This window comes from Moschus berezovskii, chromosome 26 (genome assembly GCF_049115385.1).
Source record: "Moschus berezovskii isolate FMDL1 chromosome 26, NW_MosBer_1.0, whole genome shotgun sequence".
Taxonomy (NCBI): Eukaryota; Metazoa; Chordata; class Mammalia; order Artiodactyla; family Moschidae; genus Moschus; species Moschus berezovskii.
In genome coordinates this window covers 43583152-44717985 of record NC_142485.1, presented here as the reverse complement: position 1 = coordinate 44717985, position 1134834 = coordinate 43583152, and the positions used below count along the sequence as shown (strand labels likewise).

Sequence of the window (1134834 nt, the reverse complement as noted above, 5' to 3'; positions counted from 1 at the left end):
GGTCGAGCAGGGCTCTCCGGAGCGGGCCCACCCTCCAACCACACCTTGCTTTACAAGGAGGGCCTCAGGGGCACTCAGCTGGGCCATGCTGAGGAGAGTGGACGGCGAGGCCTGTGGTCACACTTCAGGGCTCAGCACAGCATTGGCTGCACGAGGCAGCAAGGCGCCCAGGCAGGTGTGCGGGACTCAGACATAGGCTGGAGTGACTGCATAGTGATCATCCGAAGCTCTAAAGCCACGGGGAGGAGGCTGCGTCTGGTGGAGGGTGTGTGAGAAACTTCCTCCCCTCTCTTCATCCCAGGAGCATGGTGGCTGCTCTGCTGGGCCTGTGTGTGTGGAGAGGCTCTGGGGGTCTGTCCGGGGAAACTGCCCGGGGTGGCCCCTCAGACCGGCGGTGACACAGGGCAGTGAGGGAGTGGGGCTGTGGCTCACAGTTTCACCCCTGCCCCGGGTGGCCAGCGCCCTCTTCTCCGGCCTGCCCTCAGCGGGGCCCTGGTGGAGCCGACGCCTCTCCCATCCACAGAGTCTCAGAGGGCAGTTCTGTGTACTCCAGACGAGGCTGCCGGAGCCCGTGGTGTAAACAAACGGTGTTTAGATGGCCTCCCAGGCGCTCCATTCAGGGAAAGTGGCCAGGCTCTGGACAGACTGGTGCCAGCGATCTCGTGGGTTCTGTGCCCAGGGAGCAGGTGGCCGAGTCCGTCCACATCCACGCCCCACCAGACACTGTGCAACCATCTCCAGGGCCCTGGCCACAGCCCGTCTCAGGAGTGTGAGCTCTACCTTTAGAGGGAGGCTGCCATTCACAGTTGGTGTGGGTCCCATTATTGCAGGAATTAAACCCAGCAAAGACCCCAGGAGGTAAACAGGACAGAATAACTTGACCCTCCCAGGATCCGGCACGAAGTCACAGGGAGGGCTGCAGCAGGCCTTCCAGGTGCTCAGGGTGCAGAAGCGCCAGCTGAATGGACTTGTGTCAGTCAGTCAGTCCTTTCTGATTCCTATGGACTTTAGCCCTTCAAGCTCTTTTGTCCGTGGGATTCTCTGGGCAAGAATACTGGAGGTGGGTTGCCATGCCCTTTTCTGGGGGATCTTCCCAACTCAGGGACCAAATCCATGTATCTTGTGTCGCGTGCATTGCAGGCGGATTCTTTAGTGTCTGAACTACCAGGAAATGGAGTGTGAGCATCAGAGAAACGGACTCTTTAGAGATCGTGGGCTTTGCTGGACACGCCCTTCCCTTGTGGGGTGGCCTACCAGGTAGAGGTGCAGTTTTCTGTGTCTGGCGGTGACGCTGTAGCTCTGGGCAGTCACCCCACAACCGCTGTACCTTTTCCCCAGCAGCTGTATAGAGCCGCCCAGAGGCTGCGACTGGCCCAGTCCCAGAACGTCCAGCGGGTGCGGCAGCTGTGGGAGGAGGTGGCACAGCTCGTGCCTGCAGGCCACGTGGCCGAGCTGCACCAGCTGCTGGAAGGGGAGCAGCGGGCGGCACGGCGGCTTTAGGAGGAAGCCCGGGTGAGTGGGGCCCGGGATCGGGGGCCAGCTGGGAGTGAGGGGAGGGCGAGTAGGCTCTCTGGTGCCAAGGGGAGGACGGCCCGACAGCCCTCCCACCACATGGGATGTTTATGGAAGCCACGGGACCCAGCTTCCGCTGGGAGCTGGTGGGCATTGGGCGGCCGACCCTGAAGTCCCCCAGCCTGTTTTCTGGGCTGTGTGTGAAGGGCCACAAGAGAGGCCTGGGCAGGGATAGCTCTTCAGGAGTGCAGGCAGGGGCAAAGGTCCTGAGGTGGGCTGTGCTTGGCATGTTTAAAAGCAGCAAGGGGTGGTGGGGGGGGTGCTGGTTGCACAAGAGATCAACACAGTGACAGCATGGACTTGGGGAGACCTGCTGTGTGCCAGGCTCACATGTGGAAACAGAGTTTCTGCCTTAAAAGGGCAACAGAACAGTGGCTCAGAGCCTGCACTGCAGGGGACTGGATCCTGGCTCCACCACCTGAGCCGAGTGATTTAACTGAGTGAATGATTTAACTCTCTGTGCTTCCATTTCTTTCAACCTCTGGAGGCAGTGGTTCCCACCTCAGAGCAGTCTCTCAGGCATCAATGAGTCAGAACCTCAAAGTGTGAGCCTGGGGAAGCACATTTGGGTCCTCAAAGTTTATGGGTCAGTGGAAGGGTGAGGAAGGGCAGAGGGCCAGGTGCCTTTGTGAGGAAGGAATGTTTGCAAGATTAGAAAGGTGGGTAAAATCTGACATTTCTAAAACACAAATTCTAACGAAGAACAGCCTTATAGCATTACACAAACACGTTGTGCTGGAGAGACATTTAAGTTCGGACAGATTATTGGCAAAGGAAATTTAGTCAGAGATCCTCTAGAAAGACTAGCATCTTTGGAGAAAGTCCACTTTGAGTCATTTAGGATTAAAATCCTAGGACAAAGAGTCTCTTATCTGCTCACACTACAGTGAGAAATGCAGCTTTGTGGCTTGTGAGACATTTCTAACCATCCTTCCCTGTGGATGAAATGTTAGCCAGATGCTCAGATTTTGTACACTTCAGATGATTTCCATTCTAAAGTAAATAAGCCTGAGATGATTCTTTTTAACATGTACCGGTGTTGATCTCTAACAGCCGCTTGTTCAGGAAGCTCATGAAACACAGCTGAAAGCAACAGAAGAGCGGGTGGAGGAGGTGGAGACACATGTGAAGAACAGGGAAGCGCTCCTCTGAGAGCAGGCGGGAGAGCTGAAGGAACAGGTGAGTCAGGGACGCCACCTGTGGGCGTCCGGGTAGCTGATGAGGGAGACAGGCCCCAAGAGAAGCCTGTGTCCTGGGGAAGTGCTGAGGAGGGGAGAGGAGGGCAGGGAGAAAGGGGAGAGACAGGGGAGAGAGAGGCCTTGCTGTCCTCTGAGGTCTGCTTGGTGCTTCAGGAAGTGAAATGTGAGCATCTGTGGAAATGACTTCTCTTCCGCAGTGACCGAATGTGGTTTATCTGCAGCGCCCTGAGCCACGGGCCCTCAGTTCGAGTCACTCAGTGCAGGCTGCCCGCTCCAGACCCCCACTCCTCACCTGTGTAGCCCCTGCCCTGTTGGCACTGCCACCCTCCAACCTTTTCAGTCCCCAGGTCCTCACTTTCCTTCCCAGCCATCAAACTCTTGGTGACCCCCCCTACCTCCCAGGTCACTCTTGGCCAAACCTCAACCCCAAGTAAATCTTGAGGCTCCTATTTGTGGCGGGGGTGGGAGGGGTGCGGGTAGGGGTGGACTGTCCCAATCGCCGCCTTTCCCCCACACCCCTCTCTGGGGGGCCCTTGTGCTCTGCCTCTGACCCCCAGCACTTCTCCCCTCCTCTCAGTTGTGACTTGGGCTTGTATCCCCGTAAGACCAGAAGGTCCCAGAGAAATGGCTGTGTCCTCAGCTCCCGCCGTCCCCGCTCCGGTCTCCTTGGCAGCGCCTTCCGGAGCCCTGGCCCTCCCAGCGAGTTCTCTGCTGCCTTGACGGGCGCCCCTTCTGATCTGTCTGCTCCCAGCCGCCCGCCCACCCAGGGGCCCGTCTCACTCTTCAGCGTGGCCCTTGCTGCGGAGCAGAGCTCCCATCGCCCGCCCCACGCCCCGCCTTTTGGGTGCTGGCAGCTGGGCACAGCAGTCATCCTTAGATACGTTGGAGCTGCCGGCCTTCCTCAGAGTAGACAGCGGCTTCTCCGTGGCCTGGAGATTCTGCAGGACCTGGTCCCCTCCCATCTGCTTCTTGCCCAGCTGGCATGGCGGCTCTGCCTTCCTCACGGGCCTCCTGGCCGTTCCTGCCACCCCTGCATGTGCCGGCCTCTGCCTGGGAGGTTTGCGCCAGGCAGCCTCCAGCACGTCCCCATGCTTCTCTCAGGTCTCTCTGTTCACCTCAGGTTCAGCCGTGTGTCCCCTGCCTGGGTTCTCTGTTCACACTCCACCAGACACTGCGTGCTCTGCTGGCTCCTCCCGTTAGAACACGTGCCTGTGGGAGCAGGGCCGTGCCCGGGCAGCACTTGGCCCGCGGAGCTGCTCAGTAGCTACTTGATTGAGTGAACTCAGCGCGGACTTTCAAAGCCCAAAGCCGGGACCCCTGTGTCTTTGCATCTTGACTGGTGTATCCTGTGTCCCCATCGCTGAAGTCCCTGTTGGTGTCGTGTGGGTGGCACCCAAGGTGCCTCGGTGCGTCCTGGCTGACATGGTGGGCCTGCAGAGCACACTGAGAGAAGCTAAACCTTCGGGGTACTCTTGGCAGTTTCCTCGTTGTCTTTTGGAGGCCTCCAGATTTGGGTCATCTTGTCTTCATTTCGTGGTAAATCAGTGTGTACAAAGGTGGCTTGAATTTTCTCTATCACATAGTTCGTCAGTTTTCTCTCTCGTGCCAGGATAACAAAGCCTGTCATTACATCCAACATGTCTCTGATTTGAAAGGTTCCCCAAACTAGTCTGAACGCATGTGAAGGAATAGGAAGGGAGAGCTGGTGGCGTGGCGTGGCTGCGTTAGACGTGCAGTACACTGTGGCTTTCTCCCCTCTCCAGCTTGAAAAGAACACACGATCTGATCTGCTGCTCAAGGAGCCCTGTGTGGAAAATGCTCACCTGACAAAAGCACTTCAAGTCACTGAAGAGAAGCAATGAGGTGCCGAGAAAAAAATCCCGATTCTTGGAAGAAAAAGTTAGAGCTGTCAACAAACTACTCAGCAAGATTGCTACAACATCCCTCGCTGTGTAGACTGCTTTTCTTCCTGGAGTTCGTTTTGAAAGAATATCTTTTCAAGTAAACCACTGTGACGCTGTAACTTACTGTGGCTCACTGGCTGTACACCGCTGGATACACGAGGGTTGTGATTCTGTTTATTCCACAAGCGTTTAATGAAGGTCTGTGTGCCAGATGCTGGGGAAACAGGTTGGAAAAGACTACTGTTTTTTCAGTGGTCCTTGGGTAACTTCCAGAGTTATATTCCTGATTTTGCTACCGACGAGCAAAACAGATTGTGGGATTCTCAGCAAGGTAAATGGTAAAATAAAGCAATTTTCATGTTGCACTTCTGACCTTGGCTACAGAGATTCATCTGCAAAGTCAGGGCTCTCTAGTTTTACCATTGCAATGTTAGTGCTGTGGGTTCAGTCACTGGCATTCTCGATGCTGGATCGATATAGACACTCCAGAAACGTTGCACTTTCTGTGACTTTCAGCTGGCGATAAGGGATAGAGGAAGGAAGCCTATTTGTCAGGGCCTGTTCCACCACGAGGGAGTCTGAACAGTGCTGGTATTTTAGGGCTGTGGACTCAGGGAGGATGGTATCCATTGTGAATGCAATCTTTTCCTCTTTGAAATGTCATCACACTGGAAAGTGTATTATATGTTTAAAAAAAAAAAAAGGAAACAAAGTATAGTTTTATATCCACGATATACAGAAATTATGGTCATTTGATTTATCAGAATAAACTACTGTAATATGAAGTCACTGTATTTGCAGTAAAATCCTTTTCTATTAAAACCGATTAACTTCTAAGTATTGTTTAAACTAAAATATTTCAAAGACATAGAAAAATAGTTCTATAGGAAGCATTCATATGTATTACATAAACACGCAGATGTGTGAAGGACATCGTTACAGCATCTTGGACAGAAGCCCAGTCCCTGTTCTACTGCAGCCAACCTCTTCCCCTTCCTGGTGGCAACCGCTCTCCTGAAGCTGCTGTATGCCCCCTCCCCTCCTTCTGTCTGCACACTTACTGGATGTGCTTGAAAGAGAAAAACCTTAAACTGCTGGAATCGATGGAAAGATCAGATCTGGGATAGGAGGATTCAGCAACATAAAGTGGATCCTTCTCTCCATGCACCAATGGGTCGCTTAACCCATGACAAAGGAGGCAAGGATAGACAGTGGAGAAAACCCTCTTCAATAAATGGTGCTGGGAAATCTGGACAGCTACCGTCAAAGAATGAAATTAGAACATTCTCAGATACCATCCACAAAAATATACTTAAAATGCATCCAAGACCTCAATGGGAACTTTTGGAGGAAAACCTAGGCCGAACACACTTTGAGGGAATTCCCTGGCAGTCCAAGGGTTAATGAGACTTGGCACTTTCACTGCTGTGGGCCTGAGTTCGATCCCTGGTCAGGGAACTAGGATCCCACAAGTGGCATGGCACAGCCAGAAAAAAAAGCACTCTGACATAAATTGCAGAAAAACCCTTTTTGATCCATGTCTTTGAGTACCAAAAACAAAAATAGACAAATGGGACTTAATTATACGTAAAAGCTTTTGCACACCAAAGGAAACAATAAACAAAATAAAGAACTAACAGAGAGGGAAAAAATATTTGCAAAGGAAGCAACTGACAAGGGATTAATCTCCAAAATATTCAGATAACTCATGTAGCTCTATGTCACAAAAATAAGACAACCAAAACCCGATTTAGCAAAGGGCAAAACAAATAAATAAAAAGTAGAAATGGGCAGAAGACCTTAATAGACAGACCGATTGCCAGTAGGCGCACGAAATGATGGTCAACATCACTAATTATCAGAGAAATGCACGACAGAACTGCAACGAGGTATCACATCACTGGTCAGAATGGCCATCATCCAAAAGTCCACAGATAATAGAGGCTGGAGAGGGTGTAGAGAAAAGGAAACCCTCCTACATTATTGGTAAGACTGTCAATTCGTACAGCCACTATGGAGAACAGCATGGAAATTCCTTAAAAAGCTGAAAATATGATAGAACTACTGTATGATCCAGAAATCCCACTCTGGGGCATATACCTGGAGAAAACTATCATTCACAAAGATACACATACTCTAGTGTTCATTCCAAACTCCCTTCTCATCCGAGGTTGCTACATGCCATTGAGCAGAGTGCCCCGTGCTATACAGTAGGAAAGACAAATTGAGTTTTCAACCTTGGGGCCATCACTTACTGTCTGAGTGGTTTTGGTGAGGTTACTTAACCTTCCCCAAGGGGAGCATCTACTCAGCTTCTGCTGGAGGAACCAGGGAGATGGGTTCCCCTCTGTCCCCTCCCCAGCAGCACATTCCTTGGTCCTGGTCCACTGGGACTTTGTCTTGTCCAGGCAGGAATGTTTAGGCCTGAGTTCTGCTCCTCTTCAGTCGCAAATCTTCATCATTAGCCTTCCTTTACTCACCACCCTGGGGTCTGGGGCCTGGTGCCCTCCTGTCCCAGGCCCACTGCCTCCTGGCCTCCTGCCCACTCTCCAGAGCAGCTGGACCCCTCCTTCCTCCCAGCCTCGCCTTGATTATACCTGATGCCCACCCTTACGAGACTAGCGTTCCACCTAGTGACAGTGCGTCCCTGAATCTGCAGAAACAGTGACAACGCACAAGTTAACAAGAGTAGTGACCGCTGCCACGTGTACGCTTAACAAAATGCCCCTTCACTCTGCGTGATAACCTCCAGCACCCACGACTTCATAAAGCTGGATGAGACAATTGAGGCTGAGGGTTTAAAGTTACTATTTGAGCTGGGATTTGCACACGCACGGCCTGCTTGCCACCAAAATCTGACTCCTTCTCCTGCACCCCTTGGTTTTTCTGGATCACTGTGGGGGTTAGTTTATATTCGTGCGAAATCAGTACTGGAACGGCCTTGCTGGGTGAGAGCTATCCCTCTTCCTCCCCAGCAAACAGTCTAATTTGCAGGCTGAGATCACAGTAGACAGGAGATAGATACATGGATCCGTAGACAAATGGAGAAAATAAATTGGTTGAAATATCTGAGGCTCATTTAGGGGCAGAGCCAGAGTAATAATTCCAAAGGATTGTAGCATCCCAAGCTTTGTCTTATCCATGTACTACTATGATCTCTCTTCTCAAAGCTGAGGGCCCAGACATGTCCCTTGGGTTCTGCCCTCCTACAGATGTGGTTGATTTAAGCGTCTGAACGCCAGCATCCCACTTTCCTTTAGACAGATTTCTTGTGCTCTGACAGCTTCAGAAGCTAACCAGGGAGCAGATGTGGACACAGCAACCCAAAGACTGCTTGGAGCTGCCGGCTGCACTTGCCTGGATCCTGGAGAAATCATTCTCCCGTCCCTCAGCCTCATTCACAGGCTGAAAACAGCCCCAGGGCCCATCCGTGTCCGTGATAAAGAATCTTCTCTTTCCACCCCACACACACCCAGGTTCAGACCTGGGCCAATTTCACCATCTTTCAGCTTGGCTGTTGCCTGTCCTGCGGTATCAGAAATGATAGGTTGACGCTACACTGTGAGTTTGGATGAGAATGTGCTCTTGAGCACATTGGTGTGTTTCCTGCTGCTTCGCAGCCTCAGCCACTACCAGGGAAGAGAAAAAAGCTCATTGCGCTTTCCTAGGAGCCAGGCTTAGGCAGGCTGAACATCCGCTCCAGCTGTTCTCCACTCCTGGGATACGTTTAATCAGAGCACAGTGTGTCAGCCGCACAGACACAGGGCAGGAGTCCCCTTCCCGCCGGGAAGTGATAACAGCCCATGACTGCATGCATGTCAACCTGCCTCCCACCCATCGATGGGGACAGATCAGTGACTGAGGGTCTTGAGCTCTTTTTCCCTCCAGTGAGGATCCAGCTCGTGGCCTCACCATGTGACGTTTATACCCTGGTAACGTCACTGGCAGCTTTCTCTGAACCTGACCATCTAGCACCCATGACCTGAAGTGCTGGGAGCTCTCCCCCTTCACCTGCAGGCAAGCCATTTGCTTTCCACTCCTCTCCACTCCGGTGGCAGAGAGAACAGTTCCACAGAGTGAGGGAGCAGAATCGAGGCTGTGGCGAGGAGGAGAGCGTGGGAGTGGGGGATGGGGTGGGCAGCTACTTCAGGGTGTTTGGTTGTGGGTTGATCACCATTGAGACTGCAGGGGAAGGGGGCAGCATAGTTGCGGGAGAGGTGGTTTTGTTTTTTGTAATTTATTTTTAACTGAAGGGTAATTGCTTTACAGTATTGTGTTAGTTTCTGCCAAATATCAGCATGAATCAGCCACAGGACAGAGGGCTTTTTTGTTTTGGAAGATGGTAGCCATCCTGGTCAAAGCTTCTTGGTCCCTGCTGTTCCTGCCTGTCAGACGCTGTTTTCCCATGTAGACTAGCTTCCCTGTTAGCTCAGCTGGTAAAGAATCCACCTGCAATGCAGGAGACCCCAGTTTGATTCCTGGATCAGGAAGAACCACTGGAGAAGGGATCGGCTGGGTACCCACTCCAGTACTCTTGGGATTCCTTGGTGCTCAGCTGGTAAAGAATCTGACTGCGTTGCAAGAGACCTCGGTTCTATCTCCGTGTCGGGAAGATTCCCCTGGAGAAGGGCAAGGCTTCCCACTCCAATATTCTGACCTAGAGAATTTCATGGACTGTATAGTCTATGGCATAGCAGAGTCAGACACGACTGAGCAACTATCACTTTTACTTTTCATGCTTTTCATAAATGGCCTTTATTGTATTGAGGAAGTTTCTATTTTATTGAATTTTTTTAAAATCATGAATGGGTTTTTAATTTTGTCAAGTGTTTTTTATGCATAGTCTTACTTCTAATTCTTACTTGAATGTTGGTAGAATTGAGCTTTGAATCCATGGGTTTTGAATTTTGTCAAGTGTTTTTTATGCATAGTCTTACTTCTAATTCTTACTTGAATGTTGGTAGAATTGAGCTTTGAATCCATTTGGTCCTAAGCTTTTAACTTTGGGGAATTTTTTTTTTTAATTAGTATTTGAATCTCCTTATTTGTTACTAGAGTGGTGAGTTTTTCTTTTTCTTTTTTTTCTTGTTTTAGTCTTGACAGGGTGTATGTTTCTCAGAATTTATCTATTTCTTCTAGGTTCTCCAATTTGTAATTGTTCATCAATAATAATGGTCCCTTATGATTATGCTGCTTTACTTCTGAGGTTGTAATGTCGCTTTCCTTTGTGTGTTTATTGCAGTTTCCTCTCTTTCCTTCTTACCTTCAGTCAGTTCAGTTCAGTTCAGTCGCTCAGTCGTGTCCGACTCTCCGCCACCCCATGAATCACAGCACGCCAGGCAAGGTTTATTGATACTGTTTCTTTCTTTTGAAAAATGCACTTCCAGTTCTTGCACATGCACACTGGGCATTCTGGCACCCGGGCAATGTGTTTAGAGGTGTCGCTTAGCAACGATCATTCTGGGATGAAAGATTCCAAACCGTTGAGCTTCCCAGCTGGGAGGTTGTGGTGGGACGGCTCTGGCTTACCTGTAGTGCTCGTGTTGGGTTTAGGAGACTGTGACAAGCCGAGGGGGAGGTGAGATGTGCTTGGAGCCTGTAGGCTCTGCAATGAAGATTTGGGGCTACAGGAGTAAGAAGGGCGTGTTGCCCTTCGGCTCCTCCATCAGCCCGGGGAGAGACAGAGGTAATCATGGAACCAACTTCCAGCCCGGGTACCACATCTGAGACAAGGACCTTGGAAAGGTCCACAAAGCTGCCAGCGTAGGCAATGTAACCAAAGTGCAGCAGGTTCTGTTGCTCAGAAAGAATGGCCTAAACGACAGGGACAAGATGAACAGGTAAGCAGGGTGGAAGGGGCTGGCAGGGGTCCCTCCTGTGAGTTTCCCCACAAGGCTCGCAGACACCTTTGTGGAATCCAGCGCCCCACAGGCTTGATAGGCTGCAAAAGCCTTAACTGGTTTCGGACCGGCTTATAATTTTCCTTAGAGAGCACTTTACTGGTCATTTGAAAAGTTATTTAACTGAATGTCAGTAATCACAGAACTGAAATAAAATATGAATAGCATCTTTGTTTCTTCTTCTTCTTCTTCCTCCTCCTTTTTATTTGTCATTATGCATGCGTTAACATGATGTACTCATGAGTAAGAACTCTCAAGTTCTATCGCCCTCAAGAAATCTTCTGGAACTCCCCGGCTCTCACATTGTTTTTCCCATGCGATTTGTGAAAACTCTTCTTCCCATGGATCGTCCATTGTGGATATTGGCAATGGACAGATTTTTGATGTTGTCAGCATCTAATGTACACATTTTTGTACCATAATGTTATATATTACAGAAAACTGCGTAGTGAGAAAAATAATCCCCATGACAGGTCAACTTCTGGGTTAAAAATTCTTCGGATACAATTCAGTATCCGTTTTATATCAGTGTACACTTCTGTGTATATGTTCCTTGCTGAAGGACCTTTTAGAAGACAGCATTGAAGTAGGAAGCTGACTGTGTCCTTGAATAGGAAGGCATTCTCTTAGGATATATGGCCTTCCCATATTTAAACCAAATAAACATATCATGGTTTTAAAGATTTGGGGTTACACATGCTGTCTTTACTTGTGATGAAACGGAAAGTTTTGTATAGTAGACAAAGATTTGCCCTTTTAGATATCAAAATTTGCTTGATGACATTTTCTATTAGAGAAGATAAACTATGTGTAGATGGTGGAGAAATAACCTGATAACTATTTAGAGAAAAGTAACTGGATTTTTATCTCACCAAAAAGTTTCAGATGGAGTATAGATCAAAACTTTTAAATACATAGGGTGAGAAAAGTACCAGAAGAAAATGGAAATTCCTATTTATATGTTTTTTGTGTGCTGACAAAGACCTCTCTTTTCTCGTTCTGCTTCTTATTAACCTTAATATTTTTTTAATTGGATGGTAATTGCTTTACCATGTTGTGTTGGTTTCTGCTGTACAACATCATAAATCAGTTGTAAGTATACATATATCCCACCCCAGAGACCTTTCTAAGAATGATTTCAAAGGCAAGAATTCTGGAGTTTCCTGGGTTTTGGCACCAAAAAAAAAAAAAAAAGTAAAGAAAAAAAAATCTGAAAGTTGATTTAGCAACCCTCCAAATTTAAAAATCTCTGTAGCTCAAGCTGTCTGTAGGGAAGTCGAACGAGCACAGGGCTTGTCTTTCTGGCACTAATAGGAATGTGGCACAGATAAAAATCACTGGTCACTTTCAGCTTATTTTAGGATTTTTCGTGAGGATCGGTGTCCTGTGACAACTTTCAGCCTTTTCAGAAGTCAAGGGAATCTTGAGAATTTCCTGGCAGTCCAGTGGTGAAGATTCACTGCTCTGGGTCCAGGGTTTGCTCTCTGGTGAGGGAACTAAAATCCTGCAAGCTACAAAGATATATTGTACAACATGGGGAATATAGCTAATATTTTATCGTCACTTTAAAGGCAGTCTAACCTTTCACCCGGAGAAGGCAATGGCAAGCCACTCCAGTACTATTGCCTAGAAAATCCCATGGATGGAGGAGCCTGGTAGGCTGCAGTCCATGGGGTCGCTAAGGGGCGGACACGACTGAGCAACTTCACTTTCACTTTTCACTTTCACACATTGGAGAAGGAAATGGCAACCCACTCCAGTGTTCTTGCCTGGAGAATCCCAGGGACGGGGGAGCCTGGTGGGCTTCCGTCTATGGGGTCACACAGAGTCGGATACGACTGAAGTGACTTAGCAGCAGCAGCAACCTTTCACCATTGTGGATCACTGTGTTGTGCACCTGTATTATATAATAACATATAAGATACATCATCTCTAACGCAAACAGGTGAAAACACCTCATGGTAATTAGACCAACAGGAAAAACGAGAAATGAACAAACAAAAATGCTACAATTTATAGTTGTAAAGACTGTGAATTATACATTATGTTCCAATGTCAGAGACGTTAAAATGTGAGAAAATGAGCATATTAGAATCATCGAAGTACAAGGTTGTCTCTAACCCTCAAAACATATCTGCAAAGGAGGTGTAACATCCTTTGACTTCATTCAGATGTTGTCCTTATAAAAAAGTAGTAATAGTAACATTGGAGAAGGAAATGGCAACCCACTCCAGTGTTCTTGCCTGGAGAATCCCAGGGATGGGGGAGCCTGGTGGGCTTCCGTCTAAGGGGTCACACAGAGTCGGACACGACTGAAGTGACTTAGCAGCAGCAACAGCAATAGTAGTAAGTCTGATAATATAATCTAACAATTACTAGCTGTTATCTGTGCCAGGAACAGTTCTGAACCCTGTGCATGGATCTCACTGAAGAATCGCAGAGGTGTCCTGTGAGATAACTGCTACTCTCTCTCCATTTTGCTGATTAGGAAACTGAGGCACAGAGAGGCTAAGTGGCAGCTACTGAGTGACAGAGTGAAAGTCAAGGTCAAACCCAAGTTGAGCTGAGTCTCGAGGTCTTGCGCATTCTGTTCAAGTAGACTGTTCTTTCATTGCTGTGTGAGAGGAGCTAAAGCTAATATATGCTGCTCTTTCTCCAGAAGAAAACAAAATATTTGTTTTAGAGAGAAAGGGGTACCATGCTATTGAGTGTTTTCAGTCACATGAACAGTTGTTTGTTTTGAAACAGTTACACTACAGTTTCCAAAACCTGCTCTTGCTTTCGTAGGACTGCCCTCCACTTGGCCTGTGCCAATGGCCATTCAGCGGTGGTCACTGTCCTCCTGGAGAGAAAATGCCTGCTTAACCTTGGTGATCATGAAAACAGGACGGCGCTGATGAAGGTGTGGGGCAGCAAACCATGTCCCCATGAGATGGATGCAATTTAACCACTGAGACTGAAAATGACTTTATCTCATTGAAATATAGGGGAAATGTTGGGGGCAGGAGAAGAAGGGGACGACCGAGAATGAGATGGCTGGATGGCATCACCAACTCTGTGGACATGAGTTTGAGTGAACTCCAGGAGTTGGTGATGGACAGGGAGGCCTGGCGTGCTGTGATTCATGGGGTCGCGGAGGTCGGAGACAACTGAGCGACTGAACTGAACTGAACTGGGGAAGCTTGTGGACTGTTTACTTTGCATTCCTAGAATTTACACTGTTTCTCGGCACAACACTGACAGGCCGTAGAATGCCAAGAGGAGGAGTGTGCGACTCTTCTGCTGGAGCGTGGTGCCGACCCAGATGTCATGGATGTCTGTGGCAACACTGCTCTCCACTACGCTGTCTTTTGCCACAATTTATCACTCGCAGCAAAGCTGCTTTCCTACAATGCCTATATCGACGCCAGGAACAAGGTATCAGTCAGCTAGCTTTATTTATCAAATGTTTGTGAAGCATTTTCTTAATCTACAAGTGTTTTATTTACAACAGTATGTAAATAGGTAAACTGACTGGTGCCCATGAGGCGCTGTTACCATGGAAACAGTTGCAAACCCGAGTCAGGGGCAGGGGTGAAAAAAGTTGGTGCCCCCACAAAGGGCAGAGCTCTGTCTGCCAGCCACCGTTCTACCCCAGAAGGAAGCTTTTCCCATTAGAATGTGCGTGGGAGTGAGTGGTAGGCTCCGAGCCCACAGGAAATGAAGGCTTGTGGGGAGTGAAGTGATGTGGGGACTGGCTGTCTACAGGGGCTCAGGGAATGTGCCCCGCTGGGGATGGGCAGAGGAGGAAGGAGACCCAGTGCCCAGCAGGGGGAGCTGGGTGAGTGCAAGTGGGCCTGGGAGGCAGCAGGCCTGGAGCCCTGAGCCCTCCAGGACCCCGGGTTCTGAGATCCGGCTAGGCGGGTCAGGTCATGTTTGACACCCATCAAGGGCGTTCACTTACACCTCAGGGTCTTCCACGCTCAGCCCCAGGGAGCTGCTCGGCGGGGTTGCAGCTTTGCCTGGGGAGCTGCCCCTCCTGCTCTTTGTTCACGAAGCACGTGAAGTTCGGCCTCTGCAGCCCCACCAGGGACTCCCTCCATCTCACAGGTGGGCTCAGTTGTCCGTGTTTGGAAGCTCCAGTCTTCCCTGAGTGAAAGTATTTTGAAGGAACCAAATTGTCTAAGATTTCACTTTAAATCATGACATTTCTCAAGCATTAGAGAGGAAAGGATTCCTTTATGTGTTCATGGCCGGTATTCGTCATCACACCGCGCTTATTAAAGGTAAAGCATTTTCCAAATATTTTCTCCCTCTGAAGGTTTTTTTTTTTTTTCTTCTTTGTAATCAGTCTGAACTAACCCAGTGAAGCCAAATTTGCCTCAATAGACTTTGTCTTAAAATTCAAACATAATGAAAGCATTTTACCACATAATAGACATCTTGCTGCTGTTGACAAATTCCCATTTTATGAAAAATGTGGGCAAAAGGAAAGGAAAAGGAGCGAGCAAGTGAAAAGTGCAAGTCAAGCTGGGATTTTGGCAGTTGGGAAATGCCAAGAAGAGGATTTATTTATTTTAATATTTATTTATTTGGCTGTGCTGGGCTTAGTTGCAGCATGTAGGATATAGTTTCCTGACCAGGGGTCAAACCCAGGCCCCCTTTACTGAGAGCACCGAGACCCAGCCACGGGGCCACAGGTGGCGAGAGTTTAGCTTGTGCTTTTTATTCCCTTCAGTTGATATATTTCTGTGAGGTGCTTTTCAGTTTTCAGGGATAATAGTTGTTATTTTGAAAAAGAGTGTGAGTGACTTGTAAACTTGCCTAGGGGCCAGTTTTAAGAAGACTGTGAGCAAAATAGACTGGCAGTGAACAGGTGGCAATTAAGTGGGAACTGAGAGAGAAGAACAAATAATTAACTGATATATTATCCTATTCTGGCAGAACCATCCACTTAGATAAGCGTCTAGACTCTGCTCTCCCATCTAGAATGTCTTGATGGGAAGGAAGTAAGGGGTTTATGAATAATGAGATCAGGTTGCCTTTTGGGTTTCCTAGTCCCTGTTCTACCACTGTGTACCCAGGAAAATTTTAAAAATTGCAGTTTTGATGACTCTTCCCTCTTGCACTTTTCTTTTTTATTCAAACCTTCTCATAAGAGAAGGAATTGGCCGTTTAAGTAAGAGATCAGACTGGAGTGGTTGCTGCATTAATTCTCAGCTATATTCTGCTGGTGAACCACAGTTATTTGGGAAAACTTATTTAAAAAATGTATAAACCTAGGTTGTTCCTTGAAGATTTTGACTGAATAAATGGAGGAACGCTTGGACGTGTGTATTTAGAACTATTCCCTTGATTGGAAGGACTGATGCTAAAACTGAAACTCCAATACTTTGGCCACCTCATGCGACGAGTTGACTCACTGGAAAAGAGTCTGATGCTAGGAGGGATTGGGGGCAGGAGGAGACGGGGACGACGGAGAATGAGATGGCTGGATGGCATCACCGACTCGACGGACATGAGTTTGAGTGAACTCCAGGAGTTGGTGATGGACAGGGAGGCCTGGCGTGCTGTGATTCATGGGGTCGCAAAGTGTCGGACACGACTGAGCAACTGAACTGAACTGACTGAGATCCTGATCCAATCCTTGATGAATAACTATGGAGTGAATATATGTAATTTCTAAATGCACCTATCACAAAAGAAAGTAGTCTCTAGAAGCGCTGGAGTTTGATCAATGCTAGCTACTTCCATCAGCTCCCTCCTTTCCAACGATATTAGCCTGACTCTTTCTCTGCCCTTGTGTTTGAGACATTAAAAGGAGGATCTTTGGCTGTGTCTATCGGCTTGAACCAGAGCTCCTTTTCCTTCCAACCACTCGTCATTCAGTGACGGTCCGAGAGTCTTTAGAGATTTGCTCATGGTGAAGTCAATTCGTCTGTAGAGTCTGACCCTTTAAGGCTTTTGCACCAAAGCGTCTGCCTGCAGTGCAGGAGACCTGGGTTCCATCCCTGGATCAGGAAGATCCCCTGAAGAAGGAAATGGCAACCCACTCCAATACTCTTGCCTGGAAAATCCCATGGACGGAGAAGCTTGGTAGACTACAGTCCATGGGCTCGCAAAGAGTCGGACACGACAGAGCGACTTCACTTTCTTCACTTTCACTTTCACTTATCGTCCAGGTCATTAGGTCAACAGATGTTTGTTACCAACAGGGTTTTCCTGACTGCAGTAATAGTAACTCATGAGCCTTTTTTGGTGTCAGCTGCAGGACAGACTCTTGCAAGGATTGCTGATCCCTGGCATAGGCAGATGAGAGCTTTAAAACCCGTGAAGTTAGTAACAGTACAGAGGGGAATTGTTTTAAGCATTTATTTTCAGCAGACTTGGAAAGTCATTATTAATTCGATTAACAACCTAGAAGAATTCTAGAGCCAGGTTGCAGTTTCAACAGGCAGTGGTAATATTCTTGACTGTGAATTCTGAGTCTTTTTGAAAGAATTTATATTTACTTGAATTATGAGTCTTAATAGCTGTATTTTTTACATATTGGGACCCACTCTTTTTGTGAATATGATACTAAACAAAGGAAAGGTTTCACGTACAAATATTTGCTTTAGACCCACCTGTTTGGAAACAGCAAACATAAACCAAAAGTGGGCCAGAGAGCAAACATGGCCCTGGATCTGTTTAGTGACTTCTACACCATGAGTCAATACTTCAAATTCAGGAGGCTCATGCAGAAGTTCAGGCTTCTCCAGGGACCAAACCCGGACCCGCTTGCGCCCATCCTACTGTTTGGTCTGCGTGCAGAGGCCACCCCTTCTGTATGGGACATGTGTTTTGGGGGTTACTGGTCTCACCTGGCTTTTTCACTTTCTCAGCTCATCAGCTTTCCGTCCATAAGCATTTGAGTTTCCAATTTTTGACGGATAGTTTATTTTGAGAAATATTTGAAGGTTTTAAAGACAGTCTAATTAATCTGTCATTGATTTCACATTTTAAAAGCTCTCTTAAGAACAGGACTGAATTTTTCAAATTAGAATTTTCAAGTTGGTTGTGGCGGTTTCATACTGAATAATTCTCACAAGCACACAAGATTGTAAGAGCACAGGGAGAGCTCGTGGAAGAGCAACTCCCCGAGAAAATGTTGAGCATGTATTTATTGGAAATTTTATGTTGCAATCTTTAACTAAGAGCAGTAAAGCAAGACAGACACCAGAATTCTAGGATTTTGGAAGCTTCCTCCTGGTGGTCTGGAGGTAATCACAAGAGAGTCATCAGGAAGGGTCTTTGAAGATAAGGTGGGGAGGGCGCTCATTCTGCGTGCAGTTAGCATCTAGCTAATGCTGACCTGTCAGCCAGAACGTCTGATTTAAGGAAGGGTGGTGGAAAGAGCAAGCAAGGAAGAGAGAATGAGTAGGATTAAATTCCAGGAGACATTTCTGAGAAAGCAGTAAAACAGGGTTCCCACAGTTGATTTTTTGAAAAAAAAGTTTCTCTCTTTGCATGTTCTTGTACAGAACAATATTCGCACTGGAAGCCTTTTGAGTTTGCTCATGGTTCATCCTTGGATAGGGTATGCATGCTACAGATAGTATTAAATATTTCTACCTCAGAATTGTTCCTAAAATACGCCGTTGATACAGTAGCTAAGGGATACCTGCACCCCCTGCATTGGGAGCTTGACTCTGAGCCACTGGCCCACAAGGGAAGGCCCAGGGGAGGAGCATATTAAAGAGAAAGAAGGTGCACAGGGCGATGGTGGGGGGGGCTCTCTTTCATTTACTGTCTGACTTTTATTTTTCAGTTCAGAGAATCTATTGCATGATTTTAATTTCAGTTTAGAAGTAGGTTAACTGTATACATCAGAAATGGTTTTCCCTGTTTTCCAGGATGACCTGACACCACTGTTAGTTGCGATCTGTGAAAGGAGAGAGCAAATGGTGGAGCTTTTAGTAATGAACAAAGCAAATGTACATGCAGTTCGTAAGAAGAAAAGGTACCATTGTTCATTTTCTTTTTAAAACCCTTAATGCTGTTCTAGGATGGTAATATCAAGATTAAATGAATAAGAGGATTCATTTGTGATCAACACATCATCACTTAGGTAGATAATCAATTATTCTGACTGGGAATCATGAACAATATATAGCAGGAATATATAGCAGGATTCATATTCCTTTATAATATTGACTGATGTCATATGCAGCCTGTTTTTTGTGTGTTTGTTTTGTTGATCTTGTAATAGCTGAGGGATTTCAAATTAGTTTTATTAGCGTTATGAAGGCTCAGAGGTTAAAGCGTCTGCCTCCAATGCGGGAGACCCGGGTTCGATCCCTGGGTCGGGAAGATCCCCTGGAGAAGGAAACGGTAACCCACTCCAGTATTCTTGCCTGGAGAATCCCATGGACGGAGAAGCCTGGTAGGCTACAGTCCACCAGGTCGCAAAGAGTCGGACACGACTGAGAGACGGAACGGAACGGAACGGAGCGTTATGAAATATGGGTTCTGCTTTTTAGTTTACCTCATGACAGTATCGGGTTTCTTCATTCTTTTAAAAGGATTCTTTAACCTCTACTTTTTATATATGTATTTTTTAAAGATGCAAAGTAAACCCAAAAGACTTGATTTCGTCTTTTGGATAACTCTTTGCTTTAAATTACTTTCTTTGAAGCATGCTGATATTATTAGGTTGCAAAAGAGTCAGATACAACTTAGCGACTAAGTAACGACAGTCACAAAACGAGATTATTACTCACTGTCAGCAGATCCTGTGGGCTCATCAGTTTTTATCCTTTCTCATTTGAGTCCATTTTGATATTTTCATTTTTTTTTAATTAGAGGCAAATTACTTTCCATTAATATATTGGTTGGTTTTGCCATACATTGACATGAATCCGCCCCGGGTGTACATGTGTTCCCCTTCTTGAACACCCCTCCCACCTCCCTCTCCCCTATATCCTCCCTCCAGGTCATCCCAGTGCACCAGCCCCAAGCATCCTGTATCATGCATCGAAACTGGACTGGTGATTCATTTCACATATGATGATATACATGCTACAATGCCATTCTCCCAAATTATCCCACCTTCACCCTCTCCCACAGAGTCCCAAAGACTGTCCTATACACCTATGTCTCTTCTGCTGTCTCGTATACTTTTTAATAGAGGTAGAAGGAAGAAAGATAGCTTTGATTGGATAAACAGTTCCTTTAACAAAGACAAGTCAGAGGTGGACGATACAGATGCAGATGATGGGCTTTAGATTCAGACTAGGTTCAATTCCTCTAGGAATTGATTAGGGTTATTTCTCATCAGCAAATAAGTTTCCTGATACCAAAGGCAAATAGTACTGTGTCTTTCAAATGTGCCCGTGTGTGAGAAAGATTTTATATATAGTATTTCATTTTAGGTGCCTAGCACATGCTTATCCACACCATTACCTGCCACCGTGACTATTTTTATTCCCATTATTATCAATATTTTTGGTTTAAGCCTGCAAGTAACCTTTCCTTAACCCAAGCTCTAGCTGACTTTGAAGCTGAATATGTCAGACTAAGGAGGAAATGGGGAATTCATCCCTTAAATAGTCACCTGCCTCAGATGAGTGACCTCAGTATCGTTTCTTGTCCATCAAGGACTTTCTTATTATTTTTAAAAAACATTTATTTATTTATTTGGCTGCGTGGGGTCCTAGTTGTGGGAACTCTTAGTTGCAGCATATGGGATCAAGTTCCCTGACCAGGGATGAAACCTAGGCCTCCTGCATTGGGAGCCTAGAGTCTTACCCACTGGCCCCCCAGGGACTTTTGAAATAGTAAGTGCTGCTACCTGGCATCCCAGTGGGACAGGAGGCTTCTTTTCCATCCCTTCATTTTAGTCTTGGAGGTAATTTTAAAAGATGAACACTTGAGCCTGTAAATGGTCAGCTCTTCATGAAAGGGCAAGGCATTCACTTGGTAAAGCAAAATTAACTGTTTAAGTAAGTTAACTCAACTTCCTAAGGCTGAAGTCATCTCTCTGTTGTTTTAGAACAGCCCTCATGCTTGCTGTCAAGTATGAATCAGCAAATGTCCTCAGATTGCTTCTTCAGCAAGGCGCTGACATCTTTTCCCAAGATGTTTTTGGATGGACTGCAGAAGGATATGCTGTTACTAGTGGTTTTAATATGTAAGTGTTCACATTAAAATGCCAGTTCTCACAAAACTGCAGCCAAAAATAATTTTACCTGTTACTTGCTACATGACCGGTGAGAATCCAGCTTGGTGCAGGCAGTTTGGAGAATGGTGGAGAGATGTTCTCCCTCAAGAGCTGAAAGCCAAGCAAAGGCCAATTAGTGACTCTTGGCTGTGGGCTTGGAGTGCTTTATCTCAGGACATGTAGACCTTGATCCTGAGAAAGCTTGACATTAGCCATTTCATTCCAAGTCTGACCTCTCGGTATGGCGTACGAACAGTGTCACAGTTGTGGTATTTCTAACTAGATCTTTGGGTCTGGAAAGATTTAGTTCAGCAGCAAATCCTGTGTTTTCCCTTGAGGACTTGCCTCTCTCTAGGTTTCCCCTTGAATTTTCCAAGAACCCGGCGGATTCCCTAAGATCAAGGAGACGGTCCTCTTCCGGAAGTCATTTGGAGGGGAGAAAATAGTTATTTCTCCTCATTCTGCTGCTCGCATTGATTCTGCTGCTGCAGCGCTGCTGCTACAGCCGGTCTTGACAGGGTCTGCTTGGCAGCTGGATCTGGAGTCTGGATGTAGCTTTATAAAGACCTTTACTAAAATCATTTTCAAAGGAAAGAAAAAAGAAACTCATCCTGCAGTGGGCTTACGGCTGACCTTTGCCCCTGCGGGTCCAGGTTCCCCAGCCTTTAAGGTGATGCACACGTCGACTCCAGAGTGAGAGCTCTTTGTTCTCACACGTGTGCTGTGCTTGTCGCTCAGTCACAGTGGCAAACAAAGCACCAGCACGCAGTTCGGGCAGCTGGACCTCCTGGCTTCCCCCCTCACTCAGAGACCTTATGTGGAGCCTACGCGTAAGCCTAGATCTTCACGATGAGGTGCCCTTGAGGCTCTTATTTATCTTTTCTGCTAGCAGATGGCAGTGGGGACCATTTTTGGCTGTCAGAGAGGATCAAATGCTCCTGCAGGGATTGAGCAGACATCCCTTTCTCCTTTGTATCTAGACTTGAACCTCAAGGCGGCTTTCTGTCGTGTGGGGGCACCTTTCCTTAGGTCACAGGTTCCCTGTCATCCTTCCCAGAGTAGTGGGTGCCAGCTTGCCTGAGATTCCCTAATTATGCTTGGCCCTTCATGGGATCTGTTTCCTGTAATCATGAAAATCTTCCAACGGATTCCTATCTGCCTCCACCGTAAATGTTTTCAGAATCTGACCCATAAGGAACCCATTCAGCAGAAATCCCTAAATCTCAAGTAAGATAGTTGGAATTCAGAGAGGTAAGCCCTGTCTAGAACTTGCCAGTATCCACTGTAAGAGTAGGGATATGTCTTCCAAGTGAATTGGAGAGGAACATGGAGATTAAACATCATTGTCAGAAAGATCTGCTGGTTCAGAGTTTGAGTAGGTAGAGAAGGAAGAGTAGTGGTCCAGGCCAGGTCTTGATTGTGATTAGTTTTCTGCTTTTGGTGTCATTAGCTGCAATAATGGGGGATCATTCCGTTCTCTAATGTAGTGAATTCATATGTTATAAATAAATGTAGGTACACATTCTATAAGAGCTGAGATTCCCTAAATTCCCTAAACCACAAAGAACAGCCAGTCACCAGAATTAATAACAGTTTCATGCAACACTTGAACATTAAACGTATGAAAAAGCACACATTGGGATTCGCTTGGAATTCGAAAGTCGTTCCAGCAGTAACATTCAGGAACAAATTATCCCATCCTTTGACTGTTCCTGCAAGCATTTTGGGGGTATATGATCTCGTTAAATCCTATTAATCCTCTTCTGAAATAAGGTGGTAATATCCCAGTTGTGTAGAGGAAGACTGTGAACTGCAGAGAAACAGCTCCTCCAGGAACAAAGAGCAGCTGGTTATAGAGCTGGGATGTGCAAACTCGAGAGATGTTTCGTAGCCAAGCTGACTCTAGCTAATTATTGGAGCTGTCCTGCCCTGAGTTCATGACTGCTTCATCTGCCTTTTCTTTCTGCTTTCAGTTCAGTTCAGTCGCTCAGTCGTGTTCGACTCTTTGCGAATCCATGAACCGCAGCACGCTGGGCCTCCCTGTTCATCACCAACTCCCAGAGTTTACCCAAAATCATGTCCACTGAGTCGTTGATGCCATCTAACCATCTCATCCTCTGTCGTCCCCTTCTCCTCCTGCCTTCAGTCTTTCCCAACATCAGGCTCTTTTTAAATGAGTCCACTCTTCGCATCAGGTGGCCAAACTACTGGAGTTTCAGCTTCAACTTCAGTCCTTCCAATGAACACCCAGGATTGATCTCCTCTAGAATGGACTGGTTGGATCTCCTTGAAGTCCAAGGGACTCTCAATAGTCTTCTCCAGCACCACAGTTCAAAAGCATCAATTCTTCGGTGATCAGCTTTCTTCACAGTCCAACTCTCACATCCATACATGACCACAGGAAAAACCATATCCTTGACTAGACGGACCTTGGTTGGCAAAGTAATGTCTCTGCTCTTTAATATGCTATCTAGACTTTCTTCTTTACTGCATGCTAATTAAAAGTTTATAGAACTTAGAAACTTGAAATGTATGGGACAGTTGAAGTTTAGATATTATCTCTGACATTGTCTGAAATGATCTAAGAATTTGGTAGTTGTTTTTCATATCAGTGTTAAAATATTATTTATCACATTTTTCATACATAGCTTTCGCCAAATGATTTCTGATTATAAGGAAAAGAGACCTAAAACTTCTCCTGAAAATAGCGACCCAGGTAGGTCATCTGATACCAAATTACTCTTGGTGATTCTCCCATAGATAAAGTGGGAATGAGGAAGTTTCAATAATGAAAGAACTATGAAAACATTAGTGTAAATTGCATGCGTATTTTATTTTTTCAAGTAATTTCTTTATACTCTAGTATTCAGAATTCTTTCAGAAGTTAATTGTAGGTGATTTAACATCAAGGACAGTATTGTCTGAAAAGAAATCCATCTATTTAATATGGCCCCTAAAGTCCTATATTAGATCTTTGTCTAAATCAGAAGAAAACAAATTAAGTGAGTATGATGTATATTTCATCTACAGTCATAGTGTATATAGCAGATTGGACTTCTTATGAAAGTGAACTTTCATTTTTAGAAATGGTTTGCATTTAATGAATGAATAGGTAGTAGTTACTGTATAGTGATTAGTCTCACTAAAATAGTTACCATCATTAAAACTGGGAACCTGAATAATCCCTTCCTGGTAGGAGAAGAAATAATAAACCATAACTAACTGCACAGCTGAGCCAGTGTGCAGCATAGTAGTGAGAGATTATTTCTGAAAGATACCTACCAATAGTACAGAAGGCAGAAAAGCAATGCCTGGTTGAGAACCAGTTATTTTGCCTAGTGTTGTACCAAGCAGGTCTAGATTACCAACTTCATTCCTTACAGATCCCGAGAGAGTGAGATCGGTTGACTTCATTAGGACCAGATATTTTCTTTTGTGTGTTGGACAATTGTCATGACAGTATAATTTTGTAAGAACACGATGTTCTCTTGCCATCAGTTAAAAGATTATCATAATAGATATTCACATAGAACAACTTGGGACTCTGCAGGTTCTAATAAAAGCACAAGAGTACTTTGCATTCACAGAAACAGCATTAGGTCCACTGTGTGTGGCATCTAGCACATTGTACAGGGTATCCAAGGATCCCTTTAACTGAGTAGACCTCTATCTAATCCAAGGAGGCTTCCCAGGTGGCTCAGTAGTAAAGAATCCCCCCTCGCCAGTGCAGGAGATACGGTTTGATCCCTGTGTCGGGAAGATCCCCTGGAGAAAGAAATGGCAACCCACTCCAGTACTCTTGCCTGGGAAATCCCATGGACAGAAGGGCCTGGTGAACTGTAGTCCATGGGGTCACAAGAGTCAGACACGACTTGGTGACGGAACAACAAAAGCATCTATCAAAGAACTGTAAGTTGGTTTAGTACACTAGTCAGAGGAGACGCAGAGATGACAGTGTCTTGGTCTTCAGTACGCTCAGAATAGAATAGTTTCCTCTGGTTAATTTCTGTATTTTTCTAAACAAAATTTTCAAAGAAAGCATGCTTATTTATTTGTTCACTTGTTCACTAAACAGATAACTTGCAGGTGTCTTTTATATACTCGGCATTGTTCTGATGTCACAGGGTGCAAACATTTCAAAATCACTGCCCCTGCCCTCCAGGCTCAAGCTTGCAGTGCTCCTCTCCCGGTGGAGTGACTGCCTGTGAGTCATCCCTCCAGCATCAGACCATGACGACCCCTGGGAAACGTTGTCCAACAGCACCGGAGTCCGTGGCTCCCTCCCTCCTTCCCTCTCTCCCCTTGTTTGTCAGCGTAGGATGTGATGATATATGCCTTCCAAGGTGAAAAAGCATGATTCCTATCAACATTTGCCATATAATGGGGAGGATTGATATAATGATGTCCCTCACTAGCACACAGTACTCTGTGGCCCATCCTGCTCTGTGTGGCCCAGATACTCTTGAGCAATGGAAGGAAAGAGTCTCAAGAGAGTCTTTTTAAACATATTAGTGTGTATATGCATATATATATATATATATATATATATAGAACTTCTTTAAAAAGTCCAGCTTCTGTGCACCCTACTGCATGCTCACCACTACAGGTCTAGTCCCCATTCTCACCACTGAGTTGACCCCCTTCACCACTTTGCCCTCCCCCACTTCCCTTTCAAGAGATTATCCTTTCTAAGCCTGGAATGACTACATCGTTCTCTTGCCTTTGAAAAAGAGGGCCAGGAAGAGAAGACTTTTGTTTCACATGTTTTACCGCACTCTGAAGTTCAGTGCCTGTAGACCAAGCTTCCCTGTGATGGGGCGTTTTCATCCTGAACTGAAGAGCCAGAGACGTTGTCATGTCCCAGCAAAATACCTATAGTCTCTGTTCAGTGCTCCAGGCGATGGAAGTCCAGAAACACTGTGCTGTTGAAGTGTGCTATTGTCAGCATATAGTGTTGATTCTGTTAATGGTATAGCATGATTTTCTGTCAGTCTCCTGGAGTTTGGTTAGGATTATGGCCATTGTCAACAGCAGTTCTTTCTTTGGTTTGTTGGTTTTTTTTTTTTTTTTTTTTTTTTTTGGTTTGCATTTGATGACTATAAAGGGGAAGCGTGGTTCTTAGGTATTAGTGGCCTCCGAGTATAGTACAACCAATGTTCCCTTCCTCTAGTGTGGCCTCTAGGTGTGGTTTGAAATGAATACTTTTAAACAAAGCCTCAGTCTTGAGGTTTTAATAGTCTGTATTTTTCTTCTGTTGATTTAAAATGTATCTTGCTTTTTTCTTTAATAGTGGATAAGAGTTCGGAAGAAGACTCTTTAAGAAGGTAGGATTTTATGGATGTTTTCAATTATATGTTTAACTAAGGGAACATGGAGAAGAGAAACTAATGTTTGTTGAGTGTTCTACTGTGGGTTAGACACTGCATTACGTGCTTAACATCTGTGACCTTATAGAGCCATCACCGGAGAAGGCGATCGCACCCCACTCCAGTACTCTTGACTGGAAAATCCCATGGCTGGAGGAGCCCGGTAGGCTGCAGTCCATGGGGTCGCGAAGAGTCGGACACGACTGAGCGACTTCACTTTCCCTTTTCACTTTCATGCTTTGGAGAAGGAAATGGCAACCCACTCCAGTGTTCTTGCCTGGAGAATTCCAGGATTGGGGGAGCCTGGTGGTTGCTGTCTATGGGGTCGCACAGAGTTGGACACGACTGAAGCGGCTTAGTAGCAGCAGCAGAGTCATCACAGCAGCTTTGTAAAGTAGCTGTGTCCTACTTTTACTTAATTAGGTAACTGTGGTTTCAGGAGGTTAATGAAATGACCCTGGTTAAAATGAGTTGACCTGTGATTTGACAGTTGGCCTTCTTGGCTCCCACATCCACTCCCGTGGCCCTCAGCAGAGACTGAGAAGTACCCATGTAGCATATAAGTTAAAGATATAAATTACTTCTTTGACTGGTATACATTTTAAGTTTCGACATTGTGAGGAAACTACCTGTACTCCCTCTTAGAGTAAAGGAGAGAAGTAGTGCCATCTCAATAAGTGGTATCCCTGCTGACGGACCAAGACTCCCATTTTGGACGGATTCACATTCGTCTCTGAACCTTGAACAGACACTAGAGAAGGAAAAGCCTATTCTTCCGCTTTGTTTTAAGTCATCAGGTTTATTCAAGTCTAGGCAAACAAGAATCATTTCAATCCATCAATTGGATTTTCAGTTCAGCGATTAGAACTTTTGGTGAAAACAAATGGGTTTTAGGCTCTGCTGATAAGTTGGCTGTCACTCTGTTATGGAAACTAAGAATGAGTGTTAACTAGATATTTCATAGGTTGGGAAAGATGGAAGCAGAAATAGGTAACGACAAACTTTTTTGGAGACGTCCCTGGGGGCACAGTGTTTAAGATGGTTAGTAAGACATCTTCCAATGTAGGCACTGTGGATTCAATACTCGGTCGGGGAAGCTAAGATCTCACATGCCTCGGGGTCAGACAGCCAAAATATAAACTAGAAGCACCATTGGAACTCATTCAGTAAAGACTTTCAAAGAGGTCCACATCAGAAAATTTTTTTAAAAAAAAATTTTTTTAAGCTGTATAAAACAGGCCAAATTTTATTCAAGTCAAGAAAGTTCATTTAATAAACAGACAAACTTTCACTTTTTTTTCCTTTTGTTCAAAGAAATGAACTCATTCGTTTTTATTGTATGTTTTTGCTTTAAATGTTTCCCAGCAAACTTGGCGTCGATTTAGGGCCTACATCAGATGATGAAGTCGTAGATTTTAAAACCAAGGTAAAGTGTTCTGTTGTGAAATTAGTTTTCCTGCTCTGAATTTAGTTTCGTGTAGTATTTACTCTTCTGATTAGACAGTGGAAGTGACAGATTCAAGGGATTAGATTTGATAAACAGAGTGCGTGAAGAACTATGGATGGAGATTTGTGACATTGTACAGGAGGCAGTGATCAAGAACATCCCAGAGAAAAAGAAATGCAAAAAGGCAAAAATGGTTGTCTGATGAGGCCTTCCAAATAGCTGAGAAAAGAAGAGAAGCCAAAATCAACGGAGAGAAGGAAAGATAGCATTTGAATGCAGAGTTCCAAAGAAGAGCAAGGAGAGGTAAGAAAGCCTTTCTCAGTGATGAAAGGCTAGAGATCTCTTCAAGAAAATGAGAAATACCCTGGGAACCTTTCATGCAAAGATGGGCACCACAAAGGACGAAATGGTGGGAACCTAACCGAAGCAGACTACATTAAGATGAGGTGGCAAGAATACACAGAACTCTACAAAACAGATCTTCATGACGCAGATAAACAGGATGGTGTGATCCCTCACTTAGAGCCAAACATCCTGGAATGCGAAGTCAAGTGGGCCTTAGGAAGCAACACTACGAACAAAGCTAGTGGAGGTGATGGAATGGCAGCTGAGCTATTCCAAATCCTAAAAGATGATGCTGTGAAAGGCTGCACTCAGTATGCCAGTAAATCTGGATAACTCAGCAGTGGCCCCAGGACTGAAAAAGTCAGTTTTCATTCCAATCCCAACAAAAGGCAATGCCAAAGAATGTTCAAACTACCGCATAATTGCACTCATCTCAAATGCTAGCAAAGTAATGCTCAAAATTCCCTGAGCCAGGTTTCAAGGGTACGTGAACCATGAAATTCCAGATGTTCAAGCTGGATTTAGAAAAGGCAGAGGAACCAGAAATCAAATTGCCAGCATCCTCTGGATGGTAGAAAAAGCAAGCGAGTTCCAGAAAAGTATGTACTTATGCTTTATTGACTGTGCCAAATGATTTGACTCTGTGGATCACAACAAACTGTAGGAAGTTCTTCAAGAGATGGGAATACCAGACCACCTGACCCGCCTCCCGAGAAATCTGTATACAGGACAAGAAGCAACAGTTAGTACTGGACACAGATCAACAGCCTGGCTCCCAATCAGGAAAGGAGTACAGCAAGGATGGAAATTGTCCCCCTGTTTATTTAACTTATATGCAGAGTACATCATGCGAAATGCCGGGCTGGATGAAGCAACAAGCTGAAATCAAGATAGCGAGAAGAAATATCAATAAACTCAGATACGCAGTTGACACCACCGTGATGGCAGAAATTGATGAGGAACTAAAAAGCCTCTTGATGAAAGTGAAAGAGGAGAGTGAAAAAGTTGACTTATAACTCAGCATTCAGAAAACTAAGATCATGGCATCTGGTCCCATCACTTCGTGGCAAAGAGACGGGGAAAGAATGGAAGCAGTGACCCAGACTATTTTGGGGGGCTTCAAAATCACTGCAGATGGTGACTGCACCCATGAAATTAAAAGACACTTGCTCCTTGGATGAGAAGCTATGACCAACCTAGACAGCATATTGAGAAGCAGGGACATTACGTTGCCAGCAAAGTTCTGTCTCATCTAAGCTATCACTGTCCAGTAGCCATGTTCGGATGTGAGAGTTGGACTGTAAAGAAGGCTGAGTGCCGAAGAATTGATGCTTTTGAACTGTGGTGTTGGAGAAGACTCTCGAGAGTCCCTTGGACTACAAGGAGATCGAACCAATCCATCTGAAAGGAAATCAGCCCTGAATATTCATTGCAAGGACTGATGCTGAAGCTGAAGCTCCAATATTTTGGCCATCTGATGCGAAGAACCGACTCATTGGAAAATACCGATTCTGGGAAAGTTTGAAGGCGGGAGGAGAAGGGGACAACAGAGGATGAAATGGTTGGATGGCATCACCGACTCAATGGACATGAGTTTGTAAAACCTCCAGGAGTTGGTGATGGACAGGGAAGCCTGGCGTGTTGCAGTCCATGGGGTCGCAAAGAGTCACATACAGCTGAGCAACTGAACTGAGCTGATGTTGATATTTTCATAAAATTTGAAGAACATGCAGATGCATGAAAATATATTAATAAAATCGTATGAAAGAGAGGCTTTGCTCATCGTATATCCTTAAGAATACTGATCTCTTATATATAAATTCTAAATATATGTTTTTCCACATACCTTATGATAATACTTATGTTTTCTTTCTGTAAAGTTTGTTCTTGACTAGGAATATCTCACTTTTTACTTTCTTCTTCCTCCTCTACCTTTTCTTAATTTTGTTTTTTAAATATTTACTGTTAACCTAATTTTTCCTTGCAGAACACAATTTCTTCGGGGTCTGTTCTTTCAGTCTCTCTCTCTGCCTCTCTTGTGAACAATCTGCTTATGGCTTTCTGTTTAGAGTGTTTGTGGCTTTCATTCATGATCCTTGCCCTGCTGCTTCAACCTTGATTTTTTTTCCCTGTTTCTTAGAAGCAGCTGAATATTTTTCCCTATTTCATTTGTCCCTAGCTGTTTGACAAACAGAATAGAAGTAGCTTATCCTGTTTTCAGTTCTAGCCCATCTAAGTAAGGTTCTGCTAAAACCTAAACTTTCATATTTTCCCTTCCCAAGTGATAATTCATATACATATTAATCGTGGAAGCAAATTTCAAAATGTAGCAATTCAAATGTCTTAGTTTTTCAGTAGTGCTCAAACTACCGTGGATAAATTATTACTCTAGAACATTTTGGTAGAGAAAGTAATCTAGCGGGTGTCATAGTATTTGCATAGCAGTCAATTAGGGGTAAGGAGAGGAACATCAGGGGCTTCTGATGTCATCTGTCATAATCCTTTCCCCGTGAGAAGGTCAGTCAGTGGCAGAACTGGGATTTGAATCCATATCTGAATGACTCCAGAGCCTGTGCTCTTTGTGTTAGATCCTAGAAGAATGGGGGATGTTATAATTCTTTTATTCAGGTTGATACTTGTTATAGTCTTCAAGCTCTTACTTTCTTCTCCAGCATGTCATGAAATCAAAGTTAACAAAGCCAGTGACGCCTTCTCAGCAGTCGAAGAGAAACAGTAAGTCATTTGAAGACTGTCCTCCTGGTGTTCTTCCCTGATTTGAAATGACACATGTTCTCATGTACTCTCTCCTGTTTTCACTGTAGTAGAAGCAAAATGTGGCATTTTTGAGACCGGAGAGTACAACTTTCTCTGGGGACAGTAATTCCGATAGTAACACTGAAGATGTGGTTGAAACATTTCTCAAACCATCACCCTGGTTTGAGGGCATCTGTCATCCTGCCTTCCCATCGCCTGAGCCTGTTCCAAAAATTCTCAAGTCTGTAGCAGGCCTCGGTCGTACAAAGGTATGTTGTTCTGTTTGTAACTCTTCTTTCCCTGTACTTTTTCACATACCATTCCCCTGATCCTTATGATGACAAAAAGGATCCCACCACAGAAACAGAAGCTCTCAAAGTCACGATACGAAGTGGTGTGATAATATGAGCCACACATGTGCATGATTCAGGTTTATAAATATTGGCGTACTAAGTATGCCGTTCTGAAAGAAAAGAATTACAGAGCACTGAGGAAAAACAACTAGATGAATATGAAGATGGGGAGGAGGATGAAGGGGAAGAATTCCTTTAAGAAGGACAAGATGAATATAAGATGGAATGAGGGTGACAATGAGGCAGATTATTATACAAACACAATGGAAATAGTGGAGGTAAGTCAGACCAGGAACTCTATATTATAAATATGCGAGACATTATTTCAGTTCAACTTAAGAGAAAGTGAGGTCATGACAAAACAATGTTCATACTCTTTTGAATGACATATAGCTGATTTTTATGACGAACTGAAAGGAAGTGTTCCTTTTTTTTTTTTTTTTTTTTTTGGTGGCTGTTTTCGACGTTGGTGGTGGTTCTTGATCTTTCCTTCAGTTGACGTGTAGTCAGTTTGAAATACTGTGTAAGTTTCAGGTGTACAGCAACGTGATTTGTTTATACTTGTGTTTGTATATATGTTTTTTGAATATAGTTCCCTCTGGATGTTCATTTAAATTTGAAGTGATTTCTCGTTTTAGAGAAATTCTCACTTTGAAATTAATGAAGTGATGTCTTCTATTTAATCTAGCCAAACTTTCGTTTAGAGGCAATTCAAGATGAGCCCTGTTTTAGGCCTTAGGAGATGTATTGTGAATTAAGAATTTTTGGCCCTTCTGTTTCTTGTGGTTTCTAACTTTGGCTCAGTTCAGTTGCTCAGTCATGTCTGACGCTGAATACTTAATGTAGTTCTCTAGTTTATCTGACTGTTTGCTATAATCTTGGTGGGTGTTTTAGATCTTTCTGAAAATAAGGAGGGAATAAATAAGCATTTTATCTGTTCTTTTTACTAAAATTATAATTTATCGTTTCATAAATGACATTCTTAATCTCTCTTCATTAAATGAGAAAATTTTCGGCTGCAACAATCTGAAAGAAAAAATGTAGAACTATATTCTTTCCTCTGAAGAGATTCTGATTTCTTTTTTCTGAATGTCAGCAAATAATGGGTAATTACATACATTAAATGAATGAAATCACGATTTACGCTTTTTTTCTTTTATAGACTACTTGCTATTATAAAAGCATAAGGAAAGAAAAAATACCACCATAGTTTATAAAATTATCTGTGGAAGAGATTTTTTCTTTTAAAAATATCTCTAGCAGCATGTACATTCCATGTTATTTTAAAGAAACTTTATTAATTGCAGTGTTTACAGGTGTTAACTTTACCATGTCAATTCTTTGTTATGCATGTGAAACTAACATGTAAGTTCTTCCATATCGAAAAGTTAGTCATTGTGGTTACTTGATTTTTTTAGTTTGTTTTTTCTTTCCTGATGTGAATACTGAGTCCTGCTTGATCATCATAAATGTATTTGAAAACTTTTAAATCTTCACCTTGGATAATCATAGTTTTACTCCTTTGTTTATATCTAGATCATTGTTTTAATCTTTACCTGCCATTCCAGAAGACATAGATAAGAAATTAGAGTCGTTAGTGTGCTGTTTACAGGAAAAGAAGCAGTAAACCATGTGCATGTTCAAATAGGGCTGTAGAAAATGTATTCTTCATTGAAGGATAATTGCTTTCCAGAATTTTGTTGTTTTCTGTCAGACATCAACAAGAATCAGTCATAGGTTCACCCATGTGCCCTCCCTCCCAACCCCCCTCCAATCTCCCTCTCCATCCCAGCCTTCTAGATTGTTGCAGAGCCCCTCTTTGAGTTCCCTGAGTGATTGAGCAAATTCCCCTTGGCTATCTGTTTTACATATAGAATTGTAAGTTTCCATGTTACTCTTTCCATCCATCTCACCCTCTCCCCTCTCCCCCTTCCCCCATGTCTCTAAGTCTGTTCTCTGTCTGTGTCTCCACTGCTGCCCTGCAAATAAATTCGTCAGTACCATCTTTCTAGATTCCATACATATCCGTTAGTATGTGATATTTATATTTCTCTTTCTGACTGACTTCAGTATGTATGATAGGCTCTAGGTTCATCCACCACATTAGAACGGACTCAGATGCGTCCCTTTTTACAGCTGAGTCATGTTCCTTTGTATATATGTACCACCACATCTTCATCCGTTCATCAGTTCGATGGCCATCTAGGGTGCTTCCATGTCCTAGCTATCATAAATAGCCCTGCAGTGAGCATCGGGGTGCATGTGTCTTTTTCCATTTTGGTTTCCTCAGAGTATACTCCTAGGAGTGGGATTGCTGGGTCATATGGCGGTTTTATTCCTAGTTTCTTAAGGAATCTGCATACCGTCTTCCATAGTGGTTATATCAATTTACCTTCCCACCAGCCGTGCAAGAGGGTTCCCTTTCCCCCACACCCTCTCCAGCATTCATTGGTTGTAGATTTTTGATGATGGCCATTATGACTGGGGTGAGGTGGTACCTTGTTGTGGCTGAGAAGTAAAGAATCTGCCTTCAGTGGGAGGCCTGGGTTTGATCCCTGAGTCGGGAAGGAGGGCATGGCAACACACTCCAGTATTCTTGCCTGGAGACTCCAATGGACAGGGGAGCCTGGCAGGCTTCAGTACATAGGGTCACACAGAGTCGGACACGACTGAAGCGACTTAGCAGCAGCAGCAGTAGCAGACTTTTGGATGATGGCCATTCTGACTGGTGTGAGGTGGTACCTCGTTGTAGTTTTGGTTTTCATTTCGATTGTGGTTTTTTACATCGACGTTGACCAGCTAGTGCTTGGAGCTTGAACGTATGACCACATTTGGATTGTCTGGTTGATCTGCAAGGAACATTTCAAGAGAACCAAAAGCATGGGAAATAGTAATGAATATGTGGGGCTGTAGTAACAGCAGTTAGCTTTAGTGATGTTTTAGTAAGTGCAAACCATTTTAGATAGCTTAAGTAGCAGGTGCAGAGTACCTTAATGGCAGCCGTACTTGAAGTAACATAAAATAACGGTGCCCTATTTGAAGGAGGCAGCTATGGAAGGAGATAAGAAGGGCCTGATCTCTTAGATGCGGCAGCCACTGCTTGGTGATGCAGCACCGTGTTTGAATTCAGCATCCCGGTTCTGTCACACAGCAACTCTGGGATCTTGGCAAAACCTGTCTTAACCGGGTTAAAAGTAGGGTACTCTCTTCAAAAGGGATTAGGAACTCTTCATGCAACTCATGGTTATCATTCATTCTAGCAGAGTTTCTCTGAGGCCCTTCCACAGAAGTATGTGGATCATTTACCTGGAACTGCTGGTCAAAGAGGACAAAAGACATTAAATGGACAAGTAGAAGGTAAGAACTGTGTTTTACAGAAAAATCATTTGAGAGAACGTTGATTGAAAATGGGAATGCTGATATATTCTAATAGGCAAAGAAAATCACCTGTCGAATGGGTAGTGAGAAAAAAAACGAGAAAAAGAGGGCAAGTATGCATCTTATCAGGTGTCTACCACAGATTACATTGAGAATCCAGTTTAAGGAGCTAAATTATTAGTTCTTAGACTTACTTTGCAGTCCAATGCTTAAGACTTTGTCCGGTTAAGACTCTCCAATGCAGGTGGTGCAGTTTTAATCCCTGCTCAGGGAATTAAGATTCCACGTGACACATGACCGAAAACAAATTATTAGTTCTGTTTCAAGATACTCTGCAACCGAAGGGAGGTCAAGAAATAAGAGGCAAGAGGGAACGAAGGATGAGAGAGGCAGAGGGTACAGGGAGGGAATGAAGAAAAGGAAGCACAAGTCTGCAGGGGAAGGGGGCAATAAGTAATGAAGGTCTTTAGATAAAGGGAGAGTATTTGACATGGACGATGAATTTGAAGTGAGCTTCCGGCACCAAAATTTGTCAGAGAAGAACAGCAAAGTTCTCCCCTCTTCCTGTTTTGCTCGTTATTAGGAAGACATTCAGAACTGCGGTCCCTGGGCGTGCAGAATGGTGTGTCATCCTCTGGGGGAGCGTGGGCATAGGTGCTCACCTGTAAATGTGTGCAAGTTAGTGTCATATGAAGTGTTGCCGCTTTCCAGGATGGTGTCACATGGGACAAAACGAGAACTGGAAAGAAGGAGAGAGCAGGGAGCGTGATGGGGAGACCAAGGCACCCACAGCCTCATAGAGAGTCCACTGGAAGGTTCCCAACTTCTAATGCCATTTCAGTTTGGGGGAGATGTGTTCTTGTGAGGAAACGGAGGCTGATATCTCAGGAGAATGAATTAAGTGGAAGTCATGCAGAAGCAGACTCCCTGTAGACCAGCGTTTCTCAAATTTTAATTAGTCGCTTGGGGACCATGTGTGAAGCACATGCTGAGAAGGAGGTCTGAGATTCTGTGTTTCTAACAAGCTCTCCGGGTAGCAAGGGTATAGCCTTGCATACAGAGAAATCTGGAAGAAGAGCATTGGATAGTTCAGGACCTAACAGGATCAAGGCAAAGCATTATTTTCTGTTTCTTTCTGAGCGCGTTTATAGCCAGAGGGAAGAAAAGAGTTGAAGTAGCAGTTATAGGTGTAAGAGGGAGAAAGAAATGGCAGGGATGGTCCATGGAAAGGATGTCAAGGGGGAAGATTTAAGTCCACGGATCCAGAGATGACCATTCAGAGAGGAGCAAATCTAGTGGAAGGACATAGGGAGGAGAGGAAGGCCTCAGGGAGGTGAGTGTGGAGTTGATGAGGACACTTGAGAAAACTCTTTCTAGATGACTTCAGTGTGCTTACCCTGAAAAGAGATAAGACCATTATTGCCCCCAGAGAATCCTGGAGGTAAGAGGGGGTGCCAGAAGTGGGGGAAAACGCAGCCCTTCCGAGTAACTCTTAGGCATCAAAGATATATGTTGTACCGGTATTTGTTGTTCAAATTAGATTAATTTGAAAAAGGAGGCATTGACTTTTTTTTTTTTAAGATAGCTGATTTTTTGAAAGCTGTTTCATAGAAATCCTTTGACGCATTCGCGTGATGTACCAAAGCAAAGTAAAATTTGAAGCCAAACAGATCAATAGGGTTCATTCCCTAAATGCTAGAAATACTTTTAATAAATACTACACTGATTCTGAAACATGCAAGCTTTTTAATTTCTAATAATTGTGTAGCAATTAAATGTACTATTTCCTTTTTGATCGTTGTATTTCAATATTGAGAATTTATTTTACATTATTTCCTAGATGTGTCTTATATACCTTCTTGCATGAGTGGATTGAGAAACTGTGAGATGGCTAGACTAGAGGAGCCAAGACATGTAGGCATACCAGTAGCCCACATGGATATGCGGAAAAAAATGAATATTTTTGTGAGCCAGTTTTCTACAAGTGCATATCCAGGCTAATCAGTTCATTAGTCTGTCTTTGATGAGAAATGAATTATACATGCTGGTGAACTGTCATCCCCACTGTGCACTTCTTAAATGACTGGACAGATTGAAGAACATGATAAATACTTATCGTATAATGGTGGAAATGATAACCTGCTGTGTTGCATTCAAGATGTGCTGTTGCATTTTACCATCAGCTTTCTTGTTTATCTTCTTGGGTTCATGATTTGCTCCTCGGATTAAGATCCATTTTCTCCTCATCAGTCAGCATGTTCACATTGGTCTATGTGCACTTTAGTGTTTTATAAAGCCGTTGAAAACGTAATGTTACTTTTGAAATCTTAACAGCATGTTTTGGTGAACCTGTATTCCAATTTTTTCTTCACTGTCTTTAGTGGATTCCTGTGTCTGTCTTACCAGTGTCCTAAGATCCCCCTAAAAACAAGACACTAAAACTGAATGTATTCAGTGCCAAGGCTGGGTGCGAGGATTCTGTTCGGTACTAACTCTGCACGAATGTACAGCTGGCTTTCACATTTACATGTAATTAAATCTATGTCCCTTTTGCCTTTTAGATTCTCCTGGGAAATATCCTAACGTGAAGGTAAAAACGTTTATGATTGTATCTTGAATTCTGAACTATGGATTGTCTCATATGCCCATCATTTAGTAATCAACTTGTTTACAAACCCCATTCAGCCAGCAGTCAGAATGAAAGATTCTGATCCTAATAGAACAATCAGAATGAAGGATTTACAAGCATCCAGTTCAGGTAAATTTTGCAGGACACAGTTAACTCTGGAAAGAGGGACACTGAAATATTTGAAATGCTCGGTCTTCATGCTTCTAACGTTTTATTTGCAAATTTAATTGAAGAACTGGACATACATAAGGCAAATGTTACTGCTGATACCTGTGTTTTGAAACAAAAGATGTTTACAAGCATAAGAGCAAGAAAGTTTTAAATTGTAAGCTTCAACGCAAGATGTTTCTGTATATGTTTCGACACTCTGAAGTTCTGAGTTTGGAATCTGTGTAATTCTCAGGAAATCTCAGAGATTAAATTTTAGACTCAAAGTTTTTTCCAAGCCCAAAATGCTTGTTTGAACCCTCACCTTTCCCTAAGTAAAACTTCACTTGCTAATATGTCAGTTGTATTTCAGCTTGTAATTATTTCGTTATAATGTTGTCAAACAGATGACTGTAAGTCAATCAGATGTTTTCATTAGCAGACTGTGTGTGTTTGTGTGTGTGTGAGTTTGTGGTGTCTTTGATTATTAGAAGTAGGGGAAGTAATCATACTTTAATGACTATTTGATAGGCATAATCTTTGGAAACAGTGATTCTGAAAGTTGTTGGCTTTAGGATCATATTCTACTTCGGAAAATTATTGAGAATTTCAAGGAATTTTGTTTACGTCTGTTGATGTTTACTCTATGGGAGGTCAGTTGAGTTCAGTCGCTCAGTCGTGTCCGACTCTGCGACTCCATGGCCTGCAGCAAACCAGGCCTCGCTGTTCCTCAGAACTCCCAGACTTTACTCAGACTCAAGTCCATTGAGTAGGTGATGCCATCCAACCATCTCATCCTCTGTCTTCCCCTTCTCCTCCCGCCTTCAGTCTTTGCCAGCATCAGGGTCTTTTCCAATGAGTCAGTTCTTCACATCAGGTGCCCAAAGTATTGGAGTTTCAGCTTCAGCATCAGTCTTTTCAAAGACTATTCAGGACTGAATTCCCTTAGGATGGACTGGTTGGATCTCCTTGCAGTCCAAGGGACTCTCAAGAGTCTTCTCCCAACACTACAGTTCAGTAGCATCAATTCTTCGGTGTGCAGCTTTCTGTACAGTCCAACTCTCACAGCCATACATGACCACTGGAAAAACCATAGCTTTGACAAGACAGATCGATGTTGGCAAAGTAATGTCTCTGCTTTTGAATATGCTGTCAAGGTTGGTCATAGCTTTTCGTCTTTTAGTTTCATGGGTACAGTCACCATCTGCAGTGATTTTGGAGCCCCCCAAAATAAAGTCTGTCACTGTTTCCATTCTTTCCCCACCTATTTGCCATGAAGGGATGGGACTGGATGCCATGATCTTAGTTTTTTGAATGTTTAAAGAACATTCAAAACCAACTTTTTTACTCTCCTCTTTCACTTTCACCCAAAGGCTCTTTAGTTCTTCTTCAATTTCTACCATAAGGGTGGTGTCATCAGCATATCTGTGGTTACTGATGTTTCTCCCAGCTATCTTGATTTGAGCTTGTGCTTCATCCAGCCCAGCATTTTGCATGATGTACTGTGCGTGTCAGTTAAATAAGCAGGGTGACAATATACAGCCTTGATGTACTCCTTCCCCTATTTGGAATCAGTCTGTTGTTCCATGTCCAGTTCTAACTGTTGCTTCTTGACCTGCATACAGATTTCTCAGGAGGCAGGTCAGGTGGTCTGGTATTCCCATCTCTTTCAGAATTTCCCAGCTTGTTGTGATTCACACAATTAAAAACTATGGGGTGATCAATAAAGCAGAAGTAGATGTTTTTCTGGAACTCTCTTGGTTTTTCGATGATCCAGTGGATGTTGGCAATTTGATCTCTGGTTCCTCTGCCTTTTCTAAATCCAGCTGGAATATCTGGAAGTTCACATTTCATGTACTGTTGAGGCCTCGCCTGGAGAATTTTTAGTATTACTTTGCTAGCCTGTGAAATGAGTGCAATTGTGCGGTAGTTTGAACATTCTTTGGCATTGCCTTTCATTGGGATTGGAATGAAAACTGACTGTTTCCAGTCCTGTGGCCACTGGTGAGTTTTCCAGGTTTGTTGGCATGTTGAGTGCAGCACTTTCACAGCATCATCTTTCAGGATTTGAAATAGCTCAGCTGCAATTCCATCACCTCCACTAGCTTTGTTCATCGTGATGCTTCCTAAGGCCTACTTGACTTCACATTCCGGGATGACTGGCTCTAAGTGAGGGATCACATCATCGTGCTTATCTGGATCATGAAGATCTTTTCTGTAGAGTTTTTCTGTGTGTGTTCTTACCACCTCTTCTTAATATCTTCCTCATCTGTTAGGTCCATACCACTTGTGTCCTTTATTGTGCCCATTTTTGCATGAAATGTTCCCTTAGTATCTCTTACTTTCTTGAGGAGAACTCTAGTCTTTCCCATTCTATTATTTTCCTCTATTGCTTTGCACTGATCACTGAGAAAGGCTTTCTTATCTCTCCTTGCTGTTCTGTGGAACTCTGCATTCAATGAGTGTATCTCCTTTTCTCCCTTGCCTTTAGCCTCTCTCCTTTGCTCAGCTATTGGTAAGGCCTCCTCAGACAACCATTTTGCCTTTTTGCATTTCTTTTTCTCCGGGATGGTCTTGATCAATGCCTCCTGTACAATGTCACGAACCTCCGCCTGTGGTTCTTCAGGCACTCTGTCTATCAAATCTAATCCCTTGAATCTATTTGTCATGTCCACTGTATAATCCTAAGCAATTTGATTTAGGTCATACCTGAATGGTCTAGTGGTTTTCCCTATTTTCTTCGATTTCAGTCTGAATTTGGCAATAAGGAGTTCATGATCTGAGCCACGGTCAGCTCCCGGTCTTGTTTTTGCTGACTGTATAGAGATTCTGCATCTTTGGCTGCAGAGAATAGAATCAGTCTGATTTCGTCATTGAGCATCTGGTGATGTCCGTGAGTAGAGTCTTCTCTTGTGTTTTTAGAAGAGGGTGTTCGCTATGACCAGTGCGTTCTCTTGGCAAAGCTCTGTTCGCCTTTGTCCTGCTTCATTCTGTACTCCAAGGCCAAATTTGCCCGTTACTCCAGGTATCTCCTGACTTCCTCTTTTTGCATTCCAGTCCCCTATAATGAAAAGAACATCTTTTTTGGGTGTTCGTGCTAGAAGGTCTTGTCGGTCATCATAGAATCATTCAACTTTAGCCTCTTCAGTGTAACTGGTCGGGACATAGACTTGAATGACTGTGATAGTGAATGGTTTGCCATGGAAACGAACAGAGATCATTGTGTCATTTCTGAGATTGCATCCAAGTGCTACATTTGGGACTCTTGTTGACTGTGATGGCTACACCATTTCCTCCAAGGGATTCTTGCCCACAGTAGTAGATACAATGGTCATCTGAGTTAAATTCACCACTTCCAGTCCATTTGGGGGCTTCCCTGGTAGCTCAGTCGGTAAAGAAGATACCTGCAGTGCAGGAGACCCGAGTTTGATGCCTGAGTCAGGAAGATCTCCTGGGGAAGGAAATGGCAACCCACTCCAGCATTCTTGCTAGGGAAATCCTATTGCCAGAGGAGTCTGGTAAGCGTCGGACACGACTTAGGGACTAAACCACAAGCCAGTCCATTTTAGTTCACTGAGTCCTAAAATGTCGATGTTTACTCTTGCCATCTCCTGTTTGACCACTTCCAATTTGCCTTGATTCATGGACCTAACATTCCAGGTTCTCATGTAGTATTTCTCTTTACAGCCTTGGACTTGACTCCTATCACCAGTCACATCCACAGCTAGGTGTTGTTTTTGCTTTGGCTCCTTCTCTTCAGTCTTTCTGGAGTTATTTCTCCACAGATCTCTAGTAGCATATTGGACTCCTACTGACCTGGGGAGTTCATCTTTTAGTGAGTGTCCTGTCTTTTTGCCTTCTCATACCGTTCGTGGTGTTCTCAAGGCAAGAATACTGAAGTGGTTTGCCATTTCTTTCTCCAGTGGACCATGTTTTGTCAGAACTTTCCAACATGACCCATCTGTCTTGGGTGGCCCTTCACTACATGGCTCGCTAAGAGTTTCACTGAGTTAGACAAGGCTGGGGTCCATGTGATCAGTTTGGTTAGTTTTCTTTGGTTGTGGTTTTCAGTCTGTCTGCCCTCTGATGAAGGATAAGAGGCTTATGGAAACTGACTGATGGGAGAGACTGACTGAGGGCGATAGGTGAGGCCATGCTCAGTAAATCTTTAATGCAATTTTCTGTGAATGGGTGGGTCTGTGTTCCCTCCCCGTTTGACCTGAAGCCAAACTATGGTGGAGATCATGAAGATAAGGGCACCTCCTTCAACAGGTCCCATGCTTGCACTGCTGCACTCAGTGCCCCTGACCTTGAGGCAGGCCACCTCCAACCCTCGCCTCCGCCAAAGACTCCTGGAAAATAAAGCTGAAAGACATAAAAATACAGTCACACACAATCATAATGGCTAATTCCATTAGTCATTAGAGTTCTGATATTACATATCCTGTCTCTGGAGAAGTCCTGTGTGCACTCAGAACATAATTGAGCATGGAAGTAACGTTTAGAGTTGTTGTGAAAATAGTTTTGACCTCTTGGACCCCCTGTCCCAGTGGGTCTCTGGACTTCAGGAATTCTCAGGGCACACTACAGAACCACCACGTTAAACCATTGGCATGGTTGGATGCGAAATGATAAAGGGGCCCTTGTGTTGACACGGGGCTTAAAGTTTCACTTTTACATTTCTTGCTTGTTTCTTTGGTTTCTCTTAAGAAATTTAGACCTGACAGTTCCTTTTTTTTAAAGCAAATATGTCTGTGTTGCGTTCATTCTTGCCTCATGGTGCTCTGTGCTCTTTGGATTCAGGGTGGTCCTAGACTTATCCTTTTGATACTGTTCATGGGGTTCTCAAGGCAAGTATACTGAAGTGGTTTGCCATTCCCTTCTGCAGGAGACCAATCCTGGGTGTTCATTGGAAGGACTGATGCTAAAGCTGAAACTCCAATACTTTGGCCACCTCATGCGACGAGTTGACTCATTGGAAAAGACTCTGATGCTGGGAGTGATTGGGGGCGGGAGGAGACGGGGACGACAGAGAAAGAGATGGCTGGATGGCATCATCGCCTCGATGGACCTGAGTTTGAGTGAACTCCAGGAGTTGGTGATGGACAGGGAGGCCCGGCGTGCTGTGATTCATGGGGTGGCAGAGAGTCGGACACGACTGAGCGAATGAACGGAACGGAACGGAACAGAACAGAGACCTATCCTATTTTCACGTGGAAACAATTAGTCACCCACAAGACTATCATTTCTTATATAAGTTTATGATGTCTGTCCAGGGCTTAAAAAATCAGTTCTGGAGATAGTGATAATTTGAGGAAAGACCACCTCATTGTACTTGAAGAAGTTGTCGTCGTTGGTGGTGTTCAGTTGCTAAGTCAGGTCTGACTCTTTGTGAGCCCACAGACTGCAGCACGCCCGGCCTCCCTGTGCCTCACCATCTCCCGGAGTTTGCCCGAATTCACATCCATTGCATCAGCGATGCTGTCCCACCATCTCATCCTCTGCTGTCCCCTTCTCCACCTGCCCTCAATCTTTCCCAGCATCAGGGTCTTTTTAGTGAGTCGGCTCTTCACACCAGGTGCCCAAAGTATTGGAGCTTTAGGTTCAGTATCAGTCCTTCCAGTGAACATTCAAAGTTGATTTCCCTTAGGATTGACTGGTTTGATCTCTTTGCTGTCCAAGGGACTCTCAGATGTCTTCTCCAGCATCACTCTTTGAAAGCATCAATTCTTTGGTGCTCAGCCTTCTTTATGGTCCAACTCTCACATCCGTACTTGACTGCTGAAAAAACCATGGCTTGGGCTGTACGGACCTTTGTCAACAACGTGATATCTTTGCTTTTTAATGTTGTCTAGGTTTGCATCACCGACTCTGTGGACATGAGTTTGAGTGTACTCCGGGAGTTGGTGATGGACAGGGAGGCCTGGCGTGCTGTGATTCATGGGGTCGCGGAGAGTCGGACACGACTGAGCGACTGAACTGAACTGAACTGAGGTTTGTAACATTAATTAAAGTAGTAGCATTCGTTAAAAGTGTTTTTTAAAACCAAGGTCTCTAGAACACACAGTATTATAAGGCATAATTAAGTGTAAAATAAGGTAGATATAAATTTTCTGAATAATATATTTGTATGTTGAAACAATAATTATTGGAAAACTTGTTATGGAATACAGAATATGTAACAGAAATGGAGTGAATCAAAATCAGTAATACTAGAAAATCGAAAAGTAGAAGAAATGAGACACACTAGTTTACATCTCTTCATGACTGACAGTGACATGTGAGATACTGTAGCTGCTGAAAGACTAGTGAGTTACAGGGGAGAGGAGGACATGGAGCTGATTCTCTGAAGAAAGACTTTGTGCAGGCTAGCCAGAGTTGTATTCTTACTCACATTCTAATAAATGGAGATTTTGTTTTCACATTTTTCGGCTTGGGCTTCTACTGCTTTGAGCCTCAGTAATGAGACTTGTCAGAGACCTGGGCATTTGAGTTGATGATCTGTGTCCATTGATGTCACAATCAATGACCAAAAATCAGTCAACATCCACAGAACTGGGACAGATGACCGTAATAGATAAAAGTAAAGAGGAATATTGCGGCGGTGTTTCTGGTAGGGAATTCCATGCTCCATCACCTGTGCCAGTCTCAACTGTCAGAAAACAGAGAAAGCAAAGCAGGTAATGCAGAAGCCCAGAGCACTCAGGTGTGGTCCACCTGGGCACGGCCTTACCATCATTCTGACGGTTCCAAATTTGAGATTTTGTGGCAAAATTACCTTGTGCTGACTCCTTTCATGCAACCTGCAGCCAATACCAATAAATACCTCTTAGCAAGATGTTTGCATTCTCCCTCTGACCATAGTGATACAATAAATAATAAAGAGAGTTAGGAGAAAGTAAGTTCATTGTGGCTAGTATTTAGCATATGCCTGATATTGAGTAGCAGGATTATATTTAGAACTCAGGGACTAGTTGGGAGACCTCGATAGACATCTGGACTGCCTACTCAAAACGTGACTTTGTGGCAATATTTTTATATAGCTCTAAACTCATGAGTGTTCAGTTCAGTTCAGTTCAATCACTCAGTCGTGTCCAACTCTTTGCGACCCCATGAATCACAGCTCGCCAGGCCTCCCTGTCCATCACCAACTCCCGGAGTTCACTCAAACTCATGTCCATCGAGGCGGTGATGCCATCCAGCCATCTCATTCTCTGTCGTCCCTGTCTCCTCCCACCCGCAATCTCTCCTAGCATCAGACTCTTTTCCAGTGAGTCAACTCGTCGCATGAGGTGGCCAAAGTATTGGAGTTTCAGCTTTAGCATTAGTCCTTCCAATGAACACCCAGGACTGATCTCCTCTATCATTATATTCAGTATAACTGCAAAAGCAACTCTGATACCAAATACGAAAATATTTCTTGTGCTTTCTGTGACTTCGTCTTTTCTAGAATTGGCTTTCCCAGTGGGAATGGGAGTCGTAGGAAATTTGCTACATAGTAGCTCCTTCTCAGCTGTGTCCACATAGTATATCAGCTTGTTTTAGTATTTGTAATGAATTAAGGGGGCAGGAGGAGAAGGGGACGACAGAGAATGAGATGGCTGGATGGCATCACCGACTCGATGGACATGAGTTTGAGTGAACTCTGGGAGTTGGTGATGGACAGGGAGGCCTGGCGTGCTGTGATTCATGGGGTCACAAAGAGTCGGACACGACTGAGTGCCTGAACTGAACTGAAGAGTTCACAAGGGATGTTGGTATACAGGAGTGCTGTATCATTTAAAAGCAGTATATAGAAAGTCAATTCTGATTCTACTAGGATGCCCAGTCTATTGAGTAACCATGTCTAATAACATGTTGTCCATAAATACTAGTTAATTGAGAGCCTTTAATCAGTCATGTGGTCAGGGGTATAATTAAAAATCATACAGTTTCTTTTTACACTCCGGTAGTTTTTTCGTTTCTATCCTCACCTTGCATTTACAGAAGAGTCTCACTTATCTCCTAGAATAGTGACTGCAAGCTCTAATCTCAAAGTGTTTGTCTTTTTTTTTTTTTTCTTAACCTATACAACTGCGTCGTTTGCTCTTGTTTCTCTGTGAGCTTGGTAAGTCCAGGAAACACAGATTCAAATCAAAGGGCTACACGAGTCCCTCCAACACTGGACGGTGTGAAATAGGAAAACTACAAAATAAATAGAAGCAGCTTCAGTCAGTTCATGTTGATTCTTTCTCTTCTCAGTCAGTACCTTTTCTAAAATAACAAGCAGAATTTACTGCTTCAGAGTCCCAGGATTTGTACATTGATTGGTTTCTTAAAGATTTATTCTATACTAGACCCTGAAAGTTTTATATCCTAAATATTTCTCGAAACACTCCCTCAGTTCAGGCCTGCATCTATAAATGCCTTCAGATTCATCTTCCTCGTTTTATTTGTATGCTCTTCAGTTTCACCCCATGGACTGCAGCACACCAGGCTTCCCTGTCCTTCACCATCTCCTGGAGCTTGCTCAAACTAATGTTTATGGAGTCGGTGATGCCATCCAACCATCTCATCCTCTGTCATCCCCTTCTCCTCCTGACTTCCGTCTTTCCCAGCATCAGGGTCTTTTCCAGTGAGTCAGTTCCTCACATTAGGTGGCCAAAGTAGTGGAGCTTTTGTGTCAGTGTCAGTCCTTCCGATGAATATTCAGAACTGATTTCCTCTAGGGTTGACAGGTTGGATCTCCTTGCAGTCCAAGGGGCTCTCAAGAGTCTTCGCCAACACCACAGTTGAAAAGCATCAGTTCTTTGGCATTCAGTCTTCCTTTTGGTCCAACTGTCACATCCATACATGACTACTGGAAAAACCACCGCTTTGACTAGACGGACCTTTGTCGGCAAAGTAATGTCTCTGCTTTTTAATATACTGACAAAGTTTGTCATATCTTTTCTTCCAAGGAGCAAGCGTCTTTTGATTTCATGGCTTCAGTCACCATCTGCTTTGACTTACGAGCCCAAGAAAATAAAGTCTGTCACCGTTTCCATGGTTTCCCCATCTCTCTGCCACGAAGGGCTGGGCCAGATGCCCTGGTCTCCATTGGTCCCCTTCCCTGCACTCTGACGAATGTCGGCCCTGCCGTGCGCGTGCGCCTCTCCGCGTCTCGTGGCAGCCTTCAGTGCGATCCCTCTCCTGCCCTCTGTTCCCTCGAAGTCTCCGCTCAGGCATTGTCTCCAGACGGGCCATCCCTGACACCTTTCTCTACATTTTTCTTTAAATTCCGGCATCTAGTACTGAGCAGAAACTCGAGAAATACTTATTGAATAAAAGAAAAAAAAAGACTATTTATACCAAGCTGATTTTTTTAATTTATTTTTTTTATTGAAGGATAATTGCTTTACAGAATTTTGTTGTTTTCTGTCAAACATCAACATGAGTCAGCAATCAGTTCAGTTCGGTTCAGTCGCTCAGTCATGTCCGACTCTTTGCGACCCAATGGATCAGAGCACGCCAGGCCTCCCTGTCCGTCACCAACTCCCGGAGTTCACTCAAACTCATATCCATCGAGTCGGTGATGCCATCCAGCCATCTCATTCTCCGTCGTCCCCTTCTCCTCCTGCCCCCAATCCCTCGCAGCATCAGAGTCTTTTCCAGTGAGTCAATTCTTCGCATGAGGTGGCCCAGGTATAGGAGTTTCAGCTTTAGCATCAGTCCCTCCAATGAACACCCAGAACTGATCTCCTTTAGGATGGACTGGTTGGATCTCCTTGCAGTCCCAGGGACTCTCAAGAGTCTTCTCCAGCACCACAGTTCAAAAGCATCAATTCTTTGGCTCTCAGCTTTCTTCACAGTCCAACTCTCACATCCATACATGACCACGGGAAAAACCATAGCCTTGACTAGATGGACCTTTGTTGGCAAAGTAATGTCTCTGCTTTTTAATATGCTATCTAGGTTGGTCACAACTTTCCTTCCAAGGAGCAAGTGTCTTTTAATTTCATGGCTGCAATCACCATCTGCAGTGATATTGGAGCCCCCCAAAATAAATTCTGACACTGTTTCCCCATCTATTTCCCATGAAGTGATGGGACTAGATGCCATGATCTTAGTTTTCTGAATGCTGAGCTTTAAGCCCAACTTTTTCACTCTCCTCTTTCACTTTCATCAAGAGGTTCTTTAGCTCTTCTTCACTTTCTGCCATAAGGGTGGTGTCATCTGCATATGTAAGGTTATTGATATTCCTCCCGGCAATCTTGATTCCAGCTTGTGCTTCTTCCAGCCCAGCGTTCCTCATGATGGCCTCTGCATATAAGTTCAATAAGCAGGGTGACAATATACAGCCTTGACGTACTCCTTTTTCTATTTGGAACCAGTCTGTTGTTTCATGTCCAGTTCTAACTGTTGCTTCCTGACCTGCATATAGGTTTCTCAAGAGGCAGGTCAGGTGGCCTGGTATTCCCATCTCTTTCAGAATTTTCCACAGTTTATTATGATCCACACAGTCAAAGGCTTTGGCATAGTCAATGAAGCAGAAATAGATATTTTTCTGGAACTCTCTGTCTTTTTTCATGATCCAGCGGATGTTGGCAATTTGACTTCTGGTTTCTCTGCCTTTTCTAAAACCAACTTGAACATCTGGAATTTCACAGTTCATGGAATGCTGAAGCCTGACTTGGAGAATTTTGAGCATTACTTTGCTAGCGAGTGAGATGAGTGCAATTGTGCGGTAGTTTGAGCATTCTTTGGCATTGCCTTTCTTTGGGATTGGAATGAAGACTGACCTTTTCCAGTCCTGTGGCCACTGCTGAGTTTTCTAAATTTGTTGGCATGTTGAGTGCAGCACTTTCACAGCATCATCTTTTAGGATTTGAAATAGCTCAACTGGAATTCCATCACCTCCACTAGCTTTGTTCATAGTGATGCTTTCTAAGGCCCACTTGACTTCACATTCCAGGATGTCTGGCTCTAGGTGCGTGATCACACCATCATGACTATCTTGTCGTGAAAATCTTTGTTGTACAGTTCTTCTGTGTATTCTTGCCACCTCTTCTTAATATCTTCTGCTTCTGTTAGGTCCATACCATTTCTGTGCTTTATCGAGCCCATCTTTGCATGAAATGTTGCCTTGGTATCTCTAACTTTCTTGAAGAGACTCTAGTCTATCCTGTTCTGTTGTTTTCCTCTATTTCTTTGCATTGATCGCTGAGGAAGGCTTTCTGAGCTCTCCTTGTTATTCTTTGGAACTCTGCATTCAGATGCTTATGTCTTTCCTTTTCTCCTTTGCTTTTCGCTTCTCTTCTTTTCACAGCTGTTTGTAAGGCCTCCCCTGACAGCCATTTTGCCTTTTTGCATTTCTTTTCCATGGGGATGGTCTTGATCCCTGTCTCCTGTACAATGTCACGGACCTCCATCTGGCACTCTATCAGATCTAGTCCCTTCAATCTATTTCTCACTTCCACTGTATAATCATAAAGAATTTGATTTCGGTCATATCTGAATGGCCCAGTGGTTTCCCCTACTTTCTTCAATTTAAGTCTGAATTTGGCAATAAGGAGTTCATGATCAGAGCCACAGTCAGCTCCTGGTCTTGTTTTTGCTAACTGTATAGAGCTTTGCCATCTTTGGCCGCAAAGAATATAATCAGTCTGATTTTGGTGTTGACCATCTGGCGATGTCCATGTGTAGAGTCTTCTCTTGTGTTGTTGGAAGAGGGTTTTTGCTATGACCAGTGCATTCTCTTGTCCAAACTCTCTTAGCCTTTGCCCTGCTTCATTTCGTATTCCAAGGCTAAATTTGCCTGCTACCCTAGGTGTTTCTTGACTTCCTACTTTTGCATTCCAGTCCCCTATAATGAAAAGGACATCTTTTGAGGGTGTTAGTTCTAAAAGGTCTTGTAGGTCATCATAGAACCATTCAACTTCAGCTTCTTCAGCATTACTGGTTGGTGTATAGGCTTGGATTACTGTGATATTGAATGGTTTGCCTTGGAAACGAACAGAGATCATTCTGTAGTTTTTGAGATTGCATCCAAGTACTGTATTTTGCACTCTTTTGTTGACCATGATGGCTACTCCATTTCTTGTAAGGGATTCCTGCCCACAGTAGTAGATACAATGGTCGTCTGAGTTAAATTCACCCATTCCAGTCCATCTTAGTTCGCTGATTCCTAGAATGTCGACGTTCACTCTTGCCATCTCCTGTTTGACCACTTCTAATTTGCCTTGATTCATGGACCTAACATTCCAGGTTCCTATGCAATATTGCTCTTTACAACATCGGACCTTGCTTCTATCACCAGTCACCTCCACAACTGGGTATTGTTTTTCCTTTGGCTCCATCCCTTCATTCTTTCTGGAGTTATTTCTCCACTGATCTCCAGTAGCATATTGGGCACCTACTGACCTGGGGAGTTCCTCTTTCAGTATCCTATCATTTAACCTTTTCATACTGTTCACGGGGTTCTCAAGGCAAGAATCCTGAAGTGGTTTGCCATTCCCTTCTCCAGTGGACCACATTCTGTCTGACCACTCCACCATGATCCGACCATCTTGGGTGGCCCCAAACGAAATGGCTTAATTTCACTGCGTTAGACAAGGCTGTGGTCCATGTGATCAGATTGACAAGTTTTCTGTGATTATGATTTCAGTGTGTCTGCCCTCTGCTGCCCTCTCGCAACACCTACCATCTTACTTGGGTCTCTCTGGTATACATATATCCCCTCCCTTTTGAACTCCCTCCCATCTCCCTCCCCATCCCACCCCTCTAGGTTGATACAGATACCCTGTTTGTGTTGCCTGAGCCATCCAGCAAATTCCTGTCAGCGACTCTGATGCTGCAAAAGGTTGGGGGCTGGAGGAGAAGGGGACGACCGAGAATGAGATGGCTGGATGGTATCACCGACTCTGTGGACATGAGTTTGAGTGAACTCAGGGAGTTGGTGAAGGATAGGGAGGCCTGGCGTGCTATGATTCATGGGGTCGCGGAGAGTCGGACACGACTGAGCGACTGAACTGAACTGAACTGAATCTATACCAAGGTGATTTTTAAGAGCTTGTCCTCTGCAGTTTAGGAGCCAAGAGGATTGAAGTGTGAAGAAATAATTTGCAGTTCAGATGTGTGTCTATCACTAGGAAAATCTCGAAAGATACACTAGAAAAATCTTTAAAGCACTAAAGTAGCTACAAGGAAAGAGATACCTTCTTGTCTGGGGAAAGATAGTTGTAATCCAAGACAATTTCACAAAGCAGATTGAGTCTTAAAAGATGAAAAGTAACTTGTCCAAAGAGTACAGGGTAGCATTTCAGGTGAAGGAACTGATAAAAGCATAAAAAGTAAGAGGAGTTTTGTAAACTATGAGTAATGTTGCAGTTGAAGCTTGGCATGTTGTTAAAAAGGTACTATTAGGAAGTAGAGAAGGGAATGTATTGTGACTTTATATATCCGTCCTGCATTTTGAAATTTTGTTTGGTTTCTGGTTGTTTTGTTCACTGATGTTTGAATGAATCTGTGAATGAATCTTTGAGCTGTTTGTGTGCCTGTAACCTGGTGACATCTGGTATTTCCCAAAGGATTTGGTTGAAATTTTTAGATCATTGGGAACATTCAGAAAAAAAAGATCATGGCATCTGGTCCCATCACTTCATGAGAAATAGATGGAAAAACAGTGGAAACAGTGTCAGACTTTATTTTTGGGGGCTCCAAAATCACTGCAGATGCTGATAGCAGCCATGAAATTAAAAGACGCTTGCTCCTTGGAAGGAAAGTTATGACCAACCTGGATAGTATATTAAAAAGCAGAGACATTACTTTGCCAACCAAGGTCCGTCTAGTCAAGGCTATGGTTTTTCCCGTGGTCATGTATGGATGTGAGAGTTGGACTGTGAAGAAGGCTGATCGCTGAAGAATCGATGCTTTTGTACTGTGGTGTTGGAGAAGACTCTTGAGAATCCCTTATACTGCAAGGAGATCCAACCAGTCCATTCTAAAGGAGATCAATCCTGGATGTTCATTGGAGGGACTGATGCTAAAGCTGAAACTGCAATACTTTGGCCACCTCATGCGACTAGTTGACTCACTGGAAAAGACTCTGATGCTGGGAAAAGTTGGGGGCGGGAGGAGAAGGGGACGACAGAGAATGAGATGGCTGGATGGCATCACCGACTCTGTGGACATGAGTTTGAGTGTACTCCGGGAGTTGGTGATGGACAGGGAGGCCTGGCGTGCTGTGATTCATGGGGTCACGTAGAGTCGGACACGACTGAGCGACTGAACTGAACTGAACTGGAAGTATTTCTTAAAGAAGTAGATATTCAGCTGAAGATTAAGATTGACTTAATCTGTCATTTAGGGGAAGTCAATGGCAAGCCACTCCAGTACTCTTGCCTAGAAAATTCCATGGGTGGAGGAGCCTGGTAGGCTGCAGTCCATGGGGTCGCTACGAGTCAGACATGACCGAGTGGCTTCACTTTCACTTTTCACTTTCACACATTGGAGAAGGAAATGGCAACCCACTCCAGTGTTCTTGCCTGGAGAATCCCAGGGACAGGGGAGCCTGGTGGGCTTCCGTCTATGGGGTCACACAGAGTCGGACACGACTGAAGTGACTTAGCAGCAGCAGCAATCTGTCATTTGATACAATGTTTTATATCTACGTTTTAAATGAAGATTATGTCTTTTATCTAAACATTCGAAGTAATTTTAACTAAACATACAAATTTGTCAGCAGAACTAGACTTGGAAATGATATCAGAGGAAGCACAAGAAAAACTTGATGGAGATGAAAATAACCATTCACAGGTATGTAAAACTGTAAATTTTAGTTTCTGGTTTAATGCTGTATGAGAAAATGTGTATCAAGCAAGGCAAATGAGAATGGAAAGATAAGTTAAAACCCATCACAAATGAGTTAAAGCAGAAGTTTGGTGAAGTTTGTGAGAAATACAGAATTACCGTTTGTCCTGAGGAAGATCCACTACGTGATAACCCTAAAAAAGGAGTAAACACAAAGGAAATAAATCTCCTAATATGACAAATAATATACTTGATTGTGAGGGAAAAGATGCATTTGGAGTATCTACGTCTCTAGTATTCCAAGCATTTCCTGAACAGAAAGAACCCAGTCTCAAAAATTTTTTCCATTGTCTGTAAACTCTGGGTCGCTGGGATATGCTTGTCGGTCATTGTCAAAGCTTTGTTTCACTGAAAATAAAGTAGACATTGAAAATGATCAACTAAACATTGAGCACGTGTTTATCAAAATTGAGGAGAGTTTTTATAATGATACAGAAAATGAAAAAGTAGGAGACCCGGTAGTTACATTTGAAGGGAAAGAAGACCAAGAGTTTGATATGCAAATGTCACAGAATACGAGGCAAAATCCTACTAATCAGAAATTAGACATCAGACAGACACATCAGTCTAGTCTGTGGCTTGTCTGCTCTGGGAAGATGAAACATATTACTCAAATAAAGAGTCACAGTACTCCTGCTGTTGTTGCAAATACTGATCAGAAAAGCAAACAATCAGAAGTCACTGCATGTGGATAATTAGTAAGGATAAAAGCGTGGAACTTGAATTAGAAAATGGGAATTCTTCACCAAAAAGTCAGAGAGCATCCAAAGTGTATGTAAATAAAGAATTACAGAAGGATGTGCAGAGATTTAAGAATGAAATAGACATGTTACAGGTAGAGTTGCTGGCTTCAGAAAAAGAAAATTCAACTTTGAAAAGAGGTAGAGGGTCATTTGCTCTTGCTTTTGTTTGTCTCTTTCTCCATGATCTGGTCCATTTGATATTCCACTTATAAATAAAGTGGAGTCCTCTAAATAGGTAATTGTGTAGAAATAGATTATTTTTGCCATCTCAATAATAGGAATTCCGGAAACAGTTTTCATGGCTTTTGTCCTTCAGTCAATCTAATATCTAATTCTGTCTCTGTCAGTCTTTCATGAGGACTGGGAAACTCATTTAGCTATGTACCATGTGGTCTTCTGAGCCAGAGTAAACACCAAGGAAATTGCTTAACAAGTATAATCAGCTAGGGTTTTGCAGTTTCGTTTGTTTTTTTTTCTTTAACTCTGTTGGATTAAATATGTTGTATTTCCATAGAATGGGAAGAAAGCAGTGACTGAGAGAAGAGACATAAACACGTGTTCCCTCTAATCTCCTCATTGTGGTTGAATATGTGTGATCTTCTCTGCTTTCCACAGTCACTGGGCACTTAGAATTCCAGCATGGCTGCTTCAGGATCTTTTTAATAACAAATACGTGTACTCACACATATGCTTTAATCACCACTCTCAGATGTTTATTTTGAGACAGACCTTTCCATTATGTGTTTTACTAAAATGTAGTAAGTTCTGACATGTGCAATTGTGTGTGTGTGTGTGTGTGTGTGTGTGTGTGTGTGTGTGTATGAGAAAGTTGGTCAGTTGTGTCTGACTCGTGGCAAGCCCTTGGACTGTAGCCTGCCAGGCTCCTCTGCCTTGGATTATCAGAGTGGGTAGCTGTTCCCTTCTCCAGGGGATCTTCTCAACCCACATCTCCTGCATTGAAGGTGGATTCCTTAACATTTGAGCCAAAAGGGAAGCCCGTAGGTAGTATAAACCCTCACCAAAAAAGAAAAAAAAAAATTAAGTGTTTGTCTCCAGAGGAGAAAACTGAGTTTTGAGACGCTGTGAGATTTTTCTTTCTTCAGTAATAGGTTTTTAAACTTGTTTCTTTGCTCTTTTGTGTAAGAGGTGCTTTGACTGAGTCTGAACAATCAGTTCAGTTCAGTCGCTCAGTCGTGTCCGACTCTCCACGACCCCATGAATCACAGCACGCCAGGCCTCCCTGTCCATCACCAACTCCCGGAGTTCACTCAAACTCATGTCCACAGAGTCGGTGATGCCATCCAGCCATCTCATTCTCCGTCGTCCCCTTCTCCTCCCGCCCCCAACCTTTCCCAGCATCAGAGTCTTTTCCAGTGAGTCAACTCGTCGCATGAGGTGGCCAAAGTATTGCAGTTTCAGCTTTAGCATCAGTCCCTCCAATGAACATCCAGGATTGATCTCCTTTAGAATGGACTGGTTGGATCTCCTTGCAGTATAAGGGACTTTCAAGAGTCTTCTCCAACACCACAGTTCAAAAGCATTGATTCTTCGATGATCAGCTTTCTTCACAGTCCAACTCTCACATCCATACATGACCACGGGAAAAACCATTGCCTTGACTAGACGGACCTTGGTTGGCAAAGTAATGTCTCTGCTTTTTAATATATTATCAAGGGTGGTCATAACTTTCCTTCCAAGGAGCAAGCGTCTTTTAATTTCATGGCTGCAATCAGCATCTGCAGTGATTTTGGAGCCCAAAAAAATAAAGTCTGACACTGTTTCCACTGTTTTTCCATCTATTTCCCATGAAGTGATGGGACCAGATGCCATGATCTTTGTTTTCTGAATGTTGAGCTTCAAGTCAACCTTTCCACTCTCCTCTTTCACTTTCATCACGAGGCTTTTGAGTTCCTCTTCACTTTCTGCCATTAGGGTAGTGTCATCTGCATATCTGAGGTTATTGATATTTCTCCCAGCAATCTTGATTCCAGCTTGTGCTTCTTCCAGCCCAGCGTTCCTCATGATGTACTCTGCATATAAGTTAAATAAGCAAGGTGACAATATACAACCTTGACGTACACCTTTTCCTATTTGGAACCAGTCTGTTGTTCCATGTCCAGTTCTAACAGTTGCTTCCTGACCTGCATACAGGTTTCTCAAGAGGCAGGTCAGGTGGTCTGGGATTCCCATCTCTTTCAGAATGTTCCACAGTTTATTGTGATCGACACAGTCAAAGGCTTTGGCATAGTCAATGAAGCAGAAATAGATGTTTTTCTGAAACTCTCTTGCTTTCTCCATGATCCAGCGGATGTTGGCAATTTGATCTCTGGTGCCTCTGCCTTTTCTAAAACCTGCTTGAACATCTGGGAGTTCACGGTTTACATACTGCTGAAGCCTGGCTTGGAGAAATTTGAGCATGACTTTACTAGCGTGTGAGATAAGTGCAATTGTGCGGTAGTTTGAGCATTCTTTGGTATTGCCTTTCTTTGGGATTGGAATGAAGACTGACCTCTTCCAGTCCTGTGGCCCAGGTAGGTGACTACAGAATATTGAGTAGAGTTCCCTGTGCTCTCCAGGAGGGCCTCACGGTTAGCCAAGGGCAAAGGTGGGGAGGAGGGATAAATTAGGAGTTTGGGATTAACATAGACATACTACTAGATATAAAATAGATAAGCAACAAGGGAATGGCCTCATTTTTCTGCAGAGGTGGGAATCTATTCGAAAGATCTGAGCACTGGTTGGAATATATGATGATCTCTGAGTTAATCATAGCTTCTAATTAAAAAAAAAAAAAAAGGAGGGAAAATGTTTCCACAGTGTGGAAAATTTTCCACCACTTGTCCCACCTACACACTCATTTCTTTCTGGACACGAGGTGGTGAAGCTCTGCAGACATATTGGGAGGGGCAGGGCATGGACAGTGGGGTCGCATCCTTTGTCTGAGTAACTTAATATCAGGAAGGCTGGAGGGGGGCCCCTTCTGTGTCTGTAACCAGATTCAGTGAGGAGGATAAAGAAGGTGAGTTGCTGTCTGTTGTGATAATTTTCAAAGTACACATGTTGGAGTTCTCCATTAACATAATAGTAGAGTGACTTGATAAACTCAGTGACAGCATAATTTTCAAAGTACACATGTTGGAGTTCTCCATTAACATAATAGTAGAGTGACTTGATAAACTCAGTGACAGAGCGTCTTCTTAGGCAGTTGTGAGACAACTTCAGCAAGAGCTGGCTGACACTGTAGGAAAGCAGTCTATGTTGGAGGCGTCACTGAAAGTCCCGGCATGTTACTGCACTCACTTAGAAGCTGTGGCCCAGGATTTAAAGAACAATGTTGAAGTCACTCAGTCGTGTCCGACCCTTAGCGACCCCACGGACTGCAGCCCACCAGGCTCCTCCATCCATGGGATCCTCCAGGCAAGAGTACTGGAGTGGCTTGCCATTGCCTTCTCCAAAGAACAATGTTAGACTACTACAACTGCATCAACTCACAAGTCAGGTGTGTACGAAATTGAACATGCTGACAGTTAATATGTAGGATAAAGTGTTTTAGGACACCCATTTTCATGGTCAGCTTACAAGTAACTTACTACACTTTTCTTATCTTTATAATGTACTCGTTTCTTAAACTCTGACTTTCATCCTGCCATTTGCATTATATTATTTCTTTCTCATATTTTTTACCCTTAGGAAAGTTGAGAATTGTGCCTCATTGTTCACACAAGTTGAGAGCCTTTTTTTTTTTTTTCTTTGAAACAATACTTTTTTAAGTGGTAGCTGCATTACCATGACGAGGCAAGCCAGATTAAAATCAGAGGATAATAGGAGTTTAATGGAACGTTCAGAAAAAGTATCATTTCTCATGTTCCCTTTTGTGAATGGCTGTAGAGTTCTGTATATATTTATTTCATGGATTTCAGAATAACTTGTGCAGAAAGGGTATTATACAAACCAGTTGAAGTTTAGGCACTGCCTTCTTTCCTTTTCATTTTGAATATATGGTAAAAGCATGGAGGCACTCAGATGGTGTAGAATACATACATCCAAACTAGAGAATTAAGATTATCTGGATCCTGCCATTGGATTTTTTTTGCAAAGCTATTGAGATATGATTGACATATCATAGAATTCACCCACTCAACATGTGTAGTTCAGTATCTCTTAGTCTAGAGAGGTGTAACCTGTGACCACAGTCAATTTTAGAGCATTTCCATCACCCCCTAAAAGAAACTCTGCATCCCTTAACCACCTCCCGTGGCCTCCCATCTCCCTCAGCCCCGGGCAACCCCCAGTCTCATATCTGTCTCTGTAGACATGCCTGTTCTCGGTATTTTGTATAAATGGAATCATGCAGTCTGTGCTCCTTTGGGATTAGCTTTTCTCATTTGACGTCATGTTTTCACGGTTCATCCATGTGATAGCATGCATCAGTTCTTCCATTTCTGTTGGTTGTCAGCAGTAAGCTAAGCCATTTAGCCATTCACCACTTGATGGAGCTTTGGGTTGTTTCCACTTTGGGGCTAGTAATAATGCTGTTGTGAACACTGATTTACATGATTATGTGTGGACATGTTTTTATTTCCCTGTGGTTGAATCTTATCCTCAGAGTTAGCTGGCTGATTTCACCTTTTCCTGGCCCTTGCTCAGACTGTCCTTTCTGTCTTTACAGTTGACTCTCCTCCTTCATGGAGCTTTCCTGACTGTCCAGCTCTCACTGAGCCTTTTCACATCAGCCCTTGTTACCTAGTCTCTGAGGAACAGTTTAGCCCCTAATTTTACACTGTTGACATGAGGGGGAATCTTGGCTAAGTATACATCGGTGTACCAGGGAATATTTATTGATATGCACAGCACTTGTCTTGCATAAATGGACAATAACAAAGGATTACAGGAATGAGGCATTTTTTGTTGTTGCTGTTCAGAAAAATGATCACCTCTGTAAACTGTTAGGAAATGGGATTTCTTTCACTTTGCAAATAATTTCTCTTTGGAATGCAATTCAAATTAGCGAAAAGTCTTTGTACTTCAGAAAAAGGCTTACGGGATTAGAATGCATATTTATAAGATTTATTACTTAGAGTCTTCTTCTCACAGTCTTCTTTTGGGAGGCATTTATTAACTTAGCCCTTGATAACTCAATGCAGTATCCCTCAAACTTCTTTAAAATCCTGGGACATTAAAATGGGGGAAGGAGTACAAAACATTCTACTGAGAGGTGACTTGTACTCATTTTATGAGGAAAGATAGAAAAATATTATTGTAGAACAATAGTGAAGTGAAGTGAAGTTGCTCAGTCGTGTCCGACTCTTTGCAACCCCATGGACTGCAGCCTACCACGCTCCTCCATCCATGGGATTTTCCAGGCAAAAGTACTGGAGTGGGGTGCCATTGCCTTCTCCAATGTAGAACAATAAAAAAGTGTAAAATCAAGTGCAATTGCTGTGTGCCAAAGATGACAGTGAAGAATATATTTGGTGACTCTTGGTGGTTTGAACTTCTTTCTTGATCCTCTGAGTAATCCCTGGTCCTACACTCTACAATACAGATACCATCGTATTTATTTGATCCTGGGTTTGGGTTAGGTTGTGCTCAGTCTACTTTCTTCATTAGCAAACAGTATCATTTTATTCTTGAAGACTGATGGTCTTCCAGCAGAGCTGGAAACTGCATCTTCAAGATGTCTGCACCTGGATGCAAAAAATCAAGTTTTTCAACAGGAGTTATTATCTATGAAGCTAATGCAAAAGAAATATAAAGAACTAGAGAGAAGAAAAAGAAGTTGGAGCAAGAAGTCGTGACCCTCAAAAGTCATACAGAAATGAATATGATAGAACACAGTCCAGTAGAGCAGTATCAACAGGAGATTGAAGAAAGAGAGAGACAGAATCTCGTAGAGAAATTAAAAGAAGTCAACCTGTTTTTGCAGGTTAATTTGTTGATCTGTCATGTGCTTGAATTCACTTTCACTGTACATTACATTTTGGATGTATACAGTTTTATGTGTTTCCTCTACCTCCCTTAGAGCAGTTAGTTTTGTAGATTTCTGGAAGGAAGGGGGACACTTGTTTTCCCTTTAAATATTTCAGTTTCCATCACAGTTATCACTAAATTGACCTAGCAGAATGATTCTCACTAGAGAATCCTTTTACTTAGAAGACCAATTGGTATAAAACAAGACCATTAGGAAGAAAAGAAAATATTGTGTTTTAAAACTGGCACCATCCTCTTGAATTATTCTTAAGTTGTCTTGTTCAATTTTTAAAATTTTAAGTTGATCCTCTTATTCTTTGAATTATCAGATTATGTAAGTACTACTATAACAGTGATTCCACTTTAATTTTATAATTCAGATTTAATTCACTTCACATTGACGATAATTGTTTCAAACTCCTGCTTTTTTTTTTTTTTTTTCACCTTTAAAATCACTCTCTGAATCACTGACTCAAAACTAAAGGGAAAAAGTATAATTTTCCAGGTTAATGATTATTTTAAAACTGTTTTCTTTTTCAATTTGCCTTAGACACAAGCTGGATCTCAACAGATGGAACTCAGAATTAAAGACCTGGAATCTGAACTCTCCAAAATGAAAACTTTGCAAGAAGATTCTAATAAAGCAGAGTTGGAAAAATATAAGCAACTCTACCTAGTAGAATGTGAAGTTAGAAACTCATTGCAAGATAAACTAGACAAGTAAGTCAAAACACAGAATCACAAAAACTAAATTTAGTTCGTTAATTTGTCTCTAAAGCCTAATTGTTATAGAGTGGGGTACATGAGATTAGTAGGAAGTGAAAGCTAACTAGATGGTCACTGCTAAGGGAGCGCCTGAAGACAAACTATTAGTACTGTATCAAGTCTTTCCACGCTATGTCAAAGCATACTTATGAAATAGGGGGAAATTAACACATGGATTAAAGGCAGGGTAAATCACAAAGTGGCTAAAAGTAATGTAGTGACCTGACTGAGGGGATGTGTGGAGAATGGAAAGGGCAGATCGCACCTGCAGTGCCTAGTCCAGGTTTCCCCACTGTCTGAAAGCAGAGCATTCCTAGGAAGCCTAAGCCAAAACAGCATACAGCAAAGAAGCAGGTACCCGAGGGCACGTTCTGCTAGTTGATGCATAAAGTGAATATTGCACAAGCGAAGCACAGGTGCTCAGACAGGGTTCAGGGCTGTGGAGACTTGATGCTGGGATGTGGGCTGTGGCTTCCGGGGAAGGAGCTCAGTGGGGCCGGTCTCCCTGCTTGGGGAGCGCAATGCCTCTCCCTGTAAAACGTACACTGAAAACTGTTTAGAGTTTTGGCTTTTTAAATGAGACCAGAAATTTTCTCCAGATCTTTATTGGTTTTTTTCGGACCATCAGAAAGAGGTGCTGACATAGGCTCTTCGTAGAAGTGAAGTAACATAAAGTGAACTTTGGAAAAGCACGCGATACTTGTCATTGTTCCTGGGGCTGTTTTAGCTCTCTTCTGTCTCACCCACTGACTTTCTCATCCCCCCCTTGAGACTGTGGCTCTAGGTGATACCTCAGAGCCAAATGCTTAATTTCTCAGAGGTCATGAGCGAAACGTATGTACAAGGGTGGTGAAAGGAAGCACTTGAAAATGGCTTCGTGGGATAGTGTGTTTCTTCATCCCTGAACTGTTTCCTGGAGGCAGGTGTGTCCCAGAGGCAGCAAGTGTCACTGTGAGGCCACCTCCCTTTCTCTCTGACGCCCTTTCTCTCTGCCAACTGTGACTTGTTACTTGAGGAGCCCCAGACACATGGGTACTTGTTTAGAACAGGATTACAACTGTCATTGATTACAGGAGGTCTGCTCTGTGTCTTCAGTGTTCAAACAGTTTAATGAGAATTCCATTTACTATATGGCAACTTTAAAAATGCCAGTCATTTAGGGAAACATGAATGAAATCGGTGCTTTCCATCTTCCCCAGGACTAATGAGAGGCTGGCAGAGATGAGCACCAAACTTGAGGTGGAGAAACAGCAGAACAGATCTTTATTCAGCACTCTTAGCAGGAGGCCGGTCCTGGAGCCCTCTTCTGTTGGAAATTTCAATCCTACTTCAGGATTCAATGCAAATCTTATTTCAAGAGCGAACGTAGGGTTTTCTACCTCAATTCCATGCCCTTCAAATGACAGCATGGAGACTTACTTGACCAAGGTTAGTTCTATTCTGTTTTTTTTTTTTTTCCATTGGGTTTCAGATTTGTGATATAAATGATCCTTGTTTTTAATTTGGTGAACTTCTGAGGTTTTTTTTTTTTTTTTTTCCACTTAGGCGCCCTAAGTAAAACCATAATCAACCGTGATCATCAAGGAGACATTTAATGATGTTTTTGTCCTAGATGTCTCGTTTTTTAGAGATACTTCTTAAAATCTTAAATTTCTAAAAAAGCTGCATTGAAATTCTACTTTAGAAGTGAAATCTGATTGTCTAGTAACCGAAAGTGTACTTTCAGAAGTTTGATTAACTTTCTAATTGATTTCACTTTGGCAGTGATTCATAATCATTTCCAGGTTCTGCTTCTCCCACCACAGTTTTTCTGCCCCTAACCATAAGTGACTGACTGGCATCTAAACACTAACAACAAATGGATGTTTTTTATTTGAAGGAATCATAGATAAATCCTTTTTATGAATTAAACAAACTTGTAATACTTAATCAAAAGATTAATTTCTGGTTTTAGGGTAACATTTTTTTGTTATTTTCTTATACAAGAGCACATCTTTAATTGCTATTTTACTTACAGAATTTTGATTTACATTTCTGAAACATATCTTGCCGAGCAGTTGTAGAATGTTTCTAAGTTAGTAGTTAAATCAAATATTTAAAACTTGTAAATGAAGCTCACTTTTGTCTCTGTCTTGACATCACCTGGCTGAATGATGACTGAGATAGCAATGATGGGGAGTCTTTAAATTGCAACTAGTTTCCGTTGTGTAATCATTGTAATTAAAATATCCATTTCAGTCAGTGCACACGGGTTTATGGTTTTGATGGTGTTTTCATGATGTTGGTGATGCAGAGAAAAGTAGCCCTTGTTAAATGCAGTCTTAACCTGTTTTCTCATTTGGCTTCTTGCCATCATAGAAGAGCAGTCTAAGATTTCTTCGATAGCACTGGAGCTACGTTGGGTCTTAGTACTTGAGAGCCATGAACCTGGAGGATGTGCTTTAGCTGTGCAGTCACCGCAGGCCTCCAGACACTTCATCCCACGTCAGATACTTGCCCACGCAGGCCTAAGAGGAGGAAGCAAATGCTTGACCCCCATCCCAGGGGCAGGCTGCCTGCTGCAGAACCGAAGTTCACAGTGCTGTGGGCACATAACCTCTTTTCAAAGAAGAGATTTGGAACCAAGCAAGCACTTCTTAGTTCCTTGTCCCAAATGCACCTGTTAAATAAATCTCCTCTCTTCTCATGCGGAGGGTAGGAGTATAAGTCCTCCCCTTGAAGCTTCAGGCTGAGGAAATGAAGTTCAGCTGTAATTTCTGACCAGATTTAGATTATAATTGAGATTACACTCATACTTTTTTTTTTTTTTTTTACACTCATACTTTTTGTATATACCAACTAATGATGAGAGCTTGGATAGAAGTATATTAGACAGTAAAGAGAGATCTGTTGTGTGTTTAAAATTTTGTTCTCAATAACCCAAAATGTGGATAATTCATTCTTGACTGATTTTAGTTAACCAGTTTTCATCTGGAGGAAATGAACATCCTTTTAAGGATGAATCTCTTCAGTTTTGGCCTGCTTGATTCAAATAAAGATTTTCTCCTACCCACTCCAGTGTTCTTGCCTGGAGAATCCCAGGGACGGGGCAGCCTGGTGGGCTGCCGTCTATGGGGTCACACAGAGTCGGACACGACTGAAGTGACTTAGCAGCAGCAGTGTTTACTAAGACTCACTGCTGAGACAGTTCCTTGTTACGTGATACTGCTAAAAGATTTAATTAAGTTATTAAAAAGGACACTCTAGGTTAGCTTCTAAGGCTTATCTCAGTAACCAATCTTCAGATAAAGGTCGGATGCTCCATAATGTACAACCAGGAGATTAACACCAGACTATAATCATTTAACGAATGAAGTCAGGTGACTTGGGGTATACCAGGCTTTATCTAATGAAAGTTCTTGACTTATAATTTTTATTTTACTAATAACTGCTTGCTATGGCTATATTATTTTCTATGTCACTTGTTTCACTGAGCCTATGATATAATGCTGAACTGACAGTTCCATATGAGATCAATAATGTGACTCTGGGTATGGGAAAAAGCAACAAGAGGAAATATTTTCCTGAACCAGGAGGAGGCTAGTAAGACAGTGGTCCAGAGACTTTTGCTACTTGCAAGGCCTGGTCCAATTTTAGCACACTGAGTGGCCCATCACTTCCCTAGACCTGGGAATGAGCCTTCCCAGCACCACAGGACACAATGGCCATGAAATGGTGTCACATGGTCAGATATGTGGCTATGAAGGGACCCTGCTGACTGGAAGTTGGTACTTGCCAGCTGCCTCTACAAAGATTACATCATGACCATTGCAAGCTGCTGACCTTCAACACCCCCTGAAAGAAGTTCAGGGTGAAAATCAGGAATGAGGCACTCTGTGCTCTGGAAAAAAAAAAAAAAAAAATGGCAGAACAGGCCTTCAGATAGTTAGATCTTTTCAGAAAAATGTTTTATGAGTTCCAATTCTTGCATCTTCTCATACCTAGAAAAACACTGACGTCATTAATGGTGAAATCTGCTTTGGCTATTAAAAAAAATTTTTTTTTTACAATTAAAAGTCAAAATAGAGTAGCTATGGTTCAGACATCCTGGGAAATAACTATTTCCCATATATCCTGAAAAATGATATATGGGTGTGATTTCAGATTAGACGCTGTGACCTAATGTAGAACTTAATGCTCCTGTAATGCATTTTTGCTTCTGTAATTTGCTTGCTGCTCGTAAAACCAAAGTTACTCCATTTTAAGATAAGGTTGTTTTTAAGTAAAGATTCCTAAAATTGTTTTTTAAAAAATAAAATAAAAATTTTCTCCTTCAAGTCCCCTGTCCTGTTTTTAAAAAATATTTATCCTTTCTAAATTAACTGTATTGACTGCTACAGATAGGAGTTTGATATTGATTTATTCTTATTTTTGCACTTAAAGCACATAATTTAGTTAAAAAGTAATGTCATGCCATGCCACAAGCATTGTTTAAGTATATAAGAAGGATTTACATATTCATTTTTTCTCTGTTATAGTTAAAAATCTGTGTGTTTTCTCTTAATCTGAAGAAGTGCTGGCATAGGACTCAGTAAGAAGGCCATTGGCTTTGTTACTTCTTTTGTAGAATGAGGAACTTTGAGTAAATCAATGACTCTTATACCTTACAAAAAGTTTTTTCTTCAAAGAAAGCAACTTTTCTTTTAAAAAAAACTTCTGCGTGAAACTGTGTTCTATAAAATGGAGACAAGTATAGAACTGTTTAGCTAAAGAGTGGCCAGAGGCCCTGCAGCTGTGACTTCTCTGTTCCTCAACCCTGCAGTGACCCCTGTGAGACCTTCCGCTTCTATGGGACATAGTTCGGAAACCAACACTTGTGAGAGAATCCTTCTCACTAACACCTTTAGAATTAAATCTTGCTGGTGCATTGTTTTCTTGTGTATAATTTTCTCACCTTTCTGTGTTTTCGTTAAATGGACAAGTTTAAAGAAAATCACAGATGTGTTCTCCTTGTTAACATTCGAGTCAAACTACTTCCTCCATTTGAACAGGATCCTCACCTAGAAATCGAAATGAAGTCTCGGAAGTACATATGTAGGCCAGGAGCTTTTAGGGGAGAAGATAGTAATCTTGTGGGTCATTCCGAGGATTATGGGTCATTCCCTAATTCTCTGAAATTATGTGTACTCGATAGACTGGTATTTACTGTACTTTGATCAGATTAATCTAAATAGCATCCCGTATATATGTTCTCTGTTATCTATAAGCAGAATACGTAGGAATTCATTTTGTTTTATGTGATTTTTTTCTTCTGAAGTAATCTTCAAATTAGGTCTAGTCTCTAAAAGTATTATTTAAAAGTCACATTTAATAAGTTATAAACATATAACTTGTTTATCTTAAAGATAAATATTTGACTTATTTCAGATGCGACGGGAGATGGACAGGATAGCTAGAGAACTAAGAGAAGGTATGTTGCCACAACGCATGAATTAAATTTAGACACTGATTTCTGAAATACACTGTAAACAATAAATGGCATCTTTCCATTGCTTGGATAACAGATGCTATGTTAAATATTTTTTTTTTATACATAGCTAATGAAAAATGTGAAAGCATGAACAGTCATCCTTATTCCTGAGTACCATAGCTTGAAAAGCAATCTCTGAAGGTCTTTGTATTTTTTTGTATTTCTAGCTGTATCCTTCTACTTCCTCCATCCCTGGAGCTATCTTCCTACACCCTGACACTATTCTCAGAAAACGTGGAGTTCATCAACTTCTCAAGTGTCTGGTAGTGGTTAAGGCTAGGAAACCCAGACTCAAGCAGTCATGTTTATGTGGCTATCACTTGGTGGGTGACTTTAAAATTTCTCTGTCACTGAATATGTCACCAGTTTATCTTTTCCCCTCAGGAAGTGCTCCAAACACCCACATCAATTTGGGTCCTGCCCAGTTAGTCGGCCTTATCTCTTTCCCACCTTATTCTGCCCCTCAGCTCTGCATCTGACCAGCCAGACTGTGTGGGGTCCCACAGATTCCTTTCCTCACCTCCGGCCTTTGTATGTGCTTCTCCCCTCCATCTCCTATACTTTCTCCTGTCCTTCAGGCAGCTACATACATATCACCTCCACCAAAAAGCTGGCAGTATTGACACAAAGCCAGCTGCCCCTTCCCGGCATTCCTTGTGCCATCTTTTATATCTTCGTATTTGTGACTCTGTGTGGAAATTGCCTGTTTTTCCAGTTAAGGGCATATCATTTTTCAGGGTGGACTGGGTCACCTTCATCTTGTAATTCCAGTGCTTGTCACAGAACCTTTGCACATAGTTATTGAGTGAATGAATGAAGAGTGAGAAAACCAGGAGCTCTGATACGCAGCCCCACATGCGACCATGAGCTGATTATAAAATTGTAATCGTGATCAGTATTTTGTGTTGTGTCATCTGTAGATAGATTTCATTTTTCAGAATACTAGGAAAGGTCTCAGGGTTTTTTTGTTTTTTCTTTTCTTTTACTAATCTTAGTTAGCCCAAGTATTTTAGTTAAAAAATATAATTCTTTCCTTCTCTTTCAGTTGACGCTCAGTTTGCATCTGATGCCTTTAGAGTGTCTTCTCGAGGATCTACAGATGGGTCAAATGTGTGATGACCCAGTTTTGTAAACAGAAGAACAAGGTACACAGATTTGGAAGGAAAAACACATGATTTAGAAAGATAAATAGTAAAAGTTTCCCTACTGGCCTGTTTCCATGACGTTTCATTATTTCCCATTAAACATGATGAGCAAATCTTTCTTAAAGGAAAATATTTTTGTATTATGTTCGCATGATGAAACTTTATATAGCATTTTAAGTGATGTTTCTCTGCATCTAACTTACTTTTTAGCAGATTTAAACATCAGTACTTTTGAGTTTCCATAGTCTAAGTGATAGTGTTAGTCAATCATGTCTGACTCTGTGCAACCCCGTGGACTGTAGCCCACCAGGTTCCTCTGTCCATGGAATTCTCCAGGCAAGAATACTGGAGTGGGGAGCCATTCCCTTCTCCAGGGGATCTTCCAGACTCTGGGATCAAACCCAGGTCACCTGCATTGCAGGTGGATTCTTTACCATTTTAGCCACCTGGGACACCCTTTACAAACTCAAACTGAGCCCTAATACCAGCACCCACCCAACCAGACTTGTCATGAATATTTAGTGGTGTTGATTGGTAGCATTTTTGTATTTTCCAGTTTTTATCACTATATATAGACCTAAAGATTTAGATACTGCTGTTATGCTGCTACTGCTAAGTCACTTCAGTCGTGTCCGACTCTGTGCGACACCACAGACGGCAGCCTACCAGGCTCCCCCGTCCCTGGGATTCTCTAGGCAAGAACACTGGAGTGGGTTGCCATTTCCTTCTCCAACGTGTGAAAGTGAAAAGTGAAAGTGAAGTCGCTTAGTCATGGCTCCCGTCAATGTTTTGATGTATTACAGTTGTTAATAGTGGCATAAAACTTACTATGCTGCCGCTGCTGCTAAGTCACTTCAGTCGTGTCCGACTCCGTGCAACCCCATAGACGGCAGCCCACCAGGCTCCCCTGTCCCTGGGATTCTCCAGGCAAGAACACTGGAGTGGGTTGCCATTTCCTTCTCCAATGCGTGAAAGTCAAAGTGAAGTCGCTCAGTCGTGTCCGACTCTTAGCGACCCCATGGGCTGCAGCCCACCAGGCTCCTCTGTCCATGGGATTTTCCAGGCAAGAGTACTGGAGTGGGGTGCCATTGCCTTCTCTGAAAACTTACTATATGTAACTTTAAACTCAGATTCATAGGCCTTTCCTCAGGGAGAAATAAGATTTGCCTACGTTTTTGCCTTTTAAATGAATTGACTTTTTATAATTTTTATTTTTAATTAGAGGATAATTACTTTACAATATCGTGATGGTTTCTGCCAAACATTGACTTGAATTGGCCATAGGTGTGTGTATGGCCCCTCCCTGTTGAACCTCCCTCCCACCTCCCTCCCTGTTCCACCCCTCTAGGTTGTCACAAAGCATCAGCTTTGGGTTCCCTGTATCATATAGCAAATTCCCAAAAACACATGTTCCCCAGTGTTCATTGCAGCACTACTTAACAATGGCTAGGACATGGAAGCAACCTAGATGTCCGTCAACAGATGAATAGATAAAGAAGCTGTGTATTATTCAACTATAGAAAGGAATGCATTTGAGTCCATTTTAATTGACTTTTCATTTACTTTTGGAGACAGTGTTAAAATTAAAGAAAGTTCCTCATGGATAAATATGATTTGCCTAAGACTTTTCACCTTATCTTTACCTACCTACCAGTCTATTTTAGCTTTGCTTTTTGGAAACAGTCTGGGGAAAGACTTTTTTTTTTTTTGGAAAAAGCACCAGACAAACAGACATTATCACAAAACTCCCCTATCTCCCATATATCCTCCTAAGGTACCATTTATCTTTCCTAAATGTGATTTGTTCTCCCGTAAGTACCTTGCCCAAGTCACCTATTTTGCAGAAGATGCCTTTTTCTCCTACTCCCTATCATTTATTAAGGAGTATATCAACTCCCAGTAATCCTATTAATGCTGAAGAAGCTGACGTGGAACATTCTGTAAAGACCTACGAGACCTTCTGGAACGAACACCCAAAAAAGATGTCCTTTTCATTTTAGGGGACTGGAATGAAAATGTAGGGAGTCAAGAGATACCTGGAGTAACAGGAAAATTTGGCCGTGGAGTCCAGAACGAAGCAGGGAAAAGGCTAACAGAGTTTTGCCAAAGGAACGCACTGGTCGTAGCAAACACCCACTTCCACATACATAAGAGAAGACACTATACATGGACGTCACCAGATGGTCAAGACTGAAATCAGACTGATTACATGCTTTGCAGCCATTCAATTCAGTTCAGTTCAGTTCACTTCAGTCGCTCAGTCGTGTACGACTCTCTGCGACCCCATGAATCACAGCACGCCAGGCCTCCCTGTCCATCACCAACTCCCAGAGCTCACCCAAACTCATGTCCATGGAGTCGGTGATGCCATCCAGCCATCTCATTCTCTGTCATCCCTGTCTCCTCCCACCCCCAATCCCTCCCAGCATCAGACTCTTTTCCAGTGAGTCAACTCGTCGCATGAGGTGGCCAAAGTCAGGTATGACCTAAATCAAATCCCTTATGATTATACAGTAGAAGTGACAAATAGATTCAAGTGATTAGATCCGATAGTCACTAAAGAACTATGGACTGAGGTTCATGACATTGTATAGGAGGCAGTGATCAAGACCATCCCCAAGAAAAAGAAATGCAAAAAGGCAAAATGGTTGTCTGAGGAGGGCTTACAAATAGCTGAGGAAAGAAGAGAAGCTAAAGGCAAAGGAAAAAAGGAAAGATATATCCTCCTGAATAGAGAGCTTCAAAGAATAGCAAGGAGAGAGAAGAAAGTCTTCCTCGGTGATCAAGGCAAAGAAATAGAGGAAAACAATAAAATAGGAAAGACTACACATCTCTTCAAGAAAATCAGAGATACCAAGGGAATATTTCATGCAAAGATGGGCACAATAAAGGACAGAAATGGTATGGACCTAACAGAGCAGAATGTATTAGGAAGAGGTGGCAAAAACACAGAGAAGAACTGTACGAAAAAGATCTTCATGACCCAGATAATCACAAAGACGTGATCACTCATCTAGAGCCAAACATCCCGGAATGTGAAGTCACGGCCTTAGGAAGCATCACTACGAAAAAAGCTAGTGGAGGTGACGAAATTCCAGTTGAGCTATTTCAAATCCTAAAAGATGATGTCACTGCAGTGCTGCACTCAATATGTCAGCAAATTTGGAAAACTCAGCAGTGGCCAGAGGACTGGAAAAAGTTAGTCTTCATTCCAATCCCAAACAAAGGCAATGCCAAAGAATGCTCAGACTACCGCACAATTGCACTCATCTCACACGCTAGTAAAATTATGCTCAAAATTCTCCAAGCCAGGCTTCAGCAATACGTGAACCGTCAACTTCCAGATGTTCAAGCTGGTTTTAGAAAAGGCAGAGGAACCAGAGATCAAATTGCCAACATCTGCTGGATCATGGAAAAAGCAAGAGAGTTCCAAAAAAACATCTATTTCTGCTTCATTGACTAAGCCAAGGCCTTTGACTGTGTGGATCACAACAAACTGTGGGAAATACTGAAAAAGATGGGAATACCAGACCACCTGACCTGCCTCTTGAGAAACCTGTGTGCAGGTCAGGAAGCAACAGTTAGAACTGGCCATGGAACAACAGACTGGTTCCAAATAGGAAAAGGAGCAAGTCAAGGTTGTATATTGTCACCCTTCTTCTTAGGGGCAGTTCAAGCCCTCGTTAAAGCCATGGGGAAACCTTTAAACCAACTGTCTTGTGTCTCCTGAGTTAGCTTACATGGATGTCCTTTAATAACGGCATTAGCCTTTTCAACCTTTCCTGAAGATTGCGGTCTCCAGGAACAATGTAAGTAACATTCTACTCCTGGAACGTTTGACACCCCTTGCGTTATAGTAGCTTTAAGACGGAACATTGTTGCTCTGAACTTTAGAGTTTACGATCCCACTTACATCATGAGAAGTCAGTACAGTAAGGTTTCGCCCATTCCTTAACCTCAGGCTTTAGTGGATACTGCTTTTGATGTGAAAACAGGTGAGGGGTTTTGAGCTTGATAACAACAGGAACAGCATTTTGTGCTCAACCCACAGTTTTTCCATCAGCCCACACTCTAGGATTTACATTTTGTTCACTTAAAAGAGCAGGCTCCATATTTACGAAAACAGAGGCCTGGACCCCTATAAAATATATGTCTCCTTAGATATCAGACAAACATCACCCTTTCCAATCAGATGTACAATTGTTTACTGGGTATGGTGTTTCAGTTTTGTAAAATGAAGAGTTCTGGAGAAGGTGCTGGTGGTGATGGCTATATGACACCATGAATGTTTTGAATACACTCAATGGTATGTGTGCTCAGTCACTCAGTCGTGTCCGACTCCTTCTGACCCCATGGACTGTAGCCTGCCAGGCTTGTCTGCCCATGGAATTTTCTAGGCAAGAGAACTGGGGTGGGTCAACCAGTTCCTTCTCTAGGGGATCTTCCCGACCCAGGGAATGCATTTCCTGCATTGGCAGTCAGATTCTTCAACACTGAGATACCTGGTGTGTATCTTAACCACAATTGAAAAGAAAAAAAAAAAAAAAGGAACCAAAACAAAACCAGATGTACAGAATTACTAAGTATCTACTTTGGAGTTTTAAAAGGAAACAGATAAATACAAAATGTATGTGCCTGCTCTCAGTTCAGTTCAGTTCAGTCCAGTCGCACAGTCACGTCCGACTCTTTGCGACCCCATGAATCACAGCACGCCAGGCCTCCCTGTCCATCACCAACTCCCGGAGTTCACTCAAACTCATGTCCATCGAGTTGGTGATGCCATCCAGCCATCTCATTCTCTGTAGTAGGCCCTGAAAATGTAGGCAAAATATATGTCCCCTGTCTTCTGGATCTGTACCATGTAGAGATGTACATGTTCCATGTACATAGATGTACCATGTCTTCTAGATCTGTTCTGGACACTTTTGCCAATCTACAAACGTTAGATTTAGTCTCCACACTGCTTACAATGTGCTCTTGATTATAATGAAATAGCACAAATAAAATACACCCAACTCAACATCAGAGTTCTTGATTAAGTACACAAGAACTTCCTTAAATTTCACATTTCCATGTGAGCAATTAAATAAGAATAGATTTCTCCTGACAAAGAATTTGAGCCAGAAATGTAATAGTAACAGTCCTGCCCAGAACCAAACCAGGAGGACAGGGCACAGAATTTTGGATCCTGAATTTTCCCGTGGTACAACAGAGCATGAGATGGCTGGATGGCATCACAGACTCGATAGACATATGAGTTTGAGTGAACTCCGGGAGTTGGTGATGGACAGGGAGGCCTGACATGCTGCGATTCATGGGGTCGCAAAGAGTCGGACACGACCGAGCGACTGAACTGAACTGAACGAATACAGGAAAATCATTCCCTTACCGGACCAAGGCCTGTTCAGTCACCTCCTAAACAGGTGTGTAAACTGCTCTCCTTTCCCCTAGCCTGGCTCCCCCTCCTGTCACCTGCATGACCACCGTCCTTCCTCTCAGTACCACCATCCCATCCACTATCCGAGTGGGGCCAGGGTGGTCCTCAGAACACAAACATGCCACCGCCGGCCCCCCACGCTGAGAAATCTCCCCCACGCTGTCACCCTCGGCCTGCTCACTGAGCTCCAGCCACACTGGCCTTTGGGGATGACCAGGTCCCTGGGCATCCCACCCTCTTTCAAGACTCAGGGCCTTTGCACATGCTGTTTTCTACAACTAGAATGCTCTCTGCCCAAAGTTATTTCTTCGCTAAAACCCACTTCCTCAGGCTCCAGCTGAAGAGTCTCTTCCTCGGAAAGAATTCCCAGGATTTCTCAATCTACCAGTATTTTCAGTGCATGACTCTCTCTCCCAGTGTGGCGTTTTCCTTCACAGCAGGTACTCTGACCCGCTTTACCTGCATTTAACACCTGCCTTCTGCATGGCATGGTTGAGGGCCACAGGGGCAAACCTCTTGATTCTGCTGTTTACAATTGAAACACCAGAGCCCTTTATCAGCTCATAACTGCCGAGTGCATATCTGTTGTATGAACAAATGAAGGACTTGGGAACCAGAGTGCAGGACTTTCCACTTCCCTCACGTTCACTGCAGACCTCTTGCACATCAGTTCCTCGTTCATCAGAATCTGTCCTTCAGCACAGTCACTGCAAAGTGTTCCTACTGCTGTGTGTACTCCACACACCCTAACAACACGCTACTGATTTCGATGCCCAACTAACTGATGAAAACACTACCTAACAAGGCCAGGGACGAAATCTCACGTTGCAGACATACTTCTCTCCAGGATGAGCTCTCAATAACTCATTTTTCCTCTGGCAGTCAGTAGACTTGCGTCTTATGCTTCACCCAATCACAGGTCCTCTGAAGTCTGCAGTTCAGCTCAAATTCTCCTCTGTGCCAACTACCATGCTTGGCTCTAAACACTCTGCAACTCCAGAACCCTCTAACCTACCAAGCTGTAGTGTTCTGCAGCACGAGTTCCCAGGCAACTTCACTCAAGCTTTCGGAAGTCACTGCTGCTCCTGCTAAATTTGCAAACTGCCTGTTCTCCCTTTAAACCCACTAAGGCCTCACCTGATGAAAACAAGCAGTGGAAACAATACACTTCGCTCGTTAGGTCTGTTACTTGCTCCTGGGTCATCTCTTTTGGAGCCACCCTAATTCCTTTCAAGTCATACCAGTCAAACAAGAAGTATTTATGGAACACCTACCATGTGCCAAGCACTATTTGGTCCCTAGAGACATAACAATCATTAACACAAATCCTTCTACTTCTGTATAGCTAGGGTATGATCAGGCTCACAGAGAATTAAAAAAAAAGAAAAAAGAAAAATACCTAAAAACTAAGTTAAGATGACCTGACATCAATATCATATTTCTTATAATGTTTTAAAATAGCAACTTACCAACTTACACATCAGGTAGGTTTTGCTCATGCAAAGCTTTCATCTCCTCCAGAACTTGCCTCAGTGCATCCTCCTGGAACATTTAAAATTACACTCATTAATTCCCCCACCAAGTTTGTAGCAATACTCTATGCTTATGTACCTTATGAAAGACCACTAATCCTTCCACACCTACTAAGATGGCTAGAATGACAAGTGTTGGAGAGGATGAGGAGAAACTGGAACCCTTGTCCAATGCAGGGAGGAATGTAAAATGGTACAGCCCTATGGAAAACAGTCTTGTGGGTCCACAAAAGGTAGAATTTCCATATTATCCAGCAATTCCTCTTCTAGGTGCACACTCAAGAGAACGGGAAACCTATGTTCATACAAAGTATGTCCATTCAGTGGAATATTACTCAGTCAAAAAAGGTGCTGATACATACAACAACATGAACTTTGAAAACACTGCTTAGTGAAATAAGCATGTCCAGACACAAAAGGACAAATATTGTATGACGCCACTTAGCTGAAATGTCTAGAATAGGCAAACTCATAGAACCAAAGCAGATTAGAGACTACCAGCCTGAGGGGGGAGAAGAGTGGGTAGTTACTGCTTAAAAGCTATAGAGTTTATCTGGGGTGATGAAAAAGCTTTGGAAACAGGGCCGATGGTTGCACAACAATGCGAATATAATTAATGCCACAGAAGTGGACACAGAAGAATGGTTAGAAATGGCAACGTTTAAGTTTTGTATCGTTTACCACAATTAAAAAAAATAAAAAGGAATGAATTACTAACAAAATACACAATCAGCATAGTCATTAAGGATAATTTTAAAGGCACTGCACTGAGAAGTCAGACACAAAGGAGTACACACTGTATGCTTCTAACTGGTCCTGTACAGAAAAGTTTGTAATTGCTGGCATGCTGACTCCAGAAAAAAACAATAAAAAAGACAAATATAATCCGTAGGGGAAAGAAAATCCTTGGCTGCCTAAGGTTGCAGATGGGAGGTAGCCAATGCCACAGAAGAAAAAAGGTAATCTTTGGGGTAGCAGAAATCTTGGTTGGGTTGCTGGTTACAAGGATTGTATACATGTGTCAAAACTCTATTAACATGTGTATTGTGTTGTACATAAATTATACCTCCATAAAACTAATGACAAACAAGTCTACAGAAGTCATAACACATGGCAAAAGCATGTAAATTACTTATTATTTATTGGAAAAGGATCTTAAAAGGTTACAACCAAAAAAACAAAAACCTACGCATTGCTAGGCTAGAAACGGGGCCCTGTCAGTGGGAAACACACGCTGGCGGCCCGGGGCCCTGTGAGCCCCAAGGGCGGGCGGTCGTCCTCTGGCCTGAGGGGCGGGCAGCTGGCGGTGGAACCCAGGCCCCATCCGCGTGGGGCCGGCGGGGTGCCCAGGGAAAGCTGCGAGGCGCCAGCGGGGGGCTTGGCCAGTGCGTGCGTCCCGCCACCACCGCGCTCCTAATTGTTTTCAATTTGAGGATATTGACAATATCCTGAATTTCCTACCCTACAGTTTGGGTTCTGAAGTGACATTTATCTGAAAATTGCTGCATTATTCCAGGTGAGTCGATAGCTGAATGTTTGTGTCTCTTCCTTTCTCCCCTCCATTTTTATTGGAGTGCAGTTGATTTACCATAGTGTGTGTCAGGTGTGCAGCAAAGTGAATCAGTTGTGTGTATATATGTATATCCACTCTTTTTAAAAGCATTTTTTCCATGTGGGCTGTTACAGAACGTTGAGTTAGCTCCCTGTGCTATGCAGTAGGTCCTCATTAGGTATCTATTTCATACACACTAGTGTGTAGTGTTGGAGAAGGAAATGGCAACCCACTCCAGGTGTTCTTGCCTGGAGAATCCCAGGGACGGGGGAGCCTGGTGGGCTTCCGTCTATGTCGGACATGACTGAAGTGACTTAGCAGCAGCAGCAGCAGTGTGTAGTGTGTGTCAGTCCCAGTTTCCCAACCAAATGTATGTTTCTTTGGTACAAAAGTACGTGTAAAACTGCTAGAGAGAGTCAGATAGAAACATGCTGAACTGTGTTTTTTTTACCACTTCGGCCTTAAAAAGATAGTTCTTGAAACTTGAAAGTATTAGTCAAGTTGATCTGCAAGAACATTTCAAGAGAGGCAAAAGCATGCGGGGTAGGGATAAATATGTGTGCTTATGACAACAGAAGTTTGCTTTAGTGATGTTTTAACAAGGGCTTCCCTGATCGCTCAGTTGGTAAAGAATCCGCGTGCAATGCAGGAGTCCCCTGTTCGATTACTGGGTCGGAAAGATGCCCTGGAGATAGGAAAGGCTACCCACTCCAGTATTCTGGCATGGACTGTCCCGAACAGTCAGACTTTACAGAGACTGAGCGACTTCCACGTCACTAATTGACGGACTTCCCCACTAATTAAGGGGCTTCCCTCACAGCTCAGTTGGTAAAGGGTCTGCCTGCAATGCAGGAGACCCGGGTTCGATTCTTGGGTTGGGAAGATCCCCTGGAGAAGGAAATGGCTCCAGTATTCCTGCCTGGAGAATCCCATGGACAGAGGAGCCTGGCAGTCTGCAGTCCATGGGATTGCAAGAGTCAAATATGATTTAGGGCCGAAACCACCACGCAGCACTTTGGGGAATAGATTGGATAGACGAAAGGCTGGTTCTGAGTGGGTTATAAGAGACAGCAGGAGAGATGGATGCCCGGTCGAGGGTCACTGAGCACCGTGTCCTGAGACGACAGGACTTGTAGGTACAAGGACGGGGTGGAGGGGAGCGGGGGAGGGGAGGGGAGCGGGGGAGGGGAGGGGAGGTGCCGCGTCTCTGGAGCCTTCTCTCAGGAGTAGAGTCAACATCTGGCGGTCAGCAGGAAGAGCCTTTGGGTAAGGTGAGTTTTGTTTTGAACATTCAAGAGCACTTAGTCCGACACGTGGGCCGTTTAACAGATGGGAAAGCTGAGCCACTGGAATTAGGGATCAAGTGAAAGGGCTTGTCTGAACTTGCAGCTGTTGGAAGCGGAGCCCCCACTTGAACAGTTTTCTTCGGTTGCAGTCTGTTATTCTTCCAACTTCAGGCAGTTACCTTACCTAAAAAGTTAGGAGACCACAGTGGTCGTTAAATTTCATGGCTGCAGTCACCATCCGCAATGATTTAGGAGCCCACGAAAATAAATTCTGCCACTGTTTCAATTTTTTCCCCATCTATTTGCCATGAAGCGATGGGACCGGATCCCATGATCTTCGTTTTTGAATGCTGAGTTTTAAGCCAGATGTTTGAGAGGGGTGGAATCTTTCCAATATGGCTCCACGGGAAGAAAGAAAGGAGCCGGAAGGCGCTGACACTGCCCACAGGTGCTGACTTTTCAGACTGTGAGTCCAGCTGTCTGTGTCCCTCAGACTTGAAGTGTTGGGTTCCCACTTTGGGAAGTGTCAGGGTGGAGAGGGGGGAATCAGGGGTAAACTTTGAAGTGTAAAATCACTGGCTTTTCTGGGTCTTAGAGGGCGTCGGTGCACCTTTTCTTGCAGTCCTGGCTGCCTTTGGGGGCTGGCCACTGGGACAGCTGAGCTGGGTTAGACTAAGAATTGGTCTTGATCTGATTGACCCCTCACACCCTGGACGCACACATGCTTTCGAGAACCATTCCTCCCTGGCAAATGGTAGCTGGTTTAGAGCAGGGACTCTGCCTTTTTCATTCCAGAATCCCTCATGGTTAGGTGCTGTGTTTGGCAAATTGGAATGATGCACTTTATATCTGCAGAAGTGGTCATCGTTTGAGTCTTTAGGAAAATTATCTTGAGTTCCCAGGGGCTTACAGCTGGAGGTGGGAGCACAAAATGATGCAATTCCCAGTGTGAATTTTAAAAATTTAAGTCTTAAATACATAAAAATTTAAATCTGAAAACTCGATTGTATCTTTACAAGTTTATTTCATACTGTCTTTTGTATCCCTGCTAATCTCCTAATCGTGCAAGAGTTTCAGCTGTCCCTTAAAATGATATTTGTGATAAAAGGAATATTTAAGTGAATTCTAGTAAATCAGACTTTTCCATGATATCTTTTTAAGCAGCTGATGAAAGAGTAGGTAGAAGTCATGCTTTCATTTTTCATTAGAAATCATTTCTTACATCCAAGCAGCATTGAATAGTGTAATTTTGTAGTTATACCCATAGCGCTAAAGCATTTTTTTGCTAATGCATTTATTTTGGCTTTAACAGTAGATGGGTTGCTTATTGTTGTTTTGAGGTGGTTTTTTTTTTTTTTTTTTTGGTCATTGTTATAGCATTATTGGGGGTTTTTTTGGTAAAATTTTTAATTGAAATATAGTTTACTTACAGTGTTTCAGGTGTAGGGGTTGCTTGTTGACAGACATTGTGTATCATTTATAAGATTTATAATTCTCATGTTTTTATCCTTCCAAGGGAAATTTTTTTAGAAATTTGCCAAAGTAGATAGCAGAAAAACTCTTTGACCTCTCTGTTTTCTAGCCTAGCAATGCGTAGGTTTTTGTTTTTTTGGTTGTAACCTTTTAAGATCCTTTTCCAATAAATAATAAGTAATTTACATGCTTTTGCCATGTGTTATGACTTCTCAAACAAGCTGCTTTCAATCCTGATAGCTCTTTATTTTCTTTAATAAATTTGCTATTTTCAATAGGTGTTCATCATGAGAATAATCAAAATTAGATGAATGTGACAAAAGACTGACAAAGTGTTTCACACCTCTGAATGCTACCGAGTCAAGAATGGGAGAAAGAGTTGCAAAATAAGACTACTTCAATGCTACTTATGGTCTTGCAATAAAACCAGCAATACATCCATCTCAAGAGCTATCATTTCACTTCCAACTTCTTCCCCTCAAGAACAATTTGAATCTCTTTGGCATCCAAAGTCTCTTAGGTCAATAAAGCTTCTGCCAGATTCTTGTGCTCTTTTGCATGAGTCTTCAAGATATGTTTTGCTCGCTCACATGAATCCTGAAATACAAAGTAGATAGGTAAAAGGCAGAAACCTTAGAAGCAAAACCATAAATGGGAAAAAAAAAAAAAACCCTCTATGTACTCTACTGATTTCTATCTATAAAACATAAAACACTTAAAAGTTTGGTTCCCTGACAATAGCTTTCATACTTTCCAGTGTTTTATTTTTAATCTCCACATCTATCCTATAGATAACCAAAGTCCACTTACACAAAAAGCTACTGAAGAAATAAAAGTATACACTACTCATCTGCTTTCTAAGTAAGGTCTATAAACACAGAAATCTATTCCTTTATTCAATATACATGCCAGAAGTAAAGGGAGTTTGTTCATTTTGTCTCTTAACATTTCACCAATTTACTCAATCTAGAATGTCCAGAAAAGATACAGATTGTCATTCTTTTACTTGGTAACACACTCACTTCGCAGTACTGTAACATTCTATCACTAGAGGTGATCTTTGACTGTCATACTTTTTTTTTGCAACCCACCTTGAACTTATCACTTAAATGCTTCAATTCTCTTTCCAAAGCGAGTCTGAATTAAGTTTATCAGTTTATGAATAACGGCAATAACAACAGTTCATTTTTGACAGTATCTCATTTGCCTGTACAAATGTCAACATTTGAATAGCTAATCATATTTGCCCTTATAAAAATGGATAGAAAACATAAAAATGAATTTACTAAAACCAAGAAACACAGGTATATAAATATAATACAATTACTAGACATTGTGAACATAACCATAATGTCCAAATGAAATAACCACATTAAATACATAAATTATTAGAAATATATTATGGAATATTATAGTGAAAAATCAAGGATTAGCAGTAAGTTTAAAAACTTCCTTGGAATGAACCCCTTACTTTATAACATGGAAGACTATCAGGTTTCACACTTGGAAGGCTCATGTACATTTGAACCTGGGAGTTCCCTGGTGGCTCAGATGATAAAAAAATCTGCCTACAATGTGGGAGACCAGGTTCAATCCCTGGGTTGGCAAGATCCCCTGGAAAAGGGAATGGCAACCCACTCTACTATTCATGCCTGGAGAATCCCATGGACAGAAGAGACTGGTAGGCTACAGTCCATGGGATTGCAAAGACTCAGATGCGACTGAGCAGCTATACTACTACACTTGAACCTAACATAACAAGTAATACCAAAGTAAGCCTGCCATCTAGTGGAAAGAGTACCTACTGTACTTCTGGTAGCAATGGCGCCCCTATTAACTTTATGAGCTATACCGACATTTCTAAAGAACAGTGGAACTTTAGCTATTTTGCATGCACCCAAATATTCAGGCACATTTTGACTAAACAGATAAACAAACATTAAAAAAAAAAGGTTAGTACCCTCAAAAAGATTCTGATTTCCTGTTCAATAGCAGATTGAGTTTCTGGACTCAGTTTCCCTGTATCACTATAGGTCATAACTCCAAGCTAAAATCAATGAAAAGAAAGAAATTCCACATAAAAACCTCTAACTAATGTATGTAACAGAGAGAGGACTATACCATATATAAGAAAATAAGTAACATGGGAGCAAGGAAAAATTACAATATAAAAATGCCCTTGAGAGCAAAAACAATTCATTCTTCTTCTGAAAGTATACTAAGTGAAGTGAAAGTCACTCAGTCGTGTCCAACTCTTTGTGACCCCATGAACTATACAGTCCATGGAATTCTCCAGGCCAGAATATGGGATTGGGTAGCCTTTCTCTTCTCCAGGGGATCTTCCCAACCCAGGGATCGAACCCAGGTCTCCCGCATTGCACGCGGACTCTTTACCAGCTGAGCCAGACGACAGAGAATGAGATGGCTGGATGGCATCACCGACTCGATGGACATGAGTTTGAGTGAACTCTGGGAGTTGGTGATGGACAGGGAGGCTTGGCGTACTATGATTCATGGGGTCGCAAAGAGTCAGACACGACTGAGCGACTGAACTGAAACCACTAACTCTACTGAATAACAGATCACAAGTTGACTTAGGGTTTAATAGCTTACAACAGGTCACACTCCTTTATTCCCGCTGAAAGAAAAACCTCACTCATTTATTAAATGTTTACTTAGCACCTTTCACCTATTAATACTTGACCATGTGTAAGTTCTAAAGATGTAAATACTAATGATCGGAATGCTTTCAGTCTACTGGGAAGAGATACACAAATAACTAAGTTTTTGAAGTTATTTTGATATTACGTTAGAGGAACTAGGTATAGTGGTAAAACAAATGCTGTCTAAGAAGTCATGAAAACCTTACAGAGGATGAGATAACTAAACCACAGAAACACAGGGCATAAACAATTTGACAGAGCCATGAAACAAGAGCCTCTAGTACTCAAGAGCTATAAGCAATCTTGTTTGACAGGACTTTAAATCACCAAGAGAGGAGAGGATAGAGGGGGAGAGGAGGTGGTACACTCAAAGATGAGAACAGAAAAATGTTAGGCAGAATCCCAAATGATGAAATGCCTTATGTACCATGGCAGAAATCTGACAACAAAGCAGAGGAATACAGCCATTACACTATTACATTTTAGACAGTCTAGCAGATGGCAGTCTGGAGACTGGACTAAAGCTAGCAAAAGTGAAGGCGGGGAGACTAAATAATCATCATCTGTCTAAGGAGTGGACCTGGGGATGAAGACAGATTTAAGAAATATTTAAGAGTCTGGATCAACAGGATTTTAGTAATTATGGATGCAGGAAGTGAGAGAAGATGGACAAATCATAGTTAACCGCAATGTTTCTAGCCTGAACGGATGCTACTTTTTAACATAAGAATACATAAGCAGGTGTAGATTGACAGAGAGAAAAACAAAAGAAGATGTCTAACAGGCTAGTGGAAAGAGAAGCTTGGAATCCAGAAATGTTGTAGATATAATGATTGCATAGAATATTAATCCATTATCCTAAATGAAAAGATGAAAGAAAATCAACTAGCCAAAAATATACATCAGATATTGAACATGCTTTCTGAAAAGTACTGCTTTCTCAAACAACAACAAAAAAGGTCTAATTACCTTAACAAATGATGGCGCTGTGGGCTGTTTCTTCTAATCTTTCAGAGGTAGACTGCAGACGTTGTGTCCTTGACTTCAAAGTTTTAAAACCCCGAGACTGTATGAAAACTGAATGAAACAGTATCACATTCAGCTTTCATTTTAAATATTCACAAGGAAAATGTCTACTAAGAACCAAAACTTTGACATTAGTTATTTCCAAATATTCTGCAGATTCTACTGGGAGCTACAAATGAATGTTTCTAATCATTAATATCACTAAGAAAGACAAATCAGAATATATTAAACAAGCCTACATTTTTCAAAATAAATATATTTGTTGCTTCGTACCTGGCCAGTACTGAAGATCTGAACAAATTCTTTTAAGAGTTCTTGAATGTTGTCTGTATCAGCAAGAGGAACATAAAGTACTAAACATATCTAAGCAACCTGGAAAGAAATTGTAAAAACTGAACTTTCTAATTATCAAACAATCAAATCATGAAATACAACAAATGATTTTACCGAATATTAGAAAAACCAAGACAAGTTATTTCCAAGAGACAATTTCAAAGCTAGTCAACAATGCGATGAAACACTGGAAACCAGAAGTACGTTAATAAGTAACATGAAAGTATAAGTGGCTCAGTAATGTCCGATTCTTTGCGACTGCATAGACTGTAGCCCTCCAGGCTCCTCTGTCCATGGAATTCTCTAGGTAAGAATACTGGAGTGGGTTGCCATTCCCTTTTCCAGGGGATCTTCCTGACCCAGGGATCAAACCCTGGGTTTGATCAAATCCACTGCAAGTGGATTCTTTACCATCTAATCCACCAGAGAAACCCCCTAACCGTGTTATCTATTAAATTATCAACAGTGCTAAAATGGTTTACTTTCATTGAAACATACAATATATTAACTTACCATATTTATTTTCAAAGAAGGACTATGCAGATACATGAGATATATGCCAATGGGAAGAAACATTGCTGTCCTTATAAAATCCAGGAAGTAGCCTGTCTACCAGTTGATCAATCTGTCCAATTTTTAATTCAGACAATCCAAGGTCCCTTAAGTTAAGCACAGGCTGTAAAAGATTGAGTCAACCATGTAAGCATTATTTTTTTTTAACGTTTTATTGACATATAGTTGATTTACAATGTTTCAGTTGTTGTTTAGTCGCTAAGTCACGTCCCACTCTTTTGTGACCCCATCAACTGTAGCCTACTAGGCTCCTCTGTCCATGGGACTTTCCAAGCAAGAATACTGGAGTGGGTTGCCATTTCCTTCTCCAGGGGACCTTTCTGACCCAGGGATTGAACCCACATCTTTTCAGTTATATGTACACACACACATATATATATACACACACACATAAGTGAAGTGTGTGTGCTCAGTTGTGTCTGACTGTCACCCCATGGGCTGTAGCCCACTAGGCTCCTCTGTCCATGGGACTTCCCAGGCAAGAATACTGGAGTGGCTTGACATTTCCTTCTCTGGGGCTCTTCCTGACACAGAGAGCGAACCTTCATCAGCTGCATCTCCTACAATGGCAGGGGGAGTCCTAACCACTAGCACCCCCTGGGAAGCCCTATATATATATAATTTTCTGCCATAAGTTACTACAAAACATTATATACTAGGTCCTTGTTGTTTAGCTCAGGTAAGCATTATCACATCAAGCTATTTAACTTAAAGAGTACTTATTAACTAAAATAATGTGAATTTTTAAAATCTAACAAATGTATTGATTCCCTTTTCCTTCAAGTATTTAAAAAATAAATTGGTATGCATATTTTTCTAGTTCTAGCTTTACTGGGGTCAACCATGTGAGATTTGACAAAGCTTTAAAAAAAAAATCATACTCACAATAGTACTAGCAGTCCAGGGAACTTTAATGACCATAAACAAAAGCCCATTCAATAAACAATTGCTGAGATTCTTAACTGAACTGAAAGGTTCTATAAATTACCCATATCTAACTCCTAGTAAGGAGAGAAATTGAACAGAGCAAAAGATGTGTGAAAACCAGTCAAGAGAATACATTCACCTTAAAACAGTGCTGAAATAACCAGAAATTAAATAGGAGTGAGCTGTTTCCTTGTTCAAATGAGCACACAGGGAGCCACTAAGGACAAGTAACAATTTAAAGTCCCAACAGCTAAAACTTCAAGTAAGAGAAGTAAAACTAAACAAAACAAGTAAAACATCAACTTTTTATGACTCATGTAGTCAGATCCCTGGACTACATAGCTCTGGATTGATGTTCAGGTGCTATTATAATGTTCAATTATAAACTTTGTAACAAGTCCTTCACATTCTTAGAATTCCTTTCCTCATTAGGAAAATGATTATAAAATATATCCTGCTTTCACAGCAGGATAGTATGGATCAATGGATGAGATTATGCCTTGCCCATCTACATAGCCTAATATATACAGTAAGACAGTTAAAATCAGAATGAAATAAAATATTTAATAAGTGCTTTGTAAGGTAATAAAAACTGTACAATATTGCCGGGAGCCAGCGAGGGAAATCCTACCCGTGGCAAAGGTCAATTGGGGAAGAGGCCTGACGGGCAAAGGCTAATCAGGACTCGAGGAACCCCCTGGACTTACCCGAGCATCTACCCCAAAGAAAACTGGAGTCTGACTGCCTTACTATCTTACGCCTCTTATCAAGTCCTCTAATACTTACGGGGGCTTCCCCCCAACCACCTTTCTCTGAAAACATTAATTCAGAGCTGTAGTTAAAAAGTTCTCCTCGACTTAATAGGAGTGTTCCAATCCAAGCCCCTCTGATAGCTTTCTAACTTGCATGACAAGTTTGTCCAGGCTCTTACAACTACGAATGTGACTGTTTACAGCCTCCCAGCCACGCAAGGACAGAAAGCCTAATATTCTAAAATACAGGAATTTGTTGAAGAAGTTAAAATCATTAGAATAGTACTAAAAAAGATTTCATTGTTGAATCAATGCTTGCTGCAAAGTTTCATCTATTGTATCCTTGGAAAATATATTAATCACATATAGAGAAAATAAGTAGTAGCCTTTGATTTAACCACATTAGATCTTAAGTTAATAAATTCCTTTCTTGTAGCTCACTACACCTTTGCCTTATAGGAATGTAACTTTGTCATGTGTCTAGCACCTGACTTTAGGAAAATCACCTTAAAAGAATATAAGACTTTTTCTAGCTAACTAACCTTTGTTAGGAGAGAGGGCCATAAACTGTTAGCAGGTCTCCTGGCCAGAAGATGATGTAAACCACCTAAAACTTTTGTATATCACGAGACATACAAAAATGAGCCCTGATCCTGATAAGGGTCAAGACTGCTGACCCCGCCTGATTTTGGTGTGACTCTATACCTCTCTTTCTCTATTTTTTATGTGCACAACTTAGGGTATAAAAACAGCACTGGAAAATAAAGTTTTGGGCCTTGCTCACTGAAGCTTGGTCTCCCCGTGTCGTTCTTTCTCTTTTTCCGTCCTTTTCTCTATGCTCTTTTTTCTGGTTGAGATCCTTGGAGCACTGGGCCCTCTGCGCTTTCTTATCTGCCTGGGCTTCTAAGACCCACTCGAGGGGGTGCCCTGGTGGGGTGCCTCCAGTGATTCGAGAGGGCGCCTGCGGCCTACGTAAACAGAGCAAACCCCGTGCTGGGGTTTTATTGGTTTCCTGCGTAAACCAAGGAATCATCAGCCCCTGTCTCTCTCTCTCCCTCTCTCTTTCTCTCGCTGACGCCAACGCCGTTCATCCCGAGGATACCCTGGGCCATATCGAGGCTGGTCCCCGATACAATATAAGGCACAGTATTATAATGGAACCAGTTCTGTTCAGTTCAGTCGCTCAGTCGTGTCCGACTCTCCGCGACCCCATGAATCACAGCATGCCAGGCCTCCCTGTCCATCACCAACTCCCGGAGTTCACTCAAACTCATGTCCACAGAGTTGGTGATGCCATCCAGCCATCTCATTCTCGGTCGTCCCCTTCTCCTCCCGCCCCCAACCTTTCCCACCATCAGAGTCTTTTCCAGTGAGTCAACTTGTCGCATGAGGTGGCCAAAGTATTGCAGTTTCAGCTTTAGCATCAGTCCTTCCAATGAACACCCAGGATTGATCTCCTTTAGAATGGGCTGGTTAGATCTCCTTGCAGTACAAGGGACTCTCAAGAGTCTTCTCCAACACCACAGTTCAAAAGCATCAATTCTTCAGTGATCAGCTTTCTTCACAGTCAGGACTACAATATTTAAAAGCTACAAAGATATTTTATCTTCTAAAATGGGGAAACCAAAAAGTCTATTTATAATACAAAAAGAAAAGCAGATTTTAACTAAGAAGATTATTCACCTTACTTATTGGGTCCTAGGAACACAAAGATAAATAAAGTACATATAAGTATGATAATTACCATACTACCTGGTAACTGCTCTTATAGAGGTAATTTTTAAAAGAACTATCAATTTCCTAAGTCAGATAAGGTTTTCCAGAATTAACACTTAATTCACAAATGATGGGGAAACCTCGGGGAAGAGGACAAACAACGTCATCAGAGGGCCTGGAATGTTTGAGATGCAGTCAAGTTCAGTGACTGAAGAAAGCGCTAGAAAGGTGGGCTATGGCCAAATTGTGAGGAGCTGTGTTTGAATTTAATTCTATACCTAATATTATTGGTTTTCTTTTAAAGGAAGAAAACAGAAGATAATGATAAGCTGGAGGAAAGAAGGGTGATATAAGAAAAGAAAAACGGCGTGACCCTGAACTGAGCCCTAAGAGGGATGCAGATACCAAGTGGCAGACAACAAACCTTTGAAGAAACCGGTGAAGAACAGGATTATGAGGGAGAGGGGCTCTAGACGGATACACAGGTTATCGATCTGCTGTCTCTCAGCTCCTCTTGGTCCTTTCTCTGGCTCCACAATCATGTATCTGGTTCCCTTTAAATAGTCTTCCTTTGTTGGCTAGAACATTAAGTTGTCAGTAGAAGGCACTGGAGAAACTTCGTAGGAGGAGTTTCTGTTCCTTGTTCAGGCCCCGTATTAAGTTCACTCAACAGGCTCCTGGGTGCAACACCCATGGTTTCTCCAGCATCTGGCTCCTGCAGCTTCTCTGAAGCCTGGCTCCTGTGTGCACAGCTTCCAACAGTACTTGGCAGCTTTCCCATGAACAGCTTCTCCTGGTACCCAGGTGGCAGATTTGCATCAGGTTCAGTTTGCACAGCACCAGTAACTTCTATGCCATTTAGTGAGCCAAGGCCATACCTTCTTCCAACAACCTCAGAACCTCAGCCCAAGAGTGGAGAACTCTTCGTGGGTACTCAATCCTGGGAGTATTAGCCGCTTCTTGAATCTGCAAGTCCTATATATTTCAAGTTCTTTTTACTTATTACTAGCCAATCCCTAGTTATGCCAATCCCCTGTAAGACCAGTGTTTGTAAAATATTCAACTAAAAATACTTATTCTGTATATGACTATGCGGTCTCTCTCTCTTGGCTGGACCCAGACTGACAAAGAGGTACTAAAACCACTGGAATCTGAAGAAGTAGTTCAGTTTTAGACATCTTAATTTTGAGGTCCTTGAAGCCTGTCCAGAGGGTATTTTAATAAGTCACCAGATGACAATTTTAAAACTTTAGAGATACTTTAGAGTTGAAGGTAGATTTGGGAGTTATCAGCATATAGAAATATACAAACATTAAGATAGATAATCTGGGAGACTAGGGAAAATGAAAATTAGATTACAGGTAAATGCATCCACTATTTAAAAGGCTGGCAATAAAAAGAAGTCCACCAAAACAGAAAGAGGGGAAAAAAAATCAATGCAGTATCACTCAATTTCTGAAAGTACTTTGAAAACAATGGATATTCTTAAGGAAAAGTTGAAAAAGCTGCAGATTGTTTAAAAGGCCTGTATTTACTGCTAAGGAAATCAACAAAATACACCAAGCCTATAAAATGGAAAAAGTAGTAGCCAAACTACAATGGGAGATGGTATAAATAAAAGCAACGATTAAGTTCAGAATACTACGTTTTTTATAAGTCTGAAAGCAAAAGGCAAAGAAGTCCCACAGCTTGGAAGGAAGTTAAAAAGAAAGTTTTTTTGCTTGTATTGTGAAGTGGATGTTTTGATGAGTAAGACTTGATGAAAGCAAAGCCATCGTAGAACAAAGGAGGTGAGAGTAGAGATGAGGAAGGATGCTTAAGAAAAATGGAAATGTTTGTGAAACAATACCAAGCAGTCATCAGTGATAAACCACAGGACTAATGAGGGTAAACCAGAGGATAAGACACCGATTCTGGATCTGAAACCATTAGTCTTAAGCTCAACTTTGGCTTCTAGAATTTAGTTACTTTTTAAGCTAAAATATACTTCACCACTGATCTAGCCATTTCACTTAATGAAACAGTCAAGTATTTAGAATCATGGAAAGTACAAGTGGTGCTGTTTATAGCAGAAAAAACTGGAAACCGTAGCCAACAACAGACCATAAAATGAACAGTCTGAAGTCATAAAAACTAATGTATGGTATAACAAGTTCATAAGACTATTAAATGATGAAGGAAAAATCTTAATCTGCATATACAGTATGATCCAACTATTATAAAATATAAAAGTACAAGGGAGAAAAGGAGAAGTAGGATCATAGATTAATTTCTCCCACTTACATAATATTTTCCAAAATTTCTGAAATGAACATAATAGTGCTGCATGTAGCAATTTTGACACATGCAGTCATATCATTAGGAAAGCTCTCTTCGACTGTAACTGAGAAGGGTGTCACAAAACAAGAACGGACCACCTATAGAAAGAGGCAATAGGAATTTGGCAGATAGTATAAAAGGAAAACATAAAGACAAATTTTTCACCTACATAAAATTGTATTTCAAGACTTACGTCACAACCATCCCCTCATCCCACTCCCACCAAAAGCAAATATGGAAAGTGTCAGATTTCATTTTCTTGAGCTCCACAATCAATGCAGATGGTGACTGCAGCCACAAAATTAAAAGACGCTTGCCCCTTGGAAGAATAACTGTGTCAAACCTAGACAGTGTTAGGAAAAGCAGAGACATCACTTTGCCGACAAAGGTCCGTCTAGTCAAAGCAATGGTTTTTCCAGTAGTCACGTATGGATGTGAGAGTTGGACCATAATGAAGGCTGAGTACTGAAGAAATGATGCTTTTGAACTGTGGTGCTGGAGAAGACCTCTTGAGAGTCCCTTGGACAGCAAGGAGATCAAACTAGTCAATCCTAAAGGAAATCAATCCTGAATATTCATTGGAAGGATTGATGCTGAAGCTGAAGCTTCAATACTTTGGCCACATGATGCAAAGAACTGGCTCACTGGAAAAGACCCTGATGCTGGGAAAAACAGAGGGTAAGAGAAGGAGGCAACAGAGGATGAGGTGGTAGGATGGCATCACTGATTCAATGGACATGAGTCTGAGCAAACTCAGGGAGACAGTGATGGACAGGAAAGTCTGGCTTGCTGCAGTTCATCGGTTCGCAAAGAGTTGGACACAACTTAGTGACTGAACAACATATACTGTCCTCTGCCACAGTCCCTCAAATGAGGACTAAGGATATAAGCCATTTACAAGCTAAAGAGGCTTCTGTGAAACTTAGCCACATATTATAGTATTTCCTATGAAAAATGTATTCTAAGCTACAAGCAACTAGCTTAGTAACAAGTCTTATAAACACAAGTTCCTAGATTGGCAATTTGCTATATACCAGACCACAACGATTTTACAATTCTCTGAATACTCAAAGCACAGTTTCATAGCTAATACACTTCATTTTCAGGTATCTGTGTTCAATTATACTGAAAGCTTCTATAAGGTAGCATATAATAACTTCTTGCTCTTCTGTCTTCCCTGAGACTTATGGGGCAGTTGTGGAATTAACTGTGGGATCCCTGCTACCACTGAAGTAAAGAATACTTAAATGGTATCACACAAGTAGTAACATAGGAAGTGAATACGAATACATTGCCACGCGAAATTTTTTATAAGATAAATGTTAAAAATAGGACAAAGTAATATTCTATACATACAACAAAGCCGGAATTAGATGTCTTTAATCCTGCAACAGAGATTAAGCTGAAGACAGAAATCACCCTGCTACAAGTGCCTAAACATAGAAAGCTATTTCAGGCATGTTTACAATGTACTAAACCAAAAAAGCTTTCTCACATATCCAGGGTAAAAACTCTTACCGCATTGCTGGGGGCCTCATGCTCAGACACTACATCTCAATGCTGGTTTTGAGAAATGGATGCCCTGATAGAAACTGGTGTGTTTTCTGGTGAATGGAAGGCATTGATGAGATGACTCAGAGAAAATGTAACCTAAAAAAAGATAAAAGCTAAAAATCAACAGTGCTTTTTCTAAAAAAACAGCAAAAAAACACTTTTTATTGTCAGAACTGGGGGTTGTACAAAGTTAAACATACACTGTTTATCAAAACTACACATTAAAAATTGTAAATACTCAGATTATTGCTGGTCGAAAACTACAAACTTTCAGGATAGTATTGGGGTTATATACAGCAAAAGTACTAAAAACACATATATTTCATTGTTGTAGCAACATAACTCCGAGGGATTTATTCCAAGGAAATAATCTGGTAAGTAATAATTTATGCTTGCATATTCCTAGATGATAATTTTCATCAAAATATTTTAAAATGAATGGAAAGCTAGAAATGTCCAATAGGGGAGTGGCTAAATAAACAATACCACAACAAAAATGAAATATCTCACAGACATGAAACAAGCAAGCATATATCCAGAATTTTGTACTTTTCAACTTCCCTACCCTACCCTTCCCTACACCACTCCACCCTACTCTGAGTCACCATCATCTCTAAGTGGATTATTTTTTTGTAGAAGCCAAATGTAAGGTAATGTAAATCCACCTTACATTTGTGGATTTTTAAAAACAGCAACCTAACTTCTCTCCCTGAATCTCCTCTATTAAAGCCAGTCAGATCTCATCACTCCTTCGCTCAAAACTCTCCAGTGGCTTTTCTCACAATAAAAGCTGATGTCCTAACAACGATGACTCCCTGGCTCTTTCTCACTTCTGTGACATGATCCACCAGTAAGTTCCCCTTCATTCTCTCTGCTCTGGCCACCTCGGCCCCTTTGCTGTTCCTGGAACACACCTGGCAGGCTCTCACTCAAGGATTCTGCATTGCTGTGTATTCCCACATCTCCAGTTAGTTACAAAGTTTGCTCTCATGCTTCCTTCAGTACTTACTCAAAAGCAATCTTTTCATGTGTCTTTTCCCTGGCCAACCTACTAAACAACCCTCTCCTAAGAAATATTCTTTACTGTCTTCCTCTGCTCTATTTTTTCTTCTTGACATTTATGTTATCTAACAGACTTTATATATTTACTTGTTTGCCTATACATTGTTTATTAGAAACCTCAACCTAAGTCCCCTTATTAGCATAAACCCAGGTAGGTGATCCAAACAGGGGCTTTAAGAAGGAAAACACGCCTATCACACAGGAAATTTCAAGGGCTTCAGGAGCTCTGTGCCAAGAACTGGGAACAAAGACCAAATATTTTTATTTATTATAGCACATTCTCCCACTGGAACATAAGTTTCATGTTACAAGGATTTCTTTCCTGTATTTTAATATTTTTCTCTTTTGTTTATTTATTAATTTACTATAAAATGTGTTCACACAATACTTACTCACCTTAGATCTTATTTTTCTCTAACTCCTCTATTTCATTCAATACTGCATCCCAGTGCAACAATAATGCACACAGTAGTTGCTAAATAAACATTTGTTGAGAAGATGAATAAACTAAATGGGCTCTTACTATATGACAGGCTTTATACTATATGCTTAACTATCTCATTCAATACTCGTAAGAGACATAAACATTAGTTACTTCTATTTAACTGATGAAGAGAGCAAGAAATTAGATTCAATGTCATGTTCCAAGTTGTTCAGCAAGAAAGTATTATATTAGAGGAACGATTCTAACCCAGATAATCTGACTTCAGGTTCCACTTAAAGATTTTTCATCCCATGGTTACTGAGGCAGAAGTAAAATCACAATATTGTTATATGAAAAAACCAAGCTATAAAACATTATGTAACATTTTTTTTTAATTATGCATACAGAACTTTCCTGGTGGTCCAGTGGTTTGATCCCTGGTCTGGGAGGATTCCACAAGCCACAAGGCAACTTAACAAGTACACCACAACTACTGAGCCCAAACGCTAGAGTCCATGCTCCTCAACAAGGGAAACCCTCGCTCGCTCCAAGTAAAGAAAGCCCAAGCGCAGCAATAAAGACCCAGTGCAGTCATGAATAAATGAATAGTATGCATATACGTATTTGTATAGAGTCGTGTTCATTGGAAGGACTGATGCTAAAGCTGAAACTCCAATACTTTGGCCACCTCACGCGACGAGTTGACTCACTGGAAAAGAGTCTGATGCTAGGAGGGATTGGGGGCAGGAGGAGAGGGGGACGACAGAGAATGAGATGGCTGGATGGCATCACCGACTCGATGGACATGAGTTTGAGTGAACTCCAGGAGTTGGTGATGGACAGGGAGGCCTGGCGTGCCTTGATTCATGGGGTCGCAAAGAGTCGGACACGACTGAGTGACTGAACTGAACTGAACTGAAGGAGAAGGCAATGGCACCCCACTCCAGTACTCTTGCCTGGAAAATCCATGCCTCCCATGGATGGAGCAGCCTGGTAGGCTGCAGTCCATGGGATCGCGAAGAACCGGACACGACTGAGCAACTTCACTTTCACTTTTCACTTTCATGCATTGGAGAAGGAAATGGCAACCCACTCCAGTGTTCTTGCCTGGAGAATCCCAGAGACAGGGGAGCCTGGTGGGCTGCCGTCTATGGGGTCGCACAGAGTTGGACACGACTGAAGTGACTTAGCAGCAGCAGCAAAGGGATGAAAGAAGTTATTCTAAAATGCAGTCTCTTGGGAGTAGTGGAATTTTGGGTGATCTTTATTTTCTGGTATTTTTCTTTTCAGTATTTTTGGCAATGAGTGTGTATTATTTTTAAGAGTCAGAAAGAAATGATATACTCTTTTAAAGCTGCAGGAATCAAATTAAGATACATATTTTCTGTCTATACCTTTAAAAAGTTTTATTTTAATTACTTATATTTGTATTTCTTCTCATTCAGTAAAGAATAGTTTTTTTGAGGGATGTATATTTTATTGGAAACCTTAAATATTTTTCAGACAGAACACAATGTCTTCAATCAAGGCTCTCACGTGGCCTACAGAAAAAAACTGAGATTTCTGGATTAGGGGCAAGGAGAGGGACACCATGGAGGATGAGCGCTTAATTTGCCAAAAGGACCCCCTCATGAGCGCTCTTCAGCCAGCTTATCAGCTTTTGCCACAGCTTCTTCAATGGGTCCCACCATATAGAAGGCCTGTTCTGGCAGATGGTCATATTCACCTGCCGAAACCTCCTGGAATCCTTTGATGGTCTCCTTAAGGGGTACCAGCTTCCCCAAACGACCAGTAAAGACCTCAGCCACCTGGAATGGCTGAGACAAGAAACGCTGGATTTTCCATGCACGAGACAGAGTTAACTTGTCTTCTTCAGAAAGTTCATCCATACCCAGGATGGCAATGATGTCCTGGAAGGATTTGTAGTCCTGCAGAATCTTTTGCACTTCACAGGCAACATCATAATGCTCACTGCCAACAATGTTGGGATCCATGATGCGAGACGTGGAGTCCAGAGGATCCACAGCCGGATAGATGCCCAGCTCAGCAATAGCACGGGACAGCACAGTGATAGCATCCAAATGGGCAAAGGTAGTGGCCAGGGCAGGGTCAGTCAAGTCATCAGCAGGCACATAGATAGCCTGGACAGAGGTGATAGATCCCTTTTTGGTGGTGGTGATTCTTTCCTGCATGGTACCCATGTCAGTGGCCAGGGTAGGCTGGTAACCCACAGCAGAAGGATTCTGCCCAATAAAGCAGACACCTCTGAGCCAGCCTGGGTGAAGCGAAAGATGTTATCAATAAACAGCAAAACATCTTGATCTTCTTGGTCTCTGAAGTACTCAGCTACAGTCAACCCAGTCAGAGCAACCCGGGCCCGAGCACCAGGTGGTTCATTCATTTGACTGTACACCAGCACTACCTTAGAGGTAGCATCTTTTAAGCTGGTAACACCAGACTCAATCATTTCATGGTATAAGTCATTGCCCTCACAGGTCCTTTCACCAACACCAGCAAACACAGAGTAACCACCATGGGCTTTGGCAACATTGTTGATTAACTCCATGATCAGTACTGTCTTGCCGACTCCAGCACCACCAAAGAGCCCAATTTTGCCACCCTTGGCATATGGAGCCAGCAGATCCACAACCTTGATACCAGTAACCAGAATTTCCTGCTCAACACTCATCTCCACGAATTCAGAAGCCTCAGCATGAATAGCAGCAAATTGCTTGGTTTTGATGGGACCCCTCTCATCAATAGGTTCTCCAATGACGTTCATGATTCTACCCAAGGTCTCAGGGCCAACAGGAATTCTGACTGGTGCACCAGAATCCAGGACTTTCTGACCTCTAACCAAGCCTTCTGTGCCATCCATAGCAATGGTCCTTACTGTGCTCTCACCCAAATGCTGGGCCATCTCCAAAACCAGCCTGGTCTCCCTGCCTTGTACCTCCAGGGCATTTAGAATGGGAGGCAGTCCCTCATCAAACTGGACGTGCACCACTGCACCAATGACCGCCACGATGCGCCCAGTGGCGGCGCCTGCCTTTGGCGATGGAGATGCTTGAGCGGCATAGTCTCCAGCAGGCTGGAGCGCTGCAGGAGCGGCCCGCAATAGGAGCTGGGCTTGCGGTAGCGGCCCTGAAGGGCTGAGTCCCCGCAAGGGTCCGGAGGCCGAGGCAGCAGCCACACGACCCACAAGTCCCAACATGGCGGAGCCCGGGTGGAGACTCTCATTCAATAAAGAATTTAAATTGCTGTTTCCCTAGGTCCTCTGAAACAATCCATCTGGTCCCACGTATTACCTGCTTCCCTGGACCTTTAGGCTTCTCTTGGCTCATTTGAAGACCAGGCAGTTGATAAATCCTGACGCTCACTGCTCAGACTGGCTCGGGTGGAACGTAAGAATGGGGCAAGTGTCCGGACTGTTCTCCTGGACACTGAGCAGAGTCCTGTAGCTCTCAGGCCTCTCGAGTGGGGAGCTTCCCAGCAATCCTGCATCATGGAAGAGAAAGAGCTAGAAGTTTATGACCTGATTCAAACTCTCCGGGACCCAGAGAAGCCCAATACTTTAGAAGAAATGGAAGTGGTAACAGAAAGTTGTGTGGAGGTTCAAGAGATAAATGAAGATGACTATTTGGTTATTATAAGGTTCATGCCAACAGTACCTCATGGTTCTTCAGCAACTTTTATTGGGCTGTGCTTAAGAGTAAAACTTCAACAGTGTTTACCCTTTAAATATATGCTGGAAATCTAAATTTCTGAAGGAACCCACTCAACAGAGGAAGTTATGAACAAGCAGATAAATGACAAAGAGCTAGTGGCGGCTGCAATGGAGAAACCCGATTTATGGGAAATCGTGAAACAGTGTGTCCTCGCACCTAAGAGCTGTTTTAAGAGCCACTAAACAGTAATCATTTGTTTGATACATTTGTTTAAACTCTTTGTAAAATGTAGAAGGTTCCTGTTTAATACATAGGTGATTTGTACCTCAGAGCATTTTTTAAAAGGATGATTTCCAAGCAAGACTTAATTATAAGGTAGTACCTAAGTCTGTTCAGTGTCCAACATTCTCAGGATTTGTAACACTTAAATGCTCAGATGGAAACATATTTTCTAGTTATTATGAGTAAGATAGTCTCTATTTTTCTGATCCCTATTATGATACACCTGCTTTTCATGTCAAACATTTACCATGCCCAAATATATTAAATCTAAATCACTCTGTAAAATAAATAAAATAGACATGATTCTTGTTTAAAAAAAAAAATTAAATTGCTAAAACATGGTCTGATCTCTTCTCAATGAAAAACTTGACCCTCTGTCATACAATTTAAATTCAAGTATATTAAACCATTTAAGCAACCAGGAAATACAAATTGTGTTCTGGGCTTCCCTGGTGGTGCAGTGCTAAAGAACCCACCTGCCAATGCAGGAGATGCAGGTTCGATCCCTGAGTCAGGAAGATCTCCTGGAAAAGGAAATGGCAACCCACTCCAGTATTCTTGCCTGAAAAATCCCATGGACAGGGGAGCTTGGTGGGCTACAGCCCACGGGACTGCAAAAGAATCAGACGTGACTGAGTGACTAAACAACATTACTATCTTCCACAGTATAAAATGCATAAGAGTCCTACGTGGCCCAGTTAGGACTGCCTATAGTACATACAGCTCCTTCACTATCTCTACCAACATCACACACCACTAACTCCACTTAGCAATGATAAATTCTCCTAATATGGGGTGTTCTTGATGCCATGGGCTTCCCCGGTGGCTCAGTAGTAAAGAATCCGCCTGCAGTGCAGGAGACACAGGAGTCACTGGTTCGATTACTAGGTTGGGAAGATCCCCCGGAGGAGGGCATGGCAACCCACTCCTGGATTCATGCCTGGAGAATCTCATGGACCGAGGAGCCTGGGGAACTACAGGCCATGAGGTCGCAAAGAGTCAGACAAGACTGAAGCGACTTAGCACTTGATACGAACTTCCTGTAGGTTCCAAAAGGTTTAATATTTAGCAGATCAAGTCAAATTTTTTTTTCAAATGATTGGCAGCACTCCACCAGACACTAGTACACCTTCTTGCAGCCAACTGACCAAACCAGAAACATCTTTTTCCATTGTCCCTGATGAAATTCTATCCTTTCTTCAAAATAAATCTCATACACTCCTTTTCATAAACACTGTCACCCCTTAGCAGTGCATTAGCCCCTCTCTGAATTCCTGCAATAACATCCTTACCTGAAAACACCTCCACTCTTGTTCTTCCACATTCTCCACACAGCAAGAAGCCAGTATTACTCTGTAATAGACTGTAATGTAAATCTGATCATGTCACTCCTTAACATGTTTAAAAGAATCCAGTGGTTTCCAACAAATTGCAAATGAAATTCAAAGTCCCTTATTATAACTCCCTGTATGATACCTCAAGTCGTCTTTCCAACCTCCTTTCTGTCATTAGCCCTTTAATCCAGGCTCTAGCCACACTGGCCTTATTTTTGTTTCTCCAATCAGCTAGGCTTGTCATGATCTCAGAACCTCCAGATGTGCTGTCTACCTGTTCCTGTCTATTCACGTGGCAAACTCCTACTCATGTTTTATTTCACATCATCATTAAAGTTCCATATTTTCTTTGTCCACCTAGTACATTACTGAAGCCCTATAAATAAATTACCACTTTTTTTTTAACCCAACCAGTACTAGCAAAACAAAAGCGAGTGGGGGTTACACAAAGGGACATAATTATGATTTATACCAAGAAAAACCAAAGAATGTCAAAGATATTTTGAAAACTGAATGTATACAATAACTTTATTTGCAAAACTGTGAGGAACTCTGAAAACAAAAGTTTCCATCAAAAATGATTTTTAAATGAACTAAGAACAAAACAGTCACAGGTGATAACTCCTGAGAGAATTAAAAATAAAAACCCTTGGAATCTTTTTTCTCTGCTCTTTTGCTTCATAAATGGAAAGATGACGAAGAGGCCGAATCAAAATTTTAACTGCAAGTAATCAGTAACTTAAAATATTAGTTATTGTTGATTAAAAAAGAGAGAGAGAAAGCATTCATAGAAGCTTGAAAATTTCTTCGCACGTCTGGGTTAAATGCCATTGAAAAAAGAGAGAGAGTCTGGGTTGTACCAGGCTTTGAAGAGGCGGAAAGACAGAAAAGAAACATCACTTGCTCCCTCTACAGCTACGGTAGACGGTTTCCCTACCCACTCCCCAAACCCCACCCCAGAAATACTTAGCACTAAACAGTGCCAGATGGATTTTCCAGCAAAAATTTCACGCAATCAAATCGATAAGCCAAGATCTCCATCACGCTCGTACTATAATTAGGCTTCTTCGTCAGCCTTTTACTCAGCGATGCCCGATCTTTTCTCAACACCAGGACTCCAACTGGATTAAACGCTTTCCTCCTACGACCCCTTAAGGGAAACTGCTTCCAAGAAACGCAAATGGCAAACAGCCCGGAGGAGGGCCGGGACAGAAAAATAAACTGGATGCCGGACCCACCTGGGGCTGCACGGTGCTAGACAGGGAAGACTTCTCCAGGCCGTCAGCGACCTCACCCGCCTGCCAAAACTGTCCCTCTTCTCCGGTCCGGCCGGGAGGCGCTGAGCCCTCTTTTCCCCTTTTTTCTCTCTCCGCGCCCTCACTCTTCCTAGAGGCGGAAAATGGCCTCCCCAGCCTACAGCTGAAGCAACGACAGACAACCCGCCCCGGAAGGCAAGGCGCTAACGCACCAGTACTTCCAGGGCAGGTGAGTTCGCCACCCTGGGCTGCTGACGCCCCCGAAACAGTTCACTTTCACATTAAATAATAAACATGCCGGAGCCCCGGAGCTTTCTGGCTGTCGTTTTGTTTTTTTTTTTAAAGGGGAACGGCATCCACCCCGTTAAATCTTCCTCCAGCTCTCTTATCAATACTTCCGACATAGTCTCCTGTTGTGACTGGGCCTTGAGCCATAATACGCTCTTTTGCTACAATTTAGTGCTGTTTATCTTCCCCACAATAAATAAAAAACTTCCTGTTGCAGATAGGCAGGTTACACCCAGTTAAAATGTCAAATTACAGGACCTGGCATGCGCTTCCTGCTTTCCACATGCGCTTCCAGTTTCTCCACATTCTAGGATTTCACTGGTCACCGATGCACTGACCAGACCGAACTGGTTTACATTTCTCCGCGGGTGAGAGGCCCCAAAGGAGTCTGGTGGTTGTTTTTTAAGTGGGGTAAGGGCAGGTCCCACCAGCCTCCTTTGGAGATCGGGGTAAAACATTCTTCAAGTCCCGTTATTCAAATTACAGCCCCCAAAGTCCCTTTCCCCATCGGCCAAAAACTGTCATGCTGTCCCCAGTCAGTGCGAATGAGGTAAATCAGCCGCCGTCAACCTGGGGCAGCCCATGGTAGGTTCAAGAAATTCCCGGAAGCCCCGCCTTCACGTCCATCGGCTTCTGCGTCGACGCAACGCAAATGACGGAGGCGGAGATGCGCACGGATGGGCGTGGCGTGGGCTGCGACGTACTGACATCACCGACTACGTGCGGCGTGGGCGGAGCCTCACTTTGAACCTAGTTGGAGGGAGTTGCGGCCCCGGATGGAGAAGGAAATGGCAACCCACTCCAGTGTTCTTGCCTGGAGAAGCCCAGGGATGGGGGAGCCTGGTGGGCTTCCATCTATGGGGTCACACAGAATCGGATACGACTGAAGTGACTTAGCAGCAGCAGCAGCGGCCCCGGAAGGGCCCTTGGCCGGTGATTGAGCCTTGCATCCGGGGTGGACTGCGATGGAACCCACCGTGGGCGGTGAGATGGAGAGTGGAGGTGGCGCGGCAACAGGAGAGTGCGTGAATAGGATACCAGTGCCAAGGCCTCCCTCCATTGAGGAGTATCTGGGGCAGAAAGGCAACAGGTTGTATGCGGTGAAGGTAAGAGTCGAGGATTAAAGAACTATTTTAAGAACACACATCTATAGCAGAGGAGAACCACAAAAATCTTTTAGAAGAAAGCTTTCATTCTTTTTGTTAGCCACAGTATATCGTAAACCAGCTTTGAAGGACAGGAGATATTTAGGATTGTGTTTATGGGTAACTGGACTCATAAGTGCCTGAGAAGATACCTAGACATGGGCACTTTCATACTGCTTACTTCCATTCACGCTCCTGTGAAGATCAGAGTGGAATTAGCTCTTTGCAGTGCTTTAGTATACCTTTGTGATTTTGAAAGTCCAGTCGGTGGATTCATGCTTGGCTCGCTGCTTAAGAATCAACTGGTATAGTTTAGTAACAGCACAGATTCCCAACTTTTCTCTCCGTGCCTCCCCCCTCCCCATCTTCTCTTCAGTTGGTCTGGGCTAGTGCCTGGAAATTAAAGTTCTCCAGCAGACAGGTATGGGAAATATTGCGCAAGAGGGCTCTGAAGAGGTGTCCGAGTCAAGAATGTTACGAATTGCTGGAATTTCAGTATGGAATCTACCACAAGTTCCATGACTTTTCCCCTCCAAATTTACAGGTGTGACTGTGTACGAAACAAAATGTGGGTCGCAGCCTTTGGAGTCATTTCTGCTGCCTTGGTAGTGGTGAGCGGCTTTGGCCTGATGTTGTACATTGGGGTGCCATTTGTGATAACAGTTGCAAATTCACCGTTTCTTATTCTAGGTGAGTAAAACAAAGCATGAGACTGCACACTGTGTATGTGGGGGTCTGGGGTAGGTAAAGGAAGGGTATTGTGTTAGCTTAGGCAAAATAGTTATATGCAGGTGACTCTGCAGATCCAAAATGAGGAATCAGGAGAAAAAGAAAATCAAATGGAATTATGTGCCTTTCAGTTCAGTCGCTCAGTCGTGTCCAACTCTTTGCAACCCCATGGACTGCAGCACGCCAGGCCTCCCTGTCGTCACCCACTCCCGGAATTTACCCAAACTCATGTCCATTGAGTCGGTGATGGCATCCAACCATCTCATCCTCTGTATTATGTGCCTTTAAGAGTTGGAAAATTCTAGTACCCCAAATGGAAAAACACAGACCAGGAACATGAACAAGGAGTTCACACATACACACAGAATCCAAAACACTAATCATTGAAAAGGTAAGAAAGAAATACTTGACCTTTCCAATAATCAAGGGATGCAAGTTAAACCAAAAGTGAGACACCCTGTCTTTTGATTAGATTAATGAATATTATAGCAAGACTGAAGGTTTGGGGAAGCTTGTATGCAAATAAACACACATTCTGCTGAGGGAAATGTGTAAATTGGTACACGTTTAAAATATAACTTTGCAACAAATCAAAAGACTTAAAAATTTTAAATGGAATCTGACCTGCCAACTCCACTTCCAGGAATTTGTCCTAATTATTGGACAGGTGCTCACAAAATAGAATAAGGATGTCATTTCAGTGTGATTTAGAATAGGGAAAAACAAAAACAGGCTAATTGTATGATAGCTTACGGTGAATGATGTTGGATTTGTGATCTCCAAAGAAGAATATTTAGCTTCTCCACCAGGGACCAGGTTTGATCACTCAAGAGCTTCTGTGTAGCAGGGTTTTATTAAAGTATAAAAAGGGACAGAGAAAGCTTCTGAGATAGACATCAGAAGGGGGAGGCAGAGTGCCCCCCTAGCTAGTCTTATCAAGGCCTTATATACTTTTTTCAGACCCACTCCCACAATACACATCTTAAATGAACAAGATTAGAACGAACAATAGAAAGATCTTACCAGACCCACTGCCATAATATCCATTTTAAGATGACAGGATTAGTCAGAATGTTCTTGTTAAGGAGAAACATGTTCTCGAGCAAGATGCATTGTTATATTCACTAAGACAAAGCAACGTAGAAAAGACCGTTTGTCCTTTTCTCCTTGGGAGCCTCAGACCCCTTTCTCCTTCTCGAGGGCTCCATTCCCCTTTCTCCTCTTTGGGGACCCTGGTCTTCTTATCAACCTACCTAGGAACTGACTCTCTCATTCCCCCCTTTTCTTTAGGAGGATCATGTTGCCAAGAGAAAGGGCCATCGTTTTCATTCCATAACTACTTCCTGCTGCTGAGGGGCACTGTCCCTAAGTTGTTGAGCCAATATATTTTCCTAACCGTCATATTGAGGGTCTCTGATCCAGGGGCCCCGAGTAATAGTTGGAGGAGGCTGTGGCATGCATAGGAGCCTGGACCACCATTTGTAACTTAGAAGCTTTCAGATGGTTAGAAACAAACCCCATTTTACAGTTACAGATGTAAGGCAAAATACCCATTAAACCAAGTTAAAACATAATCAAAATTAAAAGTCACATTATGTCCATAGTTACGTCAGTCCATTTTAGGGTTGTTAGATGTCATCAGATCAAGACGAGACATCATATATGATTGTTGTCAGTGCAGGTATTTGCACAGCTGAAGAAAGTCCTTTCCTTGAAGTGGAGAAACCCACCATGCAAAGCCTTTCCCTGACAAGGAGGTTGAAAAGCTGAAAGCTGAGTCACATAGTTAATTCTAAGCTTTCAGGATCTATGACAAGATCTGTGCATGAAAACAGTCTCATAGAGACAGTCCCTTCTTCTGAGGGGCAGTTCAAGCCCTCGTTAAAGTCATGGTGAAAACTTTAAACCAACTGTCTTGTGTCTCCTGAGTTAGCTTACATGGATGTCCTTTAATAACGGCATTAGCCTTTTCAACCTTTCCTGAAGATTGCGGTCTCCAGGAACAATGTAAGTAACATTCTACTCCTGGAACGTTTGACACCCCTTGCGTTATAGTAGCTTTAAGACGGAACATTGTTGCTCTGAACTTTAGAGTTTACGATCCCACTTACATCATGAGAAGTCAGTACAGTAAGATTTCACCCATTCCTTAACCTCAGGCTTTAGTGGATACTGCTTTTGATGTGAAAACAGGTGAGAGGTTTTGAGCTTGATAACAACAGGAACAGCATTTTGTGCTCAACCCACAGTTTTCCATCAGCCCACACTCTAGGATTTACATTTTTTTCACTTAAAAAAGCAGGCTCCATATTCATGAAAACAGAGGCCTGGACCCCTATAAAATATATGTCTCCTTAGATATCAGACAAACATCACCCTTTCCAATCAAATGTACAATTGTTTACTGGGTATGGTGTTTCAGTTTTGTAAAATGAAGAGTTCTGGAGAAGGTGCTGGTGGTGATGGCTATATGACACCATGAATGTTTTGAATACACTCAATGGTATGTGTGCTCAGTCACTCAGTCGTGTCCGACTCCTTCTGACCCCATGGACTGTAGCCTGCCAGGCTCGTCTGTCCATGGAATTTTCCAGGCAAGAGAACTGGGGTGGGTCACCAGTTCCTTCTCCAGGGGATCTTCCCGACCCAGGGAATGCATTTCCTGCATTGGCAGTCAGATTCTTCACCACTGAGATACCTGGTGTGTATCTTAACCACAATTGAAAAGAAGAAGAAAAAAAAAGGGAACCAGATGTACAGAATTACTAAGTATCTACTTTGGAGTTTTAAAAGGAAACAGAAAATACAAAATGTATGTGCCTGCTCTAGGCCCTGGAAATAGAGGCAAAATATATGTCCTCTGTCTTCTAGATCTGTACCATGTAGAGATGTGCATGTTTCATGTACATAGATGTACCATGTCTTCTAGATCTGTTCTGGACACTCTGCCAATCTACAAACATTAGATTTATTCTCCACACTGCTTACAATGTTCTCTTGATTATCATGAAATAGCACAAATAAAATACACCCAACTTAACATCAAAGTTCTTCATTAAGTACACAAGAACTTCCTTAAAAAAGTCACATTTCCATGTGAGCAATTAAATAGGAATAGATTTCTTCTGACAAAGAATTTTAACCAGAAACTGGTAATAGTGACTGTCCTGCCCAGAACCAAACTAGGAGAACAGGGCACAGAATTTTGTGCCCTGAAATTCAGGATCCTGAATTTCCCCATGGTACAAATACAGGAAAATCATTCCCTTACTGGACCAAGGCCTGTTCAGTCACCTCCTAAACAGGTGTGTAAACTGCTCTCCTTTCCCCTAGCCTGGCTCCCCCTCCTGTCACCTGCATGACCACCATCCTTCCTCTCAGTACCACCATCCCATCCACTATCCGTTTGGGGCCAGGGTGGTCCTCAGAACACAAACATGCCACCACCGGCCCCCCACGCTGAGAAATCTCCCCTGGTGTTGCACTCGGCCTGCTCACTAAGTTCCAGCCACACTGGCCTTTGGGAATGACCAGGTCCCTGGGCATCCCACCCTCTTTCAAGACTCAGGGCCTTTGCACATGCTATTTCCTCCAACTAGAATGCTCTCTGCCCACAGTTAATTCCTCGCTAAAACCCGCTTCTTCAGGCTCCAGCTGAAGAGTCTCTTCCTCGGAGAGAATTCCCAGGATTTCTCAATCTACCAATATTTTCAGTGCATGACTCTCTCTCCCAGTGTGGCGTTTTCCTTCACAGCAGGTACTCTGACCCGCTTTACCTGCATTTAACACCTGCCTTCTGCATGGCATGGTTGAGGGCCACAGGGGCAAACCTCTTGATTCTGCTGTTTACAATTGAAACACCAGAGCCCTTTATCAGCTCATAACTGCCGAGTGCATATCTGTTGCATGAACAAATGAAGGACTTGGGAACCTGAATGCAGGACTTTCCATTTCCCTTACATTTACTGCAGACCTCTTGCACATCAGTTCCTCGTTCATCAGAATCTGTCCTTAAACACGGTCACTGCAAAGTGTTCCTACAGTTCTGTGTACTCCACACACCCTAACAACACGCTACTGATTTCGATGCCCAACTAACTGATGAAAACACTACCTAACAAGGCCAGGGACGAAACATCAAGCTGCAGACATACTTCTCTCCAGGATGAGCTCTCAATAACTCAATTTTCCTCCAGCAGTCAGTAGTCTTGTGTCTTGTTCTTCACCCAATCACAGGTCCTCTGAAGTCTGCAGTTCAGCTCAAATTCTCCTCTGTGCCAACTACCATGCTTGGCTCTAAACACTCTGCAACTCCAGAACTCTCTAGCCTACCAAACTAGTATTCTGCAGCACGAATTCCCAGTCAACTTCACTCGAGCTTTCGGAAGTCACTGCTACTCCTGCTAAAGTTGCAAACTGCCCGTTCTCCCTTTAAACCCACTAAGGCTTCACCTGATGAAAACAAGCAGTGGAAACAATACACTTCACTCGTTAGGTCTGTTACTTGCTCCTGTGTCATCTCTTGTGTCCACCCTAATTCCTTTCAAGTCATACCAGTCAAACAAGAAGTATTTATGGAACACCTACCATGTGCCAAGCACTATTTGGTCCCTAGAGACATCACAATCATTAACAAAAATCCTTCTACTTTTGTATAGGTAGGGTATGATCAGGCTTACAGAGAATTAAAAAAAAAATCATATCTAAAAACTAATGTTAAGATGATCTGACATCAATATCATATTTCTTAAACTGTTCTAGGGTTTTAACTTACCAACTTACACATCAGGTAGGTTTTGCTCATATAAAGCTTTCATCTCCTCCAGATCGTGCCTCAGTCCATCCTCCTAGAACATATAAAATTACACTCATTAATTCCCCCACCAAGTCTGTAGCAATACTCTATGCTTATGTACCTTATGAAAAACCAATAGTCCTTCCACACCTACTAAGATGGCTATAATGACAAGTGTTGGAGAGGATGGGGAGAAACTGGAACCCTTGTCCAATGCAGGGAGGAATGTAAAATGGTACAGGCCTAGAGAAAACAGCCTTGTGGGTCCACAAAAAGTCAAATTTCAAATTTCCATATTATCCAGCAATTCCTCTTCTAGGTGTATACTCAAGAGAACGGGAAACCTATGTTCATACAAAGTATGTCCATTCAGTGGAATATTAGTGAAAAAAAGTGCTGATACATACAACAACATGAACTTTGAAAACACTGCTTAGCGAAATAAGCCAGACACCAAAGGACAAATATTGTATGATTCCACTTATCTGAAATGTCTAGAATAAGCAAACTCAGAAACAAAGCAGATTAGAGGCTACCAGCCTGAGGGGGGAGAAGAGTGGGTAGTTACTGCTTAAAAGCTATAGAGTTTATCTGGGGTTATGAAAAAGCTTTGGAAACAGGAGCAATGGTTGCACAACAATGCGAATATAAGTAATACCACAGAAGTGGACACAGAAGAATGGTTAGAAATGGCAAAGTTTTGTATCTTTTACCACAATTTTAAAAAAGGAATTAATTACTAACAAAATACACAATCAACATAGTCATTAAGGATAATCTTAAAGACACTGTACTGAGAAGTCAGACACAAAGGAGTACACACTGTATGCTTCTAACTGGCCCTGTACAGAAAAGTTTGCAATTGCTGGCATGCTGACTCCAGAAGTACAATTAAAAAGACAAATATAATCTGTAGGGGAAAGAAAATCCTTCGCTGCCTAAGGCTGCAGATGGGAGGTAGCCAGTGCCACAGAAGAGAAAAGGGAATCATTGGGATAGCAGAAATCTTGGTCGGGTTGCTGGTTACAAGGATTGTATACATTTGTCAAAACTATTAAAATGTGTATTGTGTTGTACATAATTATACCTCCACTAATGACAAACAAACAATAGTCTACAGAAGTAATAACACATGGCAAAAGCATGTAAATTACTTATTATTTATTGGAAAAGGATCTTAAAAGGTTACTACCAAAAAAAAAACCTACACATTTGTAGGCTAGAACAGAGAGGTCAAAGAGTTTTTCTGCTGTCTACTTTGGCAAGTTTCTAAAAAAATTTCCCTTGGAAGGATAAAAACATGAGAATTATAAATTTTATAAATGCTACACAATGTCTGTCAACAAGAAACCCCTACACCTGAAACACTGTAAATAAACTATATTTCAATTAAAAATTTTACCAAAAAAAACCTCAATAATGCTATAACAATGACAACCAAAAAAAAAAAAAAACCTCAAAACAAAACAACGATAAGCAACCCATCTACTATTAAAGCCAAAATAAATGCATTAGCAAAAAAATGCTTTAGCACTATGAGTATAACTACAAAATTACGCTATTCAATGCTGCTTGGATGTAAGAAATGATTTCTAATGAAAAATGAAAGCATGACTTCTACCTACTCTTTCATCAGCTGCTTAAAAAGATATCATGGAAAAGTCTGATTTACTAGAATTCACTTAAATATTCCTTTTACCACAAATATTATTTTAAGGGACAGCTGAAACTTGCACGATTGGGAGATAAGCAGGGATACAAGAGACAAGTATGAAATAAACTTGTAAAGATAGCACCGAGTTTTCAGATTTAAATTTTTATTTTTTTTTAAGACTTAAATTTTTAAAATTCACACTGGGAATTGCATCATTTTGTGCTCCCACCTCCAGCTGTAAGCCCCTGGGAACTCAAGATAATTTTCCTAAAGACTCAAACGATGACCACTTCTGCAGATATAAAGTGCATCATTCCAATTTGCCAAACACAGCACCTAACCATGAGGGATTCTGGAATGAAAAAGGCAGAGTCCCTGCTCTAAACCAGCTACCATTTGCCAGGGAGGAATGGTTCTCGAAAGCATGTGTGCGTCCAGGGTGTGAGGGGTCAATCAGATCAAGACCAATTCTTAGTCTAACCCAGCTCAGCTGTCCCAGTGGCCAGCCCCCAAAGGCAGCCAGGACTGCAAGAAAAGGTGCACCGACGCCCTCTAAGACCCAGAAAAGCCAGTGATTTTACACTTCAAAGTTTACCCCTGATTCCCCCCTCTCCACCCTGACATTTCCCAAAGTGGGAACCCAACACTTCAAGTCTGAGGGACACAGACAGCTGGACTCACAGTCTGAAAAGTCAGCACCTGTGGGCAGTGTCTGCGCCTTCAGGCTCCTTTCTTCCTGTGGGGCCACATTGGAAAGACTCCACCCCTCTCAAACATCTGGCTTAAAACTCAGCATTCAAAAACGAAGATCATGGGATCCAGTCCCATCGCTTCATGGCAAATAGATGGGGGAAAAAAAAGAAACAGTGGCAGAATTTATTTTCGTGGGCTCCTAAATCATTGCGGATGGTGACTGCAGCCATGAAATTTAACGACCACTGTGGTCTCCTAACTTTTTAGGTAAGGTAACTGCCTGAAGTTGGAAGAATAACAGACTGCAACCGAAGAAAACGGTTCAAGTGGGGGCTCCGCTTCCAACAGCTGCAAGTTCAGACAAGCCCTTTCACTTGATCCCTAATTCCAGTGGCTCAGCTTCCCCATCTGTTAATCGGCCCACGTGTCGGACTAAGTGCTCTTGAATGTTCAAAACAAAACTCACCTTACCCAAAGGCTCTTCCTGCTGACCGCCAGATGTTGACTCTACTCCTGAGAGAAGGCTCCAGAGACGCGGCCCCTCCCCTCTGCTCCTCTCCCCTCCACCCCGTCCTTGTACCTACAAGTCCTGTCGTCTCAGGACACGGTGCTCAGTGACCCTCGACCGGGCTGTTGACCACATCCATCTCTCCTCCTATCTATTATAACGCACTCAGAACCAGCCTTTCTTCTATCCGATCCATTCCCCAAAGTGCTCCGCGGTGGTTTAGTTCCTAAATCGTGTCCAACTCTTGCAATCCCATGGACTGTAGACTGCCAGGCTCCTCTGTCCATGGGCTTCTCCAGGCAGGCATACTGGAGTGGGTTGCCATTTCCTTCCCAGAGGATCTTCCCAACCCAAGAATCGAACCTGGGTCTCCTGCATTTGCAGGCAGATTCTTTACTGACTAAGCTATGAGGGAAGCCCCTCAATTAGTGAGGTGAAAGTCGCTCAGTCTTTTTGTAAAGGCTGACTCTTTGCAACAGTCCATGCCAGAATAATGGAGTGGGTAGCCTTTTCTACCTCCAGGGCATCTTCCCAATCCAGGGATTGAACCCAGGCCTCCCCCATGGCAGGCAGATTCTTTACCAGATGAGCCACAAGCTCTGTGACAGCTATCTAAACAAAGAGAAATACAGGGAACTCTGCTCAATATTATGCAACAACCGAAAAAGATAAAAGAATTTGAAAATGAATAGATACAGGTATATGTATAACTGAATCACTTTCTGGACACCTGAAACTAAAACAACATTGTTAGTTAACTCTACTCAAATGTAAAATAAAAGTTTTTTAAAAAAAAATAAACACAGAGAAATCCCATGGCTCCTCTGAAATGCCTTGTGAGTGAAGAGCGAACCTGCAGCCCCAGAGCCCCCTTGCTGCCCGCCCTTCCCCGGACGGCAGAGGAGGGTGTTTGCATGGCCGGCTCCCCGGTGGGGCTACACTCACCGCAGCCCTCAGGGCGCGGCCCTAACGCCCGGGCTACCCCGTCCCCACCTCCCCGTTGTAAGTCGCACCTGAGCTCCGGCAGCCCGTCTCCCGGTCTCTCCGCGCGTCACCGGGGCGAGACGCCCACCGCGCAGCCCGCGCTCTCAGCGGCTTCGCGGACGCGGGGCGGCGGGGGACGCTGAGGAAGTGGCGGCGACTCCCGAGCCACCGCAACCGACCTGCCCACAGCTACCGAGTGGAGCCACAGGCACAGCCGCCATCCCGCTCGCGGTTGCGCAGCCCCAGAGCAGCGGCCCCGGGCGGCGCCCGCCCGCCCCCACCCTCACGGCGGCCCGCCTCAGGCAGCCTTCCCTCGGCGGCGCGGGGCAGCTCCCGGGCCGGCTGCACGGCCTCCTCGCGGAACTCGGCGCGGGCCCCGTGCGGAGAGCTCCGGCCGGGCCTCTGCGAGGGTCGGCGGCGCGCAGGGGGCGTGTGAGCGCGAGCGCCGGCCTGTGCCTGGGGTCGCGGGTCGAGTGGGCGGCGAGCCCGGGGGGCGCCTGCGCGGGGGGCGTGCGGCCCGGGAGCGCGGCCAGGCGTCGGGGGTTGTGAGCGCGGTAAGCGCGGTCCGGCGCCCTGGGCGAGGGCGGCGTCTGAGCTGGGAGCGTGAGCCGCTGAACCGGGAGCGCGTGAGCGGCGAGCCGGGCCGGCACCGCAGGGGGCGTGTGAGCCGGACACGGGGCCCTGTCAGTGGGAAACACGCGCCGGCGGCCCGGGGCCCTGTGAGCCGCGGTGAAGCTCTGCAGATTTATTGGGAGGGGCAGGGCATGGACAATGGGTCTCCATCTTTTTTCTGAGTAACAATATCAGGAAGGCCAGAGGGTGGCCACTTATGTGTTTGTAACCAGATTCAGTGAGGAGGGAAAAGAAGGTGAGTAGATGTCTGTGGTGATAGTTTTCAAAGTCCATCAGTTCGGTTTAGTTGTCGCTCAGTCATGTCTTGACTCTTTGCCACCCCGTGGACTGCATGCAGCACATCAGGTTTCCCTGTCCATCACCAACCCCCGGAGCTTGCTCAAACTCATGTCCATTGAGTCGGTGATGCCATCCAGCCCTCTCATCCTCTGTTGTCCCCTTTTTCTCCTGCCTTCAGTCTTTCCCAGCATCAGGGTTTTTTCCATGAGTCAGTTCTTTGCATCAGGTGGCTAAAGTATTGGACCTTCAGCATCAGTCCTTCCAATGAATATTCAGGACTGATTTCCTTTAGGACTGTCTGGTTGCATCTGCTTGCAGTCCAAGGGACTTTCGAGTCTTCTCCAACACCACAGTTCAAAAATATCAATTCTTTGGTGCTCAGCTTTCTCGATGACACAACTCTCACATCCATACATGACTACTGGAGAAACTATAGCTTTGACTAGATGGACCTTTGTCGATAAAGTAATGTCTCTGCTTTTTTTAATAATGCTGTCTAGGTTTGTCATAGTTTTCTTGGAAGGAACAAGCATCTTAATTTCATGGCTGCAGTCACCATCTGCATTGACTTGGAGCCCAAGAAAATAAAGTCTGTCACTATTTCACTGTTTCCCCATCTATCTGCCATGAAGTGCTGAGACCAGATGCCATGATCTTAGTTTTCTGAATGTTGAGCTTCAAGCCAACCTTTTCTCTCTCTTCTTTCACTTTCTTCAAGAGGCTTTTGAGTTCCTCTTCACTTTCTGCCATAAGGTTGGTGTCATCTGCATATCTGAGGTTATTGATATTTCTCCCGGCAATCTTGATTCCAGCTTGTGCTTCCTCCAGCCCGGCGTTCCTCATGATGTACTCTTCATGTAAGGTAAATAAGCAGGGTGACAATATACAACCTTGACGTACTCCTTTTCCTATTTGGAACCAGTCCATTGTTCCATGTCCAGTCCTAACTGTTGCTTCCTGACCTGCACACAGGTTTCTCAAGAGGCAGGTCTGGTATTCCCACCTCTTGAAGAATTTTCCACAGTTTATTGTGATCCACATAGTCAAAGGCTTTGGCATAGTCAATGAAGCAGAAATAGATGTTTTTCTGGAACTCTCTTGCTTTTTCCATGATCCAGTGGATGTTGGCAATTTGATCTCTGGCTCCTCTGCCTTTTCTAAATCCAGCTTGAACATCTGGAAGGTCTCAGTTCATGTACTGTTGAAGCCTGGCTTGGAGAATTTTGAGCATTACTTTGCTAGCGTGTGAGATGAGATCAAAGTACATACGTTGGTGTTGTGTATTATTAACATAACATAATAGTAAAATGATTTTATAAGCTCAGTGACAGAGCATCTTATTAGGCAGTTATGAGACAACTTCAACAAGAACTGGCTGATACCCTAAGAAAGCAGTCTATTTCGGAGGCTTCACTGGATGTCACGTCACGTTATTGTCCTAACTTAGAAGTTGAGGCACAGGATTTAAGGAACAACTTACTTCAACTCACAAGTCAGAGAGGTGTGAAATTTGATGTGTCGATGGTCAATACATAGGATAAAGTGTTTTATGACACTCATTTTCTTTTGTATTTTCATTACAAGTAATTTACTACAGTTTTATTATTTTTAAATTCACTTGTTTCTTAAACTCTGATCTTCATTCTACCATTTGCACTATATCTTTTTTTTTTTATATTAGATACCCTTAGAAAAGTTGGGAATTGTGCCTCATTCTTCACAGAAGTTGATAGACTTTTTTTAGTGATAGCCGTATTACTGTGATGAGGCAAGCCAGATAAAATCAAAGGATAATGTTTAATGGAATGTTCCAGAAAATTGTCGTTTCACATCTTCAGTTTTGTGAAAGGCTGTAGAATTCTGTATATATTTATTTTGTGCAATTAGGAATAACTTGTGCAGAAAGGGTATTAAACAAAACAGTTGACGTCAGGCATTGCCTTTTTTTTTTTTTTTAGTTATATTTTCATCTTTATTGTTTCTTTTATTACAATAATTTCCAAAATACTCTGAATTTGCAGTTTTGATTTCTTACACAAACTAATCATTACTTTGGAAGGTTTTATATTCTTCTGAAAGTTTTTTACATTTTGCCTAGGCATTGCCTTCTTTTCTTTTCATTTTAGATATACTATAAAGGCATGGAAGTACTCAGATGGTGTATAGTACGTTCATCCAAACTGGAGAATTAAGAACATTATCTCGATCCTGCCAATGAATTTTTTTAAAAAGCTATTGAGGTATAATTCACGTATCATGGAATTCACCCCCTCAACATGTGTAGTTCAGTATCTCTTAGTCTAGAGAGGTGTCACCTGCGAATACAGTCAATTTAGAGCATTTCCATCAGCCCCCAAAAGAAACCCTGCATCCCTTAGCCACCACCTATGCGCACCCCCCCATCTTCCTCAGTCCCAGGCAACCCCCAGTCTAATATCTGTCTCTGTAGACATGCCTGTTCTCGGGATTTTATAGAAATGGAATCATGCCGTCTGTGCTCCTTTGGGATTAGCTTTTCTCATTTGACGTCATGTTTTCGAGGTTCGTCCATGTGATAGCACGCATCAGTTCTTCCGCTTCTGTTGATGGTCAAACAATAACCAGTATGTGACTAAGCCAGTATCCATCATCAGTTGATGGAGCTTTGGGTTGTTTCCGCTTTGGGTTGTTTCCGCTTTGGGGCTATGAATAATGCTGCTGTGAACATTGATTTACATGTTTCTGTGTTTTTATTTCCCTGTGGTGGGGTTTTATCTTCAGAGTTCACTGGCTGATTTCTCCGTTTCTTGGCCTTTGCTCAGACTGTCCTTTCTGTCTTTACAGTTTCTTTTCCTCTTGGGTAGTCCTCTATTTATTCAGACCTGGTGCCCAGTCTCTCCTCCTCCAGAGCTTTCTTGACTGTCCAGCTCTTGTGGAGCATTTTCTCTTCACCCCTTGTCATCTAGCCCGTGAAGAGCAGTTTAGCCCTTAAATTTACGCTGTTGTCATTTTTTCCATGAGGGATAATCTTGTTTAAGTACACACTAAGAGTTGGACTGTGAAGAAAGCTGATTGCCGAAAAATTGATGCTTTTGAACTGTGATGTTGGAGAAGACTCTTGAGAGGCCCTTGGACTGCAAGGAGATCCAACCAGTCCATTCTAAAGGAGCTCAGTCCTGGGTGTTCATTGGAAGGACTGATGCTGAGGCTGAAACTCCAATACTTTGGCCACCTCATGCGAAGAGTTGACTCGCTGGAAAAGACTCTGATGCTGAAAAGGATTGGGGGCGGGAGGAGAAGGGGACGACAGAGGATGAGGTGGCTGGATGGCATCACTGAGTCGATGGATGTGAGTTTGCGTGAACTCCAGGAGTTGGTGTTGGAGAGGGAGGCCTGGCGTGCTGCGATTCATGGGGTCGCAAAGAGTCGGACACAACTGAGCGACTGAACTGAACTGAACTGAAGCATTGATTTTGGACCTCGCTAGGATGTGAGAGTTGGACTGTGAAGAAAGCTAAGCGCCGAAGAATTGATGCTTTTGAACTGTGGTGCTGGAGAAGACTCTTGAGAGTCCCTTGGACTGCAAGGAGATCCAACCAGTCCATTCTAAAGGAGATCAATCCTGGGTGTTCATTAGAAGGACTAATGCTAAAGCTGAAACTGCAATACTTTGGCCACCTCATGCGACGAGTTGACTCACTGGAAAAGACTCTGATGCTGGGAAGGATTGGGGGCGGGAGGAGAAGGAGACGACAGAGAGTGAGATGGCTGGATGGCATCACCGGTTCGATGGACATGAGTTTGAGTGAACTCCGGGAGTTGGTGATGGACAGGGAGGTCTGGCATGCTGTGATTCATGGGGTCGCAAAGAGTCGAACACGACTGAGTTACTGAACTGAACTGGAGAGGTCAACTATGTTCCACACTGCCTGCTGAATCTTGTTCTCACTGGGCCCTGAGTCTGGTACTCATGAGGTCTTGACTCTGGTGCTCACCAGGACCTGACTGTCATCCTCTCTTTGGCCTGTTTCTCATTCTCACTATGGTCTGTGTCCAATATGTCCTGACCCTTTGCCTCATGACAGCCTGACACTTTGCCTTACTGGTGCCTGACTCTTTTCCTCTCTGGAGACTGACAGTTCCTCACTGGGTGCGGATTCTGGTCCTCACTAGGGCCTGACCCTGGTCCTCACTAGGGCCTGACCCTGGTCCTCTCTAGGGTCTGACTCTGCTTCTCACTAGGGCTTGACTCTCGTCCTCTCTGTGTCCTGACACTCGTCCTCACTATACACCATCTATGGTCCTCACAGCACCCTGATTTTTTTCCTGACTGTGGTTTGACTCTAGTCCTCACTTGAGCCTGATTATCATCCTCACTTTGGTCTGATTCTCGTACTCACGAGGGCTTGTCTCTTCCTCATTTTAGCCTAAATCTCATCTGCACAATGGCTAGACCCTCGTCTTCACCATAGCCAGACTGTCCACTGTGGTGGACGCTTTGCCTTACTATGGCCAACTCTTTGCCTTTCTAGGACCTGACTCTTGTCCTCACTACAGCATGACTCTCCTCCTCGCTAGGGCCTGAGCCTCATCCTCGCCTGAATCCAGTTGTCACTCAGCCCTGATTCTGTTCCATACTGGACTCTGACACTGGTCCTCTCCACAGCTTGACTCTGGTCTTTGCTGTGACCTGGCTGTGGTCCACTGTATGGCCTGACCCTTTGCCTCACTGGCCTGACACTTTGCCTTACTGGGCCTGACTCTGGTCCTCACATAGCCCTGATCATCGTCCTCAATACATCTTGATTCTTGTCCTGTCTAAGGCCTAAATCTTTCCCTCACTACTGAGTATTTTCCACAAAGGGACCTGACTCTGACCCTCATTGGCCCTGATTCTGGTCCTAAATTGACCCTGACTCTGGTCCTCTAATGGCCAGATACATTGACTCACAGGTCCTGACTCTGGTCCTCACTACAGACTGACTCTGTCCTCACTAAAGCATGATCCTGATCATCACTAAGGCCTGAAATTCCTGTCTACAAGGGCCCGACTTTCGTCTTCACTGTGGATTCAGACATGTCCTCACTACGTCCTCACACTAGGCCTCACTCTGGCCTCACTCTGGTCCTCAGTACTACCTGACTTTGGTCCTCACTGTGGCCTGATTCTCATCCTCATTATGGTATCAATCTAGTCCCGTCTGTAGCCTGACACTTTGCCTCGCTGGGACCTGACCCTTGTCCTCACTGGGCCCTGATTCTGTTCCTCACTGGGCTCTGACGCTCGTCTTCACTGCAGCCTGGCTCTGGTCCTCACTCTTGCCTGACCTTTGTCCTCACTAGGGCCTGACTCTCGTCTTCATTTTTTCCTGACTCTTGTCCTCTCTACCTCCTGAATCTTGTCCTCATTAGTCACTGACTCAGGTTTTCACTGAGCCCTGAGTCTGGTCCTCACTAGGGCCTGACACTCTTCCTCACTTTGTCCTGACTCTCGTCCTCAACAGGGCCTGACCCTGTCCTCCATGGCCTGAGACTTTGTGTGACCACAACCTGACTCTTTGCCTCATTCTGTCAAAACCTTGTCCTCACTGGACACTCACTGCTGCTCACTGAGTGCTGAATCTGGTCCTCCCTATGGCCTGACCCTGGCCCTAAGTGGCCCCTCACTCTGGTCTTCTCAGTGGCCTGACTTGGTCATCTCTAAGGCCTGGCACATTGCCTCCCTTTGACTCTACACCTCATTAGGCCCTGATTCCGGTCCTCACACTGACTGATTCTGTCCTCACTACAGCATGACCCTCATCATCACTAGGGCTTGAACCTTGTGTCTGAAAGGGCCTGACTCTCATCTTCAGTAGCGCTAGGCTCTCATCCTCACTTTCTCCTGACTCATCCTCACCACGGCCTGAATCTGTACTCTATGGCCTGACACTTTGCATCACTACCTCCTGACTCTTTGCCTCACTGGGTCATGAATCTTGTCCTCACTGGAGACTGATGCTGCTCCTCACTGGGCAATGATTCTGGTCTACATGTTGACTGTGAACTTCACTAGGGCTTGACTTTGTCCTCACTTTGGCCTGACTCTAATCCTCACTAGTGCTTGATGCTCATCCTCACTTTGGATGACAATTTCCAAGTAGTGGGTTACTCTCAGCAGACAGAATGCTGGGAAACCTTTTCCTTCATTGAATGAATGGCAATAAATAGACTGTTTTCCAGGCATCTATTGTTCAGCAACTGTCTAGATTCTAAGATGTGAGAACACCACGTTTCCACAGAGGCCCTAATCTCCAGAGTCACAGCCGGGATGTTTCCCTGCAATTTCTGAGCCTTGTGAACACATTCCTAGGTCATACTGGGACTACCCATGAGGAAACAGGCTGCAGGAGTGCATCTGACAGAGCTGAGTGCCATACTGTTTTTATCTAGTTGACATTCCACTGGAAATGGTCTTGCTGCAAGGAGTTGCAAGCCGCCTGCTTGCTTCAGAAATCCCAGTGTTTTGACCATAGATATTGCTGTCATAAGTGGGAAAACAGCAATTGGACTGATTTTCAAGCAGCTGCTAAGCCCCGGCCTACTATGGCCAACAGAGAGAAAATGCTAATTTTGCAACAAGGACCAGTATCCAGCTTCACACTTGGTACATGTTCCTGCAGTATCCAAGCATTTTCCAGGCTGACCTAGGATCACTGGATCTGTCTTACAGAGAAAACTTGATGGAACAGATATTTTGATGTTTGTTTGTATTTCCCTTTGAGTGTGGGGACTTCCCTACTGTAACACAGGTGAAGGGATATTTTTATTTAAAAATTACCTCCAGGCAGATTTCTAAGTTGTTGGAAATGAGGGGTTACTCTCAGCAGACAGAATGCTGGGAAACCTATGTTCCTTCGTTGAATGAATGGCAATAAATACAGTGGTTTTCAGGCATGTAATTTCAGCAACAGTCTAGATTCTAAGATGTGAGGTCACCACGTTTCCACAGAGGCCCTAATCTCCAGAGTCACAGCCAGGATATTTCCTTGCACTTTCTGAGTCTTGTAAACACATTCCTGAGTCATATTGGGACTACCCATGAGGAAACAGGCTGCAGGAGTGCGTCTGACAGAGCTGAGTGCCAAACTGTTTTTGCCTAGTTTAGTTGACATTCCACTGGAAATGATCTTGCTGCAAGGAGTTGCAAGCCGCCTGCTTGCTTCAGAAATCCCAGTGTTTTGACCATAGATATTGCTGTCATAAGTGGGAAAACAGCAATTGGACTGATTTTCAAGCAGCTGCTAAGCCCCAGCCTACTATGACCAACAGAGAGAAAATGCTAATTTTGCCAACAAGGTCCAGTATCCAGGTTCATACTCAGTATGTGTCCAAGCACTATCCAAGAATTTTCCAGACAGACTTAGGATCACTGGATCCCTCCTACAGAGAACTTCATGGAACAGATGCTTTGATGTTTGTTTGCTTTTCTCTGTGAGTGTGGGGGCCTTCCCTATGGGAACACAGGGGAGGGGAAATCGGTACTTAGAAATGACCTTCAAGCAAGAATTTCCAAGCAGTTTGTTACTCTCAGCAAACAGAATGCTGTGAAATCTATGTTCCTTCAATGAATGAAAGGCAAAAAAAAAAAAAAAAGTATTTTCAGGCATCTATCAGCAACTGTCTGGATGGTATCACCGACTGTGGACATGAGTTTGAGTGAACTCCGGGAGTTGGTGATGGATAGGGAGGCCTGGCGTGCTGTGATTCATGGGGTCGCGGAGAGTCGGACACGACTGAGCGACTGAACTGAACTGAACTGAACTGATCAGCAACTGTCTAGATTCTAAGATGTCAGAACTCCAGGTTTGCACAGAGGCCCTAATTTCCACAGTCACAGCCAGTATGTTTCCTCGCATTTCTGAGCCTTGTGAACCCATTCCTAGGTCATACTGGGCTTGGAAATGATCCAGCGGCAAGGAACTGCATGCTGCCTGCTTGCTTCAGAAATCCCAAAGGTTTGACCAGATTTTGCTGTCACAAATAAGAAAAGAGCAGTTGGATGGATTTCCAGGCAGTTGCTAGGCCGCACAGTTTTAGGGCCAACAGAGAGAAAAATGCTAATTTTGCCAACAAGGTCCAGTATCCAGGTTCACACTCAGTATGTGTCCCTGTAGTGTCCAAGAATTTTCCAGACAGACCTAGGATCACTGGATCTCTCCTACAGTGATAACTTGATGGAACAGACTTTTGGATGTTTGTTTGCTTTTCTCTGTGAGTTTGGGGGACCTTCCCTATGGTAACACAGTCAGGGGAAATTGTTACTGAAAAATTACCTCCAACCAAGCATTTTCTAGCAGTGTGTTACTCTTAGCACACAGAATGCTGGGAAAGCTATGTTCCTTCAATGAATGAAGGCATGAAAAGAGTGTTTTTCAGGCATCTATCTATTAGGAACTGTCTAGATTCTAAGATGTGAGAACTCCAGGTTTGCACAGAGGCCCTAATTTCCAGAGTCAATACCAGTATGTTTCCCTGCACTTTCTGAACCTTGTGAACACATTCCTAGCTCATATTGGGTCTGCCCATGAGGAAACCGGATTGGGAAATTGTCTAAGGGTCAGATTGTCATACTGTTGTTACCTAGATTAGTTGACATTCTAATGGAAATGACCCTGCCACAAAGAGTTGCAAGCTGCCTGCTTGCATCAGAAATAGGAAAGGTTTGAGCAAACCTGTTGATATCATAAGCAGGAAAACATCAGTTCGATGGATTATCAGGCAGCTGGTAGCCCACATCCTTTTAGGGCCAACAGAGAGAAAACGCTAATTTTGCCAACAAGGTTCAATATCCAGGTTCACACTCAGTATGTGTCCCTGCAGTATCCAAGAATTTCCAGACAGACCTAAGTTCACTGGAACCTTCCTCCAGAGAAAACCTGATGGAACTGATATTCTGATGTTTGTTTGCTTTTCCATGTGAGTATGGGACCTTCCCTACTGTAACACAGGTGAGGGGAAATTTTTACTTAAAAATAACCTCCAAGCAAGGTTTCCAAGTAGTGTGTTACTCTCAGCAAACCGAATTCTGGGAAACTTATTTTCCTTCGATGAATGAAAGGCAAAATAAGAGAGTGTTTTTCAGGCATCTGTCAATCAGCAACAGTCTAGATTCTAAGATGTGAGAACTCCAGGTTTGCACAGAGGCCCTAATTTCCACAGTCACAGCCAGTATGTTTCCCGACATTTCCAAGCCTTGTGAACCCATTCCTAGGTCATACTGGGACTGCCCATGAGGAAACAGACTGTGGAAGTATGTCTTTGAGAACTGAGCTGCAGTGAGAGAAGTACTAGACACAGAACTCTGCTCAAAGCAGTGTTCTCCCAGGAAGATCCAGTGGGCCCTGTTTGTGTCTTCACATTCTGATTTGGAAACATGATGTGCATGAACCTCGAAAATCAAGTTTTTGGTTTAAGCTCTATTTCCTGCCTCAGACAACTAGCGTCTTACAACACTTCTCACTTCGGTTTTCTGGAGATTGACAACTTCCTACTCTAATCCTCAAGTTTTCTGAACTGAAAGAGATGCTTGCATTTTCTCACTAGGAGCTCATCTCAGAGTACATTTTCACTTATCCAGGTTAGTTATAGGTAGAGAACTAGCAAGTCACAGAACTCTCTTCTCAAACCAGTGTACCCAGAGAGGAATCCAGAGTGCCCTGTGTCTTTCCCTTCTTCAGAATCATGTTGTGTGGGAACCTAGCAAACCAAGCTTCTGATTCAAGCTGTACATTCCAAATCAGAAATCTAGTTGGTTTTATTCGCCTTTGTTTTATTCAGATTGACAACTTCCTACTTTAATCCCTAAGCTTTCTGAAAGAAAGAAGCTGTCATGCCTTGGTAAGAGTTCTTCTCAGAGGTCAAGTCCACCTAGAAAGGTTAATTATAGTTAACTGTCTGCTCAGACAATGATTCTCCCAGAAGGATCCACTCAGCCCTTCTGTGTCTTCACATGCTTCAGAAACATGCTGTGTGTAATCCTTGAACCCCAGCTTTGAGTTAAAGCTCTCTATTCCGCATCCAAAACCTAGGTGCTTTTACACTGAAAGTTACTTGGAAAACACTTTGCTTACTTTTGTGTTATTCGGTTCCACAACTTCCTTAGTCAAATCCTGTTGGTTTTGGAAACCAAAGCAAGCGGCTTGCAACTCCTTATTAGAGGGTCATCGCAGAGTACATTTTCACCTAAACAGGCTAGGTAGACTTTTGAGTACTCTTGTCACAGAACTCTCTGTTCCAAGCCAGTGTTCTCACAGAAGGATCTGAGTACGCAGGTTGTGTCTTTACATTCTTCTGAATCATGCTGTGAACCAGGAAATCAAAACTTGCTTTCTAAAGCCTCTTTTCTGCCTCAGAAAAGTTAGATTTTACAGTGTAAGTTACTGTCAAACCCTTTGGTGGCTTGGCTTTGCTTCTGATTGATCACTTCCAGTCTGATTCTTGAGTTTTCTCAAAGAAGCTGCTTGCACCCCCAAATCTATGTGTCCAAAGTGTGGACTAAGAGTGCTGTCTGCCCTGTCAGTAAATGAAGTGTGTGGCAGTGATCAGCAACTGCATCCACCATGAAGGCGTGTCCTGAGGGAACTCAGGATGGAATGCCATCCCTCTTACAGTGACCCATTGCAGCCATCCCAACTCAGGTGCAGCTGAGGAGATTCTGATGAGAAGCACAGGACATTGACTTCAGGTAGCTGAGGTGTCAGAGGAATGAAGTCAGTGAGCTCAGACTCCTGCATCCTCCCATACATGGAAAGCACTAAATTCCTTGACATGTCTAGTTTTCCTTTAGTAACAGTGATCTTTTGGTGTTCCCACTACCTAGCTTTTTGTTGCAAAAACTTATATGTCCTGACTCTACCCTCGCTTCCTTGGAGCAGTTTTTCAGTTACCTGAGGTGCTGTTTCCCAGGCTTAAAATCCCAAGACTGTCCACCAAAAAACATAACTCTCAGATTTAAGGTTGTGCAGTTCTTCTGGGTTTTGTTTCAGCCTACTAAATCTAACCCCCATTTCCTTTGAAAGGTGACTAGGTCATGAGGGTGGGACTCCTGTAATGGAATTAAGTGCCATGATGACAGAGCCCTAACCCTTCCCTCACGTGAGGACACAGCAAGGAGATGCCATCTGTGAACCAAGAAGGGGCTTCACCAGACAGTGAATATGCTAGTGCCTCCATCCTGAATGTCCAGCCTCCAGAACTAAGGAACATAGAGGCCTATGGCTTACAGGCACCCAGGTCAGGGCATTCTCACCACAGCAGCCAGAATGGACTAAGACATGGCCATTCAACCTATGTGGTCCCACAGAACTTTGAGGGCTGAGTGACAGGTAGCACCGGCTTGCTGGGTGAGAATTTGGGGAAAGTCTTTACTGAGGCAGATTTTTCCTCCAAGCTTCTCCAGTCAGCCTGGGTGACAGTCTGCTGTCAGGGGCAGGAAGGGTCTCAGCTGACTACTGTAGTCGGTGGTCATGAGTAAGGCCTGTCTATACCCACTGAAAGTCACAGGACTGAAATTTCAGGTCCAGTTAACTTGTTCATCCCAATAGGTGTGAAAAATGAATAATTTTATCTGCAGCACAAAGATGCTCACTCCTAAAAAAAAAAAGAAGAAGAAAAAGATGTTTTATCATTATTTTTTCTCTTTCAACTCTGTTTGTTACAATCAGAAGAGAGAAGGAATACACTGAAATCAATGGAGATCATGTGGATAAGCCAGGTATGATCTTCCCAGTCAGTGTGAATGAAGTACAAGCTTTTTGTTCTAAACAAAAGGACTCCAAGGTACTTTCAAAGGCACTTTTAATATAGAGTTAACAACACAGAGCAGCACAATTCAGTGCTCACCCCTAAGACGTGGGGGAGGGGGCACTGAGAGAACAAGGTACTTGAACATGAATCAGCTATTTGTCTGACAAACAACTGCAGAGTTTGAAAGATGGATGATTAATATCTTTGCAGATTTGTCAAATCATTTATTAATGTTCACTCACTTAGGTAATACGATTTGTATTTATATAGTTTCCAATTTTAACTTAAAATGAGATAACAGCAAATGTAATCTCTGAAGCAGTAAAGGTTTGTGCGTATGCTTGCACAAAATCTATAGAATGCACAAAAGAAACTGTTATTTAAAGAATGAATTATGAACTTCATTATACAGATAAAATATATATGAAATGAAAATATACCAAATGTGAAACAGAGTATTTTTCATTAGGTAAAGTCAAAATGTTATACCAAAGGTATATTTTGTTTTTAAAATTTTTATTTTATTTATCAAAGGTATATTTTAAATGTATTAGTCTTTTTTATGTGAGAAGATTTGAGTTGTAAGAATGCCTAAGTTGTTGAATTTTATATATGTAGATACAACCAATATTTTTTTAAACAGAAATTAAATATTAATGAGACTCAATCTAGTAAATGTATAAAAAGGAAAAAATATACAAAGGTAAATGATAAGATCTTAGTCAAAAGTGATGAATAAAAAAATCATAAAACATTTTGCCAATAATACCTCACTTCTTTAGGCCTTTGTTTCTTTATCTGTGATTGACTAAGAGGTTACCAAAGTGGAATAAAACTCCAACTGGATTGAAAATGTTGAAGTTTAGCTTTTCCGGTAAGCAGCCTGAGGTGAACCCTAAAAATGGTGCGCTATTCACTTGACCCAGAAAACCCCACAAAATCATGCACATCAAGAGGTTCAAATCTTCGTGTTCACTTTAAGAACACTCGTGAAACTGCCCAGGCCATAAAAGGTATGCATATCCGAAAAGCCACCAAGTATCTGAAGGATGTCACTTTAAAGAAGCAATGTGTGCCATTCTGTCGTTACAACGGTGGAGTTGGTAGGTGTGCACAGGCCAAACAGTGGGGCTGGATGCAGGGTCGGTGGCCCAAAAAGAGTGCTGAATTTTTACTACACATGCTCAGAAATGCAGAGAGTAATGCTGAACTGAAGGGCTTAAATGTAGATTCTCTGGTCATTGAGCACATCCAAGTGAACAAAGCCCCCAAGATGCAGCGCAGGACTTACAGAGCTCACGGTTGGATCAACCCCTACATGAGCTCTCCCTGCCACATTGAGATGATCCTTACTGAAAAAGAGCAGATTGTTCCTAAACCAGAAGAGGAGGTTGCACAGAAGAAAAAGATATCCCAGAAGAAACTGAAGAAACAAAAACTTATGGCCCGGGAATAAAGGCCGCAAAAAATAAATGCAAATAAAAGTAAAAAAAAAAAAGAAAGAAAATGTTGAAGTTTGTATGAGTTGATTGGTTACTCATTACCTTAGGAAATTTCCCAAGGGAAATTCCCTTGTCAAGTACTCTAGCACACAGACAATGCTGGTTATAAAAGAGCTCATGGCATTTGATTTTCCCTTGACCAAATCCACATACTCAGTCATTCCTTTTGCTCTGATGAGACAGTTGGTCAGGGCTCCCTTTCAAAGCCTTGTTACCAGTGGTGAGGGACCAATGACCAATGCACTGAAACCTTGATGTTGTTCAGCAGCTTAGTTGCGTCTGATTCTTTGCGACCCCCATGGACTGCAACACACCAGGCTTCCCTGTCCTCTCTATCTCCCGGCGTTTGCTCAAATTCACGTCCATTGAGTCGGTGATGATATTCAACCATTTCATCCTCTGTTACCCCTTTCTCCTCCTGCCCTCAATCTTTTCCAGCATCAGGATCTTTTCCAATAAGTTGACTCTAAATGTCCTTTCCTAAATGATGATGCTGTGAAAGTGCTGCACTCAATATGCCAGCAAATTTGGAAAACTCAGCAGTGGTCACAGGACAGGAAAAGGTCAGTTTTCATTTCAGTACAAAGAAAGGTAATGCCAAAGAATGTTTAAACTACCATACAATTGTGTTCATTTCACATGCTAGTAAGGTAATGCTCAAAATCCTTCAATCTAGACTCCAGCGTATGTGAACAGAGAACTTGAAGATGTACAAGTGGGATTTAGCACTTTCACAGCATCATCACTTAGCATTTTAAATAGCTCAGCTGGAATTCCATCACCTCCACGAGCTTTGTTCATAGTAATGCTTCCTAAGGCCCACTTGACTTCACACTCCAGGATGTCTAAAGCCAGACATCTAGGATGACCTAGAGCCAGACATCCTGGAGTGTGAAGTCAAGTTTATCTGGATCATTAAGACTATTTTTGTACAGTTCTATGTATTCTTGGCACCTCTTCTTAATATCATCTGCTTCTGTTAGGTTCTTGCCACTTCTGTCCTTTATTGTGATAGCTTTGCATTACATGTAATTCCCTTGGTATCTCTAATTTTCTTGAAGAGATCTCTAGTCTTTCCCATTCCATCACTTTCCTCTATTCATTTGCATTGTTCACTTAGGAAGGCTTTCTTATCTCTCCTTGCTATTCTCTGAACTCTGCCTTCAACTGGGTATTATCTCTCTCTTTCTCCTTTGCCTTTCACTTCTCTTCTCAGATATTCGTAAGGCTTCCTCAGATAATCATTTGCCTTCTTGCATTTCTTTTTCTTTGGCATGGTTTTGGTCACTGCCTCCTGTACAATGTTACAAACCTCTGTCCATAGTTCTTGAGGCACTCTGTCTACCAGGACTAATCCCTTGAATCTATTTGCCACCTCCACTGTGTAATCAGGGATTTGATTTAGGTCATATCTAAAAAGTCTGGGGCTTCCCTGGTGGCTCAGATGGTAAAGAATCCACCTGCAATTCAAGAGACCTCAGTTCAATCCCTGGGTTGGGAAGATCCCCTGGAGAAGTAAATGGCAACCCACTCCAATATTCTTGCCTGGAGAATCCCACAGATAGAGGAACCTGATGGACTACAGTCCATGGGTTGTAAGAAGTCAGACACGACTAGTCTAGTGGTTTTTCCCTACTTTCTTTAATTTAAGTCTGAATTTTGCAATAAGGAGTTCATGATCTGAGTCACAGTCAGCTCCAGGTCTTTTTTTTTTTTTGCTGTCTGTATAGAGCTTCTCCACCTTCACCTGCAAAGAATATAAATAATCTGATTTCGGCATTGATTGTCTGGTGTGTTCATGTGTAGAGTTGTCTCTTGTGTTGTTGGAAGAGGGTATTTGCTATGACCAGTGTATTCTATTGCAAAACTCTGTTAGCGTTTGCCCTGCTTCATCGTGTGCTCAAGGCCAAACTTGCCTGTTACTGCAGGTATCTCTTGACTTCCTACTTTTGCATTCCAATGATGAACAAACATCTTTTTTTCATATTAGTTCTAGAAGGTCTTGTAGATCTTCATAGAATCGTTTGACTTCAGCTTCTTTGGCATTACTGGTTGGGGCACAGACTTGGATTACTGTGATACTGAATGATTTGCCTTGGAAACAAACCAAGATCATTCTGTCATTTTTGAGATTTCACCCAAGTACTGCATTTCGGACTCTTTTATTGACTATGAGGGCTACTCCATTTCTTCTAAGAGATTCTTCCCCACAGTAAATATAATGGTCTGTGAACTGCAAATGCATGGAAAGCACTGTTACATGTACCAACAAGCATAACTTGGTGGTTTAATGACTCTGTAGAAGTTAATAGCTTGTACCCTAAAGTATCTCTTTAAAGGTACCTCCTGTCCCACATCTACAAATACTGTTCAAGTGATAATTTAATAATACTGTCTGGCTAATTGTAGGGGGAAGGTGTCTTGTCTGCATCTGTTTGGATTCCACCAGGGAGCCGGGCCTCATACTTCCTCGTCTTTGTGTGAGGGAGCCTTCTCTCTGCTTCTGGTCCAGCGCTGCTCTCCCTGGTCCTGCCCATATCCCTGCTGAATGATTGATCGATGGAGTGAACAAAGCCCCACTTGCGTCTCTGACAGCATTGGCTCCTGCTTTTCCAAGAGGCTCCCCTTGTAGCTTTGGTTTCCCCAGAAGATATAGTGTTTCTTTTACCTTAAGTTTCTGTCTTTTGCCCAGAGTTCTCTGGGCCTCTGTAAAGGCTGAGGAACACTGGGCAGTGCAGACTCACGGCCCCAGGATCCCACCCCAGTCTGCCCCGGGCCTGCTTTCTCCCATTTCCACCTCCCCGCTTACCAAGCCCAGGGCAGGCGCACAGAGCCCTGCTCCACCGCCCACAGCCCAGGAGGAGCCAGAAGACCTGGGGCAGAACACACCTGTCCCTTACCCCCACGCCTCTTTGGTAAGAGGGCCATCGTGAGCTGAAGGTGACTGGGGGACAGTGGCTCCCCTCCCTACTCTCTAGAAGCAGGACAGAAATGCCCAGACCTGACTCCAGCTCTCCCCAGCTCTCACGGCCACCCAAACACACCCACATCCTCTGTGATCCCTCCCTTCCATCGAGGCCTTCCCCAGGCTCTGCCCCAACGGGGCTAATGCAGAACAAGCGCAGGAAGGTTTCTGGAGCACCAAGCCAACCTCTGCAAGTTGGGTGAGAGGGGATAGCAGGCAGCACAGAGCTCAGAAAACTTGGGAAGGATGCCCCAAGATGCAGTGAAGCTGCCCAGCTCACGTGGGCCTCTCAACAAGACGTCTCTGCAATGTCTGACTCTGCCCTCTTGCTCAGGCACTGAAGCCTGGGTCCTCGCTCCCCTTTTCAACGCTGACTAGTAATTTTATGAATAAAGGTTGAATCTTTCCTAATTAAAAATGGTACAAGCATTGGGACTTCCCTGGTGGTCCAATATTTAAGACTCTGACCTCCCCATGCAGGGAGTGTGGTCAGGGAACTAAGATCCCAAATGCTGCAAAAAAAAAAAAAAAGGTATGTGCATAGATAAAACGCATCTTATAAAAAAATATGAATGCACATTGGAAACATGAATGGCATCTGAAGAAAATTAAAGAGTCAACAATTTACCAACTTGGCCAACTTGTGTTTTAATTACTGTTAGTTACAGATTCCCTTCAGCTACAGTTGTAGCAGCCGCTGAGAAGGCAGAGGAACCAGGAAAGCAGATGCAATCTGCTTATGGTCCCCAAAGAGCCTGGGCTACAGCTGGGCTGCAGCAGGAGCCCTACCGGACACATGTGTTCATCCTCAGGGCTACAAGCAGCGCTGGCCTGCTTCTCCTCTGGGCCTAGACCTTCTAACAGACAAGGCCTCTGTGGTCTCTAGACAGGAGACGACACACCATAACTTACAGTGATAAAACCCTGTTTTATTCTTACACTCAAACCCCAAAGCTGCATGCATGCTGTAAGAGCATCAAACATAGCAAATAATGAAGCCTGCAGAGAAATATATGTGTGTGTTAGCACAGCCAGGAGTCTCAGGATCTTCTGACATTTAAAAAATCTAGCATGAATTTCATTAGTGTTCTTTTGCCCTTTGCTCACATGGACTTTAATTTTTACAAAAATATGGATCTCATGTTTCAAATTACAAGCGCTCTGGTGCACCAAATACCCACCCACACTGAGTAGCTAGTCTTTTCTTTGTTGAGGTTTGTTGTCTGGCTGTGCAGTTGGTTGTCTGGTTGTGCTGTTGTTTGGTTTAGTTCTTGTAAATCTGGTTGTGTGGTGGGTTGTTTAAGCGATTGGCTGGTTGAGTGGCTGTGTTATTGATTGTTTTAGTTGGTTGTGTGGTTGGTTGGTTGGTTGAGTGATTGGCTGGTTAAGTAACTGTGGTGTTGACTGGTTTAATAGGTTGTGTGGTTGGCTGAGTTGATACTGGCGGGCTAAGTATCGGTATTGATGATGGGTTTAGCTGGTTGCGTGGTTGATTGGTTCTTTTACGATCCCAGCTGCTGAATTAATCATTCTGCTCACTCTTCCCCACAAGACCACTCCTGATCTGTACATGGTTGACCTCTGGTGTGCTTTCCATTCTCATTCATCCTCTTATCTCTACTCCCTGTCCCCTCTCTCTGCCACAGGCAGTCTTTCTACCATGGGTCTTTTTACATGAATACATTCTTGCAAAATTTCTACTATTGTTTTATGTGCATGGATTTTTGTGAAAATGTTTTCTGTGGCCATGTCATCATCGTGTTTCTTACTTTCTCTCTGAGCATGTTCTTTTAGCACTGCACCTGTGAGGCTACATGTCCATCTAATTTGTTGCTTCTAACACACACACTACATCCCCATCCACAGGTGGACACCAGGCAGCCTCCTGGTTGCAGCCACCACAAGTGATGCTGATGCGAGGACCTTTGTGAACTTTCCTGAGCAATGCACCCAAAGCAGAGCTGCAGAGCCACAGGTGAGGCCCGCAGTTGACTAAAGTGGTTCTTGGGTTCTCTCCAAGCTGGCTGCCCTGCCCACACCTCCTCCAACACCTGGTCTGAGCCCGCTTTCCAGACTCTCCTGGTTGCTTTCATTTGTTCTCCTACAAGACTTACAAGTTCTGTGTGCTCAGCTCTGGGGGTTTACGTTTGCACTGTAGGAGCCCCTGTGCAGTTTTCTTCCTGTGCTTTGGAAGCTGGGGGTCCTCCCAGGCTCAACTGCCCATCCAGTTCTTGGCACTCCCATCTCTCACGTCTGGTCCATAGCAGCCTCAGACCTGCCCTCCCTCCTCACGCCCTGGCCGTCATCCACTCTTCCACACTCAAGAAGCATTCACTGAGTCCCACTGTGTACCGAGCCCCGACCCGCTGCTGAGAACACAATGTCAACAGCAGGTGACACACTCCCAGGCCTCCTGGAGGGTCCTGGCACCTGCAGGTGGGCATAGTCGCAGGTCACACAGACATGCAGGGGGCTAGACTGCATGGTGAGAGCCAAGAAGGATGACTTCAGGGGCTGGTAGAGCTGGGGACCAGCTGGGGGCCCCAGGGTGTGAGGAGGAAGTGACCTGAGGGATAAGCAGTGAGCAGAGAATGGGGCAGACACCCTCAACACCCACTGTTGGGAGGGGAGTCCTGCTCGAGCTGCACCTGGCCCCTTCCAGGGAACCTCTGCTGTATCTTCTCCAGAGACCCAGGAAAGGCACAGATTCTGGGCGGGGCTCAGGACTCAGAGCTTCTTAACTCACCCTCATCTCAGCCATGACCTTCACCTTCTTTGCAGGACTTGATGTGGCCAAGTCCTGAGCATCTGGGCTTAGTCAGCATGGGCTGTCAGTTGCTCAGGCCACGTAACAGTGGACCACAGACTGTGGGCGTGTAAACCATAGACATCTATTTCTCAGTCCTGGAGGCTAAACCTCCAAGATCAGTGTCAGAAAGGTATAGTGATTAAGAGCTTCCTGTTTCACAGATGTCGTCTCCTCATTGTGCCCTCATGTGGAGGAGGGGCTGAGAGCTCTGTGGAGTCTGTTATAAGGGCAATGATCCCATGCATGGGGACCCCACCTTCATGACCCATCACCTCCCAAAAGTGCCCCCCTTAAAACCATCACCTGGGGGTTAGGATTTTTGGAGGGTCACAGATCATAAGTTACAGTAATGAGATGCATAGATGAATCTGGGTGGGGGGAGGGCAAACGTTCAGTCCACAACACCGGCTGCTCTTTGGTTCCTGTTTCTTGTACCAATAGACCAGAATTAGAGCTTCCGGTTCTGCCTTCCCCATCACTGTAAGTCATGAATCTGTGCCTTTAAAAAGCCTCTTCACTGCACTTTGTGGGGGAATTCAGAAGGGGGAGGGAAGAGGAGGGAGGGGGAGCTGTCTGAACACCATTTCCAAGCTTCCTTCCTAGCTTCCTTCTGCGACACCCATTCCTGGCAGCCTTGCATCTGTCCTGAGCACAGCTGACTGGTCCACCTGCTGCACCAGATGCTCACATCTACCTTGATCATGACCCAGTCGTCCTCACACCTGGCATCCAATCAGGCCCCTGAGCAGCCCCTCCTGTGAGAACAGGTCCCCTGAGGTGGGGGGGGAGGCGCATCGTGCGACACTCCCTCGTGCAGGCCTGACTCTGAGGAGGAACCCTCTCTGTTTTCTCTACATTGAGGGCAGGGCAGAAACTGATACTGACCTTTGGTCACATGGGTCTGTCCTACCCCTGGAGCCCAAGAAAGTGGGGGCTGCCGGAGTGGTGACACTGATGTAATTTAAACTTGGTTTCTGTTCCAGTTTCCTGACACAGAACCTCTAAGACCCTGGATTCTCCAGCATGACCTGTGACTTTTATGTGTAAGGAGGTGACTTGGTGACGCCCCAGGGCTGCAGAATTGGGCTGATGGCCATGGTTCCGTCCTGTGACTAGAGGGCTGGGCCTTTCAGCCCTAACCTGACCTCCCTGAGGAGAGAAAAGAGCTCCTCCCCTGCCCTCCCCATCCTGTCCTTAGTGCCACTGGTATTACTGTTCATCTGTTTATATCACGATTCTCTTGAAAACTTACATTAGTCCCAATCTGCTGAGTGGGAGACTCTTGAAGATGTTTTGCCATCACTCTGATATGTCCTTTCACAGCTGTGAGCATCTACTTGCTTCCGGAACAAGATACTCCGCACTCACTTCGCACTTGTCTCCAGTCTCACAGTCCAGAACTGGCTGCTTCTCCAAGGAGCCTGATTAACCGGGCAGAAGGGGGGGCAACAGCTCTGCCTCTTAGGGTCCCGGATACACTGGAAAGGTGCTGAGGACACTGTGAGCTGTGCTTGTGTGTATCAACATTTACCACGCTAGAAATTAAACAGAAATTTTAAAATACACATTTATTAATTTTAAAAGAACAGTAATAAACCCCTCATATGTTAACAGGAATAACACTTAAGTAAAAAGTTTAATTTTAAAAACAAAATTTTTAGCAAATTTACTATAGAATGGGAAAAGAGACTAGTATGTTAATATTCTTTCCTGATAATTATGGGTAATTTTTATACAACAGCCAACCTCAACAAATTGAAGTTTCTTAAAGGCTGGCTGTAACTGGAACATGAAAATCACGTCAAATTCAAGCTTTCAGGTAAAGATCTGAATTTTTTCACAGGCTACAAGTACTGTCAGTATGCATTATACATCACACAACATATAACATTGTATATATCACACAACATATAACACTGCACACATGGCATGTGATACACAATACTGCATATGACATGCAATGCATGTGTGTGCATATATATATACGGATATACGTGCATTTTTATAACCTGTCTTTAACATTTGCCGATGGAAACTTCGGCTGGGTTCCAGGTGGTGAGGGCTTGCTAGGTTATTTCAAGACCTTCCATAGTGCCCACGTCTCCCACTAGCCACCTCTCTTCCCTCACAGCCTCACGGCAAAGTTTTGTTTGTTGTGACGTTTTTGAATTTCTTTGTAACCTGATTTGGGAGGATGGTTCAAGCACTTTCATTCTGTGTATTTCCCTTCACCCAGCCAGCCAAACCAAAAACTTGTCACGATTTCGTTTATCGTTTTCCTTCTCATCTGCGTTGACGACACCAATGAGATCCTCCACCAAGAGGCTGCCCAGTTGGGCTAAAAGAGGCTCAGACCTTTGAGAATAGAACAAGCCTTCTTGAAGCATCTGTACCCTGCCCTGCTGGGAGGCCTGAGAGCACCGAGCCCCTCCAGCCTGGGGGCTCCATCCGTCCTGACACGAGTGCCTGGACTGGAGCGCAGTCAGGTGAGCTACGTCCATGTGCACGGCTCATCCCTCCTGTTGCCCCGTGACTTCTCTCCTGCTCAGGACTGGAGGAAGCAGGGAATTCTGCCGGCCGATCCTTCCTCTTCTTCCCAAGAGCACAATTACCCCTCACTTCTCAGTCTTCTGCCTGGAGCGCCGCATCTGGTCTAACGTCAGACACTCGGGACCCCTGATCCTCCACACCCCACCCAGGCCCTGACCCCACACCCCTGGACCCAGACCGTGCGCTGAAGGCAGACGAGCCTGTGCCCTTAGTTGATCCCCATCACAACACCATGGACGTGGAGGGAGAGGGGCACTCGCCGTACCTCCAGGGTCTATGCTTCCTTGGGTCCAGGGTGCACAGGTGGGAAGAACGAGCCTGGCTTGCCCTGACCTCTGGGGGCCCCGCGTTGCCACCTGTGGGCCCCGGAAGTGTGGGGGCCGGCACCGAGGAGCACCTGTGTCCCCTCCCCAACCCACGTAAGGCACCCGGGGCCCTTCCGAACCTCTCCGATCTCCAGGACCAGACGTCTCTTCCACAGCCCCCTCCTCACCTCCTGAGCCTCACCTCTCTGCCTCTCTCTTCTCTTTCCTCCCCTCAAACCCCAGGTGGACACACCTCAGGAGACCTCACCCTGGTGGATCTCTCAGGAGCTGGGCCTTTGGGGGTAGGTTAAGGTCTGGGGAGGTCACAGGGCAGACCCTACTCTGACGGGGTTGGGTTCCCCTATCCCTACAGAGGAAAGGCCAGGTGAAGACCAGGCACCCAGCAGGCCTGGGTTGGGACTCCAGCCTCCAGGATGGAGGGGTCAGCGCCCACCTGACGTCGTGCGGCTTCAGGCGCACATGGCTCTTGGTGAGGTGTCCTGAGGGCTGCCCGCCAGCCCCCGGCCCTGCACTCCAGCTGTGCCACCTCCTCATCCTCACCGGCCACCACTCTGCTCGCTCTGAGTAACCACATGTGGGCCAAGTTCTACTGATGAGCTGGGCAGGCAGGAAATCCCCTTTCCTACTGACAGTTTGCCAAGGCTCACTTCAGCCAGATTGAGATGCTTAACTCCCCCATCAGGTAATAGGAGCTGAAGTGGGGTGAACTCCTGAAGTGAAGTGTGAACTCCTGGGGTTCACACTCAGCCTTCAGGGGACAGATAATCAGGAAAGGGAATCGCGGCGTTTTAGGAGGGCTTCTCATAGCATTTCATTGGCAGCTGCAGTGCTGGAGACATGGGCCTGACAAGTGACCTGGGCTCCATCCTTTAGCTCTGGACCTGGGCCAAGGGTCAGGGTCCATAAAACCTGAGTCACCCCATGTGGCACTGACCCGCCACACACTGCCACCCAAACAAGCACATCTTCTGCCTAAAAGCAGATGTTTCCCCTAAAAGGCAGCACAGATGCTCCTCCTCAGGGTCTACAGGGTGTGGGATCCCCAAGGGTGCCCCGATGGGCCAGCACCACGGAGCTCAGCCCACACAGGCTGGGCCACCCGTGTGCAGTGGGTGGTCTGTCTGTCTGTAGCATCCAGCACAATCATATTCCCTACTTCAGTTGTGCTCTCCTGGTATCTTCCCCACCCCACCCAATGGTGACTTAGCAACACAAGTTGCCATGGGGACTGATCTGCAGAGAAGGTTAACAGTTCTTAGTACAAAAGTTACATGCCCCATGTGTATGACAGACCATGGCAATCCTGAAACCTGCAGGGAATACTGCAGTTGTGTGAAAACTGCCTTGTGTTCATATGTGAAACAGAGGTGGTGCTGAGCTCAGATGTGGTAAACAGCTTTCTCACCTGCATATCTGTTGCTGGAACACCTGCAGGTCAGGTGGCACCTGGGGAAACTGCAGGAGGGCCTTCCAGCATGGGGGCTGGTCTCCCCACTCTCCTTTAGTGCCGACTGACCACCCGATTTCTCTGATGTCCAGAGTCCCCCAAGTTATAAGGCTCCTCTTGGGAGTTTGGCCCCCCAGAGAGAACAACTGTTAGGAACTAATATTCTTTGTGAGAAGAAGTGTTTTTACCAAGCTCAGCACCTCCTTTAATATGGTTTCAGTGTCTTTCTCTTGAATATACAACCTTTTACTTATTGAATCAAGTAGAAGGAAATGTAATGCCTGTTAGTTTTAACAGACCCATCTTCCTTTGAGTCTTTTACTATAAAATTCTTCCCAACCACGAGCATGACTGTCATCCTCCACTATCTCCTGGAGTTTGCTCAAATTCATGTCCACTGAGTAGGTGATGCCATCCAGCCATCTCATCCCCTGTCACCCCCTTCTCATTTGCCCTCAATCTTTCTCAGCATCTGGGTCTGTTCCAGTGAGCTGGCTAGAAACATGAGAATATCAAGTGGCCGAAGTACTGGAACTTCAGCTTCAGCTTCAGTCCTTCCAACGAACATTCAGGACTGATTTCCTTTAGGATTGACTGGTTGGAGCTCCTTGCAGTCCAAGGGACTCTCAAGAGTCTTCTCAAGCAACACAGTTTGAAAGCATCAATTCTTCAGCACTCAGCTTTCTTTATAGTCCAAATCTCACATCCATACATGACCACTGGAAAAACCATAGCCTTGATTATACAGGCCTTTGTCAGCAAAGTAATGTCTCTGCCTTTTAATACACTGTCTAGGTTTGTCATAGCTTTCCTTCCAAGGAGCAAGCGTCTTTTAATTTCATGGCTGCAGTCACCATCTGCAGTGATTTTGGAGCCCAAGAAAATAAAAGTCTGTCACTGCTTCCACTTTTTCCCTTTTATTTGCCATGTGATGGGATGCCATAATCTTAGTTTTTTGAATGTTGAGTTTAAGCCAGCTTTTTACCCTCCTTTCACTCTCATCAAGAGACTCTTTAGTTCCTCTTGGTTTTCTGCCATTGGGTGGTATCATATGCATATCTGAAGTTGTTGATATTTCTCCTGGCAATCTTGATTCCAGCTTGTGATTCATCAAGCCTGGCATTTCACATGATGTACTCTGCAAATAAGTTCAATAAGCAGGGTGACCAATATACAGCCTTGACTTACTCCTTTCCTAATTTTGAACCAGTCTGTTTTTCACGGTCAAGTAAGGTCAAGTAAATATTTCTTCATCCACAAAGTGGGGATGATAATAATTGTTAAGTTCTTGATAGATTGTGAGAACAGAAAGATATTAGATGTAAGGGATTTATCACATACCTGATCTTCTAAAGGAGATCAATCCTGGGTGTTCATTGGAAGGACTGATGCTAAAGCTGAAACTGCAATACTTTGGCCACCTCATGTGATGAGTTGACTCACTGGAAGACTCTGATGCTGGGAAAGGTTGGGGGTGGGAGGAGAAGGGGACGACAGAGAATGAGATGGCTGGATGGCATCACCGACTCTGTGGACATGAGTTTGAGTGAACTCTGGGAGTTGGTGATGGACAGGGAGGCCTGGCGTGCTGTGATTCACGGGGTCACAGAGAGTCGGACACGACTGAGCAACTGAACTGATCTGAACTGAACTGGCAGACAGTAGGTGCTCAATAAATATTAGTTCCCCTCCTCTTCTTCATTCTCCATTATGAATATAATAAAAAAACTGGATGAGCACCTAAATCTGTAATGAGAATATTGTGGAGAGAAGAAAATGGATTATACTGTGGAGTCTGTGAGGATGAGTTGATGAGGCTGCCCTCTGATTTCTGCAGACGTATTTACTTGATGTTGGTCCTGTGATCACTGCCTTGATGGTGGATTCCTGGCAGTTGCTGTCAGTTACTATCTACAATCATGTTGGAATGTCCCAATCCCTTAACAAAACATTTATTATTTTAGGACATTTCTAGCAAGGGTATTATTTGGTCGCTAAGTCATGTCCAACTCTTTACAACCCCACGGGCTGTAGCCCACCAGGCCCTTCTGTCCATGGGATTTCCCAGGGAAGACTACTAGAGTGGGTTGCCATTTCCTTCTCCAGGGGAGCTTCCCAACCCAGGGATCGGGAACTCACATCTCTTGAGTCTCCTGTATTGGCCGGCAGATTCTTTTACCACTGAGCTACCAGGGAAGCCCTAGAAAGGGTTCAGTTCAGTTCAGTTAGGTCGCTCAGTCGGTCTCTCAGTTGTGTCCGACTCTCTGCGACCCCATGAATCACAGCACGCCAGGCCTCCCTGTCCATCACCAACTCCCGGAGTTCACTCAAACTCATGTCCATAGAGTCAGTGATGCCATCCAGCCATCTCATTCTCTGTCGTCCCCTTCTCCTCCCGCCCCCAACCTTTCCCAGCATCTGAGTCTTTTCCAGTGAGTCAACTCGTCACATGAGGTGGCCAAAGTATTGCAGCTTCAGCTTTAGCATCAGTCCCTCCAATGAACATCCAGGATTGATCTCCTCTAGAATGGACTGGTTGGATCTCCTTGCAGTATAAGGGACTCTCAAGAGTCTTCTCCAACACCACAGTTCAAAAGCATCGATTCTTCGGCGATCAGCTTTCTTCACAGTCCAACTCTCACATCCATACATGACCACGGGAAAAACCATTGCCTTGACTAGACGGACCTTGGTTGGCAAAGTAACGTCTTTGCTTTTTAAAATACTATCAAGGTTGGTCATAACTTTCCTTCCAAGGAGCAAGCGTCTTTTAATTTCATGGCTGCAATCAGCATCTGCAGTGATTTTGGAGCCCAAAAAAATAAAGTCTGACACTGTTTCCACTGTTTTTCCATCTATTTCCCATGAAGTGATGGGACCAGATGCCATGATCTTTGCTTTCTGAATGTTGAGCTTCAAGCCAACCTTTTCACTCTCCTCTTTCACTTTCATCAAGTAGTGGTGACTAAATCTGAGGAGGAGATATTCTTGGGCATAACTGCCAGTAGAAATGTGTCAACATTTTGAATCAATAGCATAGCTGCTCTCTGAAATATCTCCTTGTTGGTGCAGACAGAAAATAGCCATGAGAAGGTGAAGCACCTTGTTCGTTCACCTGCTGTCACCTCCCAGCATTTCTGCCTTCCTGTATTTCCAGACATCCTCATCCTATCTCTTTTAGCTCAGGTATCACATTTATGAAGCCCTCTTTCTCCCTTGATTCTTCCACGAAGGTAATTTCTCTCCATCTAATTCTGATAACATATCACCTATACATTCTCACCTATACCTTGCTCATCTCACTTTCTATTTTCTATCTTTAAAAGTGCTGTGTGATACTGAGCAAGGCCCCTAAATTCTCTGATCATGAGAAAATTCTCTCTTGCAAAATGAAAGGAGCTGAATGATTCCATCTGAACATCCATGGGGCCTAGAAGGTGGAGGTGACCAAGGGCATCTGGTCTACCCTGGTGACTGAAGATATCTGGTCTATGTAGGACATGGACCTGAAGGGCTGGCAGCAGCTAATCACACTGACAGCAGGTCCTCTGGAAGGAAGACCTGAGTGGTCACCTTAAGTGGTCTGTTAAGTGACCAGTGCAAGATCTGTGCCAGGTGCTATGGGCCAGGATGGTACAGAAAGGTCATTCCCAATGGCTGCATGGAAGCACAAAGGACTTGAAGGCCTGTAACCGTTGGTTTTAAATGAAGCAGAAGGGAGACTATCCTGGCAGCTTGACTCTACCAGGGGACGCCTTCCAGACCCTGGTCTTTCCCAGGTCTCCTATTGGCCTCCGAGGAATCGCTGGCAGGTGGGCAGAGGCTCAGGGGCAGTTGGGGCTTGTGGGGGCCTCAGAGAGGTGACAGTAGCCTCTGCTGGCAGCCAACAAGAACACTAGGACATTGGTCCCACAAGAACAGAATTCTGTGCACAGCCCCTAGACCCCAAACCCAGGACACAGCTGGCCAAGCCTGGGCCTGACCGATGGTCACTGAGAGGCAATGAAAGATGCTGTTTTAGCCACTAAAATTGTGGTAATCTGTCATGTGGAGTGGGTTTTGGGGGACCCTGCAACCCCTCGAGTTGTGCAGTATCTCTGTGTGTGGTGGGGAAGCTTTGTGCACCCTTCATACTTTGGAGGGGACCCAAGTTTTCACCAGACTCTCTGAATGAGAAGACAAGCACCACAGGAAAACTGGGCACAGGCAGTGCTGGACAGAGAGGAAAACCCAGAGCCAGCCAAGTGGGGATGAACAAACCCAGGACAATTTCTTCTGAAAACACTGAGCCTCCAGGACTGGGGGGCAGCAGCGAGACTCGGCCACCTCTTCCACTCACTGAGGCTTCGGGGTTCAGGAAAACCTGAGGGTTTGCCTGGCCCACCCACCTCACTGTTAACAAGCTGATGAGCACTCCTCACGTTCTTGAGAGCTTCCTTTGTCTGCATTAATTGGTATAGTTTACAGAAAACAAGTGACATGGACTGAGCATCCTGCACGATTGTAAAAGGTAAGTTGATCTAATGATCATCCAACTACAATCACGCTGGGAGAATCAGATTATTGTATTTATGCTGACACAGAGACATGATTTATTTGTTTTTGTTTTCTAGATGAGGCATTTTTCTTCTTGAAATTAGGATGATCCACAAAACTGATTAACCCCGACTACCCTACCTGTTCAGTTACACCCTTGTCCCTCTGTACGTTTGGGGTGTGATCAGACAGATTTTTCCTGGTTGGTGGCCCATCCTAGTTGGTGACCTGTCCTGGTCTCCCAGTGAGCTGCTAGAAGGGTTTACAGGGATTCTGTGCTGAGACCAGAAAGAATCAAGTAAAAGGTCAAGCCCTATCTGCAAATAAGAAGTTTTCCCTGGAACCCATCAACAGTGTGTCCACCTGCTGGGCATGGAAAAGATGTAAATTGTGTATAACTAAAAGATGCAGGAGGTGGAGAAATCACAGGAAATTATGAATCAGCCAATACTCTATTTTCATACCAGCAAATGCATCGTTAATTAGGAGGCATCTTAATGGAAGAATTACAACCTGGCGAATCAGAAAGCCAGGTGTCCTGCCTGAGGCAGCGGGATGTTCTGGAGAGGAGGCAGCAAGCTGACATCACCTGCCTGCCAGTGACCCCTCAACCCTGAGGTGAAGGGGACGTGATTCCCCGGCCTCTGACCTCACCAGTGTGATGTCTCAAGGAAGAAGGAAGAGGCAGTGGCGGCGGGTGAGTATGTCTCCGCTGAGGGGTAAGTGAAGGCCGTTGTGGGTGTAGACAAGAAGCTGCCACAGCTCCTACTTCGGGGTGTGACTGTTCTTTTTCCATCTCCATGGGGAAAATGGATCATCATCCATTCTCAAGGAGGCAGCCCCTGGGGTACAGTAGGCCCATCCTGCTTGGTGGCCCATCCTGGATGATGGACCTCTCCTGGTTGGTGGATTTGTTCTTGTCGGTGGACTTGTCCTGGCTAGTGTCCTGGTCAGTGGACCTGACCTGGTTGGTCACCTCTCCTGGTTTATGGCCCTGTCCTGGCTGGTGGCACATCCTGGTTGGGCCTGTCCTTGTCCAGGCCTGGTTTGCGTCCCCACTTACCAACTTTTATTAAGCCTGGGGAGCTTCACAGAAACCAGTCTTAAGTTGACAGATATCCAGAACTAGTAGGGCATTCTTGCTGATTCATCTGCCTCCAGGAGGTTCCACTTAGTGGGACAGACACCTCTTAAGAACACAGTGAGGTGAAGAGGAAGAGGAGCCCTGGAGAATGGTGCATCCATGGTGGAAGGAAAGAAATAAAATTATCTTTTCCACAGATGATATGATCTTATATGTAGAAAACTCTAATGATTACACACACACACACACACACACACACACAACTGTTAAGAGCTAATACATGAATTCAACAAACTAGTGGGATAAAAAATCAATATGAAAAATCAGCTGCATTTCAAAAAAATCAGTTGCATTTCTGTATACTGGCAATGAACAATCTGAAGAGAAAATAAAAACAATTTATGGGATCATTTCTCAATGTAATAAAAGCTGTATATAACAAACTCATAGCCAACATAACATTCAATGGTGAAAAGTTGAACGCTCTGTCACTAAAATCAGGAACAAGACAAGGATGCCCACTCTTACCACTTCTATTCAACAGAGTGTTGAAGGTCCTCACCATAGCAATCAGACAAGAAAAAGGAAAAGTATACAAACTGGAATGGAAGAGGTAAAATTATCATTATATGCAGATGCCATGACACTATATACAGAAAACCCTAAAGACTCCACACAGAAACTACTAGAACTGATAATTTCAGCAAAACAGCAGGATGCAAGATTAACATATAGAAATTGGTTGCATTTCTTTAGACTCACAATGAAATGTCAGCAAGGGCAAGTAAAACAAACAATTCCTTTTAAAATTGCATTAAAAAAATACTTGACAGAAAACAACAAAATTCTGTAAAGCAATTATCCTTCAATTTAAAAAAAAAATTTAATTATTAAAAAACTTAGGAATAAACCTGACCAAGGAGGTGAAAGACTTATATGCTGAGAACTATAAAACATTAATAAAGGAAATTGAAGATGATTCAAAGAAATGGAAAAATAACCCATATTCTTGGATTAGAAGACTTAATATTGCTATAATGGCCATACTACCCAAAGCAATCTACAGATTGAATGTGATCGCTATCAAATTACCCATGACAGTTTTCACAGAACTAGAACAGACAATCCTAAAACTTATATGGAACCATAAAAGACCCAGAATCGCCAAAGCAATTCTGAGGAAAAAGAACAGAGCAGGAGGTATAACCCTCCTGGACTTCAGACAATACTACAAAGCTGCTGCTGCTGCTAAGTCGTTTCAGTCATATCTGACTCTGTGCGACCCCATAGACGGCAGCCCACCAGGCTCCCCCATCCCTGTGATTCTCCAGGCAAGAATACTGGAGTGGGTTACCATTTCCTTCTCCAATGCATGAAAGTGAAAGTGAAGTCGCTCAGTTGTATCTGACTGTTAGTGACCCCATGGGCTGCAGCCCACCAGGCTCCTCCGTCCATGGGATTTTCCAGGCAAGAGTACTGGAGTGGGGTGACATTGCCTTCTCTGACTACAAAGCTACAGTAATCAAAACAGCATGCTACCAGACCAAAACAGATATATGGATCAATGGAACAGAACAGAGAGCCCAGAAATAAAATCCACACACCTACAGTCAATCTTCAGCAAAGGAGGCAAGAACATGTGATGGAGAAAAGATAGTCTCTTCAGTGTCGGGAAAGCTAGACATCTACATGTAAATCAATGAAGTTAAGGACACACCCTCATACAAAAATACACTCAAAATGTAAGACATGACACCATAAAATTCCATGGACAAAACATTCTGTGACATAACTTGTACCATTCAGTCTCCCAAGGCAATAGAAATAAAAGCAAAAATAAACAAATGGGACCCCAATCAAACTTATAAGCTTTTGTACTGCAAAGAAACCATCAATAACACAAAAAGATAGCCTATGGACCAGGAGAAGATATCTGCAAATGACGTGACTGACAAGGGCTTAATTTCCAAAATATATTATACAAACAGCTCATACAACTCAATATCAAATAACCCATTCACAAGATGGACAGAAGACCTAAATAGACATTTCTCCAAAGAAGACATGCAAATGGCCAACAGGTATAATGAAAAGATGTTCAACATCACTAATTATTAGAGCAATGCAAATCAAAACTACAGTGAAGTACCACCTTACACTGCTCAGAATGGCCCTGATTAAAAAGTCTACAAATAATAAGTACTGGAGAGGGAATGGAAAAAAGGGAACACTCCTACCTTGCTGGTTGGAATATAAGCTGGTACAGCCACTATGGAGAATAGTATGGAGGTTCCTCAAAAAACTGGAGTTGCCATATGACCCAGTGTAACAGCTCATAATTCAATGACGAAAAGCTAATAATCTAATTCACAAATGGGTAATAACTTCAAGCATGTCTCCAAAGAGAACAGCTAATGAGTACATGGAATGTAAACAAACTACCATGAGATGCCTTGACACAACCACGAAGATGGCTGTTAACAAAGAAGTGGAAAATAACAAGTATTAGTGGGGCCGCAGGGAACTCAGCACTTCTGTTTGGCTGGTAGGGATGAAGATAACACAGCTGCTGTGGACCACAGCCTGAAAGCTCCTCAAAAAGTTAATGTAGAATTACCATCTGACCCAACTATTCCATTCCCAAGAGAAGTGAAGAAAATGTCCACACACAATTTTGTACGTAATGTTCACAGCAGAATTATTCATAAGAGGAAACAGGGGCAACAACCCAGTGTCCATGGACAGATGGTAGATAAACAGTGTGGAACATCGTTCAGCCTAAAACAAGAGAGGATAGTCGTGATGACCCCATGATGCTGTGAATGTACTTAATGCTACTGAATCATACACTTCAAAATGGCATATTTATGTTACATATATTTTACCACAATAAAAAATATATATTTTTATAGATAGAGACAATGTTGTCCTATGTGTTTTTAAAACTCAATCTCGCTGAAAACTGGTGATGGCTTCCACAACAAGAGGAAACAGGAAAAATATGTTCTTGATATTATTCCCAAAGTAGAGAAGAGGAAAAACAGAAGAATACAATAAATAAATTCAATTACTATAGAATCAAACTACTTAAAATGAACATTTTAATACCCATACAACATTCTTAAACTTTCAGACACAGGTGATTTAAAACTTTATAAAAATATATATATATATAGCTTCAAACTATACAGTTTATTCAGTTTAACAGAATGTCCATTTTAAAATTTAAGACATACAAAATTTAAAAGAAAATTTTAATTTTATCCCAATTTATCACTTGAAATCTCAGATTACATTTACCTGTTATGAACAAACACATAAATAATATGGCAGAAATGTCCTCAAGAGTTCCCAGGGTCTGGGTTATAAAGAAAACTTAGAAGAGAATTTCATCTCCTCTGTGTATAGGAAGTAAGTCTCAGACCATTTCATACCTGTCTTTTCTATTTTCTTGTCAAATATTAGCTCTTTTTAAATAGATGCACTGATTTCATTCATCATTTTTCTCAGGAAGGATATGTGTGATCCAGTAATTAAAGAAAGCTGAGATTACTCGGGCATATTCTGAAAAGCAAAAAGAAACCAGAACAAAAAATTAAACAAAAAGAAAAATTATAAATTATTATTTTGCAACTATTAGTTCTTAGGCCAAAAGTAAATCCTGAATTAATTGAATGAAACACAACTTAGGAGTTGAAATGACACTAATAGCACACTTGTGAATCCCACAAAAGTATAGGTCTGTCTGGAATGTTTGTATTTCACTTCACAACATCACACACAACACTACATGCTTAACACCTGAGCTCGAAAAAAACTGCATACGAAGTGAAAGAGAAACATAAGTTTACATCAAGGGTGGACAAAGCAGCAGGAAGTTAGAAGCATAATTCTAAGTGAGCGGCGATGGATGGCACTCAGGTTTCAGGAACTGTCCCAGGAACGGCCAGCAAAGTGCCTGAGCTGAGGGCACAGCCCCTCATTTCAGGTCTTGCTCTTTGTAAAGACACTCACAGCAGGGAATGCCAGGTCCAAGACTCCAACCCCAAGGCTTAGACCTCAGTGCCCACGGGGCAGCTGACTGCTGCTGAGGCTGAGATGCATTTCTGAGAAGAGGCTGGGACTGCAGGCTGGGGTCCATCTCATGCTCCATACAGAAGTGTGCCAAGCTGCCTCCAAACACATGGTCTGTCCTGCCCCAGGCCAGCCCCCTGGCCCCCTAGCCTCACGCATGATGATGCCTAATATGGACACAGAGGACTCAGGAGGGTTCAGGGCGGAGGTGCCCGCAGGGTCTTCATGGTGTGCAGAGAACGATACAAACCCCACAGATGGTAACTGTATGTACATGCAGAAGACAGAATGCAGTATGTTGGACCAACTGTAAAAACACATGCACTGGCTGTGGGATATGCTACCACACCCAGTTGATGAAACACCCACAAATTAGGAAAACTAACTGCTGAGGCAGCAGAGAGATAAAGGGCCCGGTGTCTGCTATTGAAATACTACTATTTCCAGGCTGATCCCATCGACAGGAGAGATGCAGCTACTGACTAAGCTTCATAAGCCAATCGTATGAAAAAGAAAACAATTTCAGAATTCTAAAGCTGACTGAATTAGATGGAACCAATACTTGAAAATAAAGCTTCACCATTTGTAAGATTTCATTTTATAAAGTAGCATGACATCAAAACACTTCTAACGCATATCCTACACAGACACACTAAAAAGGAATTTATTTTCACAGAGAAGTGCTTCAAAACCTAAATTTTAGTTCCATCAACTGGTTAAATAAGTGCTTCCAGGCAAAACTTGTCCAATGATTTTCACTAAAGCCCCCAATGCTGTTCCTGCTCCCCTGACGCATCTCAGTCATGTGCGGGGAGCACCTTCAGTGTGAGGAACTCAGCTGGACTGTACATCATTTGTTTTCATATCTTATAAAAACACTGTATTAGTTTAACTTAATAAAATTGGCTTTTTGCAAAAACTTCCTTATAGAAGTAAAAATGCTAAAATACTGAATACAATGGGCCTGACAACCAGCAGGAAGGAAGAATGCAGACATGGGGTCATGGGTTTGGGGTCCTGAGCGGCCAGGGGCCCCCCCCACTGGTGGGAGCCTGGCTCTCGAGTGCTCAGCCCAAACCTCAGGACCTCCTTTTGGAGCTGCTCTGGTAAGAAGTGCGCCCACTCCCTTCCTTGGCGCACACACCCTTGAAGGCACCGTCTCCACCCCCCAGCTCCCCACTTCACACTCCAGATCCCACCAGGACAAAGCCCCTATCCCCCAGGCCCCACACTGCTCCATGAAGGGGACTGGCAGCGGCTTGCCGGGGTGTGAGCCCCACCCTGGACACAGACAGGCACCTCCAGCCGGTCCCGGACCCTCTGACTGCCTTTCCTGCTCATGATGGGCTCAGGCCAAAGAGGGCCCTTGCCCGGGCAGCAGGGAAACCTGAGTCCACCTTCATCACACCTGGCCCAAATCTGACCATGCCTGGGGATGGCCCTCTTGCCGGGAGCATGACCAAAGCCCCCGCTGTCCCCAACCCCTTCTCCAGTCTAAGCGTGACGGACTGAGAGGCCCTGCTCAACGCAGCCACACACTGCGGGCCTCCCAGTGGCCCCATCTCCCAGGACGAGGGTCAACACATTCAGCAGGCCCCCCAAGGCCCGAGGTGACCAGGCCCCAGCTCCGCCCCCACCCTCTCCTGCTCACCCCATGTCTCCTCCAGGGGCACAGCTGTACAAAGCACACCTCGCTGACTTCCCCATCCCCACGAGAACAGGACCCTGAAGGGCAGGGAGCTCCTCTGCTCTCTCCACTGAGGGCCTGGGGTGGGACCAGTGTCACAGGTGGGGCAGATAAGGCCCCTCACAGATCAGCTCTGGATCAAAGTGGAGGCAGGTCCTCCTGAGGACCCCGACTCACAGGGTCTTGTCAATCCCCCATCCACCTGCTAATTGTATCAGTGCCACACTGCTTTACTATCAGCTTTACTGTCATTTCATGTGACGAAATATGGCATGTAGCTTTTTCAACACGTTGGTCTGACTCCTCAGCTGTAGTCTGAGGTTTCCGAGGAGGAAAGCCATGCACTGCACTCACTCAGAGACCACTGCCCTAAGGTGACCTGCAGGAGCTTCCGCCCACTCAGCTGGCTGTTTGTCCTTTGCCTGTCTGGGTCTGACGGGGGCTCTGCTCCACGCTGCTCCCAAACAGTCCCAATCCTCTGATCCTCAGTGTCTGCAGACTTTGGTGGCCTGAACATTCCCATTGAGGCCCATTTCAAGCTGCTAACGTGAAGGCCCCACCCCACGGTGCTGTGAACACACAAGCACAGTCAGCCCCAGCGCCTGATAGTATCCAATAAAGGTTGAGGAAGTAAACAAAAGAGAAATCATCTAATGGTTCAACTCCCCCTTTTAACTTCAGGGGTTCAGGAAGGCAGACCAAGATACCTGGGGGACAGAAAATGGACCATCTTCACATCTAGCAGAGGAAAAAGGGAAAAGAAATGAACTCTTCCACTTCCATTTAAACCAGTAAAAATTCAGTCCTAAGAGTGGAGCTCGTAAGTCTGGAAAAGTAGATTGCATATGCATGTCTGCATATATCAGGAGATATTTTTACAGCAAGAGAGATGCAAGGAGCATAACCCTCTGTGGGAACCTACTCCTCAAGCATATGTGTAGCCTTACGTTTTCTGATACAGGACTGTTTCGGTGGAGAAAGTTTTTCAGAGGTGAACCTGAGACAAGTTTCTAGAGCAGCACAATGAACCAAGGGCATAATGAACAGAGCACATACCGGGTGGCATCCTGCAGTGTTCTGGGAACACGTCCAGGGCACTCTTCAATCTCTCGGTGTCATGCAAAAGTAGCAGCGTTTTCATGTGATCCAGAATGAACACGTCTGAGGGGGACACACTGTGAGTTTCCAGTTGTTTAAATAGCTTGTTGGTGCTTTCCATAAAGACACCAGAATTGGAATCCTTGGAGACACCTAAACAAAGACAGGGTCACTGAGAATTGCATTTTCACTCTTGTAAACTGAAGATTAGCTTTCACCTGAAATGAATCGGCAGTCCAGGTTCGATACATGATACAGGATGCTCGAGGCTGGTGCACTGGGATGACCCAGAGGGACTATATGGGGAGGGAGGTGGGAGGGGGTTCAAGATGGGGAACACGTGTACACCCGGGGCGGATTCATGTCAATGTATGGCAAAACCAATACAATATTGTAAAGTGTAAAAAAATAAAATAAATGTAATTTTAAAAAAAAGTCTCAAACGTATATTTCTACTTAAGAAGAGTGATGTGTTTGGGATAAATCACCATGAGAGACAATCAGAGCAGAACTCTGAAAAGTAAACAACAAAATACAATTATTAAAGCGCAGTGGAAATGCGGTGTTTGTTAAGGAACCGACTTGTAAAGCACCTGGGTGTCCCATGTCCTAGAAGTCACACACAGAGCACAGGGAACAGACACCACACCAAGCCCTCTGACAGCATCAGGAACTGCAGAGAACAAAGCTGCTGGGCATCTGCGATGCTTCAGGGAAGCCCAGGAGGTGACCGTGGCCCTCCTGTTGCCCACAAGCCACAGCGCCCTCCCCATCGCATCGTGCTGAGGCCATTTCTGCATTAGCCCCAGTTGGCGCTCATAGAATGTCCAGAGCCTGTGACTCTGTGGCCTTTGCCAGCTCTGGAAAGCTCCTGGCTGCCACCTCCTCCCATCCCACTGCCCAGTCCCATGTACGAGCCCCTTTCTAACCTATGTGGCTGCTACACTTAGAAGCTCCGTTTGGTTATTCTAATAGGTTCACATTTTCTGGTGAAAGTCTGTGATTTGTATCCTTGTCCACCTTCTCCCTACTTCTTGGACATCTCAGTCACAGCTCAGTCACACATTTCAGATCTGCCGTCTGGTAACAGCAGCATCTCTTTTCCATGTCCCCTTTCTACTATGCTGTTCCTCATGGTTTAGGTCGTGCCATCCTGTCTCTTGCTGCACCTGACACACTCCATCGAATGCATGAGAAAATCTCAGGAGCTCGGCTCATGGCATTCTCCTTGCCTGTGCTTGGCAGACAGAGAAGGGGCAATTGACAGAGCCGAGAGCAGGGGGTTGCATGTATGGCTGGCAGAGGTCCAGCTGCACCTGAGCATGTGGCCAGCATGCTGCGCGGGAGGGTCAGTTTAGCCCTGCCTGCTCAGTCCCCAAGATGCCAGAGGCTGCCCTCCTCCGATCCCATAGTTCAGGGCTGGGCCACAGCTTTAAAGGTGACCAGCGTGGCTCTGCTTCTGATCTTCGACCTTCCTTTGTCACAGAACTGCCAACTCTGGACCCTCCACCTTCCTTCCCAGACCCGGGCAGCCCCAGGGCTCTGCTAGTTGGCCTGTTCCCCAGGGCTGCACTGCCCCTTCCCCTGGACCCTCACTTGAGCCCATCTGGACGGGCAAACACCTGAGGGACAGAGGACAAACACCCGAGGGGTGGAGGGCAAGCACCTGGAAGGCGGAGGGCAGCAGGCATCTGGCTCCCCTGGCCTGTGCTGAGCCTCCTCTGGGACCTGCCCTTGGCCTCCTCAGCAGCTCCTGAAGCCCCAAGTTCACCTTACACATCAGGCTCCTTGGCAGGAGGGTCGTCTGCAAGAAGCTACTCTCTCAGGCAGAGAGATCATCTACTGAAATCTCTCTGAATCCTATTTCTGTTCTGCCACGTCCTCCTATTAGTGTCATGTGGATATTTGCTAAGGATGTTTTCAACTGATTATCAATATAAAGTGCAGGTAAACAAGCAAAAAGAGAAAGGGTTAATCTTCTTGGTTAAAATGGATCTACTAAGCACGGTATTTTTGCATCATTGTTTAAGTCCATTCTTTACCCCTCCAGTTATTATATAGTCAGCGTTTCTCATCTCATTTGTGCTACAGTCTGGACGCACTAAACCACCACATTGCCAGAATCTACCATGGATGGATCAGAACCAGGGGAGGTGGAAGGTACCTCAGCACTCTGCTCTTGGATCCTCAGGGCTGCTGTCAGACTCCACACAAAGGTAAGGAATCATCACCCATCAGAACAAACTCCAGAATAAATTTCATCTCCTATATCAGTACAAATAATGCTCAAGTATCCTGAACACAGGAAAATCTCAAATCATTGAGTCACACATTGGGGAGCAAATCAATGTGTATACTTCCTTCACGACTCTACCAGCTGATGAAAACGAGCAAGAGTTCATCAGTCTAACCTGGATTTATATACTCTGTAGACATATAGCTGAGAATACCAACATATTCAGAGAAATGAGGATGAGCAGACCACCCTCATCTGGATCCACACCGCTAATGGGCTGTCTGTTAACCCTGGTAAGCCTCAAGCAGGGGGTCAGCCCAGATCTTTGGTGGAATGAATTTAAATATTTGCATTTTTGCCACAAAACTAACAACTTATTTTGACTACTGAATATTTTAATGTATTTTGAATTTTTAACTTTTAAACATTTTACATTTGCTCATTTTTTTCCAAGTGAGTAGATGCCATTATTCAAAAGAACAACAGGAAGAAACATACCATCATAAAAATAAATTTCTTGTGTTGACTTCAAAAAGTTCAGGATACCAGCTGCCTTTTCATTGGTACTTTTCACCTCTTCCTCCTCAGGGTCCGGGACTCCTCCCTCCTCAAGGGGCAGTACCTGCTCCTCTACGGTGCCCGCAGCCCCAACCCCCGTGGCACCCCCAGGGCTCTCTTCACCAGTGGCTTGCACATCCTCCTGCTCACTGTTGGTCTCCTCAGGCTGGTACATGAAGTGCACGCCAGAGGCTCCTGTTAGTGAGCCAGCTGCTTTCTTCCTTTGCATTTGCTGTTTCTTTTTGAGTTTCCTTTTTTTATTTTTGCTTATTGTGGGGCCATCTGTGTGCTGTGGCTGCCATTTTTCTTGTAGAAGACTCTGCTGTTTCTCTGATTCTGCTGGTTCTACATGGATGTTACTGGGATTTTTAAATTTTTTCTTTGATTTATGCTTTCTAATTCTTCTTCTCTTTGGCAGATTGTGAAGATCCTGATCTATAAAAATAAAAATTCAAATACAACAATTTTCTGTAAAGTGGAATCATAACAAACTCACTAGGCTAAGTAAATTTTCCATTAGTATTTTGTACATTTAGTAGAAAAGGAACTTAAGACATTTATTCAATGATTATTTTGTTCAAACCAAGTACACTATCAGGGATCCTGGGATTTATCATAAAGTAAATTAACAACCTACTTGTTCTTCCAAAAAAGGTGTGTGTGTGTCTGTATTTATTCATTATTGCAATCATGACATATGGTGTGATTTTAAGGATGTAAGATCTGTTGCAATTTTATCCAGAGTAAAATTTCACTCCTAGTTTCGGGGAAAAAACTAAGAATTCTTATGCTTTTTAAGTGTGCTTTAGTACCTTCTAAAATCCCTTAGGCTTACACAATGGAAGCGAGAAGTAGATTTAAGGAACTAGATCTGATAGAGTGCCTGATGAACTATGGACGGAGATTCATGACATTGTACAGGAGACAGGGACCAAGACCATCCCCATGGAAAAGAAATGCAAACAAGCAAAACGGCTGTCTGAGGAGGCCTTACAAATAGCTGTGAAAAGAGGACAAGCGAAAAGCAAAGGAGAAAAGGAAAGATATAAGCATCTGAATGCAGAGTTCCAAAGAACAGCAAGGAGAGATAAGAAAGCCTTCCTCAGCGATCAATACAAAGAAATAGAGGAAAACAACAGAATAGGAAAGACCAGAGATCTCTTCAAGAAGATTAGAGATACCAAGGGAACATTTCATGCAAAGATGGGCTCGATAAAGGACAGAAATGGTATGGACCTAACACAAGCAGAAGATATTAAGAAGAGGTGGCAAGAATACAGTTCAAGAACTGTATAAAAAAGATAATCACGATGGTGTGATCACTGACCTAGAGCCAGACATCTTGGAATGTGAAGTCAAGTGGGCCTTAGAAAGCATCACTGCGAACAAAGCTAGTGGAGGTGATGGAATTCCAGTTGAGCTATTTCAAATCCTGAAAGATGATGCTGTGAAAGGGCTGCACTCAATATGTCAGCAAATTTGGAAAACTCAGCAGTGGCCATAGGACTGGAAAAGGTCAGTCTTCATTCCAATCCCAAAGAAAGGTAATGCCAAAGAATGCTCAAACCACTGCACAATTGCACACATCTCACACACTAGTAAAGTCATGCTCAAAATTCTCCAAGCCAGGCTTCAGCAATACGTGAACCGTGAACTTCCAGATGTTCAAGCAGGTTTTAGAAAAGGCAGAGGAACCAGAGATCAAGTTGCCAACATCTGCTGGACCATGGAAAAAGCAAGAGAGTTCCGGAAAAACATCTATTTCTGCTTTATTGACTATGCCAAAGCCTTTGACTGTGTGGATCACAATAAACTGTGGAAAATTCTTCAAGAGATGGAAATACCAGATCACCTGACCTGCCTCTTGAGAAACCTGTATGCAGGTCAGGCAGCAACAGTTAGAACTGGACATGGAACAACAGACTGGTTTCAAGTAGGAAAAGTAGTATGTCAAGGTTGTATATTGTCACTCTGCTTATTTAACTTATATGAAGAGTACATCATGAGGAATGCTGGGCTGGAAGAAGCACAAGCTGGAATCAAGATATTCGGGAAAAATATCAATAACCTCAGATATGCAGATGACACCACCCTTATGGCAGAGAGTGAAGAGGAACTCAAAAGCCTCTTGATGAAAGTGAAACAGGAGAGTGAAAAAGTTGGCTTGAAGCTCAACATTCAGAAAACGAAGATCATGGCATTTGGTCCTATCACTTCATGGGAAATAGATGGGGAAACAGTGGAAATAGTGTCAGACTTTATTTTTTTGGGTTCCAAAATCACTGTGGATGCTGACTGCAGCCATGAAATTAAAAGACGCTTACTCCTTGGAAGGAAAGTTATGACCAACCTAGATAGCATATTAAAAAGCAGAGACATTACTTTCCCAACCAAGGTCCATCTAGCCAAGGCTATGGTTTTTCCCGTGGTCATGTATGGATGTGAGAGTTGGACTATGAAGAAAGCTGAGCGCCGAAGAATTGATGCTTTTGAACTGCGGTGTTGGAGAAGACTCTTGAGAGTCCCTTGGACTGCAAGGAGATCCAACCAGTCCATGCTAAAGGAGATCAATCCTGGGTGTTCATTGGAAGGACTGATGCTAAAGCTAAAACTCCAATACTTTGGCACCTCATGCGAAGAGCTGACTCACTGGAAAAGACTCTGATGCTGGGAGGGATTGGGGGCAGGAGGAGAAGGGGACGACAGAGAATGAGATGGCTGGATGGCATCACCGACTCGATGGACGCTGAGTTTGAGTGAACACCAGGAGCTGGTGATGGACAGGGAGGCCTGGCGTGCTGCCATTCATGGTGTGGCAGAGTCGGACACGACTCAGCGACTGAACTGAACTGAACGAGTTACTTGTATGTGGGACGAGAAGCAAAGTGATGACTGAACCGTCCCAGTCAGCAATGGGTCACACCTGAATGAAAGGGAGATCTGGGCTCTCGGAGAAGTTGAAGGTCTGGAGTAGACATGTGACGGCAAGGCCTGTGGGAGGACGTGGGGCCTGAGAGGAATCACCCCCTGCCAGTGCTGCCCTGGCCATCCCATCTTGGCACCCTGGTGACAGTGCGTGCCCAGTGCACACTCAGCACACACCCACTCTGCTCCAGCAGACCAAGGACAGCGGGGCTGCCACTCACACTCAGAGGCTCTTACGGGTGATCTCCGGGCCCACCACAGGTCGTGGTGAGACTTCTGAAACACCGTGTCACCCCATGGAACAAAAAGTCCTCTCCCTGAATGTCCCACTCTGGAGCCCTGATCTGCCACTGACGTCAGACGGAAGGTACTGTGGGGTCCTTGCGCTGCAGTTCTCGTGACGAGGGGCTCGAGACTCAGAGCCCAGGGTCACCCCTGCAGTCCCTGAGGCTGTGGCCGCCCTTGTTCTGGGCTCTGCATCCATCTAGGTGCCCACACACCTCCCCGCCGCTCCCTGTGACATGGAGGCCCCACCCTGCAGCCAGAAGCGGTCATCACATCAGGCACTGCTGCTAGAGACAGACAAAGAGTCCTCCCTGGCCCTGGTCCTTGATTTTCTCTTGATGCACGTGACAACTGAAGACCTGTTGCTGCCTGGAACTTCATGCAAAGCCCAAATCACTGGTCATAAAGTCATGACATGACAGTCATGTAGTCCCACACAAGCTGTGTTTTCTCTCTCTCCTCAATCACAGTGGATGCCTAAGCACAGTACTTTCCTATTTCATTTGAAAGGTGATATTAACTGACATTAGGGACCTGCTAAGTGCAACAGACAGGCCACAGCTGATTCATGAGCACCTCCGAATAGCTGGCCCTTGAGTTGGTCTTGTAAAATATTAATGTTTGAAAAATGACAGCAGCTTATGAAAAGTATTTAATTTTCCAGGCTCAGTTAAAAAAAAAGGAAACATCAGATTTCTCTTCATTAGGGTCTATTCTTGCCTTAATTGATTTGGAAAAAAGTCACCTATAGGATGCTCCATCATGTCACAGTAAAGCCGCCTGGGGACCAGTGTGCAGTCATTTGGGGGCAACCTCTCTGTCTACCAAGAGTGGTATCCAGGGACCTGCTCTCATTTCTCCCCAGTATCTGCATTCTCCAGGCCTGTCCAGCCGAGCCAGTCACCGACATTACCCATGAATGCAGCCCTGTGAAGATGGTGAGCTGTCAGCCTGCTACTCTGACTATAAAACAGGGATCCAAGGAGGAGGATGTGGCAAAAAAGGCTGTAAAATGTAAGCATATCATACTTTTTTATATAACTGTGGGTGTGCACTTCTGAAGAGGAAAACTTAATAAGATACTGAGACAGTGAAGGTCCAGATGCTGGGGGTTAACTGTGGTCTCTGGGGGCTGTGATTGCAGATTGTTTCCTTCACTGTACTTTTCTGACTTCCCACTGTAAGACACTGAGCAGATACAGCTTTCATAATAAGGAAAATTGACTATTTTAAACTTAGTGAAATTATAACAACTGAAAACATATGGGATGCCACTAAATTCTACTTAAAGGCAAATTTATAATCTTAAATATGTCAGGAAAGAAAAAAGGCTAAAAATCAATGATATAAGCAAGAATTTGGAAAAACACAACTTAAACCTGACTAAAGTAGAAGAAACAACAAGAAGAGGCGCAAAAAAGAGAGGAAGAAGAAAAGAAAATCCAACAGAGAGGCAGCAGCCAGCACTGACACTGTGAAGATAGACAGACAAACAGTGCAAGACAGGACAGGATGGGCAGAGGAGACGTAAACACAGTCTTGGTGAAGGCGTGTGTTAACACCCTGCCTGTGGACTCTAAAGGACCAGGAAGATGACCCTGTACAGAACTCTATGCAGATACATCAGCAAGCAATCCCACAGCCAGCTACAGGCCTAGGTGGAGTCACCTGACTTCTGGGAAACATTTAACAAAGAAACAAACGCCAAACACACAAAACATTTCCAGAGAAGAGCAACAGTGACAATGGCAGCAACAGCGCTTTGTGAGGACAACACAGTGTTCATTTCAAAACTGGAGGAGGACTCCGCAGGAAGGGAAGCTTGCAGGCCAGCCCTCCCATAAACATCAACACTAGAGAAACCCTACTTCTAAACAGAGTATCAACTGATTGACTGCAGCGACATGAAGTACTCAATCAGTATTAACATCACTACATCAGGGAAACTGGTTGCAAACTAGAAATGGAGGGGAAATGCGAAATGTGACAGAGTGTGAGAAAAGCCCTCCCCTTGCCAGCTCTGAAGAAGGCCCGGGCGGGGCAAGAGGAGAGCAGGAGGAGTGTCAGAGGTGGGAGGAGGCACTCCTGGGACGCTAGCCTGACGGCACCTACATGAGCCCAGAAGGCCCCAAGCCCTACAGACCGGCTGCGGGGGAGCCTGCAGACACAGAGGCAGGACACAAGCTCACCCGCCCAGCAACCAGGGTGGTAAGACGACACCCAGAGCACCGAGTGCGGGGCCTCCACGGGGACAAGAACTGCAGCCCCAGAGCAGAAGGGTGCCTTGCTGCCCCGGGCCTCTCCATGAGGGCTCCAGACAAGAATGAAGCCTGCTAATAACTCTGAGTGTGACTGCTGGGCCCATGAGTGACTGTGGTGTGTGCCGACTGCAGCCCTGGAACAGAGAGTCTCCAATGACAGCCCACCTAGGACTCTGTCTCAACTTCGGGTGCACCTGGTAAAAGTCACACCTTCTCAGTCAAACAGAGTGCCCACTCTGCTCTGCACCTGGGAAGCTCTGGAAAGCACGCATCAAGATTTCTTCAGTCCAGACAGAGTCAATAAGATCTGAAATCTGATCTGCCTCAGAACTGTGGCCTAAATCTGTCAAAACACATTGAAAGGATGGTTGTTTAACTCACAGTGAATCCACATTAGAATTGTGCACTGAGCTCATGCTTCCAAAAGCCACAAAGTTAATAACTATTTCAACTGGAGCTTGCTATTAGAACAATAATCATAATAGCCTCCCATAAAAACGACTTGATTTTAATGACTTTGCAGCTTGATCTGAATACAAAAACCATGTCAATACAGTCAAACCACTTGTAATTATGAATGAGGAGAGAGGACTGGTGCTTCCTTACCGGCTGTTTTTATAAATATTCAACTTGGTCATCAAATATTGACTGAAGACTTAACTCCAGCAGGCGCCAGTGCCTTAGGGAATTAAAAGCTGGCAGTTCTCGCATTTGTACAAGCTTTGCAACAAACCCAATCTGATTGGCACAGCAAGCATGGGGTTTGCCAGTGCAGGATTATTACCATCAGGTAGTCAAGGAAACAGTTTGGAGAAGCAAGGAAGGCCACACGTACATTCAGCAGTGGGGCTGCAGACCCCAGGCCCTTCCCACGCCCCCAGCCACCTGGCAAGTTGGGGCTCCAGCCCCCAGAGTTGGAGGTGAGGCTGTGAGACCAAGAAAGTTGTAGAAATAATCAGGTACTGGATGGAAGGCAAGGGGGGGGCACCTGCATTTCTGAGGTGGGTGTAGGGTCAAGGAGGCCAAGAGAGGAAGGGGGGAAGGACCTTGTGCAGGAGAGGCCCCCACACTGGGGTGACTGGGCAGAGGGCCGCAGGAAGCTGGGACCTCACCTGACCCGACGCTGCCTGCTGACTGAAAGTCAGAACAGGGTGACAGCAGTCGTGGCATGTCTCAGATGGACACAGGATGTGTGTGAGGTCAGCGAATGAGACACCAACCACTGCACAGCTGGGCCCCAGCAAGATTGACCAGCAAGAACAGGACTGGTAGGCGCAAACAGGAGCCCAGGGCGCAGGAACCCAGGGGCTGTTTCTGCAGGCAGGGTGGAGGTCATGGGAGGAGCCCACAGGAGCCCCGTGAGGAGCTCCATGTCCGCCAGAGTCCGCTGGCCCTCTACTGAGAGCCGCATGGCCCGGGAGCCACTCCTGTCACAAACAGCACAGCAGGGGCTGCTGAAAGTGAGAGAGGGGTCGTGAGAACCCTGAGCAGGTGAAACCACGCCACAGATGTCAACGGAGGAACTAAAACCAAAGCAAGGGAGATTTCGTAGGAAATCTGGAAAAGGAAGACATCTACAGAGGAAGATCCAAAACAAGAGCCTAGCAAGGAGGAACCAGGAAACAGCCCGGACGGCAGGCGGCAGGACAGTGTAGAAAAGACACCTGGAGGTACCTCACAGTCACTGAAACCACAGACCTGAAAACAGATACCAGGGTGCCAGCGCCCAGCAGAGAGTGTAACTGTCACAGTGACAACAGCGTTCATATGTCAAGGGTTTATCAAGCACCAGGGAAAGTTCTAGATGTCTTTTAATGTGGGAAAGGGGAGCCTAGTTATAAACAAGTTGCTTACATAAGACAGATTTCAGCTACTTAAAAAAAAATGATATAAATATATCTATATGCAATGAAATGGAAAAAAAAAACACACCAAGTGTGGAAAGTGGTTTATAACGCAGGACGTATAATATGTACTTTTATAAAAGCTGCATGTGCACATACAACATGTACAGGGAGAATTTTCAAAAAATGTTTATTGAGATCTTGCCCTGGTGGTCTTAGCTAATGTTTTACTTCCTGTGTATTTTCTATAATGCTCAACTTTTCTATAGTAAGTGTTTCTGCAGTCCAGAAAAACAAAATACTTTTCTTTAAAAAAAAAGGATTGGCATAACAAAGAAGAAAAGGCCCTCTTTCCTAGAGGCTGGCCTGTTTTTCAGTTCATAAGAAAGTTGAGGTTCCTATTTCTGTGTAGAACATGTGAATGTAACGTCTCTCTGTAGAGGTCCCAGAACTTCACCTGCTGGCAGTGGCAGGCAGAGACTCCTCCTTTTCAGGATGAATAAAGGATCTTTGCAAAGCTGCTGAGGCACTGTTGTGACGGCAGGACGCAAATGCCTACAGCGGAGGGACGTGCCTCTGGCTGCACGGGGTCTGACAAACCAGGGGTCTGGACAAAGCCTGAGGCGAGGAGGGGGCCAGCCTTGGGGGTCACCAGCAGGCCTGCCATCTGTACCTGGGCTGAGCCAGGGGAGGCAGGACGCTGTGGGCACAGACGGGGCAACAACCCGCACTGACGCTTCCTCCTTAACTTCTTTAGAAGTAACTACTGAACTGACTTAACGGTGCTGTGCATTCAAACAGACAAAAATGGTGGACACTGTCCCACTGGACTTTTCTTCTTTTCTGACTCCAGTCCTCACACTCTCTGCTTAAATTGCCAGCAACAAGACTGGAGCTTTTTGTCTCCTGGAAGGAAACCCCTCTAGCTTAGCAGTGCACCGGGAAGGCTCTCAGCTGGGGCACCGTGCACAGGCCCGCCTGGGAGGCTCGGGTGGAGCTCGCTGAGGTGGCAGCTCCAGGGTGAGTCCGCACTTTGTTATTAAATACCCGAGGTACACAGCGAGTATGTCACCAAAGCGATTTATCATTATAAGAACATAGCTTAATTTTCTAATGAAACAATCTACTTTTCCAATAATTGTATTCCAAAGATTTTCAACAGGGCTTAAAAAGATAAATATATCCTTAACTATCTCATTTTTGATCTTATGGTTTCTGATTCTTAGGAAGTCAGAAAGATCAATCTAGCAGAAAATCATATTTTATTAATATGCAAATTAATTAAGGAATATGGTATATAGTTTCCTGGTTTATTACTTGTTAAAAACCATCTGGGGAAAATTTTATCTGAAAATTCCAAATTCCTCTTAATGAAGTTTTAAATGATAAATTAAAGGGGGAATTTTTAAGGCATGAATGTGCCATGCAGCCTCTGCACCACCCCCAGTGCACCTCCTTCACTCATAAAACATCTGACAGCATTGTTCAGTTTTATACCACACATGCAACATAAGTTATTTCCATGATTACAAAGCTGATAACAATCTTGGAAATTTTGAAAAAAACTGGAAAGTAAAGAAAAAAAGTTCACTTAACAAGAGAAGCACTTCCAAATTTGGACATATTAACGCCAGACTTCTCCCAATGTGTAACGTGTTAACAATGGGGCTGAGATCACACCCCAACCTGAGTCCCCTCCCAAGCTGAGTTGGTGCTGTCATGCATTTTCACAAGCGGCTGTAATGAATGCAGACCACATGGCCATGTGACACTCACCCCCATTAAAGTTCACGTGAAGTTACTACCCTGGAAGTCCCTGAGGGCTGTCAGCCGTCTTACCTCCTATGTCCTCACTACTGGAAGAGCTCTCTGAACTTGAGCAGCTTGAGGGCTCCAGTGGAGGGGGGACCCACCCCTCGGGAGGCAGGCCCACAGTATAGAGCCGCCGTGTGGGCTGGACCCGAGTGTCACCACCTGCAGGAAGAGGCACAGACGGATGCCGTCAGACATTCACGTGCCGAGCAGCTTCTCCAGCCAAACTCACTGAAGACAGGAAGCCACGGCCATAACTGCCGACTTTAGTAAGCCGAGCATTTTGCCAGAACAGTCACTCAGCTATATAATCAGCCAGGAAAAAGGAACGAGCTATGATTATTTAAATTTACATTAAGTTACTTATTATATAAACTTCTGAGTTTTTATGATATGATATAAAAATATAATTAATTCATGAATTAGAAGCAGAAAACAAAAAGACTCCACATAACACATCCCTCATTATCATAATATCAATCTCAATGCTGTGCTGCCTAACATTTCGGAACTTTTTCTCTGTAAATGCTAACATGTATGTACTGTGTGTCTGCACATACACCCACACAGACACACACTTCACAGGATCACACGACTCGATGGACATGAGTTTGGGTAAACTCCAGGAGTTGGTGTTGGACAGGGAGGCCTGGCGTGCTGCGATTCATGGGGTTGCAAAGAGTTGGACACGACTAAGCAACTGAACTGAACACATATTTTATCATTATACATGTATATATTATATGTATAATTTCTTTTAAAAGTGAATATGATAAAATATTAAGATACATTTAAATCTATATGCTCTTAAGGGCTACATGATGTTCCATGTTATTGGCAAATTTAAATGTAATTTAACCACTGTCTTATATTTTGCATACAGAAATTGACTCTAAATTTTCACTATCAGAAGTGGCTGCCATGACCATCCAGGGTATATAAAACTTTGCACAGTTGACCTCATGGTTCCACTAAATAAACTCCTGGAAGTGGGCTGCTGGTCTGCACAGTCCAGAGCAGCATCAGTGCTGCTCCCCACACCCTCTCAGGGTAGGATCAGCACTTCCATCTCCACATTTTCACTCAAAATATGGCAAAATAACCTTTACCTAACACAAGGGATATCCCAATTACTCTTTCAAAGAAAAATGAATATTTTATAAACGACAATGACAAGGACTGAGAGAAATCACTAGTGCACATATAACAGAACATGTATTTTCCAGACATTTACATTGTAAAAGCCTTGAAACACTGTCAAATGCTTCTGCCATCAGTGTATTTCACTTTTTGTGAAGCTAAGGTGCAAGAACGTAGTTCTTACGTTAGGCTTATCCATCCAGTTGATTAATGACTGAGTCGTTCCCGCAGGATCAAGGGCAGAGAAGAGACGTGCTTCCAGGCAGACTGTCCCCCGTCGGGCAACATCAACGCTTGATCATTTTTCATAGAGTAATTTTGGAAGCTTTTAATTGGCTAAATTTTTCTCAATAAGAAAATCAAACAGAACTTGGAAACATTATTGTTCACCAAATTATCAGGATAAATATGGGTGATGCCAAGGAAGAGAGGCAGGAGGTGACTCCTGGGATGAAGGATACAGATGCTGGACACTGAGCTCCTTGCAAGGCTCCTGTGCTGACCATGCCCTGTCCTGATGCCACGCCTGTGGGCCGTGGATGGGAATCTGTTCGTGTATAAGTCAGGGTGGCCCACAGTAGAGCACTACATCCAGGCCTGGCTTCTCTAGCCTCTTCTGGTAGCAGATGATCACTGTCAGGATGGCGGTCAGGGTCATGTTCATAACTGAGTGCTCAGGGGACAGCAGGGCTAGAGAATCCCCTTGCCCCCACACCAGTCTGCAGGGTGAGGCTCAGGAAACTGGAGGGGGCAAGTCAGCACCCCGTTGCTACTGACAGAAGCCAGTGCCTTCCCAGAAACACTGGCGTGGCCACAAGGTTTCAGAAGAGGAGACTTCAAAGGCTCTCCTCTCTGTGGCTGATTGGCTTTGATCATGGTTCACCATTCTTACCAGCTCAGGCTCTGGATCAGATGTGCAGGATACCCACTTGAGTTTGCTTTTATTCCTAACCTCTGACTCCCCTCTGCACTGTGCCTATCCACATGGCCCCCCTCTACCATCAGCACATATGTGCCCTCTGCCAGGGCACCGCCACCAGACTGCCCTTGGCTTGGCCAATGCCTTCAGAGTTGGGGTGCTTGTGTTATGGGGCTCAGGGCACAATGACACTGTTTTTTATAACTCTTGTGGGATTATGTGGCTCTTTAAAATATATGCAGATATAATTGGCAAGTTAAAAACAATAATAAAAGCAATAACAAAAAAAATAGAGCCCAATATACACTCTTGAGTGACAGAAATTCACCAAAACACACACACAAGTGGTTCTGGCCATTTACAGATCATGTCCTTTTCTTTAAGAACAAATGGAATTACCAATGCTCTTCTAAAATAAATAAACGTACTTCTGTAAAGTGACTATGCCAAAGCCTTTAACAGTGTGGATCACAAGAAACTGTGGAAAATTCTCCAAGAGATGGGAATACCAGACCATCTAACCTGCCTCTTGAGAAACCTGTAAGCAGGTCAGGAAGTGACAGTTAGAACTGGATATGGAACAACAGACCAGTTGCAAATAGGAAAAAGAGTACATCAAGGCTGTATATTGTCACCCTGCTTATTTAACTTATACACAGAGTACATCATGAGAAACGCTGGGCTGGATGAAGCACAAGCTGGAATCAAGACTGTCGGGAGAAATATCAGTAACACCAGATATGCAGACGACACCACCCTTATGGCAGAAAATGAAGAAGAAGTAAAGAGTCTCTTGATGAAAGTGAAAGAGGAGCCTGAAAAGGTTGACTTGAAGCTCAACATTCAGAAAACAAAGATCATGGCATCTGGTCCCATCACTTCATGGGAAATAGACAGGGAAACAGTGGAAACAGTGTCAGACTTTGTTTTTTTGGGCTCCAAAATCACTGCGGATGCTGATTGCAGCGATGAAATTAAAAGACGCTTACTCCTTGGAGGAAAAGTTATGATCAACCTAGACAGCATATTAAAAAGCAGAGACATTACTTTGCCAACAAAGGTCCGTCTAGTCAAGGCTATGGTTTTTCCAGTAGTCATGTATGGATGTGAGAGTTGGACTATAAAGAAAGCTGATCGCCAAAGAACTGATGCTTTTGAACTGTGGTGCTGGAGAAGACTCTTGAGAGTCCCTTGGACTGCAAGGAGATCAAACCTGTCCATCCTAAAAGAGATCAATCCTGAGTGTTCATTGGAAGGACAGATGTTGAAGCTGAAACTCCAATACTTTGGCTACCTGATGTGAAGGACTGACTCATTTGAAAAGACCCTGATGCTGGGAAAGACTGAAGGCGGGAGGAGAAGGGGACGACAGAGGATGAGATGGCTGATGGCATCACCGACTCAATGGGCATGAGTTTGGGTAAACTCCAGGAGTTGGTGATGGACAGGGAAGCTTGGTGTGCTGCACTTCATGGGGTCACAAAGAGTCGGTCACAACTGAGCGACTGAACTGAACTGAACTGAACTGAAATTGAACAAATAATTATCAGAATCACCATGCTGTGTCTTCTAACAGTACAGGGAACATTTTCTCAATCCCACCCAAGGGCTGACTGACAAAAGCCCTTTCCTCATTAGGCTGATTCTTCCAACACTGAAGAGACCTGGTCACATGTACAGCTCTGATTATCAGCAAGCTGCCACCTCCATAGGCATCAAGCCTTCAAGGGAATTCTCACATGACCTTTCATTTGACCTGCACACAATTTTTGTCTATTTGATTGTGATTTTGTTGTTTTGTCTTTAGTAAAGATTTCTCTTTTTCTAGCTGCAAATAAATAGTGTTTTTCCTTGAGAATTCCTAAGACACAATGCTTCAAAAAAATACACTGTTCCTTCATGATAAAAAATACTCAAGAAATTAGCATAGAGAGAACTTCAATATGACAAAGTGAGAGCACGAAAAGCACATGGCTGATGTCACATTCCATCGAGAAGGTCTGAATGCTCCCTCTAAGACCAGGAAAGATGAGAATTCACACTCATGCCACTTTGCTTCAACATTACACTCAAAGTTCCAAACAAGGCAATAGTCAAGAAAGAAAATAAAAGGCATCCAACCTGAATAGGAAAAAGTGAAATATCCCTGCTCACAAAGGATAAGATCTTGTATAGAGAAAATCCCGAAAACTCCACACACACAGACACACACACACACAGAGACACACACACACACACACACAAACTGTTAGTGCTAATAAGTTTGGCTAATAAGGTCAATATACAAAAATCTCTGTTTCCATATTTAAGAAACCATTGCCTAATCCAAGGTCAAAGGGTTAATTAGTATTTACATACACTAGCTAATCCAAAAAGAAGAAAATTCCATTTATAATAGTATCAAAAAGAATAAAATACTTTGGGACAAACTTCTTTTAAGGTCACAAAGAGTTGAACACAATGGAGAATGCATGGACATATCAAGCATGGATGTACCTGGCTTATAATGAAAACTACAAAGCATTGTTTAAAGAAAAATGACAGAAATGGGAAGCTAGACTAAATTCATGATTTTAACAACTTAATATTGGTAAGAGAGCATTAATCCCCAGAATTGTCTGCAAATTCAACACAAAAATGTATCAAAACTCCAACTGCTTTTTTCCCCCAGAAATAGACAAGCTGATCCTAAAATTCATACATAATTGTGAGTGACACTGAATAGCTAAAACAATCTTTAAAAATAATTAAATCAGAAGACTCTTACTCCAATTTCAAAACTTACAACAAATCTATAGTAATTAAAATAGCGTCATACTGACACAAGAACAGACATAGAGACCAGTGGAATAGAATTGAGAGCCCAGAAATAAACCCAAACAACTATGGCTAACTTATTTTTCCTCTTTTTTTAATTTGGCCTCATGGGGTCTTAGTTGAAGTCCAGGGGATCTTCGTTGGGGCATTCAAACTCTTAGGTGTGGCATGTGGGATCTAGTTCCCTGACCAGAGATTGAACCCAGGCCTACTGCATTGAGCACAGTCTTTGGTTAACTGATTTTTGACAAGAGTGCCAAATGGGGAAAAGACAGTCTTTTCAACAAGTGGTGCTGGTATGATTGGACATCCGCAGACAAGAGAATGAATCTGGACCCCTACCTCACACCATATACAAACATCAACTCAAAATAGATAAAGGACTTGACTGAAATGCTAAAACCATAAAACTCATAGAAGTAAACTTAGATGTAAAACTTGTGACCTTGGATTTGGTTTCTTAAATATGACACCAAAACCATAGGCAACAGAAGAAATAGGTATGATGGACTTAATCAAGACTAAAACATTTTATACTTCAAAAGACACCATCAAGGAAGTAAGAAGCTAATCCATGGAGTGGGAGAAAATATTTGTAAGTCATGTAACTGATAAAGCTCCATTGTCCACATTATAACTAACTTGTACAACTCAGCAACAAAAAGAAAAACAATTCAACTGAAAAATGGGCCTAGGATTTATAAACACATTTATCTACAAAAGATACACAAATGTCCAACACGCATAATCAGGGAAATGAGCATCAATGAGGTGCAACCTCACCTACTAAGATTGTTATCAAGAAAACAGAAAACAAAGTGTTGGCAAGGATGTGGAGAAACTGGAACCCTCCTACATGGTAGCTGGGGTGAAGAATGACACAGCTGCTGTGGAAAACAGCTTGCCAGTTCCTCAAAATGGTAAACAAAGGATCCATGTGACCCAGCAATTCCACTCCTAGGTTTACATCCAAGAGAACTGAAAACACATGTCCACATGTGTTGTGCAGAGATGTTCATTGTTTATTGAGAAAAGCCTAAAAGTAGAAAAAAATCCAACTATCTATCAACTGATGAACAAATAAACAAAATGTTATATATCCACAGAATGGAATATTACTCAGCAAGAAAAAGAAATGAAGCAGTCATACTCCTTACAACATAGATGAGCATGTACAACTGTTCACCTAAGTTGGATGTGACTGGTGATGCAAGCAAGGTCCGATGCTGTAAAGAGCAGTATTGCATAGGAACGTGGAATGTTAGGTCCATGAATCAAGGCAAACTGGAAGTGGTCAAATAAGACATGGCAAGAGTGAACGTCGACATTTTAGGAATCAGCAAACTAAAATGGACTGGAATGGGTGAATTTAACTCAGACGACCATTATATTTACTACTGTGGGCAAGAATCCCTTAGAAGAAATGGAGTAGCCATCATAGTCAACAAAAGAGTTTGAAATGCAGTACTTGGATGCAATCTCAAAAACAACAGAATGATCTCCATTCGTTTTCAAGGCAAACCATTCAATATTACAGTAATCCAAAATGATAGGATACTGAATGAGGAATTCCCCAGGTCGGTAGGTGCCCAGTATGCTACTGGAGATCAGTGGAGAAATAACTCCAGAAAGAATGAAGGGATGGAGCCAAAGCGAAACAAATACCCAGTTGTGGAGGTGACTGGTGATAGAAGCAAGGTCCAATGCTGTAAAGAGCAATATTGCATAGGAACCTGGAATGTTAGGTCCATGAATCAAGACAAATTGGAAGTGGTCAAACAAGAGATGACAAGAGTGAACGTCGACATTTTAGGAATCAGTGAACTAAAATGGACTGGAACAGGTGAATTTAACTCAGATGACCATTATATCTACTACTGTGGGTAGGAATCCCTTAGAAGAAATGGAGTAGCCATCATGGTCAACAAAAGAGTCCAAAATGCAGTACTTGGATGCAGTCTTAAAAACGACAGAATGATTTCTGTTCGTTTCCAAGGCAAACCATTCAATATTACAGTAATCCAAGCCTCTGCCCCAACCAGTAATGCTGAAGAAGCCGAAGTTGAATGGTTCTATGAGGACCTACAAGACCTTTTAGAACGAACACCCAAAAAAGATGTCCTTTTCATTATAGGGGACTGGAATGCAAAAGTAGGAAGTCAAGAAACACCTGGAGTAACAGGCAAATTTGGCCTTGGAGCACGGAATGAAGCAGGGCAAAGGCTAATAGAGTTTTGTCAAGAGAACGCACTGGTCATAGCAAACACCCTCTTCCAACAACACAAGAGAAGACTCTACACATGGACATCACCAGATGGTCAACACCGAAACCAGATTGATTATATTCTTTGCAGCCAAAGATGGAGATGCTGTATACAGTTAGCAAAAACAAGACCAGGAGCTGACTGTGGCTCAGATCATGAACTCCTTATTGCCAAATTCAGACTTAAATTGAAGAAAGTAGGGAAAACCACTAGACCATTCAGATATGACCTAAATCAAATCCCTTATGATTATACAGTGGAAGTGAGAAATAGATTTAAGGGTCTAGATCTGATAGAGTGCCTGATGAACTCTGGACAGAGGTTCGTGACATCGTACAGGAGACAGGGACCAAGACCATCCCCTTGGAAAAGAAATGCAAAAAAGCAAAATGGCTGTCTGGGGAGGCCTACAAATAGCTGTGAAAAGAAGAGAAGCGAAAAGCAAAGGAGAAAAGGAAAGATACACCCATTGGAATGCAGAGTTCCAAAGAATAGCAAGGAGAGATAAGAAAGCCTTCCTCAGCGATCAATGCAAAGAAATAGAGGAAAACAACAGAATAGAAAAACAAGAGATATTTTTCAAGAAAATTAGAGATATCAAGGGAACATTTCATGCAAAGATGGGCTCATAAAGGACAGAAATGATATGGCCCTAACAGAAGCAGAAGATATTAAGAAGAGGTGGCAAGAATACACAGAAGAACTGTACAAAAAAGATCTTCAAGACCCAGATAATCACGATGGTGTGATCACTCACCTAGAGCCAGACATCCTGGAATGTGAAGTCAAGTGGGCCTTAGAAAGCATCACTGCGAACAAAGCTAGTGGAGGTGATGGGTTTCCAGTTGAGCTATTTCATATCCTGAAAGATGATGCTGTGAAAGTGCTGCACTCAACATGCCAGCAAATTTGGAAAACTCAGCAGTGGCCACAGGACTGGAAAAGGTCAGTTTTCATTCCAATCCCAAAGAAAGGCAATGCCAAAGAATGCTCAAACTACCATACAATTGCACTCATCTCACACACTAGCAAAGTAATGCTCAAAATTCTCCAAGCCAGGCTTCAACAATATGTGAACCGTGAACTTCCAGATGTTCAAGCTGGTTTTAGAAAAGGCAGAGGAACCAGAGATCAAATTGCCAACTTCCGCTGGATCATCAAAAAAGCGAGAGAGTTCCAGAAAAACATCTGTTTCTGCTTTATTGACTATGCCAAAGGCTTTGACTGTGTGGATTACAGTAAACTGTGGAAAATTCTTCAAGAGATGGGAATACCAGACCACCTGACCTGCCTCTTGAGAAACCTGTAAGCAGGTCAGGAACAGTTAGAACTGGACATGGAACAACAGATTGGTTGCAAATAGGAAAAGGAGTATGTCAAGGCTGTATATTGTCACCCTGCTTATTTAACTTATATGCATAGTACATCATGAGAAATGCTGGGCTGGATGAGGCAGAAGCTGGAATCAAGATTGCCGGGAGAAATATCAATAACCTTAGATATGCAGATGATACCACCCTTATGGCAGAAAGTGAAGAAGAACTAAAGAGCCTCTTGATGAAAGTGAAAGAGGAGAGTGAAAAAGTTGGCTTAAACCTCAACATTCAGAAAACTAAGATCATGGCATCCGGTCCCATCAACTTCATGGCAAATAGGTGGGGAAACAGTAGCTGACTTTACTTTTTTGGGCTCCAAAATCACTGCAGATGGTGACTGCAGCCATGAAATTAAAAGATGCTTACTCCTTGGAAGGAAAGTTATGACCAACCTCGACAGCATATTAAAAAGCAGAGATATTACTTTGCCAATAAAGGTCCATCTAGTTAAGGCTATGGTTTTCCTAGTAGTCATGCATGGATGAGAGCTGGACTTTAAAGAAAGCTGAGCAACAAAGAATGGATGTTGGAGAAGGCTCTTGAAAGTCCCTTGGACTGCAAGGAGATCCAACCAGTCCATCCTAAAGGAAATCAGTCCTGAATATTCATTGGAAGGACTAATGTTGAAGCTGAAACTCCAATACTTTGGCCACCTGATGCGAAGTGCTGACTCATTTGAAGAGACCCTGATGCTAGGAAAGATTGAAGGCGGGAGGAGAAGGGGATGACAGAGGATGAGATGGTTGGATGGCATCACCGACTCAATGGACATGGAGTTTGAGTAAACTCCAGAAGTTAGTGATGAACAGGGAGGCCTGGTGTGCTGCAGTCCATGGGGTCACAAAGAGTCGACATGACTGAGAGACTGAACTGAACTGACAGAAGTCAGACACAAAGGTCACCTATTATTTAATTCCACTCACAAAATGTCCAGAATACACAAGTCTGAAGAGACAGAAAGTAGGGAGGTCTCTTCTATACATCTGAGACTCCATTCCTACTCTGCAAATAGGTTCATCAATACCATTTTTCTAAATTCCATATATGTGTGTTAATATATGATACTTGTTTTTCTCTTCCTGACTTTCTTCACTCTGTATTAACAGGCTGTTTATTCACCACAATAGAACTGACTAAAATTCATTCTTTTTATGGCTGAGTAATATTCCATTGTACTTATGTACCACAACTATATCCCTGCATCTGTAGATGGATCTAGGTTGCTTCCATATCCTGGCTATTGTAAATCATGCTGCAATGAACAGTGGGGTACATGTGTCCTTTAGAACTGTGGCTTTCGGTGGAAGGAGAGAGTGGGACTAATGGAGAATGTAACATCAGCATTATATACACTATCATGTACAAAAAAGATAGCTGGTGAGAAGTTACCATACAACACAGAGAGCCCAGCCTGGGATGGGTAGAGGGAAGGAAGGCTCATGAGGGAGGGAAAAGTGAAAAGTGCAAGTGAAAGTCACTCAATCATGTCCAACTCTTTGCAACTCCATGGACTATACAGCCCATGGAATTCTCCAGGTCAGAATACTGAGCAGAGGGAAATGTATGCATAATTATGGCTGATTCTCACTGTTGCACAGCAGAAATCAACTCAACATTGTAAAGCAATTTTCCAACAATTATAAAATAAATTAAAGAAACAAAAAAGTAGGGAGGCACGAATGGGGATAACTGTAATGGATATGGGTTTTTTTGGGGGTGATAAGAATGTTCTGGAGTTACTGGTATGCTTATATAACATAGTGAGTATACTAACAATCACTGAATTGTACATTTTGAAATGGTTACGGTAAACTTTAGATTAAATGAATTTTATCTTTAAAAAAATATGTTGCTGCTGTACAGTGCATGGAATTTTCAGGAAAGCAAATAAGTTAGGCTCATTTGCATCTGTGAAAAACGAAAAAATGAAAACTCCCAGAAGTGCCTCCTCTACTCATTGCCTGAAGCTGTGAGGAAGGGTGGGGGATCCTACCCATCAGACTCTGCCCTCAACCCCCAATCCAAGGGTCCTCGCGGCCAGAGGGCACTCTGCAAGGGGAGGAAAGTGCAGGGTGTGCAGAAACGGAGGGACCAGATGCCTCTCCAGGACTTAATGAGACCATTCTAGCCACACCACATCCTTCTCACTGCTCCCCCGCCCCCTCCCACACAAGTTTAAGCCATGGCAGGTGACCAGTGTACCCTGCGCAGGGTACACAGAGGCCATGACTCAGATAGCAAGCACCACTTCCAGGGTCTGCGGTCTGAGAAGCACACAGGTGGACAGACACCAAGACCATGACTGAATCCTACCTACAGCGCCCTCGCATCTCTCCCAGCCTCGGCACTGCACTGGCCATGGAACCTCTCCCTGGACCCTGGCGTCTACCCTGTCCTAGCCTCCAATGGCACCACACAGCTGCTGGTAGCAGCCATTACAGCACGGCTCACATAGGCCTTCACACTGAACAACAACTGCCTGCTGAAATGATGTGATCCAACCTGGAGCTTCGGAGGAAAGATACCGCCCAAGTTATTGCACCAATGAATGTGTCTGTGTCCTCAGTTGTGTCTGACTCTTTGTGACCCTGTGGACTGTAGCCCGCCAGGTTCCTCTGTCCATGGGTCTATCCAGGCAAGAATACTGGAGTGGGTTGCCATTTCCTCCTCTAGGGAATCTTCCCAACCCAGAGACTGAACCTGCATCTCCTGCATTGGCAGGTGGATTCTTTACCACTGAGTCACCTGGAAAGCTCATTAGTGAATAAATCACTGTTAAAACCATCAGGTTAGAAGAGGAAAGAAAACTCAAATAAATCCTGAGAACATCAGCTCAGTCACATTTGGACAGATAACCAGGTATGCAGAGGGACGCCCGCTCCACTTGCACAGCACATCTCCCCCAGGGCGCCTGCCTTTCTAAGCTTCGTTGTATTCTCACAAAACCAAGCCTGTGTCTTGCAGGTAGAACAGGTGTCAGGGTAGTTTTCTGGGTGGTACCACAGGTGGGCCTTGTTCATTCTCTCCCAATTCTGGGGGCTGGCTATCCGAGATGGAGGTGTCACAAGACTGGTTCCTGAGGCTTCCTGCCTTGGCATGTGAATGGCCGTCTTCTCCCATGCCCTCATATGGTCGCCTTGCTGTACGTGTCTGGGTCCTGATCTCTTCCTATCTCACCAGTTGCCCTAGATTAGGACCCACCCTAAAGGTCTCATTTCACTCCATCTCCAAACATGGTCTACAACCTGAGGTTCTGGGGTCAGGGCATCAACACATAAATTGTAGAGGGTACAGTTCAGCCCAGGACAGGACCATCTTTGAAAGGGAAAAGCACAGTAAACAGCAGCCACTATGCTTGAGTGTGACTCCAAGGCTGAGAGGCTGAGAGTCCCTCCTATACCTCTGGCTCTCCAGCAGAACAGCAGCAGGAACACTGTGGCCAGCGGTCCTGGGGCAGCAGGGTCCAGTCACTGTACCCAGGAACAGCATGGAGTTGAACCCAACACCAGTGATGAACCTGACCGTGTCCCTAGCTGGGTGCACTTCTTCCCTCACAAGTGAAGTAACCACCTCCAAAAAGTCTGAGCAGAATGACCCCGTTGCCCCCATGGTGGTGCCACAGTGGCCTAAGGCCAGCATTCACTCTCCAGGGAAACAGTGCTCACCTGTCTCAGGAGGGATGCTCTGGCCCTTCATTCTCTCAGGAGCCACTTTCTCAGGTGGGTTTCTGGAGGCTGGAGTCACAGGGGTCCTCTTTTCTTGGCCATGTGAAACCTCAGGATAAAGTTTCTTCAGTACTTTTCCAACAAACACTACAGAGGCAATCAATTTGCAAAAGAAAAAAGTATTACTGATTGAAGTTTTATTTAAATTGCAAATGAATTTTATATAAAACAAGACATATCATGACATCACCATCTCAGGGCTAAGTGACTGCCCCTCCACAGGACACAACGGGGGTGGTGCCTACAAGACCCCCAGCACTGTCCCCAAGAGGGTCACCCCCAGCACTGTCCATCACAGCACACCCACTACTGACCCAATCACAGGACCCCCAGCACTGCAGGCATCAGGGGACCCCCAGAAGTGTCCACATCACAGGAGCCCCCCAGCACTGTGCTTGCACTAGGTACCTCCACAGGTGTGAGCACAGGTCGGGAGGGTGAGGCTGGGAACTGGTGGGGCACGTGGGCTCACAGTTCTGTTCTTCCTCCACCTCGTCGCTGATTGAATTTATGCACAGACCAGACCATGAGCTGTTTTCAGAGCCTGGTTTGCAGTCCTGGGCCACAGAGCAGCCCTGGAGAGGTTGGGTACACGTCAGTTCATAGCAGACAGGCTGGGCAGCCCCAGGGCCCCCTCTGGGGCCCCCACAGGGGCAGCATAATTGGCACAGCGCCCACAAGGATGCAGATTCTTCACTTGGCTTATCTCAGGGCACTCTCTGCTCTGACTAGAGGGGAAGCGCTGCCACAGTGAATAAACATTTCTGTCCTGATTTAAGTGTGAACAATGAGCAGGGACAATCTCAAAACAGCAGCCAAGAAAGATGAGGGGAAAGGTTAATTCAGTGAATCTGTTTTGAAATGAAATGAAGTGAAAATTGCTCAGACGTGGTAGACTCTTTGTGACTCCATGGACTATAGCCCGCCAGGCTCCTCAGTCCAAGGAATTCTCCAGGCGGAGTGGGTAGCCATTCCCTTTTCCAGAGGATCTGGATTGCAGGTGGATTCTTTACTGTCTGAGCCACCAGGTAATCTGTTTTAACCTCATTAAATTTAGAAACAAATCAACAGAGAGAGAGAACTGTTCTAGTGACCAAGCACCATGGGGCAGAAACCAAGAGCAGGACTCTGGAGACAGGCTTGAGGTATTCAGACAACAAAGTGGGGACAGACATTAGGGCCACTGAGGAGGCGGTGATGTGAGGGAGAAGTGAGAGGGCAAGTGTGACGGGGCCACTGAGCGGCCTGTGGGTCATGGAGGGCAGGCTCCTGTTCCCCAGAGGGAGCACAAGCCTAATGGCATAGACCGCTCCTCCTTTCATCCTGTGCGCAGAAGGCCCTCGCTGCAGAAATAAGCCCCTCCAATTGGTGCTAGTTGGAAAACAAACAATTTGGGTCTAAAAATACAACAGGCCTCCTGAGAAAGCTACTCAAGCCCAGGTGGTGCTCGGCCAGGCGCCTGGGGGGAGCATGGGGTCCTGGTGTCACCTGCCTGCCCACCCCCGGGAGCCCCTGTGGGAAGAAGCCAGTGCTCGTGGGGATGCCCTCATTTTCCAAGCCACAAGGAGGCCCTGCCTCCCAGCTCTGCCAGGTTTGGGCAGCACAGGCCTGTGAGCATGTTCCCCAAGCCGCTGCGGACGGCCGGGGCAGCACCTGGCTCACAGGGAGGCAGCCTGTTCCATTAGACCAGCACTCCAAGACCTGTCCAAAGGGCAGGTTCCAAGTTTCCAATAGAAACTGAATGGTCACGTGCATTTCCTTAAATAGCAGACGGAAAAAGCTTCTACTCCAGAAGACCGGGTGCAATTTCTAGGGGAACCAAAAGTAGTTGACAAAACCCTAAGCAGTCACCCTGCTCTAAAATGAACTTCGGGACGCTTGGAGCTTGAGAGCCACCTGGGCTGGCAGGAGCTGATGTGGGCATCCCACTGCGGTCACAGCTGAGCTCCGCACACACGTGTGTGTGAACACATGACCACACTACAGGAAAACCAGACATGGGTCATCACCAAGCAGTGCACACATCCACTGCGGAGTGACCACACAGGCTGAAGGAGCCAAAATGCACAGCAATCCCAGGGAGAAACCAGCATGGTCACCAGGAAACACTGAGATGAACCAGTCACCTGACAATTTTGCTTCCACTGGTGCCCTGACACAGCGGCGAGGGCACGGCACATAGCAGGCCAGTCATGGGCGGAGACACAGGCTGTGTGGCTGCGGCACTGTCCCTGAATTCAGCGTGTCACCTGCACACACTGTATCTTTGGCCTAACTGGTGGCCTATCTGCAAAGCGGGTCTTGAGGCCCTCTGGTCTCCACTCACTGCCTTTCGGTGTCCCTGCATGATCCTGGAGTGTGGGGGTGGGCCCAGGCCTGCAGGAGGTTCAGGATATGTGGTCCTTCCTCAGGGACAAGACTCAGCACAGAGCCCAGGCTGGGAGCTCCAGGGCTAAGGTCTGGAGCCAGGCTCTGGTCTCTGACTTGGGTGGGGTCTGGGGGCTGCAGGCTTGCCTCACACCTGGCTCTGGAAGCTGATAAATACATGTCTCATATGGGCTTCACAGGTGGCTCAAAGGCAAAGAACCTACCTGCCAATGCAGGAGACAAGGGTTCAATCGTTTGGTTAGGAAGATCCCCTGGAGGAGGAAATGGCACCCTGCTCCAGTATTCCTGCCTGGGAAATCCCACAGACAGAGGAGCCTGGTGGGCTACAGTCCATGGGGTTGCAAACAGTCAGACATGACTTAGCGACAAAACAACAACAACACATGTCTAATACTTTTAGTTGCCACAATTTAAAGCATAGTCTTTGAAAAAATATGATTTTAATTTTCCAAAATTAACTTTAAAGGAGCCATGCATAATAAACAAAACTAAAGTAATACTTTCTACCAGCTAATACTGCTGAAAAATTCCTCAGTGAATTTCACTTCTTATTCTAAACACAGAGAGTAAGACCACTCAATGCATGAATCTTGTCCTCTAAAGAAAACAAGCTGTCAGCGAGGACCTGCCCCCTCCCTCAACCCCCATCAGCCCATCTGTTTTTCAAATGGAGGATGGGGTCGCTCCAGTACAGTCACAGAAGGAGCTCATAGTTTACTTAAATAGAAATCGCTAGCTATTAATATTTTATACCAAAAGAAATGTACTGGACTTTAACTTCTTGGAGCCTCTAGGACTATGAAGGAGATGGGTGCATGTGAACTGCCTACCAGTTTACTACAGATAGGGACTTCTGGCCACAGCTATGTAGGGATTCAAGTCAAAAGCAGAATAGAAATGAAAGGTTACTTTTTTCAGGGTACTGGCACATAGTACAGCATCATTTTTAAAAAGCATCTGTCACCTTTGGTTTGTTGAAATGCACCTTGTGACTGTGTGTATGGGTGTTTGTGTTTGTTGCCTACTGCAAACGTAGCCCTAAAAATCAATTTAGAGGTTAAAAGTCTCTTTTCTGCTTAATTTCCACTGTGCTCAAAAACCAACAAAAAAGAGCTGTGTGCTCAGGTTCAGGAAGGCAGCTCTGTATCACCACAGGGACTCAGTGGCCTGCCTGCTCCTGCCCTCCTCACACCTCGTCCTCCTGCTGTCTCCCTACCCCTCTCCCAGAAGCAGGAGCAGGTTCTAAGTTGAAACTCTGGTGTCTGTCAAAAAGTAATAAGTAGAACATAAAAAAGCAGGAGAATGGACATGGATGCCCATAGGAGATGAGTACAATCACCACGCAGACGGGCGCCTGGAGCTGGGACACAAGAGACATAGCAAAAGGTCACCGTGGAGAAAACCATCTTGTCTGAAGTTAATATGATGGAATACCAAACAGAGAGATTAAGTCTCCATGTCACAGGGGAATCAAGCCATTTTGATATGATTTTCAGAGAGGACTGTCATCCACACTTGCTGTTTCAGGCAAAAGACATAAGACAAAGAAAAATAAACCTTCAGTCAAGTGTTCTTTGGAAATTAGATACCTGGGAAGAACTGTGAATACATGTACCTCAAAAGGAAATAGATGGCTTGATTGCTGGTGGTAAACTGTTCAATTCTGACCTCTTCTTTCACACAGCTACATGTTTAGAATCTAACAGCTGGGGGTAAAAAAAGGCAGGGGTTTATTCCATGTTTAACAGAGGTGTTAGTGAAGGTGTTTCAAGTTATTAGGCCTCCTTCACAGTGGTCTTAGGAAGGAAGGTCTAACAGGCCCCTGCCTGAGGGATTTAGTTCCCAGCACACCTCCCAGAGGGGAAAGCCTCCTCATCAGGGGATCTGGGTGAATATATTTTCTATTAAAAAAGGCTCTCATGAAAACAAAACAACAGAAATAGAACTTTTTCTTCCATAATGTTCCACTCTGAAAAAAGGCAAAGGAAAATGAAAACTATGCGTTTAAAAAAAAAACCCTCTTGAACTTTGAGGCCAGTAGGTTACCCCATCAACATCAAAAATATTTTCCTTTTCCTTAAAAAAGTTCACTTTGATGGTAAAGTAACACACATTTCCCTCAACATCTATGTTCACATCTACGTTCATACTTTATTTAACATGGATGTAAAACTACACATTTCTTTTTACTACATTTATACTAGAGAGCTTTCTGGTAGTGGAAATGATGTTGATTCATTTGTGATTCTCTTGCCATATCCTCCCTATGAACCACTGTCTCTCAGAAAAGCAAAATTCTCAGAGGACAAAAAAACATGTGTAGAGCTAATCTGGAGACATGAGGAAAAAAATTAGCCAAAAAACTGTATTTTCAATAGTGGATGTTAAATGGAAAGCAGTAAAACTGATGGGGCCACATATTTATAGAAATTACACAAAAATAAATAAGACCCTAAGTATTAACAAATAACTTTAAAAATGTGATTTCTAGATATTTCATTATGAAAGAAAGCTACCAGAACAAACAGGTTTATGACATGCCTTTTAAAAGTGATTATCTAAATGGAAAAGTGATTATCTGGAACTTAAAACGAGAGTTGGCAGGCTTTTTGAAATCATATATAAATGAAAAACTACTTCAGAAAATAAGATCAGAAATAGAATTTCATTGAAACTTTCCCAGTGGCCAGTTTGATGACAGCCTCCCAACTATAGCCTGGCTTGGTAGAGAAAATCTTCCAAAACAAACACACACCAAGAAAATCACAAAGAAAAGGAAGAGTTCCCCAACCTCAGTAAACAGTGACTCAGATGATTCCGTTTTCCACCTGATATCTGTATAGCTTAAGAGGCACTTTAAATTTTCTTAAGTTTAAGGTATTTCTTGGAATCTTAAACAGTATTTTCAATTTCCTATTTTCAGTAAAGAGTATATTTATCTGCCAACCTCTCTATAGCTTTTTTCACCACAATATTCAATATGGGTTTTTTGCCCTATAATATGAAAAGGCTGCCGAGGAATAAAGGAATACATTGATAATAGTATTGTATCAATTCACAAGAAAGAGAAGCTCAATATATATGCAAATTCAATGAATGATAGTTTCTTAATGAGTTTCATCATAGAATTATAAATGGAAAAACAATTAGCTAAGATTAAGCAAGAGTTGGCAAGCTTTCTGAAATATTAATTAAGAGGAAACTAGTAAATGGCAACCCACTCCAGTGTTCTTGCCTGGAGAATCCCAGGGACGGGGGAGCCTGGTGGGCTGCCGTCTATGGGGTCGCACAGAGTCGGACACGACTGAAGCGACTTAGCAGCAGCAGCAGTTCTCAAAATAAGACTATAAATAGTATTCAAATGGAACACAACTGGAATCCTACACCATGACCAATCTGAGGTGGCCTCCCCATCTAAGCAGTAGATATATACTAAACACTCAGTTCCTCACAATACTTTAACACTTAAAAACATTTCAAACTCTGTCCAAAATTTTTTCTCACAGTTTTTTAGTAGCAATTACTATGCCATTAGCCATTCTGAAACATTTTAAGTGCATGTAAGGCTGTGATCATTTTATGTGGAGAGCAAACACTGCTCTTGTTTTGTCACCAAGACACGATGCAAGGGATCCGGAAGGGCAGGCTGAGGGGATACTTGAGGGCAACTCAGAAAGCTGCCTCATCCCAGTTGGAAGATAAAGGAGAACCCGTTCCTTCTACTCCAGTACTGTTACTGAGCTGCAGTGTTCTCCTACAGAGGAAGCAGATTGGGAATGCTATCTGCTGCTGCTGCTGCTAAGTCGCTTCAGTAGTGTCTGACTCTATGCAACCCCATAGACGGCAGCCAACCAGGCTCCCGTCCCTGGGATTCTCCAGGCAAGAACACTGGAGTGGGTTGCCATTTCCTTCTCCAATGCATGAAAGCGAAAAGTGAAAGTGAAGTCGCTCAGTCACGTCTGACTCTTAGCGACTCCATGGACTGCAGCCTACCAGGCTCCTCCGCCCATGGGATTTTCCAGGCAAGAGTACTGGAGTGGGGTGCCACTGTCTTCTCCGGGGAATGCTATCTACTTTTCTCCATATTCTGCCTTACAGAGAAATTAGTTTCCTTATTTTATGCAAATATTAACAATAGTTGCCACTGGGCTTTTCCTTTCAAAGGGCAAAAATACAGCATCTGTTTTAATGGAGAGAAGGAAAGAAAATAATCATGGCCTGAACTAATCCAAGTAAAATGAGAAACATATCCAAAACCTTCACCATTACTTGAAACCACACAACTCCTAGAAGAAAACACAGGGAGCGTTCTTTGACAACAGGAGTCTTAGTGAAGATTTTTTTTTTTTTTGGATTTGACACCAAAAGCAAAGAAACAACAGTAAAAACAAACAAAAGAAACTAAAAAGCTTCTGCAAAACAAAACCACCAACAAATGAAAAGGCAACCTACTGAGGGGGAGAAAATATTTGCACACTATAAATCTGATAGGGGCTAATATCTAAAATATATAAAGAACCATACAATTCAGTAGTAAAAAGGCCCCAAATAATCTGAGTAAAAAATGGGCAGAGAAACTGACCAGACGTTTCTCCAAAGAAGACATACAGGTGGTCAACAGGTACACAGAAAAGATGCTCAAGATCACTAATCATCAAGGAAATTGAAATCAAAACACAATGAGATAACACCTCACACCTGTCAGAATGGCCATCATCAAAGAAGACAGGAAATAACAAATGTTGGTGAGGATGTGAAGGAAAGGAAACCCTTGTGCACTGCTTGTGGGAATGAAAATTGGTGCAGCCATTATGGAAGAGTCTGGAAGATCCTCACAAAATTAAAAATTAAACTATGATACGATATGCAACTCCACTTTTGGATCTGGGTATTTATCCAAAGAAAATGAAATGATGGACAGGGAGGCCTGGCGTGCTGTGATTCATGGGGTCGCGGAGAGTCGGACACGACTGAGCGACTGAACTGAACTGAACTGAACTGAACTTGAAAATTCAGACACATGTACCTCAATGTTCACTGAAGCATTATTCACAATAGCCAAGATATGGAAACAACCTAAGTGTCCATGGATGGATAGATGAATAAGATGTGGAATACTATTCAGCCCTAAAGAAGGAAAGTGCCATTGCCAATAACACAGATAATCTTGAGGGCATTACACTAAGTGGAATAAGCCAAAGAAAGACAAATACTGTAAGATCTCACTATTTGTTGAATCTAAAAAAAAAAAAAACGAAAAAAGAAGCTCACAGATACAGAGCACAGACTGATGGTTACCAGAGGTGATTGAGGGATGGGACAAATTGGTAAAGATGGTCAAAAGGTACAAGCTTCCAGTCATAAGTAAATATGTCCTGGGATGTAGTTGTATAGCATGGTGATTACTGCTAGCACTACTGTGCAGCATATTTGCTAAGACAGAAAGTAGGTCCTAAAAGTACTTAACACAAGGGATTTTGTAACTATATGCGGTGATGGATGTTAGCTTACTGGGTGATGGCTTTATAATATATAGCCAATCATGTCACTATGCTGTACACCTAAAACCCATACAGTGCTGTGTATTGATCATATCTGAATAAAACTGCGGAAAACATAATCTTTCCTTTTTTTTTCATTTTAATGTTGATGATTATAGGGTAATGAGAAGTTCGCTGGTTTCGCCGGGCTTTCCGAGAGGTGTCTGAAGTTCCCTGTATCTCTGACATTCATTCTAAAGCATGCACCAGGTTAGCCAATTAAATGTATCCATTCTGCCTTTGAGTGTTGGCTGCTCTGTCCTGTCTGACTCTTTGGGACCTCAAGGACTGTAGCCCATCAAGGACCTCTGTCCATGGAATTCTGTAGGCAAGAATACTGGAGTGGGTTGCCATTCCCTTCTGCAGAGAATCTTTCTGACACAGGGATCAAACCTGCGTCTCCTGCACTGAAGGTGGATTCTTTACAGTCTGAGCCACTAGGGAAATCCCTTATGCCTTTGGTGCTGGTTAAAAATACGCCATCACTTAATAAACACTAGTTATGTCCCCAGAAATACAGGGTTCCTGGACTTAAATAGTTTGAGAGTCTGAATGTAGGGTTTGGGCAGGTCTTCACACGGGGCCCCCATAGTCCCAGGTCCCAGACTCCTACGGCCCCCGTCCCTCACAGTCCCGTCCCGTATCCTCACAGTTTGCGTCCCCGCAGTCCCGAGGCCTCAGACTCCAAGTTCCTCACAGTCCCGGATGCCCAGAGTCCCCGTCCCCAAAGCCCCGGATACTCAGAGCCTCGGTCCTCAAAGTCCCGAGGCCTCACAGCCCCCGTCCCTCACAGCTCCTGTCCTCACAGCCACCCTCCCCACAGTCCCGGGTCCCGACCCCCACAGCAACTCCCACGCCCCACGCCATAGCCCCCATCCTTCACAGTCCTGGGTCCCCACAGACCCTGTCCTCACAGCTCCCTCGTCCCTCACAGTCCCCGTCCCCACAGTCCCGAGGCCTCAGACTCCCCATTCCCCACAGCCCCGGGTCCCCTTCCCCCAAAGCCACCGGTCCCCCGACACACCCGGTCCCTGCCTACCGTGCCTTCGCAGCGCGGCCATGCCAGCCTCACGACCCGGGAGACCCCAGACCCGGCTGGAGCAACTCTACTGCACTTCCGGCCTCCGTCTTTGTAGGCCCGCCCACAACGGCAGGCTTGTCCAATCAGGATCTGGAGCCTCTGCCGCTGGACGCCAATCAGTCGCGCACCGGCTGCGGATTGGCTCTTACACGCTCCGGGGCACGGCCCGCGGGCGTTAGTACTCCGAGCATGCTGGGAGAGAAGGGCTTGAACTGGGGAAAGCAGACAAGGACCGCGGGAGGGGATGAGGCGTTAGGGGCTCATCAGAAGAGCGTCACTGGAAGAGGGTGGGTACGTCAGCGGGAGATGGATGCGGTGTCAGCAGGAGGGGAGTCAGGGGCTGGGTCATTGGGAGGAGTTCAGCGAGGGGCGGGATTGTACTCCTGGGTGACCAACCGCAGTGTCACGCTGGGTCCCAGCGCTGCACAGTAGGAAGGGTCCGCTGAGCGCCCACTGGGCCAGGGCCCTGAGGTGCGAAAGAAACTGGGACTAAAAGCAGAAAAGAAACTGGGAAGAAGGGAACCCGGGGGCCGCCCACTGACCCCGGACCCTTGTGGCGCTGATCCCTTCTGCCTTCTTTTAAGATTTCTGCTTTGTGCTCCTGTCCAACCATCTCACCTACTCCGGGACCTCGAACTTTCTTGAGTTCGTTTCTTGGAAAACATATTTCCTGAGGGCCTGTCTGTGGAGCCCCGCTGTGGAAGCTGGGGTTCCTCCTTAAGAGCAGGGAAGGGGTTTCAGAGGGGGGTCAGGAAGGACTCCCCGAATGTAATTAGAGGGAGCAAAACTCGCGATGTCCAGGAAAAGGGCACTCAGCAGAAGCCCAGGCCTGGAGCAGCAGGCCCCTGTGCGACAGGAGCCCAGGGAGGAGAGATGGTGACAGTGCCGTCAGACAGGAAAGCAGGCAGTGCTGGGCAAGGTCGTGTAGGTGCAAGGATTAGGGGAAGGATATACTGGTTTGCAGCAGAGGAGTGAAACTGACACCCACTTTGAAGAAGCTGCCTGAGCCACTGAGCTGAGAGCAGACTGTGGGGAAAGCAGGGGCACCTCGATTCCACGGCAGTGAGAAGGACATCAGTGGCTAAAGCCAGGGTGGTGGCTGTAGGAAGAGGTGGTTGGATATGTGTGAAGACAGGGCAAGAGAGGTCTTCTGACTGACAGAGTGGCTGTGGCAGGAGAGGTGTGGCCTGGTTCCAGGTTTTGGTCTAGAAACTGGGAGGCTGGGGGTGGGGGGCAGTCACTGGTGGGTGGCCTGCAGTTTGGGGTGCTCCTTGGATTTATGAATGTGGGCATGGATCAGGCAGTTGAGTGATTTTCAATGAAACAGAAAGGACCTGGATGGAATACGCAGCTGGGCTAGTTGGCTGCAGGTGCATTTAAAGCCTTAAGGGGGAGTGTAGGCAGAGAATTGGTTCAAGTACAGCTCTGAGGGGTTCTAACTCCTTCAAGGTGGGGAGATGAGGAGGGAGTGGACAGCGGGGAGGGGAGGACAGTGAACTGTCCTGAAGCCAAGTCATGTCATCACTGGTTGAAAGTGGTATTGAGGACCCATCACAGACAATTGTACTCATCTAGTGAAATTTCTCAGTGACCTTGATTACAGTTATTTTGTTGAAGTGGTAGAGGGAATTAACTGCAGGAGAGAAATGCAGGATACTGGATGCAGACCTCTCTTTTGGATCCAGGATGGGGCAGCAGCTGGAGGGTCCCTAAAGACAGAACACCGTTCCGTTCCGTCGCTCAGTCGTGTCCGACTCTTTGCGACCCCGTGGACTGTAGCCAACCAGGCTTCTCCGTCCATGGGATTCTCCAGGCAAGAATACTGGAGTGGGTTACCGTTTCCTTCTCCAGGGGATCTTCCCGACCCAGGAATCGAACCTGGGTCTCCCACATTGGAGGCAGATGCTTTAACCTCTGAGCCACCAGGGAAGCCCAAATACAGAACATACATACACACATATAATTGAAAGAGAGTTGTTTAGAAAATACACTTGCCGTACACACCAAATTTATGTGCTGAAAGGTCTGATTAAGCTGAGACTGAAAATGAATAATGGAACACAAATGACACAATTAAAAAATGGGCCAAAGACCTTAACAGACATCTCACCACAGACAGACAGATGGTAAGTAAGCATATTAAAGGTTGTTGTTGTTCAGTCCCTAAGTTGTGTCCGACTCTTTGTGACCCCACGTGCATACCAGGCTTCCCTGTCCTTCACTATCTTCCGAAGTTTACTCAAACTCATGTCCAGTGAGTCAGTGATGCTATCTAACCATCACATCCTCTTCTTCCCCCTTCTTTTGCCTTCAATCTTTCCTAGCATCAAGGTCTTTCGCAATGAGTTGGCTTTTCGCATCAGGTGGCCAAAGTATTGCTCCACATTATATATGTCATCACGGGTTGCAATTTAAAACAATGAGACACCACTCCACATCCACGAGAATGCCCAAATCCAGACACTGACAACACAAAGGGGGTGGAGCAGCAGGAACTCTCATCATTGTTGGGGGTGCAGACACTTTGGAAGACAGTTTGGTGGTTTCTTATAAAATGAAATACACTCTTATGATCCATCGATCTCATTCCCTGGTATTTTCCCAGATGAGATGGCAACTTATGTGCACAGAAAACCCTGCGCACAGATATTTATAGCAGCTTTATCTATAATTGCCAAAACTTGGAAACAACCGAGGTGTCCTTCAGCAGGTGAATGGATAAATAAACTGAGGTGCATCCAGACAATGGTATATTATTCAGCTAGAAAGAAATGAGCTATCAAAAGACATGAAAAGAATGGAGGAAACTTAAATGCATATCAGTAAGTGAAAGAAGCCAATCTGAGAAGGCTCCAGATTGTATATGTTTCTAACTCTATGACGTTTTCGAAAAAACTAAACTATGAAGAGAGTAAAAGGATCAGTGGTTGCAAGGGATTGTGTTAGGAGGGAAGACACAGAGAGGACTTTTAGGGCAGTGAAACTACTCTGTCTGATATTATAATGGTGGAAACGTTATTATTCATTTGTCTAAACCTGTAGAATATACAACCCCAAGAATGAAGCCCAGTGTAAACTGGGTGATAGTGACATGTCAACATAGGTTCATTAGTTGTAATAAATGGACCATGTAGTGGGGATGTTGATAGCAGGGGAGGATGTGCATATGTAGCAGAAGAGGGCATATAGGAAATCTCTGTACCTTCCCCTCAATCTTCCTGTGAACCTAAAACTACTCTAAAAAAATTGTCTGTTTAACAATAGATGGTGTACGAGAGAGGGAATGTCCAGAATGCTGTCCTTGATTAGGTCACATCGTGACCTCGTTCTCTACCTCAGCTTCCCAGCAGTGTCAAGCAGCTCTGGTCTTTCTAACCATACAACAAGATCTTCCCAGAAACCATCTCTTTTCCTCCAGCCCTGTTCCTTTCATCTCTTTTACACCGAAACTTCTCGAAAGAGTTGACCACAAAGTCAGTCTCTCCTTTTGTCACCTTCAGTTGACTCTGCTGCCCAGCTGGGTCTCCACCCCCTGCCACTGTAACTGCTCTTGCTGAACTCATAGAACCTCACATTCCAGAGCTAGCCCACACTTGGCAGTGTCCACGTACCATTCGGTGGTCTCCCAGAAGCACCACCACCCAGCTACAGAGACCTGGGATTCACTGGCATCCTCTCCTCCTTGTCTCTCCCCCATGACCCACTGAAGAAATCACAGAAAGTGTGTCCTTCCTACATCATTTCTTACTTACATTGCCTGGTTCATGTCTTCATCATCTCTCACTATGGTTTATCCAGGCATTTTTAAACTGATCTCCACAGTCCCACTTTTGTTTCCTCACTCCCACCCCATCTCCATCTCTTCTCCTCACAGCAGTCAAAATACCCTTTAAAAAAATCTCATTGCCCTTCAAAAGTCAGTGGTTGTAATCCATCACACTGACAAACTAAAGAAAAATCACATGATCATATTTTGTCAAACTGGATTTTGACAAAATCCAGTAAAAATCTAAAATTCATGATAAAACTGTCACCAAACTAGGAAGAGAAGGGAACTTCTTCAACCTGATAAAGAACAACTGCAGAAAACCTATAGTTAACATCATACTGGTATGGTGCTAGAGAAGACTATTGAGAGTCCGTTGGACTGCAAGGAAATCAGACCAGACAATCCTAAAGAAAATCAACCCTGAATATTCATTGGAAGGACTGATGCTGGAGTTGAAGCTCTAAGACTTTGGTCACCTGATGTGAAGAGCTCAATCATTGGAAAAGACACTGATGCTGGGAAAGACTGACACAAAAGGAGCAGAGGGCAGCAGAGGATGAGATGGTTAGAGAGCATCACCAACTCAACGGGGATGAGTCTGAACAAACTCTGGGAGACAGTGGATGACAGAGAAGCCCGGCATGCTGCAGTCCATGGGTTCACAGAATCAGAGATGACTCAGCAACTGAAAAACAACAACAACAACATCATACTTAGTGGTGAAAAACTAGATGCCACCCTGCCACCATCAGGGACAAGGCAAGGATACCCTTCTCACCCCTTTTCAACATTGTACTGGAGGTCCTAGGTAATGTAATAAGACATGAAAAGGAAAGAAAAGGTATATAAATTGATAAGGGAGAAATACAACTGTTTTTGTCCACAGATGACATGATTCTCTATGCAGAACATCTTATTTCTCTGCTAAAAATTCTACATCAAATTTCAGTGTATATAAGATACAACTCAGAGTCCTTAAAGTGTCCTTTAAACACCCTGACTTGTTCTCCAGATGCACTCATATTTTCTCTCTTGCTCCCTCTGACTGTTCTTCCCCTAGGTCGTCACACCTGCTCTTCCCTGCCCTGCTCTCTTCTTACCTGAATCCCATTCCTTCTCCAGGGCTCTGGTAGAAGTGGCTTTCTGACTGAACACTGGTTCTTCTACAGAGACCCTTGCACTCACCTATGGGCACTTTAAACCCTGCAGGTCTTTCTCTGAAGCTGTGAGACTTAGTCAAGGAACCTGGGGTGGGGGGAGCAATAGGCAATTATTGGAAGATGGAAATAAGATGGAAAAATGTCCAGCCTCAGTTGAAGGCAGGCAGTTCTGAGGGGCATTCCATGTGGTGCCTTTGGGAATTCCCCAGCCAGATTGAGGGAGAAGGCAATGGCAACCCACTCCAGTACTCTTGCCTGGAAAATCCCATGGATGGAGAAGACTGGTAGGCTGCAGTCCATGGGGTTGCTAAGAGTCAGGACATGACTGAGTGACTTCACTTTCATGCATTGGAGCAGGAAATGGCAACCCACTCCAGTATTCTTACCTGGAGAATCCCAGGGACGGGGGAGCCTGGTGGGCTGCCGTCTGTGGGGTCGCACAGAGTCGGACACAACTGAAGCAACTTAGCACCCAAAGCTACATTCCAGGACCTGCTTGTGGGAGAACCCAGAGGAAGATAAAGTCTTAATGAAGATTTCCTCAAAAGGTTCTTCTCTCATCTCAGAGCTTCCTGGTTGCCATTTAAACATTGAATAGCATCCTCTACTTTCCTTTAGAAAAGCAATTATAATTTGTGATTATATGTTACTATGTTATTTTTAAAAAGTGATTGGAAGCTCCAGGGGCCAGAAAAGGCTTCTCTGTTGTGCTCACATATGGATGGACATGTTGGGCACTCAGCACACTTTTCTTATTTTTGTTTTGGCTCTTGCATGAATGAATAAATGAATTTTTTAAAGATGAAAGGATGAAGGACCTACTGTATAGAGAGGGAGTTCAATATTCTGTGATAACCTATATGAAAAAGAATAAATGCATGTATATGTGTAACTAAATCACTTTGCTGTACACTTGAAACAACACTGTGAATCAACTATGCTCCAATATAAAATTAATTCATTTAAAAAAGATGAAAGGATGAGGACAAATATGGAGAGGAGGGAACTAAAGGGAAAGTACATTTTAAAGTAAAAAATTGATCTAGAATTTAGATTTGTGGTTGAGGTTTGAAACATACAATTCATTGGTTTTGACAGAAGAGAGAAGTTGGAAGATAAAAACTAAGGAGAGATGTGACAGTGGGCAGGTTTTCTTAGTTCATCTTGTAACCACTCCCTCAGCATTTGGAACTCTGATGTGAAGATAAGCTGCAGTTGATTATGGGGAGTGATCAATTATATGAAGAAATATTATGGAGACAGTGCTCTTATTTAAAGACCTTGAAAATTTCAGAAAAGATTGGTTAGTCTCATCCCAAATAATTTTGGTCGCCTGATTCTCTGTTCCTATTCTGTTTGTGTTTGTTGCTCAGTCGTGTCTGACTCTTTGCAACCCCATGGACTGTAGTTCTCCAGGTTCCTCTGTCCGTGGAATTCTCCAAGCAAGAATAATGGAGTGGGTTGCCATTCCCTTCTGGGGGAAGGGATTCCTGATTCCTATTCTAATTCCTGTCCATTTTCCTGTAAACTTCCTTCTTGCTGTTTTCTCTTATTCTAGCAGCTTTCACTTTTTGTTTTAAATCTCATTTAAACTTCACAACAGCCCAGTTAGAGGCGTGGTAAGCTTCGTTTTGCAGGCTTATGAAAACCGGGGCTCCGGGACTTGCCCAAGGTCAGGTAACACGCTGCCGAAAGCGGGAAGGAAGCCAGGTGGTCTCCGGTTACCCGTGAGGCGGCTTCACCCTAGGCCGTGGTAACTTTCCTTCCCCCTGGCTATCCAAATATGGACAACATCGCTAAATTTTCCAGTTCACTGCAGGTTGTGAGAGCCCCGTTTCCACTGAACCATTCTCCTTCCTCATTCCTGGGCTGGTGCGGTCTGTGCGTGGCTGGGAGCGGACTCGCGAAGGCGGCCAGACCCCCTCCCCCTAGGTTTAGATAGAAAGACACTTCTTCTGGACCTGGGGACGCCATGGGGGCCCTTCCTCCCTGCGAAGACAGCCGCACGTTCCTCTCCGGGGAAGGGCGCGAGTGGAAAGGTGGGGGCCGGTTTAGGTGCCCGCGATAGCAGGAGGGGCACTCAGCCCAGTGACACTCAGGCCAGCATGTAGGATACACACGTCTCCGCGTCCTCTGCGCCGCACGAGCATCCGGGGTGTGGAGACTTCACCCCGTCCACGAATCCCTCGCACCATGCGCTCGCGTGCTATTCCTCCCTCTCCCGAGCCTGCCGCGCTGTGCCGGGTGTCTGGGTGCGCGTCGGACCAGCTCGCTGAATTTCCAGCGCCCGGAGCACCTGCTCGGCGCGCAACCGGGAGGTCGCTGCCCCCGGAGACCGCTCGGGAGCCTCAGGTCCCCCGCCGTCCCCGCGTGACCCGCCGATCCCCGCGCAACAGTTGGCGGGCCGGGCGGTGCGCGCGCTCCCCGGGCCGTGCGCGCCAGGCGCGCCGGGCGGCAGACGCGGGCAGGGGTCGCGGCGTGGAAGCCTGGAGCTCCCCCAGGCGCGGGCCCGGCCCCTCTCCAGATGCTGCCGCGCGCCGGCCGCCCCCCCGTGCGCCAGTGCCTCCCCGGGCGCCCAGTGCGCAGGCGCCGGCCGTGAGGAGCGACCGTGCGCCGGGCTCCAGCCGGTCGTAGTGGCGGTAGCGGCGGGGACCCGGGGACTGGCGGACTGACGGGCGGACGGGCCATGTCGCCCCGCAACTGCTGAACTGGAGCGCCCGAGGATGTCTGCGCTGAGGAAGGTGCGAGCCGCCGGGGCCGGAACCGCGCTGTGACGGGGCTCGGGGCGCGAGAGCCGTCGGGGGTTGGGGGTGGGGGGCGAGGGCGGCCCGGCGGGACGGACAACTGGGACCCCGAGAGGGCGCCCGGGTGGGGGACGAGGATCCCGAGGCAGCCTGTGCGCCGGGTCCCCTCACCCTGGGCTGCCGGGTGTGCGGGAACGGGCGCAGAGCGGGGCTTCGCTGAGGGGTGACATTCTCAGCTCGACCAGGCAACCTGGGGGACCAGCGGAAACCCGGGAGGGAGCTGCACGCCGGGCTCTGGCTGGGCACCGCGAGGGGATGGGGCGGCAGGCAGCAAACGGCGCCCCCTCCCCCGCCCGGCGCAGGCGGGGGACGCCGACAGCCCCTGGGAAGGCGAGGATGGCGCCCGGAGCCCGGGCTTCGCGCGGGGGGCGCGGGGGGCGCGCAGCAGGGAGGCCGGAGGGGTCGCTCGAGCCGGGGCGCGGCGCCCGAGGCGCCCGGGGGGCTGGTGGAGCGCGCCGGGAGTGTGGCTGCAGGCTCTCCAAGTGGGAGCGGAGCGCGGGGGCTTTTTCGGGGTGGTTGCTAAGCGAGGCGCTACCCGGCGCTGGATTCTGTAACCAAGCCTCCCCCGGCAGCGACTGTTGCCGTTCTGGGCTCGCTCGCTAACGGTAGCAGGAGAAATAAGGAAGATGTCATTATTACAGCCTGGGCGGCGAGGGGTGGGGGCGGCGGGCACGGGGGCCACCTGGAGGGCCAGCTGGGTGCCAGGCGCCCGGCCCCCGTCTCCAGCGTGCGGCGCCGAGAGACGCGGAGCAGAGTGGACGGGACCCTGCGGGGGCTGGGCGGAGAGTCGGGGGTGGGGAGGGGGCGGCGGGGCGCACAGCCCCCGGCCCCGCGGGTGTGCAGGGGGAGGGCGGTGAGAATGAGCTCGGAGGGGGGGCGACCTGCGTCGGAAACTCAGGAGTCGCTTCTCCGGCGCTCGCGCTTCTCAAGAACGTGGTCAGGTCTCCTGCGTGTCGTTTCCCCAGAGGATGGCGACTCGGCCGGGCTCGGGATTCGGAACTCGGGACTTGTCCGTGCGGCTGGCTCGTATCGATCAAAAATAAAGCGATCGGCAGCGAGTCCTTCCTGTGATTAATTCTGCCAGCATGGGCTGTGGGTGGTTTTGGAGCCGGAAATGTAAAGCGCACCTGCTGTTTCTGGCATCCGAAGAGGATTTCTGACTAGGACTCTCCCGAGGGGCCTCAGCCCCCGGGGTCTTGGGCCTGTGCCCATGGCCACCAACTCGCGCGTCCTGTTGGCCACTGTGTCTGATTGGAACTCGCGGGCCTGGTGATTATGACTTAAGGAAGACTCTTATTTGAAGATGTAAATCGATTTTTATTAGTTATTAGAAAATGCCCCAGCGTCTCAGCGTGGCCTGACGGACCCCAGCCTCGTCCAGAAGGACCCTTTCTCTGCCTCGAAGCCGACACCACAGAGCCCTCTTCTCTCCCCCTACACCTTGGAAGGAGCGTTTGGGTTTGAGTTAAGGTGCAACATCGTTTTCATTTAAACTTCCTTTATATTCTCCGTAAAAGATAATAGGTAACCAAGGCAAAAAATGGTGAAATGAAAAAATGGTAATTTTTGGCAGGTCAAGTTGTTACTCTGGTGTTTTAAAAAAAATGCCATTAATCAGGATTTTCCAGTAGCCAAATTGTCTTGTGCAGGCGGCTGGGTGACTCACAGATTTGGCTCTGATAGTAATTGTAGAGTGTATGTACCATTTCCTTTTAGATGGTGTGACTTTCTCATTGCTTGGAAGGGAACAAATTAGAATATTTTATGCCCCGCATCTGGCAGCAGGACCAGCAGGCTGTGGGGGACACTTTCTACTCCGCACATCTGGGCTGGGAGAGTTCTGGCCCCAGTGGATGAAGCAACAGCGCTGTCCTGGAGCCCAAGGCCCCTCACCCCCCTTCCAGGTCCCCCTGGGCTCTGGTCAGTGTTCAACCAGTGGGGGCCTGCTCTGTGTGCCCACGCCTCTCCAGTCCTCTTGTGCTTTCCTTCCCCAGTGTCCTCTGCTCTTGGTTAAGAAATACACCCTGGATGACTTGCCCTAGCGACCAATCATGTTGTATCTGCATATTACATTTCAAGTTAAAGAGCAATGTGAATTCTGTGTAAATAACCCACGGTGATGAAGTAACTAGCAGCACAGAGATGTTTTCTGAAATATGTATTCTATTTGACTTTATACAAAGTGATGCTGCTAGAGACAGAAATAAACGTGTATTTATTCACCAGTGTGTTAGTGCCTTAGGTTTCTTGTGTTGCAGATGAATTAATAGCAATGTATCTTATTTTTAGAGAATTCAGATGCTTTTGCATCATTTCTCCCCAGTGACAGAATGTGTCCCCCTATGGCAGTCTAATGCTTCTCTCACTTTTGCCTATTTCACTTTTGAAATTGGTGGAAATTTCACATTAAACACTAAAAGTGAAAAAACATTGCAAAACTTGAGTCACATTGGATTCCAGATACCCTGAATCCAACCAGTTCTGAAACTAAATTCTAATATTGTAAAGACTGTGAGAGGACTTGCTATCCGTGTGTTTAACAGAGTGTCTTCTATCATGTCCCTACATGATGAAGTTGAAGAAATGCTGGCATTCTTTTATATTTGAGGAAAAACTTCATGATTTCTCAGTTCCTTAAGGAGCTAAGTGATACAAACTTTGATCATAGATTTTAAAGGGAAATTAATTAAATGTATTATTTATTGACCCTTGGAATGGATAGGCCATGGTCATTCACTGGATACAATAAAAATAACAGTGATTCATCATTTTGTCCAGATGGGAGGCATATTTAAAGCACTGGCAGCATGTTTGTTGTAAGAGAATTACAGGCCACCTAGCAGGAAGTTAGCGGGCAAAGCGCTCTCTGCAGTGAAACATCGTTCTGATCAACCACAGCTTTACATACAAGCTACTTTTATCTTGTAACCATATTCGCAGCAGATCACCAGCTTTTAACAGTAGATGTTGCGGTCTTCTGGGCACACGTGTCATGAAGACTAGCCCGATAGCGTCCTGTTTATTCATGGCAGACACTCTCGTTTTCTGGGAGATAATAATCACATGGGCTTTGGTGTTGCTGGGAAGGGCTGGGGGTGCAGAGCCCCCTAAACCCTGCATCTGCGGCTGGGAGTGCCTCCCCCTTCACAGCACCCTGGACTTAACTACCAACTACAGTTTGGTGTCAGTGCTAATCTGAGCAAAGACAGTGGGTGGGCATCCACGGCTGAGGCCAGCCCTTCCTTTCTGTAGGGGCCTGTGCGCTGGCCGCACCTGCCGTGAAGAGCCGTTCAGGCAGCAGCCCCGAGGCCCCGGAGGGTCCCCTGCCGTCAGCACCTCCCGCTTCCAGTGGTTCCCACATTCCCACAAGAGCGGCAGCTGGGGTTACTCTTCAGCGTACACACCCCTCTGGAATCATCCCCAGGAGCTTTTCCAGGACCCTGGTTCCTGAACATTTGTCTTTCTTGCTGAGTCTCTGAGGGGTTCGACTTGCCGGCCGAGTCCAGCCTCTGGCTGTGGTCCGCGCCTCCTGTTCTCTGGGATAACCGCGCGCCGACTTCCTCAGAGCAGGCCCGCTTTTCGGGTTAGGCTGTGGGGTCCGCCCCCTGCTCGGGGCAGGCTCCTAGTTGATAAGGAAGTCGGCCTCTTCCAGGCAGACGGTCTCTGGGAAGACGATGGCGTTTGTTCTCAGGTGAGAACGGTTTGAGGAGAGGAAAGCTTTGGGAGGCACATCTGAAAGGACGTCGGTCTGGGGTGGGGAGGCAGGGCGGGGGACTGTCTGGAGGGGAAGTCGGTGCCCAGTGCCCGGGACGGCCGGGCCGCGGTGGATGGATGCACTTTGTCCTAGGACGTCTCTGGTGTCCAGAGTCAGGGAGGGCCTGAAACCGTCCTTACTGCTTCGCTTTCAGTTTTGTCAACCAAGAAATCCCCTTTTGAAGTGGTTTTCTGTCCCGACTCCCAATGGGATGTAGAGGTTTTAGTTTCCCTTCCAGTTTTCTTTTCAGTGCTCTCATCTTGTCCTTCCCCCACTGACACCGTTCTCTGGTATCCCATTGTGTATACATAGGAAAAAGAAACAATAAAAATAATTTTTGCTAAAAAGGAATAAATGTTTGCAACCAGCCCTGCATAAAATCTTACACCCATGCATAAAATTGTATCAACATTGGTTAAAAAGTAAATCTATATAAATAAGAAAGTGAAGTGGCTCAGTCTCCATCTCTTTGCGGCCCTGTGGACTGTAGCCTACCAGGCTCCTGCTTCCATGGGATTTCCTAGGCAAGAATACTGGAGTGGGTTGCCATTTTCTTCTCCAGGGGATCTCCCTGACCCGAGGATTGAACCCAGGTCTCCCACATTGTGGGAAGACCCTTTAACCTCTGAGCCACCAGGGACGAAATCTAAATAAACCTTTGCAAATGTATGTACATATGTATGTGTTAGTTGCTCAGCCGTGTCCAACTTTTTGCGACCCCATGGACTGTAGCTCACCAGGCTCCTCTGTCCATGGAATTCTCCAGGTAAGAATACTGTAGTGGGTTGTCATTCCCTTCTCAGGGGGATCTTCCCAACCCAGGGATCGAATCCTGGTCTCCCTCATTGCAGACAGATTCTTTACTGTCTGAGTCAACAGGGAAGCCCAATGGTACTTGTAAATCTAAGTGCCATTATCTTTTTAAAACATGGGCCATACTCTGCACGAATGAAGAAAGTACAGAAATGATCTCCTGGGGCCCATAGAGTACACATTTTAAGCCAGGAAACATAAAATTATCCTCTTGAGCAAAACGGAAATTTGTCCTACCAGTTTTGTACAATGCCGACCAACAGCTTTTTATATTGGCTGTAGGTAGCAGTTAGGAATGAGGGTTCTGGAGTCAGAACCCTGGGTGGCTGAGTGGCACTGGCAGCTTATTTGCCCTCATTATATTTTCATCCCTCATCACTGCACAAGGGATACAGTATTAATGTGGTAGTGTTGTCAGGAGGATTAAATGAATTGATGAGCATGAGGCAATTGAAACAGTGTGCATAGTAAATGCCCAATACATGTCCACTATTTTGATCATGGAGAAGTAAGATTGGGGCCCAGGTTGAGCCATCCTGCATTGGGTGTAATCAAGCCACTCTCCAGTTTCCAATAAAACTTAGATATTACTGTTTCTAGTCTTCTTTTACTTTCTTATATATCTGTTTTTCCACCTCTTTCCAAAAAGTTTTTTGACTCGCCAACGAAAGGATGGGGTTGAAGACATGAAATAAAATAGAAATAGACAGTCAGAGCCAACAAGTATGGTAACCACAGGGGTTAACATAGTCCTTTGAATCTGAGTTTCTGGGATGTTGTTCAGTTGCTAAGTTGTGTTCAACTCTTTGCAACCCCATGGACTGCAGCATGCCAGGCTCCCCTGTCCTTCACTGTCTCCTGGAGTTTGCCCATTGAGTTGGTGATGCCATCCAGCCATCTCATCCTCTGCTGCCCCCTTCTCCTCCTGTCCTCAATCTTTCCCAGCATCAGGGTCTTTTATAATGAGTCAGCTCTTCCCATCAGGTGATCAAAGTATTGGAGCTTCAGCTTGGGCATCCTGGAAGCCAAATTGACAAAAGCTGAAGTCACAGCCCTCACGCCATTCCCTTATTGAGTGGGCACTGCAGACTCGTTTTTCAGTGAAGAAAATATTTTTTTGAGTGCTGAATCTTAAAAGATGCTCTCTTGGAAGACTTTGTGTACAGGAGTAGGGATATAGCATATACATCAGTTATACCAACACAGAAGTGTTTTTCACGATTTCAACAGACTTTGAAGAAAACCAAAAGAAAACACACACCGACACCCCACAAGAGGGGCAGTGACCTTTTCCTTATATTTCCACATTCCCTCCATGACCAGATGGGAAACTGTGGGCTCGGGAGCCGTACTCTGGGCTCCAGACCTTCCCCTGGTCTGTTTCGTGAACCGTTGATATTGAGTTCACGCTGTGTGTCTTAGGGACGATGAGGATTTCTTGGGTGGCCTTGACTGATGTGCACAGTGCTTTCAGGTCTTGGGTATGACTCTTGCCAGCAGAGGCATCCTTGCCGCGTCTCCCTCTGTGCTGCCTGCTCCCAGTGTGCCCGGCCAACCGCCCACTCGCCCGCCCCAGGAAGGGGAGCTCCAGGCCCCAGGGGTGTGGGAGCTGCTTCCACAGCCCTCCTACTGCTTCCCTGTGCGTCTGTGATGAGGGGGCCCCCCCACACCTCTTGAGGGGACCCCTGTCCTTGTAGAAGGACAGCTTGCCGGCCCAGTCCCACACCTGCCTGTAAGAGGACAAAGGGCACTCTCCTCACCGTGCCTTTCCCAGACCAACCTGGCATACCCTCCTCTCCTGTCACCACGGCCCCAGCTTGGTGGGAACATGCTTCCTCACCATCTCTGGTTTTCCTTGTGTTTATCGTCTCAGACCTTGAGCTGTTTGTCCCCAGACCCTTGACGTCAGGACACGTCTGCCAGGAGAAGCGGGGAACGCACCGGTCCCCCCGTGGATCGCATCACTCAGTGAACTTTCAGGGGACACGAGAATCCACAGCCGGCTGACCCCTTCACACCCCCAAGAGAGGTTCCTCAGTTACCTAGGGCTTCTCTGAGTTTTGTGAATCTCACTGAGACAGGAAACCTTATAAGCACGGCAGTGGATTTGCCTGTTTGATGAAGTCTTTGGCTCTTTAACAATAATTTCCGGGAGAGAATTCCCTGGTGGTACAGTGGTTAGGACTCTGTACTGCCAAGGGCCCGCATTTAATCCCCAGTCGGGGAACTAAGATCTCATAAGCCACAAGGCATGCCCTCCCCCCAAACCCAAATAATTTCCATTTTCTGACCTTCCTTGTAATACTTTAACAGTTTCTAAAGAGATTTCTGAATATCTGTTTTCCAATTCTATGAGAAACTTAGTACAAGATCTGTATTATAGATGCTTTAGAAGTTTCCATAAACAGGTAGATGCTGTCCTTCAAGCTTCTGCTGTGGCTGTTGTAGAACACTCCTGTGTCTACTGCATAACTATCTAGACTATTACTATGGTTACAACTCAGTCGTCTCTGACTTTGGGACTCCACGGACTGTAGTCCACCAGGCTCCTCTCTATGGGACTCTCCAGGCAAGAATACTGGAGTGGGTAGCCTATCCCTTCTCCAGGGTATCTTCCCAACCCAGGAATTGAACCGGGTTCTCCTGCATTGCAGGTGGATTTTTTACCAGCTGAGCTACCAGGGAAGCCATGGTTAGAAGCAATACACAATAAAGTATGGCTCCAAGTTGTGAAAGGTTGGTGCTGCAGCTCTTTAAAGCAACCGAATAGTATTTTTTAGTCTTCAGTTCATCCACTTGCTTGTTTCTCTAGTGTTATTGTATTAAAAGTCACGGCAGGCATTCAATTAAAAAAAAATCTTCTTTTGCATATAACTAGTCTCTACAGTTTCACGTCTGGAAGTGAAATTCACTTAGGATTATATCCTAAGGAAATAATCATGAATTTATAGGAAATTAGCTAAACAGAGGTTCACTTCTGGTTTGTTTTATAGTAAAATATTGGAAACTAACAGTAACCTGAGATTAGATAAATTCATTATGATGTAGCACATTGTAACAAAATACACATCCATTAAAAAGGTGAAACTTAAATATTTGAATTTGAGCGAACTGTGGGAGATGCTGAAGGACAGGGAAGCCTGGTGTGCTGCAGTCCATGGGGTCGCAAAGAGTTGGACACGACTGAGCGACTGAACGACCACAGCAGGGTGTCCGCCTCCCGTTAAATGAAGCTCGCAGGTGGCCAGACAGCAGGTGGGCCGTCCTTGTCCCTCTGCTTCCCTGAGGCTGCCGTGCAGGCGACACAGCGGGGCGTCTGGAAAGACCTAGCAGCTGGTGGAGAGGGGGGCAGGGGGGTCACCAAGTTGCATCGGCACCTTGCTTGGGGTGCAGGCTTCATCCCAGAGCCATCTGCACCATTCAGTGCCACCTGCCACCCGCGTGGCAGGGTCCTCTCTCTTGGCTCAGCCTTGCTGCTCCCTCCGAGCTGTTCCCTGAGCTGTTGGCTTGGGAGGCCCGGTGTCGGTGTTGGGGCCTTTGCACAGCCTTTGTGTGTGCTCAGTGTTTGTCAAGGATGTGCACTCTGTGGGGGTCCACTGTCTGGACCCTCTGCTGGTCCCTCTGCTGTATCAGAGGCCCACGGAAGCACTTGTGCAGTATCGTGGCAGGAGCTGGCTTCTGGGTCGTGTTGAATCGGGACAGATTTTCTTGGTCCCCAGGTGGTCCTTCCATAGACAGGCTCTGTCTGGTGGCTCTGCCTCTGTCATCCTCACCAGCCAGGACGGGGAGAGGTTGGGGGACCACACAGCGTGGTCCTGATCCCGTGGCCTCTGTCATGTGCCACGCGCATCTCAAGGGAGGTGGGAAAGAAGAGGAAAAGCTTTGCAGTCAGCTGACTGTTTCTGTGAAATATTCCTCGTTTCTTTTCTGGAACTTCTCCAGAATCTTTGCCTCCTATCCCATCAGCCCTGATGAGTTCCAGTAAGAAGGACAGACCTTGTTTGGGTTTAGGTTCATCTTCAGCCGCTCCTCAGACCGTGTCTGGTGTCCCCGAGGCCATGCAGACAAGGTGGCACCATGGGAAAAGCTGGGGAACAGCTGATTATCATCAGAAATCAGAGAGGATGACTGTCTGGGCATCACCAGGAGCGTCTGTCACATGGCTCGTCTGAATTTTAAACTGCCTGGGACACATAATACTGTAATTGAATAATGTCTTAAAGGAATTTTGGTGCATCCATGCAGTTAAAGGTTGCAGAACTGTTACAATGTGAACGGGACCCACTGGACTCTAGACCTAATCCACCTTTGATCAGTCATCCACCTTGGATTCATCTGATGGAATTCAAGTGTCAGTTTCTTAAGCTCCAGAAACAAGCGTGGCTCACTTCAGCACAGCGGAACCGACTGGCAGGACCTGGACTTGCTCTCGGCCCAGACGATGCTGAAGACGCTGGAGAGAGAGGAGCCCTGTGGCAGGCTGAAGGAGCCTCTCCAGCACCCGCGAGCTCTGTCCCTGCCTCACCCTGCGAGGCCTGGCGTCCCGGGACTGCTCCTGCTAAGCTGTGGAGGTGGGGGTGTTGGTGGGCCAGGGGACATATCCATGCCACCCTGTGACCCAAGGTGGGGCCCAACCTGGCCTTTCCCAGCAGAGCACTGGAGTCCAGCAGGGTGGGTGGGGGCGGGTGCAGACGAGAGATGGGGTGTCTTGTGTCATCCTCCAACATGCCTCTATTTTTACTCACGTAGGGGTATTGGGAGAAACCAAGGGCTGCACTGTTGGATGTCCAGCAGGGTCCCCAGAGATGACTCCGGTTACGATGCATGAGCAGTACACACAGCCCTTTCTCTGTTCTAGGTTTAGGATGTGCTTTGGAAAGCATTCAGGGTTCTCCTGGTAAACAAGAATAGGCAAAACCTGAGGTCAGCACATTGTTGTCAGACTCGTAATGCATTTCCTTGGCTACCAGATCCTCTCTTCGTTACATGTATTCCACTTTTGGAGACTCATCTTTCCTGTGATGTTTTTTGTTCTCTCATAGCTGGTGGTGAGTTGCAGGCTGTTTGGGCTGCTTTCACACATTTTTTTTTTTTTTAATGGTCATCTACTCTGCTAAATATTTATAAATTATAGATCTGTACAAATTAATGACTTGGAGGTCACAACTCCATAACTTAGAAATAATTACAGTTTGTGTCTTGCTTCTTTCCCATCTCATGTTTTAAACCAAAATTGGGAACTAGCCTTTTTTTTTCACTTTATATTCTTTTCTGAGAATTTGTCCAAATTTTCAAAATATTCTTTGACAGCTTGATTTTTCTTAAGTTTTTATTTATTTATTTTATTTTTGGGTACATTGAGTCTTTGTTGCTGTGCTAGGGCTTTCTCTACTTGCAGAAAGCAGGGGCTACTTTCCAGTTGCAGCGTGTTGGCTTCTCCCTGCAGTGGCTTCTCTTGTTGCGGGCTGCAGGGTCTGAGGTGTGCAGGCTTTGGTAGCTGTGGTGCACCGGCTTTGTAGCTCCGAGGCATGTGGGACCGTCCCAGACCAGAGATCGAACTCGTGTCTCCTTGACAGGGAAGAATTGCAAGGTGGATTCGTAACCGTTGAACCACCAGGGTAGATTCTTAACCATTGGATCAGCAGGGAAGCCCTTAGACAATTTGATTTCAATTGAAGTATTAATATAATATTCTGGTATGCAGTATTATTCAGCCACTCCCCTATTGCTCAATGTTTAAGTTGCTTACAGAGATCTCTGGTCATCTGTGATTAGTATCTTTTTTAGTGTTTTCTGAATGTCTATATAATTTTTCTCTAGTAAATTCCTAGAAACAGAATTATTGGGCTAATGGCTATATCTCATGCAATAGGGCAGCTGTAACAAGTTGCCATAAACTCAGGGCTTAAAACAACAGAAAACAAGAGACGCTCCAAATCAAGGATCCCAGAGCTGCGCTCCCTCTCGAGGGTGCACGAAAGGGTCTTGCCTGCCTCTGCCAGCCTCTGGTGCCTGACGAAGCTGCCGAGGCTACAGCATCATTCCCACCTCTGCCTGTCTCCATGGCCCATCTCCTCTCTGTCTGTGTTTCCCTTTCTTCCACCTCAAACCTCTCTTTGGTGGACACTTGTCATTGGATCAAGGACCCACTCAGACAATACGGGACTTTCTCCTCCTGTCAATGCTCTTAATTTAAACACATCTGCAAAGACCTCTTTTCTTTTTTTTTTTTTTACTTAAAAATAGTTGTATTTATATTCCACAATTTGCTCAAATACTGGTTTTCTTATAAACTTTCTACAGGATGTTTTTTAAACAAATTCTTCACATTGCATCTTGACTATGTACTTACAGAATTTCAGGGAAATAGTTCTGTGTGTTTTTATAGCTTAATTTGTACTAAAGGGATGGCAGGTGGTCACATGCAGTCCATGTGGGATTCTAACATGACATTTAGTGAGTTTTCTGATGTGGATCATCCCTTTGATGCCGAAGGTAATGCATCTGTTGAAAGAAGTGACTGTAGATTTGGATTACTGCTCTCTGCATCTTCCAGTTTTTCTGTGTTATCTTCCCAATTAATATGGAATCTTGTAACTCTGGGATTGGATGCCAAAATATTCCTTTGAAGCTTAGAAAAGTCTGGTTTTACTGGCGGATTTTCTCTTAATTCTGTCTTGGTATATTCATTATTTACATAATAACCAACTCTAATAAACTCTTGACCTCGATAGGTGTACGTAATTAGCACAACTGTTACACCTACAGCATCTGCATCTGGAATGAGTCCTGGGTTAGGTGCATCAGCCTGAAATACAAACATATGCCTTCCTGCAGGAACAGGGCCCACTAAAACAGAGTCTAAAACTTGATCGTATCCTTCACTTTCTGCAGAGCCCACATAGATAATTTTCCATTCCAGGTCTTCAGACAGGTCCTCGATGCACTTGAAGGTGATCTCGAACTGGAATGGGTTGTAGAAAAGAGAAGGGTTATCCAGCACCACTACATTGTTCACCTGAACCCTTGCCATATTTTGAAAAAAACACAAACAATGGGGACGGGGGGTCCTTGCGGCACAATAAAGTCCAGCGCGCGGCCGCTCCGGAGAGCGCAGACCCCCCGCCCCGGTGCCAGCCCGACGTCGTGCAGCGGCGACTTGAGAAACTTTTTTTTTCCTCTTTTTATTTACATGGGAACACTCCACAGTGTTTTGCAGCTTTCCTATTTCCAAGACCTCTTTTCCAAATAAGGTCACATGTAGAGATATCAGGGATGCATGGGGACACTCAAATACAGTGGGGATCAGTTCAGTTCAGTTGCTCAGTTGCATCCAGCTCTTTGCGACCCCATGGACTGCAGCACAACAGGCCTTTCTGTCCATCACCAACTCCCAGGGTTTACCCAAACTCATGTCCATTGAGTCTGTGATGCCATCCAACTGTTTCATCCTCTGTCGGCCCCTTCTCCTCCTGCCCTCAATCTTTCTCTGCATCAGGGTCTTTTCTAGTGAGTCAGCTCTTCACATCAGGTGGCTAAAGTATTGGAGTTTCAGCTTCAGCATGAGTCCTTCCAGTGAATATTGAGGACTGATTTATTTTAGGATGGACTGGTTGGATCTCCTTGCAGTCCAAGGGACTCTCAAGAGTCTTCTCCAACACCACAGTTCAAAGGCATCAATTCTTCAGTGCTCAGGTTTCTTTGTAGTCCAACTCTCACATCCATACATGACTACTGGAAACGCCATAGCTTTGACTAGACGGACCTTTGTTGACAAAGTAATGTCTCTGCTTTTTAATATGCTGTCTAGGTTGGTCATAACTTTCCTTCCAAGGAGTAAGCATCTTTTCATTTCACGGCTGCAATCGGCATCTGCAGTGATTTTGGAGCCCAGAAAAATAAAGTCAGCCACTGTTTCCCCATCTAATTGCCATGGAGTGATGGGATCAGATGCCATGATCTTAGTTTTCTGAATGTTCAGATTTAAGCCAACATTTTCCACTCTCCTCTTTCACTTTCATCAAGAGGCTCTTTAGTTCTTCTTCACTTTCTGCCATAAGGGTTGTGTCATCTGCATATCTGAGGTTATTGATATTTCTCCTGGCAGTCTTGATTCCAGCTTGTGATTCTTCCCGCCCAGCGTTTCTCATGATGTACTCTGCATATAAGTTAAATAAGCGGGGTGACAATATACAGCTTTGATGTACTCCTTTTCCTATTTGCAACCAGGCTGTTGTTCCATGTCCAGTTCTAACTGTTGCTTCCTGACCTGCATACAGGTTTCTCAAGAGGCAGGTCAGGTGGTCTGGTATTCCCATCTCTTGAAGAATTTTCCACAATTTATTGTGATCCACACAGTCAAAGGGCTTTGGCATAGTCAATAAAACAGAAATAAATGTTTTTCTGAAACTCTCTTGCTTTTTCAATGATCCAGCGGATGTTAGCAATTTGATCTCTGGTTCCTCTGCCTTTTCTAAAACCAGCTTGAACATCTGGAAGTTCACGGTTCACGTATTGCTGAAGCCTGGCTTGGAGAATGTTGAGCATTACTTTACTAGCATGTGAGATGTGTGCAATTGTGCAGTAGTTTGAGTATTCTTTGGCATTGCCTTTCTTTGGGATTGGAATGAAGACTGACCTTTTCTAGTCCTGTGACCACTGCTGAGTTTTCCAAATTTGCTGACATATTGAGTGCAGCACTTTCACAGCATCATCTTTCAGGATTTGAAATAGCTCAACTGGAATTCCATCACCTCCACTAGCTTTGTTCGTAGTGATGCTTCCTAAGGCCCACTTGATTTCACATTCCAGGATGTCTGGCTCTAGGTGAGTGATCACACCATCGTGATTATCTGGGTCATGAAGATCTTTTTTTGTCCAGTTCTTCAGTGTATTCTTGCCACCTCTTCTTAATATCTTCTGCTTGTGTTAGGTCCATACCATTTCTGTCCTTCATCGAGCCCATCTTTGCATGAAAAGTTTCTGTGGTATCTCCAATTTTCTTGAAGAGATCTCTAGTCTTTCCCATTCTGTTGTTTTCCTCTATTTCTTTGCATTGATCACTGAGGAAGGCTTTCTTATCTTTCCTTGCTCTACTTTGGAACTCTGCATTCCAATGGGTATATCTTTCCTTTTCTCCTTTGCTTTTCACTTCTCTTCTTTTCACAGCTATTTGTAAGGCCTCCTCAGACAGCCATTTTGCCTTTTTGCATTTCTTTTTCTTTTGCAGTGAACAGCTGGGATACTCACGTTCAAAGGGAACCAATATTCCAGGAACCTTTAAATTGCTGGTGGGCGACTTTTTAGACCAGAGCCTCCCACTGGCACTGACCTCGATGCTCCCCTTGCTGCTCCCTCACCAAGTATTGGAGAAGGGCTGTGAGTGTCGCCGTGAGTGTGGCACAGGAAAGACTTTGTGTGAGCAGCAGAGGAAGGGTCAGCGGGTTCGACTAGAGCTCGCTGGAGCCTGTGCACACCTGATAGAGCTCCAAGATGAGCCTGGAGCACCGTCCCATCCTTTGCACCCTGAAAAAATGGACTAATATACTCTATGTGCAAAAGTTTTCATGCCCGCATAGAAATGGATGGGGAAATAAACTGTAAATTGGTGAAGGGGTCCATAAATATTTGAGAATGAGAACCAGTAATGAATCGTAACAGAAAGGTAAGTTAAATCATCACTTGTAAAAAACTTATCAAACGGGTTGTTATTTTTAAAATGCTAATGACCACACATTTTCACCCTTGGGTTTTCAAGGCATCCTCTCATTTGCCTCAGTCAGTTTTCCCGGCTTGTTCCTAGATGCTCAGATTCCTCCTGGGCTTGCTGACCACAGAACCCTGTGCTCCAACTTTATAATTAATGTAGATTTCCTATTTCAAAGGTTTAACAGGATAGCATTTTAAAAAAGAATTGAAGCTGGCTAAATTTAGTGTCTGAAAAATGTCCAGACCGAAAATAGCTCTATTCCAAAACATCTGTCCCCAGGCCCAGACTGCTGGGCTCGGGAAAGGTGGCCGTTTCTGCCGGTCCCACTAGCAGACCGGTGTCCCCAGCCGGAGCCCTCACTGAGCGGGTGTGTGCTCCTTGCGTGTGCCGGCCTGCTGCGCGGGGGCGTGAGCAGCCCCGGTGCTGCGCTGCTTCTGACCCCGCCCTGATGAGCGGCGACGCGGATCCCTCTTCCCCTTCTTCTCTGGCCCTCCTGGCCCTTACTGCTCCTCACTCTTTGCCCTTCTGAAGACATTAAAAAAGATGAATCATAAGGTTCAAAAACATAAGGCTTTTGCTGGGATTCCTGTCCCTTTCTTCATTCTTATACTAAGTGTTAAATTCCTGCTTCGTCTGACATTTTTTCAAGTTGAATATCTTTTTTCCCTTTTCGTAAGAAGTAGCCTTCTGGTAGCCCAGGAGAAGGTTGTTCCTTCATATGTGTGGCATGGGGCTCTCGGGAACCTGGAGTTTGCATAGAGGCTTTCATGTCTCCTGCGGAGGATGGGGAGGGGGAGGAGGCGGAGGGGTGGGGTGGGAGGGGGAACAGTAGGAGGAAGTGGAGGGGGAGGGGAGGAGGAGGCGGGTGAAGACGTGCGTGTGGGCACCGCCCCCTTGGACGTCACTGGCAGGGCTCCCTGCTCAGTCCTCTCTTGTGACACTCGTGCACTCAGCATGGACAGACCTGTCCCTCTCGCTGCCCAGCTGTGTGGCACAGGAAGAGGTGAGGCCCCGTGAGTCTGCCGGCGAGCCAGCCGTGGGGTGGGGTGCCCCCTGCACTTGGCTCACCTTTGGAAGGACCTTGTCTGCGGCGGGTCGTGTGGAGAGCCAGGGCAGTGTCCCCCATACCTGGGCTTCAGGTGGGCACGGGGCCAGATGAGGGGTTGGGGGCCCTCAGCTGGCTGCTCTTCACCCCGTGCGGTCCAGGGGTGGGGATGAGCAGGGGGTATCTGGGAGCTGTGCTTCCTCTCTGCCTGGCTGGCTTCACGCTCTGGGTCCCTTGACTTAGGGCTGAGCACAGTGGACCCACGACGACGGAGGGGCCTGGATTCTTGGGAACCGACAAAGGGCTGCAGACGGTGGCTGTGAGGTAGTGGGCTGGTGGCGGCCCGTCTGGGCCCCTGCAGTGGGTCCTGGGAGGTGCTCACGGCAGGTCCCCTCACTGCAGCCTGGTGTGGCTACCCCTGCACCAGGCCTGCCTCTCGGGCTGCAGGACAGCCTTCCTCTCAAGTGTGTTGGTCCTCTGTCCATTTCAGTAGATGCCTGCTTATCCTGTTTGCCAAGGACTGTTGTCAGGAGTGTGGGCACACTCTCAGTCACTCTACTCTTACTGTTTCCCCCTAAACCCTCCGTCTGGAAAGAACACACCAATTACAGAGAAGAGCATCCTTTGACTTATTTGGGTCGAGTATTATCAGCTCTCTGCCACCAACAGGAGAACAGAGGCCTGGAGAGCTGGGGAGCCCTGGCAGCCAGGGGCCCTGGTGTGAGGCTCAGGCCAGGAGTAGCTGGCAGCCCTCAGACCCCAACGTCCTGGGGAGCCAGTACAGTGGCCACCTTGGTGGACCCTTCTCGTCCTCCGGAAGCCGACCTCCACACGAGCACCTTCCAAGGAAGAGAGACATCAGGTGAGGTCCAAATCCTGTCCCTTCTCCTTAGTGTTCCTCTGGGCTTCGCAGCCACGACTTGTGGATAATTCGGCTTCTCCATCTGAAATCGGGGTGTTGGATCTCGAGGAAGACTCCTGCGTCCACCTGGTCTACGCTTCCTTCTGGGACAGCAGAGCCTGGAGTGTCTGCAGGATCCCAGGTGTCGCTCAAGGTGCTTGGAAGTCAGGACAGAGTCTTGGGGAGTGAGACGTTCCTGCCGAGGCCACGGGGAAGGTGCTGGGAGAACCAGCCACCAGCCCAGAAGCTTCTCTGAATTCTTGATTCTCCTGCTCCAGTATTGTAAGGGTATAGAGGCTACCAACGTGCCAGGTGTGTCCTCTGAGATGATCCAAGATAATAAAATGACATAAATAATCATTATTTTCCTTGAGGCCTTTAAAAAAAATCTGTGCAGAGAACACTGTGTTTTAGGGCGTGCCACAGGTGAGCTGTGAGGGCATCTGTGTAGCTGTGAGGAGGTGGGTGTTGGGGAACCTTGACTCATGGGCCCAGCCCGAGTGGACACCTCATAGGGGACACTGCGTGCCTGAACTGGAGGAGGGGCTGGTGGCATTACTCACCTGGGAGGATGTGGTCCTGTGGGGCTGTGGGGTGGTCCTGGGGGTGTGAGAGGCACCCTTCAGTATATCTGAGCCAGCACCGCGGCTGCTGCAGGGGGGCCCCACCCCATGCTTCCAGCCCCTCTGTGCTCCTGGCAACCCTTAGGGTGTGGGCATCACTGCATGGCATCTGTTGGCAGCTCGTCTTCCAGATTCTGCCTAGTGGTGCTTCTGGGACTTTGTGCAAACAGGCCCTGGTTGAAAAGTCGGTTCCGTGCAGTCAGGAGGGTGGTGACCTGAGATCTACAGGGACTCCTGTGTGGCTTCCCCATGCCCTGTGTATCCTAAGCGCCAGCACCTCCAGGTGGAGCTGAACCTAGCTAGAGAGGGAGCAGTTAGGTCCTCTGTCCCCAGGGAGGAATCATCAGTGCTCAGAGCAGGAGGCTGGAGGGGTGTCCACCTCCCCACCAGGATAGGATGCATGTGTTTAATTGTCTGGTAAATCAACCAAGTAATTTGTAATAATCTGGGTAACTTTGGGTGAATTTCTGGAAACTTGCTGATCATGGGGTCTCAAAGCTGATCATACAGTCCTTTGAAAAATAACTTTTGGGTGCATACAAAAGAGGACATTAATGTTTATTACTGATGAATAATTCATTTCATGTGTTTTCTTGTAAATTCTCTATGTGCCAAAATTGTGCTCCACATTATGTATATTTTAGTAAATAAACCAGAAAGACAGTTCTGGTTGAGAGTCTGTGGAGGGAGGTAAATATTAAATGAATATAGAGCAATCGTATTACTAAAAGTGTTTTCATGCTCAAGATTATAATTCAGCTGGAGGGACCGCTGTGCCCAAGTATTGGTTCTCTGACCCATGTGGGTGGCCTGGAGGCTGGGGGCAGAAGTGGCACTTCTGATTCTGGGAAGAATGAACAGGAGTCAGGGGCAGAGTCGGGGAGTCTTCCAGACCTGAGGAATGGGGTGCAGGGGCATCAGGGATGAGCTGGGCTCTTGGCCTGAGCCAACAGGGGTGCAGGTCCAGCCCCTGAGGTTGGAGACCACCAAGTTCCTGTGTGGGAGAGTCCTCTGCTCTGTTTTCAAGTAGGATGGATGTAGTTTAATGTGCTTAAGAGAAATTTAAGACAATAACAAAATGCATGAATGTTAGCTTGCCAAACCAGCCTTGCTGTTTAGGTGTGAAGGTTGGGATCTACTTTTTCCCTTCTCCCTGGATCCATCTTCACATCCAGCCCACCCAGACACCATGCGTCACCAGGAAGAGATGTCTGTTGGCCTTGCGTTTCTCAGATGGGGAAACTGAGGACTGGCCCAGAATTAGAAGGAAGCCCCAGGCTAGAAGCTCCCCATGGGGCTCTGTGCCTGGCCACACCCTCACCACACTGGGCTCGAATTAGGAGAACGTTCTCACAGCAGCACCCCCACCCCACCCCGCCTCCAGTCTCTCTCAGCTTGAAGCCATCCTACACACAGCTGCTGGGGTAATCTTTCTAAAGCCATTTTTATCATGTCACTTCTCTGCATGCTGTTTTCTGTTGCCTTTTGTCAAATCCAGATTTCTCCTTCCTGGCTCTCAAAGCTTTCTGCAAAATGCCCCCTTTCTGAGGGTTTCCATTATGAGCCTTTATGGAACGTTTGCCCCAAAGTACTGCTCAGATTCCCTGTGGCTGTCTTACTGTTGCCTGCCACTGGGCCTTTGCACATGCCAGACCACCCACCTGGAAAATTTATCAGCCTGTTCCTTGTGTCACTTTTCTTTCTCGATGTGTGCCTGTTCTGCTTTTCTAACTCTGAAACCTCTTTCTCCTTGGAACTGACCCCTGTAAATGCTTCCTTCCCTGAACTCCAACTGTTCCTTCACTGTCTGCTTTCCTTTAGTAATTAGTTATTCATCTCATAACATTCAGAAGATGTCTTATGTAAGATACTTGAATCCAGCAAACCAGTCTTCATCTAATGATTGGCTGGATTTACAAAAATATACTAGGAAACCCCCGCCCTCCCCAGGAGGTTACTTAAAAAAAAAATAGCTTCCTTTATGTACTGGGAGTGATGCAGTTACATGAGATTTATTTCACAGTGGGGCTAGGCTTCTTCTGAGAGTTGTCACACCCGTGTTTGATTGGCTGGTGGGATTCCTGAGAGTCCTAAGCATGATACCCAGCTTGGACCCCCCTCCGTCTGCATCCCACGCTTTGCTGTGCCGACTTCCCAGGCAGAGCGGCCCCCAGGTGGGGGCAGCTTGCAGCCCTGCACTGCTGCATCTCAGATCAGATGTCCTTGATTTGAAGACTGTGTGTCTTTGACTTCCCGGGTTAGGACGCATGCTTTTCGCAGAATCTACATGGTGTTGAGGCTGGTGAGAAGCTGTGTGCAGCTCCCTGGGGCTCTGCGTCAAGTTCGCCGTGTGGTCCTGTCTGTTCTTTGTGCTTGAGGCCAGCAGGGTGAACACACCAGTCTTCCTTGAGGGAACGCCCCGCAGCCTCGTTATTGTCACCCTGGTTGGGCAACTGCCTGGTGTGGTGGCTGCCGAGTGAGGACCAGAACCGGCTGAGTGCACTTGACCATGACATCTGGGCTTGACCAACCCTCTCTGAGCCTCAGTGACAAATCTGTGAAATGGGGATGAGGATAATTTCTCACTTGACAGATGGTTGTGAAGATAAAATTGGGGTTACTGAGACCTGGGGGGCAGGCAGCAGGCCGGCGGGCATGGGGCTGGGGCTGACACGCAGGTCTTTCTTTTGGCCACACTCCCCATGGACAGCTCTGCCCTGCTCCTGAGTTCTGTTTGCACACTCATAGTGAAAGCACTTTTTACCATACAGAGAGCTATATTTATAAGTAACTCTGCATAGCCCATATTTATGGCAAAGCAATTTTGAATCACTTTCCAAATTTTCTTCGTTTCAGTCAGTTCAGTTCAGTCGCTCAGTCGTGTCTGACTCTTTGTGACCCCATGAATCACAGCACACCAGGCCTCCGTGTCCATCACCAACTCCCGGAGTTCACTCAAACTCATGTCCATCTAGTCGGTGATGCCATCCAGCCATCTCATTCTCTGTCGTCCCCTTCTCCTCCCGCCCCCTAACAATTTCTGACTTTTTATTAGAATGTCTTTTATTTTTATTGTTTAAAGATACTATCTGTGAGCATTTTTGTTTGAAATCATGAAACAACTTGTCCTCTGAACACATCAGAAGTTCACAGGCTGAACTGAGAACTTTCAGAAAATGTGAGTTTCCAGGATTCTCTCAAGGCTCTGCCCTTGATGGCTTCGTCCTTAATGGGTGTTCCCCGTGGGGTGTGGGGCCAGGCCCACCTCCCTCAGCGCCGTCAAGGAGATGGTGAGCAGATGGGTGGGGGTCTGGCTTGAACTTCCTGGTGGCCTTACGGCGGCCCTGGCTCCTGCAGGGCTGTATGGGGTATTCTCTTTGCAGGCGCACGCTTGGCCCCCTCTCAGTGCAGCACTGCTGCTCCCGGTTGTCCACGCTTCCCGCTCCAGGTGGGGCAGGGGGCTCACAGTGAAGGTGGCTGCGTGTCTTCTGGGTAGAGAAACCACTCACCTCTTCTGGTTACGTTAACTCACGCTTCCCACGTCGAGGTTATTTACTCACAACCGATCAGTCACTCTGCTGATGGCCCATAAGCACCCCAGCCCCTCATTTCTCCTGGTCCCCACCTCCCCAGCCAGCTCACTGACTCTGGCTTCACACTCCATGTGTGTGGATGGAACTGGAGTAGGTGATTCTGGTTGTTGAGTTATAAACATCCATTTCTCTTCCTCTGTAGTTCTCTGGGTTTAATTATTCATCAAGATCGTATCTAGGTTACTTATACTGTGATCATTATTTTCCAACCTTGTTGTAGAGACAGTGGGGGTTCTCGTTCCACTGCTAAACCAGCATGGCAGATGCCATGTGGGCACGTACCCCCGAGTCCACCGAGACAGGTGCCGCCCTTGACAAGTCCTTAGCTAGGCCAGCGGATGAAAGGCAGATGACTCAAGTCAGTAAAATCGGAAGTGGAAGAGGAGATATTATGATGGATGCCTAGAAATAAGAGGATCATTGGGGATTTAAAAAAAAAAAAAACAATTCTATGCCAACAAATTGGACAACCTAGAAGAAAATGGATAGATTCTTAGAAACATACAATCTGCCAGGACTGAATCAAGACGAAATAGCCTGATCAGACCATTAACAATAAGGAGATTGAATCAGGAATCAACAACCTACCAGCAAAGAAAAGTCCAGGATCAGATGGCTTCATGGCTGAATTCTACCAGGTACTCGAAGAACTCAACCAGCTCTTTCTTAAACTTTTCTAAAAATGGAAGCAGGTGAAACATTTCCAAACTCATCTTATGAGGCCAGCAGCATCACCCCGACACCAAAGCCAGACAAGACCCCACAAGAAAAGCAAAGCAGGCTGCCTCTCTGTTGTCGTGCATGCTAAGTCACTTCAGTCGTGTCCAACTCTTTATGACCCCATGGACTGTAGCCTGCCCGGCACCTCTGACCATGGGATTCTCTAAACAAGAATACTGGAGTGGGTTGCCATGCCCTCCTCCAGGGGATCTTATAGACCCAGGGATTGAACCTGTGTCTCTTACATCTTCTGCATTGGCAGGAGAGTTCTTTATCTGAAGATGAGGGCCTGGACCTGTAGGTGCTGGAGGCTTCAAGGCAGGTTCGGGGTGAATGGGTGGCTCTGGCCTGAGGCCCATGGTATCAGACAGGAACAGGTGGCAGGATGCTGTAACCGGGTGTCACCTGTATCAGAAGTCTTCTTAGTATTTCCTTCAAATAAAAACTCAGTGCTACGTTTGTACTTTCTGTATACACTTTGAAGTAACAATGAAGAATTTTCTTTAGGAGGAAAAGCTCAACTCTTATCTCCTATTCTTGCTTCTCAGGTTTGTTATTTAATAAACATTTAAAAACTAATTACTTTTAATATATATCTTTACGTATGTCTTAAAGTAATATTTGCACATACGTAACATAGTCAGGGCTATGGTTTTTCCAGTGGTCATGTACAGATGTGAGAGTTGGACAGTGAAGAAAGCTGAGTGCCGAAGAATTGATGCTTTTGAACTGTGGTGCTGGAGAAGACTCTTGCGAGTCCCTTGGACTGCAAGGAGATCCAACCAGTCCATCCTAAAGGAGACCAGTCCTGGGTGTTCATTGGAAGGACTGATGCTGAGGCTGAAACTCCAATACTTTGGCCACGTCATGCGATGAGCTGACTCATTGGAAAAGACCCTGATGCTGGGAGGGAATAGGAGCAGGAGGAGAAGGGGATGACAGGATGAGATGGCTGGATGTAATCATTAACTCGATGCACATGAGTTTGGGTGAACTCCAGGAGTTGGTGATGGACAGGGAGGCCTGGTGTACTGCGATTCATGGGGTCTCAAAGAGTCGGACGTGACTGAGCGACTGCACTGAACTGAATTGAACATATGGACAAACAGTGGAAAGTGTGTGTTAGTTGCTCAGTCATGTCTGACTCTTTGCAACCCCATGGACTGTAACCCACCAGGCTCCTCTGTCCATGGGATTCTCCAGGCAAGAATACTGGGGTGGGTTGCCATGCCCTTCTCCAGGGGATCTTCCCGACCTAGAGATCGAACCCAGGTCTCCTGCATTGCAAGTGGAGCCACCAGGGACGCCGCAAACAGTACAAAGTAAAGAGCAGCAGGGTCTTGCTCCACCTCTTTCAGCCCCAGGCCCAGGAGAATCAGTGGTAACTAGTTTTAAATAGACTTTATATTTCAAAGCAGTTTTGGATTCACAGAACGCTGAGAGGAAGGCAAGTGATTTCTCACATACCATACCATTGTCCTGCCATGCACAGCACCCACCGTCATGAATGTCCCCGCCAAGCAATGCATCTTTACAACTGATAAGCTCCATGCACGTGTCACCACTGCCCAGAGTCCGTGGTTCACATTAGGATTCTCTCTTGCCATTGTCCATTCTGTGGGTTTGGACAAGTGTATAATGGCATGTATTCATCATTATAGCGTCCCACAGAAGTTTCATTGTGTGACTCACTTTTTACTGTGTATTTTCAGGTCTTCACAGATGATTTCCATGTCTCCTAGTTAACCTACTCTAGACATTGTCAACTGTTTACCACGTCTTCCCCTTCCCTCCATATAACCCGGTTACTTCTGCTGGGTTCTTCTCTCTGCTGACTCGTTAGCCTTCATGGATAAGCTCCACCTTCTTCCTTATTCTGTTGGCTCTGGTGGTGTCACGTGACATCCATTCTGTGCTGTGAGGCATCAGCACCCTCAGTTACTCACTTTCAGCAGCATTTGCCAAGGGTGAGTCCATTTAAGTTCTGCTTAGAAATCATAGTTAATTTTCCTGCTTCTCCTATGAGCTGAAGACGGACAGTAGCCTTTTGGAGTTGTTGTAAATGCTCCAGGGGCCGTTGCTCAGAGAGAACCACCCTCCTTGGTCCTTCATCAACTGACTGGCAGGCCGGAGGTTTTCTTCCAGAATCTTTGTTCTGATTTTTTTCAAAACCAACTGCTTTCTGGGTGTGAAGTGCAGCCTCACCCTTTTAACTCTTCTCTTGGCTGTTTTGACCTACACTTCCTCAAAGATCTTGTCTTTCTCTGTCTCAACTTTTACCTTCCTTTAGTTGGTGCATGTCTTCAAATAATTTCCTGAGAAAATACGAGTTGAAGATAACTTTTCTGGTCTTGTGCATCAGAAATGCTGCCCTCATTATGTGTGAAAGTTTGACTGGGTATTGAATTCCAGTGTCAAAATAATTTTGTCTAAGAATTTTGAAGGCCTTTTCCTATTGTTTCCTGTAATTTAGTGTGGAAAGTCCAGTTCTGTTTCCTTTGCTATAGCTGACTTCTTTCTGGACATTTTTAGCTTTCTCTTATGTTTGTGTTCTAAAGATTCACATACATGGGTGTAGGTTTTTCCCTGTTTCAGTCAAAATGCTGGGCCATGTGGATGCTTTTGGTCTGAAATTATGTGATCCTGGCTTTTGTAAACTCTCATGTACTGTATCTTTGATAATCTATTACCTTCAGTTTCTATTACCATCTATTTCTTCTGTTATTTTTTTCCTTTCTTTTCTGTTTTATCTTTCTGAAACTCTTCTTCTTCAGATGTAGGACCTTCCCCAAGTAGACTCTTAGTGTCCTATGTCTTTTCTATTATATACTTTTGAGTCTTTTTTATATTTTTGTGTTACTTTCTGGTAAATTTTCTCAATACTGTCTTCTATCAAAATTTTATTCTCGGCATTTTTCAGCTTCTAAGACTTCTTTTTGCTCTGTTTCTTTCTTCATGGCCCTCCTCAGACTTCTCTGTGGAGACTGACTTGGTAGGGTTTTCCTTTTACTCTGTTTCCTGCGGTGTCTCTTTCACTTTTTCTGTTACCCACACTGACAGAAGGTGTCTGGAGGTGGAGCCGCTCACCAGGTGGGCTTCTCTTCAGGGCGGTTTGGCACAGAACTGGCTGTGTTGCTGGAGAAGTTCTAAATGCAGAGTTCAGGTCTTCATTTAGAGCAAATCAATTCTGGTTTTGAAGGGAAGAAGTTCCGATTTTCCCAATGGGTTGTGGGCAGGCTGCTGGGCATCTTGCGTGAAGGGGTGTGAGGACATGCGGTCACTGAGTTTCCCGGGTCTGTCTGCCCCATGAGCTGTCCGGGACCCAGGCCTCCCTGGGCAGCCGGGCTCGTGTCCTGGCTCTTGCCTGCTTCGTCACCTCCTCGACTCTGCGTTCTCAGCCCTCTTCTCCCTCCGTGCAGCACTTCACGCGATACTCTAGCACCTGCTTCTTTCACGTTCATAGACTTCCTTCTCCGCAGAGCCCTTGGTGGTCACTTGGCAGGGTAGTGGGGTCCCAGAAGGAAGAGAAAGCTAGTAAATTAAATACCTGAGTACCTCAAGTCAGACGTGAACCACTTTTCACTTTGAAAAGTAATAGGATTCTCTGGCATTATTAAATGACATTGGCCAGAAGTTCACTAAGGTTACTGTTTTCCTGTCTCTCCTAAGCCCTTTTTCTGAAAGGTCTGCGTGTGTTTTCATGTTTCACAAGTAGACCTAAGGATGCTGGAGGAGCAAAGTGTGGGGACCGATGGTGGTAGGAAGCCCTGTGATGTGTCCTGTGGTGAAAGTGTTGCTTTGATTCCTGAAGCAGGCATGATAGTGATGGAGGTGGGCAGTTGTCCTCCCGTGTGTGAATGTGTATGTCTTTGACCTGTGCATGACCCTGCATTACAGACAACACAGGGAAGTGCACAGTATGATGCAGGTTTCCTTTCTCCTTAATACTGGGCCCGAGGCTCAGGGTTCTCGTCCCATCTCTGTCCTCACGATACACTGCCCTGGCCCCTGCAAAGACCCTGGGGCAGAAGGTGCGTCCATCTCTGGGGGATGCTCAGGACAAGGGTCGGAGGGCAGAGGCTGGCACTAGGGACCAGGCACTGTGTCCTGGTGCCAGTCAGGTGGTCCTGAGTTCTTCTTTCTCCACCAGACCTGAGGAGGACCCCTCACATTGTCGTCTGGCTGATCGTCAATTGTGGTTTTGGATGGAAGATCGCCATGACTTTGCTGTAACACTTTCTGGGAATCAGTGGCTCGGGTCTCTGTGTGAAAAAGGTTTCTCATGCTTACATCTCGGCAGACAAAACAGAGAACAGAAATGTGCTGGACCTGGTTTCAGTACAGCAAGAAGTTGTACTTATTCATGGAAACATTTTTTAAAAGAACTCTATTGTGAAGTGGTGAAAGTTTACTTTTTATGTTTAAAATTGTTAATAAAAATTGGCAGTATCTCTGTAAAACACTTGGAACCTCATGGTCACAGGATGTCTTATTTCAATTCACATACATTTCTTTGTTGCAAGGAAGAATGAAGTGATGCTCAATAAAACTTTCAAGCATAAAGTATATTACTTTAGGATGAAATCCTTTGGGGTAAATGGAGTGGAATTAAGATTTGAAGGCGTAAAAGAAACAGTGTAAAATTTCTAACTGCTTGGTTCCCACACAGCCCAGAGTTGGACTTGCCCCCTGCCAGGAGCGCAGTCTGTCTGCGGGGCTCAGTCTGCTCAGCCTCAGCATCACGGCAGGCAGCCTGGAGCACAGCGGCCCCCGCACGCATATAGTCACTGTGAGGCCACTGAATGCATGGAGAAGAACAGGGAAGCAGTTTCATTTAACGGCAGTCAATATGCTATTCTAGGAATTAAATCATTTGCAATGCTCTAGTAGTCATTCAAGATTTTTCTAAGGGCGCTTGAGAAAAACTACGAAGACCACTAGTTTGGGGAATCGGGAATGAGGGGCCTGATGTTCGGGGAGCATGGGGATGGGGGTAGGAGCAGTGGGAAGACCCGCTCTGGACATAGAGGCTGGACGGGCCATGACCCCCACCCCCAGCTCCAGGGAGACATCCCCTGCCTTGGCCCTCTATTATTATACTGATTTGAGAAACCTAGTTTTGGGGGAGTTACCTCTTATTTAAGCTAACTGCAGTGCTACCATATTCAGATAATCCTTTTTGCACAGGGGAATAAAGGGCCCTCTGCTCAGGGAATTTATGAGTAGTGCTGCCTGAATCCGAGGGGCTGAAATGGGCCATGCTGTTCTCCTGGTGAAGGGAGAACCTCCCAAGGGAGTGGCATGGACGTGGCACCTTGAAGTGGGTCATGTTGGGCCAGGGGTCCCTACCTTCCAGGCTGTTCCTGGGAGAGATTGTCTGAAAGGATCTGGGAAGAAAGACAGATGGTTATAGAGATGAATTGTAGAGGATGGGCCAGGTGATCTGGAGAGGCACTGCTAGCATCAGGTCAGGCCCCGTCCAGCGTCAGTGCTGCTGAAGCCTGGCAGGGAGCTGGGCATCCCTCCCCAGGGCACGCAGAAGCGCCACGGAGTGCCTCATGCACGCGGAACTTGCAGTAACCCTGTGCCTGCCGTGGACCTGGGAAAGGCTGACAAGAGTCAGGGCTGCGGAAACAGAAACCTTCCTTATTGCAGTGCTGAACTTCAGCTCATAATCTCCTTGTTTAAAACAACAGGGAGGATGAAGCAGAAAGGAACCAGCTCGTAAGTAAAGCAGGGGTCTCGCAGTACCAGAGTTGTCCAGCCGTCCTGGCTACGTCCCTGGCTTCTCATAGGACCACATCTTCATTCCCATGGTACGTTTGTGTCTGCCCACTTCCCCATCTGTGTTAGATGAGCACTTCCCTGGTGGCTCAGATGGTGAAGAATCTGCTTGTAATGTGGGAGACCCGGGTTCGAGACCTGGGTTCAATTCCTGGGTTCGAAAGATCCCCTGGAGGAGGGCATGGCAACCTACTCCACTGTTCTTACCTGGAGAATCCCATGGTCAGCGGACCTGGTGGGCTACAGCCCACGGGGTCCCAAAGAACTGGACACCACTAGGTGACTGAACAACACCATGTTAGGTGACATTGAGTGTTGGTCCCTTCCTCCGGGAATCCGCTGTCAAAACTGTCTGCACACAGTTCCCGGCCTTCTGAGGGGTGCCAGCCGCTGCCACTCACTTGCTTCCCTCTGCCTGGAGGGCCCTGGGCATGGCCTCTGAGCAGCAGCATACAGCATGGGGCCGCAGTTTCATTTTAGGTCCTCTTTAGACAATGACTTCTTTCACAGCACCTTTTAAACCCTTACTCAGTAGTTTACGTATTTCCTTTGATGAGATTAAAACTGACCTAAACGCTTACAATATATATTTGTCACTGTGGTGTTTAAAAAAGAACTCTCAGTTTCATCTAAAATCCATCACTGTATCTTCTGAGACAATATTAACAAGATGGTAACTGTGGAGTCCTCGAGTGCCGTCTGGCCTGGCGCTGATTCTGAGCTCAAGCTGTTCTGTTTTATGACGAGTTCATAAAACTCATCCGCATGTTGCAGGCCAGTCAGTTTTCTAGCCAGTGCGATGTAGAAGCTGCAGCAAGTTATCCAGATCTAGAATTAGTGATTTTCAGGGTGGGCTGACAAGAGGACCTGCATAGTGAGAGAGGAGAAGTCAATACCCGGCTACAAAGCTTCATAGGACTGACCCTCTTGTTAGCAGCTAATGCAGCTGGTGACTCTAAGTTGAAGCCAGTGCCCCTTGTCCATCTGAAAATCCTAGGGCTCTTAGGATTATGCTAAATGTACTCTGCCTGTGTTCTGTAAATGGAACAACAAAGCCCGGATGACAGCACATCTGTTTACAATATGGTTTGCTGAATATTTTCAGCTGATTGTTGAGACCGCTGCTCAGAAAAAAATATTCCTTTCATATTATTCCGCTCACTGACAATGCCCCAGCTCACCCAGGAGCTCTGATGGAGAGGGACAATGAGATGAATGTTGTTTTCGTGGCTGCTGACACAACCCATTTTGCAGCCCACAGATCAATCAGGAATTCCTACTTTCAAGTCTTATTATTTAAGAAACATATATCATAATGCTAAAACTGTATACCATAGACAGTGACTCCTCTAATGGATCTGGGCAATCAAATCAAGTCCACTGAAAATCTGCTGGAAAGGATTCACAATTCTTGGTGCTGTTAAGAACAACTGTGGTTCATGGGAAGGGGAAAACATGTCAACCCTAACAAGAGTTTGGAAGAAGTAGGTTCCCACCTTCATGGATGACTTTGTGGGCTTAAAGACCTCAGTGGAGGAAGGAACTGCAGATGTAGTGGAAACAGAAAGAGTACTAGAATCAGAAGTGGAGTCTGAAGATGGGACAGAACTGTTGTATCTCATGATGAAACCTGAAGGATGAGGAGTTGCTTCTTACGGATGACAAAGAGGGCAGCTTATTGAGATGGAATCTACTGGTGAAGATGCTATGAAGGTGGTTGAAATGACAAGAGGATTTAGACTATTCAGTACACGTAGTTGATAAAACAACAGAAGGGCTTGAGAGGATTGACCATGGTTTTGAAAGATGTTCTGTGGATAAAATGCTATCAAACAATGTTGCTGCTGCAGAGAAATTGTTCGTGAAAGGAAGGGGTCAATCAATACAGTGGACCTAGCTGTTGTCTTAATTTAAGAAATTGCCACCCCAACCTGCAGCAACCACCACCCTGATCCATCAGCAGCCATCAACATCAAGGCCAAGACCCTCTACTGACAAAAATATTACAACTTGCTGAAGGTTCAGCATGTCTTTTTAGTACTTTTTAATTAAGATATGTGTTTTTTATACATAATACTGTTGTATACTTAGCAGACTGCAGTACAGTATGCAGACAACTTTCACATGCACTAGGAAACCAAAATTTCGTGTTATTCACTTCATTGCAGTGGGCTGAGACCTCAACCCACAGCTCCAAGTGTCTCTGAACTATGCCTATATTGCAGAAAGAACTTGAGAATTAGGGGGAGTGGGTGGCACTTGCATCTCTCCCCCCACCCCAGCTTCAATACAAGTTTGTCTATTTTTACCTGCATTTTGTATAAGGATTTTTGGGTGTAAGTTTATATAATTCACATGCAAAAAAAAAATGGTAACATGGACTAGAAGATTTTCAACTAGTCCTTCTATGACTAAGATGATTTGATAATTGATACAGTTTAATGATGTGTTTGGTAAAGACCTTGTTTTCCTTTGGTATGTATGTAGTTTGTTGAGAATATTCTTAAGCCTATTACACAGTGGCTGGAAAACTGAAAGATATTATTCACCAAGTAGCTCTATAACAGTTGGGTCCCCCAGTTGGTAGAGGCAGTTTCTGTTGAGATATTGTGCTGGGAACAAACTAATCGTTTGCCAAAAGCATGGCATTTGACTTGATTGACTTAAATGACATTGAAATGCAGCAGCTCTTGGGGCAGATGAATTTCAGTGTAGATTAGATTCTAACACAGCATCTAAAAAAGATCCTGAAATAACGGTGAGTTAAAGAGACACTGACTTTATATATATGCATGTATATATAAATAAACAAAGGCCAACCTGGGAGCATGCATGGCTCTGTGGACGTTCCTTCAGCATCACGGATATGGACGTCCTCTAGCTTGTGGCTCTGCCTCTTTCAACTTGGGTCTTCTGTCTCATGTGCCAAGATGGGCGCCAGTCATCATATAAACTTTCCACCCAGCACTGAGAAGGGCTATTATTCAGCACTCCCTATTATTAAGCATCTGTCTTAGGGGTCACACAACATTTCTGCTACCATCTTACCTTATGAAATTTAGTCAATGGTTATTCCTGTCTTCAAGGTAAGCTGGGGGAGGAAGTATTAATGCATACTTCTATAAAAGGTCATATAATAAATATTTTTGGCTTTTCAGGTCATTTTGTCTCTCTTACACTTCTCATCTCTGCCATTATCTTCTGAAAATAGCCCTGGCCACACATAAATGAATACACATTGCCATATTCCAAGAAAACTTTATAGATGCTGAAAATTGAATTCTATATAGTTTTCACATGTCATCAAACATTATTATTTTGGTTTTTAAAGTCATGTAACAATGGGAAAACCATTTTTAACTTATGGCCCATATAAAAACAGGGAGTAGCAACTGATTTTTGCCAGGAGTGTCAAGTCTATTCAGTGGGGAAAAAATAATGCCTTCAACAATTGATGCTGGGAAAATGGGATGTCCACATGCACAAGAGTGAATCTGGACCCCTACCTCATACCATATACAGACATTAACTCAGCATGGATCAAATACTGTAAGAGCTGAAACTCTTAGAAGAAAACGGAGGAACAAATTTTTTATACTGTTGGTATGGCAATGGTTTCTTAAATACAGCACCAGACACATAGGTTACAAAAGAAAACTGTATATATGTATATATATCTTCTCTGGTGACTTAGTAAAGAATCTCTGTGTGTGTGTATATAAATATATATAAATTGGGCCTTGTTTATATTATAAAACTTTTGTGCAAAAAAAGCATCATCAATAGAGTAAAAGAAAGTCCACGAACATGAGAGAATATTGGCAAGTCACATATCTGGTAAGGGTTTAATATTCAGAATGTATAAATCCTGCAACTCAGCCACAAGACAACAAACACCCCCACCCAGTTAAAAATGGACAAAGGACAGTAATTGCTATTTCTCCAAAGGTGATATAAAATGGTCAACACACGTGAAAAGATGCTCAACATCACTAGTCATTCAGTCAGTTCAGTTCAGTTCAGTCGCTCAGTCGTGTCCGACTCTTTGCGGCCCCATAAATTACAGCACTCCAGGCCTCCCTGTCCAACACCAACTCCCGGAGTTCACTCAAACTCATGTCCATCGAGTCGGTGATGCCATCCAGCCATCTCATTCTCTGTCGTCCCTTTCTCCTCCCACCCCTAATCCCTCCCAGCATCAGAGTCTTTTCCAGTGAGTCAACTCGTCGCATGAGGTTGCCAAAATATTGGAGTTTCAGTTTTAGCATCAGTCCTTCCAATGAACACCCAGGATTGATCTCCTTTAGAACAGACTGGTTGGATCTCCTTGCAGTCCAAGGGACTCTCAAGAGTCTTCTCCAGCACCACTCAACATTCAGAAGACAAAGATCATGGCATCTGGTCCCATCACTTCATGGGAAATAGATGGGGAGTGGAAGCAGTGTCAGACTTTATTTTTTTGGGCTCCAAAATCACTGCGGATGCTGATTACAGCCATGAAATTAAAAGACGCTTACTCCTTGGAAGGAAAGTTATGACCAACCTAGATTAGCATATCAAAAAGCAAAGACAAGGCTATGGTTTTTCCCGTGGTCATGTATGGATGTGAGAGTTGGACTGTGAAGAAAGCTGATCGCTGGAGAATTGATGCTTTTGAACTGTGGTGCTGGAGAAGACTCATTAGTCATTAGGAAAATGCAAATCAAAACCACAAAGAGATATCACTTCACACCTACCAGGATGGCAAAAACAAGCAAACCAAGAACTAAAAACCCCAAAACAAAGCAAAAGAAAATAAGTTCTGGTCAGGATGTGGGGAAACTGGAACCTTCATACTTTGCTGGTGGGAATGGAAAATATGGCACACAGCATGGCACACAGCTTGGCAGACCTTCAGAAAATTCACAGAAATACCTTGTGACCCAACAGTCCCACTCCTAAGATGTACTTAAGTGATCTGAAAATAGCAACTCTAACTGGGACTCATATGCCACTGTCCTAGCCTTTATTCACAGTTGCTAGAAGGTGGAACACCCCACTGCCTATGGGTGATAAAGGGATAAACAATGTGGTCTGTCTGTACAGTGGAATATTATTCAGCCTTGAAAAAGATGAAGTCTGACACTGCTACAGGATGATGGATCTGGAAAACATTGTGCTGAATGAAGTAAGTCAGACACAGAAGTACAGCTATTGGATGGTTCCAACAGTGGCTGACTTTATTTTTTGGGACTCCAAAATCACTGCAGATGGTGATTGCAGCCATGAAATTAAAAGACATTTACTCCTTGGAAGGAAAGTTATGACCAACCTAGACAGCATATTAAAAAGTAGAGACATTACTTTGTCAACAAAGTCCGTCTAGTCAAGGCTATGGTTTTTCCAGTAATCATGTATGGATGTGTGAGTTGGAATATAAAGAAAGCTGAGCACAGAAGAACTGATGCTTTTGAACTGTGGTGTTGGAGAAGACTGTTGAGAGTCCCTTGGACTGCAAGGAGATCCAATGAGTCCCTCCTAAAGGAAATCAGTCCTGGGTGTTCATTGGATGGAAACTGATGTTGAAGCTGAAACTCCAATATTTTGGCCACCTGATGTGAAGAGCTGACTCATTTGAAAAGACCCTGATATTGGGAAAGATTGAGGGCAGGAGGAAAAGGGGAGGACAGAGGATGAGGTGGTTGGATGGCATCACCGACTCAACGGACATGAGTTTGGGTAAACTCCGGGAGTTGATGATGGACAGGGAGGCCCGGTGTGCTGCGGTTGCAAAGAGTTGGACATGACTGAGTGACTGAACTGAATTATGTAAAATACTCAGAACAGGCAAACTCAGAGACAGAGTATAACACAGGTTATCAGGGGCTGGGTTGGAGGAGAGAGAGAGGGTTACAGGGCACAGAGTTTCTTTTCAGGCTGTTGAAACATTTTGGAAACAATGCAGCTAATTGTAGGACATCATGAATATAATTGAGGCCCTTGAATTATACACTTAAAAATGGTTAAAATAGGAAATTTTATGTTATTTTGCCACCATGCTGACAAATCTTTAAACTCAGGGGTTATTAAGGATAAAAGAATGAACACAGAACTTCTCTGGTGGTCCTGTGGTTAAGACTCCATGCTTCCACTGCAGGGGAGCAGATTTGCTCCTGGTCAGGGAACTGGAATTCCGCACGGATATTAGGGGTAAGTGTCAGGGCCTCTTGTAGGTCCCTGGACTCTGTAAGACCCTGAGTCCCATGGGCAGCAAAGAGATCAAACCAGTCAATCCTAAAGGAAATCAACTCTGAATATTCATTGGAAAGACTGATGCTGAAGCTCCAACACTTTGGCTACCTGATGTGAAAGGCCAACTCATTGGAAAAGACCCTGATGCTGGGAAAGATTGAGGGCAGGAGGAGAAAGGGGCGGCAGAGGATGAGATGTTTGGATAGCATCACTGACTCAGTGGAAATGAATTTGACCAAAACAAATTTGCTAGTGATGGACAGAGGTCCCTGGCGTGCTGCAGTCCATGGGGTTGTGGAGTCAGACAAGGCTTAGTGACTGAACAACAATAAGAACAAGGGTGGGCCAACTGTTTAAAAAGTAACAGCGTGTAATGTTAATGTTAAAAGCCTTACACTCTTGGGTAATAACAGCTAAGGAATATAGCAGTATTTCTTCATTCATTTAAAAACCTAAATATCTTAGTAATTTGGTAATACTCTTAAATACATTAAAAAAAATATTGGTACCTGTATACATTTTTGAAAATTTTTAAAAAATAAGGTATGTTATATATCCAAAGGAAATTAAATCACTATCTGAAGGCGATGTCTGTACTGCCATGCTCATTGCAACATTATTTACAAGCCAAGATAGAAACAACCTAAATCTCCACTGATGGATGAATGGTTATATATACACAGTGTATACATACCCAATGGAATATCAATAAGCTTTTAAAAAGAAGGAAATCCTGCCTTTTGTGATAACAGGGATGGAACCTGAGGGCATTACGTTAAGTGAAATGTCAGAGAAAGATCCATATGGTATGATCTCACTTATATGTGGAATTAAAAAAGAAAACTAGAATAGAACCAGTTGAGCTCATAGAAGCAAAGGAGAGAATGGTGGTTGCCCAAGGCCCCTGTGTTGGTCAAAGGTAAAAGCTTCCAGTTACAGGATGAACAAGTCTGGGGATCTGACATCCAGCTAGGTGACTGGTTAGTTGTGTATTATGCACCTGAAGTTGCTCTGAGTTTAGAGCATTGATGTTCTCATCACAACAGCAACAACAAGTGGTAACCATGTGAGGTGAAGGACTTGTTAAGTAACCCTTCACAATATATACATGTGTCAGATCTTCATATCTAGACCTTAAATTCACAGTGTTGTGTCTGTGTGTCCATTGTATTTCAGTGTGTGCTCAGCTGTATCCGACTCTTTGTGACCCCATGGACTGTAGCCCTTTGACCAACCTTTGACTTACCTTTGACCAACACAGGGGCCTTGGGCAACCACCATTCTCTCCTTTGCTTCTATGAGCTCAACTGGTTCTATTCTAGTTTTCTTTTTTTAATTCCACATATAAGTGAGATCATACCATATGGATCTTTCTCTGACATTTCACTTAAAGTAATGCCCTCAGGTTCCATACCTTTAGCCCACAAGGCTCCTCTGTCCATGGAATCCTCCAGTCAAGAATACTAGAGTGGGTAGCCATGCCCTTCTCCAGAGGATCTTCCTCGCCCAGGGATGGAACCTGTGTCTCCTGCAATGGCAGGCAGATTCTTTACCACTGAGCCACCTGGGAAGCCTATGTTTCAGTAAAGGTGGGCAAAGAGAAGCCATACATCTGTCCCCCAGTCACTCGGTGGTGATCCCCTGCAGTGACTCTGGTCTCCTAGGCTGCTTTGCCCACAGGCAGGCACTCAACGGGCTGTTCATTGCTTTTCTGTTGGTGCCTAATGAGTTATGAGTATAGCTGTGTTCTGAACTGTGTCCAGCTGGGTGCTCTGTGGGAATGTTTACCAAGTCCCTGAGTGCAGTGGTGTGGACAGGGCCATGTCAGGGTCCCAGCAGAAGGGAAATGTGTACCCTGAGTGATGCGGGGGACTCCAGGTGGGTGCAGAGCTGTCACCTCGTCTGCAGACACGTCCCCAGCCATGGACCCTCCAGTGAACAGAAACGCAGCGTGGCGGGGGGGAGGCGGTGCAGCATGCTGGGCTGGGGAGTCCGAGCCCCACTTTTAAATAGCTCTGGACAGAGGCCCTCGGAGTCCGAGCCACAAGTTGCCTCTTGTGGGGATCACTCTCTGAGGTGATGGCGGGGGCAGAGAACCCCGAGCGGCTGGGTCCTGTGACCAGTAGCTCATGGCGAGTCCAGAGGCTGGGACCTGGATCGGGGTCCCTGGTCCACATGGGGGGCTGTCCTGAGACCTGTTCCAACCTCCTGTTGTTTCCTGAGCAGATCCCAGGTGTTTGGACTTGTACCTGGTTTGTTCATACTTCCTTGTGTGTGTGCTAACCTCCTTCCTGTGAATATTTTAAAAATTATGTAAATAGTGTTTATGGTTGTACAACATTGTGACTGTATCTGTCCTTAGTGACGTTGAATTGTGTGCTTAAAAGAGGTTAATGTGGTAAATTCCATGTCTATTTTGCCATAATAAAATGTAGGGAGATATTGAGTATATGATTCCCTGACTAATATATTACTTTTTAAAAATGTTTTACTGATGCTGGAAGAACCAACACATGAGGATTTCTCTGTCTGGGAAGCTCTACCCTGTACCGGTGTTTACAGTAACTGTAGGTATTTTCTGGTGGCAGGTGTAGATTTTTAAGAAGTGATGTGATTATAACACTTCATGTTTTCTTCTATGTCTTAGATTTTTAAATGATTGAAATACATGATTTTTTATGTACTGGAGCTTCCAAAATACATTTTCTTAATATTTTTTGAAGTTTTTTTGCTTGTGCCTCACTGCAGGGATCTCCAGCATCTCTCATAATTAAAGATTATGGTTATAGTTATGTTTGTAGTCATCCCTAATTTTGTCCATAAAATACATCATGTCCCATCACATACATTAAATGTGTTTTGTTAGAGGGCTTGTACTTCCTTCGTCTTACCTGGAGATATGAAAATAATCCAAACCTATTTCAGTTGAAATGATGGTAGTGCACCCGAATGGCCAATAGGAATAGGATTCTGTGTCTTGGACCAGAAGCACAGAATATAAGGTGGAAATTGTGCTCAGGAACATCGCCAGCAGCTCCTGCCCCACACTTTGCCTGTTATATTTAAAATGAAACTGACTTTGTGAAGTATCTGCACCCTAAAATGGAGAAGGAGCTTCTTCCCACCTCTGTCTCTGCTTCTAGAAGACTCTCCACCAGTACCTGCCCCCACTTCCCTGACCATCTTTCTAACTCACAGAGTTCACTGTTTCTAAGGAAACCCCCTGGAATCAACCCATCAGCTGTTAGGAGCTTGCATACTCGGATCCTCTGGGAGCTGGTTTTGAATTTATTTGCAGATTTTTTTTTTCGTTGGTGGCACACTCGTGTGTTTGTGTGGCATAGCAGTGAGGAATATGGGTTTGGAGCCACATAAATCTAAATCTAATTATGACCTCACCCTTACTGTCTTATAGCAGATGAGTCGCTTGTCCTCAGTACTGGTTTCCTTACCTGCAAAGAGAGGCTTCTTCTGGTTCACAGGATGGCTGTGAGCGTGGAGTCCGCAGCGTGGCACATAGAGCAGGGTCAGGGCAGATGTGCCTGCGCCCCTCACCCCTGTGCTCTCTCCCCCGCGGGCCAGCAGCGCTGCTCCGTGAACGCTCAGTGGATGGTCATTCTGCAGAACCTACATCACTGAGCTGGCACCAGTAACACAGGAAAAACCCATGGTCTCGGATGATCAGGACTTCCTCAAAAAAAGGATTTCACTTATAACGCAGTCACCTTGTTCTGCATCCCCGATGTATTGTAATTATTGGTGTAATAACAACAGCTGTGTAACTGGTGTGTTGAAGTATGAATTTTCCTTTGTTTTGTGCTCTTTCTTTCATTACAGGATTCTCCCTCCAGAATGATGATTTGTAGTCCTGAGTGGGGTCCCTGCCTTCCTGATGTGCAGCCCCGTCTGGTGGGGAGCTGGCGCAGGGTGGCCGTGATAAACCACCACATCTGGGCTCATCAAGGTTCTGCTGATGGTGCCAGGGCAGCGTTTCTCACCCCTACTGGGGACCTTCCCAGATGCCTTTTAGAGTCACAAAGGATGATAAAGACAAACGGCCGTGGCCCGTAACTTGAACTTTGTGGATTTTTCAGGCGGTGTACTGGAAACCTGAGTCCCTGTTCACTTCCTGTGTCTGCAGCTTTGACCCCACCTTTCTGGGCGGATGGGTGGGCTGGTGTCCTGTGGGCAGTGTCCTTGGCGTGTGTGCTCTGTGAGCCTCCTCACCTCCCAGGTCGCTCCTTTCACTAGGAAGCACGCTTTCCTGCTGCATCTCTGCAAGACCCCTCCCGCCTTCCTAAGTGTCACGCTTCAGTGCCTGTAGACATCCAGGGTCTGGGCTTTGCACTCCCACCAACTCCTGCACGTCATGGGGGGGCACGAACATGAAGGGGTCAGGCCAGTCCTGCCCCCACACCCCCTGGCCCCAGGCCCTGAGTTTCTGGGGGCTCTGTCTCCGTGTTACTGCCTGCATCTTGGTCCCGGCTGTACTGGTTGTCCTGGCAGTCATAGTGGCAGTGGTGCTCATTTGTGCCCGCAAGGTGGGCATGAAGTTCAAGGGTCAGTACAGGGGCGAGGTGACTTGGTCAGGTCCGAGGAGCTGGTAGGTGGCGGGACAGGAACTGAAAGGCAGGTTTTTCTGGCATCGAGCCCACCCTCTTCTTGTCTTACGGTGCTCCCCACCCCTATCCTAAAATATCTCTAAGGCAGCGACAGTGAAGAGACTTGTGTGTTTTCCCCAGTTCAGCAGGTGAATGAGCTCTGAGCTCTGCTGGCCCGTGTCCCACTGGCGGTCAGTGCTGTGCTGGATCTCGAATGGATCTCATATTAAGTGTTCTTTCCCTGACACAGTGAAAAAATTAGAACGTGGCATCCATCTACTTTATTTGGATCAAACCACCTTTCAGAAATTCTCATCTCACTGTTTCATTTTTACATGCTATGAGCTTGTTTGTTTACAGATCACCTCCTTTCCAGGTTTGGTCTTGGGTGATGATGCCTTGTGATGATTTTGGAGATGACCACAGAGATGCCCTGTCACCGCTGTGGATGAGCCACACCAGAGTGAAGCATGGCTTCCTCGGATTCTGGTCAGAAGTGCTGTGTGTGAGCCCCATGGGGCTCAGGCCGCAGGCCAGCAGGAGGGCTGGTGCCCTCTGCCGTCCAAAATACGTCCTGGGGCTGGGGAGGAGGGGCTGGCCGTGAAGCTTCCACAAGCCCAAGGCAACGCATTTTGTCATTTTCAATCAGAATGTGAGAAACACTGATCTTAATGCCTTATGGAGAACTGTTTTATTGGTGACAGAAACACGGATTTCTTTTCAGATGATTTTTTGTTTTATAGTTATTTGGGCACAACATTGATGAAACTGAATAATTTGGGAAATGATAAAATTGATCATATCTTTTGAATTGAAAATTTACTTTATTCTTTCCGGGTTTTGTTTGTTCTTCATACATAATTGGCTGAAGCAGAGTGTTTCATGGATTCCCAGGCAGAGTGATGGTGCGTCAGCGTGTATTTGTGCTTCTTTTCCTCTGACTGTTTTCAGCTGCCCAGGCTCCCAGAAGAGGCCAGGCCACGGCTCCAGCATGGGTGTCTGCTTCTCATTCTGGAGGCTGGCCATCTGGGTCTGGGGTCGGCGGGGCTGATTCCTGGTAAAGCCGCTTCTCCTCTCCTCGCCTGACCTCAGGACTTCTGCCCTCCTTCTCCTGTCTCTCTTCTTGTTAGGCCAGGAGTCCTGTCAGCTGGGGCTCCCACCCTTAGGACCTTGTAGGACCTTAATTACAGCCTTAACGGCCCTGTTCCCAAGCAGTCACATTGGCAGTTAAGGCTTCAGCAGATGAGTTTTGCAGGGACATAGTCCACAACACTGGTTAAAACACACACGGAAACCTGTCTTTCTGCAAATTAAAATGGTCATTGAGTTCAGTTGTAGGAAAACAAGCTCATTCATAGTATCATTGCTGATTCTCATGTTTTAGTAGAAGACTAATAATAGCTTATGTGACCAGACCAGAGTTAAAACAGGTAGTGGCTTAGTTTTTCATTGTTTTAATTTATAGGTGTTACCAAGATGAATTAGTTGTTTTAAGTATGATGCAGATAATTCAAAAGGTAGAGGTATAGTTTCAGGACAGGCTAGTTCATTTCTGTGAGAATGAGGTTCAGGACCGCAGACTGGACAGTTCTTTAGCAGTTTCAGGTAAAGCAGAGCAGAAAGTTGCCTTTTGCTGGGGTGCCCCTAGCGTGGCAGGCTGCTCAGTCAGGCTGTTTGGTGTTGGTATACTTCCCTCCTTTTCACAGAAAAGTCCCCAATGCTTGGAAAGCTTGCCTCTTGTCCAGTACCACACAGTAGTGGTACCGTTATTTGAATGTGGGCTTATTTTAAAATTTGATATGTGACCCAACTGAAGGATCTTAGAATTTCCAGTTGGAAACGCCGGAATCTAAGTGAATCCTTTCTAACTATGATGTGTCTGTCTTTACAATATGCTGCCGTGAGTTCTTTTACGTATGGGTTGGTTCTGCTTACACCTCTGTCCTGGGTATCAAGGAAAGAGGTGTTGCAGGATTTAAGCTAGAAAGGAAGGTTCTATAAGTCATAATTTCCAAGGAAAGCAGGTAAGGTGAGGCAGAGGGCTGTGGGTACTTCAAGTCTTCTTAGGAAACACTGCCCGGGCAGACACCACCAAGAGGTCGGAGACATGGTTCGCTCTTCTACACAACAAGAGTGCTTGGAAAATCAGAGAATGCTTGTGTGTTCAGTCCTTGATAAAACTAGACCAGGAATTCAGAGGTGGTACATTAGTACCAGGCTTCCCAGGTGGTAAGTGGTAAAGAATCCACCTGCCAATGCAGGAGACGCTGGTTCGATCCCTGGGTCTGAAGATCCCCCAGAGGAGGAAATGGCACCCCACTCCAGTATTCTTGCCTGGGAAATCTCATGGACAGAGCAGCCTGGTGGGCTACAATCCATGGGGTCACAAAGAGTTGTTCACAGCTGAACAGAGGGCATACCCCTGGAACAGTGGCAGGAATTTGTGCTGGATGTAAACTTACACCTGGAGGTAAGGCAGGACCACTACTGTTTCTAGTCGTAAGATTAAGGCTTAAGTAGAAAAGAGATAACACCCCTCCTTCCTGCACTCTTGTAATAGACTACAAGATTCCCTACAGCCTGGAAGAGCTAAAAGGGAGATTCGTGTATCAGTACCACCCAGTCCTCTGTAAGTAAAAGGGTAAAAATCAGTTTGAGGACACCTGAAAGGTCTGCACACGCCCTGTTGAGCAGGACAGCCTACGAATCCCGCCGGTGTAGCTTGTCTGCGCATGCGCTGCGCACTCACTGGGACCCAGTGCGCAGGGCGGGCACGTGGCTGCACACGTGACCCCGCGCCCAGCCGCCACAGCCCGGGCCCTCACGGCTCCTCGCGGGGCGCCGCTGTCCCGGCTCTGGCTGCCTGTCTCCAGGTTTCGCAGTCACCCTGGTTTCAGGTAAAGGTTTCTGTTTTGTGGGGCGCTGGGGTCTGACTGGATTTCCCATTTTTCTCCAGGCCGGGTCATGGCCGCCTCCAGAATCTGTACTTCGGGGTTGAGGGCTTTCCTGGACCCCAGGCACCCCAAGGGAACGGGCTTTGAGGAGCACGAAAAACGAGGGGCCTGAGGGAAACTGTTGTCGGGGATTCGGGCCAGCCAAGGGGGAACAGCCAGCAGGGCTCCCTGTCAGGAGAAGCGGGCCCGCATGCAGGGGGCCAGGGAGTGGGGCATGGGGCCGCGGGGACCAGGCCACGGCTGCTCGGTGCCCGGGCAGGAGAGACACGCCCGCCGCCCCCTCAGGACTCCTGTGAGTTGTAGGCGCAGACGGTGAGCGCTGAGACCTGAGGACCTCGGCGACAGGAGAGGCGCCGCGTCCACTCGGACGCCGGAGAGCCAGCCCGTGGGCCTCAGGGTGGGCTCAGGGTGGCCGTGCGTTCAGCTAGAGTCTTCGCGGGTTGACCTTGTGGCCGCGTTGAGGCCGAATGTCAGCTCCTGGCGTCAGTCCCTAGGAGAGAAAGAGCTAAAGGATGGAATTAGCTCATTCGGTTTTCAACAGATATGAACACTCCTTATAGACCAAGGCCTTTCCTGCTGGCTCAGCGGTGGAGAACCCACCAGCAATGCAGGGGATGCGGGTTCGACCCCTGGGTCAGGAAGATCCCCTGGAGCAGGAAATGGCAACCCACTCCACTATTCTGCCTGGAGAATCCCATGAACAGAGGAGCCTGGGGGACTACAGTCCATGGGGTCGCAGAGTCAGACAGGACTGAGTGACTGAGCACGTTATAGACCAGAGAGGGACTTTGGAAATGAGCTGGTTCTGCGCTTGGAAGGTTCAGACTGTTGTAACAAGACCCGGCATCCCCGCGACTCACAGATCCCATGTCAGCTGAGAGCTTCCTAGTTGGCAGACAGCATCTCCTGCAGTGTCCTCACATGGGGGGAGGGCTAGGGTCTCTCAGAGGTCTCTGTCATCAGGGCGCTGACCCTGTGCATGGGGGCTGCACTTCTCAGTTACACAGATCTGTCAGTTGCCTATTCCCACCTGAGACCAGGGGTCACAAAGTAGAGCAGTCATATCATAGACTCTCTTTCCAAATGTGCAAGGTTTTTCTGTACATAGAACTAGTATTGACCAAATGTGATGTGTTTTAATATTAGGAGAAAATAGTTGTTGTTCAGTCACTCAGTTGTGTCCAACTCTGTGATCATGGACTGCAAAACGCCAGGTTTCTCTATCCTTCACCATCTCCTGGAACTTGCTCAAACTCATATCCATTGACTCAGTGATGTCATTCAACCATCTCATCCTTCTCCTCCTGCCTTCAGTCTTTCCCAGAATCAGGGTCTTTTCTAATGAGTCAGCTCTTTGAATCAGGGGCCTAGAGTATTGGAGCTTCAGCAACAGTCCTTCTAATGAATATTCAGGATTTATTTCCATCATAATTGACAGGTTTGATCTCCTTGTAGTCCAAGGGACTTGCAAGAGTCTTCTCCAAAACCACAGTTCAGAAGTATCAATTCTTCAGAGCTCAGCCTTCTTTATGGTTCAGTTTTCACATTTGTACATGACTACTGGGAGGAGATCAATCCTGGGTGTTCATTGGAAGGACTGATGCTAAAGCTGAAGCTCCAATACTTTGGCCACCTCATGCGACGAGTTGACTCACTGGAAAAGACTCTGATGCTGGGAAAGGTTGGGGGCGGGAGGAGAAGGGGACGACAGAGAATGAGATGGCTGGATGGCATCACCGACTCTGTGGACATGAGTTTGAGTGTACTCCGGGAGTTGGTGATGGACAGGGAGGCCTGGTGTGCTGTGATTCATGGGGTCGCGGAGAGTCGGACACGACTGAGCGATTGAACTGAACTGGGAAAACCATAGCTTTGACTAGATGGACCTTAGTTGGCAAAGTAATGTCTCTGCATTTTAATATACTGTCTAGGTTTATCATAACCTTTCTTCCAAGGAGCACGTGTCTTTTAATTTTGTGGCTGGAGAAAATAGGGACATATAAATAAACATCACATTTCCAAGGAATGTGTGATCTGACATTAATGCCAGCTGTTGTTAATCATAACAGAGTTCTGTACTGCTAGTGACTGGGACACAGGAAACAAGCCTGGGACATTTACCTGTTCCCAGTGGTGTTCTGGGAACAGGTAAATGCCTAGGGTAACTTGGAATAGCTTTTCCTTTTGAAAAATAGCTTTACTGAGGTATAGATCACATAGCCAGCAGTTCACCATTTAAAGTATATAATTCCAGCATTCTTGTTATATTCACAAAACCGCAGCCATCACCAAACCAATGTTGGAACATTTTCATCACCCCTCAAAGAAACTGTGGGCCCACTGGAAGTCACTTCAGCCCCTGCTCCTGACAGGACTGATCTGCTTTTTGTCTCTGTGGATCTGTCTGCTCTAGAAATGAATCACACTGTCCCTGGTCTCTGGTGACCCGTGTCTTTCACTGAATGGTGTGTTTTCAGGTTTCACCATGTTGTGGATGTATCAGCACTTTGTTCCTTTTCTTTTTGTGCTAAAATATACATAATATTTAGCCTTTTTACCATTTTAAATTCAGTGGCATTAAGTAAATTTATGATATGCAACCTTCATCAGGGCTTCCCTGGTGGCTCAGATGGTAAAGAATCCTCCTGCAATGCGGGAAACCTGGGTTTGATCCCTGGGTTGGGAAGATCCCCTGGAGGAGGGCCTGGCAACCCATTCCAGTATTCCTGCCTGGAGAATTCCCATGGATAGTGGTGCTTGGCAGGCTACAATTCATGGGGTTGCAAAGAGTCAGACATGACTGAGTAACTAAACATAGTACAACCTTCAAGAGTATCCATTTTCGGACTTTTTCCCTTAATAACAGAACCTCATCCTCATTCAATGCTGACTCAATCCCTCTGCACAACCCCCACCCCCCCACCCCCCGTGACTTTATTCTGCTTTGTCTCTGTGAACTCACCTGTTCTAAGTATGTCATGTAAATGGAATCATCCAATATTTGTCCTTCTGTGTCTGCCTTGTCTCACTTGGTGTAATGTTTTCAAGGCTCATACATGTTGTAGTATGTTTCAGAGCCCCCTTCACTTTTAAGACTTCATAATATTCCCCTGTTGATCGCCGAAGAATTGATGCTTTTGAACTGTGGTGCTGGAGAAGACTGTTGAGAGTCCCTTGTACTGCAAGGAGATCCAACCAGTCCATTCTAAAGGAGATCAATCCTGGGTGTTCATTGGAAGGACTGATGCTAAAGCTGAAACTGCAGTACTTTGGCCACCTCATGCGATGAGTTGACTCCCTGGAAAAGACTCTGATGCTGGGAAAGGTTGAGGGCGGGAGGAGAAGAGGACGACAGAGAATGAGATGGCTGGATGGCATCACCGACTCTGTGGACATGAGTTTGAGTGTACTCCGGGAGTTGGTGATGGACAGGGAGGCCTGGCGTGCTGTGATTCATGGGGTCGCAGAGAGTCGGACACGACTGAGCGACTGAACTGAACTGAACTGAATATTCCACTGTATGGATTTACCACATATTGTTTATCCATCATCTGTTGGTGGGCACTTGGGTTGTTTCCAGCTCTTAGCTACTGTGAGTAATGTTGCTCTGAGCATGTATATAAACATAATCTGAGCCCGTTTTCCATGTCAGGTGTATGACTAGGCACAGAAACACCATCCTAGTGGGTGTGAAGTGCTATATTATTGTGTCTGATTTGCTTTTCTTTAATGACTAGTGATGCTGAACTTGTTGGACATCTGTATGTTTTCTTTGGAGAAATTAGCTATTCAAGTCCTATTTTTTGAATTGTGTTTTTTTCTTTTTGTTATTGCATTGAGAGGTTCTTTATATATTCTGGATATTAATTTCTTATCAAATGTATGACTTGCAAATGATTTTTCCCTTTTTTTTTTTTTTGCTGCACCATGTGGCTTGCAGAATCTTAGTTCCCCAATCAGGGATGGATCTGGGACCATGGCAGTGAAAGCAGCAAATCCTAACCACTGACTGGACCACCCAGGAACTCCCCAAAAGTTTTGTTTACCGTAGGTTTTCTAAGAATTTTATATTTTTAATTGTTTAGCTCTTTGATCCATTTGGAGTTAATTTTTCAATGTGGTAGAAAGTGAGGGTCCAGCTTCATTTGTTTTGCTTGTGGATCTTCAGGTTTCCCAAGGACCATGTGTTGAAAAGACCATCCTTTGCCCATTGAATGGCCTTGGCACCCATGGATTGTAACCCATCAGGCTCCTCTGTCCATGGGATTTCGCAGGCAAAAATACTGGAGTACATTGCCATTTCCTTCTCCAGGAGATCTTCCTGACCCAGGGATTGAACCTGAATCTCCTGTGTCTCCTGCATTGGCAGGCAGATTCTTTACCACTGAGCCACCTGGGAATCCCTATGTATAAGGTGAGGGTCCAGCTTCATTTGTTTTGAACGTGGACGTTCAGGTTCCCAAGGACTGTGTTTTGAAAAGGCACGTCTTTCCCCATTGAATGGTCTTGGCACCCTTGTGGAAAGTTAGTTGACCGTATGTGTGAGGGTTTCTTTCTGGGCTATCTATTCTGTTTCATTGGTCTGTTTATCTTTCTGTGTGCCAGTACCATGGTTTGATCACTGTTGCTTTGTAGGAAGTGTTTAAATCAGAGAGTGTTTCAACTTTTTTCTTCATCTTTAATATTGTTTAGGCTACTTGGGCTCCCTTGAGACTCCATATGAATTTTAGGCAGGGTTTTTCTCTTTCTGCAAAAAACCACTATTGCAATTCTGACTGAGATTGCATTGAATTCATAGATCACTTCGGGTAATATGGTCATCTTTTTTTAAAAGTTTATTATTTATCTATAATGTTTATTTCATTTATTTATTTGCCTGTGTTAGGTCTTAGTTGCAGCAGACAGGATCTTTGTTGTGTCATGCAGGATCTTCTGTTGTGGCTTGAGGCCAGCCTGTAGGCTCTCAGGTTGCAGTTCGGGGACTTAGTAGCCCCTTTGTATGTGTAATTTTAGTTTCCCAACTAGGGATCAAACCCTTGTTCCTAGAATTGCAAGGCACATTCTTTACCACTGGACCACAAGGGAAGTCCCGATATGGTCATCTTAACAATATTGAGTCTTCCAATCCCTGAATGTAGGATGTTTCCATTCATTACTCTTTCCATTTCTTTTAGCAGTGTTTTGTAGTTTTCAGTGTATTAGTCTTTTGCCTCCTTGATTAAATTTATTTCTAAGTCTTATATTTTATTTTTTGATGCTTTTGTAAATGAAAATTTAAAAAAATTATCTTTTAATATTGTTCATTGTTATTATAGAGATGCAACTGATTTGTGTGTTGATTTTGTATCTGCAACTTTGCTGAATTCATTTATTAGTGCTTACAGTTTTTTTAATCCAAATAAAAATAGGAATTGAAAATAATTTAAGGCAGTATTTTTGGAGCAGTTTAACATTCACAGTAAAATTAAGGAGAAAGTTAGAAATTTCCTGTGGTGCTTCCCAGGTGGCTCAGTGATAAAGAATATACCTGCTAGTGTGGTAGATGCAAGTTTGATTCCTGGGTCAGGAAGATCTCCTGGAGGAGGAAGTTGCAACCCACTCTAATATTCTTGTCTGGAAAATACCATGGACAGAGGAGCCTGGTGGACTGAAGTTTATGGAGTTGCAAAGAGTTGGGGACTGAAGTTCATGGAGTTGCAAAGAGTTGGGGACTGAAGTTCATGGAGTTGCAAAGAGTTGGGGACTGAAGTTCATGGAGTTGCAAAGAGTTGGGGACTGAAGTTCATGGAGTTGCAAAGAGTTGGACACAATTTAACGACTGAGCATGGCACTAGAGATTTCCTATACATCCGCTGCCCCTACACACCACAGCCTGCCCCACCACCCCCATAACCATTCCTGCCTGATGGTCCACGTGTTACAACTGATGAACCTGCATGGACACGTTGGCATCATGCCAAGTCCGTGGTTACATCAGGATTCACCCTTGGTGTTGTATTCTCTGAGGCTTTGGACAAATATATAATGATGTGTATCCATCATTATAATGTCACACACAGTAGTTTCACTGTGCTAAGAATCCTCCATGCTCCGCCTATACCTCCCGCCTCCAAACCCTGATTTTTATCCTGTCTCTGTGGTTTTGCCTTTTCCAGAATGTCATAGAGTTGGAATCACAGTCTTTAGCCTTTTCAGATTGGCTTCTTTCACTCAGTGATAATGCATTTAAGGTTTTTCCATGTCTTTTTATGATTTGATAGTGCATTTCTTTTTATCGCTGACTAATCCTGCATTGTCTGGATGGACCACTGTTTATGTATCCAGTCACCTACTGAAGGGCACGTTGACTGCTTCCAAGTCTCAAGCAGTCCCACTTGTCTGTTTTTGTTCTGTTGCCTGTGCTTTTGGTGTCTTATTCAATAAAGCAATGCCAAGTCCAATGATATAAAGCATTTCATCTGTTGTAGGAGTTTTATGTTTGGGTATTTAATCCATTTTGGGCTAATTTTTGTAGGTGGTGAAGATAATGAGTGAAGTCCAACTTCATTCTTTTTTTTTTTTGCTTGATGATTTCCAGTTTTCTCAACATTTGTTGAAGAAATTGTCCTTTCCCTGTAGTGTGGTATTGGCACCTCATTGAAAATCATTTGACCATATGTGTCAGGGTTTCTCTCTTTGCTGTATTTCTCTCCTTGGGCTCTTTGTCTTCATGCTCGAAGACCCAACTGGTTTTAATTAATGACATGTATATAGTTACGTGCATTATTAATATAATTCAGTCGCTCAGTCGTGTCCGACTCTTTGCGACCCCATGAATCACAGCACGCCAGGCCTCCCTGTCCATCACCAACTCCCGGAGTTCACTCAAACTCATGTCCATCGAGTCGGTGATGCCATCCAGCCATCTCATTCTCTGTCATCCCCTTAACCATATGCATATTGTCTTCTGCAATTGCTTTTCAAATCAGTTAAGGGAAGAAAGAAAAAATGTGTATTTATATGGTACTTTTAATTGTTTTCTTTTATAATTGTTATCTTTACCAGCTGTATTAGTTTTCTGTTGCTGCTGTAGCAAATTATCACAAATGAAGTGGCTTACAGGACCACAGATATATTATCTGGCATTTCTGGAGGTGAGAAGTCCTAAATGTCCTTGCTGGACTACAGTCAGGGTGTCAACAGTACTGTGTTCTTCCGGGAGGCCTAGTGTAGGATCCTCTTCCCTGCTTGCTTCAGCTTCCAGCGGCTGCATGGCTCAGGGCCCATTCATCTTCAGAGCATGTAGAGTTGGGACTAAGCCCTCGTGCTACAATCTCACTTGCTGTCTGTCTTCTGCTTCACTTTTCCAGTCATATGGACCTGGTGATTCCACTGGGCTTGCTCAGAACATCCAGAATCATCTCCTGTCTTGAGATCAGCTAATTGCCAACCTTAATTCCATCTGTAGCCTCAACTCCCCTTTGCCATGTACCCCAATGTAAGTCACAGGTTCTGGATATTAGGGTGTGGAGATTGGGGAGGACTGTTATTTTGCCTACCTTACTGGTGTTTTTTTCCCTCCAGGTATCTGAAAGACTGGCTTGAGTCACTTGCTTTCAGTCAAAAAAATTTACATTAGTATTTCTTCTAAGTTCTGCCAGCAATGCAATCTTTGTTTTTACTTATTGGGAAATTTCTTTATCTTACCTTCATTTTTGAAAAGTTAATTTTGATAATTGTAAGATTTTTTGGCTGACAGTTATTTTCTTTCAGCACTTAGAATATGCCGCTTCCTTCTGAATTTATTGTTCCTGATGTAATTTCAGAAACAGTCTTCTTGGCGTTCACCTGTATGTGACAAATTGTTTCTGTTGCTGCTTTCCAGCTTTTCTCCTGGTGTTTAGCTTTTGTGTTATGATGTGTCTGGGTGTGGATCTCTGCATTATCCTGGTTAGAATTTGCTGAGCTTCTTGGATGTGTATATTAATGTTTTTCATCAAAATGTAGAACTTTGATTTCAGCCATTGTTGCTTTGAATATTTTTTCTGATTCTCTTTCCCTTTTATCTTCTTGTTCCTATTACACACATGTTGATTTAGCTAATGACAGCCCACATTTATTGTTTTGTTTTTTAATATTTATTTTATTTGGCTGTGTTGTGTCTTAGTTGTGGCACATGAGATCTCCCATCTTCATTGCGGCATGTGGGATCTAGTTCCCTGATGAGGGATGCAACCTGTACCCGTGCATTGGGAGCACAGAATAGTCTTAGCCACTTGACCACCAGGGAAGTCCCTGGCCCACATTTCTTTAAGGCTCTCTTCATTTTACTTCATCCCCTTTTCCCCTCTGCTTGTCATATTGCATCATCTCTACTGACCTATCTCAAGTTTGCTTATTCCCCTGCAATTCAGATTTATTTCCAAACCCGTCAAATGAACTTTTCAATTATCGTACTTTTCAGTACAAGAATTTCCACTTAGCTTTTTTCCCAATTTCTATGTCTTTATTGATATTCACTGTTTTCAGTTCTTTTCCAAGCATGTTTCCTTTAGTTCTATGAACATATTTATAATGGATGTTCTGGTGTCTCTGTTAAGTCTAACAGCTGGGTGCTGTCCTAGGCAGTTTCTTTTCCATTGCTCCCCTTTTTTTGTTTCTGCATGTGCATCACATGTTCCTGTTTGTGTGTCTCATAATTCTGTATTGAAAACTAGACATTTTAGATAGCTTACTGTGACAATCCAGGATGTTGATCTTCCCTTTGGGACTTCCTTTTGACTTTGTTGCTTGCTTAATTTTTAATACTTGTTGACTGGACTCTCCTTTGCTTTTTGTTTCCCTTCTTTTCACAGCTATTTGTAAGGCCTCCTCAGACAGCTATTTTGCTTTTCTGCATTTCTTATTCTTGGAGATGGTCTTGATTCCTGTCTCCTGTACAATGTCATGAATCCCCGTCCATAGTTCATCAGGCACTCTGTCTATCAGATCTAGTCCCTTAAATCTATTTCTCACTTCCACTGTATAGTAATAGGGATTTGATTTAGGTCATCCCTGAATGGTCTAGTGGTTTTCTCCACTTTCTTCAATTTCAGTCTGAATTTGTCAATTAGGAGTTCATGATCTGAGCCACAATCAGCTCGCGGTCTTGTTTTTGCTGACTGTATAGAGTGTCTCCATCTTTGGCTGCAAAGAATATAATCAGTCTGATTTCAGTGTTGACCATCTGGTGATGTCCATGTGTAGAGTCTTCTCTTGTGTTGTTGGAAGAGGCTGTTTGCTATGACCAGTGCGTTCTCTTGGCAGAACTCTGTTAGCCTTTGCCTTGCTTCATTCTGTACTCCAAGGCCAAATTTGCCTGTTACTCCAGGTATATCTTGACTTCCCACTTTTGCATTCCAGTCCCGTATAATGAAAAGGACATGTTTTTTGTTTATTAGTTCTAGAAGGTCTTGTAGGTCTTCATCAGTTCAGTTCAGTTCAGTCGCTCAGTCGTGTCCGACTCTCCGCGACCCCATGAATCACAGCACGCCAGGCCTCGCTGTCCATCACCAACTCCCGGAGTTCACTCAAACTCATGTCCACAGAGTCGGTGATGCCATCCAGCCATCTCATTCTCTGTCGTCCCCTTCTCCTCCCGCCCTCAACCTTTCCCAGCATCAGAGTCTTTTCCAGTGAGTCGACTCGTTGCATGAGGTGGCCAGAGTATTGGAGTTTCAGCTTCAGCATCAGTCCTTCCAATGAACACCCAGGATTGATCTTTAGAATGGACTGGTTGGATCTCCTTGCAGTATAAGGGACTCTCAAGAGTCTTCAACACCACAGTTCAAAAGCATCGATTCTTCGGGGATCAGCTTTCTTCATAGTCCAACTCTCACATCCATACATGACCACGGGAAAAACCATAGCCTTGACTAGACGGACCTTGGTTGGCAAAGTAATGTCTCTGCCTGTTAATATACTATCTAGGCTGGTCATAACTTTCCTTGACTTCCCATTTTTGCATTCCAGTCCCTTATAATGAAAAGGACATGTTTTTTGTTTGTTAGTTCTAGAAGGTCTTGTAGGTCTTCATAGAACTGTTCAATTTCAGTTTCTTCAGTGTTACTGGTTGGAAACGAACAGAGATCATTCTGTCATTTCTGAGATTGCATCCAAGTACTGTATTTCGGACTTTTTTGTTGACTATAATGGCTACTTCATTTCTCCTGAGGGATTCCTGCCCACCGTAGTAAGTATAATGATCATCTGAGTTAAATTCACCCATTCCAGTTCATCTTAGTTCGCTGATTTCTAGAATGTCAGTGTTCACTCTTGTCATCTCCTGTTTGACCACTTCCAATTTGCCTTGATTCATGGGCCTAACATTCCAGGTTCCTATGGAATATTGCTCTTTACAGAATCGAACCTTGCTTCTATCACCAGTCCCATCCACAACTGGGTGTTGTTTTTTCTTTGGCTCCATCCCTTCATTCTTTCTGGAGTTACTTCTCCACTGATCTCCAGTAGCATATTGGGCACCTACTGACCTGGGGAGTTCATCTTTCAGTGTCCTATCTTTTTGCCTTTTCATACTCTTCATAGGGTTCTCAAGGCAAGAATTTAGTGAACCACATTCTGTCAGATCTCTCCACCATGACCCGTCCGTCTTGGGTGGCCCCACACAGCATGGCTTAGTTTCATTGAGTTAAAACAAGGCTGTGGTCCATGTAATCAGATTGGCTAGTTGTCTGTGATTGTGGTTTCAGTCTGTCTGCCCTCTCTCAGTGCCTACCATCAAAGCAAAGGAGAAGAGGAAAGATATACCCATCTGAATGCAGAGTCCAAAGAATAGCAATGAGAGGTAAGAAAGCCTTCCTCAGTGATCAGTGCAAAGAAATAGAATAAAACAATAGAATGGGTAAGATTAGAGATCTCTTCAAGAAAATTGGAGATACCAAGGGAACATTTCATGCAGAGATGGGGGTCAATAAAGGACAGAAGTGGTAGGGACGTAACAGAAGCAGAAGATATTAAGAAGAGGTGGCAAGAATACACAGAAGAACTGTACAAAAAAGATCTTCATGACCCAGATAATCACGATGGTGTGATCACTCACCTAGAGCCAGACATCCTGGAATGTGAAGTCAAGTGGGCCTTAGGAAGCATCACTATGAACAAAGCTAGTGGAGGTGATGGAATTCCAGTTGAGCTCTTTCAAATCCTAAAAGATGATGCTGTGAAAGTGCTGCAGTCAATATGCCAGCAAATTTGGAAAACTCAGCAGTAGCCACAGGACTGGAAAAGGTCAGTCTTCATTCCAATCCCGAAGAAAGGCAATGCCAAAAAATGTTCAAACTACCGCACAGTTGCACTCATCTCACACGCTAGTAAAGTCATGCTCAAAATTCTCCAAGCCAGGCTTCAACAATATGTGAACCATGAACTTGCACATGTTCAAGCTGGTTTTAGAAAAGGCAGAGGAACCAAAGATCAAATTGCCAACATCTGCTGGATCATCGAAAAAGCAAGAGAGTTCCAAAAAAACATCTATTTCTGCTTTATTGACTATGCCAAAGCCTTTGACTGTGTGGATCACAATGAACTGTGAAAATTTCTTCAAGAGATGGGAATGCCAGACCACCTGACCTGCCTTTTAAGAAACCTGTAAACAGGTCAGGAAGCAACAGTTAGAACTGGACATGGAACAACAGACTGGTTCCAAATAGGGAGAGGAATACGTCAAGGCTGCGTATTGTCACTCTGCTTATTTATATGCAGAGTACATCATGAGAAATGCTGGGCTGGAGGAAGCACAAGCTGGAATCAAGATTGCTGGGAGAAATATCAATAATGTCTGATACGCAGATGACACCACCCTGATGGCAGAAAGTGAAGAAAAAGTAAAGAGCCTCTTGATAAAAGTGAAAGAAAAGAGTGTAAATGTTGGCTTAAAGCTCAACATTCAGAAAACAAAGATCATGGCATCTGGTCCCATCACTTTATGGCAAATAGATGGGGAAACAGTGTAAACAGTGGCTGACTATTTTTTTGGGCTCCAAAATCACTGCAGATGTTGATTGCAGCCATGAAATTAAAAGACACTTGCTCCTTGGAAGGAAAGTTATGAGCAACCTAGACAGCATATTGAAAAGCAGAGATGTTACTTTGTCAACAAAGGTCCGTCTTGTCAGGGCTATGGTTTTTCCAGTGGTCATGTATGGATGTGAGAGTTGGACTGTGAAGAAAGCTGAGTGCCGGAGAATTGATGCTTTTGAACGGTGGTCTTAGAGAAGACTGTTGATAGTCCCTTGGACTGCAAGGAGATCCAACCAGTCCATCCTAAAGGAGATCCGTCCTGGGTGTTCATTGGAAGGACTGATGTTGAACCTGAAACTCCAGTACTTTGGCCACCTGATGGGAAGAGCTGACTCATTTGAAAAGACCCTGATGCAGGGAAAGATTGAGGGCAGCAGGAGAAGGGGACGACAGAGGATGAGATGGTTGGATGGCATCACCGACTCAATGGACATGGGTTTGGGTGGACTCCGGGTGTTGATGATGGACAGGGAGGCCTGGCGTGCTGCAGTTCATGGGGTCGCAAAGAGTCAGACATGACTGAGCGACTGAACTGAACTGACTGGACTTTCTCAGTGATGTTTACATCCCCTGCAATGTGAGCTCTTCAGAGGTCACAGCCTTGCACAGTTACCCGCATAACAATAGTTTTACTTATTTTTGTTTGTCTCAATATTTTCTCTATCTTAGCGTTTCTGCCTCATTTGGTATATCCAGCTGTTGTGTGAAGTAAAAGTCGCTCAGTTGTGTCCGCCTCTTTGCAGCCCCTGGACTGCAGCTCACAAGACTCATTTGTCCGTGGAATTCTCCAGGCTGTGGTAATTGTCAGCTGATTGCTCTGTTGTTTTCTGTATGCCCAGGGGAATACTTTGTGCCACACAGCCTGATCCAGTTACATCTGGGCCCCCTTTGAAGGATGGTTTCTGAGGTCTCTCTTTGAGATTTACTGCAGTTCTTCTTAGATGTGTATTTCCCTGCTTCTTTGTGGTAAACTTGTTTGCCTTTATCGTTGTTGTCATACACTTACCATCCTCACCTTCATTCTTTCACCAAAATGTCCATTGTCTTTAGGGTGCTCTTGGGCTTGGGTTTCTCATAGTTTGTTTCAAACAAAGTCAGTTCCTTTGGGGAGAGTCGGGCGCTCTCGGTTCTCCTGGACTGCCTCCTGTGGGCCGCAGCTCCAGGCCTGCTTTGCCCTGAGTGACCCCTGCTGTAGGGGCAGGACCTGGCAGCTGCAGGTGTGTCTGGTCTTCTCGGCTTGCTTCTTGTCTTAGTTCTGCTGCTCTGACAAATCACTGCAGCCCAGGTGGCTTAAGTAACAAGGAAGTTACTTCTCGTGCTTCTGGAGCCTGGAAGTCAGTTCCAGATGCTGAGGTGGTCAGTTTCTTGGATAGGATTCTCTTCCTGGGTGTGGCCTTTTGCTGATCTGTTCCAGAGAGTGGGAGGGAGGGAGGGAAGAAGAGAGAAACCAGTGTCAGTCTTTTGTTTCCTCCTCTTTATACAGGACTGATCCTGTCAGGGAGCTCCACCCTCATCTAAACTTCCTCATCTTCACTTCCTGAAGACCCTACCAGTTATTACCAGCACACTGACAATTAGAGCTTCAAAACATGAAATTGAGGGGGGCACAAGCATTCAGTCTGTTGCGCCTCTCTTTATAGAACCTCTGTTAATGGGCTGAGGACAGTAGAGGTGTCATCTGGTTTTCTATATCTGTAGTAGAGCTTCCTCCCTGAGGGACACACTGGGTTGGGGAAGGATGTTCTAGCCTCCTGGTGCATGGCCAGAATTTTGGCCTTTGGAGTTTAGGAGAATGGGAGATGCCTGTGTCCTGACCTCCTGGGTCCCTTCATTGAAGTTGAAGGGAGGAAATCCATCTGCATACCTGGAAAGGAACTTCCCAGACACCAGGCTGGGGACCGGGAAGGAGCTGGTTGTGTTTACTGCAGGCTGTTAATATTTCTTTATTTGTTACATGTTCTTAGGTCAATTTCCAGACTTTAAATGGTTGCTTTTTAACAAATAATTTTGACTCATGTCATTGTTTGGCTGGAAACAGGGTTGAGGGAGGCTAGCTGGTCCATAACACAGTGACCAGGAGAATACAAATTAAGGTACCGGCTGTAGCTGGGCACCTGTCTTATCCACAGGCGTTAACAAAGCAAATCATATCGAATGGTGAGGATGTGGGAGAAGGAGTCCACTCACACTGCATGTGGGAGGGTTAGCTGTGCGTCCAATTGCCAGGCGGCCTGGCAGCGTCCAGTAGAGTGGAAAAGCTTCACCCAACACCTGGAAAGCTCATCTTTTCGTGTCGATTCTAGAGAAACCCTCATGCTAGTTTGAACGCTTATGGTGTTTATTTCAGTGTGGCCCATAGTCACCATGTGGCATTTGGAAAGATTCTTAAGTAAAAATAAGAGCAAGTGTCGAAAAGATTGTTTCATAGGATGTCCCGGATATATGTTTAAACACATTTATAGTATATTTATTTGTGGATAAAGACGAGGAAACTAACAACAACGTGAGTCTGGACACGTTCGTGTTTCTGTGGGTGTGTGTATGAAGGCACAGAATGAAGGTCTTACTTCTTAAGAAAATGTAAGCAGTGGATGCCCTGTTTTGTTATATTGTCCTTTGTGTTTTCTCAGATAAGGAACTCAAAATGAGAAATAAACATGCAAAATCAAGTTCTTAATTAAGGACAACATTCTAGTATTTTGGAGTAAAAGGCAGAAAGCATGTGAGTATCTAAGATAAGACATGGCACTCATCAGGAACCGCCTCCTGACTGTCCGTGGGTTTGCCCGACTGGGAGTGTTGATGGGGTCTGTGTGAGTTCACGTCGTCACAGGCCAGGGACACTGCCTTAAGAGGGTGACTTACCTCTGTTAAGAAATCTTTGTTTTTGTACCAGGTGTTTCCCCAGCCATCAGCTCAGAAACAGCGTAGAGTTTCTGAAGTAAACGCTGTCAGATCCCAGAGCCCTCCAGGGGCACTCCTGCTGTCAGGGAGCTCCTTGCAGGGAGACAGTCCCCTGCAGTGTCACAGCATCCGGGAGCTGTACAGGGCGTGTTCTCCTGGGCCTCCGGAGAGGTTGCTGTGGTGACAGCCATGCCCCCCCTCCCTACAGTCAGGTGCCCACAGCTACTGCGGCTCCACTGTTCTGTGCTCACCTCCCCTCAGGGAGAAAGAGCATCCTGAGCTCAATCACACAGCGGCCCCTCATCTGCTCTCTGCCTGCACACTCTGGGCCCAGCTTCCTGTTTGATTAGCTGCCCCCACTTAGGGTACTGACTGAGACCCCAAGTGCTGGGGCCCTCCTTGTGCTGTCCACAGATCCACCCAGAGCCCTGGCTATGGGTACAGCTGAGGCTGCGGGCACAGGCCTGGCCCCTCAGTGCTCCAGGCTCTGCTCTCCGCTGCTGCGGTCAGGGAATGGTTGTCAAACATGCTTGGGGCACTGCCCTGGGCCTCGCTTCCTGAGGCTCTTCCTGCACCTGGTAAAGCATGTGGTCGATGCCTTTTAAGCTGCGTCCCTGGCACCGCCCAGGCCCCTGCACAACAACCAGCACCATCCGAAGCCACACCCTGATCAGAACCTGAAGGCACTAATTAGCACCTGATTAGTACCTGTTTCCCCACGTGTAGGTTTTCCTAAATTTGCTGGGATGTGTTATGGGTGTGTGGAAATGTTTCATAGATGGGCTTGCTGAACGGTGGGTGAGCCCTTGGGCAGGGCTGCCGTGACTCCCACACCCTGACTCCAGCAGGTCCCAGCAGCTTGGCAGTTGGACTTCCAAGAGGCTTTGTAGCGGCTGGGCTTGCTGATGTGGGTTGGTGCTCCGAGGCCTGCGTCAGACTCTGCGACTCTGAGTCTCTTCTCTCTCCTGAGAAGAAGGGTTTTACATGGTTTTAATCAGACAGTGGTGAGCTCAGCTTAAATGGCACTTTACTCAAACCTCAATTCTGATTTCTTTACCTACAGGAAGTGCCTTTGGGCTGTCGTGATTTATAGCTTGGTTTTCTAGGGAAGGTGTGCATATTGAGGTGATCTTTTCCCCAATGGCACGTGTACAGCTCAGAGGGCTTGGAGCTGGTCTGTAGAGAAAGTGGTGTCGTCTCTTTGATTCATGATGAGCCAGGAGCTGAGCTTGTGTGTATACCGTGGGCGGGGGTGGTGGTGGGGTGGGCAGCAGGTGGGGTTGGCAGCAGGTTGGCACCACCCTCCATTCCCACCTCCCTATGTCTCTTCCTCTGTCAGTCCGTGACCTTTCCCTTAGCAGTGCTGGCTGTCAAGATCATGGAATCAGAGCTCACCGACCACGGGACTAGAAAGGGACTTTAAAAATTGCCTATGAAACTAGCATAACATTGTAAACCAATTATAATCCAATAATTTTTTTTTAATTGCCTGGTTCTCAATTGAAATTAAGTGCCTGCAGCTCTGGGAGTTGCGTCCTCCCTGTCCTCCACGGGGACACTTCTGCCGCTTGCTGGCTTACGTCAGCAGTCGTACCCTGTCAGTGGTCGTTCGTGCTCTTCATGTCTGTAGGCTGAGGTCAGTGCACTGGGACCAGGTTCCTGGCTGGTGTGAGTCTGGAGGGAGCACAGGGGAGCCCACAGGACCAGGACACACGGGGCCTTCCTCCTTCAAAACCGTATTCCTGTGTCCTATTGCTCTAGTTTACATGCTTTTTCTTGCAACTTAGCCTGTAGGCCACTTTCAGAATTTTATACTGTGGCGTCTCTGGATTAAGTCAGAGTTAGTCCAGCGGGGATGCCTGCAGTGGGGTCGTTTACCAGGTGCCAAAGCCAGTGGGATGAGGAGAAGTAGACAGCTCCTGTCCTGGGTGTCAGCCGTGGAAGGTACTGGGAAGAAAAGGGCACAGGAGGTGCTGCCCAGAGACCCCAGGTTATCCCCCCAGAGGCACGGGTATCCCAGGGTGGCTGGCCTTGTCCTGTCTGCAGGGGCAAGGTCTTCACACCCGTGGAGACGAAGGTCATTCCAGCCAGGTGTCACCTCTCCATGAGGGGCGGGGGCATCAGGCTGTGCTGCCAGCTGAGTCGCCCACACCAGTGATTTTCAGAACCTTTTAAGTTTGGGGTTTTGGACAAAGGGGTATGCACTTCAGCTGTATTTGCTCTATTTGTGAGGGCAGGAGGGCAGGTGAGGGGGGAGAACCGTCCAGGTCTCCCCTTCCTGTTCTGCCCCATTTCTGGCACACATGTGCATGTGTGTGACACACAAACACACATACATACACATGCACACAAGTGCACACACATAGGCACACGTGCACAGGCACACACGCACAGGAACATATGCATGCACACACAGAAGCACACACATACACGCACAAGCAATACAGAAGCACACGTGCACAAGCACACACACAAGCACATACATACATGCACCAGCACAGGCACAGGCACACACACACAAACACACACATGCCCGAGCACACCAGTGCACACATGCGCGTCCTGGGTGTGGGGCCGCAGCTCTCCTCAGATCTGCCGCGCTGGGTGGGCTGCTTAGACCTGAGGTGTGGGCTGGACCTCACATGTGTTAGGCTTATGTTGGGGACTGTTCTTGAGGTGAGTTATACTAGTCGTTGAAATCAGTCAAATCAATCCCTATAGTGATCTCCAAAACCAAACTCTGGGGTGATGTAAATTGTGCAGCAAATCAGTTTTGACAGTGGACTTGTCTATGTTGTCTCTGAGTCCACAGGCTCCAGTTGGGGGATTGGAGGTGGAGCTCATCCAGGTAAAAACACTTCCCTCTGGGCAGGGAAGGCCCTGCAAGGGCCTTGGAGTCTCCTTTCACGGTTGCCAGAGTCCTTGCAGAGGATGAGGTCAACCAATTCTGCCCTGCCAGAGCCGAGCTCCAAAGAACCAGTCACCCGAGAAGCCCAGCTGGCTTCGTTCAGGCAGTGGAATAATGAGGCGTGGGCGCAAGCTCTTTCAGGGCAGATTAAGACCTTACTCATGGGCTGTTTCATTGCTGCCCTCAGCACGTTGAATGGCCTGGAACTGTGAGTGTGAATGGTGGGCTGGCAGGGGCTGACGGTATCCGGGGCTCCTGAGCAGCACAGGCCTGGCCACGCCTCTCAGCTGTGACTGGTAGGTGTCATGGTGAATGGAGATGGAATTGGGCCCTGAGATTTTGGAAAATAAAGTGCCTTGAGCATGTTCACTTCTACAGAAGAGAAGCTAGATTCAGGTCGCTGGGCCCAGCCCTACCCCAGTGGCTACATCTCGTCCCATAGCTGTTTCTGAACCTGTGTTTGCAGAGGACACTTGTCCTGGCCAGGCCTGATCCACACTTTGGCCCTGCTGCTGATGCTGCGTGGCTCTCGCTCATCAGTCTTACCTTGTTTCCAGAAAGGAACCAGAAGGCCACCCAAGTGTGAAAGTGTCATCCGGGGAAGAGGACGAGATGCAGGCACAGCTGGTTAATCAGGCAAGGGTCTGAGGTGTCAGGACCTTTGTGTGCCCCTTTTAGGAGACATCATAAAGCATTTTTTAAAAGAGAGTGGACACACTTGAAACACCAGACGCTATTTGTGGGTGTAGCATAAGTATGCGGTGGGTGCTTTTGGCTAGTAGTTTACATACTGGCAAGTGATTTTTTAATCAAGTTCAGAGGCTTGATCATCTGGAATAAATTCATTGGAGGAGAATGTGATCATTTCTATTCTGTGATAGCCAAAGAGGTGCTGTCAATGTGTGATCACCAGATATGCTAAATGGCCATGAATATCAGTGTCACCAGCCAGGCCCTCTCAAGAAAGAAAATCCACACAAAAATCTTTAAGGTTAATAAATAATGGTAAGCAGAAAAATCTCACGGACTAATTTGGAATAATTGGAAGCTGAAATTCTATGAAGTGCAGACTTACAGAGACTTATGGTATCAGATCTCAGTAGGAAAGACATGTTGGCCTCTTGAATTTCCACATGTCGTCCTGTAAGGAAATGCTGGATGTTGTTTCACTGGATTGGTGGTGTCCTTGTCACATGGTTGAGGCAGGTGGCCACAGTGAGAGCAGCCACTGACCTGGACATGTACCCTTGACTTAAACTCAAGAAAGATGTGATATGACTTGTTCAATGAAGTGGCACAGAGATAATTCCCTTAAGCTTTCACATTCCTGTGCTGATCCTTAAAAAAGTTTTTTATGGAAACTTTCATGTAGTTTGGAAAAGTAGAGAGGAATGAAACTCTGCTAATATTAGTTCAAATGGAGAAGGAAATGGTAACTCCAGTATTCTTGCCTGGAAAATTCTATGGACAGAGGAGACTGGAGGGCTACAGTCCCTGGGGTTGCAAAAGTCAGACATGACTGAGTGTGCACGCACATTAGTTCAAAAATCCTGAGTCACTGACATTTAGAGGGGAACGCTGGACTCTGAATGACTTAGATGAAGTTTCCACATCCGCTTCTGTGTGACCACATGAACCAGAGAACTGGTCAGGTTGGGGATGACGGGGAAACTTTATTTCTGCTCCATATCCTTCTAGGACAGGAGCCTGTGGATTCCAGGGAATTCTCCCATCAGAAATGATACAGGGGAGGCATTCCATCATGAATGACACCTGATAAGCCTCTGGACTGAGCTGGTGCTGCAGCAGGTGTGGGCGCTGGTCACTGAGGCCCTAATGCGGCCACCTGGAATGTTTCTCCATGTCTGGAGCAGTCAGTAGCCGAGGGGAAGACATTTGTAGGTATGACTAATAATAGTGAAAGGCTTTATCTTCATGTGTCACTTTTTAACCAGTACCTTCAAGGCCTTTTCTAGACTATCTTATTACATATTATTTTCATATTATTATATATTTATTGCATATTATTACATTTGCTAGAATATCTTATTATGTATTGCATATCTTATTACATATTTTGTTGTTGTTTTAGTTACTAAGTCATGTCTGACTCTTTTCTGACTGCATGGACTGGATTGCCATTTCCTTCTCCAGGGGATCTTCCTCACCCAGGGATCAAAACTGTGTCTCCTTCATTGGCAGGTGGATTCCTTACCACTGAGCCACCAGGAAAGCCCACATATTTTGTATCTTCTTGCAAGAAAAGTAACATACTATTCCTATTATTTGCATTGATTTCCCCAGAGCAAGACTGTTAGAGACCCTCCTGGGATCCTGGGATCAGGATGGGTGCCTTCACTTCTGCCAGGGAGCTTCAGCGGACGCGGATCCTGTGTGCTGGGCACCCCACTCAGAGGAAACGTGGCCGCTGAATCACCATGTGGCTTCACTGTTCTTTGCTGCCTCACCCTGGGGAGTAGGTTACACTTCTGATTTATTGAGTTATGGGATCATATTCTGTCAATTTGTCCATGACTGGAGACTTTCTGACTGAGGACCGAAAGCCTTTTTCCTCCTGGTAATTGAATTTGGGACCTAAGGGTACCTGGGTACATGCTGTTCGCTGCAGAAAGTAATCTGTCCTCAAGTGTTGCTGCATCTCCCTTGGTGAGTTTCTCTAATTCATACCTCTGCCTTGTTTTGTGGAGTTGGTGCTCTCCAGGGTGAGTGGTCCTCAGGGTGAGGACTGGATGAGCCTCCTTTTCCCATAGAAGTCCTTTTGTAGCTGTGAGTTTTGTTCACTGGGTTGGCTGTGCTGCCACGGTCATTTCTGAAGATCGGTGAACTTTGTGAGCAGACCTGGTTGAAACTGGGGGTGGCATGGGGTGGGCAGCTCTGCTCTTGGGTTAGGTACTGTGTGATTGGATGAGGATCCATTTCTCTTGTCCACTGCAGAACAAATATTCGACCTCTCAGCCTGGTTTTGGCTTAGAAACTGTACTTTGTGAAAAGCACAGTGAGTTTCATAACTGGATCCACGGTCTTCACACCCAGTGGAAATGTGTCAGTTTTCCGTATGGCGTGTCGATCTCGTCTCCTTAGTCCTGCTAGGAACCATGAAAAAAACTACCTTTAGGTGATCTTTTTATCTGGAAACTCAGATTACAGTCAACAAACGTATCGTCAGAGCAAGCCTTATCCTCTGAACCCAGCAGTAGGAGTTAAAAGTAGGATTGTCTCCTCTTGACCTCTGCCCTGGCCCCAATCTCGCCAGCTCTCCATGCTCTGTCACAGTGGGACTAGTACTTAGCTTCTGGCCACAATGGCTTAAATTCTCATAAACTCTAAAGATATCATCATGTGTATTTCTACTTTAATGGCCATTTTGTTGTTCAGTTGCTCAGTCGTATCTGACTTTGGGACCCCCTGGACTGCAGCATGCCACGCTTCCCTGTCCGTCACCATCTCCCAGAGTTTGCTCAAACTCATGTCCATTGAGTTGGTGATGCCATCCAGCATCTCATCCTCTGTTGTCCCTTTCCCTCTCACCCTCAGTCTTCCCCAGCATCAGGGTCTTTTCCAGTGAGTCAGCTCTTTGCATCAGGTGGCTACAGTATTGGAGTTTCAACTTCAGCCTCAGTCCTTCCAAAGAATATTCAGGACTGATTTCCTTTAGGATGGACTGGTTGGATCTCCTTGCAGTCCAAGGGACTCTCAAGAGTCTTCTCCAACACCATAGTTGAAAAGCATCAATTCTTCGGCACTCAACTTTCTTTATGGTTCAACTCTCAAACTGATTAAAAAGTGTTTAGTACTAGTCTGGGTGGTTTAAATGATAGTGATGGTGGAGGTGGTGGTGCTGGTGATGCTGATGGCGACGATGCCACACCACCACCACCATCTGTCCTAAACACCTAGGGTTCAGACATATTTAACAAAGTTTTGACTGCATCTCTGGAGCTGCCGTAGAATTAGGTGAAACAAATTTAACTTCAGGAGCCCTTTTTCTCTAAAAATAACTTTGTTTAAAAATTCTGGAATTCCTGCTGGATGGAGGAGCCTGGTAGGCTGTAGTCCGTGGGGTCGCTAAGAGTCTGACACGACTCAGCGACTTCACTTTCACTTTTCACTTTCATGCACTGGAGAAGGAAATGGCAACCCACTCCAGTGTTCTTGCCTGGAGAATCCCAGGGACAGCGGAGCCTGGTGGGCTGCCGTCTATGGGGTCGCACAGAGTCGGACACGACTGAAGCGACTTAGCAGCAGCAGCAGCAGCAGCAGCGTCTATGGGGTCGCACAGAGTCGGACACGACTGAAGCGACTTAGCAGCAGCAGCATTCGCTTCAGTCGTGTCTGACTCTGTGTGACCGCATAGACGGAAGCCCACCAGGCTCCCCCATCCCTGGGATTCTCCAGGCAAGAACACTGGAGTGGGTTGCCATTTCCTTCTCCAATGTGTGAAAGTGAAGTTGCTCAGTCGTGTCCGACCCTTAGTGACCTAAGGACTTAGTGACCTAAGGACCTTAGGACTGCAGCCTACCAGATTCCTCCATCCATCGGATTTTCCAGGCAAGAGTACTGGAGTGGCTTGCCATTGCCTTCTCCGGGAATTAATTCTTATTCACCATAAAAGTTAAAACAGCACAGACATATGTAAAGAGTGAGAATTTCACCCTCTCCAGTCCAGTCGACAAGTAGCTACTCGAAATCAGTGTCCAACAGAAATATAACAAGGGATGTTACCTGATTTTAAATTCACTAATTAAATCCAAACAGGTGAAATTATGTTTAATTGCATATTTTGTTTAAGCTGGTATAGTTTAAATTTATTATCTTATTTTATTATAATCTTTATAAAATTGCCAACAAAGGATTTTGCATTCTTTTTTGTACTAAACTTCTAAATTTGATGTTCCACACTATGACACATGTCATTTGGACTAACCACACCCTGGGTGCTGGAGAAGCATGTGGCTAGTGGGTGCTGTATTGGACGAGAGAGTTCCAGACCTGGTCCTTTGCCCACAGATGGCTTTTTGTAGCACAAATGTGGTTATGTTTTCTTCAAATAACTTCATTTCCCATTGCACATTGGAGGGTTTTCTAAGTGAGTACATAAAGGTCTTTACTCCTTTTAATGGATAAATAGCCTAGAGTCCATGTAGCACAACCAGAGTGCATGAAGGCATGAGCTCAAGAGCGTGCTCACACACACACAGACACACTCTCACACAAACACACACACTCACTCACACACACACACAGTTGGGGTTTCCAGCGTGTGTTTCACAGCATCATGACTGGGAGCATCCTCGGGCATGTTGGGTGAAGGTGCAGGCAGACCTGGCTCACTGCACTTTTCGAATGCCGCCTGCCCCCCCGACGAACTGAGGGTTTGTGGTAGCCCGGATCCAGCAGTTCTATTGGTGGCATTTCTCTCAGTGTATTTGCTCGCTTTGTATCTGTGTTACATTTTGGTAATTCTCACCAGAAAAAGTTCAAGCTATTATGATTATATTTGTTATGGAATCTGTGATGAGTGATCTTTGATGTTACTACTATGTCTCCCTGAAGGCTCAGACAATGATTAGCATTTTTTAGCAGTGAAGTATTTTTTAAATTAAGGTCTGTACATTTGTTTTAGACATAATGCTTGTTGTTCAGTCACTCAGTCGTGTCCGACTCTGCAACCCCATGCTATTGCGCACTTACAGCTTCCAGTCTAGTGTAAGCATAACTTTCATAACTTTATGTGCACTGAGAAACCAAAATATTTGTGACTCACTTTATCACAATGTTTGCTTTATTGCGGTGGTCTGGAGTCCAGAGTCTAGGGTCACTGCAGAGCCTCCTGGCCTCTTTGCTTTCCTTTGGACTCAGATCTGTTTTTGCCAACAGTGCTTCTGACATCAAATGTCTGGGTTTTCCTGCCCCAGCCAGTAATTCCTGACATCAGCTGGGTGTCCAGGAGTTTAATTCATTTTTGACACCAGCTCCTGGGGTCACCTCAGACCTGCAGGTTAGGGGCTCGGCCCACAGGGCACCCTCACCCCCAGATACAGCAGTAAGTCCCAGGTTGTCACCTGTACCCCTGGCTGACTGGATGCAATCTGGGGTTCTTACCACCCCCTCTTTGGGTTCAGTAATTTGCTAGAACCCGCAGAACACAGAAGGGCAGTTTGCTCACGTTGATCAGTTTAGTATTGTCACGCGTGTGTATGTTTCTCAGTTCTTTGTCTCGTCACAACAAAAATTTGGAGTGACGGACATTAAAGCCCCGTCAGCATGTCACAGCTCTCGGGTCTTGGACAGACCGTGTTATAGCTCTCAGGTATCGAATGGACTGTGTTATAGCTCTTAGACAAATCAGTGTTACAGCTCAGTGTTACAGGTCTATTTTATTTAGAAGATAGCAGGAAAATCCATCTTTGAGGCGTGAGGGCACATCAGTCCAAAGACATGAAGGGAAGAGTGGCCCAGAGCGCAGTGGGGAGAGAGAGAGCTAGCTTTGGCTCCTCTTTTTATATGCTTTTTTTTTTTTCTCCTGGGCCTGCCCTGTGTAAATTGGGCCAGCCAGAAGTGTTGTTTGATTTACCTGAGGTCCTCACTCTGGTCCTCGGACCTTCCTTTGTTCTATTTTCACGGGCTTTTCCCTTCCTTGTCTTTTGGCAACCACCATTTTGGACTCCTTTTCCCTATTCTACCTACCTAACATTCCCCCCTCAAGAGATGAGAGGCCCAGTTCTTTGGGAATAGGGGCGTTGAGGTCTTTCTGGCTACTTCCTGCTGAACTGGGGCAGTGAGGGGTATTGGGCCTCCCCCTTTTGCTAGTCTCAGGCCTCAGAGTCCTCATAGCAGTGTCCATCTAAGGGTGAGTGATATTTTCCGTGGTCAGCTGTAGTTTTACATCTTTGTTGAACTGGCACTGCATGTTGTAGTTTGTTGACCTGGGCAGAGACAAAACAGGTTAGACCATTTATACTGTATGGAACAATCATAAGCAGCATCAGTATGGTGTAACAAGGACTAGTAGGGGCATTAGCCAATTCCAAATTCTCATCGCCAGGATGGCTCAAGTCCCTCCTTGTTCAGGGATCAGAAGCTCTATCTCCTGTCTGTTTTGGAATACAGTCTCTGTCAAGCTGTGTTGGCTCTTTAGCGCTATTTAGAGAATTGTTATCCCCAGAAACCAGATTTTGGGGGTGTTCATTAGAATGGCACTCATTTGTAGTCCTGAATAGGTATCTGAGATCTCCCAGGGGCTCACAGGTGTATTGAGTGTCCTTTTCTGTTTTCTTCCACAGCTTGATTCATGAGTAGTGGATCCAGGAGTCATGTCCCAGTACCTTGACTGCTGTGAGGGTAGAAAGTATTACAGGGTAGGTGCCCTTCCATGTGGGCTGGAGTTGAGCCTTTGGGGACCCATCTTTCCAGACTTTAATTAGGACTTGAGTCCCTGGAGCATATAGTGGTGACTCCTTAGAATCTTTTGGGTCATGGTTCATACCCCTCAAGCGTATATCCTGTTGGAATTGCCCAATGGCCATGGTATAAGACTGGAGGGTCTGAACCTCTGGATCTAGGAAGAGGTCATTGACATAAACAAAAGGTCTCCCATATAGCATCTCATAAGGACCAAGACCAGCCTGTTCCTTAGGGGCAATTCGGGTGCGGAGGAGGGTTATTGGTAAAGCCTCCTTCCATCCCAGGGAGGTCTCCTGGGTTATCTTTTTTATCACTGATTTTAAGAATTGGTTGGCTCTTTCTACTTTTCCTGAAGACAGAGGCCTCCAGGCACAATGGAAATAATAAGTAATGCCCAATGCTTTAGAGACCCCTTGGGTGACCTTAGAAGTAAATGATGTCCCATTGTCACTTTGTAATGACCTGGGCAGACCAAATCTTGGAATGATTTGATGGAGCAGTTTTTTTACCACCTCCTCAGCCTTCTCAGTCCGGGTGGGAAAGCCTTCAATCCATCCTGTGAATGTATCTATCATGACTAATAGGTATTTATACCCTTGAGAAACTGGCATTGAGGTGAAGTCTATCTTCCAGTCCTCTCCTGGGTAGGCCCCACGTTGTTGGACGGGCTGGGCCAGCTGGGGTCTTCGAGCTCCTTGGGGGTTGTTTAATTGACAAGTGGAACAAGAGGAGACCATTTGCCTTATAGTTGTTTGGAAGCCTGTTTCTCTGAAGGACCTTTCTAGTAATCTTTGGAGGGCCTTTTCCCTTAAATGAGTGGTAGGAAATGGCAACCCGCTCCAGTGTTCTTGCCTGGAGAATCCCAGGGACGGGGGAGCCTGGTGGGCTGCCGTCTATGGGGTCACACAGAGTCGGACACGACTGAAGTGACTTAGCAGCAGCAGCAGCAGCATGTAAGGAGTTAACCAACTTCCATTGGAGGTTCCCAGGCAGAAAAAGAAGTCCCTCCTTTTGGAACCACCCCAGATGATCTTCTTGAAAGCCTTCACTCTTAGCTTTAAGAGTCTCACCTTCAGTATATGAGGGAGTTTTTGGCAAATTAGTCTGTGGAACTAGGGTGGCAACCCCTATTAGGTCATTGTTCTATAATGCTGCTATCTTAGCTGCCTGATTCGCTGCTTGCTTCCCTCATGCCACTTCTGTGCTCCCTATTTGGTGTCCTTTACAGTGGGAGACTGAAACCTCAGTGGGTAGATGGACTGCCTCCAAGAGTCTAAGAATTTGATCATCATATTTGATTGATGGTCAAGTGGCCCTTTTCTTTCCAAATAGCCGCATGTGCATGTAGCACCAGAAAGGCATACTTGGAGTCAGTGTAAATGGCTACTCTTTTTCCTTTTCCCAGCTCTAAAGCTCGGGTCAGGGCTATGAGCTCAGCTGATTGAGCTGAAGTACCTGGTGGTAGAGGCTTAGCCTCTATGGTCTCAAAATTGGAGACTACTGCATACCCGACTCTTCTTTTTCCATCCAAGACAAAGCTGCTTCCATCAGTGTACCAGATGTCCTCAGGATTGGTCAGAGGATCTTCTGACAATCCCTCTTGGGGTTTTGTCTAGTGGTCCAAAGTTTCTAGACAAGAGTGAAAGGGGAGAGAGCCCTCGGGGGCAGGCAGGAGGGTGGCTGGGTTAAGAACCTCACAAGGGGATATAGTGAGACCTGGATTTCCCATCAGCATTACTTGATATCTGAGGATTCTTTGATCAGACATCATTAAGTGGCCTCTCCCATTTAGGAGTTGTTTTACTTTGTGGTTGGTAAAAATAGTTTGCCTCCAAAGGAGAGTTTTAAAGCATCTTCTATCATGATTGCAATAGCTGCAAGATTACGAAGGCAGGGGGGCCAGCCTTGGGTGGTTGGATCGAGCCTCTTGGATAAGTAAGCTACACACTGGGGCTCAGATCCCAACCTTTGCGTTAACACTCCCAAGGCTAGTCCCTCTCTTTCATGGACATAAAGTTGGAATACCTTTTCTGGGTCTAGCAACCTCAAGGCCGGTGCCTGAGTTAGGGCCTGTTTAGTGTAGCCCTGCCTTTTTTTGAGGAGTTCCCCACATCAGTGGGATTGAATCATCCCGTCCCTTTAAGCTTTCATATAAGGGCTGGGCAATTAGATCATAGTTGGGTATCCAGATTCTACAATACCCAGTTAGCTCCAGGAAAGCTGGCAATTGTGTTCGAGTCGTGGGGGAGGGCAACTGGAGGATTCCTTGTACCCGATCAGAGGACAGCCTCCTGGACCCATGTGTAATCTGAACTCTCAGGTACGTGACCTCTGTCTCGAGCATCTGTGCCTTAGCACGGGAGACTTTATATCCCCTTTCTGCCAAAAAGTTTAGAACCTGAATTGCGTGTTGTTGGGCATTTTCCTCATCCGGAGAGCAGATTAGTAGGTCATCTACATATTGTAATATTTTCCCATTAGGTTCCAAGTTCAGATCTGGGAGATCCGGCTAAGGGCCTGTCCAAACAGGTAGGGATTATCTCTGAACCCCTGAGGTGATAGTGTCCAAGTCATCTGTTGGTGTTTTTCTCCTGGGGCCTCCCACTCAAAGGCAAAAAGATATTGGGATGCTTTAGCCAGTGGTATTGAAAAAAATGCATCTTTTAAGATCCAAGACCGTAAACCACTTGGCACTGGGTGGGATTTCTCCCAAGATTACATAGGGATTGGGTACTGTGGGATGGAGGGGGACTACAGCTTCATTTATGATCCGGAGATCTTGAACCATTCGTCAGGTTCCATCCTTTTTCTTTACTGAGAGGATTGGTGTGTTACATGGTAAACTGGGGCGGACCATTAGCCCACAGCCTAGGAATTTATTTATTAAAGGCTGTAGTCCTTCCCGAGCCTCTCTTTTGAGGGGATATTGTTTCCGGTTACAAAACCGAGTGGGATCTCGGAGGACGATGATGACCGGTTCAGCTTGGTGGGCTCGTCCAGGAATCCCCTGGTCCCACACCTGGGGATTAATTTTGTCCTCCCATAGTTTTTGGTCCCTCTCTGTTGGAGAAGGTGTAATGGGTGCTTCAGTAGTAACCAGGAGCTGCAGGGCTGAAAAGCTTCCCTTCATGAGGGTGGTCCTCAGTTTAGTAAGTATGTCTCTTCCCAATAAGGGAGTAGAACACTCAGGGACCACCAGAAACTGGTGGGAAAATATTTGTCCATCCCAGCAACAAAGAAGTGCTCGGGTGAATCTTTTAGTAGTTGCTTTTCCTATAGCACCCAAAATGGTACAGGTTTGGGAGGAGAAGGCTCCGGAGTAGGAAATCAAGACAGGGTAGGTAGCCCCTGTGTCAACCAAGAAATTCTCGGACCTACCTGCCACATCCAGTTGCACCCTTGGCTCCAGCCCCACGATGGTTATCTGTGACAGGCGGGCTGGCTGGCGCGGGCCACTTCAGTCCTCTTGAACCATCGTGAGGGTAGGCTTGGCGCTTAACCTTGAGGCTCTTGGGTCCTGAGGGCAGAGTGCCGCCCAATGTCCCAGTTGATGGCATTTGTGGCAAGCAGTTTTAGGAGACTGGTAACGGTTTGGACACTCTTTGGCCCAATGCCCCACCTGTTTACAGATTAGGCATTTGTCTCGTGCTTTGTCCTTCAAGGACTCGGGGTTTGCCATAGGGCTTCTCTAGAGGGCGGCCAGCATCTGGGCATGCCTTGTCTCTTTCCTTCTCTCCCTCTCCTGGGGCTTGGCCTCCTTCTCCTGTTCTCTGTTATAAAAGGTATTGGTGGCTGTCTGGATCATCTCATCTAAAGAGGCAGCAGGGTCCTGCTGCTGTAGCTGTTGTAACTTAATTCTGATACCTGATGCACATTGGGACAGGAATTTGTCCTTTAAAGTCACCTGTCCCTCGTAAGAGTCTAAGTCCAGGTTGGTAAACTTTTGGAGGGCCTCTTTTAGCCTCTCCAGAAAGGCAGTGGGGTTCTCATTGGGCTCCTGAGTTATTGCTGAGACCCAGGCATAGCTAATTACTTTTTGTTGGGCTGCTTTCAGTCCTGCCTTCACACAGATTAGAAAATGATCCCTTTCCCAAATGTGCTCAGTTCAGTTCAGTTCAGTTCAGTCGCTCAGTCGTGTCCGACTCTTTGCGACTCCATGAATCACAGCACGCCAGGCCTCCCTGTCCATCACCAACTCCCGGAGTTCACTCAAACTCATGTCCATCGAGTCGGTGATGCCATCCAGCCATCTCATTCTCTGAGAGAGCCGTCTCCTCCCACCCCCAATCCCTCCCAGCATCAGAGTCTTTTCCAGTGAGTCAACTCGTTGCATGAGGTGGCCAAAGTATTGCAGTTTCAGCTTTAGCATCAGTCCTTCCAATGAACACCCAGGATTGATCTCCTTTAGAATGGACTGGTTGGATCTCCGTGCAGTCCAAGGGACTCTCAAGAGTCTTCTCCAGCACCACAGTTCAAAAGCATCAATTCTTCGGCAATCAGCTTTCTTCACAGTCCAACTCTCACATCCATACATGACCACGGGAAAAACCATAGCCTTGACTAGATGGACCTTGGTTGGCAAAGTAATGTCTCTGCTTTTTAATATGCTATCTAGGTTGGTCATAAATTTCCTTCCAAGGAGTAAGTGTCTTTTAATTTCCTGGCTGCAATCAGCATCTGCAGTGATTTTGGAGCCCCCCAAAAAATATCATTATAATTCCAATTAGGATTGGAGGAGGGGACTGCAGTTTCCCCAACTGGATATTTATCACTGGACATGTGAAGCCCCGTTGCATACCTCCAGGCTTCCTTTAAGACCCTAGTATGTTCAGGGTCAGATAAAGTTTGACTAAATATGACCGTGATGTCCTTCCACGTCGTCAAAGTCTAAGGTGATATGTTGGAACGTATCTATATATTTGCCTGGGTCATCTGTATAGCTTCCCAGGTCTTGTTTGATCTGTCTTAGTTCTAAGAGGGAGAAGGGCTTATGGACCTGGGTTGGTCCGAATTCTTCTCCAGTTTCAACTAAGGGACATACTCGAGCTGGCTTTTGTGGAGGGGGGTGCTCCCGGATATGGGGGCACGTTTGGATACAAGGAAGGAGCACCAGGCAACTCAGGAGCTGTGGGAGATGAGCCTTCACGGGGGGGTTCCTTTTCTTGTTTTTCTGTGCCTAACACCATTTGCCTAGTGGGCTCACTTTTAGGGCATACAACAATCCCGTACTTAAGACAGAGTTCCTTCATGTCTCTTAGTCGGAAGAAAATTTGGACATAGGGGATCTCTGTCCATTTCCCTTGTCTTTTGCAGAATAATTCTAATTGCAGGATGGTATTGTAATTTAAAGTCCCATCCTCAGGCCAGTGTTCCTTGTCCCCCAGTGGATATTGTGGCCACGCAGTGGCACAAAAGAATTTCAAGCGACTTTTCCTTAGAGCCAGAGGGTCAAACAGCTTCCAGTTACCAAGGATGCATCTCAAGGGCGTCTGCCGGGAAGTGGATTGGTTATTTCCCATCTGAAAGACAGTCATGACAGGGAGAAAAGAAAAAGAAAAAAAACCTAATAGACCTCCTTTGATTTCCATGGGTGGACTTCCTTAGGGGTGAGTCTTTCTGAAGCTTATCCTACCCAGAACTGTTGCAACCTGAGAGCCAGGCGTCCCTGGGTCAGGGTGCAGATCCCTAGGCAGGCTGAGGTGTGACAGCCTCCTAGAGATCAAATCCCCGGGCAGGTCGAGGCGTGATGACCTCCTGGGACCCCTGGGGCTGGCGGATCCCTGAGCAGGTTGAGGCATGACAACCGTTCGAGGACCAGATCCCTAGGCAGGTCAAGGCGTGATGACCTCCTGGGACCCCTGGACTGGAGTTTGGGCGTCCCCAAGGTCTCCAGTATGACCAGTGCTGGGTAGAATTAAGGGGTTGTAATATTAACTCATTGCTGGTTTGTCCACTGTGGATGCGAATAGAGATCATGATGTAAGCTCATCCTACCTAGTACTGTCGCAACCTGAGAGCCAGGCGTCCCCGGGTCAGGGTGCAGATCCCCAAGCAGGCTGAGGCGTGACAGCCTCCTGGAGATCGAATTCCCGGGCAGGTTGAGGCGTGACGGCCTTCCGAGAATTGGGTCCCTGGGCAGGTCGAGGCGTGACGACCTCCTGGGACCCCTGGGACTGACGAATCTCCGAGCAGGTTGAGGCGTGACAACCATTCGAGGACCAGATCCCTAGGCAGGTCAAGGCGTGATGACCTCCTGGGACCCCCGGACTGGAGTTTGGGCGTCCCCAAGGTCTCCAGTATAACCATTACTGGGTAGGACTAGGGGGTTGGATATTATACAGCATTTCCCTTCCAAGGCCAGCTATTTTCTGGTTGTGCCTCCAGAAGATTGTAGAGGCAACACTGGAGGCCCGGATGGGGCTGAGTAAAAGAGCGTGAAACAGGAGGGAAGGGGGCAGAGCACCACCTTTGAAAAAACGACATAGCACAGGGCATAACGTAAACCGATTAAAATCAGTTGAGTCAAATATGACAAGTCAAATTCAAGTAAACCTTAATCCCCAATCTATAAGCCAACAGACACACCCAGAGGTGGCAGGACAGCTCTAAGGCACTGTCAAAAGAGGGGAGTGGGTGGTTCCCCAATGGCTGGGATGATCCTCCCACTCATTAGCATATGAATTCACCCCTCGCAAAACCTGGCAAAACCTAGCCAGGCCGCATTCCTTGGCCTGTATCCTATAAGAGTGCTGCACTTCTCTCTGAATCCTGACTAGCTTACCTTTTACTATTGCTTTGTCTCTCACTGAATTTTTGCAATGAGACATCAGAGCCTGAGCTTCCTTAGGTCCTGAAGTCAGGCATCCTGGGTTTTGGTTGTGCTTAAGTCCCTGGAAAGAGAGCTGAAGGGCAGGAGGAAAAAGCAGTGGGAAAAACATGCCAAGGAATCCCCTTCATAGCCAACCGGGAAACTTGCTAAACATCTGACAGGTGCTCACAGTTTTCATTGGTCTGATCCTTGGCACAAAGAGTAAGGACAGACCAACCCCCACCGGCTTGGGTAACAGCTACTGGGGCCCAGCACATAGTGCCTTTGTGCCTCTCCAGAGTCCCTCAGTTGCACCCACTGCCGCCCACCTGTTTGTGGGGGGTTCGAGGAAACCAAAAACGAGAGATTGTAAAGGAAGTAAGATTTCATGAGGCATATGTCCCTCCAGCCACAGGAGCGAGGATCTCCTGCCTTAACCGGAGGTCTTCTGGAATCTGAGACTGGGCCACGTGAGCTTTCTGCTGAGTTCGTTTTTTGCTGTCCTGGTTTCCAGCACGATGGGCCTTCCCCTGCGCTGGGTTTTCTTCGCGTTCCGCTTCTACCGCTGGAGCTGTGCTTGGCCTCTACCACGCGGAGGTTGTTTCAGCCAGGTTAAACCCGAGTCACGGCACCATAGATGTCACGTGTGTGTATGTTCCTTGGTTCTTTGTCTCGTCACAACAAAAATTTGGAGTGATGGACATTAAAACCCCATCAGCGTGTACTAGCTCTTGGGTCTTGGACAGACTGTGTTATAGCTCTTAGGTTTCGAATAGACTGTGTTATACCTCTTAGACAAATCAGTGTTATAGCTCAGTGTTACAGGTCTATTTTATTTAGAAGATAGCAGGAAAATCCATCTTCGAGGTGTGAAGGCACATCGGTCCAAAGACATGAAGAGAAGAGTGGCCCAGCGTGCAGTGGGGAGAGAGAGAGCTAGCTTTGGCTCCTCTTTTTATATGCTTTTTTTTTTTCCTGGGCCTGCCCTATGTAAATTGGGCCAGCCAGGAGTATTGTTTGATTTGCCTGAGGTCCTCACTCAGGTCCTCGGACCTTCCTTTGTTCTATTTTCACGGGCTTTTCCCTTCCTTGTCATTTGGCCACCGCCATTTTGGACTCCTTTCCCCTATTCTACCTCAGTTCAGTTCAGTCACTCAGTCGTATCCGAATCTTTGTGACCCCATGAATCACAACATGCCAGGCCTCCCTGTCCATCACCAACTCCTGGAGTTCACTCAAATTCATGTCCATCGAGTCGGTGTTGCCATCCAGCCATCTCATTCTCTGTCGTCCCCTTCTCCTCCCGCCCCCAATCCCTCCCAGCATCAGAGTCTTTTCCAGTGAGTCAACTCATCTCATGAGGTGGCCAAAGTATTGGAGTTTCAGCTTTAGCATCAGTCCTTGCAATGACACCCAGGATTGGTCTCCTTTAGAATGGACTGGTTGGATCTCCTTGCAGTACAAGGGACTCTCAAGCGTCTTCTCCAGCACCACAGTTCAAAAGCATCAATTCTTTGGCGATCAGCTTTCTTCACAGTCCAACTCCCACATCCATACATGACCACGGGAAAAACCATAGCCTTGACTAGACGGACCTTGGTTGGCAAAGTAATGTCTCTGCTTTTTAATATGCTATCTAGGTTGGTCATAAATTTCCTTCCAAGGAGTAAGCGTCTTTTAATTTCCTGGCTGCAATCGGCATCCACAGTGATTTTGGAGCCCAAAAAAATAAAGTCTGACACTGTTTCCACTGTTTTCCCATCTATTTCCCATGCAGTGATGGGACCAGATGCCATGATCTTTGTTTTCTGAATGCTGATTTTCAAGCCAACCTTTTCACTCTCCTCTTTCACTTTCATCAAGAGGCTTTTGAGTTCCTCTTCACTCTCTGCCATAAGGGTGGTGTCATCTGCATATCTGAGGTTATTGATATTTCTCCCGGCAATCTTGATTCCAGCTTGTGCTTCTTCCAGCCCAGCGTTCCTCATGATGTACTCTGCATAGAAGTTAAATAAACAGGGTGACAATATACAACCTTGATGTTCTCCTTTTCCTATTTGGAACCAGTCTGTTGTTCCATGTCCAGTTCTGACTGTTGCTTCCTGACTGCATACAGGTTTCTCAAGAGGCAGGTCAGGTGGTCTGGTATTCCCATCTCTTTCAGAGTTTTCCACAGTTGATTGTGATCCACACAGTCAAAGGCTTTGGCATAGTCAATGAAGCAGAAATAGATGTTTTTCTGGAACTCTCTTGCTTTCTCCATGATCCAGCGGATGTTGGCAATTTGATCTCTGGTGCCTCTGCCTTTTCTAAAACTTGCTTGAACATCTGGAATTTCACGATTCACATATTGCTGAAGCCTGGCTTGGAGAATTTTGAGCATGACTTTACTAGCGTGTGAGATGAGTGCAATTGTGCGGTAGTTTGAGCATTCTTTGGCATTGCCTTTCTTTGGGATTGGAATGAAGACTGACCTTTTCCAGTCCTGTGGCCACTGCTGAGTTTTCCAAATCTGCTGGCATATTGAGTGCAGCACTTTCACAGCATCATCTTTCAAGACTTGAAATAGCTCAACTGGAATTTCATCACCTCCACTAGCTTTGTTTGTAGTGATGCTCTCTAAGGCCCACTTGACTTCACATTCCGAGATGTCTAGCTCTAGGTGAGTGATCATGCTATCATGATTATCTTGGTTGTGAAGATCTTTTTGTACAGTTCTTCTGTGTATTCTTGCCACCTCTTCTTAGTATCTTCTGCTTCTGTTAGGTCCATACCATTTCTGTCCTTTATCAAGCCCATCTTTGCATGAAATGTTCCCTTGGAATCTCTAATTTTCTTGAAGAGATCTCTTGTTTTTCCTATTCTGTTGTTTTCCTGTATTTCTTTTCATTGATCGCTGAGGAAGGCTTTCTTATCTCTCCTTGCTCTTCTTTGGAACTCTGCATTCAGATGCTTTTATCTTTCGTTTTCTCCTTTGCTTTTCGGTTCTGTTCTTTTCACAGCTATTGTAAGGCCTCGCCAGACAGCCATTTTGCTTTTTTGCATTTCTTTTCCATGGGGATGGTCTTGGTCCCTGTCTCCTGTACAGTGTCACGAACCTCCGTCCAGAGTTCATCAGGCACTCTATCAGATCTAGTCCCTTAAATCTATTTCTCACTTCCACTGTATAATCATAAGGGATTTGATTTAGATCATATCTGAATGGTCTAGTGGTTTTCCCTAGTTTCTTCAATTTAAGTCTGAATTTGGCAATAAGGAGTTCATGATCTGAGCCACAGTCAGCTCCTGGTTTTGTTTTTGCTAACTGTATAGAGCTTCTCCATTTTTGGCTGCAAAGAATATAATCAATCTGGTTTCGGTGTTGACCATCTGGTGATGTCCATTTGTAGAGTCTTCTCTTGTGTTGTTGAAAGAGGGTGTTTGCTATGACCAGTGCATTCTCTTGTCCAAACTCTCTTAGCCTTTGCCCTGCTTCATTCCGTGCTCCAAGGCCAAATTTACCTGTTACTGCATGTGTCTTGACTTCCTACTTTTGCATTCCAGTCCCCTATAATGAAAAGGACATCGTTTTTGTGTGTTAGTTCTAAAAGGTCTTGTATGTCTTCACAGAACTGTTTAGCTTCTTCAGCATTACTGGTTGGGGCATAGGCTTGGATAACTGTAATATTGAATGGTTTGCCTTGGAAACAAACAGAGATTGCATCCAAGTACTGCATTTTGGACTCTTTTGTTGACCATGATGGCTACTCCATTTCTTCTAAGGGATTCCTGCCCATAGTAGTAGATATAATGGTCATCCGAGTTAAATTCACCCATTCCAGTCCATTTTAGTTCTCTGATTCCTAGAATGTTGACGTTCACTCTTGCCATCTGTTTGACCACTGCCAATTTGCCTTGATTCATGGACCTAACATTCCAGGTTCCTATGCAATATTGCTCTTACAGCATTGGACCTTGCTTCTATCACCAGTCACATCCACAGCTGGGTATTGGTTTTGCTTTGGCTCCATCCCTTCACTCTTTTTGGAGTTATTTCTCCACTGATCTCCAGTAGCATACTGGGCACCTACTGACCTGGGGAGTTCCTCATTCATTATCCTATCATTTTGCCTTTTGATACTGTTCTTGGGGTTCTCAAGGCAAGTATACTGAAGTGGTTTGCCATTCCCTTCTCCAGTGGACCACATTCTGTCAGACCTCTCCACCATGACCTGCCCAAGACGGTGGCCCCACATGGCATGGCTTAGTTTCATTGAGTTATACAGGGCTGTGGTCCATGTGATCAGATCGACTAGTTTTCTGTGATTATGATTTCAGTGTGTCTGCCCTCTGATGCCCCCTCGCAATACCTACCGTCTTATTTGGGTTTCTCTTACCTTGGTCGTGGGATATCTCTTCACAGCTGCTGCAGCAAAGCGCTGCCACTGCACCTTGCCTTTGACAAGGGGTATCTCTTCAAGGCCGCCCCTCCTGACCCTGAACGTGGAGTAGCTCCTCTCGGCCCTCCTGTGCCTGTGCAGCCACTGCCTCGTGGATGTGGGGTAGCTCCTCTCAGCCGCCACCCCTGACCTCGGGTGTCAGGTAGCTCTTCTCCACCACGCTTCTGTGCGTGGTCTACCTACCTAACAGTATAAAGAACACAACCAGGAACAGCCCAACAGAAGAGAAGACGACATGCACAAATCAAGGGGTGGGGAGAGAGTGGGGCTTCCCTGCCCTCTGGATGCACCGCACCCCTCCCCCCACCTTCTTGGGTCTACCAAGGGCCTCTGAACCCTTCATTTAGAGCCTTTATGGAGGTTCCATTGTAGAAGCATGGTTTATTAAATCACTGGCCACTAGTGATTAAACCCAGTCTCCAGCCCTTCACCCTCCCAGGGGTTGGGGGTGGGGTGGACAGCTCCAGTCCTCTACTCAGCCAGTTCCCTTGACAACAGGCCCCTACCTTCCCAGAATCACCTCATTAGGATAGCTCAGGTAGGTTGAAAGGGGCTTGTTAGGAATAACAAAGACTCTTCTATGTCTCACTCAGATTTCAAGGGTTTTAGAAGCTCTTCGCATAGCAGCTGGAGACCAGTTAAGCATGTCTTATAATTTCATGATATTACATCCCTTTTCTAAGGGCTGGAAGAAGTGCAGATGATTGAAGATATCAACAAAGAGACAAAGATAAACCCACTGTGTTACATTGCGTGTTAGGGAAAACAGCATTTGAAGAGAAACTACTGTTACCTCTGTCTAGTCAAAGCTATGATTTCTCCAGTAGTCATGTACGGATGTGAGAGTTGGACTATAAAGAAAGCTGAGCACTGAAGAATTGATAGTTTTGAACTGTGGTGTTGGGGAAGACGCTTGAGAGCCCCTTGGACTGCAAGGAGATCCAACCAGTCCATCCTAAAGGAAATCAGTCCTGAATATTCATTGGAAGGGCTGAGGCTGGAGATGAAACTCCAATCCTTTGGCCACCTGATGTGAAGAACTGACTCATTGGAAAAGACCCTGATGCTGGGAAAGGTTGAAGGCAGGAGGAGAAGGGGAGAGCAGAGGATCAGATGGTTGGATGGCATCACCTATTCAATGGACATGAGTTTGAGCAAGCTCCAGGACTTGGTGATGGACAGGGAGGCCTGGCGTGCTTGTGTCCATGGGGTCACAAAGAGTCGAACAGAACTGAGCAACTGAACTGAACTGAACCATTACCTCCAGGCAGTTGTATAGTGATTTGTGATTTTTTAAATGGGCATGTAACCTTTAGGTGTAACACATAATGATTCTGTATTTGTATATATTGTGAAATGATCACCACAATGTGTCTAGTTAACCATCCATCACCACACATGGTTATACTTTTTGTTTTTTAACTTGTGATGAGAACTTTAAGGGTCTGCTCTCTTAGCAACTTTCAGAAATACAATACAGTGTTTTTAGCTATAGTCACCATGTAGTACATTACATTCCAGAACTTGTTTATTTTATAACTGGAATTGTGCACCTCTTGACCCCCTTCACCCATTTGGCCTGTTTATGATTTATGATTTGTAAAACACTTTTTAGTTTTGTTTCAGACTAGATAGGAAAATATGTACCTATAACCATTTTTTAGACTTTTGTTATTCTCACCTTTATTTACATAAGTGAGGTATCTATTAAGAATTTTACTATCAATTATTTGTTTTAGCACTTCACATTTACTGTTAAGTACTAAATTAATCCAGTAGTCATGTACAGATGTGAGAGTTGGACTATTAAAATAGCTGAGCACCGAAGAACTGATGCTTTTGGGTTGTGGTGCTGGAGAAGACTCTTGAGAGTCTGTTGGACAGCAAGCAGATCAAACCAGTCAGTCCTAAATGAGATCAACGTAGTCACTGAAAGTACTGATGCTGAAGCTGAAGCTCCAGTGCCTTGATCACCTGATGTGAAGAGTCAGCTCACTGGGAAAGACCCACATGCTGGGAAAGTTTGAAGACAAAAGAACTGGGCGACAGAGGATGAGATGGTTGGATGGCATCACTGACTCAATGGACATGAGTTTGAGAAGACTCCAGGGGATAGTTGAGGAAAGGGAAGCCTGGCATGTTGCAGTCTGTGGGGTCATAAAGAATTGGAGATGACTTAGCGACTGAACAAGAACTAAATTACTTGGCCCAGTATACCTAATAGGGTCAGAGTTGTAAATGCATTATATTAATTGAATTTTAAAATTTTGTGTTAAAATTGTTTGCCTATATTTTCTCCATAGTCTAAATGCCATTAATGTTTTTTCTTATTTTTTGACTCTTATTAATAAAGAAGTTTGACTCCTAATGATACTCGTAGAAAGGCAAAAAACATTAAAGAAAAAATTGATATTACCTTACGGTTTTTTAAAGTTAAATAGCTTAAAATGCAAGCAATGAATGAATACATGAAAACATTTGACACTCGCTACAACTGTGATTAAGTGCTGTAATTAATTTTTTAGTGTTCACAGCCCTCTTAAAAATGAAGTGTTGTTAAAATGCCACATTAATTCTGTGAATGGTGGTGGTTATGGGGCTCTAAGACCATTGACACAAGAGGAAGAGGGAATTCATTGTGATGAGGGGTTTTGGTTGAACGTTTAAATGACAGGTTAAGGAATTAAGTTACTTCTTAGAGTCAAACAAAACAAATGCACAGAATTGGTCTAAAGGCCCCTGTGGTTGTTGCTATGGGAACCACAACCTCAGTTCCTGACATGTGTTCGTTAGAATTTTCTGCAGCGGCAAATATTTAACCCAGTTTTTGTGCTTTAATTTTTGTTTGTGTTGTTAAGAGGAAAGGGTTGACTGTGTTTAGGAGATAATAACACTATGGTTTGATGATAGAGGGCTGGCTCCTGCTCTTCAGAATCCAACAATAACTTCTGGCCACTGGTGGGATCTGGGTAGACATCAAAACCTTTCAAACCGTGTAGGGTTTCAGACTGCTGCTGAGATTGATGACAGATAATAAATACTGTCTCAGTTGACTGCCAATTATTTATAAATTCCTAAATACTGTTATATTGAGATGCTTGAGGTTATTTCATGTTCATCAATATTTTAAAGTTAACCACTCTCAGCTCCCAGTATTTATGCACCAGTTAATTTTTTTCTTATACTGTATGTTATTACTCTTTTTTGTTGTAACATTTGTAAAAATTTATGTTCAGCCTTATATAAGTTACAGGTGTACCTTGGGGCTTCCCAGGTGGCTCAGTGGTGAGGAATCCTCTTGCCAAGCAGGAGATACAGGTTCAGTCCTTGGTTGGGGAGGATTCCCTAGAGAAGGAAATGGCAACCCATTCCACACCTGGGAAATCCTGTGAACAGAGGAGTCTGGCGGGCTACAGTCCATGGGGTCGCAAAAGAGTTGGATGTGACTTAGCTACTAAACAATAACAAGTGTGAAATATAGTGTTTCACAATTTTTTAAGATTTTACCCCATTTATAGTTATTATGGGCTTCCCTGATAGCTGCTGCTGCTGCTGCTGAGTCACTTCAGTCGTGTCCGACTCTGTGTGACCCCCTAGACGGAAGCCCACTAGGCTCCCCCGTCCCTGGGATTCTCCAGGCAAGAACACTGGAGTGGGTTGCCATTTCCTTCTCCAATGTGTGAAAGTGAAAAGTGAAAGTGAAGTCGCTCAGTCGTGTCCGACCCCTAGCGACCCCACGGACTGCAGCCCACCAGGCTCCTCCATCCATGGGATTTTCTAGGCAAGAGTACTGGAGTGGCTTGCCATTGCCTTCTCCGTCCCTGATAGCTAAGTTGGTAAAAAATCCGCCTACAATGCGGGGACTCCAGTGTGATTCCTGGGTCGGGAAGATCCTCTGGAGAAGGTAGACTACCCACTCCAGTATTCTTGGGCTTTTCTTGTGGCTCAGCTGGTAAAGAATCCGCCTGCAATGCAGGAGACCTGGGTTCGATCCCTGGGTTGGGAAGATCCCCTGGAGAAGGGAAAGGTTACCCACTCCAGTATTCTGGCCTGGAGAATTCCATGGTCTGTATATTCCATGGGGTCACAAAGAGTTGGACATGACTGAGTGACTTTCACTTTCATAGTTATTATAGAATACTGGCTATATTCCCTGTGTTGAATAATATATCCTTGTGGCTGATTTTATAACTAATAGTTTGTACCTCTTACCCTCTCCCACTGATCTGCCCCTTTCTCCTCCCCACTTGGTAACCACTAGTTTGTTCTCTATATCTATGAGTCTGCTTCTTTTTTGTTATATTCACTAGTTAGCTGTAATTTTTTTTAGATTCCACATACAAGTGATATTGTACAGTATTTGTCTTTCTCTGGCTGACTTAATTTCACACAGCATAATGCCTCCCAAGTCCATCCATGTTGATGAAAATGGGAACAGTTCATTCTATTTTCATGGCTGAGTAGTATTCCATTGTATGTATGTACTACATCTTCTTTATCCACTCATCTGTTGATGGATAATTAGGTTGCTTCCATGTTTTGGCTGTTGTGAACAGTGCCACCATGAACACTGGGGTGCATGTATCTTTTTGAATTAGTGTTTTTCTTTATTTCAGATATGTACCCAAGAGTGGAGTTGCAGGATCATATGGCAACTCTGTTAGTTTTTAGAGGAGCCTTCATACTGTTTTCAACAGTGGCTGCACGAAATTATGTTCTTGCCAACAGTGTTGGAGGCTTCCCTTTCATCCACATCTTCTCTAACATTTGTGGTTTGTGTTCTTTTTGATGATGGCCATTCTGACAGGTATGAGGTGGTATCTCTGTGTGGTTTTGATTTGCATTTCCCTGATGGTTAATGACGGTGAGTATCTTTTCAGTGCCTGTTGGCCATCTGTATGTCTTCTTTGGAAAAATTAAGTTTATCTGCCGATTTTTTAACTGAGTTTTTTAATATATTGAGCTGTGTGTACCAATGACATATGTTGGATATTAACCCCTTGTTGGTCATATAATTTGCAGATATTTTCTTCTATTCAAGTACATTATCTCTTCATTCTGTCAGTGGTTTCCTTTGCCTGCAAAAGCTTTTAATTAGGCCCCATTTGTTTATTTTTGCTTTTGTTTGCTTTAGGATATAGATCCAAAAAATTATTGCTACAGTTTATGTGAAAGAGTGTTCTACCTATGTTTTCCTCTAGGAGTTTTATTGTATCTATTTTTACATTTAGGTCTTTAATCCATTTTAAGTTTAGTTTCCTGTATGGTGTTAGAGAATGTTCTAATTTCATTCTTTTACATATGTAACCATTTTTCAGTTTTCCTAGCATCACTTATTGAAGAAAGTAACTTTTCTCCATGTGTATGGCTGCCTTTGTTGTAGATTAATTGATCGTAAATGTGGGTTTATTTCTGGGTTTTCTATTCTGTTTCTTGATCTATGTGTCTGTTTTTATGGCAGTATTACACTGTTTTGATTACTGTAGCTTTGCTGTATAGTCTGAAGTCAGAGAGTGTGATTCCTCTAACTCTGTGTTCTTTCTCAAAATTGTTTTGGCTATTTAGGGTCTTTTATGTTTCCACACTTCAGTTGAAGAAAGTAGAGAAAACCACTAGACCATTCAGATATGACATAAATCAAATCCCTTATGATTATACAGTGGAAGTGAGAAATAGATTTAAGGGACTAGATCTGATAGAGTGCCTGATGAACTCTGGACAGAGGTTCGTGACATTGTACAGGAGACAGGGACCAACACCATCCCCATGGAAAAGAAATGCAAAAAAGCGAAATGGCTGTCTGAGGAGGCCTTACAAATAGCTGAGAAGAGAAGCGAAAAGCAAAGGAGAAAAGGAAAGATATAAGCATCTGAATGCAGAGTTCCAAAGAATAGCAAGGAGAGATAAGAAAGCCTTCCTCAGCGATCAATGCAAAGAAATAGAGGAAAACAACAGAATAGGGAAAATAAGAGATCTCTTAAAGAAAATTAGAGATTCCAAGGGAACATTTCATGCAAAGATGGGCTTGATAAAGGACAGAAATGGTATGGACCTAACAGAAGCAGAAGATATTAAGAAGAGGTGACAAGAATACACAGAAGAACTGTACAAAAAAGATCTTCACAACCAAGATAATCATGATGGCATGATCACTCACCTAGAGCCAGACATCTTGAAATGTGAAGTCAAGTGGGCCATAGGAAGCATCACTATGAACAAAGCTAGTGGAGGTGATGGAATTCCAGTTGATCTATTTCAAGTCTTGAAAGATGATGCTGTGAAAGTGCTGCACTCAATATGCCAGCAAATTTGGAAAACTCAGCAGTGGCCACAGGACTGGAAGAGGTCAGTCTTCATCCCAATCCCAAAGAAAGGCAATCCCAAAGAATGCTCAAACTACCACACAGTTGCACTCATCTCACACGCTAGTAAAGTCATGCTCAAAATTCTCCAAGCCAGGCTTCAGCAATATGTGAACCGTGAACTCCCAGATGTTCAAGCAGGTTTTAGAAGGCAGAGGCACCAGAGATCAAATTGCCAACATCCACTGGATCATGGAGAAAGCAAGAGAGTTCCAGAAAAACATCTATTTCTGCTTCATTGACTATGCCAAAGCCTTTGACTGTGTGGATCACAATCAACTGTGGAACATTCTGAAAGAGATGGGAATACCAGACCACCTGACCTGCCTCTTGAGAAACCTGTATGCAGGTCAGGAAGCAACAGTCAGAACTGGACATGGAACAACAGACTGGTTCCAAATAGAAAAAGGAGTATGTCAAGGCTGTATATTGTCACCTTGCTTATTTAACTTATATGCAGGTTACATCTTGAGGAACGCTGGGCTGGAAGAAGCACCAGCTGGAATCAAGATTGCTGGGAGAAATATCAATAACCTCAGATATGCAGATGACAGCACCCTTATGGCAGAAAGTGAAGAGGAACTCAAAAGCCTCTTGATGAAAGTGAAAGAGGAGAATGAAAAGGTTGGCTTGAAGCTCAGCATTCAGAAAACAAAGATCATGGCATCTGGTCCCATCACTTCATGGGAAATAGATGGAAAAACAGTGGAAACAGTGTCAGACTTTATTTTTTTGGGCTCCAAAATCACTGCGGATGCTGATTGCAGCCATGATCTTAAAAGACGCTTACTCCTTGGAAGGAAAGTTATGACCAACCTAGACAGCATATTAAAAAGCAGAGACATTACTTTGCCAACCAAGGTCCGTCTAGTCAAGGCTATGTTTTTTCCTGTGGTCATGTATGGATGTGAGAGTTGGACTGTGAAGAAAGCTGATCGCCGAAGAATTGATGCTTTTGAACTGTGGTGTTGGAGAAGACTCTTGAGAGTCCCTTGGACTGCAAGGAGATCCAACCAGTCCATTCTAAAGGAGATCAATCCTGGGTGTTCATTGGAAGGACTGATGCTAAAGCTGAAACTGCAATACTTTGGCCACCTCATGCGACGAGTTGACTCACTGGAAAAGACTCTGATGCTGAGAAAGGTTGGGGGCGGGAGGAGAAGGGGACGACGGAGAATGAGATGGCTGGATGGCATCACCGACTCTGTGGACATGAGTTTGAGTGAACTCCGGGAGTTGGTGATGGACAGGGAGGCCTAGTGTGCTGTGATTCATGGGGTTGCGGAGAGTCGGGCACGACTGAGTGACTGAACTGAACTGAACTGATGTTTCCACACAAATTTTAAAATGATTTGTTCTAGTTCTGTGAGAAAATTTTATTGGTATACTGATAAGGATTGAATTGAATCTGTAGATCTTAATTTTCAATAAAACATTTTAATTCTTTATAAAAAGAGTTGAGAAACAAATTTGGGTTAAATTATTGTTGCAGGAAAGTCAAATCAACACATGTCAAAAACCTGAAGTTATAGTTTATTTGTCAAGGTAATCGAAGGCTCTTTGAGCATGCATTTTATCAGCTATTTATCTCATTTAATGACTCTGGTCTTATCTGTGCTGCTTACATGGATAATTCACAGGGATTTATTTCTGCTTAGTCCATTCTAGAGGAGATCAATCCTGGGTGCTCATTGGAAGGACTGATGCTAAAGCTGAAACTGCAATACTTTGGCCACCTCATCGGACGAGTTGACTCACTGGAAAAGACTCTGATGCTGGGAAAGGTCGGGGGCGGGAGTAGAAGGGGATGACAGAGAATGAGATGGCTGGATGGCATCACCGACTCTGTGGACATGAGTTTGAGTGAATTCCGGGAGTTGGTGATGGACAGGGAGGCCTGGTGTGCTGTGATTCATGGGTCGCAGAGAGACGGACACGACTGAGCGACTGAACTGAACTGAATCACATGCCTATCTTACCACCTTTCTGGCGCAGAACTTTTCTGAGATCAGGTCCTCCTTCGGGGCGCTCTGTGGACACCCCAGATCCCATTCACCTCTCATGGTGGTCTCGGCTGTAGGTTCCCAACCCAGAAATCTTGGCTCTGACCCGCAGCTCAGAAGCTGTTCTTGGCTAACCCACTTTATCCTGGAGGGTAGAGCAAGGTGGTGGGGGCAAGTGGAGGGATTTTCCAGTTGTTTCAGAACTGAGTAAAACCGCCCAAGTTCCTTGGGTTACACTCAAGACTCTGATTTTTCTAGGAAATAATTTAACAGTGAAAGAATCCTTTGACCAAGGAAAGTTTTCACTCTGCTTGCCAACGGTTGTGTTGCAGGACGGGGCATCCCTTCCAGGGCCCAAAAGTGGGCTCTTGTCTAACACTTGGAAATGAATTGTCTGAGGAGACACTTGTGCTGACAAAGCAAGAGATTTTATTGGAAAAGGGCACCTGGGTGGAGAGCAGTAGGGTCAGGGAACCCAGGAGAACAGCTTTGTCACATGGCTTGCAGTCTTGGGTTTCATGGTGATGGGATTAGCTTCTGGGTTGTCTTTATCCAATCATTCTGACTCAGAGTGCTTCCTGGTGGTGCACGCCTTGTTCAGCCAAGATGGATGCCAGAGAGAAGGATTCTGGGAGGTGGTCGGACCTGTGGTGTCTTCTTTTGACTTCTGAATTCTTCCGTTGGTGGAGGCTTATTAGTTCCCTGTTCATTACCAGGACCTCCTGTCATCAAACAACTCATGCAAATGGTTACTGTGGTGCCTGGCCAGGGTGGGCAGTTTCAATCAGTGTGCTTCCCCTATAGGTTCCTTTAACATCCCTACCTTCTGAGTATGGTCACCTTTGCCTGCTGCTGCTGTAGACTCTTAAACACTGCTCAGAAACACTGGAAGATGGCTTGCTGCCAGAAGCCGATTCTAGGGGGGAGAACATGGTGGAAGGAGTTAAAATGCACGTGAGCATCTCTGTCATTTTTCTTGGTTTAGTGTTGTTTTCATATTTTTAAAGTAATCTCATGAGATACCTAGGGAAATTGTGTACCTAGGGAAATATTACTGTGACTGTTTCTGAGTTTACAAAACTGATTGCAGAAGGCAGATACATTGTTGACATTTTAAGTAGGAAAGGGAATTTGTGTTATTTTCTTAATTTTAATTCATTGTTTACAACCTGAGGTGCTCTGTCTGGTGGTGCATCAAGCTTCTTATGGAGAACTTGATGGGAACATTTTAAGGAAATTAGTTTCCTGAATGTAAGTTTCACATGTGCTTTTTCTCCTCAAGTGTTTTAATCTGAAAGGTGTTTGAGTGTGCTTGTACAGCTCTTCTCGACCCTGGTCTCATTTCTGCCTTTCTCCTCCTTAGTAAAGACAGCCTGCACCTGTCATCCTGAACCTTGTTGCTTTGCCACGGCAGTGTTGCTGTTAATACAGTTAATGACTCTAATGAGTGGGTAAAAATTATTTTTGGTGTCTCACTGCCTGCTTTCAGCATAATTAAAAGAGGGTATAATAGAGTTGTTAGCTAATTAACAAAGAAATTTTTTGATGTTAGAAATGAGGGTCATTGCCATAACAAGGTACTGGTTAAGTTGTTATCCACTTGTTAATGTAAGTTTCTCCATGCTTATAGTTGTTAACAAAGTCACTGATGCTGAACTGTTTCATTCACTAAAAGTAGTACTTATCCATGGATACATTAATGAATTGGAATAAGAAACTGTTATAGCCACGTGTTCCGGGAAACAAACTCACTCAGAAGGACAATGCAGATAGTGGAGTGCAGTTTATTACACCGGCGGGCCCAAGGCAGAGTCTCCTCTTAGCCAAGGACCCCGACCACCATTTGTGAAAATCTTTTATACCCTATGTGTACGTCGAACCCACCACCCCAATTTCCTGAGACTTACATAAAATAAAGGAAGGGTAAATACAATCACAATAGCCCCATCATTCATGTGTTAGGTGTTCAAACAGTTAATAATCAATAAGCCTGTGATTACATTCTGATAGGCACAGAAAGAATTTATGACCTGTCTGGAGGCAGGGGAAATTAAAGTATATTTTCTCTTAGGCAGTGAGTAACCTGGATGTGATCTTCAAGATTCTCTTGTCTAGATGGAGTCGTATCTTTCTATTGTAGTTTCCATAGGCACTAAGCACAGAGTTCAGAGTCTATTGGAGAGGTGGCTGAGCATGATCATCATGAACAGGCCTAAGATGGAGTCTAGACCCTATGAATTCCCTCTTCAAAACTATCTCATTGAGATGCATTTCTAATTGAATTTTAAGTGTGAATATTTAATATTCATTAGGAACTTCCCTGGTGGTCCAGTGGTTAGGACTTGATGTTTTTCACTGCCAAGGGCCCGGGTTCAATCCCTGGTCAGGGAAATAAGATCCAGCAAGCTGAGCAGCCAAAACTTTTTTTAAGAAGTACTTGTTCATCAAAATTTATAATATATTTCTATCTTTGGGTCAATTACGCAAGTCTGAGAGAAATGAAAATTTAGTCAAGTAGAAAATTTTTATTATTTATAATCTTTATGTCCAGAAAATTGAAGAATATGTTTCTGATTTTTACATGTATATGTGTGCGTGCATGTGTGCATTTATACAGAGAAAGAAGGAAAGCATACTTTTGAACTTAAATCTGTGTTTGAGGAGGATTCAGTTCTGTGGGGAAGGTGGGAAAAAAATGAGAATTTGAGAACAAAACTGAGAATTAGAAACCAGCTTGCTCACATGTCTTTATGTGGATAATAGTTGGTAATTAAGTCTGTACAGCTTAATTAACTTATATGCAGAGTACATCATGAGAAACGCTGGGCTGTATGAAGCACAAGCTGGAATCAAGATTGCCAGGAGAAATATCAATAACCTCAGATATGCAGATGACACCACCCTTATGGCAGAAAGTGAAGAAAAACTAAAGAGCTTCTAGAGGAGAGTGAAAAAGTTGGCTTAAAGCTCAACATTCAGAAAACTAAGATCATGGCGTTAGGTCCCATCACTTCATGGCAAATAGATGTGGAAACAGTGGCTGGCTTTATTTTTTTGGGCTCCAAAATCACTGCAGATGGTTACTGCAGCTATGAAATTAAAGGGTGCTTACTCCTTGGAGGAAAAGTTGTGACCAACCTAGATAGCATATTAAAAAGCCAAGACATTACTTTGCCAACAAAGGTCCGTCTAGTCAAGGCTATTGAAAGGTTGTTGCTGAACCACAAAAAGACACGAAAAGATTCTTGGCCTCCGGAGAAGAATTCAATCCAGGGTCAGATATAAGGCTTGATCGCTCAGAGCTTTTGTGTAATAAAGTTTTATTAGAGAATAAAGGAGATAGAGAAAGCTTCTGACATAGGCATCAGAAGTGGGCAGAAAGAGTATCCCCCTGCTAGTCTTCAGCTGGATGTTATATAGTCACTGCTGCTGCTGCAGCTGCTAAGTCACTTCAGTCGTGTCCGACTCTGTGTGACCCCATAGACGGAAGCCCACCAGGCTCCCCTGTCCCTGGGATTCTCCCGGCAAGAACACTGGAGTGGGTTGCCATTTCCTTCTCCAATGTGTGAAAGTGAAAAGTGGAAGTGAACTCGCTCAGTCGTGTCCGACCCTTAGGCGACCCCATGGACTGCAGCCTACGAGGCTCATCCATCCATGGGATTTTCTAGGCAAGAGTACTGGAGTGGCTTGCCAGTGCCTTCTCCATAGCAGTCTGTTAATGAAAGAAAGGAATGTCTTAAAACTCAGAATGGCACCAGGCCCCTCATCCATAAGGTGTATTTTGGGATAATCTTGACACCAGATGAGTCATCCTGGGCCATAAAAGGATTGACTTGAATCTTGTAGAAGGGCAGATTACCATACAAATAGTTTCATTTACATGGATTAGGGGAACAATGTCTTGAGTATAACATACTGGTTTGTCAAGTTGGTTCTGAGCCATTAGGCGGAACCAACTTGAAGACCCAGTCTGGGGTAAATGCATAGTATATTAACATATCTTAAGACAAACATTTCCATAAGAAAAATGCATTGGTTAACTCAAGGTTTGAGAATAGTTAACTTCAGGTGGAACCAGGTGTCATTATAGCAACGCAGTATTTTAAGAGAAACCTCCTTTTAAATTGGTATAGAGAAGGGAAAAAAATATCACTAGTTTGTTTCCTCCTGCCACTTAAGAGAGAGATAAAAATGTCTGATACTTGCAGCCTATTTTCCTCTGTTTAGAGACCCCTGGCCTTCCTGCCTGTTACACTCTCACTATGGTTTTTCCAGTAGTCATGTATGGATGTGAGAGTTGGACTATAAAGAAAGCTGAGTGCCGAAGAATTGATGCTTTTTAAACTCAGGGACTTCGAGAAATGGAAAGGTTATCCTTGGTAAGGCTAGTACGGCAGGCAAAGGCTGTCTGAGGCCAGGTGGGATTCCTATCAGAAAAAGTGTGCTTCTTGGGTTCTGAGTGTTTAGGAAGGGAAGATTTTAATTAACTTTTATTTAAAGCAACTAAACTACAGGGGACGCTGGTTCAAATGAATTAAAGGGTAATGTTAAGTGTAGTACTGGGCCTTGCTTGGTAAAACACGTTTCATTGCTTTATGGTAGAAGGCTGAATCTTTTATTATGTTCTGTTACATGCAGTGTTTGAAAATGGAAGCACAGTTTTTGTTTTCCATCAGCATTCAACTTTGGTAGTTAAAAATGAAATTTGGTATTTTCTCACTTGGTGCACTCGGAGAAGGCAATGGCAAGCCACTCCAGTACTCTTGCCTAGAAAATCCCATGGATGGAGGAGCCTGGTAGGCTGCAGTCCATGGGGTCGCTAAGGGTCGGACACGACTGAGTGACTTCACTTTCACTTTCACACATTGGAGAAGGAAATGGCAACCCACTCCACTGTTCTTGCCTGGAGAATCCCAGGGATGGGGGAGCCTGGTGGGCTTCCGTCTATGGGGTCACACAGAGTCGGACACGACTGAAGTGACTTAGCAGCAGCAGCAACTGTGGTGTTAGAGAAGACTCTTGAGAGTCCCTTGGACTGCAAGGACATCCAACCCGTCCATCCTAAAGGAAATCAGTCCTGAATATTTATTGGAAGGACTGATATTGAAGCTGAAACTCTGATACTTTGGCCACCTGATGCGAAGAGCTGACTCATTTGAAAAGACTCTGGTGCTGGGAAAGATTGAAGGCAGGAGGAGAAGGGGACGACAGAGGATGAGATGGTTGGATGGCATCACTGACTCAATGGACATGAGTTTGAGTAAATTCCAGAAGTTGGTGATGGACAGGGGGTCCTGGCATGCTGCAGTCCATGGGGTCGCAAAGAGTTGGACACGACTGGGCAACTGAACTGAACTGACTGGAGTCTGTACAGCACTTAGACTCCAGCTGATATGAATGACATAAGAATTTTCACTCAAAATGTCCAGTGTCAATTACATAAGATACTATGTCCGTCGACACTTACATTTACAAAGAAAAATTTTAGATGCCAGTTTAAAAACATGCAAGGGTTGTGTATAATATTTTCTCTGAATCCTAGAAAAAGCCAAGACCAAGCATCTTTGAAGCCCAGCTCCATATATGAGCCGTATTTCACTGTGTCGTGACCCCTGATGTGGGGAAGATGGAACTGACCATGGTGCGAGGTTCTCCCTCTAGTTGAGTGTGTTTTGGACAATGTCTTGAGTTTCAGGCAGGATAGCATTCAGTCCTTGCCCCCTCGGGCCCCGGTGGGCCTGATCCCCACTCCAATCCTTATTGCCCATGACTGAAAGATAAAGACTCACACAAAAGGGTGATTCTTAGAAAATGTCAAGAATGTGGAGGAGGAGCTGTGTGTGGCTTAAAGGGGATAGAGGTGGTCCAGAAGGGGTTCTGGTTGTCAGCTTATTTCACATGGACAATCATAGAACTTAAACTCTACAAATTGAGTGATTTTGAAAAATCATAAAACTAGTGTTAATATTTTAGTACAGTCTCTTTGAGGCCAATGGAAAAATACCTTCTTGGCTGGAGGGGAACAACTGGACCCAGGCACCGCCCGGAGCCAGGGACCTCCTCAGGTAAGACATGGTCTCTCAGCGAAGCTGGAAGTCAGGATCTGGTCTCTTGTGAGTTATAACTGGGAAGTATAGCTTTCTCTCTAGTTCTCTTTTTTAATTGTCTTTCTCTGTTCTGTTTCGTTATTAAAGTAGCCCCAGGACTTGATATTATTTTAGATTCTTTAATCAAGCAGATCCTTTAATCTCACAGGCTCGTGATTTTCCTTCATGAAACGAATCTCCATCCTTGCTGCTTATCCGTCTTTCCTGAGTCAGGTTTTGCCCAGTCTCCAGGACTGAGTGCTTCCTGAAGAGCCGGGCAGTTTCTTCTGAACTGCCCACGTCTATGCCAAATAACATCCTGATCCTGTTTCTTCACCTGTGTCCTGATGCTCTTCTGCCCCTCGTCTCTCTGTGTCCCGGGCTTTTCTGCAAAGGTAATGCTATGAAACTCTTAGGAACCTATTATGTTCCCCATGCTGTCTTCATAAATCAGGTGGGGAGGCCTGGTGTCCCCCCGCAGAGGACCAGTCCCCCATCTCAGCACCTTGACCCTCCTCCTGAGACTGTCTGGACTTTGGTCTCTGGAACTAGAAACCATACACTTACACTGTTTAAGAAAAGAAATCATATCCCCCCCTCCTGTCCGCTGTGTTCTCTGCTTGTTGAATTCCTCTTACCCCTCTCTTGACCTCTGTGTTCTTTGCTTATTGGAAGCAAGGTCAAGAGAGGTCCCTCAGATGGATCTTTTGCTGAAACAGCGTGATTCTGCTCCACCCAGTCCTCATCCTCGAGTTTAGGTGAAGATACAGGTGGGAAGTGTTTGCCAGAAGCCAGGTTGGGAGGCCCCGGGTGGGTTTGCCCCACCTGGCCATTTGGTGCCTGGGCCCCTGCTTGGTCAGATCATTTTATGTGGGGACTTGCTGTGGATGGTCCCCTCACAGTGAGTATGGTGAAGCCCTGGCTAGTGTGATGTGACCTTTGGGAAGTGACCAGGGTTATGGAGTCACGAGTGGGATCAGTTTCCTTGTGGGGAGAGACACAGAGCCGCCTCTGTACCTGGAGAAGGTGGAGTGAGAAGGTAGCTGCAAGCTGGGAGGGGGGACCTCGCCTCAACCCCACTGCCAGCACCTGGATCCTGGCCTTCCAGCTGCAGAAACGTGGGGACGTGTGCTAGTGGCCAGAGCAAAACCAGAATCTGCTGTCTCAGCCTCTGCTAGAATTATCACCTTGGAGATTTATTTCAGAAGACACTTTTGTAGGACAACCGGAACTGGCTGGAGTTGGCTGGTGGCGCCTGGGTGTGCACCTGCTTGGCCATGAGGTGCTCGGGAGGAGGGGTGCCGGGGCAGGGCTGGGCCTGTTTGCTCTTCGCCTGTTGGTCCAGATCGGCCTTGACCAGTGGGCAGCCTCACAGCTCTTGGAACCCTAGCACCCTTGACCTGGGAAGCTTGGTGGCTCAGAACTCTCTCCGTCACATTTGGGGAGATGTGTCAGGGTGTGCCTGCACCTCGCAGAGTGATCATGCTAGGTCTCTCCCTGATTATCCTGAGTGAAACCCTCTTTATCAGTAAAATACTACCTGGTCATCTAGATGTGTGCCCTTCGGTGATGAAATGCAGTTACACCTGACAGGTTATGAAGCTGTTACCTTTCCCCCAAATCTAGAACCAAACCCTATGTTTTCCTGTGACTCCTTTTTGTTGTTAATCCTGCAGAGAAATGGGTATTTCTGCAGTGCTGGCTGTCCGTCCTCAGTGGTCTGGCTGTGAGGACCCTGGGGCCTCGGGAGTGTTTCTTGGTCATCTCACTGTTCCCAGGATGGTTGTGAGGGACTCACAGTTGTGTTTTCATCCTTCAGAGGAGTCAGGAGCTGTGTATAAATCACCCACCTTTGGTACCATAGGTGTGCGTTCTGCAGGTCAAATCTCGCACCCTGAGGGATGGTGCTGGGGTAATGTGTGCAGTGCTCAGGGGTGTGGTGCGCAGACTGGACTCGGGTGGGCTCTGCCTTCTCACACTGAACTCAGCCTTGCTCACCTGAGGCAGCGTTTTAGTCTGAAGCCTTTTGAATGGTATCAGTGATAGAGAAATTCACCAAGACCCTCCTTTTTTCATCCAATCATGATAGGCTCCATTCTGCTTGATCAGAGAAAATAGTCATCTTTGTGACTTATTTCCCTGGGTTTTTATTATGTTTATATTGTTCCCTGTGGGATGTCTCTGGGCTTCAGGTGATGCCCAGGGTCATCCCTGCCCCCTTAGGGGCCCTCGGTGCCCGTGGGGCCTGGGTCCCATCAACCAGACCTTTCCTGCCACCAGTCACCTTCTCCACTGACTCAGCAGGTTTTCACCTGCATTTGGGACTCAGGGTATGTCCTTCCTACTGAGTGTCTGGAGCTCCTCACACATTCTCAGATCTCGCTGGACATGTGCCTGCAGTTGTCAACGCTGGTGGGTCCCAGTCCTTGAGGTGTCCTGTGGGAGCCGGGTGGGCTATGGGCCTGCCTGAGCAGGGCTGCCCCCGCCCCCCTCCCCGGTCTCTCGGGACCAGTGGCGTGGCCAGCGGTCTGTTTCCTCCTGTGTAAAGTGGGGTGCTGGGGGGACCACAGAGCTTCCCACGGGCCCAGGGCTGCCTCTCCTTCCCGGGGCTAGGGATGGAAGGTTGTGAAGGAGGAAGGACCTTCTTGGATCCCCAGGGAAGTTTGGGTCCTCCTTTGCAGCCTGGCAGGGTCACAGAGAAGGGTGGAACCTTGATGGGGAGGGAAGGGGAGACAGTCGTTACAGGAGGTCTCGGGGGCCACATTTCCAGGGCAGTCAGTGAAGGGTGGCCTGGACTTCCAGAAATGGGGAGGGATGAAGAAGCCCTGACAGCGAGATGGGATGAGGAGACCAAACACGAGGGAGCTGAGCGGGTCTACATGGGGACTCGTCTCCACTTCCCACCCTTGAGCACTGGAGTGCTTCCTTCCTGCTCCTTCCTGGTTTCCATCTGTGAACGATGGAAACACGGTATGAACAGAGAAGCCTGGAGATCTGGCGCCCTGTGAGCGTGATGAGTCACACCTAGATGGTTGGTTTACCTGATGCCCAGGTTAAACTCGAACAGACGTCCTCTTGTGACAGATTTGCCTGTGGCCTGTGCTTCCAGGAAGCCAGTCATATGTGTCCCCATTCTCTATTTCTTTCTGGGGGATAAAAGCCATTTGTTCTCCACTTTTCCACCTTCATTTAACACATGTTTTTGAACCATCCTTTGTTATAATTGATGTTGAGATGTAATTCCATTGCTTAGTTTATATCACTTGCCCAATTTTCAAAGTAATAGAAGTGCGTCATAGAAAACTTGGAGGATATTGAGAAGTTGAAGGAAGAAAGTGATGATCAGTCATAACCACAGCACCTGGCGTTTTGCAGGTTTTCTGGGAGAATGACGCCTCCACTCCCAGCCTTGTGGGAGTGTGACCCCTGGGTGGTTTTCTGCCGTGAGAAGGTGGGGGTTCCTCAGTCCTCACCTTCCCCACAGTCTTCAGCTCCCCACCCCACCCTCGCCAGTGTTGTCAAGAGCAAATTGTTCAACAAGGAGCATGTTCTTAAGAGAGTTGAAAACACTCTGGGAATTCATGGTTGAATGCAAAATTTCTAAGCCCCCAGGTTCTTACCGCCCCCCGCGTGATGTACTATCTTTCTAGGTACTGGTGGGAATAAATGTAGCTGTTATGAGTGTGTATTTGTGTCCCTGTAGATTCTAACATAAATATGGTCGTGCTGTGCATCATATTCTCCAACTAGTTTTCTCAATGTGCTGAACAGCTTTCTATTTTAATGTATATGCGTAAAATATGCTTTATTTATTTGAAGAAACCTTTTTATTCCAAACCTTTTCGTTTCAGACTGAGAAAGATTTCAGGAGAGGACCAGTAGACGCTCACCTCTGTTCACCCATGGTCACTGTTTTCCCTTGCTCTGCCTGTGCTCGCGCTCCACTCTGTGCACACAGCTCACACACGCTGTGTATTTTTTGTGACCCACGTGAGTGTAAGTGAGAGATGGCCTTGCAGGTCACCTCCAGGTCTTTCAGTGTGTGTTTCCTAGGAGTATGGAGATTCAGTCCACAGGCCCGGTTCAGGGATCAGTGTAAACTTCACACCAGACAGTTGTGTGCGGCTTCTCTGCCACGCATACTCCAGTCTTATCAGTTGACCTGGTGCGTCTTTGATGACCGTCCCCCTTTGCGCAGACTCCCGGTGAGGATCAGTGCCGCGTTGAGCTGCCATGTCCTGTTGGCCCGTTTGCTCACAGCTTCATGCACACAGGGCGTGTGGTGTGGATGCATGGTGCCTGCTTATGTTCCCCTGGTGATGGACACACAGGCTGTTTCTGGCTCCCCCTGCCCCCGGAATAAGCAGTATTCCCGGCCTGGAAAATCTCATGGATAGCGGGACCTGGTGGGCTGCAGTTCATGGGGTGGCAAAGAGTCGGGCACGACTGAGCGACTGACACTTACACTTACTGAAATAAGTAGTGTTGTAATAGTCAACCTTGCATACTCGTCTTTTTGAATATGTGGAATTGCTTAATATGTGGAGTTGCTGAATCGATGAGTATTCAGGCATATGACTGATAGGTAAAGTGTTTACCAGTTCAAACTTTATCCACTTTCCACAATTTCTACCCTGATGAAGAGGTGTCCTACCATTGTTTTCACTGAAATCCAGGATTACCAGTAATGTTGAGCATACTTACATAATTTTATTTGCTATTAGTATTTACATGATATTTGGTATTATTTTATAAGTCACCTTTTTTTATTCTTTTCCTGTTTTTAGGATTGTGCAATCGTATTCCTTGTCTTATTGAAGAATTGCTTATTGGTTGTCAACTAATACCATTGGACTTTTTTTTGCCTTCCTGCATGTCTTGTGGGACCTTCATTCCCTGACCAGAGAATGAACCTGAACTCTGGCAGTGAAAGCTTGGAGTCCCAACCACTGAACCTCCAGGGAAATCCTTTTTCATAAAAAAAATTTTTTTTTAATCTTTTGGGGATTTTCTAAGTAGATAAATCCTCAGTTCAGTTCAGTCGCTTAGTCGTGTCCAACTCTCTGCGACCGCATGAATCACAGCACACCAGGCCTCCCTGTCCATCACCAACTCCCGGAGTTCACTCAAACTCATGTCCTTGGAGTCGGTGATGCCATCCAGCCATCTCATTCTCTGTCGTCCCCTTCTCCTCCCGTCCCCAATCCCTCCCAGCATCAGATTCTTTTCCAGTGAGTCAACTCGTTACATGTATTGCAGTTTCAGCTTTAGCATCAGTCCTTCCAATGAAGACCCAGGACTGATCTCCTTTAGAATGGACTGGTTGGATCTCCTTGCAGTCCAAGGGACTCTCAAGAGTCTTCTCCAGCACCACAGTTCAAAAGCATCAATTCTTCAGTGATCAACCTTCTTCACAGTCCAACTCTCACATCCATACATGACCACTGGAAAAACCATAGCCTTGACTAGACGGACCTTTGTTGGCAAAGTAATGTCTCTGCTTTTTAATATACTATCTAGGTTGGTCATAATTTTCCTTCCTCAGTGAGTGCTAATTTTGTTTTTTCCTTTCATTATTTTTATTTGTTTATTTGTCTTATGGCATGGTTTATGGCAGGTAGTATTGTGTTAAATACCAAAATAATCATGATATCCTTTTCTTTTGAACACTCACAAAAAAAGACTTTAATATTTCATCACAGCATGATTGTTTGTCATAGGTCTGAGTTAACCTTTTACCAATTAAACAAATTTCCCCCTCATCTTAGTGTGCATAATATTTAAAAAGTCAGGAATGGTGTTAAACATTAAATGTCTTTTTCAAAACCTGAGTGAATGGATTTCTCTCCACTTCTTTTATGCTTTTTTTTCCTCCCTGAGGAATCTTCTTTTTTTATTGAAGCATAGTTGACTTGCAATGTTGTGTTAGTTTCAGGGGTATAGTACAGTTATATATATATTGTTTTCAGATTCTTTTCCATTATAGGTTGTTATGAGATGTTGACTGTCAGTTCCCTGTGCTCCACAGCATGTCTTGTTGCTTGTCCGTTTTGTGTATAGTGGTGATGGTGCTGTGTGTCTGCTAATTCCATACTCTTAAATTACTTTCCCCCTAATGCCTTTTGTATAAAGTAACCAGTATTCTAACCCTGAACCACCTGGGGTATGTTGTGTCTACACACCTCAGGTGTGTTTGCTCCAGGTGTGTGGAGGGTTTTGTGCTTTCGTTGATGGAGTGTAGTGTCTTTGAGTTCAGTCCATTTGGCTGGTATTTTGTCAGTGTCTTCCCTGGACCAGCAGGACTGTGTCGTGCCCCCCACCCTTTGTGCTGGTGACAGAGCCTCAGCTCTGGGGACTCCCGGCCACACATTCAGGTGCAGCCAGTCTGCCGTGCCAGCTTCCTTCCCTGTTTCATTTGCTGCTGGCTTTTCTCCTGTGTCTCCTTCTTCATTTTTATTCATCTTTCACTTTGCTGTATCTGTCTTCTGGAGAGAGCCTTTGTTAACATCTGTGAGTGGGAAAGCTTTCAGAATCCTTGGTGACTAAAAATATTTTATTCCCACATAAAGTCTAATTTTACTGCGCGTTGGAATGAAAATTCACAGTCATTTTCCTTCACAGCCACTGCTGCGCACCTGCGAGCAGCCTGGTGACTGTTTCTTTGTGGGCGCGCTTGGTCTTGATGGCACTGGTGGCCGTGCTGGCATCTCTGGGGACTGCCGCCCCTGCTCCCCGGCCCCTCCTCCCCCGCTCCTCCTCCCTCGCCCCTTCCTTCCCCACCCTGATCTGATCTGATGTGTTTATCAAACCTGTGTCGTGTGTAGTTTCCTAGTGGAATCCCAGGTGCCCGCCGGCTTGTAACTGCACCTCAGGGCCCTCAGCCTGTCCTCCTGCTTTATCACCACTGTTACGTTTTCACTTCAGATGCCTTTATTCAGGTCTTTTTCACAGAATTTGGGGCACCGTTTCCTAGCACTTGTCGTTGCCACGTTGGTGCCAACGAGGGCTGTTTCTCTGCTTCTCTTCTGTTGGTGGAGTCAGGTGCCCTTCCATCCTTTCATGATGTCCTCATGCTGAATGGCTGGTTGTCTGTCCATCTGTGCTTCTGAAATCCTTTCGGCTTGATGACAAGTATTGTTTCTAACAAACAGAATTTTCCCCAGTGATCTGAATCAGGCTAGAGCTGGCCACTACATGTGCTGTGACCTGGGGAGGGTCTGTCCTCCCGATGACCTGGGTCATGTTAGCTGCCCTGAGACCCTCTGGGCAGCCTGGGGAGAGGTCCCGCTCCCCCAGGACTTAGCACAGCACACAGGGAGGGGGTCTGTTTCAGAAGCCTAGGTGCTTCCTTCTTTGGTGTTCTGTGAAGCCACTGCAGACACAGAGTGGTGGGCTCGGTGTCATGTTTTTATTAGCCGATCAATAGAGGACGGTGTTTATGTATGTGTCTGTTGAAAGGCACCTTATTAAATGTATGTTTTTGATATGCTCCTTGAACTTGATGGCAAACAGTGCTGTAACTTGCACCTGAACAAACTTTATCTAATACACATGCTTTCTCTATTTTTTTAAGACATGTCAGTTTTCTTGCACTTGGGAACCTTGGAGAGGGCTTCAACATGGGGTATTGGGGCATTTTCAGCAGTGAAATCACCTATAAAAAGTGGAAAACTGCCACAAGCCGAGTGTGATGAAGACACTAGTGGTGCCAGGGCCACAAGGGGGAGGGCATGACTGAGCTCCACGGGGGACACAGTGGTAAAGACCCCGTCTGCCAATGCAGGGGACAAGAGATACGGGTTCAGTTCCTGGGCCCGGAAGATCCCTTGGAGGAGGAAATGGCAACCCACTCCAGTATTCTTGCCTGGAGAATCCTATAGACAAGGGGACTTGGCGAGCTATAGTCCATGGGGTCGCAAAGAGTCAGACATGACTGAAGGGACTTAGCACAGCACCAGGGCTGTGTGCACCAGAGCTTTCCGTGTATTGTTACTCTGTGCAGATTACTCTGAGTGTCGATTTTGGGATACAGCACAGATGAATTTTAGCGGGTAGATGAGTTCAGGCTCAGGGACCCCAAAAGTGAAAACAGGCTGTGTTGCCAGGGACCTACTCAGTCTCTGCATCCTCATCACCCCACTGGCCACTTCTCATGGCCCCCATCCGTCCAAGTTGCCCTCTGCTCTTCAGGAAATTCTCAGGATTTCTATGTGGCTGGTTGGATTCTTTCTTGATTTTTGCACCATTTGAGAAATCTTTCAGGGGACATATCAAGCTCTGGGGAAAACAGTCTCTCCTGCTGACTCTCAGACCCTCACTGCTTTTCTCTGGGCACAGCTTCAGTCTGAGCCATGGACTCAGGACTCCTAATTCACAAAGGCACAGGCCTGGTTGCTCACCCTTTCTCCTATTTAAAGTCCTTCACCAACTCCCAGCTGCCAGTAGGACAGCTGAGACTGCTGGGCAGGACTTGTAAGTCTTTCCACTGTCTGACTCCTGACCCCTGTCCAGTGCTGGTGCTCAGCTCCTCTCCCAGCCCCACCCCTGCCTGCTCCCGCTGGACCCTGCATGGCCCTCTCCTGGGCTCTCTCCTGGGACCGCCTCCCTCCCCCAGAGCCTCCTGGCCCCAGACACTTCCCTGTTTCTTGTCCTCTCTCAGATCAGGTCAGGCACCCTTTGCCCACGAGTCCTCCATGACCGCCAGTGCCTGTCTGCAGACCTATTCGAATACCTGAGGTCACTTCTGTCTTATGTTTTTATTGAGGAATAGTTATGTTTTTGTTGTCGTTCAGTCACTCAGTTGTATCCAACTCTTTGCGACCCCATGGACTTCAACGTGCCAGGCTTCCCTGTCCTTCACTATCTCCCAGAGTTTGCTCAAACTCACATCCATTGAGTCGGTGATGCCATCTGTCGCCCCCTTCTTCTCCTGCCCTCAGTCTTTCCCAGCATCAGGATCTTTTCTAGTAAGTCAGGTCTTCCTATCAGATGGCCGAAGTATTGGAGCTTCAGCTTCAGCATCAGTCCTTCCAATGAATAGTCAGGGTTGATCTCTTTCAGGATGAACTGGTTTGATTTTCTTGCTTTCCAAGGGACTCTCAAGAGTCTTCTCCAACACCACAGTTCAAAAGCATCAGTTGTTCGGCGCTCAGCTTTCTTTATAGTCCAACTCTCACATCCATGCATGACTGCTGGAAAAACCATAGCCTTGACTAGATGGACCTTTGTCAGCAAAGTGATGTCTTTGCTTTTTAATATGCTGTCTAGGTTTGTCATAGTTTTCCTTCCAAGGAGTAAGCATCTTTTAATTTCATGGCTGTAGTCACCATCTGCAGTGATTTTGGAGTCCAAGAAAATAAAATCTGCCGTTACTTGCACTTTTTCCCCTTCAGTTTGCCATGGAGTGATGGAACCAGATGCCATGATCTTAGTTTTTTGAATGTTGAGTTCCAAACCACGTTTATTCACTCTCCTCTTTGACCTTCATCCAGAGGCTCTTTAGATCCTCTTCCTTTGTGCCATTAGAGAGATATCATCTGCATATTTGAGGTTGTTGATATTTCTGCCAGCAGTCTTGGTTTCAGCTTGTGGTTCATCCAGCCTGGCATTTCACATGATGTTCTCTGTATATGTTAAATAAGAAGGGTGATGGAATACAGCCTTGTCACACTCCTTAACCAGTTTTGAACCATACAGTTGTTTTGTGTCTGGTTCCAACTGTTGGTTTTTGACCCACATACAGGTTACTCAGGAGACAGGTAAGGTGGTCTGGTAATCCCATCTCTTTTGAGAATTTTCCACTACTCAGCATCGTTTCTGCTTTGGCCCAGATGCTTCATTTCTTCTGGAGCTTTTTGTAATTGCCTTCTTCCTTTCCCCAGTAGCATATTGTACACCTTCCGACCTGAGTGGCTCATCTTCTGGTGTTGTATCCTTTTGCTGTTTCATACGGTTTATGGCCCCTTCGAGGTGAAGAGGCTTGTGTAACTCAGTGAAGATATGAGCCATGTCATGCCGGGCTATAGATGGATAAGTCATAGCAGAGAGTTTTGACAAAACGTGATCCACTGGAGAAGGGAATGGCAAACCACTCCAGTATACTTGCTGTGAGAACCTCACAAACCGTATAAAAGGTCAAAAAGGTATGACAACAAAAGATGAGTCCCCCAGGTCTGAAGGTGTCCAGTATGCTACTTGGGAAGAGTGGAGGAGAATTCCCAATAGTCCCAGAATGAATGAAGTAGCTGGGCCAAAGCAGACACAATGCACAGTTGTGAATGTGTCTGGTGATGAAAGTAAAATCCATTGCTGCAAAGAACAGTGTTGTATAGGAACCTGGAATGTTAGGTCCATGAATCAAGGAAAATTGGACTTGGTCAAGCAGGAGATGGTAAGAATAAACATCAACATCCTAGGAATCAGCAAACTAAAATGGATGGGAATGGGTGAATTTAATTCAGGTGACCATTATATCTACTACCGTGTACAAGAATCCCATAGAAGAAACAGAGTAGCCCTTATAATCAACAAAAGAGTCTGAAATACAGTACTTGGGTGCAGCCTCAAAAATGACAGAATGATCTCAGTTCATTTCCAAGGCAAACCATTCAACCTCACAGTAATCCAAGCCTATGCCCCCACCACTGATGCCAGAGAAGCTGAGATTGGATCAGTACTATGAAGACCTAGAAGACCTCCTAGAACTAACACCCAAAAAAGATGTTCTATTCATCACTGGGGATAGGAATGCAAAAGTAGGAAGTCAAGGTATACCTGGAGTAACAGGCAAGTTCAACCTTGGAGAACAAAATGAAGCAGGGCAAAGACTAACTGAATTCTGCCAAGAGAACGCACTGGTCACAGGAAAGACCCTTTTCAACAACACAAGAGACAGCGTTACACATGGACATAACCGAATGACCGATACTGAGATCAAATTGATTGCATTTTTTGTAGCCGAAGATGGAGAAGCTATGTACAGTAAAAAGAAGACCTGGAGCTGACTGTGGCTCAGGTCATCTGCTCCTCTTAGCAAAATTCAGGCTTAAACTAAAGAAAACCAGGAAGAACACTCAGCTAGCCAGGTATGACTTAAATCAAATGCCGTGAATTCATAGTAGAGATAATGAATAGATTCAAGATCTATTTAGATCTAGTTAGCAGTGTGCCTGAAGAACTATGGACAAAAGTCTGTAATGTATAGGAGGCAACAAACAAAACCATCCCCCCAAAAAGAGCAGGAAGGATACCTCTAATTAAACTCAGAGTTCCAAAGAACAGCTAGAAGGGACAAGAAGGCCTTCTTCAATGAACAGTGCTTAATAATAGAAGAAAACAACAAAGGGGGAAAGACTAGAGATCTCTGCAAGAAAATTGGAAACATCAAGGGAGCATTCTGCCCAAACGTGGGCACAGTAAAGGATAAAAATGGTAGAGACCTAGTAGACACTGAAGAGATCAAGATGAGATGGAAGGAATACATGGAAGAACTGTACAAAAAACATCTTAATGAGCCGGATTACTATGATGGTATGGTTAGTCACCCAGAGCCAGATGTTCTGGAGTGCCAAGTCAAGTGGGCCTTAAGAAGCACTGCTGTTAATAAAGTTACTGGACATGATGAAATTCCAGCAGAACTATTCAGATCCCTAAAGGAGGATGCCATCAGAGTTGTGCATTCATTATTTCAGCAACTCTGGAAGACCCATAAGTGGCCACAAGACTGGAACAGGTCAGTCCTCATCCCAATTCCCAAGAAGGGTAGTACCAAAGAATGTGCTAATCATCAGACAGTCACACTCATCTCCCAGGCTAGTAAGTTCAGTTCAGTTCAGTTCAGTTGCTCAGTCGTGTCCAACTCTTTGAGACCCCATGAATCACAGCACGCCAGGCCTCCATGTCTATCACCAACTCCCGGAGTTCACTCAAACTCATGTCCATCGAGTCGGTGATGCCATCCAGCCATCTCATTCTCTGTCATCCCTGTCTCCTCCCACCCCCAATCCCTCCTAGCATCAGACTCTTTTCCAGTGAGTCAACTCTTCGCATGAAGTGGCCAAAGTATTGGAGTTTCAGCTTTAGCATCAGTCCTTCCTGTAAGGTCATGCTTAAAGTCTTGCATGCTAGGCTTCAGCATTATGTGAACCAAGAACTTCCAGATGTTCAAGCTGGGTTTAGAAAAGGAAGAGGAACTAGACATCAAATTGCAAACATTCACCAGATTATAGAAAAACAAGGGAATTTCAGAAAAACAGCTATCTCTGTTTCATTAACCTTTGACTTAAAGCCTTTGACTGTGTGGATCATAGCAAACTGTGGAAAGCTCTTAGAGAGATGGGGATATCAGACCATCTTACCTGTCTCCTGAGAAACCTGTGTGCAGGTCAAGGAGCAACAGTTAGAACCCTGTATGGAACAGCTGATTGATTGGTTCAAGATTGAGAAAGGTGTATAACAGGGCTGTCTGCTGTCACCCTGTTTGTTTAACCTATACACTGAGCACATCATAAGCAATGCCAGGCTGGATGAGTTACAAGCTGGAATCAAGATAGGTGGGAGAAACATCAACAACCTCAGATATGTGGATGATACCACTCTAATGGCAGAAAGCAAAGAAAAACTAAAGAGTCTCTTTCTTGATGAGGGTGAAAGAGGAGAGTGAAAGAGCTGGCTTAGGACTAAATGTTAAAAAGACTAAGATCATGGCATCTTCCCCCATTACTGCATGACAAATAGAAGGGGAAGAGGTGGAAATAGTGACAGATTTCCTCTTCTTGGGCTCCAAAACCACTCTGGATGGTGACTGCAGCCATGCAGTCAGAAGACGACTGCTTCTTGGCAGGAAAACGATCATAAACTGAGACAATATGCTGAAAAGCAGAGACATTACTCTGCCAACAAAGGTCCGTATAGTCAGGGCTATGGTCATCTTCCCAGTGGTCATGTATGGTTGTGAGAGCTGGACCGTAAAGAAGCAGAACGCCAAAGAATTGATACCTTTGAACTGTGGTGCTGGAGAAGACTCCGGAAAGTCCCTTGGACAGCAGGGAGATCAAACCAGTCCATTTTCAGGGCAATCAGCCCTGACTGTTCACTGGAAGGACTGGTACTGAAGCTGAAGCTCTGGTGTTTTGGTCATCTGATGCAAGCAGACGGCTCATTGGGAAAGTCCCTGATGCTGGGAAAGACAGGGGAGAAGGAGAAGAGGGCACCAGAGGATGAGACGGCTGGATGGCATCACTGTTGCAACAAGCATGAGCTTGGGCAAACTCTGGGAGATGGTGAGGGACAGTTCAAGGGGTCACAGAGTCGGACACCACTGGGCAGCTGGATGAAGGAAGGAGCAAATGAACTGTTTATGGGGTTCTGTGGCAAGAGTACTGGAAAGGGAAAGTGAAAGTCACTCAGTTGTGTCCGACTCTTTGTGACCCCATGGATTATACAGTCCATGGAATTCTCCAGGCCAGAATACTGGAGTGTGTGTAGCCCTTCCTTTCTTCAGGGGATCTTCCCCACCCAGGGATTGAACCCGGGTCTCCCACACTGCAGGCAGATTCTTTACCAGCTAAGCTACAAGGGAAGCCCAGGAATGCCGGAGTGGGTAGCCTATCCCTTCTGCAGCGGATCTTCCCAACCCAGGAATTGAACTGGGGTCTCCTGCATTGCAGGTGGATTCTTTACCAACTGAGCTATCAGGGAAGCCAATACTTGAGTGGTTTGCTATTTCCTCCTCCAGTAGATCACATTTTGTCAGAACTGTTCACTGTGACCCATCTGTCTTGAGTGGCCTTGCCCAGCATGGCTCATGGCTTCACTGAGTTACATAAACCCCTTCACCATGACAAGGCTGTGATCCATGAAGGGGAAGAGTCATTTACATGAAATAAAATGGACGGATTTAAGTACTCAGTTAAGCGACTTCTGTCAGTTGTTCGTGACCATGTAAACACCCCCCACACCAGATAGAGAGCAGGGCCCTAGAACCTCCTTTATGCCCGTTTCTGGGAAGTTTCCCTCCTGAGGTCCCCAGAGGCAGTTACTTTCTGACTCTGTCGCCTTAGAGTAGTTCTGCCTCTTCTTTTAAACAGTGTGGATCCTCATGGAATGCACATGACAGGTTTCTTTCACTCAAAATAATGTCTTTAAAGACTTACTCATGTTGTTGACAGGTCAGTCTGGAGCTGTCTCCTGTTATTACTTAGACTCCACTGTATGACTGTGAACACACCATGGTCGTATTTATCCCTTCTCCATGGGCTGTTACCAGCGTTTGGCTGTCATGAACGAGATAAACCATCTGTGGATGGAGGTTTTCATTTCTCTTGGGTAACTTCTGGGAGTGGAACTTCTGGTCCATGCTTGTGTGTTTCACTTTGGAAGGAGGTGCACAGTCATCCTCGCGTTATGCTTCTTTACATCCATCCAGTGACACTGCGCGGTCCGGGCGTGCCCCACCCTCTCTGACCCTTGGTGTCTCGGGGACCCTGCCACGTTTTCCTGTCATGGTTTCTATATCAGGCTCTCGTCTGTCACCTCCATGGCCTTCCTGTCAGGAACTGGGTCCCTGACTCTGGCCTTGATCCATTCAGGGCCTGGCAGGGGGTGCACCTGTGAAAAACAGACACTTTTCCCATTGACACCAGAAGTAAATGTTTACTAATGGGCTTCCCACTGGATGTTTTTCTGAGACTCTTGAAGTTGGTTGTATGGTTTGACCTAGAATTTCAAAAGACTGGAGGCAGCTTGATGTGTGTTGGGTTGAGGGGTCCCTGGAGGCCCCCACCCACAGACATTGTCTGGAGTAAGCTGCTTCCTCCCTGGAGATTGACACAGAACCTTCTCTGGATGTCTCACCTCGTGCTGGACCCCTTCCCCTGGGTGCTGGTTGCTGCTTCCAACCTGAGATGAGTGAACGGGGCCGCTGGGGCGCCTGGCTCTGGAGGGGGTGAGCTTGGTGGGGCAGGCGGGGTTGAGGGAGCAGTGGCTTGACAAAGGGGCTTAGATAGTGAGCAGCAGGAGGGAAGGATGAGGCCTGTCTGATGCTGGCTGAGCTGGGAGTTGGAAGACAGGTCAGGAACTGGCGAATTTAGCTTGTGTGACACCTATTGCTGCTTGGCTCCATGTTCCTAACAAAGTCATGAGGTGGATGAGGAGTCTTCTGCAAAAATGCATTTTGCTAATGATGCATATCAAACAGTTGCTATTAACTGTGAACTTGCTCTGGATTATTAAAAGGGCTTAAATATTGTGAATTAATGTTATAATTACTGTAATTGGATAAGCATTGCTACTTGCTTTAATTAAAGCCTCTGCAGTGTTTACATGGAAGAAGCACATTGATAAGACCGTGCCATGGGATGACATTTAAAAAAACTTTTAAAATGGGGCCACTTTTTAAAGGAAGCCACCTTACCCTATTCCTGATGCCTCCTTGTTAATCTCATGTGCCTCACACACTGGCTGCCGTCTGAAGATCTCTGTGCTGTTAGACACTCCGAGGCCCCCTCCCGTGTGAGGACGTTTGTGGGCCAGTGTCCTGAAAGGTTTTGAGCTGTTGAAGTTGTTCAGGGCTGTTGTGCAGAGGGAGTGTTTCTTTAGAGACAAGAAGGTGATTTATTGGAGGGGGAACGTTGTGTAATGTCCGTTTATTCCTGATCCCCTGAGTCTGGTGGCTCTCTATGACTACATGGCTGCTGCCTGGGGACCCGCTGACCTGCCCCGACCTGCCGCAGCTGAGGCTCCCAGGGATGGAGCTGGTCCCCTCCCCACCCCCAGTCTGGCAGGGCATCGTCCTTCTGCCTGTGGAAGGAGAGACAGAGATTCACTCGGCAGGACGCTTGCTCTGGTGTCCACCACAGGGAGACCTGTGTGTGCGTCTGTGTGCTTGCATGTGTGTGCGTGGATTGTGTGCCCGTCTGTGTGTCTGAGCACATGTGTTTCTCAGTGTAGGTTTGCTGTGGTGTTGGTGATGTTTGTTGAGAGTGAAGTGCGAGGTTTTTCCCCTTGTGGGCGGGATTCTTTTCCTCCCTGGGGGCCGGGAACTGCTCCTGTCCTCTCGTGTGCTTGCCCACCTCCTCTTGCTGGGTGACCTTCCCGCCTCTTGTCCCCTACTGACGTGAAGCCTCTGTAAAGTCATGGTTTGTGGGCTCCCTGTGCCCTTTCCTGCTGACCCATCTCCCCGCGTGCCTCAGCTTTCCCACAGACCACGGCTCTCAAACAAATGACCAGCAGCCTGGCCTCGTGCACGGTCTCCTCTGGACATTTTCCTCTCACTTCATAGAATTCTGGGCACAGGTTTGGTGGTGAACATGTGTAGTTCTGATCCACAGTAAGCAGCCATTAAGTTGCATTATTACTAATATATCTTTATTAAATTGGAAACACTGATCACTTGAATAATTTGACAAGGAATCTTATCATCTGTATAACTTCTGGATGCACATTATCTCCTTTTTAAAGAGAAACTGAGGACTGTAGTGTTTTCAGGAGACACCATGGGTCTTGGTGGCAGTGGTTTAGTCTCAAGTCGTGTCCGACTCCTGTGACCCCATGGACTGTAACCTGCCAGGCTCCTCTGTCCATGGGATTCTGCCATTTCCTTCTCCAGGGGATCTTCCTGACCCAGGAATCGAATCCAGGTTTTTCTGCATTGCAGGCAGATTCTTTACTGACTGAGCTACAAGGGAAGCCCTGTCATGGGTCTCAGTTCCCTGAAGAGCACTGTAGGCAGCCTTCTTGCCTTAGGTAGAGCGAAATACAGATGCCTTTGGAGGGCTGTGCTTGCAGATGGGGGCCCTTTCCTGGAGCCTCGGTGGGAAGCCGGAGTTTGAGCACTCTTCTGCGTGTCAGGGCCCTCATGGTGGCTGACTGTTGGGGGCCCTCGTGGGAGCCCTGGGGTGCAGGTGTTTGCCCATTGAACACAGTTGTCCCACTGTTGACAAACGGAGCCTGGTGTCTGCCACAGTGGTGTCTGCGCCTCTCTGGCTCAGGGACCACACGTGTCCCTCTGCTTCTCCGCCTCGACCGTGTGGTCATGAGGTCACATGTTTGTGTGTTCCTGTGGTCCCGTGGTCTTGTGGTGGTGCCAGGGCAGGAAAGAGGACCGTCTGTATGTTGTCAGACTATACCCTGAGTCCAGCTCTGGGCTAAACACTGAGGGCTCCTGTGAGAGTGAGATTCACTGCGTGGGAGCTCATGGCTGATGGAAGATCATTTCTCCATCTTTTTTTCTATGGCCCCCATCTAAGGAACTTTTCCCCTGGTTTGCGGCACCTGCTCACAGGCACTCTGGATGTTGGCTTCCATGCTTCAGCCTCTGGGGGGCGGTCACGAGCCATTGTAGCACCTAAGGTTGACTCAGCCCTCTAGAGCCCACTGTCAACCTGGGGCTGACCCTTCCCCTTAGAGAGAAGTGGACAGAGAACAAGGATGTCCGCAGCTGCAAGCAGGGGCAAGTGGTCTTGTGTCCAGAGCTTGTTAAAATTGTAAAGGGACCCTTTGGAAAAAGGAGAAATGTGTGGCGTTGAAAGAGACAGAGAACATGTAGCAGCTCGACTGGGACGGTCGGGTGTGAGGGGTGAGCAGGCGAGGGGCACAGAGCAGAGTGGCTGTTGGATCAGTTCTGGGGGCAGGGGCCCTCAAGGGCAGAGGCTGGATGGGGGTGACGGCCTCGTGGCCTGGCTCACACTGCTGTCTGGTCTGTGCGGGGTTCAGGCCTGGACCCTGAAATCATCCCTCCGGAACTGTGGCCCAAGGGCTGGAGCAGCCTGCCCTGCCCAGAGCCTTAAAGAGCACAGCTCAGCAGGTGTCCTGCTCCGCCCTGGTCCCCAGGAGGGAATGGCCCGCCCAAGAGGTGCCTCCTGTCTGCGCACAGCCGGGATGGCGGTGTTCAGGAGCTGACCCCTCTTCCCGTCTGGTGTCCGTTGTCCCCTGATCCAGCTCGGCGGGCTGCTTCCCTGTCGTGCCCACCATCCCAGCACATTCAGAAGCCCTGGAGACCCTTCCCAGAGGGGCTTGATCCGGCCTTTCCCTGCGCATAAAGTCACTGGGACTCCTGGCTTTGGGGCCTGCCACCTCGAGTCTGCACCACCAAGGCTGATCCAATCGCTCTTCTGTTTTTCTGTTCACTTTCTCACACCAGGTGCTGCTGTGAAGGGGAGCATTGACCGTCCCTCTGACATCCGTGTCCTCTGCAGCCAGGGACCCCACCCCTAACAGTGCCTTCCAGTCCCCGCAGGTCCAGCCTGGACGCCCTCATCTTCTCATCAAGAGTCACTCTCTTGTCCTAAGCCTCCCCACATCTCACCCCTTGTCACCTCTTAGAATTAGTGTTTTCCTTATATTGTAGTGATTTTTACTCACAGTCTGTCCCTCTGCTATTTGTGTAAACAGTATGAAAAATGGTGTCCTCATCTGATTAGTTTTTTTTTTTAACTTTTTATTTTGTATTGGGATATCACTGGAAAAGACTCTGATGCTGGGAGGGATTGCGGGCAGGAGGAGAAGGGGATGACAGAGAATGAGATGGCTGGATGGCATCACCGACTCGATGGACATGAGTTTGAGTGAATTCCGGGAGTTGGTGATGGACAGGGAGGCCTGGCGTGCTGTGATTCATGGGGTCGCAAAGAGTCAGACACGACTGAGTGACTGAATTGAACTGAACTGATAGCAGATTAACAATGTTGTGATGATTTCAGATGAACAAGGGGGCTCAGCCAGTACCTATACATGTATCCATTCTCCCCCACACTATGTTCCCATCCAGCCACATCACATTGAGCAGAGTTCCCTGAACTTTACAAAATTTATGTGCTGATACATAATCTTTCATCCAGTATTTCTTGATTGAAAGTGAGAGCAGCTCTGAGACCCCTCAGTCAACTCTTGCCAATGAGGAAGCGGGGCTGGAGGCTGAGTGACTGGGGGTGGGGGCTTGGCTGTGCGGGAGGATTATGTAAAACACTCAGAACTTGTTAGTTGTCCATTCTGTCTTTTATGAAACTCAAGCACCAGATGTAATTAGTATGGAGAGGCTGTGTCCTCAGCTCCCTGGGAAGTGGGAGCGCATGAAGCATGGCACGGCTTTCAGCTTCAGGAGAGGAGGGTGTCTCCCCGGGAACCTCGTGTTCCCACTTGGCAGCCCTTATGCTGAGAAGGTGCACGCAATGCATGAGTTTATTACACTTATGTTGACTATTGATGCAAACTAGCTTTTTGCTGGCACTGGGAAGAAGTACAAGTCAAGGGCTTTCAAGGGAAGTTTGAGTTCAGTTATGGATGGAAAGATGGGTCCACCGTAGACACACAACTTGTGGCTCTGGTGCGAGTGCTCGCTGCACTTCTCCCTGGGTTGGGAGGGTGTGGACGGTGAGTCTGGTGGGCGGCGAGGCCTGTGTTACAGGAGAGAATGCGCCAGAACTGCTCACGCAGCTTCTGCGCAGCGTCTCCAACAGCAGGAGAGGACTGTGTGTTTGTTAATCCAGGTCGTTGAGTGCAGTTTGGGGGGGCCTTGTGGAACTCTCTTCCTTGTGATTCTGGGACTTCCAGGGAGGCTTCTGCTCTTTACCTTCTTAGTGCTGTGTGTCCAGTTCTCAGAACCTCACATGTGTGGGCAGGATGGCGAGCCATCATGGGCCCTGCGTATTTGGAAGGGGATCTCAGGTCCCCGCGGGCCTTGTGTGTTCACAGGAGCTCCTGTTCTCAGCTTTGCCCGTGGAGTCGTGACTGTCGATGTGCTCAGAGTGACGGTCCTCAGATAGCACTGCCCTGCCTGTGTCTCATCAAAGATGTAGCGACAAAGGACAGGTGGATGTATTAGAGCCCGCTCTGTGTTCTGCAATTTCCAGTTTGTTTATTTTTGCCTGGAAAACTCTAAAATGAAAATGTTTGAAGGTGCAAAAGTTAATTATTTCCTCTCTCATCCCTCAAGACGTTTGAAACTTTCTTATGCTCTCTTCACTCTAGTTCAGCCTGAGTCGTCCAGAAAGGCCACTGGTTGCCATCACAGGTTCATGTCAGCTCATCTTCCCTCTGGAAGCCCCAGATCCTCACTGGAGCATTTTCAGTGGGAGTGACCTGCCCTAAGGAAGCGGCAGTTGCCCACAATTACTTTTCTACCTCTTATGCCCTAGAGTGGGGTTTCTGTGAAGTTGTATTGGTGGTATGGGTCTGAGAAGGGAAGGTTAGCTTTTCCTCCGTGCCCTTCCCCCAGCCCTGCTAGTTCAGTTCAGTTCAGTTCAGTCACTCAGTCGTGTCCGACTCTTTTGTGACCCCATGAATCTCAGCACGCCAGGCCTCCCTGTCCATCACCAACTCCCGGAGTCTACAGAAACCCATGTTCATCGAGTCGGTGATGCCATCCAGCCATCTCATTCTCTGTCGTCCCCTTCTCTTCCTGTCTTCAATCTTTCCCAACATCAGGGTCTTTTCCAGTTAGTCAGCTCTGCGCATCAAGTGGCCAAAGTATTGGAGTTTCAGCTTCGACATCAGTCCTTCCAATGAACACCCAGGACTGATCTCCTTTAGGATGGACTGGTTGGATCTCCTTGCAGTCCAAGGGATTCTCAAGAGTCTTCTCAACACCACAGTTCAAAAGCATCAATTCTTCGGTGCTCAGCTTTCTTTATAGTCCAACTCTCACATCTGTACATGACCACTGGAAAAACCATAGCCTTAACTAGACAGACCTTTGTTGCCAAAGTAATGGGGTGTCTCTGCTTTTTAATATGCTGTCTAGGTGGGTCATAACTTTCCTTCCAAGGAGTAAGTGTCTTTTAATTTCATGTCTGCAGTCACCATCTGCAGTAATTTTGGAGCCCAGAAAAATAAAAAGTCAGTCACTGTTTCCCCATCTATTTCCCATGAAGTGATGGGACCAGATGCCATGATCTTAGTTTTCTGAATGTTGAGCTTTAAGCCAACCTTTTCACTCTCCTCTTTCACTTTCATCAAGAGGCTCTTTAGTTCTTCTTCACTTTCTGCCATAAGGGTGGTGTCATCTGCAAAGAAATAGAGGAAAACAATAGAATGGGAAAGACTCGAGATCTCTTTAAGAAAATGAGAGCTACCAAAGGAACATTTCATGCAAAGATGGGCTCAATAAAGGACAGAAGTGGTAGGGACGTAACAGAAGCAGAAGATATTAAGAAGAGGTGGCAAGAATACACAGAAGAACTGTACAAAAAAGATCATCATGACCCAGATAATCACGATGGTGTGATCACTCACCTAGAACCAGATATCCTGGAATGTGAAGTCAAGTGGGCCTTAGGAAGCATCACTACAAACAAAGCTAGTGGAGGTGATGGAACTCCAGTTGAGTTATTTCAAATCCTGAAAGATGATGCTGTGAAAGTGCTGCACCCAATATGCCAGCAAATTTGGAAAACTCAGCAGTGGCCACAGGAGTGGAAAAGGTCAGTTTTCATTCCAATGCCAAAGAATGCTCAAACTACCACACAATTGCACTCATCTCACATGCTAGTAATGCTCAAAGTTCTCCAGGCCAGGCTTCATCAATATACAAGCCAGTTTTAGAAAAGGCAGAGGAACCAGAGATCAAATTGCCAACATCCGCTGGATCATGGAAAAAGCAAGAGAGCTGCAGAAAAACATCTGTTTCTGCTTTATTGACTATGCCAAAGCCTTTGACTGTGTGGATCACAATAAACTGTGGAAAATTCTTAAAGAGATGGGAATACCAGACCGCCTGACCTGCCTCTTGAGAAATCTGTATGCAGGTCAGGAAGCAACAGTTAGAACTGGACATGGAACAACAGACTGGTTCCAAATAGGAAAAGGAGTACATTAAAGCTGTATATTGTCACTCTGTTTATTTAACTTATATGCAGAGTACATCATGAGGAATGCTGGACTGGAGGAAGGAAGCACAAGCTGGAATCAAGGTTGCCGGGAGAAATATCAATAACCTCAGATATGCAGATGACACCACCCTGCTATCTTCCTCCCAAATTCTCACTCCTGAGCAGTTGCTGAGCTCCAGGGAGGCTGTTTCTGTGACCAGCAACAGGGCCATTTTGGCCTGGTGAGGAGGTGTCTGAATTAGAGCTGCTCGTCACCAGCTGCGTTCATCTTATTTTTTACGTAAGTCTTCTTCAACTTGCTCCTTCTCTACTGATCTTCCCTGAAACACAATCTAGACCCAAAGTCAGGCTTGTCTGGTTTATAGGAGGGTGGTCTTGTGTCCATGGTCTTGAACTCCATGGGAAAGACTAGAGATCTCTTTAAGAAAACGAGAGATACCAAAGGAACATTTCATGCAAAGATGGGCTCAATAAAGGACAGAAATGGTAGGGACCTAATAGAAGCACTTGGAATTTCTAAGGTTGTGGAGGTGTTTGTACTGTGAGTTTAAGCTGAAGTTTCCAGGGTCCTACGTACCTCTGTGGGCTAATTTTTTCATGTTTGTTTGGATGGGAACCAGTCTGGGAATCTTACCAACACTTATATTCATGTGTCTGTGGGAAACTGTGCAGATTTCATCCTGCTCTGTTAGTTCCTGCTGGGTTTTCCCAGCTAGATCTTTCATTTTGAAGAAGAAGAATGCTGTCTGTTGGTGATTTCCTTTGCATATGATCTTTGCCGAGAGTGTTTGTAAACCCCTTTGAAAACCAGGGATAAGGTATTGTCTTAGAACAGAAGATGCCAGATAGCATTTTGCTGGGACAGAGTGGTACCTCAGTCCATAGTTACAAGTGCCAGATGCTCAGCTCACAGTGGGTCATGGATTCTCCAGGACCTTTGGGATCCAGTAGTTGAAGCAGGATTGAAGGGCTCCTGTGAGGGTGTTGGGGCTTGCTCTCTCTCCAGCTCCGACCGTACTCCAGATTGCCGTGGTCTTGCCAGTGGCCTTCTCCATGGGCAGCCCATGGCCTGCAGTCTCCCCTCATCATCCCTGCAGCCACTCCAGGAAAACTGTGACTGTCCTTTGGTCAATGAGTAGCAGGCACATCCTGACCAGTCGCTGTGCTCAGGGGTGGACTGGCTGACCAAGCAGGTCTGGATTGTGCCCACTCTGAGCAAAGGAGGATGAAGGCAAGACCCGAGGCAGAGGAGTTGCTGCTCTGTAGACAGAGATGACACACTTGTAACTTCTTCCCTATAAGTCGTTTTTAACTCCTTAGTTGTTTACTCTGTCTGGTACATGCTGCAATGTTAGAGGCACTTTTTTGCAGAGAGGCCTTGATTGATCAAACAGCTCTGCTTTCTGAACCTGCCATTAAGTGAGACAGCAAAACGTTCCTGTTCAATAATGGTTTTATGCTCATCATTCTTCTTGTTAAAGAAGGTCTGTAAATTAGATAGCAATACATAAATGAAAATTATCCTCCCTATGAGATGACGCGGACACACAGAGCAAGACCAGGAGGAATGACAGGTCCCAATACTGAGTAGCTGTGACTGTGACTTGGGGTCGTGTGAACTCTGGTGTCCTGAGAACGGAGGGTCTCACTGTGGTCATAACAGACACAGGCCTGTCCTGCATCTCCTGCTTGGGCAGAGAACCTTAGTCATTCTTGACTCAGAGAATTTCACCAGCTTCTGCAAATGTTGGATTCTTCATACGCTTTTGGGGTTTGTATTTCCTTTTTGAGAGGCTTTGCTTACTGCGGGTTTGCCTGGAGGGCTAGTAGCACGAAGCATTTGTGTTCTGTCCCTGAACCTGAGCTCTCCTCTGGTCTGGTGTCAGGGGACAGACTCTCAGTCTTATGCTCGCGCTTGAGCTCTGTCTTCCTGTCTCTGCCTCTCGCTCTTGTTTTATGCTCCTCCAAGTCCAAGGAGTGGGATAGCATCCGCAACTGGTTTATCTGTTTCCTGAATGACCTCTGGTTGCTTTTACCCTGTAACCAAAAGGCAGTTTTCTTTCTTTCCCTTTTTACTGTTACCTGTTTTCTTTTTGATCTTGATACTACTTTTGAAACAAGGGGACAGTGGCTAAAAGGACTTTAAGGAGGGACTGGGGGATGAGTGAAGAGCAGAGGGGGAGACCTGTGGGATCGGGTGCACTGGGCCTGGTTGTCACCCAGGTGCAGTGTGGATTGGGGGTTTCCCGGGGCCCAGGGCACCAGGAGGTGCCTGCTCCTGACATCTAGGGCCCGAGTCAGGGTCCTGGCTGTGGCTCCTGTGGGCATAGTGTTTCCTGCCCCGTCTCAACTTCTGTTTGGTCATGGATGTGGTTCCCGCCCTTGGTCGTTGTGAAGGTCAGAGACGGTTACAGACTTTCAGTGTTGCTCTGCTGTCTCCACCTCTGGCTGAAGTCTTTTAATTCCTCCAATATCACTTATTCTTGCAATGCTTGGTAAGTTAATATGGTTCAAAGTGCATTTTGTTCTGCTGCTGCTGCTGCTGCTGCTGCTAAGTCGCTTCAGTTGTGTCCGACTCTGTGCGACCCCATAGATGGCAGCCCACCAGGCTCCCCCATCCCTGGGTTTCTTCAGGCAAGAATACTGGAGTGGGTTGCCATTTCCTTCTCCAATGCATGAAAGTGAAAAGTGAAAGTGAAGTTGCTCAGTTGTGTCCGACCCTCAGTGACCCCATGGACTGCAGCCTTCCAGGCTCCTCTGTCCATGGGATTTCCCAGGCAAGAGTACTGGAGTGGGTTGCCATTGCCTTCTCTGGATTTTGTTCTGAGACGCTGTCTATTGTTTTGTTTTTTTTAGTATTAATTAAAATATGAAGCAAGTGTATAGGAAAGTGTCTGGTGCAAACGTTACACATCTCGTGCTAACAGCGGCATAGTGATTGTAAAGCAATCGCAAATACAAAGTCACAAGTGCCGGTGTGCAGCTAATTGGATCTCACACTTAGTGCTTTGCCACCTATCGTTTTTGAAGCACATTCTGTAAGTGAATCTTTATTACACTGTAAGTTGTTTTTCTATAATCTTCATTTATGACATATGCCACATTATGATTTCCTATATCTTTTGTTTATTAAGCATATTTATTACTATTTTCAACATGATAATCAACTCTAAAAAGTTTAAATTGAGTTTTATTGTCCACTTTTTTTATTCCTGATTTTTAAAAACTGGGGACAGAGGCTAAAGAATATTTTCCCTTGATTTGTGGATCAGCCTCCAGTGTTACTGTGCGGCTAGTTGTCTTCCTGAGGCTGGTTGTCTCATTTCTAGTGTTTCTGTTACTGAGGGATGCGAGTTTAGATGCAGCAGCAGAACTCGCTAAGACGAGTTTGTTAGTAATGGATCTGGAGGTTGCTGCAGGGCTGGGGCTCCTGCTGCAGAGCCTGTAGGAAAGGAAGGGCTGCTCAGGGCAGGTGAGCTTTCTGTCTGAGGACACAGTCATGCTGGAGTGTCCACAGCATCACCACCACCTGGTGGGTGGCCTTGCAGCCCAGGCCCCAGGGAGGAAGCCGCCTGCACCTCTCTGGCCTGGCTCTGACAGGGTGCGTAGGGAGCTGCCTAGCCTTTGGGGCTGGAGGATGGGTTTCTGAGAAGGAGGCTTCCTGTCTCCTGTGAGGCAGCTTTCAGAAATCCCACTCTCTCCCTGGAAGTGAGCCCGATGTGTCTGGAGGACCGGGCAGCGCTGCTGCCTCCCTAGAGTGTGACTGATCAGCTGGCAGATGAGGCTTTGACCATGGGACACCATGCAGAGAGGTGGAAAGGAGCCAGTGCCGCAGAATCATCCTGGCCCTGACGTTGGGACTGAGCACCCATGCCCACGGGGACCTTCACTGTTACACAAACACAAGGTGATAGACGTGAAATGAGCTTCACAGAGGACATGGGGAGTGGGGTCCCAGACTTCTGCCAGAGTGTGTAGTGTCTGGAACTGGAGACCGTGCATCCACTGCATGTGAGCCGTGGCGGAGGTTGGGGATAGGGAGTGTCGAGGGGCTTGTAGGTCTGAAGGCCAAGCCTCAGCCCCTGAGCATGACTCAGTGCAGAGGGCAGTGATGCTGGTCCTGGGCGTGTTGTTCAGTAACGGAGGTGGGGACCGTCTGCCCTGACGGACGCACAGTGGTCTGTCGGCTTTCTTCCCAGGGAGGAAGGAGACAGCAGAGGGGAGCCGAGTTGGTGGGAGGAGGAATGAGGTGCAGGATAGAGGAGGAAAACCAGTTGGTGACAAAGAAAATGTAGTGTCGTCGGAGAAGGCAGTTAGGAACCTGATTTGCTGGTGATGAGATGCCTGTGACATTTCAATTAAATCTATAGAGTAATATGTTATAAATGAATAAATAGAAACAGATGGAATTAAACCAACTCCGTGCCCTTGCACTTGATGCTAAAGAGGTTCCATCAAAGTGGTGATAAAGATGGGGATAAGAGATTATCTGTCAGATGCCATGCAAGACCTAAACTTCTAAACTGGGCTGAGAAATGAGATTGAAGTCGTACCACTCAGCTTTGGAGTACAGGAACAACTGAATCTATGACACAGTTCTGATTGCACTAACAAGTGTGTGCTTGCCTGGTGGCTCAATGGTAAAGAATCCACCTGCCAATGCAGGAGACCTGGGTTCAATCACTGGAGAAGGGAATGGCAACCCACTCCAGTATTCTTGCTTGGAGAATTCCATGGACAGAGGAGCCTGGTGGGCTACGGTCCATGCAGTTGAAAAGAGTAGGACACGATTGAGCAACTAACACTAACTTACATTCTTAAAACTTTATTAGATGATCTCATTCTCTCAACATGGGAGCTCACTGTTAAATGAGCACCTCTGATGTGATGCCCAGAGGAAAAATATTAAATTCTGATTGGAATTGCTAATATGTATATTGGATCTTTTTCACCTCAGTGTGTGATTTTAGAAGAATACACCTCTGGGAACAAGCTCTGCTTCCTCACCTTGTCTGTGGATACGAGGAAGCTGGTTGGTTAACTGAGGTTTTTGGAAAATGGGGAAGATGCCGACTGGCTGCAGGGATTCAGTGAGGATCGGCTGATCCCTGTGTGTCTTATCAGGGATGAGATAAAAGAAGGAGAACGCGTGTCATCTCTATGTTCCATTGTGCTTTGCCACCACCTCTTCTTAGTTATGATAGAAAATGCCCTTATTTTAATACTATTTTGAAGTCCAGTGGTTAGGACTCTACACTTCCATTGCAGGGACGAGAGTTCACTCCCTGGTTGAAGAACTAAGATTCCACAATCCATGTGACTTGGCCAAAAAAGAAAAAAAAAATGACATTTTAACCAACTAAACAGAGTTTGAAATTTATACATTTTTCTCATCTTGTTAAAGGATCAAGAGCACAAACACATATGATCTGCTGTTCCCATTATCACATACGTATCTTGGTGGTTTATAGTCCTTTTTACAAGGTGAAAAAGAACTGAGGTATTTTGGGATGGTCAGTTGAAATTCCTTGGATACCATAAATTAGGTAAAGAGTAACTGGTGTAATGTTTATGCTTATGTGCATATGATATAATTAAGCAAGTGTTATTTTGTGGTTTGGAAAGTAGACTCCTATAATTTCATCTGTTTCTTTCTTAGGGAAAATATATAAAATATAAATATGAACCATGCTCTGCTTTCCATTCTTGAAGTGTGCAAGAGTTCTTAAAACATTTTTTTCAGCACTAAAGAATAAAAATGGAAAATTTTTACATTAAAATTATACAGTGTCATTTTAAAGGAGGTTTAGGGCATAAAAAGCCTACTGACACTGCTGGTTGGACCCTCCTCGGTGCCTGCTCTGCAACCTGAACCTTTTCCCTCTGGGACTCAGGACCCAGGGCCAGAGTTGGTGGGACACTGTGCGCCTCAGCTCTGAGTACTCTGAAGAGCCAGGGCTCTGAGGATCCTTCCCACACCCAACACGGTATTCACACTTTTCTGGCCAACTCATTGTAGGATGCCTCTTGTCCTTCTTGGGGGCTGCCTGCCTGTCCATCTTCTGGATCCCAGAGGCTAGACTTGGGGTGCTTGGAGTGTGAAGGATGAGGGGAGCAGGTGGTTAAAAAAAGGCCATTTGAAGGCAGTCATCACTTGAAAGACAAAGCACATTGAATTGTGAACGGTGACCTCTTGTTAAAATCAATCTAAAGGAGAAACCAGAAGAGAACTTAGAAAAAACCCTGGTTCATCTTTGAAGGGAGATTTCACATTTCATCTGTAAAGTAAAGCATATGCCATGAAAAAGGAAGAATTTCAGAATAGTTTTGTTTCCCCTTAGAATCAGTAGAGGCAGTAAAAAGTTGGGTAGATGGAACTAATATGACTGAAGTAGTTGCAGGCTCAGGGGCATGGCTCACAGGCCGAGTATGTGCCTTTGGCCCCAGAGACCACGCTTGTTTTTGTGATTTGTTGAGGTTTAAGATGTTTCTGGCTCTAGGTCAGTGATCACGTTCTCGTGACTATCTTGGTCATGAAGATCTTTTTTGTACAGTTCTTCTGTGTATTCTTGCCACCTCTTCTTAATATCTTCTGCTTCTGTTAGGTCCATACCATTTCTGTCCTTTATCGAGCCCATCTTTGCATGAAATGTTCCCTTGGAATCTCTAATTTTCTTGAAGAGATCTCTTATTTTTCCTATTCTGTTGTTTTCCTCTATTTCTTTGCATTGATCACTGAGGAAGGCTTTCTTATCTCTCCTTACTATTCTTTGGAACTCTGCATTCAGATGCTTATATCTTTCGTTTTCTCCTTTGCTTTTCACTTCTCTTCTTTTCACAGCTATTTGTAAGGCCTCCTCAGACAGCCATTTTGCTTCTTTGCATTTCTTTTCCATGGGGATGGTGTTGGTCCCTGTCTCCTGTACAATGTCACGAACCTCCGTCCAGAGTTCATCAGGCACTCTATCAATCAGATCTAGTCCCTTAAATCTATTTCTCACTTCCACTGTATAATCATAAGGGATTTGATTGAGGTCATATCTGAATGGTCTAGTGGTTTTCCCTACTTTCTTCAATTTAAGTCTGAATTTGGCAATAAGGAGTTCATGATCTGAGCCACAGTCAGCTCCTGGTCTTGTTTTTGCTAACTGTATAGAGCTTCTCCATCTTTGGCTGCAAAGAATATAATCAATCTGATTTCGGTGTTGACCATCTGGTGATGTCCATGTGTAGAGTCTTCTCTTGTGTTAGACATCTTGGAATGTGAAGTCAAGTGGGCCTTAGAAAGCATCACTACGAACAAAGCTAGTGGAGGTGATGGAATCCCAATTGAGCTATTTCAAATCTTGAAAGATGATGCTGTGAAAGTGCTGCACTCAAAATGCCAGCAGATTTGGAAAACGCAGCAGTGACCACAGGACTGGAAAAGGTCAGTCTTCATTCCAATCCCAAAGAAAGGCAATGCCAAAGAATGCTCAAACTACCGCACAGTTGCACTCATCTCACACGCTGGTAAAGTCATGCTCAAAATTCTCCAAGCCAGGCTTCAGCAATATGTGAACCGTGAACTCCCAGATATTCAAGCAGGTTTTAGAAAAGGCAGAGGCACCAGAGATCAAATTGCCAACATCTGCTGGATCATGGAGAAAGCAAGAGAGTTCCAGAAAAACATCTATTTCTGCTTCATTGACTGTGCCAAAGCCTTTGACTGTGTGCATCACAATAAACTGTGGAAAATTCTTCAAGAGATGGAAATACCAGATCACCTGACCTGCCTCTTGAGAAACCTGTATGCAGGTCAGGAAGCAACAGTCAGAACTGGACATGGAACGACAGACTGGTTCCAAGTAGGAAAAGGAGTACGTCAAGGCTGTATATTGTCACCTTGCTTATTTAACTTATATGCAGAGTACATCATGAGGAACGCTGGGCTGGAAGAAGCACAAGCTGGAATCAAGATTGCTGGGAGAAATGTCAGTAATCTCAGATATGCAGATGACACCACCCTTATGGCAGAAATTGAAGAGGAACTAAAAAGCCTCTTGATGAAAGTGAAAGAGGAGAGTGAAAAGGTTGACTTGAAGCTCAACATTCAGAAAACAAAGATCATGGCATCTGGTCCCATCACTTCATGGGAAATAGATGGGGAAACAGTGCAAACAGTGTCAGACTTTATTTTTTGGGCTCCAAAATCACTGCAGATGCTGATTGCAGCCATGAAATTAAAAGATGTGTACTCCTTGGAAGGAAAGTTATGACCAACCTAGACAGCACATTAAAAAGCAGAGACATTACTTTGCCAACAAAGGTCCATCTAGTCAAGGCTATGGTTTTTCCCGTGGTCATGTATGGATGTGAGAGTTGGACTGTGAAGAAAGCTGATCGCCGAAGGATTGATGCTTTTGAATTGTGGTGTTGGAGAAGACTCTTGAGAGTCCCTTGGACTGCAAGGAGATCCAACCCCTCCATTCTAGAGGAGATCAATCCTGTGTGTTTTTTGGAAGGACTGATGCTAAAGCTGAAACTGCAATACTTTGGCCACCTCATGCGACGAGTTGACTCACTGGAAAAGACTCTGATGCTGGGAAAGGTTGGGGGCGGGAGGAGAAGGGGACAACGGAGAATGAGATGGCTGGATGGCATCACCGACTCTGTGGACATGAGTTTGAGTGAACTCCGGGAGTTGGTGATGGACAGGGAGGCCTGGCGTGCTGTGATTCATGGGGTCGCGGAGAGTCGATCACGACTGAGCAACTGAACTGAACTGAAGATGTTTCTGTCAATGTTCTGAGGTGTTTACTTGGATAATAAGGGCTTAGTCTTTATAACCCCCTCAAGGTTAAGTCCTGTTATCTCCAGTTTACTGATAAGCAAACAAGTGCACAGAAGATGTGTTACTGGTAAAGACTGCATCCTAGGTTCAGACCTCTGCTTCAGATCTTGTGTTTTTAATGAATATGCTATGTGGGACCCCTATAAAATAAGGTACATAGTTATGTAAGAGCATCAATTAGAAATATTACAACGATAGCCCTTGAGATGAAAACTTGGTGGATAGTCACAGATCAAGCATAGCTGAAAAAAAATTAGTGCACTACAAGATCAAGCTGAAGAAATTTCCAAGAGTTAAGCACAAAAACAGAGAACATTAGAAAACACAGTTTTGCAGTTGCTGCTGCTGAGTCGCTTCAGTTGTGTCGACTCTGCAACCCCATAAGACGGAAGTCCCCCAGGTTCTGCCGTCCCTGGGCAAGAACACTGGAGTGGGTTACCGTTTCCTTCTCCAATGCATGAAAAGTGAAAAATGAAAGTGAAGTCGTTCAGTCATATCCAACTCTTTGTGACCCCATGGGATTTTCCAGGCAAGAGTACTGGAGTGGGGTGCCATTGACTTCTCCCAGTTTCACAGTAGACAGATCCAAAAGGCAAAAATGCATCTAATACAAAAGCTGAAGAAGGGAATTACAGGAAAAAAGTGGTTAATCAATATTTCTGATCAAATGGCTGATACTTCTCCAAACTGAGGAAAATTGTTTTCAGAGAGAAAAATTGAACCACCTGTGATGTTGGAATAAAAGCAAACAAAACCTGTCTTTGTGAAACACCACGGACTCTGGGATCAAGACAGAATCTCAAGAGACATGGTCAAGGAAATAGAAATTGCTTAAAGATTGACAGGATATGTCTCAACAGCAATAACAGGTGTCTGGAGAGGTCTGTTAAATTTTTTGAATTCCACATTCAGTATTGACAGTGAAATAAAGATGTTTCCAGGCATACAAGCAAAGTTGACCACACAGAGACCACGTTGAGAGGAAAACAGGGGCATGTTTTTGAGAGTGAGGAAAAAAGAACCCAGAAATGTGCAAGCAAAAACACCAAAGACACGTTTATGAGTATTGATTTTAGAGTAAGGGATACATTTTCTCTGTTTTATAAGCAGCCATATTTGGTATTCACGTAACACCAGACACCAGGTGCTATCAGAGAAGGTGAGTTCTGGAGGGGGAAGGCAACACTTGGAGGAAGGTGAGGGCATATGAAAGGTCTTCTTTTGTTCAAGAGGATGTTAGAGGTACTGATTCATTGATAGTTTTGCTAGAAAAATATGTGTATAATTACATGCATTAGAACTTTAAGGGAGAAATAAAATATATAGGTACAAAAGAGTAGAGTGAAAATTCTATATACGATAATAATGCAGGAAAAAAAGTACAAAGGAAAACATAACATGAACTATCAGAAGAAAATAAGTCCCACTTTGTCAGTAATCGCAATAAATATGAATGGAAAAAACTCAAACATTAAAAACAGGAAGTTCTCTGGTGGCCTAGTGGTTAAGATTCTGGGCTTTCTTTCCAGTAGGTTTTCAATGGACTTGATTTGATTGCCCAGGGCCCATCAGAAGAATCAGGGTCTATGCTATACAGTTTTAGCCTTTAATGAAATGTGTTTCTTAAATAATAAGACTTGAAAGTAGTAATTCCTCCTTGATCTGTGGACTGCAGAATGGATATTGTGTCAACAGCCATGAAAACAACATTCATCTCATTGTTCCTCTCCATCAGAGCTCCTGGGTGGCCAGAGACATTGTCAGAGAGCGGAATAATTTGAAAGGACTATTTTTTTCTGAGCAATAGGTCTTAAAGCATTCATGCATGCTTAGTCGCTCAGTCCTGTCCAGCTCTTTGCGATCCCATGGGCTGTAATCCACCAGGCTCCTCTGGCCATAGGATTCTCCAGACAAAAATACTGGAGTGGGTTGCCATTTCCTACTCCAATAGGTCTCAATGGTGGGCTGCAAATATTCAGTAAACCATGTTGTAAACAGATGTGCTGTCATCTGGGTTTTGTTGTTCCATTTACAGAGCACAGGAAGAGTCGATTTAGCATAATCCTAAGAGCCCTAGGATTTTCAGATCGTCAAGGGGCACTGGCTTCAACTTAGAGTCACCAGCTGCATTAACTCCTAACAAGAGGGTCGGTCTGCCTTGTGAAGCACTGAACCCAGGCTTTGACATCTCCTCTCTTGCTCTGAAGGTCCTAGATGGCATCTTCTTCCAATAGAAGGCTGTCTCATCTACACTGAAAATCTGTTGTTAGTGTAGCCACTTTCATTTATGATCTTAGCTAGGCTTTCCAGATAACACTGAAACTTCTACATCAGCACTTGCTGCTTCATTTTGTACTTTTATGTCATGGGAACGGCTTTCCTTAAACCTAACCTCCATCTGGGAGCTTCAGACTTTTCTCCTACAGCTTCCTTGTCTGTCTCAACCTTCATGGAATTGAAGAGAGTCAGGGTCTTGCTCTGGATGAGGCTTTGGCTTGAGGGAATGTTGTGACTGGTTTGATCTTCAAACCAGACACTAAAACTTTCTCCACATCAGCAATAAGGCTCTTTTTCTTTCTTACCTTTTGTGTGTTCACTGGAAGAGGACTTGTAATTTCCTTATAGAATTTTGCCTTTGCATCTTGGCCAAATGTTTAGTACAAGAGGCCTAACTTTCAGCCTCTGTCAGTTTTTGACCTGCCTTCCTCTCTAAACTTGGCCATTTTTTAGCTTTTGATTTAAAATGAGAGATGTGCAACTCTTCCTTTCACTTGAATGCTTAGGACCTTGTAGAGTTATTAAGTGGTTTTGGTTCAATATTGCTGCATCTTGGGTGACAGGGAGCTGAGGAGAGGGAGAATTGGGGTGGCTGGTCAGTGAAGTAGTCAGAACACACACATTTTACAGTCAAGTGCCTGTGTTATATACAGGGACTATTCATGCGTGGCCCGCATGCCCCCAATTACAATAGTAACATCAAAGGTCACCAGTCACAGATCACCATAACAAATACCATAATAATGAAAAAGTGTGAAATATTGTTAGAATCATCAAAATGTGACACAGAGTGAGCAAATGCTGTTGGGAAAATGTTAGCCACGGGCTCACTTGATGTAGTGTTGTCACAAGCCTTCAATTTCTAGAAAACACAGTGTCTGTGAAATTCAGTTAAGTGCATTAACAGGAGGTCTGCCTAACTCTGGACTCAGGTGGAGAACTCTTAATGATACAGTGAGTGAATACAAGGAGGACAGAATATCAATTCTGGAAAGATAGGGCATTTTACCATTAAATAACTTGAAATTAGAATATACTGTGTAGATTGACAGTCATGAGTGTGTTAACTGGTTGCCACGAACCAAGGCTGGATTTCCAGTGTGTGTGTTGTAATCAGGTTTGCGGAGAGTATGTGCTGGGGTGAGAAGTGGTGCATTGTCTCCCCGTTTTAGTTTGTGTTTCTGAAAGTCAGTATGTGGTGTTAATGGCATGTGTTCGGACTGACGCTTAATCAGAGGTTTTGCTGACAAGACAGGATTTTCAGCAGATGGTACAACATTCAGTTCTCCTGGATTTGTGGAAATTAACTTGATGTGACCACAGTGTTTTCGGGTCTCGTGAAGTGCCTTATGGGCCAGCGTTTGTGATCCTACGAGCTCAGCATGAAAAAGACACAGCACACTTTCATGTGATATCATAAACAAGTCTCCTCAAAGATGTGTGTCCCTCTTTCATCTGATTCATTTTGGGGAAACAGTAAAGCCGTGTATCAGTAAATGCAGTGAAGAAAGGAGCAGAGGTTTTATAATTTATCAAAGTGTATGAAGTAGCACCTGTCTAAAATATGCAGTGCTCAGATTTATCTGGGGATAGCAATTTTTTCCCTAGAAATAAAATGATCAGTTATTAATATTCCCTGGGACTGTCCTTTTGTTTCTTGGAATCTGCCTGGTTCTTTGCAGAACCAGTCCAAGTTCAAAAATGTTGCTTTCGTCCTCAAGTTATATGAGGAATCATCACTCCTGATTTAAAGTATGACTTTATTATTTCTCTTTGGTTGAATATTTTGAAGTTGGGAAAGCTATTCATCATAATCTCAAACTCAGTTTGGGAATAGAAATACTTGTATAATGTCCACGTGCTGTGAGTGCCTGCAGGGTTCTCTGTTCCCTGGTTTTATTTAAAAATACCTGGTGTTATTTTTTATATACAGCATCTCTGCCTGCTTAGTTCTTGCCATACCGCTGTTCTAGATGGATTTAATTATTGCTCAGTGTCATTTTGTAATGTACTTTCCATATGTTTCTTTTTCCTTGGGGAGGTTATTTACCCCCTTTTTTATCATGTTTTCCCCATTTCTATCCATTCCTCATCATAGGCCTTCCCACCATCCGAGGCCCGGCCGTAGCAGCCCAGGTTCCCAGCAGCTGCCCTCGATCACCCGGCCTGCGCCGGCTCTGCCGCCATGGGGACCGCTCAGGTACTGTGTGCCCATCCGTTCTTTGGCTGCATAGGCGTCGGTGGGAGGTGCTGGGGTAGTGGTGCTGGAGGTGATCAGGGGGATGGAGGTGATGCAGGGCATGCAGGGGATGGAAGTGAGGGGAGTAAGGACCCAGGGGGTGAATGCAGGTGCTGTGGCAGCCTCCCAGCTTCCAGTGGAGATTTTTCTGGCTCAGATGGAGGTGTGTCTGTAAGCGACTCACAAATGTGGCACTTGTATGCTTGGTTGGGAAGCTGGGAGGGGCTGCTGGAGACCTAGGGGATGAGCATGAGATGAGGTACGGGCTCTGGTCCTCGCAGCATCACCTGTCACGTGAGCTGTCACGTGTGAGCTGGGAGAAGGGGTCTGTGTACACACACGCAAGGGCTTCTCTGGAGGACTGAGTGAACTTCCTGGACTTGTGAAGGGCTTTCACATGCTTTTGGCAGTGGCTGTGCTTGTGGAGAAGGGCCAGGAAGTCCCTCAGCTGATGATGAGCCAAATGCGTGGCCAGGGGCCTTCTGCCGCTGCTCGCTCCTAAAACCCCCAGGGCCCTGTGTGCTCAGGACACCCCTGGAGGGCCACATCCGCTCACCTGTCTCCGCTCACATTTGGAGGGTATTCGGGAGCACAGTTGCGACCTCTCACCTTCCCTGATGCCAATAAATAAAATACTCAGTTGAAGCCTTTGAAGAGGGTGACTTTTCATTTGATTTTTCAAGGCAAGATGCGGCAATTTATAGTATATCATTCTTTACTGCAGGGATGATTTAAGCTGTGAAATATGGTCAGATTTCGGGTGGGCCCTTGTCCCTGCCCCCTGATGACCTTCTCCCGTCCCTTCTCTCCCGTCTTGGGTCTCAGCTGGTGACACCCTACAAGTCTGCACCTTGTGCGTAACACCTTCTTTTACCATTCCAGTAATCTCAGGAAACGATGCTGATGTGGAGTGTCAGGCTCCATAGCCAGGACGCGGTTGCTTGTTGGTGGGAGTTTCATGTAAGAGCCTTGAGGAGACCAAGCCTTTTCATTCTCTCTTTTAAAAAATCTACGTCCCCCTCTGGTTTAGCAAAGATAAGGCATGATGCTCTCATCAGTGCTGTCTTCAACTCTTCAGTCAAACGCCCTGCAGCCCATGAGACGCAACTGCATATTTCCCCCATAGATTGGGTAGGGTGCTTAACTGCAAAGAAGAGAATTCATTCTGGCCCATGTGAACAGAAAATGACTTTATTAAAAGAGATGCTGGGCACGTCATGGGCCTCTAGACGGGCCTGGACAGACAGGATCTGCACAAGGCCACCAGGGGACGCTGGGGGGCCCGCACAGGAGCCCCTTCTCAGGATGTTCACCCCACCTTGGGTCAGGGCCTGGGCCCAGAGGCGGGGTCCTGCCTGCGTCTCACTGCGGGGAAGGCTGGAAAGCTCTTTTGTTGTTGTCTGTGCTCCTGTTGCCCTTGGAGAAGGGTCGACCCCAGAGACGACAGTGTCAGTGGTGTACAAAGCACTTCAGAAATGTGGGGCGCCCTACGGTGCCGGGCCCCAGTCCACTCCGTGGTCCCTCTGCGTGTCCCCACGCAGCCATAGCATTCGCTGTTTTCAGTGCACCTTCCTGTATGAAATGGAAACACATTTACTTTTGTCCCCAGTGGGGTCCGCTGGTCTCACTCGTCACACAATCTCACTCCTGGTCAACGGTATGGGGACAGAGTTCAGCCTGACCCACCTGCTGTCTGTGTCCTTTGTGATGACCGCAGCCAACACAGCCTTGCAGACACTAGGTACGGTTGCTCAGATTGTTTTAGTTTTCATTAGAAATATATACGTGACAAGAAAAGCTGGGGGAAGGGATGATGGGCACTCTGGTCTCTGGGGGGCTCCCATCTCCCCCGCATGCCCCTTTGGTCCCAGGGCCAGCAGCTCTGCTTGCCTGAGACCCTGACCTTCTCGGCACCGGTGAGTGATACTCTTCATCCTTCAGAGGCCTGAGTTCAGGTGGTTCTGCCCATGTGGGTCTTTGCAGGTCCCAGGAGCTTTTCCAGTGAATGCAGGGGTGCCATTGGGGGATTCAGAGGACCTCTGGTCTGACCCTCTTCTTTCATTCATAGTAGGAGCTCCACTGTGTCCTGAGACTGCAGGTCCACAGGCATCCTTGCTGCCCATCAGTCAGCAGCCTGAGTCACTCCCAACTCCACCTCCCGATCCAGTCTCCAGGGGCATCCCCAGGTCTCCACTCACTCCCTGCTGAATGGTCCTCTTCTGGGGACCCAGATGCCTAACACAGCAGACTGCAGTGTCCTGGGGACAGGAGCAGGGCTATAGGGAGCTGGGCTCCTCTGGCCACAGGAGGGGTGTCATGTGTGGCCGTGGTCATGGCAGATCCAAATCCTGGAGAAACAGGCTTCTCAGAACAAGTTCCAGCTGGCACATGGCCTGGGAGGGGCTGCCCAGCGCCTGCCCCCTGGGGTGACCCCAGAGTGACCTGTGACCACCCTTTGCTGCCTCTGGGGTTAGCGTGGGGGTTCTCACCCCCACCCCTGGGAGAACAGCCACCATGCCTTGGATTTACATGCAGAATCGCTGAGGGTAGTTTTTGTCAGATTCTGCCTTTGAGCAAAACTCTGAACTGTAAGGCTAATGTTTAAAAGGAAAGGAAATGTAGGTCTAACGTTTAAAAGGAGCTCATCACTGTTATTGATGTTTGGGTCAGATAATTGTCTGGGCGGGGCTGTCCTGGGTGCCGTGGGAGGCAGGCAGCATCCTGCACCCACCACCACCACCCCCCCGCCACTGCTGCCAGGACCCTTCCTGCTTCCCCAGAGACAGCACCAGACACGGCTGGACACTGCCAGATGCCCAAGCCTGCTAGAACACCTTAGCCATTATTAGGTTCAGTGGCCTCGAGCTGTTGTCTACAGGGCCTTTGTCATCCATAGAGTCAGAGATAATGTCATCTCTCTCATCTGCGTGTTGTTAACTTCAGTCTTCTCGCCTTCCTCAGTCTCAGATTTGTCAATTTTATTGATCTTACTGAACCAGATTCTGGTTTTTAATGGTTTTCGTTGTTTTTTATCCTGTTTGACTGACGACTTTTTCTTTTTATTTCCTTTCTTATACTTACATTGGCTTTCAGTTGCTCTTTTTCAGTTTGTTTAAAGGTCAGAACTGAAGTCAATGACTTCAGACTTTCCCCTTTCCTGATAGAGGCACTGAGTGCTATGATGTTCCCTTCCTGGGTGTGGGAGGGTTTGGTGTTTCTATAAATAGTCTCGATAAGTGTTTAAGTTATGTAGACACACGTGGCTTTTTGCTGGGTAGGATGTCAGGACCCCACTATCTGGACCTGTTTGCAGCAGCAGCGCCTGCCTGCTGCCTGGATGCTGCCCCGCCAGCTCACTCGATTCCATCCGTCTTCCTCGTTCAGTTTAGTCACTCAGTCACATCCGACTCTTTGTGACCCTGTGGACTGCAACACGCCAGGCCTCCCTGTCCATCACCAACTCCCAGAGCTTGCTCAAACTCATGTCCATAGAGTTGGTGATGCCATCCAACCATCTTATCCTCTGTCATCCCCTTCTCCTCCTGCCTTCAATCTTTGCCAGCATCAGGATCTTTTCCAGTCAGTCAGTTCTTCACATCAGGTGGCCAAAGTACTGGAGCTTCAGCTTCAACATCAGTCCTTCCAAGGAAAGACTAATTTCCTTTAGGATTGACTGGTTTGATATCCTTGCAGTCCAAGGGACTCTCAGGAGTCTTCTCCAACCCCACAGTTCAAAAGCATCAGTTCCCTGGAACTCAGCCTTCTTTATGGTCCAACTCTCAGATTTGTACATGACCACTGGAAAAACCATAGCTTTGACCATATGGACCTTTGTTGGCAAAGTAATGTTTCTGCTTTTTAATATGCAGTCTATGTTTGTCATAGCTTTTCTTCCAAGGAGCAAGCGTATTTTAATTTCATGGCTACAGTCACCATCTGCAGTGATTTTGGAGCCCAAAAGAATAAAGTCTCTCATTGTTTACATTGTTTTGCCATGTATTTGCCATCAAGTGATGGGACTGGATGCAATGATCTTAGTTTTTTGAATGTTGAGTTTTAAGCCAGCTTTTTCACACTTAGTTTTTTACCTTCATCAAGAGTCTCTTTAGTTCCTCTTCGCTTTCTGCCATAAGAGTGGTGTCATCTGCATATCTAAGGTTATTGATATTTCTCCCAGAAATCTTGATTCCAGCTTGTGCTTCATCCAGTCCAGGATTTCTCATGATGTACTCTGCATATAAGTTAAATAAGCAGGGTGACAGTGTACAGCCTTGATGTACTCCTTTCCTGATTTGGAACCAGTCGGTTGTTCCATGTCTAGTTCTAACTGTTGCTTCCTGACCTGCTTACAGATTTCTCAGGAGACAGGTCCGGTGGTCTGGTATTTCTATCTCTTGAAAAAATTTCCCCACTTTGTTGTGATTCACAAAATCAAAGGCTTTGGCATAGTCAATAAAGCAGAGGTAGATGTTTTTCTGGAACTCTCTTGCTTTTTTGATGATCCAGCGGATATTGGCAATTTGATCTGTGCTGCTTCTATCTTTTCTAAATCCAGCTTGAACATCTAGAAGCTCATGGTTCATGTACTGTTGAAACCTGGCTTGGAGAATTTTGAGCATTACTTTGCTAGCGTGTAAGATGAGTACAATTGTGCGGTAGTTTGAGCATTCTTTGGCATTGCCTTTCTTTGGGATTGGAATGAAAACTGACCTTTTCCAGTCCTGTGGCCACTGCTGAGTTTTCCAAATTTGCTGGTATATTGAGTGCAGCACTTTCACAGCATCATCTTTTAGGATTTGAAATAGCCCAACTGGAATTCCATCACCTCCACTAGCTTTGTTCTAAGTGATTCTTTCTAAGGCCCACTTGACTTCACATTCCAAGATGTCTGGCTCAAGGTGAGTGATGACATCATCGTGATTATCTGATCCTGAAGATCTTTTTTGTCCAGTTCTTCTGTGTATTCTTGCCACCTCTTCTTAATATCTTCTGCTTCTGTTAGTTCCATACCATTTCTGTCCTTTATTGAGCCCATCTTTGCATGAAATGTTCCATTGACATCTCTAATTTTCTTGAAGAGATCTCTAGTCTTTCCCACTCTATTGTTTTTTTCTATTTCTTTGCTTTGATCGCCGAGGTTCTTTGGAGCTCTGCATTCAGATGGGTATATCTTTCCTTTTCCCCTTTGCTTTTCACATCTCTTCTTTTCATAGCTATTTGTAAGACCTTCTCAGACAACCATTTTGCCTTTTTTGTGTTTCTTTTTGGGGGGATGATCTTGCTCCCTGTCTCCTGTACAATGTCATGAACCTCCATCCGTAGTTCTTAAGCACTCTATCAGATCTAATCCCTTGAATCTATGTGTCACTTCCTCTTCAGGATCCCCTTATTTTTGTTGTCTGGTAGTACAGTCTTGTTTTCCAGCGATCTTTAGGATGTGTTCCTGGTTTTCCGCCGCTGTCATCTCCATGGCTTTGGGGAAGGAGAGAGACTCATGTACCCTCATCCCCCCACCTCTGCTCCATGTTTCTCATGCCCTCTTTGTTCTCTCTCATTAGGGACCCAGGGAGGCTGTTCCAACCCCACTGAGGCGGGGGCCTCAGTCTTCCGTTATATCCGTGATTCTCAAACGGGTCAACTTTGCCCCCATGGGACGTTGGCAATGTCCAGACGGAGGTTTGTTTTTTATAGCTGGGGGAAGGGTGCTAGTGGCATTGAGGGGGTTGAGGCCATGATGCTGTGAACTGTCTTGCAGTGACCCCCAACAAAAATGACCTGTGTGTTTGGATGTCAACAGGCAAGGTGGTCAAACCCTGCTTCACTTTTATGGCCTAACTTATGGTACTTAGGTATCCTCAAGGTTCGAGTAAGAAACCTAAGGGAATCCTATCATCGTAATACATAACTGTTTCTCTTTGGTGTGCGAATTTTGCATGGGGTATCTCAGGACACTGAATGGTGGCAGGTTTGCATGCAAACTCATTTAAGTGGATCATGTTGAAAATACACATTTGCACTTTTCGGGATGACTGTAAACTATCTGAAACAATCTGCTGAGATTATTCAGATGGCTATTATTTCATGGGTATAGGTGATTCAGTGTGAGCAGTTGTACGTGTGACCCTCACATGGGTAATTACTATGATTGCATCCCTCACACCAAGATTCAAACAATATTTACATGGGGCTTCCCCAGTGGCTCATATGGTAAAGAATCTGCCTACAATGCAGGAGACTTGGGTTTGATTCCTGGGTTTCAGGATGATCTGCAGGACAAGGGAATGACAGCTCATTCCAGTATTCTTGCCTGGATAGTTCCATGGACAGAAGAACCTGGGAGTTATAGTCCACAGGGGTCTCAAAGAGTCAGACGTGACTGAGTGACTAACATCTAGTGTGTTCAAAGAAAAAAACAAACAGGCTGCATTTTGATATTCTGTCTCATTTAAAATGAGATAAATTATAGAAAGAGTTAGCCCTGCTTCCAGTCAAGCCACAACAATTACAAATTCAGACCCCTAATTTATTTTGCAGAAGAAAATTCAGTTTCCTCAAGATAACTACAAATAGATCTGTGTTTCTCAGAGATGAAGGTGTATAGAAAGAGAAACAAAATAATACCCATTTATGGCCCAAAGTGTTTATATATGATAGATTTGTGCTTTGAGAGGCAGCCATCTAGTAAGCGTTACTTATTGTCACAGGGTGAATAAGCGTTACTTATTGTCACAGGGTGAAGAGTCACTGATTTTTAGAATGCCCTTTGATTTCTTAAAATGTCTTACTTTGACAAACCTAATTTTTACCTTATTAAACTCAGGAGGCCACTTTGGTGTGTTGTTTACGGGGCTAACCCCGGTAGTGGATTCTTCTGCTTGTTTCTCCCTCAGCAGCAGGAAGACCGGGCGGCCACAGATGTCACCTGTTGTGTTGGTGGAGAATCCCATATCTCACGCTACAGAATGAAATGCAGGTGAAATGTGTAAAAGTAATGAGATTTTCCTGGCTCGGCGGCTGCAGTAACTCCTCCTTGACTGTGGCCAGGCTCCTTTCCCCACTTCCTTTCAGCCCCTGAGTGAGGGGCCTCGGTCTCCTCCTGTCTGCGGTTAGGTCACACTTCTCTGTGAGGAGTCCTGAGCACAGCATGGTGAATGTCCATTGCTTTTATAAGTAAATCCTTTTACCTGTTTTAGTTCACTTTATATTAAAAATAAACCGCACAAGTTATTTGTGAAAGTACCTTCTCTCTGGCTACTTCGGAGATTCACTTGTGAACATTGTAATTTTAAGTTCTGTTAAGTTAGTTTTCTCTTCTCTTTTTAAAAATCCTACAAGCGCTCTTACCATGGAGAGATTAACATAAACAAAACAAGATTAAAAGATGGCCATTGTTGATGTGTCCATGTTTTATGTCCTCACACATGTATATATCCATAGTATAGACTAATAAAATTATGTCAATTGTTTTAATAATAGTTTAACAAATTAGTATATTATGGCAACTCTCCTGATCAATAAAAATATTTTAAAATATTTATTTTTATTGAGTCATAATTAACATACAATATTATATTAGTTTCATGTGTACAGTATAGTGATTTAGCATCATACGTATCATGAAATGATCACCACGACAAGACCAGTCCTCACCGTATAAAGTTGTTAGAATATTATTGACTGTGTTCCCTATGCTGAACCTCACATCCCTGTGACTTGAGTTTATAACTGGAATTTTGTATCTTTTAATCCCCTTTTCCTATTTTGTTCGTCCTCCCATCCTGTCCCTTCTGGGAACTACCAGTTTTTTCTCTTTATATATGCATGTTTCTGTTTTTAGATTCCATGTGTAAGTCAAATCATGGGCTTCCCAGGTGGTGCTAGTGGTAAAGAATCTGCCTGGCAGTGCAGGAGACAAGAGAGACACAGGTTGAATCCCTGGGTCTGAGAGATCCCCTGCAGAAGGGCACAGCAACCCACTCCAGTATTCATGCCTGGAGAATCCCATGGACTGAGGAGCCTGGCAGGGTATGGTCCACAGAGTCACAGAGTCACCAAGAGTCAGACACAACTGAAGGGACTTAGCACGTATGCATAAGTCAGATCATATGGCATTTGTCTTTCTCTATCTGACTTGTTTCACTTAGCATAATACCTCCAGGTTCATCTTTGCTGCCATAAATGGCAGGATTTCTTTCTTTTTTATGACTGAGTAATATTGTTTTGTATACGTCATTTTCAGCTGGATGGGCTGGTTATGTCCACTGAGGTCTTCCCATATATGATGCACTTTATAGCTATTAAAATGCTTTCATCCACAGATGAATACCATTAAATTGGCACACCTCAACTGATGTAGCCAGTCTGTCAAGTTGAAAAGGATGTCCAGTCTTCTGGTAATATAAATAAAGATTGGACTAATTACCTCTATTCAGTTACTTATTTCCTTAAATTTTTGGTCTTAACATGTTTCAAAAGATATGAACATTTTAAAGATTTTCAGTGTCTATTTCAGAAAAGTACACCTATTTGCCTTCCCACTAAAATTACACACAACAGTATTTGCTTTTAAAATCCTCTTTATAATAACTGATTTGACAGATGACAGTTGTAATTGACAATTTCATTTATTACTTAGGTTAGTGGTTCTGTTGAATATGTTTTTTCCTTTCTCCTCTTTTCTGTGTGTGAATTGCATGGTTGGGTATTTAACTCTTTTCATGTATTTATGATGGTGAAGGGCAGGGAATCCTGGCGTGTTGCAGTCCATGGGGTCACAAAGAGTTGGACACAACTTAGCAACTGAACAACAACAAATGATCCAAATATTTTTTGCTTCTCAGATTTCTATGTGTTTCAATTTTTATAATTTATAATTGAAGCATACTTGATTTACAACATTGTGTTAATTTCAGGTATAGCAAAATGATTCAGTTATATATATATATATATAATAAATTTTAGATTATTTTCTATTCTAGGTAGTTATAAGGTACTGAATATAGTTCTCTGTGCTTTTACAGTACATCTTTGTTGTCTGTCTTTTTTAAAATGGTAGTGTTCATCTGTTAATTCCTACTTTACCTCTCCCCTCCCTTTCCCCTTTGGTAACCACGAGTTTGTTTTTTATGTCTGTGAGCCTGTTTCTGTTCTGTATGTAGGTTTATTTTTGTTAATTTTTAGATTCTACATATAAGGGATGTCATGTGATATTTGTCTTTGTCTGACTTACTTGAGCTAGTATGACAATCTCTAGGTCCATTCATGTTGCCGCAAATGGCATTATTTCATTTTTTATAGTTGAGTGGTATTCAGCTGTATATATACCACATATTCTTTTGTCTGTTTTTGGTTGACTTATAATTGTTTTATATGCAAGAAGTAGATGTTTACACAGTCATATCTAGGAATGTATTTCTTTATGATTTCAGACTTTGGTATCATGCTTAAAAAGCCTTCCTTTGCCAAAATTTGCATAAATATTCAGCTATATTTTACTTTCATATTTTTGTTTCATTTTTTTGCATTCAGATCTTTAATTCTGAATTTATTGCAGTTTATGTATAAGTAAAGGCTGTACTCGTTTCTGGCACTCATTGGCCAGTGAGTTGCTGTGCTGTCATTTGCTGAGAAACAATACTGTTGCTTCTTCCAGGGTTGGGTTATCTCTGTATTTTGGGAAAATGCTAATTGGGGTCATGCTTGGTCTCTGTTACTACTCCTTCCCACTTCTGATGGTAAACCTTTATGTTCAAGGTTTTTTTTTCTTTTCTTTTTGAAGTATCTGTTGGAGTAATAAGAGCTCTGTGTTGTGTAAGAATGCAGGCTAGAGTGCATACAAAGTCTCTGTTGATGCATATATAGGGAATCTGAGAAATAATCCCGATGAACGTATTTGCTGGGCAGCACTGAGACGCAGACTCAGAGAACAGACTTGTGGACAGAGCGGGATGGGGGAAGGAGAGAGAGTGGGATGAACTGAGACAGTAACATGGAAACATACACTTGACCATATGTAAAATTGATAGCCAGTGGGCGTTTTCTGTATGACCTGAAGCTCTTTGTCGACCTGGAGGGGTGGGATGGGGTGGTGGATCGGAGGGAGCTTCAAGAGGAAGGGGACACACACACACACACACACACACACACACACACACACACACGCATACAGCTGATTCACTTAGATGTATGGCAGAAACCAATGCAACATTGTAAAGCAGTTACACACACACACACACACACACACACACACACACACACACACGCATATAGCTGATTCACTTAGATGTATGGCAGAAACCAATGCAACATTGTAAAGCAGTTATCCTCCAGTCGAGAATTAAGGAAAAACAACAGTCTCTGATGATCCCTCAATGAAGTGCTTTTGGAAAAACACTGTGGAATCAGGACAAAGGAAATGGCCCAGAAGGGGTGATGGAGAGGGGGCTCTGGGCCTGAGTCAGTTCCTTGGGGGTGAAATGACATCTTTAGGGTACCTGTTTCCTCAGACTTTGCATGTTAGCACTTCATCCGACTTTGACGTTTATGGAGGCACAGCGGCAAACCCAATAAGCATCTCTGAGGGCATTTTGCCATCCTAGGAGCATGACTGGGGAGTAGACAGATTTGTTAGCTTGTTCTTCCTGCCACATCCATTGGGCATTGTGTTTTTCTCGTGGTATCTGTGTAGTGTGTAGGTATTTGCAAGTGATATCAAGTAGCAGTGACATTGCTCAGTTATCCATGGAATTGTGGAGTTAACATAGTGCCCTTATCCTGAGAGATTCAGATGACCTCAAACTTGTTGGCTTAAACAGTACACATTCATCACTACAGATTCTGTAGGTTGGGGATCTGGCATTGTCCACAGGGTAGGTCCTCGAATGCTTTTAGTGGACAGTCCAGACCTCACATCTCCAGCTTCCAGAGGTGCCATGTGGTTCTGGGTTCTTGTCCCCCATCAAATCCAGAAACGTTGGGGAGTCTCCCTGTGGGTCCCTGTCTCTGTCCTCTGCTCTTAGGGATATATTTGATGATTTGGGGTTATCTACTCATCCCAGCATATTTTACCTAATTCTGTCTGCAAAGCCCCTTTTCTGTGCTGGTCTTATATACAAGAGTTCAGGGGTCAAAGGCGTGGGTTTCTTTGGGGCCATAATTGTGCTGTCATGATGCTTTTTTCTAATTTAAATTTATATTTAGTTTTCATCTTCAGAGATTTTATTTTAACCATGGATTTGAGCAAAATTCATACATTTCCTGGAAAAAAAATAGTTGGAAAGTAAGTTTCTCTTCTTCTATTTGTTTGTCAGAGCATAACAAGTAAGATGAGCTCCTTTACCATTTGTAAAGCAGTGAAAAAATTATTTACTGAAGCTGTGGTCCCTCAGCAGGACCTGGGTTTGTGACTTCACCACCAGTGCAGAGGACTTGCCCTCTTATTTGATATATGTAACTGTAATTAAGATGTTGCCTTGATTAAACATGAACTAACCCAGACAGTCTCTCCCATCCGGAAGCTTCCACAAACCTCTTATCCTTATCCATCAGAGGGCAGACAGAATGAAAACCACAATCACAGAAAACTAACCAGACCAAATACGTGGATCACAGCCTTGTCTAACTCGTTGAAACTATGAGCCATTGCTGTGTAGGGCCACCCAAGACAGATGGGTCATGATGGAGAGTTCTGACAAAACATGGTCCAGTGAAGAAGGGAATGGCAAACCACTTCAGTATTCTTGCCTTGAGAACCCCATGAACAGTATAAAAGTGCAAAAAGATATGGCACTGAAAGAGGAACTCCCTGGGTCGGTAGGTACCCAACATGCTACTGGAGAAGAGTAGAGAAATAACTCCAGAAAGAATGAAGAGATCGAGCTAAAGCAAAAACAACACGCAGTTGTGGATGTGACTAATGATGGAAGCAAAGTCCAATGCTGTAAAGAAGAATATTGCATAGGAACCTGAAATGTTAGGTCCATGAATCAAGGCAAATTGGAAGTGGTCAAACGGGAGATGGCAAGAGTGAACTTCGATATTTTAGGAGTCTTTGAACTAAAATGGACTGGCAAGGGAAAATTTAATTCAGATGACCATTATATCAACAAAGGTCCATCTGGTCAAAACTATGGTTTTTTCAGTAGTCATGTATGGATGTGAGAGTTGGACTATAAAGAAAGCTGAATGCCAAGGAATTGATGCTTTCGAGCTCTGATGTTGGAGAAGACTCTTAAGAGTCCCTTGGACTACAGGGATATCAAATCAGTCAATCCTAAAGGAAATCAGTCCTGAATATTCATTGGAAGGACTGATGCTGAAGCTGAAGTTCCAATACTTTGGCCACCTGATGTGAAGAACTGACTGATTGGAAAAGGTCCTGATGCTGGGAAAGACTGAAGGTGGGAGGAGAAGGAGATGACAGAGGATGGGATGGTTGGATGGCATCACTGATTTAATGGACATGAATTTGAGCAAGCCCTGGGAGTCAATGATGGACAGGGAAGCCTGGAGTGTTGCAGTCCATGGGGTTGCAAAGAGTTGGACATGACTAAGAGACTAAAATGAACTACTTCTATGGGCAAGAATCCCTTAGAAGAAATGGAGTAGCCCTCATAGTCAACAAAAGAGTTTGAAATGCAGTACTTGGATGCAATCTCAAAAGTGATGGAATGATCTCTATTTGTTTCCAAGGCCAACCATTCAATATCACAGTAATTTAAGTCTATGCCCCAACCACTAATGCTGAAGAAGCTGAAGTTGAATGGTTCTATGATGGCCTATAAGACCTTTAAGAACTAACACCAGAAAAGATGTCCTTTTCATATAGGGGACTGGAATGCAAAAGTAGGAAATCAAGTGATACCTGGAGTAACGGGCAAGTTTGGCCTTGGAGTGCAGAATGAAGCAGGACAAAGGCTAACAGAGTTTTGCCAGGAGAATGCACTGGTCATAGCAGACACCCTCTTCCAGCAACACAAGAGAAGACTCTACACACGGACATCACCAGATGGTCAATGCTGAAGTCAGATTGATTATATTCTTTACAGCCAAAGCTGGAGAAGCTCTATACAGTCAGCAAAAACAAGACCTGGAGCTAACTATGGCTCAGATCATGAACTCCTTATGAAAAATTCAGACTTAAATTGAAGGAAGTAAGGAAAACCACTAGATCACTCAGGACTGACCTAAATCAAATCCCTTATGATTATACAGTGGAGGTGAAAAATAGATTCAAGGGATTAGATCTGATAGACAGAATGCCTGAAGAGCTATGGATGAAGTTCGTGACATCGTACAGGAGGCAGTGATCAAGACCATCCCCAAGAAAAAGACATGCAAAAAGGCAAAATGATTGTCTGAGGAGGCCTTACAAATAGCTGTGAAAAGAAGAGAAACTAAAGGCAAAGAAGAAAAGGGAAGATACACCCATCTGAGCGCAGAGTTCCAAAGAACAGAAAGGAAGGATAAGAAAGCCTTCCTCAGTAGTCAATGCAAAGAAATAGAGGAACACAATAAAATGAGAAAGACTAGAGATCTCGTCAAGAAAATTAGAGATACCAAGGGAATACTTCTTGCAATGATGGGCACAATAAAGGACAGAAATGGTATGGACCTAACAGAAGCAGAAGATATTAAGAAGAGGTGGCAAGAATTCACTGAAGAACTGTACAAAAAAGATTTTCATGACCCAGATAATGATCACTTACCTAGAACCAGACATCCACGAGTGCAAAGTCAAGTGGGCCTTAGGGAGTATCACGATGAACAAAGCTAGTGGAGGTTATGGAATTCCAGGTGAGCTATTTCAGATCCTAAAAGATGATGCTGTGAAAGTGCCGCACTCAGTATGCCAACAAATTTGGAAATCTCAGCAGTGGCCACAGGACTGGAAAAGGTCAGTTTCCATTCCAATCCCTAAGAAATACAATGCCAAAGAATGCTCAAACTACTGCAAAATTATACTCATCGCACACACTGGCAAAGTAATGCTCAAAATTCTCCAAGTCAGGCTTCAACAATACATAAACCGTGAAATTCCAGATGTTCAAGCTGGATTTAGAAAAGATAGAGGAAGCAAAGATCAAATTGCCAACATCTGTTGAATCATAGAAAAAGCAAGAGACTTCCATAAAAACATCTGCTTTATTGACTACGCTAAAGCCTTTGACTGTGTGGATCACAACAAAATGTGGAAAATTCTTCACGAGATGGGAATACCAGACCACCTGACCTGCCTCCTGAGAAATCTGTGTGCAGGTCAGGAAGCAACAGTTAGAACTGGACATGGACCAACTGACTGGTTCCAGGTCAGGAAAGGAGTATGTCAAGGCTGTATATTGTCACTCTGCTTATTTAACTTATATGCAGAGTATGTCATGCAAAATGCCAGGCTAGATGTAGCACAAACTGGAATCGAGATAGTTGGCAGAAATATCAGTAACCTCAGCTATGCAGATGACACCACCCTTACGGCAGAAAGTGAAGGGGAACTAAAGAGCCTCTTGATGAAAGTGAAAGAGAAGTGTGAAAAAAATGGATTAAAACTCAGCATTCAGAAAACAAAGATCATGGCATCCGGTTCCATCACTTCATGGCAAATAGATGGGGAAGCAATGGTACAGTGATAGACTTTATTTTCTCGGACTCCAAAATCACTGCTGATGGTGACTGCAGGCATGAAATTAAAAGACGCTTGCTCCTTGGAAAAAAAGCTGTGACCAACTTCAGTTCAGTTCAGTTGCTCAGTTGTGTCCAACTCTTTGAGACTGCATGAACCATAGGAAGCCAGGGCTCCCTGTCCATCACCAACTCCCAGAGTTTACCCAAACTCACATCCATTGAGTCGCGATGCCATCCAACCTTCTCATCCTCTGTCGTCCCCTTCTCCTCCTGCCCTAAATCTTTCCCAGCATCAGAGTTTTTCCAATGAGTGAACTCTTCGCATGAGGTGACCAAAGTATTGGAGTTTCAGCTTTAGCATCAGTCCTTCCAATGAACACCCAGGATTGATCTCCTTTAGAATGGACTGGTTGGATCTCCTTGCAGTCCAAGGGACTCTCAAGAGTCTTCTCCAGCACCACAGTTCAAAAGCATCAATTCTTCGGCAATCAGCTTTCTTCACAGTCCAACTCTCACATCCATACATGACCACTGGAAAAACCATAGCCTTGACTAGACGGACCTTTGCTGGCAAAGTAATGTCTCTGCTTTTTAATATACTATCTAGTTTGGTCATAACTTTCCTTCCAAGGAGTAAGCGTCTTTTAATTTCATGGCTGCAATCAGCATCCACAGTGATTTTGGAGCCCAAAAAAATAAAGTCTGCCACTGTTTCCACTGTTTTCCCATCTATTTCCTATGAAGTGATGGGACCAGATGCCATGATCTTTGTTTTCTGAATGTTGAGCTTCAAGCCGACCTTTTCACTCTCCTCTTTCACTATCATCAAGAGGCTTTTGAGTTCCTCTTCACTCTCTGCCATAAGAGTGGTGTCATCTGCATACCTGAGGTTATTGATATTTCTCCCAGCAATCTTGATTCCAGCTTGTGCTTCTTCCAGCCCAGCATTCTTCATGATGTACTCTGCATATAAGTTAAATAAGCAGGGTGACAATATACAACCTTGATGTACTCCTTTTCCTATTTGGAACCAGTCTGTTGTTCCATGTCCAGTTCTAACTGTTGCTTCCTGACCTGCATACAGGTTTCTCAAGAGGCAGGTCAGGTGGTCTGGTATTCCCATCTCTTTCAGAATGTTCCACAGTTGATTGTGATCCACACAGTCAAAGGCTTTGGCATAGTCAATGAAGCAGAAATAGATGTTTTTCTGGAACTCTCTTGCTTTCTCTATGATCCAGCGGATGTTGGCAATTTGATCTCTGGTTCCTCTGCCTTTTCGAAAACCTACTTGAACATAGCCTTGACTAGACGGACCTTTGTTGTCAAAGTAATGGGGTGTCTCTGCTTTTTAATACGCTGTCTAGGTTGGTCATAACTTTCCTTCCAAGGAGTAAGTGTCTGTTAATTTCATGGCTGCAGTCACCATCTACAGTGATTTTGGAGCCCCCCAAAATAAAGTCAGCCACTGTTTCCACTGTTTCCCCATCTATTTGCCATGAAGTGATGGGACCGGATACCATGATCTTAGTTTTCTGAATGTTGAGCTTTAAGCCAACTTTTTCCTCTCCTGTTTCACTTTGGTCAAGAGGCTCTTTAGTTCTTGTTCACTTTCTGCCATAAGGATGGTGTCATCTGCATATCTGAGGTTATTGATATTTCTCCCAGCAGTCTTGATTCCAGCTTATACTTCTTCCAGCCCAGCCTTTGTCATCTGCATATAAGTTAAATAAGCAGGATGACAATATACAGCCTTGACATACTCCTTTTCCTATTTGCAACCAGTATGTTGTTCCATGTCCAGTTTTAACTATTGCTTCCTGACCTGCATACAGGTTTCTCAAGAAGCAGGTCAGGTGGTCTGGTATTCCCATCTCTTGAATTTTCCACAGTTTGTTGTGGTCCACACAGTCTAAGGCTTTGGCATAGTCAAGAAAGCAGAAATAGATGTTTTTCTGGAAGTCCCTTGCTTTTTCAGTGATCCAGTGGATGTTAGCAATTTGATCTCTTGTTCCTCTGCCTTTTCTAGAGAGCATATTAAAAAGCAGAGATATTACTTTGCCGAAGCTATGGTTTTTCCAGTAGTCATGTACAAATCTGAGAGTTGGACCATAAAAAAGCTGAGTTGCAAAGAATTGATGCTTTTGAACTGTGGTGTTGGAGAAGACCCTTGAGAGTCCCTTGGACTTTAGCTAGTCAAACCAGTCAATCCTAAAGGGAATTAGCCCTGAATATTCATTGGAAGGACTGATGCTGAAGCTCTAATACTTTGGCCACCTGATGTGAAGACCTTACTCACTGGAAAAGACCCTGATGCTGGGAAAGATTGAAGACGGGAGGAGCAGGGGATGGCAGAGGATGAGATGGTTGGATGGCATCAACAACTCGATGGACGTTAGTTCGAGGACAGCTTGGGAGTTGGTGATGGACAGGGAAGCGTGGTATTCTGCGGTCCGTGGGGTTGCAAAGAATCGGACACGACTGAAGTGAACCCAACTCAGAACTTGTCCCTGAGAACGGGGATGCCAGGTTGGATTCCTGGCCTGCAGTAAATCCACGTTGGTGCGTGTGGTAAGACCTGTTCAGCATGTACGTACCATACACGTGCCGCAGTCCTGAGTCATTTTGTGATCCCACAGAGACAAGCCCCTGCCTCAGGCCAGAGCCCAGCTGTGTGTGCAGCATGCTGGCTGCCGGACGGTGGTGCGTTAGGACTCCACAGGCCTGTGACCAGGTTCAGAGATGTGCCCAGATGTATTGTTTTCATTTGCGGGCTTTACAGTGAAAAAAATGTGAGTGCCCCGGGTGTTGTACACATTGTCCAGGGGCGTCCGGCAGATCCTGAGGAGATACAGGGTGACAGCTTTTCTTGTCTTGAACCATTAGTCAGTACCTTTTTGTTGAATGGAAAGAATGATTTATAGTTAAAACCATCGAAGCTTTCATTGCTGTGTTCACTTCTCTGTATTTTAATTTGTGTTTCTTTAGAGCAGTTGGATCTTTTTACCTTAAGAAAAGCTACTTTCCTCTACGGAATTAGTGTAGAAAAAGAAAAGCTGCTCAGAAACACAGCTTTTGGGTTACATCCTTGTCATTGTCTGGATTTCCTGCCAGCATGGCTTAGAATGCAGTTATCGATGGTTTCACTTGTAGATTCTTCCCAAATGTGCTTTACTTTACTTCTAAAAAAAAAATTTAATGTCAATTAAAAGCTTCCGACACTGAGACTTTGTTAACTCGAGCAGTCCTGTCCTGTTCAGTGTCTTGTGTGTTATCTTTCTGTGTCTGTGCTTCTGTGTGTCTGGGCGTGTCTCTCTCTGTGGGGGGGTGTGTGTCTGTGCATGTGTGTGTCTGTGTATGAGAACTTAGACCTGCCTGAACACTTCATAAACTTCGGGTATGAACTGAGTTACAATTCTCTTCTTAGTGCTGGGCTGATGTTCAGATTTTTGAAGCTCTTAGAAAAGGACGGGACTATGGGCCTCTTTTTGTCTGTGGTTGTCTCCAACCTCATGTGTAAACCCTTCTCCTTTGTCTGCCTGGCGAGTGGATTCGTGAATATTTGGCAGGTTATGTCAGACTCACTCTTAGGTTGGTCTTGATGCTCTGACACTTGCATGTTTATCTCAGGGCTGAACTCAGGCCTTTCCCATCACGTTTGAGACTTTGGGCTCTGGTCCGAGAATGTTTCCTCTGAAGGCTGTCTCTGAATGGGTAATAGACCTGTCCTTACATAACAGATAAATGCCTGGGCTTACAGAACCATCTGTGAGAGCAGGACACCCCGTAACACAGCAGCTGCGAGATTCTGAAGAATTTCTTCTCTGTCTTAAATTTAGACCCATCTGTCCTTCAGACACTTGCTGGGGAACCAGAGTTCAGAGCAAGAGGCCTGGCTGGGCCTGTTTGAGGCAGACAGAGGGATGGGCTCAGCTACTCTTCTTTCCTGTGCAACTGCTGATGTGCAGCGCTTGTTTCCCTTGAAAAGTCACTTATCTTTTTGTCTAAATGCCAAAGGACTTCAATTTTCTTTAATGTTCAGTAATTGCATGATAATATGTCATGGCGTTAGTTCTGAGTCAGTTTCTCTTACATAGTGTGTCCTTTCAATATGTAGTCAAACCTTTTTTTTGTTGTTGTTAAATTCACTAGATTTTTCATAAATTATACCTGTGAGCATCGTTCTATTCTACTGCTTTAATTTCCCTTTTTAGTGACTCCTATTATCTGTTTTTTGTATCTTTACCTGCCTTTAATATTTGCACTTCTTTTTCATTTAAAATTTCCTTCCTTTCCCCTGCTTCACTTAATGTGTCATTTATTGAAAGTCGCTCAGGCAAGTCTGACTTTGCGACCCCATGGACTGTATAGTCCATGAAATTCTCCAGGCCAGAGTACTGTCCTCCTCCAAGGGATCTTCCCAACCCAGGGGTCGACTCAGGTTTCCCACATTGCAGGCGGATTCTTTACCACCTGAGCTATCATTTCTGAAATGAAGTACCATTTATTTCTAGTTTTTCCCCAGAGTTTTGGTCCCTCATTTCTCAGTTTTCCTAATTCTAATTTACATGGTTATTTCATGTCTGATATCATTTTCTTTATATCTTATAACTTAGAGAAGCAGGTGGTATTTTTGATTTATTTTGTGGATGTGTTTTTCTCATGGGTTTTCATTGTGTGCAGGGATGTTAATCTGTTCATTTGATTCTTTTTTCTTTTTCTTCTTAAATTAATTTTTCCCAGCTTTATTGAAATACTGCTTCTTTGTTTCTCGTAATAACTTTATGTCAGACTTGACCCTGACCTTTGTCTGTTGCTCATTTTTGTGTGAACTGAATTTGGATGAACGCAGCAGAGGAAAGTGGGGCCAGGACAGCTTCCCAAGTGCTTCTTTCTCCCCTCCTGCCGTTTGCTTGGAGAGTTAACCTGGGGCAGCTGGATTTCTGAGGGTTCCTGGCTCTGTCCCCTCCATAGTTTTGTCCAGTTTCTTTCCTTGTCCCATCACCCCTATCCTGCTCAGTTCTGACTCCAGCCGGAGCTGGACCCTGCCGTGGATGCGAGGTCCGACTGTCTGGTCTCAAGTCCACAGGTGCCCTATTGAATTCACCAGGGCTGATGGATTGGGTAAAGCCTGATGGGGCTCCAGTCCTTTCTGCTGCTGAGACGCTGGGGGCAGTGAACACACTCCTCAGCACTGGGGCAGGGAGGGGGAGGGGCTGCTTGTTTCCTTGTATTTCGTGCGGGGGTGGGATGTCGGAGGCTCTTCTCACCTAGAAATAGCATTCATGAGCTTTTGTCTCTTGCTGGCTTGTTACTTTGTATGTTTTGATGTAAGGATTTGGGGAGATTAAAAACTGTGCTGCTATTTTTACAATATTCACCATATTATGAATATATTACTTTAAAGATTATTAATAATATTTTCATATAGAACTTAAAAAATAAAATCTTGTGATTTTTTTGGTCCCCTATAAAATGTATTTGTATTTATTTCACATATATTCTTTTAAAAATAAATAAATGCTTTCAGTATTAGTAACTTTATTTAAAATATATAACCTGCATTGCTTTTTCAGTTCAGTTCAGTCGCTCAGTCATGCCCGACTTTTCACAACCCCATGGACTGCAGCACGCCAGGCCTCCCTGTCCATCACCAACTCCCAGAGTCCACCCAAACTCATGTCCATTGAGTCAGTGATGGCATCCAGCCATCTCATCCTCTGTCCTCCCCTTCTCCTCCCTCCTTCAATCTTTCCCAGCATCAGGGTCTTTTCAAATGAGTCAGCTCTTTGCATGAGGTGGCCAAAGTATTGGAGTTTCAGCTTCGACATCAGTCCTTCACATGAACACCCAGGACTTATCTCCTTTGGGATGGACTGGTTGGATCTCCTTGCAGTCCAAGGGATTCTCAACAGTCTTCTCCAACACCACATTTCAAAGCATCAGTTCTTCGGCAGTCAGCTTTCTTTATGGTCCAATTCTCACATCCATACATGACTACTGGAAAAACCATAGCCTTGACTAGACGGACCTTTGTTGGCAAAGTCATGTCTCTGCTTTTTAATATGCTATCTAGGTTGGTCATAACTTTCTTTCCAAGGAGTAAGCGTCTTTCAATTTCATGGCTGCAGTCACCAACTGCAGTGATTTTGGAGCCCCCCCCAAAATAAAGTCAGCCACTGTTTCCACTGTTTCCCCGTCTATTTGCCATAAAGTGATGAGATTGGATGCCATGATCTTAGTTTTCTGAACCTTGAGCTTTAAGCCAATTTTTTGCTTTTTAGACTTATGTTGATACCTTTTTAAGTAGATAAAATATTTTAAAATACTAGTAATGTTTTGATTTGTCAGATGCAAATGATTTTGAAGATGATTTTGACATTTAATGGTACCTGTTGACATAAGTTTTTTGATTATGAGGACTCAGATATGCAGATGACACCACCCTTATGGCAGAAAGTGAAGAGGAACTCAGAAGCCTCTTGATGAAAGTGAAAGAGGAGAGTGAAAAGGTTGGCTTGAAGCTCAACATTCAGAAAACAAAGATCATGGCATCTGGTCCCATCACTGCATGGGAAATAGATGGGGAAACAGTGGAAACAGTGCAGACTTTATATTTTTGGGCTCCGAAATCACTGCAGATGCTGATCGCAGCCATGAAATTAAAAGACGCTTGCTCCTTGGAAGGAAAGTTATGACCAACCTAGATAGCATATTAAAAAGCAGAGACATTACTTTGCCAACAAAGGTCCATCTAGTCAAGGCTATGGTTTTTCCCGTGGTCATGTATGGATGTGAGAGTTGGACAGTGAAGAAAGCTGATCACTGAAGAATTGATGCTTTTGAACTGTGGTGCTCTTGAGAGTCCCTAGGACTATAAGGAGATCCAACCAGTCCATTCTAAAGAGATCAGTCCTGGGTGTTCATTGGAAGGACTGATGCTAAAGCTGAAACTGCAATACTTTGGCCACCTCATGCAACGAGTTGACTCACTGGAAAAGACTCTGATGCTGGGAGGGGTTGGGGGCGGGAGGAAACGGGGACGACAGAGAATGAGATGGCTGGATGGCATCACCGACTTAATGGACATGAGTTTGAGTGAACTCCGGGAGTTGGTGATGGACAGGGAGGCCTGGTGTGCTGTGATTCATGGGGTCGCAAAGAGTCAGATGCGACTGAGCGACTGAACTGAAGTCTTCTAAATTTCTCATTTATGTAAAATATTTTGTTCCTTTGTGGGTGTAGCACAAATGCTAATATTTCCTCAGCATTTCCATGGAAATAAATGAAGTTGAAGGAAAGTGTGTTTGTAGGTTGAAGAGATAAATAATTTTCCTTTCAGAAAGTGGAACTGGATAGAAATAATAGGGTGGATCATGTGTAAATCAGTTCAAGTTTTTAGAAAGGAACTGCTTATTGAAATATAACATGCCCACAGAAAGTGTGCAGTTGCTGAGTTGACAGCTACCTGCATTTTCATGGAGGAAATGTACCCAGGTCAGTAGGTGAGACCCTGCCAGATTCCCTGAGGGTCCCTGCGCCCCTCCCTGCGTCAGCCTTCCTCTACCTCCAGGGTCATGACTAATTCACATTCATAACAACTTAGGTTAGTTTTGCTTTTATTTGCTTATATTTTAACTTTATATAAATATGAGCTACTTTATCCAGGTATCGTTCACAATTAACCTGTTTACAGTTTGTAATTCAGCAACTTTTAGTGTATTATTTTGTATGTTCATGGGGATGTGCTGCCATCACCACAGTCTGTTTTGTAACATTTTTGTTTCTAACAAAACAAAGTGCACATCACCCAGCCATCCCCTTCAGACCCTTCTGCCCCTGCTCCAGCCCTGGGCAACCCCACCATGCTTCTTTCATCATCTTTTTTCTGGGTCCTTTATTCTATTCCTGTCTCATTTTCAGTTCAGTTAGTTCAGTTCAGTCGCTCAGTCATGTCCGACTCTTTGCGACTCCATGAACCACAGCACGCCAGGGCTCCCTGTCTATCACCAACTCCCGGAGCCCACTCAAACACATGTCCATCGAGTCGGTGATGCCATCCAGCCATCTCATTCTCTGTCATCCCCGTCTCCTCCCACCCCCAATCCCTCCCAGCATCAGACTCTTTTCCAGTGAGTCAACTCGTCGCATGAGGTGGCCAAAGTATTGGAGTTTCAGCTTTAGCATCAGTCCTTCCAATGAACACCCAGGATTGATCTCCTTTAGAATGGACTGGTTGGATCTCCTTGCAGTCCAAGGGACTCTCAAAAGTCTTCTCCAGCACCACAGTTCAAAAGCATCAATTCTTCGGCAATCAGCTTTCTTCACAGTCCAACTCTCACATCCATACATGACCACTGGAAAAACCATAGCCTTGACTAGACTGACCTTTGTTGGCAAAGTAATGTCTCTGCTTTTTAATATGCTGTCTAGGTTGGTCATAACTTTCCTTCAAAGGAGCAAGTGTCTTTTAATTTCCTGGCTGCAGTCAGCATCTGCAGTGATTTCGGAGCCCAAAAAAATAAAGTCTGACACTGTTTCCACTGTTTCCCCATCTATTTCCCATGAAGTGATGGGACCAGATGCCATGATCTTCGTTTTCTGAATGCTGAGCTTCAAGCCAAACTTTTCACTCTCCTCTTTCACTTTCACCAAGAGACCTTTTAGTTCCTCTTCACTTTCTGCCATAAGGGTGGTGTCATCTGCATATCTGAGGTTATTGATATTTCTCCCAGCAATCTTGATTCCAGCTTGTGCTTCTTCCAGCCCAGCGTTCCTCATGATGTACTCTGCATATAAGTTAAATAAGCAGGGTGACAATATACAACCTTGATATACTCCTTTTCCTATTTGGAACCAGTCTGTTGTTCCATGTCCAGTTCTAACTGTTGCTTCCTGAGCTGCATACAGGTTTCTCAAGGGGCAGGTCAGGTGGTCTGGGGTTCCCATCTCTTTCAGAGTTTTCCACAGTTGATTGTGATCCACACAGTCAAAGGCTTTGGCATAGTCAGTGAAGCAGAAATAGATGTTTTTCTGGTACTCTCTTGCTTTCTCCATGATCCAATGGATGTTGGCAATTTGATCTCTGGGTTTTACATTTGTTTAATTTCGGATGTTAAACCAGCCTCGCATTTCTTTGGTAAATCTGATGTGTATTTTCTTTGCTTTCTCTCCTTCAATGTTTGTTTGTAGATTTACCCATGTTGCATTAATTGTGAATTGTTCCTGATGTATTCTTAGTTTGTCTGTTATTTCTCTTGTTGGTGGACATTGGTGGGCCCAGAGGGTCTGCTTACTAGGAGTAGTGCTGCTTTGAACATTTTTTTGTTTGTTCTTTAATGAAAATATGTTTGCATTTTTTTGGTATAGACTTGGATTTGGAAGTTACAGTCAATGTGGTTGCTTGTGTTCAGGTTGAATAGATACTTCAGAACAGTTTTCCAAAGTGGTTTTTACAAGTATACGCTTCCATCGACAGTGTGGGCAATTCCTGTAGACCTGTCTTTTAGCCACCTCTTGGATTGTCTGTGCGTTTTCCTTTAGTTTTCCTGGGGGGTTTATAATGGAGTCCTATTATAGTTTTAATGTGCATTGTCTGATGACTAACGAAGTTAAGCACCTTTATATATATTTTGGGGGGTTTGGCTCATTTTCAAGGTGTATATACAGTGTTCTGCTCATTTTTCTAATGTTATTGTCCTTATATTTTATTTCTATAGTAACAGTTGATATATTCTGGATATCCATCTTTGATTTCAGTTACTTTTTCTGTGATTGAATTTACTTTCTTAATGGTATATTTTGATTAGCAGATGTTCTCAGTTTAATTATAATCATTTTTCCTGTGTGTTAGCATTATTTTTTATGTTATTTAATAGCACTCTTCTTATGCAAAGGTCATAAGATGATCTCCTAGGTTTTCTTCTTGAATGCTTTCTTTTTACTTCTCTCATTTATATTTGTTATCTATCTGAAATTGGCTCTGTGTATGATATGTGAACTTACTTGAAAAGTAACACTTTCAAAATAGAAGCATCGTTTTAAGTAGCAGATGAACTCAGCAGTAATCGTGCCTGCGTGTACTGCTCCATGGCACCGTGGCAGACACATCATACATGTAACGTGTGCAACATTTCCTCAGTTTTACGGATCAGAAAACTGATGATAAGGTAAAATAAGCAAATTGCTGTGGGTCTCCATGTTGGATCTGTCATTTGCCTGTAGTTCTTAGAGGTTAATAAAGCAGCCTGTGATGGTGGTGTGGTGCTGCCAGGGGACAGAGTGGGCCTGGGGCAGTCACAGAGGGCCTTGTGACTCACAGAGCAGCACATCATGTGACCCTCTCCATCCGCTGGTGAGTGCCGCGGATGCAGTAGGTTTTAGTGTCAGCTGAGGGACACACAGATTGGGGAATCCCAAGCAGTAAGGCGTCTGGCTTGGTCCTGAGGGGAGCTGAGTGCTGTCTGCAATCTCCATGCTATCTGTTTTACATGTAGTCATGTAAGATTCCATGTCTGCAATCTCCGTGTCTATAGTCTACGTGCCCCAAGGAAAGAGTGTGGGTGCCTTGCATTCTCTGTCACCCAGCAGCACTGGGGTTACCTCTCTGAGTACATGGCCCCTTGGTCCTGAGGGACCTGACCTTGTAATTCTTATTTCTGCTGCACCAGTCTGAATAATGGATATTTTTGTATGTGTTTAACCTATGTCTGAGGAGGCCTTACAAATAGCTGTGAAAAGAAGAGAAGCGAAAAGCAAAGGAGAAAAGGAAAGATATAAGCATCTGAATGCAGAGTTCCAAAGAATACAAGGAGAGATAAGAAAGCCTTCCTCAGTGATCAATGCAAAGAAATAGAGGAAAACAACAGAATAGGAAAAACAAGAGATCTCTTCAAGAAAATTAGAGATTCCAAGGGAACATTTCATGCAAAGATGGGCTCGATAAAGGACAGAAATGGTATGGACCTAACAGAAGCAGAAGATATTAAGAAGAGGTGGCAAGAATACACAGAAGAACTGTACAAAAAAGATCTTCATGACCAAGATAGTCACGATAACGTGATCACTGACCTAGAGCCAGACATCTTGGAATGTGAAGTCAAGTGGGCCTTAGAAAGTAACACTACGAACAAAGCTAGTGGAAGTGATGGAATTCCAGTTGAGCTATTTCAAATCTTGAAAGATGATGCTGCACTCAATATGCCAGCAAATTTGGAAAACTCAGCAGTGGCCACAGGACTAGAAAAGGTCAGTCTTCATTCCAATCCCAAAGAAAGGTAATGCCAAAGAATGCTCAAACTACCACACAATTGCACTCATCTCACACACTAGTAAAGTCATGCTCAAAATTCTCCAAGCAAGGCTTCAGCAATATGTGAACCGTGAACTCCCAGATGTTCAAGCAGGTTTTAGGAAAGGCAGAGGCACCAGAGATCAAATTGCCAACATCCGCTGGATCATGGAGAAAGCAAGAGAGTTCCAGAAAAACATCTATTTCTGCTTCATTGACTATGCCAAAGCCTTTGACTGTGTGGATCACAATCAACTGTGGAAAACTCTGAAAGAGATGGGAATACCAGACCACCTGACCTGCCTCTTGAGAAACCTGTATGCAGGTCAGGAAGCAACAGTCAGAACTGGACATGGAACAACAGACTGGTTCCAAATAGGAAAAGGAGTACGTCAAGGCTGTATATTGTCACCTTGCTTATTTAACTTACATGCAGAGTACATCATGAGGAACGCTGGGCTGGAAGAAGCACAAGCTGGAATCAAGATTGCCGGGAGAAATATCAATAACCTCAGGTATGCAGATGACACTACCCTTATGGCAGAAAGTAAAGAGGAACTAAAAAGCCTCTTGATGAAAGTGAAAGAGGAGAGTGAAAAGGTTGGCTTGAACCTCAACATTCAGAAACCAAAGATCATGGCATCTGGTCCCATCACTTCATGGGAAATAGATGGGGAAACAGTGCAAACAGTGTCAGACTTTATTTTTTTGGGCTCCAAAATCACTGCAGATGCTGATTGCAGCCATGAAATTAAAAGACGCTTATTCCTTGGAAGGAAAGTTATGACCAACCTTGATAGTATATTAAAAAGCAGAGACATTACTTTGCCAAGCAAGGTCTGTCTAGTCAAGGCTATGGTTTTTCCCGTGGTCATGTATGGATGTGAGAGTTGGACTGTGAAGAAAGCTGATTGCCGAAGAATTGATGCTTTTAAACTGTGGTGCTGGAGAAGACTCTTGAGAGTCCCTTGGACTGCAAGGAGATCCAACCAGTCCATTCTAAAGGAGATCAATCCTGGGTGTTCATTGGAAGGACTGATGCTAAAGCTGAAACTGCAGTACTTGGCCACCTCATGCGACGAGTTGACTCACTGGAAAAGACTGATGCTGGGAAAGGTTGGGGGCGGGAGGAGACGGGGACGTCAGGGAATGAGATGGCTGGATGGCATCACCGACTCTGTGGACATGAGTTTGAGTGTACTCCGGGAGTTGGTGATGGACAGGGAGGCCTGGTGTGCTGTGATTCATGGGGTCGCAGAGAGTCGGACACGGCTGAGCGACTGAACTGAACTGAACTGAACCTATACATTTGTTAAGAACATGTGAAAAAAATGTGTTTGTAAAAATGCCAGTGAACACAATTAGTCATCCAGGTTGTATCTTGGCAAGTAACTGGCCATTCGGGGAGAGACAATCATCACTGGGGTCAGATAGAGGAGTTTCACAGTGTTACTGTGTCCAGTACTTTCCCTTTTTTGCTAAAGAAGAAAGAAATGTGTAGCTGTTGTAACTTTCCTCTATACATACCTAAACACTGATGTACTGCCCACTCATAATATAAAGGTGAAATAAGAGGAAAATACTTTATAATAAAGTAATACATGTTTTAATAAGCACGTGCTTAAACGTGTATAGTCAGTAACTTAATGGAAAAAGGAGAAGCTTTTGCACACTTAACATGAACGTGTTTGTTCATATGTAACTTTTGGTTGGTGCAAAAGTAATTGCAAGTTTGGATTATTGAACTTTGTTGTTTGATATTAGAATACATTCTTTTTTTTAATTTATGTTTTTTATTGAAGGATAATTGCTTTACAGAATTTTGTTGTTTTCGGTCAAACCTCAGCATGAATCAGCCATAGGTATACATCTATCCCCTCCCTTTTGAACCTCCGTCCTATCTCCTGCCTCACCCCACCCCACCCCTCTAAGTTGATACAGAGCCCCTGTTTGAGTTTCCTGAGACATACAGCAAATTCCCATTGGCTATGTATTTTACATATGGTAATGTAAGTTTCCATGTTACTCTCCATACATCTCACCCTCTCCTCCCCTCTCCCCATGTCCATAAGTCTATTCTGTCTATTTCTTTCCTGCTGCTCTGTATATATATGCTTCAGTGCCATTTTTCTAGATTCTGTATATATGTATTAGAATATGGTATCTGTCTGTCTCTTTCTGACGCACTTCACTCTGTATATGCGTTCTAGGTTCATCCACCTCATCAGAATTGGCTCACATGTGTTCCTTTTTATGGCTGAGAAAGCATCAGTCCTTCCAATGAACACCCAGGATTGATCTCCTTTAGAATGGACTGGTTGGATCTCCTTGCAGTCCAAGGGACTCTCAAGAGTCTTCTCCAACACCACAGTTCAAAAGCATCAATTCTTCGGCAATCTGCTTTCTTCACAGTCCAACTCTCACATCCATACATGACCACGGGAAAAACCATAGCCTTGACTAGACGGACCTTGGTTGGCAAAGTAATGTCTCTGCTTTTTAATATACTATCAAAGTTGGTCATAACTTTCCTTCCAAGGAGTAAGCGTCTTTTAATTTCATGGCAGCAATCAGCATCCGCAGTGATTTTGGAGCCCACAAAAATAAAGTCTGACACTGTTTCCACTGTTTTTCCATCTATTTCCCATGAAGTGATGGGACCAGATGCCATGATCTTTGTTTTCTGAATGTTGAGCTTCAAGCCAACCTTTTCACTCTCCTCACCTCATGCGACGAGTTGACTCACTGGAAAGGACTCTGATGCTGGGAAAGGTTGGGGGCGGGAGGAGAAGGGGACGACAGAGGATGAGATGGCTGGATGGCATCACCGAGTCTGTGGACATGAGTTTGAGTGGACTCTGGGAGTTGGTGCTGGACAGGGAGGCCTGGCATGCTGTGATTCATGGGGTTGCGGAGAGTCGGACACGACCGAGCAACTGAACTGAACTGAACTGAACTGAATATTCCATTGTGTATATGTACCACAACTTCTTTATCGATTCATCTGTCAGTGGATATCTAGGTTGCTTCCATGTTCTAGCTACTGTAAATAGTACTGCACTGAACATTGGGTTACATGTGTATTTTTCAGTTTTGGTTTCTTCAGGGTATATGCCTAGGAGTGGGATTGCTGGGTCATATGGTGGTTTTATTCCTAGTTTTATAAGGAGTCTCCATACTGTCTTCCATAGTGGCTGTATAAATTTATATTTGCACCAACGGTGCAGGAGTGTTCCCTTTTCTCCGTACCCTCTCCAGCATTTATTGTTTGTAGATTTTTTGATGATGGCCATTCTGACTGCTGTGAGGTGATATCTTATGGTGGTTTTGATTTGCATTTCTCTAATAATGAACAATGTTGAGCATCGTTTCACATGTTTGTTAGCCATCTGTATGTCTTCTCTGGAAAAATGTCTGGTTAAGTCTTTTTCTCACTTTTTGATTGGGTTGTTTGTTTTTCTGGCATTGAGTTGTATGAGTTGCTTGTATATTTTGGAAATTAGTGCTTTGTCAGTTGTTTCATTTGCTATTATTTTCTTCCATTCTGAGGGTTGTATTTTCACTTTGCTTATACTTTGCTTTTCTGTGCAAAAGCTTTTAAGTTTAATCAGGTCCCACTTGTTTGCTTTTGTTTTTATTTCTGTTACTCTAGGAGGTGGGTTAGAGAGGATCTTGCTTTGATTTATGTCATCAAGTGTTCTGCCTATGTTTTCCTCTAAGAGTTTTATAGTGTCTGGTCTTACATTTAGGTCTTTAATCCATTTTGAGTTTATCTTTGTATATGGTGTTATAATTTCATTCTTTTGCATGTAGCTGTCCAATTTTCCTAGCACTGTAATGTAAGGTTGGAACAGACGCCCAAGCTGTAAGAAAAAGAACCCAGACACCAAAGGAGAGTAACAGCCTTTAATGGCAGTGTGCTCCCGGGCAGAACCAACTGACCACTGGGGACCGTCTAAAGGGGTTCTGCCCTGAACAAAGGCAGGGTATGGCTTATATAGCCCCATGGCAAGAAATAACATCATGCAGTCTAAAAAGGTCTAAATAAGGTAATGTACAGAAATGCGGGATTTTGAGTGGTGGACTGTCCAATAGGTGCTGGTGTGTCCCGTTGGGATTGGTCTCACAGGCACAGAGCTGGACAGTGAGCTCATAGATGTTGTACAGGCTGACCATTGACTCTTCCCGATAAGGTGTCTCAGAATGAAGTAAACGGCAGGATGTTACAATAGAGGGTCTTATGAAAAGAAAAACAACCAGGTACAAGGACAACAGAGCTCACAGGGACCTTGAGGCGGAACTAGTGAAGGCCATCGAGACCCGACCTTACATTCTGACCCTTTTGATAGGATAAGGGACGATGTAGTCGTCTCTGGCTACTTCGTGCTGAAAAGGGGCGTCGAGGGGTTTTTGAGGTCATGGCGGGTCTTGGTGTCCCTGATTTTGTTGATATGTCAAGGTTCCCCTGGGTCGATGGAAGGGACCCTGTAGTATGTGGCCATGAGCATCATCTTTCCAGTGGCAGCTTGGGTCATCGCCTGGATCCTCAGAGTAATGCATTGCAGAATACAAGGTCCAAATAGTAAGAACACTATTATGAAAATCAGTTCAGTTCAGTTCAGTCGCTCAGTCGTATCCGACTATCTGTGACCCCATGAATTATAGCACGCCAGGCCACCCTGTCCGTCACCAACTCCTGGAGTTCACTCAAACTCATGTCCACAGAGTCGGTGATGCCATCCAACCATCTCATTCTCTGTCGTCCCCTTCTGCTCCTGCCCTCAACCTTTCCCAGCATCAGAGTCTTTTCCAGTGAGTCAACTTGTCGCATGAGGTGGCCAAAGTATTGCAGTTTCAGCTTTAGCATCAGTCCTTCCAATGAACACCCAGGATTGATCTCCTTTAGAATGGATTGGTTGGATCTCCTTGCAGTCCAAGGGACTCTCAAGAGTCTTTTCCAACGCCACAGTTCAAAAGCATCAATTCTTCGGTGATCAGCTTTCTTCACAGTCCAACTCTCACATCCATACATGACCACAGGAAAAACCATAGCCTTGACTAGACGGACCTTGGTTGCTAAAGTAATGTCTCTGCCTTTTAATATACTATCCAGGTTGGTCATAACTTTCCTTCTAAGGAGTAAGCGTCTTTTAAGTTCATGGCAGCAATCAGCATCCACAGTGATTTTGGAGCCCCAAAAAATAAAGTCTGACACTGTTTCCACTGTTTCCCCATCTATTTCCCATGAAGTGATGGGACCAGATGCCATGATCTTCGTTTTCTGAATGTTGAGCTTCAAGTCAACCTTTTCACTCTCCTCTTTCACTTTCATCAAGAGGCTTTTGAGTTCCTCTTCACTTTCTGCCATAAGGGTGGTGTCATCTGCATATCTGAGGTTATTGATATTTCTCCCGGCAATCTTGATTCCAGCTTGTGCTTCTTCCAGCCCAGCGTTCCTCATGATGTACTCTGCATATAAGTTAAATAAGCAAGGTGACAATATACAGCCTTGACATACTCCTTTTCCTATTTGGAACCAGTCTGTTGTTCCATGTCCAGTTCTGACTGTTGCTTCCTGACCTGCATACAGGTTTCTCAAGAGGCAGGTCAGGTGGTCTGGTATTCCCATCTCTTTCAGAATGTTCCACAGTTGATTGTGATCCACACAGTCAAAGGCTTTGGCATAGTCAATGAAGCAGAAATAGATGTTTTTCTGGAACTCTTTTGCTTTCTCCATGATCCAGCGGATGTTGGCAATTTGATCTCTGGTGCCTCTGCCTTTCCTAAAACCTGCTTGAACATCTGGGAGTTCACGGTTCACATATTGCTGAAGCCTGGCTTGGAGAATTTTGAGGATGACTTTACCAGCGTGTGAGATCAGTGCAATTGTGCGGTAGTTTGAACATTCTTTGGCATTCCCTTTCTTTGGGATTGGAATGAAGACTGACCTTTTCCAGTCCTGTGGCCACTGCTGAGTTTTCCAAATTTGCTGGCATATTGAGTGCAGCACTTTCACAGCATCATCATTCAAGATTTGAAATAGTTCAACTGGAATTCCATCACCTCCACTAGCTTTGTTCATAGTGATATTTTCTAAGGCCCACTTGACTTCACATTCCACGATGTCTGGCTCTAGGTCAGTGATCACGTTATCGTGACTATCTTGGTTGTGAAGATCTTTTTTGTCCAGTTCTTCTGTGTATTCTTGCCACCTCTTCTTAATATCTTCTGCTTCTGTTAGGTCCATACCATTTCTGTCCTTTATCGAGCCCATCTTTGCATGAAATGTTCCCTTGGAATCTCTGATTTTCTTGAAGAGATCTCTTGTTTTTCCTGTTCTGTTGTTTTCCTCTATTTCTTTGCATTGATCACTGAGGAAGGCTTTCTTATCTCTCCTTGCTATTCTTTGGAACTCTGCATTCCAGTGGGTATATCTTTCCTTTTCTCCTTTGCTTTTTGCTTCTCTTCTTTTCACAGCTATTTGTAAGGCCTACTCAGACAGCCATTTTGCTTTTTAAACCCGATTTCCACCAGTTGCCCTTTATCCAGGCCAGGACTGAAGCCCAAAATGAGGTGTGTACATTAGACATAGCTTGGATTTGAGTTTGCATATCCTTTAGAGTATTTGATACATTATTTGATAAATCTGGAATATAGACACAACATTCAACTTTTATAACAGCACATTTTCACCCTTGGGCTGCTGTAAGGATATCTAAAGCCAATCTATTTTGAATAACCGCCTTTCTTATTAGAAGTTGTTCTTCATTTAATGCTTGAGTAGCTTTAGTGCTATCTATTAGAGCTTGTTTGGTAAAATTGGTTAAGGCATCTACTTTTAGCATAATGTCAGTGGTGCCTATAGAAGGCACAAATAAGGCTGCCAAGTAATCATACCATTGAAATACATATCGTGTCCATCTAGCATGTAAATAGGGCAAATTTACAGGTGGCTGTTGTATGTTTCTTGACTTCCTACTCTTGCATTCCAGTCCCCTGTAATGAAAAGGACATCTTTTTTGGGTGTTAGTTTTAAAAGGTCTTGTAGGTCTTCATAGAACCATTCAACTTTGGCTTCTTCAGTGTTACTGGTTGGGGCATAGGCCTGGATTACTGTAATATTGAATGGTCTGCCTTGGAAACGAACAGAAATCATTTTGTCATTTTTAAGATTGCATCCAAGTACTGCATTTCGGACTCTTTTGTTGACCATGATGGCTACTCCATTTCTTCTAAGGGATTCCTGCCCACAGTAGTAGATATAATGGTCATCTGAGTTAAATTCACCCATTCCAGTCCATTTTAATTCACTGATTCCTAGAATGTCTATGTTCACTCTTGCCATCTCCTGTTTGACCACTTCCCATTTGCCTTGATTCATGGACCTAACATTCCAGGTTCCTATGCAATATTGCTCTTTACAGCACCAGACCTTGCTTCTATCACCGGTCACATCCACAACTGGGTATTCGTTTTGCTTTTGCTCCATCCCTTTATTCCTTCTAGAGTTATTTCTCCATTGATCTCCAGTAGCATACTGGGCACCTACCGACCTGGGGAATTCCTCATTCAGTGTTCTATCATTTTGCCCTTTGTTACTGTTCATGGGGTTCTCAAGGCAAGTATACTGAAGTGGTTTGCCATTCCCTTCTCCAGTGGACCACATGTGGTGTGTCTGCCCTCTGATGCCCCCTCGCAATACCTACTGTCTTATTTGGGTTTCTCTTACCTTGGGTGTGGGATATCTCTTCACAGCTGCTCCAAGGAAGTGCAGCCGCTGCACCATACCTTGGATGAGGGGTATCTCCTCAAGGCCGCCCCTCCTGACCTTGAACGTGGAGTAGCTCCTCTGGGCCCTCCTGCGCCTGCGCAGCCACCGCCTATTGGACATGAGGTAGCTCCTCTCGGCCGCGCCTCTTTGCGTGGTCGGTTGCGCCGGGGCCCACGTCTCTCGCCTCTGCGTCCCCAGGGCCGGCGTCTCTCATGTCTGCGCGGCAAAGGCTAATAGAGTTTTGCCAAGAGAATGCACTGATCATAGCAAACACCCTCTTGCAACAACACAAGAGAAGACTCTACAAGTGGACATCACCAGATGGTCAACACCAGAATCAGAGTGATTATATTCTTTGTAGCCAAAGATGGAGAAGCTCTATACAGTTAGCAAAAAGAAGACCAGGAGCTGACTGTGGCTCAGATCATGAACTCCTTATTGCCAAATTCAGACTTAAATGAAGAAAGCAGGGAAAACCACTAGACCATTCAGATATGACCTCAATCAAATCCCTTATGATTATACAGTGGAAATGAGAAATAGATTTAAGGGACTAGATCTGATAGCTAGAGTGCCTGATGAACTCTGGACGGAGGTTCGTGACATTGTACAGGAGACAGGGACCAATACCATCCCCATGGAAAAGAAATGGAACAAAGCAAAATGGCTGTCTGAGGAGGCCTTACAAATAGCTGTAAAAAGAAGAGAAATGAAAAGCAAAGGAGAAAAGGAAAAATATACCCATTGGAATGCAGAGTTCCAAAGAATAGCAAGGAGAGATAAGAAAGCCTTCCTCAGTGATCAACGCAAAGAAATAGAGGAAAGCAACAGAATAGGAAAAACAAGAGATCTCTTCAAGAAAACTATAGAGATTCCAAGGGAACATTTCACGCAAAGATGGGCTCGATAAAGGACAGAAATGGTATGGACCTAACAGAAGCAGAAGATATTAAGAAGAGGTGGCAAGAATACACAGAAGAACTGGACAAAAAAGATCTTCACAACCAAGATAGTCACGATAACGTGATCACTGACCTAGAGCCAGACATCGTGGAATGTGAAGTCAAGTGGGCCTTAGGAAGCATCACTGCGAACAAAGCTAGTGGAGGTGATAGAATTCCAGTTGGGCTGTTTCAAATCCTAAAAGATGATGCTGTGAAAGTGCTGCACTCAATATGCCAGCAAATTTGGAAAACTCAGCAGTGGCCACAGGACTGGAAAAGGTCAGTCTTCATTCCAATCCCAAAGAAAGGGAATGCCAAAGAACGCTCAAACTACCGTACAATTGCACTCATCTCACACGCTGGTAAAGTCATGCTCAAAATTCTCCAAGCCAGGCTTCAGCAATATGTAAACCGTGAACTCCCAGATGTTCAAGCAGGTTTTAGGAAAGGCAGAGGCACCAGAGATCAAATTGCCAACATCCGCTGGATCATGGAGAAAGCAAAAGAGTTCCAGAAAAACATCTATTTCTGCTTCATTGACTATGCCAAAGCCTTTGACTGTGTGGATCACAATCAACTGTGGAACATTCTGAAAGAGATGGGAATACCAGACCACCTGACCTGCCTCTTGAGAAACCTGTATGCAGGTCAGAAAGCAACAGTCAGAACTGGACATGGAACAACAGACTGGTTCCAAATAGGAAAAGGAGTACGTCAAGGCTGTATATTGTCACCTTGCTTATTTAACTTATATGCAGAGTACATCATGAGGAACGCTGGGCTGGAAGAAGCACAAACTGGAATCAAGATTTCCGGGAGAAATATCAATAACCTTAGGTATGGAGATGACAGTACCCTTATGGCAGAAAGTGAAGAGGAACTCAAAAGCCTCTTGATGAAAGTGAAAGAGGAGAGTGAAAAGGCTGGCTTGAAGCTCAACATTCAGAAAACAAAGATCATGGCATCTGGTCCCATCACTTCATGGGAGATAGATGGGAAACAGTGTAAAGAGTGTCAGACTTTATTTTTTGGGGCTCCAAAATCACTGCAGATGCTGTTTGCAGCCATGAAATTAAAAGACTCTTACTCCTTGAAAGGAAAGTTATGACCAACCTGGATAGTATATTAAAAGGCAGAGACATTACTTTGCCAACCAAGGTCCATCTAGTCAAGGCTATGGTTTTTCCCGTGGTCATGTATGGATGTGAGAGTTGGACTGTGAAGAAAGCTGATCGCCGAAGAATTGATGCTTTTGAACTGTGGTGTTGGAGAAGACTCTTGAGAGTCCCTTGGACTGCAAGGAGATCCAACCAGTCCATTCTAAAGGAAATCAATCCTGGGTGTTCATTGGAAGGACTGATGCTAAAGCTGAAACTGCAATACTTGGCCACTCATGCGACGAGTTGACTCACTGGAAAAGAGTCTGATGCTGGGAAAGGTTGGGGGCGGGAGGAGAAGGGGACGACGGAGAATGAGATGGCTGGATGGCATCACCGACTCTGTGGACATGAGTTTGAGTGAACTCCGGGAGTTGGTGATGGACAGGGAGGCCTGGCGTGCTGTGATTAATGGGGTCGCAGAGAGTCGGACATTACTGAGCGACTGAACTGAACTGAACTGTTGTATGTTAGTTTTAATAGTGCCATGAGCAAAGGCAAATCCTAGGGTGTATCAGCCCACCCATCTAACTGGCAACCAGGGCCAAAGATTTTGTCCGCAGAGCCATTGGTTTCCATTAGGAGTGACCCAATGAATGCCATTATTATATTTCCAACCAGAACCAGGCCATTGGGTTGGTTAGCTGGGATGGTAGTTGACATCCAAGATTTGTTTCCAATTTTTGGAGGGTAAGTGACCCATATATTTTAGTTCTGAGGGATTTAGGGGGCGATCTTCAAACCCAATTTTGTGTTCTTTTTGTTCCCAACATATAGTGTCAGAGGCAATTAATTTCCCTTTTCTGGGGTCATCCAGAAATATTCATCTCATACCTGATAATATTGTTTAAGGTATTGGGTGGCTTGACCTTCTTTTGTTAGGGTACTCTTTTTCTTGTCATCATGTATATAAGTGGCATCAGTTCAGTTCAATTCAGTTCAGTCACTCAGTCGTGTCCGACTCTCCGCAATCCCATGAATCACAGCACGCCAGGCCTCCCTGTCCATCACCAACTCCCGGAGTTCACTCAAACTCATGTCCACAGAGTCAGTGATGCCATCCAGCCATCTCATTCTCTGTCATCCCCTTCTCCTCCCGCCCCCAACCTTTCCCAGCATCAGAGTCTTTTCCAGTGAGTCAACTCGTCGCATGAGGTAGCCAAAGTATTGCAGTTTCAGCTTTAGCATCAGTCCTTCCAATGAACACCTAGGATCGATCTCCCTTAAAATGGACTGGTTGGATCTCCTTGCAGTACAAGGGACTCTCAAGAGTCTTTTCCAACACCACAGTTCAAAAGCATCAATTCTTCGGCGATCAGCTTTATTCACAGTCCAACTCTCACATCCATACATGACCGCGGGACAAACCATAGCCTTGACTAGACGGACCTTTGTTGGCAAAGTAATGTCTCTGCTTTTTAATAAGTGGCATAAGCACATGTTATTTCAATAAGGCTAGGGGTCATATTGAATATCACCTGGTGTCCAAGATCTGCCGAAATTTGGGGTTTTCACCAGGAAAGTAAAGACACATCATGATTAGCAGGAGAGAGAAAAGTTTGTTTTTGTGATTCAAGGCAGAGCATAGTGGTGCAAAGTCGCCTGGTTGTAGGGAGGAGACCCACCAAGGAAGTCCCTCCATCACAGACATTGCCATGGCTCCACATATCCAACAATCAGAAGTGTTATGAAAATTAGCGTAAGAGTGAGCCCATGATAAGAAAACATTATCTTGAGTCAATGTTATGGGCATAGGTAATAGGAACAAATAGAATCTTGAGGTTTGCATATTTAGGTGGAAAGGATGCAGATAAGAACTAGAGTGTAAAAATCTATTTGAGTATCTGTATAGGATAGAAAATTACCTTGTAACCAGAGATCACTAATAGCCTGAGTGAAGAAAGTAAAATCTATAATGGGCATTGCCAGCCAAAGATCTTGGAGCAAATCTAATAAGAACCGTTCAAGGCTGACTACTGTTAGAGACATGTATTGAAAAAGAGGTCAGCACAAGGAAATAATAGCAGCTGGAGAGAATCGCAGAAGCTAGTAAATATGAAAGGCCCAAAATAAGACGGAGTGGAGTTGGTCAGTCAGGGGGAGCAGTAGAAATTAGGCCTATAGGGAACAATAGAGCTAAAAGGGACAAGAGAAGTAAGTCCCACGAGGCAGGTTCAAAGACCATTACTCAGATTCAGCAATCAGGGTAATGGGGTCCTGGAGATAGTGAGTTTTGTAGGACCTGAGATTTTAGATGTGTAGGTGTATGTAGGAGTAGAAGGTCTCGGAGGCAGCCTGTGTAATGGAGCATGTTTAAGTCTGGATAGGTGATACCAGGGCTTGTGCCCCAAATGTTTAACTGCTGTGGGAGTTGTAAGAATGACGGTAAAAGGACCCGTCCACCTAGGTTGGAGAGGGGCAGGAGTCAAAGTTTCTTAAAGCACCTGATCTCCGGGGGCCACAGTAGTTATTGGGGGTCCCTGTGACTCGTTATTGTCAGGTTGGGGTAATGTGCGATCTGCGTGTTCTCGTAAAAGGGACCGAATAAGTGTAAAATAGGGTAAATAGTTTCCAAGAGGAGGTAGAGGGGGGTCTGGGAGGTTGGCGTGTAAGTATGGCCTACCATACAACAGCTCAAAGGGGGTTGAACCTGTTTTACAGTGAGGCGTGGTTCGGATTAGAGTGAGCACTGCTGGCAGGAGGTCGACCCCTGATAAATGTAGTTCAGAAGAGAGTTTTGTCAGGTGACTCTTGAGGATACCGTTGATCCGTTCAACTTTGCCGGTTGACTGAGGCCTGTAAGGAATATGCAAATGCCAATAGATATTTAGTTTCTTAACCACTTGTTGGGTTATTTGAGAGATAAAGGCTGGACCATTATCAGATTGAGTAGAGGTGGGCAGGCCAAACCTTGGGATAATATAGCTCAGAAATTTATCTGCAACTGTGTTTGCAGTTTCTGAGGCTGTTGGGAAGGCTTTTGCTGCTGCTGCTAAGTCACTCCAGTCGTGTCCGACTCTGTGTGACCCCATAGACGGCAGCCCACCAGGCTCCCCCGTCCCTGGGATTCTCCAGGCCAGAACACTGGAGTGGGTTGCCATTTCCTTCTCCAGGGAAGGCTTTTACCCATCCTGAAAAGGTATCAACAAAAACCAAAAGATATCGAAAGGACTTATGTCAAGGCATGTGAGTAACTTGCCAGTCCTGGCCAGGAAGGTAACCTCTCAGCTGGTGAGTTTTATGAGGTGGTCTGAGACCCCGTTGGGGGGAAGCCTTAGCACAGATAAGGCATTGGTCGTAAGCTGTTTGAATTGCTTGTTGAAGATGTAAAGGAGAGAAAAGGGGACTTAGAAAAGTTAAGAGAGCCCTTGGCCCAGTGTGAAGAGAGTTATGAATATCTGTAATAATTTTTAAGGCCTGCCTTTTTGGCAGGTCTAATTTGTCATGTAGCATAATCCAACCAGATGGATGTCGAGAGGACCCCTCTTGGGAAAGAAGAGCCCTGGCTTCATCATTGGAATATTGCGGAACAAGTAAAGTCTTTAAGAATAGCATAGATGAAGGGACTTGGTTTAGAGCCAACTGTTTGGCTAATTGATCTGCTTTATTATTCCCCATGAATATAGTATCATGTGACATCTGGTGGCCTTTACAGTGTATAATAGCTACCTGGGTAGGAAGTGATGTAGCTTCTAAGAGTTTAACAATAAGTGGTGCGTTAGTAATTGGGGAGCCTTTGGTGGAGAGGAAGCCTCTCTCTTTCCAAATGGTTGAATGTGAATGTGCAATCAAGAAAGCATATTTGGAATCTGTATATAGGTTAACTCGTTTTCCAGTAGATAAAAGCAGAGCTCGAGTTAGGGGCTATTAATTCTGCCTTTTGAGATGTAGTTCCATCAGGAAGAGGATTAGATTCCAGTATGTCTGTGATAGTAACTATGGCATAAGCTGCTGTACGGCGGCCATTAGCATGTCGTTTAGAACTGCCATCAACAAAAAGAGTTTCATCAGGATTTGTCAAAGGCTGGGCAAAAAGATTAGGAGGTGGTTAGATAAGAGTTTCCATAATTTCAGAGCAGATGTGTAGATTAGAAGTCTCATCATGAGAAGACATAGAAAGAGTGGGAAGTGACGATAAAGGGTCCAGCGTTTGATTGAAATGTGAGGATTGTCTAGGAAAGTTAAATGAGATTGTTGAAGTCGGGATTCGCTAAGGTCCACAAGAAATCTGGAGGCCAAAAGATTGGTCAAATCGTGAGGAGAAAAGAGGGTTAGAGGCTGTCCTAGGGTTAATTTTTTTGCGTCAGTGTAGAGGGTGGCTGCTGCTGCTAGGGCCCTCAGACATGGAAACCATCCCCTAGCAGTGGGGTCAAGCTGCTTGGAGATGAATGCTATTGGGAGTAATTGTGGGCCTGCTGGCTGCATGAGAACCCCATATGCTATTCCATTCTTTTCGTCTGTGTAAAGATGATAAGGTAAGTTAGGATTAGGCAAGCAAAGGGTGGTGGAAGAAAGGAGGGCTTTTTGGAGGTTTTGAAAAGGCTTTTGGACTTTTAGTTCTGATGAGAGTGGGCCCTGTGGAGTTTCTTTAGCAGCTGTATATAAAGGATGGGCTAAGGTGACATAATTGGGTATCCAATGACGAAAATACCCTATGAGGCCTAAAAAAGAAAGGATTTGATCCCCATTTGTAGGGGGTAAGAGTTCTCTAAAAAGCTTTAACCGATTGAGTGTTAGTGCTTTTGTGGTTGGGGTCAGCTGCAGACCTAAGTATGTCACTGAAGACTGACTCAGTTGAGCCTTCTGTTTGGATGCTCTATATCCGTGAGAGCTGAGAAAATTGAGAAAGGTTGCTGTATGAGCCTGGGAACAAGTTTCTGAAGGGCTGCAGAGGAGCAGATCATCTACATATTGCAAGAGGGTGCTTGGAGCTAAGGGACAAGAAGCCAGATCTCGAGCTAAAGCCTGGCCAAAGAAATGAGGACTGTCTCTAAATCCTTGCGGGAGTACAGTCCAAGTCAATTGAAAAGATTGTCGAGTATCTGGATCTGTCCATGTGAATGCGAAGAGAAACTGACAATCTGGGTGCAAAGGGATAGTGAAAAAGGCATCTTTCAGATCAGTCACAGTAAAATGGGTTGTAGTGGGTGGAATGTTAGAAAGGAGTGTATAAGGATTAGGAACTATTGGGTGTGCAGGAATCACAGCCTCATTAATCAAGCGAAGGTCCTGGACTAGATGGTAGTTCCTGGAGACCTTGAGTATTGGAAGAATTGGCGTTGGTTTTTCCTGTGGTCATGTATGGATGTGAGAGTTGGACTGTGAAGAAAGCTGATCGCCAAAGAACTGATGCTTTTGAACTGTGGTGTTGGAGAAGACTCTTGAGAGTCCCTTGGACTGCATGGAGATCCAACTAGTCCATTCAAAAGGAGATCAATCCTGGGTGTTCATTGGAAGGACTGATGCTAAAGCTGAAACTGCAATACTTGCCACTCATGCGACGAGTTGACTCACTGGAAAAGACTCTGATGCTGGGAAAGGTTGGGGGCGGGAGGAGACGGGGACGACAGAGAATGAGATGGCTGGATGGCATCACCGACTCTGTGGACATGAGTTTGAGTGAACTCCGGGAGTTGGTGATGGACAGGGAGGCCTGGCGTGCTGTGATTCATGGGGTCGCGGAGAGTCGGACACGACTGAGCGACTGAACTGAACTGAACTGAACTGAGGGAGAGGTTATAGGAATTAGAAGTCCTTGACCCATAAGACTGGCTATAATTGGTTTAAGGCCTTGTAAGTGTACTTGTGAAATAGGGAATTGAGGACAACTTGGGAAGTGAGTAGGATCCTTTAATTTAATAAGGACAGGCATATGATGTGTAGCAACTATGGGTATTTCTGTGTCACAGATTATTGGATTTATAGAGACAGAATCAGATGCACAAAGTAATAGTAATGGTAAGGCAAGAGGCGGAGCACCTTGTGATTTGGGGAGAGGTAAAAGTATAGTTGCCAAAGCCTTTGACTGTGTCAATCACAATAAACTGTGGAACATTCTGAAAGAGATGGGAATCCCAGACCACCTGACCTGCCTCTTGAGAAACCTGTATGCAGGTCAGGAAGCAACAGTCAGAACTAGACATGTAACAACAGACTGGTTCCAAATAGGAAAAGGAGTACATCAAGGCTGTATATTGTCACCCTGCTTATTTGACTTACATGCAGAGTACATCATGAGGAACGCTGGGCTGGAAGAAGCACAAGCTGGAATCAAGATTGCCAGGAGAAATGTCAATAACCTCAGGTATGCAGGTGACACTACCCTTATGGCAGAAAGTGAAAAGGAACTAAAAAGCCTCTTGATGAAAGTGAAAGAGGAGAGTGAAAAGGTTGGCTTGAAGCTCAACATTCAGAAAACGAAGATCATGGCATCTGGTCCCATCACTTCATGGGAAATAGATGGGAAACTGAAAACAGTGTCAGACTTTATTTTTTTGGGCTCCAAAATCACTGCAGATGCTGATTGCAGCCATGAAATTTAAAGACGCTTACTCCTTGGCGTGCTGTGATTCATGGGGTCGCGGATAGTCGGACACGACTGAACGACTGAACTGAAAAGTATAGTTGCCTTTAATTTACTTAAAACATCTCATCCCAACAAGGGAGTGGAACAGGAACAGGAAGGGAGCACAGGAAGGTGTGAGTGAATCAATGACTAGCAGTCTGGCATCGGTGAGGCCCGTCTGAAGTGGACGTGAAGGCTTGCCCTCAGTACCTACCACCGAGACCTGGGAAGGAGTTAGAGGTCCCCCATAAGAAGGAAGGACAGAGTAAGTAGCCCCCGTATCTATCAAGAAATTGATAGACTTACCTGCCACTTGAAGCATCACCCTAGGGTCGGCTTGAGTTATAGGGGTCCCCGAGTCTGGGCACCGTCAATCTTCGTCAAAAGAAAGAAGCTCCATGGCGGGGAACAAGGGCTGGACCTCTTTCCGAGGGCCCAGGCTTTGGCCCGTTGGAGCCGTGACCTGAGGCACCTGAGGAGAGTCACTCGCCCAATTACCCCCTTTTCCTAAAACGTGGGCAAGGCTTTGTCGGAAACCTAGGGTTTGGACATTGGCGTGCCCAGTGACCTTCCTGATTACATTTGAAACATATTCCCGGTGGTATCTTTTGGGGGCCCCCTTGTGGTCTTGTTGCCAGCCGTAGGGCTGCGACCAGTGACTGGGTATGCTTCTCAAGGAGTCTAGCCTGTTCCGTTCAGTTCCGTTCCGTCGCTCAGTCGTGTCCGACTCTTTGCGACCCCGTGGACTGTAGCCTACCAGGCTTCTCCGTCCATGGGATTCTCCAGGCAAGAATACTGGAGTGGGTTACCGTTTCCTTCTCCAGGGGATCTTCCCGACCCAGGGATCGAACCCGGGTCTCCCGCATTGGAGGCAGACGCTTTAACCTCTGAGCCACCAGGGAAGCTTTTTGTTTAAGCCTTGCCTTGTGGCTGGTTTCCGCTACTTCTTCTCGTGCATTGTATACCTTAAAGGCCATTTTTATCAGGTCTCTGATGGGAGTCTGCGGCCCGTCTTCTGCTTTAGATAACTTCTTTTTAATATCTGGAGCTGATTGAGAAATAAGATGATTAGCCAATGTAGTGACTCCTGCTGGGGAGTCAGGGGCAATCTGGGTAGAGGTGAGTAAGGCCTCCGTTAGTCTATTGAGGAAGACTGCTGGATTTTCATCAGGCCCCTGGGTTACTTCATCAAGTTTTAACAAATTAACAACTCTAAGAGAAGTATTTTCCATTCCTTCCAATAAGCATTCTAGCATATATCGGATATTTGCTTTTCCCCGCCTTCCATCCTGATAGTCCCAACCTGGATCCCTATCTGGAATAGCGGCAGCTGCTGGTGGTCGGTCAGAATCTGCTGGATTCGCTAGATGGCGTTGGTCAACCACCATTCTGGCTGCCGCCCAAATGGCTTGTCGTTCTTCAGGAGTTGTGGTGGAACCTAGAATTACATAAACATCCTGCCAAGTAAGAGCATAAGATCGAGACAACTGCGTGAAACTCTTTATGTAATTAGAAGGAATTCCAGAGCATGAGCCCAGTTTCTGTTCAATGTGTGATAGATGTTGTAGTGAAAAGGACGTGTACATAGGCCAAGCCTTCAGGATGGGCGACCTGCCGGAGCGGAAACATGGGAGCTGGTGGTGTGGGTGGCATAGAAGCAGATAAAGTTTGAGACCTGGTATGTGAGCTGACTGGTGAATCCATGGGAGGAGGAGTTTTTGGAAGAGGTGAATAAAGTGAAGGAACTGATGGAGACTTTTGATCTGCCCTTTTTGGAGAAGGAGATTGAGGGGTAAGAGCAGATATTATAGGAGGATCAGGAGTTGTTGGAGAGGAGGGAAGTGATAAAGGAGGAGAGGGAGATGGACCCACCGCGGCAGGGGCGGCTGCAGCATATGGAGGGGGAGGGGCCATTAAATCTTCGGGAGGCACTGTGAATGCTGAGTTCTCGTCAGCAGATTGTGGTGTTTGACCTTGAATGTTATCTGTTGGGAAAGAACTTGGAGTTATGGGAGAAGCGGTTACAGAGGGAGAGGCAGCAGGCGGGGAAACAGTTGGGGGCATTGTTAGTAAGATCTGAGAAGGAGAACAGTTAGTACAAAGGGCAGGACAGGAGCACAGCAACCAGAAAGCCTGCACATACGGTACCTTAGACCATTTCCCCGTTCTTCTACCATAATTATCTTAATCACAGAGGATGTTAAAATCGAAAGTTCCCATGGAGGGCCATTTAGAGCCATTGTCTAGAGGATATTGGGGCCAGGCCTCAGAACAGAGAACAGTTGTTTGCGACGGATGTTACCTGACAGATGTAAAGTCTTAAGGTTGGCCAAAAGGCAGTCTAAAGGGGTTGACCAACCCTGGTCAGGTTTGGAAGTGGTTGTCCCCATGGCGAGCGATGGAATATAGGCTTAGGGGCAAATCAATCAGGCGTCCCCAAAAGATTTAGCACCCCAGCGAGGAGGGTCACCGCAGCCAAAAATGGACATCTCCGAGATCGACTGGTGCTGAGGAATCGGAAGGGCAGCCGCAGCCGATACGACGTCTCCAAATCGACTGGCGCCAAGGAGCAGGCCTGGCCTGTGAGAGAGAGCCAGACAGAGGGCTGTGATTTTCGGAATGGGCCCGGTCCGCCAAAACTGGACTCCCTAGGATTACTTGCCAATGGGGAGAGCCACCCCAAAACCCGAGGCAGGGAACTTACCCCGTATCCTGTCGGATGGTTGAACAGTCCCAGCGAGGCGATGGATTAACTCAGGGCATGGGCTGGGCCCGACGGAGCCGCAAGCCCCGTGGCCAGTGGGGAGGGCTCACACCTTGAGCCCCACGTTGGGCGCCAAATGTAAGGTTGGAACGGATGCCCAAGCTGTAAGAAAAAGAACCCAGACACCAAAGGAGAGTAACAGCCTTTAATGGCAGTGTGCTCCCGGGTACAACCAACTGACCACCGGGGACCGTCTAAGGGGGTTCTGCCCCGAACAAAGGCAGGGTATGGCTTATATAGCCCCATGGTAAGAAATAACATCATGCAGTCTAAAAAGGTCTAAATAAGGTAATGTACAGAAATGCAGGATTTTGAGTGGTGGACTGTCCGATAGGTGCTGGTGTGTCCCGTTGGGATTGGTCTCACAGGCACAGAGCTGGACAGTGAGCTCATAGATGTCGTACAGGCAGACCATTGGCTCTTCCCAATAAGGTGTCTCAGAATGAAGAAAACGGCAGGATGTTACAATAGAGGGTCTTATGAAAAGAAAAACAACCAGGTACAAGGACAACAGAGCTCACAGGGACCTTGAGGCGGAACTAGTGAAGGCCATCGAGACCCGAGCTTACATTATTGAAGAGGCTGTCTTTGCCCCACTGTATATTCTTGCCTCCTTTGTCAAAAATAAGGTTCCCATTGGTGCATGGTTTATTTGTGGATTTTCTGTCTTGTTCCATTGATCTATATTTCTGTTTTTCTTCCAGTACCATACTGTTCTGATGACTGTAGCTTTGTAGTATAATCTAAAGTTGAGAAGCTTGATTCCTCTAGCCCATTCTTCTTTCTCAAGACTGCTTTGGCTATTGGGGTCTTTTGTGTTTCCATATGAATTGTGAAAATTTTGTTCTAGTTCTATGAAAAATGCCACTGGTAGTCTGATAGGGATCACACCGAAACTGTATATTGCATTTGGTAGTATAGTCATTTTCACAATATTGATTCTCCCTAGATGGAAAAACAGTGGAAACAGTGTCAGACTTTGTTTTTTTGGGCTCCAAAATCACTGCAGATGCTGATTGCAGCCATGAAATTAAAAGACGCTTGCTCCTTGGAAGGAAAGTTATGACCAACCTTGATAGTATATTAAAAAGCAGAGACATTACTTTGCCAACAAAGGTCCGTCTAGTCGAGGCAATGGTTTTTCCCGTGGTCATGTATGGATGTGAGAGTCGGACTGTGAAGAAGGCTGACCGCCGAAGAATCGATGCTTTTGAACTGTGGTGTTGGAGAAGACTCTTGAGAGTCCCTTATACTGCAAGGAGATCCAACCAGTCCATTCTAGAGGAGATCAATCCTGGATGTTCATTGGAGGGACTGATGCTAAAGCTGAAACTGCAATACTTTGGCCACCTCATGCGACGAGTTGACTCACTGGAAAAGACTCTGATGCTGGGAAAGGTTGGGGGCGGGAGGAGAAGGGGACGACGGAGAATGAGATGGCTGGATGGCATCACCGACTCTGTGGACATGAGTTTGAGTGAACTCCGGAAGTTGGTGATGGACAGGGAGGCCTGGCGTGCTGTGATTCATGGGGTCACGGAGAGTCGGACACGACTGAGCGACTGAACTGAACCTTGGAACATGGAATATCTCTCCATCTGTTTGTGTCATCTTTGATTTCTTTCATTAGTGTCTTATAATTTTCTGTGTACAGTTCTTTTGTCTTCTTCAGTTCAGTTCAGTCGCTCAGTCGTGTCCGACTCTCCGCGACCCCATGAATCACAGCACGCCAGGCCTCCCTGTCCATCACCAACTCCCGGAGTTCACTCAAACTCATGTCCACAGAGTCGGTGATGCCATCCAGCCATCTCATTCTCCGTCGTCCCCTTCTCCTCCCGCCCCCAACCTTTCCCAGCATCAGAGTCTTTTCCAGTGAGTCAACTCGTCGCATGAGGTGGCCAAAGTATTGCAGTTTCAGCTTTAGCATCAGTCCCTCCAATGAACATCCAGGATTGATCTCTTTTAGAATGGACTGGTTGGATCTCCTTGCAGTATAAGGGACTCTTAAGAGTCTTCTCCAACACCACAGTTCAAAAGCATCGATTCTTCGGCGATCAGCTTTCTTCACAGTCCAACTCTCACATCCATACATGACCACGGGAAAAACCATTGCCTTGACTAGACGGACCTTTGTTGGCAAAGTAATGTCTCTGCTTTTTAATATGCTGCCTAGGTTGGTCATAACTTTCCTTCCAAGGAGAAAGCGTCTTTTAATTTCATGGCTGCAGTCAGCATCCGCAGTGATTTTGGAGCCCAAAAAAACAAAGTCTGACACTGTTTCCACTGTTTTTCCATCTATTTCCCATGAAGTGATGGGACCAGATGCCATGATCTTTGTTTTCTGAATGTTGAGCTTCAAGCCGACCTTTTCACTCTCCTCTTTCACTTTCATCAAGAGGCTTTTGAGTTCCTCTTCACTTTCTGCCATAAGGGTGGTGTCATCTGCATATCTGAGGTTATTGATATTTCTGCCAGCAATCTTGATTCCAGCTTGTGCTTCTTCCAGCCCAGCGTTCCTCATGATGTACTCTGCATATAAGTTAAATAAGCAAGGTGACAATATACAACCTTGACGTACACCTTTTCCTATTTGGAACCAGTCTGTTGTTCCATGTCCAGTTCTAACAGTTGCTTCCTGACCTGCATACAGGTTTCTCAAGAGGCAGGTCAGGTGGTCTGGGATTCCCATCTCTTTCAGAATGTTCTACAGTTTATTGTGATACACACAGTCAAAGGCTTTGGCATAGTCAATGAAGCAGAAATAGATGTTTTTCTGAAACTCTCTTGCTTTCTCCATGATCTCTGGTGCCTCTGCCTTTTCTAAAACCTGCTTGAACATCTGGGAGTTCACGGTTTACATACTGCTGAAGCCTGGCTTGGAGAATTTTGAGCATGACTTTACTAGCGTGTGAGATGAGTGCAATTGTGTGGTAGTTTGAGCATTCTTTGGCATTGCCTTTCTTTGGGACTGGAATGAAGACTGACCTCTTCCAGTCCTGTGGCCACTGCTGAGTTTTCCATATCTGCTGGCATATTGAGTGCAGCACTTTCACAGCATCATCTTTCAAGACTTGAAATAGCTCAACTGGAATTCCGTCACTTCCACTAGCTTTGTTAGTAGTGATGCTTTCTAAGGCCCACTTGACTTCACATTCCAAGATGTCTGGCTCTAGGTCAATGATCACGTTATCGTGATTATCTTGGTCATGAAGATCTTTTTTGTACAGTTCTTCTGTGTATTCCTGCCACTTCTTCTTAATATATTCTGCTTCTGTTAGGTCCATACCATTTCTGTCCTTTATCGAGCCCATCTTTGCATGAAATGTTCCCTTGGAATCTCTAATTTTCTTGAAGAGGTCTCTTGTTTTTCCCATTCTGTTGTTTTCCTCTATTTCTTTGCATTGATCACTGAGGAAGTCTTTCTTATCTCTCCTTGCTATTCTTTGGAACTCTGCATTCAGATGCTTATATCTTTCCTTTTCTCTTTTGCTTTTCGCCTCTCTTCTTTTCACAGCTATTTGTAAGGCCTCCTCAGACAGCCATTTCGCTCTTTTGCATTTCTTTTTCATGGGGATGGTCTTGGTCCCTGTCTCCTGTACAATGTCACGAACCTCCGTCCAGAGTTCATCAGGCACTCTATCAATCAGATCTAGTCCCTTAAATCTATTTCTCACTTCCACTGTATAATCATAAGGGATTTCATTGAGATCATATCTGAATGGTCTAGTGGTTTCCCCTACTTTCTTCAATTTAAGTCTGAATTTCGCAATAAGGAGTTCATGATCTGAGCCACAGTCAGCTCCTGGTCTTGTTTTTGCTAACTGTGTACAGCTTCTCCATCTTTGGTTGCAAAGAATATAATCAGTCTGATTTCGGTGTTGACCATCTGGTGATGTCCATGTGTAGAGTCTTCTCTTGTGTTGTTGGAAGAGGGTGTTTGCTATGACCAGTGCATTCTCTTGGCAAAACTCTATTAGCCTTTGCCCTGCTTCATTCCGTGCTGCAAGGCCAAATTTGCCAGTTACTCCAGGTGTTTCTTGACTTCCTACTTTTGCATTCCAGTCCCCTATAATGAAAAGGACATCTTTTTTGGGTGTTAATTCTAAAAGGTCTTGTAAATCTTCATAGAACCGATTAACTTCGGCTTCTTCAGCATTACTGGTTGGGGCATAGGCCTGGATTACTGTAATACTGAATGGTTTGCCTTGGAAACGAATAGCAATCATTCTATCATTTTTAAGATTGCATCCAAGTACTGCATTTCGGACTCTTTTGTTGACCATGATGGCTACTCCGTTTCTTCTAAGGGATTCCTGCCCACAGTAGTAGATATAATGGTCATCTGAGTTAAATTCACCCATTCCAGTCCATTTTAATTCACTGATTCCTAGAATGTCGACATTCACTCTTGCCATCTCCTGTTTGACCACTTCCAATTTGCCTTGATTCATGGACCTAACATTCCAGGTTCCTATGCAATATTGCTCTTTACAGCACCGGACCTTGCTTCTATCACTGGTCACATCCACAGCTGGGTATTGGTTCTGCTTTTGCTCCATCCCTTTATTCCTTCTATAGTTATTTCTCCACTGAGCTCCAGTAGCATACTGGGCACCTACCGACCTGGGGAATTCCTCATCTAGTATCCTATCATCTTGCCCTTTGTTACTGTTCATGGGGTTCTCAAGGCAAGTATACTAGGTAAGTTTATTCCTAGATATTTTATTCTTTTTTGTTGCAATTGTGAATGGGATTGATTCCTTAATTTCTCTTTCTGATTTTTCATTGTTAGTATATAGAAATGCAAGTGATTTCTCTGTACTGATTTTGTATCCTGAAACTTTGCTAAATTCACTGATTAGCTCTAGTCATTTTCTGATACTATCTTTATGGGTTTCTATGTACGGTATCATGTCATCTGCAAACAGTGAGAGCTTTACTTCTTCTTTTTCCAATCTGGATTCCTTTTATTTCTTTTTCTTCTCTGATTGCTGAAGCTAGGACTTCCAGAACTATGTTGAATAATAGTGGTGAAAGTGGACACCCTTGTTTTGTTCCTGATCTTAGGGGGAATGCTTTAAGTTTTTCACCATTGAGAATAATGTTTGCTGTAGGCTTATGGCCTTTACTATGTTGAGGTAGATTTCTTCTATGCCCATTTTTTGAAGAGTTTTAATCATAAATGGATGCTGAACTTTGTCGAAGGCTTTTTCTGCATCTATTGAGATGATTGTATGGTTTTTATCTTTCAGTTTGTTAATATGGTGTATCACATTGATTGATTTGTGTGTATTGAAGAATCCTTGCATTCCTGGAATAAACCCAACTTGATCATGGTGTATGAGCTTTTTGATGTGTTGCTGAATTCTGTTGCAAAAATTCTGTTGAGGATTTTTGCATCTGTGTTCATCAGTGATATTGGCTGGTAGTTTTCTTTTTTGTGTGTTTTCTTTGGTTTTGGTATCAGGGTGATGTTGGCCTCGTAGAAAGAGTTTGGAAACGTTCCTTCCTCTGCAATAGTTTGAAAGAGTTTTAGAAGGACAGGCATTAGCTCTTTTCTGAATGTTTGATAAAATTCTCCTGTGAAGCTATCTGGTCCTTGGCTTTTGTTTTTTTGGGAGATTTTCGATCACAGCTTCAATTTGGAATACATTCTTAAATGTGGTTATGATATACATCATTTTAATGTGAGTTTCTTGCTTTTTTTTGCTAATGACATTACTTGCTATATATTTTATATTTATTTTAGACAATGGAAATAATGTTAAACAAAAAAGCAGATTTGAGCGATTTTCTTATTCAAGTTCAAAATGGGTCGTAAAACAACAGAGACAGCTTGCAACATCAACAACTAATTTGTCCCAGGAACTGTTAATGAACATATAGTGCAGTGGTGGTTTAAGAAGTTCTGCAAAGGAGAGGAGAGCCTTGAAGACGAGGAGCATAGTGGCCAGTCATTGGAAGTTGACAACATCCAGTTGAGAGCAGTCATCGAAGCTGATCCTCTCACAACACAAGAAGTTGCCGAAGAACTCAATGTCTGCCGTTCTATGGTCATTTGTCATTTGAAGCAAGTTGGAAAGGTGAAAAAGTTGGATAAGAGGGTACCTCATGAGCTGACCAAAAATCAAAAAAATCGTTTTGAAATGCTGCCTTCTCTTATTTTATGCAACAGCAATGAACCATTTTTTGATCTGATTGTGATGTGTGACAAGTGGATTTGATATGACAACTGGTGATGACTAGTTCAGTGGTTGGACCAAGAAGAAGTTCCAAAGCACTTCCCAAACTTGCCAAAATTTGCACCAAAAAAAGGTCATGGTCACTGTCTGTTGGTCTGCTGCTGGTCTGATCCATTACAGCTTTCTGAATTTTGGTGAAACCATTACATCTGAGAAGTATGCTCAGCAGATCAGTGAGATGCACTGAAAACTTCAATGCCTGAGGCCGGCATTGGTCAGCAGTTGTTTTTTAGTTGCTAAGTTGTGTCTGACTCTTTGTGACCCAAAGGACTGCGGTGCACTAGGCTTCCTTGTCCTTCACTATGCACTAAGCCTTCTTCTTTATGGTCCAACTCTCACATTTGTCCATGACTACTGGAAAAACCGTATGTTTGACTATACAGACCTATGTCGGCAAAGTTATGTCTCTACATTTTAATATGCTATCTAGGTTTGTCATAGCTTTCCTTCCAAGGAGCAAGTGTCTTTTAATTTCATGGCAGCAGTCACCATCTGCAGTGATTTTGTATCCCAAGAAAATAAAATCTGTCACTGTTTCCACTTTTCCCCTTTCTATTTGATCAACAGAAAGGGCCCAGTTCTTCTCCATGACAACGCCTGACTGCATGTCACACAACCAGTGCTTCAAATGTTGAACAAACTGGACTAAATAGTTTTGCTTTATCTGCCATATTCATCTGACCTCTCACCAACTGACTACCACTTCAGGCATCTCGACAACTTTTTGCAGGGAAAGCACTTCCACAACCATCAGGAGGCAGAAAATGCTTTCTACGAGTTCATTGAATTCCGAGGCACAGATTTTTATGCTATAGGAATAAACAAACTTATTTCTTGTTGGCCAAAATGTGTGAGTTGTAATGGTTCCTATTTTGATTAGTAAAGATATGTGTGAGCCTAGTTATAATGATTTAAAATTCACGGTCCGAAATCACTATTGTGTTTGCACCAACCGAATAAATGCTGGCACATTTCATTCACAGTTGACATTAAAGGTAAGAGCTACATAATGTATCTATGTTTAGAGAATCACTGTAAATGCAGTTGTTTTAGCAAATCTTATACCATCTTAGGAGAAGGCAATGGCAAGCCACTCCAGTACTCTTGCCTAGAAAATACCATGGACGGAGGATCCTGGTAGGCTGCAGTCCTTGGGGTCGCTACGAGTCAGACATGACTGAGCAACTTCACTTTCACTTTTCACTTTCACACATTGGAGAAGGAAATGGCAGCCCACTCCAGTGTTCTTGCCTGGGGAATCCCAGGGACGGGGGAGCCTGGTGGGCTGCCGTCTATGGGGTCACACAGAGTTGGACACGACTGAAGTGACTTAGCAGCAGCATACCATCTTAGGGGCTTCCCTGGTGGCTCAGTTGATAAAGAATCTGCCTGCAATTTGGGAGACCTGGGTTCAATCCCTGGGTTGGGAAGATCCCTGGAGGAAGGTATGAAAACCCACTCCAGTATTCTTGCCTGGAGAATCCCCATGGGCAGAAGATCCTGGTGGGCTATATATAGTTCATGCTGTCATAAACCTGGCAGCTACAGTCCATGGGGTCGCAAAAGGTCAGACATGACTGAGCACACATACCATCTTTAACATTTTTCCTTCATGAAATGATTTTCCAAAATAGTCAAAAAAAGGAAAAGAAAAAGCAAAGCTCTTTGTAAAGCTTAAAAAATAAAAAACCCAAAATACAGCCCTCTTTGTATGGATGTGAACCTGAGCATAACATATTAAGTATTAGAGGTAAGTTCCCACTCAGATAATTATCTGTAGACTGGATGACCCAAGAGTGTCTTGAGAACCATCTCAGTCTCAGGACAGGCAGGACCAGGCTTCATTGTGCAGGGATATCCTGAGTGTTACAGGGACTCTAGCATCAGGGGTTCTGTTCTTTAAATGCCTGCAATAACCCCAGTCATCATAAGCACCAAAAGTGGTCTCTCAGACCTGCCAGACGCCCCGAGGACAGTGTCCCCTGAGAACCCTTGTCCTAGGGCGCTGATCCTTTGCATTTTAAGTGCCCACCTCATGGAGGACCATCCTGGACCAGCAGGTGGGCGGCACTTAGCTGTGGCATTTTCCAGAATCACCGAGATCAAACTGTGCTGTTCAGCACACCTGCTGTATTTATTTTACCTCCTTTAAGTTGCCTGGACTCAGCTGTCTTTCAAAGTGTTTTTTCAGGAAATTAGTTTAGAATTATGCTTTGAATAGAAGCAAATGTTATGGGATCACCCATTCAGATGCTAATAATGTTTCCTGTTTGTGATGAATGATAGAAGAAATTGAAATGGTGGAAACCTATTTTTCCCCTCTTATTGGTGGCTAGCTGTCATTTTGGGACTGACAGAAGGTTTTTGGGTTGTTAGACATGTTTTTGTAGTGGCAGTAGCATTCTTTTTCATTTAAAATAGTTTCATTAAATATTGTACTGATATAAAAATATTTCTCAAGTATATATATAAAGTATGAAAAAATGATAAGAACTCAGTTTAAAAAAAAAAACAGACCTCACGATCTTAAGAACGGAAACAGTGTCAGACTTTATATTTTTGGGCTCCAAAATCACTGTGGATGCTGATTGCAGCCATGAAATTAAAAGATGCTTACTCCTTGGAAGGAAAGTTATTACCAACATAGATAGTATATTAAAAAGCAGAGACATTACTTTGCCAACCAAGGTCCATCTAGTCAAGGCTATGGTTTTTCCCGTGGTCATGTATGGATGTGAGAGTTGGACTGTGAAGAAAGCTGATCGCCGAAGAATCGATGCTTTTGAACTGTGGTGCTGGAGAAGACTCTTGAGAGTCCCTTGGACTGCAAGGAGATCCAACCAGTCCATTCTAAAGGAGATCAATCCTGGGTGTTCATTGGAAGGACTGATGCTAAAACTGAAACTGCAATACTTTGGCCACCTCATGCGACGAGTTGACTCACTGGAAAAGACTCTGATGCTGGGAAGGATTGGGGGCGGGAGGAGAAGGGGACGACAGAGAATGAGATGGCTGGATGGCATCACCGACTCGATGGACATGAGTTTGAGTGAACTCCGGGAGTTGGTGATGGACAGGGAGGTCTGGCGTGCTCTGATTCATGGGGTTGCGGAGAGTCAGACACGACTGAGCCACTGAACTGAACTGATCTTACAGAGTTCTCTGTGAGCTCCTCTTTCATTTTTGTTCCTCACAGAAGTAATCCCTTGCCTTTTACAAAAAACTTAAATCGTTTTGCTAAAAATATTTCTATTCTCTAAACAAAATATTTCTTAGTTTTCCAAGTATATGAACTTTATATTAATGGAATCATGGTGTATTTTTCCTCTCTGATTTACTCTTGTGCGTTGTAGTTCAGTACTTCGAGATTCATCTCATTTGCTTGTAGCCGAGCTTTGTTTGTTAGAAGTGAACATATCACAGTTGATTTCTCCATTTTCAGCTATGTGAACATTTTCATTGTTTCTGGCTTTGTTGTTATTCTGTGCATATTCTTGTTCATGGCTCCTGATGCCTGAACCCTTGTTGTGTGGAAGACCTGTTTCATCGTTACTAGGTGACACTCAACTGCGTTCCACTGTGCCCTTTTCTACTGCCGCTAGTCCTGGTCAGGCGCTTGGTTTCTCTCAATTCTTGGCAGCACTTGTCATAATGAGATTAAAATTTTTTTGCCTGTCCTTTGGATGTGACGTGATATCTCATTTCATTTGTATTTTTTGATTTTTCATGATACTGACTTTTTTATGTTTGTTGGTCTACGTATTTCCTACTGTGACAGGTGCTTATTGAAAAATTTTGTTGATTTTTCTACTTGATTATCTTTTTATTGCTGATTTTTAGGAATCAGTATTTTGGATATAAATCTTATATCATTTATTTTAATTCAACTTGTCTTTCCATGTTTTTTGTGGTTTCTTTTAATGAGGGCTCCCCTTGTAGCTCAGCTGGTAAAGAATCCATCTGCAATGCAGGAGGCCCCGGTTTGATTCCTGGGTCGGGAAGATCCCCTGGAGAAGGGATAGGCTACCCGCTCCAGATTCTTGGGCTTCCCTTGTGGCTCAACTGATAAAGAATCCATCTGCAATGTGGGAAACCTGGGTTCGATCTTCCCAATGTGTGCTTGTCTTTCCATGTTTTTTATGCTTGCTTTTAAAGAATAGAAATTCTTAAGTTTAGTCAAGTCCAGGCCTTAGTCTTGTTCTGTGTAGCTAGTGGTCATGTCACTGAGCTGTGGGTGAGCAGACGGACACCCTGAAATGAGAGCAGTCTGGTGAAGGGACTGGGGAAGCCACTGCCCTCTGAGTGGGAAGGGCAAGGTGCAGCCATGGGGAGCTGCTTGCCTAGCTGTGATTGTTAGGGTTCTTGAGCAACTGAAAATTTGTTTGGAACCTAGACATCACCAACCCCCTAACCATCGAAGAGGGCATTGGGCAGTGGAGACCCCAGACTCACTGTCTTCCTGCATGTGCCCATGTGTACAGGGTGTCAGGGCATGCAGCTGCTTGCCCTGAACATAATACATCTGAGGGCCCTCCCTGCTGCTGCTGCTGCACTGAGTTCAGCTGTAGCCTTGCAGAGTAGTGTTTCCTGGTATGATTGTGCTGGTTTCTTTATTGATTCCATTGTGGAAGCGCATCAGAGCTGTTTGCAGCTTCCAGTAAGAATGAGTAAGGCTGCCCTGAGGATGTCCTATGAATGTTTTTATGTGAAATCTGTCCTCATTTCTCCCAGAGGGTTTCATTTCAGAATCAAGATGGGGATGGTGGCTTAAGGGGAAAGTGTGTGTAAGCTTCTCTGAAAACAGCCAAACCCTTTCCCTATGTGCTGCCTCCCCCACAGCACAAGGGGCCCCATGGCTCCAGGTCCCCGTGGCTCCGGGGCCCCGTGGCTCAGTGTCCCTGTGGCTCTGTATCCCTGTTGCCCTGGGTCCCCATAGCTCTGGGTCCCCGTGGCTCTAGGTCCCTGTGGCTCCGGGTCTCTGTGGCTTCAGGTCCCCGTGGCTCTGGGTCCCTGTGGCTCTGTGTCCCCATAGTTCTGGGTCTCCGTGGCTCTGTGTCCCCATAGTTCTGGGTCTCCGTGGCTCTGTGTCCCCATAGCTCTGGGTCCTCGTGGCTCTGTGTCCCCATAGCTCTGGGTCCCCGTGGCTCCGGGTCCCCGTGGCTCCGGGTCTCTGTGGCTCCAGGTCCCCATGGCTCTGGGTCTCCGTGGCTCTGTGTCCCCATAGCTCTGGGTCCCCGTGGCTCTGGGTCCCTGTGGCTCTGAGTCCCCATAGCTCTGCGTCCCCGTGGCTCTGGGTCCCCATGGCTCCAGGGCCCCGTGGCTCAGTGTCCCTGTGGCTCTGGGTCCCCATTGTTCTGGGTACCCATAGCTCTGGGTCCCCGTGGCTCCAGGTCCCTGTGGCTCTGGGTCTCTGTGGCTCTGGGTCCCCATGGCTCTGGGTCCCCATAGCTCTGGGTCCCTGTGGCTCTGTGTCCCCATAGTTCTGGGTCTCCGTGGCTCTGTGTCCCCATAGCTCTGGGTCCTCGTGGCTCTGTGTCCCCATAGCTCTGTATTCCCGTGGCTCCAGGTCCCTGTGGCTCCGGGTACCCATGGCTCTTTGTCCTTGTGATTCCTGGTCCCCGTGGCTCTGTGTCCCCGTTGCTCTGTGTCCCCATGGCTCTGGGTCCCTGTGGCCTTGGGTCCCCGTGGCTCTTTGTCCCTGTGACTCTGTGTCCCTGTTGCTCTGGGTCCCCGTGGCTCTGTGTCCCCGTTGCTCTGGGTCCCCATGGCTCTGGGTCCCTGTGGCCTTGGGTCCCCGTGGCTCTTTGTCCCTGTGACTCTGTGTCCCCGTTGCTCTGGGTCCCCATGGCTTCTGGTCCCTGTGGTCCGGGTCCCTGTGGTTCTTTGTCCCTGTGGCTCCGGTGCTTCTAAGTCTGGCTGGTTCTCCCAGCTCTTCTAACAGTGAGTGGTTACTTTTCTATTGAGATTTTAATTGAATTTCCCCAGTAACTAATGACACTGAGCCTCTTTTCACATGCTTGCTTTGCATCTTTATTCTTTGACGAAGGGTCTGTTAATGTATTTGTCTACTTTGAAAAAGATAGGATGTTTGTATTTTAATGTGTTATTTTCAGATTTCCTTGTGTATTCTGGGCATGTCTTTTTTCATAATATATTTATGATTTAGAAATATGTTCCCCCAGTTGTGTGTTGTCTTTTTTTCTTAACAGTTTCTTTTGAACAGAGTATTTTAATAATGTGCAGTTTATAATTTTCTTTTATGATTTGTGCTTTTGGAGTTGTGTCTAAGAACTCTTTGCCTGTCCCAAAGCCACAGAGGTTTCGACCTATGACTTTTGCCAAAAATTGTTTAAAGTTTTATATTAAAATCTCTTAGCTATTTTTGACTAGTTCTTGTGTAAGATCTGAGGAATACTTTGAGGTTTATTTATTTATTGCATATGATTCACATGCTTTTAAAACTTTTAAAATATATATTTTCAGCACAATCTTTTAAAAAGGTTTTTGCATCTATTTTGTTCTGAATGTTTCTGGTGTAGGTGTAATTAGAGTGTCTAGCTTGCCACACTCTTTGGTCTTCATGGACTCTCATTTTGCAGGGAATTTTTTTTTGAGAGAGGACTATTGACCCAGTTTTTATTTTGTTTAATGCTCAATTTTATGCATTTATTAAGCAATTTTTATTTTAGCATTAAAGTTGACCTTTCCTTATATATTTTGCATGTTCCGTTCTGTTCAGTCGCTCAGTTGTGTCCGACTCTTTGCGACCCCATGAATCACAGCACGCCAGGCCTCCCTGTCCATCACCAACTCCGAGAGTTCACCCAAACTCATGTCCATCGAGTCAGTGATACCATCCAGCCATTTCATTCTCTTGTCGTACCCGTCTCCTCCCACCCCCAATTACTCACAGCATCAGAGTCTTTTCCAGTGAGTCAGCTCGTCGCATGAGGTGACCAAAATATTGGAGTTTCAGCTTTAGCATCAGTCCTTCCAATGAACACCCAGGATTGATCTCCTTTAGAATGGACTGGTTGGATCTCCTTGCAGTCCAAGGGACTCTCAAGAATCTTCTCCAGCACCACAGTTCAAAAGCATCAATTCTTCGGCGATCAGGTTTCTTCACAGTCCAACTCTCACGTCCATACATGACCACGGGGAAAAACCATAGCCTTGAGACGGACCTTTGTTGTTATATACATGATTAATTAATGCATTATGAATTTAGCAAGGAAAAATTTTGTAAATTGTATTTAAAAATACCAATTTAAGAAGTGTTGAACCATTTATCCAGTTAATATAATTCATTGTTCTCACAAAGCAGATTCTCATAATTACAGAGAAAAATACTGCAATGATTATAAAACTAGTAAAAAAAGAACCCTTTTATTATGAGATGTTGTGAATGTTTTATTTAGATGTTTTAAGAAAGTTCTCATTCTTCTTCTTAAGTATTCTAGTTTTGTAACTTGTTGTAATTTTGGAATTTATGCCCTAGATCTTTTAGAACATTAGAGTTTTATTTCATTTTCTGAGATACCAAAAATTGGTTTTTAAAATTATTTTGATTGAATTCAGAGAACTAAAATACCAAATAATTGGAGTTATATAGAAATATAACCTGAAGAAATATTGTTAAGTATCATAAGATATCCACCTCCCACGCCCATATTGTTTTGCAGGTGACTTTTGTCAAACATTTAAGGAGTGAATAATTCTGCCTTCACATGGAAGGAAAGGAAAGATGCGGGAATAGCTAACTAATTTTATGAGACTAATAAAATCCTATTATAAAATTAAATATAAGAAAAGAAAAAAGTTTATAGATTTAGGACTCCTGGTTTCCAGTCAGGCATGTAAAGACCCTGTAAGTCACCACTTCATCCTAACAAATAAAAAACTGAGCAACTGTTCTTAGATTCGTCAGAGAAGAGAGGTCACAGAACAAGTCACTGCCCCCAAATTAGAGAGATAAAGAATCACGATTTCCTGGAGTAGAAATCCACTAGCAGAAACCTGCGGGGAAGGTTGAACTGCAATTGAGAAATTGCTGGAAGTTCAGTGTGGACAAGTCTGAGAGATAAAAACTCAAGGGGGACCCAGTCAGAGCAGAACATTCGAGTTTTAGTTTCACTAGTCTTTGTAGACCCTGGAGAAAATGTTTGTTTCCCCCAAGCTCCTTTTTGGGTGTTGGGTTGTTGGTTTCTGGTTGAGTGGGGAATCAGGACAGTTCAGAAGCAAACTGTTGTTATTCAGCAGCGTCCCTTCTGTACAATCAAATTATTTGTGTATTTAATCCTTATGTTCCTATTTTTATGTGGTTTTAGATTTTTGTAAACTTGGTTTTATTTCTAGGAATTTGTTATTTTTTAAAAGGTTTTTTTTTCTTCCTGTATTCCTTACGGCATATTGACCTACTCTGTTATTATTATTAAAAATGTATGTGTTGCTTTAAAATCTTGCATTATAAATAAGAGGACTGTTTACACAAGGGTTGGGTCTGTATGGTTCCCTCTGCTCTTTGCAGTTTTGGCTAATTTATCATTTCAAATTAAACCTTCTTCTTTTTCACAACTGGTACCCAGTAAACTTTTGGGGCCTTTGTCCCTGTTGACGGTGTGTGACCTACTGCTGGTTGATCCTCTCTGTTCTTGTCTAGTCCTGCTTTTTCAGAATCTTATTTGTCTCACTCAAACTATTATTTACTTTTCTGTTTTCAAAGAGGGATTAAGGAACTTAAGTATACTTTACAAACAGACCAGTGCTCAGCAGAGGAAACAAGTTATTATCACTTAGATAGTTGTTTCTGTGTATTAGAATCAAAAAGTCGATATTTAGATCTTTTTCTTGATAATTTTGTGTATTTGTCTTCAGTTTAGTTCAGTTTAGTTGCTCGGTTGTGTCTGACTCCTTGTGACCCCATGGACCGCAGGGCACCAGGCTTCCCTGTCTGTCACCAACTCCCGGAGTTTACCCAAACTCATGTCCATTCAGTTGGTGATGCCATCCAAACATCTCATCCTCTATGGTCCCCTTCTCCTCCTGCCCTTAATCTTTCCCGGCATCAGGGTCTTTTCAGATGAGTCTGCTTTTCATATCAGGTGGTCAAAGTATTGGAGTTTCAGCTTCAACATCAGTCCTTCCAATGAACACCCAGGACTGATCTCCTTCAGGATGGACTGGTTGGATCTCCTTGCACTCCAAGGGACTCTCAACAGTCTTCTCCAACACCACATTTCAAAAGCATCAATTCTTCGATGCTCAGCTTTCTTTACAGTCCAACTCTCACATCTATACATGACCACTGGAAAAACCATAGCCTTGACTAGATGGACTTTGTTGGCAAAGTAATGTCTCTGCTTTTTAATATGCTGTCTAGGTTGGTCATAACTTTCCTTCCAAGGAGTAAGCGTCTTTTAATTTCCTGGCTGCAGTCACCATCTGCAGTGATTTTGGAGCCCAAAAAAATAAAGTCTGACACTGTTTGCACTGTTCCCCATCTATTTCCCATGAAGTGATGGGACCAGATGCCATGATCTTTGTTTTCTGAATGTTGAGCTTCGAGCCAACCTTTTCACTCTCCTCTTTCACTTTCATCAAGAGGCTTTTGAGTTCCTCTCACTTTCTGCCATAAGGGTAGTGTCATCTGCATCAGTTCAGTTCAGTTCAGTTCAGTCGCTCAGTCGTGTCCGACTCTCCGCGACCCCATGAATCACAGCACGCCAGGCCTCCCTGTCCATCACCAACTCCCGGAGCACACTCAAACTCATGTCCACAGAGTCGGTGATGCCATCCAGCCATCTCATTCTCTGTCGTCCCCTTCTCCTCCCGCCCCCAACCTTTCCCAGCATCAGAGTCTTTTCCAGTGAATTAACTCGTCGCATGAGGTGGCCAAAGTATTGCAGTTTCAGCTTTAGCATCAGTCCCTCCAATGAACATCCAGGATTGATCTCCTTTAGAATGGACTGGTTGGATCTCCTTGCAGTATAAGGGACTCTCATGAGTCTTCTCCAACACCACAGTTCAAAAGCATCGATTCTTCGGCGATCAGCTTTCTTCACAGTCCAACTCTCACATCCATACATGACCACGGGAAAAACCATTGCCTTGACTAGACGGACCTTTGTTGGCAAAGTAATGTCTCTGCTTTTTAATATGCTGCCTAGGTTGGTCATAACTTTCCTTCCAAGGAGCAAGCGTCTTTTAATTTCATGGCTGCAATCAGCATCTGCAGTGATACCTGAGGTTATTGATATTTCTCCCGGTAATCTTGATTCCAGCTTGTGCTTCTTCCAGCCCAGTGTTCCTCATGATGTACTCTGCATATAAGTTAAATAAGCAGGGTGACAATATACAGCCTTGATGTACTCCTTTTCCTATTTGGAACCAGTCTGTTTTTCCATGTCCAGTTCTAACTCTTGCTTCCTGACCTGCATACAGGTTTCTCAAGAGGCAGGTCAGGTGGTCTGGGATTCCCATCTCTTTCAGAATGTTCCACAGTTTATTGTGATGCACACAGTCAAAGGCTTTGGCATAGTCAATGAAGCAGAAATAGATGTTTTTCTGGAACTCTCTTGCTTTCTCCATGATCCAGCGGATGTTGGCAATTTGATCTCTGGTTCCTCTGCCTTTTCTAACACCAGCTTGAACATCTGGAAGTTCACGGTTCATGTATTGCTGAAGCCTGGCTTGGAGAATTTTGAGCATTACTTTGCTAGCATGTGAGATGATTACAATCGTGCGGTAGTTTGAGCATTCTTTGGCATTCCCTTTCTTTGGGATTGGAATGAAGACTGACCTTTTCCAGTCCTGTGGCCACTGCTGAATTTTCCAAATTTGCTGGCATATTGAGTGCATCACTTTCATGGCATCATCTTTTAGGATTTGAAATAACTGGAATTCCATCACCCCCACTAGCTTTGTTCGTAGTGATGCTTCCTAAGGCCCACTTGACTTCACATTCCAGGATGTCTGGCTCAAGGTGAGTGATCATACCATCGTGATTATCTGGGTCTTAAAGATGTTTTTTGTACAGTTCTTCTGTGTATTCTTGCCACCACTTCTTAATATCTTCTGCTTCTATTAGGTCCATATCATTTCTGTTCTTTGTTGAGCCTTTGTATGAAATGTTCCCTTGATGTCTCTAATTTTCATGAAGAGATCTCTTGGCTTTCTCATTCTATTATTTTCCTCTACTTCTTTGCGTTGATTGCTGAGGAAGGCTTTCTTATCTCTCCTTGCTATTCTTTGGAACTCTGCATTCACATGGGTATATCTTTCCTTTTTTCCTTTGCTTTTTGCTTCTCTTCTTTTCACAGCTATTTGTAAGGCCTCCTCAGGCAGCCATTTTGCTTTTTTGCTTTTCTTTTTCTTGGGAATTGTCTTGCTTTCTGTCTCCTGTAAAATGTCACGAACCTCCACCCATGGTTCATCAGGCACTCTATCTATCAGATCTAGTCCCTTAAATCTATTTCTCACTTCCACTGTATAATCATAAGGGATTTGATTTAGGTCATACCTGAATGGTCTAGTGGTTTCCCCCACTTTCTTCAATTTAAGTCTGAATTTGGCAATAAGGAATTCATGATCTGAGCCACAGTCAGCTCCCAGTCTTGTTTTTGCTGACTGTATACAACTTCTCCATCTTTGACTGCAAAGAATATAATCAGTCTGGTTTCGGTGTTGACCATCTGGTGATGTCCATGTGTAGACGCTTCTCTTGTGTTGCTGGAATTTGTCTTGCATTTGTGTTTTATTTGTCTCAAAACACTTTGTATTCATTCTTCTTACCTGCATTTTATTATGAACTCAGACTTTTACACCAATCTGACTCACTCCATTTCCCTTGCTGCTAATATTATTATTACTATTACTGCTACTACTGACTGTGATGGTCATAACTTCTCCACTTCCTGCTGGCTCTTTGTCATTTTAGTGCCTGGCATCTTTGAGGTTATTCTTGCTTTTTGGTAAAAAGCAAGATGTTTGAAGTGTATTGATTTTTTGTTTGTCTCATAATATGGAACCACTGTCTTCCAGTGAGTCTCAGTAGAGGTAAAGCCTGAGAGCCAGTGGGAGATGGGGGCAGGTCCGGGCCCCTTGCTACTGGGATGCCCTAGTTAAGAGAGTATGGAAAGCAGCTGGTCACCATGTCCAGCTCTGCTGAATGCTTCCTGTTTCCCACACACCGTCTGCTTCTACCCAGCTTCTCCTCATGCACATCATCCACATTAACTCACCTGGGTTTTCCAGAGTAATGCCAGCGATTCTGCTGAGAGCCCAGGAAAATTCCCAGAGATCTGTGACATTTTGTGGGAAAATGGGGCGATAGCCCTTTCCTGTCCCTTTCTGAGGTAGCTGGTCAAAGTTAAACTACTTTTTAGGAAAAAAGCCCCATAATTTACTTTTCAGGTTTTTTGCTGTCTCACAGAAAGCTTAAGATGAATATTTAATAAAAGTGTTTTAGAATAGTGCAGCTAACGTTTTAATGATTTGACATAATACATGTGTTGTTGTTGTTCAGTTGCTGTTGTGTCTGACTCTTTGCGACCCCATGGACTGCAGCACACCAGGCTTCCCTGTCCTTTACCATCTCCCAAAGTTTGCTCAAATTCATGTCCATTGAGTTGGTGATGCTTTCTAACCATGTCATCTTCTGCTGCCCTCTTCTCCTTTTGCCTTCAATCTTTTCCAGCTAGTTGGCTCTTCGTATTAGATGGCCTAAGTATTGGCACATCAGTTTCAGCAACAGGCTTTCCAATGAATATTCAGGGTTGATTTCCTTTAATATTGACTGATTTGATCTCTTTGCTGTCCATGGGACTCTCAAGAGTCTTCTCCAGCACCACAGTTTTAAAGCATCAATTCTCTGGTGCTCAGCCTTCTTTATGGTCCAATTCTCACATGTACATGACTACTGGAAAAACCATAGCCTTGACTATACAGACCTTTGTTGGCAAAATAATGTCTGCTTTTTAATACAGTCAAGATTTGTCATAGCTTTCAGAGTAAGCAGCTTTTAATTTCATGGCTGCAGTCACCATCCACAATGATTTTGGATCCCAAGAAAATAAAATCTATACTGCTTTCACTTTTTCCCCTTCTATTTTTCATGAAGTAATGGGACCAGATGCCATGATCTTAGTTTTTATCATGTTGCGTTTTAACCCAACCTTTTCACTCTCCTCTTTTGCCATCATTAAGAGGCTCTTTAGTTCATCTTCACTTTCTGCTACTAGAGTGGTATCATCTGCATATCTGAAGTTGTTGGTATTTCTCCTGGCAGTCTTGATTCCAGCTTGTGATTCATCCAGTCTGGCATTTCTCATGATACACTTTGCATATAAGTTAAATAAGTAGGATACCAGTATACTGCCTTGTCATACTCCTTTCCCAGTTTTGAACCACAGTTGTTCCATGTCTTGTTCTAACCCTTGCTTCTTGTCCTGTATACGGGTTTGTCAGGAGACAGGTAAGGTGGTCTGGAACTCCCATCTCTTTTAAGAGTTTTCCATAGTTTGTTGTGATCAATAATCAATGACTTTTGCATAGTCAGTGAAGCAGAAGTAGATATTTTTCTGGAATTCCCTTGCTTTCTCCATGACACAAAGAATGTTGGCAATTTGATCTCTGATTCCTCTGTCTCTTTGAAACCCAGCTTGTGCATCTGGAATTTCTTGGTTCATGTCCTGCTGAAGCCTGTTTTGATGGATTTTGAGCATTACCTTGTTAGCATGTGAAATGAGTGCCATTGTATGATCGTTTGAACATTCTTTTGGCATTGCCCTTTTTGGGGATTAGAATGAAAACTAAACTGACCTTTTGTAGTCCTGTGGCCACTGCTGAGTTTTCCAATTTTGCTGACATATTGAGTGCTGCACTTTAACAGGATCTTCTTTTAGGATTTTAAATAGCTCTGCTGAAATTCTGTCCCCACTAGTAGCTTTGTTCATAGTAATGCTTCTTAAGGCCCACTTAACTTCACACTTCAAAATGTCTGGCTCCAGGTGCATGACCACACCATCATGGTTATCTGGACATTAAGACCTTTTTCGCACAGTTCTTCTGTGTATTCTTACCACCTCTTCTTAATCTCTTTTGCTTCTGTTAGGTCCTTACTGTTTCTGTCCTTTTTTGTGCCTATCTTTGCATGAAATGTTCTCTTGATATGTCCAGTTTTCTTGAAGATATCTCTAAGTCTTTCCCATTCTATTCTTTTCCTCTATTTCTTTGCATTGTTCATATATGTGTATCTTGCTGTGTATGTATATTTGTGTGTGAGTGTATATGAAGCATGTTTGCTGTGTTACCAGGTGAATGTTGGCGTGCGGAGGTTTGTGGTGAGCCCAGGGATGGCCTGTGTTCTCAGGATACCGGTGGAGCCCTGCCTGAGCACACGCTGACTGAGGGGCGGTCAGCAAGCGTCCTTCCGTCTGCCTGCAGTCCTCCCCTGTCAGTTTGTACTTAACCATTTTCTGTTTTATTTCTTTGCAAAAAATGCAAACATGGCAAATATGCATTTGTTCATTTATCCCACAAATGTTTCTTTGTCACTGGCGTGTCCCAGATATGTGTGTTGATGAGTGCTCAGTGATCTAAAGTCTAGGTGTTGAACTTGGAGAAGGAACTCATGACTGCCAGGGGAAGGATGTGGAAGAGATATTATACAAATGTGTAATTTCTGTGAAGAGTGGGAAGCCGGAACAGGGGAGGAGGCTACTGGGCATGTGGCTGTGGGTGCAGTGGCCACCTTGTCGCCTGGAGGCCTCTGGGGGCAGGAGAGCTCCTGTCAGACAGAGTAGCCCACATGGCCCCACAGGACGCCGACGAAGAGCAGGCCTCCAGCCTCGGGAAGGACACAGGGCCTGGTGTCCTGTTGGTGGCCTCTGGGTGCGGGCAGGGAGCACAGGCTGGTGTGCGGTCCACGGCCTCTCTAGGCCGTCTGTGTGCACTGGAGGCTGCAGCCTCTGCCTGTCCAGGGGAGCAGGGGTGGTTTGGGGCAAGTGTGGACAGAGAGACTGAGGGAGGGGGGCACCTTCACAGCGGAGCAGCAGCTTAGCGATGAGTTACCTGGGTGTAGCGTAAGAGGAAGAGTGTCATCAGGGAGACTTGGTCATTGGCCTGAGGAAGGGGAAATAATGAGCCACTTACTGGACTCTCATCAGGGCTCGGTATCCTCTGTTGCGTGCCATTTTCTGCTCTAATGGCCCTGTGTCAGAACTTGGGCTCCAGGCGGACAACCTACCCTTTCCTCACCCCCTGGCACATGTGTCCCTCCTATAGGCAGTGACTGCTTCTCACTTCGTATCTGAGAGATCTCTCTTCTTGAGATTCACTAAAAACCCACCTTTGTAAGTGCCCCCAGTCCTTGTTGACCCTTGTCTTCTCCCTCACGACAGAGCCAGTGGCCCTTATGGAGAGAGTCACTGGACTGCCTTTCCCTGGACTGACCTCTAAGCTCCTGGAGGGCCGTGTTCCCATGTGCCCAGCAGATAATAGGTGCCCACCTGACTGTGGACCACATTAGAGGCTCCGTGGCTGAGAAGCCCCCTTAGCTGCAAAGCCACGTGTTTGTGTCTGGACTTCAGACTTACTTTTGTTTACTAAGTGCAGTGGATTCTTAAACAGTTCATACTGAGATACGATTTTCTTCACTTTATGAAAAACTATTCCAAGTACACACCTATGAATAGAGAACCACATGAACTCATCACCATCACTCCTCAGGTCTATTGAATCTTAACATCAAGTTGAATGTGCTTCATACTTTGCATCTTCCAAAAGTGAAGCCTTAAGGATGCAATTCCTCGAGGCTTCTGCATCCTCCCCTCACTTCTGGCACCCCATCCCCAACCTGGACCAGTCTTCCCAGTGTGTGGCTCATAGCATCCCAGGCGTGTTTCTGTCACAGACCACTTCTCTGTTCCCACTGTAAATAATAACGTGTAGAGTTGTTTGTGCTAGGGGTCGGACATGACTGAGCGACTTCACTTTTCACTTTCACACATTGGAGAAGGAAATGGCAACCCACTCCTGTGTTCTTGCCTGGAGAATCCCAGGGATGGGGGAGCCTGGTGAGCTTCCGTCTATGGGGTCACACAGAGTTGGACACGACTGAAGTGACTTAGCAGCAGCAGCAGCTTCCCTGGTGGCTCAGAGGTTAAAGCATCTGCCTCCAGTGCAGAAGACCCAGGTTCGATCCCTGGGTTGGGAAGATCCCCTGGAGAAGGAAATGGCAACCCACTCCAGTATTCTTGCCTGGAGAATCCCATGGACGGAGAAGCCTGGTGGGCTACAGTCCACGGGGTCACAGGGAGTCGGACACGACTGAGTGACTTCACTTTCACTGCGGTGTTGCAGAGACCCGGTTTACCCTTCCTCAGGCTGGTGGGCTCCTAGGTTGCGTCCAGTTTTTGGTGTTAGACCTTGGTTGTGGTGAATTCCCACATCTTCTTGGGTGCAAGAACAGCAGTCCCTGTAGCAGTGGTTCTCAAAGTGGGATCCCAGGCCCACCAGCTCCGCACCACATGGAAACTTGCTGGAAATTCAAATTCCTGGGCCCTGCCTCGGACCTCCTGGACAAGAAATTATGGTTTTGAGGCCCAGAAATCTGGCTTTCTGAAAACACTCCCAGTGATTCTGATCCAAGCCAGAGTGTGGGAACCTGCTCTAGGATTTTCCCTGAAGTGGAATCTCTGAATTGTAGGGGAAGATGATCTTCAGCTTGACTTTATTTTCAGTTTGATGGAAAGCATGGTTTACTGCCATATCAGCCTGTGAAAATTCTGTCAGTTCCCCTTCTCATTCAGCAATCGATGCTGTAAGACTCCTAGTTTTTGGCATTTGAAGGCTGTGTTTTTGTTTTTATGTTTGTTTGCGAATCTTTGATCACTAATGAGACTGAACAGACTTTCCTAAGGTTTACTGACTTTGTGTGTTTCCTTTTCTATTGATCGTCTCTTCATATCCTTGGCTCATTTTTCCATTGGTTTATTTGTCTTTTCTGATTGATTTATGTTCTTCATATATTTGAGTTACTAATCCTTTGAACTGTGGTGTTAGAGAAGACTCTTGATAGTCCCTTGAGCAGCAAGGAGATCAAACCAGTTAATCCTAAAGAAAATCAGTCCTGAATATTCATTGGAAGGACTGATGCTGAAGCTGAAAGTCCAATACTTTGGCCACCTGATGTAAAGAACTGACTCATTGGAAAAGACCCTGATGATGGGAAAGATTGAAGGCAGGAGGAAAAAGGGACAACAGAGGATAAGATGGCTGGATGGTATCACCGACTCGATGGACATGTATTTGAGCAAGCTCAAGCTGGTGATGGATAGGGAGGCCTGGCATGCTGCAGGCCAAAGAGTGTCGCAAAGAGTTGGACATGACTGAGCAACTGAACTGAACTGAATCCTTTGTCAACCAGGACTTCTTTTGTAATCTGTTTGTGGTGTCTATTGTGCATATGTTTTAAAATGTTAATTTTAGTTAAGTTTTAAGTCTACTTTTTTTCTGTTTTGCAACTTTCGTTTTTAAATTTTGTTTAGAATACCTTCTACATGTTACATATGATAAAGGATGCCAGTTATTTCTTCTTAAGGCTTTAAACTTTACATTTTGCTGTTATATAATTTGCTCAGAGTTGGTGTAGGGTTTGGGGTGAGACAGGGATCTGATTTTAGTTTTCAGTAGGAATAGTCTGTTATTCCAATTCAGTCGACTTCTTATCAGTATGAACTATATCACTGTTATATGTCAAGTTCCCACATGAGTATGGGTCTACTCCAGGGCTTTCTATTTTGTTTCTGTAGTCTATTTAGTAAGCCTTTGTCAATAATTCATCTTCTTAACTGTTATGCCCTTAAAATATAAAATACTTGGTAGAGTAAGTCTACACATTTTAAAAAATTATTTAATTATTCTAGACCTCTTACTTTTTCCATGTGAAAACTACTTACCAAGTTTCCCAAGACACTATTGAGATGTCAGTTCAAATCAGTTTGAATTTATAGACTATTTGATGGAGAACTTATCACTTTACTATGTTTAATCTTCACCATTACATGTACAGTGTATGTTTCCATATATTCAGGATTTCTTTTATGTTCTAAATAATATTTTTTACTTTCCCTACTCAGATTTTGGACATCCTTGATTAAGATTTATACTTGGAAAAGCATCTGCAGTTTCAAGTCCTGTTGTGAGTAGGATTTTTAAAAATTCCCTGTCTATTCTGGCTGGTCTCCTCTAGGGTGCAGACACTGCTGGGTTTTCATTGTTAGCTTAGCATCCAGATGTCCCAGCCGCTGTCTTAGTTTGTCAGTAGAGTCTCAGCTCCTTCACATAGCTCCTTGTATTATCTGCAAAATGCATTTTATCTCTTTGTTTCTATATTTTATATTAACTTTGTAGCTTGTTAATTTTTTTTTTTTTTTTTTTTGCTGTTTAAAGGTTTTCTTTCTCATTTTTAGTTAATGCATAGATAATTAAGAAGAGAAAATAGGCCATCTGCTCTTACTTGTGTAGATGTGGACCAGAATTTCCACGATACTCAGGTCAACTTGCTCTCTTGGAGGCAACACTTCTAACCAGAGTATTCTTTGTGCTCAGAATTAGTTTGTAAAAGAAAAGAAAAAAATTGAACACTAATCCACAATTCATTTCTCTTACTTATTTTCTTACAGTTATAGATTTGAACTTGAATTCTTTTCTGTTCACTTGTGCAGTAGAAGTGCTGAATACTTGTGTAAAAAGTTTGAAGCCTTAACTCTAAATCTGCTTTGGAAAAATTAAAAAGCAAATATTTCTTGTGTCCACAGCTCCCAGAGCAGTTGTTGCTGCTTTGTGGGTGAAAGAATAAGTTAACAAGTAGACTCACAGATACTTGATCAACTTTATTCTCAACAGGACTTCTGCAAACTAAATTAGAATTCCAACAAGCTGGGGAATTATTTGGAAAATTGCAGGAAATGAATCTGACAGCCTGAATGCCGCAGTGTTTGTGGATGTGCTGGCAGAGCTGGCCTGGTGAGCATGTGCTGATCAGGCCCGAGATGGAGCAGCACTGTTTGGTTATCTGTATTGTTCAATGGCAGGATGCACCCCTCCAAGGCTAAGGGTGTTTGCTGGTTGATGCTTTGCTGTGTCGGCCAAGAGATTATTCTCTGAAGATAATTCATGTGCTTTTTTATTCCCCAGATGATACTCTGTGGCTCTGGGTACATGAATGTCAGTTGTCCTCTTTGAAATTTTTAGGAAAGTATTTCAAAAGGCAATTAATATAAATTCACTTCCCACCAACTGTTTAGATTGGCAGGCTTTTTGAAAGAAATTCAACCTTCTGCATCACTGTTTTCAACCATTTTCTGTAACTGTTCTGAAATATACATAGAAACAATTTCACAAACTCCTCATGATTGTGGCTCTTCTAAGTAGATCTGGATAGAATTGAATTAGAAATAAATGAAACCCTGTCTTGAGTACTGCTGAACTGCGAGAACATGTGATAGGCAGATGCCGAGGAGCTGAAGTGCTGAGAAATTAAGTTAGTCGTTTCCAGCTATAACTGGAGTAAACCGTGGAGGATAGAGCACCACGCACGCTGTGGCAGCAGGTTCTGCCCCAGTCTTGGGGGAACATGGCCACAGGCTGAGCCGTCACCCTTGAGGCTGCTCTCTGGCTGGGTAGGAAGCAGTGTGCCCGTGGCTGATGGACCCTTTCCTAGGGATCCTGCAGGAGCCTGGGCATCCACAGTGATGGGAAGAGTAGCTGTGTGGCTTAGGAAAGTGAAAGTGAACGTGGCTTAGTCATGTACGACTCTGCGACCCTATGGACTGTATAGTCCATGGAATTCTCCAGGCCAGAATAATGGAGTGGGTAGCCTATCCCTTCTCCAGCGGATCTTCCCGACCCAAGGATCGAACCTAGGTCTCCTCAGGAAATTGACTCAATTCTTCCTCTTCCTCAGGTTCTACATCCATGAAATAAGTGGCTTAGAATACCATATCCAAGGGTTGCTTCTGAGTTCACATTTTTAAAATCAAACATGGAAGTAATTTAATTTGAAGTCTCAGCTTTAGAAATGGTGATTTTCCCTGTTCCCAGAAGCCTGGTGTTGACACATACACACTAATAGACCCTGAATGGTTAGGGTCCTGGCATTATTTCATATTTTACTCAAAAGCTTATAAAATTGATGGACAAGATTGGGGAAATTAATCACAGTGCTTTTCCATTGTCGCAGAGAATGTGGGTCATTTGAGTGTGGGTATGTAGGCCTCTCAACAGATGTATTGACATAAAGTCAACAGCCGAGCTAAGTGCAAATGTGTGGCCCCAAATCGTGTTTTGCTTTACTGTTTGTACGTTGTTTCTGTGTGCACTGTTGTGTTTGAGTGCGTGGCTCTGGGTGGGGTGTATTTGGTGTGCTTTGTTCCTGTTGCTGTGTGGTGGGTGTAATACAGAGAGTGGGATGGTTATGTCAGTGTATGGCAGAAACCACTACAACATTGTAAAGTAATTAGCCTCCAAGTAAATAAATAAATTTTTAAAAAGTGGGATGGAATTGGAGTGAGAGTCAGGGTGTGCACTCATGCTCCACCCCTCGACCAGGCCTGGACCAACCAAGGATGTGTTAATGCCAATAGCATCATTTTCTCTCTGGCTCAAGGGGCCCAGCCCTAAACAGCAAATAATGGTTAAATCCCCAGTATTTAAGAGCTGACAGCCTTAGGCCCACTAGGGTTAAAGTTCAGGTCTGGGCTTCCCTGTGGCTCAGACAGGAAAGAATCTGCCTGCAATGCAGGAGACCGTGGTTCGATCCTTGGGTTGGGAAAATTCACTGGAGAAGGAAATGGCTACCCACTACAGTATTCTTGCCTGGGGAATCCCATGGACAGAGGAGCCTGGTGAGCTACAGTCCATGGGGCTGCAAAGAGTCAGACACGATCAAAGGACTAACACACACACTTGAGGCCCCCTAAGAAGGGTCATTTCTTAGTTCTTATTTCAGGTAGACGGATGCAGCATCTCATCACATTTCACTGTTTTGTGTCCACACTTCTTGGAAATAAAATTTCAGTGTTCTGAAATCTGTTTTGGCCAGAAACACACAGAAGGGGTGATCTGCTGGCTGCAGGAGGCCCTCTTTGATTGTTGTTGGGTTGCTTTGATATAATATTTTAATTTGCATTCAATTAGATTAATATATTCCCACTCACTGGGAGTTAGAAGTTATAAAATGTAGGATTTAAAGCTGACAGTCAAAGCAGTATTCTTGTCAATAAACATTTACAGCCATGAAATGATGAGCGTTATGTTTTGGGAGCTCATGGCACTTACTCATGGTCAGGTCCTGTGTTAACACTGATAGTTTATTTTTTAGGAGGTAATTTGAAATAGTAAGACACTTTAAAAAAAATTAATATTTATGTTACTCAGTGTTCTTGTCGTTTATGAGGATAAGACAAAATATACACCTGCTTCTTTTCGTATCTCTTTTCTTTGGAATTTGAGTGGTTTGTATTTGCAGACATAGAAAAACTGCAAAGTGGATTTAGGAATCTCAAACATAAGCTTGCTGAAACTCTGAATCTTTTCTAGGTGGAGGAGCCTTGAATGGGCCCTTAGATCTGGAAATGATAGGTGTTCAGTGTCCAGTTGGGGTGGCCCTGCACACTGTGGGCTGGAAGCTGGGCAGCAGACTGACTGTGTGTGCTGCCTGACCACCGCTGCAGCTGGCCTGGGGGCGGAAACCTCTCCCAGCGGGCCTCCATCTGCACCCGATGGCATCCGGTTTGTGAAGGAGGACATGGGGTCCTACCTGCACCTCTAAACATGCAGCTCGGGCCCCTGGGCTCTGGCTTGGCAGCTTACATGTTAAAGTGGCCCTTCCTGTCTGGTGTGAACCTCTGAGGCCCCATCAGACTCCTCTCAGCCTCGCGCTTCTCTGCGTCGACGTCGCTGCACCCCCGGCAGGACTCGGCATGGCCACCATGGCGGTCATCTTGCATCCTCCTTGCTCTGCCTTCTCCGCTGCTCCTCCTGCCAGGACACGGCTTCACAGGGTGGTTGCTTGTGGGAAGATCAAGTCTACCTCAAGTGCAACTTGGAGAGGGAGGCCCCAGCCCGCCGCTTTCCTGCCGTCTCCGAGAGGCTGCAGCTCAGCCTGGACCACCCTCTGGGCAGGGGTTGAGGCCCAGTTGTCTGACCAATCCTTCACACAGGAGCACCCTTTCCCTCTGAGCTGCCTGTGCCGTCCATTTGGAAATAGGCTGTGTGTATGTGCTCAGTCAGTCGTGTCTGACTCTGCAACCCCATGGACTGTAGCACACCAGGCTCCTCTATCCAATGGGCAATTTCCCAGGCAAACATACTGAGTGGGTTGCCATTTCCTCCTCCAGGGAATCCTCCCAATCCAGGAATCGAGCCTGTGTCTCCTGTGTCTCTTGCATTGGCAGGGGGATTCTTTACCGCTGAACCACCTGGAAGCCCTGATTGAAATAGGTTGAGGGGAAAGATATTGTAATAATGCTCAATATTCTACTCCATTGTCATCGGTTTCCTCTTAATTTTTATATTGAAGAAAAAATATCTTAGGACCATATTTGGGGATTTATGATAATTACTTAATTGCTATCATTTAGGTACAGGACAGAACCCCGAAGTCTTTAGCATGCTCTGTTTTACTCAGCACGGGTCCATCAGCCCCTCTCTGGAAACCAGGCCCCTGATAAGGCTTCCTGTCTGTGTGGTTCAGAATCTGACACTGGCCTGATAAGGCTTCCTGTCTGTGTGGTTCAGAATCTGACACTGGCCCGACCCCTCTCTCTGCAGCCTCATCTCGGCAGCGGGGGCGCTGATTCTGGCCCCGTTCCCTCTTACTCCCCCACGTCCAGGAGACCTGGGAGCCCCTCTCGGGCAGGTGCAAGGCTGCTGGGCCTTGAGAGGGCCCCGCCCATGCTCCCCCCACCGGCTCCAGGTCAGCCTGTGGCCCGGCCTCACCCAGTGCCGCTGCTGCTCCTGGACCCGCTTCCCAGGTGCCCCGGGCGGGCGGGCCGTCCTTGCAAAGGAAGCAGACGTTACTGTCAGCCTGGCCACGGGGACCAGCAGCCCACAGGACCTGGGTCATAAGAGTCTCAAGGTCACGACTATGGCTTCTAAGTGCTTCTCCCCAGCATTGGTACCTGTGGGCCTCACACGCATTACCCTGTTCATGCCTAGATTTGCCATTTCTCCCTGCCTATGAATCACCTGTGATTTGCATTCCTAATCTTCTGGGTCTCTCAGTGTCCTATGTGACTTTTCAGGAACAGCTGCTCAGAGATGTTTTTTCCCCTGTTTCCCATCCCACAGCGGAGAAGGAAATGGCACCCGACTCCAGTACTCTTGCCTGGAAAATCCCATGGACGGAAGAGCCTGGTGGGCTACAGTCCATGGGGTCATAAAGAGTCGGACATGACTGAGCGACTTCACTTTCACTTCTCACTTTCATACATTGGAGAAGGAAATGGTAGCCCACTCCAGTGTTCTTGCCTGGAGAATCCCAGGGACGGCGGAGCCTGGTGGGCTTCCGTCTATGGGGTCTCACAGAGTCGGACACGACTGACGCGACTTAGCAGCAGCAGCAGCCTCCCATGGTGCTGGGACCCCTGGGTCTATAGGCAGGCAGGTCTCTCTGGTTTTCACAGCCTGAGTGCTCTTGTTCACTTGTTGTCTTATTTTCTCTGTACCACAAGGGCCGTTCTCCGTGCCAGGCCACAGGGATGGACGCCAGGGGGAATCAGGCGTTGCTGCCATCCTGGCCTCGTCCATCGTGCATTGTCTAAGTCCATGCCTACACTTTGTGTGCTGTTTATCTACTGTCACCACAGATTAAGCGACTATTGAAAGCTGGGTTCAGAGGCAGAATCTTCAAGTTAAGTTTTGTCTCTGACTCTGAGGGTTTGCTCTGTGCAAGAGAAAGCCTGCCTTTCCTCTGTGTCTTTCCTGGGAGCAACCAGCTTTATTTATTTTCAAAATTTTATGTTGGAATGTTTTGAATTCAGCTGTGTTTAACCATCTGAACTTTGTGTCCCTGATCATTTTAATTAGCAAACACAAACCCCTTAAGCTTGATTTTTCCAGTTTGGTGGAGAAGGGGAGGTGGCATTGAAGGAAGAAGATGTGATGTCAGGTTTATGCTTGTGGCAGTTGCTGGATCCTTATTGTAGCGTTGTTTTGTTGTGATATCAAGCTATTTGAGAGCTAAAGAAGGACAGTGTTGTTATAGTTTGGTTGTATGAATTTTTTTGCTTTGTATTCACACTGAGCCTGGTGGCAGTAATCTTTGGCAGTAAATGCAAGGATTTGGATTTGGGCTTTGATGATTATGAGCAAATCACACTGACTACATGTTAGGATCTATGTCATGTAAGACTTAACCTCGTCATCTGTGCCTGAGGATTTCTCAGTCTGTAATCCCCGTTCATGTTTCTAACTGGGAAATGAAGCTTTGAATAATTCTGTTTTGAGTAATATTCTAGGAGGTGAACCCAGCACTTCTGTACGTGGTGTATTTTGCCTTCCACTCAAGTGTTTATTGAGAATGTGTTTTCTCAACTTTCTTGTGACAGTTGTACCAATTTTACGCTCACTTTGAAAAAGTCTGTTAACATCTGAGAAGATAGTTCAACACTTAAAATTTTATTTTTAAAGTTTTTTATCAGCTCCATCAGTCATGCCCATTGCTTCAAGTGTAAATACTTTTCAGTTATTTAAAGGTGTTACAATGTTTGTATGTATATTTTCAGCAATTAAAAATAATTTTGCATTTCTATTTATTTATTACATTATTACATTGATTATTTGTATTTAAGAAGTATACATGACCTTAAGGACACACTGAAAAAAATGGGCCTATAAGAGAAAGAACGTTGTTCTTATTTATTCCGACGACTCTTTTTTCTGTTTATCTTGGGGTGTCTCATGTATCATTGTCTGCCCTTGAGGTTGTGCCTATTAGGTGCAGTCGAGGTCCATCTTACCCTTGGGGCTGCTCTCGGCCACACTCAGGATTCATGTGTGTGACCTTTCCCTGTCCACATTCCTGTGCTTGTGGCTGCAGGACTGCATGTTCCTGTTCCAGTTTCTGATTCAAAAGCTCTCGTGACAGTCAATCCGTGGGAGCTTTATCCACAGAGAAATGAGCCACCTCAGTCACTCACGAAACACGCATAGCATTGTCTCCTGGGAAGAGGCCCGTGTGCTGTGGAACACACAATGAGTCACGACTCTGGGGCCCGCTGCAGAGGTGGAGGACCTGTCACAGTGGGAGTGACCCAGAGGAAGATTCTAAAGAGGAGCCCTGGACACATCCAGTGACTCCACGTTCGGGATGTGCTCTCTTTCCGGGGACGTGTGGTTTGAGGGCTGTGGTCAGCTGGGTGTGGGTACGTCCAACACGTGCCCGTCCCGCCACCTCTTGGCTGGTCACACGCCCTACCTACAGGTCGGTCCTCCTCTGGTTGTGATGCATCACAGGCCAGCGTGTCCTGGAGGGGACTGGCTGGAGAGCGGCAGTTCGGGAAGTCTGGAGATACTGCTGAAGCAGCTCGTGTCCCCTGGCACTGTGATGGTGACGTTCAGGGACCTGGAAAGCAGTGATCCCATGTGGTCTGATTTCATCGGCAGAAAAGGGCCAACGCCCTGCAGTCGGTCTCTCTCACCCACCCTGGCCTGGGCCCATCCCCATCACCTGCATGCTGACTCGGAGCCAACCGCCCAGCAGCTGTGTGGTCCCCTGGCCCCAGCCTGCCTCCAGCAGTGCTCACCTTCGCCCTTCAGACCACGTACCCGTGTATGCTCTGCTCTTCACTTCATCACTTTGTGGCTTTGTACAATTGGAAGCCAGTTGATTATTTTCCCTTGTTAACATCAGCCACCCCTAAACTCTTCTGTGATCCCCCTCCCGTGTGGCCCCCATTCTCACCAGAGTAGTAGTGCCTGCCCTGTCCTGTGTCCTGGCCGACTGCAGCATTTCTTTCTCCAGCTCAGGCAATGCCACACAATTATCTTTTGCAGCAAAATTCCATTTATATTTGTACTCTGAGAGCTTGAATGTACAATAATTAAAATAGATGTTTTTTAATTTGCTTCATGGAAAGTGAGCTCCAATCACTGATAATCACTAAAAGAGAACCACATCTCAAGGCTCTTTAATCATCTGAGACTTCCATCTGCTCCTGGGTTGGTGGCTGGGTAGAGCTGAACTTAATAAATTTAATAAGAAAAGCCAATGGCTCCTTGAGCTTCATAGCAAGTGTATACACATGGTCTTGAGTTGTAGCTGGAACATTAGGAAGCAGGAGCCGGCCTGAGAGTCTGAGGTTGTTCCCTGGACATGAGTTGCTCATGATCTGGATGCGGTGGCATCTGAGAAGACCCAGTGAGCCTCCAGTGCCCCTCGGGCTGGACGTGTGCCTGACAGCCTGAACTCCGGCCCCGGAAGGGAGGTAGGGAAGGATTAGAGAGGGGGTCATGCTGGTTCTGGGGAAAGCAGGATTTGGAGACAGCTGAGAACATGTCACCACTGATTTACAAGACAATTTGATGTTGAAACTCAAGTTCAGGCCCTTTTCTTTCTCCCTCACGTGCTTGACCAGTCTGTGCCCACACAGCCATCACTCCTGGCACATTCCTCTCTGCCGCCTCTGACACCCAGTTGTCCTTCTGTGGCTGTTGCTGTGTCAGTTTTCCCCCAGTGCAGACATTTTCCAAGTTGCGTCATCTGCGCTTCTCCCTTGATGGGTCCCTGGAGCCGCCGTCCACGTTTCCAGCTTAAAGCATCACTTGCCTGCAGGTGGACCTGGGGATCTCTGTGCCTCCTGGGCCTTGCTCCCAGGGCTGTGTGTGTCTTGGTAGGGCAGGGACAGTGCCCCTGCGGTCGGCCTCTCTCAATCAGCCTGTCCCCTCACTATCTCCCCACTCCCAGGCCCCTGTGGTCTCTAGGTCATTCTTCTCCGCATACCGTCATCCCTGGGTTTTCTGCCTCTTCTCCTTGCTCTGGTCAGCCCCGCATCTCACATCTTGCCGACTGTCCCAGGAAAGTTGAAGGCTGGCACCTCCTGAGCCATGGGGGGCTGTGCCTCCCCTGTCTCTTGCCCTCCTCCTTGGGGTCAGTGTGATGGACTGGGGGAGAGGGCGGCCAAGCTGACCACCCAGGGTATTTATTCTCTGGCCCTGAAATGCCAGCTGCACCTAATGCTTAGCACCAGCTCCTCACTCCCTGTTCTCTGATTCTTCAGAACAAATAGAAACCACCCAAAACCCCATAAAACCTCCCATGGCAGAAAATACTGCGTGACCTCAGGCCTTTCCTTTCCCTGGCACCAGATCACAGGCATCTCCTTGTGGACGTTTCAGTAATTTGCCACCCTGAGCCATAGATTCCAGTCCCCTTCCACAGGGCACAGGGTCACCCTGGTCAGTCACCCTGCCTGCAGACCAAATCAGAACAGAGATCAATTCCTGGGCCAACTGATTTTCTTCAGGTGGCCGTGCAGCTGTCCACACCTAAATTAATACATTAAGTCTTCTTTGTCCAACTTTAATTGAGACACAGTATTTCCTACTCATACTTTGGTTTATTTCTCGATTTTTCTTTGCTTCCATTGCTCCAACAGTTTCATGCCGCATTCACAGTAAGCTTTGTAGTAACTGACAGGGTTATCCCCGTTTATCTCCTGACATGTTTATTCATCCAGGTAAACTTTAAAATCATGTTTCAAGTTTGCAAACAATCCTGTTTGAAATTTTGTTTGGGATTATGTTGGATTTACAGATAAAGTTGGGAAGAGCTGACACTCAGAGACTCTTATCACATAGCAGTGTGCACATCTCCATTTACTTGAATATACTAAATAACCTTTATTCATATTTTATTCAATCTTCACAGCCTCACATTATTTGCCACCCTGAGATATTACACGAGATGGGAGGTAGCAGCCGTGTGCTACTGTGTTTTTGTTGACTTTATTCTTAAATATTCTACAGTTTCTGCTTTAGCCGTTCAGTGCATGTGCATTCATGATAGATTTGGACTTTTACTTTTTATCTGTTATGAAATCTCCTTTCTGTTGAAAGTCTTGTCCTGAATGCAACTATAATACATCTCAATTCTTGTTGATGTCTGTTTATTTGGGAGAACTTAAAGAGTTGGATTTTATTTTTTGACACAGTCCTCATCTTTCTCTTTCTGGGTGATTTTATCCTATTGGATGTAACATATATCTTGTGGTGGTGTTTAAGTTTGTATCATTGTTTGTACATTCTTGAAAACTTTAAAAGATGGTGTGCTTTGCTTTATGCTGTGTATATTCCGTGAACTTTCTTCTCATTCTTCCCCAGAAATTTAGAAGAAATTTATTCTTCTCTTTTTATTTTATTTTAAATAGTGTATGGAAGTCTCTGTTTCTTGATTACAGAATTTCAAAGCAAGAACTAGTTGGAAAGGTGAGGAAACATTACACTCTTGTAACTACAAGCAAACTTTCCCTGTACCCAAGGAAAGGTTTCCTCATTTGAAAAAGCCAACTCTGTTGAGAAATACTTCACACACTACACAGTTTACCCATTTGGAGTGTATAATCCCGTGATTTTGAGTTTATACCACATCACTACAATTTCAGAACATTTTCATCCCCTAGTCCTCCCAGCCCTCACCCCAGTCCTAGGCACCACTGATCTACTTCATGTCTCTGTGGAGTTCCCTGTTCTGGATGATTCATGTCAGTGGAATCATATGACATGAGGTCTTGGGAATTTTTCACTTGAGCATAATGTTTTCAAGGTTGAGTTCATTCACATTGTGTTTGAACTTTATTCCTTTTTAAAATTAATATTTTTTAATCTTTAAAGGTCAAATTTTTTGTTACTCTAATTATGGAAAAATACATGCAACTTAAAATTCGTCATTTTAACCATTCTTAAACGTCCAGCTCAGTGGCATCAAGTACGTTCAAACTGCTGTGCAGCCATCACCACCATCATCTCCAGACCTTCCTCAGCATCATCAGTTTATTTTCAAATCCAAAGTCATAAAATTGTGCCACAGTATTGTCTTCTAAGAGTTCAGGTGTTTTATCCGCCATGAATTAACTCTGTGTGTGTATAAGGGTGCAGGTGTTTTGTCCACTGTGAGTTAACTCTGTGTGTGTGAGGGTGCAGGTGTTTTGTCCGCTATGAGTTAACTGTGTGTGTGTAAGGGTGCAGGTGTCTTGTCCGCTGTGAGTTAACTGTGTGTGTGTAAGGGTGCAGGTGTCTTGTCCGCTGTGAGTTAACACTGTGTGTGTGAGGGTGCAGGTGTCTTGTCCGCTGTGAGTTAACGCTCTGTGTGTGAGATCAGGGTCCCGCCTCGTGCTGTGTGTGGCTGCTGGCTCTCTCAGAACCATCTGCTGAGAAGTCTCCTCTCCCCATTCAGTTGTCTTGGCCCATTTGTTGAAGGTCATCTGACCGTGAAATATGTGAATTTACATCTGGAGTCTCAATTCTGTTACACTAATCAGTTCTGTGCCAGAACCACACTTCTTGATTACTCTTTTGTAGGAAGTTTCAAAATCCACATGTGAGTCCTTCAACTTTTTGTTCTTCTTCAAGGTTGTTTTGGCTATTCTGGGTCTGTTGCGATTCCATATGCATTTTGCAGTCACATTGTTAGTGTCTAAAAAGAAGTCAGTGGTGCGGATAACACTGACTCTAATCAGTCTGAAGAGTGTTACCACCTCGGCAGTATTGTCATCTGATTCATAAGCTTGAGATGCTTTTTTTGTTTGTTTAGATGTTTAATTTCTTTCAAAAGTGTTTGTAGTTTTCAGAGTATAGGGCTTTCTTTTGTTAAATTTATTCCTAAATATTGTATTCTTTTTGATGAAGTTGTAAGTGGAACTATTCTCATTTTTTTGTGGGTCCTGTATTTATTTTTTATTTCAGTATAATTGATTCACAATGTTTTATTAGTTTCTGCTGCACAACAGAGGGAATCAGCTACACAGACACTTACATGCCCTCCCTCCGGAGCCTCCCTCCCAACACACCTCATTCCAGCCTCTAGGTCATCAGAGAGCGCTAAGCTGAGCTCCTTCTGCTATACAGCAGCTTCCCATTAGCCACCTGTTTTATAATTACAATTTATTTTCCATATCAATCTTGTATCCTTCAACCTTATAGAACTTATTCATTGGTTCTCACTGTTTCTAATGGATGTCTTAGACTTTTTAGGTACAGGATTATGTCAACAGCAAATAGCCCTAGTTTTGCTTCTTCCTTTCCAATCTGGATGCGTCTGTTTCTTTTCACTGCCTCTTTGGGGCCTCCAGTGTTACACTGCATAGAAGAGGCGGAAGTGGGCATCCCAGTCTTGTTCTCGCTCTTTGGGAGACAGCATTCAGTCTCTCTCCATTAGGTGCGGTGTTAGTTGTAGGTTTCTGTAGATGTCTTTTTCAGATTGAGGGAGCTCCCTTCTATCCCTAGCTTACTGAGTGTCTGTCAAGAACTTATAATTATTTTTATATGTCACTGGATTGTTCTGCCAGTATTTTATGGTGAATTTTTGCATCCATGTTCATGAGAGATATTTATCCTTATCCTTCTTTTCTCATCAGGTCTTTGATTTTGGTATCAGTGTAAACTGATCTTATAAAATGACTTGGAAGTGTTCCCTTTTCTTGCATTTTTCTGGGAAGAATTTGTGTTAATTCTTCCTAACTTTTGGAAGAATTTAGTGGAGAAGCTATTTGTGTTTGAGGTTTTCTTTGTGAACACATTTTGTTTACTGATTCATTGTCTTCACTTACTGTAGGTCTGTTCAGATTGTCTTTTTTTTTTCTTGAGTGAGTTTTGGTAGTTTGTGTCATTTGAGGAATTTGTCCATTTCATCTAAGTTATCTAATTTGTTGATGCAGGTTGTTCATAGTTTTCTTTTTTAATCCTTAATCCTTTCCCCCGTAAAGTGTATATAACATCCCCTGTTTCATTCCTGATCCTGAAGGTCATTTGAACCTTCCCTTTTTTCTTGATCATTCTAACTAAAGGCTTGTTTCATTGATCCTTTCAGATTTCATTTCTATCTTTTGTTTTTATATTCTCTGTTACACAAGTTTCTGTTTTAATCTTTATTATTTTCTTCCTTTATGTTCACTTTGTTCTTTTCCCAGTGTCTTAAACTGCCAAAGTATTGGAGTTTCAGTTTTAGCATCAGTCCTTCCAATGAACACCCAGGATTGATCTCCTCTAGAATGGACTGATTGGATCTCCTTGCAGTCCAAGGGACTCTCAAGAGTCTTCTCCAACACCACAGTTCAAAAGCACCAATTCTTCGGCGATCAGCTTTCTTCACAGTCCAACTCTCACATCCATACATGACCACGGGAAAAACCATAGCCTTGTACGGACCTTTGTTGGCAAAATAATGTCTCTGCTTTTTAATATGCTATCTAGGTTGGTCATAACTTTACTTCCAAGGAGTAAGCGTCTTTTAATTTCCTGGTTGCAATCAGCATCTGCAGTGATTTTGGAGCCCCCCAAAAATAAAGTCTGACACTGTTTCCACTGTTTCCCCATCTATTTCCCATGAAGTGATGGGACCAGATGCCATGATCTTTGTTTTCTGAATGTCCTTTGGCCACCTCATGCGACGAGTTGACTCAACTTGAAAAGACTCTGATGCTGGGAGGGATTGGGGGTGGGAGGAGACGGGGACAACAGAGAATGAGATGGATGGATGCCATCACCGACTCGATGGACATGAGTTTGAGTGAACTCCGGGAGCTGGTGATGGACAGGGAGGCCTGGCATGTTGTGATTCATGGGGTTGCAAAGACTCGGACACGACTGAGAGACTGAACTGAACTGAAGCTGAAAGTATAGCTTGCTTATTTGAGATCTTTCTTCTTCCTTAATAAAAGCATTTGTAGCTATACGGTTTGCTCTAGATATTCCTTTAGCAGTCTTCGTTTTCATTAATCCCAACATATTTTCTGATTTTCATTTTGATTTGTTCTTTGCCCCATTGGTTATTTAGGAATGCTTTAATTTGCACATACTTGTCAGTTTCCCCATTTCTTTCCTGTTATTGAAATCTCATCCCATTTCATTGTGATCAGAGAACATAATTTGTGTTAACAGTCTCCTTTTAAATTTGTTGAGCTTTTTTTATGGAGTATTCTGTGGTCTGTTCTGGTGCATGTTGCAGGTGTGCTTGAGAAAACTGAGTACTTTGATGCTGTTTTTTGGGGAATGTTTTGATGGATAGAGCTGCTCAAGGGTTCTATACTGTTGATCTTGTGTCTAGTGTTTCTACCTATTATTGGAAATGAGGTGTTGACATCGTCAGCTATTATTGTTGGATACCTCACTTCATTTCTGACAATCTTTGATTTATGTACTCTGGTGTTCTGTTATTAAGGTGCATACATACTTAAGATTGTTCCATGTTCGGAGGGATTGACACTTTTGTCAACATAAAATGTCTTCTTTTATGTCTAGCAGCACCTTTTATTTCAGAGAAGGCAATGGCACCCCACTCCAGTACTCTTGCCTGGAGAACCCCAGGGACGGGCGAGCCTGGTGGGCTGCCATCTGTGGGGTCGCACAGAGTCGGACACGACTGAAGTGACTTAGCAGCAGCAGCACCTTTTATTTCAGTCTTTTGTCTGTTGTCACTGCTACACTAACTCTCTTTTAAACGCTATTTGCTTGTTTGTGGCTGCATCAGGTCTTAGCTGTGGCACACAGAGCTCCCTCACTGAGGCGGCAGGCTTCTCTCCCGCTGGGTGTGCGGGCTCAGTAGTTGTTGCTCATGAGCTTAGTCGCCTTATGGCATGTGGGGTCTTGGTTCCCCAGCCAGGGGTTGGACCTGCACCCTCTGTGTTGGGAGGTGGGCTCCTAACCCCTGAATCGCCATGAAAGCCCCTGCTCTCGCTTTCCTGTGTTGCTGTTTGCACAGTGTCTCTTTTATCCTATTACTTTAAATCTGTTTGTATCTTTTAGCATATAGTATGTTTCCTCTAGACAGCATAGAGTTAGAGCCTGTTTTCTTTTTTAATCCATTCTGACAATCTATGCCTTTGATGTGATTGTTTAATCCATGCTCATTTAGTGTTAGCGATATAGTTGGAGCTATAACTGCTGTTTTACTTTTTATGTTCCATTTATCTCAGTTTCATTTGTCTTCATTTTATTATTCTTCCTTACCACTTTTTCTGCATAAACTGAATATCTTTTTAGGGCTTCCCCAGTGGCTCAGCAGTGAAGAATATGCCCGCAGTGCAGGAGACACAGAAGACTCGAGTTCAAGCCCTGTCTTGGGGAGATCTCCTGGAGTAGGGAATGGCAACCTACTCCAGTATTCTTGCCTGAAAAATCCCACGGACAGAGGAACCTAGCGGGCTACAGTCCATGGGGTCACAAAGAGTCAGGCATGACTGAGTGACTGAGCACACGCGCATGAATATTTTTAATGTTGGTTTTAATTCTTCAATGTTTCTCACTCCATGTCTTTAGTCATTTCTTTTGTGGTGCCCCCACCCAGTTCTGAGGCTTTCTTCAAGTTTCTTCATTCTTGCTGTCCCTTCTTCAGCATAATCTCTGTCAGTCTATTTTCAGATTCATTCATTCTTCTCTTAGTGCAGATCTACTGTTGAGCCCTTTCAGTGAGTTTCCATTTTAGCTATTTTACTTTTGACACCAAATTTCCCATTTCTTTGAATAATTTCTATCCCTGTATTGATACATGTTTGCTTATCAGCATCGTCCTCTTACTTGGCTTCTGCAGTCACGGCGTCCATCAGCTCTGAGAGCAGGTTTATAGCGGCTGCTGTCAAGTCTTTTCTGATGAGTCTGGTTGCTGGCCCTGGTCTAGGTGGTCTCTGCTGCCCGCTCTCGTTTGGATTTCCTGTTTCTTTGCATGTTCTGGAACTTACTGAAAACTGCATTTTAATGATGTGTTAATAGCAACTGTCAGCACCGGCCCCCTCCCTCCAGGCCTGTTGTGGTTTGTTTGCTTATTTGTTTAAGGTCTGGCTGGACTATGTTAGTGACGTCTGTCTCCGCCCTCCAGGTTGAGTGTCAGGTGCTGTTCCTCAAGGATGTGCAGCTCTGGGTCTGCCCACATTGCCGATTGGGTGGGGTGACAGGCGTCCCCTCCTCTTTCCTGCCCACCTCCATCTGTTAAACTCCACAACTGTTCTCTCGTGGGAAGATTTCTCTATTGTTTTAAGCTGTGCTCTGGGGCATGAATTGCTCTAAGAATGAATCAGTCAGATTTTGGCTCCTTTGAGGGAAAAGTCTCCAAGGCTCTGATCTTTGTTTGGACCCAACGTGGGTTCCTCCTGGCTTCCTGTTCCCGGTTCCCCCCTGTAAAGTAGTCACGACAGCTTGGCTTGTGTGGGATGGCCTTGCATTGCATCCCCCTGCTCCCAGAAGCGCCCTTAGGATAACAGGCTTCTTCCTGTTCTGTGCAGAAGAAGTCAGGTTTGGGGAGAAGAGCCTGGAAGCTGTCCTTTCCTTCTGCCCCAGATAGAATCTCTGAGGTGGGACTCAGGATCTGGGAGCTGGAATGAAGGCAGACTTCTCTCCCAGCAGCACAACTCCCTACCCCATGATTTGAACAGCAGCACAGGGTCCCTACGTGCATCCAGCACGTTGCAGTGGGCAGGTCAGTCAGGGCCCCCTGTTCTCAGCCCACTGCCCACTGGGTAAAGCCCAGGTGCCATACTTGGGCCTAGGGAATGTCAGGGCCCAAGTCCCTAGGTGTTCAGCTGGCAGCCAGGGCTGGAAGCCCTCTCTCCTGGGGGAAAGCCCTGGATCTGGGAGGGGCGCAGGAGGGAGCCTGGTCTGCCTGCCCTCCTAGTGCAGGCCCGGCCTCGCTGAACTGAGCTGGGAGCAGAGGGTGAGAGGGAGCAAACTAGTTTCCAGTACCCCTAACTCTCATCTTTTCCCCAAATTTCTGTAGACTTTCTGGACATTTTCTTCACTATCTTTTTTTCCTCAGGACCACTTCCAGAGGCTGAAATGGTTTGGTTTTTTTTTTTTTTTTTTTGCTATAATCTTCACCACCTTCCCTGGGGAGCAGGGAGTGGGGTTTTTGTGCTGTCATGATGGCTGTCAGTCTCATTTTTAATGATGGAGAGACCTGAGTATGTTTAAACGCTCCTGTGAAAAACTCAGCGGTAGGGGCAGATTGAATTTGTGGGCAGAGATGGGAAATCAGTTGGACACAGATCCTTTTAGGAGAACGTGGAGTTGAGGACACATTGTGGGTGCAGAGTCAGACACATGGGATGCACCTCTGATGTCACAGAGGTCAAGGGACCTCTCATTGGGGTCGTGAAGTTCTGGAGTCCCTGAGGCTGGCTCTTCACTTCCTGGGAGAGGGACAGAGGTGGGCTGGGGGCTCGGGGGGGCAGGTAAGGTGGTGGCTTACGAGGCTTTCGAAGCTGCTGGGCAGTGAGAGGGAGTCTGCATTTCCAGGAAAACATGTTAGGATTTGTAGTTGGAGGGTGGAGGGGAGGAGTCTCATCTTTTAATTCTGGAGTCTTCAGCAGACAGTTGTTATTAACTGGGCTCAGGATCCACTCTTAATCTTGTTACTGAGTCCCGGATGGATGGTGTGCTGGCTGATGGTGGCTCGAAGGGATGTGTTTCTCCACATCCTCAACAACACTGGTTTCTTCTTGTATTTTTGATGATGGCCATTCTGACAGGTGGGAGGTGACACCACATTGTGGTGTGGTTTGCGTTGCCCTGATGACTGGCGGTGTTGAGCATCTTCTCACGTGCCTTTGGTCACCTGCGTGTCTTCTTTGGAAAAATGTCTGTTCATGTTTTTTTGCTTATGTTTTAATCAGTTCATTTGTTGGAGAAAAGGAAACTCTGGTACACTGTTGGTGAAAATATAAATTCGTACATCCAGTATGTAGGTTCCTCAGCAAATTAAATATAGAGCCTCCATATGGTCCAGCCACCCTATTTCTGAGTGTGCATCCAAAGGAAACGACATCAGGAGCTTGAAGGAGGCATCTTCTCTGCATGCTCGTTGCTTTAGTCACAGGAACCAAGACATAGAAGTAATCTTAAGTGTTTGAAGACAGGTGAATGGATAGGGAGATGTGAGGTTGGGGATGTCCTGCCATTTTTGATGATGTGGATGAAACTGGTGGATGCTTTTCCAAGTGAAATAAGCCAGACAGAGATAAATGTTGTGTGGTACAACTTTTATGTAGAAACAAACACACACATATGTTTATGTCTTTGAAGCTGAGAGTAAAATAGTGATTGCCTGAGGCTGGGGAAGGGGTGATGTGAGACTTCGATCAGAGGGCATGAACTTCCAGCTGTAAGATGAGTACAAGTCAGGGGGGCCCAACGTACAGCATGGTGACTGCAGTTAGCAGTGTTGTGTTGTGTCCTTTAAAGATGTTGAGAGTAGGTCTCATACATTATCAACACATTCATACGCACACATATGCACGAGTCACCTCTGTGGGCTGAGGGGCGTGTTCACGAACTTGATGGTGATCATCTCACATTGTACACGTGTATCAACTCATCATGTTTATGCTTTAAACATATTACAATCTAATTAGTCAGTTTTTCCTCAGTAAACCCAAAATATACCTGGGGGCTTCCAGGGTCCATACTGATGAAAACTGGCTTGCTCATGTGTTAAAAAACTGAAGTTTATTATTTTAATGTTTCAGTTTTCATATGGATAGAGGTACTGTCTGAACAACTCCCATCTAGGATTCCAGAGGGAGGTTGAGTCTGACCCAGTTAATCCCTGGGCTAAAAGAATGAGGCAGAGGAGGCTCCCCGTGATAGAACTGGATATGGGACAGAGGAGACTTTCACAGAGGGAGTCATGAAACACATCCTGGGACAAGGAGCATCACGCCCACAGTCAACCTCAGGGCTGGGGAAGGACGGGAGGAATACCAGCGGTTCTGCTAGGGGCCAGACTGGGGGTGGGGGACATTCTAAAACTCTGAGCTGGCCGCGGTGGTGCCCTCATGTGACAGGGCATCCACGAGCGTTTGAGAGAGGAGGCCCCTGTCAGAAAACCGGAACCTGGCGGGCGCTGCTGCGAACGTGGAGCAGCGGGGCCCGCGTGCGCTGGTGTGGGGGGGTTAGCCGGTGCAGCCGCTGTGGGATCAGATGAAGAATCAAACCTCCCCAGAGCACAGATAGAGCTCCCTGTGCTGTATGGCGTTCTCCCCCCAGTCTGCTCTGTACGTGGTATCAGCTGCCTGTGTGTGTCAGTCCCAGTCTCCCGGCTCCCTCTACCCTGCCTTAGCCCCTTGTTGTCCTTGCAGTTCTCTCCGTTTATGTCTTGTTGCAAATAAGGACCTTTATAAATGGGTATGCATGCGTGCTCAGTCATGTCCAACTCTTCGTGACTCTACGGACTAGAGCCCACCAGGCTCCTCTGTCCACGGGGTTTCCCAGGCAAGAATACTGGAGTGGATTGTCATTTCCTCCTCCAGGGCATCTTCCTGACAGGGACTGAACCTGTGTCTCCTGTGTGTTCTGCAATGGCAGGTGGATCCTTTACCACTAGCACCACCTGGAAAGCCTTAAATGGGAGGGAAACCCAAAAGGGAAGGGGACATATGTATATATATGACTGATTTATTTTGCTGTGTGGTAGAAGCTAACACAATGTTGTAAAGCAATAATACTGCAATAAAAATTAAGAATAGAACTGCCGTACAGTCGAGAGGGCTTCCCTGGTGGCTCAGAGGTTAAGGTGTCTGCCTCCAATGCAGGAGACCTGGGTTCGATCCCTGGGTTGGGAAGATCCCCTGTAACCCACTCCAGTATTCTTGCCTGGAGAATCCCATGGATGGAGAAGCCTGGTAGGCTACAGTCCATGGGGTCGCAGAGTCGGACACGACTGAGCGACTTTACTTACTTACAGTCGAGAAATGAACCCAAAGTACCAAGAGCAGGAACTCAGAGCCTTGTCACCATGTTCATGCTGCGTCATTAACAGCAGAACAGTGGGTTTATTATGAGGACTCAGCCATGGGATTGCAGAAGCTGGTAGACATACATTATATGTTCATATACTGACATGCATGCACACATGCGCACACTGTGTGTACATCCTGTTACCCAGCTGGTCTGCTTTCCCGAAGAACCTGACCACACAGTGTTTATCTCCATCTGAAACAGTCCTGAAAGATGGTTTCATGCCTCCTGACCCGGCCAAGTCCGTTGATTAAATGAATGTGCACTTGTGATTTATCTCAGTTACACATGGTCTGTGCACTTGAATTTTTTTATGCTGAAAATAAATTTAATTGCATTTAATTAAATAGATGGGACCAGTATGTATCCTTGTCAACAGTAGAAAAGTAGGAAAGGTGTTGTGAAAGGAGACAATAGAGGCAAAGCTAGCCCCGGGGGTCCCGCAGGGTTGCCTGGAGCATGGGGACCACAGCCCTCCTGAGTGGAGGCCAGTCCTGCAGGAGGAGGCTACGGTTTCCTGATGGAGCCCAGGGCCCTGTGGTCTGTGTGTGTGACCCTGGGGACTACTCTGCCTGCTCCAGACGGTGAGGGAGCCTACCCTGTGCCAGGTGCTAGCCAGCTCTGGGGCCCCTGTCTCCCTCAGGATCTCCCTCCCTTCAGCCCAGGGCTGCCCTCCTGGCCACTTCGCCCTTGTCTGGGACAGCTGATGAAGCCAGGGAAGGTTCCAGCCTCCCAGGAGGGTCTGCGTTCCTGTGATCCAACAGAAGCTTCAAAGGTGCAGCAGAGGTCAAGGCGAGGCCGTGGTCAGGGTAGCTCTCACCCCTTGACCACTAACCCAAGTGGGCTGCCCTCTTCAATGCAGGGGTGGCTGAGGGACTGAGCTCTGTGCCCTCAAGGTGCCGTGGAAACAGCTCACCTTATGCTGGTGCCCTGGGCTTCCATCCCCGGGGCCTCTGCAGCCTAGCCTGAGAGGTGGGGGCTCTTTGTTGCCCCAGTCCCGACAGACAAGTGAGTGGGATATGCAGGGACTCTCTGTTTCTCAGCAGCAACTGCCCTTTGTCTGTTACTGAGATTCTGGGAGTATGCTGGTCATGGGCTTTGAGGGGGAATCATCCACTGAGCTCAGCTCCCTGGCAAGCGTGTGCTGCACCATCAGTGGGGCCTGAGCTCAGCCTCCCTCAGCCCTTCGACCCTCAGGTTCAGCACCTTTGAACTGGGGCAACACAGTGGGCCTCACAGAACCTCAGGGGGCTTACTCAGATGGTGAAGGCCAGGCACACAGCCCCACCGTTGGATTGTGGTGACCTCACATTTAACCCTCACGTGTTCTTGGTCCCTGTTCCTGCCTCTTCCGCGTAGCCCTTGGGTTCGTCTCAGGGAGGGTCGTGCAGGGACCACGGAGGTCACCCCCAGCCACCGGGTGTCAAGGACCCCAGGTCTCAGACACATAGGTCCCTCCTCTCTGTCTTACAAGGAGCTTTTATTTGTTAAAAGGCCTTTGGAGCTACAAAAATACTTAAGACTCACTTTCACGTGTGTTAATCTGTAATCATTTCAACAGATTCAGGACCCCCACCCTATGTGCCACCCACGGCTCTGGGTGCAGGATGCAGTGGTGGACCCAGCAGTGGAGTGGGGGGCCTGTGTTCTCACTGAGCAGGTGGAGGCGGCCTTGCAGACACTTGAGGTCTGCAGGTGCAGTTGTGGTTGGGAAGGGCCTATCACGCTGATTCTGAGTCCCTGCCAGGCGTTTGGGGTGACGGCATGGAGGCAGTGATGGGGCTCTGAAGTCCCAGGAGGAGGAGACTTATGGCTTGGGGTGTCCGTCCAGGCCCAGTGAGGATGGCCGGGGAGATGCCCGCAGACAGGGAGGCAGGGAGGCGGGGCAGGACCTGCGGCCAGCAGAGTGCAGAGGGTCCTAGCCTGGGAGGCGGGGCGGGTTCAGGGGGAGACCTGACGTTTGCGTTCCCAGTTGGGTACCTCTGAGCAGAGTGGATGGGTCAGGGTCCTGGGAGGAGACCTCAGGTTCCAGCTCACACACTCTCAGGGAGGGGCAGGAAGGAGACAGGTAAGTGTGAGTTACTTATTTTATAATGTCGAATGTCGAACATTCTGGATTTTCAAAGAAAGCAATTACCATTAGTTTCACAAGCACAATAGAGCTGTTTGACGCTCCCAGAGCATTAAAAATGTCAGTGACCTCCAGTTCCTTTTACTTCTATGAACCGAATTCTCTGGAGCCAGATGAGCCCACATCAAGATGGACAGCCCACTAGTAGTCAAGCTACAGGATCTTAAATTTGAGCATCAGTTAGCCACCAGGGAAGCATGTTTAAAAAGTTAGAAATGATGTTTCTTCTCATCATTTAAATTGTCATGCCTTTTAAAGTCTGTTTTTATGAATATAAGTTCTTAATTATTTCTTAACCTCCTCAACTAACAGTTTCTGAAATGCAGAAAAAGCTAATGTGATGCTCGGGCTGTGAAACAGTCAGTCCAAACTCATTCTGTGCCAATTACTGCTATTTTTAGCTTCAGATGAATGTTCTGTAAAAAGTTAAATGGTCTCTTTGTTAAGAATGGAATCCTGGTCATTTTCAGCAATTACTTTTTCTTTTTTTTCCTGGCTGTACTTTGCAGCATGTGGGATCCTTGTTTCCTGACCAGGGATTTAACCCGTGCCCCCTGCAGTGGAAGCACAGTGTCTTGACCACTGGACCACAGAGTTTTAACCAGTCCCTCAGTCATTTTCCAATTTTAACGGGGACAATAATTTAGACAAAGTGCATGTGTGTGCGTGTTTGTGTGTGTGAATGTGTGTTTGAAACTCCTGCATGAGCCTTCCCCTCTGCAGCCACAGGACGTGATAATAAAGGACGTTCTGTGCTTGACATTCAGAATTGAATGTTTGATGGTATGAGGCTTGAAGTCAGGCTGTCAGGTGGGCATTCTTCTAAATCCTGGAGACCACATCACACACTATGGCCGTCAGAGGCTGGTTCTGAGCTCCATTTAGAGGGAGGGATTCATGTTCAGAGTCTCACTGCCAGGAAGAGGGAGGCCTCAGGGTTACCTTGAGACATACTATTTGCCTCCACCAAAAAATAGAGGCTCTGATAGAAGGCGCCCAGGGGAGCTCCCCACTGAGCTGGACTCCCCATGAGGACAAGGAGGGGCAGTCCTGGGGCCACAGGTTCCCGCCGCCTCCTCTTGAGTCCAGGTCCTCTGGAATTGGAGGAGGCTCCTGCACTGGAGAGGGCGACCTGCTTTACTCAGCCCACCAAGTCAAGCTGTCTTCACCCAGAAACACCTGCAGAGGACGTTTAATGTGGGCATTTCAGGCTTGGTCAAGTCAGGAAAAGTCACAGTCACCCCTGCACAGAGCAGATCACAAGGGTGCCTCTGAGCAAAGGCGGATGCACAGGTTGGGCTGAGCACGGTCTGCCATGGTCTGGCTGGGGAGCAGGGTGGGGCTGGGCCTTGGAGGCTGAGTTCAGGGGTTCGCCCCTGGAGAAGGGGCATCGAGGAGAAAAGATGGCACTGCTGACCAGAGTCCTGAGGGTGCCAAGGTCACCAGAGGGCATCCCAGGTGCCCCTGTTTTGGACAGTGGTTCCCTGAAGACTGGGAAGTGCCCTGACCATGGACTTAGCTGGTGCTGCACGATGGAAGATGCTGTGGAGCTAGTTAGTTAGTGCTGGGGTGGATAGTGCTGAACTAGGTAGGCTGGAGTGGTTAGTGCTGGGCTAGTCATGCTTGGCTAGTTAGTGCTAACCTAGTTAGTGGTGGGTTGGTTAGTGCTGGGCTGAAGGTGCTGAACTAGGGCTTCCCTAGTCACTGTCATTGTTTCCCTGTCTATTTGCCGTGAAGTGATGGGACTGGTACATGAACCAGCAGTACATGAACCGAGAACTTCCATATGTTCAGGCTGGATTTAGAAAAGGCAGGGGAACCAGAGATCAACTTGCCACCATCTATTGGATCATAGAAAAAGCAAGAGAATTACATGAAAACATCTGCTTCTGCTTCACTAACTATTCTAAAGCCTTTGACTGTGTGGATCACAACAAACTGGAAAATTCTTCAAGAGATGGGAAAACCAGGCCACCTAACCTGCCTCCATGTATGCAGGTCAAGAAGCAGCAGTTAGAAACGGACACAGAACAACAGACTGGTTCCAAATTGGGAAAGGAGTCTGTCAAGGCTGTATATTGTCGCCCTGCTTATTTAGTTTATATGCAGAGTATATCATGTGAAACGCTGGGTTGGATGAAGCACAAGCTGGAATCAAGATTACTGAGAGAAATATCAACAACCTCAGATATGCAGATAATACCACTCTTATGGCAGAAAACAAAGAAGAACTAAAAAGCTTTTTGATGAAAGCAAAAGAGGAGAGTGAAAAAACTGGTTTAAAACTCAAATTCAAAAAGCTAAGATCATGGCATCCTATCCCATCACTTCATGGCAAATAGATGGGGAAATAATGGAAACAGTGAGACACTGTATTTTCCTAGACTCCAAAATCACTGCAGGTGTTGATTGCAGCCATGAAATTAAAAGACACTCCTTGGAAGAAAAGCTATGACAAACCTAGGCAGCATATTAAAAAGCAGAGATGTTACTTTGGCAGCAAAGGTCCATATAGTCAAAGCTATAGTTTTTCCTGTGAAAGTGAAGTAGCTCAGTTGTGTCTGGCTCTTTGCGACCCCGTGGACTGTAACCCATCAAGCTCCTCCATCCATGGGATTCTCCAGGCAAGAATACTGGAGTGGGTTGCCATTTCCTTCTCCAGGGGATCTTCCCTACCCAGGGATTGAACCCAAGTCTTCCACATTGCAGGCAGACGCGTAAACCTCTGGTCATGTACAAATCTGAGAGTTGGACCATAAAGAAAGCTGAGCACCAAAGACTTGATGACTTTGAACTGTGGTGTTGAAGAAAACTCTTGAGAATTCCTTGGACTGCAAGGATATCAAACCAGTCAGTCCTAAAGGAAATCAGAATCAGTCCTGAATATTCTTTGGAAGGACTTATTCTGAAGCTGAGACTCCAATACTTTGGCCCCCTGATGTGAAGAACTAACTCTTGGGAAAAGACACTGATGCTGGGAAAGATTGAAGGGCAGGAGGAGAAGGGGATGAGAGAGGACGAGATAATTGGATGGCATCACTGACTCGATGGACATGAGTGTGAGCAGGCTCCAGGGATTGGTGATGGACAGGGAAGCCTGGGGTGCCTCAGTCCTTGAGGTCACGAAGAGTCAGACATGACTGAGCACTGAGGGCTTCCCTGGTGGTTCATACAGTAAAGAATCTGCCTGCAATGCTAGAGACCTAGATTCGGTCCCTGGGTTAGGAAGATCCCCTGGAGAAGGGCATGGGGATTCCCTCACTGGGATAGAATACTGGAATGGGATTCTTGCCACTCCAGTATTCTTGCCTGGAGAATTCGATGGACAGAGGTTCCTGGCAGGCCACAGTCCATGGGGTCGCAGAAAGTCAGATATGACCGAGCAATTAGTACTTTCAGGTAATGCTTGGCTAGTTAGTGCTGAGCTGGTATGCTGTCCTGGTTAGCGCCTGACTAGGTAGTTCTGGACTAGTTGGTACTGGGCTAGTTAATGCTGACTAGACAACCTGAGCACCTGCATCCCCCTTCTCTCCCGCCCGCCCCGCTGTGCCTACTGGTTACCCCACACACCCCCCAAAGCCCCCAAGTGTCACTCCAGCAGCTCTCATGGGGCAGCACTATGGTCACATGGTAGTGGTGGCAGGTCACAGGCTGTGGCCTGATCTGCAGGTACTATGTCTACTTCTTCAAGATGTATTCCTGGGAAAAGTCAGTGACAGTTTGGCCCTGAGGACAGGCAACAGGCATCCTGTTCTGCATGCACATTTCTGTGGCTTATCTGTTGGCAGTAATTCCTTATAAGAGTAGCCTGGCAACAGTGCTTTCTACTGTCCCCTGAGACAGAGATGCACACAGGGACACCTATTAGGTGAATGTTTTGATGGATCAGGCTAGCACTTTCCCCTCTGGGTGTTCATGGGCAGCAGGAACACAAGAGGCTTTTGTGGTCGAGTGACTGTAACTGCGGGACCTGGCAGAACTTTCTCACGATCACGTGTGTTGTCCTCCTGCATGTGGGCTGTATTGTATGCAGAACTGCCCCAACTTAAAGGCATCATGAGGCCGTGGATGGGAAGGGAGCCCTTGTTCCAAAGGAAAACTGCTGCGAAAATTGATAATATCTGCTCAAGTCTGTTGTTTGCTCAGCTGGACCCTGAGCTGGTTGAGGGCAGTGCTCGGTCTTTGCAGCACCCCTGGTCCCCCTCCACTGGCTGAATGACTTGCTCAGAGAGGGTGGTGCTTGCTTCTTGGCTGAGGATGCTGACTGAGGGTTTGTAATCAGGGAGGAGGGTTGAGGAATGGTTGCAGCCACGTCGGTGGGTGATTTAAGACAGAAGTTCAGCTTTTGCCCTAACTGAGTTGAGAAAGCATAATCATAAATTTCTCAGAGAGATCTCTTCAGTCCCAAGTTCTGTTTACGCCTGTGCTTTGCAGTTGCCTTATGTTGCTGTAGCCTCTTGGGAAAGCCTTTGCATGACTTTAAGCTTCCTTTTGCTTGTCAAATAAGCTATTTCCTGCACCTTTTACTACCAAACTATGCAGGTAAACACAGGCTCTTCTTTCACATTTTCTTGTGACTTATTCGTGATAAAGGCTTCTGGGCTTAGATCCTAGAAGACAGACTCAAGGTACCGCCCCAACACCCTCCATTTTCAGGCTCTAATTGTATCTCATATTTTAAAAGCCATCACAAAATTGGTGGACCATTTGCCTTAGTGTAGGAGCCCCCTGAGTGCAGCTTTCAAGGCACTTGGAGAACCCATTAGGGACATACATTAAACAAAATTGCATTACTGTACTAGGAGCAGCATATATAATCAGCACACTTACCTGATTAACCTTTCTGATGAAAAATGTATGTCATCAGAATTTTTCAGTACTGTTTAATTTGTTAGATCATTCTGGGTGTGATGACTATTCAGCATCACAACCTTATTAGAAAAACACTTGCAACGGTTGATTAGATGCCTTTCTCTACCTGAATGATGACCACACATCTTTTATTTATTTGTTCTGAAACAGGTTTTGCCCGGCATTCTGCAGAAGCATTGCTGTATCTTACCAGACAGGAACACAGGTAAATGCATTTGTTCTTCTGATTTGAGATTATTGGTTCTATATCTATGCAAAACTGAGAAATACGATTGCATAATTAGATATATTGATTGTTTTAAGGTAGCTATTTCATATAATGACTGAAACTAGCCAAAAAAAAAAAAGAATGATTCGGTTCTATAGTGAGTTATGACCAGAACTCAGAGATCTGTTTTTATTTGAAAAAGGAAATAGATGATTGTTGCCTTGAAATTTTAAGGGAAGCCAGTTGTCTTATAAAGTTGAATATATTAATATTAATTTCAGTTGTTTCTTTTGTGGATGATATTTATTAAGGCAAACCACCATTGTTGGTTAGCATGGAATGGATTTAGAGTCTGTTTGCAGTCGAGGCTTTCCTTGCTCTCAGGGTAGAACTGGCCAGTTGTTAGGTTCTTAAATCCTTGAGAATCTTCGTGAATAAAACAACAGTATGCATGTCTTAGAGTGGGAGATGCTATGACCCTGTGGTTTCTTGTTGTTGGGCAGATGTATGTGGCTGGAAGTTTAATTAAGGTGGTTTGCATTGCTTTTAAGGAAAAACGATGGAGGGAAAAGCCTGAAAAAACATTCTTTGGAACTTTGTTTTGAATTTAAACAAAGAGAATAATTGACATGGAGTGTTATCCTGCAGGTCTACATCTCAGTCACTCTCCTGTGGTTCTAATTTCCAGCATTTAATTCAGAAACTCAAGTCCTGACGAAAAGGCAGAGTTGCTGGTTCTTTTGTGCACAGGATTTTATTAGAGTTTATTCATTTCTTGAATCAGTTGTCTCATGTCTGTCTGCATCTGGGATACTCTTGTTAGGTATGAAACAGAGGCTTCTGATACTTTCTCGTGTATTTTCTAACTGAACAAAATGAATCCTAATGGACTCCTCTGTAATTAGAAGAGTGTAATCCACTGGGATTTTCTCTGCTTTTATCATAAATAGTATCTTGACTGGAGGTTATGTTTAATGGGGTCTCATTGGTACATGACAAGGTATTGTTTATACTGTGCCTTCCAGTGTAAAATCCTGAGTATTCTGGAAAAATAAGATCTGCCATTTTTTAAACTTATGATTATGGATAGATTATATTACTAACTATAATTTTTCAAAAACGTTCATTGACTTGTCTCTGTTTTGGTTTTGTCCAATCAATTACATCTTAGCTGAAAATTTGAACAGATTTCCTGCTCACAGGGAAGTTTGTTTAGAACATGGTTAGATTTTTTTTTTTAATGAGAAATACGTTTTTGTACATCAGCTCCTACTTATTTGCAGCAATGGTGGTAGCAACTGAATGTTCTCTCAAGGTATGATTACATTTATCTATGAAACCTTGTAACTCTTTTGTTCCTTGCAAATCTTAGGTAAGGGTTCTAAGGAGAAGGTAATGGGAACAGAAAGAGGAGAGAATAACATCTGAATCCACAGTATCTTACTTCTCATGAGGGAAAAGTGATAGGTGGTTCCCTTCCATTATAAATTATCAATATGTGTTAGCCTTCTGGAAAAGGGGGTTCCTCACTGATTCGTAGAAGTAGTTTCTACATCACTGATAGCAGTTCACACAAATTGAGGGGCTATTTCAAAAAGCATATGATAGAATTTAGGGAAGATAGTCCATTCACAGTGGTTGGTGGAGTTCTCCAATAAGCAGGCTCCCAAATGTGAGGTGCTGGTCCACATAGCAGTCCCTCGGGAGCCTTCTCACAGTCTATCAGTAAGTGGGTGTGATTTTCAGAGCACAGATAATGGTTGGATATTTATTAAGCCTGTTTCTGAAAAATGTGAACAAGTCACATGCAAAGAAACAAAGATTTTGCAAACAGTGTCCATCGACAGAAGTGAGTACAACACAGTTTAAGAGTACAATTCAGTTTCCAGATTAGTTTGTCTCGTCCAGGTGAGTCATTGTTGATTCTGAGATGCAAAAAAGAATAGTGATAGAATTAATTAAAAGTACTGTTCTGTGGGAATCTAAATGGATTTTAAATATTGAGGTGAGTTTCCTATATTTTTAGACAGTTCATTATATTCATTATATAAAAAGTCTCAAGTTAATACAGAAAATATTTCCAGTTTGAGATGCTTGCTTTGCTTTTTATAAGAATCCAAGAAGCCAACCTCTAGAACTAAGAAAGCTTCCTTTCCACTGTGCCTTGAGTGTTGAGGCCATTTGTGGGCAGTTTCCTTGAACATATGCTTGCATGATGGAGTGTTTCGCCTTGAAATCAGTGCTGAGGACCTGAGGCTGTGAACTTCGATGTGGAAACGGGAAAGAATCACGTCAAGTGGGATGAAGGAGGAGTTGTCTGAAATTGTAGCTTTTGGAGGTGAAAGATTTAAGAATTCTGTTTTTCCTACATAATTCAATCTAATATGTCTAATTAAGTTGTTTAATTATTTAGGAAATGTTTGGAAATTTCTTCAGACTGAGACATAGTGGTTGTTGCTCTTGTATCTTAAAGGCAAATAGGGTCTTTAGGAACCTGAATATGGTTTGTTTCACTTCTCTGGTTTTATAGCCTTTTCAAACTTTGGTGAAGAAGATCAACTTTGGCCTAGGTAGAGGGCTTCATCTTGGGATGATACAAATATTCTGTTACGGTCACACAACAATGTGAATGTACTTAATGCCACTGAATTGAACACTCAAAAATGGTTCAGGTGGTAAATTGTATGAAAGATCAACTTTGGGGTGAATCACGAGCACTGAGATGCTTTTTCTTAGGTGGGTGGGTCGGAGCTTGGATCCTCTGTGTGAAACGCAGGGTGATTCATCTTCCCCCTGCTGCTCCGTGTCTCATGGGTCCATACATGGCTCACAAGTAGCCACTGTCACATGATGCATCAGCTGTGCCTTCCACAGGGGAGACCGTGGGTCCTGAGTGTGGGTCCCAGACAGGCTGCCTTTGACCAGTGAAGGGTCTGGTCTTGGTCCTTGGACCGGGGGTCCCCAACCTCCAGGATCTGATGCCTGAGATGGCCTGAGGCAGAGCTGATGGAGTAACTATAGAAATACAGTGCACAATAAATGCAGTGCACTTGAATCATCCCCAGACCATTCCCCACCCCCTCCTACCATCCGTGGAAAAATTGTCTTCCACAAAACCAGTCCCTGGTGCCTAAAAGATTGGTAACAGTCGCCTTAGATGGTCTGATTCTGTATCGGTTTGTCCATGCTGTTCCTTTGGACTCTTCATGCCATTTAGGAAAAAATCAAACTTAGGCAGGAGTGAGCTTAATAAATTGCTTTGCTGGAGTGACACAGTGGGCTGGGGTTCTGCCCCTGACCTTGATGATCTCACAGCATTTATACCCCTTCCCCCCACCTATCATGACACAGCCTGCTCGGCTAGCACAAATAATTGGAAGTTATGAGAATGGCTGATTCTGTAGTAAAGCAGCAATGGTGCTTAACTGTGCAGAGTTTCATAATAACAACTAAGTAGTGAAGTATCCAGTGGATTAAGCACATGATGTTTGAGATGAATTCATAGCTCCACAGGGAATACAGAATGATTGTGAACCAAGTTGTGTATAAGAACTGGGTGCAAAGATTTTGAGTACTTTCCATATATTCTGTGGCACTGGTATTTGTGTTAGCCAACCTGTGGCGTGATGTCCACGAAGACTCAGTGTGACTCTCACCTTGGGTTCCTCCCAGTGATGTGCTGACTGGTGCTTAACTGCCAGCCTCCCATGCCCGGTGTAAGAATGGCAGGAAGCCTGACCTGTGTCTGGGATGCATACGCCACACCTGGGTACTGGACGGGCTTGAGGAGGGACCTGATCGTCCCCAGGCCCCAGGAGCTGGTGAGCCTGGCTCCAGTGTGCTCCTGGCTCTCGCCCTCGCTCCTGTGTCTGACTCCTGAGGGATTAATTCAGGATGCGGTCAGTAGGTGCTCCTCCCTCCCCTCAGGGCTGGTCATCCCCTTGTGTGTGTTGGCAAAATAAAATGCGGAGTTAAAATAAGCACCTTTGTAACCGGTGCTTAATGTTGAGAAGCCTCCATAGGCCGAGTAAGCACTCTTGCATTTCTGTTAGGATGCTGAACCCGTGTGCTCCATCAGGCAGGGTTTGGATGCCTGTGGGCACTGGACCCAATTACATGGTGTCGAGCTGCAAGCAGGGCTGTTGATGTGTGGACAGCTGCTGGGAAGTTTGCATATTGAAGTCAAAGGCAAAGGGGACGTAATGGTGGAAATAGTGGAAACGTTTGCTCTGGGGAGTCCTAAACCCCCTAAGTTTCTTTTGAGCCGAAGGTTATAAAAAGCCTTTAATGTCACGATGGACATGTGAAGGGCAATCAGTGAGTGAGCTGCTCTTCTTGCCACAGACATGCCTGACGGAGAGCTTGTCCCCGATAGCGGGTCCGGTGAGAGTCTGGCAGTGAGTGTGTCTGTGGATACAAAACCCTGCTTTATTCTCTTCCTCTTGACTTGTGCGGTTCTCAGATCTGTGTGGACAGTGATGTCTACAACATGAATGGTGGATGTTACACCTTGTGTTTTTGCTGTTTCTAGTTTGTAAGGCTTTCTCACGTTCCTTCCAGCGAGTCCTCCAGCTTCCTCGTGAGATAGGAAACAGTGCCCCTGCCTGCAGATCAGAGCAGTGACGAGCCCTGGCACCACGTGTCTGCGTCACCACCACACAGTTACTGAGGGTCTTGCCGAGACCCAGATGTGGATTTTCACTCTGAGTCAGTTTGTGATTACATTATGACCTTTAGTAAGTCTTTAACCTTCACAGTGTCTCCTTTCCGTGAAACACAGTGAAAGCACAGAACAGTGAGGACTGGGAACCCTGATTCAGGGGCTTGGGGTGCGGTGGGGGGAAGCTGCCCTCAGGGACCCTGGAGCTTCAGGGCGCAAGATAGGCAAGCACATCAGGTGGGTCTGTTGCTGGAAAGATGTTCAGTGAAGTGGAGCAGTTACTTACCTGGGAGGCCTCGTGTTTCGAAATGCCAGTGAATGCTCTTGTAACTTACTAGGTTAAACATAAGATGTCTTGTCTTTGGAAGACCAAATCCTTCAAGTGAGTTTCCTTTACCCAGAGACTGAAATTATTTATAATACTTTTTTTTCTTTCCAAAAAGAATGGCGGTTGTGGGAACGGGGTGCCAGATGATGTGATTCATAAACCAAGAATAACTCAGGCAGGGCCGGGGGAGCCGGGGGAGGAGGCGGGTGTCTCAGCGCTGATGGCGCTCTTCCTCCAGCCCGAGCCTTGATGACCGGCCACCCCGATCCAGTGACAGGAGACAGAAACAGTCCTGTGCTTGAAGGGCTTTATTTTGTGCACTGAAAATGGCTTCATGAGAAAACTGGTCATGCTTGTTAACTGCTGCTGGAGTGAAAGGCTGTGAGTCCATAGTTTTGTCCTGTACCAGAATTGTCCTACATCATGTGTCTCATCTTAACCTCAGGGCTCCCACTGCCTGGTGACATCTTGGCGCCATGTGGGAAGGTCAATGCTGTGGGAGGCCAGGACCCGATTCAGCCCCTGCTCGCCTGGAGCAGGTGCTGCTGTGCAGGGCAGACCTCGGACCCTGTCCACCCTGGGCTGGTGATGCGCTTCCTTGGGTCATTGGTCTCTGCCAGGTTAGTGTGGAGGCAGAAGGTCTGTGGCTTGAGTCTGAACATCCTGCAACAGTGCCTGCACTGAGCGGTTTCCTGGGGGAACTTGGACTTAGTGACGCCCAGCTTGTGGGGCAGACTGTGGGCCGTGGGCTGTTTATCCCCTAGGTTCTGGGTGGATCCGAGACCACTTCTTCAGGCAGACAGTCAGCTTTGTCTGCCAGGCTCCCAGGGCTCACACTGGGGGCAGGGAGGAGCACCCCCTGCTGGCCTCCCCCTTAGGACCTCGTGTGGAGCCCCGTCCCATGTAGAGCAAGCCTGCTTACCAAGAAGACCTTCCCCAAACCTCTGTTCTTTTTCTTTATCATCATCCCAGGATGGTACCTACAAGGTACACATTTCTTTTGTGCAGTAAGTTGGTCAGTGTGGATAAAACTACCAAGTTAATAGATGGTGTGACCGTATCCTGACTTCTGGGGACAAAATCTTGGTCAGTGTTGAGTCTGAGGCCATGGAGAACACGCACAGCTAAGGATGAGGTGTGGGATGCGTCTAAAACCTCAGTGAATTCTCTCAAACTCTAAGCTCTTCTGGACCTTGAATCTCAGTCTTCTCTGAATTCTCTGAGTATTCTGTGTGCACACGTGTTTGGGATGTTCAGAAATGTCAGACTTAAGGCTCCTGGTTTAAAAATCATTTGATTGTCAGTTCAGTTCAGTTCAGTCGCTCAGTCATGTCCAGCTCTTTGCAAACCCATGAATTGCAGCACTCCAGGCCTCCCTGTCCATCACCAACTTCCGGAGTTTACCCAAACTCATGTCCATTGAGTCGGTGATGCCATCCAGCCATCTCATCCTCTGTCGTCCCCTTCTCCTCCCGCCCCCAATCCCTCCCAGCATCAGAGTCTTTTCCAGTGAGTCAACTCTTCGCATGAGGTGGCCAAAGTATTGGAGTTTCAGCTTTAGCATCAGTCCTTCCAATGAACACCCAGGACTGATCTCCTTTAGGATGGACTCCTTGCAATCCGAGGGACTCTCAAGAGTCTTCTCCAGCACCACAGGTCAAAAGCATCAATTCTTCGGCGCTCAGCTTTCTTCACAGTCCAACTCTCACATCCATACACGACCACTGGAAAAACCATAGCCTTGACTAGATGGACCTTTGTTGGCAAAGTAACGTCTCTGCTTTTTAATATGTTGTCTAGGTTGGTCATAACTTTCCTTCCAAGGAGCAAGCGTCTTTTAATTTCATGGCTGCAGTCAGCATCTGCAGTGATTTTGGAGCCCAAAAAAATAAAGTCTGCACTGTTTCCACTGTTTCCCCATCTATTTCCCATGAATTGATGGGACCAGATGCCATGATCTTTGTTTTCTGAATGTTGAGCTTCAAGCCAACTTTTTCACTCTCGTCTTTCACTTTCATCAAGAGGCTTTTGAGTTCCTCTTCACTTTCTGCCATAAGGGTGGTGTCATCTGCATATGTGAGGTTATTGATATTTCTCCCGGCAATCTTGATTCCAGCTTGTGCTTCTTCCAGCCCAGCGTTTCTCATGATGTACTCTGCATAGAAGTTAAATAAGCAGGGTGACAATATACAGCCTTGACGTACTCCTTTTTCTATTTGGAACCAGTCTGTTGTTCCATGTCCAGTTGTAACTGTTGCTTCCTGACCTGCATATAGGTTTCTCAAGAGGCAGGTCAGGTGGTCTGGTATTCCCATCTCTTTCGGAATTTTTCACAGTTTATTGTGATCCACACAGGCAAAGGCTTTGTCATAGTCAATAAAGCAGAAGTAGTTTTTTTTTTTTGGGCTCTCTTGCTTTTTCCATGATCCAGCAGATGTTGGCACTTTGATCTCTGCCTTTTCTAAAACCAGCTTGAACATCTGGAAGTTCACGGTTGACATATTGCTGAAGCCTGGCTTGGAGAATTTTGAGCATCACTTTACTAGCGTGTGAGATGAGTGCAATTGTGCGGTAGTTTGAGCATTCTTTGGCATTACCTTTCTTTGGGATTGGAATGAAGACTGACCTTTTCCAGTCCTGTGGCCACTGCTGAGTTTTCCAAATTTGCTGTCATATTGAGTGCAGCACTTTCACAGCGTAATCTTTCAGGATTTGAAATAGCTCAACTGGAATTCCATCACCTCCACTAGCTTTGTTTGTAGTGATGCTTTCTAAGGCCCACTTGATTTCACATTACAGGATGCCTGGTTCTAGGTGAGTGATCATACCATCGTGATTATCTGAGTCGTGAAGATCTTTTTTTTACAGTTCTTCTGTGTATTCTTGCCACCTCTTCTTAATATCTTCTGCTTCTGTTACTGTTGGTTGTCAGGGTCCCTTAAAATTCTGAGCATTGGACATTTCTCATCAGCCTTCACTAGGAATTAGGTTCCATGGAGTTGTCTGAAACCTCTGTCAGGAGTGGGCTTTTATCCCTTCCCTGTTTAATTAGGTTCCATGGCTTGCGTGTCATATGATCCCTTGTGAAAGATGGTAAGATGACATCTCTGCTCAGAGCTCCCAGCTAGATGCCACTTTAGACGAGAAGTCTGCTCTGTTCTTTGACCTATGACCTGGTGACCGCCTCTGGGGGTTCACGGTACCTGTATCCCCAGAGGAGGTGCTGCTCAGGAAGGGAGAACTCTGAGTTCCTGTGTGGGAGGGACCCCGGAAATTACTCCAACCTCACAGAAGTGCTTGTTTTGAGGTTAAAGGCAGCTTTAATACTTGCCAAAAACAACATTTTAAAATAATGCCAGGAAATCATTTTGTTGTAAAAATACTCAGTATTAAAGTTTAAAGATTTTGAGAAATATGAGTTTATTTCATCTTGGGTAAAAACAATCATTTTCTTCAGGTTTTAAAAATAAAAAATATTTCTGAGTTCTGCCTGTATACACAGGTGCAGGATTGTGTGTGTGTGTGTATCTGAGGTGCTTTCATTACCTGCAACCACAGACCATATGCAGGTGGAGTGGTTTTAGTGTGTTTTTTAATTCCCTCACTTTAAAGTTTGATGGAAGCCCCAGGTGAAGACAATGATCGATGTTTTCATTGAGAGTTTGCTTATGTAGCAGTGCAATTTCACTGCTAAGCAGGCGTTTGTGGGGCACATAAATGGAGCTGCAAACACTTGATTTATAGCACAGTCCTCCTGGCATAAGCTACAGTTAATATGCAAGAGTGTTGAGGACTCAGACACAGCCAGTGAGAGAGAAAGAAGGGGTGCTTCCTGAGGCTGGGCTGCTGTGGGCCCTGCCGCGCCTCCGTGGGTCCTGGGAGCTGGGGGGAGGTGGCGCTGGGCGGTCCTGTGTGTGCATCTGGTGAGGACTGCTGGGGTGACGCATGGAGAGCCTGACGCCAGGACAGATTCGCCACACCCACCCCCAGGAGCCTCCCGTTTATTCCTCGTTCGTGTCCACCCTCAATGGAATGAAAACTTCCTACTTTACACCAAGTTCCTCACGCTGATCCTCACGTTTAGGGTGTTTGATAAGAGGGACACGGTGGTGACTTGAATGCATCTTCTTAAAGGTGTCTGTTGGTAGGATTCCCTGGGGTCAGGACCACCTCTTACTGATTTGGTGCCCCCAGCACAAATACTCGGTGGACACTGATAAAAGTGATTTTCAGTTGAGCTGAATTGAATGTGTGCCTTTATTGGTGACTGGTGTCCTGTCACTGGAGAAGTAGTGTAGGAGAAAAGCGTAAGCAGCTAAGGGGAGAGGTTGCAGAGAGTGGTTTTACAACCAAAGTTAAACACACGAAGCCGAAGGTCTGAGGTTTGTTGGACACACATCTGAGTAGTGTAGCTGCTGTGTGTAAGTGATTCCAGAGTTGTTCAAGCAAATGTTCCCTTCCAGAGGGATGACCCGTCAGTTCCTAGAATAGACCAGTGACACTGTGGACTGTGCAGAGAGCTCTGTATAATGAAAGCACAGCATCAGGCCTGCCTTGATGATGACCTGAGGACATGAACAGCAGTGCATGCATGTCAGAAGGGGCCCCTGTGGAGACGACCCTGGTGTTCAGTTAGGGCGATGTGTTTTAAGTGTCCCACTGGGTCCAGGTCAGCTGACACTCACAGCTCATGGAGTGGTGAGTGTGGGCTGTCTCAACTGTGGGTAGGAAGACAGAAGGACGCTGTCTGTGGACAGTGGGCCAGGAGCCAGCAACCACGTGGCCTCAGGGATGGACGCAGAGACAACTCTGAGGCACCTCTGGGTTCTTCACGTGAAGGACAAGAAACCCTGTGGTCTTCATCTGAAGGTGTGGCCACCAGGGTTCCCCAGTGACAGAACAAGAGCGTGTATATAAATGCATGTATCTTTATATAGAGAGACTTAGATTTCTTGTGAGGAACTTTGGCTCATGTGATTGTGGGGGCTGATACAGCCCATGATCTGCAGCCTCGTGACCCAGGAGAGTCTGTGTCGCAATTCAAGTCCAAAGGTAGGGAAACCTACATCCCAATTTGAAGTCAGCAGGCAGAGAAGTCTGCCTGAAGCCTTTGTGTTCCATCCAGGCCCTTGGCTGATTGGGGGGACCCCCACTCACCCCTGGAGAGTTGATCTGCTTTACTTAGCTCACCAGTTCAGATGACAGGTTGTATGTGGTGCATGCATGTGCCATAGGCTGCACAGTGTGTTTATGTGTACACGGTACGAACATGTGGCGTGCACGCGTGTATGCACGGTAGATGCCTGCATTGATGCATGTGTGTTCACAGTAGATGCGTGTGTGGTGCACACGTGCTGCATGCTGCACAGTGCGTGTGTGCGTTGATGCATGGGTGACAGAACATTAGTGAGCCCGAGTCTGCACGGCAGCCTGGTGACCAGCTGCTCCCTCCTCCTCCTGTTCCAGGTGAGGAGGCTGATCCTGCTCAGGTGTCTCTTAGCCAGGGCAAGGCTGCCTGAAGCCCGTGGGTCTGAGCTGCCCCAACCCAAGGACACTCTCTGGCTCTCTTCCCACCTGCCCGGCCTCCCGGGGGCCAGCAGCAGCACCTCGCAACACCAAGGGTTCTGTATGCGTTTCCCATTCATGTCACTAAGGCGTCCTTCCGTGCTGCCATTTTTATTTTTCCAACTTTAAAGGTGAAATGGAGACTCTGAGAATTTAAGTAAATGTCAAAATAGTCATAAAATAAGTAGCAAAATTCAAACATTAAGCTGGGTCTTCAGGCTCTAAGTCCCCTGGTCTTTCCAAGGCTCTCACAAACTTCATTTAAATTCCAAGCATTCTTACTGCTTTAATGCAGCCAAAGGCATTTTTAATTTTAAAGAGGAAGCTCATGATTCCCTTATACTCCTGGCTTTTCTTTTATTGGCTTTCAGGGGCCTGGCGAGTGCACTGCTCAGACTCATGCACACACCAGTGACGTGCTGAGCAGCCCCTCACAGGATGACGGCCCAGGTCCCTCAGACAGAGCCTGCGTCCATCCTGGGCACCAGGCTCCCCTGCAGACCTGTGTCTGCAGCCCCCACGTGGCCGTTGTTGCTCCTCCACAGGCTGACTTGCAAGGTTTCTGAACATGACTTTCCCAGAACAGGTTCCTTTGCTTCTGCCCTGTGTTCACTCTTCCTTGGCCTCCACAGTTCAGGCCTGTGGTTCCCACTGCTGTTTCTTTCATGTCTTCTTCCTGCGGCCCCTGCAGAGGAATGAGCCAAGGGCCTGGGGCACCCCCACAAGAGGGCCCTTCTACCTGAAATCCCAAGGCCAAGTGGGATGCAGGTGGGGCAGACCTGGGCTTCACCCTAGGTGCCCTCTGAGCCAGGATCCCAACCCGACTGCCCTGGCACCCTGCCATCCAGGCATCTCGTGTGGCGCCGAGGAAGCAGGTGGCCCGGCTGGCAGCAACCAAGATCCTTGCGGCCCCAGCCAGGCCCACAGCCCTCTCCCGAGTGCTCACCTTCCTGCAGACCCCAGGTGTCTGCTCTGTCTCCTCCACCCTTGCTGACTTCCCTTGTCACCTGCGCCCCACCCTCAAAGAACTCACACTCCTTAGCACCCAGCAGGTCCTCTCGGGGGAGCATCCCCAACTGTCCCAGGCAGAAGCCAGCATGTGGGTGCTCCAGCACGTGTGTTCATCTTGCTTCAGGAGCAGATTATGTCCTGGCTCCCAGCACCCTGAGTTCTCTGGAAATGTGGGGAGCCTCATATCTCCAGGGAATTTAAAAACCATCACAAGGTGGCTACTTCCTGCTACCCCCCATTCCTGAGTCTTTCCAGGAGGCAGGAGGGCAGTGGGGGCCTCCTTTGAGACTCCTGTGGAGGCCCTGCTTCCTGGCTAAGTCTCCACAGACCCGGGGAACTGATACAACCCAAATACCAGCAGTCTGGAGGCAGTTGCACACAGTCCTGCTCCCTCGAGAGGCAGGTCCTGGCGATCCAGGTCTGGCAAGTCCTGGTGACCCTGGTCCAGGGGGCCCGTGCAGCTCCGAGGCTTAGTTCCTCCCTCTCCACGTGTCCTACACTCACGTGTCTGGCTGGCTGCTGGACTCCTCTTCTTTCACTACCCCATCCAGGTGAGACCTGTTCTGTGGTTCTGTGGTCTTCTTTGGGGACTCCACCCTGCCATCCTTCACCCCACACCCTGGAGCAGTCTGCACGCTGCAGTCAGCACCGTTCTCAGAGGGGTTGCCAGGGGCAACGCTCCCCTCCTGTCACACAGCACACTGGAGACTCCTCTGCACATCCCTGTTCTGACAGTGAAAGGGCCGTCCTCACGGCCAGCGTCCCTTCCTGTCGTATTTACTCTCAGGCTCGTCTCCAGCCCGCTTGTGGCTCTGGGGCTGCGTGCAGGCATCTCCATGGCCTGAGGCCACCAGAGGCTTCTGTCCCTGCACAGGCGTGGCTCTGCCCCAGGGTCTCCTCCGTCTGCATGGATGGCCTGCTGTCCTTCACCTCTGGGCCTTTGCACGTGGTTCCTCCACGACCTAGATCACCTCTGCTGCCTGGCCTTCTTTTCCTCATCTGAGACTCAGATCCTTGTCCTCTGAACCTTTCTCTGCAGAGCATCCTCTGGTGGGGTCATGGCTATCTCCCATCACACCAGAGCTGTCACCTCACGCGCGTGGTACACACGGTGACAAGCAGAGAGCGGCCGTGATGGTCAGCAGGGAGGATGGCTCCGCTGGCTTCTCTCTTTAGGAAGGTGAGAGGCCATGTGGCATAGAGCTGTGCTGATAGTACTTCTGCAAACGCTGTAAAAGAAGGTACCAGGATTTTCACATGAGACTCAGGAGTCTTAGGCTTCGACCCAGTGCAGACACATCATGTGGTCTTATTTGATTGAAACGCACAGTGAAATCATGACACAAAGGCAGGCCAATCCATTCCTTCATCACATGGAAAACCCAAGTCATCATGGAAGGAAAATAACAGAGTTCTGAGATGTGAAAACAGAACCTGATCCCAGCCCCTAACGCACTGCATCCTGTCTGCGATGGGACAGTGACCTGGTGATGCTGCTAAATGCACTGTATCCTGTGACAGGAAGGTGCCCTGGTGATGCTGCTAAACACGGGGAGGGGGGTGCACATGCTTAGGGCACCTTCACAAGACAGTGCCAACAGTCGCATGTGAGATCAAGGGCACCCTGGGGACTGGTTCCAAACCGCCTTGTCCCCCGTGAGGGACCTTGGGACCCGTAGCCCAGACCTCGCCCTCACTCTGGATTCAAGCCTCCTGAGTCACTCCTGAGTCACTGAGTCACAGCAACCTCCTCGGTTTCATGATGGAGGCTCCCAGCTGCCAGCCCCGTCCCTAGAGGCTTCTTTATGGTCCAAGTCACCAGACACAGCCTGACCTTCCTCGTGGCCTGACTCTCAGGGGTCCCATGATGGGGAGTCAGAGCCCCCGAGGGCTCATCATCTGAGGTATCAGCGCTGGCCCAGTGTGGCTCAGGCCAGTGAGCTACATCCTCAGGGCTGAGGCCATGCTGGATAATTTGGGACCACCCAGCAGGGGCACCCCAAAGGACACACCAGTGCCCTGGAAACCGAGTCTGCTGTGTCAGGCACCGCAGCCTGACCGTCGGATTCACGGGCCCCTTGTGGTCTTCCTCCTGGCCAGTAATCATCCACTCCTGTCCCTGGGTTCAGGGGGCTGCCTGCAGCGGTCAGTCCCAGATGGTTTCCTTGTTTGTCACACCAGTCCACCCTCTGCTCGAGTTGGACAGCATCTGGGCTGGGCATCCTGGAAGCTGCAGGAGCTGGGTCAGCCCCACTGTCCGTGGTCAGCACTGCCAGGCGCAGGCACTTTGAACTTGGGCACTAGCATTTGCTTAGAAAGGTGGTGCAGTGAGTTTCTTCATTTATCTTTTGGGGAAAGGTGGAGGGAAGACTTCAGGTGGGGCTTTGAAAACATGTCCATTAGTGTCGCTCACTCCCCCACCCCTCTGTGTCTCTCGATCCTGGCGTTTTTGTTTTTCTCCTTTATTTTGTAAGCCAGTATGTCCCATTCAGTAATCATAGCTTTACAGTCTTGCACAGTTATTTCTTATTCTCATGTAGATCTTCGTGAGAAAGGAATGGTTACAGTGGAACATTTTGAGGTGCCTTTTGACCAAGTAAATTTTCACATAATGTGATCAGACAGGTGCATCCTGTTCAGGAGGGGTCAGTGTGAAATCATGAATTTTTATAGAAGTTTAAAATAGCTTCACACAACCCAAGCCTTTTGTTGCAGTTATTTACCAGGAGCAGCCTAACACAGCCTGCCCGGGGACAGAGCATTTAATCACCCGCTGCCCCGCCAGCGCTTGGTTGCTTGCGAGCCGGCTGTCAGGGGGCAAGGAGGGTCACAGCCCTAGCTTGCCCACCAGCCCAGCTGTCCATTTTGCAGGAATCAGGCATTAGGCAGTTGTTTCTGAACCAGGATCATATAGCTAATCGACAGTCTGGTTTCTGGTGGTCAGAGAATATTCCTGTGGGTGGATGGATGCAGGTGACCCAGCCAGCCAGCACCTGCAGTGTTTTCATAGCCCACAGTTCACAGAGCAGCGTCCTGAACCTGCTTCTCCCTGGCTCTGATTCTCAGCTTTTCTTGGGAGGCGGCCAGGCTGAGATGTGGCCTGACACTCTTGCCCACACCCACTGACCAGCAGGCTGGCCTCATCCCTTCTCTCTGTCCATCTCCAGGTCTGAGTCACTCGCTTAGAGGCTGGGAAGTCATCAGCTCGAAGGGGCAGACGTCAGATTTCAAGACAGCTTGTTAGCAAACTAAAAACTGCTTTTCAAAATTCTAGAAAACCTCCAAGAGTGTGTCCCCCTGGGGAGTGCTTTTCTTCCTGTTGCATGTCTCTTCCACAAGCTCTGATAGAAAAAAATAATAGCAGCCATCACCAGTTATGGAGATTTGCTCTATTTCTAATATTCAAAGAACTTAAATTCCAATCTGCCACCAGTGGTGAAAAGCTAGAAGCCGTGGCTCACCAATATGCTTTTCTTTTGGCAGCTTCTTTGGTTGAGAGGAGCCCTCTAGCATTGGTGAAATGGCAGCTGTGCATTTACATCAGTTTTCATTATGCATTCTGATGCCATAGCCACAGAGTGCAGCCTCCCCCCTCTCCCTCTGTCTTATCATTGCACGGTCACCCGAATTCCCAGCGCTGATTTGGCACTGACAGGGTTGGCGCTGCGCAGCCTGGCGTCCTGGCTGGAGGGCAGGGCAGGGCGGGCCGGTGCAGCACCTGCTGCAGGGTTTGCCTCCCCGCTCTTCCTGGTTCGTCTGAAGCTCTGCTTCAGCGTCTGTAAGCCAGCTTAACCCAGACTCCTCCCAGATGAAGGGAAGGGTAACACAAAGCTCATCCAGACTCACCTGTGGAAAGTCTGGGTCTTTCCCTCCCCACCTGACAGGAAAAGAGAAGGTGTGTCAGGAGGCTGCACTTGCTCCCACCCGCATTATCCAGAGCAGCCAAGAACCGTCCGAGAATCTGCAAACCACATCTGCTTGGCCGGGCATGTCACAGTTGACGTTCATAGGAAACTCGATGCACTTCAGATGGCGCCCCTGCAGCCCACCAGGCACCAGAGGTCCTCCACCCCTAGCTCTTCAGCTTTCTGTTTCCAAACACGCTTTCACCAGATTTCACAGAGTCAGGACGGTTCCAGCAAAGCCCACTTCTGATGCTAACTGTGCCCGGGTCCTCACGGCCAGCCTCGAGGCTAGTGACTTCCTGAGGACTTGCAGCCTGTAGTCTTACACAGATGAGACTTACTCCCGGGAAAGGATCCAGCAGGACACTGTCCAGGGGAGGAGGCGCACAGGGGACACTCAGAGACCCCCGCAGTTCCCGTGGCCCTTCCCCCAGTGAAGCCCCACAGCAGTAAGTCAGGATGTGACGGGAGGTGTCATCCATCAGAGATGCTCACTTGCATGTGGAGTCCAGGTCGGGTTGGCTGCCCAGTGCCCGTGTGAGGATGGTGGGCACTAAAATTCCGGACCCCCAGAAGAAAAGCATGTTCTCTGGTGTCCGAGTGACTCAGACCCACAGATAGACAGAGAGAAGGGCTGAGGCCAGCCTGCTGGTCACTGGGTGTGGGCAAGGCTGCCAGACCACCGCCCCCTCCCCATTGTTCACACTAAGGGCTCAGGCACAGTGAGCCACTCTTAGAGTTCAGGGGATGTTTGCGGCAGTGTACAGGGTGGGAGCTCTTCACCAGTCAAGTTCTTGCTGCTAAGTCTCTCCAGTCGTTTCCGACTTTGTGCGACCCCATAGACGGCAGCCCACCAGGCTCCTCTGTCCCTGGGATTCTCCAGGCAAGAACACTGGAGTGGGTTGCCATTTCCTTCTCCAATGCATGAAAGTAAAAAGTGAAAGTGAAGTCGCTCAGTCGTGTCCAACTCGTAGCGGCCCCATGGACTGCAGCCTACCAGGCTCCTCTGTCCGTGGGATTTTCCAGACAAGAGTACTGGAGTGGGTTGCCATTCTTAGACATCCTTAAAGGTCAGGTTTGCAGGTAAACCTTTCTGAAGATAGCAGCCCCGGTCTGCTGTGTCCTCTCTTCTCTGCACATTGTGTAATCAAGAGAAAAATGTATCAGGAGACATGTGCAGTTGTGGGATTTTTAGTCCTTTGTCTTTGAAATCGAGTGTGTACTTTGACTGAGTTGTGCTTCCCTTGTGGCTTAGCTGGTAAAGAATCTTCCTGTAGTGCTGTAGACCTGGGTTTGATCCCTGGGTTGGGAAGATTCCCTGGAGAAGGGAATGGCTACCAACTCTAGTATTCTGGCCTAGAGAATCCCATGGACTGTATGGTCCCTGGAGTCACAAAGAGTTGGACAAGACTGAGCGACTTTCACTTCACTTTCCCTTTAGGAGCACAGATTCCCAAGGGCACGGTTGCTGGGTGTGACTGTGGCCAGGTCTGGAAACAGGGCAGCTGCAGAGGGTGTGCTTCCTGACGGGGCTCCCCACTTCACAGACAAGGAGGGCCACTTGTGTAAGGTCACATGAAAGAACTAGTAATACATTTGGAGTTAATACATTATGTAGGGAAAGTTATCCATTGGTTAGATTAAAGTGGCCAGAAGTTAATGGAACTGTATGAATTCTCTAAATGTGTTTAAATTTATCACTTGAACTCCCGGAAGTTAACCTCGGCTTCTGTTTTTCTGTGTTAAAAACACTGACATCTCCCTGCAAATGTTTAATCTTAAGGTTGCGAATATAAACAAGCACAACTCGACTTTTACACTCTGTGGTTTGTTTGGGCTTGGATGCTGCTTGGCACTGACCTAATCAGGAAGGTGAGAGGTGCGACTGCGGGTCAGGAATCACCTGCTGCTGGTCTGTGGCGTGGTCTCCAGTCCTTTCTGGGTAGAGCCTCACATCCTCCGTACCTGGGGCAGAGCCCCTTCTCTACAGCTCCCCCACTCCATTTCTCATTTTGGGAGTTTCTTTGGGGTCTGTTGATGGAAGCTTATGTTACAGAAATTTAGGATTCAGTGCACAAAATGCACTCTCACAGTGTGGCTTCTGCTCATCTGACCGACCTCTCAGCGTGTGAGCCCTGCTTCACAGTCAAGGCCTTAGTTCTGTGGCTCCTGCCTCCCTAGGCGCTGTCTTCTTCCTCCCACACGTCTCCCCCTAAGCCCCACGCACAGACTCCATCTGTTCTCCCCCCTCGGGGTTGGAAGTAGGCTTCTGTTTTCTGGTTATTGGCCTCTGAGAAAGAGAGTGAGTTTCTAGACCATCCTTGAATCCTTGCTTGGTGTAGCCTTTCGGTATCTGTTGTTGGAATTTGCATTTTCCAAGTTTTCAGTATTGACCTCAGGATGAAGCAAGGCTCTGAATGCACAGAGCTGTCACCTCCTTCCTCTGCCTTTCTTCTGCCTCAGCCCCAGAGGAGCTGAACATGGCAACGCATTTGTTTCTTTAAAAACTTTTTCTCCCAGAAAACGTGCTGAGCAGAACCTTGTGGGCTGTGTGGTTAAGGAGTGGGGCTCTCAGGCGTTTCTGGTGCAGCACCTTTGTTGGGTAGTTTACTGCTGGCACCTTTGGGTTTTTCTCCAGGTGTGTGTTCCCTCTCACTCTCTCTCCCACCTGGTTTATCGTACGATAGTCCAGTCGTCTTGCTGGGAGAATCCCATGGACAGAGGAGTCTGGCGGGCTACAGTCCATGGGGTCTCAAAGAGTCGGGCACAACTGAGTGACTAACACGTCTTTTTTCCACACTCACGATTCTGTCTGTGATGTGTCTGTGGAAACTCTCCTCCCGTGCTCCAGTTGAGGACGAGGAGTGTGACTGGGAAAGTGAGACTGGCTTGTGGGGATCAGATAGTAGCTGCTCCCCCACTGCTCTGCAATCTCTGGGTGCTCGACTCTCTCATTCTTTTTTTTTTTCACATTCTTGCACAAATTTAATTACAAATGAGAAAATGAAGAAACAAAGGCAAGCAGTCAAGAAAGACAAAATAATTCAGCCATAAACAAAGTCAAAGCCCTTAGTTCCTCCTCAAGGGCTAGAAGTAGCATCCTGAACCACACCCTTGAGTTGTTTTGCAGGTATTAAGATTCCCTACCAGGTGAAAAAAGTTCCCTGCCCACTGACCACCAGCAATGTGGTCAGACGGGCTGGAACCAGAAAGCTCAGTCCCCAAACATCACCCAGTTACTCACCACCAACCAATCAGAACCGTACATGAGCTGATCACGCACCCTGTGACCCTCTCCCTCGCAGTCTTTTGAGCACCAGCTGGCCTGTTCTCCTTGCTTTATGCCCTGCAGTGAACTGGGCTGTGGTAACACAAAGTGCAGTGTCAGTCACCTGGTTCTGCTGAGTGGATTGGGAGAGTGGATCCAAGTTTCCGGTTGGTAACAGAAAGCCCGCGAGTCATTCAACCTAAGGCACTAAAACCCCACTGCACGTCACCAGGAACTGCTGGAGGACATCTTCTCCCTGAGCAGCATCTTCTAACATCCAGTAAAGGTAAAAACAAGCACCCAGTCTAGCCATCTGCCCACCTGCCCGGCACATATCTGCTGCGGAAGCTCTGAGCTCCTGGCCGGGGGCACCGGGCAGGGACTTGCCCAGAGTTCCCTGTCCCATCAGAGGCAGGGCCAGGACTCAACCCCAGGACTCCAGGTTCACAGCCCAAACTCTGACACACACACTTTGAGGGGACAAAGGAAACCAGCAGTTCAGACAGGAGGGTGCAGAGCCAACCGGTCAGCCCCTATGAAAGGGAAACACCGCTTTCAAAATGGACAGGCTGCATGCTAATTCATGAGGGCTGACTTTCCATTGCAGCTTCCTGGGAAAGAAAATTCCTGTGACTTAAACTGTGGAAAGACAAACATTATCACAGATGTCACATGGCTCAAGATGGAGTCAGGGAAATCAAGAAACGTAAGATTGTTTCCTTGTTTCCCTTCGCTCGAAACCACTATTTCCTTAATTCTATCAAACTTTCTATAAAAGGCACAAAACAGACCTAGAAACTTGGAGATACCAAAAAACGTGAACTAAGGCTCTAGTTAGAAACCATCTCTGTCTCTCCCGTTGGCCTGAAAGACTGCCCTCAGTCACCTTCCATTTTCTGCTTAGATCCCCTTTTCCCTCTCGATGAAAACGTAGCTTTTGGCCAGCATCACCCGCACCCCTGCGGTCCAGCGGGGTCCCACAGGCCACCCGCTCTGGTCCAGCCCAGCCTGGCTTCTCTACCTGCTGACTTTCTGTGACCGGTTGGTTTTCTGAAGTCCTCCTCTCATGCCAAGGTCCTCTCTGCTGGCTCCGCCCCTGGTTCAGTCCCAGGTCTCCCTCTGCAGCTGTTGGGATGAGGGGAGGGGAGACGAGTCCTGGGGTGCAGTCTGCATCCTCAGCTGAAGGAAATGGAGGCCCCACGCCCTGCAGTGAGGGTTCCTTCCAGGCCGTTTCCTCTGAGTCTGGGACCAGCCTCCTTCCTGTCGTTTCATGTCACAGTCTCTCTGCAGCTTCTGTAATCAGCATGTCACAGGTCTGAACAAACCTGGAGTTTTTCTGTTCTTTACTAAACAGACATTCGTTTCACAGAAACTAGCCCCAAGCTTGTCACTGTCCACTTATGTGAGAGTAGGTCCCGGGGCACCAGGACATACAGTTCTCCCGTTTCAACGAGAACATTAATGAACCCTGCTTGGCAGTGCCCTTGTGTGTCTAGGAGGTCAGTCCTCTCCCTACTGGCCGAGTCCTGCCCACAGTGGGGCTGTGAGTCCTCAGGAGGGGCTCCCACTGCGTCTCTTCATGAGGCTTTGGGAGGGCGTTCGGAGTCCTGGACCCAGGATGGGCCAGGCTCAGACAGCTGCGAGGCCAGCCCCATCATCGCCCCGTGATGAAGCTGGGCGCGTCCTCCTCCTCGTCCTCCGTCCCAGATGCCTCCTCAGAGCCACTGGATGGCTGCTCCTGGGTCTCACTGGATCCTTCATTTTGCTTCTTCTGTTCAAGTTTCATCTTCTTTGCCAGTAATTTCTTCTCTTTTAACTTCTGGTGCTTTTTCCGACACTTTGCAGTCTGCTCCTCTGCAGCAATTTTATTCCTTTCCAGTCTCTTCTGAAACTCTGCATCCAATTTGTGCTTCTCAGCCATGGCATCCATGTAGTCCTGTCGCTGGTACTCTCTCCAGCGCAGATGCCTGTACACGTGGAATTCTCCGCTGCTGGCCCCAGTGCTTGAACCTAGAGCCAGGACAGTCCAGAGCTCTTGATGAGATCCAGTTACCAACATAGGCTACCCCATTACATCTCGGGACAAATTCTGGGGAGGGTCGAGGTGCCCGTTCACTCATTTTTTCTGGAATTGGAACTGCTTTGTCCAAACATTTAAACATGAAAGCTTTTGTTATGTATAAACCGGCTGACAAAGTGATGTCTTTTACAACCAAAATCCTTTAAGCGAACTAGTGAAGTAAGGCTGTTTTGCTTCTTGGACCCAAAGCTGAGTTTATTTTCTCCCTTCTGGCTTTACTTCATCCTGTATATTCTGGGTCCTATCACAGCCCACAGGCTTGTTAGGGCTAAACTCAACTTTCCAGGGCAGAACTCAGAACGTCAGTCATTATTTATCGCTGGAGACCTCCGACCCCCAGGTCTCTTGGCCAATGCCTAACAGTTAATGCTGTTTAGAATAAACTCCTGTGCTAACCTAAGGACTCCATCTTTCCCTCTCTCATTCTTAAATTGTCAGGAATTACCCCCTGCAGATAGTATATTAAAAAGCAGAGACATTATTTTGCCAACAAAGGTCCGTCTAGTCAAGGCTATTGTTTTTCCTGTGGTCATGTATGGATGTGAGAGTTGGACTGTGAAGAAAGCTGATCACCGAAGAATTGATGCTTTTGAACTGTGGTGTTGGAGAAGACTCTTGAGAGTCCCTTGGACTGCAAGGAGATCCAACCAGTCCATCCTAAAGGAGATCAGTCCTGGGTGTTCATTGGAAGGACTGATGCTAAAGCTGAAACTCCAATACTTTGGCCACCTCATGCCAAGAGTTGACTCACTGGAAAAGACTCTGATGCTGGGAAGGATTGGGGGTGGGAGGAGAAGGGGATGACAGAGAATGAGATGGCTGGATGGCATCACCAACTCGATGGACATGAGTTTGAGTGAACTTTGGGAGTTGGTGATGGACAGGGAGGCCTGGCATGCTGTGATTCATGGGGTCGCAAAGAGTCGGACACGACTGAGCGACTGAACTGAACTGAACCCCCTGCAGAGCCATCACCCCTCCCACTCCACACACACACCTTCCCACTGACACCCCCACCCCCACCATGGGCTCTTGTACCTGCTCGGAAGGCCCCCAGGAAGCCGGCCTAGTCCTGGGGATGTGGCAGTGGCCCCCAGACCCTGGCAGGCCTGTCCAAGCCACAGGTGGCCTGGGCCTGTGGTGGGGGTAAGGGATTATCACTGCCAGTGTGGCCGTGACCTCGTCCCTGGGTGGTGCCTGCTCTGGCCGGACCTGTGACCATCTGCTGTGGGCAAATCGATAATGTGTCTCATGCCCTGAAAATTTACTGGGCTTCGCCTGAATAATTTAATGCCTCTCTGTGAATAATGCTTGGTTTTTCACTCTCACAAGCATGTAAGACAATGAATGGCTGCTGCTGCTAAGTCCCTTCAGTCGTGTCCGACCCTGTGCGACCCCATAGACGGAAGCCCACCAGGCTCCCCCGTCCCTGGTATTCTCCAGGCAAGAACACTGGAGTGGGTTGCCATTTCCTTCTCCAATGCACGAAAGTGAAAAGTGAAAGTGAAGTCGCTCTTAGCGACTCCATGGACTGTAGCCTACCAGGCTCCTCCATCCATGGGATTTTCCAGGCAAGAGTACTAGAGTGGGTCGCCAGTGCCTTCTCTAAATGAAGGCTAGGTAGGATTTTTTTCTGCTTTTATTTCCAGGTTAAATGAGTTTTAGCGCCATCTCAGTAGAAAGTTGACTGGGCCATGTTACTGTCCTCAACATCAGGAGAGCCAGTCTCCATAAAGGTCTTGGAGAAATTGTTAACCCTGTGGGTTCCAGACCCAGTTTCTTGGCAGAAGAATGCACCACCTTGATCATACCCAGAGATACAAAATTATAGATGCCATGTAGCCAGTAATAACTGTGATGTGTTGGAAATTTGTTGTGTTGCGTGCAGTTTCCTAAACAGTTTACTCAAGTTACTTAACCCTCAAAACCAAGGAAGAACTGGGGATTGGTGATTCTGCACCGGAAATTCAGAGCATCCGCACTTTGGATGTTTGGGGTCAGGTCACTATCTGCCCTGGGACGTCCTGTGCCCTGTGGGGTGTTCAGCTGCCGCACCCCCAGGCCTTTCCAGCCAGAGATGTCTTGAGACCCCTGTCCCTGTGTGGTTGTGACGAGGTGGTCAGCCCCAACTGACAAAGAACTACTGACCTAAAGGGCAGGGAGAGGAGGGAAGCGCAGTCCAGAAAGGACGCTTGGGTACCCAGGCGAGGCTCACTCTCTGAGGCCGAAGCCCTCGTGTGGGTTTGTAGACGCGAGTGATTTCCTGCCAAGCCTGCGCGTGTCCCCAGGAGGGGCTGTGATGTCTGAATGCCCTTTTCCATCACCAGCCTGCCCTAGCCTTTCAGTGACATCGGTAGCCTGATAAACCCCACCTAAGTGAAATCAAGGGCAGAAGCAGCGGCTGCCTGCCGCCGCCCCGTCCCTGGCCTAGCGAGCATGTCGGGCCGGGAGGGGTCTGTCCGGTCCGGTTTAGCTGCGGAGGAGGCGACCCCAGGGACTCCCTTCCCTGTGCCGCTGTCCAGCGACCATCCGCCGCCGCCCCCGAAGGGCTGGGCGGCAGCGCCACCTGGTGGCCTCGGCGGGAGCGGAGCCACGCTGCGCTGCCCGGGTCTGGGGCGGGGCCTCGGTGCCAGCCCCGCCCCCAGGCGAGCGGGCGGCGCCCTTGCTCCCGGGAGCCCGCCTTCTCTGGGGAGGTGTCTGTCCTCAGAGTGGCGGCGCCTGCCTTTACAGTAAGAAGCCTCGGCTGCAGGCTTCCGCCGCATCTTGTCCGGCCCGCTGTGCTGTGGAGGGGCCGCGTGGAGGTTTAGGGTTTGTCATCCAGGATATGTGACCCTGGGCCCAGAGGCGGTCTTGAGATTTTTGATAATTTGGAGACGGAGCCCAGAGTCTCGCTGCCCGGCCCCTCTATTCCACCTGCTCTGCCCTTGTGCCCACAGGCTGAAGTGTCCATGGGGACCGTGCTGTGCTCCTTGATTCCTGAAAGCGGGCGGTGGCTGCGCGTACTGAACCCTGATCCCTGACCTGCGGGTTGAAGGCCTTTTTCTGCCCTGACTCTCGGCCCGGCCCGCAGTGCTGTCCGCTTCTGGGTCACAGGCTGTGTTGGGGGCCCCGTCGTCCTGTATGCCCCTGCTCCCGACCGTCCTGCCCCTAGGGCCTGAGTCCGAGAGGGCCCCGAGTCTCCACTCCCTGCTCCCGCCCCCATCACCTCCTGACACCCAGGCCCCGGGGAGGAGGCTTTGCCTTGTATTCTGTTCGCAGCCCAGATCGTCTGTCCACCGGCTCTGACTGCACTGCTCTTGGCCTAGACGGTGGTCCTGGAGAGCCTGGGGCACTCACGAGGTTTGCACACCGACTTCCCACCAGCACTGCTCAGGGTCACTCGGGCTGTGCTTTGCTTGGATTTAGGATGCTGAGTGGAAAGTCTCAGCCCTGAGTCAGGTGCACGGGGCGTCCTGACCTCCTGGGGCTGTGATGCCACTTGTGTGCACCTGGGAAAACAGGGGCCCTGAAGCGGAAGGAAAGACCGCAAGAGGCCCGTGTGCTCCGTGCAGGGGGCCTCGGGCTTGGGGGTGGGTTCTTGTGTCATCTTCACCCAGAGTCACCTTAGAGGTTGCTTCGTTATTCACTCAAACGCTGACTCAATCTGCTGGGTGTGGCCTGGGTCCTGGGGTCACAGCAGGGGCAGAGGAGACATTCTTTGTCGGGGCAGAGCCAGTTTCCACATGTAGGAGGTGGGACGATCAGCCTTCGATGGGTGTGTTCCAGAAAGGTCCCACCTGGGCTGTACTGGAGGAGAGGCCAGGGTGAGCAGGACTGGATGGGGGTTGCAGTGTTCCAGTGGGAGGAATGGGGTTAATGGGAAATACAGGGTCTGTGCCCTGAGTGTGTCCCGCTGTTCCCCAGACCCCACAGTGAAGGGACAGCACCTGGTCCTCGGGGTCCTGAGCTGCCAGCCTCCACACTGAGGGGGCCACACTCATGGAGGGCCTGCGCCGGGTCTCTGCAGGGGCCGAGGCATCAGTGAGGACCTTCAAGGCTTCCAGGCCCACGCCCCTCCTTCAGTGTGCAGGCTCTTGGTCAGTGAAACCATCAGTCATTTTCTATCATACTATTTCTTTAAAAAACAAAAAAGAGAAGAAAAGGGAAAAAGAGAAGACTAATGGCAGGGGTTTCCACCTGCAGAATCCTGGCCGGAGGTTGAAGTCGTGTGCTTCCTCCTAATCCTGCCAGCAAGCTGTCAGGGAGCCGATGCCGGTGGCCTCTTACACATTTGCTTTATGACCAGCTGTGCCAGGCCTGGCGCAGAGCTTGGCTGACAGCTGGGAAGGGGCAGCCCGTGGAGAACCAGGCTGGCAGCAATCAGGAGCCAGTTGAGCCTTTTGAGCAAAGTGATGAAATACACAGGGAAAATGGTGAGCTGGAAAACAGATGAGATTCTGGAGGCAGGAGCCTGAACACGGCATCTTCACCCCAAGGGACCAGAAACCTGGATGCAGTAACAGAACCACAGCATCTTCAGTGTCACGGAGACCAGAGAGGAATTGCTCAAGTGTGGTGACTTTGGGATTTGGGGGACCAAGAGCCAGAAATTCAGAAACTTGCCCCAAGTCAGGTCCCTCGTGGTGCATGTTCTTCATGAAATCCGAGTCTCCCCTACCTGTGCTTGCTGTCACACATTGCAGTTCTTTGCTTGTATGCTCATCTGGTCCACCCATGGCCCCTGTTGTTCTCAAGTTTGTCTCTCCTGGAACTGCTTACCCAGCAAATAGACTCACGGTGCTGTATCCAGGGCTTGTTCATGGTGCTTGGGAAGAGGCCTCAGACCCTCCAGGAGGGTTCCTGGCAGGGGTAGGCTGAGAGCCAGATCTGTGGGTCCACACCACTCATGGTGCGGAACCAGCTGTGTGGTGAGGGCGTTTCCCTGGGTGTGAGCTGAGGATTCAGGCCGAGGCCAGGCCACAGATGGACCCTGGAGTTACCACTTGCAGATAGGGCGCGGGGTTGGGAGGAGAGCTGGGAGTGATTGTGGCCAGAGAAGAGAGAGACCTGGACCGTGAGCCGCGCACTGCAGCTCAGAGGATGGAGAAGACCCAGCACAGGAGTCCGAGGAGCAGACACAAGCCTGCACCTGGCTGCAGAGGAGAGTACCCGAGTGTGTGCACGCACCCTCGAGGGCCTTCTGACTCTGCATCTCATCATCAGAGCCACCCTCTCAGCCTCTTTCCCTTGAGCAGGCATGTCTCCTTCCTGGCGCCTTGCTTCCCCAGTGAGAAATCCTGGGTGTGGGGCCAGCTTCAGGTTACCTAGGGAGCACGGACAGATGGTCAGCTGTCAGTCACAGGCACAGTCAGCCTACAGAGGAGGAAGTAGGAGCCCCTGCCAGCAGGAGCTGGATGTTCTGCCCTCCCAGACCCTGTCCCTGTGAGCAGAAGAGTGGTCTCCTCGGGACCTAGGCCTCCTGGCCTTCCACGTGAATAAGAGCTTTGTACTTTTTCTGCAAACAGGAAAGTAGAAGTCACAAAAGTTATTGATCTGGGCACAGCAGTGTTTAATAACTTTTTTTTAACAAGACACCAAAAGAAAGGCCAATGGACAAGTTTGCAGTGTGTTCCTCTCTGGAATCTCCAAAGGACCGCGAGCCCACGGGTTCTGAGCCCCATGTCTGCTGCATCTGCCTCAGGACTTCACCTTCTGGAACACAAGGAAACACATTCAGAGCAAGAGAGCTGGCCCCCGCAGAGATCAGTGCTGGGTTTCCAGTCTCGAGCCCAGCTGAAGATGCAGCTTCTTAATGCCCTGTTACCTTCAAGTGAGAAATACAGCACAGACAATTTTGTTCCATTTGCATAACGAGCGAGGTCTTGATGAGGATGCTATTTACAATGGGACCTTTCCAGAGGAAAGTGGTATCATTCGCCACCCCAACCTTTTTGTTATACAAGTAATACATAAAATGATACTATTTATAGACCACTCATGTAATTTTCACAATACTTTTCAGGTAGGAGCATTTTTTGTCTTTTGTATAAGGGTTGAGAAAACATGTCTGGAGAGAAATATACCTCAGTTGGTAAACGGCAGACCAAGAAGTGAAACTCAACTTGCTCTGTACATGTGAGCATTGGTCTATATGCTCCTTGTAGAAAGCATGATGTTTCTTATGGAAAAGTTAAAAGATTAAGTCAAGCCAGAGGGAAAGTGTATCTATATCTTCTGCCCAGAAAGAATCACTGTTATTTGGACTCTTAGTTCATTCATGTTTTCTATATGTAGATTATGTAAATAGGAAAGGAATATGCATACTGTTTTGTAACTTTTTACTTAACATTGTATTGTAAATATTTTTCTGTTTCTTTTTTCTAATGCATTATTTATAATATTCCATTGTGTGCCTAAAGCATAATTCAACTAATTTGGGGGATTTCTACTTTGTTTGTGATACTTTGTTGCTTCAGAAACATACCACGAGGAATATATATTTGTCTTTTCGTGCACCACCTTTGTCCTTAGATCAGTCAGTTGGTAGGTGGTGCCTTTCTGTTTTAAACGGTAAGCACACCTTTGGTACCTCTGATAGTTGTTGCATTCATGAAGTTTGTCGCAGTCTATACTAATCATTCTCAGTGCTCCAGCAGACGTTTACTGAGCCATGCGGCTGTCATTGGCGCTGTCCGAGGTGCTCGTGTCCTGACGTGTGCATCGTATTCTTGAGTTCTTTTACAATTTTTCATGTTAAACTATCTCAAAATTTTTGAGAATTTGAAAGGAAAAATTTACTCAAGATTCTGGAATTGTGATGGTTATAGGTATTTGATTTTTAAAATATTTCTGTTTATTCTGATATAAAAAAAAGCAGATTTTCTTTGAAACTATGAAAAAAAATTTCATGAAAACTGATGTGACTCAATAAAGATACTTTGTATGTGTTTGATAATTGATTATTACGATAGGCGGGAGTTGGTGGTGGACAGGGAGGCCTGGCATGCTGTGATTCATGGGGTCGCAAAGAATCGGACACAACTGAGCGACTGGACTGAACTGAACTGACAGACGTGTTATACTTTCTCCAGAGTCATCATATATGCTGCCAGGGCTGCTGCCTACGTGGAGATTCAATTGTTTAGTGATACGTGGATGTGGTTAGAAAAACTAAAGCTTAAGCGTGTAAGGTTAGTGTTTGTGAAAGGACGTCTGTGTCTTCTGATCATCTTAGTCACTGTCATACTTGTGTCCCCTCGTGGCTCACTGTTGTATGATTTGCGTTCAGATTTTTGTCATAGGATATTTTTATTGAATTCTGAAGGTTTGGTTATGTTGGTTAAAGAGTGTTTCGTTTCAGCTTGTAAAGTTACAGCTACACAGGGGTAAGAGGTGGCTTCTTCACATGACCAGCAGACGCTGGAAGGCTGTGCTGTGGCCTCCTCACTCACCCCTTGGAGAGTCAGACTTGGGAGCAGAGGATGGGGGGTGGGAGCCGGGGCTGGGGCTTCCGGACGCAGAGCTCGCCTCCTGCAGGTGTGTTTGCAGTCTGTTGCCACCAGCTGCCCTGCTCTGTGCACCTAACACTTTCTAGGAAGGTGGGGCATGTGTTGTGTTCTTACCATGCACACGAGCACACGCAGTAATAGTAATAATAATAAAGGGGCAGGAAGATGTGCTCAGAGGAGGAGGAGTTTGTCTGTGGCTTCAGCGGTGGCCATAAGTTGTGTAGTTTCCCAGACTCATTGCGTCCTGCATGTTAACCATGTACGACGCAAAGAGTCCACAGTGTGGTTTAAAAGGAAAAAGGAGGGCGTTGGATAAACTAACCATTGGAGCTTCAGTTTAGCTCTACCTGGGCCAGCCGTTTGCTTTGGGAAGTTGATGGTTTCCAAGAGAAAACAGCCACAAGGCTGGTATAAAATATCATTACATCTTGACAGATCCAGGGAGACAGACGGTTGGTCTTAAACCCCAAAACTTAAGAGCAACCTGATGTGTCCAGGGATTCACCTTAATGCAGAGTATCATGTGACCTGGGCCTTGCTCTGTCTCCATTTTTAAGCAGCAGATACAAACTAATTCAGAGAAGTTTGCATGTTTCCACCTTCTGCAGAATCACCTGGTGAGATGGCTCTTACTGCCCTACCCTGGACACTATCCACATGCACACACGCAGCAGAATTGTGTCAGGACCAAACATCTAATTCAGAGCCATCTAATTCAATGGCAGTTATTTCTTTTTTCAAAAAAAAAAAAAAATTTACATAATTTCTAAAGGTTGAGGCTGCAAAGAGTCAGACATAACTGAGCGACTGACACACACTCCACTTATTACAGAATATTGTGTATGTTCCCCGTGTCACGTAGTCACCCTGAGCCTGTTTTACACCCCATCCTTGGTACCTGCCCCTCCCCCACCCTAAGTTGCCCCTCCCCCACACAGTAACCACTGGTTTGTTCTCTGTGTTTGAGACTGCTTGTTGTTTGGTACATTCACTAGTGTATTGTATTTTTAGATTCCACACATAAATGAAATAACGTTCTATTTGTCTTTCTCTGTCTCATCTCACTGAGCACAGTATGGCCAATGATTTCTAACATACCTGACAGTATCTCAAAGCTCAGACCCTCATCTGGAACCTCAGCCCAGTCCTTGGGTGCCGACTGTGGGCGGAGCCTGTTGGGACACAGGACTGGGGGTCAGAGGTCAGTGTCCATTCCCGGCCTCCGTGGGTCCTGCGTGGGCCCACTGCCCCTTCCCAGCCCCTCCCCTTCTGTGCCCTGCGTCTCTCCCACCTTCCTACCTTGGTGGGCTGGCCCTGCCCCGTCCCTGGGGGCGGCCCCCTCTGCCGCCCTGCTCCTGGGGCAGCTCTGGCCTCAGCCCCTGGGGCTGGACTTCAGTCCCTGGGACCCAGCTGGGGGTCCCTCTTGGGGAGCTGCCCTGTCCACAGGGCCTGGGCTTTCCTCTGCCGGGAAGCCTTCCCAGCTCAGAGGGTCCAGAAGCAGGCCTGGGTGCTGTCCCGGCCAGTCCTGGTGGCTGAGCACAGAGAAGGTCCATCCTGGGCTCTGACCCAGCCCTGCTGGGCTCCTCGCCTGCTCCTTCAGCAGGTGTGGGAGAGGACCCTCTGCTTATCACCTCCCGAGACAGGAAGATGGGAGGACAGCAGATGCTCATTTGAGACAGTCACAGAGGTCTTTCTGGGAGGGAGGTCAGCTGTGTGATTGGACAGGAATGTTCTCAGCCTTGATTTCAGGCTTAAAAACTATTCTTACTTCAGTGCACTTTCTATGACATAGATCAGACCCCAGATCATCTTAACATTGATTATGTAATTAAAACTTTCCAAACAAAAACAGAATTTCAGTGCTTAAATAATTTGCAGTATCATTTTACACCAGAGGGTAAGGTTAAAAGATTTTAACCTACAGTGAGTATGTTTAACCACAAGCATCAGAGCACACCATCAGCAGTCTCTTTTTCTATCAGTATCTCACCATGGTCCTAAGTGATGATTTGGGAATTTGAGAGCGTGAATTAAGATTTAGAACTTAGATAATTGGATTTTATTAAAATAAAAATTACAAAACCCTGCTCCTGTGCGTCTAAGGACAGCATCATAGAACCGAGAAAACAACCCAGAGAGGAGGAAATGATTGCACATCACTCATTCTTAGGGGCCTTGTATCCCGGATTCTCAAAGACTCTAACAAGTCACAGCTCCCTTACTGGCCCTTTTCTTCCCGTGATGTTTGTCCTAAAGGATCCCACCCACTGCCCCAGCTTCAGGTCCTCTGATGGCAGCTGAGGTCCACCCGGCTTCTTAACGTGGCCTGTGACAAGTCCACAGGTAGGTGGTGGGCTCATCTACACAGAGGGCTCAGGGTGATGAGACTTGGGCCAAACCCCCCAGGTTCCTGACACCCGCAAGACAACACTTTCTAATGCAGCAAAACCTCTTTCTCCAGTAAGGTTCACTTGAAGCTTCTTCGGGTTATTGCTGGTTAATCTGTTGTATTTACTTTTGAATTCATGCGTCTGTTGGGTTATTTTAGGAGTTGCAACAGAGTATGTATTTTCATTCATACCTAGTGGATTCTGTGAAAGCGGTAAAGCTGTAGAACCTGTAAACTGTCTTTATTCTTTATAGTCTTTTTGTAGACATTTGCTTAGAGATGGTTGAGTCTCGGTGATGTAGGCACGCAGGGTTATCTGGAATGGAGGGGAGAGGCTGGGTTCTCAGTCACAACTCACATGGACGCTTTGGTAAGGCATTTTGAAGATATATTATATTTTTTATCTAAAGTCAAAAAAGTCTTTGCAAACATGCATGTTTTACAGAACCAGGTTTCTTTAAGCTTTCCAAGATAAAAATGATGCTTATCCTGAATGCTATTAGCTGAAAGTATAAGACATCTTATTACAAAAATAACTTTGCAACCTGTCCTTCACCAGCGAATGTGCTGTTAATTTATAAATCAGGAATCCTTGTAGCAGTGCCATTAATGGGAGGTCCTGGCGGAGGTTTTGAGCCACTGACTTTCTTCCCACTCCTCCGGGGATGTGACTGGAGTTGTTAAGAAGAACTTCGAACCTGGGGCGTGGTGATGGCTATCCTCATGTCTGGGTGGGTTCAAAGTTATTACAGTCCTTCAAAAGCAGTCACATCAACTCCACTAGGGACCGTCATGGCAACTAGACTGTCTTCTAATGGGATTATAATGACAAAGTAACAAAACCATTAAGCAAATGGAGATTAGAGCCTTTAATACACTGATGTCCAAATAACTGGGAGAACAGATGCTAAGACCACAGTACCCGGTGAACATCCTCCCCCAGGAGAGAAGTTGAGGGTTTGAACTGAGTGGGAGCAAGCGTGGTTCTGAGTTGACACTTTCCTGAGCGTGATCCCAGATCCTGGCTCGTGACGGGAGAGAGAGGCCATGTGTCACAGCGAACCGTGACCACCGAGAGGAAGCACTTGCTGGTTGTCGCCTGTGGACAGGTCTTGGTCATCAGGTGAAGTGTGGTCCTACTTTCAAGTGAGGTAGCAGCCACTGGGGTCTCACACCCAAGGAGAATTGCTGTTTCCTTTGAAATTAACATTCTCTTGCCTCGCCCTTGTACCCACCCCAGGGTGCCTTGGAGCACAGTTTGGGAATTGTGATGTTAATTTACATTTTCATGCCCTCCGGTCTGTGCATGGCCTCTGGGCTAGACTCTGCCCCCGCGCAGGTGAATTCACTTTCCCTATGGCTAACGGTGCTGGATAAGGGAGTCTACCTTCTGTGGCTGTGCTCCCAAGGGTGTGCTGGCCAACTCCTAGCAGCACTTGGGGAGGAGAGAGTGTCAGGACAGATGGAGCCCTCAGTGCAGGGGGTCAGGAAGGACACATGGATTTTGGGGGCGGAGGGACCCACGTGGGCAGGGACTGTGTCTGGTGGGGGAGGACTATGTCTGGTGGGGGGAGGACTGTGTCTGGTAGGGGGACTGTGTCTGGTGGGGGGCTGTGTCTGGTGGGGGGAGGACTGTTTCTGGTGGGGGAGGACTGTGTCTGGTAGGGGGAGGACTGTGTCTGGTGGGGAGAGGACTGTGTCTGGTCGGGGAGGATTGTGTCTGGTGGGAGGAGGACTGTGTCTGGTGGGGGAGGACTGTGTCTGGTCGGGGAGGATTGTGTCTGGTGGGGGGAGGACTGTGGTGGGGGAGGACTGTGTCTGGTCGGGGAGGATTGTGTCTGGTGGGGGGAGGACTGTGTCTGGTGCGGGAGGACTGTGGTGGCGGAGGACTGTGTCTGGTGGGGGGACTGTCTGGGGGGGAGGACTGTGTCTGGTGGGGGACTGTGTCTGGTGGGGAGCTGTGTCTGGTGGGGGAGGACTGTGTCTGGTGGGGGGAGGACTGTTTCTGGTGGGGGGAGGACTGTTTCTGGTGGGGAGACTGTGTCTGGTGGGGGGAGGTCTGTGTCTGGTGGGGGGAGGTCTGTGTCTGGTGGGGGGAGGACTGTTTCTGGTGGGGAGACTGTGTCTGGTGGGGGGAGGTCTGTGTCTGGTGGGGGGAGGACTGTTTCTGGTGGGGAGACTGTGTCTGGTGGGGGGAGGTCTGTGTCTGGTGGGGGGAGGACTGTGGGGGGGGAGGACTGTGTCTGATGGGGGGAGGACTGTGTCTGGTGGGGGAGGACTGTGGTGGGGGGACTGTGTCTGGGGGGGGACTGTGTCTGGTGGGGGACTGTATCTGGGGGCTCTGTGTCTGTGGTGGACTGTTTCTGGGCAGGCCTGTGTCTCGTGGGGTGTCCAGTGGGGACCATTGCCAGTGCAGAGAAAAGTCTGCTGGAGGCTGTGCACAGCTGAGTTGGTTGAGGTGTTGGCCTTGTCAGTCACACGTTTGGGGATCCCAAGGCTGACAGAAATGTGAGCTAAATGTGAGTTGGATATTTTAGTACCTCAGTGTATGTGGCTAACCTGCTGTCACATAGTCGTAAATGCTTCATCAATTGTACTTTCTTACTTGAAGGGAAAATTACAATTGAAACTCCTTCCCAGATGCCGAGAGGTAGAGAAAGAGGTGCTTCCAACCATGTAGGCAGCTTTGTGGATGATCCAGTTTGGAAGAAGGACCACAAGGCATGGGAGCGGAGGGCCTCACGCCTGTCGGGCGTCCGCTGTCTGCACTGTGTCAGATGGTCTACTGGTGGTTTAATTCCATGTGTGCCCAAGAGGAGGAAGTTTCAAATCATGAGCAAATTTCTGGAAAAATCGGTTCACGTTTTGATTTTCTCTCACGCCTCCAGCAGCTGTGTCTTCTTCCTCACTTCCTTGGACAGCTCCTGCCTTCTAGGTCCTTCCTGCCCTCTCCCTGCTGCAGACATGGTGACAGGTGGCCCTTGTGCTCTTGGGCATCGTGGCTGCCTGCGGGGAGGGCATCTGTCTAGGTGCCCTGATGTCTCCTGAGGACTGGGTGGCACTGGGCGGCATGGCCCACAGCTGCGCCCTCCGCCTGGTTCTGCTGACCCCTTGCTGCAGGGGCCTTGCACTTTTTCTGGCCCGCCGCTGTGCTGCTCAAATCCTAGCCTGTGGTCTCTGTTCCCATTTCCCACCCACTAACCATCGGTTTTTTCTCAGTATCGGTGAGTCTGTTTCTGTTTCTTGTTTGTAAACTTGACGCTGTAAAATGCTCAAGTCATGGGGAGTGATACACATACAGGGAGTGCAGTCAGTAGTATTGTAGCAGGTTTGTATGGTGACAGATGGTGGCTGATGTGGTTGTGGTGATTATTTCATAAGGTGTAAAAGTATCAAATTACTGTATTCTATTCCCGAAACTAATATAACATTGTATGCTAATCGTAACTCTGCTAAAAAAAATGTTAAAAAATAGTTCAACTCATCAGTGACCCCACGGTAGGAAGCAAACCTGCTGCTCTAAAACCTGCTGGATGCCCTGGCGGCCTCCATCATCTGTGATTGTGGTTGCCCTGGAAACCCGGCCAGCCGCCCCCAGGATGAGCTGTCTGTGCTGGGAGGCCCCCTGGCCTCTGTAGCTCGAGGGAGCCTTGCCTCTCCCGTGGCGCTGCCCTGAGCTCTTCTGCCAGAAGCTGGAGACCAGTCCGAATGGACGGTAGGCCTTGCTTCGTTTGTAGGCAGATACCATTGCAGCAGGTCTCAGGTTTCCTTGAAAGTGCAGCCAGGTGTGGACAGGAAGTGGTGAGGAGAGCCTTGGCTATAGAGCTGCCGTTCCCTGCTCACGCGCACAGTCAGCAGTGGTGCAGCATCCCCAGGCAAGGGCCTGCTCGGCTGCAGGGCGGTGACACAGGTCAGAAACACTTCCAGCCCAGTCTCAGCCTCGGGGCTCCTGGAGTTGGGTCTCATGAGTGCACCTTGCCTTTGATCTCCTCAGTCGCCCTGTCAGTACTTAATTGTGGGGCTCTTACGAGGAGTATATTTTCTCTCCCTAAATATTCTTGTGTATTAGGTGCCCTTTAAGATTCAGACCAAGCAGTAGGTACCACATCACTCTCAAATGCATACTGGAATTTTATATAAATGTGGGTATTTAAAAAGAATATAGCTTTTAGCTTCAGGATCTCTGTGAAACCTAGATGTATCAGTATCTGCAAACTAAAGCACTGAAATCTCTTGACAAAGTGTAATTTTTCATTCTTGTCTCCAAAGCTTGGGCTAATGCTCAGCCTACAATTCTTTTATTACCTGACTGCTGTTTCCTTAGCTATTCATTTTACGTGAAGGACAAGAAGTGTGATTTCTTCTTAATTTAAACTTTCTTTGGCAGCACAATAGAATGTCTAGAAATTCCTCAGAAATCTCTCATTTTCAGCCATGATCCCTCCCTCCCCACTTCTTCTCTCTTTCCAACTCACCTAGTTTTCTCACTTCTCTTCTACCGCGGCCTGAGCTCTGCTCCCCCCATGCCTTCCACTGGAGCTCTCACTCACCCCTCTGTTCCCAGAATCTAGTCCCGTACAAACAGGAGGTAACATCAGCCATCTGACTTGACTGTCCGTGGGTGGAAGGATCCACACGTTCCATGTGCGATGCTGCAGAGGAACGTGCACAGCGGGCCTTCCTCTGTTGGCTTTAGCCTGGCACGGGTGCGTGGTCGCCTCTGCTCAGTAATCAGCTTAGTTTAAACTTTCAGGTTTCGTTCAATTGTACGAGACAGCTGGTGGTGTTACTGGATTTGGGGATTCAGGAAGGAGGCCTCCTGTGGTCTCCTGCTGATCCTCAGCAGAGGAGCTTTGAAGGAAATCTTTTATAACAAGGTGCTCTTGCCATTTTAAAAATAATTCTTTTATCAGTTATTTTTCTAATGCTTTTAAGAGTAACTGGATTATAACTCACAGGTAATAAGGCTTTTACTAGATAGTGTGATGGGTTGTGAGGGATGCACTTTTTCATTAGCAGGCCCCTCGAGGCCCTTGCAGTCAGCAACCCCCCAACCCATTCTCAGGCAAGCATCACTCTAATTCTATCCCAGTCGTCCTGTCCCCGCTGTCAGATTTCAGGGGAATGGGTCACCCTCAGGGAGATTGCTTGTTAACTTTCTTCCAGTCACCTTCCTGTTTGAGAGCCTTCCAGGCTGTTACTGTGTTGTTGCTTCCTTCCTTTTTACTGTTGAGTGTTTTTTTCGATTTCCACCTGTTCTGTTTGTATCATGATGTTGGCTACTTTGGTACCTGAGTCCTCCAGCCCAGGGACCCCTACTCACGTGTTTGCATGGAATTGTCTCGACGTCCCCTGCCCATTCCAGAGTCCCTGCTGTCTACCTACCCTTGGAAATGTGCAGGTGGCTGAGGGTTCTGGTTACCTCTTGCTCAGACTTTCTTTTCCTGTTGCTAATATATGAAATATATCCTTTTCTCTTATAGTTTATTTTAATTTTTCCAGCTTGGTTTGTATATAACTGATATGAAACACGGTGCAAGTTCAGGATGTGTAACATGATGATATGATACCTTTACTGCAAAGTGAGTGTAACAATAGGTTATTTAACACACCCTGCATCTCACAAACTCACTTTCTTATGGTGAGATCATTTGAGATCTCAACTCGCAACTCGCAAGAACGTTAACCATGTTAACCATGCTCAGAGTCACATCCCCGGAGCTCCTGTGTCTCTGGCTGGAAGTTTGAGCTCTCTGGCCAGAATCTTCCCACCCCTTCCCCAGCTGCTAGCAACCTTTTTCCTTGATTAATCACCTTCTACATGAAAATTCATGAAACGTGCCCCTAGAGACTGTGGGGATCCACTTGTAGGCCTCTCAGGAATGCTTATATTTTAACGTGCTCAAAGAACAGTTCTCTACATAGGGAATTTCAGATCCCAGCTCAGAAAGCTGACTGGCCGTTTCCTTTGCTTGCTTCTGTTGTGAGGGTCTTTCTGGTGCCTTAGATAACCTGACACAGAGCCTGTATTGTCACCCAAGGCCCTGGAGACCTAGCTGTGAGCAGCGGGTGGGTCCAGTGGTTTCCCTGTTGACATGCGGCTTTTGGGGCAGATTTAGCCCAGATGGTGAGAGTCCCTCATTGGTGCCTTTGGGCTCCACGCTGTGGCAGCAGCAGATGTCAGTGGCTGGGGTGTAGATGGTTTCAACAGTTAGCGGCAATATCATTGCCAGTTATTGTTGGAGACTCTGGGGAAGTCACCAGAAATTGTTTGAGCTGCACCTCAAGCAGTGATTTTTAGTAATGCTGTATTTCTGGAACTCTTCTGAAAGACCCTGATTTCCTCATGGGTGTGATCCCATCTGACTTGTGTGGTTTTGAAGCCTGAGCTTTCTCCCAACATAGAGGTGGCATATATGGATTTCAGAGGAACCTGCCCTCACTTTGAAAGTGCGTTTGCCCCTAGGCTGATGGCCCTCGTGCCACGAAGCCCGGGGCGCTGGGCTCACTGGAGTGGTGACGGCTCAGACTGCTCAGTCTGTGGTGGAGAAGCGGGTCCCCAGGGGTGAGGACTGTATGTGCCAGACACGGAAAGCCATCCCGCTGCAGCCCAGAGACCTCCAGTGTATCCTGGCTGTGCGTGGTGCTTTAGTGACTCAGGAAGCAGGAAGTTTAAAGCCAGTCAGATGGTGTGGTTGGTTTCACCCAGATTGTGTCACATATTTAGAACCTGAAACAGAAACGTGTTATTTCTCCAGATACTGAGATGGATTCCGATGTTGTTTTGTTCAGTGTGATGACCTCAGAGGCCACAGACCTGTCTCTGAGTGACTGAGTAAACGGAGAGCACTTGGTTAATATGGAAACCCAGCTTTACCTGTGTAAGTGCTGGTTTGGGGAGTAAGAGGTACAGGTGGGCTATGGACAGTGGCCATACGAAGTTCTGATGTTTCTCTGACATATTAGTATTTTGATTTTAAGAAGTTAAGATGTATCTGCAACTGTTTGAAACATTTCTTGTTGAATATTGAATAAATTTTATAGTAATTTTGTGATTACCTCTTTTTACCTCTTAAACAATATTTCCAACTAATTATGATTAGTATGTCCTACAGTGGAAAACCATGTCTATTATAGTGTAACAAAGCTTTTCTTCTATAGTTTGCACTGGTGAATTTTAGTATTCCCATTATTTATATGCCTGGTTTTTTCCAATGGAATATGTAATCCAGATGCTAGTCCTGCACCACTCGAGTTACAGGAACAACCCCGTCTCTCCCTAAAGGAGAACAGCTGTTTTCCTAAAGGAAACTGCCGGCATCTATTTCTGTTGAGGGTGGAAGGTGGCTGGTAAAAGAGAAACCAACACTGGAAACCAGGTAGCAGTAGCTAATTTACAAACTAAGAAAATACAAAGATAACTCCAGTCACTTGTTAAATGTAAGAGTGAGGTGCTGTCAGCTCAGCTCTGCCTGGTTTGATGATCCTTAATTTTCAGAGTGGTAACAGTAGAAACATGTATCTGGGGAGCGGTAAGTACTGTGTTGTCTGCCCGGAGAGTCAGAGTTGCTACCTTAGAGGTGGGCTGGATGATTTGGAAGACCCGGGCTAGATGGGACTCTGTTTTCTCCTGCTGTTGCCCACAGAGGTGGCCCTCGGCTCCCAGCACAACCGTCTCCTCCCTTTTTAGAATCGCTCTGAAGAGGCGGAGGCAGACCCACTGCTGCTGGAACCTCTGGAGCTGGACCCAGAGGAAATCACCAGCACACGCAGCCTTGAGACCGTTCCGAGTTCACCCTGCTCTCTGCAGTGCTGAGGGCACCCGGCTGGGAGGCTGGCGGGTCAGGAGGCCATTGGACCTCGGGGCGGGGGGAACTTAACTTCTCTTTGGCTTTGAGATGGAGGACCACAGTGGACTGCCACCTGCCAGTCACCCCCCAGAACACCCCAGGTTGCTCTGGGGGGACAGCACATGCTGCTCTGATGAGTGCAGACCTCTCCTCAGGGGTCCCGTGGTCACCATGGGAACAGACAAGTAGCGACTCTGACAGAGGTTTGAGACCCGCTTCTTCAAAGCTCGTCTCTGAACAGCAGCAGATGAAGACTGGGTGTCCTGGGCTGTGTGGGTCCAGCGCTGGGGGAACTCTGCAAGGGTCTGGGTATTAGGTGCAAGGTCATACCTGTCATTGGCCACATGAAAAGATGCCTTGTGTGAACGAGTCTGTCTGTTCTTAGGAAAGAGCCCTGATGATATAAGACATGGTTTGTTATCCTTCAAGTGGAGATGCATCTTTGCAGAAGGTTTCCTATGTTCAACAGTGTTCTGAAAACAGCTTGTGTGTAAAAGATCCTGTTTGAAACTGAGTCTCCATGAGTGCATTATAAGTCGTGTTGGACCATCATTTACTGGAATATTTAGACTCCAGCCTGTGTTGATTGTCAGCACAGTTTACAGTGAAGTGACAAAAGTCAGGGGTCTGAGTTATCTGTTACTCTGACTGATTTCTTTTGAAACAAGCCTTCTGGAGATTGAAGTTGTCACCTTCCCATGAGTGATAGCATTTTACGTCATTCCCAGGATTCCCTTTTGGACCCTTTCATGGACCAGGAGCCTATCCAAAGACAATAATATTTGACATAGATGAGAATCTTTGTTCAGAGTTATTAATAGCTGTGCTCTTCAGCAGCAGGAGAGTGGGTTAGATAAAGTGCAGTGTGCATGTGATGGACTTTCATTATTGTGTGAAAGTTAACTGAAAACACAGTACAATTCAGAGTAGTACGATTCAGTTTTGTAAAAATATCTCATGACTTAGCTATTGATTCAGCTCAGTTCCTAAGTTGACTTAGAAGCATCATGCTTTTTCAGATTGAAATATGATTCCTCATCAGTTCACGTGAAAAGTGAATCCAAATATTGCAATGAGTTCGTGAAAATTACAAAATAAATGTGAAGGTACTGTTATAAACATCTGGGAAATCTGTATATTTTTACTTGATGTAGTTTTTCATTTCTTTTTAGTTTGTGTCTTTTTAAGATGAAAAGCAGTACACATTGTAAGACATTGAACCTATATGGAAAACTAAAAGAAGACAGCATATGATCATCAAAACTCCTACCACTCGGGATAAGTGTCATGAGACAGAAAGTCTATTACAGGAAAAACTTTAGGAATACTGTTTTCAGTGGGATCATAGGCCACAGAGTATTTTTCATAAAGATAGAAAATGTAACCATTTGATTTAATAGAATTGATAAATTGATGTGAAACTGAATTCACTACTGTGTGTCACATAAATATTTCTTTATCAAAATAGACCATTCCTTAAGAGACCTTGTAAGAATTAAAAAAGAAAAAAATTGAAAAAAAGCTTCAAAATATGGAAGTAGTATTTATATATTTCCCTCTGCATTCTCTCCTCTACCATAGGAATTTAAGTACAGGTGTGTGCATATACAAACATACATGTGTGTACACACACATGCAGGTAGTCTGTTGGGCAGGGTCTACAGTGTCTACACCAGGGAATCCAACCTCCGCAGAGGCTTCTTTTAGCCACTAGTGTGGACTCAACACCCACCTGCCACTCCTTTGATTGAGGCTTTTCCAACTTGACTTCTGTGTTTTGATCTCTTGGTTAGTTAATTTTGTTTTCAGGTGGTTCTTTTCAACATGGGCCATGGGTATTTATTTTCTGATTTTTCTTTCAGGATGAGAATGCCTGTCTTTTGCCTTTACTCTCAAAGTAAAACTTGGCTGAACATAAATTCTTAGATCACACACTTCCTTTCCTTTAGTGCTAGCTCCTATTGTCTTCTGGCAGAAATGTTACAGTGATCCTCTTACCACAGTGTCCATCTGGCTCTTTTGGGGGCTGGATTTCATCATATCTCCCATCCCAGGAAGTCACATGATCCCCACATTTCTGTGCTGTTCACATGTGGGGAGGCCACACGCCTTGCTTCCACCTAAGGGGTGACCTAGCTGGTGTGGTGTCCATGGGTCACATTTACCTGTAGAACCCCTAGGATGTGTCACTCCAGGTTAATTTCATCTGCTGCTTTATGCCTGTGTGATTGAGAACTTAAAAATACTTCTACTAAGTCCTTACTTATGAAAGATGTTTCTTGATATCTGTTGACTCTGTTCAAATTTGTTTAGAATCCTGTGTGGTATTTCTAGTTGTGGTTTTCAATACTTTCTTCATGTCGTAGATCCTTCTCTGAGGTTATTTTGTTTCCTGTTTGTTTCTCTTCCATTTGGTGCCTTCCCTAACCAGCCAGTTGTCCTTATGCTGAACTGTCTTTTTCCATCCTATCTGTTATCTGTTCTCTGACTTTCCCAGTCTCACTCCCCGCTCCTTTGATTTCAGTGTGATTGTCTTAGATCTTCTCTGTCGAGGATTTTCTTTGATGTGTGTCTGCTTGGACGGCTGCTAGTCCTGCCTGACTTCTGGGTTTCCCGATGCTGCTGTTTTAACTCTCAGCTGGGGTTATGGCCTCTGCGGTTCTCTGGGAGGGAGGGAGTGATTTTGCTGCTACCTCGTCTCATCTTATTATGATCAGACAGGTATGCTGGGCATGGCTTTTCTCCACTTTCTGGCCCAGAAGCCTGCTGGGCGATTTTTGAGCAAAAGTACAATTTCATGCTATTTTTTCTAATGTTTATTATTTCTCAGCCAACCTTCAACAATGAAGTATTTAAATAAAATTTATAAAAAATTTTCAAGTTTTTCATCTACAAAAATACATTTATTACATTATATCATTGTTGATCAAAGTGCTTCTGTTTAAAAAGCACTCTGATACTTAAACTTTTGAGTTTAGTTTATTGAAATACCCAAAGTAAGTTGTAGAGACAGAAAAGAAAGAAAAAAAAAGACGGTTTTTACAGGTAAAACAGAAATAATATTTTAGAATTAATTAAGGCATGGCTGTTTTTTCTTAGCTATAGTTCAAAGTAATGTTGAAGCTCTAGAAGTTACTAGGATTCATGAGTTTGGCAGCTAGCAATCTGTCTTTTTCTGTATTTCCCTAGAGTATGTACAAATCTAAAATCTCCCCACACAATTTTTGTTGCTGTTTCAAGACCAGGAAGCAAGGACACAATCTTATAATTTGGGACTTCACAGGTGCAGACTGGAAGGGTGGAAAGTCACTGCACGAGCTCCTGGGCTCGGTGATGGCCTTGGTTGGAAAGTGATGGATGAAGAGATTTGTTAGAACTTAGACAAGGATGCTAAGAAAACTGACCTCATTCAGCAAGGCACTTGCTTCCCTGTGTGGTAGGTACTGCACTTCCCATTTGTCCTGGGGACATTTTTCTCAGCCCCGTCTGCATGTCTGCGGCGGTTGCTGTTACTGCTTGTTTTACAGATGGCGAGTCTTGAGTTCAGGGGGTCAGATTTGGCTGCAGAGTTAACATGGGGTGAGTCCAGGATTATGTCCTCAGCAGTTGGAACCTAGAGCTCTTCAGTGTGTCCCTGCATTTGAGGAAAGACAGTGATAAACAAGTACTATCTTTCTTTCTACCTGGTTTTCAAAGAACATTTTCAATAGTTCCTCAGGGTCCTATGACCTCGTGCTATAATTAAGGAGAAAGAAGTCCTATTGAAATGGCCACATGTTTTAGTTAACATGTTTAACTAAACCCATGCTGAGAAAATTGTCTACATGAAATGAATGACTTGCTATTAAGAGAGTCAAGCTCTGAAAGAAGACCAGGTTTGAGTGGGGCCAATAATCAGGAAAAATTACTCAATAGTCACTTACAGAATGATGCCTGTCTGCATAGCCTGGAGGGAGGTGCCTGGAAGGTCGACAAGGCCGGAACCAGGTGACGTGTCTGGTTTCCCTTCCTGACACATGAGTGCCAGGTTTGATTCCCATAGGTTGGCTCTGACGCCAGGAGCCAAGTCTGGTTCCTGAGGGCGATGGTCCCGGGATTCCCCAGTCTTTTGTTATTCCATAAAGGGACAAGAAAGGACAAACCAGAATGAGAAGAAGAAATTGTGAAGGATGCAGGGAGGGTGGCTGATGAGAAGAGATGGCCTCAGGGAGCTGTGACATGTGATGGGGGAGGGCTGCGTGGGGGGACGAGGTTGCAGTGTGCACAGGACTGGGGCCTCCTGGACCCAGGCTGCTGCGGCCCTGCAGCGGTTCTGTGCTCCTCAGGGCTTCTGCCGTGACCTGGACGCCAGCTTGCTGTCCGGCAGGAGTGGACAGAGCCTGGCAGCCTGGGGGAGCCGACCTGCCCTGAGCAACCCCAGCTTCACCCCATATTGCGAGAGGCCTCATGGGGGACATCTCAAGGCCTGGGAAGTAGGCCACCACTGTGAGCAGCACTTTCCAAAGGCTGGATTTCTAGCAGCTCCATCTTGTTTGGTTTCTGTGACCGTATGACAAGCCACTACAGCAGCTGGAAGCAGCAGTCATTTCCAGGGACTGGGGCCACCTGACCCAGCTGGGTGACTCTCAGCCAAAGGTCCACCCAAGGGCTGCAGTGGCGCTGCCATCAGCCGGCCAGTTGTTGAGCGCTGTGTCTGTTCCATGCCACCACCCAGAAGGCTTGGCTTTGCCACGTGGCAGCTGGGTTCTAAGTGGAACCACTGGGTTAATAATTACATAACATTCTGTCAAGAGGCATTCCCAGACCCTTTCTCAACTGTGTCTTTATCTTCATGTTTTAGTGAAATTATATTTTATTTTGATGTGCTCACCCCTCTCTCCAGTTATAAATTTTACCAGAACCAGAAATGTATTTGCTTCAAATCTTTTATACCCACTTTTACCCATGCGTGGTGCTTGGCACGAAGTGCCTAACGAACATCAGAACGGACGTGGCTTTTAGGTTGTTTCTGATCCTTTGGCTTTTACAGTGTTAAAATGAAAACATAATTTTAAAATTTCCTGTTCTAATTAAAATTTCCCTAGAATTGTTCCTAGAAATGAAACTGCTGGTTCACAATATAGTGCATGTTTTAGACTCTTGCTGTGTGTCTCTAAGCTATGTTCCTCAGGGCCCGTGCAACTTTATATCACCACTGGCAAACCCCTTCATAGCAGTGTAGCCAGCATTTGGTGATTTAAATTTTGTGTTTTATCTTCATAATTCTGATCAGCTAAAGTGATATTTCATTATTGCTTTAATTTGCATCTTTGGATTCTTTTTACAATATAAAGTAGGTAAAGTCTAGCTTGTCAAGTCCATGTGTGATTTTGGTGTTGGCATGGAGCTCACAGAGGTTGAAAGAGGGCTGTGGACTCTAGTGTGTGCTCTGGGACACTGGGAGTCTTAGGTAGTCTGACAGCTCCTCGTGTGGGGCAGTCAGGCTGTATTCACACTTTCCCACCGAGCCTCTGGGTCTGTCAGAGAATAGAGCTAATTGCCGACCTAATTTCACTTTCTTATGAATTTATGAACATTTTCCTGCAAATAGAGAAGCTTCTTCGATGCTGGGTTGACGTTATACCAGTGAAGTACAGCCCACCCTGCATCAGGCTCTGCCCTGTTTTGTAAGAGCTGCTTGACACAGCCTTGTACCTGCTTGTCACGCTGTCAGAACACTGTCATGGTGTCCTGTATCCTCCAAGTGTGTCAGAACATGGGTGTCACCAGTGACTGAGACTCACGGGCACAGCGCAGGGAGACGAGTCAGAGGCACCGCCAGGGCGTGGGTCCTGATTGCGGGAGCTGACCCGGACCTCCCTGCGGGAAGCCACGGGCAGCGCAGGCTCCCTGGTTTGGGGCGGCCTGGCTGGACAAGGCGGGGGCTCAGGGGCAGCCTTGGTGGGAGCACACTGGGCACTCTGTGCCCCTGGACCCCCCGCAGGTCTGTAACCCTCTCAGAGGAAATCCGGCACGTCCACAGAGTCAGAGCCCACGGGCTGAAAGCAGCTGATGGCGCTGTCGTTGGGCGCCCTTTCTGCTGCTTCCCTAACGGGTGACGGTGTGCGCTCCGAGGGGACCGTGGTCAGCCTGCAGGGGTGCAGTGAACCCGGCCCCCTGCTTCCCGCTCAGGGGCCCAGCCCCCCGGCCTGTGGGGCAGTCCGCCTGGCGCCTGGGCCCCTGCCTGTCCCAGAGGAGCACCCCTCACCTGGTCAGCACGGCACACCTCACATTCTTAGCAAGTTCCCATGCTGGAATTTGGCATCACAGATATTTTCTGGGAACGTGGTTCAGATGTCTGACAGCTGATGTGAGTCCTAGGACTTAGGTTTTAATGGAGCGCAATTGAGGTCAAAAAGAATTTGGGCAGAAAACCAGCCTGTGATGCTGTTTCTAAAGAGAAAGCTGCCTTTACGACATGCGTTTCACGTGGGCATCTTGTGTCTCAGGACCTGGTCTGTCTGGGTGCTCACCACTGTCTCTGCTGCTGTGGTCCCTGGGCGGGGGCGGGGGGGGGGGAGTGCAGGCGTCATTTGCAGGAGGACCCAGGCGTCAGCTGTCCTAGGTCTGTGTGTCTGGTGTGCTCACCCCTCTCTCCAGTTATAAAGACAAACACTTCCTTCATCCGCTGCTGCACCTAATGACCTGGAGCCATGTGGTCAGGGTGGCTCCAGGTATATGGGACCCCTGTAAAGGTGCAGGTGCAGGCGTGTTCTCTGCAGGTGTCTGGGGTGCAGGCAGCAAGCACCACAGAGCTGGTCGCTCCACCCTTCGTGTGTGGGGAGCATCAGGAAAGTGACTGATTCAGTCATGGGGCAAGACATTTTGTCTCAACTAAAATCGTGATTTTAGGGGACAAGAGTTTGGTTAATTTTGAGCCCAGAAACACGAGACTTTTGTTTCTCAGACTGCATAGCAAAGGCATTTTAAAAGACAAAATGTGCCACAGTGGTCAGGATAACACCTATCCTTTGGTGCTCGGTGTTGGAGGAGGCGTTATCTCTCTGGTGGGAAGCTCCCTCTGTTCAGCAGCTGATATGTTCTTTTCCTGGTTCGGGTTGGAAAGGCTTTGAGTCTGTGCTCTCAGGTTGTGGGCTGAAAATGGCGTAACTCTTCAGGCTCAAATAAGTTTTTATGTGTTTCCCATTTTTCATCCAAATTGATCGGTGAAGCAAGGTCCTGATCTATTTTGCCTTTGGGCGTATTTGTTTTTTAATTAGGAAGCATTTAAGAAATTCGGGGTCAAGGTTTTGATAAAGAGGTAAATGTCTCTTAGAACAAAAACATCAATTAAAAAGGTCGTTTGGAAATTTGATTGCAATTAGTTTCTATGAAGACATTAAACTATTTCAGGTTTCTTTGACACTGATTTTACAACTAGTATCTATTAATGTGAGAACTGACACCAGTTGCATCATAGGATTTTAACAGAATTATGGTCATATTTTAATAAGATGTGATTCAGAAATTGTGTTCTTGAAAAGGGAACAAAGTGAGTATTTGCACATAAATGGTATTTTGTTGTTGATTTGCTATAATTCAAATGCAGTTGAACACACTAAAGACACGCCTTTAAGTCCTGCCGATGTGTAGGCCCGCCCTGTGGTGGACGTGGCTGTCCTGCGCAGCTGGGCTGTGCCTCCACGGTTGGTGAGCTACTGTCAGCAGTCAGCTGCCCTGCGTGGGGAAGGGTCCGAGCTGCCACCAGCCTCAGGCGCCGCCTTGCTGGCCTCTGAGGGCAGCCTGGTACAGGTGAGGGGTTCTGCTGGGCCCCTCCTCCTGTGCGAGGGAGCTGGTGCCAATTGCTCACCCTGACCAGGGGCCAAGAGGAGCAGGAGGGGCAGCGAGCAGGGCCCATGGACACCCAGGGACAGAAGCTTCTCACAGTCCTCATCTGCCAGGCCCCCGAGACCCTGGGTGGGGAGCCTGCATCCCACGCCTTGCTTTATGTTTCGGGGGGTTTTATGTGCTGTGTGTCGTCAGCATGGACTGGGGTCCCTGATGGGTGGCCCAGCGTCAGGAGACCCTCTTCTTCATTTTGGTCTAAGGGCCTCCTTTGTAAAATGTTTTGTCATCTGCACCTCCCTGTGGTTTTTGGGGTCTTGGCTCCTGGATTCACTGGCAATGCTGTTCAGTTTCTTGTGCCGCCTCTCATTCCTCCTCTCCTTCAATAAAATTGACTCACTTCCTGTTATAATTGAGGTCCACTTAGAACATATGTCAGGAGATGCCAGTTCCCATTTTATTAGAAAGTTCTGTAGACTTTGAGGAGGTGACCGTAATCAATAGTGGTGGCTCTTTTTTATGGCAGTTGATTTGACCTGAGGAATAAATGATTTTTTTGAAGTTAGCTCAAGCCATTGAGGATTTGATGTCTTATTAGTCAGCCTGCTGGCTTCTGGCTGCTCTGTGAGTGATCTCTGCTGTCAGGTCCAGCCAGGCTCCCCCACCCTCCACCGAGGTCTAGGGGAACAAGGCCCCCCTCCAGTTCTGCATATACCAGGTGGTTAGCGCACATTCTTCTCTGCAGACATTAAAGTTAATTCCTCCCAAACTAAAGACTCCTTGATTTTGTAACCTGTGACATTTAAACATGGTTCATGATTTTCATCTTCATTGACTACTTAATTCTAGATCTTGTTCTTTCTTAGAAATATTTTATTAATTCAAAGGAAACCCATTTCAACTGTCACTTCAACTCAGACATCATTGCTCTTTGGGATTTTTCACTTCTTGTCTGTAAAGAACTGTTTGGTGCCTCATTTTGCGGATTTACTTTGCAAATGCGTACGTCTGACTCGTGCAGCGAGGAGCAGCTGCAGCTGACACAGTTGTTACTGAAGACAGTCCACAGGGCAGTCCTGGACCTGGGAGCTGGTGGACACGCTTCTGAGGAGCACTGGCCCGGCCCCCTCCTGTCTCCTCACGTCATGGAGGAAGCAGCGGAGAAGGTCAGTCCTGGTAAAATGGTCCTTGTCTCCCCTCTATGGGGAGCGTCTGAACACCTGTCACAGGGCATCATGACTGCGGTAGCTGCTTGCTGTCATATAAGCCTTAGTCTTTCATAGTGAACACAAACAGCTTTTTCATATGGTACCTGGGAGGCGTGCTGTATCACATGTCCCTCTTCATGTGTGCGCACAGGTGGCTCTCACACCTCCTGCTGTATGGAGCTCAGACATCTCTCCCCATCATGGTTCTGCATCTTGAGGTAATTGCACCAGATTGAGAAGTGCCCGGACTGGAGCATCTCCATGGCGATAATTCTACAATGCAAGAGTTCACCAAGAGTCTCAGGCAGAAGAGAGCCCTGTCTCCCTGTGTCTGGAGTATGACCCTCCCATCTGGATGGGGACCAAGAAGAGCTTGCTGACCTCACCTGGTAGTGGAGACCATTTCTGGGTTGAAGGTGAGTCACTGATGCCAGGATTTAGTGATTCTGTGGAACATGGCTGCTTCTGCTGTGGATTCTGTGAACGGTTTGCAGAGTTGGCTTCAGTGCGATTGTGCTTATAGAGATGAGAGGAGTTCACGTTTTGTCGTGTTCTCTCCCCTCAGTGTGCTGCATGCCGCTGCTTCTGCCCACTGTGGTTGGACTCAGGGCCGGTGCCTCCGTGTGGTCCAGGGTGATGTGCACATACTGGTTTCTGCTCTGAGTGCAGCCCGCTGCCCCTTACCCTAGCTAGGGAGAGCCTGCTCAGTGCAGTCCCGCAGGTTTCAGAAGCCTTCCACACATACTGTCTCTCCTGATGCTGTGCTGAATCTAACAGGGCAACGAGGCCTCGGGGATCATGACCATGTAGTTTATTGGCTAAGTCGGGGTATGTTTGAGAGTGAGAGGGATCCTGGTAACAGTGTGATTGGGGTCTGGACTGACAACACTGGGACGTCTGGTCACTGATGTTAGGAATTGCAGGGTTTAAAGGGCTGAAAACCCACTCACACTGTCTGCAGCAACATGAGTGGCTGGTTTCCTGGATGTTTGTCCACACTGCCCTCCAGCTCTGGGCTCACGTGTGTGTCCACACTCCGGAGCTGGACAGAATCTCTCTGCAGATTTAAAGTTCCTAAGAGGGGTATCTGTTTGGCCTAGCGTGGTTGGGGTCCACCCTGCTTCACCCTGTATCACAGGCTGCTCCCCGAGGCCCCGAGAGCAGGCAGAGAGATTAATCAGTCTCCCACTGGGACAAGGTGTCCTTACACACATCTCCTAGATGAAGAAACTGGGAGGAAGAGGTGTGGTAACTTGCCCAAGGCATCTTGTGAGCTTGGATGGAAAACCAAAGGGCTTGTTTGTCCTGAAGTTTGTTCCTGTGATGTTCTTGTATTTACAGAGCAATTGATACTAACTTCAATATTAATTTATTCCTGAATAAAGGGTTCCAGTGAGGGCGACATCTTAAATATTGAGAAAAGGTGGTTGTGCTTGACATTAGAAGCACAAGGAGGCTCCCAGTGCATGGGGTTTCCTAATTTTCCAGCAGGTAAAGATCAGAAGCAGCCAGCCATAAAGTACAATACATTTTGGGAAATGATCACAGAAGCAGAGCTGAGGTGACCTATCTCATTTCTAGGTGACAGGAGTGCTCCATGAGACACAGACAGGACGTGGTCTGTGTTGTTCTCTTACTGACTGTCAGCAGAGACTTCCTGTTGTCTGCGGGTTGGGCCTACTGTGCTGAGCTCAGCTAACATCTTTGGACCAGTCATTGGAGTGGCTTTCCCCTAATTATAGACCAACAAGTTATGGGCAGGCAGAAACCCATGTCGGCAGCCAGAGGCCTGGATAAACCATCCACTGATGTGATAAAAAGAGTTCAGGAGTCCAGATAATTTGCTAAATTCATAACTCAGCTTAAGACTCAGAAATACTTAGGGTCAAATGATTTTACTGAGTTCCCTGGAGAACAGGTCAGGGAGCCAGAGTCTTCTCGTCCAGGACTCTCTGGCCCACCCGTCTGCCTGTGAGTTGCAGACCGCCACGGGTCAGGACGCGGGGCTGTGGGCATCAGGAGGGGCAGCTCCATCCTCTCTGCAGTGTGGTCTCGGTGCCTCCTGTCTTGTCACACTGCCCTCTCCACTCTGTCTCTCAGGAGCCTCCCCTGCTCCCCATCACTGCTAGTTTTAGGGAAGGGCCCTGAGACTGTTGTGGGTAGCTTGTCAGCAGCTATGTGGAGGAGCCATGGACACATGGAGCATGAGCAGGGTAGGGTCTTTGTGGCAATGAATGGGCTCCCCTGACCGAAGAGACAGAGGAGAGTCCAAGGTGACACACGGGCTGCACAAGACACTGCTCCCTGGGGGTGAGAGGCAGTCAAGAGGTCCTGCCCATTCCTCAAGATGGTGAATGTGAGAAACAGTGGCCAGTGTGAGCACCTTGATCCTGAGAGGGTAACAGGCAGGAAGCCCAGGGGTCTCCAAGCGGAGAAGATAGGCTGCGAGTGTCAGACATTTTTTATCCCTCTCTTAAGTGGCAGGAGGAAAAAAACTAGTGATATTTTTTCCTCTTCTCTATACAAATTTGAAAAGAGGTTTCTCTTAAAATACTGTGTTGCCATAATGACACCTGGTTCCACCTTGAACTTAACTTTTCTCAAATTTTGAACTAACCAATACATTTTTCTTATGGAAATGTTTGTCTTAAGCTATGTTAATATGCTGTCCATTTACCCCAAACTCTGTCTTCAAGTCGGTTTGCCTAAAGGCTCAGAACTGACTTGACAAACCAGTATGTTATCCTCATACATTGTTCTCCTAATCCTTGTGAACAGAACTATTTGTTTGGGAATCTGCCTTTCTACAGTCCCGGGATGACTCAGTACAGTTCAGTTCAGTCGCTCAGTCGTGTCCGACTCTCCACGACCCCATGAATCACAGCATGCCAGGCCTCCCTGTCCATCACCAACTCCCGGAGTTCACTCAAACTCATGTCCACTGAGTCGGTGATGCCATCCAGCCATCTCATTCTCTGTCGTCCCCTTCTTCTTCCGCCCCCAACCTTTCCCAGCATCAGAGTCTTTTCCAGTGAGTCAGCTTGTCCCATGAGGTGGCCAAAGTATTGGAGTTTCAGCTTTAGCATCAGTCCTTCCAAGGAACACCCAGGATTGATCTCCTTTGAATGGACTGGTTGGATCTCCTTGCAGTCCAAGGTACTCTCAAGAGTCTTCTCCAACACCACAATTCAAAAGCATCAATTCTTCGGCAATCAGCGTTCTTCACAGTCCAACTCTTACATCCATACATGACCACGGGAAAAACCATAGCCTTGACTAGACGGACCTTTGTTGGCAAAGTAATGTCTCTGCTTTTTAATATACTATCAAGGTTGGTCATGGAGAAGGAAATGGCAACCCACTCCAGTGTTCTTGCCTGGAGAATCCCAAGGACGGGGGAGCCTGGTGGGCTTCCGTCTGTGGGGTCACACAGAGTTGGACACGACTGAAGTGACTTAGCAGCAGCAGCACGGTTGGTCATAACTTTCCTTCCAAGGAGTAAGCGTCTTTTAATTTCATGGCTGCAACCAGCATCTGCAGTGATTTTGGAGCCCAGAAAAATAAAGTCTGACACTGTTTGCACTGTTTTTCCATTTATTTCCCATGAAGTGATGGGACCAGATGCCATGATCTTTGTTTTCTGAATGTTGAGCTTCAAGCCAACCTTTTCACTCTCCTCTTTCACTTTCATCAAGAGGCTTTTGAGTTCCTCTTCACTTTCTGCCATAAGGGTGCTGTCATCTGCATATCTGAGATCATTGATATTTTTCCCAGCAATCTTGATTCCAGCTTGTGCTTCTTCCAGCCCAGCGTTCCTCATGATGTACTCTGCGTATAAGTTAAATAAGCAAGGTGACAATATACAGCCTTGACGTAATCCTTTTCCTATTTGGAACCAGTCTGTTGTTCCATGTCTAGTTCTGACTGTTGCTTCCTGACCTGCATACAGGTTTCTCAAGAGGCAGGTCCGGTGGTCTGGGATTCCCATCTCTTTCAGAGTGTTGCACAGTTTATTGTGATCCACACAGTCAAAGGCTTTGGCATAGTCAATGAAGCAGAAATAGATGTTTTTCTGGAACTCTCTTGCTTTCTCCATGATCCAGCAGATGTTGGCAATTTGATCTCTGGTGCCTCTGCCTTTTCTAAAACCTGCTTGAACATCTGGGAGTTCACGGTTCACATATTGCTGAAGCCTGGCTTGGAGAATTTTGAGCATGACTTTACTAGCGTGTGAGATGAGTGCAATTGTGCGGTAGTTTGAGCATTCTTTGGCATTGCCTTTCTTTGGGATTGGAATGAAGACTGACCTTTTCCAGTCCTGTGGCCACTGCTGAGTTTTCCAAATTTGCTGGCATATTGAGTGCAGCATTTTCACAGCATCATCTTTCAAGATTTGAAATAGCTCAATTGGAATTCTATCACCTCCACTAGCTTTGTTCGTAGTGATGCTTTCTAAGGCCCACTTGACTTCACATTCCACGATGTCTGGCTCTAGGTCAGTGATCACATTATCATGACTATCTTGGTCGTGAAGATCTTTTTTGTCCAGTTCTTTTGTATATTCTTGCCACCTCTTCTTAATATCTTCTGCTTCTGTTAGGTCCATACCATTTCTGTCCTTTATCGAGCCCATCTTTGCATGAAATGTTCCTTGGAATCTCGAATTTTCTTGAAGAGATCTCTTGTTTTTCCTATTCTGTTGTTTTCCTCTATTTCTTTGCATTGATCACTGAGGAAGGCTTTCTTATCTCTCCTTGCTATTCTTTGGAACTCTGCATTCAGATGCTTATATCTTTCCTTTTCTCCTTTGCTTTTCGCTTCTCTTCTTTTCACAGCTATTTGTAAGACCTCCTCGGACAGCCATTTTGCTTTTTTGCATTTCTTTTCCATGGGGATGGTATTGGTCCTTGTCTCCTGTACAATGTCACGAACCTCCGTCCATAGTTCATCAGGCACTCTATCTATCAGATCTAGTCCCTTAAATCTATTTCTCACTTCCACTGTATAATCATAAGGGATTTGATTTAGGTCATATCTGAATGGTCTAGTGGTTTTCCCTACTTTCTTCAATTTAAGTCTGAATTTGGCAATAAGGAGTTCATGATCTGAGCCACAGTCAGCTCCTCATCTTGTTTTTGCTAACTGTATACAGCTTCTCCATCTTTGGCTGCAAAGAATATAATCAATCTGATTTCGGTGTTGACCATCTGGTGATGTCCATGTGTAGAGTCTTCTCTTGTGTTGTTGGAAGAGGGTGTTTGCTATGACCAGTGCCTCCTCTTGACAAAACTCTATTAGCCTTTGCCCTGCTTCATTCCGTGCTGCAAGGCCAAATTTGCCTGTTACTCCAGGTGTTTCTTGACTTCCTACTTTTGCATTCCAGTCCCCTATAATGAAAAGGACATCTTTTTTGGGTGTTAGTTCTAAAAGGTCTTGTAGGTCTTCATGGAACTGTTCAACTTCGGCTTCCTCAGCATTACTCGTTGGGGCATAGGCCTGGATTACTGTAATATTGAATGGTTTGCCTTGGAAACGAACAGAAATCATTCTGTCGTTTTTAAGATTGCATCCAAGTACTGTGTTTTGGACTCTTTTGTTGACCATGATGGCTACTCCATTTCTTCCCAGGGATTCCTGCCCACAGTAGTAGATATAATGGTCATCTGAGTTAAATTCACCCATTCCAGTCCATTTTAATTCACTGATTCCTAGAATGTCTATGTTCACTCTTGCCATCTTCTGTTTGACCACTTCCAATTTGCCTTGATTCATGGACCTAACATTCCAGGTTCCTATGCAATATAGCTCTTTACAGCACCGGACCTTGCTTCTATCACTGGTCACATTCATAACTGGGTATTGGTTTTGCTTTTGCTCCATCCCTTCAATCCTTCTATAGTTATTTCTCCGCTGATCTCCAGTAGCATACTGGGCACCTACCGACCTGGGGAATTCCTCATTCAGTATCCTATCATTTTGCCCTTGATCCTGTTCATGGGGTTCTCAAGGCAAGTATACTGAAGTGGTTTGCCATTCCCTTCTCCAGTGGACCACATTCGGCTGTGGTCCATGTGATCAGGTCGACTAGTTTCCTGTGTTTATGATTTCAGTGTGTCTGCCCTCTGATGTCCCCTCGCAATACCTACCGTCTTATTTGGGTTTCTCTTGTGGGTGAGGGGCCTGGTGCCATTCTGAGTTTTGAGACATTCCTTTCTTTCATTAACAGACTACTAGTGACTATCTAACATCCAGCTGAAGACTAGCAGGGGGGTACTCTTTCTGCCCGCTTCTGATACCTATGTCAGAAGCTTTCTCCATCTCTTTTATACTTTAATAAAACTTTATTACACAAAAGCTCTGAGTGATCAAGCCTTGTCTCTTGACAAGACCCCGGATTAAATTCTTCTCCTTCGGAGGCCAAGAATCCCAGCGTCTTTTGTGGTTCAGCAACAACCTTTCACTCAGGATGTCGAGGCTATGTGTGTGATGTAGGGCCTTACATTTTACAAGGTTCTGCTTCTTTCCAGATAATCTGTTTGTTCCTCTCTCTGTGTCCATTTATAAACACTTCCATATACATAAACAAGCAGAAAGGAGAAATCAGTATATACATGTATGGACATGTGCACACATAGCAAGAAGCAACAGTTAGAACTGGATGTGGCACAATTGACTGGTTCACAATTGGGAAAGGGGTGTGTCACCCTGCGTATTTAACCTCTATGCGGAGTACATCATGAGAAACGCTGAGCTATATACATCACAAGCTGGAATCAAGATTACCAGGAGAAATATCAATAACCTGAGATATGCATGCAGATGATACCACTCTAACGGCAGAAAGTGAAGAAGACCTAAAGAGCCTATTGATGAAAGTGAAAGAGGAAAGTGAAAACGCTGGTTTGAAACTCAGTATTGAAAAATTAAGATCATGGCATCTGGTCCCATCACTTCATGGCAAACAGAAGGGGAAAAAGTGGAAGCAGGGACAGATTTTTATTTCCATGGGCTCCAACAAAACCACTGGATGGTGACTGCAGCCATGAAATTAAAAGATGCTTGCTCCTGGGAAGGAAAGCTATAATAAACCCAGACAGCATATTAAAAAGCAAAGACATCACTTTGCTGACCAAGGTCCATATAGTCTAAGTTATGGTTTTTCTAGTAGTCATGTAGGGATCTGAGAGTTGGACCATAAAGAAGGCTGAGTGCTGAAGAATTGAAGCTTTTGAATTGTGCTGGAGAGGACTCTTGAGAGTGCCTTGGATAACACAGAGATCAAACTAGTCAATCCTAAAGGAAGTTAACCCTGAATATTCATAGGAAGGACTGATGCTAAAGCTCCAATATTTTGGCCATCTGATCTGAGGAGCCAACTTATTGGAAAAGTGGTGGCAGAGGATGAGATGGTTAGATAGCATCCCCAACTCAATGGACATGAGTTTGAGAAAACTCCAGGAGATAGTGAAGGACAGGGAAGCCTGGTGTGCTGCAGTCCATGGAGTTCAAAGAAAAAGATCAGTTTTCATTTCAGTCAAAGGTAATGCAGAGAATGTTCGAACTACCACACAATTGCACTCATCTCATATGCTAGCAAAGTAATGCTCAAAATTCTAAGTGAGGCTTCAATATAATGTGAACCAAGAACTTCCAGATGTTCAAGTTGGATTTAGAAAAGGCAGAGGAACCAGAGATCAAATTGCCAACATCCATTGGATCATAGAAAAAGCAAGAGAGTTCCAGAAAAACATCTACTTCTCCTTTATTGATTACACTAAGCCTTTTACTGTGTGTGGATCAGAACAAACTGTGGAAAATTCTTCAAGAGGTGGAAATACCAAACCGCCTGACCTGCCTCCTGAGAAATCTGTACACAGGTCAAGAAACAACAGTTAGAACTGGCCATGGACCAATGGGAAAGAAGTATAGTTCCAAATTGGGAAAGAAGTATATCAAGGCTGTATATTGTCACCCTGCTTATTTAACTTATATGTAGAGTCCATCATGTGAAATGCCAGACTGGATGAAGCACAAGCTGGAATCAAGATTGCCAGGAGAAATACCAATAATCTCAGATATGCAGATGACACCTTCTTTATGGCTGAAAGTGAACAGGAACTAAAAAGCCTCTTGATGAAGGTGAAAGAGAAGAGTGAAAAGTTTGGCTTAAAGCTCAGCATTCAGAAAACTAAGACCATGGCATCTGGTCCCATCACTTCATGGCAAACAGAAAGGGAAAAAGTGGAAGCAGTGACAGATTTTATTTTCTTGAGCTACAACAAAATCACTGTGGATGGTGACTGCAGCCATGAAATTAAAAGATGCTTGCTCCTTGGAAGAAAAGCTATGACTAACCTAGGGAGCATATTAAAAAACAGAGATATTACTTTGCCAACAAAGGTCCGTCTAGTCAAAGCTATGGTTTTTCCAGTAGTCATGTATAGATGTGAGAGTTGGACTATAAAGAAAGCTGAGTGCCGAAGAATTGGTGCTTTTGAAATGTGGTGTTGGAGAAGACTCTTGAGAGTCCCTTGGACTGCAAGGAGATCCAACCAGTCCATCCTAAAGGAGATCAGTCCTGAATATTCATTGGAAGGACTGATGCTGAAGCTGAAACTCCGATACTTTGGCCACCTGATGGGAAGAGCTAACTCATTTGAAAAGACCCTGATGCTGGGAAAGACTGAAGGCAGGAGGAAAAGGGGACGACAGAGGATGAGATGGTTGTATGGCATCACTGGCTCAATGGACATGAGTTTGAGTGAACTCTGGGAGTTGGTGATGGACAGGGAGGCCTGGCGTGCTGCAGTCCATCGGGTCTGAAGGAGTCGGACACGACTGAGTGACTGAACTGAACTGACCTGATGATGGAGAAGATGCAGCAGATGGGGCCTGTGAACGAACAGTGAGGTCGCCAGGTCTTCCTAGCTGTGAGCATTGCAGGCCTAGCCGGAGCCTCCATGAGAGAGACAAAGTGAGACAGAATTGGACCTTCTAGGAAGCTCATAGGCACCGTGGGCGTTCACAGTGAATGTTCTCTCTGGACCAGATGGCTGATGACGAGGGCAGGAGGCCTTGTGTGCAGGTGCCTAGTGGTGAGGGAGTGCCTGTGCTGATGGTCCCCGCAGCCTGGACCTGCGGTTGACAAGCTGGTCCCCAGAGCTCTGGAGACCTCAGATCACCACTCCATCCTGCAAAGCAAGAGCTGGGGTCCTTGTGGCAACATGGGCAGCCGTCGTTTTCCTCTGCTCCAGCCCACCAGGTGTCAACACCTCTCCTTTGACAACTACAGTGATCAGATCACTGTAAACAGTGGAGCACTATCTTTGCTGAAGGTTTCTCATTTGGTTCTACAGACAGTGATTCCCACTTCCTCGATGCGTCACAGGCTATATGACACCCAGACCCTCATCCGGTGATCTAAACCACTGGCTCTGCCGCAGATTTTCTAACCATGTTTTTCTTTTCTTTGCAGGTCACTTATATTAAAGACAATTTTCTTCATTTGCCACTGCATTCATCTCCATATCTGGAAACTGAAAAAATTCACAACAATGGCAGAAGACCTCAAGTTCTGTTACTGTTTACATATTAATTTTGTCATTTTCAATCAAAAATGTTGAAAAGTGAAATTAAACTTAATAAAATAAATTGAAATAAATTATTTGGTATGACTCAGATTTCTTTTTTCAGTTCAACTTTATTTAGGTATAATTGATATAAAATTGTGAGATGTGTGTGTCATGGTGATTTGATACATTGTATTGACACACCTACCACCTCACATATTCAGTATTCATATTTTTTGTTGTTGGTGGTGAGGACTTTTGTTATCATCTCTTAGCAAATGTCAGTGGTACAGTACAGAGTCATCATCTGTTTAAATTAGATCCTCGATGTTTTCCGTCTCAGAGCTGAAGGTCCGACCTGTTTACCAGCTGTTTCCCCACTCCCCAGTAGAAACTCTGTTTCTAGAAGTTTGACTTCTTAGTTTTTGTTCTGAATGTAAGTGATACTGTGCAGTATTTGTTGTTCTCTGTCTGACTTACTTCATTCATCATAATGCCCTCAGGTCCATCCACGTTGTCACAGTAGCAGGATTTCTTTCTTTCACATGGCTGAATAGTAGTCCATCATGTGTGTGTCTGTATATTGTGTATATATACTGTATATGTATAAACATACTGTACTTTTTCATCTGTTCATCCACCGATGAACACTCAGGTTATTTCCATGACGGCTCAAATTTATTTGAGCAAAATGCAACATTTATATATAAACTTTATTCATATGGTAGCCAACATTTAATGTCAGTCTAATCATACTGGTATCTTATTCAGCTGAAATATTTGCTAAAATACCCACAAGGGTAGTGACAAGTTTTAAAATGGGTACTGTGACTGTTCCGCCAACAATTATGTGGTCGTTTCTCCCTGTTTTGGGGACTCTGTGAATGATCACTCAAACTAGAAATGTCCACCCTGTTTTGTTCATTGCCCCAAGTTTAACCAGCGCGAGCAGCCGATGTGGGCTCCCCAGTCTCTCCTGGAGGGAAGAATCAGAATGGAGCCTGCCTCTGACCTCAGGAGGTGGAGGGTCTGAGCCCGACTCTCAGCAGAGCCACACGGTCTCCTGGGAACGGTGAGTTGTTTTTGTTGTTTCAAAAATAGTAAAATTTTAAGAAAAGCTTTTTTCCTTTAAGGCCAGGGGGTCTTCTGCCTCCTCGGTTTTCAGAGCCCCCGCTGCCGCACACTGCCACCACATCACAGAGTCCCCCTGCTGTGTCAGGGTGCAGCCTGTGCCCCGTACGGAATAAGCTCGCCTGCTTTGCAGATGTCCTGGGAAACCCGGGCAGCGAGGTCTGGGCGACGGGCACCATGCAGGTGGAGGTGCCCAGAGCCGCCTGTTACTGCTAGCGAGATGGTAGGCCGCCCTGCCTATGAGGTGGTCCTGCCAGCCCCGCCTGCCCCAGTCTGACCAGTGTCACCAGCAGGATGCTCCTGTCAGCCCTGCCCGGTCTGGCCAGTCCTACAGTCAAGGTGGTCCTGTCAGCACCCACTCCTTAGTCTGGTCAGTCCTCCCAGACTGGGTCAGCCAGCCGAGCACCCTTGAGTGGTGCACTCCAATTCCTCTAAAGTGTCCTGAGGTCATTTTCAAAGCATGCACAAAATCTGTGATCCCTTCAGAAAGTGCATTAATGCAAAAGACCAGAAGTGCTTGAATGAGTCTGTTTTTATTAAGAGTAATTTTACCCAAAAAATAAAAATCATTCTGGTGCTTGGACGATTTCTCTACTATATTTAAGACAAGGTTTTTAAAATAGTCCATGAATCCACTGCTGACCACCGTTTCCAGTCTGCATCTTCAGCCCTGAACAAGCAAGTCTGCCCACTAAATGGGAGTCTGTGCTCCTAGTCCCCGGGACTCTCGCCCCTGCTCAGCGATGGTTTTTAAGTCTATGTCCAACGTGTGACGTAGTAACACGCGTTTCTGAAAAGACCTTCGCCTCTGAGGCGTTTGGACAGCTTCAGTCATTGCGGATTGGGCCTTGTGTTTGGCTCATTTATTGACAGTGAGCCTCTGGAGCCTGGGGCGTCCGCCTGCACTGGGAGCAGCAGGTGGCAGGACCTGGGACGCTCTCTGGTGAGGGGCTCAGCGGGCCGTGTCTCAAGCCGGGTAGAAGTAGCCTTCGCCCCAGGCTTGGCCTGACCTTAAAGTACATGGTGGAGGACCCAGGGTGTGCGAGTGTTGATTTAAACGTTTTCTGATCGGGTTTTCTTTTTAGGTTGCTGTGTGCTGGAAGGTTTTACCGCAACCTAGAAGCCAGATGCTGGATGTGGACAAGAAGAGACTGTTCCTGATGCTGGCATCAGCTCCTCCTCCTGTTAAACTGCGAGTCCCTCCCGAGGGTGGGGAGGGCCTCTGCAGAAGTAGGTGTGTCCTGTTCTTCCTGGAAGCGGCCCTTTGTCACCAAACTGTCATGTCTCTGAGGAGTGATGCACTTGTGCCCAGGCCTCAGAAATGAACCACAGTGTTGTTGATGATTGTGTACTTGGGGATGGCGACTTTTCAAGACAAATAAAGTGTCACGATATCCTTGTCTGCCCCGCGCCCTGCCCTGAGTGCTGTGTTCTCATGGCTGCCAGGCTGTTTCTCAGGAGACGAGTCTGTGCCGGGTGGTGAGTGCTCGGTGCCTGGAAGGTGACCCGGCTGAGCAGGTGGCAGGCTCGGGGTCACAGGGCAGCACCCCATCCATACGTGCAAGGTGGACCTCGGAGCCCCAGCCCCTTGCCCCCTGGCCTGGGCTCCAGGCTTGCACCACACGCTTCTCATAGCAGACACATGGCTCAGGCCATTTCTATTCGTGTTGGGGGAGAGGGAAGGACAGGTGAGTGAAGCCCAGAAACACAGAGGAAGCTGGAAGCAGATCTGAGCATGTGTTCAGAGCTCTCGTTCCTGCCCTGTGCATTGGCCTGTTCGTTCAGGAGGTGAATAAGCATGATGCCAGAACCAGCTGCGGGCAGAGCAACAGACCCCAGGTGCTGTGGAGCCCACGCGTCTGGTCTCCTGGACAGGTGTGTTCAGGGGCAGCATGAGTTAGTCAGGTGTGTGGGGAAGATGGGTACCTGGTGAGGCAGGAGCGGGACACCTGTGAAAGGTGTGGGCATGGCCTGGCTGCTTCATGGAGACCTGAAGCTTGGTCCTGTTCTGCTCAGAGGAGTGACTGTGTTCTCAGAAGGTCCCTCTGGATGGGAGGCTGGCGGCATGGAGGGGACATGCTGGAGACTGTGAGGTCAGCCAGAAGGCCGTCGAGAGATGGGACCGGGGAGACGCAATTAAAATCAGAGTGCAGATGTGCTCAGCACAAGGACCCTCGGAAACTAGAGGAGGGGTTATCTGCCCGTGGCTGTGTCTGGAAGCAGCTCACTACGGCTGGACGTGGACGTGTGGTTACCTTCTCCTGTGGACGCTTGGGCTCAGCTTCTCTTCCTCACTGGCCCGACAGGGTCCCTGGACGTACAGGGAGGCTCTGCGACCTGTGCTGTGTCACGCTGCCTGGACTTCATCTCCATGCTGAGTTGCCCCGCAATGTTTTCCCCTTGGGCAGTGGGCAGGTGGATGCATGGTGTTGTCTCCAGGACGAAGGAGCGGAGGAAGCTCGGGGCTCTGCCTCCCTGGGGCACAGGGTCCATCCCACCCCACCCCCCTGCCGACTGCCCCATTTTGATCCCTTTTTATTTACCACCCCTTGGGAAGCCTCGGTAAGCCTGTCTGCGTCTACATGTCTTATTGAGACCCTTCAGGAGAGTGAGCGGCCCATCCTTGGGGTCCAGCGTTGCCCCCACTCTAATTTGCTTGTCGGGCTTTCAGGGTCTCTCCTTGACTCCTCTTCCCTGGCGCCCAGCAGGGTCTGCTTGTGTGGGTCAGAGGGGATGGTATCAGCCCTGGTGTCTCCTGGAGGCGGCCGTGCCGGCGAGGGCCCCGGGGCCACGTGTGCGTTCTCTCAGAGGCCTCGCTAGGGGGCGCCTCTGCAGCGTCTCTCCTGCCTGTGGTTCCTGGGAGCCGCGTGAGCTGCTCAGAGAACGACAGCCGGCTCCTTGGAGAGCTGTCATCCTAGAAGGTTAACCAAAGAGGGCGATGCAGACCTGGCTTCTGGAACCTCCTGAGGCCATTCAGGTGTTCAAGCTGACGCCTTCCTGCTGGTTGGACAAACACTACCGGCCCCAGGTTCAAGGGGATCTTACTGTCACTCAGATAGCTGAGCCCCCCACCCCCAAGTTGCTGATTCAGTAGGTTGGGTGGGGGGCACAGCGGCTGCGGTTTTGGTGCTTTCCCAGGTGGCACCTGCATTGTTGGTCTGGTGACCACAGCTGAGAACTGCTGGTCTAAGCTGAGGCCTTGCAGACAGAAGGGGTAGCAGGTTTCCCAGGCACGGAGCCAAGAGGTTGATTCAGGGCAGGGGAACCCCGCGTGGAGCTGCAGAGCTGAGAGACTGCCAGGTTCATGTGCTTGTGAGCCATGAGTGGATCATGTCAGGTGGGCTGGGGGTGTGTTTCTGAGCAGGTGTCGTGTCAGGTGGGCCAGGAGTGCGTCCATAGGCAGGGTGTCTTGTCAGGTGGGCTGGGGGTGTGTTTCTGAGCAGGGTGTCATGTCAGGTGGGCCGAGTGTGTGTTTCTGAGCAGGGTGTCGTGTCAGGTGGGCCAGGTGTGCGTCCGTGGGCAGGGTGTCATGTCAGGCGGCCTGGGGGTGCATCCGTGGGCAGGGTGTCGTGTCAGGTGGGCCGGGGGTGCATCTGTGGGCAGGTTGTCATGTCAAGTGGACCAGGTGTGTGTCTGTGGGCAAGGTTGGTGGGTGCAGAGCCTATGTGGATGGGGAGACTGGTGGCTGGTGGTCCTCCATCATATCGTTGATGAGGGCGTGTAACTGCTGGGACGGGTCTTCCAGGTAACCCTTTACCTTTGTGTATTGGTGGCCCGGTTCTGGCGAGCTCTGTCCAAGAATGACCCCAGGCCCCAGTGTCTGCGGTGTTGTGTGTGCCAGGAGCTTCAGACAGCACTGAGGAAGCCCCCTGAACTTGAGGAAAGAAATAACAAAATTGCCATCGGTCTCCCGTGAAATTACGATTTTCGCATCCGTAGAGGAGCCTCTGCTAGACACTAAATTGGAAACCAAGTGGCAGAACAGGATAATTCTTAAACAGCATTTAGGGCATAAATAAATATTAAAAGTTAGCAGTAATCCTCAGAAAGTCTCTTATGAGTTTCCTAATTTGGGTAAATTAAAAGACCTCTCTGGTTCATGATTTAATTTTGTGGCTTTCTTCCCTATGGCCTCCACTTCTGTGTGACATTAGAGTTTTGGAAGAAATAAAAGAACTGCAACCAAATCCAAAGGTAGGCAAGGGTCCAGATGATGGCGTGGGGCAGGACTGTTCCCGTAGCTGTGACCCAATGTTTCTTTTGGTTTTTTCTCAAAAAAGCAGACTGTTTAGCAAGGAAGTCTGAGGATTCTGTGGGTGGTGTCATGTACCTGCGGGTTTCTCAGGGGTCTCTGTCTGCTTGAGGGACTAGTGTTTTTCTGTCTCATTGCACCCACTTTTTTGCCTTCAAGGGCCTGACCTGGTGGAACAATCCAAAGGTGAATATGTGTCTGTGGTTTTCCAGAAATTCTGTCTTAGCCCCAGTGTCCTCGCTTGGGCCGTGCTCCAAGCAGGGATGACCCCTGTGGAAATGCCGGTGTCAGGATGGGCTGGACAGTAGCCACGTGAATCCAGCAGAGAGCCACTCACAGCCCTTGACTGGTGACCCGGAGAGGCCTTTCCCTGGCGGGGTGTCAGTGGGTGTCAGCCCCTGTGATCCAGGAGAACTTGACAGGCAGGACGCTGCTGTAAACGAGGTGCGTGGGGTGCGCCCAGACCTTCACCTCGGTCAGTTTCTGTTACAGGCTGAGGATGCATTTCGAATTTTTGCCGGATCTAGGGAGAGGTGCAGAATTCTCTTCCTTCTCCTTTAGGGCAGGTATCTGCTATCTGACCTTAACCCTTGATGTGGCTGATTTTAAATAAAATTAGAAGGTGAGATGTAACTGTAGGGTCACTGAAATTTGAGGAAATAAAACAGGCTCAGCATTAGCACCTGTCAGCTGATTTTACTAGGGAATGGACATCTTCTTTCAGGACAACTTCCAGCTCATCATATCAAAGCCAGGTTGTTATCCTTCATCCTAGAAACGCTGGGGGTCAAGTGCATGGGCTTGTTAACACGGGTCCTGCTGTGTGTCCGGGCTCTGATCACAAGCTTCCTGAAGGGGCTTGGTTAGAACCTGCCTCCTGTGTTCCTGTCCCTCGGTGCCCGCCGTGGTCTCCCAGACCCGCTGTGGCTGCAGCCCTGCTTGTGCGCCTGTGGCGGCCTCACACACACACCTGACAGTCCCACCCATCCCGACACGCAGCTGTCTTTCCCAAGCTTTCTCCCCATTGGAGTGAGGACCTGCGTCCTGGGGGCTTGCCAGCACACCTGCACCTTGGGGCCTGGATGTGGTGGGGTGCTCCCCCAGCTCAGCTCCTCTGTCAGCCACTCTCGGAGCCTCATGTGACCGTTAGAGTTCCTGGAACCTTTCCTCATGTTTCCACATCACATCTTGTTGCTGTCAGTGTGACAAGACTGTCCTCCCTTTTTAAAAAATGGGCGCCTCTTGTCTGGGGTGGAGCAGGGAGTCAGAGCCAGACCATGATGCTGATGTCGATGCAGGGCAGCATCACTGCGGAGTTGATCATGTTCTGGACAGATGCGCTCGACCCTTCCCCTGCTCCTGGGTTTTCCACAGAGTTGGGAGCCGTGGCCTCAGTGCTGGACGTGCCTGAGAGCAGTAGGACGGTGGTGAGCTGGGAGGTGTCTAGAGGAGGCGGCCTGCCTGCGGGCGGGAGGGGCTTCCTCCCAGCCTCGTTTCTGAAGCAGGTGACGGGCTCCACATCTGCTGTGGGAGCCGCTGGCCGATGGGGGCAAATGCCAGAGTGACGGCTCTGCCCGGCCTGCGGTGGCCGCCCGGGACAGCTCCCCCAGGGCCCTGGTTAGGACGTGTGTGTCCCCTAGGTGGAGCCGTCCACCCGCCTGTGGAGTCAGCACTGGCCCCAAGAGGGCGGGCTTCTGTGCCAGCAGGCTGGGCCCCATGGGTGTCGCCCTCAGGTGGGCTCTGTCTGCCTTCCTTTCCCCTCCGTGTGGGCGGCTTCGTGAGCCGGGTTGTGGCCTGGGGGTTGGAAGCCATCATGAGGCTCTGGCAGGAAGCAGGTCCAGGCTGGGTTCCTGCGAGTTCTCAGGAAACACTCTTCATGACTTGGAGTCTGTAATGGTTCAGACTCTGCCCGTGAACCTCTGTCGGCTGCTTACTGTCATTATCTCGTGAAAGTGAACCCCGCAAAGAGAGCAGTGCCTGGCCTGGTCTGCTGCAGGGGTGCGTGAGAGAGGGCAGAGAGCAGAGCCCTGCGGTGCCTCCTTGGCACTCACCCCCGCTGCCCCAGGAGCTTCCCAGACACAGGACCCTGAACCCTCCTTCAAGACCCAGGCTTCCATCTCCCATGCTGGCAGAACCCAGGGCTGCAGCCCCCAGAGGCCTGATTCGTGGCTGCCACCTCTCTCCTGCCCAGCCCCCGGGGTCCTGACTTCCAAGCTGATTCTCAGCCCTATGAGCTCCCTGTCCCTACCCCCCCAGGGCTCGCCTGTCATCTCACCCCGTCCCGGGGATCCCCTCCTTTACTTTCGATGCTTTTATCTCTGTTTGACATGTATGTTCCTGACTGTGTCAGAGGCCGCAACGCGTAAATCTCTCTTCTTCCTCTTTTCTCCCCGCGCAAAGGTGAGCACTTTCGCTCTGTTCCTCACTTCCTGCAGGAGACCGTCAGCTCCGCGGGACGCACTCTTGTCTGCCTTGCTGTCTGCTCTGTGGCGCACGCAGGGGCCTCTGGCCACGTCCTGGGGGGAGCTTCCCATGGCCGGGCTCCCCGCCGGGGGGGTCGCTCGGGGCTGCGCCTGGCCCCGCCACCATGATCCAGCTTCTCTGTGCCCACGTCCCCGCCATACAGTGAGGGGTGCAGGAGCTGAACGTGTTCAGGGTTTGGTTGTTGGAGGAGGACTAGGTGAGGAAGACTAGAAATTTGCTAGTCAATTTTGTCGGTTTCTTCTTTTAGACGTTATGACAGGCAACCCAGCAGTAGCAAAGCTGTCCAGTTGCCAGTAAATTGGTGGTAAATAGAATAATACCAGGCAGTTATTAGCAAAAACATTATTTTTGAAGCATAATGTGAGTTTAATTACCTTTATTTCCCTAATGGTTTCATTTCTGTTCTGCCTCTACTGCAATCTCTAACTGTATGGTATAAAAGCATTTGCTTTGCTGTTTTCTGTCAAGAATGTCAAAATGTGCATCTTACCAGGATGCACATTCCACGTCACCTCTAAGTTGGAAGTCGCTGCTTCTTTGGGTTTGAATTTGTGACCTGAAACCCCACCGAGCACCCCCAGCCCTGTGTGTATGTGGCTTTGCAAGGGTGGGTGTGTCCCTGGAACTGGCTGCATGAAATGTCCTATCTTAAAAAGTTCACCAGAGACGCCCAAGTAATAATACATTCAAATGTGGGTGTTTTGGTGGTTTTTCATGCTGTGTGCATGCTTTCTCCACCTTGGTGCCCCAGAATCCCATGTGCCGTGTGTGAGCGCGTGCATGTGCTGTCCCCCTCACATCGCGTCTGTCCACGGCCTCAGTGTAACGCCCTTGAAGCCCTGAGTCAGAGGCGCCCGAGGGCCGGGGCGGGATGGAGGCTGTCGGTCCGCTGCTCACCTTGTGGTTCACCTGGACGTCCAGGTGTCCAATGAGCGGTTGCTGGGTGAGTGCCAGGCTGGGAGGCCCATGTACATCTGCGTTTCTGCTCTGTCAGAACAGAATGTAAGGTTTGAAAGCAGTGACACTAAGATATAATCCACATTCTGTAACACTGACTCAAGTACATGTTTCAGCAGACTTCAGCCTCCGTGCAGAGCTCACCACCGCGCCAGCTGCATCATGACGGCACTCTTGCCAGGACAGTTTCTGTCACCAGTGGAGGAAACCTGTCTCCAGGAGCGGTCTCCACCCACTCTCCCCTCCCTCAGCTCCTGGCAGCTTACAACCTACCTTCTGGTTCTGTATATTAGCTTATTGGGAGCATTTTATATAAAAAATTATATGTGGTCTTTGGTATGGCTTCTTTCTCTTAGCAAGGCTTCAAGTTTCATCGGTGTTTTAGGACATAGTAGCACCGTTTATTGCCAGATTTTATTTATCTCATCAATGGATGGACGTCTGTGTTGTTTCTTTTTTTTTCTTGCTGTTGTATTTTGGATAATGTTGCTGTGAACAACATTTATGTGGATATGTGATTTCTTTTCTCTTGGGTATAAAACCAGAAGGAATCGCTGGGTTGTGTGGTGACTCTGACTCCTGAGGAGCCCAGCGCTGGTCCACATGTGACTGCACCATTTCCCATTCCCACCAGCAAACATGAGGATTCCATCCGTCCATCCCGTCACTCAGTCGTGTCCGACTCTTTGCGACCCCGTGGACTGTAGCCTACCAGGCTTCTCCGTCCATGGGATTCTCCAGGCAAGAATACTGGAGTGGGTTACCGTTTCCTTTTCCAGGGGATCTTCCCGACCCAGGGATCGAACCTGGGTCTCCTGCATTGGAGGCAGACGCTTTAACCTCTGAGAGGATTATGCCTCCACATATTTGCCGACATTTGTTACCATCCGTCTCTTATGATAGACATTCTGTGAATGTGCAGAGGTATCTGTAGTTTTAACTTGCATTTTCCTGAAAGATACCATGTTGAGAATCCTTTCGTGTGTTTATTGGCCACTTGTATGTCTTCTTTGGAGAAATGTCTCTTCAGATCCTTTGCTGATTTTAAGGAATTACATTATTTGTCTTTTTGTTATTGATTTGTAAGAACAATTAATATATTGTGGATACAATTTTCTTACCAGTTTATAATTTGCAAATGTTCTTTCCCATGTTGAGTGTTGTCTCTTGACTTTCTTGATGGTGTATCTTCAGCACAAGAGTTTTGAATTTTAATGAAATCCAATTTACCTATTTTTGTCTTTTGTCACTTGAGTTTTTTCTGTTGTGCCTAAAAAAATCATTGAATGTGGACACAAAGAATTATTCCTATTAACAGTTTTGTGGTTGCAGCTTTTACACATAGATCTACAGTCTATTTTGAATAATTTTTATGTATGGTGTGAGGTAGGGATCCAACTCCTTATTTTTACTTGTGGAAATCTAGTTGTCCCAGGGCCATTGGTTGAAAATCCTGGTTTTTCCTGAAATGAATGGTCTTGACATCCTTGTAGAAAATTGCTTGTAATGGTTTATTTTGGAGTTCTCAGATTTCGTCCATGGATCTTCATGTCTGCCTTGTGAAGAGATGAAATGTAATCTTTCCTTCTTGCTTGAACATCTTAGAGTCTTAAAGCTTTCAGGAGTGGACTTGACATCATTTCAGTGTATTGTGTATGAGTAGTTCAGGGTCTGGGACCCAGCTGCATGGGTTAAAGTGCCAGCTGGGGACGGTTTGACCCAGGGAATGTCTCAGATTCTTAATCTGCATGGAAAAACCTCCCTGATAGGAATGGCATATGGTTTAAGTGGGGACCTGTGTGTAACACACACAGATGGTTCAGGGTGGGCTTGGTATGTGTTCCCACCACCCCTCGCTGTCCCGTGAGGTTATTTATTGTTTTAAAGAGGAGGACACAGTCCTGGTTTAGCAGGAAGTAAGTGAAGAGGGTGGAAATTGGCTGTGCCACATCTGACTACAGAACCAGTGTTCTCTGTTCTGAGTTGGGCTCTCCTGGTGTCGTAACGGCTGATTTTAAAACTTGCCTCCTTGCGGTGACAATGGTGACTGGTGAGTTATGCCTACTTTCTGTGAGCCAAGAGAGATCTGAGGCTGTCCCTGTGAGGCTCCCAGCATGTGTGGCTGGGTCTTACCTTTTCCGCTTAAAGTGATTTTTAACCAGAGAGTACAGTGATGAATACTGGTCTTGTGTACTTGGACCGCACAGTCTGGATCATTGGTCAGGTTAGCTTCTTTGGGTAGAAATAATGTGCTTGATTTGGGGCCCCAAGATCACAGGGGTCTGAGACCAGACAGGGCATCAATGGGCGTGGCTTTGTCTACGGTTCTGCCACTGAAGCCCAAGGTCCAGGAGCAACTCCTTCCCCTCATGGGTCTCTTATTTTCTTCTGAAAAATGAGCAAGTGCCATGAACTGTTCCCCTGGGGACTCCCTCTGGCTTTAACACTCAGTGTACCTGTAACTGTGAGTAAGTGATTTCCCCGACTGTATTGATACACCATGAGCCATCTACAGAGGAGCAAAATGGAAAAACAGCCACGATGTTACTGTGTGAGTCACAATTGGAACTCAGCTTTTCAGGAAGTAACGTAGATTATAGTCTTCCCAGGTGGTGCAGTGGTAAAGAATTTACCTGCCAATGCAGGAGATGCAAGAGATGGCTGGATTTGATACCTGGGTCAGGAAAATCCCCTGGACAAGAAAATGGCAACCCACTCCAGTATTCTTGCCTGGAAAATCCCATGGACAGAGGAGCCTGGTGGGCCACAGTCTATGGCATCGCAGAGTCATACAGGACTTAGCAACTGAGCATGCACACATACTCATGGTAAATTATAGAATTTTTAGAATGAGATTGATAAGAGATTGACAAAGTGAAGTCTCTGTCATTAAGAAGTTGCATCCTGTTTTAGGATAAATTCCTATAAGTATATCCCAGGGGAGAATGGTGATGAGGATGTCATCAATAGTCTGAGTCTTTATACTGTAAGGATTTTATATCCATTTTCTCTTAAGTTACTGAGAAAATGTTTGATTACACTGTGAGCATTGTTAGAAATTTAAATGCTTTCAATATGAGGCCTCTTATGCCTGGATAATCTTAGGGCCTTTAAGGTTTGGGCACATTTTCCTTCTTGGTTCCCACCCAGGGTCCCGCCACTTAGAAGTATTCAGCCAGCACAAGATGTCTGTGCATCTTGCTAAACTCCTTACTTAATATCCCATGAGAATAACACTTAGCCTATTCTCCTGTGTTAAATTCATTGTGCTTTTCTTTCTGGTTTACTGTGGGAAAGGTAAGACACATCAGTTCAGTTCAGTCTCTCAACCGTGTCTGACTCTTTGTGACCCCATGAACCGCAGCACGCCAGGCCTCCCTGTCCATCACCAACTCCCGGGGTCCACCCAAATCCATGTCCATTGAGTCAGTGATGCCATCCAACCATCTCATCCTCTGTCGTCCCCTTCTCCTCCTGCCCTCAATCTTGCCCTGCATCAAGGTCTTTTCTAGTGAGTCAACTCTTCACATCAGGTGGCTAAAGTATTGGAGTTTCAGCTTCAGCATCAGTCCTTCCAATGAACATTCAGGACTGATTTCTTATAGGATGGACTGGTTGGATCTCCTTGCAGTCCAAGGGACTCTCAAGAGTTTTCTCCAACACCACAGTTCAAAGGCATCAATTCTTTGGCACTCAGCTTTCTTTATAGTCCACCTCTCACATCCATACAGGACTACTGGAAAAACCATAGCCTTGACTAGATGGACATTTGTTGACAAAGTAATGTCTCTGCTTTTTAATATGCTGTCTAGGTTGGTCATAACTTTCCCTCCAAGGAGTAAGCGTCTTTTAATTTCCTGGCTGCAATCACCATCTGCAGTGATTTTGGAGCCCAGAAAAATAAAGTCAGCCACTGTTTCCACTGTTTCCCATCTATTTCCCATGAAATGATGGGACCGGATGCCATGATCTTAGTTTTCTGAATGTAAGACGCATAGAAGAAGAATATCCTCTGTGACCCCATATCCAGCTCTGAAACACTTGCTGTCACTAAGGCTAAATGGCAGCCACTCCATGCGACAGTAGATGCGGACCCACAGGGCTGCGGCCATGCGTGCACAGCGACACATGCACGCTGGACTCACATCTGCAGAGGGCAGACTTGGGCTTGTGTGCGCCTAGGGCTCCAACCAGCTTTTAACCATCAACCATAAATTGTAACATACAAGTGCAGCTGTTTTAAGTGTTACTATACTATATGAGTTTAACACTTAGGAGTATTTCATGTACATATAATGAACTTTTTTCCCAACCCCGTCCCCTTTTCTTGATCTTTAGTTAAAAATTTTCACTGTGACATATAGCAACACCTAAGAACACACGTGTGTTGAGAAGCCTCAGTGTTTTCTCTGACTTGAAGTGCATATTCTCAGAGACCTTGATGCATCGGGTCCCGGGGGTGGAGACCCTGCATTTTGCATGAGCTCCCCAGCAGACTTGGATACGGGGCCTCAGGGGCCCCACGGAGTCTGCGGTGGTGACAGGGTGCGGGGCACGGGAATGGGACGCAGGGAGCAGAAGCAGGCACAGGGTGCGGGGAACTGGGCACAGCCGGGGGTGGGTGTGCAGCCAAGTAGGGCCAGGTGATGCCCAGGCGCCCACCATTCTCAGAGCCTCTCGGGAGAGCTGGCCCCAGGGTCCACACAGCATCTTCAGAAGCCGCTTGGCTGAAGGCAGCTGTCCATGTCGTCTTGGCCGCAAGGTGTACTCAACACAAGACTATTTTATTCTTGATGTAAAGCGATCGCACAGGGCGGGCACATGTGGAGACAGATGTATCTTCAGCGTGCAGGCCCAGATCTTACTAGTCTTAATGCCTCTGTATAAGATGACGCACTAAGAATAGTTTATTAAAAACATACAAGAGAGAATTTTAGACTGGTGTGTGTGCAGTGAATGATTTGCTCCTGCGTGATTCATCGTAGCAGCGCTTCTTGAGCTCTCAGCTCTCCAATCACCGTGTGGACAGTAAAGGCAGGTCCGGTCCCCTCGTCACTTGGACTTTTCTGACTTAGTCTTGTGGGGGAGCCCTGCTTGTCCAGAGGTCTCCAGGAAGCCCCCGTGGGCCCTCTGAGGGACCCTGGGCCTTGCTGGGCAGGGTTCCTTCCTCTCTGAATGGAGGCTGTGGAGTGGAAGAGCTATTGGAGGCTCGTTTTGTTTTAAATTCTGACCTGCTAGGAATTCATAGAAGTGTAGGTGCAGATACATTTATGATTCCCCATGCACACCACATGAAGTCCCCAGGGAGGCAGGGAAGCCAGCCTTGCCCCATCCAACCCATATCCTCCAAAGTCCAGCTTGGCTCCAGGGTGGGTTGTTGAGCTCCGCAGGTAGACGTGTCGTCAGGGGTCTCAGGGCCCTCACCTTCCAGCAGTCTGCCTGACTCACAGCCCCACACCCTTCTCTGGTAGGACACTGTGTAGAATGGGCTCCGTCACCGTCAAGGGATCTCTCTCTTTTTCTGCTCTTCCCTTCCTCTCAGGCCTTTATTTCGTCTCTGCACAAGCACTAAGGATTCATTTACATACAGCGTGTGGCAAGTGCTGTGGGATGCTCTAAGAGGAAGAACTGTAGTCACTGCCCTCAGAGATACTCAGAGGAGAGCGCGCGTCGCAGCTCCTAACGCGGCACGTCCTGTTCACGGCGCAGTTGGTGCCGAGACTCAGAGGAGGGGTGGTGGGCGCGCCCAGGCACATGAGGAGGAAGTAAGTCACTGGGCAGAGTCCTCGGAGGGGCCAGGCCACGAGCTGACCCGGGAGCAGGGAGGGGCACTCATGTGGGGCAGCCCCCTGCTCTGGGACTTGCCTTCCCTGGACCCCGGCCTGTTTTGGTGACCCGGTCACTTACGGGGTCTGCTCAGAGCTCGGCTGCATGTGATGGGCTTAGTTATAGTGTCCCAGAAAGGGGGTTTGCGTTTCTGAGAGAGGACCTGCAGAAGCATCAGGTGCTTACAGATTCCTCCAGGAGACTAGAAATGCCTGTAGGTCATCCATAGTATCAGATTTCAAACTCAGGGCCTTTCCGCAAATGCCCATCTGTGCAGCAAGCCCAGGTACCCAGGTTAAGCAAATGTGCGAACCTGGGAAGGGAACCAAGGATGTGACATAGTACGTTCGTCGACATTCCTTCTTATTGTGGAGTCATTACACCATCAGGGGGAGCTTTCATTCATGTGTGGGTGTGTTTACAGACACAGGAAGTAGGTCTAGTGTGCATGCTATTTGCTTTTTCTTTTTTTTTCCTTCAAAAGTGATGAAGAGATCCTTTCTGTTTGATTTTACAAATGTGGGGTATTTGAAAGACTCAGAGTTAAATCGTGGGTGACCTGGAACCTTCTCTGTCTCTTTGGGCAAACTGTTTAGTCCTCAGGTTCCTAATCTATACAGTGCCTTCCTCATATGACTCCTGTGAGGTTTGAGGCAACATAAATGCCTCACACATACTCAGCAAGCAAGTTAGAAGCTCTCACAGGAGGGCGGGCAGGACCATAGACTTTGTCTTGGCCTCACGGCCAAGACATCCTTGAAACCAGTCCTGAGAAAATGAGAAGAGAAATGATCTAGTTTAACGTGTGGACCATGAAGAACGTCTCAGAAGAAGCCCTGAGGACCAGCAGGAATTGGTTAATGGATGCTGCGCCAGGAAACAGGATGATCCTGGATTGAGTTGGTTGATGGGTATTGCAGTAGGAAACAGGGTAATTCCTTGATTGAATTGCAAACAGCCCAAGTCATTCTGTCTGACATAGTGGGAAGTAGCGGGATGTCGCCATAGCAACCAAGCCTGCAACTATTGCAGGTTGGCAAGTAGCAAAAAACCATTATAATATTTAACAACCAAACTTTAATATTTTATTCTCCATAATCATCACTGTAGTTTTCCCTTAACAGAATGGATTCTCATTCTATTTATTGAAACTTGTTCCACACTGCGCTGAGAGCAAGGACTGTAAGGTTTATATTTGCCAAAAGAGGAAAAGGGGCCTTTTGAGGAATTTAGCTTTTATTTGGGTCTTTTTGTGTAAAGAACCTGTTGTTAGTGCTGCCACTAATTTGATTGTTGCACTCGGTTCATTTCCTGGTTTCAAGATTAACATTTGATTTCTGGGACCTGTTCACCATCAAAAGTGCTCAAATTGGTGGCTAAGAGTTCGCTGCAGTGTTTCTTGGAAGGTTTCTTCCTTTATTTATTTCTTATTTTCATTTTCCCAGTTAGAACACATGCACCTGCACACAGAGTAACACAAAAATGCATAAAGCCCTGGGGCTTCTGTCTGTATTCAAACATAGTATTTAAAAATTGTGCCTTGCTATTTTAGTGTTTGTATTAAATGACCGAGCTTCATTCTTAGACAAAAATCTTGAGTTTGTAGGGAGCAATTCCTCCTAGGATTTGGGGGCTGATTTTACCATCACGGACAACATCAGTCTTTGGATCACTGTATCATCAAGATATTCTCACTCACAATATATTAGAATACATTATATCAGTGCAAATATTTATGTATCCATGAAATTCCTTAATACTAGAAAAATTAAACAGAACAATTTGTCATTTCCCCAGGATTGAATGCCCAGAAGTTGTCAGATTAACGAATGACTGCTTAATTTAAATAAAACAAAACTACAGAAATTAATTTCTCAGAAACTAAGGTTACTTAGAACATTTATATTTACCCTTTTGCATTGTTGTAGTCTTGTTCTATTATAGTTGTCAATATTTAAAACTGTTTTGTGGACTGAGAACAATCTCCTCCCAAATAATTAAATTGTAAAGAACCATAACTTACCTAGAAAGATTTTTCATCATCAACTTTTTTCATTAAACTTTTTGTTTGTCTGTTTTATATAAAGCACTGGAACAAAATAACAACAGCTTTCTTAGCCCATGACACACGAAAATATATATTTTTTCGCTGAGCATTTAAATTGCACATGCAAAATTAACTAGTTTGCTTTTACAGCAATACATGCTGAAGTGTCACATGCTCAGAAAAACAGTTACACATGTAGGATCAACTTTCCAAAACATTTTACTGAGAAATCAAATCTATGGAACAGACAGTTTGGTAGAGGAGACACTTTGTTATGCGTCTAATAATGTGATGAAACTTAATAATACGGTCTCACAACATAAAGTGGTTGCTAGTGGATCAGGGCTGTAAGATCTATTCTAGGGGAGACAGAAGGTGAGTTCATTAAGGACTTCAGCTTATTAAACTGGAAAACTCATTTCTATTTTTCATTTTAAACTCTAAGGACTGTGACTTAGAATCATTCAAACTTTTCGAATCTCCTCCTTCTGCTCTGAGTATAACGTGATAAATGATCCAGGCCCTCTACCCATGTAATGTTAGGGCTTTATGTGGTTTAATGTGTGAGTTAGATAATAAGTATGTTTGTATTACTGAACAGTCATGTTGACAGACAGTTCTCTTTCAGAGTGTGCAGCCAGACGCCTGTCCCCTGTCAGTGCCAGGGCCACCCCAGGACAGTGGGCACGGCCCTCCTTGGGCTTACCCTCTGCTGGGCCGTCATCCAGCCACACCAGGAGTCCGACCACAGCAGGCCTCTGATGTGGGACTGTGTGATGGCTGGTTCCACTCGGGAAGTTGCTGGGAGAGTCTGACAGAAATGGCCTTGAACCTGGATTCATACTTCATAGATGTGGGCAAAATATCTAGTCTATCACTGCCTCAGCTTCTCCATTTCTAACTGGCCATGTGAGTACAGAATAGAGGCTCTAGGCATCTGAGCTGGTGTAGTCTTGGTGAAGGTGCTGTTGAGATGCAGACCTGAGTGGCGGGTTATGGCAGGGAGGCAGTGTGGACAGTGGGCCTGCAGGGCAGCAGAGCTCCATGTCTTCTTGGAGGAGGTCGTGGGGGGCCATGGCAGGGAGCTGGTGTGGATGGTGGGCATTCACAGCGGGAGAGCTCCATGTCTTCCCAGTGGAATCATATCAAGACCAAGTTTCATCCTGAGGCCAACTCTCTGTATATTGCAACTCTCTGCATCCCTCTGTTATTAAGCAACTCGTAATAACATTAGAGGGTTTTAAAAAATTATGATTCATGCTCCCCAGGCTGTTTCTTGTGACAACGTTTGGAGTAAATGATCTCTGTCAAGTGTATGATGTGGAATCATTTTCTGAGAGGCCTGGCCACTGGGTCATCCACTTAAAATGTCAGAGCGTGCATAGAGTTTGAAAGTCTGTATGTTTCAGAGTTTCATTTTGCTGCCTGAGTTGTGTAACCTGGGGAGGGACTGGCTGTCGTGGCTCTGCCCATCTCTCTGCTCTGGCTTCCCCAGCTTCCTCCCAGTAGGCTCCTCTTTTCTAGGGTATTTATTATGTTGGTTTTGACTTCAGGGCTTTTCTGGTTTGGGGTGTGCATTTCAGGGAGTTATTCTTTTGTTCTTTTGGTTGCTGTTGGACAGAAAAATTGCATTCTCTCTTGAGCCAGCAGGACCCAACTCAGAGGTCCCAGTGGCAATAGGAGGAGGTGTGCAGACAGACAGGGTGACTCAGGGCAGGTATAGTTTAATGCTAGCAGTCCTGTTAGCATTGCCCCAGACGTGACGTTGACTTCGGAGCTGGACAGAGCATGACCTGCCTTCTGACCGGGCCAGAGAGCAGCTCCAGAAGTCACTTTCTGGACAGACCCGTGTCCTCAGTTGTAGACGGGAGCTCCCACCACCCGCCAGACAGCCTGCAGTGAATAGAAGCAGTCACGCCCACGTAGCTTCTGAAAGCCTGGTGGGCAGCACAGTAACAAGTTATCCCCACTTAATCTCCTTCATTCTCCAATGAGTACAGCCAGCCTGGAGATAGTGTGTTGTAGAGAGAGAGCCCCTTGAAGAGCTGGAGACAGTTCTTCTGTGTCCAGGCTGAGGACTCAGGTCAGCGGGAATAGTCAGACCCTGGTTTGATAAGCTCCCTGTGAGATGAACCCTTCACCCACATGAAAATGACTGGGAGTTGTAAGGTGATTCCTGCAAAGTTTCTTCTCTAAGGTCTCAAGTTTTCAACCCCAGAATAATTTTGACTGTGGGACACGAGGAGTCCTTACTGGATAGATGCATAGTTACAATGAATTGAAGTTAGTAGTTTGTATCAATTTAGATTGTTAGGCGACATGAGCAACTTAAAATACATTCTAACACAGGTAAACTTGGATGAGGTAGAGTTCATATTAACCCAAAGATGCAAGTGCTGCTTGTATTTGCAATTTTGCTGAATTATTTCCATTCTGATAGCTGTGTCAGCCAGGGCACAGATCAAATGGACTAGTTGTATCTCCCTTCTATAGATAAAAACAGCATTGCTCTAAGAACTCTACAGGTTCCTTGTTGTCCTTGTAACTTACTAGCTGGTCTGTCTCTTCATTCTTATGTCAGCCACTGAAAGAAGGTTGGGACTCTTTCTTCTGAACACCCACAGGATCCTCTGGAGCTTGTAAACACAGACCGTGCAGACAAGAGAGCCTCTGGGATAATTTTCTCTGAATGAGATTCACTTGTGAACAGCATGTGGCCTTTCTTCCCAAAGAGTTGTGACTATGTTCATTGATACCAACACTAGAGGTTAAAATGTGTGACCAAGAAAACAAAAAGAAAGATAATCTTTCGTGTAATTAAGCAAAGCAGAGTACTTGAGGCTTTGGCACTGGGAGATTTAAAAAAGGCTCTGTGCTCCTGTTCACCTATTTACCGATTTGCAGTTCTTCATCTCTGTTAGGGCTCCAGCATAGAGCTGCAGACAGCATGAAACTCGTTCTTTGTGTTTTAGATGTGTGGTTCTGCATGAGCTTATGGTTTTGAAAAAAAAAAGAAGTCACTAAAAAGAGTGTGGTTTCCATACCCATAGCTCCTTTGAGAAGGATGGGTGTTATGTGGCTTTTCCATGTCGCCATGTGAGGTGGAGTGGTGGACACAGGGATAGACTGCCATTGGGTGTTTGGTCTGATTTACTCACAGATTTTATTTTCTTGGGCTCCAAAATCACTGCAGACGCTGACTGCAGCCACGAAATTAAAAGATGCTTGCTCCTTGGAAGAAAAGCTATGACAAACTTAGACAACATATTAAAAAGAGACATTACTTTGCCTGCAAAAGTCCATCCAGTCAAAGCTGTGGTTTTTAAAGTAGTCATGTACTAAATCATGTACAAATGTGAGAATCCCTCCTGATTCCCCCTCCCCTTCCCATCCCCCATGGGTTCTCAGCGTTTAAACTCAGATTGAATTGCTTCACCAAAGTTCTGGGTCTGTGGGCAGAAGGTGATGGGACTTGGTGGCCTCCATAATCATGTGGACCCATTCGCTGTAATAAACTTTCTGTCATCTGTACACAGATCCATCCTCTATCAGATCTGTTCTTTGGGGGGCCCTGGCTGATACTACCCACCTGCCAGGGACTGGCCACACGGCTGCAATTGTCCGGATACTGTGGAGCACAATCCAGTCTGTCCACCGGGCTCATTCAGCATGGCTGCTACTGTCCACTCATGCGGCAGGTCTCACGTCTTGGGTGGTATTGAGATAGCCCAGACACTGGTGTTGATGAAGAAGAGGTCTGTGGAGGTGGCCAGCGGGTTAGGGCTCATTAAAGTCCAGGGTTATGGTGTCACTGAGGGTGGACCCATCTCAGATGTGGTTCCTGGACTGGAGTCCCTTGGACACTTCTGAGGGGGAGGTCAGTACTGGTCTGAGGCTGGTCCGAGGGCTGATCCTCGGGCAAAGGATGGGATGTGGAGGAGCTCTGACTGACTTGGCAGGTGACCTCACACCTGAGTCTGTTTTCCAGATGAGAGCACCTGCCTGTGTCTACCCCGCCCCCAGAATAGCTAACAGAACTGTGTTCGGAAGTTTGGTATGTGTAAGTCTGCTCAGCAAAGCTCTGTTTATGGACTGAGGGTTGCATGCAAAGCAGCCCTTCCTCCCCCACCGCACCTCTCCTCCTCCCCCACCCCCTCCTCCTCACTGCTCTCTCCAGGGTCAGAGAAGGCCCCAGAAAGAGGCGACTCGCCCCATGGGAGGCACTCTGGGCGTAGCACAGGAAGGCTTGGAGCCCAGACTGGGAATGTAGTGAGGATGTGAGTGGTTGTTGCTCAGGATGCCATCAGTAGTGTAAAGCACATGTGTTGAATGCCAGAAATGTTGAGGTGTTTCTTGGTCCTAGGGCTCCAGGAAAGCCTGGAGAAGATGTCCAGACAGCAAACCAGTGATACTGGCGAAGCTTGCTGCGCCAGGCAGGAGGGTCTCAGGGATGCAGGTCTGCCCTGAGCTACTCCTGAAGTCCGCGAGACGTCCCAGCGAGCTGACCCCCGAGTAGATGTGGGAATGTTCTGGGACACACAGACTCGCGTATGCTCCCTGGGGCTTCACAGCCAGGATGGCTGGCGGAGGCTGAGGCAGCAGGATTGTGCTGACCAGGGCCTTGACCGGCATCATGGTGTGGACAGGGCTTGTTTTTTCCCGGGACCCAAGGCCGAGCCAGCCATGCTGTCCCCTGGCCTTGGTGTGGCTGGCGGGGCCTGGAGGTCCCGGGTTGCAGACTCCATGTTCCAGGAGCCTGTCCTTGGACTTGGGGCCCATGCTGGGTCCACGATTGCTGCGTCTCCAGGTCCTTGATCAGTCACATTTGCATAGATCCTGTTACTGGGAAGGCCGTGTTCTGAGGTTCCAGGTGGACATGAGTTTGGGGCGATGGTGGTGAGTGCTGTCCCCACAGGACACGCCTTGTGTTCAGCTCAGCGTGCTGGGCACCGTCCTCCTTGAGGGTGTCTGCCGGGTCCCTGCCGGGGCCTCCACAAGCCCCCAAGACCAGCCCAAGCTCGCTCCCGATTCCACGGTCCCGGTGCTGTCGCTCACTCAAGGCCCCATTCGTGGGGACTTGTTATAACTTTGTGTTCTAAGCGTGGCAGGGTGGGCTAGGTGTGGATTCTACGCTCCGGGTGCCCCGTGAGCTGCCAGCTCTAGGAGACGAGCCTCTCCCAGTCAGCAGCACTTAGGCCGGGAACTGGTCAGATGCCAACTCGAGCCCAGAGACACGCACACAGAGCCCCCAGAGCCTCGGTGAATGGCCCAGGGCGTGTGCAGTGGGTCCTGGCTCATGCTGTAAACCCTCAGTCTTCACGCACTGACCAGGCTCTGGATTAGAGAGCCCGGCGTGGATGGACTGTTTCTCCCGCGTGGGGAGCTAGGACCCTGAGGAGGGGTTAGGGAGATCCCGAGGGTCTGCGCACAGGGTCTGCTGGCTCCTCCCGGGGTCTCCGTGGGGCAGCTTGACAGCATCTCTTGCTCTGCCCCAGGTCCTCGCTATCCGTGTTCCGTGGGCACCTGTGCTGACCCCAGCTCCCGGCCACCCACAGCCCCCCTCAGAGGACGGGCTTGGCCTGCTGGGCTTCCCTGCCCAGGAGTGCCCCCACCCCACTCTGCCTCGTCCCTCTGACTGAGTCCTGGAGAGTGAGGGCCGCGGGGCGGGGCTCGGCTCCTGGAGGAGTGGGGTGACGGGCCCCAGGCCACTGCTGTCCGTAGAACACCTGCCCCAGGTCCTCTGACCAGGCTGCCCACTGGGCTTCTGGAGGGGCCTGTGGCACCCGTGGGGCTGCCACGTGGACCCTGTCTTCCCGTCCGGGAGGAGGGGTGTGGTCCAGAGCCCTTGGGTGGCGGGCTTCCCTGGGCTGTAACTTTTCAGACCCCAGGGAGCCTGGTGGGACTGGGAGCTGCCTGGTGGCGGGGCCTCTGCCGGGCCTGCCCACTCACTTTCCAGAGGCTGCGTCGGCATTGCTGACGCTCCCCAGGAAGTTGCCCATTTATGGCCACTAGAGCAAATGATATCATCACAAGAGGTGGCTCCTGTCTAAATGGGGATCATTTGTGAAATGAGATTATAGACGTTTCTCTGGAAAACCGGGAGGCTGAGCACCTGCCTTCTGGACCCGAGGTCCCTGGGCTGGGGCAGCAGCAGAATGAAGGTGCACCACCCTGGGCCCAGTGCCCTCCCGAACAAGGGGGCTCCCTTCCCTGCCCGGCGCCAGGCGGCCCCCGCATCCACACGGAGTCGACTCCAGCTCCGTGTTTTCTGTGAGGCTTGAATATATGGGACATGCATCGCAGTCCCATGCCCGCCCTGCTGCAGTGCACTTGTCTGGCGGAGCCCCGTGGCCGCCTGGTCCACACCGTGCCTGCCCGGCCCGGGAGCACGCTGGGCCGCCTGCAGCCTCGCTCTCCTGCAGGGACGGCCCGCCCTCCTCCCCGTGCACGTCGCCCCGTTCGCTGAGAAGCCTCTTGCTCTTTGCATTCGGACGCTGCAGGCAGCACGGCCGGAGGCTTGCCTTGGTAAGTCCAGGGTGACTGGTCTCTACTTTCCCTTGGAGGTAGAGGCACTCCCACCGTGTGGTGGCCTCAGGCAGGCAGCCAGAGCGGTTAGAACGACTAGTCAGTCTCCGGGAGCAGCTCGCCTCGGCACTTTGCAGTAGGCTCTCTCCCGTCCTCCCGCCAGCATACGTTGCTCTGCCTCTATGAGTGGGACACTCATCTTCCCTAGACTGGCAGCAGCCCCGGGAGCACCCTGACTGCCGTGGAGGCTTGGGGAGAGGGCTGGCCCGGCAGTCCAGGACAACAGTGCTGTCATTCTGAAGACAGAATCAGTCTCCAATTAGCCCTGGTTCCTCTAATCACTGAGCACTGGAGCGGTGGGTAAGGCAGGCATAGTGCTGGCTGCCTCTCTGTTTATTAAGGCAAGGCTGCAGCAGCTGGGCTGCTGGCTTCAGTGTCCCTTTGGGAGCGAGTAAATCCAGGGACCTGCGGTTATTAAAACCCGTGTTTTCATGCAAGTCGTGGGGAGAAGAGCCTGTGAAGACAGCTTCCTTTGTAATGCCTGCTTCAGCCAGAGTCCCGCTGCTCCCGGCAGCTGCATTAAATAGGATGAAAGGAAGGGGAAGGTCTTTGAGATGCTGGGAAGCACTGCTTGTGTTTATGCCGTGAAAGCTGAAAGCCCCTTCAGAAGCAGGAGGTTTCAGTCTGTAGCCGGCAAGCTGCCGTCCTGTCCTGACGGAGATGACGGTGCTGGGTGTGCAGGGAGTCGCTGAGGCTGGAGACTAAACCAGCTTTGAGCAACATGCTGGTGGAGGGTCCCCACAAGCCGGGTCCCTAGAGGGCTATGGGCAGGGACGCAGAGGCAGTGCCCGGCAAACCTTGAGCAGTGAGCTGAGGGCGTTCCTTCTTAGGCTGCTGCCCTGCTCTGCTGATAATGTTCTGCTTTACCTTGTGCAGAACATGCCCCTTCTAAAGAGAAGCGGCAGCCCTTCCTAAGGAGAGGCTGTCGATGGGGTCATTATTCACTCAGGCATCTGGGGAACTGGTTTACAAGTTCCTGCTGTGAAAGGCCAGGATGCCTTGTGTGTAGACGGTACACTCTGTGAAGACCCGAGCACGTCCAATAAGAATCACCTACTAGTTTGCCATATTTAGGTGAATATTGACTGTTTCATTCATAATCTTGTCCCCAGAGCTCAGGTGCATTTCCACACACAGGCTCTGTGTCACTGTGGAGTATATGGTGACCTTTGACTTGTCCAAGGGAGTAGAACTGTCAGTGGAACTTTCTCTGGCTTGTGAATCACACTTTGTTCTCAGCAACAAGTGTTAGACCAGGATCACCGGTCACAAATGTCACTTACTGAACTGGGACCCTGCACAAAGGGGCATGGTCCCCAGAGAGCAATTAGGAAGGGGCCTTGGTGGGATTTGGGACAATGCAGACAGTTTGATTTAGCTGCACATGTGGGGAGGTCTGGCCGGGTGTGAGCAGATGCCACCCAGGGAGCAGATGACATCTGACCCTTTAATTCTCAGTCTGGGTTTGCAGCACTGATTCAACAAGTATTGGGAAGTAACAAGTATCACTTTTTATTTTTTGCCAACTCATTTAAATCTATTTATGGCTAAAACAAAAATGAATAGCCTGAAAATAAGTCTGTATAGTAACACTGTTCAGATCAGAAAACTGTGGCTGCAAGGTTATATCCAGTTCTGTGAACATGACACAGAGCAGACCTTCTGCAGTCAAAGGAGAGATGCCCTCGGAGGCTGGCGTGTGTTTGGCGGTAAACGCTGGCTTTCTGCTCCGGTCAAACTGGCAGCAAGAACTTCAAAGTAGTTTTTGTTTTCTAAGCAACATTGCCTCATTTAAACACTGTTTAATTTGGTAGCTTTCCGTTTCTAAATGAGCACGTCTTAACAGTGGAGGACCAGACTTCCTGCCTCTAAAGAACACAGACTCTACGCGGGCTGGACGGGAGCCGTCCACATGCTGGGCTCTGTCTGAGACAGGGGTGCTCGAGACAGACAGTCTCCTCTCCTCTGGGTCCACTGCAGGCTGCTTGGGCCTGGGTGCTCATTAGGAAAAAGAGAGTGAGAACAGGACACCAACACTGCTCCGCCCCTCAACACGTACACTCCTGCTCCAGCATCACACACACACACAAACACCTGCCTCACCACACACACACCCCTGCTCCAACATCACACACACATGCACACACACACAGACACCCCTGCTCCAGCATCACACACACACACACACCTGGTCCAGCATCACACACACACACATATACACACACCCCTGCTCCAGCATCACACACACACAGACACATACCTGCCTCACCACACACACACACACACACACACACACCCTTGCTCCAGCATCTCACACGCACACACCCTTGCTCCAGCATTACACGCACACACACACAGCCCTGCCTTACCACACACACGCACACTCCTGCTCCACCATCACACACACACACATGCACACACCCTGCTCCAGCATCACACACGCACACACACCTCTTTTAGCATTTTTCACACACATCCACACACACCCCTGCCTTACCACACATACACACACACACTCCTGCTCCAGCATCACACACACACACACACACACACACACCTCTTCCAGCATCTCTCTCACACAAACTCCCTGCACAGCCCTGCATTAGAGGACGCCTCCAAGGAGGCAGAGGTGAGTGCATGCAGCCCTGGCCGCAGGGCGGGAGGTGCAGGAAGGTGGTGTGGAGGATGCCGTGTGGTCACTGTCCCCTTGGGGGTCACAACTCCCATTGGGACCAGACGCCCCCGCTCCGTATGTTTGTTGCCCGCTGCGCAACCTGTGTGCGGTGTTTCTGAACAAACACTCCCACACGCCTATCGTGACCGCCGTGGTCCCCATTGGAGCAAAGATACCCCTCCCGGAGCCTCCGCTCAGGGACCACACTCAGGGGCTGGTGCCTCAACTCTGAGTCAGTATGTGTTTTCCAGCGACACAGCATCTGCCAGAAATTTGACTATCAGGTCATTGTTTTATTCATGATTATTTCAAGATAAAAACTGGTAGTAAAATTAGCATTCTTCCTCTGACTAGCATCAGGGAAAAAAAGTCATAGCATTTCCATTTAGAGAATAGTAATTGTGAAATAGCTTTCCTGTCCACACATATTTGTGAAAACCGTGCCACTTTCAGTGTGCCCGAAAGCACCGTGTTTGGTGGGACTGTCTCGTCTGTCACGTCTCACTGGCAGGAAGTGTTTGGCTCCCACGCCTGGCGGGTGATGCATGGGGCGCGCTCCAGGTCCTCTGGGCGCGCTGCTCCCTGTGGCCGATGCTGGGCAGAGGCCGGCCTGCTGCTCCCGTGGCGCAGGAGGGCTCTGAGTGCCCCTGTGCCTCCCCGGGTCTCAGGCAGTCTCAGGGCCCCTGCAGCTGGGGTCCGCGCCCCTAGGTCTCATGCCAGCGTGCTGTCGTGTGGAGCTGGGGCAGTGCACAGACTCCTGATGGAGGAAGCGCGCCACTGTGGCCCCTCCGCGGGGCCTTCCTGAGCTGCCAGCAGGAGGGGCAGAGAGCTCCCCTCTGGGTGTCAGCGCGGCTCTGCTGGCAGGGACCTTGTGAGGGTTGGGGTTTCCAGTCCGTGCACCCCACCCATGCCCTTCCTTGTCCTCAGGCTGCATCCAGGGCGTGTGTGGTCCACCGGGCCAGGAAGTCTGGCTCAGCTGGCCAAGTGCACAAGTCACTGACGGGTCCCTGCAGGGCTGGGCTGTGCTCTGTCCCGGTCACAACTCTGAACCTTCCTCTAGGCCTGCAGCCTTCCCATCCCCCAGGCCTTGAGCACCATGCTTTCTGTCCTGCCAGCCCTGCTGGCCAACCTGCGCCAGCCTTTCCTTTGGCTTCGTTGCTGAGCTGAGCCATCCATCTCCTCCACCCCACCCAGTTCTAGGCCTGTGTCCCCACCCGACATCCATGTGTCCCTGCCTACAGGTCTAGACCTGCTTCCCTCATGTCCTGCCCGGTGAGTGGAGATGGAGGGACTGACCCTCTAGTCCCATGGGGATGGTGGGAGCTGACCCCTGAGTCCCATGGGAATAGGGGGGGCTGTCCCCCGGGTCCTGTGGCGATGGCAGGATGGCTGACCCCCGGGTCCCGTGGGGCTGGGGGGGCTGACCCCTGGGTCCCGTGGGGATGGAAGGGGTGCACAGCTGTTTCAGGACCTGATTCAGCATAGCCGGGGCCATGGGGCATCAGAGGGGGAGGAGCACCGCTCTGCAGGCGCTCGGGTTCCCGGCCTCCCACCACATGCGCCACCCTGCTTTCTTTAGTCACCTCCTGGGCTGACTCTTGTGTGTCTTCAGGCCTCCTGGGTGCCACTCATCCCAATTTCTGCTGCTGCTGCTAAGTCACTTCAGTCGTGTCCGACTCTGTGTGACCCCATAGACGGAAGCCCACCAGGCTCCGCCGTCCCTGGGATTCTCCAGGCAAGAACACTGGAGTGGGTTGCCATTTCCTTCTCCAATGTGTGAAAGACTTCATCTTTCTCAAAGCACTTGTGACTAGGGTCCATACTTATGAGGAGAGTCTGGGTCACTCAGCTTCAAGGTGCGTTTGTGCACACGTGGTTTAGATTTTACCTTTTTTATTTTTATTTAATTTTTGTCGTGTGTGTGTGTCATATCTGTAAAATGAGTATCCTTTATCCTCCACTTACTGAATCAAAGAAGGAATTGTTCAGACTGTGCTGGTCTGATGAGGTTCTAGGAGCTGCGTGCGCGTAAGGCCCCTCCCTGCGTGAGCGGTCTCCGCACAGGGCAGCTGGCAGGTGAGTGTTGAGGGCAAGAAGCAGGGACTCACCAGCCATCCACCTCTTGCTCTCCCTGCTCCCATATCCATCAGGACTGCTGGAGGCTGTGCTATAATTCTCACAAGAAAGCAGCTTCCGCCCGTCAACTCTCCACCATCTTTGTTGCAGGAGTGTCTCTCGAGTGTCCGCTCGATCTGTTGAAATCTTCACGTTTGTACTCAAGGATAAGCGTGTCTTGAAAGCCCAGACGTCAGATCTGTGCTTGTGTTATTCTTGGGAACATGGCACCTGCTGAGTTTCACTATGGGCCCCCCTGGATTCCGGGCCCCAGAGGGAGGCAGGTCTCAGTTCAAAGATATTTTTGTTTTCTAGTGAGAGAAACTACCTCAGTGTCTTAATTTCTGCGACCGTAGGCATTAAATGTTGGGAGATGGAAAGGAATGTCCCCACCTCTATTCTTTCCTATTATCGGTTGATGAAGCTGTGAGGTGATTTTGAAACATCGTCTGCTCTGTTCATTGGGTTATAAGTAAATTCTCGATGCAGTTCCTCTCAAAAAAATTCAGCGCTGCTTAGCAGAGGGCAGCCAGCCTCCAGTGGACACTGGTGCCACCATCAGGGTCCTGCTGGAGTCAGCGCAGGGAGCTGGGCTCCATGCAACTGCTGGAAGACTGTGCAATGCTGAAGCCTGGGTGCAGCTCGGCGAGCACCGACCATGGAGGCCAGACTCCCACCTCGGCAGGGTCGGGTGCACCCTCCTCCTGCCTCTGATGGAGCCTCAGGTCTGAGAGAGGTCACACCTGGAGGATGAGACCCAGGGGTCAGGGAGGGCTGGTTTCTGCTAAGGCTGTGCAGCATAGCTGGTCCAGGAAGGGAAATAGTCCAGGAACTGATCTGGTGACCCTCCTGTCTGTCCCCCTCCCCATCCCCAGTGTCATCTTTTATGCCCAAGGAAGTCCCCCTGGGCCGAATGGAGAGCTTTCCCTTTTCTAACGGGCGGGGCTGTGTAGGGCAGCAGGGCATCTTCTGCCCAGCTTCCCAGCAGGCTGCCTGTTGGAGGTGGCCTGTCTCCCATCTGTCCTCATGGGAGGGGCCTCCTGGGTGGCCAAGGGCAGAGCCTGGTGTGGGTGGCCAGATGCCTGCCAGTGGTCCGTGGTCTGGGGGCAGCTTGTCTGTGGTGGCAGCAGCGCCTGCTGCCCAGCCCACCTGCCCGCTGTCCTCTCCTCGGTGGGGAGGGGGCCAGAGCCATTTAAGTACCAGAAGCTCTGTGCTCAGACGCAGACACGCTGGGGCTGTGGTCGGCGGTCTCCCCACGTGAAATGGGTCCCTGGCCACTGCACTTGGCTCCAGTCGATGTCCATGCAGAGCTGTGGCTCTCGGCGGTCTGTGTCAGCGCAGCTGGCACAGGCATCTGGGCCATTGTCCGCAGGGTGGGGTGGGGAGGCTGAGGACCCATGCATGTGAAGTGTGTCTTGCAGAGAGGAAAAGCGTTTCTTAGGGATAGGAAGTTAAGACGGGATGTTTAGGAAGAGTGCTGTCTCGAGAACCCTCAGGTGGATGGAAAAGCTGGGCTCGCATCCTCCTGCAGATGTGGGGCAGGCCGCCCTGGGAGGGGCTGAGTGTCCCTGCACGCCCTGCCTCCTCATGGTGGGCTCCTGGCCTCGCCTGGATCATCTCCAGGTTTCACATATGAGCTGGGTCTGTCCTCCTCCCCCTGCAATGTGTGGATTTGGGGAAAGAAAGAGTCTTGGTGCCTCAGGCCAGTGACCTCCCTGTGCTGAGGTCCTGGGCTTGTCACCAGATCCAGAGAGAGGGGCTTGAACAGCCAAATCTGTTGTCTCACAGGTGGGAGGCTGGGCATCCGAGGTTGGGGTGTCCTGGGGCCCCTCCTGAGGTTCCAGGCGTCCCTCCTGCTTTGCCAGCATCTTTGGCTTCCGCGGGTGCAGACAGGCCTCACCCCAGTCTCTGCTTTCCTCTTCACCGCTGGTCTCCCTCAGGGCGTCTGGGGCCGGTCTCCCTCCCTCAATCTTGACCAGTCCTGTGGGGGCTCTGTGTGACCCCCCCGCCCCCACTGATGGCATCTGAGACTGCCTGTCTCCAGTGAGGTCCGAGCTGCTGGGGGTCAGGACCTCAGCACGTGGGTTTGGGGGAACATAGTTTAGTATGTAACCTTGGTAAGAACTGGTCTGGGGCGCAGCCGTGCTGTAGCCTCCTGTGATTTGGGGAGCAGGGTGACAGCAGTGTCGCGATGACCTTTGCTGTTAAAGTGCCTCCTTTTCTTGATTCTGATGGTCACTGAGCTGTTGCACATTTTGCACAGGATCACTGGACCCCGATTCTGTTCTTGGCTCCATGGTTGATGGGGTTTACATGTGTGCATGCTCAGTTTTGTCCAACTCTTTGCAACCCCGTGGACTGCAGCCCACCAGGCTTCTCGGTCCAGGGAATTCTCCAGGCAGGCTATTTCTTGTTTCAGGGATCTTCTGGACCCAGGGGTCGAACCCGTGTCTCCTTCATTGGCTCAGTCTTTACCACTAGCAGCCTGGGAAGCCGCTGGTGGGCTTTACATTTACAGCATGAGATGAATGTGTCTTCTGTGTTAGGCCTCTTTTATTTCTCCGCAGAATAACCATCTTGCAACAGCGATGCCCACGCTCACCTGGGGCCTGGAAGGGTATACACTCAGGGCTTTGTAAACTGACAATTGCCATATGACATTTATTGAGAAATCTGCCCTAATTCCACACCTGAGTGTTGTACTAAAAAAGGTCTCATGAAACCCTGAAGACACTTCTGCTGTGCAGTTGTCCCTGGTGTGGCCCTTCCCCCAGGTGTGACCCTTCATCACCCACCGAGGAGAGGAGCCCCCAGGTGTGACCTTCATCACCCACTGAGGGGAGGAGCCCCCAGGTGTGACCTTCATCACTCACCGAGGGGAGGAGCCCCCAGGTGTGACCTTCATCACCCACTGAGGGGAGGAGCCCCCAGGTGTGACCTTCATCCCACTGTGTGTGGCTCAGCCTGGCACACTGCCCTCCTCCTGGTGATAGCCCTGGACTGGGGCTGTTTCCATTCCCATCCTGCAGTTTGCATTGACTCCCCAGCCAGACGTGATCCCAAACCCAGAGGGGTCCTCAGGCTGCATGCTTTGTGGCCGTTTGCTTCTCTGGATATGCACTTGAAGGTCAGACCAATGAGCAGCTGTACCTGTTCTGTCTTGGGGCTGGTCACCCCTGCCTGCTACTTCCCTGCTCTGAATTGGAAGTTAGCCTGGACTCCCATCTTCCCAGCCCCTCCACATTCTGCTGTTTCTCCTAGTTTAGAACATCTACTTGTCTCAGTTCAGTTCAGTTCAGTCGCTCAGTCATGTCCGACCCTCTGTGACCCCATGAATCACAGCACGCCAGGCCTCCCTGTCCATCACCAACTTCCGGAGTTCACTCAAACTCATGTCCATTGAGTTGGTGATGCCATCCAGCCATCTCATTCTCTGTCGTCTCCATCTCCTCCCGCCCCCAATCCCTCCCAGCATCAGACTCTTTTCCAGTGAGTTAACTCGTCGCATGAGGTGGCCAAAGTATTGGAGTTTCAGTTTTAACATCAGTCCTTCCAATGAACATCCAGGACTGATCTCCTCCTGAATGGACTGGTTGGATCTCCTTGCATTCCAAGGGACTCTCAAGAGTCTTCTCCAACACCACAGTTCAAAAGCATCAATTCTTCAGTGATTAGCTTTCTTCACAGTCCAACTCTCACATCCATACATGACCACGGGAAAAACCATAGCCTTGACTAGACGGACCTTGGTCAGCAAAGTAATGTCTCTGCTTTTTAGTATGCTGTGTAGGTTGGTCATAACTAGAAGGATATTAATAATGAAGTAAGCACATCAGCTAGAGCCATCTTTATAAAATTAATAGACTTCAGTTTTAAGAGCATTTGTAGGTTTATAGAAAGATTGAGCAGCAAGTACCCCCTCGTCCACAAGCAGTTTCCTTATTTTAACATCTTGCACGATTGTTGAAGAAGCAATACTGGTATATTATTGACTGGAGTCTGTGGTTTACAACAGGATTCAGTGTCCGTGTTGTCCGTTCTGTGGATAGGAACAAGTGTACAGTCACATGTACCCATCGTTACAGTGTCTGTCGTGTATCCATGATGTATCCATTGTTACAGCGCCACACGGACTAGGTTCACTGCCTTGAAGACCTTCTGTGCTCCACTTACTCCTCCCTCCCTCCCCCAACCCCTGAGAACCACTGATCCTTTTACTTTCTCCATAGTTTTACCTTTTCCAGAATGCCATGGAGTTGGAGCCATACCATCTCTAGCCTTTACATGTGGTCATGAGGTCCCTCCATGTCTTTTCATTGCTTGGTAACTCATTTCTTTTTAACTGAATAATATTCATAGTCTGAATAGACCGTAGTTTATTTATCCACTTACCTACTGAGGGACGTCTTGGTTGCTTACAGGTTTTGACAGCTGTGAATAAAGCAGCCGCAAAACTCGAGTGCAGGTTTCTTTGTGGACCTAAGTTTTCAGCTCACTTGGGTGAACATCACGGAGCATGAAGGCTGGCATGTGTGGTGAGAGTTTGTTCAGTTCTGCGGGAATCGCGGGCTGTCTCCACGGCAGCCGTGCGTGTGATGCCAGCGCCTTTCATGTGCTTGTTTGCTGTCTGTTTCCATTCTTTGGTGAGTTGTCTGTTTAAGTCTTTTCTGCACTTTTAATTGGGTTGTTTAAAGAATTCTTTATATACCTGTCCTTTATCAGAAACGTGCTTTGCAAATATTTTTATCAGTCTGTGACTTGCCTTTTCATTCTTAGGCACTATTTTAATATAAATATATATGTATATGTGTAAGTATATAGATTGTTCAGTCACTAAGTCATGTCTGACTTCGTGACCCCATGGGCTCTAGCCTGCCAGGCTCCTCTGTCCATGAGATTTTCCAGGCAAGAATACTAGAGTGGGTTGCCATTTCCTTCTCAAAAGTATATAGATATATCGTCTTAAATAAAAATGCTTTCATTTGTTCTGGTTTTGTTGTTATTGAAACCACGTTTGAATGGAGTTTAAGTCAGATTAGCATGGTTAATTGGTGCCCACTCCAGTACTTTTGCCTGGAGAATTCCATGGACAGAGGAACCTGGTGGGCTACAGTCCACGGGGTCGCAGAGTGGGACATGGCCGAGTGACCGGGCGCACACTGACTGTGGACCGTCAATAGGAAGGCTGTTACGTTCTGGGGATACAGAGGCAATTAAAACATGATTCATTTCCTGGCAGGGTTATAGTCCAGCTGGGAAGATGGTCATCGACACACATAACATCAGTGCAGGGCCAGCAAGACCGCCCTCCTGGGAAACTTTGGACACAGAGCCATGGGGACCTCAGGCACGAAGTTGCTTTGATCTGGGTTTGAGAGACCAGCGCAGCTTCACAGAGGGAGTAGGTTTTGAATGGACTTTGAGGTGCAGCTGAGGTTTTCACCCCAGAATTGGAAGAAGTCATTTTTTCCTGACAGACGGTGGGGCAGGCATCCAGAAACTGCCAGTTGTCGAGAAGGACTGGGAGGTGGTTAAGCAGTGGTTGAACAAGGGCTGGAATGCCCACCATCTCCACCCCATCCCTCTCCCCCTACCTGGGTCCTTTCTATCCTTCCTGGCATTGCTAGTGTCATGGCATGGTGATGGTCCTGATTCTACAGACAAGTCAATGGGTTGTGATGGAGTCTGTCTGAAAACCTGTGTTTTGGACTCAAGTGCGGGGAGGCCTGACCCCAAGGGGCCCCACAGTCTCCTGCATGGGCTGGCGCTGGGGGCAAGCACGTGTGGATTGCCATGTTAGAACCTTCTGCTGCTTTTTTTCCCCCATTGAGTGCTGAGCTTGCTGTCAGGCACAGAGCAGGCAGGTCACAGTCTCGGGGCTCTGTGAGGCAGACACTGGCCCTTTCAGGGCTGGTCTCCTTCCCCTGGAGCCTAGGGGCCTTGGGCTCGGTGTGTGCTCTGAGGGTGGCCAGTTGTCCTGCCCTCAGGCTTGAGCAGAGTGAGGGCAGAGTAAAGGAGTAGAACTTACCCTGTTACAAAGGAGAGGGCCCAGAGGGAGACAGAGAGGGAGAGTGAAGGAGATAGGGAGAGAGAGAATTAGAGAGAGGTGGAGGCGGGGAGAGAGAGTCAGAGAGAGAATCAGAGAGAGGCGGAGGGAGAATCAGAGAGAGGCGGAGGGAGAGAGAATCAGAGAGAGGCAGAGGGGGAGAGAGAGAATCAGAGAGAGAATCAGAGAGAGGCAGAGGGGGAGAGAGAGAATCAGAGAGAGAATCAGAGAGAGAATCAGAGAGAGGCAGAGGGGGAGAGAGAGAATCAGAGAGAGAATCAGAGAGAGAATCAGAGAGAGGCGGAGGGAGAATCAGAGAGAATCAGAAAGAGAGTCAGAGAGAGGCGGAGGGAGAGAGAATCAGAGAGAGGCGGAGGGAGAGAGAATCAGAGAGAGGCAGAGGGGGAGAGAGAGAATCAGAGAGAGAATCAGAGAGAGGCAGAGGGGGAGAGAGAGAATCAGAGAGAGAATCAGAGAGAGGCGGAGGGAGAATCAGAGAGAATCAGAAAGAGAGTCAGAGAGAGGCGGAGGGAGAGAGAATCAGAGAGAGAATCAAGAGAGAGGCGGAGACGGAGAGAGAGAATCAGAGAGAGAATCAGAGAGAGGCGGAGACGGAGAGAGAGAATCAGAGAGAGAATCAGAGAGAGGCGGAGGGAGAATCAGAGAGAATCAGAGAGAGAGTCAGAGAGAGAATCAGAGAGAGGCGGAGGGAGAGAGAATCAGAGAGAGAATCAGAGAGAGAGTCAGAGAGAGAGTCAGAGAGAGAATCAGAGAGAGGCGGAGGGAGAGAGAATCAGAGAGAGAATCAGAGAGAGAGTCAGAGAGAGAATCAGAGAGAGGCGGAGGGAGAGAGAGAATCAGAGAGAGAATCAGAGAGAGGCGGAGGGAGAATCAGAGAGAATCAGAGAGAGAATCAGAGAGAGAATCAGAGAGAGGCGGAGGGGGAGAGAGAATCAGAGAGAGAATCAGAGAGAGGCGGAGGGGGAGAGAGAATCAGAGAGAGAGTCAGAGAGAGGCGGAGGGGGAGAGAGAATCAGAGAGAGAGTCAGAGAGAGGCGGAGGGAGAGAGAATCAGAGAGAGGCGGAGGGGGAGAGAGAATCAGAGAGAGGCGGAGAGGGAGAGAGAATCAGAGAGAGAGTCAGAGAGAGGCGGAGGGAGAGAGAATCAGAGAGAGGCGGAGGGGGAGAGAGAATCAGAGAGAGAGTCAGAGAGAGGCGGAGAGGGAGAGAGAATCAGAGAGAGAGTCAGAGAGAGGCGGAGAGGGAGAGAGAATCAGAGAGAGAGTCAGAGAGAGGCGGAGGGAGAGAGAATCAGAGAGAGGCGGAGGGGGAGAGAGAATCAGAGAGAGAGTCAGAGAGAGGCGGAGGGGGAGAGAGAATCAGAGAGAGAGTCAGAGAGAGGCGGAGAGGGAGAGAGAATCAGAGAGAGAGTCAGAGAGAGGCGGAGAGGGAGAGAGAATCAGAGAGAGGCGGAGGGGGAGAGAGAATCAGAGAGAGAGTCAGAGAGAGGCGGAGAGGGAGAGAGAATCAGAGAGAGGCGGAGGGGGAGAGAATCAGAGAGAGAGTCAGAGAGAGGCGGAGGGAGAGAGAATCAGAGAGAGGCGGAGGGGGAGAGAGAATCAGAGAGAGAGTCAGAGAGAGGCGGAGAGGGAGAGAGAATCAGAGAGAGAATCAGAGAGAGGCGGAGGGGGAGAGAATCAGAGAGAGAGTCAGAGAGAGGCGGAGGGAGAGAGAATCAGAGAGAGAATCAGAGAGAGAATCAGAGAGAGGCGGAGGGGGAGAGAGAATCAGAGAGAGAATCAGAGAGAGAATCAGAGAGAGGCGGAGAGGGAGAGAGAATCAGAGAGAGAATCAGAGAGAGGCGGAGGGAGAGAGAATCAGAGAGAGAATCAGAGAGAGAATCAGAGAGAGAATCAGAGAGAGGCGGAGAGGGAGAGAGAATCAGAGAGAGAATCAGAGAGAGGCGGAGAGGGAGAGAGAATCAGAGAGAGAGTCAGAGAGAGGCGGAGGGAGAGAGAATCAGAGAGAGAATCAGAGAGAGAATCAGAGAGAGGCGGAGAGGGAGAGAGAATCAGAGAGAGGCGGAGAGGGAGAGAGAATCAGAGAGAGAGTCAGAGAGAGAATCAGAGAGAGAATCAGAGAGAGGCGGAGGGGGAGAGAGAATCAGAGAGAGAATCAGAGAGAGGCGGAGAGGGAGAGACAGAATCAGGCGGAGGGGGCAGAGCGGGGTTGAGGAGACAGAGACGGACGGACAGAGGCCGGTGCACACTCAGCTGTCTGTGGTGCTGAGTGTGTGGTGGGGCGGGGCAAGAAGGGGCTGTCTCCTGAGACCGCCTAGTTGTGAGTCATAGATTCTCATGTTATCAAGCTTAAAAAAAAACAAAACTCGTCAGTGGTTAATCCATACTAGGTCACATCCACTTACGTGGCACTCTGAGCAGCAGTCCTGTTTACTGTATTGTACTGAAAACAGATTCTGTTAAATGTTGCTTTAAGAGAGTAAAATATTACCTGGAATTCTAAGTTCTAAAGTACCTATATCCAGAATGTTTTTGAAAATGGAAAAGCCTTGGATATCTTGATAGTTTAACCGTATAAAATTATATGCATATATTACTTCATTTGCATACACAGGTATTATTACATTTGGTATATTAAAATTTAAAAGAAGGCTTTACTCAGGAGATGATTACAAAATCTAATTAAATTTGCATTAATATGTTCCACATTTTTTAACTAGATAATAACATTTAAACGTGCTGTACCTCTTAATGTTTGCTAGTTCCTGAAATCATAGTAATAGTCATAACCAGAGTAGTAATAGTAACAATAGCATCACCTCCTAGGGTTTACATGACATTAAAGTGTTCACCCACACGTGCTCTTCACGGCTCCCTCACATCGATCATGCTTAGGCATCGCTATTGTTGTTAGTAAATTTAATAAGTATTTTAGGAGGAATGTGTCAACAGGGTGCTGCTTTTCTCTCTGGTTCTGTCAGTTCATGGCAGTTAAGCGAGTCTTCCCTGGGTGCAGGTCATCCACAGTACTAGGATCTCCCTAAAACCAGAAGCAGCATCCTGTGTTCTGAAGGTCACGTCACCCGCAGAGTCAGAGAAAGGAAGAGAGTGGCTTCTAAGCTGATACCAGTCTCTCCCTGGTCTTCTCAGCCCCAATCAGGTGACAGGAAAATGCCCCCTAAATTCTAGGTTGAATCAGGAGAGGAAGCCCCCACTTCCCCTGAAAGGAGGGCAGAAAGGGACCTTGTTCCTTCTGGAAAAGGGTGGGCCTACCTGCAGTAGAGCAGCGAGCTTCCTCCCCTATCTGGGACAAAAGCCTGCAGGCAATAGACACGTCTTCCTGATACTTTTTATTTTAATCTTTTCGAGACAGAACTCAAGTAGCACACTGCATGCTGTACTTAAAATTCGTTGTGTTCCTAATTCACAACAGTTTCATGGACTTTTTGCAAAAGAACAAAAACATTGTTCAGACTTATTTTTTTCTTTCCCTTCTTTGACTCTTTCTGGTCTTCAGATTTCTACATGCTCTTTGTTTTTAAAGCCTTTATTGGAGGCTGACAGTGCTGTCTGGATCTGGTCAAGGGTGGGAACAGCAAGTCTGGCACCAGTGGAGCAAGTGTCTCCTCTGTGCAGAGGGCGCCAGGGCTCCTGAAGGCAGACCCATCATATACTCGAGGACTGCTCGACTTAGGGAAACATGGCCTCTGGAGCTCACCTGCCGGAGAATCCACATTGGCATGAGCTGGGCTCAGCCCCTCGGTGGCACAAGCTGTGTCAGTCTGTCTCCAGCCACAGTTGTCTCCTAGTGGAAGGTTAAATTGGCTTATCTGAGGAACAGCTGGGTGTGCCGGAGGTGGTCATCTCACAAGAGGAGTGTGTAAGCTTTTACCTCGATTAGAAACCCAGTGGGCACACAGTGGCGCTTTGTGGAGACCATCGATGGTGACTGATTTGATTTGGAAAAAGGAGAACTCAAATAGGCTCTTCCTGAAACCACTTAGAATGAAGGCGGGGTGAATGGATTCGGGTATTATTTCCTAGTCTTATTCATTTAAAACTTTAAACATAAAACTTCTTTTTAAAAGGGTCTGTTATGGGCTTACAAATAAATTACATAGAAATGTTAAAATGCATGTCAAAATCCATATAAAAAAGCAGAAGAGAAATATTGGCTACAATTGATTTCTTAGTTGTGAGGTTGGACTCCGGGTTTACAACAGTCAAGGCAACAAGAAATGTGGTCAATTATAGAAAACTCTTCCTCAAATGAGGGGGACAAGGAACTTTCCACAGAAGTCTTCCTTCGCGGCTGTTGGCAGACGTGAGCTCCAGCCTCCTCTGCTCACCCCCATCTTCTTCCCACTGACCCCGGGACGGGGCCTCCGCTCACAGTGATGACTCTCCGCAGCCCCTTCCTTTCTTTCTTTGTAAGAAGCTACCAGCCTTTTTAAACAATTAATTAGTTTTTGGTTGCACTGCATCTCTGTTGCTGCATGGGGGCTTTTGCTGGTTGTGGCGAGAGGGGGTTACTTTTCGCTGGGTTGTATGGGCTTCTCTTTGCAGCGGTGGCCTCTCTCGTTGTGGGTCACAGGCTCTAGACACGCAGACTTCAGCAGTAATGGTACACGGGCTAAGTTGCTCTGCAGCATGTGGAATCTTCCTGGGCCAGAAATCAAACCCGTGTTGCCTGCATTGGCAGATGGATTCTTATCCACCATACCACTGGTGAAGTCCTCTTTATGTCTAATTTATTTTATTCTTTGTTTCTTGCTTGGCAAATACCAGATATTATGGGGGATTTTGAAGTCATTTTTACTCCTTTATGAAGTGTAAGATTATATTGACTTTGTTACCCAAATTTATACTCTGAATAGCTTTAATTGAGCTCATTCATCCCATAAAGTATCACATATTAATATCTGATGAATGAGATGTATGAGAAGTATGAATTGAGAACTGGCCCTTTCCTCATAAGTGTACTTATTGACATCATGAGCCTTTGAGAATCAGATCTTAATGTTTGACTGAACTGGGACAATTGATATGGTATTTATTAATCTTTTGTTAGGACGTATGTTTCTAAAGTAGATTGTTACAAAGGATTTAAGAGCATTAATTTTGTGTGCCAGCTCCAGTCCCCCACTCAGCAGGTCCTGAAAGTTTGGAGTCGGAATGATGAATGTACCTTCATGAAAAAAGAAAGTTCTTATTTTGCACCACAATGAATTTTTCCTAAAATAGAAAGTGACTCACGTATCTGCGTCTCTAATAAAGGACTGTGCTCCTGGCAAGATGCAAAACCCTAAAGCTACAGTGCTCTTCCCAGCCTTACAAATCATGATTTTTTAGTGTTTGGTGAAGGCATCTTATTTAGTTGTAATAAAGCAGCATTTCTTTTTCACGAAAGTCTCTCTGAAATCAGGAAGAACTTTAATATCCTTTAAAGAGCCATGGTTTCCAGCATGTGATGCATGGGTCTTATTGATCGAACCGTTAGTATGAGACTCTCTAAAGGACTGGATGCCCACCCCCCCACACACATGGTGGCCCACGTGCCTTCTCTCCCACCTGCCCCGGCCGTCAATCCAGACCTGGGCTCCGTGTCCTCTAGCTCTGCGTTTCCCATGCTCTTCTCTCAGCATACAGATGTGCTGAGCGCTCTGCTTCTGCTTCCCACGTGAGGGGTGCAGCCAGACCCCCGCCTTGTCACCCACACGTCCCCCTGCTCCTGCTTCGCAGGGGCCGTGCCTGCCGTCTCATGTATAATTGTGTGCTACTCCTGCAATGCTGGGCTGCGTCACACACGACCTCAGGAGTCTGCTTCGGTCGTTACTCAGTTGTAGACAGGTCCTCCTCTCTCACCCAGAGTGAGGGAGGTTCTCCAGGTGCCCTGATCCACTTCTTCCTTGTTCTTGCTTCTGAACCTGCTCAGGGCAGCCCAGATCCATCGTGCTGTGAGAACATGCGTCTCCTATTCCGTTTCCAAGTGGCGGGCATGCTGCCCTGTGGTGCCAGCGGCCTGGCTGCCTCTTCCCTATGTTCCCTCCAGCGTTAGGCCCTGCCTGCGCCCGCAGCGGCTTCATGCCCCTCCCAGAACCCCTGGTTGCTGGGCCTCTAGGCAGGTTTCTGAAAGCATCTGCTCACCCTCCATCCTGGGTGCAGCCTGAGGCACCCGGGCCTTGGCTCACTATTTGGGTAGGAGGTAGGTGTTTTGCAAATGTGCTGAAAAATCATAGATTTGTACCAATTTCCAGGCCAACTAATGCTGTCCTTATTAACTTTGGACTAGTGAACCTAATGAGGAAGGGGAGAGAGGACCCACAAGAGAACTAGGCTGTGTCTGAGATTTCATGATTTTTCATGGCCAATTAAAAGAATATTTGACCAAACCTGACGGGTGTTTCCCTCTGGAGCACATTGGGGAAACACCCTATGGCAGGCAGCTCTTCACTCACCCGCATCCTGGCCAACCCCACGGCAGTCATCCCCAGGCCATCCTAGTGGCCGAAGTGGCAGGGAGCTGGGAGGAGGGGCGGCGTTCTCAGCCCTGAGGACGGGATCTCCCCCAAGCGTGCCTTTGCGTTTCCCGCAGGCACTCCCTGGAATCCCAGGCTCCACTCACAGATGCTGACTTCAGCCCCCACGGCTGGGCGTTCAGCTGGCCTCACTGGGGACCCAGGCCTCTCAGCAGGGGCCGGCAAGGAAGAAACGGCCCTGGCCCCTCCTCGTGAACATCCCCTCTGCAGACGCCGACAGCGCAGAGCAGCGCTCACGCCAGTGGTATCAGAACACGTGCTTGGTGGGGTGTTTAGGGGGTGGACCCGTGGACACGGGGTCAGAGACGAGCTCACGGGCACTGTCACAGTGTCCACTAGACCTGGGGTTCGTAGAGGAAACAGGAAAGCCTTGCTTTTTAAGGGAATTGGCCTTACCCCTTTTCTTGACTGTGATCACAAACTTAACTATTAAAAATATAATAAGGAAACTCATAGGAAAAGGAAAGAAAAATTGCCCATAATCCCACTGCCCAGGCTGCTGATGTTCTGAGTTGGAGTCTTTGTGTACACATGTACGTCCACACACTTACCTTTTAACAAAATTGTTGACGTTTTGCCGTTTAGGGTTTCTCTTTGCTGTCATCATTACCATCTTTCATGTTAGACTGAGACCCTGAAGTCGTGGTTTGTTGACCACTCTCATCTGGGGCCATGAGGTTGCGCGTCTGCCCTAGACACCCTCCTACCCCATGCCCCCAGCTCTGAGTCCCCCAGCTGTCTCCCGCTCTGATCCTGCTTTCCAGCAAGGAGCCCAGCAGTTCCATTTGCCCACAAGGTGTGTGATTGGTTTGCTCCTGGAGGAGTGTGGCCAGATGGGCCCCACCCTGTGCAGCATTGACCAGTTGATAGGAAGAGAGAGGTTTATTTTAAGGGGTTGTTTTAAGTAATTGTTGGGCTGGGTGTTCTGAAAGCTGCAGGGCAGACTGACAGGTGGAGAGCTAATAATGCTGCAGCTCAAGTTCATACACAGTCAAAGCACAATCCCTCCTTCTCAGGGACCTCAGTCTGTTTTTTGCGAGGCCTTCAACTGATTGGACAAGACCCCCCACTCCATGCAGGGCAGCCTGCTTCACTTAGGGTCTACCAACTTCAGTGCAATTCCTGCCTAAAACACCTTCACTGCAGCGTGCAGACGAGTGTTTGACCAATATCTGAAAGCACAACCAAGTCTTCACGTGCTGTTAACCACCCAGCAGGCCCTTGCTCTGGTTCCTGGACATTCAGGCCCCAAGGATGCCTGAGGTGGACCCTGCTTCAGCGGACATCGAAGGGAAGGGTCCACAACCTGCTCCTCCTCGTCTGTACTGCCAGAGGACAGGTCTGAGTTCTAAGGGGTGGTGAGCAGGGCCGCCCTGGGGAGACGGTCTGAGCTCTGAGGAGAGGGTGAGCAGGGCCGCCCTGGGGAGACGGTCTGAGCTCTGAGGAGAGGGTGAGCAGGGCCGCCCTGAGGAGATGGTCTGAGCTCTGAGGAGAGGGTGAGCAGGGCCGCCCTGGGGAGATGGTCTGAGCTCTGAGGAGAGGGTGAGCAGGGCCGCCCTGGGGAGATGGTCTGATGGGTCGGCCTGCCTCAGTGGGGTCAGTGAGAGCTGGGCGCATGAGCATCCTCACGGTGAATGATGCCTCACTCCCATGGAGGTCACATGATTTCGCGCATTTTAACTTTTATTATGCTGTAAAACGGTTCCTTCCCAGGCCACTGACAGGTTTCGAAGCTCGTCAGGAGGGTCCACAGTGAATCTTAGGGACAGGGAATCAGTGTTTATGTTGAAACCACACATTTTTGGTACAGACAATGAATAATTAACTTTATTTTTCTGGGGGAAAAATCCTTCGAGTGCTTTTCTGTGTTTCTGCTGAGGCTTTCATTTCTCAGTCCTCTGACGATGCCCGCCTCGCAGTGTGTCTTGTTTCTATGGTGACAGCTGTGAGCTGCACCTTGAGTTTTCCAGTTCATCATGTTGTGAGGCTGCTTCAGGGTCTGTCCGCTGCCTCAGACCCTCACTCCTCTGTGTGTTCATCCGGTGTTGGTGACCTGCCTGGCTGTGCACATACACGTGTTCTCTCCCCACACGCGTGGCACCCAGCGCAGCTGCCTCCTTCAGCTGTTGGGTGTGAGAGACAGCCGACAGGAGGTTGTCCCCAGAGGTTCTGACCCTTCCAGCACACGTTCCTTAGTGTCTGTCCTCCTTGTCTCTTTGTGTGGCTTTTGTGTTGCTTTCTGTGGGAAGAACAGTGGAAGACAGACTCCCTCCTTCGTCGCGACTCCCGTGGGTCCCTGGGGCCGGCCTGCCCTGGTCTGGGCTCATCTTCCTCAGGGTGTCTGCGGTGACCCAGTCTGCGTGGGCCCTGTGACAGAATAGCGTGGACTATGGACACTCATCCCCCGCCCCGCTCCGGAGGCCGGACGCCCAGGATCAAGGTGCCAGCAGTCCAGAGCCTGCTGAGGCCCCTCCCTGCTTCACCAGCAGCATCTCGTCCTGTGTCCTCATGTGGAAGAGTGAGGAGGGGGCTCTTAGGCGAGCTCTGATTCGTCCGGGGGGGGTCCACCCTCGTGACCTCATCGCCTCCCCAGGCCCCCTTCCACACACCGTCACCCTGGGGTCAGGGTCCCACGTATGGATTTTGGAGGACACAGACCCTGTAGTGGTTCCGTTCAGCAGAGGTGGGTCCTCTGTGTGTCCTTCTCTTGGCATTTGTAGAGTGATAGGCACAAAAGCACTGGAGTGGAGGCTGGGTTGATTTTGGACCAAATTCAGGAAGGAGCAGGCTTGCCAGAGGGGCCTCAGATGGAGGGGGGACCACACGCATCCTCTATCCCACCACCCGATGTGGACTCAGCGACAGTGCCCATCCCTAACTTGTGGACACCCCCTGCCTGCTAGACCTTGTGGTCCCCACCCTGGCGCCTCAGGCTCTCGGTAGCCGGTGCTGGTCCTGTGTGAGCCTGTTCCCAGTTCCTGTTCTCAGCATGGGGGATGTTGAATAAGGAACTATTTGGAGCTTATTTCTTATTGCTTTCAGAAGTCTTACGTTCACTTTAATAATGGGATACAAATGGCCTCTTTTCAAGACGATTGTGAAGGTCAGAAGTTGAGAGCAGCACCATGTAGCTCCATGTAGGCACGTGGTGGGCGCACCGTGACCCTAGCCCTGGGTAGTCCCCCCGTCAGGGCTCAGGGCAGAGTAGTCCTGAGCTGAGAGAGGAAGCCCTCAGGAGGCTTCACGCTCACGTGACCTTTTCCTTCTTCAATACTAGGAAAAAAATGCTTTGATTCTAGAATCCACATGGGAGAGGAATAATGCATTTGCACATATTAATGAGTTAATTCATTTTTCAATATGAATCTTGAGGCTGAGATGCCCAAGTCATGTGTGCTGAGTAAATGTTTGCCTGCCTTTCCCCGGGGGAGTGTGCTCTGGCTGAATTTGACACCGAGAATACCTAACAATTTTAGGGAACTTTGCATATCTTGAAAAAAAGAAGTTTATTTTTCAGCAATCAAGGTCTAGATGTTAAATGAAAAAAAGACCTAAAGTAAACATTTTAAAAACCTGGTTTGTTTAGAAATGCTGTCTCCCTGAAGCTGTTTCCTAATTGCAAGAGCGCAAACATGAAAACGTGCTGGAGACACATCTGGCTGAAAATTGGACTGGTGTTTGCTGTCTGCATCACGGTGATTTTCCTCGGCTGCCGCAGAGACTGATTATCTCCCAAACTCTTCGAAAGAAACACCTGGGACCCTTGTTAAATAATTAAAATACTGCTAAGCCCTGCCCTCACTTCTTCCAGGGAGGCTTGGATTTAATAGTTCTGGTTGGGCTCAGAAATGCAGCATTTAAAGTGTGTCAGGGTCACATGCATCCCAAGGGGCTTTGGTCAGACACACCCAGCAGCCTGGAGCAGAAACCGTCCTTCAGTCAGGAGACCCCCGTTATGTGCAGACTTGCCCTCAGCCCTGAGGACTGGCCTCTGGGTGATCCCCCTGCAGCTGGGTGGAACCGACTGCTCGCTTCCCATCCCTGCCCCGCTCAGCGCATGCTCACCCTTCTGGTCTGCGAGAACCGAGAGAGGATCAGCACTTGGGAGCAGGGCTCTGGTTCTCTGTGAACCAATGGCCCCATGTGAAACTTTCAGGGGCACCTCCCCCCGACCCCCTGTTCACGGGCCCCAAGAATGGGTAGACCCAGAGCTCTACGCTCACATCACGGAAGCTCTTACCCACAGCCCTGTGCTTCCAAAAACAGACTTTAAGTTTGGAGACTCAGTTGGAATGAGTCACATCAGATGTGAGATAGACACGCCTGCAAGATGCCTGCTGGCCTCTGCGTCCACATGACTGTGGACTAACCTTCTGTCTCAAAAGGGCAGCTCTTGAAGCCTTGCGGGCAGACTTGCGGATTCCTGCCAAGGCGCGGACACTGTCTGGGATGCAGCCAGGCTGCTTGCTAGCAGTCGCAGGAACCTGGCTGGCCTCCATATGCTGATCGGCCTCAGGCTCTGAGGGTGGCCCTTTTCTCCTCTGTTGCTTTGGGTGCTGCAAAAATCATAAAGTCTAGTGAGTTACTGTGGGCTACGTGAGCCTTCTAGTTGGGAAGGTGTGCATTTCAATATCTGCTTCCTTTGGGGTTGGACCATTGCAGGGTCGTCTCCTCTGGGGCTAATGTCCATTTAGAAAGTACTATTATTATGACATTTTCAAGATTGTTTGAAGGCAAAAAGTGAAAGAAAGACCTGAGTTCGCGGCACTGCTCCCATTCCAGGCATCTGACTTGCTAAAGCTCTTTTGTGCCTTGAAATTTCACTGGATCTGCTCTTGCTTTTTAGACTTCTATGAATAGCTATGAATTCTTCCAAAGGGCTTCTGGGAATTAGTATTTTCTATTAGCAGTTCGAGAAACTTCACAACAATAGAGTGAAAACAAGGAGTTATTTGTGTGCTCCGCGGAGATGCCAGCCTGAGTGGTTGGTCGTTTCTGAGTCCCTGGCAGGTGATACTGGGCTCAGGTCCAGGCTGACTCAGCTTATGGTCCAGCGGCCACAGCAACGAGGCTTCACTCGGGAGGGACCCTGTCCCTCTGACAGAGGAATCTCAAAGAATGAGGAAGAACCATTTCCAGTGGGATTGTGAAGGGAATTCTGCTCCTGGGCCTCCCACAGAAACTCAGCTGCTTCATTTGCCCCAAGTGGCCTGACAAATGTTCTTAATTGGTGGATACAGCATTTAGAAGTAACACAGGTCTTTATGTTTATTCAGTCTTTGTTCTGAAGATAATTCACTCACACTTAAGTGATTCCCTCTTCATTTGCATAGAGGTATGTTTAAGACCCTTATTTCAGTAACGACTTCTGCCCGTACTCTGTCCTAGGCTTTTATAAGAAAGTGAAGGTAGGGCAGTAAGGCAGGAGGGTGGTCCTAGACACCATGGCTGCCGCGTGTGGGATACCCTGTTGCGGGGGGCCCGACATCTGGGCCTTGACCCTGTCCCTGTCCACATGTGGTGGGTCAGGAGGTTGGAGGTGCTCTGCAGAAAGAGACTGAATTTGAAACATGGATGTACATTTCTGATAGGTAATTCCAGTGGAAAATCAGCTTCCTCAAGGACCTATCTGAAGCAAAGCATCTCGGCTTCTTGCTTGCTGTACATGTCAAATCTGCTTTAAAATCAAGCAACACAAGTTATATTTTATTTAACCTGTGTCGTTTCTGGTGACAAGGTCCATGTGAGGGTTTTCTGCACTGGCCCTGCCTGCACGTGTCACGTGTCTGAGTGCCCCATGCCACCCACATGTCCCTGATGTGGGTCTGCCCTGATGCAGGGCAGCAGTGTAGACGCTAAATGAATTGGATCCTGAGTTCACGTGCATGAGTGTGCTGTCTGGGGGGTGGGGTATTGAACGTGACCCCTGATAGGACTGGCCATGCAGACTTGTCCGCAGCTGCAGGGAGCCCGGGGAGCTTTGGGCCTCTGCAGTCGGCCAAAAATTACATAGGGAAGCTCTTCATCTGTCAAGAAACCCCAGAGGGCGAATTCTTAAGACTTTGCCTCTTCTTAAAACCTCTGAGAGGACTTTTACTGAAATGTAATGTCAGTGATCTTCAAAGTGGTTTCTCATTTACCAGGAAAGAGAATGAAGTAGCCGTGCCTGATGATGGGGGTTAGAAACCTATCCACATGGTCAGTAGAATATGTCACAGCCCTGAAAAGGAGGGGGATTCTGACACAGGCTCCAACGTGATGGACCTGAGGACACTGTGTGCAGGAGGCATCCAGTCGCAGGAGGGCCGATCCCGTGTGTCCGCCTCAGCGAGGCCCCTTGGGGCTGCATGGTGGGCTGTGGACGCGTGGCTGGCGGGGAGCGTCAGGGTGCGGGTCGGGAGATGAGGGCGCTCCGGGCACAGGCGGGGGTGTTTGCCCAGCAGTGTGACTGTGCTTCATGCCCCTGTGCTGCGTACTCAGTAATGGTGCGAAATAGTGCAGTGTATGTTTACTTTACCAGAGTTAAAGCAGTATATATATATATATATCTTACAGAGCAATGCAATCCTGTGGGACATGCTCACAGAGAAAAATAAATCAATGTATATAATCATATATATTATAAAGTGACATTCATCATAAATCCCTCTCTTTGTGTGGATGTAAATGGCTCAGTGTTCAGTCCCTCCGTGTGATGGTCACGTCCTCTGTAAGATCAGAGAGACGCTGAGTCCAGCCCCCCCCCAGTGGAGGCCACACACCTGAAGTGTGATTTCAGAGGGTGAGCCGTGTCCTGTGCTAGATTATTATTCGAGACTTTTGTAGATACACGTTCTCCTGAGCTAAATGCAAGTGGTTGTCATCTGGTATCTGAAGTGTTCAAGTCCGGGCAGCTACCTTCTCCAGGTTGTCCAGAGGAGGCACACGGAGCAGCTCAGGGAGGTGTGGTGCTCCGGCCCGGCGTCATGACCCTCCCACCCCATCCCCACTCCCCAACTTTGTTCACAGAGGCAACAGGGGTGCGCGTGGGCAGAGCTTATGTGTGTGGACCGGGGCTCATGGTCACTCACAAAGCAGAGGCACTCAGAGAGACAAGGGCCCTCCGCCCCCCCGGGGGGTGGGGATGGGGTGTGTTGCTGTAGGACATGGGATGACAGAATAGGGCCGTGGGAGGCAGCCTCAGACACTGGGGTGCACTCTGGAAGAAGATTCTCCCCCCAGATCAAGCAGGTGACTTGGGGGCACGAGGGGAGGGAGAGGGTGTGGTGGCTGAGGGGGCAGGAGCCCTGTCTGGGGTCTCCGGGAGGGGTAGGGGCAGCTGCGGGATGCCCTGGGTCCCAGGCTGAGTTAGGTCTCCTCCTCTCTGGAGGTGTTTGGATGCTTTCCTTGGGAGGGGCACCTCAAGCCAGCATAGCCTGTGTGACTCTGTTCCCAGGAGCCCTTCCTGGGGGCAGGGGCCCAGCTCCACCCCAGGGGCCAGGAGCTCCATCTGGTGCAGCTCTGGTGAGGATGGGCCCCCGGGAGCCTGACCACCTTCACTGTGGGGCCCCTTGGTAGGGCAGGTGGTCATGGCCGTCCCCAGAGCCCAGTAGCGTTGGGGTCAGAATACATGCGGCTGGTGTGCGCAGGGCCAGGACGAACCTTAGGGCATAGTGCCCCCCGTGCCCTCCGTGTCCCACAGGGTGCAGTGCCTGCCTGGGCCCACAAGCTGTGGGCGGGCTGAAGCCTGGGCGTGGCTGGCGCCGGGGCTGGAGCGTGCTCCCCGCTGCTGTCATTGGTAGGTCCTCTGTCTGGGAGGGGAGCCGTCCTCATGGCCCCCGCATCCCTGGGCGGGCCTGAGAGGCAGCCATCCCCAGTTCTTGGTGGAATTAAAGGATGTTTTTCTCTAGACAGAGAAGGAGACTTAAGTGAAAATGCCCCAAGGAATCAGATCATCCCCACGGGGCAGGGACCTGAGACAGCAGCGCTTGACCTCTACTGGGCCTGTGAGGCAGCAGCTTCACAGCAGCCCCGTGCTGGCCGGCCGCATCGCCCAGGGCGGGGACAGGGACAGGTGCCCCGCATCCTCACTGTTTTTGTTGTGGACAGTGGTGCTGCCCACTGGAGAGCTCCTGTCCTGCTGCTGTTTGTGGGGCTCAGGGAACAGCAGAGTTGCTGCGGATGATTCTGGGGGTGGAGCTGCTTGGTGAGCGGGACACATGTGAGCGGTAGGTAGACTGACACCGCGGTCGCTGAGCTTCATCTGGTCGTGGGGATCTCGGCAGGCCAGGGTGCCCAGCAAGGAGCTGCCTGGAGGGGCTTGAAGATGTGACTCATTCCACCGCTGGGCTCTGTGGTGTGTGGGCTGTTCAGCCTCCCAGAGGCAGGCTCCCTTGCACGTCTTAGACATGTTCCTTTCTGGGAAGAGTCTTAGCAGACAGCAGAAGCAGGACAGTCTGTTAATCAAATCTAGTTACTGCGTCGAGAGGCAGAGTTAAATGCCCCCAAAATGGATTTCCCTTCCTAATAAAATGTGACTTGTGTGCTGCTCGGGTCAGGACATGATCACGCATGTATCTGAAATGAATGCTTGGGGTATTTACAGCAGGGGACATCCCAGGCTGCAAGCTCACTGGGCTTGGCTTCATTGGAGGCCGACTGGGGGTCTGTGCAGTGGGGACTACAGGGAGGCCCCCAGAGGGTCACCAGGGGCACAGGGTGGATGCTGAGCTTGGAGCCCCTGCACTGGGAGGGGGTGGGGAACCAGATGTGCACTCTGTGGGGGTCTGTGGGCAGAGAAGCACTCAGCTCACAGATATGACCCAAGGGTGTCCCGTGGAAGGCCTGCTGGGGCCGGTTGTGTCCCCTGCAGGTCACCTCTGAGCTGGGTCATAGGACGGTTGCAGCTCAGAGCGGGGAGGGTCGAGCTTCCTGGCCCGGGGTGTCCGCTTCTGCCCCCTTGGCCGGGCGGAGTCTGAAATGCAGAGCCAGGCCAGGGCAGGAGGGAGGGTGGAAGTGTTCCCTAGCAGCAACTTTGCTGGAGTATTCCGTCTTGTCTTTGCATGAGTCTCACGCTACAGAGAGCAGGTCCCGGACTAGTCCAGGCAGAGGTTTTCCTGGTCTGCGCAGGAGAGAGACCAGAGTGGGTTTCGCTCTGGGCACCGGCTTGGCGTCTGACCCGTGCCCCGGAGCCAGCAGGAGCAGCTTCTCCTGTGTGTCGCGTGGCTCACGTGCTCAACAGCGCCCCCAGGATCGTAACAGAACCCCATTCCACCTGGATGAACAGCACAGGAGGGAGGGAAGGCTGGGCCCCTGGGCCGCCCCCTCCCAGGGTTCCCTGTGTCCTCTGTGTGACCTGGGCCACCTCCTGAGCCCCCGCGTGACACAGACTTTCCATCTGAAAGTGGGGGTAGAGGCATCGTCTCCCCACCTGCAGTGGGCTGCAGGTCTCTGTCACTCCGACATTCCCCTTGAACCCTGATCCCCTGCGATGGTGTCAGGGGGCCTTCGGGAGGTGACCAGGAGGTAAGGTGGGTCCCCCACAATGGGAGCAGTGTCCTGACAGAGAACCCACAGAGCTCCCAGCCCTTCCTCCACGAGGGGTGCCGTGTTGGTGCCCTGGCGTCAGCTTTAGCCTCCAGGCCTGGGAGCATAATGTGTGAGCCACCCTGCACCGGGCTCTGTTCCCGCAGCCTCAGTGGGTGGGGATGCTCCCTGACGTGGCTGTGAGAGATGAAGGGTTTCCACCTGTAAAATGCTCAAGGTAGCACCTGACATATCACCGAGGCTGTAGAGTTTCCTCAAACGGCATGAATATGACAGTCTTTAGGAGTCCCTCTTCTCCACGGTGACAGTCCAGATAATCAAGGAGCTGAGGCTGCAGCCCTGAGACCTCTGAGCTGCAGAGACTCCCCAGCGAGACCACTGCTCTGTTAAGTCGGGCTGTTGCTCCTGTGCAGGGGTCTGACCAGCCCACCTCAGTGGTCTTCCGATCCAGAAGCCCGCCCCTTTGTTCTGTGTGGCAGGCTGTGCGCTGTGCGCTCTTGTGGTCCACCGTCAGTCCCCACCTGTGGGGCAGTGCAGGTGTGTGAGCCAGTCTGGGAGCTCAGGGCCAGGCCAGGACGAGCCCCAGTTCCCCAGAAGACAGGGCGTCTCCCTCGGGCCCCAGCCCTGGAGGCTGTGGCTACCCCGAGGAGCCATTCCCCACAATGATGGCCTCATCCCCCAAGGGGCATGTGGGGTTCATGGACGATCATGGAAGCCTGGGGTCCCAGGAGGGCACCATGGAGTGTGAGAGCATAGCCTTGAGCGGGTGTGTTGTTGCTCACTGAATGTGACTGTCCCCTCATGGACCCCGCCTCAGCCTGAACTCGTGAGGTAGGTGAGACCCGTTCTGAGTCCAGTCAGTGCTGTTTTGTGGGTTTAGTGGGTTGTCAAGTGACTGACTGACAGTGAATTCTGCTGGCCGTCCTGCCATCTCCTCCATGGCCACCCGGGTTGGAGAGGAAGGACAGATAGGAGAGGGGACCTTGCTTCCTGAGGTCGGGTGTGGGTGATGTGTACATGGTCCTGGGTGTTCCTGTTGGCCAGCTGACAGGCAGCTTTACCTGCAGGCCCCACACTCTCTCGATAGTTCCTTAAGATTCTGTAATACCCTCCACATTGGCTTCAGTTTGGGGTGAGGAAGACTTGGAGTCAGAAAGCGTGGGTGTGAATTCGAATCCTCACACAAGGCACTCACTGTTTCCTTGTCCCTTCGGCTCTTGTCCTGTAAATATGGGTGATGGTAGGTCCCCCTCAGGGTGTGAGTTGGCAGATGGTGTGCTTGGAAACCTCCAGCACAGTACGTGGGCTGTGGTGGGGGCTGAGGAAGAATCAGCTGGCCTCGAGTCTGAACAGGGTTGATGGCAAGAAGCAGAAACCAAAGCAAAACTCAGCAGCAGCCAACAGCTTTTGGCTGAATACGTGGAAGGGAGATCCCAAGGTTTTTTGTGCCAAAGGAAACTGAAAGATAAACCTGCTGCACATCCCCAAACAAACCCAGAGCTGCTCTGAGAGTCGGGAGGGCCTGGGGGATCTTACGCATTCACCACGCTGGCCCACCTCCTGGGTGCTCATCATCGAGGGTTTGGAAACCCCAGCACCGGCTTTTGGAACAGAGTCCTGTGGGCACAGCACAGGCGGTCGCCAAGAGGACGGCCTGGACCCCTGCTTCTGGAGAGTCATCTTGAGCGGAGACGTGAAAATGCCCTGGCTTGGGAGGCAACGCTCTGAGGACGCTGTCATGGTGCTCACCTTTCTCTTGCCAGCAGAGTAAGGCCAGAGTCGAGAGCAGGTGGAGGTCAGTCGTATTTCGGGTCCAGAAAACAGAGGCAGGTGTGTGTGGGGGTCTGGTCTGCAAGGGCATGCATGTAGGAGTGGAGGGGGAGTCGGTTCTGTGGACAGAGGCCAGCAGGGTGAGCTTGAGCCCTGACATTGCTTGGGTTCCCCCAGTGGGGCAGACACCGAGTTCAGGATGGCACGGTCGCATGCAGGAGGTGCCTGAAGGTCCTGCAGGCATGTAGTGTGTATGCAAGGTCCTCACACCGATCAGCTGCGGCGGTGGGCAGGTGTGCACCCCCGTGACCTGAGGTCCGTTAGGACCAGTGCTCCAGGTTCCCCACTGTGCAGCAACTGCCCACGGGTTTTCAGAGTCCTTGTAAGAGAAGCAGGTATCAAGGTTCATGATGCAGACGTGGACAGAGCATTCTAGAGTGAAGCTGAATGAGCGCCTGCCCGTCTCCAGGTGGGACGGCCCTGGCGAATGATAAAGCGGGTTCCTGAGCTATGATGACGTGGACTAACCTGATCTTTAGTGGTTTTACCCTGGGTGCTGTGTCTCAACTCCTCCACTGGTCAATTTCTGGAGAGCAGGGACTCAGGTAAAGACGAACAGCAGTTCAGAGGGCATGTCCCATGAGCGTTCATGCCTTGTGGAGAGTGCGCGAGTGTGGTTCTGAAGAGGGAGTCGCTCAGGGCGGGCCAGGACGCAGGTGGGGGGTCTGGGCCCCCAGGGGAGGGCGGGGTGGGGGCCCCTAGGAGCAGCGTCTGCAGGGTCTCCCCTCAGGCTCCCTCTGGACAGAGTGTACCCCCATGCCTGTGCCGCTCAGATGCTCCCTTAGCCCTGGAAGAGCCTTGGCATCTGGGTGAACCCTGCCTGGGACGCAGGTCTTCTGCGGCTGGGAGTGAATGTGCCCTGGAGCCGGCTCCTCCCTGCTCCTTGGTCGCTGTGCAGGCTCTTGAGTCCTGCCAAGCCCGCGGGAGTTGCTGTGGGCGGCTGCACTGGTGTGGTTCAGGGCTCGCACCTCCACCGCCTCCCTCGGGGCTGAGGGTCTGGTGAAAGTTCACAGCCTAGTGTGTGGTGAGACCCCCCTGAGCCTGGACTGAGTCAAGTGAAAGGAAGCTGGTCCTCAGCAGGTCCATCATGGTGTTGCTTCCTCCACCAGGGAAATCTTCAGAACGCTGGCATCCTTGAGGGGACTGCAAACTCCCAGGCGGGTGGCATTGTCTTTGTGAGGAGTAGAGTGACGTCTGCCTTGGGTAAGAGGGTGGGTTAATCGTTGTGTGAACGTGAGCACGGATGACCGTGTGTACACGTTCTCACCTGAGAGACTCTACCCGGGAGCTGTTTCCCTAACCATTTATTATTGGTCCCATTTTTAAAATGTGTGATATTTTTCCTTTAGGTGTGTATTAGCAGACTTAGTTTACTATGCTAGTTTACAGCTGATCCTTTCTGTACTGAGGCATCCAGGGCGCAGAGTGACACTCACTTTAGCAGGGTTTCTGATCTTTGGTAGAAGTAGCTTTATTTCAAGCCACAGTTGTTGAGGTCGTGTGAGTTCCTGTTCATCAGCACAGCATCTTCCTGTAGAGAGTGTTTGACTGGAAGCTGCTTCCCGCTGCCCCGCCCTGGACCTGCGCCCGGGTGCCCCGTCTGCAGGTCCTCTCCAGGCGTTGCTTTGCTCATCGGGTCTTCAGTGGACAGTGAACGGTGCTGAGCGGGGCTCTGCCCCCTTTAGGGGTGGAGGGGCTGGAGAGATGGGTCCGTGGCTGTGTCACAGCTCCCATCACAGCGCACAGGTCTGCTCTCCCTGCAGCCTGGCCGGGGCTTCCGGGAGGTTCTTTGAACATGAGAGGCTTGTGGCCTGAACCTCAAATTCGGTCTCCCTTCCGCTGCCTTCAGGAGACTGGCTGGAGGGAGGGAGGCAGGGACTGCTGTCTGCCTCCTCCCGCTGTGGTCAGGTGGGCGTCACAGCAGATAGTGAGTGAGACAGCCGGGCGCCGGGAGGGCCATGGTGCCTGGGGGCAGCCCCATCCTGGAGCGGGAGCACTTGTGTCCACTGCTCCGGAGAGGTAGGCGTGTCTGGGAACGGGCCGCTGCCTCTGGCCATGCAGGGACAGGCCCCTTGCCCAGAGGTGGCATGGTCGGGCCTGATGCCCCCCTCCAGAGCTGGATGAGGCAGGAAGAAGGACCCGTCTGGTGGCCTGGAGCGTGCCTGGTGACCCCCAGAGCCGTCCTGCGGGAGTGGGCCCCGCACTGTGCTGAGATCAGAGCCAGGCTGGGGTGGGGTGGGGCTGCCCACCTGGGCCCACCCTGAGCCAGCCGAGCTGGCCTTCCGTGGTCCCTGCGCTGCCTGTCCTGCCCCGGCCCTGCAGAGGTCTGCACAGTGACATGTGGATGCCACCCAGTACAGGACTGTTCTCCCAGGACTCACCTGGCTTCCCCAACAGGTTGTGTTTTTTCATCTCGTTTGCTTTGTTTGGGGGAATTTTTTAAAAATTTTAATGGGAGGATAATTGCTTTGCAGTACTGTGTTGGCTTCTGCCATTCAGCAGCATGAATCAGCCACAAGTACACATGTCCCCTTCCTGCTGACCCCCCACCCATCCCACCCCCACAGGGTCACAGAGCCTCGGCTGTGCTCCCTGCCCCTCGGGAGCCTAGTCAGCATAACCAAGGTGCACTGGAGCTCGGTTGCTGCAGCCCACGCCTGGCAGGAGCGTACCACGTGGATGGACCACGCTCTCTGTGCCGTAACACGTGGTCTGTTTGAACTGCGTGGAGGATGTTTGTCCTTATCCTACACAGTTACATCACAGTAAACATCCTTGCAGTTGGTGAATATGTTCATGCATTTCATCCACCTCCTTTCTCAAAACTACAAATGGTTTGTGTTCGCCTCAACCTGACTCTCTTGTTCAGAGAATTTTTAGTAGATAGATATGGTGAAATCTTCCTTCTTTCCTTCCTCTTTATTTTGGTGGAGGGGGGTGGGGTGGGTGGGACCTTATTTGTTAGTTTAGTTTAGCCTTGAAAACAACATTTCTCTTGCTCCCCTACCCAGCAAGTTTCTTCACATTTGGTAGCAGAGGTCAGACTCCTAATTGAACTCAGCGTGCCCCAGGCTGAGCAGGAGACCAGCCCTGGGGATCTGTCCACTGGAGTGGCTGCTGCTTAGCAGGTGGGGTGACCGGGGTCGGGGGGATGGGGGGCTGTCCATTCTGTCCACCTGGGGGCTCTCAAACAGCCTGCCTGGGGCCCGTGAGTGTCCAGGCCTGCAAGATGACCGTGCAGACTGTCCTGTCTGGACCGCCTCACAGCACAGGAAAGCCACATTTGCTGGGGCCCTGGAATGAGCACGCTGACCGCTTTGTGAATTAGGACTGGAAGGCACCCCCATTAATCTACTTTTACAGCAATTTCAGTTACAAGTGTCTTTTGTATCCTAGAGTACAAAGAACAATGCTTTCCATCACTGTGACTCAGGCAGGATCTAGCTTTGCTGAAGTCACACCTGGGGCTTCACGGTAGAGCATCATAAAGTCTGAGCTAGACCCTGGGCCTTGGTGACCAGACGCAGGGTGTGTCCAGGAGCACACATGAGAAATGCCGCTTTCTGTGGGGACTCTAGAAGAAAGGCACTAAATGGTCATGATTGGACCAAAACCTGGAAAAATGGCCCATCATAAACCTGAGTGAGCCTTTCAGATAATCTGTAAATAGCCTTTCATTTGTTCCCCAAAGAGAACCAGGAGGCACACAGCGCAGTGCTCGTTCTCTCCGCCTCCTGCCGCCTCTCAGTCAGCGCCTCTCTCTCCCCCACACCCCCCCCCTTTGACTGCAACCTAAAATGACTTTCTCTTCAATACTTTGTAAATTTGTGAACATTCACTGTAACAGTTTTATGGATTAGCATCACCTGTCCCTCCCTATACTAGCTCTATTCTCTCCTATTGGTGTAAAATTATTTTTTTTCATAAACTTCTTTCCTCTGAAACAAAGGGCATGTGACCACTAACCATATGCTCTCAAGACACTCAGAGCAGAGAATATATTTTTTTCCTTGTCTTGTTTTGGAGTGAGGGGCCGTGATCTTAAAATGGTTAGCATCTGATCTACTCTGGGTGCTGAATGAGCAGTCGGTGTCCCCAGTGAGAGGAAGCATCTCTGACCCTCCCCTGGCCGCTGTCTGAGTGCTGACACCTGAGCACATGTCGGCCACTGCCCCAGGGATCCCTCTGCCCCTTGCTTGAGCCGGGGCATCGCATTCTGGGGCCGCAGCTGATGGCTGGAGACCGGTGGGGGAATGTCCTCATGGACAGACATCAAGGATGGCTTGGTCGCTGGGTTCTGGAGAAGTGGGACATCTCCCACGTTTTTAAAAATTAGGTCTGTAAAGCGAGCTACTTTATTCATTATATAAATATAATTATATATACTCCTCTTTCTCATAATTTATCACTTGTCACTGTGGCTTGGCTGTTCTGACCATTCACCTCACTGTGTCACGGTTCAGAGCTGATAAAAACCCCGCAGAACCTTCACTGACCTGTGGTTTTAGCTAATCTGTGCTATTGCCATCAGTCAGCTCATGGTTTTCATTAGTGAAATAGTGGTAGTATCTCGTAGGCTTCTTTACCTTTCCACAGCAGCCCCCCAGGTAAGGTTTTCATTCTCCTGGCTGCATCCTGTCATGTTCTGTGCCTAATTCCCAGTTACCACTGCTGTTTCTTTGCCCTCTGACAGGCCTGCCAAAGAGCCATTTCTTACCGTTACTACTTTCAGCACTTCTCAGTTTCTGACCGAAACCTTGTGTCTGAGTTCTGGCAGGCTCAGCTAGGATGGACTGTAAGTGTATCCCAGCCACGACATGTGGCCTTATAGGTGCTGGGGATGCCTGACCGTTTCCCAGAAGCACCATCTGTTACTGGAGCCTGGTTTACACAACCCCAGAGAGGGTATGAGGTCCTTCTCCACCTGGGCTGGCCAGGCCCCTGAACATCATGGAAGGAGCTGTGCAACCGAAACTCCATGACACCCCTGATGAACACTCAGCTCTTGAGCAAATGCTTTCTCACGAAAAAATGAGTTTCTCCCATTATCAGGACTGGGCTTTCCTGTGACAGCATCGCACTTACCTTATAACCCGGTCTAGGAGCTGCACTCGTCTGTCTCCATGAGCTGTGAACCGGCTGATCATAAGTAGGCCTAGGTTTTGTCTGAATTCACTGTAGCCACTTGTTTCCAGTCATATCCTGCAAATGAAACCCACTCAGCTCTTGAAAACAGGGCCTGTTCCCTCCTGCTGTCTAGTCAGATTCAAGTCTACTATGAAAGCTGTGATGTATGCTTTATTAGATAGAGATGGTAACAGAATGGCTATTTATTACAAATGCAAGTTGATTTATTTGTGCATTTTAGACTTGCATGTTTTGACTCATGTAGCTTATGAAATAGATGTTTGGAAATTTGAAAGTGAAACACTGCAGAAGAGCAGACTGCCCCGTGGTCAGTCGGCGTGGCCAGGGCTGAGGCCAGGGCGGGGCAGGATGTACAGGGAGCTGGATGGACAGGCACCGCGTGAAACCTGGGCCCACTCCCTGTAAACACTGTACTCACTCCACGGACTCTGCAAGCTCTACCAAGCTGTGGTTTCATGTCATGCATCTCAAAGCCAGGAAACAATGAGGACAGTGTCTGTTTTCCTCACCAAGTTGGCAAATTCTTGAACAGAGGGCTGTGTAGATTCTGCCTTTAGATGGATGACAGCCGCTACTTCCTGCCTGGCTGTGAACTTCCAGCACTGTGCTCTTCACTCAGAAATACGTTGGTTTTTAAAGCACGCAGTCTTCGGGAGTGGCCCCCGGGTAGCGGTGTGTGTGTGTCTGGCCCTAAGCAGCACAGACGGTGGGGGCGTCCTTGCTCCCGGGCTGTGTGGACCTGACTCCATGTCCTGACCCACTGCTGGTCACGTCCTGACTTCCTCACATGTGGTCAGGACTCCGTGCTAACACCTACTTCAGGATCAAGACTGAAAACCCTGTGCACATCACGGCCCCACTCAGACCCCACCACTCTGTGTCCACACGTTCAGCAGACTCAGAGCCTGGTGCTTCCAGCAAGGCCCATGTTCAGGTCCCCAAAGCGTCCACTCTGGTGTGGCTGGTGGGTTGACGGCTCCAGGGGCTCACGTAGACTGTGAGGGGAGTCAGAGATGTGCGTTCTTTGCTGTATCTTTTAGTAGTGAATAGAACACACAACGGAGAAGGCAGTGGCACCCCACTCCAGTACTTTTGCCTGGAAACTCCCATGGATAGAGGAGGCTGGTAGGCTGCAGTCCATGGGGTCCCTAAGAGTTGGACACGAGCGACTTCACTTTCACTTTCATGCATTGGAGAAGGAAATGGCAACCCACTCCAGTGTTCTTGCCTGGAGAATCCCAGGGACAGAGGAGCCTGGTGGGCTGCCATCTATGGGGTCACACAGAGTCGGACACAACTGAAGTGACTTAGCAGCAGCAGCAGCAGAATACACAAAATATTTGAAAATAGCACCATTCTCCCATTAAAAATAACAATTTCTTTATTTTAATATTTTTTTCTTATTAAAAAGAAGTAGCCCCAAATCTTAATACTGAGCGACTAGCTGTTTTATAAACTTAGGCACATGTGTCAGAAATCTTGAAACACTAGAATTTAGTAACTTTTCCCAAAGCACACAATATGCCCAAACCATCCTCTGATAATCTTAAAGAAGGAAATCGAGCCTTCATTAGTGTTTGATCAATCAGTATTAGAAATAAAACCTGAAGGCATAATGCATGTTGTGCTTGGACAAAATGTCAGAAATACTGTGAGTCAGGCATCCCGTGTGTGCAAAGTCAGTGATTCCAACACCTCCTCACTGACTCTAAGATGCTTTGGCCACTCACAGCAGTGGGTTTTTAGTGTCAGCAGATCATGGCCAACTCAGAGTTTCAGCTCACGGATCATCTTGTCTTTGTGTACAGATGTGAAAACTGGACTCAAGTGTTCTTAAAAAAGTAAAATTGGTTAAAAATTAAAGGCAATGATATGCTTTTTTAGAACTCAGGAAAACACCACTGACATTTGCTGTTGTAATTCTAAATTCCATGAATCGGGGGGAAACAGCTCATTAATATTTCACCAGGGAAGCTCCCTTCTCCAAGTAGTAGCTCAGAAGTAGACACCCTTTCTGTTGATTTCATTTTTTACTTCATTTTCTCACATTAGATGAACTGTTGTGTTTGTAACTGGGAATCCAGTTAGATTTGAGTTTTGGTGTGCTTCACGTTTCACAGGCACACACTTATTTTTACCTGATAAATAGAATCTTGCCTGTTTTGATAGGAAAGAGGCATTCTTTGTGGCAGAAAGACACACTTCATTGGAACAGTCCAGATTAATGGTTGAAAGTCAGTAGACCATAAATGACCCTGAAGTCAGCAGACCATGAGCCTGGTGACCCCCAGACCCCACGTTTGTTGGGTGAGGTGGTTATGCCCGTCCATAGGGCCGCCCGTTACAATCACAGCTGACACACCTCAGTGCTTCACCTGAGCTTCCGTGGCACAGGGCCGCACTCAGCACAAACCAGTTAGTTAGTTGTGACTAATATCTATAATCCACAAATGTATCCACCTCTTTCTTCATTTAGAAAGACTGATTTGGAGGAAGTAGGTTTTCAGGTGATGGGAATTTTAGTGTTATTTTGTGTTTCTATGGATGTTTGGCTGTACATGTTTACTTATTTTTTAATCAACCCTTATTCAAAAAAATAATAAAAGGCAATGCAGTGATAGGAGTTCACATTCAAAAGGAAGCAGAATTTGAAAGATAAGGGAACAGAAGGGGCCTGACATAACATGAGATGCTGTGAAGTATTGAGATGGCCAGGCATCTGCGTCCAGGCATGAGCAGCCAGGTGAAACGGGTCGATTGTGTCTGTTCAGTAGGAGCAGGTGTCCAGCCTGTGGGGACCCACCACCCCTGGGCCCGAGGAAGGGCCTCCCCACTGTGGTTTCACCAGGAGCCAGGAAGTGCTGCAGGGCCAGATTGCACACCTGCATCTTGTAACCACGGCAACCAGCTGCCTGGCTCTCCTCCTAGGCGGGCATTGCATCAAAGTGCAGCCATGCTGGGGGGCAGGCAGGGCGGGAAGAGGGCACCAGATGCTGCGGAGGCTCAGCCCAGAGCCTGAGATGGATGCTCCCCAGGGCAGGTCTGGCGCATCCTGCAGGGGCCCCTCCCTCAGTCTTGGGGCTGCAAGTCTTGGGTGTGCTCCAGGTAGCACTGGGCCCTGATTCTGAACCTGGAAAGGCCTTCACCCCACACACATTCACTTGAGCACTTGATTTTCTTAAAAAGGATGTGCACTCTTTTCTTTAATTTTGAGAAAAATTTCATATTTATGCTTAATTACATATGAAATATAAAATGCTTCTTATTATAAAGGAATAAAAGCAGGATCCAACCTTTAAGGAGAAAATAGACTCTTTCAACTGCTTGCCCTGGGCCCCAGGGTCCTGTCTCCTGCCACTGCTGTGAGCCAGGGATTGTGCATGTGTGGGGGCGGGGCACTCATGAGAATGCACTGCCAGGGTTTCACATTAAATATGCTTGCTGTGAGGTTCTGCTAAGATATCCTTATTTTAAAGGCATTTCTTTTGATTTCTACTTGCAGAGGGTTTTCATCTAGAATATATTTTGAATGCTCTGATGCTTAGGAGACGTCTATTACAGGAATTATGGTTTCTCTCTTGATCTATCAATTTTGCTGTTACACTGTATGATACCAAGTTATTCTTCTGCTTCTGAGATATGCCCTACTTGATTATGATGCTCTTTTAATACCAAGCATATTTGATGGTGAATATTTTACTTAGAATGTTTGCATATTTGTTCAGAAGCCAGACTGTTGGGAATTTCAGAGTGTTAGTTGTATCTTAAGCTTGGCCAGCTATTAGAGAATATCAGTTGTATTTAACTATCAACATAGACTAAAACCAGAGCAGTGTGAATGTTCCCAGAAAATGTTGGAAGGGTAGTGCAGTGATCTCTCGAGATGAGTGACAACTTTCTCGTGATGTGTTTTTATTGCAAAATCAACAAATAAGCACTCTTTGCCTTGGAGCAGAAAGATGCTGTAGTATCTCAAATAGGTAACTTGTAGGGACTCACAGAGATGCTTTTGGCAGTGGACGTTTACACCCCACAGAGTCTTTATTGGTGGTTTTTAATGGCATGGTCTCTTATGTAATCAGCTTACTTGTAGCCCAGGCCAGAAACTCCACCTTACAAACCATTATGTGGAGCCTCTGAAGGGGAACAAGAGACCAACAAGGTCATCTGTGGAATTCTCAACTTCTGTCGTGTTTTACTAGGTGACTTGACCATCCTGGGGGCTAAGGGAGGGGTCCAGGGTCAATTGCCAACCAAATAGCCCCCTCCGGGCTTCAGCATCAGTTCTAAAGTGTATCTTTTCTTGAAAACACATTTGTTTACCGTAACAGATACTTGTAGAGCTTTCTGTAAAAAAACTGTGCTTAGAAGATTATAATGAAAGTTCATCTTTATGTAAGACCAGGGAGCTGAACTAGATAATTACAACATTCTGTAGGTTATTGATAGGATAAAGCATCATGAAAAATATACATGTGTAAGCCAAAAAGACTTTTTTTTTTTTTGCTTATAAAAGATTTAAGATGACATCTTATAGATACTCGGAGAAGGCAATGGCACCCCATTCCAGTACTTTTGCCTGGAAAATCCCATGGATGGAGAAGCCTGGTAGGCTGCAGTCCATGGGATCGCTACGAGTCAGACACGACTGAGCGACTTCACTTTCACTTTTCACTGTCATGCATTGGAGGAGGAAATGGCAACTCACTCCAGTGTTCTTGCCTGGAGAATCCCAGGGATGGGGGAGCCTGGTGGGCTGCCGTCTGTGGGGTCGCACAGAGTTGGATGCGACTGAAGCAACTTAGCAGCAGCAGCAGCTTATAGATACTTATTTTCTGGAAAAATTAAGTCCATCCAGCTTTGTCAAGAATAGATTTTTGGGATTGTGATTGTCTTTCTCCAATTATGAAGCTGATTTGGGATTAAGAAGGGCATGGATGCAGTCATGCGGTTTGTATGTAATTGGTATATTATTCAGATTTCATTCCAGTATCAAACCTAGTTCAGCTGGCATCACAAATTTACATTAATATTAACCGCATTGAAGTGAGCAAGGTAATTTAAAGTAGTCTAAAATAGGGTCTTAAATCAGACGAAAGAAAAACTGTCTATTTGATTAAACTTTGATTATGATTTTTAGGACCAAAAAGCCTTCTGGTAGAATGAGTCTATCACTCCTCATTTTAATTTGATGAGAACCATCCATTTCCTTCGATCCAGTCATTGAACAATATCCCTCCCCAGTGTCTTTAGCACCTTCGCACACATAGCTCCATTGGATCCTTTTACAGTTTTATTCCTGGTGTTGGGCATGTGGTATAGACACATAGTGGGGTCTTACTCAGCCACGAGAAGTGCTGCCTCGCTCCAGCATGCATGAACCTCGAGGGCACTGTGCTGAGTGAGATAAGTCAGAGAAAGACAGAACTGCATAATCTCACTTATGTATGGAACCTAAAAAAGCCAAATGCATGGAAGCAGAGAGGAGAATGGTGGTTGCCAGGGGCTGAGGGGGTTGGGGGAAGACAGAGAGATGTCGGTGAGAAGGCACAGACTTCCAGTTAGAATACGAGTGACTTCTGGGGTCTGATGTACAGTGTGGGACTGTAGTCAACAGTACTGAGTTATGTGCTTGAAAGTTGCTAGGAGCATGGGTCTTAAGTGTCAGCACCCTCCTCCCCAAAGGAGAAACACAAAGTGACTCTGTGAGGTGATGCACGTGTACGTTAACTTGACTGTGGTGACCGTTTCACTGTGTGTATGCATATTAAATCATCATGCTGGATACTTTCCGTTCTGTTCCGTTCCGTCGCTCAGTCGTGTCCGACTCTTTGCGACCCCGTGGACTGTAGCCTACCAGGCTTCTCCGTCCATGGGATTCTCCAGGCAAGAATACTGGAGTGGGTTACCGTTTCCTTCTCCAGGGGATCTTCCCGACCCAGGGATCGAACCTGGGTCTCCCGCATTGGAGGCAGACGCTTTAACCTCTGAGCCACCAGGGAAGCCCACTGGATACCTTAGTATGTTCAAATTTTACTTGTCAGTAAAGCTGGAAAAAAATTAAAAGTGTAGGCAGTCCTTGGTAAAGAAGTTGGTTTTTTGTTTCTATTTGGTTTTTGAATGAACTGATGAACTTAAAAAATATTCACAACCTATATTAAAAAGCAGAGACATTACTTTGCCAACAAAGGTCTGTCTAGTCAAGGCTATGGTTTTTCCCATGGTCATATATGGATGTGAGAGTTGGACTGTGAAGAAAGCTGATCGCCGAAGAATTGATGCTTTTGAACTGCGGTGTTGGAGAAGACTCTTGAGAGTCCTTTGTACTGCAAGGAGATCCAACCAGTCCATTCTAAAGGAGATCAATCCTGGGTGTTCATTGGAAGGACTGATGCTAAAGCTGAAACTCCAATACTTTGGCCACCTCATGCGATGAGCTGACTCACTGGAAAAGAGTCTGATGCTGGGAAGGATTGGGGGCGGGAGGAGAAGGGGACGACAGAGAATGAGATGGCTGGATGGCATCACTGACTTGATGGACATGAGTTTGAGTGAACTCCGGGAGTTGGTGATGGACAGGGAGGCCTGGCTGTGTGATTCATGGGGTCGCGGAGAGTTGGAAACGACTGAGCGACTGAACTGAACTGAAAAGTTGGGAATTATGTTTTATTTGGTGGGATTTTTAGGACTTTAAGGCCTGGAGACAGCATCTCCAGTAACCCTGAGAGAACTGCTCTAAAGAGATGGGAAGTGGGGAATAGTCAGGTTTATGTAGAATTTTTGCAGCATAGGGTGGGTAGTCTGAACATCAAGAGATTATTGTTAACTAAGGAAAAGCAGATAACTAGGAATTTAGTGCTCTTCTGTGTGTGGAACGACGCGGGAGTCTGGGCTGACTGCAGTCGTTCCTTTCACATGCACATCAGCTGTCTGGGCCAGCGCCCTGTCTGCAGTCCTGAGCTTCCTTTCCTCAGGGAAAGGAGGGACCAAACCTCTGCTGCAGTTCCTTTGCTCAGTAGAGGGAGCGGCTGCAGTCTGATGGCTACTGGACAGCAGGTGCTCTTCCTGAGCTCCCACGGGCTCACTGGCTCTCGTGGGAGGGCCTTACTCGCCGATGACTGTGACAGCCTTGTTTACTGATATGGCAGAATGCATTCCATTTCTCAAGTACTGGTGTTACGAAAAACCAGAATGAGATATTTGGCCAACCCAGTAAACCCTCAGCCCCAAAACCAATTTCCTAGAATTAAAAGGCAGCTTAAGACCCTGAGTTGGGTAAGATTGAAGGCGGGATGAGATGGTTGGATGGCATCACCGACTCAATGGACATGAGTTTAAGTAAACTCCAAGAGTTGGTGATGGACAGGGAGGCCTGCCTTGCTGCAGTCCATGGGGTTGCAGGGAGTCAGAAACCACTGAATGACTAACTGAACTGACAGAACTTGGTTATGTGAAGAAAACGTCCGCCTCAAGCAGCTGTAGCAGCCGTCCGCATGAATAGATGGCGTCTGAGCTGGCTTCTGGGAGCAGTAAGGAGACACTTTTTGCAGATTCCTCACCTTGGATTATGGAAGGGATATTTTGGGGCCCATTTGTTGAGCAGTGTGAGGCTCTAGAGCATGAACTTCTTTGAAACACAAGCCTGCAGACATTGCCTCAGATGCTCTGGGCTGGGATTTCCTTCTCCTGTCCTGTCGGGACGTGATGGGACGCACTGAGGAGCTTGGGGAATGGCCTGTCCAGGAGCGGCTGCGAGGTCCTGAACCTCAGGGTGCGGATGTGAGTCCAGGCCCAGGAGCCAGTTGCGTCCACTCATAGGAGTTGTCATTGTGCAGAGATGTCGTTGCAGGTGAAACCAGGAACCAGGTGCCAGCACCTGGCTTGGTGACGGTCAGGGCAGAAGAGGCAGGTCCTTTCATCACAGTAGTCGTTCTTGAAAGTTAAGAAATTGGATTGAAGCTGCTCACTGTTTACCTGTCGACACCTACGTGTCAAACAGATGAACCTCCGAAGTCACACCTCATTCAAGTCAGGAGTCTCATCCCATTTCTGGGCTCAAAATCAACGTCTCTCCACCTGCTAATGAAGACCCATGGCTGTGATCTGAGGACCTTCTCCCATCCACAAAGGAAGGCCCCTTGTGAGCAGGAGGTAGCGCCCCGCAAAGGCCCTCCAGGTCCTGCTCTCTCCCACCTGGCCTTGGACTTCTGAAGGGCTGGTGTCAAGCCAGGCCCCCACCAACCACCTACTACACCTCAGACTCTTAAAAATCTGCAGTGTCTCCAGCTATGAAAGGAGATTTCTGAGTGACAGGGCTCACTGTCAGGGCAGGGGGATGAGAGGTGGGGATTTAGCTGCGCCCAGGGTCCCCCTGTGCCCTGCATCCCTAGCATCTGACCCTCTCCTCTTAAAGCAGTCTATCAGACTGGGACCCCCACCTGCACCCCGCACCGTGAGCACCTTTAACCGTCAGTTCAGTTCAGTTCAGTCACTCAGTCATGTCTGACTCTTTGCAACCCCATGGACTGCAGCACGCCAGGCCTCGCTGTCCATCACCAACTCCCAGAGCTTGCTCAGACTCATGTCCATCGAGTTAGTGATGCCATCTAACCATCTCATCCTGCGTCATCCCCTTCTACTCCTGCCTTCAATCTTTCCCAGCATCAGGCTCTCTTCAAATGAGTCAGTTCTTTGCATCAGGTGGCCAAAGTATTGGAGTTTCAGCTTCAGCATCGGTCCTTCCAATGAATATTCAGGACTGATTTCCTTTAGCATGGACTGGTTGGATCTCCTTGCTGTCCAAAGGACTCTCAAGAGTCTCCTCCAACACCACAGTTCAAAAGCATCAGTTCTTCGGTGATCAGCTTTCTTTATAGTCAAACTCTCACATCCGTACATGACTACTAGGAAAACCATAGCTTTAACTGGACGGACCTTTGTTGGCAAAGTAATGTCTCTGTTTTTTAAAATATGCTGTCTGGGTTGGTCATAGCTTTTCTTTCAAGGAGCAAGCATCTTTTAATTTCATGGCTACAGTCACTGTCTGCTGTGATTTTGGAGCCCAAGAAAATAAAGTCTTTCACTGTTTCCATTGTTTCCACATCTATTTGCCATGAAGTGATGGGGCTGGATGCCATGATAGTTTTTTGGACGCCGAGTTATAAGCCACTTTTTTCACTCTCCTCTTTTACTTTCATCAAGAGGCTCTTTAGTTCTTTTTTGCTTTCTGCCATAAGGGTGGTATCGTCTGCATATCTGAGGTATTGATATTTCTCCCGGCAATCTTGATTCCAGCTTGTGTTTCATCCAGCCCAACATTTCACATGATGTACTCTGCATTTAAGTTAAATAAGCAGGGTGACAATATAGAGCCTTCACATATATTGACTTGACTCCTTTCCCAATTTGGAACCAGTCCGTTGTTCCATGTTCCATTGTAACTGTTGCTTCTTGACCTTAGATTGCTAAGGAGGCAGGTAAGGTAGTCTGGTATTCCCATCTCTTGGAGAATTTTCCAGTTTGTTTTGATCTACACAGTCAAAGGCTTTATCATAATCAATGAAGCAGAAGTAGATGTTTTTCTGGAATTCTCTTGCTTTTTATATGACCCAACAGATGTTGGCAATTTGATCTCTGGTTCCTCTCCCTTTTCTAAATCCAGCTTGAATATCTATGTGGAAGTTCTCAGTTCATGTACTGTTGAAGCCTGGCTTGGAGAATTTTGAGCATTACTTTGCTAGTGTGTGAGATGAGTGCAATTGGGCAGTAGTTTGAACATTCTTTGGCATTGCCTTTCTTTGGGATTGGAATGAAAACTGACCTTTTCCAGTCCTGTGGCCACTGCTGATTTTTCCAAATTTGCTGGCATATTGTGTGCAGCACTTTCACAGCATCATCTTTGAGGATCTGAAAAAGCTTAACTGGAATTCCATCACCTTCACTAGCTTTGTTTGTAGTGATACTTCCTAAGGCCCACTTGACCTCACATTTCAGGATGTTGGCTCTAGGTCACCACCATCGTGGTTATCCAAGTCTTGAGTCTTGCCACCTCTTCCTATTATCTTCTGCTTCTGTTAGGTCCATACTGCTTCTGTCCTTTATTGTGCCCATCTTTGCATGAAATGCTCCTTTGGTATCTCTGATTTTCTTGAAGAGATCGCTAGTCTTTCCCATTCTATTGTTTTCCTCTGTTTCTTTGTACTGATCACTGAGGAAGGCTTTCTTATCTCTCCCTGCTATTCTTTGAAGCTCTGCATTCGGATGGGTATATCTTTCCTTTTCTCCTTTCCCTTTCACTTCTTTTCTTTTTTCAGCTATTTGTAAGGCCTCCTCAGACAACCATTTTGCCTTTTTGCATTTCTTTTCTTGGGGATTGTTTTGATCACCTCCTCCTGTACAATGTTATGAACTGCCACCTCCTTGAAAGCCCTGCCTCCACACACGTCCATTCTGGGGGAAGGGCTTGAATGAATGAGTTTCATGGAATGCATTTCAGTGCACAGCAGCCACTGAACCATAGCAGTGACCAAGAATTAGAGCATCTTGTTACTGGTGGGGCTGCATTGCCTAACCATCCTGTGAACTACGTGGTGGTCTGGGGACAGTCCTGTGAAGTCACCTCTAGCCCAGCCATGCCCTCGAGCAGAAGCTCCATGTTATTACAATGGGCAGTTTTATTAATTTTTTTAGAGTGTAGTTGCTTTACAGTGTTGTGTTATGATAGTATCTACTGTACAGCCAAGTGAATCAGCCATTCACGTCCATCCACCCCTCTGTTTTGGATGTCCTCTCCATCCAGGTCCCCACGGGCACAGGGCTGAGCTCCCTGTGCCACAGAGGAGGCTCTCCTCAGGCATCTGCTGTGCTCAGAGACTCGATAGTGTGTGTGTCAATCCCGGTCTCCTGTCCATCCCACCCCTCGTTTCTGCCTGGCATCTGTGCATTTGTTCTCTGTGAAGGTTTTAAAGGGATGATGGAGTTGCAGCTGTGCCCAAGAAAAGCCATTGTCTTGGCGGGTGGTCCTTGAACATAAATGGGGCATGGTGTGACGAGGCCCGTATGAGGACTGGGAACTACCAGAAGGGGGCAGGATGTGTCATGAGGGGAGGATGCTCACTTCAATTGACCTTGAAAATTGAGCACAGTTGAGCATGTGTATCTTCAGGTACCAACCAACAGAGAACTGAATATATTTGGAAAAACAATTCCAAAGCGAAACTGGAGTTTGCCATCATCAATGGCAAGTCTTTGCAGAGTATTTCCGTTGTAGCAGGTGTTACAAGTGGTCCAGAGAAGATGTAAAGTCCGTGAGGACCCACAGGAGTTGTGTGCAGATACCACGCCTTCTTGTGTACAGGGCTTGTGCATCCATGGACTTCGGCATCTCAGGGTGTCCTGGAACCTGCCTCCCCTCAGATTCTGAGGGACTACTGTATGTTTTTAATTAAAGCTTTCAAAATCCCACAACTGAATTTCCCAGCAAAGCTGAATTTCAGCTGAGAAATTCCAATCATACGTAATTTTTTTTAAGATTTTTAAAGATTGTTAGGTGACACACCAGTCAGAACTCACAGATTCATGCATCCTGGTATTTAGAAGAAAGTCTGCATTATTAGAAAAAGAAGTCAACACAGATTATCAGTGATATGGTCAGATGGGATGTATTTTTTTATGTGATTAATGGGAATCCAGCTACCTCTGTCTTTTGTAAGAGATCATACCAGTTCTAGAATGTCTTTTCTGTGAATATGATCAACGTGGATGCATTGTATACATATTAACAAGAGTTTGGAAATAACCTTACAAGTCTAAAATAAAAGAATGATAAAATGAGTCATACACCAAAGCCTAGCAACCATCATCATATTTTTAAATAATATTTAATAGCATAAATAAAATGTTTAAGATCTAAAGATTACTGAAAGAAATGTGCTTCAAGGCCATGTATAAATAATAATACAAAATACTGATATTTTTGTTTGGATTTTAGATCATTTCTTTGTTTTTTTACCAAATTTTCCCCAAAATTCATCTTCAATTTATAACTAGTAAGCATTCCATAAAAATTTTATATCAGTTCAGTTCAGTCTCTCAGTCATGTCTGACTCTTTGTGACCCCATGAATCACAGCACGTCAGGCTTCCCTGTCCATCACCACCTCCCGGAGTTCACTCAAACTCATCTCCATCGAGTCGGTGATGCCATCCAGCCATCTCATCCTCTGTCGTCCCCTTCTCCTCCCGCCCCCAACCCCTCCCAGCATCAGAGTCTTTTCCAGTGAGTCAACTCGTCGCATGAGGTGGCTAAAGTATTGGAGTTTCAGCTTTAGCATCAGTCCTTCCAATGAACACACAGGATTGATCTCCTCTAGAATGGACTGGTTGGATCTCCTTGCAATCTAAGGGACTCTCAAGAGTCTTCTCCAGCACCACAGTTCAAAAGCATCAATTCTTCGGCGATCAGCTTTCTTCACAGTCCATCTCTCACATCCATACGTGACCACGGGAAAAACCATAGCCTTGACTAGAAGGACATTGGTTAGCAAAGTAATGTCTCTGCTTTTTAATATGCTGTCTAGGTTGGTCATAATTTTTTTCCAAGGAGCAAGCATCTTTTAATTTCATGGCTGCAATCAGCATCTGCAGTGATTTTGGAGCCCAAAAATATAAAGTCTGACAGTGTTTCCATTGTTTCCCCATCTATTTCCCATGAAATGATGGGACCAGATGCCATGATCTTTGTTGTCTGAATGTTGAGCTTCAAGCCAACCTTTTCACTCCCCTCTTTCACTTTCATCAAGAGGCTTCTTAATTCCTCTTCACTTTCTGCCATAAGGGTGGTGTCATCTGCATATCTGAGGTTATTGATATTTCTCCCGGCAATCTTGATTCCAGCTTGTGCTTCTTCCAGCCCAGCGTTCCTCATGATGTACTCTGCATATAAGTTAAATAAGCAGGGTGACAATATACAACCTTGATGTACTCCTTTTCCTATTTGGAACCAGTCTGTCGTTCCATGTCCAGTTCTAACTGTTGCTTCCTGACCTGCATACAGGTTTCTCAAGAGGCAGGTCAGGTGGTCTGGTATTCCCGTTTCTTTATAGAAGTATTTATAAACAATTAGTTTATTTTATTTAAGAAGTGATTTGAAAAATATCTCAAAGTGTTTGCTGCTTCCTTGGGGATGTGGAAATTTTCTGCCTCATATGTATGTAATTCTTTTGCAGTGGTGTCACAATTTAGATCCTTGTCTTTCACAAGGAATTTTTTCAAAAATTGAAATAATGGCTTTCGTATTTTTAAGGAGCTGAGGATCTTTGAAGTTCTATTTATTTGCTATAGAGATTTTTGTGTGTATTAACTGGATAATAAAATCTAGAAAATTATAAGGTGGTTCATCAGTAAATTGAAAGGTTACACAAAGTTTTCTTTCTTTTCTGAAGAAAAAGAATACAATAAATAAGCCATGGTTTCTGAGCACTATATGTCTTATAATTTAAAATCTAGTAAAAAATGAGTCAGTAGGTTTATTCAGCCATCCCTCAACTTCAAGATGGAGAAGGGAGCAGGAAGATCAAGTCCAAACATAAAGAGAGGTGAGGAAAGCTGGTGTCTCCTAGGACTCTGGTCGGTGGTGTTTATGAATCATTCGGGGTAGTGTGGAGAGCATCTTTTGTAAAAGTTCTGAAGGAAGTTCGTGTGTGGCATTTCTGCTGTAAGAACTGAAAAGGGCAAGTGTTATAAGACGCGGCTTCCTTAGAGGCCTGGTGTGAAAGGTCTCCAGGCAGAGTGCAGCTGTTCAGGTGGGGGTGCACGAGGGCTGCTACCCGGGTCACTGGGAGTGCTCTCCGCGGAGCTGGAGGGGTCTTGGGCCTCTCCTGTCTGTCCAGTTGGAGGCAGGAGGTTTCCGGGTACAGGAGGATGTGTGTGGGAGATGGGAAACAGGAAGCTGGAACGTGTGGAGATGCAGACCTGTCCTCGAAGACACCGGAGTGTGGGTGAAGACACTGAGGGCCTCGGGCTGGGGGACGTGCTCGGAGGGGGCCACTCAGCCGGGCGCGCTGTGTCTTCTGTTCCAAGTCACCTCTCTCTAAGAGAGGCCCCCACGAGAAGAGTCCTGGAGATGGGACTCCCAGGAAGCCCTGGGGACCCGATCTAGTCTGCGGGACCTCCTGCCAGGAGAGTCTGGGGTCCTGGATCAGGCCTTGCTGCGGTTCTGTCTCCTTTGGTTGGCGACAGATCACTGCTTTCTGGTTCAGGGAGAACAAGCTCTCCTGTTCTCTGTGCAAAGTCGTTCTAGGAATGTAAGGAAACCACATGTAAAGGTGCCCGAAAAGACAGAAAGTTTCTATCAACTGGTGTGAATCATATGTTTAAAATACTCCTTCCCCCAGCAGGGTTCCTCTGTGGCTCAGGTTGTAATGACACTGTTCTCTCGTGTCTCTGCATTAGCATTCTTAATTCGCTATTTCACCTCTCTGATTTCTTTCACTTAATGTCATTGTCAAACACTCTTTTTTTTTTTTTGGCTTTACAATTCCTTTCCCCAAACCTGCTGAAGGGATATTTATTGAGTTCTCACATCTCTGCGGTCTGGGTCTGCTAGGCTGCGGCAGCTGAGTGCCTTCAGCTGGGGGCTTAAACAGCACACGTCTGTTTCTCACCAGTTTGGAGGCAGAAAGTCCAAGAACAAGGCTCCCACAGACCTATGTCTGGTGCAGATCATTCCTGGTTCTCTGTGTCCTCACGTGGGGGAAGGGGCTGTGGTCTCCAGTGTCCTGCCGTCCTCCCCGGAGCAGAGGTCAGGGGAAGACAGAGAGCTTCTCCTGGGTCTGCGTCTTCTCAGTTGCCTTCGTCTCCAAAATGATTCTTAGGCCAAAGTGGATATGATGATGCTCCTGTTTTTCCCTGGGTGTCCAGGGCAGGAGCTATTATATCAAGTAAACTAATGAGGAAAGTTATGGAAGAGTAGAGACGAGACAAAAAGCAGAAGAGAGGAATGATTTCCACTGGGCATGTTTTTACAGCCGTGTGCTAGAAAGGCACTTATGAAGATAATGAACATAAACGCACACTCCAAAAACAGATAGAAAATGCAGTGGAGCATTAGAGTGGGTGATTAAAGAGAAAAACCAATCAGGAGGTAAAATTACTGTTTATAGGGCCATGGAGGCTAGTGGCAAAGTTTGGAAGGCCGTGTTTGGAGAGAAGTGTGAGGAGATCTGGGCGGTGTTAAGACTGTGATGACCAATAAAGATCTCATGAGCCGCCAGGAGTTATTTTTTCTACTTGCTGTCTAGTGTTTCTTTCCAACCTGTGTCTTCCTTTGACTAGATATCGCTTTTTTAGTCCATCAAAATATAACATTCTTATCTGCCTTTATCGTCATGGCCAACTTAATATGTTATAAAAATAGACTTGTTTCCTGGTTTGTGTCCTCTAGATTCCTCCAGGAATACAGAAAAACTTAAGTCTAAATAGTTGTAATTTCCTCTGCTTCTGTTTCTGTTTTCTTTCTGTGGTAAATACAGATGCCATCTGACAGGGTTTGGTTGTCCACCTAGGACCTGAAATTCAGCAGTGTCTCTCCTGGGCACTCGGTTCGTGTGGCTTGTCTTTCTGTTCCCTTAATAGCATCTTGGTTGGCCAGAGTTTCCTTTGTAGCTCAGTCATGTCAGTATTGACCTTCAGAGTTAAAACTTCAGTTATTTTCTAGAAACATTATTGTTTAACTTTACATTTAGATTTACAATATATCTCAGACTCTATGTGTTCAGAAGGAGGTAGGGTCTAGATTTATTTTTTTCCAAGAGGATGTATAATTTACCCATGTAGGGGAAGAAAAATCTCTTTTCCAATTCATCTTAGGTGATGCATATGGAAGTGACAAGACAAGGAGGAGGCCTTGGTGTCCCGAGGCTGTGAGAGGTAAAGTCGGGACGCCGCTTGTGGGCAGGCTGCCTCCAGCCTGGCCTCTCGTGTGGGCGTTCCCATGCGTCTGAGGCCTGTGAGGGTCCAGAGTGGCCTCTGGTGTCCTTCCATCCCTACTGGAGGGGTGGGCAGCAGAGCATCAAGAGCTCTTGTGTCGGCGGCTTCTCAGGTGCTGACGGCTCCGAAGTGACCTTCTGTCAGAGTGGCTTGTTTCCTGGCGGGGTGTTTGACCTCCTCCAGCAGCGCTTCCTGAGCGAGAGTGCCCCACCCCACCCCGCAGCCTGCGCTGGGGTCCCCTCGGGCCGGGGCTGGACTGCCTGCCCGGTGAGGGTCTGGGGTTCGCCTGGGCCAGCGCTGTGCTGCCCTGATTACTGCTATTATGGCCTCCTGGATCTTAAGGCCTCCAGCTGAGTCCTTCCTCCTTGGGGCTGGCTTTAGAGGGCTGCCACTTTGCATTTCAGTGTGAAGTATAGAATCAGTGTCTTGGCTTTTACAGAGAATAATGCACTAGGCTTTGATTGGCAATTTATTAAAGATACAGTTTAAATATACTTTTCTAATTGGTTGCTACTGTTATATAGAAATAATAATTTATTAACCCTGTTCTAATAAAATTCCTATATTCACTTACTAATTTACTCTATGATTATTTTCTGTAGGTATTTTAGACTTTCTACATCCATAATAAGTTGAACACAAATGCCAGTTTTTTCGCTTCTTGTCATACTCAGTTTTCTAGCTGCATTGCACAGGCCAGGACCTCCAGGACATGTTGAATAGGATTGCGGATGTTTCTATTACTGGATTCAGTGAGGGGTGTGGAATTTCTAATATTTCTGTATTAAATATGGTGTTTACCAGAGGAAGTGTGTATACACCTTTCAGAATAAGAAAATGTATTGCTAGTTCTGATGTGATTAAAATTTGTCATAAACTGAATATTGTCTTATCTTTCCCAATCAAGATAATTTTATAATTTTTATTCTTTATTCTTCACATGGTATTATACTGATTGATTTTTGAATGATAAACACATTTGTTTCTGGAAATAAACACAATATTTTTTGTGGTTTTTCTATCCTTTTGAAATATTGCATACTATTTGCTAATATTTTATTTAGTACTTTTGTATGTGTATTACAACAGATTTAATTTCTTTTATTAATTCCTTTGGTTTAGAAATAAGATTAATCCGACTACAAACCCTGAAGAGTTTGCATTGTTGTTCAGTCGTTCAGTCATGTCCACTCTTTGCGACCCCTTGGACTGCAACATGCCAGGCTTCCCTGTCCTTCAACAACTCCTGTATCTTGCTCAAACTCATGACCATTAGTTGGCGATGCCACGCAACCCTCTCATCCTCTGTTGTTCCCTTTTCCTTATGCCTTCAGTCTTTTCCCAGCATCAGGGTCTTTTCTGTTGAGTCAGCTCTTTGCATCAGGTGGCCAAAGGATTGGAGCTTCAACTTCACCATCAGTCCTTCCAATGAATGTTCAGGACTGATTTCCTTTACAGTTGACTCAGTTCAGTTCAGTTCAGTTCAGGCGCTCAGTCGTCTCCGACTCTTAGCGACCCCGTGAACCACAGAACGCCAGGCCTCCTTGTCCATCACCAACTCCCGGAGTTCCCTCAAACTCATGTCCATCGAGTCGGTGATGCCGTCCAGCCACCTCATTCTCTGTCTTCCCCGTCTCCTCCTACCCCCAATCGCTCCCAGCATCAGAGTCTTTTCTAGTGAGTCAGCTCGTCGCATGAGGTGACCAAAGTATTGGAGCTTCAGCTTTAGCATAAGTCCTTCCAATGAACACCCAGGATTGATCTCCTCTAGAATGGACTGGTTGGATCTCCTTGCAGTCCAAGGGACTCTCAAGAATCTTCTCCAGCACCACAGTTCAAAAGCATCAATTCTTCGGCGATCAGCCTTCCTCACAGTCCAACTCTCACATCCATACATGACCACGGGAAAAACCATAGCCTTGACTAGACGGACCTTGGTTGGCAAGGTAATGTCCCTGCTCTTTAATATGCTATCTAGGCTGGTCATAACTTTCCTTCCAAGGAGCAAGCGTCTTTTAATTTCATGGCTGCAATCAGCATCCGCAGTGATTTTGGAGCCCAAAAAAATAAAGTCTGACACGGTTTCCACTGTTTCCCCATCTATTTCCCATGAAGTGATGGGACCAGATGCCATGATCTTAGTTTTCTGAATGTTGAGCTTCAAGCCAACCTTTTCACTCTCCTCTTTCACTTTCATCAAGAGGCTTTTGAGTTCCTCTTCACTTTCTGCCATAAGGGTGGTGTCATCTGCATATCTGAGGTTATTGATATTTCTCCCGGCAATCTTGATTCCAGCCTGTGCTTCTTCCAGCCCAGCGTTCCTCATGATGTACTCTGCATATAAATTAAATACGCAGGGTGACAATATACAACCTTGACGTACTCCCTTTCCTATTTGGAACCAGTCTGTTGTTCCATGTCCAGTTCTAACTGTTGCTTCCTGACCTGCATACAGGTTTCTCAAGAGGCAGGTCAGGTGGTCTGGGATTCCCATCTCTTTCAGAATGTTCCACAGTTTATTGTGATCCACACAGTCAAAGGCCTTGGCATAGTCAATGAAGCAGAAATGGATGTTTTTCTGGAACTCTCTTGCTTTCTCCATGATCCAGTGGATGTTGGCAATTTGATCTCTGGTGCCTCTGCCTTTTCTAAAACCTGCTTGAACATCTGGAAGTTCACGATTCACATATTGCTGAAGCCTAGCTTGGAGAATTTTGAGCATGACTTTACTAGCGTGTGAAATGAGTGCAATTGTGCGGTAGTTTGAGCATTCTTTGGCATTGCCTTTCTTTGGGATTGGAATGAAGACTGACCTTTTCCAGTCCTGTGGCCATTGCTGAGTTTTCCAAATTTGCTGGCATATTGAGTGCAGCACTTTCACAGCATCATCTTTCAGGATTTGAAAGAGCTCAATTGGAATTCCATCACCTCCACTAGCTTTGTTCGTCATGATGCTCTCTAAGGCCCACTTGACTTCACATTCCAAGATGTCTGGTTCCAGGTGAGTGATCACGCCATCGTGATTATCTTCATCGTGAAGATCTTTTTTGTACAGTTCTTCTGTGTATTCTTGCCACCTCTTCTTAATATCTTCTGCTTCTGTTAGGTCCATACCATTTCTGTCCTTTATCGAGCCCATCTTTGCATGAAATGTTCCCTTGATATCTCTAATTTTCTTGAAAAGATCTCTTGTTTTTCCTATTCTGTTGTTTTCCTCTATTTCTTTGCATTGATCACTGAGGAAGGCTTTCTTATCTCTCCTTGCTATTCTTTGGAACTCTGCATTCAGATGCTTTTATCTTTCCTTTTCTCCTTTGCTTTTCACTTCTCTTCTTTTCACAGCTATTTGTAAGACCTCCTCAGACAGCCATTTTGCTTTTTTGCATTTCTTTTCCATGGGGATGGTCTTGGTCCCTGTCTCCTGTACAATGTCACGAACCTCCGTCCAGAGTTCATCAGGCACTCTATCTATCAGATCTAGACCCTTAAATCTATTTCTTACTTCCACTGTGTAATCATAAGGGATTTGATTTAGGTCATATCTGAATGGTCTAGTGGTTTTCCCTACTTTCTTCAATTTCAGTCTGAATTTGGCAATAAGGAGTTCATGATCTGAGCCACAGTCAGCTCCTGGTCTTGTTTTTGCTAACTGTATACAGCTTCTCCATCTTTGGCTGCAAAGAATATAATCAATCTGATTTCGGTGTTGATCATCTGGTGATGTCCATGTGTAGAGTCTTCTCTTGTGTTGTTGGAAGAGGGTGTTTGCTATGACCAGTGCGTTCTCTTGACAAAACTCTATTAGCCTTTGCCCTGCTTCATTTCGTGCTCCAACGCCAAATTTGCCTGTTACTCCAGGTGTTTCTTGACTTCCTGCTTTTGCATTCCAGTCCCCTATAATGAAAAGGACATCTTTTTTGGGTGTTAGTTCTAAAAGGTCCTGTAGGTCTTCATAGAACTGTTCAACTTCGGCTTCTTCAGCATTACTGGTTGGGGCATAGACTTGGATTACTGTAATATTGAATGTTTTGCCTTGGAAACAAACAGAAATCATTCTGTCGTTTTTAAGATTGCATCCAAGTACTGCATTTCGGACTCTTTTGTTGACCATGATGGCTACTCCATTTCTTCTAAGGGATTCCTGCCCACAGTAGTAGATATAATGGTCATCACCCATTTCAGTTGACTAGTTTAATCTATTTTCAGTCTAAGGGACTCTCAGGAGTCTTTCTCCAGCTCCACAGTTCAAAAGCATCAATTTTTCGGCATTCAGCCTTCTTCATGGTCCAACTCTAACATCCATACGTGACTACTGGAAAAACCATAGCTTTGACTAGATGGACGTTTTGGCAAAATAATGTCTCTGCTTTTTAATGTGCTGTCTAGGTTTGTCACAGCTTTTCTTCCAAGGAGCAAGCGTCTTTTAATTTCATGGCGGCAGTCAGCATCTGCAGTGATTTTAGAGCCCAAGAAAATAGTCTCTCACTGTTTCCATTGTTTCCCCATCTATTTGCCATGAAGTGATGGAACTGTTGCCATCATCTTAGTTTTGAATGTTCAATTTTAAGCCACCTTTTTCACTCTCTTTCCCCTTCATCAGGAGACTCTTAGTTCTTCTTTGCTTTCTGCCATAAGGGTCGTATCTTCTGCATATCTGAAGTTATTGATATTTCTCCTGGCAGTTTTGATTCCAGCTTGTGCTTCATACAGCCCAGCGTTTCTCATGATGTTCTCTGAATATAAGTTAAATAAGCAGGGTGACAGTACACAGACTTGATGTACTCCTTTCCCGATTTTAAACCAGTCTGTTGTTTCATTTCCAGTTCTAACTGTTGCTTCTTGACCTGCATACAGATTTCTCAGGAGACAGATCAGGTGGTCTAGTATTCCCATCTCTTTTAGAATTTTCCACAGTTTGTTGTGATCCACACAGTCAAAGGTTTTAGTGTAGCCAATGAAGCAGAAGTAGATTTATTTTTTTGGAACTCTCTTGCTTTTTCAATGATACAGCGGATGTTGGCAATTTGATCTCTGGTTCCTCTACCTTTTCTAAAACCAGCTTGAACATCTGGAAGTTCACGATTCATGTATTGCTGAAGCCTGGCTTGGAGAATTTTGAGCATTATTTTGCTAGTGTGTGAGATGAGTGCAATTGTATGGTAGTTTGCGCATTCTTTGACATTGCCTTTCTTAGGGATTGGAATGAAAACTGACCTTTTCCAGTCCTGTGGCCACTGCTGAGTTTTCCAAATTTGCTGGCATATTGAGTGCAGCACTTTCAAGGCATCATCTTCTAGGATTTGAAAAAACTCAGATGGAATTCCCATTACTTCCACTAGCTTTGTTCGTAGTGATGCTTCCTAAGGCCCATTTGACTTTGCACTCCAGGATGTTTGGCTCTAGGTGAGTAATCACACCATCGTGGTTATCTGGGTCATAAATATCTCTTTTGTATAGTTCTGTGTGTTCTTGCCACCTCTTCTTAATATCTTCTGCTTCTGTTAGGTCCATCCCATTTCTGTCCTTTATTATGCCCATCTTTGCATGAAATGTTCCCTTGGTATCTCTAATTTTCTTGAAGAGATCTCTAGTCTTTCCATTTCTATTTTTTTCTTCTATTTCTTTGCATTGATTGCTGAGGAAGGCTTTCTTATCACTCCTTGCTGTTCTTTGAAACTCTGCATTCAGATGGGTATATTTTTCCTTTTCTTTGCCTTTTGCTTCTCTTCTTTTCCCAGCTATATGTAAGGCTTCCTCAGACAACCATTTTGCCTTTTTGCATTTCTTTTCTGGGGATGGTTTTGATCACCCTCCCCTGCACAATATTATGAACTTCAGTCCGCAGTTCTCCAGGCACTCTATCTATCAGATCTAATCCCTTGAATCTATTTGTCACTCCGCTGTAGAATCATAAGGGATTTGATATAGGTCATACCTGAATGGCCCAGTGATTTGCGCACTTTCTTCAATTTCAGTCTGAATTTGGCAATAAGAAGTTCATGACCTGAGCCACAGTCAGCTCCCGGTCTTGTTTTTGCTGACTGTCTAGAGCTTCTCCATCTTTGGCTGCAAAGAATATAATCAATATATGATTTTGATATTGACCATCTGGTGATGTCCATGTGTAGAGACTTCTCTTGTGTTGTTGGAAGAGGGTGTTTGCTGAGACCAGTGCATTCTCTTGGCAAAACTCTGTTAGCCTTTGCCCTGCTTCTTTATGTACTCCAACTACTCCAGGTATGTCGTGACTTCCTACTTTTATATTCCTGTCCCATGTGATGAAAAGGACATCTTTATTTTTGGTGTTAGTTCTAGAAGGTCATGTTGGTCTTCATATAACCTTTCAACTTTAACTTCTTTGGCATTACTGGTTCAGGCATAGACTTGAATTACTGTGATATTGAATGTGTTGCCCTGAAAATGAACAGAGATCATTCTGTCATTTTTGAGACTGAACCCAAGTACTGCATTTCAGACCCTTTTACTGACTATGAGGGCTACTCCATTTCTTCTGAGGGATTCTTGCCCACAGTAGTAGATATAATTGTCATCTGAATTAAGCTCGCCCATTCTGGTTCATTTTAGTTCACTGATTCCTAAATTGTTGATCATCACTCTTGCCATCTCCTGTTTGACCACTTCCAATTTACCTTGATTCATGGACCTAACATTCCAGGTTCCTATGCAGTACTGTTCTTTACAGCATCAGACTTTACTTTCACCTCCAGTCCTGTCGACAGCTGGCCATTTTTTCCGCTTTGGCTCAGCCTCTTCATTCCTTCTCGAGCTATTTCTCCACTCTTCTCCAGTAGCATATTGGATAGCTACTGACCTGGGAAGTTCATCTTTCAGTGTCATGTCATTTTGTCTTTTCATGCTGTTCCTGGGGTTCTCAAGTCAAGAATGATAAAGTGATTTACTGTTCCCTTCCCAAATAATTAGTATTATTTGTTCTCTGAAACTTTGGAAATATTTCTAGAAAACCCATCAGCTCCTGGTGATTCTCCTTCATGCAAGTTTATGGTTTCAGATTTTATTTCTTTATTAGTCAGAGAATTGTTGAGATTTTACATTTCTTTTTGTGGTAGTGTGTTTTGCAGTGAATTTTTCCATTTTGAATAGTTTACAGATTTGTAATATAAAGTTGTTCACAGTATATTCCAAAAAGCTGAAAAGGAAAGAATGCTTCCATACTCATTGCCCAAGACTGATTGCATTACCCTGATTCTGAAACCTGAGACATCACAAAAGAGAAAGTTACAGGCCAATATCCCTGATGAATGTAGATACAAAAACTCTCAACAAAATATTAGCAAGCCAAATTCTGTAATACATTCAGGGGTCGCACACCATGATCGAGTGGAATTTATCCCAGGGATGCAAGGATGGTTCAGCACCAGCAAATCAGTAAATGTGGGTCACACATTAATAAAGTGGAAGATGAAAGGCTTATGATAATCTCAGTAGGAGCAGAAAATGCATTTATCGAAAATGAGCATTCATGATAAAAAATTCTTGGCACCGAGGGTGTACAGGGAATGTACTTCATAATAAAGGCCATATATGACAGCCAGTGGCTTCCATCACACTCAGCAGTGAAAAGCTGAAGGCTTTAAGGTCAGGAGCAAGCCAGGGATGTTCACTGTCACCAGTTTTATCCTGTTAAAATGTTTTGTTGTCTATAGAACCTAAAATGATTGTTCCTTTTCCGTTTCTGATATTATTGCTTTTGCCCTCTTTGTTCCATTTCCTTCCTTAACTTTACTAGGGGTTTATGAATTTTCTTAGTCTTCAAAAATTAACAACCTTTGACTTTGTTGACTTTTCTCAAAACTGTGTTTCTTTTTCCTGTTTAATGAATTTCTAATTTTATCTTTATCATTTTTATTTAATTTTCATCTTGGAAACAGTGTCAGACTTTATTTTTTGGGCTCCAAAATCACTGCAGATGCTGATTGCAGCCATGAAATTAAAAGACGCTTACTCCTTGGAAGGAAAGTTATGACCAACCTTGATAGTATATTAAAAAGCAGAGACATTACTTTGCCAACCAAGGTCCATCTAGTCAAGGCTATGGTTTTTCCCGTGCTCATGTATGGATGTGAGAGTTGGACTGTGAAGAAAGCTGATCACCAAAGAATTGATGCTTTTGAACTGTGGTGTTGGAGAAGACTCTTGAGAGTCCCTTGGACTGCAAGGAGATCCAACCAGTCCATTGTAAAGGAAATCAATCCTGGGTGTTCATTGGAAGGACTGATGCTAAAGCTGAAACTCCAATACTTTGGCCACCTCGTGGGACGAGTTGACTCACTGGAAAAGACTCTGATGCTGGGAAGGGTTGGGGGCGGGAGGAGAAGGGGACGACAGAGAATGAGATGGCTGGATGGCATCACCGACTCTGTGGACATGAGTTTGAGTGAACTCCGGGAGTTGGTGATGGACAGGGAGGCCTGGCGTGCTGTGATTCATGGGGTCACGGAGAGTCGGACACGACTGAGCGACGGAACTGAACTGAACTGAACTGATCTCTTTCTGACTCTCTGTGGTCTAGTATTAAGTCATTGGTGTTTAGTTTTCTAATCTAATGCACAGATTTAAGGCTAAATCTTTCTTAGGTTCAGTCTTAGCTCCATCCTGTGAGTTTTGAAGGCCTTTCAAGACCTTTAATTCAAAATGCTTTAAAATTTCCATTTAATTTCTCTTTCAACAAGGAATCTTTTAGAAGTTTATTACTTAGTTTTGAAATAATTGGTCCTTTACTAGTTATCTGTTTCATTAATGAATTCAGTTCCACTCTAGTCAGAAAATATGTTTTCAATCATTTGAAATTTGCTGGGATTTGCTGTAAGTTTTGGAATATGGCCAATTTTTGGCAGATGTTCTTTGTGCACTTAGGAACAAAATTATCTTTTTGTTGGTTTCAAGTGTCTATAACAGTCATTCAAGATTATTAGCCCTCTTGTACAGGCCTTTCAAATCCGTACTGATATTTTCTGATCAATCTATCTACTTAATCCTTCAAATTTACCTAGATTTATCTATTTTTTCTTTTCAATTTGTCAGCTTCTGCTTTTTAATATTTTGAAATCATATGGTGACACATATAAATCAGGTTGTTACTCTTCCTAGAAAATTCGCCCTGTATCATTATGAAATTCTCTCTTTCAACAATTTTGGTCTTAAAACCCACTTCATCTGATGTTAGTGTATGTCAGCTTTCTTTGGGTTAATATTTATACAATTGATCTTCTTTAATCATTTTACTTCCCACCTTTCTCTGTTCTTATATTTAAGTGGTATTCCTTACACAGGTAACTGGTGGCTTTTATTTTAGCCCAGTAAAATTAAATGTATCAATAATTTCTGATGTGGTGGTGTTCTTCAGTTGCTAAGTTATATCCGACTCTTTGCAACCTCATGGACTATAGCACGTCAGGCTTCCCTGCCCTTCACTATCTCCTGGAGTTTGCTCAAACTCATGTCCATTGAATCGGTGATGCCATCCAACCATCTCATCTTCTGTCACCTCCTTCTCCTTTTGCCTTCAATCTTTTCCACCATCGGGGCCTTTTCCGGTGAGTCGGCTCTTCACATCAAGTGGCCAAAGTGCTTGCTTCAGCATCAGTTCTTCCACTGAATATTCAGGGTTAATATCCTTTAGGATTGACTGGTTCGATCTCCTTGAAGTCCAAGGGACTCTCGAGAGTCTTCTCCAGCTCTCAGTTTGAAAGTATCAGTTCTTCAGCACTCAGCCTTCTTTATGGTCCAGCTCTCACATCTGTACATGACTACTGGAAAAACCACAGCTTTGACTGTATGAACCTCTGTAGGCAAAGTGATGTTTCTGCTTTTTAATATGCTATCTAGGTATATGGGAGCATAGCTTTTCTTCCAAGGAGCCAGCATCTTTTAATTTCATGGCTGCAGCCATCAACTGCAATGATTTTGGAGCCCAAGAAAATAGTCTCTCACTGTTTCCATTGTTTCCCCATCTATTTAACATGAAGTGATGGGACTGGATGTCATGATCTTTTTTTAAATGTTGAGTTTTGAGTTTTAAGCCAGATTTTTTACTCTCCTCTTTCCCCTTCATCAAGAGGCTCTTTAGTTCCTCTTTGCTTTTTGCCATTAGGGTGGTGTCATCTGTATATGTGAGATTGTTGGTATTTCTTCTGGCATTTCTCGTGATGTTCTCTGCATATAACTTAAATAAACAGGGTGACAATATACAGCCTTGACGTACTCCTTTCCCAATTTGGAACCAGTCTGTTGTTCCATGTCTGGTTCTAACTGTTGCTTCCTGACCTGCATACAGGTTTCTCAGGAGACCAGCGAGGTGGCCTGGTATTCCCATCTCTTGAAGAATTTTCCAGTTTGTTGTGATTCACGCAGTCAGAGGCTTTAGTGTCCTCACCTTTCTCGCCTGTCACTAATTCTCCTATTTCCTTGTTTCTGTCTGGAGTCGTTTTTCTTCTCCCTGACAGCTGCCCGCCCGCCGCCCCGTGCCGTCTCCCACCCAATTTGGACTTTGGGAGCATCTGTTGGCAACACATTCCCTCACTTTTTGTTTGCCTGTAAATGTCTTCATTTTCCTTTTCCTTTGCAAAAACGTGTTCTCTGACTGTAGCCCTGTGGATGGGCAGTTGATTCCTTCAGCTTTTTAGTGCTGTCGCCACAGTCTTTCTTTCCAGCGTTTTCCTCGGGGGCCATCGTGCTGCCTCTTTGCTTACTTGTCACGTCTCAGCTTCTTCTGCTGTGTTCTCATCTGTGTTGGGTCCTGCCCACCGTACCTGCAGGTACTTGTGCCATCTGTGTATGCAGTACGAGGCTACGATATAGGGCTCTGTGGGCTCATCACTGGTGGTCAGCAGTCCCTGTGGGCCAGGTTGAGGCTTGGCAGGATTCACTGTCTGGGCCCACCTCTGTGGCTTTCTGCACGTCTGAGGGAGGCCGGACCGCCCTGGTCCCGCTGTACTTGCCTGCTGGTCTGGCTGCTGCTCGGTTTACGCATCACCTGATGTCAGAGAGGGTCACGATATTTGTGAATATCACACTTTGTAAGAAATGGGGGTGAGACATTGTGTCAGTTCTGAAAAGTTAGAGTTACATGAGACTCTGACAAACAGATGTCATTCCTCTAAATGTCTTAACATCACTTTTTTGTCATATACACTTTTCTGAGTTTAAACACAATATGGACATGATAAACCTATGCAGTATTACCTTCTGAGATAAGCATTATCAGTCTGATATAATTCCTTTTGTTTTCTTTTGGTGTTTGAAACGCGTAAAATGCACATACACACGTACACTTACAAATCGTGTCATGTCATCTGTGTGGCTTGGTTTTCTGCTTTCTTCATCCAGTACCATGTAGAAAACAATTTTATATTTCATTTGTTTTCTTCAGCGTATCATAGGTACTGACTGACTTATATCTCATTATGATTGGGACATTAACTATGTCCCTGGGCTTCCTAGTTGGCACTAGTGGTAAAGAATCCTCCTGCAATTCAGGAGACACAGGTTTGATCCCTGGGCCAAGAAGATCCCCTGGAGGAGGGCATGGCGACCCACTCCAGTATTCCTGCCTGGAGAATCCCATGAACAGCGAAGCCTGGCGGGGCTACAGTCCACGGGGTCGAAAAGAGTCAGAAATGACTGAGCGACTAAGCTAAGCTATAAGCCTCTTTGTACAGAAGTCTTTAGCTTCATTTCTGATTTTTTCATTAGAATAAATGTGAGAACTAAAGCTATAGACGAAGTGTTAGGAACATTTTTAAGGCTTATGATATATAAAGCCCAATTTCCTTTCTACTTGTTTGAACAAATTTATGTTCCTATGAGAATTTTGTGAATACTTTTCTCACCCCCATTTCTCAGTCTTGCTCACTCAGGCATCACCCCCATCTCACTCCCATTAAATCCCAGTTCAGTTTTAACCTTTCCCAATATTAATTATGTTTTGTTTTCATTTTCATCCCTTTATTTCTTAGAGAGCATATGTGTTCAAATATTTACTGAGTATTTATGTTTCTTCTGTTAATTTTATTTTCAAACTTTTATCTACTTTGCATAGCATAAATAGAATGTTAATGATTTTCTTAATGTTTTCTGCAAACACTTTGTATAATGTTGCTGGTAACGTTTTCTGTTACTTCTGAAGATATGTTTCCAGTTGGACTGTTGACTTTTTATTATGTATACAGTATTCTTAACATATGTAAACTGTGATATGGTCTCAGCTTTTCCCTGAGAACCTACCATTCACTTGTTGGATATTGAGAACTCATGTCGAACAGATCCTCTTACCTCAAAGAAACAACACTAAATATTCAAATAGAATGGAGTGCAGTCTCAGAAGCTGTGAATTATTGAATGATTTCTATTTATTCTGTGATCTGGTTCTTGAAAAATAGAAAAATACGTATTCATTTCTTTCCTTTTAGGGGAAGAAAAGTAGTTTCCCCTCTATGCTTCTGAGTTCTTGACTGAGACCTCTTATAATAAAAGAGAGATTAATAAGGGGAAGGCAAACTGTTTAGTAACACGTAGACTCACTTTACATGGGAGATGTGCAGGGAGAAAGAGTAACTTCCCAGGGGGCTAAAAATTCTGGACTAAAAACCAGCTTAATAGGGAAATGGGAGGAAGGTGTAGGCATCTGGGAGAGAGCAAGTGATTTTTAGGAAGATTGGGCCCCAGAGGTCGAGGGGAGGGTGACAGCCTGAGCCACAGTCTCTGGTGAGGGATCTGCTTCTGGGCTGCTCTCCTCGACGAGAAGCCACCACCCCCAGCTTCACTGATGACAGTCCCAAGAGGGGGAGTTTTTGGTACTGGAGACCCTTTAGGAGTCTCCGTCTGTAGGCAGAGAACACCTCTTCCTGCTTCTGCTGTTTTCCCCGCGCTTTCAGCCCTCAGGGATCGACATAACCAGAGTGGCATGTTTTGGGTGGTATGCCCTGAGCTTCTCATCGTATTTTGGGGTGGCCCCTCCTGTTCTCCTTCCCTCAGACACTATTCTTTGAATGGATTTTAAGACTCAAAGCAGTGAGCAGGTTAGAGGTTGCTCTGAGATGACGTCTTGGAGGCCTGGGCGGAGACGTTCCCCCTCTTCCGTCCAGGAAGGGCCTCCAGGGCACAGGGCCTAGCATTGTTGCCTGGGAGGACCGTTGGGTGTGCGCTGGGCAGGGAGCCCTTCCTCCATCGCTCTGTGTCTTGAAATCTCAGTGTAACCAGCTCCCTGCCAGAAGTGCAGCGAGTGGACACACCCTAAACAGGCCAAACCTGCATCACACTCTGACCTTTAGCTTCACTGTCCCAAACAGTCAGCTGTGTTCTTCTCCAAATGGCCATTCATCTTGTTGTCCACTCGCTTTTGAAATGACTTAAGGGAATTAGCATGTTTTAAAAGTCTGGAACCTTGCCCACTCAGACATTCTTCCTTGGTAATGTATTTGGCACTCGAAGAATTGATGCTTTTGAACTGTGGTGCTGGAGAAGACTCTTGAGAGTCCCTTGGACTGCAAGGAGATCCAACCAGTCCATTCTAGAGGAGATCAATCCTGGGTGTTCATTGGAAGGACTGATGCTAAAGCTGAAACTCCAATACTTTGGCCACCTCATGCGACGAGTTGACTCACTGGAAAAGACTCTGATGCTGGGAGGGATTGGGGGCAGGAGGAGACGGGGACGACAGAGAATGAGGTGGCTGGATGGCATCACCAACTCGATGGACATGAGTTTGAGTGAACTCCGGGAGTTGGTGATGGACAGGGAGGCCTGGCGGGCTGTGATTCATGGGGTTGCAAAGAGTCAGATACGACTGAGTGACTGAACTGAACTGAACTGAACAATTCAAGCCATTCTAAAGAAAGTTGAAAATGAAATTTACCTCTTTATTCATGTTTAAGCCTTTTTAGGAGGAAAATGGTTTGATTTCCAGAGTGCTGAATGTCTCTGCTCTGACCATGTCATTGTCTGAGGGACAAGGCATTCCTCAGCCTCAGACTGCGGTGATGCCAGATCCTGGTCTTCCTCGTCTGAGCAGATAATCATCAGCCCAAGTTCAGAACAAGTCCAGATGATTGTCATGTTCTTCAGGAGGAAGAATCCTGCTTTTGGCATTGGAACTGTATCTAAATCAAAACCTGATTACCTCAAGAGCACTGCAGACGGCTTATCAGGCTCCTAAGTAGCACACTGCCGGCCTCTTTACAGTCTTGGATTTAATCAGCGTGGAGCATTTTTTGGTTTTCTCCCTTGGTAGAGCAGAGAGCCTGTAAGTCCTGTGGGTTATTTCACAAATCCTTTTGCGCCACTAACAGAATCCACAGGGCACCCTGGGAAAGGAGGTGTATGTAGTTCTAGCAGCACTAATTAGCCTGTTTTTATTTTCTTTTCCTTTCTTGCTTTAGAGTGAAATCATCAAACAGTAAGCAAAAGTTGCACAGCTATAGCTTTGATTTTACCTTTTCATGGGCATCTTGGGATGTGACTCTAATGAGAACCAATCCATCAAAATCAGGCTGTTCTTGTTTGCCAGACCATTAACACTGTCTCAATGCCGTTAATTCTGCATTGTAATTATTAAAAAGATGGTGTGATGTTTCTCAGGTCTATTTCTGTGACAAAATGCCACATAGTGACGTCTGGATAAATACATCTAGGACTTTCTTTGGGAAAAACACTAGTTACATGAAAGTATGTTCAGCTTGTGATGCAGTTTTCCCCCTGTGCAAAGGTAATTCCACATTAACAGTGATCCTGTGTTTTTCCATCTTTATTGAGGTATAATTGACATATTTATAACACTGTGTAACTTTAAGGTGTACAAAGTGGTGATTTGATACCCATATATTGCAAATCAATTCCGACATTAGATAACACCGGCATCATGTAACAAACTTACTATTTCTTTTTTTGCTGTGAGAACACTTAAGATCTCAGAACAGTGATTATATTTTACATTTCATCTTCTGTGTTTTCTTTTTTGAAAAAAAAAAAATCTTTTGAAAGACAAAGAAAGCAGAAAAGAAGGTAGTAAGGAAAGAAAGAACCAAGAAGGAAAAAAAATTAAAATGTGCTTTGCTAAGTATTATAGTCACTTTTCTTCCTATTAATTTTTTTGCCTTCTCTTGAAATAAGAGCAGTTTGGTTGTTTTTTTTTAATTTATTTATTTTAATTCGAGGCTAATTACTTTACATTACTGTACTGGTTTTGCCATACAACCCACAAATAATTCACGTTGGAAGTGAGTCACATGTACTACTGACTTGATCAGTTAGAACAGAGGGTATGAAAACAGTGTTTTGCAGGTTTGCTCTGGGGCACACATCCTGTCTCCCTGGTAGGTTGTGGTCACTGTCTTCTGAGCAGAGTTGATGGACTAGGCTCCCAAAGGACAGTGGCACGTCTGACCCTAATGTTACTGTCATGTTCCTTGCTGTGAATTTCATATTTTGCCTGCACGACTGCACTCAGTCTCATTCTCGTAAAGTCTCCAGCTGTTTGGCCTGCTCTGGGCGCACATGGGCCCCATGCATCTCACTCAGCTGTCTTGAACTTGTGTAAATGCACTGGGTGCTGCTGTGGTTACCGACGGCGTGTCTGTTTCTGTCTCCTGGACTGTGGTTTTCTTTTTCTGATGTATAATCACAGGTTGTCTTTCACAGCTGGGGGATCAAGAGTAGTTTAATTGTATCCATTGTTACTCTAATTTGGGAACATCCAGTTTGAAGGCAGGCCTTACTTTAAATCCTAATGCTGCTGCTTTGTCATTAAAGTTTTAAGAAAATATTTTAATTGAGGCATAGTTGATATACAATACTATATGCTAGGAGGTGTATGATATGGTGAGTCACAGTTTTTTAAGGTTCTACTCCATGTGTGCGAAGTGATAAGTATGTTATTTTATTTCCCATGTTGTACAATGTATCCCTGTAGTTTATTTTATACATAATATTTTCCGCCTCTTCATTCTCCACCCTCTGTATTGCCCCTCACCCATTGGTAACGAGCAGTTTGTTCTCCACATCTATGAGCTTCTTTTTTATTATATTCAGTCATTTGTTGCATTTTTTAGATTATACAGATAAGTGATATGTCTTTGACTGATTTCACTAAGTATAGCGGCTTCCAAGTCCATCCATGTGGTTGCAAATGGCAACATTTCCTTCTTCTCTCTGACTGAGTCCTATTCCATGAGCTATCCCCTCACCCCTGTCAGAACTGGTATCATTAAGAAGAACACAGGTGACTGATGTCAGTGAGGATGTGGAGAAAAGGAGCCCTCTGCGCTGCGTGCCTTCCCTGCCACCTTGCAGGCCCTGGCATGGCCCCATTCTGTGGCTCACCGACCGCCATCCCTTGCTCACTGCCCGAGTGCGGCTGCCCGTGGTCCCGTAGGCCGCACCGGCAGGGCAGTGTGCCCTGAGCGTCTCCTATGCACGGCTCAGCGAGCCCTCCAGTCCACAGGGTGGACCCGAGGACTGAAACACACAGGAGCAAGCTGCACTCACATCACCTGATGCCCCTGTCTGCTGGAGTGGACACCTGCAGCCTCGCCTCTGGACGGCCGCTCTCCCCGCTTGGGATCAGGAGGAAGGATGGGGGCCTGGGGCCTTTTCCAGGGCAGACAGCAAGCTGTCCTCACGGCCTCCAACACCCCTGCTGCTGTTCACCAACCTCAGGAAGCTCATTCTAAAAATGTTCCCCGGAACTTTCCAGTACAGCTCTGTGGCGCGAGGATATTTCAGGGAGCAGCTCTGGATGCCGCGTAGGCAGGTTGCTAGGCAACCATGAGCCCTGCCACACGTGGCCGCATCCTCAGCGCCTGGAATTAGCTGAGAGAGAAGGAAGTGTCCCCCCCCCCCCGCCCCTCATGGGGCCTGCAGGGCAGGGAGGCTTTTGCAGCAGCCTTGAGGCATCTGGTTGCAGGGCAGAGCAGGGATGGGAATCCTGTCCGGCCTTAATTGTCTGGGTCGTAGAAGCTGAATGTTGCACCTCTTCTAGATTCAAGCATCTGTCCCAGAATCCTCTCAGCTCCTGCTCCTCACATGCTTGTGGTCCTTTGACGCCATGGTGGGCAGGCTCCGGGGGACAGCCCTGCCCTCACAGCCCAGGGGAGGATGCTGGGCAGCACCCCGCAGTAGTGCATCCATCTTGTGGGCAGACAGGAGCTAAAGGGGTCAGGACAGCATGTGCAGATGGGTGAACATGAGTGGTTGTTCCTTTGCTCTAAGATGAGTTCTTTGACTATAAGTTTACGAGATGTGAGTGTTCAGAATGACTATTTAAACCCCTGTTTGTAAAGCTCCTGAGCATGTAACAGTGAGCTCCAACCCGTGGGGTGAGCCCTGCGGGACGGCCCTACACCCAGCCCCCTTTGCCAGTCTTAGCTTAGACGGAGTCCGGGGAGGGGCCGGGGTCTCAGGCTCTCAGGGTCTGGGTTGCTGGCCTTCCTGCTGCTTCTTAGGGAGACGACCTGACACAGCACTGCTCCCCCGGGCCTGGGCAACATGAGGTGCCCACTTGCCACTGTCATCTGGCTTCCTGTGTTTCTTCCCCAAGTGGCCCTGCGGCTGTGGACTTGCAGCCACGTGTGTAAAGCTGGTGTAACTTAAACCATGCCTGGTCAGCCTCAAGTTGCCAGTTAAAATAAACCACATAGTTATTTTGTGAGCTACCCTATGATTTTTTAAAATTTGAAAAATGAGGCAAAGTAACAAAAAGTTGATAGCACTGTGCTGCATACCACTGAGAACTAAGCAGATGTCATCTGATTACATATGTGCGTGTGGACCTGTGCACACGTGTGTGATCTGTGTTTCCCCTAAGCTCCGTGAGTCTATTTATGTCTGCAAATGCCACCTTATACTTGATTTACACTATACCCCAATGATTTGGGGCTATTATTGACTTAAGGTACAATTATACATTTCAGGGGGTAGGTGAGGGACTTTGTGACATTTTCATGTGTAGAAATTGCTCTTCCAATGGATTCGGGCACAGCTGGAGCGAGGGCTTCTCCGTTTTCACCAGGCAGTGAACCCTCAAACCCGCAGCCCTCCAGTCCATGCAGCTCTGCCGGCAGCTCGTCCTTTGCAAGTGGACAGCGTGGAGCTGTTTGGTGCCAGGGCCCACGGTCCTGCCAGCCCCTGTCCATCCATGACCCCATCCACACCAACGACTATGAAGCTGGTTTCCTTGTGATTTGATCGCTTTAGGGATGCCTTTAGCGCAAACCTTAACTTTCCATTTTCCAAAGGACATGACTAGAAGGTCCGGCCCGACCCATGGAGCTGAGACTGACTAAAATCAAAGGAACCTTGCACGGACTGACCCTGTTCAAAGGTACGCACCTTCTGTGGCTTCTGATCTCCGTTTCCTTTGTGTTTTTGGGCTGAGGGATGCCCGTGCCGGCCTTGGTATGAGTGGTGCGTGTCTGAAGGGGCTGCGCTGCCATCGTGTGTCTGACAGTCTGAGTTTTGGTACAATGACCAACATGCTCTGGGCGTGTTTCTGTTTTCTCTCTGTATTTGAACGATAAAAACGAAATACATGCCTTTGTCTAAAGCACCTCAGATAGTGGTAGGAGGAAGCATTGGCTGTTTTAAGTGCATTTTCATGTTATATGTGTTCAGTGCAGTTAGATGGAAATTGTGGTTACAGAGTTTCACTCCTGAGTTGAGTAATCCTGGCCATGGTCTGGGGAAAAAATGGCATCTTTCCATGTTTCTTGATGACCTTGGGCAGGAGGTCACCGCGGTCCCAGGGCTGGTGTTGACCCACAGGGCACGCCTCTCCTGGAAGCATCACAGGAAATCGGCACCAGGCGCCCCATGCTGGGACCCCAGAGCCCATGTGTGACATGCGGGCTGAGGTGGTCCTGCCAGCCTCTGTCCTGCTGATGCCGATGGGGGCCAGCCCTGGACCGCCTGTGGGGGAGCAGACCGAGCTCTGGCCGGCGCGGCTGGCAGGGTGAGAGGGACTGTTTGTCACAGGTAAGCAGCTTAGCATGGGGAGCACCGTATGAACAGAGGGGTTTCCCATCGTGGGGAGACCATTGTGCACAGATCAGGCTGGCTTCCGTCTGTGTCCAGCCGTCAGGGCCCTGTGGGTCCACGGTCACCAATCCTTTGCCTGAATCAGGAGAGGGTCAGAGCAGAGGGAGCTGGTCCTTGTCTTCAGGTTTCTTGAAGTGTGTGTGTGGTGTGCATGTGTGTGTGTGATCTTCCCTGCCTGTGGAGGCCTTGCTTCGGTGAGATGATCCTCTGTGATCATCTCTTCCTTATAAACTGAGGAGGATGTGGCACACATGCTTTTGGACCTAATGTTCATTCACTCGACACTTTCGAGGAGTCACCTTCATTCTTACACACTGAGATTTTGGAAGCAGCAGTGGCCGCACTGGTTTTTATTAAATTTCTGTACTGAGGAAGGCTCCCTCTCAGAAGGAGGGCCCTGGACTCAGCACAGAGTAGGCAGCACGCAGCCAGGCACCCTGGACGTTCATGACAAAGCCCACGCAGGGAGGGTGCAAGCGCCATGTTTTGCACCTGCGTTGAGACCAGACTGGATTTTGTTTTCAGCTTGGTTGTACTTGTTTTGAAATCGAATTCTTGCAATCAGTTAAATAAATGAAGGCTGGGACACACTGCAGATTTTTCACCTAACAAATTATTTTTTCCTCAAAGTTTCAACAAAAAACAGACCTTTGGTGAGCTTATCTGCAATTGTCTAGTATCTTAATAGATATGTTTGTATCTATTATTTTCCTAAAGTATTTAAAGAATATGTTCAGCCCTTGAGTGTAGCTTTGGTTGTGTGATTGGTTATAAATGGTCAGTAATAGCAGCCACTGCAGGGCGGTCCTGCCCTTAGAGTTGGCATCCTGCCTCTTTGTAAGGCCGTTTGAATCTCCCACCAGGTGCTGAGCCCTCCCAACGGGCGCACTGACTGCTCTGTGAAGCTGTAAACTGAACATCACCAGTTCGGCTTTCTCTAAGCACTGCTGGGCAGTGGCTGGACTGAAATGTTCTCAGGCAGAATGAAAGGCTGAGCTGAGCATCTGAGCCTCGCAATCAAAGGTCCTCTCTGTAGCCAGGGCCAGCGGCTGGCCTGGCCTGGGGCCCAGCATGAGGGCTGTGGGTCACAGGCCCCTCGTGGAGGCACAGCGGATCCCACTTCTGAACCGCATCTGTGCTGCGCACTGGGGTCTCGACCACACTCTGAACCCCCCGGGCACCTATTTCTTGAACAGCAGCTGAACAGTCGCCCAGGGTGATGCTGGAGACCTGACCTGCGGGGAGGGGCTTTGTCATCATAAAGGGAAGCCAATCAGTACAGGCCCTGTTTCCTCTCAGTGACCCAAGCCTGCCACTCACCCACTTGCTGTGTAGGAGTGGAGACTCCTGCGTGGAGGAGAGATCACATGGGTTCAGAGCAATCACAGCATAAACAGGACAGTAATCTTGGGAGCACACCAGATTCTTAGGACAAACAGTCTGAACTGTGGTGAGGACGCATTTTAATTCTGTACCAGGGCTGAGGAATGTGCAGTGATTTCATCCTTTTATATTTCGTGCCGATGACATCACCAGGGAGCTCCGTAACTAGACATCGGTGTAGCATGAGCTGTCGTTGTTTCTGTTGATGTTCCCTGTGATGCTGCTGGGAGGCGTCACTAGTTCAGGGGGTCCATGCGTGGCTGTCGTCTGGGGCGAATCTAATGGGAGGCCCGCTCCCCGTCCCCGGGCCCCCCTCCCACCCAGGACCTCCTTGGCATCTGTCAGTCTGGGGCACTGTCTTCTTCTCGAGTGCGGGCCGCTCATCCCAGTCCTCATGGTTCCACCCTGAGTCCTGCGGACACCCAGGCCCCAGAGGCAGCAGCCGCCCGCATCCGTCCCCGCAGAGGAGCCGGCCTGCAGCCTCTCTGCAGCCAGGACCGCCCGCCCCGCTTGGCAGCTGTGGGGATTCAGTGCCCCTTCGGCCTGACTCCTGCTCATGGAGGTCGCCCTCTACGGCCCTGCAGGGAGGGCGGGTGTCTTCAACGACGCTCTTCTGTTTGGTGGGGAGGGGACAGTCTTCTGCCCTCTTTTTATGTGAAATCGCCTTGTTATGCTGACATTTTTATGGAGCACTCATGAGAAATGTCTCTGCAATTGCTGCTGTTTATTTTTCGATTATTTTCTTCTTTCTGGTAGCATTAAGTCCCCTGTTGACATCATATAACAATTTAATCTCTCAGGTTAAAAAAAATGTTCTCTGGTAAAGACAAGAGTGGCTTCCTAGTTTTTCATGAATGGAGAATGGTATTAAGTCACTTTTGAGTTTTGAAGGAAGAAATAAAGACTCACAGAAGTCTCCTGACATGTGACAAAGCAGCACAACAACAGAAACGGCAGCTGTTTCAACCCCGCAGGAATAACTCTCTCAGGGGTCTTGTTCCCTGAGATCCATTACTGACCCCTCAGCCACAGGGATCTCAGAGGGAAATGGACGGCATGTTCGTGGTGAAATCAGACCCGCTTCAGGGGACACCCAGGCCAGGCACAGCGCAGCCAGGGCCTGTGCTGTGAGCTGCGGCTCCTGTCTGTCTCCTGCACTTCTTCCGGCCCGGAAGTTTTTGTCTTGGAGGAGGGTGCGCACAGCCCCATCTTCGGCGTCGCAGGGAGTGGCCGAGCAAGAGGAAAAGGCACAAGAGGGTCCGGGGGCAGCTTGTCGTGACGGTCCCTCTGGCGCGGGTGTGGGGACACATACAGTTACCCACAGGCCGCCACAGGTTTCTGCAGAAGCCCAGCCTCGCTCCCTGGGGGTCAGGCGGCCATGAGTGACCCAGGCTGAGCCAATACTTAAGCAGGACTGAACGTGTCAGGAATGTCAGTTTGCTGTGGTCATCGTAACAGTGGAATTCTTCAGACTGGCCGGTGTGGAATCACCGAGAATACAGTCGCATCCTGTGCAACAGGCTGCAGGGTGTCCTCTGTTGGGGGGAGGGGTACAGGTGGGCAGCGAGGCCACGGCAGGCAGCCCCCAGAGCCCTGTGCCCACCGACCTTCTTCTTACGGGGATAACTGTAAATAAATGATGTCTCTCCTCTCCCCTAAGAATGAAAATCCCATTTTTTTCTTCCATTAACATATTCAGCCAATAGTAGAGAGTTTGAATTGAATCACCAAGATTCAATTTTCCCACGAAATTCATCCAGGCTCCCCGCTGCATACCCCACCCGTCTCCAAACCTGAGAGCGTCTGCTTTGGTGCATGTGAAGGTGTTTCTGGGCCTCCTCGGCCTGTGAGCCAGGGCGCACACGGGCGTTCTCCTGTGCGGGGTTGAGACCACACGCGACGTGAGGCATGCCCGCCACTGCTCCCTCCCCAGAGGGTCCTGCTCGGTTTCCTGTGCAGTGCGCAGCGTTTCTCTAGAGAAGCACACGTGTGGTTATGCAGCCGGTCTGGAAGTCCTCATCCCTGTGGGTGGTCAGCTCCCCGCAGGTTGGGAGCTGCTGTGGCTGTGTTCACAGCCCACCCTCTGCAGCTCACGCCTCATGCCCCTCAGTTGTACTAGATTTCGGATTCTTTGCTGAAAACACATGTATATTTAGCTTTTCCCCATGTGTTCCTGGAGTACTTTTCTGTTCAGGAAAGGAGTTATATCAGTGAACCGGGTGTGTTACCAATTGCTCCAGAAAGAAAATGTGTGGTCCCCTGGTCATGGCACACCCGCCTCATCTGGAAGCCTCCTGGCCCTCCTGTCGAGGTTTGCACAAACCCAAGTCCACACACAGGTCACCCTGCTTCCGGGCAGGGCACTGCGTGTGCTGTCTGGGCTTCTGGTGGTGTGACTCTGTTGATTTGTGTCTTAAATCTTCACTAGCATTTGTTTTCCAGAGAAGGCAATGGCAACTCACTCCAGTACTCTTGCCTGGAAAATCCCATGGATGGAGGAGCCTGGTAGGCTGCAGTCCATGGGGTCGCTAAGAGTCGGAAACAACTGAGTGACTTCACTTTCACTTTTCATTTTCATGCATTGGAGAAGGAAATGGCAACCCACTCCACTGTTCTTGCCTGGAGAATCCCAGAGACGGGGGAGCCAGGTGGGCAGCCGTCTATGGGGTTGTACAGAGTCGGATAAGACTGAAGCGACTTAGCAGCAGCAGCAGCGTTTGTTTTCACCACGTTTCAGTCTCAGACAGAGAGCACAGGCAAAGCCCTGAGGAGCAGTAATGGATGCTTCACTGATGTAGCAGGCTTGCTGGGTCCAGGCGGGCTGGTGGGGGCTGAGGGCCTGCAGGGGGGCTGTCAGTGTGGTTGCTGGGAGGGGCCCAGGGACTCCTCAGAGAGTCGAGACCTGCTGGACCCCTGAAAGCCATGGGGAGTGGATCTGAGGACGATGCTAGTTTGTTTCTACTTGCATCTGCAGGCACATTCCCTGAGGTGATTTACAGAGCCCTCACTTTGTGGTGGGGCTTTCCCAGTGACTCAGTAGTAAAGAATTCACCTGCAATGCAGGAGCTGTAGGAGATGCAGGTTTGATCCCTGGGTCATGAAGATCCCCTGGAGGAGTGCAGGGCAACCCACTTCAGTATTCCTGCCTGGAGAATCCCATGGACAGAGGACCCTGGCGGGCTGTAGTCCACAGGGACATAAAGAATCAGCCACAATGGAAGGGACTTAGCACACACTTTGTGGCGTTTGCTCTTGACCTTTGCAGGCCTGGAGAGCTGGCAGCGGGAGGGTTTTCCTGAGCCAGAATCAAGCTCACTTGCAGCTTGGTGCCTGTTGCTCCCTCCCATGTCTGTCAGGCCTGGTCTGTGATGGGAGTCACGCGGCATTGAGGAGCGTAGCGCCCTGTCTCGCGTGGGGTTTGGAGGACCGTGCCGTGTGGGTCAGGCCAGGCATTTCTCTCTTCTCAGGCAGTTGTGGACTGTGGCTCAGCCCTCTGATTCTCAAGCATGAGTGCAGTACGTTCAGACCCACCCTGAGTTGTCTGGGGGAGACGCACAGGTGGGGTTTCAGCGACGTGGGGGTTGGGTTTTCTTCCACTGTGAGGAGTCTCACTGTGACTCAGTCAATGTCAGGAAAGGGTGCCCTACCCCCACCACCTTTCTGACCATTGATAATTGGATCGTGTTCCCACGGCTGCAGGAAGAGCCAGCAGGAGAGCCTCCTGACCTGCGTGGCCTCCAGAGACCAGCGCCTCTAATCAGGGGCATGGTCTGCCCTTGGGGCTGGGTCTGCACCTGCCTCACCACCCACCTGGGCCAAAGTCTGCGTCTCACCTGTGCCAGGTCCCTACAGACTGCGTCTCTGCAGTGACTGCCAGCTCATGTCAGGACTGAAGGTTACACACGCACACACAAACACACACAATACACAGGCACAGACACACGCACAGGCACACACAGACAGATACACACAAACACACACAGGTTTTTAAAAGAAATATAAGATGACTTTTCTATACCTTCGAGTAACATCAAAGACCCCCAGAGTGTTTTATGGACTTAATTTCTTTAATCCCTTAAGTGCCCAAAGAAAGTAAACATATGTAGATATTGTTTCCACTTTGCAATTTGGGAGAAATGATGACTTACCACTTCAGAGAAGTCAGAGGTGGAGCCCCGAGTGAGCTCAGCTTTCTCCTGGGCTCAACCTCTGCGGCCAGTCCCCGTGAACTGCCTTGGCCACGTGGAATGCCCCTGGAGAGGAATCAGCAGGAGTCTGGGCGCCCAGCCCTCGAGCTCCCAGCTCTTGGCACCTGCAAGCGCTACCCACGCCAAGACCCTGCCCACCCCCTGCCAGGCCCCAGGCCTGTGGCCTGATGGGAGGAGCACTGAACTTGACTGTTTCTATCTGTTTAGTACTACTAATACTGAAAATTAATGTGTTAAACTTTCCTTTTAATTCAGGAAGGTGAAATAAACATGGTACTGAGTAATTAAACTCTCCCCATTGCCTGCGCATTGTTGTAACTAAGGCAGTGTTTCTGTGTGCACTGCAGTCACAGGTTAGACTCTATCTACATATTAAATGATACTGGAGTAGCATCGCTACGTGAGTATATGCTTATGCAGAGTTGTCATGTTTTCAGGAAATCTAAATGTAACCATAAATGTTTTGAACTAAACAGGAAAGGTATTTTAGCCTCCACACCATACCCTTAAGTGTATACCCAGTGATTGCCAAGAATGGATTGAAGAATATTCAATATGTAACACTAGCTGCAGTGCACAAATAATTATGGGAACAAAAGGACTAGTAGATGGAAAATTAAAGCATTCCATTAGAAATAAGTATTGGATTATTGTTTGAGTAAATGTAGTTAAATATTTGGTGTTTGATACTAACCAATTAAAGTGAAGACATAATCTAATTTGTTTTTATTTGAGTGAAGAAACACTTCTAAAATATTATTGAGTATTCTTCTTATGTTTCTAACAATACCATGAAGTTGAATGAATAAATCAAAACAGCGTTGCCTTCCCAGTACATAACGCTGGGCTGGAAGAAGCACAAGCTGGAATCAAGATTGCCGGGAGAAATATCAATGACCTTAGATATGCAGATGACACCACCCTTATGGCAGAAAGTGAAGAGGAACTCAAAGGCCTCTTGATGAAAGTGAAAGAGAAGAGTGAAAAGGTTGGCTTGAAGCTCAACATTCAGAAAACAAAGATCATGGCATCTGGTCCCATCACTTCATGGGAAATAGATGGGGAAACAGTGGAAACAGTGTCAGACATTATTTTTGGGGGCTCCAAAATCACTGCAGATGCTGATTGCAGCCATGAAATTAAAAGACGCTTACTCCTTGGAAGGAAAGTTATGACCAGCCTCGATAGCATATTAAAAAGCAGAGACATTACTTTGCCAACAAAGGTCCGTCTAGTCAAGGCTGTGGTTTTTCCCGTGGTCATGTATGGATGTGAGAGTTGGACTGTGAAGAAAGCTGATTGCCGAAGAATTGATGCTTTTGAAGTGTGGTGCTGGAGAAGACTCTTGAGAGTCCCTTGGACTGCAAGGAGATCCAACCAGTCCATTCTAAAGGAGATCAATCCTGGGTGTTCCTTGGAAGGACTGATGCTGAAGCTGAAACTCCAATACTTTGGCCACCTCATGCGACGAGTTGACTCACTGGAAAAGAGTCTGATGCTAGGAGGGATTGGGGGCAGGAGGAGAAGGGGACGACAGAGAATGAGATGGCTGGATGGCATCACCGACTCGATGGACAAAAGTTTGAGTGAACTCCGGGAGTTGGTGATGGACAGGGAGGCCTGGAGTGCTGTGGTTCATGGGGTCGCAAAGAGTCGGACATGACTGAACGACTGGACTGAATTGAACTGAACATAAACTATCCTTTTTTTTAACTAATAAGGATACAAATTATAATTTATTTCTCTCATGCTGCTGCTGCTGCTAAGTCACTTCAGTCGTGTCTGACTCTGTGTGACCCCACAGACGGAAGCCCACCAGGCTCCCCCATCCCTGGGATTCTCCAGGCAAGAACACTGGAGTGGGTTGCCATTTCCTTCTCCAATGTGTTAAAGTGAAAAGTGAAAGTGAAGTCGCTCAGTCGTGTCCGACCCTTAGCCATCCCACGGACTGCAGCCTACCAGGCTCCTCCATCCATGGGATTTTCTAGGCAATAGTACTGGAGTGGCTTGCCATTGCCTTCTCCGATTTCTCTCATAAAGCCAGGTTATTTCTTGCCTTTTTGATGTATACTTTACATACAGAAAATGCCCATGTACCAGGTGTGTGTACTGTGTAGCTTGGGCACCAGTTGAGATAGAGAACCTGTCCAGATTTCAGAAACTTCTCTACATTCCAGAAAGTTCCCTCACTGTTCTTCAGGTGAAGCCATTGGAAGCAAAGCCCGTGAACCCCTCATGGACATGAACCAGCATGGTTTAGCATGAGGATGTGTCGTTGCTGCGTGCATAGTGTGGAGGGCATTGCAGCTACTGCATAAGTTCTGCAGAGAGATGAGCATGAACTCTGAGGGCTTCATTCAGCCCTGAGGGTAGGACACAGCACCACCCCGATGTGGAAGTAGAAGGGGCCCCACCGTGGCGGGGGTGGCCATGGAGGAAGCTGCTGCAGGACGTCCCGGCTCCAGAGCGCAGCCACTGGCCATCTGCCTCCCCCCCCAGCGGCGGCGGCTTCAGTGTCCTCCCCATAGACTGGGACATGTGCCTGCTGCCCATGTCCAGGACTAGCTGATAGCAGCTCATGCATGCAGAGGACGCATGCTCCCGAGTAACCGAAGGTGCCGAGAAGGCCTCGGGCCTGGATTCATGGAACCTGTCCAGGAGGATGGCACCTCAGATGCTGGGGGAGGAGCCACCTCAAAAGACGGTTCCAGTCCAGGAGCCGATCTTCTGGGAGAGCGTGTCTGTCCCACAGTTCCCACAGGACGTGCGGAGTCATGCACGGTCCCTGCTGTTCACAGGGTTGACCTTCACAGGTTCCCAGCAGGTGCTTCAGGGTGACCCCCCACACTGGGCACCACGAGAGGGCCTGGCGTCCACCAGTTGAGGCCTGACAGAGTGCGGGAAGAAGTGGTCGGGGGTGGGTGTCTTACCCAGGCCGAGACGCAGAAAGCGAGAGGACGCGTCCCAGCAGCACAGCACACATCACAGACATGGGAGGAGAGTCCTCACAAGAAGCTGGAGCTGCCAAGCCTGAGACATGCAGGGCGAGCCATCCAGCTGGAGCCCTGGGGGAGCTGGTGCTGTGGGCCAGGCTGAATGCTGCAGGCCAGACTCTGGAAGAGCTGGCGTTTCATTCTGAGTCTGAAGGCAGGAAGAGCTAACTCCCCATTTCGAAGGGAGGTGATCAGGAGAGGCCCTCTCTTACTGGAGAGGTCAGCTGTCTGTTCTGTTCAGGCCATCAACTGATTGGACAAGGCCCACATGCTCAGGAAGGCCACCTGCTGACTCAGCCTACCTGTTGAAGCATTCATCTCCTCTGAGGACACCTTCAAAGACAAAGCCAGAATGCCCGACCCAGCATCTGGGCCCATCCCAGCCGGGAAGGTTGACATTCAGTGAACATCCCAAAAGAGAGCACTGATGGTCTGGAAACACGTCCTCAGGTAGACACAGAGGACCCGAGGCTAATGCACCTAACTGCCAGATGTTCCCGCCGCTGATGTGGAATGCACCTCCATCTTGTCCTGAGAAAGGTTTGTGTGCCAGAGGGGACCCAGATGCTCAGGTCTGAGCTCGGACTCAAAGCCCAGCACCTCTGCAGCACAAGAGCAAACCCAGTGACATCATGTAGCGTGGCTGACCTTGTGCCGTTAACACCAGCCGCAGTTGGCACACATTCGGTAAAAGTTTTTTAAACGAGATTGTTTTCAAACTCTGTGGGCTTGTGACCTAGCTTATTCTCACGTTGCCGACAGTGCTGCTCCAGAAAGCTCCCAGGTGACTTGCCTTGAGAAATTATTCTGGGAAAGCAAACTAATAGTCTGGGGCACTTTATGTAAATGTATATGTGTTAATAAAGTATAGAAATATATAGTATTTGCATGAAGAACCATTATCTATAATAGTATATATAATAAATATAATGTATAAATATATAATATATAAATAACTGTTTGAACAGATTTTAAGGGGCAAGTTCTCTTCCTCCATGGATCTTCCAGTTTAGTTGGGAGAATAATATGCATAACCTTAAAAGCCAAATAAGATAGAAAGTAGTGCTGGAAGCCGGGGTTCTCATGATGAGCTCCTGGTGTGCACTGAGTCAGGAGAGGCGCTCCGCACAAGGTGATGCTGGGCTTCCAGACCGTGGGGCGGCGGCGGCCAGTAGGAAAGAGCAGGACGTGGTGAGGAGACAGGCAGCCTAGCAGAGTAAAGCACTTTGGGGTGGGGCCCCTGGAACTCAGACCCTGGAGAGAATGGGACACTTCTGGGTGCATGCAGATGCTGTCCGAGTTTTGTGTGAGCGTCACGAAGAGCAGGGAGCATCTGAGCTGTAAGGTGCGGGCTGTGGCGTCCCAGATCGTGCTCTGTGTGACTCGCTAAGCTTGCCATGGGGCTGGGCCCTGGACCCTTCGGTACGTCAGCGACGGGCACAAGAGGATGAGCTGTGAGTGGGGACTCGGGATCTGGGGACGGAGTGAGAAGGGGCCCCTCACAGCGGGAGCGCTGAGGCTGGAGGAGATGGTCACTTGTAAGAGGAGTGGAAAGAATTTCAGTTTATGGAATAAGTAAGGTAATGACAGTGAGAAGATGGCTAATTGGTGATTAACTTACAGTTATCTGTGTTCAGATGACAGTTTTGGCAGTGCTCACTGTGTGTGCGCAAGTGTGTTTCTTGATACAAGTATTTGCTCTAAGAGTTGTTTTGTGGAGTGAGCTACTAAAAATAATTGCAAATGGTCAGTAGCCCAGGAAGGGTTCCAAGCCCTGGAAATGTCTTTTCTCATTTATTAATATTAATCACAGCAGCCTTTGAGGTGAGGTTCAGTTCAGTCCCTCAGTTGTGTCTGACCCTTTGCAACTCCATGGACTGTAGTACACCAGGCCTCCCTGTCCATCACCAACTCCCAGAGTTTTCTCAAACTCATGGCCATCGAGTCACTGATGCCATCCAACCATCTCATCCTCTGTCATACCCTTCTCCTCCCACCTTCAGTCTTTCCCAACATCAGGATCTTTTCAGATGAGTCAACTCTTCACATCAGGTGGCCAAAGTATTGGACTTTCAACTTCAGCATCAATCCCTCCAGTGAACACCCAGGACTGATCTCCTTTAGAATGGACTGGTTAGATCTCCTTGCAGTCCAAGGGACTCTCACAAGTCTTCTCCAACACCACAGTTCAAAAGCATCAATTCTTTAATGCTCAGCTTTCTTTATAGTCCAACTCTGACATCCATACATGACTAACTGGAAAAACCATAGCTTTGACTATACAGACTTTTGTTGGCAAAGTAATGTCTCTGCTTTTTAACAGCTATCTAAGTTGGTCATAACTTTTCTTCCAAGGAGTAAGCGTCTTTTAATTTCATGGCTGCAATCACCATCTGCAGTGATTTTGGAGACCCCGCCGCAAAAAAATAAAGTCTGTTGCTGTTTCCACTGTTTCTCCATCTATTTGCTATGAAGTGATGGGACCAGATGCCATGATCTTAGTTTTCTGAATGTTGAATTTTAACCCAGTTTTTTCACTCTTCTCTTTCACTTTCATCAAGAGGCTCTTTAGTTCTTCTTCACTTTCTGCCATAAGGGTGGTATCATCTGCATATCTGAGGTTATTGATATTTCTCCCGGCAATCTTGATTCCAGCTTGTGCTTCCTCCAGCCCAGTGTTTCTCATGATGTACTGTGCATATAAGTTAAATAAGCAGGGTGACAATATACAGCCTGTGAGGAGGATCTCCCTGTTTACCTGGGGTCCATGGTGCTGGGTATCTGGGAATCTGGGGACCCTGGGGCAGCAGCAGAGTTCCTGTACGGACCATCAGCAGGTTGGCGCCTTCGATTGTAACTGGGGTCAGCCTTGCCCTGTGGGTGGTGGGGTTGTGAGGACAGGCGGGGGTGCCCAAAGCTTCTCTGCAGTAGGTCACGGTCTCAGCTCACAAGTGAGCACAGCTAATGCGTGGTCAGAGCTCGTCGGCCGCTCCCACAGCCCTGACCCCGCCTGGGCTTCAGGGTGCCCTGAGAGAGGGAAGGCCTGTGACTCCTTCTCCTGGGGGAGGGACACTGAGGTTCCCTGATCCTACCCACGCCGCAAGGGGGCCGTCCTGTTAACACATGCAGCTGATCAGAAGCTGTCATCTGCAGACCCCTGAGGGGCTGATCTCACCTGGGGTCTTGGGTGCAGGTGGGGAGGACTCGGGTCACGTCTGTCCTGCGTCTTCTCATGACCGGTGGGGCTTCATGTCTGTTCTGTACCACCTGCAGCAGCCCTGGAGAGCCGTCTCTGAAGTTTGTCCCCAGCCCTGCCTGGCACCCTTCCCACGGGGGCTGCTCACCAAACGGCAGGCTCCTGGACCTCCATGGAGGAGCAGGAGCGCAGAGGTGAGGCTGAGCTTCCCTGGGCTGCAGGTGGCTCCAGGCGGCTCCAGGAGTGACGATCCTGCATCACTAGAACACCACAGTCACGTATTCTCTGTCACGTAGAAGCAGGGACAGGAATGGCGTGGGACTCCTGTCCTGTCTACCTCGTGGGTTTCAGAGCCCTCCAGGCAGGCCCGTGACTCACGCCCCACACCTGCAGGACCGAGCGAGCACTCCTCTGCAGACGGTGGCCGGGACCCTCTGGATCCATGTCTGCACTGTCGGTGCCCCGCCCCACCGCGTGCAAGGGAGGCTTTGGGGGTGTCCCCTGCCCATCCTCGGGATGTGTCTTTCTTAGCAACCACTAACTTGTCACTCCAAACTGTTAGAGAAAAAAAAACAAACTCCAAATATAGGTGCCGTGGATTCTCTTAGTCACACAGATTGCCTTGTTTGTGTCACTTGTAGAACATTTTAAACGGTTTGAATTAATTTCACCCAGGGTTTAAACCTGGGCAGACACTTTATCCAGTGTTGAAAGCAAGGATGACACCTGATGAATGTTGGAAAAGCAGGAACCTGCATGGAGATTCGGATTCCAGAGTGAGGGGGAGTTGGTCCTTTGCTAACATTTGAGACGCTGGCTATTCAGATGATATGTTTGGAGGAGAAGCATCATCACAAAACCAATGGGTGATTCCATAGTCACTAACCTTCCCCACACGAACAACACTGTAAAGAAGAGTTGTTTCCACTCTGCTGATTCTGAACTCTGGGACTCAGGGAAGACAGCCTAAGCTGTCTTAATGACTAAAAGAAGTGTTATCACAATACCATTTGAAGGAGTTAGAAGAGCGAGGGGGCTTCCCTGGTGGCTCAGTGGTAAAGATTCTTCCGCCTGCCACTGCAGGAGGCGGGACTTCGACCCCCGGGTTGGGAAGATCCCCTGGAGGAGGGCATGGCAGCTCACCCCAGTACTCCTCTCATGGTTGGCATTCCTGGGCTTTGCTGGCACTCATCAGTGGACAGCGTGGGGCTGAGGGAAGCAAACGCATTAGACCAGCGCTTGGTAAGTCTCCCTGGGAGGAGTCGCGAAACTGTGCCCTCCACCGCCAGGCACCCTGCTTTCCTCCCCTGAAGACCCAGTGACTCTCACACCGGTTACCATTGGTGAAAGCAGAGTCTCCCCCAGCCATGCTTCTGAGGAACACAGTCACTTGGGTAGAGGACTGTTTACTGGTTTACTGGTGAACTTTGCAAAATAGTTTCAGATAGCACATGCCTTCCCATGTGACAAAGCCAGTCAGTTAATCCACAGGTGGATTAAAGCTTCTCTGAGAGCACTGTGCTGGATGCCTTGGCCCAGTGAGCACCATGGGGGTTACGGACCGAGGGGTGCCTTCAGCCCAGTTAAGGAAGCAGCAGGAAGCCATGGCCACTGGACCTGGACACGAAGCCGTGACCATCGAGTCCTTGAGGGTACCGCTGGGCGTCCACATGCCAGGAATAAGGAGGACGTGGGTGCTCATGCTGTGGCTGCTGTTCAAGAATACGGACTGTGGTTCAGACAGGTCTGCTACTGTTTTATTTGCATTTAGTTTAACTAAAAGCCCTGTCCACACGTCAAATTTCTGCTCGCAGAGTGCCTGTTAGCACTGGCTCAGGTGCCTCTGGACTTGGCCAGGGTGCTGGCCTTCCGTGGTTTCCTTCAAGCCTTGCTCACACGACGCCCACTGGGTTGGCACTCCCTGGTTTCTGCCAGGAGTGGAGTGGCTCAGAGGACACAGAACCGTCAACAGCGCGTGTGGATTCGAATCCGCAGCCTCACCAGGAACACAACAGGCCTGACCTCGACTTTGTGACCTGGAACGTTGACTCAGTGTCCCTGAGCCTCTGCTCAGATGTCGTGATTGGCTGCGACCAGGTTGTGATGTGCGCTGCCTTGGGGGTTAAATGCGTAACTGATCCCCGCGATCCCAGTGAAGTTCAGGAGGAGAGCCAGTGGAGTGGTGATTCAGCTTGTTAGAATACAGAAAATGATGCTTGACCCCAAAGCCTTTGTGTAGATTTGTGCTGAATATGGGCTTCTCATCGGTCCTGAGCACCAGGTCTGCTTCTCAGACGTTTGTGAACAGATTCGATGACAGACCGCAGGTGACGTTTCACATTCTGTGATTGTTCACTTCAGGAGGACTGTAAGTCACAGAGACAGCAAGACTCTGAGATGATGACAGGTCGACATGCAGACACAATTGTTTGAATTACTGAAAATAATTCTGGACGATTGAGTGGTTTTACGGAAATGTAATTTTAATGTCTTCACTCTGCTACTGCTGCTGCTAAGTCACTTCAGTCGTGTCCGACTCTGTGTGACCCCATAGACGGAAGCCCACCAGGATCCCCCACCCCTGGGATTCTCCAGGCAAGAACACTGGAGTGGGTTGCCATTTCCTTCTCCAATGTGTGAAAGTGAAAAGGGAAAGTGAAGTCGCTCAGTCGTGTCCGACCCTTAGCGACCCCGCGGACTGCAGCCCGCCAGGCTCCTCCATCCATGGGATTTTGTAGGCAAGAGTACTGGAGTGGCTTGCCATTGTCTTCACTCTAAGGGGGAGTAATTAAAAGCCTGGCTAAAATAGATGTCATTCAGGAGCCTGCTTTAATGAGAAAACAAATATATTGCAGTGTTTGAGAGGATTAAGCTTTTCCTTTGTAATATGTCTTGGCTGTTAATTTGTGTAGCAACTTCCTTTTTTCCTACTTAGTAGAAAAACAGGCTTCAGGACTGTGAACGTGAGCACACATTACAAACTTTTAACATACTGTGTTAAAGTTTCGGACGAAGCATGAAGTACGAGAACGCAGTGAAGGTATGCGTGTGGCAGAGTCGAGGTGAACAGATTCCGTTTCTCAGGCCTGCAGGTCGGAAGACTCAAAGGCTGGCTTCAGGAGATTAATGCGACCTTGGGAAAACCACCTGAAAGACCCTCACTGGCCGCGATCAGATCCACGCCGGGAAGCAGGCTCCCTCTCCCCTCCTTTGCAGTGGAAAGTCAGGCTCCCCAGGTTGTGTCTGCGGCTCACACTCTCACTGTGTCCAGGACGCATGAGGATCACATGCCCCACAGGGCGAAGGCATGTGTGAACAGCAAGTGCTGCTAAATTCCGTTTGGTGAAGGGAGAGGACGGGGTGTTGGAGGGCCCCCTGCCCTGCCCCAAGTTCGACAGCCTGACGGCCCGCAGACCACGGCCCTGTCCCAGAGGAGCCTGGACTATGCAGACAAGGCCCCAGAGGCTCTTCCCATCTTATTCACATTAACCCTCATGTCCTCACCATGTGGGAGCGGGGCAGGGGCTGCAGTCTGTCCCTGGGCACCGCGGCTCTGTGCCCAGGGCACCGCGGCTCTCTCCTCCCCGTGTCTCTCCTCCCCCTCCTCTTGCATCCCAGGCCCCAGTGGGGACTCTTGTGAGCCTTCCGGTCTTGCTCCAGAGCTGTGTCCATCCTTCGGTCACTGAGCACAGCCTCACCTCATTTCTCCTGGCACTTGTCGAGACGACCATGTCCACTCTGTTTCCTCAAGGGCGGTTCCCAGAAACACACCGTGCTTCCACTCATCCCGGGGCGTGTTCATCACAAAGCCCCCTGTCTGGGTCCTCCTTCCTGGTGGATGGAGTTTCTGGAAGGTGAATTTCTCTCAGGTCAACTCGCCCAGTTCTTCCAGAGCCTGACCCTCCCGGGCCACACAAAAGCCACCCGTGGTGTGGCTCCCCATGCGCACCCATGCTCCGCCTCCCGGGGGCGTGGAGCAGGTGTTGGGGAGAGGGGCCTCGACCTTCAGAATTGGGGTGGTGTTCAGAGACACACTGACATCAGAGACCCCAGACTCACGTTTGCAGTGCTTTTATCCATTTTCTAGATTTATCGGGAAATTGTAGACAAATCCCCAAATAAGTTTAAGGTGTGCAGCATGGTGATTGGAGTCACACACATTGTGAAATGACTTTAGCAAGTTCACTAACATGCCTCATCTCATGTGGATACAGTAAAAAGACAAGAAGAACAAAGGAGAAAACATTTTCTCCTTGTGGCTGAGACACAGGAGTTACTCTCTCTTCACCGTCACTCGTCACACGGCCATGGTAGCTCCAGGCACCATGTTTGTTACAGCCTGGGCTCATTCATCTCACAACTGGAAGTTTAGCCTACTCCCTCCAGAAGCTCCAGCTGTCCCCACATCTGGTGACAGGTCTCATCTCTTTTCTGTGGGTATGTCTGTATGTGCATGCATGTTTTAGATCCCAGATATAAGTGAGATCATACAGCATTTGTCTTTCTTATTTGTTTGACTTATCTCACTTAATGCCCTCAATGTTATTCCAAATGGTTGGGTTTCCGTTTTTATCACTGAGTGATACCCCATTTTATATGTGTGTGTGTGTGCGTGTGTGTGTGTAGCATGTACCGTGCCGTTTTGATCCATTCATCCACTGATGGACAGTTAGGCTGCTGCATTACTGGAGCATGGTACGCAATGCTGCTGTGAACATGGAGAAGGCCACGAGGCATCCCTGATGGTGTTTGCGGCCCCTCACCCCTGTGTGCTTCACCTGCCCTGAGCTGCTCCGAACGGGCCTGCAGAGATGCATCTTAGCGTCTTGGATGGACTGTCTTCCCACCACCTCAGGGAGACGCCCCTCCTGCCACAAGGAGGGTCGTGTTTCCAGGGAAGGAGGGATGGAGACAGAGCTGAGAGCCAGGGTTGCATCGACCCCTCACTCCAGCCCTATCCCCACCACAGGCACCGGCTGTGTCCACCCTCACATCCCAGTGGTGAGCAGTATCCTCGTTCTCACGGTCGCCGTTCCCGAGAGTTGTCGTTCTGGGTCTCACCTGCGTGAGTCTAGGGAGCTGGCTGAGACCGCATTTATGTGCCGCTCAGTTATGCGGGGAGTCATTGTGTTTGTGTTGGAAACTTTATGCTCACCCCGTAAACCTGTCACAAAGAGTGTGCATTTCAAGTGTCAAAAATCCTGTCGACTCTAAAAAGGCTTCTGTTTTAGTTGAAGACACAGGCTGATCAGTCCTTCTCAGACTTGTGTGCTTGAGAGTCACCAGGGGTCTCACTGAGATGTGGGTTCTGACTCAGGGAGTGAGGCGGCGCAGACTGCGTCTCTGAACGCTCCTCGCTGAGTGCCATCCAGGGACCTTGGGTGGGTGATGAGGGGGACGGCTGACGCGTGTTGTAGGATACCTCGACATCCTCAGAGTAGCTTCTCCTGTGTGCCTGTGCTGTGTCATGTGCAGGTGGGAAGTAAAAGTCAGGAGGAAATATAGAGTCTGACCAGGCTTCCGAGACCAGCGTCACTGGGGAGACCATCACGGAGCCAGTGGGTGGAAGGGACAGGGTTGGCTAGGAGCTAGAGAGGGAACGTGAGTGTTAATGAGCTGTGAGGCCAAGTCAGCGCTTGCAGGTCATGGAGTACAGTAGAACTGGCTGGCATCTGGGTCAGACCTCCACAACAACCTCTGTGGTGGATAACAGAGCAGGTGACTTCATCTATGGGATCTTAGATGCCACTGCTGGGAGACAGGCCAGGAATGCACATATGTGCATGTGTGTGTGTGTGCACATGTACACTGTACATATTAGGTGTGTGTGCGTGAGGTCTGCATAGGTACCTGCTGTCCACATGTGTATACTGGGTGTGCGTGTGCATACATATACCCTGTGTATATGCAGGTCTGCACACACGTGCCGTGTTGTAGGCAGCATGTCTGTCTGTACGCGTGTGCCGTGTCATGGGCAGCACATCGTACAGTACATGTGGTTTTGCATCCTGAAGGGGGCGGTGCCTGGCACCCCTCCCTCCCCATCCCTTCCCCAGGGTGGTCCAGAACTCCTCTCTCTCTCATGGCCCTTCTGCTCACTGTTTGCTCCTGTTCCCTGTCCTGAAGTTTAAGCTTCAGAGATACAGGGAGAGGGTCTGTCATTTGCCGCGTGCGTCTTGGCCTAGCTCCCTGCTGGGCACAAGTTGCACTTCATGTGTTCAGTTACTATTTCTTCAGTGAGTTTGGTTTTGTTTAGTAAATTCAATTAGTCAACTTCTGTACTGCTGAATACCATATTAAGTTTTGAAAATTAAACCCTCCCCTTGCCTGCTGCTGTTTTGTGTACCTTATTGGTTCAAGGTCTTTAAAAACCATAAAATGTGACATCATGTTTGATCTGGCGTCAGGTCAGTGGAGGGCCAACATTCCAGGTTTACGAGGCCATGTTCTTGTGGCTGGAGTGATCCCGCCTCTGCAGACGTATCACGGCTTAGCCGGCAGGGGTGTGTGTGATTCCGGGGAGCCAGGGCGCCCGGGAGGCACAGAGCAGGGCCTGTGGGTGGGGCAGGTGGGCTGACACGACCCACGGTGTCTCATCCTTAGTCACAGGAGAGCTTAGGTTAACGAGCAGAACTTTCCCGTGTCTCGTCCTGAGTCGCAGGAGGGCGTGGGTTAACGAGCAGAATGTTCCTGTGTCTTATCTTGAGTCAGGAGAGCTGGGTTGAAGAGCAGAACTTTCCCATCACACATTTTTTCCTTCCATCACTTCCCCTCCACCTGTTGGCTCTGCTCTCAGGGAAAGTAGCAGATGAAAAGAAATGGTTGATTTGCCCACAATTACTGCAAAATAAGTGAGAAGTCACCCATGATGCTGAGTCTGGAAGTTTGCTTTTTTTGTTTCCTGGAGTCGCTCTGACTGTAATCCCACAAACACGACCAAGCAGCATCTGCCTGTGACAAGATGTTCCCACGTCCTCAAGAACTAGCTCGGGGCTCTTTCCGTCTGACACCCCAAGGTCACTGTGACCCCGGGGCTGCATCCGGAGCTGTGGGCAGGAGGTGACCCACCTTCACGGAGGATTGGGCACTGTACTGTATGTGCCCTCAGCCAGCTGGGCTTCCCATGACAGGACAGTGTTCCTTCCATTCAGCAATCTGAACCGAATCTTGGCATCTGCATGGCAGACATTCGATGAATCTGTGCAGAGTGAATGACTACATGAATCTTTGCTGTTCTTCCTACTGTCAAGATTTTCTAATTAGCCTTGAATTATACATAATATTCTCTAATGAATTGAAAACCATCTGCTGTTGTTGCTTCTGTGTCCGTGGCCACAATCTGAACTTCATCGGGGCCCATGCACCAGCCCCCCCACCCTGTCTCAAATTCACTGGAACAGACCTTTAGAGATGAAGTGCTATTCCATTTTGAGATGACAGTCTTGCTCATAAATTCTCCTGCTAACTTCTCAGGGCCTCATGAAAGTTGTCAAAAAGCAAGAGGGAAAATAACCTACATCTGTACCATCATCAAGGGAAGGACTTTGTTGCGTTTGTGGTGCGCAAGAGGTGGAGTGGGAGGGTCATCAGTGGAGCATCTCAGCTTCAGAAAGAAGAACAAGGTCCGAACATCTAATTGGGAGTGAAGATAAAGAATCTGTGAGTTCAAATCAGTGTGCTTGTTAGCGGTCCTCCCAACAGGCTGCTGTCCACGTGGGGGCTTGTGGGAGACTCCTCTGGGAACCTTCACAGGTGGGTTCGCGTGCGGCGCCCTGGATCTACACTGCCCACAGCACCAGGAAGGAGGCTGGTGGTGCATCATTCCAGATGCTGGTTTCCTACTCGTTTATGGCAAGAGTCTCTTCACTGTTTCTCTGTTTCCAGAGTGCGTATGTGGGCAGAAGGGAGTGCGTTTGCAGTGCGCATGTGTCCATGGGGGCTTGATGAGGTGTGTTTGGTCCCGTCGGGTGGGGATTCTCAGATATACATGGAGAAGTTAGTCACCCTAAATGTGAAGTAATAATCACAGCGGGCATGTCTACTTCAGACTGGGAGCACTGGCTCTGGAATAATCCATGTTACCCGAATTGGACTTCCCCCCGTTGTTCTGGAACCACCAGTACTTTTTGTATATTTAATTCCCTCCTTAGGCTCCACTGGCTAACGCCGTGCCACCCAGCCATCATAGCCTCTCTTGTAACTGCCCATACGTCATTCTCTCTCTCCCTCGAAAAAGGTCGTATTTTCCTTGAATTGAATAAAGTAAACAGAATGAAGTCAACAGTAGTAGCTAACTAGGGGATAAACTCTGCTCTGTCTTAGCCCATGGAAAGTGATGAGAAGTCGAGGTAGAGAGGAGACGTGTATTTGACACAGAGACGCTGTTTTTCATTTCACAGTGAGATGTACCAGCGACTAGTGTACAGGGTGCAAAGGAGGAGAGTGACTTCGAACCAGTTTGTGAGTGGATGACATTTCTGTTTCCTCTACAGCACAACTAAAAGCTCAACATTTTACAGAAAAAAATCATTGCCTAAGAAGGAAACTGCTGAGCTCCGCTTCCTCTTTCTCTCTGGAAGCAGGAGAAGAGAAACCCAGTAATACAACCATGCTTACCAGCTAACTTCTTGACAGGTTAATATAGGTAAAATACAATTTGCTGAAAGCCACGTGCGGCCCAGACCACAGAGGGGCCTGATTCGCTGGAGTTCCCAGGGTGAGAATTCTCAAGGGGAGGATAGTGTGTGCACAGGGAACCCAGTGGTTAGAGCATCTCCGTGATGACTCTGGAGGATTTGTGGTGACGGTTTGGTGAGGCAGGATAATTATTGGTTGGAATTCTAAGAGTAAAGCCAGCTGAACCATGGGCAGGGGATCTCTGAGCACCACCTGCATGCTCCGTTCCCCAGCAAGTGAAGTCTGAGGCAAAGAGAAGCAGGAGCGTGGTCCTCGGCACTGAAAGCACTGAGGGTGTTCTCCTAACTTCAGTGCTGTGACTTTGTCGGCCTTGGTTTCTCCTTCCTGTATGCTCTCCTGATAGTAATTAATTTGAAGGCAGATTCAAGCCAATCAATTGATCAATGACAGTTTGTAAAGTACTGTATACAGTACTTTTCAGGCATTATGGCGGCAGAATTAACCACAAGGACGATAAGACAGGGTTTGTGGTCTCAGAGCTGCAAGGCAAGTGCCAGATGCTGGTGATTTCTGGCTCTGCTTAGGCATTTACTTGGCACTCACGGAGCGCCTGCTGTGGGCCAGCGAGTGGGGTGTCAAGGTGGGTGTGGCCTCGTGTCCGAATAAGAAACGCAAGTGTGTGTGCACAAGGTTAAAACTATGTTCAGTGCTGAAAATATGTGGGTTAGTTTCAAATTTATTGTCGTTCAGTCGCTAAGTCGTTTCTGACTCTTCACGACACCATGAACTGCAGCAGGCTCTGTCCTTCACTGTCTCCCGGAGCTTGCTCAAGCTCATGTCCATTGAGTCAGTGATGCCATCCAACCATCTCATCCTCTTTCATCCCCTTCTCCTGCCTTCCAAGCATCAGGTGTATACCCCCTCAGGTGGCCAAAGTATTGGAGCTTCAGCTTCAGCAACAGTCCTTTTCAAATATCTCCTGATATTGATCTCTAACATAATTCCACAGTCATAAGAGAACAGACTTTGTATGATTCCAATACCTTTGAACCATGAAATTTTTGCACCTTGTTTTATGTCTCTGGATATGTTCCAGTGTCTCCTGTTTATAGTCTCTGGGAACTCAAATAGAATTTGTACCCTGCTGCTGTATGAAAATTGTATAAATCTTATCATGTTGAATTGGTTCATAGTGCTTTTCAGGTCTACTGTTAATACATTCTGCTTTTCTGTCCATTCTATTACTTTTTCAGTTTGATATTGAAACTCCAATTAAAAATCTTTATTTAGCTACTTAAAAATAATTGTGACATATAGTGGAACCATATGTAGCTTTGTTCTATATTTTCCAAGTCTCCTGTAAATGTGTTATCATACTTTCATAATTTAAAAGATAGAGAGAAAAAAATTACGTTCAGTAATCTGGGTCTGACCAGGATGGCTAGGGAATTTGGTCTTGTTAGGCATCAATGGAAAAGCTTTGTTGTTGTTCAGTCTCTGTGTCTGACTCTTTGGAACCCCGTGGACTGCAGGGAAATCTTAGATGATGAGAATTAACTCATCACTTAGAACAAGCAGATCATTTGGTGGGAGCTTCGTGTATGCTCTCAAGTGAGTCAGTACACGGTGATATAACCAATGTGAAAAGTGAAAGTTAGTCACTTAGTTGCATCCAATTCTTTGTGACTCCATGGGCTGTAGCCCACCAGCCTTATCCATGGAATTCTCCAGGCAAGAATACTGGAGTGAGTTGCCATTTCCTTCTCCAGGGGATCTTCCTGACTCAGGGATCGTACCAAGGCCTCCTGCATTGCAGGTGGACTCTTAACCAACTGAGCCACCAGGGAAGTGAAACATGGTGCTTACAACCAATGTGGTACATACACTTTTTTAATACTGGATTTTTATGGTACTGGGTTTAAGAATTATCTCCAATTTTAAAGTATTATTTATTTCTTCCTGGAAGTTATTACAGATTGCCCCTGAGGACACCTACCTACATGGACACAGGAGCAGGTAGAATATGGTTCATTGAGGAGTTCTCTGATGTAATTCTCTCCAGGGCGTGGACCAGTCAGTTTCTGAATTCTTTTATTCTGCATTGGACTTAGTACTCTATTTTAACTAATAGAAAGTGCTTGCATTAACTGTATAATTTTAATTTCTCAGAGCAAGAGTGTGATTTAAAAAGCTGGCAAAAATCATGTAAGTGGTAGAGAACTAATCAATTCTGGAAACAGATTGGCCTTGTTTAATTTTAAAGTTTAGTGTTACTTATACTCTTAATTCTGGTGATTAAATTTTCACAATTTAGGAAGGTAGAGAAAAATATAGCTGTCACAGTGTTCAAATGACTTTTCTAATAAATCTTTTTGAAGTTTTAATATGACAGCGTGCATCAATTACCAGTGTTACCTCTATTTTAGGTGTTTCTTTATGGTGTGAGATTACCTTTGAGCGTGCTGCAGGGGAAGACATGCATTTAAGAGTCGCTCTGATGATTGACATTCCAGTATGATTTGGTGTAATGGGATTTAATTTGTTTGCAGATAAACTTACCTAAAGGGACCATCACAGGAACAGAAATCTCATAGCTTATATAAACAACAGAAAATTAATTAACATGGAAGTACTAATTAGTTTACCCAATTTGCTGGCAGAGCTCTGGGGACCCAGGCACAGAGCTGGGCTGGCACATGTGGTGGTGGGCAGCGGCAGGGAGAGGAGCAGGTCTCAGGGATGCTGGAGAGTGGAGGTGGTGCAGGTCAGGGAGGGAGGCTCTAGCGAGCCACTGCGTCACGCGGCCTGCTCAGACCTGGGTGCAGGGCACAGGAGAAAATGCCTGGACCCGTGGCCACAGCCCCGACTGGGGACCTGGCCCCTGGCCTTGGTTACCTCTGTGATTTCTCTGAGGCTCCCCCACCCTACCTGTGTGTCTGACAGCACTTGCTTCTTATATAATGTTCCTTCTCCCTGCAATGCCTCTGTATCTTATTTCCTCTTAAATGTCACTCTAGCTCCTTCCTCAAGGAGCCATCCCTGCTTACCGAGTTAGGGCATCTTCTCCTGTACGGGCCTTCACACCCGCTCTTGGGAGCATGGATCATGGCTCACGTGTTCTGTTTATCCTTGTGATTCCTTGATTCGTAGACACCTCTGTCACTTAGGGTAAGCCCTGGGGGAGAGGTCACAATGAATGAAGGAAGGAAGGAATAGAAACCTCCCTTAAGGCTTCAAATACCATCTCAGTCTTTCTGGTCTCTGTAGAGCTATTCCTGACACACACACTCCTCGGACAACTCAGAGGTTCAGTTCAGTTCAGTTCAGTCGCTCAGTCGTGTCCGACTCTCCGCGACCCCATGAATCACAGCACGCCAGGCCTCCCTGTCCATCACCAACTCCCGGAGTTCACTCAGACTCATGTCCACAGAGTCGGTGATGCCATCCAGCCATCTCATTCTCTGCCGTCCCCTTCTCCTCCCGCCCCCAGAGGTTACTCCCCCGTTTTTTCACTTCCTTTCACGATCATATTTTGTTTTGCTTGCATGTTTGTCTCTCCCTGAAAAGATACTCCCAGTACTTGGTGTGGGGCTAGCAACACAGTGAAACGTTTGGGAAATTGTTAAATGAGGAAGGGAATAAAGGGTGGGGAGCAGGTCCTCACCTCTGAAGTCCCGCGTGAAAGAGATGAGACAGGAATAGTGGGGGGAGGGCTTAAATCAGTAATGAAGCAGTTCGAGCTGATGTCCTAGAAGGACTGGTAATTAAAACAGATGTTAGAGAGTGACTAGGACTTCACCAGATGGTGGGGAAATACCTAAAAATTCATATGCGGAAGAATGAAGTGGAGACCCTACCACACTGTGTACAGAAAGTGACTCAAAATGCATTGAAGACCTAAATGTAAGAACTAAATTTATAAAACAGCATAAGCTTAATCTTTGTGATCTTAGATTAAGTAATAGTTTCTTAAGATGTGACACCAAAAGCACAAGCAAAGAAGGAAAAAAAAAAAGACTAGTTGAACTTCATTAAAATTAAAAATGTTTGTGTTTTAAGGGTCACCATCAAGAAAGGGAAAAGAAAACGCACAAAATGGGGAAATTGTTTGCGAATTAAATATATGAAAAGAACTTATGTGTAGAAATTACAAAGAACTCCTCAATGAAAAGAGACAATAAGCCAATAAAAGGATGAACAAAGGGCTTGAATCAACACTTCTCCAAAGGAGATGTGCACAGAGCAAATGAGCAGTTGAAAAGCTGCTCACATCAGTATCCATCAGAGAAATGCAAATCAAAGCACCATGGGACGGCATTTCATGCCCACTGGGATGGCTGTGATCAGAGACAGACAGCGACCAATGCTGGTGAGACTGTGGCGAGACTGAGGCCCTCACGCACTGTTGCGAGCGCCGGGCGGAAGGCTGGCCGAGCAGAAGGACGGGGGCCCACTGCTGCGAGCGCCGGGCGGAAGGCTGGCTGAGCAGAAGGACGGGGGACCATCTTCTCTTGCACGAACTCCAACATTGCAGCCCGCTGCTGAACAGCCATTGACAGGAGAGTGTCGGATCCCAAGAGAGAAAGATACCCCACGTCCAGGGGCAAAGGAGGAGCCCCAGCAAGACGGTCGGAGGGGCGAAACCACATGTAGAATCAAACCCCAGACCCGCCTTGTGCTCACCAGGACCCAGAGGCCCAACAGGGGCTGAGCCAGAGCCACGTGTGCATGTCTGCTGTGGAGGTGTGGCTCAGCAGGGGCCTGCCGCAGGGATGGGGATGCAGGAGGCCTAGTCACACAGCCCGCGGCACGAGCCCCATGGAGGAGGCTGCGTCAGCCTCCATAGAGCCGCCAAGCAGGTGACCCACAAACTACACAATTACGCCAAAGAAATTCTGGCACTGTTAAGAAAGTTCTAGGAACCACAACAGATTTCCCAACCTGAGGATCAGGTAAAGGGACTGAGAGCCCCCAGGGAATTTGACTTTGGAGGCCAGTAGGATTTGATTACAGAACTTACTCAGGGCTGGTGAAACAGACTCTTGGAGGGCACAAGCAAAACCTCTTATACACCAGGACCTTTAATGTACACTGCATATAAGTTAAATAAGCAAGATGACAGTATACAGCCTTGACATACTCCTTTCCTGATTTGGAAACAGTCTGTTGTTCCCTGTCCAATTCTAACTGTTGCTTCTTGACCTGCATACAGATTTCTCAGGATGCAAGTAAGGTGGACTGGTATTCCCATCTCTTTAAGAATTTTCCATAGTTTGTTAACCAACCTAGACAGCATATGAAAAAGCACAGACATTACTTTGTTTGCAAATGTCTGTCTAGTCAAAGCTATGGTTTTACCAGTAGTCAAATATGGATGTGAGAGTTGAACTATAAAGAAATTTGAGCGTCAAAGAATTGATGCTTTTGAACTGTGGTGTTGGAGAAAACTCTTGAGAGTTTCTTAGACTGCAGTGAGATCAAACCAGTCAATCCTAAAGGAAATCAGTCCTGAATATTCATTGGAAGGACTGATGCTGATGCTGAAACTCCAGTCCTTTGGCCATCTAATGTGAAGAACTGACTCCTTGGAAAAGACGCTGATGCTGGGAAAGATTGAAGGCAGAAGAAGAAGGGGATGACAGAGGATAAGATGGTTGGGTGGCATCATCAACTTGACGGACATGAGTTTGAATAAGCTCTGGGAGTTGGTAATGGACAGGGAAGTCTGGTGTGCTGCAGTCCATGGGGTCGCAAAGACTCGGACACGACTGAGCAACTGAACTGAACTGGAATGTAAATGGTATAGCCACTTCAGAAAACAGGATGGTATTTCCTCAAAATGTTAGGATTAGCCTATTATCAGAAGTTCCATTCCATGGTATATATCCAAGAGAAATGAAACATATGTCCACTCACAAACCAGTTCACAAATGTTTCAGTTCAGTTCGTTTATTAAGGCATTATTCATAATAGCCCAAAATACCAAAAGCTCAAGTGCCCTCCATGAAATGGATAAATCAATCATGGCATATCCATTAAAAGGAATATTATTTAACAATCAAACAGAAGGAAGTACTGACACAGGCTCTACCATGGAAGAACCTTGAAAGCACTTTTCCAAGTGAAGCCGGTCACCTGTCATGACCACATGTTACAGAGCTGATCTACGTGAAGTGTTCAGAATTAGCAGATCCATACAGAATTAGATTTGTGACTGCCAGGGGCTGAGTTGATGAGGGACTGGAGGTTGACTGCTAAATGGTACAGAATGAAAATATTCTAAGATTGATTGTGGTGATGGCTGTGCAACTCTATAAATATTCTAGAAATCATGGATTTAAGTGGGAAAATTGTATGGTACACAAATGGTATATGAATAGATCTGTCATCATTTTAAAAAAAAACTAAAGAAAAAGAATGAGTGGTCATTTTCAAAGGGGGAGCAGAAGGATACACTTCATGCCCTCAGCACATACAGAGGCGCGGGTGAAGGGGTCTGACTTGGTCTGTGAGCAGAGTGGTCCAGTGTGGTTCTAGTTTAACCTTGAGGGTAGGTGCTTCTGTTCTGTGCTAAGAAGTGCTAAGAGGTGAAGGCTCTATCATTTAGGAAATGGACCTATTAACAGAATCAGAACACTTTTAATTTCCACATTGAAACTTTTGTTGAAATTTGTTCCTGTTACTTATGTATTATCAATAACTACCTTTCAATTCAAATGAACACATTTGACCTTCGAAATAATCTACGTGTGTTATGAATAGGATTCCTATGTGTCTTCTAAACACTTTTTAATCACTGCATAGCATTTGGTCACTTCGGTGTTCAGGAAGTGGCCCCAATGAAATTGGTAAATGAAGCAGAGAACTAACCTAAAAATGGAAGAGTCCTAGAAATTTTCAATAAAACCTGGAAGTAGAGAAACAGTTTTCCTACTAATCACAGTTGTGTTCATGAAAATTAAAAGGTGAAGTGGTGATGCTTCTAGATCATCAGCTACTGCTCAGACTTCCACCCCTCTTCCCCTCCTGTGTTCCTGTCTATTGATGTTACCTGTTCCTCCTCAGCCTCCTCACAATGCAGATGCTCTGAATTTCTGGGGCCACTCACACTGTTGTGCATTGGGGTACAGCATGGAGTATGGTTTGGGTGCCCATATTTTAAATCACATTCAGCTTCTCAGATCTGGTGACAAGACTTGCATTGTAGCTTTGTTTGGCTCCAATTTAGAGAGATATTTTATACAGTCTAAACTATCACAAAAACTTGTTCCCTTGGAAAAATAAATTCAAGCTAAATTCAGAAACATTTTAAAGACTCTATACTTTTTTTACGGTAGGTTTAACTCCCTTTCAACTTCTTCCTGAATACACGTGCCAGAAATGGGGGAAAATAGGTTATGATAAGTCAAAAAATAGAAGATACCAATTCAGGTGGAACTGAAGTGTGACAGCCATCACCTGGCGAACGATGTTCTAACTTTTGCAGTGGAGCTCTTTCTGTGTGACAGCCTGAGTAATGAGCCCAGACTTGACAGTAAGTAACTGCCTCTGTCCGTGGTGCTGAATGTTGCCTCGCTTATCAGCTCCTTTGAGTCCTACTGTAACAGATGAGTACCTTGCCACAAACAAAGGAAGATGCTTCAAAATAAGTGCTATTTTGCTGACACTTTGGGACAAACTAAGGACGCACTGATGTCAGGGCAAGGATATTTGTTACAGAAGTTTCTAGTGGAGGTGTTTACGGCTCAGGGAACTGAAAGTCACCCTGCAGCAGCCTTGGACCCCTCGTTACTAAGGGGCTCCTGTTGGGGTGCCCATCCTGGGTCTCCTGTGTTGTCACATGGTTTCAGACTATTGGGTTCTTTCGGTATTTCATACAAATTTCCTTTAGTTTGACAATGATAAAATAGGTCAAGTCCCACGAGGCTAATATTTATTTTCTGCGTGAGATTATCAGAAATAGATATGGCATTTGATTGAACATCTATTTCTCAAAGTGTCATTAAATGCTTATGAGCACCTATGAATGTGCCATTCTACATCACAAGGATTCCCAGTGCAAACACATGCATGCGTGTGTGTGTATGTGTCCATCTCTGTGTCTGTGCCAATCAGAGCACAGAAGGCATACAGCCAGTAGAAGCATTTATATAATTACATGTGTATAAAAATGTATGTGTTTATGTTTGTATTTATATATTATATAGTTACACATATTTGCGTTCATATACATACTCATATATTTAGGTATGCATGTATACATGTGTGTACATGTATTTGTGACTAGGTTCCTATGGAGAGATATTAGATGAATGACTAAATATTTATGTAAATGTAGTTGGTGTGGCAGGCACAAACTACATAAGGAATGTCACCTTATACTGTTAGATTGATGAATAGGGATTGATTATAGTATAGTGTAAACCTTGAGGAGATTTCCTCTTCAAATGAGGAATGGAATCTCCATTTTCAAAGACTCTTCTAATTCTGAGAAATACCTGGTATGAGTGCAAGGAATGCCCAGCTGTGGACTCTGCACAGCCCAGCTAGAGGGGAGACAGCCCCCCTAAACCACTGACTGAAGTGTAAAGACCCTCAGGGCCCATAGGAAGAGGTATCTTGTTCGCCTCGGGGCACCTGGTCAGTGGGGTGTGTTGATTGAGGCTGGTCCTCAGAGGGGTGCGAGATGTGATGACAGACGGGGCAGAGGTGACAGCATGACTAGCATGAGGACTTTGGTGCAGCGATGGGGTGGATGTGGGTAGGAGGCAAACACAGGAGGCTGTCCAGGTCCAGATGGTGGGAGTGGCATCTCTACTGGAAGCAGGCACCTGGGGGACCAGGGGGCCTTCAGCATCAGCAGCTCTGGGCCTGTGCATTTGATCTTGGAGCATGTCGTCAGCATACATGACACGTCCTTCAAGTCGTGTAATTAAGTGAACACACCCAAAGAAGCCTTGAAAAGTGAGACAAGCAATGGGTCAAGAGCAGGGCCTGGGGGACGTCATGCTTTTAGGAGAGAGGTTGTTGTGGCAGCTTGTGATATTGAAGAGACTGAACTGGGGCAGCTTCTCAGAAAACAAGAAATTAAGTTTAGCATAGCATCTTCATGCCATTTCTGTGAGGACAGTGGGGTTGATGGGAGAGGACTGCTTGCACCCTTGAGTATTTGGTCAGTGCTGAGAAAGGAAATGGCAGGAGCCTCCCATGTCCAGAATCCTTAGGTGTCATGGCTGTGTCTCAGGAGCGTCTGTCACCCAGAAATATTAATAGATCCCTGGTCCTTATGGCCAGCTTGCCCACACTATCAGTCAGAGAAGAATGCCTTCATCTCTTTGGGCATCTGTCTTCCGGGCTAAATGAAAGAAGTTTATACATACACTACTGATACCATGTATAAAGTATATAACAGATGAGGACCTACTGTGCAGCTCAGAGAACTCTGCCCAGGGCTCTGTGGTGACCTAAATGGAAAGAAATCCAAAAAAGAGGGGATATATTCATACATATATCTATCTCGGTTCGCTGTACAGCAGAAACTACCACAACATTGTAAAGCAAATATTCTTCATAAAAATTAATTTTAAAAAAGAAAAATAATCTGGTCACTTGCATCCAGTAGTCCTGGGAATTAATGAGGTTGCAGTCCTAAGCAGCATTGAATTCATGGATGAAAATGATGTGAAAATAGAGTGGCCTGGCAGTGCTACACTGGGAACACTTACTCTTGGATCACTTTGAGTCCCAGCGCATCTCTGCCTGGCAGTGAGCATGCATTTGAATTGAATAATCTTCAGTCAGTTCAGTCGCTCAGTCGTGTCCAACTCTTTGCGACCCCATGAATCACAGCATGCCAGGCCTCCCTGTCCATCACCAATTCCCAGAGTTCACTCAAACTCATGTCCACAGAGTCAGTGATGCCATCCAGCCATCTCATTCTCGGTCGTCCCCATCTCCTCCTGCCCCCAATCCCTCCCAGCATCAGAGTATTTTCCAGTGAGTCACCTCGTCGCATGAGGTGGCTAAAGTATTGGAGTTTCAGCTTAACATCAGTCCTTCCAATGAACACCTAGGATTGATCTCCTCTAGAATGGACTGGTTTGACCTCCTTGCAGTCCAAGGGACTCTCAAGAGTCTTCTCCAGCACCACAGTTCAAAAGCATCAATTCTTCGGCGATCAGCTTTCTTCACAGTCCAACTCTCACATCCATACATGACCACGGGAAAAACCATAGCCTTGACTAGACGGACCTTGGTTGAATAATCTTAGGACCCTGTTTTTCCTGAGAGATTCTAAGAAATCATTTAACTTCCTTAAATCAAGCTGCCGTGGAGGGTAGGTCAGCTCCCCAGAAACATTCCAAAGTCAACCATGGCATTGGGGTGGGGGCATTGACAGCTGGAAAGGGGTAAGCAGAGGTGTGAGCTCACAGGTGATGTGGCTCCCAAGCAGGTGAGACACAACACATAGAAGTCATCTTCTTGACAAAATATTTTGAAAATTATTAGAAACAAACGTGTGTGGTGATTCCTTCCCCAGAGACATATGCTATCCTTCCCCAAAAGGGTTCCACCATCCAGACAAGTCCTACTCCTCCTGCCAAACCCAGGTCATTCTTGCCAACCCCGGGCACTCCTAACATTCGGTGATTGATCAGTATGTGTGAGGTTTGGGGGGAGGATTTACATGATGACGTCATTCACTGCTGGACCAGCCCTGGGGATAGAATCCACTGCTCCCCTTTTGATAGACAAATTATGTCCTGTGTATTTGAAATTGGAACAAAGACAAAATCAGATGATGGTAATATTAACAGCTAATATTTATAGATGGACTTTGTGTCAGAAATATTGTTTTCCTTTATTCTTAACCTGTGTGCATTTTAAAGAGTGCCTTTCCCATTACAGATTCACACACATTCACCAAGAACTCAGTTCATCCTGTCTCCCACCTAACCGCTAGGACCAGCCTCCTGCTATACACTGCTATTACTTAGAAATAACTTCTGGTGAAATCTCTTTACCATTCTAGGCTTCCCCATACATTTATGAATACACAGAACCATGTGTCACAGTGTAATATTATCAGTGCCTACCACCCAGCATAAATTCTCACACCCAGTAGGCTCTCTATACATATTTGTTGAATGATATTAAAGACAGCGCTTTCATAATTGGAAATGAGATGCAGTGTTCAACCGTTGACTCTCTGTTTTTTAATGTTTCAAAGTTTTTCCATTTTAGTACACAAGATTTCATAGAATGAGCAAATTATGATTTATTCACATTTCCTTGTTGATGAATAGTCAGGTTTCTTGAGCTATTATATTTTGTCAGGTGATATTCTCAAATAGTCCTGTTGTCGTACAGTCATATTATTATATACCACGATGTCATTGTAGGGTCATGCTGTGACCTGTCCTGTGTGACCATAGAGTCATGCTGTCCTTTTGTCATGTTATTATAAGTTGTGCTGTCTTATAATCATGCTGTCATCGAGCATCTATTGTCTATAGTTTTGTCGTTATGTATGTTATGTGTGTTACCATGTAGTGGTGTCATACAGCCATGTCATGCCTGCATGTAAGTGTGTCTGTCCTGTTGTCATATCGCGTTGTCATATCGGCACATAGTTGTGTCATCATACAGCTGCTCCATGTTTTGCCATGTAGCCATGTTGTCCTGAGTCACACAGCATCACCCCAAGTGCACGGGTAAGTGAGCGCCATATCACTGTGCCCCCTGCATGTCTGGGGAGCATGCCTGGTTCTATTCGAGGGGTGTTTTGCCTGCGGGGCTCTTTCTGTGGACCTCCTCCCCGTGAGATCACATGGAGCATCCTGTGTCCTGACTCCCGGCTGCCCTGACGCTTTGGGACGAAGGGTCCGCCTCCCCTTCACTCCCGGCCAGTGGGAGCGAAGGCAGACTGGGCACAGGCACAGTCAATGAGTATGGTTGGCACAGCCCACGGCCCAGCCCTCTGAGGCCACGCTCCCGTCCAGCCGGGCCACGCCCTCCATCTCAGGCCACTCCCCCAATCCAGGCCACTCCTCTCCCCAGGCCACGCCCTGGCTCAGGTCACGCCCCCCAGTCAGGCCACGCCTCAGCTCAGGCTTCACCAGCAGCTCAGGTCACACAACCCCTCAGGCCACGCCCCTGACTCAGACCACGCCCCCAGCTCTGGTCCCCCAGGTCACCCTTATCTGCTGCAGTGGGTGCCCTGCGCCCTGCCCCCCGCCGACCGCCTGCTTGGAGTCCTGGGACCCCTTCTGCTTCTTGCTGATGGAGCACTGATGGGAAGAAGCCTCAGGACAGGGCTGCCCTGTTCTCAGTGATCTTGAAGTCGGCTTTGCCGGCAGCCCTGGTGGTCTCGCAGGTGCCAGCGAGCTTGGCAGGGCACCTGCAGGGCTCCTGAGCGTCAGCTGTACCCCCGGGGCTCCCTGGAGAGCTGCTGTCAGCTCACCCCTGGGTCACCTCATGAGAAGGGCGGGGAGGTGGGAGAAGAGGGAGGTGACGGACTTACTCACATGCCTGAGACAAGCAGCTCCACCGCAGAACACTTTCTGGGTTCATACCGGTGCCCCTCTCCGCGGAAGAATGAGAGCGAACTAGCTCCAGCACAGGAGAGCGAACTAGCTCCAGCAGGCCAGACCTTCAGCGTGGGCACAGGCAAGTTCTCCGGGGTGTGCCTGGAGGGGGGACAGATTTCTCTCTCTCATGTCAATTAGCATAAATGAGTGTTCAGTTCAGTTCAGTCGCTCAGTCGTGTCCGACTCTCCGCGACCCCATGAATCACAGCACGCCAGGCCTCCCTGTCCATCACCAACTCTCGGAGTTCACTCAAATTCATGTCCACAGTAGTCGTCAATGAATTTAAATGAGACTCTGCACTAATGATGATGAACTCACAACGCATCACGTTTATTCCCTCATCACTGCCGCAGTCTTTACCAGGGGTCTCTGGGGAAGAAGGTGATAACACAGACAGAATCCCATGGGCCCACGGGATCCCACCTTTCCTGTCATGGGATTCCAGGATGTGATCAGCTGGTGCAGGGCTTGGGGATGTGTCTGAGCACAAGGAGGCAGAAGCCTGGGAACATGGGGCCAGAACCTCACCCACAAAGCCCCAGTCAGTGCCTGGTCTGTGCGTGTTCAATCCACTTTAGCAGCACCACAACCCACCCTTTAGACAAGGACCAGATGGGAAACCAAGCTGGAGGGTCAGGGCCTTCACAGACCTCGCAGCCCCAAGTCAAGGGAAGCTCCCACCTGAGTGGCCGTATCTGCATCCACATTTGGCTGTGGTTGCTTTACAGCAAATCCTGAGTGACATGAAGCCCATTAGCAACCCAGCAGCCCCAGGGTCTAGGCCCCTTGAGCCCATGGTCAGGGGTCCGGGCTGCAGCCCTTCTGTCGCATCACCTGGCGCCAGCTCACCGTCTCCACCCTCCTCCATCCTCCCTTCATCCCTGGACCGTCCTGCCCCTCCCCAACTGCCTCGGTTAAGATGCTTCACGGTTTAGACCAATGAGCCCAGTTTCTCTCTCTGCCATGGCTCCTCCTGCTGCCAACTGAGCCCTGGGAAGGAGAGGAAGGTCCCAGATCTCAGACACTGACGGCCCCTCTTATTTGGTAAAAATGACCCCCGAAAGCCCCCGTGAGCCACACCTGCTCACCCCAAGTCCACTCATTGCTGCGACATGAGCCCTGAGCATCCCGCTCCCTCCAGAGCTGCAGCCTCTCCTACAACTTCCCACGCGGGGGCCTCAGGGCCTGGGCCTGGTGCCTCTCTCCCTCCCTGCCCCTGGCCAGGGAAGCCCCAGTGCTACCGTTCACCCCCTAAGTCAGTTCTGGGAAGCTTCCCACAGCCTAGCCATGGTTTCCGCTCCTCCGAGCTGCTGCTGTTCACCGCACGTTGTCCAGCCTCTGTGACATTAACCACATCGGCCTCTCTAAGGCCGCCTTTCTCCTGTCTGTACCCAGGGTGCAGGACAGGATGGGGTGTAATTGGGACGCAGATATTCCTGTCAGGTGACAGGGAATTTACAGGAGCTGTGGACTCAGTGGTCTTCCATCTGTTTCTGGAAGTGTCAGTGTTCTCACGGGGGCGTCCTTTGAGCTGACTGTGTCCAGGATCCTGTCAAGCCCATGTACCCGCCCCTTGGGAGGGGATACACCTTGTGTGTGGACCTCCCGCTCCTGAGCCTCCCTGCTGCTGCTTGGGAGATGTCTGTGTTACATCAGCTACTTCTCTGCGAGCTCAGGCAGGACCCCCAAGCAGGACAAGCTCTAAGTGTGTGCCCGCGCTGCTGAGTGTGTGCATCCACCCTGTGCGTCCAGCTGCCGGCGAATCCCCAGCACTGGTGGGGCTGCTGTCCCTGTGTCGCGGGCCCTTGTACCCAGACACGTGGTAGGGGTCCCTGGGTAGGGGGTCCCAGAGCCACGACTCTGAGGTGCTCAGAGAGGCAGCAAGTGTTGAAGTTCAGAGTGGGTGACATCACAGTGAGGTCCACGACCCGCCGTCCACTTGGGTCACCATCCGGAGTCAGTTGTTATTCTGGCGTGTCTTTCTGATGGTGAGATGGTAACATCTGGAGGTCACAACCCTGGTGATGAGGATCAGCCCTGACCAGCGTGCCCACTCACACAGGCTCAGCGCTCCTGGTGTCCGGGTGTTCCCTCCAGCTCATGGGGGTTCAGGTGCTCTAGGAGCTGTTTACCCTGACTTGGGCTGGCTGCCCCGGGAGGCATTTGCTGAACATGCTGGGCCCTCACTGCCTTCTGTTACCAGTGCCTGCGGCTCGTGGCAGAAGGCCATGCTGGACCTTTAGGAGAAGAACTTGTCAGATGTGCACACAGTGCTGGACTAGCCACTGCATGTCCTGGGTGTGACACACGGATGACGGATTCTTATGATCTTGCTGGAAATGATTCTTTAAAGGCTAAGGCCTAGATGCATTAATAGTCGAATTTGAAATGGCATTTGCTTAAGACTTGTGTTCTGGAGAAGTTAATATGCCACGGGCTCAACTAATACCGTCTCCCCACTTCTTCTTCTTTGAACCAAAGAATGATCTTTGGTCCACAGAATCTGAATTCCCTGAGGCTGTCAGTTACTGAGCCACCACCATCGTCATCAGCATCGTGCTGTTACTGTGGTTTCAACTTGTGGGATAGTTTTGAACACATACAACATAATCACCTGGATGGAAATGAAGTTCACTGAGAATGTCTTGAATTTGTGGGTCAGTTTTGATGCAAATTCAGTTATCATTGCACGATTCTTGTACCAAGTAGAAACCTGGTGTTGTTTGGTCCCTTCCAAGGCAGCAGGGGCAGAGTGGGTCAGGCTCGAGGGTGGGGCTGGGCATGAAGCCCTCTGCCCTGTGGCTGCCCCTCCCCCGCCCCACCATCAGCTCCCAATGGTGACCTCCCCTCCCTACAGACGGGCCACCTGGACCCTTGTCATGGTGACAAGAGATCCTGGGGCCTGGGATGCCCCTAAATGCAGGTGGAGCTGGTGGCCCCACTATCAGGGACCTGCCTCGATATGGACCCAGGGTATCCTCGGGATGAACGGCTTCGGCGTCAGCAAGAGAGAGAGAGGCTGATGATTCCTTGGTTTACGCAGGAAACCAATAAAACCCCAGCACGGGGTTTGCTCTGTTTACGTAGGCCGCAGGCGCCCTCTCGAATCACTGGTGGCACCCCACCAGGGCACCCCCTCTAGTGGGTCTTAGAAGCCCAGGCAGATAAGTAAACGCAGAGGGCCCAGCGCTCCAAGGATCTCAACCAGAAAAAGGAGAATAGAGAAAAGGACGGAAAAAGAGAAAGAACGACACGGGGAGACCAAGCTTCAGTGAGCAAGGCCCAAAACTTTATTTTCCAGTGCTGCTTTTGTACCCTAAGCTGTGCACATAAAAAATAGAGAAAGGGAGGTATAGAGTCACACCAAAATCACGCGGGGTCAGCAGTCTTGACCCTTATCAGGATCAGGGCTCATTTTTGTATGTCTCGTGATATATAAAAGTTTTGGGTGGTTTACATCATCTTCTGGCCAGGAGGCCTGCTAACAGTTTATGGCCCTCTCTCCTAACAAAGGTTAGTTAGCTAGAAAAAGGCTTATATTCTTTTAAGGTGATTTTCCTAAAGTCAGGGGCTATTCTCCAAAGACACATGACAAAGTTACATTCCTATAAGGCAAGGGTGTAGTGAGCTACAAGAAAGGAATTTATTAACTTAAGATCTAATGTGGTTAAATCAAAGGCTACTACTTATTTTCTCTATATATGATTAATATATTTCCAAGGATACAATAGATAGAGGAAGCTTTGCAGCAACCATTGATTCAACAACGAAATCTTTTTTAGTACTATTCTAATGATTTTAACTTCTTCAACAAATTCCTGTATTTTAGAATATTAGGCTTTCTGTCCTTGCATGGCTGGGAGGCTGTAAACAGTCACATTCGTAGTTGTAAGAGCCTGGATAAACTTGTCATGCAAGTTAGAAAGCTATCAGAGGGGCTTGGGTTGGAACACTCCTATTAAGCCGAGGAGAACTTTTTAACTACAGCTCTGAATTAATATTTTCAGAGAAAGGTGGTTGGGGGGAAGCCCCCGTAAGTATTAGAGGACTTGATAAGAGGTGTAAGATAGTAAGGCAGTCAGACTCCAGTTTTCTTTGGGGTAGATGCTTGGGTAAGTCCAGGGGGTTCCTCAAGACCTGACTAGCCTTTGCCCATCAGGCCTCTTCCCCAATTGACCTTTGCCACGGGTAGGATTTCCCTCGCTGGCTCCCGGCACCCCACCTACACGGAGCAGCTGAGTGTGTGCAGCGTGCAGAGGGTGGGATGCAGGAGCTCCTGGTGAGCTGGGGAGGGTGGGCTCCTTCACGGTGGGTCCTTGGCCTCTGTTTGGGGAGGGGATGTTATATCTGCCCTGCGGGGCTTTCCCCTGGGCCTGGATTTGGAGGGAAGGGGATGGGGAGAGACCCCAGGACTGGGAGTCCTGTGTGCAGCTGGCTCTGCTGTCCAGGCTACGGCTCTTCTGGAAAAGGAGGCCCTCTGTGCAGGGTCTGAGGGGACGGCCCCGCAGCCCCACCTCCACTGTGCCACAGGTGCCTGGCTCCTGCTAAGGTGCAGCCCGCGGCGGTGTCCCCAGGGGTCCTGGGACCTCCCGCAGAGCCTGGTACCCAGTTGTGGACCTGCTTTGTGAGCGCTCGGTACTTGTCCATCTGAGTGTTTTTACTGAAGCACAGCCTTATACATTTGCTCATAATTATTTGTGCTTGAGAGGTCTAACAGAGTTGTAATCAAAGTAAAGTTTTCAATATTAAAATTAAGTGATACAAGAAAATAAATTGTAACTCTGTGAGGTGATAGATATTAACTTACTGTGCTAATTATTCTGCAGTGTATACATACATCATTATGCTATATACCTCGAACTAATACGATGTTATATATCAATTACATATCAATAAAACTGGGAGAAAACATTTAAAGAAGAATAGCAATCCTGTATAAACACTTATAGACCACATCGGAAGGAAGAACACTTCCCAACTCGTTCTGGTAGGCCAGCATCACCCTGACATCCAGTACTGCCCTTAGATGCCAGCAAGCAGATCTTAGCTCTGGACACTGAAGCCTCAGAAAGCCCTACACTTCGGGAGGGGAGGGAAAATAAATAAATAAATAGAATTAAGTGATAAATATATTGCTGTTATTTCAGCTGAGTAATATGAGTCACGTACAACTGTGAACGTGTGTTTAGTGTGTGCAGATGCAGATGACACAGTCGCTGTCATTTAAAAACTGTATCATGTGAAACACCTGCAACAGTGGTTTCTTTACAATAAAACCTGCTGAGATGCAAGGTCAGAGCCGATCGTCCTGCTGGGGCGGCCGGGTTGCAAGCCTGCCTGTCAGGCTGCCACTGAATCTGAGTCTGTGGCTGAGCCGGGACTGACCGACGTCTCTCTCTGTTCTGTTTGCAGAGTCACAGTGCACCCTCTGCGGAGAGCCGGAAGGTGAGTGCCCTTGTCCCTGAGCCTCGGGTGGGCACACCCTGTCCTGTGGTGGACACTGTGGAGCCCACTGGAGGCAGGCTACAGATCCTTAGCCTGGTCTCTGCAGTGTTTGATGGAAAAAGTGAGGAGAAGAATCAGAACCGAGCACGGGACAGGCACTGGGTGGGAGGTGCTCGTCTCCGGAGAACTGGCATTGCTCCCAGACCACAGCACTCGGATGTGGATTCAGAAATGTTTGAACATGTTTTTATGGGCTTTAGAAAATTAACTGGTGTGCAACAGGCCTCTGGGAGCCCTTCCTTCCTGGTTGTCAGGGTCGGAAGCCGAGAGGGTGGGGTCCGAGCAGCGGCACCCCCAGCATCATGTGGCGTGTCCCCACCACGGAGCTTCCATCCACACATGGGATCACGCCACCAAGAAGGTGTCTGCCCACAAGTTGAAAAAAGAGTGAGCAAGGGGTTAACTTGAAAATTCCATCAAGCACTGTACTACCTGGATTTTGTGGGCTGTTGGGAACTGTTCCTGTGCTGTTTGAGGATCATGTCGTGACACACAGAGCTGCGGTTAGCTCAGATGCTGATGTCTTAAGCTTCACTGTTACGGAAACGTGAAATCTGGGCCCTGGTGTTTCCAGGGTCAAACAACATTCCGGGTTTAAGGTCCCGGGGCAGCTGCTTCCGGATGACTGTTGGGAGCGGGTTTCATCTGTGTGATGTGGGAACCTCGGAGATGCCAGGGGTCCTGGGGGGGTCAGGGGTCCTGGGGGTTGTGAGTGTCCTGGGGTGTGTGGGGGTGACAGATGGAGTTCTCCAATGTGTCCTGTGTCTTTTCCTGTTGTCTCAGCTTCTTGCTGTCGTCCCCACAGGGGCCAAGTCCATGCCCGGGCCTCCCGTCTAATCCTCTTGTCCCCTGCGCCCCCGCTTTTTGTGGAAGTGTGTGCCACACACACTGCAGGAGTCTTGAAGCATGAAGCTGTTGTACATGGTGGTGTCTGCAAACCCGTGCTGAGTTTCGCTCTCCATGTTGCTGTGAGCCGCCATCTGTGTTCCGTGGGCTGATGGTGTGTGCGTGGGGTTGTTGCGGGTGAGTGGAGTCAGCGGAGCCTGACACACAGGGAAGGGTGAAGCGCTGATTCAGGCATGCGTGTCGTCTGGAATCCAGGCTAGGTCGAGGGGTGTTGGTGTTTCCATGGATGCCCAGGGGGCAGGATGGAGTGGACGAGCCCTGGCTGACCGGCAGCAGAGCATGGTGGAGCCAGGCCCAGGTTCAGGCAGAGGCCCAGCTCTACACTCAGACCCGGGCCTGCCTGACCAGGCTGAGCTCGCGGCTATGTCCTCCTGCCTGAGGTCCAGGTCAGCAGTGCTGTCAGCCCAGCAGGGGCCCTGTTGGGGGAGGGGAGACGCATCTGTCCTTGTTCTGGGGCACATGGGCTTGTGGATGTTTAATCAGAGTCCAGCTTTACTTGGTGTGAGAGTGACCCCAGTCATCCCAGCCAGAGGGGCTCTGAGGGTCAGGGTGGTCTCAGGCTGCAGCCAGGTGGCCATGGGACCAGGGCTGACCCCTTGCAGGACTCCTCCCCTCTCACAGTCATTTCAGGGTTTCAGACACGCAAGTGGGTTTGCTCCACACCAGAGAGCAGGAAAGATTGGTTGGCACGGCCTCAGCTGTGCTTTATTTTTTGAAAAGCACGATCATATGAATATTCATACATTTTTAAATCATTTAAGTAATTAGTCTGAGTGAGGGCTGGCTGGGTGCAGTGAGCAGAATCTGAAATCAGCTTTTTTGTTCGTAATTTCTTCAGCAGCTTCTATCAGTTAAGTTGTAAGCCTGCTGCAGAGCGAGGATCAGAGCCAGCGGCTGGCGGCAGGATGTCGGGCTCAGATCTGGGCCCATGCACTCATCACACCCGGAAGGTTAAGGCATCAATTGATGGAGCTCCCTTTCTTGTCGGGGCTGTGAACAGCATTTCACCACTAAACCAGTCAAGTGGGAAACACCTATTTGCATTTTAATGATGAGTTCTCTGGGAGAGAGCAGTTCTGGTTCCAGATTGAATAGTTGGCGTTGCCTCAGATGATAGTATCTGTCATGCCAGTCGGACTGGGAACCAAGCTGGGGGAGGCTGGGGACCTCAGGACTTTGAGGTTGTGGGTTCCTGCACTGCGGAGGCCTGCTTTCCAGAGACCGTGACAGTTTAGTTGTGTATGAAATGCAGATCACAGTTTCAACATGCCAGTTGCTTACACTCTCTACATCGCAAGGCTTCTGAAATTTGGATGACTGTGTTTTTCTGAGATGAGGATGTTTAATGGAATTTATTGTTATTTATTGGAATCCTCCTTTCTACCCAGAATGGGGACCCATTCCAAAAAAAGAAAAAGTTTAAAATTTACTAAGAGCAGTCTTATTTGTTGACATAATTTTCTATTCAATTTAATAAATTAGACCATCTCAACTTGTGTCATTTTCCTAGTGGTTCCTGTTGTCATTTAGACCTTGGAAGTAACTGGATGTCCTACAGCAAGGTTACCTTCTAAAGTTTCCTTGACAGTGAAAGACTCTCTGAAGGTTTTGTATGATATAACCCATCACTGTAATACAGGGAGATGATTTAAGGTATATGCTGGTTTCAAACATCATTGACAGATGCATGTTACTGCTTGCTTATTAACAAGACCACCAAGAAAATTGTGGACTGTGGTGGGACCATAGCCATCTGTTCATGGACTTGTCTATTTGTTTACACTCTGTGGTTCAACCTGCTCTCCTTCCTAAGAGATTTTCTGACGTGGGAAGACAGATCCTGATGCCTGGCAGGGTTGAGGAGAACTTACTTGAAATCCACTCTAATGTAATGACAGTGTCTTATATTTATGTCATTTAACCCAATTAAAACTATGGAATGAAATAGGCTGTTATGATATAAATCTGGCATGCAGGAATGTGCTACAAAAACGTTATGATGGATTTTAGAAAGAAAGATTTTTCAGTGATAGAGGCCTTAAGATGATCACTTCAAAGCAGTGGACCATTTGTGGTGGCATATACATCGGATCACTGGGAAAATGTTGTTTGTAGAAATGCCAATCCAAAAACAAGATTAAGGTTAAAAATGGAACTCTCAAAAAGTTTGAAGTGAGAGATTTTCTTTCTAAATCTGAATATTTTTTTACTTTGATCATTTAAAAACAGAAATTGCATACTGCTACTGGAATTTTGGACAAACATATACACTTCAGTGTTTTATTATAAATAGAATGAGTCCAAAATACCTCTTCTCTCTTCATAAACCCTGAGTAAAAACAAACAAACAAAAAAGAATTTTCCCTGTATTTGTAGTATTATGTTCTTGATTTTTTTTAATGCAAATATTCAAGATTTTCCCTACTAGTGACTATAAACGATGGAAATTTCCACACTATTTTTATACCTTAATTGAGAGTGTGTCATCCTGAGATTTTAAGGCCTCTCAACAATTAGGGAAAATAATAAGGTTGCTTTTAGAAAACTGGGCATCAGAGGTTCAGAAAGAAGAAGCATTCTCCGCCCCCTCCCAGCCCCCACCCTCGTCCATAGAAATGGGGGCGTCAGTTCTCAAATACAAACAACCAGTGCCCCTCTGGTTCTGAGATCATAGTTTTTTAATTGTATGCTTTAGATAAAAATTATTTTCTTCTGATTGCTCTTCTTGGATGGTTAGTGGAAGATAACCACCATTTATTAGTTCTCCACATGCGTCAGGCACTCTAGAAAAAATTCGTGTTGCTTAGGAACTGAAGAATTCACCTAATTTGTGAGAGAAAACAGAACCCTGCTCCAACCTATCCATCTTCCAGGACCTTAAAATGGCTTGTGTTATCGTGGAAATCAGAAAACACTGCCTAGGGTAAGACAGAGAATACTGTTCCTCATAAAAGTTTATGGTGGGGACATAGAAGCATGGATGACAGCCCATCCCCACTACAGACATAAAGTCACTGCATGATTTTATCAACGTTTGCTTTCAGCACGCGGTTGAACTGGAATGAAAGAAAGCACAGGAATTGCTTAGGTCCTGAGAATTAGGGTGGATTGTAAAGCGGAGGGTGGGCATGAGTCCCGAGGCAGTGGCCCCTGAGCAGTGAGCCCCAAAAGGATGGGAGGCGGGCAGAGGAGAGGCGTATCACACCTCAGGCTGGAGGCGCAGGGGTAGGGATGACAGGGAGGGATGCTGGGGCTGAGCCCCGGGAGTGAACCCAGAAGCCCATTGAGCTTCCCCGTTTGTGAGAGAAGGCCTGGAGAACATCCGCCCGAGAAAGCACTGAATGAAGCTTATCACATTCCCATGCCATGGGTAGAACATGGTTACCAATGGTACGCACACTCCAGGCACGGATGTGAGATCTGAATTTCCACGAGCTGAGTCAGAGGTCCATGTGGTGAAACTAATGTGAACATTTTTCTAGAAGCAGAAGCATTTAGGATTCTGTCCAAGCCTGACTGCTGTGGCCGATTCCAATCACAAATTATCTGCAAGATCTTTGACAAAATGGGGCTCCAGGAACTCCTCCTCCACTTAAAAATAACGCTCATTTTAGATAAACATACAGTGAAATATTACATGTCGTATAAAGAAACTTCAGGGTGAGAAAACCTGATAGAAGGATGAGAATCAACAGATTTGCAGAGGTGCTGGGTAGGTTTAAAATTACTAAATAGATTTTCAAAAGGAAAAGAGAGCAGAGTTAAGGTACTATCTGGTATGGAAACAAGGACAGATTATAAAAACAGTGTGTCTAGAAACAAGAAATGTCATTGAAATTCACTGCCATGTCCGTATGTTGTAAGTGGATTTGACAGAGCTGAAAAGAGAAGAGGTGCCTAGGAAAGTGATATGAGGCCATCAGCTAGAGCTCCGCACAGACATGTGAGGGAGACATGAAACAAGAATGCAGGTGCAGGGAAGGGCTGCGAGAAGCACAGCACGCGTCTGGAGTTAGGTGAGAGGTTCGGGAGAAGGGAGACATGGGGCTTTGCTCTCGAAGGAAAGGCTGAGGTTTTCCCAGAACTGAAGCAGCAGGTCTTGCCTGTTGATCCACAGACTCCCAGTGTTGAAGACAATAAAATCAGGCATGCCCACATCTTATAAAGGGAGGCTACAGAACATGCGAGCTGAACACGTGATCTTAAATATAGCCAGCGAGAAGACACAGACCACGATGACGAGGAGGCTTCAATCATAAGGACTGATGCTAAATGGACTGATAACCAGCCATTTCTGAGAAAACAGAGGGAGTGAGGAAGATGCCACGCATGCGGCAGAAAGCTCACCAGAAGAGGAGAGAGAGGGCGGAGGGGTGGGGAGGCGCAGGTAACACAGAATACATGAGACGAGAGGGTGGAGGGGAGAGACTAAAGGGCTCAGATAACGCAGAATACATTAGAAAAGCAATTCAGGTGTTCTTACACATCAGTAAAGTTATTTAACGATAAAAAGTTATAGTTCTTAGAAGCTAAAACTGAACTGACTCAAATATGCAAAAAAGAAGCAAGAAAAAGAGGATTACAACGAGAAACTGACAGATCCAGAATCCGATGGGAAACCTTTGCCTCAATTTTTGAGCAGAATCTTGCAGGAGGGAGCTGGTCCCCAGGGAGAGCAGAGGATCCAGGGTGTTTCCGAGGCACCCAGCATCCCTGCTGGGAGCCCTGTCTGTTGCTTGCTGAAGGAAGATATTTCTTGCCAAGGTCAAGGTTTAGTCTTCTTCTTGACCTCAGTCCTTCTGTGCTGTGGCTCTGTGGCCACGGCACATGCTTGCCCAAACGGTATGAGCTTTTATTGGAAATGCTTGCAGGAGTCCAGGACCCTCTTGGCTCCAGAGGAGCAGACATTCCTTGGACCACACTCTCTCAGCAGAGCGTCTCTGCCTTCCCTCCCTGGGGCCGTGAGTTAACACATGGACCCTCTGGATTCTGGTCTTACATCCTAACACAGAACTGCAAGAGTGCACAGACAGGCTGGAGCAGGGCTGGTGGGGACTCTGTGTGTGTGAGAGAGATGAGCAGGGAGGGAGATCATGGGGCATACAGGACTGGTTGGCATTTGTTATCTCAGTGGAGCTTAGTTTCATGTGTACAGGAAAGTGAGACTTACGATATATTTGTATTAAATGTAGAAACGTCCAGAAAGGCCTTCAGGGACTAGCTGGTGCTCCATCTCCCTGGCCAGTGCTCTGGGCGCTCTTCGTCACCTGCAGACACTCACCCTCTGGATGCTTCTGTGCCCTGCTGTGCTTGCTCTCAGCCTTCCTCGCCTCCTTCCTCTCGGGGTTCCTGCTGCAGCTCAGTGCGTGTCAGACCCGGAGCTGAGCGCTGGTCTGTCGGCGCTTTGAGCACGGGAGCCCTGTCGCTTCACCTGTGCCAACCACGAGCCCGTGTTCCTGACCGTTAGGATGTCTGGTCTTATTGTCAACCAAGGCAGTTGTATACGCTACACCTTGACTCAGAGGTGAAGCCACAGCCATTACGTGTAATTGAACAGACTGAAAATGGGTATGAATTGCACATACCATCTGGTGTCTGAGACTGTCACAATTCTGCATTTATGCAGAATGATGTAAAATGCACAAATGAACCCTAATTTGCAAATTTCTTTTTTTTTTAGATTATGCAATATCTGAGTTTTAGGCATTCAGCTGGCACTGAAAGAATTTTACCTCATTACTTTGATCAAGGAATAAATAAATATTCTGTGTTTCTAGTCACTGGATAATTTAAATATCAGATTTTAAGTTTACTATGTGTAGATAAAGTACTGTCTGTTTTCTTGCCAGTAAACTTATGCCAGTTTGTTGCTTTCTGAAGCATGTTTTGGAGGTGAACGCGCACATGGAATATATATGCTTGAATGCTGAGAAGAGTCAGATCAGAAGTATTCCTAGTAATTGGTAATAAACCACCCTGCAATACTGGGAAGGATGGATAAGAAGAAATTTAACATGAGGGCAGGCTCTGACATTCATCTTCCCTGTTAGAATGTTGCCATCGGGAATGCACGAACATTGTTTTAAAATTTGAATCTTGTTCATATTACCTCAGGATCCATGGATAAAATGTCCCCCATTTAGGTTGCCTTTTGGTTGATCTGATGAGATTTCAGTGTCCTCAAGAAAATTCTTTCCATCTTCTCAAGCTCCAGAGAAGAGAGAAGTGAGTGTTTGTGTTCCCTGAGAATGAATCCATGCAGAGGGTGCATTATCTCCACTCTCCACCTCTTTTCCTGTGATTTTCTGAGCCTGAGTTTTGAACTGTACATCGGCAAACGTCGTGAGAACCCTTTGGGAATCTCATTCGGAGGTGCCGGGTGCCAAGTGCTGAGATGTTGTCAAAGACAGGGAAGCGTCTGTGTCTTGGACCTTTGGGCGGAGTAGACTCGGGGCTCAGTGACCATCCTGGTACCGCCAGCCTTGGAGTCCGCCTTCTCCAGTGGGTCCCCAGAGCAGCAGCAAGGCCCTGCCAGCCAGGAGACACGTCTCAGATGAACGGAGGTGAGGAGGAGGCCTGGCAGGCGCCGGAGTCATGGCTCAGCCTCCAGGGCTCCGGGACCACGGCCTGCGCTCCCCCGCGCCGTCTGCCCCTCTCTGGTGACTGCGCTGTGCCGTCATGCTTGCCTTCCTCTTGGCTTTGCTTCCTTTTCCTGCCTGCATTTCACAGGCAGTGACTGAGTCCCAGGACCCTGCACTAGGTGCTGGGAAGGAAAGCTGGAGGCATTCCAAGCTCGACCGCATCCTCTGAGCTCTGAGAATGTGCTGGAAAGACTATCCATCACGGTCCACAGTGTCTGACATAAGAGATTCACAGAAGATATGACTTGAAGTCAGGGTCGAACAGTTGACCTTTCTCCAATACTTGTCCAAGTTTGTGTTTACAGGTTTGGCTGGGTTTTAGGAGTTACTTGTTTTTAACTGACTGACAGAGATGAGAAACCCTTCTCGCTGAATCCCTTGTTTTTTATTAATAATATATATTCATAATTTTGCTTTTCTCTCTGATTGTTACATCTCATTACCAATGTTATGAATAGCAAATTATTGAGTCTTCCCAGTATCTATCAGTGTAGAATGACCTTGGAGGTAAACTTTCCAACATAGAATTTCTGTGTTCTTCCCCAACCAGTCTTGTGATCAAATGACCCAGAATTCAGGCTATGGACTTACAAGTTAGCAAAATGCTTGCAAGTGCTTTAAAAAGAGAACAGTTGCTGTGGTGTCACAGACAGACAAGTGGTCTTGGAACCAAGAAAGCAAATTCGATGTCTGGCTCGGTATCCTAAACATCGTGAACTAACAGCGATTCTCCCTTCGTGGGATCCCTGAGGGGTCCTGTGAGAGAACGTGGGTGGAGGTGACTGCTTTCCTGGCTGGCGCGCATTCTCAGGAAAGGCCTGGCCCTCGGGCGTGCTACAGGTGGTAGATTTCTTCCACTTCTCTTTCCCGTGTTTCCCTCTTCGAAAGGCCTCTCCCTTCCCACTGTGGACACACTATCTTCCCTGCAGCTCTGCTCTCTGTTGACCATGAGTGCTCCCCCCGCCCCCGCCCTGCCTGTGGACCATGGGTGTTTTGTTTCTTAAACGTTGAGTGGCCTCGTCTCACCAACACGGGAAATGATGTGTAGGCGGGGGCTGTGTAGCCTGAGCAGGATCAGGAGTGTCAGAGAGGCCCAGCTGTGTGTAATGAAGGGAGCAGTTAGGAGCGTTGAGCGCGCTGGGGCGTGTTTCTCTGAGACGAGAAATGGAAAGAAAAGTAGGCTACGCAGTGGGCAAGGGAGAGCCTTTGATGAATGTGACTATTGATCATCTGAATTTCATTGACTAACAGGATACAAAATCGTTGGCTCTGCCCTTAAAAATAGTTGTTGAAATACATGCCTTTTTGGCTCTTGCCTTATATCCAAAGTTGCTCACTTTCCTGGAGAGAAACAGTGTCTACCTCCAGGGACAGGAGAGTGGGGCCAGGAATCAGGGGCTGGTGGTCCAGCTTCTTCCTGTTGGTGGAGGCTGACCCTGTGGACCTGCTGTTCGCAGCTGGGGAGTTTCCCAGTTGTGTGTCTGCACACACACACACGCGTCTACAGAGAGAGCTCTTAGCTTCTAATGTCTCGTTCTATTTTCTAGATACTCTGCATGGACATCAGATTGGTTTTCATGACGTTACACATCAGTGGCTTCAGTTTAGTGAAACCCAGTGTCTTACTGTGAGATGTGTGGCGACAAAGGCAGATGGGAACAAATTGTTCAGAATTGGGTCTAGGACACTTCCTGGTATTCAAGTTCATGAATCCTCTACCTCTTTATGAAACCAATGGCAGTTTAGGCAGACTTAACTATTGCCAGGCTAATTAATAAATTAAACTAATGATAAATGTACAAAATAAAAATGTGTGAAGAGGGGAGAGAGTATAAATTAGGAATACAAGATTAGAACTAAACTGGTTTTGAAACAAATCAGGCTTTCACCCCTTAGAACCTGTAGACCTTGAACAAATTTTGTAACTTCACTGAGACCAAACCCTTCATCCGCAAAATGGGTAGAACAGTATCTACGTTCGAAGGCAATTTTAAGATTGTAGTGGCTAGCATGGTCCCTGGCATGTGTAGGGACTCATTGACGTGTATATCTATTTTATTTACTTTTTTGCTCAGTTGTTGGTTATTCCATTTCGGCGTTTTTATTCTTTGTCTAGTTGTCAGGTATCGTTCTAGGTATTGGGGCAATACAAGATGGGGAGATAGTTGTACCTCTAAAGAAACACTGACAAAGTGGCAGTTGTAATAAGTAGCTATAAATAAACCAATGGCTGTAACTATGATGATGAAACAGGTATAGTAAAATAATTTTACTACAATTGTAGTAAACAATTTTACTATTCCCAGTGCAGTTCACTTCAGTCGCTCAGTCGTGTCCAACTCTTTGTGAGCCCATGAACCGCAGCACACCAGGCCTCCCTGTCCATCACCAACTCCCAGAGTCCACCCAAACCCATGTCCATCGAGTCGATGATGCCATCCAACCATCTCATCCTCTGTTGTCCCCTTCTCCTCCTGCCCTCAATCTTTCTCAGCATCAGGGTCTTTTCCAATGAGTCAGCTCTTCGCATCAGGTAAAATTTGGCTCCTATGGTAGATAGGCTGCTCAGGGTAAGGAGAGAATAGAGGATGAGAGAGAGAATCTTTCTATTTAATTTTTTACATCTTAGGACTCCTGTAAAAGGTAGCTATAGAAACCTTCCATATCCGTCTGCCAGAACAGTTTGCCTTCCTCGACAGGAGAGAGAGCTGGTCAGAGGGACCTGTCCCGCCCCATGATGCCTGGTCAGCACCTGGTCAACACCCTGTGCAGGGCAGCAGACACCTGTGGGCTCAGGCAGGGTCCCTCACTGTCGGTCACCAGCGGATTCCTCAGGGGCCTTCACCAGAGGAGTTCCCAACCTCTGTCCTGATGCTCTCAAAGGCTTGAGAGGATAGCAGGGAAGAATCAGCACCCAAGTGGCTCTTCCATCACTCCTCCAGACCTCACCGTCCTTGGCTTTTGGTCCGGGAGGGGTCCAGGGTGGGAGAAGAGTAGGATGTGGCGGCTTCTGAAAAATGCTCAGTGACCCTGACTAAAACAAATTTCCACTCGGGTCTTCCTAGGAGTGATTAGTTGGGGGGTGTACTGTCTTTGCAGTACACCCCAAGTGGGCTCTGCACAGAGGGGTAATTGGCACCACACTGAGGCGGGGCTCAGCTCTGACACAGACGCCACATGACGACGGAGCAAGCTGATTGATTGGCTTAAATGTAGGACGCTGACCTGGTATCACTCCTTTAATAGGCCCACTTCTTATTGGTTTTGAACAATAACATTAGAGTGATTTCAGTATGCTCCTTTTTCTCAAATCCTAAAACAGTTACTTAGGTATTGTGAAGCAAAAACAAGAAAGTTATGTAATCAGATTTAAGAAGTAATTAGAATATCATCATTTTAGGTAAAACGTGACATAATTGAATTTGAATGGCTATGTGTACAATCAGCACTTGTTTCAGATCTGGAGTACAGGCCACGCCTGTGAATTGGCGCATTTAGAGGGTCTGTGATGTATGAGGACATCAGCTAGGGGACAAATGACATCTATTGGAAAGAAAGGCACACACTCAGGTAAATGCCATAACATTGGTAACTCTCCATTACGATGGTGCCAGAGAAGCAGCAAATAGTTTCAGCTGTGGAAGGAATAATCAAATGTCCAGCAGTGGACTTGGGGACAGCATCTGAGACCAGTGGTGAGCTGGACCCTGAAAGGGGACAAAGGCTTGGGGACCATGGTGTTAGGATTTGAAGGGTCTGTAAGACAGGAATCATGAGCAACTTTCCATATCAAGCTGCAGGCTTTTCATACAGCTCTTCTGGGGGCCCATGAGCCATAGGTGTGCAAAGGTTCTGCAACCATGTGCAGAACTTTGAGCATCTGTGTCTGCTTCCGGGCAGAAGGACATAGTCTTCATCAATTTCTCTTAGAGATTTATGACCACAAAACGGTGAAAAGAGCCGTGGGCCTGGGAGCCTGGAAGGAAGACCCACAGTCTGTTAACATTTCAACACTTTGTGTGCCCATCTCCACCTCGGATCTCCGACAAAATACGCTTGACCCCTGGGAACTAACCTTGGTCCTGCCAGCTCCTGAACCCCTACTCAGGGCCAACGTCTGCAATAAGACAGAGAAACTGTACTGCCAGATGGCTGCTGAGAGCGAGTTTTGTTTGTCTGGATGTGGTCCTCAGTTTGTAGACGGGCCTTCACCTGGACCATGAAGACTCACCCCCAGCCCTGGGGCCGCGGTCGCTGGCCAGGCAGGAAACGCCCACCTGCCGCTTACGGGCTCGGGGACATAGGCACCGCCCCCACCCCAGCGTCTCCGGAAGACCGGGGATCCAGGAGACTGCCGGTGCCGCCCTGCCTGTCTGGGCTCGCAGCTCCCCTTGCCATCGGCGACGCTGAGGGAGTCTGCGATCTACGGGCCCTCTGCTCCTGGTGCGGAGTGCCTGGGAGCGCGGGGCAGGGGCCGGGGCGGCGGGGTGGGGGCCTGCCCGGGGGTCAGGCTCGCTGCTGGCTGATGTGCAGAGAAGGCCACCTGGCTCCCGGCAGCCCGGGCAGTTTACTGCATGAAAACATCAGTTTGAATTTGAATTTAATCCGAATTCTCTAGCCAATATGAATTCCTCAACTCAGAAGCTGTTTTTAACGAACTGGAATATATACTGCATGTTAAATTAAGATAACTTTTTGTAGAATTCCCAGCGAGGAAAATGGGATTCTGTTCAAAGAGTGTGGCAAGAATGGCATTGATGTATAATTCCAAATAGGAAATTTTAAATGAATTTTCTGTAGTTTAGTGCCTACAGCGAACTGTTTGAGCAACTGGCTATATACTTATTAATATTCCTTCCGATTTTGAAATCAGTTCAAAACCTGAGTCATTCTATAACCATTTTTCATTGAGAGTCTTGTCAATCTAAATAACAGCTTTATGATAAAATCATTTAGAATGCTATGATGTCTCAGCCTAACGTCATTGTATGTTTATCACTTCTTAAGTTGCATTTGTCAGATTTTTCTTACATGGAAAATGCATCCTTAAATTACACTGTAATGTGTATAAGAGATAAGATGATTTAAAATAGTAGCCCTGCTCTCCCCAAATGTCAGTGTGCTGGAATGAACACACACACACGTGAATATAACCACAGGTCACTTGCACAGAAACATAAGATGAGTGACTTTGGATTCACTTTCTGGGGTAATTTTTAAAATTTATCTATTTTTTGTTTTAATAGTGGTCCAGCTCAATTAAACCTAAGAATTACATACCTAACATTCATACTAGTAAGAGGAGAGAAGAAATTCCCTCGCTCTTAATGTACTGACTTAAGTATGCTTCATACTTCTCTAATTTCTTCATTAGGGAGCTTTTATTAAATATTCTTCATGGTCCTTCCCAACACAGCAGTGCTACCTGTAGCAGGCACGGCTGCGTGCTTGCTGCTCTCTGCATTGGGTTCAGCATTTCACAGCTCTCCGCTATTCTCTGATTATTCCTTACTGATCATCAGAAGTGCAGTGGTGAAGTTGCCAGCCCAGGCACACATGATCCCTGAGAGCCTCAGACTGAGTTCAGAGCCACCTGACTACCGCACCGGGGTCTGCCGTCTTCCTGAGCGGGGACACAGAGCATCTCTTGTTTAATGTGTATAATGTGATCATAAGATGAAGGATAGGGAAGAAGTCTCAGAAGGTCACGTGGTCCCCACCCCTGGGTCTCAGTTGAGTAAATGCAGCTTGGGTAGGCAGAGCAGCAGCACTGATTCCTGAGCTATCTAGCTTGTGGCAGAGAATCTGAAATAAAGAAGAAAGACACAATGATAGATTTGTGCCCTGCGTGCCAGAGGAATGTTCCATAAATCACACTCCTGGGTCGCCCTGGACCCCACGCTGAGGCAGGACAGTGGCGGCTTCATCTGGTCACTGCTGTCGAGTCCGCCTGTGGCCGAAGCGCCTCTGAGCACTGGGTCCTGTGGCCTGGTTGCCTTGCCGCCTCACACCTGCCTGTCCACACAGCAGCACAGGCTGATGCAGAAGCCTCTCTTACCAGGCTTGAAATAGAAAACGGCCATGCAGGGCCTCTGGAACTTTTCACCCTCAAAACAAAAAGAGAAAAACACATGAAATTCCATATAAACAATTAGAACTAAAATCAACTATGCTTTTCATTAAAAAAATCAATATTACTCTTTTTGAAGCCTTTATTAAAGTTTTCCATATGTAAATTTTTTTTTCATTTTTATGATCATTTTATTTTGACCTTGTTAGGAAAGAGAACCACCACAAAACAGAAGCAAGGACAATGCAGGCAGAGGCCGTCCTTCCTCCCGCCGTGTCTGAGCCCTTGCACTGGCTTTGGGGGTGTCCATGGAGGAGGGGTGCTGAGCCCCCGTACGTGACCCTTACCTTGCTGTGCCGCGTGCTAATGGCACGGCTTACTCTGTCCTTTCGCCGTGACGTGTTTTCCCTGCTGTGGCTCAGTGAGTGTAAGTGCTTGTCTGAGTAGGAGCCCTGGGTTGTGTGTCTGACTTTCCATCATCTTCCGAGGGAGCCCCCACCCCCTACTCTGGAGTATAACAAGCCAGTTTGGTTGGTTTACTTTAACTGTACTGTTGATGACACACATAAACTAGATTACATTGCTTAACTGATATATTTTTCTGTCAGTGAAAGTTATTTGTGTATCTTCGGTTGGAAGGAGAAAGGAGATGTTATAATTCTGTCATTAAAATGAATATAATTAAGTGTTCATTTTATGGCTCTTCACTTCACAGCAGAGTGTTTAAGGCTGTCCTAGGTGTGGAATAGATGTATTTGTTTATTGAGTCAAACTACATCCTTCCTCATGATTTGATTTTTTCTCTTGCCTATGAATTGCGAATGCTATTCCATAGCATTAAATATGCTTCTAAATATCATTTTTACTGGTTCCATATTATTGCATTGTATTGGTCCACTGTGATTTATTGGATTAAACCCCTTTCACTGGAAATTTAAGCTGTTTCTAATCTTTGTACTAAAATAAATTGTGCCTTCATGAATATATGCATAGCTTTATCTGTATGCTCATTCAAGATTATTTCCCAAGGGTAAATTCTAGAAATCCTAGAAATACAATTGTTAATTCAAAATGTGGTTCCCTCCGTAATGAATTCTGAGACACAGAAATGATTTGTAACACAGGCTTCTTTCCCACCCCGAAGCTCTGATACTTACTATTATTCGCTAACGACACCTAGGCAGCCTGCTTGTATGAGGCTCCACAGCAGGTGCTCGGGACACAGGAAGGACAGGAGGACAGAGGTGCAGGGAGACGTGAGTGCATCAAGAGGTGCGTCTTAGTACATAAGTATATAGTGGAGAGACGCACAGTGTTCAAAAGGGAGTAACCCGTTTGGCCAGGCGGCAGGTGGATCATAGAAAAGGATCGTAAGGAGGCAAGTCGTGAACTTGGTGGTGAAGGGTGGCTGGGTGTGCACCGGGCTGGTGGACGGGGTGTGGCCCTCCAGGTGAGTGCAGCTTTACATGTGGGAATGTAAAGGAACATACAGAAGATTAAAAACTCCCTGTGCCTCCCTGGCCGAGCTTGAGGCAGAGCACGCTGGACTCAGTCACCAGGTCACATCACAGCCGTGGCAGCGGTCTGTCTGCTCCCAGCCTTGGTTCTCCCCGAGTTCACGTATGGTGTCCTCTGCCTCCTCAGGTTGCTGGGGCAAATACTGTACGAGCAAAGTTAAATAATCATGTCCGTGGGTAGGAACACTCAAGAAGGAAAATGTTTCCTGAATCTCAGTTAATTTAATGCAGTTCTGGACCAGGTGTCGGGGTGGGGAGGTTGTAGGGATGGGAGTCATCAAGCTGCATTCTGGACAAACCTATGACTGAGCTTAATCGGCCTGGTTTGTGGTCTCTTCCCATTCCAGCTTTCAGGAGATATCATCGTTCTCGTTTCCGTTTATTCTGATAAATACCACACTAGCTCAGCTAACAGGGGACCTGCTCAGGGGCTGCTCGCCTGGAGAAGGGCTGCATGGCTCTGCCTCTGCCCCAAAGACCTGGCTTACCCCAGACAAGCCACGAATCCCCAGGTTGTTTCCATACAACAGTGAAAAGGAAATCCGTACATCTTGTAAGATCCCTCCAGTTCTAACACCCGATGGTGATGAGGTACTTTCTGTTCTTACTGTTAGCTGCAGGAATAAGTGCCAGGAAGAGCGGATGAATTTCAGTACAAGAATATCCTCACGCCAGTTTAAAACTTAGCCCCATTGTGTTTACTGGTGCTGGCAGTAGCAGACAGTAAATGCCCCGTCTACACCCTCTGCCCGAGGTGACACTGTCCTGTCTGTACATTGTTTGCATATTCAGTTACATTTAGTGAATGAACCATGTGGTGAAGATCCCTTTGGCAATGAGAGGCTTTAAGTCATACAAGTGCTTTACTGTTCCTTTGATTAAACTATGAGCCTTGCTCAGTCTCTCAGAGATGAAGACATTGATGCAAAAGTGTTCCTCACATTGATAAATCCATGACTGTTAACAGAAGTGATTTCATCCAGTTCAGACTGGGAGAAGGAATATACAGAAAATTAAAAATAATTGGGAGGAAATGAACTTTATTCACCCCAGGGAAGGGAGTTTAACGGCATAAATTTGCAAAATAAGAACAAAACAAGCAGCAAAAGCAAAAATAGACACGTGGGACGACATCTAACTAAGAAACTTCGGTGCAGCAGATAAAACTGTGAACAGAATGAAAAGGCAGCCTAGTGAGTGAGAGAAAAAACTTGCAAGCCTTATATTTGATAAGGGGTTAATATCTAAATATATAAGGAACTCATATACTCAATAGAAAAAAACTTGAATAAAAATGGGCAGAGAATCTGAATAGACATTTTTTGTTTCAAAGACTATATGAAGATAGCCGATGGGTACATGAAAAGATGCTCAACATCACTAATCATCAGGGAAACACCTGTCAGATGTCCATCATCAAAAAGAACACAAATCACAAATATTGGTGAGGATGTGGGAAAAAGGGAATCCTTGTTCGCTGTCTGTGGGAATGTAAATTGATGCAGCTGTTATGGAAAATTGCTTGGAGTTTCCTCAGAAAAATTAAAACTGCCATATTATCCAGAAATTCCACTCCTGTATATTTATCCAAAGAAAATTAAATCACTGTCTCAAAGAGATAGTCATGCCCCCATGTTCACTGCAGCAGTATTCACAACAGCTCAGATGTGGAAACGACCTACCTGTCCACCCATGGATAAATGAATAAAGAAGATGCAGTGCACACACACACAGCAGTGGTGATTACGTGAGGGGGTGGTGGTGTTAACTAACCTTACTGTAGTAGTCATTTCATGGTCTATATGTATCAAATCGTCCTGTTTTACATCTTAAACTTACACAGTTATCTCACTAAAGCTGAAACACAGAACAGAGCGGTATTTTTTCTAACTGGTGGTTGTATGCAATTACTGGTGAGAGGTATAACTCCTGTGGTTTGATAGTCAGACTGTAGCAATTTTACACTAGAATTTCATGATTTCAAAAGTCCTTTGAAAAACAACTTTAAAGTCTGATTCTTTTAATATCAGAGCCTCTCATTCATTGACTTTACTCTGCAGAATATTCTCCATCTCAATTTCAGTTTAACAGAATTGTACAAAGCTGGTGCAGACAGGCCTGTTTTGAGCCTTGGTCCCTGCGAACAGGTAGATGGGTACACATGATGGTGTCCTAACTGAATATAGCAAGCAGGAGAGTGAGCTGTGTTTAGCTTGTGACTCAAGACAGAAGGGGCCTAATCAATATACAAAGAACGCACCTTGGAAGGAGATTGAAGATCGAGGCATTTGGATACTATTTTGGGTATTCCTGCTGCATAACTACATAACTATTGAGCATGGACTTGGCGGCTGAGAACAGTACACGTTTATTGTGTCACAGTTTCTGTGGGTCTGGGGTCCGAGCTCAGCTGGGTCTCGGGTAAGACTGCAGTCACGGTGTAGTCCCGGCTGCCCTCTCACCTGTCTGGGGTGGGTGGTCCCCGCAGGGTGCACTCCCAGGCTCACCGAGCCCCTGGGTCGGTTCATCCCTGAGGATTTGGGGTGCATGCAGCCTCCTTCCTCAGAGCCCCACAGAGCCCCGGACATAGTCTTCAGCACTGGACCCCCACAGCCCTTGGCTTGCGTCCTGTGCTGAGGAGTCCCAGGCGTGGGGCCTGACTTCGTGCAGGGGGCGAGGGTCCCCAGCACCTGGCAACACTCCCACCCTGGGTGAGGAGCAGGGTGAGCAGAGTGCCCGCTGAGAGCCCAAATGCATGTCTCTGCACGCGCTCACTCAGGGCCTGGCGGCCCCCGAGTCCTCTCCGTGGCCTGAGTCTCCTCTGAGGTTCCTGGGCTACTTGACCTCAGAGGCCGTCTCTCACTCAGCCCTCACTCGCCGCTGCTCTAGGTGTCCCCAGGCTTCCTCCCCAGAAGCCAGGTCTCCACCCTTCAGTCTCCTGCCTTGAGAATGAGTGACCCAGGAATATTTCACTGAGGGAAATCAGAAGGTCCCCCTGAATCACAGTGTGGATTCATTGTGTCCTTTAGTTGACAGACAGGCACTGGTTTTCCTTGTGTCAGAGAAACAGATTCCTCTGCCGGCATTAGAAAGGGATGTACTGGGAGGGATTCATGACCGGTCACAGCGGGGCGGGCACCGAGGCAGGGTTGAGCTCAAAGACGCAGTTCAGGAAGAGGTGAGTGCGCGGGGTGTGGGGGAGAGGCTGCACAGAGGGGTGCGGGGGGTGGCCGCGAGGCCGGGGGGCCCACGTGGACCCCTTGTCCCCGCCCTGCAGAAGCTCCTGAGTGGGGCTGTGAGGGCGTCAGCTGACTCCCCACTATGCTCAGAGGTTCATGTGCCCTTTCCTGGGGGCAGGTTCACTGCTTTCATCTCAGAAACTGTAGGGGAACCAGGGCTGGAATCTCAGAGGCAACTCTGCAACCTTGGGCAAGAAATGACCTTGCCAATCACTCTGCAGTGTTGGCATCATAACAGTTACCAGCTCAGAGAGTGTTGCTGGATTTAAGTGAGATTGTGTGTGTCAGGTTCTTATCATACTGCCCGACACAGAGTAGTAATTAGAAAGGTATCTGCACAAACATCATGTGTTTTCAGTCAGCCCGTGTCCTGTACAAGACGAAGCAGTGCTGACCTCACAGCCTCCGAAGGCGTGTGTCTGCTGAGCATTACGCTTGTGTGTCCTGCCGAGGCCTCTGTGCCGGGTTTGGGTTGAGGTGGCTTGCAGCCTAACTTTTCCTGTCATCGTGACCTTGATGGTTCCCCGCCCTTTAGCCGCCCTAAGCAGCTTAGGGGTTTAAGGTCCAGCTGTTGTTTGGTTGCTGAGTTGTTTACCTGCTCCCAGTTCATGGGCCTCCCTGTCTGCCACCCCTGAGTGGAGGCTGTCATGCATCTCCCTCCCCCGCCCCAGGCAGCCTGTGGGGCCAAGGTCACAGCAGGGTTGAAGGTCATAGCAGGGTTGAAGGTCACAGCAGGGTTAAGGTCACTGCAGGGCTGAGCTGATGTCAAGAACAGAAGCACTTATGTGTGGATATAATTGAATCACTTTGTTGTACAGCAGAAAGTGACAACATTGTAAAACAACTACACTCCAATAAACACTAATAAAAATTTTTAAAGTGCAAAAGAACAGAAGCACATTCTAGGGTTGACTGGTACTGGGCCTAGCGTTATTTTCACTGGAGCTTTAAATCAGCAGTGGACAGAGCACAGCACCACGTGTTGGTCCTGAGATCCAGCCTGGGATCCCTCATCTGAGCAGAGCTGACCAGCTGAGGGGGAGCCCCCTCCCGCAACCGCTTCCCCAGGGGTCTGGCTGAGGGAGAAGGTCACACAGACATAGGGGACACTCGGGGTCTGTCTCCCTGTTTTTGATCTGCTCTGGGAGGAGCTGTGAAGGTGTCGTCCCTGTCATTAGTGGACGCGGGGCGTGGAGCGTGACCACGTGTCTATACTCAGGGCCCGCCTGCCTCTGACACTCGGGGTCCATCTCCCTGTTTTTGGTCTGCTCTGGGAGGAGCTGTGAAGGTGTCGTCCCTGTCATTAGTGGACGCGGGGCGTGAAGCGTGACCACATGTCTATACTCAGGGCCTGCCTGCCTCTGCGTTTGTCACCGCGTTTGCCCAGCTCCTTCCCTTTGACCAAGGAGAAGCACAGTCCTGTGGGGATAACATATGTGTTTTAATTTATCAAATGCAAGTTATTTTAAAATAAAATATATCTCCCTTTACTCCTCTGAAAAGATGAATTATTTCAGTGGCTGCTAAAAGCAGTTTGTTTCAGCCCTGATGCCTGGTTTTACTTTGTTATATTTCTAATTTGCTGTTCAGCACTTTTTTTTAACTCTCTGAAATGAAGGTGATACTGGGAAGACTTTTACTGAATATTCAGTTCTCTTTTAGTAAGAATTCTCTTTGCCACCTAACAGGCATCTTGAAAATGATCCTACACTGTGGACTTAGAATTCTCATTCCAGGACTCTATCTATGAAGATAAGTAAACGAAAACGTAAACAATTGGCAACCACTGACCTCTGATGTCAGGGGGTGCTGTCAACCACGCCGCCTCCTTCTGTACACAAGTCCTTCCAAGGCGGTGCTGAGTGCGTTTTTGGGTACATGGGGCGCTGTGTGGTGGGCGTCTGTTTTCAGCAGCATCGCTAAATAGTCCACGGACAATGTATAATGAGTAAGAAGTGATTGTCCCTCAGTGTGAAACTTCAGCTTCTTGTGTTTGCTCCTTTCTTCTTTCTTTTATGTTTTTCTATTGTGGTAAAAGTCACACAATATAAAACATACTGTTCTGACCATATTTAACTGTACAGTTCTGTGGCACTAAATACATTCACAATGTTATACAACACTTACCATCCATCCATCTCCAAAATTTCACCTTCCTAAACTGAGACATTCCCATTTAACACTGATTTTCTATAATAAGTTTATGGCTTATTAATGGGAAAACTTGTTTCAAAATCACTATCGCCCAGTTGCTGGGCTGGCAGCAAAGTCAGACTGCTGCTGCTGCTACGTCACTTCAGTCGTGTCCGACTCTGTGTGACCCCATAGACGGAAGCCCACCAGGCTCCCCCGTCCCTGGGATTCTCCAGGCAAGAACACTGGAGTGGGTTGCCATTTCCTTCTCCAATGTGTGAAAGTAAAAAGTGAAAGTGAAGTCGCTCAGTCGTGTCCGACCCTTAGCAACCCCATGGACTACAGCCTACCAGGCTCCTCCATCCATGGGATTTTCTAGGCAATAGTACTGGAGTGGCTTAAAGTCAGACTACACACGGTGAACTCCAAGACCTTTTCGTCAAGTAGCTGAGTGTCCCAATTTCTATAAAAAATGCTAATGGGCACTTAAGCAGCCCCTGGAGGCTTGTGTTTTCAGTAGAGGTTTTCTAAATTGCTTCAAAGAGACCTGATAACATGATCCTAACACATCATGGAGGCCCACAGGAGAAGGAGGACTCAAGAGGATGCGGGCTTATCCATCTCGGTGCCACTCCAGCATCAGGTCAAAGACCTCGGATTCAGTCCAAGATAAAACGGTGCTGTGGGTACGAGCAGAGACCTCCAGCTTGCGTCTCACGGTCGGTGTGATTCTCAGTCCCGTGACTGCTCTTCTCCCTCCGAGCTGCCCCACCGCTCCCCGCCCGTGACCGCGCATACTGCCCACCTGTGACCACACATGCTGCCCGTTGCCTCTGTTTGCTTCCCCATCTCTCTGCACCAGATTCCCAGGGTTCCACAACCCACAAGCTGCTTTAGTTACTTTTGATGTTTGGCCGAAATTCAGCACCATTCTGTGTAGCACAAATTATACCAGATTAGGTAGTTTCCATGTGAATTTAATGATGAGAACTGGCATTCACATCACAGATTCCGTTGATCATCTTCTCAACAGTCTCCATGGTGGAATAAGTATGTAAGCAGATGAAAAAACTATTTTTAGTTAAAACATCTTCATATCTGCTGTATGAATGGTCGGTCCCAGTATTCATTGTTGGAAAAACAGTTGATACATTTCTGTTTTTAAAAAATGCCTTGTGATTCATTTTTTTCAGCAAGCTCAGTCATATTTCAAAAAAGATACTAACAAGTGAATGTAACGTTGTGCATTTAGATTAGCTTCAAAAGATATTTGAAAAGATGCTTATAAATAGAAGTTGCCCTGGAGATGATATAAGATATGCTTTGGCTGCTGCATAAATATTTGGTGTCTTGGTGTCGTGGGTAATAATAGCCTCCTGTCCAGTTGCTCAGACATTGAGACACGACTTTTTGAGGAAATAATTCTCTGATTCATGTAAAAAATGTGGCTTTTTTAAGCTGAGAGAAATAGCTTATAAACAGGGAAAATTTTATGACACCATAAATTGCGCCTTAAATATTTCCATTTTGACTTGTCCACTCATATTATTCTTTTAGATCAACAAATGCAATATGTAAAAATCAGAGTGAAAGGAGGATTTGGAAAGAGTCTCTTGGTCCACCAGGAGCCCCACCTGCTCTGTGCCGCATGACAGCTGGACTCGGCCTTAGTGTTCTCATGTGTGAGGTGGAGAAAGTGGCTTAGATTCAGAGCCTGGAGCTGTGGCTGGAGTGATGTGGGGCTCACAGAAGTGTCGGCCCCGTCGTCTCCAGCCCACACCCTGCCGGCCTCTCTGGGGATGGAGTCCTCTGTGCTTTGGCCCCAGTCCTGCTCACACCAGGCCACACGCCGCTCCGTCAGTCCCAGCAGAGGCTGCTGTGTTTCGGGGGCCTGAGCTGGAGAGACTCATTTCCGTCCATGTTGATCTTCACTGTGTGTCTTCCGTGGGCCGTCCTGCACCCCTCCCACGTGCCTGTGAATTCACACCGTCTTCACGGTGAGAATAGAGTGCTATAGATGATGTGGAGAGAGTGCCTTGGCTTGCACAAACGTATTCCAGAAGAAAGCCAGTCTCCAGAGTGATGAGAGGGGGAATAGTCTTGACTGGGGGCTTGTGTTTCAAGTAACCCACAGCAGCTCACTCTAGACAGCTACTAGCCTCAGTCAGTTGCTTGCAGACGGAAGAGCCAGCGTGTCACACACTCATGTCCTGTCGCACGCATGTTTGCTGTGTCTGGGCTCAGTGAGGGCACAGGTGTGTGTGCTCCCCGACTCTGTTAGTTGTCACTGTTCACTGGGCCTTAACTCGCCGGTGACTTTGGCTGCTTCTTGGCTTCCTTTGTGGAAAATCATGTAAGATTTCCAGCCTCAAGCACAGGACTTGGAAAATTGTAGTCATCTCTGTTATAGGTGCTGAACTTAAGAAAATCTCTACAGAGAGTCAGTTTACGTGTAGTACAAATGTATTAGGAGCCACAGAATGTGATTTCAGTTAAGAATTAGGCCCTCCTGAAAAGGTATCACCATCTACTACTGCCAGAATCAAGTTGAAAATTTTCAATTAAAGATGCATTTCTTTTAGATCTTGATGACACCTCTTCCACAAGTCCCTACCAAAGAGAAAACATTTGACAGGGGTCCAGCATTATTAGTCATCAAGCGAATCTTGCCTGAAACAAAGAAGAAGTTCACTGGCAAGAGGCCAGACCATGTGTGTGGGGAGAATGAGGAGGGGCACCCCCTCCTCCACATTCGCCTTTAGCTTCTTTGAACTTTTGTGTGATTTAAAAACAAAAATGTGGCTTCACTAAACCATAATTAAACTAAATATTCACCAAGGAAAAAAAAAAAAAAAAAAGAAAATCTCTAAGGAGACCAAAACCCCACTGGGTCTACTCTCTCTTTGACACTGATATTCAGAGCTGCTCTGCTTCTCTCTGACACTAGAAACACAAATGCTCTTCCTGGCGGGGCGGGGGTGGCGAGTCCCTGAAGGAGTCCTGGACCATTCCCACCTGAAGGAAGCTCCTTCTGGGCATAAGGATGCTTCTGTCTTAGTGACCTACGGGAGCCAAGTTTGCTGGGAAACACTTAAAGATTGGGTGAGGTAAACTGAGCAGAAAGTTTTTATAGAATTGCTAATGAATGGAAGCATCTACTTTTTTAATGAATTGGAAAGAATAAAATGATTAGTATCTTATGACATGGAGAAGTCCTGTGTAACTAACAGATGATGAGTGTGGCTTCAGGCTCAGAGGAGCCATGTTGACTCTGCCGTTGGCTCTCAGTGGGTCTGTGTGCACGGCTCCCTCTGCACCCTGACTGGTCTGGGACAGCCCTTCTGAAGCTGTCACAGTTCGTTTCTATGCACTTACAGCCAGGGTGCGCCAGCATCAACTCTGTCATGTCACCCCTGGCCTCTGGTGTGTCCTGGGGGTCGCTGCTCCTGGTATGTCCTGGGGGTCCCTGCTCCTGGTGTGTCCTCGGGGGGGTCATATTCCTGGTGGGTCTCGGGGGAGGATCCCCGCTTCTGGTATGTCCTGGATGTGGGGGGGTCCCTGCTCCTGTTGTGTCCCCAGGAATCCCTCCCTGCTCCTGGTGTGTCCTGGGGAGGATCCCTGCTCCTGGTGTGTCCCAGGGGGTCCCTCCATGACCCTGGTGTGTCCCAGGGTCCCGGAATGTGGTCTGTCATGGTCAGCGTGCCCTGTGACCTTGAGGAGCAGCTGCGTCTGCTCCGGTGGGAGGACACCCTCTGCCGTCTGCAGGGGTCAGTCAGACCCCCTTGGCTGGTCGCCTTCTGCTCTTTCCTGCTGGTTTTCTGTCTGCTCTGTCTTTCCATCACAGACAGAGCTGTTGAGGTCTCCAGCATCGATAGTAGGTTCATCTGTTTTTCTTTGCCATTATATCCATCTTGCTGCGCATGGTTGGACAGAGCTCTGTGGTTAGGTGTGTGCGTGTTGAGAATGGCTATGTCTTCTTGGAGAATATGTAATGACCCTCTTTATCCCTGATGGCTTTCTTGGCTTTGAAGTCTGCTCTGTCTGAAAGGAATAAGGCCACTCCTGCTTTGCTCCAATTAGTGGTAACATGGTGTATTTTCCTCCATCCATTTGCTTTTAACCTACACGTGTCTTTGGAGAGGGCATGGCTACCCACTCCAGTATTCTTGCCTGGAGAATCCCATGGACAGAGGAGGTTTGCAGGCTGCAGTCTATGGGGTCACAAAGAATCAGACATTACTGAGTGCCTACACTTTACACGTGTCTTTGTATTTAAGTGGGTTTCTTACAGACAACACATATGTTTTTTGATTCACTCTGACAACCTCAGTATTTTAATCTGTGCATTAAGACCATTGACATTCAAAGTGAAAGCTGACATAGTTGGGTTAGTATCTATTTAACTGATGTGTTTAGGCCATTGGTGTTCAAAGTGATTATTGATGTAGTTAGATTTATCCACAATATTTGTTATCATTTGTTTGTTGTCCTTGTTCTTTGTTCCTGTTTTTGTCTTCCTTAAATTGCATTAAGTACACGCCAGTGCTTGAAGTACTTCCTTAAATCGCATTAAGTACACGCCATCCCCATTTCGTAGATGCGAACAATGAGGCTCAGGAGCACTTTATCCCGGGCCTCAGTGTGTGTGTCAGTCACTGGTGACACTTGACTAGTGAGTCTGTGCTCCCCACGCCCCTGCTGCTGCTAAGTCACTTCAGTCGTGTCCGACTCTGTGTGACCCCATAGACGGAAGCCCACCAGGCTCCCCCGTCCCTGGGATTCTCCAGGCAAGAACACTGGAGTGGGTTGCCATTTCCTTCTCCAATGTGTGAAAGTGAAGTCGCTCAGTCGTGTCCGACCCTCAGCGACCCCATGGACTGGAGCCTTCCAGGCTCCTCCATCCATGGGATTTTCTAGGCAAGAGTACTGGAGTGGCTTGCCATTGCCCTCTCCGCCCACCCCCTCCACACACACACAAAACTGCTTTCCAGACCTTCATCTCATGTGAAAGTTTTCAATCCCTGTTCGGGGATTACAACCACATAAGGGCTCTAAACCATTTACAGTGGGTCAGAGTTTAGTCATTACAGGAAGAGAGTCACCATGCAGTCAGCACCTGTGAGGGCAAGAAGGAGACAGGCTTAGAGACAGGATGTCAGCGACCTCAGGGCAAGACTCTGGGGCTCCTCTGGGATCTCCTGTGTCAGAGAGGACACGTGCAGACTTTACATGCAAGGAGACACACAGTTAAACACAGTGGCGCTGTCTGAAGACACTCCGCTCACTCAGTATACCAGCAAATTTGGGAAACTCAGCAGTGGCCACAGGACTGGAACAGGTCAGTTTTTATTCCAATTCCAAAGAAAGGCAATGCCACAGACTGCTCAAACTACTGCACGATTGCACTATGTCACATGCTAGCAAAGTAATGCCCCGAATTCTCCGAGCCAGGCTTCAACAGTATGTGAACTGTGAACATCCAGGTGTTCAAGCTGGATTTTAAAAAGGCAGAGGAACCAGAGATCAAATTGCCTACATCTGTTGGATCATCAAAAAACGAAGAGAGTTCCAGAAAAAATATACTTCTGCTTTATTGACTATGCCAAAGCCTTTGACTGTGTGGATCATAACAAACAGTGGAAAATCTTTAAAGAAATGGGAATACCAGACCACCTGACCTGCCTCCTGAGAAATCTGTATGCAGGTTAGGAAGCAACAGTTAGAACTGGACGTGGAACAACAGATTGGTTCCAAATAGGGAAAGAAGTATGTCAAGGCTGTGTATTGTCACCGTGCTTATTTAACTTATATGCAGAGTACATCATGAGAAACCCTGGGCTGGATGAAGCACAAGCTGGAATCAAGATTTCCAGGAGAAATAGCAATAACCTCAGATATGCAGAGGACACCACCCTTATGGCAAAATCAAAGAAGAACTAAAGAGCCTCTTGATGAAAGTGAAAGAAGAGCATGAAAAAGCTGACTTAAAATTCAACATTCAGAAAACTAAGATCATGGCATCTGGTCTCATCACTTCATGGCAAATAGATGGAGAAACAGTGGAAACAGTGACAGACTTTATTTTGGGGGGCTCCAAAGTCACTGCAGATAGTGACTGCAGCCATGAAATTAAAAGATGCTCTACTCCTTAGAAGGAAACTTATGACCAACCTAGACAGCATATTGAAAAGCAGAGACATTTCTTTGCCAACAAAGGTCCATCTAGTTAAAGCTATGGTTTTTCCAGTAGTCATGTATGGATGTGAGAGTAGGACCATAAAGAAAACTGAGTGCTGAAGAACTGATGCTTTTAAACTGTGGTGTTGGAGAAGACTCTTGAGAGTTCCTTGGACTGCAAGGATATCCAACCAGTCCATCCTAAAGGAAATCCGTCCTTAATGTTCATTGGAAGGATTGATGCTGAAGCTGAAACTCCAATTCTTTGGCCCCCTGATGCAAAGAACTGACTCATTTGAAAAGACCCTGATGCTGGGAAAGATTGAAGGCAGGAGGAGAAGCGGACGACAGAGAATGAGATGTTGGATGGCATCACCAACTCAATGGACATGAACTTGAGTAAACTCTGGGAGTTGGCGATGGACAGAGAGGCCTGATGTGCTATAGTCCATGGGGTTGCAAAGAGTCGGACACGACTGAGCGACTGAATTGAATCAAACTGAAGACACTCCAAGACACTCCGGCTGGAAGGCTTAGAGCGGTCCACACATACAGAATTGCGTGAGGTGAGGTTTCAAAGACATGCCATTTCTTTTTATCATGGTAAACTGTATAAAACGTAAAATTTGCCTTTGTAACCATTTTTAGTGTACAATTCAAAATGTTGCACGGCCACCACCACAGAGAGAACCACCCTCCCTCCGTCCAAGGTAGTGAAGGACAGCGTGAACAGAGGACAGGCTGAGCCCCCGGCTCCTGCTGGCAGCGCGGTCAGCATGAGCCGCTTGGCGCGGGGTCTCCCCAGCGAGGGGGCATCCTGGCAGCAGACGCTGGGAACTCCGCACTTCTGCCTTGGGCAGCTGGCAGCACACTGCGTCGGCTTCAGTTCTTGAGTGAAGTGATAGCTCTCGCCTTTTTCCATATAGTTTCTGTCTTTGTCTATGTTTATTTTGATGACTCTGTACACACGTGGTGTGTGTGTGCTAAGTCACTTCAGTGGTGTCCGACTCTGTGCGACCCTGTGGAGTGTAGCCTGCCAGGCTCCTCTGTCCATGGGAATCTCCAGGCAGGCATACCAGAGTGGGTTGCCGTGCCCTCCTTCACGGGATCTTCCCGACCCAGGGATCAAACCCTCATCTCTTCCATCTCCTGCATTGGCAGGCAGGTTCTTTACCACTAGTGCCACCAGGGAAGCCTGTAAATATGTGGCATTTTATTTTCAATATTCCCCCAAATATGCTTGAAAGTAAATGAGCAGAAGATATGATAAGTAACCTGTTACCAAGTATAATGGCAGGTGTTGTTTGGACACTTAATTAGCTGAGAAATGTGACATAAATATGAGCCCAGGTTTTGCTCCAAAGGAGTGAATTATTTGGAGTTTGTCAGATACACACTTCTGCCTCTAGCTTACCCTTTCTCTCCCTGTGAGTCGTCGCTTTCTTTGTAAACCTTCCTTCCTTTCACTCCTGCTCACCTGTGTCTCCAGGTCACTTGTCACCTCTTGGGGAACACTGTCCATTCCCACCCAGGTTCTGCATGAGAGTGTTTGTCCCCAGCAGCGCACCCTTGCTTGGCCATCTTCCCTCAGGCAGGGACCAGCCCTGTTTGCTGTGGGTCTTTTCCAGTAGCTTGTTGTACGTAGGTGCTTAGCACAGGGTTTTGTGCCAAACCAGCTGGAGCCAAGGTTGCACTGAGGCTCTGACTTCGCCTCCATCACACTAAGGGACAGAGGAGAGCTGTGTGGGTGGACGCCCCACCTTCCTCTCTCTGTCTGACTGTCCACACCCTCCTCTCTCTGCATCTCTTCATCTCTCACTCTCTCACACAAACACCCTCATCACCACCTCCTCTCAGGACACGGCCTCCCTCGCCCTCCTCCCTTGCTCCCCCGCCTTCTCAGTCTCATGCAGTGTATCTCAGTGGGGTCAACGGCACAGGAGATTTCCTCATTGTCTTCCTTTGGGTCTGGAGTTTTTCCTGAAATAATCTCACATTTTATTCTGTGCTGAAATTTACTTGTCAGGGCCTCAGCTGCTCACCCCCATTTGAACAGAAAATATCCTCATGTCTCTTGTCTGTGGAATTTCTCAGAATCACCCCACCCCATCCTTTTTTTTTTAATTTTTATTTAATAAATGGTACAAAGCACAATGCCAAAAGCATTAACAGTTAAAATTTCACCAAATGAAAAAAATACTATAGAATACACAGTTTTAAAAAGCTACATTAAGTTATTTTACAACTGCCTTAAGCAGCAAAAAGAAAAAAAAACCCAATGCCATACCTAAGTTATCCCTCTCTCAAAATAATTCCATTTATGTTATAAACCATGAGCATCCCATCAAAAGACGGGAACTGCTTTTGTTAATTCATATATATATATATGACTGTATCACTTTGCTATACAGCTGAAATAAACACAACACTGGAAATAAAATATAGTACAATATAAAATAAAAATAGATGGCATCACCGACTCTGTGGACATGAGTTTGAGTGTACTCCGGGAGTTGGTGATGGACAGGGAGGCCTGGCGTGCTGTGATTCATGGGGTCGCGGAGAGTCGGACACGACTGAGCGACTGAACTGAACTGAACTGAACAGATCTTTGGGGCTTTACACCGAGTTAGAGTTCCTATCAGAGGGATCACAGCACCACAGCCGCACTGAATCCTCATGAAGGAGGCACACGAATGACTGGGTTACAAGAGTTACAGGAATGAGAGCTGCTCATTTCCCAGAGACTACAGCTCTCAGAAAACCAACAAAGGCACAAGATACAGACCATTCACTTATGAATGTGTAAAACTCAAGAAAGTCCACAGTATTCCTATAACATGTTAAAAGTGCTTGAGAATTCACACAATACTAATTTTCTCATGGTTCTGGTTAAATTATATATACCAGTTTATAACAAATGGCAAAATCTGTAACTCTGTTCAAAGTTTTAAAAGATTACTTAAGAATAATTTCTTGTATTTCTATTCCACCTTTATAGTTCTGGTTTCTCATTTCTTAATTAGTAAATTCAGCGTGCAGGTTCTATCCCAGGCTAATTTATACACTTCCGGAAAGAACGGCCTCTTAAATCCACAGAGTGTTGAGGTGGGGAGGCCCCAACCACGTCAGATTCATTTCACATATAATATATATGTTTCAATCCATTCTCCCAAATTATCCCACCCTCGCACTCTCCCACAGAGTCCAAAAGACTGCTCCACACATCCAAGTCTCTGCTGTTGTCTCGTTTACAGGGTTATCGTTATCCTCTTGCTGTATTTCATATATATGTGTTAATGTGTTTTTCTTTCTGGCTTACTTCACCTTGTATAATAGGCTCCAGTTTCATCCACCTCATTAGAACTAATTCAAATGTATTCTTTTTAATTGCTGAGTAGTACTCCATTGTGTAAATGTACCACAGCTTTCTTATCCATTCGTCTGCAGATGGACATCTAGGTTGCTCCCATGTCCTGGCTATTATAAACAGAGCTGCGATGAACATTGGGGTACATGTGTCTCTTTCAATTCTGATTTCCTCGGTGTGTATGCCCAGGAGTGGGATTGCTGGGTCGTATGGCAGTTCTATTTCCAGTATTTTAAGGAATCTCCACACTGTTCTCCATAGTGGTTGCACTAGTTTGCATTCCCACCAACAGTGTAAGAGGGTTCCCTTTTCTCCACACCCTCTCCAGCATTTATTGCTTGTAGACTTTTGGATAGCAGCCATTCTGACTGGCATGAAATGGTACCTCACTGTGGTTTTAATTTGCATTTCTCTGATTATGAGGGATGTTGAGCATTTTTTCATGTGTTTGTTAACCATCTGTATGTCTTCTTTGGAGAAATGTCTGTTTAGTTCTTTGGCCCATTTTTTGATTGGGTCGTTTATTTTTTTGGAATTGAGCTGCAGGAGTTGCTTGTATAGTTTTGAGATTAATCCTTTATCAGTTGCTTCATTTGCTATTATTTTCTCCCATTCTGAAGGCTGTCTTTTCACCTTACTTATAGTTTCCTTTGCTGTGCAGAAGATTTTAATTTTAATTAGGTCCCATTTGTTTATTTTTGCTTTTATTTCCAATATTCTAGGAGGTGGGTCATGGAGGATCCTGCTGTGATTTATGTTGGAGAGTGTTTTGCCTATGTTCTCCTCTAGGAGTTTTATAGTTTCTGGTCTTACATTTAGATCCTTAATCCATTTTGAGTTTATTTTTGTGTATGGTGTTAGGGAGTGTTCTAGTTTCATTCTTTTACAAGTGGTTGACCAGTTTTCCCACCACCACTTGTTAAAGAGATTGTCTTTTCTCCATTGAATATTCTTGCCTCCCTTGTCAAAGATAAGGTGACCATAGGTGCATGGATTTATCTCTGGGCTTTCTATTTTGTTCCATTGATCTATATTTCTGTCTTTATGCCAGTACCATATTGTCTTGATGACTGTGGCTTTGTAGTAGAGCCTGAAGTCCGGCAGGTTGATTCCCCCAGTTCCATTCTTCTTTCTCAAGATTGCTTTGGCTATGCGAGGTTTTTTGTATTTCCATACAAATTGTGAAATTATTTGTTCTAGCTCTGCAAAAAACACCGTTGGTAGCTTGATAGGGATTGCATTGAACTTATAAATTACTTTGGGTAATATATTCATTTTCACAATATTTATTCTTCCAGTCCATGAACATGGTATATTTCTCCATCTATTAGTGTCCTCTCTGATTTCTTTCACCAATGTTTTATAGTTTTCTGTATATAGGTCTTTTGTTTCTTTAGGTAGATATATTCCTAAGTATTTTATTCTTTTCGTTGCCATGGTGAATGGAATTGTTTCCTTAATCTCTCTTTCTGTTTTCTCATTATTAGTGTATAGGAATGCAAGGGATTTCTGTGTGTTGATTTTATATCCTGCAACTTTACTGTATTCATTGATTAGCTCTAGTAATTTTCTGGTAGAGTCTTTAGGGTTTTCTGTGTAGAGGATCATGTCATCTGCAAACAGTGAGAGTTTTACTTCTTTTCCAGTTTGAATTCCTTTTATGTCTTTTTCTGCTCTGATTGCTGTGGCCAAAACTTCCAAAACTGTGTTGAATAGTAGTGGTGAGAGTGGGCACCCTTGTCTTGTTCCTGACTTTAGGGGAAATGCTTTCAGTTTTTCACCATTGAGGATAATGTTTGCTGTGGGTTTGTCATATATAGCTTTTATTACACTGAGGAATGTTCCTTCTATTCCCGCCTTCTGGAGGGTTTTGATCATAAATGGATGTTGAATTTTGTCAAAGGCTTTCTCTGCATCTATTGAAATAATCATACGGTTTTTATTTTTCAATTTGTTAATGTGGTGTATTATATTAATTGATTTGCAGATATTGAAGAATCCTTGCATCCCTGGGATAAAGCCCACTTGGTCATGATGTATGATCTTTTTAATGTGTTGTTGGATTCTGATTGCTAGAATTTTGTTAAGGATTTTTGCATCTATGTTCATCAGTGATATTGGCCTGAAGTTCTCTTTTTTTTGTGGCATCTTTGTCAGGTTTTGGTATTAGGGTGATGGTGACCTCATAGAATGAGTTAGAAAGTTTACCTTCCTCTGCAATTTTCTGGAAGAGTTTGAGTAGGATAGGTGTTAGCTCTTCTCTAAATTTTTGGTAGAATTCAGCTGTGAAGCCATCTGGACTTGGGCTTTTGTTTGCTGGAAGATTTCTGATTACAGTTTCAATTTCCATGCTTGTGATGGGTCTGTTAAGATTTTCTATATCTTCCTGGTTCAGTTTTGTAAAGTTGTACTTTTCTAAGAATTTGTCCATTTCTTGCAAGTTGTCCATTTTATTGGCATATAATTGCTGATAATAGTCTCTTATGATCCTTTGTATTTCTATGTTGTCTGTTGTGATCTCTCCCTTTTCATTTCTGATTTTATTGATTTGGTTTTTCTCCCTTTGTTTCTTGATGAGTCTGGCTAGTGGTTTGTCAATTTTATTTACCCTCTCAAAGAACCAGCTTTTGGCTTTGTTGATTTTTGCTATGGTCTCTTTTGTTTCTTTTGTATTTATTTCTGCCCTAATTTTTAACTTTCCTTCTACTGACCCTAGGGTTCTTCATTTCTTCCTTTTCTAGTTGCTTTAGGTGTAGAGTTGGGTTATTTAGTTGGCTTTTTTCTTGTTTCTTGAGGTGTGCCTGTATTTCTATGAACCTTCCCCTTAGCACTGCTTTTACAGTGTCCCACAGGTTTTGGGTTGTTGTGTTTTCATTTTCATTCATTTCTATGCATATTTTGATTTCTCTTTTGATTTCTTCTATGATTTGTTTGTTATTCAGCAGTGTGTTGTTCAGCCTCCATATGTTGGAATTTTTAATAGTTTTTCTCCTGTAATTGAGATCTAGTCTTACTGCATTGTGGTCAGAAAAGATGCTTGGAATGATTTCAATTTTTTTGAATTTACCAAGGCTAGATTTATGGCCCAGGATGTGATCTATCCTGGAGAAGGTTCCGTGTGTGCTTGAGAAGAAGGTGAAATTCATTATTTTGGGGTGAAATGTCCTATAGATATCTATTAGGTCTAACTGGTCTATTGTATCATTTGACTTTTGTGTTTCCTTGTTAATTTTCTGTTTAGTTGATCTATCCATAGGTGTGAGTGGGGTATGAAAGTCTCCCACTATTATTGTGTTATTGTTGATTTCCCCTTTCATACTTGTTAGTGTTAGTCTCACATATTGTGGTGCTCCTATGTTGGGTGCATATCTATTTATAGTTGTTATATCTTCTTTTTGGATTGATCCTTTGATCATTATGTAGTGTCCTTCGTTGTCTCTTTTCACAGCCTTTGTCTTAAAGTCTATTTTATCCGATATGAGTATTGCTACTCCTGCTTTCTTTTGGTCTCTATTTGCGTGGAATATCTTTTTCCAGCCCTTCACTTTCAGTCTGTATGTGTCCCTCATTTCGAGGTGGGTCTCTTGTAGACAACATATATGGGGTCTTGTTTTTGTATCCATTCAGCCAGCCTTTGTCTTTTGGTTGGGGCATTCACCCCATTTACGTTTAAGGTGATTATTGATAAGTATGATCATGTTGCCACTTTCTTTATTGTTTTGGGTTCGAGTTTATACACTCATTCTGTGTTTCCTGTCTAGAGAAGGTCCTTTAGCATTTGTTGGAGAGCTGGTTTGGTGATGCTGAATTCTCTCAGCTTTTGCCTTTCTGTAAAGCTTTTGATTTCTCCTTCATATTTGAATGAGATCCTTGCCGGGTACAGTAATCTGGGATGTAGGTTATTTTCTTTCATCACTTTAAGGATGCCCTGCCATTCCCTCCTGGCCTGAAGAGTTTCTATTGAAAGGTCAGCTGTTATCCTTATGGGGATCCCTTTGTGTGTTATTTGTTGCTTTTCCCTTGCTGCTTTTAATATTTGTTCTTTGTGTTTGATCTTTGTTAATTTGATTAATATGTGTCTTGGGGTATTTCACCTTGGGTTTATCCTGTTTGGGACTCTCTGGAATTCTTGGACTTGGGTGATTATTTCCGTCCCCATTTTAGGGAAATTTTCAACTATTATCTCCTCAAGTATTTTCTCATGGTCTTTCTTTTTGTCTTCTTCTTCTGAGACTCCTATGATTCGGATGTTGGGGCATTTAAAATTGTCCCAGATGTCTCTGAGATTGTCCTCATTTCTTTTAATCGTTTTTCTTTTTTCCTCTCTGCTTCATTTATTACTACCATTCTGTCTTCTAACTCACTTATTCTGTCTTCTGCCTCCATTAGTCTACTGTTGGTTCCCTCCAGAGTGTTTCTGATCTCATCTATTGCATTATTCATTGTATATTGACTCTTTTTTATTTCTTCTAGATCCTTATTAAACCTTTCTTGCATCTTCTCAATCCTCGTCTCCAGATTATTTATCTGTAACTCCAATTTGCTTTCAAGATTTTGGATCAATTTCACTATCATTATTTGGAATTCTTTATCAGGTAGATTCCCTATCTCTTCCTCTTTTGTTTGTGTTGGTGGGCGTTTATCCTGTTCCTTTATTTGCTGGGTATTTCTCTGCCTCTTCATCTTGCTTATATTGCTGTGTTTGGGGTGGCCTTTCCGTCTCTGGCAGTTTGTGGAGTTCTCTTTATTGTGGAGTTTCCTTGCTATGGGTGAGGTTGGACGGGTGGCTTGTCAAGGTTCCCTGGTTAGGGAAGCTTGTGTCAGTGTTCTGGTGGGTGGAGCTGGATTTCTTCTTTCTGGAGTGCAATGAAGTGACCAGTAATGAGTTATGAGATGTCAGTAGGTTTGGAGTGACTTTGGACAACCTGTATAGTCACTTCCAAGGTGGTTTCCTCTGTTTTAGCTTCTGTTTGCCGGTCTCTTCAGTGTCTAATTTCTGCCCTGACACTAGGGGGCGGCGGTGGACACTTTTTAAGGCTCACCTGTTCAGTCCTGTTCTGGGAAGGGAGGAACACTGCAGAGAAATATCTCTGGCATCTGTGGGGAGTGATCACAGTGTCCTGGCCACACTGGGTTTGCCCCCGCTCACGGTGTGTGTGCTGTCCCAGTCTACACTGCACAGGCTCTAAGTTGCTCTGCCGATAACTGTCTGAGGCCAGCGCTGGGTAGTATGCACTTCCCAGGTCTAAGCCACTCAGGTTCAGGTACTCGGGTACTCCGCAAAGGCGCAGACTTGGTTGGGCCTGTGTTTTGTTCCTTCCCCGGACCGAGCAGCTCAAGTGACCAGGTGTTTGGCGAGCGCAGTCTCTGCAACTTATCACCTCCCTGGTCCCTCCCGCTTGGTTTTCTGTGTATACAACCAGCGCACCTTCTCAGGCGGATGTTAACCAGCCAGAAACCCAAAAAGTCTTCGTTAACACTGAAGCCTGCCTGCAGATTGGTATCGGAAGCCTCTCTGGGGCCACGATTGCTCCCTTCTGGCTCTGGCTGCCCTCCCCTGCCTGTCTCGGCAGGGGATGGTAGATGGGCCGACCGCAGCCGGCCAGCTCTGCTCAGTCCTTTGTTCTGTGAGCGGGGCTGGCAGAGTCTTAAGTTAGGGCTTTTCGCCTTTTCACGGGGTAGCTACCCCACAGTCTGCTCTGCCATCTCCAGTCAGCTCCCCCAGACTGCCCTCGCAGCATTCAGGCCCAGTCCTCTCTCTGAGCAGTTCAGCCAGCTCTTCCCTGCCCAGGCCCCGCTTGTTAATGGCAGATGCGAGCGTCTGCTCTGCTTCTCCACTGGGAGTTACCGTTGAACTCGTAAGCTGTGAGGTTTAATTATTTATTTCTTTTTCTCCAGTTGGTTGTGTTGCCCTCTGAGGTTCCAAGGCTCGCCACAGACTCGCCTGTGAGACTGTTTCCTGGTTTCAGAAACTTCTCTCTTTTTTTATGCCTCCCTTCCCGGGACGGAACTCCGTCCCTACTTCTTTTGGCTCTCTTTTTATCTTTTATGTTTTTTCCTACCTCCTTTTGAAGACAATGGGCTGCTTTTCTGGGTGCCTGATGTCCTCTACCAGCATTCAGAAGTTGTTTTATGGACTCTACTCAGTGTTAAAATGTTCCTTTGATGAATTTGTGGGGGAGAAAGTGGTCTCGCTGTCCTATTCCTCCGCCATCTTGTTTCAGCCTCTCCACCCCATCCTTATGAAAACAAACACAGTCATGAACATCGTAGACAGAGAAGAACCAAATCTCTGAGTGTCTTTCTCCAATTCTTGGCAACTTTCTTTTTATTAGATGTTGCTACTGTTTCTTTCTGGTGCTGGTATTGATCAGTATATTTTAATAGTTTATTTTTTTCTGAAACAGATACTCAGAGGACCTATATCAGGTTTGAGGGGGTGGGACACCACATTGGAAGGAGGGTCACGCCCTTTTCTGAGGGCTCCAGAGGGCAGCTCACTAATCCCAGAACGCCCTGCCCAGTGCAAGGGGGGTGGGGGCAGGGATGTTTACTCACCACTGTTTCCCGGACTCAAACAGAACCACAGTGAGACGTCCGCCATGCCCGGATCGAGGCTCCCCCTCCCTCCCTCAGGCTGGTTGGTGCGATAAAGGCTTTTCACAAGTACTGGGTTTTCTGATCACATCACACTCGGCTCAGTGAATATTGTCTTGTTATGGCAGAAAATGCCATCTTTCCACCAGAACATCACGGAAACATGGCCGTGACCCTTGTTGCGGAGCAGTGACTCATGATGTCCTGAGTGTGCTTTATGGGAACTGTTTCCCCACATCTTTCTAGTCACTGAGACCATGTGTTAGATGAGTTCCCCCGTGTACACCTACCTCGGGGCCCTTGTGATGGCGCACAGCCTCCCAGGCTCTATGTGTCCTGATGGCCCGGGTCCCAGGGCCAAGAGTGCATCCTGCAGCAGGGGAGCCCCCGGGTCAAGGCCAAGTTGAGTTTTTAAGTCACGAGGGTCAACCAGCTCCTTATATTCATCACCATCTGACCATCCTCAGAAGTGACCTTTGCACACACCTCTGTGTGGCACAGACAGGTGGACTCACACGTATGTAGTGTGCACACCTGTGTGAGGCTTCCCAGGCAGCTCAGAGGTAAAGACCCTGCCTGCAGTGCAGGAGACTTAAGAGACCTGGGTTCAGTCCCTGGTCGGGAAGATCTCGTGGACCAGGAGATGACAACCCACCCCATTATTCTTGCCTGGAGAATCCCATGGATGAAGGAGCCTGGCGGGCTACAGTCCTTGGGGTCAGAAAGAGTCGGACACAACTTACGGACTAATCAACACCATCACATATAGAATACACACAAAGCACACACACGTGTTCAGTATGAGTATATTTGTGTGTGTGTGTATCTCACTAAAGTGAAAGTGAAGTCGCTCAGTCATGTCCAGCTCTTTGTGACCCTGTGGACTGTAGCCCGTCAGCTCCTCTGTCCATGGGGTTCTCCAGGCAAGAATACTGGAGTGGGTTGCCATTTCCTTCTCCAGGGGATCATCCCAACGCAGGGATCAAACCTTGGTCTCCTTCATTACAGGCAGACGCTTTATCCTCTGAGTCACCAGGGAAGCACGAGTATCTCACTCAGGAGTTAAATGTCTTTGTGAAAGGCATGATCCCTTGACAACTCCAAGGAGCTCTCTGGGAACACCCGGGCTGTGGTCCCTCTACTCTACAGAGGGAGAGAGAGGTGCTGTTTTGCTTAAAGCGAAATCTGTCCTTTGCATGCCTTCCCCAGCACGTGCCTGGGGATTTGAGATCACTGTAGGAGCTGTGATTAGTGCACACTTGTATCTGGAGGAGAAGCCCCACCACCATGTTGCTGGTGTGCAGGGATGGCCTCTGATTGTCACCGTGAGCTGCCGGAGTCCTGGACGCATCCATCCACAGTCCTGTCTGTGTCTGTGGTCAGCCCGCTGGCTCTCAGATCCTGGCCGTGTTTGCTGTCAGCTGCCGCCTCTCAGCCTCTCCCTGAGCACTGGTTTCAGGCATGCTCTGGGGCGAGTAGCCCACGTGGCCACTGGGCTGTGCTTCCCGCCTGCTGCTGGTGGGCTGGGCCTTCGTGGCTGACTACTGAAGAATAAACCTACAGGAAATCTGATCTGATGCTTTCTTGAGTATGTCTTATCCTTGTCGTCCTGGGCTACCTTGAGCTCCTTCCCAGAACCTCAGTTATAATTTTGTGAATAAATCACGACATGTGCTTGAAAGAGTTGTGCAGGGCGCCTCTAATCTCTGTGGAATTCTGGTTGCTTATGCTTCGTGACTTCCAGAAATGTTCTTAATGATCATCAGGATCAGATGCAGGTGTCGTCACTCGGTGTTGCTCAGCCCTCCGTGTATACACAGCGTGTCTTAGGAAGGAGAGCGACAGGCTGTGGGCTGATCTTGGCCATGGACTTTTAGTAAATTCTTTTTGAGATTCTACATGAATAAACATGCCTGCAGAAGGATAAAGGCTGGTTTCAAAATCTATATGAAGTCTTAACTGAATTTTGAGTGTTGACAAGTCCTGTGAACAAGGAACACAGACTTTTCATCCTTCACTTTGAAAAGGAAGCACCTAAAGAGTCTAACACCCTTGGATTCGTGCCAAGGGTCTGGCCCAGTGGACCCAGTGAGCCTCAACTGTTGTGTCAACGGCGCAGGGAAGGGCGGCCTGCACCCCAGACAGTGCAGCTCGCACGGCGCAACGCTGGAGCTCCCGGGAGCCCTGCTCAGAGTCTACTTCCTGTTGCCTCCAAGACATGGGGGGCCATTTCCCCCCTGCCAGAGTTCATTCTCTGTGTGCAGAACGAGCTAGGCAGGACAGCTGGGGTGAAGACGGGGTGAGGGGAAACCTGGCGTTGTGCTGACGCGGGCACACGCCCTGGGCCACCAGTCCCCTCCTCTGTCTGCGGCACAGTCTCCACAGGCCTGAGAAGGAAGATGGCCCCCAGGGGTCCACAGCGACTGTAAGGACACGGAAGTTCAGATGACGGGGACTCGTAGGTGTCTGCAGAACGATACGTATTTATCTCTATAAATAGATGTTAATATATGTGTGAAAACATATGTTAGAAAGCCACACATCTCCCCTCGCATTTAGGATAAGGGTGCTCAAGAGGTTGCCTGACGTGCCCTCCGAGAACTGGAGCTTTAGTCGGGAACTTAAATCGTACATTTCACGGATGAGAGGTATGGTGCAAAACAGATACCACATAACAGGGAACACAGAGAAAATAATTGGAAATGAGAATCCTTGGGCATAGTTTTATTTCAATATTTTTATAAATGATCAGGTAGAATTTAAATTCTTTAAATCCATATACCACAACTCATTCATGTCCCTACCTATCTATCCACCCACCCATCCACTCACTCATCCACTCATGCATCCATCCACCCACCCCCATCCTGCAGAGGCTGAGCAAGGCTCCATGCCAGACACCATCAGCAACCAGCGTGGAGACACCCAGGAGGACACTTAAGGCTGTGGTAAACTCAAGCGTGGGAAGGCTTTGTAGGACATAGAGGCTGGAACTGAGCTGAAATTGTGGCCCCAGAGACCAGTAACACAGGACATCTCCCAGCCTGTGACTGATGTAACCACGAGGAAATTTGAGAATATGTCCATAGAGAAGACCCTGCTGCAAGTCAAGGTCACAGTTAGTCAGCTCACCCTGTGCCGGGGTGAGGGTCCTCTCATGTCAGAGAGTCATTCACTGAGTTATTGAAAGTGCTTAAGGGTTTCTTTACAAGAATTTCTTAACTGAAACCTTTTGCAAAGATGAAAGATTAGAGGCACTGTGATTCTAACTGGCGAGCTCACAAGAAGCAGTGGTGGCTTAACCAGGCCACTGGGGCACGAGCAAACCTTCCAGAAGCCTGGGCAGGACTGAGGGGCACCTTCCTGAGCTGGTGGTCGAGCTGTATCCCGGGCCTAAACCCCGAGGGGCCCTGGAGAGAGGAGGTTGTGAGTGTCCTGGGGACGGCCGTGCAGACAAGAGCTGCCAGTGAAGAGAAGCTGTGAGCCCTGTGAAGACAGCCTTTCCAGTAGCCGTGGGTAGAAGGAACGGGTGCATACAGTCAGTTTGGCTCAGTCATGTCTCAAGCACACAGAGTGGCCAGTGTGCTGTTGGGACAATGCTCCTGACCTTTGAACCAGCTGCCGTGAGGCAACCACACTCCCTGAGACTTCTGGAGACCCCCGGCCGGGCAGGCAGGACCAGGGCCAGAGGGTCACCAGCCCGGCCTTTGATCAGCAAGGCCTTCCCACTGCACACCTGGGAAACGGACGAACAAGTGCGAAACCCAGAAATGAGCTCACAGGCTTTGTCACATGTGGATTTCATCCAGTGTTTTACTGCAGAATTATAAGGATGTTTAGTAAGGTTCCTGCCATAGCCCAAGAAATACAGAGTTACACAGGTTTCACAGAAAATCATATGAAGCTAGTATTCCGTAATAACAGAAGCGCTGTTGTGAGAGGTAGATTTTACATATGAGTGGAAAAGCATGTAGTGTATATGCACGCACACACACATGTGCTCAGTCTCTCCAGTCGTGTCCAACTCTGTGCAACCCCACGGGCTGTAGCTCGCCAGGCTCCTCTGTCCATGGGATTCTCCAGGCAAGAATTGCCATTTCCTCCTCCAGAATACACACACACTCTCAATGGAATGCTACTCAGCCATGAGGAGGAGAATGTTGCCACTTGCAGCAGCATGGATGGACTGGGAGGGCATTGTGCATAGTGAAATAGGTCAGAGAGAAAAAGACAAACGCTGTATGATCTCACTCATATGTGGAATCTAAAAAATACAGCATGCTAGTGAATACAGCAAAAAAGAATCAGACTCAGACCTAGAGAACAAGCTAGTGGTCACCAGTAAGGGGCGCGACATGGGGTGGGAGTGAAAGAGAGAGCATCAGGTGGAAGACGGACGTGAGGAGGGACCGTACAACACAAGGGAGAACAGCCAATGTTCTGTGACGACTGTAAACAGCAAGTAACTTTTAAAATTGTATTACCAATTTTTAATTAAATAAATTTTTAAAAAAGAATTAGGTTTTACTATGTAAGTCTTGGCTCAGAAACTACCCAATTAGTTTGAATTAAGATACTCAATTTACAAGTCTGTATTCTGAGGTTGTTGCAATTAGGACCAATAATGCTCATCCCTACTTCATATTTTTAAATTATTTTTTTGAAAAGTGCTGTGAACTGCCCAGAAGAAAAGTACTTCATGATACCAAAATGATATAATTATTATCATCTACAGTTCCCTGGGCTGCACTGTGGAAGTAGGTCAGCATTCGGTCTGAAGCCACTGTAAGTAAAAATTTAAAACAACTGGAATGACTTTTGTCCTGAGTAGCTCAGGCTGGCACACAAGAGGCCACAGACAGGCCCCGTCCCCAGCGGACATGGTTTCCCACCGTCTGGAGCCTGGGGTCCAGTGGCTTCAGCCCTGGCAAGGCCCCTCCCCAGGGTGCAGTGCGGTTTCTGCGGTGTGTCCCCACCTGGCAGGCAGAGAGCCACCTCGTGGTCTTCATAGGTGGGGGCGCTGGTCCTGTGGGAGCAGGACCTTACCCCTGTGGCTCGTGGTCTTCATAGGTGGGGGCGCTGGTCCTGTGGGAGCAGGACCTTACCCCTGTGGCTCGTGGTCTTCATAGGTGGGGGCGCTGGTCCTGTGGGAGCAGGACCTTACCCCTGTGGCTTGTGGTCTTCATAGGTGGGGGCGCTGGTCCTGTGGGAGCAGAACCTTACCCCTGTGGCTCGTGGTCTTCATAGGTGGGGGCGCTGGTCCTGTGGGAGCAGGACCTTACCCCTGTGGCCTCATGTAACATTGGTCACATCCTTACTCCATGTGTAGTCACACTGGGGTTCAGCCTGGACACGTGAATTTGGGAGCAGGTGCAGGCACAACTCAGTCCAGAAGCAACTTTCAAAGCAGTGCCACCAGATCATGCATGGGCTGTCCCTGGATTTAGAGCAGAAGGTGAGAGGGGCCTGGGACCAAATGGTGGTTCCTGAGAGTGCCCTGCTCCCCCAGCTTTTCTGAGACACAGCTCCACGTTCATCAGACTCGGTGTCTGGAAGATAGAGCCGTGTTTCAGCCACAGCCCCCAAGTGCCTGGGTGGGAGGACATCCATCTTCAACCTTTCAGTGTCCCCGCGTGACCAGCATCAGTTTAATAAATCAGAGAGCTGGGGCCAGGTGTAGCATTTCTGTGAGAGATGGAGACTGACTCTGCTTGCGCCCGGGACACGAGGAAGGCAACCGTCACCTACTCCGGGGTGCTGGCCAGGCGCTGGGCCACTCTGCTTGGGGACGGCACCATGGCCAAGACAGGTGTCAGATTTGGGGAGACAGAAAGTAAAGCTCCAGACAGCCCCAGAAACTCTAGTGGGCTAAATCCGACCTGGTTTCGCTTGTTCCTCGCGCGGCTGCACCCTCCTTGGAGCTGCGTTGCCCGGGGGCTGAGCTTGGGGAAGCACACAGCTGGCCTTGCTGCTTGCACCCAGCCCGGCTTGCTCGTGCTTTGTCCTGAGGATGTAAGCGCTCGTGAGCAAGTGAGCGCTCGTCTGCCCCTGGGCCCCGCGTCTAGCGGGGCAAGAACTTCCTTGGAAACGAGAACCGCCAACAGGACGAGGAGAGGGAGGCCAGTGGGTGATGTTTTTACTCCACGTTTTCATGTGAGTGGAAAGGACCCATGATCTTGAAAACCAGTGTATGAGCTGATTGTCCTGCAACTATACATGGTGTTGAATCCCTAGTCCAATCCGAAAGCTTTAGTAATTTATTTTTTCCTTCATAATACCAGCTTTTCTTGATGGAGAATCAGTAGTTGGCTCTGCGTGTTCACTGAAACCTGAACAAGCTCAGGGGGCCCCTCTCGGCCTGCAGTGGGGCCCCAGCCCCGCAGATGACAAGCTTAGCGCGAAGCCACAACAGACGGTGTTGGAAAGGAAGGGCTGGGCTGCCGCAGGGGCCGCTGCAGCCCTTCTCTCATCCCTGGGCTTGGGGCCGTGTCTTACATAAGCTAGTTCTGTCCTCCGTCTGCTTCTGACTTCATCACTGACAGTGCAGGCCATCCTGGGAGGCCCCCCTCAGTCCCCACATTGCAGCGTCCTCTCTCCTGGACCAGAAACACAAGGGAAGTCGAGAGAGATGGGCTTTTAGGGCGTGTTTTTCTCCCCAGTAAATGGAGCAGCTAATGCACTCCTAAAGACAAGTGGTGATTTTCTCCCTGTGAGGAGAGAGGGCTCCCGGAGGACGCCTGCACCACTCAGCCCATCCGGGCGGCTTACTCCCACTTCTCTGAGGTCACGGGTGGAATCACAGTTGCGGGAGAGTCCCTAATGGCCTTCCCCGCAGAGAGGCCATTTCCATACTCATGACATTGCAGCTTGAGGCAGGGGAAAACTGCATGGGTAGCCGGTCAATGTGTCCTTGAAGGGACTGAAACATGTCTGAGAACTTCGGGTTGGTGTCTAGACCTGCCCACAAGGCCAGGGACTGTTGAGCTACAGCATCACACGTGTTGGTTGGCCAGAGCCCGAACCCACTGCAGCAGGCGGTATGGATGCTGCATGGGGCAGGTGGGATGGTGAGGCCACCACAGTGGAAGCCAGGACCCTTGTGTGCAGAGCTCTCTGGGCAGGATTGAACAGGGAGAAACCTGAGGCTCCCAGGCTTTCACTTATGAGGAAAGCAGTGAATGAGATGCTAAAAATAAGGATACTCTCACCGCCGAAACAATGAAACGCTTATAGTAAAAGCAGAGTATCCAAGGACAAGGACTACAGTGATAGCTGGTTAAAATCCAAGATTTTTAACCAATTTTTCCTTTTAAAAGAATAAAATAGAGTAAGACAAGGACCAAGTAGTGATTGTTTTTCTTAATGCAGTGAGGTAAATGGAATTTATGTGATTATACTTAAAATTTCCTTTAATACTTCTCTCAGAGTTTCAGGAGAGATAATGAATCCATTATCCCTGTTATGAAAACTCGGGGGAAATAGTTTCCAAAAGCTAAGTATGCGTGCTGCATGGACATTTGGGGCACTGGGCCTGCTCATCCGTGTTCTGTGTGTCACCATTCTCATGAACTAACATACGACACACAGCCTCTGACACCACAAGACTGAGCTGAAGAGGCACAGCTCTGAAGTCGCATCTGTCATCCACGCAGAGGCAGATCATGAGGTGAAGATCAGACGTCCCTGCAGATGGAATAAGGCAAGTGAAAATCAGGAAATGGGGAAACACAGCAGGTGCCCCCCTAGGTGAGCCCACAGTGGATAGTGTCTGTCTGGCCTTGTCTGGGCAGCACCGTGGGTGCAGGGGGAGGTCTAAGGGCTCTGAGTTAAAGCTTCCATGTCACTTCCCACGCTGCCATCATGCTCTGCGACTTAATGACCCCAAGGGCACCCTTCTTCCTTACAAGACAAAAGTGGAGTCTACCTCAAGGATTTGCAAAAATCGGAAATAGCCCACATGAAGTGTGAGGTCCCAGGGAATCTCAATGCACGGCAGCAGATGCTTCTGTGGTTTCATGGGGCCCCGGAACCTCTGGATCTTTAGTGCTGCCCTGTTCATTTTACACAAATCACATGTTTATTTTTCATTTTCCTTAAAATAATAAGTCCTCATGACCTATTGTTCAGTCACACAACTTCCTTCACAACTGCAATGTGGTCAGAAGAATCGGTTAAATACTGGCTTAGTCCCAGACTAGTTCTATTGGTACTTCCCTCATTTTCCCCTTGGGACAGCAGCGCCCACACAGGATCCCCGTGAACAAGACCCACATAAAGAAGGTGCAGTGTCCAGGACAGACCGTGACCACAGCTCCTGGTGGCATGCGCTGCACATGGCTTTCTGTATGGATGTCCCAGAGAGTATTTTCATTCTTTTAAAGAAACTGCATTCCTTTTCTTCACTGTTCTTCACAGTAGTTCAGTCACTCAATCATGTCCAACTCTTTGTGACCCCATGGACTGCAGCACACCAGTCCTGCCTGTCCATCACCGACTCCCGGAGTTCACTCAAACCTATGTCCATTGAGTCAGTGATGCCATCCAATCATCTCATCCTCTGTCGTCCCCTTCTCCTCCTGCCTTCAGTCTTTCCCAGCATCAGGGTCTTTTCAAATGAGTCAGTTGTTTGCATCAAGTGGCCAAAGTATTGGAGTTTCAGCTTCAGTCCTTCCAATGAATATTCAGGACTGATTTCCTTTAGGATGGACTGGTTGGATCTCCTTGAAGTCCATGGGACTCTCAAGAGTCTTCTTCAACACCACAGCTCAAAAGCATCAATTCTTCAGCACTCAACTTTCTTTATAGTCCAATTCTCACATCTATACATGACTACTGGAAAAACCAGAGCTTTGACTAGACGGACCTTTGTTGGCAAAGAAATATCTCTGCTTTTTAATATGCTGTCTAGATTGGTCATAACTTTTCCTCCAAGGAGTAAACACCTTTTAATTTCATGGCTGCAGTCACCATCTGCAGTGATTTTTGGAGCCCCCAAAAATAGTCTGTCACTGTTTCCACTGTTTCCCCATCTATTTGCCATGAAATGGAACAACAGATTGGTTCCAAATAGGGAAAGGAGCATGTCAACGCTGTATATTGTCACACTGATTATTTGTTTTTTGTATGTTGAGTTTTAAGCTAGTTTTTTTCACTCTCCTCTTTAATTTTCATCAATAGGCTCTTTAGTTCTTCTTTGCTTTCTGCCATAAGGGTGGTGTCATCTGTGTATCTGAGGTTATTGCTATTTCTCCCAGCAATGTTGATTCCAACTTGTGCTTCATCCAGTCCAGCATTTCTCATGATGTACTCTGCATATAAGTTAAATAATCAGGGTGACAATATACAGCCTTGACATGCTCCTTTCCCTATTTGGAACCAGTCTGTTGTTCCATGTCCAGTTCTAACTGTTGCTTCCTGACCTGCATACACATTTCTCAAGAGGCAGGTCAGGTGGTCTGCTATTCCCATCTCTTAAAGAATTTTCCACAGTTTGTTGTGATCCACACAGTCAAAGGCTTTGGCATAGTCAATGAAGCAGAAATAGATGTTTTTCTGGAACTCTCTTGCTTTTTCAATGATCCAATGGATATTTGCAATTTGATCTCTGCCTTTTCGGAATCCAGCTTGAACATCTGGAAGTTTATGGTTCACATACTGTTGAAGCCTGGCTTGGAGAATTTTGAGCATTAATTTGCTAGGGTGTGAAATGAGTGCAATTGTGCAGTAGTTTGAGGCATTCTTTGACATTGCCTTTCTTTGGGATTGGAATGAAAAGTGACTGTTTGCAGTCCTGTGGCCACTGCTGAGTTTTCCAAATTTGCTGGCATATTTAGTACAGCACTTTCACAGCATCATCTTTTAGGATTTGAAATAACTCAACTGGAATTCCATCACTTCCGCTAGCTTTGTTCGTAGTGATGCTTCCTAATTCCCACTTGACTTTGTATTCCAGGATGTCTGGCTCTAGGTGAGCCAAACACAATCATGGTTATATAACACCATCGTGGTTATATGGGGCATGAAAATCTTTTTTGTATAGTTCTTCTGTATATTCATGCCACCTCTTCTTAATATCTTCTGCTTCTGTTAGGTCCATACCATTTCTGTCCTTTATTGTGCCCATCTTTGCATGAAATGTTCCCTTGGTAGCTCTAATTTTCTTGAAGAGACCTCTAGTCTTCCCATTCTATTGTTTTCCTCTATTTCTTTGCACTGATCACTGAGGAAGGCTTTCTTAACTCTGCTTACTATTCTTTGGAACTCTGCATTCAAATGGATATAGCTTTCCTTTTCTCCTTTGCTTTCTGCTTCTCTTTTTCTCACAACTATTTGTAAGGCCTCCTCAGACAGCCATTTTGCTTTTTTACATTTCTTTTTCTTGGGGATGGTCTTGATCCCTGTCTCCTATACAAAACCTCCGTCCATAGTTCTTCAGGCACTCTATCTATCAGATCTAATCTCTTGAATCTGTTTCTCATTTCCACTGTATAACTGTAAAGGATTTTATTTAGGTCATCCCTGAATGGTCTAGTGGTTTTCCCTACTTTCTTCAATTTAAGTCTGAGTTTGGCAATAAGGAGTTCATGATCTGAGCCACAGTCAGCTCCTGGTCTTGTTTTTGCTGACTGTATAGAACTTCTCCATCTTTGGCTGCAAAGAATATAATCAATCTGATTTCGGTATCAACCATCTGGTGATGTCCACGTGTAGAGTCTTCTCCCGTGTTGTTGGAAGAAGGTGTTTACTGTGATCAGTGCGTTTTCTTGGCAAAACTATTAGCCTTTCCCCTGCTTCATTCTGTACTCCAAGGCCAAATTCCAGGTATTTCTTGACTTCCTATGTTTGCATTCCAGTCCCCTATAATGATAAGGACATCTTTTATGGGTGTTATTTCTAGAAGGTCTTATAGGCCTTCATAGAACCATTCAACTTCAGCTTCTTCAGCATTACTAATCAGGGCCTAGACTTGGATTACTGTGATATTGAATGGTTTGCCTTGGAAACGAACAGAGAGCATTTTGTCGTTTTTGAGATTGCACCCAAGTGCTGCATTTCAGACTCTTTTGTTGACTATGATGGCTACTCCATTTCTTATAAGGGATTCTTGCCCACAGTAGTAGATGTAATGGTCATCTAAGTTAAATTCGCCCATTTCAGTCCAGTTTAGTTCGCTAATTCTTAAAATGTCAATGTTCACTCTTGCCATCTCCTGTTTGACCACTTCCAATTTGCCTTGATTCATGAACCTAACATTCCAGGTTCCTATGCAATATTGCTCTTTACAGCATTGGACTTTTGTTCTATCACCAGTCACATCCACAACTGGATGTTGTTTCTGCTTTGGCTCCGTCTCTTCATTCTTTCTGGAGTTAATTTCTCCCCTGATCTCCAGTAGCATATTGTTCTTCACAGACTCTACCAAAGCAGCACACAATTAACTGGCGTTCAAAACTATTTTAGTAATGTATTTTTCTAATTCTGAAGTTTCTGGTTATGACCAGCAAGTTAGCAAATTACCCATGAATTTACTCTTCTTTCCTGGCACAAAGATTATTTTATGTGGTTTTTTTGTTTATACGGCCAGTAGCTATTATTTCACTAGGAATGGGATTTAGATTGAATGTTGGTTTGGACCTTGCAAAATAAATCATTTCCCCCAAGATTTACTCCTTACCTCCCAAGGATAATTGTGATGTAAAAGTGCTCATTTAATTGGCTTAAAGCCCCGTAATGGGAGCTGCGCCTGCACTCCCTGCCAAGGCAGTGCCGCAGTCCTGCGTCTGCAGACGGCGTGGAGGGGATGGTCAGCCAAGCAGTGTCTCCTCGGAGCACAACCCGCCGTGTCCTGAGGGTGGGTCCATAGCTGTCCGCAAAGACACGGAAGCCCTGCTTTCCTTACCTGAGGATTAGACCATCTCCCTGGGATGTGACCTCTGTGTCCTGAGGGTGGGTCCCCTCTGTCCTTTCCTGAGGGAGCGGCTCTGAGCAAGGACGCTCTCTCCACCTTGTTGTGTGATGACGTTTGCTTCCATTCACCACGATTCTGAACCGGAGGGAGAGTAGTGCAAAATCGACTGCAGTGAGTTGTTTCTGCCTTTATGTATCTTTTACAGTTTCTAGTGAAAGAAGCTTAAAAAAAAAAAAAAATGAAACAGAGCAGACAGGATGTGTGGGAAAGCAGTCGATCGCCTGGACTGCATGTGCCAAGTCCTGCGGGCTTTGACGCCCTGCCTCCTCTGCGTGGCCATGCCTCCACCCTCCCGAGTGTCCCCCACCACCCACATACCCCTCTCTGAGTTAGAGTCATGGGTGCCCAAGTCCTGAATCACTTGCTGGGTGAGGCACTGTGGTTCGTCTTACGTATTTACTTGCTTTACTAGGTGGCTGGGTAGTGCATGTCTCACTGTGTAAGTACACATTAATGACTTCTGTACATAGGAGAAGGTGCTCAGCCCTTTTAATGATGAAGGAAACATTTTTTATGAAGTGTTTTATTTTTTCTCATCAAAATGACAAAGATGAAAACATTGCTTACTGCCCAGCTCTGGTGAAGGCCTTTGACGCTCAGTCCCACGACCAGCACTTCTGTGGAGGGAAATTCAAGGTGAGCGGGAGTGACCTTGGCTTGGTGGAGGAGAAGGCGGCTCCAAGTCCAGTCCTTCACAGAGACACCAGGGGAGAAAGAGACAGTCAGAAATGACTCTGTCAGGGTCAGAGGTTATAGCAACCACAGAGAGGCTCAGTCAAGAAAAAGGCGACTTAAAAATGGTGAGAAGGGCTGGTAGGGTTTTCATTTTCCTTGCCTCCAGCCACTTGTCAGATTTTATATGTGTATTTTACCATTATAAAAAAAAAGTACCATCTGTGTGTGTGAGGGAAGTTAGACAGCCACACATGTATCCCGGTCAGCGTGCGTGTTCCGAGAAACCTGAGAAGATGCTGGGCTTGCTTCAGGCTAGCGTCTGCAGCACAGGGAGTCTGGAAGGACGGGTAGAACAGTTCTGTTTGTTCTTTGTTTTTTCTATTTTTAGCTCCTGGCATTCAAAGAAATTTCTTTCAAAACACTAGCTGGTCTCAAGCTAAGGAACGGTGACCTTAGTGACCACATACCAGAGCAAATACAGTTTTGTTCAAAAAAAGTTTGGAAAGTTACTAGACTACAGTAGCCCTCAACAACAGAAAAAATCAATCCTGGGAAGAGTTGCCATAATGTCCATTATTAGTATAATATCACATTTTTGTTCAAATGTCCAGTTTACAATAAAAAAATATAAGGTGTATATAGGAAAGTTTTAAATTTTTAAAGTTTTAATTTTTTAAAAAAGTAAAAGAAACAGAAAAGTATGGCCCATTCAGAGCAACAAAGTAACTTGAAAGAAACCATTCCTGAGGAAGTTCTAGACATAGCACTTGCTTAGTGAATATTTTAAAGATAATTGTCTTAAATATGCTCAAGGAGCTAAACCGTCTATGGGCAAAGTGAGAATATAAACAGATAGAAAATTATAGCAATCCAACAGAAGTTCTGGAGAAGAAAAGTACGGTCACTGAAATGAAAATTGAACACACAGAGGAAGGAATTCACAAACTTTTAATATAAGACAACTGAAATTAGAGTCTGAAAAACAGAAAAAAAGAGTGAAGAAAGTTGAGGGAGCCTAAAGGACAACTGACATCAGAGAGAGCCCAGAATACTCAGAAGAGAATGGGCTGATGCCTAAAGGCCTGGGAGAAAACTACCACATAAATCTGCGTTCACTGAACCTTTCCTTCAAATTGAAGGCAAAATTAAGACATTCCCATAAAATACACAGTTGAAAGAGTTTGGCATCTCTCGACCCACTCTGAAAGAAATGCTGAGGGGAGTTGTTCAGATTGAAATAAAAGAATGGAAGACAGCTACTCAAAGCTCTGTGAAGAAAGGGGTCTTCGGTAAATGTAACTACATAAGCAAGTATGAAAGCTGACATTGCTGTATTTATGGTTTATAATTCCACTTTCTCTTTCCTACAGTAATTATAGCAATTGAGACAACTGCATAAGAGATAATTATAAATCTATGTTATTAGGCACAGGTATCAAGGTGTGATTTGTGGAAATCAATAAGAGGAATGGAGCTGTCAGAAGCAGAGTTTTTGTATGCTATCAAAGTTAGTATTGCATCAGTTGAACTAGATTGTTATAATTTAGGACCTCCCTGGTGGCTCAGACAGTAAAGAATCTGCCTGCAATGCAGTAGGGGAACCCGAGTTTGATCCCTGGGTCAGGAAGATCCCCTGGAGAAGGGCATGGCAACCCACTCCAGTATTCTTGCCTGGAGAATTCCTTTAGGAAGATAAATGTAATTTTAACATCCTAGACTCTTGAGAGTCCCTTGTACTGCAAGGAGATCCAACCAGTCCATTCTAAAGGAGATCAATCCTGGGTGTTCATGGGAAGGACTGATGCTAAAGCTGAAACTGCAATACTTTGGCCACCTCATGTGACGAGTTGACTCACTGGAAAAGACTCTGATGCTGGGAAAGATTGAGGGCAGGAGGAGAAGGGAACGACCGAGAATGAGATGGCTGGATGGCATCACCGACTCGATGGACATGAGTTTCAGTGAACTCTGGGAGTTGGTGATGGACAGGGAAGCCTGGCGTGCTGTGATTCATGGGGTCGCGGAGAGTCGGACACGACTGAGCAACTGAACTGAACTGAACTGAAATTGATCTACAAAAAAAGCTAAAAATACATACACATCACTTTATGGCAGTTAGATGGGAAAACAATGGAAACAGTGACAGACTTTATTTTCTTGGGCTACAAAATCACTGCAGATGGTGACTCCAGTCATGAAATTAAAAGACGCTTGCTCCTTGTAAGAAAAGTTATGACAAACATAGACAGTGTATTAAGAAGCAGAGACATTACTTTTCTGATAAATGTCCATATAGTCAAAGCTATGGTTTTTCCAGTATCCATGTACAGATGTGAGAGTTGGACCATAAAGAAGGCTGAGTGCCAAAGAATTGATCCCTCCAAACTGTGGTGCTGGAGAAGACTCTTTAAGAGTCCCTTGGACAGCAAGAAGATCAAACCAATCAATCCTAAAGGAAATCAACCCTGACTGATGCTGAAGCTAAAGCTGCAATACTTTGTTCACCTGATGGGAAGAGCCGACTCACTAAAAAAGAACCCTGATTCTGGGAAAGATTGAAAGCAAGGAGGAGAAGGGGATGAAAGAGGATGAGATGGTTGGATGGCATCACCGACTCAATGGACATGCATTTGAGCAAGCTCCAGGAGATAGTGAAGGACAGGGAAGCCTGGCATGCTGCAGTCCATGGGATCGCAAAGAGTCAGACATGACTGAGAGACTGAACAACAGCATACACGAAAGGAAATGAAAATCAAAATGGTTCATTTCAAATAAACAACTAAACAGAAAGGAAAGTAATGGAACAAATGATGGACAAAAGATATTTATATGCTGATAAGTGTCAATTCACCAAGAAAATATAACTGTTAAAAATATGCACCAAATAGTGTCCTAAGGTATATGAAGCAAGTATTGGTAGAAGAAAGAAATAGGCAACTTAATGATTATACTTGGAGATTTGAAGCACTTTCAGTAATGGATAGAATGTCTAGGCAGAAGGTCAGTAAAAACAGAGTACTTGAACAACACTGTAAACCAACTAGATACAATACACATACATGTGTGTTAATAGAACGCTCTACTCGAAAAGAGAAAATTCACTTCTAAATACACCTCTACTCCTTCTAAAGTGAATATGAAACGTTCTCTATGATAGGCAATATTTTAGGCCACAAAACACATCTCCATATATTTGAAAAAATTAAAATCATATGAAGTGTATTTTTGAGGATAATGGAATAAAGCTGTAAATCCACAACAGGAGGAAAAGTAGAAAATTTATAAGTATGTGGAGAAACACACATTCAAACAACCAATGATCAAAGAAGAAATCACACAGAAAATTAGAAAATACATAGAGATAATGAAATGAAAACACCGCATACCAAAACACATGAGATGTGACGGAGGCTGTGCTTAGCAGGAATTAATAGTTGTAAATGCCTACATTAACAAAGAATAAAGAGTTCAAATCAATAGCCTAATATCACACGTTGAAAAACTAGGGAATCCAAAACTATCAGAAGGAAGGACATAATAGTAGAGAAAATTAAAAAAAAAACAATAAAGCGTATGAACAGGTTTGTGTTTTATGACAATAAAGATATTCACAAAAAATTTAAAATACACAAAGCTTGTAACAACTAATTAAACTGAAGTTGATTACATAGAAATGTGCATAGGATCACATCAATAGAGGTAGAGTTGTTTATTGCACAAGGGTTCATAGGAATGAAAGACTGGAAGCGACCGTAGTTGTCCATCTCTAGGAAAAGGTCACTTCCAGGTGCATCTATTTAATAGAATAGCAAGAGTCCAACCAAGTGAGTGAAATCAAGCCCAGTCTACAGTGTGTTCTAATCTCAAAGATAACTGTGCATCATTAAAAACAAGGCATATTCAGAACCACATGTGTCTTGTGCTTTGTTAGTACAAATAGGGCCTCAGTTAGAACTGAAGGAAAATGCTCACCAGTGTCCATAGCAGATCCAGAGTGGAGAGCAGTTCACCTTTACCATGTATGTCGTGCACATGTATATCGGAGAAGGCAATGGCAAGCCACTCCAGTACTACTGCCTGGAATATCCCATGGATGGAGGAGCCTGGCGGGCTGCAGTCCGTGGGGTCGCTAAGGGTCGGACACGACTGAGTGACTTCACTTTCACTTTTCACTTTCACACATTGGAGAAGGAAATGGCAACCCACTCCAGTGTTCTTGCCTGGAGAATCCCAGGGACGGGGGAGCCTGGTGGGCTTCCGTCTATGGGGTCACACAGAGTCGGACACGACTGACGTGACTTAGCAGCAGCAGCAGCAGCACATGTATATGATACAGATTTATGCACACACACACACACACACACACGCACGCACGCACACACATGCTGAGTCCGTCTGGGTTACTGGCCAAGAACTCAGGGTAGCCGATACAGTACTCAGTCATGAAGGGTGCTGGGAGCTCTGTCCTGCATACAGTGATTCAACGTGAAATGGTCAATAGTGTAAAAGATTTTCCAATCAGAGGATATGAAAAGATTGAAAGTGACAAATACATTTGAAAAGAAAAAGCCTGAGTCCTGTGGCAGGAGATGCAGAGGGAGGCCCGGCTCCAGCTGAGCTGAACTGAGCCCCAAATGGCTCCTTCCAGAGATTCACCAGTTACTCAAAAGACCAAGGCCCGTAAACCCTGTCATTCAGAAACCACCAAATAGGTGTTTCCCGCATAAGACAATGAAACATACTGCTTGTTTATAGATTTTAGAAATTATGATAATATCCCATGAAAACATGTTGTAAGAAACATATTTATTTGCTCTAGGGTTTATAGCCCCACCAGCTTTTCGATTTTCCACTGTAATTACTATTAAGTCAACTACACATGGGACATATTTCTGGTAAACGAGCCTTAGGAAATAGAGGTTTTCTCCCCACATTCTCTCCCCCAGCTTTCCTCGATCCGCTTCTTTCTAAAGCTGCTGAAATGAGTCGTCGTGGGGTTTCTGGCCTTAAAAGTGCAGTATGTTTTAGAGCAATCGGAAGCTTAGGCTCGTGTAACACTTGCTTTTAAATCCATTAAAATCACTACACTGTAGATCTGTCTGTTGTTGGATCAAGTCTTTGGGGATTCTCCATCAGAAACTACAGCTGAGCTCCTCTCACGTCATCAGCTGCTTGTCTGAGCTCAGCCTTCTGTGCCCACCTCCCAGGATTATCCTGCCAGGAGGGAGAGAACAGCCCGAGGCAGCCCTTCGCCCAGCCCAGGGTGTGCAGCAGACGCTCCGCTCCTGGTGCTCTCCCTGCGCCCATGGGTCACCCCCAGCCTTGGGCCTGGAGTTGGGAACTCTCCTTGGCCTCCCCATCACAGCGTCCTGTCTCCTGCAGGCCTTCTTTTCCCTGTTCTGCATGGTGGACTCGGGGTGGAGCTTGTCACCAGCTCCTCACAGTGTCCCCAAGGTCCCAAATGAACTCCCAGCATGAGCAGACAAGGGTCGTGTGTCTCCTTTCCTGTCTGCCGCCCTCCGTGTGCAATGCAGGGCATCCACCGGGAGATGGTTACAAGGAGCAGTTACCTTTATTGAAATTGGTAACACGATTTTCAGAATATCACTTCATTGTGATATTTTTCTAATGCTTTCACTGAAGGGGTGTTTACAGATAATGAAAAGATACTTAATGGTAGTGTTTTGGGAAGATGAAACTTCATGGAGAAAGTCAGGAAATAACTGGGAGTGACTGTCTTCACTTGGGAAAGCGGACGCGCTCTAAACGTAGAGCCTTTCCAGGACCTGAGGCCTTGTACAGCATCTAGCACTGGGCTTCCTCCTCCTTCCTTTCTTTCCACCTTTTGCGAACTCTTGAGCGGCCCCGTCTCAGTCTGGAATTTCTCAAAACCAAAGCAGCAGCAGCACCAGAGGAAGCTTATCCAGGAGCACGTGACTGTCACTTCAGTCCCGCTTTCCCAACTCCTCACCCTTCACCTCCCAGCACCACCAACCGGTCCGCCATGGGCACCTGCTGTGCTGCAATTCCAGCTCCCGGCTCCCGGGAGCCAGCTCGTGCCTCAGCAGAATGGCAGCCTTCAGCACCTTGGATTCTGTAAAAGTCCACCTCCCACATGGATGTTCAGTTTCCCTGCGTGACAGACGCATCCCCTGATGCGGGTCATAGGTCACCTCCGTTGATGCAAAAAGTAACTCCCCCATGTCATCAGAATGGGGCCTGAGGTTATAGATTAGATACTGTCAAGCAATATATTAATTTATTACATTTTAGATGAAAATCAAGCGACTCATATCAAAATTTAATATAATTTTGCTCTGTTTTAATTTTCCGTGCAAACATGCAGAGTGGGCGCCCGCTCAGCAGCTATAAAGCTACTAACACGACCGTTTGTGTTGTGCGCCTGGAAGCGCACCAGACCACGTCTGTCTCCTGATAGTTCTCGTCTCAGCTAGGTCTTCACTGACTCCGAGCCTCAGTCAGGAGGTCCGGGCAAGACTGAAAACCCGCTGTGCTCTATGGAAGTCAGGGTCCCTCAGTGTGCAGGTGCCAGCCCGCCCCCCAGGGCTGGAGAGTGAACTGAGAGCGGGGTGCCACGTCCTGCCTGTGACCATGCCATGCCTGTCCTGATGGGTGGGCAGGTCCGTGCATCCCTTCCTCCTGTCAATCTTACAGCAGCCGCGAGAGAGTAAATTTCTCTTGCTGAAGCCACCCAGTCCTGTGGTTGTTTGTTTTGGCAAACTCTAGCAAACTGATACAAGGACTTCTAATAGGAGTTGTCTGTAAAAGTCATATTTTTACCATTGCTTTAAGCTTTGTAAGTCTGAATCAGTTTTATTTTTTTCCCTGATTTTTCTGGTCTGTGAACAAGGACAAGATTGTCCTAATCATTTGATTCAGTTTAACTAGAGGCAGGGTACTCAGCTTGACCTTTGCCTGAGTTGATGAACAGGCTAGTGAATGAACCACAGGGATAGTGACCCCCACCCCCAGCCAGGATAAGTGTGACCAGGAGGAGAGCTGTCTGAAGGCATAGTGGTCAGTGAGGTACTCAAGTTGCCAGCAAGGATTTTATTTTTCTCAGAATCTGTCACTCATGATGAATTGATGTACAGATACAAAACAAAACAGTTGAGAGTCTCTAGCTTTAATTATCTACATAGGGATGTCATTTTTTCTATGGGGTTGCTAAATGTGTTCTCCTTGATTAAGCAACACAAACCATGTAATCCCAACATTCCATTCTTGCCACATCAGATGCTGACTCGTTGCCATAGGCGTGAAGTTATTAGGGAGCTGATACACTGTCTGAAGGACAGACAGTGGTGACAGGTGACGTGGGGAATCCCTGTTGTGTGACTGTCTCTGCTGGCTCCCACACGGCAGACCAGACGTGTCTGTGGAGGAGCTGTCCTCAGGCCAGTATCCGTCCCTGGTTTTGCCGATGCCGAGAAATTAGCACATACTGCATGCTTAATTGGGGCTTCCCTGGTGGCTCAGTTAGTGAGGAATCCGCCTACAATGCAGGAGACCTGGGTTCGATCCCTGGGTCAGGAAGATCCCCTGGAGAAGGAAAAGGCAACCCACTCCAGTATTCTTGCCTGGAAAATCCATGGACAGAGGAGCCTGGTGGGCTGCAGTCCAGGGGGTTGCAAGGACATGACTTAGCAACTAAAACCACCACAACCACATGTTTAATTATGGTGTCCTTTCCTTATAAAATAGCTTGTTACTAGATTGACAAGTGTGAACCTTATTCATCTTGTGTGTGAGTGTGCGAGTATGTGAATCGAGATGGCTTTCTTAGACACTGTTCTGATTCCTTTGTTAGCAATCAGTTCTGTCTAAGACCCTCCAACAGCTGCTGGAGCATACATTCCGAAACACAAAATTAATTATGTCCTTTTACTACAGATTAGGGTTCAGTGGGTCCCGCAGATTTTAGGATGAAGTCAGAACTCGTCGTCCTGGCTTTAGTGTGAATGTTTCTCACCTGGAGGGTGGGAATCAGCTGGTATCTCCTTGGTGGTTTTTAGGAGGCTTAGCTGGTGTGTTGATGGAGGCTGAGCTGTAATAGTGGCTCCTGTTTGCTCGTTTATGTGGAGAGGGGAAGCAGGGGTGATGGGGCATTCGGGCTGTCCCTGGGCCTGGAGGGCAGGCGCGGGCCCACGCCCTGGGTGCCCTCGTCTCTGCCATGGCCAGAAGCCCTGTGGCCACCGCCCCTGAGCCCACGGCCTGCAGCAGACCACTCCGCTGTGAGGTCATCTCCCTGGAACCGTTTTCACTATCTCTGCCACAGTCTGTGCTGGGAAAACAGAGTCCCTGACCCTGGACCCTGGGCGCCTGTCACTCGCACTCACACCACAGATTCATGCAAGGGCAGCTGGTGGCTGAACAGAAGTCATGTCATGTTTGGAGTCCTTGTTATAGGAAGAGGAAATTCACTTAGTTATCTGTCGTATCTATTTACCATTTATCAATCACCTCCTGTTTATCTGCCATCTGTTTACTGTATCTTTCTGTCCACCCATCATTGATCTATGTTTCCCACTTCTGCACTCTAGACAGGAGTGGGATGGGTGTGTATTAAACTGAGAACTGACAAAATATTTATTCCTTGTAGGAATATAGCAATAGAAAAGGTCAGACTCGCTGACTTCGTGGAGCTTACCCTCTCCTGGGGAGGGCAGGTGCCTCGGAAGTGGTCATGTCAGCAAACAGCGTCATGGTGCCGAGGTCAGAAAGGGCGGGGCTTGGAGGAGGCAGCTGCCTGAGGTCAGGCTCCGCTCTCTGAGGAACTGATCTCCCAGTGGACACAGACAGAGGGGAGGGAGGAGATGGGGAGCTTTGGGGGAAGGACATTCCAGGCAGTGAAATGCTGGCATGAGGACTGAAATGAGAGGAAACCTGATGGTGAGAAACACCCAGGCCGGTGTTGCTGGCGGGACGTGATCAAGATGGGAACCGTGGCAGGTGAGGTTGACAGGAAGGGAGGGGCATGAGGACCTTCAGAGCGTGCTGTGGCCGTAACTTCTGCTCTGGATGAGCTCGAATTCTCTCGGCAATGCTGATGCAGGTTGGCATGACCACTGGGCTCCAAGAGTGGGGAGGGCGACATCTGCAAGGTTTGTGTCAAGGCCGGGGATGCTGCGGCCTGGACTGAGGGGCTTCGCTCACAGGAGTTTGGATTCCGGGCACACTTAGAAGGCAAAGACGACAGTATCTTCTGTCGGATTTATTGTGAGGTGAGAGAGAAAAATGAGATCAAACATGCCCAGTTCATTTTTAAGCTGAGCTTCTGAGTGGTTTAGTAATCACAGTGTCATTTACCAAGAAGGGGACCCTAGGGGAGGGAAAGATCTGTGGTAGAAAATCACAGTTCTCTGAGCCAGGCTGAGCGTTGTGGAGGCCAGGCAGAGGTGTTGAGTGGGCAGCTGTTCACAGAGGCCCAGGTGCAGGAGAGCGGGCGGGATCGATGACCGCCGGGGGCAGCAGCACACAGGAGGGATTGAAGCCCCCGAGCAGCATCAGATCAGCAGGGAGGAGGCCTGCAGCACAATGGGAGGCCCCACAGAGCCGTGTGCTGGCTCTGCTGGGGACCACCCTGGGCCACTCAAGGTTCACGCTCATCCTGAGCCCTGTCTCTCTCCTGAGCGAGCTCCACCCCACATCCCCAGGTCCCCGCAGGAACACTGTCCTGCCTCTCCTTCCTCTTCTGCGAAGAGCTGACCTCACCACCCACCTTGTCCCCTACCTCAGGCCCTGACGCGGCCCCCACGTTGCTGTAGTCCTTCCCTAGACAGAGCCGGAGCTGCCTAGTTAGTGGGGTCCACCTGCAGCCCAAGGCTGTTGCCTGCTTCCATATTCACTTCTTGTGTTAGAAAAGAAATTGCCTGCTCTTTTCATAATGTTTAAAAATACATAGAAGCCCAAAGGCCAAGGAACCAGAGATCAAATTGCCAACATCCATTGGATCACAGAAAAAGCAAGATAATTCCAGGAAAACATCTACTTCTGCTTCACTGACTACACTAAAGCCTTTGACTGTGTGTATCACAACAAACTGTGGAAAATTCTTCAAGAGATGGGAATACCTGACCACCTGTCCTGCCTCCTGAGAAACCTGTATGCAGGTCAAGAAGCAACAGTTAGAACCGAACATGGAACAACGGACTGGTTCAAAATTGGGAGAGGACTACGTCAAGGTTGTATATTGTCACCCTGCTTATTTAACTTATATGCAGAGTACATCATGAGAAACGCTGGGCTGGATGAAGCACAAGCTGGAATCAGGATTGCCAGGAGAAATATCAATAACCTCAGATATGCAGATGACACCACCCTTATGGCAGAAAGCAAAGAACTAAAGAGCTTATTATTATTATATTGGTTGGTTTTGCCATACATTGACATGAATCCACCCTGGGTGTACATGTGTTCCCCTTCCTGAACCCCCCTCCCACCTCCCTCCTCTCCTTATCCTCCCTCTGGGTCATCCCCGTGCACCAGCCCCGAGCATCCTGTATCATGCGTCAGACCAGTTCAGTTCAGTTCAATTCAGTCGCTCAGTCGTGTCCGACTCTCCGCGACCCCATGAATCACAGCACGCCAGACCTCCCTTGGAATCTCTAATTTTCTTGAAGAGATCTCTTGTTTTTCCTATTCTGTTGTTTTCCTCTATTTCTTTGCGTTGATCGCTGAGGAAGGCTTTCTTATCTCTCCTTGCTATTCTTTGGAACTCTGCATTCAGATGCTTATATCTTTCCTTTTCTCCTTTGCTTTTCACTTCTCTTCTTTTCACGGCTATTTGTAAGGCCTCCTCAGACAGCCATTTTGCTTTTTTGCATTTCTTTTCCATGGGGATGGTCTTGGTCCCTGTCTCCTGTACAATGTCACGAACCTCCATCCAGAGTTCATCAGGCACTCTATCTATCAGATCTAGTCCCTTAAATCTATTTCTCACTTCCACTGTATAATCATAAGGGATTTGATTTAGGTCATATCTGAATGGTCTAGTGGTTTTCCCTACTTTCTTCAATTTGAGTCTGAATTTGGCAATAAGGAGTTCATGATCTGAGCCACAGTCAGCTCCTGGTCTTGTTTTTGCTAACTGTATACAGTTTCTCCATCTTAGGCTGCAAAGAATATAATCAATCTGATTTCAGTGTTGACCATCTGGTGATGTCCATGTGTAGAGTCTTCTCTTGTGTTGTTGGAAGAGGGTGTTTGCTATGACCAGTGCGTTCTCTTGACAAAACTCTATTAGCTTTTGCCCTGCTTCATTCCGTGCTCCAAGGCCAAATTTGCCTGTTACTCCAGGTGTTTCTTGACTTCCTACTTTTGCATTCCAGTCCCCTATAATGAAAAGGACATCTTTTGGGGTGTTAGTTCTAAAAGGTCTTGTAGGTCTTCATAGGACCGTTCAACTTCGGCTTCTTCAGCGTTACTGGTTGGGGCATAGGCCTGGATTACTGTAATATTGAATGGTTTGCCTTGGAAACGAACAGAAATCATTCTGTCGTTTTTAAGATTTCATCCAAGTACTGCATTTCGGACTCTTTTGTTGATCATGATGGCCACTCCATTTCTTCTAAGGGATTCCTGCCCACAGTAGTAGATATAATGGTCATCTGAGTTAAATTCACCCATTCCAGTCCATTTTAATTCACTGATTCCTAGAATGTCTGTGTTCACTCTTACCATCTCCTGTTTAACCACTTCCAGTTTGCCTTGATTCATGGACCTAACATTCCAGGTTCCTATGCAATATTGCTCTTTATAGCACCGGACCTTGCTTCTATCATCAGTCACATCCACAACTGGGTATTGGTTTTGCTTTTGCTCCATCCCTTTATTCCTTCTAGAGTTACTTCTCCACTGATCTCCAGTAGCATACTGGGCACCTACCGACCTGGGGAATTCCTCATTCAGTATCCTATCATTTTGCCCTTTGATACTGCGTCGGACCGGGACTGGTGATTTGTTTCACATATGATAATATACATGTTTCATTGCCATTCTCCCAAACCATCCCACCCTCACCCTCTCCCACAGAGTCCCAAAGACTGTTCTATACACCCGTGTCTCTTTTGCTGTCTCATATACAGGGTTATCATTACCATCTTTCTAAATTCCATACATATGCATTAGTATACTGTATTGGTGTTTTTCTTTCTGTCTTACTTCACTCTGTATAATTGGCTCCAGTTTCATCCATCTCATTAGAACTGATTCAAATGCATTCTTTTTAATGGCTGAGTAATACTCCATTGTGTATATGTACCAAAGCTTTCTTATCCATTCGTCTGCAGATGGACATCTAGGTTGCTTCCATGTCCTTGCTATTATAAACAATGCTGCAATGAACATTGATGAAAGTGAAAGAGGAGAGTGAAAGAAAACTGGCTTAAAACTAAATATGCAAAAAACAAAGATCATGACACCCAGTCCCATCACTTCATGACAAATAGATGGGGAAACAGTGGAAACAGTGACAGACTTTATTATCTTCGGCTGCAAAATCACTGCAGATGGTAACTGCAGCCATGAAATTAAAAGATGCTTCCTCCTTGGAAGAAAACTTATGACCAACCTAGACAGCATATTAAAAAACAGAGCTATTACTTTATAGACGACGGTCCATGTAGTCAAAGCTATGGTTTTCCCAGTAGTCATGTATGGATGTGAGAGTTGGACCATAAAGAAAGCTGAGCACTGAAGAATAGATGCTTTTGAACTGTACTGTTGGAGAAGGCTCTTGCGAGTCCCTTGGACTGCAAGGAGATCCAACCAGTCCATCCTAAAGGAAATCAGTCCTGAATGTTCATTGGAAGGACTCATGCTGAAGCTGAAACTCCAATACTTTGGCCACCTGATGCAAAGAGATGAAAAGACCCTGAAGCTGGGAAAGATTCAAGGCAGGAGGCTAAGGGGACAACAGAGGACAGGAAGGCTGGATGGCATCACTGACTCAATGGACATGAGTCTGAGTGAGCTCCAGGAGATGGCAATGGACAGGGAGGCCTGGTATGCTGTTGTCCATGGGGTCACAAAGAGTCAGACACGACTGAGCGACTGAACAACGAACAACAGCAGCAAACCCAGTGGCGTTCCTGGGTCTGTAAACTCTAAAATTCAGTGGTTCTCAGAATTTTGGGAGAGAAAAACATGGTTAGTTATACTCCGTGATTGCTTGGTTCTGGTGAGTAGGAGCTCTTTTTTTTTTTTTTTTTTTCAATTTATAGAGTCAGTTTTCTTAGTCCCATTCTTTAGTTTCCAAACTAACTCAGCAAATGAACACAATAAATGCAGGCATTTTAATTTTATTTTGTGGCATAAAATTTAGCAAACTGCACTCTAACTCTGTGAAATGGAATGTGTGATGGCCCTGTCTCTGAGGGGCTTCCTCTGGGGACAGCCTCCAGGTTGGCAGAGGCCTTGGGTAACCGCAACTAGTAACAGACACCTGACTAATACTGGGTGAGCCTTGAATTTTGAATCCATTTATAGCCAGTAAATATTTTAGATGTACATAGTTTAACAGGAGCTTAGAATATTTCCTATTTTATAAAAAAGAATTCCAGTTAAAAGCCAAGCATAATGAAAAACATTGGCATGCCAAACTTAAAATATACATTCTTCACCAGGACTAATACAACTGCGGCACATCGGGATGCTTCACGATAAATGTCCGGGGAGCTGCGTGCATTTGGGGCCCAGTTCATCCTGTCCCTTCACGTCTTCCCATACCTTCTACCATGGCAGACACCTCTGCTTCACTGAACATGGGGATCACATGTCACTATGTTAGGATCTTCTCTGATAAGCTAAGTTCATGGCTCCCTTTTTAACTGTCATCAAACAGATATACATGCTATTTCCTTTGTCAGAATGCATAACAATAAGTACTGTTTACTATTATTATTCATGTCTGTGAAAAATGAACTCATTGAAAGTAGGGGGTCTTTTAATTTTATTTTTAATGACTCAGCCGTAAAGAATCTGCCTGCAATGCAGGAGACATAGGTTTGATCCCTGGGTTGGGAAGATCCCCTGGAGGAGGGCATGCAACCACTCCAGCATTCTTGCCTGGAGAGTCCCATGGACAGAGGAGCCTGGCGGGTACAGTCCATGAGGTCATAAGAGTTGGACACAGCTGAGTGACTAAACAACAACAGCAGCAGTGTTCACACAGCCTCTGCGCTGGTGAGGGTTCAACCAGGGCCCACTTGTAAGTCTGGTGCTTACAGCTCTCCACGTGGAGAGCGTGGCTCCATCCTGTCACCATCCATCCTGTCACCATACCTATAGGGCAGAGATGCTATCCTGTAGTTACCGACTGTGTTTATGGCACTGTTTTCTGGAGTATTCACAAACCTGTCTGTGAAATCCAGCCTCCTGCCTCTGCCCAGCGACAAAGTTGCTGCCTGGCAACCTGGGGCAGCTTTTGATTGTACGCATCTCCGCCTTGATCATGCGGGTCTGTATCTCACGGCTGCTGGTGATACTCTCTGCCTCTTTGCAGAAAGCCCAGTTTTTACCTCATGGGATGAGCAGTGTCAGTAGAGTGGAGAACTTGTCGGGTGTTTACACGGGTCAGTTCTGCCCATGTGGATGTCTCATCACCCCCGCAGAAGAGCTGGACATGGCCTCGGGGCCATGCTGGAGCTCCGGCTTCATCAGACAGGAAGGCCCGTGAAGACGCAGACACGGCTCCTATCTCTGGAGTGAACGCAATCCGTGTTACGCTGCTGTAGAGCCTCATTTAACCTTCTCAAAATCAGGACAAACTGCTGTCTGGGCCCCATAACAACAGATGGACACTTGTAATGCCATGACATCAGAGTTTCAGTAGAGTGACAGACCCTTTTTCTCGGAGACTCTGTCATAGACTGTCCCCTGCTTGTTTGTACTGATCGTGAACTTAGCTCTGTGGGAACTTTACAAAACTACGAGAGAATCGGGTTGTTCTTACAGTTGCCCTTCTAAAACCAAATGTGATTCTATGTCCCCTGTGTGGTCTATAGTTATGCCTTGGCATTCATTCTGCATGTTTTAGTAAGTATGGCAAGCACTTTCTTCTAATGTCACTTTAAGGCATTAACATTGCTCCAGATGTAAAAATTATTTAAGGCACAATATTATATCCATTTTCCATTGAAGTTTTCTTTTTCAGTATTATTACATGGGAAACAGGGTTATTCTTTCAAAATTTCCTCTTGATGGGGATTGATACCTATTTGCTTAGCTACATTGTTTTTAGCCTCTTATCAATGCTATAATTATTGAGAATTAATATGTCCAAGGGGGAAGGACATGGCAACCCACTCCAGTGTTCTTGCCTGGAGAATCCCATGGACAGAGAAGCCTGGTGGCTACAGTCCACAGGATCACAGAGAGTTGGACACCATAGCACACATGCAGCTTCACTTGTCCCTCAGCTGGTAAAGAATCCTCCTGCAATGTGGGAGACCCAGGTTTGATCCCTGGGTTGGGAAGATCCCCTGGAAAAGGGAAAGGCTACCCACTCCAGTATTCTGGCCTCGAGAATCCCGTGGACTGTATAGTACATGGGGTCACAAAGAGTTGGACATGACTGAGTGACTTTCACTTTCAATATATACAAGACACTCGAGTAGGTAGATTTCTTTTTTTCTGTCTTTCCTAAAATACCAGTGAAGAGAGAGGTAGGCACTGTGTTGTAATACCTAAAACAGAACGTTTCCTGGCAGTTCCCTGCCTGAGGGGCTGACCTACTTCCTCTCTGCAGAGAGTAGAAGTATAAATGGTCTCAAATCTCGGCAGTGACCACACAGCTTCCAGATCAAACCCAGCCTGAACCCAGATTTCACCTAAGGCTGGACATTCTCCTCCTGTCCTTGGAGCCGGCCCTGCAACACTGTAGCTGGGCACCGCAGGAAGTGCCAGCGCGCTCTGTCATTTAAGGGAGATTTCATCATTTTTTGTCATTTCAGGATTTAGGGAGCGTGACGAACTTATCTTTGTGCAGACTTCATGTGCATAAACTACTAGCTCAACCCAGATTAAAACCTTATTGTCGTTTTCTTTTCTATCTTTGGAGTACGGTGGGGATCTCTCCCTAAATGGACCAGGAAGACACATGAGCATAAAATGTCCTGAACAGCGCAGCCCCGAGTGAAGGCTTCTTCACTGTCCCTGTGGCAGGTGGGCACATGTCATCTAGAAAGTGTATAGCAGCCTTTTTCGGTATATATGCTGACAAAAAATGCCAAACTGAGATGTGTTTTCTTGAGAAAGATTAAAATGTAGATTTATGGCCTCTCTTTGAGCTTTCCCCAAGGATCCCCCATAGACTCAGCTCAGGTTCCACCACAGACACCCTTGCTGCCATTTCCTGTGGCATTTCACAGTTTCAGTTCAGATTTGTCGTCGTCTTCCCCAGTGGGCACCAAGACCCCTGGGAGCACGAGCATCCACCCTCCTCGTGCACAGGGCCCTGGGCAGGGCCATGTGTGTAATACGCATGAAAAAGTCCCCGGAAAAGCACTGAGGCATCGAGCTTTGCCTTTTTACCAATCACCTGAGTTGTCATCAAATTGTTTACTTGCTCTTTTATGTAATCATAAGTGAAGATGCAGAGTACATCATACGAAATGCCAGGTTGGATGAATCACAAGCTGGAATCAAGATGGCGGGAAGAAATATCAACAGCCTCAGGTAGGCAGATGATACCACTTTAATGGCAGAAAGTGAAGAAGAAATAAAGAGCCTCTTGATGAGGGTGAAAGAGGAGAGTGAAAAGGCTGGTTTAAAACTCAGCATTCAAAAAACTAAGATCATGGCATCCAGTCCCATCACTATAGCAAATAGAAGGGGAAAAACTGGAACAGATTTGGGGGGGCTTCAAAATCACTGTGGACAGTGACTGCAGCCAGAAAATTAGACGATGCTTGCTCCTTGGAAGGAAAGCTATGACAAATCTAGATAGCATATTAAAAAACAGAGACATCACTTTGCTGACAAAAGTCTGTACAGTCAAAGCTATGGTTTTTCCAGTACTCATGTATGCATGTGAGAGTTGGACCATAAAGAAGGCTGAGCACCAAAGAATTGATTCTTTCAAAATGTAGTATTGGAGAAGACTCTTGAAAGTCCCTTGGACAGCAGGGAGATCACACCAGTCAATCCTCAAGGAAATAAACCCTGAATATTCATTTTAAGGACTGATGCTGCAGCTGAAGCTCCAATACTTCGGCCACCTGATGCAAAGAGCTGACATGAGTTTGAGCAAACTCTGGGAGATGGTGAAGGACAGGGAAGCCTGGAATGCTGAGTTACAAAGAATCAGACTTGACTTAGCTACTGAACAACAAAAACAAGTGAAGAAAATTTTTAACTTTTAATTATCAGCATGAATTTTACCTTTTGTAAATGCAGTGCCAGCTTTAAATAAAAGTGAGAGATCATGGAACTCGTTTTCAGATCGTTGGAATCAATTTGTGTCTCCTCACTGGTACACTCACAGGCTGCTGTTTTGTTCCTGAGGAGAAGTGGGTCTGTTTTCTTCCTGATGTGCCATGTCAGACCTGGATTCTGTTTATGCCCAAGACATTATTTGCTGCCACCCTTGTCTTATCACTGAGTTTCTTAGCCCCAGATTCAGTTCTCACCAACTTACAGCCTGTGAAACGTGGTCCAAAGAAGTTGAAATTGGTGTTCTTGGAAATTTTTAATCTTTTCAGGGGAGTCCACAAAAGCAGCAGAGGATGGGGCCAGGGACACATTTACATAAGCCATGTGACCTTCCTTATTCCAGTGTCCAGAACCCTCCAGCTGCATCCACCCTTCGTGAAAGGGAAACCCTGCTTCTGGAAAACTTTGCTGGGAGCTCCACCTAAGGATCAGCACCTTTAGAGAACAGAACGCAGTTCACGCTCACAGTCCAGCTGCTGGAGCTCCAAGTGGGGAGGGGCATGCCACCACCGGCAACCATTCAGGGTCCAGGCTCTGCCACCCCAGGTGCGGCAGCCAAGTGTGGGGCGGGGTGGGGGGCAGGCCAGGCTGCAGGGCACCTGCCAGTTCTGTTCACGCTTCTGTGGCCAGAACGTGTCAGGACAGGTTCCCTTAGAGCGACTTGACTCCATGTCACTCACTCATGCGCAGTGTGGTCAGCTGCTGTCGCCCGAGCTTGATCTGTGGGCTGACCCATCTCCGGTGGGCGTCGCTGGCTGGGATCAGGGTGTTGTCGGCAGTGTGGGTCCAGGGCGAGTGTGGCCGGGTGCTGGCCGGGGCCACGCGTCCTGACATGAGCCCAGCCCTGAGGACTGTGTTGAGTAGCTGGCCCTCCGCTCAGAGGCTGACGGCCGATGCGCTTCTGTTTGTTGATAATCCAGGGACCATCGCAGAACATGGTAGGGCTGGTGAAGGCTTAATTCACAATCCACAGGTGAAAACAGCACCCAACGGGCGACGCACCAGAGGTGTGTTCATGCCTTAGAGAGGGTCATGGGTCCCCAGCACAGTGTTCCCGGGGTGAGATGATATAGAATCCAGTTTCCCGAGGTCACTGCTTTCAGCGGGCTCCCTGCCCTCTCTCCTCACCTGCCCTGCTTCCCCACTGGCCGCACGTTCATTCCCCCGCAGCCTGACCTCTGTTCACACCACCTCATACATATAAACCTGCCATCCCTCCCTCCCAGAAGCTGTGAAGGGGATGGGCACACTCCCAGCTGCTCTTTCCTGGAGGCCTTCCTGGGGACTCGGAACGTCGTGATCTGGATGTTTTCCATGAGCTCCTCCTGCGTTCAGTCCTTGCTCTCCGCCCCGAGTCCTCAACGGCAGGACCTGTATGCGCTGTGCTCCGGGCAGTGTTTCTCTGACATCGTCTTGGGTAAATGACGCCTGTAGTAGCATCTTCTCCACCTTGGGAAATGGCTGCACTTTCCGCAGGGTCCTGACGCTGAAGACGTGTGCTTGCTCTGCTCTCGAATCCTGGCGTTCAGGCCCCCGTCGGCTCCTCAGGTGTCTGTAAGCATGTTTATCCACCAGCAAGTTGAGACGAGGCAGTGTCTGGGGTGGGTTCCTCAGGGCTGGGTCCATTCTCAGGCCACATCCATCCCAGGGACACCTGCCTCCTAGCTGGGTCCCTCGTCAGCTCTAAGATCCCCGAGGGCGGACGGAGCATGGACACGGGGCTTGTTGTCTGGGGAGCTGGGCAGGGCGTGCAGGCAGCCAGGACACAGCGTCCTGCGACCCCTCCTCGTGCCTGCACACTGCCGCCCTCCCCCAGCCGCCCGGCGTCCCGGTGTAATGTAGGGCATGTGTGATCACGTGTGCCTGGGCACTAGTGTGTGTGTCTCCCTGTGTGTTCACCCTGCAAAGGACACGTGCACACATCCTTTCCCTCCTGGCCTCATGCTCTGAGCAGCTCTGTCACCGGGGTGCCCTTGCCCTCCAGGCCTTGCCAGCCTGGAGCCCCATCTGCGCTCCCCCCAGAGCCCAGGCCCCCACATCTCCCTGCGCAGCTCAGGACCGTTCACAGCTGCAGGGGCGGCTCCCACTGACTGTTAACAGCCAAGCATAAACTTGGCTCCAGGACAAGGCCAGAATTGAGGCCACAGTGGACGCAGGGCGGCCGGCGCCCGTGCAGGGAGCAGTGCGGGCTCAGGGACTCGGCGGGGCAGGCCTCTCTGGTGCTTCCAGGGGCCCGCAGTGCTCCTTCCCAGGACGTCTGTGCCCAGCAGCAGCACCCGCTGGCCTGGGTGGTGTCAGGTGCAGTCACGCGCTTTCACAGGTGCTGATGAGGCCTTGCAGTGTTGACGGGGGCCATTCTGTAGCACTCCCCCCTGCCACCCCTGCCTCTCCTGCAGCATGGCCTCCTGCACGAGCTGGTCTTCTACCTTCTGAGAGCCCAGCTCCCTGACGAGAAAACCTGTCACAGAAGGTGCAGGCGCCGCCACCAGCCTGGGCATGTTGCAGAGGTGCAGAGAACTGGTGGGGTGGGGAGGGAGGCTCCACCGCCTCCAGCCCAGCACGTGCACAGGGCCCAGAGTTGGCGCCAGGTGATGCCCTGTGTTCCGGGCGCCTGTTATTCCAGACGGCGTCCCCCAAGCCTCCCCCAGCTGCCTGCACCCTTGCCTCTCTGACCCCGCCAGCCTGCGAGCCCCTCGGACTCTCCCCATGTCCCTGCCATCCCCGGGCCCCTGCCCCAAAACCCCGGCTCTGGACACGGGGGCCAAGCCCAGGCACCATTGGTGGACGCAGGCACCCCCGGGAGCTGTAGGTCCAGGGAACTGAGCCTGGAGCCGTGTCACTGGGTCAGGCTTTGGGAGGGCTCGGCCACAGAGCAAGCCAAGGGCACCAGGAACACTAGGCGTGCTGGTGATGGTGGTGTCACAGGCGGGTCGACGTGTCCAGACTCACCAGACCATGTGCATCAAGTGTGCACATGTTTTTATAGGTCAGTTACACCAGCTTTAATTGTCAGCTATTGTTTTTTCTTAAAAAAAGCATGCAGTCGGCTGGGCTGGAATATAAAGAAGAGGCAATGTTAAAATCAGCTTTGAGAATACATGGAGATTTTATTTTTTATTAAATTGGTTGCACTCAGTGGAGTTGCTGGGGAAAAAGACACAAACGTGTAGAATCAGAAGCCACTGCAGGCCCTGCCATCTGAGCCTGAGCCAGCAGTGTGTCCTGGCGGGCAGGGGACAGGCCCCATGGATCCAGGACGAGGGGGTTGCTTGGGGCCGCCTTCCCCAAGATGCTCGAGTGGGGAGGGGCAGCACCGGACTGGAGCAAAGAGCTGAAGGCAGAGCAGCTCGTGACTTCACACATGATGATGCAGAAAGGCTGCCGCAGCCTGAGTCCTAGGACATCGCGCATTCATCTGCAGAGAAAAGGGAAGATCGCTGAAGGGGGTGGAGAGATGCATGCGACTCATGGAAACCGCGCCAGGGCTCCTGGGGCTGGCCTGTGCGCCCCTCAGCTGCGGGCTTCACTCCTGTGGGTCCAGGACACGTGCCCGAGGCGGGATGAGCCCCCTGGACCCCTCCCCGTGCGGGGCTCTGGGCCACCACCCGAGGTTGTGGCAGCCAACGTGCTGTTTCTCCTGAGACCTGACAGCATGCCGGACGTTCAGCCTCCATAAACGCGCTTAATTCTTCAGATTGTGCCGTGAAGAAATGGAAGCCGGAGAAGCTGGAAACCCACCCGAGGGCTCAGGGTGACAGACTTACAGGAGAATTCAGACCCTGGCCCCTGCTCCTGATGCAGCCCCTGGAGTGTGTGCTGGGCGGTGCCCTCCACCCGCCTTCCTGGGGTCCACGTGTTTCCGTGAATGGCTCAGTGCTCGTCATTGTTCAGAGGCCTTGGTGACAGTGCCGAGCGTCCCAGAGCCACCTGCTGAAAGCAGACTCTTCCCCCGCAGCTCCTGGAAGAGGACGGGGACGCAGAGGGGGTGGAGTCCAGTCCTGACCTGAGGGTCCCAGGTGGCGTCCTGTGTGGTGTCCCCAGGGAGTGGACAGTTAGCCTGGGGCTGGGGACATCAGGCTTGTCTGCCCCCACGTCCATACACGTCCTACCTGGTGGGCTGGGCGGGGCGCCCAGCTCTGGACGTGGCTGCACTGGGGAGTGGGCAGTGGTCACAGCTCAAGGAGAGGCTGAGTGATCAGTTTATCTCCGTGCAGATGGCGAGGGTATTTTTAAACATAACAAGGTCATGTGACAGCAGTCATCTGGATTTCCAGTTGTCTTCGCCCCAAAGTCACTTTGCAAGCACAGGGTTTCTAGAAAGGGCTGCTGATGCTGTCGTTTTGTTTATTCTTCCTGGTGCCCTCGCTGTGGGCATTTCAACCAGAGGGCAAAAATTTATGTAAAGGACAAGCATCTACTGCTTGACGGGTGACGTGGTCTCACAGGGACTCCCAGGGCTGAAGGGACAGTGGTCCTTGCCCCGGCCTGAGCTTCTGCAGGAAGGGCAGGCGGGTTCCCTAACGACCCCCATGCGCCAGGCCCCCATGAGCACATTCCTCCCACTGCTGAGCCCACCACTGTCAGACGGATCCCCTGAGATCCTGAGGACATGGAGGAGCAGCCATGGCCCCATCCTCATGGGGCTCGGGCTCATGGGGAGTAGCAGGCCTCCCCCCTGCCTCCTGTGGGTGTTCTGAGCAGCTCAGAGCCCACCGGCGTCCCCTGATGCAGCCCCACCAGTCCCCTGCCCTGCCAGGCACCTGCATGACAGCATCCCTCAGGATGCAGGCCTGGGCCCAGAGCCCTCAGGCCCTGCCCATCCCCGGGCCCTCCCTGCAGACACACCTGATGGGGGCCTCACGTCCCCAAAGTGTCTGCAGGCAGGGTCATGTCGCCCACAGGACCCTGCATCATAGCAACTTCCAGGAGCCTGTGCCATGTGGTTGTAGCTGCAGCAGCGAGGCTGTGCGACCAGAGATGCAGGCCTCGGTCCCCGAGCTCCCCCACTCACTCCAGGTGGGTCTGCACCCGCGTCCGCAGGGCTCGGCTAGATGCCACTTCAGACAATTCCCGCCTTCAGCCACTGTGTGAAGCTGGGGTCAGAGCAGGGAGGTGGGTTGTGCCCCAGACTGATGGCAGCAGTAGGGCACAGAAACGCAGGGTCTGGGCTTCTTCCCACCCCCACAACCCGGACTCGAGCCATCTGACCCACGAGGCTGGGGGCTCTGCCAGCGGAGAGTGTCACTGAGGAGTGGGGTGCTTCCCTCAGGGACCCGGGATATGCCTGGGGGGCACCTGGCCACCAGAGCCCCATCTGAGGCTCCTTGCAGACCATGTTGAAGGGTGGGCAGGGGTGTCCGCAAAGCTGGGCCAGACTGCTCCTCGGTGCTGTTCTAGAAATACTGTCCAGCTGCCTACATGCCACTGAGTTGAGAGCAAAGGAGAAGCTGACAGCAGTGAACAGTAACAGCTTTCCAACTGCAAACCTGAGTCTCCTGAGCTGAAGACTGTGGCAGTCAGGGGTGGCAGGCTGGCAGCGGATGCCTGCAGGCCTCGAATCCCGCCTGGGCTGGTGGTCCTGTGACTCCTGCCCCCGACAACACCTGCAAACCGTGCGCTGGGCGACACAGATTTTCAGGAACTCAAGTGCAGTCTGTTGACGTGCACTTGTGGAGGCAGGCTTCTCAGTCATACTTCATTAATCATACATTCACTTAATCTTCCTTAAACGTGCCCTTAGGATCAAGGACACTGCTCCCAGTTAGTCTGCAGACCCCACCCCTCTCTGCCCGCAACCCCCACACCGAAAGACCGTGGGGCCTGCAGCTTGTGGTTTGGCTGCCACAGGCGGCTTCCCACGGCAACCTCCTGCCCCTGCCCCCTGCAGCAGCAGCCCCGGCCCAGCTGTTCCTGGCCACCTTGAGCCCCGGTGTGGAGGCGCCGGCAGGCTTAGAGAGAAGGCCACAGTGGCTCCCCACGCTGCCCCTCTGCCTGCCCGCTCTGCATGGGCTGGGGGTCACCTGGGATACAACATCCAGGAGCACAGAGGTTGTGATGGGAGCAGACGTAAGCTGTATAAGGGCCCCTGGAGACAGAGTCTGAGTGGCCACAGGGAGGCTCCTACAAGGAACCAAGCCCAGTGAGGACATGGTCACCTTCAGCTTGTCCCCTCACTGATGTGGACACTGGAGCATGGGCCTCACCACATCATCTCCTTTAAGGCTTTGTCCCTCTTGGAAGGCAACACCACACCCTTAGTGAGTGAGGAGAACCCCGAGTCTTGGGGAGGTCATGGGACCTGCTGGCAAGAGGCACAGCAGCAGGCCTGAGCTCCGAGCAGCCCTCCTCCCCCATGTCCCCTGTAGGCACAGCCACCCTGAGAGTGTGTGGAGGGCAGTCTCTCAGCACTCCAGTCGGAGTTCTGCAGACATCCTGATAGTAGATTAAAAGTCAAACCTTTCTCTGTTCCTCTGGGGTCCTGTGACCCACAGACAGCATGTATATTCACAGGGACCCCTGTGTGAGCATCATGTTACCCATGTAAAGGGTGGTAAGGATGACTCCAACACCTCTTGCTCTGACACCATCATACCCAGGGCTATGTGCAAAATACAGCTTCAAATAGTTTGCTTTGTGTTTTAAAAATATTTTTTTTTTTTACATCCACCAGGATTTTCCAGGAGAGCTGTATTTAATTCTGGCACATTTTTGTTGTTATAGGACATTTAGTTTCCTTGGAGAGGTCTTAGGCAGAAGTACTTTGTTGCCAAATGGTTACTGAGAATTATCATCGTAAATCCTTCCTCCCTGGAATGTCTCACAGAACATGGAGTCAGCCCATCTTCGCCCAGTGCCGCCTGAGTCCCAGGGCCCGGGAAGGACCCAAGGTGGGCAGGGGTGGAGCATCTCTGACCTGCACAAGTGCCCCTTCTGGGCGCTGTCTCGGGCTCTCATAGGCAACAGCGCCTGTGGGTTGTCCAGTTCCTGCGGGATCTCCCGGGCAATGTCCACCAGGGCAGGATCCCGGGCCTTGTTTCCCAAGTAAACTGGGGTTCACCAGCCCAGTGAACCATCCTTTGCTCTGCTTGTCCGGCTGGGCCTGGCGTCTCACAGGCATCCCCAGCATCTGTCAGAAGCCATGTGGCCCACACAGGCAGCAGGCTGGGCCGTGGCCCCAAGGAGCAGGCCTGCAGGGGCGCAGCCAGGCTGTGAGGGGCTCAGAGACTCAAGTTCCAGCTGGAGTCCAGCCTCGCATGTTCTTCCAGTCGACCTAGTGCATTCCCGGCACCACCAGTGTCATGAGCGGGGCCCACAGTGGTGGCCTGTGACTCGTTCCATCACCTCCGTGGCCAAGGACTGGACGCGTGGACGCAAGGCTGGGCTGGCGCTCAGCAGCCCTTAACCGCCCTGCGTCTTGACGGGTGGGGTCCGGGCAAGGATGTCGGGGGAGATGACCCTCTCCGCAAGCGTCCTGCACCCAGACCCTCTGTACGCACACTCCCACAGCGAGCCTCTCTCTGCAGACGAGAAGCACAGGTATCTGCTCCTTACAACAGGCCCCTGTGGTGGAAATGCCACTGGGATGCATTTTATCTGTTTCCTGTGGTCACCACGGTCTCTGAAGTCCAGCGTCCTACCCCCCTCCCTCACTATCCACTCACCCCAGCCTTTCCTTTCCTGAGACTCCAAAGTCCAGACTGTATTTCCCCGTTAAGTACGTCTTCACCCTCCTTTTCAGTCAATCAGTGAAACGTCTCTGAGATGCAAACGTGCCCTTTCCTGCTGGGGCCAAGCCCCTGCATCCTCCTCGGGTCTGTGCTTCTGTGCCTCCTTCACTGCTCGTTGTCCCGGCTCACAGGGCGGCCACGTCTCTGTGCTCACCTTCCCTCCACTTTCTCCTCATGACCCCGGCCCTGTGTCTGTGCCCTGACAGAAACGGGGCGAGACCACTTCCCACTGCGTCACGGTGGCTCCAGGGCGGATCTCAGTTGCGCGCCCCTTGAGCAGGAGTCACCGGGTGAAGGTGAGCCAGGAGGCTGGCTGTGACCACGGCAGGAACCAGCTCTGGCGGGAGGGGCTGCTGTTGGCCGGTCTCCCGTCCCGCCCTCCAAGGCTGCCCCGGCCCCGGCCCCGCCCTCCAGGGCGGTCCCGCCCCCGCCCCCGGCCCCGGCCCCGCCCCCGGCCCCGCCCTCCAGGGCTGCCCCGCCCCGGCCCCGCCCTCCAGGGCTGCCCCGCCCCGGCCCCGCCCTCCAGGGCTACCCCCGCCCCGGCCCTCCCTCTGGGGACTGAGGTGGCTTCAGATGGAGACTCCTCTCTCCTCTGTGTGGACGCAGATCGTACCACCACCATGAGCTCACTGAAGCAACACGTGATCAAGGCAGTCCCGCTCGAGCGCGTTCACGCTGCAGCCCGGGATGGGGCACAGCCCCCGTCTCTGTGGACGGGTGCATGGATAAAGAACGCACGACAGCCAGGCACACACGGAGCACTATTCACCCGTGAAAAGGAAAGCGACCCTGCCATTCCCAGCAACGTGGATGGACTTAAAGGGCATTGTGCCCAGTGAGATAAACCAGACACATGAAGATAAAAAACACATGGTGTCACTTAGATGTGAAATGTAAGACCTTCCAACACATAGAAGCAGAGAGTAGATGGGGGCCAAGGAGGAGCTGGTGTCAGGAGCAGAGCCACAGGGGCGCAGGACGGGCGATCCCGAGGTGACCATCCGGCATGGTGACTGTGGGTGAGCTCGCCATATCAGGTCCTGGATGTACACTCCACATCGGGGCCCAGAGGTTCTGACCACAATGGTGGTCACCACGTGAGCCCGACGTGCTGACTAGCTTGACTGTAGCAGCCACTTCACTGTGTGCACGTGTCTCAAGCCAGCACACGGGACTCCCCAAACACACACAATTCTTGCCTAGAAGATATTCTTGCTTGAAGTCAGGGACCGCGACTGGATGACCACACCACCGGGACTGGGATTTTTCTGGGTACAAATGAGTGAAACTCATGGGCTCCTAAGAAAAACTGATTTTACAGGGTCTTTCTGTGTGTGTGTGGTTTTTGTTTTGTTTTTATCAAATCAGCTTGCATGTTTCAGGTTAGAATCCTGACATGGACCAGTTGATAAATGGATTTACACTAGGATTTTCGGCAAGTGCGCACAGTTGACAAGATTTCCCATCTCCACCTTTCTACACCCCCCTTAACATTAACGGACGTGACTAAACAGAACCTCAGAATGAAAATTAACCAGCTTGTAGGATCTGGGGTTTGTGGAAATACCCGTGGAGTCCTATGTGCTGCATTTGGCATTTCTCCCCGTCGCCTGAACTGAAGTGCTGCTTTAAAACCCCAGCCCGGCTCTTCTGCTCCCCACGTGTTCAGCCCAGGCTGCTCCTGGGCAGCACCTTGGCTACAAAACCAGAATGCTGAGGCCGGAGCCACGGGTCCAGCTGCTCCTGCTCCTGCAAGGTTAGGCGGCTGCTGCGCTAACACAGGGTGGGTGCTTGGGAGAGACCTGTGCTTGCCACATTCCTTTTTCTACTTGTTTCTCATATTTCTTTGAACTGAGACATACATGTTAACCAGTTCTTAGTAGCTGATAGTCTGCCTTTCCCCAGTGGGTCTCCACAAGCATCCTTTGGCTCTGTGATGTGTTGGGAAGTGGTTATGGTTTATCACAGCGCAAGGCTGACAGCCAAGACCCAGGGGCACAAGGCGGAGGCCGCGAGAGCACAGCACAGCTCATGGGGCCAGAAGGCCCTCCCGCAGCCATGTGTGGTGGTCCTCCAGGGCACAGCGCATGAGGACCCGCCAGGCCTGTATGTGGGGTTCCCGGGAGTCGGTCACAGGGAACCTAGCAGCACAAGCATCCGGCATGGCCCAAGGCCCTGGGTTTGTAAAGACACGCTTATCAGGCAGGCAGGACACCCCAAGGGCTCTGAGGTCACCTCCCAAGAGTGTCCCTCTGGTCCTCTGGCATCTGTGGAGTTAGGACCTGTGAGTTAGCCCTTCTGCTCCCCAAGACCTGACCAAGCTGCACATCTTCATAAACACAATGCATGGTCTCTGACATCCGTCCACCTCCCCTGAGCCGGGTGTCCGTGCAGAGGGGTGTCGGGTGCTCCAGGGCAAGAGGAAGCATTAGCAATACTCGTGGTGTGTCTGATGGAGTCAGTAGCCTCAGGGAACCCACTGTCCTCTGGTCAAGGCTGCACGCCCGTTTATTTTATGAGATGACAGAATGCCATGTTGTCTCCCAATTCACAGGTTGAAGTGATACTCCAATGGGGTTGTGTTGGGAGGGGCCCTTTGAAGGGGAGAGGTGAGCGGCCGTGAGGGTGGGGCCCTGTGAAGGGATCTGTGCCCTGATGGCAGAGACCCCACGGAGCCCAGCCCGTCCCCTGCGTGAGGACCCCGGAGGGGCCTCAGCAGACACTGGACCTGCTGGGGTCCTGACTTCGGACATCCACTCCAGCACTGAGAGACATGGACGACTGTGGCATCGCTACAGTGGTCTGAACAGACTCAGACACCTGGGCGTGTGGCTGAGTATCCGATCTGCCGCGTCCTCTAGTCCTTGGGCTGGGCACTGAGGTCAAGGCGCGGTCGGGGAGACTCCTTGGAGGCCTGGCTCCTACACGCGGTGCCCTCCAGGGTCGGCCACATGGCAGTGTGTCAGAGCCCCTCTGCTTGTGAGGACGCTGTCCTAATGGACCGGGACCCACCCCCGACAGGCTCCTTTCACTGGATCCCTCTTCAAAGGACCCTCCAAGTATATCACGTCCTGAGGTTCAGGGGTCGGGGTTCAGCTCGTAACAATAACCTACTGTTAGCAAGCCCACCAGCACCCCTGTCCCGCTCCCAGTGGTGGGCTCAGACTCCAGGTCCAGGACCATCCTGTGACAAGATTCCCCTGCCTGCAGCCTGAAGAAAATAGGACATTGTGATGATAAAAAAAAAAAAAATGCATTGAAGTTACAGGACTGGTCTTGGTGCTGAGAGCACTCCTCCTTGAATCTTCACGTTCTCTTATATCATTGTGAGAATGAATGCTGTTTATTTTTTCATTTTCCACTTGGTGAAGTTGACGCTGCAGACCCTGCACTGTTCCTCTCATCAGGGATTGTGATGTGGCCTCGCTTCCCCACCTGCCAGCTTCCCGGCCCTACGTGGCCGGACCCTCCTCAAAGGTGGTCCCTGCACACAGCAGGGGCCTGCCCCGTCTCGTGCAGAGAGCTCTCCCTGCCGCCCCCACCCGCCGATGGAACGGAGCCTGCCCTCCCCATAGGGCCCATGCAGGTAAAGCCTGCAGTCTGGACTCAGAGGTCAAGGCCCACCAGCTGGGTGCCCTTGGAAAGTTTCATGACCCCTTTGTGCCTCAGCTTCCTGCTCTGCAGGAGGGGCATCCTCATCGGGGTGTCCTGAGAACGCCCTGGTATCACGCACATCACCAACTCAGGCGGCTCCTTCTCAGTTGCACAATGCAGTGTGTCTCTGTTGGAGTGAATGTTGCCACTTCTGGGCAAAGGTGTGTTCCTGGTCCTGTCATCTGAACACATAGACACCAAGCAGGGCTCACCCTCCGCTCAGCCGCTTTGGCTGCTTCCACACTGATACTGAGGAAGGTGGTGATGGGGAGGAACAGCCAGAAGACACCTGTCCCTGGCTCGTTGCAAAGACCATCACCACGGAGCAGGGAGCAGGTGCAGAGGTGACACCAGGGTACTCCTGGGCCTGCAAACTTCATATGAAGTTGGGTTTGGAGAGTCCTATCCTTTACCTGAAGGTGCAGGGTCACAAGCCCTCCGGGTAGACTCGGTCGTCTATTTTTCTTCTCCAGATGATCCTGTTTGATATCTTTAATCAACCAGTGATTGCTACATGGTGGTGTTTGCTCTCCTGTCCCAGCTGCTAAAATCTAGAGATGACATTTAGGTTCAAAATTACAGAAACTATTTCACCCCAGGCACTCTCCCTTCCTTGAAAAGCATTTCTGATATTACTTCCATTTTTTTATCTGAACTCTCCTGTTTGACACATTTTAATATGAAAAGCTATCTCGATTGTTTTAAGAAAACAGGTTTTAAACTACAAAGTAATTGGGTTAAAATGCATGCTTTCCTTTAGCAATAGGATTGTCAATAAAACATAACACGTTGCACAGTACCGCTCTGTGGTTCTCATGGTTCTCTGCATTGTGTGTCTCAGCACCATTAATCTGTGTCTGATCTTCAAGGACAGTGCACAGGTGATTGTCGCTGTTTCATGAGTCAACTGTTTGGCGGGTTGGGGCACAGGTGCTTCGAACTCGAGCATGTGACTTTTTGGAGCCTTTTTCTGGTCGGAATGAGGTTTCTAATACCTGCCACAGAGTTGTTGTAAAGCTAAACAAGTATGTTTATAGTGTGTCACCTGTCATTACTGCAGCGACAGCCCTCTAGGAAGAAAACACAGAGGCAGAGGTTAATGATTTCATGAGGCAGGAGGGATGGGGCGGGCTTGACTTCCACACCTGCTGCTGCATCCAGGGCATCTCCAGCCACAGGTCTGAGCCGGGGTCCAAGCTCTGCAGACCACCAGGCCTGAGTCCCTCATGGCTGTGCTCACAGTAGCTGTGGGGCAGCTGTGACCCATGCCTGCTGCCGTGAGCATCTTGCTGGATTCAGGCTCATTCCCACGTGCCTGTGGATACAGCCCTGTGTGCCCTGTCCGTGGTGCTGATACACCCCCAGCCCTGATGCAGATAGACCCCCTCCCTGTGCCCTGTCCCTGGTGCTGCTGCACTCCCCACGCTGTGTGCCCTGTCCCTAGTGCTGATACACCCCCCACTCTGTGTGCCCTGTCCCTGCTGCTGGTACACACACCCATCCCTGGGCCTTGTCCGTGGTGCTGATACACCCCCCACCCCCGCGTGCCATGTCCCTGGGACTGCATAGACTGTCATCTGAGTGGTTGTGTGTGTTTTGACTCACACTGGAGATTAACCACCAAGGTATGTGGCCTTGCTTGGAGATACTATTAAATGTTGGTGGCATTGACCTGTTCTTTTTTATATATAATTTTATTTAGTTAGTTTTCATTGTGCTGGGTCTTCTTTGCTATGCAGGCTTTTCTCTAATTGTGGCGAGGAGGGGTACTCTCTAGTTGGGGTGCAGGCTTCTCATTTTGGTGGCCTCTCTTATTGCCAAGCACAGGCTCTAAGGCTTGCAGGCTTCAGTAGTTACAGCACAGGCCCAGAACCTGTGGTGCATGGGCTTAACTGCCCCACAGCCTATGGGATCCTTCCAGACCAGGGACGGAACCTGTGTCTCCTGCATTGGCAGGCGGACTCTACCTCTGAGTCAGCAGGGAAGCCCTGACCTAGTCTTGCTGTGAATAAATGACGTCATGGATGGAGCAGGATGGGGAGGTGTTAGCTGCAGAGCGAGGGTTTGGGCCTGTTGGGAGGGGTGTGGGTCCAGGTGCCCTTTGGGTTCCAGTTGCCTGCACAGATGAAGCACCGAGGGGCGGTACACTGGGGCACTAAATGCTAGCATCTACTATACAGCGAGCTTCTCGACCCCAGGACTGAGACACCGAATGAACACAGAGTGTTGAAGAGAAACGCGAACTCGTGACTCGCCGTGAATTACTTTAAAGTTGTGTGTTGTCACCTCGTAAGTCTGGTAGATGCCTGAAACTGTTTACTCTGTCCGTATTCATTTCCCGTTCAGGATGAACACTTGTACCTCTGTCTCCAGGCACAGTCTCAGGAATGTGCCATGTTTATAAATATCCTGCATTTTTTCCAGCAACTGAAACAAATACATTAAAACTGATGTAGAGGGGAAGAGAACACAGCTTTCATACTGAAACAGGATTCTCTATAGGGTGCAATGGTTTCTCTCGTGTGTAAACTCCCCTGATGATTGAGACTCAGGCAGAAACAACTGGCTCACCATGCTTGTCCCCGGGGTGCATGACTGCACCGGAGGCCCCAGAGGATCCCCAGTTCTGTGTCAGTCCCCAGCCCCCACAGCCCCAGAGGATCCCCGGTGCTGCATCAGCCCCCAGCCCCCACAGCCCCAGAGGATCCCCGGTGCTGCGTCAGCCCCCAGCCCCCACAGCCCCAGAGGATCCCCGGTGCTGCGTCAGCCCCCAGCCCCCACAGCCCCTTTCGACCCGGCTACCCAGTCCAGGCCGTCACTCTGAACTTGAATGCTGGAGTGTTACCGACAGCGCATAACTGGCTTAACATAAGAATCAAATTTCTACAGATCAAAAATACATTGTCAAAAACGTTAAAATACAGGAACGCAGCAGGAAATATTTGTAATGTATAGACACATAAACTTTAACTTAGGAAAAAATACCTCAAATGAGAGCTGGAGATCCAAGATGGCATCCTGGGAGGGAGAAAGTTGACCGAGGGAAGAAAGTCACCTCACAGAGTGCGGGTATAACAAGGCCTGGAAACCCCAGTACTGCCAACAGTAAGACAAGCGGAAACAGGAAAAGCCAAGTTCTCCTTCTGTTTAGCACGTTGCGCATGTTTTTAATGTCAGTGGCACCACTGTTCACCAGAGGGCTCAGAGGTGCGTGGAGTGGGGCGTGGGGAGGGGTCCTGGCTTCCTGGGCTCCAGAGTCACTGGGCCGACAGAGACGGCAGCGTCCGCACGTTTCTCCTCCAGCTGCACCTGCTGACTGAGGACAGCGTGTCCCGTTCCCTCATGTTGTGACTGGAAAGATTTTCCTCCCTGTGGTTTTACATCGGTCTGTGAGCTTTGCTGCGTGAAACTAAAGTGCTCCCCCCAAATCTGTTAATGAAAATGCCTGTGGGTGTTGCTACCGTGGCACCTGAGAGATCTGTGTGTCCCAGTGAGCCCCAGGTGCTCCTCACACAGAGGGACACCCCCGTCCACCCTCTTCTGTGCATCCTCAGGTTCCAGAGCAGAACCAACACAAGCATGGGACCATCTTTTGCCACTTTCCATGTCTTCACTCACAGATGTTGGAGAAAAGTGCTCATGTGCTTCAAACGCAATGTGATTTCAGACTTAACTTTTCTGTTGTTGTCTTTTGGCAAAGCACTCAGGCTAAAACAAGTAACCACATGCTGTCTCTTTTGCCCTGAACTTGCTTTAAGACTGCTGCTCGTGGATCGGTGCTGGCAGCCAAAGGCCTCTCTGCAGCCCTGTGTGGCATGGGCTGGCTGGGGGAGGATATCCCAGGCTGCGGGCTGCAGGATGCCCCGTCCGGAGCCCGGGGTCACGTGGCCTCTGGCTGTGGTCGGTCCTGGCCATGACCCTCCGATGCGCTTCTCATTTCCATGCCATCCCCCACACACAGAAGACTCGTCTCACACTCCTTCTCGGTCACGTGTGCTCCACACACACGCTGTGCCTGAAACGGGGGGGCGTGTGATCAACACAAAAAGCCACCTGATTGGAAATTTCATCCTGAGAGCAGGAAGAAAGTGCTCCTCTTGTGCTTTCCCTGGAAGCTCCGTGTGGGCACCTGAGCTTGGGGCCAGAACCCAGGTTAATGCTGTTAATTGGACAGAAACATTAGAGTAACTGTCGTGGGTGGGGCCCCTGGGGACTCACTGAGCAAGACTGATGACAGCAGCTCCGCTGTGAGTCCAGCTCCCCACCCCACCCCACCCCACATCCTGGAGGGCCTCCTGCCACATCCTGAGGGCAACTCAGCCCTGTTCTTTCGGTTCACCTTTCATCTATCAATTTCTCCTCCACCAGAGGACATTGTGATGTTGAGGCTAGACCCTAATTTGTCATTTTAATTTTAGAATGTGTTTGAGAACACAAATTTATCTTTCTTAATGATTTGTAGAGATGAAAACAACAGCAATCCATGCGTTCATTGCCTGTAGAAATTCTTTTTCTCTCTTGATTTCCTTCTTCGGTTGTCATCAAGATGAATCCACGCATAGGGCTCTGGAGGGCCGCCTGGAGCTCTGAGCGCAGACATTCCTGTGGTCTCCTCTTGGGCACCGTGGTTTGGGGTCAGTGGTCTTAAGTGAGTTCTGTTCCTTGGCTGGACTTCCTGACTCCATGCACAGTTTGATCAGGACCAGAGCCTGTCCAGAGGCCCACCTGTGTCGATGTTAGATTTCTCCATTCAGCAAGTTTGCACCAGGCCCCTCCTCCGCACGGCAGGCTCTTCTTCCAGGGGAACCAGGGGAACACAGAGACTGCTTCTTAGCTGGCACCTCACTTTGTTCAGAAATGGCTGGTGCGAGCAGAGGCATCCCCCAGAGTTTCCTCCTCCTGAGAGTCCTTCGGTGCCAAGGGCACGCTTCTTCCTGGAGCGGTCTCTTTCTCAGTGAGTCTGGAGGTGACGCTGGAGGAGGCAGCCAGTCCACTCCCTTCTCGAGATGTCTTTCCCTTATTTCTATGAGATGCACACTCTGTACTCAGGGCTGTCTGAGGTCGTCAGAGGAGCCACCCCAGGACAGGATGGGCAGCCACGTGTGGGCAAGGGCACCACCCTCCACTGACCCATGCGTCCCCTGGGGCTGGGGTCTGCAGGCTTTGGCGTATCTGCCCTGGGCCAGGTGGGTGCAGTGTCCCAGGCCTAGGTGTTGGGGTGACCCGGGTTTGGACCCGGACCTCCCCCCTGCTCCCTATCTCTAAACCATGGCCTGGAGCAAGTCACCGTGACTCCAAGTTCAGTGTCGTCACTTCACAAGTGAGAGGGTGGCCCTGCCTACGAGTCCGTGCAGAGGAGGACATGCTGGGTGTGCGGCTATCGGGGCCCATTTCCATCCTCATTTCCCCGTTTCTTGTCTGAGTCCCTGGAGCCTTGGTTTCCATCCTAAGAGCAGTCAATCAGGAGTCTCTTCCAGCCCGGTACCAATGCAGGGGGAGCTTTCCTTAACCCGAGAGCTCAACAACACCCCAGCACTGAAGAATTCACGTCTGTTTTCTTCTCGTGCACTTTTTAATTGGATGAGTTTTGAGAAAGCAGACTTCCCAATGATGTTCATTTCAGGTTAAGAAGCATGACCTCATCATTTTCTGAACTCCTCTTAGGTAATTCAGCGTGAAGTGTCAAGGGAGATCACTGGTTCTCCTCCTTCCCACTTCTCCAGTCTCTGTTGTGCTGTTTGCCTTGAGGGGTGACAACTCTGAGCACTCGGGGGCCTGACAGGGTGACGGGGTGGCGGGGTGGCAGGACTGCCTGGGAGGGAGCAGCCCTCATGCCCGCCTGCCCCGCCATGACTGGGACTCGGCCCCAGCACCCCTAGGTCTCTGAGCTTTCAAGACAAGCCAGAAATCTGGCTTCTGTCTGAAATCTTCTTATTTTAGATGTTGGCAAGTAATTCATAAAAAAAAAAGAGAGAGAGAGAGACTCTGTGACTCAGGATTGGGCCAAAAGGAGTCCACCTGCAGGTAGAGTTGGCTGCCAGCCTAAAAGTTTCCACTCCGTGTGGGTGGGCCTGGCCCTCAAGGGACAACCAGGGGAGTGGGCTCCCAGGACACCCCCATCTCTGCAAGGCTGGCATTACCCTGTTGATCCAGAAGTGGGGTGCTCAACTTGATTCCACGTGCTTCTCATCCTAAAGGAGAAAGTGTCTGCCATGGAATGGACACTGTGGGTCCAGGAATTGCTCTTTGGGAAGCTTGCTCACCCAGATAAAATGACTCTTACTTAACTAAAAGCTGTTACCTGAATGTCCTCTCATGGTGATGGCAATGACCCATCTTGAAAGCCAGGTCAGCCAGCACACAGACCGGAGCACGTCAGCCTGCTTCCCCGTGGACAGAGCCCCTGCAGCCCCGTTACCGCATGTCCTCAGGACCGGGCGCACGGGGGAGGGGCCATGGTGGGGCCAGTGGGGACAGGGTGCCCTCTGCCCCGGCACCCAAGACACCCAGAGCAGCCGGCGGAGGTGCACATGTAAACATCCTGACCCTCTCCTTTCACCACTGAGAACAAATGTTTACCCAGGAGCAGAAACAGGCGCTGACGGGAGCTGTGCACCCCGTGAGGGAGGAGCACCGTGTGAGTCCTGTGTTGGAGAGATTGTCCAGCTGCAGCTGTCCTTGTGAAGCCGACCCCTCGCCCGGCTGTCCACGCCAGTGCTGACAGCTGTGCCAACAGGGGCCACCTGACTCAGACTCTGTGCTGGGGACCTCACAGTGCTTACAGTTTCCCACTTTCTTCCCTCTTTCTCCCCCTCCGTCTTTTTAACAGGAATTCTAACAGATCATTTCCTGAATTGTCAATATCCTCATGTATATTTCTTCATAAAGCAAATATCACCTAGCTTGCACCAGATTCAGTGCCAAGGGCTGGAAAGAGGTAACTGAGGTGTGTGTTTCATAGTCCAGGGGGGCTGCAGGCACAGTGACTGGTCTTAGACCGCTGCAAGTTTGCCCACAGGGTTCTGGAGGTGGAGAGAGGGGAGAGAGGCAGTCAGGGAAGACTTTCTGGAGGAGGTGCTGCCTAAACTGAGTGTCAGGGGTTATGGGGGTGGGTCAGCACAAAGGGTGGAGGTGAGTGGAGGGCAAGGTAGATGCAGTTGTGCCCAGCGTGGCCCAGACACAGCAAGAGAGAGCGGAACAGGTGGGGAGCTTGCTGGGAGGTGACCCCAGGTGCCCGCCACAAGCTGTGCACTTTGTAAGGTTCCTCAGCCTGGGGCCACGATAAGGGAGTCTGCTGTCCCGTAGGAAAGGCCAGCCTTGAAATGGGTAGAGCTTATTCAAGCCACTCCAGTACTCTTGCCTAGAAAACCCCATGGACGGAGGAGCCTGGTAGGCTGCAGTCCATGGGGTCGCTACAAGTCAGACACAACTGAGCGACTTCACTTTCACTTTTCACTTTCACACATTGGAGAAGGAAATGGCAGCCCACTCCAGTGCTCTTGCCTGGAGAATCCCAGGGACCGGGAAGCCTGGTGGGCTGCCGTCTATGGGGTCACACAGAGTCGGACACGACTGAAGGGACTTAGCAGCAGCAGCATTCCTCTCATACACGTGATAGGGAACCCAGTGACCAGTACCTGCAAACCGCACTGTGAGAAACAGTTCCTGCAAGGAGCGAGGGGTTGGTTGTTGAACCAGAACATAAGGGTTTGACTCCTGTGTGGCTGTCACCTGTGGGCCCGGCTGGGCGACATGAGGCAGAATAAATAAACTGGAAAACTTCACTCCAGAAACTGAAGTTGAAAGGCTTTTGTTTGAGATTCTCTTCTGGATCGCAAACTTCTTTAAGAGTCTGGTGCAAACATGTTTGTGTCTCCGGGGAAATTCACAGATCAGCAATAACCCCCAAATCAGCCCCTGATCTGGGCTCCCTGACTCACAGTGATGTCCCCATGAGCCCAGCCCAGGCTCCCAGCCCAGGAACAGCCAGGACTCTGCCCTTCCCGCCCCGCCGGGAGTGGAACCTTCACCTCCTGTCCCAGGGCCATGCTTGTCATCCTTAGAGCTGGGAGGCGTAGCCCACATGTCGTATTGCTGACAGAGAGCACTTTGCTTGCTGGGCTTGGAGACCCTCTGCATCGTAGTGTCGTGACAAAGAAGATTCATGTGTGTCTCGTTGAACGCTGCTTTTTAAAGAAGCTGTTGTGTGTGCGCTCTTACTGAGACGTAGAAAATCATTCTGTCGTGCAAATCTTCACAGTGTATCTGAACTGAGGGTCACCTCACTTGTGTGGGTGCACACTTAAGTTTCATGTGAGCAGTGAGGAGGGGAAGGGGCAGGGGCTGGCCCGGGTGCTTGTGTGCGCCCCGCGCTCCCTTCTCCCTGGGGACATGCACGGCTGCAGCCTCTGCCCGGCCCCATCTGGCCCGCGTTCTGTCTCCTCACGCTCGTCACGCAGATGGCCCACACGGGCTCTGGTGAAGCTGCAGATCCTAACTGGGGTTTGGGGGGCCAGGTTCCCAGCCTGCAGACCGCACAGGGGCCAGGCTCATCCACCGGCACCGAACCCCCGGCTCCCTGTGCTGCTTTCCATGGGCAATCCAGAAACAGAGGGAACCTTCCTGGGCGGGTTTGGAGCAGGCGCCCAGTGGGTGTGCAGTGTGGGCCTGCTCAGGGGCTGATGATTGAAAACAAGTGAACACAGACCTTCCAGGAGGCTGAGATGCCCACCGGCCCGTCATCTTCCCTTCATGTGTGTGTATTTTTAATGTTGGATAAACCACATGGTAAATTGCAGTGTTAACGGTTTATTTGATGATTTCAGCAAAACAGTCAGGGTGGCCTGTTCTGCTCCCAGGAACTGGGGCACAGGCATCTTCTCACATTCAGGTGAATTTCTGTGGGGCTCCCTTGCGTCCACTGCTCCAGCACGAAGGCTGCCTGGCCTCTTGGGACCCCTGTGGTCTCCTCCTCAGCATGGCCTCTCCAGGTGTTGTGTCCACTCATGCCCCAGCACTGACCACAAGCCCCTGGTCCCCGGCGCTGCAGGGCCTGGGCCTGCCCAGGGGGTGCAACCCCCACCTGCCTGGAGAGGCGGCCCAGTGAGAGAGGAAGGCTGTGGGGGTGTTCAAAGCCCCCCTCACCAGCGGGGAAGGGACCCCGACTTGGTATCAAACTGTTTAGTTGGTGTGAGATCTCAGGGGCAGCCAAACCAAAGTGCCATAGTCTGGGTGGAAAGACAAACAGAAACCTGTTTCTCTCAGTTCTGGAAGCCGGGATCTGAGATGGAAGCCTCACGGGCTGGTCTCTGTCACGTGGATGGCCATCTTCTCCCCGCGTCCTGACATGGTCACCCCTCTGTGTGCATCTGGGCCCTCATCTCCTCCTCTTACACGATCACCAGTCACATAGGATGTGAGTCCCCCAGGACCTCATTATACCGTGACCACCACTCTGAAGGCTTGGTCCCAGAAGGCTTGGTCCCAGATGCTGTCTCATCGGAGGTCCTGGGGTCACTGTCCAGCCCAGGACGCTGGCTGTGCTGCCAGTTCCACCAGAGATGCTGCTCGTCCTGTCTTTCCCATCTCTGTGTTTTCTGTGTTTATCTCATCATCGTTGTTCAGTTGCTAAGTCATGTCTGACTCTTTGCAACCTTATGGGCTGCAGCATACTAGGCTCCTCTGTCCTTCACTGTCTCCCACAGCTCACCCAGATAAAACGATTCTTGCTGAACTAAAAGCTGTTAGCTGATTGTCCTCTCACTGGTGATGGCAGTGACCCATCTCAAAAGCCAAGTCAGCCAGCACACAGACCGGAGCACGTCAGCTTGCATCCCCATGGACGGAGCTGCCGCAGCCCCATTACTGCATGTCCTCAGGACCAGGCACACAGGGGAGGGGCCGCGGCGGGGCCAGTGGGGACGGGGTGCCCTCTGCCCCGGCACCCAGGACACCCAGAGCAGCCGGCAGAGATGCACATGTAAACGTCCTGTCCCTCTCCTTTCACCACCGAGAATAAATGTTTGCTCAAACTCATGTCCATTGAGTCAGTGATGCTATCAAACCATCACATCCTCTGTCATCCCCTTCTCCTCTTGCCCTCAACCTTTCCCAGCTGATATCAGGGGCTTATACCAGTGAGTCAGCTCTTTGCATAAGGTGGCCAAAGTATTGGAGCTTCAGCTTCAGCATCAGTCCTTTCAATGAGTATTCGGGGTTGATTTCCTTTAGGATTGACGTATTTGATCGCCTTGCAGTCCAAGGGACTCTCAAGGGTCTTCTCCAGCACCACAATTCAAAAGCATCAATTCTTCAGTGCTCAGCCTTCTTTATGGTCCAACTCGCACATCTGTACATGACTGCTGGAAAAACCATAGCTTTGACTAGATGGACCTTTGTCGGCAAAATGATGTCTTTGCTATTTATCTCATTTGGGATCAAATTTAAGTTCCATAAGTGCCTGAATTTTACAGGTATGGACCGTTCTGGTACTTTATTTTTGAGTGAATTCTCAGAGCCCTTGTCCCTCTCCTAAATCCTCCGTCCCTTGAGTCCAACTCAAATCCTTCTATTATTACAAAGAGGCCAAACTAAGTCCTGTGAACTCTGACGTCTTAACACGTGGGGTCTGACAGAGTCACATGGCAGTGACATAGGAAGACACCTTGGTTGTCCAGATACCTTCAAGTCTCCCCAGGGAGACTTGGAGAAGGGTCGAGCCCCGAGCCTGGCAGGGCCTCAGTCCCTAAGGCCACAGGCCAGGGTGTGGCTGGACATGGTGTCTGGAGAGTCTGCACCAGAGGACGTTGCACCCGGCCCTCACCTCCTGACACCTCCCGTCTGTCGGCTTCCCTCTGTGTTCTCAGCTCTGTGCTGTTAGTTGCGAGCATTCTATTTTAGCTGCTTCTGTTAGTATTATTATTGCTTCGCCTGCATTTCCTGTCCCTAATATACGTGTCAGCTGCTCAAGGGAGAAGAGAGTCCTATTTTTCTTTTGCTTTCTTCCTTGTACCCAGAAGCACCACCAGCACCTAACAGGCAGTCTTTAGCGAGGTGCTGAATGGCACTAAAGCGATACCCTTGTTTGCAGTAAAGCTCTGAGGCAGCCTCTGTTTGTGCAGCGTCTCCATCCTCTCGTTAGACTCCTGTCTGGGCCTAAAGGCAGGTCGGGTCCCAGGGCCCAGCTTGTACCCAGAGATACCTCTTGTCAGTTGGACAGAGGTTAGGTGCGTTTCCTGGACTTGTGACAAGAGAAACGGACGGTGCAAGCAGGCTGGTCCCGACTGGTCTTCTGCCCCGAATGCCACCCCAGCCACTGTAGAATTTGTATTCAGGGCTGGAGTGTGGCTTCTGTGATTGGAAATCTCTTCCACTCAACTCCATTATCCTCTCACTTCCCACGGCTTGATTGGAAGAGGAGGCATTTAAAGATATTTTATGTTTTCTCAAATTTGATGGTAATGAAACTGGATGTTGAAATTTGAGCCGAATAAATCATAGCTAATGGGACATCTCAGAGCCCTACGTGTAAGGACTAGAATTGTTACTGGAGAGTTTAGCTTCTGTGTCCTTGCCAGGTGAGGAAGGAGACATGAATGTTCGTAAGCTTGTCCTATGCCCTACATGCTTTGTCTTGGATCAGGCAGCCGTCACAGCAGCAGTGTGAAAAGTGCATTTCTAGACTCTGGACCTCGAAGCCAGACCCCAGAGCATCATGGCTTAGGGCGAGGCTCTTGATTATACCCACTTTGAGCTGGAAGAGGAAAGAGGGAGAACAGGGAGCTTCCTGCAGACGGACACCTGGCATGTAGACCAGTAAACCTGGCGGAGCAGACAGGCACCAAGACCTGCTGGGGAGGGGCGGTCAGTGACCCGGCCGCAGGCGCCTGAGTGCCAGGACCCAGCCACACTGGCTTTGCCTTCTTCCCGCCCTGTCTCAGCAGGTGTATGCAGCAAGCCAGCATTTCAGCAGCTAACATATTAAAGTACCATCTGATAGTGCTCTTTTGCTGTTAGTTTCCTAAATACTTCAGATGAGTGGCGTTTATTATTTTTGTTCAAAACAGGTCATGAATAAATTTAAGTTGCTAAATAGGAAAAGCCACTGGGTTAAACATTTATTAAAACCTTCATCCCACCCTCCATCCACCCCTGTCTTCTCTCCTTCCTTCCCAGAGAGCAGGACTCGTGCAGAATCTGTGTGTGAGGGCATCCGTCTCTCTCTGCCTCCTCTCCCCTCCTCTGATGGCGCCGTCTCTGCATGTCTCTCAGTCTCTACCTGTGTATCTGCTTGCGCATGTATGTTTGTATCAGTGTGTCTGAGTCAGAGGCTTTCCATGTGTCAAGTGCCAGAGTATGGGATTTACAGATGTAATTTTGATTCTGTGCAGTTTCTTTATTCCTTCACTTCAGAATATAAAAGCAGGGTAAAAGAGAAGAAGTTAGAAGAAAGAGCAGTCTTTTGGGGAGAGATGTCCCTTTAAAAAAGAGTGGGGATTCCCTAAGGAGAAAAGAGCCATTGTATCAGAGAGAAAGCGCAGCATTCCAGAAGGCCCATGGGAGGGAAGCATCACGGTGTGTTTGAGAAGCCAAGGACAGCAAAGAAAACAGCAGGACCAAAAGGTGGTGGCAGTTCATGCAGGAGGCCAGAGGCAGCGCGCTGCTTCGTGCCAGGGTGTTGGGGACAAGAGGCTTCCCTGGTGGCTCAGACGGTGAAGAATCCACCTGCAATGCAGGAGACCTGGGTTTAATCCCTGGGTCAGGAAGATCCCCTGGAGGAGGGCATGCAAAATCCACTCTAGTGTTCTTGCCTGGAGAATCCCATGGACAGAGGAGCCTGGTAGGCTACAGTCCATGGGGCCGCAAAGACCTGGACACGACTGAGCGATTAAGCAGACGTTAAGCACATTGGGACGGAGAAGGCAATGGCAAGCCACTCCAGTACTCTTGCCTAGAAAATCCCATGGATGGAGGAGCCTGGTAGGCTGTAGTCCGTGGGGTCGCTAAGGGTCGGATACGACTGAGCGACTTCACTTTCACTTTTCACTTTCACACATTGGAGAAGGAAATGGCAACCCACTCCAGTGTTCTTGCCTGGAGAATCCCAGGGACGGGGGAGCCTGGTGGGCTTCCGTCTATGGGGTCACACAGAGTCGGACACGACTGAAGTGACTTAGCAGCAGCAGCAGCAAGCACATTGGGAACAAAACCTGGTGTGTGAGACAGGAGACTGAGGCCTGTGAAAAGTCAGGTCACTAACCATTGCTATAAAAAGAGTAGTACAATCTTTGAATTGTTATAAATTTTGTCATTCTTTTTCTTTTTAGGTCAGTCATTTGTTTGCTTGTTTTGTGGCTTTGTGGCCTTTCCTCCCAAATTTCATAATCACTTGACATACATCACTGTATCAGTCACGGGAACCACATAATTGTCTGCCTTACGTGTCTTGTGAAACCATCACCCATCATCTCACATAGAGGCAATAGAAAGAGAAGGCTGAGATAGAAACTTTTTTTAATTAATAATTTATTTTAATGAAACTTTTTTTAAAGGTGATGGGAGAAGACTGGGGGCGGGTGTCTGGCAGGTGGAGCTCACCTCCAGGTCAGCTGTTCTCAGAGTCCAGGGAGCGTCGGCGTCACTGAATGGCTGGCTGTCCTGCACTCGGCCAGTCCCTCCTGAGGTCCTTGGTGGCGGGTGGGGGATTGAGAATCGGCACGTGCAGCCCACGGGGCCCACACGTCACAGATGGGCTCCAAGCCGTAAGCAGCCATCAACCCAAGTGTCAAGTAGCAGCGTGATGGGGACAGTTTCACACTCAGGGGAAAAGTCTGTTTTCAGTGTTGAAGGTAAATTTCCCAAAGGGGAGCTCTGGGCAGAGGGCCTGGGTGGGGGGCCTGACTGCTGTGTTTGCTGGGGGCCGACTCCACAGGTGAGCAGACCCCGCCCCTGCTCTCCCTCTCAGGGTGAGGGCAGGTAGACGTGCCTGGCTCCCATCGAGAAGCTTCCCAGCTTAGTGCAGAGACATACGGACGCAGGGCCTTTGCAGCAGGGCTGCCCTTCACAGGACGTCTAGGAGCTGCCCGAGCTCTGCCCACCTCACACCAGGAGCAGAGACCACCGAAGGAACAGAAAACCTAGGCAGGTTCACGGAGAGCTCGTCTTCAGGCCCAGAGCTCTCAACTCAGGGCCGATGGTCTCAGCTCTGCAGTAAACGGGTGGGGGGCAGGGGAGGCTAAGTGAGGTGTAGATCAGGGTGCGTTTCTTAGGTTTTATGACCCGTTTTTTGTTTATTGTATTGCAGTGGAGGCAGTGCACTTTCCCAAGTGAACAAAGGCTTAGAAGCAAGCACAGCAGCATTTATCGCAGTGTGAGGATTTCTTGATTTCACTCTTGAGCCTGGACCCACGGGAGTGTCATTTAAACACTCACCCATGTTGTTCTGGGCGTGCTATTCTGTATTTCAGTGAAGGAACATGGGTTAGCTAAGATGCTGGTGTGTGTAGAATCACCGTAGCTCGTATTTTAATCATGCTATAGGACCACGTGGGTTTATCTCCATTACTCCTGGAGGTCTGGGACCCTGAGCCATTGCCGGTGACCCCATCACGGTGTGCCTGACCTGGGGGTGGTCTGCATACAGGGTGCAGGCGCAGCTCTGAGGATGATAACTGGCTTGGCTGTTTCAGCATTTCCATTTACTCCTATTGGACTGGTCCACCAGGGGTCGGTTTATCCCACAGACAAGGGTGCAGTAGTGAAGGCCGTGCCAGCAGGGCCGGCTGGTGGACTTCTGCTGGACCCGGGGGTGTGGTGTGGTCGGGCAGCACATACGGCACGGACCGCAGCTGCCCACCCTCGGGGAAGGCATCTGCTGCATGGGGGCCGGTGGGGCCCTGTCAGTGCAGACCAGGGCCAGGGCCGGGCGTGACCTGTGTACAGAGACATCTGCCCACGGAGAGCTTGCGCCTTTGATGGAGACGCAGGTCTCATCAACATTGGGTGATGTTATTTGTCGTAGACTGAATGCACATGTCCCCTTAAAAGGTATGTTTGGTGATGTTATTTGTCGTAGACTGAATGCACGTGTCCTCTTGAAATGATCACAGTGAAGCAGGACACAGTGTGACAGTGTTAGGAGGATGGATGGGGGTGATTAGATTCAGATGAGCTGCGGGCAGTGGGGGTGTCGTGAGGAGGGTTAGTGCCTGTGGAGGCATCCATACCATGCGTGCTCCGTCGGCCTTTCCAAGTGAGGACGGCACGTCCAGTCTGCAGCCTGGCCAGAACCCATCGTGGCCTCTGAGATGGTCACACGTATTCAATAGAGCAGCTGCACAGAGACTGTTTTAAATAACAGGTAAATTGCTGTGCAGAGTGTACGGTTATCCTGTGTTTGAAAAGTTATTCCAATAGTCAGTTATTTCCCTTCATCACAACCTGACAGAGCAGGATAGGATCTGAAATGTAAGGGGGACTGGGAATGACTGGGGGAGACCCCAAGGCCAGGCTGAGCCTCCCCAGCACAGCCCCTTCACCAAAAACCCCGGGACAGCCCCGCTGCCTCCCTGGAATGTGTGCACGTCTGCACATCAGTAACCGGGGCAGCACCACACCCCCTGATCTGGAGGTATCTCGTGTTCTGGGCCGGTTTTTCATCCTTTTCAGGACAACTGAGCAGAAGGTTACAAGAGTCATTTTGAAAACAGTGGGGATCTTGAAGATCTCTGTTTGCTCCAATTTACTTCAGAAGGACATCTGGGAGGTATCCATTCCTGCTGTGTGTGACTGCAGCTCTGAAAATTAAGCTTCCCTCCGTCCTGTGAAACCCAGTGGCGCATTTGCATCGACTGGGTTCAGAGGTCTGAACTCAGTTCACCTCTAAGTGCTTATGATCCTATAGTTACCTTGTTTAGCTTCAATAGCTCTGCTTTTCTGTTATCAAGACATTATGTCGTGAAAGCAATGAATAGATTGTTGAAACCACCGCAAAACTCTGTTATTTAATAACTCACTTTAAGAATGGACACCACTTAGCAGAGGGACAGTGTGGGGGCCCTGTGGGGCCCCGGGTGCCGGGCACTGAGAGTGGGGGCTGCCTGCTTGGGCGCAGGTTTACTTCCTGCCCGGGAACCTGAGCCTGAGGCGGCACCAGGGCCGTCTCCTCACCCCAGGAACCTCCTTGCTGTGCTCCAGAAATCAGGCTCTTGAGTATCAGAGTCAAGCCAGACCTCCCAGGTCCTGGGTCTGTGCTTTACGTCCCTCTCAGGGTATCACCAAGAAGCTGAAGAACACCACAGTCCTGGGACATCCCAGGACACCCCACCTCAAGGCAGCCGTAGCAGGACTGTGTGTCCTGCAGACCATCACGGGCACTAATGACTGTCTTGTTAGTGACCAGGCCTTCCAGGCCCTCAAGATATAGAGAAAAGAATGCAACTGCTCGTCTTGGGCAAGAGGTGGGTGGATCACAGCACTTAAAAGGAGATGCCGCTCCTGCTGGGACAGGACTGTATGGAGGCTGTGACAGGACCACCTGATATGGGGTCCCCCTCCCTCTGACCCTCTGTGGGTGAAGCCTACCTTCCTCCAGGGACCAGACCCCCGGGGTCCTCTCCTGAGCCCAGCTGACACTGCAGTGAGCAGTCTCTCACTAGTTTAATGTATGTTTGATGTGTACATGTAATATATGTATAGACGTTAATCATTTCTTATGGTCAGTGTGGCAGTTTAAAATAAGCATAACCCTAGAGATAGGAATTCCACTTCTGCAGATTTAAGTTAAAGAGATAAAATGTAAACTCCTTCTTCACCTCTGAACCCCAGCACATGGAATAGTAAAATTACAGAAAGCTTTCACTGGATATTTATGGAATCTTCAAAAAAGCCAAACTAATACACGTAGACATATGTGCAGAAACATTATTTTTGTAACAGCAAGAAATTAGAAGCCATGGTGAATGTTCCATCAAAGAGAACTGGTTACATAAGCTTTATTCCATCCAGTACATAGAGCTCAGTGGACACTTACAGTCAGGTGTATGATGAGTATGTGTGTGGAAACATAGGCTCTGATAGAAATTACATACAACCTTATGTTAATTAGGCTGAAAAATAGCATAAGCAATGTCACCTTACTGTTTGTAGAACATAAATCTAAGCATCTATGTATACATAGAAAATATTGGAAGAAGGATATTCATCAGAACATGAGCAGTGCCATATTTTCATGGAAAGGTGATAGTGATAATCTCCTTTATATATTTCAGCCAATTTAGAATTATTTTATCACCTATGATCGTTAATTCTGTAATAGAAAAATAGGCTCTTCTATCTTTTTAAAGAATAACGATATACTTTCCGAGTAGCAGAGAAGATAAAGTATTTAAAATTCTCAAATATGGAAAAAGTGCTTAAAAATTAGTACTGCCTCTATTTTGTGCTGGATGCTATAAAATATAAAAAGAAGAGCAACAGTCAAAGATAAAATGATCTTAGACTCAGATTGATCCCAAATAGACTCAGATTGTACAGCAAAAGAGCCCTGCAGGATGGCATCTGACATGGACACCCTGCATTCACAGATTCGGAGGGTGACTGACCAGCTCAAGGAGAGGAATAGCTTAGTGACAAGAACAGTCAGGAAGCTCCCAGTCAGAGGAGACTCGCTTTCCTGCTTGCGTCTCATTTTTTAGGAGCTGCATCCACTCTTTAATGAATGGCTGACTCTCACTGCTGTTTCACTCCCCCAAGACCTCCGCCCCCTGAGCCGCTGTGATTTCAGGTTCTCTTGCTTTAAGGGCGTGAAAATATCTCAGTATTTGAATGGCTACATTGCAGCCCGTATTAGCTTCATGGTGACAGGAAATATGAATCAAATTCCTGGCCAGATGACCACTGGCAGTTCCCAGCAAGCATTTTCCAGCTGAGTAAACTAATAAATCTATTTATTCTTCATGGATGACAGGGCCCATTAGCTGCGGATGCCTTTGGCAGGAGGTTCTGGAGACAGAAGGTCATTTGCTCTCCCTCTCCTCTCTTTAGATGTAATATGTTCATGCAGGAGGACTCACGCAGCCTGTGGTGAGACTCAGAGCCTCGGTTAGTGATGAAACGCATGGACGTCAGAAGAAGAGGGGTCTCATTATTCAGGAGGTCGTTCAGATGCATGGCAGGCATATACTCTGACTTGAGCATGATCAGTTCATAAAAGAGCCCTGTCAGAATGCATTATGTCAGTATTTCAGGTGTGTATTTGTGAAGACATTTTCTATGACCCAAAATAAATTCGATTCTGAGCGTCCAGGCTGTCAGGGCACAAATGAGGAGCTCCTGTGGCCCCGACCACAAAGAGCGTGCCAACTCTTCAGACTCTCAGGGAGGGAGAAATTTCTTACACAGAATTCATGTGAGCAGCACATTTAGAGAAATATCCTTCCCCTATTTAAAAAATAGAGACAGTAGATGGTTTTGTGGGTGGTTTCTCACAGCCACACCCCTCCAATTGGCCAGGAGTGGACAATCCAGGTAAAACCCCTGGAGGGCATTTTTTTTTTCAGGAATCATTTTGCTATGTCAGTGGGGTTGAGGCAGGAAAAGGCAATAATAACTTTTAAAAATGCATCTATTCATTCAGCACAACTATCATAGCTACTCAGCATCGTCACTGTGCTAGAAGCGGAAACTACCCACCACAGATGCTCTGCCCCTCTGGCTCTGCCTTCCTCGCCAACTTGTCCTGAGCCCTGGGGCTGGTGCAGGACTTAGACATGCAGAGGGAAACCTTTCTTGTGGGCAGAAGTGCCTTGGCCCCAAGGGATGTGGACTGGGAGCAGGGCTGGCCCTGGAGGAGAAACGGAGCAGGTTCTGAAGGGTGGAGAGGGGCGGGTGAAGGACCTCAGGGAGGACACAGCCCTGGGTGGGGGGAGCTGTGTCCACACTCGCTACTGCATGAGACAGGGCAGGGACCTGGTGGGCCAGGATGTCCTGGAGATGGGTGGAGCAGTGAGCAGAGGGCAGACTTTATCCTGAAAACAAGGGAAGGTTTTAGATGATTCTGAAAAGAAAATGCTGTCACCCACACAGAATCCACTTTGCTTCATCAAACTCACACATAACCTCTTTTATCTATTTATTAAAATAATCCTGTCTTTTCCTTCCTGCCTCTTTTTGCTGGAGAAAATGGTTCCATTTTTGTGAAGGCAGTGTGACCTTTGTGTGGGGGTCATGTCCAGGGCTGCCTCTGCACCCCAGCCCCCCCAACACCCCTGCACCCTGCGTGCAGTCACAGAGAGTTCTGTCCGACCTCTCACTCCTCTTCTGTGTGGCCCTGGCCTGCCCTGAGGATGCTTCACTCTTCTGTCTCCCATCTACCGCAGGGGGCCGCACCTGAGGGCTCCGGTGTGGCTGTGCTGGGTGGGACTTGGTGCTGGGCTAAGGTTCTGCCTGAGAATGCAGAGAAGGGGTCTAAGCTCTCATTTCCATCCTGAAGCCATCATTCACACCTATCAGCCATTAGACTGAGCCCATAATAACAGCAAGCAGCCTGTGCTCCGTGTGGGAAGGTATCCGCTGGCATCACCATACTAGGAAGTGACCAGCGAGGGATCGTCCAGGAACAGAGTTAAACGAAACTCAGAAGGTGGGTGGCAGACAGCTGGGACCCAGGGAGGGGGCTGGTGGGACATGTTTTGAGAGGTTTGGGGACACCAGTTGCTCCAAACCAGGGTTGTTTGGAGCAGCTTCCTGGGATCCATGTAAACTTGATATCAGAAACAAGTTGAAAGCAACACAGTCAGGAGATGTTCCTAGGCAGGAAGGCCGTCAGGATAGGAGGTCCGGGAGAGTGAGAAACCGCAGGGATGGTGGGGCTTAGGGGTCATGGTGGGGACTGGCCCCCAAGGCTGTGTGCTCTGAGTTTCAGAGTCCAGCAGTGGGACCACCTCGAAGCTCTGGGGGCACAGAGGGGGCCACAGGGCACACAGGCCAGAGCTTGACTCCAGGGCAGGAGCCTAGTTCCATCTCGAGTCCCCAGGTGGGAACAAGGGGAAATGTTAGGAGGGGTGAGAGGTGACACGTGGGCTGCCCCCACGTGAGGGCTCACTGACAATGGGATGGCCAGGGTTTGGCCCCGGGACCCGAGCTGCTGCTCTGAGCGCACAGTCGGGTTAGTCTGTCCAGAGTCCGGAGGAGAGAGGGTGAGCCTTGAGAGGCGTCTGGGCGAGTCCACTGGGGCATTTTCCTGTCCTCGTTTTACTCTGGTATTTAAGGAGCGAGCATCAGAGAAAGAGGAGCCTCTTTCTCTAGGCTGAAGTGAAGGCCTTTCTCTGGTCTACTGACCTTTGGGTGTGACCCTGGCTTGCCAATGTGGTGGCCGTGTAGCCAGCTTCTCCAGGCTCTGTCCATCCCTTCCTTGACTGCACGTCCCCCTAAAGGGGGATCGCAGTGTCACCCTGGGAGCTGGGGGAAAGACTGTTCCAGTGCTGTGACATCTTTTGGGAGAACCCAGATCACAGGGCTGAGGGCATGAAGAGCTGATCCAATGCCCATCTCTTCAGAGGGAGACACCAGTGCCAGAGGCAAGGGGGTGCAGAGGTGGTCAGGCTCCCACCGCTCGGATGGGGTTGGGGTTGGGGTGGCGTGACCTGAGTCCTGTCTTCCCACAAACTTGCTCAGCCAGGAGAACTTTGGGGCCAAGGCAGCCTGGTTCTGGTTCTGTAACAGAGTCCAGCCCCGCCCTGCTGTCCCCCACACTCCTCGGCCACCCCTCTGAGTGCCATCACCCCATTGTGCTTCACTGCCTGGCAAAGGCTGCAGTGGAGTGAAGCAAACAGTCCTTGTCCGAAATTGCCAAAAATAGCCTGGCTACTTTCCTATTAACTTTGAATTTTAATTGTGACCTTCCGTGGGGTGGAAGCAGCAGAGCCCCAGGTACTGCGCACGAGGCCAGGTTTTCTGTGCAGCTCTGGGGATGTAGGGCATCCTGGACCAGAGCTTCCTGACCCAGCGGCTGTGCTGGACCGGCCTCGGTGAGGGCTCTGGGCTCCAAGTCATGGGGACTTGGCCTGCGAACTCAGACATGTGCATGTTGGAGGGATTGGAGTCCCCAGTAAATGCTATGTGCTTCCTACAGCTGTTCTCCAAATGCAAACAGACTGGTTTTTGTTATAAATATGGAACCAGGACTTCAGGAAGGCATTGGGCTCCTGAGAATGTCGCAGGAGGCTGATCCAGACTGAGAGAACAAGGTTCCCTGGGTGGCAAGTGGTTCCCCAGCATCAGGCTGTCAGGGTTGTGAGCTGGGCAGTTCTTTGTGGGGGAGGAGCTGTCCTGCACTTGGCAGGATGTTTTGCACCACCCTTGGACTCCAGACAGTGCCAGACAGTGCCCCCCCTCCCCAGGAGGACCCCGGTGGAGAGACTGGTCCTTATCACAGACAGTGCCAGACACTGCCCCCCCTCCCCAGGAGGACCCCGGTGGAGAGACTGGTCCTTATCACAGACAGTGCCAGACACTGCCCCCCTCCCCAGGAGGACCCGGTGGAGAGACTGGTCCTTATCACAGACAGTGCCAGACACTGCCCCCCCTCCCCAGGAGGACCCCGGTGGAGAGACTGGTCCTTATCACAGACAGTGCCAGACACTGCCCCCCTCCCCAGGAGGACCCCGGTGGAGAGACTGGTCCTTATCACAGCCCAGTTCTCATCATCTTCCCTCCTGAGCCACAGAGAAGCGTCCCCAGGAACCAAGCTCTTCAGATGCGGCCTCAAGTCTAGCACACACGCAGCTTCCCTTGACGCCACTTTCAAATTTCTCTCTCTTCCTGAGGTTCATCCTGTGTCCTCCCCACTTAAGAGCTTCTGGTGATTTCCCTTTTCCTCTGAGCACACTGGTGACTCAAGACTGTCCTTCCCATCTGTCCTCATGGCCGTGTCAGGACCTCAGGTCACCAGTGAGGTATGGGGGTGTCCTGGGTCATCAGTGACATGTGGGAATGTCCTGGGTCATCACTGAGGTGTGGGAGGTGTCCTGGTCATCAGTGAGGTATGGGAGGTGTCCTGGGTCATCAGTGAGGTGTGGGAGGTGTCCTGGGTCATCAGTGAGGTATGGGGGTGTCCTGGGTCATCAGTGACATGTGGGAATGTCCTGGGTCATCACTGAGGTGTGGGAGGTGTCCTGGTCACCAGTGAGGTGTGGGGGTATCCTGGGCTCCCAGGAAAGTTCTGGAGGACAGCCCTGCAGTGTCCCCAAGGACTGGGCTGCGGCTGTGTGTGGTGACAGCAGGGTGGTCAGGCAGAAACAGTCCTGACCTGTTGTCTGGGGGCCCATGACTGTGCATGCCCTGCTCCAGGCCCCACTTCCACATCTATGCAGCTGGAGCTGCTGGCTGGCAGTCCCCTGTGTTTCATTCAGGGATTTCCCCAGTCCGGCATTGTTCTTCATTCCTCCCAAGCAGGCTGACCGCCCTAAAGTAGTCTTATCCTGGGAGAACAGTGAGTGCTACTGGAGAGGTAAAAACAGTCATTCTAAGATATTTTAATAGTTCAGTTCAGTTCAGTCACTCAGTCGTGTCCGACTCTCCGCGACCCCATGAATCACAGCATGCCAGGCCTCCCTGTCCATCACCAACTCCTGGAGTTCACTCAAACTCATGTCCACAGAGTCGGTGATGCCATCCAGCCATCTCATTCTCTGTCCTCCCCTTCCCCTCCCACCCCCAACCTTTCCCAGCATCAGAGTCTTTTCCAGTGAGTCAACTCGTCGCATGAGGTGGCCAAAGTATTGCAGTTTCAGCTTTAGCATCAGTCCTTCCAATGAACACCCAGGATTGATCTCCTTTAGAATGGACTGGTTGGATCTCCCTGCAGTCCAAGGGACTCTCAAGAGTCTTCTCCAACACCACAGTTCAAAAGCATCAATTCTTCGGCGATCAGCTTTCTTCACAGTCCAACTCTCACATCCATACATGACCACAGGAAAAACCATAGCCTTGACTAGACGGACCTTTGTTGGCAAAGTAATGTCTCTGCTTTTTAATATACTATCAAGGTTGGTCATAACTTTCCTTCCAAGGAGTAAGCATCTTTTAATTTTAATAGTTACTTTGTTATAATTCTGTGGTATTTGTAAATCAATTTGACTCAGCAGCTAAATTGATATTTCTCTGGCCTTTAGTGACCAAGTTTCAGTGTATTGAAGATTTCGCCAGGCGTCCCTACAGTACACCACCCACATCCACTGAACTTCCGTCCTGGGTCTGTTGACCTGCAGCCCCATGTCTCTTAACGAAACACATCTTATGCTAACTGTTCCACTTCATCATTAATTTTAGCTATTCGATTTGAAGATCAGTGCTTATATTTGCTCAAATTTATGTGTTTTAATCGTGTACAATGAACAGCTAAATTATGTACTGTTTTAACTCAAAGAAAACAGATTTTCATATAATCATAATACACAAAAAAATGTTCTGTTGAAAGCAGGGAGTTTTAGTGTTAATAAGTATAGGACCAGAAGAGCAAAAGGAGCCTGACCTTGAGCCCTGGAAACCCAGGTTGACACCAGAGCCACAATTTCTGACTCTCATTGAGCCGAGTTGCCATCTCCTCCCTGAACCGGCCTGTGTGGTTTGTAAAGAAGCTGCTGCTGCTGCTAAGTCGCTTCAGTCGTGTCCGACTCTGTGCGACCCCATAGACGGCAGCCCACCAGGCTCCCCTGTCCCTGGGATTCTCCAGGCAAGAACACTGGAGTGGGGTGCCATCACCTTCTCCGTTGTAAAGCAGAGTAGGAGGCTAAGCCTTTGGGCTCTGGGCAGGGCAGACGGGTGACAGCGGGGCATGCCTGGCCTGAGCTGGACCACCCCGACCTCCGGGCCTAGCTCCTGGCTCCGCCCACCCCACTCCTGGCTCCGCCCACCCCGCTCCTGGCTCCGCCCACACCCCGGTTCCATCCACCCCCGCGCTCTGTCCAGTCCTGCTTGGAACCACCTGTGACGTTATTGTGTCTATGCCACGGGGCTCAAAGCTCACCATGCTGTTTCTACCTTCATTTAAGTAGCTTCCAAACTAGTTTTCATGAACGCTTCAGAACCTGAATTTACAGAAAGCTGAGCACCACATCCCTGAGTCTGAAGCCGGTTTCCCGTCATTGTCTCTGCCGTCGGGACCCGCTGCTGTGCTTCTCCAGCCGTGTTCGTGTCCGCATCTGTCTGACCAGCGTGCACGGCCACTGCAGGATCTCTCTGCTCCTAGAGCAAGACAGCCAGGCGAGGTCTGGAAGGAAAGCAGGTGCCGTGGGCATGGGCCGGATGTCCAGGGCCCTCACCCAGCCTCCTCCTCCCTCCCTGCCCTCTCTAGAGGTCTGCGCCTCTTGCCTCTTCTCCAGCATCCGCTCTTGACCCCTGTCCTCCCTGGAGCCCCTCCCTTAGCACAGAGACCACTCCCCCAGCAAGGCCCCCTCCCCCAGCACATGGACCCCCCTCCCCAGCACATGGACCCCGTCCCCCAGCACCAGACCCCCCTGTTGTAGCATGTCCTGGCTCCTCCAGGCTGCACCCTCCCAGCCAACTGCCATCCTCTCTACCTGCCCCTTTCACCACTCCTCCTCCCCCGTCTCCTGTGGGCTTGCAGGCCCCACGGCAGTTCTGGAATCTCACCCACCACAGGGGCCTCAGGCTGCCTTCCTCTCAAACACCTGCTACCTAACTGGTACTCGAATCTGATCTCCCAGTTCAGTGCTTGGAGATCCGCTAAGTGCTTCCCTGACTTGTAGGCGGGGTGGGGGCACGTGTTGGGGACAGCGTGTCCTCCATTCTCTGGGCCACAGAACCCTGCTCTTTGCCTGGGGCTCTAATCTGCAGAGTGGTGGTAACAGGGCTCCTTGGGAAGATCACATGGGAAGATTCACACGTCCCCACATGGAATCACTACGTGCTTGGCTTTGTTCCTGGCACACAACACAGGCTCGATTAGCTTACAGGGATTATCAGCTGTTACCCCCACCCTAACTCAGGTACACCTTTCCTGTCCCCACATTCCCAACGCTTGGGGCCACATGCCATTTCCTGAACATGCACCACAGCGTCAGCTGGTTTCCTTTCGCTGAATCCCCTCTTCCCCCAACAGCCTGGAAGACCCCGAATACTGGCTCCAGGCCCCCTCATCTCCCCGCAGGCAGCAACCCACCCCCCATGCCCACCTACGCTGTTGCTCCCATGCTCCGCAGTCCTCCCCGAGGTCGTGCTCTGTTTGCTGTCTCTGTTCTTGCTGGCCTGTGGCTCCTCCTCCACGACGGCGCCTTGTGCCCTGTGTCCTGCTCCATCCTCCACTGTCAGTCTCTCACTAATAGCACTTTAAAAATATAAAGTTGATGACAGAAGAAACATGAGGCTGGGAGACTGGACAGAACAAACGAGTGGACGGGTGTGTAGAACAGAGGACAGGATGGGTACATGTCTGTTGTCAGCGACAGTGAGCTCCTCCTGGCAGGGGAAGTGCAGAGTCCAGCGGACCCTGCCCCATGGTCACCATCATTCAAGTCCAGTGGCTTCTGCCCTCAACACGTCTTGATTTAAAAGCAGCAGACAGCCTGTGAGATACGTACAAAGGGCCCTGGTCGCTGTCTGCCCGTGTCCCGTCTGTGGCTCTGTGTGTGTCTGTGCACACACCGACAGCTGCGCTGCCTTCCTCGGCCTGTCCGAATCTTATCTTCCATCTGGGGACTTGAGTCCAAGCAACCAGAAATTGGCTTTATGATACTGAAATTTCATTTCTCATTCTCTCCTGGCTTTCTGTTGTTCTTTTATGGTTTAAAATAATACTTTCATGATGGAAAGTGAAGTTTTTAAACTAAGGATTGGGGATGTATGATAGATGTTAGGGCTGGTTACTCCTGCAAAGGCAATGAAGGATGAATATAAAAATAACTTCAAAAGAGCCTGAGATGTTTTTAGGTGATAGAGATGTAATGGACATTTCATAATGTAAGCCAGAGGGACTTTTTAATACTTTTCAAATTATTCTAAATGCTCACTTTGAACATCAAAGTACCAGTGTCAAAGACACAAGGGTTATTAACTTGACCTGATATGACATTTACTAGGTTCGTACCCTGACATCTCCATGGAAACTGATCTCCAATGACTAGCAGAGCATCTGAAGTTCTAAGTTAATATGTGCTTTGTGACTTTTTATTTTATTTTTTAGTTTCAGGTCTTTTTAAACATTTTATTGAAGTGTAGTCAATTTATGATGTTTTGTGAGTTTCAGGCACACAGCAGAGTGGTTCAGTTATACATATATTCATTCTTTTTCAGATTCTTTACCCATGGAGGTTATTACAGACTATTGAGTATAGTTCCCTGTGCTGTACAGTAGGTTCTTGTTGATTACAGTAGTGTGTGTGTGTTAATCCCAAGCTCCTTATTTATCCCTCCTCCCCATGTTTTCCCTTTGATAACCATATTTGTTTTCAAAATATGTGAGTTGGGTTTTTTTTGTAAATAAGTTCATTTGTATCATTTAAAAATTAGATTCCACTTACGAGCAATATCGTATGACATTTGTGTTTCTCTGACTGACTTCACTTAGCATGATCATCTCTAGCTGCATCCATGTTGTTGCAAATGGCATTGTTTCATTCTTTTTATGCCTGAGCAACACTGCATTGTGTATATATATGCACCACGTCTTTATCCATCCATCAGTTGGTGGCCATTTAAGTTGCTTCCATGTCTTGGCTATGAACATGCTGCTATGAACACTGGTGTGTGTTACTGTTCTTTGTAGTGGCTGCACCAATTTACATTCTCAGCATCAGTGTAGGAGGGTATGCTCTTCTGCACACCCTTTCCAGGATTTATTGTTTGTAGACTTTCTTGTGATGGCCATTCTGACTGGTGTGAGTTGGTAATTCATTGTAGTTTTGATTTGCATTTCTCTAATATTTTGCAATGTTGAGCATCTTTTCATGTGCCTCTTGGCCATCTCTGTGTCTTCTTCAGAGAAATGTCTATTTATATCTTCAGCCCATTTTCTAAATTGGGTTGTTTGTTTTTTTGATATTGAGCGGCATATGCTGTTTGTATATTTTGGAGATTAATCCCTTGTCAGTTGCTTCATTTGCAAATATTTTCTTCCATTCCTTAGATTGTCTTTTCAACTTGTTTATGGTTTCCTTTGCCATGCAAAAGCTTTTAAGTTTAATTAGGTCCCATTTGTTTATTCTGTTTTTATTTTCATTACTCTAGGAGGTGGATCCAAAAAGAAATTGCTGCAATTTATGGCAAAGTGTTCTGCCTATGTTTTCCTCTAAGAGTTTTATAGTATCTGGTCTTACATTTAGCTCTTTAATCCATTTTGAGTTTATTTTTGTGTATGGTGTTAGAGAGTGTTCTAAATGAAATTAGATGTGTCTGTCCAGTTTTCCCAGCAGCACTTATTGAAGAGACTGTCTTTTCCGCATTGTATATTCTTGCCTCTTTGGTCACAGGTTAATTAATACGTGCTTTTTTATGTCAGTGAGGCCTCACTGACTGCGCAGTGGTGCTGTACTTTACACCTGTGTGGTTGTTGCACTTTGTCATGGCTGTGTCTGGCCCTCATGGGGGCTGGAGAGTCAGACTCTGCATCTCCCGTTTTGCACCGTAAATGACCCGCACGGTCACGGAGCTGGTAGAAGGGGTACGTGGTGGCTGTGGGCTCTCCCACCAGCTCCGGCTGGGGAATGTCCACAGAGACAAACGCCATGACGATTCAGCCGAGGCGCCTACAGGGAGCAAAATAAGTGAGAAGGAGCGAGGCAGCGGCGGGTCTGGGTTGGGCGCCCTGAAGGACAGTCTCCTTAAACGTCTGCCCAAGCCCTTCTTCCACATCTCCTGTCTGACTTCAGGCATTTGTTCCGGAGTGTGAATCTAAGCCCGCTGTCTGCATGCAGCCTGTTAGTATAAATGTTTCTCAAATTTGTACAGAAGGCACTTCTGTTGACAGCCACAGGCTGACCTGGTGGGAAACCCGGCCCTGGTGCTGCTGGACTCGGGTGTCTGTGCAACACGCCTGCTCCCCCACGGAGAGGAACCCAGACGGGGCGGGGGGACCAGAGGCGCTGGCCCCTGGCACTAGCAGACACCCCTGCAGCAGGGGCTTTGCCACACGATCCTACCAAACCCCAGAGCAAACGTCACTATTACTGCCCTCATGCTAACAGAGGAAACCAAGGCCCAGATGGTTTCTGCCTGATGGAGTGTCTTTCTGTCTTTCTGCTCTGAGAGTTAGTATTGTGAGAGAGTATCTAGCCAGGCTCACATGACCCTTTTCCAGGTCAGTGCAGTAAGCAAACTAGAGCTGTAAACACTCTGAGGAAACCAGGAGCCGGGGCGGGGGCAGTGGGCTCGCTGTCTCCTCTCCATCAGCCTCAGGGTAACCCCCGTCCCTCGCTTGGCAGATGTCTGTGCGGAAATGCCACAGAGGTCTCCAAGCAGACCAAGAGGATCCTGGCATGGTTTCAGGGAGACTGAGCAGTGCCCACATCAATGCGGCTAATGTATTTGAAGGATTTGATTACGGCCCCGTCTTCATGGCAGAATTCAGAGGCTTGCAGCACAGAAGCTGTAGCACCAGGAACCTTTGGCTCCTGTGAGATGTTGTGTTTTCAAAACGTAACTGCTGCTCACGTTCACGCGTCCTGAAGAACAGAAGACAAGACCTGAAGTAGCGCGTGCTTGGGGACTAGGGTCTGCGTCCTGTCAAGTACTCAGTGGGACAAAGAACCCTCTGCCCTCCAGAGTACCATGCCTTCATCAGCAGGAAGGTCCTGACTTCTGCTCCATCAGGAAACCACGAGTCTCCTCCAGGCAGTGCTACCACAGGGGCTGGGGCCTTCTTGGAATTCTCTTACAAAGATCTTGATCTTCATTGACCAAAAAACCCCACAAACCATTGTGTAATAGTCTGCACCACTGAACAGTGAAGAAGTAGGTATCCTGTATATTATGGTTAAGCCATTCATTAAATTATACACTTCATTTTGAATGGTCTGAAACCTGGAAGGTGTTTAATTTTAGAATATATCCTCAGGTCTTTAAACAATCTAGCGAATAGATTGAACTGTGCACGTTTGGGGAAAGTAATTATTTTTCGGGTCACTTATGGTTAGTCATGTCACCCTCCTGTCTCTCCTAAGCCTCAAATTCAATGAGTTAAGTCTCCTTTCACAGTGTTTTAGGTAAATGAACTTGAAAAATATCTATTTCTGTAACCAGTTAAAAATCTCTCCACTCTACAACTGTGTTAGCATCTTCGGCCATCTCCCCACTTGGGAGTTCTTCCCATTCAAGTTCACCCTGAATAAGACATCCTGCACTACAATGTCGTGCTCACTGCCATCCCCCAGGACCTGTAAGATGCCTGCAGTACATCCTGGCTCTGTCAAGCACCCTGTGCAGGCTGAGCGAGGTGCCTCCGCCCTGAGCCAAGACCCATCCTCCCGGGCCAGATCGGCCATCCCAGCTACCCTCCTGCCAAAGCTCCCTTTCCTCCAACCAAATCAGCCTGCTGCTGCTGCCCAGACATCAGGCCTCACCCACTCTGGTTCTCTGTTCCCCTCCACAACCGCCTCACCCGAGATCCCACCATCATTGGCGGGGTAGACCTTGTGGACCACTACCCCGCAGCCACAGCCACTCCATCCTGTGTTCTCTTCTCTGCCCGCCTCTCTGGGCCCTCAGGGAACTTCCATCTGGGGTTTGAGCAGCTCCCATGGCCATTCCAAGGCTGCCCTGTAAGAGGGCAAGCCTCCCAAGCAGAAGCTCCCTTCTGAGCACAAGGCCAACCGTCCTCTAACCTTCTCAACTCAGAGCAAAACACTCGAGGTGACAGACGGACAATGGTAAAATAACTGGTCCAAAGCACGTGTGCTGGACATATGCATTTCTGGTTCATAAACAGGACACCTGTTTTTTTCCCTGAAAGATGATAACATCCCGCTCCTTTATGTTGTATGGTGGGAGCCATGATTATCTGTGGCTGCGGCTGCCACACACTCCTCTTTGAATTTTGCATCCAGAGCTTTTTAAACGGGAAAACATACCTGTATATCATGTATCCATTAGCATCAACCAGCTGTGTTTTGAATAAAGTTTTGACTGCAGTTCATCCATCAACATCAAAACGGAGGCTCCCATAATAATGACACCTGAGCAGCCCCCACAGCGGGGAAGTCTCGGCCTGCAGAGCTCGAAGAGAGGATGCGTTTACGCCACAGCTTGGTCAGCCACAAGGCCACAATGCCCCTTTGGGGAAGGGGAGAGCTTCAGTTATTTTATTAAAGTTGGGAGTGTGGTGAAAATTCCATCTCCATATGTGGAAGAGACCAAAGGTTGCAAAAAGCCAGAAGAGAGATGCATGGGGATCAAGAACAAGCGTATGGATTTCGTGTAAATGATGAAAGTGAAGTGTGGCATGTCAGAGATCATGATAGCTGATGTTTATCTAATGTGTGCCAGGCACTGAGGGCCAGGTGTGTCCATTAGCCCATTGAGTCCTCAGGACACTCCACGAAGTGACCAGGATTCTGCCCCCATTTACAGACAGCAAGGCTGGGGCCTAGTGGAGTTGATGGTGTTTGGGTGATTCTCAGTGACACATGGCCACCGGGACAGACAGACACACCCACTCTCGTTCCAGCAGCCTAAGCTCAGCTGCTCCGACACTGCTGGAACCAATGTGCACTGAGGCTGCCAGGCCCAGGGGTGCTGCTCAGCTGTGGGTGGGCACGGGGGAGGCTCTGACCTCTGGAACCCCGCCCTGCACACACTCGAGTGGGAGGGCTCTGCACTCTCGCTGCGAATCCGCCTCTCAGCTAGCATGTGATTGAACATGGCTCTTCTGCTTGCCTTGTGTCCTTTCCTAGGGGTCATGGTCGGGTTCCCAGGGAAGCTAAGCCGAGGGGGTGACGATAGCGGTGCCCACGGTCCTGGGTCACTGTCTTCAGTCAGCTCCACTGCCCGGCCTGCCCCAGGCTCCAGGAGGGACTGTCCAGGGCTGGGCTCGCATACCCAAACTGCCCCACAAACCTGAGGCTGAGACCAGAGGGGGCTGGGTCACGGGGAATCAGGCAAGTGAGGCTTAGTCAGTGGGACCAGAGCCCCCGGGGGGGTGTGAGCCTCAGAGAAAGGAGACCCCCAGGCCACCTGCAGCCCCAGGCTCTGCCGAGGAGAGTGATCCACTGCCATGAAGAGGGAAGCACATGTTTGTGGAGGGAGCTGAGGTCTGGGATAGGCCAGGAGGTGGTCTGACAGCATAATTGCTCTAAATGAGTTTAAATTTACAGATGAATCCTTGCCAGGGGCTGAGGAGCTTGTAGGTCTAGTCACTGACACGCCGGCCACTGACACACTGGCAGGAGGAGTTAGAGAAAGCAAAAGAGAGGCCAGAAGACTGGGTTGAAAAATACTGTCTGGTTTTCAGTCAGGAAAGGAGTCGGTTCTAACTATCAGGCGTAATCCAGCGAGACTGGCATTCACCACAGGCAGAGTTGTATATCCTGATTCTGAGACTCAGCCTGTGACTAGAAAGAAAAGCCAGGATTCTGTGATGGAGCCTGGAGTCACTCAGATCACATGATGCCGCGCACCCACATTTCTGTGTCTATAGACATAACACACCCCTGGATCGTGAGTCCATGAAAGCAGAGGAATTTGAAAACAGCTTTCTTTACAAAAAGGGAGAGCGGATGGTGCTGGTGGAGTGGCCATCCCGGGGGTGGATGACTCTGATCACCTGGCCTTCCATCTGCCAGCATGGAAGGTGTCCCAGGGCGTGGCTCTGCCCCACATCGGTGGACACAGCAGAGCTGCCGCCAGAATGGAGGGAGGGCATGCCTCACTGTCCAGCGAGGAAATGCCCGGGACAGAGGAGCTCGCCCAGAACTGTCTTCAGGTGTCAGACATGCTCGGGGGTGCGTTCTTCTAGAACTCAGGTGGTGCAGAGTTCATGTGATCAGAAAGCAGACACATGGATGAGGAAAGGGAATGGGCCCCTATGGACACAGTGAAGCCCTTGTCACAGGAGCTGAGCAAACTGCGAGGGGTGACTGGCCAGGAAGCTGGAATGAGGGAGTGTCCTCAGGGGCGGGTGGGCCACCCTCAGGGGCGGGTGGGCCACCCTCATCCCCTGCCCCGTGAAGTCAGGGGAGGTTTCCTGGAGGAAGCAACTTGTAATGAATTAGGTAAATTCACCTGCCAAGGACTGGAGGAAAGAGTCCAAAGTTGCCGAGAATGGAGAAAGTTTAAGGAACTGGTCCCATTAGAACCAGCCTAGGGGGTGATCGTACCGGTGCCCACGGTCCAGGGTCACTGTGGGGAAAGAAGAGGCAGAGCCACCTAAGATGAGCAGGATCTTCCATAAGAGTGAAGTGGGGGCCCCGGGGTCTCAAGGATGGCCTGCAGGCCCCAGAAGGGCAGTGGCACGCATGGACTCAGCGTGTCTGAGCCGAGGCTGCTGGCAAGAGCAGTGACAGGGCATGGTGCCAGGGCCGTGGGGGAAAATGTATGAAAATGGCTAAGATTCTTATGTTCGGTTAATTAGCAATCATTCCATAATATCCTGTAATGTTCTGTCCCCATTGCAGCTTCTCCAGTTCTTCCAAGAACGTCTTTTATGACTTTTTCAACTTTCATAGCCTTTGCAACGTTTACTTAATTTTTCAAACCGGGACTCAGTCAAGTTTCACATGCTGGCCTTTTGTTATTTTATCACTTCTGTGTCTTTAAACATGGTGTCTCTTGAGAGTCCAAGCAGGTCTGTAGTTTGCTCTTTCTGCCTGTTTTCTCCACACAGAAGGTCATATCTGGGTTGGACTCAGGGTAAACCATTTTGTCAGGAATTCATCTCAGGGGCCCTGTGTCTTGCAGGTCACCTCGCATGGTGAGGTACAGGGTGGCGGTGTCTTCATCTCAGTGATGCTGAGTCGTGGCACTCAGTGGTGACGACCCCGTTCCCATCAGTAGACAGCCTCCTGGGTGGGGTGGCAGCTCAGCTCAGCATAAGTAACTTGTTGGCCAGCAAACCTCACCCAGACCCTTGTGTGATGCAGCCATTGTGCTGGTTTTGTAAACGGTGATGTTCTAATGGGACCAGTCCTTCCAGATTTCTTAGCCTCCAGCTATAGAGACTCTTCCTTTCTTTTCTCGTTCTCTTTTTTGAGTATTATTATAAACACAAAGATTTTGAATTCTGAGTTTTTGCTTCCTGGATTTACAGCGTTTGCTTTGTGCCTATAGCGAGGACTATCTCGTTTGCTGATCACGTCAACTCAACACACGATGAAGTTGAGAAACCCCGAAGTCTTGTTCCAGCCTGAACTTGAGAGGGTTTCCATAGGCAGGTGGACAATCGGGACAGTCTCAGGTGTCCCAGGAGGAGATGGGTGGGGGTTGGATGACACCTGGGCAGAAGCGGCGCAGGTTTCCTGAAACACTTAGACGACCCCCACAACATAGACTCCCGTCTGTTTTAAGGGAAAATCTGTTTTCAGAACAATGAATGGATTGGTAAACATCAAACACGGGGGCAGGTCAGTTGGTGACGTATACATGCTAAGTGGCCTCAGTCATGTCTGACTCTTTGCAGCCCCATGGACTGTAGCCCACCAGGCTCTTCTGTCTATGGGATTCTCCAGGCAAGAATACTGGGGTGGGTTGCCATGCCCTCCTCCAGCAGTGGGTTGATACATAGTTTTAATTCTATCAGCAAAGATGTACTGACTTACTGCAAACAGTTTTGTGGGCTCTGAACTCTTGCTTTGTTTGTGATGCTTGTGCTGTGATTCATGGGGTCGCAGAGAGTCGGACACGACTGAGCGACTGAACTGAACTGAACTGAACTCTTGCTGTTCCTGCTTCCATCCCCCTCTTTTCCAGCTCCTCTCAGTGGGTGGAGACGGGTCTCCTGAATGGGAAAAGTGTGGGTGCTTCTGTGGTGCAGAGCCCTAGGGCCCATCCTGGGGGCCGCCCCACAGGCGCTGACTCAGGACAGGGTGGGCCTGCACTCTCAGCCCCCGCAGCCCTCCAAGTGCTCGCAGACCTCTGCTGACCGTGTGCCCTGGGGTCTGACCGCCAGCCGCTAGACAGGCCCCGCCCCGCCCCAACCCCGTCCCCGCCCCAGGCCCCGCCCACCTCGGCCCGCCCCCTGACCCCCAGGCTCTGGCTCCCAAGCCCTGCTCACTAGCAGTCTTGACAGGTGAGAACTGCCTGAAGACCGGGCAGCTGGGCCTGTGTGTTGAGCTCTTAAAGAAATCACTTTGTAGAAGCCTGGTCTCTCTAAACGTGCCAGACAAGTGCGCCCAGAACCTGTGGAGAGGGAGAGGAGAAATGGGCCCCTTGTTTGGGCCACTCCTGGTTCTTGAAGGGGTTCCTGCACATTCATATCCTTTAGGAATCTGCACTGCGTGCATGTACCCAACCGTGCCCCAGAGTGAGCCCGAGGAGAGCAGAAATAATCTTCACGTGGCCTGAAGTGAGCAAGCAGCAGTGAAAAGTGGTGCACTCTTACTGTGCACAGAGGATTCAGTGAGTTCACTAACACACACACAGCTGAGTGCTTCAACGCTCACATTAAATAAGCAGTCAGCCCAAGGTTCTCCCTTCTCATACTTTCCTGAGGGCACCGCTCAGAGGCAGCCCATAAGCGCCTCATCCCTGGAGTGACTCCACGAGGGGAGGGTGACCGGCACCCTGGGAGGACGCACAGGAGTGGCTGCAGGCTGTGCTCTCTTCACGAAGCCTCGGGGCTTCTCGACCTTCACCCTGTTTATGTGAATAAGAATCTGCTCCCAAGAGAGTCCTGCCTCTAGCCTTGCTCTAATTTTTAGATTTCCAGGAGACTTAAGTGAGTTTATTAAAACGTCTCTGTTGAACACCTGCTGTGCTTCCAGCCTCATGAGGCCCTTCCGCCCATCCCTCCTGCTGGAGCCCAGAAACACCTTGGGAGGGTGGAGTTTTCCAGAAGAAGTTATAAAAGTAAACACATTCAGCTGTGCAAGTCAATGCATCAGAGTGTGGTTCAACCTTTGAAGGGAGGGTCCCTGCACATGCTGTCACGTGGGTGGATGCTGAGGACGTTTTGCCCAGTGAAGTGAGCCTATCAGAGCAGGACGGCCCTAATGGGATACTTCCTCCAGCAGAGACCTGGGACACAGAGACTCACAGAGAGTGGCCCGTGAGGCTGGGGAGGGGCTGGGAGTGAGTGCTTACTGGGGACAGCGCCAGTCTTGTAAGGTGAAGGGCGGTGCTAGCCCACAGCAGTGTGAGTGCGGTGGACACTGCTGACACATGCCCTCAGCCACAGTCACGATAGCAAAGTTTACGTGTTCAGTTCAGTCACTCAGTCGTGTCCGACTCTGCAACCTCATGGACTGCAGCATGCCAGGCTTCCCTGTCCATCACCAAGTCCTGGAGCTTGCTCAAACTCATGTCCATTGAGTCAGTGATGCCATTCAACCGTCTCATCCTCTGTCATCCCCTTCTCCTCCTGCCTTCAATCTTTCCCAGCATCAGGGTCTTTTCCGAGGGGTGGAAAAATATTGGAGCTTCAGCATCAGCCCTTCCAATGAATATTCAGGACTGATTTCCTTTAGGATTGACTGATTTGAGCTCCTTGCAGCCCAAGGGACTCTCAAGAGTCTTTTCCAACACTACAGTTCAAAAGCATCAATTCTTCAACACTCAGTTTTCTTTATGGTTCAATGCTCACATCCATACATGACTATTGGAAAAACCATAGCTTTGACTATATGGACCTTTGTCAATAAAGTGCTTTTTTATATACTGTCTAGGTTTGTCATCACTTTTCTTCCAAGGAGCAGGCATCTTTTAATTTCATGGCTGTAGTCACCATCTGCAGTGATTTTGGAGCCCAAGAAAATAAAGTCTGTCAATATTTCCATTGTGTCCCCATCTATTTGCCATGAAGTGATCAGACCAGAAGCCATGATCTTCATTTTTTGAATGATGAGTTTTAAGCCAGCTTTTTCACTCTCCTTTTTCACTTTCATCAGGAGGCTCTTTAGTTCCTCTTCACTTTCTGCCATAAGGGTGGTGTCATCTGCCTGAGGTTATTGATATTTCTCCTAGCAATCTTGATTCCAGCTTGAGCTTCATCCAGCCCAGCATTTTGAATGATGTACTCTGCATATAAGTTAAATAAGCAGGGTGAGAATATACAGCCTTGATGTACTCCTTACCCAGTTTGCAACCAGTCTGTGGTTCCATGTCCAGTTCTGTGTTGCTTCTCGACCTGCATACTGATTTCTCAGGAGCAGATAAGGTGATCTGGTACTTCCATCTCTTGAAGAATTTTCCAGTTTGTTGTGATCCACACGGTCAAAGACTTTGGCATAGTGAATGAAGCAGAAGTAGGTGTTCTTCTGGAATTCTCTTGCTTTTTTTATGATCCAACAGATGTTGTCAATTTGATCTCTGATTCCTCTGCCTTTTCTAAATCCACCTTGAACATCTGGAAGTTCTCAGTTCTTTCAGGATTTGAAATAGCTCAGTTGGAATTTATTTACTGTTGAAGCCTAGCTTGGAGAATTTTGAGCATTACTTTGCTAGTGTGTGAGAAGAGTGTAATTGTGTGGTAGTTTGAACATTCTTTGGCCTTGCCTTTGGGATTGGAATGAAAACTGACCTTTTCCAGTCCTGTGGCCACTGCTGAGTTTTTCCAAATACACTGGCATATTGAGTGCAGCACTTTCACAGCATCATCTTTCAGGATTTGAAATAGCTCAGCTGGAATCCCATCACCTCCACTAGCTTTGTTCATAGTGATGCTTTCTGAGGCCCACTTGACTTCACATTCCAGGATATCTGGCTCTAGGTGAGTGATCACACCATCGTGATTATCTGGGTCATGAAGATCTTTTTTGTATAGTTCTGTGTATTCTTGCCACCTCTTAGTATCTTCTGCTTCTGTTCAGTTCAGTTCAGTCGCTCAGTCGTGTCCGACTCTCCACGACCCCATGAATCACAGCACGCCAGGCCTCCCTGTCCATCACCAACACCCAGAGTTCACTCAAACTCCTGTCCACAGAGTCGGTGATGCCATCCAGCCATCTCATTCTCTGTCGTCCCCGTCTCCTCCCGCCCCCAACCTTTCCCAGCATCAGAGTCTTTTCCAATGAGTCAACTCGTCGCATGAGGTGGCCAAAGTATTGCAGTTTCAGCTTTAGCATCAGTCCTTCCAATGAACACCCAGGATTGATCTCCTTTAGAATGGACTGGTTGGATCTCCTTGCAGTCCAAGGGACTCTCAAGAGTCTTCTCCAGCACTACAGTTCAAAAGCATCAATTCTTCGGCGATCAGCTTTCTTCACAGTCCAACTCTCACATCCATACATGACCACGGGAAAAACCATAGCCTTGACTAGATGGACCTTGGTTGGCAAAGTAATGTCTCTGCTTTTTAATATGCTATCTAGGTTGGTCATAACTTTCCTTCCAAGGAGTAAGCGTCTTTTAATTTCCTGGCTGCAGTCAGCATCTGCAGTGATTTTGGAGTTAGGTCCATACCATTTCTGTCCTTTTCTGAGCCCATCTTTGCATGAAATATTCCCTTGGTAGCTCTAATTTTCTTGAAGAGATCACTAGTCTTTCCCACTCTATTGTTTTCCTCTATTTCTTTGCACTGATCACTGAGGAAGGCTTTCTTATCTCTCCTTGCTATTCTTTGGAACTCTGCATTCAGACGGGTATATCTTTCCTTTTCTTCTTTCCCTCTAGCTTCTCTTCTTTTCGTAGCTATTTGAAAGGCCTCCTCAGACAGCCATTTTGCCTTTTTGTATTTCTTCTTCTTGGGGATGATTTTGATCACTGTACAATGTTACGAACCTCCGTCCACAGTTCTTCAGACACTCTATCAGATCTAATTCCTTAGAAGGAAAACCTTACAGACCTGAGTAGACTGCAGTTCCATGGTCAAGAGATATTCATACTCTGAGCTGAAACGTCTCCAAAGGAACAAGGATCGGGTCCAGGCAGTTCCTCAGCAGCAGCAATCACATGAGAAAGGGGTCAGGTATAGCCCCTCAGGATCAAAGAAGAACTTCCACGTAAACCTTCAGGTCCAGGTAAAAAGTGAGTCACTATAGAAAACCACAGTATCAGGGACACGAAGTTCGACCTTTTGTCACATGTGATATGCTGCTAGACTGTATATTCGAGAAAAAAGTAACAGCGGGCAGGTACAGGGAATGAGCAATCATAGCAAAGGGATAAACAGGCAGAATTATTTTGTAAGTCTAGTTAGTTGCTGAGGATTAAAAATAACCTTTTAAATCCTTATTTGAATAATTGAAATAAATTATTTCCTTAGGATAAAGAGTATTGAGCCCCTTCTCTGCCTCAGCAAATAACTTTAGTAAAGACAAAATGCATAAAGAGGGTGTTAAGAAACACTACATAGGATTATAAGTACGTTCAACCTGGAAGATGCCGTCAGCATGAGCTACTATCCTCATTACAGCATAAAGCATTACATTCTATAAAATCCAAAGGAGAGATTGACAAATCTACAGTGGTAGGTTTCAATTTTTTAGAGACAAGTCATTAAGCCAACACAAAAATGAAACCGTAGATGATTTGAGCAACACAATAACAAATATATTAATAACATAATAATGTATCAATAAATATTGAATAAAACATTGTAAAGTACAGAAAAAATATTTTCAAAAATCAACAACAAAAATTTTAAAGAGTAATGTGATGAATTTCCACAGTTTATTGTGATCCACACAGTCAAAGGCTTTGGCATAATCAATGAAGCAGAAATAGATGTTTTTCTGAAACTCTCTTGCTTTCTCCATGATCCAGCGGATGTTGGCAATTTGATCTCTGGTGCCTCTGCCTTTTCTAAAACCTGCTTGAACATCTGGGAGTTCACGGTTCACATATTGCTGAAGCCTAGCTTGGAGAATTTTGAGCATGACTTTACTAGCGTGTGAGATGAGTGCAATTGTGCGGTAGTTTGAGCATTCTTTGGCATTCCCTTTCTTTGGGATTGGAATGAAGACTGACCATTTCCAGTCCTGTGGCCACTGCTGAGTTTTCCAAATTTGCTGGCATATTGAGTGCAGCACTTTCACAGCGTCATCTTCCAAGATTTGAAATAGCTGCACTGGAATTCCATCACCTCCACTAGCTTTGTTCGTAGTGATGCTTTCTAAGGCCTACTTGACTTCACATTCCAAGATGTCTGGCTCTAGGTCAGTGATCACGTTATCGTGACTATCTTGGTCATGAAGATCTTTTTGGTACAGTTCTGTGTATTCTTGCCACCTCTTCTTAATATCTTCTGCTTCTGTTAGGTCCATACCATTTCTGCCCTTTATCGAGCCCATCTTTGCATGAAATGTTCCCTTGGAATCTCTAATTTTCTTGAAGAGATCTCTTGTTTTTCCTATTCTGTTGTTTTCCTCTATTTCTTTGCGTTGATCGCTGAGAAAGGCTTTCTTATCTCTCCTTGCTATTCTTTGGAACTCTGCATTCAGATGCTTATATCTTTCCTTTTCTCCTTTGCTTTTCACTTCTCTTCTTTTCACGGCTATTTGTAAGGCCTCCTCAGACAGCCATTTTGCTTTTTTGCATTTCTTTTCCATGGGGATGGTTTTGGTCCCTGTCTCCTGTACAATGTCACGAACCTCCATCCATAGTTCATCAGGCACTCTATGAGATCTAGTCCCTTAAATCTATTTCTCACTTCCACTGTATAATCATAAGGGATTTGATTTAGGTCATACCTGAATGGTCTAGTGGTTTTCCCAACTTTCTTCAATTTAGGTCTGAATTTGACAATAAGGAGTTCATGATTGGAAAAATTCTGAAAGAGATGGGAATACCAGACCACGTGACCTGCCTCTTGAGAAACCTGTATGGAGGTCAGGAAGCAACAGTCAGAACTGTACATGGAACAACAGACTGGTTCCAAATAGGAAAAGGAGTACGTCAAGGCTGTATATTGTCACCTTGCTTATTTAACTTATATGCAGAGTACATAATGAGGAACGCTGGGCTGGAAGAAGCACAAGCTGGAATCGAGATTGCCAGGAGAAATATCAATAACCTCAGATATGCAGATGACACCACCCTTATGGCAGAAAGTGAAGAGGAACTCAAAAGCCTCTTGATGAAAGAGGAGAGTGAAAAGGTTGGTTTGAAGCTCAACATTCAGAAAACAAAGATCATGGCATCTGGTCCCATCACTTCATGGGAAATAGATGGAAAAACAGTGGAAACAGTGTCAGACTTCATTTTTTTGGGCTCCAAAATCACTGCAGATGCTGATTGCAGCCATGAAATTAAAAGACGCTTACTCCTTGGAAGGAAAGTTATGACCAACCTTGATAGTATATTAAAAAGCAGAGACATTACTTTGCCAACAAAGGTCTGTCTAGTCAAGGCTATGGTTTTTCCCATGGTCATATATGGATGTGAGAGTTGGACTGTGAAGAAAGCTGATCACCAAAGAATTGATGCTTTTGAACTGTGATGCTGGAGAAGACTCTTGAGAGTCCCTTGGACTGCAAGGAGATCCAACCAGTCCATTCTAAAGGAGATCAATCCTGGGTGTTCATTGGAAGGACTGATGCTAAAGCTGAAACTGCAATACTTTGGCCACCTCATGCGACGAGTTGACTCATTGGAAAAGACTCTGATGCTGGGAAAGGTTGGGGGCGGGAGGAGACGGGGACGACAGAGAATGAGATGGCTGGATGGCATCACCGACTCTGTGGACAGGAGTTTGAGTGAACTCTGGGTGTTGGTGATGGACAGGGAGGCCTGGCGTGCTGTGATTCATGGGGTCGCGGAGAGTCAGACACGACTGAGCGACTGAACTGAACTGAACTGAACTGAATGTGATGAAACTACTTGCTCTAAACATAATGCCATTAAATTATAAACCATAATATGAGCAAACACACCTTAAATTTGAAAAACAATATGATGCTAAAAGAAAATAGTCTTCTGTATGATTCATGACTTAATGACACCACGGTGAACATTATGAAGTTTTCGAAATTAATGTCAAACAAACTAATATCAGTATTTGTGGGAATAAGGCTAAAATATTTATTATGATTTTTTAAATGCACAGATTTTTAATTTAATTTTTTAATTTGATTTTGAACAATGACAGGGGTAATGGAAAGTAAATGAGTTAAGTAAATAGCAAAATGGCCTAGAAAAAAGAACAAAATACACCAAATAAAAAGAAAGGAAATCATCAAGTTAAAAGAAAAATTAATCAAATTGAAAAAGCTCTATCAAAAGTGACCAAAAAAGTGAGAAAATTTTAAAGTCACAGTAGAAGTTTTAAAAATCATAATACAGTAAGCAACTTCATGATAATAAAATTTTAAAATCTGGATTAAAGAGGACAATTTTTAAATTAGCTGAAAAATAAATTGAGAATCCACATAAACCAAATACTAGTAAATAAACCTATAATAAAAATTCTGAATCGCTGCTGTTCTTAGGGGAGGGGAGCAGAGAAGGAAGAGCTTGGCGGGGGAAGGACGTTGTAACCAGCAGGGGTTGAGGGAGCCTCGATGGGCAAACAGTGCTGTTAACAGTGTCTTCTTGACACCAAAGTAGGCCAAGGACAGTACAGCAAAAGAAAACTACAGGCCAGTTTTATTTCTGATCACAAATGGAAAATATTCGATAATATGTTTTTAAAAAATTGAAGGCACATTGTAAATTAAAATAGGTAAACACAGCAAATATGCACATACTCTTAATTTCAATGTAGTGATTACTCTTGAGCAAGTAAGATTGATCTTGGGAATGAAATGATGGGTGGATATCAGAAGACATATCAGACCACAGGCTTAGAGGTGACGCGAGGCGGATCTGAGCTTGTGTCAGGATGGGCGTTTTACTTCCCCGACACGCAGAAACAGCTCGCGTACTGGAGACTGCCTGGCACCCCCATTCTTTGGGCGCTGCACTGCCGTGTTCCAGCGAGTATGGTCATCTCCAGAGCAGCCTCCATCACCCATAGTGAGCTCACAGGGCCCGAGACCACGTTACTCATCTTTGTGGTTTCAGCACTTGATAAAGGAGATGCTAGCTGATGCCACGGAGAAGGCAATGGCAAGCCACTCCAGTACTCTTGCCTAGAAAATCTCATGGACGGAGGATCCTGGTAGGCTGCAGTCCATGGGGTCGCTATGAGTTAGACATGACTGAGCGACTTTACTTTCACACAGTGGAGAAGGAAATGGCAACCCACTCCAGTGTTCTTGCCTGGAGAATCCCAGGGACGGGGGAGCCTGGTGGGCTGCCATCTATGGGGTCACACAGAGTCGGACACGACTGAAGTGACTTAGCAGCAGCAGCTGATGCCAAGAGAATGAAAGCCTAGCTTAACTGTTAGCATGAGAGCTGCAAAGTGCTCCGCAGTGCTGAGGGCTGCCCTTTGGTGAAACAACTTGCTGAGAAGCAAGTCCTGAAGATGTCTGCAGCCACAGTGATGCCCAGTGGAAGTGTGTCGGCTTGATCCAAACCAGTCTTGGAGACAGGGCCACGCTCTCCTCTCCCGGGTCCATAGTGTGGAGTGTGGTCACGGTGGGCTTCCCCCAGCACCCTTCTTCAAGGCAGAAAAGCAGTGATTTGTGTTCATTAAAAAGAGAGAGTGAAGTAGTACTCATCTAACTCAGTCAAGGTGATTGGGTCATTAACTGTGGGTTCAAAAGTAGATGCTCAGAATACATTCTATTGATTTATTTAGAAATATATTAGATATATAACATGCAATCTAAGGTACAGAACACGCTAATTAGATACATTGAGATATTGCAATGTGATCGCCATGGGAGCAATAATTAGCAACTCTGTCATGCCACATAATTCTCCTTTTTACTCTCTATAGTTGAATTTCTTTTTTAAAAATTTTGTTTTATTGATGTATAGCTGATCTACAACATTTGTTTGTTTCCGCTGTACAACGCAGTGACTCAGTTATACATATATGCACATTTTTGTTTCATATTCGCTCCCATCATGGTTTATCACAGGACACTGAATGTCGTCCCCTGTGCTGTACAGTAGGACTTTGTTGTTTATCCATTTTCCGTGTCACAGTTTCCAACTGCTGATCCCAAAGTCCCAACTCGTCCCTCCCCAGCCCCGTCCCCCCGGCAGCCACGAGTCCGTTCTCGGTGGCTGTGACACTGTGTCTCTTGTGAGCCAGGGTGTCTGTGTCACAGTGTAGATTTTACGTGTAGGTGATGCCGTGCGGCCTTTGTCTCTCCATGCCTGGCTTACTTCACTCAGTGGGAGCATCTCGAGGCCCGTCTCCCTTTTTAGTGGTTGACGTCATCGAGTTCTCTTCTCTCTGAGTCTGAAGATAACACGGCCACTGTGTCTTCAGCTGCTGGGCGGTGTGTCAGTGCTCTCGGGCTTCCTGGCCGCTTGGCGTTGCTCACTGGGCTCACTGTTGCATTAGAGCACACTTGGGATTCCTCATCTGTGCCTCTGCCGCTGATTTCCAGATGGACACTGGTCAGTACTGTGCTGTGGATGAAAGCAGCAGAAGGTGGGGGACAGTTTATACCTGAAAACATAATTCATTTTTAATGAGAAGGTTTATGTGACAGCATGGTAACGTAAATCACTGCAGTACAATTTCCCTTTGGGGATAATTTGATTACTCATTAACTGTTATAGTGTATGCTTTGAAGATAAGATTCTCTGCAAAAGATTTTAATCCCTCAATGAGCTCTGATTCCTCTGGTTAGATTTTAATTTGGACTTTAAAACTGGCATTAGAAATTGTCCTTGCTAAAAATAATAAGAAAACAATAATGCAGTTTAAATATTGAAAAGCATCATTACATTTTTTCACATCCATATTATGTTTATTCTTTACAGTGAGCATTTTTCAGATTTATTATTTAAAAATTGAGGTATAATTGACATACATCATGTGGGTTTCAGGTGTACAGAATAATGATTTTTTATTTGTAGATATAGCATATGATCACAATGCGGTCATTTTCAAAAATTTTAATTTCTTTACTTTTGAGTGTGCTGGGTCTCTGTTGCTGTGTGGGCTTTCTCTAGCTGGGGTGAGCGGGGCTACTCTACCTGTGGCATGCAGACTTCTCATTGCGGTGGCTTTTTTTGTTGCCGAGCGCGGGCTCAAGAACACAGGCTCTGAAGCTGCAGCACACGGGCTTCACTGCTCTGCGGCATGTGGGGTCTTCTTGGATCAGGGACTGAACCCATGTCTCCTGCATTGGCAGGCGGGTTCTTTACCACTGAGCCACCAGGGAAGCCGAGAATTGCATCACTGCATTTCGTAGAGGAACTTAGGCGTGTTTATGTCACATGTGTAAACAGGCATGCGCTTCGTAGAACACAAGGAAGTTGAGCTGATACACTTTGCCAACCAGGAGAGTCTCTTAACCTATGGGAGTCTCCTGAGGGATGGAGCTGGGATTATGTTCAGAAATCCTGGACCCACAAGCTGTGGTTGTGGTGCCTCCAGCAAACACAGAGTGTCTCCAGGCTCGAGGACGTGGTGTTTAAAGGAAGACTCAAGCTACAGAGCCCAGTATAGGATCACTCTTCCATGAGGTCCAGGGAAGTTTGCATCCACCTCCGTACTTTGTTGAAAAATCAAAGTCAGTCATATGAAGCCTGAACCTCTACCACAAGCACGTACACAAGTTTATTTCCACTGAGAATCAGCTTTCAACGGAAGTCTCTGAAAAACAGAACAACCGAGGCGTGATTCGGAGGCTGTTTGTGTGTCAAACACAGGACAGAACTCAGCCAAGGATGGGGCAGCGACTGGAAGTAACGGGAGGAGCAGGGAGGGCTCACCCCGCCCAGCCCGCGGCTCCTGCTCCAGGGTCAGGGCAGCGGCCTGGGGTGGGGCCCGCAGGGTGAAGCTCCTGCATCTGCCCCTGCCTGTGAGGACCAGGAGGTGTGTGTTTGTGAGCTTAAGTGGCCCTGTGAGCTGGAGAACATAAACCAGGCTGGCGATCGTCGCCCCCATCACTACATCCGTTCACTGTCCTCAGGGTGCCCGAGTGCAGCTCTCACTGAGCCGCCTTTGGGGCGTCTTCAAGCTGTTAATGAAAACTGCGTCTCTTGTCAGTCTGTCGCTTGGTTAGAACTGTGGTGTTGAAGGCCTCATTTGAATCCTCTGAGTGTTTTTGAAGGCTGGAAATCACTAAACTGTCATAGCGACGAGTAGAAGAGGCATTTATTCTGGGCATGGCAGTGTGAGCCGGATGGGTGAGGTCACCCGCTGGGTGGGTGTCAGACAGCAGCTCGCCCCGAGCAGCAGTCACAGGTCACCCGGCTCTCGGCCTAGGGGCAGGGCAGCTCCTGCTTCTCCCCCTGAAATGTGAGCGGTGGGCTGACTCTGGACCTGCTGCTCCCAGGATGAGCCGGGCCCTGGGCACAGGCGCCCCCCACCAAGGTTTCCTCTGCTTGCGACTCTCTGGGGCACAGGGCCACTCAATCAGCCTTTCCTTCTTCACTTCGGGTTTTTCACCCATAAAATGCAGACGCCAGTGTAGCTGCATCAGGGACCGCTTGGTGCTTAAATCGGTCCACGGTCTTGAAGCCTCGTGCTGGCCGGTCACGGCTCATGTCACCTGGGCTCAGTCTGGGACGCAGGTCGCTGGGCGCGGTGCCCACCACTCATGCCAGGACCGGGGTAGGTGTTCCTCGTCCCGCGCTCTCTCCTCTCCACGTCCCCCCAGTGAGGACAGTTTGTAAAGGCCAGTTGCCAAGATCGAGATTATAGCACTTAGAAATTCCTCATTGATTGGCTCTGCTTTCTCTGCAAAAGCAGCTGCCAAATTTAATCTGAGAAACTGCTCATACACTGACGGAATGCTGCATGCCTTGAGAGAGAGCAGGGAGGGTAAAGTGTCAAGTTAGTTTAAAGGACTTGCAGTGAAGAAATGAGCCCAATCAAGGAAGCCGCAGCTTTGTCGACGCGTTTATTCTTACTTGTGCCATGAAGACTCCTGAGGCAGAGCCATCCGAAAGTGCTGGCTTGGGGTAGGGAGTGAAGTGTGCTGGGCACTGAGTTTATGAAGCTTTATTTTTACGTTATTTCTAGAAAGAGAGGGTCTTCTTTTTATTAACAGCAAAGTGCATTTGGAATTTTCACATTGAAAGCATTTACGCCCCAGCTTGTTTCCTCTGTCTGTTCTCTGACCTTCTCCAGGGTTTTGGCAGTAAAACGCCTGGGCAGCAGTGGCTCGTGAAGACCTGATAGGCTGGGGAGCATGTTTACTCCCCTTGCAGTATGTTTGGGTTGACCCAGGTTCAGAGAGAGTGGCTGGTCCATTCAGGACCCACAGGCAGAGGCACAGGAGTACAGGACAAGGCCTTAGGAGGTGGAGACCTTGCGGACCTGGGACGCGAGCACAGGACTTCTGCGAGTGCAGAAGCTCACGGACCTCCTCCAGGGCCGTGGGTCCTGGCTCAGCCTCCCACTGACCTCTCCTGCCTGCAGGAGACCACTCACCCCTGGACCTCTGACCTCTCCCTTCTGATCCAGGGGCATTTCAGTCCAGAGGCTTCTGAACGCCTGCTCTGGGGTCGCCTCTGCTGGACCGGGTGCCCAGGCGACGCTCTGCAGAGCGATCACCAAAGGGGAGCCCAAGAGCAAGCTCACTCTTCTCCAGGAAGTCTGCTGGGCTTGCCTTCTACCAACTCCCAAAGAGTGTGTTTTGAAAATTGGTCACTTTGGCGGCTTCCTGCTTCCTTGGGGACAGAACCCGTCCAGAGTCCTCCACGTGCTCGGCACCCCGTACAGGCCGGACTCGCCCTGTGGGAAGAACATGGGTCACATCTCGTGTGGTCCGCAGTGGGGCATCAGCGGTGGCTGAGCAGCCCACCAGCCTGCCGCGTGCACAGACCGCCGAGGTTGCACCCTGCACAGCGTGTTGGAAACAGCCCTCTGCACGAGGACTGTTGCTGAGCCTGGGGTTGCTTGCCTGGCACTGGCGTGGGTGCTGCAGACTCGGTTACACCAGTATTTGGTGAGCCACCTGGGAAAGCCCTTCAGCCAGATAGCCTGTTTGAGGCGTGTTCCTCATCAGTGTGGCAAAACTGTTGCGTGCCGGGCAGTACAAGCACTACCTGCTGATTGGGGATTTCCTCTGGGTCCACAGACAGAAATCCAGCAAATGTCTGAAACCGCCTGAGATGGGGCCAACCCCAAGGGTGAGCCTCCCGGCCTCGGAGCTGGGTGAGCTAGACCCTGGGGTGACCTCTGTACCTGCAGGAACCCAGGTTTGGTCACGCCCTGCACACGTCTACTGATTTGTCACTGCTGTTGCTCTGCAAGGTGTGTGTGATCTAGTGCACACACATCCCCACCAGTCCCCGGCGTCCTGATGTCTCAGAGACAGAGGGGGACACCTCCGAGACCCGGAAGCCCAGGATCATTGTGTGGACATCATCAGAGAGAAGACAGGAAAGAGGGCACCGCTGAGCCTAGCCCTCGCCCCCCAAGGACGCTTCTCAGGCTGTTGGGGCCCCAGCGCCTCCCAAGGCATCTGCACTGAGGAGCCCGCAGCCCACGGGCAGCGCGGCCTGGCCTCTGCCCTCAGTCTGGGCAAGCTGTCCTCTTGGTGAACGGGGCCGTTTGGGAGGGACTGAGGAACCAGCACCCAGCTTTCCTGACAGACTGAGGATGCACGCTGATGGGGCCGGTGAATTGCCACGAGGGGCAGGGAAGCCAGCCCAGGTGGCAGAGGAGACCCGCGCATCCCTCTCTGAGGCAGGCTGCACCATCCCGCCGACAGGGACCATGGGGCTGCTGCAAATACTGTCGGTGAATTAAAGTGGAAGTGCTCTGAAGGAAAGGAGGCACCATTGAGCGTGGGCAGCGTCCTGTCCTGTCGGCAAGGGCGGGTGGGCCTGCCGAGGGTGGAGGGCGCCCGTGAGCGCGCACCTGCGCAGGGCACAGGGCTGGCCGTCAGACCCCACGCCTAGGCGGCCTCACTTTTCTTTCCCCGACTTCAGTTTTGCCAACATTGTGGTAGCCACGGCAACCCCTCTTCCTGCTTTTGGGACGTCTTGGCTGTTTGTGAGGGAGACCGGTGCACTCCAAACCTGGTTTCTTGTTTAGTCAACAAACACCATTTCAGGTCAGCATGCTGGTGTTTTCACCCCAGATTTCCCACGTTTGCTGTGAGGCTTACTCAAGTTCCTTGCACTGGGGACTATGCACCTATCATGACCTCTGGGTGAATGGGCGTGACCAGGTATTGTTCCTTTCCTAACAACACCTGTCTTAAAGGAGATGATCAGTGAGCAACTGCTTTATAAACTCCAAAGTTGGCATTAATACTCATTGCTCCTAATACTGGGAAGTCGAGTCCCCCTGCTCTACGGCCCAAGAACACAGTTTATTAGTAGTAGTATTATCACTGCTTGCTGAACTGGGTCTTCGGTGCTTTGTCTGGCTTTTCTCTAGTTGTGGTGAGCGGGGGCTGCTCTCTAATTGCGATGCATGAGCTTCTCATTGCGGGGGCCTCCCTTGTGCCGAGCACGGGCCCTAGGCACGCAGGCTTCAGGAGCGGTGGCCCCAGGCTCCGTGGTTGTGGTCACGCCAGGGAAATCTGGGACGCTGTGTGCATGAAGCACCGTTCCAACCCACCTCTGAGCAGGTGTGAGGGGATCTCACTTCCCGGGGTCCTCAGTTGCCAGGGGGCCTTTCCACTCCTTCCCCTGGTCCCTGACTGTGTAAGGAAAGCCTACTCCACCTCCACCAACTGTTTTGGTAAATATAAGCCCAGCTTATACAGTAAAGATAAATATTTTTGCCACAAGTGGATGACATAATTCCCCATGCACAGGACTTGCCATATTGCAACCGTGTCCATCTCAAATGTTTGTTTTGTCCCCAGAGGCCACTCTGCAGGGAGCTGCCACTGGCGTTGTTCCATCTCCGAGGCCAAGGTCCTGCTCTCCCCGTTACTGGTGGGGAGGCGGGGCTGTGTACTGGGAAATGTGCAACTCTGGAGACAGGCCTCCTGTGGACCCCAGCTCTGCAGGGAGGTGACTCAGCAACCCTGACTTCTGGCTGCAGCCCACAGAGCTTTCCTGGCCTCTGTGTCACTGAAGGTTAACACATGCAGCCAGTTGCAGTGGCTTTTCCAAACCATCTCCCCAGTTCCCGCGTCAGGAGCCGTTTTCCTGGACTGTGAAAGGAGTTTTTCTAAAGCTTTAAATTTTTGGTTTGATTTAACCAACCAAGACCCGAAGAGCTGTGGCTTGTGAGAAAACCACTGCACATACACAGGGGGTGACTCACCACTCGTTTTCCACCACGCAGTTTTTATTTTTAAAAAGAATTAACTATCTCAAAAATATTGTAGGGAAACTAGCAACAAACGAGGAAATATTTTGCACAGGGGAGCAGAAACAGGGCAACACACTCACGGATCTTTTCTCAAGGGTGGTATTTGACCTCTCCCACCATGAGCTTCCTAAGAAAATCACTTTGCGTCTGCAGACTGGAGACAATGAGGTTCACAGAGGGGAAGGCAGGAGCATTTGCTAAAAACACGATGCTCATTGCCATGGCAACTCTGGCTCACAACTGTTTCCTGAGCAGGATGGAGCTGGAATTCAAATGGGGTCTAATACAGATACCCTGATATTAATCAATATTCTTCGTTAGAAATAGCATCACTTACATGAAACATAAACATGAAAGAAGGAACGTTTCATTAAAATATGGTTGACCATCTAAAAGTAGTTCTTGTTTATGAAGAAATATCAGCTTCTGTTTGGGCTTGGATGAGAGCAAGTGAGAAAAATGGAAAGTCATTATCTGAGCTAGCCCCAAACTCAGTGGCTTCGTCTTCAGTAACCATTTACCAGGTAGGGCATGATCAGGAACTGAGAGGAAAAGGATGAAGCAGAGACCACACAGAGTGTGTGGTCAGAGTTGAGTTTAGGTGGGGGCCCAGCCAGGCACCGCACGAGGGACAGTCCCGGGCAGCTGTGCCTGGGGCTGGGGACCCACCTGGGTGCAGAGAGGTGGGGGCAGGGGGAGCAGGCGCTTGGGGACCCACCTCTGTGCAGAGAGGTGGGAGCGGGGGGAGCAGGCACTGAGGTGTCCCTGCTGCAGGGGCTGTGGAACCCAGGCAGACCCCGCAGACACTTTCCCTGCACTGCTTCCGATTCCTGCGGCACACAGGCAGGCGGCTGTACTGTCTTTCCTCACTGACGAGGGACCTGGGCTCAGAGAGGCTCAGTCACTTTTTCAGCATCACATAGTCATTGCTTGCTGGACTGAGATTCAAAGGCTTCTCTGATTCTCAGTTCCAAACCCTGCGTGCTTTCAGGCACACGGCCCTACTCTTTGTTCTAGACAAATATTGCGGCCATCGCAGCAGAGAATGGTGGGAGCCGACTGAGTGTGGAAATAAAACACAGGCCGAGTTCCTGACCCCACGCACCTGCCTGTGTGCCCTCTGGGTTCAGAGGAGTGTGTGCAGGCCCCTTGGACGGTGTGCTGCGGGCTCTGGGCAATGCCGGGGCTGGGGAGGAGCCAGGGGACCGCTGTGGCTGTGCACCGCTTCTTGTGCGCGTTACTAGGCGATGCGCCCGAGTCCAGTTTTGTTTGTTGTTTGTGGAAGCAGAATTCATCCACAGTGCTCTTAATTTCAACTGTACATACATATACATCTATTTTTTTCAAATTATATTCCCTTATAGGTTTTTACAAAAATTGAGTATAGCTCCTTGTGCTCTATGGTAGGTTCTTGTTCATTATCTATTTTATGCATAGTATTTTGTGTAGTTTAATCCCAGTTCCTAATTCATCCTTCCCACAAACTCTGGTAACCATCAGTTTGTTTTCTGTGTCTGTGAGTCAGTTTCTGTTTGGTAAATATGTTCACTTGTGTCATATTTTAGATGCCATATACAGTATAAGTGATGCCATGTGATATTTGTCTTTCTGACTTAGTGCACTCAGTCTGATAATCTCTAGGTCCATCCAGGTTGCACAAATGGCATTATTTCATTCTTTTTTATGGTGCAGAAATGAACCCAGTCTTTTCAAGGTGATAATATTTTGGTGTTAGAGTATCCGCTATGTGCAGGGCAGTGCTGTGAGTGCTTTAGAGATTTTAACGCATTTAACAGCTAGAATACACCTGTCACTGTTCCCAGTTCAAGCAGGCAACGGAGGTTAGTGGGGTGGCAAGGTCAGACCCAGAGGATGGCAGAGCGAGCCGAGACGAGCCGCCGGGCTCCAGCCTCTGCGCTCAGCCCCTCTCACCTCTTGTCCTTCTATGAAGTGGAGTGTTGGGGTTCACCTCTCTTAATGAGAGGTGGAAAAAAGAAGTCGGTTAAAGTAAGAGGCCCTAAGACAGCTTCCACCAAATGTATAAATTACAGACATGGTCCCAAGTTAGGCTGTAATTGAATCAGCCTCGTTTGAGTTCAGTCTCTATTTTAACATACCATTAAAGTCTGTGGATCATGGAGAAAGCAAGAGAGTTCCAGAAAAACATCTATATCTGCTTCATTGACTATGCCAAAGTCTTTGACGTGTGGATCACAATAAACTGTGGAACATTCTGAAAGAGATGGGAATACCAGACCACCTGACCTGCCTCTTGAGAAACCAGTATACAGGTCAGGAAGCAACAGTTAGAACTGGCCACCGAACAACAGACTGGTTCCAAATAGGAAAAGGAGTATGTCAAGATTGTATATCGTCACCCTGCTTATTTAACTTATATGCAGAGTACATCATGAGGAACGCTGGGCTGGAAGAGGCACCAGCTGGAATCAAGATTGCCAGGAGAAATATCAATAACCTCAGATATGCAGATGACACCACCCTTATGGCAAAAAGTGAAGAGGAACTAAAAAGCCTCTTGATGAAAGTGAAAGAGGAGAGTGAAAAAGTTGGCTTGAAGCTCAACATTCAGGAAACAAAGATCATGGCATCTGGTCCCATCACTTCATGGCAAATAGATGGGGAAACAGTGTCAGACTTCACTTTTTGGGCTCCAAAATCACTGCAGATGCTGATTGCAGCCATGAAATTAAAAAATGCTTACTCCTTGGAAGGAAAGTTATGACCAACCTAGACAGAATATTAAAAAGCAGAGACATTACTTATCCACCCAAGGTCCATCTAGTCAAGGCTGTTTTTCCAGTGGTCATGTATGGATGTGAGAGTTGGACTGTGAAGAAAGCTGATCGCCGAAGAATTGATGCTTTTGAACTGTAGTGCTGGAGAAGACTCTTGAGAATCCCTTGGACTGCAAGGAGATCCAACCAGTCCATCCTAAAGGAGATCAATCCTGGGTGTTCATTGGAAGGACTGATGCTAAAGCTGAAACTGCAATACTTTGGCCACCTCATGCAACGAGTTGACTCACTGGAAAAGACTCTGATGCTGGGAGGGATTGGGGGCGGGAGGAGAAGGGGACGACAGAGCATGAGATGGCTGGATGGCATCACCGACTCGATGGACATGAGTTTGAGTGAACTCCGGGAGTTGGTGATGGACAGGGAGGCCTGGCGTTCTGTGATTCATGGGGTCGCGGAGAGTCAGACACGACTGAGCGACTGAACTGAACTTCAGGTCTGTGCCATAATGTCAGTTGAGTCTAACTCTGAAATGGACTCAAACGAGAAAGTACTGTATATGCTGAAAGTCACATTAAAGCAAACTTTTCGAGGATGTATGCAGTAGGCCGGGTGGCTCATAGGGCCCTTCTCCACGAACGGGCTGCCCGCCCCCACCACTCCAGTGCAGAAGCGGCCGGGAACTCTTCAAGAGCCGTGGGGATGATGGAAATCTGTCACCTGGAAGGCAAGCACTCGCTGTAAGAATCATGTACGATCAAACGGGGGGTGGTTTGCAAAAACAGAGACTCGAGGGCTGTTCTGACAGCAGCCTGGCCAACCCAGAGTGCCCCGCCGGTAACCATTGGTGGTTCTGCTCCAGGGCGTCATGAGTGCGGCCTCACCCCTCACCTCCATCACCCCGTCCACAGCAGGCAGGGCATGGTCGCCCAGAGCCAGCTTCTGCAGACCAGGGCCAGCTCCTCTCTACTTCCAGTGAGGGTCTCGGCACAGATAAGACAGCCCTTCAGCTACGCGGAGGGAAAGCCGCCTGTCACTCTATCCTTGTTCGGCACCTGGACAGCCCCCATGGAGCTGGCTGAGTGAGCAAAGCCCACGTTTACTCTGTTCATATCTGAGGAGTTCACTGGTGTTCACAGGGCTGTTTTATAACACAGGTTTTGACAACCATTCATTTAATCACACATTTTAAACTGCTACATTTATGCCCACGTTGGAGGAGTAACTTCTGAAATAGCTTTTAAAAAACAAGCCCTGCGTAAAAGGACCTATGTCTGCACAAAGACCTTCCCACTCTGGGATTTTCTAGCCAAACGGTTGGTGCTTACTCAGAAAAATGAAAAGTCAGCAGTTCCAGTTCAAGTATGTAAGAGCCGCCAAAAGGAAATTTTCATATTAGAAATGTAATCCGAGGATAAAAATCAAGCTCAAAGAAACACAGTTTCGAAGAAGTAATGTTTGAAGAGAAGTGTTAATATAATTGGTGTACAGTGTTTATCTAGTGCTAATCTCTTCATTAAAATGCATTCTAGGTTTGCCAACCAAGGTCCGTCTAGTCAAGGCAATGGTTTTTCCCGTGGTCATGTATGGATGTGAGAGTTGGACTGTGAAGAAAGCTGATCGCCGAAGAATCGATGCTTTTGAACTGTGGTGTTGGAGAAGACTCTTGAGAGTCCCTTGGACTGCAAGGAGATCCAACCAGTCCATTCTAAAGGAGATCAGTCCTGGATGTTCATTGGAGGGACTGATGCTAAAGCTGAAACTCCAATACTTTGGCCACCTCATGCGACGAGTTGACTCACTGGAAAAGACTCTGATGCTGGGAAAGGTTGGGGGCAGGAGGAGAAGGGGACGACGGAGAATGAGATGGCTGGATGGCATCACCGACTCTGTGGACATGAGTTTGAGTGTACTCCGGGAGTTGGTGATGGACAGGGAGGCCTGGCGTGCTGTGATTCATGGGGTCGCAGAGAGTCGGACACGACTGAGCGACTGAACTGAACTGAACTGAACTGAAGTTTTCCTAGATTCTAGAGATTTAATTATGAACATACTATTTATCATTGTATTACGTGAGTGCATAAAATTATACCTTACTCACGTCTGTGCTTTAAATAACACAAGTGTCTTCAGCCTCATCTTTGAATAAGTGTCACTGTTATAAAGGAAATTTGTTTTCCAAGTTTATTGTTGTTGTTGTTCAGTCGTGTCCAACTCTTTGCAGCCCCATGGACTGCAGCACACCAGGCTTCCCTGTCCTTCACTATCTCCTGGAGTTTGCTCAAACTCACGTCCATTGAGCCGGTGATGCCATCAACCATCTCATCCTCTGTTGCCCCTTTCTCCTCTTGCCCCTCAATTTTTCCCAGCATCAGGGTCTTTTCCAGTGAGTCAGCTCTTCATGTCAGAAGGCCAAAGTATTGGAGCTTGAGCTCAGCATCAGTCCATCCAGTGAGTATTCAGGGCTGATCACACAGAGTAGAAGTGGGCTTTACTCATTCATTCGGTCCTCGTGGGGACTGTCCAAGCACCAAACAGGGACAGAGTGACAGGTGCTTTTCCTCAACTTAGCCGAAGGGCTGTCTTATCACTATTGATCGGTTCAGCCATTAGGATTGTGCCTCTCCCCTAGATCATCTGGCATCTAGTGATTTTTATCAGGCAGCTGTGCTTAAGCCTTCTTCCATAAGTAAGATTTTTGAAAGTAAACACATGCACCGGTGGAAGTTACTCTTCTCACTGTGGTTTCAATTAACTTCATTGATCATTCACTTAATATTTAGTCTTTGCTGCTAAGTTGCTTCAGTCGTGTCTGACTCTGTGCAACCCCATAGATGGCAGCCCACCAGGCTCCCCCGTCCCTGGGATTCTCCAGGCAAGAACACTGGAGTGGGTTGCCATTTCCCTCTCTTTGCTAGACAAACATTAATTATATTATCATTTTAATAGTACAGAAAATACTGGGTTAATACTGGGTAGTTCAAACATATGCTTTAAAAATAACCTTTTTCATGTTGCAAAAGTAATTCATAATCACCATAGAAACTTTATTTTTTTTTTTTTTTACCATAGAAACTTTAAACAGCACAGATGAACACGAAAAGATACAATCCTTCCCCCCAAAGATGGCCCTATTTATGTTTCCTCTCCTTGCTCCCTCCCACACAAGGTTAATTATGGCATCAAACATCATTCTTTATTTCTACTATTTTAGCTTTATGTTTCAGGGTTATCTTTTCACATCACTGAGTCTTTTCCTGCAACATTGAGCTGGCATGACCAAAATCCAAAATGTTCAGGATCACATTATTCAGAAGTGTAAATGATTGGTTTTAAAAAATTGCACTCTTGGCTGTATAACAAAACAAACAGAGCTGTGTTTTCAGCCTTGTAGTTTACATACTTCTGACAGTTGTGTGGCTTTTCCAGTATTCTGATCCTCCTGATCACACTGCTTTTGTGGTGGAGAGAGCATGTCCCCACCCCAGGGTGTTCAGGATCTGTGTAACTCCCACAACCTGACAGTGGACTTAACCACGCCCAGATAAATGAACTCTTATACTCTGTTCTTAATTGCTAGCAATGCTATCAACTCCTCCAATTCTTATCTAGAAGGGAAACTGCAAGGGTTTTACTGTTACTGGAGACACTTCCACATTCAAGGCCTTCCTAACCTCCTCTGTTTGACACCTCTCCTCTGGCAGCATTTCCATGGTGGACTTTGCACCCTTTCTTGGATTAGAAAGATGGACGCCTCGTGGGACATTCTGAGGAGTCCTTCACATCATCACCCAATCTTTTCTTCTCATTTTTTCAGGCTTATAATCCCGTAACTTTAGAGTTTTATTAATCAGAGTCTCTTCTATTCACTCCCAACCAGCCTCAGCATTTTTTCATAGCCACACCACCAGCAGTTGGGACTTATACACCCAAATAAATGCCAAAAAAAAATATGACTTGCAGTTGTTTAGTTACTTAGTTGTATCTGACTCTTTGCAACCCCATGGACTGTAGCCTGCCAGGCTCCTCTGTCCATGGGATTTCCCAGGCAAGAGTGGGTCGCCATTTCTTCCTCCAGGGGATCTTCCCAACCCAAGGATCAAACCCACGTCTCCTGCTTTGGCAGGCAGATTCTTTACTGCTGAGCCCCAGGAAATATCACTAAATAAACTCAAATGCATAAACTTCAGGTAGCCATCTCAGAAACTTGAACCACTCTTTGCTATTCTTTTTAAACCTATTTTCCACGTAGAGATTCAGCTTTCTCATTCAGCCTTCTGTTCCCATCACTACGTGTAAACACCACTGCGCTGCACTGATAACCCTGAGAAAGCATGGGACAGATGGCGAGGACAGCGACAGGCCTGGATTTCAGTCTTGACCCTGACTCTGGACAGTGCGTCACCTTTTGTGCGCTTTTCAGTCATCCCTTGAATGTCAGCTAAACATCAAACACTCTGGTGGGTCTGGCTGTTCAGAGATCATCAGAGCACAGTCTGTGCCCAGTGAAGCTCACTTTCTCCTTCAGAAGCCGATGTGCAAATTGAACACAGTGCAGTTGTCTTATGAGGCCACGCAAAGTTGTTGTTGTTCAATCACCCAGTTGTGTCCGACTCTGTGACCCCATAGACTCCAGCACACCATCTCCTGGAGCCTGCTCTAGCTCATGTCCATTGAGTCAGTGATGCCATCCAACCTTCTTGTCCTCTGTCATCCCCTTCTCCCACCTTCAGTCTTTCCCAGCATCAGGGTCTTTTTCAGTGAGTCAGTTCTCCACATCAGGTGGCCAAAGTATTGGAGCTTCAGCTTCAGCATCAGTCCTTCCAATGAATATTCAGGACTGATCTCCTTTAGGATGGAATGGTTGGATCTCCTTGCAGATCTCTTGGATCTCTCAAGAGTCTTCTCCAGCACCACCATTCAAAAGCATCCATTCTTCAGCGCTCAGCCTTCTTTATGGTCCAACTCTCACATCTGTACATGACCACTGGAAAAACCGTAGCCTTGACTAGACGGACCTTGGTTGGCAAAGTAATGTCTCTGCTTTTTAATGTGCTATCTAGGTTTGTCATACCTTTTCTTCCAAGGAGCAAGTATCTTTTAATTTCATGTCTTCAGGCACAGTCTGCAGTGATTTTGGAGCCCAGGAAAATAAAGTCTGTCACTGTTTCCATTTTCCCCATCTATTTGCCATGAAGTGATGGAACCAGATGCCATGATCTTCATTTTTTGAGTGTTGAGTTTTAAGCCAGCCCTTTCAGTCTCCTCTTTCACCTTCATCAAGAGGCTCTTAATTCCTCTTTGCTTTCTGTCATTAGGATGGTATCATCAGCACATCTGAGATTATTGATATTTCTCCCAGCAATCCTGATTCCAGCCTCTGCTTCATCCAGCCCGACATTTCACATGATGTACTCTGCATATAAGTTGAATAAGCAGGATGACCCAAACACCCCCGGGCAGGGGGCCTCCCTGCGGTTCTGGTCCTGAACATCATCCTGCCTTGTTTCCTTCAAGAGCTCACCCAGGATGAGAGGCTCGACTCCATGGTAACCTGACCCCACAGCTCTGTTCTCAGTCCAGGCCGAGCCTAGGGTGGCCCCTGGGGAATCTCCAGTTGTGCCCAAGTGCAGTCCTCACCCGGGGCTGCCTGTGCAGCCTGTCTGAGACGGGCCGGGTCAGGGGGGCTGAGAGCGTGCAGTCTCATCAGCTCCCAGGACTTATGGCTCTGGCCCTAGAGCCACAGTTAGAAATGGGGTCACCAGGTGGGCCGTCAGAACCAGGATCCCTCCTTGCTCTGAAGGCTGATCTCAGGGCTGGATCAGTGAGCGTGGCCTCACCTCCTATGAAAACTTGTAGGAAGAAGGACCTGTTCCTGAAGCACGTCTCAGAGCTTGGCTGACCGGGGCGGGGCTTGACTGACGGAGGTGGGGCTTAGCTGGTGGGGCGGGGCTTAGCTTATGGAGGCGGAGTTGGATTGAGGCAGAGCAGAGCTTGGCTCAGGTGTGGTGGCGGGGTGGGGGGGAGGGTGGAGCGTGGCTGGTAGGGGCGGGGCTTGATGGGGGCGGGACATGGCTGACATGGGCGGGGCACGGCTGACAGAGGCGGGGCTTGTCTTATGGAGGCGGGGTTTGATTGAGGCAGAGCTGAGCTTGGCTCACGTGGTGGCGGGGGTAGCGTGGAGCGCGGCTGACGGGGACCTCACCGGTCCTAGGCTGGGGACGTGCGGGCGGTCACTAGTCTCCTTTGTGTTGACCGCGGCCACCTGGGGCCCTTCCTCGCATCCCCCCGCAGCCCCCACTTCCTTCCAAACTTGGTCTTCCTCCTACAGTCCTCTCCCCTGTAATTATCTGACGTCGCAGTTCTCAATAATGGATGTGCAAGTATTCTGGGACGAGAAAAATGCTACAGAATGGCTACGCGAGGATGCCAGCTGTCGCTGCAGCTGAGCGGCAGAGAAAAACTCTTCTGATATTTGTTTCTCTTTATGCTCAAAAGCCTGAGAGACAGAAAAATGCGGTCTGAACAACTACTTGAGAGTTAGAACTTGTACAAAAAAATAATTCTTTTTTATTTTAAAAGAAGTGCTGTAATAAGCAGTCCTTTAAAAACTGCTTAGTAAACATGTTCTTGTAATTTTTAAGTTAAAGTACTGATGCATTTACATGCATACCATCTATGTTTGAAAACTCATCACACCTTCAGACTGTAAACTTTAAAGTCCCTGTCATCATGAATTCCAGACTATTTCCTTCTCGTTGATTTCCATGGCAGTTTTTCAAGTTTCTTGAGTAACACGGCTCCTATTTATTATTTATAAAAAGCCTTCCTGCCAGTGTTCTGCTTGCTCACCATCTTGACCTTTGCACACACGTGCAGGTCCGCCTTCTGTGCTTCTCATCATTTGGTTGGTGCATAGCCACTGGTTTCCGTGTCATTTAATTTTTTCAATCACCCGGCAAGGTACTTGTGATGAAGGTCACCATTGCATATGCAAAGAGGCTGCTCCCAGAGAGGTTCAGGCTGGGGGGGGCCCCATTCCAGCTCAGTCCACCCAATGGTCTTGCCCTTCATCAAGGGCTATCTACCCTGATAGCATCCCCTGCATCAGGAGTGTGGGGGAAAGGTGGGATGTTTGAGTCCTTTCTAGATTAGAAAGTCCTTTCTAGATTATGTTTTCCTGATTTAGTAACAATGTTTGTGTTAGTAGCTCAGTTGTGTCCAACTCTTTGTGACCCCATGGACTGTAGTCTGCAAGGTTCCTCCATCCACAGAATTCTTCAGGCAAGAATACTGGAGTGGGTTGCCATTCCCTTCTCCAGGGGATCTTCCCGACCCAGGGATCAAACCTGCTTCTCCTGTGTCTTTGGCATTGCAGGCAGATTCTTTCCCACTTGAGCCATCAGAGAAGCCCTTCTCTTAATCCCAGTCAAAGGGAAAAACCAGATTTGGGCATTTATTCTAAAGCAATGCCTACCTCCCCACATACATGTCAGGGACACCCAACTTGAGAAGAGGCTCCTCATCTTTTTCAGGCCCCTCCATGGCACCTCCCCACCCCCGTTGTTGGATCCTGGCTCTGGGCTTTGTGACTTGGGAGGGTGTTAGTATCCACAGGCCTCGCCAGCCTTGTCCCCTGTTCTAGTGGCATCACAGAGCAGCAGCCTTGAAATGAGTACAGACAAGAGGGTCTGAGGGGCGTGCCCCGGTTCTGGCCCATGCACAGGCTCCTGGCCCATGCACAGGCTCCCGGCCCACCTTTTAAGAAGACACAGGCACAGCTGTGCCCTCATGGTGGAGCCACCCTGCACGGTCAAGAAGGCCTCACCACCCAGCCCACCAGCTCACACCAGACACAGCAGCTGGCCCCACACCCAGGGCAGAGTGTGAGCCCTGCATCCACCAAGCTGACGCCTTCCCAGCTCCACAGGAACCAGCTCATGAGTTAGGGATATTAGGGATGCATCCTTACCCCATGAGTTAGGGATGCAGCCTGAGCCCAGAGATCCAGGAGACCGGCACCAGTCTGGGCAGAGCTCGGCGAGAGGGAGGCTTCCTTCCTTCATGTCATCTCTGCTCTGACACAGTTGGCAACATGAAGGATCTGGGGTCAGTTTCCCTGCTGTGGGCCGGGCATGTGACACATGGAGACAGGCTGAGGCCAGCCCTTGTACGCATGGACTCATAGCTGGTGACAGCGTCTCTGCAATCAGGTCTCTGCATCAGGCCCTGGCTTGGGGCCCGTGAGTCACCTGGGAACTTGTAAACCATGAAAGCCGATTCCCCAGCGCAGTGGAGCTGAGGGCACACCTCCGACCCGCTCAGGTGGTGCAGCCCCTGTGAAGGTGCAGGACACTGTTTTGGTGCCAGGGGATCTGTTATCCATGGATGCAGACCGTACTCCCCTCGGATGGTGGAGATTCAAAGTCTGCCAGGCACTGTGTGTGGGTTCAAGTCACAGAGGTGAGAGAGGCACAAGGAACCCACTGTTTGGAGAAAAGACCAGTTCCGAGGACGTGCATGGAGCCTAGGAAGTAGGTCAGACACAGAGGGACACAGGCGGGAGGGGAGTCTGCGCAGAGGGAGACGTGCTCAGGGGTTGTGGTGCAGGCATTTCAGGGGCGGTGTGGGGCACCCTGCTGAGGTCCGGGAACAGGGGCTGGAGTTCAGCCATGCGATGGGTCAGCTCCCTGGAGAGCCTTGGACAGCAATCACCATGAGACAGTCTTCCCCTCCATCACATTTTTCTCTGAGCACAGAAGCCCATCTCTCATATATGTGTCCTGCAGACATCTTCAAGATCAACACAGGCCTTAATGGAATTTACTTTTCTAACTAGGTTATTGTCAAGGTCAGTCTGTAATTCCTCTGTAACACAAGTGGCAAAATGAACCGTGTGCCAGGCTGTGTGCAACTATTTTGACGGTCTTGTATTCTGAGCGAAAGGCCCAGAAATTAGGTGGCTTATCCGAAGTGCAGTCACAAATTCTGCAAACTGAATTTGGTGACACCTTACAAAACATCTCCTGGGGTCCCTTGAAAGAAGCAGCACATTGAATCTGCGCCCACGGCCCCATGCTGACCAGCACCCCCCGGGTCTGGATGTGAGAAGGATCAGAGAGTTTCTCAGAGCCCAGAAGTTTCAAAATTGCCACCTTACAGTGTAATCAAAGCATTTGTAAGGTCAGTGAGAGCGCAGCAATGAAAATGAGCTGTCATCAACAAATCTCATTAGAATGCGGGGTTGCCTTTTAGCAAAGTGTGTTTGGAATAATAACCAACTTCTGGGCATTTCAACACACTCCAGAAATGTGAAGCATCAGGCTGGAAGTATTGAAAAAAAACGTTTTAAACCCCTCTCATTAGTTCATTTTGATTTCTGTCTCCATAGAAACTGGATATTCGAATGCATTAAGGTACTTTTGTCTTTGGAGTTTTGTGTGTCTTGGAATTTGGATGTGTGCACGCACAACCAGCCAGATGCAGGTTGTGGGGCGTGCGGTGCGGGCAGACGCACACAGTGGCAGTGGGGCTCGGCTGGAGGCCAGAGCAGAGGTGGCCCCATCCACAGGCTGCTCCGAGAAAGACAGAACCACGAAGTTTCCGAACAACAGGACACTGGCTGGGGAGGGGCCAGGGCTCTGCACCAGCTGGCTGTCCATGCCTGTGACACGTGTCAGCGGGGCTACGTAGGACATCACCCTCTGGGAAGGCGGCCTGGCTCTTCAGAGAACAGCGTCCACCTCCCCCACCCCCGCAGCATCCGCGCTGGGCCGAGCACGGTGTCCCTCCCAGTGAAACGTTGACGTTTTCAGATATGCTGGAGCCTTTCATCCTGGAGTGTGTTTGAAGGCTAGGAGTGAGCCAACAGCACAGACACGGGCTTGCGTTGTAGTGGGTGGTAGGGATTTGCTGAGGTGAGTGTTTATTTCTAGGAAAGTCGGTTTTTCTCAAATAAAATGCCCACACGTCTCGGAGCTCTGTCGCAGTGGGTGAGCAGGAAGCAATGAAGCCTTTGCAGACACGCCATTAAATGCGCTGCTTTTATTCCACAAGTTCTCTGGTCTGTGTTCCAACTCGGGTAGAGTTTTCTCTCCGGGGTGCAGCTCAGAACCTGGAGATGGCGGGGTGGAGAAGCCGTGGCTGAGTTGGAGGCCAGGTCCTGACCCAGGCCCTGAGGCTGCCTCACCTGCCCACAGCCTGGGGCTCAGGGCCTCTGAGACCGCCAGGCCTGCCCCACCCCGGGTAAGCCGAGTCCACCTTCCTGCGCGTGCTGGTCCCACCGCCCTGGCGCTCCTGCCCCCCCTCGCCCTTGCCCTGCTGGGGCCAGCCGGCAGCGACCGGCGAGTCTGGGCAGCGGTGCCTGCAGACAGGGCTCAGGGCCAAGCTGGAAGTGTGGCCGGGGGTGCCCCGGGCCCTCTGGTCTTCAGGAGGGACACTGCCGGGCCTGAGGCCGCTGTGAGTGCCTTTGGGCCTCCGGGAAGAGCCATGGTCCCACCTGCTTCCTGGCCGCCAGCCTGAGTCCTGGTAGGACTGACCTCGGGGCGCTGGAGGTGGAGTGCGGGTGGGAGGCCGTGGAGCCCCGGCTTTGGGCCATGTCCAGACGACAGCGGCCAGCAGCGCAGGCGCCGGACCCCGGGCTGGGGAGAGCAGGGTCAGGGAGCAGGAGCATGGACAAGGCGACCCCAGTGGCCCTAGTCCCGGCTCCTTCAGTTCTTCTCAGAGACCGCCCCTCCCGTTTGCTTCTTCCCGGGCTTTGCTGAGGCAGCTGGATTCTTTCTTCTTGGATCAGCCCTGCTCCCCTCCTCAGAGCCCCCCAGGTCTCCCACCCACCGAGGCCCAGAAACCCATTTCTTCTGGGGTGAAAAGTCACCTCCTCAGGGGAGCACTCAGACCCACAGCCTAAGGTTCGTCACCAGGTGTTTGGAGCACTCTGCACCGTCCCTGTAGCAAAGCTCCTCTTCTTTGTCATTTCTCGTCTAACATACGTGAACCCGGCCACCTGAGCACCCCGTGGGCAGTGGCCAGTGCAGCCTTACCGGCCCCTCCAAGGGCTGTGTGTGTGGCTGGAGGTCCACCTGGGGACCAGGTCCACAGCCCCTCCCACAGGAAAGCTCTGACTCGCCATGTCGACTCCTAACCCAGCATCGATTCCCTGCTTTGTACTGATGGAGCCCTGCTCCTGACCTGTAGGTTTTTCCAGCTATTTTCCTGGATGAAGTTTCTACTACCGTTGTGTCATTCAGAAGAGACCTCCTCACTGGTTTTGGAACAAGCTCGTCCCTGGGAGAGCGGCAGGCTCTCCGCCTTGTGCAGATAGGAAGCCTTCCCTGCTTTGCAGAAGGCCCGTGTGAGGCGCCTGCTGACCCCGAGGACGGTCTCCTGATCGCAGACGGCGTCGCAGGTCAGAGAAGCGTCTCCACACTCCAGCCTCCACCTCCTTACGCGCTGCCAGCGCTGCTTCTGCTCCTTTTCCCGTTTAAATATGACCGAAGTTCTGTCAGTCTCACTGAATGAGTAACGCCGTGTGGGTGCTACAGCAGTGCTTTCAAGGCAATCACAGGGCTGTTCAGAGTTGGCTTGGGTGCCGACTCTTGTTGCTTGCAAATACGGAACTCAGGGTTGTTACAGTGTAGTTTCGGAAATGGCTGATTTAATCATAAAATTGCTTTTAAAAATGACTGACAAGGATCACCTTTCTACAGCAAACTAAGCTTTTTAACTTAAAAAAGTGTGGGCACAGAAACACAAACTTCATGTATTAAAAAATAAAATGACATAGATTGTTGACGAATTGTCTAACACCTGTGCTTGGTCAGTGCCAGATAGCAGCCGTCTCTGTACGTGAACTTCAGTGGGATCCATTGCCGAGCCCGGGGTTTGCTGTCGACCGGAGAAGCCCAGCCAGTAGCCCAGGGTCAGGCTCTGGCCTGAGTCCGCCCATCCAGGCTCCAGGCTTCCCCCGCCCACCGGCCTGCAGACCCTCGATGTTACAGGCCCCCTGTCCTTGCTCCTGCTGAGCTTCGGGTGACATGGTAAGAGTCCCAGGTCTGAGGGGAGCTGCAGGATTCTCAAGGGCACCCCATGTTGAGCAGATCGCGTCTGTTAGTATGGCCATCTGTGTCTTTATCCTAGTTTACTCATCTTGCTTAAATACATTTTTAAAAGGTCCAGGTCCAAAGGATTGTTCTCCAGTTACAGTCATAATCCACACAAATGGTCCTTGGTCGGATACCACAGAAATAGCTGCAGAGAGAACCAGGTTAGACCCCCGCCCCGACCCCATCCTGTTCTAAGCACTGCTCCGAGGTCTCATGTGGGCTGCAAACTAGAAGTGAAGAAATGTAATGAGAAAAGTATTCCAGCCGGTTAGTCTACACCCTGCCTCCTAGAAACATGGGTTTATCCCCTTAATTAGTAGCTTTAAGATCTATTTTGAATACTAACAGGACAAGCTGATGGCAAGCTTTCACTTCGGATAAGACAGATGGATCCTTGCAAACATACTTTCAGCCAGCTTCAAGACAAACTGAGATCTGATATTTACTAAAAATGGCATCTTTCTTGCAGGTGCTTTCTCTTCATTTCAGGTTACTAGCCATATTTCTCCTCTTCTACGGCAAAGTTTATCTTCCTCGGTGAAGTACTCCAGCCCCCTCCCCAGCCCCACCCCCTCATCCTGAAAGACTTTCTTGTTGTCCAAGTATGTCTTCATGGAAGCAAAACAGAGGTGCAGTAGCAGGCACTGCACTCTCGATTATTTTCCTCATTAGTCCCGTCGTGAAGGGAATGCACGCGTCTAAGCTCATACAGCTGATGCAGACAAGTGATGAACGCAACCGCTCATGTAACTGTGTCTGTTCTCTGTCTTCACAAGACCTCTGTGTTCTTCCTGCAGTGTGTTTGGAAATATACATTTAAAAAGAAATGGTTAGTAGTGTAGTAATTTAGGATGGGCTAGTGTTCTGAATAACTGAGTGTTTTCTCTCAGTGAGAATAAAAACTTACTGCATTTTCCCATTTCAGATGGAAGTTATTCTAATATATATTATTTCTCTCCTTTTAGTCTGTTGAAGGAGATGCAGTGCCTGATATTTCACTGGCTTTGATCTTTTAAAATGGCAGATCCATGGTTTAACCAGATACATTTAGACACAGGGTGTTTGTTGGCTGGTGGATAATGTCTCCGTTTCCGAGAGTTAATGAAACCCTAAAGTTTTCCACAAAATGCTGTGCAAATGTGTCTGTACCCTTTACCAGCCTGCAGCAATGTCTGACTCTCCCTTGAGGATGCGAGGGCAGGTGAATTCTGAGGAATGCTGTTTTCTCAAAGCTTTAGTGATGGAGCAGTGATGGACGGGTATAGCCAGAGGACCCAGAAGATTTGCTCAGTTCCCAGAGATTCAAAGAGGTGCAGGAAGGGGAGCGGGAAGTGGAGTCCAGGCAGAGGAGGGCAGGTTTTTCTGGTTAGGAAGACTCGGAGCTGGACGTCCCCGTGTGTCCCGGCCAGTCTTCCGTCCGCTCCATAGAGGGGAGTGTGTGCTGGGCTGTCCTGACCCATCCACCAAGGGGTCGCCACACTCCCCCAGGGTGTCACCAGCCACTAACCCCACTCCTATTTGGAAGGCTTGATGCTCCATATCCACAATCAGCATTGCAGCTGGGGGTCCTTAAAGGGGCTCCATTCTGAGAGGGTGTGTTTGTCACTGTCGGGGAGACTCTAAATGAGCTCAGGTTTATGTCTTTGCCAAATGAGCCACATACCAAGCACAGGTGGTTTGTAAATTGATTGGTGGGGTGAACACCTGAAATCTGACCAGCCCTGCCCCGGAGAGGGAGCCTAGTGGCCGCGTCGCAGCCTGTCTTTGGGCTTTAAGTCCTGTTGCTTCCCTCGTGGGGACAGGCAGTGTTAAGAAGCTGTGCTACCTTCAGACCTGTCAGCATTTAGTGGAATGAAGTGAATAACGAGACCCCGTCCTGGTACTGACAGACTGACACTGATCATAACCAAACAACGAATGGGAAACATATGAACGGCCACCAGGAACCCCCTAGCACCACCTGGAAGGCTCCTGACTTACAGACGTCTGTCCCCAGTCACTTCTCCTCTGAAGCATGGAGTTACAGAGATGGAAATATCAGGTTAAAATTGTTCTACGTGTGAGACCCCCCACCTGAACACCCCACAACTGTTCCCCGTGTCCTAGCTGCTTAGTATTGAACTTGTGTCTTGTAGCTAATTGTTTTGATTAGCTGTGAAGAAGCAAGTATTAAGTGGAGTTTTTAATCACTTTAATTTTTTTATAACTGTTTAAACAAATATTTATCCAAACCTTTGCTAGGACTTTTTCATCTTATTTCACATTGTCCTCATAATACCCCCAAGGATTAAGATGGTAAAATAAACTCCTACAAAACAAAGTGACTTCCCGGGGCCTACAGCCAAGTTGAGGGCTGGGGGTCAGCACGTCCTCTTTCTGCAGCTCTCCCTGCAGACGATGCAGGGAGTGAGGGGTCACATCAAAACCACCACAGCCAACTCTCACCGCTTCAGGGTCCTCATGCTGTTCATACCGTAGGAACTGTGAGTTTTATTCTTTTCTGTAGACAGACAGACTGCAGATAGCTTCTGGTGCATTTTCTTTACACTGGATTAGGGCAGTATTTCCTCAACTTTACAGAGATGAAACTTCATCATCTACTTTGTTCAGTCTCTCAGTCGTGTCCTACCCTTTGCGACCGCATGGACTACAGCATGCCAGGCTTCCCTGTCCATCACGAACTCCCGAACCTTGCTCAAACTCATGTCCATTGAGTCAGTGATGCCGTCCCACCTTCTTATCCTCTGTCATCCCCTTCTCCTTCTGCCTTCAATCTTTCCCAGCATCAGAGTCTTTTCTAATAGCTTTAACTTCAGCATCAGTCCTTCCAGTGAATATTCAGGACTGATTTCCCTTAGGATGGACTGGTTTGACCTCCTTGCAGTCCAAGGCACTCTCAAGAGTCTTCTCCAACACCACAGTTCAAAAGCATCAATTCTTCAGCACTCAGCTTTCTTTATGGTCCAAGTCTCATATCCATCCATGATACTGGAAAAACCATAGCTTTAACTAGACACACCTTTGTTGGCAAAGAAATGTCTCTGCTTTTTAATATGCTGTCTAGGTTGGTTGTAGCTTTTCTTCCAAGGAGCAAGCTTCTTTTAATTTCATGGCTGCAGTCACCATCTGCAGTGATTTTGGAGTCCAAGAAAATAAAGTCTCTCACTGTTTCCATTGTTTCCCCATCTATTTGTCATGAAGTGTAACTGGGGACTGGATGCCATGATCTTAGTTTTTTGAATGTTGAGCTTTAAGCCAGCTTTTTCACTCTCCTCTTTCACTTTCATCAAGAGGCTCTTTAATTCTTCTTCACTTTCTGTGATAAGGGTGGTGTCATCTGCATATCTGAGATTTTTTATATTTCTCCCAGCAGTCCTGATTCCAGCTTGTCGTTCATCCAGCCCGGCATGTCTCATGATGTACTCTGCATATAAGTTAAATGAGCAGGGTGACAGTATACAGCCTTGACCGACTCCTTTCCCAATTTTGAGCCAGTTCATTGTTCCATGTCTATTTTGTGGTACAGTTTCCTTGGGGAACTTGAGGGGTGGAGTCAAGAGTGAAGAATTATTAGCACTTTTTAAATCAGGGATGAAGACTGCAGTATCCCACAAGGAAACTGTTCAGCTGGGTTACCAGTGCATTTTCACATACTGTGTAACTTCCACACAAAAGTCTGGAGTGATGGAGATTCAAGAACAAACTCTCTCTATGGAATATAAACAGCAAGCCAGATTTTGAAAGAATTGAAATTGTAAATGCCAGGCTAGGTTTCCCATCTCCAAAACCAGGCAGTTGGTGAGCCTGCTGAAATGATGAATTCTGGTGAAGGACCAGGTAGGAGAGACCAGCTGGGTTCATGTTGGAAAGGACACAGTTTTTGCTGGGTTGTTGTTGTATCAGGAAGAAATAAATTAATTTAATTCCTCTGCTGCTGTAACTCAGCCTTCAGGACTTGGGCTGAACATCCTGGGTTGCTAGGCAACGGGTACCAGTGGGCGGGTGCGGGAGCCAGGACTGAGCAAGTCCTGGGCCGGCGCGGAGGTGCATCCACTGGGCTACTTTATTCTGAGCAGCATTATCTCCGAGAAACATGCCAGGCCCCCAGCCCGGGGCACAGCAGCACTGATTTATAGGAGCCATTTTCTTTTCCAAGGGTTGATTTCAGAAGAAATTCTAGTTTCCAGCAGGTGACGGAAGCAAACATTGCTCATCATCTCATCACACAAGAAATCTTAAGCAACAAGGAAAATCATCCTTGATGTTGATAAAGAAGGCTCTTTCGTTAATGGTGACACCAAGCGCAGAACCGCTGTGCTGTGGGTGTGTAAAACACACACAAACTGCTGAATGAGACGAACACTGGTGCAGAGAAGCGCCGACACAGCTCAGCGTCCTGATGGGTCTCCTGGAGCCCGCCGTGCTGGTTCTCTCCTCCTGGGCTTTGACTTGATTTTCTGATGCTTCTGCCAGGAGGCCCACTGGGTGGTGGAGGCGTGGCGCCAGGATGGAACAAGAACCCTGAGCGGCTGCAGCCCTGGAACTGGGCTGGCGAGACGTGGCTCCAGGAGACAGGTCTCGACCAGAGTCTTGCTGGCGCTTCTCAGCCAGCGTGCGTGTCAAGCCAGGTTCTGGCAAAGCTGGACCCCAGCCCCTCCTTCCACTCCTGCCCTGTGTCCTCCCCTACGGCCCCCACACTCTGTCCCTGCCCAAGAGCCCAGCCCAGCAGCCCCTTCTCCCGACTCCTGCACCCCCATGTCCCGTCCAGGCCCCCTCGCCCTGTCTCTGCCCGAGAGCCCAACCCAGCAGCCCCTCCTCCAGGCCACCCCTCAGCAGCTCCTTTTCCTCACAGGCTCCCCAGACCAGCTGCCAGGCAGGCGTCAGGGCCCCACAAGAGGCACAGACCCTGCAGGGCAAGCGTGTGCGAGGAGGGAGTCTGGGGCCAGTCTGTCCAGTGACTGCAGAGAGTGGGCAGAGAGGAGGGAGCCCACTGGGCTTGCTCAGACTGTGTTCCTCTGGCTCCAGGCCTCCATGCTGCACAGCAGGGCGAGGCAGGTTGAGGAGCATGTTGAGACCCCAGAACCCCAGACCCACATAGGTCAGAAGGCCATCGTGTTCACATGTCTCATCAGTCAAGTTGATTTCACCAGAAAAAATAAAATAAAAATTTTTGAAACGCGTCACCAGCAGAGGAATGCTAATTTCCCCGGTACCCACCCCCTTCCATCCCCCGCCAAGAGAAAGTGTGACCCACAGGCTTCTGCGCACGGCTGGGCCTGGCAGGGCACGATTGCATCATGCCTCTCCTCGAGCCCCCTTCAGGAACAGTCTGCTCCAGACACGGACCCAGGGCAGAGTGTCAGGGCATCCAGGCTGGGTCCCGTGTTTCTCTGGGAACCTCGGTGCTTCTGAGAGTCTCTGAGTCTGCTCAAGTGGGTGTTGGCCCAGCGTCTGGTCCCGCCAGCTCAGAACCTGGGGCGCCCTCCATCCAGGGAAGGAGATGAGCAGTGTCTCCCGACCTCATCTGTGTCCTGCAGTGGCCTCAGCAAAGGACCACTAGCTGGGGAGGGCAGAGTCCACTGGCAGGAGGCCGCGAGTCCAGAGTCAGGGCAGAATCTGCTGGGCAGTAGCCATCTGCGTCCTGCTGCCGCTGGACTGCAAGGTGAGCAGTCCCCTTTCAGGGGAGGGTGCCTGGCCAGGTGCATCCCTGAGGCTGTTCTCCAGTTGCTCTGCACCAGGACAGCCTTGTTGGCCCCAGTGACCGGCCGCCACCCAGCAGGGTTGGGATTCATCCCAAGTGGTCGACGCTGTGGCCTCATGGTTGATAAGTGTTTTTAATACCACCTCTGCAGAAACATGGTATTTTGTCATGCACTTCCTTCTTTAAACTTTCATAGAACAGCTCAGAAATGGCCAAAGCAGTGGCTTTGTGGCCAGCAGAGGCAGTACTGGTATTTATTGTATTTTCTCTTAAGTATTTGATGCTTGACTCAATCCTCAAGTGATAGAATGGGGAGATAAACAGGTTAAAAGTGACAGTGAGTCACCTTCAGGCACCATCTGCCATTTCCTGACCTCTTAGTTCCCACTTGCTGCTCCGTGGTCAGAGGTCTTGCCCGGGGTCTCCCTCCCCTCTCCCAGGGCTCTGCAGTGACTGCCGCCTGGATGGTCCCCCAGACTGTCCCCAGGGGCCACCCATTCAGCGCCCAGGTCCTGCCTCTAACCGCAGGCCCTTCTCAGGCCTCGACATCCCCCTTCCACAGCATCTGACCCTCTGCGCGTCTCACCTGTGGGCTCAGACTCAGCCTGCTTTCAGTAGCGGGGCCGTGGGTGGGTCCAGCTCCCAAGTCTCGATTGTAAGCCTTCTGAAGCCTGACTTGCCTCACTCCTGTGGGAGGAAGGCGACGCAGCCCTAACAGCGTCCCTGCAGCAGTGAAGCTGCAGTAGGGAGTCAGCCTGCTCCTGGGGTGCTAGTCTGCCTTCCCCTTTCCTCTGTGCGCCCGGGGCCCCGACCACGCCCCCAGCCCCAACTGCCATGGCTCGGCCAAGACCAGCTCGGTTACTGGGATCCCGTGCTTCCCCACGGTCCCTCGCCCTGCGGCGTCAGGGACACCAGGCAGCCCAGCTGCCCTCCGTGCTTCACCCTGGATCAGACCCTGCCCCGCTCTGTGCTCCCCTCCCGCTTGCAGCCCAGGTCACACTCTGCTTTGTGAAGTGTGTGCCCCATCTGACACTCAGGACTCTTAAGTGTGTGCAGAGCCAAGCTTGGGCTTTCCAGGTGGCACAGTGATAAAGCATCCACCCACGAATCCAGGAGGTGTAAGAGACACAGGTTCGATCCCTGGGTTGGCAAGATCCCCTGGAGGAGGGCATGACAACCCTCTCCAGTATTCTTGCCTGGAGAATCCCATGACAGTGCAGCCTGGTGGGCTACAGTCCATGGGGTCGCAAGAACCTGAACAGCACTGAGCAACAAGAGACAGGTTTATTCTAGGCAAGTCTTGCAGGATGGAGCACCTACTGTGTACAGCACTTACTGTTTTGCCCTCACCTGCACTAACAGGTGGCCTATTGCCCCGGGAGGGTCTGGTTCATCCCCCTGGGGCACTGCAGGACGGTAGGGGTGGATCGGGGGTGGACTGCAGTCCAGAGCTTCCTGCCCCCAGGACAGCGGGATGCCCCACCCCTGCCTGGTCCTTGCCTGCGGCTCAGGGCCCAGAGGGATAAACCGTAAATTGAGAGACGGATGGCGTAGGATGGTCACCCCAGGACTGCGACGTGGCCAGTGCTGTGTGGGGCAGGACTCGGCCATAATCACTGCCTCGCGCCCAGCACCGAGTTCACACTCCCCTCCCCCTGCTCCGTGTCCACTCTCCCCTCCCCGCCTGCTCCGAGTCCACGCTCCCCTACTCCCCCTGCTCCATGCCCACGCTCTCCTCCTCCCCCTGCTCCACGTCCACTCTCCCCTCCCCTTGCTCCACGTCTACACTCCCCTCCCCCTGCTCCGCGTCCACTCTCCCCTCCCCCTGCTCCGCGTTGACTCTCCCCTCCCCCTGCTCCTCGTCGACTCTCCCCTCCCCCTGCTCCTCATCTACACTCCCCTCCCCCTGCTCCTCGTCCACACTCCCCTCCCCCTGCTCCGTGTGCACAATCTCCTGCTTCCTCGCCTTCTCCCTCAGCCTCTCTGTGACTCTGTTTTTCCTCCACATCGCCCAACTCAGCTGAACTCCCTCTGTTAAGCCCTCTGTGGGGAGTCTTGCTGCTCTGTTGAAACTCTGGTTCAGAAAGGCGACTTTAAAGCCAGCTCAGAGGCCCCGTCCATCGTCTTTGGACCGGCGCCTGTCTGCTCTGGGGTTGACTCTCCCAGCTCACCTGTCTGTGCTGACAACGAACCGCCTCCTCCCCATCTGCTCGCAGGAGTGTGCATTTGAAATAGCTGCTCTTTTCTTCCCTGACATTCACTTCCTCTTGTCTAAACATATGGGTTCTCATGGTTCACAGATGCAAAGCCCACCAGAGGTCAGGTTACATGGCCCAGAAGAATCCGAAAGGTGGGAATTGAAAGTGATGACCGAAGGGAGGATCCCTGAACCCAGAGAACAGCTGGGTTGGGACAGTGGTCAGCAGTTAAGAGTGACTTTGCTAGAGTTTCCTCTGGTGGACAGAGTCAGTGGTTTCCGGCCAGTGGAAAGAGGATTTTCGTGGTGAGGGTGTGGGGGTTCCATGTTTCTTTGGGTTCATCGCCCTCTGTCGGGGTGGCTTGTCCCTTTTCCTCTTTTGTACATAAGGAGTTAACATGACCTTTGGAAATGACCCACCTTCCTTTTCCCCCAGTCGGCATCTTTTACTTTAATCACCGTGTCTAAACCCCCAGTTAAGATCACCATGGCCATTTGCATTCGACCCAAGTCAGTGGCAGCGGGACCACTGCCATCTGACACCTGGGCGGGGGTCTGTGAGAACTTGGGGAGGGTTCCAGGCCTGGTTCTAGATGGGATCTGCTGGTTATTCTGCAAACCAGGCAGTTACCTACGTCATGAGGTAAGTTTTCCTGAGCTGTCACTCATGACCCTAAATGCTGTTAGTGAAACACCTTCTGTTTCATTCTCGGCTTCCTGTTCCTTTTCTTGCATTTCTCTTAGGAAAGAGTCTTTTGCGGTCTTTGCTTATTTCTCATCTTTCCGAGACATCAGGTTACTTCCTGGGCCTGTTCCTGGACAGGCAGCTGCTGTCCCTTTAGGTTGGGGACTTGTGCTTTGGAGGATGGTAAGCCTTGGAGACTTGTGATGAGATCATCCCTGGCACAGGCAGCGAGGGCTCTTATGGACGCCCATTTTCTCAGAAAATCTAAGGTTCCCATGAGACTTCCTCAGGTGTCAGGGCTGCAGTTGTAAGCCCTCGATCTCCTGGGTGAGCGCACGGTTGTCCATATCTCCAGCCACTCTTCCTCCCCAGATCATCCCTGTTGTATCAATCTCTCAAGCATAGTCTCCGGTTGAATTAGGCAGCTCCTTGAGGTCAGAGCCGTCCACAGTTGTGTTTGGTAACCCAGAGGGCCTTCCTGGTGGAGGGGCTGTTATTCCATCTCACTCCTTCATTCTTAAGGATGTGTCGTTAGCTGAGTGCTAAGAAAAGTTGTGAGGTTAACGGATAAATTGAAGGTCAGAATGCAGCATTAGCCAAATGCGATTTTCACCACAAAAACTCCAGGAAATATTAACTAATTAATATTCCCATATAAGTCATCAGTGTCATCAGGCCCCATATCACCAAGTGGCAGCACCCAGGACCCGAGACGGCCAGCCTTTCCCAACGACAGGACAGCACAGGCTGTGATCTGGTGACAGCAGGGCTCTGAGTTTGAAATCTGTTCCATTTCAGAATCCTAAAAGCATGTCCTCAACTTGACTTGGCCACCAGGAAACACAGACAGGAATCCTAAGGGCACATTGGCTGTGACGTGGATCGGGGTGATCCTTCGCATCTGTCACAGATGGTCTCCGTCTTTGCCTGAGGACACTCTGCCCTGAGTGGCGAGATCAGGAGCACTGACTAACCCGGGGCTAAACCCGGAGGCCCGCAGCCAGGGGTGAATGGGAACCTGGGGTGTGGGGCAGGGATGGAGCCTGCCCAGCGGGCAGCTGGTTCCGGGGCAGCAGGGGGATGAGCAGCTGACTTTCCCTGCAGGCTGATCCCTGTGAGACAGGTGTGGTCACCACTGCACCACGGAAGCCGTGGGCTGTCTCCTCCTCTGTGAGGTCCTGGCAGGTCGTCGATCCCTGTCCCCTTAGTGCAGAGGGTTTGGCTGGCCCCGCCCTGGAGAAAATAGTGGACTTTGCGCCACGTCCGCAGGTCCAGCTGGCTGTTGGTTTTGCGGTATTTCTGATCCACCTGGCTTGGCGGTGAAGTAGCACGAGCAGCAGGAGAATGTGTGTGGGAGGCTCTGCCTGGAGGGACAGTCTGGGCAGCGTTCATCGTGCAGGATGTATTGTGACGGCATCTCAGTTGTGCATCTAAACTGGGCTATGCTCTGTGACTGTTTAAAGAAGTAAGAGCCCCAGTCCATGTGCTAACTGTCGGTGTATTAATCTGTTAATCCTCCTGGGCGGCCGTGTACTTACGCCCTCGGTGCCCAGGGAGGCCCTGGCTCCCCGGTGCGCCTTGCAGCCCAGCCCGTAATCTGTGCACTGGTCACGACTGCACACCTCCCTGTCCACCTCCTCATTTTGATGATTCGAGGATGATTCACCTCTGTGTGGCCGGTGAAGGTTTCTGAGTCTTCTGAGGCGGGGTTTGGCTTTTCTGCTGTTCAGAGCCCCCATGCAGCTTCAGGGAGGTGGTCCCTGCACTTTCCTGAAAGGGAGCAGGCGGGGGTGGGGGACAGTCCAGGGGAGACCCAGTTTTCCTCCCATTTTGTTCAGCATCACGTCATCAACAGCACAATATTCACAGGACGGGCTTGTATGCGCACGTGTTTTCTTTAAAACAACTGAAACCAAGAAAGAGTTGATGTGAGCAAATACACAGATGGCTGATCCTTGGTGGCCCAGTGGGCCGTTTATAAGTGATTTGCTGAGTTGGAGAGTCTGTGCTGACAAAATAAGAGAACGATGGAAGTGAAAAAGAGTCACTTGGGTGTTAAGAAAGCCTCTGGGTGTGGGTTCACATGCTTCCTGTGTGGTCACCGTGCGGGGCCGTGACCGGCCACCCCCGGCATCCCCCGCCTGAGCTGGGAAGAGGACTTTGTCTCTGATGGCAAAGCCATTAACAAAAAAATCTCAGGAGGAAAAGTCAGAGTTGGATGACAGCTTGTTGGATTTTATGGTCTAAGGCTCTAAAGTCTGGGAAAATGGGTTCCTCGACCAGCCCAGAAATTAGACTCCTCCTGGGCCCCTGTGCTGAGCCTCCACTGGACTCCAGCCCTGTCCTCCCTGGGCTCTTGTTCAGACCTGTGTTATTGCTCTGGTCCAGCAAGAAAACAGCTCATGAATTCCAGAATCCAACATTTCTGACTTAGAGGAGAAACGTGAGCAGGGACTCTTTAAGATGAGAATGAGCTGAAATGAGCTCCATAGAACCTTATTGCCTGAAACACTTGAAAAGAAGGGAAATCTAGACCTGGTGGCAGGTTCTGTCCCTGGGAATCCCGGTGAGCCCAGCTGTCCTTCATGCAGCTTTAATTGTCCATTGTTGGTGACAGCCCAGAATCAGACCCAGAAACTCAAGGGGTTCAAGATTGACTTGAAAGCACCAGGGTCCTTCCTGCCTCCTGCTGGTGCAGCTAACAGAGACCCCAGGGGAAGGCCAGGCACCTGTCCAAACAGCTGTAGCATCTGAGAGAAAAGTATTCACAGTTAGTGCATAAGTTAGACGTTCTTGACTGCAAAGGAGTGATGGTTTCCAATACGTCACACAGAGAGTTAGACACGACTGAGCGACTGAGCAACTGACCATAAATGTATGCGGAATGGGGGTGGCGACAGGTCCTGATGTGGCTTCTGAGATGGTTTCAGTCCCTCTCAAGCTGAGTCCACAGACTGTATCTTCTGGACACTGACCTGTCCCCTTCATGAGTCACCACACCTTCCTCCCCAACTTACCCACTCTTTTTCTCACTAACATCTGCGTTGTTGGGACTTCTGTTTTGTCACTGTGGCTACCATGTCAGTGAAGAAGCGTTTTAAATTTTGGTAAGAATGAATAAACTGAGGGTGAAACTTGTCCACCAACACCAGCCATTTCCACGGTCTCTCTCATGGAGCCAAAGAGAGCCGTGTGGACACTGAGTTTACCTTGACAGGAGGCTTCAGAAATGAGCTCGGAAATTGGGATGATTTTAATGCAGCTGCCCTGTCATTTTTCTGTTGTTAAAAATGTATTTTTTTCCTCCTTTTCCCTCATCTTGCCAGGTAGTTATGATAAGCTTCTTCAGTGTGATTTTGGTGGGATTGGAGAGCCAGACCCGCTCTGCACTGTAAACTCAGTTAATGAGTCGCAAACTTTCCCTGGCTTTGCCACCTTTGCGCTCAGGCAGGACTCAGCTCCCATTCACGGGGTTGAAAGCAGCCGGGCTTCTTCCAAGTTCATGGGAACCAGCTTAGGATGGACCTGCCGCGAGGCCCCGTGTGGGCGAGAGAGGAGGAGTACGGACTTCAGGAACGTGTTCTAGGAATAGACGGACGTTCTTGCTTGGAGACGATGCTGACGGGGGTGGGGGGGCACGTTTCCGTGGAGACGCCAAGGTTGCCGAATGCCCCCCGGAGGGCCCTGTGCGCCGGGACGCTGATGGAAGGCAGCCGAGCCGGGCGTGCGCTCCAGACCGCGTGGGTCTCCGCTCAGGCGGGGCGGCGTCTGGCTGCTGTGGCCTCAGAAAGACGGCCGCCCCATCAGGTGGATGGTGTCCATCGTGTGCGCACAGCTTGGGGAGTGGTCCTTCCTGAGAGCGGGGATCCGGGGCCTCTGCTGGGCGTCCCCAGGCAAGCTGAGGCCGTGACAAGCTATGCCGAGTCCCCAGGAACGGCCCACGCCGCCTCCCGGGCCCCACCCCGCAGATCGGCCCCCTCCCTCGCTTCTGCCTCACCGGCTCCGAGCTGGCGAGGCTCTCCTGCCAAGTGCGGTGGCGTTGCCAGGGCTCTCATTATAGAAACACAAATGGCTCGAGGCGGATTCGCTGCCAGTGAACCGGGAGGTTGAGAACCGAGCACTTGGGTCACAAACACGCATTAAAATGCGGAGATGCGTGCGTTCCTGCAGCTGCGAACCTCCTGAAGTGCGAGCAGATGGGGAAGCTGGCATCCGGCTCGCCGCGCCCCGCCGTGACCCGTGAGACCAGCGTTTCCTGAAACCATACGGGGGCAGCCAGCTGCCGGGCCTGGCCGCCGCTGGGCAGGTTTTAGGTCAAGGACCACACGATTTGTTAAAGCGGAATCAGTCCGGAATCCAAGGGCTTTAAAAATGAACTTCAATCCAGGTGCTACCGTGAAGCTCTGTATGTTATTTGGTTTCCTGGGAGTAAACTAGGTAAAGAGAGATGCCCTGGACGTGATTTGTTGATGCAAAGTAACCAGGTTCATCTGTCATTTCCTAACAAATATAATGCTTTTATTAATATCCAAAAGGGAATAAGTGAATAACTGCAGCCCTGGGGTGTAGATCAAAATGCAGTTTTATGGCCAAGGGGCCCTGGAAGTGGGTATTCACAAAGATTCAGGAGCCAAAACAGTCAACTGCAAATCAAATTTCCAAGGTTTCTTTCAGAAAGTAAGAATCTACATAACATTTTGGCTATGAAATATTTTAATATATGGACTTTATAATGAATTCTGTAAATAATTGAGTTTATTCCAGTCTGTGTAAGAACTGAATATATTACATTTTAACTGCAGGATGACTGGAGTTAAAAGTGTATCTGTAAGAGAGCTGCTCTGTGAAGCCACTGTCCTTGCCTACAAAGCACACAGATGGCGCTCATCCTCACAGAGCCCGTTCCTGCCTGCCTTCTGGGCCCTGCGGGCGCTCTTTCCTGCAGCTTTCCCGCCAGACTGCAGGCCTGACTCGGAGTCATAGCGCCCAGCCCTGGGTGTCAGCGGGCAGCTGTGGGGTGGACATGAGCGGGGTTTCAGGGGCTAAGGGTGGGCAGGGGCAGGACAGTGTCTGTCACACAAGGAGAGAGGACGCAGAGGCTGGGACCCCCTCAGTGGCCCCTCAAGTCCCCTCCCCGAGCAGGCTAGCTTCAGTGACACAAGTGAAGTCGCTCAGTCGTGTCCGACTCTTTGCGACCCCATGGACTATAGCCCACCAGGATCCTCCACCCACGGGATTCTCTAGGCAAGAGTACTGGAGTGGGTTGCCATTTCCTTCTCCAGGGGATCTTCCCGACCCAGGGATCGAACCCAGGTCTCCCGCATTGTAAGCGGACACTTTACTGTCTGAGCCACCAGGGAAGTCAGTGACACAGCAACTGTGAAAATACTACCTTTTACATTGTATCTTTTTTTTCCCCTTTTCTTTTTTTAATTGAAGTACAGTTGATTTATAATGTTAATTTCAGGTGTACATTAAGTGATTTAGTTACACACACACACACATCATTACTTTTCAGATTCTTTTCCATTATCATTTATTATGAGATATTGAATATCGTTCCCTGTGCTGTACAGTAGGTCCTTGCTGTTAAACAATGCCTTTTGAAAGCAATTTTAGTCGTCGGGCAAACCCATGCTGAGGCAGGTCCAGCCACACAGTGCCCTTCAGGGTCCCCAGCACGCCCAGAACGGGGCTGGTGGAGAGCCCAGGCCATCCTCCCGCACCGTGATCATGGGGTGAAGCCCTCTGCATAGTGGCGTCCACAGGGACCCCGTCCCTCTGGGCGTGGATAGTGCCCAGGCACGGAGACGGAGCTCAGGAAGACTGACTGAGCCCATGTGCCCTTCAGTAGGAGTGACTTTAACACTCTGTTTTCTGAGCCCAGATTTTGATGCAGGAAAAGAAGCATCTTTAACGAGCAACCCGGAAAGGAGAATGGATAGGTGACCCCCAGGAAAGATGGTGAAAGTAACAATGCTGAGGACACATGCTGTCCCCATCACCTTCCCAAGACGGATCCTATACCCTCCCCTATGCCCGTAGGGGCTGCAGTGGTTCTTTCCCACATGGAACAGGAAAGGAGACGAACTTGGGAGCCAGCCCATCTAATTCCAATAAAGAAGAAAACAGATGTTGGCTCTACTGGAGTCTGTGGAACACCAAGTACTTCTATCATCTCTTTTGTATTTATAAAGCACATGCAGGATGGCTGAAGAAAATCTGGAAAGTACAAAAAGTTTAAAGAGGAAAACAAAATGTGGCTGTAATTCCTCCAGCTGGAGGCAGTCGCTCTTGGCATCCTGGTAAATGGCCCCCGGTCTGTCTTTTTTTCTTCCAAGCAGACGAGAATCATAAAACACTCAAGAGTTGGCTCTTGGCTATCTCTATGTAGCATTGCATCGGGGATTTCTGAAATGGCTAAAAGCTCTCTAACATTCCATGCTGTGATTGTTCCGTAATTTATTTAACCATTCTGCTTTAATTGAATATTTGAAAAAGCAAGGCTTGCCAGTTTTTTTAAAGGGGAAAAAATGGAGCATCACTACTTTACCCTTGAGTCATCTGTACAAAATCCAGGAAGAGACACTGGATCGCTGGGTCACTGGCGCTCTCATTAACCCTGGCTCCTTAAAGCCCTTACACTTGGGTGAACATCGACCCTCTGGAAGGAACCAGGAGATGTGGGGAAATTCATCAAGTGTAGAAAATTGAGGTGATATATCAAATAAAGAATTTAGAGTGCTTAAACATTAACACTGTGGCCTTTCATAATGTTAGAGTGCCTGAAAAACTCCTCTCCAGAAAGCAGGAGATATCACAGAGAGGTGGAGGAGGGTTTTCCTCTTCACCCAAAACCTCCCAGAGTGAGTGTTCACATTCTTCTCAAAGCCCCCAGGGCACTGATTTAACAAATAAAGATAGAGGATGCCCTGGTGAGTTTGAATTTCAGACACATAACAGATTCTGTTGAGATCTACTGCAAAGTTATTGTTTTGTTTGCTGAAATTCAGAGTGTGTGGATGTCCTTGGCTGCCCCACCCAGGGACCTCTGACACACCAATGGGAACCTCCCATCAGAGACAAAGAAGGCATGTGGTTTCTGCACTCACGCCCAACTCTGAGGCAGTTACCAAGCCCAGGGACAGGCAGGGACGGCTCAGTGTGCAGGGCAGCATTTTCTAATCTTTGTAAACTGCTCACATTTTACAACTGTCTTTAAAACTATTTTTCCAGTTTAAACATGGTGAACATGTCTTCAAGCAAACTTAGGTGTAAAACCATATTAAATACAGATGATGATACAGAGGGCTTCCCTGGTGGCTCAGAGGTTAAAGCATCTGCCTCCAATGCGGGAGACCTGGGTTCAATCCCTGGATCAGGAAGATCCCCTGGAGAAGGAAACAGTAACCCACTCCAGTATTCTTGCCTGGAGAATCTCATGGACAGAGAAGCCTGGTAGGCTACAGTCCACAGGGTCGCAAAGTGTCGGACACGACTGAGCGACGGAATGGAAACGGATGATACAAAGGATTTGACAGTACATTCATTTGGAATTTAGATTTCAATCATATTATATAAAATATAATTAATGTCACTTTTGCAGTGAGTTATGTTCAAATTTAAGAACAGACATAAGTTTCACCCTGAAGCTTTCTCTTTTACCTAAGAAAGTCTTCTTTTTACTTGAGCATTTTTTTTGTCTTAGTTTTCTGAATCCAGAGAAATTCAAAGTAAAGTGCGTGTGCCCTCAGTCATCTGTGAATTCCTGTGGAAGATGATTTTGTGATTTGTTTGAATGCATGATGAGGGCCTGGAAGCCTTCTAACCAGGGAAGCAACTCCCCAGTGGTGACCGGGGGTGTGAACCCCGACATCCCCAAAGGGGTTCCTGCCTTGGGAGACCCCCTGTCCTTGCCCATGTCCCTGGGGCTGCGTCTCGTGACCTGAGTTTGCTCTCACCTGATTTAAGTGGCATTTAACTCTGAGTGAAATTTCTGCAGACTTCAGGACAGCATCTTCTGATACTTGATCCTTGGTCCAAAGTAAAATTATGAGCATTTTTGTGGGTTTCAAAGAGAAGCCATCCGTAGCAGTCCTGCTGGGCCGGATGCGGGCGCAGCTGTGACTGGAGCGGAGGAGGAGGGACGGGGAGCTCATCAGTGTCATTGTCCTAGCGAGCGAAGATGGTCCCGAATCTGTGCGGCTGCAGCCCTCTCATTAGATGGGCGACTGAGATGAAGACTGGAGTGTGCTTTCTGCAGAAGCAGACTTTACAGAGGGTGGAGAATCTAGAGATCGGGCAGGCTTTGTGGGTGCTCCTTCAGCGAGCTGAGCTCACCCAGCATCTCCTGATGCGTCCAGAGGTAGCCGCCACCTGTCACGCCTGGAGACATGGTCACGCCCCCCGAGGTCATCACCCTGACTCCGCCGCTCCATGTCCATCAGGAGGATGTGCAGTCAGGAGACATTTCCACCAGCAGAACCTTTGTTCTGACCCCACTCTCCCCCATCTTTATCTTTAAATAGACAGACAGTAGGGAGGGGTTCCGGAGGGGCCGAGAAGTCCTCGCTGACCTTGTGGCCTCATGTGGCTCAGCAGAGATGCAGCTGTGCGGGAGGTCAGCAGGTGTCCTCTGGGGAAAAGTGCACAGCCTGAGAGCCGTGAATTCAGGGTCATTACCAAGGACTGTGGCCAGGGCACAGCCTCCCGCTAGCTTGAGGAACCACTTCCAGGAGCTGGGGGTCTGGCCAGCATATGTGCAACCCTGGCAAAGGGTCAGTGTGGCCAAGCCCACACCGGGTGGAAGCTCTCCTGGTTACAGGAGCGGATGTCTTAGTTGATGGTTTTAGTGCTTTTCTAAGAAGGGGCAAGGCAAGAATTTGGGTTTTAAAGTCTCCTATCAATAACCTCAGATATGCAGACGACACCACCCTTATGGCAGAAAGTGAAGAGGAACTAAAAAACCTCTTGATGAACGTGAAGGAGGAGAGTGAAAACGTTGGCTTAAAGCTCAGTATTCAGAAAACAAAGATCATGACATCTGGTCTCATCACTTCATGGGAAATAGATGGGGAAACAGTGGAAACAGTGGCTGACTTTATTTTTCTAGGCTCCAAAATCACTGCAGATGCTGATTGCAGCCATGAAATTAAAAGACGCTTACTCCTTGGAAGGAAAGTTATGACCAACCTAGACAGCATATTAAAAAGCAGAGACATTACTTTGCCAACAAAGGTCCATCTAGTCAAGGCTATGGTTTTCCTAATAGTCATGTATGGATGTGAGAGTTGGACTGTGAAGAAAGCTGAGTGCTGAAGAATTGATGCTTTTGAACTGTGGTGTTGGAGAAGACTCTTGAGAGTCCCTTGGACTGCGAGGAGATCCAACCAGTCCATCCTAAAGGAGATCAGTCCTAGGTGTTCATTGGAAAGATTGATGTTGAAGCTGAAACTCCAATACTTTGGCCACCTCATGCGAAGAGTTGATTCATTGGAAAAGACCCTAATGCTGGGAAGGATTGGGTCAGGAGGAGAAGGGGATGACAGAGGATGAGATGGCTGGATGATATCACCAACTCAATGGACATGGGTTTGGGTAGACTCCGGGAGTTGGTGATGGACAGGAAGGCCTGGTGTGCTGCAGTTCATGGGGTCGCAATGAATTGGACATGACTGAGCAACTTCACTTTCACTTTTCACTTTCACACATTGGAGAAGGAAATGGCAACCCACTCCAGTGTTCTTGCCTGGAGAATCCCAGGGACAGGGGAGCCTGGTGGGCTTCCATCTGTGGGGTCACAGAGTCGGACATGACTGAAGTGACTTAGCAGCAGCAGAGCAACTGAACTAAACTGAAAAATATCTATCTGTCTGAAGGCCTGTTAATGAGTTTTCCTGGAGTACAGAGCACCTCCTCCCCGAACTCCTTTCAGGGGGTACTGAAGGTCATCAACTGCAAGGGCTTGCGGCTCAGTCCTTGTAGAGCCTGATGGCCAGTGACCTTGTGTAACTGGCAGAGGATCTAAGCCGGACCAGGGGTGTGAATGAACTCAAAGTATGCGGGTGGACCAGGTGGATCAGGCGAAGCGAAGCAAGGATGAGTGGGTGGAGCACAGGTGGGCTGAGCTGGATGGAGCCCTGGGCTTGGCTGAAGAGGGGCCCCTCCCCCATGGAGGACCAAGGTCGCAGCCAGACTTGGGCGGGTGTGATGAGGGTCTGGGGTCCCCAGTCAGACTTGGAACCTGAATTTAATCGCGAAGCTTCAAGTGCTGCTACCCTCTGCTCAGGTGCCGTGTCGTCCTAGCCACAATGGGAGGCCATCATGGCTCTCCCCGGCATGTCCTAGGGTGGGGGGGATGTGTCACAGCTGCTCTTGGGTTCTGCCGGGGAGCTCTGAGGGCAGCAGGAGAAGGGGGAGCAGACACCCCACAACACCGCCTCTTATCCCGGGGCTCCCAGACTGTGACCACAGCATCCTTCCTCATCCTGGTAATTCTGTGCAGACTTCATTTGAAAATACCCCTCAGACCTTTGAGGTCCCTGCAGGGACTGTGGGGGAGTCACACTGCAGTCGGGGCGGTGGCTTGGTAACTCCGCCTGCCGGGAAGCACAGCGTCCCAGCGGTCCTGGGCCGTCCTGACCTCCCGAGACTGGAAGGACGGCCGCGCCTCACAGTCACGTCCTGGGATCACACCCGGGTGGGTGGTGGTGACTGGTGGCCGCACACAGGATGGGGGGCGTCCATGCTGGACGCCTGGCGGCGGCAGGGACACCACCACATGCGCGGAGCTCGGGCTAGGAGCCAGGCCGGGAGCGGCCATTCTCCCATCCCCATGTCTCCGGTGACGCCACCCCCTCACTGGTCCTTGGTCCTCACTGCAGCGCTGATGCCCTGACACCTGCAGCACGCGTGTAAGGCCTGACCCCTGACCCCTCAGGAGGGCCGCCAGAGGGAGGGCCGCCAGAGGGAGGGCCCGGGCCCACCCTGTGCTCTGCCTGCCCTCTCCCTATGCCCCGCCCCGCCCCGTCCTGTGCCCCGCCCCGCCCCACCCCGCCCCGTTCCTTGCCCCGCCCTGTGCCCCGCCCCGCCCCGTTCCTTGCCCCGCCCCGCCCCTCCCTGTGCTGCCCCGCCCTGTGCCCCGCCCCGCCCTGTGCTGCCCCGTTCCTTGCCCCGCCCCGTCCTGTGCCCCGCCCCGCCCCACCCCGCCCTGTTCCTTGCCCCGCCCCGTCCTGTGCTGCCCCGCCCCGCCCTGTGCCGCACTGGCGACCTCTGCTAGGTCACCTCGGACCGTCTAGTCCCGCTGTGGACACCCTGACTGGCCCTCAGGCGGCCCCACGCGCAAGGGCTGCACGGTGCCCAAGTCAGGGCTTTGGGCTGGCCTGAGTGTCGAGAATGCGGGGCATGAGCTGAGGGGACAAAGCCAGCGGTGAGGCAGGGCTGGAGCTGCTGGTGATGGCAGCGCGGCTCTGAGGGAAGTCCACTTGGCCAGGACGTAGAGCCAGAAGCAGAGGCATCGAAGGTGTTTGCCCTCGGCCTGCGCTCTGCGTGTGCGGCTGGAGGGTTTTCCCGAGCCTCCCTTCCTCGTGACTGGAGCAGGAACGAGCCACTGGTCACATCCGCCTCACGACCCAGGGCTGACCTTTGCACACCGTGGGTCGTTCCTCGTCCTCCGATGATGAGACCTACCTGCCCTGGTGGGAGGCCGCGGGTGGGTGATACATGCTGGGCTCTGTCTGTCCGTCCACATCCGCTGGGCGTTTTGTCATTGTGTGATGTCAGCTCATAGTTCAAGTTCATACTGTAAAAACTCGTCCCTTTGTTTCTGTGCTTGTGTGTGTTTAAGGAGAACAAATGGGATATGAATCTAAGGCTCCTTGTTTCAGTTTATTCTCCTTTATTCTGTTTCCCACCTCATGTAGACAGTTTTCAAGTTAATAACACTGACCACGGTGAACATGGTCTCCATGGCAACTGTATTTAATTAGCACTCCACATCCTATTGCATTATGCTTCTAAACAAATGAAACGTGGCATCTTCAGTTTCATATTATCCTTAATGCGGTCACCTGACCAGCCAGCTTTGTCATTGATGGCTAATATATTAGCAAGAAAACAGGACTTCAGAGGTACAGAAAGTCCTCCTAGGCATTACAAATGGGGCATACTGAATTATGTGAAGTATTTCAAATTAGCTCTCTTGCAAAGTACTTACCCCAATCCAGACAGACATTTATGAGACATGTAGAAACGTATAAGGCTTGTACTTTAAAAGCAGCACCTGGGAGACCCCATAAGATGAAAGACCACCATGATTAACCCGAGATGTGACCACAGCTGTGAGTACCTTTCACAGCCAGACCTCCCACCTTCTCCCCTAGCATCCTATATACTCACTGCAAGTGGACGCTGCCTGTTTGCTGGTTTGGAGGTGGTGAAAATGTCAGTGAGGTGATCACAGTGTCCTAAAACGAAGCCTCCTATGACTGTAATGTGTAACTGTATTCGGGATTGATAGAAGGATGTAATTACCAGGATGTTGGACACCTGCATGAATGCAGGTCTGAATATGTAATTCTATTTAGAGTCATATTTGTAGAAATACGGGCCCAAATGACGGTACATATATGAACCTTACCTGCAGCACCCCATCTCCAGCTGTCTGCACCCACTCCCCTGGCGTGGGGGAGATGTCCCTGGGCTGCCCAGCAGCTCACAGGGAGCCCAGAGCAGCCCTCATACAGAGGCACCCAGCTCACTGAATGAGCCCAGTTCAGATGGCCACTGGCGTCCCGGTCCAGCTCCCTGGGTCCAGCTGTACAAACAGCCAGACCTTTCAGCTCTTTGGCTTCGTTGTCCATCTGGAAAGGGAGGGCCAGGGATTAATGACCCCCGAGGCCTTGTACACCATGTCCTGCTAAGATGCAGTGTCCATTTCTACACTGACCACAGAGCTGACAATGGAAAATCAATGCCAGGACCTGGGATTTTCTCCCAACAGAAGGAAATGAGATATGGACAAAAGTGACCTAAGATGAACTAGTATTCACAAGAGAACAGTGATTGCAGGCATCTAGTTTGGCGGAATAGGCCGTGCGTAGTACAGGCCTCCAAACGACAGAGGGGCCTCCTCAGGGCCATGAGGGGCTCACCGGGGCTCACCAGCCCACGTGGGCCGAGCAGCTGGGTTTGCAGAATCCCGTCCACAGAGAATCTGCAGGAAGCTGGGGCACAGCCAAGACTCCTTGCATGGCCCCCAGAGCAGGCACCTCCATGAGGCAGATGCGCGCCTGCCGCCTTGGGGCTGTTGTCAGAAAAGCACCGTCTCCTGCGCTTTTGGCCCCCCGACACCAGCACGGGTCAGGGGCGTCTGCACGGGTGGGGAAGCATGTCCCGTGCTGAGAGTCTGCGGGGGCGTATTGTGGAGCTGCACTGAACCATAACTGTCTCTCTCTTTGCAGAGGAGGAGGGCGCAGACCTGGCCCAGCCGGGCATCAGCTTCCCGGGGCCAGCCGAGGACGACCCAGGTAGAGTACCCCACGCCGGGCGCTGCCCGGGGCGCCGGCACCCTGCCCACAAAGGGCTTCACGTGTACAGTTACCCTCAGGGCTCCTAGTCAGATGTGGTGAGATCTTTTCTAAATAGCAGTTTGTAAACACTGTGGGTGCTCTAGGTGAGAACACATTTACTCCAGATCATCACAGATGAATTATTAAATAGCTATTACTGTTAATTATTAAAGCCACAGTAACATAATTGAGACATGTCTACATGTGTAGAATGAGGCCCCTCTCCTTTCCTCCTCCTTCACTAAAACCGTCAGTCAATCTGAGGGAGGGAAAAGCTGTTTTATTTGCATTTTTTTCAGGTAACTGTTACTTGACATTAAACAGTTGAATTCTCCAGGCGAGGCCAGCTCCACTGTGGTTTGGATGCTGAGTGCAATTATGTGCTTGCTTCCAAATTACTGTCATACTCTATTTTCCCCAGTGCTCATTAAAATCACGTGCAAATTTTATCTTTATGTGCCGTGGACGCAGTGAAGCTGGAGCCAGACTCGGCCATCACTGTTTGACATGGAGTCGGGCTTACATAAAACGGGGCAAGTGCTCCTGCTGGAAACGAGGAGTGTTGGATAAATTCAGCATCAAATGGTTGAGCGGCATCCACATGAAACTTCGCTGAGAATACACGCCTCTCCGCGGCCCAGGGTGCCTGGCCAGCCACCTAATGAGGTTATTTACCCTAAGGACTTGCAGCTGCCTCCTCGGCTTCTCACACCCATCTGCCGTGGCTGCACTGAGGCCAGCTTCTGCGTCATAAGTTTGCTTTCTATTTAAATTTGAATTTTTCATAATTTGTATCGAATCTTTAGCCAGTGGTATGTTTCTCATTGATTGGCTTCAAGAATAGTATTGAAATCCCAGGAGTTCTTTCGTGTATAGCTGTGTTTTCTTTAAAAGGAAATTAGAACCAGAAAAAGTTTGCTTTTCAATGTCAAATTGTGAAACCAGGAGTAGTCCTAAAGGCATGACAGTATGTTACTGGCTATGATTGAACTAGAAATTGATTTCCAACTGGCCAGTTTAACCAATTCTCTATCGGGAAATCGGCCAATACAATTATTTATTATAAAAACTCCTTCTTAGAAGGAGTTCTGGCTGTGTTGTTGGAATGAATCCACATGCGATGGTTTTGGTTTCACTCTGTGAAGCTTCCGGATAAAAGGGTGACTCGTGGGCCGTCTGTCTCCTGAGACATTGATGGTAACTCACCTGTGTTTGTCCTGGGTCTGAGACGGCTCAGCATCACAACCATGTCTGTGGCACACGCCCTTTTCTTTGGCAGGACTTGGCGCCCCGAGGCTACGTCTCCATGTCCATGGCGGGGAGCCCTGGGGGCTGGTGCAGGGTCTGCATCCACCCAGGAGCTGACCCTCTGGGCGGGTGCACAGTGTGCAAGATGCTGTGTCCCCTGGGCCAGCCCAGCCCGAGCGCGGGGGGCCTGGCTGTCATTGTTGGGGAGAAGCCACCACACCATTAGGGACAGAAGGTGTTTAGTGGGCCGTCTCTGCAGTATTGATGTGAGGAGAGGGTTGGCGCCTCCAGTGAGCAGAATAGGTGTGCTTCGAAGGACTTAGGGAGAGACCAGCCAGGGGATGTGGTGACTTGGCCACAGAGTCATTCTGGGAATGTTGCCGCGTCCCCACGCGTGGTCACCACGGAGGCCCCATCAGCCACTGGGCGACACAGGAGAAGGCCTCGTGGCCGCCAGACCGGCTGTGGCTCCGGTCAGTGGTGTGCTCACAGGAGCGGGGCCCAGGGGTCTCAAGCAGCCCGCCCACCAAAACCCAAGAGCGCAACCCGCCTCTGTGGTCAGCATCACCTGGCAGCAGGTGGGCAGCGGTTCCCAGCAGGCTTGTTGTCTGTAAGCAGTCCCTAGTGACTCCATCTCGTGCCTCAGTCAGGGACACCATGTAGAGCATGTGCAAGCATCATTTACAGAAGGCTCCTGAAAGAACAGGGGGAGAGAACAGAGGGGAAAGGAAGGTGAGAAGGTCTGAGTTATGTTCCCAGTGCTGCTACAGTGAGTAACTGGGAGCAGACATCGTCATTTTAGACATTTTCCAAACTGAGTTTTCCAGTTTCCTCATCTCTAAATCAAGAGGGTGAAAATGGACAAGTTTTTAAAGGCTCTTCTGAGCCTCTGATTCTACCATGTTGCATTAAAATTTAAAACACTTCATAATGATGTGAACGCTGTTGCAGTGAAATGAGTCACCACCATTTACAAAACTCAGACATTCTACTGCCTGGTCGAGGTTTAAGGCGGAGAAACTCTGCCTCTGATCCCATTCAAGATACTGCTTGTTTTTCTTAACTGGCCTCAATTTCAAAAGCGCCAAGGAAAGGTGTGTGACATTCACTGAAAACCCTTAAATTTTCTTTAGAGACAGATGAGTGAAGTCATCTTTTTGGAGATGAGACCCACACTCCTTGCCTTTAGCCATTTCGGGGCTCAGATGTTCTCTCTGAAGGGTGTCGTGTGTGAAAAGTAACTTTATGATGGGCAAAATTGCCATGAAAGAGAGGAAGATAAAGAAGATTTCTATGAAATTAATCTAAAGTCAGTGATAAAAGTGCATTAATGCCACATATTCAAAGTGACTACAGAGGAAGAGAAAACCCACTTTTCCTAGAAGAAGCGTTTCGAGAGAAGACTCTCAGATGTAGTGAAATTAAATTGCCTGCCAGTGATTTTTGTCACATTGGCTCAGTTATAGGAGATGTGATTTCTAATAGTGGCTTTTCTTCATTCCCGTGAATGCTGTGTTTAAGTTGGTTGTGATGAGCTGGTGATTTATACGCATTTATGAGGACTGTTCTATTGAAACAAATTTTGCACCAGCAAGTCAATTACAAACTAAAATGAAATTAAAAGAAAAAAACAAAGAAAGATGGGCGAAATAATCGAAGAATGTTAGGCAGATATTATGTGAGACAAAACACAGAGAAAACGGACATACTGTGCACCTTTAAAAATATCTCAATATAAAATAATAGCTGCCAATACTTAAAGGCTTCTTCAGGATGGGTGCAGGTTGTGAACATATTTTCATAAAGGACATTGCATGGCATTGTTAAGGTCTGCACACCATGTAACTGCGTGGCTGTCTCATCGTATCTGACACATGACTCGTTTCAGAAGAACTACCCGTTTAGAACTCCTTTCCGTGTCCTTTTTTTATCGGCCCCTCATTGTACGTATAGAGGTGTAACTCTGCAACTTGAGCAGTGTCCACACTTAATTCCTTCAGGTATATTTCTAAATGTTTCTAGAAACAGTGGACACAGTGCCTCGCCACATTTGTGTCTGGATGGTGACATGGTATCCACTTACTGCATCCTTCCGTCCTGCCCCCTCAGAGCACCCCCCTTCCCCCTGTCCACTTCAGAGCCCCCTGAGGGGATCCCCGCACCCCGGAGAGTGTGACATCCCTCTGGGGTCCCTGTCATGAGCTGCAGAAAAGGAAAGGTCACATGCCAACTGGCAAGGGGACAGCCCAAAAGACGTATTTGGCAACTTCATGTTAAAACTTAAGTTTCTGCTCAAATCAAAATCAGTCTTAGAGTTACCACTACTTGTTTCTGTGGAAATCAGGAGACTGCATTTCTTCATCTGCACTCCTGGAGCGTGTGCCCAAGCTCTTCCCCAAGGATCAGTTTGTAACTTACACGGTTCCTCAGCCTGGATGCTGCAGGGTGAATTATGGCTCCTTCTCCTGGCCAATTCCCTTCTCGAACAGTAAATCTGTCGATTCATTCCTGCGTCTGAGACTGTGTGTGGCTTTGTCTTACTCCATTTCAGCTGCTGTTAAAAAAAAAAAAGTGCCACAGACTGGGGGCTTGTAAAGAGCGGGCATTTATTTCTCCAGCTCTGGAGGCCAGAGGTCAGGGCAGAGTGCAGGCAGAGGCGGTGTCAGTGAGGATCCGCTTGCTGGCTCACGGCGGGCTCTGCTCACTGTGTCCTCCCGTGGAGGCAGGGCTGGGGGCTCCCAGGGGTCTCTACTGTTAGGGCGCTGGTCCTCCCATCCCTGTGACCTCATCACCTCCCTAAGGTCCCCCCTCCTGACACCACGACCTTGCAGCTTGGGCTTCAACACATGGATCTGAGGGAACAGCAGACTTCCTTCTTCCACAGAACAGTCACTCGGGCTTTTCTGCCCTGAAGAGTGTGCCAGCACGCACAGCCGGTGGGATGCCTGACTCTGCAGCCCCCACGTGGCCAAGAAGGAGTCGGAAAGAAGCCAGCGCCTCCCCTCTGTGTGTACAAGACAAACGAACTCAGTCCTGCGGGGGGCACTGATGGCATTCATTGAAACACGGCAGACCTGGGACCAGAGAGCCTGCTGAGGAGGGCGGCTTCCGTCACCATCTCAGGGACAAGCCGGTTTCCAGACATGGAGGAACTGCAAGGCCGTTCCTGCCGCCAAACTCCTGAGAGCCGAGGGGCCCATGCCTTGGGACGGGACCCTTTCCAGGACTCAGGGGTGCAGACAGGGAGGGCTGCGTGGGCACCAGGTCACCCCTGAACTTGGAAGACGGGCCCCGGCTCCCTGACAGAGGTCTGGCTTCCTCAGAGTTATTGTAGAAATCGACCTCCATGGCTCCTAACCTCATTTGCAAACACCAAAAGCGGGGATTCCAAGACTCCTTTTTTATTTTAAGGATTTGCGTGTGTAAATAAGGGTTTGCCTCTTCAACTGCCTGTGACTTAGAAGCACACATCCATTCAGACCCGAGTCAGAAGTCCCCCGGACGCGTCTGTCTTGTCACGTGGACAGACGCTTAGGTAGAAACAGGGCGGCGATCTAATCTGTTTGGGGATCGCGCTTGTAAAGAATGGCCTCCGGATGAAGAAAGTGAGTGGAAGTGAGCAGTCAGCTGGTGGGGATGAGGCCAGGCTTCTGGAGGAGCTCAGTAGTTTGTGAAAATGAGAAGGAGCAGATGCACCGGGGCTGTGAGAAGTCTCCCCAGTGTTCAGCGGTTGTCGCGCCCCGTTTCCATTGTTGGCATCAAGAGTGAGGCGGTGGCTGGTGAGCGTCTCAGTCACTCAGGCCTGTGCTCCTCTTTAGTTGTTGTTGATGCTTAGTCGCTCAGTCATGTCCGACTCTTTGCAACCCCATGGCCTGTAGCCCACCAAGCTCCTCCGTCCATGGGATTCTCCAGGCAGGAATACTGGAGTGGATTGCCATTCCCTCCTCCATGGGACCTTCCCCACCCAGGGGTCAAACCCGTATCTCCTGCCTTGCAAGGCAGGTTCATTACCACTGAGCCACCAGGGAGTTCAGTTCCGTTCAGTTCAGTTGCTCAGTCGTGTCCGACTCTTTGCGACCCCATGAATCACAGAACGCCAGGCCTCCCTGTCCATCACCAACTCCCGGAGTTCACTCAAACTCATGTCCACAGAGTCGGTGATGCCATCCAGCCATCTCATTCTCTGTCGTCCCCTTCTCCTCCCACCCCCAACCTTTCCCAGCATCAGAGTCTTTTCCAGTGAGTCAACTCGTCGCATGAAGTGGCCAAAGTATTGCAGTTTCAGCTTTAGCATCAGTCCTTCAAGAGAACACCCAGGATTGATCTCCTTTAGAATGGACTGATTGGATCTCCTTGCAGTATAAGGGACTCTCAAGAGTCTTCTCCAACACCACAGTTCAAAAGCATCAATTCTTCGGCAATCAGCTTTCTTCACAGTCCAACTCTCACCAGGGAAGCCCTTGGCAATTAGCAATCCAAGGAACAGGATGACAAAGGAAAGGGAAGGGGGCTTAGGTGTCTCCAAGACCCTTGCAGGGCTCCCTGCTGCTGGGCATCTCACCCAGCAAGCCAAACCCCCCGGCATCCTCAGGACACCTGTGTGGGGACTGAAGCCCACGGAGGTCAGTGATTGTCCCAGGTCACTGATGAAAGAGCAGCCGCTCTGAATCTGAGCTGAACCAGGGCGGAATCATTCTACCCCTTGGATCTTCCTTCTCCAAGAAACCAAACTATCCCACATCCCATCCACTGTATCTAGTTTATAAACAAAAGGCAACTATGGATCTGGCGCCTGAACTTTAGCTGTTCTGTGGTTGAGAATAAGTTACGCCTAGACATGGAACCAACAGGTGCACATGATGGGGTGCTCTATCTGCTTGCTCAGTTCCTGTCAAGAATTGGACGTATCTCCACGTTTGTTCCAGCTTCTCAACCAGAAAGTGCCCTCCAGGCCACAACTTAATTCTGCTGAAAGCCATGGCTATGTTCAAGCATTCCTATCCTCACCAGAGAATGGAGCTAAAAGGGTTTCCACCGATGAGGTCCTCAGGATGGCGGCTGTATCGTCTATGACTGTGCCATGTGGATGGAGTTGGACCCCGAATTCTATTTAGTCATTTAAAAGAGAAATGTTATGCTCCGTCTTACCAAAGTGGAACAAAACACATGCATATCTTATGTCAGCGCTAGCTTTCCCAAATCATAGGTCTGATTAAAAAATAAATGCTAGATGTGATTAGCATTAAACTTGTAACTAACAATGTGCAGAAGCCTCTTTGAATCCATGCCCCAAGACCCACCCACGTCACCTCAGTGGCAGGATGAAGGCCGGGCCCCTGCCCCACCCCAAGGCTCCCACGCAGCAGAGGGGGCCCTGGGCAGAGAGACCGCAGTGAAACTCCTTGTGCAGACTGCAGAAAGCAGTTACACGACAGGACAAGAATATGACCCAATGCACAGAAATGTTAGCTGTAACAATGCCCTAGAAACCAAGAAGAACCCAGTAAGTGTATTTACACTTATCCTGACAATATAATTGAAGTTACTTATTTCACATAATTTCCTAAGCATAAGATCACTCTTTCTGCAAACTGTGGTTAAATTACCAGAGGTATTAGGGATGGAGGTTAAAGGATATTTGCTCCAGCCATGTGTGTATGGCTGTTCTTCCTTGAACCTTAATGCCCAGATACTTTACAATACTCTTATACAATTAAAGTATTACAGATTCTCTAATTTTTAGAAAATTAGAGCCCCAAATTCTCAAGTTTCCCTCAGGCTTCACTGTATACTCTTATTCAGTTCACTTCAGTCGCTCAGTCGTGTCCGACTCTTTGCGACCCCATGAATCACAGCACGCCAGGCCTCCCTGTCTATCACCAACTCCCGGAGTTCACTCAAACTCATGTCCATCGAGTCGGTGATGCCATCCAGCCATCTCATTCTCTGTCGTCCCCTTCTCCTCCCACCCCCAATCCCTCCCAGCATCAGAGTCTTTTCCAGTGAGTTACTAAGTGAAGCCAAAACTCACAGTAAACCAAACAGGAAAACACCCACACTCAAGGCTGTTAATAATTAAAAGTAATGCACCAACTGGTCTTGTCAAGCAGTTCTCTTTGCTGGAAATTCTGCAGACTGCAGCTGATTGCAGATGCCCACGCACACTAGCTTGTGCGCGCTCGCTCACTGCCACGTCCATGAAGCCGAGACCAGGAAACGCTAGTAACTTTTACTCATTCATCTGAAGACTCATGAGACAAACTGTGTGTGAGTTATTAATAACATTTTCTAGAGGAAGTCGGCACCCAAGTTTCTAATCTGCCTTCCCCATGACCCTGGCTCTGGCCTGGGAGGTGAGTGTGTAGCCAAGCTGCTCTCGGTGTACACACTGTCATCTCAGGGGCATAGGGAAGGGGACAGGAGGGGCCACGTGGCCCCGGCTGGCGTGGGGTTCCTGCACAGAGGCAGCCCCGTGTCCTCCAGCCTGGCGGGAGGAGGGAGAGAGGAAAGAGGCGCTATACTGTCACGGGGGTGCTGGCCATCACCAGCACCCGTGGTCTGTGCACGCACCAGTCTCTCACCACCCAGCATATGCCTGCCTCCCAGAGACACATGCTGGCTGGAAACTGACGAGGAGACGGAGCTCCTGAGCCCAGATATGATGGTGAGTCTCCAGAGCTCATCTGCGGGCATGGCCTGGCGGGAACCATAGCCTTCCTCGGTTAAAGCTCCTAATTACACTCCAGTCCTCGAAACTAGAAGGTGCACTCTGTAGTCAATAATCCCAGAGCCAAGGGAAGTGACAGAACCATGCCGAGGGGTCAGGGCCCGTCTCCCAGCCCCAACCAGGCTCACACCATGATAAACAGCACAGCGTCCAACCCTGCAGAGTCGGAGATCCAGCCAGCCACCCCTCATCAAGGGGGCACGGAAACCCAGCCACGTAAAAATGGCTGTTTAGATCTGGAAGCAAAAGATACCAATAACCCTGCATGTTTTCTGAAAATGCTTGGTTCTTCAGGCTGTGCAGGGCTTTGGCTTTCTTTAACCGAGCACATTCGGGCGCCCCCTGCGAAGAAGGCTGCCGCTGAGCAGTCAGGGGAAGCGTGGGGCCGGGGTCCAGGTGGACACGGAGGGGGCGGGGAAGCAGAGTCGGGTGGGACGAAGGTGTTCATATGCCTGCATGCTAAGTCGCTTCAGTCATATCCAACTCTTGTGACCCCTGTAGACTGTGGCCCACCAGGCTCCTCTGTCCGTGAGATTCTCCAGACAAGAATACCAGAGTGGGTTGCTGTGCCCTCCTCCAGGGGATCTTCCCGACCCAGGGACTGAACCCACATCTGTTACTTCTGCCTGCATTGGCAGGTGGGTTCTTTACTGCTAGTGTCCACAGTTAGTCAGAAATCTCCTGGCCCGCAGGCCACCCACTGTGCAGCCGAGGGTGTCTCAGGGGGAGACAGACTCCCCTCGGCTGTTAAGATGCAGGAGCCCTGGCCCGTGCGGGAGGTCGGCCTTAGCGCCGGAGAAGGCGGGAGCCGGCTCCCTAGAGCCCATGCCCAGGAGGACCCAGCCCGGCTGCTGTCTGCACTGTCACCCAGCGGAATCTAGTTCAGATTTCAGAGCCCCTCAATCTAAGATGAACGTAAGATAAATATTTAGGTGTACAATCTGTTTTCTGTCAATGTTTATGAAAGGTTTAAGGTCTGTATCCAGATTCTTTTTTTTCTTTTCCACATCTGAATATCTAGTTGTTCCAGGACCATTTAAAAAAAAAAAAAAAAAAACCTATTCTTTCTCCATTGAATTTCCTGTTCTTCCTCAGATCAGTGACTATACTTGTGTGGTCTGTCTCCCAGCTCTGTGTTCTGTTCCATTGATCTGTGTGTCTGTTCTCTCCCAAACCCGTGCTGTCCTAAGGACGGTAGCTTGGTAGTGAGTCCTGCAGGCAGGCGGCCAGTCCTCTGACTTTTCTGCCCCCTCAGTGTTACATGGCTATTCTGGGTCTCCTGCCTCTCCTTACAAACCTTGTAATCCAAGTGTCATTCTGACTGGATTGCCCAGTAGTGAGGAACTGATATTGTGGCAATATATCATCTCCTATAATATACATAACTATGACCAACCCAGATAGCATATTAGAAAGCAGAGACATTACTTTCCCCAAAAAGGCCCATCTAGTCAAACCTATGGTTTTTCCCATTAGTCATGTATGACTGTGAGAGTTGGACTATAAAGAAAGCTGAGCACCAAAGAATTGATGCTTTTGAACTGTGGTGCTGGAGAAGACTCTTGAGAGTTCCTTGGACTGCAAGGAGATCCAACCAGTCCATTCTAAAGGATATCAGTCCTGAATATTCATTGGAAGGACTGATGCTGAAGCTTAAACTCCAATACTTTGGCCACCTGATGCAAGGGACTAACTCATTGGAAAACACCCTGATGCTGGGAAAGATTGAAGGCAGAAGGAGAAGGGGACGGCAGGGGATGAGATGGTTGGATGGCATCACTGACTCAATGGACATGACTTTGAGCAAGCTCCAGGAGATGGTGAAGGACGTGGAAGCCTGGTGTGCTGTGGTCCATGGGGCTGCAAAGAGCTGGACACAACTTAGCAAATGAACAACAACAAATTAATATGCATGAAACAGCTCTTCATTTATTTAGATCTTCTTTGATTTCTTTCATCAAAATTCTGTGGTTTTCCTCATATAGATCTTGTATATGTTTTATTAGACTTACACTATTATTTCATTTTTTGTTGCCAGTATAAATGGCTTTGTGTTTTTAATTTCAAAATCCTATTGCTCATTGCTAGTATGTAAGATAGCAGTTAACTTTTCAGTGCTAACCTTATATTCTGCAACCTTGCTGTAATCACATGTTATTTCCAGGAATTTTTTAATTGATTCTTTGGGATTTTCTACATGGAAAATCATGTCATTTGCAAACAACAAGGATTTTACTTCTTCCTTCGCAATCCGTATACTTTTTATCTCCTCTGTTTGGTCTTGTTGGATTAGCTGAGACTTCCAGTATGATGTGATGAGGGTCATCCTTACCTTGTTCCCAGTTTAGCTGGAAAACAGCTGGTTCCTCACTGTTAAGTGATATTAACAGTAGCTTTCCACTCGTGTATTTTATCGACTTGAAGTCCGCTTCTGTTCATAGTTTACTGAGAGTTTTTATCGTAAATGGGGGTTGAACATTTTTAGGTGCTTTTTTTTTTTGCATCTATTGTTACGATCGTGTGATTTTTCTTTTTTAACTTGCTGATGTGGAGATTACATAACTGATTTTTATGTTTGGAACCAATCTTGCACACTTGGAATCAGCCCCGCTCGGTCCGAGTCGTCAGTGTGTGCAAACCCCATTGTGGCTTGGAGGGAAGTCGCCAAGCGCAGTGAACGCTGAGCACTGAGGACACAGCAGTGCTGGCAGTCGTAGAACTCAGTCAGCCCCCGAGTCCCTTCTCGACTCCTCCATGAAGACCTTTGCCAGTGTGGCATCTCCAGTGACAGAGAGGTTCCTTTATCCCAGAGACTGTGTTCCATTGGTGTGTCTCGGTCCCTACCTCTCCCCAGCCTCGAGTGACAGAGGTCAGCCAGACACGGAGAAGGTTGACTGCATTCTGTTGGTAGACCCGGGAGCAGGTCAAGAGAGTCGGACTTCAGGACAGTAATCTCAGGGACCTTCCTTTGGTTTGGCCAGGAAACACGTAGGAAGCTCACACCAGGTGCCGAGGACACAGGCCCTGGGCTCGGGGTTTGTGGCTACCAGCACACTTCTTGTCCCTGGGAGGTCCCCCCATCAGTACAGGGGTACCAGTGCCTCCATGTGTGGCCGTCATTAGGACTGAGGTAGCAGGGTAAGCAGCCGGCGGAACATGGGAGTGCAGTGCGGAGGCTTCTGTTTTGGCAGAAAGAAGAAAAATGAGCAAGCAGAATGAGGAGATGGAAATTACCTATTCTGGATAATAATTCAAAAACTTTCAGGTTTTATGGCATTAAATGTTTCCCAAACAAATAAATCATAGTAACTATCAAACAATGATCATTTATCCTTCCTGTAGTCTTGTGTGAAAAAATATGATGTGGCAAATTTTGGAACAAAACACCGAAGACTAGCTGTGCAGACTGAGAAGGGTACAGCTTTGCACTTTCTCCTCTGTCTTTACCATAACTGCGTGGGATGCAGAGGCGGAGGCGAGGGGAAGATGGCTGGCCAAGGAGTGAGCTTCTCTGGCATCCAGGCAGTGTCAGAAACAAGCAGGACAACCTTGGAGGTCACCTTACCATCCCCCCGCAGAGGCCTCTCTGGGGGAGGGCGCAGTCCCCCCAGGCTCTCAGGGACCCCAGAACATTAACACACGACCTGTCAATGGGACAGTCAGGGGGCATCACAGCCTCTGTGCTTTCCTGCCCATCGGGAGAGTGGACCCGGTTGTCAGCTGCATCCCCAGCCTGCAGCCTCAGACTGCACAGACTCCCAGCATGGCAGCCGCGGGGTCTCTGGGCCATCCTGGGGGTTCCATGACTGACCCACAACAGGGCTGTGGAGCTGCCTGCAGAAGAGCAAGGACGTGTGGTACCTGCCCCGCTCTTGAGGATCCAGAGGCAGAATCCAGGCCACTCGGAGCACAGCGGCTCCGAGAGTCCTGGGGACCCACGGGGCGGGACTCAGTGCCTGGTGCTCCAGGGCCTCCACTCCACGCCGGGTCGGCTCCAGCAGAAGGGACACGTGGCTCCTGAGCACCCGCATCTGCCCTTTGATAAAAGATGAGACCCCGAGCGTGTGTCCGTGCCAGCCTCTCTCAGCACCTCGCGAACCTAGGAATTTGAAAGAAATCTGCTGAATGAATCAGCTGAATAAAACAGTTCAGTTGAACACATTCAGTCAGGAGCTGGACTACTCTCACGGCTCAGGAGTCATGTCCTTAGCGGGGCGCATGGACCGCGTCACGTTGTGGGAAACCTGGGCCCAGGCTGCAGACCCCAGAGGTGAAGTCAGGTCTCCTCCTGTTCAGGGCTTGGGGAGAGGGAAGTCAGGCTGTGGGGGCTGCAGGAAGCTGCCTTGTCTCTGGGATGGTTTGCTGGCCCAGTGGGTGTTGTCTGTATTCTAGGGGGTGGGCGGGGGTCCTCCTGGCAGCGGCCGAGGGGACCGTCCAGGGTGAGGAGCCTCTGGGCAGCAGGGCCATGCTGACCTTGAGCCCTAAGGCTGGGCTAGAGCCTGGCCTCCACGAGCAGCTGCAGGCCTCTGCAGGCAGCCTCCACAGAGCCTGGGCACAGCCTGGGGCGGGCCCTGTTCTCACACTGCCGGGTCAAGGAGAGAGGGACCAGCTCCTCCCTATGCTGTGCCTCTGAGAGTACCGAGCCTAACACTACATCCTGGGAACTCAGGCGGCCACACAGAGGCAGCGCGGACCAGGCCAGGGACCATAGACCAAGGTGGGCACCGTGGACCAGGGCGGGCACCACAGACCAGGGCACGTGCGTTTCTTCCTCCCTATCCTGGAGGCTGGACATGGAGATGGAGGTGCCATGGGGCAGCCCCAAGGTTGGTCTCTGAGCTGTTTGGACAGCGCTCTCCTCCTGTGGTTGCCCCTGCATGCCTGCCTGTGTCCTGGTCTCCTCCTCAGAACACCGTCTTGTTGCTCTCCACCTCGCTGAACTGCCTAGCTGGGGACCCTCCCCTCCAGATGCGTCTCTGGCACACAGGCAGCAGGAGAGGGTGCTTCTCCCCCCTCCTGGGAGGGCTGTCAGTGCGCTGCCAGAGCCGAGCTGGGAGGGGCTGCGGAGTGCGAGACCCCCCCAACCCAGCCCCAGCACCTTTCCTATCCTCCTTTCTCTTGCTTCATGTTTAAATTTTTTAATTTTACTTCCCTTTCTCCTTTCTATTTGTAAAACCAAATCAAATCCTTATTGGAATGTGTCAGCATTTAAATAAATAAGCAAACTTGAGACAGACTCTAATATCACAGGAAACACCCTTGTGCAGAAGTGACGACATCACCTAAAACTGCTCCTTCTGTAGAACACTGCGCGTCTGCTTCCCCAGCTCTGGGTATAAATGTTCATCTGGCTTCAAAGATTCTGCCTCATTTATGTCCCAGAAGGTCACACTAATTCATAAACACCCTCACATAGTGAAGGATTCATGCTTTGCCCCTTCTGGCCACAAGACCTGGTTTTAATCATTAATACACCTATTCGATGTATCGAAGCGTGCAGAAATATCTCAACTTCAGTATTTTTAATGTATTTTCTAAATGAGTAGAAAGGAGTGGCTGGTTTGTAGATACACTTTTCTCTCCGACTTGTAACAAAGTAAAAGAAGGTTCAGTTCTACTCCATTCTGAAAACAGATCTTTATAGGAAGGAAACCCAGTCACACAGAACACAGAGCGGAGACACGTACCTGCCGGGGTCCTGGGTTCAGGCCCTGCCCACCAACACCTGTGTGTCCCACTTCCTCCTCTTCTCAAGTGTAAATTATTTCCTGACAAGTCACTCAGCTGCAGGGACCTTCTGTAAGCTTCTCACATGAGATAATCTGCCCCCAAAGAAAGGTTCCCTGTTAATGAATCTCCAGTTGTTGTCATTGATCCTAGGGGAAAACAAGCTAATGGCCTGAATCCACGTTGGTGCTGCCTCCTGAATCTTTTGATTTAGCAAAAGATTAGTCTGCTCCTAGAAATTGCCAGCACCATTTTTGATAAATGAATCCTGTCCTGGCTACTTTCTGGTGCAGATCGTGGATTTTAAATTAAAATGTTTACACCTAGGATTGCACTATGAGTTTCCATCATGTAAAATCTTAAAATGAATTTAATTTTCATAAAACTTCAAGTTTATATGTTGAATATTTTAAGGTGGTCATCAACACTACCTTAAAATTTACCATAAATTCTTATTTCAAAATCGTTTATGAAATAATCATCAAAAATCAATTATTTTAAAACAAGCATTCTTTTTACTGGATTCTGATATATACATTGGGAATTGGCAACAGACATTTCTGATAGGCTATATAAATTGTTCTCAAGGCAGAAATATAAGGTAATCATCAAAAAACTATGCAAAAGGAGAGATTGATTTAAATTAAGGAGTCTGATTTGTATCGAAAGAATTCAAGGAGAAAGAGACTTGAAAGGCAAATATAACTTTTTGCAAAGCTGCACGTTGTGTTTCATAGGTGTATTTTCTAATAAAGAATCAGAAATGACTTTCAGCTTCATGAGTAAGGGATTGGATTTACCACTGACAGAAGTTACTCTTTTCCTGTGCTTTGGAAGCCATTGTTTTTAGTGAAGAATGAAGATCTGTCTAAAAGCTGTTTATTTAACCCATAAATAAGTCATTTGGCAATTAAGTACGATTCGGTTGCCAGCGTGCTTGCTCTCCATCAATGCTTGAACAAAAATATGGTGAAATTCTGGAAAGTAGCTTAAGATTTCGGCACCTGAGTTTATTTTTGTGATAATTTTATTATTGGTTTATTTTGGATGTGCTGGGTATTTGTTGCTGCCCGGGCTTCTCTAGCTGTGGTGTGCGGGCTCTTCTCTAGCTGTGGTGTGCGGGCTCTTCTCTAGCTGTGGCTCCCGGGCTCCAGACCACAGATTGGCTAGTTGGGGTGCACGGACTTGGTCACTCCTCGGCATGTGGGATCTTTCTGGATCAGGGATCGAACCTATGTCTCCTGCATTGACACACAGATTGTTTACCACTGAGCCACCAGGGAAGCCCAGCACCTGAGTTTAGAATCAGAAAACTCCTCATGTTGATATTGTCCATTCAAAAGACATCTATGTGCAATTATTCTTCTAAGGTAGAACTTTGATATATGTGAAGTCAGAGGGAGTAAGACAAAAAGCTACTTGCCTGTGTTACAAATTATTGATTAAAACTGCAGAGCAAAGGCCCAAGTTAAATCAGCAGGGGTTGTGTGTGGGAGAAATCAGCGCCATGCAGGATACACAGTGGAGCAAACCTTAGGATTTAAAAAGATGCAAGCTGATGGACTTTCCCAGTGGCTTGGACAGTAAAGTATCTACCTGCAATACTAGCTGAGACTACGGTTTGAATGCATGAAACCCTCCTTTTGGTCAGTTTGGTTTGCAGGTTGGCTGTGTGCTTCTATTTGCATGAGGCGCAGTACTCATCCCCAAGTGTCCCCTCTACGAAGCCCTTTCTGGCTGCAGGAAATGGCTGCCTCAAGTCACCTTCAGAAAGACAGTTTGCTGCAGAGGTCACAGGGGTCAGGGCCCTGTCAGCACTAGCCCCGCTGCTGGTGACAGGGGTCCCAGGGGCTCAGGGATCAGGTCCTGTCAGCACACACCCTGCTGCTGGTGACAGGAGGTCCGAGCATCCTTCCGGGAGGAAGGCAAGCACCGGTGGGGTGCTGCTGCTGTGGCTGTCATGCCCTGTGGCCTGGGTTCCCCTCACGGCCGCTGGGACACCCCCACTTCTCTGCTGCTGCACTGATGAACTCCTGTCTCCAACTGTCCGGACTTAAGATCCCCGATGTCTCCATCATCAATGAGTGGAATGCGCTGGCTTGGCCTCACGCTGCGACGGGCCAGAAGCCTCCCTCAGGCCCCACCCTCTGGAGGACGCCAGGAAGCAGGGTTTAGGGCCGGTCACACGCAGGCAGGCAGCTGTGCCTCGGGATCTTGTCCAAAGATGCATCGTTGAAAGAACAGGCGGTGGATGTGGTTTTACTGAAAACAGTGCACAGGGGTTGTGCTCTTCCTTGAGGTGATTGTACAAAGTGATGTTTTTGTCCACCGGCCGGAGGTGGCCGCGGTGCAGCACGAGTTCCCGTGGCACCTCTGGATGCCCCTGCTGGTGCACCCGCGGGTCCAGACTCCCGCAGGCGCTGCAGGCCACACACGCCTTCTCCGTCCTGCCCCAGGGCCCCGACTCAAACTGTGAGTGGACAGAGCGGCTGGGAGGTAGGCTGTTCCTCCGGGAAGCGGGGAAGCCGGAAGGGAGCCAGGCTGCAGACTGCACGTGTACCGTAGCCGCATCTAGACCCAGGCAGGCTGGGGTCCTGCTGGGACGTGACGGCCGTGGCGCCTGGGCAGCTTCCGACCCGGCTCATCCGTCTCCGGAGTTAAGCTTTTTGTGTGTCAGCTCGCGGCCCCCGGTCAGCTCGCGGCCCCTGGCATCGAGAGCAGGTGAGGGACCAGTGAGCGCTGTCCTGGACGAGATCGCAGGGGCCGCAGTGAGGGACGCAGGAGGCAGAGCAGCGGGGCTCAGCAGAGCGGGGCTCGTGCGCGCTTTAACCTGGGGCCACCACCCTCTTCGAGCAGCGGTTTGTCACGTGTCCGTAGCGGGTGACGACTCAAGACGCCCTGACCCTCCTGCACTGCCCGGTCCGTCTCGTCCCGACGCCCCGCCAGCTGCGCGCCGTCCCCGCGGCCTCGGAGGCGTGTTAGCTCACGAGCGCGGCGTCCCCCCCCCCCCGCAGCTGCGCAGAGCGGGGCTGACCCCGACCCCAGCGAGCCGGTGCCCTGTGCGCGCTGGCATGTGGCTCTGGGGTGAGGGCGGGCGGACGCGATGGACGTCGCGGCTGAGGCCGGTTCCGAGCAGGGCCGACCGGGCTCAGGCGGCGCGGGCAGGGAACGCTGCAGGGGTCTGCGGGCCGGTGGGGCCCAGTCCGAGGGGGCGCGCTGGGGCAGCACTGGGAACAGGGTCTCGGAGGGAAGAGAGCTGCCCCCCGCCCCTGCTGGGGGACCTGGGCCCAACCTGGGGCACCTCTGCGGGGCAGACCGCTCAGCCCCGCGGGCTCCCGGCGGAGCGAGAGCCCCGCTCCTGCCTGGACCCTCCTCTAGCTCCCGGCTTCCTCTCCTTCCTGGCTCTGAGCTGAGCTGTGTCTTCTGTTTCTCTCCTCTTCACTAAGGAAACGCTCTGTAGCACGCTCAGAGCCTGTCAGGTCCGCAGTGCGCTTCCTCCCAGGACGGACGGCGCTGTCTCAGAAAGGCCATGCCCTCCTCTCACCACCAAACCTGCCCTCCCCTTGACCCCAGCTTCCCTGGGCACCAGAGGGGAATGGCGGGGGAGTGAAAAGCATATTCCACTGGTCTCAGTCCCTGTGCTGATTTCAGTAAAGCTCACACACGATGAGATGAAGCTCTTTACAAGGAAGGACGGCCTTTCCTGGGGGCACCCACTGTGCAGGGTCATGGAAATGGAGATGCTGCGACCCTCCCCACCCCACAAGCATGGGTGAGGGCAACTCTCTCACGTGTGTTTCCTACCGAGATCCACAGGATGCTGTAACCCCTGCCTCCAGAAACTGGGTTCTGCCCTCAGGATATAAACCTCTGTCATCTTGAGAGGAGGCCCACAGTGCTCCCTGTGAGTGAGGAAGGTTCCGGACCCAGCAGGGCCCGAGCACACTCACGTGGTTCCATCCTCATCCTAAGCAGCTCTCAACCCTTTACTGTGTAACTTCAGTTAACATTGTCGAATCACTTGAAGTTCATTGATCCACTAATTTTTAAAGTTCATTGATCCTCATCTCATTTTATAAAGTTCATTTTTTAAAAGTTCATTGATCCTCATCTCATTTTATAAGAATGCAAAGTATGAATAACAAAAGCATGTAAAATATACTGATGAAACGTAAATGCAAACTCAAAATCAGGATCAGAGAACTTTCAAAAATGAAGGAGCAAAAGGAGACAAGTGACCATCCGTGGACCACAGACCAGCCCTGAGCTGTGTGGGGTCTGAGCTGTGTGGGGTGGACCCCAGACCAGCCCTGAACTGTGCGGGGAGGACCCTGGACCAGCCCTGAGCTGCAAGGCAGTCAAGTCAGTGGGGGGCGCAGCCTCGTTCACACCCACCCTGCCCCAGAGAAAGAAGACATTTAGAACAAACAAGCATTGGTTTCCTAAACTTTACTAAACAGGACTTTTCAGTTCAGTTCAGTTCAGTCGCTCAGTCGTGTTCGACTCTTTGTGACCCCATGAATCACAGCCCGCCAGGCCTCCCTGTCCATCACCAACTCCCAGAGTTCACGCAAACTCATGTCCACAGAGTCGGTGATGCCATCCAGCCATCTCATGCTCTGTCGTCCTCGTCTCCTCCCGCCCCCAATCCCTCCCAGCATCAGACTCTTTTCCAGTGAGTCAACTCTTCGCATGAGGTGGCCAAAGTATTGGAGTTTCAGCTTCAGCATCAGTCCTTCCAATGAACACCCAGGACTGATCTCCTTTAGGATGGACTGGTTGTTTCTCCTTGCAGTCCAAGGGACTCTCAAGAGTCTTCTCCAACACCACAGTTCAAAAGCATCAATTCTTCGGCTATCAGCTTTCTTCACAGTCCAACTCTCACATCCATACATGACCATGGGAAAAACCATAGCCTTGACTAGATGGACCTTTGTTGGCAAAGTAATGTCTCTGCTTTTTAATATTCTGTCTAGGTTGGTCATAACTTTCCTTCCAAGGAGTAAGCATTTTTTAATTTCATGGCTTCAATCAGCATCTGCAGTGATTTTGGAGCCCAAAAAAATGAAGTCTGACACTGTTTCCACTGTTTCCCCATCTATTTCCCATGAAGTGATGGGACCAGATGCCATGATCTTTGTTTTCTGAATGTTGAGCTTCAAGCCAACTTTTTCACTCTCCTCTTTCACTTTCATCAAGAGGCTTTTTAGTTCCTCTTCACTTTCTGCCATAGGGTGGTGTCATCTGCATATCTGAAGTTATTGATATTTCTCCCGGCAATCTTGATTCCAGCTTGTGCTTCTTCCAGCCCAGCGTTCCTCATGATGTACTTTGCATATAAGTTAAATAAGCAGGGTGACCATATACAGCCTTGACGTACTCCTTTTCCTATTTGGAACCAGTCTGTTGTTCCATGTACAGTTCTGACTGTTGCTTCCTGACCTGCATACAGGTTTCTCAAGAGGCAGGTCAGGTGGTCTGGTATTCCCAACTCTTTCAGAATTGGCCTTTTACTGAGTTCTAAACACATGAAACAAAGTTTTTCAAGTGATCTTTGTATATATTCAATGTTGTGTTTTTATTTCTTCTACCATAAAGATTAATTTATATGGGGATTTGTCACCTACCATACTATTTACTATTAAAATGTACAATTCACTTTTTATACTTACAGATATGTGCTACTACCACTGCCATCACTGAACCCTGGGGGTCACCCCTGCCCCCACCCCAGCCTCCGAGAGCCATTTCCATTTCTTTCGCCTCTTCTGCACACTTTATATGGTGGAATCATGTAATTCATGGTCCTTTGTGACAGCCCCTTCCACTGACAAAGTGTCTTAAAGGTCCACCCACGCTGTCACACGTTCCCACATTTAACTGGCTTTCATTGGACAACAATATTCCATTTGGACGAACATAACCACTTCTGTACATCTGTTTGATGGGAATTTGGCTTGTTTCCTTTTTTAAAACTATGATGACCAGCGCTGCTGTGAACATTCATGTGCAGGTTTTTGTGAGGATCCACTCTTATTTCTCGGGGGTGTGCACCAGCTCAGATTTTAATTCCTGGGTCACACAGTTGTTCCATGTTTAACCTTTTGAAGAGCTTTCCAAAGCAACATGAGATTGTCCATATGTAGGGCATGGTCATCCCTGAGCAGAGATAGCTTTACATCTCCCTTTCTGATTTGAATGCCTTTTTCCTCCTTTTTCTTGTCTGATTGCTCTGGCTAGAACTTCCAGCAGCAAAAGTGGGCGGCTGTGTCTTATTCCAGATCTTAGGGATATAGCTTTCAGTCTTCCACCAGTGAGAATGTGGGTTGTTCATAATTGCCTCTATCATGTCGAGGAAGTCGCCTTCATTCCCAGCTTTCCAAGAGTGTTTATCATGCAGTGGTGTTGGGTTTTGTCCAGTGCCAGGTCAGCAACACCTGTATTACAGCACTAACATGTTGTAACGTGGTGGCCAATTTTTGTTACGCTGAACCGTCCTCACATGCCCAGGAGGAATCCCACTTGGCTGTAGTATACAGTCTTTTCTCTGTGCTTCTGGACTAGGTTTGCTAGTATGCTGTTGAGGGGTTTTGCTTTTATAGTCTTAACAGATGTTGGTCTATAACTCTTTTCTTCTGATGTCTTTATGTGGCTGCCATATCAAGGTAATGTTGGACTTGTGAGTTAAGAGGTCTTCCTTCCTCTAGTAATTTTTTGTTAGAGTTTGAGAAGGATTAGTGCTAATTCTTCTTTGAATGTTAAGTAGAATTCACCCCTGAAGCCATCTGAACTTCTCGTTGTTGGGAGGTTTCTGGTTCCTGATTCCATATCCCTACTTGTAGTAAATTCTGCTGAGAATTTACTGTAGCAAGCTCTGCTGCATAATTCTGTCTTGTAGTTCTGTCACGATTTTCTGTTTCTTCTCAAAGTGATTTGTGTGTTTCTGAGTTTGCCCATTTCATCTGGGTTATCTCACTTGTTGGCATTTAGCGGTAGTACACTTATGAGCTTCCCTGGTAGTTCAGCTGGTGAAGAACCCACCTGCAATGCAGGAGACCCCGGGTTGATCCCTGGGTTGGGATGATGCCCTGGAGAAGGGAAAGCTACCCACTCCAGTATTCTGTCCTGGGGAATTTCATGGACAGCAGAGCCTGGCGGGCTACAATCCATGGGGTTGCAAAGAGCCAGACACGACTTTCACTTTCAATCCTTTTTATTTATATAAGGTTAGGTCATCCACCACTTTTGGCTCTGATTTTGAGTGCTTCTCTTCTTTTCCATCTAGCTAAAGGCTTGTCAATTTTACTGATTTTTTTTTGATATCCAACCTCAGTATCATTGGTTCTCTGTATTGTTTCTTTTTAATTTATTTATTTTTATTTGGAGGATAATTACTTTACAATATTGTGTTGATTTCTGCCACATATCTCTGTATCCTTTCTTATTTCATTTATCCCCGCTCTGAGCTTCATTCTTTCTCTCCTCCTGCTAGCTTTAGTTTTAGTTTTCTTTTTCTATCCATATGAATTTGAAGATCAGATTTTGAATTTTCACAAAGAATCCAGTTGGGGTTTGGGTGGTAATTGAATTGGATTTGTAAATCCCCATGTTCAGTCAGTTCAGTTCAGTCGCTCATTCTTCCAATTTATGAATATGAGATATCTTTATTTTTTATTGAAGTACAGTTGACTTACAATGTGTTAATTTCTGCTGTGCAGCCAAGTGATTCAGCTATACATTCTTTTTAAGGATTCAGAGAAGCCCTTCCATTTATTTAGAGCATCACTAATTTCTTTCAACAATGTTTTGTAGTTGTCAACATAAAAATCTTGAATTTCCCTGTTTAATTTTTGAGGAAACATTTTTAAAGGGGCTTCAAACTGGCTCCTTTTTGACACGGTGGCCCCATCTTTCACACCTCACACAGCAAATTCAGGACAGGTCCACCGGCTCTCTCGCTGTGCCCCCTGCCCGGCTCTGTGCTGCAAGATTCTGGCAAGTGAAGCTCCCAAGGAGCCCCACAGGCAAGCGGGCTGAGCTGATGCTATCTGGGGGTCCATGGGAAGGAAGGAGTGGGAGAGGGCTGGGAAGCACAGGGAGCCGGGCAATTCCAGGACCAACCAGGGGTGCACCGCTTCGCCCCAGATCCAACTGAGATTTCTGAGGGAGTGTTGGCAAGTTTCACTCATCTGGGAAAAGATGTCCTTCTTTATTTAGCAAGCACCACAGCGGTTCACTGAAGGAGGTTTTTGCAGTTCCATTTTGTCTTGCTTAGATTGTTCTTTCCATTTGGTTTGGCGAGATTTCTCCTCCAGCAGGGTTCTCCTTCTCAGTGAGGGAGCAGTGATTACACAGCGGACAGTCTTTCTCTCCCCTGAGGGGGGCGAAATCAGAGGGAAGTGCAGGCAGCTCAGGTGTGAGCGAGCTCCCGGCAGAGGGTCCTCAGGGAAGGACCTCCAGGCTCCAGTCTCTGCACCCAGGAGTGGGGCAGGCGCAGGGCTCCGGACTTCCCCAAAACACCTGGGCCCGTCCAGCCTGGGTGGCGCAGGCTGTGCTAGCTGTTGAACCTTCAAGCCTGGTTTAACCAGAAAGGGCACAGAGGACCCCCTCTACCCTCCCCATCAGCAGCAGCCCAGAGCCGGATGCAGGGTCCTGTCCAGCACAGCTCTGATGTGAGCATGGACATGTGCACATGTGTGTCTGCGTGCGTGGAGCCCCCTTGGGGCCCTGCCCACCTGCTCTGTGAACCTCGGTCTCCGCCTGCAGTGGAGACAGCTCCCGGGTTGGGGGGCAGCTTCTAGGAGGGTAAAGTCTATGACTCGGCCCATATTTTAAAAGGTTAATTCCATGACTCAGAATGTGTTTTTCACCAGGTATGCCAACTGTCTTGTGAAATCCACCCATAAAATGTGCATTTAGATCCTCATGTGAATTTGGGGAGATAGTTAATGCATAATGATGATAATTGCTGTTTTCTTTTGCTTAATAACAAAAATGTGTTCAGTGAATAGCTGGAAATAAGGAAACCAAGATGCTTCCACATTTTGTTACCTCACTTTCACAAAGAGAAATTACCAGCCGCTCAGTATTTATTATATGTTGTGCAGACTTATTTAAAAAAAACCTACACTATAAGTGCTCATCACATGTTTCCGTTCGGACATTATTTATGGGGATTATTACCCTGTGTGTTGTCATTGCTTCATTTTTGAGAGATAAGGTGTGAGTTTCCACACATACACCAGGAAATTCAGTCCCTGAACTCAGGGGAAATGACAGTGATATCAACATGTGGCAAAATCAAATTTAATTCATTTCAGTTAAACTTTTCTCTTTGATGCTGTTCATTTATGGAGCCACAGCCATAGTGTAGCTTGCAGGCTAAACATTATGCAGAAACGTGATATGTGTGTGGAGCAATAATGGGTTGGCTCTTTAGCATGGAGCAACATTAGAATTGTATTAAATTACACGTTAATGGAAAAATAAAGCAGGCAATAATAGGATGACAACTCAAGCTGCTGTACAGTCTAGATTACAGAACACGGTCATGCTGTTTACTAGCTGAACCCTGAATTTCCTTTGAAAACTTGCTTTTAACTGTGTTAAAATGTAATGAAACCTGAAATATCCCTTCCTAATATTTCAAGTTCTCTGGTTACAGTTTGGCTATTGAGATGGGCAGGTGCTGCATAGCTCTTATGGGATGGCCACCCCCCCTTCGAGGCCACGGTGCAGCTCACGCTGGACGGAGCGAGGCTGTGCCAGGAGGTGAAGGGCCCCCAGGCCCGGAATCACAGACCCTGTGCTGCGAACCCGCAGGGGAGACCCCGTGCTGCCCCCAGGAGACCGCGCCTGGCCTCACCCCGATCCTCTGGTTTCTCTCCTGCCGGCAGGCGCTCCCCAGTAGACGTCTCACCCCCAAATTCCTGGGATCAGGGAAGCTGAGTCCCCTTTTATCACTCATCCCCTCATCTGGACCAGCCTGACAGGTGGCAGCCGTGGAGCCTGGGACAGGGCCTTGGAGCCCACACTGGTATTGGCCAGCGTGGTAGTGCCAGACGCTCAGTGAGGCCGAGCACGTGGAGAGGCCCGAGTCAGCAGAGACAGGTTACTGATGGGAGGCTCCAGCCAAGACCACAGCATCTCAGATCCCTGTTCCTGGACTCAGGAGCAGACCGGTTACTGACGGGAGGCTCCAGCCAAGACCACGGCGTCTCAGATCCCTGTTCCTGGCCAGCCTGGGCCTGAGGGCACACTCACAGACCACGGCCTGGGCGTGAGGGGTGACACTCCAGGAGCCTCAGACCTCGACCTCCGGCTGGTCTGGGGTGTGAGCATGTAGTCACCACCCTCCACCCAGGCAGGGGTCTTGTTTTCTGCAGAACAGCCCCAAGATATGTGTCAGATGGCATGTCCATCCCTGAGGAGCAGCCAGGACCCTGTGGTATCACTGCGCTGGTGTTGAATCTCTCATCTCGTTTCTTCAGGATGTTTTCCTTTTTCTGCAGTTCCCTCACTTCCCCAGCTAGTAACTGCTGACTCTGCTCTTTGAGCCTCGGGGAAGCCTGGGAGACTAAAGCCTTTTCTCCAAGCTGAGAACGGGGAATGTGGCGGGGCCTGTGTGCTGGGCCCGCAGGGTCCCGCCCTGTTTCCACAGGCATCGTTGGTCCAGTGCCTGGCAGCTGGCGATGCTTCTCCTGCGGGGTCATCAAGAGAACTGGGTCAGTGGCCATCGGGGAGACGCCTCGTGTCTGTCTGCTTTCTTCCCCATTTCCCGTGGTGGCCCAGGGGGTGCCTTTGGGGCCAGGGTGGGTGGCTCTGTGAGCACGGGTCCTCGCCTCACAGGGTGGCGCCAGGGCAGGTCTGTGAGTGAAGAAAGCGGGATGCTCTTGGTGGAGGGGGACAGGGCTCTCGGCCCTGGGATGGGTGCTGGACCCCGAGGCAGGGTCGGGCTCAGTCAGCTTCCTTCCTGAGAGCGTGAGGCCCTTGGCGCTGACAGGGTGCCCTTCTTGTCCGTGTCTGGACAAGCGCATGGGTGTCCCAGGCTCTTCTGATCCTAGACGGGTGGTGCTGATGTGGATTTCAGAGAAGAAGTCCTGGAGGAAGCGTCGCAGCCTGGGGGACGGGGCATGGAGAGGACCCGGAGAATACCGGAGTGGCCGCTGTTGTGACCTGTGACGTGGCACAGGATGCTCCTGGAGGCTGTGAGACGAGCCAGCAGTGCGGGGCGCCGGGCTTACCCGGTCTCCTTGGGACTCGGAGCCTCTGCTGGGCCTGGCACGGCTGGGGCCGGCCAGCGGCCTCACAGGGCCCTCCATCCTGTCGGTGTTCCCTGCCTGTGCATATTGTGTGGGGGTGTGCATCAGAGATGCCTGTCACGTGTGCACATGACGCACTCTAACAGCATCTACTCCCTGTGTGTACTGTATCCTTCCTAGATGCTGTGTGTGTGCTATATGTGAATATATGCATTATGTACACATGTCCGGAGAAGGCAATGGCAAGCCACTCCAGTACTATTGCCTAGAAAATCCCATGGATGGAGGAGCCTGGTGGGCTGCAGTCCGTGGGGTCGCTGGGGGTCAGACGCAACTGAGCGACTTCACTTTCCCTTTCACACATTGGAGAAGGAAATGGCAACCCACTCCAGTGTTCTTGCCTAGAGAATCCCAGGGACGGGGGAGCCTGGTGGGCTTCCGTCTCTGGGGTCGCACAGAGTCGGACACGACTGAAGTGACTTAGCAGCAGCAGCAGCAGTACACATGTTACATGTGTCCACTATACACGGTAACAGAATCTATTCCCTATGTGTATTATATGCATGTTAGTTGCTCAGTCATGTCTGACTCTGCAACCCCATGGTCTGTAGCTGGCCAGGTTCCTCTGTCCGTGGAATTCTCCAGGCAAGAATACTGGAGTGGGTTGCATACCCTGCTCCAGGGGATCCTCCCAACCCAGAGATCAAACCCACGTCTCCTGCACTGCAGGCGAATTCTTTACCACTGAGCCACCAGAGAAGCCCCGTATATATGCATATTATATACTATATATGCATGTTATATATATGCATTACATATACATGTTATGTGTGCATATTATACATGATCATAGAATCTATTTCCTGTGTATGCATATTTATATATAATATTGTATACTGTAATAGAGTCTTATTTTATGCATATAATATATGCATATTATAAATGAATATCTGTATTACCTATACATACTACTTGTGTAAAGAGCCTCTTGATGAAAGTGAGAGAGGAGAGTGAAAAAGTTGACTTAAAGCTCAACATTCAGAAAACTAAGATCATGGCATCTGGTCCCATCACTTCATGGCAAATAGATGGGGAAACAGTGGAAATAGTGACTGACTTTATTTTTCTGGGCTCCAAAATCACTGCAGATGGTGATTGCAGCCGTGAAATCAAAAGACGCTTACTCCTTGGAAGGAAAGTTATGACCAACCTAGACAGCATATTAAAAAGCAGAGACATTACTTTGCCAACAAAGGTCTGTCTAGTCAAGGCTATGGTTTTTCCCGTGGTCACGTATGGATGTGGGAGTTGGACTGTGAAGAAAGCTAATCGCCGAAGAATTGATGCTTTTGAACTGTGGTGCTGGAGAAGATTCTTGAGAGTCCCTTGGACTGCAAGGAGATCCAACCAGTCCATCCTAAAGGAGATCAGTCCTGGGTGTTCATTGGAAGGACTGATGCTAAAGCTGAAACTCCAATACTTTGGCCACCTCATGCGAAGAGCTGACTCATTGGAAAAGACCCTGATGCTGGGAAAGACTGAGGGCAGAAGAAGGAGCTGACAGAGGGTGAGATGGCTGGATGGCATCGCCGACTCCGTAGACATGGGTTTGGGTGGACTCTGGGGGTTGGTGATGGACAGGAGGCCTGGTGTGCTGCGGCTGCGGTTCACGGGGTCGCAGAGTCGCACACGACTGGACTGCACGGGACTGAAGGGCTTGTGTGCGTTACATATATTGTAATAGAGTCGGTTTCCTGTGCACATCTGTTACTGTTGCTCAGTTGCCCAGTTGTGACCAGCACTCCGTGACGCTGTGGGCTGCAGCGTGCCTGAGCATGTTAGGGTCTGTACTTTCTGTGTGTCTTACATCATATGTCATATATGCATACTGTGTATTCTTGTGACCCGTTGGACTGTAGCTCTCCAGGCTCCTCTGTCTTGGATTTTTCAGGCAAGAATACCGGAGTGGGTTGCCATGCCCTCCTCCAGGGGATCTTCCCGACCCAGGGATCAGACCCGCATCACCTTTGTCTCCTACATTGCAGGCAGATTTCTTTACCTGCTGAGTCATTGAGGAAGCTATATATATATACACTATATACTATAATGGGCTTCCCTGGTGGCTCAGATGGTAAAGAATCCATCTGCAATGTGGGAGACCTGGGTTTGATCCCTGGGTCGGGAAGGTCCCCTGGAGGAGGGCATGGCAACCCACTCTAGCATTCTTCCCTGGAGAATCCCCATGAAAAGGGAGCCTGGCGGGTTACAGTCAATGGGGTTGCAAGAAGTTGGACATGACTGAGCGACTAAGCACAGCACACATATACTATAAAGTCTGTTTTTACTGTGTATATTATATGCATACTGTGTACAATGTATACATATCATGTGTGGGTATATGCATTATGTATACACATTACATATGCATATAGTGTGCTGTGTTAGAGTCTGTATCTCCTGCACCTCTTCCAGCCAGCTGGAAGCAACGGAAGCAGAAACACTAGGACAGCAGGAAGTAGAGGTAGAGCGAGGGGCAAAGCCTGGAGCCCAGTAAACCCTGAACTTCATAAATACTGACCCAGGAGAGCTGAAAATGATAACAACCACAATCATGGTAATGCAGCTGGAGTAACCATTGCGTGCCCTCCTCCTGGACCTCCACTGCTGAGGACACAGAAGCCCACCTAGAGTCCTGCACCAGTAGGGGCAGAACCGAACTAGTCACGTCCAGAGGCCCCTTTCCAACCACTGGGCTGAGCAGCCTTCCCCCTGGCAAACCCAGCATCCTGCAGAGTTCAGCTCTGGTGGTTCGAGGGTCTCCGTACAGTAGCACCACTCACAAATTGAAACCTTTTTTTCTGAGTAGAATCGTATAGCTCAAAATCAACAGGAATTGATTGTTTCGCAGGATTGTTTCCTGCGAAACAGGAAATCAGGGCATCACAGCTTCATCCTCATACTGACTTGGACGGTGGCCTTGAGAAAGTCACCTCTGCTTCTTGCCTGCACGGCCAGTTCGTGGCTTTACACAGCTCACAGCCAACCCTCTGTGTGGCACATCAGCCCACCAGCTATATCACTGCTTAAGTAGCAGGTGCTGTTCCTCAAACTTCTTAAACTGAACTACAACACTGAAATCTAGTCAGTGTAACTCTTTTTCCCCAAACTGTTGCTTAACACCACCAAATCTTTCTGTCAAGACCTGATGACCACTTTAGACATTCAGTATTTGTAGCTGCAGAACCATTCTGGGGAACAGTGGTTACTCTCCTTCATACTCCTGGACTTTGGAGCTGTCCATGGTGTGAAAAAATGACCATTCACTTGAGTGTCCACATCAGGAGTGGTCCTGGGATAAAAACAGTCCACATGTGGACGGGGGTGTCCACACAGGGTTTCCCTCTGAGTCGCTCAACGTGTGACCCGGCTTCTGTGTTCTCTCAACAGACCAGCAGTATTCATGGTCCCCGACTCCGCACTTCAATGAGGAGAGGTACTCCCCCGCACCAAGGACTATGAAAGGCTTATCTGGGAGTCGGAACCCGCCGCTGTGCTCCGGCCACACGTGTGGCCTGACACCACCCGAAGACTGCGAGCTGGGCCACCTGCACCATGGCCCGGAGGCGCGGCCGCCCTACCTGCTCAGCCCCGCCGACAGCTGCCCACTGGAGCACCACCGCTGCTCCCCGCGGACCTCTATCCACTCTGACTGCGTGATGCTGCCCGTGGTGCTGGGCGACCACGTGTCCAGCAGCACCTTCCCCCGCATGCACTATAGCTCCCACTACGACAGCAGGGACGACTGCGCCGTGGCCCACGCGGGCGCCAAGATCAACCGCATCCCGGCCAACCTGCTGGACCAGTTCGAGAAGCAGCTGCCGCTGCACCGGGACGGCTTCCACACGCTGCAATACCAGCGTGCCTCCGCGGCCGCTGAGCAGCGCAGCGAGAGCCCCGGCCGCATCCGGCACCTGGTGCACTCGGTGCAGAAGCTCTTCACCAAGTCCCACTCCCTGGAGGGCTCGTCCAAGAGCCACATCAACGGCACCAGGGCCGACGGCAGGGCAGACGAGCACGCGCATGGCCACCACGCCAAGCATGGCCGCCGGAGCAAGAGCCGCGAGCGCAAGGCGGAGGCCCGGCCGCGCGGGGGCCCAGGCAGCTGGTGGGGCTCGGATGACAACCTGGACAGTGACAGCACCTGCCGCGCCTCCAGCGCGCTCGGCCGGCCCCACGTCGAGCCCGCGGCCCGCTGCTACCCCGACGCACTGCCCGGCCCCTTCGGGGACCTCTCGCTGAGGACCTCCAAGAGCAACAACGACGTCAAGTGCTCGGCCTGCGAGGGCCTGGCCCTGACGCCTGACACCAAGTACATGAAGCGCAGCTCCTGGTCCACGCTCACCGTGAGCCAGGCCAAGGAGGCCTACCGCAAGAGCTCCCTGCACCTGGACAAGCCGCCTGGGCCCCCGGAGCTGAAGCCGCCACTGCGGCCCTGCCACTACCTGCAGGTGAGAGCTGGGTCCCGGTTCTGCAGGTGAGGGGGGCGTCCAGGCTCTGCAGGTCAGGGGGGCGTCCGGGCTCTGCAGGTGAGTGGAGGGGATCCTGGCTCTGCAGGTGAGTCGGGGGGTCCTGGCTCTGCAGGTCAGGGGGGCGTCCGGGCTCTGCAGGAGAGGGGGCTGCCTGGGCTCTGCAGGTCAGGGGAGTGTCCAGGCTCTGCAGGTGAGGGGGGCGTCCGGGTTCTGCAGGTCAGGGGGGCGTCTGGGCTCTGCAGGTGAGTGGAGGGGATCCTGGCTCTGCAGGTGAGGGGGGGTCCTGGCTCTGCAGGTGAGGGGGGGGTCCTGGCTCTGCAGGTCAGGGGAGCGTCCAGGCTCTGCAGGTCAGGGTGGCGTCCAGGCTCTGCAGGAGAGGGGGCTGCCCGGGCTCTGCAGGTCAGGGGAGCGTCCGGGCTCTGCAGGAGAGGGGGCTGTCTGGGCTCTGCAGGTCAGGGGGCGTCCGGGCTCTGCAGGTCAGGGGGGCATCTGGGCTCTGCAGGTGAGTGAGGGGGATCCTGGCTCTGCAGGTGAGTGGGGGCTGTCCGGGCTCTGCAGGTCAGGGAGGTGTCCTGGCTCTGCAGGTGAGGGGGTCGTCCCAACTCTGCAGGCTACTGGTGGGAGTGTCCCGGGAGGACCTGGAGTGTGGCGGGCCAGTCCCAGGGGCCTCTGAGGCTGCAGGATCCAGTGACGGCCACGACATGTGCACCCACAGCAACATTTCCCCATCTGAAAGCAGCCAGTGGAGCCCAGGAATGAGTTTGCATGAGCTCACCAGCCTTCCCCACGCCGGCAGCTTTAAACCTTGGATACATCAGGGAGCTTGGTTGTAGGAACCAAATCCATTCTGTGGGGTGTGAAACACACCGCAGGCAGCAACAGGCACAGGCGGCGCGGAGGCGGTGATGCGCGGTATTCTCTGTTTGGGGCCCTTCCTGTCCTCTTGGCTCCTAACCGCACATGCCCAAATGAGAGGGGAGCCCAGCGCCAAGAGGCCCTCTCTTCTTTCAAGAAGCCTCTGCAGTTACTTCTCTGAGCTAACAGCAGTGTTTGCAAAGCCCTGAAACCTGAAGTTTCCTTCAGGGCACGTGTAATTTGCATTCGAATCTGCCCTTTGATGGGTGAAGCGGGCTGTGCCTGGGATTGGAGAGACACTCTTGGAATCCTGAATAACCGTCTGATCGCCAGTGTCTGATTGCTGGCTGAGTCGTCAGGAAGTCAGTTAACCAGGCAGATAAGCAACCGCGATTCTTCTCGGGCATCAGGTGGCTGCGAGTTGCGTTAGCAGTTCCAACGGCCACCTGGAGCTCAGTCCATGACCCAGCAGATCTGGTTTAAAAGGAAAATCTGCTCATCAGAGTGCTTTCATAGGCAGATTTAGTCAAAGAGACAGATGGGTTTAAATAGCAATATTTAAATAATATTGCTTATTATTAATTAAAATATTAATATTTAAGAGACTTAAATTTTACTTGTAGTTACTTGCTAAATGCCCCCTTGCATGCTCGGTTGTGTCCAACTCTCTGCGACCCCATGGACCCCACCAGGTTCCTCTCTCCTTGGAATTCTCCAGGCAAGGATACTGGAATAGGTTGCCATGCCCTCCTCCAGGGTAGCTTCTTGACCCAGGGATCGAACCCAGGTCTCCCGCATTGCAGGCAGGTTCTTTAACGCTGAGCCACCAGGGAAGCCCTTGCTAATGCATAATTAGGAAGTTTTTGCCTGAACGTCTGTAAAGGATTGTGATAAACACAGGAGATGTGAGACCTGGAGTGCCCCAGGCCCTGCCGCTCCCCAGGCTGCTGGTGTCCCAGGGGCTGGGAGCCCCAGCCCTCCCGCAGGCTCCCTGCTGACTGCACTGCACTTCCCGGGAATCCTCCACGGCCAGATCAGAGGCAGGGAGGTGTAATAGTTTGTCTGTAGCTGCTCCTGCAGGAATAAGATTTAAAAGAACAGAAGGGAGAAATAAATGCTCATAGGCTCTTTTTATTTTCTCCACCAGAAGCTAGAGAAATCTGGAGCTGAGCAAAAGTGTTGTATTTTATTTTCACTTTTGGTTTGTACAGAATACATAGTTAACATTGGAGGAAGTTCTTTTTATGTTTTTAAGTAGGTCAAAGCAGAGAACAGAATTGAAAGAAAATTCTGATCCGTTTTATTATTTGAAAGAGCATGTTTTGGTGTTTTCTCCATTGGCAGACACAGCGTCTAAGGTCAGAGTTTTAATGAATGTCACACTGACTGGGTGGGTGACGTGCAGCTTGGTCAGCTCAGGAGCGGATGGCCCCTTGTCGCGCCCTGCCCTGAGTTCCAGGGACACAAGGTGGACGATGCTGCCCGACCCTGGTGGGAGGACACATGGGGGCAACTGCCGCTGTCACACCTGGAGCACACCAGGAACACACCTGGAGCACACTGGGAGCACACCGGGAACATACCTGGAGCAACCAGGAGCACACTGGGAACACACCTGGAGCACACCGGGAGCACACCGGGAACACACCGGGAGCATGGGCCTTGGCCCCTCCAGGGAGCCCCGCCTCCAGCGTCACACAGCCCAGGACCAGCTCCAGCTCTGGTCGCCTTCTCCCGTCCCGGGCCCTGGCCTCTCCCCCGCCTCCTTCACATTCCATCCCTCCTTCCTGTCTCTATTGTTTCTGCCCAACTGGCGGTCCAGACCCACAGGGTCCCTCCGGTGACCGGGGTCTCCCTCCATGTCTGTGTTGACCGTGCTGCAGTGTCTTGCCTGGGGTCTGCTGGGGGAAGAGCTCCCGCCCTGACACTCTGGGAGCCGTTGGAGGAGATGAGCAGGACATGGAGCCTGAGGGTCACCGTGAGCATGGAGGCTTCCCCAGGCTGGAAGGGCATTTCAGCCTTGCCCCCAGCACCCAGCCCCTGCCAAGGTCTGCGCGTCCCAGCCCCGGGCACACAGCCTGCCATGCCGTCCTTCACAGGAAAGGGCCCCAAACACTGTGGGTCGTGAGCAGCCTGCTTCTGAGTCACTCATGAAGCTGATGAGGTCCCCTGGCCCCCAGCTTGAGTGCACACAGAAATATAGCCTATGATGCTGCCTTTCCCAGTGTTGTTCACACAGTGTGTTCTGTGCCAAGGGCGACAGGCGTGCCAGCCCACGAGTCAACTCCTCTGACTTCCCACTACAAACATTCAGTCACACACAGGCCCTGTCATTCTTAACTGGTGAACGAGAATGAAGTAGAATGTTCACCCACACAATATTACAACGTTTCTGTAGTGACTGACGGTTTCCCAAGGGCCTTTCTTACACTCTCTCGAATCTAACCCCAGCGTCTGATGTATACGCAATCAATGAGGCAGAGAGATTTACCAGGCTCATGGCTGGCAAATGCTCAAACCCCAGCATCCGTCAATGAAGAATTTTTTTCAGCAACATTTCTCAAACGCCTGCCTGTCACAGGCCAGAGACCAAACCAGCACCTGACGGTGATGCAGTGAGCGGTCACAGCCTCCCGGGTTGGTCCGCGTGCTGGACACTCGTCACTCCCGTCAGCCCTGCCCCCGTGTGCTGGGATGGGGGAAAGGGTCTGGACAGAGGTGGGGTCACTTCAGACGGGGTGTGGAGGAGTCAGTCTCAGAGCTGACCCACGCCCTCAGCTCTTGGTCGGGAGTCAGCCTTTACTTCAGACTGTGTGGAAGCACCCGAGGCCTGAGTCCTTTGAAGTGCTTGAGGCAGAAATCAGAAAAGGCCCGAATGGTAAAGATGGATGGTTTTTCTAAACTGCACCTGGAAGGCTGACTGCACATTATGCTCGGACTTTTCACTGTGTGGACAGGCGGCACCCCAGCTCCCGCGTCGTTCAAGGCTCAAGTGCACAGGCTCATGTCTGTGTATAAAGCTTCCAAACGCTAATAAAACAGAGAAATAAAAGGAAGGTCACTTGCAAAATAAGAACATGAATCTTAATATAAAATTGTCTGGTCCCTGACAGACGTGTCCAGAGGGAAGTGGAGAATTGGGGAGCTCGTTTCTGGGTGAAGACTTGCCAGTAATCTGGACCAGAGGAGGGAGCCTCAGAGACCCACCCGCAGGCTGCTCTGACCCTCCAGGTGGAGCCGCACACCACAGTTCCCTCCATCAGTGACCGAGCAAAGGAAACTGAGAGCACGTTGGTTTACATACAGAGAAGAGCTGCAGTCAAGCCTCGGGCCATCGTCGACAGGAAGGCAAACGCTGATATCGCACAGGACAGCAGCCGGTTCTCCAGGGGGTGGGGTTGCATCCTGCTTCTTGGTCCGCGGGGGTGCTGGCCACATCCCCCCAGTGTGTGGCATCACAGCCGCCCCAGACACATGTCCGGGCTGCCCTCGAGGGCGCCCCACTCAGACCCGTGGTCTTGCACTGTGACAGCCTGGAACTGGGAAGCCCAGCTGTCTTGCTCTGTTATATTCCCAGGGCAAGTGTGCCTGGCATGCGTTTAAAACAAAACAAGAAAATTGTGGACTGAATGGAGAAGACATGTCCCCACATGGATACCTAGTATTTGATGGCATTTTCTTCCTTGGTTTCAGCTCCTGGAAGAGATTACTAGAAAACCCCAGCCTTTGTCCCTTTGCCATGCTGCTTGAAAGGAAGAAAGGACATTTTAATCTCCTGCCTGAAGTCTTCAAGCAATAAGCAGGAGATACTGAAATCTACACTCACCTCGACCTTAAGAAGATGCCTATTCAGAAATTGTAACTGTCACTCAGTTCTCTCAGCAAGTAGAAAATTAGAGTAATAATTGTCTCTAAATGCAGCAAAGATTACGCATAGATTCGCTGAGGCTGTGGATACTGTGAAAAGAAGTTTATTCATTCATGAAAGCACTTGATGTTTCGGGATACACGCTGGCCACCCTCACGCCTGCCACTGCAGGTTTGTGACCCTGTAATGTGCAGAAGAAAGCTTTCTTTCCTGAGGCATGCTGGCGTTTCAAGTCACTCCCCCGTTCTTTTGACAGTCTGCAGACATATGCTTTGGAATCAGCGTTGCAACCGCTTTTGACTCTGGTTTACTCTCCTTCTGTATTGAAATCTATTCTGTCAAAGACTGCAAAATTGGCAGCTTCAATCAGAAACAAAAATATACAAGCTGATTTCATTTGTTTCATTTCATTCACAAGCTGCTGGAAAAAAAATCTTTGTTTTTTTTTACAGAAACATGTTTTTGATTCACAAAAATTCCATAAGCAGCCAGCACGAATGCGTCTTCCCTGGCACGTGGCTCCTCCCCATCCGCCTCCCGCCAGCCTCCTTGGAGCGCCCGCCCCACAGCCGAGCCCCTCTCTCTCCAGGGCGCTGGCGGGGGAGCCGGAGCCTCTGTGAGCCTCTCTTCTGCCTACTGCTCGAGTCCCAGTGAGTTAGAGCCCCCAGCCTCACCTCCAGGAAGCCTTCCGCAATCACCTCCTCTCTGTCGACAGCTTCCTCTGGCTCCTTCTCTATTTGCCCTCTGCACCTCCTTCTTTGCCCTAACTAAGCCATAATCCATTTTATTTTATGCCTGTCTCCTCTACTGAAATGTATTCTCATTTGGAAGTAAATTTTCTTAAAAAAATAAGTTTACTTTTTATTACAATAGTTATTAATGTATATATGGTCCATGTAGAAAATTTAGAAAACATAAATATAAGGAAAAGTCACTGAAAAGCCCACCATTGCTGTCTCCCAGTGATCATTGCACATCCTTCCGCTGTGCTTCTGTGCATAATACAGCATCTCTGTCTTTCAGGGCTTCCCTGGTGGCTCAGCGGTAAAGAACCCCCCTGCCAATGCAGGAGACAAAGGAGACACGTTCAGTTCCTGGGTCGGGAAGATCCCTGGAGGAGGAAATGGCAACCCACTCCAGTATTCTTGCCTGGGAAATCCCATGGACAGAGGAGCCTGGTGGGTACAGTCCATGTGGTCTCAAAACATCGGACAGAACTGAACATGCGTGCACAAGCATGCACATCTGCCTTTACAGTATAGAAACGTGTCCAAAGTTTAAAAAGTGCTCTCCCTCATGGACATCTCTCCTTGGCTAAATACTAGTTCTTGTGCATATTATCCATGGCATGATTTAGTTGATATTTTCAGCCACCCCATCAGATATTATCAGTTCCCTTCTTTGACCCTAATGATCAGTTCACAGTCCCTGGCACGAATCCTGTTGTCCCGGGACATTGTTGGGTCAGAGGCACCCACAGATCGAGTCTTCCGACTAGTGGCATAAAGCGTGGGCCCGCATTACTGCTGGGCATGAGGTGGGGAGCAGCCTCTGTCCCACAGCCTTGTCTGTCTCCAGTTTGTCAGGATTGCTGAAACTGACCCCCGCGAGGAGAGAGGTGAGAGCCTGGATGCCCGGAGAAGCCCAGACTTCCCTCCTCCTGATCTCTTCTCCCAAGCGCCCCCACTCCTGTAAACCTGTTTCCCCAGCGGCTGTGTTGCCGGCGTTTCTTCTTCCTCCCTCAGTGTCTCTGGCAGCTCTGCACTGCCCTCTGTGGTCTTGTGCCCACCTGCCTGCCCAGGCCTGGACCGCTCCCCGGGGTCACCATCCCTTGAAAGCCACTCAGAGGTGTGCACTCAGCACCTGGCTGTAGGGAGCTTGGACGTGCTGCCCCCAAGCCCTGCTCTGCGGCTGGGAGTCCCTGGACCGCACCTCCCTGAGGGCCAGGCCTGTGGGGGCCCAGAGTCTCCGTCCTGTGAAGCCCCCTCCTCTTCCACATGAGGCTGGCGTGTCTCTCTTTCATGGACCCAGCCTGGCCCGGGGTGGGGGCCGTTTCCGCACCCAGGCTTCAGGGAGGATCCGTGGAGTGTCACTGTGGGGTCTGGGGGGCTCGGTGCCCACACACTCACCCTCACTGAGGGGCGCCCGCTCCCTGCATGTTGGCAGGGACCCCAGAAGGGGCATTCATCCTGCCCTGGGCTGCAGTGTCCAAAATGGAAGATGAAGAAAAAGCACTTTCAGCTGATAACTCTGCCCTTGCAGCCAGCCCTGCGTGTCCCTGGCTGGGACGGTGACAAATGGCCCAGTAGCCCCATCAAAACTGGAGAGATGATAGATGAACGCATCTGCAGAACACGCTCACAGAGAACAGGCCTGCGGTGGCCGCGGCGGGCAGGAGGGGTGGGAAGGACTAAGGGGTTTGGAGTTAGCAGATATGAACTAGTGTATACAGGGTGGGTAAACAGCAGGTCCTCCTGGATAGCACGGGGAACTGTATTCAATATCCTATGATAAACCACAATGGAAAAGAATATGAAAAACAGTGTATATCTGTATAACTGAATCACTTTGTTATACAGCAGAAATTAACACAAGGTTGTGGATAAACTGAACTTCAATTAAAAAAAATGTTTTTAAAAACGTGGAAAGATGGCAAGACTCCTTTTACAATGAACCCACTCCAGTATTCTTGCCTGGAGAATCCCCATGGACAGAGGAGCCTGGCAGGCTCCATGACGTCCATGATTTCGCAAGGAGTCAGACAGGACTGAACGACTAAGCACAGCACAGCGAGAGTGTACTTAAGCCTCTAAAGATTAACCACAGGACAAACCCCACCTCTGTAGACTCTGTCAGCACGAAACTGCATCATCCCCTGTCTCCAGAAAGAGGATTGTGGGAGATGCCCTTCTCCAGCGTGAAGAGTATGTGCACTGGGTCCTTGGACTACCGAGCTCCATGCGATGGTGCCGGCGCATGTGGTCTCACACAGCCCTCTACACCCGGCCGCTGCCTGGTTCAGTTTTGGTTTTTGTCAGCGTCACAGCTGGTGGAGTGTGAAGAGACCACTCTGCCCTGAGACACCCTGTGATGTGTGTGCTGTGTGAGGACCTCGGGCTTCCCAGGGAGTGGGTCAGCACCGAGTGCAGGCCTGCTCCTTCCTCCCCACTACGCAGCCTGCACGCTCACCGTGGACAGCACACGGCCTGGGTGCCGGGACTCAGGGCCGGGTGTGGCCCGGTGCACAGGCCCTGGCGTACAGGCCCCGGTGTGGGGGCCACGACCCAGCCCTGGGTTCACGCCCCGTGGCGGCTCTCACAGGCCTCGAGGGCTCCTCCTCTGGTCTCCTTCTTCTCCTTCTTTCTTCCTCTCCACACTGGAGGCCTCTTTTGTCCAGTTTTCTCAAGGTTCAACTGCTTTCTTACCACAAGGAAATAAATCTGTTATCAGTGGTTTTTCCAGGTGCTGAGACTACATTTTTTCCTCATTCTACTTTTCTAACATTTTCTCACTTTTCCCATAATGTTTGTCACTTTTATAACAGGAGGAAAAGCAATGATTATATGTGAACGTCCTTTTGAGACTTGAGTGACGAACCATGAGGAAGCGTGTGACGTTCGGTGCTGAGTGCCCATGACGAGCCGTGTCTTCGGGGGCCGCATCCCCAGGAGGCAGCTAGGGCCCTGACGCCCTGTGTGCTCTCCCCAGGTGCCCCAGGACGAGTGGGGAGGGCGCCCCATGGGGGGCAGAGACGACGAGATCCCCTGCAGGAGGATGAGGAGCGGGAGCTACATCAAAGCCATGGGCGATGAGGACAGCGGGGACTCAGACTCCAGCCCCAAGACATCCCCCAAGCTGGCCCTCCGGCCGGAGCCCCTGCTCACATCCATCGGACAGAGGCCGCTGGGAGACCTCCAAACGTAAGCCCCCTGCACCTCCCCCGCCCCAGCCCAGGACTTTGCTCACATAAGCCAGCGGTCAACCCAGAAAAAGCCCAGGATTGAAAATATTAGACTCAATAGTCATCAATTTAAAGTCCTCTTTAAAAAACCTTTCAGACCTTTGGTTGCACTTACTGCGTAGTAATTAAGGAAATATACGAGGGTGATTTCTGTCAGGCGTTAATATTTGAGCACCGGTCACAGCCGGTGACCCATCCGTGTCTTCTCAGATCACTGCAGGTATTTATCAGGAGCTGCTGTGTGTGTGAGACAGTCACAGTAGGGAGTTTTCTGTTTACAGTAACTTTTCAGGTGCATATGTAGGCAACAAAGTTTCTGCAAGGTAAGAAGAACAACCAGATTAGTTTTACAAATATCATAGAATATGCTTTATATATTTGTCCAAAAATACATTGTGGAGTTTTCAAAATTGAAATATAGTTGATTTACAATGTTGCACCAATCTGTGCTGTATAGCAAAGTGATTTAGTTATACACATACATACATTCTTTGTTTAAAGTCTTTTCCATTATGGTTTATCCCAGAATATTGGGTATAGTTTCCTGTGGTTTTGTTCATCCAGCCTGTCATAGTTTGCATCCGCAGTCCATCCCCCCCCACCCCTCCTGGCAACCGCAAGTCTGTTCTGTGTCTGTAAGTCTGTTTCTGTTTCATAGATAAGTTCGTTTGGGTTATTTTACATTCCACATATAAGTGATATCATACGGCGTTTGTCTTTCTCTTTCTGCCTTACTTCACATAGTATGATCATCTCTAGGTCCATCCATGTTGCTCAAATGGCATCATTCCGTTCTTCTTTATGGCTGAGAAATGTTCTGTTGCAGATCTGTACCACATCATCTTTGTCCACTCATCTCTGCATGGACAGACAGGACGAGTCCCGGTCTCGGCTACTGTGACTCGTGCTGCAGTGAACATAGGGGTGCATGCTAAGATACACCTTTGATAAATTTAACTCATTTACAAAATGTAAACAGAGAAAACTGGGAACTTGGCTATTCAGTTGAACGATGAAAACGCGACTGCAGTTATTCGCTGTCAGCCTGTTGTGTGTTTCTGGTCCTTACAGCTAAGTCTAGATTCACGTGCAAAGAAGCACCTGCTTTTCCCACCACGAGCTGTGGCTTCTCTGGTGTGGCGGTTCAACAAGAGGGTGAAACATCAGGTCGACGCTGTTCCTGGGGCATGTGCTACATTCTCCTTATATGTGTGCAGATTATTCTCTTCCCCCGAATCTGACACTGCAGTGGATGCGCGACATGGAGCAGTGTGCCGTGTCCAGACAGTGCCACACCTTGTAGGATGACTGCGGATTCGCAAACTCCATGAAACTCCCATAGCAAGTTGCTCCTTGTGTTAAGATACGAAATTTCTCTTGAAAATATGTTACCGGGAAGTACATCAATTAAGTTGTTGTTATTGCCTGTTAGGATCTCAGCACATCTTAGGATTTTATAGGTTTCAATATCATTTCATTTATTTTCTTTTTTTTTTTTTTTTTGAACAGAGGAAAATTTATGCGTCGAACCTGGACTGGTCACTTATGATAATATACATGCTACAATTCCATTCTCTCCAATCATTCCACCTTCACCCTCTCCCACAGAGTCCCAAAGACTGTTCTAAATGCCTATGTCTCTTTTGCAGTCTCTTATACAGGGTTCAGGTTACCATTTTTCTAAATTCCATATATATGCGTTAATATACGGTATTGATGTTCTTCTTTCTGGCTTACTTCACTCTGTATAATTGGCTCCAATTTCATCCACCTCATTAAAACTGATTCAAATGCATTCTTTTTGATGGCTGAGAAATACTCCATTGTGTATATGTACCAAAGCTTTCTTATCCATTCATCTGCAGACGGACATCTAGGTTGCTTCCATGTCCTGGCTATTATAAACAGTGCTGCAATGAACATTGGAGTACATGTGTCTCTTTCAATTCTGGTTTCCTCGGTGTGTATGCCCAGGAGTGCGATCGCTGGATCATATGGCAGTTCTATTTCCAGTTTTCTGAGGAATCTCCACACTGTTCTCCATAGTGGCTGTACTAGTTTGCATTCCCACCAACAGTGTAAGAGGGTTCCCTTCTCTCCACACCCTCTCCAGCACTTATTGCATGTAGACTTTTGGATAGCAGCCATTCTGACTGGTGTGAAATGGTATCTCATTGTGGTTTTGATTTGCATTTCTCTGATGATGAGGGATGTTGAGCATTTTTTCATGTGTTTATTAGCCATCTTTATGTCTTCTTTGGAGAAATGTCTGTTTAGTTCTTTGGCCCATTTTTTGATTGGGTCACTTAGTTTTCTGGAATTAAGCTGCAGGAGCTGCTTGTATAATTTGGAGATTAATCCTTTATCAGTTGCTTCATTTACTATTATTGTCTCCCATTCTGAAGGTTGTCTTCTCACCTTGCTTAGAGTTTCCTTTGCTGTGCAGAAGCTTTTGATCTTAATTAGGTCCCATTTGTTTATTTTTGCTTTTATTTCCAATATTCTGGGAGGTGGGTCTTGGAGGATCTTGCTGTGATTTATGTCGGAGAGTGTTTTGCCTACGTTCTCCTCTAGGAGTTTTATAGTTTCTGGTCTTACATTTAGATCTTTAATCCATTTTGAGTTTATTTTGGTGTATGGTGTTAGGAAGTGTTCTAGTTTCATTCTTTTACAAGTGGCTGACCAGTTTTCCCAGCACCACTTGTTAAAGAGACTGTCTTTTCTCCATTTTATATTCTTGCCTCCTTTGTCGAAGATAAGGTGTCCATAGGAGCGTGGGTTTATCTCTGGGCTTTCTATTTTGTTCCATTGATCTATATTTCTGTCTTTATGCCAGTACCATACTGTCTTGATGACTGTGGCTTTGTAATAGAGCCTGAAGTCCGGCAGGTTGATTCCCCCAGTTCCATTCTTCTTCCTCAAGATTGCTTTGGCTATTCGAGGTTTTTTGTATTTCCATACAAATTGTGAGATTATTTGTTCTAGTTCTGTGAAAAATATTGTTGGTAGCTTGATAGGGATTGCATTGAATGTATAAATTACTTTGGGTAGTATACTCATTTTTACAATATTTATTCTTCCAATCCACGAACACGGTATATTTCTCCATCTATTCATGTCCTCTTTGATTACTTTCACTAGTGTTTTATAGTTTTCTATGCACAAGTCTTTTGTTTCCTTAGGTAGATATATTCCTAAGTATTTAATTGTTTTCATTGCAACAGTGAATGGAATAGTTTCCTTAATTTCTCTTTCTATTTTCTCATTATTAGTGTATAGGAATGCAAGGGATTTCTGTGTGTTGATTTTATATCCTGCAACTTTGCTGTAATCATTGATTAGCTCTAGTAGTTTTCTGGTAGAGTCTTTAGGGTTTTCTGTGTAGAGGATCATGTCATCAGCGAACAGTGAAAGCTTTACTTCTTCTTTTCCAATTTGTATTCCTTTTATGTCTTTTTCTGCTCTGATTGCTGTGGCCAAAACTTCCAGAACTATGTTGAATAGTAGTGGTGAGAGTGGGCACCCTTGTCTTGTTCCTGACTTTAGGGGAAATGCTTTCAGTTTTTCACCATTGAGGATAATGTTTGCTGTGGGTTTGTCATATATAGCTTTTATTATGTTGAGGTATGTCCCTTCAATTCCCACTTTCTGGAGAGTTTTTATCAAAAATGGATGTTGAATTTTGTCGAAGGCTTTCTCTGCATCTATTGAGATAATCATATGATTTTTATTTTTCAGTTTGTTAATGTGGTGTATTACGTTGATTGATTTGCGTATATTGAAGAATCCTTGCATTCCTGGGATAAAGCCCACTTGGTCATGATGTATGATCTTCTTAATGTGTTGTTGGATTCTGATTGCTAGAATTTTGTTAAGGATTTTTGCATCTATGTTCATCTTAAATGACCTCCCAAAAGCTCAGCTCTTTCACCAGGGAGGTTAAAACTGTGCCCATGTTATGGAACAAAACCCTGACTCAAAGGGATGAGGTGCCTTGGCCACATAAGGGACCAGGGGTTTGAATGAAAACGGTTATTGTAATTCCACGTTCAGGGAAAGTACTTCACCTGAATAGCAGGAGTGCATGCCAGGGACCACGTGCTTTCTGTGAGAAAGGAGAAGGTGGTTCCAAAGTTGGGTTTAAAATATGGCTATGAGCAGAAAGTCTGGGATTTAGCAGCTCCCGGGGTGTGTTTCCCTCCAGCACCACAGAACTTCACAAGCGGGAGCTGACTGACAGGCAGATTAAGATTCAAATGATAAACATAAGAATTAGCATCTTCTGACCTCCTTCAGGTTTTTATTCTCCTCTTGGTGTGTACAGTTAATTCTATTGATTTTAATAATGGTATTCAAGAAGGCAGATAAAATAGCCAGAAATAGCCTGGTAATTCTACTTTAGTTCTAATTGGATAGATTGATGTTCTTACGGCTGAACTATCATACAGGCATGCTGACCCCTGGGGGTTTTACGCGCCTCCTGCCTCACATAAACTCTCCTGTGTGGTGGACTTGCCCAGCAAGCCTGCTTTGATCTGCCTGGCTGAGACCTGCAAGGGTCTGGGGCTGCCTGTCGTCAGCCCTTTTGAGCCACGTAATGTAACCCCGCTCTGTGAAGGCCTGAGCTCTGGGAACAGTGGTTGTGTCGAGCGGTGTCTTGACTTGCTGCCGTTACAGCAAGACAGCAGCCAGTCCTCCCGTCACACGCTGACCATGCTTCCTCATCACACGCGCAGCGACTCTTGCCCTCACCTTGCTGTGCTCTCTAAATAGTGCAAGGTGACGGAAAGTCTTTTCACTCTAGGAAGAAAAGTGAAGCAAAAACAAGCAAGCAAAGACTTGTCACACTTGTCTTACTGCCCAGAATTCTCAAGAGTTGTGCTGACTGATCGAGGACAAACTCTGTCTCTCTGTGGGTCAGACCCTGCCCACAGGCAGATGCCACTGAGAGCTATTATAAATGAAATGTAAATTTCAAGATGCTACTGAATCCAATTTACTAGGTTTTAAATGAGTTTATGTATTAATATCTGGAGAGTTCACTTTTTATTATTATGAAAGGTAGACCAATTAATTTAATTTTAGGGTTTTTTTCTGCTTAGTTGAATTGAGAAGTCAAATCTAATAATTTTGAACATCTCCGAGTCATTCTCTCAAGAAGGTAGCATTTTAAATTTGCAAAGGAGAGCTTATGTTATGAATTACTTCGTATGTAAAGATAAACTCAGGTGGGTTACAGATATAAACATAAGCATCATGTTGGTGTGTGTGACTGTATACAGGTGTCTGTCTATGTCTGCGTATGTGTGTACCGGTGTGTCTGTATGTCTGCGTGTGTGTGTATAGGTATGTCTGTATGTCTGCGTGTGTGTGTACAGGTGTGTGTATGTCTGCGTGTGTGTGTACAGGTATGTGTATGTCTGCGTGTGTACAAGTGTGTGTATGCGTGTGTGTGTACAGGTGTGTGTGTATGTCTGCATGTCTGACTGTATACAGGTGTGTGTGTATGTCTGTGTGTCTGTGTACAGGTGTGTGTATGTACATGCATATATATGTACATGAATCTGCATATATGAATATTTTACAATCTTGAGTTGGAGAAGGCATATCCCAACCTTATTCCACAGTGAGAAACTACAAAATATTGACTTATTTTAATTCAAAGGCCAGCAAACAAATGAACAAACTAAAAGTACTGTCACCAAAGTAAGGCAATCATGAAAACCTGGGGAAATGCCCCATGATACAGGTGACACGTGCTCACATTCCTAACACAAAGAGACACCTTGCAATCCAGTCAGGAAGAGATGAGCACTGTGGCCATATAAATGGGCAGAGGCCAGAGAAGACGTTCACATACCACATCAGTGACTGAAAGTCTGGGAGAGTTTTAGCATTCCACTGAAAGCTAAAAATATGAACTCCCGTTCTAAAGTGTAAAGGTGCAGAAATGCAGTGGTGCCCACTAGTTCATGTGTATCACAATAGGAAGCAGTCAGTTGCCCACACGCCCGTCAGCAGGGATCTGGTCCCACAGGTGGGGCACCTGTAAGAGCAACACAGGTAAGATGCTCTTCATTGTTACAGCATCAGTAATGGCAAAAGTTACAGTAACCCAGAGTCCACCATGATAGTACTCACTGAACAATAGATATATGCAAGTATTGAAACAGTAGAATATTATTAATAGGATATACTAGAATATTTGGGGAAGTCAATGGCAACCCACTCCAGTACTCTTGCCTGGAAAATCCCATGGGCGGAGGAGCCTGGTGGGCTGCATGGGGTCGCGAAGAGTCAGACACGACTAAGTGACTTCACTTTCACTTTTCAGTTTCATGCATTGGAGAAGGAAATGGCAACCCACTCCAGTGTTCTTGCCTTGAGAATCCCAGGGACAGCGGAACCTGGTGGGCTGCTGTCTATGGGGTCGCACAGAGTCGGACACGACCGAAGTGACTTAGCAGCAGCAGAATATTAGGCAGCTATAAAAATGAGGAACACTTCTGTGTGCTAATTGTAAAGCAATCCAGATTACATCAACTTTAAAAAGCAAAATACAGGACATTATTATATAGCTGCCACTTTTTTTTAAAAAATATGAGAGACTGAGAATCTCTTTATGTTTATTGTAATTAGAGATTCTCTGTTTTTTAAATTTGTTCATGTATTTTTTGGCTGTGCTGGCTCTTCGCTGCTGCATGGACTCTCCTAGCTGTGGGGAGCTGGGGCTGCTCTTCGTCACAGTGCTCGGGCTTCTCTTGTCGGGGAGCGCAGGCTCCAGGGGTGCAGGCTTCAGGAGTCGTGGCCCCTGGGCTCAGCTGGTGCAGCTCCCAGGCTCTGGAGTGCGGGCTCAATCGTTCCGGTACACGGGCTCACCTGTTCTGCAGCCTGTGGGACTGAAGCTGTGTCTTCTGCCTTGGTAGGTGGACTCCTCCACTGAGCCACCGGGGAAGACCCGATGCTGCCACTTTTATATGATAAAATGGGACAGTAAGACTAAAACGCATGTCAGATTATATTATATAAAGAAACAATAGAAGAATAAATAAGAAGCTAATAAAAATGTGTACATCTAAGGAGCGAGGAGGAAGTAGGTGCAACAGGGACGGACAGGACGCCTCAATTTGCCGCTTCTATACGGTGTTGGCCTTCATTTATGCAAACGTGCCACATATTCAGAAATATCAGAGCTTAAAAGATGCAATAAAAGAAAGTAAAACCCACTCTCAAGAGGCAGAGCAGCCAAGAGAAGATTTAGAGATGACTGATGACAGAACCATCAGGAGAGAACCTTAAAATAATGGATTAATGCCATAAAAGATCGAAGGGAAAATGTGGAGTACTCAAAGCAGAGAGAGAAAGCATCAGAAAGAGGGAAGCAGAAACACTGCAGGTGAAAACCATGGTGTTGGAAGCAAAGGTTTAGTTGCTGGGCTCATCAGTAGATGCAGCACAGTCTGAAGGCACAATTTCTCTTCCCCAAGGAGGTCAATCTTTTTTCTTAAGACCTTCAACTGATTAGATGAGGCCCACCCATATAATGGAGGGCACTCTGCTTTCCTTGTGTCTAAAAATTTATATATTAATCACATCTAAAATCCCTGGGCTTCCCTGGTGGCTCAGTGGTAAAGAATATGATTGCCAGTGCAAGAGATGTGAGTTGAATCCCTGGTCCAGGAAGATCCCCTGGAGAAGAGAATGGCTACCCACTCCAGTATTCTTGCGTGGGAAATCCCATGGGCAGAGGAACCTGGCAGGTTATGATCCATGGGGTCACAAAGAGTCCAACAGGACTGAGCTACTGAAGCATGCACATCTAAAAAATGCCTTCACAGTGCTGTCTAGACTCAGTTCAGTTCAGGTCAGTCGCTCAGTTGCATCCAACTCTTTGTGACCCCATGGACTGCAGGGCTTCCCTGTCCATCACCAACTCCTGAAGCTTGCTCAAACTCATATCCATCAAGTCAGTGATGCCATCCAACCATCTCATCCTCTGTCATCCCCTTTTCCTCCTGCCTTCAATCTTTCCCAGCATCAGGGTCTTTTCCGGTGAATCAGTTCTTAGCATCAGGTGGCCAAAGTACTGGAGCTTCAGCTTCAGCACCAGTCCTTCCAATGAATATTCAAGACTGATTTCCTTTAGGATTGACTGGTTTGGCTGTCTAGACTACTCTTGACCAAATTGCTGGGTCCCACAGTCTAGTCAAGTTGATACATGAAATGAGCCAACAGACATAGCGTTGGAAAACAAATATGTGAAAGTATTAGTCATGGTTATCTCTGGGTGGTGGACTTCTGGCTGAATTTCATTTTCTTTTAAATAGTTTCTGAATTTTTTCCAAAAGCATATGTTAGTGTTAAAATAAGAAAAGATATCGAAAATCAGTTTTATTGTCTTGTCTTCTAAGCCTCCCTGTAACCTATAAGTACTGTTTCTTCAAATATAATACCATATTTAAAACAAATTATCGTTGTGTTGTAACGTTACTACAGTAATAAATTTATGCTCAGTGACTTTATTAGACTTTTCGGCTTCAAGTGGAACTGTAATTTAATGTGGATTTTAAAGCCATAAAATGGAGCTTATTCCCAGTAGTACTGCCATATTTTGTGTCTCCAGGGCTCATTTTACAGTAGGAGATGCTCGGGGAAAGGCACGTGTCCTTGGCGGTAGTCGGGGCTTGGTGTTATCACCGGGGAGCCTCTTCCTTGATGTTGCGAAAGGGGTGAGCATTTGAGGGTTACTAGCCTGGACTCTCTCTGAAATCACTTCCAAGCCCAATGTCATCATGTGTACTTGGGGAGGAGCCTCCGCACTCCTGGACTCCTTTTCCAGCACAGACCCCGTCCCGGGGCCAGACCCTCCCAGTACCGGGTGACTTCTGACTACTGCAGAGTTCCCGTACTGAGATTCCTCTGTTTGTCCTTTTCCTGCGCGTTTGGTGTCATGATTCTCTTTTTCCGTCGTCTGTGTCTTTCTCTGCTTCCTGATCACATTAGCGCCTCCGCAGATGACGGTGTCCACTCATTTCTGTTTATTATCCTGGTGGTGGTCATGCCGTGGCTCTGCAGCAAATGCTGTTAGCTGATGGGGACTCCACTCATGATCTGTTTCGTGGTACAGTCACACTATTATTTTCATTTCAGATGGAGGCGCATTTAGTGATTATCTCCAATCACAGCAGGATGGTAAATTTTACTGTCAATTAATTCCTACATTTGTATGGTGACTATTCAAATAAATGTTAAAGTCAGCATTTATCATTAGATACAGCAATAGTAAAAAAAATCTCTTTCTTCTTAAGTAGTAGTAGCACGTACCTCTTATACAGTGGTAGGTAGTCAAACATTTAACCTGTAAAATCAGCAGTCAGAAAATACAATGGAGTGAACAGAATGGAAACAAACATTTATCTGCTGCAGTGTTTTTTAATTTCCGATACTAACAGGGAAAACACAGAACAGAGTGGCTGTTGCCAGCAGAACAGAGCATGTTCTTCACATGCTGGCCCAGGAGTTTACCTGGTTCCCTGTTGGTCTCACTCTCCAGACTTCATACTAAGTCTCTTGAGAGCGTCAAACTCACCCCCATTTTCCTGACAGAGTTGGTGCTTAATAATGTTTGATGGACAGAATTGCTTTTAAGGAAATTTTAACAGGGGCCATTCTGTGGGGTTGGCTTCCCTGGTTGCTCAGTCTGTAAAGAGTCTGCCTGCAATGTGGGAGCCCTGGGTTCAGTCCTTGGGTCAGGACGATGCCCTGGAGAAGAGATGGCAACCCCCTCCAGTATTCTTGCCTGGAGAATCCCATGGACCGAGGAGCCTGGTGGACTACAGTCCATAGCGTCACAAAGAGTCAGACTCGACTGAGTGACTTTCACTTTCCTTCTGTGGGATTGTTAGTGATGATTTTCACTAGAACCTTCTGTCCCAGGCATCTCCCTTGTTACGCTAATAATTGTCTCAAAAGCTATTCCTGAAAGCCATAGAGAACCACTGAAGAAATTCAAGTCAGCTAGCAGATTCCTGTTCCAGAAAAGTTGATCCAACTGGGTGGACACCATTAGGTGTCCATCAGGAGGCCCGGGGGAGTTACCAGGGCTGCCTTAGTGATGGTGTGTGGGCTGAGAAAACCAGCCTGGAGGCAGACGTCCTAGGGACAGAGTGGAACCCCCAAGGCTGTGACTCAGGCAGGGCTGGGGTGGCATGCAGTGAGTGGCTGCTGTGAGGAGGGCAGGCATGGCAACGGCGCCAAGTCCGGCCGGGGCAGGTGGTGCGCAGTTCCGAGAGGGCTCGCCCCCACAGTCCTGGTGGCCAGGCATGAGGACGCCTGCTCTCTGCCTCTGCGGGGCTAGGGGGGCGTCAGAGGACAGCGGGCACCCCCAGGGACCAGTGCTGCTGCGGTATCCCACCTTCCTGATTCAGACGGCAGGGCCCACGGACAGGCAGGAGAGGCCGGGGGAGCAGCCAGGGTCTCGGCCACGTGCAGAGACGGAAGGGCTTCCCGAGGAAGGGACCGTCCCGGCCGTCCCCATGCTGGATGGTCCAGAAGAGGCAGGGGCTGCACCCCGGCCCCCTCCTTGGGGCAGGCTGCTTCTGCGGTGGCTGGTCTCACCTGTCTCTCATGGACTCTCTGCGTCTTCCGTTCTCTTCAAAATCCGCATTTTCTCACTTCCTCTTGCTGCCGGTTTGATCAAAGAGCACTGCGTGTGGACTGAATTTTTCTTTGATCTCCACGACCTGGAGGCATTTAGTGTTTACTGCCGTCCTTGTGTGCAGACTCTGCCCCCAGAGGGAGCTACGTGCACACCGGCCGAGCACGTGTGTCAGGTCTGTGCCGGCCCAGTGGCACCCGGGCAGTGTGTGTAGCTCAGTGAACTGCAGGTGCGTAGGTACCGAGGTGGTTAGCGGTGACATACTGGTTGCCGTGCTGATGGATCATCCCCTCGCTGCACCGGTGGTTACCTGTTAGCCACCAGGCTGGTTAGCCTGACCAGCAGTGCTGGCTGTGCCCTGCTTGTTAGGCCTCTTCTTAAGGTGTCCATCTGGGGGCTCAGAAGGCTGGTCACTGGAACACACACCCCCTCAGATGGGCCCCGAGAGCCCCTCCGGGAAGGGGCAGGCCTGAGGGACACCGGCCCCTGATGCCCTGGCCTGAGGGTCCAGCCAGGCACTGGCCTGAGTGTGAGTGTCACGTCATGGATCTGGCCTGGTTCCACCGCCCTCAGATGGGTGCCCGGGACAGGGATGAAAAGGGAGCACGTCCTGTGACTGTGTCTCCGGGACCAGGCCCGGGAAGGACTAGGACAGTTCTAAGTGCTTCCCAGGTGGCTCAGCAGTCAAGAACCCGCCTGTTAATGCCGGAGACTCGGGGGTCAGTCCCTGGGTCGGGAAGATCCCCTGGAGGAGGGCATGCATGGCTACCCCCTCCAGTATTCTTAGCTGGAGAATACCATGGACAGAGGAGCCTGGCGGGCTACAGTCCACGGGGTCGCAGAGAGTCGGACACGACTGAGGGGCTGAACAACAACAAAGTCAGGCTGCATGTTCCCTCAGAGTTCTCCAGGCAGGGCACTGCCGTTCACTGTTTGGCCAGTGAGTATTTGATGAGCTCCAGCACAAGTGGTCAAACTCTAGTCTCCTTCGCAAGAAGCCTTCCGCCCCTGCTGCCCCCGCACCTGGACTGCACATCCCATTTCCGCATTTGCGCCTGCGCACCCCAACATCAGGGATCCCCTGCTCATGCCCCCATTTCAGTGCCCAGGCCGTGTAGGGTCGGACCGCCTTGGGCACAGGCCATCCGGCATGTCCCCTGGACAGAGCGCCTGAGTCCAACAGACCCTGGTGTGCTCAGAGCTCTGCGTTTGCTTCCCAGTGTGGTCACCCCGGGGCCAGCCCTGATGCAGACACAATCCCAGTCTCCAGCACCCTCAGGAAGACTTTTCACAGGTGTGTTTGTTGTTGCTTATGGATGATATGGATAAAAATGCAGGTCTCTGAACGGTCCCTCAGTGGGACGCCCTCGCACACAGCCCCAGTAGACCTGCATTCCTCTAAGTGTCGGGGGTCCAGAGACTACCTGCCACAGAAGCGCCTCAGATGTTTATTGAAGTTCAGATCTGGAGCTGATGACGCCCGTGTGAATCCACCTGGGGTGTGTGATCCGGAAACCAGCAGGGCACTGTGATGCTGTGAGCTCCTGGGAAACGTTCAGTGGGTGGTTTCTTGTCTCCCTGACACTAGCTTTTAATATAAACCAGCAAGTGTCAGAAATTTTAGTAAAAAGAAAGGCTCTGTGCTTGCTTAAAAACCCATCTCAGACATAGAGAAAGGCGTGGAGACCAACCGCAGTGGAAGGCCCTCAGGCAGCAAGACGAGCCCCCAAGACGGTCTTGGCCATCCCTGAGCGCAGCTCTCACCCAGCGCGGCCCAGGGTGGCCACGGCCTCCGCGGGGTACTCGCTCTGCGCCAGGATGCACACACTGCGGCAGCCACTGTTTAGGCGGCGCAGCGTGCACAGGCCGGCAGGGGTGGCCCTGAGTCCCCACCGTCCCCTGCCTCCCTCAGTTCAGTTCAGTCGCTCAGTCCTGTCCGACTATTTGCGACCCCATGAATCACAGCACGCCAGGCCCCCCTGTCCATCACCAAATCCCAGAGTTCACTCAAACTCACGTCCATCGAGTCAGTGATGCCATCCAGCCATCTCATTCTCTGTCGTCCCCTTTTCCTCCTGCCCCCAATCCCTCCCAGCATCAGACTCTTTTCCAGTGAGTCAGCTCGTCGCATGAGGTGGCCAAAGTATTGGAGTTTCAGCTTTAACATCAGTCCTTCCAATGAACACCCAGGACTGATCTCCTTTAGAATGGACTGGTTGGATCTCCTTGCAGTCCAAGGGACTCTCAAGAGTCTTCTCCAGCACCACAGTTCAAAAGCATCAATTCTTCGGCAATCAGCTTTCTTCACAGTCCAACTCCCACATCCATACATGACCACTGGAAAAATCATAGCCTTGACTAGACAAACCTTTGTTGGCAAAGTAATGTCTCTGCTTATTAATATACTATCCAGTTGGTTATAACTTTCCTTCCAAGGAGTAAGCGTCTTTTAATTTCATGGCTGCAATCGGCATCCGCAGTGATTTTGGAGCCCAAAAAATAAAGTCTGACACTGTTTCCACTGTTACCCCATCTATTTCCCATGAAGTGATGGGACCAGATGCCGTGATCTTTGTTTTCTGAATGTTGAGCTTCAAGCCAACCTTTTCACTCTCTTTCACTTTCATCAAGAGGCTTTTGAGTTCCTCTTCACTTTCTTCCATAAGGGTGGTGTCATCTGCATATCTGAGGTTATTGATATATATATATATATAACCTGCTGCTGCTGCTGCTGCTGCCTGTCCCTAGACCCCTGCTAGACCTGGAGTGAGCGAGCGGGCTGGCGGGGCAGGAGGGGCGGCCACCACACAGACTCACTCAGCCACACACCAGGGAGCGGGGGTCCCGGAAACCCTGACTCCAGACTGGGGTCTCCTGGCCTCGAAGCCTTGCTCTCCCCACCCTCAGCCATCCCTCTGCAGGGGCCAGAGAAGCTCTGTGACCAGCTGGAGGAGGACAGCCATGTCTGTGGCCCAGAGTCTCCCGTCCACCACCCACAGGGCAGGAGACCCCAGGAGTCTCTCGTCCACGACCCGCAGGGCAGGCAACCCCAGGAGCGTCTCACCACGACCTGCAGGGCAGGCGACCCCAGGAGCCTCTTGTCCACAACCCGGAGGACAGGTGACCCCAAGAGCCTCTAGCCACGACCCGCAGGGCAGGCAACCCCAAGAGCCTCTAGCCACAACCTGCAGGGCAGGCGACCCCAGGAGTCTCCCAATGCTCGGCTCTGACCACCTGGAGGGAGCACCCCCAGCTCTGTGTTGGCTTCAGGAACTCTCCCGCCTTGTTGCCTGAAACACCGCCTCTGGGTAAGATGATTCCTTTCAGCACCTGAGGCCCTGCGCTAGACTCACTTCGGTGCCCACCACTACCCCTCCTGGACACTTGGCGTCTCTCACCTCTGGAAAGGAACGGAACGCGGCCCTGTCGTGACTCAGAGGCCGAGGCTGTGATGGCAGCTCCGCTTTGGGACATGCCACTGCTCGGTGTCATGCTCATCTGAGCTGCTAGTTTATCACACAGCTGTGATGATGCACCACGGGCTTTGAAAATGTGTGTGTAGCACTGAAGTAACACAGGCACCCTCCCGAGGTAGCGATCTTTGTGCAGAGTCTGTAGCAACTGCGTGGGGACTTTTGGGCCTGGGGTCACCTCCCAGGAGGGTGAGTGCACCATCATGAAATGAGCAGGCCATCATGAAATGCGGCCCCAGAGATGCGCAGGGGCTTCGCAGGATGCGAGCACAGTGGCTGCGCTTGGTGGGGGTTGCGTGACTGCTCACTCTATGGCCTCAGGGCCTTCCCCACCCAGGGAGGCCAGGGCCCCTGGACGCACCGTGAGCCAGTGACGGTGCCTCCTCTGGCTTCTGAAAACCCCTCCTGAATCATCACACTTCAGTTGACAAGTGACAGAAAACTAAACATGTTTCTTTCCACACCTGATTCCTAACCCCTTGACTAGGATATAATTTACAGACCATGCAGTTCATCCCCTTGACGTGTGCAGCTCAGTGGCTTGTGGTGTATTCACAGGTCCCTGTGATCAGGACGTAGATTCCCGCTGAGGAGCCGCCCAGCTCCCCCCACCCCCACCCGACAGCCACCCCGTGTCCTTTCTGTCTCCCCGGTTCGCCGGTTCCGGACGTGTCATGGACGTGCAACCCTGCAGCATGTGCCTTCGTGCCGGCTTCTCCCACCCGGCATGTCTTTAAGGTTCCTCCATGCTGTGGCCGGTGTCAGCCTCCTCTGCTGTTACAGCCGGGTAGTACTCCGGCGTGCGGCTGCAGCACCGGTAGCTTCTCCCACACCTCATCGACGTTTGTTTCCACTTCGGGCTCTTGTGACAAATCCTGCACACGTCTCTCGGTGGACAGTTACCTTCATTTGTCCCGCACCTGGGGGTCGAGCTGCCAGATCTCTTGGGAATATCACACGTGACCTTCTGGGGAGCTCCCAGACTGTTTTTAAACTGGCTGAACATCCTCTACTAGTTAATAATATGCATTTTCAATGTGTCCTGTGTTGTGTGGTATATATAAATATGCGTGTTTGTATGAAATGTGTCCCTCATGTTAAATTTTTCATGTTCACGTCTACAGCTGTTGCTTTAATCTCTGAAGGCTTACAGGCACATCACTTTGTAACGAGAGCAGATATTTTTCATGATACATTTATTTCCATTGATGTTGACAGAGTGTCATAACACGGAAGATAAATAATTGGAGCTTTTCCTTAACACTCATCATTCTTTCTGATGTTTTAATCTCTTTGCTCTCCTCACAGTGGGATCTAGTTCATAATCCTATGTGCAATATTGCCACTTTTTCCTCAAAATGCAATTCAGAAGTTGAACTATAAGTTAGTTTGAATGGGAAAAAAAGAGGATGTTTGGAAAGACACCGGATCGGGAAATTTAATCCTATTGAAGCATATGTGCTGCCTTTTGGCGGAGCCCGGGGGACCCTGGTGTCCCTCGCAGACGCTGTCATCTGTGACGGTCTGGTTGTAGCGTCAGCCGCCTCTGGGAGAACTTGGCATCCAGGAGGCACAGCTTTGTCGTCTCTCAGTGGGCTTAGAGGGCCCTGAAGCCAACAACGGACTCTTTTAATAGCAGAAAGGACACGTATGAGAAAACATGGGAGGGTCTCACCTCAAGAAAGACCTCCCTCAGAGCCACTTTAGTGAAGCTGGTCCCTGCCAGCCCCCCATGCACACACTCCTGGCTGACACCCCCGGGCTGACACGAGGCCTTGCAACCTTGGGAATGAGGAGGGGCAGCCACGCTGCCGGTAGCTTGGATCTGTTCCTGGACAGGGGCCTTCACCCTGGGAACGGGAGCTGCCTCTCATCAGCTGAGTGTGGGTGGTAAGCCCTGTCCCTGCTCCAGAGGATCTGAGAAAGCACACAGGTGAGGTGAGTGGTGCTGCGGGGGAGTCGGCCTCTGCCTCTCAGCAGTGAGGTCTCTAAACAAACAGCCACTGAAGAACTGGGGCGGTTGAGCCCGACAGAGGACAGAGGCCCTTCTGAACCCAGCGTGACAGCAGGGCGCACCAGGCGGGAGCCCTGCAGAGCCAGCCCTGCACAGAGCACGGCCATGGCCTCCGCAGCTGTTTGTCTGTTAGGACGCGTGTCTATGAATTCACTGTGTATGCAGAGCATGTGCATGGATGCACGCAGCCTGGCTGCCTGAGGACTGCAGGCTCTGCTCCACGTAATCGGACCAACACAAATGGAGAGAGAAACTTTGACGGAGACTGAAGTGTTGGCACGGTGTTAATTCTCTCCAGATCGAGGTGTCGATTCAGGGCAGCCACCGTTTTTAAAGAAACTGGCAGGAAGAAGATGCTGAGGATCTTAGAAGAGCCCAAACAGTCTTAATAAAGAGCCAAGTTGGGCCAGCCGCTCGGGCTGCTTCTCTCCCAGCCTGGGCCCAGCGTCCCTGCAGGGTTCCCTACTGCCACTCAGGAGAGCGGTGTTTAGAAACGAAGGTCCAGCCCCGGGTGTGCTCACTGTCGGTTCCCTTAGCAGCAGAGAGAGCTGGCACACATGCATATCTATGTCATTTATTTTGTTTATCCACTGGCATGTGTATGATGCCAAACTTGGATTCACACCCATGTCTCTATCTATAATCTAGTACTGCATGGTTCATTCTAGCTTTCCCCCACCCCACCCCCACCAACGTATCTGTACAAGATACGTTTAAATTTCCTCTGAGACTTCCTCTCTGAGCCAATCTGGAAGACTGTCGTCTAACTTTCACATATTTGGGGATTTTCCAGAAATTCTTCTGTTATTGATTTCTAGTTGTGTTTATTTTGGTCCAAGAACATACTTTGTATGATTTCTGTTCTTTCAAATGTGTTAAGGTTTGTTCTGTGGCCCAGAATATAGTCTATCTTGGTGAATGCCCACTCGACACTCACCCGAGGGAAATGTGGGTGATGCTGTGTGTTTGGAGGCTGTCTGCTCTTAAGACAAGGATATTGGTGTCAGAATAGACCAGCGTTGTTTTAGCCTCAGCACTGCTGATATTTGGGGCAAAAAATTCTTTTTGGTTGGCAGGTGGCTGTGTGCTATAGAATTAGGAGCATCTCTGGTCTCTACTCAGAGGCTCCCATCCCCAGGCTGTGACAACAAAATATCTACACGTGTCTCCAGTTGTCCCTTGGGGGTGAAACTTCTCGGGTTAAGGAAAACTCAAATAGAATAAATCAGTGTGACTGAAGAGTGACTCTCGCCATCAAAATTTAAAACGTCTGCTCACCAAAACACTCCCAACAAGGAGGGAACAAGGCAAGCCACAAAGTGAAGAAAATACTTGAATATCTGACAAAGGATTTGAGTACAGAATATATAAAGAACTCACATAAAACAAAACTAGAAATAACCTGGTTAAAAATGCGGGGGTAGGTGAAACGTCTCTTCACAAAAGAAGATGTACAAGTGACCAGTTGTCACGCTGTTTCTCACCCAGGAGGAGACCCCACTTCACTTTCAGTCAAGGGCGAAGGCTGAGCAGCGCATTGTGAGGGTGTGTGGGGGGGGGTTACAGAGGAGGAGGCCGCCCAGAGCCATCACCTGCACAGCTCACAGACACCGTCTGTCTCGTCTGTAATAACCAGTGGTGCTTGTTTCTCTGTTCTGTGATTTCTATTTCAGAAAAAAAAGCACTGCGTTTTATGATGACTTCACCTAGGTTTGCTCTTTTCCAAAAAAATTAAACTTCTGAAATGTTTTGTTCAGACAGACTCTCACAAGGAAAGGTGGGGCCGCATCTGAGCACCCCTGACCTCGTCAGCCCCCAGGTGTGCCCTGAGACCCCTCTCCCAAACTCCACAGACGAGCCCGGGCTGCGGGTCCCGCCCCCCGTCCAGGCCTCCTGAGGGTGGACTGAGCACTGTACTGTGGCAGTGACCAGGGGCTCTGCGTCTGCACCCCCACTCCTGCACACCCTCTGAGCACCCGTCTCTGCAGGGAAGGACTGGCAGGGCTTTCCTGTGCGTGTGGCATCAAGTCCAGACTCCAGAGGGGGCTGCACAGGCCCCACTGGTCTTTTCCGGAAGCTACTCCGCAGCCACGTCTCCCCACAGCCCCTCTGTCCACCCTTGTGCCCTCGGACCATCTGTGACCCCGTCCGCGTTCCGACCCTGTAGGTCCAAGTGCGCCTTGTCATAGTAGCGCCAGATTTAAGACAGTGACGTCTGCCTTCCTCTAGCCTAAGGGACACGTTTGGGACGATGTTGGGAGCATGCTGCTAGTGAGGGTGCCTTGCTGCTCCTCTGAACTCCATGTGTAACTGGGTGCCCCGTGTTTATGTCTGGTATCATCCCTCCATCGTTGCTGGCATCAGCGCCTGGCAGCATTCCGGGCACCTGCTGGTGAAAGTCTGCAGAATTTACCAGGAGGCACACAGGCCTTTCCCCACAGCGCTGCTGGTTAGAAGAGGAGCACCGTGAGGAGCAGACCCAGAGCAGCAGGTCTGGCAGTCTGGGACGCACAAGAGGGAAAGCAGGGTGGGTGGGCAGCTTGGCCCCGAAGCCCGCAATGCCGCCTCTCCTCTCGGTCTCCAGCCCAGGGCCCTCCCACCTTCCAGTCACACAGGGAACCGATTCTGAGCCTGATGCCGGCTTTCTGTCGTCCTCGGGAGGCTTTTCAGGGCTGGGAGGTTTCAGCTGTCCCCAAAGAGAAGGTCCCCAGGGGCGGGCTCTCCGGTGTCACTTCTAGGGTCCGAGCGCCCAGCCCTGCATGGGGTGAACACAAGCACCCCTTCTCCTGTGACTGCAGTTAAACCTTAGTCTGAATATTTCCATATTTACACACTCAGTCTAATTATGGAAATAATCTGGAAAAAGCACTTTCCCAACAGTCCCCAGGTCTGTGACCTGCAGGGCTCCCTGGCCTGCCGGGTGTGTTGGAGGATGCTGCTGCTGCTGCTGCTAAGTCACTTCAGTTGTGTCCGACTCTTTGTGACCCCATAGATGGAAGCCCACCAGGCTCCCCCTTCCCTGGGATTCTCCAGGCAAGAACACTGGAGTGGGTTGCCATTTCCTTCTCCAATGTGTGAAAGTGAAAAGTGAAAGTGAAGTCGCTCAGTCGTGTCCGACCCTTAGCGACCCAACGGACTGCAGCCCACCAGGCTCCTCCATCCATGGGATTTTCTAGGCAAGAGTACTGGAGTGGCTTGCCATTGCTAAGCCACCATAATGAAGTGGGGCTGTAGTTAGGGACCAGACCTTTGCAACCTCTGCTCCTCTGACTCAGCTGCCCAGATCTTGGAGCAAAAAGCATCAGTTTTGGAGCCAGGCTGCCTGGGCCTGGAGTCTAGCTCTGCGTTCGCTCTGGGGGCACCTGGGCGTCTGCGTTCACTCTGGGGGCACCTGGGCGAGGTGGCTCCCCATTTGCAGTGAGGCCCAAGCATGTGGGGTCCCTGTGAAGACCGACGGGCTGGTGCAGGGTGCTTCCAGGGGCTAGCATAACAGCGCATCATGAATGTTGGATGTCTGGAGCCTGTGTGTGAAAGAAAACCCGTGGTTAGCTTCCTGTAGTGGCAGCTCATCTCTCAGTGGCTGCCCAGTGCTGGAATAAAGAGGTGGTCGTGAGTTAGAAGATATCTGAACGTAGAATCACAAATACAGACTCCTGTGTGGGTGCCACCCAGCCATAGTTCTGAGTCACCCCACTCACAGTGCCAGGCTCTGGGCTGGAAATCTGGATACAGAGATAAAGAAGACACAGCCCTGCTTTTACAGATGCTGAGAACTTAAATGTGAGAATGTTGAATCAGCAAAGAGCAGTGTTAACAGAAGGAAAAGTATCGGGGACCAGCCTCGATATGGCCCAGGGTATCCTCGGGATGAACCGCGTCGGCGTCAGAGAGAGAGAGAGAAAGAGAGAGAGAGAGACAGGGGCTGATGATTCCTTGGTTTACTCTGGAAACCAATAAAACCCCAGCACGGGGTTTGCTCTGTTTACATAGGCCGCAGGTGCCCTCTCGAATCACTGGAGGTACCCCACCAGGGCACCCCCTCGAGTGGGTCTTAGAAGCCCAGGCAGATAAGTAAACTCAGAGGGCCCAGCGCTCCAAGGATCTCAACCAGAAAAAGGAGAATAGAGAAAAGGATGGAAAAAGAGAAAGAACGACACGGGGAGACCAAGCTTCAGTGAGCAAGGCCCAAAACTTTATTTTCCAGTGCTGCTTTTATACCCTAAGTTGTGCACATAAAAAATAGAGAAAGAGAGGTATAGAGTCACGCCAAAATCACGCGGGGTCAGCAGTCTTGACCCTTATCAGGATCAGGGCTCATTTTTGTATGTCTTGTGATATACAAAAGTTTTGGGTGGTTTACATCATCTTCTGGCCAGGTGGCATGCTAACAGTTTATGGCCCTCTCTCCTAACAAAGGTTAGTTAGCTAGAAAAAGTCTTATATTCTTTTAAGATGATTTTCCTAGAGTCAGGTGCTAGACACATGACAAAGTTACATTCCTATAAGGCACAGGTGTAGTGAGCTACAAGAAAGGAATTTATTAACTTAAGATCTGATGTGGTTAAATCAAAGGCTACTACTTATATTCTCTATATGTGATTAATATATTTCCAAGGATACAATAGATAGAGGAAACTTTGCAGCAAGCATTGATTCAACAATGAAATCTTTTTTAGTACTATTGTAATGATTTTAACTTCTTCAGCAAATTCCTGTATTTTAGAATATTAGGCTTTCTGTCCTTGCATGGCTGGGAGGCTGTAAACAGTCACATTCGTAGTTGTAAGAGCCTGGACAAACTTGTCATGCAAGTTAGAAAGCTATCAGAGGGGCTTGGATTGGAACACTCCTATTAAGCCGAGGAGAACTTTTAAACTACAGCTCTGAATTAATATTTTCAGAGAAAGGTGGTTGGGGGGAAGCCCCCGTAAGTATTAGAGGACTTGGTAAGAGGCGTGAGATAGTAAAGCAGTCAGACTCCGGTTTTCTTTGGGGTAGATGCTCAGGTAAGTCCAGGGGGTTCCTCGAGTCCTGATTAGCCTTTGCCCGTCAGGCCTCTTCCCCAGTTGACCTTTGCCACGGGTAGGATTTCCCTCACTGGCTCCCGGCAGGAAAGCTCTTCAATTGGAAGTAAGATAAAAGTGCTAACTGGTAGAAACTGTAGTGTGCAGACCCCCGCCCTGACCTGGGCCCGAGCAGCATGGGTGACAAGGAGTCTGGCAGAGACCTGGACTCTTTACAAGCCAAGGTCAGGGCGGCCCCAGGCTCATTTCTCTCCCGTTTCCTTTCCTTTTCTCTTCTCTTCTTTTTTGGTCTGTTATATGGAAAGAAGGGATATAAGAGCTGGAATATGTTATATACCTAATTTTAAAACAAAGTTATTACCATTATAATAATTTATAAATTGTATTCTATTAGTAACTAAAAATACATACTATTAACTTTACCTGAAATAATGACCTTAAAGTAAATGAGCTTCCTTAATCTGAACTTACAATCAAGCAAGTTTTCTCTCTGCTGCCCTATTTCTAAAGAAGTAAATCACCAAGAAATCAATTTACATCAAGGGCTTACTTTAAAAAGCAGGGAACATACTGTGGTCAAGACATGGAGTCAGAATTAGCAACCTAACTTTTATACACAGGCCTATGCAATTACCCCAGTTAACTGTCTCACTGTGATCCACAGTAGGAAGGAAGAATAAATCCATTATTGTTGTCCACATTATTCCAGCTTGGGGGTCAGATAAAACGCAGCCTGTCTTGATTGTGGAAAGATTGTCACCAAACCTGAAAGGAGCTCGATTTAACCAGAAATGTTGACCCAGCTGGACCCTTACTTTGCCAGACATCCTCAGGCTTTCCCCTGTGCTTTCAAGATCTTGCAGAAAACAAGGAGGCAGACTAGAGGAAATTGATTGTTAAGGCTGTTTGGAAGGAAATGACCATTATGATGATAATAGGGATTTTTCAGTCTGCTCTCTGCTTCTATTGCATAATCTGGACAACTTCACATAGGTTAAAACGGCTGGCACACCTTTGATTTTTTTTCTTCTATTTTTCTGAGTGTGTAAATTTGCCTAAAGCTACCCTGACCTGTATGAGACTCTCATGGACTTCTGAGTCCAGTTTGCTCTTAGGCTGTGTGAGTTATCCATGCTTTCAGGGTTAGGTTTCTTTCTGCGTGAAATGATCCCGATTTCACTACCTGATCATAAAAAATCAGGTTTTGAAGCAAGTCTGTAAGTAGTCTGCCCCATTGGTGCTGATGAACCCACAGCCGTGAGCATGTCTGTCCAGAATGTTATTACCACGAGCCCGAGACGTCCACCGTGGGATGGGGTTTGGTAGCGGCCCCGGGCACTGGCACACGTGATCCCTGCAGCGATGCTCATGAGGCCTCTGTCTTCTCTCTTTCTCTCCTGTAGCCAGAGCTACCTGCAAGCTGCCAGCGACGGGCCTGCCAGCCACGGGCTGGACCCCTCTCCCAACTACAACTCCCCGAAGTTCCGCTCCCGGAACCAGAGCTACATGCGTGCTGTCAGCACCCTCAGCCAGGCCAGCTGCGTGAGCCAGGTGGGGCCCCTCTCCCATCACAGTCAGCCCCCTGCTGCAGACTCAGGCCTGAGCCAGGTGGGGCCCCTCTCCCCTCCCGGTCAGCCCCCTGCTGCAGAGTCCCAGCCGGGAGTGCTCCTGTGCCATCACACTTGGGAGCTCCGTGGGCGTGGTGGGGTCTTTGTGTCCGGTCGTTCGCACTCCCAGCTCCTCTGAGCAGGGCTGACGGGAGCATCCGCTGCGTCCCCCTGCCGTCCCCCCACATGGAGCAGCCTCCTTCCCTGGGCCAGGGCCCCCCATGCGCAGGGTCTGAGTCCCACCCGAGGGGACACACAGAGCCCCGCAGCACCAGCCCCCCGAGGTCGCTGGTGTTTCTGCGGACAGACTGTCCCCGCAGCTGCAGGCGAGCCGGCAGGTCGCACCCTACCTTGCTCTCTGAGGATGCAGGTGTTCCAGACGCCCCCGGCTCTGCCGCCTGAGGAAGGGGGCCCCGTGGGAGGGGACCCGCAGAGGGGCGCTCGGGGACCTCTCCCCGCCCCTCACACCCTCACCACCGCTGTGCTCACACCCAGCCTGGCTGCTGATGTTTCTGGACCTGGCGCCGCTGGGTGTGAGGGAGCCACAGTGGGACAGCTGTCTGGACGGGCGGTCTCTGGGCACAGTGGCTCAGCTGCTCCCTGGGCGGGAGGCAAGCCAGCCCGGAGGCTGAGGGCAGGAGGGGCTCCCGCCTGGTATCTGCTCGCCTTCCTGCGGTGGCTGCCTTGCTGAGGCCCCCGTGGCCACATCCTGCTTCCTGCGAGTCTCCGTGTGCTTCATCCATGCACCGTCCAGATCGCTCTGACGGCTGCTCCGTTTTCCCAGGAACCCAGGCGCTTTGCTGGGCGTGCAGGGGTGGGGGTGGGTCATCAGGAGACCGCAGGGCAGGGGGCATCCGCAGGGCAGGGGGCATCCCAGCGCCCCTGCGGGAGCAGCATCCGCCTTCCCCCCAGCGGAGCCTGCCGCCCGCTGCTCCTGCCTTCTCGTTGTCTTCGCAAAGCTGTGTCAGTGTGAGTGTAGCTTCTTTCTGTCATGCATCCTTTCTCTTTTCACTGTGGTGAAATGTACCTAAAATCCACAGCGTGTACCATCTGAACCGCCTTTCAGTGTACATCCCGTGGCGTTTGGCACGTCACGTTGTTGGGCAACCACCCCCACCATCATCTCCAGAATGCTCTCATCTTCCCAAACTGAAGCTGTCCCCACGAAATGCTGGCCCTGCGCCCCGCCGGCCCCCTCTGTCTCCCCCGGGGGTCACAGGAGTGACTCACACAGCCTTTGTCCTCGCGTCTGCCCTGCCTCGCTTCCTCCGTCGGTCGCCTGTGTCAGGACGCGCTGCTCCTCTTCAAGGCTGAGCAGGCCGTGTGGCGCTGCTCCTCCTCAAGGCCGAGCAGCAGGCCGTGTGGCTGGCCCGCACTGGGTGCCGGTCATCTGTCAGTGGACACCGTGTTGCTCCCCCCTTGGCTGCTGCGCGTGACACCGTGTGAACATGGGTGTGTGAGCGTCTGTCCGTGTCTCCGCTCCCAGTTCTCATGCTGCTCACCCCGTTCCTGCGGGTGCAGCTGTGGTCTCCCGAGGAGCCTGCGTGCCGGTTCCCGCAGCAGCTGCCCCGTTTTCCAGCGCCAGCAGCTGCATCCAGGGTCCTGGCTCCAACCCACCCCAGCCGCCGCCTTGCTCTGCAAGTGCCACCGTCCTGACCCTGGAAAACCCGCCCTCAGTGGGTATCGGGCTTTCTGCCACCAGGACCCACATTCCTCACCATCTGCTGATATTCTCTTCTCTGGTATCTCAAACCCCACGTTCTCCAGAAGCAGTTTAAGTGCTTTCCTGCGCTTGCAGTTCACTAGAGAAGCCAGCACATTGACTTTACATCCTCCTGGGACACCTCATGTCGGGCTGAGCTGCGGCTTGAGTTGCAGAGCAAAATGCCCACTTTTCCAAATCTCCCTCAAGCTAGTCAGAAAAGGCCATTTCAGTTCCAGTCTAGACCAGCTGAGGTCCTTCTCAACTGCTTATTTGTTTGGGGGAAAAGTCCCCCCTTGTTTGAAGGGCCTCGCTGGTCAACTTTGTGGCTGGAAGCACTGGCCGAGCTGTCCTCACTGAACCCCATCCCTGAGTGTCCAGAATGTACTTGTGAGGGTGATAGCACCTCTTCCAGAGGGAGAAAGACCTTGGGCCTGTGGGTTTGCAGAGAGGGAGGACCCACCAAGAGCCCGTGTTGGGACTGGCGGGCGCAGGCGACCCCACACGGTTTCTGGCCTCTTTAGGTTGTCTGACGTGAGTCTTTGACGTAAATGATGTGAAACAGTCTGAGACTTTCTGATATAGTTCCACATAAGGGAAAACCTGGAACGGAAGGAAATGGCATACTTCGAGCCAGAGTAGAGAGTTTAGGATGCATTTCCCTCAATAGGCACCGAGTGTGTCGGCATCTGTCTTTGCCCGAACTCGTCTGCTGCTTTCCGGCATCAGACACCCTGAAACTGCTCGCATGGTGCAGTCTCCCGAGGCTGTTTCTCTGAACGTTTCTGCCTGAACAACCTCAGTGTCCCCTCACCCCGGGCTCCGGGTCAGCAGTCCTACCTTTAAGGCCCCCTCAGCACCTTCCTCCCAGGCCATGCTCACTGGGATTTGTCCAGTGAGTGGAGCTCTTGTGAATAATCTCAGGTGTTAATAGAAGCAGGGAACCAGGGAAGCATCTCAGGTAAGTGCAGGGACCCAGGCCCAGGTCTGTGATTAGAGGTGGGCAGAAGCAGCCTTCTCTGAAGAAGGGCAATTCTTTACCTGCGTTTTCTCTGTGAGCAGTTAGAGGGAACAGATCGGTCTGGTATTTAGAGCAATACTTTTCAAAATTGACCTGTCAACGTAGCGGGCGTGTTCGGGAAGTTGTGGGTCACATTCCAGGGGTGGAGTGAGTGACTCAGCTGGGCACTGGGCTGAGACCGTACCTGGCTGTGGCCGCTGTGAGGACGCTGCCCTCAGGCGTGTCTGGGGCGCCGGGGGCAGGTGGGGTTCCGAGGGCAGAGGCCCCCTGCATGGGGGTGGTGGGGAGACCAGCCCAGGTTTCCGGGCCCCTCCATGAGCCCCAAGCAGGGACCCAGCAGGTCACCCAGGAGAACTGTCTTGGCCTCTGCCTGAGCCCCAATTCCACGCAGAACTCTGGCCCTCCCCATCAGCGTCCCCAAGGGCATCTCCTGACCCGCTTCCATGTTAGCACGAGGTGCCCTGGGAGGCAGGGGGTTGGGGAGGAGTCACCTGTCTGGGTCCCCACGAACCAGGCCTCGGAGCGGCTGCAGCTCACGGGCCCAGCCTGGAATCCTCTTTCCTACAATCCGCACTCCCCTCACCCCCACCCCAGGCTCTTAAGCCTACTCTGTGTCCTGCTACTGAGTTCCGTTTAAACCCCTAGAGGTGGCTCCTGGGAGGCCCCAGAAACCTCAGGAAACCGCATTCGGCGAGGACAGCACACGGAGGCCCTCTGCTCCCCCACAGTCAGGCCCCTGGAGTGCAGCCCTCAGGACCCTCGCTCTCCAAGGCCCAGTCATTCATTTCGTCACACAGGGTCCCAGGGCGACTCTCTACCCAGAAATGAAATGTTAGGCTTGAGAATAATGACTTTACCTGCTGAACCGCCAAACTCAGGGCGGGCACTGCCAGCCCACGCTGCAGGAAGGGAGGGACCCAGCGGAGTGTGGGCTGCGCCCTGCAGCATGAGAGACTGAGGTGCCTCCGGGACACAGGCCGGAGCCGCCTCCGGGCCACGGGGGCGAGCTCGTGGCTGAGCAGGGGTCTGTCTCCTCAGCCCGGGGCGCCGGGCAGGGCGGAAGCAGAGAGAGCCACGCCCGTGGGTCTTTGTGAGCACAGCGTCCATACCTGGCTTGTCTGAGCTGGGAACAGCCTGGGCCATGAAAACAGAAAAAGAGGGATGACGGATACTTTGCACGGAGGGCTAACCTTTAACCTCGCTGTTCCTCTTGACCTCAGTGTTAACTGCCAGTCCCACTTTAAAGCTCTGCCTCGGGTCTGTAGACTTTCCAGGGCACAGTGGGAACTGGTGGTTTTTCTCAGTGTTCCCCAAGCTTAATGGCTCCCAGTGTGCCGACTTCAAATTAATTAAGCTGTGCATGGCGGGCAGTGCGTGCCAACGGGTGAGCTCTGCGCGCTTCTCCGGTGGCACGTGGCTGTGGCGCCTGGCCAAGCCGAGCCGTCAGCCGCGCTCTCGCTCTTCCAGATGAGCGAGGCCGAGGTCAACGGGCAGTTCGAGTCGGTGTGCGAGTCGGTCTTCAGCGAAGTGGAGTCTCAGGCCATGGACGCGCTGGACCTCCCAGGATGCTTCCGGACACGCAGCCACAGCTACCTGCGTGCCATTCAAGCAGGCTACTCCCAGGACGACGAGTGCGTGCCCCTGACCATCCCCGCTGACGCTGCCTCCACCATCCGGCCCACAGGTAAGGGGCGCCCTCTGACACACACCCCCAGATGGACAGGTGTGGGGCACCTCTGTCCTCACGGACTGGGGTGAGTTCTCTCCAAACATCCGGAAATTTTCCAGGTGTTTGCAGTGTTGTTTTGAAATGTTTCTTTCCTGGATCGCTTTTCTTTTCCTTAGGATGAAATCTATTGATTGTCAAGGTTCCTTATAACAGTCAAGCAGAGTTTTCTTAAAGCTTTGTATATGAAAAACATTGATGTTTGGGAGGTGATTGTGTTTTAGATACTGAAGTTGAATAGACAGCAGTAAAACCTCAGGTGACGTGCAGTGACCTGGGGTCCTCACCGCGGGCCCAGCCCAAGTCTGCACGGGCAGATCCATCAACACAATGCCTGCCACAGAGCAGACCATTCACGGAACTGAAGGTCACAGTCTCCTTCAGTTCTTGGGGAAAGTCAAGATAAATGTGATAATTTGTCACCTAAGCTAAGCATCACTGTCTGACATTCTGTGCACTGTGCTGGTTTATGCAGCACCCTGAGTAAACACGGCCCAGAGAAGCCCACGAAGCAGCCAGCGATCAGAGTTGCCAAGCAACGTGATGGGAAGAGCGTGGGGTTTGGACCCATCGGGGCTGGGGTGGGGGTGGTCCTGAGGAGGACTGGAGAGAAGTGACCCCAGTTATTGACAGCTCCTGGGAGCCAGGGCGGGGGCAGGCCGTGCCACCCACCCGCGACAGAGCTGCACGTGTGTGAAGCCAGGACAGTTGGCAATGACCGGGAGCTAGGTGTCGCGGGGATCCTATGGCCACCCAGAACCTTCGCTGTCACTCATGAAGCCTGCAGGCGGGAGAGGGCTCACCAGATTCAGACCTGCGCCGCCACCTCTGGGATAGCGGGCAGGTCAGCCTCGCAGAGTCTCCTGCTCCTCGGTGTCCAAGCTAGGCAGAAGCTCTGAGCATATGACCAGGTCTGCCCAAGGGTTAGGGAGCTCAGAGTGCCGTGGGGCCTCGGTGGTCTTTTCCTGTTACCTGTGGCCCCAAGCAGAGGCCGTGATACCCCCATGCGCCCGAGCCCAGTGGTCAGGGTGGGCGCTGTTCTGGGAGCCGTGCCCTGTGGGAACCAGGTCCCACTCCACGCAGGGCTGTGGATGCCAAAGCCTTTGGGGGCCGTGGAGCCCAGCCCCAGCTTTTCCCCTGAGGCACCCTGTGTCCGTGACGTCAGGGACCACCCCTCACGCTTTGCCCTTGTGGGGAAAAGTGTGGAAAGTGAACTAATTAGAAACTTAAGGAAGTTTCTATCTTACTTACCTTACTATCGTTGCAGATTTTAAAAATGTGCTGTAAGCGGTAATTACTGATAGGTTCACCAATATTCATTGAGTGTCTCCTGCGAGCAAACAACAGTTAAGCATGCTCTGGGTCTTCAGAAATGCTCTGAAACAATAATCACCTGGTGGAAAATTACTTTCTTGTTTATAGACCTATCACTCCAGAGGAATAACTATAAAACAGATTTCACAGACATAATACAAGAACCAGTGCAGAGCTCAAACTGAAGTTCTAATTTATGTACATATCATTTTACCGAGTATTACCAATACATCTTTGTATTCCTAACATGTATGCCCCAAATGTATTAACAAAAGAAAAAAATGCTTCTCTTCCAAGTTTCTCCTGAATGTTGACCTAGTTATGGAGTCAAAATTCTTCCAGACAACAGTGGGGAAGCAGAGGCAGGCATGCTTTCCAAAGTTAGGGAGTGGTCTGGGGAGTACGAGATGAGATGGATAACATCAGGAAAAATATCAGGTTGCTTGAAATAATTGAAATATAGAATTCCAAGCTACCTTTTTTAAAGGTGCAGACGAATCCTTAATTCCTCCCTTCCCGTCTTTTACTCTAAATATCTGTAAATTTTTCTCTCCTAAATAGAATAGTGATGGCCTGCAGCAACAGTCTACTTAATAGGATTATGAAACATACCAAAGAAATGAGAAGCCCCTGTCTGGAGGTGAGGCAAAAACAGGGTTTCCATGATTTTATGTTGAAATACTATTTGGAAGATCATGCATTTAATAACCATCCTTGGTTGATGTGTGTGTGTAGAAAGAGAGATTATTTTGACAAGCACATTTTCTTTTATACTTCTAAAATTAGCTTTTGAAAATAATTCCCCAAAAAGTTATTCAAAAACATTCCCAGTGATTATTTTTGAACAATAAGATGTACTTAAATGTCTTTTTAAGCCTGAAACATAAAAGTTGGTGTCCTTTGGTTGCATCACCTGTATAAACGCAAATATGTAATGTTGATATTCATCTAACAGTAATTAAATACCAACCGTGTGCATGAAAGGGCCATTGGCAGCTTGGGAACGTGTATCAGGCACTCCGTCCTCAGCGTGCACAGGCTGACTCTGCCACTGAGCGTTTCTCTCGTCTGGGGCTTGGGTTCACCTGTGATTTCCCTCTGCCCTTCAAGATGGGTGATGATGCAGCTGAAACAGAGACTTGTAATCTGATCTCCAGGGACCTGAAACAGGACCAGACTCCGCCACTGGGCACTGGGACCCGTGGCCGGCACAACTCTCCAACCCACTGCTTCCCTCATCACCAAACACCCCACGTATTGATTAGGGTCCCCTCACTAAATGAAGTGGTTTTGAAAACATCTACTTTCATTTCACACATGGCTTCTTTCTCATCTGTGAAGTGATTTATCAGATAGATTTACTTGTCTAAATATGCATTTCACCCGATTCTTCTAGGGAGGGAAGGTTATTGATATCGTGAAGGAAAACAGTGTAAAATTAGATGATAATGATTTTTCTCTGGGTCAGAAGTTTTCTCAGCATACGTCAGCACTGATTCCAGGAGGCATTACCACGGAGGGAAAATCCATACCAAGCATGACGGAGGAAACAGCCGTAAACCTTTTTCTATCTGGTGGCTTGTATTTCTGCAGTAACTTGCCTCTCAAGCATTCCCGTGATCTCCCGTTTTCAGGATGCCTCCTGCGTGTGGAGTCTGGCATCTTCCTGGGCTCTGGCCGTGTGACCTCGGCCCGCTCCCCACAGCACCTCCCCTGACTCCTGCCCTCTGGCCTTCCGCCAGCCAGGACCCTGGTAATCCCGTCAGGCCATCATGATGGCCAGCATGGTCAGTCACTGCAGGAAAAATCTGTTTAACTAGTGGATACGTGAGCCAGTCCGACTTAGCACTTAGCACTGTAAACCCTAAATAATCAATAATTCAGTAAATGAATCCATGCATGCGTAAATAGGTGAATGAATGAGTCACTCGGCTAGATCCAGGGCGCAGGTGCTGCAGGGCTGACCGCTCACCCCTGCGTCACCTCGTGGCTGCGCCCCCGGCCTGCTCACCTTCTGGGCGCGCTGAGGGCCCCTCAGTGCCCTTCTCGCCGCCCCCCACCGCTGCAGACTGCCTCCTGCAGCACCACTGCATCACCCCTCCTCACAGTCTCTCACTTCATGTGCTGTTTGCTGAGCCCAGAATTTGCTTTTCCAATTTTTTTTTTGCCTAGTTCCGAGCTATGCTTTTGTTGTCAACTCAGGTTCCAGGAAGCCTTCACTGATTTGCTCTTCATCTAATTAGTGTAGGAGCCAACACAAATGCCTTCCTTCCCACCCCCGAGCAGATGAGTTCCAGCTAAAGTACACACTTACTAAAACAGAGAAACCCTAATTTTCATTTATTTCTAAAATGTCCTTCCCTTTTAAATATATGAATATATTAGATGCCAAAACCTGTGGCCTGTTGTGCACGTATGCGTGCTAAGTCGATTCAGTCGTCTCTAATGGACTCTGTGCGGCCCCATGGGCAGTACCCGCCAGGCTTCTCTGTCCATGGAATTCTCCAGGCATGAGTACTAGAGTGGGCCTCCATGCCCTCCTCCAGGAGATCTTTGTGACCCAGGGACTGAGCCCGCATCTCTTCAGTCTCCTGCACTGACAGGCTGGAGCTTCTTTTACCACTAGTGCCACTTACAAAGCGCTGTAACCTATGGTAGTGAATCATATTTACTCTCAGTATATACTTACATCATTTCATCATTATGTTTAGAAAGCATTGATACTATGGCTTTTGTTTCTTATAATGTGTTAGTTAAAAAACATTAAAACCAATTATTTAAATTTAAAAAATTATAAAATATTCTGAGAACTTTTAAAAGAAAATAAGTTTACTCTCGGGAAGAAAGAGCCATTGTGCTATGCTCTTCAGTCAGATCACTGGCTTTCAGGAGTTTTCTTTCCTTGCAGTGAGGTAGAGGATGAGCTAACATTGGAAGTCAGAGGAACATGGCCACACAGTACTGTATATATATTGAGTTTGTTGATTATCTGTACTTAATCATTTTACGCATACTATCTTCAAAATGCACTAAAAATTATAATGTACTTGTTACTTTCACAATTTTGGATTTTTCTTCTTTGCTTATTCTTTCCAAGAAACACTTTGACAACTTAAAATTATGTATTTGGACTCATACCTAGTGGTTTCCTCTTAGGTATTTCTATTTTCTGAAGAATTAACCTTTAAGAAAAATTATCCTTTGAAACATCATTCAGAGGGGAAGAGAAGGAGGCTTCCTGCAACCTTTCTATCTTACCCATCTGTCTCTCCTGCCAAGTTTTCTGGTGGCTGGTTCCTTTTGCTTTGGACTAGTGGTTGAGGACAGAGAAGGCAATGGCAAGCCACTCCAGTACTCTTGCCTAGAAAATCCCATGGATGGAGGAGTCTGGTAGGCTGCAGTCCATGGGGTAGCTAAGGGTCGGACACGACTGAGTGACTTCACTTTCACTTTTCACTTTCACACATTGGAGAAGGAAATGGCAACCCACTCCAGTGTTCTTGCCTGGAGAATCCCAGGGAAAGGGGAGCCTGGTGGGCTTCCATCTATGGGGTCACACAGAGTCGGACACGACTAAAGTGACTTAGCAGTAGCAGTGGTTGAGGACTAAGGCACTGCTAGTCCAAGGAATGTTGGAAAACTGTATATGTGATACCAGTGATGATTAAGTTTATGCGTCAGCCTGCCTGGGCCTAGGTGTTTAGTCAAGCATTATTCTGGGTGTTTTTGTGAGGGTGTTTTTTGACGTGTTAACATGCTCGCATTGAGTGAAGCAGATTGCCCTCCCTAATGTGCCCAATTAGTTGAAGGCCTGAACAGAACAAAAAGCTAGCCCTCCCGTGAGTAGGAGAGAATTCCTCCAGCCTGACTGTTCTGCCTTTGAACTTGACCTGAGAGACCAGCTTCCCCCAGGTCTTGGGCCTGCCAGCCCTCGGATGGGAACTGACCATCGGCTCTGCTCAGTCTCCAGGTAGTCGACGGGGCCCACACAGCTCAGGTCTCGACAGCCTCCATGGTCACTCAAGCCAGTTCCTCTCGTAAACCTCTCTCTCCACGTGTCAACACCTCTTCTGGTCTGTTCCTCTGCACAGACGTGACTAATTCGGTATCTACAAAGAGTGTTTCTTCAAGTTCTACATTTAAAATAGTCGTATCATTTACACAGGAACTTTGATCAGCAGCCCTGCACTCTGGCCAGCAGCTTGACCTTAAGGAGACGGACTAGAATCTTCTGTCCTGTGGCTGGGGTTAGGGGCCAGGGTGATCATTAAGATGGGAGGCATTTTCACAGATGTTGAGAAGCTGTGTTTGTAAAACGATCAATCAGGTAGATCTAAAAGTACAGAAACAGCGTTCACTTCTGCAGGCTGGGGGTTGCTGGCCACCGTGTGGCAGGTCTGACCTCCCCTGTGGCTGGGCACATCAGAGGACAAAGGCCACCTGGAGGCTCAGGTGGGTCCCGAGGGCGTCCCTGAGCTGGATCTGGGTTGGCACTGGACAGGCGACTCGTCGGCCAGGGCAGTCTGTGTGCAGGAGCTGCAGGACAGGTGAGTTCTGGTCCAGGAGTAGCACTGAGGGCAGGAGCCGGAGAAGCCACCATAGAAGAGGGAGCAAGAGCCTGAGGGGGCCCTTGGGACTCAGCAGACACGGAGCTGCCGGGCCCGAGCCCGTCCCAACTGCTGGGTTAAGGGCAGGTCATTCCAGGGAGAAGGTGCCCACTCCTCTCCTGGCAGGTCTGCAGCTGAGGCCCTGCAGGAAACGTGATGAGGAAACTGGAGACAGACTCCCAGAGGGGCCATGGGCTCTGGAACTGAGACTCCCAGCCTGGAGTCCATGGGCTCCTGGGGGACCCCTAATACGTTCAGGAGGTGAGGAGGGATAAAAAGTGGATCCTTAATTTTTCTAACATCTTTGTTGTTCCATCGCTGAGTCGTGTCTGACTTTTTGTGACCTGATGGACTGCAGCACGCCAGGCCTCCCTGTCCTTCACCGGCTCCTGGAGCTTGCTCAAACTCACGTCCATCGAGTCAGTGATGCCATCTCATCCTCTGTCATCCCCTTCTCCTCCTGCCTTCAGTCTTTCCCAGCATTAGGGTCTTTTCTAATGAGTCAGTTCTTCGCATCAGGTGGCCAAAGTATTAGAGTTTCAGCTTCAGCATCAGTCCTTCCAATGAATATTCAGGGTTGATTTCCTTTAGGATGGACTGGTTGGATCTCCTTGCAGTCCAAGGGACTCTCAAGTGTTTTCTCCAGCACCACAGTTCAAAAGCATCAATTCTTTGGTGCTCATCCTTCTTTACGGTCCAACTGTCACACCCATACATGACTACTGGAAAAGCTACAGCTTTGTCTAGACAGACCTTTGTTGGCAAAGTAATGTCTCTGCTTTTTAATATGCTGTCTAGGTGTGTCATGGCAAGCCACTCCAGTACTCTTGCCTGGAAAATCCCATGGATGGAGGAGCCTGGTAGGCTGCAGTCCGTGGGGTCGCTAAGGGCCGGACACAACTGAGCGACTTCAATTTCACACATTGGAGAAGGAAATGGCAACCCACTCCAGTGTTCTTCCCTGGAGAATCCCAGGGACGGTGGAGCCTGGTGGGCTGCCATCTGTGGGGTCACACAGAGTTGGGCACAACTGAAGCGACTCATCAGCAGCAGGTGTGTCATAGCTTTTCTTCTAAGGAGCAAGCATCTTTTAATTTCATGGCTGCAGCCACCATCTGCAGTGATTTTGGAGCCCAAGAAAATAAAATGTTTCCCTTGTTTCCCTGTCTATTTGCCATGAAGTGATGCGACTGGATGCCATGATCTTAGTTTTTTGCATGCTGAATTTTAAGCCACCTTTTTCACTCTCTTCTTTCACCTTTATCAAGAGGCTCTTTAGTTCCTCTTTGCTTTCTGCTCTAAGTGTGGTATCATCTCCATATCTAAGGTTACTGATATTTCTCCATGAAATCTTGATTCCAGCTTGTGCTTCATCCAGTCCAGCATTTCTCATGATGTACTCTGCATATAAGTTAAATAAGCAGGATGACAATATATAAGCTTGACGTACTCCTTTCCCGATTTTGAACCAATCTTGTTCCATGTCTGGTTCTAACTGTTGCTTCCTGACCTGCCTTCAGGTCTTTTCAGGAGGCATGTCAGGTGATCTGGTCTAACTTTAGTATAAAATGACCCCGGTCACAAATGCAATAGCAGAGCAGGCTCACGGCACCAGGGCTTCCAGCCCTGGTGTGCTGGACCCCGTGTAGAGCCGCTTCACAATCCCTGCCAGGATTTCAAACACCCTTTATGCTCATGAGGCTTTGAAATCGACCGTCGTTATCAGTCCTCTTGCCAGATCTCATTATTAACTGCATTAATAGATACCACAGTCACAGAAATTTCCTAACGTTTTGATAACTGTATTTTGATGTAATTTTTTAATCCCCTGCATTTTAGTTTTCAAATTTAAAATGTTCTCTGTCTTGAGAAGGAGGGCATCCGCTTGACTGAGCTGCTGATGGGTCATAGCCCAGCGGCAGGCCTCGCAGTAGGATTTCTCTGCTCTCATGAGCAAGGCTTCCCTGGAGACACAGGGCAAGATATTTGCAGTTTTCTGTGTTAGGCTTTCTCATAGATAATTAGTATCAGAAATTATTTTAGTTTTTACTGTTGACTCTTTTTTCTCCATGACCATGAGAACAGGCACCACTTGGTGTTGAACACTGCATCAGACACTTCTAGAACAGGGGCTGGAGTTTCCCACCCATGAGTGTTCAGTTTGCATCAAAGAACACAGCACATAACCACGCAACGGGGGGTGATACACTTCCAAGGGGCCCAGGGTCTCAGGGGCACTTTCTTGGTCCCTTCGCTGCTGGCCGCACAGAACATGCCTTCTGAAGTCGTATGTGCAAACACCAGGGGCCAGGAGGCTGAGGCCTGCTCACGGTGGGGTCTTTCATGGCGTGCTGGCCACACGGGCCCCTGCCACTACATGACCAGTCTTACCACACCAGGCTCCAGGGACACAGGCCAGGAATCACAGACGCCGCTGTCGCTCCTAAGCGAGGCTGCTGCTCGCAGGCTGGCCTGCCCTTCCCGAAGCAGCGGTGAGCACCCGGTTCGCAGGCGTCTCTGAGCTTTAGTCAGTGTGTCTCCTCGCACCCTCTAAGGTCACGGCTACACTCAGGCACGTCTGGATTTGCTGCGCTGAGTTTGCATTCACCCAGTTTCCTGATCTGTGTGTACGTCTGGGCTGTACAGGACTCAGTAAATATTTGTTGAATGTAAGAATGGTTGACTTGAGAATTTACAGCTTATAAAATATTTAAATCCATTTACATGAACAGTTTGCACTCACTTAATATTTAAAGTTCAGTGTTTAAGCTCCCCTGGGCTAAGCCGTCCTCTCAGACAGCTTGCTCATTGGATTGTCTTTCTCTGTGTATGTATATGAGTCACTCAGTCGTGTCCAACTCTTTGCAACCCCCTGACTGCAACCCACCAGGCTCCTCTGTCATGGGATTCTCCAGGCAAGAATACTGGAGTGGGTAGCCATTACCTTCTCCAGGGGATCTTCCCGACCCAGGGATCGAACCTAGGTCTCCTGCACTGCAGGCAGATTCTTTACCATCTGAGCCACCAAGGAAGACAGTACCAACTCAGGGTGCCCACTGCTTTTATCAGATTTGACATGACACACAAGTGAATCACATGCAGCGTAGCTGTGAAAGAAATAACATGTTCGTTTCTTTTCCTTAAATCACCAAAGTCAAGAAGAGTCCACTTAAACTGCCTTCCCCAAGCAAAATCTCTGCAGAGAGGCACCCAGAGCTGCTGCAATGGGAAGGACTGTGGGAAAAACATGCGAATAATATCCGCAAGTCTTGTCCTGAGATTCAGGTCAAGTGCAGAGGTTCTCCCAGAATGGCCGCAACCCAGGCCTCATTATTCCTCGGATGACATCTGGCCACTTCTGAAAAGAGGTCCTCAGTGGCCCACTAACTGCAGAATCATTGCGGACGATCCTTCCAGTTTTGATGTTGACTCCCGGGACAGGTAAGAATTATTCAGGTATATAAAATGACTTTGAGGGAACCGCCTTGCTTTAAGTGCAAGTTATCCAAACACTCAAAATACTTTTTTGACTGAGAAAAGTACTCCGCCACCAACTTCCGTTTGCCTTTACAAAGACACCAGAGCTGTTCAAAACTCAGACTTTCAGTTAGCACTAGCTGGTTATCATTTCCTTTCAGTAGGGGTATTAGGCTAAAACAGAATTTGGTTAGGGCATTTTAATGTTCCCAAATTTGGAGTCAGAGACTGAATGAGGTTGATATTACTCTTTCAACCCATTTTCAGGCACCAAAAGAAGTAGAGGGCTACATACTTGTATAGTGAGCTTGGTTTGTGGTTTCAGACTTGGGTTGTGAAATTTGTATTTTTCACTGATCCTTTCAAATGATGGCTAGGTGGCAGTGAACCATAGTCAGGAAACCATGGACTCTAGGGGACATATATTCATATATGTAGAGCATTCCCTAATAAAACACTTAATTACATTGAATTTACTTCATCCTAACATAGTCATTAAGACACAGAGCCATGCTGTGCTTTTTAAACACAAATGATGGGGAGCTTTGAAAGTCCCAGTGGATTTATCATAAAGAACATTTATACCTCTGTTTACCCATTTATAAATGTTCTTTATGATAAATCCACTGGGACTTTGGTTTGATCCCTGAGTCGGAAACATGCCCTGGAGTAGGAAATGGCAACTCACTCCAGGATTCTTGCCTGGAGAATCGCATGGACAGAGGAGCTTGGCGGGCTACAGTCCCGGGAGCCGTAAAGAATCGGACATGACTGAGAGACTGAGCACAGACAGATGGACATTCATTTATTACTTTTTGGAAGCCAAGGAGGAAAGAGATAAGGAAGGATGAGGTGACTGTGTCTGATGTCGCCATGAGTGTGAGGAAGAAGGAAGGCTTCGCCAGCTGAGGAGCGTGGCTGTCTCTGGGGTGGCAGGTGCAGGTCCTCTGAATTCCTGAGTGGCAAATGTGGGGCGAGGCTGCGTACCCGTTCATTAGAGTGTCTGTGTGTGCCTTGACCTCTCTCTCTAATAGGACGTCGGTGTTTATTGGTTTCTAGCAGGCCATTCCTTCACTGCCATTTTGATCAGTCACACGCTCAATGGAATCCAGTCCACAAATATTTACTTTGTGCCTAATATCTATAAAATACTATAGACATACTTCATGAAAGGGAAGGAAACGGAACTGAATAGGTTTAGAAGCTCTGGGCATATCTGCAAATAGGTGATCACCGTGATCACATTTTCTCAGCTGATACTTAGAAGTTAACATTTAGTCCCTTCTGCTAATTAATACTGAGTTATTACAAAATGGTCTATGATTCATGAAATGGTCAGAGTTCTATCCTCTTCCGAATATTTGCAGCAGGAACTGAGATCCTAGATCTTAGCTGTGGGACAGAGGCGTCTCCTCCCGCCCGCTCGCCCCTTCCTGCAGACTGGGGCTTAGCTGTCTCTGCAAAGGAAGTTTCTAAATGGCCTGTGCTATCTGGCGAATGATGCCAAAAAGAAATGAGTTACTGTGGCATTGGGGGCTCTTCACAAGGCAGTGCTGTGTGCTTTCCAAAGGATGCTCAGAGCCTATGTCTGCATCTGTCAGATGCAAGCACCGGCCACTGTCCTACAGATGAGGCCGCCACAGCAAGCCCACCCACACTCGTCCACATCTAGACGCAGCGCCAGACTTCAGCTCAGGAAGCCCAGGCCTGGCACCCCAAGGCCCCGCCTATGGCCTGAGATCAGGGAGTTCCTTTCCTAAAGCCCCATTTGAATGATTCTTTCTCTTTTCTCTTCAAAATTAAGTTGGCTTTTTTTCTAGTCATACATTATTACCATGTAGGTGTGACCTTTAGAGATGTTTGTGTTTCTTTCTCTTTCAAAAGAATAACCATGAACCTGGTACTAACTGAATATTAAACTAGACCCCAGGTTCAGGCAGAAAAGTCAGTTAGGTTTTATACATACCGTGGTGCTTTTCACAAAACTATTGTGAGGTTGCACTTGTAGCCCGTCACAGGGAGCACCCGTGTGTTGTAATGGTGCATTTGGCTCTGTCTCCTCCCTGACGACGGGAGAAGAGGGAGGCAGGGATTTCCTCACTGCTGGGTCCCCAGGGACTGGGATGTGTTAAGCATTGTAGAAATACTTGCTGAGTTTTTAATGAAAACAGTGAACAAATGGATTAATCAGTAAAGGACGTTTTCTCTCTGAGCTGCGCTCAGGTGGGAACATTGTTCCCAGGGTAGGTGGGTTTGCTCTGTGATTGATGTTCTGAACTTACAGCAGGAGAATAAAAATGTTCACTGAATGCTGACAGCAATGTGCTGTCATCCAGGGAGGCGTGGATCAGCAGCCTGGTTCTTTGTGAGGACTCATTTAGAACTTCTGTGTGCTTCATGACAGACTGCGTCATCTGTTTTCCAGCTCCAGGTGTCAGGTCAGGTTTTCTGTTTCATAAAGAATATCATGGGAGGTGGAGCCCAGGAAAGGGAGTCAGCCGGCAGGCCGACACGTCACCTGCAGTCTCTGAAAAGACAGTAAATGGTCACCTTGTCCATGTCTCCCAACTTTCTTATAGAGCGTTATGGGAGAAGTCCCTGGTGGCTCAGTGGTAAAGAATCCGCCTGCCATTGCAGGAGACTTGGGTTCCATCCCTGGGTCAGAAAGATCCCCTGGAGGAGGGCATGGCAACCCACTCCAGTATTCTTGCCTGGAGAATCCCATGGACAGAGGAGCCTGGGAAGCTACAGTCTATGGGGTCACAAAACAGTCACAAACATGACTGACCAGAACAACAAAAGGCAAAATTTACGATGTATTCATTAGATGCTGAGCATCAGTAGGTGTAAATAGCTCAAGTTACGTGTTATTTTTACCCTTGCAATTAATATCAGCGTTATTGCTTTATTAATTTTTTATTGGAAGGTTTTTCCCTTTTCCTTGAGTCAAGAGACAGTAGTAACTCCAATACTGTAACTCATGGGTGTCCACAGCCACACCTGCCTTGTTTACCACAAGCCAATGTGAAGTCAGTGATTTCATTGTGAAACAAAGCACCACCCCAGAATTACTCCCTCACACATCGTGATGGTAAAAATACTGTTCTGGCACAACTCTAATGCAGGCTTCATTCCTGATTACACGTCCCCTGTGAAAGGAGGTGCAACCCATGTGTCGGCTCTGAGGACAGAGGACAGTGCCGTCCACTGCTGTGTCTGCAGATCCTCCAGAAACAGACTGACCCGAGTCCCCCAACTGTGTCCTTGTGGTGGGTCTGTCAGCTTTTCCACTGAAAAAAATAATTGTTTTCCGTGATTCAGCGTTTTCAACTAAGTTGAAGCCTCCTGTTCTCACAGACTCGGGACACAGCTGTTTCCCACTGGACACCTGATTGGGGGGAACCACCCTCTGCACCCTGTATGTTTCAACATTCTGTCTTGTCTGTCCCCACAACCTCAGGACTTGACTGTAAACCAGTCCTGATGTTTTGTCATTTTTGTTTGCAGTCTGGCCCCTTGAACACTCAGAATTCTGTACTTAGAAACTTATCAAATTCTCTACACCTTTAAAAGTTGCCTCATTCTTAACTTTTCCTTGGAAAATCCAAGTTCTTTTTGTGCAAAGTGGGTTTTAAATATTTTAAATGAAAACAGGAAGTGTCTCAAACCATGAAACAGCTGTCATCATTTCATTTTACTATCTGCAAGATGTTAGATGCTGGCTAGACTGTAATTTCTTGCTAATTAACACATGGGAGGTGGATGTCTTTGCTGGTGGCCCATCAGAACTTGTACGGCCCATACGAGTTTCTGTAACTTCAGGGAAACCACTGTGCTCATGCCAGGGGGACAAGACTTCTGAATCCTGTGTGACTTACACTTATGTTTTGAGACCGACATTAATTAAAGTGTCAAAGTAGCTTTAATCTTTTATGTTGAATCTTTGCCTTTGGTTTGGGTTCGCCAATATCCAGACTCTCATTTAGACATTCATGGGCTTGATTACTGTAATTCCTTTTATGCTGTTATCTTTGAAGTTCTAATTAAGAGAGTGCAATGAATTTAAGTGTGACTGTTACATTCAAATAGAATGGTGAAGCCTGCCTTTCGAAGTATATTTTATCTTGATTACATATTTGTGCTTTATACGATAGAATGCTAATTTTTAAATTTCCTTTTTGGCTTGCAAATGGCTTGTAAGGACCAAAATCAAAAACGGTGTCCAGAATTCCAGGTGTGAGGGATAATAAGGAACCCACTGAAGTAACAATGTGTTAGCATTTGAGATGATTCAAGGTCATGTGGAAGTATAGACTGTGCAGTAGTTGATTTCATCCCATTCAAGTTAGTTTACCTCAAAGAGAGTGTGTTTCTCCAAATCCCCCTTCAGTAGATTTGCTAACCCAACACTTTGAAGACCTACAGGAAAGTCTTCACAATGGAGTTCCTCTGCTTTGTGTCATCCGTTGAACAGACAAGTGGGCTTGTACTGATTGAACTTCGCCTGGAGGAAACACTCAAGACCAGCACGTCCTGGAAGACTATGGCCTGCGGCCGCTATCACTCACCATCCCCATTGGCTGCTCGAGAGTGTTGAGGTGCTCAAGTGCAGCTCAAATGTGGAGGAACTGATGCTTAATTGTAGTTCAGATGTTTAGATATTTTATAAGTTTGTTATTGTCATTTAGTCACTGAGTCATATCTGACTCTTTGTGACCCCTTGGACTGTAGCCCGCCAGGCTCCTCTGTCCATGGGATTCTCCAGGCATAATACTGGAGTGGGTTGCCATTTCCTTCTCCAGGGAATGTTCCCAACCCAGGGATCGAACCCATGTCTCCTGCACTATAGGTGGATTCTTTACCGCTGAGCCACCTGGGAACCCTTTAAAAGTTCAGGTCATTTAAACTTGACTCCTGGATGAGCTGTTGGACAAAGCCATCTGGAAGGTGGCCCTTCTCACAGACCCGGAACAGATCCGTGAGGTTTTAGGCACAGTCGCCATCCAAGTGGAGAAGCCCACCCTCCTGTCGCTCGACCAGCAGGTCCGTGGCTGCAGCCTCTTCCCACCTGCCGGCTCAGCGTCCTTCTGACCCAGGGCTTTGAGTCATTTCTTCAGAAAGAGTCCAAATGAGATGAACTTAAGCCTGCGTGTGCCTAGGAAAGCCTGATTTTCACATGCTCATCACTCGGCTCTACCAGAGAAGAACTAACAAAGTTTTCTTTAAGCATTAACACTTTTAGTTCAGTGCCATTTTCATGGAGCTCTCCTTGCCATGGCTCCTTCCATCTCGAGTAGTGTAATGAGCCTTCTCTTGTGCTGGAGCCTTGAATCGGTCTCGAGAGGCTCAGTGGTGAAGGCTTCTCCCCATGCTGCTTCCTCTCACTGCCACTGTTTTTGGGGTGAGTCTCACCAACACATCTGATCCCTGAGATGTAGGCAGGATCCAGACCAACTCAGGAAATGCATTAAAGCAAAGTGCATTCAATCTCCCCCTAGAACCACAAAACAGCCTGCAGACCTCCAGGGATTTCATAGTGTTAGGCACTTGGTAAAGAAAATCAATGTCAGGTTTTAAAACCAAAGGGATGTTCCTGCCTGGACTCAATCTACAAAGAGAGAGAGAAAAAGGGAGCTAGGACTTACCTGGCGGTCCAGCGGCTAACACTCTGCTGTTCCAACTCAGGGAACACGTGTTTGATCCCTCGGTGGGGAGCTAGATCCCACATGCTGCCTAGCACAGCCCAAAAAAAGGCAGAGAGAGAAAGTAGTCAGGCCTTCAGGATACCTAAAGAAAGTTGTTTCATTTTTACTTCAAAATTTGTATTTGATCACTTTTATTTAAATAAATTTTAGATTGTTTAGAAATCTGTTGATTCATCTGCTCTTTGAAGCTGTACATACTTCAGTAGAATTACATTGCTAAGTTAAAATTAAAATTTTCATTCGTATATAATGTTTGTCTGACCTACATGTAGAAAATGACAGACAATACAGCCTGTACCTAATAATTAGCTCAATCATTATTACCCAAACTGTTCAACTGAATATTGAATATTTTTCTTGAATGTGTAAAAGGATATGTATAATTATTTATTTTAAGCAGTGGCAGCAAATTAACATGATCAAATGCGCATTTTTAATTCTTTCTTCTTCATGGTCTTCTTTTTTTTTATGTTTGGCTGCACCTCGCAGCTTGCCCAATTTTAAACCCCAACCAGGGATTGAACCCTTGCTCTCGGCAGGGAAAACACGGAGTCCTAACCACTGGATCGCCAGGGAGTTCCCTTTCATTCTTTCTTTACTGTATTTCCCACTTCTAAGAACTCATTTAAGAATAAACAATTCAAAAAAGAAAGAATATACAATTCTGCTCTACAAGCTGTAAGTACCAACATGTATTTGTCAGGAGAGTGGACTCATGAATGAATATAGTGATACACCCATATTTTTTAAAACTCTGTCTCCATGTTATTTTATTTATCTAAAATGTTTTATTTGCATTAAGCTTTATTTGCCTCAAACTGACAACTGATAGTTAGTTTTTAAATTATCAAATTCGGAAGCATTCAGTTGACTGAGAATGTAAAAGCGGTGCAGCGTCTGCAGGGAGCGGCCCTGTCCGAGGTCATGGGGACTGCCGTGGATACGCCCGACGGGAAGGCACAGGGCTCACAGTATGAACTGCAAATCCCATCTGGCTTCTGCACTAACGTGTGGGCATGGATCTGGTGTGTGCGTGTCTAGAACTTTTATGTGTATTTTTCCATGTGTTTCTTTAGCTTGTGTTAAGTTATTCACAAAACATTAGGTAGCAGCTGTTTATTTCCATGAAGTATATGTGTTAGATTCTCACTGGGGCCATTACAAGCGGATCAAGGGACAAGTGACAGGTATTTTCAGGGGCTGCAAACCGCCCCAGGGAAGCCATAAGAAGGTGGTGGTGGACCCGCAGGCAGGAATCCTCAATGGTGCAGCTGGGACTCTCCTTGGCCGCCGGCGGCTAAATGCCACTGCAGATGCCCTCAGGAGAGCCCCACGTTCTGGGGGGACATCACATCCACTCTGGCCCTAAGAGCAGCCTCAGCCCCCCAACCCCCCACCGACACAGTGTGGAAACAGCATGAACGCTTCCTTTCGTCACTGCGCTGCCCCTCCCAGCTTGAGTATAGACTGTTCTCTGCCTCGCCGCAGACAGACTTGTTCAGTCACTAAGTCCTATCTGACTCTTTGTGACCCCCGTGGACAGCAGCACTCCAGGCTTCCCTGTCCTTCACTATCTCCTGGAGCTTACTCAAACTCATGTCCATTGAGTTGGTGATGCCATCCCCTTCTCCTCCTGCCCTCAATCTTTCCCATCATCAGGGTCTTTTCTAATGAGTCGACTCTTCACATCATGGGGCCAAAGTATTGGAGCTTTCAGCTTCAGCACCAGTCCTGCCAAGGTGCCCCCTTTTAACTAACTTGTTAGGAAAATGTGTTGTCCCACTACATTTTTACAAAGAAATCAGTGTATAAATTCACATTATCACCCTGTGGCAAACGCATTCTAAGTTGAGAAGATGTGATAGTGGATTTTCCTGTGACCGTGGACATAAATGGCAACACTGAAAATAAGACGACCAGGCAGGAAGGCAGTTTGGTTGCTTTGTCAGATTTTCAGTCTAAGTTGTACTGGGTACATTTAGTCAGATTCATCCCTTATAGCAGGTGAAGGGGTTCCCTTGAGGTTGAGCATGACGCGGAGGCAAGCTGTGCTGGGCGTGGGCTTTGTCGCGTGGAGGGCCTTGGCCTGGCTCCCCGGGAAGGTGTCTCATCGTACGACAGTGTGACCGTCCTCGCACGCGTGTCCTCACTCCTGGGGAGGTGAGCGCAGCCGGAGAGCCCACACGCCTGCGTTTCTGCTGCTGCTGTGTCCACACTGTGAACACAAACCCAACTGCGATGGCAAGGCGTTGCTCTGTGATCTGTGCTCCTGGCTCTCTCGGCCACCTACACCGTCACCCCCAGGTGCCGGGAGGCAGGGGGCATTTCTTCAGAATCAGGATTTCTGCTCAAGAGAAGCACCTAGGACCACCCCACCCCCACCCCCCCGCCCCGCTGTAGGATGAGGACTGGGGCACTCAGCCACAGCACGGCACAGAGCCAGGGGCGGGGGAACCACCTGCTCTCGTCGGGATCTGCAGACACGGTGTCAAAGAATAAAGACCCTCCTCCTTAAATGAGCTGTGCTCCCTGCGTTCCCATGAAGATGCCGCTAGCTCCCAGTGTTTCACGTGAAAAGCTGCCAATAAGCTTTCTTCCCACTTTTCCCCATCAATTCACATGTAGATACTGTGCTTGATTCCCTTGTCATAGCGATGGTACGAGCAGTGGAGAAAAGCTCCCTGAGAAACAAAACGTGATGTGGGAGAGGTGAACACGCTTTGGACAGCCAGCCATGTCCCGGGTCAGGAAGGTGGGCCTCAACCTGACCCCATGCAGGGAAAGATGAGCCGTTTCAGAAAGACCTGGCCACCCATGTCCCTTCACATCACAGGGGAGCGGGAGGGCCCCGCCCCCACCCCCGCCCAGAACACGAGGTGGTAGCCTCACTTGGGTTTATTTCTGAGCTGGTCATCTGCATGGTGGGGCCTTCCTGAGCCCGGACAACATCCAGCAGCACCCCGGCCTCTCCCCTTCCCCATCGTAACCACCAGGAGTGTCCCCAGGCGTTACCAAGGTCCCCTGGGAGAGAGGGGCGCAGGTTCTCTGGGCTGAGCAGCACTGGCTGACACTGCGGAAGGTCTGAGATTCCCCAGACAGGGAAGGGGGACAAGCACTTGTCTGGGGCCCCCATGGTTCCCGAGAGGGTAGAGCCAGCGAAACCTCCCCAGGCAAACAGCAGTCTGGGGGCAGAACAGGGCAAGGCCCCACCCCCTGCATGCTGTCCCCTGCCCACTGTCCCCTGCACCTGCTCTGCTCAGCTGGTCCATGAGACACAGGATGCCCCCTGGTTCCTGAAACCCCAGCCCCCTTCCTGCTGCTGAGTCAGCGAGCCAGGACCAGCTGAAGGGAGCTGGCACTCCTGCCCCCAGGGCCAGCAGGGCATTTGCAACTCCTTCTGCATCTCAGGGCCTAACTCTCCCCAAAGGGTCCTGACGATGTCCAGCCTCAGCTGGCGGTACCCAGATCCTTGATCACTCCAGATCCCAGGGTGTCTTCTCCACCTGCCAGCAATTGCAGTGAAGCCTGAGCCGCTCTCTTATCTGAGAAACCCAGATATATTCAGTTTTTTCTCTGTGGCCAGAAACAACCTTCTTGAAGCAGGTTTGTTTGCTGTGCTTTTTGCATTTTCCTTCTTCTGGAACAGTCCCTCTGTTCTGCAGTAGCTAGCCCCGGGAGGGGCTTCCCGGATGGGTCAGCAGTAAAGAACCCACCCGCCAAGCAGGAGATGCAGGTAGGGAAGATCCCCTGGAGGAGGGCACGGCAACCCACTCCAGTATTCCTGCCTGGAGAATCCCGTGGACCGAGGGGCCCAGCCTGACTCCTAGGACCTGACTCCTCAGTGACCTTTTCCCCGTGGTGATGATGCTGGGGTTTCAGCAAGCTTACTAAGTCCTGGGTTTGCTCCAAGGGGGCTTGCCCGGGCACGCCTGTAGGTGTGTGAGGGGCGTTGAGGGGCTGTGGTGAACCGTCTGGGGTCCCTGAAGCTTTGTGAGCTCCAGGGAACAGGACTGACCATGGGGCCTGGGCAAAAGTTACCACAGGGCTGGAGGGGACACATCACAGTTGACTCTGACCAGATGGATGGAGGTCTTCTTAAACCGAAGGATTTTAGCCCCTTTAGCACCACAGGTGGACAGGCCTGGTGAGGAGAGTGAATGTGCCTTTAAGAAGCAGCTTCAGGCAGAAGGGCCCCACCACGTGAGGGGAGGAGCCGCCCCGCCCTGGGTGGAGAGGGCCCCTGCCACTGCTCTGGGCAGAAGAGCTTCAGCCACTTCACTGTCAGCTAGTCGTCAGTGCTGGAGGTCGGAGCTTGGGAACACTTTCTCAAACATCAGAATCTCCCAGAATAAAAACTTGAAATAAAGTCAGTTTTCAACAATTTTCCTTTTGGGGCTGATGAGCATTAGGGGGCATGTCTTTAAAAAGACTTACTTCAGAGGTTTCTCTGTTGTAGACAATGTCCAGAGTCCATTTTTCTAATAGCCTTCTTCCTACCTGTTTTCTACCTATAGGTGCCTCTTTCCCAGTCACCCTTTTGAAAATGTTTGCATTTTATTAATCTTCATGTGCAGTTTCTATGCCTTTAAACTCAGATCCTCCTGACGTGATAAACTCACTGTTTTATTTGTTGATGTCCATCTGGGTGACACTTGATGCTTTATTTCTTGGGAGAATCCACTCACACAGATCTAAAAGTCACTGGCAGGGCAGCTGCGGCCTGGGAGTGCTGGTTGGATTCCCCGCAGGTGGGAAAGGAGTTGGCACATCTCTGCAGGGTACACGCTGACTCCTGGCCTGGCTCTGCAGGCCCTTAAAGCAAAGCTGCCCTGTCTGCCCCCGGGGAGGGGGCCGCCCACCGGGCCATCCACCAGCCTGTCTGGTCCCCGAGCCAGCTGCCCTCACTCACCTGCTGCCAGCGTGGGTGCCGAGTTTGCTGATGATGAGGGCCCCCCTGGGGTTCCAGTCAGTTCTTCCTTCCAGGGAAAGCAGCACAGCCGACCTCAGTGGGAAGTCCACTCCCATCAGAGCAGCTGTGAGGTTTTCCTGCCGTGAGAATCGGGACCACCCGGGACCCAGCACATACAGCTGGTGAGTTTGGACGCCTTCTAAGGGGCGTTCAGTACCGTTTCGGTTCCAGCTGCGCTTACTCCCTTCAGTGGATTTCCAGCCCATGATGTGTATGGAGCTGCGATGTGGGCACAGGGCGCAGAGGTGAACTGGGTGGACGTGGAGACCCGGCTCCCTTCTTAGTCAGCCCCACGGTTTATACCCAGCGAGCCTGTGCTCACAGGGAGCAGACAGCCTGCTGTCCCTGTGTTTCTTCTCCATGATGAAAATAATACCTGTTCACCAGAAGCATTTGCGGAGCACACAGAGAGCCTTCCGCCATACTGTCACTGATGATGGTCGTCGTTAGAGTGCACTTCTAACCTCTCTTCGTTCCCAGGTTTTCTGTGCAAACACAGTCTGTCTTAGTCTGGAGAGAACCGTGCAGGCCCTGCGGTTCTAGCTCTGCGTATAGAACGAGCCCCTCTCCCGATGCCTGACCTGCATGAGGACTGTGGGCTGCCCTTTGTCCTGCTGAGTCAGAAGTCACCTATTCTGTCTGATTTGGGGGTGTTTTCATAATTTTTCACTGTTAAACACACGTCCACGTAGACTGAGCATAAAGCTTCCCCCACACTCTGCGTCCTCTCTTAGGCTGGACGCCAGGGGAGCTGTGCCTGACGGCAGGCGGGTGCTGGGCGGGAGAGCAGGCTTGACGGACGGGTGCCCCGCTGACCGGCTGTGTCCCCCTCGCAGGCATCTCCTACGCCAGCTACAAGAAGACGCCGCCCCCCGTGCCCCCCCGCACCACCTCCAAGCCCCTGATCTCGGTGACAGCACAGAGCAGCACCGAGTCCACGCAGGACGCCTACCAGGACAGCCGCGCCCAGAGGATGGCCGCCTGGCCCCCAGATGGCCGCTGCCTCTACAATTCCACAGACAGTCTGGACAGCAACAAAGCCATGAGCTTGGCCCTGGAGACGGCCGCGGCCCAGCGCCACGCCTCCGAGGGCCAGGGAGGCACCACGCGGACTGGCGACAAGGCCATCCTGGCGTCCAAGGCCGAGGAATTCCTCAAGAGCCAGCGCTCCTCCATTGGGGTCCAGGTACTTAGCCGCGTGCATGCCCCACCCCAGTGACATGGACCCGGTCCTCGTGGGGACCCTGCAGGCACCCAGAGTCTCTGAGCCCCAGCTTTCAGGAGAAGCCAGCGGCAGGTGCAGCGGGCAGAGGACCCCCAGGCACTTCCAGGGGCAGCCAGCAGCATGGAGTGTGGAGATAGGTTACTCTGATGCATAAGAAGGAGGGTGTGGGGTTGAAACCTGATCTTTCTAAAGCTTTTTAGTCTTTTGGGCTTTGGGACCAAGGGTAAAGGACCAGGAGGTTCTTTGCAGGAAAAAGGGGCACATCCACCCAGGGGCCCCAAAAGTCCCCACGCCAACCCCTGGGTACCCACAGATTATTCTTCTCATTGTGTTCTGATCACCAAGAGCCAGAACAGCTGCCCCTGCGCTGACACCCACCACCGTGTCCACTTGAGTTTCAGGACAGGAGGGACATAGCACCACCTAGCTACTGCTCAGCAGTGGGGCCCAGGATTGGCCTCCTGGGGACCACATGTCTGGTAACCCCCTGCCCAGGCAGGGTCAGCAGCCAGGAAGGTCTTCGGCAAGCCCGGACACCTCCGTCAGCCCGAGTCCTGTGGGGCATTTTAAAAACCCTAGGCCTCCCTTGCTCCAGGGAGAAGGGCCCGCGCAGGCGTGAGGGGGAGCCACGTCTCGGGCGCTGTGGGGCCAGGGGTGGCAGGCTGGCGAGCTGCCCGCTTGTCGGGTCCCCTGAACCCGGTCTCCACACTGTGGCTTCATTGTTTTGTTTAGGATTCTGAATTCCCAGAGCATCAGCCATACCCAAGGTCAGATGTAAGTACCAAAATACGCCCCTGAGCCAAGTACGCATGAATTTTATTTCTTCCCTTTCTGGGTTATTCATCCTCCGCTCTCGTCGCCTCTCTGTCCTCATCTATATGCCAGGCTCTATGCTAGGTGCTCCCATTGTCGCGGGGACCCTTGCATCCCCGGAGACGCAGTCAGCCCCCTCCTGAGGACACAGCTGGGGCTCTGAGCACCAGTGACCCCCGCAGCCACAGCCAGCTGGGCCAAGGTGCTGGCCCAGGTGCGCCTGCTGCTCTCAAGGTCTCTGCCTTTACAGTCATATCTGCCGAGGAGACCTGTGAGGCCCCCAGGCTAAGAAGGTCACTTCCCTGGGCGCCTGTGACCCTGGTTTCCCACCTGCCACCTTCCACAGGCTTCCTGTGGGCTGCCCGCTGAGCCGCAAACAGGGCTGGAGGGTCAGGTTCCCACTTCTCTGAAAACAGTGGGAACATTCCAGACGATCAGATGCTTTCAGACTGTCCCAGAAGCCGACAGACCTGCCTTATCCCCCTCCCGCCTCCACGTCACCCCCAGAAGCCGCTGACACCCTGCCTGCCCCACACCCTGTTCTGCTTCCAGCTGCGGAGCTTCACCGCAGAGGGCCCCCCTCCCACAAGCCCCTGCAGACCCCCAGCTGCATGTCGCAGGCGGGCGGGCACGCCTGCCCCTCTTGGTACCCAGCGCCTAGCACAGCGCCTGGCACATAGCAAGCTCTCGGTCAGTGTCGGTGGGCGAGCGTGGGCGAGCGTGTGAGTGCAGGGGCCACTGTCCTCCCGGCGGCAAAACAGTCACGGGACGGGTGAGTGTGTCAGCTCGGGTGGCCCAGCGGGGTGAGCTGGAAGCCGAAGAAAATGTTACCCGAAGAACTCGAGCGACAGAGGCCGGCGGGGCGCCAGCCGGGAGCAGGGGGAGGTCGAGCTGATGGAAGGACCACTGCACAGGCCTGGAGAGCTCCCGGGAAGTGCTGGAGGGCATCAAGGGCTCAGGGCCCAGAGCAGAGCAGTGCAGAGAGCGTGGCCGGGGGCCGGCTTGGGGACCCGTGTGGATGCTCCGAGTCTGAGCCCATCCCCCCAGGCTCCACCCCCGTCCTCACGGGAGCCCCACCTGCCATGGGGCCACGTCCAGTCCAGAATGGGGAACCCGAGGCTGCAGGCCAGTGACAGGAGAGGGGACCCCAGCACACAGAGGGATGCCTTGAGGGGCATGCCTTGACCCCCACGAGCCTGCTCTGGTTCACCCACGACCCCACGTGGAGGACAGCTGACCCTGCCCGTCACCCTGTCCTCAGCCTGCAGGGAGGGCGGTGGGCGTCCCAGTGTCCGTCTGGCACTGCAGGGACAGTTCCTGCTGGGCTGCTGCCCAACCTCCCAGGACACAGGGTCTGGCACACCTTTCATTTTGCAAACGCCGTTCTTCCTGCCGAGCAGGGGCCCCTCTTGCCTGCACCTTCCCTGGAGCCCAGGCCCGGGACAAGGGCTGACGTGTGGGGTCCTCAGCTAAGCCCACGCGTCCTGCCCCAGGCCCTGCGGGTCAGGCTGCACCCGGGCCTCCTGGTGACCTGCCCCCTCACCTGGACGCCACGTCTGGCCCCACCTCATTTCCTCAGAGTGACGGTGACACCGAATGATTTTCTTTGTGTTCATGTTTTTACCTGTGATTTGTCTGTTGTTGCAGGGTTTCTACCTTTGTTTCATGTGTGTGTGTTCCCAGATCCTGTAATGTGGTCTGATGTCCAGGGATCCTTCCATCCTGTCTGCCTCAGTTGTCCCATCTCTAAAATGGGAGTGATGCCCACCCTGTGATGTCATAGGTGGTCACTAGGTTTAGACTTTCTCCCCGAGACTACACCCAGGAGTCCCGGGCAGGTTACATTCCCCCAAGCCCCCTACCTTCCTGCCTGCTTCTGCTGGGGCTTCTAACATCTCGTAGGGCAGGGAAGGCAGTTTGCCTCTATCTATTGGACTCACAGTAGGTCACCAAGAAAAATGTGGGGACTCCATGTGGGAGCAACTCACTCACTTTGCTGTGTGAGCTTTAAAGGCAGAGTCTAAGATGAGCTTCTTGTGAGCAAAAACCCAAGATCAGAGCTCAGCCAACATTCTAACAGCCTGCTGCTTTCTGGTCCCTCCAGCTGTGAGTGATCAGCCATGACTTACTGAAAATCTGGGCCATACACACGTGCACTCACATGTCACACATGTGCTGCACACATGCACACTCTCAAATGTGCATCCTCGTGTATACACACGAGCATGCACACACATGCACACCCACAGGCGTGTGCTCATGTACATGTGTGTGCTCACACACATATACACTCGTGCACACATGAGCATGCACACGGAGGTGTGTGCTTACATGTACACATGTATGCTCACACATGTGCACTCTCGTGTACACACATGTGCATGCACACACATGCACACCCACAGGCGTGTGCTCATGTACATGTGTGTGCTCACACACATATACACTCGTGCACACATGAGCATGCACACGGAGGTGTGTGCTTACATGTACACATGTATGCTCACACATGTGCACTCTCGTGTACACACATGTGCATGCACACACATGCATGCCCACAGAAGTGAGCTCATGTGTATGCATGTACACTCACGTGTGCACTCTCATGTACACACATGTGTGCACATACATGTACTGCCACAGGTGTGCACTCACATGTACACATTAGCGTTTGCACCCTCATGCACACACGTGCATGCACACACAGGCGTGCCCACAGGTGTGCACTCAGGTGTGCCCATGTGCACTTTCATTTTTGCACTCTCATGTACACACTTATGCGTGCACACGCACAACCGCAGGTGTGCACTCACATGTACACACTCACGTGTACTCTCTTGTGCACCCTTCCCCCGCTCTTCATGGCCCATGGCTCAGTGTCAGCCCCTCTGTCACGGCCCAGGGACAAGAGGTGGGTGCTCCAGGAGCCCAGCGCCCACCACTCTCGTGGCCACAGGGAGGATCCGTCCCCATCCACCAGCAGGCAGCTCCCATCAGCACTTGCTTCGCTCACACACACAGGTTCTCTGTGCGGACGTGTGCGTTCTCTGTGCGGACGTGTGCGTTCTCCAGGGAAGGCTCTTTCTTCTCCATGCCTCGCACACCCTTGCTGTTGCTGTTGTTTAGTCGCTCAGTCGTGTCCGACTCTTTGCGACCCCGTGGACTGTAGCCCGCCATGCTTCTCCGTCCATGGGATTCTCCAGACAAGAATACTGAAGTCAGTTGCTATTTCCTTTTCCAGGGGATCTTCCCCACCCAAGGATTGAACCCAGGTCTCCTGCTTGGCAGGAGGATTCTTTACCACTGAGCCAGGGAAGCCCTTAGAACACCATGGCTCTTGTAAAAATGAATATGTACATATATTTCTCAAAACTTTTATAATGCTTTTACACTTCTCATCCAAATTTTCTTTTCAGAAAAAATTCCTTTGATTTCCTTCCCACTGTGCAAAATAATTGGAGAAGGAAATGGCAACCCACTCCACTGTTCTTGCCTGGAGAATCCCAGGGACGGGGGAGCCTGGTGGGCTTCCGTCCGTGGGGTCGCACAGAATTGGACACGACTGAAGCGACTTAGCAGCAGCAGCAGCAGCAGTACAAAATAATAATTCCTTTCCTTTGTCCTAAATTTGATTTCCCCATCTTCATAAAGCTCTCCCAAGATTTCTGAAATTGATAAATATTTAGCCCGTCCTGGCTTTATGCAACTTGACCACATCCTCCTCCACCTTTATCTTCTGAAAAACGGAGACCATTTTTTATTAGAATGGTTTCATATGACAACCACTGTAGTATCTATATAATTCATTATGTATTCCTTGAACTTAATATATCATTACTATATCTGTGGATCTTAAAGTGGAGGTGAGGGAGGGAGCATAAGATTTGCTTTGGAGAACCTACCTGAATCTGGCTTCACACACAGTTTCACCCCCATTAACCCCGTGTTTGCTGATCCCTCACTTTTGAAATTAGGAAGAAAACAGCCATAGAATCTGAAACTTACCCAAGTGTCATGTGGCCAGCAAGTGGCAGAATTTGACTCCAGAAGCTGTATTTTTCTCATTCACTGTAAGAGAACGATAAGAGAGAAGCTGTGCACACTGGAGAAAAGAAGACAAGCTGTTTTGTGATATTTTGCTTGGTCTTGGTCCCTTTCTGGTCGGTTTCTCTGTGCGGACGTGTGCGTTCTCTGTGCGGACGTGTGCGTTCTCTGTGCGGACGTGTGCGTTCTCTGTGCGGACGTGTGCGTTCTCTGTGCGGACGTGTGCGTTCTCTGTGTGGCACGCGTCTTGTGATTGGCTCGTTCACGCCGCCCGCTGGTGCGCGTTCCTGAGTCTGTGCTGTGTCGCCAGCATCTCCGTGGCTTCAGCCATCGTGCCTGTGCGGGTGCCTGTGTCGTGAGCAGTCTCAAGTCACTCGGTGTTGCCAGTGTCCTGTCCTCCTGATTCCCCCACTTTCACCTTTTCATATGTTAGAATTCAAGGAAACGTCTTTAGACCGGAATCCTAGGAGTGGAAGTAATGAGGCCAATGTTCTGAACATTTTTATGATAACAATTAGTGCTCTTTCCGTACAAATGTCTGCCTGAAACTATGCGAATGAAGTCATTTCATCCATATTGTGTGTCCCTCAAATTCAGCAATAGCTACCAGAATGGCAAAATGGAATTCCTTCACCGCAGAGACTGTGAATATAGTCACAAAATTATATACACACACAGACATAGATCTACAACAGCATTATTTATAGTGGCAGAAAACTAGTTATATCTAATAAATAAATCAGGTTATAGTCATAGAATGGAACAGCAGCTAGAACACAGGCAGCTCATATTGCACTGACATGGGTAACGTTTTTAACATATTAACTTATTGCAATCTTTTCGTGTAAAACAGTAGTAACAACAGCGTCCACATCCAGCAAGGTAACATTTATGTCAGCCATGACCCACTTGGAACTAGAAAGACGTGGTGATCACCAGAAGGGTAGGAATTCTCCTCAAGCACATTTCCCCCTGTGCGTGTGTGCTAAGTCACTTGTCGTGCCCGACTCTTTGTGACCCCATGGACTGTAGCCCGCCAGGCTCCTCTGTCCTTGGGATTCTCCAGGCAAGAGTACTGGAGTGGGTCACCATGCCCTCCTCCAGAGGATCTTCCTCACCTAGAGATTGAACCCGCATCTCCTGAGGCTCCTGCCTTGAAGGTGGCTTCTTGATCGCTGAGCCACCGCTGTCCCAGGCTCCACAGGGCCTCTGCGCAACCCCCCCACCGGCCCCATCCCAGGAGCTGCAGGGTCTCCACATGGCCGTGTTGATTCTGGCCACAGCAGATACTGAGCATGCCTCTGCCCACTACAAGCTGTGCACCCCTGGGCAAATTACTCACCTCTGATTCCTCAAGTGTTCCATGTGGCTGGACCCAGGGTATCATGTGCACCAGCTGTGGTAACACTTGTCTGCTCTTAGCTCAGTGCCTGGTGCATAAAACAAACACCAGCTCTTAGGAGCACAACTGCTCTTCATCACAAACTGCATCAGCCCCCAGCAACAAAGACTTAGCCAGCCACGAGTGCCCAGTGCGCCTCTTCTCTCAGCTCCAGCAGGAGAGGGTGTCACAGTTATTCATCTAATGGTTTGTATGTTACCCTTGCAACGATCACTAATATTTTTAAGAAAAGATGTGTTTGACAGTTTAGTTTTGACATTTGTGGACTGGAGTCAAAACACCTTTTGAGACAGTAGGTACTATTTCTTGCAAAAAAAGAAAAGGGACAGTATGGAAGCTGGGAGGTCAGACTTTTCATACTGAGAGTTTGGGAGCGGGAGGGTTCTTTGCTTTTGGAGTTTTGGTTATTTTTTTAGAAACTGTATGCTACTAGAATTCTCTCATGAGTTAAAATTGCACCACGAATGCTTCCTTGGGCTTGGGGAGACTTCTCAGCAAATGCAGTCACCGTAAGGACTGTGTGTGGAGTGCACGCTTTCTGTTCTGTTGTGGCATTGCCCTGCCCTGGGCACATCCTGTGAGCAGATGGTGCTGTGTCGAGGTGGGTGGAGGGGTTGCCCGGGGCTAGTGAAGCTTCAGTTCTTCTGTATGTCACGTGTGTGGACGCCGTCATCACCACCGTCCTAGTCAACAGCCCGTGTGTTGCGTTAGCTCTATCCGGTTCATGCTGTACCTGCAGGATGTGACAAGAGCTTTTACGTCCTCTCATAATGCAATCCAGCACAGCCTGTTTTTCGCCCAAGCTAAAGAAAGCAATTTTATTTGCATACCTTTAGAAGATGGAGGCTCAGCGTTGAGTTAGGGGGTCATGCACAATTGGATGAAGCACTGTAGCAACACAGTTACACCAGCACGAGTGCATTTCCCTCCCGTGTTGTTTTCCTGGGTCAAGTGCATCTCTGCATTAATTACACAAATGCATAATTAATTATGGCAGATGAACACACACACAAATAGTCCCTGGTCCAGGTCCCCGCCTTGGTTCTAAACTCAGCTGTTCTCTGTTGCACTAGGTGGAGACGGCTACAGACTCCGACACGGAGAGCCGGGGGCTGCGGGAGTACCACTCGGTGGGCGTGCAGGTGGAAGATGAGAAACGGTAACCACCTCCGACTCCCGGGGCCCCTGAGCAGGGCTGTGGGTTAGAAGCGTGACGGCGAGTGTCTGGACAGCACTGGCCGTCAACGGCTCATGCCGTTGGTGGAGACAGGGTCATACATACCCAACCTAACTCAGTGGCTATCATTCGGGTATGAATTAGCATCCTTCTGAGCCTTCTTTCTGCTAGTGGCCGGGGACTCATTTTTTTCTAAAGTAACTTACCACCTGTGAAAGCGGAGGGGCTGGCAGCTCTGAACACCAGAGCCCTTCACCCAAAGAGGAGAAAGGATGAGCGTAAAGCCAGCGCAGGTTTTCCCGCTTAGGATGTTAACAGTACATCCGCAGAGAGAGGGAGAATGCCAGAAGATTGAAGAATGCTTAGGACGGTGACGCTTCAAAAGAAGCCCTCACGCTGCCCGACACAGGGGAGTCACGACAAGAGTGCTGTTTTTGTAACGAGGACGGGGTGATTATTCTGTTTTATATAGCATATCTTGTAAATTTCATAAAGGCAGATTTGATGGGCATATCGCATCGTGAGCGCCAGGCAGCGTCTGGTTGTTGAAACCCTGGCAAGTCACCCACAGTGAGGGTTTTAGACCAACCTGCAAATGTATGGACTGCCAAGGAATCGAGAGCACAAACTGATGGCTCCCCCAGGATGGGGGCCGCTCAGAAACCACGTCTTCTGCCCCGGGACCTGGGCTTGCATCCCCCCGGCCCCACTGGTGGCTCTTTCTCAGCGCCTTTGCCTCCAGCAAAGGCGGATCCATTAGCCAGCTGCACACACAGCTGCCTGCCATCTGCACGTCCAGTTGGTGAGGAGCCAACTTGTGTAGCTTGGCAGAGTTTAGGTGTGCAGACACACATGCACACACACACACACAGACACACACAGACACATGCACACATAGACACACACTCACACAGGCATACACAAGCATGCACACACAGAGACACACATGCATACAGACACGCATGGACATGCATACAGACACACACACACACACACACACACACACACAGTTCTCACCAGCAAAATCTGGGCTCCAATTCTAAGTTTGTTCTTGCCAATCCTTTTCAGTAACTGGCTATGAGGAATGAGTGACATTTAAATATATACAATGAAAATGTTTTTTAAACACCTGCTGAAGTCAGAATTTGGATTCATTATTTTGCATAAAAGACATAACCAGATGATACTGCATTATTCACAGGGAAGCTTATGTCCTGAAATATGATATGAATAGCCACCAGAACTCAACAAGACACAGATGTTATTACTTAAAAGAATTATGTACTTAAAAGAAGCAGTGGGGCTTCATTTTACATACACACAACACACAGAAATGTGTAAGCCTGTCACGTGTTTCTGAAAGGCAGGTAGCCACCCCAAGACAGTGGTTTCAGGGATAGATTAAGCTGCCTGTGGTAAACTTACAGTCTTCAGTGGGCATCACTTAGCCATTGAAGCTTAGGTAAGAGTTAGAGCTTCATTCTTTGCAAAGTCAAATAAAGCTCTCACACAGATGAAACACCAGTGTGCTAATAACAAAGATGAAAACGCTCGTCTCCCTGCAAGGCTGGTGTGTGGCCCAGCATGCTCCGGATGCATAAGCTGGGCTCTGCGGCTCAGGGTCATCTCCGACAAGCTCCTGTCTGTCTCCCCCCACCCCACAGACACGGACGGTTCAAGCGCTCCAACAGTGTGACGGCCGGGGTGCAGGCGGACCTGGAGCTGGAGGGCTTCCCAGGACATGTCACCACGGAGGACAAGGGCCTGCAGTTCGGGTCCTCCTTCCAGAGGCACTCGGAGCCCAGCACCCCCACGCAGTATGGGGCGGTGCGCACCGTCCGGACCCAGGGGCTCTTCAGTTACCGGGAGGACTATCGGACCCCCGTGGACACTGCCAACCTGCCCCCTCCCGACCCCTGGCTGGAGCCGGCCCTGGACGCGGTGGACGGCGGGCGCATGTCTCCATGCCACAGGGACGGCGCGTGGTTCCTGAAGCTGCTGCACACGGAGACGAAGCGGATGGAAGGCTGGTGCAAGGAGATGGAGAGGGACGCCGAGGAGAACGACCTCGTGGAGGAAGGTAAGAGGCAGGTGTCTGCTGAGGCCTGAAGACACTCGCCAGGTTTCCATAAAGCGAATGAGCACGCGGCGAATGAATCCGTGAGGACAGTCCCTTTGATCCCTGAGTAAATTAAAGTGCGTGGGCTCCCACCGTACCCCAGCCAAGCTCAGATGCAAGCGAATGAACAGCAAAGCAGTGGCTGAAATGTTGACGGGCATCCTTCTGTTCCGTGCTGTGCGCTGGACAGCAGGCTGGCTCAGGCCCGCAGGGCTCTTGGGACTGCAGGATATCTCAGGGTCCATGCTGGTTCTCTGAATGTTGGCAGTGATGATGGGCAACAGTTCAACCATTTTCTAGACTCGTGACCATCCCATGTTAAAAGAAATTGCTTTGGCTTTGTGTCAGAGAAAAGCTGGAGATGGTAAGTGACTAACCCCCTAGCTAGTGATGGAGTGTCTTCTGCTGTTCAGAAAATGCCGGGCCCCTATCCCTGGCCATTTACTTCACACTGATTCTCTGAATCCGTTACCCTCATTTGGGGTCCAGAGAGGATCCCTGAGCAATAAAATACACACTCAGCTTGTGCCTTAGACCCTGGAAATTAAGAGGTGACATTAAAAGTCCCCAGCGCTGAAGCCTTGTCATGATAGTTATGATTTGTTTGTCACTGGGGGTGGTCGGGAAAATCCTGGAAGTAATGCCGTGAACATCCTGTGTGTGATTTGATGATCTGCGGTGACCCGGATCAACAGTAAGATCCTGTCACCGAGGTTGTCGTTACCTTATTATCAGCATCTGGAGAACACATGTCTCCTTCAGCCGGGCAGAGGAAAGGGGGTTTCTACTGTCCATCAGCTGCGTTTCTCTACACAACTTTTATTCACCTTTTCTGCACCTTTGGGATCTTCTCCTGGACTCTGTGTCCATTAAAGCCCCAGCAGGCATTTGCTGAGTACATGGTAGGAGCCGTCCTATAGACTGCAGGTGGAGACACTGATGAGCCTGCAGCAAAGACACTCAGGGACCTCAGGGTGGGTAAGAGCAGGACAGAGGCGTTCATAGCGAGTGAGGAGCGTGCCTGTGCTAAGAGCAGTGCAGACCCAGCGCTGTAAACACCCCGAGGTCCGGCAGATGCTGCCAGCAGGGCAGTCTGAGAAGTCTTCCTGGTGGCGATGGTGTCTGGGTGGACCTTGAGGGCAGGTAGACTAGTCAGGCAGGCGGGCCAATATCAGGGCACAAGCAGGGGCAGAGAGCCAGGCCGGAGACCCTCCAGGAAGGCCCTCCCTCAGACATGGACTCTGCACTTGCCCTGGGGAGCTTGGTCCCGACCTCCCGGAGCCCCTGGCTCTGTCATCCCCAGGGACATGCATGTGGGCACACACCCTTCTCAAAGGTGGGGATGGCTTTGTGTTTTCCTGGAGCTCTGACCCATCTTAGGCTCCTGGGCAATCACACTTGATACACTGATCGTCCACCAGCGGTGCCTGGATGCGCTGACCGTCCACTGGCAGTGTCCAGCAGAAGCCTCAGTGACCGGAGTGCAAAGGGGGAAGGGGGGCAGTTCTCACACACAGGGTGCTTCTACCCCTACTCACGCCTCTGCATAGCACAGCGTGTAAAACCCCATGTGCCCGGACACCGCCCTCGGCCAGGCGGGAGGCCCCTCCCACGACACCAGCTCAGTCACCGGGACTCTGCGGGGTTTTCCCGCCAGCTTCATAACTACATGAAATCACATCTCTAGGAGCCTTGGATTCAAAAAGCAGCGAACAGGTCTACCCGATTCTTTCTGTAATTTTTCTCAATTTCTTAATTACCCAGCTTTATTTTTTGTGGCAAAGGTGAGAGAACACTTAATTTGAATCTCAACTGCATGCTCCACACATTAACCGAGCACCATATTGGTCATGTTTAAGTGATTCCCTAGTAATGTTTAAAGGTAAGATAACTTTCCATTCCACTCCTCACTTTAAGAACAGGTACACAATTCTTGGTTACAGTCCTTTTAAAAAGCGAAGATTAAATTAAATGGCTGTTGAACCAAAACCCTGAGCTCCAAATATTGAAATTTCCATTATGTGAGATAACTTTTCTCCCAAGGTATTATTTTATAACCACAGCTCACTGAATTGATTGAACAAATTCAGATTCACTCAGCTCTCTACGATTAATAAAAACATCCTGAGAACCGGTAAATGCTGATATAAGTTAGGTCATGTTAAAGCAGGTTAATACATAAATAGGTACTCTGCCGGGATTGTAAACCACCACTACACTAGTGTTTTGCGATTTTTGTGTTAATTATGTTAAACCAAATGGGTAAGTGACATAAAGTAAAACCAAAAAAATAAAAATAAAAATGGTATGTTTTCTGAAATGGAAGTGTTCAGAGCCACAAAGATCTTACTTAGCAAAAAGATGAATGGCCTGAGGAACTGAGCAGTGGGGTCTTTCGAGAGGTGCTGGGGTGTTCTCTTGTCCCCAAACAACTCTGCAGGGCTGCTAATCTGAAGATCTCCTGGCCAAAGGCACAGCACTGGGAGACATCATCATCTGAGGGACCTCCATTCTCGATCGCCACGTTATTGCCAGAGCTGGGGTTCGATGCTAGCGGCAGGTCTCCCAGACCTCCTTCCCTGGAGGTGCCGCGCTCTCTGGGTGGGGAGGTGCCTGGCCTGGGCAGGGTGCTGTCGGCAGTAAGCACAGTGACCCGGGGGACTCCGGGACCAAAGTGGGTGAGGAGGATGGGCCACAGGGAGACTGCCCTGGGCCTGCGGTTTGCCCGGGAGTCCGCACACTGAAGGCCAGGAGCGGGGACGGCTCTGAGCACCACCGCTTCCAGCCGGGGGCCCCACGTAGCCACCCCGCGAGCCAGAGGCCGCCGCCTCTGACAGGTTGCAGCGCCCGCTGACTGTGTGGTCAGCGCGCAGGCTGCCCCAGCCGCCGGGGCCACGGCAAACCTGGCCTGAGAGGAAGCGTGTGCTCAAGAAACAGGAAAGAGAAAGCCTGAGGCTTCGCTGGAGGTTTGTGGACGCGGACGTGTCCCCACGCCTGGGTCAGGAGGGAATCCGATATCTGCTGGGTCGTGGATCTCCAAGTGACCACCTCAAACTGTGTGCAAATTCTGGAGAAGCCCACCTCGAATTTCAAAAGAATAGTGTCAGTGTTGCCCTGGCACTTCATAGTAAATTTAGGTGGACTTGGAAATTGTAGAACAGGCGTGAAAAATAAATTAAAGGAGCAAGTCAGTTAATCAAATTTCTCTGTACATCAAAGGCCTGGGTTGTCTCAGGTTCTTTGTAAATTTCCATTCTGATGAGCATGAGCCCTTATCTGTAGCTCTTGAAAGAAAGCGGCTAAACTATGACAGAATTAGAGAAGGATAGTGGAAAAGAATAAATTGAATTTTCGCTTCAAATTCTTTTCAATTATGGGAACCTATTATTTACATTATAGGTAACAGATAGAACCATCCACATTGATGAGCACAAATCCCCTGCCATTAGCCATCAGGCCATTAGCTACACTCTGACATTCCTTACCTCTCTCGAGCAATAATCAATGTATACCCTTTATAATAAGTCTCCACTATATTAAATCAACACCCAGATATCACCCCCCTATCCATGTTGTGCTGAAGTTCATTAACTGAAGTACTGTATATTAATACTTCCATTGAGGTGCATTTTAAGAAGGATGTGAAAAATGGCTAAAAGTCCAGCGTCACAGACGCTGAGGACATCACACCTCACAGACGACCCCACTGTTGAGTTCCTCGTGCTGTTCATCTTTCTTTTGAACCTGTGGAGTAAGATGTTTGTGATGCTGGGAACTTTTATTTCAGAAAACACACTATTTTGGGGGGTTTCTTTTTGTTTGTTTTACTTTGTGTCACTTACAATGCCATTTGGTTTAACTGATTGACTTTTTAATTACCACTTCAGGAAGCATAGCGTCAGTGAAAAAAAAAAATGCATTTATATGTGAGTCACTTCTATAAATTCCTACAGTGACCGTTTGGTTAAAACAAGTCTGCTTAAGGTTTTCATCAGTCCTGCAAGTTACAAGGGTTTACAAGTGGAAATCAAACATGTTCAGTTTGGGGGCCAAAGTGTGAACCAGGTGGGAAGTATTTTCAGCCCTTCCAGGCCGTGCTCCGGCCCCTGTGCCTTCCTGCCCTGTGTCCCCTCCACTGCCCAGAGATGGGGGAGGTGAGCAGGCAGGGGCCAGAGGGCAAGCCCCCCTGCAGTGGGCTGCGGGCGTCAGGATGCTGACAAGTCAGCTTTCTGTTTTGTTTAAGTCTGAAAGGATGCCATGGTGTTATCTAGTGAACTCACTGGTATTGAAAGTTAGTGTTTTAACTCTTCTTCACATTTTAGAAGAAACCAAGAATTGGGTGATATTGGGGAAGTATTGGTTTCTGAGGAAGGGCCGTGGCTTTGTGGTTGTGCAGAGTGCTGGTGAGGGAGGCGCTGACTACAGCTCATCTCCAAGAGGGTCAGAAAGACACACACACACAGAGATGGTGATCCCAAGCGATGGAGCGGAGGTGCTGGTGGTACTTTGTTTCAGGTTCTCTGTGTGTGCAAGTCGTCACAATCGAGCTTTGGGGAACAGCAATCCAGACAAGTCAGAAAATGCAGGCAAACTCAGGAGTGTTTCAGGCCACTAACCCCCACACACAGGAGAGCACCACGTGATGAACACACTGTCTGGGGCCAGGTGCTCACCCTGTAAGCACGGTGGTGCCCCAGGCCTTCTGTTCCATGGCAGCTTTCTGTCCCAGTAGGACACGTCCTCAGCACCCCTCACAGACACGTTTGATTTTGGGGACTCCGGTTCCAGTTCATGGCGCTTGGCCGCCTGTGCGCCGAGGCCCCTAGCTGTGTCTGTGAGCCCCACCCCCTGGGGGAGGCCAGGAACCAGGGCCTCAGTGGCTTGTGGCCCAGGAGTCAGAGTCCTTGAGGCTGGTTTCTAGCTCACCCTGAATGAGTCTCAACTCATTATTTTGGAGGCTGCCTATCAAAATTAGCAGTGTTTGGGGGAATTGGGGAGAAAGCTAGAGAAACTGAGTTTACCTCTCTGGAGGTGGGCTGCACCCCTGCGGAAATGCCAGGTTTTGGGTCCCACCTCACACCCCCTGAGTCTGCCCGTAACCAGACCCTGCCCAGGTGACCCACGTGCTGAAGGTTCTGCCCTCTGGGCTCTTCTCCAGACTGAACCTCAGGAATGTCACAGGGTCGACAATCCACAAGTACTGAAACAGCTGTTGCTGGTGATGGTTCAGCGTCTGCTTCATGACAGATGAGCTCCAAGCTAAGATCTCTGTCTCGGGAGGCTCCCCTCTTCCCCAGGCTGGAGACAAGCTGGCCCCACGTGGAACGTCAGGGGCTCTGTGTAACTGTTGTTATCTGTGTTGTGCGGGTCTTGAAGGGGACTGAAGAGAGGAAACACTTGCCTGCAGAGGGGAGTAGCTGGGGATGGCTGCTTAGACCGAACCCCAGAGACAAGGGCCCAGGTACAGAGGCCAGAAGCATTTGCCTCCAGATTCCTAAGTGCCTCTGAGAATCATGGGAGTTGAGGTCTCCCAAAGCTGTTATTTCTGAAATAATGATGATGTTCACATAGGCCAGGATTGGGGCAGGATGACAGGATGTGAGGAGGCACTTGCAGGGAGTGGGCGGGGGGGTTACCAAAATTTTCATGCTGGAAATCTTTCTTTTGCCCAGTTCGAATCCCTAAGTCATCACAACTACCTAATAAGTGGTTAAACCCTTTCCACTGACAAAGCTGTATTACTTTTTTAAAGTACCCTTTGATTAATTAAGTTCTTACAACTTGAGATCATTCATAGATTAAACTGACCCTCGCTGCTCCTGACAGCCCTGGTGAGCTGGCCCCCAGGTGCCTGAGACAGGACGTCCTCACACCCTTCCAGGGGTCAGCGGGGTGATGTGAGGGGCCGGGGTCCCTGCCAACCAGCTGACCCCCGAGGGGCTGGATGGGCTAGAGGACCTTTCAAAGGTAAATTTCCCCCCACACTGAGGTGTCCTGATAGTCGGTATTTGGTCATCTTTGAATTTCCTTCGTGGATCAGGATGGACCAGATGGAAAGAGGGCTCAACTGGTGACCGTTCCACACAGTAAGCTCAAACTTTTCACCTCCGGTGACCGAGGATAACGGCTTCCCAGGTGACTCAGTGGTAAAGAACCCACCTGCCAATGCAGGAGATGAGGGTTCGATCCCTGAGTAGGGAAGATCCCCTGGAGGAGGGCATGGCCACCCCCTCCAGCATTCTTGCCTGGAGAATACAACGGACAGAGGTGCCTGGGGGGCACAGTCCGTGGGGCCGCGGTCGGAGACGACCGCACACGTGTGAGGACGTGGAGCCACGGTGGGGAGGCCGCCTTGCGTGGCGCCCTCTCCTGGCCCCACTGACCCGCCTGTAACCCTGTGTGTGTCCACAGTCCTCGGCAAGATCCGGAGCGCCGTGGGGAGCGCCCAGCTGCTGATGTCTCAGAAGTTCCAGCAGTTTTACTGGCTATGCCAGCAGAACATGGTGAGTGCTCCCTGGAGACCCTCGGGCGCGGGTCAGCAGGCCAGGCGTCCACTCTCTCTGCCCTCTCCTCTGCCCTGTCCGCTGTGAAGGACCGCTGCGGGAGCGCGGCCTGGTGAAGGATGGGGACGCACCCAGCTCCGGGGGCGAAAGCAGAGAGGCCTCGGCTGTGGGCAAGGGAGGGGCGCGGTGGGCAGAGGGCGGCGGGCCCCCAGCCGCGAGAGTGTCCTTGGCCACCGGCCTGCCCCTGGAGACCCCGGGCAGGGGGACAGGTGTGAATCGTGTTGTGGGGATGTCACAGTGAAGGCGGCACCAGGAGGTCGCTTCAGTAGAAACACGTGAAGAGCCACACTGAGAGAGACTGGCAGGGGATTCCAGGAGCAGCCCCAGCTTTATGTTTCAGGCAGGAGCGAATTGAAATACCATGGACTAAGTTAGGAAATATGGTTGGCACTAAACTTGGTTCTGATCTTCCTGAAAATCAAAGGGAATATATATATACATTATGTACACATATATATATTCTAACATGAATACTTACATATATATAACATTATGTATAAATAAATATAAATATGTACCATTACATACTTTTCCTTATCTGAGCAAAGAAAGTACTCACTTGATATTATTTTGGAGAAATAATAATTATTTGGAGAGTCATTGAAGAGTAATAGCTCAATGGTATTCACACTACTTTACAACCTCTTTTATGTATTTATAATCCGTACACTGACCTCTTTCAGACCAACCATTTTCATTAACACACAAGCAGCGGTTCACGGTGCCTCGACCTTGTTTTGTTCCGTTCTTAAATTCACAAGGAGGCCTGTGAGTTTGCAGCATGTTCTTCCACATGGAGGCAGCCTAGCATGTCAGAGTTGCCAGTTCATCTCTTTTCATCAGGATCATTAAAAAGAATGTTTTCTCCAATATCTTCCATTAATCCCATTCAAGTTCTTCATGAGATTTAAAGCATTAGCACCTGGTCGCCTATGCCGTGAAGTTACAATCAACATTTAAGAGCCGGGAACAGGCAGGCTTAGGGTCCCTGAAAGGAACGTGCAGCTGTAGAAACGCTCGGCTCTCCGTCCCCAGGCGTGTCCTGCCCCCACCCGAGCCCCACCCCGTCGCCATCGCTGAGGACTGACCGAGGCCACCAGGGGGCGTGGTCCCTGCTCCGCTGAGCCGGTGGGAGGGTTGTCCACATCTTCAGGAGCCTCCATGCGGCACAGTAACGGACTCCCAGCTGTGAGCGATGCCCGTCTTCTCTGCCAGATGCAGCTGGTATTAGATCTGAGAATTATCCAGCCTCACATCCTTGACTCCTCTTACACACGTCAGGTTGCACTTTGTGTTGGCCATAGGAGGTCTGGCACAAACGCTTCCTTTTCGTGCGACCTCCATTGGACCAAAAGCCCCGGAGCACTTGTTGGAGGAGGTTGCTGGGCTCTGGGCGGACCGTCAGCAGAGTGGCTGAAAGTGCCAGCAAGTCCCTGCTCGTCAAAACCACACTGTCCTAGTCGGCAGCTCTAGTTCTAAGTCAAAGGAATGGCCCCAGGGAGTGAGTCAGACCCACTGGCTGTTGAGGATGGACTCTGGGAAGGGCCTGCCCTTGACACTAATGGGTGGACCCCTGTGGCCGTAGGGCCACTGGCCCAGCACCCCCGGAGCTGGGAGAGACGGACTCACACACAGACCGCTCATCTAACGCTGCACTTGAACGAGACCATGGTCTCTCCTCAACCCTTCTCAGGACACACAGCTCCCAGAGAATACTCTAGAACACAGAGCATCTGAGCCCACGTCCCAGGACCTCCCATGCTGGGGCCAGGTAGCACCCTGGGACCCTGCGTGCAGTCAACAGGGATGGACGGCTCTGTGCACTTGTTGGGGGAGGGGACTGGCCTGGCCCACCTTGATGTGACAGACGAGGCTTACAGACACCAGGGCGTGGGAGTGTCTGGGGACACAGACGTAGCCACGCCTCCCAGAAAAGAGTAGAGGACACAGCAATACCCTGGCCATGTTGGGGTCCACCGTGACCACGGCCTCTGCCCCCCAGAGCCCCAGGTGGAGCCCCAGGGACCCCGGAGTGCACTCCTGGGTGACGGGATCCTCAGACCCGTGCAGGCCCTTCACAGCTGCCCCTGTGGGAGTGGGGAGGGGAGGAGGGGCCGCTGTGCCGGCTTCGTCCTCCAGGAGGAGGACATGCAGCTCTGGACTCGCTGTCAGGGAGGAGCACCCTGCCAGCCCTAGCCATCCAGGGAGCCCCTGTTAGTCCCCCTGAACCCCATCACCTGCAAGGCACAGCCCGGAGCAAGGCCTTCACTGTTTTCCTTCACAAGCGGCGGCTGAGCTCAAACTCAGGCGAGTGCATGACAACCCAAGCCCAGCGACCTGACAAACCCTCCTGCACCTGACCCTGACATGACCCTGACCCTGTATCTGACCCTGACATGACCCTGACCCTGCACCTCAAGCTGACCCTGAGCCTGTATCTGACCCTAACCCTGACTTGAGTCTGATCCTGACCCGGACCTGACCCTAAGCCTGACCCTGACCCTGACATGACCCTGACCCTGCACCTCGCCCTGACTGTATCCGACCCCACCCAACCCTGACCCTGACACAACCTGCACCTGCCCGTCAGGCTCTTGGGTCTGCACAGCAGGTCGCCCCCTGGTGGCTTAGTGGAGAATGGTCCTCACACAGTAAACAGCTGCCCTGGGGTTGCAATTCTCACTCTGAGCAGAAAATGAGGGTTTTGTATGCAAGTGGCTCAGATGGCGATGCTGACCCCCTCCCGGCAGGTCAGCACAGCTGCCATCTGGTTGCGTCGGGCAGGATGGACAGGGCCCAGAGAGTGACCTAGTCGGTATGGACGTGGAGCCAGGGCTGGACGTCTGTGTCCCCAGCATTCACACATCGAGTCCTGGCCCCGGTGGGGGGTGACAGGAGGGACTGTGGGGTGAAGGCTTACAAGGGTGGGGCCCCGTGGATGGATCAGTGCCCTGATGAGCGCGTGCAGAGCAAACCCGTCTTGGGGCCACATCCACCCTGGGCTGCCTGTGCGCCACTCCGTGGCAGTTCCTCCCAGGGCAGGAACCTAACCTGCCAAGCCCTCCCTCCAAGCCGGGGCAACGGCATCCATGGTGCACACATGGGGTGTCTCTGACCTTCAGAAGCAGGGCTGAGACCCCTCAGAGGACAGAAGGAAACAGGCCCCACCTCCCCAGTGTCCCCCACCACCAGCACCACCACAGACCCTGCCCAGGAACCCCACAGGCGCCCAGAACCAGAGAGCCTCTGGCTGCCAGGACTGTCCAGTCATCAAAACTTTAACAGGCGCCACCGTCCCCAGGTTCTGAGAAAGCACTTTCTCCCAGTTGTGTTGAGATAAAACTAATATGCAGCACTGGATAAACGTACGGTTGCAGCGCCGTGATCTGACTGGCATACACATGAGATGATTGTCACCACAACCTTAGAGAACATCCATCACATCTTGTGGGCACATAAAGAAGTAGAACAATGTACTTTTGCTTGTGATGAGAGCCCTCAGGATTTGCACTAACAGCGTTTAAGCGTGAGGAGCAGCAGTGTGGACCGCACTTGTCGTGCTGGGCCTCATGTTCCTGGTGCTGGTTTATCCTGTTACTGGAAGTTCGCACCTTGGCACCTTCATCACGTTCCCCCTCCTCCCACCCCACCCCTGCCTCTAGTAACCACAGATCTGGTCCCTTTTTCTATGAGTTTGCTTCTTTGTTTTTTGAAACACAGCACCACGTTAGTTCCTGATACACAGCATAGTGATCTGATGTTTCAAACTGACCAACACTGAAAAGTCTAGTTACAATATGTCCCCATCCAAGGAGGCGACACAGTTACTCCTGGATTCCCCACACTGGGAGCTTCATTCCCATGACTCTCGTATTTTGCAGCTGGCAGTCTGTGCCTCCTTATCTCCCGAACTTATCTCTCACCCCCACCCCGTCCCCTCTGCAAACACCTGTTTGTTCTCTGTATCTGTGACTCTGTTTCCGTCTTGTTATGTTTGTTCATTTGTTTTGATTTTTAGGTTCAGCATACAAGTGAAGTCAGCATTTTTTTTCTGTCTGACTTACGTGTTATCGCAGATTTCAAGATTTCATTCTTTGTTATACTGAAGTAGTATTTCAGCATGTGTATGCATGACACCGCCTCTGCCGAAGGACACTGCGGCTGCTTCCACGTCTCGGCCACTGTGAACACTTTTGCGGTGAATGTGGGGTGCGCGTGTCTTTTTGAATTGGTGCTGTCAGCTTCTTCGGCCAACACCCAGGAGTGCACCGTTGGGCTGTGTGCTAGCTGCATGTTGAGTTTTGCGAGGATACTCCGTACTGTCTCCATAGTGGCTGCACCAATATGTGTTCCCACCAGCAGCACACAAGGGCTCCCTTCTCTCTGCATCCTGAAAACCTTGTTACTTCCTGTCTGATGATGGCCACTGGGACAGGTGCAAGGTGATACCTCACTGTGGTTTTGCTGTGCCTTTCTCTGATGATTAGTGATGCCGAGCATCTTTTCATGTGCCCAGTGGCCAGTTGTATGTCTTCCTTAGAAGACAGATCCTCTGCCCATTTTTCAACCATGTTAATAGACGGTTTTTGAGCCATTGTAGATTAGCAGCAAAACAGGGTGAAAAATACAGAGAAAATGCCATGTACTCCCTGTTGCCCCACCCTAGCCCCACCACCATCAGCATCCCCACCAGATGGTCCGTGTGTTACGACTGATGTACCCGCACAAACCGTCACCATCACTGCAAGTCCATGGTTTCCATCGGGGCTCACTCCTGGTGTTGGACAGTCTGTGGAATGAGACAAATACATGGCATGGTCCACCAGCGTGTCTCACGGTCCTGAGAATCCTCTGTGCTCCCCGGTCACCCCTTGTCTTCCCTCAGCCCCAGCCACCTCTCATCTGTTTACTGTCTCCATAGTTGTGCCCTCTCCAGCATGTCCTACAATTGGAATCACACAGGATGCAGACCTTTCAGATTTGTTGTTGTTCAACTGCTCAGTCACGTCCAGCTCTTAGAGACTCCATGGACTGCAGCACACCAGGCTTCCCTGTCCTTCACCATTTCCCGGAGCTTGCTCAAACTCATGTCCATTGAGTCGGTGATGCCATCCAATCATCTCGTCTTTTGTCGGCCCCTTCTTCTGCCTTCAATCTTTCCCAGCATCAGGGTCTTTTCTAATGAGTTGGCTCTTCACATCAGGTGGCCAGAGTATTGGAGCTTCAGCTTCAGCATCAGTCCTTTCAATGAATATTCAAGACTGATTTCCTTTAGGATGGACTGGTTGGAGCTCCTCACAGTCCAAGGGACTCCCAAGAGTCTTCTCTAACACCACACTTCAAAAGCATCCATTCTTCAGCACTCAGCTCTCTTTATGGTCCAACTCTCACATCCATCCATGACTACTGGAAAAACCATAGCTTTCACTAGATAGACTTTGTTGGCAAAGTAATGCCTTTGCTTTTGAATATGCTGTCTAGGTTAGTCACAGCTTTTCTTTCAAGGAGCAAGGGTCTTTTAATTTCAAGGCTGTAGCCACCATCTGCAGTGATTTTGAAGCCCCCAAAATAAAGTCTGTCACTGTCTCCCTTATTTCCCCAACTATTTGCCATGAAGTGATGGGACCGGATGCCAAGATCTTAGTTTTTTGAATGTTGAGTTTTAAACCAGCTTTTTCACTCTCCTCTTTCACTTTCATCAAGAGGCTCTTTAGTTCTTCTTCACTTTCAGCCATAAGGGTGGTGTCATCTGCGTATCTGAGGTTATTGATATTTCCCCTGGCAATCTTGATTCCAGCTTGTACTTCATCCAGCCCGGCATTTCTCTTAATGTATTCTTTAAGTTAAATAAGCAGGGTGACAATACACAGCCTTGACGTACTCCTTTCCTGACTTTTGAACCAGACTGTTATTCCATGCCCAGTTCTAACTGTTGCTTCTTGACCTGCATACAGGTTTCTCAGGAGGCAGGTCAGGTGTCATGGTATTCCCATCTCTTGAAGAATTTTCCAGTTTGTTGTGATCCACACAGTCAAAGACTTTGGCATAGTCAATGAAGCAGAAGTAGATGTTCTTCTGGAATTCTGTTGCTTTATCTATAATCCAACGGATGTTATCAGTTTGATCTCTGGTTCCTCTTCCTTTTCTAAATCCACCTTGAACATATAGAAATTCTCGGTTCACATACTGTGGAAACTAGCTTGGAGAATTTTGAGCATTACTTTGCTAGCATGTGAAATGAGTGCAATTGTGCGGTAGTATGAACATTCTTTGACATTGCCCTTTTTGGGGATTGGAATGAAAACTGACATTTTCCAGTCCTGTGGTCACTGCTGAGTTTTCCAAATTTGCTGACATATTGAGTTGCAGCACTTTAACAGCATCATCTTTTAGGATTTGAAATATCTCAGTTGGAATTCCATCTCAGATTTTTTTTAACTGTCAGCAAATACTCACATAAACTATCACTAGATCCTCATGGACCCTCAGGAGTATGTGCCCCCAATTCTGAATTACGGAGGCTTCTCCCAGACCCGCTTCATTGGGAAGAGCAGCCCCTGCCCCTACCCCGCCTGGAGGTCTCCACAGCTCTTAACTGTGTCTGGCAGGACCCCAGCGCCATGCCCAGGCCCACCTCCCAGGATCTGGCCGGCTACTGGGACATGCTGCAGCTGTCCGTTCAGGATGTCAGCATGAAGTTTGACGAGTTGCACCAGCTGAAGCTCAGCGACTGGAAGGTGGTCGAGTCCCCGGAGAGGAAGGTAAGCCCCTGCTGCATCCCCACACAGAGCCCATCGCCCCCATCCCTGCCCACAATCCCTGCACGTGCTCCAAGTGCCACGTTACCACGTGTGTTTCAGTCTGCAGTTAACAGAATAGGATCTGATATCACACTTAAACCCACGTGTGCACAACCAGGCTGGTGCTAGAGTCATAAGCACATATAGTAAGTCCCTTTCTTGCTGACAATTCTGAGAAGACACCAACAGAACCCACGTGTGCATTTGCAGTCGTGTTTCCTGTCGGACCCTGTCCTCTGAATTGTTACCACTGCCGCCACCCTCTGTGTGGACTGCACTGTGGGGGTTCCCACAGGAGGCTTCAGGTTGCTTACACTGACGCCTGTGTAGACGAGAAACACTGTAAACTTTACTGAACAATTCAAGAAAGTACACTTCCTATAGAGCTGGTCCTGAGATAGGCTGAAAATGCCCATTAAGTTTGACCTGTGATTTCAGCTGTTCCCTATAGGTATCATCTTCTCTAGGGCTGAGAAATAAGTGTGAATTAGCTATAAGGACATTGACTTTCTGACGTACCTTAGAGAAGTTCTCCAGAATCACAATCTGATTGTCTTAGACAGACATTATCATCAAAATAACAAAGAAAATTGATCCGAGATACTTTGGGACAGGGGAGTTTAATGTGTAGCTGAGGGTGTACATCTAGATAATTAGCACACAAACCATCATCATCCTTTTTCCCTAAAACGTACCTCCCGTGGTCCAGGCTGAGACCATCACTCGATCGCAGGTGCTGACGAAGCCCTTGTAACCGCAGATGGGGGACGGGGGGCAGAGGGACGTGCAAACGACCAGGCTGTGTGTGAGCAAGTCCAGGAGGTCTGTGGTTTGGTCGTGAATGAAGGATATCATAAGTAATGATTGCCAGTGAAAAAGTTATTCTAGGAAACCACTAAAAATCCACTTTTAAACTAGTCTGAAGATGCATAAAAGCCCTTTCCATTTCCCATTCTCTGTGCCTGACCACTAATATCATCCTCTGCCCAGTTCTACATAGAGAGTAGTCCTCAGAGTGAGCATGGTGTCCTGCTGAGGGCACCGCACCCTGTCCAGGAGGCAAGCAACCCTGGAACACATTCGAGCTCCGCATCCTGCCCCCAGGGCCCAGGTCCTCGCAGATCTGCGGGGCCACCCCCCCACCCCCCGCCCCAGGGCGGCTGTGAGCCGGGTGGACTCACAGTGTGGGTGGAGGCTCCCACAAGGGCTGGTTTCACTGCTGTGTGTTTCAGAGGCCCTGAAGGCGCACACAGAGACAAGTACAGTCCCGCACTCAGGGCAGGAGTTACATTCTGAAATAGCTGGAAGTCTTGGCAGAGTAATTACCCCGACTGACCCCTGCCATCAAGTCGAAGAACATTGCTTCTGGTCCTAAGAACAAAGTTCCAAACACCGAGGCTATCTTCCTGCCAAAAACAGTAGGACAGACGTCAGGTTCTGCCGTGTGTCCACTGAACCCGCCATGGTGGCCAGGCCTGGGCACCCTGGTGCCTTCGGGTCCTTTTGGAGGTTGAAAGGGAAAGGACAGATGAGGGTTTCCTCCAGCAGCTGGGCATGTGCTCAGAAAAGGCCGAGCGCCTTTCCAGCAAGGCCTTCCCGCCTGGGCAGGTCCGGTGTGTGAGCCCGGCCCAGCAGAGGGAGGGCGCAGGCAGGCCGCAGGCCTCCCCCGCGCCCGGGGCGCTTACCAGCTCCCCGTGTTCCTTTGCTGCGGAATCGCGCAGTCTCTCTTTTTCTGGAAAAGGCGTGCTCACATCTTGCGGGTTATGGTTGAAGAATAGGAGCTGAGAGTCAGAGCCAGTTATTCGCATCCGATTCCCATGCAAGTGAAGAGCCATGGGTAGTTCATGTCGAGGGGTCTGAGGCCCGAGGCAGAGGATTTGAGGTGGTTTCCACGTCCTTGGACCTTGCAGTATGTTGAATAGATTAGTGTCTCCAGCTGTCAGGGGGCATTGTGCAGGCCCCCGCGAAGGTGAGCGGGTGTGCGTTTGTGAGGGAGCGTTCACCCAGCAGCAGGGTGAGAACGGTGCCACGACCAAGACCGAGGCCCAGGTTCACGTGCCCAAAGGCTTCCTGCCCCGGGAGAGGGCGGCACCGCGGGGGTGGGCGGGGGTGGGCGGTGGGGAGGGCCAGGCTGCTCTCACCCCCGCTCTTGACTTGTGATGCTTTTCAGGAAGAAAGAAAGGTCCCCCCTCCAATACCAAAGAAGCCCCCCAGAGGGAAACTCCCCATCACCAGAGAGAAGTCTCTGGACCTGCCGGACAGACAGCGGCAGGAGGCGCGCAGGAGGCTGGCGGCGGCCAAGAGGGCGGCGTCCTTCCGCCAGAGCTCGGCCAGCGAGCGGGCCGACAGCATCGAGATCTACATCCCCGAGGCCCAGACGCGGCTCTAGGGCTGGGCCGCGCCCTCCCGGCGGAGCTGTAGCCGAGCTGAGCGCCACCCCCTCGTCACTCCCGTCTCATTCCTCCAACGAGCCCGCCCCGCCGTCATGTTCGTGCCATAAACACCCTGGAGCGCCCGGACGCGGAGCTCACGGCCACAGCGACTTCTCCCGGACAGTCCGGATGCCCACCCCCGGGGCCGGAGCGGCGTGGGGACCCCTGACGCACCCCTCTGTTCCCAGAGGGGGTCGAGGAAACCGCTGGAGATGGAACCCAGTTCACACTTTGTTATTTATATTTTTATAAATCGTGTGATATTAGAGGCGAGAATAACAACTGTGAAAGGGTGTGTCTCAGCACTCTCAAGGCATTAGATACCCCAAGAGAAGGTGCTACAGCTTGAGTGCAGGAAAGGAGGAGCCCCACCCCACGGCCTGGGGTCCCTGTGCCCTGAACCCGGCGACCCTTCACATGGTTCCTGTGCCAAGTCCATGCTGATGAGGAGTCGTCTCCGCAGCCACCAAGCTACCCGCCTCGCGCTTCTCTGGAAACGGGGTGGAAGTCCACCTCTGCCCCCCCAAACTCAGCACAGCATCTCCACGGCCAGAAATCAGCTGAATGTCCGTCCACACAGGGAGAGACAGACGGAGACAGACAGTCTTAAGAGAGGCCGACTCTTCTGTAGCAGGGGTAGAGAGAGAACACGGTTGTCCTTAATCAGATAAAAGAGTCGTTTATTTTTTATCCCTTTGTAACTTAAATTATCACCCATGGTTCTGTCTTTAAGTTTCACCCTTTATGCTCCATGTGATTTTTTTATAGATGTATATATATTCTCAAATGCTCTATCAGTTGACTTTCCAGGGTATCCTTAAAACAAAACAAAACAAAAAAAGTTTGCTTGTTTAAAATGACAGTTGTGATGCTGTAAAAAGTTTAAGAAATATGAATGTGTGTGGTAAGTATATCTCAGTTTAAATGGTAAAGAAGAAATGTGGTTTACATTGTATTTTTCCAGAATTCTTTTGTCCTATGCAGTACAGCTGAAGTCCAGAATATATTTCTTGCCTGTTTTTGACATGACAAAAAAAAAAAAAGGTCACATTGTGATTTCCAGCTGTGGACTTTCAGAAAAGTAATTTGTTTTCGTGATTCTGATTGGCACAGAGAAAAATAGGAAGGTCTCTAATGGAAGGTTTTCCATTCATCTCGTTAAATTTAGATGCCGGGACCATTGTTCCAACTGGATGGTTGTGTGTCTGTTGAGACACCACCTCAAAGGAAGCGCCCATGGACTTATCCACTTGACCCCAGACTAGAGTCCTCGCTGTGACTCCAGGTAAAAGCAGGGGCCACAGTGTTTCCGCGGGACGCCGTGTGCCCCGCAGCCCTGGGAGTGCGGGCCCCCAGCCCAGCAGCACAGACCCCCGTCCACAGCACTTTGTTTTCCTGTTTGACTCGCACTTTAAGACGCACCGCCCGCCACGCCTCTGGCTTGAGAGCCCCGGTGACGTCCTTGCGCAGGCAGGCGCCTGCCGCCTGCTGCGTTTCTTTTCCTCGTAGTCCACATTCCACGAAGCATGGGGTTCGTAGGAGCACAGGTGATAGCAGAGCATGTTTAGCTTCACAGTTTTACTTTTTTAAAGCTGAGTAGTTAAGAAGTCCCTGTAAGAACAAAACCCTGTAAATGGAACCTCATATCTGGTATATATTTTACCAAACAGCCTTAAAATATATTTGGAAGCAAAAATCAGTACGAATGTATATCCTTGAAAAATGCAAAAAAAAAAAAAAAAAATCCCTGAAATATTCTTCTATAAATGAGCCCTATTTCCCCAGAGTATTCTAAGCATTTTTTTCTACCTAAATAAATACCTAAATCCTGAGTAGTATACAATAATGATGCTTCTTCCTGTATTCAGTATACTCTGTTAAAGACAAATGTATTTGCAAGCATTGGCATTTTAGACTTTAAACATGCTGTGTTATTAAGACGAACAGCTCTCTAGAAGTAACCACAGGAAACTGGGTGTGACTCCCCAACAATGGGAGATGTAAAATGCATACATGCTTGCAGCCTTCTCAGGTGTGCCTCACCTGGAAGCTGATGGGTTTTATCTCATTTCCTTGAACTTGTTCAAAATGGCTATCAACCAACTATAAAATTAGACAACAATGATTCTAGATCCCAGATTCTCTGATCCTGTCTTAAAAGTACTCATTGAATTTGGATTAATGGTTTTGTTTACTCATTTTTGTATTTTAAAACCCCCCAAAATCTTGACCTGAACCTCCGTAGGTGAGCAGATTCACCTAAACTAAATTTGACATTGGTTGTTGGTTGGAGTTGGGGAGCGTGGACGAGCCCCTATTTGATCTACGTTGTTCCAAAGAAGGTTGTGGGGGGTGGGGGCAGCGTGCGTGCGGCGGCGTCTGATGGAGTGTCACTGTGTGTAGGACACGACCAAGTGCAATACAGCCGTTCTCGTGGTGACATCCCGTCATGAAAGGCAGACGATAAGCCATGTTTACACGTTGTACATGTAAAGAGAAATAAAACTGTTTATAATACTTGTGTTCCTGCATCACACGAACTGTTGCAGTCACTCCTGCAGGCACAGAGCACACAGCTACCCTGCGATCATTTCATCACATCGTGGATGCCGTTTACCAAAAGATGATCTTCAGGTTTGAGAATATGGTTGAAAATGATAACACACCGCATTCTAGGAACATCTGTGATGGAAAGGAAGTGCCACGTTCTCTGCGATCACACACTTCCCTTCCCTGGAGATTCGGCCCGTGACCATCATAACCAGGTGTCCTTTAGAATAATTTTCCTCACGACCAACACGTTGATGTTGCCGTGCTGATGGCCCTACGTGACTTTCCAAATCAGAACACAAGTATAATAAACAGGGTCCTGCTGCTGCTGCTGCTGCTAAGTCGCTTCAGTCGTGTCCGACTCTGTGTGACCCCGTAGACGGAAACCCACCAGGCTACTCCTTGCCTGGGATTCTCCAGGCAAGAACACTGGAGTGGGTTGCCATTGCCTTCTCCAATGCATGAAAGTGAAAAGTGAAAGGGAAGTCGCTCAGTCGTGTCTGACTCTTAGCGACCCCATGGACTGCAGCCTATGAGGCTCCACCATCCATGGGATTTTCCAGGCAAGAGTACTGGAGTGGGGTGCCATTGCCTTCTCCGAAACAGGGTTCTAGTGTTTAACAAAACCCAGAAAAGGCAAGTCTCACTTGTTCACAATTGTGCTTTCAATGTAGTTCATCTCACACCTTCACTGGTTGTAGTTATCTTTAACATGAGAGTGGTGGTGACAGTTGTCACCATGGTTTCTCAGCAAATTGATGGGACCATCCTGGAATGGGGGGTGAAGAGTTGAACTGGGGTATGATACCAAACAATTACATTTTTGTTTAAAAGGAAATGTTGTTGATGTTTTCACCTCAAGGTCGATACTAAAGACATCCAGCATTAAATAGGAAAGTGTATGATTTGAAAAAAATATCAGGCTACATTGACAATTCCCTCTTTAAAGAAAAATAACCACTAAGTCAGTGACCTTGCAAGTAGAGACTGTTCCTGCTGATGCCTAGTGATAGAAGTGGCCAAATTTATGGCCAGAAGACAGCACGATCCAGGGCCCACAGATGTGGGACCGGGACGTTTCTTTGGGGGTCTGTGTTCCTGTTCACCTTTCCCAAGTCTGTGTGGGGCAGCCACCTCTCCATCACCTTCACTGGAAGATCCCACATTGCACTTTCACGCAGGTCTTCAGCCAAGTCCAGGATGGACTTTCCTGGGAAGGAAAGGCATGGCGCAGACGTCCAGTCCAAGTGCCTGCAGGGGCACCGAGGATGGCTGTTCAGAGCAGCTGCCTGGTTTGGGCCGAAGCATCCGGTGGCGCAGAGGAAGCGGGAGAAAGGGAAAGGCCCTGCGAGAAACCCTCTGCCGTCAGCAGTACCTGGGTCCAGTCACAGGGACTGCGAGCGCCCCGAGGAGCGTCCTGGGAGACCCAGCCGAGGCTTGAGCTGCTTTGGCTGGAGAGCCTCAGCTCCTCCAGAGTCCTGTCCGCTTCTGAAGGCCCCAATGCATGTCTGGAATCAGTTGCCAGTTCCCAGTGCAGGGGAATGGAGGCCCTGCAAACCTTGGCCATGGGGCAGGGAAGTGTCCCACTGAGGGTGCAGAAAGGCACCCCCGACAGGTCAGCCTGCGGAGGGCATGGGACGTGGGCCTCCTGCCCTTCTGAGAAGCAGCACCTTCCTGCCACGCCCCCCAACGTCAACCAGATGGCTCCACACACACCTTTAACCCCATGTGTTTCTCAGGCACCTCCTTTCTGCTGAATTTTTTTTTTATTGCATATTTAACATACGAATCAGGTAGTTGGAGACCACTAGTTTTCAAACACCAGCCGCTTGGGACACCTTGAGATTCTCCTTTGTTTTTATCTGCATATTTGTTTACACTTGTTTGAAAGTTTTGGTCAAAGACACTTTTCCAAAATTTGAAAATAAAATAGAAAACCTCAAGTATAAGTGACCAAAACTATAGCTGCTGCTGGTTAGCAGGAACATTTCCACCACCAGGGCTAGAGCAACGGGCATGGCCCTGTCAGCTTCCCCTGCACTGTTTGTCATCCACCCGTGGCACCAGGTCACATCAGAGCCCTGTGCCTTCACAGCAAGAGCTCCACCTTGTCACTTTACTCCGCTGAGGGTTGCAATAATGTGGGCAGTGGACACGATGCTGGGAAAGGTGCCCGTTCACACTTGAGGAAGTGCCCTTTAGCACAGAGTGGCTGCAGAGGGGCCTGCAGTCGAAAGAGAAACCCGGGAATCTCTAGTCAGCTGGCTCAACAGCCTGGCTTCTGTTCCTACATCATCCACAACTTGTCTTGACTCCATGTTCCCATCGCTCCTGTTCCTGTCACCCTCACTGACATTCTGTGAAAGACTGATGGCCCCGACATCTTCTGAGCTCCCTGGAATCAGGTTGTGAAAGTGTCCTCATTCTTGATAAAGCAGGTCCCACCTGCTCTGTGTGGGTTGCTTGTGGAGTCCAGTCAGATCCTGAGTACCAGCCTTGGCGGTCCCCTCCTGGGAAGGCCGTCTGGGCCCAGCAGAAGGCTATCACGAGCTTCTTGAGGGCCTGGAAGTGGAGAGAGCACTGAGGGGACCTTTCTCTGTTTCTCGGGCTTTGACAGCAAGTGTTTCTGAATGTTTCCCTGAACAAGGACCAGGCACCCCCAGAATGAGACCATGTTGTCACCATTGCTTGGGCACACCTGCATCTTAGGGGAAATGACAAGATCTTAAGTGAAACAGGAAAGTGACAAAGAATAATTTGGAAGCAGAAAAGAGCATGTGGGACCGTGCCATGGATGGAATCAGACGTCCTGACCAGAATCGTTGGAGGCTGGTGAGGGCGCCACCCTCTCACCGGGCCCTGGCTGTGCATCCTGACCCCTCTGTACCTCAGAGAAGGCCGGGTGGTCCAGGAGAACTCTCCAAGCAGCCACCATCTTTTCATCCTTTCAGCATCGACAAATCCCTGTGATTTTCCCAGTTGCTGTCCTAACCCTGGTGTTCTGATCCAACATTAAAAAGAATTATTTCAAGTTTCAATCTAAACTCTTGAAGCTGACTTCCTTGCAGAGGAAATGTTAGTTACCTACCACAACACTACTTTTTAAAAGATTTTGTATACACACACACACACCAAGAAATAACAGGGGTTTACCTCCCTACTTTCTTAGATTTTATGTGACTCTTCATCATGGGTGCTTATTCCAAACCTGAAAGCCTTGGAAACGCGCGCTTTCATATCCTCGGTGATGAAGGACTGGTCTCTGCGGTGTGTGTACACGGTTCCGTCTCTCCAGCAGACGAGATGAGAGGTCAGTCTGTGCTGGCAACAGGGAAGCAGGGACCCCGGAGGCTGTTTGTGGTGCCGCCTCCTGGAGGCCACGCACCTGCTCTTCGGTTTCCCCCCTCCCCACCCCCCACGGCCCAGCCCATCACTTTGCCATGATCACATCACTTTAAAGGGCTCAGCACGTCCGTCTCTCTCCCTTCACTTCACACCTGGTTTACCAAATTGGAAAAGTTTCCCCTCGCCAGTAGTGAACCCCAGGCTACTTTCGAACTCTGATTTCCAAATGCTGTCCCCTCCGTACGGGTCCTCCCTGCCCGGAGAGCAGTCCACACGCCCACCCCACACGTCACATGCCAAAACACACAGCTGTGGCCTAAGGACTAAAGGAAATGCCTCCTACAGAAATTCAAGGGATGTTAGAACCAGGAAACTAGCTGTTTTAGTTAAAGTTTTTAAAAAAAGTATATAAATATATATATAGATATATATACATATGGAATCATATCAGCCACAGAGCGCCAAATATTCTACATCTGTACAGAATCACTCTTCCCTGGAATTAAACTATTTTAGGAATTCTCTTTCTCATGCTTTTCTGGTTCTTTTGGTAAGTTCTCTTCAGTAGCATGCAGGACGCCTACTCTGAATGTACAGGGCGCAGTCCACACCACGCTCTCTTCCTTCTTGTGGATAAGTTCTGATCAGATGTTGGTCATCACTTCAGGGCATTGAAGGATGGTGTTCCCTGAGTTCTTTATCTCCTGTTCACTCTTTACTGACTTCTTCCAGGATAATGCCTCTCTCATCTGATTCTGTACTGCTGACGTTCACCTCCTGTAAATAGTTCTGCAATTAAATTTTTCCTGAAAAGGAATGTTTACTTTTCATTGGAGTGAATCCTCGTGTGATTTTTAAACTCGGAATCTTTATATAGACCAAAGAGTTTTATCCAGAAAACTGCACCCTTCCCCTCAGGATATATATTTCTTTGTTGGAACAGCGTCAACTCCTCTATCTGTTAAAAAGAGTCGGACGTTTATTAAGGCGACAGGTTTCAAATGTACGGGAAAATGGCAAAGATTAAAACGAGTTTCAAACGAATCAATCTGGCGGTACTTGGTCGGTGCTCGTTTTAGGTTCTCTGGAGGGGCAGGAGCAGCGGCGGCCAGGGCGCGGGCGGGTCCGCGGCTCAGCGCGGGGAGGCCGAGCCCCGGAGGGCGGCCGCTCGCCGTCAGCGCTGCGACCGGGACCTCCGCCTGCCCGGCCCACGAGCCCCGCCCGGCGCCCCCGGGAGCGCGGACAGCGCTGCCCGAGCCTCCCGGGCCGCCCGCCGGCCTCCCCGCGTCCCCAGGCGAGTCCCCGCGGCGGGCGGAGCGCCTCCGGCCGGGTGCGCGGGTGGCGGGCTGTGCCCGGGGTGAGAACCTCTGCCGAGGTTCGGGGGCTCTGGGCGAGGGGCTGACGGAGAAGCGGACCCGGCACGGATCCCTGCGGTCAGCTCACCTGAGAACCAGCAGGGGCACACGGCTTCAGTTGTGAGACGCTGTTTCCAAAGGAGCGCCCAGACCTGCTGCTTCAGCCTGCACTCACCCGACTGCTTTCTCTTCTTCCAAAATTAATTTTTATCTGGAGTGTAGGTGATTTGCAATGTTGTGTTAGTTTCTGCTGTACAACAAAGTGAATCAGTTATGCAAATACACATATCTCCTCTTCTTCAGATTCCATTCTCTCATAGGTCATTGCAGAGTAGTGTGTAGAAATCCCTGTGCCAGACAGTTCAGTTCAGTTCAGTCGCTCAGTCGTGTCCGACTCTTTTCAACCCCATGAATCACAGCACGCCAGGCTTCCCTGTCCATCACCAACTCCCGGAGTTCACTCAAACTCATGTCCACAGAGTCGGTGATGCCATCCAGCCATCTCATGCTCTGTCGTCCCCATCTCCTCCTGCCCCCTATCTCTCCCAGCATCAGAGTCTTTTCCAGTGAGTCAACTCATCGCATGAGGTGGCCAAAGTATTGGAGTTTCAGCCTTAGCATCAGTCCTTCCAATGAACACCCAGGACTGATCTCCTTCAGAATGGACTGGTTGGATCTCCTTGCAGTCCAAGGGACTCTCAAGAGTCTTCTCCAGCACCACAGTTCAAAAGCATCAATTCTTTGGCGATCACCTTTCTTCACAGTCCAACTCTCACATCCATACATGACCATGGGAAAAACCATAGCCTTGGCTAGTAATGTCTCTGCTTTTTAATATGCTATCTAGGCTGGTCATAACTTTCCTTCCAAGGAGTAAGCGTCTTTTAATTTCATGGCTGCAATCGGCACAGTGATTTTGGAGCCCCAAAAAATAAAGTCTGACACTGTTTCCACTGTTTCCCCATCTATTTCCCATGAAGTGATGGGACCAGATGCCATGATCTTCGTTTTCTGAATGTTGACCTTCAAGCCAACCTTTTCACTCTCCTCTTTCACTTTCATCAAGAGGCCTTTGAGTTCCTCTTCACTTTCTGCCATAAGGGTGGTGTCATCTGCATATCTGAGGTTATTGATATTTCTCCCGGCAGTCTTGATTCCAGCTTGTGCTTCTTCCAGCCCAGCGTTCCTCATGATGTCCTCTGCATATAAGGTAAATAAGCAAGGTGACAATATACAGCCTTGACGTAGGTCCTTATTATCTACTTTTTTTATAGTAGTGTACATATATCAATTCTAGCCTCCCAGTTTACCCCTCCCCACGTATGCCCGTGGTAACCATAAGTTTGCTTTCTCCGTCTGTGACTCAGTTTCTGTGCTGTAGATCAGTTCATTTCACCGTTTTCTCAGCCTCCGCGTAGAAGCAGGGTCGCAGGACATTTGTCCTCGTCTGACTTCACTCAGTGTGGCAGTCTCTAGGTGCGTCCATGCTGCTGCAGGTGGCGTTACTTTGTTCTCTTAGTGACTGAGTAATACTCAGTGTAGATGGACCACATCTTACTTATCCATTTGTCTGTTGATAGGCATTTAGACTGTTTCCATGTCTTGGCTATTTTAATAGTGCTGCAGTGAACATTGGGTTACATGTATATTTTCAAATTATGGTTTTCTCTGGATATATGTACAGGAGTGGGATTGCGAGGTCATATGGTAGTTCAATTTTTATTTTTTAAAGGCGCCTCCATACTGTTCTCCATAGTAGCCGTACCAATTTACATTCCTATCAACAGTGCAGGAGGATTCCCTTTATTACACACCCTCTCCAACACTGTCTATTGAACTTTCGGTGATGGCTATTCTGTCGGGTGTGAGGTGATGCCCCATTGTGGTTTTGATTTGCATTTCTCTGATAAATTAGTGATGCTGAGCATCTTTTCAAGTGCTTTTTAGTCCTCCTTATGTCTTTGTAGAAATCTCTTTTTCGATCTTCTGCCCATTTTTTTGATTGGGTTTCTTTTTATATTGAGATGTATGAACTGTCGGTATATTCTGGAAATTAATCTCTTGTCGGTCACTTGGCAAATATTTTCTCCCAACCCCATTCTGTGGGTTGTCTTTTTGTTTTATGACTTCCTTGGCTGTTCAAAAGCATTTCAGTTTAATTCGGTCCCATTTGTTTATTTTGTTTTTCTTTTCATTACTGTAGGAGGTGGATCAGGAAAGATATCGCTGCCATTCCTGTCAGAGCACCCCGCCCACATTTTCCTTAAGAGATTTATAGTGTCTGGCCTTGCATTCAGGTGTTTCATGCATTCTGAGTTTGTTTCTGTGTGTGGCGTTAGGTGATGTTCTATTAACAATTTCGTTCTTTTACATGTAGCTGTGCAGTTTTCCCCACACCGCTTACTGAAGAGATCGTCTCTGCTCCATTGTATCTTTTCACCTCCTTTGTCATAGATTATATCATCACGCTTTCTAACACACCTAAACAAAAAGAAAGCTTTATACATTTTTTTTCGTAATCCTATAATCCTTCCATGAAAGCTTTTATTCCCTTGGCATTTCATCGAAAACTTTAGCCTTTAGCCACGTATGGTTTAGCAGTTTTCCCAGAGCGCAATAAAAGTGTATGGAGAGGTGTATGGCATTCATTTTCGATGTGTGGATTACTATTCATCAGTTGTGACAGAGGTACCCCGTCCATGAGGATGTGAACAGCTGGGGAGCTGGGAGGAGCAGTGAAAAGCGACACGTGAGCTCCTTACTTTAAACTCCACTCTGTTCTCTGTAAACCAAAATAGCCTATGAACTAAAACATGAACGCAGGAATTGATGACACAAAGTCAGATGCCACAGTTTGGATGTCTTCAGCTTTTTTTCCATTATTTGAAGTTTTAAATGAGTTGCCTTGTGAAAAGTAGGACACTGGAAAGATTTCTGCACCCTTATTTTTGTTTCGTGAGCTCTTATCATCCCTTAATATGTTCAGATAATTGTTACTTGCTTTGTAATTAAGGTGAAAGGCAGACACAGATGCTGTGTCAGGAAAGAAGCTAAGGTTTTCGAAGCTTCAAGCTGTGGCCCCAGACACGTAACACCCCTCTAGTTCCTAGGAGTGCTCCCTAGACTGTGTGGCACTTTAGAATCCACTGATGGATTTCCCCTGAACAATTAGAGTCCAGGGCCCATGAAAATCCATTTCCAAACCATCTCATTACACTGCTATGGTCTTCCACGGTTGAGTGTGAAAATTTCAATTTTATACAAATAGCAAGCTGTGCAAAGCTGTGATTCAGTGACAATGCAGAGCACGTTCAAAACACGGGGACTTGGTCCCCAGGGTCCGGCCTGGTGACAGACATCCCTGGGCTGAGAGACTCCCGGGGCCTCCCCTCCCCCTCCACCCCCGCCCCTCTCCGCAGGCAGCCCCCAGGGGAAGCCCCCAGCCTGCTCGGGAGCTGGAGTCCTTCCCGCCCATGTCAGCACCACATTTCCGCCCTGGGCACCGAGCCAGAGATCCGGTTTAAAAGAGAGAAAGTCATGGACCTGGCCCTTGTGCTCAACTGCAGGCCACGGATTTTCCTTTACTTGGCCTGCAGTCTGGCCGCTAGCCTGTTGCTGGTTTGGTGGTGCTAGTCAAATGCCAGGCTTCTGGGTTAGAAAAACCCGTTACTCCCACACAGGAGATGTGTGGGCACTGGGGTGCGGTTCCATCACCACTTTCCAAGGGGCTGTGCAGGGCTGCAGGTGGAGGCTATGTGTGCTGCGCTGGCTGCACAGCTGGGGACAGTGAATGGGGGGCCTGGGCTCATCAACAGCTCAGGAGGGAAGCCCTGGGCCTGTAGGAGACCCTGCCTCACCCTGGAGACCGTGGACAGCGGGCCGGGCCCTGAGTGATGGCCCGGGAAGCGGCCGTGGGCATAGTTGTCTTGGCTCACCCGACACAGGGAGGGCAGGGGCATGGCCAGTCCCCAGGGCACCTTCACGGCTGTGAGTGTTGTTCTGAAACCAGACACTCGGGGAACATGCTGAGGTCATTTGGCAACAGGGGGGTTTTTTTGCTCTGTTTATTCCATTTCCTTTTTTCTGTGTCAAACCACACTTTTCCCCATGAGTTCCTTCCTGTGGTCACGGGCAAGGTCAAGTCTGCTGGGCCACGTGATCTGAGCCACACGGTAGTCTGGACCCCGCCTGGTCCCCGCTGGCCAAGCCGTTAAGGCCTTCCCGCACTGCGCGCTGAGAGAGCGCCCGGGACAGGAGCCCCTGTGCTCGCAGGTGACTTTCCTTCACCAGCATTAGAATCTCATTGTTAAGGGTCTCTGACCTTCTGTGGTCCCATTCCCCAAATTCTCCACCTCCAGCCTTTCTAGGTGATCCTTCGCTCAATAAGGATATTGTCATTCTGTAAAATCTTAGGGGAAAATTCAAATGTTTAGCTCCAGTAAGAGCTTCCCTGATAGCTCAGTTGGTAAGGAATCTGCCTGCAATGCAGGAGACCCCAGCTCAATTCCTGGGTCAGGAAGATCTGCTGGAGAAGATCGACTATCCACTCCAGTAATCTTGGGCTTCCCTGGTGGCTCAGCTGGTAAAGAATCTGCCTGCAATGCGGGAGACCTGGGTTCGATCCCTAGGTTGGGAAGATCACCTGGAGAAGGGAAAGGCTACCCACTCCAGTATTCTGGCCTGGAGAATTCCATGGACTGTAGAGTTGGATATGACTTGAGCTACTTTCACTTCACTTCAGTAAGAGCTTGTTTTAACTGTACTCAAAGAGGAAAGCAGTTTTGTAAGATATTAAACCACAGAAACTTGTAGAACCTCCCGCAGCCCTCACCCCACAGCAGTTTACCCAGGAAATAGTGTCAGGTCGTCTCCACTTGAAACTGGACAATGAGGCGTCCAGGGCTGAGACAGGGGCCTGGTGTTCGAGCTTAACCGTTGCCTGCACACACCAAGGCTACGCCCTCCATGATAACACCGAAGAGACAGGACAGGCGCCTTCATCTGAATTAAGTAGCTGAGGCCCAGCAAATCTGCTTTGCATATTTATGCATAATAAGGAGCTGCCCAGGGCCAACAACTTGAGCAACAACTCGTCACAGTAGAGAGGGCTACAGGGGTATTTTTGGCTGCAGGCAGATGGAACTGGATTCACCAGAGTCACTCATTAGAAAAGACCCTTATGCTGGGAAGGATTGAAGGCAGGAGGAGAAGGGGATGACAGAGGATGAGATCGTCAGATGGCATCACTGACTCAATAAACATGAGTTTGAGCAGACTCTGGGAGTTGGTGAAGGACAGGGAGGCCTGGCATGCTGCAGTCCTTGGGGTCGCAAGGAGTCAAACTCAACTGAGCAACGAACGACTAAACAAAAATGGTGAAGAGCATTGCAATGCGAGGATAGTCCACCAGAGGGCAGTAGCCCCCACCCAGGGCTTAGCTGTAAACACTGAGATTAAATTGATATTTAAGTTAAACAAGGAAAGCCAGGGTCATTTTTATATTGATCTTTGTTCAAGGATGTTGAATAAACAGGGATTGGTAAAACAGTGTCATACTTCAACATGTAAACAATTTGAGACAAGCTGTCACAAAGTTACCGTCATCCTGGAAGCAGGAAATGAGATTTATATTCTGTAACCAGCAGTTGTCTGATCTAACAGGAGAAGCGAACCCCATGTTGAATTAACAAGGACATCCGTAGCTTTGGGTCACATATTTAAGATTTAATTCTTGTTTTAACCTGAGCTATTTTATTATTTCAAGTTCACATTTATGTTTCAAATGCCTTAGTCATTCTACACATCAGGGAAGAAAGGAAATAGACAGGGGGTGATTTAGGCACCAAATGGGAAAAGTAATGATCACAATAAACTGTGGAACATTCTGAAAGAGATGGGAATACCAGACCACCTGACCTGCCTCTTGAGAAACCTGTATGCAGGTCAGGAAGCAACAGTTAAAACTGGACATGGAACAACAGACTGGTTCCAAATAATGGAGTATGTCAGGGTTGTATATTGTCACCCTGCTTATTTAACTTATATGCAGAGTACATCATGAGGAACGCTGGGCTGGAAGAAGCACAAGCTGGAATCAAGATTGCTGGAGGAAATATCAATAACCTCAGATATGCAGATGACACCACCCTTATGGCAGAAAGTGAAGAGGAATTAAAAAACCTCTTGATGAAAGTGAAAGAAGAGAGTTAAAAGAGTGAAAAGGTTGGCTAGATGCTCAACATTCAGAAAACAAAGATCATGGCATCTGGTCCCATCACTTCATGGGAAATAGATGGGGAAACAATGGAAACAGTGTCAGACTTTGTTTTTTTGGGCTCCAAAATCACTGCAGATGCTGACTGCAGCCAGGAAATTAAAAGACGCTTACTCCTTGGAAGGGAAGTTATGACCAACTTAGATATTATATTAAAAAGCAGAGACATTACTTTGCCAACAAAGGTCCATCTAGTCAAGGCTAGGGTTTTTCCCGTGGTCATGTATGGATGTGAGAGTTGGACTGTGAAGAAAGCTTATTGCCGAAGAATTGATGCTTTTGAACTGTGGTGTTGGAGAAGACTCTTGAGAGTCCCTTGTACCACAAGGAGATCCAACCAGTCCATTCTAAAGGAGATCAATCCTGGGTGTTCATTGGAAGGACTGATGCTAAAGCTGAAACTCCAATACTTTGGCCACCTCATGCGATGAGTTGACTCACTGGAAAAGACTCTGATGCTGGGAGGGATTGGGGCGGGAGGAGAAGGGGACGATGGAGAATGAGATGGCTGGATGGCATCACCGACTCTGTGGACATGAGTTTGAGTGAACTCCGGGAGTTGGTGATGGACAGGGAGGCCTGGCGTGCTGTGAATCATGGGGTCGCGGAGAGTCGGACACGACTGAGCGACTGAACTGAACTGAACTGAATGAGAACACCAGTCTTGCCGCACCACAGCCCACGCTGGTCTCAGTGCAGGAGGTTAACAGAGACCTTTGCTCCTTCTAATGCAGTTGCTTTGTTCCTGCAGAAGAGGAAAAATCAAAACTCGTGAGGGACTGTGCTGGGCCTTCAAGTAAGGAGGTGACAGAGCTGAGTGAGGCCCCCTGCAGGTGCTCAGCACACCCCCACAGCTGGACCTGAAGCCCTGCCCCCCAAAACCTTCTCCTCCATCTGAGAGCCTGCACACACGTGTGTACACACACACACACACACATCCCCACCCCACACCCCCTCCCCCAGGGCTCTGACAGTGCAACCAGGACTGAATTGTTACTGACGACTGACTTGCTATCACAGTTTAAGAATGTTCCTCTCCGAATATTCATCTCACATTTCTCTAGTCAGTTTGAAGCAAGTTTACAAAGTAATGTCCAATTCACCATTCTAAACACAAAACATGCACTATTCATTGTGTGATTTAGAGGCGGCTTACCAAAAACAAAACCCCGGAAACCCAGCCTCTGACTGGATTCAAAGGATTTGCCCAACCCACACGCCGGCCAAGAGTTAAAGAAAATAAACCCAAATCCTCAAATCGTCTCTGCAGTATCTTTAGGTGCAATAATCAGCATCCGGTTAAAACCTGATGGCAGAGATAACAGGAAAAAGTACCAAAAACCAGGAGATAGAACAGACACTAGAAACAGTGCCATGGGAATTCCAGAAGTCAGAGTTAGGAAATCCGTTCCCTAACACGTGATTCTGTGTTCAGAGCAGATGGAGTCTCACTAGAGAAGTGAAAATCATATATATGGAACTAGAAATGCTAGAAAGAAAACATGTAATGACCCAAACTGAGAACTCTAAGCAGATCATACCTCACAGAGGAGGGGAGTTTATAGAAAGGGAGACACGGAGAAAAGAGGCTGTGGGGCTGAGAGGCAAGCAGAGTGAACACGCCAGAACTGGGGCCCCTGGAGAAGAGGCGAAAACGACTCCGCAGAAGCCAATCTAAGCTGTGGTTGGGGAGAAGCCGCAGGCAACCTGCGGGACGCCAGGGCACAGCGGGGTCGGTGCCAACAGAAAAGGCGGGAGCAGAAGGCACTGGAGGCTCAGGGGGCCCGCTAACGTGCTTCCTGTCCCCCCACCCCAGGGCCGGCTCTTCAGGGGAGCTGGGGGTGTCCCCTGCTGGGGGCGGGGGTGGGGGGCGCTTTCCAAACACTGGCCTTTCCTTGCCGCCCTCCCTCCTCTTGCTCCCGCCCCGCCCCGCCCCGCCCAACGGTCTTGCTGGCGCTTCCCTTTGGGGTGCGGAGCTGCTGCACCCCGCAGTTTGATCACAAAGCAAAACTAAGGTTCCGTATTTGCCAAGGGCTGGGGTTGGGGGAAAGTGAGTGTTTCAAGGGAGGAGCGGGTCCGTTTGGGAGGATGGAAAGTTCTGGGGATGAGGGTGTTGATGGATGGCACGTGGGAGGGGGCGCCCTGGGAGAAGGTGCAGAGATGGGATGGGGTGTGCAGGGCTTTGTGAGGAGCCCAGGCCGCGGGGAGGCCGGACCGTGAGCAGTCAGATGCCCATTCGGACAGCCTGCCCAGGGAGAGAAGTGCAGGGTGACCTGTGAGAGCAAAGGCCCTCTCTAAAGCCTCAGGAGAAAACATCTCAGGGAAAACCAAACGTCTTTATGCCCTGAGCCTGGCACAGGAGGTGCCCAGTATCCTGGATGAAGCACTGGTTCTTGAGGTGGTCCAAGGGCGGGTGGGAAAGGACATCCAGACGCACGGCCCTGCAGAAGGGAGTGAGTTTACTTGGAGCAGAGAGCAGAGATAGTGTGGGTGCTGCAGGCACAGTGGGCTGACCCCCTGACGGGCCAGGGGGAGGCCACACGTTCCTGGATTGGTAGCCTATTTCTGTAGCCTCGAGACAAAGAAAATTCCTGCTTAAGGGTGGCTTCTTTCATATGTATCAGCTATCTGGGGCCGTTCCCGCTTTCTTCATTGTTCACATGCTGATCCCCTGCTCACCATAAGAGAAGGCGGGTGGGGGAAGGGGAATGGCTGTCTCTCACTTCCCCCCAGCTTTTCGGTGCTTACTGGGGAGAAAGTAGCTGATGGCTTCCAAGTAGCTGGCTTTCTTTCATCTGGACTCAGAAATTTGCATTTGGAAGAGGCATGTTTACTGGTAGACCATAGAGCAGAAAATATTTCATTTCATATTCCCTCCCCATGGTTGGAAATTCGACCACATTGGGAGACATTTCATGACCAGTTTGTTTTTGTCCCAGGGTGCTGGGAGGCTCCTCCCAGATCAGGTGAAAGTTCTGCATTGATATGTCACTCTGGGTGTTAATTTCCAGATTAGGCCCACTGGTAGAGAATAAAAGATTCTCTGGATCCTCTTTCTTCTAACCTAATAGGATCCAAGAGATATTTCCCTTGTTGCCTCTTCCCATACCTAGAATCACACTATTACAATTATTCCACATTATAAATACAATCTGGTTTTTCAAGATGTTTAGCCTTATAAAATAAACAGATTACAACAGCTAATAATGTTGTTAAAATTACAAGTAGGATTTTAAGCCATGAGCTTCCATAACCAAACCATCTTCCTAAAAGATCACCAAGGTTAGGAAGTGAATCATCAGGCAGCAATCTGATTTTTCATGTGAGTCACTAAATTGTTACATCACGGGATTCATCTGGTATGTAAACACAACATTCAATTTGAATTATAGCACAGTTGCCTCCCTGAGATGCTGTAAGAATATCAAGGGCCATACGATTTTGTCATACAGCTTTTCTCATCATAGAAACCTCAGAATTTAGTAGGCTAGCAGCCTAGTTGCTATCATTTAATGTCTTGAGTGATTTTTTTTAAGTTTTCAATGTAAGAAATAACATTTTCCAATCCTACTGAAGGCACAAAAATAGCTGCGAAGTGATCATACCAGTGAAATACAGATCTCTTGGTCCATTGAATTCATATTGATGGTAAATTTACTGGAGTCACATCTGAGTTTGTACATAAGTGGCCTTGAGCCCAAGGGAATCCTAAAGTACACCTTCCTGGCCAACCTGGTTGGTGGAAGCCAGGGTCATAGATTGGACCCACAAAGCCATTGAGTCCCATTAGATGCCAGCCAGTATATTTCTGGGCATCTGACCCGATCTGTTCCATAATAATCACCGTCTTTAAGAGAAATGGTAAATTGGTAGTTTTCATAAGGCACCTAACCTAATTTTCTAGTGTTATTAGGTTGATTATCTTTGGTATGGTTTAATTGTTCCCATCATGGGGGGGGCCTTTAGGCTTAGACAACCATAGCCTGATGTTAGCTAGATGAGTACATTCCAAAACTGAGGAAGTGTCCCTCTAATAGTCTAGAGTTTACTGTTTTTGACTGGAATTTACCCTTTGTTCTGACTGAGCTAGAGTAACCTTAAGGGAAAGTTCATATTTATGGCCAGGGTTAGAATAAGTATGTTTGATTGGCCAAGTGAGTGGGTCCCATCTAGTGATGTCAGTACCAGCTCAGACAGAACTATAATGTCTTTCTTCCAAAATAAACTTTGTAAGAGCCATCCAATCAGAGCCTTGGAGGAGAGAAACCCATCAAGGTAAACCAGAAGTACTGGATACAGGTAATTGACCCAACAATTTGATTGATTTCTAAAATTTACATAAGATCATGCCCATGATAGAAAAACATTTGATTCATGTGCAAGAGTCCAAAACACTAAGGAGAAAACTTAGGAACAATCATACAGGTCGGGTACAGGGTCACTTGGGTCAGCTGTCTCCTTCTGATGTCTTATTCTCATCCTGGTGATGTGTGTCCTTATCAGAGTGCTGTGTTAAGGTGGGTTTGAGGTTAGCAGGTCTCTCTATAGACTAGTCTGGTGCAGGAGCCCTTTTTAGGTGGGAGAGATCAATCCCTTCAGTTTTGCTACACATGAGATAGTTAAAAGAACCTAATAAGGGCCCTTCCATCTAGGTTGGAGGGAGTCCTTTGAATGATAACTTTTTTAATATACATAATCTCCTGGTTGTAGGTCATGGGACATCTGATCTTCATTTGAGGATAGATCACTAAGAAACAAATTTAGAATGATTTGTCAATACTTTGGCTAAGCCCTTTCAATAATATATCTCCCTTAAGTAATATAGGATCATATTCATTCGGCCTCATTGGTCTCCCTGTAATAATCTCAAAGGGAAACAAATGATGTTTGCCAAAAGGAATGGCTCTGAGGTTGAAGAGAACCAACGAAATGGCCTTAGGCCAAGGGAAGGAATAAGCATCCATCATTTTAGCCAACTGAGTTTTAATTGTTTCATTTGTCCTTTCCACTAACCCAGAAGACTGGGGGTGATGGAATGGAATGGAACATGGAAATGTTGCATAATTGACCAAATTTTACACATTTCCTTAAGTTTGTCCAGAAAAATGGGTCCCTCTGTCACTGTGTCGTTCAGAGGGGATTCCCCAGATGGGAATCACTCTTTCTAAAAGCAGCTTCCCTACTGATGTGCCTTGGCCTTTCTGCATGGTTGAAGATTTGAGTACAATGTAGTTAGGAAACTTGGAATATATGACATTTTAGTATAATCTCTAGAATTATGCCTGATCACATTCTATCAGTACTTGTCAGATGTTAGGGATTCCATATAAATTATGAAATATCTGTATTAATGATATTTATCTATAACAACCTAAAGTTTACTTTCAATCACTTGACAATGTTTTTGAATTAAAAATATCAAATAAACTTAGCTTAACACTAATCTCTGAATTTCCTCAGAGGTACTTCCTTGAAGCATCCATTGCAGTCAGCTGGAGCCTAAAAAGCCTAGTTCTATTTTGATATTTGGGAAGTTTGTTAGAAATATCAAAAGGATTTTAAAACACAGGATCAGAGGTCACTGAAACAATACTTTTCCATTTAACCAAGGTCACAGAGAAAATAAATATGCATCATTTAAGGGCACAGAAACTCAGTTTGTTCAGTCCCTTAGTTAACGTTTGTGAAGTCATCAGGTTTTCCATTAGAGTCCTTTAATTTTAATTTATCCAAAAGTCCTTTCTATAAATTTTCTTGAAGAGGTAACATTTTTGCAATAAACTTGGTTAGTGCTGTGACAACTCTTTAAGAGAGTAACTCGAACTATTACTGATAACATTTTACCCAGACATACCAGAATTGTAGGAATTCCATATAGTTTCTAGGATATCTATATTAGTAACACTTACCAAACAGTGTAACCCGAGATTTATTACTTGACAATACTTCCCATGTATTCTGCATACAAAATGAAGCTAATTAGTGTTATTTCTCTCTTTGGGATGTTTCAGGGACCCTCTGAAGCTTCCCAGAGTTAGCTGGAAGTCAAAAGGGCTTCATTTGAATGATTTAGGACGTTTTGCCAACAAATAGCAAAAAGCTTTAGAACACTCAGTCTGGGTCACCGTGAAACAATAGCTGTTCACTTAGCCAACGTAATAAAGAATTTTAGAGGCAAATGCATAATGCATCATTTAAGAGGTTAATAAACTTAAATCTATTATCAAAGGTAGTTCAACATTTGAAGAATCTGTGTCCCTTAACAGAGAGAAAAGCCAAATTCTCTCTGGAAAGTTTTTGCAGCAGCTTTCTTTTAAGTTCATTTAAAGGTAAACCTAATTACATTTGTTTTAAACTTCGTCCTAACCATGCCCCAAACTCTTTTCTCAGGGCCCACTTTCCACACACCTTCTCATCACTGTGTCACTCATTACTGTGTTCCCCCATCCGGAAACAGCCACCTGTCTGTCAGACCTACTTCCTTTTCCCTTCATAAAATGCAGTTCCATTCTTCTACCTTCTTTCCTGAAAACACACATCCTATTTTCCTTAAGCAACCAACAACTGACCTTTATATCAGCATTCTATAGATTGGTGAGCATAAATACCAGTGATAATTTCTAAAAACATTTGCTTTCTTATAAGAGAACATCTCAGGTGATACCAAACATTTTCATTAATATTCTCAAATGCTTTTATTTTTTTATTTTTTAGTAACTGATACATCTTTTAAACAAATAAACTTTCATCACTTAGCTTAAATTGGCACAGCTTTAGAATTTTAGGTTACTGAACATCTGGAAAGATCATTTTACTTAGACATTTCTAAAATATGTTTACTTTAAAGTTTTTATCCCAAAGTTTTTATCTCATTTACGTTTACCTTGATGTTTCTTCATGTCCAGTTATTTTCTTTCAAGAGATTAGTAAGGTCTTATTTATTAAACCATGTGAACATGGACAAAAGCAAATGTGGTCTCATGGCTTCAGCTATGAACCAGGTATTACAATATTAATATAAACTTACTAGCCGAAGAATTGATGCTTTTGAACTGTGGTGTTGGAGAAGACTCTTGAGAGTCCCTTGGACTGCAAGGAGATCCAACCAGTCCATCCTAAAGGAGATCAGTCCTGGGTGTTCATTGGAAGGACTGATGCTAAAGTTGAAGCTCCAATACTTTGGCCACCTCATGCGAAGAGTTGACTCACTGGAAAAACTCTGATGCTAGGAGGGATTAGGGGCAGGAGGAGAAGGGGACGACAGAGAATGAGATGGCTGAATGACATCACCGACTCGATGGACATGAGTTTGAGTGAACTCTGGGAGTTGGTGATGGACAGGTAGGCCTGGCGTGCTGTGATTCAAGCGACTGAACTGAACTGAACTAATTAACAAACAGTTGGAAGACCTTAAAGTTGCTTGTTCAGATGATGAAGGCTTACTATCTGTAAGGTTTGCCTGAGGGAACATTCCCAGCAGTTTTGATTTAAAACTGCCATTTTTTTTCTTGATTTCCCAGGACTTGTCTGCTTAACTGGGCTTAGTCTCAGCTCCTAGAGGCCTGTATTCATATTCTGGTTTACATACTTGCAAGACAAAGACAGTTGTTTAGGTTTTCAAAGAACAGTTCTGTTACTTGAAGTTACTAAAATCAGTGGCAAGATTTTTAATAAAACTCTAATTTACAAAGTTCTGTTTTATGACTTTCGAGTTTTAATTTATCATGTCTTCAAAGGTTTGTATAAGGCATTTAGCAAAGACTTTTCTGAGTTTATAAATTAAACCAAAGCAAAAACACTATTTTTTTATTAACCCTTGCCTGTTAATTCCCAGTTTACTTATTTCATATGACTCAGGTAACTGTTGGTATCCTCAGCACATTTAGTTAATATTTCCTTAGTGGCAATCTCTGTGCCTTGTCTTTCCCACAGTATAATTAAATAAGAGCTATAACCACCTTATAAAAAAAGCCCATTGAAATATACCAATTTATATACATTTACCTAAATTCCACCAACTTCTACACCTTTGACTTTAGTTTTCATAAGGATCCAATCAACAAGCTTTGGTCTTCGGAGAGAGGTTAGAAGCTTTTGCTGTTGCTGTTCCTTGCCTATTTTACCTACTTCTGTGTATAAGGCTCTTCTATCCCCAGTCAGGTAAAGCCCAGGAAGTCAGGCCCTTTGGCCTAACTATCCCAAAATAATTGGTCAGATATCTCAATATAAATTTTTCTGGCCCCTTAAATAGGTAACTTAAAACCTGGGTAACTAGAACAGGCTTGTTTAGCTTTTAATGTTAGAGACCAGTAGGGGGCTCCTCACGGCTCACTAACTTTGCTGCTGTTGTTCAATCCCTCAGTCCAGACGGACTCCTTGTGACCCCATGGACTGCAGCACATCGGGCTTCCCTGTCCTTCAGCATCTCCAGAGTTTGCTCAAACTCGCGTCCATTGAGTGGGTGATGCCATCCCACCATCTCCTCCTCTGCCATTCACCCCCTTCTCCTGCCCTCAGTCTTTCCCAGCATCAGGGTCTTTTCCAGGGAGTCTGATTTAGGATGCAGTCAGCAACAGGGAGCAGTAGTTGGAAGCAAGGTCTTCGTTTCCCAGACCAGGAGTCCTAACTGTAAGGCCGGACCCCGGTGGCCGTCTTGGCTTCTCCTCCCCGGTGGCCATCTTGGCTTCTCCTCCCCGGTGGCCGTCTTGGCTTCTCCTCCCCGGTGGCCGTCTTGGCTTCTCCTCCCCGGTGGCCGTCTTGGCTTCTTCTTCTTCTCCTCTTCATTTCCCGCTGGCGGGAAAAAGTCCTGCCAAACCGCTGAAGAGTCTCTGATACAACAGCTCTGGACAGCAATCAACCCTCCCTCCTAACCTCCAGAGCGACCAACCCAGTCTCGCCACCTGGACTAGCTGACCTATGAGAGACCGCCACTCCAGACCTCGCATTTTTGGGGAAGAACTCCGCTGCTCCTTACTGAGAAGCTATGTAAGTCGCTCTCTGCCTTTGTTCAGCGCGGACCTCCCCAACCTCGCTCTGTTAGGTCTTGGGTCCCGCCCGGGGGCGCCTAGGCAGTAAAGCCTGTTACATTATCTACTTGGCGTCTGGGTTCTTCTATTTAACATCATTGGGCCGTCTGGACCTTACACTAACCACTGGACCACAGGCGCCAGCAGTTAGGGTTAAGGCCCCTAGTCTTGCCTGCCCAGTCGAGAGGCAGAAGGTAAAGCATAAAGTAAGAAGTTTATTGAAAACAAAACCACATGCACAAAGGCACACTGGTGAGCTCAGAGAGAACCTCACCTTTAGGAAGTTTAAAGCCTTTATATGGGTGGCTTCCGGGTCTTGGTCTTCCCTCTGGCCGATAATCCTGCTTTGTCTGTGCCTCTCCACCCCCACACCCCGTCAGCTTGTCTCAGGACCTTCCCCAGGCTGGATCTCCAAGCAAGGCTCCTGGAAGGAGCAAGACTCACTATGGCCTGGCATTATCCTCTGACCTTTGGCTCCAGCAAGCCTTTCTGTGCTTGTATAGTGTCTCCCTTATCCTAAAAGGGGGGAAACGGTGTTCCCTTAATCTTTTACTCAGACAGGGTTTTGCCTTTCTTTGTCCTTGCCATGATTATTTCCTTGAGATGTTTGCAAGACTGGCTATTTACCCTGATTTTACTGTTTCTTCCATTTTGGAGAACAAACAGGAAGCTGTACATTCCTCAACTGGAACCCACCTATCTCTTGCCTCAGGAAGTGCAAAAAGGAGGTTAGCTGATTGCAAATGTCCAACCTAGAGCCACTGTCTACCAAGTCAGCTCCTGGGATCAGGTGGCCAAAGTACTGGAGCTTCAGCTTCCACATCAGTCCTTCCAATGAGTATTCAGGGTTGATTTCCTTAGGATTGACTGGCTTGATCTCCTTGCAGTCCAGGGTACTCTTGAGAGGCTTCTCCAACAAGGTTCAAAAGCATCAATTCTTCAGTGCTCAGCTTTCTTTATGGTCCAACTCTCACATCCATACATGACTACTAGAAAAACCATAGCTTTGACAAGATGGACCTTTGTTGGCAGTGATGTCTCTGCTTTCATTTAATGTCATAGCTTTTCTTCCAAGGAGCAAGTGTCTTTTAATTTCATGACTGCAATCACAATCCGCAATGATTTTGGAGCCCAGGAAAATAAAGTCTGTCGCTGTTTCCGATGTTTCCCCATCTATTTGCCATGAAGTGATCGGACCAGATGCCATAATCTTAGTGTTTTTAATTTTGAGATTTAAGCTAGCTCTTTCACTCTCTTCTTTCACCTTCTTCAAGAGGCTCTTTAATTCCTCTTCAATTTCTGCCATTAGGGTGGTATCATCTGCATATCGAGGTTATTGATATTTCTTCTGGCAATCTTGATTCCAGCTTGAGCTTCATCTAGCCTGGCATTTCGCATGATGTACTCTGCATATAAGTTGAATACGCAGGGTGACAATATACAACCTTGACGTACCCCTTTTCCAATTTGGAACCAGTCTGTTGTTCCATGTCCAGTTCTAACTGTGGATTCTTGACCTGCATACAGATTTCTCAGGAGGCAGGTCAGGTAGTATGGTATTCCTAGACCAAGAATTTTCCACAGTTTATTGTGATCCACACAGTCAAAGTCTTTAGTGTAATCAATGAAGCAGAAGTAGATGTTTTTCTGGACTTTCCTTGCTTTATCTAAGATCCAGAAGATGTTGGCAGTTTGATCTCTGGTTCCTCTGCCTTTTCTAGATCCAGCTTGAACATCTGGAAGTTCTCAGTTCATGTACTGTTAAAGCCTAGCTCCCAGGATTTTGAGCATTAACTTTCTATTGTATGTGAAATGAGTGCAATCGTGCAGTAGTTTGAACTTTCTTTGGCCTTGCTCTTCTTTGGGATTGAGCTTCTCTGATGGCTCAAATGGTAGAGAATTTTCCTGCAATGCAGGAGACCTGGGTTCAGTCCCTGGGTAGGGAAGATCCCCTGGAGAAGGAAAGGGCAACCCACTCCAGTATTCTTGCCTGGAGAATTCCATGGACAGAGAAGCCTGGCTGGCTACAGTCCATTGGGTTGCAAAGTGTTGGGCACAACTGAGTGACTAACAATTTCTTTGGGATTGGAATGAAAACCGACCTTTTCCAATAGTGTAGTAGTATTATGTCTTGTCTATTTACCCATTCCAAATAGCCACACAAAGAATTATTTATTCATTTTAGGTAACTCCTTAAAAAAAAATTTTTTTTTACCTCATTGGTATAATAGCTAGACTTTTTCCCCCAAGTTTTTTGTTGATATTCTTAATTGCTCTTATTAGCATCTGTAATGGAGAAGGAAATGGCAACCCACTCCAGTGTTCTTGCCTGGGGAATCCCAGGGACAGGGAAGCCTGGTGGGCTGCCGTCTCTGGGGTCGCACAGAGTCGGACACGACTGAAGCGACTTAGCATCAGCAGCAGCAGCAGCATCTGTAAGGCCCATTGAGGGGAAGGCCACAATGAAGCTTCCTCAACCAATTTTTCTCATTCAAGAAAAAGTTCTTAGATTAATTTGACTTTTGTTTTAACTATAACTATATTATACTTTTGTTTTAACATCAAAACAGTTGTTTACAATGAGAATGCTCTACATTTAATACTTTGTTAGTTTCTCTAATTTTCAAAGGATCCATCATTTGGCCACCAATAAATTATAGCTCCTCAGAGATGCAAACGATTAAGAAGGCAAAAAGATCTCTTATAGGCCTTACACAAACAAACTCACACACACAGACCAGAACAAACTAGGAAGGTCAGATAGAACATTTACAACTCAAACACACAGAGAAACCCGAACTTCCCCCTGCTGCTAAGCTGCTAAGTCACTTCAGTCGTGTCCGACTCCGTGTGACCCCATAGATGGAAGCCCACCAGGCTCCCCTGTCCCTGGGATTCTCCAGGCAAGAACACTGGAGTGGGTTGCCATTTCCTTCTCCAACTTCCCCCTAGAAGCCCTAGTTTAAGGGTTTACCAAGCTGGCTTTTTAATTTTGAACATTTAAAGAGCCCCTCAATAGTTACGGTAAGATTTAATTTCTCCAGTTAACTAGAACTTGCAAACTCTGTTTCTTAACCCACAGACCCTAACTAGTTGGAGTCACAAAGCTCTCACTCTGTTTTAAGTGGCCTCAGGGTGACTTTTGTGGTTATTCCTACAAGATCTGTTGGGAGGAGTGGTTTTTCTCTCTGCATCATCATTCGTTCGTTCGTTCGTTCGTTCCGTCGCTCAGTCGTGTCCGACTCTTTGCGACCCCGTGGACTGTAACCTACCAGGCTTCTCCGTCCATGGGATTCTCCAGGCAAGAATACTGGAGTGGGTTACCGTTTCCTTCTCCAGGGGATCTTCCCGACCCAGGGATCGAACCAGGGTCTCCCGCATTGGAGGCAGACGCTTTAACCTCTGAGTCACCAGGGAAGCCCCATTATCTTGATGTAAATCTGTTGTAATCTGGAGGAGACAAAACTTAACAGGTATTTTTAAAAAGAACAGAGGCCATGGATCAGTGAAAGAGTTATTCTAACTAGGGATCAAGAAAGGAGTAAGAATCAAGCTACATTTGATGACGGTTTTGATTGTGGTCCAGATAGGATCAGCGCTTGGGTCATCCTGTCCAAAGGAATGGAGCCATTTGGACTCAGACATAGTTGGAGGAAAGACAACCAAAACATTAATAGACAAAGTAGAACAAAATTAAGCCTGAATCCTAATTTAGATTTAACACTTCAAAGAGACTTAGAGCCAGGTAGCCAGTTGTCTAGGTTTATCTAAGTAGGTCTTAACTTTTAATGTGGCTATTGATCATTACACATGTGGTTTTCTTCCTTGTCAGGATATGATCCAGAGCTATTTCATTGTCTAAATATATAACTCTGGAGAAGGAAATGGCAACCCACTCCAGTTTTCTTGCCTGGAGAATCCCCATGGACAGTGGAGATGGAAGGCCACAGTCCATGGGGTCACAAAGAGTCAGACATGCCTGAGTGACTAAGCACAAACATATAACAGTTGTAAGAAGAAACCTTTAAAAAGTAAGGTTTAATCACCTGCTCCTGTTGCAGGAAAGGGGACCCCTTCCAGGGCCTGAAACTGGGCTCTTGTCTAACACTAGGAAAAGAATTGTCTGAGGAGACACGTGCTGATGAAGCAAGAGATTTTATTGGGAAGGGCACCTGGGTGGAGAGCAGTAGGGTAAGGGAACCCAGGAGAACTGTTCTGCCACGTGGCTCGCAATCTCGGTTTTTATGGTGATGGGATTAGTTTCTGGGTGGTCTTTGGCCAGTCATTCTAATTCAGGGTCTTTCCTGGTGGTGCACGCATCGCTCAGCCAAGATGGATGCTAGCGAGGGGGATTCTGGGAAGTGGACAGAAACACGGTGTCTCCTTTCGACCTTTCCCGAACTCTTCCGGTTGGTGGTGGCTTATTAGTTCCCTATTCCTTATCAGGATCTCCTGTCATAAAACAACTCATGAAAATGGTTACTCTGGTGCCTGGCCGGGGTGTGTGGTTTCAATCAGTGTGCTTCCCCTAACACTCCTAGCAGACTTTGTTTTTAAAATGGCTGATGGCATCCTAAGTCTGACACAGCTCAGAAAACTCAAGTTCTTAACCATACAAGGACTTGTCTGCAATCACACCATGGTACTGAAATGTGAAAACCAATTCTATTCACAGAGCCAAAGACTGGATTCTGCAAAATCGCAAACTCTCACACAGCTAAAGTTTATTTTTAAAGGCTAGAGATACAAAGCTCTCAACATAGACTCTGCGAGGGGGTGAAGAGCCCCCGAAAGGCGGGCATTACAGCAGTTTTATATCTTTACTAGAATTGATCTGTATAATTTTGATTGGCTTGCGACTTTAATGTGTGTCATTTTAGACCAATCAGTTTGAATGTCGCAATGTCCAGTTGGTCATTTTTATGGCTTTTTTGGACCCTCAGTTTCTGCAGACACTGCAACACCATCGCTTGACCTTTTCTCTAGACCCCAGACCATTATTTAGGGGTCAAATATATCTTTAAGAGCTAATGGTCTTCTTGAAGTTTTTTCCCCTTGAGAAACTGGACAACAGTTTATGATTGTCTTGTCCTGGTGTTGTAGGAGGGGGGGGGCCCTCCAGGGCCCCAAGAGAGTGGGCTCTTGTCTAACACTCTGAAAAGAATTGTCTGAGGAGACCCGTGTTGACAAAGCAAGAGACTTTATTGGAAGAGGGCACCCGGGTGGAGAGCAGCAGGGTGAGGAAACCCAGGAGACCTGCTTTGCTGCGTGGCTCCCAGTCTCGGATTTTATGGTGATGGATTAGTTTCTGGGTTGTCTCTGGCCAGTCGTTCTGACTCAGAGTCCTTACTGGTGGTGCACACATTGCTCATGCAAGACGGATGCTAACAAGAGGGATTCTGGAAGGTGGACGGACACATGGTGTTTCCTTTTGACCTTTCCCAAACTCTTCCGGTTGCTGGTAGCTTATTAGTTCTGTGTTTCTTACCAGGACCGCCAGTTGTAAAACAACTCATGCAAATGAGTTACTGGAGAAGCTGGCCAGGGTGGGTGGTTTCAGTCAATGTGCTTCCCCTAACACTGTGTCTGAATGTTTTATGACCCTCCAGACCAGGGAGGCATTCCTCTGAATGCCTGGAAATTAGAACAATGAGAGAGATGCTTACTTAAGAAGAGAAAAAACAGTGAAATTAGAAAGGAACTAAAGAAGTCTCATAGTCTTATATTGTCTAGCAATTTCTGCCTCAGTGTCACCTAATTATTTCCATGTCTATTGACTCAGCAGTGGCCACAGGACTGGAAAAGATCAGTCTTCATCCCAATCCCAAACAAAGGCAATGCCAAAGAGGGCTCAAACTCCCACACAATTGCGCTCATCTCACACGCTAGTAAAGTCATGCTCAAAATTTTCCAAGCCAGACTTCAGCAATATGTGAACAGTGAACTTCCAGATGTTCAAGCAGGTTTTAGAAAAGGCAGAGGCACCAGAGATCAAATTGCCAACATCCACTGGATCATGGAAAAAGCAAGAGAGTTCCAGAAAAACATCTATTTCTGCTTCATTGACTATGCTAAAGCCTTTGACTGTGTGGATCACAATAAACTGTGGCACATTCTGAAAGAGATGGGAATCCCAGACCACCTGACCTGCCTCTTGAGAAACCTGTATGCAGGTCAGGAAGCTACAGTAAGAACTGGACACGAAACAACAGACTGGTTCCAAATAGGAAAAGGAGTACGTCAAGGCTGTATATTGTCACCTTGCTTATTTAACTTATATGCAGAGTACATCATGAGGAATGCTGGGCTGGAAGAAGCACAAGCTGGAATCAGGATTGCCGGGAGAAATATCAATAACCTCAGATATGCAGATGACACCACCCTTATGGCAAAAAGTGAAGAGGAACTCAAAAGCCTCTTGATGAAAGTGAAAGAGGAGAGTGAAAATGTTGGCTTGAAGCTCAACATTCAGAAAATGAAGATCATGGCATCTGGTCCCATCACTTCATGGGAAATAGATGGGGAAACAGTGGAAACAGTGTCAGACTTTGTTTTTTTGGGCTCCAAAATCACTGCGGATGCTGATTGCAGCCAGGAAATTAAAAGACGCTTACTCCTTGGAAGGAAAGTTATGACCAACCTTGATAGCATATTAAAAAGCAGAGACATTACTTTGCCAACAAAGGTCCATCTAGTCAAGGCTAGGGTTTTTCCCGTGGTCATGTATGGATGTGAGAGTTGAACTGTGAAGAAAGCTGATCGCCGAAGAATTAATGCTTTTGAACTGTGGTGCTGGAGAAAACTCTTGAGAGTCCCTTGGACTTCAAGGAGATCCAACCAGTCCATTCTAAAGGAGATCGATCCTGGGTGTTCATTGGAAGGACTGATGCTAAAGCTGAAACTGCAGTACTTTGGCCACCTCATGCGATGAGTTGACTCACTGGAAAAGACTCTGATGCTGGGAGGGATTGGGGGTGGGAGGAGACGGGGACGACAGACAATGAGATGTCTGGATGGCATCACCGACTCTGTGAACATCAGTTTGAGTGAACTCCAGGAGTTGGTGATGGACAGGGAGGCCTGGCGTGCTGTGATTCATGGGGTCGTGGAGAGTCAGTCACGACTGAGTGACTGAACTGAACTGAACTGACTGATTCTATTTTTACTTTAACTGTAAATTTTTTCTTAACAGTTAAAGTGGCTGTCATCATCAACGATGTTAGTGTTTCTCTAGGTATGAGAAGATATAAGAATCAGGGCTCATAAAAATCTTCTCCCAAAACTGCCCACTTGATTTCGCATTTCAAGATGTCTGGGTCTAGGTTAGTGATCACACCATCGTGCTTATCTGGGTCATGAAGATCTTTTTTGTATAGTTCTTCTGTGTATTCTTGCCACCTCTTTCTAAGGTCATAAAGTTATAAATCATGTTTATCAGTAAATTCAGTCCCATGTAATTGAACTCTGACTCTTAATGGCATGCCTATATTAATTAGATCAGCAAGCTTAAACAATACTAACATCAACTTAATATTGAATATTTCCCAGTCCACATGAACCTGACAGTCAGTTTCTTTAGCTATACGAGCTTTGGTCTTTAGGGGGGAGTTTAGAAGGGTTTTTCTTTTTGTTCCCTGTCTGTTTTACCTACATTTATATTAAAGGCTCTGTGATCCCCAGAGTTGGGTAAAGAAAAGGAAGTCAGGCCCTTCTTCGTTCTGGGAAGATTAGAGCTGGGATTAGAGCAATGAGCTCAGCTTTCCGCGCAGAGGGGGATGGGGCGGGGGCTTTGGCCTCAGTCACTGGTTGCTCCATTTCTATTGCCCGCCGCTAACCCTCCTTCCCAGAATCACCGCTGTCAGTAAAAGGTCCCAGCCAGCCTTGCTCGGGGGCTTATCTGACAGACCCAGTCAATCAAGGTGGACAGTCTCCAAACCTCCAGGTGTCTTGGAGGGTCTCCTGCTCAGGGATTGAGGAAGCAGGGAGAAGGAAGTAAGAACTGCTCACTCTGTGGTGACATTGGAGGTTGTCCCGGCCCTTGCACAGGCAGGTCATTTCCGGAAATGAGGCCAAATTAGAAGAGAATGAAGTTTATTAGGGTGGGAGACACTGTTAGAACAGTGGGCCAGCTCGAGGGAGAGCAGAACCCTTTCACAGATGAGTAGCCAAGTTTTACAGCCTCAAGACAGAGAAAATTCCTACTGGAAGAGTGGCAGTAGGTGATTGGTTAGGATATTATAGGGTGGGCTTCCCTGGTGGCTCAGACGGTAAAGAATCTGCCTGTAATGTGGGAGACCTGGGTTCGATCCCTGGGTTGAGAATATCCCCTGGAGGAGGGTATGGCAACCCACTCCAGTTTTCTTGCTTGGAGAATCCCCATGGATAGAAGCCTGGTGGGCTACAGCCCATGGGGTCACAAAGAGTCAGATACAACTGAGCAACTAAGCACAGCGCAGCACAGGGTGGATAGTAGGGTGGGTATTTTACCTAATATGGGATCAGGGAGCTGGCCAGTTTAGATCTGGAGGATCATGGCAACAGTTGCTATAGGGCTTGGTCAGTTACAGAGATTTTTACCCTGTGACCTTGGTACAGGGCTCCACGGGGTCATCAAGGAGGATTGCCTGATATTTCCCCATCCTCCCTGAGGTCATCCAGCATCCACCCCATTGTTCCAGCAGGACTTGGACTTTCTGTGGGACGGACACTGTGGCTGGCTGGCTCAAAGTGAACTTCACTGCCTCTTTTAGCAGTTCACAGGTGGCGGCTACTGTTCATAAGCAGCGGGGCCGGCTGGTGGCCTTGGTGTCCAGCTGCTTTGAAAGATAAGCTACTGGTCTGGGATTCTCTCCCACCATGCCCTGGTCCAGCCCCTGCTTCAATTTGAATTCTTTCTGGAGCTCGGGCAGGCCTAGGGCCGTTTCAGTCCTGAGCTTCAGCTTCAGAGTCTCATAAGCCTTTTAGCAATCTCCCATTCAAACCAAAGGTTCAGAATCTGTACCTTTCAAAGCATGGTATAATGGCTTTGCAATTAGCCCAAAGTTGAGGTAGCCATATGTGACAAAATCCTGCAGTTCCAAGGAAACTCTGGTTTTGGCAGCTTTTTGATCTGTGCTCTAGATTTAATGATTAGTTAGTTTCGCTAATTTTAAATCAGTCATTTGGTCACCACTAAATTATAAAAAGACCTCTTATAAGCCTGACACAAACACACACACAACAGAACATTTACATCTCAAAGACCCCTAGAAATGTAACTTTAAAAAGAAAAAAGAAATTTTCACCCTCAGTTCAGTTCAGTCGCTCAGTCGTGTCCGACTCTCCGCGACCCCATGAATCACAGCACGCCAGGCCTCCCTGTCCATCACCAAATCCCGGAGTACACTCAAACTCATGTCCACAGAGTCGGTGATGCCATCCAGCCATCTCATTCTCTGCCGTCCCCTTCTCCTCCCGCCCCCAACCTTTCCCAGCATCAGAGTCTTTTCCAGTGAGTCAATTCGTCGCATGAGGTGGCCAAATTATTGGAGTTTCAGCTTTAGCATCAGTCCTTCCAATGAACACCCAGGATTGATCTCCTTTAGAATGGACTGGTTGGATCTCTTTGCAGTATAAGGGACTCTCAAGAGTCTTCTCCAACACCACAGTTCAAAAGCATCGATTCTTCGGCGATCAGCTTTCTTCACAGTCCAACTCTCACATCCATACATGACCACGGGAAAAACCATAGCCTTGACTAGACGGACCTTGGTTGGCAAAGTAATGTCTCTGCTTTTTAATATGCTATCAAGGTTGGTCATAACTTTCCTTCCAAGGAGTAAATGTCTTTTAATTTCATGGTTGCAGTCAGCATCCGCAGTGATTTTGGAGCCCCCAAAAATAAAGTCTGACACTGTTTCCACTGTTTCCCCATCTATTTCCATGAAGTGATGGGAGCAGATGCCATGATCTTTGTTTTCTGAATGTTGAGCTTCAAGCCAACCTTTTCACTCTCCTCTTTCACTTTCATCAAGAGGCTTTTGAGTTCCTCTTCACTTTCTGCCATAAGGGTGGTGTCATCTGCATATCTGAGGTTATTGATATTTCTCCCAGCAATCTTGATTCCAGCTTGTGCTTCTTCCAGCCCAGCATTCCTCATGATGTACTCTGCATATAAGTTAAATAAGCAAGGTGACAATATACAGCCTTGACGTACACCTTTTCCTATTTGGAACCAGTCTGTTGTTCCATGTCCAGTTCTGACTGTAGCTTCCTGACCTGCATACAGGTTTCTCAAGAGGCAGGTCAGGTGGTCTGGGATTCCCATCTCTTTCAGAATGTTCCACAGTTTATTGTGATCCACACAGTCAAAGGCTTTGGCATAGTCAATGAAACAGAAATAGATGTTTTTCTGGAACTCTCTTGCTTTCTCCATGATTCAGCGGATGTTGGCAATTTGATCTCTGGTGCCTCTGCCTTTTCTAAAACCTGCTTGAACATCTGGGAGTTCACGGTTCACATATTGCTGAAGCCTGGCTTGGAGAATTTTGAGCATCACTTTACTAGCATGTGAGATGAGTGCAATTGTGCGGTAGTTTGAGCATTCTTTGGCATTGCCTATTTGGGATTGGAATGAAGACTGACCTTTTCCAGTCCTGTGGCCATTGCTGAGTTTTCCATATTTGCTGGCATATTGAGTGCAGCACTTTCGCAGCATCATCTTTCAAGATTTGAAATAGCTTCAACTGGAATTCCATCACCTCCACTAGCTTTGTTCGTAGTGATGCTTTCTAAGGCCCACTTGACTTCACATTCCAAGATGTCTGGCTCTAGGTCAGTGATCACGTTATCGTGACTATCTTGGTTGTGAAGATCTTTTTTGTACAGTTCTTCTGTGTATTCTTGCCACCTCTTCTTAATATCTTCTGCTTCTGTTAGGTCCATACCATTTCTGTCCTTTATCCAGCCCATCTTTGCATGAAATGTTCCCTTGGAATCTCTAATTTTCTTGAAGAGATCTCTTGTCTTTCCCATTTTGTTGTTTTCCTCTATTTCTTTGCATTGATCACTGAGGAAGGCTTTCTTATCTCTCCTTGCTATTCTTTGGAACTCTGCATTCAGATGCTTATATCTTTCCTTTTCTCCTTTGCTTTTTGCTTCTCTTCTTTTCACAGCTATTTGTAAGGCCTCCTCAGACAGCCATTTTGCTTTTTTGCATTTCTTTTCCATGGGGATGGTCTTGGGCCCTGTCTCCTGTACAATGTCACGAACCTCCATCCAGAGTTCATCAGGCACTCTATCTATCAGATTTAGTCCCTTAAATCTATTTCTCACTTCCACTATATAATCATAAGGGATTTGATTTAGGTCATATCTGAATGGTCTAGTGGTTTTCCCTACTTTCTTCAATTTAAGTCTGAATTTGGCAATAAGGAATTAATGATCTGAGCCACAGTCAGCTCCTGGTCTTGTTTTTGCTAACTGTATAGAGCTTCTCCATCTTTGGCTGCAAAGAATATAATCAATCTGACTTCGGTGTTGACCATCTGGTGATGTCCATGTGTAGAGTCTTCTCTTGTGTTGTTGGAAGAGGGTGTTTGCTATGACCAGTGCGTTCTCTTGACAAAACTCTATTAGCCTTTGCCCTGCTTCATTCCGTGCTCCAAGGCCAAATTTGCCTGTTACTCCAGGTGTTTCTTGACTTCCTACTTTTGCATTCCAGTCCCCTATAATGAAAAGGACATCTTTTTTGGGTGTTAGTTCTAAAAGGTCTTGTAGGTCTTCATAGAACCGTTCAACTTCGGCTTCTTCAGCATTACTGGTTGGGGCATAGGCCTGGATTACTGTAATATTGAATGGTTTGCCTTGGAAAAGAACAGAAATCATTCTGTCGTTTTTAAGATTGTATCCAAGTACTGCATTTCGGACTCTTTTGTTGACCATGATGCCTACTCCATTTCTTCTAAGGGATTCCTGCCCACAGTAGTAGATATAATGGTCACCTGAGTTAAATTCACCCATTCCAGTGCATTTTAATTCACTGATTCCTAGAATGTCAACGTTCACTCTTGCCATCTCCTGTTTGATTACTTCCAATTTGCCTTGATTCATGGACCTAACATTCCAGGTTCCTATGCAATATTGCTCTTTACAGCACCGGACCTTGCTTCTATCACCGGTCACATCCACAACTGGGTACTGGTTTTGCTTTTGCTCCATCCCTTTATTCCTTCTATAGTTATTTCTTCACTGATCTCCAGTAGCATACTGGGCACCTACCGACCTGGGGAATTCCTCATTCAGTGTTCTATCATTTTGCCCTTTGTTACTGTTCATGGGGTTCTCAAGGCAAGTATACTGAAGTGGTTTGCCATTCCCTTCTCCAGTGGACCACATTCGGCTGTGGTCCATGTGATCAGATCGACTAGTTTCCTGTGATTATGATTTCAGTGTGTCTGCCCTCTGATGCCCCCTCGCAATACCTACCATCTTATTTGGGTTTATCTTACCTTGGGCGTGGGATATTTCTTCACAGCTGCTCCAAGAAAGCGCAGCCACTGCACCTTACCCTGGATGAGGGGTATCTCCTCAAGGCTGCCCCTCCTGACCCTGAACGTGGAATAGCTCCTCTCGGCCCTCCTGCGCCCGTGCAGCCACCGCCTGTTGGACGTGGGATAGTTCCTCTCGGCTGCCGGCCCTGTTCTCAGGCATGGGGTAGCTCCTCAAGGCCGCGTCTCTTTGCGTGGTCGGTTGTGTTCACCCTAAGAGGTCTTAAAAGAGTTTCCTAAAAAAAAAAAATTTTTTTAATGTTTATGATCATCTTTGTTGTTCAGTCATTAAATTGTGTATAACTCTTTGCAACCCCATGGGCTTCCCTGTCCATCACCAGCTCCCAGAGCCTGCTCAAACTCATGTCCATTGAGTGAGTGATGCCATTCAACCGTCTCATCCTCTGTTGCCTCCTTCTCTGTTTGCCTTCAATCTTTCCCAGCATCAGGGTCTTTTCTAATGAGTCAGGTCTTCGCATCTGGTGGCCAAAGTATTGGAACTTCAGCTTCAGCATCAGTCCTTCCAATGAATACTCAGGGTTGATTTCCTTTAGGGTTTATTAGTTTGATGTCCGTGCTGTCCAAGGGACTCTTAAGAGTCTTCTCCAACACCTCAGTCCAAAGCATCAATTCTTTGGCATTCAGTCTTCTTTATGGTCCAACTCTCACATCCATACATGACACTGGTAAAACCATAGCTTTGACTAGACTGACCTTCCTTGGAAAAGTGATGTCTCTGCATTTTAATATGCTGTCTAGGTTTGTCATGTAGGCTTCCCTCATAGCTCAGTTGGTAAAGAATCTGCCTGCAATGCAGGAGACTCAGGTTAGATCTTGGATTGGGACAATCCCCTAGAGAAGGAAATGGCAACCCACTCCAGTATTCTTGCATGGAGAATCCGATGGACAGAGGAGCCTTATGGGCTATGGTCCATGGGGTTGCAAGATGTGGACACGACTTAGCGACTAAAGAGAGAGAGGTTTGTCATAGCTTTTCTTCCAAAGAGCAAGCATCTTTTAATTTTGTGGCTATGATCACCATCCGCAATGACTTTGGAGCCCAAGAAAATAAAATCAGCCATTGTTTCTACTTTTCCCCCATCTATTTGCCGTGATGTGATGGCACAGTATTCCATGATCTTCATTTTTTTAATGTTGAGATTTAAGCCAGCTTTTTCACTCTCCTCTTTCACCTTCATCAAGAGGCTCTTTAGTTCCTCTTCACTTTCTACCATTAAAGTGGCATCATCTTCAATTTCCTATTAAGTAACTAATCATCATAACTGATTTGGGATGCATGATGCAGTCAGCAGCAGTGAGCAGTAGCTGGAAGCATGGTCTTAGTTTCCCAGACTGGAAGTCCTAACTGTAAGGCGCGTGCAGAGAAAAAGAGACCGAGCCGGGCAGTCAGGCAAGAAAAGGAAATTCATTAGAGGGAAAAGAGGGTGACCGGCTCTTAAGGAGAACCAGCGTTCTCCCTTTCTGACGGAGTCCTTCCGTTCACTTCAGTTGCACAGTTGTGTCTGACTCTTTGTGACCCCTTGGACTGCAGCATGCCAGGCCTCCCTGTCCATCACCAACTCCCAGAGCTTACTCAAACTCATGTCCATTGAGTCGGTGATGCCATCCAGCCATCTCATCCTCTGTCGTCCCCTTTTCCTCCCGCCTTCAATCTTTCCCAGCATCAGGGTCTTTTCCAAGGAGTCAGTTCTTCGAATCAGGTGGCCAAAGTATTGCAGTTTCAGCTTCAACATCAGTCCTTCCAGTGAACACCCAGGACTGATCTCCTTCCAATGATCACCCAGGACTGGTTGGATCTCCTTTCATTCCAAGGGACTCTCAAGAGTCTTCTCCAACACTACAGTTCAAAAGCATCAATTCTCCAGTGCTCAGCTTTCTTTATAGTCCAACTCTCACATCCATACATGACCACTGGAAAAACCATAGCCTTGACTAGATGGACCTTTGTTGGCAAAGTAATGTCTCTGCTTTTTAATATGCTATCTAGGTTGGTCATAACTTTCCTTCCAAGGAGTACACATCTTTTAATTTCATGGCTGCAGTGACCATCCACAGTGATTTTGGAGCCCCAAAAAATAAACTCAGCCACTGTTTCCAGTCTTTCCCCATCTATTCCCCATGAAGTGATGGGACTGGGTGTCATGATCTTAGTTTTCTGAATGTTAAGCTTTAAGCCAACTTTTTCACTCTCCTCTTTCACTTTCATCTAGAGACTCTTTAGTTCTTCTTCGCTTTCTGCCTTAAGGATGGTGTCATCTGGGAGGTTATTGATATTTCTCCCAGCAATCTTGATTCCAGCTTATGCTTCTTCCAGCCCAGCATTTCTAATGATGTAAATAATCAGGGTGACAATATACAGTCTTGACATACTCCTTTTCCTGTTTGGAACTAGTCTGTTGTTCCATGTCCAGTTCTAACTGTTGCTTCCTGACCTGCATACAGGTTTCTCAAGAGGCAGGTCAGGTGGTCTGGTATTCCCATCTCTTTCAGAATGTTCCACAGTTTATTGTGATCCACACAGTCAAAGGCTTTGGCATAGTCAATGAAGCAGAAATAGATGTTTTTCTGGAATTCTCTTGCTTTCTCCATGATCCAGTGGATGTTGGTAATTTGACCTCTTGTTCCTCTGCGTTTTCTAAAACCAGCTTGAATATCTGGATGCTCACAGTTCACATATTGCTGAAGCCTGGCTTGGAGAATTTTGAGCATGACTTTACTAGCGTGTGAGATGCGTGCAATTGTGTGGGAGTTTGAACATTCTTTGGCATTGCCTTATTTTGGAACTAGAATGAAAACTGAACTTTTCCAGTTCTGTGGCCACTGCTGAGTTTTCCACATTTGCTGGCATATTGACTGCAGCACTTTCACAGCATCACCTTTTAGGATTTGAAATAGTTCAACTGGAATTCCATCACCTCCACTAGCTTTGTTCGTAGTGATGCTTCCCAAAGCCAACTTGACTTCACATTCCAGGATGTCTGGCTCTAAGTGAGTGATCACACCATCATGATCATCTGGGTCATGAAGATCTTTTTTTTGTACAGTTCTTCTGTGTGTTCTTGCCATCTCTTCTTAATATCTTCTGCTTCTGTTAGGTCCATACCATTTCTGTCCTTTATGGAGCCTATCTTTGCATGAAATGTTCCCTTGGTATCTATAATTTTCTTGAAAAGATCTCTAGTCTTCCCATTCTATTGTTTTCCTCTATTTCTTTGCATTGATCACTGAGGAAGGCTTTCTTATCTCTCCTTGCTATTCTTTGGAACTCTGCATTCAAATGGATATATCTTTCCTTTTCTTTTTTGCTTTTCATTTCTCTTCTATTCACAGCTATTTGTAAGTCCTCCTCAGCCATTTTGCTTTTTTGCAGTTCTTTTTCTTGGGGATGGTGTTTATCCTTGTCTCCTGTACAATGTCGTGAACCTCCATCCATAGTTCATCAGGTACCCTTGTCTGTTGGATCTAGTCCCTTAAATCTATTTCTCACTTCCACTGTATAATCGTAAGGGATTTGATTTAGGTCATACTTGAATGGTCTAGTGGTTTTCCATACTTTCTTCAATTTCAGTCTGAATTTGGCAATAAGGAGTTCATGGTCTGAGCCACAGTCAGCTCCTGGTCTTGTTTTTGCTGACTGTATAGAGCTTCTCCTTTGGCTACAAAGAATATAATCAGTCTGATTTTGGTATTGACCATTTGGTGATGTCCATGTGTAGAGTCTTGTGTTGTTGGAAGAGGGTGTTTGCTGTGACCAGTGCGTTCTCTTGGCAAAACTCTTTTAGCCTTTGCCCTGCTTCATTCTGTACTCCAAGGCCAAATTTGCCTGTTACTCCATGTGTTTCTTGACTTCCTACTTTTGCATTCCAGTCCCCTATAAGGAGTCCTTCTTATACCCCACCAATAAAAAATTCTCTGAAGGGATGGTCATGTGGTCGGAGGTCTGGAATCTGGTAGTCTCGCAGCTTTGAGAAGTTAGGCACTAGTGAGATAACACTAGATGCCGTTTGGGCAATTTGGTCAGTCTCACAGGTCACTGTGATTTATTATTTGTTTGTATCCCCATGTGGGTCCTGTCACTAACCACTGGACCACAAGAGCCAGCAGTCAGGGCTAATGTCCCTAGCCTTCAGTTCAGTTCAGTTCAGTTCAGTCGCTCAGTCGTGTCTGACTCTCCGCGACCCCGTGAATCACAGCACACCAGGCCTCCCTGTCCATCACCAACTCCCAGAGTTCACTCAAACTCATGTCCACAGAGTCGGTGATGCCATCCAGCCATCTCATTCTCAGTCGTCCCCTTCTCCTCCCGCCCCCAACCTTTCCCAGCATCAGAGTCTTTTCCAGTGAGTCTTGCCTGCCCATTTAAGAGACAGAAGGTAAAGAATAAAATGGAAAGTTTATTGAGAAGAAAAGTACATGCAGAAAGGCACACTGGTGAGATCAGAGAGAGTCTCACCTTTGGGAAGTTTAAATCCTTTATAAGGGGGCAGAGATATCACTTTGCCAGCAACGGGCTGTCTAGTCAAACCTATGGTTTTTCCATTAGTCATGTATGGATGTGAGAGTTGGACTATAAAGAAAGTTGAGCACTGAAGAATTGATGCTTTTGAACTGTAGCGTTGGAGAAGACTCCTGAGAGTCCCTTGGAATGCAAGGAGATCCAACCAGTCCACCCTAAAGATCAGTCCTAAATATTCATTCGAAGGACTGATGCTGAAGCTGAAACTCTGATACTTTGGTCACCTGATTCGAAGAACTGACTCCTTGGAAAAGACTGATGCTGGGAAGAATGAAGGTGGGAGAAGGGGATGACAGAGGATGAGATGGTTGGATGGCATCGCTGACTCAATGGACATGAGTTAGAGAAAGTTCCAGGAGTTGGTGATGGACAGGGAGGCCTGGGTGCTACAGTCCATGGGTCACAAAGAGTCGGACATGACTGAGCGACTGAACTGGACTGAAGGGCGCAGAAAAAATCCTTTCTGGATCTTTGTCTTCCCTGAGGTCAATCATCTTGCTTTGTTACACCCCCACCCCCCAGCCATTAATTTGTCTCAGGACCTTCCCCTGGGCTGAGCACGCACACCTTAGCCAAGATGGATCTTGAAGTGAAGGCTTCTGGAAGGAGCAGGACTCATGAAAGTGAAGTGAAAGTGAAAGTCGCTTAGTCGTGTCTGACTCTTTGCAACCCCATGGAATTATCCTCTGACTTGGACTCCGAGGAGGCTTTCTGCACTGTGTAGGATCTGTAGTGTCTCCCTTATCCTAAAAAGGAGTAAGCGGAGACCCCTTAATCCTTTACTCTCACAGGGCTCTGCTTCCTCTTTGTCCTTTCCATGACTATTACAGTAAGGTACTGCCTATTTACCCTTATTCTGCTGTTACTTCCATTTCGGATGGCAAACAGGAGGCTAGTTGTAAATTCCTCAACTGTAGCCCACCTATCTCTTGCCTCAAGAAATGCAAAGAGGAGGCTGGCTGATTGTAAATGTCCAAACTGAGCCGATTTATCTCCAACCTCAGGTCAACCAGTCACTGAGGATTTTCCCTAGGCACTCTGAGATGGAATCTCAGAGAAAGCGCCTCCCACTGTAGTTCAAGCAGTTTGTGTCAGAAGTCTGCAGGCACAAACCAAAGGAAACAAAGCAAACCAAACCTCACTAGTGGAAAGTCACGGAAAACAAAACGGATGGTGAAGAAATGCCAAGAAATTCAAAAACAAATGGCAAGACTGCCCCAGACAGGACTTCCAAGTCTCACTAAGCCTGTGACCCTTTTCCAAAGCAGCGCCTTACAAACGGGCCCCCCACTTACATAAGGAAAAACCCCCAAACTAAAACTGCATGAGTTTCCTCCAAAGGAAAATGTCAAGAGGCCTTGAGGTGTACCTTGGGGGCTTAAGAAAATGCTAGCAGGTGTCACGATGCCGTGCCAGATGCCCTCTCTGATCCTCCAGTGTTTAGTGTTCCTCGGAGTGGAAGTTAAGGTGGAGTGGGCAAGAGAAGAAGAAGTGCTCTCAAGGCAAAAGAAGCCTTGGCAGCTGCAAAGGGCAGCCTCTGCCCTGTTCTCCACCGCAGTCCCGGGCTTCCCCAGCTGAGTCAGCAGGCGGACCGGAGCCCCTGCCGGCGACCAGATCATGGACGGAACCCCAGAATGGTTGCCGGCCAAAATCTTGTCTTTCTCTGCCCACCGAAGCCAAGTGAAAAATACGGAGACCGAGTCTGGAGGAAATAGAAAACTGGCTTCAATTCTCATCTGGTGGAGGGGAGCACACAGCAGGCTCCTGCCTCAGGAACTGTGCCCGCCCCCCCAAGAGGAGTCCAGGGCTTATGTAAGAAGGGGGCTCGCACAGGAGATGGGGGGAACAAAGGGGATGGGGTCCTGATGTCTTCCCCTTGCATTGTTTCAAAGACAGAAACTGGCGTCAGAAACCCAATAACTGGGTCTGGCAGGTAGGTGGTGGCTCTGAGACCTCCTTTCTGGTAGTAACTGCAAGAGAAAGGTGCTGTAAGTGTAAACACCGGATAAGGGATGTATTTAGCACAGAGTCAAAGAAAGATAGGTGTGAATTATAGCTCCTGCTGAACTAGGGGGCAGAAAAGCAAACTTAGTTTCGGACATTCAGAGTCAGGAGCAGTTAAAGGGAAAAAAAACTGGACATGTTCAGGCCTGCGCAGTGTTCTCTTTATCTTCTTCGCTCTCAGGCAAGGAAAGAGAAAAGCTCCTTCCTCTTTTTTTCCGTCTCACTGCAACCCTTTCTGCTCACAGCCACTTGACCTTTTCCTCTCCTGCCTCAAACTCCAAACAAAGGAAGCTGTCTGCCAAGAAAGCCCACCAAGGCCAGGAGTGGGGAGAGGCTAGGCTCCCTGCCCTCTGAAGAGGAGGGGTGCAGGACGACAAGCAGAATTGGGCCTCCCTTCCCGGGCAGACTGCAAAGGGCCCCACTTTCTGAAGTAGCAGAAATCACCGCCACCCGCCCCCTGCCTGACCTGAGGACCAGCCCGCAGCAGGCAGGGCCTCTGCCCTGGGGCGTGTGAGCGTGAGTCATGCGTCTGCTGACAGCTCGGAATCAGCTGGAGGAGAACATGCCTTCTCTGCAGGCCTGCCTGGCGGCCCGGCTGGGTGCGCTGGGCCCTGGCTCTCGCAGCAACCCACAGCAACATGCTCATCTTTCAATTATTTTCAGAGAAAACGTCAACTCCAAGGGTCCTGGGAGTCAACTTAAATGTGTATGAGCTCTGTACAGGCCAAGGGTGCAGCACAGCAGTGAAACGTCCCAAAGGCGCGGCCATGCAGCCCTGACACTTCTCAAGCTGGTCGCATGTGTGCGGTGTGAACACTCAGTGTGCAGCTGGTCTCCTGGCACCAAAGCTTTGCTCTCAGCATCATCTAGTGATGAGTGTGATGCCACCAACATCTTGGCCTTGTCTAAGCACCAAAGCCGAACGAAAAATCCAGAGACAGAGTTTGGAGGAGATGGAAAGGTGGCTTTAGTCCCCAGCCGGCAGAGGAGAGACTCAGCAGGCACATGTCCTCAGAAGCTGTGCCCCCCTCCATGAGGAGTCTGGGGGATCGTGCAGATGAGGGCGCGCGGTCGGGGGCCGTGATGAGATCAGTGGTGTAAGGATCCTGTGTTCTTCCTTCTCTAGCGTTGTTTCTTGCAGGGTCACGGGCTGGCGTCAGGTAGCAGGGGATTGCGTCTGGCAGTCTGGCAACCCGGTAGCTGGATCCATTGGTTTTTATGTATTGTACCATGGCCTTCCTTCTGCAATGCAACAAGAGAAGAACTGGGCGGGGAGGTCTGAGAATAAAGGTAAAGTACCAGGTACAGGTGAGTACCAGATACAGAACGTAATTAGCACAGAGTCAAAGGATGATGGGTGTGAATGTAGCTCAAGCAGAGTCACAGTCTGCAGACCAGGAACCTTTAATCCACCCGCAACGCCGGAGAGCTCAGTCAGGAGACTCCCAGGGACAGAGGAGCCTGGCGGGCCACAGTCCACAGGGTCGCAGAATCAGACACGACTGAGCTACTAAGCACACACAACAAAGTAAAAACTAGGGGTGATCAGGCCCGCTGACTATTCTCTATATCTTCTTTGTTCTCAGGAAAAAAAGAAAAAGTCATTTCTCTTTTTTTTCCTTTTCACTGCAACTAATTCCCCCCTGTCAGTTTATTCGCTTTGTATCAATGGAGGAAGGGAAATAGGGGTGGTTCTTGTCCAGCTGAGGACAAAACCTTAGTTTTGTTCTGTTTGACAATCACCAGTTGTCCAGCTCAGGGGCCCTCGTGAGTCTCCCGGAGCTTTATTAAGGGGCCCGATTTCTGATTATTCCTGCAGAATCTGTTCTGAGGAGGGTTGTAGTCTCTGAATCGTAATTATGTTGATGTAAACCTGTTGTCATCTGGAGGAGATAAAACTTAACAAGTAATTTACAAAGCAGAGGACAAATATCAGTAAAAGAATTATTTTAACTAGGGGTCAAAGAAGGAGTAAGAATCAAGTTACATTTGATGACAGTTTTGATTGTGGTGTACTTCAGGTCAGTGCCTGGGTCATCCTGTCCAAAGGAATGGAGTCATTTGGATTCAGAAGTAGTTGAAAGAGTGACAACCTGAATATTATTAGACCAAATAGATCTTATATCTTTTTAGGAAATTAAGCTTGAATGCTAATTTAGACTTAACACTTCGAGAAGACTTGTAGCCAGGTAGCCAGTTGTCTAGGTTTATTTAAATAGGTCTTAACCTTTAATGTGGCTATTGGTCATTCAGTTCAGTTCAGTCGCTCAGTCATGTCTGACTCTTTATGACCCCATGGACTGCAGCACACCAGGCCTCCCTGTCCATCACCAACTCCCAGAGCTTACTCTAACTCATGTCCATTGAGTCGGTGATGCCATCCAGCCATCTCATCCTCTGTTGTCCCCTTCTCCTCCCTCCTTCAATTGTTCCCAGCATCAGAGTCTTTTCAAATGAGTTAGTTCTTCACATCAGGTGGCCAAAGTATTGGGAGTTTCAGCTTTAACATCAGTCCTTCCAATGAATATTCAAGACTGATCTCCTTTAGGATGGACTGGTTGGATCTCCTTGCAGTCCAAGGGACTCTTGAGAGTCTTCTCCAACACCACAGTTCAAAAGCATCAATTCTTCAGTGCTCAGCCTTTTTTATGGTTCAACTCTTACATCCATACATGACCACTGGAAAAACCATAGCCTTGACTAGATGGACCTTTGTTGACAAAGTAATGTCTCTGGTTTTTAAAATGCTGTCTAGGTTGGTCATAACTTTTCTTCCAAGGAGCAAGCATCTTTTAATTTCATGGCTCCAGTCACCATCTGCAGTGATTTTGGAGCCCAAAAAATAAAGTCTCTCACTGTTTCCATTGTTTTCCTATCTATTTGCCATGAAGTGTGAATGGGGACCAGATGCCATGATCTTAGTTTTCTGAATGTTGAGCTTTAAGCCAGCTTTTTCTCTCTCCTCTTTCACTTTCATCAAGAGGCTCTTTAGTTCCTCTTCACTTTCTGCCATAGGGTGGTGTTGTCTGCATGGTTATTGGTATTTCTTCCGGCAATCTTGATTCCAGCTTGTGCTTCATCATGTCCATTACACTTGTGTTTTTTCTTTCTTGTCAACATATGGTCTTAAGCAATTTCATTTTCTAAGCATATAATGGTGACAAGAAGAGACTTTTTAAAAAGTAAGATTTCGTCACCTGCTGCTAGCTGACTTTGTTTTTAGAATGGCTGATGGCATCCTAAGTCTGACACAGCTCAGAAAACTCAAGTTCTTAACAATACAAAGACTTATCTGAAATCACACCATAGTGTCACCTAGACACCATTTCCACCAGAGCCACAGCTACTCTTATTTTGACTTCAATTGAAACGTTTCCTTAATAGCCAAAGCATCTGTCAGTGTCAGTGATGTTAGTGTTTCTCTAGGTATAAGAAGATGCAAGAACCAGGGCTCATAAAAATCTCCTCCCCAAAGTGTCTAACCATCTAAAGGCCTGTTTTGCCAGTTTTTTTCAGAGCAGAGAGTGCGTCATTCCTGATCTCACCCTCAACTCTTTTCAGGGGATTGAAGGTCAGAGGCTGTAGTGGCCGTGATTTCATCTTTGTAGAGGTAGATGGCAAGTGCCAATTTCCAGTTGGCAGAGCCCCTTCAGGGTCATGAATCTGACCATGGTTTGGGAGCAGTATCTGACCCATTTTGTCCCACGGTCCTAGGAATGCTCATCCCCAGGTCTTGTGAAGATTTCTTTAACAGGCCATTCAATGTGCTGTTACTGGACTAGACCATAAAACAGTATTCAGAATTCTCTGGATTACTTGTACTTACTTGTCTCTTATGGTCCAGGAAAATATTCTCTTTTGTTGCTTCTTCCCATATCCAGAGTTACACCGTTACAATCAAAGATCTTATACAGAAGTACATATCTGATCAACTGCTGCTGCTGCTAAGTCGCGTCAGTCGTGTCCGACTCTGTGTGACCCCATAGACGGCAGCCCACCAGGCTCCCCTGTCCCTGGGATTCTCCAGGCAAGAACACTGGAGTGGGTTGCCATTGCCTTCTCCTAGTCGTCATCATTTTTGTTGGAGGCCTGTTTACACACTTGGAACTGTGAGAGACAACAGTCTTATAAAATAGTATGTAAGTAACACAGCTAAAACTGACAAAGTCACAGTGTAGTGGGGGAACAGAAGCACAAACGATTTGGAAACAGAACAAATTAAAACAATGATTAGTGTAACTCGTTGTAATCTGTTTGTAGTAAACCATCAAATCCAAAGGAGAGTCATATGGAGAAGCTAAATTCTGGCAGGGTCAGAGAGAAAAAGATAAATGTTTCATCTTTGTTTACAAAGGCATTCTTTATTAACTTGTTGTAAGTAATAGCATAAGAGAAAAAGTTTTTTTGAAAAACAGAGATTTAAGTTAGGGTATTTTCCAAAGGGTATCTTATAAAGTTATAAAACGTATTCATCGTATTCATATAAATCACATTCATTCTGTCCCATGTAACTGATTCCTATTGATCTGCAGGCAGTAATCAGGTTTTCCATCAGAGTGTTGTCACTTGTTACCCAGTTCAGTGGCACTGTCTAAAGGCCATCATAAATTTACATTTGTTTAAAAGATTCTTTTATGAGTCTTCTTGAAAATCTTCATTTTGTAAAAATTATAAAATTATGACTGTCTATAAAGGACAAAACTTGAAATAGCATGATTAAAGATTTGAGTACAGTGCAATTAGCAGAAAACTTGGATGTTTTTGCAACATAAAATATTTTAGGATAATCACTAGAATTATGACTGACATTTTATCAGGACATATTAGATGTTAGAGACTACATATAAATTCTGAAATATCTATATTAATGACATTTATCCATATACTATAGTTTGTAGTTTACCTTAAGTTGTCTGAAAGTTTATGAATTAAAAATACCGAATGTACAGTTGGACATTCCTCTCTGAGATGTCTCTCTCTGAGAGGTTTTTTGATGCATGCATCCCAGAGTCAGGTGGATGCTAAAAGAACTTTAGTTAGATTTTGGTATTTGGGAAGTTTGTTAGAAATGTCAAAAAGGTTTTAGAACACAGCAGGATCATAAGTCATTGAAACAACACTTATTTAACCAAAGTCACAAGACAAAGAAAATAAACACGGATCACTTAAGGGCACAGGAACTCACACGATCTGTTATCAAAAAGGAGCACTTCTAACGCAGAAAGAAATGAATTCTAGTCTTGCAGTAGCTTACTGAACAAAATCTAAACTTAGTTAATCCTGATTATACATAAAGCTTTTTCTGCAGTCTCTCATCACTTTCTTTATCCAGATCAGCCTCTCATTTCCCATCTAAATAAAACCAAGCAGCTCACAGTCTTATTCTTCCTCATTAAAATGTAATTCCATTCCTTATGCCGTTTTTACTAAAATCATATATTTTACTTTCTTACTGTATACTGAAATGTTTGTTATTTCATTTGCTTTAATCGCATGTTTAAATTAGGATCCTTAATTATTGAACACCTTAATTTTTAGTAAAAACTAAGAAATAAGCAATTATGAACTGTCTTTTATATTGGCATTTTATGGACAGGTGAGCATGAACACCAGTGATAATTTCCAAAAATATTTGGTTTTTTATAGAGAACATCTCAGGGTGACAGCAAACATTTTTGTTAGTATTTTGAAATGTGTTTACAGTTTTTATATTACCTTTAATATTTCTAAGTACATTTTTGTTAACATTTTAAACTATCTTTATAAAGCTATGACAAATGTAGTAGTAGTTAAGCTGCTCAGTTGTGTCTGACTCTTGCAACCCCATGGACTGTAGCCACCACGCTCCTCTGTCCATGGGATTCTCCAGGCAAGGACACTGGAGTGCGTTGCCATTTCCTTCTCCAGGGGATCTTCCCAACCCAGGAATCGAACCCAGGTCTCCTGCACTGCAGGCAGATTCTTTACCGATTGAGCTATGAGGGAAGCCCTATGACAAACCTAGACAGCGTATTAAAAAGCAGAGATATCACTTTGCTGAGAAAGGTTCGTATAGTCAAATCTATGGTTTTTCCAGTGGTCATGTATCGATGTGAGAGCTGAACCATAAAGAAGGCTGAGTGCTGAAGAATTGATGCTTTTGGACTGTGGTGTTGGAGAAGACTGGAGAATCCCTTGGTCAGCAAGGAGATCCAACCAGTCCATCCTAAAGGAGATCAGTCCTGAATATTCATTGGAAGGACTGATGCTGAAGCTCCAACACATTGGCCACCTGATGGGAAGAGCCAACTCATTAGAAAGGGCCCTGATGTTGGGAAAGATTGAGGGCAAGATGAGAAGGGGACAACAGAGGATGAGATGGTTGGATGGCATCATCGACTCAATGGACATGTTTGAACAAGCTCCGAGAGTTGTTGAAGGACAGGGAGGCCTGGGTGCTGCAGTCCACGGGGTTGCAAAGAGTCAGACAACAATGACAAATACCTGTAGTTTTTTCATTTAGTAATTGATATCTCAGTGTTTTTTAGCTATTTAATAAACTTTTATCGTTTAATTTAAATTAATACAACTTTATAACTTTAAGTTACCAAATACCTGGAAAGATTGTTACCGTGTCCAAGCTCCTTCTGCAGGTCAGGTCAGTGCATCTGAGCGATGAGGTGTTGAGGCAAGGAAGAGCCTTTAATTGGGGAGCTGGCCGACTGAGAGGATGGCAGGCTGGTGCCTCACAATAACCATCTTATTGGGGTCTGGATGCCAGGTTCTCTTATAGACCAAAGAGAAAGAAGCAATGAGGAGCTAAAGTCAGAGGGCATAATGGAGAGGGAGAGGCAGGGGAAAGTGAAAGGGTCTTTAGTCTTGTGAAACATCCCCGAGGGAACGGCAGCCTTCAGAAGGGCGGTGTTAATCTCTTCTCTTCACAGGTGGGCAGGGACAAACTCTGAAGAGCTGAACAAAGGCGCTTTAGTTTACAGTCAATCAGAGGGGCAGCGTCCTCTGGGCAAGCCATTGCTTATGATTATAGTAATAAAAGCAACAAAAAAGCAAGTCAATGAAACAGTTTCCAACATGGAGTCAGAATTGGCTTTCTCCCTGCAACCAGATCATTTTAAGTAGACATTTTAAAAATATTATTTTAAAGAGTTTATTCCAAAGCTCTTATCTCATTGACATTTAAAGTTTTATAATATGAAGTTGTTTTCCCTGTAACAAATAAAATATTTATTAAACCTAGGTACAATAAAATATTATACTTAATTTTGTGACTCTTAACCACATGTCAATTAGATCAGTAAACTTTAATAGCAGGTATCAACTTTATATGAAATATTTTCCAGTTCCTGTGACTCTGGAATCAGTCATTTACGCCGGTTTCTTTATATTTAATTTGTAAGCGATCACTTCTAAATTTAAGAGATTTTTATACATTTAATTTTGATAATGCTTTCCAAAGGTGGAGCTATCTCATATGTATAATGTGTACACAAGCAGGCAAAACTAGAGATCTCAGGGCTTTACTTTAAAAACAAAGACTTAGTTATGAACCAGATATTACATTATAAGCTTACTAGTTTACAAAGAACAGTTGAAATACATTAAAATTGCTTGTTCAAATGACTGAGGCTTATTTTTTTAAAGGTTTTGTGGTGACCCAAGGAGGAAAGAGCAGATGAAACCAAGGGGGGCCTTGGAAGCAGGAGCAGAAAGACCAGACCCCTGTTGTCCCTCCCGCCCCCATGCTGTAACTGTTACTGGATCTCAGGTCCTCCTGACCAGTGTAACCTGTCTCCCCTCCCGCCCACAGCCTTACTTCCCCACCAAGTATACATGCCTCATCCAATCAGCAAATGACCTGCAAGACCCCTGTCCCACTCCTTGTTCCCTGTCTATAAAAGTGGACTAAGGACCCCGTTCAAGGTCGGCTCCCCCTTGAGCTGTCCAACTGTTCTAACAGTGTCTCCCACTCTAAAACTTGACTTCCTTCTTATTCTGTCTCATGTCTGGAAATTCTTCTCCAACCCACACCCAGACCACGACAGGTTTGGCTGAGGGGGCAATTCCAGCGGTTTGAATTTTATGCTTGTCACTTTTTTTCCCCTTGGTTTTAGGTCTTATCTGATTGAGTTAATCGGGCTCAGTCTCAGGTCCTTGTGGCCTGTATTTATATTTTGGTTTTCAAGATTTCCAAGAGACAGTTGTTTGTAGTTCCCCAAAGAACTGGTCTGTCACCTGAAAGATTCTGTCAGTGACAAGATTTCTAACTAGACTGAAATTTATTTTATGAGTTTTATGTTTTATGATTTTAGAGTTTATCACATCTTCAAAGGTTTGTATAAGGTATTTAACAAAGACCTTTTCTGTGAGTTTACAAATTAAGTCCAAAGCCATGTCATTATTTTAATTTTTATGAGCCCTTGAATGTTAGTTTCCAGTTGCGTCCAGGTAGTTCCACCATATGGTGGAGACTTGCCCAAATGTGACTTCCAAGTCCCACTCCACCTGGACCATTGCCCCAAAGCAGCACTTTCCATCAGGATCTCCTTTTTCAAGAAGACCCCTAAACTGAACCGTAGTCCCCTTAGGCAGTGGTCAGAGGTCAAGGTGCAGCTCCAGGAGACTGCCACAGATGCCACAGGTGCTGGGGGAGTCTTGACTTCCTTAGGCTGGTGATTGGCTCCATTGTCTTTTGTGTTATTGTCCTGAGGCCTTCTTTCCGTAATGCTGTGCAGAGAGTGCTGAAAGGTGAGCACCAGATATGCGATGTCATCAGCACAGAGGCGAAGCCTCATAGGTGCCCATGCAGAGTGAGGGGCAGAAAAGCAAACTTAGCTGCAGTCTACAGATTAGGAACAAAGTGAAAGCTAGGAGCGGTCAGGCCTGCTTTCTACCCTCCATCTGCTTTGTTCTCAAGAAAGAGAAGCAAAGCCCATTCCTCTGATGCCCTTTCTCTGCGACAGGTGAGTGGAACGAGGCCTTGAGAGACTAGACCTGGATGAGGTGGGATCCGTGTGTTTCAGAGAAGGGTCCCATTTCAGGCTGGATTGCCCCTCTCCAAATAGACACGGTGGGTCCTAACGCCAGCCCCTCAGAATGTGACCTTATTTCAAAATAGTGTCTGGTGGTCATCAGGTTAAAATGAAGTCTTGGAAGGGGGTCCTAATACACTCTGACAGGTGCGCTTATGGAAAAGGGGGTCTGGGCACAGTGCAGGGGGAGCGGGGACTCAGGGACACGCTGGTGGGGACCAGGGGCCACTGCCACCACCAGAGGGAAGCTGGGAGCAGACCCGCCTGAGCCTTCCCAGGGGGCTTGGTCTCCAGATCTGTGAGAAGACAAGCCCCTGTTGCTCTAGGCTGCCCGAGATGTGGTGCTGGGTTACAGAGGCCCCAGGATGCTGACGTGACCCCGAAGCGAGAGGGACCAAGTCGTGAGTCAGGCAGGCGAGCGCGTGCTGGGGTCCCAGCAGGCACCTGTCAGTGGAGCGGACGGTTTCTCTGTGCTGCTTCCACATCATATACAACTATACGTACACATTCTGAGTAGAGTCACAGCTGAGACAGAGGTGTAGTCAGGGGCACACAGTGGCTGCACCCTTGCCCCGGCTCCAGCGGTTGCAGCAGACTCCCAGGGTCTGGGGGCTGAATCCCCCGATGTTTATTTCTCACACTCTGCAGACTGGACGTCCAGCTCCCGTGTCTGCTGAGGACAGACAGATTCCCCCCCAGCTCCATCGGTGGCATCTTCCTGTGTCCTCGCCTGGCAAAGGGAAGGAAGGAGAGCGAGTGTGCTCAGAGCCTGGATGCCATCCGGAGGTCCCACCCTCGTGACCTCCCCCCAAGGCCCTCCCAGCACCTACCCTCACCCAGGATTAGGGTCCGCCTGTGAGCTCGGCACGCGCCCGCCCTCTGGAGCAGGCTGTTTACGGGACTAACTGGCTGAGGTGTGTCGTCTTCTCTGTTGAGACAGCTGGAGTGTGGGTTGGAAATGAATTTCCAGACACAGAGCATTTCAGAAGGGAGTGAGTTTATTAAGAGCAAAGGGCAGATAAAGTGGCCTCTGCGAGTGCAGTGAGCCGACCTCCTGAGAGACCAGGAAGAGCTGACAGTTTTCTTAGCTTAATAGCTGGTTTTGTAGCCTTAAGACAAAATAAGGCTGGAAGGCTGGCCTTAGGTGATTGGCTGGGGCACTATAGGATGTTTTCTAGAATTGGCATCTTTGCTTAATTGGGAGTCAGGAAGTTTGTTAGCAATGATTAGGGGGCTTTTGACAACAGTTACAAAGAGGCTCCGTTGGCTTGGGAGGTGACCTTGATTCTGGGTTCTGTTTCTGTGGCTGGTGCCAGGCTCCCTGTGGCCTTGGGGCAGGACTCCACATCCTCCTGGACCAGGAGCTCCTGGGATGGAGCAGAGAGGCCGCATCGTCACTGCTCGTTGCACCCCAGAGACAGCCTTCCTGCACACAGAGGACAGCGAGTGAGGCTCTGCAACGTGGGCTCCAGGGCCGCTGGGCTCACACAGAAACCCCCACAACGCGCCCCTGTGCCTGGGGCCGGCCGGGCGCCTGCCCGCACATCCTGCACAGCGGCCGTTGTCGGATCCTGAGATGCTTCAGCCTTGTTCTTGACAAAATACGGACAAGACTGTGCAGACTTCTGTACAGAGGTCACAGATTAAACCGTGCCTCCCATGGCTGAGCTCAGACTGGCCTAAACAAAAGTCTCTCTCTGGGATTCATCCAGACATCCCCTGCCCTCCCCGACCCGTCAGGTCCCTGGAGGCGCCCTGAGTCCTCACGTCGCCCCACTTTCCCAGTTGCACCCTGTTTCCAGCCCAGCCTCGGGTACCCCCGAGTCCGCCCCTGCTTCCTGCTGGTTGCCCTTGGTAAGTTAACATCTGTTGCCACAGTGGTTGTTCGGGAGCTAAATGGAAGCCTGTGTTTGAGACGGCGGTATTGGCGTCTGAGCAGCACCCGCCCAGCCGTGACCCCTTGTCTCAGCGGCTCATGGGCTTTAATTCTCAGCAAGAATGTAGAGGTGGCTTGACTTGAATTTACAAGTCGTGTTTCAGCAGGAGACGCGAGGACAGAAGCTCCACAGACCTTATTTGTTCCTCTTTTCAATTAATTTTTAATTATGCACTTCAGTTAAGAACTTAATTACTTCAATAGTAACCTTCAGCCTTGACTCTTAATGTAGTACAAACAAAACTGGGTCCCCGAGCATCTGCAAAGGAGAATAAGAGTAAGAATAGCCACACTTCCCAGTGCAGACTGGCCGCTGCGGTCTGAGGGCCTCGGTCACCGAGGAGATGACCTTGACCATCCCTCGGGGCCCTGTGTGGGAAGCAGATGGCACCCAGGTGTCCAGTGAGCAGGTCAGCGCTTCAGGCCCTGGACACAGGACCGCCGGGGGCAGCTCAGGAGCCAGCTCTTTACCAACCGGCTGGGGGGAACTTAAATGACCCCGACCCAGGAGAGCCACGCTGGCGCGGTCACCTGCAGGTCTGGGCGGCAGGGACAATTACTAGCTGCATTTTAAAGAAACAGAGACAGAGACAAAAACTAAACCCCGCCCCATGCCCTAAATTCAGCAGAAAGTTCAAAGTGTTCTTGCTCTTGTTGGCTTTGTTTCGCTCTTGGGTCTTTTTGTTGTTGTTAGTTTTTAACCGGAGAAGGCAATGGCAGGCCGCTCCAGTACTCTTGCCTGGAGAGTCCCATGGATGGAGGAGCCTGGTAGGCTGCAGTCCGTGGGGTCGCTAGGGGTCGGACTCGACTGGGCGACTTCACTTTCACTTTTCACACATTGGAGAAGGAAATGGCAACCCACTCCAGTGTTCTTGCCTGGAGAATCCCAGGGACGGGGGAGCCTGGTGGGCTTCCATCTGTGGGGTCACACAGAGTCGGACACGACTGAAGTGACTTAGCAGCAGCAGCAGCAGTTTTTAACAGGCTTGAAAGAACTGATCGTCCACCTGAAAATGTAGGTGTGAACTCTGGCAAACTGCCTCAAACAGAACGGGTTTGTTCTATGCAGGTCAGACACGCAGCCCAGGAGATGCTGTGGTGGTGGAGGACAGCTGTGCTCACACAGCCTACAGACAGGAGGTGGGCCCCCCACGGGGTCACGCGGGGAGACAGAAGGAATGCGGACCTTTGTGGTGGTCCTCCTGGGAAAGGCAGGGCCGGCAGGGGGCTAGCCCGGGTAGGAATTTCTGAGTCTGAACCACTTCAGCTGGATCTGGGCTCCGGATGCAGGGCCCCCCACCGTCTGACATGTCTGTCCTGGCTGATTAGGGCACCTGTCTGGGAAGCTAGTGTCACGGGTGAGCCGGATGGAGCGGGTGGGAGAGCCGTGTAGTTTATACGTGGTCTCCTCAGTCTGGGGGGGGCGGTCCTTCCTGGTCAGACACGCCCCAAGGTATCAAAGTGTTACAAATACAGAGAATAAAAAACATCCTTAACACACAAACATAGCTTTAAACCAAGACTTACTTTCTCAACCGAGAATACACTCTGTTTTATCGCAATATCTCTTCTCCCTTCGGAATGGACCACGGTTAACTGAAATGGCCGTGGTTACCTGTCCACTTGGAGCACATACTAAGAAAAATGCCTGGAGTCCCCTGGTGGTCCAGTGGCTCAGAATCTGCCTGCCAGTGCAGGGGACACAGCTTCAATCCCTGGCCCAGGAAGATTTCACATGCCACAGAGCAACTAAGCCCATGCACCACAACTACTGAAGCCTGAGCATCTAGAGCCCGCGCTCTGCCAAAGAGAAGCCACTGCAGTGAGAAGCCTGTACACCACAGCTAGAGAAAGCCCACACAGCAACGAAGACCCAGCACAGCCATAAAGAAATAAATAGGTTTAAAAATGCTTATGAAACAAACTTTATAAAAAGCATTATCTGAATGGGTGTTCTTGCTCTCTCTCTGATGCAGTGACTGCCCTCAGCTTAGGCCCTGTCTCTTGTCTTGATACTTGTAAACACAAGGTCAGACCATCCTGCGATTTTAAGTGAAAGCAAAAATTGTGTCTGACTCTTTGCGACCCTATGAACTATACAGTCCATGGAATTCTCCAGGCCAGAATATTGGAGTGGGTAGCCCTATCCCTTCTCCAGGGGATATTCCCAACCCAAGGATCAAACCCAGGTCTCCCGCATTGTGCGGTGATTCTTTACCAGCTGAGCCACAAGGGAAGCCCAGGAATACTGGAGTGGGTAGCCTATCCCTTCTCCAGGGATCTTCCCGATCCAGGGACTGAACCCAGGTCTCCTGCACTGCAGGCAGATTCTTTCCCAGCTGAGCCATTAGGGAAGCCCTTTTTCTTAAGTGAATTATGTAGTAACAGGAAGGTTGCTCCCAGGTGCCTGGAGGTTGGGAGCTGATTGATTTTCACAGTTAATATTTATTGGTAGAAAAGAACAGAAGACCAGCTGGCAGTGTCCAGACATAAAGGCACCTTGTCAGGAGTTTTTTGTTTTTTGTTTTATTTATTCTTTAAAAATTTTTAATTGTTTATTTTTGGTTGCCTCTGTGTCACCGTGTGGGCTTTCTCTGGTTGCAGGGCGCAGGCTCTGGGGCACGTGGGCCCAGGGCTTGGGGCACGTGGGCTTTGTTGCTCTGTGGCATGTGGGATCTTCCCAGATCAGGGAGAGAACCCATGTCCCCGAGTTGTCAGGCGGATTCTCACCCACTGAGCCACCAGGGAAGCCCTGTCTTCAGTGTTGTTTGGGAAACGTGGCTCTGAGGTCAGCGTGTTGTCATTTCACGCCAACATGGTGAGTCCTCCCTAGTAAAGGCAGAAGCAGTCCCTCTTGGACCCTCTGGAGGCTTCGTCCTCCATCCTGCCACTTGTCTTTACCTTGGAACGACTCATACTAAACAGGTTTGCCGGCTGGGCTCCGGGCCACCCCGCCCCCACCAGGTATGACCACGGCCCCTGAGTGGCGCATGGGCATCCTGTGGCCCTCGTGCTGGGTGACTTTCGTCCAGAGTGACTAAGACTTTGCTTGTGACACTCCCCACGCCTACCAGGTAATTATGAAGACCAGAGTCACTCTGCCCTGGTCTCAGTGAGCAGAGGCTCTTGTCAGAGGGTGGTGGTGGTCGGGTCATGCGGGGCCCTCAGGCCCTGGTGAGCGGGACAGCTCGTTGATGGCTCCTCTGGCTCAGTGACTGTAAAGAGAGAAAGGCCTGCGAATACGGAGTCTGTCTCCTAATTGCGGCTGTGGTTTCTGCTCAGCTGACCCCAGTCTCACATCCTGGTCTCTGCATCCGACGCTGCAGTTTCCAGGGGAGAAAACGGAGCGCTCTCAGGTAGGTTTTCGCTGTTTGGCGATTTTGCACGTCCTGTCTCAGTGTGCTACTTTGGGGATTTGCCCGCTTACAACATTCTACCTGACACTGGGAATGCTAAATCCCGTTTTCCTTACGTGCCTGTGTATTTGATGTGTGTATGACCTTGTGCTCTGTTTGGCGGGGGATGGAGGGCAAATTTTGAGTCTGTAAATTTGTCTGTAAGATAATAACCGAGGTGAGAGGCCAAGGTCATTAATCTCTCTGTGGTATGAATCGAGCATTTCTCACAGTTGCGCTTGACCCTCCAGGTCACCTGATTTCCATCTGGTACCGACCAGAGGAGGTGGAACTGGACCAACGGGTTGTGGGGCGTCTTTCGCAGGGTTTCTGTTTGTAACTAGGGTACCTCCACCCCCGGCCCCGCAGGGCTGACGTTTCCTGTGCTTCATCTTCCGGCAAGTACAGCATCCAGAGCACCCTCCCCCACGCCGTGACAACCAAGAATGTCCAGACTTGGCCCTGACAGGGGTGTTCCAGCTGAGGGTGTACTTGTTGGCCCCAGAAACAGCCTGGTTCTGCAGCGCTTGAACCAGCTGTTTTCTGGAGGCAGTTTTGTTGTTACAGTGATGTGTTTGGCCAGGGGAGACTTAAGGATTCTTTGTAAGCCAAGATAATGACAGCCATTAGCTTCCAAGCTCATCATTTGCACCAGAGGCAAACTGACCTAGCTGACACTCAAGGAGCAGAAGCCTGGATGCGCAAAGAGACCTTTCTTTAATATTTATTTTTATTTTGCTTCTTTGGCTGTGTCGGGTTTTAGCAGCAGCACGCGGACTCGTAGTTGCAACAGGTGGGGTCTACTTCCCGGACCAGGGATGGATGGAACCCCGGCCCCTCTGTTGGGAGCACCGCGTCGTAGCCATGGGACCACCAGGGAAGTCCCTGGAAGAGACTTCAGACCAATCTCATCTTCTCCTGTCTGTGGCTCAGAGGTTAATCAAGCCTTCCGAGGTCCCAGAGCAGTAGGAGTAAAACTGATGAGAGTCGAGACCCCAGCCTGAGCCTTTAGCGTGTTTTCAGACTCTTGGATCCAAGCCATAGGACCTGTGTTTGGTGGTTCAAAAATATGCTTTGTAGAGAAAGAAATGGACATAATGAATACTCATAGGAGCAGGAATGACTCTAGGAAGGTACATTTTTCTGTGATAAATGTCTTTTGTTTCCAGGAAGTTTTTGTTTTGCCACAGTTGTTAAGGAACTAGTATTCATGGGACTGAAACCAGTGGGTGCTGTTTCGGGGGCTTCAAAGAGCTCCCATACACAGTCCTTTACGTCTCAGAGCAGAAAGAATGGGGTGAGAGGCAAGGTGGTAGGTAAGAGGTGCTTTAGTAGAATAGGAGATGCCCTAAGAACACACCGACTACAGTTTTACAATCAGAGGAAAAGTGGGGAGGGGAGGAGATCTTCTTTGTCTTTCTTGAGTAGAGGTCATGCTTCCATCATCAGCTCCTCCTCCAGGTTGAGCAGGGGAGGTTTCTTGACTCTACATGGTCAAGCAAGGTCCACAAATTACTGCTTTTTTGTGTGTGCAGAGAGCACGTTCTGGGGATCCCTAACTTACTGAGCTCACGGGCAGGATGTGGGTCTCACGTCGCTGTTTTGTTGTTGGGGGCGTGTCTCGTGCGTCTCACACCATTGATTCTGTTGCTCAGCAAGCCTGCTCTCTTGAGAGATCATGAACCTACACGGGTCTCCCATATTATTCTACTCACAGCCCCCGAATGGGGTGAACTATTTAATCGGCCACTTTGACCCTTCACTCTGACCCTGTCAAGAGTAGTTGCTGAAGCACAGTGAGCAGCTCCAGTTCAAGGCCCCATGAGACCTGTGTGGGGACCTGGAGGCCTGCGTGGTGGGGGCAGCGGGGAGGAGCCTGGGCTCACCTTCGAATACAACAGGGACAGGTGGGGTCCAGCCAAGGAGCAGGGTGTATCTGGGGGCCTGGGGGACCGGATGTTCCGGGAGGAAGCATCAAGGCCAGGGCATTCTCACTGAACACTCAACAGGGAGGCCCAGGTGATAACATGGGAGGTGGGGCTGAGGAATCTGATCAGATACCCAGCACAGGGGGTTTTTGCTAAAGCTGAACTAAAGGTGCAAGGACAGGCCTGAGATTGGGCCTTGAGGACAGAGGGCAGCCTGGCTTGAGCTGGGGGGACCCCGATCGCCAGCATAGCCAGAATCCAGAGTCTGCGCTTGTTTTTGACCCAGAGTCCGCAGACGGCCAGCACGGGTCCAGTGCTTTCAACTGTTGATTGGCAGCAGGGTGTGGGGGTGTCACTCTCCAGTGTAACACTCCAGAGTTACTCCACTCTGGAGAGTGACTCCCAGGTTTAAAACTGGGGAGAACCCCCCCTCCTCCCTTGGTTCTTAGGAAGACAGGAGAAATCCCAACCCCCATCTGCTAATGTCTTCTAAAAACTTGTCTTTTTCTTGATTAAACAATGAGCGTGTACTGCTTATATGATCAGAAAGAAAGGTGCCGCCCTGGCCACCTCCTCTACAAGTTGTGTTTTCGGTCCTCTTTTCTACACCCTCACAGCTTTGATCCCCAAACTCGGCCTCCCCGAGCCCTGTGGGAAATGGGACCAGTCAGTCAGTTACCCTCACCCTGGCTTGGCTTCCTTACCTACAACACATGGGGAGTGTGCATGCAGCTGAGGTAGGAATCGACCATTTACAGAAAGGGCTTAGCTTGGTCCCCCACACACACACACACCCACCCCACCCCCAGCAGGGAGACACACACACACTCACACACACACCCCACCCCCAGCAGGGAGACACACACACACACACCCCACCCCCAGCAGGGAGACACACACACACACACACACACACACACACCCCACCCCCAGCAGGGAGACACACACATACACACACACACCCCACCCCCAGCAGGGAGACACACACACACACACACACACCCCACCCCCAACAGGGAGACACACACACACACCCCACCCCCAGCAGGGAGACACACACACACACACACCCCCAGCAGGGAGACACACACACACACACACACCCCACCCCCAGCAGGGAGACACACACACACATACACACACACCCCCAGCAGGGAGAGGGGTCCAAGTGGGAGGAGGTGGATCGCAGGAGGCCAGTGGCCAGGATGGGAACACAGATGCCTCACCAGGGAGGACAGATCCAGGGCAGGAATCAGGGGCATTTCATTCAGTGTTCTTGCCTGGAGAATCCCAGGGACGGAGGAGCCTGGTGGGCTGCCGTCCATGGGGTCGCACAGAGTCGGACACGACTGATGCGACTTAGCAGCAGCAGCAGCAGCAGCAGTTAAACCTGTAATTTTTGGAAAACATGACTGCTTTTATCAGGATGCTTTAAAGATAGCAGAGCAGATGACAAGACCCTTGAAGGCACTGAGGAATTTACTGCCTGTGTGACTAGCAAGTCAGCACCCGGCGCCGCGGACCCCAGCTCCTCCTCTGCAAGGCGGCCTGGTCACCGCCACGCGCGGAGGGACGGACCTCCGTGCTCCGGAGCCGAGGGCGGAGGCGGAGGCTCCCCCAGCGGTTCAGATCTATTTCCACGGGACAGGTAGGACTCGGGGTTCAGCCTAAACTAGACGATGAGCCAAGTCCGAGTATGAATGGAAACCTCCAGCGTGCTGGAGGGACACACGAATCGTTGATACTTTCAAGGGCGCTGATAATTTCCATGTCTTATTTCATCCTCAGAGAAGTCCTGAGTGGCGGCTGAGGCCGTGGTTCTCCTCTCGGGTTACAGGGGCAGGAAGACCGCGGAGTCTGCGGGCTGGGCGGCCTTCCTGCAGCTCAGTCAAGTGACGCGGGCGCCCCAGGCAGCAGGTCAGGGCGGGGCGGGAGGGCAGAGGCCGCTTCCCACGGGACCCCACGGGCTCTTTCTGCCGCACCCGCCTTGGTCACTGGTCACCGCGGAGGTGCCGGGCACTGGCCCAGGGGCTACTAACCCCGCAGTCAGAAAATCAATAGAGAACTAGGACAAACGCATGAGAGCACAGGATGCCCAGCGGTGACAAGCGTCCTGAAGGCAGCCTCGGGGGTGAGAGCGCGGGGAGGCCGCTGCCGGGGACACGGGAGCACGCGGGAGGCCAGGTGTGAGCGGGGCCGAGGGTCAGCGGGGTCTCACGGCCTCTCCCCGCTGCTCCATCCGGGGCGCAGGGCTGCCTGGCTCCAGGCCGGGAGGTGGTCCCGGCGCCCCAGAGCCCGGCCCCGTGCGCCCGGGGCGAGGCCCCCACGCGGGGCGGGGGCCAGGCGGCGGAGAGGGCGCGGGCGTGGGGCTCACCCGCCCACCTCACGGCCCCACGAGCCGCCGGGCAGCAGTGCGGTCCCTGCCCCGGCGCGCGCTGGGCCAGCCTGGAGGGAGCTGGTCACCTGCCCGCCCGAGGGGAAGCGAAACTGCGCCCGCGGCCTCTGCCGGGGGGTCACTGCGGGCCGCCGGGGCGGGTCCCCGGGGCTCCGCCGGCTGTCTCCGCGGAGCGCAGCGAGGGAACCGAAGCATGGCCGGGCCGCGTTCCCCGCAATTGCGGGACCGGCGGCCCTTCCCTTGTCCATCTCGGTCCGGGGAGCCGACTGGGCCGTGAAGGGCGCGTCCCCGGCTGGGTCCCTAGAGGCCAGAGAGCTCCGCCCCACCCCACGCTAGTGGTACGGCCCGCGCCCCCGCCCGGCCTGCACCCTTGGTATCGCCCACAGCCGGGCGGCCACGCCCCCGGACGCGCATGCGCTGCGCCGTGCGCGCGGGTCGTGACACCTCGGTACTCGGGTGGGCGCCGGGCGGGGCCGGGTTCTCCCGCTGGTCCGCGTCTCCTCGGCGATCTGAGAGCCCCAGCCCCGCGCCGAGGAGCCCCGCGCCCACTTGGTGCGGCCAGCGGTGCTTCACGGCCAGGCCTGGACTGTGGGGGCGGGATCCGGCTCGCCCGCCCTCAGGTGAGCGCGCAGGGGGTCAGGTCGTCCTGTCCGAAGGTGGGCCGGGCAGTGGTCAGGTCGCTCCGTCCTCGGGTGAGCCGCGCGGGGGTCTAATCGCCCCTTGCGCAGATAGGCTGGCAAGGATCAGGTCGCTCCGTCCGCAGGTGAACATGCAGAGGGACAGGTCGTCCTGTCCACAGGTGGGCCGGGCAGTGATCAGGTCCTTCTGGCAGCAGGTGAGCCGCGCGGGGCTCAGGCCGCGGTGGGAGGGGTGCAGTCTGCGGGCGGTCCGAGAGGACACTGGCAGGCAGGCCGAGACCAGGTCGTGCTGGCTGTAGGACTTATTTATATTTTTTGAATTATGTTCATTGAGAGTGTTTTTTTACTTTTTGTATGTCAAAAATTAACTTTATTCTGCGTTAAATATTGACATAAAATGGGTTGTACCACTTTAAAACTGGAGAATACCTCTTTCACACTGCGTATTAAAGGGATGCAATTTTGTGGGTGGAATAGGGAATAGGAGCTTTTTTAGGAGATGAAAAGTACTGAAAAGTAAAAGAGGAGAGCTCCACAAGATGAGATGGAAATTGACCAGTTTTTTAAAGACTTGGCTGGTTCTCTCCAGGCCATCAGTTGCTGCCACATCCCATCTTTAACTCAGTGGGATCTTCCTGCATGTCTTCACACGAGCTCCACTCTGCATCCTCAAATCAGTGATATTTATTTTTGGAGTGTGATTTCTTTACCATGTTGAGCTTGTCTTTAAATTTTGGAAAAAAAATGTTTAAAAGCTGCTGAAGTTTAATTCTCAAAATACAGAGGAGTAATTCCTGGGCAAACAGGAAGCACAGGTCAGGTTGGACTAACTCACTGAGGAAAGACCCTCAGAGAGGACAGAACTAACTCCAGGGCGGCGGTTGGGGCGAGGGATAGATAGTCCAGGAGCGCTGCACCTCATCGGTGCTTCTGGCTGACCTCATTGCTCAGTCCCAGCTGAACAGAACTGCTATGTGTCCTGGAAGGTCAGGTGACCTTCAGGGGCCTGCAAGCGACTCAGGGTGCTATAAGAAAGCCTCCTTTTCCCTCTTTCTGACGTATTTCCAAGTTTTGGATCAGTGTAACCTCCAGTGAACGGCGGGAGCTCACACCTGCTCTGGTGGCAAGACCCCGGTCCTGGGACGGGGCTGTGGAAACCCTCCTCTTCAGTTTTCTAAAACGCCTAGTCCAGTGCAGGGAAGTGGCCAGTACCACCGAATCTTGTGAAAGAGTGAGATGAGGTTTGTACATAGATTGATTTCCCGAAGAAAATGGAGGCCTGTGGGGCAGAGGCGGGCTTTCCAGCCCCAGAGCTCCTTCCCCTCGGCTGCAGGGCTTTGGCTGCCCAGAAGCAGGGACTGCAGTGGGGTGACTCTAGAGCCTCCCAGGATCGAAAGAGCAGGGGGTCTGTGCTCCTGGGTGTGGCTACACAGGGGGAAGCAACAGTGATCTCGAGCTGGTGCCTGAGCTGAGGCCAGCCTGCTGCCATAGGACCAGCTGGCCCCGGGTCCCCTTGCCTAGAAGGTGAGTTGTGTGGTGGGGTGGGGGGCAGGCTCTGAGTCACTGGAGCTCTGCCTGCCACCCTCTGGTCTGTGCTGCCTTCCTGAGCAGGTCCCAGCTACACCCTGGGGTGCTGCTTGCCAAGGGGCAGCAGTGCCATCTCGGGGTTCTGGAGCCTGTCTGGCCGCTGACTAGGTTACTGCAGACCACCTCCAACCCAAAGCCTGGCCTTGTCCCCTCATGGCTCAGATGGGTCACCTCACCTGTGTGTCCCCGGGGCCCAAGGTGACAGGTTGGACCTGCCCAACCTGCCTAGAAGCTCTGAGCAGGCAGCTATGCAGGAGGGTGTGTTCGGGGAGGGCTTGAGCAATGACCAGGGTGGGGCGGGTATACTGGGATCGAGTTCTAGGGGTGGAATACAGGGGTCCAGTCCTGGGGTGCAGTACTGGGGTCGAGTCCTGCGGGTGGAGTCCTGGGGTTGGGTCCTGGGGGTGGAGTATGGGGGTCGGGTACTGGGGTTGAGTCCTGGGACTGAGTACTGGGGGTGGAGTACTGGGTCGGGTACTGGGACTGGGTACTGGGGTTGAGTACTGGGACTTGGTACTGGGATGGAGTACTGGAGTCGGGTACTGGGGTTGGATATTGGGGTGGAGTACTGGGGATGAGTATTTGGACTGGGTACTGGGGGTGGAGTACTGGGATTGGGGACTGGGTTGGAGTACTGGAGTCGGGTACTGGGGGTGGAGTATGGGGATCAGGTGCTGGGGGTGGAGTACTGGGGTGGAGTACTGGGACTGGGTACTGGGGGTGGAGTACTGGGACTGGGTACTGGGGTGGAGTACTTGGACTGGGTACTGGTGGTAGAGTACTTGGGTGGAGTACTGGGGTGGAGTACTGGGGTTGAGTACTGGGACTGGGTACTGGGGGTGGGTCCTGGTGGGATCAGGTAATGGGGGTAGAGTACTGAGGCCAGGTACTGGGGGTGGGCCCTGCGGTTGGGTACTAGGGGTGGAGTACTGTGTGTGGAGTACTGGGGCCGGGTCCTGGGGGTGAAGTACTGGGGTTGAGTACTGGGGGTTGGGTACTTGGGTGAAGTCCTGGGGGTGGAGTACTGGGGGTCGGGTACTGGGGTGGAGTTTTGGGGTAGAGTCCTGGGGTCAGGTACCGGGGTCGAAGTTCTGGGGTTGGGTCCCGGGTCTGCACAGGGAGTTGCGTCCATGTCTCTGATGGGTCCCAACTCGGCTCTGTCTGGCCTGGGAGCTTCAGTGTCTGCCTTGACTGCAGCACAGATCCTGGAAGGCAGGAGGACCCAGAACCAGGCTGAGGGTGCCCGTCAGTGACTCTGGAGGCGGTGGTTTCCCTGGGTGCTGGGAGCTGCCCTCCCCTCCGCCCTGGCTTCTCCTGTGTCCTCAGAGGCGGGTAGTCGACTCTGCTGCAGCCTCGTGTCTCCACTTCCCACCCTCCTGGGCCCTCTGCCCGGCCCCTCAGGACCGCCCGTCTCCATACGCTGCCTGCTGGGCAGCAGGGAGGTCAGAGGCAGGGGCGTGGCATGGGGGGTGCTGTCCGTTCCGGGCTTTCTCTGCAGGATGACCGGGTTTGGTCTGGTTTTTGACTTGGCTCACAGTAAAAACCACCTGCAGCACACAGGAGACGCTCACACGCTTTCAGTTATGTTCACTCGGTTAGGAAAGGAAGCCACTAAACCACAGCTTCTCAGGGTCGCAGGGCCCTAGAGCTGGGGGCACTGGGCAAGTTCAGTGGTTCCGCACCTGCTTAGGGCACCTGGGCATGTCAGACCCGCCCGCACCTGGCCCTTCAGGGCAGTGAGGGCAGGCCCTGGGCAGGCGCCCGGGTCGCCCTGCGTGTTTGAAAGGAAGAGGTGAGCCCGCGGGCGGTCTGAGCCCCCAGCCCGGCTCTGAGGGCCTGGACACGGCCATCAGAGGTCCACAGAGCAACCTGGGCTCGCCCGGCTCCTGGGAATCCGCAGTCCCATGAGCCGGGCAGACCCCCAGCCAGAACCTCCGCATCGGCTCCTGCCCTCCTCTCAGCCGACCTCCTGCAGTCAGACTCTGGCTCCTGGGTTCCCACTCCTAAATGGTGGAGCCGGGGTCAGAACCTACCGCCCTGATTCTGGTTCTTTAGTCCCGGGCCCCGGGGTGCCCCAGCCTTGGAGAAGGGGCCCCTGTACGGGCCACTCCCCTGGCGAGCTTGAGTTGTTTAGTCAGAGCTTTTCAGGGTCACAGGAAAAGGGGAACCCCCATTTCAAGACAGAACTCCATGATGTGAGGTGCTGGCTCAGAGTGCAGTGCTGTGGGGACGTGTGAAGGGAGGGGGCGGACAGGGTGAAGGGGCTGCCTTTCAGCAGAGCTCAGGGTCGCGCGGCCCCTGTGTGGGGCTTGGCTCTGGATGGTGAGGCTTCCTTCCATCTGCCCGGCCCACTCCTGTCGGAGCTGCCCCCCACCCTGTGGGTCTGGAAGCTGACCACTGCGGGACCAGACGGCTCCAGGCTCTGTTCTGAGAGGGTCAGGCAGGTGTGGCCACAGAGGACGACAAAGCCCGTGGTGCTCACAGGGCCTGGAGGTGGGGCCCGGGGGTCAGGGGGCAGAAGGCAGAACAGAGCGGGATGGAGGCCACGGCCTGTCCTGGGGTTTGCTGGGAAAGGCACGCAGGGTGGGGTGAACACGAGACTGGCCTGTTCTAGTGATTTCTCTGGGCTTTGGGCGACAGGGGTGTTTTGAGTTGCCAGGCACCCGGCCGGGGTAATCCAGGCAGAGGAGTGTCCTCTCCCGGGGGCAGGGCAGGTGGTAGAGGCCAACCTGGCCAGGGGGTTGGCACAGGTCGTGGGCGGCTCCTGGTGGGTCCTTGGCTGGTGGGGTGGCGTCAGGGGAGTCACCCCCAGATGTCAGATGTCAGAACATCACAGTAGACAGAAATATAGATATATACACACACAGGTGTGTACACACATAGATGTACACACACAGATACATGCACACACAGATGTACACAGAGAGATACACAGATGTGTACACACACACAGATACACGTACGCACAGAGATCACAGAGGTACACACAGATGTACACACAGATAAACATATAGATGTACACAGAGAGACGCACACACAGATGTACACACACAGAGATACACACATAGATGTGTACACACATAGATGTACACACACACAGATACACGTATGCACAGAGATCAGAGATAGACGCACACAGAGATACACAGACACAGATGTACACACAGAGAGACACACAGATGTGTACACACATAGATGTTCGCATACACAGAGATACATGTATGCACAGGGATCAGAGATATACACACAGATGTACACACATAAATACACATACAGATTGCACACACAGAGATACACATACACACAGATGTACACGCACACAGAGATAAACGTGCACACACAGATGAATCGGGCCTGTATCTCTCCCTGCCCTGTCCACACCCCCTCCATCTGTCATGTCACTGTCTCTTGTGCATCTCTCCCTCCAGCGGAAGCTTTCTTGCTGTGTGTGTGTCACCCAGACGCAGGAGCACAAGGTAGGGGCTTGTTGCCCGTGCTGTGACTGTCTCCCTGGTGTGGGCGCGGCCTGCGTGCCGCTCCATCCGGCCAGCAGAAGGTCAGGCTCTGTTCTTCTCCAGGGTGAGGACAGGCGCATGAGGGTCTGGGGGCCGCAGCCCTGGCGCAGCGTGTGGACCCAGGCCTGGCCGAGACGACACGGGCAGCATGAACCTCCTGGGCACTGGCGCCCTTGACCTGGACTACACCTCTGGGTGGGTCCGCGGGGCGCTGGTGGCCGCCGGCTGTGCCTTCTACCTCGGCGTCTTTGTGGTCTGCCACTGGCTGTCCTCCTCCCTGAACGCCACCTACCGCTCGCTGGCAGCCCGCGAGCAGGTCTTCTGGAACCTGGCGGCCACACGCGCAGTCTTTGGCGTCCAGGGCACTGCGGCAGGGCTGTGGGCGCTGCTGCTGGACCCCGTGCTCCAGGCCGACAAGGCACTCGGCCAGCAGGACTGGTGCTGGTTCCACATCACCACGGCGACCGGCTTCTTCTTCTTCGAGAACCTTGCCCTTCACGTGTCCAACGTGCTCTTCCGCACCTTCGACGGCTTCCTGGCCGTGCACCACCTCTTCGCCTTCCTGGGATTTCTCGGCTCTGCAGTCAACCTCCAAGCCGGCCACTACCTGCCCATGGTCACACTGCTGCTGGAGATGAGCACGCCCTTCACCTGCATCTCCTGGATGCTGCTGAAGGTAGGCGCCCCACACCCGCTTGGTTGGTTCCTCCACAGCCTCTGTGGTCCCTTCACCCTGACGCCCCTGCTGCTGGCCCCTTGTGGCCTGTGCTGTCCCCAGGCTGGGTTAGAGCATAAAAGTAGTAGGAAGCTCATTCTGATCGAATTCCATTTTAATAATTTTAAGCAGGCTTCCAGCCCATGGCAAAAGAAGACATGGCGGGTATCGTGTCTGTCTTAGTGGACAGGGTTGTTGGTAGATGCTTGCTTGTTCCCTGTGTCGGGTCTCCATGGTGGCATTGTGGCTCAGTAGCTGTGGCTCGCAGGTTTACTTGCAGTTGCCCCCTGGCGAGTGGGCTCAAACCCGTGTCCCCTGCATTGGAAAGTGCATTCTTGACCACTGGGCTTCCAGGGAGGTCTCGGTAGACAGTATTTGTAAGCCCTTGAAAACGTGCTTTTTCTCTGTGTCTATATTCATCTCTTGAAGGTTTTATTTCACATTGCGTTATTTTACACACATCTTTGTGGGCAGCACAGTATTGTCAGCCATAGGACATGCATGCAGCAGGTTTCTGGAGCTTACTCATGTCGTTTGATTGAAACCTGCTGCCTGTTGATGGGTAACTCACCGCTGCCTTCCTGCCGCCCCCGGCAGCCGCCCTCCACAGTTTGATTTAGGACTGCCAAACACCTCATCCATGTGCACTTGTGCTGTCTGTCCTGTCCTGGTTTGTGTCACTGGGTGAACGTCCTCCGGGTCCAGCCGTGCTGTCGCACACTGAAGAGCCCCCTCCTTTTCTCGGGCGGATGGTTTCCCGTGACGAGTGTGCAGCGCGCTGTCCTCACCCACCGTCCATCAGGGAGCACTCGGGGTGCTTCGGTCTCAGTTACCGTGACTCGTGCTGCGGTGAACACGGGGGTACTGAGGCTCTTCCAGATCCTGGTTTCAGTTCCTTTGCTGGGTCCTAAGCCAGTTCCGTTTTAAGAAACGAACCCCTCGCACGGTTTCCCACCGTGGCTGCACATTCTGTGTTCCACCAGCAGCGCAGAGTTCAAGTTTCTCCACGTCCTCACCAATGTATCTTTTGTTTCTTGGATGTTAGCTCATTGGCTTTGGTCTTGCTTTTCCCTGATGACTGGTGACAGAGAGCATGTTTTCATTTCATCTGTCTGTTGGCCATTTGTGTGTCATCTTTGGAAAACTGTTCAAGTCCTTGGCCCACGTTTCAATCAGAGTCTTTGTTATTTTTTACTGGTGAGGTGTGTAGTCCTTTTTAAAAAATGATTTTATGTATTTATTTATTTTTGGCTGTGCTGGGTCTTCATTGCTGCTCAGACTTTCCTTTCGTTGCAGAGAACAGGGTCTTCCCTCCAGTTGTGGTGGCAGGCTTCTCTTGTTTCGGCTCGTGGGCCCTGGGGTTCATGGGCTCAGTAGCTGCGATTCCAGGGCTCCAGAGTGAAGGCTCAGTAGATGTTGCTCAAGGCATAATTGCTGTGCAGCGTGTGGGGTCTTCCTGGATCAGGGGTCAAGCCTGTGTCTCCTGCAGTGGCAGGCGGGATTCTTTACCACTGAGCCACCAGGGAATCCCTGGAGTTCGTATGTTCAAGATTAACATCTTATTAGACAGTTCAGTTCAGTCGCTCAGTCGTGACTGACTCCTTGCGACCCCATGACAGCACTCCAGGCCTCCCTGTCCATCACCAACTCCCGGAGTTCACTCATACTCATGTCCATTGAGTCAGTGATGCCATCCAGCCATCTCATTCTCTGTCGTCCCCTTCTCCTCCCGCCCCCAATCCCTCCCAGCATCAGAGTCTTTTCCAGTGAGTCAACTCTTCTCATGAGGTGGCCGAAGTATTGGAGTTTCAGCTTTAGCATCAGTCCTTCCAATGAACACCCAGGACTGATCTCCTTTAGAATGGACTGGTTGGATCTCCTTGCAGTCCAAGGGACTCTCAAGAGTCTTTTCCAACACCACAGTTCAAAAGCATCAATTCTTCGGCGATCAGCTTTCTTCACAGTCCAACTCTCACACCCATACATGACCACTGGAAAAACCATAGCCTTGACTAGACGGACCTTGGTTGGCAAAGTAATGTCTCTGCTTTTTAATATGCTATCTGCGTTGGTCATAACTTTCCTTCCAAGGAGTAAGTGTCTTTTAATTTCATGGCTACAATCAGCATCCGCAGTGATTTTGGAGCCCCAAAAATAAAGTCTGACACTGTTTCCACTGTTTGTCCATCTATTTCCCATGAAGTGATGGGACCAGATGCCATGATCTTAGTTTTCTGAATGTTGAGCTTTAAGCCAACTTTTTCACTCTCCTCTTTCACTTTCATCAAGAAGCTTTTTAGTTCCTCTTCACTTTCTGCCATAAGGGTGGTGTCATCTGCATATCTGAGGTTATTGATATGTCTCCCGGCAATCTTGATTCCAGCTTGTGCTTCTTCTAGCCCATAGCAAACACCCTCTTTCAACAACACAAGAGAAGACTTTACACATGGACATCACCAGATGGTCAACACCGATATCAGATTGATTATATTCTTTGCAGCCAAAGATGGAGAAGCTCTATACAGTTAGCAAAAACAAGACCAGGAGCTGCCTGTGGCTCAGATCATGAACTCCTTATTGCCAAATTCAGACTGAAATTGAAGAAAGTAGGGAAAACCACCGGACCATTCAGATATGACCTAAATCAAATCCCTTAGGATTATACAGTGGAAGTGAGAAATAGATTTAAGGGACTAGATCTGATAGAGTGCCTGATGAACTCTGGATGGAGGTTCGTGACATTGTACAGGAGACAGGGCCCAAGACCATCCCCATGGAAAAGAAATGCAAAAAAGCAAAATGGCTGTCTGAGGAGGCCTTACAAATAGCTGTGATAAGAGAAGCGAAAAGCAAAGGAGAAAAGGAAAGATATTAGACATATGGTTGGCAAATATTTTCTCCCACTTTGTAGGTTGCCTTTTCACTCTGTTGTTTTCTTTGCTTTGAGGAAACTTTTTAGTTTGTCATCCCAGTTGTTTATGTTTCAGTTGTCTTTGTTTTTGCTGTAATGTTCATGAGACCATTGCCAAAACCAGTGCCATGAGGCTTTTCCCCTTTGTATTCTTTTAGGAGTGTTGGATCTTACATTTCAGCCTTCAGTCCATCTCAGGTTGATTTCTGTGTAGGGTGTGAGATAGGGGTTCCATTTCATTCTCTCATGCATGAATGTGCAGTTTCCCAGGAGCACTGACTAAAGAGACCACCCCTTCCTGCTGTGTGGCTTTGGCACCTGTTGAAGACCAGTTAGCTGTGTCAGTTCGGTTCAGTTGCTAAGTCGTGTTCGACTGTTTGTGACCCCATGAACCACAGCACGCCAGGCCTCCCTGTCCATCGCCAACTTTCGGAGTCCACCCAAACCCATGTCCATTGAGTTGGTGATGCCATCCAACCATCTCATCCTCTGTCGTCCCCTTCTCCTCCTGCCCCCTATCTCTCCCAGCATCAGGGTCTTTTCAAATGAGTCAGCTCTTCACATGAGGTGGCCTAAGTATTGGAGTTTCAGCTTCAACATTAGTCCTTCCAGTGAACACCCAGGACTGATCTCCTTTAGGATGGACTGGTTGGATCTCCTTGTAGTCCAAGGGACTCTCAAGAGTCTTCTCCAGCACCACAGTTCAAAAGCATCAATTCTTCGGCGATCAGCTTTCTTCACAGTCCAACTCTCATATCCGTACATGACCACTGGAAAAACCATAGCTTTGACTAGAGGGACCTTTGTTGACAAAGTAATATCTCTGCTTTTTAATATTTTGTCTAGGTTGGTCATAACTTTCCTTCCAAGGAGTAAGCGTCTTTTAATTTCATGGCTGCAGTCACCATCTGCAGTGATTTTGGAGCCCAGAAAAATAAAGTCAGCCACTGTTTCCACTGTTTCCCCATCTATTTGCCATGAAGTGATGGGACTGGATGCCATGATCTTAGTTTTCTGAATGTTGAGCTTTAAGCCAACTTTTTCACTCTCCTCTTTCACTTTCATCAAGAGGCTCTTTAGTTCTTCTTCACTTTCTACCATAAGGGTGGTGTCATCTGCATATGACATGTCCAGTTCTAACTGTTGCTTCCTGACCTGCATACAGGTTTCTCAAGAGCTGTGTACATGTGGATATATTCTGGGCTCTTGAGGCTGTTCCTCTGCTCTTTCTGTCTGTCGCTCAGTTCATGCAGTTTTGATTTTCTCTCGGTTTCTAATAGAGTTTGAAATCAGAAGATGTGGTGTCTCCAGCTTTGTTCTTTTCGTTCAAGATTGATTTGGGTATTTGGGGTCTTCTGTGGTTTCGTGTGAACTTTAGATTTTTATTGTTGTTAAGAATGCCTTTGGAGTTTTGGAAGGGGTTACACTGTACACCTCCCATGTGGCTCAGATGGTAAAGAATCTGCCTGCCGTGTGGGAGATCTGAGTTCAGTCCCTGGGTCGGGAAGATCCCCTGAAGAAGGAAAAGGTAACCCACTCCAATATTCTTGCCTGGAGAATCCCATGGACAGAGGAGCCTGGTGGGCTACAGACCAGGGGGTTGCAAAGAGCCGGGGTCGACTGAGGAACCGACACTTCACGCTGAGCCCGCAGACGGCTGGCGGCCTCCCTGGTGCGCGTCCCAGCTCAGTTACTGTGTTCTTCAGCTCCCTGGTTTCCGCTGGGACTGTTCTTACATTCCATCTGTTCACTAGCGGTCCATTTTTATAAACCGTGTGTTTGTCTCAGCCACACGGGGTCTTTGCTGCAGCACGCGGGCTCTCTCTTGTTGTCACGTCAGGCTTCTCGTCACTGTGGCGTCTCCTGTTGCAGACCACAGGCTCCAGGGCACTCAGGCTCAGGAGCTGTGACACGTGGGCTTCGCTGCTCCACGGCGTGTGGTGTCCCGGACCCGGGATCAAGCCCTGTCCCTTTATTGGCAGGCGGATTCCCAGCCCCTGGGCCACCGGGGAAGCCCAGTGTTCTACTCTGTCCGTGTGTCCTCCTGCCCCCAGGGAGCATCCTGTACTAGTCCCAAGGACTCCCCTCAGCAGGGCTGGGGGTGGGTCCTGCCCCTCCGTGTGGAGTGAAAGGTTGTCCCTCATCTCTGGGCCTCTGTTGGAGTCCATGTGTCAGACGGAGCTGACCTCTGCCGAGCTCGTGACTGTCCTTGCCTGGAGGAATCCCACCAATCGGCCCAGCCGGGGCCCTGGGGCTTCTTGTCAATATCCTCCTGGGGAAGGGCGGAGGCTATGGCTTTTGTCTGCTCACCTGTTGGGAGCCCCACCAACAAGTTGGGGTGCTGGACGCCCCAACCCCTCCCTCTTTGGCGTGAAGCAGGGAGCTGGGGTCTCCTCCTGACCCCAGGGTGCTGTGGGACATGTACCATCCTGTTGCTCCAGGGGGCCTGTCCTGGCGACAGGGCCCTTTCCGTGGGTCCCTGATTCCTCATGATGGAGTTTGCCTGTGGCCTGCAGCTCACACAGGTCTCCCCCAGCGCCCCTCACACATCAGGCACTGGGGAGGGGGTCTTTGGCAGCTCCTCCCGAGGTGGAGCGGCCCCCCTCCTCAGGAAGCAGACAGACCCCAGCTGTGGGGGGTACCCCAGAGGGAGGCAGGCACTTTGTTTGGGGTCTTTTTCCTCTGAAGTGTTTGGATGACATTCACTCAGGATGGAAATGAAAAAGGGGGGTCTGGGGATGGGAATCCCTTCTTGCAGCCTTGCTGTGTTCACCACGTGGCCAGCGGCCCCACAGCAAAGCTGTCCCCTCAGCTAGGACAGCTGAGAGCCAGCGTGTCCAGGTAGACTATTTCTTCTAGTTCAGGTCCTGTTGAGCCTTGGGAGTAAATGCCGCTAGGATGCTGAAACCCCTCTAAGCCTTTCGTAAAGCTGCCGAGTTCTTGCCTCATCGGACTTCGGGGTCCAGGCACTCTCGCCATGGACTCTGGTTTGATGAGATGTGGGCAGGTGTCAGGACCAGACGTCACCACCAGTGTGATACAGTTTACACCCCAGATGGGCTCACGCTTCTGTTTCCTCCTTCACTTTTGTTCTGAAATGCTGTTTAGAAATAATAATAAATGAATTACACACTCATACATCTAAGCTGGTTCATCCACAGAGACACTAATCCAGGTGCAGATGAATTGGTATTTTTTAAAAAACAGTGTATTTATGTATAAATATATGCCAGGCACACTACCTGCTGGGACCCACACTAGACAAAGGAGCCTTGCATGGTTAAGTCTCAGATAGTCATTGACCCAGCTTTTCTCAGAGCGTTTGGTGATGATGAATGCAAAAACTTCAGTTCTCAAGTAAGAGTAAAAACGCTCAGTTCTCAAGCTTGGAGATTTCTGGACTTAATGCAATTATTGTAGGAGTAAAAGTTCATGCTTCTGGTGTGGATGTTAGTGATTTAAGATGACTGCTTTCAGTGGGGAAACCGTGGCAATGAGTACATTTAGTGCACTTTGGAGGAGACAGCTCAGTGGATGGAAGATGGCTTGCTGGCCTCTTGGGTGGAAAGGATGAGCAGTGGGAAGGACGGGGTCTCCCGTCCCCCAAGCATTCACAACTCACTCTGCACTTTGTGTGTGCACCCCACGGCACGCTTAGCTAAGCACGTCCCCACTCTACAGTTTGTACATTTAACATCCTTTGGGCCAAGGCATAGGCTGAATCTTTCTCATGTGAGGAATCTATCATTGAAAGCCTCAAACCTTACTTGTTTTGGTGTTTGAGAAGCACTCTTTTCTGTCTGATCGTACAGTTTAAGGAATTTTACTTGTGTGAGTCATGATTCTGACTGACATAAAGTGGAGAATGCCTACCCCATGCACTGGGCATAAATTGTTTCTATAGAACTGCGTTGTTTCCCTAGTACTCTGTGGGTTTCTTTTTCTTTGAAATATTGACATTTGAAAAAAAAGTATTTTTAAGTACAATGGGAAGTGAGATCCCACTGGTTTTCCCAGGAAGTGAGCAAGCATCCTGATGTAATTACAGCATCCATCCTTTCCCTGGGGCGTCAAACGCTGCCCAGTATCAGTCTCCATATGTTTTACTTATTTCTGCAATTTGTGTTGTTTATTTCCTGCACTGGCATCACCTTATCTCTGAAGTGTCACCATATTTCATCCTTTACTGAGGCACTTTCAGCACTCCTGGTGCATTTACTGCATGGGTGGAGTTATTTAAAGTTATTTTAAAGCGATAAAATACAGAGGGAGGTATTCTGTTATTTGGACTAAATCTGGATGGATTCTAGGAGGGAAGAATGTAATGTCTTTTGAGTGTTTTCCATCCGAGAACATAATATGGCTCAATTCATCCAAGACTTTTTCCAAACACCTGTTAGGGATCCTGGGCTCCCTGCTTCCCACTGTTTCACTCTGCCTCATTCTTCTGCTTTTCTTCACACTCATTTCTTAGTCTAGGTTTGGTTGAAGCTAATGTAAATGGAGTTTTTAACATTTAAAACTGCCGGAATAAATAGGGTGTTTCTCTGGGTATTATCTGCAGATGATTTAAACATCCCTGGTAGTAGAAAAGGACACGGTCATGTCTGGCCCAGAAATGGCAGACAACTCAAATTTTCTGTGAAGTTATTTTTGGAAGTTCACAGTACTTCAGACAAGGAAGAAACTCCTGTTTTTCCACCTGTTTTAACTTGGCCCTGGGTCACGGTTCCCGTTGCTTCTCGTCTTTCCGTGTCAGAGCTGTGTGTACACCTTCTGCAGCTCCGAGAGCTTAGGGTCTTCCTCTGTTACAGTGTGGTCCCTCCAGAGGTCGGTGTCCGTGTCCCTTCAGGACTCGGCAGGTGCAGCTGCAGCGAAGCCACCCTGTTCCCAGGGTCACCAGGCAGCTGCCTGGCCCGCGGCAGCGCCTCCCCGGGCCCCTCTCCTCCTGCGCGTTCCAGACGGGCCCTCCCCTGGGAGGGGGCCCAGGATGAGCCCCAGCCCCAGCATGGCCCAGGGCGGCAAGGAGAGGCCGGGGCGCACCAGCTCGTGGGGGAGGTGTCCGGCCGTTCTGGTGCAGTGAGATCCCCGCCAGAAGCCACAAAGTCCCATCTCTGTGTGCCCGGTCTGCTGTGCAGAGTCTTCAAGTTCCCTGTTGGGAACTAGTTTTACTGTGAATTTAGAATAATTTTAGTGCAAGTCCGCTTGGGCTTGTGTCCACGGGCTACTGGGGTGACAGTGCCGGAAGACAAACGGGGACACATCTCATTCCGAACTTGTCTCCTGGGGCCTGGGGAGGTTGGTCACGGGTGGTGGGCGTGTCTCCCAGCATCGCCTGGTCACTGGCTGTGTGCAGTGTGTGCATGCCCCGGGGGCGGGCAGCCCCAGGGAGGGAGGTGCCGGGCGGCCGTGGGCAGGAGGCCGTGGGCGGGGCGGGCGGCGGGCGGGCGGCCGCGGCCCCGGCCCTGACCGCAGTCTGCCCCGACAGGCCGGCTGCGCGCACTCGCGGCTCTGGAGGCTGAACCAGTGGGCCATGGTGCACCTGTTCCACTGCCGCATGGTGCTCACCTACCACATGTGGTGGGTGTGCCTGGGCCACTGGGCCGGCCTGGCGCGCAGCCTCTTCCCGCCGCACCTGGCGCTCTTCGTGGTCGGCCTGGCCCTCCTCACGCTGCTCATCAACCCTTACTGGACCCGCAAGAAGACGCATCAGCTGCTCAACCCTGTGGACTGGAACTTCGCCCCCGGCCGCCCCAACGGGCCGGTGCCGCCCAATAAGGCCAGGTAGCAGCCTCGGCCCCCAGCCCGTGGCCTGCGGCCACCCCCCGACGCCGACCCCAGGCGTGCGTGCCCGCCGCGTGGCGCCGGATGGCCCGGAGCGGACGTGCCCAGGTTGTGTCCCGCCCGGCCTGTGCACGGTCTCCCCAGGGGGGCCGTGGCGCAGCCTCCGAGGCGTCCCTGAGACCTACTCATCGCCCTGCTCACGTCGGCAGGAGCAAAGGCTCCCAGTTCGTCACCCTGTCACGACGGTCCCGGGGCCGCGGAGGGGGCGTCTCCCCGGCAAAGCTTATCCAAGCAAGAATTTTGCTTCCCCTTTGTGTGGCTCTGCTGACACTGGAGGGAGATGTGAGTAATCTCTTGTCTAGATGTGAGAGCTGCTTTTAACCAAGTGTGCAGCCAGCCCCTCACTCCTAATCGCTGTAGGTTTCGAGTCAGGGAGCTGTCAAGGGGACCTGGGCCCGGCCATGCTGGGCTGCAGGCCACCTTCCTTCCTCCTGGTGACCACCCCCACCGCCACCCTCACATGTTGGCCCCACAGTTTAATTGACAGTGCTGACATCTTTTTCTGGCCACGAATGTGCAATTAAAATGAAAAGCTTCTATCTGTTGAAAGTGCCCTTGAGTGTTTTTGGAAAACACGTTTATTGGCCGTGAGAGTCTCGTGTGCCCTGGGGAGCGCGGGGGCGGGGGGCGCACACAGGTCAGGAGGTGTACCACCTGCTTGTGTCAACTGGAGAGCCGGTTTCAACGTTAAACACAACCAGCAAACTGCGTTCCTCCTGGGGCTCCTCCCCCTCGCACAGACCCTGGGGGCTGAGGCTGTCTCCACCGCCCAGAACTTGAACAAAGTGACCGACCTTCACAGAACATGAATGCACGTCCCTGCCTATCTCTCAGTGCCGTTCACCTTGCTGCGGAGGTTTTCCGTCTTGGAGATGCAGCTGTGATGATAAGTCTTCATATGTTCAAAACTCAGGTTAAGATCTGAAACAGCTTGATTCCCACGTGACCCTCGCTGGGCCTTTGACCTTCCGGGTTCAGTCTCTACCTCCTGTCTCGGCCAAGTTGGTGTTGCCTCCACCCCGACCAACTTCCCGGGAAGACACAGCCGGGCGTTTGGGCAGAAGGAGCCTCCTGAGATGATGACCCAGCATCCCGGTGCCTCCGCTGCCCGACAGCGTTTGCCCTCCTCCACCCCGAGTGTCCCCTCGCTGCTGTGGGTCCCAGGGCTTTCACAGTCACAGCGCTGGACAACGGGGGTGCCTCGCTCTCTGGCACAAACCCGGCCGGGGAGTTGGCACCGTCTGTCTTCACAGCGGGGTCTGAGGCTTGGGTGGTGGCCAGCTGGGCAGCAGCCTTGCAGCTGAAGCCCGTGAACTGTGTGCATCTCAGCAGCGCCCCGCTGACCCCGGCCAGCAGGCCCCAGTGCATCCCTAGGTGCATCTCAGTTTGCAGAGCACTGAGCGGCTGTGTCTGCCTGTCCAGGACAGGCGCAGGTCCACCAGGAAGGGCAGTGTTAGAAGTTCAGGGGTGAGAGTGGCCCCCAGCTCAGCCCTGTGGCAAAGCCACATGGGTGTGGCCGGGAGCCTTGCAGGTCAGCCAGCATCAGGGCTGGTCCGGTGGTGGGCTGACGGGCTGACGTTTCCTTTCAATGCGTCCGTGTTTAAAGAAGCACGACAGGGAGACCGTCTCCTCTTCCTCCTGCACACGCACCTTGGAGGCTGGTCCCCATGCCTCTTGATGGCCAGAGGCTGCCCCAGGACGGTGCGGACGGTGCGGAGTTGGCGGGCGGGGGTGGGAGCGGGAAGCTGGCTCCTGCAGGCATCCCCCAGGGTCCTCTCCTCAGGGCCCCAGGCTCTCACCGGATCTGCACGTCTGATGGAGCCCCCATGAGATGGGCAGGACCCGGAGCTGGGGAGCAGCCCCAGGAGGAGGGGAGTGGGTCCGAGGGAGCCGGCGCCGCCCTGGAGGTCTGACGGGTTTCTTGTTGTACGGGTCACGTTTGCAGTTCACCCAGAAGAGTGGTGCGCACACCCCTGTGGGCGCTTTCAGTTCACCTCCCTTTACTAAACTTCTGCTCTGGTTCAGTTCAGTTCAGTCGCTCAGTCGTGTCCGACTCTGCGATCCCATGAATCACAGCACGCCAGGCCTCCCTGTCCATCTTACTAATTCAACATTTCTCTTTCTAGATCAAAGTTTCCCCCTTTTCCGTAACTAAACTATACAGTGTATACACAGTTTTGCCAGATCATGTTTAGTGATGTGAAAAACTCAGAAACTTGTCGTTTTTCTCTGATGACTGGGAACCCAGAGAGCTCGGAGGGGACCGCAGCCGAAGCCCCCGTGTGGAGTGGAGATGCCACACCTCCCTCAGCAGGGCCCGGCCTCACAGCGGCAGGAGTGGGCTGGGAGCCACGTCTAACTTGGCCTGGTGTGTGCATTGTTCTGACTGCTGTGCAGTTGCAGCGTCAGGCACCGGCCTTTGCAGGCCTGGACACTGTGCTCTGTGTGTGTCCCCACGCCGCCCCCCACGCTGGCACCCTGACCTCACTGCCACCCCCAGAGGCCCTGGCACTGCTGGTGACACGGGCTGCATGCAGGATGCAACGTCAGAGCTCTGCTCCGTCACAGAGCTTCCTGGGGTGTGTTTTACAGAACTGGATTGTTTTCAGTGACGCTCCCACGTACAGGAAGAAAATGTGATTCTACTGCAACGTTGCTTTCTCCAATATTCCTTGGGATCCAGGGAGAAACGGCCCCAAGTGGCTGTCTAAATGACAACACCACAGTTCAGCTGAAACTGTTCTGTGAGTGGGAAGGGGAACAGCATGAAATTCCTTAGCTTTTAAGCCACTGAATCCGAGTGAGCCTTCTGGACTGGGTTTGTTTATCATCTCAGGGGTGTGTGTGTGTCTGTGTCTCAGTATGTGAGTCCACAGCCTGCTCTCTCTTCCTGGTTTTGACCCTTGTTTGGGGTCTGGATCCCTGGATCTTTGAGGGGAGACCCTGCTGGTTAGGAAAGAAAGGAAGTGGAAGGATTGAATGTTCTCAGAGACCTCCTCGAAACTGATCACTTAGTTTGAAGTCTGTTTCAGAGTCACCTGCAAGCTCGTCTAGAAGTGCAGGGGGGGGGTGCTGTGTGCCACGCTCTATCAACCCAGTCAGTCCTAAGGGAAATCAACCCTGAATACTCATTGGAAGGACTATGCTGAAGCTGAAGCTCCAGTACTTTGGCCACCTGATATGAAGAGTCAGCTAATTAGAAAAGACCCTGATGCTGGGAAAGATTGAAGACGGGAGGAGAAAGGGATGACATAGGATGAGATGGCTGGATGGCGTCACCAAGTCAATGGACATGAGTTTGAGTGAACTCTGGGAGTTGGTGATGGGCAGGGAGGCCTGGTGTGCTGCAGTCCCTGGGGTCGCAGAGTCAGACACGACTTAGCAACTGAACAACAACAACTATCTGTTAAGCTGAACAGGCTATTAAGGTACTGAAGGAGATCTCACCTTGAAAATGGCCAAATGGGGCTCTCTGATGTTCTAAAAACTGGCTTTTGCCTATGCAGTGAGAGGAAGTGGCTTTCTAATTGGAACCTGCTTTTCTCTCCCTGTGCCTTTGAGATGTAAACATTCTGACAGTTCCTGAGAAAAGAGGGAAAGCAGGAAAACTGAGATCTCTGTGTGGGTGTCTGTTATAGAGGTATGTCTTTACCCACAGATAGTATCAAAATTATTCAGTAATGTGTAAAGGAGCTCTTAAGTGCTAACCAAAAATACAAAAGAAACCTACCCAATGAATTTCAGGTTCATGTGATCTGGGAAATACTCAGTATTAAATATCTGGTCTGAAAGTTTCAGCTTGTTAAACTTAGTTAATGCAGACATGTTTCAAGAGTCATCAACTATAATTTTATTATACTTAAGAAAGTTAATAAGATCTTATTAATTCTGTTACAAAATTCATGAGCAAGGAAAGTAACTTGATAGAATGACTTACCTTTAAGTTAAATATAATTGAGATAAGAGTTTTGGGAGTCGAACTCTTTGGGAATAACTGTTTTAGGAAATCTACTTAGAAATAGTCTCTCCAGATTTTGGCAACTTGAAAGTTTTGTTAAGTTAAATAATGGGAAGTTACTGTTTGAATTGCTAATTGCTAAACAAGTCTAAGTTCACCCACTTTTTTTTATGAGAGAAAAACTAAATATGTTTGGGTTTCTTAGAAACATCTTACACCACACTGAGGACAGAAATTATTCTATGAGATGATGTGTGTTTCTGAAGGCTGTAGAATACCTAAGTTTTCCAATCAGGAAGCACTGGTATGATCAAACATCCTTGCTTCTGTTTTTGCTGGAGATTAAGGTTCTTAAGGGCTGTTGTTTAGTTGCTCAGTCATGCCCGACTCTTTTGTGACCCCATGGACTGTACCCGCCAGGCTCCTCTGTCCATAGATTTCTCCAGGCAAGAATACTGGAGTGGTTGCCATTTCCTTCTGCAGGGGATCTTCCCCACCCAGGGAGGGATCCAACATGCTTCTTCTGCATTGGCAGGTGAGTTCTTTACCACTGAGCCACCAGGGAAGCCCTTTTAAGGGTGAAAAGCTGTAATATACATATATGTATATATTTTAAGCCACTAAAATAAGTGAAACATTTCAGTATACTAGGAAAGATATGAGAAATGAAAATGCATTTTGTTAAGGGGAAAAGTAACTTGGTCCTGAAGTTGGTTATTTCTAAATAGGAAAGAAAGTAGGGACAAACTAATATGGGAAAAGGAAAGTTGTTACACGTTTGTAACAAAGGAGCCCAGAACCCCAAAATGTCTAAGAGATTAAACTAGGATTGTTCGGTATGTTTAATTACATGGGAAGTACTGTCAAAACTTTCTTAGGTTATAATGTATGGGTAAATGTTGTTATTCTAGAAATTGTATGGAATTCTGAAAAATCTGGTGGTCCTGATAAGAAAACTAGAATTTTGACATTTTAACTGAGGTGTTTACTAAGACTCACCTGTGGATAGTTCCTTGTTTTGTCACATAATTGGCTTTTTTTAAAATTTTTGTTGTGTTAGTTTCGGGTGTACAACAGAGTGATTCAGTTATTCATATACATGTATCTATTCCTTTTCAAATTTTTTTCCAAATTAGGTGGTTACAGAATATCGAGCAGAGTTCCCTGTGCTGTACGGTAGGTCCTTGTGGGTTATCCGTTTTAAATACTGCAGTGTATACATGACCATCCCAAATTTCCTAACTACCCCAATTATGTTACATAATTGTAAAGTTTGATTATGAAAAGGATACTCAAGGAAGTTTGTTTTGCAGCTTATCACAGCAGTCTGTCTTTGCATAAGACTGTGCATACCGGACAAGGCATTGATAGGACTGTCTCCAGCCTAGATGGCAGGACCCTGCGAGGTCCTTTTTTGTTTTTTATTAAGGACCAATGGCATTTTCACTGAAGTTTAGTCTCTGTGGCGTCAGCTCTGCAGCACCGTGATTCAGTCACACTGACAGCTGCATCTGTCCTGTGTCAGTCTTTTTCCTCATGGGCTCTGACAGGATGTTCGGTGCAGTTCCCTGTGCCGTACAGTAGGTCCCTGTTGTTTATTTTGTATAGCAGTCTATATATGTTAACTTCAAACTCCTAATTCACCTACTGAGTACCCTCAACTCGCTCAGGCTTAGTGACGCTGAAGGGAACGGAGTCAAATTCATCCCTGCGTTTTCCTTGAGAGCTTTCTGTCCTGGACACCGAGAGCAGCACACCCCGCAGCGGCCTCCTGCTCACTGTCTCAGATGCTTCCCTGGAGACAGAGGGTGAGCGGCCAGGTGTGAGCCCCACTGCACGTGTCCCTTGGGCGGCCCGCGGCGGGCGCCTGATGGGCGCTGCTGTGCCCTGCACCTGCCGTCACCCAGGTCTGGCTCGCTGACAGTGGGCTGGGGGCGCTGCTTGCTCTCCTGCCGGGCGGTCAGGACAGAGCCCATGTCGTCATCCGCGAGTCTGTAGAGACGCTCTCCTCTCCTCGGCACACTACACACGTGACCCTTGGGTCCACTTAGAGGTACATTTTATTCAATAAATATACTGGACTTTTGGGGTTTTTTTTGGAGATTTGCAACAATTTGAAAAACCTCTGACAAACCACATAGCCCAGAAACATTGAAACAAGTCAGGAATGTCATAAATGCATGGAACGTGTAGATAGGCTTAAGGTGAGTGCTGTTTAAAATTAAGAAACTGTTAGTGTTCTCTCGTAGTTGGAGAGACTGGGTTCCACCAATCACAGGTAAGTGTCTTTTTGTGAAGCCGTGTTTCCAGCACTGTATTAGGAATGTGGCTATAACACTCTGTGCCATAAGAAATGTAAAATTACTCATTCATTAGGGTCTCCGTTGCTGGCGCCTGAAGAACCCACAACTGGAGGTGTTAGCTGAGTCTTAAACTTGGGGGCCTCACTGAGAACAGCCTGGGAGGCTGCTCTGAAAGGTAAGGGAGGAGATCCCTGCTAGTCACAAAACCGGCACCAAGGTCCGTGATGGTCATGCTTTTCCGTGATGACAAGGCGCAGGCACGTGGGCGCAGGGAGGTCGCACCTGCATGGGCAGAGGCTGGGCCCAGAGCACAGCTCCTTCCTGTCATCTTCCTGCCGAGCCCGCGGACTCTGCCGGGCCAGCCGCGTGACTGATGGCCGCAGCGTTCTCCATCCACTGCCCTGTGGTGCCAGGAGGTCTCGTGCCTGGGTCAGATGAGAAGAGGCCAATGTGTTATTTTGGTTTAGGCCTGCCAACAGATAACCTGAAATTCTCTGCGTTGACTGTCTTAACTCGTCAGTTATGATGCAGGAGAAATTCTCCCTAGTTTCTTGCTGTATCTAGAGTTGCACTAGCATAGTATTCAGTATAGAGTTATGTGTGCATCTGACTGACGGCCTCAAGACTTAGGTAGCGTTAATTTTGTTAAAGGCCCAGTTACACACTGGGTAACACAAGAGCTAGGATAGCATGCAGGTAGTAACATAAATAAAGTCATAAGTAGGGGTTTACGCCATGAGATTCTAGAACCAAACCGGCTCCCTGAAAGGATCACGAAAACTAGAAGTGGACGACTTAGGACAGGAACCTCATTTTTCACTTGCGTCATTAAACGTATCCCCTTAGAGGATCTTTCTGGTAAGAAAACACAGTGTTCGGTTTGAATTACAGTGCTGGTGCCTCCTTGAGGTGCTGTAAGGATATCCAGGGTCCTGTGATTTTGTGATAACCACTTTTCTCATCATAGAGGCCTCAATTCAGTAGGCTAAGAGCCCAATTAATCATTAATCACCTTTTGGGTGAGTTCTGTTAAGGCTTTGATGTGGGCATGTACATCTTCCAGTTCTACTGAAGGCATGAAAATAGATGGTAAATGGTCACACCAGAGGAATTCAGCTCACTTGGTAACCGTGGAGAATCTCTAACATACAGGTGGCCTTGAGCCCTGAGGAATCCTGAAGTACATTTTCCCATCCATCTGGGCAGAGGTCAGGGCCACAGACCAGCGCCCCACTGCCATCAGGTTCCATTAGGTGCCACCCAGGAGACTTCAGATCACCTCTCTTTAAGGGAAATGGTAATATACTGACATTTTTTATAAGACACCCAGCTTTATTTTCTGGTGTTAGTAAGCTACTGTAAAAGCCTTTGTGGTTGTTTTACCCCATGATACCATCTTACCTGGGTGCCAGTGAGGTAGCTCATGAGGATACTGAGGTTCACGCAGAAGGAGAGGCTTCCTGTCTGGGCATATCCCCAGCTCTTGAGTTCAGCCTTCCCCATGTGTCCAGGTGCCCTTCTTCGGGTGCTGTCCCTGAGCAGCCTGTCAGGACAGCTACTGGGAGGCCAGTATGGTCTTGGCCACGTGGTCACTGCTGCAGAGTCGGCCTTTGACGCCATCGTAGTAGCGAGTGGCCTGGTGGCAGAATCGCCTCCAGCAGTGCTGCTCATGTTTACCGTTTTGAACAGGCTGTCTCAGGACGCTGAACGTCCTGTTTCCAAAGCATCCCTAACCCGTGTCCCCGCAGAAGGCGGCGGCATCTGTCAGTACCAGCAGACTTCCTGTGCACACACCAGTGCTGTTACCTCAGCCCGTTGACGAGGAGACTTCAGATAGAACTCTGTTGTCCAGGACAGCACAGGAGAAACAACGGTGCAGCCCGCCAGCACCTCCCACGAGGTTCTTGCAGACACGAGCCACAGTGAGTGCGCAACCTAAATCAGAAGTGTCGTGTCTGTTGGGCTTCCTTGAAGGTCAGTCCCAGGAGACAAAGGGTTTTCACTGCTGATGTCTGCTGCTTCTGGGAGCTGGTGCTGGGCTGTTTGTTACACCTGTGGAGAGTTTTGGTGAGAGCAAGACCACCTCAGGAGAAGGCAGTGGGCTTGGGTAATGTGTGTGATGAGAGTTTAGGAAAGCCTTCCTGGAGAGGGAGACCGCGATGGTGAGAGTGTGACTGAGGCCGTCCCTTTTGTGGTCGGACGCGGCGGTCCTGGCTGCTGAAGCCGGCTCCTGGTGGCAGTGTCCAGTTGCTTGGTAGGAACCGCAGTGCCACTGGGTTAAATCTCCTAGTGTGGCGTTTCTGTTTTCATGTGCAAAGAGAATAAAAGGGTAAATACTGTTGGGATGGCCCAAGGCCAGGGCCTTTGCCAGGAGGTTTTTTTAGGGTCTCTGTGGCTTCAGAATGTTTTTTCTCCCAAAGAGGCTCAGCTGGGCCTTGTCTAAGGGAGTCACGTAATAGTGGGGCCACTGAAGATGGTTTTGGAATCCAGTTCCTGCAGCAGCCTGGAAAGCCCCTGATCTGCGTGTGTCTCCACTGCCAACTAACAGTCCTTCCGGTGACCCGTCATGTCAGCCTTGCAGACCATCACTTTCCCTGGGATGCTCTGTCCCCTTGAAGCTGGTTTCTGCAGCACAGGCTGTCTAGGTAGAAACTGAACACGACAACGAATTGCCCACACATTGTTTCCGAGCTGACTTGGGAGGAGACCCTGGGTCACCTGGGCCCGCCCTGCAGCACTGTGCTGCCGTCCGTCCCAAGTGGAGACGCTGAACAGCACTGCAGAGACTGCAGCAGAGGGGCCACCGTCCTAGCGACAAGGGCCGTGAGGGGTGGAGTTGGCCGTACAGCACAGCGAGGAGTGAGGACAGCGTCGCTAGAGCCCGACCTTGCACCCATCCAGGGCGTTAACTGGCAGAGAGAGTGTCAGGGGTGGTGCAACTGGCCTTTCTCAACGAGAGCCGGCATCAAAGGTTTTGCTCCTCTGTGACTTCCACCCTCCACAGGTACTGACGAGTATCGGGCAGAGCCTTGTTCCCGTCTCCGGTTGCCGCAGTGGGAATGCATTCTCCTTGTCAGGAGGGTCACGTGCCTGTAACTCTCACGGTGCTCAGCCTGGCGATCTTCCCCTGCGTCCCCTGATTGCGGGTCACATAGAGTCTCGTCTTTCAGGTCTAAGAACCTTTCCCCTTAGGAGGAAGGGGAGCCTGGCCTTCATAAGTTTATCTCTATCTGAAGAAGGAAATGGTAACCCACTCCAGCATTCTTGCCTGGAGAATCCCATGGACGGAGAAGCCTGGTAGGCTACTGTCCATGGGGTCACAAAGAGTTGGACACGACTGAGCGACTTAACTTGACTTTACTATCAGGTGAACGGGGCGCTTTGTACCAGAAAAGGTGAGCTCCTTCCTTTACGTTCTCCTAAGGGAAATTCTGAAGAGCCTTAACAGGTACATTAAGACCCCACCATTTGCGTTAAGCCCGCTCCACGGAGAGAAGCCTCAAATTTTGGTCAGGTTTAAACCTGGAAAGCTGCCCCCCTTCTTTCTGTTAGGGCTTTAACTGTTTTCCCCTGTGTTTTCTTTTCTCCCCTTGTATTAAAGAGGAAACAATCCCAGCATTCCCTTGGAGCATCCTCATTCTTGTCTAACTTTGGATTCTGCTCTGAGATCTAGTCTGTTTTAAAATCTTTCTTCATTTTCTACAGTTCCTTCTGTAATGACTTTTTCTTCTTAAACCCACAGTAAAAGCAAGTGCTAGTTTCCTTTGTCAGTCGAGGACCGAATGGGGGTTTATTAACTGTAGCCTGACCTTGATTACTTAATTGATACAATCGAAGGTTCACAATTTTTATAGATGTATTTTCTCTCTCACTAGTTTTAAAAAGTTGGTCAGCCAGCATGGTAAGGGCATTTTATGTAATGCTGACCAACCTAAGTTGTATTTCTTATTTAGAGCAGCCAGCTCCTCATTGGCATCTTCTAAAACAGTGGAGTTAAACAAAGAATCATTTTGACTATTAGAGAACATATTAAAAAGCAGAGACATTACTTTGCCAACAAAGGTCTGTCTAGTCAAGACTATGGTTTTTCTCGTGGTCATGTATGGATGTGAGAGTTGGACTGTGAAGAAAGCTGATCGCCGAAGAATTGATGCTTATGAACTGTGGTGCTGGAGAAGACTCTTGAGAGTCCCCTGGACTGCAAAGAGATCCAACCAGTCCATTCTAAAGGAGATCAGTCCTGGGTGTTCATTGGAAGGACTGATGCTAGAGCTGAAACTCCAATACTTTGGCCACCTCATGCGATGCGTTGACTCACCGGAAAAGACTCTGATGCTGGGAGGGATTGGGGGCGGGAGGAGATGGGGTCGACAGAGAATGAGATGGCTGGATGGCATCACCGACTCTATGGACATGAGTTTGAGTGAACTCCGGGAGTTGGTGATGGACAGGGAGGCCTGGCGTGCTGTGATTCATGGAGTCGCAAAGAGTTGGACATGACTGAGCGACTGAACTGAACTGAACTGAACTGATCAGAGAACATTCAGGTATCGTGCCACAATAGTGTTTGAAAGCTCTCAAACCTCATAATCCAGGATTCATCTTGTCTTTGTTTGTACTGCTGAATCTTTGTCCACGCTACATCTTGGGGGAAAGACTTGGGAGATAAGTAATTTATGAGTTAATTGCCTTCACTTTGAACCTGTGAACTGTGGGAACCGAAATTGGTTGAGAGGTGTTTCCGCTCTGCTTTGTCTCTCCTTTCCCTCGCTTTACTTTCAGAAGGGACTAGCTGCATTAATGGGTACAGATCTGCAAACCCGGGCTCACAGGTTTGGATGTTTACCTTAAATTGCTTTGCAAATCCCAGTAGGTCCTGACTAGGATTGGAAAGCCCCCTCGCCAAAGCCCTAAGTTTTGGTCGAGTCCGGGGCGTGTCTGTAAGCAGACCGCTCCCCTCTTCCTGAGGCAGGTTCCGCCTTAAAGGGGATGTAATTACTTCTGACTGTACGTCCTCTTTTACTGGGGGGTGGAAGCAGGAGGCAAGGTGATGGAGAGAGAAGGAACCAGGCAGTTCAGGACAGTGACGTCTTAGGCAGGAGCAGAGGGAGAGGCAGCTTTGAAAAAGTCTGGTACTGTATCTTCTGGTTGATTTCCTGTAGAAGTTTATCATTTCCTCTTTAGGAGCGTCTAAGTATCAATAAGCATTCCATTCAGACTGTCTGATCCACAAACTGACTGTTGAGATAAAAATCACTAGTGATGATCCCAGGGTGGGTCAGCCTGCCTGTTGGGATCACAGATTGTGGCCTAGAGTCATGTCTCTACCTTCCGTAGTCTAAATCCACCAGGGGTGGTTGGAACAGACTGGCTGGCCCTTACGTGTGTCCCCAGCCGAGCAAGTTTTTAATTCAGATGAGTGGGTTTCCCTCTGCAGACAGCAGTCCAGTGTGAAGACTTACCTCCACCACTCCATGAGTTTCCCAGCTGTCCAAGAAAGCCACCACTGACCGGAAAAAGACAGTTCATATCAGCTTGCTGCTCCAAAGAAGGGGCATCTTCGTCTGTATTCCAATCGCCCCCATTCACGCAGCCAGTTCAAGGGAAAATGACGCATCAGTCTCGCATCTAATTCCCAGTCAAGCCACACTCCGTGTCTTTGACTCAACCTTCCTCGAGCCTCTCAACTAGAGTAACCCAGGTACCGCTTCTTGAAACTAACCTGCTCCTCCAGTGAGGGATTTATCCACCAGCAGATAGGATAGGATCAGCCGATAGCAGGAGATCTGAGACCCGGGAGACTCCCCAGGGAGGCAAGTGGGCCCAGGAGCCTCCCTGCTGAGTTCTGGCAAAGGGGAGACGTCTGCTCTGGGCCCCTCGTGGTCACCAAAACCACTGACTGGAGAAAAACATGCAGCTTAACTTGCCAGTTTTAGGTTATTTGGGGACCTTACTGAGGACTCAATACAGCCTCTCAGAGGCAGGTAGAGCAGAGCAAAGGTGAATACATTTTTTGCTGGAAGAAAAAAAAAAATCAAGGAATGAACCCCAGACATTTCAAGTTAATCATTTCAATGAGTGGGAAGATGCAAGACTCAGGCCTCCCTGCAGTTATTCTTCAGACATGCACGTAAGCTGTCTGGGGCTGGGGCCCAGAGCCCAGAAGGTCTCCTAAATTCCCTCCGGGCAGCTGGCGCTGGTGGCTCCACGGGGCCCAGTGTTCGTTTCCTGGAGTGGTAGGTGTGTTCTGTGTTCAAACTGCCTAAACCACAGTGCTGCTCTGCACTGTCAGTGTGTGAATACCTGTAAAATAAGGATGAGTTCTCACATGCTTTACACACTGAACACCTACATTGTTTTACGTCATAACATTGACATCCTGACAGATGACTCACCTTGAAAACACCCATCATAGTTTGTAAACATCCTCTTCCTAATGATCTTAACATTTTCCTGACTCACTTTATTATAAAGATGCTGTATGATATACATGACACAGAAACTGTGTTAATAAACTGTGTTATTGGTCAGGCTTCTGGTCAGCAGTGGGCTCTTAGTAGTTACGTTTCGGGGGAGTCAACAGGTATATACAGGAGAGCGAGAGTTCCCAAGATGGCAGAGTAGGAAGACCCAAAGCTCACCTCCTTTCACGGGCAAACAAAATCTACAGTTTGCGAAGAAACTACTGTTGACAAAGAGAAGAACCTACTGGAAAAGATCTACAGGATCTAAAGAAGGAACCACAAGATGGGGGCGGGCAGGGTCACAGTGTACTCAGGACCCACGGGGAGGGGGAACGTGGAGGTCACCTCCTCCCACAAACACATCCACGTGTGGAGAGCAGTTCTCATGGAAAACTAACTGGAAACTGCCAGAACTGTGGTACAACCAAGGCTGTCAGGTAGACACACACTGGTGCAGGACCCCCAGGGAGGGGACTAAGAAGGGGGATTGCGTGGTGGACGCTTGCCCTTGGGAGTGAGCGAGTCACACCACAGACCAGGCATGTGAGTCCTGGGACCCTACCTGGAGGAGGCAGGTGTCCCCGGAAGGCTGAAGGCGTCTAGCTGCTTCCACAGGGAGCACACAGGTGCTGGCTCCACTGGACAAAGTGGAGAAACATCTCACCCGTTGGCAGCCACCTTGCCAGGCTCCCCAACCTGAACTGAGCAACACCCCAGCACCACACTCAACGCCACAGCTTGGCAGCCAGGTCCCAGGAAAAGGCTCAATCTGGGGACACAGGTGGCCCAGGGGCCTGGCATGAGGGCAGATGGGTGGCAGCTGTTGGCACTCAGCACTGCAGAGGCAGCCCAACCCTCTGACAGCAGGGGAGCCCCGTGAACCCCAGGCCCCCGACTCCCAGCTTAGCTGACCCTCTCCCCCACCCGTGCCACGCCCCCGCCTTGCACTAGATCCCGGATGACCACCACGGGAGAGACGTGACGCTGCCGCGTGTGAGCAGGGGCACAGACGCCAGCACAGAGCTGAGCACACACCTGAGCCCCACTTGCTCCCGCAGCAGCCCCAGTGCAGGAAGGAGACACACCCTGAAGGAACAGAGCCAGCGCCGGGCTGCCCTCAGGGCGTCCACTCCGACCGGGTGGGGTCCTCTGAGCAGAGAAGTCCTGCCGCACCCTGCAGAGGCGCCGCTCCTCCAGCACCACGGTGACAGTGGCCAACACGCGCTGGATGGTCTGTACAGGGATGCTCCCACGAAGGACACCCCTGCAAAGTCACAGCAGTAACTTCCACCTAAATGCACAGATACAGAAATTTAAGTACAACGGAAAGGCAGAGGAACAACTCTCAATTGAAAGAGAGAAAAACCCTGAAGAAAATAACGAACCCAAGGTAGTCTACCAGACAATGAATTTAAAATGTTGGTAATAAAAATGCCATGTGAATTAAGAGCTAATCTAAGCACAGATCATTTTAACAAGGAGCTAGGCGCTGTAAAGACAACCTAATCAAAAATAGGTAATTAAATCTGAGATTAAAAAGCACTCTAGAAGCAATGAATCCCAGACTAAATGATATAGAAGAACACATAAGTGAACTGAAAGAATAGAAATCACCCAATCAGAACAGCAGACAGAAAGACAAATGAAAAAAAAAAAAAAAAAAAAACAGAGCAATACACAGGATCCATGGGATTAAGTGGGCTTCCCTGGTGGCTCAGCTGGTAAAGAATCCGCCTGCAATGCAGGAGACCTGGGTTTGATCCCTGGGTTGTGAAGATCCCCTGGAGAAGGGAAAGGCTACCCACTCCAGTATTCTGGCCTGGAGAATTCCATGGATAGTCCATGGGGTTGCAAAGAGTCGGACATGACTGAGTGACTTTCACTTTCACATGGGATTAAACTGTCAGCATTTACATTATAGACATTACCCACAAGGAAAAGAAAGAGGGATCAAGTGTACTTTAACACACTATTGACAAGGGATTTTTGCAGAAACTAACCCGTGGCCACTGATTTGTTATATAAGTGAATACTGAAAGGTCTAGTGAATAACGTTTGGGGAACAAAACACATATTAATGCATCTCTGGTCAATAATGTGTAAGAAATTATGGCTGAAAACTTCCCAAACCTTAAGCCAAGTACAGGAAGCACAGAAGTTCCCGAACAAGATGCATAAAGACAGACCCACACTGAGACACAGAATAATTAAAATGTCAAAAGTTACAGAGGATTCAAAGCAGCAACAGGAGAGCAGTCAAGTACAAGGGAATCCCCATAAGGCTTCAGCTGATTCCTTTGCAGAAAATCTGCAGCCTGAAAGGAGTGGCACGATGCATGCAAAATTCTAAAGGGAAAAACCTGCAAGTGAGGGTACTGCCCCAGTAGGAGCATCACACAGGATGGAAGGGGAGGAGGACTGTCTCAGGCAGTCAAAAAACAAAGGAATTCAGCAATACTGATTCTAGTCCAGAATTAGTGCTGAAGGATCTTTTCCAAATGAATAAGTAGTAAGAATCTATAGGAAAGTGAAAGCCCAACAGGAAAGGCAAATATACTAAGGATTTAAGGTCACTTAAACCAGTATGTGTATCAATGGACTGATTAAAAATCAAGGCTGTATATTGTCACCCTGCTTATCTAACTTATATGCAGAGGATATCATGTGAAATAATGGGACTGGATGAACCACAAACTGAAGTCAACATTGCTGGGAGAAACCACCTCAGATATGCAGATGATACCACACTAATGGCAGAAAGTGAAGAGGAACTGAAGAGCCTCTTGATGAAAGTGAAAGAGGAGAGTGAAAAAGCTGGCTTAAAACTCAATATTTAGCAAAACTAAGATCATGGCATCTGCTCTCATCACTTAATTGCAAATAGATGGGGAAAATGTGGAAGCAGTGACAGATTTCATTTTCTTGGGCTCCAAAATCACTGCAGATGGTGACTGTAGCCATAAAATTAAAAGATGCTTGTTCCTTGGAAGGAAAGCTATGACAAACCTAGACAGTGTATTAAAAAGCAGAGACATAGGGAAGGAACAAGATGGTGGAGGAATAGGACGGCGAGACCACTCTCTCCCCCACAAATTCATCAAAAGAACATTTGAACGCGGAGTAAAGTCCACAAAACAACTTCTGTTTTAATTATTTCAGTTGTAAAATATTGTTATACTGTTAATTAGTTCTGATTGTTCATATTAAACTATTGTAATGCAAAAAAATAAATAAATAAAATTAAAACAAGAAAAAAAAAATAAAAAAAAAAAAAACAACTTCTGAATGCTGGCAGAGGACGTCAGGCACCCAGAAAAGCAGCCCATTGTCTTCGAAAGGAGGTAGGAAAAAACATAAAAGACAAAAAGAGAGACAAAAGAAGTAAGGACGGAGCTCCGTCCCGGGAAGGGAGGCTTTAAAAAGAGAGAAGTTTCCAAACACAAGAAACACTCTCACTGGTGAATCTGTGGCGAGCCTTGGAAGCTCAGAGGGCCACATAACCCTCTTTTTTTTTTTAAGATTTTTTTAAAACCCACAGATTACCCGCCAAATGGTAACTCCCAGTGGAGAAGCAGCGCAGAGGCCTGCATACACCATTAACAAGCGGGGGCTGGGCAGGGAGGAGTCGGCTGAACTGCTTAGAGAGAGGACTGGGCTTGAATGCCCCGAGAACAATTTGAGAGAACTGGGGAGAGCAAAGCAGACTGTGGGATAGCTTCCCCACGAAAAGGCGGAAAGCTCTAACCTACGACTCGGCCAGCCCTGCTCACAGAATAAAGGACTGAGCAGAGCGAGCCGGCTGCGGTCGGCCCATCCCCCATCCCCCACCGAGACAGGCAGGGAGCGCAGCCAGAGCCGGAGCGGGCAACCGCGGCCCCAGAAAAGCATCTGATACAAACTGCAGACAGGCTTGTTGCTAATCAGGACTTCTTGGGCTCGGGCCGGTCGATATCCCCTTGAGAAGGTGCACCGGTTGTACACCCAGAAAACTGAGTGGCGGGGACTGGGGAGGCGATAAGTCGCAGAGACCGCGCTCGCCAAACACCTGGTCCCCTGAGCTGCTCGGACCGGGGAAGGCACAAAACGCAGGCCCAACCAAGTCTGCGCCTTTGTGGAGTACCTGAGAACCTGAACTTGACCCGCTCAGACCTGGGAAGTGCATACAACCCGGCGCCGGCCTCAGACAGTTCCCGGCAGAGCAACCTAGAGCCTGTGCAGTATAGACTGGGACAGCATACGTGCTGTGAGCGGGGGCAAACCCAGTGTGGCCGAGAAGCTGCGAGCACTCCCCACAGACGCCAGAGATATTTGACTGCAGCGTTCCTCCCTTCCCAGAACAGGACTGAACAACTGAGCCTTAAAAAGTGTCCAACCACCCCCTAATATCAGGGCGGAAATTAGACACTGAAGAGACCAGCAAAGAGAAGCTAAAACAGAGGGAACCACCTTGGAAATGACAGATAGAGACGTCTAGAGGCTACTCCAAGAATAAGACCAAAAAACAGAGGCAAGAGGCTTAAGGCCGAATCCTGAGAACACCAGAGAACTCCTGACTCCAGGGAACATTAATCGATAGGAGCTCATCAAACGTCTCCATACCTACACTAAAACCAAGGTCAACAAGTTCCAGAGCAAGACATACCACGCAAATTCTCCAGTAACACAGGAAGCTAGCCCTGAGCTTCAATATACAGGCTGCCCAAAGTCACTCCAAACCCACTGACATCTCATAACTCATTACTGGACACTTCATTGCACTCCAGAGAGAACAAATCCAGCTCCACCCACCAGAACACCGACACAAGCTTCCATAACCAGGGAACCTTGACAAGTCACCTGTCCAACCCCACACACAGAGAGGAAACTACATAATAAAGAGAACTCCACAAACGGCCAGAAGAGGGAAAGGCCACCCCAAGCAAAGCATTATAAGCAAGATGAAGAGGCAGAGAAATACCCAGCAAGTAAAGGAACAAGATAAATGCCCACCAACACAAACAAAAGAGGAAGATATAGGGAATCTACCTGATAAAGAATTTCGAATTTTGGTGGTGAAAATGATTCAAAACCTTGAAAGCAAAATGGAGTTACAGATAAATAACCTGGAGAAAAGGATTCAGAAGATGGAAGAAAGGTTTAATAAGGACTTAGAGGAAATAAAACAGAGTCAATATACAATGAATAATGCAATAGATGAGATCAGAAACACTCTGGAGGGAACAAACAGTAGAATAACAGAGGCAGAAGACAGGATAAGCGAGCTAGAAGATAGAATTGTAGAAATAAATGAAACAGAGAGGAAAAAAGAAAAACAAACTAAAAGAAATGAGAACAATATTAGAGACCTCTGGGACAATGTTAAACGCTCCAACATTCGAATCATAGGAATCCCAGAAGAAGAAGACAAAAAGAAAGACCATGAAAGAATATTTGAGGAGATAATAGTTGAAAACTTCCCTAAAATAGGGAAAGAAATAATCACCCAAGTCCAAGAAACCCAGAGAGTCCCCAACAGGATAAACCCAAGGCGAAATACTCCAAGACACATATTAATCAAATTAACAAAGATCAAACACAAAGAACAAATATTAAAAGCAGCAAGGGAAAAACAGCAAATAACACACAAGGGGATTCCCATAAGGATAAGAGCCGATCTTTCAACAGAAACTCTTCATGCCAGGAGGGAATGGCAAGACATACTTAAAGTGATGAAAGAAAATAACCTACAGCCCAGACTACTGTACCCAGCAAGGATCTCATTCAAATATGAAGGAGAAATCAAAAGCTTTACAGACAAGCAAAAGCTGACAGAATTCAGCATCACCAAACCAGCTCTCCAACAAATGCTAAAGGATCTTTTCTAGACAGGAAACACAGAAAGGGAGTATAAACTCGAACCCAAGGCAATAAAGAAAATGGCTACGGGATCGTACTTATCAATAATTACCATAAACGTAAATGGGTTGAATGCCCCAACCAAAAGACAAAGGCTGGCTGAATGGATACAAACACAAGACCCCCATATATGTTGTCTGCAAGAGACCCACCTCAAAACGGACACATACAGACTGAAAGTGAAGGGCTGGAAAAAGATATTCCATGCAAATAGAGACCAAAAGAAAGCAGGAGTAGCAATACTCATATCAGATAAAGTAGACTTTAAAACAAAGGCTGTGAAAAGAGACAAAGAAGGAAACTACATAATGATCAAAGGATCAATCCAAGAAGAAGATATAACAATTATAAATATTTATGCACCCAACATAGGAGCACCACAATATGTAAGACAATTACTAACAAGTATGAAAGGGGAAATTAACAATAATAGTGGGAGATTTTAATACCCCACTTACATCTATGGATAGATCAACTAAACAGAAAATTAACAAGGAAACACAAACTTTAAATGATACAATAGACCAGTTTGACCTAATAGATCTCTATAGGACATTTCACCCCAAAACAATGAATTTCACCTTTTTCTCAAGTGCACATGGAACCTTTTCCAGGATAGATCACATCCTGGGCCATAAATCTAGCCTTGGTAAATTCAAAAAAGTTGAAATCATTCCATGCATCTTTTCTGACCACAATGCAGTAAGATTAGATCTCAATTACGGGAGAAAAACTATTAAAAATGCCAACATATGGAGGCTGAACAACACGCTGCTGAATAATGAACAAATCATAGAAGAAATCAAAATATGCATAGAAATGAATGAAAATGAAAACACAACAACCCAAAACCTCTGGGACACTGTAAAAGCAGTGCTAAGGGGGAAGTTCATAGCAATACAGGCACACATCAAGAAACAAGAAAAAAGTCAACTAAATAACCTAACTCTACATCTAAAGCAACTAAAAAGGAAGAAATGAAGAACCCCAGGGTCAGTAGAAGGAAAGAAATCGTAAAAATTAGGGCAGAGATAAATGCAAAAGAAACAAAAGAGACCATAGCAAAAATCAACAAAGCCAAAAGCTGGTTCTTTGAGAAGGTAAATAAAATTGACAAACCACTAGCCAGACTCATCAAGAAACAAAGGGAGAAGAACCAAATCAATAAAATTAAAAATGAAAATGGAGAGATCACAACTGACAACACAGAAATACAAAGGATTATTAGAGAATACTATCAGCAACTATATGGCAATAAAATGAATAACCTGGAAGAAATGGACAAATTCCTAGAAAAGTACAACTTTCCAAAACTGAACCAGGAAGAAATAGAAAATCTGAATAGACCCATCACAAGCACGGAACTAGAGGCTGTAATCAAGAATCTTCCAGCAAACAAAAGCCCAGGTCCAGACGGCTTCACAGCTGAATTCTACCAAAAATTTAGAGAAGAGCTAACACCTATTCTACTCAAACTCTTCCAGAAAATTGCTGATGAAGGGAAACTTCCAAACTCATTCTATGAGGCCACCATCACCCTAATCCCAAAACCTGGTAAAGACCCCACAAAAAAAGAAAACTACAGGCCAATATCACTGATGAACATAGATGCAAAAATCCTTAACAAAATTCTAGCAATCAGAATCCAAGTGGGCTTTATCCCAGGAATGCAAGGATTCTTCAATATCCACAAAACAATCAACATAATACACCACATTAACAAACTGAAAAATAAAAATCATATGATTATCTCAATAGATGCAGAGAAAGCCTTCGACAAAATTCAACATCCATTTATGATCAAAACCCTCCAGAAAGTGGGAATAGAAGGAACATACCTCAACATAATAAAAGCTATATATGACAAACCCACAGCAAACATTATCCTAAATGGTGAAAAACTGAAAGCATTTCCCCTAAAGTCAGGAACAAGACAAGGGTGCCCACTCTCACCACTACTATTCAACATAGTTCTGGAAGTTTTGGCCACAGCAATCAGAGCAGAAAAAGACATAAAAGGAATACAAATTGGAAAAGAAGAAGTAAAACTTTCACTGTTCGCTGATGACATGATCCTCTACACAGAAAACCCTAGAGACTCTACCAGAAAACTACTAGAGCTAATCAATGATTACAGTAACGTTGCAGGATATAAAATCAACAAACAGAAATCCTTTGCATTCCTATATACTAATAATGAGAAAATAGAGAAATTAAGGAAACTATTCCATTCACTGTTGCAACGAAAAGAATTAAATACTTAGGAATATATCTACCTAAGGAAACAAAAGACTTGTACATAGAAAACTATAAAACACTACTGAAAGCAATCAAAGAGGACACTAATAGATGGAGAAATATACCATGTTCATGGATTGGAAGAATAAATATTGTAAAAATGAGTATACTACCCAAAGTAATTTATACATTCAATGCAATCCCTATCAAGCTACCAACAATATTTTTCACAGAACTAGAACAAATAATCTCACAATTTATATGGAAATACAAAAAACCTCGAATAGCCAAAGCAATCTTGAGGAAGAAAAATGGAACTGGGGGAATTAACCTGCCGGACTTCAGGCTCTACTACAAAGCCACAGTCATCAAGACAGTATGGTACTGGCATAAAGACAGAAATATAGATCAATGGAACAAAATAGAAAGCCCAGAGATAAATCCACTCACCTATGGACACCTCATCTTTGACAAAGGAGGCAAGAATATAAAATGGAGAAAAGACAGTCTCTTTAATAAGTGGTGCTGGGAAAACTGGTCAGCCACCTGTAAAAGAATGAAACTAGAACACTTCCTAACACCATATACAAAAATAAATTCAAAATGGATTAGAGACCTAAATGTAAGACCAGAAACTATAAAACTCCTAGAGGAGAACGTAGGCAAAACACTCTCCGACATAAATCACAGCAGGATCCTCCATGACCCACCTCCCAGAATATTGGAAATAAAAGCAAAAATAAACAAATGGGACCTAATTAAAGTCAAAAGCTTCTGCACAGCAAAGGAAACTATAAGTAAGGTGAAAAGACAGCCTTCAGAATGGGAGAATATAATAGCAAATGAAGCAACGGATAAAGGATTAATCTCCAAAATATACAAGCAGATCCTGCAGCTCAATTCCAGAAAAATAAGTGACCCAATCAAAAAATGGGCCAAAGAACTAAACAGACATTTCTCCAAAGAAGACATAAAGATGGCTAACAAACACATGAAAAAATGCTCAACATCCCTCATAATCAGAGAAATGCAAATCAAAACCACAATGAGATACCATTTCACACCAGTCAGAATGGCTGCTATCCAAAAGTCTACATGCAATAAATGCTGGAGAGGATGTGGAGAGAAAGGAACCCTCTTACACTGTTGGTGGGAATGCAAACTAGTACAGCCACTATGGAGAACAGTGTGGAGATTCCTCAAAAAACTGGAAATAGAACTGCCATATGATCCAGCAATCGCACTCCTGGGCATACACACCGAGGAAACCAGAATTGAAAGAGACACATGTACTCCAATGTTCATTGCAGCACTGTTTATAATAGCCAGGACATGGAAGCAACCTAGATGTCCATCTGCAGACGAATGGATAAGAAAGCTTTGCTACATATACACAATGGAGTATTACTCAGCCATTAAAAAGAATACATTTGAATCAGTTCTAATGAGGTGGATGAAACTGGAGCCTATTATACAGAGTGAAGTAATCCAGAAAGAAAAACACCAATACAGTATACTAAAGCATATATATGGAATTTAGAAAGATGCAAATGATAACCCTGTATACGAGACAGCAAAAGAGACACAGATGTATAGAACAGTCTTTGGGACTCTGTGGGAGAGGGTGAGGGTGGGATGATTTGGGAGAATGGCACTGAAACACGTATGTTGTCATATGTGAAATGAATCACTAGTTCAGGGTCAATGCATGTTATAGGATGCTTGGGGCTGGGAGGAGGGAGGTGGGAGGGGGGTTCAGGAGGGGGAACTTATGTACACCTGGGGCGAATTCATGTCAATGTATGGCAAAACCAACCAATATAATATTGTAAAATAATTTGCCTCCAATAAAAAATAAATTACTAAAAAAAAAAAAATAAAAAATAAAAAGCAGAGACATCACTTTGCCAACAAAGGTCTGTATAGTCAAAGCTATATGGTTTTTCCAGCAGTTACATACGGATGTGAGAACTAGACCATAAAGAAAGTTGAATGCCGAAGAATTGCTGCTTTCAAATTGTGGTGCTAGGGAAGACTCTTGAGAGTCCTTTGGACTGCAGGGAGATCAAATCAGTCAATCCTAAAAGAAATCAACCCTAAATGTTCCCTGGAAGGACTGATGCTGAAGCTGAAGCTCTCCAGTACTTTGGCCACCTGATGCAAAGAGCCAATTCATTGGAAAAGACCCTGATGCTGAGAAAGATTGAAGGCAGGAAGAGAAGGAGGCAACAGAGGATGAGATGGTTGTATGATATCACTAAGTCAATGGACATGAGTCTGAGCAGACTCAGGGAGATGGTGAAGGACATGGCATTCTGGCATGCTGCAGTTTACAGGGTCGCAAAGAGTTGGACATGAATTAGCAACGGAACAGCAGCATAATTGTAAAAGCAGTTACAGCCACTAACAGTAAGGAGATGAACATCAAGATGTAAAATATAACATCAAATATATAGTGTACAAGTAAAAAAAAAAGCAGATCTTTTAGAAAGTGTTTAACTTTAAATGACTGTCAGTTTAAAGCAAGTATATAAAATTATGAGTCAACATATGACTCCCATGGTAATCAAAAACCAAAACCTACAATAGATACAAGATACACAAAAACCAAAACTAAAGGAAACCAAGCATAGTACCGAAGAAAAACCAAACCTCAGTAGAAGAAACAAGAAGTGAACAGAGAACGACCAAAAAATGGAAAACAAGGAATAAAATGGCACTAAGTATGTAGTTGTTTTTCAGTTACTAAGTCATGTCCATTTTCGACCCCACGGACTGCTGCATGCCAGGCTCCTCTGTCCTTCACCATTTCCTGGAGTTTGCTCAAACACATGTCCATTGAGGTCAGTGATGCCAACCAGCCATTCATCCCATCATCTCCTCTACCTGCCTTCAATCTTTCCCAGCATCAGGGTCTTTTCCAATGAGTCAGTTCTTCGCATCAGGTGGCCTAAGTACTGGAGCTTCAACTTCAGCATCAGTCCTTCCAGTGAATATTCAGGGTTGATTTCCTTTAGGATTGACTGATTCGATCTCCTTGCTGTCCAAGGGACTCTCAAGAGTCTTCTCCAAACATAAAAATAAAAGCACTACAATTCAAATAGATCAGTCTTTGGGACTCTGTGGGAGAGGGTGAGGGTGGGATGATTTGGGAGAATGTCACTGAAACACGTATGTTGTCATATGTGAAATGAATCACTAGTTCAGGGTCAATGCATGTTATAGGATGCTCGGGGCTGGCATGCGGGGATGACCCAGAGGGAGGATAAAGGGAGGAGGGAGGTGGGAGGGGGGTTCAGGAGGGGGAACTTATGTAAACCCGGGGCGAATTCATGTCAATGTATGGCAAAACCAACCAATATAATATTGTAAAATAATTTGCCTCCAATAAAAAATAAATTAATTACAAAAAAAAAAAGCATCAGTTCTTAAACCAGCGCACGTGACATGCTTAGCTAAGTGCCTGACACAGTAAGTCCTCAGTCTTTCCACCCCACCTGCCTCTGAAATTTAATTAGAATCAATTATAATCAATTAGAATGCCTCTTCTTTATCAAATCTGAATGTCTCATTACACTTAAAGTCATTTTCTTTATTCTTAACAGTTTTGATAAAAGATGAAAGGTAACTTTCATGTAATTGAAAAATAGTCATAATAAATTATTCCCCCTCGTGACCAGCAGTCTTAAATTTTGATTCATGCAGTTTTTAAACAAGCTGAAAACATTGAGTCTGTGCAGTACACTGGACACTGCAGAGTCATCTCACCTTCGATTGTCCTCTCAACTTTGCATAACCCCTTCTATTGGAAAATTTAGAAACACATATTACTCAGAACTCTAATCAGCTATGAATGCTTTAAAAAAAAAAAAATTTGTGAACTAATCCTTATCCATTTTTTCCGCTGTCAGAATTTGACTATAGTTTCCATTATGGAGCATCATTTTCTTATATTTGTCCTGTTTGTGATCTGATTCTTAATGAACCATAAAAGAAATTAAGAAATAAGCAAGAAACAGGAGTCAACACAGAAAAAGAAATGTAAACAGAAGTTGTAAAACAAAAAATTCAGGAAGATAAGGAAATGTTTCCTTCCTCCCCTTCCTCTTTCTCCCCTCCTCCCTCCTCCGTTTCTCACAAAGCCCTATGTCCACTGCAGGAGGTTCAGGAGTCCTCAGGTAGTTCGGAGCTCTGGCCCTCACCTACCTCTGGTGAAATCACCTCTGTGACCTCAGACGTGTTGCTGGTCATTACATGAATGTCTTAACTCCCAACATCCACAAACGTGATACAATGTTTCCCATTCTCTCCAGCTAAGGACTTTTGTTCTGTGTCGGGTTTTAACACCTGAGCATCAAGGCCAGGTCTCTGTGCCTAGTGTGTTGAGGGGTGTGACGCTGGGATGTGGGAAGACCCCCACAGTGAGTCTGTCACCAGTTTCACACTGATGTTTTACCCTCTGCTAGACACTGTGTCTCCAACTAAAAGAGTGTAGCAGTTCCTGCAGGTCTGACCTGCCTGTCTTGTCTTTGCACCATTAACTTGGTTGGTCATCTCAGGTAATTTGACTCCTGTGTCCACTGTGTTAACAGCTCACCTCTTCACATGGCGTCTGGGGCCACCGGATCCCAGCCAGGATTTGCACATAAAGGAGAAAGAATAGGGGCAGGAGAGTGGTTTGCGTGGCTGTGAGCTGTCTTGGCTGGCAGCCTGCTCTCCGTGTGGTAAACACAGCTATTTGCAGCAATGACATGGGGTATTACAGAGTTATCTCTGTCGTGAACAAATAAGTTAAACTCTCTCTGCCTTATTTTTTTCCCCCGTGGGAGGTAGATAACTGAACCCCCTAGTGGAGCCAACAGAATAAAGAGGAAAAGATATAACAGCTGTTTCTGCCTGTGAAAGTCGTTTTTGTTTACTCTAGACATAGAAGTCACTGCAGAAACATATTGAAGCATTAGTGCATGTTGGTGGGGGTTGGGGGAAGAATTAATTACTGTGTCCCAGGCTGGCCTAAAGCATCACACTCACAAAGACTTTTGTTCCTGTTCTTGTTCAGTTGCTCAGTTGTGCCCGACTCTTTGCGACCCCATGGACTGCAGCACGCCAAGCTTCCCTGTCCATCACCATCTCCCAGAGCTTGCGCATCCCGTCCACTGAGTCAGTGATGCGATCCAACGATCTCACCCTCTGTCGCCTCCTCTTCCTCCTGCCTTCAGTCTTTGCCAGCATTTGGGTCTTTTCCAGTGAGTCAGTTCTTCACATCAGGTGGCCAAAGTATTGGCGCTTCAGCTTCAACATCAGCCCTTCCAATGAATATTCAGGGTTGATTTGCTTTAGGATTGACTGGTTTGACCTCCTTATTGTCCAAGGGACTCTAGGAGTCTTCTCCAACACCACAGTTCAAAAGTATCAAAGACTTTAACTTCAGCCATTTGTATTTTAACATTTTCATAACAAAAATGTAACCAGGAAAACTAATTTTAGACTTTACATTGAAGAAGCTTATTATTCAGTTCAGCTCAGTTCCGTCACTCAGTCGTGTCCGACTCTTTTCAACCCCATGAATCACAGCACGCCAGGCCTCCCTGTCCATCACCAACTCCCGGAGTTCACTCAAACTCATATCCACAGAGTCGGTGATGCCATCCAGCCATCTCATTCTCTGTCGTCCCCTTCTCCTCCCGCCCCCAATCCCTCCCAGCATCAGAGTCTTTTCCAGTGAGTCAACTCGTCGCATGAGGTGGCCAAAGTATTGGAGTTTCAGCTTTAGCATCAGTCCTTCCAATGAACACCCAGGATTGATCTCCTGTAGAATGGACTGGTTGGATCTCCTTGCACTACAAGGCACTCTCAAGAGTCTTCTCCAACACCACAGTTCAAAAGCATCAATTCTTCGGCGATCAGCTTTCTTCACAGTCCAACTCTCACATCCATACATGATTAGGAAGTGGTTAAAAGTTATCAGTCTCATGTTGCTGTAGAAGCCAATATGTTGCTTGATTTTGTTTGAAGTCTAGTGGCCCAAAGCAGAAAGTGGAGCTTGTCAAGGTTGCAGGATTTCATACTAAGCCTTGACTGTGAGGTTGTCAATGAAGGGAAGTTACATGGCTCAAAATAGCCTGGAGTTAAAACTCCCCTCCCGTCCTCCCCACCATTCTATGCAAAACACAGAACTCTCTCACCCGAAGGAAAAAAAAATGGACGTTAAAGTTGATTGCACTCAGTTCCCGGCCAGTCCAGCCTCTGGCCCATCTTTAGAATTCTTGCTCCAGCCCTTTAAGAGAGAACTACTCCAAACAACCTTGGAGAACAGGTGCCCTTAAGACAGTAGATTTCCACGTATATACCTACATATACTTACTCTTTTCTTGTGCTAGTGCAGCAGCTCGCTAATCTGACTGCTGCCCCTTCTCACCTCATTAAAGGTGATCTGTTCCTGTAAAGTGCCGGTCTGGTTCTTTTTCTGAACCTCACCTTCTGTAACTCCCTCACCCTACAGTCATCTTACAAACTTCCCCAAACCAGGAGGAGGAGTTCACCTTCTCTGCAGTCTGTTTCATTTATAAATGTTGCTGTTGTTTAGTCAGCCATGTCTGACTCCTGACCCCCTGGACTGCAGCCCACCAGGCTCCTCTGTCCCCCTGGGATTCCCCAGCTGAGAACACTGGAGTGGGTTGCCATCCTCCCCTCCAGGGTTGTAACTGTAGAGCTGCATGTAAACTATGTGTGACGTGCTTCCCTCCACAGTGGTGAACTGCTCCGACCCAGGCCTGGTGGAAAACGCTGTTCGTCACGAGCACTAGAACCTCCCCGAGGGTTTTGAGTATGGAGTGACTGTTGTGTATCAGTGCAAGAGGGGCTTCTACCTGCTGGGGTCTTCTGCCCTCACCTGCATGGCGAACGGCCTGTGGGATCGTTCTCTGCCCAAGTGTCTGGGTGAGTGGGGTCGTCTGGCCTTTAAAGAACACTGCCAACACAACATATTTAGTCTTTTTTTTTTATATACTATTCAAAAAGGTATTGATTTTTTATTCTCTCCTCCTGACCCCATCACAAATCGTATTAGTTTTTATGATATCTTTAAGAGGGCAAGGGACTCGATCAGCCCGGCAAGCGGGCAGATCCTCCGGTTCACCCAGGTGCCAGTAGCCTCCAGACTGTGCCTCTCGCAACAGGCTGCCCCCTTGGGGACTCAGGTTCAGAGATACTGCAACCGGCTATAGTATGGAGTCTCCATCTACAGACCCAGTATCCGTGGCCGGAAGTGTGGACCACTCTGGGGGCCTCATTTGTCTCATCAGCACTTCCAGGACAGTCCAGTGTGAGCCTGATAAAGAAGACGGCACCTTGGCTGGCACTTCCTCCTGACCCTTAGGTTTAACCAAGAGGAAGAGCGGGGTGCTCCTCCGGGCAGACAGAATTACAGGTCACGGCTCAGGCTTCCCAGAAAACGTTACTGACAGTATGCAGATGAGCAAGGACATTTTCTTTTTCACCCACTAGCTACACTACTTTCTTTCCCTTGAAATAGCATATCCTCCTTGAGTTCAAAGAAAATCATCCTGTGTCTTGTTAAAACAGAGTCTGAAAATGAAGGAAAGGGAGTCACTCTCCTTGGTCCTTTAAAAATCAATCAGAAACAAAACAATTCTTAGAATCAAAATCTTATCTTTTTAGTATTCATTTTGTGCATAGAGAAAATGGGAAATGACAATTACGTTATGAATTGAAACACTGAAGAAATGTGATAGTCCATTTTACCCCTTGTGATTACATCGTTTTCAGTACATTTGCAGAGTGGACTGGTGCTGGAGACTTTTCCTGCAAGTCAAGGTCCTTCATAGCCCTTTGAATCTGCCTGGAAACCTGTGTCAAATTCTAAGTGTAACAACACAGTTAATTCCTATGGAGAAAGAGAGCGATGCCTTTCAAAAACAAATGTACAAGCTTATATGACCAAAAAAGCCCACATCTATAAATGTATTACAGTTCTCAGCATGTATTATACGTTCTGGTTTTCTGTGCCTTCACTCATGGAAATTTTTCAGAGAAATTAGGTTTTTTTTCTCCTCAAAGATCTGCCTAGCCTCTTCCCTGGCGTCCCCGAGATTTCTATTAGTGGCTGTGATGATGCCCCTGTGCCCCAGACCTCCAGGAACCAGCTTTTCACTGAGCTTGTTTTCCCAGGTGGTGAGTTCCCACCTCTGCTGTCCTGAACCGCTGCAGTTACCGGAACTTGCGAACAGCGCTCTCAGAGGAGTGCTTTGTTTTCACAGGCTCTGCAGTGGCCAGGCTAGCTTCCATCTCTATTTGTGCTGTGCACTGATGTCTTTATTCACCTGGAACTGATCATTCACCAACCATGTCACTGATTCTGCTCTAGTTAGCTTCATTTTAGGACTCCAGATAAACGCCAATGAGTGGATGTCAGGATGACAGTGTCAGGGGAGGGCGAATGTGACTCAGGGGGCACTGGGGCCTTTCTGAAATCTGCCTCTCTGGTTGGTGTTGCTCTGTGGTTGCCGATGACCAAATGCAATCTCTCTTGGATGTAAAATCAGCTCCCTTTGGATCATTTCTGGCACCCTCAGTCAGTCCAGTTAGTTGTTTGAACATGGTATAATTTTTTTTTAATGGTTAACCGTAAAAATTTTGGACTTTACAAAACGAGAGAAATCTTTACTATCCTGTGGTAATCTGGACTCTAGAATTTTCCTTTTGAGGAGTAATGATCAGATGATAGGCCTCATTTGGTATAAATAAATAAATGGAATACTTGAGGAAAAAATAAATCAGTAATTTATTATTACTTTTTAACTTAAACATTTTTATTAAATTAAAAAATTAATAGAGGATATATGTATATGTATAGCTGATTCACTTTGTTGCACAGCAGAAAGTAACATAATATTATAAAGCACCTAGATCCAATTTCGGAGAAGGCAATGGCAAGCTACTCCAGTACTCTTGCCTAGAAAATCGCATGGACAGAGGAGCCTGGTAGGCTGCAGTCCATGGGGTCGCTACTAGTCGGACCCGACTGAGCAACTTCACTTTCACTTTTCAGTTTCACACATTGGAGAAGGAAATGGCAACCCACTCCAGTGTTCTTGCCTGGAGAATCCCAGGGACGGCGGAGCCTGGTCGACTGCCATCTATGGGGTCGCACAGAGTCGGACACGACTGAAGTGACTTAGCAGCAGCAGCAGATCCAATTTAAAAATACTAAAAGAAGACATTTTAGATTGCCACCTATTCAAGGAAAATTTGTTAGAATGGTCTCTCTAGACATGTGATCTGGAAGAGGGAGCAGATTTGACTGAGTTTTGTCCCCATGCAAAGCATACTAACTGAAGAAGGTGATAGCTTTGGCAGATCTGTGGTAGTCTCTACCACTTTGTTTGAACACTGCTTACTTAGTATACAGTTAAGGGCAGATGGAAAAATTTAGGTAGATGACTTTCTTTTTGAAAATCTCAATGTCAATTTCTACCTTCAGCAAAGCTACCTTAATAAAACAAACAAAAAGCTTCACTGATAGACCCTTTCCTGGTCTTCAGTAATGTGTGGGGGAGGGTCATCTGGAAGTTGATGCTTCTCATCCACAGGGTACCAGGGATGTGTTTTTGTTAATAGGCGGTGATCATATGAGTCTCTGAAGTACAGTGACCAACACAGAGCAGCTTCACAGGAACAATATACTTATTATTTTCTCTTTCTTAAGTGATATCGTGTGGACACCCCGGCGTCCCTGCCAACGCCATACTCACAGGAGACCTGTTCACCTATGGGGCCGTGGTCCACTACTCGTGCCAAGGGAGCCACAGTCTTGTGGGCAACAGCAGCAGAACCTGCCAGGAGGACAGTCACTGGAGCGGAGCTCTGCCCCACTGCACAGGTGGGCTCGCGCAGACAGGCTGTCCACCGCGCGGACACGGACTGGCAGTGCCCGTCTCCAAAGTGGTTACTAACCCATTCCAGCCAAGCACCCCACTAGGACGCATCACCGGCGTCTTTGGCTTCTTCTTCTCTTTGAATGAATGCCTGTCCCAGCATGGTTTCTCCTGCTGGAGCCCCGGGAGCCTCCCCACCCCTGACTAGGAAGCCTGCTCGCCTTGACTCAGCTTGCCCTCCCTTTTCTCACCTTCTGCTTCCTCTCAGTTCTTCCACATCTTTCCTATCTCCACCATCAACAATCACATTGGTCCTGTTTGGAAAAGAAATCATCTTAATTCTCCCATGAATGTTGCATAATAAAACTCAGTGGATCACACCTCTTATTTGACTTTTTTATTCCCAACACACCTTCCCCCATCTCCTTGTGGGCATCCTCACCAGCATCTCTAGTGAGCAATCCCTGCACTCATTTGTCCCCAGTGTTTTGTTTCTTCCAAAGAATATCAGTTATTGTCACTACCCTATTTTAATAAGCTATTTTGATTTTAGTTACATGGAAACAATTTCTTAGAGTCTTCTACTTTTGTGCTGTAATAAAGAAAATCTTTCTTACAGGATTTCCAGAATGCTATGACTGTGATCATGTTTGATACATATTTACATAAAGTTTTATTCTCTTTAAACATAACAGCTCTGTTTTAAACAGCATTGTCTATTGTCAAGTGTGTTTGTGTTCCGCAGGAAATAACCCTGGATTTTGAGGTGGTCCGGGGACCCCAGCCCATGGGTCTCAGCTTGGAGAGGAGTTTAAGGCCAAGAGCCTCCTCCACTTCTCTTGTGAGATGGGGTACCAGCTGCGGGGCTCGGCCGAGCGGACATGTCTGCTCAACGGGTCCTGGTCAGGACTGCAGCCCGTGTGCGAGGGTGAGTGGGTCCCAGCCTGAGAGTCAGTGCTGCAGGTGGAAACTGGGTAGTGACCAGTGATGTTCCGCAACATCTTACAGGTTATGCTGTTTCTACAATTAACCTGTTTTCCCCCCAAACATAAGAGAATCATCAGGAAGTCTTCTCCTGGTGACCGTCTGTGTGGCGCTCAGAGTGTTATGGCTGGTGGGGGTAAGAACGCACGTGAAGGTGCTGTGAGCAGGGCAGGTCCTGACAGGGGTTCCCTGCTGCTGGAAGACATTTCATTCACACGTTATTTCTAGTCTGTCAGGGCCCTGGTCTTAATTTCTTGCACTTTTTAAAAAATTAATTTATTTGTATGGCGTCTTAGTTGCAGCATGTGGGATCTAGTTCCCTGACCAGGGATCAAACCTGGGGTCCCTTGCTTTGGGATCACAGAATCTTAGTCACTGGACCACAAGGGAAGTCCCTCTTGCAAATTTAAACAGTGAAAAAATTAAAGCAGTTGAGACTAAGTCATGTTTTCCGTAAAAATCTCACTTTGTTGCTGGGGTACCACACTATGAGTTCTTTCCCAACAAAACGTAAATGAATTCATTTATTTGATTAGGAAAGCTTAATTGGATTTCACTTCATGATGTCCTTATCCAAGACTATGCAAAGTTCTTTTTAAATAGCATTTAGTTTATCAAAATGGTGTCATCACTGACTCAATGGACATGAATTTGAGCAAACTTCAGGACATGGTGAAGGACAAGGAAGTCTGGCATGCTACAGTCCAGGGAGTCGCAAGGAGTCGGACGTGACTTAGTGACAAATTCAGAAATTCAGAGGGTTCCTATAAAATCCTTTTAAACTTTTCCCTTAAAATCTGTGTACAAAAAGAAGTTACTAAAATGTTTCAATGCTGAAAATATTTCTCAAATATGCAATGTTCCACAAAATTGGTTATTTCTAGTTGCACTGTACCTGGAAGAGGGTATCCTTGCCTGGAGAATCCCCATGGATGGAGGAGCCTGGCGGGGCTACAGTCCATGGGGTTGCAAAGAGTCAGACACTACTGAGCGACTAAGCACATTTGCATTGTACAGAAATCATGGGAAGTCGTGTGAGTGATAGTTCAGTTACACTCAGGAAAACCACAAATGATGTCTAGGAATATATGACTAATTCCTTCCCACTCCTGCACACACACTTACAACTCAAAGTTGTGGAAAATCAATCACTTTCTGTTTTTTCTTACTTGCTGACATAGGTCCGTATCTTCGGGGCACACATTATTTTCTGTAGAAAGTGGGGTTATCAGCAACTTTCCACTGCCACAAAGGTTAGCCATGACCTATGCACTCAATCCCCTGACTAAGGTTATGCCCCTCCTGATGGATTTACCTTTTCTGAATCTATTTTTAAAAAAATATTAGATCCTGATGGGATATTTCAATAAATTTTAAAAACGGGTCCATGAATTATAAGAGAAAAATATTTGAAAAATTCTTAAGCTTTAAAACCTTAAACTTATGATAACTATTTTCATCACTTTAAATCATGTTTTCTTTTGTTAAGATCTAGTCTTTGAATCACAGGCTCACTGACTTAGCTTTTCAAATGGATATATCTTACCAAATTGTGTAAATGTAACTACAACTTAATCCTCTTTCCCAGATTATGATAAAAGTTGACCTTTATTCACGTAATGGACATGTGATTAAAGTGATGATAATGAAAAGAAAAATACTAATATAACTATGTCTATACAAGATGGTGGCATTCTGCACTTAGTATGACTTTCCAGGTGGCTCATTGGTAAAGAACCCACCTGTCAATGCAGGAGATGCAGGAGACGTGGTTTCAATCCCTAGGTTGGGAAGATCTCCTGGAGGAGGAAACAGCAATTCACTCCAGGATCCTTGCCTGAAGAATCCCCATGGACAGAGGAGCCTGGTGGGCTACAGTCCACAAGGTCACAAAGAGTCAGACATGACTGAGCATGCCTGCACATGTGTAATCTTACAACAGGGAGCAATTATCTTTTTTATCCATTTTATAGTGAAGACACTACATGTTGAGAACTTGAATTGATCATTCACATTGATTTAACTTATAAACAGAGATTCAAACCTATGACTAACTCAGTTTAACAGCAGTCATCCTAATGCAGCATGCAAAGTGAGCAATATTGATACCAGTGAACAATAATGTGCATTTGGAATGAGTATGATGCTATCTTATTACAAATTGAGAAAAGACAATGATCTTTCATGAAAAGCAGGCATATTAACTAAATGTACTTTTAAAAAAGACTTAAAAAGAAATTTAACTTGTAATTTTCAAAATATCTTGTTGTCTGTCATCCTTAAAATGTAATCTCTCGTTTCGCCTAAGTGTCAGTCCTTGAAACCTCAGGACCCTGATATAAAAACAGATATGCTGACCCTGTTTCTAATCTACACTTTCATAGGCATGATCATCAGTGAAAGCATCCCTGTCAGGAAAAAAAAGTTAACCATGAATTTGACTATATCAAATACAATATTAGAGGGGACTTGAAATATCAGGGTGTCATTATTATGATGGACATTCCTTTACTGACAATACATTTGTCTGTAAATTAAGTTGAATATGTTTCCACAGTCACCTGCTTTATTTCAGCATTAGTCTTTCACAGGTCACTTTTGAAAATTGCTGCATAGATTTTGATAGCAGATATGACTGGAATAACATGTGACATGAGTCTCTTTTGTTACCAGTGGGATCAGTGTAATTCTTCGTTGTGTCAGGTTTGCACCCATACTCATGAACAGTAACTGTGCATAGGAAGCAACAGATCAGTGTCTGGGGAATGGAGTAATGTTCTTCAATAGGCTTGGATTTTTGCTAAGTGAAATTTTAATTTGTGTCACAGCCGTCAAAGGACTCTGAGCTTTAGAGGATGTTAGGTATCGTCTGCCTCAGGACTGGTAAATATATCTCATCTCAGATGTCAACCAAGAAACCACTGAATGATCTGTGTTAGAAGGGATTGTAAGTCCAAACCCAGACTCATCAGGGAAGAAGGTTGTAACTGATTAGTTACAGCTGATGTAGAAAAGTGAAAGTGTTAATTGCTCAGTTGTGTCCGACTCTTTGCGACACCAGGAACTGTATAGCTTGCTAAGTTCCTCTGTCCATGGGATTCTCCAGGCAAGAATACTGGAGTGGACTGCCATTTCCTTCTCCAGAGAATTCTCCCAACCCAGGGATCTAAACTAGGTCTCCTGCATTACAAGTGGGTTCTTCACTGTCTGAGCTACCAGGGAAGCATAGGCACAGGCATAAAAGCACCAACAAGTATACTTTTTGTCAAATAAGATCTAGTCCAATCTGAGAGTATGTGCATTTTTTAACATAATATGATAGGGAATTAATAAAATTCTTATTATAGTGGCTTTTATTTTGCAATCTGTTTTCTTCCATGTTTTTAAGAAGAGTGTGTATTTGTTCACAGGCTAAGTTTGAAAGTGGAACAATAGACCAGAGTCAAATATTTTGATCATTCTCAGAAAATGCACTCATGATACATTGTTGGCATTAAAATTCACATTCTTTTTATGTCTGTCTATTGTGCATTATTGTGGGAAGATTAAGGAAGAAAAATAACCATCTTTATGGTAAATAGGTTCAATGAAAAAAGGCAAAAAACCCGTAAAGGACTGAGATCATCCCAATCCCATTGATACACACCCAGCAGCTGCTGAGTTTCCCTGTTTACTGAGGAAAGAACGTACCTGACAGCTACTCAGAGGGCAGACCTGCTACACTGCCCATCCCAGCTGAAGTCTTCATGCCCGTACATGACGACTCTGTGGTCATTTGGAGAGATTTAAGGTGCGGCCATTCCAAAGCCAGTAGGGGGCTAGAGTTTTTGTGGGTTTCCCAAGTGGCACTAGTGTTAAAGAACTGCCTGCTAATGCAGGAGACAGAAGAGACTCAGCTTTGATCCTTGCGTGGAGAAGATCCCCTGGCGCAGGGAATGGCAATCCACTACAGTGTTTTTGCCTGGAAAGTCCCTTGGACAGAGAGAGCCTGGCAGGCTACAGTCCATGGGGTTGCAAAGAGTCGGACACGACTGAGCACTAATACAGTGCTTTTATAGACAGGAGGGAGCTACATGCAGAAACAGCGCAGACCGCTCTGATAGTCATCTTCAGGTCGGTCTTCGGTGATCTGACCAGCGTCACTTAGTTGTTTAAGTACAATCAGTCTTCAGTTCCAGGTTCCGTTTGTTCCCAGTTCCTCAAGGCCAGTTCTCAGACTTGTGGCAGCCTGTGTCATGGCTGCAGTCTGGTCATCATGCAGTTAACTTTGCCACCTGGTGGGGGTTTCCATTTCTACAGAAGAGCTCACAGGACAAGGCTCACAGCTTTATCTGTGGCCCTGGAGGAAGAACTATTAAAGGTCCTTGACTTAATGACTATTTTTATTCTGTCTTGTTGGACTGCTTTCTTTGGTTCTGCATTTTCTCACTTCTCTGATTAAACTCATTGTTTGGCTACAGTTTTTCTACAGATGAAAGGCAGGCAGAGGATGTGGGGTGGGGGGAGGACCACAGTGTCCTTCCGATGATTTCTTAAATAAACGTGCAGTCTGTTAGCAGATGGCCCTCGACCTCTCAAGTTTATCATGTGGTGACGGGTCTCCCTGCTGTTCTGTCTCCCCACAGCTGTGTCCTGTGGGAACCCAGGGATGCCCACCCACGGCAAGATCGTCAGCAGCGATGGTGTGCTGTTCTCCAGCTCGGTGGTCTATGCCTGCTGGGATGGCTACAGGACCTCAGGGCTGACCACTCGCCACTGTACCGCCAATGGGACCTGGACCGGCACGGCCCCCGACTGCTCACGTGAGTGGCCGCTCTCCTGGCCAAATCCAGGTCCCCACAGCGACTCGTACTTGACTGAGAAAAAGGAGTTGATTTTACAGAAGGCTATACTGTTTAATCCCCAGGGAAAAAAGGATTATATCATATGTATGTTTGATAATACGACCACTTTCTAAGCACTTTTAGATTTTTCTTCACGTACTTATTTATATGGTTAAAAATGCTTTGCCTGGCTGGTTGGGTTGGATATTCTAAAACTGAGTTCAGAAAAGGCAAGGTTCATTCTCTCTGAAGACCAGTTAGTCTGAAGGGAAATGGTGCAGAAGCCTGGTTCTCTGATCTCAGCCTGTGTCCTTGACTGTGTGGGGTGACCCCTCACGACATCTAGTTAAGGAAAGAATGCGGATGACAGCTGTCATCCACACAGGCAGCCACCAGTGGAGTAGAAATAAGAGGTTCCAAACATGCAGCCTCCTGACTGCCAGTCAGTGAAACTGTCCCCCAGAGATAGGCTGGTATCGCTGTGCTCAGCCACGGCGTCATCACTCTGAAGAGCAGCTTAAGGAGAGTCACTTAAACAGAAACCAGGAATAAGTCATCCCGTGATGATACTGTGTCTCTCTGTTTGTCTGTTCTCTGCTGATTAGTCATCAGCTGTGGAGACCCAGGGACCCTGGCTAACGGCATCCAGTTCAGGACCGATTTCACCTTCAACAAGACGGTCAGCTACCAGTGCAACCCCGGCTACACCATGGAGCCTGCCACGTCCCCCACCATCCGCTGCACCAAGGACAGTACCTGGAATCACAGCAAACCAACCTGCAAAGGCGAGTGTCGGGGCTTCTCTTGTGCGTCACTCACGTGTGGAGAGTCTTTACTGAGTTAACATTTTACGTCAGTTTGCAAGCATCTGTGGAGACCTTCTATGTGCTCAGCATTCCTGTAAACTCATTCGCAAATATTAAATCACGTCCTTTTCTTACTACCTGAACCTTGGTTTCAGCCCGGAGACCGGCTCACAGAGAGCTGCAGTGAATTCTCAGGGTCGCAGGTTGGGTCTTGGAGACGTCGGGCTTCAGGGACGACTCTGGAGTCTGTGCTGTGAACCCAGCTCTGCGATCTCACTGTGCGTGGCTGTGTTGAGCCTGTGGCCATCATCACGGGGTTGGAGAGGCGGGTCAGAGCTGAGCATCAGATGGGGCAGAACAGTGGCAGAGACCGCCAGTGTCCTGGTGGGCCTCAGGTGCCGAGACTAAGGAAGCCCCACCACGAGGAGGGGGTACAGGGACTTTCCACGGAGAGAGTGAGCAGGAGGAAGGCGTCTGCATGGCTGAGGGAGCAGGGGGGCTGGCGGACCGCTGATCCAGGGCTGATCTGCAGGGTGAGTCTCCACCAGCTCCAGAGGGAGCTGCAGGCCTTCTCGGCTGGGCCGGAGGGGCAGGGGCAGGAGAGGGCGTGGAGGCCGGCAGTGACCACACAGGAGAAAGTGGCGTCTTATCGTCGTTAGATGAGGGTGGGGGGGAAGAGCTGCGAGCTGGAGTAGCAGGAACCCTCAGGAGGAAGGTGCATCCTGTGTGGACAGTCTTGTGAGGTCAGAGGAGACCCCATGTCCTAGGGCCCTGTTTACCCCCTTCCGGCCTGGGCGGTTTTGGCGCATCCTGGTTTCCTCCCATCAGAGGGTGAGGAGCCCTGTCCTGTGTCCTTCTTTCCAGCTGCAGTTATTAACACCGTGCAGCTCTGGGGCAGGTGATAAGAGCATGTTTAATGCAGCTCAGTCCTGTTGGGAGCATTCTAGTCCAGAGAGTGTGTCCACGGCGCTTATCCATAGAATGTCTGATCTCTGGACTTCAGATACATTTGTGTAGGTCTCCCTCTGTTTAGTGTCTGTTGTTATCCCTTCCACAGCCAACCAGGCCCTCACGGATGAGACCTCTGTCTTCTCCTGCTGGCTACCCTGTCCACTCCTCCCTGGAGCCACATCACTCATCACTGCTCCCACCTGGGGACCGTGGAACCCGACTTCGACCTGTCTAGAGCCATATTCCGCCAGTCTTCACTTAGGGGTTCTGCAGAAATCTTTGTTGAAGGAGTGGACAGCAGGAGAGAAGGTGGATGGCAAGAGGAGGGCCCGTTTCCAGCTTCCGGGCGTGCACGTGTGGTTGTGTCTGTGTGTCTTTCTCACGTGAGAAGGTGTGAGCACCCATGAGAAAGTGCAGGTGAGGAAATACAGCAGAGTCTCCTCTCCCGTCGCCTTCTGTGCCCAGACTGTTAGCACAAACCTTCTCCAGTGTGAAGTCTCAGAGCTCTTGGGTCTTCAGGGAGCTCTTAGACCAGGCGTCGCAGAATAGCGGCTGAAGTGGGCCAGGCAGACGCCAGCACCAGCGGGCAAGTCACTCCTGGGAAGAGTATTCCCCCTCGAAGCCCCTGGGTGTGACAGGACCCTGGCAAAGCGGCTTCTTACAGGGTCTTCTCTAACCACGCAAGTGTCAGTGCTCAGTTCTTAAGCAGGTGCATCAGCGGCCTATGTATGTCTTTTGGAAATTATATGCTATGTTTATACAAAGAAAAAAGTACAGATAGAGAAATTCTTACCATCTGTGTATATAAACTCAAACGTTTGTACTCATGTCATAGACCACATTATGACTGGACTTGGTAAGGGCATGGCAACCCACTCCAGTATTCTTGCCTGGAGAATCCCCATGGACAGAGGAACCTGGGGGGCTACAGTCCATGGGGTCACAACGAGTCGGGAACACATAAAAAGACATCAGTGGAATAGCATTCTTTCTTTCTTTGTCTTATATATACTGAGACTGTGTTGTTTACTCCACTTTCATGGTGTGAAATGTTTTGACTTTGCTTTTGTAGACTTGATCTAAATTAATGAGGAAATATTGGAGAAAAGTTTTATTATTTTGATTTACTGTCTTCCTCAGTAATTTCACTACTAAAAAATATGGCCCCCTGTAATGCAGATGAAATTAAAATGTGAGCCCTGGGAGAGCTGTGTTGTGGTAGAAACTCTAGAATGTTGAATCCTGTTCGTTCTCTGACAGTCGTCACGTGTGGCCAGCCTCCTCCAGTCCAGGATGGGAAGGTGGAAAGGAATGGACTTCCACTGGGGTGAGAGCATCAGCTACAGCTGCGGCCATGGCTTCCATCTCTCCCAGTCTGCCATCCTTTCCTTCGAAGGCCGAGGGGTCTGGAAAGGCGACGTCCCCCAGTGCCTGTGTAAGACCTCGGGAGCACAGACCACGGCACACAGACCTCGGGCTGCAGCCTGAGGAGGAGAGCCTGCAGGACTTGTAGCCAGGGTGCAATAGGTTAAAGACTCCACATCTGAGACACGCTGCCCAAGGGCAGATTCTGTCCTTTTCTTCATTGTTGATTCCTACGGATTTAAGGTGTGTATGTGCTTTGGACATACCCTGGACTATAGCCCTCAAGGATCCTCTGTCCATGGGGTTCTCCAGGGAAGAAGACCGGAGTGGGTTGCCATTTCCTTCTCCAGGGGATTTTCCCTACCCAGGGATCGAACCTATGTCTCCTGCATTGCAGGCTGATTCTTTACCCACTGAGCCTTCCGGGGCTTAATGGGAGGATTTAATGGAAAGTAGTTAGATAAGCTGAATAGACTACCCTGACCCAGGGGCACAGACTGCACTGACCTCCTGGTTGTCTTCTCTAGCTGTCTTCTGTGGGGACCCCGGCACCCCTGCCGAGGGGCGCCTCAGCGGCAAGAGCTTCACCTACAGATCTGAAGTCTTCTTCCAGTGCAAGTCCCCCTTCCTCCTGGTGGGGTCGTCCCGGAGAGTCTGCCAGGCGGACGGCACCTGGAGTGGCGTCCAGCCCACCTACATCGGTAATGATGGCAAGACAGCCCTGGGGGTGAGGAGAGGGCGTTTCATTCTAAAGCTGGAGCGTTTGTGGGCACACAGGTGATGCTCTCCTGGGAGATGCTCTGTGCAGGGGCTGACCAGCCACGCTGATGGCAGCCTCTTTTAAATCCTGCCGTGGAGCTTGGAGTTGACATGACAAGTCATTTAAAAATAGTTCCTAGACCCTGGCAGCCCCCTCTCTGCCCATGTCAGCTGACAACCGCGATCTTCAGGGGAAAGACCAGTTTGCTGAAGATCTGATTGTTGCCATGGCACCAGGAGGGCCCCCACTTCAGAGCCTGACACCCTCTCCCCCAGCCCACCCCAGCCCACCCCCTCCCCCCAGTAAACCACCTGTTCTGTCAGCCACAGCTGAAAGGTACACAGGGTCACGCACGCTCTGTTGACCTTCCAACATGAAGTGAAGCTTACAAGTTAGCAGAGATTCTCTACATGACCTAAATCCTTCGCTTTTAGACCAAATTTCTGTCTCTTAGGAAGGGTTCTGGTGGAAATTATACTGGTCGACAGTCACTGCGTCAGTGACACAGGAACCAGAACCCTCCCTGCCTCCCTCCCAGCCTCCCTCCACCTCCCCCTGCAGACTGAGAGAGTGATGGCCGGCTGCTCCACGCACTCTGCTTCCCCGAGCAGGAAAGGGCCTTCTGCACACATGCAGCAAGCAGGGAATGACTTCTATCCCTGGTTTTTTCTACGAAAGTAAATATCTACTTAAAAATACAGTGTCAACAATAATTTCTTTGAAACACTGCTTTTTCTAATTAAAGGTTACTGCCATTGGGCTAAAACTATTGCTTTGTGTGAGTGTGAAGTCACTCAGTCGTGTCCGACTCTTTGCGACCCCGTGGACTGTAGCCTACCAGGCTCCTCTGTCTGTGGGATTCTCCAGGCAATGTCAACTCCAAGCTCCATGGCAGGATTTAAAAGAGGCTGCAATCAGCGTGGCTGGTCAGCAACTGCACAGAACATCTTCCAGGAGAACATCACCTGTGTGCCCACAAACGCTCCAGCTTCAGAATGAAATACCCTACTTTAGCTATTTCTGTAAAACTAAAAAAAAAAAAAAAGTTTTTTTCTCTTCCCAATAGGTTAGTTTCTCTTGAAAACATACTTTTTTGAAGTTATCCATTTTGTTTTCCCATCAGCAGCTGGGGAGTTGACATACTGAAGCCACTCATTGATTGCTGAAGTACTACAAATTTTTAGAAAAATATCACTGTTTGTCTACCATATGCTTTTATTTTGAAGCATTAAGTATATTCCCCATTTTGAAATCTTAGGAAAATTAGTTTAAGATATTTAGAATAGTAGATGACCAAATGAGATGGCAATTAATTAAATCAATAAAAAATAAAAGGTCATAATAGGTAATTATTGAAGATTATATATCATTAACCAACCAATACAGTATGTCAGCAGAGAAAAATTAAACCAGAGAATGGAAAAGAATGTGCTTCTTCTGACATAGAAAATAATATTCAGAGCAATTTAGAGTCTGATAAAGCACTAAAGATGAACATCTAAAGAAGTCAGAAAAAAGATGAAAATAGCAATTTAATTTTTAACTTTCTTGCAAAACATCTTGCCCACTTGTCAAAACACAATTTTCTGAATTCCAAAAGGCCTTTTAATAAAAATATGAGAATTCCTATAATAACCATATCTGGTTCTGATTTTTTTTAAATTGTGAGTTTCAGATCCTGCTCATAATACCTCCCCAGACACTGGTACTCCACAGTTTGGAATACAGAAGAGCTCAGGAGGATATGAGGTATTCCTTATTTTACTATGTTTTTCTCTATGTCAAAATGTAATTGATACTTGAATGTGTTTATGTAGCATATCTGACTCATGTTCAGTTCAGTTCAGTTCACTTCAGTCACTCAGTCGTGTCCGACTCTTTGCGACCTCATGAATCACAGCATGCCAGGCCTCCCTGTCCATCACTAACTCCCGGAGTTCACTCAAACTCATGTCCATAGAGTCGGTGATACCATCCAGCTATCTCATTCTCTGTCGTCCCCGTCTCCTCCCACCCCCAATCCCTCCCAGCATCAGAGTCTTTTCCAGTGAGTCAACTCATCGCATGAGGTGGCCAAAGTATTGGAGTTTCAGCTTTAGCATCAGTCCTTCCAATGAACACCTAGGACTGATCTCCTTTAGAATGGACTGGTTGGATCTCCTTGCAGTCCAAGGGACTCTCAAGAGTCTTCTCCAGCACCACAGTTCAGAAGCATCAATTCTTCGGTGATCAGCTTTCTTCACAGTCCAACTCTCACATCCATACATGACCACTGGAAAAACCATAGCCTTGACTAGACGGACCTTTGTTGGCAAAGTAATGTCTCTGCTTTTTAATATACTATCTAGGTTGGTCATAACTTTCCTTCCAAGGAGTAAGCGTCTTTTAATTTCATAGCTGCAATCAGCATCCGCAGTGATTTTCGAGCCCCAAAAAATAAAGTCTGACACTGTTTCCACTGTTTCCCCATCTATTTGCCATGAAGTGATGGGACCAAATGCCATCAGATGGTCAACACCGAAATCAGGTTGATTATATTCTTTGCAGCCAAAGATGGAGAAGCTCTATACAGTTAGCAAAAACAAGATCAGGAGCTGACTGTGGCTCAGGTCATGAACTCCTTTTTGCCAAATTCAGACTGAAATTGAAGAAAGTAGGGAAAACCACTAGACCATTCAGATATGACCTAAATCAAATCACTTACGATTATACAGTGGAAGTGAGAAATAGATTTAAGGGACTAGATCTGATAGATAGAGTGCCTGATGAACTCTGGACAGAGGTTCGTGACATTGTACAGGAGACAGGGACCAAGAGCATCCCCATGGAAAAGAAATGCAAAAAAGCAAAATGGCTATCTGAGGAGGCCTTACAAATAGCTGTGAAAAGAAGAGAAGTGAAAAGCAAAGGAGAAAAGGAAAGATATAAGCGTCTGAATGCAGAGTTCCAAAGAATAGCAAGGAGAGATAAGAAAGCCTTCCTCAGCGATCAATGCAAAGAAATAGAGGAAAACAACAGAATAAGAAAAACAAGAGATCTCTTCAAGAAAATTAGATTCCAAGGGAACATTTCATGCAGATGGGCTCAATAAAGGACAGAAATGGTATGGCCCTAACAGAAGCAGAAGATATTAAGAAGAGGTGGCAAGAATACACAGAAGAACTGTACAAAAAAGATCTTCACGACCAAGATAATCACGATGGCATGATCACTTACCTGACTCATGTTACATTTGCCCAAATATAGTCCATTCAAAGAGGATTTCTGCTTACTGTTTTAATTGTTAGAACTGAGACAACTGTATCTTTTTCACACAGAATTAATTGGTATATGAATTTCTGTTTGAAAGCATGCATCTTTCTGTCTGTTGAATCGACACAGCAAATCTCAAATGAGGGTGATTTCCCACTGATTCACATAAGACGACTCCACTTGGTGACCAGATAGAACAGGTGAATAACATTAAATTCCAGAGACAAAAAAATAAGAAAATGCCTCCAAAGTACATTATTACTTACATTAGCACAAATATCAGAGAAATACCTGAAAATGGAAATTAAAGAAGCTTGAGATAAAATGTTTCAACCATCTTAAGTAACTGAGTGACTTCAGGTTCTCTGATCAGATGGCTTTGACAGCCAGAGCTAACTATACACACCCTTACAAGCTGCCATTCCCCCTCACTGAGAATAAGAGTCTCTTTTCTTCAGCCACTTCTCCTCCTTTTTCCTGAAGTGTAAACTGTCCTCATTTGATTGCCCTGATGCCACACTGGCTCCCTCCTGACAGCCTTGGTTCACTCTGCAAGGACAGCCTCACAGGTCCCCAGGGTTAAATCTAGCGCATTTTATGTAGGGTCTCGTGTGTGGCCTTACAGCTTCAGGTCACATTTTCTGGCATATGCTGAACATATTGCAATACCAGAAAGTACGAGATGTGGGTGTTCTCACTCACTCCCCATGAGAAACCAAGCTGTGGTCCGCCCTGGTTTCAGTGATCCCTAACTTGCTGCATGTGGCCCGTGGTAAGTGAACCTTCATGACGATTGCTTTCAGTGACACAGTCCTGTGATCTGCTGTGAGAAGCTAATCGGGAGGGGTGAACCCACCATTCCCCTTAGGACAGAGCAGTTACACTATCCCGGATAACAGGTTGGACCCAAGGCAAGATTTACTAATCATTGAAAACCCAGATGCCATCTTCTAGAGATGACTGAGAGCATCAGAAGCATAGTTCTGGAGGGTTCTATGATGGAGTCCCTATCAGTCTCCAGGCCAGTTCCCGCAAGTGCTCAAGTAACTTGCTGTTGCTGCTGCTAAGTCCCTTCAGTCGTGTCCGACTCTGTGTGACCCCATAGACGGCAGCCCACCAGGCTGCCCCGTCCCTGGGATTCTCCAGGCAAGAACACTGGAGTGGGTTGCCATTTCCTTCTCCAAGGTATGAAAGTGAAAAGTGAAAGTGAAGTCGCTCAGTCATGTCTTGCTAACAAGCACTAATTGCTTAGAATAGGACTTGTTGTTTAGTCTCAAAGTCACGTCTGACTCTTTTGCGACCCTGTGGACTGCAGCATGCCAGGCTTCTCGGTCCATGAGGATTCTCCAGGTAAGAATACTGGAGTGGGTTGCCATTTCCTCCTCCAGGGGATCTTCCCAATCCAGGGATCGAACCCAGGTCTCCTGCATTGGCAGGTGGATTCTTTACTGCCGAGCCACCTGGGAAGCCCAGAATTGGACTAGCAGAGGAAAAAAAAAACAGAAAAGGAAAAGAAAATTATGGGCTTCCCTGGTGGCTCAGAGGTTAAAGCGTCTGCCTCCAATGCGGGAGACCCGGGTTCGATCCCTGGGTCGGGAAGATCCCCTGGAGAAGGAAACGGTAACACACTCCAGTATTCTTGCCTGGAGAATCCCATGGACGGAGAAGCCTGGTAGGCTACAGTCCACGGGGTCGCAAAGAGTCGGACACGACTGAGCGACTGAACGGAACGGAACGGAACGGAAAGAGAGATAAGGCTAAAACTAAAGAGAAAAGGCATACTTTTGTTACCCAAATAAACTGCTTCTAAATAATCACAAGTCACAGTATCTAAGACCTTACACGATCCATTGAACAACCTGTACTGTGTATAGCACTGCCAAGCAGGAGACGTGGGTTTGATTCCTGAGTTGGAAAAATCCCCTGGAGAAGGAACTGGCAACTTAATCCAGTATTCTTGTCTAAGAAATACCATGGACAGAGGAGCCTAGCAGGCTACAGTCCATGGGGTCACAAAACAGTTGGACACCACTGAGCAACTAGACAAGAACAACCGTGTCTGACACTTTAACCCACATTTTACATGTACACGCTGATCCAGACCTGACCCTGGAGCGTGCTTTCCAGCGCGAGTGTGTCCATGCCCCCTCTGAGCTTGGTGCTGGCTTTCCCCTCCAGGTTGGAAGCATGGTGTTTTTCCGGTGCCAAAAGGTTACCACGTTCAAGGCTCTACAACTCGAACTTGCCTGGCGAACCTGACGTGGAGCGGCTTCCAGACAGAGTGCATCCCTAAGTGTGGCCCTGTGCAAGGGCAGGGCCTGTCCGCTCTCCAGAAGCTGGAAGGATTCACCTTCCTGAGAAACAATCAGGGGCTATTTTTGTTTGCTTTCCATTCTCTGAACTCATTTCTCAGAGTCTGATTCCCTAGAACCAGCAGCAGCAGCAGCACCCGGAATTTGGCTGAAGTTCGAATTTTGAGTCCCATCCTGCACACCCCTGCAGTATCTGAGGCTCTGTGGGCCAGGGGCGAGTGGGGTGAAAAGAGCAAGGGGACCCCAGTTTGTAGTCCCCAGGCACCTCTGGTGATATTCAGGCCCCAAAGCCTGAGAAACTGTCCTTAACCAAAGACCAGTGAATAACATGCTGGTTAATACTCACCGAGAGAAAACCTACTTGTGCTACTGCTCCCCTAAGATGTTCACCTCAGGTCACTAAAGATCATGTGACTCATCAGAGTATTAATACAAGTGTTTAAACTATTTTTTTGGAATCCATATGAATTGATAATTCAAATACTTAGGACCAAGTTTGGTTTTGTGATTTTATCATTAGAATTAGGAGAAATGTAATGATTAGTAATCAACCTTTCGTCCTCTACCAATCTAGGGCAACACAGTATCTCTTACTAGGTTCAGTTCAGTTCAGTTGCTCAGTCGTGTCTGACTCTTTGCGACCCCATGAATCACAGCACACCAGGCCTCCCTCTCCATCACCAACTCCCGGAGTTCACTCAAACTCATGTCCATCGAGTTGGGGATGCCATCCAGCCATCTCATTCTCTGTCGTCCCCGTCTCCTCCCACCCCCAATCCCTCCCAGCATCAGAGTCTTTTCCAGTGAGTCAACTCGTCGCATGAGGTGGCCAAAGTATTGGAGTTTCAGCTTTAGCATCAGTCCTTCCAATGAACACCCAGGATTGATCTCCTTTAGAATGGACTGGTTGGATCTCCTTGCAGTCCAAGGGACTCTCAAGAGTCTTCTCCAGCACCACAGTTCAAAAGCATCAATTCTTCGGCAATCAGCTTTCTTCACAGTCCAACTCTCACATCCATGCATGACCATGGGAAAAACCATAGCCTTGACTGATGGACCTTTGTTGGCAAAGTAATGTCTCTGCTTTTAAATATACTATCTAAGTTGGTCATAACTTCCCTTCCAAGGAGTAAGCGTCTTTTAATTTCATGGCTGCAATCAGCATCTGCAGTGATTTTGGAGCCCCAAAAATAAAGTCTGACACTGTTTCCACTGTTTCCCCATCTATTTCCCATGAAGTGATGGGACCAGATGCCATGATCTTTGTTCTGAATGTTGAGCTTCAAGCCAACCTTTTCACTCTCCTCTTTCACTTTCATCAAGAGGCCTTTGAGTTCCTCTTCACTTTCTGCCATAAGGGTGGTGTCATCTGCATATCTGAGGTTATTGATATTTCTCCCAGGAATCTTGATTCCAGCTTGTGCTTCTTCCAGCCCAGCGTTCCTCATGATGTACTCTGCATAGAAGTTAAATAAGCAGGGTGACAATATACAACCTTGACGTACTCCTTTTCCTATTTGGAACCAGTCTGTTGTTCCATGTCCAGTTCTGACTGTAGCTTCCTGACCTGCATACAGGTTTCTCAAGAGGTAGGTCAGGTGGTCTGGTATTCCCATCTCTTTCAGAATTTTCCACAGTTTATTGTGATCCACACAGTCAAAGGCTTTGGCATAGTCAATGAAGCAGAAATAGATGTTTTTCTGGAACTCTCTTGCTTTCTCCATGATCCAGCGGATGTTGGCAATTTGATCTCTGGTTCCTCTGCCTTTTCTAAAACCTGCTTGAACATCTGGAAGTTCACGGTTCACATATTGCTGAAGCCTGGCTTGGAGAATTTTGAGCATGACTTTACTAGCGTGTGAGATGAGTGCAGCTGTGTGGTAGTGTGAGCATTCTTTGGCATTGCCTTTCTTTGGGGCTGGAATGAAGACTGACCTTTTCCAGTCCTGTGGCTCAGCGATATACAAAAATCTTTTGAGTACGTAAGTTGTGAATTTTGTGTATTTATGTATCAGTGTTTATTTCAAAGCTATCATCTCTATTCTAAATCTCCACATGAATTCTCTACGTGAATATTATACAGAGATATCACACATACAGGCATGTATATGTATGTAGATACACATAGGTGTGTGTGTGTCTGTGTGTGGAGCTTGCTAACATTAGGTCTTCATTACCTTGAAAATTTGGAGAAGGAAATGGAAACACCTCCAGTATTCTTGTCTGGGAAATCCTATGGACAGAGGAGGCTGGCAGGCTACAGTCTATGGGGTCTCAAGAGTCTACCTAGTGACTGAACCACCACCACCTTGAAAGTCTGTTAAAGTGAAAAATATTACAATACTTAAAAAGACTGCTTTAGTGACATTAATCATATAAACTTGTTTTATAATACTTGGTCACGTCCTTTATTTGAGACATAAATGTGCACTCTATAAGGAACGATAAGTTATTTGATTTCAAGCATGGGCCTTCCCAGGGTGCGCTGGTGGTAAAGAACCCACCTGCCAATGCAGGAGACATAAGTTCCCTGGGTGAGGAAGATCCCTGGGAGGAGGGCATGGCAACCCGCTCCAGTATTCTTGCCTGGAGAATCTCATGAACAGAAGAGTCTGGCGGCTACAGTCCACAGGGTCACAAATAGTTGGAGATGACTGAAGCAATTTAACACAGCACACACACATAGCACAGCATATTACAACCTTGGGGATTCTCTGGTGGCTCAGCAGTAAAGAATCTGGCTGCCAATGCAGGAGACTCAGGTTTGATTCCGGGGTGGGAAGAAGCCCTGCAGAAGGAAATGGCAACCCACTCCAGTATTCTTGCCTGGAAAATTCCATGGACAGAGGAGCCTGGCAGGCTACAGTCCATGGGGTCACAAGAGTCAAACACAACTTAGCAACTAAACAACAAAAGCAATTACAATCTTATTTACTCCTAAATGATATTTTTAAAGGAAATAGGAATCTATATTTCAATTAACTTTCTAAACACACAGTGGATTTTGACCAAAATTAATTATTCATTTAACTGAGCAGTAAATTTTCTAGTTGCCACTGGACAAAAATCAGAGCATATTTTAAAGTACACATTAATCTGTGTTTAGCTTAAAGGACTGCTCTTTTAAGGAAATTTAACATATTATTTATCCCAGTGTTAGTTGCTCAGTTATGTCCGACTCTTTGTAACCCCATGGACTGTAGCCTGCCAGGCTCCTCTGTCCAAGGAATTCTCTAGGCAAGAATACTGGAGTGAGTAGCCATTCCCTTCTCCAGGGAATCATCCTGACCCAGAGATCAAACCTGGGTCTCCTGCACTACAAACAGACTGTTTACCATCTGAGCCACCAGGGAGGTCCCATTTATCTTAACAGTATGTCAGAAGTGTTTATTTTAAAGCTATGATTTAGCCTACCAGGCTCCTCTGTCTGTGGGATTCTCCAGGCAAGAGTACTGGAGTGGGTTGCCATTTCCTTCTCCAATTACATACACACGTGTATGCAAAGAAGGAGACAAGATAGACAGATGATAGATAGAAGACAGACAGAGAGAGACAGAGGAGGAACAGAGAGTGAGGGAGCGGTAGGGGGAGAGGAAGAGAGAGAGAGACCTGGCAACACCAAGGCTCTGCTGTGCTGTGAGCTGCAGAGACCAGAATGTCAGTGATCTGTAAAGTTCCCGTATTCTCAATTTTAAATGGTAAACTAACTTGATAGCTATCTCCATCTCTTTCCCTGTATTTCCTTTGATACACATGCTTAGCCTCCAGTGGACTTACTAATGGACTAAATCCCATTTCAGCTCACGCCTGCCGCCAGCCTGAAACACCAGCCCATGCAGACCTGAGAGCCATCGACCTCCCCTCCTTAGGCTTCACCTTGGTGTACACCTGCCATCCGGGATTCTTCCTCACTTGTGGATCTGCGCCAAAATTCTAGGGAATAGAATCCAACATATTAAAAAGATCGTACATCATGACCAAGTGGGTTTTATCCCAGGGATGCAAGAATTCTTCAATATTTGCAAATCAATCAGTGTGATACACCATATTACCAAACTGAAAGATAAAATCCATGAGATTAACTCAACAGATGCAAAGAAAGCTTTTGACAAAATTCAACACCCATTAATGATTAAAAAAAAACTCTCCAGAAAGCAGACATAGAAAGAACACACCTCAGCACAATAAAAGCCATCTACAATAAGTCCATAGCAAAGATTATCCTCAATGGAAAAAAACTGCAAGCATTTCCTCTAAAATCAGGAACAAGACAAGGGTGCCCACTCCCACCACTACTATTCAACATAGTTTTGGAAATTCTAGCCATAGCAATGTGAGAAGAAAAATAAATAAAGGGAATCCAGGTTGGAAAACAAGAATTAAAACTCCCACTGTTTGCTGATATGATCCTCTACATAGAAAACCTAAAGACATGACCAGAAATTACTAGAGCTAATCAGTGAATATAAAAGTTGCAGGATATAAAATTAATCCACAGAAGTCCCTTGCATTCCTATACACTAACAATGAGAAAACAGAAATAAAAATTAAGAAAACAATCCTGTTCACCATTGAAATATAAAGAATAAAATAGTAAGGAATAAATTTACCTAAAGAAACAAAAGACCTATATATAGAAAACTGTAAAACACTGATGAAAGAAATCAAAGATGACACAAATAGATGGAGAAATATACCATGCTCATGGATCCGAAGAATCAATTTAGTGAAAATGATCATACTACCCCAAGCAATCTATAGATTCAATGAATCCCTATCAAGCTACCAACAGTATTTTTCACAGAACTAGAACAAATAATTTCACAATTTGTATGGAAATACAAAAAACCTTGAATAGCCAAAGAAATCTTGAGAAACAAGAATGGAACTGGAGGAATCAACCTGCCTGACTTCAGAATATACTACAAAGCTATGGTTATCAACACAGCATGGTACTGGCACAAAGACAGAAATACAGATCAATGGAACAAAATAGAAAGCTCAGAGAAAAATCCACACACCTATGGACACCTTATCTTTGACAATGGAGGAAAAAAATATACAAGGGAGAAAAGACAGTCTCTTTAACAAGTGGTGCTGGAAAAATTGGTCAACCATTTATAAAAGAATGAAACTAGAACATTTTCTAACACCATACACAAAAGTAAACTCAAAATGGATTAAAGATCTAAATGTAAGACCACAAACTATAAAACTTCTAGAAGAAAAATAGGCAGAACACTCTCTGACATAAATCACAGCAAGATCCTCTATGAACCACCTCCCAGAATAATGGAAATAAAACCAAATATAAACAAATGGGATCGGATTAAACTTAAAAGCTTTTGCACAACGAAGGAAAATATAAACAAGGTGAAAAGGCAGCCTTCAGAATGGGAGAAAATAACAGTAAACAAAACAACTGAAAAAGAATTAATCTCCAAAATAGCCAAGCAGCTCATGCAGCTCAATACCAGAAAAATAACCCAATTAAAAAATGGGTCAAAGAAATAAATAGACATTTCTCCAAAGACAGATGACTAACAAATACATGAAATGATGCTCAACATCACTCATTATCAGAGAAATGCAAATTAAAACCATAATGACGTACCATCTCACGCTGGTCAGAATGGCTGCCATCAAAAAGTCTACAAACAATGAATGCTAGAGAGGGTGTGGAGAAAAAGGAACCCTCTTACATTGTTGGTGGGAATGCAAACTAGTACAGCCACTATGGAGAAATTTGTGGAGACTCCTTAAAAAACAGGAAACAGAAATAGAACTGCCGTCAGTTCAGTTAAGTTCAGTCGCTCAGTCGTGTCTGACTCTCCGCGACCCCATGAATCACAGCACGCCAGGCCTCCCTGTCCATCACCAACCCCCGGAGTACACTCAAACTCATGCCCACAGAGTCGGTGATGCCATCCAGCCATCTCATTCTCGGTCTTCCCCCTCTCCTCCCGCCCCCAACCTTTCCCAGCATCAGTCTTTTCCAGTGAGTCAACTCATCGCATGAGGTGGCCAAAGTATTGCAGTTTCAGCTTTAGCATCAGTCCCTCCAATGAACATCCAGGATTGATCTCCTTTAGAATGGACTGGTTGGATCTCCTTGCAGTATAAGGGACTCTCAAGAGTCTTCTCCAACACCACAGTTCAAAAGCATCGATTCTTCGGCGATCAGCCTTCTTCACAGTCCAACTCTCACATCCATACATGACCACGGGAAAAACCATTGCCTTGACTAGACGGACCTTGGTTGGCAAAGTAATGTCTCTGCTTTTTAATATACTATCAAGGCTGCTCAAAACTTTCCTTCCAAGGAGCAAGCATCTTTTAATTTCATGGCTGCAATCAGCATCTGCAGTGATTTTGGAGCCCAAAAAAATAAAGTCTGACACTGTTTCCACTGTTTTTCCATCTATTTCCCATGAAGTGATGGGACCAGATGCCATGATCTTAGTTTTCTGAATGTTGAGCTTCAAGCCAAACTTTTCACTCTCTTCTTTCACTTTCATCAAGAGGCTTTTGAGTTCCTCTTCACTTTCTGCCATAAGGGTGGTGTCATCTGCATATCTGAGGTTATTGATATTTCTCCCAGCAATCTTGATTCCAGCTTGTGCTTCTTCCAGCCCAGCGTTCCTCATGATGTACTCTGCATAGAAGTTAAATAAGCAAGGTGACAATAGACAACCTTGACGTACACCTTTTCCTATTTGGAACCAGTCTTGTTGTTCCATGTCCAGTTCTAACTATTGCTTCCTGACCTGCATACAGGTTTCTCAAGAGGCAGGTCAGGTGGTCTGGGATTCCCATCTCTTTCAGAATGTTCCACAGTTTATTGTCATCCACACAGTCAAAGGATTTGGCATAGTCAATGAAGCAGAAATAGATGTTTTTCTGAACCTCTCTTGCTTTCTCCATGATCCAGCAGATGTTGGCAATTTGATCTCTGGTGCCTCTGCCTTTTCTAAAACCTGCTTGAACATCTGGGAGTTCACGGTTTACATACTGCTGAAGCCTGGCTTGGAGAATTTTGAGCATGACTTTACTAGCGTGTGAGATGAGTGCAATTGTGCGGTAGTTTGAGCATTCTTTGGCATTGCCTTTCTTTGGGATTGGAATGAAGACTGACCTCTTCCAGTCCTGTGGCCACTGCTGAGTTTTCCAAATCTGCTGGCATATTGAGTGCAGCACTTTCACAGCATCATCTTTCAAGACTTGAAATAGCTCAACTGGGATTCCATCACCTTCACTAGCTTTGTTCGTAGTGATGCTTTCTAAGGCCAGCTTGACTTCACATTCCAAGATGTCTGGCTCTAGGTCAGTGATCATGTTATCGTGACTATCTTGGTCGTGAAGATCTTTTTTGTACAGTTCTTCTGTGTATTCCTGCCACCTCTTCTTAATATCTTCTGCTTCTGTTAGGTCCATACCAATTCTGTCCTTTATCGAGCCCATCTTTGCATGAAATGTTCCCTTGGAATCTCTAATTTTCTTGAAGAGGTCTCTTGTTTTTCCTATTCTGTTGTTTTCCTCTATTTCTTTGCATTGATCACTGAGGAAGGCTTTCTTATCTCTCCTTGCTATTCTTTGGAACTCTGCATTCAGATGCTTATATCTTTCCTTTTCTCCTTTGCTTTTTGCTTCTCTTCTTTTCACAGCTATTTGTAAGGCCTCCTCAGACAGCCATTTCTCTCTTTTGTATTTCTTTTCCATGGGGATGGTCTTGGTCCCTGTCTCCTGTACAATGTCACGAACCTCCATCCAGAGTTCATCAGGCACTCTATCAATCAGATCTAGTCCCTTAAATCTATTTCTCACTTCCACTGTATAATCATAAGGGATTTGATTGAGGTCATATCTGAATGGTCTAGGGGTTTTCCCTACTTTCTTCAATTTCAGTCTGAATTTGGCAATAAGGAGTTCATGATCTGAGCCACAGTCAGCTCCTGGTCTTGTTTTCGCTAACTGTATACAGCTTCTCCATCTTTGGTTGCAAAGAATATAATCAATCTGATTTCGGTGTTGACCATCTGGTGATGTCCATGTGTAGAGTCTTCTCTTGTGTTGTTGGAAGAGGGTGTTTGCTATGACCAGTGCATTCTCTTGACAAAACTCTATTAGCCTTTGCCCTGCTTCATTCCGTGCTCCAAGGCCAAATTTGCCAGTTATTCCAGGTGTTTCCTGACTTCCTACTTTTGCATTCCAGTCCCCTATAATGAAAAGGACATCTTTTTTGGGTGTTAGTTCTAAAAGGTCTTGTAGGTCTTCATAGAACCGATTAACTTCGGCTTCTTCAGCATTACTGGTTGGGGCATAGGCCTGGATTACTGTAATATTGAATGGTTTGCCTTGGAAACGAACAGAAATCATTCTGTCGTTTTTAAGATTGCATCCAAGTACTGCATTTCGGACTCTTTTGTTGACCATGATGGCTACTCCATCTCTTCTAAGGGATTCCTGCCCACAGTAGTAGATATAATGGTCATCTGAGTTAAATTCACCCATTCCAGTCCATTTTAATTCACTGATCCCTAGAATGTCGACGTTCACTCTTGCCATCTCCTGTCTGACCACTTCCAATTTGCCTTGATTCATGGACATAACATTCCAGGTTCCTATGCAATATTGCTCTTTACAGCACCGGACCTTGCTTCTATCACTGGTCACATCCACAACTGGGTATTGGTTTTGCTTTTGCTCCATCCCTTTATTCCTTCTATAGTTATTTCTCCACTGAGCTCCAGTAGCATACTGGGCACCTACCAACCTGGGGAATTCCTCATTCAGAATCCTATCATTTTGCCCTTTGATACTGTTCATGGGGTTCTCAAGGCAAGTACACTGAAGTGATTTGCCATTCCCTTCTCCAGTGGACCACATTCGGCTGTGGTCCATGTGATCAGATCGGCTAATTCCTGTGATTATGATTTCAGTTTGTCTGCCCTCTGATGCCCCCTAGCAATACCTACCGTCTTATTTGGGTTTCTCTTACCTTGGTCGTGGAAAATCTCTTCACAGCTGCTCCAGCAAAGTGCAACCGCTGTACCTTACCTTGGAGGAGGGGTATCTCCTCAAGGCCGCCCCTCCTGACCTTGAATACGGAGTAGCTCCTCTCGGCCCTCCTGCGCCCGCGCAGCCACCGCCTATTGGACGTGGGGCAGCTCCTCTCGGCCGCCGGCCCTGGCCTCAGGCGTGGGGTAGCTCCTCACGGCCGCACCTCTCTGCGTGGTTTGTTGCGCCGGGGCCGGCGTCTCTCGCGCCGCGTCTGCGCCGCCGGGGCCGGCGTCTCTCGCGCCGCGTCTGCGCCGCCGGGGCCGGCGTCTCTCGCGTCACCAGCAATCCCACTGCTGGGCATACACAGAGGAAACCAGAATAGAAAGGGACATGTGTACCCCTTTATTTACTGAGCCCATCTTTGCATCAAATGTTCCCTTGGTATCTTTGATTTTCTTGAAGAGATCTCTAGTCTTTCCCATTCTATTGTTTTCCTCTGTTTCTTTGCATTCATCACTGAGAAAGGCTTTCTTATCTCTCCCTGCTATTCTTTGGAACTCTGGATTCAAATGGGTATATCTTTCCTTTTCTCCTTTGCTTTTTGCTTCTCTTCTTTTCACAGCTATTTGTAAGGCCTCCCCAGACAGCCATTTTGCTTTTTTGCATTTCCTTTTCTTGGGGATGGTCTTGATCCCTGTCTTCTGTACAATGTCATGAACCTCTGTCCATAGTTCTTCAGGCACTCTATCAGATTTAATCCCCTGAATCTATTTATCACTTCCACTGTATAATCATAAGGGATTTGATTTAAATCATACCTGAATGGTCTAGTGGTCTTACCTATTTTCTTCAATTTAAGTCTCAATTTGGCAATAAGGAGTTCATGATCTGAGCCACAGTCAGCTCCTGATCTTGTTTTTGCTGACTGTATAGAGCTTCTCCATCTTTGGCTGCAACTTAATAAATCTGATATTAGTATTGACCACCTGGTGATGTCCACGTGTACAGTCTACTCTTGTGTTGTTGCAAGAGGGTGTTTGTTATGACCAGTGTATTCTCTTGGCAAAATTCTTTTAGCCTTTGCCCTGTTTCATTCTGTACTCCAAGGCCAAATTTGCCTGTTACTCCAGGTGTTTCTTGACTTCCTACTTTTGCATTCCAGTCCCCTATAATGAAAAGGACATCTTTTTTAGGTCTTAGTTCTAGAAGGTCTAGTAGGTCTTCATAAAACTGTTCAACTTCAGTTTCTTCAGCATTACTGGTCGGGGCATAGACTTGAATTACTGTGATATTGAATGGTTTGCCTTGGAAACAAACAGAGATCATTCTGTCATTTTTTAGTGTATCTAAGTACTGCATTTTGGACTCTTTTGTTGACTATGATGGCTACTCCATTTCTTCCATGAGAAACGCTGGGTTGGATGAAGCACAAACTGGAATCAAAGATTGCCGAGAGAAATATTAATAACCTCAGATATGGAGATGAAACCACCCTTATGGCAGAAAGTGAAGAAGAACTAAAAAGCCTCTTGATGAAAGTGAAAGAGAAGAGTGAAAAAGTTGGTTTAAAGCTCAACATTCAGAAAACTAAGATCATGGCATCTGGTCCCATCACTTCATGGGAAATAGATCGGGAAACAGTGAGACTTTATTTTTTTGGGCTCCAAAATCACTGCAGATGGTGACTGTAGCCATGAAATTAAAAGACACTTACTCCTTGGAAGGAAAGTTATTACCAACCTAGACAGCATATTAAAAAGCAGAAACATTACTTTTCCAACAAAGGTCCATCTAGTCAAGGCTATGGTTTTTCTAATAGTCATGTATGGGTGTGAGCATTGGACTATAAAGAAAGCTGAGCACCGAACAATTGATGCTTTAGAATAGTGGTGTTGGGGAGAAGACTCTTAAGAGGTTTTTGGACCAAGGAGATCAAACCAGTAAATCCTAAAGGAAATAAGTCCTAAATATTCATTGGAAGGACTGATGCTGAAACTCCAATACTTTGGCTACCTGATGTGAAGAACTGACTAATTTGAAAAGACCCTGATGCTGGGAAAGATTGAAGACAGGAGGAGAAGGGGACGACAGAGGGTGAGATGGTTGGATGGCATCACTGACTCAATGGACATGAGTTTGAGTAAACTCCAGGAGTTAGTGATGGACAGGGAGGCCTGGCATGCTGTAGTCCATGGGGTCGCAAAGAGTCGGATGCAACTGAGCTACTGAACTGTGTACCCCATGTTCACTGCAGCACTGTTTACAATAGCTAGGACATGGAAGCAACCTAGATGTTCACTGGCAGATGAATGGATAAGAAAGTTGTGGTACATATACAGAATGGAATATTACTCAGCTATGAAAAAGAATGCACTTGAGTTGGTTCTAATGAGGTGAATGAAATTGGAGCCTATTATACAGAATGAAGCCAGAAAGAAAACTACCAATACAGTATATTAACACATATATATGGAATTTAGAAAGAAGGTAACAACGACCCAATATGAGAGACAGCAAAAGAGATACAGACGTAAAGAACAGACTTTTGGACTCTGTGGGAGAGGGTGAGGGTGGGATGATTTGAGAGAAGAGCACTGAAACATATATATTACCATTTGTGAAATAATGACCAGTCCAGGTTTCATGCATGAATCAGGGCACTCAAAGCCGGTGTACTGGGACAACCTAGAGGGATGGGATGGGGAGGAAGGTGGGAGGGGTTTCAGGGTGGAGGGACACACATACACCTGTGGCTGATTCATGTCAATGTATGGCAAAAACCACCATAATATTGTAAAGTAATTAGCCTCCAATTAAAAAAATTAATTTTTAAAAATCTGGAGAAACCAGCATTGCTTTGGTTTGACATTTTTTCAAATGTATTTGAAAATAAACGTTTTTTGAAAGTGATAATTTGTCTTTTTACTTGTAGGTAAAGGAGTGAGAGAAGTTAATGAAACAGTTACTAAAACTCCAGGTTTGTATACCAGAACAGTTACAGATGCAAATCAAATAAGATGATCTGTTCTCTATTACACTCTCTGCAACCAAACAAATTTCTGATTCGTTTAGTCCATGAACAAATTAAAGTTTCAGTTATTTAAAACACCAAGCCCACACAGGTTCCTGTTTCTCTCATAACCACGGTTTGTTAATGCAATAACAATACTTAAAAGGGAAGCCTCTGCCGTTGTCCCACGCTGTTTTCCTGAGAGGAGGCTTGGGCACTCTGCAGGCAGAAGTGGACACCAGGTGTTGAGCCGGAATGAGGTATAACAGAGAGCCTTATAAAGAGGGTCGTGCGTCTTTCCTCCACACGAGGACGCTACAGTAAACAACACGTTGCGACAGCGTGAGCTGTGCATTCCAGCAGTTCAAACTGGGGTCCATCCTTCCCCAGGTATCTCCATCATCAAACATCCTGTCTCCAACACATTAACTCTCGCTTTCTGTCGTGTGTGAGACCTTGCTTAATGCATGTGGCAGCAAACGGGAAAGGTGCAGGTTTACTTCCTAATGAAGATGTTCGTTACTCCAAATCACCTGTCCTGTTGTACCTGTTATAAATTTAGAGAATATTCAAACAATATAGTGTGTCCCCAAATTATAATGTAAGTCAAACCAAAAATTACAACAGAAAACACTTAGATAAGTTGCATTTTCTGGTGTTTTCTGTATTCAGGTTTTCACACTAGTTTCTTAGCCATAAACTCTGTTCCAGGATCAAATGTGGAGAGAGTATGTGAAATGCTGTAAGTTCAGTCACAGTTGCTGCGTTTTGCATTTAATTCTTAGATGAGGCAAAAAGTTCCAACACGGTTAAAGGAATTCATGCATTGTACACCATGAAGTATGAGACCTACCTTAAAATTTTTTTCTGGACTAGTCCACGTAAATGTTATTTGAAAATCAAACACAGAAATCAGTGCTCTAACCAGGAAACACTTACTTCAATGGAAGAAAACACAGTGGGTGGTGGTGGTGGTGTTTGTTCTGCTTTGTTTACTGGTTTTGTTGTGGGCAGTGAAAAGTCTGCAGGCTCTTTTTAAAATTTATTTTTAATTGAAAGATAATTGCTTTACAATACTGCATTGGTTTCTACCAAACATCAGTATGAATCAGCTATAGCGCTGCAGACTCTACCTCAATGTGCCCTATCCTCTCTGAAGGGAAGCGCTGATGAAACGGGCTTCTTTGTATAGGCACACAGTCTAGCACCTCCACTGTGGTGGTTACATTACACTGCAAACCACCAGCAACAGGTCAGAGGACAAGGACCCAAAAGGATCCTCCATGTCCCCAGTGGTCGCAGCTGAGCACAGTCGAGCTGCCCCGCCGACCTGCTGCTTCTCCTGCTGCCCAGCCCGGCTGGCCCACCTGACCCGCCAACGAGAGGACCTCAGCACATTCACAGCTTCCACTGGGTGTGTCCCTTCCAATTAGGGAAAGCGATCTGGATACTGTTTAAAAGCCTGTTTATTTTAGAAAAGGAAGACGAGCCATCTCGGGCTTGCTGATGAAAAGTGGGCTTCAGAGATACTGCTGACGATGGGCCTGCTCACTGTCCTGATCAATCAGCAGCTGTGTCAGAGGCCTGTGGCAAGTCTCTGCTTCAAACTTGAGTTTTAAAGTTATTACTAATAGGAAGTTGGGTCCATCAAAGCCCTAGCAAGCGCTGACATTCTTCTGTTGTTGGGAGATGTCTTACAGTGTCAGCCAGTCTGGGAAAACAGACAAACGTCCAGCAGAACCAAAAAGAAAAGCACAACTAGGGACTCTGTGCTTTGTCCTCATCACACTGTGGCTATAAATGCATTTGCTGAAAACACACTTAGGGAGACAAGCATCTTTCTTTATACCTAGGAAGTCCAAAAGTACGTTCTGACCAATCCGATTCACGGTGGATGTTGTCCAACTAAACAATTTACACATTATCATGAGACAGAGCAGAGAGAAATTCAGTGGATTCACTGATGTAGATTTACATCAATTTCCCTGTAAAATGTTGTATCAATATTGTAAAAGTATAATTTTAAACATATTAGCAGAAATGTGAAAAAGTTTATTTTTTTTGGTATTCAGTGAAGAGAGTAGTTCAATAATCTTTGTAAGGATTCCTGTCCCAGATGAATTGTAAAATTTTAAGACAGTTTGCCTTTGGTTTCTGACATCATTTAGTCTAGCCTTCTTACCAGTTCTGGACTATTTCTCAGCAAGGGGATTAGAGTAGAGCAGAAGAGCTAGATGAGAGATTGGCTTTACTTACAAAATAAGATCTTGGGAAATAAAGCATCTTTGTTTCCATAAGCTGGGTCTGTGCAGTCAGAGTGGTGCTGTGAAATACAGGCTTTCTGAGGACAGAAGGGCCCTGGCAGATGTCAGTTCCTCTGAGCCTCCTACGTCTCCACACAGCAAGTGGACTTGCATAGTCAGTGACACAGCAGTAGTGATTTCCAGGTCAGCCTGACTGATGAGACCTTACCTAGTGTCCGCAGTCCCAGCTCACTACACATGCTGGCCCTGGCGGACCTGGTAACACAGGTGCGCTGGCATCCACCCCAGTGACAGATGACTGTCTGCATGTCACAGTAGCCTGCCTGCTCCCGGCCCAGCTCACCTGACTCTTACAAACCTGCTGTGAGGGGACATGGAGGCAGGTCTTCTTTGTCATCACCATCGTCACCGTTGTGTGGTCTTAATGAGCAATGAGCAATGCTATGCCTTCTTTGTATTAAAACGTCTAAGTGAAATTGTTGTGTGTGTGCTAACATTCATCTGTTTACCCCCCACAGTTCCTTCAGATGTGTTTTTCATCCATTCGGTGAGGAAGGGATATTACGAATATTTAGGGAAAAGACAACCTGCTACCCTGTTGACTGGTTCAATGCAACTAACAGCAAAGAGAATATAACCCTCACTGAAGCCTCCCAGGGGGAGCTGAAGTTGACAGTAGGTACCCAAGGGTCTCCTTCACCAGACCCTCTGCTAGTCGTCTGACAAAGGGGGCACCAACAAGGCCAAGTGCTGGCTGATGTCACCATGGCTCTGCACCTGCTGCCTCTCACTAGGTCATCTCAGTGACCGAGGCAGGATGGTTCTATCTCTTCACTTTAAAGGTTACAAAACCAGTAGAGAAAAACAAATTAATTTGCTGCAGATTACACACTGATTGTGTTATATCAGATATGTAAGACTTATGTCCCGATGTTCACATCTCCAAAATTCCATTTTGATATTCTCTTGCTGTCATTCTTTAAAACTTGTTTGCTCCTGGAGAGTTTTTATTGATGTGACTCAGTTTAAAAAAGCATTTTTTTTTTTAAAGGGCTTTTTCTCCCAGCATACTTCAGAGAGGCCTTGTGAGGACGTAAGGGGAAGACATCCCTCAGTGAGACCTGGGTCACACTGGCACCCTGACCTTGGACTTCTAGACTCCAGAACTGTTATCTTGTTCAGTTTGTCCACGAGATGACTGAAAGGAAAACTGTATTTGATCCATAGATCAAATACCTTTGATCTATGGAAAGAACCAACAAGTTAGCCACACATGTAGCGAGATCACAAGAAGAAAGATCTGTGAATGCCAGAGAGATCAAGCCCTGAAGCACTGACTCTAAGACACTAGACTACCAGAGAACTAACCCTAGGGAGAATCAAATAGTGAGAACTCACACAAAGAAAACCACTTGAATACAAGACCTGGCCTCACCCAACCACCAGTGTGCAGGATGCCTCATCTAAACAACAAACAAAAAAAAATACAAACCCAATCATCAGCAGAAAGTATTACCACCTCACTCAGCCTTGCCCATTAGAGGAAAAACAAACAAAAAAACTCAGGACAAATCTCACCCTATATGAAGCTTACACAAACCACTAGACTAACCTCAGAAGGGTAGAAACCAAAAGGAAGAAAGAATTCAACTGTGAAGCCTGGGAAAAGGAGACCTCAAACACAATAAGTTTTGGAAAAAAATAATTAAAAGGAAGAGAAATACTACACAAATGAAGGAACAAACTAGAAACACAGAGTCCAAACAAATGAAGAGGAAATAGACTAACTACCTGAAAAAGAATTCAGAATAATGATAGTTAAGGTGATCAAAAACCTTGAAAACAGAATGGAGAAAATGCAAAAATCAATTAACAAAGACCTAGAAGAATTAAATAAACAGAATTACTGAAATTAAAAATAAACAATTAAAAATACTCTAGAAGGAATTAATAGCAGAATATCTGAAGCAAAAGAACGAATCAGTAAGCTGGAAGATAAAATGTTTGAAATAACTTCTGAAGAGCAGAATAAAGTAAAAAGAATTAAAAGAACTGAGGATAGTCTCAGAGACCTCAGGGACAATATCAAACACAATATTTGAATTACATGGATCCCAGAAGAAGAGAAAAAGAAGGGTTATGAGAAAATTTTTGAAGAGATTATAGTTGAAAATTTCCCCAATGTGGATAAGGAAATAGTCAATCAAGTCCACGAGGTGCAAAGAGTCCCACACAGGATAAACCCAAGGAGAAACACACCAAGACACATACTAATCAAACTAACAAAATTAAACACAAAGAAAGAATATTAAAAACAACAAGGGAAAAGCAACAAGTAACATACAAGGGAAACCCCACATGCTTAACAGCTGATCTTTCAGCAGAAACTCTGCAGGTCAGAAGGGAACGGCAAGATATATTTAAAGTACTGAAAGAGAAAAATCTACAACCCAAATTTCTGTACCTAGCAAGAATCTCATTCAAAACTGATGGAGAAATCAAAAGCTTCTCAGACAAGCAAAAGTTAAGAGAATTCAGAATCACCAAACCAACTTTACAACAAATATTAAAGGGACTTATATAGTTAAGAAATACAAGAGAAGGAAAAGATCTACAAAATCAAACCCCACACAATTAAGAAAATGGCAATAGGAACGTATGTATCAATAGTTACTTTAAATGTAAATGGATTAAATGTTCCACCCCAAAGACACAGACTGGCTGAATAATTACAAACACGAGACCCATGTATATGCTGTCTACAAGAAACCCACTTCAGACCTAAAGACACATACAGACTGCAAGTGAGAGGATGGAAAAATATATTCCATGCAAATGGGAAGCAAAGGAAAGCTGGTGTAGCAATCCTCATATCAGACAAAATAGACTTTAAAATAAAGAACACTGCAAGAGATAAGGAAGGACACTACAAAATGATCAAGGGATCAATCCAAGAGGAAGACGTAACAATTGTAAATATCTATGCACCCAACATAGGAACACCTCAATACAAAAGACAACACTGCTGCTGCTGCTGCTCAGTTGTGTCCAACTCTGTGTGACCCCCATAGACGGCAGCCCACCAGGATCCCCCATCCCTGGGATTCTCCAGGCAAGAACACTGGAGTGGGTTGCCATTTCCTTCTCCAATGCATGAAAGTGAAAAGTGAAAGTGAAGTTGCTCAGTCGTGTCTGACTCTAACAGACATAAAAGGAAAAACTGACAGTAACACGATAATAGTAGGAGACTTTAACACCCGACTCACACCAAGGGACAGATCATCAAAACAGAAAATTAATGAGGAAACACCAGTCTTAAATGAAACATTAGATGAGATGGATCTCATTGATATCTTCAAGACATTCCATCCAAATGCAGAAGACTACACCTTCTTCTCAAGTGCACATGGAACATTCTCCATGATAGACCACACAGTGGGTCACAAATCAAACCTCAGTAAATTTAAGGAAACTGAAACTGTATCAAGCTTCAATGCTATGAGACTAGATGTCAATTACAAAAAAAAAACAAACCTGTAAAAAACACAAACACATGCAGATTAAACAGTACATTTCTAAATAACCAACAGGTTACTGAAGAAATCAAAAAATTTCTAGAAACAAATGACAATGAAAACACAACTCAAAACCTATGGGATGCAGCAAACACAGTCCTAGAGGGACGTTTATAGCAATACAATCCTACCTAAAGAAACAAGAAAAACATCGAACAGACAACCTAACTTTACACCTAAAACAACTGGAAAAAGAAGAACAAAAAACCCCCAAAATTAGCAGAAGGAAAGAAATCATAAAGGTCAGAGCAGAAATAAATGAAAAAGAAATTAAAGAAACAATAGTAAAGATTAATAAAACTAAAAGCTGTCTCTTTGAGAATATAAACAAAACTGACAAACCTTTAGCCAGATTCATAAAACAAGAGAGAAGACTCAAATCAACAAAATTAGAAATGAAAAAGTAGAGGTTACAACAGACAGTGCAGAAATACAAAGGATTATAAGAGACTATTATGAACAACTATATGGCAATAAAATGGATAACCTGGAAGAAAAGGACAGATTCTTAGAACAGTTCAAGCTTCCAAGACTGAACCAGGAAGAAACAGAAATTATGAACAACCCAATGACAAGCACTGAAATTGAAGCTGTGATCAAAAATCTCCCAATAAACAAAGCCCAGGACCTGATGGCTTCACAGGAGAATTTTATCAAACATTTAGAGAAGAGTCTGTGGACATGAGTTTGAGTGTACTCCGGGAACTGGTGATGGACAGGGAGGCCTGGCGTGCTGTGATTCATGGGGTCGCGGAGAGTCGGACACGACTGAGCAACTGAACTGAACTGAATGCCTCTTTCTAAAACTCTTTCAAAAAATTGCAGAGGAAGGAGCACTTCCAAACGCCTCCTACAAGGCCACCATCACCCTGATACCAAAACCAGACAAAGACACACAGAAAAGAAAACCACAGGCCAATATCACTGATGAACACAGATGCAAAAATCCTCAACAGAATTTCAGCAGACAGAATTCAGCAACACATCAAAAAGCTCATACACCATGATCCAGTTGGGTTTATTCCAGGGATGCAAGGATTCTTCAGTATATGGAAATCAATCAATGTGACAAAGTATATTAACAAACTGAAAGATGAAAACTATATGATAATCTCAATAGATGCAGATTTTCTGCATCTTTACAGAAGCCTTTCAAAAAGCCTGTCAAGGCTTTGACAAAACTCAGCACCATTTATGATTAAAACTCTTCAAAAAGTGGGCATAGAAGGAACCTACCTCAACATAGTAAAGGCCATATATGATAAGCCTATAGCAAACATTATTCTGAATGGTGAAAAGCTGAAAGCATTACCCCTAAGATCAGGAACAAGACAAGGGTGTTCACTTTCACCACTATCATTCAGCACAGTTCTGGAAGTTCTAGCTACAGCAATCAGAGACGAAAACTAAAAGGAATCCAGATCAGAAAAGAAGAAGTAAAGCTCCCACTCTTTGCAGATGACATGATACTGTACACAGAAAACCCTAAAGATAGTATCAGAAAATTACTAGAGCTAATCAGTGAATTTAGCAAAGTTGCAGGATACAAAATCAATACACAGAAATCACTTACATTTCTACATACTAACAATGAAAAATCAGAAAAAGAAATTAAGAAATCAATCCCATTCACCACTACAACAAAAAGAATAAAAATCTAGGGATAAACTTAACTAAGGAGACAAAAAACTGAACACAGAAAACTATTATAAGACACTAATGAAAGAAACGAAAGATGACAAACAGAGAGATATTCCATGTTCCTGGGTAGGATGAATCAATATTGTGAAAATGACTATATTACCGAACAAAATCTACAGATTCAATGCAATCCCTATCAAATTACCAATGTCATTTTCACAGAACTAGAAGAAAAAATTTCACAATTCATATGGAAACACAAAATTCCCTGAATAGCCAAAGCAGTCTTGAGAAAGAAGAATGGAGCTGGAGGAATCAACCTTCCTGACTTCAGATTATACTACAAAGCTACAGTCATCAAGACAGTATGGTACTGGCACAAAAACAGAAATATAGACCAATGGAACAAAACAGAAAGCCCAGAAATAAACCCATGCACCTATGGGTACCTTATTTTTGACAAAGGAAGCAAGAATATACAATGTGGCAAAGACAGCCTCTTCAATAAATGGTGCTGGGAAAACTGGGCAGCTACATGTAAAAGAATGAAATTAGAATACTTTCTAACACCATACACAAAGATAAACTCAAGACAGATTAAAGAGCTAAATGTAACAGCAGAAACTGTAAAACTCTTAGAGGAAAACATAGGCAGAACACTCGATGACATAAATCAAAGTAAGATCTTCTATGACTCACCTCCTAAAGTAATGGAAATTTTAAAAAAAGTAAACAAGTGGGACATGATTAAACTCAGAAGCTTTTGCACACCAAAGGAAACTATAAGCAAGGTGAAAAGACAACCCTCAGAATGGGAGAAAATAACAGCAAATGAGACAACTGACAAAGGATTAATTTCCAAAATATACAAACAGCTCATACAAATACCAGAAAAACAAACAACCCAATTAAAAAGTGAGAAAAAGATTTAAACAGACATTTCTCCAAAGAAGATATACAGATGGCTAACACATGAAAAGATGCTCAACATTGCTCATTATTAGAGAAACGCAAATCAAAACTACAATGAGATGTCACCTCACACCAGTCAGAATGGCCATCATCAAAAAGTCTACAAACAATAAACGTTGGAGACAGTGTGGAGCAAAGGGAATGCTCTTGCACTGTTAGTGGGAATGTAAATTGATACAGCCACTATGGAAGACAGTATGGAGATTCCTTTAAAAACTAGGAATAAAAGAAATCTTACTCCTAGGCATCTACCCCGAGGAAACCAAAACTGAAATAGATATATGTATCCCATTGTTCACTGCAGCACTATTTACAACAGCTAGAACATGGAAACAACTTAGATGCCCATTGACAGATGAATGGATAAATAAGTTGTACATATACACATATACAATGGTATATATACACAATGGAATATTCAGTTCAGTTCAGTCGCTCAGTTGTGTCTGACTCTTTGTGACCCCATGAATCAAAGCACGCCAGGCCTCCCTGTCCATCACCAAAGGAACACATTTGAGTCAGTTTTAATGAGGTGGATGAACCTAGAGCCTATTATATAGAATGAAGTAAGTCAGAAAGAGAAAGATAAATATAGTATTCTAAAGCATATACACAGAATCTAGAAAAATGGTACTGAAGAATTTATTTACAGGGAAGCAATGGTGAAATCGGAGAAGGCAATGGCAAGCCACTCCAGTACTCTTGCCTAGAAAATCCCATGGATGGAGGAGCCTGGTAGGCTGCAGTCCATGGGGTCGCTACAAGTCAGACATGACTGAGCGACTTCACTTTCACTTTTCAGTTTCACACATTGGAGAAGGAAATGGCAACCCACTCCAGTGTTCTTGCCTGGAGAATCCCAGGGACGGGGGAGCCTGGTGGGCTGCCGTCTATGGGGTCACACAGAGTCGGACACAACTGAAGTGACTTAGCAGCAGCAGCAATGGAGAAATAGACATAAGATAGTAAACTTATGGACAAGGGGAGAGGGGAGGAGAGGGTGAGATGTATGGAGAGAGTAACATGGAAACCTACATTACCATGTGTGAAACAGATAGCCAATGGGAATTTGCTGTATGTCTCAGGAAACTCAAATAGGGACTCTGTATCACCCTAGAGGGGTGGGATGGGAAGGGAGATGAAAAAGAAAAAAAAAAAGCACCAGCTCTGGTCTATTTGTAAGCAAGAGACACTATTTTAAGTGCTTTATATATATTGTCCCTTTCCTTCTTGAATCAATCTTGTGATTTAAGTAACTGTATTAAACACTTTTAAAAAAAAACTGGTTAAAAAAGAGAAATACCCAGGAAAACTAAGCAGTCTTCCTAAGTGACAGAATAGGACTAGGATTTGAGCTCTTCAGTCAGAATCTCAGTGATTAGAATCTTGAGCCCAGCTCTCAACCCACAGGGCACAGAATCACCTTCAGACTGAATGTACTGCCTTCTGTTTTGTTTTTTTTTTAAATCTCACTTTTTATAACAATGTATCCTTTTCTATAGACTAACTTCTAAAGGGTTCAGACTCTGAGTTATCCACAAGCCCCAGCCCTGGTTCTAAACATAAAGGTCCCCGAGGGGCACAGAAGCAAAAGATATTAAGAAGAGGTAGCAAGAATACACAGAAGAACTATACAAAAAAGATCTTCATGATCCAGATAACCATGATGGTGTGATCACTCACTTAGAGCCAGACATCCTGAAATGTGAAGTCAGATTGGCCTTGGGAAGCATCACTCCGAACAAAGCTAGTGGAGGTGATGTAACTCCAGTTGAGCTACTTCAAATCCTAAAAGATGATGCTATTAAAGTGCTGCACATAATATGCCAGCAAATTTGGAAAACTTAGCAATGGCCACAAGACTGGAAAAGGTCAGATTTCATTCCAGTTCCAAAATAAGGCAATGCCAAAGAATGTTCAAACTAACTAACAATTGCACTCATCTCAAACGCTAGCAAAGTAATTCTCAAAATTCTCCAAGCCAGGCTTCAACAGTACATGAACCGTGAACTTCCAGATGTTCACACTGGATTTAGAAAAGGCAGAGGAACCAGAGATAAATTGCCAATATCCGTTGGATCATTGAAAAAGCTAGAGAGTTCCAGAAAAACATCTACTTCTGCTTTATTGATTATGCCAAAGCCTTTGACTATGTAGATCACAAGAAACTGGAAAATTCTTCAAAAGATGGGAATACCAGACCACCTTACCTGCCTCCTGAGAAATCTGTATGCAGACCAAGAAGCAACAGTGAGAATGGGACAGGGAACAACAGACTGGTTCGTAATTGGGAAATGAGTTTGTCAAAGCTGTATACTGTCACCCTGATTATTAAACTTATATGTCGAGTACATCATGCAAAATGCCGGGTTGGATGAAGCATAAGCTGGAATCAAGATTGCTGGGAGAAATATCAATAACCTCGGATAGACCGATGACACCACTTTTATGGCAGAAAGCAAAGAACTAAAGAGCCTCTTGATGAAAGTGAAAGAGAAGAAAGAAAAAGCTGGCTTAAAACTCAACATTCAAAAAGCTAAGATCATGGCATTGGGTCCCATTACTTCATGACAAATAGATGGGGAAACAATGGCAACAGTGACAGACTTATTTTCTTGGGCTCCAAAATCATTGCAGACGGTGACCACAGCCATGAAATTCAGAGACGCATGCTCCTTGGAAGAAAAGCTATGACCAACCTAGACAACATATTAAAAAGCAGAAACATCACTCTGCCAACAAAGGTCCATCAAGTCAAAGCTATGGTTTTTCCAGTAGTCATGTATGGATGTGAGAGTTAGGACTACAAAGAAAGCTGGGCGCCAAAGAATTGATACTTCTGAACTGCGGTATTGGAAAAGACTCTTGAGAGTTCCTTGGACTGCAAACCAGTCAATCCTAAAAGAAATCAGTCCTGAATATTCATTGGAAGGACTGATGCTGGAGCTGAAACTCCAATCCTTTGGTCACTTGATGCCAAGACCTGACTCACTGGAAAAGACCCTGATGCTGGGAAAGATTTAAGGCAGGAGGAGAAGAGGCTGACAGAGGATGAGATGGTTGGATGGCATCATTGACTTGATGGACATGAGTCTGAGGAAGCTCTGGGAATTGGAGATGGACAGGGGAGACGTGTGCTGGTCCATGGGGTTGCAGAGAATTGGACACGACTGAGTGACTGATTTGTTGAGCCGCACCCACACGTCACTGACGACTAGACAGACAAATGGTTCATGTCCTGAAAGTATTCTGGAAATACTTGAAAATGGATATGGAAAGTATCATGCAGGACTCTTCCCATTCATTATGTCTCACTTTCCTGCTTCCCTGAGTGGGAAAACATCTCAAAATAGTGCACACACTCTTGTTTTAGGAAAAGAAAAATAATGCATACTCACAGATTTTTAACAGGTACTTATTTATGAATTCATGATCCAGGGTCCCCAGAATTGCTTGTCACCTTGACCCTGTGAATGTATAAATGAGACAGACTGGGTGCTCAAATCTAGTCCTATATCAGAATAAACTGAGACTTTGTAAAATATTCAGATTTCTTAGGTTCACCCAGATCCTTTGGATAATATTTCTCTTCATGGAGTTTGGATTTTTTTTCCCAAACGAATGTTCTCCAGTGTGACTTTGATGCATTACGTTTGGGTTTGGGAAAGAGGTTGAATCAAAGAGATGTTCAGACTTAGTCCCAGTGGACAGAAGTCCACCTGCCACGTACAGCCTGATTGGGAAGAAGTGTAGAGGAGGAAGTGGAAGTCACGCTTCCAGAGTGCCAGCCAGGACCTGGTGTCCTGTGGGGTGCTGTAATTTAATCACCATAAAACTCTCCTGAGTACATATATCTTATCTCTACTGAAAGTTTGTTGAAGTAGGGTTCAGAGTTTTATAGGTTAAACTGGATACCAGGAACAGAGAGATGCTGACGGTAGAGATGGATAGCAGCCCAGAGTCGACTCTTTATGTGGTCCTCCTTGTCCATCGGTCCTTTTTGTCCTTGGGTTCTCCCCATCCTTATGTCCTTCCCATCCACACGCCCTTCTTGCCTTTGGGTTCCCTTCCATCCTGTGTGACTGGCCAGTGGATACTCTTCCTGTGATGTTAGAGGTTTGCTTCTCTAATGGGAGGAAGTGGGAATTAACTGCTGGAGTCCCTGAAATGAATAGTGTGACTTCCCCTTGAACCTGTCTCTCTGCACAGATGATGTCTAAGTTCATTATTATTATTATTAAATATCTGTTCATTTCTTTATTTGTTTACTTATTTATTTGGTTCCTCCTCTGGGTAGGGAATTAGCCATAGCTGCAAACACATCCTCCTCCAACCCCACACACACACCTGGACCCTCTGGACAAAACCATTCAGCAGTCATTCCAAGGACCTTTGTCCATCACGCCATTCACTTCATTTTAATAAGCACAATTCATTTGCATAAGTAGTTATATTTGGGGCTATTGTATGGTTTCTTTTATATTGATTTAGAAATATTTATGTTTTAAGTTCCTCTTTCCCGGCTGGAACCATGGAGCGTGCAGAAGAGAAGAAAAGAAGGTTCCTGCTGTGCCAGAAACCCTTAAGAAAAAGCGAAAGAATTTCACAGAGCTTAAGATCAAGTGCCTGAGAAAGTAGTTTGCCCAAAAGATGCTTCAAAAGGCAAGGAGGAAGCTTATCTATGAAAAAGCTAAACATTACCAAAAGGAATACAGGCAGATGTACAGAACTGAAATTCGAATGGCTAGGATGGCATGAAAAGCTAGCAACTTCTATGTACCTGTGGAACCCAAATTGGTATTTGTAATCAGGATCAGAGCTATCAATGGTGTGAGCTCAAAGGTTCGAAAGGTGCTGCAGCTCCTTCGCCTCCAGCAGATCTTCAATGGCACCTTTGTGAAGCTCAACAAGGCATCAATTAACATGCTGAGAATTGTGCAGCCATATATTGCATTGGGGTACCCAAATCTGAAGTCTAAATGAATTGATCTACAAGCGTTATGGCAAAATCAACAAAAAGCGAATTGCCCTGACAGACAACGCACTGATTGCTCGATCTCCTGGGAAATATGGAATCATCTGCATGGAGGATCTGATTCATGAGGTCTATACCGTTGGAAAATGTTTCAAAGAAGCAAACAACTTCCTGTGGCCCTTTAAATTGTCTTCTCCACGAGGTGGAATGAAGAAAAAGACCACCCATTTTGTAGAAGGTGGAGACGCTGGCAACAGTGAAGACCAGATCAACAGGCTTATTAGAAGGACGAACTAAGATATCTACCAGGATTATTTTTGTAATCTGGTCAGTTAATAAACAACTGAAACAAATTGAAAAAAAAAGAAATATTTATGTTTTAAATTTTATAAGAATTTTGTACAAACTCTCCACATGTCTTTTCAACCTAGCTGTTTTTATCAAGACATTTTTTTAGTGATTCAATATTTTTATACATTATTCTCCATTTAAAATTATTGTAAAATATTTGGTATAGTCCCTGTGTTGTACAATATGCCTTTGTAGCTTATTTCTTACACAGTAGTTTAATCCCCTAGGTTATGTGTCTTTTTCTGTTTTTTAATGCATATCCCTATCCTCAGAAGTGAGTAAAAATTGAAAAAAAAGAACTTAAAAAATAAATATAATTGAATGTATATTACTTTTGCTCCTTCTGTGGGATAAAGTTGAACTGAGTGAAGTAAAGGACTTCAATAAGAAGTGATTTTTAGGGAAAAAGGACTGCAGCTAAACTTTAAAAATAAAATATTAATCTCTGTTATTGAAAACACTATCCTCTCTGTAATATATTCCACATAAACAGGCCAAGTGCCTACCTTCCTGACCATAAGTGTTTTCTACGATGCAAGAAGAACCCATGATCCTTTCCTAGGCATTTACAAACAGGAGGAGGCCCACTTACTGGTAAAAGCTTTTCAGATTAAAGGCCCAGTGGATATTTTCATCAGCAACTTTGAGAACAACTGGGGACTGGATGGTTATGTGAGTACTTCCTGGAGGCTTTTCTAATCGTCATGTCTGCGCAGAGGTGGGGGCACCAACAGGGATTCCTTCCAAGACAACCTGGGTCCTGTCTGCACTGTGAAAACTCAGGGTCCTTGTCCTGACCTCGCAGCCATGTTACCCCTTCATCATCTGAGGGAAGAAAGCCATCTCTGAGACCAGGAAGAAAATGGCCAGGAGCGACAGGCTGTTCCTGCCAGACAGAAGAGCTTAGATGCAGAGCACATCCCACTGTAAGAATGGGACCACTCTCTTCCCAAGGCCCTGGTAACCACCCAGCACGCAATGAGAGAGATTCCAGATGCCCCTTCACAGTCTCCTTTGCAAGTTAACCCTCTGCTTCTGCACTAATTCATCATCAAACTCGAGCGTAAAGGGCCTCACATGATACACAGGAGACAGTAGCTGTGACACAGTGAGTTTTACATAATGTAGGCTCTGAGGTAATTCATACGTGTGTTCCCCCTTCACAAAGGATACTCAACCTATAAAAGTTTAAAATTTACTACTGTTTTTGAGATCAAGATGAGACACGGTTTGTTAGTTGAAGTTCATGTCTGTATTTTTCAATTTTAACTATAAATGGGAAACTCAGAAAAATGAAAATTTTTAAAAGAATTAACCATTAGTGTCTAAATAGAAATATTTATGTGATGATAAAAGAGCTTATAATTAACCCTTGTTGTCTTCTCCCTTTTCATGTGTATCAGATATCATCCAGACTTGAAAGGGGAGAGTTTACTTTTCAAGGTGACAGACACGGAAAAGACCGTGAAATTCAAGCTGGAAAGGTAAGATATGTTGCACTTACGTGATTTTTCAAATCAAATATCAGGTTGGTCTGCAGATGGCTGAGCTGGGTATGATGGAAAGGATATGACTTGAAAGAAACAGAAACAAAAATAACGGGAGAGATTCATGTATTTAACAATTGGGTGAAAAAAATCCTCTTCACTGGCAAGCAAAAGAGAAAATATCAGCTGGTATAAATACCTAATATCCTCAATTTACAAAGAAATACTTTGAAAAACAGGAAAAAAGCAAAGTGGAAACTCAAAGAATAACAAACTACATTACCCTAAGAATATCATTAATTATGAGTAATTAAAAATGGCTAGTAAACTATGAAAAGATCTTAACTTGAAAAATATGTATTGTAACAACAAAGGGAGGTCATTTTTAGCTACGAGAATGCTAAAGTTTTTAAAAAATGATTTGGGGTGGACTAGAAAAATGCACCTGAGTGTTCATTTTTGGTGAGTGTGTGAGTAGATGTGTACAATTTGACAATATTCTTCTATCAATGATTCTACCTCTAAAATTTTTAATCAGAAAAGTGTGATAATTATTTTTTGCATATTCAGATATGTGTACAGCAGGATTATTTTTAATACTTGAAATTAGAAATAACCTAGGTATCTCACACATCTATCATAAATGAACTGTTTCTTACATCAATCTTATACAATGTGTTACACTAAATAGAAGACAGTTTAATTTAGTATATGTCATTAGAAAACAAAGATTACACAATGATGTAGAAAGGTCTTAATGACTTACATATGAGAAAGAAGTTTGTTCTGACAGACAGAAGGGACAAATATGCCTGCCTGCCTTCTTTATGTCTTTCTCAAGTACTAATTAGACAAGATAAATATTTGGAAAAAACCAGTAGATGTGAAGCTTACCTCATCCACTTGCTAGTTTTGTGATCCAGGAGGAATTACAACACTCTCGAGCCTATTTCTTCATCTGAAATCTCAGTAGACAGGAGTCAGTTCCCTGTTGCTGGGAAGACTGAGAGTCAATATGCGGGTGTGCTTGGTGCTGAAGCTCCTCTCACACATGTCCTTACTCGTGCTGCTGCTAACACAGATGAGAGGAGGCATCTCTCATGGGGATCAGATGATGAGCACCGCGTTTCTCCTGAATACTACCAGCTACTTTCTGCTTTACTCACAGAATGCTCCTAATGTATTAACTGAACACAGAGGAGTACCGCTGTGTAGGATTTGACACCAAGCAGCCTTTCAGAGGAACGTGAGGGCAGCATTTGGTGATGGTTGTCCCTGATGTACTCATTTCATAAATCCTTTATCAATATCCTGAGAGAGTCCAAAGGAAATATATACCAACCTGTAATAATCACACCTGAAAAACAAAAAACTTGACCAAAAGGGATAATTAATCATAAAATACTCTAAACCCACCTTTCCAAATTAAGAACTTATACATAGAAGAGCTTTAAATTACAACGTCAGCCATGGCTGAGATGATGCTTTCAATGGGGTCACATTATTTCGAGATAATGAAAATAGGCCAGCACTAATGATGGTGAAGTTATCTCTTGCTCTGAGCCAAACCCTGAGGTTATCTGCTCTCCTTTCTCTGAGGCACATGCTCTAGTAATTCCGTCTAAGGACACCCCAGCGAGCCCTGCACTATACTCGGTGGATGTTGGAGTTTACTGATCCAGTGAACTTGACCGGAACCATCATTTTGCTGTTAAGAATTTTCTTTGCACTGCCCCATTTCTTTTTAATCTAATGGACAGTTTGTTTTAACAACTAATTTTTCTTCTCATGTGATGATGAGCTTATTGTCAGGAAAAACAATTTGCCTCACAAAATAATTTGAATCATAAGCAAGTCTCCCATTCAACTAATGAGAAAAGTCTATGTGTAACTAATGTTTCAATAACAGCCATTCATTTCAAAGTTATGGCTACACTGTTTGTATGGATAAAAATAAACAACCTCTTAACTGTCTCCAGTCAGTAGATAAACTGAAAAAAAAGTGATTATCTTTAAATGAATACTAAACCAAGTTAGTTTGAAAGGCAACTCAAAGCAAAACTAGTATAAGCAACAAAAATAAATTGGTTTTCCAATAAAATCAAAGCTCCCTGGACTTCCCTGGTGGTCCAATGGCTAAGACTCCATGCTCCAATGAGGGTCCAGGTTTGATGCCTGGTCAGGGAACTAGATCCTACATGACACACTAAGACCCAGCACAGCCAAACAAATATACAAAAATAAACAAACACTAAGAAAACTGAAGCTGCAATCCCACCCCCCTGCCCCGCGCACAATCAGAATGGGAGAAAGTGCAAGCCATGGGTGTATTCAGGGACTTGTATCCAGCATATGTGAACACTCATGGCTAAATAGTACACATTTAGCAGGCAAATAACCTAACTAAAATACTAGCAATTAATCTGAATACACATTTCTCCAAAGACATAAAAATAACCAACAAGCAAATGAAAAGATGCTCAACATCATTAATCATTAGGGAAACAAATCAAAACCACTTCACACCCACTAGGGTGGCTCAGACCACAATGACAAGAAACAAGTGGAGGCAGAGATGTGCAGGAACTGGGGCGCTTGCACTGTGTTGATGGGAAGTACCAATGGTAAGGCTGCTGCGGAAAACAGCCTGGCAGTCGTTCATCGGGTAGTTGAAACATGGGGCTACCACAAGGTTCGGCAGTTCCACTCCAATACATACAGGCGAAAGGACTAAAAACTATGTGCACACATAAATCTGTATGTGAATGTCTGTGTCAGCGCAGCACTACTCCCAATTATCCAAATGTCCATCAACTAGTGAAAAGATCAACAAGGTGTCGTCCATCCATACAATGAAATACTATCTTGAAAACATTATGTCAATACAAGAAGCCATTCACCAAAGGAACACATATTGAATGACGGTATTTACAGGCAATATCCAGAGCAGCCAAATCCATACAGGCAGAGAACAGAGCAGTGGTTGTCTAAAGCTGGAGCCTTGTATGAGGAGGAGGAGGAGTGGCTGCTGAGGGGCCCTGTTCACTTTCAGGGGCAATAGCAGTGTTCTCACACAGGTTGTGGTGATCACTGCAGCATCAACGCCCACATTTTTAATAGTAAAAAAGAAAACCCTTGAAGTGTATGTATGCATTAAAAGGGTGAATTCTATAGTATGTGCATTTCTTTCAGTAGTGCTCCAGCCTATAACGTGAAAAGACACTCACCTTCATTCTTAAGAAGCACAACTGAGAAAATAGCTGCACACTGCATCTGATTTCCTAGGGTAGCAGCAGTGGTAATAATGTGCAGAAGGTGGGCAGCGAGAGGAAAGGATGGAGGTGGGGGGTGTGGGCGGGGGGAGATGGGACACAGTGTGCAGGTCTCTCCTGAGATGGGTTGAGAGGAAATCGGGACGCCACTTTGGAGAGAGATTAGGTAAGACTGGGCAACACTACAAGGTACACGTTCTGTTGGGCAGTGCTTCTACTTCTTAGAGTCTATCCTGTATATTCAGCCTCCTGCTGATGCATCTCTGTAGAAAGAGGATTTCATGGTGGCATCACAGAGAACTACTAGAAATGGCCCAAATGTTTTTCAACAGCAGATTGGCTAAATAAATTCTGGCTTAGCCAATTAATAGAATACTGCACACCTGAAAACAATTACATTCACAAGTGCAGATGGAAGAGACTCACAAATATATGGTTAAGTTTAAAAAGGCAAATATAAATAATGTAAATAGTACCCCCATATTTTAGGAAAGTAAGAATAGAGAAATAGTCACGTATATTAATAGTACACTGGGGGCTTTCCTGGTGGCCCAGCGGGTAAGACACCACACACCCAATGCTGGGGGCTCTGGTTCCATTCCTCATCAGGGAATTAGATCCCACATGCCACAACTAAGACCAGGTGCAGCCAAATAAATAAATACAAATATATATACTCACACACACACACACTATACTAGGACATTATGTGAAGGACACTAAAGCACAAACAAAAGCAAAACCAAAGACCTTGTTAATCATCAAGAGGAAAACTAGTGCAAAAGGCAAGGCGTGACCCTTTATGTCCATCATCTTCATATTTATTATCTGCTTATGCCTTTTAAGTTAGTATCATGCACATGTATTACTCAAGTTATTAAAATATGGGCAAATAGCTGAAATTAATTAGGAGCTCCAGAAAGCATAATAATTTCAGAATCAAGATTAATAATAATTTCAAAAGTTTAATTAACAAAGGTCTTTCATATTGCCCTGTGTCATGATGTGAGGTCTTCTGTGGCAGGCCCATTATCCAGGATTTTATTAATTGGAAGTCTGAGATCTATTATGGTCAAAAATACATAGTCTTGCTTGCAGATAACAGAAAGTAGCTTTGATTAATTCAAGCAGACTAGAAATTTATCAGAATAAGCAAAGAGATGGACAGAATTATAAACAGCTGGAAAATGAGCCACGGAAACTTAATGGAAACCAACGGATGTTGAACTACTACAAAGACAGCACCATTTTTTCATTTCTCAAATATGTACTGAACAACTGTTATGTTCCATGTTCTACTGTAAGAACTGGGGATTTAAGAAGAAAGCTGGCCCAGGTGCCGTGCAGCAGATATTCTAGTAAGTGGGGGTCCTGTGGACCCTCTGCTGCGTGGCAGGACTGTTCCAAGTAGCTGAGACATCCCGACATTTCATTCTCAAAACAAATCTCTGAACCTGGGCCCTCTGAGCAGCACTGGGTTCTCCTGGCTGGACAACACCACCCCTGGTGGGTGGGGTTACTTCTGCACCCACCCCCCAGGCTGGACAGGCCTGCCCCGCTGCGGCTGGAACCACCACTCGCCCCAGGAAGCTCTTGATGCTGTCCCCAGGGCTCTAGCCCCACCACAGCCCTGAGTCTCTACATCACTCATGCTAACCCCATGCCCAAGGAGGGAGCTCCCTGTTGACTCTGATTACAAGCCCATCACCTGAGATTCAGGAGAACAAATATCTGGCATCCCCTGTGCATGGAAGCTGGTAAATGCATCTGAAAAAAAAAAATTAAATCTGAATCATACATGCTGATACAGGAGGATCGCAAAAAGGTATGGTTTATTTACAAGGTGCCAACATCCAGGATAAAATATGTCTACATAAGAACTGGAGGTGGTAGGGAGTAGCATAATCCTGCATCTACCGAAGGTGTGTGTACCTGCTCAGGTGCTCAGTCAAGTCCAACTCTTTGCAACTCCATGGAATCCACCAGGCTCCTCTGTCCATGGAAGTGTCCTGGCAAGAACACTGGAGTGGGTTGCCATGCCCTCCTCCAGGGGATCTTTCTGACCCAGGAATTGAAACTGCATCCCCTGCACTGGTTGGTGGATTCTTTACCACTGAGCCACCTGGAGAACAGGATGGAAGGTTCCTTAAAAAAACTAAAAACAGAGCTACCATATGATCCTGCAATCCCATTCTTGGGCATATATCCACAGAAAACTTTAATTTGAAAAATTACATGAACCCCCTGAGTTTCACTGCAGCACTAATTACAACAGCCAAGTCATAGAAGCAATCTAAATGTCCACTGACAGTTGAATGAAGAAGATGTAATACATATGTATGTACACACACACACACACACGAGTATTACCCAGTCATTAAAAATAATGAAATAAAACCATTTGCAACAACATGGATAAATCCAGAGATTATCATAGTAAGTGAAGTGAGACAGAGAAAGACAAATACCTTATAATATTCCTTTACGTGGAATCAAGAAAATGATACAAATGGAATTTTTACAAAACAGAAATAGCAGCACAGACATAGAAAACAAACTTATGGTCAGGAAAGAGGGCAGAAAGGGGATAAATTAGGAATTTGAGACTAAATATATACACAACTATCTATAAAACAGATAATCAACAAGAACCTATTGTACAGCACAGGGAACTATACTCAATATCTTGTAATGAGGGATAATGAAAAATAATCTAAAAAAGGATATACATACAACAAAGTGATTCAGTTATACATACACATACACATATACATGCTGCTGCTGCTAAGTCCCTTCAGTTGTATGCAACCGTGTGTGACCCCACAGATGGCAGCCCACCAGGCTCCTCTGTCCCTGGGATTCTCCGGGAAAGAATACTGGAGTGGGGTGCCATTTCCTTCTCCAATGCATGCATGCATGCTAAGTCGCTTCAGTCGTGTCTGACTCTGTGCGACCCTATGGACAGCAGCCCATAGGGTTGCTCCTCTGTCCACAGGATTCTCTAGGCAAGAATACCAGAGTGGGTTGCCATTTCCTTCTCCAAATGTATATACATGCTGTTTAACTTTTAAATGTCATACAAGTGCTCGAGAGGTTCTGACTACCAAGACAAAGCTGCATGGCACACGTAACATAAAAGCATATGTACTATGTATTCTACGTGCCAAGCCATGTTTTGGGGCATTCTGTTATGTGAAGACTCAATTCTCCAGACAAACCTGATGAGAGAGACGGTGTTCTCCATTTTTCAGATGAGTAAACATACAGGCAGAAATACTAAGGGTCTTGCCTGCTGTCATATAACTAGAGAAGCCGAACTAAGATTCCAACCTTGACAGCCTGTTTTGTGTGTACTCTCTTAGTTCAGTTCAGTTCAGTTCAGTCGCTCAGTCGTGTCCGACTCTCCGCGACCCCATGAATCATAGCACGCCAGGCCTCCCTGTCCATCACCAACTCCCGGAGTTCACTCAAACTCATGTCCACAGAGTCAGTGATGCCATCCAGCCATCTCACTCTCGGTAGTCCCCTTCTCCTCCCGCCCCCAACCTTTCCCAGCATCAGAGTCTTTTCCAGTGAGTCAACGCATCGCATGAGGTGGCCAAAGTATTGGAGTTTCAGCTTTAGCATCAGTCCTTCCAATGAACACCCAGGATTGATCTCCTTTAGAATGGACTGGTTGGATCTCCTTGCAGTACAAGGGACTCTCAAGAGTCTTCTCCAACACCACAGTTCAAAAGCATCAATTCTTCGGTGATCAGCTTTCTTCACAGTCCAACTCTCTTAACCATCCATGAAAGTCAAAGTGGCTCAGTCGTCTCCAACTCTTTGCAACATCATGGACTTTACAGCCCATGGAATTCTCTAGGCCAGAATACTGGAGTGGGTAGCCTTTCCCTTCTCCAGGGGATCTTTCCAACCCACAGATCGAACCCAGGTCTCCTGCATTGCAGGAAGATTCTTTACCAGATGAGTCACAAGGTAAGCCCAAGAATACTGGAGTGAGTAGCCTATCCCTTCTCCAGTGGATCTTCCCAACCCAGAAATTGAACCTGGGTCTCCTGTATTGCTGGCAGATTCTTTACTAACTTAGCTATCATCAACCATCCATATTATCTCTCTATTCACATGTTTTACATCTTATTGTGCTATTTGGACCAAATAAAATATTTATTTTCTTGAATTAATGTATTACTCCGGTACAGAAGTATTGAATGGTTTGCCTTGGAAACGAACAGAAATCATTCTGTCGTTTTTAAGATTGCATCCAAGTACTGCATTTTGGACTCTTTTGTTGACTATGATGGCTACTCCATTTCTTCTAAGGGATTCCTGCCCACAGTAGTAGATATAATGGTCATCTGAGTTAAATTCACCCATTCCAGTCCATTTTAGTTCACTGATTCCTAGAATGTCTATGTTCACTCTTGCCATCTCCTGTTTGACCACTTCCAATTTGCCTTGATTCATGGACCTAACATTCCAGGTTCCTATGCAATATTGCTCTTTACAGCACCGGACCTTGCTTCTATCGTCGGTCACATCCACAACTGGGTATTGGTTTTGCTTTTGCTCCATCCCTTTAGTCCTTCTAGAGTTATTTCTCCACTGATCTCCAGTAGCATACTGGGCACCTACCGACCTGGGGAATTCCTCATTCAGTATCCTATCATTTTGCCCTTTGATACTGTTCATGGGGTTCTCAAGGCAAGTATACTGAAGTGGTTTGCCATTCCCTTCTTCAGTGGACCACATTCGGCTGTGGTCCATGTGATCAGATTGACTAGTTTCCTGTGATTATGATTTCAGTGTGTCTGCCCTCTGATGCCCCCTCGCAATACCTACCATCTTAATTGGGTTTCTCTTACCTTGGTCGTGGAAAATCTCTTCACAGCTGCTCCAGCAAGTGCAGCCGCTGTTCCTTACCTTGGGTGAGGGGTATCTCCTCAAGGCCGCCCCTCCTGACCTTGAACGTGGAGTGGCTCCTCCTGCGCCCGCGCAGCCACCGCCTATAGGACGTGGGGTAGCTCCTCTCGGCCACCGGCCCTGGCCTCAGGCATGGGGTAGCTCCTCTCCGCTGAGCTTCTTTGCGTGGTCGGTTGCACCGGGCCTGCGTCTCTCGCGACGGCAAACCATTCAATATTACAGTAATCAGGGCTATGCCCCAACCAGTAACACTGAAGAAGCCGAAGTTGAACGGTTCTATGAAGACCTACAAGACCTTTTAGAACTAACACCCAAAAAAGATGTCCTTTTCATTATAGGGGACTGGAATGCAAAAGTAGGAAGTCAAGAAACACCTGGAGTAACAGGCAAATTTGGCCTTGGAGCACGGAATGAAGCAGGGCAACGGCTAACAGAGTTTTGTCAAGTGAACACACTGGTCATAGCAAACACCCTCTTCCAACAACACAAGAGAAGACTCTACACATGGACATCACCAGATGGTCAACACTGAAACCAGATTGATTATATTCTTTGCAGCCAAAGATGGAGAAGCTCTATACAGTTAACAAAAACAAGACCAGGAGCTGACTGTGGCTCAGATCATGAACTCCTTATTGCCAAATTCAGACTTAAATTGAAGAAAGTAGGGAAAACCACTAGACCATTCAAGTATGACCTAAATCAAATCCCTTATGATTATACAGTGGAAGTGAGAAATAGATTTAAGGGACTAGATCTGATTGATAGAGTGCCTGATGAACTCTGGACGGAGGTTCGTGACATTGTACAGGAGACAGGGACCAAGACCATCCCCATGGAAAAGAAATGCAAAAAAGCAAAATGGCTGTCTGGGGAGGCCTTACAAATAGCTGTGAAAAGAAGAGAAGCGAAAAGTAAAGGGGAAGAGGAAAGATATAAACGTCTGAATGCAGAGTTCCAAAGAATAGCAAGGAGAGATAAGAAAGACTTCCTCAGTGATCAATGCAAAGAAATAGAGGAAAACAACAGAATAGGAAAAACAAGAGATCTCTTCAAGAAAATTAGAGATTCCAAGGGAACATTTCATGCAAAGATGGGCTCGATAAAGGACAGAAATGGTATGGACCTAACAGAAGCAGAAGATATTAAGAAGAGGTGGCAAGAATACACTGAAGAACTGTACAAAAAAGATCTTCATGACCAAGATAGTTACGATAACGTGATCACTGACCTAGAGCCAGACATCTTGGAATGTGAAGTCAAGCTGGCCTTAGAAAGCATCACTACGAACAAAGCTAGTGGAGGTGATGGAATTCCAGTGGAGCTATTTCAAATCTTGAAAGATGATGCTGTGAAAGTGCTGCACTCAATATGCCAGCAAATTTGGAAAACTCAGCAGTGGCCACAGGACTGGAAAAGGTCAGTCTTCATTCCAATCCCAAAGAAAGGCAATGCCAAAGAATGCTCAAACTACCGCACAATTGCACTCATCTCCCACGCTAGTAAAGTGATGCTCAAAATTCTCCAAGCCAGGCTTCAGCAATATGTGAACCGTGAACTCCCAGATGTTCAAGCAGGTTTTAGAAAAGGCAGAGGCACCAGAGATCAAATTGCCAACATCCGCTGGATCATGGAGAAAGCAAGAGAGTTCCAGAAAAGCATCTATTTCTGCTTCATTGACTATGCCAAAGCCTTTGACTGTGTGGATCACAATAAACTGTGGAAAAATCTTAAAGAGATGGGAATACCAGACCATCTGACCTGCCTCTTGAGAAACCTGTATGCAGTCAGGAAGCAACAGTCAGAACTGTACTTGGAACAACACACTGGGTTCAAATAGGAAAAGGAGTGCGTCAAGGCTGTATATTGTCACCTTGCTTATTTAACGTATATGCAGAGTACATCATGAGGAACGCTGGGCTGGAAGAAGCACAAGCTGGAATCAAGATTGCTGGGAGAAATATCAATAACCTCAGATACACAGATGACACTGCCCTTATGGCAGAAAGTGAAGAGGAACTCAAAAGCCTCTTGATGAAAGTGAAAGAGGAGAGTGAAAAGGTTGGCTTGAAGCTCAACATTCAGAAAACAAAGATCATGGCATCTGGTCCCATCACTTCATGGGAAATAGATGGAAAAACAGTGGAAACAGTGTCAGACTTTATTTTTGGGGGCTCCAAAATCACTGCAGATGCTGATTGCAGCCATGAAATTAAAAGACGCTTACTCCTTGGAAGGAAAGTTATGACCAACCTTGATAATATATTAAAAAGCAGAGACGTTACTTTGCCAACAAAGGTCCATCTAGTCAAGGCTATGGTTGTTCCCGTGGTCATGTATGGATGTGAGAGTTGGACTGTGAAGAAAGCTGATCACCGAAGAATTGATGCTTTTGACTGTGGTGTTGGAGAAGACTCTTGAGAGTCCCTTGGACTGCAAGGAGATCCAACCAGTCCATTCTAAGGGAGATCGATCCTGGGTGTTCATTGGAAGGACTGATGCTAAAGCTGAAACTCCAATACTTTGGCCACCTCATGCGACGAGTTGACTCACTGGAAAAGTCTCTGATGCTGGGAAAGGTTGGGGGCGGGAGGAGAAGGGGACGACCAAGAATGAGATGGCTGGATGGCATCACCGACTCTATGGACATGAGTTTGAGTGAACTCCGGGAGTTGGTGATAGACAGGGAGGCCTGGCGAGCTGTGACTCATGGGGTCGCGGAGAGTCGGACACGACTGAGGGACTGAACTGAACTGAACTGAACTGAATTAAGCAAGATCTGAGGATTGGGGTTGCAGACTGTTTGAATACAGATAGAGGATGTCAATTACAATTTTGCTCGTCTTCCAAAGAATCAACCTCAAGGCCAATGGAATCACACTGAAAAATGAAAGAAAACTCCTCCGTTCAGTTCAGTTGCTCAGTTGTGTCCGACTCTTTGCGACCCCATGAATCACAGCATGCCAGGCCTCCCTGTCCATCACCAACTCCCAGAGTTCACTCAAAGTCACCTCCATCAAGTCAGTGATGCCATGCAGCCATCTCATTCTCTGTCATTCCCTTCTCCTCCTGCCCTCAATCCCTCCCAGCATCAGAGTCTTTTCCAGTGAGTCAACTCTTTGCATGAAGTAGCCAAAGTACTGGAGTTTCAGCTTTAGCATCAGTACTTCCAATGAACATCCAGGACTGATCTCCTTTAGAATGGATTGGTTGAATTTCCTTGCAGTCCAAGGGACTCTCAAGAGTCTTCTCCAGCACCACAGTTCAAAAGCATCAATTCTTCGGCGCTCAGCTTTCTTCATAGTCCAACTCTCACATCCATACATGACCACGGGAAAAACCATAGCCTTGACCAGATGGACCTTTGTTTGCAGAGTAATGTCTCTGATTTTTAATATGTTATCTAGGTTGGTCATAACTTTCCTTCCAAGGAGTAAGCGTCTTTTAATTTCATGGCTGCAGTCAGTATCCGCAGTGATTTTAGACCCCTCCAAAATAAAGTCTGACACTGTTTCCCCATCTATTTCCCATGAAGTGATGGGACCAAATGCCATGATCTTAGTTTTCTGAATGTTGAGCTTCAAGCCAACTTTTTCACTCTCCTCTTTCACTTTCATCAAGACGCTTTTGAGTTCCTCTTCACTTTCTGCCATAGGGTGGTGTCATCTACATATCTGAGGTTATTGATACTTCTCCCTGAAATCTTGATTCCACCTTGTGCTTCTTCCAGCCCAGCGTTCCTCATGATGTACTCTGAATATAAGTTAAATAAGCAGGGTGACAATATACAACCTTGACGTGCTTCTTTTCCTATTTGGAATCAGTCTGTTGTTCCATGTCCAGTTCTAACTGTTGCTTCCTGACCTGCATACAGGTTTCTCAACAGGCAGGTCAGGTGGTCTGGTATTCCCATCTCTTTCAGAATTTTCCAGTTTGTTGTGATCCACACAGTCAAAGGCTTTGTCATAGTCAATGAAGCAGAAATAGATGTTTTTCTGGAACTCGCATGGTTTTTCATGATCCAGCAGATGTTGGCAATTTGATCTCTGGTTCCTCTGCCTTTTCTAAAACCATCTTGAACATCTGGAAGTTCACGGTTCACATATTGCTGAAGCCTGGCTTGGAGAATTTTGAGCATCACTTTACTAGAGTGTGAGAGGAGTGCAATTGTGCGGTAGTTTGAGCACTCTATGGCATTGCCTTTCTTTGGGATTGGAATGAAGACTGACCTTTTCCAGTCCTGTGGCCACTGCTGAGTTTTCCAAAATGCTGGCATATTGAGCGCAGTACTTTCACAGCATCATCTTTCAGGATTTGAAATAGCTCAACTGGGATTCCATCACCTTCACTAGCTTTGTTCGTAGTGATGCTTTCTAAGGCCAACTTGACTTCAGATTCCAAGATGTCTGGCTCTAGGTCAGTGATCACACCATCATGATTATCTTGGTCATGAAGATCTTTTTTGTACAGTGTATTCTTGCCACCTCTTCTTAGTATCTTCTGCTTCTGTTAGGTCCATACCATTTCTGTCCTTTATTGTGCCCATCTTTGCAGACATGTTCCCTTGGAATCTCTAATGTTCCTGAAGAGATCTCTAGTCTTTCCTATTCTGTTGTTTTCCTCTATTTCTTTGCATTGATCGCTGAGGAAGGCTTTCTTATCTCTCCTTGCTATTCTTTGGAACTCTGCATTCAGACGCTTATATCTTTCCTTTTCTCCTTTGCTTTTCGCTTCTCTTCTTTTCACAGCTATTTGTAAGGCCTCCCCAGACAGCCATTTTGCTTTTTTGCATTTCTTTTCCATGGGGAAGGTCTTGGTCCCTGTCTCCTGTACAATGTCACAAACCTCCGTCCAGAGTTCATCAGGCACTCTATCTATCAGATCTAGTCCCTTAAATCTATTTCTCACTTCCACTGTATAATCATAAGGGATTTGATTTAGGTCATATCTGAATGGTCTAGTGGTTTTCCCTACTTTCTTCAATTTAAGTCTGAATTTGGCAATAAGGAGTTCATGATCTGAGCCACAGTCAGCTCCTCGTCTTGTTTTTGTTAACTGTATAGAGCTTCTCCATCTTTGGCTGCAAAGAATATAATCAATCTGGTTTCAGTGTTGACCATCTGGTGATGCCCATGTGTAGAGTCCTAGACACATTAAAAAAAAAAAAGACCTCTTAAAATTCAATTATATATGTTCTCAACGAAGAAGTTTACTCAATTATAATGACTCATCAAAAGAGTATAAAATGAATCATTCCAGGACTCTAAATTCATTATGGAATTATTCTGAAATCTGCTAACTTTTTAAATTATGTTGGAAAACACATCACTATTAAGTTAGCATTAATTTTTTGAAAATTAGTGAGCCAATATTTTTGAAAATTGTCTCATCTTAAATTTTAATAATCCACTAATGAAAATGCAGAATTATTATTTCTTTCTCTTCTAATTGTGGAGTAGACAAGTTATATTCATGGTTAGCGGCATGCAATCATCATATCTTGCACACTGAATTTTCCTAATTTTTCTCCATGTTCCGCAACAATATTATTCTCCTACCTGTAGTAACCTATTCCTTTACCTAATGATTATTCTTGTTACCAACCTACCTTGTGCTTTACTTACATGTATAATTACCTGCTACAAAGGTTAAACTATCTCTGAGTCACTCTGTGTTCCAGTGATGACTTTTCTCGCCTTCTGACCTGCACATGTATTTGATTCTGATTGGAAATATTTTTCCCACCTCTTGACCAAGCTGAAGCCCTAACCATTATTGAGGATTTAATTAAGAGAACACTTTTTTCAAAAGAGAGCATATTCTAAGGTCTAACATGGCTTTATATGTGATTCTTTATCCTCAATCAGATTCACTTCAGTTCAGTTCAGAAGCTCAGTGGTGTTCGACTCTTTGCAACACCACGGACTGCACTCCAGGCCTCCCTGTCCATCACCAACACCGAGAGCTTACTCAAACCCATGTCCACTGATTCGGTGATGCCATCCACCCATCTCATCCTCTGTCGTCCCCTTGTCCTCCCACCTTCAATCTTTCCCAGCATCAGGGTCTTTCCAAATAAGTCAGTTCTTCCCATCAGGTGGCCCAAGTATTGGACCTTCAGTTTCAGCATCAGTCCTTTCAATGAATATTCAGGGTTAATTTCCTTTAGGATAGACTGGTTGGATCTCCTTGCAGTCCAAGGGACTCTCAAGAGTCTTCTCCAACACCACAGTTAAAAAGCATCCGGCTTTATTTATAGTCCAACTCTCACATCCATACATGACCGCTGGAAAAACTATAGCTTTGACTATAGTTGTTGGCAAAGTAATGTCTCTGCTTCTTAATATGCTGTCGAGGTTGATCATAACTTTTCCTCCAAGGAGCAAGCATCTTTGAGTTTCATGGCTGCAGTCATCATCTGCAGTGATTTTGGAGCCCCCCAAAACAAGGTCTCTTACTGTTTCCACTGTTTGCCCATCTATTTGCCATGAAATGATGGGACCAGATGCCATTATCTTAGCTTTCTGAATGTTGAGTTTTAAGCCAACTTTTTCACTCTCCTCTTTCACTTTCATCAAGAGGCTCTTTAGTTCTTCTTCACTTCCTGCCATAAAGGTGGTGTCATCTGCACATCTGAGGTTATTGATATTTCTCCTGGCAATCTTGATTCCAGCTTGTGCTTCATCCAGCCCAGCATTTCTCATGACGTATCTGCATGTAAGTTAAATAATCAGGGTGACAATATACAGCCTTGACGTACTCCTCTTCTGATTTGGAACCAGTCTGTTGTTCCATGTCCAGTTCTAACTGATGCTTCTTGACCTGCATACAGATTTCTCAGGAGGCAGGTTAGGTGGTCTGGTATTTTCATCTCTTGAAGTTTTTCTGGAACTCTCTTGTTTTTTTGATGATGCAACGGATGTTGGCAATTTGATCTCTGGTTCCTCTACCTTTTCTAAATCCAGCTTGAATATCTGGAAGTTCACAGTTCACATACTGTTGAATCCTGGCTTGGAGAATTTTGAGCATTACTTTGCTAGCATGTGAGGGTAGTTTGAGCATTCTTAGGCATTGCCTTTCTTTGGGATTGGAATGAAAACTGACCTTTTCCAGTCCTGTGGCCACTGCTGAGTTTTCCAAATTTGCAGGCATAATGAGTGCAGCACTTTCACAGCATCATCTTTTAGGGTTTGAAATAGCTCACCTGGAATTCCATCACCTCCACTAGCTTTGTTCATGGTGATGCTTCCTAAGGCCCACTTGACCTTGCATTCCAGGATGTCTGCTTCTAGGTGAGTGATCACAGCATTACGGTTATCTGGGTCACGAAGATTTTTTTAAAGTTCTTCTGTATATTCTTGCCACCTCTTCTTAATATCTTCTGCTTCTGTTAGGTCTGTACCATTTCTGTCCTTTATTGTGCCCATCTTTGCATGACATGTTCCCTTGGTATCTCTAATTTTCTTTAAGAGATCGCTAGTTTTTCCCATTCTGTTGTTTTCCTCTATTTCTTTGCATTGATCACTGAGGAAGGTTTTCTTCTCTCTCCTTACAAATCTTTGGAACTCTGTGTTCAAATGGGTGTATCTTTTTCCTTTTCTTCTTGCCTTTCACTACTCTTCTTTTCACAGCTATTTGTAAGGTCTCCTCAGACAGACATTTTGCCTTTTCGCATTTCTTTTTCTTCGGGATGATCTTGAGCACTGCCTCCTGTATAGTGTCATGAACTTCCATCCATTGTTCTTTAGGCACTCTGTCTATCAGATCTAATCCCTTGAATCTATTTGTCACTTCCACTGTATAATCATAAGGGATTTGATTTAGGTCATACCTGAATGGTCTAGTGGTTTCTTATCCATCAGATTACAATGTTTTTATACACAGAATCCAATTATTTCTGTATTTTGAATTCCCTGTATCCTCATCTGCCTCTATCACTAACTTATAAGGTGACTGAGCAGATGGCCTGACTACCAGCAATTCACAGGTACCCAGCACAGAGTAGGGCTTTAATAGAGATCCAACCAGTCCATTCAAAGGAGATCGATCCTGGATGTTCATTGGAGGGACGGATGCTAAAGCTGAAACTGCAATACTTTGGCCACCTCATGCGACGAGTTGACTCACTGGAAAAGACTCTGATGCTGGGAAAGGTTGGGGGCGGGAGGAGAAGGGGACGACAGAGAATGAGATGGCTGGATGGCATCACCGACTCTGTAGACATGAGTTTGAGTGTACTCCGGGAGTTGGTGATGGACAGGGAGGCCTGGCATGCTGTGATTCATGGGGTCGCGGAGAGTCGGACATGACTGAGCGACTGAACTGAACTGAACTGAATAAATAAATATTGTGATACTTCTACATTACTGCTTTCATCACATAAGGCCCCTCTGTGACCTGAATCTCCTGCTCTATTTAAAATAAGTAACCTCAGTTAATCTGTAGGTTGAATTCTTTCATTTTGCTCCAATTTAAAATAAAAGGTCAGAGCCTTCAAAAACATTCAGTAGTAGAGAGTAGCTAATATTTATAACATTAAAAGAGTGCTAACATGGTGATGACCTGGAGGAAGTGATAGCATGGGGATGACCCAGAAGGAGGATAAGGGGAGGAGGGATTTGGGAGGGGGGTTCAAGAAGTGGAACACATGTACACCCGGGGCGGATTCATGTCAATGTATGGCAAAACCAACCAATATAATATTGTAAAGTAATTAGCCTCCAATATAAAAAAAAAAGAGTGATAACAATAATCTACTTTTTAAACATTTATTAAAGTATAGCTGACTTACAGTGTGTTGATTTGTGTTGAATTGTATTGAGCTGATTTCTTCTGAACAGCAAAATGACTCAGTTACATAAATATATATTCTTTTTCATCTTCCTTTCCATTATGATTTATTACAGGACACTGAATATTGTTCCCTGTGCTATACAGTAGGACCTTACTGTTTATCCACTTTGTACATAATATCTTGCATCTGCTAATCCCAAACTTCCAATCCTTCCCTCCCCCACCCTATAAACAATAATATACTTTTGACAGAGAATTACTATAATGGGGAAAAGTTGTTTTCCCTTAAGATTTTTAGAACTTACAGTTCATACCAATTATATTTCAATTTTCTTTCTATATGTGTTAATGGAATAAACACAGAAATCATCAACAACTATGAAACAATAAGCCTGTATACATAACTTGGGGATTGAGCCTACTATGCTGCTACTGCTGCTAAGTCACTTCAGTCGTGTCCGACTCTGTGTGACCCCATAGACGGAAGCCCACCAGGCTCCCCTGTCCCTGGGATTCTCCAGGCAAGAACACTGGAGTGGGTTGCCATTTCCTTCTCCAATGTGTGAAAGTGAAAAGTGAAAGTGAAGTCGCTCAGTCGTGTCCAACCCTTAGCGACCCCACGGACTGCAGCCTACCAGGCTCCTCCATCCATGGGGTTTTCTACGCAAGAGTATTGGAGTGGCTTGCCATTGCCTTCTCCATGATCCTACTATACATGAATTATAAAAATAAAAATGTTTTGGTAGTTACTGCATTTGAAGTTTCTTAGGGACTACTGGGCAAAATGCTTGTTTCTTTAAACTTTTTATTTATTAGAGACTCTTTTTAAATAACACTTATACTTAAATGTGCTTTCCTACTGACATTTCACTCTGAATATTAGATTAAAATACACATTAAAAATTCATACTAAGTGAATAAATTATTGTTTTCTGTCTCCTTTAAAAATAAATTTCCTCATGACATACATGCATATGTAAGGTTTGCCAGCCTTCTGACATCTACTCTCCCCACCAGCTGAGGCCATTTTTTAATTCTTTTAATAATTATTTCTAGTTATTCCTGACATACCTGTAGCAAACCAATCAAGAGACCCACAAAGCCGAATTGTTGAGTCTTGGTCACTGCATTTTAGGCTGAATGTATCCACTCAGTACTGTAGTCAAGCTGTGTATTACAAAATATATGTACTGTATTTTATATCACTAGTGTTAGGGAAAAGGAAATCTGTAATTGAAATTGTTAGAAAATTGGTACTTTGAGGGCCCACCTCTATTTGCCAGTATCACCTTTGGTCCTGAGTGTTCAAATAATTCTGAGTTGACATCCACTTGTAATTTAATAGCTATGTGTCTTTGGGGTTTACATCAAGTCTGTTCATCTCAGCGTCCTAAGCAACTGTGTTTCCACACTCCCTCCCTTGCGAGGGCTTCATTACAGGAGACAAGGTGAAGTGAAATGACCAGCCGTGGGCTCTCCACTGACCCTACTCAAGCCTGGTGCCACCCTGCATTTTCAATCTTAATACATATTGTCACTACAAAAGTTAAAGTGGCAGGCTTAATACTTTCTAGGAGTGCATGTGTTAAGTCGCTCAGTCATGTCTGACTCTTTGCAATTCCATGGACCGTACCGACCAGGCTTCCCATCTCTAGAATTCTCCAAAGAATACTGGAGTGAGTTGTCACGCCCTCCTCCAAGGGATGTTCCCGACCCAGGGATCGAACCTGAGTCTCCTGCATTGCAGGTAGATTCTTTATGATTTGAGCCACAATTTACACTTTATTGAGGAGCTTGAAAAATAGTGATGGAGTCCAGGTGGGTGAACCTCTAATGGCAGAAAGACAAGAAGGAAACACACCTGGAGATGGGTGCTTGTGCTGTGACACGAGCTATCTCCACTCTGATCAGCCCCTTCTGCACAATCAGGAAATAAACACAGGCACTGCCTGCATTTGTACCACAGCCTTTCAAATGTAATTTTATCCTAAAGGTAAGATTCATGGATGTAACAAAAGAGCAATAAGCCGAAACTGCATTTAAACAAGGTAATTATGAAAGTTCAGAATTAAAAAGCTTACTTGTTTGTACCATAACTAAGGACGTTCAGATGCCCAGGGTTTTACTCTTAAGGATGGCAACAGGGGTTTCACTCCTGACTGGTTTGGGACAACACTTATCAGGGATAGAGGGGAGTCTGAAACACTAAACAGCAGGTCATTTTCTCAAGCAGGTTTCTGTCTGTAAGTGGGTCCTGTCGGTCCATTCCCCCCAACAGGATGGGGAGTTGGACAGCTACTGGGGGCCATGGAATCCCACAGAGACCCCCATGGATGATGAAAACCAGGCTGTGACCCGACAGACAGGAGGGCACAATCATTCCTGGAAATGTGCCCACAGTCTTCTGCTACAAGAATAAAATTAAACATAAATTGTCCTCTTAGGGTCCTAAGCTGACCATCTGGTCCACTGCCCCCAGCTCCCCACCTGCCATCTCCTCTTCAATTGTTCATCAGAGAAGTCAGGAAACCAACCCTTTCTATGAACCACAGGGCTGTGGAATCACAGAGAAATACCCTACAGTGAAAATCATACCTTCTGTGTGCTACTTCATAAGTTGGAATCAATTTTGGTTTTCAACTGAATGCGAAAATTGCAAAATAGAGAATTTTTAAAAATCCAGTTGAATTCTGCCTACTTTACTAGTTTTATGGTGGTCGAATCTCTTAAGACAAGGAGGGAGTAAATTTCCTTTCCATAACTGTATGTGGTGAAACACTTAAATCAGGCAAACAAGTGGATATAAAAACCCATCTCAACCCAACTGAACAAAAAAGCCATTCATGCTGCCTCTAAACTTAGAAATTGATCTCTAAATATTTGAAATCATCATGTGAAAAATGAAAGCTATGGAGTCAAATGTTGAAATAGAGTCTTGATCTCCCTGGTGTTTTCAGAATGCTAAAACCAAAACTGTGGTGCTGGAGAAGACTCTTGAGAGTCCCTTGGACAACAAGGAGATCAAACCAGTCAATCCTAAAGGAAATCACCCCTGAATATTCATTGGAAGGACTGATGCTGAAACTGAAGCTTTGGCCACCTGATGCAAAAAGCTGACTCATTGGAAAAGACTCTGATGCTGGGAAAGATTGAAGGAGGAGAAGGAGACAAAAGAGGATGAGATGGATGGATGACATCTCAGACTCAGTGGACATGAGTCTGAGCAAACTGCAGGAGATGGTGAAGAACAGGCAAGCCTGGCATGCTGCAGTCCTTGGAGTTGCAAAGAGTTGGATATGACTAAGCAACATCTATCTATCTATACATATTTAGATTATTCCATCCAAAAGCAGAATACACACTCTTCAAGTGTACATGGAACATTCTCTAGGATACATGACATGCAAGGCCCCAATACAAGCCTTGATAAGTAAGAAAATGGAAATAATATCAATGATCTCTTCTGACCACAACACTATTGAGACTAGAAATCAACAAGAAAACTGCAAAAAGCACAAAACCTTGGAGGCTAAACAATATGCTACTAAGCAGCCAATGGGTCACTGAAGAAATTAAAGAAGTAATGAAATTAATAAAAGTACCTGGAGACAAATGAAAACGAAATGATCTAAAAATCTATGGGAGGAAGCAAAGTTCTAAGAGGGAAGTTGTAGTGATACAAGTCTGCCTCAAGAAACAAGAAAAACCTCTAATAATCTAACCTTATGCCCAAAGGAATCGGAAAAGAATAACGGAAACCCAAATTGAGAAGAAAAGAAATCTTCAATATCAGAGGAGATAAGTGAAGAAAAAACTGAGACAGATAAGATCAAGGAAACAAAACAGCTGGTTTTGGGAAGAGGGAAACGAAACTGATAAACCTTTAAAAGGACTCAATCATGAAAGAAAGGGAGAGGGCCCTAATCGATAAAAAAAAAAGAAATGAAAAAGAAGCTATAACTGGCACCACATGAATACACAGGATCATGACAGATTTATAGTTACTGAGTTACAGTAAGTTACATGTACTAAGTAAGTAACTTAGTTACTAAGTTACATGAGTAACTTATAGTTACTATAAGTAACTATACATCAATAAAATAGACAAGCTATTAGAAATGGACAAATTCTCTGAAATGTACAATCTCCCAAGACTAAAGCAGGAAGCAATAGAAAACACCAACAGACCAATTACCAGTACTGAAATTTAACCAGTAATTTAAAATTCTCAACAAAGAGAAATCCAGGTCCAGATGGCTTCACAGGTGAATTCTACTGGATGTTTGGAAAAGAGTTAATAACAACCCTTCTAAAACCATTCCACAAAAACTACAGAGGAAGGAACACTTCTGAATTTATTCTGAGGCCAGCATCACCCTACAGCCAAAACCAACAAATAAACCACAGTAACAAGAAAGTCGCAGGCCAATAACATGGATAAACATAGATGCAAAACCCTCAATGAATTAGCAAGGAAATCCAGGAATTCATTAAAAGGACCACACATCATGATCAAATGAGATGTATCTCAATATCCACCTATCATTGTGATACAGTAACAAATCAAAATCTAATTATTGTCTCAGTAGGTGCAGAGAAAGCTTTTGACAAAGGTCAACAGCCATTTATGATAAAATCTGAAAGCAGGTACAGAGGAAACATACCTCAACATGAAGGCCATGTATCTAAGTGCACAGCTAACATCAGACTCATTAGTGAAAAGAGGAAACAATTCTTCTAAGATTAGGAACAAGACAAGGATGTCCACCCTAGCCACTTTTATTCAATATAGTTTTGAAAGTCCTAGTGACAGCCATCAAAGAGAAAGCAATAAAAGGCATCTAAATTGGGAATTAAACTGCCACTGTTTTCAGGTGACATAGTACTACACACAGAAAATCCCAAACATGCCACTGGACAACAACTAGAGCTCAATGAATTTGGTAGTTTTCAGGATACGAAATTAATATACAGAAATCTGTTGCATTTCTGCTAACAAGCTATCAGAGAAATTAAGGAAACAATCCTATTTACAATCATGTCAAAAAAATTGAAATAACTAGAATAAGCCTACCTAAAGTGGCTTAACACCTGTAGCGAGGAAACTATAAAAGACACTGGTGAATGAAATTGATAACAGCACAAGTGTATGGAAAGACTGACCGTGTTCTTGGATTAGAATAATCGTTATTGTTCAGATGAGCTTACTACTCAGTGTCACCTGAAATTCAATACAATCCCTATGAAATATCAAAGGCAGTTTTCACTGACTAGAGCAAATAATTCTGAGGTCTGTATGGAAATACAAGAGAACCTCAATAGCCAAAACAACCTTAAGTATGGAGGTGTCCCATTTCCTGACTTCAGACAGTACTACACAGCTAATCGAAACACACAACACTGGCCAAAAAAGGACGCACAGACCAATGGAACAGGACAGATTCCAAAAAGTAACCCATGCACTTATGATGAATCAACAAAAGAGGCAAGAATACATACTGGGGAAATACAATCTCTTCAATAAACGGTGCTGGGAAGACTAGACAGACACAGGTAAAGAATGAAATTAGAACATTCTGTAACACCACCTAGAAAAATAAACTCAAAGTGGATTAAAGACCTAAGGGTATGACCAGAAACCATAAAATTTCTAGATGAAAACATAGGCAGACATGTAAATCACAGCAATATCTTTTGTAATTTTCTAACAAGCAAAACAAGAAACAAGCAAAAACAAACAAATGGGACCCAATTAAACTTAAATACTCTGGCACAGGAAAGGAAACCACTGATAAAACGAAAAGACAACCTGCTGAAAGGGAGAAAATATTTGCTAATAACATAACCAATAAGGGGTTAATATCCAAAGTATATAAAACATACAACTCAGTTTCAAAAGAACAATCTGATTAAAAAATGGGCAGAGGACCTTATCAGACAGTTCCAAAGAGGAAATGCAGATCGCCAAAAGGCACATGAAAAAGATGCTCAACGTTACTGGCTAATCGGGAAAATGCAAGTCAAAACCATAGTAAAGTTTCACTTTGTACTTGTCAGAATGAAAAGTAAAAAGTGTTAGTCACTCAGTGGTGCCTGACTCTTTGTGAACCCATGGACTAAAGCTTGCCAGGTTCCTCTGTCCTTGGGAATTCTCCAGGCCAGAGTACTGGAGTGGGGCAGCTGTTCCCTTCTCCACGGGCCCTTCCCATCTAGGGACTGGACCCGGGTCTCCTGCACTGCAGGTGGATTCTTGACTGGTTTCCCTCAGAAAGACAGTAAGCACTGAGGAGGCTGTGGATTAAAGGGAGCGCTTCTACACTGCTGGTCGGAACGGAAATCGGCGCAGCCACTATGCAGAACACAGTAGTGGAAAAAAGTAAAAATAGAAAGAACAAGAGATTCAGCAAACCCACTCCTGGGTACACATACAAAGAGAACGACAACACAGACTAGAAAAGAAACATGCAACCCACAGTTCACAGCAGCAGTATTTACAAAAGAGGCAGCTAGGGAGATCTGAGCCCACATGGGAGTGGGGCCGGGACATGAGGCCCCCCAGGTCCGCAGTCAGAGTAAGAGTCCGTGTCCTTCCCGAACAGCCTCGTGCTAAATGCTCAGCCACCAACCATAAGGCCCTCCTGCACGGCTGTGAGCACGCATTCCCACTGCTCTGCCCTCTGTGCTGCCCCTCAGGCCCCAGCATCTCCCAAGGCCGCAAGGACTCTCTACAAAGAAGAGAAGGTCCACACCTTCTCACCATTGTTCCATCCCGCCAACTGCCCCGGGGTGCCTGGCCTGGCCTCCCTGGCCTCTTTCCACTGGTTCCCCGGGCCTGTCCAGGCCTCTCTGTAGCCCTCCTCTGCCGTCACGTGACTGTTGGCCCTTCTGCTTGATGACAGCCAGCACATGGACATGCAGTGACAGCTCCCAACACTAAGACCTCCTGGACTTCACTACTTCAGCAGCCACTTTTCCTCTTCACAGAGAGCCCTGAAAGAGCCTCCTGTACCCGCAACCCCGTGTCCCTGGCAGCCCCCACCCCGTCTCCCCCACGGCATGCCACCCACACCGACACGGCAGCACCCGTGTCTGACCCTTCACAGCACTCACACAGTCACTTCCCCTTCTCAAGGCTCTTCCTTGGGGGTCTGGGACACAACCTCATCTTGGTCCCTCCCCCTACCAGGCCTCCCCCACACTGTGCTCTCCAGAGGCAAGCCCACCCTGCCCCAGGGGCCTCAACCAGGCCTGGCCCCCCCAGGCTCCCAGGTTTTACCTCTGCTCCAGCCGCACAGCCAGCTGCCCCCAGCTGTCTCCAGGGTGTCCGAAATGCATCAAGCGCCACTTCGGCCTCAAACCGTCTCTTCTCAGCCGCCTCCACCTCCATGAAGGGCACGGCTTCCCTCCCTGGGGTCTGAATCAGTCCTCCCGGGATGGCCTGGACTCCACCCCGCCAGCATGTTCCGTGGGCTCCACCTGCAGGATGCGCCAGGATGCACACCTCTGCCTCCGCCTGGGCTCCCCACCACAGCCTGGTCCACACAGCAGAACCACTCTGTTCTAGGTCACCACACGGCTGTTCTTGGCTGAAGACCCTCAGGGGTCCTGCTCTCAGGGTCAGAGCCCCAGTGCCCAGAGCCCAGCCGGACTGTCTGCACAGCTCCCGAAGTGGCAGGTCCCAGTGGCCCCAGGGCACCACCCCACCACTCCTGTTTCCTCATTTAGGGAAACAGGGCTCCAGACCCTGGTCTGGTACGACTGACAGATGCTGGAACAGGTGTGAGCTCTCCTCACTACTGGAAATTCAGGATAAACTGGCAAAAATATATAATAATTTACACTTCTCAGTGAATGGTTGATTTTGGAAAGCAGTTCTCTTAAGACAAAAAATGTTTTGTCAATACGTAACGGGTTTACTATATTTTAATGGTTGCCACAAGTGAAAATCGAGACAAGTATGGCCCCAGTCCAGCAAATCCCAGCCCCACACTCTCCTCTATGAAGTGACTTCACAGACACGTGAGGAGCTGGCCCCCCATCCTCGGACCCCGTCGCTGTCTACCCCCAATGCTTGTCAGGACAGGAGAGCCAGGCAAGAGGGATTCATTCCTGCCATGGGCTTTCCCATGGGGGCAAGGTCAGGCTCACCTCCCCCTCTGGAGTTGACCCTCAGGAGCAGGTGGGGCCACGGCAGGAAGCTGGTGAGAGGGAACAGCTTCCTGTTCTCCTGTGGAGAGGGGTGGGGCCATCTGCATAGCTCCTGTCACAGCAGGACCACGAGCTGAGTTCTCAGAGCCTGTAGGACCGACGACCAGGTTCAACACGCAGCAGACGCCATGTCTGGGGAGGCCCCTCCACGGTTCACACATGGTGCTTCTCCCCGTGTCCTCAAGTGGCAGAAGGGCTGGGGGCACTCTGACCCCATTCATGGGGGCTCCACCCTCATGATCTCATCACCCCTCAAAGGCCACACCACCACCCCGGGCATTTGGATTCAGCCTGAGTTTTGGGGGGATACACACTTAGACCATAGCAGGATGACCCCACTAAACGACGTACAGGATTCATGCCAAGGGCAGGCAGGGGCTCAGACCTTGTTATCTGGGGAAAGGGGATGAGCAGTCCAGTCAAATGCTGAGCCTGTGGAGCTCCGGCTAATCTGACTCAACAGGAATCTTGCTAAAACAGGACAATGAAGAGACAGACCTCAAAGCCTGAGGAGTCAGGACCTCGCTGGGAACCACTTAGCGGAGCCCGACTGGAGTCTGGTCTTGAAGAGACTGTGGCCCTCCTCTGCTCCAGCCCACCTGTCACTGTCACACTGGCCCAGACTGTCCCTTCTCCACAGTGCAGAGGGGCCCGCAGCATTCCTGTATCTCCAGTCCTGCTCCCAGAACTCCACAGGCTCCCCCTGAGGCAAGTGACAGGCAGACCTGGGAGAGAACTCGGGCTTACATCTATCACCAGGACTCGATCACAGAAGTGAGTCATGTGAACTTGTAGGTGTCCCGTGCATATAAAGCTCACTAACACTACGCTTCAGCCTGTTATGTGTACAGACTTATGTCTGAACGGTGCACACACTGTTAATACTTCACTGCTAAAAAATGCTAACCAGCACCTGAGCTTTCCAAGTCATTCCAGTAAGATCACTGACCACAAAGAGCAGAGGGCATCTGCGTCCACGGGAAACCCCCTGCATGGGCAGCAGCTGCCCGGGAGACACATTTGCTCACTGATCCAGGGTCCCCTGGGGAGCATCCACCCTCAGTGCAGGACCACCCTTGACCCCCTGGCCCCTCAAATGATGGCATTTCCCACAGCGGTCAGGAGACTCGGCCCTTGTCCTTCAAGTTCAGAGTCCACCATCTCTAGAGAGCTGGGTCTGGAAAAGCACTACTGACGCCTGTCCACACCCCCTGGATCCTGGTCACACAGAAGTCCTGTTGCCCTGGACTTTATATGCACGGGACACCTACTGACCTTCTGCCCCCACTCAGAAAACGCTCCGGCCAGGAGGGAAGACGGCCCTGACTCTGAGTTCTGAACTGGAATACTAACCACTTCTGATGACGAGTTACATGGTCTTCAGGACTGAGTGGGAAGGCCTGGCATCTGAAGATGCTGAGCCCAGCAGCATCGGGTTGTCCGCCAGGGGCTTTCTGGGGATGGAGCATGCAGGAGCCCTCCTAGGCAAAATGTCACCAGTACTGTCACTGATGGTGGCCAGGTTCATTCTGCTGGGTGCACAGCCAGCCAAGATGCTGAGATGCCAAGGTCACCAGCAAAGAGGGTTTCTTCTTGAGGCAGCCAAGTGTGGAGACTGGAGAACAAATCTTAGGTCTGCCTCCCAGGAGGTGCGGGACTGGGGTATTGATAGGAGAGTGAACAGGGCCGAGTGGGCACTATGATAAAAGAGGTGTCTAACTGTCCTTGAGCACAGGTGTGACTAAGCCCCAGGACTCTGCACATTCACAAGGTCACCAGTGTACATGCAGTTCCAGGGGAGGGGTCGATGGTCCTATCCCGTCTCAACCAGCTCAGCCCAAACTCAACAGAGCTCCTAGAAGACACTGCACATAAACTCTTATCGATTAGGCCCTGCACTGCTGGGAGGACATGTAAGCCTTCACAACCTTGACTAGAGACAGTGGGGAGAACAGGTTTAGCTCGCAGGTTCTCAGTTCAGTTTGCCCCCCGCCCCCATCTTGTGATCGTGCCTCAATCTGGGGAAGAGGGGAAGAGGATGGTTTAGTTACTTTCTGCTCATAAGGGGCATGGACCCAACAAGGGCTTGAAGAGTCAAACTGCTCAACACTTCTCTGAGTGTATTTTCTTACCCCGGTTTCACTATAACACTGACCCCAACAAACAAATACCTCCTGTGCACCAGTTGTCAAGGCAGCCACAGGCCCAAGACCGGTAACTGAAACTACAAAGACGTACCCTCAAGGGGCACACAGAAAGCCAGCCATAGGTAATGTTTAGGATGTTTTAGGGGTTTTATCCAGGGAAAGGAGGGGACAGGTGATCAGCCCAATTGATAGGTTACATCTGAAGTCAGTGAAGTTAGCTGTGGTCAGAAAGTTGACCAGCACAACCAAGGGGTCAGCATGATCTGGTTTTGGAAGAAACCAGGTTCTGGAAGACAGAGCCATCACCAGAGAGATTACCCTCTTCTACCAAAGTAGCAGAAATCCTCATCATAACCTATTTCTATCAAAGCAGAAGTCCTTCCAAGCCCAGGTGGTTAGAGACAAAGGACTCATAAAAGAACACATCCTGCTCATAACTTAGAAATTACCTTCCAAAGGGTGTGACTTGAACAAAGCCACCACTGCAGCAAACCCACTCACCTTGGTTTCTTTCTCGTAGCTTTTTTTTTTTTTTTCTTGCAGCTTCTGAAAAGCAACTTGAAATCTGTCGGGGCTGCTCTGCCTCTGGGAGAAGCCAGTGTCGGGGCTGGGGCCGGAACCAGCAAGGTTTGGACGACCCCGGTCAGTTTTCCTTCTGCTGCATGGTCTCCATTTCCCATCACAGTTCTCCTGAGGGCCCATCCTGCAGAGGTGGAGCCAGCCTTCTGGATGTTCATCTTTCAAGATTCTAGCCTAGAGGTCCCGTCTCCTCCTTTAAAGGCATCTCCAGAAGGGTTTTGCTGTGAGTCCAGAGTTGGCAGTCCAGGTGTGGCAGAGCCCAGTCACTCCCAGGATCCCTACAATGTATTCTGGTGGCAACTGTGATCCTGGTTAGAGCTTCCCCGCCCCCATCAGCAGGCAGCTCTCTGTTCTTGAGTTCAAAACCTCAAATATTTAAGAGCGCTGAGAATCTGTCTTCTTCCTGGACACCTACGGCCTCGTTCAGCCAAGTCTGAAGTCAAACGCGTACTTGGTCTCAGATGTCCTCTGTCTCACTGGTGCCCAGGCATCATCTGCATCCTGGAGCAGGGTTTAAGGGTTCAAAGTCCCCGAAGTCTGGCCAGGACTACTCCAGTGAAGAACTCATAAAGCCCTGAGGAAGTGCTGTTCAGCAGTACTGTGGTCTAACTCCTTTACCTCCATCTTTCCACTCGAAAGCAGACTTGGGATTCAAAACTCAAAGGTTTGCAGGAAAGGCCTCCTTCATGTCCAAAATGGTCACCCAAAAGGAGACCCTGGACGAAGTCACGAGCAAAGGATGGGTTAGGGACAGTGGTGCATTCCTGCAACCTATTAAGTCCTCTTCAGTCAAGTACAAACACTCAAATGCAGGCCAGCCAATCACAAAGTGACCAGCAGCAGCATACTGGGTCATCCTGGAGGAAGGTCGTTAGGAGTCCACCCCAGGCTTTGCTTCCTCCTCTTCATGGATACTGCATGATGTCTGGGATGCCTGCTCCCCGCAGAGCCTGATCTGTACAGCTGTGGCCATCTCCCCTTTTCCCAACACCCCCATCTGCCTATCCCCCAGACTCGCCCTCTGGGGTTTCTCTCCGAGAACCGCTGCGGTAGAGCCTGCAACTCGCAGATCTGCTCTAGTGGTGGTTTAATGTCCACCTGGTGTCCAGGTGCGGAGGCTACCCTGGCACTTAGTTCAGTCAATCTCATCCCAGGGGGGAAGTGAGGCCATCAGGCAGGGACAGAAAGCCAACAGGAGCTCTTCCCCTGCTGAAGAAGAGCTTTTCTCTAGGGTCCTCTGACACCCCTTGCTACTGTCTCAAAAGAAAGTTTAGAAAGCTGGGTAGTTAGAACTAAGTTCCCAGACTCCCATGTAGTGATTTCTCTATCAAGTCACCCAGGGCTCCATGCGGGAGGCAGTGATGACTCAACAGCATCACCCTTGGTCACTGTCATGGTGAGTTACCTGGGGCACTGGGTATGCCACCTGCTTACCTTCTTTAGGGCTTCCCTTGTGGTTCAGCTGGTAAAGAATCCACCTGCAATGTGGGAGACCTGGGTTCAATCCCTGGGTTGGGAAGATCCCCTGGAGAAGGGAAAGGCTACCCACTCCAATACCCTGGCCTGGAGAATTCCATGGACTGTATAGTCCATGGGGTCGCAGAGAGTCAGACATGACTGAGCCACTTTCAGTTACCTTCTTTAAGAGTCTAAGTATGGGACACTATACACTATCCCAGGGTCCCCTCTGCCTGCAGTAGGCACATTAGTGTGGTCCCACTATCGGGTGCCCCATTTGAGTGGCGGTTTGAGGCCTCCTACCTTTTCAAAAACCTCAGATATGCAGATGACACTACCCTTATGGCAGAAAGTGAAGAGGAACTCAAAAGCCTCTTGATGAAAGTGAAAGAGGAGAGTGAAAAGGTTGGCTTGAAGTTTAACATACAGAAAACAAAGATCATGGCATCTGGTCCCATCACTTCATGGGAAATAGATGGAAAAACAGTGGAAACAGTGTCAGACTTTGTTTTTTTGGGCTCCAAAATCACTGCAGATGCTGATTGCAGCCATGAAATTAAAAGACGCTTGCTCCTTGGAAGGAAAGTTATGACCAACCTTGATAGTATATTAAAAAGCAGAGACATTACTTTGCCAACCAAGGTCCGTCTAGTCAAGGCAATGGTTTTTCCCGTGGTCATGTATGGATGTGAGAGTTGGACTGTGAAGAAGGCTGATCGCCGAAGAATCAATGCTTTTGAACTGTGGTGTTGGAGAAGACTCTTGAGAGTCCCTTATACTGCAAGGAGATCCAACCAGTCCTATCTAGAGGAGATCAATCCTGGATGTTCATTGGAGGGACTGATGCTAAAGCTGAAACTGCAATACTTTGGCCACCTCATGCGACGAGTTGACTCACTGGAAAAGACTCTGATGCTGGGAAAGGTTGGGGGCGGGAGAAGAAGGGGACGACAGAGAATGAGATGGCTGGATGGCATCACCGACTCTGTGGACATGAGTTTGAGTGTACTCCGGGAGTTGGTGATGGATAGGGAAGCCTGGCGTGCTGTGATTCATGGGGTCGCGGAGAGTCGGACACGACTGAGCGACTGAACTGAACTGAGCTGAACTGAATGGATGTGAGAGTTGGACTGTGAAGAAAGCTGATCGCCGAAGAATCGATGCTTTTGAACTGTGGTGTTGGAGAAGATTCTTGAGAGTCACTTATACTGCAAGGAGATCCAACCAGTCCATTCTAAAGGAGATCAATCCTGGGTGTTCATTGGAGGGACTGATGCTAAAGCTGAAACTGCAATACTTTGGCCACCTCATGCGACGAGTTGACTCACTGGAAAAGACTCTGATGCTGGGAAAGGTTGGGGGCGGGAGGAGAAGGGGACGACGGAGAATGAGATGGCTGGATGGCATCACCGACTCTGTGGACATGAGTTTGAGTGTACTCCGGGAGTTGGTGATGGACAGGGAGGCCTGGCGTGCTGTGATTCATGGGGTCGCGGAGAGTCGGACACGACTGAGCGACTGAAATGAATGAAATGAACCTTTTGCTGAGTCCCTCGTTGGGGCCTCAATTTGGTCCACTCTTCCCTGGGTTCAGGCAGGCACCAGCACAATGGCCCGTTTCGTTTTCCATTGTTTCCTTTTTCCTTGACACTGGTCCCTGCAATTACAAACTTAAGGCCACTTCCACAAGTTGAGGTGTCAGCATCTCTGAAGCTCCTCCCACCTCCTGCAGCTTGTGTGTGTCAGTCACTCTGACGAGCGAGGACCATAAGGCCTGTTTTGGATTCTCGAGGTCTGTGCGATCAGTATCTGCACTGCCAGTAGGCTTGCAGACCCCGTCTAGAGATTCTGGAGCATTCTTATTCAGTTTCTGTTTTACCTTCTGCACTTCATCAAGGCTTCTTTGTTTTCACACACCTGCAGGAACGCAGTCTCTACAGGTGTTCACGTTTCAGACTTCCCCCAGCATTCACAACCCAAATGGGATCTGCTTTTCACACATTTATGCTTCCTGCAGCCTGAGCTGGGTCACCAAGGGTTTCTGTATGAAGCCCAACTGCCTCCTTCTGAGCTTTACCCTGCACTATTCTATGTTCTTCTAAAGTGAGAAGGGTGTTTAATAAACTTTTGAACACTTGTCCAAATCAGGTTGGACCCCCCCTTGGGGTCATCTCTATAAGCTGGCACACTGTTCTTCCAAATAAGTTCAAAGCTGTAGAAGAGTGGACCCAGATACATCCCACCTACCTTGCATTCACACTCCCAAGGGAAACTTGCTTTAACAGATATTGCTCCATCTGAGTTTGGGTAGCTTTCTGGCCCAGCTGGGTACCCAAGTGGGTTTGACTGACAGCAAGTTGTCCACCTTTTCATTCAGTCCAGTTCAGTTCAGTCGCTCAGTCGTGTCTGACTCTCCGCGATCCCATGAATCACAGCATGCCAGGCCTCCCTGTCCATCACCAATTCCCAGAGTTCACTCAAACTCATGTCCATCGAGTCGGTGATGCTATCCAGCCATCTCATTCTTGGCCGTCCCCTTCTCCTCCCCCCCCAACCTTTCCCAGCATCAGAGTCTTTTCCAGTGAGTCAACGCGTCGCATGAGGTGGCCAAAGTATTGCAGTTTCAGCTTCAGCATCAGTCCTTCCAATGAACACCCAGGATTGATCTCCTTTAGAATGGACTCGTTGGATCTCCTTGCAGTATAAGGGACTCTAAAGAGTCTTCTCCAACACCACAGTTCAAAAGCATCAATTCTTCGGCGATCAGCCCTCTTCACAGTCCAACTCTCACATCCATACATGACCACGGGAAAAACCATAGCCTTGACATTAGGACCAAGCAAAACAGATTTCTTTCCATCCTTGCAGGACTTTACATCTTCTTGGCACAGGTTTATTCTGATATAACATAAGAGAATATAAAAAAGCATCTCACCTTCCCATTTACAAAACAAAGCTTGTTGAAGAGTTATACTGTAACTTAAGAATCCATTTCCAGGCTGTTTTCCTGTGGAGTCTAAAGGATGTTGTGGCCATGCAGATGGAGAGAATCAGTGTGCGTGTGCATATGCGTGTGGGTGGGGGTTGGGCACAGGGAGGTAGAGGAGAAGAGGTAGGAAGAAAACTACCTCTTCCTTGTGCATGGATTCATAAGTCAAGGTCACCCAACTTTGGTGAACACAGCCTAAAGGGAACCTTGGGATAAGCACCTCCCATTCTGAAGCGGCTTTGCTTCCAGGGGTCACAGCAATGAAATGTAAGGATCCTCGCTGTGGTCACCAAGAAGCTTAGTTCTCAATAGCCAATTCTTATTTTTCTTACAGAAGCTTTACTTATTATAACACAAAACAGGAAACGACCAGATGTCATTCATTAGATAAATAAACTGTATACTGCCATACAATGATACAGTACTTGGCAATGAAAAAGAAAAGACCACTGAAGCACTTAATCTGTGTGAATCTCCAAAGAATTACACTGAGTGAAAAAAGTCAAAGGTTGCATACTGTATGACTGCATTTAAACAACATCTGTGAAAAGGGGAAATTACAGAAATGGAGATAAGGATGAATGAGGTAGCAAAGACAGGAGGAAAGCAGGTGTAACTGATAAAAGGCAGGCAAGGAAAAAGGTCTCTGTGGGCACTTAAACGTTCTGTATGTGACTGGATAGTGGTGCTTGTGGTAAAGAACCTGCCTGCCAACACAGGAGACATAAGAAACACAGGTTCAATCCCTATGTCAGGAAGATCCCCTGGAGGAGGGCATGGCAACCCACTCCAGTGTTCTTGCCTGGAGAATCCCATGGACAGAAGAGCCTGGCGGGCTGCAATCCATGGGGTCTCAGAGTCAGACACGACTGAAGCGACTCACCGTGTGACTGTATCAGGGTCAGTATTCTAGTTGTTATGTTTAACTACAGTTTTTCTGTGTATGAGGGAAATTGGGTAAAGAGCATACAGGATCTCTCTTTCAACTGTCCAATTTCAACAGTTATCTACAAAGATTAACAAAAGAAGCTCTCCACATCAGCCCTTTCATCCACACACTTCTGTAGACAACCTCACGCAGATTAAAGTGTATTTTCTTAGTTTGTATAATTACAGTTGAGTGGTATATTCAGTTTATTACCATTTGGATAACTGTTTCTTGCACAGAACCACCAATTCTCAACAGCTAAGACATACACAGATTTGAACAAAGACTGAACACCAGTGCCCTGGCCTACAGCGCCGGCGCCTCTGCCGCCCTGGGCGCTCTCAGTTGTGGCCGGCTATTTACGGCCCGATGGACCCTACCCGCCCAGCTCCTCTGACCATGGTATTTCTCAGGCAAGAATACCGGAGAGGGTTCCATTCCTCCTCCAGGGGACTTTCCCGACCCAGGGATGAAACCTGCATCTCTTGCCTCTCCTGCACTGGCAGACGGACTCTTTACCACTGAGACACCCAGGAAGCCCCTCAGCTGCCGGACTCTCCCTAATTGTCTCCAAACCCTCCAGCCTTGCCCCAGTCAGGACCTGCTACCGACCTGGCACAGGCGTGTCTCTTAACTAGACTACACACCAGAAGACGTCTTCCTACCCGAACCCCAAAACCACTTTTCTGCCACAAAACGAAACCAAGCACCGGGGGTCAGGGTGCCTGGTGGGGGCCCGAGGGGCAGCCCTGGAGCAGCGGGGCCCGAGGCTCACGCTGGGCCTCTCGGTCCCTGTGAGGCGCAAGTCGACGGGCTGAGGAACCCGGTACCCCCTCCTTCCCGGCCCGCTTCCAAATTCATCACCAAATTCGTCACCAAGTTGGTTTTGTTCGACACAAAACAAACAGGTGAAGCACGGAGAGTGGTTACTCACATCGAGACGACGAGAGGGAACGCCAAAGTCTCAAAACGCCTCAGCAAAGCCCAAGGGCCCACGAGACATAGGTGGCGGATGGCTGACCGGCGTGGGGGCGTGGACGTGGGGACGCAGGGCGTGGGGGCGTGGACGTGGGGACGCGGGGCGTGGGGTCGTGGACGTGGGGAACCTGGGGTCGTACGCAGAGCGGGGAAGGGCCGGAATCCAGACTGTAAAAATGTGCCTGGCGGCCCTTGTGCGCAGGCGCAACTAGGTTCCAGGCCTCCGAACATCACAGGGTCTCCAGTCTTGTGCAGACTCAGCTGAGGGGTCAGTGGTCCTATCCAGGTTTCACGTCCAAGCTAGGCAGCTGAGACTCCAAGTGCCTGGAAAACCTGGGGCAGCTTGTTGTTGAGACTCCAGGCTGCATGGAGGACATGAAGTCTTATAACAGCCTTGATTGGTGGGGTCAGGTGCAGTGGTTTTCAGCTTGAGCATCCAGTGAGTGATATAGGGCTGTGATCCTTAACTTACAAGGTGTTAGAAATGGCTCAAGGGACTAGAGCCACCAGGGGACGTTGGATTGTGAGGTTGAGACCTGGCCTTACTACTAAAAGGCCCTGTGTGGGAACAGACTGTGTCTCCTGCCCGCCTTCCTCTCTGGCAACCCAGAGCAATGCCTCCGAGGGGTACTGAATAACTTAATATAAGAAAGCAAGTACCTTGACTTAATCTCTTATCTTAAAATGACAGCCAGCACTTCTAAGGATTAGAATCTCGGGAATGAAAGTGGCCTTAAAAATCATACAAGCAAAATTTAAAATGTCTTTTAGAGTATCACATAAGTAAACAACCTGACTCATAGGAGTTCAGAGGAAGAAGAAACCACCAGGTTGTGGGTGCTACAAAGGAGATAAGACTTAAGTCTTGAGTTAGATGGGAGCACCGAGGGCACAGGTCTGGCCTGTAAGTATGTGCAGGTTGTTGACTGCACAAAGGACTTGTGGCAGCTAAAATCCAGGAACTCCACTCACCACGCCCTGTGCTTCCACTTTGTGGACTGCAAGAAGGACAGTAATGAACCTTGTATAGAAGAGAGACTCCATCAGTGTAGGTTTAGGGGGAAGGGTTGAATCATGTTCTAGAAACTGAGGTTTCATGGAGGGAGAAGTCAGCTAATGGGGGAAGTGAACTAGAGGCCAATTTCAGTGGAGATGAAATAGGACTCTACCCTGCTTTGCAGCGGTGCCTGGCAAAACAGAATTCCTTAGCACCCTTGGGTGCAGGTAATAGTGCTATAAGCAATACGTAGTGATACAAGTAATAAATAGTAGTACAGGTAAAGGAAAGAAATGCTTCAGAGACTTTAGAAAATGGTAATGTTTCTCCCTTCAAATTGGTGTGTTCATTTCATTCATCTGCAACACAGTGGTCTTGTCTAAGTTTCATGTGGGAAGGAAATAGGAAAATGACAATAGAGTGAGCACACACTGAGTCATAGCTTTTCCACAAATGCTTTCAAATCTTGGCTGGATCTGACCCATTAGAGGCCAGGAGCTTCTTTGTTGTCTGTTTGTGAATAATTCAGTCATATTAAATTTGGGAACAATTAAGTGAAAAAGTAAGAAGTGATAAAAGCTAACTAAAAGATGTGATTTTGGATGTGCAAGGAAAACTGAATTGTTGGTACTGAGCGCTCCCCAGCAGGAATGGCATCTTCTGGGGGAAGATGTGATAGACTGAGTATCTCTAACCTGAAGGTACCTCATGACACAGAACTTCACATCCTGAGCCTCAGCTGAAGTAAATATCTGTGACGGTATCGCTCTGATTGTTGCTTTATACCCAGGCAAGCTCACAAAACCTAACAAAGCTACCATACCATGCATTTGGAACTGTAATATGAAATATGCTGTTTCTACACCCACAAGTAAGTCAAAGTGAAAATAATTGAAGATACTAGAACTGAACATAAATTACTTAAATTTTATGTTAAACATTGCTGCCGACCAAAAGTAAGTTTAATTATAGAGGATGGATGGAGAGCCTTGGGACTCTGAAAGAACCCGCAGGTCTGATGGACTTGAACACTCACAGTGTTTCTTGATCACATTAAAACTCACTTCAAATTCTACTTGTTCTTGTCCTTGATATCCTACTTACTTAAAAAAAAAGAACTCCCTTGAGGGACAATTTACATATTAAACGAACAGGCCCATTTAAAAGTACAGTGAGATGAGTTTAGAGAAACACATACACTCGTGGTACCTGCAGCCCGGCCGGCATCTCCATCAGCTGGATTACCCCAGGGCTCCTCCCAGGCCCTGGGTCTTATCCGAGGCTGCACGGAAGATTGTTTTTGCCTATTGAAGAACTTCACGTACTTGGGAATACACAGTCTAGGTGTCTCATTTCTTTCAGATTTCTCAACATTGCTCTTTTTTTTAATACCGAGTAGCTAGACGGACCTTTGTTGGCAAAATAATGTCTCTGCCTTTTAATATGCTATCTAGGTTGGTCATAACTTTCCTTCCAAGGAGTAAGCGTCTTTTAATTTCATGACTGCAGTCAGCATCTGCAGTGATTTTGGAGCCCAAAAACATACAGTCTGACACTGTTTCCACTGTTTCCCCATCTATTTCTCATGAAGTGATGGGATCAGATGCCATGATCTTAGTTTAAGCCAACTTTTTCACTCTCCTCTTCCACTTTCATCAAGAGGCTTTTGAGTTCCTCTTCACTTTCTGCCATAAGGGTGGTGTCATCTGCATATCTGAGGTTATTGATATTTCTCCCGGCAATCTTGATTCCAGCTTGTGCTTCTTCCAGCCCAGCGTTCCTCATGATGTACTCTGCATATAAGTTAAATAAGCAGGGTGACCATATACAGCCTTGACGTACTCCTTTTCCTATTTGGAACCAGTCTGTTGTTTCATGTCCAGTTCTAACTGTTGCTTCCTAACCTGCATATAGGTTTCTCAAGAGGCAGGTCAGGTGGTCTGGTATTCCCATCTCTTTCAGAATTTTCCACAGTTTGTTGTGATCCACATAGTCAAAGGCTTTGGCATAGTCAATAAAGCAGAAATAGATGTTTTTCTGGAACTCTCTTGCTTTTTCCATCATCCAGCGGATGTTGGCAGTTTGATCTCTGGTTCCTCTGCCTTTTCTAAAACCAGCTTGAACATCTGGAAGTTCACAGTTCACGTATTATTGAAGCCTGGCTTGGAGAATTTTGAGCATGACTTTACTAGCGTGTGAGATGAGTGCAATTGTGTGGTAGTTTGAGCCTTCTTTGGCATTGCCTTTCTTTGGGATTGGAATGAAAACTGACTTTTTCCAGTCCTGTGGCCACTGCTGAGTTTTCCACATTTGCTGGCATATTGAGTGCAGCACTTTCACAGCATCATCTTTCAGGATTTGAAATAGCTCCACTGGAATTCCATCACCTCCACTAGCTTTGTTCGTAGTGATGCTTCCCAAGGCCAACTTGACTTCACATTCCAGGATGTCTGGCTCTAAGTGTGTGATCACTCCATCGTGATTATCTGGTCGTGAAGATCTTTTTTGTACAGTGTATTCTTGCCACCTCTTCTTAGTATCTTCTGCTTCTGTTAGGTCCATACCATTTCTGTCCTTTATCGAGCCCATCTTTGCATGAAATGTTCCCTTGGTACCTCTAATGTTCTTGAAGAGATCTCTAGTCTTTCCCATTCTGTTGTTTTCCTCTATTTCTTTGCATTGATCACTGAGGAAGGTTTTCTTATCTCTCTTTGCTATTCTTTGGAACTCTGCATTCAGATGCTTATATCTTTCCTTTTCTCCTTTGCTTTTCGCTTCTCTTCTTTTCATAGCTATTTGTAAGGCCTCGCCAGACAGCCATTTTGCTTTTTTGCATTTCTTTTCCATGGGGAAGGTCTTGGTCCCTGTCTCCTGTACAATGTCACGAACCTCTGTCCAGAGTTCATCGGCCACTTTATCTATCAGATCTAGTCCCTTAAATCTATTTCTCACTTCCACTGTATAATCATAAGGGATTTGATTTAGGGCGTATCTGAATGGTCTAGTGGTTTTCCCTACTTTCTTCAAAAGAGGAACTGAAAAGCCTCTTGATGAAAATAAAAGAGGAGAGTGAAAAAAGTTGGCTTAAAGCTCAACATTCAGAAAACTAAGACCATGGTATCTGGTCCCATCACTTCATGGGAAATAGATGGGGAAACAGTGGAACCAGTGTCAGACTGTATGTTTTTGGGCTCCAAAATCACTGCGGATGCTGACTGCAGCCATGAAATTAAAAGACGCTTACTCCTTGGAAGGAAAGTTATGACCAACCAAGTAGCATATTAAGAAGCAGAGACATTACTTTGCCAACAAAGGTCCGTCTAGACAAGGCTATGGTTTTTCTAGTGGTCATGTATGGATATGAGAGTTGAATTGGGAAGAAAGCTGATTGCCGAAGAATTGATGCTTTTGAACTGTAGTGTTGGAGAAGACACTCTAGAGTCCGTTGGACTGCAAGGAGATCCAACCAGTCCATTCTAAAAGAGATCGGTCCTGGATGTTCATTGGAAGGACTGATGCTAAAGCTGAAACTCCAATATTTTGGTTACCTCATGGGAAGAGATGACTCATTGGAAAAGAGTCTGATGCTAGGAGGGACTGGGGGCAGGAGGAGACGGGGACGACAGAGAGTGAGATGGCTGGATGGCATCACCGACTCGATGGACATGAGTTTGAGTGAACTCCAGGAATTGGTGATGGACAGGGAGGCCTGGCGTGCTGTGATTCATGGGGTCGCAAAGAGTCGGACACGACTGAGAGACTGAACTGAACAGAACTGAGCATTCCATTGAGGGCTTCCCTGATAGCTCCGTTGGTAAAGAATCTGCCTGCAATGCAGGAGACCCCAGTTTGATTCCTGGGTTGGAAGATCCGCTGGAGAAGGGATAGGCTACCCACTCCAGTATTCTTGGGCTTCCCTTGTGGCTCAACTGGTAAAGAATCCACCTGCAATGCAGGAGAACTGGGTTTGGTCCCTGGGTTGGGACGATCCCCTGGAGAATACTACCCACTCCAGTATTCTGGCCTAGAGAATTCCATGGACTGTATAGTCTATGAAGTCTCCAAGAGTCGGAGATGACTGAGCGACTTTCACTTTCAGCATTCCATTTCATAGATGTAACAATATTTGTTTATCTGGTCACCTACTGATGGGTTGTCTCTCCAAAGGCAGTGTTTTGAATAAAGCTGCCAAGAACACTCCTTGTACAAGTCTTGCAATGCAGGTTTTTGTAGTTGGGATAAATACCTAGTGGAATTGTTGGGTCAGATGGTACTTAACGCTTAGTTTATGAGACTGCAGATGGCCTTCCTGATAAAATGTTCTATCTACACCCCCATAATCAACACAAGAATTCCAGTCACCCCCGTCCCAGCCTTGTCAGCACTTGGTGTTGTCAGAATTCTCCACTGTATCATTCTCATGAGCAAACATGTCCTTTTAAATAAAGACCAGGGTCATTTTTGGAAGATTACAAGCAGGATGAAGAGAGGGACATTGCAGTTAAAGGCTGGGTCTCACAGACGTCCAGCTTACACACCAGCCCAAGCCTGTCTCACTTCTGACTGACCTGGGCTCCCTTCCCTGGGTTTTGCTCACGGAACTCAGGGAAAACTACTTATGTTTACTGGCGTGTTACCTAATACAGGAAAGGATGAGGTTGAAAGATACAGACAGTCAGATGACAAGGCACAGAGGGCCTCCACCCCCTGGAGCTGGGGCTGTGCCCACACTCCTGGAAGCTCTCTCAACCCCGTCGTTTGAGGGTTTTAATGGAGGCTTCATCATATAGGCACAGTCACGATGCATCATGAGTTCAGTCTCCAGCCTCTCTCCTCCCAGGAGAGGCGGGTGGGGCTAGAAGTTCCAAGTTTCTAATCCCATCTCAGTGACGTTGGAGCCCCCATCCTGAAGCCACCACATTAGAACAAACACGCTCCCAGCACCCAGGAACCCCACAGGATTGAGGGGTTCTGGGCCAGCCCCAGAGCAGACACACTTCTGTCCCCTGGTTCACAGCTCTGTGACCACAGCCAGGCAGGAGGGGGCGGCGGGCAGGGGCCTGGGAAGTGGAAGCGCAAGCATCTCAGTGGCATTCCGCAGAAACAGACCCCCCGGCAGAATTCACAAGAAGGGTCCCAGGCGCAGAGGGGGCCCAGCCTGCAGGCGCCATGAGAGGGTCTGGAAGTTGGGGAGGGAGGCTGGCAGGCTGTGGCAGCAGAGCCTGCAAAGTAGTTGAGGTGGCCTCCGGCAGGAGCAGGGACTCCTGGTCCCCAGAGAGGCGCTTACATCCTTCTGGCATGGGTGGAAGTGGACCCAGCAGGTCACCCCACCTCCGAGCTCTCGGTGCAGCGGGAGTCAGCGTCCTGCTGAGAGGGGGAGGCAGTGAGGGGCACAGCCCAGGGGATCCTTCAGGGCTGGGACCTCCCCTAGGCGGGGGATACCCTTGAGCAAAGGAAACATCCTGGGGGGAGGGTGGGCGTGGGGGCAGGCTCCAGGACCAGGCGGGGAGCTGCAGCTGGGAGCGCGGGCGGGGGTCTGTGCCCCTCTGTCCCCTGCAGGCCCCTCCCTCCTGCGCTGTCAGACCACCTGGCTCCGAATTTCCAGGGCCCAGGCCCAGTCCTCCCACCTCATCTGGCGGGTCCTGGATAACTAGGTGCAGGTGCTGCCCAGTTCTGAGGGGCACTGGCCTCTCTCAGGGTGGGATGGGGGCTGTGATGCCCTACTTCTCACCCGCAGAGGCCCTTAGGCTGTGGGGACAGAAAAAGGAGTGGGGTGCCAGCCGTGTCTTGGGGCTCCTCGAGCCGTGGCACCTTCCTGACTGTGCATCTTCTCGGCACCTATGACCCCTGTGCGCCCCCCACCCCGCCCCCGCTGAGGATCAGAGCTTGTTCTGGGCAGGACCAGGGCTCTGAGAGCAAGAAAAAATGTTCTAGAACACCCATCCTCTTTCTCTGTCCTTCTTTGACATTCCTTCCCAGTTCCAGCTCCCCGGATTTTGAACTGTTCTGCCAGAGGAGAGGACGGGAGGGGGGCAGGGAGGGAAGAGCACAGCCCCCTAGGGGCCCTCACACCTCGGGTATCACCTGCTGGCCCCCAGGAGTCTTCGTGTGAGCCTGAAGCACTGAGATGGAGGTCCCTGTCCGCCCCCCCAAGTCTGCAAGGCTGGGGGGCGGCCTTCCCTGCTCCGAGCCTGCCCTTCACCTCCCCCGCTGGAGACATAGCAAAGCAGAAAACAGCTTAGTCCTTGTTGCAAGCACTCTGGGAACAAAAGAGTCCTGTCTCCTGCCTGGAACAATGCTTCCTTCTCCCCCTCCAGATTCCAGTGACCGCCAGAAGCAGCAGCCGCGTGACCCCGCCTCACTTATCTCCCTGGGTGCCTCTGCCTCCTCTCTGCTTCCTGGGCTTTGCTTCCCACCACCCCGTGTCCCCTTGGCCTGCCGGTCATCGCGGGGGATATGGGTGGGGGCAGGTTGGGAAGCAGAGTTGTTCCAGGCAAGCCCAGGAGGGGAGTGTGGCTCAGTGAGGGAGGAGGCCCTGGGCACAGGTGCTGGGACCCTAACACCACAGCCTCTCTGGTCCAGGCCCTGGAGCTTGGGCTGAGGGAGTGCACCCCCAGACTCTCTGGTGGTCATTTATGCAGAAAGGGACACACAGGTTTGGGCAGAGGGTTTGCTGCAGGTCTGTTTTGTTTTTGCATACAGTGCAGTGGTTTTGAGGTTCATCTTGGCTACTGAGTGCAGTTTACTCCTTCTTGTTACTGTTATTTTTCGTCACACAGTGTTCTCCTGGGTGACTGTACCACACTTGGCTGATACACTCACCCTTGATGGAATTTGAATTGTTCCCAGTTTTGAACTATGCTCTGTTTTGAACAGTTTGAAATGTTATGAATCAAAAACTCTTGTAATGGTCTTTTTATGGACTTCTGTTTTCATGTACCTTGAGGACACATCTAAGAGTAGGGTTGCTGAGCCTGTCCTACAAGAAACTGCAGGACAAATGTTCTGAGTGGCTGCACCATTCTGCACTCACATCAGCAATGTGCAGTTGTGACGGTTCATTTTACAGGGCAACAGACGGCCATGGGTTACCCGGACTGAACATTCTTTCCAGGTGCTTCCGGAGGAGACTGTCCTTTGAGTCGGTGGACTCAATAAAGCGCCCCCGCTCACGTGGGCGGGGATGGCCCAGTCAGTTGAGGGCTTGACTGTAGGCAGATGGAGGAAGGAGCAGTCCCTCCTTTGGTGAGCCAGGTCACCCCCCGCCACCTGCCCCTGTCCTCAGACCGCGATTCGCGTCGTCGGCTCCCGCAGTTCCTCGGCCCTCCGGAGTCAGGTGGCGCATCGTGGTGCTTCTCAGCCTTCATTCCCGTGTGAGCCAGCTCCTCATAATCAGTCTCTCCCGGTTCCTTTCTCCAAATATGCATGTAATAGCCCACTGGTCAAAGGTGGAATTCCAATGGAAACTCTTCTCTTTCATTCTCTTCCACAAAAGGGCTTACACAAAATGGCGATGTATCTGAAGAACACCAGTACACACCAGACAGGACTGGAAGCCTCAGTCGGAGTTCTTTCTGCCCGAGCACCCCACCCCACCCCACCCCCTTCGGAACGCTCTTCCCAGTGAGCATGCTCTTCGGAGCTTAGGGGTTAACAGGGCAGTTTTGGAAATGGGGAGCTTCATCCCGTGCTTCTAGTTACTATGCTGCTACTGTATTGTCCCCATTGGTCCAAAATAACATGATTTCTGAGTGAACAATGATGACAGTGGCAGCCGCTTGAACTTCCCTAAGTTTCTAAAAATGAAGTTGTGCACCATCTATTAGAAACACTAGTGCAATATGCTTTCTTGCTCCTGAAAATTACGGCTTAGTGAGCATCTGCTCTTCCCAGACATCACAGCGTTCGCGTCGTTCTCCCTTTCACGTTTCTCATCTGTGATGTAGACACTGTTAATCACATTTTTCTAGAGGCTGAGAGGGAAGCTCAGAGACTTGTGTAATTCACACAGGATTTTACTAGTGTCACAGACCAAAATAGCATCCCCAAATCCCTTGTTTCATCCATGCACAGTATAATTTCCTTCTTATTTCTGCTCCACTACATCAGAAAACACGTATCAGGATCTCCTTGTTCGGTGGTGAACTAGAGCTAACTCACTTGGGCTTTCTATCTCTGTCCACCATGGTTACTAAGAAAATTGGGTAAGAGATCTTTGAATAAGCTATTCAAAGAGTCTTAGGAAAAGAGACCCAAAATAATCTTTCCAACATTAAAGTCACTGAGAGGAAGTATCTTTTTCAATTGATTCAGGCTCTAGTATCTTTCCAGGGTGCTCTAAAACAGCTCAATCTTTTTCCGTAAAATTAGCAATCTCTAATAATACAGATTGCTAAAACATTACCTTGTGCATGTGTGCGTGTGTGCATGCTAAGTTGTTTCAGTCATGTCCAACTCTTTGAGACACTGTGGACCGAAGCCCACTAGGCTCCTCTGTCCATGGGATTCTCCAGGCAAGAATACTGAAGTGGGTGGCCATGCCCTCCTCTAGGGATCTTCGAGACGCAGGGATTGAAACCACATCTCTTATATCTCCTGCTTTGGCAGGTGGATTCTTTACCACTAGCGCCACTTGGGAGACCCCAAAATAATATCTTCAGTTCAGTTCAGTTCAGTCGCTCAGTCGTGTCCGACTCTTTGCGACCCCATGAATCACAGCACGCCAGGCCTCCCTGTCCATCACCAACTCCCGGAGTTCACCCAAACTCATGTCCATAGAGTCGGTGATGCCATCCAGCCATCTCACTCTCTGTCGTCCCCTTCTCCTCCCGCCCCCAATCTTTCCCAGCATCAGAGTCTTTTCCAGTGAGTCAACTCTTCGCATGAGGTGGCCAAAGTATTGGAGTTTCAGCTTTAGCATCATTCCCTCCAATGAACACCCAGGATTGATCTCCTTTAGAATGAACTGGTTGGATCTCCTTGCAGTCCAAGGGACTCTAGAGAGTCTTCTCCAGCACCACAGTTCAAAAGCATCAATTCTTCAGCGCTCAGCTTTCTTCACAGTCCAACTCTCACATCCATACATGATCATGGGGAAAACCATAGCCTTGACTAGATGGACCTTTGTTGGCAAAGTAATGTGTCTGCTTTTTAATATGCTATCTAGGTTGGTCATAACTTTCCTTCCAAGGAGTAAGCGTCTTTTAATTTCATGGCTGCAATCAGCATCCGCAGCGATTTTGGAGCCCCAAAAAATAAAGTCTGACACTATTTCCACTGTTTCCCCATCTATTTCCCTACCTACTATTATTTTCCCCCAGTCATTGTATTCTTTATATGGTGGTTGTGAGTTACATGAGCTACAATTTGCAGGGAAAGAACGTTTACAGAGCATGGTGGCTTTAGAGTCATTTGATGTTTAAATTAGCTTTGTGACATTTAACTATATTAAATGTTTCTACAAACATTAAGGCTTTCTAAAAACTTAGTGGATGGCACCCTAGATCTTTATGATGCCTGCTGCTGCTGCTGCTAAGTCACTTCAGTCGTGTCCGACTCTGTGTGACCCCATAGACGGAAACCCACCAGGCTCCCCCATCCCCGGGATTCTCCAGGCAAGAACACTGGAGTGGGTTGCCATTTCCTGGAAGTTCTAAAATTCAGAATTAGATTACTTCTATGATTGTGAGATTTGGACAGGAGCCTAGGGTGTGACTCACTATTCACGGTGTTGACCAGGTAACAGGCAATATTCTACAGCTGTCATTTTGGTTTGTATTCTTCTCTGGCATTTTGTCCTATAGCAGAAATTACAGCATATGCTGTAATAATATGCTTCCTTTTAAAAATTATAAAACGAAATGCTCCTTGCAAGTAATTTCAACAACACACTAGGGAATTCTTTTTCATCTTAAGGCGCTTTTGTGAGGAACCAAGCATAAATGCAGATTTTCACCTCACATGAGCTCACAGTAGAAGGATGCTTTTTAGGGTCAGACCCTGAAGATTCTGCCTGCAAAGCAAGAGACCAAAGTTTGGTCCATGGGTCGGGAAGACCCCCCTGAGAAGGGAATGGCTACCCGCTCCAGTATTCTTGCTTGGGAAATCCCATGGACAGAGGAGCCTGGGGGGATACAGCCCACGGGTTGCAAAGAGTTTGACACTACTGAGTGACTAACAGTTTCCTTTAGGCCCAATTAGCATTGTCCATTCAAAGGGTGACACCTCAAGGTTAACCTCTGCCTCTTCAGTTCAGTCGCTCAGTTGTGTCCAACTCTGTGACCCCATGAATCACAGCACGCCAGGCTTCCCTGTCCATCACCAACTCCTGGAGTCTACCCAAACCCATGTCCATTGAGTTGGTGATGCCATCCAGCCATCTCATTCTCTGTCTTCCCCGTCTCCTCCTGCCCCCAATCCCTCCCAGCATCAGAGTCTTTTCCAGTGAGTCAACACTTCCCATGAGGTGGCCAAAGTACTGGAGTTTCAGCTTTAGCATCAGTCCCTCCAATGAACACCCAGGACTGATCTCCTTTAGAATGGACTGGTTGGATCTCCTTGCAGTACAAGGGACTCTCAAGAGTCTTCTCCAACACCACAGTTCAAAAGCATCAATTCTTCGGTGATCAGCTTTCTTCACAGTCCAACTCTCACATCCTTAAGTCATTACTTTTTGGCTTTTACAGGATAGTGAATTCTAACCCATGTTCACCGGCAAAGTGAAGGTGAATATGAGAACTTTTTAGTAAAAGGCAAGCTTTAAAAATAACCTCAGAAATGTGAGAAACCTTTGCTTTTCCAAACCCCCAAGACTTGGCGGGTCTGAGGCAGCTGACCTGCAGAGGAGCCAGGAACGCCCCTGCAGGCAGGGCCAGCCACCAAAGGGAACGGGTGGACGCTTTGGGGACAGGGATGGGGTGGGGGAGCTGGGGGAGAGATAGGCCGGAGGGCCCTGCCCACGCGTGCCCAGCCCGAGGGCTCTCCGGGTAGAGATTGGGGTCTGGAGGTCCGAGGGTCCGGGAAGCCTGTCCGCCCGGCGCCGCGAGGCCACGCGTGCGCAGCCGAGCCGGGCGTTGGGCAGAAGGAGGGGGCGCGCGGCCACGTGGCTCCGCAGGAATGCGCGGGCGCGAGGGCGGGGCACGGCCGAGGAACGGGCAGGCGCGGCAGCCAATGGGCTCCTGGAGCTGCGAAATTAGGCCAATCACGGCGCGCGGGCGGGCCGACCTCCCTGTGGGCGGGGCCGGGGCGCATCCCGGGGCGGCGGACTCGGGGCGGGGAGAGGGGTCGTCTGAGGGACGGCGGGCGGGGGTCCCGTCCCGGCAGCAGGGTGAGTGTGGGCCAGGGAGGACGGGGTCTCGTGGCTTGAGTGCTGGCGGGCGCGGAGGGCCGCTGGGGTCCTGCGGGATGAGAGCGGGCAGGGGTGGGGTGGGGGTCCTTGACGGGCTCCGCCCGCGAGCCCCCCTATCGCGGAGCTTCGGAGTTTCCTTTTTCCCTTGGGAAGCTTCCCTTCTGCCCACCTCCCTCGAACTGACCGATCCCACCGCACCTTGCAGTCCGGGCTGCCCGCCCACCCCAGATTGTGGGGGACGGTGCGAGGGCCGTTCGGGGCACCCGGCGCCCCGGGCGTGGACGGTGCAGGTGGCGGAGCTGAGGCCCTGGAAGCGCCCCACTTATCGCGAGTCCTGGGGTAGCGGCAACGGATCGAGACCCACCGGCCGTCAGGAGGTGCAGGAGGCACCCGGGCCCGGCCTGGGGTCTGGATGAGCCGGGCCCCAGTGAAGTCCCCTGAGGAGTGGCCAATTGGGGTGTTTAGGTCGCGAATAGTCGTTTGCATTTTCCTATAAAAGGCAAAAGTCCTTGGCCCACTTTGCTGCTGCTAAGTCAGTTCAGCCGTGTCTGACTTTGTGCGACCCCATAAACGGCAGCCCACCAGGCTCCTCTGTCCCTGGGATTCTCCAGGCAAGAATACTAGAGTGGGTTGCCATTTCCTTCTCCAATGCTTGCATGCATGCTAAGTCGCTTCAGTCGTGTCCGACTCTGTGCAACCTTATGGACAGCAGCCCACCAGGCTCCTCTGATTCTCCAAGCAAGAATAGTGCAGTGGGTTGCCATTTCCTTCTCCTTGGCCCACTTTAGGGTGAAGATGATTGTTTCTTTAGAAACCCTCCCTCCCCTCTCTCATGGCTGGGAGACAAACAGGTGCGCTGACAGCCGGGACAGGTGACTCCTCATCCCTACCTGGCAACACTTCCCCTCTGGAAGACCCTCAGCTTGAAGATAGAAATCTGAGTAAATATTTCAGCTTTTAACAGGATGTGAACATTCTGAGAAAGCAGCAGACATACTTGGTGCAGTGTAATATTTACATTTCCATTACTGGAGGTGAAAATTCTCATGAACTCAAACTGCAGTGGATTTTTAGCTTTTCTTTGGTTGAGCCGCAAAGTCAAAATAAAGTAGCTGCCAATGTCCTGGATCTTATGCAAGAGTTACTTAATATCTCTCCAGGTAGAACATTGCAAGGAGTAACATTTTTACTGTTTGTCGCTTAAAATATAGTTTTTGAACATGTTTTCAAGGAAATAACTTTTTTAATAAAGGAAAGATGGGATATACTCTGTGTAATATTAGTATATTGATATAATGTATCCCTTAAGCTCTCAGCATGTTTACTCCATTGGCCCTGGGGTATGGTTTGGTTAAGTGACTCCATCTGCAGTCAATATTTCAGTTATTGAAATATCAATAATCTCAGATATGCAGATAGCACCACCCTTATGGCAGAAAACAAGAGCCTCTTGATGAGAGTGAAAGAGGAGAGTGAAAAAGCTGACTTAAAACTCAACAATCAGAAAAGTAAGATCATGGCATCTGGTCCCATCACTTCACGGCAAATAGATGGGGAAACAATGGAAACAGTGACAGACTTAATTTTTTTTGGCTCCAAAATCACTGCAGATGGCAGCTGCAGCCATGAAATTAAGACACTTACTCCTTGGTAGAAAAGCTATGATCAACTTAGACAGCATATTAAAAAGCATTACTTTGCTGACAAAGCTCTGTATAGTCAAAACTGTGGTTTTCCAGTAGTTATGTATGGATGTGACAGTCAGGCCATAAAGAAGGCTAAGCGTTGAAGAATTGATGCTTTTGAACTGTGGTGTTGAAGACTCTTGAGAGTCCCTTGGACAGCAAGGAGAACAAACCAGTCAATCCTAAAGGAAATCAGTCCTGAATATTCACTGGAAGGACTGATGCTGAAGCTGAAGGTCCAATCCTTTAGCCACTTGATGCGAAGAACTGACTCATTGGAAAAGACCCTGATGCTGGGAAAGATTGAAGGCGGGAGGAGAAGGGAATGACAGAGGATGAGATGGTTGGATGGCATCACCGACTCAATGGACATGAGTTTGAGCCAACTCCTGGAGATGGTGACGGACAGGGAAGCCTGGCGTGCTGCAGTCCATGGGGCCGCAGAGAGTCGGACGTGACTTAGTGATTGTTGTTGTTACAACAGCATCATCTGCAGTTAGGTGGCTGCGTGACTGTTAGTCAGGTGCAGACTCCCATGGTTTCCTGAAATAGTCTCTCTCTCTCTCTCAGGCCAGGTATTATCAAAGCAGTTATAGACAGTTAGGGATGAGGTAAAATCCAGAGTTATTAAAAATAGTTTTTTAATTTGTTATGGTCAAGCTTGACTTTGTTTTACTGAATTTGTTTTCTTGATATTTTGATGTTCTCTGAAGTTTTTCTGGTGAGGTTAGAAGGTTAGAAACTTTGGAGATTCTTGGAGATTGAGGTGTTCTGGTGGCATTCGGACCCTGGGCTGAGTTCTGGAACTGCTCACCCGACCCTGGAAGAGTCACGTCCCCCGTAGAACCTCAGTTTACTCACTTAGGAAATTGCTGGAAGACAAGTTGTGAAAATGCGTTTTAAACCAAGAATGTTCTGCATGAGAGCAAAATGAAAATGCTGTGAGTGTGGCTGTGTCTCTATAAATTAAAGACCCATATCGAATAATACAGTATTCTTATTGCACGAGGCGTGATAAAAAGGCTGTAATGAAAATCCAGATCTTGAGATACTCAGAGCATGTTGGTGTTTATTTCACACATTACTCATAGTTTGCCCGGGTAGAGAGGGAGTGGAGTGAAATGAGACAGAAGGGGGTCACAGGCATTAAACATTTATGGGGCAGGATTACTGCTTCCTCAGTTAAGCCTTCTGGAAGTGTAGTTTGGGAAGTTCTGGGGCTTAGCAGTACAGAGGGGCATCGGGTCTGGGGGTGTGCGGCGGGGCCAGCAGTGGGGGCTCGGGCCCTCTCTGACCGTAATGGCTGTGGGAGTGAGGCTCAGGAGAGCCAGCACGGGACCCCTGACCCACCCACCACCGGCCCTGCCCAGCACACGCTCCTCACTGGGACTCCTTCTGAACTCAGACTTCAGAGAACCAGGCCTTGCGGCTTTTGCTTCTTTACGTCTTTGTTTCTGTGAGTGCCTTTTCAAAACTTTGATTATAAGAATGACCAGTCCCGGGCCCTGCTGTTATTCTTTCATTTCCTGTTCTTCTTTATGTTGGGAAAGTAATGTGTACCTGCTAGTGGAGAGTGCTTTCTGTGGGTTGCTGGTGTGTTATGGTTCTGTTAAGCAATGTTCAAAATATTTTTAAAAAGATTTTTTGGAGTTTTTTTTTTTAGGCTTAAAGTGTTTCTCTTCCAGGAGCCACTTTCTGATACTAGAAATTGCTTTTTAAAGTAAATGTGGCATCAGAGGTTGCTGCAGCCTCCCGGTGCCCTTGTGAAAGGGAGCGGGGACGAGGCCTGCAGGGGCCGGTGGGGAGGCCTCAGTGCTCCCAGGAGGACGGCTGAGCCAGCCTTCCCCAGGGGGCCGCTGGCCTGGTGGCCCAGGTGAGGCTCCAAGACGTTGACTCGGTAGTTGCCTGGGACTCCTGAACTGGGCATCTTATGAAGAAAACAAAAGGAATAGGTGAGGGTGCCCAGACAGTCCGCACGCTCATAACTCCGTGGAGACAAGGACTTCTCCACACGTGAGGAGGTTGGGGTCCTGAGGCGGGGGCTTTGCTTCCTGGACTGGGGCTTCGCTCTTGATTCTTGGGCTGGAGGCTGGCAGTTTGCCGGGAACCAGAGCCTGACAAGTGGACATCATTTTTTTTTAAAAGAAAGCACTGTGGACATTCAGGCTTCAAAGTCAAACAGATGTGAACTTTGAACTTGAATCATTTCTCATCGGTGTGGAGACCAGGATCTGACCATACAGGACAGGCTGAGGAGTTTTCATAGAAGTGTGCCGTGCACACTCAAGTGTGTTATTCTGTTATTCACGTTCTTTCTCTGAAGGGAAGACGGGGTGGTGACTGACTTCAAGGAGCTTGAGAGTGTTGAGCTGAAAGGTCAAAGGTCTGTTGAGCAGAGGTCAGTACCCATCTCTGCTGGGGCTGGGAGGCCTTGGTGGATGTTATTGTTCAGTTGCAAGGTTGTGTCCGACTGTTTGTGACCCCATGGACTGTAACCCACCAGGCTCCTCTGTCCATGGGATTCTCCAGGCAAGAATACTGGAGTAGTTGCCATGCCCTCCTCCAGGGACTCTTCCTGATCCAGGGATCAAACCTGTGTTTCCTGCGTTGCAGGCGGGTTCTTTACCCACTGAGCCACTGGGGAAGCCCAGGAGGCCTTGGACCCTGGAGGATGTTGGGGTTTCCAGCTCAGGGAGTCGGGCAGTTGCTCTGCCCGTTGGGCCGGCTCTGCCATGTTTCAGCAGTGGCATGCAAGGGCTTGGAAGTGCAGGCATTTGCCTAGCGGTGGGGATAGGACGCCTGTGTGGGCCAGTGTAGAAACAGCCCAGGATTTCCATAGTTAGACGTGATCCCAAGGCAGGAGCCAGAGTCCGCTTCTGGGTGAGGAGCGCTGAGCTCTGATGGAAGGAATTCGGCGTGTCTTTTCACTCCCTGCATGTGCAGGTCTGAGCCTGGCTGAGATGCTGGGAAGCCAAGCATGGGGCTGGAGCTTGGGCTGGTGCAGCCGTCAGCTCCCCCTGGGGGATGTGGCCTTGGCCCCTGGCCCCATCGCTCCGCTCACTGTGAAACTGATAAGACATCAGAGCACTCTTTGTTCTCAGGCCCTGGACTGGGCAGTGGCCAGTGGGCAGCCCTGATTCCATCCGTCAGAGAAGCTGAGTCGGATGTTGCTTGCGTGGCTGGGGACTCAGCCTGCGGGCCCTTCTCCCAGACAGTGCTGGGGCCAGGCCTGGTGTCAGAGTTCTTGTCCCGGGGGGTCATGACCTTGGTCACTTTTCCGTTGGAACTAAAATCAGACCCAGGCGGGGGTCTGCGGAGGGCAGAGTCCCGCCTCGGGTCCAGAACTGATTGGGGCCTGAAGGGAACCCGCTGGGCCTGCCACTGGCCTCTGTTCTGGAAAAGCGTTTAGACATGCGCTGCTCCTGGTGATTTAATAGGAAGGAATGAAAGGTGCAGCGTTTGCCAGACGGCAGGAGTGTTTAGGACGGGAATCGCAGGTAGCCAAAGGGGAGAGATTGTTTCCAGGTGCTGTGTCCCTGCAGCCCGTCTGGGCCGACAGGAGGGCACTCTGGCGCCCATCTCCCCCATGTGTGGGTGGAGGTGGGGACCCCGGGGAGGCCAGGCAGTCGAGGTCGTCCTGGGATTCACAGCATGGTGCTCCCCCCAGCGCGCCCGTGGTCTGCAGGGTGGTCCAAGCTGGTGTTGGGTGGGTGGGTGTCTGTAGGGAGGGACCAGGTGGGGCCAGGCCGCCCTGCATGGGGAGGGCCACTGTGCTGACACATGACGGAAGGCTCCAGTCTGGGGGGACAGTGGCTTTGCCCGCATCTGCCTGATGTAATCACTCGTGCACGCAGCGCCCTTCCTGCTCTGCGGGAGGAGTTACTTGCATTTCCCGTAAATAAGTGGGCTCTCTGCTGCAGCGTGACCCCTCAGGGTCGGTCCCCAAGGCGGGCAGCAGGTGCCTGTGCAAGGAAGACAGGGGCTTGGATGTCAGCCCAGGGTTTCCCCAAATTCCTTCCGTCCCAAGGCGGGATGCCGTGTCTGTCAGGGTGATTTTTGAGAGCTGGAATTTACTTTATGCAAGAAATTGCTGGGCGTGTGGGTCCCGGGAGGAGGGGCGGGTGGGGGTGTGTCTCCGGCCTCCTCCCCGCCTCCCTGCTCCCCTCCTCCCAGTCCGTGGGGCTCTTGGTCCTTCCACAAGTGTGAACTGCCCCTGGCGGGTGTGCTCGGGGCCTGTCCTCAGTCGGGCTGTGTGCTGGGGGAGGTGACAGGGAGGCCTGGACAGTCGGATGGCAGACTTCAGCGGTGACCAGGGCCTGGGGTGTTGCCCCCTGTCGGCGCTGACCCCCTCGCAGGGGTGACTTTCTCCCATTTCATGACTGTAACTAACACTGGCTTTGTGGAAAGATTTCTCAGAGACGTGGCCAAGTAAAGGCAGAATTAACTTCGTCCTTGGTGAGTTCTGAAAGGCAGGGGTCGTGTGTCTAGATGGTTCTGAGAGGAGACTATCGGGCTGGACTGCATGGCCGTGGACACCATGTTTGTGCCTAGAGGCAGGCGGGCTTCAGGAGCCCATAGAGGGGGCGTTTGGGCTGCGAGTCGGCTCAGCGTGGGGCAGGGCCCGCTGGGTCTGGGGCACCCTGTGTCCAGTCCCGTGCAGGCTGCTGGTTTAGGGGTTTGAGGGGAGGAGAGCCGCACCAGGAGGAGCGTCGCCCAGGGCAGCCCCGCCCTCGGTGTGTCTGAAAGCAGTCCACGCGTCAGCTAAGGCTCTGGGCTCTGGTCCTTGTTCGGAGGCCCTGATGAATAGTTGATGTGTTTCCATCCCTGTAAACCTGTGGATGACAGCCTGGGCGGCAGCTGGAGCTCCACAGGTTGGTTCCTGCAGTCCCGCGTGTCATGGGGCCTGTAGGGACCGCATCTAGGGAGGTCCAGGTGACTCCCCGGGGAGGGGGCACACCGTGGGTAGAGCTGTCACCCCCCCCATGTCAGCAGGAGTGGCAGAGCTCTGTCCTGGAGCTTGCACCCTGAGGGGCCAGGCAGACATGGGGATGGGGTCCGCGCTGCTATGGAGGCCGGGGTGGCAGTGGGGCTCCATTTCCTGACTTTCGGCCAAACCTGGGTCCTCCCAGCCATCTGTCCCCTGCTCCTCCAGCTGTGTCTCCAGCCCCACAGCGTCCACCTCTCCTGTCCCTGCATCCCCGTCTGGTTCCCTGGTATTGAATCCTGTCATCAGACCCGCCCAGGATGGGCTTCCCAAGGAAGGGGTGTGTCCCTTCCTGCTGGCGGAGCAGAGAGCAGGCGGGGAGGGGGAGGGGGAGACACAGATGTGGAGACAGGGCCAGAGACCGAGAGATACAGAGACACAGGGAGACACGCAGCAGAGAGGGAGGACGGGAGCTCAGTCTGCACAGTGAGTGGATTCGGACCCGGGAGTGTGGACGAGGGGTTGGTTTGTAAGGATTTGAGGCCAAGGCAGCAGAGCCAGGAGGCTTGGGTGTGGCCGGCAGGGTGTGGGCTGCTGTCCCCAGTAAGCGCCCCTCCCAGGAGTTCTCAGGGGTTGATCCCCAGGGCGAAGGACAGACATTGACCAATTAGCTGCTGCCTAACAGTTTTTACCGCATGGAATAAATTGCTTCTATTCACTCTTTTTTCTTTTTTTGTGTGGAGCAGACTCAGGCCCCATGGAAGTGACCTCAGTCTGATGGAGCAGAGAAACAGGCAACCCAGGACACACCGCTGCGGGGCCCCAAGGGTGCTCGGCACCCCGCGCCCTCTGTGGTCAGATTCGATGGTCGCGAAGTGGCCGTCCCCCGGCAGCTGCGTCCCGGCCTGGCTCACGGGAAGAGCGGCCCTTCCTTCTTTCCCCTTCCTCTCTCCACTCTCCTTCCTTCCTTCACTCTTGTTTCTGCGAGCATCACGTTTACTTAAAAATCTACAAAAACACTCAGTGAAGAGGCTTGTTGTGTTTGGTTTGCCGTGGAGTTTGACTTAACTTAGAGTTAAGTTCATGTAGCCTTCCCAACAAGACGTGTGAGCTTTTCACTCTTCCCTCCTGGATCTCCGCGTGGAGGTAGATAGAGCCATGAGCCCTCTCGGAAGTTTGTGGTTTTAGACAAAGACGGGCCAGGCGGCCGTGAACCATCAGGATTCCGCGTCCCGGCGTCCCCAGCCCCTGTCCCCGGGCCTGAGGTGCATTGGCTCCCACTCGTGGCTGATGTCTAGCCCTTATGGAGCACCCTGGGTCCCCCAACAGCCTGTAGCACAGTCTGTGGTGGGTGGACTCTGGGGGTCCGTGCTGGGTGGGTTGGGCACAGGCTTGGCCTATAATCTGTGCCCCACCTCTTGTGACTGGGCGGCACCGACGCCAGGGGGTGAGTGCCGTCGGCCCCCAGCCCCGCGGCCGCTGACAGGCGTCCCTTCATCTCGCAGGACAAGCCTGGCCTTCTCACAAGTCCCCCCACCCCCAGTGGACGAGCGGCAGGAGGTAACATCGGTCTGGGCTGCCGGGCCCTGGGGATTATCACTGTCCTTCTCCAGTTTAGGGCTGTGGTTTCCAACAAAAGACGGCACGTGTGGTGGAAGACACACGTGTCACAGCAAGGACACCGGGGCCCCGAGACAAAGGGGAGCCCCGAGCAGGATCTCCCCACACAGGCTCCTGCGTCCTGGCTGTGGCCCCGTACTCGTGCTGTTTCTCTGCAGGGATGACCTTGGTGGCAACTGCACCCCCTTCCTCACCCTCTGGACCCCGAGCCCCTGGGGAAATACCCACGGAGAGGCAGCAGGTCCCAGACCCTTGGGGCGTCCACGGCGCTCTCCCTGCAGATATGCAGACGGCCCAGCTGCTGGAAACCTCGCTGGAGCAAAGACTCAGGCTATTTCCATGAGACTGTAATAAAAAGAAGTTGGTGATGGGGGCACTTCCGTTGCTGCCCAGGCTCTGGGGCGGAGTCCTGGCTGCACCGTGGGCCTGCCCCATGCCCTGCCCGGCTTTCCAAGCGGCCGCTTCAGCCGCACGTGCTGTCTTTTGTTGGAAACCACAGCCCTAAACTGGAGAACTGGAGAAGGACAGTGATAATCCCCAGGGCCCGGCAGCCCAGACTGGTGTTACCTCCTGCCGCTCGTCCGCCGGGGGTGGGGGGGGCTTGTGAGAAGGCCAGGCTTGTCCTCCGTCCCTGGGTCCGTCGTGGGCCAAGCGGGATCCACTCTGTCCCCGAAAGCACTGTCTGCAAACCCAGTGGGCAGCCAGGAGGCAGCAGGCGCCGGTCTGAGGCAGCAGGGTGGCCAGAGAAGGTGGGAGGAGACCCGGCTCTCGCCCACCCAGGGTTGGGGAGCAAGCTTCCCAGGGCGATGCCTGCAAGGAGCAGAGCACGGAACACGGGCACCCAGGCCCCCAAACCCAGAGGCAGGTTCTGTGTGCGTGAGCTTCCTGAATAGTCTTCTCAGGAAGGTGGTTTCCTGCCAATGCTGGTTTTGGAAGTAAACAGCCCCTGAGTGTTGTGATCTTCTGAAATCCATACACATCACACACACAGACCAGGGTGCCGGGGCTGGTCCCAGTGCCAGCTCTGCCCCGGGGACGAGCCCCGGGTGTCCTCTTGTCCTCAGTAGGAAGACTAGGATGGCTGCGCGGTGCATCTCAGTGTCCTGGGAACTCAGCAGGTGAGCGGTGGTTGTTCAGTAGGATCAAGCTCCAGAGTAAGACAGACACTGGCGTATTCTTTTGTTTCGTCCTGTGTTAGCAATGGAAAAGGGAGAGTCACTTAGACTCTCTTTTATGCATTTTTAAGTAGGACAAACAGCATTAATGAGATTTGTACAGTATGATTTAAGATGAGTAAACAATGCAAAAGAGAAACCCGAGGAATCTGTAACACTCGGAAAAACCTGAGGTCCGGTGTGCCTGTGCGTCTGGCTTCTCTGGATTAGCCCGGCCGTGGGCCAGTGGTGTCTGCTTGATAGATGACAGGGCTAGGGTCCCACAGAGGGGTGTGCGGGGGCTGCTGTGCCCTGATGCCAGCCCCAGGGCCTGTGCAGGTCCTCAGACTGCTCTGGACTTGGCTGCTTTGCACTGGGAGAGTGGGCCGTGTCTCCACCCCTGACCTGTGGTGAGGGTGTGAAGTGATAAAGCAGCTCCTGTTGCCCTGGGAGCCTTGAGAACATCAGGTTATTCTTTCTTCGATTCCTCCCAGGCATTTTTGAATTTCTTCTTGGGAAATGATATATCAGCGGATGTCACCCCCCTTCTGTGTTCTCCTGAGTGCAAATCCTCCTGGCCTTCCTCCTGTTCCCTCCTTGCAGCTTCCTGGGCATATGTGTGCGTGTGTGTGTGTGTTTGCACACACCTCTATGTGCACACGTGCGAGCACACGAGTATGTAATGTGTACATACACCTGTTTGGGCATGTGTGTGAGCATACATGTATGTATGTGCTCACACCTCTGTGCAGGTGTGAGCGCGTGTATGATGTGCATGCACGCCTCTGTGTGCGCATGTGTGAGCACACGTGTATGTGGTGCATGCGCACACCTCTGTGCACATGTGCGAGCACGCGTATATGTATGTGCACACACCTCTGTGGTGTTTGCTACCCTGCTGTGACTATGCAGACCAGGACGAGGCAGGTGTGGGCTGTGGGTCTGTTCACTTTATATGGAAGCAGTGGTTTTACATTCACTGTCGGAAGCCAGTATCTGCTCGTGGGTTGAGGGTGAAAGGCTCAGGTCGTCCGCTTACTGTCCCAGCTCCTCCAGGCCTCGAGTCCCCTGACCCTTGTGGTCTGTGCGTGTTGTCATGATGGTTTGGAGACCGTACTCGGTCCCTCTTCCAGAGGGTGTCACTGAGTGTTGTGTGGCATCTGTGGGGGACTTGCCTGGGCCTCATCCGGGACCCCGAGAACCAGGAAGCCGCGTCTGTCAAGTTTATCTTCCCGTAATGGTTCTGGTGGAGCCCAGGCAGGTGTCTGGGGGTATCAACACTGTAAACAGTGTCCTTGGCTCACTGGATGCCTCCTTGGGAGCGTGGGACCATACCTCCTGTGGCCTGCCTGGTGTGGCGCATCTCAGACGACATATGAGGAAATAGGAAGGCAGGAAATAGAAAGGATGAAGCAGGACCTGGGACCCAGCCTAGGCCTGCGGGGTCACCGACGCGCTTGCTGCAAAGGGCTTGAGATAACGGCTAGCCTCCTCCTCAGTCCTCGGAAATTAACCCTTCACCCCAAACTGGTAAAGATTTAGTTGAAGGAAGAAGGAAAATGCTTGGGCTTTCGTGTCCATTTCCCCCTCAACACACGTGTGAGGGTCAGCAGGGACTTGGCATCCCGGGCAGGGAGGAGTCCGGCCAGTGCCTCCTGTGTGTGGTTCCAGGTGCCGTCAAGACACTGAGGGTCTCTTCTCTGCCTTGCTTTGCCCTGAGTGTTATTCCCGGGAGGGTACTGTCCTCATTGATGAACACCCGCCTTTTCCTCCCCTCAGGCTGTCCGCGGGCACCCAGTGGCACCAGGGCCACCGCCAGCCGGCACTGACAGCCGAGCCTCCTCCCTGCTGCCCCGCACGCCCTGAAGCCCAGAGCGTGGTGGCTGTGGCACCATGGATCAGCCGGGCCTGCCGGCTCCCGCCCGGGAAGGTAACGGGCTGCACACAGGCGGCGGGGTAGGTGGGTGGGCACGTGTGGGCTCTCTTCCAGGCGTGGTCCACCTGGGTGCGGGGCTGTGGGGAGCCTGGAAGGTTGTACAGACGTAGGGTGCTGGGTGTGCAGGCTGCTGACTGCATCATCTCCCGCGACTGGTGGCTGTTTCCTGGTTGGCCACCGGGGCTAAGACCAGGGTTGAAGCATGTTGGTGCCACATCTTAACACGATAGTACTCTAATCCTTACATGACTTCCTGGGTAATTAACATCTGTAACAGTCAGCAGTGGGGCTAATAGACTGGCTGTGCCACGTGGCATGTGGGGTCTAGTTCCCTGACCAGAGATCGTACCTCCACCCCCTGCATGGGCAGCATGGAGTAGAGCCACTGGGCCACCAGGGAAGCCCCCTTCTTGATGATTCAGCGATACTTGAGGTATGATTTGCCCCATTATGAAAGTGAAATTGTCCTCCTAAAATTCCCTTGAATGTGAAGAGGGAGCTAGAAATTACTGAGGTCGTGCTTCCCTCACCACTACGACACTTGTGTTTTGATCAGGTTTCTGTCTTTTCATTCATATTTCTTTTCTACCTGATAGCAACTGTTGAATATCCATTGTTAAAACTGTTGACACTAGCTACATTTTTGCATCCTGCTTAAGGCTTTATTACTTTCCACGTCAGTCTGAGGCTCTCACAGCTGTCATTTCCAGTGGCGGCATAGCATTCTGTACACAGTGTCATTACGTGTTCAGGTGGGAAAGCTCCATCTGTGTCCAGCTGTTACCTGCCATCAGGGACCTGGGTCTTTTCTAGAAGCTTCCTAGGCGCCAAGTCAAATCATCCGGATGAAGCAGGATTTGGGAGGAAGTCATACGGCAGAGAAGTGTGTGGCTCTGAGGGTTTCCCAAACAGCTGCTCCGGTTTGACTGTCATCCTCAGGACACACGAGCTGATGGCTGGGAACATGTTGCATCTCTCCTGGCATCAGTTTCCCTCCTCCCTGGGATGACAGAACTGGAGTAGCCCTGACCTCAGGAGGTAACATTCCTAAAACTCTTAGAGGTGGGGCCCCTGGAGGCGTTCAGAGAGTCATATTGGAAGATGCAAGTCCCAGATGCAAACACCATTACAAGGTGGTCCAGGGTGTCTCAGAATGCAGATCTCAACATTTAATGATTGTAAATGCTTTTGAACTGTGGTGCTGCAGAAGACTTTGAGAGTCCCTTGGACAGTAAGATCAAACCAGTCCATCCTAAAGGAGATCAACCCTGAATACTCATTGGAAGGACTGATGCTGAACTTGAAGCTCCAGTACTCTGGCCAGCTGATGTGAAGAGCTGACATAGAAAAGACCCTGATGCTGGGAAAGATAAAAGGCAGGAGAAGAAGGGGCCGACAGAGAATGATGAGAGATGAGGATGACAGAGAGATGAGATGGTTGGATGGCATCACTGACTCAGGGGACATGAATCTGAGCAAACTCTGGAAGATAGTGAAGGATAGGGAAGCCTGGCGTGCTGCAGTCCATTGGGTCGCAAAGAGTTAGACACAACTTAGGGACTGGACAGAGAAGGCAATGGCACCCCACTTCAGTACTCTTGCCTGGAAAATCCCATGGACGGAGGACCCTGGTGGGCTGCAGTCCATGGGGTCGCTAAGAGTTGGACATGACTAAACGACTTCACTTTCACGCTTTGGAGAAGGAAATGGCAACCCACTCCAGTGTTCTTGCCTGGAGAATCCCAGGGACAGGGGAGCCTGGTGGGCTGCCGTCTATGGGGTCGCACAGAGACGGACACGACTGAAGCAACTTAGTAGCAGGGACTGGACAGCAACAATAAGCCACCAGAAACTAAAGCCTTTCTGTAATTAGCAACAAAAAAAAGTGAGTCCTGGCAGGGAAAGGAAGTCTTCAGTGTCGCCATATCCATGTGATTCAGGACAGTTCTCGTCCACTGCCTGGTGATGTGCAGTGAGCTCACACAGAGGCAAGGGTAGCGGGCAGTGTCCAGCGGAGGAGGGGCCTGGCCTTCGAGGGGTGTGGCTTTGTTCTGGGGACCCTGCTTCCCCCAGGGACCTGCTCCCAGCTGTGACATGCAGAGCCTGGAGGTGGCGGGGGACCCGCTGTGAATAGCCCCTTGTTGGTGGGTCTGTTTGCAGCCTGGTCCTTCTTAAAGCTCTTCTTCATAACAGTAAAAGGAATTAAAAACAGCCTTCATCTGAAACAGGAGAAACATCATATGTTGGGTTAAGCTTGCAGATTTAATCAGCTGTGGTCTGAGAACCCAGGAATAATATACACAGCTTTGATCTCTGGCCTTAAAAATGACTGTTCTTTTAGTCTTTTCCCTTAATGTGTTAATTTGTGACAAGTGCATAAAAACTTATCTGCTCAGAGGAGGGACAGCCTACCTGGCTTCCTCCCTGCCAGCCAGCACGCCGACGCCCAGGGCTCCGGTCATTGTGTGGGCTGACTGGGGCATTCATTCGGCCCTAGTCTGCCAGGAGCTGTGGGCAGCCGGGCTGGGCTGGGCTTGATGGAGTTCTCCTCCCATCTCTCCCTGCAGCTGCCTGCCTGCCTCCTTGCTTTTTTTTTTTTTTGCTAAATCACTAAGTACTCAGTTTATTCACTGAAATAAACTGGTGAACACGTCTTAGAGCAAGAAATCTCTTTAACAGAAAAATAAAATTTTCCAGAACATTTTCCAAGTACAGTTGTCATCATTTCCTTAAATTCACACTTGCCAAATAAACGTGACAGGGACATAATGCCAGTTAAATACCCTGACAAAAGTGACGTTTCGACTTAGCAATGTCATGGATCATGCCGGGCAGTGTGGAGGTTCACGACAGCGCGAGTCAGAACCACGTGCTGGCGTTTTGTCAGCCTTCTCGTTTGGGATTACACCATGCAGCTGCTGGACTTTGAGAATTAGATAAAGCACACCTAAAATCAAATTGATGAAAATTGTTACAAAGACAAGAGTTTTATAATTTATTGAACTACATAGGCTCTAAGATAACCTGGGAGGGGTCAGGACAAAACATCAACTATGGGACCTGAGACACAGGGTCTCCCGTGACCATCTTCACTCATTTCTTTTTAGAACAACGTATTTGTAAGGACAATTTATTTAGTATTTTTATACTTATTGTATGGAAAACTCAGGTAGACACAGATGATTTTAATATCATTTCACATTTTAATTCCAGCATATACTTTTTTTTCTTTTTTCTTAAAACATTTTTAGAGACCTTCTAGTGACCTGAGACTACAGCAGACACAGTGTTCCGGTCCTTTAGATTCAGTTCAGTTCAGTCGCTCAGTCGTGTCCGACTCTCCGCGACCCCATGAATCACAGCACGCCAGGCCTCCCTGTCTATCACCAACTCCCGGAGTTCACTCAAACTCATGTCCACAGAGGTGGTGATGCCATCCAGCCATCTCATTCTCGGTCGTCCCCTTCTCCTCCCTCCCCCAACCTTTCCCAGCATCAGAGTCTTTTCCAGTGAGTCAACTCGTCGCATGAGGTGGCCAAAGTATTGCAGTTTCAGCTTTAGCATCAGTCCTTCCAATGAACACCCAGGATCGATCTCCTTTAGAATGGACTGGTTGGATCTCCTTGCAGTCCAAGGGACTCTGAAGAGTCTTCTCCAACACCACAGTTCAAAAGCATCAATTCCTCGGCGATCAGCTTTTTTCACAGTCCAACTCTCACATCCATACATGACCACTGGAAAAACCATAGCCTTGACTAGATGGACCTTGGTTGGCAAAGTAACGTCTCTGCTTTTTAATATGCTATCTAGGTTGGTCATAACTTTCCTTCCAAGATTCGGCTGACTTTTTTTTTTCTCTTTTAAAAGTCTGCATGAGGGATCTTATTGTTTGTAAGAGTCATGTAAAAACTCTTGTATCAGCATATCCTTGCATCTCCTCTCTTTCCCTGCAAAAGAGCATAACCCAGCTGACATAGGTAACTCAGAGCTTTACCCTGAAGATGTTATGCGCAACTGTCAGGATGCACAGAACAGGTGAAGTCATTGCACTGGTCGCATAGGAACCGCTGAAGTGAACGTTGCTCCTTGCCTGGTGGCTTACTCCAAGTTGATTTTCACTCCTGTTGTCCTAAGACCAGGGCTTTTTCTCTTCCTTTCCGTCACTACTGCTTTTTCTTCCCAGCCTGTGATTTGAGGGTCCTTCCAAGAGGTAACCCAGATGTATGCCCCAAGCCTATGGCACCAACTTTTCCCAGTAGAAAGGTGGGGACCCAGACAGGGCAGGGAGTGCTGTCACACCTCCAGTGCCCATGTGGGTGCCCACTGCTGGCTGACTGCCTGCCGTGTGTTCAGGAGAGAGGAAGTCGTTCTCCTGGTAATAAACACTAACAGTGTGATTTACGTGACCTTAAACTTCAGAGAATGAAGTCAAGTATGACACTAATAACAACGAGGAGGAGGAGGAGGGGGAACAGCTCGATCTGGACAGCGGAGACGAAGCTCCAGAGGCCGACAGGCAGGCTCCGGGCTCCGCCGAGGCAGGGGACGCAGGGGCAGACGCTCCTGCCACTGCCGCCACCGCCACTGACACCGCCACCGCGGGACCCTGTGCGTCCTTCGGCCACCACCCAGGGACCAGCCAGCCCACCTGCGGGTTGGACCGTCCGGGGGAAGGTAGGGTATGGGAGCCCACGATCTGTGATGTGTCTGTGATGTGCTGTGGACAGAAATGACTTGATTCAAGTTTGGCCGAGATTCTATTCTTTGTTGTATTTTCTGTGGTTTTCAATCCTGTCCATCTACTTTTCTGTTTATGTTCTGGAGGAAACAGGTATGTTTTTTTCTAATAAAAATGGCCTCATCATAATTTATCACTATGTTACATGAAACATTATTTCAAAATAATGCTATTTGATATGAAACGTACAAGTTTAATTTGTGTTTTAAGGTTTGGAGGTGGAGTTGGTCACTTTTATTCACTGACCGATGGTCTGGTTGGTACCTTCACCAGCTCTCCATGTGGTTAATGATCCCCCACTTCTGTCAGCTTCTAACCTACTCGCCTCAGTGGAGGAGCCGCCCTGGGCTCAGCAGGGCTGTGTGCCCCTGGTCCCCAAGGTCGTGCTCACCCCTCGGATGCCCCAAAGCACGGTGCTCCCGGGCCTGGGGTCTCCCGGGCCAGCAGGGCATGTCGGCCGAGTCCTGCACAGCTGGGCGTGTCTGCCACAGTCTCCTTTCATCCTCAGGATGTGAAAAAGGACCGGGAGCGGAACCACTGAAACCTGGGGTCCCGTCGAGAGTCAACCCCTACTCTGTCATCGACATCACGCCCCTCCAGGAAGACCAGCCGCTGCCCCCAGACCCGGACGCCGAGGCGGAGGGTGGGGGCCTGCATGTGCCCAGCGGGTATTCGGTGCCAGTGCCCTGCGGCTACGCTGTGCCCTCCAGCCTGCCGCTGCTGCTGCCCGCCTACACCAGCCCCGTGCTGCCCACCCCGCCTGCCGACCCCGCAGGTAGGGGGCCCTGAGACTGTGCCCCGGCTGCTCAGTGGGGACCAGTCCAGGAGAGACTCGGAGTGTTGTCTGCAGTGTTCTGGAGCAGCCTGGGCTCCATCCCCATCCCTGGCCTCCTTCCCCCAGAGGCCCCCACACCTTGTGCCTGCGGGCGGCACTGTCCACGTCGTGTATCTCTGTGCCCCTGTGTCGTCCCTTTGTGGGTGACAGGCTCTCTGCCATCAGACTGTCCAGCTGGAGCCCCGGTTCATGGAACCAGGGCTGGGGGGCGGGAGCCGGGAGTGCAGGTTGGTGTCCGGGAGAATCAGGAGGCTCCTGGAGGAGTGGCAGCACGGTGGGCAGGTGCAGGGACACCGAGCCGCGCCTGTGACAGGGCCGTCGGGCCCGGGTCCCGGGTCTGTGAGACTGTCGTGAGGCAGGCGGCCCCTCTGCTTAGCGGGAAGGAGCCGGCTTGTAGCTTTGAGGACGTGGCTCATGAAGCCGGCGTCCGGGGTCTCTACAGGTGCCCTGTGGCTGTGTTGCTTCAGCCTCAGCTGGTTGTGCAGGGCTTGGGTTTTCAGGTTTAGAAGGAGACTGTGTGTCTGCCCCAGAGTCACATGTTGAGACCCGGCCCCCGAGGTGATGGTGTTGGGAGGTGACGAGGTTCTGAGGGTGCAGCCCCGCGTGTAGGTTTAGCGCCTGATGACACAGCCTGCTGAGCCCCCAGCTCTCCCCTCACGGGAGGACACGGCAGGAAGGCAGTCTGCGAGCCAGAAGGGGCCCGAGCAGACGCCGGCACCTTGACCTTGGACATCCAGGCTTCAGGCCGTTGTCCGTGAGCCTTCAGGCTGCAGGGTTCTGTGGGGGCAGCGCCCTGCTGTCCCGGCTGAGGCCCTCGGGCAGCGGCTGCATCTCCCCCGGCGCCCCCCAAGTCACGCGCGGGCCGGTGCCGGTGTCTCTGTTGAGCTGTCCCAGGACACACGTGAGGACTGCCCTGGGCTGGACGTCCTGACGGCAGGAGCAGCCCCGGGGGACGGTGGCCTCTCAGACGCGCCGTCAGGACAGACCTGTGTGAAGCTTGAGGAAAGCGGTTTTTTCCTGCCCAGTTAAGACAGCTGAGGGGAACGCACAGTTTGGATATCAGATTTCACCCTTTTAGAGTCTCTCACCCTTGAGGATCTTCCAAGCTTGTCCTGTGGACACGTTTTCGAGTGAACCGTACCTGCAGACCCCCATGGTGTTAGTTTTCGATTCTGGCTCGGTTCGTTTGGGCACCGCTTCGTTTCAGGCGGGTTCACGCAGCCTTTGGATGTCACTCTTCATCGTCATCCTGTTGGGAGTATGTTTTATCTAAAAGCTGAAGAGTTTAAATCTATCAGTCGATCTTTACGATAAGATAAGCCCCTCACTGATGAGAAAGGAAAGTATGAAACCATTTAAAGGGTAAAAAGCAAGTTCCTAGATGTGTCTTTCAGGCGTGAACAATGTGAACTTTCCTCTCCTAGCAGAGACACAGGAAGCGGCAGAAGACAGCCAGCTGAATTCCTTGAGTTCTGAGGATCCAGCAAACAGGTATCTTGCTTGTGTTCCGCAGGTGTTCTGAGTCCTGGACCTGCCCTGACGTGCGGAGCACTATGAATCCGAGCTCACTGCCGAGGCCCCTCCCCACCCCTTGGTCCTTCTGTCCTCTGTGCCCTCTGCCTTCTCGCGCCGGGGACCCCCAGATCAGGTTTTCCTGAACCCCAGGACTCTTTCAGATGTTAATATGATACTTTGTAGATAAAGAGAAACTGGGTTCACAACCAGATAGAGCTGGACAATGTGCTTGACCTTGTTAAGTTTCTCAAGAGTCCCAAGGAGGAGAAAGGATTTTTAATTTTGTCTGACCCAGCTTTCATCTGAAATCCTTGACACTGATTTGATTATGGGCCTTTCTTTCATGCTGCTTGTCTTCACAATGCTGCTTCATCTGCTTGAAATTCCCAGGAGAATCCCCACCTCCAGGCAAACTCCTACTCACCCTCCAAAACCCTAGCTTAAATGTCTCGTTTTATGAAAGCGTCCTCCGCTGTGCTTCCAGAGCTGTGTGCACACACCTGCATTGTAACTGATTGCTTTGTGCTCTCACTGTTAGCTCCTGTGCCCCTTTCTGCTTCCAGACTGAATTCTTCAAATACAAAGACCAGGTTTTATCAAGTTCAGGAGCACCTACCACCTAGGGTGGCAGCGTGCTTGGTGCATGGTAGGTGTGTTTGCTTTTAAGTGACTCTATTGAGTTATGCTTCATATACCATACTACATTTCACCTATTTAAAATGAACCATCCTATAGTTTTCTGTATATTGCATTATTCACTTTAAAAAGTGCAATAAAAATACATACCATACAGTTTGCCATTTTTAAGTGTAAAATCCAGCGGCTAAATTCATTCACAGAGTCGTACGACCATCAGCACTCTCTGCCCTTGAAACATCTCCGTCGTCCTGATCAGAAGCCTATAACCCACGGTGCCCGCTCCCAGCTCCCAAGACCTCAGCTCCACATTCTGTCAGTGTGAACGTGCCTGCCCCAGGGACTCGTATGGTCTGAATCGTACAGCGCTTGTCCTCTGTGTCTGGCTCATTGGCTTGGCGTCATGTGTCAGGGATGATCCATATTGTAGTATGTGTTAGAATTCCCTTCCTGTTTTAGGCCCGGTACCATTCCACTGTGCACACACACCACATTTTGTTTATCTCCTCGTCTCCTGACGGACACTGGTAACCTCCCACCTCCCGGCGGCCGTGCTAATGCTGCTGTGGACGTTGCGTACAGGTGTCTGTCAGGCCCCTGCCCTCACGTCCTCTGGCTGCACACCTAGGAGCGGAGGCGCCGGGTCACACGGTGATCCTGTGTCTGACTTTCTGAGGAAGAGCCAAACTGTTTTCCACCACAGCTGCACCATTCTTCATCTCTTCAGACACGGGTCAGTGGTTCTCAACATCCTGATGTTCTTGTGTGTGTTCTTTAAGTGAGGATCCAGACCAGAAGGAGGACAGCGCCCTGGCCCGCTGGGTCGCGGATCCGGCCAATACAGCCTGGATGGAGAGTGAGTACCACGCCAGGGCCCCGGGGACCACACGTATTCGACAGGCTCTGCTGCTCTTCTCCTGTCCTGTGTCCGTTGGCCTGAAGCACCGACCACCGCTGACTGCAGTTGCTTCCCCAGGCCCCACGAAGCCTTGGCTTTGACTCCCATCAGATCATCTCTGCTCTCTGCATCTCAGCACCCACCTCGTCCTGGCTGATGGATTTCTTCCAGTACTGATCTTGTCTTTTGTCATAACAGTCAGAGATGTGGGGACGGAGGCACTAACAAGGCAGTCTTCCTTGTGATCCCCAGTGAGATGCTTTCTCATGGTACCATTTTGAAGAGGGGTGGTGGGTGGTTAAGCCAGCCCACGGACCAGATGGTGTGGCATGGCAGACCTTCTATTCCACATGTGGTGCAGAAAGCAGAACTAATTTTAGCTAGGCTTGTTTTTTAATTTTATTTAAAGTAAACTTCCTTTTCTAATTAGCCCTTTTACCATCCACTGGCTCACTAATGTCTGTGTAATTGTCTTATACGATTGACTCACAAGGTCGGACCATCTTAACATTCTCCTAATTATTAAATTCTCCCCTGGAATGTTTCATTTCTGTTTTAATTATGACATTGTCGAAACAAAGAATTCCGCGAACGTGCTTCTACAAGCGGGCTATTAAATCTGGATCATTGCAGGATTAAATTATCACCTCGCTGTCCTGAAGCACTCTTACTTACAAAGTGGAACCTGTCTGACTCTCCCCCATGACTCGTTTTCACTAGTGGAGTGACTACACGAATGTGAGGTCTGTGCACCAGCACCGCTCACGTGCTCTGAGAAGGGTGGGAAAACTGTGGTCACAGTCGAGACATATTATCTCGGGACAGCAAGCGTCTCTGACTCGGGGTTTGACAGCAACACAAGAATACGCCGGGTCTTGGCCATGCGTTCACCCCGGGAACGTGGCAAGGGACAGTGGCTGCATGTCAGAGGAGAGGGAGGCTGTATTTACCTGGTTTTGTCTCCCATTGCTTAGTAACCATCACTTTTGTGGGTTCCTGGATGGAGCGCACTATAGTTTGGTTGGTCTACCTGCAGAGCATGGAGCTCTCACAAATATGTACGTGAGCTTCAAACTCTGTTCTCCTATGGGACCCCTGAGTCAGACACATGGAATGTCAGCCATGGAGGATCCCTACTTTTTTAAAAAAGGAAACACCTTAAACCATTTCCTAGGATACTGATGTTTCATGTAGTACAGATTTAGAGGTTTTTGTCCTAAAAGTTATACATCTTTATATGTGCACGTGGGTGCCTTTCATCTGTAGTCGCGGAAACGAGATGACACTGTCGGCTGATTCCTACTCAGAGCAGCAGTGAATCTATCCTTTTGTTTCTGAGACTGCACGTTTGTGTGTTTTGCGTGTCAGAAACATTAATTGCAATAACTTAAAAATGTTTATAAAGATGCGTAATTGAATGCAAAACACACAAAAGGAATACGTTGGCCTGGAGGCTATAAACCTCTTCCTGGAGATGTTTCACAGCCGCTCCATGTAGAGCTTTCTTTCCTTCCCCAGGAAGTGTTCTGCCCTAAGAACAATGCCTGCACTCCCGTGGGGCCCTGCCAGTTACCATCCCTGTAAAACGAACTTCCGAGTGGCTGAAGCCTTGCTGGAGGCCGTGAGTGCAGACTGCTCTCCCTGCGTCTGGGTCAGTTTTAAAGTCTCCTTTCCTTTACTTGCAGATCCGGAGGAAGCCATTTACGATGACGTGCCAAGAGAAAATTCAGACTCTGAGCCAGGTTTGGTTTTGTCTGGAACTGAGTTTAACGTGCTGCAGTTTACCAGCTTCCTGCTGGATGGAAGCGGGCAGGTGGAGCCCGTAGGTGCACAGCCCTTGCGCGTCTGTGGTTGAGTTTTGTAAGGTTTCAGTGTCTTGTTGATGCTGTGGGGTAGAACGCTGTGTGTGCACACCTGTGCGTGTGTTCACGCCCAACCTTGGAGGTTGGATGACTATCTTGATTACCTGAAAGAAGCAAGTGGAGTTAAAGATGTGAAAATACAAATGGAAAGATAAGGCGTGGAGGCTGGGAGGTAGCAGGTGACACACAGGAGGTCATGGAAGAAGGGATTACTAAGGATTTTCCGTGATTACAGACGTAAGCTCCCAGATTATACAAATACAGATCCAAAGCAGGGTCACGTGTGAATGTACGCAGAGGCGCATACAGATGAGCTGTACCAGCCCCACCGTGACCATCGTAACAGCAGCGGGGGAGGAGCTGCCGCCACCTGGGAGGAGACGCAGTTCGGGAAGAACAGCATACTTCCAGACAGGCAGATAGTGTTCCCAAACTGCTAAAGAGAAAGCAGTGTTCCGACCCAGATTTCCACATCCGGCCAAAGTATTGTCCTTTTAGAGAGACACAGGCAGCATCAGACACAGGCTGGGGAGCTGGACCGCCTGTAGAGTGTGGAGGAATGGTCCATGTTGCATTTCATGGGAAAGGGGTGCTGAACCCACAGAAGGCAGCAGAGAGCTGTGACGGGTGAGTGGACCCCCTCTGACCCTCCGAGGGTGTTAGCTCAGACTTAGAGCCCCTGCACCCAGAAAGCCTGATGACCCTGAACGACCCCGATGAAGGGTCAGGCCTTCATGCCCAGCAAGCAAGCTGAAGCCCGTCCTAGCCCTGGAGGTGTGTCTCCAGAGTTCAGGTGTCTTCCAGCATTGGCTGGTTCAGTGTCATTTCCCAGGGGACCAGGTGAATGACAGAAATCATATACTTAGAAGGCTGTTGCTGCTATGCAGTGGTCTTCTGGTGTTAAAACCCCCTGACAGAACCTTCCCAGCCTCATAGAGAACACATTCTTAAAATTGATAGCAAACTTCCTATTTAAAAGCATGGACTCATTTATTCATCCCCAAAGTGTTCTGGAGGCAATCAGGTCCCTAGAGCTGCTACAGCCTCAGCTAATAGAGGCCTCCTCCCGAGACCTGGCAGGATAGGAGACCTTCCAGCCTCTTTATAAACAACCTACTGGGCCTTTAGAGTAAGTGTGCTCCTGGGTAGTTATTCAAGTACCTGCTACAAGCAACATGGGGACTAAAGGCCGGTTTCTGTAAAGCCAGGTTTGAAATGCATTTTGGGGTAATTGATCCTCCCTGGCAGGCCTTTCCTGGCACAGACAGGATGATCTGGGGTCTCAAAAACCAAACGTCAGGGGCAGGTGGGCCAGCAGTGCCCCTGCTGAAGGTGTTGGCCGTTCTGTTAGGCCAGGTGCCCCCTGTGCAGGCAGCGCCTTTGTCACAGTCTGGAGGCGTGAACAGATGTGCTCATCATTAATTCTGAAATGACTGATGTGATAAAGACATTTAAATGCAGTAACAGTTTATGGGCTTCCCCAGTTGTTCAGCGGTAAAGAATCTGCCTGCAAAGCAGGAGACCCAGGTTCGATCCCTGGTTCAGAAAGATCCCTTGAAGGAGGGCATGGCTACCAACTCCATTATTCTTGCCTAGAAAATCCCATGGATAGAGGATCCTGGTGGGCTACAATCCATGGGGTTGCAGAATCAGACACGACTGAAGTGACTGAGCTTGAATGCATGCATGCAACAGGTTATAGGTTTTATGGACTAATTTTAGCACAAAAGCAGAATTTACAGTTGTTTGCAATATGCTTCACTTTCGTTCATATTTAATTATCATCTATCTGTGCTCTGTCAGTCTGTGTAGTCTGTTTATATTCCATGTATTTAAAGAATATCTTTCCTTCATCAAAAGTTCTCTATGGGCAAGAAATCTTCTGGTATAATTGTGGTGGCTTCTCATAGACCATTGGTCCTCTGATATGGATGGGGTTGGGGGTTTGTCAGAGCTTTGTTGCCCCTGCCCATCACTGCCAAGGGTCTCCCCCCGAGGCCCCACCACTGCTTCTCCAAGCTCTTCCTGGGTGTCTCTTCCCCAGCTCTCAGCGACGCTCTCACACGACAGACACGCATGGAGTAGCCAGGAGTTCTGCATTTTAATTCTTCATTTGGCCTTTTTGCACTCAGATGAAATGATTTATGATGACGTGGAGAACGGAGATGAAGGCGGCCACAGCTCTCTGGAGTACGGGTGGAGCTCCAGCGAGTTCGAGAGCTACGAGGAGCAGAGCGACTCGGAGAGCAGGAGCGGGGTCCCCCGCTCCTTCCTGCGTGGTGACCACAGGAAGCAGGCAGGTGTCCCGGCTGTGTGCTGGGGGACAGCGTGCTCACATGGGCCTGTGGCCGGGACCGGAAGGGGTCGCCTCGTTCACGTAGTCTTTAAATAATTGTTTTCTAAGATGTTGATGTGTAGTTTGAGGAAAGCACCTGACGTTAGCAAAAGTGAAGAGGCCCCTTATCTCATACAGTCCTGGCAGGATGGGAAAATGAAATTTACGTAAATGGAATCCCTCAACAGGTCCTGAGCGAGCTCCCTGTCCTGAGTATTCAGGAAGTAAGAAGGCATTCCCTGGCCATCTGTGCTGTGTACACACAGTGCTGCCGCTGCCCAGCTGGCTGCGTGGAGAGCTGGGCTGGTGGACACGGTGCAGCCCGCTGTCCTTTATGGGATGTTGTGGTCCTCGGCGTTCTGAGCACAAACAGGAAGAGGTAAAAATAGAAGGTGTTACAGAGAATGTTACAGGACAAAGGCCCCACCCCGCTGGGCACTCTCCTCCCTCAGCGGGACAGTCCTGAGACCAGGGTCGGGGTTGAAGGAGTGGATTCCGGGCAGATGCCAGGGCCAGCGGGTGTAGGTGGGGACTGGAGCACTGCTCACTGCAGGGTCCGGTGGCCAGTGGTGACTGGCCGCCCCCACTGCTCTTGTCATCGGTGTTTGGGCTGTTGGTGAAAAAGGGATTTGTATGGCCATCCACTGTCACGTCCAAGGGCGCTCCGTGTTCTGTATGAGGTTGACATGCAGGCCGCATGTGGACAGAGGCTGTGGCCAATGCCTCACAATGCAATTGATTAATCACCATGAGTCATGGCAGCCTGAGCTCTTGTAACCAAGCTGGTGGGTTCCTAACATGGCCTCCATGTATGTGTGGCTTATAGGTCATGCCGGGCACTGGGGTTCACATGTTCTGTAATCTCATCCTGAAACTTAAGAAGGCTCTACAAACTGCTGGTGTCAACCCAACTACGTGATACTTACGTATTTTTTGGTCACATGCTTGCGGGATGTTTAATTCCCCAACCAGGGATCAAGCCCACGCCCCCCGCATTGGAAGCATGCTGTCTTAACTGCTGGACGGCCAGGGAAGTCCCCCAACTACTCAACATCACTAACAAGCTTTTCCAGGAACCTGGCTCTCGTCTGTCACCAGAGTTATTACAGTGGAGACTTAACCAGGAAGTGAAGTTTTAATTTAATTTAAGTGAAGCTGTAGTTTTAATCACAGCTGGTGACAAAGATGACAGTTGTCTTGTTCTAGCCGAGCCCAACGTTCCAGATTTAAATGGAGATTTTCATTATGGTGCTGGGGCCTGATTTCAGCAGGATGGAACACCCAGTGGGGGCCTTGGAGAGCGGTTAAGAAACTCCTAAATTTCGTCTTCAGTGGGCCGGGGGTTAGTGCCAACCGGCTTGGTCCAGCAATGGCCTGTGAGCTGTGAGCACGATTTCTGGGCAGAGACTCTGCCCTCCTGGCTGTCTGGGCAAACCCGTGCTCCCAGATGCACCACAGTAACATGCCGGAGTGGGTTGGGTGGCCGTGGGCACACAGACCTCACAGGGGCCAGTGGGCAGCGTCCTGGAACAGGACAGGCGATGCTGTAACAAGTCCCTAGTTCCCTAGTTTAAAGAGTCATGTTTCCAAAACTGCCAAAGAAGACTGATCTCCCAAACAGTGTTAGATTGGATCAGAAATTGCCCAGATGTCTGTGTCTGGGGAACATGAGACATGCTCACTAAGGCACAGGCCTTGGGTTGCACGTCTGTGATGATGCGCGGACAGAGTTTCAAGACGTCATCCCATCCCCGGGGGCTGCAGAGGAAGTCACGTCAGTCTGGAGACTTAAAAGTTTACGTGGCTGTCCCCAAACCATGCCCCTCTCAGTGTTGAACTCCAGTTTCTTCTACTTTGGTGCTGACATAAAGGAATACTTTTATATGTATTTCTACATTTTGGGTCATTTAAAATCCACTAAAATGTAAACGCATGCTCGTGCCCAGATTTTCCTGTGCGTTTACTTGCTGTAGTTCAGCACAGAGGAGCCTCCAGCCTGGCTCACCTGGAGTCTGCCCTCTGCTGACATGTTTTACTCACTCGTGTGTTTATTTCCCGAGAGCCGGAGGGCTAGGACGGGGGGCCTGGGGCAGGAGGACATTGGTGCGTGAACATCACCCACCAGACGCGGCTCAAGTCCTCTCAATGTAAGCCTGCCTGAAAGCGCTGGAAGAGCGTGTTGTGAAAAGCTTGTGTCTCTTTGTGCTGTAGCTCTCCCATGACCTAACCCGCTTAAAGGAGCACTATGAGAGAAAGATGAGAGAGTTGATGGCAAACACGGTGGGCGCGGTAGAGATTCAGCAGCTAAAGCACAAACATGAACTGAAGGTGTGTGGTTCCCGCTGGAAATGCTTCTGCAGAAGCAGACTGTTGTTTAATGAGCAAGCTCACACCTGAGCTGCGGCGGTTCTCACGGTGCGGTCCAGGGAACCCCAGGGCCACACAGGCAGTGGACAGTTCCTGTCATTTCCGGGACATCCTTTGCCTCTGTCCTTCCTGGCTTGTGACCCACACCCGCTGTTATGCGGGATCCTCCGACTCCATGCCAGACTCGAGGCAGGTTTCCCCCATGTGCAAACCAATGCATTTTTTTTGTTGTTTTGGAAAACATAGTAATTCATCATAAAATGTTACTAGCTAAGATAAAGTTAAATAGTTTTGTTGTTTATAAAATTAATATTTAAAAAATATTCAACATTTTTTCTTAATTTCAACTCCTTAGACAATAAATGCAGACAAACGCATCAGGTAAGCCGAAGCCCTCGGGGCTGCTCGGTGACTTTGTAAGCGTGAGGGGCTCCTGAGACCGCAGAACTGAGAACTGCTGGCTTGAATGTCGTGGTGTCTGCTGTCTGAGATGGTTTTTAAAAGAGCACTGTCAAGTAACTTCACTTCAACTGGATTTGCCATCCTTCTGATGTTTGTCATTTGTTCAGGTGTTGAAGGGCACTTGCCTGAGGCAGGTGTTCATTCAGAAACGTCCCTGTAAATGCCACTGCTGTGCGCCACGATTTTCAACTCCGGAGCAAAGCCCCCGGAATCATAGCATCTCCTTCGGCTTGGCATCAGGCTGGTCCCTGGGCAGGAAACAGGTGGCAGCCCCGGGGATAGTCGGAGGCTGGTGGGGGTTTCCAGGAAGCGCAGGGCGGTGTGTGAGGGAGACTGGCTCAGCGAAGAGATGGACACGCTCTGGAAAGGACGGTGGGAAGTGCCGTGAGTGGCAGAGAGAGATGACCAGGGCGGCCACACGCCCCTCCTGTGCAGGCGAGTGGGGCCCGGCAGGTGGCTGGTGGCTGTGGGGCCCCGGTCAGCTGTTCCCTCCCCATGGACCCCGGCCCCTGTGTGGCTTCACTCGGAGGGAGTGTGGACGGAGCCGGGCTGCAGGCTGTGTCTGACAGGAGGAGGGAGGATCTGGGGAGACTGGGGAAGGAGTTAAGGGGAGGAGCCCGGCAGCTAAGTTGGGTATACCAGCAGGGTGCGGGCACCGTGGAGAAGGGGGTGGCCTGTTGCTGTCCATGGTGGTCTCCAGATGCGGCCAGGTTTCGTTGAAGGGGTGCAGGAGCGGAGGCACAAGTGGCTTGGCCGTGTTTGACCTGGCAAAGGTGGGTGGTGGTGGGGTACAGGACACTGGGGTTGGGGTTGGCCAGACAGCGTGACCTGGGCTTGGTTTCCGTCGAGTTTGGTGGGAGGCCAGGTGCACATCCTCAGGGAGGCCAGCTAAGGCGCAGGGACAGAGGGGAATTGCAGAGTCACTTTGGGCTGCAGTTATGCGTGTCTGGCACCAGACTAGCGGCCCTGCGAGTGGGTAACCCGCAGGGGCATGGCTCTTGCATCTGGGATGCACACTTGGGCTGAACTTCTGGGTCAGCCGAGCCTCAGCCCCCAAGAGCCCCTTGGCTGGCGGCACTTTGCACAAATGCACAACCAGGCGGTGGCCCTGGAGGCCTGGTGCTGGGAGGCCCTGGCCGCAGCTGCAGGGGGTGAGCTGGCAGGTGTTGAACACCCGCCACCCCCCAGGGGAGGATCACAGGAGGACCGGTAGGGAGGCATCGTAGGCGTGTGTCGTAAGAGGCCACCTGGATTTTCTCTAAACAATCAATCACTTGGTGCTGGATGGCCAGTACCGCCACGGTTAGCTTCTCAAGGACAAGAAAAGTGGCTAGAACGCAAGGCACACGGCTGGGCACTTTGGACACTGGTGGCCAGTCTGAGCGCTATGCCAGGACCTGCCCCGGGACCAGGGTGAGCGTGTTCCCCTGTGGTGGGCGGCGGTCTTCCCGACTCTTCAGGTTCCGCAGAGGCGGGGCTCTGCCAGTCCTTCCTGTGGGCTGGCCGTGTCTCTGTCCACACCCTAGCAGGCATTCCCGCAGGTGCGGTGGGTCCTGGAAGTGGTGTGTGAAGAGCCTGTGAGCCGCCAGGCCAGGCGGGGGTGTCTCCAGCTGACGGCTCCCCTGTATCCTGGGATCTGCCCTTTAACCTTGGGCAGACCCCCTGACGTCCGTGCCCTCAGTTTCTCCACACCCAGGCTTCTCCAAATAAATGAAGGTCAACTTTTAAACACAGAAGGACACATTTTATAAACTATGCTAAGAAAGGGCTCTTTAAAGTCTCTTTTTCCTTTTAAACCAGTGAAACCAAAACATTGCCCCAAACCACCTCCCCATCCCCTACACACAACAGCCAAGAAAGCTCTCCCAGATCAAAATGCCAATTTCAGATGTTTCAAGACCAGACTACTTGACAGTATTCTTTTAAAATGGATTAAGAGCAACGAGTTTTCACCCAGCTGCCCCCCTCACCCGGCCCCCCTTCCTTGCAGATGCAGAAACTGGTGAGGGCCGCGAGAGAGGGCACCAAGGACGGGCTGGAGAAGACAAAGGCCGCTGTGAAGCGGGGACGCTCCTTCATCAGGACCAAATCCTTCGTCTCTGCAGGTGCGTTTCCTTGCTGGGTCCCCTCTGGGTGGGTACAGGGTGGGGGAACTCTCTCCCTGTGGAAGGAAGTGGGGGCATTCTCCCAGGTGGTAGATTTCGCCACCCCCCCAACTGGCTCCTCCCAGCAGTTGGGTGATGGGGGTCTCTCGCTGTTGCTTCTGGAGCCCCTGGGTTCTCAGCATGGTCATTCATCATAGAACGTGATCGCAGGGATGTGTTCACTGTGCTGGGGCCCCTGAGCGCATTTCCTGCCCATTCCAGACTGTGGCGGAGCAGAAAGGCTCGGATCAGTATCCTGTGTGCTGGTTTTTAAAGTTTTTCTGACAGTTTTCTGTTGCAATTGGGCTTATGTACCTTTGAATTCGATAATCTATTACCTAAAAATTCCCATGCTTTGGTTTCTAGCCATTCTGTGGATTCTTTAGATTACTTAGCTGCATCTAAGTTCTTAGAAATGAATTTAGTTTTGGTTTAAAATTTTTGATTTGGGGGGAGTTGTACTTTTTCAGAGTTCTAATGAGAAAGGCAGAAAGTCAGGAGGTTATTGAGTCTCCCTTCATTTTTATCTGACTGTGGAATCTTGGTTCTGAGTAACTCAGAACTGCCTTTATTTGCTTCTGATTTTGGTTATGTTATAGATTCAGAAACTGAAATATGCGTTTCTACTCTGCCATCTAGGTATTCAAATGACACCTCTGCCTTTTTGAAGTTAGATTTCAAGTATCAAAAACTTCAAATATCGACAAACCCTGTGTTCCCCTTGTGGGAGGGGCTATTTTCTGGGTTTGTTAAAGCTTCACTTGACTCATCTCTGGGTGGGAAGGACGCTTGGGGCTGAGGTGTCTGCCAAGGGCGCCGCTCTGACGAAAGCTTTACTGCCCTACAGTGTTATGAACGCCCCATTTCAACACCAGACTAGCACGCTCTGTCTTCCTTTAAGATCACAGATCCTGTCTTGAAGAGGAGCAGAACGTGTTCATCGACGTGGACTGCAAGCACCCCGAAGCCATCCTCACCCCGATGCCGGAAGGCTTGTCTCAGCAGCAGGTAGGGCGTCGGGCGGGGCTGACACGGCAGGGCTGCGCTGACCTCTCCGTCCGCCTGGCCTCGGGCCTCGCTGTCCTTAAATATGTTAGGTGTCCCCGCTGTGTGATTGTGAGCACGCGAGGAAGGTCTGCTTCTTTGTGAGACTCACTTATGCTTGTTCACGTTGACGGCCAAGGGGCCAGATGTGAGTGTGTGAAGCGTCTGTGCAATGGTGAGGTTAGAATACAGATTTCCAGTAACTCATGAATTTAGCCAAATGTAAACGAATTTCTTAATCTCTGAACATAGGTAGCAGAGGGGAAAAAATTCAGTGGTTTCCATTTGACTATGGGTGTAAGGCGAGGGAGTCCTGAGGGGCTAGGGCATACCCCTGAGCCGGGGGCCTTCGGGGAAAGGGTTGCTGGTCCAGGGGGGATGTGATTTGAGCCTTCCCACGTGGGCAGCATGATGCAGTTCATGGACGCTGGGAGAGACGACCGACGACGTAGGTAGATGACAAAGCTGGACAGACGTACGTGCGCAGGTAGGTGATGGTCGATGTAGATGCACGCATGGTATACATGACACGCACGTACGCGTATGGCGTGCAGACCATGAAAACCCTCCGGGGTCAGTTCAGAGTCCGACAGGAAAGATGGCGAGCTGCCGCGAGGAGACCGTCAGCGACCGTCAGGGCGGGGGCGGGGCCGGGGCCGAGGCGAGCGGGCTTGTGCCGAGGAGGGCATGCGCGAGGAGGGCGTGCGTCAGTGCGTGAGGAGGGCGTGCGTCAGTGCGCGAGGAGGCCGTGCCCGAGGAGAGCGTGCGCGAGTAGGGCGTGCGTCAGTGCACGAGGAGGCCGTGCGCGAGGAGGGCGTGAGCGAGGAGGGCGTGCGTCAGTGCGCGAGGAGGCCGTGCGCGCCGCCCGGGGACAACTGCCCCTCAGTCGTGCATGGATCTTGGGAAGCCTGAAGTCTGGGGACCGCCCCAGGCGTGCTGTCCACATGCCAGGGCTGACTAAGGGGTGTCCTAACCTACGGGGGCACTGCAGTCAGGGCAGGTTTGGGGTTTTATTTTCCAGTTGTTTTGATTCCAATTCCAGGCCCTTTGACCTGCCTGATACATCAGAATCATCTCAGGACTTAAGCAGAGTATTTAATACCTGGGTTCAGTACAGTTCAGTTGCTCAGTCGTGTCCGACTCTTTGCGACCCCATGAACAGCAGTATGCCAGGCCTCCCTGTCCATCACCAACTCCCGGAGTCCACCCAAACCCATGTCCATTGAATCGATGATGCCATCCAACCATCTCATCTCTGTCGTCCCCTTCTCCCCCCGCCTTCAGTGTTTCCCAGCATCAGGGTCTTTTCCAGTGAGTCAGCATCAGGTGGCCAAAGTATTGGGAGTTTCAGCTTCAACATCAGTTCTTCCAATGAACACCCAAGACAGATTTCCTTTAGGGTGGACTGGTTGGATCTCCTTGCAGTCCAAGGGACTCTCAAGAATCTTCTCAATACCACAGTTCAAAAGTATCAATTCTTCTCTGCTCAGCTTTCTTTATAGTCCCAACTCTCACATTCATACATGACCACAGGAAAAACCATAGCGTTGACTATACAGACCTTTGTTGACAAAGTAATATCTCTGCTTTTCAATATGCGTCTAGGTTGGTCATAACTTTTCTTCCAAGGAGTGTCTTTTAATTTCATGGCTGCAAGCATCATCTGCAGTGTTCAGTTCAGTCGCTCAGTTGTGTCCGACTCTTTGCGACCCCATGAATCACAGCACGCCAGGCCTCCCTGTCCATCACCAGCTCCCGGAGTTCACTCAAACTCATGTCCATCGAGTCGGTGATGCCATCCAGCCATCTCATTCTCTGTCGTCCCCGTCTCCTCCCACCCCCAATCCCTCCTAGCATCAGACTCTTTTCCAGTGAGTCAACTCGTCGCATGAGGTGGCCACAGTGTTGGAGTTTCAGCTTTAGCATCAGTCCTTCCAATGAACACCCAGGATTGATTTCCTTTAGAATGAACTGGTTGGATCTCCTTGCAGTCCAAGGGACTCTCAAGAGTCTTCTCCAGCACCACAGTTCAAAAGCATCAATTCTTCGGCGATCAGCTCGTTAGAGCCCCCCAAATTCCCAGATATTTTGACTGCAGACTTGAGACAGTGTCTGGGGCTCTGAATCTGACCCTCTATAGTTTGGGGGTGGTTCCAGAGCGAGGGCTCTGTGGGCTCGTAGACACATCTGTGTGTGCTTTGAAGCATCCGCCCTTTAAACACGTCACTTTGTTCCTCAGGTGTCCCTCAGGGTTGATTTTTGCCTCCATCTCGTGAAGGAGCAGCCCCTCTTGTGAGAAAAGGAGTCACGCTGACTCAGCCAGGGGCGGCTCCTGCCACCAGGTGGCGCCGCGGTTCCTGGGACGCGCCTTCCCACTGCGCAGCTTGGGGCGGGAAAGAGCAACCTTGCTGCGCTTTTTATGCTCTACTTCCCGTTTACTGTGGAGAAGGAAATGGCAACCCACTCCAGTATCCTTGCCTGGAAAATCTCATGGACAGAGGTGCCTGGTGGGCTGCAGTCCATGGGGTCACAAAGAGTTGGGCACGACTGAGTGACTAACATATCATAACATAACATCCCGTTTACTGGCAAAACCAACTTTCCAAACTGTGCGTCAGCTGGACAGAAGTGCCAAGTGTCGTCCTTGGTCTCCAACAGGCACCTTGGGGCCAGAAGCTTGTGCTTGGGTGCCCTCGGGCCGTGGGAACAAACCCCAAAGTGATGTCACTACTTCAAGTGCAGGCGTCTCAGATCTGAGCGGGTGGGGACTGCTCCTGAAACGACCTTGGTGATTCACTCGCTGTGCTTCTAGCCTTGGAGGCTTTGAATGGCCTCAGAACAAAACAGATGTATACCTCTACCTTCCAAGGGCTTTTAAAAAGAACTTTGGAATAATGATTTTAGATAAGTGTTGCTAATACCATTCTTTGGGGGAAAACTGGAAAGTTTTTTTGTCTGAACTTAATGTGTACACGAAGTATACATTAACCCCATGTAACTCCATGCTGGGCATGCAGAACACAGTCAGTTCATTCTTGTTGTATGAGTGAATAAAATTGTTATTAATACCATAATTTTGCTGTGTTGCTCGAGTTGTAGTTTATAATTTGTTGTTTCTAAAAAACAACAGAATTGTAGTGATGGGGAAGTATGTCTTATGCCCATTATGGTAGATTGTTAACGTAATATATTTTAAGGCCTTGGGAGGTTTCACTTATGTACTGTTTTGAACACGGAGAAACTTTATCAATAAACCTCAACAGAAGTTAAATCTGTTTGCTGTATTTTCTGAGGCAGTTTGTTATTAACTATTGTGTTTTCAAACTCCCAACAGGTCGTAAGAAGGTACATTCTGGGCTCGATTGTCGACAGCGAGAAAAACTACGTGGATGCTCTTAAGAGGATATTGGAGGTACCCAATCTTTTATGTCTTTTATGAATTATAAAATACTCAAATTTGCCAAGTTCTTAAAAGACTCTGAGAATTGTGTCTATGCATTGACATCAAGAGTCATGCGGTTTATTTGGACACACATGTAATTATAAGGGCGAGCTTCTCTGTGTTTCTTGTTGAACATGAGAAAAGCCTGGGCTGTGCTTGTTGGTCTCTGCCTCAGCAATATGAGAAGCCACTGTGGGAGATGGAGCCCAAGGTGCTGAGCGAGAGGAAGCTGAGGACCGTCTTCTTCCGGGTCAAGGAGGTCCTGCAGTGCCATTGCCTGCTCCAGATCGCACTGGCCGGCCGCGTGGCTGAGTGGGACTCGGTGGAGATGATCGGAGATGTCTTCGTGGCCTCGGTAACGGGGCTGGTGCACGCGGAGGGTCTGCAGGGCTCCCTTGGGCTCCAGGGCCCCCTCCCTTCTTCCTTGGATGCCTCAGGGTGGGTCTCCTGTCGGCCCAAGTCCGGCTGACCCTGGCTGACCCTGGACGGGCACTGCAGACCTCCTGTGGAGGCCGGTCTGCGGTCAGGAGGCTCTGCACACGTGTGTGCCCCTGGGGAAGGGTGTGGAAACATTCAGAGGCTCCGGTGCCCCGATGTGTCTCAGACCACACAGTGTCATCTCCATGGGACGGTCAGGCCAGGAACCCAGGGCATCTGCACACTGAGGCGCCCGGCCTGCTGTCCACAAAGTGCTGGTCAGCAGCAGCTTAAAGGAGGACGTCTGTACTTGTCATCTTTGTATGACCATATCAGGAACGTTCTTAACTGACAGCCAAACTGCCACGGCTTTGAGCTAGGAAGCACTGAAGTGCGCTGGGGTCAGCAGAATAAGAGCCACAGGCTCCTAACAAGTCTGCTTAAAGAAAAAAACAAATCACACTTAGTCATAATGAAGGTTATTCCGTGAAAAAGAGCACGGTGACTGAGAGGTAGTTGTTAGTGCAGGTTTCGGTCTTTCATCCTAAGCTTGGCAAGGAGGCAGTGAGCCCTACATTATTTTCATTTCTCGATTTTCTCTTGTATTACAGTTTTCTAAATCCATGGTGCTGGATGCTTATAGTGAATATGTGAATAATTTCAGCACAGCTGTGGCAATCCTTAAGAAAACGTGTGCTACAAAACCTGCTTTCCTTGAATTTTTAAAGGTAAACACTTAAAATTTTTTTTTTCTTTTGCGTTTTTTAACATCCTTTTCGGAGAAGGCAATGGCAAGCCACTCCAGTACTATTGCCTAGAAAATCCCATGGATGGAGGACCCTGGTAGGCTGCAGTCCGTGGGGTCGTGGGGGTCAAACACGACTGAGCGACTTCGCTTTCACTTTTCACTTTTACACATTGGAGAAGGAAATGGCAACCCACTCCAGTATTCTTGCCTGGAGAATCCCAGGGACGGGGGAGCCTGGTGGGCTTCCGTCTATGGGGTCACACAGAGTCGGACATGACTGAAGTGACTTAGCAGCAGCAGCAGCAGCAACATCCTTTTGGCCACCTGATGTGAAGAGCTGACTGGAAAAGACCCTGATGCTGGGAAAGATTGAATGCAGGAGGAGAAGGGCGACAGAGGATGAGATGGTTGGCTGGCATCACCAACTCAATGGACATGGGTTTGGGTGGACTCCGGGAGTTGGTGATGGACAGGGAGGCCTGGTGTACTGCGGTTCATGGGGTCGCAAAGAGTCGGACACGACTTGAGCAACTGAACTAAACTGATAGCAGATTCGATGACAAGTACTTTGTAGTGAAATTTTACCAAATTTCCCCTCTAAGTGTATAATATTATTTATTGTAATGATTTTAGCACCAATCCAATCCCTCAGTATTGGATCAGTACCAGAAATAAAGATGAATTTTTAGTGGTAAAGTAGTTTCTTGAAAACCACCTTTGTTTGCACATCCTTAGAAGGATGTAGCCAGATGGATTGAGGCAGAAAGTGGAGACCAGACCCCAGACCCAGGGGCCGGATGCCTGCTGCTGGTCACCTCAGGGTCAGGCTCTGGGATCTGGTTGGAGGGCTCCTTGGCCTCCAGGGTGGGCAGGGAGCAGACCCCCTGAGGATGAGCCCCACAGTGCTGGAGGGGCTCCGGGGTCTGTCCTTCCTCTGACCCCGGGGCACGCCCCACCCTCATGGGAGTGGCTGCCGGAAGCTGTGGAGGTCCTTGGTGGGTGCTGCGAGTGGTGTGTGTTCCTCCCCAGGGCTGCGTCCTTCAGGGCAGGTGGGCAGGTGGGTGGTGTGGTCTGAGCCGGGGTGACAGGCCTTGTCCCCGCAGCAGTGTCAGGAGTCCAGCCCTGACCGCGTCACACTCCACAGCCTGATGACGAAGCCCATCCAGAGGTTCCCGCAGTTCATTCTGCTGCTCCAGGTGAGGCTCCCGCCGCCCCGCCGGGTCCTCGTGTGGAAGGCAGGCTCTCAGCCCAACTCCATCCTCCCGGGTCACTTATGTCAGGGCGGGCCTGGAGGTGGGGGCGGGATGGGGTAGGGAGGGCAGTCTGCGAGGTCTCCAAGGTGACAGCGCCCGGCTTGTAGATGGCCCTCATGGAACCTGACTTGGAGTCTGGAGCTGGGCGCCTGGGTGCAGGAGGTGACCGCACTGTGCTCCCTTGGGGCCCTCCCTGTGCCCCCCCGGGCAGATGACACTCAAAGCCATCACTAGGACACACGACTAGGAAGGAGATCCCGAGTGTCTGTGGATCCCCTTGTCATGCTCTCGCTGAGACCTGCAGCCTGACTGTTACCAGGGCAGAAGTTTCTGAGGTCCCGGTGAGCCAGCCATGGGGTCCTTCCCTGGAAACGCGGTCTTGTTTCCCTTCCCACCCCCGTTTAATAAGTCAATTTTGTGTTTGCAAAAGGAGCTTCGAATGTTCAGCCAAAGCATGATTCACTGAGTTGGTTGTCCTTTCCCAGGGCTTATTTTATTCCCCAGAAGCAGCGGTGCCAGAACCCTCCTCTCCCACGCCCATGCTGGAACCGTGCGATGAGGGGGCGGGTGTGCCTGGTGGCCATCTGCCCCCAACCCGGCCTCACGTGTCAGCTTCCCCCTGCCTTGTGTCTCCTGAAGGACATGCTGAAGAACACGCCCCGGGGACACCCCGACCGGCTGCCCCTCCAGATGGCGCTGACGGAGCTCGAGACACTAGCGGAGAAGCTGAACGAGAGGAAGAGAGATGCCGACCAGCGCTGTGAAATCAAACAGATAGCAAAAGCCATCAACGAGCGCTACCTGAACAAGGTGGACACTTTCCCGCTCTGTAGGCTGTTTCCGCTTGTGCTACCGGAGCCACTTATTGCTAATCCCCCGGGACTTTGGCTGCGAGTCTCTGGGCCCAGAGCCGCTGACCAGAGTCCACAGAGAGCCTCTGAGTCGCAGACCCTGGAAAGTGCACACAAAGCCCGCCTGGTCTGAGCACTTTTCCTGGAAAGCGGCTCCTAGGCTGACCAGGTCCTCACATGAACCCAGGGCCCAGGGAGGGTGAAGAGTCGCTCTTCTAGCTGAATTTTACTTTCAAAATGCAGCGTTCCCTCTTAGTCCTGCTTGAAGCATGGATGTTCACAGAAGCATAGGCAGTCACACGCAGTCTTCCCTGCCCCATCCATGCGGGACCAAGCTATATATGTCATGAAGAAGGGACGCAGAACACAGTGTAAAGGTGGCTCCTCTGCAGAGCTGTGTCTCAGCTTCATGTTTACAAGGCCATGTTCCTGCCACGATAATCCGGTTTCACGTAGGCTGTGCCATTTTTATTTGAAGCGCTTGTTCACAGGAAGCAGTTACTGGATACGAGCCATGTTGAAGAATTATGTGTAATAGTCTCTGTTGCTAAAGTCACCTTTGTTTCTGTCAGCAGGGGTCCTTTCCTACTATGTACTGACACCTAATAATTTAACTGCAAGCACTTTATAGTCGTACATTTTAAGCTCAGGTTTTCCCTGACTCTCCAAAGGGTTTGTATAGGAATTTTTATAAGCACAAAGTATCGTTCACAGATGTTCTCAGCAGGGCTCTTGTTGTTTAAAGTCCTGCTTCCCCGTGGCACCTGAATGTGTGAGAACCCAGGGCAGCCGGTGTGCTCTGAGGGCTGTATCACTGATGGGTGGGTCAGTGACATTCAGCTTTGTCCCCGTGAGGTCGGGCAGCCAGGGTAGGTGTCTGGCCCAGGGATTCCTGGTTTCCTACCAGGCTAAACCAGTAAAATAAGTCTGCCTACTGCATGAGTTAAGTCATTTTACCTGTGAATATGAAGCACCTTTCCTTTGGAAACCAAGAGTGTGTTTTTTGGCTCAGACAAGTAAAACATGGCCAACCACGAGCAGTCAGGATGTTACGTCACTACGATATCCTTTGGGAGAAGTAAAAGCAGAGAATAAAGATCCCACAGACTTTCCAGGTCGAGACGGTGACCTGAGTAAAGGAAAGGTGGGGGAGGCCGTCCCTGAAGACTGGAGTGTGTGTTCTGAGGAGTCGTTGAAAGAGAAGGGTTGCACTGAGTGACACGGGAAAACAAGCGTGCCTTCTGTGGCTGAGTCAGCATGTCTTAGCTGGAGAAGCTGTGCTCGAGGAAGGAAGTTAGATTCCTGCCACTGTTTAGATTCATTTTAAAAAACTGCAAGACTTCTCTGGTGGTCCAGTGGTTGAGATTCCGCCTTCCTCTGTGGGTGGTGTGGGTTCAGTCCCTGGTCAGGGAGAGAAGATCCCACATGCCGCAGGGTGCAGCCAAACACTAAATAAATTAGTTAAAAAAGAGAATAGCATGGTTTTAAGGGAAAAGAAAAATGTTTTTTAAAAGAGCCACTGTCTGAGCTCTATGCTGTACATGCACGAAGTGTGGTTGGGAACACAGGGTTTCTCTGTAAAGAAAAGAAAATTTTTAAAACTTGGACGCTGTCTACTCGTCTGTCATGAGGCTTCTTTCTCATCTTTTTTTTTCCCTTGATGGACTTTGAATACCTAGCTTCTAAGCAGCGGCAGTCGCTACCTCATCCGCTCTGACGACGTGATAGAGACCGTCTACAACGACCGGGGGGAGATCATGAAAACCAAGGAGCGCCGGCTCTTCATGCTGAACGACGTGCTCATGTGCGCCACGGTCAGCGCCCGGTGAGTGGGTGGCCGGCGTCAGCCCGCGCAAGCTCTGTGGTCACGGGTGGAGCGGGTGGCGACATGTCCCCTTCCCGTGGACACTGTGTACAGAGCTCAGCTGGTGAGCATGTCGGGGGGTCTCCGTGGCATCTCCCTGGAAGAGAAGCCTGGAGACACGTCCCCGTGGTTGTCGCTGACACCAGGGCTCCTGCTTCTCGCAGCGCCTCCCACGACAGCGGCGCAGTGACGTCGGGCCAGAGATACCTGCTAAAGTGGAGCGTCCCGCTTGGGCAGGCGGAGGTGGTTGAGTATGGTGGCGGCGAGGGAGCGTCAGAGGGCGGCCGCTGTCCTGCAGGCCCTTCGCCCGAGAGCTTGCTGGCGCCGGGCGCCAAGCCCCGTGAGTGATGCTTCTGGGGCTGAGGCAGGAGGCGCGGGTGGCGCGGTCCTTACGGGGGACGTGTGGGGAGCGTGGACACATGCCAGACAGCGGCTCATCTGAGTGGTCCCCATTTGGGGTTGGGAGTGGGGGCCTGCCCTTGGGATGTCATCAGTCTTTCTGATCCCCATCTGGAACTGTGGCCCCCACCCCCCACCCCCAGAAGCCAGGATGGGGCGCTGCTCTCTGCAGAGGGTGTCGTGTGGCTGCAGAGAGAGTCCCAGTGGGCGTGGGCTGGGCTGTGGGCTCAGCTCTCTGCCCCGTGTCTTTCTGTCTCCATGGGGATCATGCCTACCTGTGCCCCTCACAGAGGACTTGGGGAAGGGTCCGGCACTGGGCAGTGCTCCGCAGCCCTGCATACGCTGACTGTTAGGAAAGGGTCTGTGGACCCTAGAATTCGACCTTGGTGTCTTAGTTGTGGTCATTACTTTCATCTTCTGCTCTTTTCTTTAGTCCAGGTTAAAACCCAGCTAAATTATACTCACTCACTGGCCTCAGCCCCTGGATTGTGGAGTACTTAAAGTACAGTGAAGGGGGACGTCCCATAAATTGTTTTATAGATAAAATGAGCCTTATACTTAATGTTATAATGTTATATGTAACTGTATTTGGTAAGGTTTTAGGCTGTTTTGCTTCTGACATGTTCAAAAGGAGGCAGCATTTGAAAGGTGTAGCTTTTCTGAGGGAGCACGCTTATTCACTTGGGTCTAGGGGGACAGGAAACAGTGACTGCTGGGTCCCTGCTAACGTGGGGTCTGTTCACTGCTTGCTCTTCTTCGCCTGATGCTAACAGTCACGCGTCAGCTGCGTGAGCATGTGCTCTTAGACTCCTGAATTGATGATGAAAACTCATGCTGCTGCTTAAACAATGTACGTACCATCTCAAGTAATAACCAGAATACCAGACTTTATCACAGGTTTTCCTAAGGAGGGACCAGCTGAGGAGTAGGGGGGAGGGAGGGAGAAATAGTCTCCAAAATGACTGTATTGCTAATATTTTTACTTAATAAGAGCAACATGAAGATGTGAAAGTTCTTAAAAATTCAGTTAAATGACTTGGAAGGATAGAAGATCCTATTACATCTTTGTTTTGTGAACAAAAATAATGTTTCTGTGCCTATTACCATGGAAGCAAGCCCAAGATGTATTTGTGATCACGATCACCTCATTGTGTTAGATCTCCAGGGGTGCCTTCGATCACGAAATAGATGCTGTTTTCCTGGGAACACTGTGTTCTCTTGTTCATTTTCTAATTTATGGTTCATGTTGAGCCAGCTTAGAACAGGAGTCAAGTCAGCAGGTTAAAAAGCAAAATGCAGGGTGACTTGATTTTTAAAGTTTTACGCACAAGAAAAAACCCAGGCTAGGTTCACTGCTGCACTTGAGGCCTCGGTGATACCAGCAACTTCCCACCTGCCGCAGCAAGTCGCATGCACAGTTCTCACTGTCCATCAGGAGACAGCGTGTCACTTTGCAGAGAGCACCTTTTCTTTCATTCTGAATTTAGGGTTGTCCGGCTGCCCAGCTCTGGCCTTACAACCGGCAGTACTGCCAAGTCTTTAAATAGGACCGAGACCACTGAGTGGCCCCCAGATAGACCCCGGGACCGAGAAGTTGCTATGGAGATGGGCCTCTCAATCCATCCCCATCCAGTGGGCCTCTTCCTCTTATGGTTTCAATTGCACACATGGTTGGACGCTGGAGAACAAAGCCTAAGGTCGGAGAAGGAAAACACGATCATTGCTGATAAGGTAGTAAAATATCTCCTTCTGGAACAGAGGAGAGCAGAGTGACCCTGACTGTTGATGCTGAGGGAATGCCGGCCTCTCAGGGAGAAAGAGTTAACCTCCATGTCCTCAACGGGTCCGTGTCATGCACGGGTGGTGACAGCGGGCCTCTGACTGCAGGTTTCCAGCTGGGGAGACTCCAGGTAGGGGGCGGGTGTGGTCTTTCCCCAGGTGTCCCAGGGACGGGCGCTTTGCAGAGCCGCCACCCATTTAATAGTCTCGGTTCTGTGTTAGATGTGCTACTGTTTTAAGCATTTATTAATTTTTAAAATTATGGTACTCTCACACAGTACAGTTCACCATTTTAAGTGCACGGTGAACAGACAGTGGGGGCCAGGGTGTGCTGGGTGCCAAACTTGGAGTGGGGGGCCCTGCTGACCTGGGGTCCTCTGTACACAGACGCGGTCAGCATGGTGGGCCCGGATGTTCACTTGGGATTAGTGTGGGAACCTCTGTGGTTTCCCCAGCTGTGGAGTGGGTCTCATTTTTAGCTCTGAGCTGTGAAAGGTGAGTAGGGGAGTAAATGGTCTTTAAAAGGCCTTCTCGGTTAGAACTCAAGTCTGCTCATTCTGTAAGTGTGCGCAGACGGAACTCAGGTCAGGGCCCTCTGGGGCTTTTTCCAGCTCTGGGACAGAGCCTGATGCTGTCCGGCACTTACAGAGACGCTGAAAATGGCCCAGATGCTCGTCCCACGGCAGCAGTGATGAGGGATTCATCCAGGTTCACCCTGGAGAGAGGGCCGGTCCTGTGGGGCAGACGGTGAGCTGCCCACGTGGACGGGGTCTTCCCTTTGACCCCCAGCGCCAGGCTGAGCCCTGGGGTTCCTCCGGTGGGTCTGGGCAGCTGGGCCTCCTGTCTGTGAGCCGCTCGCTGGCTGGCCTCCCTCGGTCGTGCCGGAGTTTTCACAGAACAGCTGCAGCGCCCTCGCCGCTCTGTCTCTCCTGATTCTTCCGCGCTTCTCATCCCAAGTTATTTTGAGAAGCTGAGTTAGAAACCCTGCTCCCCAATGTTCACATGACTGTTTTGCTGTTTGAATGACTTTCTGAAGTTTAGCGCTGCAGGCTGGGCCTGCTGTTCAGCGGTGGGGACAGCATGGGCCTCCCTGCCTGGCAGCCACAGCTATGGGAGGAGGGCCCTGCAGAGCTGGGCTGGAAGGCGCCTCTGCCCTGTGCCCTGCCTGTCCTTGTGGGGGTGCCACATGAGGCCTCAAGCTTTCCACTAGGTGTGGAGCCTTACAAGCCAGAGGCCCTCAGTTGGTTTAAGTTCAGGAACTTATTTTGCAAAATTCTGTGCCCACCATGTCTTAGTTTAACTCTGCTCCATGCGATCTCAGGAGGTGGGTTTATGAGGAAATAAAGTTCCCTTATGGCAAAAATAAGGTGACACTGTGGATTCTTCATTTAGGATTCTCATAACCTCAGTTCAGTTTCCACAAGTGGCTCCTAGACCACCCTCAGTTTGCAAGAAATTGTGCTAGGTGGGCACCATGGTGGGTGTTCCGGGGCTGTGTCCACAGCATGGGCACTTGGGGGGCCTTCGGGGCAGGGGTGAGCTGTCAGACCCTCAGAGGCACGTGCACAAGATGGGGAAGGCGTTGCCACGCGGCCGCCGGCCTGTCCCAAGGACAGGGTCCTGAAGCCTTTCAGGAGGCGGGGGCAGTCATGCAAATTCTGATGCATGTCATTTTGGGAAAATCACTCCCATTGATTTCTGTGTAGTTACTTAATGCTCACGATTGGCAGTGAAAACCAGAGGCACGGCTGGGCCTCTGTTCCAAGGGAAGACGCGTGCTCGGGCATGGCCGTGACTCTGGGCAGAGGGGCTGTGCGGGGCATCGGCAGCCACTTGGGGCGCCTCCCTATCTGGGAGTGGGTACAGACCAGGGAGACCTGCGGTGGATCGGGGTGACGTGCCTGTCAGGAGCCGGGGGCACCCTTGCCGTCCCTGCTGGCGTCTGTCTGCAGCCTCCTTGTCACCTGGTTCCCCTCTCCTGGAGAGCCCTGGTCCTAGAGACCCCCGGCACCCGGTGTGTGCTGGGTACCTCGGGTGATGCAGGGCCCTTGGGCACAGAGCTGCCGCCGGCCACGTCTGGGGCCCCTGGCCCACGACCGTGGGGGTGTCTGGGCACAGTTACTGTGTTCTTGGCCCCACGGACTCCTCTTGCCTTTCCAACCCTGAGATTTCAAGTCTCTCTCAGTTTCCATGGAGACGGGCTTGGGGAGAAGCCATCTGCTTCCCAGGAGCTGTGAGGTCTGGGTGGGGCCACGCTGGTCAGTGTTGCTGCATCCACATGATTTCCTGCTTTGCGAGGATGCTTCTGTGGTTCTGACCTGTCACCATCCAGCACCAGGTGCAGGGAACTTTGTGCTATTGGAGCTTTTCTGGAAAGTCTCAGATTACTTCAGAATGAAAGGTCAGAAACAGAAAAGCATCTCCTTATCTAGAAACATTCATCTTTAAAAAATTTTGGGTGAGCTAGACTCTGTTCTTGAGTCTCCTTCCTCAAGCCCTGGTGGGAACACACTGAGATTTGTGCGCTTTAGTTTTTTAGTTTCATTTGGCTGTGCCGAGTCTTAGCTGCCGCACTTGGGATCTTCCGTTGCAGCATGTGGGATTTAGTTCCTTGACCAGGGGTGGAACCAGGGCCCCTGCCTTCAGAGCCACTGGAGCGCTAGGGCAGTCCCCAGCGTGTGCCTTTTGTCGCCTGTGTTGCAGACCGAGTTTACATGGGGCCGGGGCAGCTGTATCAAGACCTGCAAAACTTGCTGCACGACCTCAGCGTCATTGGTCACATCACTCAGCTGGTTGGAAACCTCAAAGGAAACTATCAGGTGACAGCTGAATCTTCGGTTTAAATTCTGTTTTAGTTTTAAACCATCGTCAGCATGGCTCCCACCACCCAGAAGTGAGGACTGGAGCTACTCCAGGCCTTGATTTGACTGTCTGTGTCTCCCGTTTCCGAGGAGCTGAAGCCTTCCAGTGTAACTGTCTTCGCCTTGAGGCTGACTCGAGCCTCAGTTCTCTTAGAAACGTCCTGGCACCACATGACCCTGCTCCCGAAGGAGCCTTTTTCCTGACATGAGAAGTGTCACTGGCCTCCCTGGGTCTTTTAGTCACAGCATCGCTTTTTCCTCTCCCTTGGTTCGGTGCTGTCTTACTAACACCTTTCCATGTGCTTGCGTTTCTCCTCCTAGAACCTGAACGCGTCGGTGGCCCAGGACTGGACGTCCGGCTTACAGAGGTTGATTCTGAAGAAGGAAGAAGAGATCCGCGCGGCCGACTGCTGTCGGGTGCAGTTGCAGCTCCCAGGGAAGCAGGACAAGTGAGTGGGCCTCAGCGGGGGGCCTGCGAGCTCTGTCCTCTGTCCCTGCTCATCTTCGCGGTTTGGGGACTGTGTCCTACAGGCAGGCCCCGGAACTGCAAGTGGGACTGTTAGAGCCCACTTGCAGAGTGAACGGCCTTCCCTTCTCCCTGCAGGTCCGGCCGGCCGACTTTCTTCACCGCCGTGTTCAACACCTTCACTCCCGCCATCAAGGAGTCCTGGATCAACAGCCTGCAGATGGCCAAGCTCGCCCTGGGTAAGCCGGGTTGAGGTCAGCTGATGAAACCAGGGGCGGCATGCGTTCCTCTCATGATGGGTGCACGCCCGGGAGGGTAAGACCGCGGCTGGGAAGGAAGCTTGAGAAGAGGTGCGTCCGGTCACCCGCAAGAGTGTCCTCACCTCTGTCCGTTCTCCCCGGCGGCTGCAGAGGAGGAGAACCACCTGGGCTGGTTTTGCGTGGAGGACGACGGGAACCAGATCAGGAAGGAGAGACACCCGCTCCTCCTGGGGCACATGCCCGTGACGGTGGCCAAGCAGCAGGAGTTCAAGGTGGGGCCCGGGCAGCCTCGGGCGTGGTCCCCGGGCTGGCCTGTGGAGAGACCCTGCAGGATTGGGGCGCTTCAGGCCAGAGCCTGCTCGTCTGGGCTGCTGCCCCGCCCTCCTCCCGGGCTCCTCGCCTGGTGGCTGGGCTCCCACGTGGGTCATAGTTGGGGGCCCTCTGCCGGCCTGGGGTGTGGGGCCCATTCTTTACTGAGGCAAAGCCCGTCTCCAGGGGCCTTGTACTCATGTGCCTGTGCTGTGCACTCAGGCATGAGGACCAGTGACTGCTGTGACCACTGAGACACGTGGGCGTATCTTTGTTTTAGAGACATGTTACTGTTTCCTGTGTGGTCTCTGGCCGATACTCAGTCCTGGAGCTCCTCGGTTTACAGGGACCCCTCCAGTGGCAGAGCCCACTCCCTGGGAGAGGCACGGGCCTGTCGATATGGCTCCCCCATGGGGATGCAGCCCCTGGGCACACTGACGTGTTTGCTTCTAAAAACAAAATTTCTGCAACTCGTCCATCCATCTTTTCCTCTTTTGTCATTTCTTTGTCATTTCCGTGGCTTATGTCAGACACTGTTATCTATTAAAAGACTTGCCTTCCAGCCTCCTCTGTGTCCCATTTTAAATTCGGGTCTTTGATTTTATTCCCCTTTAGATTGAATGTGCTGTTTATAATCCTGAGCCATACCTGAATAATGAGAATCAGTCAGACTCGTTTTCTGTGGCTCACGGTTTCCTGTGGGTAAGACGCCTTTGTTTGTTTTTAATTCAGGTTCGTGAAGAATCCATATCCACAGTTAATGAGATTAAAAAATGACAGGCTCGTCCCGTAGATTGCTGTTATTGGTCAGTGTGCTATAAATGTGGATGTCCCAGATGGGAAAAGGACAATCCTAGAGTGAAATGTTTATCTTTTTTCTTTTTTCAGATTAATTCAGATTAATAAACTTCTCCAGATTAATTTCAGTCCAAAGACAACTAACTTAAATAATAAATATTTTTTTTTTCCCAACTGGGGCCATTCTCACCCCTTTTCTCCTTTTTTTATAGCCTTGTTTTCTTAGGTAAGGCCTGGTTTAAGATTGATTCTAGTCCGTATTTCCAGACTTTGAATTACATATCAATGGGCCTCTACTATCGTGTGGTGCTAGGTGTTCAGATTTTAAAGGATATAAATGTGACTTTTACAGGAGCAAAACTGTTCTCTTTACTTAAGTAAAGGAAAAGGTTACCTAATTGAACCCAGAGGGTCGCAGAGGGAGCATATATGGAAGATCATTCAACGCTGTCGGGAGCTGGTTCCCACTCCGGAGCTGGGTCTCCCTGTGGCCGTGGGGGGTCAGCTGTGGAGGCACCATGGGAGCCCCCCGCTCACTTCTCCCCCCGACCCCCAGATCGGGAGCTGTACCAGTCAGATGGGCCAGATCGCCATCGTCTCCTTCCATAACTCCAGCCCCAAGGTCATCGAGTGCTTCAACGTGGAGTCCCGCGTGCTATGCATGGTGTATGTGCCCGCCGAGGACAGGCCCCACGAGCCTGAGGGTGGGGGCCGGGCGCTGGGCGTGCCTGCCGTCTGCCTGGGGACGGAGGAGGGCAGGTGAGCGCATCCCCCGCCCCTTGGCCTTGCCACTGCCCCTCCCTGGCAGCTCTGCTGGGGTCTGTGCGGTGAGGGGGGAGCAGGCTGGGACTCGGACTCTGAAGGAGCCCATGCGTGGGACGTTCCCGGGGAGCTCCAGGGGGCGGCAGCACCTGACAGGGAGAGTTCTAGTTCCTGCTGCCCTTTGCCGCGGATGCGCTTCCTGCTGATTCATGCTTCTAAGTGCACATAACTCTTAGACTTCGGGATGAAACAGCTGTGCTCTGTGTTAACCTCATACCGAGCATCATTCATAGTTTAAAGGGAAGGTGCATTGACTTTCCTAGTGTGAAATCCCTAGATCTGTAAGAAGAACTAGGCTTAAAAAAGAATCCGGAACTTGTCTTTTAAAAGAGAAGAGAGAGATCAGAGGGTCAGCAGCTTCTTCAGTGCAGTCAGGTGTTTGAAGAAGGAGCAGGAGGTGGGGAAGGGTGGGCTGGGGCAGACAGGGTTCTCCTACTCGATGGTCGCGCCCTTCCATGTGAGCAAGCACCCACTGGGTGATACGTCTCTCAGCATCTCCATCTACAAAAGCAGCCAAGGCTGCAAGAAAGTGCGGCTGCAGCACTTCTTCACCCCGGAGAAGTCCACGGTCATGAGCCTGGCCTGCACAGCCCAGAGCCTGTACGCCGGTCTGGTCAACGGTGCCGTGGCCGTCTACACCAGAGCAGACGGTGAGTGTCCCGGGGTGCACCTGCCCAGAGGTGTCACTGCCACATCTTGGGTGGGGGTTCGCTCCAGGCCAAGCGGCAGTCCCATCAGTACATGCCACCCCGCATCCCGAGGCTCCCGTGACTTGGTCGGTCCTGAAGGGAGGACGTGGACAGAGGCCAGCCGCTCGGCACAGTGCCAGCTGTTGTGTTAGGCTGCCCAGCACAGCGCCAGCTATTGGGTTAGGGTTAGGGTGTGGGTTTGGCCACTGAGCATAGCGCCAGCTGTTGGGTTAGGGTTAGGCCGCCTGGCACAGCGCCAGCTGTTGGGTTAGGCCGCCCTGCACAGCGCCGGCTGTTGCACACACTTCACTGTGTCCCAGGGCAGAAGCCTGCGGCCTCGGGCAGGGGCAGGTTATAAGGCCCGCGCTGAAGTCCTGTAGAGGATGAGGGGCACGGCAGGATCCGGGGCCCCTCAGGGCAGTTTCACTCTGCTGAGGACCCATCGTTTCACTCCTGTTCCGTGTGACTCGTGTTTGAATACGCGTTTATTTAGAATTGCATGAGTGTCTATCGTGGGGTTCTCTCTGTGTCTCTTCTCTGCAACCTTTGTTCAGCATTCACTCAAGTTGTTTTTTCTGCAAGTAGAGTTTAAATTTCATGGGAACTATCGATTATTTGAAAGTTTGAAATGACTATGATATATCTGGTCTCCAACTTGATTTGGGGTGTCTGTGTCCATTTCTTCCAGTGTTACAAACTTATTCAGGCTTTATTTTTATTTATTGGGTGAACTTAGAGAGTTGGACTATGAAGAAGGCTGATCGCCAAAGAATTGATGCTTTTGAACTGTGGCGCTAGCGAAGACTCTTGAGAGTCCCTTGTACTGCAAGGAGATCCAACCAGTCCATTCTAGAGGAGATCAATCCTGGGTGTTCATTGGAGGGACTGATGCTAAAGCTGAAACTCCAATACTTTGGCCACCTCATGCAACGAGTTGACTCACTGGAAAAGAGTCTGATGCTGGGAAAGGTTGGGGGCGGGAGGAGAAGGGGACGACAGAGAGTGAGATGGCTGGATGGCATCACCGACTCTATGGACATGAGTTTGGGTGAACTCCGGGAATTGGTGATGGACAGGGAGGCCTGGCGTGCTGTGATTCATGGGGTCGCAGGGAGTCGGACACAACTGAGCGACTGAACTGAACTGAACTGAACTGAAACCTACCCACCCCCCCGCAAAGATTACTGAGATATGACTGACACATAGCATTGTGTAGGTTTGAGGTACACCGTTACACGTACATGTTACAAAGTGGTCACCGCCACCTGCTAGCTCTCACTCCCATCACATCACGTACTAGCCATTGCTCTTTTTGTTCTGAGAACATTTAAGGTCCTTTCTCTTAACAAGTTTCAAGTATGTTGTTAACTGTAACCATAATGCTATGCATTAGATCCTCAGAACTTTTCGTCTTATAACTGAAATCTGTGCCCTTTGGCCATCATCTCCCTGTCTCCCCCACCCCCAGCCCCTGGCAACCACCCTTCTACTGTTTCTATGAGTTTGGCTTTTTTAGATTTCACATATAAGTGAGACCATACAGTGTTTCCTTTTCTCTGACTCATTTCACTTAGCATCGAGTCCTGCTGGTCCACCCATGCTCTCACAGGTGGCAAGATTTCATTGTTTCTTACGGCTGAGTGATATTCCATTGTGTGTATACATGTCACATTTTCTATATCTGTTCATCCATCAGCAACTTAGGTTGCTTCTGTGTCTTGGCTGTTGGAAATGATGCTGCAGTGAACGTTGAAGGGTGTGTATCATTTCAAAGTAGTGTTTCTGTTCTGTGTGGATTGATATGTGTCCAGCAGTGGTGTTGCCGGAGTGTATGGTAGTTCTTTGCAGTTTTCTGAGGAACCTCCATACTGTTCTCCGTGGTGGCTGCACCAGCTTACGTTTCCAGCAGCAGCTCACAAGGGCTGTCTTTTCTCTGCATCCTCACCAGTACTTGTTATTTCTTGTCTTTTTGGTGATGGCCATTCTGACAGGTGTGAGGTGGTGTCTCGCTGCAGGTTTGGCTTACGTTTCCCTGATGATGCGTGATGCTGAGCATCTTTTTATGCACCTGTTGGCCATCTGTGTGTCTCTGAAGAAATGTCAGTTTGAGAAACTGACTGAAATTGAAAGAAATATTTTCTTTTAAGATGGATCCTGGAATTCCGAGCCTCAAACGGTGATTAAGTTAGGCGTCCTCCCAGTTCGAAGTCTGCTCTTGATGGAAGACATGCTGTGGGCGGCATCTGGAGGTCAAGTTTCCATCATCAGTGTGGAGACTCTTGCCGTGGAGGTAAGTTGTTTTAAGTGGCGACGCTGTGTGGGAAAAATGCTGTGCACCAGTGTGTTGACTTCCCAGGCGTGGCGGAGGCGTGCCCCTTGCCTGTAGAAAGCTCAGGCAGCGTCTTGCCTGTGGCCACTGCGCTAAAGGGAGAGCCCTCCTAGTTTGGCGTGGGAAGAAGGATTAATTTGAGGATCCCACAGCCCTTTTCCAGCCACACCCATGGGATAATTATGCCTTATGTACCTGCTGATTAGTATTAATGTTAGTCTAAAAAATGTGTTCAGTAGGAACATAGTGGGAAGTCTTCAAGGACATATGGAAGCATAGTGTTTGATTGAAGAGGTGTTTCGCATCAGTGCAGTAAATGGATTTATTCAGTAGACATGATAGCTGTTGGAGAAATCAGAGCTGGGCCTCAGACCCCGACTCTTTACCCTGGAGGCATTGTGGACAGAGGGACGTTAGAGCCCCAACAGAGCCACAGACACAAAGTGCAGACAGTGGGGTGTGCTGGCCACTGGACCCCAAGCCACTCCTCCGTGTTTCTGACGTGGCTTCCCCGGGGCCTGCAAGACAGAGCTGCCTCGGGTGACAAAGGGTCAGTGCTCAGCAGGAGAGGAGACGGGGCTGATGGCAAGAGCGGAGGCAGGAGAGAAACCTGGCTTTGCCCAGTATTTCCTGTTTGTTTTTTATTTGGCGGTGCCGCACGACTTGCAGGATTATGGTTCCGCTACCAGGGATTGAATCCAGGGCCCCGCAGTGAAGGCGCTGAGTCCCAGCCATTGGACCTCCAGGGGAACCCTGCTCAGTGTTTGTGTAGCAACTTGTTTCTGCTTCTATGTATCTGCTCCTTCTTACTTCACATACGTCAGGGTAGTAAGACACCCTCAGTGGAGCATGGAGAAGTCATTGACCACGGCGCCTGCGCAAGAGACTCATCAGCGTGGTGACCACTTGCTAGAACCACATTTCCCCGCCGTGCACCGCAACAGCATCACCTTATCAGTCAGCTAGTGAGAGTCAGAGTTCACATCCCAGCTCAGCCCCACACTACACGGTGGTCGTATTCAATTTCTTTTCACACAGAAGGAATAATAATATAACAACCTTTCATTAGAAGAGGGGTCCCCGGCCTCCAGGGTTGAGTGCCTGCTGACCTGAGGTGGAGCTTGTAATGCTCACAGAAGTAATGCGCACAGTAAATGTAATGCACTTGTATCATTCCAAAACTATTCCCCCCCTCCACCCGTGGAAAAATCGTCTTCCATGAGGTCGCTCCTGGTGCCAGCAATGCTGGGGACTGCTGCTTTAGGACATTTCTCCAAAACCAATGCATTAGTTTTGTCATAAGTTCATACCAAAAGCTCAAAAGATGGTTTCTGTAGCCACCACCAGGGCAATTCCAGGCTAACGTAACAGTACGACCTTATAATCATCAATATATTCCATGTAGAAATTCCGAAGAGTGTGTATGCTGTAAATCTTGGATACTCATAAATACTATATTTGGATTTAAGTAAGAGCCTCCTTTCTGTGCATTTTTAGTACCAAAATGAGTCGATGTATATATATAGAGAGAAGCTGTTATTAGAAAATGTAATTTGTCCCGTGGTTCTGTCGTGCGGGGAAACCACAGTGGGCTGTTGGTGTAGCCCTTGAGATCTGAATCACGGTGGTCTCCACCCTCTTTGGTGGGGGTTAGGGGTATAGGGTTAATGTGGGCAGCTGCTGCTGGGAGAGTTCCCGGAGGTGCTGTGGGCAGTCATGGCGTGGTGCTGTGATGGTCACGAGGCTGCACTCTTTCTGGGTTGGGTCAAGCAGGAGGTGAGGTACAATGTACCTTCAGAAGGAAAGGGTGTCTGAGGTTCAGCGGCACACGAGTGTGCTTGCAGTGACCTCTGCTCGGCGGTGGTTTCCCCGGTTCCAGGTGGTGGCGGGGCTGCAGGGCCAGCTCAGTGCCATGGTGCTGCCCTGGGCGGGCCGTGTGTCCAGCGCCACGGGAATTCCCCGCAGGAATTCCTCGCCCGCCCGCCATCGGGTCATGGAGAGCAGGCGGGGAACCATGAACGCTCGGTGCGCGAGATGGAGCTGCGTCGCCTGTGTTTGGGGGTCAGACTCCTCCTTCCCAGCTGCGAGAGCCTCCTTTCTGGGACTCATTTCATACCTTTTAGGAGAACGTCGAGCTTTGAGAACACAGCTGCAGCTCGGAAGGTAACCTGATGTTTGGGAGCAGGCGGAACGTTCCGGGCTCTGCAGTTGCTGAGCACGCAGCTTTGTGTCTGGGAGCCACGGTTTAGTTTCAGTCTCAGTTTTCTTACTGGAGCTGTTTACAGTAAGGCCTGTTCTTCCTTACTCTTGATTTTCGGCAAAGTGCAGTGCTCCTGACTGCAGACAGACAGACAGAAAGAAAGAATGACAAAAAGCTTTCCTTCTACCCCCACCCCTGATGCTGAAGGGGAAAATAGGAAGAATGAAACGGAAAAGTTATTAAGGTAGTAGAGTGTTTCCTGCGTTGAAGCGTCTTTTCCGAGTTAATTCCTGTCATTCTGTAGAAAGATGGAACGCAGGGCACAGTGGGGACAGGCCTGAGCCCACGGGTGGGCCAGTTCTGAGACACCCACTGAGGGTCGGGACCCTGCCCCTCCAGAGGCCTTTGGAGCCAGAGCCTCATGATTTCGTGGTAGAAGGGGACTCAGGTGCCCTGTTGCCCAAACTTCCCGTGTTCAAACAAGACCAAGCCTCTGAGACAGCGGGAGGCAGGCCGAGTGTCCTGAGATGAGCTCTTACTTGCGTCGTCCATCATGCAGCGGAGCCGTGTCCTGTGCTCACCGTGTGCAGGTGCCGTGCAGAGTGCCAGCACACGGGGAGAACTCACGGGCAGGTCACGGCACCCGGGGTGGGTGGGCGATGCTGGCCGCTGGCCCTGGGGGCGTGTCTGGGTGAGGACAGCTGTGGGTCTGCCAGGCCCAACCTCCTGCCTCCACAATGCCAGCTGTCAGGCATTGCACCAGGCAGGGGTCCTCTGAGCGGGGACCGGGCCCCGCGGGTCACAGACCCCCAAAGCGGCCCTGTCTGCGGGAGGGGGCGGGCTTCCCCAGAAGGAAGGATGCACAGCGTCCCAGGGCAGGGCTGACGCATGCCAGGACGTGAGCAGGCGGTTTTGGGCCCTTTTGGTTCAGAAACGGGCTGAGCGCAGGCCTGGGGGCGTGAGGGGCACAGGCTGGGCCGGGGCACAGAGGCCTCCCCTGGGTTCGGGGGCTGTCGACCTCTGGCCTATCAAAGGCTTGGGGGCATGGCCACCCGTCACGGCCCGCCTGGGCAGGGCTGGCGAGGCGGAGGCTGTGGCCATGACACGATGCGCTGGGCTCTGTTTCCGGAACCAGCTCCTGCGTGACCCTGAGCACCGTGCTGTGCTCTGGAGGCAGTGGGCGGGCAGGGATTTAAACACGGACCAGATGTGAGGAAACCTGTCTTCTTGGAGGATTTTCTGAGAGGCATTGAGGGGAGGGGGGTGAGGTTGGCTGCGGAAGACGCACTGAGAATGTTACCACAGAGCTCCATGGGAAAGTTCCCGTGCCTGCGGGTGGAGGGCAGCGGGGTGGGGACTGAGGCCCTTCTGGAGGGAATGTGGTGGCAGTGGGTGCGGGAGGGCCCTGGGACCAGCCTGTGGGTTCCTCCTGGGAGACATGTGACTGGAGAACGCTCCAGACGATGGTCCCCAGAGAAGCGAGGGGGCCTGCCCCGGGCAGGGCAGGAGCCGGACCAGCTGCCTCCCCAGACTGCAGCCTCTGGGCTCCCTGCAGAAGCCTCAGCGCTGATGCTGAGACAGTCGGCCGCCAGAGGGCAGCAGGCACGGCTCTCCAGCAGGTTCCAGGAGCGTGGGGACAGCCCCGCGGTGCCCTGCTCCTCTCTGGGGTGGCGGGCGGGGGGGGCCCTGGCCCTGGCCCTGCCTCCTAGGGCGGCCCCGCTGTCTGAGCTCTCCCTCGGAGGTGACCGGACACACAGGTCCGTGTCCACACGCGGGTTGTGGACTGGCCGCCTGCCCTCTCGGCAGTGCGCGGGGCAGTGGGGTGACACCGGGCGCCCACTTCCTCCCGCTCTGTCTGGGTAGTGGGCTTCCCAAGGGGTCTGCTCCGGCCCACAGAAGGCAAGGACAAAAACCGCCCCCCGTGAGGCCCGTCAGGAGGGAACCGCTGTGTCTGTCACGTGACGACGTGGATGGGGCAGCCCAACCCCTCCACAGGCTGCCAACAGAGTGGAAAGCTGGCCCTCGGGAGGCAGGACATACTGACAGACCTGTCGCGGACCTGCCAAGGATGTACAGCAAACAGCTCAACAGTCGGGAGGAATAGCCTAGTTCAGGAGTGGACCGAGACTCTGCACGGACCATTCCATAGGGAAGATACGCAGTTGGCCCGCGCACGCAGGGAAGGGCGCACAGCATCGTTAGTCCTCGGGGAAATGCAGACCGAAGCAAATGCAAGACACCGTGTCACCCCCACGAAGACAGCAGTGACAGCGAAGGAGCACTGACGCGTGCCACAGCCAGTGTGGGGAGCCGGGGCCCCGAGCTGCTGCCAGAGCGCAGGCTGTCCTTCCCCAGAAAGCGGACCGTGGGGTTCCGCGTGCACCGGAGAGCCTCTGCCTGAGGACTCGGGGCGCCTTTCTGACCGCGACGCCAGCCCAGCCCGCTGACACACTTAAATTGCACCTGCGGTTATCATCGGGAGACTCTGTGGGAGGTGCACATGAACGTGGCAGGGGGCCTTCCTTTGGAGGGAATGTGTGGCTGTGGCTCGCGGTGGCGACAGAACTATGTGCTCCACCTCGCGAGCACTGCGGCTCCGGAATCTCGGCGGTGCCAGAGTCGTGGCTTCGGGATGACCCCCGGCCATTCCTCCCCAGGATCTGCAGCTCCTGTGCAGGGGCCCCAGAAGCCCCCCAAGCCGCTCGGGGCCACCTTCACTTAAGACGGGGTGTGATGCTGAGAGACCGGAATCCCCATCTGACTGAAAGCACACTCGCAGGTCCGCCTCTGGTCCAGCTCGGGCATGCCCGGCGCTGTGAGTGCGGCGGGAAGGTTTGCCAGTAGACCCTTCCCGTGTGCGTGCGAGGACGGTGCATGGCCCGCCTCGCGGGTGGTGAACGCCCCCTGCTCTCAGCGCTTGAGGAGCTGCCCCAGGACAGGGGTGAGCCTGCCGTCTACCCTTAGGGGGTTTTCAGTGATCTCTCTGCAGGGCAGGGAGTGGGGTGGGATTGTGATCCACTCTGGACTAAGAGGGCTTCTGTGGGTATGCTGTTCCTTCTTCCTGAGTCTCCAGGCTTCACCCCGCCTGCCCCCCAGTCCCTGGCAGTGACAGCAGTGGCCCAGCACCAGCTGTCCACTGTGGGGACAGGGTGCAGGTGTCCCCCTGGGGTTCCCTCAGAGCAGGGCGGTCAGGATGGAGCTGAGGGCACACTCAGCCCAGAGGCTCTGGGGGACCCAGTCAGATGGAGCAGCAGCAGGTGGCCACGCAGGGACCAGAGTGGGGGACACGGAGGGGCGCCGAGAGCGGGTGAGCATCCCGCTGCCTCCGGGTCTCCCAACGGGCAGGCAGTGCGGCCCCTCGCTCCCTCCAGGTTGGGGGCTGATGGGTCCAACGCGTCCAGAGCCTGCTGCTTGGCGCCTGTGGGTCTGGGGTGACAGTGCCCTCGTGGCAGGTGGTTGACGGGAGGTGAGGTCTGGGGCACCGGCTGGACACCGCACACAGGTGGGGGGACAGCGGGCCCCCTGAGACTCAGCGCACAGCGCCTGACGCCGCACCGTGTCCGTTCCCTTGTCTCCGCAGGGCCAGCTGGAGGCCCACCAGGAGGAGGGCATGGTGGTCTCGCACATGGCCATTGCCGGCGTGGGCATCTGGGTCGCCTTCACCTCAGGGTCCACACTCCGCCTGTTCCACACGGAGACGCTCAAGCACCTACAGGACGTCAACATCGCCACCCCCGTCCACCACATGCTGCCAGGTGGGGCCTTCCCCAGGGCTTGTGGTGCAGGGCCTGGCGGGGCGCCCTCCTCAGAGCCAGAGCCAAGGGTTGCAGACCGTTCCTCATGGTCCGTGGGCCCCAGGGTCGGGGGGCAGGACCTGAAGTGGAGGAGCAGAGGACGGGGGAGACCGGCTGGAGGGTGTGGGGGCTCTGGGGAGTCACAGGGCACTCCCACTGGGCTCCATCAGCCCTAGGAGGGTGGGTGTTCCCACAGAGGGACTCAGAGCAGCCAGCATGCAGAGTGGGGGTGGGGGGGCCTCGTGTGGCATGCGCGTGTGTGTGTGTGTGTAGGCATGTGGCTATTATGTATTCATGTGTGCTTGTCATGTATCAGTACACGAACCATGTATATGAGTGTGTACGTGCATGTAGTTAGTATGTACGTCTGTTGCCTGGCACATGTGCATGTCTCCGCGGGTCTTCAGGAAGCAAGCTCACACCTCGGGCACGTCCTGTCTTTCCCCACATGGGCCGCCTCTCCTGGCTGCTGGCGGAGCAGAGGCCGCCCTGCCTGGTGTGAATGGCTCTGTGTAGGCCTGCAGGCGCCCCAGCCCCCAGTCCCCGTGGGTCAGAGCCCAGGAGGCCCGTGGCCTGTGTGAGCTGGGCTCACTCCCCCCATCTCGCTCTCTCCCCCTCCCCGCCCCTGGCTAATGCCCTGTGTCTCACCCACCAGTGTGGCTCCTACCGTCAGGCTCAGGACACACACGGCCCTGCCCGCTGTCACAGGCCTGCGCCTGCACCCTCCCCCACCCGCCCCGCCCCGCCCCGCCCCGCCCCGCCCGCGCCAGGCCTGGGTCCTTTCCTCCTGAGCTGCAGCCTGTCACGGCGGAGCCTCTGGTTGGCGTGGGCTCTGTGTCAGTGTGTCATGTGAGACATCCTCACAAGCTCGGCAGTACCCGGGGGTTTGTGCTCTGTCTGCATCTTGTATCTTACTCCCGGATTTGGGGCCGCCAGGAGTGGCGGGCCGTGAGGAAGGTGGAAATTGAAGCAGAACTCGGGTGTGCTGGCGTGAGGCCGCGGCCACCCTGCCGGTGCCAGGATGCTCAGACAGCTCTCTGCCATGGTCTGGTTCTCGGTGCACAGGTGATCTGGGAGCAGGGACCCCTCTCGCATCTGTGCTTGAGTTGTCTTACTCTCAGGATGCTCAGACAGCTCTCTGCCATGGTCTGGTTCTCGGTGCACAGGTGATCTGGGAGCAGGGACCCCTCTCGCGTCTGTGCTTGAGTTGTCTTACTCTCAGGATGCTCAGACAGCTCTCTCTGCCATGGTCTGGTTCTCGGTGCACAGGTGATCTGGGAGCAGGGACCCCTCTCGCGTCTGTTCTTGAGTTGTCTTACTCTCAGGATGCTCAGACAGCTCTCTGCCATGTTCTGGTTCTCAGTGCACAGGTGATCTGGGAGCAGGGACCCCTCTCGCGTCTGTTCTTGAGTTGTCTTACTCTCAGGCCAGTGGTGCCGCGTGGTGTCCTGCCTGACACTCAGACCTTCAGTCAGTGCGTCTGTGCCCCGCGGGCTGTGGTGTTGCGAGTTGCCGGGCTCCCATCACCCTGGACACTCCTCATTGTACAGCTGTGTTCCTAAGGCCGCCGAGTGGGCTTTGCTTTTTATGCAGAAATGGCAGTAACACATAAACTGTCATTTTGTGATCTCTCGGAATGTGCGATTCTATTAGGTTCTGGAAGTGAAGACTTTCCAGGCCAGAAGGAATAAGAATTGGAAAACAAAATATACTGTAAGTCACGCCTGTTTTTGTCACAGTGTTGTGACCTGTTTAGTTTACAGGGGCTTGGCCGGCTCCCCTGTGGGCCGGGTCTGCGTGATGAGCCGCCTCTCTCTGTCCTCTCTGGAGCTCACTCTGAGCACCGTTAGTGCCACACATTTGCTGTAAACTGTGTTGGATTCAGCAGACGGTGGATGGTGGCACCTTGGGTCAGCACGCACAAGGGCAGTCGGTCAGCCTACCCAGCTCTGCTCTGGGGGTGGGGGGGGTTCCGCTGAGGTTCAGAGGGTGGCGTGTCCTCTGGCTCACAAGGGACACCAGGAGGCAGCTGTTTCCTGCTGTGTCCAGGGCGGCAAGGCGGGTGGAGCGTGCTGAGTGCTCACGTCAGATTGGGCTTCGCAGGGCCCGAGCAGCGAACGCAGCGCCTTCCAGGGGTGATGCCACCAAATGAAACAGCCACGTTTTCTATCTAATCAAAAAGTCACTGTAGCTTTTCTACGTACCATCAACCACATCAGAAGGGAATTCAGCAACTTAAACCAGATTCAAGAGTGACTATTTATGAGCTAGGGAACAGAACTGAGGTGTAGGCAGACATGCAGGTCCTAGGTATTGCCAGAACCCCAGCCGCCACCACAGGCACATGTTCAGGATTCCTGGGAACTTTGTACACTAGCTTTTTAAAAACCACATGTCTGTGTTTAGAAGTAAAACCAGATCTTTGGCTTCGTAGCTGTTCTTTTAGTTTGGTGGTGGTTGTTGCTGCAAAGTAATCATAAAGGGACTTCTGTAGACATGCTGACCTGCCTTTGGCTTTTGTGTTTAGACCATTCATTTTTACATTTTTTATCTAAGGGGAACTTCAGGTCAAATGCAGAGAAGCTGGAAATGACTCTTTTCTGGGGAACAGAAGGGTCCAGCTGTTCTGAAGTGTTCTCCTGGCTGCCTAGGAGCAGCCTGGATAGCTGGTCTCGCGCTCGAGTGCAATGCTGAAGGGAGCCGCCGGACGGTGCCTGGCCGAGCTCCTGCTAGAGGCGCTGCTGCTGGGGGCAGGGTCGTGGAGGGGTGGCCGCAAGGCCCGGAGTCAGCCCGCCCTGGGACTCCAGAGTCTCGTCTCAGTGTTTCCCAGAGCTGCCCAGATGGCAGGCGTCTCCTGTTCACACACCTCTGTGCAGCGTTCAGTCGTGTCTCTTCCCCGAGAGGCCTGGGGTGGGCTCCCCGCGGAGCCCGACCCGCAGTGGGTTCTCTTCTATGCAGGTGGGCCCTGGCTCACAGTGGCCGCTGTCTGACGTGTGTGTGCGCACGCGCGTGCATGTGTGCACATGTGTGTGCATGCATGCATGTATGTGTGCGTGTGTGTGTGCGTGTGTGTGCGCGCAAAGTGGATGGTCTCCCTGCACGGCTCTGGGGGATGCAATCGGCTCTGGAAGCACCAGCCCAGCGGTGCCGAGAGCATGTGCCCGGGTTGTCCCTCGGCTGCGGCTGTGTGGTCCTGAGCGCAGTTGGGATGCGCCTGCCCCTCGGGGTCTTCTTCATCTGGCTGCAGCATCGCAGTGTGAGCTTAGGGCTCTGGCGATGCCTGCCCACCCTGGGTGGGGTGGCTCGGGGAGAGCTCAGGGGGTCTGCAGTGTTTCTGGGCAGTTCCTGGGACTGCTGCCCCAGAGCGTGGGCTGCAGGCACAAGCTCTCCTGTCCCTCCGTCCAGGGCACCAGCGGCTGTCTGTGACCAGCCTGCTCGTCTGCCATGGCCTGCTGATGGTGGGCACCAGCCTGGGTGTCGTGGTGGCCCTGCCCGTCCCGCGTCTGCAGGGAATCCCCAAGGTGACTGGTGAGTGCACGCACACGTCTGTGCCTCTGGGGCCTCTTCCTGTCCCAGACGCTTACTGAGCCCACGGGTCTGTGTCCAGCTGTGTCTTCGCTTAATATGAATTCTTTTGGTGGTTTCTCTTTTTTCCTCCTACTCTTCTTTCCTCCATTTCGTCCTGTAGAGACTGTGTTTATCAACTTGAGTCATCAGGTCATGCTTTTATTTTCCTGTTTCTGTCATCAGTGGTCCAGGGAAACCTTCATCCCCAAAACATGTTTTCGTGTTACCTCTTTCTCCACCTGTTAGTCTCTGCCTTGCTATACACCTTTACTCAGTGAAGACAGATGCTGGTACGTTCTGCAGCAGAGGAGACCAGAACCTGAGCGGTTGTGTTTTGTGCAGTGTTGGGAGGAGCTCCAATGGGCACGGCCTTTTGGAAAGCACCTGGGTGTCAAAGACCTGAAAATGCTCTAGCGTCAGGAGTCAGGTTTCCCCTTCAGGAGCCTGTCTTAGGAAGCAGCCAGATCTAGAAGCAAGGCCTGGTGCAGAAAGAGCAGGAGACAACCTGCAGGTCCAAACTCAGGGGTGGGAGATTGGTCTCAGCTCACTTGTGCAGAGGGAGCGACAGCCACAGCAGAGAATGTCCTGAAGGGAATGCACTTCTAAACAGAAATTGGAAGGACACCTTATTTTTTTCAGTTCAGTTGCTCAGTCGTGTCTGACTCTTTGCGACCCCATGGACTGCAGCACGCCAGGCCTTCCTGTCCATCACCAACTCCCAGAGTTTACTCAGACTCATGTCCACTGAGTTGGTGATGCCATCCAACCATCTTATCTTCTGTCATCCCCTTCTCTTCCTGCCTTCAATCTTTCCCAGCATCAGGGTCTTTTCATATGAATCTGTTCTTTGCATCAGGTGGCCAAAGTATTGGAGTTTCAGCTTCAACATCAGTCCTTCCAACGAACATTCAGGACTGATCTTCTTTAGGATGGACTGGTTTCATCTCCTTGCAGTCCAAAAAACTCTCAAGAGTCTTCTCCCTAACACCACAATTCTAAAGCATCAATTCTTCGGTGCTGAACTTACTTTATAGTCCAACTCTCACATCCATACATGGCTACTGGAAAAACCATAGTCTTGACTAGATGGACCTTTGTAGGCAAACTAATGTCTTTGCTTTTTAATATGCCGTCTAGGTTGGTCATAACTTTTCTTGCAAGGAGTAAGCATCTTTGAATTTCATGGCTGCAGTCACCATCTGCAGTGATTTTGGAGCAAAAAAAAATAATAATAAGCAAAAAAATAATAATCTGTCACTGTTTCCATTGTTTCCCCATCTATTTGCCATGAAGTGATGGGACCAGATGCCATGATCTTAGTTTTCTGACTGTTGAGCTTTAAGCCAACTTTTTCACTCTCCTCTTTCACTTTCATCAAGAGGCTCTTTAGTTCTTCTTCGCTTTCTGCTGTAAGGGTAGTGTCATCTGCATATCTCAGGTTATCGATATTTTTCATGGAAATCTTGATTCCAGCTTGTGCTTCATCCAACCTTATTCTGTTACCCAAATGAAACTTGACCTTCTCCATTTGTTCTGTGAACTGTCTCTCTACGATGGGATGGTGGACAGGTAGTGGGAGAGGATGGAGTAAAATGAACTGAGTGAGCATATGAGATGCCAATTTGCAAGTAAGACGGGGAAGTCGTATTAGAAGTGGCCTTCCCAGGTGGTGCTAGTGGTAAGGAACCCGGCTGCCAGTGCAGGAGATGTAAGAGACTCAGGTTTGATCCCTGGGTTGGGAAGATTCCCCTAGAGGAGGGAAGGGCAACCCACTCCAGTATTCTTGCCTGGAGCATCCCGTGGACAGAGGAGCCTGGCGGGCTCCATGGGGTCGCACAGATTCAGACACTTCTGAATTGATTTAGCACATAGAGCAGGTGAGAAAGCTCTGATGCAGAGAACAGAATATCTGTTTTATTACTTTAACCATTTTAAGCAAGTACCAGACTGAGATACCATTGACGAAAGCCATGGCTGTACTTTTTTGGACCGTGGTTTTGAGGGCGTTCTCAGTGTAACTGGAAGTGCAGGGGAACGTGGCCTGGGTGCTGTTTTCCTTCTGAGCCACCGTGTGCAGGACATCCCCAGTGGCGGGGTGTACCAAGTGGCAGGGTGGCCGGGGAGCGCGGGGTCCTGCTGTGAGGGCCGAACTCACCCTATGCCCTTGCAGGACGGGGCCTGGTCTCCCACCACGCGCACCACGGGCCTGTCAAGTTCCTGGTTGTGGCTGCGGCTACCCTCAAGGCCGACAAGGACAGGCCCAGGGACAGCCTGCTGCCTGGCGCTGACCCCCAGGATGACGAGCAGCGGGACGCGCCCCCTGGCGAAGGGCCGGGGCTGTGCGCGGGCCGGGGCGGCCCCGACGCCATCTGGCTGGGCACTTCAACAGGCTCCGTCACCCAGGGCAGCGACGTCTCCTCCTCATCTGGGTCCCCGACCCCGTCCCAGGGCTCCGGCTCCCTGGAGCCCCGGCCGGAGGAGAGCCTCACCCAGGACCTACCGCGCCTGCCCTGCACATCCCCCAGCCGAGGCCGGCGGGCCCGGAGGCCCAGGGCCAGCTCCGTGCTGGTGGCCTGCGGGGGCCAGGGCCACCGGCGCGTGACCAGGAAGGCCAGACCGCAGCGGCCGGAGGAGCTGGCCTCGTCCCTCATGGTCTGGCAGATCCCCCTGCTGCACGTGTGAGCCAGGGGCCCATTGGGTCTTTCCCGCCGAGGCCAACGCCCAAGTGGTCTCACCGCGGTCGTGCGGCTTGGGGACGGATCCCCAACTGTCTCTGGGGCTGAAATGTGCAATACCGTCCTGGGGGTGCCTCTGGGCAGCCCCCTGCTTCTCCTCGTGCAGCAGGGCCCAGGGTGAACGCTCGTGGAGCTGGGTGTGTGGACGCTGTGTCCATGCGCGTGGAGTCCCCAAGGGTGCTCCGCGTCTGCCCCATTACCTTCAGAGCTCGCGGACTCGGAACTCACGGGAAGTCCTGCGTGCGCAGTAGTGGAGGGGCTTATTAACATTCTCAGAGCGATTTTACTTGATTCAGATTCACTGCTTTTATTTATGTTGGATGTTCTTTAACGCCAAAATAGACTTTGTAACAGTGAAGAAAGCTGGCTCAAATATACCGGTCCAGGTGGTGGTATTTGCTTTCTGAGTTGAGCTGGGTTTTCCAAAGTGCTATAATGCATGTATTGTATATTTTTTAACAAAGTAGTATTTTTATATCGCAATTTTCTATTAAAAAAATTAACAAAATTTTAGCCAATATATTACGAGTAACTTTTCACAGATAATGTTTGCTTTGAACCAAAATGCTTAATTCCTATCAATATTTAGAGTCAAGCGTTGACACCAAAATACCCACGTCAGAGATGCGTGTGTCTTTGTGTCACCGGAGATGGGCAGACGGCGTTTCGGTCCTTTCCTGCTGTGTTTGCATCTGTTGACCAGGAGCGCTGTCTGGCTTTGAACGCGTCCTGAAGGATGCGTGGTGCTGGTCGGGGGGCTGGCCTTGCTGGCGGTGGACACAGGACACAGGCGGCTGGCCCTCGGTCAACACAGCCCTGGCACACGGGCCACCTGCCTCAGTCACCGTGAGCGAGTGACCTGGGTACACTGTGCTCCACGTGTATCTGTCTACCAATGTTCTACTCACTGGATGGTTAAAAAAAAAAGTGCAGGCATTCACCCAAGATGATGTCTCAGCACTTTACAGGTGACTCAAAATGCTAATTTTGTGACTTAGCCAAATATTTTCCAAGGTGCGTATGTGCCTCCATGTGAAGTAATATCTCCCCAGGTTTCCTTAAACTGCTAGCTGCTATCTTATTTCATAAATAAAGTCTTTTTATTTAAAAATACAACATCCAAGAGCATGAGTTGCCTTTTGTTCTCGTAAAACGCTGAGGGGACCTTTATGTTCGCAGGACAGCCTGCTGGTCCCTTCCCAGAGGTGGCACCAGGTCCCTGTGGAAGGATGCTCTCAATCCCCAGTTGCTGCTGAGAGACTCCAGGGACGCAGTCTAGAACCTCCCAGTCTTATTTTTAGTGACATCATGCGGACACATGCTCCCGGGGCCTATGTGCCGGCAGGAAGTCAGGCCAGGGGTGCGGGGAGGCAGGCGAGGCGAGTGGGCCCCCCTGGGGCTGAAGGCGATGCCAGCGGGAAGTCAAGCTGGGGCCAGCCTTCCCATGCTTCCCAGGTCTGGGACGACAGGGCTGGACTCACGGGAGGAGTGAGGGGAGGGCCGGGGCCTCTGCTGGAAGCGGCTGCCTGGAGTGCGGGAGCTGGCAGACAGGGCCGGGGGCACGGACCTCAGAGCCACCCATGGAGCTGATCCCAGAGCCCTGCCCTCCGTGTCTGCTGGCCTCGCCAGCAGTAACTGAGCACTGGTGAGCCTGACTGTCTAGCTGGGAACTCCGTCCCCCAGAGCGTCCACTTGGATCCAGAGGATCTCGGTACGTCAGGCTCACATGGACGCACGTGTCTGCTGTGAGCGGCCCAGTGCGTAGGCTGCCCTTTGAGACGTGACCTTCCCGAGCGGCTGGGGTTTGCTGCCGGACAGCATGGCCGAGCCTGCGGGGAGCCTGATTGGAAGGGCAGGGGTACGCAGAACAGAGGCTGCCCTGCTGCGGTGAGTGCACAGCCAGGGGCCCCTGGGAAGGAACGTGGCGACCGCCTAGACGAGGCAGGAAGGCTTCCTCCCCGGTGCCCACAGGTGAGGTTTCAGGACGACACCTGCTCCAGGTGAGGCAGCAGCAGAGTGTGGTGCTCTCGCCAGTCCATAACAGGGCTCACTCCTCCTCCTCATCCAGAATGATTGCTGGTCTCCTTCCTTGCTGCTAACCTACGGGATTCCTGTTCTGGCTTCAGTGGTTCTCAGTTGGGGTGACTGCCCCCTCCGCCCGGGGCCCGGGGGGCAGTCTGCCCACTACCTGCGGGGGCAAGGGTGCCACTGGTGTCCCGAGTATGGGGCCAGGGATGCTGACAGACCCCGCGGGGCACAGGGTACCCTGCGTTCCCCGGGCCGGGGCAGGTCTCCGTGGCTCCTCCTCTCCTTGTGGCCCCAGCGTGATGTCTTTTCTGGTACGAACATACGGGATTCCTGTTCTGTTCTCAGATGTCCTCGACTTTTCACTGGTCTGTTTCATTTTAGCACTGCTTTCCAACTGGATATAAGAACACCCTGTTTAGGTCCTGAAATGGAACCTCTCATGCAGACTAACAGGTGCAAACAGAGGCACGGGGCCCACGTCCAAACACCATCACTTACATTGGTCTTTAAGTAAGACGTGCAACAGTGATGAATCTATAGCCTAAAGAAGATTGGGATCCACACTCAGCCAAGAGAAAGAGGAACCTGCCCTGGCGGGAGACCCCTAATGTTCCTTATTTTAAGCAAGTTCAATATATGCGCATCCAGATTTACGAGCACGTCAGGCAGGGACTCTGGCTTCTGCATAAACTCAGCCTGGCGTTCCTTGGGCACAGGCCATGGGGAGATGAGGGCTCTCCATCCAGATTTCGTGGCTCCGTAGGGTCCACGGCTGACATCAGGCAGACTGCTGTGCCCCGGGCTCTGCTCCCAACCCCAGCCCCGGGAGAAACCCCATCCCCTGTCCAGACTCGTGGGCAGACAACTCTGGGAAGCCGCTTTGCTGGTGCATGAAGTTTGTGCCAGCTTCTGAATCCCATTGCAGTGAGTTTTCCAGAAACACAAACGAGGGGTGAGAGCACCCGCCGTGCTCACCAGACATCCGGCTGGTCGCTCATTACTTCTAGAGCCTCCGCTTCCCCATCTGTATATGGTAGGAGCTTCTGCACGAGGTTGCCAGGAGATTCAGATGAATAACGGGTAGAGGGTTTCACTCTGCCTGGCGTGCGGTAGGTGTCTAATACGTAAGGCTTCTTATTTAGTCTATGCTCTAGAGGTTTACTCGTTAGGCCTTCACGTAGAGATGACTTGAAACTCAAGCACTGTTCTGCAGTCACTGTATGACCAGTGGGGAGGACAGCAACACAGGGGGTCCATTTGATTTGGATTTCTGTCCTGTTTAACCCTGCAGGTCATCAAAGCCATTGTTGATGCTGCGTCCTCAGGGACGACAGGGCTTCTCCCGATCCCGGGACCCCCTTGCAGGCAGGACATCTTGGGTCCCTCTGGCCGCGCGGCGCCAGCCCCAGGCTTGCGGGCTGGCCTGGCCCCCGGCCGAGCATCCTCGTCCCGCTCTGTCTCCTTCTAGAGTCACGGGCAAGCCTCCTGACACTCCTGTGTGGAATCATGCATCATAAACCAGGAGTCATGAGCTGGACGACAGCTTGGGGAAGACCCTTCTCAAGAGGCACAACCAGCCCCCTCCCCAAGGTTGGTCTCTGCTCACAGCACAAGCGTCTCTGGGGTGGGCAGAGTCAGTGCAGTGAAAGGAGGCGGCACTGAGTTCGTTTCTCACACACAGCTCCTGTTACACCGAGTGTGGCTTTGTGCTCTTGTAAGCCTTCCTGACGCCACCCTTATGGCAGAAAGTGAGGAAGAACTAAAGAGCGTCTTGATGAAAGTGAAAGAGGAGAGTGAAAAAGTTGGCTTAAAGCTCAACATTTGGAGAACTAAGATAATGGCATCCGGTCCCATCACTTCATGGCAAATAGATGGAGAAACAGTGGCTGACTTTATTTTTGGGGGACTCCAAAATCACTGCAGGTGATGACTGCAGCCACAAAATTAAAAGATGCTTGGTCCTTGGAAGAAAAGTTATG

General features: G+C 47.7%; 4 protein-coding genes, 1 long non-coding RNA gene, 1 other non-coding gene and 6 pseudogenes across 22 annotated transcripts; 8 read left to right on the top strand and 4 right to left on the bottom strand.

Annotated features, from left to right (window-relative positions):
* The first annotated feature begins 10258 nt into the window (after positions 1–10258).
* Positions 10259–44701, top strand: LOC129537496 (ankyrin repeat domain-containing protein 26-like; annotated as a pseudogene).
* Positions 44702–59232: 14531 nt separating this feature from the next.
* On the top strand, positions 59233–64902 carry LOC129537497 (uncharacterized). Its single transcript, XR_016036503.1, has 3 exons — positions 59233–59436; positions 60681–60909; positions 64088–64902. It is a non-coding gene; the product is annotated as an uncharacterized LOC129537497 (long non-coding RNA).
* Positions 64903–74228: 9326 nt separating this feature from the next.
* On the bottom strand, positions 74229–111953 carry LOC148773784 (uncharacterized; annotated as a pseudogene). The gene is made up of 8 exons (XR_016036490.1): positions 111874–111953; positions 108130–108837; positions 104241–104313; positions 89243–89374; positions 81951–82113; positions 81378–81476; positions 81048–81155; positions 74229–78012 (listed from the first exon to the last, which is right to left on the bottom strand). The product of XR_016036490.1 is annotated as an uncharacterized LOC148773784 (transcript).
* Positions 92220–94059, bottom strand: LOC129549267 (ATP synthase F(1) complex catalytic subunit beta, mitochondrial pseudogene; annotated as a pseudogene).
* On the top strand, positions 94073–94674 carry LOC129549266 (cytosolic iron-sulfur assembly component 2A pseudogene; annotated as a pseudogene).
* A 29217-nt stretch (positions 111954–141170) lies between the features above and the next one.
* On the bottom strand, positions 141171–178109 carry ERICH1 (glutamate rich 1). Of its 2 annotated transcripts, XM_055416302.2 has the most exons (6): positions 177986–178109; positions 168959–169105; positions 156805–156939; positions 147591–148085; positions 144815–145009; positions 141171–141561 (listed from the first exon to the last, which is right to left on the bottom strand). In XM_055416302.2, the coding sequence occupies exons 1-6, from the start codon at positions 178005–178007 to the stop codon at positions 141488–141490; spliced, it is 1068 nt and encodes a 355-aa protein (XP_055272277.2). In that variant the 5' UTR covers positions 178008–178109; the 3' UTR covers positions 141171–141487. The 2 variants fall into 2 exon arrangements, with proteins under 2 accessions (XP_055272277.2, XP_055272279.2); XM_055416304.2 differs by lacking the exon at positions 156805–156939.
* A 6315-nt stretch (positions 178110–184424) lies between these two features.
* DLGAP2 (DLG associated protein 2) lies at positions 184425–874934 on the top strand. The gene is made up of 16 exons (XM_088832602.1): positions 184425–185697; positions 312513–312614; positions 409157–409211; positions 597012–597044; positions 761526–761591; positions 790044–791104; positions 799557–799768; positions 822381–822528; positions 826775–826991; positions 847942–848291; positions 849063–849104; positions 855663–855748; positions 857431–857846; positions 864297–864388; positions 871057–871209; positions 873419–874934. Exons 2-16 carry the CDS (start codon positions 312600–312602, stop codon positions 873635–873637), a joined length of 3165 nt encoding a protein of 1054 aa, XP_088688728.1. The 5' UTR covers positions 184425–185697; positions 312513–312599; the 3' UTR covers positions 873638–874934.
* Positions 196584–197374, bottom strand: LOC129549273 (histone chaperone ASF1 pseudogene; annotated as a pseudogene).
* TRNAW-CCA (transfer RNA tryptophan (anticodon CCA)) lies at positions 380144–380215 on the top strand. Its single transcript has one exon. It is a non-coding gene; the product is annotated as a tRNA-Trp (tRNA).
* A 54474-nt stretch (positions 874935–929408) lies between the features above and the next one.
* CLN8 (CLN8 transmembrane ER and ERGIC protein) lies at positions 929409–949727 on the top strand. Of its 7 annotated transcripts, none has more exons than XM_055416313.2 (4): positions 929409–929616; positions 939632–939679; positions 939782–940394; positions 948833–949727. In XM_055416313.2, the coding sequence occupies exons 3-4, from the start codon at positions 939867–939869 to the stop codon at positions 949130–949132; spliced, it is 828 nt and encodes a 275-aa protein (XP_055272288.2). In that variant the 5' UTR covers positions 929409–929616; positions 939632–939679; positions 939782–939866; the 3' UTR covers positions 949133–949727. The 7 variants fall into 7 exon arrangements, with proteins under 7 accessions (XP_055272288.2, XP_088688907.1, XP_055272289.2 ...); XM_055416311.2 differs by lacking the exon at positions 929409–929616 and adding an exon at positions 933552–933714; XM_055416309.2 differs by lacking the exon at positions 929409–929616 and adding an exon at positions 934378–934598.
* Positions 949728–1020292: 70565 nt separating this feature from the next.
* LOC129549206 (large ribosomal subunit protein uL30 pseudogene) lies at positions 1020293–1020929 on the top strand (annotated as a pseudogene).
* Positions 1020930–1068976: 48047 nt separating this feature from the next.
* Positions 1068977–1131937, top strand: ARHGEF10 (Rho guanine nucleotide exchange factor 10). Of its 9 annotated transcripts, none has more exons than XM_088832759.1 (29): positions 1068977–1069068; positions 1080252–1080402; positions 1084828–1085082; positions 1085655–1085921; positions 1087409–1087472; positions 1088912–1088988; positions 1090716–1090772; positions 1093025–1093188; positions 1095439–1095555; positions 1098047–1098161; positions 1099102–1099208; positions 1102579–1102656; positions 1102862–1103041; positions 1103715–1103831; positions 1104955–1105047; positions 1105744–1105914; positions 1107635–1107780; positions 1107984–1108159; positions 1112701–1112816; positions 1113180–1113307; positions 1113463–1113563; positions 1113735–1113856; positions 1114509–1114595; positions 1115248–1115450; positions 1116006–1116163; positions 1118350–1118492; positions 1124312–1124486; positions 1127931–1128053; positions 1130263–1131937. In XM_088832759.1, the coding sequence occupies exons 2-29, from the start codon at positions 1080366–1080368 to the stop codon at positions 1130772–1130774; spliced, it is 4089 nt and encodes a 1362-aa protein (XP_088688885.1). In that variant the 5' UTR covers positions 1068977–1069068; positions 1080252–1080365; the 3' UTR covers positions 1130775–1131937. The 9 variants fall into 9 exon arrangements, with proteins under 9 accessions (XP_088688885.1, XP_088688886.1, XP_088688884.1 ...); XM_088832760.1 differs by having other exon boundaries at positions 1087406–1087472; positions 1104958–1105047; XM_088832758.1 differs by having other exon boundaries at positions 1087406–1087472.
* Positions 1131938–1134834: the final 2897 nt, after the last annotated feature.

Bases quoted from the DNA above. Each gene is read 5' to 3' on its own strand.
- ERICH1 (XM_055416302.2), bottom strand. From the start codon at position 178,007: ATGGCCGCGCTGCGAAGGCACG. The intron at 169,106-177,985 runs GTAGGCAGGGAC...TTGCCTCTGTAG, and splicing joins GGCCGCGCTGCGAAGGCACG to TGTTTGTTGGAAAAGTACTG. The intron at 141,562-144,814 runs GTATGTGCTCTG...TTTGCTTTTCAG, and splicing joins ACACTGCAGGATGCCACCCG to AATATGCCCGAGTAATCTCA.
- CLN8 (XM_055416313.2), top strand. From the start codon at position 939,867: ATGAACCTCCTGGGCACTGGCGCCCTTGACCTGGACTACACCTCTGGG. The intron at 940,395-948,832 runs GTAGGCGCCCCA...CTGCCCCGACAG, and splicing joins TCTCCTGGATGCTGCTGAAG to GCCGGCTGCGCGCACTCGCG.
- ARHGEF10 (XM_088832756.1), top strand. From the start codon at position 1,080,366: ATGGATCAGCCGGGCCTGCCGGCTCCCGCCCGGGAAG. The intron at 1,087,473-1,088,911 runs GTATCTTGCTTG...GTGTTCTTTAAG, and splicing joins TCTGAGGATCCAGCAAACAG to TGAGGATCCAGACCAGAAGG. The intron at 1,118,493-1,124,311 runs GTAAGTTGTTTT...TTGTCTCCGCAG, and splicing joins TGGAGACTCTTGCCGTGGAG to GGCCAGCTGGAGGCCCACCA.
- DLGAP2 (XM_088832602.1), top strand. The intron at 761,592-790,043 runs GTAGAGTACCCC...TTCTCTCAACAG, and splicing joins GCCAGCCGAGGACGACCCAG to ACCAGCAGTATTCATGGTCC. The intron at 871,210-873,418 runs GTAAGCCCCTGC...GATGCTTTTCAG, and splicing joins TCGAGTCCCCGGAGAGGAAG to GAAGAAAGAAAGGTCCCCCC.